The sequence below is a fragment of the Stegodyphus dumicola genome, chromosome 8, assembly GCF_044657685.1.
Source record: "Stegodyphus dumicola isolate Sdum_Otavi_A_Nest chromosome 8, ASM4465768v1".
NCBI lineage: Eukaryota > Metazoa > Arthropoda > Arachnida > Araneae > Eresidae > Stegodyphus > Stegodyphus dumicola.
The window spans coordinates 44,522,067-45,675,499 of NC_140775.1; the positions used below are offsets into that span (position 1 = coordinate 44,522,067).

Sequence of the window (1,153,433 nt, forward strand, 5' to 3'; positions counted from 1 at the left end):
TATCCTCCGATTGAAGGCATTCGCTTTGCACGGTGAGGACGGGTGTTGTCATCCATAAACACAACCCGAAACAAACATACATGTTGTTCCAGAATGACGTCCCGATAGATTTGGCTTGTCATGGTTCCAATTTGAACATGCACATCAGTTCTGGAACCCAGAATAACTCCACCCCAAACGAGCACTCCTGCACCACCGCAACGGTGTCGTTCAATGATGTTTTCTTGGTAGTAACGGGTACCTGGAGCTCCCCGTATGAAAGTCAGGCGAGAATCAGACAAGCTAAACCTGGACTTGTCGGAAAACATCACAGAAGCCCACTGTTGCGGTGTCCACAATGCATGCTCTCTACTCCAGGCTAACCGCAGGCGACAGTGAGTTGCAGTAAGTGAAACGCATCTGACAGGTCTACGAGCATATAGACCAATCTGCCCTAAGCGTCTGTACACGGTCTGCCTTGAAATTGTCATACCAGTGGCTGAAGAGAGCTGACGAGACAGGTCTGAGGCTGTGCTCCGCCTGTTTCTTTTGGCAGTAACTGCCAAATACCGGTCCTCATTCGGCGTTGTAACTCTGGGGCGACCTGTTCTGTAACGTCTACTTACCATCATCTTGGAATCGTTACCAAAGTTACCAAAGCCTGGAGATGACACTCTGGGCAATTCTAAGTTCGTCTGATACTTCCAGTTGGGTACGCCCATATTCTAGACGGCTGATAATTCTACCACGTAAAAAATCATCCAAATACGTCCTTTGTGTCATAACTATTCGGTTATTGCACTGAAATGCTTATAAAGCGCCTGCGAACAATTTTACTTCTTTGCCTGTATTCCTTATATATCACTCTCTTACGCTCTCGTCATTGTGACGGACCATCGGTGTCATCTGGTTACTTCCTGAAATTTGCATATGATTCTTGAGGATGTGTGTAGTGATTTTATAGGTGATATATTTAATTTAGAGTTCGATTTCCGCGTGACTCCGAATTATCCTTAATTTATGGACATGAGTGTAATTTGTGAAGTATTCCTATTTGAATACTAACAGTTGAATTTGTTTAACTGATTTTAAAGTACATGTATATTTTGGTTAATGCGTGGGGAAATGAGGAACTGTGGCACTGAGTGTTCTAAGCATTCCATACTGCATTTTTCTTAAGAGTACAGTCAGTTAAAAGAGAAATGTGTTTCGTACTGTGTGAAAATTTTATTTACTTATTATGTGTCATGATCATGATAAATAAAAATGTTATACATGTGCGCAAGACTGTGTGGTTCCAATGTTTAATTAAAATAATGCTTTTCAAAAAAGTGGGGTCTTTCTTATGACATATTAAAAATGCGTTAAAATTTTTAAAGCTGGTAACTATAGTAGATCATTATATGGACTTATCGTTATATGTTATTATTACCTATTTTGTAATTATTTGTGTGTAATTTTATTTACTATCTATGAGAAGTCAAATGTCAAAAAAGATGTGAAAGTTCATTATTAAGCAATGTCAGTTTGAAATTTCTATCTTAAAATTATTTGTGTTAGGTCTTTTACGTTAATTATTATGTTAGATCATTGTTTGGAACTCTACTTAATATTTCGTGTAATGTATCATAACTATGTAGGAGTGATTTGTCAGGTATGATAAATTAAATTTCGTTCTCAAAAAGCTGTAAGAGTTCAGTGCTAGATAAATTATTGACAATGTGAAATATGGGTATTTTTCAGTTAATTTACAATGAATACGTTAAAAATATTCCAAGTTGGGGAAAATCGATAAAGTTTCATTTCCATGGCTGAATATTAATTCCATGTGTATTATAGACTTTAAGTTCTCCTTCACAAAATGGGACTATAATTCAAATTTAAAATAATACGTTACAATGTGGATATTCTTCTCTGTAATTAAAATATAATTCAATCTTCTGTACCTTGTTAAGAGAGTAAGGCTGTGATAAGTTCAAATATAGTAGTATTTATAAAGTTCTGCGGTAAATGGTGGAATCATATTAAGAATCCGATTGAGGTTTTCATATGAAGGAAATTTCAAGATTCAGTGTATGTTTAGTGATTTAAGTAGGATGTGTGCAAGAAAATACAAGATATTTTTGTAAAATATTTCAAAAAGTTAGCAAAATTTGTGTCAGTAGTATAAATGAATCTTACTGAATAAAAGGGTGTGTTCTGAATATATATGTATGTCTGTAGAGTAAAATAAGAAGAAATGAAGTACTATTGGTACGTATCTAAACTTAACTGTTCAGAAATGCTCCATGCATTGGTTTGAGTGGGCTTCATACCATGAAAATTTATTGCTCCTTATGAGATTTGTTTAAAGTCAGTAGGTCTTACAATAAAGAAACATGTGTAAGTGTGTATTTATTATGGGGAAAAGGAATCAGAAATACGGCATGAATATATTTTATAAGTTAAATATAAAGGTAAATGTGTAAATGGAAAGTGCAAAAATTACATTTGTCAGACATAGTTTGGTGAATCCTTTGAATAAAAGTAAGGCGTGTAAAAGGGAATCAACAAAGTTTTGTATAGGTGGCCAAAAAGTTAATACAGTCATTAATAGTTAGTACAATACATGAGAAGGAAAAGTTCTGAGTATCTCCAACTTAGTAGTAAAAAAGTAAGAAATGTAGTATTCCAGTTAAAATGTATAGAATGAACATTGTGTATATTGGTTTAAAGTTACAGAAAATATTATCTAGTGAAGTTATATGCATGTAAATTCCAGCTTAAAATTTCAAAGAGGGAGAAATGTAGGTAAGTTTACCTTTGGAGAAATGGAAGTGTAACATGATGTTGTATTTAAAACAAGGGAAAAAAATTAAGGGTAAAATAAATATGTAGCAAAAAAAATTTCAAGGAAAGGGGAAAAAGATAATAAAATTTACTTTTGGAAGTAAAATGCATAAGGGAAAACCAAAAAAACTGCATTTGTGTAAACAAAAAAACTGAAAAAAATTAAACTTATGAAACTAAATGTTACTTTTGTAAAAAAATAAAGTTAATGTAGTAACACCTTTTTTTAAAATAAAAAGCGGAAAGGAAAATTAAATTTGTAAAAATAGATATTACTTTTGTGAAAAGAAGGAAATTAAATATTAAAAAAAATAAAGTAAAAATACGATAAGGAATGAATTTGAAAAAAAAAAGAAAAAAAACTTTTGCAAAGTAAAAAGAAAATGTAAATTCACTTTTGTAGAAATAAATGTCAATTTGCGTAAGTTAGAAATAAAATTAATGTTTGGGAAAGGAAAGACATATTAAATCAAAAATTAATAAATTAACTAATAACTTAAAAAAATAGTAAGAATAAGATGAAAAATGAAAACATTGGCTGAAATAAGATAGATATTGTTAGCGAAATGCTGATTGGTTGTTAAGATTGTATATGTTCACCAGGGCAGATGTAGAAAGCAGGGGCGTAGCTAGAGGGGTGCAAGGGGGGCATCTGTCCTCGGGCGCAGAATCCAAGGGGCGCCAAACTGATGTTACGACATTTTAGAAATAAATGTTTTCCATCCTTGGCAAGCAGTAGGGGGCGCGAAATCTTCAGTTGTCCCTGGGCGCTGAAAACCCTAGCTACGACTCTGGTAAAAAGCGTGAAGCGGTTTCGGCATGCTGCATCGTGAAAGAGATGACGTTTGCCTGTTTCCCTCAGCCTAGTGACGTCATGGTGATTTTCGCTCCGAACGAAAAAATAACAGATTTGATAACATGAAGGGCTTAGCCGAGCGGTAAAGCGTTAGACCTCCCATCCCAGAAATAGCGAGTTCGAATCTCAGCCGTGGAGTTATTTTTAAAATTCATTAAAAATGGATTAAAATATAATGAAGTCAATTAAAACTAATTAAAAGTGACGGATTAAAATAATTAAAAATGATGATTCATAATTAAATAATGAAACTAATTAAAAAATAATGAATAAAAAAGATTAAATACTTAAAATAATAAAGGAAAATAATTGCTAAATAAGGAAAATAATAAAGTTGACGTCACGTGGTTTAAGCGACCGTTGCCACAAGCATAAAAAATATCGTCGTTGCCACAAAAATAAAAACTTTGAAAAAATAGGGTTGTTGCTACAAAAAATAAAAACTTTGAAAATATCGTTGCCACAGAATCAAAACGAAAATTTGATGATGTCATTCCGTCTACGTCATTCCTTCCATTTACGTCACTTCCGGTTGTCACGTGATCCAAGATGGCGAAGACTACCCCCCTTTCTGTGACGTCACTTCCGTCCGCCGAGTACCACCGCTTACTACTCACTGGTATTAGACAATGACAAATGTGACAACATTGACTAAGAAAGGAATGCAAAGGACACAAAAGCAGATTCGAAGTACATCTGTATTATGCTCAAATCAGAAGGTGAATGCCCATATGATAAGGGTAACACAAATGCAATTATCACTAGGGGATATAATCCTACTTAATTGTGATGCAGTCTCTCTACTGTGTATTCATGCTCTGTACGAGATAGTCCACGAATTTCTGAGAAATTATGTTCAATTCTTCTTGCAGGGCTGAATACAGCTATGAAGGCATTGAAAGGCACTGGCGACGGGCTGTCAAAAGTCCCTAGACCATACACCATATATTAAGTTGGAGCATACGACAGTCTTCAGAATGCCTACGCTAAGACAGGTGCTATGTCTACACTCCTTAACAAGCTAGCGACAGTTTGTATACCATGAGGTGAAACACTATTGTTCGCGAAGAATCTTGGAAAAGATGCACTTGAGGAGAAGAACATTAGCACAACCGCAGTCAGTAGTGAATTAATCTTCTTCAGATGTATGGAGCTTCATATAGCGACCAAGCATTTCACTTCCACAAACGAAAATTTGAGCACTTGCAAACTGTTTCCTTTCGATGATGTTAGAGGGACGACTGCGTAATCTCTGCTTTATCTAGATATTTAGACGTCCAGAATGGCTAGATAATCTAAATATCGTAAGATTAAAACTAATTGTAAGATTAAAGATGTTACCTTATTCTTGAACCTGGATGATAATCCCTGATATAATATTGCAGCGGTTGCTCTATTGTACTAGAAACTGGATGACACCCCCAGCCCTTTTTAGTTTTGCCAGCGGCTGCTGCTATCATCCTTAAAACTCAACTCCATTGCTGAGCTACTCAGTGGCGTAGCAAGGGGGGCAAGGGGACCGCCAAATGGTCTCCAAACAAGATTTTCATCATATCATTGTGTTGTTTTCGAGGAAAGGGAGGCGCCAAAAAGGCATTTTGCCCCAGGCGCCAGTTATGCTCGCTACTCCACTGCAGGTAATCAGATCTTTTGTTTGCAACACTACAGAAGAGACTGCCTCCGACGAGAAGGCATCAAGGTCCGCAAAGCGATCAAAACACCATCAGATTGTTTCGTAGTGATATCAGTGGTATAGCTAGAGACGGTCAAGGGTGGACATCTGTTCCTGGGAGTAATATCAAGGAAATGCCAAACTGACGAAGTTTTAGAATGAAACAGTTTCCATACTTAGAAAACAGAAGGATGTGTGAAATCTGCAATTGTCTTTAGGCGCTGAAAATTCTAGCCAAGTCTTTAGGCATATTGCATATCCAGTAATAGATTGCATGCATCTTAGGATTTCACCCACTGTCACCACCACCAGATGATGGGGGACATTAGCATAGATCTCCCATCATCTAAAGACAGCTCTCCAGTGGCCGAGCGGTAAAGCCGATGAACTCGGGCCGGGGTTCGAATCCCGGCGAGCAGATTGGCTGCTAACTAAGCGTTTTCATGGTTTCCATATGTGTAACCTATATACAGTCCAATTTCCCTTAGAAAGTCTTTCACGAAGGCATCCCTTCCCTTAGACAGGTAACCCTCGAATGCTTTGCCATAACTAAATAAACTAAACCCAACTTATCATCTGTAAGAGAAGATATCAGTTCTTCATATCCTGCCGTGGTTGTTTGTGGTTATTGAAAAAGGCGGAAAGCATATGGCAGAAGAAAAATTTTAGTTTCAAAAGTTAGCAACAGATGGCGCTGTAAGCGGCAGAATCACGACGAGAAACGATTCGTAAAACAATGGCTAAGGTGGAAGTTACACATTAAAACGCATTGACAAATTAGAATTGTTGAATAATTTTATTTGCATGACTGTACATATCACATCGAAAGGGACAAATCGGTTTCAAGAGTTTTGCGGCGACATACCGCATAAGAACCATTCATCAAAGAAGTTCGGAACTGTCGCGAGACTGGCGCAAAACATGTTCAATATGGTGTCCACCGTTGTGTGCAACAAGTTGAAAGTGACAAACAGCATGTTCCACAACGGATCGCAGTGTCTCCGGGGTGATGTTCAGAATGTGTTGCGAAATGCGTGCCTTTAATTCCGCTAAATTTGCAATTGGAGCACGGAACACAACATCCTTCAGATACTCCCACAGCCAGAAATCACACGGAGTAAGATCAGGCGATCGGGATGGCCAGGATGTAGAGAAATGACGGCTGATAATTCGAGCATTTCCGAAATGGCGCCTCAGCATCTGTTTCACGGGATGTGCAATGTGCGGAGGAGCGCCATCTTGCATAAAAATGATTTCATCCACACATCCATGCTGTTGCAGACCTGGAATCATGTGGTTGCACAAAAGAGACGCATACCTCTGACCAGTGACGGTTGCGGTAACAGGACAGGAAGCACCCGTTTGCTCGAAAAAATATGGTTGTAGGATGAATGATGCCGTAAAGCCACACCATACCGTGACCCTTTCAGGATGAAGTGGTACGGGGTGCGTTGCCAGTGGATTTTCTGTTGCCCATATTCGACAATTCTGGGTATTCACGTATCCTGTCAGATGGAAATGGGCTTCATCTGTCCACAAAATTTTCCACGGCCATTCATTATCCACTTCCATGCGAGCCAGGAATTCTAACGCAAACGTCTCCCTAGCTGTCAGGTCAGACGGAAGCAACTCCTGCACATGGCCAATTTTGTACGGATAGCAATGCAGAATGTTTCGCACAATTTTCAGCACTGTGCTCATAGGCCTGTCCAATGTTCGGACAATTCCTCGTGCACTGCACAGTTGCACACCACCGGCCGACCCTTCCTGTAATGCTGTGGCCACTTCTTCAACTGCCGTCGAATGCACTCGTTTTCTCCCTCTACCAGATTGCACATCAAACGAACTTGTCGTTTCGAATTTTTGCATCATTTTCTTTAGACCTACGACACTCACTGGACCAACGCCTTCTTTTATACCCTTCAGTGTCCTGAATTTTTGCAGAGCTACTCTTGCACAATCATCATTCTTGTAATACAGCTTTACCAGCAGAGCGCGGTCCTGCAGTGAAACACCCATGGCGAACGTCTGAGACGCGAAATGAGGAACAGCCTGGTACCTGGTGGCTTTATAACACTGAAATTTAACTAACATTTTAATTTAAGTCTTCTTTCGCTTGCAGCGCCATCTGTTGCTAACTTTTGAAACTAAATTTTTTCTTCTGCCATACGCTTTCCGCCTTCTTCAATAACATTCCTTTCAAATTTGACGTCATTTTCATGAGTGGTTCTTTTTTTATAGCGGTTTGAAACTTAAACTTTAATTATAATCACCCTGTATTTTGCTTTCATTCATTCTCCTGATATGAAACTCAGCCCGATCAGATTCGTGAATTTAATTGTAAAATATGGGTATTGAGAAGAAACTGTCATTGGCGAAGGGCTTGGGCATATTGTAGATGACAGTAGGAATCTGCCCAGGAGCTGGACCATATAGTTACGGATGGATAGAGGACTAATGTCAATTTCAAAAATATGTCTCTGCAATAATATTTTATTAAATTAATCATGTGAGGTTTGTTTGTTGCATTATGAAAAATTAGCACTATTTATGAACAACTTAAGATACTTAACAGTAATTTATCATCACACACATCACGAAAAAAGAAATGTATCTCTTTGAGTGTGCATATATGCCTTGGATATTAAAAGGACAAAGTATATTTTATTTATTAGATTATTCTTTTTCATATTTTTATGTTAAATGATAATTCTTAAATAAATAAGAATGAATGCATTTATAAAAAGAGTAATCTCAATCTTCATAATAAATGACACCTAAAGGTTTTCTCAAAATTTACAGTTATTCCCATACATGTTGATTTGGCATCCATAGTTGTTATGGCCAAACTATTATAATGCAAATAACAGAAGAAAAAAATCAAAATACAAAATGCATTTTAAGTGAAAACAGGCTACATCATGCCTGTTCCGGTGCGCCGGAACAGAACAACTCAACCTGACTCTTTCGCTTTTGGAACTATGCCAAAGAACATTGAATTCAGTTGAACTGTCAGACTCAGACGAACACATACGCAAGGCAGCTGGAATGCTGTCTATTCTTCACTATTTTTGTTCTGTTCTCGTATTATAAGTTTTATATGTCATTTTCTTGTTTATACTTGTATTGTGCAGTTATTTAATATAAGTTTGTGTTTAAAACGAGGACGGGTATCTAGTTCCTTCACATTACAATAATTTGTATTAAAATTCCAATCATAAGCACAAATATACAAGCATAAAAAATTTAAAAACAAAAATAAATAAAAAAAATATTGTTCCGACATCAAATACAATACTGCTTAGTTTGCTTATAGTGCTTAACATTTTATTCAGGGTTAAATTAAAACATCAAAATTCTCAACATTAGAGATACAGAAAATATATTAAAAATGTATATGATATAATATACAAACCCAGCATGCACAATTTATCAATTAAATTTGACTTCATTTATATGTATTTTTCAAATCATGAGAAACAGTTTTTGACTGATTTTTGTGATGAAACACTAGAAGATATTTTCCAAGAAGGGATGCTTTAAGGCAAACTGGCTTGCATTCATATTTATTACACGTGGAAAAATCATGACAATGCCTATGTAGGAAGTCCATTCACCAGGATTCCAGCTATCAGTGTTCAGCTTCTCATCAGCTTGTCCACTGGCACACAACAGCCTCTTGTAATACTTTATCTGCAGACATGAAATCCTTCCGTATTTATATGAAAAGAAAAACTTATACATTAATTACAAAACCCATTTTCCTACATGCCTACTGACAAATTATAAGTAATCCTCAACACATGATGAGTATTGTTCCAATAGTCCCATCATAAGTTCATACTGATGTAACTCAGGGTCTTAATAAAATTAGACCTTGGTATGTTTGATTATATTGTTATGAATAAGTTTCACATGAAAATGGTTTAAGGAGGTATAAACTTATGTGACATTTATAAACAATTTATTTGCATACATTCACATGAATTTTATAAAATTAATACATATACATCCCTTTTATTAGTTAATAAGAACAAAAATATATACAAAATTCTTTTAATTAAAATAATGAATGAGTAATTGTTACTCATTTGAAAGAATTATTGTAAAATACAACTTAGTGAAAAATTATTATTCAGGTATGATCAGAATCCTATAAAAACAATGCATGATGCATAAGCTGTTTATATTTTTCTATAAAATAAACATTTGATCTGGACAACTGCATACTTTTATTTCAAGATGCTTTTTTAGTTAGGACTACCTAATATACACTAATGTTTGTGAAAATCACAACCATGAAGGAATTATGCACTTTGAATCAAACTTACATGAAATGTAAAGTGAGGTAAGACATACAAATGATTAGAATTACAGAGATTATGCATGCATGAAATGAGAACTGGCAGTTGTAAAGGACTGTAAAGTTGTGCTGAAATCTGTTTATCATCCTCTGTCTGCAACTTTCGGTTTTTTTTTGCTTTGTAAATGTGATCGTTTATTCGTATCACTATATGTGGAATAAATTCCATTCATTTCTGAGAATTCCTTCATGGTGTTGCATTTTTCACAAACATTAGTGTGTCTACAGCTTCCAGTACCTGTTCAGCATCCTCTCGTATGTTACTAAAGATAAATGACTAACTGAAGACAATTTTTAATCTCTATTGAAATGCCCGTAATGATTCGCTGCTAAGCACAGAATCTTAAATAACACTTGTCACTCCTAGAGATGCCTCATTCTACCTTTAGCCCATCATCAGAAAACTCCCATCAACCTGCTGTGGAGGAAGCTCCACGTTTATAAGATCATTGCCGTCACCTTCAAAGGCAGAATTACAGAAGATTCTGGGAATCTCACATTATCTTAAAATTTTTTCAAAGCTTTTCTCAAGCCTATTCTTGTACAATGCAATCATAAAATGTTTGTTGAAATTCTACTCAGTATCAACTGTAATCTCGGTAAGTTTAGGGTACCCCTTGGCGATTTTTAGCGGTACATGGATACCGATTTTGTGCAATTCTTTGACTCGTTATTTTTGCGCCAAAAATCGCCGCTACACAAAGCCAAAATAACAAGTTGAAACAAGTGCACAAACTCGGTATCCATGTACACATCGACTTATTTTCACTTAAAAAAAACCGAAGTGCACAAAAATGGCATTGCGCACTCCTTTGACTTTATGCATGTACACGTCGACCTATTTTCACTTAAAAAAAATCCCAGAATTGCACAAAAATGGCATTGCGCACTCTTTTAACTTTATCTATGTACACGTCGACCTATTTTCCCTTAAAAAATCCCATAATTGCACAAACTTGCATTGCGCACTCCCTTTACTTTGTCCATGTACACATCGATATATTTTCACTTAAAAAGTCAAAGGAGCATCAAAGTCTACAATATAGGCAAACAAAAAATACATAATCTCAATAAAATACATTTTAAACCAAACAATAAAATAACATAAAAAAATAAAAACATGTTATACATTTAAGCACTACCAAAAGCAAATATTCACTTGCCATGATTTTCGAGTTCGCTTCGTACACCAGAGCCATGTAAAAATCAAAATATCAATCATACTCAAATGACTTTTCAAACCTACTCTTTCTGATCGAACACTTCACATAGTGACCATCTGAACCTTTCTTCCTACAAACCCATCTAAACGGTTTTAACACACACCACAAAAATGCTTACAAAGCATCCCATGATTCAAAATTTCCCAGAATCATGCACCTAATAACGTCACAATAGGGTTTCCATAACATTCAACTAGTCAGGCTACCATAAATGAAACAACAACTTGGCGATAAATCAAACAGCAACTTCGTCATAATACAAGGGGTACCTTAAAGTCTACTCTACACGTAATATCCAAATGGGGCTTTATGAATTTGTGTCCATCATCTATACAAATTACACTGACCACCCTCCAAAAAAAAAAAGCATTATCTAGTGTCCCAATCACATTATCTTTCGGCTACGCCGAACTGGATGACGAAAGAGGCAATTCTCAGAGCCCGCACATTTCCAGGAAACCCACGTAGCTAGGTTACCATTTTCACTTACTACAAAGACAACGCCAAAGAATAATCGATTATAGCTCAAACTGGGATCACGTGATCCTTCAGAAGCAGAACTTTCGTCTGATTGGTTGATTTCTACCCGGGACAGAGCTTCAGCTGAGACGTTTTTAGCGAGGTTTGAAAAAATATCACATAGCCGCTACATTGTTTCCGTAGCTAGGCGGGATTCTTTTTTTTCTAAGAATCCTCCCATTTAAACCAGTGCTACCAAAAATCTTTTCTCAGGAAAGTCCCGTCTAGCAGGAACTGTTGCTAGAAGTAATAACCGCTTTAATTAACACTCACCAATAATATAGTAAAATCACAATGACCAAAATTAGCCTCGATCCACTACGTCTAATCCTTTTCAAAACACATGTTTCACTTTTGTGATAAGAGGAGAGTGGAATGTGAAAATGAACAGGAGCTCAGCATAAGAGCGTATAGGTAGTCTACCACTTTAGGTTTTCTACAAACGACATTCAGTGGACAAGTTGAATGTTGCCTTTTTTTTTTCCTCCGAGATAGCTAGATGGTGTTACTAGGCGACTTAAAGTATATGATAACCAAATGAGCACCACAGCATTTAATGGGCTAATATATGACATAATTACACAGATTGGAATTTGCTGGCAAGTTTGCCCTTGAAACAGAAAAGAAAATTAAAAATCCTGCTCCAGAGGACATTCCAGCTGGCAACTTTACCAAATTTATATACTACTATTACGAAATAATTTGATCCAGTCTTGTGAAATTAACAAAATATATGGCATTAATTAAATAGGCAATTTTCTGATGCATATTTTAACTTTAAATGTCAAAACAGAATGAGAATTTTTTTTGCACTTTTTTTCTTACCTTAAGTGATAAAGATGTTGTGATCTCTTATTACGATGCATGTTGCTTTATCCAAGACCTGCCAATGATGGATTACTATATTCCACTTTTTTCAATACATTATTAGAACGAGCTTTCCTATAGTTTAAAATGGATTTGTTGATGTGGTAATCATGGCCTTACTTACAAAGACAAAATCCCATAAATACATACATATGTTATACTGAACCTTTCTTCTCCTTGTAATTTTTCACCTTAATGCCAACTTAACACAAGAACTGTTGAACCACAGTGAAGCAAACACGAACTGACATTCATTCTATGATTTCAGCTGCGTACTCAACTTTATTATCGCCTACGACTCTGCAGTTGGGAGACAAATGATGATGTTAGGCATGTCTACATTGACTTACACACTACACCAACAATGTTGTGAATTACATGCATAACTACCTGTACTACCACACACATGCAATTACAAAAATGCAACTATTATATTTGACATGGCATTGTGTCAAGAGATGGCAATATCTCTCGCCACACTATCTTATTTAAAAATAATCACAGCTGCAAATGGAATCCTGTTGTATAACTTCTTTAAGAGGGAATTCAATGATCTCGTCTAACATTTCTCTATCTTCAGTAATTAAAAAATTAGCAGTGTACGTATGAAGCAATAAAAAATGCAGCAATCATACAAAATCCATCAATTTTGGATTAATACTGACAGAACAAGCACATCGCAGCGAAAGCCACTGTTTTTTGCTGCAGTATTGTACATTTGTTACTTAATTTCACTCCAAATAACAGAATTGTTGATTGTAACTAGGTTTGTTTACAATAAAACATATAACGTTAGGTTTCTGATTTTAATATCACACGGTCTGGCTCGGCTGAGGACACAATGTTGATGTTTCTGGGTAAACATGCTCAATTAGAAGCATTATTAAAGGTGATATCTAATAATAAATGGTGCACACTGAGCAGGATAGTTTACAGAACATTTTTATTTATTTGCTCAGCCAGATAAATAACATTACTGTTCATTTGATACAACATAAATCATACAAAAAAAGTGTATATTTGTTCAAGAGAGCACACAAATAAAAAGATATATCACATTTCGCCGTATTTAATAAGAAAATTGGATGCATAAGTACATAAACGACACGAATTTTTTTTCCCCTTTCAACTAACTGCACACACAAACTGATACATTACATACAATTAATAAATAATTTTGTATTTAAAGTTAATTAAATATTTACAAAATCATAAATAATTCTTACCTATACATTTAGAAATTCAGCAGAAAACGATTTATGGCGAATAATTGCCCTTTGTGCAAGAAAAAAAAAATACTGATTAAAATTAATCATTAAATTAATTAAAAAGACTATTTATTTCAGTGGAAAAAGCATTAGAATTTTAATTTCAACTTAAAATTAGGAACAATAGCTATCACTTGTATACACACCAACGAGATATATACTGGGTAGTTTATTGCAACGTCCAACCGGTTGCAAGATTAGTGTCACGTGACTGCTGGTCGAATTCCGAAAATACTTTACATTCATTTCTATGGGACGAAAGACGCCTGCTCTGCTTGGTCACATAAAATTTAAGAAAAAATGGTTATCCGCTGCACTGCCTATGAATGTAAAGAAAGTTTTGTAAAAGGGGGGCCTGTAACCTTTCATAGCTAAGTTAAAACTGCATGATATTTATTATTTTATTTCCAGTATTTTTGTCATTTTACTATCTCAGTTGAAATTGTTGGAAAGTTTCACCCATATTGTGTTAGCTTCCTTTTGTAGTTAAATTAATCACTCGTAAAATGGTTGTAGTAAAAGACAAACATTTATTTAAAGATAAATCTTAATAACTTACACGTAACGTATTCGTAAACGTACATAACAAACGTACTTACTGCATCGTACCATTAAACATTTCAAGTGTACATCATCCAAATGTATATTTTTAAAATTATAAATAGAACGACATCCAGAAATTAGCTGTTGCCATTTTCTCAATAGATATTTTGTCTAATAACAATTAAATAATTTACAATCGTGCTTACATTCGACCATCCTGACTTTTCAATTGTCCTCAATTGAACCAAATATTGTCGTACATTAAAACAACAAAATATAATAAGTAGGTAGGAAAAAATAAAATAAAATATAATTTAAAAAAAAATTCTATAAGTCCTACACAAAGTCTTTATAGCGCAATGGTTTGCGCACTATTCGCTTGGGCCATTTAAGTTCGTCGTCAACCTCGTCATTATCATTATCTTCTGTAGTTCTGGAAATGATGGCCTCCGAAGATCTGTTTTTAGCACGTGAATCAGCTTGGTGGGTCTTCCGACAACCCATTTTTGATCTGTAAAGTGGACAAGATCTAGAGCCTTGACCGCGTGGTTGACTGCATTCAGTGTCATTCCTATGATAAAGGATTTTGCTTTTAAAGCACTTTTGATAAAATCGTCTAGGATTCCAGTGATTGTCTCTTCCACCTCCTGAAACTCTTTCTTCGTTTTTTCTTTCATTTTGTTCATCTTCATTTCCATCACATCCAACGTTTCGTGGAAGTCCTATGAATATATAACTACAATATTGCCTGAAGTAAGGATGACGTAATTGCCTTCGCACGAGCCTTTGAGGTTGTAGTTGCTGCTTATCATCTACATTCTTTTGGCTCTGACTACCATCACTTTCGTCATTCTGTCTTTGCCTTGGCATGAAGTGGTGTTTAGAGAACAGTTGGCCACAGTGTCGATTTCTATTTGCAGCATAAGTACTACTTTTCACCGAAGTGCGATTCAGTCCAATCAGATTAGCAGCTTCATTCCTCTTCTCTCGAGCAACTTCAAATTCACCATATCCTACACTTCGAACGGCACTTTTCGTTTTTGTTTTTCTTTACTGGAGTTTAGTGAACGAATGTATCTTCTTTAGTGTCCATTTTTATGAACTCAGTGCACCTGAGTTGTGAAATATTTAGTGCGAAGCTATCTCTGTATTCATTCGAAAGATGCAATAACACTTGCTGGTGATCAACGTCGAGTTCCGAGCCAATTTTAACTTGGCTTAAATTTATAGGAACTTTTATGCTGTCAATATTTCCCGTTTTTGCTAAGTTCGAGCTCAATCCAGAAATTTCAGTATTTAAACATAGTTCAACTTCTGCTCTCCCAACGCATTGATCTTTTTGGAGCTTAACACTTCTATCGCTAGCGTTAATCACTTGTATACAAGTTTCGCCATTTTTAATTTCTAATAAACAGCTTATACCTTCGGAAGGATTTTCTATCATTATTAATCCATTATCTACAGAATCTGTTTGAGAACTGACAAGACTGATCGTATTTTTCTCAAGAGCTTTAAGGCAGACTCGATTTATTTTTTCATCAATTTGGAGGTTACTAAATAGTTCATCTTCCCTATACCCGAAGTGAAATCTTTTTCCTATTCTGACATAAGCGATGTGAGGTAGATCAAGCCATGTCCGTCCGATGATTAGATCAACTGGCTGTGCATTATCAGGTACAAGGTATATATTTATGCCTTGGCCTTTTACATTATCAACTTCAATATCGGCTTTAATCATTCCTATGGAGGTCACTGCAGGCACCCTTTGATTTCCAAAACTGTACAATTCATTCATAGCAGGTTCTGGTTTCACTTTAAGTTTCTGAGCAACTGAAGTCCTTAAGCGACAACAAGAACTCCCCGTATCAATTAAAGCCTGCACTTCTTCAGAATTATTCAGTTTTGCTTTCTTCAAATACGAATTGCTCTCTTCTATATTTTCGCCAACTTGCTCAACAGAATATTTTTTATCATTTGAATGATTATTTTCAGCTTTAGTAACACAATTTTTAGCTTTATGACCTGTTTTATTACATTTTCGGCATGTTACTACTGGTTTGGGCAGCGGGATGTGTCCGAAATTATTACAGCTGAAGCATTTTGGTTCACCTTTTTCATTATGTGTGATAGCGTAGTTTTTTCTTTTCGTTCATTGTAGCAACTGGACCATCTTTAAAAGAGTTTCGTTTGTCGTAAAACCCTTATTTACGCGGTTGTTTATTGTTGAAAGTTGACTTCAAGGTATCATAATCATCTAAAATGTTCTTTTACTTCTGGAGACACTTTACGTTTTATCTGATCCGCTGTCGCTAAGTTTCTCAAAAGTATCTACTTTAAGCCAAACAAATGAGTAACCCATGTATTTTCTGGTATTTCAACTCGTTAAGCCAAACGTTCAAACATGATTAAATATAAACTGATATCATTCTCGTCAGGTTTAAATTTTTGCATCAAACGATGAAGCTCTAACTTTGGATTCATGTGCGTACCACTAGCATTTTCATTGGTGCCAGAATTTGTAGATCTACTTTCTGCTTCAATTCGTAGATTTTGCAGTTCAAATTCCATTTCATACTTTCGTTTTCGTTCCTCATATTCTTCTTTTCGTCTACGTTCTTCAATCTTTACTTTCATTTATTATAATGTTTAACCATTCTTCATCGTACTCTTTGCTAGCCAAAATTATCTTTTTCAAATCGCTCATTTTATAACTCTCATTTACATCTTCTCCAAATTCTTCAGCTAATATTCCTAAATCGCATTTCTTTGCCTTACCGAAAATAGACATTTTTGTACTCATTAAAATGCAAATTATATATATACGCTACTATTATTAACTTCCAATTAGACAACTTAGTAGAACACAGTTATTGGTATTTTATAAGTTTGTTTGACGTTCTAAATAAATTTCAAAATTTAAAGAAATGAAAATAATAAACTCTCTTTCCAAAATGATAAAAAATATAACAAAATTAAATTCTATAATAAATATGTTACATCAATTAATGCACATACCTTGAAATTCAGATTCTTTTCAATTTATTTACGTAATAGCAAATTCTTGTAGCTTTAGGCTTAGGTTTCAGAATAATCCCGCTTCTGATTTATGTTAGCTTCCTTTTGTAGTTAAATTAATCACTCGTAAAATGGTTGTATTAAAAGACAAACATTTATTTAAAGATAAATCTTAATAACGTACATAACAAACCTACTTACTGCATCGTACCATTAAACATTTCAAGCGTACATCATCTGAATGTATATTTTTAAAATTATAAATAAAACGACATCCAGAAATTAGCTGTTGCCGTAAAATTTTTTGAACTCATTTCGTAACAACGACGTATTAAGAAAATTTGTAGCACGTGAAAAAAAAAAAAAAAAAAAAAAACCCGAATGTGACAATCCACGCTCGCTGAGTAATTCTACAAATTCAGCGCATTGGATTGGCTGGTTTAGCGGCGAGTTTGGAGAAACCGCAGGTTACTAGATTCGAAGTAGTCGGTAGTTGGCGGTAAAACACGATGCAATTGGCGAAAAATTCTAAAATTTCGACAAAAATCACTAAAAATACTTGAAAAAGGAAAAAAAAATCGTAAAAAATGGATTACGATCGTAAAATCGTAAAGACAAACGTATTTTCGTAAAAATTACGAAAAATTCGTAAAAGTTGGCAGGTATGTTTATTGCATATTTTGTAGTTGCTTTGAAATGAAATATTAAAAGTGATTTTCAGGCTTTCTGTTCAAAAATTACATAACACTTGATGAACGAGTGTTATGTAATTTTTGAATAGAAAATTTTTTTTTTTTGCATTTACTAGTGCATTTAAATTTTCCAGTTATATATATTCCATATTGCTGTACATAACTAAAAGGCAGATATGAAAGAATTTGATATAAAAATGACATTTTACCTTTTAATCATAACATGCAGAAAGAATCATAAATGCACAATTTACAAATACATATGAGTAAAGAAAGTGAGATCGCTGAGCAAAGTAATGGAGTGCACTAAAAGTATATAGATATATTTATATACTTTTAGTGCGGCCGAACGCAACCAAAATACGAGGTGCACATCTACATGTTATACCAGTCCTATATACAAAATTTCAACGTTCTGAGGCTAATCGTTTCAGAGTTATGCGAGATACATATGTACAGACACCACAAAAAATTCTCTTCAGAATTCATTTTAAAGCAGTTATATAATTTGTTTGGAGGAAAAGTCTTCTATTCTGTCCTAGCGCACAGATGTCATGCAAAAAAATTGTTAAATTGCATTCAATAGTAGTCAAAATGGATATTTTCGTTAAATATTGCTGCATGAAACTTTTCGAGATTAGAATACTTAAACGCAGCAACTAACATAACCTAGGGGATTTCTTGGGAGCATTGAAAGAACAAATCTACGCAAAGGTCTCATATAGTGACAAAACCAAGTTTCTTACCCTCTGCAACAGATAACAGAATAGTGATACATCTATAAAAGATAATAGCATTTAATTCAGAATAATTATTTTCTTATTAATAAAAACCGACAGAGAACATATGAATACCCAGGCAGCATTGAGAGGACAAATACATCAACATTACGAAGTTCTAGCTATGTTAAGAATTTACATTTCCCTTGCAACGTTATGTAACTGAAGACAGGAGACGGAGTCATCTATAATAGATGACAGCGTTTAAGTCACTACAATTACTTTCTCCTCATTGATAAAAACCAACAAAACATGAAGCTCTTTTGGCAGCGTTGAGAGGATAACTCAATATAATATATAACAGACGGTCTTGTGAACTAAGAAGTCACATTTCCCATGTTATGTAACTGAAGACAGGATACTCAAGTCATCTATAAGAGATAACAGTGTTTAATTCAGTTGAATTACTTTCTCCTCATTGATAAAAACCAAGAGAACATGAAGCTCTTTTGGCAGCGTTGAGAGGATAATTCAATATAATATATAACACACGGTCTCGTGAACTAAGTCACATTTCCCATGTTATGTAACTGAAGACAGGATACTGAGTCATCTATAATAGATGACAGCGTTTAATTCACTACAATTACTTTCTCCTCATTGATAAAAACCAAGAGAACATGAAGCTCTTTTGGCAGCGTTGAGAGGATAACTCAATATAATATATAACAGACTGTCTCGTGAACTAAGAAGTCACATTTCCTATGTTATGTAACTGAAGACAGGATACTGAGTCATCTATAATAGATGACAGCGTTTAATTCACTACAATTACTTTCTCCTCATTGATAAAAACCAAGAGAACATGAAGCTCTTTTGGCAGCGTTGAGAGGATAGCTCAATATAATATACAACACACGGTCTTGTGAACTAAGAAGTCACATTTCCCATGTTATGTAACTGAAGACAGGATACTGAGTCATCTATAATAGATGACAGCATTTAATTCACTACAATTACTTTCTCCTCATTGATAAAAACCAACAGAACATGAAGCTCTTTTGGCAGCGTTGAGAGGATAACTCAATATAATATATAACACACGGTCTTGTGAACTAAGAAGTCACATTTCCCATGTTATGTAACTGAAGACAGGATACTCAAGTCATCTATAAGAGATAACAGTGTTTAATTCAGTTGAATTACTTTCTCCTCATTGATAAAAACCAAGAGAACATGAAGCTCTTTTGGCAGCGTTGAGAGGATAATTCAATATAATATATAACACATGGTCTCGTGAACTAAGTCACATTTCCCATGTTATGTAACTGAAGACAGGATACTGAGTCATCTATAATAGATGACAGCGTTTAATTCACTACAATTACTTTCTCCTCATTGATAAAAACCAAGAGAACATGAAGCTCTTTTGGCAGCGTTGAGAGGATAGCTCAATATAATATACAACACACGGTCTTGTGAACTAAGAAGTCACATTTCCCATGTTATGTAACTGAAGACAGGATACTGAGTCATCTATAATAGATGACAGCGTTTAATTCACTACAATTACTTTCTCCTCAATGATAAAAACCAAGAGAACATGAAGCTCTTTTGGCAGCGTTGAGAAGATAACTCAATATAATATATAACACACGGTCTCGTGAACTAAGAAGTCACATTTCCTACGTTATGTAACTGAAGACAGGATACTCAAGTCATCTATAAGAGATAACAGTGTTTAATTCAGTAGAATTACTTTCTCCTCATTGATAAAAACCAAGAGAACATGAAGCTCTTTTGGCAGCGTTGAGAGGATAACTCAATATAATATATAACAGACTGTCTTGTGAACTAAGAAGTCACATTTCCCATGTTATGTAACTGAAGACAGGATACTGAGTCATCTATAATAGATGACAGCGTTTAATTCACTACAATTACTTTCTCCTCATTGATAAAAACCAAGAGAACATGAAGCTCTTTTGGCAGCGTTGAGAGGATAACTCAATATAATATATAACAGACGGTCTTGTGAACTAAGAAGTCACATTTCCTATGTTATGTAACTGAAGACAGGATACTCAAGTCATCTATAAGAGATAACAGTGTTTAATTCAGTAGAATTACTTTCTCCTCATTGATAAAAACCAAGAGAACATGAAGCTCTTTTGGCAGCGTTGAGAGGATCATTGAATAAAATATATAACACATGGGTCTGATGAAATAAGAAGTCACATTCCCTACCTTATGCAACTAAAGACAGATTTCTGAACCATGTATGAAAGATAAGTGTTTATTTCAGTATATTTACTTTCTCCTCAGAAATAAAAAAGCAACGAGAAAATGTTATTTTAGCAGCAATCAACAACACAAAGGTCTCAAAAGGTGATAAGATCTCTTACGTAATAGAAGTCAGGATACTGAGTCACCTATAAACGTTACCAGCATTTATTTCAGCATAATTTTTTCCCTCATTAATAAAAAAGCAGCCATGAACATGGGAGATTTCTTGGCAGCATTGAGACAATAAATCACTTTATTCACTGCAAAGGTGACAAAAACCAAGTTTCTTCTTACCTTCTGTAACTGAAGACAGGTTACTGAGACATCTATAAAAGATAACAATGTTTAATTCAGCACAACTTTTTTCTCCTTATTAATAAAAAGCAACAGAGAACATATGGTTTTCTTGGCAGCGTTGAGAGGATAAATAAATATATCACATAAAGCTCTTGTGAGGTGATTAAGTATTTACATTTCCCATGTTATCTTACTAAAGACAGTACACCCAGTCATACAAAAGATAACAGCATTTAATTCAGTATAATCATTACCTCTTCACCGATACAAATAAAGAGGAACATAGATCTCTATTGGCAGCATTGAGAGGATAAACCAATTGAATATATAATACATGGTCTTGTCGGATGGTATGAATTCACATTTCCCACATTATGTAAATAAGGACAGGATATTGAATAAGCTATAAAAGATAAGAGTTTTATTCGGTATAATTAATTCCTCTGCATTTACAACAACAAAACAAACAAACAAACAAACAAAAAAAAAAAAAAAAAAAAAAAAAAAACTCCCCTGGAAGCACCGAGTAGATAAAATTATTACATTACAACAGAAAATTATTGCGAGGTGATAAGGACTTACATTTCACGTTATGCAACTGAAGACACGCGATTGAGACATCTACAAAAGATCATAGCGTTTAATTATATACAATTATGTTTTCCTCATTAACCCCTTAACTGCCACGGGCGTATATATACGCCTTGCTCAGCCGATGCATTAACTGCCCCAGGCGTATATATACGTCCTTCCAAACTGCTATCATTTGCTTTGCGCTGCTACATGTAAAATTATTCGCAAAGCTTTGGAATGCAACACCACAATGACCTTGACAAAATATGCGAAGGAAAATACTATTTCAGAGAAGTGTGGGGAGAAATTGGAGAGAGAGGTGTGTCTAAAGCGGTGAAAGTAATGACTGCGCGGTATTGGCTAGTGTTGTTTGAGTAAAACGTATTTTTTTTTCCCGTCCTGTGTCCTCTATTTTCGTTTACTTTTTGTAGTAGGTTCCAAGAATGAAGAAAGATATAACGGATGTTTCAAATCCATTTATCTTTTTTGAACTGCTCGTGCTTCATATTGTTAGTGAAACTAACTGTTTTGTAGATGAGTATATGAACTAACACCTTGCAAACAAAAAATCAAGAACAAAATCGTGGCATTCAACCAGTTCAGAAGAAATATGTTTTTTTAGGCATACTTGATTTCCCAAGGTATAACACTGAAACCTGATATTAGACTTTACTGGTCTAAAAATGAATTGATCGAAACTCCATTTAGGGACTTTTTTTTATTATAAAACCCTCATTTTTATTATACTTACATCTTTTTATTATACTTTTACTCAAATTTTGTGCATTCATTTTTTCTTTTATTCTTTATTTTGTGAAAGTAAACAGTTTTTAGAAAGTAAAACTTGCACTTATTTTCCCCCTAATATAACGCATAACTACGCGTGCCTGTGTGAAAACTGTGGCACTGGGAAATGAATCTTGTACGTTTTCCACGGCAGTTAAGGGGTTAATAAATAAGTAACAGAGAACATGGGTCTCTTGGCAGCACTGAAAAAATAAATCAACTTATACATTGCAAAGGTCACGAGATGAAAAGAATTTAGGTTTCTCACATTGTGTAATATAAGACAAGATACTGAGACATCTATAAAAGATAACGGTTCAAAGCTAGCATCACTGCATTTTCTGTACATCTAAAACTACAATCAGCGGTCATTTAGACCACTTGTTTCGAATAAAAGAAAAGGGTTGCTTTTTGCTAATAGTATGTAAAGTTAATGCTTATAATGATAAATTTTGCTTGTTAATTAAGTAACTAAATGAAACTGAGTAAATAATGCAAGAAAGAAAAAAATAAAGCAAAATGAGTAAATATATTAAGCAAAAGACAATATAACATAGGACCAACAGAGAAAACAGATCACTAGATATTTTAAAACTTTTTACTTAATACACTGCTTCATAAATATTTTCAGTATTGAATATATACATTAAAAATTACACATACTACTACTTACATTACTCTTTTGCAGTGCATACATATTACTAATTTTACCTATACAGGTTCCACATATACATTTTACAGTATTCACACATATTCAAAGTTTCATTGCATCTGCACACATTAATTTGGCATTGTTTACCCTTATGAAAAGTGCTGATGCAAGTACCAATGCTCTTTTCACTTCTTGGAATGTGAATTACAGTTCTCTTGGCAATATTGAGAGGATGAATTACTGCACCATATAGTACAACGGTATGGTCTTGTAAGGTGCCAAGAATCCACATTTTTTATGTTATGCAACTGAAGTCAGGAAAGCACAGCCAGCCCAGAAAACAGCATTGTGCAGACTTATCAGGAAAAAACAGCTTGCATATCACACAATAATTTTAATGCACACATGTTTATAATTTAGACAAAAAATACAATATAAAAAGCTTTAAGATTATTTCAGGATAATGCAATTACTACTAATAAAGGTTTGAAATAAATATGTTTCAAAAGAAAGAGAGAACAAGTGTCTATATATGATTTGAAATAATTTTGGCCAGTAAATGATAAAGCTTGATCAGAATCTAAACAAAATCACATTGTCATTATTAGAGGTGTCAAATGTATCATCACAAACATATCTAACAGATCATGACACTGAATTAAGCTGATGCACTTATCACTAAGAATACCAGTAAATTAAGAAATTCGTATAGTATTATGGAAGGATTAACTTACAACATATTATTGAAATAAATATAATGGTTATATTCCATAAATATACAGCTGACTGCAAACTGATTTGCTTTTATTTGCCTATGTTTGATCAGAAACTGCATAAAATCACTTTGCCATCATTAGAGGTGTCAGCTGTATCATCACATCAAACATTTCTAATTGATCAGGACACTGCATTAAGCTTATGTATATATACCATTGGAATACCAGTAATGCAAGACACTCTCATATTACAATGGAGAAGATTATCTTACAGCACATTAAATATAGTGCTTAAATTTTACAAAAATAAAGCTGACTGCAAGGTCATAAAAAGATGCAACAAATGAATGTGGAGTATTTATGCACTTTCAATTTCCATGACATTTTTTTGTGCTTTGCAGCATCACCACTAAAAAAATTTAAATATGATTTGAAATAAATATGTTTCAAAAGAAAACAGTGTTAGAACAAGTGTCTATATAAGATTTTGAAATAATTTTGGCCAGTAAATGCTTATGTTTGATCAGACTCTAAATAAAATCACATTGCCATCATTAGAGGTGTCAGTTGTATCATCACATCAAACATATCTAACCGATCACGGCATTGCATTAAGCTGATGCACTTATCACTAAGAATACCAGTAAATTAAGAAATTTGTATAGTATTATGGAAAGATTAACTCAGTTTAATATGCACAGATAATTTTTAAGGGTAACCAGTTACAAATAATTACATTAGTTACATAAGGGTTCTTAGTCATTATAGATTTACATAGCTACTATTAAATTTACTTTTTAAAAATATCTGTTAAAAAAGCACTATTAAAATCACAATCGATTAACATGTCACAGTTTAAAATGGGTCTGGGTCATAATCCCATGTCCAAAACCACGACAAGTTAATATCTAAATACAAACACTCAATTTAGCTTAATAAAATACAAATTTTAACTAACTATTACATATTACTAATTAAAAGTTTAAATAAAAAATCATAAAAATTATGTCATTACTTAAAATAATTTTTAACAAATTGAAATGACCGTTAAAATTTGAAATGAAGATTTATAAAATTCTTTTTATTAAGAAAAAGAAAACATCACTTACACATGCAAACAACATATTTACAGTGACACATTGTGAGCGATAGCACGAAGATATTCCATCACAGGTTGATTATCACGATCGTCCATAACAGTCATAATTCTCCTTTCTCTGTCATCATCTACCTTCCTACGTTTTGGTTGTTGTTCTCCGCGAAGAATTCATTCAACTTGGTATTCCACATGCTCCTGTTCTTTATGTAATCCTTCTATGATGTTATAAACGCCAACATGGTCCGTCCAATTAAGGTCTCCCATCTTCTGTGCCAATCCTCGACAGCATTTTGAGTGCGCGGAGCATTTATAGCTGCTTTTCTAGATCACTAATGATTCTAGATGACCTCAGTTCAATATTAATTTCTTCAGCGAAATCAATTAAATCTTGGAATAATCTTTTGTAATTTTCTTCAGATTTGCTAGTCATCAAAGCATATACTAGTTGCAGCTGTGGAAGTATGTTAAGGGGTCATTAGGCCTTATTGGGATTTCGCCCGTGTTGGTATTTTAACCCTGTCGGATATTGGCAATCGGGATTTCGACCCTGTCGGGATTATGTCCGGATACCGTTTAAAATACATGTGATTTATGACATTGATTATTAAACGATATTAAGATGATTCTTAAACGACACGCATTAAAAGCTTTTGCAGTGTCTTTTTTTTTTTTTTTTTTTTAAATTTGAAGCCTCTCCAGACATTCTATTACATCAATTTCCTTCTTTTTAAAATCATCTTTCATAACTATAAGAAATTTGTTTCAGTATGCAAAACAATATTCTCACTAGTTTCTCCTAACTTGGCAATCTCTTAATAAAGTACCCGTGAGGTTTTACTTCATCTGGTAAATGTTAAATAGTCCCAAACCCCTGATAGACATGAAGCAAATTATTGCTATGTCCAAAGGTAACTACAAAGTCAGATAAAGGTTTAAAAAAAGCCACCTCTTTTTTAAAAAGACCTTAGAACATAAAGGCATATGCTAGCAAAATCAACTACAGCTTATGGTGATTTAATTAAACAGTAACAGTCAATTTCAAACTAAAAATGTGGACTAACGGTCAAAGACCAGACAATTTAATTTTAATCTAAGCTGGCTCAGTAGTAACATGCCCTAACTCTTTCGCATCGAAGTCACCCCAAGCGCCCGAGCATTCAGACATCGGCTGGACGCCTGAATAATTTCCTACCCAGTGCTTTCCCCCATCACGTTACTGCATTACTCATTGCTTTCAGGTGTTGTTAAATCACATGTCAATCATTCTTTTGAAGCTACTAAAAGTAGCTTCCTTGTTTCCTTTGTTTACTGTCAGTGTTTAGCTTTTGATGCCCGAAGTTGCAATCCCATCCCAAGGGGGAACATCACGCAGTGTCAAAGCGTCGAAGAAAGAAGTTCTCGCTTTACTTAAGTAAGGCTATTGTTAGCGCTGTAGTATTCAACTTGTCATGGGGGAAGAAAAAGCATTCCAAGAGAAATTCTTAGATACGGGCGTTTTCGATATTTGGGGAATTGAGATTTTGCCCTCTCTCAATGCGAAAGAGTTAACTCGTAACTCTTCGTAACCTAGTTATCGCGTAACAAATTCAAGTATAGGCAATGATAACACAAAAACGAATAATTATAAATTATCAGAGCTGGTAGGAATTAATTCAGGGTGCAAGCGGAGGGAAGAAACAAATTGTCTTAAAACTCGAAAACCTTAGTTTAAAAATTATCTAGGTGATTTTCATTTTGGTGAGGAAACGGAAAGGAAAAATTATAGCAAAGGCTGAAATTATACATAATAACTACTGTACATATCTTTGAAGAATAACTTTCTTTTTATGTATTCCATTTCTTTTTTCAATACGTTTCATCTTCATTTTAGAATTTTTTGATTTAATTAAAGATTTCTGTTATTCTAAAAAAGTAAATGCATATAGATTTTATAGGAAAAGGTGCTAATTTTATTTCTTTAGTGATGTGAACATTCAGAATAAATATAAAATGATATACGGTTATGGGCTGGTTGCAGAGCCGATGTAGCAGAATTTTTAGAATTTAGTGACACACCGAGCAATAAAATCAAGAAATGGCAAAATTTTACAATTTAAGATCCAAAGAGATAGCATCAGGTAGGAAAATGTGTAGTGCCATTTAAATATTATGTTTTCCTTGTTTTTCAGAAAATTCTCCCAAAAGTTTATCACAAACTTTCTGTAAAATACATCCATTACGTGTTAATACCACGAAGACATCTGTCTGGAATCTTCTAGATTTATGGGACCGTAAATCTTGCTTTAAAATCCTTCTTAACTTTGCAAGTTGCAGAGTCAAAAATCCTGAAGAAAAATTACCCCAACCAATTCCGTAACAGCAAAAAGTCTGAAATTTTTTTAAAAAAAAATCAGAGGGAAAAGTAGAAAATTAATTTCATAGAGAAAACTGACGCATATTCAGACAACTACATAGGAAAAACTCTCACCATGAAAAAATTACAACGAAGGCAGTTTTAATTAATTACATATCTATTTTTTTTGCTAAGAATTAATTCATAAATTGTGCTAAGTGTTTATTACCTTGTTTGTTTTTTAGATTCAAAATATTGTGTAATAAGTCGCCAAAAATCGAAAGTAATGTCACTTTATATGATAGCGAAAAATAAAAATGTTTAATTTTAATGTTATTTCTTAATCAAAATTTCAATGTATTAGCATTATTTTAATGAAATTGATCAAAGTTATAATATTTAAAAAAATATCGGCGAAAAATTCCCAGATTTCTGAATTAAAACTTTTCTATAGAAATTGATCTTAAAATCGCCAAAATATTGATAAGTCGCCAAATTTGGAACCGTCTAGTAAAGAATTCACATTTCCAAATGCTGTTTAAAAGCTCAAAGCTCTGTAACACTAGAAATTTTATTTCTGTAAAACTCTTCCTAGTAATGGTTAAAAATAAAAAAAAACTACTAGACCTGGTAGCTATGACATACAAGATAAAATACTAGCTTGAAAAAGCTTCTGAACTTTCCCTTTTAAATTAGTGATTTCCACTTTCTATCCTAAAAATAGTAACTGCTTATAATAAATCTGAAAACATACATAGCAAACTACAGAAGCTTAAAACACATTCATAATTTTCCCCTTATATGTTTGAACAAAGAACAAATGAAATCTATTATTAGAAGCACCACACCTTATCATACCTGCCTATTAAAAATTATTTTTAAAGGGTGGGGAAACCTGATTTTATTATGCTACAATAAAAGAGAGTCCAGAATTGATTCAAAACAGCATATTCATAAAAAATTAAGAGCACTAAATGGAGATAATGACATAAAATAAACAAAATTTAAATGCATAAGGTTACCTTTGAGTGAATAAAATGAACGAATGAAGCAGCTTAATTAAACTACTGAAAAAAGGACTATACACATTTATGTTATTACTCTCTTTCGTTAGCCCTTTTGCAGTTGAGCGATTAAGCAATTCTTTCTTCCCAAATACGTGCAGTATGTATCGGTTGTAAATTTGTAATGAGATTTCAGCTCATTGATGACTATTAAAAGGTTAATCAGATACAGACAAAATTCTTCCTCTGTATTCTTCAAAAATAATTTAAAACACAATATTTTTTAGTATACCTGGGCAATTCTGCAGACAAGTTGTAGGGTTTATATTTATTTTAACTAACATTTATTTTAAGCTATCTTTCCTGTCAAGCCTTTACTTTCCCCTAGAATTGCCAATGCCAGAGTATGTAAATTGTAGTAGAACGCGCAGTATATTCAAATTTTAGCAGAAGTAAGTTGAGTTTAAATAGAAGGGAAACGAGATTGTATGTGTGCTTCTTGAATTGCTAATATGAAGGTTGCTAGGTAGAAATTTAAGAACCGCGCGATTCGACGTGTGTGCTTATCTCGGCAGTTCGTTGAATTTTTCAACTGCTTAATCAGCAAGCTTGCTGAATCTCAGCTGTATTTTAGAACGCGGTTTAGTTAGTTACGATTTTAGAGCCTCGTAGGTAGTGATCTAGTTGTTTATTCATCCTGTCATTAATTTTTAGTTTCACAGTTCTGTTTTTGTTAAACCGCCTGGTAGGCGTAGTTTGTGAGCGTCAAGTGAACGCATCTGTTATTTTTAAAGTGGAATAAAAAGGGATTTAAACCCTTCTTATGAGTTTGTGTAATTTACAGTTCATAGCAGCCACTACCATAGTTGCTGACAAGTTGGGGCCACGCAACACTATAAAGTAAAATGAAGCCAGCAAATATAAATTTTCAGAGACCTAGATAACTTTTAGTTACGACTTATTTTTATAACAGTGCCTTTCAAATATAAAATAAATTATTTAGCATAATAGTTACTTATCAGCCAGAATATATTGTTTGTTGCTCTTGCTTTTTCATAAATACTGCAGTAATACTTGATCAGCTTTGTCATATAAACACTTCAGAAAGAAAGCTCAACTATTCATTACCATGTTTTTTTTATCTCATATAACTGAAGACAGGATACTATCTAGCTATAAAAGATAGCAGTGTTTTATTCAGTATGTTTCTTTTCCCTCATTAGTAGAAAACCAATAAAGAACATGAAGTTCCCATGGCAGCGTTGTGAGGATACATTAAGAAAAACCATTTACTATTACAATGTAATTTTAATCTAAATAAGCTGAAAACATTCAGACATTAATTACAATATAAGAATTTCTGGTATTTGGCAACTTAAACCATGGCTTAAAAGACTTTGTAGATTATTTCAGCACAGTGGCACAATAAATTGCATTCAATAATCAACACATATACTAATTTTAAAACTATATTTCTAAAAATTACTACGATGATTTTGATCAGAAACAGAAATAACTTTACGATCATTAAAGGTATCAGTTACATCATACCAAAGATTTTCTTCAATTCACAAAACAATACATTAAAATGCTTTAAAAGTGTTTTTCATTGCAGTGATAAATAAATTTCTATAATTAAAAAATAATCAGAATTTTCAATAGAAATACTTTAACACCAGAACGCAGCATCCATATAACACCCTCGCACAGTATAAAAAAAATTCGGCTTGCACTTTTTTTAATACATATAAGTAAATAAAGCAATAACTATCCATCAAAAAGGAAAACTCCAGAAATACACATACTAAAAATACATAAAAACATTTCATCCCCTTTTTTATTATTGTTGACCAAATACATTAAACAAAATTGCTATATATGTACTGTTCGGTCTAATAAATAAACTGAAAATTGTTACCGATATGTTAAGCGTTTAACTGAATATCAGCTGCAGAAACATACTATGCAATATCCCATCCTATACTTCACATTTTTATTTTTAAAGGTCCAAGAATAGATTATATAAAGTAATATCTACAACTAGCAATTTCCTTTCTTTGACAAAAAGAAATATAAGTGACTAGTACGACAGTACAACACAGAATAATGGTTCCCCCTTTTTGAATACCTTCTACAAATTCATAATCAGTAAAGCTTGAAATCAAAAGGCACTTGGTCAGAAACAAATTCTTAATTATGGGACAGGCATGATTTTTTTTTATGGAGGGGAGGGGGCTAAATAAGGTTCCTGATTCAATCACTGATATTCCCCTTTTCAATAATTTTATCATTTGAAAACAAAACTGAGAAAATTATTTGGCAGTTCTGAAAAGTTTTAAATTTAGAGGGAAAAAAGGCACAACGAATGAAAAAGGCACGTGGAACATTATATTCCACGTCTCAAATTATAACATAATGCACACAATACATTATTAGCTGTACATACATTTTATATAGAATAAATCAGTTTCTAAATCTTTTGAAAGAAAAGTACATTAGGGGAAGAAACATGCCAGTAAATATTATATATCAATATGTATCATTAATAAGTGCACTATATTTCACCTTTAAAACTATTTTAAGGAAAAAGGGGCAATGCATAAAGAAACTCAAAATCCAAAAGCAGCAAATCTTACAAGACATCTTCCCATTATGTCAGATAACTTTAATCAAAGCTCACATGAATGAATGTAAAGAAAAGCCTCTAAAACAAAACCATGGAAAACACATTATAGAAGATTTCTTTATTTGCTTTTTGAACAAATGGAAAAAATTACATGTCTAATCTTCATCATCTTCATCTTGAGCAGTTCCACCCTGAGCTTTCCTCATGTTCTTTCTCTTGACACGGCCTGCTCGCCCACCACCAAACGGTGATTTTAGAGAGAAATCTATATGTTTCTCAGAATCCAAACGAACAACAAATGACGGAACATTCACAACTTGTTTTCGTACTCTGTAACATTACAAAGGAAAAATGAATATTTGCAATAGCAATGCCAAGCACTGGTAATTTAGAAGACATCTGCATTATTATTAAACGGGCATTTAAGAGACAAAACTGAAAGGAATTTTAGAAGGATCTTTGGTACTTTCTGATTATCAGTGCCACCACCTAGCTCTTCATTAGGCAAAGCAGTTACGTGGCAATCCAGGCATGCGCATAGCACGTATATGTTTCTGTTGATAAGCAATAGCAAGTTTGTTTATGCAAAAATAGACAGATATGTACATGAAGAGAAAAACACAAAAAATGACCTTAAAAAGTATTATTATCAATGTTTTTTGTTTTCTAACAGCTTTTGTATGGAATTCCCGGTGTGCCGCCATTTTCAAACGGACTATTGCCTTTCAAGCATTAGTTTGATAAATTTAAGTTACCAACTATTCAGCAGGAAGGAATGGGGATAATCAGAAAGTACATTAAAAAAATTAGTTTTGACTCAGATGGTTAGAACTAATACCCCATCAAAACAATCTACAAGAAATTTGAAAACTATTGGTTCATTTGATGCACCTACACTTGAGTATAATTATAATATTCTACTTATGCAAAACCATAAGCTGCACCAAAATTATTCCTTATTAAAAATTATTTTAGGTCTTAGCTATCACTCATTATAATCTCAATATCTATATATATTCTGATGACAATAAAGAAAATCTGGATCTATATAATGCTTATAAAACAAATTATTTTGAGATGACCTTAATTGCAACACACCTACTAGCCAGAAAAACTAAAATAGCAAAATGAGTTAAACACGGTAACGTAATAAGACATTTTATACATAAATTTAGATAACTTTATTTTAGATTCATGAAAATATTTTCTTCTACAAGCAACTCCAAAAATTTATGTTCTCAGACAAAATGTTAAAAAAAATGTTTCTACACAGATTTAAGATATTTTCTTGTTCTAAAAATTAGGTATGCTTTTTTATGGCATATTTGAATGCCACATCATTTATCAATTTGATATATGGTAAAATGTTAATGGCAGAATTAACAACATAGAATATAATTTGGAACAAAAACTTCAGTTTTCTCTTTCTAATATAAAACAAAGCTTAAAATTTAACAAATATAAAACTTCCGTGCACTGTAGTATGCAGAGCACTGTGAACTTTTATTAAGGCATGACTGTTGAGTCACATACAGAAAACCCTTTAACCCATTAGCCGCTGGTGCTGCGTTGACGCAACAGTCAAAATAAATGGGTATATAAATATAACTACATAAGATATTTTATACCAGCCGGCAACTATTATTTTGTTTATAATAATTAATCTCATACTTTAAGCAAAATTTTCGACCAGGTATTTTTGCTGAAAGAATCGCCCTCTATATGAGTGATCTATTTTTAGTCAACGTCATCTTTTATCAGAACATTACACCAGTCAGATGTTTATATTTGTGTTGGGAAGGAAGGGAATACAGGTGTTGCGCTGACACAATGTCTTTCACTCATTCCTTTCGATGTTCTGGTTGTTTAAAAATGTCTAGGACGAGGTATCTTACATCAGAAGAAGCCCTTCAAAAATTTTTTGAAGAAGCAGATGATGATAATGTTAATAATGACCAGAATAAAACTGATATGATTGTTGTTTCCCCAGAAATTGCAGAAAGTAGTGACAAAGAAGAAAGGAATGGCAATGTTTTAAATAATGATATTTTACCAAATGATACTGCTGGGGAAGTTGAAATTCACGTAAGAAGTAATTTTCAGCCTTCTAAAAGCAGTTATAGTCATACTAAAAAGTTTAAAAAGCAGAAGACTGAAATCTTGAACCCTTTTGTGAAAATGTGTCCTTATTTTATTGTGGATAAAAAAGGAACTGTTAGTTATGTCTCAGGAAGAACATGAAGAAAGAGATAGAAGAGAAATTATAAAAGACAAAATACAAGGTAAAACTAGTACGCAGATTTTCGATTTTCTTTTACTCTCTTCTCGTTGAAGAGACAAATATATATGCTCAGAGAAAAAAAAAATGCCCAGAATTTATTGCATACAGGATATCATTCTTTACCTCAAGAAAATATTTATTGTTCTTTTGACCATTTCTGTTCCTGTTGTACATGAATCGATATCACGTTTGCAGTACAGGAATATGAAGCAGAATTTGCATTTGACAATAACAACCCTGATTAAAATAACTCTCTTTTTTTTTTTAACGTTCCAAACTTTCAACCACTATTTAATGTGTTCAGATACATTAACAATTACCAGATACTACTACTACAAAATAAAATTACTACAATATTTACATTAAAAAGTCATGTATGAACATATAATTTAAATCAATTCATTTAGCACTGCTAAGAGAATGAAAACGGACCAAACTGACAGCTCACTCCAACTTTATACATAGATCAAACTTGTCCTAAATCCATAATTTTAACAAAACATTGGTAGGAACATATCTACATTTTAAACTCAAAATATTAAACTTTCCCCCCATTCACTTTCCACAACATTCAAAATTCATAGGCTCACATACACAGAAGTTGCCAAATTTTCAGACTGTTTTAAAATACTGCAACCATATGCAGGACAGTTTTTTTCTTAAGGCAACACTGCCCTTTTCATGTCCACTCTTTATGTTACGAACTAAGTTTCAACGTCTATATATATTCTGCCTAAACTCAAACGTGTTGCTGTGATTTTTCCATAGTGGGTGGTAAAATATCTACAGGAATACAGTATTTCGCCATAATATTGTTAAAAGGAACAATTATTCTGAATCTATTCTTAGAGCAATCATCATAAAATTTCCACTAGAACAGGGAAAAAAAAAAAAAAAAAAAAAAAGTAACATTTATTAATAGATTTTCATTTGAGTAAAAAAGTATGAATAGAAAGAAAATGTACATTTATTAATTACAGATAATTTTTAATACAGTTTTTTATATTATTTTGTTTTAAAATATAAAATAGCAATTAAACCCTTCCGGTTTCGAATTTGAATAAGTTGCAGAATTATTTTTTCGGCAGAAATCTTTTGGCTATTGCTTTTAGCATTGATTGAAAACTGTCTTCGCCATTAACAGCTTTAGCTTGTCTATAACAGTTTTGCCAGCAATTGCACTCTTCGACGTTACATTTCCAGAAGATTTGCTTTCCAAAATACAGTTTCATTTAATGAGAATTTTTACAAGTACGTTCGTTCAGTATAATTCCATATCCCTGCAACAATTCAACAGCATCTTTTTCACTCGCAGGCAAATAACAAATACACATAGTTAAAAGTTTTTCAGGGCATTCAATCTAACCAATAAGAAAAATAATTTCTTTACGAAAAACTATGTATAACACGTAGGGTTGCCGTAAGTAGGGGCGCCAAATTTGGCGATTTATGCGAATTTTGGCCTTGTTGCGTTAATACGTAAGTACCCAAACGTGTTTCTGTGTTTTTTCCATAGTGGGTGGTAAAATATCTACAGGAATACAGTATTTCGCCATAATATTGTTAAAAGGAACAATTATTCTGAATCTATTCTTACAGCAATCATAAAATTTCCACTAGAACAGAAAAAAAAAAAAAAAAAAAAAGATAGTAACATTTATTAATAGATTTTCAATACCTATTTAAATATAAAATACACATGCAATAAAGTTTGACTTTTAGAATTTATTAAAAATTACCAAACTTCACCCAAATGGTTGTGATAATACAAGCACCTCAATTCATATAGAATGAACCCTTTCTTAATCATTCATAACAGCAATAATAATTTTTGAAAATGTAAACAAATACTGAAACTGATTGTTGCACATCCTTTGCCACGGCATGCTGCAGTTGGGTGTCGCATATGCACCAGTCCTAAATGTCGCTAACAGCCAGGTGATGCATACAATCATTCTCAAACATTCATGTTCTTTTAGAATTTGTTTTAAATCACTAGATGGAACTCCATATCCACTACAGTTATATTATTTTAAGATATACATTGTTGACCTTGTGCCCATGAAGTACTTTCTGATTCTGGCGATTCGTTTAGATGTACGAGCAGATCATACAAAAGTAAACAAAAACCAGCTGATCCACAGTTGGCCTTATGTGAGATAAATGTTGAACAGTTTCTGATGTTCTGTTCATTCGAGCCCATGAGTATTTTGACATTGAAAATTTTAGATTTAAAGAATAGCGATTTTGACATCGTAACTTTTGCAGACTGAAATGGAAGTTTGTTTTGCTTTCACTTCACAATCCAGCAGAACAATGACTACTATTTCATGAACTTGATCTGTCAAGAAACTGAAACGTATGAAACTTATGAATTTACAGGAATTGCAGAAGTAAACCTCACTCAAAGTTATGGAAATAAAATTGATTTTTTCACCTTCTTCCGTAATGATACGAACATAAGAGTTGAAGAAACTAACAAGTTCTGCAAACAAGACGAGTGAAAATCCATCTTCATTTAAAATCAACATACTCCTCTTATGTGCCTAAAATGAGAGGATTCCCAAGATTAATTAATTATTCTGCTGGGATGGGATAATTAAAAAGTTCGACCTGAAAATGTCTTTCACAACTAATGAAATGATTGCGATTATCACACATTTTCTCCTCTCTGAATAATATATGCTATAATATTTATTTGATGATATATTTTTATTTTTAACATATGTTAAGATAGATTTTTAAACAAGTTTTTCAGCAAGATGAGCAAAATATTTTATTTTGCATTTAGATTCTAATTAAATTTTTTTCAGAATCTCTCGAAATTCTGTTTTTATGGTTATGTTAGTATTACATACTATCACAGAAAAAATCAAAACAATAAAAATAATATTTTTAATGAATTTTTTTATAGTTAGGCCTAGTGGCGCAAATATTCCGTGTTGCAAGATTGTACAACACACTGTCTCTAAGCTGAGTTGCGCTAAGCAGCATGCCATCTCATAAGAGGATAAGCGTTGATGCATATATGATACACCCATCCTGAAGGGGGTTATTCCACTTACAACTAAAATCATGAATTATCATATTGTAGGGTTCACAGTATATTTGCTACAAAATAGTGAATGTAAACACCTACCGTATATGCCTCTGACGTATTAAAACTCTGGCATGATGTATACTTTTAGCAAGACCTTGTTTAAATACTTGAGTCTGAAGTCTTCGTTCCAAAAAATGTTCCACACGTAAACCCAATACATAATCAAGCTTCATTCTGTTTTCATCTAATACACCAATTCTTACCAGACGACGAAGCAAAGCATTACCTAGAGAATAAATACGAAATCAATAAATTTTGAGATTTACCTCAGACAACAACAACAACAACAACAACAACAAAAAAAAAAAAAAAAAAAAAAAAAGTGCAATTTTGGAAATCAGAGGATAAGTTCTTTCAGCACATTTTCTGTTACCAGGCTGCTGAGAGACACTGTGGTAAGCATTTTAGCGAATTCTAAAACTTCACAGAATACAGTGTTAAGAATGTAAAATTAACACTAACTAAATGCTTAATAACAAATTCTCATACAGCTAAGTTTATTTTAAAATTTGCAGGGACAACAGCTACTGTCAGGTTTGGTTTGCTTATTTGATTATGGCAAAGCATACTCGGACTATCAGCCTATAGGAGGGAAAGCCTTCACTAAAAAGATTTTCAAAAGGACACTGCTGACATTTGCTACACATCATATTAGAGCATGTTAACTAATTATGGGTTTCCTTTTGTCTATGAATGTTTACTGGCATACTGATTGAAAGAACAAAAAATGAGACTGCACATTGGCTTTGAATGGGATTATAGATGTTGGAGAAAATGAAGACATATTTAATTTTTTAAGTTCTTTGCTACAAACATTTATTTGTAATACAAAGAACATTTTGAATACGGTTGTATATTTTCAAGCAATGTTGTGCACTTTCTGCTCTTGAACTAGGTAGAAATGTCTTTTTATACATTATCTTTTATTTTATAATTTAAGGAAAAAGGTTTTTAAACATGTAATGTATTGTCTAAACAACAATTCAAGTCGTCAGCTGAATGTTTTTAAATAGTTTGAATTCTGAAACTATTAGTTCAATTGCCTGGAACATAAAGATATGGTTAATGCAAACTACACCAATAGTTCCAAGACTAATTTCTTTAAACAAATTTCAAAGAAGCTAGCATATGATAAGTAACAGCATTTACTTCTATGATATTTTAAACTTGCATTTACTAACACCCTGTCTGCTTACAGATGAAACTTTCCATGCAACTAACCATTTTCTTCCATCTAGAGTTTGTTTCTCAACCTTTTGACTAGAGCGTACCATCTAAACAAAAAATGAAAACTTTTAGTACTACCACTACCATTCTTGAAAAAAGCTCAGATCGCATAAATGCACGAGTGTTAGAGAAAAAAAAACTCAATCAGTATATTGGGTTTTAATTTTTGAATTAGTTAAAAATTATTTCAGGGTTGCCACTCAAACAAGAGATTGAAATTCCCTTAATTTTCAGGTGTATTCTAAAAAAATTCCAGGCCTGCCTGTTGGCTGTGCTGAGAAGTAAATTAATTATGGTACCACTTGAAAACACAAAAATTTGCCAATGACTTATATAAGAAATTTAGAACTAATTTTCACAGACCAAAAATTAAAATTAATAATTAATAATTTTCAAATAATCCTATAAATAAAGGAAAAAAAAAGAATTTAAAAAATGTTAAAAACAAAACTTCTCAAACAAGCAATACTCCAATTCAAATCAAAATTTTACATTTAAACAAATAGCATATAATTCAAAGAATTTAAAACTTAAGTGAAATGATAAAATTTTGATTTGAATTTTTCACTGAAGTATTTAATTATTTCCTTTAAATTTCTTTAATTTTTTTAAATATGGGTATTGCTTATTTGAAAAGCGTTGGTTTTAACATTTTTAAAACTTTTTTCTGCATTTATAGGATTATTTGAAATTTATAAAGTATGAATTTCAATTTTTGGTGTTTGTGAAAAATTAGTTATAAATTTTTTACTTTATATCTTTATCGGTAATTTTTCAGCAGCTTAATATGCGAAATTAGGCATGTTTATATTTTGTTTAAAAAATTGTTTTGTAATTATATATATAATTCCCAAAGCATTACTATTATAACTATAATACATGTTGTTTTCTCTACTGAAGACCGAGATTAGAATCTGACCAATCTGGATTAAAAAATGTCTTTTTTTACAGATATTATGCAGCTAAACAAAAGAAAAAATCTATTCAATTAAATTTTAACATAAATTTAGGTATTTTATATTTATTTAGCAGAAAAATAAGCAAAAAAGTATGTGAATTTAATTTCATGATAGTATGTTGTGATTACAAAGGGATATTGCTAGAATTTGTTTCAGGATTATGCCAGAGAAAATTGCCTGAAATTTGAAAGCATTATTGACTAATAACAACTAAATTTAGAGTGAAGAAGCAATATTAAATGATACGAATAACATTAAAGTTAATTACTTAAAAACTGATTTACAATACTCAATGAAATGTTGGCAAATATATTAAATGGTTAGCCTAGAATGACCGATTATTATTATTATTTTCATTTTACTGCAAAATCACAAATAGGGTATTTATTAAAAAGGAAGAAAAAAAGGGGTTTAAAAGATTTTGGGGTAAAATCCTAGTATACGCTATAGCCTTGGCACGATTTTCAAAATTGTCACCAAATCCCGTGTGTACTGTACATGGAGGTTAGAATAGAGTAGTACATGGAGGCTATTCTAACCTCTATGGTACCCTATACTAGGATTAAACCGATTTTGTTTTATACGAGAATGAGAAGATATTTTCTTTAGTTCAACATGCACGCACTGCACATGCACAAGTCACTAGATTCTCGAGGTTACTGGAAACCAAATTTAGTGGAAACTTGCTTTGCCTTTCTAACAGACAATCTGATTGGAGCTGCAAAAAATTGGCTTTATCTCTGCCTGTTGCTCGAATGATGCTCACGGGATACGGAATTCCCCAAGAATGTGGTCGCTTCCAACATTGGTGCAAAAATCGCTTGTGGGGGAATCATCGTATTGCCTTACTATTCCAGATTTTGACTAAAACACTTAAATTTTCTGACTTCCTCGGCAGCGTGGCAACCCTCTTATTTGCTTCTTTGCGTACCACCGGTTGAGAACCACTGATCTAGAGTATATCTTTACCATGGGTCCAGAAGTTGAGAAAAGAATAGCAAGAAAATTTTGCTACAAAGTGGAGAAAAACAGCAGTGGAGATAATTAGATAATTGACTAGAAAGCAAACCAGGAATAATTGCTTTTTTTATGTTGAGCGGACGAAAACTCACTGAAACGTTCAACAATCATTACTGAAAAAATTACAGCAATCTATACCTTTTTGAAAAGATCCCATCAGTGACGATATTTTAAAAAGGTATAACAGACAGACTACTGAAGAAAATTTAACGCATTAGGCCACCCTAAAAAATTACTTCTACTGCATTAAAACTTGCAATCAAACATTCCTATTTTTGCCAAGCAGTTTCAAAATATATCACAAATGTCAATCATACTTCCACCAGACTTGGCATCTACAAATGCCTATAAAAAGATGTAGGCATCTACAGATGCCTACATCTTTTTATAAGCACTGAAGCAATTAAGAAAAAAATAAAGACTTGATTATACTAAAAAATGAGTTCTACACATAATAAAGATAAAAAAGCTAGCATATTATGTTCAAGTTCTGTCTCTGCACAAATTTAGTCCTAAAATGTTTTTGCTGCACTGTATGCTTTTCAAATAGAGCTGCATTCTTAGTTTCTACAAACGCATAACAATCTCTAATAAGATAAACCAATTTTATTTATTACCAGAAATTAATGATTAAATCCTATATAAAACTTCATGCACTTAAATATAATGTAGTAAGAAATAAAATATAACAAAGATCACGGTTGCCAGAAAGAATAGTTGCTTCATCATGCAGAAAGCAAATTCACTTTGTCACATCTACCTTCATCATTTGTTGTTTACACTTACAGTTCTCTGCCAAAATAAAAACCATGACTCATACATATAGTTAAGCATTTTCTAACATCGCTAATACTAGCAAATAAAACAGGCAAAAAAATATTAATCTTTCTAAAGTGGGGTGAGGGCAAAACTCGGAGAGAGTTTTTACTTGGCATGATTTCGATTTAGTTGTGGTTTCCAACCGTATGTTTTCTTTAGGAAAATATAGAGCTTTATTTCAGTGATTGTAACGAGTGTGAATTTTGTACAGACAGAAGTTTTTTTAAAATTTAATTTTGAAATATTGTGCATATTTTTAAAAGTTTTACTGCTTAATATTTGAAAGAGGTTAAAAGTTGTTGTTGGTGGGAGAATGTTAAATTTCAGATGAAGTGTAGTTATTAATTTATGAAAGTTTTCATTTAATTTTATTTCATGCATGGGGCAACCGAGTGATGTGTAATGTTTAAAGTGTTGAGCGAAAGTGATTCAGTGTGTTAAATTCCACGACGATAGTAACTTGTATATATTAGCGAGTTTATGATGCATCCACTGTTAGTCACTTTGAATATATTTACTTAATTGACAATTTTTTATGCAAGTGAGAGATATCTGGTATTATTTTTGTAATTTTGAGTTTCATGTTGAGAATTGAATTTTTTGTAATTTATTTTAAATTTATGTTTTAGTTTGTAGTAGTTTATGCTTGTGTTGTATTTAGCTTCATCTATGCCATCATAGCGATGTTAGATTTTACTTCGCTGTTTCTTTTTGCCAATGGCAAATTGTGAAATGAAACGACAGTGTGAAGTTTGACATCAGACACGAAATGTGTTTGGCGACAACTTACGTCACTTATGGATGATTAGCCAAAATCTTAATTTACCCTATGCAAAACATTCAAAAAAATTAAATTAAAAAAATATTGGGAAGGCATGATAAAGCAAACTAGAGAAATCTTTTCACCAACTTTAAAAAGAAATAATATAAGATTTCAGCTACACAGGAGAAAAACCAAATGAACAATTTCTCTACCATTTTTTGTTTCAGTTTGTCTAATCTTTAAATTAAAAAAATTTTAAAAGATTTACAAAAATGTGAACTGACAATATTAACATTGTTAGTTGAAAATCCTTAAAATCTTTTAAATAAAATTTTAAGAAATACCTTCAAAAAGTCTTCTAGTATCTTTTTCATCAAGAGTAAGCAATTCCCGAGCAGCTTTCCGTATTTTGGCTAATGTATACTTCACTCTCCAAACTTCACGCTTGTTTCGGAGTCCAAAATCTCCAATAAACTTCAATTCTTGGTCAAGACGCTCCTTTTCAAAAGGACGACGTGGGGTTACATATGTTTTACTATGAACAGTTGGTATTCGAGGCATCTTTCAAACCCTAAAATAGACATACAGAGATGAAATAAAATATCCATATTCACATATTTTGTTAAGTACTTATTAATGAAATTACATTAAAAAAATAAGCATAAAAATTTACAGCAACATCAAGGATTTTTATAATAAAGGGACCTTCCAGATTAAGAGTTAACCTTTACATGCCAATGTTCCCAAACTGTGCCAGCTGATAAAAACACATGGAGATGTTCTCAATTTCTGTACACTTTTAATAAAATTTTTGGTGATATGTTGCACTGTCTTAGAGGTTTCATTCATTTCTTTTACAATTTGACTGGCACTGAGATGAACATTTTGTGTATCATTTAGCAAAATATTTTTTATACTTCAAATAGAAAATAACCATCGTCTTCAACTTAAATTCCCACAACTACTTGAATGTTCCTCTATTAATGTTTCAAAACTGAAACAACTGGACTAAATTAATTTATGTGACTTTCCCCCTATGTTAGACTCAAGACATAAGAAATACAACTGATTTTTTTAAATCAATTAATTAATACTGCATTGGTTACAAACTTGAATGCATCTGCAGCAATTAAACAGATATATTTCAATTTTCACGCAAAAATCCATATTAAAAAAATCTGTTGTGTACACCACGACTTCCTTGTACGGAATATTAAATTATATGCATTTTTTCTTGCATTTCATTTAAACTTATTGGAATGAATTAAATCTACTTTGTCGAAAGCACATAAACCACAATAGAATAAATGCACTCTTTAAAATTCACTACATTTGTTTACCATAGCGATATTGTGGTACTAGGTTCACTTAACAGTATTATATTTCGTTCATATTATAACTCAGAATGCACAAAATTTATATCATTTAAAGAAATATCTAATCGTTGTTACATGTTCTAATCAAATACTATAATAAAGCTAGAACGATGTATAAAATAAATTAAGTGAACAAAACAAAAAAGAAAGAGTTTTTTACAGACTATTGAGTATTTCTCATTCAATTAATTCAATTCTCACTTCGCGACAAGGTAAAAATACATAAAAACTCAAAATATCTGTATTAAAAATTACGAAGTAAATCTTAAACACTTATTTCCTCGAAAAAATTCCAGAAAGGATTAAGCACGACTTAATTGGCAATAATAAAAAAGGCGTTATCTTTGTTGTTGCGAAGCTTAGTTTTTCTAGACTGGCAACAAATCTACTATTCTGCTGTTTCACATTTACACAAATATATCTGCCATGTTTTTTAAAACATAACCGCACTTAAACACCTTTTAAATTGTTGATAATTGTACAAATATTGTTTCCAGATTTACAAAAGGGATAAAAACCTTAACCGGAAGATAAAAAAAAAAAACATAATTCAATCATTTTTAAAGCAAAAAATGTACAATTTACAAATATATAAGAGTAAAGAATCTGAGATCACTGAGCCGGCTAACAGAGTGGATATATATATTTATATACGTTTGGTGCGGCCGTTTGCAACCAAAATACGAGGTGCACATCTACATGTCATAGCAGTCCTATATACAAAATTTCAACGTTCTGAGGCTACTCGTTTTTGAGTTATGCGAGATACATAAAAATTCTCTTCAGAATTCATTTTAAAGCACTTCTATATTTTTTTGGGAGGAAAAGAGTGTTTTATTCTGTCCTTACGTACAGATATCACGGAAATACATCGTTAAATTGCATTCGATAACGGTCAAAATGGATATTTTCGTTGAAATATGGTGCCTGAAACTTTCCGTGATTACAATACTTCCTTTTAACTTTGTACAAGAAAGTAAAAATGAAATGGAATGCTGTATAATTGTTCCCTTTAACGCTTGCGTGCTGACTGTCATACATACATGCCAGGAAGAAATGCATTCATTTCCCATCCCCCACGCCAGTGTTTGCTTGTTCACCTCTGGTCATCCCAAATTCGTGCCAGTGTCCCAGAATGCTTTAAAAACCATTAGATCACATTCTGTGTCTATTACTTTTGAATTAAATAGAGCTTTAGGATCCTGACCTTTAATTTAATCACATTCTGTTAAATGTTGGTGTTATGGGAGAGGAGGGAAAGCACATAATGTAAACTCAGCTCTTTAACTTGCTACCTCATATGAACATCCGTGTTCCTGCAATGCTTTCGAATCTTTTTTTACGTCTATGGATTCTTTTAGGGTTACTATGTGGGGTTCTGTTTTGCCTTGCATTGCTTTTACCACTTATATTTCATGTACCTCCCTTTTTATTTTGGAAAGCCTCAACTTCAGTTTATTATGACAAAAAAGTTTCACTTATCAATTGAAGGATATACTCGCATGGTAAATGAGGCAATCAGTGAATGGCTAAGAGTGGTGATTTATTTTCTCAAGACTTCGAGAGCGTTATTTCCAGTGATTCTCACACAGACATTTGTGTGACTGAGCTCACTGAGTGTCAGCCTTCCAGTTAATGCAAAAGACTTACTTCTTTAATAAAGAGTCTTTCTTCTATATTTTTATTAATTTAAAAGTTTACTAACATGTTTTATAAATCAAAATTTTGGAATAAGTGCAACAGTGCTTCTGAAATCTATTTCTCAACGTAAATAGTTATTTACATATTCTTGTAAAAGAAAAACAATTATTATATGCTAATTTAAACATGCGATAGCTTAAGTAATAATCTAAAACAGTACCAAAAATTGTGATCTTAAGCCATAAACTTTTTTTTATTTCTTTTCTTAAAATTAGGCTTAGTGGATATCCATCCCAAAGGAACGTCTTAAAACAAAAGAGCGCTATCTCGAAAGGGTTAAGGAGGTGGGTTGGCAGGAGAGGTTAACAGAATAGAAAGTACGGGAAAACTCGGATAAGTGGCACTTATAATTTTTTCCCCATCTTGAATCGCGAAAAATCGCCATATCTTTGGGAGGAATTTTTTGACGCCAAGAGGAAAATGGCATCAAAAGGCGCTTTGCAAAAATTCCCTCTTCAGCCCACTATCGGGGGGAAAAGTTCTGCTGGGCGAAAATCGCGTAAGGCAAAGTGCAGCGTTTGCATTGAGATGATAAACCATTTACATAGAATAAAATGTAAACAATTAGTTATTGTTGTGATTAAGTAATTTCATGAGCCTTCAAGGATATTCCACGCTCTGGACCTTGCCATCTGTTCACCATCTCTGTTGCCATTTTGCACTTTTATTGTCGGAAATGATCTTTACAACAGCGATCATTATCCCATTTTTGTGTCTCTTGCACGAAGAGGAGCAAACCCCATGTCGAGACTCCCTCAGTTTATACTGGACAGGGCAGTTTTAGAACTCTTCTCTTTCGTTACAGAGCTGACAGATGAAATGGTAGAAGATGTGCATGTTGATGATGCTGTTGAAGCTGTTATTAATAGTATTATTCAGGCAACCATGCTTTCCATTCCTAGAACATCAGGAAAAATACTAAAATATACGAAACAATGGTGGAATTGTTACTGCATACTTGCCAACCTATGACACTCAAAAATCAGATTTTTTTAAAGAAATCAGGAGATTTTTTACAATGTTAAAAAGACTTTTTAAATGATAAAAATAGTTTTTAATAATGAATTAACTTTAAATGGTAACTAATTCTTAAATGCAAGCAACACAAAGATACCTTACACATAAAAAACATTTTTTTTACTTGCATCGTTTGGAAGAAAAAAAAAAAAAAAAAAAAAAGAGAGAGACACTTTAATCAGTTTTCGTACAAATGTTATAAACAGTGGCAGATTTTGCTTTCTTTAAGAAAGAAACTTCATAGTTTTGTTGATAGCAATTGCCACGTAGGCCTGCTTTCGCTAATAAAAGTTTTCCTAATATGTCATCACTAATATTAAATCTAAATTTAATCCTCTTACACTCTGCATTACTATGTGGAACTGTGAAGATGGCCAACATAATTCTAGATAGTTCACTATATTTTACAATTCCATCAGCACCTTTCAGTTTTCCAATTAAACTCCACTGGGTGTCAATCCTAGCTGATTTTATAACTTCATCCAAGTTTTCTAATTGTAAACTGCTGTTATGCAGCTGTTGGAACTGTTTCAATTTTCCCTTTCTTTAGAACTTCTTTCAAGATAATAAATATCAACAATGTGTTCATCCACATTTATAAGTTTTAATAATTAGCTGTGCTATATTAAAGCCTGTCGAATGTCCTTCTAGAGTGGGGACAGAAAGTAAACTTCACTCCATTTCTGAAACCTCTGCATTTAAAAAAAAAAAAAAAAAAAAAAAAAAAAAAAAAAAACAACAATTGGATACAGTTTTGAATCGGTATTATTGCTCCATCCGTAAAGAGATCCGACCACCTGCACTTAACGACTGAGACCAGCGATGTCTGTGTAGAGTTGTCAATGTTCACAGACAAGCAACACTGTGGCAAATAACCGCAGAAATCAATGTGGGATGTACGTGGGACATGTCCGATAGGACAGTGCGATGAAATTTGTCTTCCTTGGGATGTGCCAGCAGAAGACGACTCGAGTGCCTTTACTGACAGCATGACATCACCTGCAGCGACTCTCGTGAGCATATCGGTTGGTCCCTAAACGAATGGAAAACCGTGGCTTGGTCAGATGAGTCACGATTTCAGTTGGTAAGAGCTGATGGTAGGGTTCGAGTGTGGCGCAGACCCCATGAAGCCATGGACCCAAGTTGTCAACAAGGCACTGTTCAAGCTGGTGGTGGTTCCATAATGATCTGGGCTGTTTTCACATGGCATGGACTCGGTCCTCTGGTGCAACTAAACCGATCATTGACTGGAAATGGATACCTTCAGCTACTTGGAGATCACTTACAGCCATTCATGGACTTCACGTACTCAAACAATGATGGGATTTTTATGGATGACAATGCGCCATGTCACCGGGCCACAATTGTTCGCAATTGTTTACAACATTCTGGACAATTCCAGCGAATGATCTGCCACCTAGACTGCCCGACATGAATCCCATCAAACATTTATGGGACATCATCAAGAGGTCAGTTCGTGCCCAAATCCCTGCACTGTCAACACTTTCACAATTCTGGACGTCTACAGAGGCAGCATGGCTCAATACTCCTGCAGGGGGCTTCCAACGACTTGTTGAGTCCATGCCACATCGAATTACTGCACTTCACCAGGCAAAAGGTAGACCGACAAAATATTAGGAGGGATCCCCAGACTTTTGTCACTTCAGTGCATATTTAAATATTAAGCAGAAAATTTTAAAATTTTCATTCTGATTAGAAGTGTAATTAATTTATTTAGAAATTTATTATCTGTAAAAACACATGGGATAATGTGAGCCATTTGTACGGAAAAGGAGTATATTTTGTAATTTCCTTGTATAAAAATAAAAGAACCTTATTCTAATTACAAGTGTAATTAATTTATTTAGAAAATAATTCCCCCAAGCATACTGAGACAGTTTATTTCTACTATAAACTGAATTGTCCTAAAAGGTTTCTTTTGTGGTTATTTATCTTTAGATTGAAGATGACTTGGTATACACTTCGTGACTAAGGGTTCTTTTGTTAGGAGCTAGAAATGATATTTGAAACTTTCACACCTCTTTTTTATTAATAAACAAGGAGAAAGAAATTTTGTAAATCTGAAATGGAATGTGGCATTTTAGCCGGTGAGCTAAGGTTTTGAAAGTGTTAAAGTAACAAAATTGTAACTAACCTATTATAGCAACTCAGGTTTGGCACTGTTTCCCACATATCTGAAAAAAAGCTGCTAAGAGCCACTTATTTAAAACTGTCCAGCAACCAAATATGAACCATAAATCTGCGAAAGCCGGCATTGACCTATTAAACATAATATTAAGTATCTGCTGTCCCTTGCTTCATAATAAGAAATGATAAGAGGAGGCATGGAATTTATACTCATGTCCATAAATTAAGGATAATGCAAAATCAGGCAAAGAAAGAGTTAGAAGCAAAACTAATTTGACTTATTAGTAAAGCTTATTTATTAAACAAAAGATAAAGAGCCAAAAAAAAAAAGATGCTATATGTTTGATATTACTAACAAAATTAGCGATTTTTTCTCCCTGGAGCAAATTAGAAAAAAAAAAAAAAAAAAAAAAAAAAACATTTACAAAAAAACAATATTGCATGGTTGGTATGATTGTTAATACATTGTATGTCTCCCAGACGATGCAATACAGTCCGTACAACGCCTAGGCATGCTGAGTCAAAGCCTGGAGATGACTCTGGGCAATTCCAAGTTCGTCTGATACTTCCAGTTGAGTACGCCCACATTTCACACAGCCGATAATTCTACCACGTAAAAAATCATCCAAATGCGTCCTTTGTGTCATAACTATTTGGTTATTGCACTAAAATGCTTATAAAGCACCTGCGAACAATTTTACTTCTTTGCCTGTATTCCTTATATATCACTCTCGTCATTGTGACGTACCATCGGTGTCATCTGGTTACTTCCTGAAATTTGCATATGATTCTTGAAGATGCGTGTAGTGATTTTACAGGTGATATATTTATTTTAGAGTTCGATTTTCGAGTGACTCTGAATTATCCTTAATTTATGGACATGAGCGTACGTGAAGATGCCACAAATATAGCTATCACTGCTGGTACGCTTACAGATACAATAACTTGCAAAAAAGAAAAAGTGCGTGTGTGTGGAGGGAGAGACCAGCTTCCTCATCCAAAGTTTTGAGAAGTTTCAATTACACAGCAAGAAAGGTTGGGCCTGAGTTAACTGCAATATATTACAGAAGATAATCAAAATAAATGTTCAATGTGGGGTAATTGCCAAATCTAAATGTAATGACTAAAAAAAGGTCATGTTGATTTCTTTTTTGTTAAGTTAAATTTAATGTATTTCTTGTGTAACCTTCACATCCAAAAATTTTGGTAGGTTAAAGCAACCATCATACTCAGCCATTACAACTGCCAGGTTTAACTGTTCAATCAATAACATGCAAATTCAAATACTGAAAAAAGGTATATGTGGTTGATACTCTTAACAAATAATAAACGCTTATAGAAAAACTTTCATTTACACCTAAATGATTTTAATTTAATTCAAACCTACCTTTAAAAATGAACTTTTTACTACTTTGTTTATTATGCAAGTCATTCCATTTTTAAATCTAGAACAGCGAGCAAAATAAATGGCAGAGGTTCCCAAGTAGGAACTTCAGGCTAGTAAAAGATGCAGTAACTGGTCATTTTAAAGCAGCGTTTCTCAACTCCCAGGGGTGTACAACATGGGGAAAACAAGATGTAACAGTGGACTCTGAAAGAGAGACTACACAGAAAAGATAAACTGGTACTAGTCTTATACAGTCAAAAGTCATTAATCCGGACTCGTCGGGACTTTGGCGATTCCGGATTATCGATCATCAGTTTAAATCTGGTAAGACGGCATGCAGAAATTATAAAATTAAAAATATGAAACCATAATTTACGAAATAAAGAACAATTATAATCTCAAGGCTATCAAAATTTACAAAAAAAAAAAAGGCACAGCTTTAGTATTAGTCCTTTTTGGCGAGAAATTTGTTTGGCGACATTTTGGAGCGATAAATGAAAAATTATGATAACCCTAAATACTGAGCTTCAAACATGCCGCCATTTCTGTCCACGTAACTTTAACGAATTTGATAGGTATCAGAGCTTTGATGGCAGGAGGAATAAATTGTGTGTTTTTCTTCAAGTTACTTTTGTGTTAGGAAAGCACAACATTTAAAATATTTTTTAAAAAGCCAAATTTTTGATAGTTAAAACTAGTGCTTTTAATATTACATCACATGACTCTTGACATTTTTTCATATGTCAACTCTGCATATTATTATAAACGCCAACCCCCCCCCCAAGGGAAAAAAAAAACACATTTTCAGTAGCATGAGGTAAACTCTTGGTGTTTCCTTTGCTAAGGAGATAAAATTACCATGGTCTAAAAATACATGTATACCTCATATTAGAACTATAGGGATGTGTAATTGCATGAATTCATAGGTTCAAATCAGGTTTCATTATTGCTTTTATAATATTTTCATAATTTGTCTGACTATAAAAAATATAATGTTGCTTAGATTATGGAATATATTGCTTATAATTTAGAGTTCTCAAATTTTGTAAATCTTACAACCTAACAGCTGTATATGAATAACCTTCTTTAAGTATTATTACTTTCATTAATAGTATGTTGACATAACAGTCAACTTTTTATTTTAAATTTTATGCAAATTTTCTACATTACTTAAACATTTTATCTAACAGAAATCTGAATTTTTTGTAATAAAAACTCTATAATAAAAGTAAGAGTACAATTTATATATAAAAATTTGACTACATGGCAAGCACTTAGATACTGATTTCAATGTCTTTAAATGTTATTATCATAAAGTTTAGATATATTCTTATTAAGTTAAGTTATACTTTTATTCTATTATAAAGTTTAGATGTACAGAACAGAAGGGACACTTTGTACTTACGAGTCGGTCAACCACTTGTGGCAAGATAACTTATGATAACAATTAAGTTCAAATGTAAAATTTAAATTCAAATAAATTTGTAGCCCAAAGGCTGCACAAATCAATTTAATGCAAAGTTGGTTAAAAACTTAACTGGCATGGAATTCAACTATCAGCAATTATAATGCAAGGCTGAAGACTACAAATCTTTTCTTATCTAGCAACCTATTAATGTGGCCTCAAAAGGCAAAAAACAGTTTGTTTTACAAAATAAAAACTTCATTTGGATTCTGATGAGAAAACGGATGGAGGAAATTGACAGTAAAGATCCCAAGAATAAAATAACTCTGGTTACAAAATAAAGGAACGTTACAATATACTTTGTTCCCTGATTAATTATTCAGTACATGAAATAGTGTAATGCATTTTTGTTTGCATCACATACAAATTATTTAGTTTATTTAAATGCTTTCCAAAACTGACAGGATTTTGCAAACATATTGACCATATTTTTTTACCTATAGATGTAACACTTCTTCTCTTCAGAAGTAAGATTTAGAATTAGGAAATAAGAAAATAAGAGAGAATTATGAATAGAAAATAAATACATATGCTGGCTAGCAGAAGAAGGATGCCTTCATAAAGTACTTTTTAAGAGAAACTGGCTCAGATTCACATTACATCTACGGAAAACTACTAAAACTCCCATATAGCCAGCCTGAACTACCACTGTTCAGTGGCTATCACTCCACCACTAGTGGATTCCAATGACTTCGAATTTTTCACAGAAATCATCATTTACGATGATTGTTGTATTATTACCATTGGTACAAAATTTACTCATTATGATAATTTAATTTTAGCTTTTAAATTATAATCATAAATTACTTGTAATAAATTGAGGGATTAAAAAATACAAATTTCTTAATATTTTTACCATTTACAATATTTAATCATAAAAAATATTTCTAACACTGGTACAAAACTTGCCCATTATAATTGAATTTGATTTCCTTCACTTAGAAATATTTTTTTATTTTCTTTTAATAACATAATCTAAGAAACTAAAGTAATAGTATATACTAGTTTGAAATGCATTTATTAACCTTTTGTAAATTTCATTATTCATAAACATAAAAATTAACCTTTTGTAAATTTAAAATATTAGCTAATATATAATAAAACATTATATTTTGTAATTAAAAATATTAACATTTTGTAAATTTCATTACTCATAACATAATAATTGTCATAAATTCATTTATAGTAGTGTTTCAAGAATTTATCATAGCAGTACTAAAAATATTGAAAATTAGAGAAAGACTGTTTATTCTGATTAAGAGCTTATTTTTTAGGATTGTTATTTAGTCTAGATCGGGTTTTGTTGACAATCCGCCATTTTTTTCCGATCTTCAAAACCGGGTCTACCTTGGCGACCGAAGTTTGTCGCCAAATGAAAAAATTGCCAAAAGGACCAATACTAAAGCTGTTCCAAAAAAAGCTTAATATTTATTTGTTTACTTTATCAAACATTTCTTTCATAAGTTGTTTAAGTTGCTTTGTTTTATGTGATAATACTTTCTCTTTAATTCCATAAACAGACATTCTTCAGTTACAAAGTTCCGCTGTTCAAGTCCTATACTTGATGTGTTGAGAATACAGACTAATTTGTCAATCTAAAATTTTTCGTTTTCAATAACCTCTGTGTAACTTTTTTCACTATTGGAAGCGGATTATAACGAAGAGGAATTTGATTTAAATCATCAAAGACGGAGTACATCGAGATGAAATACTACATTTATTAAGGAATTATAAGCGAAATAAAATAAAAACATCTGCCCTGAAGATAAGGATAGTGCTGACAGATCAACTTCCAATTCATTGTGCGCCGCAGCGTTTCTCCCCTCAGCCGCAGAGCAGCGTAAAATTGATAAATAGATTTCGGAATGGTTAGAGAAACGAAAGATATGCCTTTATCCATTTTTTGCAGCAATTCGACTTTTTGTTTAATGGACTTTGAAACATACTTTCGCCTTGCAGATCCTTCACATATTAGTAAATATATATCGGAAATTCTATTTGACATAATCGAAAGTTCAAGCTTACTTTTATAAAATTGCTCTAACAGTCTTCAAAAAATAATAAGCCGGATCCAATTCGAAGATTAAGGAACAATGCAATCTGCAAAATGAACTGAATTAGATAATTTTAGCTTAGCTTATATGTCAGTTACACATTGAACGTGCATGCGCAGCCGTAAAGGTCTTACGTGCATGCGTGGAAAGTTTGTGGCTTTGAGGTCTGGATTATGGGTGTCCGAATTAACGACTTTTCACCGTATAAGCCCTCAGATGAATGGCATCGTCAAATGTGGCAATATACGTTTTGTACTGATTTTTGGCACGATGTTGTTTGTATGGCACCACTTTTGATGTCGAAACGTTAATGGAACACATGACATTTGTCGGAAATGTTCAAACTAAAGGTAAAAATTTTAATATATTTTTTTTAAAATATTTTGTGCAAACATAATGTTAAAAGAGAGGAAGAAAATGCTGTGGGTATGTCACACCCAGCACGAGAAATGCCGGGTTAAGAATTGTATTTTTTTAAGGTAATACTTCTCGAGCAATTTAGTTAATGGCATTCGTTTTTGATAAAAAAGGGAGGGGTCTTTTTCAGGACCATCATAATATGAAAAAAGAAATGAAGTATTGCTAGATACAAGTATAAAATTTTTTTAAAACTCTTTTAAAATAGCAGAATTACAGTTTACTTTTCAATGGTAATCTACTTACATATGCTTCCATCATGCTTTCCTAACCTGAGTTTGTTATTAAATAGCATGTTTAAAGAGCTACTTTTATGTTGCACATGCTTAATGTCCTGCTTTTCTGCTAATTGGATTAACTGCACTAAGTGTTATATTTAACAAGCTAATATTGATTTACACATGCTTAATATGTTTAATCAGCTAATTTTGAGCCAAATATATGCTTGATATTATGCAATGCACAATCATATTCAACATCCTAAATTTGACTCGGTATGCTTTATTTCAAAACTTACCACATATCCATAAAATCGTTACTGTTGGCAAGCATGTCAACAAAAAAAGCCAGTGTCGCCAAAGGGTTCTTTATGGAAGAAAACCCCCAAGTTCTTACTAACAAAGCTTTAAGGGTTGTGTTTTCACTGTTTGGTACATTTTGCAGATATAGTCATACATCATATTAAAAAAAAAAAAAAAAAAAAAAAAAAAAAAGGGTTCTATTGCCAACAGCTTCCTTGCGGAAGAAAACTCAAGAGCTTCTGGGTACTCGTTGTTCGGCATATTTTGCAGATACAGTAATATATCATAATTTCATATACTTATTGAAGGCATTCCAAAATATACTGTGTAGTCAAAAGCACCATCATTGTTTTCAACAACTTTTCATGGATGTGATGACCATCAAGTAAATGATTATACCACAAAACATTTAATGATTCACACTGCAAGTTTTTTAGAGAGTTCCTCTTTTATCAGATTCAAAAGCCAAATATATCTCGGATAACACCTCAACTGAATTTTACCACACTTTTTCAGTTTAAGCATATAACAAATTAAAGTAAATTTCATATAATTAAATAACTAATCATTCCTATTTCCTAAATACAAAGAAATACCACATTAAATACGAAATTTTTTAATACCGCAAAATTAGGACATTTCAAATGAGATTTCGTTTTTCGCACCATGGTAAAACTGCCTTGACAATGGATAGCTTTGACTACAAAATCAACAAGGTATCTTAAAAATTAATCAGGCAAATATGACGTTTTTAAAATTTAGGGCTTGTGCGCTACATATGCATGCATTAAGAGCAAACTAAAATACTTATTCCTACAGAAATAAGAAAAAAGTACTGTAGAGGTAATCAGGTTTGAAAACTCAACCACTACATTAAAGAGATCTGAAAATTTGTACTCAACAATCATACAAGATTAGGCTTAACGGTATAATTCTGCTCGCCACGTGCAACACGGTAAGATACATCACTTTAAATACACATTAAAATCAAATATATGTTAAGAAATGTTAGAAAATAAATTATTATTTACCAACTATCAATCGGAAATATCTTACCAAACAGTTAAGCCTTCATTAAATATAACAAAATCACGCACAAAACCCACACCGTAGATCTACAAAGCCCGAATTTAGAGATCCGATGATTGCCAACTTGTTATCCATAATGTACTCGTGTCGAGCATAGCGGTTAACCGAATAGCTAAAATGAATTTTCTTTCCTTGCTATTTTAAGGTTTACAAACACAAACCTTTAACAAAAATTTCGTCTTTAAAAACTTATTGAAATTATTTCGTAATATGAAATTGGGAATTATTACTAGTACAAATATTTAGTACTTGGTTGCAAGACTATGATGTAATTAGAAATAATAAGCAGCAGTTTCAAAGCGAAAAATTAAAAATTATTTGAAAGTTGATAAGTTTTAGCTTTTTTTATATAAATTATTGCTCCTAGAAATAATTTATACAGGAACAAAATTCAATTAATATTCATTTGAAAATTTGTGATAATTTTAATGCTACAAATGGTTTATGGGGAAAAAATTGTGCTAAAGTAATGTTTTTTTCATTAAAATTTTTAATATTAGAATATTATTTTTTAAATTTCTGTCTCAGAATATGTAAATGAAGGGAAAGTATATGGCAGCATTCTGACAAAAGTAATTTTAGCAAGGGCAAAACAAAACACGGAGTGTCTTAACTCCGTGGTAGCAACTCCAAAAACAGAATGGCGTTAAGAATATATTTGTTATCAAGAAATTGTTGTAAGTTTATTTATTCAGAAAGAGAAAGAGGCTTGTGAATGAAATGAAAATTTTCCATAGGTCACTAGAGTCACATAGTTATTAATATGCGAATATGTTTATAACGGAGATTTCTAATGCTAAAGTGTAAACTGCCCAACAAAATGCGAAAATGAAAGATATAGAAAAGTGACCAGTACGTTTTAGTTATAAGTAAAGAGGGAGCTATTTTAGGAAAGTGAATGAGATTGAAATATTGCATAATACTTAAATAATTCAGAATATTTTTTATAGTTGAGCATGTTTAAATATCACTCCAATTGAAGAACTTGTATATAAGCATAATTCAGTTAACATTTTAGCCTAAAATGAAAGAAGTCAAAATATTGTCAATCAAATAAATAATTTTTTAATGTAGATAAAAAAGTAATTCTAGAGTATATTGAAACAAATTCTATTGGATAAGGGTAAAAAAAAAAATTGCTCTTTTATTTTCATTTGTTTCACTTTAATGTATGATTTTCAAAAATTTAATTTAATTAACTTTTATAAATAAAAAGTGACCAAGTTTATTAAATGAAAATTAACTGAGATAATTTTCATCACATGGGATTTCATTCAATATCTTATTATCAGGTATTTTAAGTTAATGCTATTAATGCCAAATCATTTCTTCAGATATATTTTATATAATGTCTTTAACATACGTAATTAAAACATTAAATGTTGTTGTAAAACTTATTCCACACCCTTAATTTGCTGTTTTCTGATTATCTTCATCCCAACTGATTGCCAACTTAGTATATTGATGAAAAACATCGGTCTTTTTTTTTTTTTTTTTTTAATAAATATGTTTCTTTTCATAAATAATTATAAAAAGAAACATTTTAGGTGAAACAAATTTTACGAGGAAAAATAAAAATGTTTAGCTGATGTTTACGTTCTTATAATTAGTATATCAAAATGCGAACTTTTAATACCTTGCATGAAAAATGTATCTCATCATTTATATTTTTAGCATATGTAAAATATTTGATTTTGTTTTAAATGTTTGGATCCAGGTAAATAAAATATCTAATTTTTATGAAGGCATTGTTTGACTCTTACGAAATACTATGTATTTCTTCTTGAGGTAGTTTTGTGTACACAGTGCGTTTTAGCTAGGCTACTGAATGCTAGTAGTTCATTTTGGATATGAATTCTGGCAAATGAGCTAGTTGCATGGAGACCTAATGATATTTCCCTTGCATAATGAGAATGTTAGCGTCTTTCACATGGACATTTCTTGGGAGGCAGATAGCTCTTGTATATTTTGCTGCAATCAATTAACCAAAAAAAAAAAAAAAAAAAAAAAAAGTGCACTGTAAATTAAGAGACTTTGTTATAATTGTTGTTTATTTACATGTTAATTAATATTTTGACTAAGTGTTAAAATATTTTTCTTAGGGGTTTCACCTGTTCATGTGTTTGCATTAACACAGCGTTCTGCACATTCGGATAGTAGTGATGTTACTGCTTTTCAAGAAAAAAAATTTCCAAAAATATCATCAGACATTCATTCATTAAAAAGAGGAACTGGAGGACGATCATCTTTCAATGGCAAAATTGCAACTGTATTTGGAGCTTCTGGATTTTTGGGTCGTGCTGTAGTAAATCAATTAGGTAAGCATTGATTTGTATTAATTTAAAAAATATATTTTTTACTTTTAATGCATAATAAATCATATATTTTAGATTGTCTTACACTTTTCAAAATACTTCATTTGTTAAAAGGCATTCTAGAGTATGTGGTAAAGTTTAAATTTTTCAGCAAAATAATATTAGTTAATTTTGTAACATTTTACTATGATTACTGATATTCTTTACATTATAATAATAATTGTGTATTACATTAGCTCAGTTTTGTTTATCAAACAGCAGTTTACAATTTAATCACAAAGTTCGGTACCTATTAAATAAAAGTATGAAGCAGTAATTCACATGCATTGTAAATATCGTTTTATTGTCTTAGAGTATTTTTGTGTATTATTAACAGTGCAAAGAGTATTTTTGTGTATTATTAACAGTGCAAATATAAGTGAAAAGAAGCTAATTAATTGGGTTTTTTATTTATGAGTACTGTACCCCTTTTCTACAAAGAGGGCCATTGAAGAGGCTTCTGATTGATAAAAAACAACATAAGAATATTAAGATATGTGTGTATTAAGTCATACTTGTGATTTCTATAAAGCAATAATGTGCTTATAATCATGCTTTTATTTTTTTATGGACAAAATTTGTGAATAATTGATTGTAATTTTTTACTTTAGAATAGGCACATTGGGGCAAGACCTCTTCTTATAATTTGCATCGTAATATAACAGTTGTTGAAAAAAAAAAAAAAAAAAAATCAAATTCTCTAATTTTTTAAAATTTCCTAAATTTCACCTGTGCAGTGATGATGATGTACATTATGAATGTAATTGAGGGCAGGGTGGCTACAATTTTGCAGTGCCTATTTTAAAATAACAGGATAAAATTGTTGGGAACTACTCTGGTATGCGCCCTCAAGTCACCAAATTTCTCGCCAAAAATGTTTGGCGAGAAGCTCCACGCTGCCATATTACTATCTAAATATTTTTGTCTACATTTTGAACTTTAAGCCTGAAATGTCTCCAAAAACGGGGTTTTCGCACATGCAAAAACCACGTTTTAAACATACAATTTAAGCTAAAAATCCGAAACTAAAACAAAAAAATTAGATAGCAAAAATGTAAAGTTTCTAATAAAAAATATTTGACAAAAGTCCATGTACATAGCGATATGTTTTAACTTCAAAAAACATCGACGAATGGCACAATCTAGGCAACGAACGAATCTACGAACTACGCACACCTCGCTTTAATAAATTAACATAACAACAATAAAGTTCAAAGAATACCATATACATAGCGTTCTGTTTCAACTTTAAAAAACATCTACGAATTGCACAATCTAGACGCTACATACTAGTCAACAAAATAAACTAAAATTAATTTCAAACAATTAAAAAAAAAAAAAAAAACAATAACAACAGAAATCCATACTAAAAAAACAAAGAACATAACATTTTACAAAATATGAACAAGAATAAAATAAAATGCACTTACCATGAATTAATTTTTTCGAACAGCAGAAATATCAATTTCATACCGCCTTTAACATGCTGCCACGTAATCACTATCGTATTTATATGACAGCCAGACACACTATCCAGAAAATTCATACTATGGTTCACAAATAAATAAAATCACAAATTCCTACTTCTATCATGCACAGCCACTAAAAAATAATCTCCCAGACCCTCTTTCCACACCTCCAAATACTCACTGCCCCTTAACAGGATGGCCACGACGATATTTCCTTTTGCCGAACTTCAATTCAACAACTTTCACCATTTTATCTTTTTCCCTTATCTTCTCAGACACAGAGCATGACGCGAACCAACGAGGTCCAGTGAAAGATTTTTCAATGTCAACAGGGTTGCCATAAAACATGCAATCGCGCCAAAAACCAGTGCAGAACACATATCGCCACATTTGGTGAAACTAGGGCGTATATCAGAGTTGTACCAATTGTTGTAGCCATTTGTAATCATAACCATTTTTAGTTAACTACATATTTAATCTTATTTTATTTGCTTTTATTCTCTGTTTTGCTCCCCTCCATAACTACATTTTATGTTCAAGTCATGATCACATTTTTTTAAAGTAATCAACACACGTTTTCTATATGATTATGATATAATGAAGAACTGCAAACATGGCATTTCCTGCATATTGAAATTCTACAACTATTGTAAAAGCATATTGTGAAAGTGTAGTTAAACTACAAGAATAAAAGAAAGGAATAGGTTTGGAAAAAATGATTGAATTTGCAAATGGCTGCAAAATTTGTTTACTTCTGAAGCCTGTATAAATTGCACAAGATTACATTGGCAAGCTAGTTAATGATAGGCTTCAATTAATATGAAAGTACAAAAGCTGGACTACTGATTACTATAGATAATATTACCTTTATTCATTTCTCATATACTTACCTTTTAGGAAATGTATCGTTTCATGAAGAATATTTTTGGCTGTAACATTTATTTGTAAAGAGATTGTGCAGTTTTATGTGGCTGCAGTCATCTTTCAGTTAAAAGAATTCTTTAAATTTCAGTTGATATAGTCTTATTAATCTTTATATTTTAGAACACTTTTTTTAATCAATTTTTACCCATTGGCAGTTACCACAATAATCAGTCATTAATGTCATATTATATACAGTATCCCATAGCTCAATAAACAGAAATGACTTTTCCTGCAATAACAAGTGCTTTAGTATGTTTTTATGTTTTATACATTTATAATGGTACTTTTCTATTATTGGGACAAAATTCAGAAATGTATGGACATATGCATATATGTAAACACACACACATATGCATACATATCATTTCTGAATCCGATTCCGAAAACAGAAAAGCACATTTGTAATTAATGCAGTTATATTCTTCATAGGTTTAATGTTATGTAATCCACATAATAATTTTTTAATATATTATTCAATGGAAATTATTTTAGGGAAGATTGGCACTACGGTTGTTATTCCATATAGAGGTGATCCATACCTTATTAATCGGCTGAAACTTTGTGGAGATTTAGGGCAGATATATTTTACGGTAATGCATATAAAATATCATTTTTTCCTCCTTTTTTTTATTTATTTAATTTTTTTTTATATATTAGTGATATGAGAAAAAGTGATACGAGATTTGATTTATATATTTTAAAATGTTCATATCATCAGAATCACTGATTTTAAATTAGGCAAGACAGTAGCTTCATTCTGATGTAGAATTCAAATAAAACTTTTATTTTTAAGGGCGATCTGACACAGTCCTTCATAAGCCCCCCCCCCCAAAAAAAAACTGTTTTGGTCTGTGAAAAATGCAAAAGACATGAATAGCAGATGAAAGAGCAAAACAGCGGGATCTGTGATGACATCATTTTCTTTACTCCAAGAGAAGAGGGCCCTATGTCTGACTACCTTTGAAACTGATAATTTTATTTAAAATCTATGTCAAAATAAGGCTCTTTTGTCTAATTGTAAATTTTACATTGGTATGTTTATCTTCCAATTTGAAAATCACTGATATTTAAACATTTGCAAGTATGGAATATTAAAAATACAAGGCCTGTCCTGAAAGTAATGCGCCCATTTTTTTTTATAAAGAAATTTATTGAACCGATTCGTACAATTACTCAATATTCTTCAGACTACATCCCTCCTGCTTTAACATACTTATGCAATTTCCATGCTTTATGTACATCCTGAAAGTCCATCACAGGAATGTACTTTAGTAACCTTATCATAGCCGCCTTGATGTTCTCCAGGGTCCCCAAATTATGTCCTTCGAGGGATTTTTTTTTTTTAATCTTTGGAAAGAATAAGAAGTCGGGTGGAGACAAATTAGGACTGAAGCAACGTAAAAATCTCCGACGCCATTTTCTCAAGTTTGAAATGAAACTTTGCGTATTGCTGCTCAAGAGTTTTTTCCATCTTGATTTCGACTGAGCACTCACACAAAGGTTCCCTGGAACAGGCACTGTGACTCTCCAGGAGCTCTGAGCCGACTGGCGCTGAACGTGCCGTCTTTCCAAGACTCCACCCACCCCTTCCGTGCAAGCGGCAATGTCATGCGATGGATGGTCGCGGCAGAAGAAAATAGAGCACATTACTTTCGGGACAGACCTTGTATGTAAATTAGACAGTGTTTAATTTTCATTTTAAAATGTAAGATGTAAGTTTTCAGTGTGCAGAAAATGTTAAAACCATTCTATTTCTACCAGTGTTACATCTTGTGTTAGTTATATGATTATTTTTTAATGTCTAAACAGTATTTTTTTATTCTTTTATTTCATATATCTTTTCATATATTTTATTATCTTTACTTCTAATTACAGTTATATGTGATGCTTCTTTATCTAAACAGTGTTTTTATTTTTTATTTGATGTAGTTTTTAATATACTGTATTACTATTCCTGCTAATTACAGTTGTGAAATTATATCTACAAATATATTAAGAGTTTATCATAACTATAATGATCTTAAAATGTTGTTGCCAAGTTCACATAAAAGTTTTCACTACTTTTATTAATGTTATTTAAATTCTTAAAATCTGTTATCATTCTGTATTTTTATTTATCTGATATTTATTGATCATTCCATAAATTTAGCCTTTCTATTTGAAAGATGAAGATACTTTGTATAAATCAATGAAGTATTCAAATGTTGTCATTAATCTCATTGGACGGGATTTTGAAACAAAGTGAGTATAGCTTATTTATTTTATTCTTAATGATAATTTTTAGTTAAACATTGCAATTAAAATGGGTTTGTATTTATTTGTAATTTATGTGTTGATTTTGATGTAATTTTTTTATATATTAAAAATAAATTCTGAAAATTTTGAGTAGATAAATAATGATGATGGGGCAGGCAAGTTTCATGCTGTAAAGATGCAGTTAGACATAGCTTGTTGATATAATTTTTTATTTTTGTCTTACCATTTTTGAAGTAAACACACACTCATATATATATGTAATAGTTTACTGCGTAGGAGGAATAAGTGTTGACTTAATGTTCTTTTGTTTTTCTCATGCAAATTTAGTTCAGAGGCCAATCAGCAATTAACTAACATGGTTGCCACTTATTGGCTGATGATGTAGTATCGGTGGGTTGGCCGATGTTGTGTATATACTAAGTTTGGGAACGTGAGAGAATTTCCTGGGTTTTTTTCTTTTCTCTTTTGTTGTTTTAAATGTACAGGCTACTGTTACAGCCTAGTTTAGTTTATTTAAAGTAATGAAATAAAGATTAGTTTATTTTACTCCCGGCATTTATTTAAAGCAAAGTATACTTTTGCAACTGCTCTAATGCCAAGAGGCTATGGGCCCAGCTCAATTTAACTTTGAGGAATTTAAGTGAAGAAGGCCATTATCTGCAAAAAGAGCTGAAGTGTTTAGAAGTTGGTTACTAGTTGTGCTTATGAGTAACTAAAGATGTCCGTACTACTAGAAGGATTTGAATTATTGAACCATGACAACTGGGACCGATGGAAAGTCGATATAAGGATGCTGTTGCTAGACAGAAATTGTTGGAGCTTCATATAAGGAAAAGAAGAAATATTGGATAAAAGTGCAACAAGATGTGACAAGCAGAATTTCACTTTGAGAGAAAACAGAGCCTTCACTACATTATATTATGGAATTAAAACTGAGTTCAGGCTATTGATACAAGAATGTTCAAGTGGTAAAGAAGCATGGGAAATTCTCCAGAAGCATGTTGAATCAAAAACAAGAGCCGGAATAATGCAGCTTCTTGATAAATTTTTCAACATTAGATATGCATCTGATGAAGAAATCGGGCTGTTCGTCGCGAGAATAAAAATGACTGTGAAGAAGCTGGCTGAAGCTGGACACAACTTAGGAGATCTTTTTAAAGGGTTTCAAGCAGTTTGGAGGTTACTCCAGGATTCTGTAATTCATTTATAGGTGGAAGGACGAGGATTTTATGCTGCAAAAAAAATTATGAAGAACTGGTGAGGGAAGTCAACTTCGCCAGGTACAGGCAAATTTAGAAGACAGCAAGGTAAGCATATAACACAAAAGCTGGAAAATAGTCAATTTGGAAGTAAAACTAAAGAAAAAAGTGGGGAGTATGAAGAAAGGACCTTGTTATAGATGTCATGAAAGTGGACACTTAATTGCTCAGTGTATAGAAAATTTAAGTAAAAATCAGAAGTTTAAAGTGGATGATAAAAATGGGCAGTTTAAAGATAAAGAGTTAATGTTAGTATAAAATGATGTGTCAACTACAGATAAAGAAGGTAATGCAGATAAATTTAATTGGGTCGTAGATATAGCAGCTACAACTCATTTCTGTAATAACAAAAATTTAATGATAAACTTTGAGGAAATAGATGATATAAGTATGTCTCTAGGTGTAGGAAATTGTGAAAGTAAAGTACTAGGAAAGGGTACCGCCGAATTTGCAGTAAAAGTAGGCTTTTTGTAAGTAAAGTAGTTTTGCTACATGAGGTAGTCACTGAATTTGCCATCCCTCTAGATGTAGAATAAGTAGAAATATAAAAATAACTTGTAGGAAAATAAATTTAAATTCTATGCTTATTTTTAAAGAAGAATTTTAATTCATACATTTAAAAAATAATGCTATTATTATTATTTGTTTTGAAAATCATAGATGACATCTTAGAGGTCTACTTGATTGCCCCATTATCTGTAACATAGTATTCATAAATGTAAAATAAAATTTTATAGTTTTTTTCTCTAGTTAACTCCACTGTGAACATTCAAAGCAATTTCTTCAGTCTTTGAATGATGTTCTGCTATGTTTTTATTTCATAATTTTCTGTTAATATATTGCTTGTGCTTTAATAATGATGCTCTGTTATTTTTCTTTACTACTTAAATTTCTCTTCATTTATTGCTTGTGCTTTAATAATGACTAAAAATTTCATCATTAAATGGATATGGAATCATCTGAAAGTAAAAGTGTTTATTTACATACCATGCTTTCAATAAATACTTTTTGCGAACATTACTTCTTTTCCCATACCTTCAGACTAAATCAAAAGCTGGTCAGCTTAATGGGGAAAGGAAGCGAGGAAGTTGAATTAAAATCAGCTGCTTTTATCTTAATTACCAGTGTTTGGTTTATATGATTATGGCAAAGCCTCGAGGGTTATATGGCTTAAGGGGAGGGATGCCTTTCTGGAGGACTTTCTAAGGGAAGCTGGCTCATATACATGTTACACATGGGGAAAACTGCAAAAACGCCATTCAGCCAGCCCGTGCGCAGGAATTCGAGCGTGAAATCGAACTACCAGTGTTCAGTGACTTTACTGCTCGGCTGCTAGTGGGTTTCTTAATTACCAGTGTCCATTTATGTATTATAAATGCTGATTTTTATAGACACCATAATAGCAAGTAAATAATACAGTATTAACTTGCTGCATGTTTGAAGCAGATTTGAGTCTAAGCAAAGAAGTTGATTGGATGGTGTCTTTGTTGTTTTTGCCATGTGTAATGTGAATACAAAGGAGTTTTTCTCTTTTTTTTTAATATTTAAGCAATTTACTCTTTTAGCGGAGGACCCTTATCTTTATCAGGTTAAGAGACATACCAGTAACTAAGTATTTAAAATCACGGTACAGTAATATATTGCAAATCAATTTCAAATTTATTTTTATGGAATAGGCTAAGTGTTTTGAAAGGTTTCTTCTTGTGTAACATTTATGTGTATATATATATACATGCCACTATCCTGATATAAACCTATTTGAAAGCTTTCTTGTCTGTCACTAGATAGCTCTCAAGTGATTTGTTAAGTTAATCTAGGAATATTAAGGCTAATTGATTCAACTTTTTATCAGAGGCAAACAATAACATTCTCAATTCCAGAAGTGATATGTAGACTATCCACTTAAAGAAGATCCATTTAACAGAAAACTTTTATATATGCTTTTCTTCTTGCATTCCAGTTTAATGTTCAAGGTATAGAATATATAAATTTAGTAGTTTTGCTTATGTAAGATGTCTGAAAATTTCTTAAATTAAAATTCTAATTAAAAAAAAGTTCATTCATCAATTTTTGCTTACTCTCTGGTTTCTACATTGGGATTTTTCAATACATAATACATATAATCTTCATATTATGGAAAGAAGTGATGAATGAAAGACTATTTGAATTTTTTCTTCTGGAATGACCTTCAACTATACTTTAAAATTTCTTGTATTATTTGCACATCGTCACATTTTTTCCACGTCAGCTCAATTTAGTACTGGGGTATGAGGAAAAAGTTGCAAAATGTAACTGGATGATTAAGGGGCATGATGGTGCGATTGGTTGATTTTAGCCTCGTACTGCTTTCTGTGCACATATAGTATTGTGCCGAAGATATCAATTTCTAAAAGTCAAAACATCTTATATAAAGCATTCCAGACATTTCAGAAATGAACTGTAAACTCTGAGAAAGTCTGAAATAAAGTAAACATAAATTTATCAGCAGCCCTTGTTCTTATGGAAGACTGTGGAGACAGAGTTTTTAATAATTTTTTTTTTTTTTTTTTTAAATTTTCTGCTCCATTAGATATCAGATGTGATCTTGGTGAGTGAAAAGTGCATATATTGCACACCTTCTTTCATTCAAATCATAAAAGCAGTCACTTCTTTTACTAATTTCTGCTTATTTTCAGCCATCCTTTGTATGTATTGAAGTATCCTTTGTTTGTACTGAAGTCTTCATTGATCACTTTAAAGATTTCCTTTCCTTTTGTTTGTCTCTGAAGCAGATAATGATTTTGTGAGTCATAGCTGTAAAATGTTATGAGGGAGTAATGGAAGAAAGGTGTGTATGATATTCTGGGAGGTCATTTTTACTTGAGTGTATGTAGAAAAAGTAATAAATTAAAAAGGGAATCAATGAGCAGACTAGCTGTCTGGTATTGTCCCCCATAATCAGGAAGTTAATGTTAAGTTTTTCATGGTACATCAGTTGGAAAGTACTACATTAAACAGATAAATATTTTTTATGTTGAAAACTAGATTATAGGAAATTATTCTATGGAAATGAAATTTATGTGTGTGACGTAGTGTACCTCGAAGGCTTATATGATGTGCATTCAACTTAAAAGCAAAATATACAGGTATAATTTGAAAAAAATATTTTTTAAATCCTATAGTATTAATAATTATTAGAACTGAAAACATTCAAATTAAAACCTGGCTGTTTTATTGCTGATAAAGTAGCACTAGTTTATTTTATAATTTATGTGCAATTATTCTAATTTATGTCTGGAAATGCTAAGTAGCTTCTTTTGTAACTGAAGAATTTTATTTGAAAATTCTTAGGATGTATTTAGTTTTAACACTTAATATCAAAAGCATTAGATATTTGATTTAAAATTTATTAAGTACTGTGTGTTAAATTGATTTGGTCAAACTAATTTTTTTAACAGAAAAATTAAATGCTAACATTAAAAATAATATATGCTTTTTTTCATTGAAATATTCACTCAAATATTTTAAAGAGTTTTTATTTTTTAGAAATTTCCCTTTTGAAGAAGTGCATGTCAAAGCTGCGAGAAATATAGCTCGTATAGCAAAAGAACTTGGTGTTGAAACTCTTGTTCATGTGTCAGCCTTGAATGCAAGGGAAAAACCAGAACCTATAATCCTTAAGAAGGGATCCAAATTTTATGCTACAAAAGTAATATTATATTGCAAATTAATTCAAGTTGTTTACATCTATTGCAGTTTTATTTCATATTTTTTTTTCACTTAACACAGTGATGGGGTTAAAAAAAATTTGATAAGTTGGTTTGCTGCCTAAATAAACAATAAGTAGCTATACTAACTAAATATAAATAAATTGCATAAATAAATATTGTAATTCAGTTAAAAAAAATTTTCTCTGAACTCAAAATACACTCTGTTGTGCAAAAATATTATGTACCGAGAAAGAATTGAGCCATAACTACGAACGTGGCTGTAGTGTAGTGTTCAAGTAGATAAACAAATGATCGAAAACTGGTATGAAAAAGAGCCTTTTATTTATGAGTAGCAATACAAAGAATGTAAAAATCAGTAGGTGGTAAAACCCTACAGAATACTAAGTTGTGCCCAACTCCCCCCTGTGTTAGATTGTGCCACAAGTGGAGCAACTGGTCTGTGAACTAGGATGTATCTGTACATGGCTAAATTTGCCTGCCCAGCATGTCCCAAACATGTTCGATATGTGACAAGTCTTGAGACTTGACAATCCAGTCGAGGACATTAACACAACAAAGACATTGTGTGGAAAATCATGTTGTATGTGGCCAAGCATTATTAATACAACAAAGACATTGTTTGGAAAATCATGCTGTATGTGGCCAAACATTGTCCTGCTGGAAAACAGAACCTGGATGACCTGCTAGTATAGGTAGCAGATAATCTAGGTTCTGTTTTCCATCGGTACCATCAGGTGTAACAGTACAGGAGTATGACCTTCAGTACGATCGGCTGCAAAATGCCATCAACATACCTGCAAGCACTTGGAGTACCTCACACTATGACTAATGGTGAATGGCTGTCCCGGCTGTTCACTTTCCAGACTGTCATACATTGTGTTCTGGCCTTGTGCTGCTCGGTAACAAATAATCCATTGGACCATTCTCCTCTCTGTCTCCAGATACATATGTGGAAGTTATCAGCATTGAGAGAAAAGCATGATTTGTTGTTTTAAGATCACATTTCTCAAATCAGACACTGTCCAGCGTGAGAAATGTACTGTGCAAGATGGCACTGCTTATGGGGAAATGTCAATGGCAAGCATCGTTAATGGATGTCGAGATCTGATGTGGACATGGTAGCGCTTCTAATTGAGTGATCATCTCGTGTACTTATGGCTTAAGAATGTCACGAGATGCTACGACAGCTGTCTATTCCTTTGCTGAGCTACTAGTTCTAACAATAGACAACGGTCATATTGCTTTGATCAATAAGCTGTCCAATCTGCCTGTTCAACCAACCAACCTCTTTTAGCTCTATGATGCGAACTCTCTGGAAGTGTGATAACTGTTCATAACACCACTGAGTACATCTTTAGGGGGATCCATTATTACAGTGTTATACTTCCACGCCATCAGCGTAGTTGTAAATATTCATCACTTGCTGTACCTTCCTTTTTTCATTCTACCAGCTGTGCACTTCAGACATGCGTTGTATCATTCCACAATGCTGATTAATGCTGTAAGTTTTATCATTTACAAACTTGCCAAAACACATTTGCGTGCTGTGTTTCGTAGTTGTGGCTCAATTTTTTTTTTTTTTTTTTTGGATTGCGTGTATTTTCAGTGGACTGTATATAAGTAACAATTCCAGGGAAATAATTCAAACTGGTTTATTGTCACAAAGGCAATAAACCAGTTTTAGCAGCAAGTTTTAGCATATAGGCTTTAGTACAAGTTTAATAAATATGAATCATGTGCATGAATTATCACTGTTTGACTGCAGGTAGATTATAAGTGCTTGAAGGATGAGGCTGTCTATCTCGAAGGGGAAGAGAAGATTGCAAAATTATTATTTTTTAAATTTTCAGTTAACCAGAATTAACATGATTCAGAAGTCAAACAACAAAAATCAGCGTTAATTCACAAAATTTTCACAGGACTAGTTTCGATGGTTTTACCGAACCATCATCTTCAGCTGCAAAACCGCAAATGAACAAGATAGGAAATAATGTTTAGATAAGATAAGAAAGCCTGGACAAGAATAAGCAAGTGGCGCCATCTGTTGGCGAAACCAGAACTAAAACATAATTTCTCTAAAAGCCGAAGGCAAATTTGGATTGGAATTAGGATCGTTAACTAGAACAGAAAGATTTTTATGAATGTGAAATGCCTCTAGAAAATCCAGTTCTCCAATGGAAGATGTTTTTTGAATAATTTTGGCAGCAGAAAAATTGAAAGTGTGATTTTCGGACCAACAATGTTGAGCAACAGAAGACTTCTGTGTTTCCTTTTTTCTAACATATGCCTCATGTTCTTTGATGCGAAATTTTAAGGCTCTCTTAGTTTGGCCAATGTAAATTAAACCGCACTGGCAAGGAATCCTATAAATACCCCAGGAATTCATATCCGGAATGGGGTCCTTGAGTATAGAAGTTGGAATTTTATTGATGGGAGAGTAAACAACCCGAAAGTTAAATTTCTGCAAAATATGTGCAACTTTATAGCTAATTGATGGAAAGAAGGGAATGACAACAGAATTTTTATAATCTCCTGAAATAAGAGTGTGGCTTTTAGTGTGTTGAGATGAGAATTTTTTAACTGCTTGATTAATAATGTTGGGTGAAAACATTAGAAAATATTAGAACAGAATTAACATTTTCAAAAGAACTTTTTATTACGTATGTTTCATTTTCCATTCTATTATATTCTTTAAATTGATAACAGTGAAGAATTTCAAAATTGTTATTATTATTACTTTTTTTTAAACAAATCTTTGAAAGTTTACTCTCTTTCAAACTTTAAGAAATATTGTTTGGGACACTGCAGAATTCTGGTTTACACAATAAGTTATGAAGTTTATTAAAATAATAGAAGTTGATGAAATTTGGCAAAATAATTATTGTTGGATTTTGCAAATGTGTATGTGAATGCAACAGTTTTTTTCAGAGAAAAAAAATTAGTGTATTATTTACAAGGTTCATACGGTCCTTAAGAATCCTTAAGTTTTTTGGAATTGATTTTTGGTCCTTAAAAGTCTTTAATTTCGGCCAAAATCGTCAGAAGGTCCTTAATTTTAATCATCAGAAATTTCTGTCTGTTTTTATGACTGCTATTTTGAATGTGAATTAGCATTTTAGAGTAATATTTTTGGCGATTTGCTGACAAATATGGTTATCTTTTAAATGGGTTCATGGATTATAATTTGTTCCTATTTCTAATATTAAATGGTGGGATACTCGAGTTTCTGAGCAGGAAGTGAAACATGAGCATTTCAAAATTATTTCATTTTTTTCTAATGAAGAGCTCTTAAACAACTTTTCACTTTTTGGGATGTGAATTCTTTTATTAAACCCTTCTAAATTTGGCGACTTATCATAATTTTGGCGATTTTAAGATCTGTTTCCATAGAAAATTTTTAAAACCGAGATCTAGGATATTTTCGACAGTTTTTTTTAGAACATTGTAATATTGATAAATTTCGTTTAAATAATGGTAATATTTTTGAATTGTATTTATGAGATAAGATTAAAATAAAGCAATTTTATTTTTTGCTGTGATATTATAAAGTTCCATTTATTATATGTGGAAAATAAGCAAGGTATAATGCTATAAAGCAGCATTTACGAAACAGTTCTTAGCAAAAGCAAACTAGCTATGTAATTAATTAAAAATGTATTTTTAATATTTTCATGGTAAGGGCTTTTCCTACGTAATTGTCTCGGAATATTCAGAATTCTCAAAATATACATCAGTTTTCTCCAGAGCTTAAATTGCGCCCGAGGCCTGCTCCGGCGCAATTTGAGCTCTGGAAGAATAATGAAAACATTATAGTTGAATGTTTGGCACAGCTTCAGTATAGCCCACCCAGAATTTTGATTAAAAAATATTGCCAAGAGCGGCGATAAATATGCTGTGGTAACCCATACTATTCGCCAAATGCAATGTAAACAAGAGGATGGAATTACGGTTACAGCTAATATAGTAGTCAGTTACATTTATTCAATTTCAATACAAATTACCGAGATATTCATTTACTCATAGTTAAATGCACGTGCCAATGTATTCTTACTTTTCCGGCATAGCTTCTCTTAAAATTTATCTCGCGCTGGATTGCACAAGGAAATACAACATTTTTTAATTAGAATTGTACTATAATTAACTATCTACACAAAATTCGTAACATTATTTTCGGCGATTGTTTAACATTCGGATATTGTGGAGAATACTGTTTTGGAGGCCAGGTTTTTGCACTTAGTTATGGATTGCTCTAAACCTGCTGTTAGTGATGTTGTAATTACATATCGAGACATTTTAAAGGAAAATTTAAAGTGGGAGTTGTCAAACAAGTGTAAAAGTTTGGGAAAGCCAGGCATTCCAAACAGATATTTTATGTATGAATTAACAAGTATGAACTTTTTAGAGTATTTTTGATGGATTGTGGATAACTGAAGGATAAAACTTGTGAAAAATGATCTTACATTTGGGAAAGCCAAGCAAAGGTGAGATTTTCCGGCACTGTTTCTAAAATTACATCCTTTTAACCTTAATCATTCCTTAATACTTCTTTCTTTTAAAATCTGAAACACGGGGTTTCGTCGAAAATCTGGATGGCAACCATTTTTCAAAACAACATATTTCATGTGCTTTGGCGCCAAAACATATTCTCCAAACTTTAAAGGTGGGCTATACTGAAGCTGTTCCGAATGTTTTACTTCTGATACTAGAATCTTTTTCTTAACATTTTAATCTTCCCTTTATTTTGTCTACTTTTCACTAGACACAAACATAGAAAATATCAAAAATGCTTCTAATTTTATCATATGGACAAGCATTATAGAAAGGAATTCTTTTATTAATAAAGATATTGATAACTGACAATTTAAAAGGTTCATCGAATATGTATTATGCATCACACACAGGTCTGGCACTAGGCATTTTCCCATCTGATGCAGTCTCTGTGGATCGTAAATTCTGCTGCCTGGTGCCTTTCTAAATTCTGCTTCCAATGTCTGTTCTAAATTCTAAACGTTTTGTGATTTCTAGACTTTATTGCTCAATGTGTTACTAAATTCTAAAAATTATGCCACATCACCCCTTTAACCGAAGCTTACCATATATATTTCATATTTCTTTTGAATGTTCATATTACTGAAGAAATAAAATTAGCAGCTTTTTCTATACATTCTAAATGCATTTAGTTTATTTAGAATTTCAGAAATCTTTAATTAAATCCAAAAATTCTAAAATGAAGAGGAAACGTGGAAGAAAGAAACTGAATACATAAAGAAAAACAAATTTATTCTTCAAAGATATGCACAGTTATTATTATGTAAATTACTCAATTGTTTACAATTTCAGCCCTTACTATAATTTCCCTTTTCTATTTTCTCACCTGAATGCAAATCACATAGACAGTTTTTAAACCGAGATTTTTGGAGTGTAAGACAAGAGTGTGTTTCTGACCTCCACTTGCTCACTGCATTAGTTCCTGCCCGCTCTGATAATTTGTAATTATTCGTCTTGGATTATTTTTGGTGAATTTGAGTTTGTTATGATGATAGAGTTATTGACCAAAAAATATCAGCCTAAAATGAAATTAAATTGTATAGTCTTTGACCATTAATGCATATTTTTAGTTTGAATTTGACTCTTGTTTCATTACATCACTACGAGCTGTAATTGATTTTGTCAGCATAAGAACATGCCTTTATTTTTTAAGTTCTTTTTAAATAAGAATCTTATTTAAACCTTTGTTGGATATTGTAGTTACTTTCAGACATAGCGATAATTTGCTTCATATCTGTTGATGTGTTTTGGACTATTTAACTTTTACCAGATCAAATAAACTTTCATAGGTACATTGTGGACAGGTTGACAGGTTAGGAAATAAAACACGCAGAAATTAGTGAGAACATTCTTTTGTGTATTGAGACAAATTCCTAATTGTTAAAAAAGGTGCTTAAAGAGAAGGAAATCGATATAAATTCGCCAAAATGTCTGGGAAGGCTTCAAATTAAAAAGATGCATAAATATTTTGTTGAGTATTATTACTATAAAACATAGTAAATGTTTTATATGTAATTGTTCGAATATCGTTTAAGAATCAATGTCATAAATTATATGTATTTTTAACTGTGAAATTTTATTAGATTGGGATTTTAATAGGGCTAAAAATAAATAAAATTTAATAGTGGCCATGTAAATCCATAATGACTAAGGTTATCTTATATCTAATTTAATTACTTATAACTGCTTACTACCTGACCTTAAAAATTATCTCTGCATATTAAAGCGAGTTATTGCCTTTCATTAACCCTTACCATAGTCACAAGATAAAACACAAAAATGTAAAAAAATTCACGTAAAACTTATTCTTCGCATCTAGTGAGACTTAAAATAATGTAAAACAACTTATCACCTCTGGTGCTTTAGTGGCTTATTAGAACCTCAAAGTATATTAACTGAGTCGCAACCCCTGCAGGTAAGCAGCAGCAGTGACAATGGCCAGTCTTTTGTTGTTCATCATGCTGATTATGATTTTACTTCTCATTTTAACCTATGCTGCTTGACATAAGATCTGCTTACTATTTACTAAAGCTCTAGACTGAGCAAGTATGGGACAAAATGAGGTTTAAAATAAAATCAACATAAAACTAACTGTTAGTAAAACGTAAATAAAATGTCACTTATCTCCTTTCAAATATGTTCAGTTCTTATAAGTGTAAAATATATAATGCTTCTTGATAAATTTCATATATTTTATTCTCAGACATAATAATAATTATGTTAATTAAGTCATGTTTAATAATAATGCATCCTACTTACGAATCTATTTTACGAGGGCTATCCAGAAAGTAGATTACGTTTTGGAATAAAAAATAAACAAAGTATAGGAAAAAAATTTTATTATATACAGATGAAAGCCACACTCAAATACTACTTTTCTACATAGTCACCATACAAATTAAGGCATTTATAGTAGCGATGTACGAGCTTGGAAATTCCTTCGTCGAAAAATTCGGCCGCCTGCGCCTTCAACCACTTCGTTACCTCTTCTTGCCTTCCATCTTGCACAAAACTTGTGGTAACCAAGCTTTTCGCTGATGATTTCGTGCAACAAACTTCGCGAAATTTGTGGAAAACTCAAAGAAAGTTCCATTATTGTGAAATTTCGATTTTCACGGACTTTAGCATCGACTTTTTCGAGAAGTTCGGCGGTCACTATGCTGGGTCTCCCACTTCGATCTTCGTCGTGAACATTGGTTCGGCCATTTTGAAATCTTATGACCCACTGACGCACTCCACCTTCAGTGATAATGTTGTCCCCATACACTTCACGAAGCTGCCGATAGATTTCTATCGGTTTACAGTTTTTTGCAGTCAGAAACCTTATTACTGAGCGCACCTCGCAGCTCGCGGGATTTTCAATTAACGCAGACATTTCAAACCGTCACAGTATCTGAACGGAGCACAGCACGAACCTCTCACTAGCACGGCTAGATGCAGACTGAGCTGCGCAACGCTCTGACCCCAAGATGGCCGCGCTAGCCCCGCCCCTAGCGGACACAGACGGAAACGTAATCTACTTCCTGGATGGCCCTCGTATTTTTAGGAGGGTATTACAAAAGTGAAGTTCAGGCATAGATAATATTTTTAATTGAATTTATTCAGTTCTCATTCGTTCATAGGTCCTTAATTTTTTTCATTAATGGTCCTTAAAAGTCCTTAAAAGTACTTAATTTCCGGGCACAGAAATGTGTACAAACCCTGTATTTAGCATTTATTAACTATATAGTATTATTCCCTTTTCTCCCAATGTGTCGCATATGATATGTTTCAGTTTACGTCCTTGTGCCCGCCATATGGAATATGAAACGGAAGTGAAGTATGCTGAAACAGAATGTTTTACTTCAAATTTTAAAAGTGCATAAATTACAACAGGATGTTGCAAAATCTATTGAATGTTAGCCCTGTTGTTTTGAATATCATTTATTTTATTCAATGAATGTAAAACGTGCGATGCTTGCAACACACATTCAGAATTTAGAAGCATTTTCCTGTAGTGTTAAAATTTGTTTATTTAAATATGACAATAGCTATAATAGGCAGTAATATTTAAATTTTTAAGTTTTTTACTTCATTATTCTATGGAAATTATTTAAATATGTAAATATAATCATTAATACTATTGTTGCACATTAATATATTTTGGATTTTTATTTTAATTGTAAGTATTAGAATTTTCTCCTTTTATTATAAGAAGTAACATTTAAATAATGTATGCAAGAATCCAAATATTTCCATAAAAAGCAGATTAAATAGGAATTATTTTTGCATGTCGGCATAATCAGGGACACTGTGATCTTCAATGCTTCAAGTTCATGGGCATACGAGAGAACTTCCTTTTCTCGACACGGGGAGTGAAGAAGATAAACTATGAGATATCATAATTCTGAAATTATCTAAAGTAGTTCAGAGTCTGAAAATTTTTCCTTATTTCCCTTATACTGCAGAAATACCCAGTTTTGAGTGTATTAAGTACGATCAATAATTGTTTTAATCATTCATTGAAATAAAAATTTAACTGAATACGATTACTTTTTGCAATTACAGCATTTAACAAAAAGCTAAATACTTTGAACTGTACTAAAAAATTGCATGTTGTATAATTACTCCAGATTAGAACTTAATTAATTTTCATGTGCAAAGTAGAAAAAATGAAAAATGGAACACAATCATCTAGAATATTCTTGTTTTATTTTGAAGTAATTATATGGTAGCTTAAATTGATTTTTATTTCAGTGGGAAGGAGAAAAAGCAGTTCGAGAAGAATTTCCAGAGGCTATCATCTTTCGTCCATCTGATATGTGGGGCCAACAAGACAATTTTCTGAATTATTATATGAATATAAGTATGAGAATCAAAATTCTAATTTTCATGTAGGGAATAATCTTATTTTAGGAAAAGACAAGTTCATTTATAGTGCTGCATTTTTTAATATTTATATACATGCATATATAGTTATAAGATTTATTTGTTTCTCAATTATGTTAATTCAACATAAAGTGCTTAGAAATATTGTTATTTATTATTGTTTGAACATTAATAAATGCTTATTATGATTAATTACTGATCAAAATTTTAAAGTATTCAACAATTAAAAATGCAGAATACAATATGTATTTTAAAATAATGAATGTGATTTCCTGATCCAAATGTGCAAACTGTTGTAAAACATTTTTGTAGCTTCGCTATTTCACAACAAAATTAATAAAAGTGGAGAATAAAATGATTCTTCTTACCTTGTATACAGCGCAGCATTAGCGAGATCATAGTTGATTAACTTAATCCAAAAAAAAAAAAAAAAAAAAAAGAAGCTGTAGACGGGATCACAAACACATTTTATTAATACATGGAAATAGATTGAGATTCATTAGTATTCCAAATACACATCGAAAAAGAGTTATGTGATAGAGAGTGTCATTTCACTGTCTTTTCTTGAAAGAGTGAGGGGGGGGGAAATGGGCAAGTCACACTATAAACTCCTTTGCAAGGTGTTCAGATTACACTGTTTATCATGTTATTGGTGACAGTCCATCACTATTTGCATACCAGCACAAGCAAACATCAAAAAATTATTCAGTGAATGTAATTTCATTACAAAAAGCTAAATATGGAAAATATGGAAAAATTATATATGGACTGAATATGGAAAAATTCCTATGCCAAAAGCTAAATAAAAAATGCAATACTTTTGATATTGAGGCAGACCTTGAATTTCATGTATTTTCATATGCTTAATAAGAAAAATCATTGACAAAGTTTTTAAGTATACTATATTTACTCGAATATTTTCCTCACTCTTTAAAGTTTTTAAGTATATTGTATTTACTCGAATATTTTCCTCATTCTTTTCTTATTAATTTTATTCTGCAAAAATCGGGAGGGGAAATTTATGTGAATAATTTAAATTTTGAAGGACAAAGTTACAATAAAAGCATAACAAATGAAAAGTAATCATAGGTAAATTCAAAAGTATTAAAAAATTTGAAATGCAGAGTGTAGTATATGTGTTTTAAAGAAATGAATGTGATTTCATGATCTAAATGTGCAAGCAAACATAAAAAAATTATTCAGTGCATATGGAAAATTGCTATACGAAAAGCTAGATAATATATAAATGTAATACTTTTGGTATTAAGACAGACCTTTTGAATTTCATATCTTTTCATATACTTAAAAAATAAGAAAATTTATCTTTGACAACGTTTTTAACCATACTGTATTTATTCACATATTTTCCTCCCTCTTTTTTTATTAACTTTATGGTGCAAAAATCAGGAGGGGGAAATTTATGTGAATAATTTAATTTTATGGTTATGACATGGTTATGATAAGAGCGTAAGAAATGGAAAGTAATCATAGGTAAACTATTGATTACTATCATAATATTGTTTTACTGATAATTATCACAATATTATTTATTTAAAAGAAATTTACATTCCAGCCAGAATACATAGTAATATTAACACTGCAATATCTAGTAAGATATCTTCATTTCTTCTTTCCTGTATCCTGAATCACATTCGTTATTGCTGTCCATTGCTATTCCCGTGGCTTCAAATCATTTAATGCTTCCGGAATCACTGACTGTGTTATCTGCTGTAGCTTGCAAGTCATTGGCATCATCTTCATCACAATTCAGTCTGTCTTGCCATGTGCAGTAATCTTCAGAACCATCAAGAGCATTAGATATCCCCATTCTCTTGAAGCTTTTTATTATTGCTTCATCAATCAGAGCTCATGCACTCAAAATCCATGAGCAAATAAGTTAGTAAGAGGAAAACTATGACTATGTGGAGGAATTCATTTTAAAATTTAGAGGAGCTCCCTTGAAGGTATTAAAAATTATGTGAATAGCTAAGAGATGTTTTTGTGCTAAAATGTTAAGGGAAAATATAATGCAATTAAATGCGGCTTGTGTATTTTAAAAATATATGTGTCAGAAGTGTAATGAAATTACATTCTTTTAGAGAACATAATAGATATTTTTTTTTAAATATGCTGTTTCCTTGATTAGTTATGTGTTTACATAAAATTTTATTAGCCCAAGCGGGCGTTAACCCAGAAGTGCTGTTAGTCTCGAAATGACATTTTGCGTCAAATCACTATAAACAGCTGTATTACTTTTCAGATTGTTGACACCAAATATTATTGCCCTGTATTATATTTAAAGAAATTAAATAATGGAGAATCTGCATGAATGTGTTTAGATTTCTTGCATTGTGAAAAAACAATGATCCTAGAGCCATTAAATTTTGAATAACACATTCCTCCATCCGAGTATGGGCGCCTGGAACCCCGAAACTTAAATTTTGAATTTGTTTTATTATCTGTTTCATATTTTTTAAACTTTAATGAGTTTTTGATTAAGGAACTCAATGATTTCAAAGCAAGTAGTGGCAACACATTGTACAGAATAAAATATTTTTATAGCACACTTTTTAAGTATTTTTAAGCACAAAGGGGCATTAGCCTAAATGCTCTCGAAATGTATGTGTAAATAAAAGTAATGCCCCTTTGTGAGTAATATAAAATCTGAAAGCTCTCAGATTTTTTTTTTTAAATTGATATTTTATTTTTGTTTTTGTACAGAAAATTTAGTTTTATAGATCATGTAAAATTTCCGTTATATACTTGGAGAATTTGTGCTTACAAATGCTCAGTGCAATATATCATTAAATATTCTGTACCATATCTTTGACAGCTAGAAGAACATGGCGTACAATGTCTTTATGGAAGCGTGGAAAAAATATTATTAAGCAGCCTGTGTATTATTCTGATGTCTCAAAAGGAATAATTAAAGCTGTTATGGATCCAGATGCTGCAGGTCACACATTTCAAGCCGTGGGGTATAAATTATGAATAGTTAAAATTTATATTTTTGGAATATTTAAATGATCACTGTGCGCAGTTAATGCCTGTAATAATAACATATGCTAATAACAACTTATTCAATGTTCTGTAAAGTCCACAGTATTCATGGTCCAAGTATATCATTGAGGCTGACAACCACAATGATTATGGGTCAAATTAATTTACTTATGAAAAAATTTTTTTTTGAAAAATCTGAACTTTTTAAGTCTTATTTTAAACTTTTTTACAAAATCTCAGTTATATGCAGTTGTTAAAAATTATTTTATAAATATATAGCTGATATTATTATTAATTGTTATTTTATAATTGAATATTGTAGAATAAATTCTTCAATTAAATAGTATACAAATTATTAAAAATATTGAATGCTTTGGAAATTATTAAAAAGAAATCTTATTGCCTTTTAGACCCCATCGTTATGAACTTGCTGAATTAATGGACTGGTTTCATCGGGTAATGAAACGGACACGAGACAGACTGTATTTCAGGCTTGACATGCGTTTAGATATCACATTATGGTATTTGAATTTTTTTCAATAAATGAAAATAATATTGCATGCAAATGTTTTGGTTTAACTTTGCATTGAAATGGATATTTTTGAAGTCGCATATGTTTGTAGTTAATAAAAGAGTTCGAATTTTGAAGAAAATAAAAACCTCTTGCTTGAAGATAATTACTCCATGAAAGAGTGTAAGGGAAACTTCTTTAGCAAGTATGCATATGAGCCTCATTTTACTGTGCAAGAAATTTTTTTTTTTTCTGATTATCTGCACCTCTACAAAAAGTATTCACTATGCAACATACTATGTCAAAAAAATAGTTATATGGCAAGCCATAACGTGGCAACTGAGTTGTGTACAGCAGATACACCTTTACATATATATTTCCACCTTCCAAATTTGACTACCAGTTTTCTTATTAATATTTGATTTTATATTGAATGCATTTTTTTTTTTTTTTCTTTTCTTTTCTTTTTTAGTAAATCACAATGAAACTGTGAATTCATCAGCTCATGTAAAAGAAAATTTTACTACATTTCTTCAGAAATACATCATTTTGTCCAACAGTAGGGATTGTAAAAATTTGCATTTCATGAAGTTGTACTTCTTTAATGGTTGAATTTTATGAAAATGCAATGTGAAAAATTGCAAGCAAAGTTTTAGAATGCAGATTTGGAATTAGTTTAAAGATAGCCATATATCATTTACAACATTCTCTTCCATATTGATATAATCATCATTGATAACATTGCATAACATTTACAACAAAAATATATTCAGTAATATTTAAGTAAGTAAAAAATAAAAAATATCTTGCCTTGAACTTCCTGAAAACAAACCTTGCTGATTTTTAATAGATGTACTTTTTAAGGGTTTAGTAAACTTTGTTTATCACCATAAGTTACCATATTTTGAAAAAGGATTTGTAAATTATATAATAAAATGGAAGATTATAATTAAAATAAACTACATTTATTTAACAAAACATTAAAATTCCAACTCATTAATGTCAGAATTAAATAAATTTAACAGATGATCATCACCATCAAGGTTATTTTCATCATTCTGTTCTAAATCTTTGAATGTCACTATCTCTATTTTGATTTTCTTTTTCGTTCATTTCCGATTTAATGAAAACTGATATGATTGTATCAGCTCGGACTGATTCCCATGTTTTATAGACCCACAACTCAGCCTCCTCATATGAAGCTTTTTTCATTTTTCTGGAATTTGTGAAGGAATGGAGTCTGCTTCACATTGATTCCTTCCGCTGCTTTCGTAGTTTGTGTATGAAAATTCTGTCGGTGGTGAGATCCAATGGCTGTAAAATTTTTGTAAGCAAGCAAGGTATCACTGAGATATTAGTGTTAAGATATTTTGATTAGGATTTTAGTCCATCTTGCAACGAAACCAGAGCCATGTGTTCCTGAGGATGGAAGAAAAACACCTTTCCTTTTTCATTAAATTTCTCTCAGCCCAAATGATATCACTTCTTTGCAGATCTATCCATTTTTTGCTTTTTTAAATAATGACCCCTTTTGGGAAATTTCCTTATGGCATCTTTCTTCCTTTGAAAAATGTTAAAAGTGTTAACTTCTCTCCAGTGGCGGCACAACCCAAAACACAAGGAAAAGAAGTGTTTTCATTCTTCTTGGTTGTTGTTAGCACAACAACCAGGAATGAAAAGACTGTTTTACTTACTTCATATTTCCAATTTTGTTAGCACTGAAACAATCATTGTGTAGTTTTTTTTTCACTTGTTGAATGAACAATTTTACTCTCAAGACAGTCAAAAGTTAACAAGACTTTCATTCTTATTAATTATTTGTCCTCTATTCAAAATATGTTCTTTAATTTTCTTAGATGCAAAGTTTGAAAAAGGTATAATTTTTTTTTAAAAACTTGTCTACAGAAAGCTTTTGTCCAATTGTTCTTTTGATCCTGATGAATAATATCTTTCATTTCAGGAACCTGGAATGCCAATTATGTCCTCCAACAAAAATTTAATGCCCAATTGTTGAGCAGTTACTTTTACTTGAAGGCAAATTCTAACTGTTGACACTGATAATCCCTTTTCTCTCTGCTCTATTGATCATTACTCTAAGTTAGATTCTGAAACAGGCCTGGCTACGATGGTAGTCTGATAAGATCTTCTGTTCTGAGACATTTTCTCTAATTCTTCTTGTTTGGATTTCCACCATTGAATGCATCTGCCGTTAACTTGATATTCTCTAGCCGCAATCTGAATTCCAGTTTCTAACACTTTCTTCTTTGCCAAAAGTTTAAAAGAAACTGTATAACTTATTGTTTAAGCAGAAGTCATAATAACAATAATTAAAAAAAAAATCAACAAGTGTGAATAATAAAGTAAGCAGTAAGCAAGCCACAAAGCTAATAATTCCTTTAATTCTTAAATACGTACTAACTAAATAACTAGACATGTGCAAGAAAGAATACAGAACTTGGTGCAATAAAAGTTTCCATGTCTGTTAAGAAGAAGATGCTGATCAAAAACGCAAGCAAAAATGCAGGGTTCAGCAGAAAGTATGTGTGTTATGATGTTTTTACACTGAGCACACCCTACTGTAGTTAGACAAGTTTGACGTGGGTTCAAGTTTGTTGCACTGCCTTAGCGCAACCTCAGTGCTCGGTACAGGCTAAACTATCACAGTGCATTCTGCATTAACTATTTTGCTTGTGCATAAATGCATTATGATCTAAACTAGCGAAGTTCTAAAGGGAAAGGAAGAACAAAATTCCTTCATGTATGCTGTTCTGGATGAGATGCCATAGATCTAAATTTTCCAGCATTTAAATACATATGAGCTATGACTTATCTACCCAAAATTTAAATCCAAGAAGTGTGCATGTCTTCTGTGGCCAGTGTGCAAAACCAGGTTTGTGCAAAGGGCCAAATTTGAGCAAATCTCTGATTTTTTTTCAAGCGAAAACAAATCACTTTGTACATGAGGTGAACAATAGATGATTGGAAAATACTGAAAATTTTATATTAAATTTATGTATATTTATGAAAAATGCTGAGAAGCATTTTAAATGGGGAAACTTCTTAAAGCTTTAAGAGATTTGTTATCAGAGAAATGACAGTTGATGGATTTAAACTTGTAACTGATCCCTCAAAGCAAGCTGAAAGTTAACCAAAAATTGCTAGTTTTGAAATAAAATGTCCCTGTCAGTTTTTGTAGTATGGGAGTAAACTTCTTTTATTTTTATTTTTTCATAACGAGTATAAAACTTTCCCAAATATAAGTACAAGAACTAGGAGATTGCATTAAAGGTTAGATTTTGTTATTTGTCCAAAATTTAATTTTTTTAAAAAACTTGATATTGTCAAAACAGGAATATTTTCATGATTTAAGGCATTTCTGTAATTGGGAGTATAAGAATGTTACCTACGAATGCGTACGAATGCAAAAATAAAGGCCGACTAAGGACTTTTGAGCCAGATAAAGGCTTATATGTGCATATACAGATGAGAAAGATTTCAATTTTGATTTAATAAAATTAATTATCTGGGATTCTAGTATTTTTAAGAGAATCTAAAAAAACAGAATTTACAACCAACTTCTGAGAACCAAAAATTTGTGTACAGAAGTTAATTACCTTCAAGAAGAAATATTTCTTTTAATCAATAACTTAATTGGAAATAAAATTAAAAAATATTTTAGTAACTAAAGCAGGCATTAAGTAACAAATTTAATCACTTTTTTATTATGATGTAATCACATTACTTTAAATCATTAACAGAAGAGAAAAGCAGGAGGATAACTAAAATTAGAGATTTGCAAATACTGTAATTATTTAATTTTTATGTACAGTTTCTTTATTAATTATTCTGGCTCTAACTTTTATTAACAAAGCCTGATATTAATTTCGTCAGTCACAGTGTAGCAGAATTGTGTGAAGACTATTTCCTTTTATCTTTCGTTTTTAGTGTTTTGTGAACTTTGCCAGAATATTTTTCATTCAACCTTAACCATGTTCTGTTTCCCCAGGTTTCTACAAAGCTTTTACAACTCTCTTTTTTTTCACAGGCTCAATTTCTCTTTATTCAGAATATTTTGCCAACTTTTTACCAATGCATTATAATAAACAACCTTGGCTTAGTTTTTACATTATAACTATAATGTTAAGGACATCAATCTTTAAATAAAGGTAATTTTACCACTTTAATATAATGATTCTTTAAATTCATGGTAGAGTTGTACCTCTTCCTCCCACTATCTGTGAAAGAGGTTTTTTTTCCCCCCTCCGCCATTTTTATGCATCCCATGTTTGCATTTTCCGGCTTTAGTAAAATTAGAAAAATAAGTAAGTTTATGGTTTACTTTTGTTTTCAAAATTTTGTATTTGCAACTTTTAATTAGCATTTAGTATCTTTTTAATGCTTCTTAAAAATTTTTCTTTTATTTTAATATAAAAAACTTAAATTAAAAAATTTCTTGCAGAGTATACTATGATGTTTTTAACATTCTTTGGTATTTAAAACATGCATTTCCATCTTTTTTAAAATATAAGCAATTTCAAAATAACTCTTTAGGATATGTGGCTTCTTGTATATTTTATATTATATTTATATTGTAAATCTGACATGATTTAATCTAGAGTTTTCATTTATCCTTTTCACTTGTTTATCTAGAGTTTTCAATTTTATTTCATTCTTATTTTATTTTTTATTTTCTAATGATGTTTTTACTTTATGTTTATTTAGTATTTTGATATTTTTAATAATGTTATTACATTTAGTGTATATTTAGCATATTCTTTAGCGTCTGAATTATTATTAAGGTTTTTTTATCTGTTTGATTATCGGGTTTGTCTTTGTGATATATGCACATTATTTTAATTTGCTGACTGAAATAGTCAGGAAGGATGAAACGCATATTCAGTACTTTTGAATTATTTGTTTTGGCATTTTGCGTTGTTTCACTATTAAAATTTTGCCACCAAAAATTATTGCCCAGTATTATATTTAAAGAAATTAAATAATGAAGAATCTGCATAAATGTATATCTTTCTCACATTGTGATAAAAACACGGTACCTAGAGCCATCAAATTTTGAATAACGTAATCCTCCTGTGAATATGGGCCTAAATTTGAAATTTGGAATTTGTTTTATTATCAATTTCATATTTTGTAAAGCTTTAACGAATTTTTGATTAACAAACTCAAGGATTTCGAAGCGAGGATTGGCAACGTTTTACAGAAAAAAAATTTTTATATATAGCACATGAGACTGTGTATCTGATTTCTAAAGATATGGTCATTTTAAAATTATTTTGCGATATTACTGTTGAACTGAATTTTATAGTTTAAGTGCGAAGAACATGATATTTAATAAATAAAGTTAAGACACAAATTGTTTAAAAAATGCCCCTTTGGATTTTATTTAAAATTTGAAACCTTTCAGATTTTTTATATACAGTACAGAGTCCGTAATCTGGACTTGTCGGGACTTCGGCGATTCCGGATTATAGATCATCAATTTGAATCTTGTAAGATGACATGCAGAAATTATGCAATTAAAAATATGAAACCGTAATTTATAAAATAAAGAGCAAATATGATATAAAGGGTATCAAAATTTACTCCAAAAAAAACTTAATATTTATTTGGTTACTTTATAAAACATTTCTTTCAATGTAAGTTGCTTCATTTTTTGTGCTAATACTTTCTCTTTAATTCTCTCTTCTATAAACAGACATAGTTTCTTGTTCAGTTACAAAAAGCCACCTATCGGAAGTGGTATTTTCTGGATCTAGAACCGTACTTCAGAGTTCGTACGGTCCTTAAAAGTCCTTAATATTTTCAAAAATGATTTTTGGTCCTTAAAAGTCCTTAATTTTGGCCAAAATGAATAAACAGTCCTTAATTTTGCTCATTTGACATTTCTTATCATTTGTAATGATTACCATTCTAAGTGTGAATTACGATTTCTCATGAATATGGAATTAAAATTACACGGCTTTTAACCAATCTGTTGGCGGATTTGTGTTGCAAACGATAAAAAAAAAAAAAAAAAACAATTAGCTACCCGAACGAAAGTATCGGTGTCTGATTGGCTATTCACCCAATCTTTCGAAACAGGTGTTATCCATAAATTTAGGCAGATTGTGACGAAAGCGTGAAGCAGGAAGTTCTTTAAGAGGCGAAAGTGGTGAGGTGCTTGGTGAGTGAAGGTGAAGGTGCTTGAGAAAAAAAAAGGGGGGGATTCTAAAAATATTTGCCAAAATTAGAGCAATCCCAACTTGGAAGCCCACAACCCTTCCGACGCCAATAGGAACGAGATGCCTGGAAAGTGCATTTTCAATAAACTGTGGCTTCATCAAGCTGACTACAAAGGCTGGATATTGATGTAAGGCAATCCTTAAATGTGGTCTTTGTCTGAAACAAATTGAAATTTCTAGAATGGGAGAGTCAGCGCTGAAAATTCACATGAAAATTAAGTTTCATTTTATCATTTCAATTTGTTTTTGCACGGTTTTGCTTAGCTCAATTTCTGTGTTTGTTTCAATTAATTTTTTATCACCTTCTGCGGAGTTTATTCTCTTTTGCACATACTATATGTATGGGATATTGGGATTATGAGTTTATTTCTGCAGCTTGTCTGTTATCGATTTCGCGGGAAATCTGTTGGCTCCATTTCGACTTTAGGTCGCCAAGGGCAAATTCGGTAATGCTAGCCGAGAAAAAGTGAAGTTCGGAAATACGTTTTGAAGCTTCAATAGACAATTAAGTATTTGGTTTAAACCTATGTTGTTGATAGTAATGCATAATTTTTGCTAATGGCGATGCAATTATTAGTTGAAAATAACTAACTAATTAAAAATTTTTTAATATTTTTAAAGTTGAAAACAACTAATTGAAACTAATTTTCCTGAATTAACTAACGCAAAATTAACTTTCATGAATTACTAAAGTTATTGAGTAGAAGTTTAACTGAAAATATACTTTCCGTATTATATATATATATTTATACAGTACAAAGTCCGAGGTCGGGACTTCGGCGATCCCAGATTTGAGATTTTTCCGGATATTAGATCATTTTAGATCTACTAAGATGGCACATAGAAATTATAAAATTAAAATTATGAAATCGTGATTTATGAAATAATGAAGTATTTATGATTTAAAGGGTATCAAAATTTACAAAAGAAAAGAGCTTAATATTTATATGTTTACTTTATTAAACATTTCTTTCAATGTGAGTTGTTTGATTTGTTTTCTCTGCTAATACTTTAGACTAATGCTATAGACATATAATTTCTTGTTCAGTTATTAAGTTCCATTGTTCTAGTTCTGTAATTGCTGTGTCGAGAATTCCGAATAACTTGTCAATCAAAATTTTTTCTCGTTCAGTAACCTCTCTGTTACTTTCTTCACTATCGGTAGCTGTATTTTCTGGATTTAGAACCATACTACAGATTTCGCCCTCCATTAATTGATTGATGATTGGGCATTGTCATCGCAATGAAAAACTTCTGTTTAACTTTGCTAAATTCTGCCGCCTGGTGCGGCCATGCGAGCTCTGGCGCTGGTTCTGGCTTTATGTGAATAACAAATCAGTTATTCTTAATTCAAATAGCACTAAATATAATCGTTTGTCCTATGAATATCATTAACAAAATCTATTTTTAGCATAAGGAAAGAAATTTCTGCTAAATCTCCCCTTGTCAACATTTTAGCGCATTAAACTTAAATCTGTAATCGGATAATACTCTATTATTTGGCGTCGCTGCATGATTCATCACTCAAGTTGTCATCCATTGATAAACATGCGGTGATGAAAGCAAAATACAATAAATAATGATTCGCGATTTCGGCATCAAGGATATAAAATATTAGTTGGTGTAAAATTAACAAATGTTTCGGTTTGAGATTATGCCAAGCAGATACGCAGCTATGGAGTCAAGTTACTAATCACACAAATTTATGCTAAAATAATTATTTCTTCAATAATGAGATATTTTATTTAGTGCCAAACTGAGATTAAGAATCGGGATTTCCGGCATGTTTTTTTATGATGAGGAAAAAAATCTAATGCGCGTGCGTAAAGCATGCCCCTTCCTTTCAAAAAAGCCCTAAAAAATTGGTTGGTGGTGGCTTTGAGGTCCGGATTTTAGATCATTCCATATATTGGATGTCCGGATCTCGGACTTTGTACTGATATATATATATATATATATATACATCTTTTAAAATATAACTTACCAGTATGGATTCACTCTTTTAAAATAATTCTACTTTAATTAAACTTAGGAGATAATATAATCAATTAATCAATATTGTTTAGGAAATAAATTATATATATATAGTAAAAATGTATATTTTCACTATTCAAGTATTCACTGTGACAAGTATTCCCCCATCTTGTCACATGAACAGGCCTCTGTGGAAAGGGGCTTCTCTGTAAATAAAGCAATTGAAATTGAAAATTTAAGTGACTCATCATACATTTTTCAACGCACAGTATTTGATTACATAAAATTTTCTGGAGAAAATTTCTTAATATTGAAATTAATAAAGAAATGAGATCAGCAGCAACTTCTGCAAGAAGTGGAGTTCGTTATTTAGAAGTTCAGTATTTAGAAGAACGTTCAGTATTTAGAAGAACAAAAATCTTTAACTAAATCTGAAAATTCAAAGAGGAAAAGAAATATTATTGAGGAAGAAATTGATTATATGAAGCAGAAGAAAAAATTTCTTCAAAGGGACATTAAAGATATTAATGAAGAAGTAGATGCTTTAGCAGATGAAGCTGGGACCAGCAGGAACATTGATTTGTTTATCAAAGCAAATGAACTTAGAAGAATAGTTAAAGAAAAGGAAATAGACATAAATAAATTAGATGTTAAAATAGCTGAAAAGGTTGATTTGTTTATCAAAGCAAATGAACTTAGAAGAATAGTTAAAGAAAAGGAAATAGACATAAATAAATTAGATGTTAAAATAGCTGAAAAGGTGTTATTATTCTAATATCTTTCAAAAAACCAAGGAAATAAATTGTATGTTTACAAATCAGTTATTTTAATCTGCAAAATATTCTTACATTGTGATTATAATAGTAGTTGACTGTGTTTAAATAAATATCAAATAAGTTAAATAATAATCATGTAAATCTCTAAAATAATGACTGTTATTAGTGTAAAATACACTTATACATGTTTTTCAAGAAATTATGTTCCTAATTTAATGTTATCTACTTCATAACTTGTAGGGAGTTAGTTTAATTTTCAAAATTGTTTTATGGTAAGTATTAAATTGAATTTAATTAATAGTGCATAATACACACTTCTGTTAGTTTCTTAAAGTGAAATTACAAGCATGAAGTCGGTTTGTATGGATAATTGCTTTATTCTATTCATTTTTTTGTTTGCTGATAGGTCCTTAATTTTTTCTTTGATGGTCCTTAAAAGTCCTTAATTTTCATGTAAGGAAATGTGTACGAACCCTGTACTACAGATTTCGCCGTCCGTTAATTGATTGATGATTGGGGCATTGTCGTCGCAATGACTTCATTTATTACCGCATATTATCAACTTCATTTATTACCGCTTCTGCACATTTCTTTACAAAATCCAATAACTGGAAAATTTCACCTTTAGTTTGCGATGTCCGAAAACATTCAAATTTGCAGCTATCATCATCGTACTCACAATGAAATATGGCAGCTGGCCATAAATTATGACAAGGTTTTTTTAACATATCTGGAGACACATCCTCCCAACGTGGATGCACATGCTTAAATGTGCATTAACGCACATGCGTAAATGCATTATGCACACGTGTAAAGCAAGTTTGTGGCTTTAAGGTCTGGATTATAGATCATTCCAGATAATGGATGTCCGGATTACAGACTTTGTACTGTATATATATTTATGAGAAAGGAGGTTAAAGACTTAGCAAAGGTCATAAGAACATTTGAGTTATCTATCGAATTCGTGATACTACATGTAAAGCAAGGACAAATCAACCTACTAGGTCACACATTTTTTATACTTTTTTCTACTTTTTGCTATATAGATGTGTGTGTAATGTAGCAGACTTTGATGTAATGATGTAGGAATTTTGATTGCATGGATACTGAGATGTTGATCCATAATGAAGAAGAAACTTATATTGTAGTTAAACACGTTGCAGTTTCAAATACTTAACACATTAATAATTGTAACTGTTCCCGAACAGCTATATTTTAGATATTGTTGGAATAGGAAGAAAAACAGAAGCTTATCAAGGCAGAGGTTTTAGTTCAAGTTACGAATTAGCTACATGATCAATGTTATGTAAAAGTCATATGATAGAATCAATGTAGAAGTGGCACAGTCCAGAAAAGGTTATTACTATTTTTAGAATATTTAGGGAAATACACATATTAAAATTAGGCATTAAGGGGGCTATTGCTAATTTTAATTAAAATTTTTATATATACATACTTTTTATCATTTATGTATATTTTTGGTACTGCCAGTTGCAATAAAAAATAGGTGCACAGCTAAATGTTATAGCAGTACCTGTACACAATTTCAATTTTATAGTCCATTTTGGAATAAAGAATCCTTTATTTTGTCCATATAACAGGTGTCACACAAAAAATATTCAAAATGGATATTTTTGTTGAAATCTGATAACTGAAATTTTTTGCAATTACAATACTTCCTTTACTTCATGCAAGCAGGTAAAAAGCAAAAGTATGAAAAATTACTTTGATGTATGCAATTTTATGATAACTAATATGTGATTTTCATGAAATGATTACAAAAATGTGATTTCAGTTTGTAAATTAGAAGTTCAGAACAGATTTTAGGGTATTAACATTTAATTAAGCTGTGTTATTCACACTAAGATTATTTTGCTTTTATGTGCTATCCATCGTATGAAGACTGAATAATAATTATATTACTCAAATGATAGTCATAACTACATTAAATGTTATTCAAATCAAATATTGCTCTGTTTTTAAATGGAATTGTACTGTGTAAAATATTTATGTATTTTGTTATACTTATTGTCACAAGAAAGTTTTGAAATAAGAATTTTACTTTATTCATTAATTTTCTAATTTCCTTGCTGCTAAGGGATAAGTTTTCAGCAAATTAATTAATCAGCAATTAATGGTGATGTGACAACGGAATGTATAACTGATATATTCTTTCAAGATCTCAGTACAGTTGTTAATAAATGCATTCCTGTTCCTTTATTTAGAAAAGAAATGTTCTGGTACATATTATATTTTATTCAGCAAGTAAAATGTTTAGTTATTTATTTGCGTAAGATGTTAAAGTAACTAATTTTATTTAGTAATAAAAAATATTATTTTTAGTAAATGAAATTATGATTTATTTTTTAGGATAAGATTACTAATCTCTGAAGCATTATTTACTCGTCACCGACTTCTCTCTTGGGAGAGGTTTGAAAGGGTATGTCATATAAATACTTAAAAAAATAATTGAGGAGTTACATACTTAAGATTCAGTTTAAAAACTGGAACCTTTTTTTTTTTTTTTTTTTTTTTCTGAATAACTGTAAATCTCTTGGTTTATACCATTTGTAATATGCATATACCCTGTTGGAACTCATCACTTTATGTTAATATTATATATATATTTAATATACTGACCACCAAATATTGGAAATTATCAGCAAATATAGAATCTGAGATACTAATTATGTTAACTGCATACACTCAAGAGCCAAAACATTATGACCAGCCCTACATTTTGCGATGAATGCACCTGGATGACATGGAAGGCACGTGATCAGGTGGAAGTGGTATTTAACTGCTGCTGGAGAGTCTGAAGAATCATTCTTTCACTTACTTCTGTGTGTAATGGGAAAGGGTGTGGATCTAAGCGACTTTGATAAAGGGCAGATTGTAATGGCTCGAAGGCTTGGAACAAGTATTTCTGAAACTGCACGACTTGTGGGCTTTTCGCGATATACAGTTGTTAGTACGTATGAAAAGTGTATGAATGATGGTGAAACCAGCAGTAGACGACATGATGTTGGACATCCACACGCTATCTAAGAAAAAGGTCAGGATACGCCGTCTACCAGGCGAACAATTGCTCCCTCAATGCACAGTAGGTCATACACAGGCCGGTGGTGGCGGTATTATGCTCTGGGGGACATTCTCTTGGGCGTCTATGGGACCCGTGGTTGTGGTAGAGCAGACCATGAATGCTACAGGGTATCTGAACATCATTGCGAACCAGTTGCACCCTTACATGACCTCTGTTTTTTCAACTGGAAATGGAATGTTCCAACAGGACAACGCCCCATGTCACATGGCTACAATTGTGTTGGAGTGGTTCCAGGAACATGATGCTCATTTTCCAGGTAATGTCCTGGCCACCTATCTCACCGTATCTCAATCCGATAGAACACATTTGGGATGTCATGGGACGGCAGCTCAGAGGTCAAAGACCACCAGTTCGCAATATCTTGGATTTGCGTGACCGTTGCTACAACATCTGGTATAATCTGTCTTCGGCCATATATCAAGGACTTCTGGCATCCATGCCAAGGTGGGTTGAAGCTGTGTTGCGCGCCAAAGGTGGCCCTACTCGTTATTGACAGGTGGTCATAATGTTTTGGCTCTTGAGTGTACATTTCCAGGTTAAAATAGAGGGCCCAAAATCTGCATAATGCCTGAAGTTATGTGGAAGTTATATTTTCAGTCATAAATGAAAACTGGTTAGACTTAAACAAAAAAGAGCAACATAAATAAAAGAAAATTAAAGAAACACATAAGAGTAATCTCTTTTTGACATTTTATAGACAAATTAATAAATACAAATTTTCAGTAATTAATTAATCCTTTTCATGGATATTAAAATAAAATGCAAAGTTTCAAATAAAGTTATAACATTTTAAATATGTTATTTTATTTGTAACTATAATAAAAGGCATATGATAAATTAGGAATCTTTGTGTTCGAAAATGGAGTCTTCATAATCCTTTTACTCTTTATTTGTGTGGAGTTATTTTCAAATACATCTAGTATTTCAAATCTTTAGATTATACTCTCGAACATTCATACAAACGATTTCATATGCCAAATAATATACCTATGGCATTCAAATTCTGTTCTTTAAACACTTCTCTTCCACTAAATGAAGTTTACAATAGTCTTGTATTTCTTCTAAACTTTTTCCTGAAATTCTTAGTTATTTATGAATATAATTGGAAAATTCACTCAGTTTGTGCACTTTTGCAATTCAGTTGTGCACTTTTTAATAGCTACATCCAATTTAGAGTATTTTTAATGGAATTCCTATAGAAACTTCCTATTCCACTTATTTATGTAACCTTTACTTATTTACTAAAGAATATCACTTCCCAAAATCTCTTAATCAAGCTGATAAAAACTACTTTACTACTAGTTTAAGATATATTGATGATATTATTGCAATAAATAATTTTGAAAAATAAAAATGTATAGATTTACCCATTTAATTTAGTCTTAAATAAAATGAATACTAAAAACAAAATTAACTATTTATATTTACATATTTTTTATACCAAAAATATTAAACTTTAAGACAAAAGGAAAGACTTCAATTTTGACAATATAAATTAATTCACTGGAATTCTAACATTTTGAAAAAGTTTTAAATGGCACTATTCACAATCATCTATGTAAAATAAAAAAAAAAAAAAAAAAATTGTACTGAAGTTACTTACCTACAAGAAGAAATCATACTTTCCATTAAATCATTAATAGAGAATAAAATTCCAGAATATTACCTTAATCTTTGTGAAAAAGCATGTATTAATTACCAAATATAATCTCTGGTTTTATATTGTGATGTTGTTATATTATTTTAAACCTAATAGGAAAGTAATGCTGGGTGGTAATTAAAATTAGAGACTTGTTTATATGTAAATAATCCTCCTTTCATATACAGATTTTGTATTATAATTCTGGCTCATTCCGTTTGCTAACTGAGATAATTTAATTTCAAAGTTTCCAAAAGTCAGGCAAATTTTCCAAAGATTAAATGCATCAAGACATTCATTTCTTGAAATCGATGGAAAAATGCATTTATAGCCTCATCAATCTCATCTTCAAAATGAAAACCACATACACAAAAGTTCCTTTTTAGATTTAAAAAATAGCCAAAAGTCACACATAGCTAGATCGGGTGAATAGGTTAGATGTTTTATCATTTTGATGTGTTTTTGTTTAAGAAATGCAAGTTAATCTTGCTGAATGAGAAGACTTATTGTTATCGTGGAGCGTGAGTTGTTTAACATTAACTTCTTGAAGAATTTTGGGATGTTTTAGCACTTTGATGTGTTTTAGTTTAACCTTCCAGCACGTGCGTATGCGCAAAATTTACGACAAATTCAGTTTTTAATGCACAATGTTTGCATATCAAAGCTGAGACGTCTGAATGTCATTTCTATACCTCCTTTTTACCTTTCCCCACGTCATCGAATGTGCCAACAGGAAATCATTTGACTTTTTTTTTAACTGGGCAGCTTTTTCATAAAAGTTACGACAGGCGCGTGGTTGTGTTTTAAAATTTGCAAAATATTTTTTTTCTCAAATATTTTGTAATTTTGTGTTATTAACTGCCGTGTATTATTTTAACTTGAATGCATTTGGCTCTGTAAATTTTATATTGGTTTTCATGGAAAAAAAATATGTGCAACTAGCTGATTTTGCTCGGAATCTTCAAGAATTATCTGATGAAGAAAAGGAAGACAAGGAAACCTTTGGATGGGAGAACAATAGCGATTTCCATTTCTTATTTTCTTTTATTTCTATTTTTTAAATAAATAAAAACATTAAAGTTAGTTTAAAGTGTGTTTTTGTAACCAGTAAGAAGTAAATTTCCTTGCAGAAATAAGTAATGCTAAACTTACTTTTTTTCCTACCAAGATGTTTTCCATTTTTATTGTCTATATTTATCCTTGATGATTATTAAAACTAGGTTCGATTTTAAAATATAATTATTAAATAATAAATTAAAAATTTTCTGTAATGAAATACATCTTTGCATTTCTATTTCACTAACATAAGAACTTGAAAATAATTATATTTGAATGTGGTATCATTTGTCTTTTGCAATAATAAGATTAATATTTTATTTCTTAACAAATTTATTATCAATATTCACGCATTTCTGTCGTTTTTCGTGCCCAAAACGGTAAATTAACGGATGTGCTCATGTAAAATTGCCAAGCGCGTGTGCTGGAAGGTTTAATAATGCAATTGTTAATTTTGCTGAATGAAAAGACACATTGTTATTGGGGAGCATGAGTTGTTTAACATTCACTTCTCGAAGAATTTTGGTAGACACATAGAGGTGTACCAGTTAGCTGTGACTTTTGTCCTTCCAGCTTGATTGCTTTGACCAGTCTTATACTTCTAAAGAAAATGGCATACATTACTTTTTCATTGCACGTTGTCTTTTCACCATTGGGGACATGGTATCATCTTCAAAGACCCATACTTTACTTTCTTGACATTTTGGAATGCCAAAAATGGTATGTACATTTCATTACCAGTTACGATTTTAGAAATAATGTAGTGACCACCATCTTTAAGTAATTTAAGGGTTTCTTTACTAATTCTGCACACTCCTCTTTTTGGTGCTCAGTTAAATTATGGCGAATCCAAAGGTGAAATAGTTTTTTCATATGCAATTTTTCATGAATAATTTTATGTATGAGGGCAGATCCAGTGTTAAGTTCCTTCTATATCATATGGTAGGTGCAGTGATCATCATCAATTAACATTTTCCATATGGCAGACACATTATTTGGGATTACTGCTGACAACAACATTCCTATGTTTTCTTCATCCTGAAGAGAGTTGTGACCTCTGAAATTCTGTAAATCATCTGAATACAGTAATACGAGATGAACCTTCATTTCCATATGCTGATTGTAGACAATGAATACATTCATCTTGATTTAATCCCACTTTAAAATCATAGTGTGAAAGTGTTCTCCCATCAACTCCATTTTTTCTGCTGCCTAAAATTTATTTTATGCTAAACTGCTTGCAACTGGCCAATAAAAATCTGTTAAGCTAAAATAGTTCACATTTTCAAATCTAACCATTAATATTTTCCTGCCACATATCATCTGCGCATATCTAAAAAATTTCAAAGTGACCTCCGTAATGTAGGTTTGAGTGGAATTTGTAAGTTTTTGATATTTTTGGGGTAAATAATGTTTTTAAACGCTGAGCCAAAATGGCAAAATTTTTTGTGTAAAAAATTTTTATAAGTTTAGATTTTACAGTTGAATTACCTGTTGTATTCTTTTTGTACACAGACATGGTGAAAACTAGATTTTTTTTTGGTGTGTGTGTGTATGTATGTGTGTGTGTGTAATTTGTATTTTATTTGTTGGGAGCTGAATTTACAATCATTTGACTGTTTGACAGAGGGTATAAAAATATTTTTGTAAAGAAATTTGTGTCATATTTTTTATTTTAATTAATTTTATCTTTATATTAGTCTTGTTCAAAAATTAAAGTGGAACAAAATTTGAGTTCAGTATTCCTTAATTGTTCAGGTTTTAATGTCATATATTATTGCCCCATGACAAGTAGATTTGAAACATTAAAATATGAATTATTAATTTGCTTTTTCATACATAAAGTTTTTAAAATATTTCTAAAATTTTTTTAAAAAATATTTTTTACTTTTAAATTTTCATATTACTTAATTCTAAAATTTAGCAGTTTCTCTGTATTTTAAATTCAGTTAAAGGAATTTCCCCCAGATGATATAATTTATTTCTTCTTATTTATGAATTTTAAGCTTTGTTTAATTAAATCTCAAGCAGCTTTAATGCATTGTGTTATTGTTTTTTTGGTCCCTTTTGAATTTCATTCTTTACTTTTAAATTATATATTGGGAGTACAAATAAGTCTCCACCATTTGAAAAAAAAATGGCGCCACCAATAAGTTATGGTTAAAATTTTCTGATGTAAAATGTCATATCTTTAGGTTGGACATCTACTAACAAAATACATTGAGATATTAGTAATTTTGTATCAGTATCACATATTATTTCATGCGAAATTGTCGAGCTTTAAACCGAATTAGTGTCATTTGCAGAAGCTTTTGATTTACTTCTTTAATTTGAAGAAATCCACAGCTGAAGCATATCGATTGCTTGTAAGAGCATATGGTGAGGCTGCTTTAAGTGAGAGAAGTTGTTGTGATTAGTTTCAAAAGTTTAACATCGGTGAATTTGACATCGAAGACAAAGAATAGAGTAGAAGGATGAAAGTGTACGAAGGCAGGAAATTGGAAGTATTATTGGGTGAAGATTCATGCCAAATTCAAGTAGAACTTGCACTTACATTAGGAAGGACTGAAGAACCAATTTCACATCGTTTAAAATCATTGGGAACAATTCAAAAGAAAGAAAATTGTATTTTCCATGTGAACTGAAGCTGAGAAATGTTGAATGCTGATTTTTCACACGTGAAATGCTGCTTGCCAGACATAAATGAAAAGGAGTTTTTGCATCATGTAGTCATAGGTGATGAAAATTTGATCCACTTTGATACCCCAAAGAAAAAGAAATCATGGAGATCACCTGGCCATTCTTCAACATCAACAACCAAGCCTTTCATCATTCATCATTCATGGAAAAAAAATAATTTTGTATATATGGTGCAATCAACTTGGTGTCATGTATTATGAATTACTCAAACCAAACCATTACTGGAGCTCTCTACCAAACACAATTGATAAGACCGAGCCGAGCACTCAAATTGTGCCCATTACTACTTCATACATGACAACATTCTTCAGCATGATAACACTCATCCACATGTTGTGGTGCTGGTCAAAATGTGCTTGGAAACACTCAGATGAGAAGTTTTCCTTCTCATGCTGACAGTTTACCAAACTGTGCTACTTCTGATTATTACTTGCTTCAGTTGATGATGCATGGTTTGTCTGAATAGTGCTTCACATCATATGAAGATACCAAAATTTGGGTTGATTTATGGATGGCCTTGAAAGATGAAACATTCTACCGATGCAGTATCTAAATGCTGCTAGAAAGATGGGAAAAAGTAGTGGCTACCGATGGACATAACATATAAATAAAACATAGTGTATCGTTCTTTTACAATAAATGCTTAAGTTTTGATTAAAAAATTGACAGAGACTTACTTGTACTACCCGATATATACATTTACATACACGTACAAACACACACTATGTGCGTATGCATGTGTATGTTTCGTATGCATGCATTGTTTTATTACATAGTGTACTTTGTATCTTTCTATTTTGTGTGTTATTGTTTCTTTGCATATTTTATTCACTGAAATCTATAAAAAGGATTTTGAAATTTATTATTAAATACTTTTTGGTATAATATTTTCTTTTCGTTTATAAATATTTTCTTTTTCTTCTGGAAACCCATCATGTTTAGTATTTTATGGTGTGATTTTGTCTCACTTCCTATATTAAATGAGAAAAAATGTAATTAAATGCAACATTAAAAATCTTGTAAAATTCTTGAAGTTAAAAGCATAATTAATTGTAGAAATTATTCATTTTAATAATTGTATTTATTTTATAGGAGAGTACAACAGACATTGTGCTACCAGATCTCCCAACTCTTGAAGATTTGGGTGTGAAACTAACTCCACTGGAACAAAGAATATTTTATGAACTTAAGCCATATAGGCTTGATGCTTATATGGATCCTCTTCTGCGAGATTATGTCAGGCCTGTGGATCCATGCCCTCTAGCTAAAGAATAGAAAGTTTATAAAATACCGTAGAATTTGTAAATTTTTCTATTGAATTAGTAAACAGATGGAAAACATTTTGTCCATCTTTCTTTAAACTGTCCAGTATGAACTCTGTTTTTAATTTTTTATCATTAAATTTATGGAAGTGTAACGGGATATTCTGAGAATAAGTTTGAATATTAAATTGAATTGTTTCTCTTTAATATTTATTTCACATTATGATATTGCTTTCCTTTAATAAGAAATTATCCATTAAAATTATGTTAAGAAATCAGATGAAAATATAAGGGATGTTTAAGTGAAAAGGTAAAAAGTTACACTGGGTGTTAACACAGAAATGAAGGGACGTCAAGATCTAATGAAAGAGTTGTTTAACTAGAGTGATCTGCCAACCATGAGAAAAAAAGAAGTTCCAAGAAAGCTAGCCACCATGGATTGAGTGTGCTGGTAATTCGGATTTGTGCTATGTATGTTAAGGTGTGGATGGCAAGAATCCATCCGAGTAGAATACGCTATTCAGACATACATCCACTATTCAGACAAGGTCTCATTCGTATATGCGTGTATAATTCTGTTAATAGATGTAATAGTAAAATATCTATGGTCCATTAAATTTATGTGTGAAGTTCATGTGTTTGTGTGATTAAATTCTATTTTCGATCATTTTTGGTCCTATCGACCCAATAGAAAAATTAGTGCCTGTGGATAAAGTACTGCTTAAAAGGCTAATATGTGAAGTATTATTTTGATAGAAAGTGTGACATGTTATTTCATATTCGTCAAGATGCTTAGAACAACTAGTGCATTTGGAATAGCCACTTGCGATTTTCATCTGGATTACCTCAAACGGAGGTAAGTGACTTTGTTCATATCCATTCTGTATTATTCATTAACTTTAAAGATGGAGGCATTGTTAATTAAGAAAAGAGTTTTAAAGCAAGTATAATGAAAGATATGTCTGATTTAGAAAAGTATACTTATGATTTGGTTCAGCTAGAGCTTTTTGAAAATAATTATGCAAAATTTAACAATGAATGTTCAGATATTTTTAATAAATTATATGAAGTAATTGAGGAGAAGGAGTTTGATAAATATGTGACTGAACAGCAAACTGTTCAAGAGAACATTGATACCTTATGGGATAAAGTTAAATGACAAATGTCAAAACTTAGTGTTAAAGATTCAAATAATTTAAAGATCGAAAATACTAGTGTGGAAGGTATAAAATTACCTAAATCAAACTTGGCCATCTTTTAATGGAAATATTTAAAAGAAAGGTACTCCAATAAACTGTGATCAGGTCTTTGCTCAAATAAAGCATTTTATGTCAATTTCTCCCATACAAAATGAAAGATTGGTAGATACAAGTGAATGAAAGTGTAAGGTCTCTGAAAAGTTTAGACAAAAAAATAGAGGGATTCTCAGAAATGTTTTCTGCATATATTTTGTTACAAAAATTAGATGTTTCCATTCGCCTTTGATGGGGAAGAGATTCAGAAACAAATGAGCTAATTAAATTATCTGAGCTTGTTACATTTCTAAAAAATCATGTTAGAACTTTGCAGTCATCAAAGTCATCTAATATGTTTAATGAAAAAAAGGGGTCAACAATTTTCAAAGTTATATAAATGTAACTCTTTCTTGAAAATGACTAAGCGAACGTCTTGAATTTGTTAAAAAACATAAATTATGTTTTAATTACTTGACTTTTAATTTGACTCATTCTGCAAAGAACTGTCATTTAGAATTTAGCTGTTCAAAATATATGAAAAAGCATCATACTTTGTTGCATTTTCTCAACCAAGATATTTTGCAATCATCTTCTGTGGGGAGGGAGGAAACATCTGTTAATAATTCTGACCCCTCTTCAGCAGACAATTCAAAGCTAAACGCTGAGGCCAGATGTTTTGAAATGTTATTTAATTGTAACCAAATGAACAATTCGGAATTTATTGGTTCGTCTGTAACTACCTCACAAGTGATTTCAAAGGAAGTATTATTATCTACTGCAATTATTTATGTTAAAAGACTTGCGGGCATTTTATTGCTTGCCGAGCTCTTCTTGACAGTAGTGCCAGGGAATTATTTCAGTTTTTCATTTTCACAGCTTCCTCAAAACATTAAACTAGCGGATCTGCATTTTAATAAACCACCGAAAATAGATACCTTGTTAGGTGCAGAATGCTTTGATGAACTGTTGAAGGCTGATCAAATTCATCCACAAAATTCGAATTTAACTTTTCAAAATCCCGTATTTGGATACATTGCTAGTGGTGTAAATTTTGGTTCAAAATCAGACAATATAATTCAGTGTGGATTTATGCCGAAGACTTAAATTCACTAATCAAGTCTTTTTGGAAAATTGAGGCTGTTGCAGAATCTGTCAAAAAAAAAAGAAGAAGAATGTCAAGATCATTTTGTGAAAACCCATCAGCTGGATATCGAGGGTAGATATGTAGTGACTAGCATTAAGGCAAGATGTTCACTTAGGTAACTTTGCAACTGGCCACACAACGGTTAAATAATTTGTGGAAGAGACTAGACAAAAACCCCGGACACATCTAGGATATACAGGGAATTCATGAGTGGATATGAAGTGTTAGGGCATATGCAAAACATGCAGAATGTGTCGAAACTCCTAAATACATAATGCCTCATTATGCTGTTTTTAGAGCAGAGAGCAGTACAACTAAGTTACGAGTGGTTTTCGACGCTTTGGTTCCTTCATCATCAGATTTTTCATTAAACAATTGTTTGATGAATGGAGGTGTGGTTCAAGATGATCTAGTCCCTGTCCTGCTGTGATTTAGAAAACACAAGGTGGCTTTCACTGCTGATATATGCAAAATGTATCGTCAGATTTGTATAAATCCTGAGCAGCGCAAACTTCACTGCATCCTTTGGAAAAATACGTTAAATGATGTATCTAACTTTATCAATTGCTTACCATAACATACGGAACAAAATTCACAGTGCCTTTTCTTGCAACAAGAGTTTTGAGACAATTAGCCATAGATGAAAAGGATGAGTATCCATTAGCTTCTGAAACGACATTCAATGATTTTTATGTTTATGACATTTTGTCTGGTGTAGATGATGTCACCTCTGCTGTAGAATTGCAACGACCATGCTACATGTTAATAGCCATGCTACAATCTGCAAAAATGGAATTATACAATTGGTGCTCAAACGAAAGAATTCTTTTAGAACAAGTTCCATTCGAAAAACAAGCAAATCATTTTGAAGATCTTCACAAGACACCATAAAAACTTTAGGTTTAAGATGGAATCTTGAAGAAGACTCTTTTAGTTTTACTGTGTTTAGTTCATCTAACATCTGTACTAAATGTTCAGTTTTGGCAGATATTGCTTAACTGTTTGATCCTTTAGCTTTTCTAGGACCTGTAATCATGTGTGCTAAGATGTTTCTGAAAAACCTGTGGCTTTTACGTCTAGACCGGGATGATCCGTTTCCTTTCAAAGAGCGATAAGAGTGGGAGACATTTCAAAAGGCCTTACCAGATTTGAGACAAGGTTCCTCCTTACACTCTAATAGAATCAATTAAAGAAATTCAGCTCCACTGTTTTGCCGATGCTTCAAAGGTTGGATATGGTGGAGTTGCTTACTTTCGTAGTGTCTCTGGAACTGGTGAAGTTAAAGTAACTTTGCTTTGCAGCAAATCTCGAGTATCGCCTATCAAAGTGATAGCCATTCCTCGTCTGGAGTTGTATGCAACAGAGCTCCTGTCCAAATTTGTGTTTGAGGTAAAAACAACTTTGAGCTTACAAATTCACAACATTATTCTTTACACATTCAACAGTATTGTTAGCATGGATTGCTACATCTCCTCATTTTCTAGGAGTATTCGTGTCAAATAAAGTAGCTTGTATCCAAGAGCTAACTAAGGATTTCTCCTGCCAATATGGCAGAACCAAAGACAATCCAGCTATCTCATGGTCTGAGCCTGGAAAATATTGTTGATAACTCTTTATGGTATCAAGGTCAAATTTCCTGTATCAACAGGTCATTAATTATAACAATGTTAATAACAACTTGGAAAAATCAAATGAGAACTATATGCACGAACTAAAATTTATTTCTAATGTAAATTTGACAGCAACTGTTAATAATTCTCTTTTGGATTATGTTTTTAGTATTACTAATTGTTGTGCTAAATTAATTAATGTTTTAAGATTTAAGAAAGTTATGTCGAAAAAATAAAAATGCATGAGCACACGCCCATTTAATATGTAGATATCTGGTAATTTATATTTAAATTGAATAAATGCAACTGTATGCTAGCTGTAACTGTAATTCTGTTCTTTTGCTTTCCAGAAATTTCTAGAAGTATCTCGCGTGGCCGATTTAAAAAGCTATGAAAGCCGGGAAAAAATCTCAGTTCAGTTGTTTACTAAGTTGTTGTTGTTTACTTAGCTGCTGTAATTTTGAGATCAGATTAGCTATCTCTGCGCTTTGTCCTATTTAACGTTTTAGTAGTTTAAAATACTACTGTGTGATATTGTACGAATATCTGTGAAGAAAAATTTCAGCATTTTGTTTTATTTCGTGTGATGAGAATAAATTTTATGAACTTTTCATCAGACTTATGCATTCAATCTATTATGAACCCGTACACACGCAATCATATACATCTCAGAGGAAAAGCATAGTGCACAAGATTTATGATGCAGTTTTTGTTTGCCTCTAAATTCTTGTGGTCCACCTAGAAATCATTTCAAATTTGTTTACAGAATCATTTATTGCAGCCTTAAAACGATTTATTTCTAAAAGAGGGAAATGTGCGTGCGACAATGCTTGAAATTTTGTTGGGGCTAGCAAGGAATATAAGTGATTATACAATTTGGTAAAATACCCTAATGAATTCTGAACCAAATATCTGACATCTGAAAGGATTCATTGGAAGCGTATCCCTCCTAGACCTTCTCACTTTGGAGGTTTCTGGGTGGCAGGTGTTAAGTCGTCTAAGAGTTTTATCTTAAGCATGCAGTGAGGAGGTTGATTTTTACATTTGAGGAGTTTCTTATAATTTTGAAATAGATTGCAGGAATTTTAAATTCATGTCGGATATTCCCTTTGTCGAATGACACCAATGATTTAGAAGCACTTATACCTGCACACTTTTTAGTCAGGCGACCTTTAACATCTATAATGGAGCCTTATCTTACTGATTTTTCTGATAATTCTTTAAAGCGCTGTCAGCGCACTACCAAAGAAACCCAATACTTGTAGAAAAGGTGGCAAAATGATTACATCAGTCACTTACAGCAACGATTTAAGTGGTATTTTTCTAAGGATAACTTTAAAAAGGGCTTTGTAGTTTTAGTAAAGGTAGAAAACATGCCCATTTCAACTTGGTTACTAGGAAAAATCGAAGAACTAATTTATGGTAAGGATAAAAAGGTTATAGTTTGCATTGTAAAAACCAAGCCAGGTCTCTTAAAAAGACCAATAACTAAATTAGCTGTGCTACCAGTAGATGTCAGATAGATTATTAAGTTTAATATACATTTGCTAAATTAAAAAAAAATATATTTATGCATTGTTTTTTAATTCATATTTTGTGCATTTTAAGTTGTGTTTAATTATGTGTATTGATTTTGTTCATGTGTATCAATTTAAATTTTTGTGATATATGATTTGGATTGTATGGTGATTTTAAACTGCTTAATTTTGGTCATTAACTGTGTAACAAATGCTCAACCCTCGCTAATAATTTAATTTATGGAGTAACGAACCGAAAGGCCAAAAATTATGGAAATAACATAGAAGGAAGAATTTAACATTTTAGGAAATTACAAGGTTTTAAATGGTAAAATCGGCTACAGGCAAAAGCAAATGAACTCTTGGGAATGCCGCTTCGCAAAATTTTAAAAGAAGAAGCAATACCATCTATAAATTTGCCAAATGTTCAAAAGAGAAAATTATCAAAACGATGTGAATGAGAAACAAAATCTCAAAGAAAAAAAATGATAATTATTAAAAGAAAGTGTTTTAAGTGAAATAAAGTTTTTTTTTCGAAAAATCCTCATCAGAGTTGAAACTCATGCTTATAAAAATAATAAGAATCTGCAATATCTTTAGAAATATGAATAAATTTGTACAAGAAATAAAATGATTCAAAGATGAAAATAATAGCTTACGAAATGATAGCAAGGTTCTTGTCGGGTGGGGGGGGGAAATGAAGAGTTAAACTCAGAATGAATATTTAAAGAAAGAAAAATGGCTTATGAAACAAGATTTAGAAAACTACTAACAGTTAAGGAAGTAAGAAATAAAAATTTTTCAGAAGCATTCTCTCAAAACATTTTACCCCAAGCCAGATGAAGGTATTATTGGGTGTTGAGTGAATTGCATGGAATTAGAAGACACCTGCCCCTGCAGTTGCTTTGATGGTCATATCTAAAAGGCACACATTTAAAAAATCAGAAGAATGTTGCACTGCCATTTCTATCTATTCTGTGAAAGTATAGTAACCTTGGGAGGATCCTAGCAGTTGAAAGACGAGGTATTGTCCCCAATACACTACTTAGACTTCTGCTTCATTTCAAACCGAAGGCACTTAGCTGCCAGTGTCAATAGTGTACAGAGTCAGTGGCTTGGGGTTAAATTTTCAAAAAAGCTGGTGGTGGGATTTCAGTTTGCGTACAGTTCTACCTAGCCCAACCATATGGATTTTTGTTCTCTAGTTGGGGATGGGGCGATCATACTGGATTCTTAATTTTTTCATCATGGCTATTGAAAATTCTCCTACTAATGGAGATGAGTTTGTGTCTTCTGCAAACTGGAAACAACCGGATGTAAATGAAGAATTGACAATCACAGTTTCCTTTTCGTAAGCTCCCCAAAAGGCGAACTTCAGAATATGTAATCTTTTCTCATAAAAAGTACATATTGCCGGTTGGCGAATCCAAAAATGTGAAGAAACTTTGATCAGGCTATTTGTAATGTCTGATACCTCCCTCCCTCTTCTATTCAATAGAAAAAGCTTGTACAACTCCTTCTGGCGATTGCCGCAGGAGAGGAGTCAGTTAGAGTTTGGACAACGCCGGGGGTGGCTGCGTGATTATTGCAGGCGTGTACTTCTCCATTTGACATCAATTAATGTTAATCATATGTAAGTATCTTATAACATAATTAATTATCTCTCGTATATAAATAAAATAATGTGTGAAAGAAGTTCCATTATTGGATTACGACCATGGATGACAGAAATGTAAAGAACCAAAACGAAACAACACGATAACTGGTGTCAGGAGTGTGGTCATTTTGTCGTTGTGGTGAGCGCCATCAAGAAGATAAGATGTAGGCATTAATTTTATCTGACTTTTTGATTTCTTCTTTTATTGCATGAAAATAAGGTAAAATGTCTGCTGTAAAAGGAATAAGAAAAGAAGATTTAATAGGTCAGACTGCTCCTCCTAACTCAACAGTAGGAGATCTAAGAAAACTTATTTTACAAAGTTCAGAATGTGAGAATGATCCAGAATTCGTCGCAGAAATTTTAAGGAGTACAGTGTCAGATAGACTTCAACGCGAGGATCGAACTCTGGAACTAGAGAAATTAAAATTAGTGCATGATAATCAATTAGAACTGGTTCATATCCAAAGTAATACAAGTAGGAATTCCGTTGTAGAAAGAACATTAGTATTAGAAGATATGAGTAAAAGTGTTTGGGCATTGACAATTCCCGTACTGCAACGTGCAGAAAACTGGAATTTATTCTTCACCTCTTTAGTAAAAGCTTTTGAAATTAAGAACATCCCTACCAAAATGAAAATAAAAATATTACTTCATATATTGGGAGAAAAAGCAACGAATCTGTTAACCTATGTTAAAAGCGAAGAAATGCGTAATTACGAACGGGTAAAATCAATTGTTCTAAGGGAATTTGAACCAACAGCAGATGCATGCTTAGACAATTTTAGAAAAGCTAAACGGTTCCGGAATGAAACCCATATACAGTTTGCCTCAAGGTTAAGAGCGACATGGGATTACTATTGCAAATTAAGAAAAGTTGAAGATTTTGAAACTTTGTAGCAGACAAATTGATGGAATTAGAATTACTAAATAGCGAAACAGCAGCCCATATAAAAATATGTCAAGGGAATAACTGGTTCGCTCCAATAGATTTAGCTAAAGAAAGTGATCTCTATTTTACTTTGAAAGGGGAAACACTTACGCAGGCAGTAGGCGATGCAGCTGCGTTTCCGGTCAACAGTTTCGAATTACCAGCGCAGAGAGAATGACTCAAACCCAGGGGAGAAGACCCGTGACTTTCGTGTTCTTCCATTTGGCCATGGAAGAACCCATAACCACACCCAAACTAGAAGCAGCTGGAATGGGATAACTTTTTCTGATAAGCCACGGGGCCTTCAAAAAGCAGTGCTATATTTGTGGCGACCAAACGCACTTAGCGCAGATCTGTCCTCAGAAGGTTAACCAAACAGAAAAAAATGTTTCGACCCAAGGGCGGAAGAACAACGTGGTAATTGTGAATGTGATTTCGCGCAACTTCGGGAGTCGTGGTAAACAAATAAAACTCATCGGAAATTATTCAGCCCCTGAGATTTATTACGGTAAACGTGAATGGAAGGGAGATTGACTGTCTTGAAGATAGCAGAACCCATATTACCATCTTAAGACCAGAAAATGTACCTAATGTAAATGACGATTATGGAGTCATCACCTTGAGTTCAGCTTTCGAGGAAGAAATAAGAGCCAAGTTAATTAAGACTTTTATGTCGATAAATAAGGGTAGAAACAATACATTAGCAACACCTATAGAAGTCCTTCTAGCTGTCACAGATAAACTGAAAGTGCCAGTATTAATTCCTACCAATATACTAAACATGATGGAGAAGGAATATGAAAACCTCTTAACTCCGTTAACATTTAGAGATTCAGAAAAATCAGACAAATGGATACTAGTCGAAAAAAGCCTAAACTCCGAGACAACAGATGATGGAAGTCAGTGCCAGAATCGAAATGTAATGGGAACACCTTCGTTAGAAAGTGAGAACGACAGACTCATAACGTCTAATATTAAGCTAAATAGTGACGAAATTAAAGAAACAACGTCACAGGCAGAGAAATCGGAAAGGGGAAAAATTGAAAGAAGAACAGAGGGAATGTGACGATATAGAGACTGTCAGGTCGAATTTAAAAAGAAGGGGAAAGGAAATTTTCTTTTAATTGACGGTTTGATATATCACAAAGTTTCGGGTGAAAAGGTATCTCAACTGGTATTACCTGCGAAAAGACGTTCGAAAGTTCTTCAATTAGCACATGAATCAGTCTTCGGTGCACACTTAGGAATTAAGAAGACTAAAGAGTGGATTCAATATAACTTTTACTTGGCCTTTCATGGTTAAGGACATTGCGGAGTACTGTAAATCTTGTGAGAATTGTCAGCGTAGAAATCAGGAAAGAATACATGAGAGAGCACCTTTAACCCCAGTATGCAGACCGGATTTGCCATTCGAAGTCGTGAACGTGGATATTATTGGTTCTATCGATCCATCATCGGGTCGAGGACATAAATATGTGTTATGTGTGATGGATCAGCATACACGATGGCCTGAAGCCTATAACAGACTCATATCGTCTAATATTAAGCTAAATAATGACGAAATTAAAGAAACAACATCACAGGCAGAGAAATCGGAAACGGGAAAAATTGAAAGAAGAACAGAGGGAATGTGACGATATAGAGACTGTCAGGTCGAATTTAAAAAGAAGGGGAAAGGAAATTTTCTTTTAATTGAAAGTTTGATATATCACAAAGTTTCGGGTGAAAAGGTATCTCAACTGGTATTACCCGCGAAAAGACGTTCGAAAGTTCTTCAATTAGCACATGAATCAGTCTTCGGTGCACACTTAGGAATTAAGAAGACTAAAGAGCGGATTCAATATAACTTTTACTTGCCCTTTCATGGTTAAGGACATTGCGGAGTACTGTAAATCTTGTGAGAATTGTGTGTGTTGCATACACGATGGCCTGAAGCCTATAACAGACTCATATCGTCTAATATTAAGCTAAATAATGACGAAATTAAAGAAACAACGTCACAGGCAGAGTAATCAGAAAGGGGAAAAATTGAAAGAAGAACAGAGGGAATGTGACGATATAGAGACTGTCAGGTCGAATTTAAAAAGAAGGGGAAAGGAAATTTTCTTTTAATTGACGGTTTGATATATCACAAAGTTTCGGGTGAAAAGGATCTCAACTGGTGTTACCCGCTAAAAGACGTTCGAAAGTTCTTCAATTATCACATGAATCAGTCTTCGGTGCACACTTAGGAATTAAGAAGACTAAAGAGTGGATTCAATATAACTTTTACTTGGCCTTTCATGGTTAAGGACATCACGAAGTACTGTAAATCTTGTGAGAATTGTCAGCGTAGAAATCAGGAAAGAATACATGAGAGAGCACCTTTAACCCCAGTATGCAGACCGGATTTGCCATTCGAAGTCGTGAACGTGGATATTACTGGTTCTATCGATCCATCATCGGGTCGAGGACATAAATATGTGTTATGTGTGATGGATCAGCATACACGATGGCCTGAAGCCTATAACAGACTCATATCGTCTAATATTAAGCTAAATAATGACGAAATTAAAGAAACAACATCACAGGCAGAGAAATCGGAAACGGGAAAAATTGAAAGAAGAACAGAGGGAATGTGACGATATAGAGACTGTCAGGTCGAATTTAAAAAGAAGGGGAAAGGAAATTTTCTTTTAATTGACGGTTTGATATATCACAAAGTTTCGGGTGAAAAGGATCTCAACTGGTGTTACCCGCTAAAAGACGTTCGAAAGTTCTTCAATTATCACATGAATCAGTCTTCGGTGCACACTTAGGAATTAAGAAGACTAAAGAGCGGATTCAATATAACTTTTACTTGGCCTTTCATGGTTAAGGACATTGCGGAGTACTGTAAATCTTGTGAGAATTGTCAGCGTAGAAATCAGGAAAGAATACATGAGAGAGCACCTTTAACCCCAGTATGCAGACCGGATTTGCCATTCGAAGTCGTGAACATGGATATTACTGGTTCTATCGATCCATCATCGGGTCGAGGACATAAATATGTGTTATGTGCGATGAATCAGCATACACGATGGCCTGAAGCCTATAACAGACTCATATCGTCTAATATTAAGCTAAATAATGACGAAATTAAAGAAACAACATTACAGGCAGAGAAATCGGAAACGGGAAAAATTGAAAGAAGAACAGAGGGAATGTGACGATATAGAGACTGTCAGGTCGAATTTAAAAAGAAGGGGAAAGGAAATTTTCTTTTAATTGACGGTTTGATATATCACAAAGTTTCGGGTGAAAAGGTATCTCAACTGGTATTACCTGCGAAAAGACGTTCGAAAGTTCTTCAATTAGCACATGAATCAGTCTTCGGTGCACACTTAGGAATTAAGAAGACTAAAGAGCGGATTCAATATAACTTTTACTTGCCCTTTCATGGTTAAGGACATTGCGGAGTACTGTAAATCTTGTGAGAATTGCGTGTGTTGCATACACGATGGCCTGAAGCCTATAACAGACTCATATCGTCTAGTATTAAGCTAAATAATGACGAAATTAAAGAAACAATGTCACAGGCAGAGAAATCGGAAAGGGAAAAATTGAAAGAAGAACAGAGGGAATGTGACGATATACAGACTGTCAGGTCGAATTTAAAAAGAAGGGGAAAGGAAATTTTCTTTTAATTGACGGTTTGATATATCACAAAGTTTCGGGTGAAAAGGATCTCAACTGGTGTTACCCGCTAAAAGACGTTCGAAAGTTCTTCAATTATCACATGAATCAGTCTTCGGTGCACACTTAGGAATTAAGAAGACTAAAGAGCGGATTCAATATAACTTTTACTTGGCCTTTCATGGTTAAGGACATCACGAAGTACTGTAAATCTTGTGAGAATTGTCAGCGTAGAAATCAGGAAAGAATACATGAGAGAGCACCTTTAACCCCAGTATGCAGACCGGATTTGCCATTCGAAGTCGTGAACATGGATGTTATTGGTTCTATCGATCCATCATCGGGTCGAGGACATAAATATGTGTTATGTGTGATGGATCAGCATACACGATGGCCTGAAGCCTATAACTTCTTTAATTGCTAGGTCTACCGGTGAAGTACTATTGTAAATATTTTCTAGGACAGGGGTACCAAATATAGTAGCAAGCAATCAGGGAACTAATTTTACTTCGGCATTAACCCAGGAATTTCTTAGAAGAATTGGGGCATCTCCGAGATTTTCATGTTCAGATCATGCAGCTAGCTTATAGAATGACAGAATAGAGTCCTTAATATGTTACGTCATGTAATACGAAAAGACCCTAGAGGATGGGACAAACAAATTCCATTTCTATTATTTGCTTATAGAGAGGTTCCAAACTGCACTACAGGAGTGTCGCCTTTTTAACTTCTTTATGGAAGAGAAGCCCGTGGACCTCTAGCAATTTTAAAGTCATCTTGGGCGGGAGATATAGCTTTGCCAGCCAATATCTCACAATCCATTCTGGAATATCTACAAGATCTGAAAATATGATTAGAGAATGCAGTGGAACAAGCTTCTTTAACCGCTCCGGATAAGCAGAGAGTCTATGCCGAATATTTTAATAGACGTTCCTCCGTTCGGAAATTTGACACTGGAGAGCAAGTACTGCTACTTATTCCAGATTCCACTAATAAAATATATGCACGATAAACAGGGCCCGGTGGCATATAAGCAAAATGTACACTGCTAGGACAACGGCTTCAATTTGTCCAATGGCAGTCCAGATGAGGGTCACCATTAACTCCGCCCACACATTTCTGACACACATGGACTCTTATAAGGTCCATGCTGACACATTTCTGACGTTTGTTTACATTTCGCTCTTCGCAGTTACGCAGTGCATTCTTTGAATGTACATTTAGTTTTCGTAGTGAAAGTGTTTATATATATATATGCGTATATATCTGTATATAACGATTTAATGTTTGTTATAACGATTTAATATTAAGGATTACTTTACTGTTCCAATAGAAAATTAGATCTAGCCGGATGGAAGTTATTGATGGCTGGAAGATGCATGTAAAGTGTGGTTTACAAATTATTTTGCATATTGATAATCAGAAACTTTTAAGTGATAATTATTTAAATCATCTAATATATAAAATGTACCTGCGTGAATTAAACCAAGTGAAGTTAATGCTAAGTTAGCGAAACCAAGTGCTAATTTATGTCAGTAATTAATGCAGTAAATATTTTCAATTAAAATGCCATCAGTTACCATTGCATTAACATAGTGTCTGTCATGAAATCCTTAAAATACATTTCATATATATCTATCTGAATATTTACAGCATTATTAACTGTGATTTGATTTCTTTACTGGATTCAATATGCTTTCTTAGAAATAAACTTCATTTTATTATTAGAACGTAAAGAGTATAAAGATGAAAAAGTGGGTTCACTCTAATGAAGATATTGAAGTGTAATTTAGCTGTGAAACTACTGAAGTTAAATAAAGAACACGTTATTTAATAAGAACTGAATATATTTAAGATATGCTACCAGCTCTGATATTTCAAGACTATTGTATATGCTTATCTATGAAGATTAAATCACTATCAACTGACACGGGATTATGGTTCTGGTAAAGCATATATCATATTTGGAATTTTCATTGCTCAGTATGCATTCTTAGAAAGAAAGTTCATTGTTTTGCTGAAATGCAAAGAAAATAATACTGAATAACTGTAAGTGCTTAGTGTAATAGACCTACTGAAATCTAAACTGCAAATGCTAAATGATTCTGAACATAGCAAGAATTGAATTTAGTAAGATATGTTACCAGTTATGATATTTCAAGACTATCGAAAATGCTTAACAATGAGGTATAATGCTGAATCACACCTGTTCTAAGGTGTAATGTTGAATTGAATCCAATAAGTATACTTTTATTTCCAGGAAAAACACCTTCAAGTGAATTGCTTGAATGTGTGCTTCTAGTTCTTTACTATAAACACACATTCAAGCAATTCAAATTAATCAAATCCAATTCAATAAAATTACTATTAACTGACATATTATAGTTCTGGTAAACCATATATCCTATTTGGAATTTTCATTGTTTAGTATGCATTCTTAGAAAGGAAGTTCGTTGTTTTTTGCTGAAATGTAAAGAAAATAATACTGAATATTTAAGTGCTTAGTGTAATAGACCTACTGAAATCTAATTTAGCTATAAAACTGCAAATGCTAAATGATGCTGAACATAATTTAGCAAGAAGTGAATTTAGTAAGATATGTTTCCAGTTATGATATTTCAAGACTATCGAAAACGCCTAACAATGAGGTATCATTACCTGTTCTAAGGTGTAATGCTGAATTCACTCCAATAAGTATGCTTTTATTTCCTGGAAACATACCTTCAAGTGAGTTGCTCGAATGTGTGTTTATAGTTCTTTACATCTAGTTAAATACAGTAAAACTTACATAAGCCAAAACTGAATGGATTAAAAAAAGTTTAGCTTAAAGTAACATTTCAAATTTTACATTTTACAAAGACTGATTACCTGGAGTTCCACTGATGATTGGACTCGATAAAATATGTCTTGTACCGACAATTTTTTTTTTTGACAAAAAGCATTTAATATTAAATTTTCTTACATTAGTATGTATTGTTGACAGTGAAGTTTGTGCATTTAAAAAATCTAATGAGATGCATATTATTATATTTTCATTTATTTCCAAATTCATTAAAAGTATTTCTTTACAATTTACTGCCTGATTTTATGCATTATATGTATGAGTAATAAATAATTATTGTAATTATACTATGTAACTTACATTGGATTTAATCCTAGTATCCGGTGCACAAGGGATTTGGCTACTTTTGGCGACTTTATGATGAGCAGCAAATGGGACATATACGATGAGTAGTTAAACGGGTCATTTTGGTGTTGGCAATTATTTTCAAAATCGTACCTAGGCTGCACCGTATACTAAGATTTTACCCTTATATTGTGATCTTTGTATTGAAACAACTTATTTAAGATATGTATGAGTCAGGAATCAACTCATGGCAAGTGAAATTGAATTGTTAGTAAGAAATTAATGATAATAAGATGCATTGCTGATGTATCTCATAAGATGTATTATTGATGACAGTACATAAAATTAATCAAAACACTATAAAATTAAACTGTAAGGTTAAAAGGTACTATTATATTTTCGGGACCAGATTCAGAAATGTATGTATGTATTCATGTACATGTGTGTATATACACACGTGCATAGGCCTATCAGTTGCAGAGTGTTAACTCTTTCGCATCGAAGTCGCCCCAAGCGCCTGAATAATTTCCTACCCAGTGCTTTCCCCCATCACGTTACTGCATTACTCATTGCTTTCAGGTGTTGTTAAATCACATGTCAATCATTCTTTTGAAACTACTAAAAGTAGCTTCCTTGTTTCCTTTGTTCCTTCCTTTCCTTTGTTTACTGTCAGTGTTTAGCTTTTGATGCCCGAAGTTGCAATCCCGTCCCAAGGGGGAACTTCACGCAGTGTCAAAGCGTCGAAGAAAGAAGTTCTCGCTTTACTTAAGTAAGGCTAATGTTAGCGCTGTAGTATTCAACTTGTCATGGGGGAAGGAAATGCATTCCAGGATAAATTCTTAGATACAGGCGTTTTCGATGTTTGGGGAATTGAGATTTTGCCCTCTCTTGATGCGAAAGAGTTAAAATCTTTGAACACTGAGTTTGAATCCAGGCAAATTGTCTGGCATCGTGGGCGTTTTTGTGTTTTTCCCCATTTGTAATGTGTATACCAGCCAGTTACCTTTAGAAAGTCCTCCACAAAGGCATCCCTTCCCACAGGCAGATAGCCCTAGTGTGCTTTGCCATACTAAACTAAAATAAAACCAAACCACTCTTGGCTACATACATTACATCTCTGAATCCTGTCCCGATAACAGAAGAGTACCGGTTAAAATTGGGCTTTTAAAGATATGTGAAAAAAGTTTTGAATTAAAATTCAAACTATATTCTATTATCTTGTAATAAATACATTGGACTTAAGATGACACAGTAACTATTTAATATGAGTTCCACTAAGCTGTCAATAACACTTTATATTTACATTAAGTACTGAAATCAATATCAGAATGTTGTGAATTAGTATTATTGTTGTCATGTGCTTCACATTTAGAAGTCCATTCTATTATCCATAATTTAATATCCATTCTTAACAAATAAGAACAATATAATACTAATTATCACATTTATTCATTTATAAGTTCTATGAATTGAATTTCCTTTTTCGATATCTTCTTTTACAAAATACTTTCAGCCTATAATTCATTTTTAAATGCTAATTTCTCTTCATCATAAGTAAAATATATGCACACATTATAGATGAAAAATTATTTAATTAAAATGTTCAAAGTATATGTTACAGAAAACAAACATATTGACATCTATAATGTCTATAATGCATTTGTTAAAACTTATTTATTTATTATAATGAAATGCTCAGATTCCCAGATTAATACATAGAGTTTGAAAAGCAGAGGTCCAAGATATCATGTAACATTTATTTACATAAAAATGATTGTAAATACATAATGATCACAATTTATCTTTTACTCAGACATTTCATGCTAACCTGCTTTTATTGCATTAGGAGATTTAAAAATAAGTACTTTTAATGGTTTTTCTACTACTGTTTCAAAATTATGATTTTTATGCCAGTCAGAAATGATTTTCTTCCAGTATACAGAATTAAATTATTTATTTCTGGAATAGCCATCGAGTAATTTGAAATATAGTACTTAGTACTATTGCAAAATTTAAGAACTCCAAAATATTCGCTGCTTAACGTGCTGCTTTTCATCACATTAAAAAAAAAAAAAAAAAAAAGTATACTGCTTGTAAAATTAATGGTACATATTAATACAACCACCCTGGCTCAATTTGGATTTAACATATGAAAAGGTAAAAATTACTCATTGGGTGCAAGTTGATGGTTTCCACAACTTTTCTTAAACAGATAGCCAAATTAATCATATTTATCGTAAGTTGAATAACATTATCAAATTATGAAAAGAAAACATATTTTAGCAATTTGAAATATAAATTTAAATTATTAAATAAGGATTACATAATACATTAAAATTAAAACATGTTCATCTCCAAATCTTTCTGTCATTTTTTGGCCCTATTCTTTTCCATGAGTGATTTATTTTTGCTTGAAAAAACATTAAAGAATTTCAGAGACTCGGCATCGCACAAACCTCAGCAGCATTGGGTATCTACCAAATGTATTTCCGTTTTGTTCATTTTAGAAATTTGTTGGCCAAAATTTTGTATTCCTGTAGAATTTTCACCGTACTTTTTTCGATTGTTGGCAAATTCCAAAGTGCATATTTTAAAATTAAGGCAAAAAAATATCACAATTTGTTCATAAAAATTGTTGAAATTTGGAATACAACACAAATAATGTATACGAAAATGGCGACATTGCCCTATTAAAGGATTGTTATGAGCATGCTTGCAAGAGTTTGGCACATTTTAAAAATTTGACAAGTTCTGCTGAGTTGGTTGTGAGTAATAAATGAATAACATTGTAATATGTGCATTTTTACTGTTAGGAATATAAAATTTTTACTTGTAATTAAAATCTGAATATGCTAATTATTTATTTGCCTTCTTATGTAATTTTGATAAATTAGCCACTGTTTATTTTACATCAGTAATCTTCAGACTAATTTTAAATTTAGTTTCAGTGTGAATTTCTTTTGTTCTCTGCTTTATGTTTAAATTGACATCATGTAAAGCAACATCAAAAATAAAAGTATTAAAAAATGTATGAAAAGCAAACAAATAAAAGAGACAGATATGAAAATTTATCAGTTCACTTTCATATATGTTCTGTACAGTAATAATTAAAAGGTGGGACTAATGAAAAGTACAACTTCACATACAGTATATGTCAGAAGAATACATACAGACTTTAACAGATAATATCTATATATTGGTTTCATAGTGGAATTATCTTTATAATATGTAGTATGATATTTCCTTAACATGTTGGTACTCTCATATATATGTGACACATGACAGTGAACCAAAATTAATTTGGAGGGATGTTGTGTAGTATAGTAAATCGGTGAGGCTACAGGTCCTTCATCAAAAAATTATGGCAAAATGTGCATCAGTCCCCTCAGACACATCAACTAAACATTGTTCAAATAACTGCTCAGTATTGTGCTATGTGTCTAGCTGTTAATGGCTACCGCTGTAACACTTCGAGCAATCTAAGTAACTGTATAGGTACATATTCAGGAATATTATATTAAACTTAGGCTAACCTTTATATGATTTAATTAACTTATAATTAAGTTCAATTCTAAAGCAAAAGAATTTTCTTTTATTAATTAAAGTGTGTGCATTTTTCTGATGGGCCCTTTATAAATATAGATGAATTTTAGTTTAATAGCACCAATGGCCAGACACGAGTGGTAAAGACACGAGTGGCCAGACACGAGTGGCACACGAGTGGTAAAGTCGCTGAACACTAGCAAATCAGTCTGGGTTTCAAATCCTGCTAAATACAGTGGCTGCATGGGTGCTTTCATGGTTTTCCTCAGGTGTAATGCGTATAAGAGCCAGTTTCCATTTGAAAGTCCTCCACGAAAGCATCCCTCCTTTTAAGCAGATAGCACTTGAGTGCTTTGCATAATTAAATAAACCAAAGCAAGGACCAAAAAAAATTTTTTTAGTAGAAAGGTATATGATAAAAAATTTAGTTTTCATTCATGTCAATATAAAATAGGATACTTATGTATTATCTCACCGATTGTTTGTGGAAATTTGGTCTATGGTAACCAAGCGTCAATCATTTCTATGGAATTACTATAGGGTACAGTCATCCATAATTGGCACTAAATCATGCTACTTGGCCATTTATGTGGATGGCAATGGCCCCGTATTTAGCACATTTCTAATTAGCATCTCTGTTCTCCAAAGCCTTTTATCATTTGAGCAAAGACTTTTTTTGTCAAACTTGTGACTATCATACATTTTTCTAGTGGATTTGAAATTGTATAACTTCATATTCCCTTAACTCAGGAATGAATATTCCTTAATATGTGAAGAAAACATATTTATTTTCTCATATGCCTAACATTTTTCAGTATTATACTCAAATATAAAACTTCATGCTATATTTAAAATTTATATATATATATCAATATACCGGAGCCTGATCTTAGCATTAAAAAAATTCACATCACAGGAAACTAAATTTGAGATTAACATTACATGCATGGCATTCAAATTTATATAATTTTAATTTCAGCAGTCGCACCAGCGGCGAGCAGTAAAGTCGCTGAACACTGGTAGTTCGGTCTGAGGTTCGAATCCAGCGAACAGGCTGGCTGCATGGATGTTTTCATGGTTTTCCCCATGTGTAACATGTATACAAACAAGTTTCCCTTAGAAAGTCCTCCACAAAGGCATCCCTTTCCTTAGGCAGATTGCCCTCGAGGCATCGTCATAATCACATAAACCAAACCCTGCGAAAACGTTAGGAACAGATTATCATTTTAACATGGCAAATCTCTTATTTGTGATCACCTCTGAAACTGACACTTTTCCTCAATATACAAAAAATTCTGGTACTGAACATCTTCTCTTTGAGATGACAAGCTCTACACAAAATTAAAATCATATAGGTCATTTTAGAGAGGGTTCGCTCTATTTATTAAAGGTAAGAAATTTATTCAACTATTTCTAAAAATGCAAATTGATCAACAAAATCTGGTATTAAGTACTTTGTTTCTGTAAGCATAATTAATAAAACTTTCGAGTTTAATTTAGTGTGTATGACGACAATTTATTACATTAGTGAATGTCATTTGCTTGACAGATATGAAGAATTTCTATTGAGGAGCTGTTTTGCTTGGAGGGTTGGTTTGGTTTGGTTTATTTGATTACAGAAAGCATGCAGGGTCTATGTGAGAGGGATGTCTTTGTGGAGGATTTTCTAAGCAAATTTAAAAAAAAACCCTCATATCCATGTTTACATATGTGGAAAACCAGGTAAGTATTCATGCAGCCAGCCTATCCACCTGGAATCAAACTCAAATCGAACTATCAGCCTTCCAGTCAGCCGCTTTTGGGCTGTGGGTGGAGGGCCATAAAGAAGAATAATTACATGCACTGAAAACTGAATTCTAAACTAAATGTATAAGGAAAGCAATGGAAATCAATTTATCAATACTAGTTCTTATTAAATTAAAATACTGCATAAAATAAATTTATAAAGATATTGAATGAAAATTTTCATTAACATATTTAAGACGTGTGTAAGAAGTAATAGATTAATTATTTCTAATATTATTAAGTAATTTTCTTTTGAAGGAATTAAAAAATAAAAACAAACAAAAGCTTCTTTAGAGAAATTATTCTACTATTAAAAATGTTGCTGGAATTCACATCCCATGTTATCCAAAATTAAATAAATGTATTTTTAAGTGATAAATCAAGTTGTGAAGAAATATTAAATATGAATACATTCATCTTAATTATTTAAAAAAACTGAATGTGACGATGCGAAAAATTAAGAGAAAAAAGCTTTCTAGATTATTCGCTAGAAATCTGACATCCTGAAAAATGAATACATGCATACACACGTATAATGACACATATAATTCACATATATGTGTATGTGTGTGTATACACATGCACGCATATATGTACACACACACGCATATAGGAATTTTTTAAAGTTTGTGACACAAATTTATATTCCTTCTGAAACAGTAAGAAATAATACTTTAAAGAAAAATTTAAAAAATAACATCACTAGAGCAAATTTGTATTGCAGATTAAAAATTTTTTTCATTGAAAGAACGCACTTCGTAACGCCGAACAGCAGAATGTAAACAAACGTCAGACATGGACCTTATAAGAAATAGACTAACCCATTGGGCGGGGCGTGCGTCACCGACATGTCGGCAAGAAAGAGTAGGGACGATTTGGTTTACTTTAACACTGAAACCTATGGCGTTTGTATCACGTAACTCTTTTTCATTATTAAATGTGATGCGTTGTATAATGATGAGATTATGAAAGCCACAGTTTTTTCCAAACAGGATTTGATATATTTCATTAAAGCACTTTTTACTGCATTTCGCGCATTTTTTTCACGCATAATTCTTGTACAAACATCTTTACTTTGGTAAAACGGTAAAACTTCTAAGCAAAAAATTTATGAACTTAATTTTGCGTAAAAATAAAGTAAAATTAAATAAGATTGATAGTACGTGATGCTTTGAAATAAATAAGGTAAAATTAAACAAGATCTGATATTTTTTTTTTTAACTTAATGAACATTTTCAGGCAGTGATTTTCTAAACTATAATAGCATTACAAAACGATCATATTTATTATATGATCATTAAATTATTAACATTAAAGTGGATTAGTTATTTTAATATTTCATAAAATTCGGAGCATAAAATTTTCTGAGCATAATGAAGGAAAAAAAAAGATAAATTAAATCTAGAAGCACTCTTTTTTTAAAGTTTTGTGTGTTACCTATATTTATTGAATATCATGTTCTTTGCCCGTAAACCACATACACTTGAAAACAGCATATCTTTAGAATTTCCGCACGGGAGATAAAACTGTTACATTCCGTACAATACTCGCTCTGAACTCGTTGAGTTTGTTAATCAAAAATTCGTTAAAGTTTTACAAAATATGAAATAGATTTAAAAAAATTCGAAATTCGGCCGTCCAGATGCCTATGTTCGAGTGGAGGATTACATTATTCAAAATTTGATGGCTCTAGATACTGTCGTTTTTGTCACAGTGCGAGAAACATACATGCATGGATATTCATTATTTAATCATCATGCAGATCCTTCATTATTTAATTTTTTTACATATAATACAGGGCGATAATATTTGGTAACAACAATGTGCAAGGAGACGGACATTTATAGTAAAACAGCGCAAAATGCCGCTTCGAAACTAACAGCCTTTCTAGGCTACCGCCCCTTTAGACTAATAAATTAAATTAACAGTAAATAAAAAAAATCTTATTCAGAACTAAAAATAAATTTTAAAAAATAATCACTATAAAATACAAGCAAAATTAATTATTACGGTTAAATACAATTTTAATATTAGAATCAAATATATAAAATTTTTAAGGAATCAAAAGTCTTTATCACTATGATGTATTATGAAATATAATTGAAATAAAACTCCTTTACAGAAATTGTGCTATAATACTCATCTATAATTTTAAAAAAGCAGCACGATTTGGAATTTTAAACAAAACTTTAAAAAATTCGTTTTTAAATATTTTAGTATTTTTTACTTATTTGCACCAATAAAAAACCATAAAAATTGCAAGAGAAAATTGCTTGTTTGAAATTTTCTATTAGTTCAGATCTAAAATATTATTTTCTAAAAGAAGTAGTTACAAATTTCCTTACAGCATAGGAAAAGCTAAAAAAATATCCAGTCCTGAAAGCATGCAATAGCTTTATAATTATTTGGAACGTTAATTATGCTTGATAAATATGCTAAATTTTTAAAAATCAATCTCAATTTCAAAAATAAAAATATGTAGAAATTCTAATTTGTGAAATGAGGCGCTAGAACCAGCTTTTTCTTGACAATTATACACGCTGCAATAGGCAACCAATGTTAAATTTCTGCAGGTCGTCCCTACTCCTCCGGATGTGATCAAGGTGACAGCCGGCAACGCCTCAGACGAGGGAGAAAACCCGTTTGGGTTAGTCTATTTCTTATAAGGTCCATGACGTCAGACATGTGACATCACTCATGTGGGCGGTGTTAATGGTGACCCTTATCTGGATTGCCATTGGCCAAACTCAAGCCGTTGTCCTAGCAGTGTACATTTTGCTTATATGCGGCCCGGTGAGATATAGTTCAACACACTCCACTGCATTCTTATCAAGTCAAGTTACCAGACGGGCAAATTCGAAACGTACACGTAAATACAATCCTAGAATTTAAGCAGTGGGCATAGTATTTGAAAATGAGAATAAATTCGGAGAAATTCGTCCAACTCCGTCTAGCAAGACGTTTCCAAGTGATAGAATTAAAGGAATAGAGAACGTTCCACTAGATCACCTAAATGATGTGCAGATAGAGGAAATTAAGACATTACTAAACAAGTCTAAATTATTCTCAAGTGAAATTCGAGTAACTAATGTAGGAGAGTACAGAATCAGACTAATATCTGGTTCAGAACGAAGAAACTTGGGGCCGTATCCTCCTACCGTGCGACGAGATCTCGATACGAGAGTGACGTAGCAAGCGATTCCTTCTCGTTCGACTGCTGCTAACGATTGAGAGAAAACTGGTATCCTCAAGCGCCTCTACCATGCGAAACGTTAAGGCTTTTGCCGATGGAAAGAGGTATTAGCTCCTCCTTCGCACCGCCCACATTTTGACGTCAAACGATAGTACAACAACCAATGAGAAGACATGTTGAAAAATAATTGTAACTTTAATTTTTTTTTTGTTTTTTTTGTTTTTGTAAACAGATTTGTAAACAACGTAACTTTTTCCATCTCTGTTTAGAATAAGCCGTCATCCCGGATAACATCTCGTCAGTTAGAGACATTTGTGTCTTTCATGGAAAAGCACCATGAAAGATACTATTTTATACACATCACACACATGCATATTTAGGTATTATTATTTAGATTGCTGTTATTCATTTTCACCATGACATTTCTTTCAAGAAATTTAGGATCATTAAATAACTAAATTTTTTGTAATCTTGTTCATTTGAAGTTCTTTATGCAGTTTTAAGTTTTTTAATCTAAGATGTACAAAATTTGTTTATTATTCTTTTTTTTTTTTTTTTTAGTTTAGGTCAGTGAATTTAGATCAGGTTTATACACTTTTTGGTTACTTAAAAATATCTACATATTTTTAAAACAGATCTCAGAATAGAAATTCGATTATTTATAGTTTTCATTAACAGCAATATCTTGCAGCACAATCTGAAGATACATTCCAATAATTTATGTATAATTTGAATGACTAAAAAAATTGTGGCTAAAAATATATAATTTAATTATGAATTCCTAAATTGAAATGCAAGTTTTACATGTAAGGCAACCTTAATAACTCTTGTGGATTGTCTGAATCTATTTGTGTTCAACAGAATGATTCATGTGTTTCTACAAAACAAGAAGCAGATGTTCAAGTAATATGATATTGGAATTTGCAAATGTGAAAAAGACGATGTTAAATGAAAAATGTACTGAGGAAACAAGAAAATATTAAATACTGAAGAAATAAAAAATTAGTGTTAATTAATAAGTGTTAGAAGATAAAGCATGTTTGTTAAATACTTAAAAAAAATAACTCAAAAAGTTTTCAAAGTATATCATTTTAGTTTAGTTCTTTTTCCAGTAAAGTAGCTAATATAAGAGACTTATTTCATTTACATATATCTCATTAATATGTAAAAATATAACTTAAGTAAATTTTATGTACATATGGAAAGGAAGGGGAAAAAGGCCTCAAATTAAAGCTTGTTTTAAAGCAATAAGGAAATAAATAAAATACACTGGTTCTATTAACACCTCAAAAAAGTATTGTTATGTACTCTAAAAACAAATCCCAAATATCACATCATAATACATAAAACTCTTACAACAACAACAACAACAACAAAAAAAAAAAAAAAAAAAAAAAAAAAGGGAAATGAGAAGAAATATGTAAAGAAATTCTTCTTTAAAAGAAGAAATATGTGATTAGGAATATGCTCTTTTTATTTATTTGATAACAAAGAAGAGTAAAACATATGCAACATCACATTATGAGTCATTACAATACTGCAAGTCATTACAATACTATAAGACATTGATTAGCAAGGTAAACATCAGGTGAACATTCTTTTACAGTAGCAATAAATTTTTTATTCAAAATTCTTAAAACGCCAAAACAAATTTACGATCGATGCCTCAGATGTAAGGTCACACAAAAGTAAATTTGATTTAGCAGACCATGAGAAATTTATGAATTATGTCATTTATGAACAAATTGACTCTCTTCAAAATGTACCAGCAAATTTCACAAAAGCATGCATGAAATTTAACATTAACATTTAAAGCACTAGTATTTAATTACAGTTACAGGTATTAAATGAATTTAATCACGCTTTTAAGAATGCATTGGAAAAAATAATTTGAGCCTGTCCTTTTATCTCCTACCTCCATGGCTAGAGGAGATAAGATTTGTTATCTTCGGCCTTGCATTATAATTGCTGATATTTGAATATTTACACTGGTTAGTTCTGTGAGTCAAATTTGCGTTAAATTGATTTGTGTAGCTTTTGGCTTCTAGCTTACTTGAATTTAAATTTTACATTTGATTATTACTTTAAGCTGCATCGCCACAAGTGGTTAGCTGAGTTCTAAGCACCATGTGTTTCTTCTGTTCTTCTTTAGGTTTATGCAAAGGATCTCTTACACTCATCTCTTACAGTTGTTATTTTAGAGTTCGCAATAATTCGCTGGTAGTCTATCAGGTTCAGTGTTCCTCCTTACTTGCTTTGGGAACATTAAATGACCTGACTCGGAACAGGGAGCTTACTAAAGCTCTGTTCAATAAATGTGGGAAGTAGACAAGATACACAGGAAGGGTATACGAAACCCTTTATTTTTCTCTCTTTACAATGATTTCCGGACTTCGGAATACAGAGACCAACCACTTGTGGTCTGAACGTAAGAATATAAAAATATTAACTAAACTCTAACTAAACTAACTTTGGTTTAATAAACAAATGCCTACTTGAAGATTGGCCGTATATTAACAGAAAGGCCGTATGTAGTACAGAGAACTGTTAACACTACGATACGTTTAAAATTATCAAGAGGATTAAACCTGTGGCCTTGAAGTCAACCAGCAACCGAGTAAAACTGCTATGGCAAGCGGCCTGCTCCTATTCACTCCTTCCTCTCTCTTGCTTGGCAAAAAGCCACAACTTAAGTACTTGGCGTTCGCAAGACAAATTTGCATAAATAAGTTAAAGCTTTTAATTCTGGCCGGAAGTAGAAAATAAGAAGTGATAGTAAAGATTTAAAAAAAATAAACGTTAGTAAAACTTAAGATCCTTACAAGTCTATCTAAAGTTCGGTTACACTTTATGATAGCTAAAAGGGTTTTGTCGTTTTATTATTAATTTTTTGAGTGTTGAGCTTTATTTAATAAACATCACGTTCACTTACGCCCCATAAAATTTAATAGTAAAATCACAAAATATTTAAAAACAGCTTACCTTTAAAATTCCTTCCATAGATAGAATGTTAAGTGTTGTTTGTGTACATCCCATAGATAGAATGTTGAGTGTTGATTTTTTTTTTATATTCGATATAGTATTTCTTTGAAATTTAGCAGCTTAAAATAGTTATCACGAAAAAGAAAAAATATATATAATGATTTCAATGAGTCCAGAGTGTAATTTCATAAAAATATTTAATATTTCTAATTATACATCTTATGGTTTTAAAGCATTTTTATTTGAATCAATGACATTAAAAGTGGAAAAAATATTTTTAAAAACGCATTTATTGCTTTTCAATCACTTGGTTTGCTACTCAATAATAGATAAATTAAGTTACATATCTTATTCTTTACTGCATGGCAACACACTGGTCGTGGAGATAATATTCTATTTCAGGCAGTGGCAACACACTGCTTTCAAAAAGCCGAGTTTGTTGATTAAAATTGGAGGATTGAGAAAATAAGTTTATAACGTATTTCTCCCGCCTTCCTCGCGTGCCTTCGTGGTGTAGTGGTTCTGTACGCTGGGCCGGTATTCCAGAGGTCCGTGGTTCGATTCCCTGCGAAGGCGATTGCTCATTTTTCATCTTGCCTGCTTCCAAAATACCTAATGTCTCTACAAGTTATTTAATTTTAATCTGACTGATTTAAATAAAAATGCATTTATTTCATGATATCTAATTAAAACATTAAATATTTTTACAGAATGACGTTATAAATGTTTTCATTTTTCAAATATACAGAGCGTATATTGTAGAGACATTAGGATTTTTTAGAGCAGGCAAGATGAAAAATTAGCAACGCCTTCGCCGGGAATCAAACCACGGACCTCTCAATTACGCGCTGAGCGTGCAGACCACCACACCACGAAGGCTCGCTAAGAAGGTGGGAGAAAAACCTTATATACTCTCCCTTTTAAAGGGCGACTGGGGATTTTAGGGGACCCATTTGACAAATCCTTTGTGTGGAGAATCATCATCCAACACTCTTTTAGTTTGGGCGCCACTGTAGAGACATTAGGTAATTTGCAAGCCAGAGAGATAAAAAATTAGCAACTGCTTTCGCCGGGAATCGGACCACGGAATATACTGAATGTACCACCACGTCACGAAGGCTAGCTATGTAGGTGGGAGAAATTCCTTATAATATAACGTTTCCATGTTAGTCTAAATGCAGATTCATCTAGCATCCTATAAAATATTTCGCTTTTCTACCTGGGCCTATTGATAATCTCTATTGAAAAACCATATTAAATTTTAAAATAACCGTTCTGGATGATCGTTAAAATCTTAACCCTTCCCTATTTTAAAGGATTTATTTATTTATTTTTAAGTCTGTTTCCAATACCACATTAAAAGTATAAACAGCATTTAATGATACTTTGCAAAAACAATCCATTTCAAATTAGATCAAGGCTATCAAAATATGGATATGATATTACAGCCATTTCAACCAATATTTCTCTTTCTCATATTCAGTATATGTTATAGTTATTCAGTATATTTACACACTAGTATTAAAGATAATATAGTATTTCCGAAAATTAATTCGAATCTGTAATTATTATCCCAAAAGCACTTATTCTTGAACCACAAATCTATGTTGATTCACTTTTAAAATGTAAGATAGTAGTTGTCTTTCCGATTTAATCTGTCTGTTATTGATTAACAAATTAAGCTATTTACAAACATTAGATGCTGTTCTTTAAGAACATTATTTTTTCTTTCTAATATTATCAGGTTCAATGTTTCTTCTAACCTTCTTCGGAAACATACAATGACCTGACTAGAACAGAGAGCTTACTAAAGCTATGTTCACTAATTGTAGTAAGTAGACAGGATACAGACGAAGGGTATACAAAACCCTTTATTTTTTCTTTATATACAATGACTTCCGTACTTCGGAATACAATGACCCTCCACTCGGGGTCTAACGTAAAAGATATCAAAATGAAACTAAACTCTAATTTAACTTTCGAATAATACACGTGTAAGATTGGCCTTATAATAACAGGAAGCGTATGTAGCACAGAGACTGTGAACACTACAATACGTTTAATTTATCAAGAGGATTAAAACCTCTGGCCTGGAAGGCAAATAGCAACTGCGTAACTTCTAAGGTAAGCGGCCTGCTTCGAACTCACTGCTTCCTCTCTTTTTCGCTTGGCAAAAAGGCCACACTTAAATACTTGGCGTTCGCCAGACAAACTTTGCATAAAATCCTTAACGCTTATAATTCTGGCCGGAAGTAGAAAATAAGAAGTGATAGTAAAGATTTAAAATAAAATAAACGTTAGTAAAACTTAAGATCCTTACATACTTCCCGCCACAGTTAATTAGTTTGAAACTGAGGTCTAAAACGACCTTGTTGAAAACTTTTAGCTCTAAAATCTAACGCGAGGCCAACCTTTTACAATCATAACTTCGTTAGAAACTAGAAAATTTAAAAGAAAGAAATTTGTTACAATAGCAGCTCCCAGGATCTACAACAATCTTTTTTTTTCATCTGTACTGCATCTAAACAGGAGCTTTATTCAATTCTGGTTCCTTCCAGAGATCTGGAAGGAAAACTAGTTTAATGAAATGTTACAGAATGACATTGCAAATAACATATAGAATATACTTCTCTTAACATTCTTATTTCATTCATGACTATTTTAATTATCTTTCCCCGTGCTCTCTGACATGTGTTGTAAAAGAACACCAAACACGAATGTGTTTCTGTCTACGTGTGCCACACTTCCTCCTACAATCAAAACACTAACGTGTTAAAATTCAACATAACGAGACCTCTTAACACACCCTACTTTCAACTCTAAACCCTGAGGTACTATTCTAAAAGTGGCTAACTCTAAAGTGTAGCGTCAGAGAGCCTAACTACATCATTCAACCTTTACCACATATTCACCATGATTTAATCTTTACAGTCACACGAATAAAAAATTTTTAACATTACTTTCACTTTTACCATATCACGGTATTTCTTAACATTTAAAATAACAGTTCACATGTATATAAGAACATATCAACCTGCCGTTAATTTTACACATTTGAAAACATACATTAGTAGTACATTGTTAACTTCTATTCTTTCCAAAGCAAGTGCCAATTCTTTCTACATTGAAATAATACTACATTTCAAAAAGTCTTTCAGACTAAAACTTCTTTCTTGCTAGAATGTTTTAAATAAAATTTATACAATAACTTTTTGCAAGATTTAAGTCTTTACACAACGCTATTATACATCAACTTTAGTTTTACGCACGAGTAATTTAAAAACATAATAAGAAAATAGGTCACAACTCATTTCTCGCCCTTTTGGCGATAAAGGTAGACCTCGCACGAGGTAAAACTTCTTGAAATCTGCCACTTGCAGTAAGAATGAAAGATTAACTTAAGTTTGCAAAGTAACATAAAATTTTACTTATCTTTGTAATATTCGGACATCCTTTTCTGGACCCAGTCTTTACAGGTATAGCAGATAGTAGCTTGGTTGATCCTCCTTCTTGTACGGGCTCGCCCTTCAGTGCTTTCCTCTGGAAGCTTCCGTTTTTCACCAGTACGGCCACCCTTGAACACCTTCCTTTTGTCCTCTGCTTGTGGTCTTGGCCGTTTGAAGGCAGCTGGTCTTGGTGGAACCGGGAAACTTCTGTCGTGATCCTGCTTGGACCTCGTTGTTGGCCGTTCAAATTTTTTCTTGTACTTTTTCCTCCGCCGCTGATGGCCCTTCCGCAGTTCGGCGACTTTTGCTGTGGAGAGTTCTGTCGGATGAGTCGATCTTCCGTTTTAAAGCCGGGTTATAGTTGCCGTCATTTCTCCTGGTCCTCTTCACATACGTCGTCCTTCTCCCTTCTTCATTCTGGGGGTGTTCGTGAACTCTGTTTTCTGGACGGTGGAACGGCTTCTTTTTCTTTTTACCTTCAATTTTTCCGCGGGGCAATTTTCTTTTCACTTGCTTCTGTCTCTCATTGGCTTGCCCTTGTACTTGTCGTTTTCCCACCTCTGGAACTTGTACCTGCGGTGTCTGCCGTGCCGGATCCTGCAAAAGATCTGAAAAGATTTGCATTTTATTACGATCGAAGTAGGGCTTAATTTGATCAATATTTGCGAAACAGATTTCACCATTTCTGGCCTTTAACACTACAACAGCGTGAGTTATTTTTTCTATAACATATGGTCCTTCAAATCGTGGAAAAAATTTGGCAGTTTTATCTTCTGGTGCTGAAGAAAGTGAATGCTTAATTTTTAGTACTTCATCCCCTACTTTATAAGTTACTCCCCGTCGTTTCAAGTCATAATACAATTTTTGTTTTCTCTGTGCTACTTCAGTATTCTTCTTTGCCTCCTTAATTAGTTTTTCTATATCACCCATTTTAAATTCTGGGGCTCTTTGTTGCACATAAAATAATTTATCTAACGGTGTTATAATCTTTCTGCCTAGAAATAACTCAGCAGGAGTTTTTCCCGTTGTATCATGTTTTGCGGTCCTAAGGGCGAAAGCAAATTCATTGACATAGTTATCCCAGCTTTTATGAAAATTTTTAACATAACTACGGATAATTTTCACTATATTTCTGTTGACCCGTTCCGCTATATTTGATTGCGGCCGATACGGGACCATTTTTAAATGACGTATGCCCAGTTTTTGGCACATGTCTTCAAATACATTACTTACAAATTGAGGACCATTATCCGATATAACATTTAGGGGCGCCCCGTATTTTAAAATACATTTATTTAAAATAGAATCGGTAACTAATTTCGCGGAGGCTCGTTTTAAGGGAACAATTTCGGTCCATTTACTAAAATGATCAACTATAACAAGGAGATAGCGACTTTTGTTTAACTGACTTTTTGGGAAAGGGCCCAATAAATCGATGCCGATTATTTCATTTGGAAATTCGGATTTAATACTATTTAGAAACCCGGCCGGGCGGAAATTAATATAATTAACGGCTTGACATGTTGGGCAGGACTGGACATACGCCCTTGTTAGCTTTTGCAGTTCAGGAAAGTAGACTGCCTCGCGTACGCGTTGAATAGGTTTTCGAATACCAGCATGAGAAGCTAAAGGGCTGTCATGGAGCTCTTGCAGGATATTTAATCTAAGACTAGCTGGGATAACAGGTCGAAATTCGTTGTTGGAATTCGTAGTTTTTGTATAAAATAATAGACCATCTATTAGTTCGTAATGGGCCGCCCTATTTCTTATCGCCACAATATCTTGGTGGCTAAAATTTTCAGGATCCTTCAAATACTCATAAATACTTCCAAACTCAGGATCCTTACCCAGTTCGGTTATTACAGTTTCTCGGGAATTTATTGTACACGCTGTCAGCATTGCAACTTTTACGGTATTACCCTGTTCGTCTAATTTAATTCGTGATAGGGCATCTGCTACGATATTTTCCTTTCCGGGGGTATGCTTGATTACCAGATTATATTCTTGCAGCTTGAGTGCCCATCTTATTAACCTTGGGGATAAGTTTTTCCCTGAGTACAATCTAGTTACCGCCGCATGATCAGAATATACTGTTATCGGCGCCTTTCCAAAATAGACTCGGAACTTTTGCACTGCTAACAGAACTGCAAGTGCCTCTCTCTCGGTCGCGGAATAGTTTCTTTGTGTTTGATTTAAAGTTCGGCTAAAAAATGCCACGGGCTGCTGATTTTGCGAAAGTACCGCTCCTACCGCATAATCCGAAGCATCCGCTGAAATTTCTAAATTTTCATCCTTTTCAGGAAATTTCAACACAGGGGCTTGCGTTAATGCTTGTTTTAATTTTTCGAAAGCACTATTGGCTTCGGCCGTCCACGAGAATCTTGCCTTTTTCCTTTTTAATTTTAACAATGGCTCAGCGATAGCCGCAAAATCTTTTATAAAGGACCTATAATATGAACAATGTCCTAGAAAAGAAGAGAGCTTCTTTGCCGTGTTTGGAGTCGGATACTTTTGTACAGTGATTATTTTTGATTCATCTGTCTCGATCCCTTTTTGAGATATTTTGTAACCTAAATATTTTAATTCAGGGGCTGCAAATTTGCACTTTTCGACATTAACTTTTAGACCGGCCTCATTTAATAAAGAAAACACCTGTCTTAAACCCTGTATATGTTGGTCGAGATTATCACTAGTAATAATGATATCGTCTAAATAGATAAATGTGGACTTTCCAAGAACAGGTCTTAACACAATGTCCATGCATCGCTGAAATGTTGCTGGGGCGCTTGAAAGGCCAAACGGCATACGCAAAAATGCATAAGTGCCCGACTTGGTTATAAAAGCAGTCTTAGGCACGTCCTCAGGCCTGACCCCTATTTGAAAATAACCATTCGTTAAGTCTAAAGTCGTCATAAATTTGGTTGATTTTATGTTCCTTAAAATTTCTTCTATGATCGGTAACGGATATACCGGATATTTCGTTATGGAATTTAATTTACGGTAATCAATAGCGAATCTCCACCTTTTTGGATGCTCCAAAGGATAATCATTATTTTTCTTACATAAAACCACCGGGCTAGCATAACTACTTGAGATGGGCGTTATGATCTTTTTACGTAGCATATCGGTAATATGCCATTCTATAATTTTTTCCTTATTCTTATCATACCGGTATGGTTTTTGACGAACCGGCAATGCATCTCCGGTGTCAATACTATGGTTAGTAACCTGAGTAAATCCTGGAATATCACTAAATAAGGAAGCAAATTCCCTTACCACTTGTCGGATTCTATCTTGCTCGTCATTAGGCAGGTGGTCAAGATTTAACCTTGGCGGTTCAACCTTTTCTACACGCACTGGTTTCATTGTCAGCCTAAGGGACGCTTCATTAAAATCCAGTGTAGCTTGTGCGTCTGAAAGAAAGTCTATTCCTAGGATTAAATGTGCTTGCAAATTCTTTACTATAAAAAACATCACCTTTACTTGTTCGTCCTTGATACGGATATATAAAGGTACTTTACCTACGCACTTACATTCTTTTCCTTGCGCCGCTAATACTGTCGTATTATCCGCATTATATATGCGGTATTTGCGAAAATACTTTCTAAAAAAGACTTCTGCCACACAGGAACACTGCGCGCCGGTATCCAGGAGTGCGGTGGCAGGGATATTATTTACCAAGACTTCAATCTTCGGAAGAGTTAAATTTTTCACCATTACTGTATTTAACTTGTAGGAAGAGGGGTTTTCGTGGCCTTCGGATTTCCGCACCCTCTCGTCAGCAGAAATCCGTTTTAGTTTAAATTATTTTTCCTTTCCGTGCTTTCCTTCTTTCTCCACTGGCCTTGAGACTTTTTACCTGGGTTGCTATTGAACTGTCGACGTTCGCCGGCTGTTTTTGAATGCTCGGGTTTCCTTGCCCAGTGATTCGCTTTTTCTCCGTAGCCGTATGCTTGAGTTTGCTGTAGTCTTGGCGTATCAAATTGGTTTTGCTGTTGATATTGGCGTCTTCTTTCGACATCCGCCGTTCTTCTACTTTCAAACTGGATTGCTAGCTCAAATAACTTTTCCAGTGTAGTCGGATTTCTTAATTCAATAAAATCTTGCACTTGGGGCAGTAACCTCGGCAAAATCACTTGAATTATTTCAGGATCCGGACGGTTTCCATACAAGAGCTTGAAAACGTGAATTTTTCTTAAAATAAAGCTCGAGAGGTTTTCCATTCTTTGTTGATATATACTGAAAAGTTCTTTTTCTAATTTCGCACGATCCCTTACAACAGGGAAGGCTTTTAGTAGGGCAATCTTGAAATTTTCGTAAGTATAGGTGGGACTTCCTGCTTGACCCAAGAGACTTCTGCCTATACATTTGAACCAGTTAAGCGCTTGGCCCCTCAAAGCGCTGGTAGCTAAGGTAACTTTTTGAAACTCGTGCACGGGGTAGAGCATGAAGTGGTCATCCAATTTTTCCAAAAAACTGGTTACCGGTGAGTTTCCATTAAATGTTGCTTCTGGTTTCATCGAAGCGCGCATGGTCTGGACGATGTACCCAAATCTTTCCAGGGCGGCAGCTGGCATTTCTGGATTCTGAGCCGTTTCTGCAGGCAGCACAGGTTCTTCCTGAAACTCGGCCATGGTTATTCTTCTACGTTGGGCGCCACTATCAGGTTCAATGTTTCTTCTAACCTTCTTCGGAAACATACAATGACCTGACTAGAACAGAGAGCTTACTAAAACTATGTTCACTAATTGTAGTAAGTAGACAGGATACAGACGAAGGGTATACAAAACCCTTTATTTTTTCTTTATATACAATGACTTCCGTACTTCGGAATACAATGACCCTCCACTCGGGGTCTAACGTAAAAGATATCAAAATGAAACTAAACTCTAATTTAACTTTAGAATAATACACGTGTAAGATTGGCCTTTCAATAACAGGAAGCGTATGTAGCACAGAGACTGTGAACACTACAATACGTTTAATTTATCAAGAGGATTAAAACCTCTGGCCTGGAAGGCAAATAGCAACTGCGTAACTTCTAAGGTAAGCGGCCTGCTTCGAACTCACTGCTTCCTCTCTTTTTCGCTTGGCAAAAAGGCCACACTTAAATACTTGGCGTTCGCCAGACAAACTTTGCATAAAATCCTTAACGCTTATAATTCTGGCCGGAAGTAGAAAATAAGAAGTGATAGTAAAGATTTAAAATAAAATAAACGTTAGTAAAACTTAAGATCCTTACAATATGACTGATTTAAATAAAAATCTATTTAATTCATGATAAATCTAATTAAAAAGTATTAAACATTATAAATTCTAAGTATAAAAATATTAAATATTTCCATAGAATTATAGCATATAATTTTCACTTTTCGAGAATACATAAGATATATAACGTTCCCATGTTAGTCTAAATGCATTTCATCTAGTATCGTACAAAATGCTTTGCTGTTCCACCTGGACCATCTCTTTTGGTAATCCGTATTGGTAAACCATATTGAACGTTAAAGTGCTCTTTTGGGGGATCGCTAAAATCTGAAAACTTTCAGATTTTATTTTAATTTTTTTTCCCAAATACAATCAAATTCGGTTAATTGGACCACCGGATAATCGGACCAGCCGCTTTTTCGGACCGAATCCTAAAGAACCGAAACAAATCCTATGTTTATAAGCCTAATATTATTCGCTTATTTGGACCAAAATTCCGTTTTAAACGGGAGAACGAATAAGAAAGAGAAGCCACAACATCCGCGTACAGCGGATGTACAGGTGGTCCGCGACATATGGGAGGATCTGTAGCTGCGCTCCCAGGAGAATGCTTTATCAAAGGTCAGGAATTCCTAAAGTGCATGACAAGAGTAAAACCAGTGGGAGGTGAACACGCACACTATTTTCTTTTACCTTTCTTAAAACAGAGCTATCTGTAGCCGCCAGCGAGGTTATTGGTCCCACTGCGTCTCGAGGAAATGAACAACAGAGTATCCGGATCCCCCTCAGAGGAATTCCGGCCTGTCAACCATGATTAAAGTTTGTACGAGAAAGGTATCATTTTACCACCCTTTGGGGATGATTTTAATGCCAAAGCGTTGAATGGCGAGCATTTTATCTACCTCTTGACCTCAGAATCTTGACACCGAAACACCAGGGTTTCTTCAGATCACTTTAGTCAGTGAACTGTGCGCGTGTCTTATCTCCCCTTCCAAAATGCAACGACTGGACTTGACGTTAGCTGAAAAAATTTATTCCCTGGATAATATCGAGAACAACCACGAAACACTAGTCAGCGTCGGTTGCTGGAAATTACCGGATTGGCAAAGACTACAGTTTCGGGATTGATAAAACAAGAGAATGAGCTGCGAGAAGAATGGGCGCAATGTGAAGAACGAGGAGAAACTTCCAAAAAACGGAAGTGTGAAGGCAAGGATCCAAACGTCGATGAGGCCTTTAATGAATGGTTTGCCATTGTTACTGGACGAGCTGTGCGAGTATGCGGCTTAGTATTAAAATGCAAAGCAGAAGAAATCGCTAAATAACTGGGCCCACGATGACTTTAAAGATACGGACGGTTAGTTGTCTCGATGGAAATCTAGACATAACATAAAATTCAAGAAAGCACATGGCGAGAAAGTGCTGATAGTGCAGATGCTGAAGAATGGTAATCAACAAAACTGCCCGAGCTTCTCGAAAATTTTTCAGCAGATGACATCTACAATGCTGATGAAACTGGCTGTATTATCGTGGTACACCGGACGGCTTGTTAAATTACAAACATGTTGAACTCTCTAGCTCCGGAAAAGCGATGGATCGCGTAACTGCCTTGTGCTGCTCAAACATGTCAGGAACGGACAAAGGGAAGCTGTTGGTTATAGGAAAAAGCACTAAGCCTCGCGCTGTTTTAAAGGACTTAGGATGGACAGTTTACAAGTTGTGTATCGTGCGAACAGAAATGCATGGATGACTTCTGAACTTTTTTAAAGAATGGTTGAAGGATTGGGACAGAGAGCTACAACGTTAGTTGAGAAAAGTGCTACTTCTTCTTGACAATTGTGCAGCACATCCTCATTTACACTCATGTCCATAAATTAAGGATAATGCAAAATCAGGCAAAGGAAGAGTTAGAAGGAAAACAAATTTGACTTATTTGTAAAATTTATTTATTAAACATAAGGTAAAGAGCGAAAAAGATGCTATATGTTTGATATTATTAAAAAAAATTAGCGATTTTTTCTCCCTGGAGCAAATTACAAAAAAAAAACCTATTTACAAAAAACCAATATTATATGGTTGGTATGATTGTTAATGCATTGTATGTCTCCCAGACGATGCAATACAGTCTGTACAACGCCTAGGCATGCTGAGCATCAAATTATCGATCTGGTCTTGGGGGATATTACACCACTCAAAAAGCAATGCTCTCCGAAGTTCCGGTAGACATGTAGGAGGAGGTAGACGGGCTGCAACTCGTCGGCCAAGCATGTCCCACACGTGCTCTACTGGATTCAAGTCCGGTAAGAATGCTGGCCAGTCCATACGGGTGATATCCTCCGATTGAAGGCATTCGCTTACGATGTTTGCACGGTGAGGACGGGAGTTGTTATCCATAAACACAACCCCAAACAAACGTACATGTTGTACCAGAATGACGTCCCGATAGATTTGGCTTGTCATGGTTCCAATTTGAACATGCAGATCAGTTCTGGAACTCAGAATAATTCCAGCCCAAACGAGCACTCCTGCACCACCGCAACGGTGTCGTTCAATGATGTTTTCTTGGTAGTAACGGGTACCTGGAGCTCTCCGTATGAAAGTCAGGCGAGAATCAGACAAGCTAAACCTGGACTCGTCGGAAAATATCACAGAAGCCCACTGTTGCGGTGTCCACAATGCATGCTCTCTACTCCAGGCTAACCGCAGGCGACAGTGAGTTGCAGTAAGTGAAACGCATCTGACAGGCCTACGAGCATATAGGCCAATCTGCCCTAAGCATCTGTACACGGTCTGCCTTGAAATTGTCGTACCAGTGGCTGAAGAGAGCTGACGAGACAGGTCTGAGGCTGTGCTCCGCCTGTTTCTTTTGGCAGTAACTGCCAAATACCGGTCCTCATTCGACGTTGTAACTCTGGGGCGACCTGTGCAGTAACGTCTACTCACATTACCATCATCTTGGAATCGTTGCCAAAGCCTGGGGATGACACTCTGGGCAATTCCAAGTTCGTCTGATACTTCCAGTTGTGTAAGCCCACATTCCAGACGTCCGATAATTCTACCACGTAAAAGATCATCCAAATGCGTCCTTTGTGTCATAACTATTCGGTTATTGCACTGAAATGCTTATAAAGCGCCTGCGAACAATTTTACTTCTTTGCTTGTATTCCTTTAATATCAGTCTCTTACACTCTCGCCATTGTGACATACCATCGGTGTCATCTGGTTACTTCTTGAAATTTGCATACGATTCTTGAAGATGTGTTTAGTGATTTTACAGGTGATATATTTATTTTAGAATTCGATTTCCGCGTGATTACATCCTTGAAGCAATTGAAGAATGTTTGCTGACCTCATCGTCAAAAGCCAGCGAAGTCAGTGCAAAGGTCAACATCTTACAAGCAGTTACATTTGTGGCCGACAGCTGGCGAAAAGTGAGCAGTGAGACGATTCAGAACTATTTTTGGTTTCGGAGATGGATGTAGACATGTTCATTGAAAGTGAAAATGATGATTTACATGTGGAACGTCAACAGGAACAAAATTTCGAAGAACTTTTATCCATTGACAATCAGCTTCAATGCTACGATAAAAATGAAGATTACGACGCTGCAGTCGTTGCAGCAAAACACACGACAGCATCGGAAGACCAAGAAAGTGATGATGATGATGCCGCTAATAAGTTGGTGCAAGTGTCAACACATGATGCGAGGAAATGCATTGAAACTTTGCGTCGGTATAATGCAGGAGGGAAATGAAGGCACTCCCATTGCTGCGTTAGATGTTTGTGGTGATTTCGTTCACTTGCAATCCTTCAAGAAAACGCGTCAGATCACATTGGATAAGTTCTTCAAACCTTGACTGGAACTTGGTAAGAACTTGTTTTTATTGTGCTTGCGTGCTGAGTATCGTGGAGATCGTTTCTTAGAATTTGTTTCGAAATTAATTTTCTCAATGAAAAAAATTCGACTGTAGTTCTTGTTTGCACATGTATGTTCGCCATGTGTACCGCACAATAAAGGTCATAATTACATTTTAGTACATGATTTACCTGTACATTTACTGTTTGCTACATATATCACGTCCCGTCTCACGACATAGGACATGTTCGTGTAATCGGACCAGCCGGCTTATTAGGGCCGAAACGATCGCTTCCCGTGGTGGTTCGATTAACCGGAATCGACTGTAACGCATGACGATAGCATTTGGTAACAACAATTTGAAAAGTGAATAAGGAAAAGAATCACATGGACAAATGGTGAGTTTGGACCTCTGGTACTTTTTTTTAAAAAAACTAGGCAGTTTACATAAATGTGCAATATCAATTGCGAATATATGCAGGAAAGAAGTTCATAATAAGTTCACATTGAAAATTAACAAAATATTTTGTAATTATAGAATAATGCAGAAGTAGATGCTTTCAAAAGTCATCTGCAGCTACGTGCAGTCATTCTGTTTAAGTGATACATTTAAGTCATTCTGTTTAAATAACAGCTGCAATTATTTTTCTGATCGCTGCTATGTTTCTGTTAGTATTCTCCATTTACACTCCGAAATACTCAGTAGCTGGAATACGCAGATGAGTGAATGAATAACTAAAATCATAATGATCTGACCTGGATTTGTAACCCTTGACTGCAGTTGTCTGCTCTTTTCTTTCTATCGCCATTAATTAAGACCAATGATTCGAGTTTCCGGATTTCAAGCATGTCAAGTGGATTCAAAGTACTTAGCCCACTTATGAGGCAAAACGCAGAATGTCTTGGTAAACATTTCGACATAAGCGAATTTTAAACCATTGGGGAATTGGTGCTAACATTTTTTTTAACTTTAAGTGCTAACATTTTTTTAACTTTAAGTGGTTATGGTGAATGTACTTCAATCAACAGAATTGTTTGTAAAGAATAGCAATAGAATTTTTTGTAATATATTTTAGCAGAATATAGTGAAGACTGTATATTTAACCTATAACCACAGACAAAAGTTCAATATGTCCGAAAATAACATCCGTTGTAGTCCTAGAGATCTCACCAGTCACGAAATATTGTTGATGAAACGAGGCTACTTTTAATACTCCAAAAATATTTCCACTAAATGGTTGGATGGTACGAGCTAACCTGTTTCACTAAAAGGAAATTCACACAAAGGCAGAAAGCGCTGTTAACCTCTTTGTCGTCCGTAACGCGTCTAGCGTGTTCAAGTGAAACTTCCGCAGGGCGGCCGTAATACGCCTCAAGCGTTCTTCTACATTTTAAAACTTTTAAACGTTTAAAACGCTTTCTAAATGTTTACTTGTTTCAGTTTTTATTTTTGTTTGTTCTAATATCTCCTAGAGGGTAGCACTAATCAGGCATTCTATTTCTAATTGAATTAGCCCCGGGTTTTATGAATATTCGCACCATTTTACATAAGATACAATACAGTGAGAGATGGCTTCAACGTCTGCTCAGTAGAAAAAGAGAAAAAATGAGGTTGTAAATTGGAAAGACAAGAAGGATATACGTTTGATGAGTACAATCCATAATAACTCGATGATTGATGTTGGAACAGTGAAAAGAACTGTAAAAAAAACCAATAATTGTAAAAGATTACAACAACAAAATGGGAGGAGTGGACCGTTTGGATCAGATGTTATCAAATTATCCTGCTGTTAGAAATAAGCAGAAATATTATTATTTTTCCATTATGCTTTATTTCCTTATAATTTTACTTAATATTCATTGACATTCATCCACTACGAAAGTCATGTGTGGAAGGCTATGATGTACAGAGAAAACAACATTACACGCTACGAAAAACAGACAGCCCGCTGGGGGGAAATTTTCGCGGATAGGAGAGGACGGCGAAAGGGTTAAAAAGCCCATCGTCATTATGCTGGGATTGGACTGGATTATTATGGAAATCAGTCCAGGGTTATCTACCTCGGTAAAAAAAAAGCGTTCATGGAGGACTTTTTTAACTCAAACTGATTCGTATCTCCGTTTCACGTGGAGAAAACCACAGAAACTTCCATGCAGCAAGTCCGTTCGGCGGGATTTGAACCGGGTTCGAATTACCGATGATCAGAGGCTTTAAAGCTTGGTTTTAGTGGGCCTCATTAAGCTGGCAAACAAACAATATATCAAGAACAGAAAAACTGTATTGTTAGCAGCTGATGGCAATGGAAATCCATGATGATTTGTAAATGCAAGTAAAGTTATTATATATTTCTTGTAAAAGATAAACGAAAGTAGTGATCATCGAATCTTGAAGTATGAACATATAATTTTTAAAGCTTAAAAAATATTAAGAATATTTTCCCATGTTAAGGAGAAAATTCTAATTATAGTTTTGCACACTTTTAGACAGCTGCAGAAAATTTGAACGTATTGAAACGTTGAATTTGAACGTAAACCAAATACGACATGTAACGTTCAGCCGAGAAATCAAAGAAAAGCGCATGATAAAAATATAAATCATAAAGCGCTCATAAATAGAAAATCATAGTAAAAACATCCTCCTGAAACAAAAATAAAGAATTAATAGGATTACTTATCAGAAACACAAAAAGCACAGCGGAATATAACATCGACAGCAATAGCTATATCATGAAAAGTAGATGTCAAAGACGATGTGCATGAGCAGGTCGAACTATACGATAACGGCAAAGAAGTAAAAGAGAAAACTGGAAAAGATCAGAATATTGAAGAAATCGGATTAAGAAATGACTGATCCTTATAAACAAATTGGTAACATGTTTATTTAACGAAACAGTAAAATAACAGCAATTATAGAAGAGTACTTGTGTAATAAATGAAATAATGTAATTTTATTAATGATCTAGCGTTTTAGTACTACCAATTGCCAAGCCTAGCTGTTAGTTTTTGCAATTGTAGCATTTTAGCTTCACAATGGGGAAATGGGACATTAGTTCTTAACTACTAATTTATTGAAACAGAGAAAAATATTAAATAGCTCAAAATTTCTCGAATGATATTAACCAATAATTATATTACGTAGTTCCCATGTAGTTAGGAATATTACATTAGCCTATGGACTCCAGCTTATTAGATTAAGGATTTTACTGTTCTTCAAATGCACAGATTAAGGGCATGTTTTACGAGTCTGTACGTTTGCTATAAATGCCAATTCTCATAAGGTTTCACTTGTTTTAATTTGATAACGCCTGAAATTTGAGGAAAATGTATCTCGTCTGTCGCACCCTCAGCTGGCGAGTAACACCAGTTATCCTCGATTTTCCAAACCTTTGAAATTATACTGTTAATTGAATATAGGTTCTGTACGTGATATATGAGATATAAATTTGAAATTCGTCTGTGATCGTTTCAGGTTACAACAGTAATATGGATAAGTAACGTATTCTTGGGAATTGGTTTATGCTTCCTCGCAGATGAAATGACTGTAGTTATTGTTCCCTGGAGAGTCATCTTTGATATGCTATTTTCCGGAATTTCTTGAAGAAGAAGAAACGGATATGGAAATTAAGATCAAAGAAAAGCTATTTTACCCTTATGCTGCATTAATTTAACTCATTAATTAGTAGTGCTTTCATTTCAAATGAGGTTTCTATCTCTTATGATTAATTTTGATATCGAAATACGCTATAGTCCCATTCATTTATTTCAAGACGCGAAACCAGTGTGAATGATCCATAGGATGCATATTCGTCCCAAAAGAGAAATAAAATGAAGCAATATATATTTGAGCTAATATCGGTACTACCAAAATAAAGCTAAAAATTGAACTACATAGCATGAACATGTAAATATAGTTGAGAAGAGCTGGAGGGAAGAATCCGCATTTTCATTTCCGTATTTAACAGTAAGATGCCTTTATGCAATAAAGCATAAATGCTTCAAAACATTATTCCAGTCATTTTCGGAGTATAATAAAAAGTAGTTGTTACATTAAATAAATTATAAAATGAGCTGCAGAATTAAATATAGCTTGTTGTATTATTACATCACCCATTGGACTGGAATGTTGATTAAATCAATCTAATCCGAAAAGATTGTTTTATTATAAAAATCCTTAAATATTATAATGAAATTACACTAGTTAAATCCGATTAAATTACATTAAGTGGGCTCATTAAGATCAGTATATATTTTTCTTTTTTATAATAACTATTTTAGGCGCTTCTCCGCTAAAGCAGCTAATTTGTATAAATTGTGAACTATTTAAGTATTACGCTATAATGAAAATATTCTTTAACCCCGCAGTTTTCCATCACATGCTCCAAGTTTTTGCTTGATGACTAAATAACTAGGTCAGTAATTTTATCACATGTATGCACACATATAAAAAAATCGAAATGCCTGAGGTTGTATTAAGAAACATATTAAAATTTCGAGGCATGAGATTTATATTAATAAATCTGTAGTTGAAAATTTGCTCTAATGTATCTATACAGAAACTGCCAGCTACGAAACAGTAATACGGATAAGTAACAGTACGTGATTTATTTAAAAACAGGAGAGAGACTGAGAATTTGACTGCTTTATAAAGTTTACATTTATAAAGCAGTCAAATTCTTGCAAAGTAATTCATGTCATTATGCAAAATCAAGATTTCTTTTACAATGGATGACATTTCGAAATATTTTATTCTATAAAATTTTTCGAAACTTTTATTGCTGCCTAATTTTTTAACAGATTATAAGGCAGTTTTTCCCACGTGTCTTCGTGTTGTAATTAGAAGCACGTCTGATTGGCAATCGGGAGCTCTGGATTTCGAATCCCAGCAAACAACTAAAAATAATTCTGCGGCAAAGTTACTATCCCAATTATAACATCATACTTAAGTATCTGTTGAGCCAAAGTTAGGTTTAACAGATTTCGGACTTTCACTATATATAATAATACAGAATTTATTTCTTATACAAATATATAAATTGTTTCCCTGCAGATGAAATGAAAAAAAATTGAAAAAATTAGCACAATTTTATATTGCAAATGAAAATGTTTTCAGTGTTTTATAAAAAATATACTTTCTAATCTCTAAATACTCTTTTACAAAAGTGAAACTTGGTGTGTAAAAATGCATGAATTTTGTAATTTATTTTACAATGTAATTTTGTGTTGCGTAGTCAAATATTAAAAATAAATACAAATGAATTTTAAATAGCCATAAAAAGTCCAAACTGAATTTTAAACGCCATAAAATGTTTTTTGAGATTTTTTAAGCATAAAGCACATAAATGAAGGTTTCCTGAAATTGTTTCGCTTAAATTTTCAATTGTTATTCTCTTTTACAGATGGTTGAAAAACAAGTTTCTATTATCTGTAGTGTCATTAGATTTTTTTTTTTTAAAGGAGGAAACATGGAAAATGCACTATGCCTCCGCCGGGGTTCGAACAGAGGACATCCCGATGTCTGCCGGACGTGCTAACCAGTTACATCACGAAGGCACGCGGAAAGAAGAGAGAGAAAACATCTTATACGTATATTGTTTTCTTCAGGATATTATTGGATGATCTTATTACAGACTCTTGGAGAATTCGTGTTATAAAACATACTGGCTGGCTTCAGTATTGGCATGTAGCCAACTTTCCAAGTAGTATATGACGTTGCAAAGATATTGCAAACTGGTCCGAGAGGTTGCAAAGTGGTCGTGGTAACTTCTACGACGTATTTACAACGTTGCGACGGCGTAAAGCATTTGCCGTTGCATCTTGGCAATTTAACGAAGTCGCTGAAACGTCATGACATGATCGCTTTTAGACGTGGTCGTTTTAGCAACTTGCTCATCAGCGTTATTTTTAGAATGAAAAGAGACTAAATCTGCCCTTTCAAGAATCTGAAGTCCGCATAAGATTTACTTTGCAATGTTTCATTACTTTTTTTCATCTAAATATATTAATCTAAGGTAGATTCATCTAATGAAATATAAATTTAATTTAAATACTTTTGAATTATTAAATTTAATTAGTACTAAAAATACGGGCTAAATTATTGTTTAAAATTTTGTTAAAATAATTAATAATTAAAATATTTTTTTATAAATATTATAGCAAAATATTTGAAACTGAAACTAATCTATGAAGTAAGTTATTAAGTTATGCATTTTATATATTTTAAAAAATCATGTTTCCGAAATAAATGCAAATCACATGTTAGCAATTACTTCACTACTGAAATATGACTATTATTTTTATTTATTTATTATTTTTAATTTTTGAAGTAAGGAAGAATTTATTTGAATTAATATGGTGACAGAACGGAAAAATTAATGGAAAAAGAGAAAGAAATATTAACACTTTTCATGGAAAACAACAAAATTAATGGATTTGATAAATTACTAATAAATGTTGGCATAAAAATTAGAGAAACTGTACATTGCTCTTCAACCGCTGACATTCTATGTACATTATTTACATTACCGGATGCTTATATAAACGAAAGTCTCGGTGTTTTGCGCGTTTTAGTTAGCTGCCAAATTCGAAGTTCGAAGAATTAAACTGAACAGTTATTTGAAAGCTAGACTTTCTAGCTAAGAGTGGCGGTAAACGGAACGGAAAAATTCCAGCAGTTCTTTCAAGTAATTTGGTAAAAAGGTGCCATCTGTAAGGCATTTGAAAAGACTTACATTATGTGTGAAATTGAATCAAGCAATGACTGATATAAATAATATTGCTTATATTAAAAGTAAATATAAAGCGCTGTCAATCAAAGAATGTAGTGTCAATCTTCTCTTTGTTCTGTCCCTATCTACTTACTTCAACTGCCTTCAGCGAGTGAATTTGCATTGCTGTTAGCTCCTGTTTGGAAGCCTCTGAATTGAGGAAAAATCATCGTGAGAATGTGGAATTTTTGCTTATTTTGTTTGTGAATATGTGCTCTACAAGAGGACATCAAAATTTTGGATACACCATTTAAAAAATATTGAATACAACGAGCTACAATGCTAATCGGGAATATAGTGTTCGTGAAACTGTGTGCTGTTTTCGTGTTTTATGTGTTGCGGGCAGTGGCGTATATAAGGGTATGCAAGGAATGCCGTCGCATAGGGGCCCGAAGGTTTAGGGAGCGCTTAAAAGTCCTACTGAACTACATTTACATGCTTAAACTTAAAACACGGATTCTATTATCTATCAACATATACATTGTAGAGTTGCGCGCCTCCAACCTGCATGCAACCAAGAGGTGACTGTTGAAACTGGAAAATAGACAGAGTCTTGCTAAGGGTTTAAGTCCCTTTTTATTCAACTTAAGAAATTACAATTGCGTGCTCTTAACGCTCACAAACTACGCCGACCCGGCGGTAAAATAAAAATAAGAACCTGAAAAGAAATAATAACAAGACTCTAACTACGAGGCTCTCTAAAAGTAACTAACCTCACCGCGTTTTACAATACCGCTGCTAATTCAGCAAACTTTGAATATCACGTTAAAGGAATAACAATTCTCCGAGGCAAGCACACAGGCCAAAACGCGGGGTTCTTCAATTTCTGTCTAACTACCTCCGCGCTCGTGAAGTACGAACAGCACATCTCGAACTCGTTTCCTTTCTATTTAACTCAGAATACATCCGCTGATAATTTGAATCCTTGCGCGTTCTACTAAAATTTACATACTCTGGCATTGGCAGTTCCAGGGGAAAGTAAGGCTTGACAGGAAAGATAGTTTAAACTTAAAATAAATGTTAGTTAAAATAAATATAAACCCTACATTTGCCGCTGCCAGAATTTGGAAAACTTGGAAGCAGGTCCTACAAAAGACCTGTTGAAAAGTTTCTACAATTCTGAACTAACTCTTAAGAGCCTCGTTTACACAAAAAAAATCTTATGTAACAAAATGTATACTAAATTTCTGTCGATACTTATATAAATCTCTCTTCTTACAGCAACTTTTCCTGGACTTCATCAATCAATCTTGTTCTTTTCCTTCCAGCATCTGGAAGGAATAAGTATCAGTATCTTTCTAAATACATTATAATTTACACTTTCTTGACACTGAATAAATTTTTGTTTTTAAACGATTCGTTTTCCTTAGTTACTGCTTACTTCACATTCATTCAATTATTCAAACATTGATTTAACTTTACCCTGGCTCTCCACCATGTGTGGTGTTAAACGGGAATATTCGTGTTTTAGTCTTACAACACTTCCCCTAACCACCATGATTTGTTAGAATTCAACGACCAAATAGACACACCTTACTCGACATTCTACAACTCGATGAGATTCAAGTGTAGGTGGAGAACCCTACAAAACACATTCATTCTAACTTCCCCCTCATTCATCTTTAGACATACAGGCTTTCGCTCTAAAGCATGATTTTATCTACAGTTTAATACTTAAACTTTGAATTCATTGCTTTTGAGCATTTTACTTTTAGCATCTAAAATTTTATGCTTCTAGACTAAATTCTACTTTTACATAACATTCAAGTATTTACGTATATTTACAAAATTTTAATACATATGATTTTTACAATTTACCATAAAATGAATAAGAGAAAATAAATTTTTACTTTACTCATTCTTCGCCAATCTGGCGGCACTGAAACTAAAATTCTTATTAATACAAGAATACGAAGTTATTTTTATCTTCGGCCAAATTTTGGCTTTAACATAACAGAATTAGTCTTTCGACCAACATAAAATGCTTGTTCTTAGCTTTTATACTTAAAGAAAATAATACTTTTGCCTTAGCTAAATAAAGTAAAACAAAACTAAGTCTCAACCGAGACATATTGACTTTCGTCAAAACATAGAACTTCGTACTTTTGCATAACATTTCGGAACAAAAGAAAAAATGTTATAGAAGATTTTAACTTATCTTTGAGTTTTCGATGATTGAAACTCCGTCATTCTTTTCTGGCAAAATTGTTCCCACGTTATAGGTTTCATGGACGTCAATCTTCTCCTTACTGACCTCCGAATGTCGTCCACATTAGTTTTTCTCTTGCGTCCTCTGCATGCTGGCCTCTTGGCGGAGTAATCGTCGGGTTCCTGTCTTTTCCGTTTTTCCATTGGACGGCTGGTCTTGACGTCCTCCGGTCTGGAGTCCTTCTTGAATTTCTTCTGTTGTTCCTGGTATTTTCGTTCCTCCTGCTGTCTTTTCAGTTTCCGGAACGGCTGCCTTGTTTGCACCTGACACTCTGGCCCTGGGAGCGTTCTCCTTGATGTATAATTTCTACTGCGATACGTTGTAGGTGGTGTTTTCCTCTTTACCAAGGTTTCTTTACGCGGTGGCTTTTCATTCTAGTTTTTCTTAAATGCTGGAGTCTGAAAATTTTCACTTTTTCTTTTTGGTACCGTCGTCTGAGTTGTAGAAGGGCTAGGTCTCTCTTCAGTTCTCTGCTTCTTGGGTGGTGGAACAGTTGTCGTTATTTCTGGACCTTCTACTTCTTTTAGACTTGAGTCCTGCAAGAAACTTTTAAGGATTTCAAAACCATTTGGATTATAGTATTTTTTCACCTGGTCGGGACTTGCTTTACATATCTCCCCTCTCTCGTTCTTAAGGTACAATACGACTCCTTTGATTTCCTGAATTACATAGGCGCCTTCAAATTTTGGAGCTAACTTTGCAGTAAAATTGTCTGGGGTACTTGATAAAGAAAATTTCCGCTTCAATACTTTATCCCCAACTTTAAAATCTGCTTCACGGCGTTTTCTATCGTAACACACTTTTTGCTTATTTCTTTCCGTATCCGAGCTTTTAAGCGCCTGATCAATAAGTTTTTGCACATCTTTCTGTTTAAACTCTTGCTCTATTTGTTGCACAAAGAATAATTTATCTAAAGGCGTAATTAACTTTCGGCCTAAAAATAATTCTGCTGGGGTTTTTCCCGTAGTATCGTGATTTGCCGTTCTTAAAGCATAAGCTAATTCATTTATGTAGCCATCCCAGCGCTTGTGATGTGTGCTAACGTAACTGCGAATTATTTTTACGATATTTTTATTCACTCTTTCTGCTATGTTTGCCTGTGGTCTATAGGGAACCATTTTGATATGGCGTATGCCAAGTCCAGTGCATATGTTTTCAAATATTTGACTAATGAATTGTTTTCCCGTTATCGCTAATGACTTTTATCGGTGCATCGTATTTTAAAATGTATCTGTGTAAGAATGCATCTGCGACTGTTTTCGCTGACGCGCGTTTAAGTGGAACAATTTGTGTCTATTTTGAAAAATGATCTACTATTACTAAAAGAAAACGATTTTTATTTAACTCGTTCTGGGGGAAGGGACCAAGAAGATCTATGCCTAAAATTTCATTCGGAAATGTAGCGCGAATGCTATTTAAGTACCCGTCCGGGCTGTAATTAATATCATTTATTAACTGACATTGATTGCAGGACGTGACATACGCAGTTGCTATTTTGTATAATTGCGGGAAATATACCGCCTCGCGTACCCTTTTTAAAGTCTTTCTGACCCCTAAATGACCCGCTGTTTTTGCGTCGTGTAATTCCTTCAAAATGCTTAATCGAAGCGAGGCTGGGATGACTGGTTTGTACTCGAGATTTTCGTTTGTTGTTTTCGTATAAAATAATAAATTATCTATTATTTCATAGTTTTCTGCTCTATTTCTTATCGCATCGATATCTGTGTGCTCAAAGCTTTCGGGATCTTTCAAATATGCATAGATATTTCCAAATTCAGGATCAGCTTTCAGTTCAGTGATAATCGTATCTCTAGAATCTAAAATTTTTGAAGTCAACACAGCGCATTTAAGTTCATTTCCTTCATCGTCCAGTTTTATACGAGAAAGTGCGTCATCTACATTGTTTTTCTTACCCGGTTTATATTTTATTATTAGATTATATTCTTGGAGTTTTAAAGCCCGTCTTATTAACCTGGGCGTTAGGTTTTTCCCCGAGTAAAGTCTACCAACAGCCGCATGATCCGAAAAGACTGTTACTGCCGCTTTGCCGAAATAAACTCGAAATTTGTGTACAGCCATTAATACGGCTAATGTTTCTCTCTCTGTAGCTGTATAATTCCTTTGTGTCTGATTCAACGTTTTACTAAAAAATGCCAGAGGATGGCTATTTTGCATAAGAACCGCACCCACCACATAGTCCGACGCATCTGCTGCAATTTCCAGGTTTTCGTCCCCCTCCGGGAATTTCAAGACAGGGACATTGATGAGCGCTTCTTTTAATCTTTCAAATGCTGTATTTGCTTCCGCTGTCCACGTAAATTTACTTCTCTTTCTTTTAATTACTAATAGTGGTTCAACAATATTAGCGAAATCTTTTATGAAAGACCGATAGTAAGAACATAACCCAAGGAAAGAAGAAAGTTTCTTGGCGGTGGGAAATTCTTGATTGCTTTTATTTTTGAATCTTGCGTTTCTATACCCTTTTGCGAAATTTTATAACCGAGATATTTAAGTTCTTTAGTTGCGAACTTGCATTTTGAGGCGTTAATTGTAAGACCGGCCTCTTTTAATAACTTAAAAACTTCTTCTAGATCTTTAATGTGTTGTTCCAACGTACTACTCGTTATAATTATATCATCTAGATAGATTAAAGTCGATTTTCCTAGGACAGGCTTTAGAACAATGTCCATAGCTCTCTGGAATGTTGATATGGCCCCACACAACCCAAAGGGCATACGTAAAAATGCATAAGTGCCCGAATTTGTTATAAACGCGGTTTTATGTATGTCTTCTCATAGCTATTTGATAGTAGCCAGACGTTAAGTCCAAAGTAGACATGTATCTTGTCGATTTGATCTGTCTAATGATTTCCTCTATAACCGGCAAAGGGTAAACTGGAAATTTAGTAATACTATTTAGTTTTCTGTAATCGATAGCAAACCTCCAAGCCCTTTTATCCGAAGAAGGAAACTCGTTTTTTTTCCTACATAGTACGACTGGACTCGCGTACTCACTATTTATGGGCGTTATTATTTTATTCTTTAACATCTCCTGAATATGTTCTTCGATGATTACGTCTTTTTGTTTGTCATAACGATATGGTTTAGTCCTACAAGGTTTTTCGGCAGTTAATTGTATCTGATGCGTAACTATTTGACAACTACCAGGCTTTTCTGAAAAAAAGTTAGAAAAATTACTCACCACTTGCTGGATGGCTTGACTTTCATGGTCATTCAGATGGCTAAGGTCAACTTGCGGTTGTTCCACAGGTTTCATCACCCTCTGGTCCATCTCCAGCACAACGGAACTGTCTTGAAAATTCAATTTGGCCCTCGCGGCCTTAAAAAACTCCATACCTAAAATAAGAGGATTTTGCAGATTCTTCACTACAAAAATTAATACTTTGAGGCTTTCCTCTTTTACCTGTATGTTTAATGATAATTTCCCGATGCAGTGACAGGTTTTTCATTGCGCCGCTATAATTTCGGTATTTTTGGTTTTAAATAATCGTACCCTATAAAAATTCTTTTTGAAGAATGTTTCGCTCATAAAATTTCCTTCTGCTCCTGTATCGATGAGGGCTTCTACTGGTACATCGCCAACCAGGACTTGTATAATTGGTAGATGTGAGTTCTTTACGATGACCGTATTTAAATGTCTTTTTGAAGGTTTTTTTAAAACTTCCGGGGTCTGGACCCTCGCTTTCACAGGCCCCTCTACTCGTTTAAAGCTTTCCTTTCAAGTTCTGCGTTCTACGTACGCGGATGTTTGTTTTCGAATTTTCTTTCTGGGCCTTCGAGTTTCTGGCCTTCTTCGAATACCTTCGAGGTTCGATGTAAAGAGCTTGATAGCTCTTTCCCCCATAGGAGCGGTTTGCATTTCTGGTTTGCTCATTTGAAGATTTCCTTCGGGTACTTTGAGAATACGATGCTCCTCTAGCTTTTTCCGCTATTCTGCGATTTTGAAATTTCACCGCCAATTCGAAGAGCTCCTGCAATGTTCTTGGGTTTCTAATTTCGACGTAGTCTTGAACAGCAGGTAACAATCTTGGTAAGATTATTTCAATAATCTCCGCGTCGGGTTTCTTCCCATACAGCATATCCGCCAGCTTAATTTTTCGCAAAATAAAGTCCGTCAACTCTTCTATATCCCGTTGATAGAAACTATATAGTTCGGCTTCCAGCCTTGCTCGATCTTTCAGTATGGGGAAGGCCTTTACTAACGATTTTTTGAAATTTTCAAATGTATATGTCTGGCTTCCAAATTCCCCTAATAAAAATTTGCCTATATTCTTCCACCATAGCGCGGCCTGTCCTCTTAGTGCAGATGTGGCGATGGCAACGTTTTGTCTTTCAGGCACAGGGTACAGCTGAAAGTGATTTTCTAGGCCTTCTAGAAATATCGCCACCGAATTTTTTCCGTCGAAATTGACGTTTGGCTTGATTGACGCTCTCAAAGTCTGGACCAGGTATCCAAATCCTTCCAATTGGCTTGCCATTTCTTGGTGTTGTCCCGCGGCTTCCATCCGATTTTCGGCCATTTCAGTTCGATAAGTGTTCGGGCGCCAATGTAGAGTTGCGCGCCTCCAACCTGCACGCAACCAAGAGGTGACTGTTGAAACTGGAAAATAGACAGAGTCTTGCTAAGGGTTTAAGTCCCTTTTTATTCAACTTAAGAAATTACAATTGCGTGCTCTTGACGCTCACAAACTACGCTGACCCGGCGGTAAAATAAAAATAAGAACCTGAAAAGAAATAATAACAAGACTCTAACTACGAGGCTCTCTAAAAGTAACTAACCTCACCGCGTTTTACAATACCGCTGCTAATTCAGCAAACTTTGAATATCACGTTGAAGGAATAACAATTCTCCGAGGCAAGCATACAGGCCGAAACGCGGGGTTCTTCAATTTCTGTCTAACTACCTCCGCGCTCGTGAAGTACGAACAGCACATCTCGAACTCGTTTCCTTTCTATTTAACTCAGAATACTTCAGCTGATAATTTGAATCCTTGCGCGTTCTACTAAAATTTACATACTCTGGCATTGGCAGTTCCAGGGGAAAGTAAGGCTTGACAGGAAAGATAGTTTAAACTTAAAATAAATGTTAGTTAAAATAAATATAAACCCTACAACATAATAGAATCCTTCTTCTTTTAAGTTTCTAAGGCCCCCCCCCCTAATATAAGACGCAAATAGAGAAGCAGATGAAACAGCTAAATTCAGTGTTACAGACACCCAAATTTCAACTGAAGGAAAACAAAAAGACTGTATGCTTTCGTTTTGATTCCCCTCTAGAGGACAGCTTTTAAGTAATAACTGAGGACAGGCTATTGCTCATCTATTGTGAGAACAAGTTCTAAATTTCTTGAGGCGGGCATGTGCAAGATGCAGTCCAAGGTGTAAGAAAGCTAAGTAAACATTTCGAAATTCTTCAAAATATTTACGTGCATTTCGAAGAAAGTTTAAGAAGATAGAATTTACTTTCTTCGGGAGACTCTGATACTACTTTCAAAATTCTAAATCCTACAAGGTGGGCTGGATGATTATGATTTTTGATAGCAATTAAGCTAAGATACTTTGACATCTTAACGCAAAGTAAAGACATTGAAATGGGTTTGAAAAAATGGAGTCTTTTAAATTTTTATTCTTAACAATTTTTATGGATAACGTTTTATATTTTACTAATGCAGCGTCTCAAGTATTACAAAGAAAGTCAATCTCATCAATATTTAAAAGATGTTTCTATCAATATGCAAAATATGAGAAACAGGTTTGAATATATTATGAAAGAAGCTGAGTTTGTTGCAAATAAATAGAACACAGGAACTAATTTTGAAAATGAAAAAAAAAATATATATATATATATATATAAATAAATAAATAAATAAATAAATAAAAAATAAAAAAATAAATAAATAAATAAATAAATAAAATGAACGAAGATAAAAAAAATATGGTTTGAAAATTCCGAAATATCTTTTAAAGTAACTGTTTTTATGCTGCTGTCGCTATTTTAAATACTCAGTTAACATATAGAATGACTGGAATGACAAAATTCGCAATAACGTTTTCCTTTTTTGGGCCTAAAATCTGTCATCATTAACAAATGCGGAAATTATTAATAATATTTCAAAAATACTGAAAATATATAAGGGAGACTTTACTAATGCACTCGAAGTAAATTGCTGTGATTTATAAATACTTTCAGATCAGAAATACATTAAGGATTTAGTTAAATTAGCAGTGGTAAAATATTATGACATGGCAAGCAGTTATTCAGAAGTGTGCAATTTATTTTTATTATGTTTATCATTACTTGTAACCACAGTCACGAGTGAGAGATTATAGCAAATTTTAATAAAGAAGAAGTTTTGTCTTTATGACGAATTTTGGCCACCAGTGTTATAATTATACTTAATTATGAGAAACATTAGAGAAGACCAGTATGGACCGAGAAAAATTAAAAGAAAACAGGGAAAAATTGACCATACGTATTTTTATGAAAATCATGTATTCAGCTAGTTGAGTGTACCAAAAAGTATTTTAAAAAGAGAGGGGGGAAAAAACTTTACCATACCATACCATAAAAATTTTACCAAACTTTACCACTTACCGTATTTTCAACAAAGATTCAAATAATTTTCTTTATGAAATTTATGATAAATATGTTTTATATTTAACAAGTGTATCACTTACATTATAAAAATTCTCATTAAAAATTAAGTTACATTATAAAATCTGTCTCTCACACTCACACACACGCTCACAAAATATCTTAAATAAACTGTTTAAAATTATTCTGATGTCAAATATTACACATAAGTAAATTTGCATTTTACAGTTGGTGAAAGGAAAATATTTTCCTTATTATTCTTTCTTTATGTTACGTATCTTTCAACTGGTTCCCTAAAAACATGCTTTTATTTTTCTATAATTATTCCAGATCTGATAAAAATCATCATGAAAACATTGGCTTCTGGAATACTCGATTTTTTTCAACTTTCCATTTTTTTAAGCACAGTTAGTTTATGAGGAGGGCCAGGAAAATTTTTTGCATAGGGGCTCAAGAGTTTTAGTTACGCCACTGGTTGCGGGTGATTAAAAAGTTATATGGTGGTTTGTGCCTCGGTTATCACGTCCTAAGTGCTATGTCGTATATCATGCATATTAATGGATTATTGTGTTAATATTGAAAGGTTTGTTCTCAGGATTAATCCATATAAAACCAAAAATAACATACAACGGTAAGGCACTTTCTGGTTTTGCTGCAAATGCAATCAGTGTAGAAGAAACAACAATTCAAGCTGTTATGGTATGTTCATTATTTTCAAAATACAAAGAAATTATTGGACTGGTACCAGTACTTAATATGACAGCTGAAAATGAATTAGATATATGTAACATCAAGAAGCAATACATTAAAATTAATAATAATGCACATTGTATATTATGTTGTCTTTTGTATAGTATACATAAAAGGTTAATGATTTTTAACAGTGTATGACATGTATGATCGAAAAAATAGTGTTAAAGAAACATTAGCGTTTCTATAAAATATTGTAATCTATAATTATGTGATATTTAATTATGTAATATTAAAAACACTAAATATATTTTATAGATTGCAAATTTCAGATTTATTACTTTTCGTTTTGTATCTATTCTTCCAAACACTGTGTGATTCCCTTTTTACTTCCTTGTACGAAGTAAAAAGGAAGTATTGTATTCGCGAAAAGTTTCAGGCAGCATATTTCAACGAAAATATCCATTTTGACCGCTATCGAATGCAATTTAACGATGTTTTTGCGTGATATCTGTACGTAAGGACAGAATAAAATACTCATTTCCTCCAAAAAAATTATAAAACTTCTTTAAAATTAATTCTGAAGAGAATTTTTCGTGGCGTCTGTACGAACGTATGTACGTACGTACGTATCTCGCATAACTCGAAAACGAGTAGCCTCAGAACGTTGAAATTTTGTATATAGGTCTGCCATAACATGTAGATGTGCACCTCGTATTTTGGTTACAATCGGCCGCACGGTGCTACTTTGGTAGACGGTTGCACGGATTTTTGGCGATTTACGTTGGCCGAATTGTTGGCGCGATTTTTACAAACGTCAGCCATCTTGAAAAACGCTGTTTTTACGCATAGTAAAGTATTCGAAACTTAAAAAATAAATAAATAAATATCGTTAAAAGTAATGGATTAATTTTTTGTTGAAAATGTCATTTTTTAAGATGGCAAGCAAGTGTAAATAAATACATTTACTATGAGTATAAAATACTAAAGTAAGGTTATTATTACTTTCATATAGCAAAGAAGAGAATAAAAACACCGCTATAAAAACATTGGGCCAACGTTTAATTAGATTAAAATATTACTGAAATTGAATATCGAATTAAAAACTATCATACCAACATTTAAAAGAATTAGAATATTATTAAATTCAAATACTTTAAAATACGTTATATAGAATATAATTAACATTAAAACATATGGACAATAATTATCTCAGCAATTTCTGAAAATAGTGTATTAATTTTTTTAACAAAAATTGAAGTATACAATTATAAAATAAAAGAAAAATATGTACTTACATTTTTTTGAGTGTTTAACCTGTTGTTTATTGATAAGTCCCACAATAAAAAATCAAAATCATAATTTAGATAATATCTTTGAAGGAATTCGAAGATATAAATTAAATTTTAAAACGGCGCGGAAATGCACAAATTGTCAGTAACCAATCAGGGAGCTGATTACAGCTCGTTAATGCACAAATATTCTATAACCAATCAGAGAGCTTATTACATCACGGCTAGAATTAAAATTATTTAAAAATTCATACATAATACAATCATTTTTAAAAAAAATGCAAAATTAAATTGTATTTTAATATTTAAGAGCCATAAATAATGTTTAAAACATTAGATTAAATTTATACATATTAAAACGAATTACTTTTAAAGTAAGGTGACGTCATTGATTACATCATCCACAACATAAAATTTCATAAAATATGATAAACAATAAAACTTTTATTTCAAATAAAAATGCAAAATTAAATTGATTTTTAATATTTAAATGCCATAAATAATATTTTAAACACGGAATTTATGCACAATAAAACGCACTATTTTTTAAATAAAATGACAACAAAGTATCGGTTACCATAAATAACTTATCCAGCAATGGGTTTACCATAAGTTGTATTACTCGACAAAGGAAAATCGCCAAAAAATCGCCAAAATCCGTGCAACCGTCTACCAAAGTAGCACCGGCCGCACCAAACGTATATAAATATATTTATATATATATCCACTCTGTTACCCGGCTCAGTGATCTCAGTTTCTTTACTCTTATACGTTTGTAAATTGTACATTTTTTGCTTTAAAAATGATTGTATTATGTTGTTTTTATCTTCCGGTTAAGGTTTTTATGCCTTTAGTAAATCTGTATGCAATATTTTAGAATTATGAACAATTTTATAGTTGTCTAAGTGCCGCTAAGCTTTTTTTTTTTTTTTTGGCGGCCATTGATGTTTACATTTGAAACAGGAGACTAGTGGATTTGTTGCCAATCTAGAGAAAGTTAGCTTCGAAACAACAAAGATAACGCCTCCATTTATTATTGCCAATTAAATCATGCTTAATCCTTTCTGGAATTTTTTCGAGGAAATAAGTGTTTAAGATTTACTTCGTAAATTTTAATATAGATATTTTGAGTTTTTATGTATTTTTGCCTTGTCAGGAAGTGAGAACTGAATTAATTGAATGAGAAATACTCAATCGTCTGTGAAAAACTGTTTCTTTTTTTGTTTTGTTTGCTTAATTTCTTTTATACATCATTCTAGCTTTATTATAGTATTTGAATAGAACATGTGGCAACGATTAGATAATTCTATTATTTAAATGATATACATTTTGTGCATTATAAGTTATAATATGAACGAAATATATAAGTTAACTGTTATATAATTATTGGATTATATAACAGTTAACTTAGTTTTCGTTATATAACTATTATATAAGTTAACTGTTATATAATTCTTAATACTGTTAAGTGAATCTAGTGCCAGAGTGTCGCTATGGTAAACAAATACTAGAGTGAATTTTAAAGAGTGCATTTATTCTATTGTGGTTTATGCGCTGTCGGCGAAGTAGATTTAATTCAATCCAATAAGTTTAAATGAAATGCAAGAAAAATTGAGTATAATTTAATATTCCGTACATGTGGTGTACAGATCAGATTTTTTTTTAAATATTGCCGTTATATATGTTTATTAGATTATTTCAATAAATGAATGTTGGAAATCAGGTTTTATTTTTCATTAAATTTAAGTATATTCTATTTTCTTCGCTTACTTTTTGTGTGCTTGTGATAACAAAAATTCATAATAAATAGAAACAAAAAGTTTCATCGTGTGCTATTTACCGAAGAGCTTATTTTAACGTACTTAGCTTACTATCGTATACTATATTATTTCAATTATTTCTGTACAGTATCAAAAAGAAAGTTATTGATTATGAAAAGTGCATGAAATAATCATTGTAATGTACCACTATCCTAAAATGTAGAAACTAAAAATAAGTAAATACATTAACATATAATCGAAAGAAATGGTGTTAAGAAACATCAGCATTACTAGTGTTATGTCGTGGAGCAAAAACAATTTTACTTTACACCTGACTGCCACTGGCTCAGACATAGCAATGTGAATACTCTACATCTAGAATTTTAGAACACCATTCCAGAAATTTAAATGCTTATTTAATAGAATTCTATTCATATATTTACAAGTTATACACTATAAACACAATAAACAAAATTTGAACTTATCTGCACCAGCGTGAATAAGCCTGGCATAATATTCTGAACTCGACGCAACTTTAGGAGGAAAATTACCGCAAATTCAAACACAAGGTTTCATCCTTTCCAACGCAGCTAATTTTCTAAATATATTTTACTAATATTCGCAGCGGAACAGGGATTCATTTCCTTCACCCAAAACTCAAATGTTTTAACGCAATAATATCGCAAAGGAAACATCGATTCAAAATCAAAATATTAAATCTATAGAATATCATCTGCTGTTGCCATTCCAGCATTGCCAAGTTTTTCTTCCTGCAGCTGTTGCCAGACTTATCCTCCCTGTATGTGAGAGGTACAATATCCTCCCACCCTGATTTTCTCAAAATCAGACATTGTACAAAATTTTCTAACATTACGAATAAAACAAAACAGTACTACAGTGTCTCAAAAAAGTGATGAGACACTTGTGCTTTACAAAAGGAAACTGCAATAAAATAAATTTAAAAAACATGTAAAATTTTTTGTGGGTGTGTTTCATACTTAAATTTAGTAACAATTATTACATAACATACATTTTCTTAAAATGTTAAAATATTAATTTAATAAAAATACAGTTGTTTAGAACGGAGCAGAAAATGGCTCACTTAAGTGATGGGACACTTACTTTTCCATCAAATATTTATCCAAAAATTTTACTTTTTAAAAGGTTTTAATATTTTGTTGGATTTCCTTTTACTTTTAAAACATGATTTAATCTTCTTGGGATGGATTCGACTAATTTTTTTGTGATTTCTGGAGTGATTTTACCCCATTCTTCTTGAAGCACCGATTTTAATTGTTGTTTTGAAGAAATGGTGTGTTTGCGAATTCTTGATTCCAATTCTTGCCAAATATTCACAATGGGATTTAATTGTGGAGATTGTAGGAGTGTTTTTATTATTTCAGGACAGTTATACAGCAGCCAGAGTCTAACGTTCAAAGCACTGTGCTTGGGGTCATTGTCCTGGTAGAATTTAAAATCGTTATGAAGGTTCAATGTTCGTGCTGAAGATTTCAAATTTTGATTTAAAATGTCAATATACTTGTACTGATCCATTACACTGTCAATAAAAACAAGATTACCAACTCCAGAGGACGACATACACCCCCATGCCATAACTCCTCCTCCACCATGTTTTACTGTTGGCACCAAGTTCTGTTTGCGAAATTTTTCCCTGGGTTTTCTCCACACCAAGATTCTACCGTCAGAACCAAATATATTAAATTTATTCTCATCAGCAAATATAACTTCATTCCAGTAATCAGAATTCTTATTTATGTTGGATTTTGCAAAAGCCAGTCTGAGTTTTCTATTCTTTTCACTTACGAAGAATTTTTTCCGGGCTGCTCTACCATGATATCCAGTAGATCGAATTACTCTTCTAATAGTTTCAGAATTAACAATTACTCCATATAATGCTTGTAAATCAGCAGCAACTTTAGGAGCACTCATTCTTGGATTTTTTTTAAATATTTCGAACAATAATTCGCTTTATTCCATTGGATAGCTTTGATGGTCGGCCAGGTCTTCTTTTATCCTGAATCATATGATTCTTTTTATATCGTTTAATGATATTGAAAACTGTTGAATGACTCAGGTTAACTGTTTCAGTAGTTTCTCTAATAGATTTTCCACGTTCAATATGCAAATTAATAACTAATTTTCGAATTCCAGGCAAAGTTTCTTTTCGTTTAGCATTCATGGCTGCACAGAGCTAAAAAACACAAAATTCCAAAACAAACTGGAGAGAAATACTGCAGACGATTTTATAAATTATTGGCAATTGCTTTTGAGTAAAAATAAATACCCCAAAAGATATTTTTATTGCTTACTTCAGACGATTTTTGTTGCATAGTACGTAGTGTCCCATCACTTAAGTGAGCCATTTTCTGCTCCGTTCTAAACAATTGTATTTTTATTAAATTAATATTTTAACATTTTGAGAAAATGTATGTTATGTAATAATTGTTACTAAATTTAAGTATGAAACACATCCACAAAAAATTTTACATGTTTTTTAAATTTATTTTATTGCAGTTTCCTTATGTAAAGCACAAGTGTCCCATCACTTTTTTGAGACACTGTATGTATTAGTTTAGAAAGCACATAAAAGAAACTCGGTTAACATACAATATATATATGACAGATCATACTAAAATGAGATCAATAAAGAATAAACTTCTAATTAAAGTCATTGCTAAAGAAAAGAGAATATAAGTCCAAAACGTCTATATTGTACATTATGTCTAAGAGCATGTCCTTGGTTTTAAGAGTCTACCGTATCTAGATCTGTTTTCAGTTGCCAGAGTTAGCACAGGATCACTGGTAGTTGAAACTTCTAGTGGATACAGTTTTTTGATTGGTCTTACCAAATATCCACTGCTTGTTTTTACCTGTACCACTCTGGTAGCCCCATCTCTACTACTGAATATTTTTACAATTTTGTCCATTGGCCACATTACACGTTTTTTATTGTCTAGTTCTATGTGGACTACGTCCCCCACCTTTAGGTTTTGACCTGAAGCGCTTGCCTTCTGCACCAGTTGAGCCAGATATTCCTTGCGGAAGCGACTTCTCAGTTCTTGTCTCAACGTATTGCAGTAATTTACACGCACATTCAGTTTCTGGGAATCGATGTAATCCAGATCTGGCACCCCCATTTGTTTTATGTCTTGCAAAAACAGGGAAGGTGTCAGAGGTACGAGCTCTTCCGAATCATCATAGATGTATGTTAAAGGACGGTTGTTTAATGTGGATTCAACATCACACAGGACGGTCAGTAACTCCTCGAAATTCACCGACGATCTCCCTAGAATTCGCACGAGAAGAGTCTTGGTGGAACGAACTAAGCGCTCCCACCATTTCCCCCACCACGCAGCCGTAGGGGGGGGTGAATTTCCATTTTATTGGAAAACACTCGTTTTCTGTGATTTTTCTCCAATCCAGGCATCTCAGAGCATTGTCTGCTCCGGTAAAATTGGGTCCGTTATCTGAATACATTGTCGCAGGACGGCCTCGTCTGGCAATGAACCGTCTCAGAGCCTGTAGAAACGTTTCGGTACTCAGAGAGGTGACAGGCTCCAGGTGAATTGCCCGGTATACGGCGCAGGTGAACAAGACGATCCAAGCTTTACTCTTTGGTCTCAGAAGTGAAGGTCGACTCCAGTTGTTTCAAAGACTGCCGAATCTCTTATTCTGTCAAGGGGTAACTGGATCGGAGGGGTAGATAAAGCCTTAGCGGTAAATCTCCTACATACTACACATCGACTTACGCAAGATCTTATATTACGTTTCGACGAAATGATCCAGTATCGCTCTCTTAACTTAGCAGCTAATATCTGCACTCCCGCATGACAGTTCTTTTCATGATACTCTCTTATGAGGCATTCAGTTAAGTAATGCTTGGACGGAAGCAACAGGGGATAAAGGAAGCAGAATTCATCATCACGTTCAATGATTTTAGTTTTAACTCTGAGGACTCCGTCGTTGTCTCTCACTACCAATAATCCATGGACGGAATCTCCTTTCTCTTGAAAGTGCTTTCTTTGCTCTAAACTCCACAAAAATGTTTCGGCTTTAGTTTTTTCTTCTACTGTTAAGGTATCCGAAGAATACGAGGGCTTCTTTAGGAGTTTATTAGTAAAGCGTAGAACCCAGCAGAATACTCGAACTATTTTAGAAAAACTCGAAAAACGTTTAAACCACTCAGAATCTTCTAATTTTATACTCAAATTGACAATTACTCCCTTCTTAGTTTCTGCTGCAACAGAATTTTCGTCTGGAGTAAACTCAAAGTCTGGCCATTCTTTCGGAGAGCTTTTCAGGAATTCGGGGCCCTCCCACCAATTGCATTGCCGCAAATGTTCAGGCGTACAGCAACGAAATGCCACATCTGCCGGATTCAATTTCCCAGGGATATGTCTCCAACATTCCTGCTTCGAGAGTTTCCGAATCTGCTTTACTCTATTATTCACAAATACTCCCCAGTTTTCCTCTCGTTGTTTCTAAGAGCCACAGTAGCGTATGTCCAGTAATATATCGGGACATCGACTAAGGACAGGGTTTCAACAGTATACCTTGCCAAGCGTGCACCTAGAACACAGGCTAGCAACTCCAAACGCGGAATTGTTATTTTCCTTAAGGGCGATACGCGTGATTTTGCTATGACGAATTTCCTTACTTCGCAAGTAAATGACAGTTGCATAAGCGGCTTGACTGGCATCGCAAAAGACGTGTAGAGTTCATGAATCCTTAATTCCATGACCCATGTGACGAAGTAATTTAAGGTTGGAAAGACTAGGCAACCTTTCGTACCATCTCTCAAATCTTGTTTGAAGTTCATCTGGTAATGGCTTATCCCAGGTCGATTTTGTTGCCCAAGCCTCTTGAAGAATTAATTTCGCAGGTAGTATGACGGGCACAAGAAACCTAGCGGGTCAAAAACAGCATGGATTACAGACAATAGTCTCCTTTTTGATAAGTTTCTTTTAACGATTTCTCTTTGGACGGATATTGTAAGGCTGTTATCTCGTCGGTCCCACTGAAAGGCTAGAACTGCGGAGACTGGATCACTATCTTCAGCTGCTAGCTCTTGATCACTATATTGATTAAAAGTCCACATTCGAAGATCCATTTTGGCTTCTTCCATAATAGTAATCGACTGGCTTATAAAAACCTTTAGCTCTTCATTATCATGGACTGACGTGACACAATTGTCAACATAAAATGATTTGGAAAGTTTTTTCGCAACAGCTTTGAATTCAGGTAAAACGTGGGACAAATGAAACGAAATCACAGCTGCCAATAAATAGGGGCTACTAGTTAATCCCAAAACAACCCTCTTGTGACGAAACACTTCAATTCTATTATTTACCCACCACAAAAACTTTAAGTAATTTTGATCGTCACGCTCTACCTCAATCTGTAAAAAGGCCCGCCTGATATCGGATGTTACACCAATTGCCTTTTCCCTAAACCGCATTAGAATGGCTGAGATTTCTTCTACAAGGTTTGGACCTTTTATCAAGCAATCATTTAGCGAAAGCGAACCAACGACTTTGCTCGACGCATCGAATACAGGCCTAATCTTGGTAGTGAGGCTACCTAATTTTATTATTGGATGGTGTGGTAAATAATGCCCTCCGTCATTCTTTACTGATTTTGGGACAATTTCTATGACATTTTCCGCTAGCCATTCGTTAAATACTGTACTATACTCATCAAATTTATTTAATTTTCTCAATTTTCTTGTAGTAGCAAAGAGCCTCTTTTCTGCAATATGCCAGTTAGAGGGAATATCAGGAGGGAATTTTAGAGCCCAAGGTAAACTCACGCAATATCGACCATCTCCGTTTCTGCGAAGTCCCCTAAGAAACTGCTCTTTCGCTGCTTGATCTTCTACGACCCTGGAAATGCTTTGCGCATCATCTGCAATGCCGATAGTTTCTAACTTCCACATAAAGGAAGGTTCCATGTCTTGAATAAGAAGATTAGTTACTAACATAGATGGGGTACCCTCAAAACTTTGGATAATCGTTCCTTTCGATTCCCCGCACAGCGTCCATCCCAGTTTAGTATTTATGGCTGTCAAACCACCCTCAAGCTGAATTACTTCACCAGTAAGTATTTGCCCATAAATATCACTCCCTATGAGGATTTCTATTTCCGGGTGACCCTCACCGACATCTGAAATCCAAATTCTGTGTCTTTTTAATTCCTTCAATAACGGTCCTTTAGGTATGTGTGGTATGCCTCCACAAATGGTATTTTGATCCAGAAAACTAAATTGGCACACTTTGTTTTTCCCAACCGGGCTTAGACCTATAGAATATCTCTTGTGAATTTTTGACTCAGTCCTTGTTCCGCCAAATAACGCGTGAGTTAAAGTTTCAGAGGAAGTGCTTTTCAGATTTAAAGCTTCAGCTGTGGATTGTAAAACGTAAGATCGTTGGGATCCACAATCCAAGAGGCACCTGACCACCTTTTTTATAGTGCCTACAACTATTTCAACCATTAACGTCATAAGAGTGACTTCATTCATACATAAGGGAGAAGACATTGTACTTTGTACCATTACTGACTCGTTTCGTTTTTCCTTATTGTCAGCATTGTTTTCTGATACCTTCGGGCATAAAATTATAGGGTGAGATCGCCTACACAAATAGCATTGAATAAACTGTGGGCACTTCTTCGCAAAATGCCCAGGTTTAAGACAGCGGAGGCAGCATTTTAATTCTCTTAATTTGTCTAATCTTTCGCTCATCGATCGAGCTGTAAAACATTCTTTGCTTTCGTGAGATTTTCCGCAAAAAACACATTTTTGTTCTTTGACAGCCACTACACTTGCTGCGCTAGCGATTGGTTTTTTGGTCTTAACTTTTACATCTTTAGAATGTTCATTGCGCGAAGTAGAAGAAATTTCAAATCCAGACCTAGCTAGTTTAACTCTCTGCTCTCCTTCGACCTCTTTACGCAAAAATTCCAGGAGATTTGTGCGACATGATCCTCCTTTACTGAACAAAACGCTTCTCTGCCATACTCGAAGCATCTCAGAAGATAGACAAGACTCGACCATGGGATATAACCAGGAAACATTAGTATCCAGGGATAAGCCTAAAGACTCTAGAGATCTGAGATGGGATTCGATTTTGTCAAACAGTGACACTAGCGGCAACCGATCTTTCCCTTGTGAGCGTACATTTTGGATAATTAATTTTAACAATTCCCTCACATATATCTCAGTTAAAATTTCCTTTTTTCCAAAACGCTCCTCAAATGCAGAAATGGCTTACGGGTAATTTTCAGCCGTTAAAGGATAACTATCTATCAACTCACTAGCCCGAGTTCCGGGTAACATTGATTGAGCTAAATAATGGAATTTGTCAACGTCATTAAGCTCCTTATCCTCATGGATCTTTTTAAATTGACCCCAAAATGTATGGTAACTTAATAATGTCCATCGAATTTTTTAATTTGAATTTTCGGCAACTTGTACCGTTTTCCATTAGAAGCACTTATGCTACTATCCGTGTTAGAACTCGTATTGACACTACGGTCAACCGCATTATCTATATTCTCTTTCACCCGACGATTAAGTGTGATAAACTCATCTGAATATTCTTCGCAGCCTATGACCTCTGTTTCCAGATCATCTTCAGCGGCTTTTCCTTTAATCATTGAATCTAGTATTTCTGAATCGCAAGATCTCAACTCAGCAATTATCATCTGCAACTTCAAAATTTTGTCTTTCAATACATCTCTATCCGCTTGAACATCTTTACAAAGTTCGGTTTTTAGAATCTGAGCCGTCCTAGTAAAGGCATTGCGTGCCGTTGCACGCTTTTTCTTCAACATATCAACATCCATTTTATCTTTAAATGCAGACCCACTCAAAACTCAAAATCTGTAATGTTATCACCAATCCGACAAATCCTCAAAATTCGTCTTTACTCAGCAATTCCAAAAATATAACTCAGTATAATAAAAATGAATAACAATATGTCATAACATTCATAATACAGCAAAACAAAATTATTTTGAATATCACCGCAGAAGATTTAACGCATAACCTTTTCTACGTTTACACTGCAGACGATTTAACGCATAGCATTTCGATTGAAAATTGAAACTAATTCGAATACAAATACGAAATTCAACATTGCAGACGATAAAACGCATTACGTTTCCAAATAACACTTAAATTAATATTTACTTCTACAATAATATAATATAGCAAACACAATACTTTCTCAACTATATTAATATAATAATCCCAACACATTCGAATCAGGATCGCAATCCTTGCTGGCTCGCCATGTTGTTATGTCGTGGAGCAAAAACAATTTTACTTTACACCTGACTGCCACTGGCTCAGACATAGCAATGTGAATACTCTACATCTAAAATATTAGAACAGGATTCCAGAATTTTAAATGTTTATTTAATAGAATTCTATTCATATATTTGCAAGTTATACACTATAAACACAATAAAAAAAATTGAACTTATCTGCACCAGCGTGAATAAGCCTGGCATAATATTCTGAACTCGACGCAACTTTAGGAGGAAAATTACCGCAAATTCAAACACAAGGTTTCATCCTTTCCAACGCAGCTAATTTTCTAAATATATTTTACTAATATTCGCAGCGGAACAGGGATTCATTTCCTTCACCCAAAACTCAAATGTTTTAACGCAATAATATCGCAAAGGAAACATCGATTCAAAATCAAAATATTAAATCTATAGAATATCATCCGCTGTTGCCATTCCAGCATTGCCAAGTTTTTCTTCCTGCAGCTGTTGCCAGACTTATCCTCGCTGTATGTGAGAGGTACAACATCTAGTAAATACTTCAATCCATAATCATTGCACTTTTAATTGCTTACTATTTAAAAAACACAAATATTTTTTTTATTAATTGGAAATTTTAGTTCTGTTACCTTCCTTCTGCTATTTATACTTTCAAGCACTACTAGTTCATGTTTTTACTTCCTTGTACCAAGTAAAAAGGAAGTATTGTATTCGCGAAAAGTTTCAGGCAGCATATTTCAACGAAAATATCCATTTTGACCGCTATCGAATGCAATTTAACGATGTTTTTGCGTGATATCTGTACGTAAGGACAGAATAAAAGACTCATTTCCTCCAAAAAAAAAATTATAAAACTGCTTTAAAATTAATTCTGAAGAGAATTTTTCGTGGCGTCTGTACGAACGTATGTACGTAAGTATCTCGCATAACTCTAAAACGAGTAACCTCAGAACGTTGAAATTTTGTATATAGGACTGCTATAACATGTAGATGTGCACCTCGTATTTTGATTGCAATCTGCCGCACCAAACGTATATAAATATATTAATATATATATCCACTCTGTTACCCGGCACAGCGATCTCAGTTTCTTTACTGTTATATGTTTGTAAATTGTACATTTTTTGCTTTAAAAATGATTGAATTATGTTGTTCTTATCTTCCGGTTAAGGATTTTATGCCTTTCGTAATTCTGGAAGCAATATTTGTACAATTATGAACAATTTAAAAGCTGTTTAAGTGCGGTTAAGTTTTAAATAACATGGCGGACATATTTGTTTACATTTGAAACAACAGAATTGTAGATTTGCTGCCAATCTAGAGAGACTAAGCTTCGCAACAACAAAAATAACGCCTTCATTTATTTTTGCGAATTAAATCATGCTTAATCCTTTCTGGAATTTTTTCGAGGAAATGAGTGTTTAAGATTTACTTCGTAATTTTTAATACAGATATTTTGAGTTTTTATGTATTTTTGCCTTGTCGCGAAGTGAGAACTGAATTAATTGAATGAGAAATACTAAATCGTCTGTGAAAAACTGTTTCTTTTCTGTTTTGTTTGCTTAATTTCTTTCATACTTCGTTCTAGCTTTATTATAGTATTTGAATAGAACATGTGGCAACGATAAGATAATTCTTCAAATGATATAAATTTTGTGAATCCAGAGTGTCGTTATAGTAAACAAATATAGTGAATTTTAAAGAGTGTATTTGTTCTATTGTGGTTTATGCGCTGTCCACGAAGTAGATTTAATTCAATCCAATCAATTTAAATGAAATTCAAGAAAAAAATGCGTATAATTTAATATTCCGTACAAGGAAGTCATGTGGTGTACACATGAGATTTTTTCTTAAATAGTGCTGTCATGTATGTTGTTTGTTAGGTTATTATTTCATTTTAGATATGAATATGGGAAGTTATTAGATTTAGGTTTATTTTTGATCACATTTATTAACTACTTTATACTGTCTTTCATTTGCATATCTTGCAGATTAGAAGTATATGGTTATATTTTTTACTGTGAAACGCGAATAAATTTATACTTGAGTTCAGGAAAAATATTGATTATGTTACCTTAACCGCTTCATAATTTATCATGACGGGGGAAATTTTCAATGTCTCCGAGATTTAAGAGAAAAAAAATGTGATAATCAGAAACGCTCTTTTTTTTTACCCACATATATTATATCTTTACTTTTATTTATGTCTAATTGAGTTTTATTTTATTAAAACCTGCTATTATTGTTATATTTTTATAATAACCACTGTCATAATTACTCTCACTTAAGAGAAAAAATGATGAAATCTTAAATAATCGGAACTTGGAATTTAAGTTATTTAAAAAATATAGTTTAAAGTACTGAAAATAATTAAGGCTATTATTAACTATGCATATTTAGTCTAAAGAGAAATTGAAAAACTATAGTTTAAAGTATTGAAAATAATTAAGACTCTAATTAACTATGCATATTTAGTCTAAAGAGGAAAAAATTTATAATCTTCTGATTTTCAGGAAATGATAAAATATTTAAACTTTAAAAAAATACAAGGAATACAAAATTTTAAAAAGAAGAAAAATACATTAATTATTAAGCTTATTTTTCTGCATAAATCAATAGGTAACACAAAGACATAATAACGACATTTTTACAACTGTTTCAAAAAGGTGGAATTTTGCGAACATTTAAGCGTTGTTAAGACGTCGTGATACGATTCTTTCACAACTAAAATATCACCTGCGAAAGACGCAATAACGATGTCTATGCCACAAAAACCTCATTGCAACGTTTACAAAACAGTGTAGTTTCGCTGACATCTGGGCGTCTTAAAGACGACATATTTCAACGTTTTTGCAGCGACATCCGGCGACGAGTTTGCAACGTCGTAACGACGCTGCTGTGCTACTTGGGTTTTAATACTATTTGCATTAGTAAAAAATTAGCAATACTTGTATTAAAACTAAAGTGACCACATTTTCATTGAGACAAAGCGAGACAAATGGAATAAAATGAAAATTGTAATTTAGTTATGAAAGCAGACCAATAATTCAAAAAGGAATGTATTTTATTGTATACATTCATATACTTGTCTATAAATATACAAAAATATATTTATTATTAACTATTGGTAACTATAAAAATATTTGTAAAAAAGCTATAATTTTAATATTATGTTTTTAATTAATTTAAAATTTTAGTAAAAAATTTTGATTTTCTTTCACGGTGATATTTTTTATCCGAGTGAATACTTTGCAATAGATTCGGATCATTTATTAAAATGTTGTGAAATTTCTCACATGAATTGATCAAATTATATTTTACTCTTAATACAGATTTTAAAGTTTTTAAAATTAACTGCGTGTTTTCAATTGTCTATATTTTATTGATACTAGAAAAAACACGTCTTGTTGCTGCATTTGTTCCTGGAAGGGAGAGCGTGTGTTTTACAATTTTCAAAATATTTTCATAAGGAATATTATTCTATTTAAAATGGAGGAATAACACCTTCCATTTTTTGTCTGTTTCCACATTTGCTGATAACCAACATTTAATTTTTTCTTCAGTAACATATCTTTTTACCAATGACACCTTATCGAAAAGATCATTTTCGCAAATATTATTTTTCGGAAAATGGTTACTATTATATTAAAAAGATTTTTCCACATATTCCCATAAAATGTCCTTTTTTAATGTCACCCCCACCCCAATTTTCCTATTCGATTTCTGCGTTAGCACATAAATCCCTCAAATTTTCAACACATACAGTATATATGTATATAAATACGAATAAATTTTTGCAATAATATTTTCAAAATCCACTGGAAGTAAGTCAGATGATGTTTGAATAGTATTGTGTAGAAAGTGCGCTGCATAACCTACTCCAATAATTTTTTGGTTCAAATGTTCTTTTGTTTCGTAAAAACGTTATTGATGCCTCTTCTAGCTTTTCCACCAAAAGTTTCGTTAGTGTTATCCTCACAAAAGGCAATCATTTTATTGTTCAAATTATATTTTTTAAAATTGTGCTTATTGAATCAAAAATTATTTATGAAGTTTACCCGGCAATGAAATAAAATCTAATATTCTAATTTTAATTCCTGTTTTTGAATCAAAGTCTAACAATTGTGGGAAATAATTTTAAATATTTGTGGTTGGAAGCATCATAATATATGGATATAAATGTGCATTTAATCTAATTCTTTCTGCAATTGTGAAAAGGAATATAGTGAAAAAACTTTACAAATAACTGCTTCGGTTTTTGTCTTTGCACAATTTTTTGTCGTACAATGTTTTGAACATCCGTGACGTACAGTCAATTGATCTGAAACTTTGATTGGGGTTAATGGTGTGGAAAGCAAATAGCCCTTCAGCTAATGCTAGCTGTTCTTCCTGTTAACAACAATACAAATTCCTTGATGAGACGCAACGACAATGATCAAACACCACCGAGTAAATCTAACTCGTTATATCGCCTAATTTAGTTTACTCTGCATGCATTTTATGTGTTTTTTATTTATGTATTTTTTATTTCTTTATATTTACTATAATAATTAATATATTTTTACAGTTCATTTAAAATAAGAAATGCAGATGTTTTCTAAAAAGCGGGACTGTCCCGCCAAAATCGGGACGTGTGGTCATTAGTTAAAACACAAGTATTTCTAATTCTTTACATGCCATGAATTTATTGCACGATTATCATATTTCCAAAATAATAAAATTTCATGAGAATATTAATAACACATTTGTAGATTTTTAAAAATTCTAAATTATTTATGTTAAAGTTTTTTCGATTAAACAAACTAAAATTATAAAATAAAGACTCTGGTAATTTCAGTAATACAAAATAGTACTGATGAATGGCATTACGGGGAAAAATTGATGTCGATTTATTCTAATTTATTTACTATCCGACCCATTGGTGCGAACTGAATACGACTTTAAAAATCTACTCGGACAATTTTAGTCGTGCTGTAGACAAACTTTTTGTGTTTTAATTTTTATAACGAGTATTTTTAATCACGTATGATAAAGAAACACGATAGCTGAAAAGTACCTGACTATTTAAAGTGCGTTTTATTATAATCGTGTAAGGTTTCTTTATATAACTTATTTTACACGTAAAACTCATGTAAATTTAAGTGTACACACACACACACACACACACACATACACACACATATATATATATATGCACACTTCTGTAAACAGCAGAATTACAACTACGATTTTTTTCTACAAAATTATGCAATATTTTTTTTTTTTTTTTTGCTTAAACGCACACGCCTTTTCCAAGCTCAACTGAAATAAACCAATAAAATTATTATTTATTAAGAAGGCCGATGGAACTCTTGATTAATAATTGCATTTACAAACGGATGCAAACAAAAGCTCTTTTTCTTTAGTATATTAAAACTGAAGAAAGAAATTATTTTTATTTGCGTACAATTGAATGCATAATATATTTCAAACCAAATAAAATAAAGCTGACTTTATTTAATCATTAAAGCAAAATTTAAGTGCATTCTCATCAGTTTTCTTAAATGTTTGGAAAACGGTAAAGAAATCCGTCAAAATGGATTGTAATTTTCTGAAAGCTCATCTCTGGAAACAGACGTAACTGATAACAAAGCAAGTACCAGTTCTTAATAAAATCTTTACATGAGGTTGTGTTAGTTCTGAATTGTTTTACAGTTTTATTCGAGCTTGATAAAATTTTCATAGTTCACATTCAAGCAAAGTAAGAGGAAAAATTAATATTTACCTCAAATTTCGAATAAACTATCCCCATCCCCCCCGCCCCCTAATGAAGCTTCTTCACTGTGCATAATGCCCAAACAAACGCCGGGTACTTCAGATGGTTCTTCTTATATTATTTAAACCAATGGAACAAATGTATAAAGCTTGCGAATAAATTAAAAAATAGTTTACTTTTAATTGGCCTAGAAAGAGGGGCAACGATCCGCAAAATCATAGTTCACAATATCCGCAGTCCGAATAATTGGAATTCTGTACTTATTAAGCCAACCAACGAAATTATTCATCGCTGAAATAAGTTCGATCAATTCTGTTTCCGACATTCGCCGCTAGATGGCATTGTAATCAGCATTCGCGACAGGCAGAGGAAGATGGAGATCAAGAGAGGATGCGAGAGAAAAGCAAAATAGAAACCGGAATTTGCGCCAAAACTGCACACCGCCGTGTAAGATCCGTAAGAACAGCAGGATGCTGCAGTGTTTGGAGAATGAGTGACCCACAGAAGAATGCATAGTCATGCATTCATTGTTCGTGCATAACTAACTACTGATGCAAAGGTTTGTGCAAAGCTAATACGTAAGTGATTTTAACGTGTGCAAGTTTGTGGGAACATGCAAACTGATATAGGTAGAAAACAATGCTTTTGCTTTATTGTTTACCATTACAGTGCATCCGCACCGGCATTTAGGCTTAACGAATGTTCATAACAGCATTCCTTTTCTATTTTCCTTATTTGATAATAAGAATTTATTTCAGAATCAAATCTTTCACCTAAAAATTCATGAGTAAGAGAAATGTTATTATCAGAATAAAAAAAATATTGTCGTTATGCTTTCATTTTATTAATAGCCTCTATTTTTAATTAAGAGTTGTATATTGAATGTTATTACAGTCTTTTTCAAAATTTAAAATGTACTACGTATAAGGTTATATAAACGTAAAAAAATTCTTTAAAAGCTGGGGAAATTTTGTTGCACCGAGTCTTAAGAAAGAAAGCATACTTGATCACAAATTTCGTATTTCATTATTCTTTAAATGTTTTGCAATAATTTCAAGAAAATAGTTGTATATGCCACAATCAGTTCTAAAGGATTAAAATGAATGGAGGACATTCTTGAAATTTTACACGTATCTGAAAATCTGAAGTCATTTCAATATTACCTAAACAATTAACTAAGCAATTCATTTCAACATTACGTAAAAAAATACTTTAGGTAATAAAATTTGAAAAAGAAAATTATTTTGGAATTTCAGTTAATATCGTAAAAATTGCAGCATTGCAAAAATATCATTTCTGCTTTCTGAAATATTTATCTTAAGAAATTAACGCAATTTTACCCTGCTCGGTAAGCTAGCAGCACATTTTTTAAAACTATGCCGTAAACGAAAGCCTGAAAAGGAAAAATAATATTTAAAAGAAACTATAAAGCACAGAATTTTGGTCACATTCCATATGAACTTATTATTCCGTGTGAGACTTCTCTTTTAATTACTTAAATAAAACACAATTATTAGAAGAAGTGGAAAACTATTTTCAAGTTTTAAGTTCTAATTTCCATGTCTATGAACTCCATGAACTGTTTCAAGTTTTAAGTTCTAATTGCCATGTCTATGAACTCCATGAAAGCATTTAGTAACTGATAGGCTTGAAGCTCTATCTAATGGTCTAAAATAACTATGAAAAGGTTCTACGAAATGTTTAGTTAAAATAGACCCCGAAATAACTATTCGAATCACTTAATTTCATTATTACATGCTCTTTGTAAAATTTTATAAAAAATTGTTTTCCTCTCAAGAATTCAAAAAAATTTTTTTAAAAATGATAATATTATTTTCTACTTTAATAAAATTTCTTTTAAAATTGAAGCAGCGATAAACTCCGATTAGGTAACAGAGAAAAGTAAAAAGAAGAATTGTAAAAATGCAGTGTGCATAAAAATGTGAATACATATGTGAAACATAAAACTAATTTTTTCGATACCTAAAATAAAAAATGTCAAGGAGACAAATTAGAAACTAATGACGTACTTCATTAAGTACGTTAAAAAAACATATATTTGCAAACATGAAGTAATTTAGTCGAGAATTCGATGTTAGCAATTACCATTAACACTGAGAAAGATAGTTTTAAGACAGCGAAATTTTAAACGATATTCTATATTTGCAATCATTTTTTCGTACGATTATCCACGTCTGGTATGAACCCTAAACTTAGTCTCTTGCGTTTGAAATGGCGTTGGAAAGGAAGCGGTCCAGTCGACGTGGTCCACCGTCCAGGCATCGGAAACGTCCACCAGAAAATAAGTGCAAGACTTGTTGTCGACGCTTTACAGCTTTTATGTTTTCACACGTGGGTCTGTGTGCCCTTGTGGTTGGTTACAGTATCTTGGGAGCCTTCGCTTTCCAAGCTCTGGAGGCTCCTTACGAAGAACAGAAGGTAGATGAAGTAATGCACAAGAGAATGGACACTGTCAAAAGATTGTGGGCCATTACAGACCAACTGAATGTTTTGTACAAGGAGAATTGGACGCGGCAAGTGACAGAAGAAGTGAAAAGATTTCAAGCAGATGTAGTGAATGCAATAAGAGATGGATATGATGGAAAAGAAGGAGCTAGCACTCAATGGACATTTTCTGGAGCCTTTCTGTACTCTTTGACAGTTATTACTACAATTGGTAAGTACACTTTCTCTGTACTATTTTCTAAACGTTTCAAAGTTAGTAAACAAATACTGCAAAAATAATACATAAGGAATGCGAGAAAGAAACATAAGCAGTTTAAAAATAAAAAAATAAAAATGCGTTCCAAAACAAAATTAGGAAGGAAGAAAATTTATTTCAGAGCTAACCATTGTCAATATCCTTTTCAACGAGCAACTTGTTCTGAGCAAAGTAACTATTAACTGTTACTATCAGCAACTGAAAAGCATGCTAATTATAAAATTAGAAAAAATGGCAGTTACACTGACATGAACGAAACTATTTTAATCATTAACAAACACTGACAGATGTTTCGGTTGTCATATGATATACCTTTCTCCTGTGTCGACTTTCAGAAAACAAACCGCCTAACTTTTAAAATAACTGTCACATTTTGTTACTTTCAGTTTTTGTCACTGACAAAAGTCGCTGAAGTCTTAGTTTCGAGCATTATTTTAAAACATGATATGTGTGCTTTTGCTTTACTATTTGTTAATTTATCAAGCAGTTTTTTTTAAGTTTCAGTTCTAAAGAGTTTCCCATCAATAAACGCATTTAGCCTATGAAACATATTCTTTTAATTTAAATTTTTACATTTTTATAAATTCAATAATATATGTTTTGAAATTAATGTAAGTTTAATTTTACATTTTAAAAGTTCCGTTTGAATAACGCTCATCCAAGATGCACTGGAGTTTAAAATATCAGATTTTATACTTATTAAAAAAACTTTATTAAGAACAGCACTTATTAAGCAGGAGTATGGAATACTGTTTTAAAATTTATATATAAATGCTTGAAAATGATTTAAATGTGTACTTTTTTCGGGTATTTCTTATTTGGTGCAAAGCTTATTTATACTTTAATCGATGTTCAATAGAAATGTCAAATTACAATGTAGATTAGCATAAAAACAGTGTGTTATAAATTACTATAAACAGTGCATTTGATTCCTATGATGGGTCACTAATCCAAAAAAGCGCATGTGTTTTGAAATATTTAGCTAGATTGCATAGAAATACATGTGACATACAGAAGCATAGCTATACAGAAGGATAACTATGCATATTATTATATTGCATTATTGTTTATAGGCCTTATTGGTTTAATTAAAGCCTTTTCTTACATTATTGCATTCTGTATCAAGCAATAAAAATTATGCGAATGGGGGTCGCGACCCACAATTTAAGAAACTGGTATAAAGATACAACAAATAAAATAAAAGCAAAAATTTCGAAGTTGAATGTAATCTTTACTACATCTATAAAACTAGATGTAAATATTAACTATGATTATATTTTCTCCTAATAATTGTTTTGGATTAAAAGCTACACATAATTTTACCAGGCATATTAGTGTGTTTTACTAAATATTAAAATCTGTACGCGTATGCCGATGTTTCATGGGTATTCATGCCAATATTTCGTGGACCAGTACCTTTTCGAAATTAGGCAATAGTATTAATTTTGTAGAAATGCATTCAAAGATAGATAGCCACAATGTTTTTTAAAATGCGCAGACTTTTTCTATAAAACTACTATCGGCATAAAATTTAATTTTGCCTCTTAGAGAATTTGAAATAAATATTTTTTTTTTGTTTTTTATATTAGCTTTTCAGTTTATTTTTGAGCTATGAAAACGATTTAAATAAACTGATCTCATTTGTTTTCATTCATGTTTTGGTTTCTCTTTTATGTATTTTTACGTTACAGTTGTGATAATAGAGGTACATTTTGGAGAAAAAAGGTTTCGTTATTGAAAGTCACAGATTTCGAATTTTATTCTTTGTGCTAATAAAAATTATTAGAAGTATATATTTATTTAAAATGTAGCAAATCCATATTAAAAAACATTTATTTTATTTGAATGCTATCTGTTATGGACTCTAGATCTTGGAGATTTACTTTGAATAAGATTGTTTGAGCTGTAGCCTTTTTATACACACTATTAGTGCAAAACAGCGTAGTATGTCAGATAGCTGAGACTTGTTTTACTCAAAGTAAAAGTAAAAATTGCTTTTTTAAAATAAATGATAATTTCCTGTAATGTATAATTTTAAACATCCTCGACTGCAGCATTGCCGTTGCTAACCAAAATGACCAGAAATCTATGGCAATGCAAATTACTTTGCATTTTAAGTTCTCAATGACTAGCGGATTACGATGATTTAGATTAAAAGCGAAGTATACGACAGCTATTTGCCTAAGAGCTATTCCTATGCCTTTGTGGAGAACCTTTTAAGGGAATTGACACGTGTTTGCTCCACGCATGGGGAACAGTCGCGAAAATTCCTATGCAGCCAGCCCATTCGTAGCGATTTGACTCGAAGTAGAAGGATTTTACCGGTAGGCTGCTGGTAGGTCTTAATGACAGGTGGATAATATGAACTTCGGTTTCCTGAGAATGTAATGCAAAGGCAATAATTTCTGAGTCTTTTTCGAAAGACGTTCGGATTATCAATTATTTTGATCAACTGAGAAATTTGAGAAATTTCTATAAGGAAAAATATTTTGTTTGACTTCGCGAAAATTTCGTGCCATAAGAATTCGAATTAAAGATGTTCTATAGCATTTCCTGCTATTGAATGATTTGAGGAAAACATGTATGCGTGTAACTTTAATATACTTTTCGTATTCACATGATAAACACCATTCACATTAAAAACCAAGTGAAGAAGCACAATGTTAAAATTTACGCACATAAGCAAAAAAGTAAAAAATTCTCGATAATTGCAGTTCTGTTGAAAGCTCTTCAGTCTGAGGCATTGCTATTACGTTGAAAGCAGCTGGAAGAGTAAACCAGATTTAAGCGTAATCTTAGAAGCGTAATCCAGCTTTATTGAAGGGTTGGCAAAGAATCCTTAGAGATTCTTTGGGGTTGGTACTACGTTCACTGCAGTACGAAAGCTTCAATAAAATTGGATTGAGTTCCAACAAAATTACAATCAGCGAGAATGTTTCAAATTGTTGCTTATTTATGCTAATTGTTCACTTCAGTTGCTAATATATAGTAGTTCACTTGAATAGAAGTTTACTAAGAAACGATTGAAGACTACTCAAACTGATTTGCCTCAAGTATTATTCATATTGTTTCTCTCCCTTCATATTTTACAGCATTAATTTACCTTGTTATATGGGTAGCTGCATCGATAGGACTGCTGATAGTTCGACTCAGATTTGAATCCCGGCGATTGTGCTGTCTATGAAGCTGTACTTTTACATTTAAAGGTACATAGCTGAATATGAGAAGTTTAGTCTAATATAGCAAAAAGCAAACTGAATTAAGCAGTTTTTCTTTAGTATTCTTGAATGTATTATAGGGCTTAAAATATTTGGTATGGGAGAAAATGTTATTCTCCTAAAGGATTTCTAGTTGAAACTTTAATTTTGCCCTCATATGCTATATGTTTTTGCTGGTAATATTACCATTTATTTATTATTATTGTCTAAAATGACTTTTTTAATGATTATTCAGGAGAATAGTAAGTGCTACAATAATAAAAATTAAGGATAAATAGCTCCAGATTTTGATAGCGATTAGGGATTCTTCCTTTTCAGATTAACATATCCCTCCTTTTTTTTTCTACAGCTAGAATAGATTTTAGAACAGCAGCGTTTTACGCGAGATATTCAGAACCATAATGTAGGGGTTGTGGACTGCTTAGAACTACTGTCTCAGTCGTGGCATAAAAGATTTTGTTTCGTAGGGAGGAAAATATTCTGTAAAATTTTGACTCACAGTTATTAAAATTTATTAGAACTTTTATTAAAGCTGAAATAAGTTTAATCTTATTTGTTGCGGAAGTTTGCCGAGCTTAAAAGATTATTGATATTTGTTTTCGCCTGTATGGCTTACAAAGTCGAAGTAAATGTTTTTAACTTTCATGAATATTTTAGAGTTTGCTCACTTATGTTTAGAAACTATGTGATTTGCATAGTTTCTAAACGAATTTTCTCGGTTAAAAATTTTTTCTCGGAAAACTCATTTTCTCGTTTTAATGTAATAAAACAAATCTTAGTTATATTTGTTAAGAATAAATCTTTTATAGAAATGAAAAGAAAAAAACGTGGCACTGAAGTTGACTGAAGCAGCATAATAGTAACGCTACTGGTACATATTTTTAGACAGGTTTCATTGTGTCTCCAGAAATATTTTACCTAAAATTTTTGCGCTTTAAATGTTTTATTTGATAATCCTTGTTCTTCGCTATCTTTCTGCAACGGAATTTTCCAAGACAATAAAGCATCTTTTAGTAGCGAAAGAGGTATTTTATCTCATTCCTCAGGAACAGCTTTCCAAAGTCCAAGGAGGGTTGTTGGTCGACGTCTTTGCAATCCGCCTTTTAAAAGTCCAAAAGGCAAAAATTCTTCAATGGTACACCAGAAGATTTAGTAGGGATATGAATGATGGGTATGGCCTTGATACAGGTTCTTGTTCCATTTCTTTCTAGGAAATTAACAGTGGGTTTTGACATGCGATTGCTTGCTTTGTCTTGATGCAGTTCTACTGATGGATGTCACTGTGGCTAAAGGGAAGGTATTTCATATTTCATATCATTCATATATATTTCATTGGGTATAAAATATATTCCTGATAATATGTGGAGTTGGCCTTAACAGTTTTCTGCACTCTCTTTAAGTTTTGTATCAAAAACCAGCGTTATATCAAATGTTATATAAAAAACCAGCAATAATCATAAATCCCTTTGAAAAACCTTCTTAAGAGTCTTTGAACCATGTTCTAAGATTTTATTCTGCTCTTTGATGGTAATAAATGGATCTCTGTTTGGTCATTTAAATGTACCCAAGATTCATCTATTGTCATAACATTTTCCATTTTTGTCCTCATAGGGAATTCAGCAGTGCGTTCTACTTTCGGCGATATGTCATGGAGATAAAGATTCACATTACGTTTTTTCGCTCTTTTAAGATTCAAATTAGCATTAATCGCTTTGTTTGGAGCTGACCCTGGGTATCTTAATGATTATGGCAACTGTCCTTTGACTTCGAAGATATTCTCTTAACATTAAAGTTAAGTTAATAATAAGTTAAGAATGTTGCAAAGTTAACCTTTGCAACATTCGAAACATTTCGTTTTTTTCCCTTGAATATATATTTTGAACAATTTTTGTCCTTGAAGCCAAATTTTGAGCCAAACGTTTCTTCCTTTCTTATTGACAATATTATGTATCGTTGCTTTAGATACCGAAAAATCATGGCTTTCACAGTACTTTTTAATTACTAAATACGAATCATTTCCTTCGCAAAGAGCACAAACTTAAGCAGATGATAATTTGCACTTTCAAAAATATAGCTGCCGTTAAAAAATGTTTTTCAAGGAGGTGATTTTTTTATATCAAAGCAAAGTCGTCTAAAAAATGTGCAAACAGCTTTCGTATATGTTATTTAAGATTTAATATATATTTTTCAAATCACTACTTCGAACTTTATCACGCGAATATCTTCAGATCAGCCTCAAGAAACACAAGTGATCTTTGGCTTGCTAATCGTATGCTGACAATTCAATATTTCATAAACTTTCGGAAGGCCTAGGGTAGCATTCACTGAAGTTAATGTTATTAATAATTGTCAAACTTGCTTTAAGAAAAGGAAACGATGCTAAAATAAGTTAAAAGTTTATAAGGAATTTCTCCCGCCTTCCTTTTATTCTCCGCTTTCGTGGTGTGGTGGTCTGCACGCTGGACGCGTATTCCAGAGGTCCATGTTTCGATTCCCGGCGAAGCCGTTGCTCATTTTTCATCTTGCCTGCTTAAAAAAAAAAAAAAAAAAAAAAAAAAAAAAAAAAAAAAGTTTTTATAGTGGCGCTCGAACTAAAAGGGTGGTGGATGATGACCCTTCACACCCAGGATTTGGCGATTGGGTCCCCTAAAAACCACAGTCGCCCTTTGAAAGGGAGAATATGTAAGGTATTTCTCCCGCCTTCCTAGCATGCGTTGGTGGTGTGGTGGTCTGCCCGCTGGGCGCGTATTCCAGAGGTCCGTGGTTCTATTCCCGGCGAAAGCGTTGCTCATTTTTCATTTTTCTTCCTTTCAAAAAATACCTCAAGTCTCTACAAGATTACCTAATGTCCGTGATTATTCTTACAAATGAAAGAGATCAAGAAAGGTCTTCGATTTCAAGCAAGCTACATTTTTCATGTGTATGACCACTGCTTTCGATTGCATGTCGAATTTACCTCATAAATGATGTATATTGTCAAATTTATTATTAAATAATTGTTCACCATAGTTTCTTATATATAATCCTACATTTGTTCAAGTATTTCTGAAAAATTCAGGTATTTTTTAAAGAAAAGTTTCTTCTAGAGATTCTTTAAACGTGCAGTTAATAATATTTTTGGGAATTCGCCAAGGCTAACGTAAATTATTGTTTCAGGTATTCACGTAAATTATTATTTCATAATCAAATTAGCACGAAAATTAAATTTGTGATTTTTTCTGAGTATCACTGCCAGCAATTAAGCTCCTTTTTAGATAAATTTAAGTAAAGACTCATCTTAACAGGAGAAAATAAAGAGTTTCATCATGAAATTAGAATGGTAGTCAATATTATTCAGAGACTATTAAACTTACATATGCACGGAAATTATTCTTACAAATGTTTATTGAATGATGTTCCCATTTTTGTCCTGAGTTTGAATTGTTAAGGCATACGACTACGTTCGACAACCAAAGTTTGGGAAACAGAACAAATAAATCGGTGTTATTTAGCAGAATATTTCTTAGGATGATAAAAACACGTGATAAATATATTATCAAAGTATAAATTTTGGTTTTTTTATTGCCTTTTGGATTAAAAATACGTTAAATGCTAGATATATTCTTGCAAATATATTTATCAACATTTTACTTTTATGATTGTCACTTATACTTATTAAGGTATAAGGTGTGTGTATTTAATTATGGCAAAGCACACGAGGGCTATCTACCTGAGGGGAGGGATGCCTTCGTGGAGGACTTTCTAAGAAAAACTGGCTCGTATACATGTTACACATAGGGAAAACCACGAAAACGCCCATGCAGCCAGCCCGTTTGCGGGATTTGAACCTAGGACCGAACTACCAGTGTTCAGCGACTTTATCGCTCGGCCACTGGTCGGCCTAAGGTATAAGGAATTAAATGGAGTAAACCCCAAGTAATAAAATAAAATGTCTATCAAATATATCTGTTTGAGTACATGCATTAGCTATTTTTCGAGAAATTTCTCTCTTTTCATTTACAAAATTGTCCGAAAAAAATTCAGATCTGTACATAAACCTCAACGTTTAGTCCATTTAATGCCCACTATTTTATAGGATATTTGTGGAAAGTTTTATAAAAGTACTGTAGTAATATTTTAAGTGTTTTCGTAACAGAAAAGTTGAAAAAAATCAAATTTTTCAAAAAATAGGTTAAATGGGTTTAATGTGATGCAAACTCAAACAGAAGGAAAATAAAATGTTGCAAAATGTGAAAATTAAACTGCAAAATTAATCTTGTTCTCGAGCTTTTAACACCAAATAAAAAATTTCAAAATCATATTTGAACATAGCCAAAAGTATTCAAATGAAAAAGTTCTCATTTTAAAATTATTTAAAGTAGTTTGTGTACCTTTAGACATCAGTTTTTGGGTTCTTAAACAGAAACTTCTAGTTCAAGGCGTAGAAAAAAAAACAGCTATAATTCTGCTTCTAACGACTGGAGAGACAAAACAAAAGTAATTCTGGGAAACTTAATGCAGAAGCTTTAAAATAAAGTAATAAAGACTTTTTGAAAATTTCATCAAATTTTACGATTAGATCGTAGTCGAAATTTAAGCATGATTTTGACAAACTTTGAACCTCTCTTCTGGTCTTTTTAACATATTGAATTGCGAAGCAAGATGCTTTCTTATATGGCGAGGAGACTGTTGTGGTTGCTTAGGATGTGTAGAACCATAATCGCATATTATATAGTTCTTTATTCCTATAAGCATATTACTCAATTTTTATTTCTTGTTGCATGGTGCGTATCTTCAGTTCACATCAGCCTGGAATAACGGAGAATTAATTTAAAATTTAAATAGATTTCGGAAAGTTAAAGTCTATACTTTTCTAATATATTAAGTTTCCTCTCAGCTTCAATCAGTCAATTCCAATCAGTTTTAGAGAAGGATATTAAAGAACGATAATCATGTAATTATGCGATTTTCGCTTTTAGTTATTAGCCCAAACGGGTCGCTAGTCCCGAACGGGAAATTAGTCTCGAAAGGGCATTTTGCGTCGAAACAACTTAAATGCGTTGCATTGCTTTTCGAATTGTTGCCACTAAATGTTGTCACCCTATATTATATTTAAAGAAATTAAATAATGAAGAATCTGCATGAATGTATGCATGTTTCTCATATTGTGAAGAAACAACGGTACCTAGAGCCATCAAAATTTGAATAACGTAGTTTTCCTCCTGAACATGGCACTTGAAAGCCCGAATCTTGAATTTCGAATTTGTTTTATTATCGATTTCAGGTTTTGGGAAACTTTAACGAATTTTTGATTAACAAAGTCAAGGATTTGAAAGCGAGCAGTGACAACACGGTACGGAATAAAACATTTTTATTCCCAGCAACGCGGGAGACTGTATATCTGAATTTCTAAAGCTATGCTGATTTTAAATATTTTGTGATTTTGCTGTTGTATCGAATTTTGTGTGGCGTAAGCGCCAAGAACGGGATATTTAACAGGTAAGATAAAAACACAAAACATTAATAATAAAAAGATAAAAAAAAGAGTTTTGTAAAATCATCATAGTAAGGAAACTGAACATTGATATAATTAACTGAAAAAAGTTGAACAAAACAATAATAAAAAATGTATGGGAAACTTAACCCTGCATCGGTAATTCTAAACGTATACTGCTATGCTGTTTTTAGAAATTTTGTAATCTTTGCTGTTGAATTGTATATGAACTAAGTGCGCAGAAAATGTGCTTAATAATAAAACTAAAAAGACAAAAAGTTAAATGGGTTAGCAGGAGTGAGTGCAACAGCAGACTGGTAGACTGCGAACTTAACGAGAGCGTAAAAAACTTAAAAAAAAACCTTCTGGGCGACCGTTGAAATCTAAAACATTTCCGATTTTTAAAATTTATTTTTTAGATGGTAGCACTAAAATTGGTTGTTATTTCAATCATTTCCCATCATTTTATGGCACGTTTGAATTTAAAAGTAGCGACCGATTTAATGGCGACATCCAATAATTAAGTAACTAATTTAAGCGGTAGATCACGTAATGCATGATTTACTAAAAAACTTATGCGTTATGGATTTTATAAACTTAATAGAGGTTTTTTTATGTTCAAATTTTCATATTTATTCCCTGAATATTAGTAGCTAATGGCATTTAAAAATCAGCATAATATGATTTGATATTTCATTTACATATCAAATTGGCTCCAAAATAAAAATAACGATTAAAAAATATTGCTACTATACATACGTATAAATGCACTATATATACGTTTAAAAACATCTTTTCATAAAATGTAAAGTAGATTTAACCAAGTTTGTTGTATTTGCTAATCAACTAGTTCTAAAACGTTTCTTAGAATTTATGTTTCTGATAAACAGACATAGAAATATTTACGAAGAAAGTAATAAAGGCAAAGATGCCTAAAATTAGTGACACAAATTTTTAAAAAAAGGAAAACGCTGCATTTATGATTAGCCTTCAGACAAACTCTTAAGACAAATATTTTGTATTGGTTTGTTACAATAAATTAGTGTAAAGCGTATACGGGATGTCTAAATAATTTTAATATAAGCAATTAAACATTTGATTTCATTAAATATTTACAATTTGTATTATTTTTAATCTCTCTCTCTCTCCAGGGTTAGAAGTTTAATAGCAGAAACTATTATTTTTGCACCTAATATAAAACAGTTATTTCTATGAAACATTTACTGTCCTTCGATACAATCGCCAGCATTGTGTATAATATGATGGCAACACTGTAGAGGTGGCATAACAGCTTTTTTGCAGCGCATGATATCTGATGGTTCGAATGAGCTATCTGTTGCCTGAAAGTTCTCTGAAAGAGTACGCGAACGTTCCTGTATCTTACAAATCAAAGTCACAAAGTCTTGTAGCCGGGAAATACAGTGGATAATATACCACTTCTCAGTTTCATCAAGAGAACAGTTTAGTTATAGATTGCATTATACGTATCTCAACATCATCCTGAAAAATTATGAGAGGTTTCTGTAGAATGTGTTGACCACCTATTTCGCACTGCTAGTCGTAGGCTACGTTCCAAAAATGAACAGCAGCACTTTTGAACAGCAACTTTGCACTTTGAGATATGTATGCTATTATGGCCGACTGATATGACATAAAAAATCTCTTCATTGCGTTAATAGCGCTCCAAGTGGGTTCGGTCAACATCTTAAATTAGCCATTTTTGCATTTTAAGCAGATCCACTATTCCTGTTTCGAGGACATCGTTGCTACGCAACTTTAGATTGCAATTTCATGAGCAATTTTATTCTTCTTGCCAGATTAGAAGTGAAGAGCACTGGAAGAAAGAGTCCATTTACTGTGAAGTAGAGTAGATACCGAACTTATGTATAGTATAAATAAAAATCTGATGTGTACACCACATGACTTCCTTGTACGGAATATTAAATTATACGCATTTTTTCTTGCATTTCATTTAAACTTATTGGATTGAATTAAATCTACTTCGCCGACAGCGCATAAACCACAATAGAATAAATGCATTCTTTAAAATTCACTCTAGTATTTGTTTACCATAGCGACACCTGGCGTTAGATTCACTTAACAGTATTATATTACGTTCATATTATAACTCATAATGCACATATTTTATATCATTTAAAGAATAGAATTATCTAATCGTTGCCACATGTTCTATTCAAATATTATAATAAAGCTAGAATGATGTATAAAAGAAATTAAGCAAACAAAACAAAAAAAGAAACAGTTTTTCACAGACGATTGAGTATTTCTCATTCAATTAATTCAGTTCTCACTTCCTGACAAGGCAAAAATACATAAAAACTCAAAATATCTATATTAAAATTTACGAAGTAAATCTTAAACACTTATTTCCTCGAAAAAATTCCAGAAAGGATTAAGCATGATTTAATTGGCAATAATAAATGGAGGCGTTATCTTTGTTGTTGCGAAGCTAAGTTTCTCTAGATTGGCAACAAATCCACTAGTCTGCTGTTTCAAATATAAACAGCCGCCATAAAAAAAAAGGCTTAGCGGCACTTAAACAACTTTCAAATTGTTGATAATTCTAAACATATTGCATGCAGATTTACTAAAGACCTTAACCGGAAGATAAAAAAAAAAAACATAATTCAATCATTTTTAAAGCAAAAAATGTACAATTTACAAACATATAAGAGTAAAGAAACTGAGATCACTGAGCCGGGTAACAGAGTGGATATATATATATAAATATATTTATATACGTTTGGTACGGCCGATTGCAACCAAAATACGAGGTGCACATCTACATGTTATAGCAGTCCTATATACAAAATTTCAACGTTCTAAGGCTATTCGTTTTTGAGTTACGCGAGATACGTACGTACTACGTTCGAACAGAGGCCACGAAAAATTATCTTCAGAATTAATTTCAAAGCAGTTTTATAACTTTTTTGGAGGAAACGAGTCTTTTATTTTATCGTTACGTACAGATATCACGCAAAAACATCGTTAAATTGCATTCGATAGCGGTCAAAATGGATATTTTCGTTGAAATATGCTGCCTGAAACTTTTCGCGATTACAATACTTCCTTTTTACTTCGTACAAGGAAGTAAAAAGTAATTGTTCCGTTTTCCTAGGTTTCAATTATTAAAGCTGTAAACAATAACGTAGCCAAATGTTTTTTAAATTCCGATTTCCCTACCTCCTAGCTCTGGTAGGTGAAGTCAAGTCCTTTTTAAATGTGATCTTCAGTTCTCATTAAAAACAATTTAGTATTTCATTTTATTACAACATATTTTATGACTAGCACATAACTTTAATTGTTCACAAAAGCAGCTTTTCTTTAAGCCCGAATATTGAATTAATTTTTCTCCAGTAATGCGTCAATGTATTCATTCTGCCTGTGACAAAGAAATTTACATTTTTAGAGCAGAAAGAATATGCGATAGAACTCGAATCCATTTTGATTCCAGGCTTTTATCGCAATGTACTTTTCGTAATTTTATTCACATGAAACAGAAAATTTGAAATTTCTTATTCACCTGAAATTACTGCTTTCATTGAACTGATTTATTCAACATGTGTCACATAGAGCCATAATAAAAATATTAGTGCCTTATTTTATATAATACTTTAGATATTTGCAAAAGAATTTGTCATAAAGGGACATAATAAGGTATGAAAACAAGCTGTCACAAAAGTGCTTAATTGTTTTAAAGAATAATGATAATTAAGAAAAACAATTTTAAACTTGAAAAATATATTTATTTCAAAATATGTGCCGTAAAGAATTAGGGCTTTTTATCTCCCTACTTCAAATAGTGACCTTCAGCGTTTCTATGATAAATTGTTTTCCTCAGTGCGATTTCCAGTATCTGAGGTGTAATTTTCTGATCAGCATCAGTGATAGGATTTAAAACTTCAGTGTACAACTAGTTCTTTTTTGCATATGAAGGAAATCTCAAGCAAAAAATCTAGTAAAGAGCAAGGGAACAGGCTGCACGTGTTCATTTCCTCCACAAATTCAGAGACAAAGAAAGGATCTGTCAAAATAATCACCTTCAGTTATTTCAATAGCTGTCAACTAAGTTGGCTTTTGAATAGACAAGGATGCTCTGAAGTATGTGTTCTTTCGCTAGTTAAGCATTTTTTAAAAACATTTTTAACTAAACTAAAGACACTTTTGAAACAACCTGTATTATAACGAAAACTATTACCACTAAAACTCAGAAATATGTTTAAAATACTTCATGCATAAACAAGTTCATACGTTTTAGAAAAGTGGTAGAATTACTCGTTTACTATTATGTATACTTAAACCATAGATTCAAATTAAAATTTTTTACTTTTTTAATTAATAATAAGAATAGCTTCCTTTTATCAAATAGGAGACCTAAACTGAGAAACAATCGAATTTGATGAACGTTCTTCATAATTAAGCATTATATCTTCTGAATATGAAATTCATCTTTAGAAATGTATTATGCATTCATTGTCCTAAAAGTCTAGATACATATGAATGAAAAGTAATGTTTATAGGACAATTAATTAAGATAATTACAGATTGGTTACATGTAAGATTTGCTTTCTTTATTGACAGTAAGAGAATAATATTTAAATAATGCACTTTTAATACCATCTATATCATATCAGACTATTGTGCTTTAAGAGAATTAACGGGTTTATGAAGATACGGGCGGAAATGTCTGTTTTCTGACAAGAGCTTAATTCAAACCTAAAGAAAATACCTTAAATACCAGTTCATTTTGGAAGTAATTAATTTTGGGGGCAACGTAACTCAATAGTTAATACTGGTATATAACTAAGCCATATCAAGCGAGCTTAACATCACAGTGACGGTAAGTTACTTGAGAATGTTATGTTTTCTATCTCTATTCAAAGATTTAATCTTTAATTAATATTCTCTTCGCTAATTTGCTTTTGGGCATTTCTAAAGTTAAATTATTCAAATTAGCTATCACAGGAAAGAAAGAACTTCCACACTTTTGTTAGTCCTTAGTATTTAATATGTAATGATTTTATGATATGAATTTTAAATGAAGGAAATATAATTTAGCCAAGTTGAATATGTAAATTGCTTTTTATTATATTTAATAGTTTCGAGTGTATATATTTGCTTCTAAATTTTGAAAATAAAATTATTTCAGGCATTTTTCCCGTTAGGCAGTTAGGTTTCAAGTACGTAGTGTGCTTTAATTAATTAAGTAAACAAACGCCTTTAATGCGGCTTATTGAAACCGATAAAAGAACTAATGGTTTCAAGGGCTTCGGTTAAATTTGGAACTTCCAGTTGTATCTTTTTTTTTTAAATCAGAAATTAATTCACTTCTTTTTTTGTCATTTTATATATTATGAAATTATTTGCTATGAAAATAAATGTATTTCGCATGGATTTTATAGGCTTTTGAAACCTTACAATCTGCTTGCAGTACTTCCCAGAATTATCCGACATTGGCATATGTAATAAAACAGATTTCATGGTTTTACATACTTGAAGTTTCTAAATAACATTATCTAGAAATGGATTTATCTGAAAGAATGCTGCAATAAACATGAATAAAATAATACATATGTTTTAGGGAAATTCAAAATTTTATTTCTAGTGCTTATCGCTATATTGGAAATGTAACTGTAAATCAGATCCTTATAACAAAGTCGTGTTTGTAAAATATAAATATTAAGATTTAATTGTATTCGACACTCAGTACTAAAGAACACTAAAGAACAGTTTTTGACAAAACATGAAATTTTGGAAGTCTATTATTTCTCTTGCGTATTATATGAAATATATTATAATTGCTGCTACATAAAAATCAGTAGAACTTTCTTTAAAAAAACAACTGAAGCTTAATATGGGATAAATCACCTTTATTCATCCTTCTTTAAAGACACTGAAAAGAAGCACGCAAGGTTGAAGAAGCACATTGAAGTTTAACCAAGCACACTGAAGTGTAACCAAGCTCACTGAAATCTTAACAAAAGCACAAAAAAATATACTTATATATATTTGTTTCGTACTGTCGATATATGTTTTAATTAGTACCACTGTAAGCATAACAAGAGTCGAAACGGCAAAAGCAGGAAGAACTCTAGCCGCTCGAAAATAGTTATAGGAGCAGGCAAGGTTGAAGAAGCACGCTGAAGTATAACCAAGCTCACTGGAATCCTAGCAAAAGCACAGAACAAATATATATGTTTATATATATTTCTTTTGTGTTGTCGATATGTGTTTTAATTGGCACCATTGTAAGCATAGCAAGAATGGAAAGTACAAAAGCAGACAGAATTCTAGCCACTGGAAAACAATTATGGAAGCAAGCAAGGTTGAGGAAGCACGATGAAGTATAACCAAGCCTACTGAAATCGTAACAAATGCACAAAACAAATATATATGTTTAAACATATTTGATTTATGTATCAAATATATCAGATTTTATATATTATGACTTAGAATTCAAATGAAATTTTTCATTCCTTGTAGCAGACTTCAGCAATAATTTATTCTTTTTTTTAATACGCACGATGAGGCATGAAAACTATATTAGGATTGATTGAAACTTTAGGTGTTCGGATTCAGGAACGAAAACTTTAGTGATGATTTAATTGAATTCTGAAACCTGTAAACGCTGATTTAGATTTACATACTTTACAAGCTTTTAAAAAGAAAGCATTCTGACCTTATGAACTTAAGTTATGAAAAATTAATCTGAAGAACATAAACATAAATCTCGACATTTAAGCTTCGATTTCATTAAAACAATAAAATGTATAACGTTTAAGTAATACATAATTAATTACGTGTATTTTTACAATTATGATAAAAATAAACCTGGAAAATTACTTAACATCGTGAGATGTTTTTGTATTTATAATACTTTCTATGACAGTGTTTCCCAAATTTTTATCATCGTGGAACACTCCTTACGTCCTAAAATTTTGGAAATTTAAGTTTTTAGTTATTATAAATGATAACACTCATATGTTAGACAAACATTTATTCCAGTTTTTATATCATAACTGTGAAAGAAACGTTTTTCAGTTATTAAATTTTACAGAAAGTGACACTATTGTATGAGAGAAATAACACAGCAAAATTAAATTCAATTGCTTCAATGTTGAGTCTTCGAATTACAGATTCTTATAATGTCAGACACAATGTTAGAGACTTAAACTATTATATCAGATGCGGCATGATGTCGGTTTCTGTATCTGGATTTTGTTGCAGCATAATATGAAAAGCTAGCCTAGACAAATACATAGTCATAAAAGGAAATAAAATGTGAGTAATTCTTTTTGATAAGTTCGGATATTTTTCTGCATAACTTGTCCACAATTAATTTCATTGTAGTTATTTGAAATTTTTTTATGTCAAAATCAACTGTCAAATAAATGAATTTCTCGAAATCAGATGCGCTGATATTTTTCGGTTTAGCTGCCGTCATGAGAGGATTAAGAATCAAAGAATTGTCTTGTTGGCACAGGGGGGATATTGACTGCAGTGCATGGACATGTTTTAACATTTCATTGTAAACTTTACTGTCTATTTTTAAAATTTCTAGTCGTAGCAATCTAAGGTAGGAAAACAGTCAAATTTATTGTTCCATAAGCAAGAAATCCAGAATTATCTTATATACTACCGTAGAGGCAAACTACAGAATTAAATTTTTAAAGCAAAGTATTTTTAACGATGAAAATTAACTAGTGTGCGAAACTTTGGCAACTTAATCAATGTTGTATGTTTCAACATGAAGCAATGAAATAGTCGATAAATGCTTTTTGACATCGGTACAATGAAACGCCATCTATGTAGAAAGATGATGCGTATGCAAATATCAGCATCATGACGTTCAGAGGATATGTCAGGGCACGCAAAACGCGAGGAGTTAGTGCGCTCAGTTCAAGGCAACTTAAGAAAGGAAGGAGCATTTCCAGGCATGTTTCTGCAAATGAAAGTGAGATTGTAGGTGCTGTATGGCTACATGAAAGCACAAGGCGCCTTTACACTTGGTAGAATGATTGGCAAGCTTAAGGAGGGGCGTAGTTTTGTTTCACTCTTTCCAAGAGTATAAAATTTATAAAAGTGTTGTTTCACAAGCTTGAAAACCCTTTCAGACGACGTGTACAGCAGTAAGAGAGGTTAGAAAGGTCGGACAAGAAGACCAACGGTAAGTGATGACCAATATATCTCCTGCATGCGAAAAGAGATCGAAACCAGACGGCAGGCAACACTGCTCAGCAGTTGCGTGCGGCAGTTGGACGACAAGTGTCCCGGTTTACTGTAACCAGACGACTTCAATAAAGGTGGTTTATTCGCCCGCCTTGCCAAACGCTACATATCACTGAGAGCAGCGCATCGGCAGCATCGTTTACAGTGATATAGAGAACACAAAGACTGGAAAATTCCATCAACCTCTTTACTCATGAGAGTCATTCCAGTCTGGCAAACAATTTCGACCCCAGCTTATATGAAGAGAGACACCCTTTCACCCAACTAACATCAGTAAATAGACCGTTGGAAACTATTTACCAACTAAGTAAATAGACCATTGGAAACTATTTACCAAGTAAATAGACCGTTGGAATGATTTTAACGTGCTGGTATGGAAAGGCATTATCATGAACCGAAGGACGTAGTTCCACATTTTCTACAGGAGTTCACTTACCACAGATGCTTACTGTGATGAAGTTATTCTCTCCCACGTGTCTTTTTTTCGGGGTGACATTAGTCTCGACTTTCTTTTTAAGAATGACGATGCACGGCCACATAGAACTCATGGTGTTGAAGAACATCTGAAAAGTAAAGATATCCACAGAATGGATAGAGCAGAGTGCTCTTCTGATTTAAATCCCATTGAAGGTAAGGTATATAATTTAGGGAGAATCCTGGCGTTAGTATCTTACCCTCTGAGAACACCAGACAACTGAAATGGATGTCTCTTGAAGGACGGGAATGGGAACTCTTACCCTAAGAACGGTTAGATAAACCGGTGTTGAGTATCCACAGACGGTGCAATGCATCACTTGTAAATAGTGGAAGTTATCCCTTAACAGAAACACATTTCTGAAAATACTTCTTTGCCAGTGTAAGCCATCTGGTGATGTTCTATATTACTACATTTCTTACGCACGTGACTTAAACCACTTTCTTTTATGCTTTTCATTTAAATTTCGTTAAGAGCTGTGTTAGATACACGAAAGCAGACAATGTTTTGACGTTCTCTAACCTCAGTTTCATAATTTGTCGCAGTTTTATTGTTTGTGGAAGTGGATTGTTTGTGAGCAGTTTTATTGTGATTCCGCGGAACACAGTTTCGGATTACACCACTCTAAGAAAATCTTATTCTGTGTTTCGAGCTGTTGAAATTCTTTGTGTTTTACTGTCACTTAAGGAGTCTTCATAATTCTTACAAATGGGAAAACAAGAAAAGGCGCTAAATATTTATTGACAGTTATTCAAATAACTTTGCTTTAAATCTAGAATATACTTGTAAAATATTAAGATGAAACTAATCTAAGTGCAAAGAAAAGTCGAATTAACTAACACGCTTATAATTGTAAAGTAAAATTATATTTAATTATGTAAATTGAATTATGTTTAATAATTAAAATTAAATTGCTTTAGAAATGATACGCAATGTTTTTAAAGTTCTTCTAAATTTATTTCTGCCTCTACTGAATTTATTAACCAAAATGTGTTTAATATTAAATGGTAAAAGAGTTTAGAAATGGATTTAAATCATCATAGGATTGAAGTAAAGAAAATGCGCTGAAAAGGAGACAGAACATTTCGAGGACCACATTTTGCGACATTAAGGTCACATTATTCTTCGTGAAGGTTAAACAATTTTAGTTGCTGTTTGATTCTGAAATTTAAGTTACAATAATATTTTAAATAACTTAAATTTTCAAATCTAAGTTTATATAAAATAAATCAGCCTTAGAATATAATGTATATCAGCGAAGCGTGAAGCTTATGTTAAAATATTAAAGAATGGCAGAAAGCTAAGTTTTCGTTTTTTTTAACTGCATATGAAAATTATTTGCTTAAAAGAATTTAAATAGTCAAATACAGTTATTTTAAGCGAGAAACACGAAAAGAAAAATCTACCTGAACTATTGTGTGCGTACAGTAAGCACCATGGCGAAACCAAGGAAGCAAAAAGAACCCGTTTGTAAAGTGAACTCAGGATGAAGATACCATTTTTCAGTAGTTTTATCTATTTAAAAAAGAAACTGGATACTTTGGTAGCTCATAAATCACTACAGTTGTTATTGGCATTTTGTAACGAAAAAGAATAGCATAGTCTAACAACTTTGGAAATGACTTGAGCTGAAAAGTTATTTTCAGAGATCGACTTCATTTAGGAGTTTTAGAATTATTAGTCCTAAGGTTATTATATTGATTGTCTTAAGGTTACTGTTATTCTTCACAGAAAGTATTGATAGATTTCACGGCTTTGGGTATAACGTTTTGGTAACAAAGAAATAAAAATAAAACTAGCTTCCATTTTTTACAATAGGTAGGACTTTTAGCGCACTATTGTAGCTATTAAATATCATTTGTCTCATACACAGGCCAGTTCATTTTTAAGTTCAGGTGTATCGAAGTGCATTTCGAAGTTAGATTAAAATAGCTTCGAATATGGCATGATTTGTCTAATAACAGATTTCTATCGTAGATCGTTTTTACCTTTTTTTTTCGTAAATCTAAAGTTTGTAATCTTTCATGTATTTAAATTAGTTTTAATTTTCTCATACGCTGTAATTTGCTTAGTTTTCTCGTAAACCTTGTCCTAGATAATGATGCAATATTTTACTAGTAATCTTGCTAATTTGAGTTAACATTTAAAACATTTCTCTTAACCTGATATTTGTGTCCTTTGGAAAATTCCATAATACATAAATATATAGTATGCCGTGGATTTCACTTTGACGTGGATATACATAAAAATGTCATTATTCGTGTAATTTTTTATGGCATTTTCAGATAGTTTGGGCAGATTTTTCATGATAATTGAATAGAAAATATTCCGTTTAGCACAAATAAAATAATATTTGAGCTGAAAATTCCATTTCTTCTGTGGGTGAAACCATTAAAAAAATCAAAAATCCAAATCAACATTAAAACGAGAATTGCAGCGCATTTGTTATATTTATAAATAGCTTTTGGTACCTACACCACTAACTATCTTGCCTCCTAGTATTTCTCGGTAACAGATATAAAACTATTAAATGCAGATCACTTGTGTAATTTTCCTTTGCTCAGGAGTTGTCCCGAGTCGCAGTGAGAATTTTTTTCCCCAAATGGTGAGCACAAATCATTATCAAGCAAGAAGCGGTGGTGACTTCATAATGGAGGCATCTAACAGGTGAGCCACCCTTCCCTCCTATGAAGGGACGGATAGTTACAACCATGCCTTCTCCGGGATTCGAACCCTGGCCTTGAATTATGTAGTTTTGATCTATATTATTAGGTTACCATTTGTCCGCTGAAAATATTGCGGACTAATATCTAGCAGAAGAAACAATGCAAGGGGGAAAAACATCGTGCATCGTTCAAACATTGTGGGAGAAAAGAAAGCAAGGAAAAAGCATTGCAGTTCTAAAATATTGTCGTACAAAAAAGTATCGTGGTAAAGAATAAAGAACCTACAAATCATGGCATGATGACATCACAAGAAATGCATTTTCTGAGTGTAAAATAATTAAGTGAATTTTAGTGTAATGATTTGATTTAAGTACAAAAAGTAATATAGAATAATTTTGCTTTTATATTTCATATATTTATTTACATTAATTAATAAATAAATGTTTGCTAATAGCAAGGAGGAGACATGCGCTAAAAGATCTGGAAATTAGTAAAAATTAATGCTACATATAGCAATTAACAGAACTTACATCTTTTCTTGTTTCTAATATTTTTTATACTAAAACTGCTTGAAAAACTACTAATGTGCCTTTATAAAAGTGGTTAATTAAATGGTGATTTTCAATGTTTAGCAATGGCAGTTTAAAATTCTTTTAACTGGTAGACGTAGTATTAATTTTAGCAATTTCCAGATTTTGCATGCTTCATTTCTTCTTACGTTTTCAGTAAAAATGTATTAGTTAATAACACAAATATGAAATATAAAGATAAAAATGCTCACAGATCATTATGCCAAAATTCTCTTAAATATTTTATGTTCAAAAAATGTACGCGTACGATGTTATGGTTTGTAGGAGCTTTATTTTTTTATCATGATATTTTGTAAAACGATGTTTTAAAGCTGCAAAGTTTTTGCACCAATCATTTTTTTACCGTGGTGATCTATAACTGCAATGTTTTTTGCATTGCTTTCTTGTCTCTTACGATGTTTTATACGACGACGTTTCTCGACGTTGCGTTGTTTTTTCGAAGACTTTTTGGCGACATTTTTCCTTGTAACGAATTCAAATATAATATACATAATGATAACGCACAGCAAACGACCAGCAAAATGAATGTGTGCAGAACAAAAACAAAACAAAAAAAAAAAAAAAAAAAAAAAAAAAATGGCTCTCATAATGAAGTGTATGTGAAATATCGTCACACATTAAACACATAAGTAAATCTGTTTTACTTATTGTTTTAAGGGCGCTTAAATACTAAAAATGGTCTATATATAAACAAAGGACAAATAAGCATATCTCTTAATATTCTATTACCGCTAAGAATTATATGCTATTCTTGACTATTAATACGAGGAAACAAGAGAGAAATTTCTCCTGGTAAAAGGAAAAGAACACATAGCGTCCATACCATTTGCAACAAATAAGGACTTTCCGAAGAAGCGAAGTTTGATTAATTCTTTAAAAGGAATCTGAGAAGGAATTATAAGAATTAGAAGTGGGAAGATATCCGAGTCGTAGTCAAAATCATAAATAGTCAGATCATCATTGGCATAAATTGAAAAGAGTGTTTCATCTGTTCAGTAAGAACAATGTCATTGTGAGGAAGAAGAAGCCTAGTTAAGATAACGTTTTGAAGCCTATTCTTCTCCTAAAATCAAAGCAATCATGAAAGCAAGTAAAAGACAACCAAGTCTTCCTCTTCCAACGGAAGCCTGCGAAGACTGAGACTATGTTCACGCATAACGAAAAATTCTTTTAATTAATTAATTAAAAAAATTTTTAAATCTATAGAATTCCGAACTATAATTGCTGTTTTTAAGATTCTTTGGAAATATTTTACGATGTTTTACGGTTTTAGACCAAGCCTGGAAACAGAATAAAATTATTTCCATAACAACGTCTCGCACAACGAACGATTCACATAACGTATTATGTCCATTACGTGAGGTATTACTGTATGTCTGTATATGTATATTGTGAGGATAAAACTTAAAGATTAATATAAAGTATTTTATTAACATCGTTGATGGAAAATATAATGTAAGTTTAAGCAATGACGACAAGCGAAAGAATGATAAAATGAGTTGCAGTTTGCATTATTTCACTCCGATTAATGTTTTAGCAAAGTACAAGTCAGATTGAAATTTGTACAATAACTTCTTCTTTATATCATGCCTATTCATTAGTACATATTTCTGATCTTTCTGATTTTGAATTTTTCAATTAATCTGTACTTTTAACATTGCAAGGATAACGTTTACGATAATTTTATTAGACTACACTAGAATACGAAGACTCAGATTGAAGAAAGTTTACACTCTCAGTTTCTCGTAACTGTAACTTGAACATACTTCCAAAAATATTCTTACGAGATTTATTAGTAATTTTGCTAGCGTTTTACATGTTTTAATATAGTACTACGCTCAAGTACAAGGTAATAAGAAAACAAATCTTGACGTACTTTTCCTAAGTTTATTAAAATATTAATTATTTAACATTTCAGCTATTTAAATCCTACTTGATCTTGAAATCAATCTAGTCTCGAAATGATAACTATTTAGTTCGCTTCGTCAAACAAATTTGACTTGTCAAACCATTTATAGCATTTAATACCTGGAAGGAAGGTGAAAGCAAAGCCTAGTTTAATTATTGGTTTCAGAAAGAAGTTTCTCATCAGATAGTTACGATCCAAATTAAGAAAATTATTGAATGAATGATGTACAGATCAAATAGATTCCAACAGAAAAGATATAGACAGCCATTGAAATGGCTTTCAAAAACAAGTTGTCATTAAAAGGGAGTGGGTTTTCCTTAAACTCCTGAGTTGCAAATTTATTAAAAAATTTAAAGCAAAATTATTAATTGTTTTATAATTTTAATTTTGTTACTAAAAATATCGACATCCTCCAGGATATCATAACGCTTTGCATGCGTATGACTGCTCTCAAAGACTGGAACATTTAATGATATTAACTTGCAAGTCTTAAATACATAATGTTTACATGTCCACTAGTGGTTGAGAGGTAACCCAGCTGAACAGTATAGTTTGTTACTTTAAAATAGGTATTTCATGGTCGTAGCAACCTTTCCCTTATTTACGATAGTAACACTATCATCATCAACTGAAAGAGGGAATTAGGAGATTTACGTTAACTATAGCATATGACATTTTTCTCCAACAGACGTTACCATTATGAGGCATGCTTTTTTTGGGGTTGAAGTGTCTATTCTAAAGTAACAGATTATAGTAGTTCGACCATCGACCCGGATTCAAATCTCAGTAAATGGGATAGCTGCATGGGACATTTCGTAGTTATCCCCATATATAACATGAACAACAAACCAATTTTCATTAAAATGTTGCATGAAAGAATGGATTAACATGGATTATTTAGACTGCGGTAAATGGCGGCTATCTTCCTAAACTAAAGGGCTATCTTTCCAAGGAGTCTGCTTTGGTATTATCTCAACCACTTTGGTAGAAGTCGCCAAATTTTCAGGAATCGCCCAACTGCGGCAGCATGCCCATAACATTTCAAGTAACCATATATCGATAACTGTAAGTTTGAATAAGCAACGTCATTTTTCGTTACATGCTGTTTTGCTTGTATTAGAAGCTCTAAAGGCAAATTGCGATATTTTTGGTCCTCAGCTTGAATTTTGAAATATGCGTTTGTGGGATTTGCTAGCAAACGATGAAAGTTTTGTGAAATTTTTGCAGGAATGTAATATTTTGCCACAATGGTGGGAATGTTCAGATTCGCATTTGATGATGTTGTATTCTGGAAAACAACCTTCTGGGGAATGCAACGTCAAAAAGTCAAACGTGTTGGCATTCGAAGCAGTAATTGGTACGAAAATTGTCGTCTGCCATTTACTGCAGGTGTCACATTTGTATACTGTTGGAGTAAAGAATTAATGATTGTTAAATTTCGATTGGCCGGTAAGATTGTTTTAGACTAAAATAATTACACGCGGGAGATACGCAGAACGAAAAACAAAGAGAAAAAACCCATTTCTAAGTAGTTTTATAAATTGTTTTCCCGGATATATAACGATCTAAATTAAAATACGTACCTTATAAGGTATTTCTCCCGCCTTCTTAGCAGGCCTTCGTGGTGTAGTAGTCAGCATGCTCGGCGCGTATTCGAGAGGTCCGTGGTTCGGGTCCCGGCGAGAGCATTGCTCATTTTCATCTCTGCTGCTTCGAAATAACCTAATGTCTCTACAACCTAATAACATGTATAATATGAAATAAATAACTTTATCTGATTTGAAGCTACCATTTTGTTTCTTTCTTTAAAAATCGCCAAATTGCGCCGAGGTGGTTGCGATAATGCAAAAGTATCCGGATACCTTCGTAGAGGACTTTTTACAGGAAATTGCCTTGTATTCACGTTTATCATAAGAAAAAACATAAAAATTCTCATGCGTTTAGCCTGTTTGTCGAGATTTGAACCTGGGTAGAAGTACCGGTATGCAGTGTATTTACTAATTGGCCGCTGGTGGGCTCTCTATGAAATCATCTCTTCCTTTAGGCAGATATCCTTTGCATGCTTTGTCATAATCCAATTAAACTAAACCAATCCGTAATCGATTCGTTACCGATTAATGCCAACTTAGGATTTCGAAATAGATTAATTTTTTGACAGGAGAGACTTCAATTTCTTAACACTTATACAGTTGAAAAAAATCCTTTTTATCAAAATTATTTAAATTAACTGTTTTATATGTTCTCTATAACTGAGAGACGAAAGGTACTTAAAAGTGAAAAATTGGTTGTCTTGACAATTTTTGCTTGAACATTATTTACTGAAATATTAATTTTTAACCTTAAGCCATATCTGATCATTACCAATGATTTCTCTTTATTGCTGTTTCTGAGAATGACGGATTTAAAATGCATAATGGGCATATTTTTTTTCTTCATTATTTATTTAGAATTCTCTTTCAACTGACTATTGGCGATTATGACAATAAATATTTCGAGTTTCTTTCGTTTTAAGAGCAGTGGATAATATTCTCAGGGCTGGAAAAGTTCAAAGAAGGACAAAAAATCATAAATATATTAAAATTATAGTTGCACATTAATTCTTCAAATTAGGAAATCATAAATATATAAAAATATAGTGTATGTTAATTTTTCAATTTAATTTACAATTTCATCTTTTCATATAATATTCATATCATTTTCATATAATATAGTTATCTTTCTAGTTTTTACACTTGCACAGTATATATGGAATTTTATAATTTCACTTAATCTTTACGTATTATTTCACAGTGAATATGAACAGTAGTAAAAGGTTTAAAAGCATAAGTCTATTCGTGGTTCTGACTCAGGATATCGAGACTGTAAAGAAGAATTTCATTTACAATATAAAATAATACTGCGCATAAAAATTTTATTCGCATTACTAACGAAAAGAAAAGTGTAAAAGTTCCAAAACTTTTCAGAAAATATAAATTCAGCTATAAACTTATGGACGCCGAGTTTGATGTTCTTTGAGAAAATAAAAAATTCTGTATCGTTTAACAGCAGTAGAATTTTAAGTCTCCTAGAGACTCTGGTTAAGATAAAGCTTCTTAAAGGAAATAGAAATGGAGTATTTACCCATTTAAACAAAGCTGGATTCTACGCAACAACTAGACTGTTCTTTTAAGCTATTGATGAAATTAATTGTGTTTCATTTCCTTCTGTCTCTCTTTTTTTTTTTTTTTTTCTACAATGACGGACAATTGCCAATAACAGCATTAGCCACTCCTAAGGCCAGAAGTAGTGGCCATTTTATTGTAGAGGCATCTAATAGGCGGTCACCGTTATTTCCTATGAAGGGACAGAAAGTTTACATCCATGCCTTCTCCGGGACTCGAGCCCGAGCCCTTCGGTATCGCAGTCAGGCTTCTCTAACCACTATACCGTCTGGGCGGCTTCTGTCTCCTTTCTCTGCTTATTTCGTGTTTTCTTCCCACTTACTGAGTGTTTTCACGGTGTAACTGGAAAGCATGTTCGGCTAGCAATTGGAAGGTGCAGAGTTCGAATACTGACGTGAAAATTGCACATTTTTCATGTTTCCTGCTTCAACTAATCTGTTGACTCAAGTGGTGTTCGAACTGAAAGGTGGTGGACGATAATTCGATATCACTAGGATTTGGTGATTGGACACTAAGGTTTTGCGATTAGGTTAATTGTTTGCGAGTGAAAATTTTTCTTCTAAATAATTAATAAATTATAAGGAAAACACACGGCAGAGAATTTTACTTTTTAATTAGTAAAGTGTTAAATATATAGCTAAATATATGTATTTACTCATCTGTTTGCAAGGAAACAACCTTTCTTTCTTAGTTATTAACAACCGTAATTGTGAGTATTTCAGGAAATGTTTGAAAAAAAAAAAAGAAATAATATTATTATATTACTTTTATGTAAAAAACTGCATAAATTATTGCTTACCATTAAACGGGCGGACATTATTTAATTACACTTACCGAACATACCTTAAAAATAAGGAAGACACTGCATTCTTCTAGGCATTTTTAAACTCCAACTTAAACGCTTGATTAGCCCATCATGTCTTTTGAAACTTCTCTCTAACGGTGTTTGTACAGCACATATAAAAAATAGTACAATTGTGCTTTATAATACAATAAATTATTTTAAAGAGATTTCTAAGATTTAAAAAAATCATAAAAGATAAAATTCTGGCCATTCAAAATGCAGCACTATGAAGGAAACATCCAAACAGCATGAAAATTGCATCATGTGTATACTGTGGAAAATGAAATATGGAAATGATTGTGATTTTAGCGCACGCGCACATCCTAGACGACTGCAGCGTTCCTTACAGTCCATACATAAAAGGACGAAAGACTGCCGTTTTGAATAATGTGAACTATTCTCTCGTGAGATTTTTGTGTGCAGTTTCAGTATGCCTCATATAAAAACACGAGCAGCATTTGAGAAAAGTTTCTGAATTCGACAAAGGCGGCAGAATCGTTGCATAGCGTATTATCCTTCTCGGAAATCGCTCCGAATACAGTCAGTAACACAAGAAATGGTGTCTGATCGAACGGTTCGAGGTCATTTACAGTACAATGCACTGTCCTACACGTCTAGCCAAAGAGTGACCAGCAAAGATGGATATCCGAAAGGCATGACATTGTGTTTTCGGACGAATCACACTTCAGCTGCAGTACCACGATGGTCGGATTGCAGTGTGGTTGCAGCATGCAGAAAGGCTGCTTGACTGTTATGTTACGTCATACTGGTCTTGCACACAGTGTTGTGGTGTGGGTGGTAGTGGATTCCACTAACGCACCCCCTAATAAGCATTATTGGTACACGTACTAGCCAGCGCTATACCTCTGAGGTTTTGCAGTCTGTTCTCCTTTCTTACATTCAGAGATTGCCTATAGCCACATTTCAACAAGACAATGCGCGACCAAACATTGCACGCAATGTTGAAGATTTCTCCTTAGCCCACCATGCTGTTTTATTACATTAGCTTGTCCGTTCTCCAGATCTGTCGGCCATCGAACATACGTGGTCAACAACTGAAGAATGGCTAGCCCTGCAGACCGCACCCGAGGGAACATCAGATGAACTTTGGGGTACGTGTGGAAGCAGCATGGGCTGCCATTCCCCAGCAACACGTTCCAAAGCATTGAGTGAAAGTTCAATGCTGCGGCGTATAGCAGCGGTTATTGACAAACGAAGAGGCAACACTTATCATTACTAATTCCTCACCTCAAAGAAGGCTGTATTTCATACCAGTTAGCGTGATACTATGTATAATCTCTGAAATAAATTTGACTTTGGTATTTCTTGTTCTTCTTCGTGTTGCATTTTGGATGGCCAGCAGTGTATTTACTTAATGTTTTGGCTAAGATCTGAAATGTCTAATTTGCCTATGCTGGCCACACATCTCTATTATGTTTGAAAAATTATGTGAATTCCATCTGTAAGTTCAATTTCTGTATGCATTTGGTTATCCACTACTGTATATTTTTGTATACCATATGGTTATAATTTAATTGCTATTACAAGTAATTTAATTTCTTGTAGTAATTTGAATTCTTTTCCATAGAATTTCTTTCTTTAGAATTTTCCATAGAATCATTTTACGTTTTCTGCAAAACTAGGACAAAAATAAGTATAATCGCAAAATATGAATGGCCCTTTTTTATTATACATTCAATAAAAATAATTATTTACAACTGTTTTAATTTTATGCCCTGGGTATTTAATAATTTTGGTGTAGAATGCAAGAATTAAATAATTATGTATTTATTCATATAGTTTCCTTATGAATATATAAATTATTTGCTGTTTTCGGTTTTAACACCCCTTGTTAGAAATGTAATTAGTTACAGGGGTATTTGCTGCTTATTATTAATAATTTTATTAATGGTTTTGGTAACAAATTAATTATTTAAGCTTAGAAAATATGCATTAGCATTATCCCCTTTTTTGATAAACGAAATCTATTTTAGCCTTATTTATTATTCTAAATGCTATTGGTTATTATTTTATTATTCTAAATGTTATTTTTATATTTAATTAAATAAATAGGCTTTCGCATTTTAAAAAAACGTCATTAGATTGCATGTACGCTTTCTATGAGTAGAGGATTTGCTGCTAAAATAAAAATCAGAATTTTAGATTAACATATCACATACTGAAGAAATTCAAGTAATTAGTTTCCATACTTAAATCTTTAATTACACTGAACAAAGTGTTTTATTTGTTTATTTATATTTATATGATTTAAAAGACAGATAAAGATAAAACTTATATTGAAATTTCTTATATGTCGGATAATTTAATTATGATTTGCAATCTTACTTTCTTCTAGCCCACCAGCGTCCGAGCGGTAAAGACGCTGAACACTGGTAGTTCGATGTGAGGTTCGAATCCCGCGAACGGGCTGGCTGCATGGGCGGTTTCGTAGTTTTCCCCATGTGTAACGTGTATACGAGCCAGTTTTCCTTAGAAAGTCCTCCACGACGGCATCCCTCCCTTTAGGCAGATAGCCTCGTGTGCTTTGCCATAATTAAATAATCCAATTCAATCCTTACTTTCTTCTAGTTTATTGAAATGATGGCTTAAATGTGTCTTTTATTTTAAAAGGAAGGCATCAAAGTAGCATGCTTCCGAAGAGAAAAGACAGCTTATTTGCTTATCGAAATATATGGCAAATTTTCATTTCAAATCTATTATAACCAAAAATTTATTTTCCAGTTATCAACGCTAGTATACAGTTGTTGCGTTGAAAAAAAAAACACTATAGATATTCAAAGTGATTTATCATACAAACTGCTATTTTATGTAACAGAAACTATCCGTTACAGGATTGTTTACCCGATTCCGATTCCTGTCCCAAATCAGAAAATGTATTAAAAGGTTTCGTAGATTATTTAAAACACCATAAACGCTAATAAATTATTAATATTATTGATGTTATTAATGTATTTCCATACATCATTGTCTATGTATACAGTCTTACAGTTTTTTAATTTAAGTTGATATACATTTTCTCAGTCTTTTAATGAAGGTAAATAATCAGCTGACAATAATAAATAGGTCATAATGAGAAGGTAAATAATGACTATATTAAGAAAGTAAGTAATCAGCTGACCGTAATAAATAGGTCATAATGAGAAGATAAATGATGACCATAATAAAAAGGTTAAATAATCAGCTAACCTTCGTGCATATTGGCTTTGGCTCCATGAATCCCTATAGGGATCCTCTTCAAATACGAATTTAAAATACGGTTCTACTAAAATTTATTTTTTAAAGAAAATAATTTAAAACTTCATGAATTATGGAAGTTATTTTATTTCACATGGTTTGCATAAATTAGGTCTATTCTATAAAAAGAATAAACATACTAAAATCGCACTAATACGTAAAAAGGTTTTAAATTCTCAATCAAATAATAGTTTTTGTGAAGCTTCAACTTCTTGCGTTGTTTATTGAAAAATACGTTTTTTATAAAATGTCATTAAGTCTAGGTATACAGTGGTTAAAGATTTGGAAGTTGAATATAAAGTGCTGAGAGTACTTTATATTCAACTTAGAAATTAGCAGCTTGATAAAACATCAGCCTTTTCATTTTTGCCTGTTTGAGTTTTTTCTTGGTTTATAAAAACTGTAGTGTGATTCGTAAATCTTAAAATCTAACATAACTTACTTGTCCCTAATCGAGACCCTATTGATTAATTAGATCAGTCTTGCCTCTGTTTAAATATAAATATTAAATGTAAACACTTTATTGACGTTTATTTTAATTACGCGCTAGAAAATGTCTTAGTAGTTCTGTGAAGCAAATGAGCGAAGTTATAAATTAAGTAATTGGTGTGGTGTATTTAATTATGCCAAAGCACACGAGGGCTATCTGCCTAAGGGGAGGGATGCCTTCGTGGAGGACTTTCTAAGGGAAACTGGCTCGTATACACGTTACACATGGGGAAAACCACGAAAATGCAGCCAGCCAGTTCGCGGGATTATTAAGTAATTGGATTAAGCGATGTTACATTTAGCGTAGTGCTCAAATGATTATGTCAGTTACAAATAAAGACGAAGCCTTCATGATATTCCACCTATTTATCAGCTAGGTTGACTATGGCGAGTGCTGTTGCTTTAATTTTAGAAAAGTGCGTTTTGCTTTTAAATTGCTTCGACAAGAAGCTGGTGAAAAGGACAAAAAACTCGTGGGATGAGTTCTCGTTTCAGCAAAGACAACATTTTTAATAACTTAATATCTAGAAAGGTCAGTTAGCTTGGAGAATTGTTTAGAACTCGTATTGGATTATTTATTATGCTAAAGCCGATTGGAGTTTAGATTTAGATTTAGATTTATGGGCGAGGCTTCAATTAACCTAGCCAAATCAAAGTTTAGCCCCAAGGTAGTACCAGGACTAGCCCGGGCAAAAACAAACGAAGGCTTGCATTGCCATACAGAAAAACACAGAAATTTTAAAGAGCTAAAATTATCCCAAGTTTAAATATATAAGTAATTGTAAAACCTTAGGAAACTGGAGTTATCTGACTAACTGCATTCGTGGATTACTTTATAAGGAAAGCTGATCCATTATATGTGGAAAACCACGAAACACCTAGGAATAATTACTAGTTTTCGACGACTTTGAAAGCTTAGGAACTAGTAGGCAGCTATTTTTCCATGTTTCATAAACGGAAAAGTACTAACATTATAAGTTATTATCTCCATCTTTTTCTCCTTCTTTTCGTGGTGTAAGTGGAAGCATATGCAACGTGAATTCGGTAGGTCTATAATTCGAGATCCAGCGAGGGTACTGCACATTCTTCAGGTCTCCTGCTTCAGATAAATAAATAAATAACCAAATAAAATAAAATTAAAAAATAAAATAAAAAGCTAATGGCTCAACAACATAACGTTTTCGTAACGATATTTTCATCCTTTTTCTCACAAAAACTGTGAAGAGTTAACAAAATCTGCTTGACAAAAATGTGTACTTTCTCTCATATTTTGCATCCTGCGTTGTAAAGAATTTGTTTAAAATAATTTTCTTTAAAGTCTAATGTATTAACAAAAATTTTGGAAACTTATTTCTTTTTCGATAGTAATTTATGTAGTTTTCAAAAATAGTTCTAGAATCATAAATAATTTAGCCCCCCTCCCTCCCTCGAAAAAAAATCTTACCACTCCAGATGTGCACTATAATAAAACATTACGATTCTTTAGGTCGACTGAAGTTAGGCGAGTCATGCATCAATTCCGTCATATCTCCTGAGGGATATGTTAATAAATAACCGAGTCCAAAATACGGCACGAACTTGCATTTTCCGTTGATCTACTGCCAAGGAAAATTGACGTCGGCCCGTGTGACGGAACGGCCCACAATGATGTATTAACTACCGTGGGACGCAGTTGATTGCTTTAGAGTCGGTTATTTATAGAAGATAAGAGTTTATCCGTTCGGAGCCAATGTCAGCTGGTATATTTCTGCTTCTATCGTAGAAGGAATTATAGCAATAGCAGAAAATGCTACAAAATTAAGTATAAACATTTTAAAAATTTTGACAGAAATTACAGCTATTGACCTAAAAGTGAACGAAGAGAAACTTAAAAAAAATTCTTTCGGAGGCGAAAGAGAATAAGACTTATTCTTTTAATTAATAGATAGATAAATAATGTAAAAGAAGTAATGAAGATATTTCAAAAATTACAAAATCTTGAAATGCCTTGAAACTGCTATGCGTAAAATGATCAGATTTTCTGTGTTTAAAATAAGTGCACTTTTTCTATTTGTCATTTTCATGGAGAGGAGGTCTACGTGCCAATAAATTATTTAGAAACTGAAAATTTTTACCGTAGTAAATGTTTAAGTACAGGGTGATCCAAAATTTGAACACATTAATCTTTCAAAAATGGATATAAATGGCAAAATGTTTAAATGGATGAAACCCCTCTACTGTTGCTTTTGTGAAGTAATGCTGTAAGACAAAGCATCAAGATGTTACTTTACATATTCATGAGATTTGCTGAAGAATTCACCGCCTGTTAGCGACCGACCGGTTAAACTGCTAAATGTTAGTAGTTTAGCCCGGGGTCGAAGTTTTTATGGTTTTCTCAGTATGTAACACATGCAGGAGCTCATTTACCTTAAAAAATCTCTTTCTTTAGGTAAAGACCTTTCCGTAATCACTTCCGCGTAACATTGTTAGATTCTATAACCTACCGTCTATATAAAGTATAACTATATAAGTATTTTACCATTACTTTATATGTCAAACATTATGTATGAATAAATATTAATAATTTACACACGCACTTAAAAATGTGCAATCCGATAAATTTTAAGGGGGGGGAAGTCATTAGTAGAAATTGTCTATCATGAACTGTCTCATCAGGGGGAAGACAACGCATAATATATTCTTTCTCTCTCTATCGCCCATGGAATGACAAAAAAGGAATGCTTACGTTTTATAGATATTATGGAGCGTAGATTTAGCAACACATACCATATAAACATAATAAAAATTTTGCACCTCGTAGTTAAGACAACGACACTATCTTTTAGATGTTAAATTTAGATTTCGATTGCTAAGGTTATATCATACATATGTACAGGGTGATCGGCGAATAAACCCTGATTTCAAAATTAAATATCTCTACAACAAAGATCGATAAGCATATGCGGTAAACTGCATGTTTATTAGCAAAACTGTAAAAATGGTGTACAAAAGTTTAGAAAATTTAGTAACGAAAATCGTTAACAGATGGCGCTCTAATCGCAATGACCTATCAATAGCCTTTAAAAATGTGCTTTGAATTCAAAAGTGATCAGTACGACTGTTGGCTAGTGAAAAAAGGCTCAATGTTCAATTGGCCCCGATGCGAAAGCCATTCTTATGCTCTTTGCAAAATTTGAACGGACTGGCAGCGTGGCTGATGATCGAAAGGCAAATGTTGGGCCTAGGCAAACTGTAGTCACTCCTGAAAATTCAGCCAAAGTTTCTGGAATTGTTCAGCAAAATCCTAGGTAAAGCATCCGACGGATGGCATCAGAGACAGGTTTGAAGTACATGAGCAAGCAAAAAATATTAAAAAATAGGCTACAGCTGTTTCAATACAAAATCCATACAAGTCATCAGGCCAAACCCATGAAAGCTGTGCAACAAAGGGTTGACTTTGCGAATCAGATTCTAACAATGATCGACAACGAAAGATTTGATGTGAGCTGCATCTGGTTCACAGATGAGGCACATTTTCATTTGAATGGAATCGTTAATAAACAAAACGGAGCAAACGTTAATAAACAAAACAACCCGAAAATCCTCATTTGTGTGAAGAGAAAGCACTGCATTCGCCTAAAGTTACTGCATGGGCTACGGTATGCCCCAGAGGACTTATCGGATCATTTTTCGTTTGAGAAATGATAACTACTGAACGTTATGTTACAATTTTGAAACAATTTGTCAGCACTCAACTAACGTTGGAGGATCGACCAGGTATCGACTGGTTCATGCAAGATGCGGCTCGACCACATCGAACAGATAGTTTTCCGCTTTCTTCATGAATACTTTGGAAATAGAGTAATTACGTTAGATTATCCGCAATTTACTGACACAAGAATAGCTTGGCCTCCATATTCACCCGATCTGAGTCCTTGTGACTTCTTTCAGTGGGGCGCATTGAAAGACACTGTCTATCGAAACAATCTCGCTACTCTAGATGAGCTTGAATCGTTGATTGATGTTGCATGTGATTCCATTTCCGTTGAGACATTGCAAGACGTGATGTCAAATTTCATTGTTCGTTTACGCCTCCTCATTGTTTCGAACGGTGAACATTTTGAAAAAATTGTATTTTGATTGCAAAGGCTGCTTCACTTTATTGTTTTTTTTTTTTTTTTTTTTTTTTTTTTTTTTTTACTTCTTTCAGAGAGTTTTCAGCGCAGAGTGCCATCTGTTAACGATTTTCGTAACTAAATTTTCTAAACTTTTGTACACCATTTTTACAGTTTTGCTAATGAACGTACAGTTTACCGCATAATTCTATCGATATTTGTGTAGAGATATTTAATTTTGAAATCAGGGCTTATTCGCTGATCACCCTGTACAAGAAAATACATCTGACATAAAATTATTTCAAAGTTATATATCATGAGTATGTATGCGTAAATATTTCCCAAGAAAATATCTATTTAGATTACGCGTTATAAGTATATACGAGTGAAATTTTCGTATTATTAAAAATTCGCTGTTTAATGAACTGATGCATCTGACACTTGTCATGATTCATTTCAAGTGTTAATTGTAATCGGAAGATTCAGATTACAAGTTCTTTTAATCTTTATCTTCTCGTATTAGAAAAGCTTTTATGAAGAAAGTGTAGTCTCTAATACTACCTTAAAACTTTGACTGTCTTTTAAATTACACCATTCCTTAATTAAAACTTAAATTATTTGACTTCGAAAAGAGTGAGTTGCATTCTAACTTCTTGTATGACAAAATACTTTCATCATAGGACTGTAAAAATTCTAGATGATTTTCCAGCTTGATACCATTAATTAGTCGAGAAATTATTAAGTTTTCAAAACACCATTTTAATAAAGATAAAAAAATCACTTTCATAGAATGGCAATTCGGCAAATTTCTGTCAGCTCTTCCGATGAAGCTTTTGCTTCGAAGTGTATATAAAGAAGCATTCTCTTTATTTAAAAAAATTAATATTTCATTAACTTTAATAGAAACTAAGATGCTATGATGGAGAAAGTCTGATATCACACCTTTGAATCAGCTTATGTATAGGCTCTCTGTTTGGTTAATTGCTACATTCCACAGGATTAGTTTAGATGAAATGGAAAAAAAATATTTTATTAGACGGCAACAAGACAGATCTTTTTATTCTTTTCTGATAGTCTGATCGCAAAATATATGCTTAATACGGCATTCATGATATTTACGTAACTAAAAATGAGTTTATTTTATTTATTTGATTATGAAAGTATAGAATAATTTTGCATTTGCATATGTTATAAACTGATATAAAAATTTGAGCTTTGTTGTAAATTGATATAAATATTTATTTCTAATTCAAGATTTATGTTCTTTTGCATTGCTGCATGTTACTTTTTGTTTATTTATTTTTATTTATTTATTCATTTATTTTATATATTTTTACGTAATCTAACATTTACGGATTTCCGTCAAACTGACGGTTATAGGAAATTAAGTATTTTCTTAAAAAAACGATCAATATTTTGTTTCAGTGTTAAGATATCCAACTACGTCCTATTATCGACAAATCTGATGAAATTTTTCAAAAAATCTTTATTACTTTATTTTAAAGCTTATATATATATTAAGCTTCCCAAAATTACTTTTATTTTGTCTCTCCGGTCGTTAAAAGCAGAAGCATGGGTATTCTTGTTCTACGTTGTGAAACGGAAGTTTCTGTTTAAGAACCCGGAAGCTGATTTTTAGAGCTATACAGGCTACTCTAAATAACTTTAAAATGAGAAATTTTCATTTGAATACTTTTGATGATGTTCAAAAGATGATTTCGAACCTTCTGTTTGTTATTAAGTGCTCAGGAACAAGATTAGTTTTGAAATTTAGTTTTCATGCATGGCAACATTTTCTTTTCCTTCTGTTTTGTGTTTGCATCACATTAAACCTATTTGTTTTTGAAAAACTTGATTTTTTTAAACTTTTCTGTTACGAAAAGAGTTTCCCTTAAAATACTGTTATAGTAATTTTATGAAAATTTCCACAAATATTGTATGAAATATTGCGAATTAAATGGACTAAAAGTTTAGGTTTATGTGTATATCTAAAAATTTTTCAGACAGTTTTTTAAATGAAAAGAGAGAAATTTCTCGAAAGCTAGTGCATGTACTCAAACAGGTATATTTAATAAACATTTTATTTTATTAGTTGGATTTTAGTCCATTTTGTTCCTTAATAAGTGACAAAAATAAAAGTAAAATTCAACTGATCTCGAGTTTTGCTAATGTTTCATGCAGTTCCAGTAGCCGACATTCCAATGCTTATTTTCTTAAGTAATGAAGCGTCCAGGGTCTGACTACTGCCTAGGCACGTAAGATCCGGGCCTAGGATCTTAAATTTCAGGCAGTCTCAACTATTCTGTAACTCTTCACGATCTTGCTTTTCTCTTAAATAGAAAGAATTTGAAAACTGAAAGCTCTTGAAAGACTTGAGCCTCAGATTGTCTTAATCGGTTTTTGGAAGCAAAGGAAGGACAAGTCATCTGCTTAGTGTAAGTTACAGCAGTGTTTTGATTCATTTAAAACAAAAATAGTAGATAAAGATTTAAGATTATGTAAGATTACGTATCTTGATTTTATTTATACAAACATGTATCACATGTGAATTACTTTTAGCATTCATGCTACTGAGGGTGGTGGATATTTGGGGCTATCTAGCAACTCATTTATCACCGTGATTTTCTTGATGAAATCGTAGCACATGAAACCTTTCACTACTTCTGTTAATTCTTGTAATTCCTAATAATAAATGGAACATCCGCTAATTCTTGTCCAATCTAATCATACAGCTGCTTTTCGCTTTTTTTCGTTTATCTTTGCATGTTATTTTATGTCATCCTTGTTTGCCCTTGCAACACATTTATGCTTTATTTCATAAAAATTTTGCTCGAAGTTCTACATGTATTAGAACAAACCGCTTTCAGAAAGAAATAATGCCTATAAAATTAATTAAATATTCAGCAAAGATATTCCATAGCAGTTCAAAGTATAATAAAGATAAATGCAAGAGAAATCTTCGTATCAGTGGCAGTTCATATCCATTTGAAGATTTGTAATTAGTAACAATAATTACTTTATAATTATTTGAACAAATAACATCGTCAGAAGAGGAGGGGATTACCTTGCTATAAACTCTGTGATTCGCATATTTCATTAGATCGACGTAAGATAAGAAAAGTTCGTCAGTCACAGGTATCTCAGAACTATATAGAAGTTGACTTATTTAATTCCTGCACATTTGGGATCTTGCAGCTGTAATTGGCATTATTTCTCTTGATATTAATTCCTCTTGGTATTATTTCGCTTGAAAATATTATTATAAATGAGCAATCTATTTTATAGACAGTGCACGAACTACAATTAATAAAGGAAATATGGTTATTTTAATTTTGTTTCTACATGTTTCTACCGTCTATCAACAAACTTTTGGTAAAAAAAAACGCACCGTACCACAAAGAAATAATAATAATTTCTACCAATTCGTTTAACACCAGTGATAATAGTGAAAGAGTTTCGATCGAATATCTGTCACTAAAAACTTATTTCATCAGCAACAGTACTTTTTTAAAAATAATTACACAAGTAATTACCACACATTGCTCGATAGTATAGCAAAATACAGACTGTATAGTCCTCTAAAATTACAATATAATGTTTTGATCAGTAAACAGATAAAATTTATTATACGAGTATAAACCTTCAGGGAATGAGTTGGGTGTTTGCGAATTGTAGTAAGAAATAGTGAGACAAAATGTAGTGCAATGTTTGTGAATTGTCGTAAGAAATTAAGAATGGTAGAAAGAAATTTGAGAATAATATCTAAAATTCTTATTTTTACTCAATTTTAGTTTATGCTCTAAATTTTGAAGATCAGCTGCAATAACAGTTAAGAGCCAATGTTCCTTATGATCTGTAAAAGTCATTTTAGAGTGACTAATAGACACTACTGAAGTACTACCTTAGATTATTTTTTTTCGGGCAGTCTAGAGAGCTACAAAAGCTGGAACATTACAATTGTACATTATACTGAATTAATACGATGGAATAGTAAAGTTAGTTTGGACAATTAGTGGAAAATTAAAATATTTTTACACAACACTGCTTGCAGCTGATTGATTTGTATACTGCTTTTATTTACATTAAACCAAACGCAAGGTGTCTCGTAAATGCAGCAAGGCATAATCCCCATAATCCACTGCGATGAATAAATTTTTGAGGGAGTTTTGTATGACTATCCTTAGCCTCCAGACCTGACACCTTTAAAGGTAAGTCAGAGAACTTTTTATTATGGGATCACTTAAGAGTTAATCTGGCTAGAAGATATTGATCTTGAATACATAGAAGAAAATGGCCGACTTATTTCTTCTAGATAGATTCTATCAAATATAGATAAGTTATAAAATCTATATTGCTGGACGACAAAACAACTGTCCATGGTCCATACACATATACATATATACCAATAGGTAGTGCAGTGTTTGTGAATTGTATAATAGTATCCTTCTGGCAATGTATAAAAATGTCTAGTTCTGGATAATTAAGCTATTCGTATTAATTCCACAGGGGATATTCTATCATGTCCCACAATCGTACGATGCGTGACTGAAATGCTGTATTGGCTTTTTTAAAACCAAATTCCAGATACCTGATTTTTCTTTTAGTGTGGCAAGACTAGAAGATACATATGGCTTTCTTTTCGTATTTTATGTTCTAAGAGTATGTATACATTCAGAATTTGCAGCATATTGACTCCTTGAGGAAGAACATCCTTTTCCTTTGCTCCGAAATCGACAGTTTTGCTTTAAAAGCAAGTTTCCACACTAATTAAAACGATGATTATTATCTATTTTCTCATTTGACAGCAACTACCGAAAGTTTTGCAACGTAGGAGGAAAATAAATTTGCGAGTCCAGTTTTCTCTTTATCTTAAACATTTACTTCATTTTTTAGATTATTAGTTACAAGATAAATTGCTTATTACTTCAAGTACTTCCTGGTGCACAATTTAAAGCTTCTACCACAAATATGTACATTTTTTATCACAAGTGAGTCAAAACAAATAGTAAAACTAAACTCAGAATTCAGTCTTTGTTAATTTCTAAAGCAAATTCTAAATACTCCGAATGGTCACCTAATTTCATGAAAATAATCACCATTTAGCTCAGCATACAAACTGCAAGACTTATAAACTGATAGCATATTTATACTACAATAAATTTAAACTATAAACTGATAGTAAATTTGGATTGCTATTCTGATCTAAATTTGCACTGGATAATTACTAATATAAAACTATAGTATCAACTAATAGTAAATTTATATCGATGTCTAATCTAAATTTGGACTGAATAATTCGAACAGATTTGCTTAATGAGAAAGAATTTATGGTACTTTTCCGTTTTGCCGGCGCAAACGATAAAGTCGCCAATAATGGTTTAACTGATGCCAGACGGAATATCTTAGCTGGTAACCTTTTACGCCTCAGTTTCAAAACAAGTTGAAGCCATTTCTTATCAGATTGTTTCTTTCAATACTGGCATACAATAATATAGAATTTTTACACGATATTTAAATTTTATCCCCTAAGACAATTCACGGTAATAAGTCAATTAGTTCTAAGTCAATTAGGTTCTAAGTCAATTAGAACGCAATTACACCGCTCATCCGAAGGCGAAATCAAGTGTTAAATTCATCAATTCTAATGAGAATGCACTAGCGAGGTAAAGCACTGCGGTTTTACATAATTTCTGAGTAAGCTATTCGTACGAATTGAAATAATTCTTGCATTTAAACTTGTATTCCAAATTAAGATTTAACTTGAAATTAATGTAGATAATTACTGAGCAAATTAGATTTTAGTAGCGTAATTTATGTGAGATGAGATCACTTGGGGTCACGTGATACGAACCGGCGAATCAGGATATTGAACCATGGAATCATAGTAAATTCTTAAATTAATGTCTTTTTACAAATTTATTGTCTTTATTTATTGGCTTTTTACAAAATTTTAAACCATATTAAAATGTTTATGCCTTCAAAATAAAAAAAAATTCTTAGAATTAACATTTTTTATGTGTATACTGTATGTTGTCGCCAACAAAGTCTGCTTGGCGAGATTTGCGCCGGCGAAACGGAAAAATACCGAATTTATCAATCTCTAACGTGTTGGATCCTTGACAATAAACATACCCTTTGAGAGTTCGAAAGAAAAGTCTTTAATACCTTTTACTTTTATTAAGAGAAGTCTGCTTCGTAGTGGATTCTAAACACAACAAATTGTGTTCGAGATACGTTGCTTTTCGATTCTGTGTTTTCGACAGCCCTATAAAAAGAAATCCATCAAAAAAGAATGAAACCAATTCAAAATAGATGGAGAACAAAACCCTTTAGTCATCAGCTCTTGAAAACATTACAGGTAAATGTCCACATGACATTAACTTAAAACACATTTACTTGCAAGAACGGGAGAAAAAAAAAGTAGCAGGAAAAACTGGCTTCATTCCAGAAGATTCACCAGCTCTGTTCTTTACCACGTTCCTTTGTTCTTTGGAAGAGAATTTCTTTTATAGGGTCTTCGCAACACATAATCGAATGTCGCCTCGTTGCGATTGTGAGAAGATTACGTTTATGGAGCCAAAGTCGAGATTTGGCGGAGAAATGACCGAGATAGCGGGGAGTGACATTGTTTGATGGGAGGCAGCAGTGACAAAAGAGGAGGAGGGTTGGAATTACGGTGCCGTTGATTAACCCTTAGAATAGACGAATGATTCACTTAGCAAGAACATTTTCTTAGAACGTGAAGGGATTTACCTGTTCTTGATGTGCCACGTCATTGACGACGCGTAGCTTTGTTGAACAATAGCAACGTTGCTGGAAATATTTTCTTGGTAAATAATAACAGATAAACTTGGTAGATAACAGATAGGGCTTTTTAAGAAAGCAAAATATTTCTTTTATCATACCGATTTCAATGAACTACTTCGCTTTAGGGAAAAAAAATCCTGTTCTTGGTTAAAAAATAATCCTCTTCTACGAGCTTGATATTCAACACGTAGACAATGGTACAAATATAAGAGGTTGCTTTTATTCCTAATTTTTAAATGTTTTTCCGAAACTTTCAGAATGTAAACAATGTGATAAGATTAATTTCGGCCCAAACATTTGCTTAATTATAAGCATATTCAAAGAAAGCTTTTTAGAAAACATGTTTTTTTTTTTTTTTTATATTTTAAAAATGTGGAGGAGTAAATATAAGATGCGTGCAGTTTAAGATGCATTTAAGATGGGTTAGTTTAAAGATGTGTGCAGTAAGCAGCAGCTCAATTGCAACTGCCACAGAGGATGAACGAATGAAAGAACTGAATTCCCTGTAGTTCCGATTCGAAACGAGTAAAAACTATTACACCTCTGTCATAAAAGATAAAAGAAATTTATGAAATAGCGATAAAATTCCTATAGGAAAAAATATTATTCATTTCATAAAACCCAAGCCCGCAAAAGTGCACTAAAGACTTGAATCTCCAGGTTAAAACTGGGAAGGCGGCAACCGTGGTTACAGCATGAGAACGCGCAGTGGGAAGGTGAATATTCTTCCCCAAAGAGTGACTGGAGAGAGGGGGCATAAACTTCATTTGGCCAAATGCGAATGTAAGTAGCAAATTATAATCCATCATATTTTATTCGGCCGCAGCTTAACATTACGTTTTTTTTTTTTTTTTTCAGATCGGGCAGCAGGACAATACGATATATATATATATATCTATATTATATATAAAACATACTCCTGCAGAATTGGAACTATGGATCTTCCGATCGCTACTCGCGTGTGCTATCTGTTACACAAAGAAAGCATGCAGAAATGCCTTATACATTTATATTTTTATTATAAATATCATTATATTTACCTTTTCAAAGCCTTCTATTAAAAATACTGTTGTCTGTTTTCTCCGTGTGCCGAACCTAGGTCAAAACAACAGACACTTCGCTATTTATCTACTTCATCACACAGATATCTTTTGCTTCCTTCTTAGCAATTTATTAGTTTTTAGTAGTCTGTCTATCTTAGCAATTTATTAGTTTAACGTAACAACAACAATAATGTCAATAATAATGCTGTTTAACAATAACACTAATAATAATAATAACATAGACAACAACAATTATATAATAAAAGTAACAACAACAAAAGTAACAATAATAGAAATAAAATTCAAAATAATAATATTAAGAAGGAATATAATAACGACAGCAATACTGCCTCGGTTAATTTCATTCAGTATTTTTGATGCTTTTCAAGTGTTTTCATTCAGTCTCTATGGCAGTAGCCTTTACATTTTGCCAATTCAAAAAATGAGTCCTTTGAAAACTTTTTCAAAGAGCACTTCTATTATTCTTGGAAAAGTAAATGTTGGAAAAGCATTAGAAATCTATTAATGTTAGGTACATTTCATATCGAAAATGAAAAAAAAAAGTCATTATTTCATTAATTATAATGTCATTATTTCATAATTATGTTATCGAACAGTTGGGACACAAATGTTGTAAGAATAGTTATTAATTTACGAAGCAATAATGTATAATATAAGTTTAATAGCTGCAATGTACTTGCATTTTTTTGCACAAAGTATCGAAGACTGAACGTTTGGCTTTAGCTGTTATTTCTATTTGTTATTTCACATTCATTCGTCTCACTGTTATTACTCTTTCGATATTCAGCACATTTTAGCTCTACTAAAATAGGCTGAAAAGTAATTTGCTTGCTAAAATAAATTGTGTTGAATGACAATAGATTATTTACGGCTTTTTGTTAGCAGACTTTGGTTTTCATGTACTTTTAAACAATATAACCCAAATTTGATACATTTCCCATTAGAAAACTATTCAGAACATTGCACATCAATGTTTTAAAAATATGATGATTAAACATTTAACTTTAAAATTAATGCATTGAATCTTTTTGTTAAGTTTAATTACATGCATTTTAAGGTTTTTGAAGGTTTAAGGTTTGGTTTAACCACATTATGTCATTTCACTCGATAATTTTGAAGCACAATTATGTTTATGGTCATAAAAAATCATAGTATGTATCTTTTCTAATCGCATGGTATTCAAGAATTCTTTCGGATTTTGGTTTCGAATTGCGTATTTGATTTTGACTTCCCTTGAGGATTTACACTGAAACTCATAGTTTTATGAAACGCAATTTGAAAACAATTCAGAGATAGATGAAGGACAGTTATAAGGCCAGCTCTAAACTAGGTTTTCATTTGTAGAAATGAAATAAAAAAATGAGAAATTGTAGAAATGGGGAGAAAAGTAATAATAGCTTATAGCATCTTTGAAATATCATTATTACAATATGAGATCAATTTGCGATAAGGAAATTGTTTTCATTCATAGTAAAAGTAAAGCAGAATTTCCCATGAAGTTCGAGTTAATCAGAGTAATGGAGATAATAAATATTTCTCCCATTTGTATAATAAAAATGATTGATATTTAGCAAGAGACTCCACATATGCACAAATGTATCGATATAACTGGACCCGAGTACTCAGAGTTTGCTTTAGTTTTTGAATGCGTTTTTCATGTCATTTTAAATGCACAAATGACATGAAAAACGTTGCTTTGGTGTTAAGGCAATAGAAACAAATGCAACTTTTAATTTAGTTTATCTTCCGAATCAAATCCATTGATTTTTAATATTAGCATTCTCTTGTCATCGTCTTTGTTGGAATCAGAACAGGGACAAAGGTGAAGCAAATGAGGCACTTGCCTCAGGTGAAAGTTGTAAGGGGCGTGAAATTTTAGAAGCAAATTTAAAAATAAGAAATGATTGTTAAATTTCAATTTTCAAACGTATCGGAAAAAGCTGTTTTAAAAAATAACATTTAAAGCAATAAAAGTGGCCCCGCTTTCTTGCGCATTCGCACACCGACGAATTTTTTTAAAATCAACGGAGACACCATCTCGGTTTTCGTCCGCACCTTCATGTATAAAATACATATCGGTTAAATTTCGAGTTCGCGTAGTGATGCCTACTACTCGAAACTGCACGCGTAATAACAATTTATGCCCATTTATGCCAGCGGAATGTTTTCATCTATCGCTTTTCCGCGCTGGTATCATTTCAACCTGCCATTTATGCACACACATTCCATTACAAAATCTGCTTTTTGAACTAATAGTATCTTCATATAAATCTATTTAAAACTTTAGGTTGGAATTTAATGCTGCAGAAAAACAGAAGAAATAAATAAAGCTTTGTAATTAAAAATTTAATTATTCATAAACCTGCGCGCTTAACTGAGGGGTTATCCTAACGTCAAATTCTGAAGAGCTGCATGAGTGTTTTCGCGGTTTGCCTCATGTGCAATATAAATGCAAACCAATTCCTTTTAGAAAATCATCCACAAATGCATTATTCCCCTTTTGGAAGATAGCTTTCATTAGCGTTGCGATATCGAATAAAACAAACTAATATACTAATAGAATTATTTTGTCCTTTACAGAGAGTGAGAGAAATTATTCCTGAGAAATGTGAAAATTTAACTTAAATTTAATTAAAGATGAATAGATTTAAAAAGAAACCCCAAAGAAAGATTATAAGTGAGATTATTAAAATTCAGTTTCTAAAAAAAATCAGTTCAACTAAAAAAATATAAATTTTTTTTTTTTTTTTTTTTTTTTTTTTTAATGTAATAGTAAAATGGAGATATGAAAAGGTATACGAGACCGATTTCGGTTTCTATGAATTGATGAATAAATAATGTAATTATTTTACTTAGGTACTTTAAAAGGACCTTAGTGTCCGAAGTTAGCATTTGAATATAAAAAATGATATTACGTGCTCCAGAGATTTTATCAGATTCTAGTACTTAATCAGGGTAGAAGGTAGATTTTTTTAGACAGCTCAGGAAGATAGTTTATTTCAATCGTATTCTAATTTAGAAACTGAATTAACATTATTTTCAAGGTTTGTAATTACTGTTAATAAAGTGACAAACTTAGGCAAAATCTTCGCTTAGTCTAAAAGGCGGGGGGCGGAGACATTTTTAAACATAGCTATAGCTATTCTTTCTACAGAACATGACTCAAATATCACAGAAAAAAAATATTACCGATGATACTGCTTTACAAGAGAAAAATAAATAAATAAATAATAATACAAAAATAAAAATAATAAATACAGTAATAACAGTAAATTAATAATAATAACGAAAACAGCAATTTTATATTACGCCCGAAACGAGGTTTTTTTCTTTTACGGACACACGGCTTCGAGAGCATTTGGGATAACGCGACAATGGGCTAAAAATATCTAAAAACAGCATTTTTTTAGAATTTTTGATAGACAGTCTCACGCACTGGAAATAAAAATGCGATATTCACCACAGTGCCATTGCTTGCTTTAAAATCGTTGTGTTTTTAAATCAGAAATTCATTAAATTTCTACAAAATATGAAATAGACACATTCGAAATTCCAAATTCAGACTCTTCCAGGTGTCCATATTCGGGAGGAGGACTATGTTATTCAGAATTTGATGACACTAGGTGCCGTTGTTTTTTCGCAGTACGAGAAACATACATACATACATGCACGTAGATTCTTCATTATTTAGTTTCTTTAAATATAATAGAGATCGATAATATTTGGCGCCAACAATTTGAGAACTGATACAGCCGTTTATAGTGATTCGACGCAAAATGCCGTTTCGAGACTAATAGGTCTTCTGAACTAGCACCCATTTAGGCTAAAAATGAAAAATTTTAAAAATTGAAAATTAGGGCTTTTTTGTAATTAAGTATAATATATAATATTATTTATATTAATATAGCGATTTTTGCTGTTTATCAAAAAGGTTCTTACCTTTCAACGTTTTCATTTAAAAATTACAAATTATTATTTTGTTACTTTTCTAAACATATAAAGTTACGACTCAAAATACGTACTATAAGTCATCGTATTATTTAATATATAGTTTACCTCTATTGAATGTAAAAGTATACTATTTAATTTGATTGTATTATTGTGGTTCCCATTTACCTCTTTGCCTCAGGTAAAAAAATACGTAGGCACGGCTTTGTTGGAACATCAGTTAATGAAAAAAATGAATCTAATGGAATCCCCAATAAAGTTGGTTGGATTAACAGTTTTTTCTAATACTGTGCTTCAGAATATGAAAATAAGAAAAATAATTTGGTTCGTCATTAAATTTTTTTTTTATTTCCTTTGGAAACTAATGTAATAAAATATTTCTTAAACTTCCTATTATTCGTTGAAGCGAAGAAGACTGTTATACATAAACTTTTCGTAAGTTAGTATTCGATTACAAGGAATTTCAAATACATTTCTTCCTCGTATCAATTGTCGGGCATCGATCAACTTATCCAGTAGCAAACTTCAAAGTCTTAGATTTGATTCCCAGCGTAGGGAAGACTGATTTCTTAAAATTCCTGTAAAAAAAAAAATAAATAAAAAAACTATCAATGCCACAAAATTACAGACAACCTATGAACACAAACATGTTACTATAAAAAATAAAAAAAAAAAAAAAAAAAAGAACAAGCACAGTACAAGAAGAAATAGAAAAAAAAATAGGTTACAGTATAATAAATGATATTATACTGATTATTAAAACACAGAAAGGATATTTCCATTCAAGTTGTAAAGTCATTAGGGTTTTTTTTTTTTTTTTTTTTTTTACGGGAGACGTTAAAAAGAAGCAATGCCCTTCCCGGCACTCCAACATGGACTTCTTGAATTCGCGCCGAGTATGCTATCGTTACACCACGCAGGGATGCAGGGAAAAGGGAGAAAATACCTTCTATATTCCCCCTTTAAAGGGCTACTGGGAGTTACGAGACCCAGTTACAAAATCCTGGTAGTGAAGAATCATCATCCACCACCTTTTAATTTGGGCACTACTGTAGAGTCATTAGGATTTTTTGAAGCAGGAGATATGAAAAATGAGCAATACCCTCGCCGGGAATCGAACTTGGACTTCTCGAATACGCGACGGTTGTGCTACCGTTACGAAGGCATGCAGAAAGAAAGGAGAAAATATCTGCAAAAATGAAACAACTAGCTAATTTACTAGAAATAATATACAAGGTTATCTACTTAAGCCTTAAAGAAGCAGCCTTAATTAGCAGAAGACTTTAAAGTAGGAATTACATTTATTTTCATGCTATATCTGCAAGCAACGTCAAAAAACCCTTATAATTAACTTATATCCTTCTAGGATTGGGCCGCAGTAGTAGCTGAGTGGTTAAAATTGCTGAATACTAGTAGTTCGACTTGGATTCAAGCCTAAGGAAATGCGGTGTCTACATGTGTGTTTTTCGTAGATTTCTCTATGTGTAACGTGAATGTGAGTCAGTTTCCCATAGAAAGTTCTTCTCGAAGGTATTCGTCCCCTTAGGCAGGTAGCTGTTGTGTGCTTTACCGTGTTTAAAGAATTTAACATTGAACTAGGTTTGGATTGGATCATTTGGTTTATGACAAAGCACGTGCAGATATGTCTAAAGTTTAAGATGCCTTCGAAAAACATATTTTAATGAAAACTGGAAGGTACTAATATTAAACATGAAAATAAAAATCTGCAAAAACACTTATGCAACCAGCTCGTTTTGCGGGGAGTTGAACCTGAGTTAAAGTACTAGTATTCAGCGATAGTACCACTGCTGGTAAGTCTTAGGAATTAGAACCAGTTGAAGAGCTTGTATTCACAAGTCATATGCACTTATATTACACCTAACGATGTGTATGAAGGCATTCCTATAATCCGCTATGCATATGAAGCCCACTTTACAGAGAACTGAACTGAGTCAGATGCTACAAGAATGAATGTATCTGTCTGAACCTCTCACGGGCTCATGAATGCTAGGAGAAAAGCACGAACATCTCTCGTGAAAAAGATATAGCAGTGGGCTAAAAAGATAACTTTCATCATGTTTCTATCCTTTTTCATTCCATAACGACTAGTGGCTGAATGGTTAAAACAGTGGAACACTAATAATTCCCCCAGGATTTATTTCTGGTGACTGAATGGGCTGTCTGCATGGGGTTTCGCGACATTTCCCACATGGCACGTGGATACGAATTTCCCTTGAAAAGTCCTACACAATATTTTTTTAAGAAGGTTTCTTCCTCTTATTCTCCCTACACTCCTTAAAGAAGGCCTATCTCCTTTTGCAGATGGCTTTTGCGTACTCTGCCTTATTAAATCAACTAAGCAGGTTTCTATTCTGATTCCATTTTCAGAGAAGTTAGTTAAATAAGCCAGTGGGAGAAGAGAGATAGAAATATTTTTTGTTGACATGTATGCGTATTGACAGTATGCTTTTGCACAACACACCATCTTCCTTATCAGTATCACTCGGAATGATATCCAGCGATCTTGCATCCATTTTATTTTCTTTCGCTAATCATGCAAGAAAGCTTTACAGTCGTAGGTTTTATATACCTTGTTCCGAGTCATTACACAGCGGAATGACTATAGACATACTTCTGAAATTTCAACCCGGATTCGAATCCCGCCAAACAAGCTGGCAGCATGAGAGCTTTCATGGTTTTCGCATTATGTGACATGAACATGAGCTAGTATGCTCTACGATGCTTAAAGACTTCGACTGCTGTGCTATAACTGATTAAACAAACAGACAAACTCGAGTAATCACAAACAATCATGCAAACTGAATCGGACTTTAGCTCCAACAGCATGCTAATTATTGAAGCGTAACATAGTATCGACCTGATGGCTTGAATCAAGCTTCATTGAAACAATATTGTTAGATGTGTACAGGTTCGTAATGGATTACAGAACCGATGATAGCTTGATAAATTTAATTTTCACAAAAGAAACACTTCTGAAGTTCTGAAGCTTTCCACAAAAGTACTCATACAGCTTTTCTTAGGGCAGAGCACCATTAGTAATTACCACTTAAGAACATTAAACACAAAGCGCATCTAAAGAGCAAAGCTCGCATTGAAATCTGAACTAAACTAAACTAACTGAACTGACCTGAACTAAACTAAACTGATGCTCCCTCCTGTCTTATAAAGTTTTCCTCAGGCTGCCAAGAAATTTATAGTACTTGTACCTTCTATTTTTCGAAATTTCTAGAAAGCATACGCAGTAACTGTTACATAGGGCCGGATACAGTTAGAGCTACATACGAATCGGACCAGTTACAATTATACAAAAAACGAACAAAAATGTACGCTAACTGTAGTCAAGTCTGGCGATTTCTCGCCAAACTTGGCCACAAAAGTTAGTCACCAAAACCACCAAAAGCTTAGAGGTATCTTGCTAAACAGCGTATAGCGCCGAGATAGCCATTTATCTCAATGTTAAATGGACTTGCTCTGTATCTTATTTTCCCGATGGAGCTTAGTTTTCTCGAGGTATTCAATGTTACTTTATACAAAAAGTACTACAATTTATATATAATGTTCACTATACTGTTACTTATTCAAAATTTGTAATGACAGTATGACCATATGACAGTGTAAAATTGTAAAATAATTTATAGCATATTAAAAATTTATCACCATTATGCATGTGAAATAGATAGCATCTAAGAACGTGAAATAAAGAATTTATGAATTAAAATTGTTAGCGCTTGAAATAGGAAATGATCTCAAAAATTCATATCTGATTTATTCGCACTTACGAATTAATATTCATGAATGAATATGAGAATGGATAAATGAAAGGCATCTACTGTTGGTCCAAAAATGAATTATCGAATAAATCGCAATTATAGAATAAGCAAAGTACTTTAGAAGAATAAATATATGCATTTTTGAAACTTGCAGCCTAGAGTAATTATTTACTTTTCAATTTATATCTATAAAATTAAGTATTATGGCATGTATAAATTCGATCTGGCAGTGTGAAAAGCTTGATCTTGAGCTTTATCTTGGTAAAAAACGTCTAGACAGAGCAAAACTAATAACTAACTAAGCAGAAATGATTAAATTAAAGAATAATTCACTTCAGAGTTGAAAAGGTTTTTCATTGTTAAGCAAGAAAGTACAGAACAGCGTTCCTCAAAATTACTTATCATCGAGGTTTCTTAATCGAATTAAGACCGAAGATTCAAGGAACTGAGAAGATAATGAAATTATTCATTGCTATCTTTATCAGTTTCAATTATTTCATAAAGGGTATTTATACTGAAAATATCTAGTATACTTTACGCAATTTAAAATTTTTGAATTTAAACTGTATTTTCGGCTCCTGTTTCGCAGCGTTAGAATTCGCATTGTGTGGTTCTTGGACGCAACATACGCCTGTCGGATATTCTTTAAACTTTTATTTTACGTTCTTCATTATTATACATAATTTATTATTTATTTTACATTTTAATTAGTTAAATAACTGAGTGACTACACTGTAAAGAAATGAAAATGTAAATCCAAATACAACTTCTAAAAAGAATTCAATTTCAAGAATATGTCTAATATATACTGACTATAAAGCATAATGCAAAATGGTATGTCAAAATTGTTTCTTGTGTCTCATAAAAGTATGGGTTTTTCATTATCTATAGACGTTGAAAATTCAAAGTTTGTAGCATAATTCAAACACATACGAAAAATAGAAAAAGTATGAATACAATAATAAATAACCTTCCTTTATATCAGCAAGTGTTTTATGTAAGTTATTCTGTGAATAAGTATTTTTTAAATTAAATTTTGCAATAATACAACAGTTACATATTTTATAAAGACTCCAGTTCCATTTCTGTCTGAGGATATTATGATCAATGTAGACAAACCTAAATTTCATGAAGTAGATGACATTAATTTTCAAAAATTAAATACAGAATGATTGTTTTATGCGAGATCACGTACCGTACTTCCAGATCATGTTCATATTAGCGATATTCAAATGGAGAAGAATAAGTATAGATTACTATGTTTCTGCTATTTCTAAACATTTTAAACAAGATAATTTTCAGTTGTTCAGAAATCTCAAGTATTTTAGTGCTTAGTTTTTCTTTAATGTTTTTTACTGCATAGAGTAAAAATGGTTTCAAGGCAGTAAAAACATGTGTTTTAATTTCTAGTTCTTTTTACTTCCTTGTACGAAGTAAAAAGGAAGTATTGTAATCGCGAAAAGTTTCAGGCAGCATATTTCAACGACAATATCCATTTTGACCGCTATCGAATGCAATTTAACGATGTTTTTGCGTGATATCTGTACGTAAGGACAGAATAAAATACTCTTTTCCTCCAAAAAAATTATAGATAGGGCCAGAGTGTCGCGATGGTAAACAAATAGAGTGAATTTTAAAGAATAAATTTATTCTATTGTGGTTTATGCGCTGTTGGCGAAGTAGATTTAATTCAATCCAATACGTTTAAATGAAATGCAAGAAAAAATGCGTATAATTTAATATTCCGTACAAGGAAGTCATGTTGTGTACACATCAGATTTTTTACATTTTCACTGCAGACGACAAAAGAGTTTTAGAGAGAATTTTATGCATTTAAAAAATTGTTCTGATACAAGACTAAAAGCTCATAGTTCCTTTAGGATTCGCCGAACGCAGCTTCATAAGCACTTACTTGCATAAAATGTCCTTTTTTGAATTCTCGAGAATTACTATAGTTTTGCGGTTAAATAAAATTGTTTTTATTTCTTGAAATAACAAAAACTATGCAAAATTAAGGATTAAAGTTAATAAAGCTATAGAAAGACTCGAAATCTATCCAAGCATTCTCAAATTTAATCCTACTGATATAATAAAACATACAACAGACTACCTTGATTTGCAAATTATTGATCATTACACCATAAAAATTTCGACAAAAGAAGAAATTTTATATTTACTACTATTAATCAATTGGAACTCCAGTATTTCCAAAAGAGTAATAGAAAATAGTCTAAGGAATATTTGTACAGACATCCAAGATATTCAAAGTGAAATCTACTTACTAATTAATCAGCACACTAAAGGATAACCAAGTACCTACTCAATTTATTGATCTTTATCTCAGAAAGGCAGGCATTAATTTTAATCTTTTAGTATAAGATATATGAAGGCTATATTCGAAACTTATGATAAGGAGGATAAAGTTGAATGGCTTAGACGGGAAATTTTTACATATGTAAATAGTACAAAGTATATCATTTTTAATATTCTTTTTCTGGATTCTAAGCTTTTACTAATTCAGAGCCAATTTATTTTCTTAAGTCACAATCACAGGTCGTTTTGCATGAATATTTTTAACTTTTATTCTCATGACTTTTAGCCAGAAATTTTAAAAATAATTTACTTACTTATTCGATTTAATAGCCAGTCGCACTTTCTAGCCATGCCATAATTACAATTTTTACCAACCTAATTTATTGTTATAAACCTGGTAACAACAAGCAAAATATTTGCCCTTGGGATTAAATATAAAACAACATTCATTACAGTTGCTAGTACGATACACAGAGTAAGTTTTTGGTTTTTAAATTATTCTGGCCTAATTCACTTTTAAATTTAACTGAATATTTTAGATATATTCTCCTTTTATTTACATTTGCATTATAATTTTTTATTTTCTCATTTTTACATGTTTTACTCATCTCATTGATTCGATACTTGCATTTTGCTCTAAAAGTATTTTGGCATTTAAAAAAGTTTTCATTTCAAATAATTTAAATGAATGGTAAAAATTTACAATTGGGTGCCCCCCCTTTTTTTTTCGATTCTGTTTTGACGCCAAAATCGACGCCAGGAAGGCATAATTTCAAGACGGCCGCTACAAAAAACCGAAATGAGAAATCAAAGAATTGCACAAACTCGGTGTCCATGTACACATCGATCTATTTTCGCTTAAAAAGCATCAGAGAATTGCATAAATTCGGCACCTCGCACTGCATTGTCTTTGCCCATGTACGCATGGATCTATTTTCCCTTAAATTAAACTCAGGAAGCTCAATACAGATTAAAACTATCATGGTAACCAGAAATCGAGTTTCATCAACAAAGTTGAACAAAATCTGTCGCTAATCGAAGTGGCACCCAATTATACACTACAGCCAAATTAATTAATAGCGTGTAGGGGAATTCTTGATATGCATATGAGTATGCTAAATTTGGGGAATATTTACATTTAATTTCATTTCTACTTTCGATTTGCACATGCAAAGCAAGGACGAAACACGATGTCTAAGCGATTAAAAGGAAAATGAAATAAGCTGAAGAGTCGGTATTATTTCGGTTGCCTTTCAGTTGTTCATTTTTAAGTAATTTTCTTTATATGGCCTTAATTGCATCAGCAATTTTATCACAATTTTATACATTTCCACTCTTATTGGCCCTTGCTGATAAAGCAATTTTTCAATGCCAATTTAACTTTTTCTGTTTAATACTTCTAAAAATTTATCTTAAAGATTTTAAAATTTAAAAAAATATTATTTAAAACTTACGAATCTGTAAATTGGAATTCATTTATACTTCAAATTGTAATTCTTTATTAGCTTTCTTAATTTAATTTGAAGTATAAGAATTTTAATAGGAGTATTCCCCTTCAATTATAATTATATTTAATTAAATCATTGCAGCCTAGACGCAGGATTCTTAAAAGTCCTTACTTACATTTGATTATTTCTTAATATATATAATAAAACTTAAAAATAAGAAAACGATTAAACTCTCAGGAAGAAAATTAAAAAAGAATTTTAAAATGATTTAATTTGAAAAGATCAAAAACTGTGAAATTTAAAACAAAATAAGATGAAAGCCAAAAGTTAAAAAAAAGTTTCATAAACTTTTTTAGAAGAATAAAAATTTAAAGTAAAAATTAAAAGATTTCTTTAAAAACTAGATGTAGTTTAATTATTCAGATTTCGATGCCTTAAATCGACTTATCAAAGGGTAGTAATTTGAAGCATCGAAACCTAGACAATTTATAATAATAATTATTAATATATATATAATTTTTTTAATAAAATAATTTCAAATTTTCTGTATTTTGCTAAAACAATAAGCATTTTAAAAACAGAAATGAATAATAATGAAACAAGAAATGTTCGAAAAATTCTATTTACCTAAATAATGATAGATATTGCTATAATTATGTATGAATTATATTCCTATGTTCTAAAATCTTTTGCATGGGTTATCTTCAACTTACATCTGAAACACAAAGATTCTTATCTAGTAAATAATGCTTGCATCAACTAATAAAAAAAGTTTCATTGATAACTGCAAATAAATAATTTTATAAGCTAGGTTTATGTACATCTGTAAATAAATAAGTATTGTAAAACGATTTTAAAAGACATGCAACGTCCTTTGTACTTTTTACTTATTTTTTGATAAATGACTCAAACTGAAAATTTTAATTTATATTCATTGAAGTCAGATGGGAATTATTTGAATTGATATTAGTTGCAATGCAAAATTATTTTTACTTACCGTAGTGATCCTGTATAGTATATTACTGTATTTGATTAGCCGCCGAAATGCAATTCTCTATTGCAAAGCATCGTAAACTTATGTTCATGTAAACTTTTAACGAATGTTTTTTACGTTTGATTTGCTACGTGAAGTATTTGTTAGGATTCTGTGTTCAAGAATATAATTGAAAGAGAACATCAGATGTGCATCATTTATGTGCAACAATAGAGAACACCACTTAGCCCCCCCCCGATGCAATATCTTTCACAAAGGGAAGGTGATCCCATAGGAAAAGTTGCACATACTCTAGAAGACTCTAATGGTGCTTAATGAAAATTATTTTCCCTCAGTTCCGTATTGTATGCCATTGATTTCTCTATGTACATTTTTATTACTGAAACATTAATGAAACTTTATGTAATCCATTTTCCGTTGACTCGTTTTCGGTTCCGACAACGACAAAACTTATCCTACCGGTGAATTTTGACACTACTTTTCCCTAAACTCATCTCCTTTTGTCTTCTACAGTCATTATAGGAAATAGAGTTTCATTCCGTTCATTAGTTTTAGCTGCAAGTGACTTCAAACAAGGAAAGTTACTTTGTAACCATCGTGTACTTATTATGTGTTCTTTTGCGTTTCCTTCATTAATTTCTTCCTTAAACTAGGGAATATTTCATTGTATTTTTGAATTAATGTAGGTTAAATTATGAATTCTTCACTTTAAAATATAACTAGACTATTTTACGATATATATCTAAAACTTGGGGGATGTGAATTATTTCAAGCTTTATAGTAGCTTTATTTAAAATGAAAAGAAATATATCGCTTTAATAATACAAAGAATGTGGCATTAAATTAAAAATATTAGGAACATTACTTTTCTTAACCGAAAGTTGCTTAACCGTTATGAAACAATATACGTAATTAACTCTTGTGCAAGAATTAATTAGGAAAACTGTTTGCATGAAGGTACAGAACATTCAGATTTAAAACAAAAACATTAAACTAAGTTATAAAGCCTAAAATAATGAGAAAAATTATAATAAACGAGAAAACTATTTACGTGTATTTTCAGTTATTTATATAGTATTGAAATAATTTCGTGGTTTCTTTGCTGAAATATTTCGACCTTAATTGAAGAAAATAACAGCCCTCCCGAATAGTAGATTTCTAAATCTATGACTAATAAACAGCTGCTTCACAGAAAGCAATTCTGGCAATACTCTGAAAGATGAAAATATTAAAATCTATTATCACATAGAATTTTAAAAATGCTTACATTTGTAGTATCATTAGCTTTAAATTAGTATTGATGATTGTCTATTGTCAATCCGCGCTTATTTTGAATATTTTATTATGCTTCCAAAATTTCTTAGAGCAATATCTTTCACTCGTCTTCCATTTTTACAAAATTATTCTACACTTCACTTCTCCATATCTCGCCGTAAACACAAAGAACTCAATTTCGCTTCACAAAAGATGTTATTAAGTTTTGGAAACATTGGTCAGAAATTCGATAAAAAAGTTTTTAAAGTGAATCAGAAGAAAGAGTATATCGTTGCATTAATGATCGTTTTTCCAAAGTTTGAGGTAAAAAAAGAGAAATGAAGTTAAAATCAATATTTTCGCAATTTCTCTGATGAGTTTTTTCACAGTGCTACAGAACGTCTGCACGTAATCTGTAAAAAGTATAAAAAAGTAATTTCAATAATTTGCTACGTCAGATCGGTATAAATTGTTTCAGCGTTATTATGTTATAGAATTAGTGTATGTATGTTATGTGCTTTTGCATATATAAAACATATAGGCTATGTCATAATTTCCTTTAATATTAAAAAAGATCTGTTACTTTTAATATCAATAATTTTAGCCAGTGGAACAGAAACAAGAGGGTGAACATACACCACTGTTTTTAAATATGGTGCTCATTCCGCTCAATGCATGTGTGTCAGTGCTTTTTGGATTTGAACTGGCGTACCACTGATATTTTTAAGCAGAGCTTTCCGGTTATCTCAATTTACCCCTTAAAGCGTTATTTGGAAAACTGAAAAGTATCCTTTAATAAGTCTCCAGAGGAAGGTTAGATACTGGACACTTTGACCTCTGTGATTTGCAGCATCTTCATATATGTAAAGAAGAGCTGATCCTGAAAAGCTGTGTGGGCTTCCTTGCTAGATGATGTAAAAAGCAGCAGACTTTAGCAGGCGAATAATGAGCTCCGAAGCTGGCGAACTCAATACAGAAATATATAAGAGTATTCAATCCTTATCTCAATGGAATAGTTAGACCTAGTAAATTCTATGTAAACCATCCTATTATACTTGAAAGGGCAGTCTCCAAAAGATGCGCAGCACTAAAAGCTTATAAACAAGCCTAAATATCAGACGCATAAGTAATACAACTGGAGTCTCTAAGTAAACAAGCGACTTGTTAAATAATTGCTCACGTGCAATAATATTATTTGATATCATGTTTAACATTTTTATTTCAATTTAATATTTTGAAAAAAAGTGTTGTTAAAAATGTGATGGCAACTGTTAGAAAAATCGGTTTCTTTTTGAGTTCATAGAATTCTGATGAATCTTTTGCTGAGCGTAGAATTCAGATAATGTATCTATTTCTTTAGCTGAGTGTAAAAATAGTAAAATTCTTTTTGTGTAAATAAAATTGCTGCGTTAATGATATGAAAATTCTTGTTTCTTTCAAGAAGAAGCATATTAGTTTTTACAAATAAGAGAATTATTTCTTTTGCGTTTCATTAAGTGAAATACAGGTTTGAAGACGGCTAGTTGCGGTATCCGAAACAGTTATGTTAATTTTTCTTTTACGTTACACATCTACTTCGACCAAAAAAGAAGGGTTAATCCTAGGAAAACACATGTAAGAAGTGCTAGCTACTCCTTCATCGGAAAAGTAGCGAAAAGCAATTAATATGAAGGCCCAAGTGATGATGACAAGTAAAATACGACTGTATGGATACTTCTGCCCTGCAAGGTATCGAATCAAACGATAGATTTAGAAAAACACGGAAACGTGCTGTTTCTGAAATTTTAGACTGCAGAATTCTAAATGACCAAATAGAGGCCTTAAGAGTAATGAAATTGACTGAAAATCTTAAAGGAGGGAGTCTGAATACAATAGTTTTCAATGAAGATGACTTTCACGAAGTAACCGCTGACTTTGATGCTAGAGAAATCTCATAGCATTCGTTTCCCTTCTTGAAAGACAAACCTACATATGCAGTCATAAAGAAACTCACGAAAGGCAAAAACTCTGAATATGTCAAGCAGGTACTTCTAGAAAAAGTAATCCAGTGAAAATTGCTTGGCAATTAACAAATAATAATAATAATAATAATAATAATAGTAATAATAATAATAATAATAATAATAATAAATAATAATAAATAAAAATAAAGAAGAGATAAGGCTCTTTCTAGGTTTCTCGTTCAGGCAGAATGCAAGTTAATCTATAGCTTAATTAACCTAATGAACTTATCTGTGTGTATAGAACCTTTTAAAACCACCCAGGGCCCAATTCAGTGCCATAACCATCACCGTTATGGATACAGTAAGGTTCAATGTCTTTATAAAGCCTGCTGTCTTAAGTGTGCTCAAAATCACATGACTAATATTTGTAAAAATGATAAAATTGTTCCTGAGATGTGTGTCCTCTACGAAGGAGACCATGTGGCCTCCTACAGAGGTTTCACAGCTTAAAATATAAAAAGAAAAGAACAAAAAATCTCAGAACCTATAGCAAACATGAAGAACATTTTCCACCTGTTAAGAAGTGCTTCTACTGCTAAACCTCAGCAGCCAATTAGAAGCTAAGAAACCTTAACCAGAGTCACAGTTATAACTCTTAATTTTTTTTATTTTATGTTCTTTTTATATTTAACTGTGTTTTATTTTTAATATTCATCATGATCAAGAAGTTTTTCCTGAACAATTATCTTATAAGGAGGGTCTGTTTTTCCTGCAGTGTACAATGTGAATTATATATGTGCCATTTCAAGACAGTATTATAATTACAATTGTGCTCCACTTCATCTTCCTCAACAGATGCTCAAGAAACTTAGCAGGCGCACATCAGTTGGAGTCACAGATCCCACAGAACGACTCGACAACTTTCGGTCTTCGCAACATCAGCGATGCATTTGCTTGATTTCTGTCATAAACGCCAACGCCTTAGGGGGAGGTTTTCAAAAGCGTCGGTAAATACTATTTCTGTAGCAAGCCCACTGCGTCATGCGTTCAGAGTTCAAAAGCTCACACTTCTTGGCAACATTCGTTTTACATTTAATATCAATATATGTTCCGAAAGAATTTGAATACTAGTTTACAGTTAATACCTATTGATTAAAATACTTGATAAGTTTTTCCCCTGCCATAGTGACTGCGGTTTTAACTAGCGAGTCTCAAGCGGTTCAAGATGAAATGAAAAAGGACCCTATAAAGGACAGAGTTGGATTGTAGCCGTGTGGTATGGTTAATATGTCAAGGAAATATCTGGTGAATGCAACAAGCTGTTTTGGCAGAGCTCCAGTACTTTTGCCAGACATCAGACAAGCATTTATTAACTTTATTTGATTTTATGCTAATATAATGTGTTTACATTAGCAGGATTACATCTAAATCTTTGTTACGTTGCAGTAACTACTACTTTCAAACTTGCATATAATTGATTCCCTGTACTTGCATTACCTTTCTTAATTTTAGGTATATTTTTCTTAGGTTTCGCATTTATATTTAGCATTTGTATCTTAATGTATATCCATATTTAGCATTTGCATCTGAATGAAATGGTTATTAATATTACCGTTTTGTTAATAATCTGTGATTGTATTATGTATTACATTATCTGTAACCAAGTTTCATAAATATCAACCACACCTTGTATTTATAATTTTGTTAACGTATTAAATGCCTCGTCAACCACTAGGGATAGGCCTTAGACTAAAAAACGAAAAGTAGGATTTAATGTCCCACGTGCTAAATAAGACATATGCACTAATAACGTAATCTGTCGGTAGATGACATTGTAAGAAAGGCACCTTCAGAGGCCGCTGAATGAAGTATGACAGAGCGCGAAGCAAATACAATCACGATGTGCTGCTTCGGAAAATCTCACATCTTGCGTCTATTTGTGTAAATATAACTAACTATATTAAAAAACTGACATGTGAAAAACAGTAGTGTGCGAGCGATGTGTAAACTGTCATCTGCAGCAGCAACACGGAGGGATGCTTTTTAAAAGTAATAAGTGAAAATTGTTATATTCTTTATTTGCATACGTATATGTGTATAAAAACAGCATCCTCATAATGCTTTGCTTAATTACTTATGAGTTTTGTAATTCTACATATTCTCTATCTACTCTAGTTTGGTACTAAAATTATATTTTAGTACTTGAATAATGGAATTCATAGCTGGCTATGTGCATTCCACGTAAATGAATTTGTGTTTCAGAAATTTCCTCAGAACAGTATTGTAATAAATACCCTTTATAAAGCCCTACTACAAATTGGATCCTTCTATTTTTCTTTCCCATCCCCTTTCGTAAAATCTCTTTCTACTTTTATACTCATTTAGAGCTTCGCATCCCAAAACAAAAGGATACAGATATTATCTTCTGTAGTGATATGTAGTCGGTCATTCCTTGGGCGGTCCTTTTCAATTTAAGCCCAAATTTATGCCGTGTAATTAAAATTAAAAATTTTTTAAAAAATATTATAAGTTTCTAAAATCAGTCATAATTTAAAATCAACTGAAATCTACTCAAGCTGTAAAAAAATTAAGATGTTTGATACTTCACCTGGAATTTTAATTACACTTCTATTACATTCTTTATATTTCTAAATTGATGCCTTAAATTTGTTTCTTAAATTACGCTCTTACTCGATAAAAAAACTCAGAAAAACAGTCTTTTAATTTCAAACGTATTTTTACTTACTGTATACGCTCGCGTAATGTCCGTGCTCATGCAATGTCCGCACCCCAACTTTACAGATAAAATTTATGTAAAAAAAGTGACCCGCACAATGTCCGCCCCCCCCAAAAAAAAACTAAAGAATTTCTTACTTTGAAATATATATTTTTTTAACATCGTCTTTTTCCCTTTGGTCAATAAACATTTTTAAAGAAAGAATATGCATTTATTTTGTCTTTGATTGGCGCCAGGATGGAAAGCAGAGACTTTCCTTGTATTCTGGTGCAGCTGTTATTCAGGCATAACATCGGCGCCAGCGATCCACTCGGCAGATGCAATAATAAATGAAGGCAATCCAAACAGGTTTTCACCACATTGGTTTAGAGGAAATATTGTTTTATAACGTGATTACTTTCCCTTCCTTCCTCCTTGGAGCATTCACATATTTCAATCCTTCGTTTTTTATTCATATTATCAGTTGGAATTCGTGGTAGTTAGAAAAGTAGCATGTCTGAAATGGGAAAATGCAGCAGCTTTACAGCGGCTTTTAAACAGACGGTCGTAGAATTTGCTAGGAAAAGGGATAAAGAGCAGCAGCAAAAGTATATAAGGTGGACGAAAAGTGTGTGCGCAATTGGAGCAAACAAGCATGATGAACTGGTGGCAACGAACAAAACAAGACTTGCGTTTCGTGGTTCGAAATGTAAGTTTTTGAACTTAGAAAAAATAAAAGTAGGTGCGTATGTTCGTGATATGCGTGCTCAAGAGTACGCAGTAACATTGGAAATGTGCCAAATAAAAGCGCTTGCTGCGGCACGAGAAGTAGACATTCCTACATCGCAATTCAAGGCGATTGAAGGCTGGTTGCGGCGAATGATGAAACGAAATGGATATTCACACAGTATGTCAGAATATATTTTTTTATTTTTAAATAATGTGTGCAAGATTATTTAATTTGTGTAAAAGTAAATATTAAAATTGCAAGTATTGGTTAACTTCAGCCTCTAATATTGTGCTCCTAGGCGAACTAATATGCGCTGAGTGTTGATGACGTAAACGGGATAATTTATATTATATATGTGGATTAAAGAAAACGAGTTTGTAAATTTTAGGTAGCTATTAAACAACTTTAAATTTGATACTTTTATTAGTTATGCCATTTTCTTCCACTTAGAACTTAACTTGGCTGTTTGAAAGGAAATTTGCACCCAAAATTATTCACGAGAAAAACATTTGAACGACCCGTGCAATGTCCGTACTACATTTTAGTGATTTTAGTCCGTAAACGTTTTAAAGTCCGTAATTTTAAAGTCCGTAAAGTGCTTTTAGTCCGTAAACATTTCCGGACTAAAATGTAGTCCGTACTACATTTAACTACATTTTAGTGATGTAATTTAGTAAAAAAAGTGCGGACATTACGTGAACGTATACGGTACTATTTTTAATTCTTTAAAATTTACCATCTTATGATTTACACTACATCAAGTCTGCGTGATTATTTACGATTTATGTATTAAGAAATTGTTTACCATGTATGTATAATATACAATGCATGTATTCAGAAATTCTTTATCATAATTTTTTGTAAATATTACGAAAGATTTTTTAGAATTACATGTAGTTCTTTTGTTTTTATAATGGAAATATTAATAATAAATTCCATGTTCGTTATTTTAGGAATAATATAATAGTGCATGTAGAAGTATTTATTCAAGTTACCAGCAGAAGCTAAAGTTACTTTAATCCTGATAACCTTGAAAAAACTTCCATGCAAGTATTTGACTAATTTTAAAATTAAAATGCTTCTCATTTACCGTTATGTGCCAGAGAATTCGTTTATAATGCTTGAAATGTTTGTAGCTTTGGCAAACATATTTTTCTTGCCAAAATCAGTTGCCCTCAAAATCGATTATAGTTTTGTCTGAAATCTACATTTTTTTTTAAAGTTTCTTTTCCCCATTTTCTTCTTGGTGAGGTGGATTAATTTGACATTTTTTAACACCTTTACTTTTTTTGCTTCATAAAATTTAAATAAAGCATTTGAAAAACTTTAGTAATAGCAGTTACAATGTTTTTTCGACAAAATTAAACGTAAAACGAATATAGGAATCAGAAAAAGATGTATTGATGCTATTCTTGGAAATCTGCAGATAACGCAGTTGGAAACCTATTCGGTTTAAAACTCACCCTTCTTAATTCCCTAAAATGTAGTTGACTTGAAAAAAGTCCTTGACAGCGATAATGATCAAAACAGCAAAGGAAGTGAAATAGGGTAGATTTCTTTGTTTATATTGGAAACACTTTAAATGTCATGTCGGATGTGATGAGCTTCGAGAACACTCCTATAATTTTCAGACCTGTGCTTCGTCAAATAAGTAGTGGGAAACAGCATTGGAAGGAGAACTTCGTCCTATATTTTGTGCAATAACAAGACAAAAATCGACTTTTGAGTCGATTTTAGCTTTCTTGGTGTCCTTAAATAAGGTATCTATAAACAGTTCTTTACAGATGAGCTATAAAAAACTTTTGCCTGGTGTCCTCGTTCTTAGATATTTGATTTACCCACAAATACAATATCGGAAATTTGACCACAAGCTTCCTTAAAGGAAGCCAGTGAGATATAAAATATGAAGGGAAAGTTTAACTTAAAAGTAAAATAATGTATTTTAATCAGCGTTTCTGCAGTAGGATAGTCTGTTTATATCATTTGTATCCTGTTTGTGTCATTTTTTAATGTCAAATTGTGGATCATTTGCAGTGAACATTAAATCAGGAAATGTCGGTTAGATAAGTATTACAAGATTTTTCCTTAGGTGTCTATCACTTATATTAATAGTCGAAACTCTTTACAGCAGGCTTTAAAACTCGGATTTCTTAGATTCATCTTTAGCTAAAATATGTCGTTTCAAGCAGAAGCTCCAAGAGCAAAAATATTCATTTATCTTGATAAATGTCGCTTTCTTTCTTTCTTCCGGCAGCTACTCATGTCTTCTTCAGGGCGCCATCAACACGGGTATTCTGTCAACAACCTCCTGCTCCCGCAGGAGTGAAGAAAATTTATTGTGCCCTTTAACAATTAATCAAGAATGAAACTTAATCAACGGTGTAAAACTGGGTACTCATGACGCTTTCCTTAAACATTTTACAGTAATTTGGTTAAGAAGAATTAAATTGAGCGAGAACGCTGTGGCTTGAGGTAAGATAAATGAAAATTTATTATTGTGAATTCATGAAATGAAGCAACACTGTATGTTGCTTCACTTCACAAACACTTAGCAACCAGTATCGACTAATACTTGATGCCTAGCATTCAGCAGAGATCGAATGCGCAAAACCATTTTACATGTGAAGATTTCCCTCTAAAGTTTAATGAAGTTACAAAATATAATCATGTATGTTGAGAAAAGCGCTGAATTCCTCCTCGTCCTCCGACTACATTCATAAGATTAAATAGATAAACTAGATATACAAGGTTTTTGTGTTTCCATACGGAATTACTAATGCCCATATTATCACCAGATGGCTTATTCTGTTATATATTAGTTTATCTAATTATATTAATTTAAGCAATTCATGCTGTTTTTATGCGAATTGAATAACAAAGGAATATTTTTCTTAGCCTGCAATAAAGGCACCTCACCCGATTCCAGATTATTCCGAATAATTGACTATATATTGCTAAAACGTACCTCTTCTTGTTTTGTCATATCGCATTTACAAACTGAAGCATTCGAAGTCCGTTTTTCAATTTATCAATCATTATTAAATAAATAATATCGAAAATGGTACAGACTATTTAAAATTAAAACACACGGAAAAATAAAATTAAACAACATTTTAAAAGTGCAATATTTATTATCACATGAACGTTAAGGATTTCTTAGTATGGTGACACACAACTTCCAATGTCTGCCTGCCAAATTCACCGCAGTTTTCGAAATTTGCTGTGCATGCCATGAAGCTCCATAATTATGTACTGACATGGATGAACATTTCTTAGCAAAATTTGTGAAAGTCTGCAATCCATCGCCAATTTCTTTTTACGTAACTATCTTAGCCTACGTGTCGTCTTCATTTTCATCTCCCTCCTCGTCAACTTTATCCTTTTCCAGGGAATATCCAATTATTTCATCGTCATCTTGAGAAAGTGCAACAAAAATATATTTGTTCTCTCACCCAAGCCTTTACCTCCTGTTCGCTAACACGAATCTCCTCCAAACATGTAATTAAATTTAAGATGTCGTACACGGACGCCGGACGTGTTTTAAAACAAAGAGATCTTCACTCCGCTCGTCATCTACGAACGTGATCATAGGCCCACTTTACACCAACAGCGTCTTAGCGCAATGTTCTTTACATCTTTCCAGGGAAGAATCAAAGTAAACATGGGTCTTTCAGTGTGAAGTGTTTCTGAAGGTCATGGACCATACCTTGAAACCTCACACATCAATAAACAAAAAGGGATTAGTTGTTTATCTTTCATATCCTGGACAATTCATTGGTTGGATAAAGCTTATTCCTTTGGGCAGCAGAAACGTAATACAAATGTTTTCTGCATTTAAGTCTTCATATTTTTAGTCCGTTATATTTTTTTATCTCATAGGCTTAAATTTTGAATTTAAATTTAGACCTTTAAAAGCGCCGAAATTTTAATTGAGTGCCAGTTAGGAGCGCTTTTACAATATAAGGATCTCAGATGCTGTTCCGATCTGAAATGAACTAAATAGGAATATTATAATTTCATGATTTCAAGCTCCGAAACAAAAGTTAGCATTTTTCTTAATACGTATTTTGAGACATTCATTTCCTTTTCATGTAAATAAAAAGGAAAAGAAATTCGAGTTCTTTAAATCAGAGCATGAGAGCAGCATTCATGGAATTTTTAAAATATGCTTTTATTTAACGATAAGAAATAAAGAATAATAAAGATAATTAAGTAGAGATTAATTGTTGAATGGTTCATGTAATGATGCGCAATCACAGACAGTCCTTTTACACAAACATTCGTGCGTAGCTTTAAATAGCATGATCATCTAAAGTCATCACAGATAAAGGCGAAACATCAAAAGAAAAATCAAAAGACTTTAGCTAGACGTGAGAAGACCGTCTGTCTTCTCAAACTCTTGAAGGCATACGAGCCGTCTGCTCGTATCTACGTCTGGAAGCTATCTGACTCTGTCTGGGATGATTCGCGCTGAGCTATACTGATGACGTCAGCTGGTACTTCGCTAAGTTGGCATCGGGCGTTGACGATTCCTACAGCTTCGGCCAGCCTGAAGAGGCATCGTCCTCGATGTCTGTTGTTGAATGGACATCATTATCATCTACCTGCAAAGAGAATTAAAAAAAAAAAAAAAAAAAGAAAAAAGAAAAAAGAGTATCAGGTCCTTAGGTTATAGCTGAATTTCTTTAGGTTATAGCTGATGATTAGGTTATAGTTAGGTATCAGGTCCTTAGCTGATACAAACATCAAATCAATTTGACCATGGCTTCATATGGTCAGCCGCAGTAGATGTCAAATTCGGTCCTTCGTGGCATCCTACTTTTTCGACTTCATATCTGTCATTTGGCCTTACAGCTATGATTTTATACGGTCCATGAAACTTTGGTCGTAGTTTCAAACCAGTCCCATATTGAGTTCTCTGTATGGCTACCAAGTCGCCAATCTTGTACAATTTTGGTTTCTTACGTTTTTTGTTGAATTGTTTTCGATTCTCTTCTTTTATCTTCAAAATGTTGTTTTTCGCATCTTCTCTCATTTCATCACGTTCTTGCATAAGTTGCTTTAAATATTCTTCATTCAATATCTCACTAATTCTCAAATCTTCTTTATTCTTCATTTTAGTGCCTATGAGAAGCTCAAACGGTGAATAATTCGTACTTCTCGTAGTTGTACTGTTGATTATCCTCTGGACATCTGGAACATACCTAAACCATTTCGTTGAGTCTTCATGTGACAATTTTGACAAAACAGGAATCAAAATTCTATGAATTCGTTCAATCTGTCCGTTACCTCTTGGAATACCGGTAGTAATTTTGACATGTTCTATGCCTTCTTCAGTACAATACGCTAAGAATTCTTTCGATGTAAAGGCACTACCTAGATCTGAAATGATTCTGGCTGGATTTCCAAATACAGTCTGTTGTTGTTTCAATTTTGAAATAACTTCTTGCGCAGTTGGTGATTTCACTGGATAGAACCAAGTAAATTTCGTAAAAGCGTCGACAACAGTCAGAATGTGTTGGTATCTCTTGTTCGTTGATGGAAGAGGTCCAATAAAGTCGATATGGTACGTACTCAAAGGAATGTTTTCTTTCGGTACAGGATGAAGAAATCCTTCTGCTTTTCCTTGCTTCTTGTTGTACAGTATACATTCTATACAATTAGCAATTACCCTTTCAACTTTGCATTTCAGTCTGGGAATATAGAATTCTTTCTCAACAGCATTCACAGTTTTATCTACAGCAAAGTGACCTTTTTTATGTACCTTCTGTATGATTTCAGTCTGTAAGGATTCTGGCACTACAAGAAGATCTTTACTATTTTCAAATTTGTAAAAAATATCATTTCTCACGAAGAATCCATTTTCTTCTCCCTTCTCAACTAAATTCTTTATCAATTTCACATGTTCATTTTCATTCTGTTGTTGTGCTAGCCGAATCTTTTCAGTTACATCGGATGTGTATGATGTTAAAATTAGAGCATTTCTACTTAAAGCATCAGCATGTTTCATTTGGCTTCCTGACCGATGTACAATTTCATAATCGAATTCTTCAATAAACATTGCCCATCTCGAAATCTTAGGAGTTGAATCTTTCTTATCTAAAGTTTTCTGAAAAGCACTACAATCAGTTACAATTTTGAATTTAGTCCCTAACAAATAATTTCGAAATTTTTTCAGAGCTTCTATAACTGCAAGGGCTTCTAATTCGTAACTACAGAGTTTCTCTTGCTGTGGTGAAGTCTTCTTACTCATATACTGGATTGGGTGATAATTACCATCATCAGACAATTGGAGTAATACCGCACCAAAGCCTTGACTACTAGCATCAGTATGAAGTTCTAATGGATATCCTTGCCTAAATATGTGTAGAACGGATGCTTGGGAGAGAATTTCTTTTAATCTGCAAAAAGCTTCCTGTTGTTCGGAAATCGAACTTAGAACCAATACCTTTGCTAAGTAAGTCACTAAGAGGTTTAGCTATTTTAGCATAATCAGGAATGAATTTACGAAAATAACCCTTTAGTCCTAAAAAGCTTTGAAGTTGTTTACAGTTACGCGGTTGCGGAAAGTTTCGAACAGCAACAGTTTTGGAAGGCGATGGTCGAATAGTTCCGTTTTCAATTACATGTCCCAAAAATTCAATTTTACGCTTTAAGAATTGGCACTTTTTGAAATTTATTTGTAATCCATATTCCGAAGCAGTTTTGAATAATCTTTCTAATTTGTCTAAACATTCAACTTCATCATTAGCCGGTATGACTATATCATCCATATAAATAATTAGTACACCTTCATTTAGCAAGTCACGAAATACTGAATAAATATACCTTTGAAAAACATTTGGACTAATACATAAACCAAAAGTAGCTTTAAGAAATTCATAAATACTATTATGCGTTACAAAAGCGGTATATTTGGTGGAATTTTCATCTATGTCTACATGAAAAAAGCCATTTTTCAAATCTAGTGTCGTGAAGACCTTTGACTGTTCTAAACGATCAAGTACTTCCGGAATTAAAGGCAGTGGAAATTTGTCTTTAATAATCTTCTTATTTAATTTCCGATAGTCGATGCATAATCGTTTCGAATTATCACGCTTGTTACACAAAACAATAGGAGCTGCGTAGTTAGAGTTGCTAGGTTTTATTATTTTTTCTTTCAGCCATTCCTTAATTTGATCGTCAACAATTTTTTGTTCCGCGAAAGACATGTATCTTCTATTTTGACAGACAGGAATTTCATCGCATAAATTTATTTGCATCTTGAAGTCAGATTGTCTATTTTTCCGAGGTTGGTACGAATTAATTAAATTACACAGATTTTCTTTATGTTCTGCGTTTGAAATATGCGATAAATCAATCTCGTTGACAGAAATAGCATTCACCAGATGCGAAAGGTAATTAATTTCCGAACGACCTCCGCTTTCGGGGTTTTTGTTTACATTAGCAGAGACGTCTGGCGATTGAGAAAGATCATAAACATTCTTCAATGACACAGCAATATTCAAATTTCCCATAACGCAATGAACGTTAGAATTTCGATATGACTCAGCAGCTATCAAGTTTACATTACTTTTATTCCGATGAGAAATTATTTGAAGGCTATTCTCGGTAAAAGAGAAGTTAAACTGATTCAATACATCCAAACCTAATACAATTTGATTACATAACGATTTAACCACATAAATTTTCGTACGAAGTAAAAAACTATCAATTGAAATATCAGAAATAAAAAAGCCGATGGGGTACGTTTGCTTTGATTCAATTCCATTTAATGTGATATCGCTACAATTTAAATTAGGAAAACCAATCTGCTTGTGTAATTCCACACTGCATATCGTCACATCCGAACCAGTGTCGACTAGACTATCAACTAAATGATTATTTATTTCTACAGTCTTCCTAATTCTATCCTTGTCGGAAATTCGTTGTAATAAAGCTGCTTGTTGTGTCTCGGGGTTCCGCTCTGGACAGTCCGTTGAATAATGCCCAAACTTTTTACATTTAATACATTTTATACCCTTCGATTTGTTTACACAATGCTTTGATAGATGCCCAAATTCCTGGAAATTAAAACATTTGACCTTATTAACGTTAGATTGATTTCGGTTTGATGACGAAAGCTTACTTCTATCTTTAACATACTTTCGGTTTCGGATTTTTAAACTTATCATTGTCCGATCTCATTTTATCATAAATTTTAAGCCTTTGTTTAAATTCAGATACTGTTTCGCAACCATATAGTATAGTTTTCCTCACCACCGAATCGGGAATACCATCAATAACATATTTAATTAATGAAGCATCTTTAGTGTTACCTCGCGAACACATTTCCTTCATTTTCAGAAAATACTCATCTAAAGATTCATTAGGCATTAATTTACGCTTACATAACATTTCATGCAATTCAGCAGAATTAAAAGCTTTACCATATTCAGATTTCAAAAGCTTTTTTAAACCAGTCATTAACTTTAGGTTCACTCTGAATAAATAGTTTCGCTTTACCTTTTAATGATCTTTTAGCAAAAACTAATTTATGCAAATCACTCAATTTTAAAGAATTTATAACATCTTCAAATTCATCAATCCATTTATCAACGTTTTCACATGCATTACCAGAAAAAGGATTAACAATACTTTGAATATCGAAAAACTAAGATGAGGTTATGATCTTGAATTGGAAGCTGCATACTGTTATTTACTTGAGACTCGTTAGAATCAGGATTGTCTCTTTGATTATCATCAAGCATTACTTCAAAAGTTTTATTAATAGTTTCATCTTCAATATCACTATTTTCTTCATGCAAAATATTTTCAAATAATACAGATAAATCACACAGGGAAGAGACAATTCGGGTTACTACTTCCGATTTTAAACCTTCTGAATTTATGCACAGTACATTGCAAACTTTAATTAACTCATTCAAAGTAAAACTATTCTGAACTGTATCTATTTTCTTATTAAATTCTTCAGAATCTGGTTTAAATATAAATCCAGAAAATTCACGTAATCTTTTCCGGTTATTTCGATCTCCATTAGTATTAAAAATAAGCTTATGCAAACTTTTGATTTCAGAACTTTTACTGTTCTTTAAAGCTGCTTCCAATTCTGAAATTTCTACTAACTTCATATTGGAAAGAAAGCTTTGTGTTGGAGGCCGCACGGATGGTCGCCACGTTGTGTAGAATTCTCTTTTAAATCAGAGCATGAGAGCAGCATTCATGGCATTTTTAAAATATGCTTTTATTTAACGATAAGAAATAAAGAATAATAAAGATTAATTAAGTAAATATTAATTGTTGAATGGTTCATGTAATGATGCGCAATCACAGACAGTCCTTTTACACAAGCATTCGTGCGTAGCTTTAAATAGTATGATCATCTAAAGTCATCACAGCTAAAGGCGAAATATCAAAAGAAAAATCAAAAGACTTCAGCTAGACGTGAGAAGACCGTCTGTCTTCTCAAACTCTTGAAGGCATACGAGCTACGTCTGGAAGCTATCTGACTCTGTCTGGGATGATTCGCGCTGAGCTATACTGATGACGTCAGCTGGTACTTCGCTAAGTTGGCATCGGGCGTTGACGATTCCAACATATATATATATATATATATATATCATAAGCAGTGGCGAAATAGACGCGAACAGAACGCCTTCTGGTGGCGAAATAGACGTGTTTACAGATATTTTTGAAATTGATGGGGGTATGGGTAGCGCTGTGCTAATTTATTTTCATGGAATGGAGATAGAAAATGTGAGAATAAAAAATTAAACCAATGAATTCACTTTATCAAGCAGAACTATACGCATTGACAGAGGTTTTGAACTGTATTAATAAAAAATTAACGTTTCCTATTTTATAAATATTTATATTGATGGCCTTATTTGCGCTACAGGCACTCTTTCAATCAGATCATAAAAGTCGACTGATTAATAAAATAAAATACTTGTTTAAAAAGGCTGAAAGAAAACATATATTTAAATTACAGTGGATGAAAGCATCCAATGGAATTTTCGGAAATGAAAGGGAGGACACCCTTGCTAAAATGGCGGCACTTGGGGATGTGACCGATAATTTTGATATCCAAGATTCAAGAAAAAAGACCATTGCTGAAACTGAAAATTGGATTTATACAGAATGGAATATTTGTTGGGGATTGTCTAATAAGAAATAAAATCGTTAATGAAAAATATAAATTTAAGCAAGAAGATGAATATAATAAATAATGTTGATATAAATCAGATATTGAATAATCATGGACGTTTCCGGGGTTATTTTAATCGGTTATATCTAGAAAATAATTATAAATACTTAATATGTGATAAGTTTGGACGCCAGGCACTTTGTCGATGAATGTACGCTTACCCGGGGCGCAAGAGAGAAATATAGAAAAATTTTAAGAAAGATTTTAAAAGGAACTATTGAAATTTGAAAGATTTTTCAGTGACAATAATGAAGATTATAAACACAAAAAGGATACAATTGGAATTCGGCACTGAACTCAGATTTTGGAATTTATATGATTTTTTCTTATGTTTGTTTTTTCTGCCCAGTCCCACGTTTTGATCATGCGGCCGGCTTGCAACGGCTAAGATGATCGGGGCTGTGCCCTTATGATGATGATATCATAGGTAAATCATAGGTTTAAACAAATGCTTTTGAGTGAATGTTGTAAATTATAATTAAATTTGTTTACTGTAATGCGTTTAAAATTTGCTTACTGGGAATTCTTATGACATAGGCCCGACTGGGGACTAAATCTAGTATCGCTTGTCTGAGGACAACTCATGTATCAACTGAGCTACTCGTAAATGATAATAAATTCTTGGATGTGAGAGGCGCACCTGATTATATCCCCACTCGTATCAATAGTCAAGATGCGCATATTTTGATTTTATGGTCTTTGATTCGACGATGAAGCAACCATGTGATCCAGCCATTCTGCACTCATACTCTTTGGAGCACAGCATGTTTAACTGCATACAAGTTAAAATTTCACTTTCAGAAGGCTGTAAAAAAAAAAAAAAAAAAAAAAAAAAAAAAAAAACCATTGGTCAGAATGCCCTAAAATGTGATTTGAAAATATTTGAAGTAATGGGAATTTGTTTTGCGACAGAAAAAAGTAGTACAGATTTTATCACTAGATGGCGTTGTACGTATCCTGACACGCTATAAATTTATGGAAATTAAGAAATGTGACATCCTCACCATATATTAGACTTGATAAAAACGCGAAGTACATGTTGTTCCCGTTATTCTGCATCTGAGAAGCTCATCATGACTCTACTAATCGATCTCTGTTTGTGCTACAAGAACTGTGACTGTGCTTCAACTGCTTTGAAGAAGTTTGGAACAATAACGGGTAGAAGATACAGCTATAGTCCGATGTCTCTAAAGGGTCTGCGGAAGACAGTTCTTAAATTCGAAGAGACGGTGAATTTGATATGAGATCTGGCAAAGAGAGAAAATCAATTGGCTCCACATCAGTGGAAGCTGTGGCTGTGGCATTACAAAAACAGACGAGAAGTGATGTGACAATGAGCAGTGCAAAAGGAACTGCCCGATCTTTAGAATGCCTATCAACCGCGGCTCGTAAAATTTTAAGAAACATCTTGCAACACTACACATTCAGAATTATGCGAGTTCAGGGATTGTATCTTGCTAACCTTCCAATAAGACTACACTGGTGTGCAAAAATTAAGGACGAGACGGTTTTTTTCAATATAACTTTGTACAAAAGCTTTCCAAATAAACATATTTAATACCGTAAGATCCCCAATACGTAAGGACATGAGTAATGTAAGCAACACTTACTAAAAGAAATCAGAGGGATAAAAAGAAGCTTTATTGAAAAAGTAGCATGGAGCGCAATGCGACTGTAGGCCGAAACATCCCTGTGATGGGTGTCCAGCAAGAAACATCCGGTCTTTAATAGGGGATATGATCTCCCCTGACTGCTAGGCAGGTTTCACAGCGTCTGCCCATGCTGAGAATGAGGGTGTCAATGAGTTGTTGAGGCATTGCTGCCCATTCGTCTTGCAGCGCCAATCGAAGTTCCGAAATCGTTACTGGTGGTAAGGTACGAGCTGCCAAGCGTCTGCCTAGAAAATCCCATACATGCTCGATGGGATTGAGATCCGGAGATCGGCCAATCCATACATTCAATATTCTCACTCTCTAAGAGCTGTTCGGCAGCTACTGTGCGATGACATGTTGCATTGTCGTCCATGAAAAGGAACTGCGGGCCCACAGCGCCTCTAAAAAGACGCACATATGGAAAAAGAATCTCGTTACAATAACGGGTCCCGTTGACTGAACCTGCGTCGAAGATGTGAAGGTCTGTACGACTACCAAGCATGATGCCTCCCCAAACGAGAACACCTCCACCTCCATACCTGTCCCTTTCAATGATGTTCGAGGGATGATTGCGGCTTCCCCGCTCTCTCCAGATGAGTATGCGATGAGAATCGCTACTCAGACTGAATCTGCTCTCATCTGTAAAGAGTACTCGTCCCCATTCATTGTCTCTCCAATTCCGGTGTTCCCGGCACTACAGAGAACGCCTTCTCCGATGGGCAGGCGTTAGAGGTACACACCGTACAGGGCGTCGTGCAAACAGACCACCACCGTGCAGTCTTCTGGCCACGGTAAAACGCGATATCGGTCGTCCAGTCGCCTGTGTCGTGTGTCTAGCGATTTCTCCCGCTGTCTGCCGCCTGTTTCTTCTGGCCTGTAAGGCAATATACCGGTCATCTGCGGGTGTGGTTCCTCGTGGACGACCACTACTAAACCCCCGGATAGCTGTTCTGTAGTTTGAAATTGTCTCCGTGAAACGATGCTGTGAGCGATGTCGTGAAACGATGTCGCTCACAGCATCGTTCGCGCACAGATGCTCACAGATGATCGTTCGCTCACGATGTCGCTCACAAATCGTGAAACGATGCTGTGAGCAATTCCGAACTCTGCAGCCACACTTGTCACACTGCGGTCTTCCTCCAACTTCCCAATGATTCGACCTCGGGTAACAGATTGATTATTCGCCATTTCTCGCTGAGGCAGCAACTCGGTGTGATTTTAACTGCTATACGGCGTGCAATCTCTTTGCCAGAAATACTGATCTTACACCGACAACATGCTTTATACTACTCAGACACTCCCCCATTACGTCTACCTGCATATCTGCGCATGTGCTACCGTACATCACCTTACTTAATCTCCTGATTGGTCTTTCTGTCCGCTCTGCCTCTTCGTTCAGCTGATATGCTAATTTTTCGACTTCGTCCTTAATTTTTGGACACCAGTGTATTTCGTTATATATTTCTTTCTCAGATGGAAGTGGCAAAGCATGGACAAGGAATATTTTGTGGACGAACAAAGCCCATTTCATATCCAAGTTTATATCACTACTCTAAATTGTAGAACATAGCAGACATAGGACGAGAGCTGCATCCTATACCTATTAATTCCCGCATCTTCTTCAGGGCAGTTTAAAGCACAGTCACCGTTTTGTGAAAACACTTTACAAGAACAGGCCGATCCTTGATTGCAATGTCGAACCGAGACGCAGAATAACGGGAACCAAGGATTATATTGTTCAGATTGTATTATATTGAAGCAAGGATTATATGGTTATATATTCGGGTTCGTGGATTTGGAGTGATTCGCGAAAGAAGAATCAAAACACAATTTATTAGCCGATATTACCCAGGTCAGCTCCAAAAACGCGTTTACAGTCGTCGAAAAACTACGACAAGCACGCTGAAACAATCAGCAACACAGCCTTCAGGCTATCAGTCTATAACGGGGAAGACAGCTATCAGGCTATAACGGGGAAAAAAGCTATCAGGCTATAACGGCGAAGCGCCAGAGTACAGCTCCCGACTCGGTTCGGTCGTTCTCGGAGCTCTACGTACTCTCGAGACTGTCCACGCTACAACTCACGATGCAATCGATGATACGCTCAGCCTCAACGATGCACACTCTCGATGCACCAACTCGCGATACACTCGACAACCAACTCGGCATTAGACAACGAGTCACTCGATAGACTCGCGATTGTCTTCTACGCTGCGTATCAGTAGGATTTATATAGCTTTTGGCTTGCGTTCGAGAACATTCTAGGCCAAACCGGTAAGAATTCGTTCCAGAAGTTTCTCCATCGGTCTATGGCATGTGGCCAATTTTGTCCCAAAATCTGGCAACTCTAAACCTGCTTTGCCGGGAAGCTATCTTACCGCGTGGTGGACATTTTGTAACACTGCCCTCTCCCAAGGACTGCACGTCCCGGACAGTACAATCATTGGTCAAAAGCCAAATTCGGTACAAACAAAAAATTATAAAACAAACAAATAACATAACTAAAGAAACAAATATTTACACTATGTACAAGTTATATATACAAATTAACTACATAACAATTTAAAATTATGTAAATTAAAGTTCAGAATGAATTTTAGTCTCAGGCTTTTCATTAAGTTATGTCAAATACTCTTTCACTGCAATTCTCAGATGTACTTCTGTGTTGCACATCGCAGTCTGAAGATTCAGTCTTTTCCGACTTTTTGTCCACAGGAAGATTTGAAACAGTTTGCTTACCGCTCTGTACTCCATTCACATCATGTGTACAGTTCATCTTGGTATCTTTAGAAGTAAGTACATGCCCTTTATCTCCTGAAAACCAGCTCCGATGTTTGCATTAGAGTTATGAACAGACTCCAATCCTTTGCAAACACAGGCTTCCTGGTTTAGAATCAAGTTTCTGTCTGTAGAAATTGTACTATGAGACACACACCTAGTTTGTGAAGTTGGTGTATTTTCTTGCCATACTGGAACACTCCGCTTAAGCTGTACATCAGCTTCTCTCATATCTGCATCACATGAGTTTTCAGATGGTTTAGTAATGCTTGCTAACTGCGACTTGTTAACTTCACTCTCAGTTTCTACCACCTTAACAGTCGGATTTTCATTTTCTACCATTTTTTACTTCCGGTACTTAGGAATCAGGAACTTCATTTCAGTGAATTATTTCTTCACCTTTTTCAGATGCTTTACTAACCACTGCTTTTATTTCTTGATCTTTGCAAACAGTATTATCACTTTCTTCCATTTCATCTTCAGACACTTGAGAATCAGAAGCTTCTTTCCCGTTTTTTTCTCCATCTTTTCCGTTCTCTTTCTTCAATCTTGTTAGATGTTTCATGCTTTATTTATTGATTTTTCTAGGACACGTCAGCAGCTAATTCCTTCATTTCTTCATCGTTTGATTCTTCAGATACCACTTTTGTCACTAACACATCTTCTTTTATAGCTCCAATTTTCTCTCTAAATTTCCCGAATGTCGCTTCTAATTTTCTTTTGCTTCACTTCCATCCACTGGAGTTTCACTAAAAGCTTTTCTTGGCCGGCTTTTATTTCTTCTTGATACGAATTTATTTCGCTCACTAACTCTTCTTGTCCGGCTTTCATCTCAGCCTTCACCTCTTTCAGTCTGGCTCTTACAGTTGCTAAGAAGTCCGTGAACTTCATTTCCTCTGCTCTGGCTTTCTCCTGCAGGCGGGTCACTGGCATTCCTGGTATTCACTTGCAAATCCCACTTCTGACACCAGTTATTGCGTTTCTTTACGGTTTCGTGGATTTGAAGTGATTGATGACAACACCTGATGAAGAATCAAAATACAATTTATTAGCCAGTATTACTCAAGACAGCTCCAAAAACACGTTTACAGTCTTCGAAAAACTACGACAAGCATAATGAAACAATCAGCAATACAACCTTTAAGCTATCAGATTATAACGGTGAAGACAGCTTCACGGCAAAGCACCAGAGCGCAGCTCCCGACTCGGCTCGGTTGATCTCGTAACTCTACATAATCTCGAAAACAACTCGCGATGCACTTGACGATACGATCGATAACCTCAACGATACGCTCGATACAACGCTACGCTAGATGCTGACTCTCATTGCACCAACTCGCGATACACTCGACGACTAACTCTGCATTAGACTACGAGTCACTCTATAGACTCGCGATTGTCTGCTACTCCGCTAACCAGCAGTATTTATATAGCTTTCAGCTTGCGTTCGAGAACATTCTGGGCCAAACCGGTAAGAACTTGTTCCAGAAGGTTTTCCATTCGTCTATGGTAGGGTTTCTTAAACTTTTTCCAGTCGCGACCCCCTTTTATCATTGAGATTTCTTCGAGACCCCCAGGACACTATAATATTTACAAAAATTTTGTGTGACCCGATAAGTATTGCGCAAATCTGATACACGCGTGAGTGAAAGTGTCAATTTTTTTCACTTGTACTGTAATATACTATTGCAGTTTTAGGTCATTAACTTTAATTTTTAATTTTAAGACATAGAACAGTGTGAAAATTTTAAATAAGTCACAGATGAAATGACAGCGTCAAGTGCAAAGCAAGGAAAACGAACGTTTATATTATAAAAAGAATGCATCGAAAGATTTTCCTTTTTTCTTTGTCTGTATTGTCTTATCTTTATTTACTTTCAGATACATTGTGTAAAAATATTTGGTAATTGTAAAATTATTATAATAAGTTAAAGAAATATTAAAACTGCTAAAATTTTTGGAGATACCCTGCTGCAGGTCCCGCGACTCCCTTGGAGGTCACGATCCACAGTTTAAGAAACCCTGGTCTATGGCATATCGCCAATATAATTGACTTTTGTAAACCAAATAATACAAAATTTCACTTTTCATTTCTTCACACAACGGTGTAAATGAAAACATATGGTGTATTTTAAGGATTTAATAATAATTTTAATTTCCTAATCGAATTTTTTTCTGCCTCCTTTACAGTGCCTCTTTTACAATTTTTAAGCGCTATTATAAAGACTTTGCTTAAAATGCATCTTTCGAGATCAGTGTAGACTTTCTACTGGTCTATTTTTAGAAACAGGCCAGTTCTACATAAGCTTGTGGAAATGTTTGCAAGCAGGCAAAGTCGAATACGATGCTATCTGTTTGTAAAAGTGATCTCAAATACATACTAACCAGTAGCAGAGACTATGCTTGTTTCTAACTAAATGCTTGTTTCTAGCTCTTGAGTAACTTATTGCTTATCCAACACTTTTACCTTTAAAACACAGCACTAGCAAAAGACAGATAAAACTATACCAAGATAGTTTGGCGGCCATGAATCCTTTCAGAAAATTAGTTCTCAGAAAGTCTTAGGATTACAGAAAATCTTTCATGCCAGATGTCTTAATTGGAAACATCGTTAAGGAATTGGTAGAATATCTTTGATTTCGAACGTGTTTCGGTAGCTTTGGAAATTAAATTTTATTCATAAATTCGTTGAATAAAGAGTAAGGTTCAAAGTATGGTGAGAAAAAGTTAGACTAACATTCTAGATCACACATCAAGTACTTGATTTCTATACGTATAACGGCAGCCCATGAATAAAATAAGGATGTTATGTTGATAAGATACGCATATTCAAAGAATTAAAGTAAACACTTTGGGAATCCAGCCTTCATCTGCACCCTGAATGCAATGGACGAAGCGCTAGCAATGTCAGATGCCGCATTGTCTTAACAATGAGGTATCTTGAATCTGCTGTTTGAATAGCATTTATTCTTGAGTCAGCTTCTCGTCAAGTAGTCTAAATAACATCTTGAACTTGCTGTTGCGGTAGCTACTCGTTTCAAGCAGCCGCTCCATTATGACGGCGAATTTATCTCACAAAGAGCAGGGGCTCTAGATACACTTTTTGCCATGACAAAAGTTGCCGAAAGATTTCCTTTTTCTTTTGTTTTGCAGCAAGTTTTATTTTTACACTTAAGATATATATATATATATATATATATATATATATATATAAATATATATATAATACTTAAGAATGAAGTACATACATAACTTTGTCTTATGATGTTCTGATAATGATTTTATGATTATTCATAAATATTTACATAAATTTGAAACGCTAAAAATGTGTTACAAGGAAGGATCGAAACATATTTTATTCTTTTAAATCAAAAGTTTAATAGATAAAACAAAGTATATGCACAGTGAAATTGTATGGTTGTGCGATTTTTCATCTTTGCCATTTTTATATTGTGGCATCAGTATTAGATAACCTCTTAGAACATGTCAAATATATAAAACTTTGCAATCTCATGTGTACATATTTATAAAACTCACTTGGTGGAAAGGGCCCACCAGCGGCCGAGCGGTAAAGTCGCTGAACACTGGTAGTTCGGTTCGAGGTTCGAATCCTGCGAACGGGCTGGCTGCATGGGCGTTTTCGTGGCTTTCCCCATGTGTAATGTATATATGAGCCAGTTTCCCTTAGAAAGTCCTCCACGAAGGCATCCCTCCCCTTAGGCAAATAGCTCTCGAGGCTTTACCATAATCACACACACACATACTTGGTGGAAAGTTACTTTAGTAAATGTGTTATAAATGCGTGGATTGCGGGGACATTAATAAAAAAACCATCAAAATATTTCTAAAATATCTATTCCTTAAATCGCTTACTTTGCTCAAGAATGTGCAAAATTTAGTGACAATTTAGAAAAATTATTACTGAATGTCGAAGTACTGACAATAATTCCCTATTTTGCTAGCATACGGTTTTCTCAAGAGAGCAAAATCAACACCACTTATTAAAGTAATTATTAAAATGCTAATACTGAAGATAAAACTTTAAAAGCTTTATTTACGATTATCATCTAAAACTTCTATTCGTTAAAACAAGCATCCTTTATATTGTTTCATAAAAAAGAATAACATGAACACTTTTCAGAAGGAAAATAAAAAACTAACTTTAGAAACAATTTATTGGAAATATATGTATGCCTAAAAATTCGGTAAGCTGAGCTGTAAAAGATGCTGAAAAAATCCTACACGCATTTCGCATTGTTTGTTACACGAATAGCTTCCAATAAGTCCATTTCATCCATTATTAAACATTTTGCTTCAATATAAAAAAGAACATCATTAAATCTTTCGTCACTAATTATGTGTCATTAAAAAGATGATCTTTACAAATAGTACCGTTAGACAAAAGGTACTGAATAAGCTAATGAATAAGGTATTGAATTTCATTTGGCTTTCCAATGCATCCTTCTGCCCGATTCAATCCTGGAAGACTTTACAGGAAATAATCATGAGTAGTTGAAATGAAAGTCAGATCTCCCATTAACCTTTTAAATATTGTTCCGTAACGCTACAATAAAGATATGTGCACGGCACAAGACAAGAAATACTTCTTCGCCATTTATAAACCAGAAATATTCTGAGTAAGAAATATTAAACAGCTATAAAAATAATTGGAAGGCAATGTATATTAGCTGTTCTTAAAATTAAGTATTCCACGCACCCTTAGAAATGCGTATGAAATCTTGTAATAAATGAGAATAAACACATGCACACATACATATATGTACGTAGACATATACAGGGGGATCAATATAAGCGTGTACAAAGTTCTATTAGGGATAGGCTGCATTCAGCCGAATCGGAACCCAAACTTCAAGGTTGGAAACGCTGTGTTCATGCGTTAGCATACAGAAAAGACTAGAAATAAAAGAGCAGTATGTAAAAGAATTAAACGATTTTTAGTACTCACAAGACATTTGAAAAATGCACTGAAGGTATTCAAACAGAAGGTTACAAAAGGTATTAAGAATTCCAGGCATGAACTGTAACACATGTTAATATCGTCGGCTCATGGAATAAAGTACATTTTAAAAAAATCTTGGTATGTCGCGATCTTCCGAAGCAGCTACAGAGATACGTGCACATGATCTTCATAACTTTAAGCGGGTATGCCGTACATCAATCGTTTGAAAGGTAGATGAACTAATGAAGCATCTTTAAGTCTGTGATCTTATAGACCAATGAACTGACCAAGTCCCCGATTTACTGATGCCCAACTATCGTATCTTTGGGTGATGACAAATGCATAAAAATTATGAGACAGTTTCCCTTAGTATATAAGTCCTTTGACGAAGGCATCTCATTCTTTAGATAGATAGCCATCATGTGATTTACTACATTCAAGCAAATAAATAAACAAATTGATTATTAAATCTTCTTTTCAGAAATCTTATCGCTCGGCCGCTGGTGGTTTTGGTATGGGGCTTTGGCACTTTATAAGTATGACGTTACTTGATTCCGCTCTATTTTCAGGCAAAATCCCACAGAAGACGAACTGAAGATCTCCCACTCTCCTCCCTTACCTTCAAAACACTGGAGAGTAATTTCGACTCGGCTTGAATTTTAAATGCTCCATACGCTATGTGCTTACAAATACCCAAGCCTCGTCTATTCGAATCCAAGGGGCCAACAATATATAAAATATATTGTTAGATATATATAAATAAAACTTATATATAATTTTTTGGGAAGTGAAACAGTATCTCCCGTTATAGATATAAATTATTAAAAGAGCGTATTTAACATGTTTTATTAGTTTTCTAGTATACTTTTAAATATTCAAGAGCGCTTCTCCATAGATTTTGCATTTTTCTTTAGATTAAAAATAACAAGGGGGAATAGATTAGAAATAACGCAGAACTATTCATGTCATACGCTGTAGTAGAGATGATAATGATAATAATAATAACAATACGAAGAGTAACGAATATTAATAAAATTCCATTTAGCAGACCACGCGATTACAACGTCATGTATTACTTCAGAACATCAGTGGCATAGAGGATGTTTTTTTCTGAGCATCCTGTTAATGTTCAGGTATAGAAATTCTCAAGACAACTTTCGAATTGTCGTGAGAATTTTCGCACATACATTAAGTCGAGGCTGTTCATACCGAACTCTTATGAGAACTTCCATCATTAAATTGTCTTCTTCCATCATTAATTGTCTTTGACGATGTACATTTTCACTTCTTTTAACCCGCGGGAAGGCGCGTGGGGTGTATCATACCCCAACCCTACATAAAAGTGGAATATTCCTAACTTGTGAAACTGAAATTCTGTGCTGCTTTCAGTAGCTGAGTTTCTAGTTGTGGTTGACTTTCAGAACCGCTTTTTCTTTGCCTGTGTGTTTCAGAAAAAGATTTATCGGTATTTTGTTGGAACTGGGGTATGACACACCCCACGCGCCTGTCCGTGTAAGTGTTTTTCTGACTGAATATTTAGTTCAGAAATTTATTTCTAGAGTGTAACAGTAAATATTTCTACTCGCAAGTGATTTTAAAGTACTTGACATTAAATTCTTAAAAATTTTTAACTGCATTATGATAAAAAGAATGAGTCCCTATGAACTGGAAATGCAACGCATGTGAGATTTATTAGAAATATTTGAAAGCAATGAAGATTGCATTTCGGAAACTGAAGATGAAACTAAGAATATTTTCTATAATGTTTTGGTTTCGAAAAACATAAAACATTAATTCCTGATGTTCCTAAAAAAGGAAAAACTGTTCTTATGCTTTCAACATTATATAACGATCATACTATAGATGATACTATTGAAGAAAATAAAACGTCATGAATTATATGTTTTAATAATATGACTAAATGCTTGAATTATATTACATTCAACTGCTAATCCACCAACAAGAAACAGAAGTCTATTTTTGAAGGACTTAGCATTACAATTAATGAAAAAAAGTATTGAACAAAGATCAGAGATTAATACTTTTCCACGAAATTGATGTACTGCATGCAAAACAAAAAGCAGAAGTTTCGATGAAGAATTAAAACGAATACATGAAATTCGGAACAACTAAGTATGAAAGATGTGTTAAATTTTTTGCCCTCGCGCCAAGGACAGAAGAACGTGAATGCAATGTTTAAAATGTGAAAACATTCCGTGCCAAGAACACATGAATGTATTTCGTTCAAAGTGTGAAGAAATAAAATAAGCATGGTGTATTAGAGATGCAATGAAACTTAGAGGCATGATGCTTATTATTTTCATTTATCTTAATTTTAACTCTAAGATTATTTCGGAAATTAATATTTTGAAACCCAATTATTATTCACTTATTTATAATACACGAGAACAAAACAAAACAAAACAAAACAACAAAAAAAAAAAAAAAAAACAGTTTTAAAACTAAATAATACTATTTTTATTGTATTTTAAATATTGGGGTATGTGATACCCCACGCACCCACTCTAGTAACTTTTCTTGGTGCGACTTCCGCCGGGTTAAGAATTTCTAATATTTAAATCTACAGTCTAAAAATCACACAGCCTTTTTTTGATGAGAAATTTTTATGAGTTTTCTTCTAAAAGATTGTTTAATAAGAAACCTGCGACGCAAGTTTTAAATTCGTCATTCATTTATTAATTTGTAACTTTCGCTGACATTTTTATTAATTAATTAAATTATGCATATACTTTTTGTGTATAAAACTGTATTCAACAAGTTTGTTATGTATATAATTTGCGTAAAGTAAATCCTGTAAAACACAGAATTAAAAAAAAATTTAAAGTTTTATTAACAGTTATACAAAATTTAATGTTTTTAAATAATAACAAAAGCTATACATTCGGACATATTACGCAATAAACAAGAACTTGATTTCTAAATCGAAAAAATAATGAATTTAATGTGTGGCGTTAAAAAAAAATTAAGTTACAATATTTTTTGAACTTCATAACGTTACAAAAGTTCAACGTATCTATTTAGAAATGTATTCCGTCAATGAAGGCACCGGTTTCTTTTGCGAAAGACAAAGAAGGTTGTCAGTGTATGATCTCAAGAACAAGCAGTATGATGCTTCGCCCACAAAAGAAGGCTTTCATCATCATTCTCGTGTCTTCACCGAGCATCTCGTGAGCGATAATGGCGGTCGTGGTTATTCCTGGGAACAATGGCATTCTACAGCAGATGTTGAAGTTTGTTACGTGGAGCGGAAGATTTTGCGCCATCAGCGCGTGAAGGGACTTCTTGCTGACGAAGCTTCTCATCTCACCATCCGCGATCTTAAGGTCTCGCCAGGCGTTATTTGGAATCCATCTTCAAGAAAAGAGGAAAGAAAATCATTTCCCCCATCTTTTGTCTTTTGCTTTAAATGGCAGAGACATAGTAATATAAATCGTATTCACACTAGTTTTTAGTGAATACCCAAAATCTTATGTCTTGTGTACTCTTTGCCTTTTCCTCTTATAACATTTAGTACTGCTTTATCTAAATTTTTGCAGTATCATTCAGCAGGTAAGCAGAAAGAAATTTAACATATTCTACTGTAGAGACAACTAATTAGCAGCTATAGAGTTGCATTTGGGCGACTGGAGACAAAGTTAAAAAATTTATTATTATTAGACATGAAATCAGGAATTCATTATTATTAAATGTGAAATGCACAGGAACCGATTAAATCAATCTGAGATTTTATACGCAATGTTTTTTTGTTTGTTTGTTTTGTTGTTTACTAGCTTTTTTTTTTTTTTTTTTTTATGCACTAGGCGTCAGACGCCTAATTTCCTTGTTTCAGTGAGGCAAAAACAAGATTAGAACAAACCAGCCAAAGTGTGGAGTTCTAGGTTCTGGCTTTGTGAGTCTAAGTGGGAATCAGGTCTTGTAAATATGCGTATAATTTCATTCTTTATTTGAAAATTTACTGCATTTAAATCTTAAATTTTAAGTGAAGGAAAATGATGTGCATTGGCTTTTGTAAATTTTTGCACAATTTAAAAACATCGGGATTTAACTATTTTGTACGTAGGCTTTTTTTTTAAATTGCAGAAAGATAAATCATGAAACAATCTGAAAAGTTTCAAATATTAACGATTACCCAAAAGGATTTGCTTAGGCTTTTTGCGTTCTCACTGAGCTCGCAGATTACAAGTCTGCTGTTGCATTCTAAACCATTTCGTATTATTTTTTTTTTTTCAGCTTTATTATTAAGCATAATGTTCTTAAACAGTTATGCCATATACAGCAAAATTCAACAGCAAAAAGGTAACATGTTTATATTGTTTAGAATGCTTGGAATTTCCGATGGCGGTGGTATACATTTAAAAAAAAAATTTTTTTTTTCAGTCTTTAACCAGTTTATCTTATCAATGTCCAGTTTTCTTAATAAAATGCCCTGGAAACTTTTTTTATCTTTTTATTATTAAAGTTATTCATATATACGCCACATAAAACTCACTTCAATAGCAAAACCACAAAATAATTTAAAACAGCACATCCTTAGAATTTCTGATACACAGACTCCCGCGCTGGAAATAAAATATTTTATTCCGTGCAGTGTTGTCACTGCTCGCTTTTAGATCCTTGAGTTTATTAATCAAAATTTCATTATTCTACAAAATGTGAAATATAAAATTCGAGTTTTTCAGGTGCACGTATTCGAGTGGAGGACTACGTAATTCAAAATTTGATAGATCTAGTTACTATCGTTTTTACAGAGTGTGAGAAACATACATACATGCATACATGCATATTTTTCATTATTTATTTCATTAAAAATATTGCAGGGTGATAATATTTAGCGGAAATAATTTGAACAGTGATATAGCCGTTATAATGGACGATGCAAAATCCCATTTGAAGACTAATAGCCCATTCGGCCTAATGCCCTTTTGGGCTAAAAAACTTTCGAATCGAATAATTAAGAAAAAATCCTGCTTCCCTGTTTGAAATCGTACACTTCAACATTTCAATTGTGAAAACGTCCCCAAAATCAACTTATCAATAACTATTTCCAGGACCTTCTGAAAATCATCAACACCACCTCTGAAAATCGACTCGTTGTTTCTCATTAACACCTACCTACCTTGATCTCCGTAACTTGTATTGAAGTTTAAGCCTTAAAATATAAGTATGTAAATGTTTTGCTTAATAATGTATTCCAAAGGACATTTTAAATTTGTTATTGTATGTGTTACATTTAATCTTGGTGTTGATTTGTCTTCAAAACTGTTTACAAGAATATTTTGAAAGAAATACGGTGATTATACTGAAGACAAATCTTTGATTATTATTTCAAGGTATATTTCTAAATACGGTCTAAATGCAGAGAGTAATGCTAATATATAGTACATTAAAGTGGCTTGATCATCTCTCAGTTTTAGTTCAAATTTGATTTCAGAGTTAAGCTCACAAGTAAACCTTCTTTCCTTTGATACCGGTTTTCCGGAAACATATATATTTTCTGAAAGCTTATATTACAAGTAGAAAAACTGTGAAGTCTTAGCGGCAGAGGGACAAGCGTTTAGGAGCTATAGAACCCCCAATGTATCACAAGTGTGTATAAATGGACATATTTCCATAATGAAGTCTCTTTTTCTTGTATGTTCATGCATTGTCTGCTTCCGAAGGACCTGATGGTAAAGTCCTACAAAAGGAATTGGTACCTGAAGGATTTACGGAAAAGATCCAGCCTCTGTATATTCATTTTTTCAGATACTATAAATCTTTCGTTACATAACGGGCACAATCATTATCGAGACAGCCAGGAGAACATTGGCATTGCCATAGTTTTCTGGCCCTGCAGTCCTTTTCACTATATCAATTCCTCGTTTTAAGAACTTGATTAAGGATGCTTTTTTATAAGGTCAGATACTTGGACAACGAGCCTGGAATGTGGATTGCGCCAATGGATTGCTTCTTCGATTCATTGACAAATGATGAGTGTGCAAAGGTGAGGCTATCGCTTATGTAAAATGTGCCGATTGTGAACTGTCTTTCTGCCTGTCTCATTATTTATTTGATGAACTGTATATTGATTGTCTCTTGTAATCGATTTTGATTGAAGTCAATAACAAGTAACATTTTCAACATCCCAACGTATAATGTTTCTTTTCAACGAGTTGTTTTTTTCCTTTATATTGAGATCTCCACCTTCTTACCTTATTATTAGTTTATGTGAAATATGTGAAAGACCATTTTAGCGACTTTTGGTGTCATACTTCCAACACTTTTCTGATATTTTTTGGGCCCTGTAGCTCCGACACGTTTGTCCCTCTGCCCTTAAGATTTCACAGTTTTTCTGCTTGTGACATGAGCTTTAAGAAAATATATCGGTTTCCGGGAAACCGGTATCAAAGGAGAGAAGGTTTACTTGTCAGAGTACTGAGAGATCGCTTTGCGAGCTTTAGGCCCGCGCCAAGCCTAATCGCCGCAGTCGTGCAAATGTCTAGCGAGCGCCTTTATGCAGGGACGATATTAAAGGGAAATTGCTTATTGTTAACGCTTAAAATGAAGCATTATTAACATAATAATATGAAAACCCTAAAAATTACATTTTATCTTTTAATTTGACTAAATATGCAAACATTTTGTGCTTTGTTAAAACTCACACTCAAACGTATTTATTGAAGAATTATACATATGATTCAGTTATAAAAAGCAGCACAACGGTACAGTGGTTATCGTTGCTGCTTGCCGTTCCGAAGGGTCCGAATTCGAATCCCGGAGAAGGCAAGGATGTTTGTAAATGTATAGTGTCCGTGCGACACGGGGGCATTAAGTATGCGGCGAGCCGAAAGTCCTCTCGAGAGGTGGAAGGGGAAGAGAGGAACGAGACGCTTGGACCCGTACCCTCCCCCGGGGTGCTTTCCATCAAAACTGGAAGCGGAATTGAGATAAATCGCACTGTCACCTGTAAGGTGCTCAAGGCTGTTGCGAACGACAGGCGTAGCTTGAGCTCTTTGACACGAGGAATTTCGTGGGCTTGGGCTGACTGTAAATCAAACAAGTCAGCATCAGTCAACAACATGTTATACAAAAGTAATACTGCAAGCTAAGCGAAATAATATACGAAATGCATTCGGATACCAAATATATTGCTGAACATTATTTATTACCTTAAAATTAAAAACAAATTAATTTACATATCTAATAAGTTTGCACTGAATAAATTGTTGTTTGCAGCGCAGTTTAAGACAAGATTCAAACTGTGATTACAACGGTGTCCGCCGATAACATCGCGGCAAAAACATCGTGGACGAAAACATCGTGAAGAAAACAACGCAAGGTGAAAACGTCGTGCTACAAAACATCGTGGGAGAAAACATCGCAAAGAGAAAACATCTCAGTTCTAAAACATCGTGGTACAAAACATCGTCGTCGAAAATAAAGCGGTTCAATAACATCGCAGTTTAAAAACATCGTCGTAGAAATTATCGTGGTAAAAAATAAAGTATCTACAAATCATCGCATGACGATAACATCGCAGACATGCTTTTTTCAGGTTTTAATAAGTGTAAATGGATATTCCCATAATGATTTGTGAGCGCAAGGTGTAAAGAAGGATAAATTTTACTTTCACATATTTTATTAACTAATAAATTTTTGCTGAAAACGTAAGAAGGAAACTTAAGCATAGAAAATTAAATGTAACTTATAGATTATACTTTTCATGAAATATTACCAGTAAAAACTTTATAAAAATGATTTATTAATGGCCTTTGTTAGTTAACTATGTCTGTTTAAAATTCTATTAAGTGCTATAAGTTGCATTAATTTTTTATGCTTAAGTTTCCTTTTTATTTTCTCAGCAAAAATTTATTAATTAATAAAAAATATGAAAGTAAAAATTATCCTTCTTTCCATCTTGCGCTCACAAATCATTATGGAAATATCCATTTACACTTATTAAAGCATGCCTGAAAAAAGCATGTCTGCGATGTTATCGTCATGCGATGATTTGTAGATACTTTATTTTTTACCACGATATTTTCAACGACGATGTTTTTAAACTGCGATGTTATTGAACCGCTTTATTTTCGACGACGATGTTTTGTACCACGATGTTTTAGAACTGCGATGTTTTCTCTTTGCGATATTTTCTCCCACGATGTTTTGTAGCACGACGTTTTCGCCTTGCGTTGTTTTCTCCGCGACATTTTCGTCTGCGATGTTTTCGGCTGTAACCGATTACAACAGGGCTCTAGGCCTGTTGATGATGCATCTAAAAGATGCTCTAGGGCTGGTATCTAGGGGTATATCCAAAATTCTTTTCTGTACACTGCTATGTTATTGACAACGGTATGGCTTAGAGTTCCAACCGGTGATTTATATCGGTTTGATTTTTATCAGTTAATGCCTTTTGCAGTTATTGACATAAGTTGAGCTGTTCTCGTAAATGTATGTGAACGAAAATACGCGATGCCGTTGCGTATATATGGCTAGTGGCCTGCGCTGTAGACGCGTTCGACAAATTGCTTAATCCTTATTTTGTGTCTACTATTGCAATTGCAGTAATTTGTGCATCATTTATCTTTTTTCTGATTTTTTGAAGGGGGGTTATTGCTTGTCGTTATTGTTATTCTACATAGAAAAAGTTAAGTGCAGTTACATATTATGTTAAATTTAGGTTAGCTTTCTAATTCAGAAAAGAGACGATTTGAGCATGATTTGTTTTTAACATGAACCATTTGTTTATTAAACTAAAAATTATTATCTTTCGAGAAGAAAAAATTGACATATTTATGGAATACCACTGAATTTAAAATATACCTATTTGAGATTTAAAATGAAGTAAAAATATACAAGTTATTCTAAAATCGAAAATTGGCCACTTTACGATTTTTAGCGATATAGGACACGAAGGAAAATGTTTCGTTATTTCATTACGTCTCAAATAGATACTTTAGATTTGATTTATTTACTTTAATAAACAAAAGATTACCACCACATTTTTGAATTATTTGGTATTGACTAATAGTTCATAAATTTTCCAAGCAGTGGTTTAAGATATACTCAGTTTTTCAGAAGCAAGGTAAAATATTTCAAACGGTGACTTTCCGAGTGTTTTGATGAAGAAGTGTTTTACGCAATAGTTCTTATAATGGCTATTTTCTACTTTTATTTTTACTTCCACTTTTCTGTTTTCATTTTCCCCCAGATGTCGGAAGAAAAACAGAAAAAACTGTCTGTGTATGAGTTTAATGAAGAAAAAGAAAGTGTGAGGAAGACTTAATAAACCAGAACTTTAAAATTACTCAGTTTTTTGCAAAACCCAGAGAATACCCAAGCTAACAATACCAGCACTGCTTGTCCATCAACGTGTCAGCTACCACTGAAATTACCAAAAGAACCTAATAATCAGAAAGAATTAGAAAGTGTTTTCACCGGAGAAATAACCTTTAACTTCAATGCAGCCGACCGAAAAAACACAAGAAATACTAGTAAAATCTAGAATTTCTGCAGTAGATACGCATCTGCCTATGCCTGATGATTCCGGATTATCGCCAAATCCATAACTGAAATCCCAAATTCAAGCCTTAATAGAAAATGGTCCTGGATATTATGAAAACCTGGTTTCCAGTTTCAGTTTCCCAAAAGACAAAAATCGATGTAAATTTTTTTAGACGTACCTTTGTCGAATATTGCTAAACAACGGAAGAGTTAAAAGGGATTGGTTCCTAAATTCTGCTGAAAAACGTTTTGTTTATTGTTTTTGTTGCACAATTTTTAACAGTTTCAGCAACGTAAAATTCAGTAATTCTGAATTTAATGATTGGAACCACTTAAAACTTAATGAAAAAAAAATAATAAAACGCATTTCCGGAATCTGAATCTTTGCTCCGGTTTCTTAGAACGATTAAGAAAGAATAAATCTATTGATTCGGGAATTTCATAATTTATTAAAAAAAGAGACTAAGAATTGGCGCGATGTTATTGAAAGAATTATCTATGCCATTCAGATTTTAGCCAAACAAAATTTAGCCTTCCTTGGTTCCAATAACAAATTATTCGAAAGAAATAATAATTTTTAAAGTGTATAGAAATGATCACAAAATTTGGCCCTATCATGTCTGTATATATTAATAAAATTGAAACTCAAAAAATATGTCTTATTATCTTGGAGATGAAATTCAGAATGAAACAATTAGCGTATCAGAAGATAATATAAAGAAAATTATTTTAAATAAGGTCAAACAGGCAAAGTATTTTTCTATTTTACTTGATTGTACCCCTAATGCCAGCTATCAATTTATATGAGGTTAGAAAATACAGACTTGAGTACTGTAGAAAGGGTTTTAGTGTTTGTGTTACAACAGATATGACTGGTGAAGGACGAACAACATTCTTATTAAAGACTTTAGAGAAAAATGGTTTATATATTAGTAATTAATGCGGCCGGGAATACGACAATGTTTCAAACATTGGAGGTAAACAGTTTTCGAGTAATTATGCTCAAATTGTTGCTTTTCCGAACATAATATGTGACTATACATAACTTCTTTCATGTAGAACAAGGATGTCAAACTCGCGGCCCACAACAAATATTTTTGCGGCCCGGCCAATATATCGGCAAATAATAATATATAATAATAAAATAACATATCGACGAAGAAAAAAATGAAATGTTTACTGCTAAGTAATTAACGATAATTTATTCAGTGTTGTTAGATTACTCACAGCGAGCTGACACACACACACTACTTAAATTACAAATGCGTGTGAGTAGCTTGCGTTCAGCTACCTTCGGCTTTTGGGGGACACGTGCACTCAGAACTTGTACGCATCCCCCGATAGCCGAATGTGGCCGAACTCATGGTCTCAGTTTTCCAATCATAGTTTTGTACGATATATTGGTGCATGCATGTGCATGCACTTTGCTTTATTATTAATTATTACTTAATTCATATTGTTACGGATTTCATAGTTATTTATTTAGTTTTTTTTTTATTTAGAATTGTAATTAGATTTGCTTCATGTCGCCTTAGCAACGCAGACGATTTTTGAAAAGACAGCTGCGTTGGAAGGTTAAAAATAGAACAGCGCGTGCATTTAATACCTAATAAATAAATATCTCGTAATTGCTGTTGCCATCCACAAAAATCCAGATATTTATAGATGTTTCCAGTATATTCGAGAAATTAATTATAAAGCTTATAAAAGCCGAGAACAAACAACTCATCTCCGTAGTAGCTGTAGTTATAGCGAACTGTTTGTTTACTTAATGCTGTGATTGATTTGTAGCGATTTCACTGTAAGATAGAATTAGTTTCTCTGTTTTGAATTGATTTTTGCTAAACGTTTGACATTTTGTGATATTGGTAGAATATTTTTGAAGAAATATTTCAGCATTTTGATTTATCTCTTGTGGAAAGAATAAATTTTTGTTAACTTTTTAACTTTAACCGTGTTTATTCCAGCCCTTTGTATTCAGTATGTCTGTATCAAAACCAAGTGGTAGTAAAATTAAACGAAAAATCACTGACGAACATAGAATATTCCAAGTAAAATGGAAATTAGAATATTTTTGCTGTGAAATAAAAGATAAAATAATCTGCTTGATATGTAATAATACTATTAATGTACCAAAGTTATATAATATTAAACGTCATTACGAACAACACAAATCGAAATATAACAATTACGAAGGATTAATGAGAGAAGAAAAGTTGAAAGAGCTCAAGTTAGGAGTGAAAAAGCAACAGTCCATGTTTAGTAAAGTATTGCAAGAAAGTGAAGCGGCGGTACATGAAAGCTACGTCTTGTCCGAGTTGATAGCTAAACATTCGAAGCCTTTTACTGACGGTGATTTCATCAAGGAATGCCTAATGAAAGCTGGAGAATTTGTTTGTCCTGGAAATGTGAAGGCTTTTCAATCAATTTCATTGTCTCGAAATACAGTTGCGGAAAGAGTTACTGATTTAGCCGCGAATTTAAGTGATCAGATCAAAGCAAAATCATTTAGTTTCGAAAGTTTCTCCATTGCCTGTGACGACAGCACGGACATTAGTGGCAAAGCTCAATTAGCAGTGTTTCTTCGTTCTTGTGACAAGAATTTTAACATTTTTGAGGAATTACTGGAACTAATACCGATGCCTGGTACTACCACAGGAGAAGATATATTTACTTGTGTTTTTGGACTTCTGCAGAAATACAATCTACCTTTGGCAAAATTAAATTCTGTAGCTACAGATGGCGCTCCATCAATGACCGGGAAAAACAAGGGCTTCGTAGCATTACTAAGAAAAAAACTTAGTGAAATTCACGGTTTAAACATTCATCATATGCTTTGTATTATACATCAAGAAGTTCTATGCACGAAAGTAATAAATATGGAGAATGTTTTGTCATATATAAAAAAAGTTATAAATTTTATAAGATCTCGAGGTTTAAATCAGCGTCAATTCACTGCTTTCTTAAGTGAGTTAGATAGTGAATATTCGGGTTTGTCCTATATACCGAGGTACCTTGGTTATCTTGCTCCAAGATTCTCGAACAATTCTGGGATTTGAAAAAAGAAATATGTCAGTTTTTAAAAACGAAAAATCAAGACGTAAGTTTGTTTTACGATCCAATATGCATGCAAGATTTATCTTTCTTGGTTGATATAACCAAACACTTAACCGATTTAAATTTATCGTTACAAGGAAAAGATCATATCATTACGAACATGTTTGACATAATTAAAACATTCAAATGTCAACTAGTTTTTTGGGAAAACCAACTTAAAAATGAAGATTTGACGCACTTCCCGACGTGCAGCATGAACAAATCAAGTTTAGATGATACTTGTTCGTATCAAAAATACGCAGAAAAAATTGCAAATTTAACAACTGAATTTGAAACGAGGTTTTTAATTCCCTCGAAGACAATTTTTTTTTGTTTTCTTCGATTTTCTCAATAAGTATTGACTCAGGACCCAGCCATATGCAAATGGCGGTGATCGAGATTCAATGCAACTCAAATTTGAAATCAAAATTCATTGAAGTGGGCGTGCCTGAATTTTACAAATATTTACCAGCCAGGTTTGAAAATACTCGAAAATTCGCATATGAAATTATTTCCATGTTTGGTAGCACTTATCGGTGCAAGCAGTTATTTTCAGTCATGAAAGGTAATAAGTCTCCTATTAGAAACCGTATTAATGATGCTCACTTTGGGTCAGCGTTGAAAGTTATCACTGCAAACAAAATTTCTCCCAAAATAGGAAAGATAATAGCAGAGAAGAGATGTCAAGTATCGGGACTTAAACATTAAATTTTTCTTATTCTTTTCTATATATATATATATATATATATATGTTTATTATTGTATTGTGGTGTTGCGTGGCCCCAACTTGCCCGCAACAATAGTAGTCACTGCTATGAACTGGAAAGTACACAAACTCTTAAGAAGGGTTTAACTCCCTTTTTATTCCACTTTAGAAGTTACAGATGCGTTCACTTGAGGCTCACAAACTACGCCGACCCGGCGGTTAAATAAAAATAAGAAAGTACAACTAAAAATGAATAATAACAAGTCACTACCTACGAGGCTCTCTAAACGTAACTAACTTAACCGCGTTCTAAGATACAGCTGAGATTTCAGCAAACTTTCTGAATAAAAAGTTGAAAGATTCAACTAACTGCCGAAGCAAGCACACAGGCCGAAACGCGCGGTTCTTAAATTTCTACCTAGCAACCTTCAAGCTCGTGAATCAAGAAAGCACACCTACAAACTCGTTCCTCTTCTATTTAACTCAAAAATACTTCCGCTGAAAATCTGAATACTTTGCGCGTTCTACTAAAATTTACATACTCTGGCATTGGCAATTCCAGGGAAAAGTAAAGGCTTGACAGGAAAGATAGCTTAAACTTAAAATAAATGTTAGTTAAAATAAATATAAACCCTACAACATAATAGAATCCTTCTTCTTTTAAGTTTCTAAGCCCCCCCCTAATATAAGACGCAAATAGAGAAGCAGATGAAACAGCTAAATTCAGTGTTACAGACACCCAAATTTCAACTGAAGGAAAACAAAAAGACTGTATGCTTTCGTTTTGATTCCCCTCTAGAGGACAGCTTTTAAGTAATAACTGAGGACAGGCTATTGCTCATCGTGAGAACAAGTTCTAAATTTCTTGAGGCGGGCATGTGCAAGATGCAGTCCAAGGTGTAAGAAAGCTAAGTAAACATTTCGAAATTCTTCAAAATATTTACGTGCATTTCGAAGAAAGTTTAAGAAGATAGAATTTACTTTCTCGGGAGACTCTGATACTACTTTCAAAATTCTAATAATTAGAAATAAATCTACGTTTCTATGAATATTGATTTTTTTTTCTTTTTTGTGGCCCGCCTAAAGTTAAACCTTGTTTGTTTGGCCCAAGTGTACCTATGAGTTTGACATCCCTGATGTAGAATAACAATAAGAACAAGCAATCACAAAAAGATAATTGTTGAAAAATAACTATGATTGAAACAGTAGACACAAAATAAGGATTAAGCAAATTGTCGAATACTTCTACACTTACACACGCATCGGCATCACGTTATTTTCACGTTCAAATAAGACAGAAGAGAACACCAGAGACGAACTCTATAACTTTCGATCAAATAAGACAGTGTGCTAGGAGGAAGGAGCACTCAGCCCTGGCAAGCTCGAGTTAAACGCCCCAACCCCTAGAGGCGATTTAAAAGGCCGCTAACCTGTCGGTCGAGCCGACGAGCTACGACTAATCTGAGTCGACAGGAATATTCAGCAACTCACATTCCATGTCTCCGTCCTGGAGGGATGGTAAAACATCTGCCATCAACAGGGGGCCTCCGACCCCGGACAGCAGAACGAAGTCATTTAAACACTGTCAGACAGACCAGACAACCAATCCGGCTTGCTAACACTACGTCATGGTATACAGACGTCGACTTTAGGCGCTCCCAAGGAGAAACCAAGGAAGGATATAAATATGCGGTTTTGAGGCTCCAGGCGCCCACTGGAAACCTCAAGCAGTTTAAAGGCTCGCTGAATTTGCCAACTCCACCGACGGAGGTGTTTCGCCCCGGTCAACCATCAATATCTGACTATGCAGCTCCATCACAACCAACGGAACAGACAAAACAATACCATATGGTCCCTGCCGAGCCTGAAACAGCCATCGTTAGCGATGACTCCGGTCCTGCGGAGACTGATTTTAAACACCTGTGGCCGAGACTGCCTAGGTACAGATCCTAATCAGTAGCTTCTCAGGTTTTACCTGAGTCGACCTTTCCGGAAGGGCGTTTAAATAAGACAGGAGGCAGGAGACCACTGGGTGAGCAGCTGTGCCGTCATGAAGACTTTCAGCTTTATTGCTCACTCAGCGAGACTATGTTTATTTAAATTTTTTAATCTATACAATATATGAAATTTGGATATATACATTAAATTATTATACATAAATATATACATTAAATAAAGTTATGAGAAAAATTTTGATATATATTCATAAAAATTAACTAATTCTAATTTGAAAGTTCTGTAATAGCTGCGGAGATGAGTTTAGAGATTTTATGAGTTCATAAGTGTTTATGAACAGTTCATAAAGATGTTAATTACATAAGTTCAGTTAGTACATTGAAATTAGAGTTCTTAGGAGTTTATTGAGTTATTTAAAAGAGTTAAAAGTTCCTTTTCGATGTCTTGAGTATCAATAAGACAACACAAAAACAAGTTCAAATAATACAAGAATTTTCTTGTTCAGGCAGGCAGCGAGACGGACTTGTTTTAATGATCGCCCAGCGCCTTTCTGACTCTGCGCCGTCGTGCGCCGCACGACCCTGCACCATGGACCTTATAAGGTCCATGCCCTGCACTTATTCTCGGCTCGGGCCTGGCGAGCTTATGTATTTAGGCATTGTACATTGGCTTATGTTTACCGTTTTCAATAGTTTGAAGTGGAATTACTGATTTTGCTCAGTCATACTGAAAAGAACTGTACCAGTACTTTTGCGAAACGTTCCAGAATTGTAAAGTGTTTCTTTTGGAAAAATTAATTTTATTAAGTTATCATCCGTTCTGGATGCATTCAATCCGCTACGAACCCATACTTACGTAACAATAACAATATATTCGCATGAGGTTTTAATGCAATTGATAAAAATTATTTAATCACGGCTCAATATTATCAGATTTACAATTGAAGAAAACAGTACATGATTTTTTTTCTTTGGATAACATTTCATTCTTAGATTCACAGAAGAAAAATTATACTTACATATTAACGCACACTTTAGTTAAATTTCGAGATTATTTGATCCTTAGTTCGAGATTATTTGATTAGTTAAATTTCGAGATTAAGTTGATCTTCCATCATCATAGGCATCATTTTATTTTCAATATTATCTTACAACTTTGTAAAGATTGTTCACGTACAAGTCTTTGCAAGTGCTGACTATTATTTGCACATATTTTCTAAACATTGCGTAGACCATTTTTTTTATTTTATTGTAGTATTCCTGCGCGTTATTGCGGGTACATACATCTGGTCTTAGTTTTACTGTATTCTTAAATTTATTATATTGTTCTGAATTTGGGTCTACGCCATCTACTTCTTCAAGAATATGGCATATTGTCATTCGCAAAATTGCTAATTCTTATAAAGCTGTACTTTAACAAGGCATTTTCACGAAGTACGATTCGATAAAATGCAACGCCTTGCAGTAATGAAAATAAGGCCTTGAACTTTATTTGGCAGAATTTATTTGAAGGTGAGTGGGGGAGAGAAAACCCTACTTCGAATTTCAATCTGAGAACTGCGGATATTAATTCCCGGATCGAAATAAAGAAAGGGAATATCGCTAAAGGAAGCCGAATGGTATTGCTTTCCAAAAGAAGCCTAACATTACAAGTTATTACACAAATATCTGGAAAATTAAACGTTTTTTAAATACAGCACAAGAAATATTTTAAACGAATAAATAATAAAATGAACTGCAGTCTGAAAACTCCTATTAACTAAAATATTCCGTCTAACACATCGAAGAGTTTACTCTTTAAGTCCCCAAAAGTTAAAAATAATATATAAAAATTTTTTAAATACAGAAATCAAAAGACTCAAGACACTGCAGTCTAATCTTGGGATATAAATTTCAGTTGAAATTATTTTAAGCTAAGTCGGTAATAGGCCTACTTATTTAAGAACTAGTCCCTGAGAAATTAATACAAATTTATAAAATCTTATATTTATGAAGAATCTATTCAAAATGGTTTTTATAAAGAAAAAGCTTAATTATTCAAGCCGTAGCTGTATATTTTTATCACTTGATGGCCTGCGCAAGAAACTTGCAACAAATATTTCCTTCAAGTGACAATACTGTCTGTTTTTCAAGATGCGACAACTGGGCACAGCAAAAAATAAACACTTCGAACAATTTTGCTACGAGGTGTTTCTGAGCAATGAAAAAAAATTCAGTATACTGGTATGCAGTGTTTCAAGTAGAAAGTAGTAGGAAAATCACTAAGACAAGGCACTAGAAGGCTACGAAGTTTAGGAGAAAGGTCGGTTCCAGGAATCTTACCGCCCTGTGCAAATGATTTGACTTCTCCATTCCATTTACCTGTACATAAATTGTCTACTTTAAGCTAATATTCCCCCCCCCAAACTACCACCGTGTACAAATGAACGTGTAGACTGTAGGTATAGACAACTTTGGACAGGAATGCCATTGTGATTGGCTGGTGTTCATATTGCGCTCCAAAATCATAAAATATCTGATTAACCAATCATTTCATCCAAAAGGAACTAAAACAGGTTTCTTGGCCAATCGGCTAGTGGTGAGCATTATGTAGGAGACTTATGCATCGAAATAGAAACTAACGAGTGGTAGGTTAATGTGAATACTGCATTAAAGTTCACTTCAAGCAACAGACAGAAGGAAATTAACTCACTTTTCTTTTCCAACTCAGCGCATTTTTTGGTCTTAAACAGTGGATAATGCTACGTCTGAAGGCACAAACGAAACACCTTACTCCTCTAAAAATCTCATTTTGTTTTTCGCATAAATATAAATCCCATTTCTTTTACTGCTGCGTATCTATCATCGGCTAATTTCCGGCAAATAAACATTTGCCACGTTTTACATCAGCAAAATCCCCTTATCAAGGCTATTTGATGGCCGGAGGTTGGACTTATGCCAGCGAAGATATTGCGCAATGCCTGCTTAACAAGTGCAGATGACAGATGTTTGCGTGCGACGAAAAGATTCAGGTTGCAGAAAGGAGGGTGGATTGTCCTAGAAATATAAAGATTGCAACTTTTTTTTATAATAGTAGCCATTTTTTTAAGGATTAATGCGACACAGCAATATGTCTGGTTTCTGTCTGCTTGTTACGTATGTTATAAGTCGTTGTCTGAGTGGGAAAAAATATTATTTTAAAAAATTGAAAAATTAAACTTCGCTACTGATAATTATATTTTTACTTCAGAAATCTTTGTTTCTAAGTCGGTGTAGATTAGGAAAGCGAAAAAACAATATGATGAATTATACAAAGATGCGCGATTGAAAGATCCAGAATCTTATGTAAGGGTGACTGTGTTTTACCCAATGGTAGATACTTTATGCACTTAGATTCGTCCCCGTTTCCAAGGAATGAAGAATTTTTTTTGATACCTAGCAAGTAATAAAACGCGTATTACTTATAAAAGCAAGTAAAAAAGGAGATCCACAGTAGAGCAATTGATTTATATTAAAGCTACCAGAAAATCATCAATATTTCCCATCCAGTTATTTTAAGAAGAATTTGAAAGGATTAATGCCATCAAAGTATTAGCAGAATTGTCTATAATAAATCACAGTTCACTTCATCGAGTTTTCCTGATATATGCACAGCATCAGGGAATGTTTCATGTGTTTAACGGTTCTTATGATTGTAACTAAGACTGAATGATCATTTTGAAATTGAAATAAAAAATAAACTATTTGTGAATCAGTATGGGACAGAGAAGGCTCACCAGTTGAGCTTAGCTCTAAGTTTAGAATAGTTGAGTCCACAAAAAAATTAACCTTGATAAAATAATTAATGAATTTGCTTTATTAGTAGTTAGAAAACAGTTTCTGTAATCCAAGTATAAATATAAAACATACTGAATAATTCGTTAATAAACTTTTTACCTAAATTATATGAAATATATTTCATATTGCGCTTTGTATGACGTCAAATAGCTTCACTTATCATATTCCTTTTGACTTAATTATTAGAATTAAATATGAATAAAAAATATCATTGAGACATTTACCAAAAAATATTTCTTTCGATGAAAGTGTATAAATCTGCTCTAATTATCAAGAAAATGATCAGCCATAACTAGAAAAAATCGTAGTTAAGTTTGCGGGGAGCAGTAAAGAGGGGGCCATTATCTGTTGCCCAATTCTCTAGTTACGATCCTGGAATGTACGTGTAATAAAATTATAAAATGTTTTTGTTAAATTTATTTTTATGAAATTGCTTTCCTAAACACTTTTTTAATTTTTTTTTCTTTAAATTTGTTAAAATTTTTCGCATTACTTAAAACATCAGAACAAGGAACCTAGACGAGAAAATACACGCCAAATGGTTCACAGCAATTGACGTTAATTATTACGCATTCATCATTTGTCATTAAAAGGCTTTTTTCGCGAATGAGGTTAATTTAGTTGTTATTGTTCGATTTTAAATTTATGAAAGTCTTGTTTTCGGTTTCACTAACCAACTAGAAAATTAAAGTTATGGATGACGCTAATACAAGTGCAGTCAGTAAAGTTTCTAATCTGAGAAGTTTAGAGCTGAGAAGGTCAGTATATGAATCTATACGAGATCGTTAGACATGATTTGGAAATCTGTACTTGAATCTCTCTCTCTTTTGATTTAGCTGGTAAATCATTTTAGCAGGTTTGTAGTGTAGTTGACGAATCAATAATGATATAAATTTCATTTTAGGGAAAATAATCAGTAACATATGAAAGCTGTTTTCGTTAAGGAGAAATTTAAAAAAAATAATTTTTATCCTATGCCAGACCTAGGCATGACCGCGATTAGTCTGTGACGGGCAGACTAATACAGAAATATTAAAAAAAGTACAAATAATTTTTGACAGCATTAGCCGTTGCCACGTCATGAAGCCCAGAACAAGTGTCCAAATGGCCACTGCACATGTCGTCAACATCACATAATGGACAAAATGGGGAGTCTGCTAAACTAAATCTACGTAGAATGTTTCATGAGGTAGCCATGCCCAGTTTTTAATCTAAAGTTAGCGACATCGATTGATCTAGGTAGGTCTCAAAGAATGGGATTCTCCTTTAGGGAACCCCAAATTATAAAACATAAATTAATAAAAAATAAAAAATTGCATAAATAAATAAAAATTTTGCATATTTTAGATTACATAAAAATCAAAATTTATGACAAAAGGAGAGACTTTAATTTTAATACTATTAAACTAATTAATTGGCACTTTAATATTTCGAAAAGGTAATTTTAAATACTATTCGCATTCAACTGCTCAGAATGAAAAAATTTTGTGATGATAGTAAGTTTTTTGAAGAAGAAATTCCACTTTTATAAAATCTACTATTAGAAAATGAAATTTCCAAAATTAAAAATTTACCAAGCGCTGAAAACTTAAGCATTAAGTATACATTGTAAACTATATGTTAACAGCGATATGATAAATTTATTCTAAGTCGAAAGACGGGTAAAGAAGAATGGCTTTTACATGGCATTTTCTGTAAGAACGTAAATAATCGCTCTGCAAAATATGTAAGTAATCCCTCTGTATTTTATGTAATATAGTTGTAAATTAATCTGGCACTTTCCTTCTATTAGCAAAGAGCCAACTATTTTCAAGACTATTAAAGCTCAGTTACGTGAAGACTACTTTGACTAGCTATCTTCCTGTTTTTACTGCATTAACCAGATTTGGTTTTAAGATCGAATTTCCTTTCGTCTAGTATTATTGGTCATTTTGTCAGACATTTTTTTTCTTTCTTGGTCTTCTTCAACCAGTTTTAGTAACATGTACATTTCTTGAAATTCCGTCTCAAATGAACAACAGTTCTCAGCCAAAAGCTTGCCAAACTGCTCGACCTTAGGAGAAAGGCGTCAAACACCTCTATTGCATTGAATACCAGATTGATCTTTACCCCTCTTCTTTTCAAGATTTTTACAGAATTTGACAACCTACACTTTCACCCACGTTTAGGCTTCAGATATATTTAGCCATATTTTACCTTGTCATACAAGTCTGCAGTCGTAAATATTTTATGCTTCTTTTCCTATTTACAGTTGTGGTTTTTTTAGTATTCTAGTAGAAAAGGAATAATAGGTTTTTTAATGTATTCCAAATCCAGCAGGAATTGCAATTTTATTTTAGTTTTTTTTTTTTTTTTTTTTTCGGAAATTGCTCACGTTTTAGAAAATTAAAATTTAGTAGTCTCTGTAATTATAATTGATCTTCAGTTTCGTATAATTTTGTTTTTAAAACTTATTCATGCTTTTTCATAATTTCTAGAATAGAATAACGTTTTTGAATGCTTTGTGTACAATTTATCTAAGTTTTTATTTTTACATGAATTTTGTTTTTTGTATGGTTTTGTATTTCAGTTTAGTTTGCTTATGAATTTACTTTTATTATTTGCTTTTAACTAGCATTGTGCGAAAGATACCTCGGTGTAGTTCATGTTAATATGAGATCATTAGAAATATTACTTGGCATTTTTGGACGATTGGTTGAAGGCGATTTGAGTCTTATAATGGCAAGGAGAACGAAACGTGTGCTCGGCACTCATTAATCCTCCAGGTTTAATGTTTGAAATACTGACCTCTTAAAAAGTTCCATTTTAAGCATTAAGCAGAAAGTGATTAATAGTTTTTAATAGTTTCTCCAATTTATTTATTTAAACTTTTATTACATATCCCAATTACCCTTTTAAGAAAAATGTTCCAGCTTTAATATTTAATGTAATAGTTTAATAATTTCGCATTTACCTACCAATTTTGCATATATGCAATTACAAGAGTACAGATACATATATATACTAAGAAGATGAATAAATATATTACAACAGCAAGCAAACGTGCACAGTTAGGGCTTAAAAAAGCAAAACACCATCACTTGTGAAATGCTACTTTCACATTTTTTTGGCTTCCATGCTCTGAAATGTAATGTTTGTACTTTTTTTGTCTTTAATTGCTATGCAACAATTGACTCAATAGGCTATCATTATCTGGAATTTTGTATTATATTCAGTGCTTAGTAATATCATTAGTGCCGAAAAGAAACAAAGACTCTTTCCGAGAACTTTATAATATGGGTCAATGGGAAAATATCTGATTAAGCTGAACAGATAAAAGTAAGATGCAGTGAAAAGACACAAGCGTACATTAAGTGACCGAAACATTTGATATCAATTTCACGACAATGATGGAACGAAGAAATTACAAACCATGCATCTTGCAATACTGATCGAAACTTCATATATTACATTGATATGTGATGATACTGGTCTCCATTTCATGGTTTAGATGTTGATTTATTGGTTATGGGAAAAGATCCAACCATGTTTTTGGGAAGTTGCTTTGAGGGGATTTTTAAGCGAAAATGGTTCATATTCATGTTGTACATATGAAAACCACGAATATTTCCTATTAGTCAGCTTTTCCCGATATCATGATATCATGAATCAACTCTTTTACCTTGACAGTATCCCTGGCAGATTCAGTAAGGTTGAAATTATATCACTTTATAAGTTGCTGAAGAGCATAACTGATAGAGCTCCCCAAGACTTAGTGACCATGACTTAGTTCACCATAACTCAGTGGCTTAGCTGACAGCTCTTGTTAAATAAACTATCCTTGTGTAGTTTAGGAATATGAAGACTTGAATTCACTTAGCTCCGGGATTACGAAGCCTATACGTTCAATTAGCTCAGGATAATGAACACTGCAAAGATACTAAATGATCAATTAGTATATTCTGCAGTATTTGAGCATCTTCCCTATGTACTAACATAGTTAGTGTCTCCATATTCAATCCAACAACTAGTGATGCTATAAAAAGAACCAGTTAAATAGGATATCTCCTATTCTTTATATTATTGATGTTACATCCGCATTTTTCATTCATCAGGAAAGGGAGTGTTAAATTGATTGCCCGTGGGTACAACGCTCTAATTTTTTTTATAAAGTATAGTTGTGCAATATATTAAATGAAAAATCTTGCGTGTTATTTCAATATGTGATTTCGAACATGGGAAATTATAGCACCTACGCAAAATTTACCACGCTATCGTGTACATGCGAAGCTCAGACTGAATATTGTTCTTGACTTATTTATTTGGATTCGAGAGGAATAAACAATTATGGTAAAATGTCGATTATCTCATCTATCCATTACTCGAACATTCAGGTTTTAAGTTCAATCCTAAATTAGGACTGTTAGAAAAAGTTTCCTTCTTACTCGAAATATGGATGTTGTACGAAATGCACCCCACACATTGATGCCCAGAGTCGTAAGCCCATCTAATAATGTTTGATTCACTCACAGCATTTTTTCCGAATGCGAAATTTCACCACGTGGCGTAACTAGAGCCTTTGGGAAGGTTCGATTACTTACTTAATTTTTTATGGCAAACCACGTAAGAAATATCAGCGTTAGGTGCCTTCAGAGTAGCTTTTTTAAAGTAAACAGGATTATATTCACCTTACAGAATTGAAGAAATCCCACGCAGTCAGCCTGTTAGTTAGAACCTTCTTTTATAAATTTACGATATCTGAAGGGTCTAATTCTTTCGCTACGTAGAAAGCAATTATATTGAAGAAGCTAGAAACTAGGGAAGCCCTAAACCATTCAGTACTCTGCAAATATCAGTAATAGTAATAAAAATAGGTACTTTTCCGTTTTGCCGGCGCAAGCGATAAAGTCGCCAATAATGGTACAACCGATGCCAAACGGAATGTTCTCGCTGGTAACCTTTTACGCCTCATTTTCAAAACAAGTCGCAGCTTTTTCTTATCAGATTGATTGTTTCTTTCAATACTGGCATATCATTACATAGAATTTTTATCAGATAGTTCAGTTTTATGTCTAAGGCAATTTTCGGCAATTAAGTCAATTAGGATGCAATCACAGCGTTTACCCGAAGCCGAAAATATAGAAAAGGTAATGTCAAGGGTTAAATTCATCAATTCTAATGAGAATGCATTAGCGAAGTAAAGCACTGCAGTTTTACATAATTTCTGAGTAAGTTATTCGTACGAAATTGAAATATTCCTTGCATTTAGACTTGTGTTCCAAATTAAGATTTAACATGAAATTAATGTAGATAATTACTGAGAGCATTAGATTTTTGTAGAGTAGTTTACGTGACATGAGATCGCTTGGGGTCACGTGATATGAACCGGCGAATCAGGATGTTGAACCATGAAAGCATAGTAAATTCTTAAATTAATGTCTTTTTACAAATTTGTTGTCTTTATTTATTGGTTTTCTATAAAATTTTAAGCGATATTAAAATGTTTATACCTTCTTTTTTAAAAAGAATTCTTAGAACTAACATATTTTTAAAGATGTTTTATGTGTATACTGTATGTTGTCGCAAATAAAGTCTGCTTGGCGAGATTTGCGCCGGCGAAACGGAAAAGTACCTAAAAATAATTAAAAAAGGGAGATACAAATAATTAATTTTGTGATTAAGAATTCCAGCGTGAAAAAAGGAATTTAGAAAGTAAATCAATCATAAAATATTAGAATGCTATAGTAAATAATGCAGAATAATGTTTTGTATATTGACTGACAAATGTCAAATGTTTTATATATCTGAAACAATGGAGACAAATTCGGAAAAAATCGGCATTCTATTGTATGAAAATTAACACAGATACTCAAGCCAGTGGATGACGAGCTAGTTTCTTGCACCAAATTATGCCCTGGAATAAATGGGCAATATCTGAAATTCAGAAATAAAATGCTAAAATGCTTAATAATATGATGAAGTGAAGTTTTTCGTTTGCGCTCTGACATGCAAGAGTCATGTAAACGCCCTCTCCCATACGTACGTACTACGGGGAATAATGGAAGCGGTGCAGCAGCAAGCATCTTTTGCGAATTTTTTCCCTTACTTCAAGATAACTTAAAGCTTTTCTTTATTTTTCCGAATAGCATACACAATCGTATCGCAGTTCCGTATGATTCTGCTATAAACCGAGGAGTAGCACCTGTCTCCATCCTTTGCAGAATTTGCACTTTTTGCATGACGGACAATGCAACGCGTTTACGTTTTTCAAGTAGTAAAAACACGAGTGAGTTTCTAATCTATAATTGTATTAAAAAGGGCTTAAATTTAAAATATTCTTAATTTATTCACAAAATATCCGGGTAAAAAAAAAAAAGCAGCACTAAATAATCTCGTGAAATAACAAAGCTCAGAAAATACAACAACGTGAATCATGAACTTAAAAGAAGAGTTGAGTGAATCATCTGCTTTCTTACCTCGATGCAAATTAGAGGAGAAAAAAACTTTTATCATGATGTGAATAATTTGGTATTTCCGTTATGACTTATTATGATTCGATAATTATGACGTCATTATTCGGTAAGTATTTTTTCTTCGATATTTAAAATATTCTTAATTTATTCACAAAATATCCGGGTAAAAAAAAAAGCAGCACTAAATAATCTCGTGAAATAACAAAGCTCAGAAAATACAACAACGTGAATCATGAACTTAAAAGAAGAGTTGAGTGAATCATCTGCTTTCTTACCTCGATGCAAATTAGAGGAGAAAAAAACTTTTATCATGATGTGAATAATTTGGTATTTCCGTTATGACTTATTATGATTCGATAATTATGACGTCATTATTCGGTAAGTATTTTTTCTTCGATATTTAAAATATTCTTAATTTATTCACAAAATATCCGGGTAAAAAAAAAAGCAGCACTAAATAATCTCGTGAAATAACAAAGCTCAGAAAATACAACAACGTGAATCATGAACTTAAAAGAAGAGTTGAGTGAATCATCTGCTTTCTTACCTCGATGCAAATTAGAGGAGAAAAAAACTTTTATCATGATGTGAATAATTTGCTATTTCCGTTATGACTTATTATGATTCGATAATTATGACGTCATTATTCGGTAAGTATTTTTTCTTCGATATTTCGTACTCAATGTTCCAGTTTCCGGAACCAATAAACTGAATGTTTATATTTCGAGACAATTTAAAAATATTTTTTCCAGTTCTGTGTACTTCAAAGTATCATTATATGTAAATCAAAGGAAGTGATAGCTTGTGCATGTCATGACGTTATGAAAGTAACATACATATAAATAAAAATTGAAATTCGAAGTGAATGGAAAAATTGAAGAAAACAATATGCGCTCAAAGCTGAAAACTAAATAGATCGTAATCAAGATAAAAATGGCGTAAAAGAATATAAATACAATAGATAATACTACATAACATTTTTTTTTTGTTGCTGGAAACATGCAGGTGTAGATATATAGATATCTAGATTCGTCACAGTATAAAGCAAATTAGGGAATTTGATGATGACAAAAAAGTGAAAAAAAATAATAATAAACGTCTATTGGTAACTGTAAAAAATATATATATATAATTTATTAATATATATAATTAAGGAATATATATATATATATTCCTTAGTAGTAATATATATATATATAATTTATTTACTAAGGAAATATTGATTATATATATATACATATATATAATCAATATTTCCTTAGTAAATAAATCCTACATATATATATATATATATATATATATATATATATCAAGCAAAGGAGTAATAACAATTTGTCAAAAACCAATTTTGGTCTAGAAAACATCTTGCGCAATATGCTGCAAAATAAGTAAAATATAAAAATTGTAGAAAGCAGAAAGCTCGCCTAAAAGTTACCAAGAGCTGCTGCTCCAAAAGGTTTAAAACGTTTTCAAAAATTAATACACATGAAAAGCAAATCATTAGACATGTAAAACATAAATAAAATTAAAAAACTGAAAAAGTTAAAAAGTAAGCGGAAAATGGTAAATTAGCCAAATTCGACCTCCAAACAGGCTTTTCAAGGGAAATTTCATTTATTTGAACGTCGAATCAAGCTCACCCCATTACGCGTTTCGCCGAAACAGACAATTGAAACTTTTTCGCTAAAAAATTTTTTGACAAAGTGTCTTGGAAATTTAAATAGTCTCAATTCTCTGTTCCAATTTCCCGACGCGTCCGCTCAGAATGACACATTAAGGTGTTAAAATATGTTGATCAAAATCAAAACTTCCTAAATCTAGTCTAAAATTAAAATCAAAACGAAAATAAATAGCGATGAGCTATTAGTCCTAAAAATACAAAAACATACGGGCTGGGCCTGCAAGCTTAAAGATTAACAATTTAATTATAAAGTAATAGATTTTAGAAAACTGTAAGAAAACCTGTAATTAATATAAAATAAAAAATTAGGAAAAGAAACGAACAAACTCAGTGGGTCTTGCTAAGACCAAGAAAAAGTTGTAACAAAAGAAACAAAAAACTGACCTTTGGCGATGCAAAGCTGTCCCTCTGAAACTTGTTTAAAAATGGCTGCTAACTTCTAGCGTCTTATTTCGGATGACGTATGGAGGGGAGCGAAGTGCTGTGGGCGTTTAGCCAATGCGAAGTGATTTTCGTTGTCTGCAACTCGTCTCCTATTATCGAAGGGGGCCGGAAACCTCGGAAACCGTGTAAAGATCTCAAAAAATGGCGCTTGGCTTGTAGTAGGATGGAAAAAATTTTTTCGAAGTGAAAATGGCAAATTCAGCTAAAACTATAAAAACTTGGCCATTAAAGCATGAGAAAAAGGAAAAAACAGTCATTTGTTAAAAAGTCGTAATTCTTCAAGCTAGCGGGCGATCAAGCTACTATGAAAAATGAAAAAAGCCCGATTTGTTAATAAAAGCAGTAAAATTGGCCATTATAGAAATTAAAATTTAAAATTATGTACACAATAGTATTTAAGATTTAAGTGCCAAAATTTTTTGGAGGAAAGAGAATGAATAAACAAGAATTTTCTGTACATTTTTACAATAGATTCTCTGAATTAGCCATCCTTCTTAAACCGTCTGTAGCTTTAGGTATAAAAAAATCATTATCTAATTCAAAAAATCTATAAATAGGTAAGGCTAATGCCAGCTTTGGTAAGGGAATTTTTAATTATTTTATGCGGTATTTGGTTACTTTTTAAAATAGTTACGAAGTATAGTATTTCTTCTTGTAAGTGTTCCGCAGTATTGCAAATTCTTTTCATTCTAAGTAGCTGTGAATAAATTTTGTTGATTATGACTCTTTTGGAAATATTTGAATTCCAGTTAGTGAGTTTAAGTGTGGAAAAATTAAATTCTCTTCTTTTATCGTAAACTTTAATAAAATGGTAATCTATAATATGTAAATCAAGGTAGGCTACATCATGCTGTTCTGTATTGGTTTTATTAAGTTTTAAGCAAGCAGGGTAGATATTAGCGATTTCTATTTTGTGGTAGTTATTAAATGCTATGACATCATCAATATATCTATAGATGTGTTGGAAAAAGAGACTTTCTTCCGTACTGAGTGAACGTACATAGGTCAGTTCTTTAGTGAACAGGAATAATTCACAAACTGAAGTTGAAAAATTCCCGCCCATAGGTATACCCTGAACTTGTTTATATATGTAATTGTCAAATTGAATAAAATTATTGAAGAGTACGCTGGTAAGGAACAGCTGCCATTTTTCGTTGCTGAGAATGGTAGAAATTTGTGGAAATAAATCTGGAAGAGCAAGTAAACTTGTAAAAATTTCTTCGAGTGGTAGAGAAGTATAAAGGTTTTCAAAGTCGTAGCATTGGATATGTTCTATTTGAAGTGAATTCAGAGTTTTAAGAACTAGTTCATTACTAGAGATCATCCAGTTGCAATGCAAACCCTTAAAATCATAGTTATTGATTAGTTCACGAATCATACGAAGTTTTTGCGCAAAGGGATAATCTATTTCTTTGAGATAACTTTTTGTACTATTAGCTATGAACCTGAATTTAATTGGAGACTTATGAAATTTCGGTAAGGCATAGAGATTTGCAAACCTGTTGTTATATTTCTGGGGTTGTATTTTAAGTCTTTTATGTAGTGCTTTAAATTTATTTAGAAGAATCTGAGTACTGGAAGTTATTTTTTGGTAAGTGCAAGTGTTATTTAACTCTTTATGCAGAAGGTTGTAGTAGAATTGTTGTCAAATAATACTAAAATTGTTGCTTGCTTTGTCAATCTTCGTGATGATAAAGTTATTTTGCAATTTTTGAATGAGATCCTCCAGGCGTTTTTTATTGTGTAAAGATTTGAAATTAGGCGCCTTGAACAGCAAACATTGAAATTCTTTTATAAGTGCAGCTTTCCACTCAAGAAAGGTTGTAGTGGTTAAATTGGATCTTGTACTAGCTATAATAATAAATTTATCTAGATCATTATTGAATTGTTTGAGGCAGACGTGTCTATTAAGACTGAAAGTGGGACGAAATTTGCTGCCAAGTTGCATAAGGTTACGTAATTCAATATTTTCTACAATATTAAGATCTCCTGTGACAATATGTTGGTGGAAAGGATCGACATATTTTTTGTAGATAGGCATTTGGCAGTTACATGTGCTATGATCTTTTATAACGTGGTGGTTTATAACTAGTTGACCCAAGGTTTTTTCAAATTTAAAACAGGGTTTAATCTGGAGTAGTTGGTTAGGAAGCAAGTGCTGATATTTTTTAAAAATGCTAGGAATTTTGAACTTATCGTAAGATGGGTGTTTGAACTGAATAGTACAAAAAAGTTTTTTGTGAAAAAAATTACTGTTTTTTAGTTTAAAATTTCAGAAGTCTAAAATAAGATCCTTGACTATTTTGAAGCATTGAGATGGTTGATTTACTGTTTTAATCAGATTCCATAAGGTAGTATTCTTAAAGGTATGAAGAAGTTTTATGGCATTTTTTGCGAAGTCTTGATGTCCAAGGTAGGAATTAAGATTGTGAATAATAAATTTCAGATCTTGTGACGAAAAAAATTTTTTGTTTTTAGCATCACCTCCTCTAGTTCCTCTGTAAGTAGTAGTGCTAAAAAATCTGAATTGTCCATATATAGAGATCTCGTGCTGCCTATTAGTGGTATTACTGAGATATGCATTGAGTCCGTAAGGATAAAGTGACTTATTTTGAAGTATGTAAATCGATTCCTTAAACAGTCGAAGTTTGGTGTTTGGAACAATATCAAGCACGTTAATTTCTATGTGATCAAAATTATGTTGATTATAATGTTCAAGAATAGCTGTAAGTTGATGATCTTTGGTGCTATTATTGTTTTTATTTTTAAATCTTTTGATATGAGATCTATGGTTATTAATTCTGAGGTTGAGAGGGTTTTTTGTTTGACCTATATATGTGAGAGAACATTTTTTACAGGTGATTTGGTAGATGCAATTGTATGTCTTTCAAAGTGATTGTGTTTTACTTGCAGTAGAAGGAAGCGGAGTAGCATTAGCCTTACAGGTTTTTCAAAGCTGGTTGCTTCATTTAATTATTTTTATGTTATTTATCTGAGTCAGTCATTGAAAGTAAAGAGGGAGCTAGCCTGCTTTACAGTGTTTTTTGGGAGGAAGACTAACCTATCGTGAAAGTGGAACTGTTAACAGTTCCCGGCAACTTATAAGCTAAAGCTCAAAAACCTGAAAAACTGAATACATCAGAACTTACTGACACTTTTTTGCGCTAATAGCTGCGAAAAAGAAATAATTTATCAAGCAAAGCAGTAATAACAATTTGTGAAAAACCAATTTTGGTTTAGAAAACATCTTGCGCAATATGCTGCAAAATAAGTAAAATATAAAAATTGTAGAAAGCTCGCCTAAAAGTTATCAAGAGCTGCTGCTCCAAAAGGTTTAAAACGTTTTCAAAAATTAATACACATGAAAAGCAAATCATTAGACATGTAAAACATAAATAAAATTAAAAAACTGAAAAAGTTAAAAAGTAAGCGGAAAATGGTAAATTAGAATGGAAAATGGAAAATGGTCTTAGCAAGACCCACTGAGTTTGTTCGTTTCTTTTCCTAATTTTTTATTTTATATTAATTACAGGTTTTCTTACAGTTTTCTAAAATCTATTATTTTATAATTGAATTGTTAATCTTTAAGCTTGCAGGCCCAGCCCGTATGTTTTTGTATTTTTAGGACTAATAGCTCATCGCTATTTATTTTCGTTTTGATTTTAATTTTAGACTAGATTTAGGAAGTTTTGATTTTGATCAACATATTTTAACACCTTAATGTGTCATTCTGAGCGGACGCGTCGGGAAATTGGAACAGAGAATTGAGACTATTAAAATTTCCAAGACACTTTGTCAATAAATTTCCAAGACACTTTGTCAAAAAAATTTTTAGCGAAAAAGTTTCAATTGTCTGTTTCGGCGAAACGCGTAATGGGGTGAGCTTGATTCGACGTTCAAATAAATGAAATTTCCCTTAAAAAGCCTGTTTGGAGGTCGAATTTGGCTAATTTACCATTTTCCGCTTACTTTTTAACTTTTTCAGTTTTTTAATTTTATTTATGTTTTACATGTCTAATGATTTGCTTTTCATGTGTATTAATTTTTGAAAACGTTTTAAACCTTTTGGAGCAGCAGCTCTTGGTAACTTTTAGGCGAGCTTTCTACAATTTATATATATATATATATATATATGTAGGATGTAGCTGTAATTGAAGACAACGGTAGTGACATTTAGTAATTTAATGAGGAAAACACGCGAACATAATTAACACGAAGATAACAGATAAAAAGAAATAAGAAGAAAGCACACAGTCCATGGCATCATGAAAACGGAATAACTTCGTAATTAAAGCGGAATCACATCATAAGGACAGATCAGAGTCATGGCATCATAAAAACGGAATAACATCATAAGAAGAATTCACAATCCTTCGCTTTCGAATTTCACTGTTGCTTCTTCTGTTTCTCTCTCTCTCGTCTGCGAAGCGATCACGTGACCTTGTTGGTGAGTGTGTTGCCGTTCTTATACGTAAAAAGAAAAATCAAAAGTGATTTACTTTAAAAAAGGAAATATCCCTCAAGACTTAGAAGAAATTACAATGGACGGACAAATCGTGTCACGTGACCACCAAGTAAAATATCTAGGTGTTTATCTCGACCAGAAGTTAACTTTCAAATTTCATGTTAATTATATCAGAGACAAAGCACAACGTGCCTTGATGAGCATATACCCTCTGATGTGCAAATATTTGAAGTTAAATATCAACGCTAAAAGAACACTTTATCTACAGGCAATCCGACCCATAATTCTATATGCCGCTCCGGCGTGGGCAGCTACTGCACGTTCAAACCGAGCAAGGCTTCAAAGTTTTCAGAGTAAAACTCTCAGATTCCTCTCGAACTCTCCATGGTTCGTTAGGAACACTGTCATCCATAATTCTTTAAAGATTTTACCATTAGATGCTGAATTACTAAAGATTACATTCAAATTCTACGAAAAATGTGATTCCTCCACTCACGAAGTTATTAAAAACATAGGGGAGTACGACTATCTAATCGAACAGCCGCATAAACGGCCCAGAACTATACATCATAATGTTAGATGGTAGTTCTTGTATATATTTTATTATTTTCAACTATTTAATCTAGATTTTGTTTCATCTTTATCATCCTTTTCATCTTACTAATGTACGATACTGTGTCAAATATACGATAATGTGTAAAAGATATGCCAAAATTTAGTTGCTATTATAGCTTATCCAACGAAGACTTCATCTGTGGCCGATATAAGTCGCCACCCCTGATCAACTTCTTCACTACTGAAGACTTTGCACTTTTATTACAAGTGCACAGGACTTTTCCAGTTTATGGAATTTAACGAACTTTTACAGGTCCTTAGGGGATTGATAAACATGTAGTGGTAAAGGCCCTCGGGTCGAACACCACTTAACGAATGATGATCTCCGATCTCCGACGTAAAAAGAAGCTTTGTACCCACATATCTATAAAAATAAGCAAATGTAAGGACGGACTACTAAGAATCCTCCGCCTAGGCTACAAATGATTTAATTAAACATAATTATAATTAAAGGGGAATACTTCTATTAAAATTCCTACATTTCAAATTAAAATTAAGAAAACCAATAAAGTAAAAGAATTAGAATTTGAAGTCTAAATTGGTTCCAAGTTACAAATTCGTGATTTTCAAGGGATATTTAATACATTTTCTTTTTAAATTTAAAAACGTTTTAGAAAAAAAAATTTAGAAGTATTAAAAGTGGGAAAATTGCTTAGTAGTGGATATGTATAAAACTGTGACGCAAAAATTGCTATTATTGCAAAATTGCTAATTATGTACAAAGAAAACTACTTAAACAATTGAAAAGATAATGAAACAATACCAACTCTTTATGAGGGATTAGCTTATTTCACGCTACTTCCAACCGTCATCGTGTTTCGTTCGACATCGTGTTTCGTCCTTGCTATACATATGCAAATCAAAAGTAGAAATGAAATTAAACGTAAATATTTAATTCTCTAGCAAACTCATAGGCATATCAAGAATTCCTCTACAAAATGTAAATCAATTTAAAATTATTTGGAATGAAAAACGTTAGCATTTAAATAGTTTTTCATTCCAAATGATTTTAAGTTAACTAACATTAATTAATTACAAAAATTAATTACATTTTAAATTAACTTGCTGACTCAAATAAACTAATTTGATTCTGCAGCTACCTCACATTTTGTATTAACGTTTATATTATTCAACTGTATATGTGCATACAAAAATAATTATGCGCATTTTGATGTAAAATTTCACTATATCATTTTATACACATATAACACATGCTATATTAGGGCAATTATGATATAATGAAATAACATATTATTGTAATTCAAAATGCCGTATCGAATAATACCAACACATGTCGTTTAATCGAAGTGAGACTCGAAAGTCTTAAAATCTCATATGTTGTTAAGTTTTTCAATTTCTTACAAGTATATTCCTTTCAAAATATGTATCATACAACAAATTTTATTTATTTTTGTGACAAAAATCTTTTGCTAAAAATGTTGGTGTAATTTTTATTTAATACAAAAGATTGATTTGATTGTTTGAATATGGCAAATCAGAAGAGTGTTCTGTGCTCAAGTGAAAGATGCCTTCATGGAAAATGATCTAAGGAAACTGGTTCGTTAGACTTCTCGTTAGACGCGGGAAAACCACTAAAACACAACCATGCAGCCAGCTCGTTTCTCTCGGTTCGAACCCACGACGAACTCAGTTCCTAGAAAGCTTGAACCGCTTGGCCACTGGTGGGGCATTTAATACAAAAGAATGTTTCAATTTTGCATAGAATAAATGTTGTTACAAATAAAAGCAGTTAAAGGAATTTCAATCCTTTTTTTTTAAACCGTATAACATCTAAAATTAACTTTCAAAGCAGTACCTTATTCTTCTCTTAAGAACGAAAATATATTTATCAGCGCTTTTTAACGTAACATACATTACATGCGCTTAAATTATAATGCATACGACACGTTGCGAACTTCACCCGTCCCACGAAACGAACTTTTTAAATACGATCGCCCACTCCAGCATTGTCAGACGTTCGCAACAGCTAATTTTGTCGTCACACATATAAATCTTCAAGCAGAAAAGTGTCAGAGAAGTACTCTTCCAGCCACCTTTGTCGAGTGGAAGAGAAACAGTTAAAAGATTATTAGCTCTCCGAATTCACAAGATCGCCGTATTCCAAACTCCTGTCGCGTGCGTTTAGAGAATGGGTGTGACAGACCGCCCACAAAAAAACTTCTTCGCTCCGTTGGTACATATCCAATGACGTCACATCGAACTTGACAGACTAGGATGGTATGGGTCCAAGAAACGGATCGCAACTCTTACATTTTTTACTGAATTTATTCACGGAATTTTTACATTGTCGTTATGTGTCTGCTGAAATGAAGATTTGACAGATATGCTTAACAGATTTCCTACTCAAGGGAATCATGTGTATCTGTTATTGTAGGAAAGCTAGGTGCTGTAGCTGACCCTTGAACAGCATGGCTTTGAAATGTGTGGCTCCATATATATGTGGGTGTTTTGTAAATGAATATATTGGAAAATAGACTAGAAGAGAAACACGCTAATGTGACAATCAAAATCGTAAAAAACAACCTTATATTTAGCGTAGGTATAATGAAACACTCAATCGATTTCGAGGGCAGCTAAAGGTCCCTCCTCATCAGGAGAAAGAAATGCATAGAAAGAAGAAAATAGGAATCACAGAAACACGTGGTGCTTATCAGCACTGCACGTGGTTATAACTAGATTTTTAATCAGAGTTGCACTGGCCGCCTACTTTTACTGAGCCAGGCTGTCTGATCAAGCATAAAGAAATATTAGCGAAGTTAAAATAGGGAGCGAGGGGCAAATGCACATTACGCTCAAAATCTGAACTTCAAATAATGGAAAGCAACCACTGAACGGATTTTTATACCCTCTGGTAATACCAAGTGTGAGGAGGTAACGCCATCTATCGGCAAAAATAATTGAATTAAGATAGTAGAATTTTAAAGGCATTAGGAAGGACTGGATTGGACTTCAAATCATTAACTAAACTTTCTAAATCTTTGTGAATGTGAAAAGCCTCAAGAAAATCCAATTCGCCTATGGAAGAAGCCTTTTGGATGATTTTTGCAATTTTGGGTCTGTTATTTAAGTAAAAAATTCAAACAATTAAACATTTACTTACAGCGTTAACTTGTACTTCAATAAAAAACAATTGAGCAAACAAATTCAATGGGAGCTATGGCTTTGCATACAATAACGTACATTTGAGCAAACAAATTCAATGGGAGCGATAGCTTTGCATACAATAACGTACATTTGAGCAAACAAATTCAATGGGAGCCTTTGGCTTTGCATGGTTTTAGAAGGTTTGGATAAATTTGGCTCATACTTGATTGTTTTAAGTTTCAAACACGACTCTAAATTTTTATTTGTTAGTTGGCTTCTTACTGTACTTTTAATTATATTCACGCAAAAGAATGCTTGCTCGCACGAATATGTCGATCCGAAGATAGTCTGCACTCCAAATTGCCAACTTCTTCACCTCACTGTAGCAATCTGGAAGACTATTCCATGCGTCGAATATAAGTGCCTCCAACTCGCGGCATTTCGTTTAAAGCTGTCCACTTTTGTTGCATTCATTTCTGGATTATCGTACATTCATTTCTGGACCTCCAACTCTTCCAACTTGCTTTTCAACTCTGTAAATTTTCCACTCCACAAAGCTTTACATTTTAAATCGATCAATTGGATTTCTAGAGATTCAGTATCAATTCCAAATGGCTCAGTGTGGATTTCGTTACTATTTGTGTTGAGAGGGTGTTTACTATGAATGCTAGAGTGGTTTTGTTCGTTTTGAATTACTCAAATCTGTCAGCAAATTCATCTTGAATTTTTTTTGTAACTGTGCTGAAGTAATTCGTGTCAACAGTTGCAATGGTTTTACCGCGATATTGCTTTAGAAATTAAAAATGAAGTAATTTACCGCTCTGAATATCTTCTGCAAAAAGAATTAATTTTTCTTCAAAACAAACCACTTCTTCTTCTAAAGCATAGGCTGGGTTTCCCTTTTCTTGCAGTTTTAGACTCAGCTCATTTAATTTCGCTGTGACATCTACCATAAAGTAAACCTTTTGGGTGATTAATGCCCTTTTCATTTAGGAATGTATTTATTTCATCTAAGCACAAAGCAGAACGTTTAATACCTTTAATTTGGAATGCCATCGCAATTTATTGTGAAGAAGGAGGTCGGAATACTGAGTCTCCATTTCGTTTAAGAATTCTTTAAACTGACGACGGTACAGTGCTTTTGACAAGATGCTGATAACAATCTTGATTACCAAATTCATAACCTCAAATATTTCGGCCGGAAATGTTTGGGCACAAAGCGCTTCTTGGTGTGTTATGCAGTGAAACGTAAGAATTTCATGGTTTATTTTGCTCTGAAAAATCGTTGTTGCCCCTTTATCTTTTCCTGTCATACTTCTGGCTCCATCAGTTGCTATTGAAACGATTTTATTTAAATCGATCTTATTGTCTTCAAGGCATTTTTGCACGGCATTCGCTATATCTTCCCTTCTATTTTGTCCCGAGAGCGGTATCAATCCTATAAGTTCTTCTTTTGGATCTCGGGAAGACACATACCTGACAAAAAGGGCAACTTGTGCCGTGTCTTTTATGTCACAAGACTCATCTATAGCAAGTGATAAAGCAGAAGAAAGCTGAATATCTTCCACCTGCAAATATGTTACATTTGAAGATATTTTAGCTTTTCTATCTTGCACTGTTTTAACATGAACGTATGAAGCAATCTTTGACATACTCGCCATCTGTGAATGGTTTGCCATTTTTGCAATTTCTAATGATACCGCGAAGCTTGCCAGATTAAAATTACCGTAATTTCCGGAAGAAAGGCCGCATCAGCGTAAACGCCGCACTCGAGAAAAATGGCGGGAAAAAAATTAAAATTACACAGAAACGCCGCATCAGCGTAAACGCCGCAATAGATTAAATTGAGCGTGACATCGTCGTGGGCCGTATAGATGCAAAAACTCAACCTAAGTCCTGATATATGACATACCAGTTAAGAAAAATGCATGAAATGAAACCATAACTCAAAAATAAATTAAAGGTAAGAAATATATAGCTTCTGTGCCGTTTAGAGACATTTTCAAAAATTTTCCGCTCCCTTCTTACTTAAAAACTATCCAACAAGTACTTCTACCCAAACTGATGGGATCTGTATTTGGCAGAATGCCAAGAAAAATCCATTCATGCTGAAAGGGAAATACGTCAGAGTTCGTTATTGAGAAGCAGGTGGAGTCGTGTCCGCCTTTGAAAAAAATTGCAGAAAAGGCAGGGGTGGGGAGAGGATGGGTCCTGGAAGATTCATCGAATCACAGAGGAGAGAGACTATTCAAACTGATGAGAATGTTGATTTGAAAGGGGGAAGAATGTTATTGTTCTGAGATCTCGTTTAGGGTGAATAAGGCATGTAGGTCCGTTCAAGGGAAAGAATGTAAACAAAATAACGTTCGCAAAAAGCAACTGAGTGGTCTTTTGTGTGGGAACAGCACCAGTCTATGCACAATGGCAAGGCCATCCAAACTATGTACAATGACCATCATAGGAAATATTTTATTTTCAGTGCACCTAAACGCCGCATGGGTAGAAACGCCGCATCCGCTGAAAATTTAAGTTTTAAACACGGCGTTTCTTCCGGAAATTACGGTACTTGTAGATTGCGTCCAGTTACTTAACATGGAACTTGATTGCTGTTTTTATTTTTGGATCTCGTCGACAGTTTTTTTTCGTTCATCGCCGGCTGGATATTTGCTAGCAATTTGAGTATGTTTTTTAGTGAAGTGTCTCTAAATTTGATTTCTTATTGTGTGCGAGTTTTTCGAGGCCAATGAGATAAGTCGCAAGGCATATGAAATTGCATATGAAAGCGAACGACTGCGCCCAATCCCGATTGAATTCTCGATGCTCTTCTTCAGTTCTTCTCTTCTTCTTCTTCTTCTTCTTTTTTTTTGGATAAAATAAATAATATTTGAGTATGGAACTAAAGAGCCGCAGCTTCACATCCAAAGAGCCGCATGTGGCTCGCGAGCCGCAGGTTGCCGACCCTGTACTAGCCTACAGCGTTGTAAAAGGCGTTTTCCCTTTCAGTACTCAATAAATAAAATAAAACTAATCCTTACCTTAAGAATAAAGGTATTATTGGCATAAGTATTTAGAACTTCATAGTTATCAGTTTCTAACTGTATAATTTTGAACCAGTTTGAAAATAATATAGTCATCATAAATTAAGTATTTAATAGTCCTTATGTTTCTGTTTACCTATTGAGTACTGATCGAGTATCATGACTCCAAAGTAAAGGAAGAACCGATAATCACGAAACCTGTAGGGCAAGGATTGCCATATATAGTAATGATAGTCTCCTTGTATGCTTAAAACATCCAAGTACAGTAAACACTGAATGCCGCGAAATGCCTTGCAAAAGTTGTAGGTGTCTGTACTGGTGCCTGAAAGTGGGAAATTATTAGAATGAAGTCAGGATCAAGGAACGATGCATCAAATTTCGTTTACACACATTGACCACTAGACGCTTACCATTTACCCTAGGTTCACAAAATATAGCCAACACACGATTTTTCAGAACCAGTTCTAGGAAAGTATAATTTGAAGGTGTTTTAAAGTAACACAAAAGAAGAAAGCATGAACACCGACTGTGACGCAACTATGACTATCAACTTGTAGATCAAACTTTAAAATGGAATGTATCATATTATCCAGAGCCTATGTTAGAAATTAATTAGAATTAATTAGAAACGCGATAAGAGACAGTAATAGTAAAATAGAGAGACAGTAACAGTACAATCTGAGCAATACATGGTCGCCTTTATTAATAAATATGCATTTACAAAACTAAAGAACTATGGTACATTTAAATGAGTTCTAAATGTTAATCTTAGTGATATAAATGGCAAAGGTAAATATAGCGGACTCTTGCTGTAACGATGTTCGATAGAATGACATATACCTTTGCACGTATCATTTTGACACATTCCATTTCCATTTCCATTTACTGCAATGTTAAAAATCTCTTCCTACGATGGTATTTTTTTTGCCCATAAATGAACCAATGATACTTGGAGAAGCTAGGAAAATTGATTCTATGCTGAATATAAATAATTTTAAAATCAGTAGTGTGTAGTTGATACGCTTACGGGATTGACAGGTAATTCTTTGCGGATGCTCATGGGAAAGAGAAACGAGCGAGGAAGTGGATGACGTGAATAAATGGAAACAGTTTGAGACGGGAAGAAATGAGATTTACTAGGTATTTATACGGTATTAAAAACGTCTGTAAAATAGTTGCAGGTCTCATGACTTGTCTTCCAAAAACTCTCTAGTTTTCTGCTCTTATCAGAAAGAAGTAATTCTATTTTCTACTCGTAATTCTATTTTCGTTTTTCAGCTTTTGGATATGAATATTTTACTGGACACTATCATTTAGTGGCACAGCAATTTTTAATATTGATAAAAATGTAGTGAATTAATGTAGTGAATGAAATGTAGTGCTTTTTAAATTTAATATAAAGTAAGCATATGAATATATCGCTGGAAGCAGGAAATGAGTAAAGATACGCACTAAGTAAACTTGTGGTTATAAAGTATTTCTCTCGCCTACTTAGCATATATTCTTGGTGTGGTGGTCTGCACGCTGGGCGCGTATTCCAGAGGTCCGTGGTTCGATTCCCGGAAAATGCGTTGCTCATTTTTCATCGTTCATGCTTTCAAGAAACCTACTGTCTCTGCATGGTTAAAAGGTTGGTTTTACCTTTAATTAAGCAGATAATGTAAACTAAAACTCTACTGCAAAAATTCGTCTAAATTTAGAAGGTGTAACAGGAAGAAAATCTTGCTTTACAAGGCAAAGTGTAAATATCGATGAAGAACTTCAAGTTTATGCAGTAATCAATGAAAATGATATCTGCAACGAAAAGGAGATGAAGATGAAAAAGAAGGAAAAGATGACCTAGCTTTCTCAGAACTCTTGTTAACTGTTATAGACGCTGTTCACTATACTGAGGCTGCATGAACTTTATTTTTGATGAAATTAAATTATTTAACATCATTAGAATCGATTCCTTACGTGTGTTTTAATTTATCTGTAGAGGTAGAAAACAGTTGAAAATAGCTTGTGCTCCTTATTAAAAGTAATTTTTATCTTAGTGAGTTATTAAATTACTGAGGAATTTTCGATTTTAATTTTTATATATTTTAGAAGTACATATAACTGATATATTTAATAATTATCAATATATAATTCAAAACTGTGAGAGCAAATGAAATACAATCCATAAAATTGTACCAAATGAAAACGTTTATTTACTGTAAAAAGTAAGCTCAAATAGTGTCAGTATAATATAATAATACCGAATACATTTCTGTAGCACATAGCATTTCTGTTCTTAACCGTTTAGTTTTTCTTCTGTCTTCCCCCTACAACGTAATTATCTTTGGAATGATATTGCCGTAAATTTCTGAAAGTATCTACTGTAGAGAGACATGCAAACATTAGTCTTTGAAAGTCAATTGAGCCCTATCTTACGAATTTAATGGAGCATAAAAGCCTTAATTTAATAAAACCTATGTGTCTTATGAACTTAATGGAACTGAAGCAACTACAATAATTACACTAAGATAAGCCACACAATTATACAGCGGACACTGATGAAACTAGATTGCAAAAGTACGTATTAAGTATCAATAAAGATAGAATTAAATGCAAAATATAAAACAATGTTTATTTTGTATTTTTCCTTTCACGGCAAGACCTTTCTTCCAGAATTTTCCCAGTATCTTACGTCTGTGGTTATTTACAAGTGCATTTCGAAATCCTTACTTTGGAAATTGTGCTAGCTGCAGCCAACGGTTAGAAAGCTAAAATGTCAAAGTTATTTGAATCCTGAAAAACCGTTACTTTCCATGTTAAGGTTTACTGTCGAAGTAACTTTGTTTCCTCGAAAAATTTCACTTGCGGTTGACGTAAAGTAAACAAAATAGCTAAATGCCAGGATGCCTGTTAAGTTCCAACGGCCCGGATGGAACAAGGCGAGATTGTCATTACGATGGCGCCGTTGCTATGGTGACGACCCAGGGGAACGTACGCCATCTTTGTGGTCGGGTTTCCGAAAAGTTTCTGCTGTCGTCTTTCCTTTCCTCTACTTTTTTTTTTAATTCCCATTTCCCTCCTCGCTATTCCATTTATTTATCTTGCATTCTTTTCGATTTGCTTTGTGCTTATTTCTAATTAGGAACCGCTCCAGAAAATTCGGCGAGTAATTTATTACCAGCACTCACGTAGAGCACTCTGCTTTGTAATTCATTTTTCGTGTTGCAGTTTGCGCAATATGGGAATTGAAAAAAAATCCAATTCATATTCGTCTGGTGTCAAGAGACAACGAGTGCTATTTGTAGTTCTTAAACAAGATTTGGATTGGAACTCAATCGTACCGCTCGACAATAACAACTTTTTCCTGTTTTTGCTTCCTATTCAGCAATTGTTTTTTTTTATAATTAGAAAGTTGTGTGCGTTAAGTAATTCAAATCTTTTTTTGTTACTTTAAAATCTTTATTTAGTGCCATTAAAAAGCTAATTTGTTTATCGTACTGAATTTACATTAGAATCCAATACAAAGTAGAAAAAGATGCAGACGTCTTCTAACGAGTTTTAAAATAAATTTCCAAGGTGAGGAACATTTTCACTGTTTTTTGAAATATAAAAGCAAAACGAGCAATTTTCAGTCTTTGTCTGAAGTTACTGTCAGATGGAAAGACTTAACAAATTGCAAGGAATTTAACATTTAACTGACTGTTTTCTTCAGCACTATCAAAAACGTTTTAGAAACTACATTCAGGTAGAGAAATTAATAATAACAGGGAAAAATAAACCAATAAATTATTGTCAGTTTTTTATTGGGCGAAGGAGATGTATGAGGTGGAAACTAAAATGAAACTATGTTGTGAAATTATTCATTATATTAAAAATGCTATTAGAAATAGCGATTGTTTTAATCCATCATGTGCCTCATGTGCGGCCCTCATATGCCACCCAGTAATTTAGAGAAGCAGAAAGTATTAGGAACCTCTCGGCCGCCGGGAGGAAACTATGTAAGATCGACTGCAGTGTCAGTTCCTACAGGAACGGAAGCCAAATGTCGCCAACCGTCTTCAAACCGTTTGGCGACTGTTAGATATTTCTTACCAAATTTTGCGACAAAAATTAGTTACCAAAATCGTTACCAGCTTGGCGTTATCACGCTAAATTAGGGAGATATACGTTTACTGAATGATAATAGATTCGTCCCTGTATTCTTATTTTTCCGGCAGAGTCTCAATTCTCCCAGCTTTTCATGTTACATTATACAGAAAAATATAGAAATATCATACATAATCTCCATAAAATTATCTATCCGTGTACAAAATTCGTAACAATACTTTTGTAAAATGGAGGTTAAACAAAAGACTTAGTGTTACGTGTATGTGGACTGGCAAAAGATTTAGAAACAAAATTTAAATATTTAAAGGCGACTTTTAAATACTGAAAACTATAAAAATCTAAAGAAGTTTTTGAGTCGCTGAAATTTAAGTTCTTACCTATTTCGTTTCTATTCAAAATAAAATCCTCGCAGTGCCATTAAACTAAAACAGAATTCTTGAAACACACAGTCGATTAATCGATATTGTATTTCAATCCAGTAAGGTTTTATATTAGAACATAACGAAATAATCGTTTTCGGAAATTTAGATTTCAGTTTAAAAGGGATGAATGTAAAATCATTTAACCATTTATTAGGCGAAGGGGAAAAATCACATTCTAAAAATATTAGTTTGTTGTCTGTTACCTCAGAGAGCACTTTGTCGTTAAAAATGAAAATAATATTTACTGAAGACGGCTGATAAAACCAAATATTACTATTAAATAAAAGTAAAATTTAATTCAGAAAAAAAAAAAAAAAAAAAAAAAACTGAATATTCCGGAACTTTTTTTTAAGGTTTCTTTTTCTTTTTTAATGTCAAGGGATGTAAATGGGAAAATATTGAAATATTTAAAATTGCATTATTATTTGAAAAAGATTATTAACATTCGACGCAAAATTAAAACAAAGAAGTATGTAGAGAAAAATTGCAGTGTATATGTTGCGACAAAATTTCATTTATTACCATAATATTTTGCTTTGATAGGGTACAGAAGAACTGTTTAAAACGACAATAAATTTTGTAATTGACATATAAGGTATTTCTCCTGCCTTCTTAGCATGCCTTCGTAGTGTAGTGGTCTGCACGCTGGGCGCGTATTCCAGAGGTCCATGGTTCGATTCCAGGGGAAGGCGTTGCTCATTTTTCACTTCTCCTGCTTCCAAAAATAAAACCTAATGTCTATAAACTGGCTCCCGAACTAAAAGGGTGGTGGATGATGACCCTTCACACCCAGGTTTTGGTGATTGGGTACCCTGAAAACCCCAGTCGCCCTTTACAAGGGGAAGTATATAAAGTATTTCTCCCTCCTTCTTAGCATATGCCTTAGTAGTGTAGTGTCTGCTCGCTGCGTGCTTATTCCAGAGATCCGTGGTTCGTTTCCCGGTGAGGGCGTTGCTCATTTTTCCTCTCTCCTGCTTCCAATTAACCTAATGTCTCTACAATATTAGAGTTTTAGAGAGACATTCGATTTATCGCTTTAATGGTATAAAATTAAACTTGTTGTAAAAGGTTATCAAAAAGTTCAAATAAAATTGTTTTTTAAATGATTTACTAAGAAATGCTAATCGCTTGACAATAACTTCAGATATTTATTTGTAATAGAGAAAACATCCTTTCGGGCTTTAATAAGAAAGAATTATGAACAGCTTGAGATATGATTCTTTGCCGAAACATGACATTTAAAATCATATTTAAAAAATTGGTTTAAAAACTTATTTTGCTAATTATGTTAGAAAGAGACGTCAAATGTTAAGCCACTATTCATGCCCATTTTGTCATTCTGAAATTCCCCAAGGGAATTTATATTGTTCCCTTTTCTCTACATGTTTGTTTTCCAGTTTGTTCGAAAGGAATGACTCCGTGCGATCGCACGTACAACCTCATACGAATTCCGAAGTGCATCAACAGATGCATAGAGTTTAAGATCCTTGCAAACGTTTCTGCATATAAATAACGAATTACGTACGACAATAGCTAAGCCTGCGCAGTGGACTGCGACTGAGTCAAGCCCTTCATGTCACTGAGGTATTTGAAGCGGGAGTTAGTTCGGAATCCCTCGAGAACAGTGCTAGTGCTAGTTCTATTTCTCTATCCCCTAAGCGAACGCTAGAAGATGGGTTTTAATAGGAATGTTTAGGAAGTATGATTTGAATTTCAATTTGTGTGAGGCTTTTGAAAGAGCGAGGACGAAGCGGCGAAAGTAACACAACCGCAATTGAGAGTTCGAGAATTCTATGTTTTAGACGGAATGCAAATAAAAGTTGCGGTACCCCAGGGAAATTCACGTTTTTTATGCTATTTTCTAAAGAATACTCTGGGTTTGACTATTGCCTGGAGCTTTGCATAAAACTTTTACTCGAAACATAGTTCTTGCAAAATTTTTGAAAGGAGTTATTTGTTTACTTCAGAAGCAATCTAAACTTTATTCCGTTTTTTTTTTCTTTTTTTAGCGGGAACGCAGTTCATTCAGAATGTGTGAGTTATTCTGAAGTTTAGCTTTCTGCTTAGAAATATTCCTGCTTGGAAAGAAAATGGATATAAATCAAAAATGCTAGAATGAAAGAAACGCCTAAAATTTTGAATTATATTTTAACTAAGAATCTCATAATTGCAAAATAATTGCTGCATGGTGTTTTGTAATTATAAAGTAAATAATAGAAGTTAACTTTAATGTAATTGTCTTCTAATTGGTGAGGGAATGTGCGACTTTATACTGGGAAATACTTTCGTATGAAAATGCAATGTATTTGCATTATGCTCAAGTAAATACTAAAAATGATGTTTTTTTATCCTAATATTAGTCACGAATAGACAATTTTGTATTGCTTCACTTTAAATGTCTTCCACAGTAAATGCGTCGTTTTATTTTTCCTCCGAGTCGTTACTATTCGGCAAAATGTCAGATATTTATCTTTCAAATTTAATCTGTTCTGACTAAATATCTGATGCAGACACCACACGACTTCTTTGTACGGAATATTAAATTTTACGCATTTTTCCCTGCACATCATTTAAACTTAATTCCTCGAATTTCATTTTAGATATATTTATAATTCAATTAATTCAGTTCTCACTTCGCGGCAAGGCAAAAATACATAACTGAAAGTATTTTCATTAAAAATTGAAAGATATAGAAAAACATAAAACACCAAATACAATTAGAACAATTAAAAATAATTTTTACAATTAAAACTGCAGTTTCTGCACAAAAACAAGCAATTCGGGCAGCAAGCAAGAAGGCAGATTTTTGAGTGCATAAAACTAAGAATTGTTTAAAATGCTAAGTCTAGGAGAAAAACGACCAAAGTTTCCTTTTGGTCGAACTCGGCAAAATGTCACTGAAGGTGTAGAAAGACTTAATTCACCATTCTGCTAAGTTTCAAATGTAAACAAATATGGCTGCTATGGTAAAAGAAATTAGGATTAGCTGCAAAAAAAACTTTTAAATTGTTAATAATTATGCAACTATTGCATGCAGATTAACTAAAGGCATAGAAACCTTAATCGGAAGATGAGAACAATATAATTCAGTCATTTATAAAGCGAAAAATACACAATTTACCAACATATAATGATAAAAATACTGAGCTCACTGAGCCGAGTAACAGAGTGGGTATATAATATATACTTTTGGTGCAACAAAAAAGGGAGGTGCAAAACTACATATTATAGCAGTCCTATTATAAAATTTAAACGTTCTGAGAATACTCTTTTTTGAGTTATACAATACGTACAGACGTCACGAAAAAGTCCCTTCTGAATTTACTTTAAATCAATTTTATAACCCGTTTGGGAAAAAAGCGTCTTTTATTCTGTCCTTACGTACAGATGTCACACAAAAACATCGTTAAATTGCATTCGATAGCAGTCAAAATGGTTATTTTCGTTGAAATATGATACCCGTAATTTTTCGTGATTACAATACTTCCTTTAGTTCGTACAAGGAAGTAAAAAACAAAGTTGTTTAAAAGTAATACATGCAGCTCTTAGGAATATTATTCTTTAATTTTGAATTTGATTGATTTAAATAAAAATGCATTTAATTCATGATATATCAAATTAAAAACATTAAATATTTTAAAATTATTAAATATTTTAAAATATTTAATTATTATTTATTTTTAAAATATTTAATTATTTTTTCACTTTTCAACTCAACAGAATTAATGTAATGTTCTCATGTTAATCTGAATGTATATTATCTAGCACATAAAATGTTCCGCTATTCCACATGAGCCGACTGTATCGATAATCTCTACTGATAAACCATATTAAACTTTAATCTTTTTGGGCGACCATTAAAATTTGAATCCTTTCAGATTTTTTTTTTTTTTTTTTTTTTTTTTTTGTGTGTGTGAACATTTTTTCGTTCCTTGTGTAGTAAAATTTGGCATGTAAATTTTGTTTTAAACTTTTTTGTAATTGTTAAATCTACATTTCAATCAGTGATTTCGCCTCTTTTGATATTATTGCGCACGTTATGATCGAAGATGTGACTGACAAATGTAAGCTTGTATTGGAAATAATAATCTCTGCTCATACTTTTCAAAGAAGTATATATTTCAAACTTTATCTAAAGCTCTGCTCTTCTGTGATGAGAAATGGTGTTAAATATATAAATCGTTTTGCGTTGTTGAAAATATCCCTCGTCTCCCAGTAGAAATGAAAATTCTTCAAATCTCAACTCTTTCTAAGAATATTTCATTTAAAAATACAGTTAATCTACATGTACAAATTGTAATTTGTCAATTTGTTTTGTGTTATGAAGGACGTAAGTTTAAAGCAATCTCATTAGTATCTAAGAAACAGTTTTCCGCATTTAGTGAAACCCCTTTTAATTTTAGATTAATTCATAATATATCGCAAAGTTTTATCAAATATTATCGAAATTTTTTTTATCTAATTCCTTTTTTATCATTTATAATGTTTTAATACAAAATAAATAAGCTTTTTTGACATTTCAAACTGTTTTTAAAGATCTTCTAAAGCCCATGCAGTAGAACTCAGGTAGTCAATTGGTGTATTGCATCTAAACTGTTATTCAAGTTTTTTATATGCCCATATAACAAAAAGCAGCGCGATGAAAACATCGCGGAAGAATCATTCTAACATCTTCAACCGCTCACGTCAATTCTTTAGATGAAAGAAGAAAAAAGGAATAAAAAAAAAGAGGCTACGAAGTGGCATGAAACTTTGTTTGGATGCTGAAACACTTTCTTGGGAGGATGGGCAAAAGATTAGGCTATGGTTTCCCTATGGCTTCTTAGCTCAGAACTAAAAAGATATTTTCATCTTGTATACAACAAGAAGTTTCAAAGAGCCATGCAGACTTATCTTATGGAATTGACCATGGAAAGAACATTCGGTCCACTGACCAACCCGTTTGGACTTTCACCATCAAATCCCGACGAGGTAGACTCATCTGGAATTGCACTAAGTTATAATGAAGTAGTAGTTACAGCTTTAAAAAATTTAAATCCTAGCTCGACTGGAACCCAAGTTATCTTTTATCTGCCCAGAAAAGTTACATTACTTTGTTACCAAAGCCATTCAGCTCTTCTTATTTTGTGATTCAACTTCATAAAAACTGGCTCGTTTATATTCCCCTTCTTTTAATTTAAAGAGAAAGGGAAAGTTTCAAAGCAAAGCAACTTCTTTGACTCATCAATTTCTTTGGACCATGTGCTCGGCTGACCTCCAACAGAAGTGTAACTATGTTAGAATAACAAAGCTGTCTAGAATATAGCCTTGTGATAAATTAAATTAATTGTTAAGTTTTGTTTGCAGTAGAAGTCTAATCTGTTTTCTATGTATTTGCAAATAAAAGTTGTACGCTTCAAATTACGAAGAATTTAATCTCATCTTATTTCTTCTTCAGTTTCACGAACCAAATATATTTACAGATTAATCAAAGACATTTTAATTTTTATTTCCAGTAAAAGGAAAAATATGAATTTTATAATTAGTGAAAGCAGAAAACGTCATAGTACGTATTAAAGTATTAAAATTACATACATTACTATCAATTGTAAATGAAACCTAATGTTTTAAAAATACTAAAAACCTTTATTACTTTATATGGAGTGTAACAGTCTAGTGCTCGGAAGAGGGAAAAGTACGTGCTTCATTTGAAAGACTGGGACTTTTTAAAGCTATTGCTGTGCTTAAAAGCCACTAAAGTTTCGACACATACCATAATCCCGTTTTTATAGCCATTAAAAAGATATAATTATAAAGAAATTGACATTAAAGTTATTAACGGAGAAATACTAAGTCTGTATATTTCATCTCTACAATACAGAAGCTACAGTAGCTGTTTGGACGTTACGTAAGCAGTATCTTGAGCCAACTGGAAAGAATCCAAGTGTGTTTGTACTACTTTGAGTTCGAAAAACAAAGGTTGCATAGGCATTGTGTAAATGATCTTGAAATAAATGTTAAATATTTCAATTACTTATACGTATTCAGATTTCGGATTTATTTTGGTTAAATTTTTGGAAAATAATAATTGCAGCTGTACGCAATAATTTTCTTCCAAGTATTAAAACGTATCAATAACGTAAAATCCTATAAAGTCCTATAAAGGGGATAAACATGTTAAAATGAATGAAAAGTAAGATTTATTGATCTGATTACCAATATAAAGAAACTTAATAATACAACAGCAAGTAGAAATTGAAATTGTCATATCAGTGCCTCTAAAAGGTAATGCCAGGGTGACGTTCGAAAACGTAGCCCGCTTTTAATACCGGTGTTACGAACTTTGAAGACCATAGTCCTTTGATTCCTGTCTACTGACTGTCTGTCTGTGCTGCCAAAGAAAGCACATAGTCGTAGCTTTAATTTGTCTTCCTATTCATTCATTATATGCACATCGCGTCAGAAAGATGGTGCCCATCTTGTCAGAATATTGCCGGAGGTGAGCTATTTTTTCGTGGGCCGCCTTGTATGAGATATGTTTCTTCAGAATAGTTAGATCTGGCTAATGATTATTTAGCCTTTTTTTAAGGGAGCATATTAGCCTAATATTTCCTCTCTTTTAGCATAAGCGAGTATTTCTGATGGAAAAAATTGGCAATTTTTTATAAAATATATTTCCATATACTAAATTCTTGAGACAAGCGTAAGAAATCATTTCAGTATTATACATTTTATATAATCACTTACATTTCACTAATTTCCGTTAGGAAAGTATTACAGAGAATGATCAATGTACCTGTGAGTATATTTTTGAGAAGATATCTTTACAGAGTTAATAAAATATTCTTTTTGCATCAAAAACAATACTCAGACATAAACTACCACATGGTATTAATGATACAGATAATTTAATAAATCCTATTTATCAACAGAATTTATTTAATTTTACTTCAGTGCAAAGTTTCTGGAAATAAAGTACAGAATTTCCTAATGAGAGTCTCTATATTGCGAGATATGTTTCCTGAAATTAGACTGCAACTTATTGTATGGACCCCGAAGAGAAAAATACAATTAGTTAAATACATAGTCATTATTATTTAAAAATCAAATGCTCCGTAACTTAACATGGGAATTCATGGATAAGAAAGAAAATTGTGCTTTACTTTCGTTATATCTCAACTATGTTTTCTTCTTTTGTTCTAGTATGAGGGGTTTCTCATACTAATTTAATATACATTTAATTTAGGAAAGGTTAGGTATCAGGATTAAAAGGAAACGAAAGACATAATCATGATTAACATATTAATATTATTGGGTAAGAAGAAAACGGTAGGAAGTATTTTTGGGAGTTAGATAGCAAACACAAATGCATGTAATTTCCCTAAAAAATAATTTTTTTGTATTAAAAAAAATCTCCTCCGTATTTTATGCCCCGCCATAAGCTTATTTTCCAAAAATAAACGTATAGTGGGTTTTGAGTAATTTTAATATTGCCCACATTTTTGTTAAAATTAAATTTCTCAGACACTATTGATCAGTAACAAAACAATGACAGTAGTAAGCTCAGAATAAAGACAGCTTGTCATGAAGCTGTTGAAATTTACTAGGCTAGTGTTGCTGCTTACTGCATAATATCATATCAGCAACAGTTCATTCGAAACTTTAAGAGAAATTCTTTTTCTCCGTATTAATGTTGCTAATAGAGCATCCGGTTCTGCAGTTGCAAGCGTTGTCGACTAGTATGTCTTTTACTGCGTCAAAATGATCTTTGAAAGAGCCACTTACATTTCTTATTATCATTTTCCCAATTCTCGATCAGTCATTATTTCTTTGTCCCCTCTTATTACGGTAAGCTTAACGGCTATTTCATGAAACGGTAACACTTCGCTAAGTCGTAGCCTTTGTTAAGTTTCATTAACAATGTTTTATCAGGTAATGAAAAAATTAAACTGAATTTAATATACATGTCTTCAACATAGGTTTCCGTGCATAAAATCATACATTCCGTCCAGTTTGGAGCATAACGCTAAGGTGGAATGAAATGAAAAATTAAAAAAGGGATCATTGAATAAAGAATATCCCACTGCTATCCTTGCAGTTATAAGGTATTTCTCCCACTTCCCAGCGTGCCTTCGTAATGTAATGGTCAGCACACTGAGCCGGTATTTCAGAGGTCCGTGGTTCGATTCCCGGGGAAGGCGTTGCTAATTTTTCAATCTCTCTTTCTTCTAAAAATTCCTAATATCTCTACAGTGGCGCCCAAACTAAAAGGGTGTTGGATGAGGTTTCTCCACACCCAGGATTTGGCGATTGGGTCCTCTGAAAATCCTAGTCGCCTTTTAAAAAGGGGAGTATATAAGGTATTTCTTCCACTTTCCTAGCGTGCCTTCGTGGTTATGCAAGCTGCGGTGGTATTCCAGAGGTCCTTGGTTCGATTCCCGGCGAAAGCGTTTGCTAATATTTCATCTTACCCCTTCCGAAATAAACACGTCTCTACACAGTTATTTTTTTAGATGTCACTTCTGTGACCTTTTTGATACAGAACTTTTTGCTAAATGTAATTGCAACTAAACAATTTATATAATAATTAAAAAAAATAAATCCATTATTTTATATATAATCTTCTAGCCATGAGCGTTACCGCATATTGCATTGCAAATTCCCGAAAATACAAAATTTAGAAATATTTAGTCATATTTAAGTTAGTATGTATATAATTAAACAAAAAAGAATGTAATAGATAATCGTGAAAGACTCCCTTTTTATCAAACTTGCAAAGATTTAAATGTCACTCTTGTTTTGAAGCAACCACAAGTACTAAGTGAGCAGAATTTTAACTGGTCATGCAAATATCAACATGCTTTTAATTTTTGTTTTTTTTAAAGACTTTTCAGATCATGAAAGAAATAATTTTTTTTGTCAAGATGTAAGTAATTATGTGTATTTGTAATTCAGAATCTAGCTAGTAAAAAAACTCTTCGTATTTCTCTAGTTTATAAATAGTTATTTTTGAATAACTATGTTATTGAATTAAATATAAGGAACACGGAATATACAACATACGGAATTTTATAATAGAAATAAAAATAGCAAATTACTTTTAGTTACCCGTTAAAAAATTGCAAATTCCTTGTTACGGATTCTATTATTAACAATACAATGATACAATCTTCAAATAACTCTACAGACTACTATTTTTAGAGAGGATATTTTAGAATAACATATAGTTTAGAATCTATACATCAAAAGAGCTTTAAAATTATTTAAAATCTTTTATTTTGGGATAAAGTTAAATTCTTTTTGCAAACATAACTACATTAGCATAACCTGTGCTTCATTATAAGGATGATGATTAAAATCATTGCACATGTAACATGTATGATGATTTATATTTTCACTTAGCATGTAACGTAGCAGAGTCTTTTGATGGCAGTTAGAGAATACACTAATTATATCTAAGTGGTATTCCTTCAGGTAATTAATTATTGTCAGATATGGAGGTTATTACTGAAATTACATATGTTAGATATTTTCAGTTTTTAATTATTTAGCTAGTAGAATCTTCTGCAGTCAGAGAAAACATCGATTTTTTTCCTTTGAGAACATACAGACTCCCCGTGCACCACATATGTACAACACGGGGCTTACAGAAGTAAGTTAACTAGAATAGTAAAGGTTACATGTATAAATAAACATTAAAAATTACATGCATAAATAAACCGAACAAAAGCAGAGAACAGCAATCTGAACTTCACGAAAACAGATAAGTTCACTGGCCAAGTCATTCCGAACATTTTCAAATCGTTCTGTAAGCATAATCTAGGGCCATCAAATGTGGGGCACGAGAAAATCAAATGTTCCACATCCTGAGGAACTTCTTTTGAAGATTCACATAAATTGTTTGATCGTAGATTAAAACGAAACAGATAACTTGCAAATTTACCGTGACCAGATAAAACTGAGACACTTTAAAATTTAACGAGAGGAAAGACTCGGAATTCAGTCTATGGTAAATAGAAGGAAGGAACGTTTTGGTGACTTCAGCATTACAAGATGAAATGTATTCCTCATTCCACATAGCTAAAAGCTTTTTATAATGAAAGAACTTCCAATAACTCTTTGGAATGCTAATGTTGATATCAATGGGTAAATTTAAGGCATCTTTAGCTAAGAAATCAGCTCTTTCATTTCCGTAGAAACCATGATGAGCACGCACATAAGCAAAGCAGATATCAATACCTCTAATTCTAAGTGAATTAACAGTTACTAGGGTTTCGATAACTAATTTATCGCAGCTGGTAATACTATTCAAAAGTTGAAGAGAAGAAAGAGAATCAGAACAAATAAGGTATTTGAGGATGTTGTCCTATGATCCTGGATCCATTTGACGGCAAGATAAATGCACAGAAGTTCTGCTTAAAAAACTGTACATTCATTCCGTATACGGTGTCTAAGAAAACAAATCTCGGAATGGCCTTCAAAAAGAACAAATGCAAGGCCAATCTTGTTGTTCGTCTTGCTGCCATCTGTAAAGAAAACCATATGAAAACTTATTTCAGCAGTCTCTTTATAATCGCAGAAATTTATGGGTTCTAAAGAAGCGGGATGAGGAAGATCAGTGAAGGGGACAATTCCATTAATACAGTCTTCCGTAGCATGAGTTTCCAATGACTCAAAAATATTATTCTTATATGCAATTTCAAAATCAATAGGCGGAACTCCTGCAAGAACAAAAGTAGGCTCATAGCTTAAGGTTCTATGACCACTAATAATACGAAGAAGAATTCTCCGTTGAATCTTTCTTAAATTTCTTTTGTTAACCTTCTTGGCAAGAACATGTCCCCAAGCACGACAGCCGTACGAAATGAAAGGTACAATACACTGCTTATACATGAGTTTCTTAACATCGTAGCTTACTCCAAAAGTATTTTTGGCAATTCGGTGAAAGCCATTAATAATTTTTTCACATTTAGCAGAAAGGAATTCAATGTGCTTTTTCCATGTTAATTTTTGGTCAAGAATGACACCAAGATATTTAACATTTTCTACAAATTCCAACGGAGAATTATCGAGCATCAAAGAAGCAATATTTTGTTCATCAAACGTACTGGGAACAAGCATAGCTTTACTTTTTGAAGGATTGAAAGTGAGTTTATGAGAAATCGCCCAACTGGAGACAAAATCTAGAACTTCTTGTGCTCTCAAAAGAATGTTATTCAAAATCCTTCCTTGGAAAATTAATAGTAAGTCGTCTGCAAACGCAATTTTTAAACAACCGTCTAGATGACTTAAAAGATCATTTATGATTATGTTCCAAAGAGTAGGCTCGGATACAGAGCCTTGAGGACAGCCTTTTTCTAGAGAATAAACCTTAGTTTCGTTCCCAAGCTGAAGCTCAGCAGTCCTCTCGTTCAAGAAGCTTTTAAGAAGGTTATAGATATTATGTGTATACCAGCATCTTTTAAAATTTTTAAGATAGATGGCCACCAAGCATTATCAAAAGCTCCTTTGAAATCCAGGAAAATAAGAAGTGTAGTGTACTTCATTTTCTTTGCACTCTGGAAGATATTACAAAGGCGAATAATGGCGTCTTGAGCGGGCTTCCGAGGAGTAAATCCGAACTGAGAACCATTATAAAAGCATTTTTATCTCAAATACCAATTTATTCTGTTAATGAAGAGAGTTTCAAGACATTTTCCCAAAGTAGGCAAAAGACTAATGCATCTAATATTATCAAGATATGGGGTTCTTGTATCTAAAGTTTTAGGAATCAAAACAACCCGAGCTCTCTTCCATTGTGCTGGAAAAACTGCTAATTGTAAACAAAGGTTGAAAAGTCTGTGTAGAAATGTGCTATCCAACGCATGAAAGTGCTGTACAATTTCATTAGAAAGAGAGTCAAGCCCAGGTGATTTGTTCTTCTTGAGATTTTTAATAACACTGTTAACTTCTGAAGTAGAGAACGGACAGTCCATAAAAGAAATATAAGGTCCATCAGACTCAGTGCGCATAGTTCTATGAGAATTTCTATCATCACGCGCATTATCTCTTGGGAAATTCTTTGTCATTATTGCAACAATTGTATCACTCAAACTCGAAGTAACACTGCCATCCGGGAGTTTAATTCCCGAAATCTCAATCCTTTTCGCAAAATTGGTCTTAACCCCATACTTATATATAGATTTCCAGACATTGTGAACAGTAATAGTTGAGAGAAAATTTCTCCACGACTCAAGCTTAGCATTAGCTAATTTAGCCTTGTACTTATGCCGCAATTCGAAATATTTAATTTTATAAATATTTTTAAGAAGACAGTTTCTTTCTCTCTGGAATCTACGCCTAGCAGCATTTACATGCTTTCTATAACAATCAATTTCCTTAGACCACCAAGGGACCCCATTCTTCTTACTTTTCTTCATCGGAATTGAAAGTAAAGCACAATTAAAACCAACGGTAGAAAGTCTGTTTACAACATTTTCTAATGCAATACAATCAGAGCAACTGTTAAGAAGGATATTCAAGTTACACAATTCTCTCTTACAAAGTTCAGTAAATAAAAACCAGTTCGCTCTTTTTAAATTAAAAGTACACAAATTAGAAGATATAATCGGACGGCATAAAAAAGTTTAAAGATAATCATTTTATGGTCAGAAAGAGAATCTTCCTCAGAGATATCCCAACCTTGAACGTATGGCAGCAGTCTTAAGCTACAATATAACTCGAGCCTTGCGTGGAACAGAAAGTAGGTCCGCGATTTTCGTTAAGTAGAAACAAATGATTCGCTCTAATAAAATCACTAAGTTTCGTTCCTCTAGCATCAGTAATAGGACTATGCCAAATCGCTGATTTGCTATTCGAATCCATACCACATAAAAAATTGCATGGTTTCTTCATCGTTAAAATTTGTGAAATTTTTAATAGTTCTATGTCAGTATTAGTTTGGGGCTCGAAATAAGCGGAACAAATAGTCAAGTCAGATCCATTGATTTTTATATCTAAAACAACAGTATTATAAAATGTATGATTTAAGTCCAAAAAAGGAGAAAGATTCTGGTTGCGAACAAGAACAGCAGACTTGACAACTTCTGCTTCGGAATCATAGTAAACTTTATATTTTATTGGAAAGCCAGGAAGAACACTTTCATAAAAGTGCGGCTCCTGAATCAGTGCGACATCAGTGTCATTTGCCTCCATATATAAAATAAGTTGCTGAGTAGCAAGTTTTGATTTGTGCAAATTTATTTGTACAAAAGAAACAGACAAATTGTCGGACTTACCCATAATAAATTTTTGAAGCTGCAAGATTCATCATAAATGTATGGCTGGGGCAAGTTCCAGAAAATGGTTTATGATTTACATCAACTTTCTTAGTTGCATTTATCGTCTTTTTATTAAATCTTATGCAATTAATACACACTTGCACTTCTTTTTTATCACATTCTGAACTCTTATGCTCAGAGCAGCAATAACAAGCCAAGGGATTTCTGCAATCAAGACTTCTGTGGTAGCCTAAAACATCTATTTAAACAATTTAAAACATCTATTTAAAATTAAATTATAAATTCATCCTATTTAAAACAACAAAATCTTCAGCTTTACACATATTCCACATCACTTTAATACGCCCAAAATTTAATGCTTACGTAATAAACCTTTAATTAATTAATATTTCAGTATCTTGTCCAAAATGAGTTTGCATTAATCAGCAAGTGTCAGAGATGGAAAGCAAAGATAAAATGTTTTCTTTTAAGGTTATCAGAATCTAACATCAATGACATTAAATTATTACACAACGAAGAAAGGGTAATTTGGGGAAGGATTTCTTTCTCCTTCTTTGTTTCATTTCTTTTTTATTTATTTCCTGCCATGAATACCCGGACAGACATGGGGAAGATGTCAGGTGCCATCACCTGACCGCTGTGATCTTATCTCGGAATGTAATAATCCCATTTAATCGATGTCATGAAGCATGGATTACTGCAGAAAAGAATCGTAGTTCTTGTCGTTGGAAGTATTCTTTTAAGATCGTGGACAAGAGCGATGTTTGTTGGCTTCATTAACGTTGTCTGGGAGATTTAGAAAGACACATAAATTACCACAGAAAGATCTCTGACGCATCGGATTAGATAGGAATTAGAAACCACTTTTTTGTTTTGACTTTTGGCACTCGAAACACTGTCCTCTCACATTTAGATTTCTTAAGAATGTTGAGCACTTGAAGTTCTCAGAACATTGCATTTCTATGGAGAAAGTGTTTCCACAGTCTGGTTTCGGAATTCTTGGCAAAATTTAACAAATGTATACAACAACTATACTCTGAAATAAAAAGAAAAAAAAACTTTGTACCTTTTTTTAAAATTTAAGAATAAGGATGTGTCCCTCGATTATTTGATTTTATCATTTAAGTTTGCTCTGATGAAATACGATATTTCTTTCCTTTTAAATGATTTCCTGAAATTCTTCTTAGCATGGCGTTAATTTTCATGCATTTGAGGTTATTATTTATCAATCTTTGTTGAAAAGAAAACACATTTGGTTCGGCTCTTCAAGGTATGATTATTAATGCATTTACATACTTTTCTTACAGAACATTTCTAATATGTTTTTAGGCCTTTCGAATCAACCCGTGTTTTCGTTATAAAATATTTCATGTACTACCTGAATGTGTGAGCACGACGATGCAACAGACACAGAATAACGTATTCATGAAAAAAGATTTTACTGACATAATCACAAAAATTAGGTACTGTTTTACTTCATAACCAAAAAATGCATGAACCTAAAAATATATTGGTTGATATATTTTTATGAACCTATATATTAGGTTCACATGCCTTTGGGTTAATATATTAACCAAAAAACATATTGTTTGCTTGGTTACATAATTAAAAATATATTAATTTTCAAAAATCGTCAATGTTTAGATTAATAAATGTGGATTACTTTCTATTAAAGATATATCATCCGACCACTTAAAAAAAATCTTCGTCTACGCAAACTTCAGGATGAACTATTTTACATGAAATTGAAGCAGTTAGTAGTTTCAGAAACTTTGTAACTTTGTATTGTCTCTTGTATTAGTATATACACTCTTTCTTTTTAAATTCCTACTATTAGCTCACACTCTCCCTATATCTTGTTCAAGTTTTCAATCGTTAAGTACTTTTTATTCATCCACTCAAGTTAAAATATATTTTTTAAACTTGTAGTGGATGACACTTGATTCATCATTGAAACTTATTGGCCTAATTTTCGCCGCGCGAAAAAATGTATGAACAGGACATTCCATCAGTCACTATGAATCTTTGGCAATAATGGTGTTAACAGAATCGAGCCAATATCAGTGCAATTCATCACCAAACGCAGCTACGGTACTGCTGACCGAAGAATGCTACCATCAATATTATCATGAGCAACAACAGTACATAAGATGCAAGGTAGCACTATAGATTATGCAGTAATATATCTCGGGAAAAAACTCTTCGCAGCAGGTCAAACATATATCGCCTTGAGTCGTATGAAATCATTAGATGGAATATTAACTGAAGAACTGGACTGCTCGAAACTCATTGGAATGGTTCCTTGCGATAATGAAGCACTAAAAGAGAGGGATAGAATGAGAAATTATAGACCACTACCAGCTTCATAAATAAGAAACGAAAAAATGTTAATAATGTTAATAAAAAGTAACTAAATGTAATTTTTCTTTGTTGACCTAAGTAAGAATTTAACAATTTTTTTATATTACTTGTTTGCGAACATTAGAAGAAAAATGTTTGTGAAATGGTTGCAGTCTTCTTTATTAATAGGTATGCATTTTATATTTTAATTCTTATCAAAAATTATGTTTGGCTCTGTTTTTCTCTCCGACTCTCTGTTTACATGTCAGTTAAATTGAATTTTTGCAAAATGGTGTTAGCCGACTCTTTCTAATAGCCTTAAAATCACTGAATAAGCTGCTTTTCTAGAAGAAGATTTTCCTTAAAAATCTCTTTCTAAATTGCTGGACAATATGTGGCAATATTATGTTATTCGTAAGTATAAAAACATAAATACGAGTATCATAAGTATCAATAAATGATTAATAATTTGATAAATTTTTATATGATCAAATTTCGGTTACTTAACATCAAAATAAACAGTATATTTTTGTTACTAATTCAAAATGTTTATTTTTGGACTTCCATTTTTTAAAAATTAGTAATGCATGTTATGCTGACGTAATTATCTTTCTCTAAGCTAATGTCAGTAAATCTATAAAAGGCAAAAGAACATTATAAGGATAAAATAATCAAGGAAAAATCTTGAATAAATTAAAAGACATTTGAAATCAAATTGAAAATTTGTGTTTAAAATATCATTAATATATCAGCTAAATTAACTTGACGTTCCAGAAGTAGGTCAAGGGTTCTCAAACTTCCTGACTCGTGCAGCAGTTTATAGTATCAATTTCTATAGTGGAACCCCTTGGAATTTACCTATGTCTTACAAGTTAATGAAGTTATGGAGCATTGTTGTGAAGAAAGAAGGGAATGAATAGGTAGTAAGGATTATCTTAGGTTATTTGATTACAGCAAAGCATACGAGGGCTGTCTTCCTAGAGTTTGTGAAAGGCTTTGTAAAGGAACCTGGTTCGCATTCATGTTACACCCAAGAAAAATCAACCGTCCAGCTGGTTCGTTTGCTTTGGTTCAAACCAGGGACGAACTACCAATATTCAACCACCTTAACCGCTTGCCTTTCCCGAGGCCAGTTAGTAAGAGAATGTAAAGAGGTATCTAATTTGTTACGCAATACCCATGCAATTTCATTAAATTTTAAGAAATTTGAAATTTACTATCATAGTTCAGTTTAGTCTCAACTAATATCAATGCACATGATATCCTCAAAACTTGGTCTTACATAAAATGTCTTCCAGAATTCGATAAATCAAATCATTTGCGATGTAACAGATTTCATATTACGATGAGAGCAGTAATAAAAGGTCCGTACAATAAGCTCACCCTCCATTCGACTCATTATATCTAATTCAATTTAAATACATATTCAAAATTTTTATTATCCGTTATAGAAAACAGTGTAATTATACCAACTCTAATACAATTAGAGGGCAGAGTAGTGGAACAGTAAGCTTAAACTGAGACACAGCACAAAATAGTTATGAGTTTTTAATGAGAAATCTATGAAGGCATCTTTTTGTATAGCTTTCTTATTTTAACTTCAGTTGATGATAATTGCAGGCGAATGGATGATTTGTGTTTAAGGGGCTTTTATATTTTATTTTGGTGCCTGTATAGGTGGAGAATCTCGCTTTACAGAGATGTGTACTTGAGAATGGCACTAGTACTAATTTTGCTTTCTCAGCCAAAATTCTGAATTCGTTTGTGTTATTGCAGCTCAAAGTTCATAAGTGCATTTCAAAGTTTCAAAAGAAGACTTTGCTTTTGAAACTGATTTTGGTTTTCTTTCAGATATAAAATCCATAAGGAAAAAAAATACAAATTACGGTAGGCCATTCTGTACAATAAAATACACTTTCTTCCAAAAAAAAAAAAAAAAAAAAAAATAGAAGCACAAAGAAGGACTTCTGCGATCGTGACAAAATTTGGTACCCAAAAAACATCTTGATCGAACATGCAAATGATCCCCGTTTCAAGGCAAATGAACAGGAATTGCAATCATAGCGCACATTTCTAGTGCGCAATTCGCAAAGTATGAAACCAATAACAGAGGCGGAAAATTTATCTTTTTTTTTGTTATTGCCTATGTAATTCCGTAAAGAAGCAACTAAAGATGCCATTACGACGACATCGAAGACCTTACAGACAACTAGACGACTTCGAACGTGATCGCATTGTTGGGTTGCATGAAGCTGGGTGGTCATACCGAGCAATAAGTCGCCACCTGCAGCGTGCAGACACTGCTGTGCAAAGATGTTGGCAGCAATAGTTGCTACAAGGAAATTGCCGACGAAATGAAGGCTCTAGAAGGCCAAGGGGCACAAATACGAGGCAAGATAGGATAATTGTTCGCGAGGCCCGAATCGCCCTGATGGGATCATTATCAATTATTCAACGCACTACAGCCACGTGGGAGATGGTGGACGGTTCTGGAGTGGTGTTGCAGCCGATCATCATGGCTGCCATTAGACTGGCATCGTATAGTGTTCAGCGATGAATCCCGCTTCACTCTTGAAGCAGATGTGCACTGTGTTCGTATCTGGAGAGGACGGGTACAACCATCCTTTGTTTTAAAAAGATATTCAGCCGTAACCCCTGGTGTGATGGTGTGGGACGCTGTTTTTATGACAGCAAAACAGGACAGGACTAAGTGTGGGAAGCACCAACACCTCGCCATTGGCAGAACTCGTGTCACTCCTTCACACTAACTGTCTTGAGAAAAACAACTCCACAGGGCGTACTTACGCCACGCATCGGTGTTAATTGAAAAGTTATCATTAGAGCATTGAGAACTTGTGGGTCGGGAGATACAGTTTCTTATGACAGCAGGTCATCTTTAGTCATCCTTCGACATCTTTAACAGCTCTACGACATGTTGATACCATCCTGCGGCAGGTTGTATTACCCTTCATGGCACGTCAGCCTGGGGCCATTTTCCAACAATATAATGCCAGGCCACATACCGTTCACATATCTCTGGACTGTTTCCCTCTTCCTTTCCCAGCAAGGTTACCAGACCTTTCACCAATCGAGCATGTCTGGGACATGGTAGGCCGCCAGATTCGGGCACCACAAAATATCGCAGATCTGGAGCGAACTCTAATGAATGCCTGGCAGAATGTATCACAGGATGATATTAGGTCGACAATGATATTCGCATATTATACCACTCCTTGCCTCGACGAATTCAAACATGCATTGCCGCCAGGGGCGGTTCGACCAACTACTAATTTGAACACTCAATGGGTGATTGTGAGCCGTGAACAGGTACTATGACCTTTTTAATCATTTTATTATCTGTGTATGAGCTACACACATATTCAATTTCATCAAAAAACAACCGCTTCCTTCATGGTGCCTCAGTTTTTTTACAAAAGAGTGTACATTTGTTTTGGGATGAAAAGGTGGCTAAACATTACGAACGTTTGATTGCACATTAGTGACTTTAAAATTGTATTTTTCCGAATTTATGCTGGATGGTTTATTTTTCAATTTACTGTTCATGTTGTACAAAAAACGATTCTGGAGTATCTTTCCTGAGCATCAGCTCCGTTTCCTTGCGAAGTTCTATGTATAAAATAGCACATCAGTGAGCCTCGCGTTTGTATAGCGATGTATAGCGCTTAAAATTCGCTCGGGGAATGATGATTTTCGAAAGCAGAACGCTTTTATTCTCTTCTCAACCACACCTTATACCACCAGAGCGCACCGTTCCTGCAACTACATTCCATTATAAATCTGCCAATTTCGATCTCTTCTACCTACTTTTAGATTTTTGCCAGATATTTTGAAATCAACTTGTACACAGAATGCAGTTTAAAGTCCTACAATACAACATTTCTTTAGAATTTCAAGCACTATGTGGGATTAACATAACATGACACAATTAAAAACATGCAGTACCTGTATAGTACATATATTTTAAAGTTACTGAATATTGATTCAAACATTCGTAATTTTTAGTCAGCCTTTCATCCCAAAACAAATATATTTTATAGCACAACATGGTCAACTTAATATTAAAATTTTTTTGTTATTATGCTTATCTTTAATCTTTGTTTCTTGACAGCTTCATTGTCTCCATAAGACTGCTTTTAGTGACTGACGGTTAAAAGATAAAGTTAATGATTTGGCTACATTTGTTTAACTTTTCTTGCTTTGACGAATTATTATTTTTATATGTAAACAGAAATAACTTCAGAATCACAGGAAAGGAACAAAACTTGACTAAAAATTTTACTTCAACAACATCTGGTGATGCAAATAAGACAAAAATTAACAAACATTAGCTACTGCTATATGCAGTGGAACTCAAGTAATTAAAACATAAAGAATAATTTTCAAATACTAAATGGTAACTGGGCTCCGGCTGGTGGAGATTTTAATCTTTCTCTGTGATAGATATTAATTCATTTACTAAATCCACATCTTGGTTGAGTGGGAGGCTTTTCGTTTCAGAAAAACACGCTATTTAAACTCAAACTAATTTGCATTTTTGTGAAGGCGGATGGAAGAAATAGAAGGTAAAGAAAAGAATTAACATAAAAATAATTTTCTAGGTAACATAAACCTTATAAAGAGGAGAAGTGTATAATCTAGTCTTCATTATATTATAATAAATACTGGCTAAAGACTAATTAATGCCTATAAGTTAAATAATTCATGCAGAATGTGAATTCGGTTGTTTAAAATGGAGAGTATCTTAAAACATCTTTCGCTCCCGAAGGTAAAATAATCTTCGCTCCTGTTGCATATTACCCACAATGATTTAAATTCTCAAAACTTTGTTTTTCCCTGCAAACATTATAACTGAGCAAATTTGGAACTATGGTAACTTGGTTCAAAATGTGCTCAGGTCTTCAAATATTTCTCTCTCGGTTTCGGAAACCATCCGCATAGAGGGCAAAGCCAGAGCGACCTTGATGTCATCGATTTTATGCTGTTTAAGTCACGATGCTGTCAAAGAATGCCATAGATTTGAAAGAGGAAGCTGAGCCTCACGTCGCAATCAATTACAAACATCGGAAACTATTACATTTAATGCATCGAAACAGGATTCATGTGCCCTCTTCCGGCAGTAACTTTTAACCTTTTGTGAAGGGAAGATAATTTACCTCAGCTGAGAAACAGCCTTACTCTTTCCTTCCCCCTTTAACATATGAGAAGCTTCTGTGAAAAATGTTAAGAAAAAGAAGAATACAGGGCAACATTCTCAACATTTTTTGCTCTATTGCCCTATTCCGAATAACAGATACACTTGAGACATTTTTAGTATGCTATAAAGGTAAGTATGAATTTAAACGTTATTACATTTATTATAAAGGATTATTTATAAGTTTATTAATTTGTAAATTATAATTATATTTAATTATATAAAGTGTCATTTCCATCGATTTGGCTTCTTTTACTAGATACTTAATTTGACCCCTCCCCAAATTATTTCTGTCACATGACTTCAATCATAGTTTAGTTTATTTAAAATTTTTTATTACATTCTAAGTTAAGCAATTTATAGTCTAACGGTTCTCTCCCTCCCCTCTTCTAGACCCGAATCAAAAGTATCTCTATTGGTCAGCATTCCCAAGACAAACTTTCGTTTCCCTTCTCCCTCGTATAAACATAAATGGGGATGAGCTTGCGGATTTATTAGGATTTTCAAAGAGGGAAACACGGATAATTGATTACGACATCACCGGAATTCAAACTCTGCATTTTCCGGCTGCTAGGCTGACGTGTGCCCATTTACACACAAGAGGACAAAATTGGGCAGACGAAAATTCCTTATATTATCTTCCATTTAAAGGGCAACTGAGAAGATAAGAGAACTAGTCGCCAAATTCTGATGAGTTTGTATTTATTAGGCTTTTTTGAAGCAGGAACCAAGAAATATTAGCAATAAACCGTAGATGTTTGAACTCTGGATCTTCCGATTACCAAACGGATAAACTAAAACTTTCACCACGAGAGCACACAGTGGGGAACGTGAAAAGTTCTTATAAGTTTAAAATGAATATACTTGAATGAAAAGTCTAAAATAAGATTCAGTGCATTAATTTATTGGTGTTAAAAGTAATAACATTTCGTTTCAACTTTTTTCATTTTTTCATTCATTATAGGACGTAATATTTAGATTTTAAGACATGATGTACACCTATATGAATTTTTTAAAGTGATCGTTTTAAGATACAGTGACGTAATATAGATTTCTAACCTGGAAATAATCTTCAAATATGATATTTTAATAGACGGAATTAAGCAGAGATATATTATAGCTTCAAAATATGTAACAAAATAATATTTATTACTAAAATTTTATAAAGACTATAACAAACTGCCTTATCGTGTTACGACTTCGAAACATGTAAGATGAATTTAAAAGCTTCTACTGAGATGACATAAAATAAATCTAAAGCCTAAATAATTATGTCATATTGCTTTCATCCGTAATAATATCCTAGAACGTTAAAACAGATTAAGAAGTTCAATGTGTTTGAGAGTATTGTTCTTCTTTCTTTTATTTATTAAAAATAATGTATAAACGCAGATTGTGTTATGAATGAAATAGGTTACTATAACCAGAACGAGTTCAGAAGAAAATAAAACAGCTGAATCCTCCCCCTCTCCTGAGGTTGAGTTAGGAATAAAACTATCAAAGTTAGAGACCAAAACAGATTGAATCGGCTTTAAGACAAAATTTATCTTTTAGGGGTTAATTCTTCGTCGGTTGACAATACGTCGTTGCACAAGGAAAAGAAAAACAAAAAAACAAACAAAAAAAAAAACGGGCTGGGTAAATTTTCTTTCGCTGAATAACAGGAACATTAGCAATAGAAAAAAAAAAAAAATAAGCATTTATAGACGTTATTGGAAAAATAATTTGCTGCTATTATCTAACTACAAATATATTATCCTATATGGGGGTCGAAGTTAATACGGGTACATAATAATCGTACTCAGCAGCTGAAATACTGAGCAATACTGAGCAGCTGAAATCTCACCAGCGGCTGAGGGGGTAAAATCGCTGAACAGTGGAAAACTCGACTCGGGTTCGATTCTAGGCGAACAAGGTGACTGCTTTGGCGTTTTCGTATTTTTTCTCCATGTGTAACATGTATACGAGCAAATTTTTCCTTAGAAAGTCCTCTACAAAGGCATTCCACCCCTTAGGCAGATAGCCCTAGTATGTTTTGCCACAATTAACTAAACCAAAACTGAACAACTCATATAACCGATTTACTCACAGTTCTTTTGTAGATCTCTGAGCAAAGCATTGCTTCTGAGAAAGATTCACCAGATTTGGCAATTTTATTTATTTTAATGTAAAACTGCCGCTTCAATCTTTTTGAAAGGTTAAACTAAAATTAAACAGATAATTACTAATAGTAAAATTTGTCAATAAGAATTTCGAGAGGTTAGAATTTTAATTCTCATCGGAGAGGATTTTATTTTGGGTTTCAAGGAATCAAATGTAACGAATCAACAAAACAAAATAAGGTTACCGCTGAATTCATTTCTGATATCATGATGCAAGTGAATAAAGAAATTGTAAAAAACTCAACGAAAGCGAACAGGAGTGTTTAATTTATTTAATGTTTTTCCCATGTGTAAGGTGAATGCGAGCCAAATACGCTTAGAAAGTTCTCTACGAATGCATAATTTCTTCTAGGTAGATAGCCTCAATATGCTTTGCGTAATACAACGTACATCAGCCTATACACTTGGAGGGTTTCTGCTAAAATTTCTTTACAAATGCATGATTTGATGAATGATATTCCGTGTACCTCTCCCCATGTTTCCGAAGCAGTCCTTTTTGCAGATATATTGGCTTGCTAATTAAACTGATTTGAAAAAAAAAAATGTGAAATAATTATGCAAAGTAACTTATTATCGCTATTATGTTTAAAAAAAGAAAATAAAGTAAAAATGAAACTCGAAATTTAAAGGAATATATTTGCCGTTAGCAAAATAAATCTAAGGAAAAAAGCAAAATTCTAATTAATTTCATAAATTAGTCTTATCTCTGAAGATAAAAAAGTAAATAAGTGTCATTTTATTATTATTATTATTTTGCGCTTAATAGAGAAGAGTTTCTTTAAACTTTTATGTGACAAAACATAAAAGTTTAAAGTAATGTAAACGACATTTTAGAAGCAAATGGTAATTCATTTTAAGAGTAAAACTCATCAGCTTCGGAATTTAAAGCGGATTTTAATTTCATAATTTGTATCAGCACGGTTTTCAAGAATTACAAAATGAGTTATCCTACTGATTAAAAAATAATTGTAAATTATATCTTTTCTAGTACAAATCGATTGCTTTTCTCCTTTAAAGAATAAATAATTATCACGCACCATTTGCACGAGAAAAGCATTTGTTTGAATTTAAAACTGAATGATGCAAAAGCGAACTTATTCGTAACAAATTAATAGCAAACATATTATTATGTACCAAAAGACATATATATTGTTGCGTTATTTTCTGACACCAGTTGTCACGCTATTTTCTACCTTCACGTTCGTACGGGGTACGATTTGGAGTGAATTCTTGATGGAATATCGACACACACTTTATTTAGCCAATATTAATCAGGACAGCTCCAATAACACGTTTACAGAGTCGTCAAAGAACTACAATAAATACGCTGGAACAATCAGTGACACAGTCTTCAGGTTATTAGGCCATAACGGTGCCTCGGGCTACATCAGGCTATATCAGGCAGTATATCTTCACTGCAAAGCACCAGAATACAGCTCCCGACTCTGCTAGGTCGTTCTTGGAACTCCACGTACTCTCGAGTCTCTCCACGCTACAATTCGCGATGCACTCGACGACACACAGAGCACAACTCCCGACTCTTGGGTTCAGTCGTTCCCGGAGCTCAGCATATTCTCTCGACGATGCACTAACCGCGATAAAGTAAGAGACTCTTTCGATGCATTCGACGACCCACTCGGCACTCGCTGCCTAACTATCAACTCGCTAGGCGAGGCACTAATTCGATACTAACTCGAGACTAACTATTTCGCACTTACTACTCGTACCAGCAGGGTTTATACAGTTTTGGGCTTGTGTTCGAGCCCAAAACCGAGCCAAGTAGGTTTGGTTAGTTTGGGCTAAACCAGTAAGAATTCATTCCAGAAGGTTCTCCATCCGTCCATAGCATATCGCCAATTTTGTCGCCAGATATCACCAAATGTGGCAACAATGGCAAAGGTAGGCAGGAGGTTATGCTTTGCGGGGAAGCTATTCCACCGCGTCTGGACATTTCGTAACACTGCCCTCTCCCAAGGACTGCACGTCCCAGGCATTACAACCCCTGATCAGAAGCCAAATTCGATACAAACAAAACGTAATGAAACAAACATAAGATATAAATAAACAACATAACTAAAGAAACAAATATTTATACTATGTACAAGTTATATACGCAAATTAAATACATAACAATTTAAAATAATACAAATTAAAGTTCTGAATGAATTTCAGTCTCAGTCTTTTCATTAATTTATACCCGGGTCAAATACTCTTCCACTGCAGTTCTCAGATATATTTATGCTTTGCATATCACAATCTGAAGATTCAGTTCTTTCAGGCTTTTCATCCACAGGAAAATCTAAAACAATTCGTACACCCCTCTGTAGTTTATTCCCATCACGTATACTGTTCACCTCGGTATTTTCAGCCGCTGGTACATGCCCATTTACCTCCGTTTCCTGGGAACTAGTTCCGATGTTTGCACCAGGATCGCGAATAGAATCCGATCCTTGACAAGCAGAAGTATTCGGGTTTAGAATCAAGTCCTTGTCTGTAAAATTTGCACTATGAGACACACACATAGTTTACAAAGTGAGTGAATTTTCTTGCAGTACTAGAGCGCACTGCTTAAGCTGTATATCAGCTTCTTCCATCTCTACATCACATGCAGTTTCAGATGGTTCAATTCTTGCTAACTGCGACTTCGTAATTTCACTATCAGTTTTGTTGAACTTAACAGAAGCATTTTCACTTTCTTCCACTTCCACTTCAGGCGCTTGAGAATCAGGAACTTTATTTACATGAATTATTTCTTCACCTCTTTCAGAATCTTTACAAGCCACTTCGCTTATTTCTTCATCTTTACAAACAGTATTATCACTGTCTTCCAGTTCAACTTCGGACACCTGAGGATGAGAAGCGTCTTCCCCGACTTTTTCTTCATCTTTTCGTTCTCTTTCTTTAATCTCGTAAGATGTTTCATCCTTTATTTCTTTAGCTTTCTCGGATACTTCACCAGCTACCTCCTTCATTTCTTCATCCTCTGATTCTTCAGATGTCACTTGCGTCTTTTCCGCATCTTCTTTTATGACTCCAGTTTCTTCTGCAAGCTCCACTTTCAGCTGTTGGAGTTGCTCTCCAGCTTTCATATCAGCTGTCGTCTCTTCATATCCAGCTTTTATCTCATTATATCCAGCTTTTATATCATCATATTCGACTTTTATCTCAGCACATCCGGCTTTTATCTCAGCACATTCGACTTTCATCTCTTTCAGTTCAACCTTGATCTCGGCTAAAAAAGTCCATCAAAGTCTTCGTTTCCTTCGCCATGGCTTTCCTCTGCAGGCGGGTCACTGGCATTCACTCGCAAATCCCATTTCTGACACCAGTTGTTGCGTTATTTTCTGACATCAGTTCTTACGTTATTTTCTTCCTTCACGTTCGTACGGGCTTCGTGAGGATTTGGAGTGAATAACGACGACAGCACTCGAAACACACATTATTTAGCCAATATTAATCAGGGCAGCTCCAATAACACGTTTACACAGTCGTCGAAGAACTACAATACACACGCTGTAACAATCAGCGACACTGCCTTCAGGTTATCAGGCTATAACAGTGGAGACAGCTTCACTGCATGCAAAGCACCAGAGTACAACTCCCGATCTCCGATAGCGGGGCTTTAGAATACGATATTGCAGATGGAGAATCGGCCATTAGCCATACCATTTAATTTATTTTGAAAAAAATACATTTAGGAAAAATATTATTTTTAAATACCTCAAGAAATAATGCGCAACTCATTATAAAAATACTTTATTAGGCTTTAATTTATTGTATTGTTTTCTAATTTCTTGAAGACCGACAAATGATATTTATAATAAAATCTTTGGAAACATAAAACTAACAATATTGAACACACTAAACTAATAAATGGATAGTTTATGACAATTTAGATATTTTTTCTGAACACCATTTCTTTAAAATTTCGAGGGGGGAAAGTACTTTTTATTGAGCACATATTCAAATTTCACTAGTTTGACAGACTGCGTTACCGTCCCTTACTTTAATATTTCATAAACAGTTACTTATATTCATAAGAAAATACTTTTATAAACTATAGAATATACTACAGTGAGCGGTGACAGTGGTTCTCCGAAGTGGGGTATGTGTATTTCAGTTGGTACGCAAAGGGATACTTGGGGCACGCTAAAGAAGTAATCCCACGATCCCTTGTGAGTATACGATCGTGTTTATTATATTATATTATATGAAGTGCAATTTGTAATTATTTTAGTCTTAGGGTAAACGGTAAAAAATTTTAGATTTCGCTGAGTTGGAGGTCAGAATCAGGCAGGAGACCGAAAAGACTAAGAAAACCGAGTTTGGCATAAAAGAAGCGGAGCAACGAGAAGTAAAGCAAAAGAAATGCAATCAATTTACCCATGTCTCTCCTAATGCACTTAGGTGGATGTTTATACTTGTTGCGTATCAGCAGTCCCCACCATGCACCTTCTTTCCATATTCTGGTCCTTATTTCAATGTTCCTCGTTTCGTGGCCAATTTCCGGAGGCCACAGTACTAAGCTCTTTATTTATATTTATTCATGTATTTATTTTTAATTCCATCGAAGGGATCCAACAGGCTGAAAAGCACCTAACCCAGTGAGCCAGCTGTTCCGTCGATGGCGAAAAGAAAGAAAGTTGTTGGGTATATGTAAATGTCAAGCCAAATGAGTATATACAAAGGCTGGGTGGAACTTACCTAAATAACAAACATACCAGAAAGTTGTTATTAAGTAGGTTGATTACACAAAACGTTAAGGGTTAACGTTAATGCAATCGAATATTCATAAAAAGTTACTACGTTTTTCTTGATACTTCATCGTGAGTAATTTTCTTGCACGAAAAAAATGATAATTTTTTTCAAAATAAAATGGTGTTAAAAGACTTCCAAAATTGAGCTTTTCCCTTGTTAGCCTCCCTGATGGGTATAGTGGTTAACGATGTTGGCTACTGTATCGCTAGGTCCTGGTTCGAATCCTGGAGAAGGCATGGGTGTTTGCAAGCGTATTGTGTATGTACGGCATGGGGTCACTTAAAATTCTAGGCAAAGCAGTACCTTGGTGGTAGGGGAAAATGAGTTGCAGATCCTCGGTTACAGCCGAAAACATAGAGGCAAAAACATCGCGAACGAAAACGTCGCGGAGAAAACAACGCCAGGTGAAAACGTCATGGTACAAAACATCGTGGGAGAAAAGAAAGCAAAGAAAAAACATTGTGGTACAAAATATCGGGATAAAGCAGTTAAAAAATTTTTGCAGTTTAAAAACATCGTCGTCGAAAATATCGTGGTAAAAAAAAAGTACCTACAAATCATCGCATAACAATAACATCGCACACATGCGTTTTGGAAGTCCCATATTGACATGCTATGTAAGTGACTTTCGTCATAACTAACAAATCGACATCCAAAAATTTATACATGAAAATATTAACGACATGTTAAGAATAAACGAAAACGAAACAAAATATAATTTTCACTAAAACAATATCAGATTAACAAATGTCAAAGAAAATAATTTGATAATTAACTAAGCAACATTTAAGAAACTAAGTAAAGCCGTAACCGTCGCTTTCAGAATCTTTGTAGAATTTATGCGTTTGTTTGGAGGTTAACTAGATGTTTAATAAAGGACGTGACCTCATGCAGTTGCTTATCTTCCTTTTCTAAGCATTTTTAACTGTATTTTGCATAAAAATATGAACAGTAAAACTTCATAAACCGTCCTAAATCATTATGCGAACATTCATTTACAACTTTTAAATCCTGAAATCACATGTGTGCGATGTTATCATCATGCGATAATTTATAAGTACTTTATTTTTTACCGTAATATTTTCAACGGCGATGTTTTTAAACTGCGAAGTTTTTGAACCACTTTATTTTGGACCACGATATTTTGTACCACCATGTTTTAGAACTGCGATGTTTTCTTTTTGCTTTCTTTTTTCCCTCAATGTTTTGTACCACGACATTTTATCCTTGCCTTGTTTTCTCCTCGAAGTTTCCGTCCGCGATGTTTTCTGCTGACACCAGATCCTCGGATCCATCCCCCCCGGAGGGTTCTCCATCAAATTGAAGGCGAACACCAACATTTAATTTTTAGTGCTCTTTATGAATGCATAGCATTTGCGTATAATTATATACATACATAAATTCCACTGTATATGTACTTAATTTGCCAATTATACTGAACTGATTCATCGTGTATTAATTGTAAATTCTTCAGTGCAGAGAATTACTTATCTTCATTTCTTTTTTCATATACTTCAGGCTTTATGTAGAATACAATTTTAACTTGTGTTTTTCTGAAAGGAATTCACCTTTCAAACCTTCTTATTATGCAAAGCATTACACAGTATATGCTAATATTTTGATTCTCTGCACGTATTTAACTTTTGAATTCCGAACTAACTTGTCTAAATTAGAGTAGTTAAAAAATTTCACTTAATATTTCTTATTTTCTCGCTTATTAACAATGACTAAACGGCATGCAGTTTTCAATACCTTTGATGTAGAAATAGTAAAATCACCCTAACTTTATCTTTTACCACAAATCTAATCTATCTAATCTTTATGCTAATCTTATCTTTTGACTTAAATTATACTGCCTAATGAACCTCGGCATTTTTTAATCTGTTATTGATTATGTATGCTTTATGCTTTCAAAATAATTACTGGCGCAATATTTACTTTGTATTACAGACATACCTAAGACATATTATTTACTTTGTATTGCAGAAACTATAATTTTATGTTATTCATTTGTTATGACGCATTTGTTTCCAGGTGAAAGTTTTATTTATTTTAGGTAAATAAATTCGTTTCTAACATTATGATGAATTAATTCGGTGAAACTTTATTATTAAAATATTTTCAGGTTATGGCAACATCGCGCCCAGGACTTCGTCCGGCAAAATTGCCACCATCTTCTACGCCATCGTTGGAATTCCTCTCATGCTTCTTTACCTCACAAATATAGGTGACATATTGGCAAAAGCCTTTAGATATTTGTACAGCAGGGCCTGCGCTTGCACAGGTGATGGAGCAGGAAATCTCGGAAGTGAATCTCGCCGAAGACGCCATATGGCGGAAAATTATCGAGTGCAACGTATAGTTGGAAACGCTTCATCTTCAGCTAGGTATGGTCTGGAAATGGACGAGAAATTCCATCTCAGTGTTCCACCACCTCCTCCACCACCTTTGTCGCATATCACCGAAGATGAGGTAAGATATGCTACTAGCAACTTTAGCTATGATACTATTTTAAATTTGAAATCTTACTTTTGAATATAACTTTAGAGATATAGGTTGAGCGCTCAATATAAAAGGAACTTTTGAAAAATTTCTGGATTTCATTTTCTTAAGTTAGCTCAGAATAACTGTATTTGGTGTTTTAATTTTTTTTTTTTTTTTTTTTTTTTTTTTTTGTATTTTACAATTTTAGTTTTTAATTGCTGCGAAGTGAGAACTGAACTAATTGAATGAGAAATAGATCTCTAATGAAAAGCAAGGAAATAATTTTAAATGAAATGCAAAAATTGTGTGTAATTTAATAGGCCGTGCACAGAAGTCATGTGATGTCCACATCAAACTTTTAATTATATGCTACTATGTGCTTAAAAATACGTACCATGTTTCGTCAGCTAAATTTTGCTATACATAGTTGGAGAGTTCTTAAGTCTTTTTGAAATTAAAACTAATCTTTTTTGAGACAGCTTCAGTTTCGTCGTTACCAGAAAGCATGCACGGTTGGTATTGGCAGAACGGAGATTTATCATTGAATCCTCAGAATACCTTTAATATAGATATCCAGTTGATTGGCGTAGTTGCGCTGTAAGTGATGAGTATCAGTCAACGCCTTTACCATATGTCGAGATAATGATATCCTGTTCATGAACTAGCATATAATTATATAATCATCTAATGGTACATCGGGCGATGTAGGGGAAGGTTAACTCTCTTGGTGAATTAAATCAAGTTTCTAAGCGCAGCAACTTAGGGATTTCATTTGGACAGAACGTGAGACTTCATGCTATTATTATTACTGATATATTTTCAGTTGTGGCAGCTGCTTGCTGAAACTTTCCATTATGAATCGAGTAAACTGTTTTAAGTTCTTGGAAAATGATGACTTTTTTAAAATGAATAAAAAATTGATGTAGAATGTATCACATGATAGTAAGCTATCACATCAGCTGAAATTGAGAGAGAGGTTCATTTTGCTTGAAACCTGGATTTGTGGTTTTCTTCGGGCAAAAGTACGTGTCTTACATTCAATTTAAGGCCGAGAAGTTTGTGGATATATTTTATCCACAACTGTGCCAGATTAAATGAATGATAGAATAAATTATTCTTCTGGATTTACTCTAAACGTTTCTCGTGAGACTAAATAATTTACTACTCTGGCTTTAAAATATAACTTACTTTAAAACTTATTGCATTTTTCAGCACTTAAATTTATTTTAATTACTTTTTGGTGACATTTTCCATAACTTGTATTTGATAAATCGGCAGATTTAGGCTAAAGTCTATTTTATAACTGCTGACATTAAACTTGAATGTGTGTGTGTGTGATTATGGCAAAGCCTCGAGGGCTATCTGCCTAAGGGGAGGGATGCCTTCGTGGAGGACTTTATAAGGGAAACTGGCTTGTATACACGTTACACATGGGGAAAACCACGAAAACGCCGATGCAGCCAGCCCGTTCGCGGGATTTGAACCTCGGACCGAACTACCAGTGTTCAGCGACTTTACCGCTCGGCCGGTGGTGAGCCATTAAACTTGAAATAAAGTTGAAACTGGAAATGTTATAAATGCAGTATTTAGAAATTAGTAGTTGAAATTCTGATTTACAGAAGTTTCTTTCTCTTAGCTTATAAAGAAAAACAACTCGCATAAATTAAAATAATTCGAATGTTGGGATATATTAAAAGTTTAATTGAAAAATAAAATATTTAAATTTATTTAATTTGGAAACAATTTTCTTGAAATTTAAAACTATAAATTTCACTTCTTTAGTAAACTATATGATTAACTGTTACATTACGAAGATCAGGTACGTTATTCCCTGAGGCAAATTCTGAATTCAGAATATTGAATGTAGTACATTTCTTGAATTCTAAAAATTGATCTATGTCTTCAAATTGTGCATCTTGTTAAAAAAGAAAACTTTTTTTCTTCTATTTCAAGATGAAACCTTAATACTCTCTGAAAGGGCAAGTATTTTATATCCTTTTGAATTGAAGCAAGTTAATAATATATGACCTAATAAAAAAACACCGCCAATAATTTGCTAAAAGCGTTTTTCGTATGCAATTTTTAACTGAATGTTTTCCTTTTATTGTTAAATTTGTATTGATTTTCAAGATCATAACTGCATTTTTGAAGTACACATAAGGAAAAAAATGCTAAAATTAATTCGAGAAAGATGTGTAGGTTTGGATTAAAATCAAATAAATAAAGGTGTAAACATTATGTAGATCTGCTAATCATAACCGAAGAAAATAAAAACTTGGGTTATGATTAGCTGCGGAAAAGCTATTGAAATATAAATGAACATGAGGCTGAAAATCATCCTATAAAGATGTCTTACGTGATCTATTTTAAAATAATGTAGAACGAAATAAAAGCAAAACTAAAATCTCATCGAATTTGTTAATAGCTCAACTTTCTCCGTAAAGTTAACCATCTAAAACGACTAAATGCTGCTGCACAACATTCACAAATTACAGTTCTTCATCAACATTTACAAATTATAGTCCATTCACCGAGAAAAGACCGCAAGTAAATAAAATACTTAATCTGATTTCGCCAAGACTTGTTTCTGTTACACGTTTCCCCTAAACTTAGTGATTTTGTAAAAGTTTATTATTACAGTTTTTCCCAAAATTTATATAATAAAAGAATCTTACACCTGCCGAAAAGCCATTCAAGCAATCAAATGCATGAGATTTAGAGCATTATTTATTTACACATTTCCATTAGGGGTATATTTAAGCTAGCAAATATCAAACGATGACTTTTTTTTTTCAGTTTTAACTATGTAGTTCAATATGTTTTCGACTCGGTCTATGAAGAAGAACTGGCTTTAATGCTGCCTCGGTTGTGTCAAAAGTTTCCGTTAACTCAGATAAACCGCAACGTGAACGGCCCTTCCTGAAGACCGAAGCACTCGAAGGAAGAAAGCTAGCACCACTCCGTTGCCTGCTTGCTTTAGCTCGGTGTAATGGAATGACCTTCACGCCTAAGTGGCCCTACCAAGGGATAAAACTTCTGACGTACTTCATGAATTCGATCTAGTGATACAGTGATACCCCTCCGTCAAGATGAGACAGAGATTTTAGAATATCTTTCAGGAACAAAACTGAAATTCAGTTCATTTAATGACCTGTATCCCAATTCAACTTATTGCTTACCGATAAGCAAAATTTAGAACCACTTCATAATAATACCTACCCCGTCATAAATGTGCCGACACATCTATTCCAGTTGGCTAAACATCTTTGTAAGGGTGCTCCGATAAAAAAGAGATCCTTAGCAAAGATGCGGGCAGCTTTATGCCTGGGCACCATTATGTAGGTAAGGTGTAGCATGATCCTTTGATTGGCACTGCAAATGAAAATTTTACTTCTCGGGACCCATAATAGTTGCAGGCATGAAAGGTTTCCGGGCCTTTATGAAGATTCGTTTTTTACTGTTCACTGTTCTTTATAAGAATGAGGTGAAAGTTTATGATGAGCACACATGTTAATGTTTCTGTGGCCGATCTGCGTAAACAGTGCGATTAATGATTTGCATAAACATTAATAACAGTAGATTCGATTAAGATGCCAGCACCTTTATAACGTATTTGCATATTTCAGTCACAGAAATCCTAAAAATATCCTATTTTTATATTTTATAATCTGTGTCCTTCACAGGTTGGTATTTTAATGCTTGGTATACGGTAGAGGAAATAAAATCAAAGTATTTTTTTTGATAGTATGTGGAAATTCTTCACATTTATTCCGTCATACTATCAATAAAAACTGATATACGTCTTTAATACTTGTATCGTTTCAAACAACCCTTTGAGAACAGAACTAAATGTCTAGAAGCTTGGACTGTCGCCTAAATGAATTCATAACTTGCCTGAACACACAGTTTAGAGCCAGTTCGTTAATTGACATTTACGTAGCTAGATTTTTAAGAAGTGCAAGACATTTCTCATCTTTTGCTTGTGATGTAGTGGTTAGCAGATACACCTGGGGCAACTGAAAAATCTCAGATTCAGATCCATCGAGAGCGCTATTAGTATTTCCTAATCCCTAAAACATAACAATTCTATAGTGATGCTCCAATTAAAATCTAATAGATGATAATTCCTCACTAAGGCATAGGTTAATCGACTGATCTCACATTCTACCACGAGTTAACTTTTTAAAGCATTAAAATTGGCAGAATTAAAATTCTTCCAACCATTCTTCCAAGTAGCGCAATAGTCAGCACACCTAGGAAGTCTCGAGTTCAGTTCTCGAAGAAGGTACAGTTAATGTTTCGTGTTTCCTGCTATCAGAGAACTAATAACTCCGCAGAGTGACAATCTTTCTTTTATAGAAGATTAAGATTATCACGCCAAATTTTAACATCTACTATGGGCAACCTGTGTTTTGACGCTTGTCATTTAATCCCGGTATTTGAAATATAGAAAAATGTTTTATACTTACCTGTTTCAAAAAATTGTTTGATTTACAAAATATAGACTCACATTCACAAAGGATCTAAAATATTAATTTAACATCTTTTCCTTAAGTCTTAACTTTGGTAAAACATTAATAATACAATTTATAACGAATTGCTGAAATTCACAAAATGTCAAATGGACTCTCCTATCATTTGGTATAACACCACCCTGGAGGCAGATTTCTAACATGCATTTCTTGGTCCATTAGTTAAATTGCACTTTACTTCCTTTCACCAATGCCTCTTTTCTTCGCATGAATTGAACTGCATTAGTACGCGGAAAGGTTATGACAAAGAACATTCTGCAGTGTCTGCTTCTACTCTAGGGATAAAATAAAGGAAGAAGGCTTTTCACATCAGTAAGAAAATTCATAAGTATGACGAGTTAAATCAATATAAAGTGAAGAAATATTCTAATTAATATACATTTATTAAATATATACCTAAAGAATATAGATTTTGTAATCTTGTTTAGATGTGTGTTACTCTTAAAAGTGCATTTAGAAAAATTCAAATGATTGGGATTCGCAATAAAACATCGACTTGAATATTTTTATTCAGAAATGCTTGAAAATAGTTTTGAAAATTGTATAGCTTCTTTTAAATGCTTTTATTTAGTGCATTAAAGGAGAAGTTTCTAGTATCAAATAATATTTTCTGAAGATCTAAGCTGGAAATAAAATCTAGCTTTGAAAATTAATGTTTTGAATTGCTAATAGACAAGTAATTCTTGCAGGGCTAAATATTCTGAGAAGTTTAAAGTAAAGAAAAAAGCACGACAAAAGAGAAAACTACGCACAAAAGCGCAAATGCTATGATTAAAATGCAGATTAAACAAAAGCGCAGATGTTATAAGAGTGTGGTTACGCCACGTATATCTATGGTGTCCGCCGATAACATCGCGACAAATACATCGCGGACGAAAACGTCGCGGAGAAAACAATGCAAGGCGAAAACATCGTGCTACAAAACATCGTGGGAGAAAACATCGCAAAGAGAAAATATCGCAGCCCTAAAAACATCGTGGTACAAAACATCATCGTCGAAAATAAAGCGGTTCAAAAACTTCGCAGTTTAAAAACATCGTCGTCGAAAATATCGTGGTAAAAAATAAAGTATCTACAAACAATCGCATGACGATAACATCGCAAACATGCTTCTTTCAGGCTTTAATAACTCTAAATGGAAATATGGTTCTCATAAGTATTTGTGGGCGCAAGATGTAAAGAAGGATAATTTTTACTTTCACAGCTTTTTATTGACTAATAAATTTTTGCTGAAAAAGTTAAATTATTGCATTAATTAATTTAAGGCAACTTATACATTATACTTTTTATGAAAAATTACCAGTAAAAACTTTATAAAAAGGATTTATTAATGGCCTTTGTTAGTTAATTATGTCGGTTTAAAATTCTATTGAGTGATACAAGTTGCATTAATTTTCTATGCTTAAGTTTCCTTCTTATTTTCTCAGCAAAAATTTATTAGTGAATAAAAAGTATGAAAGTAAAAATTATCCTTCTTTCCATGAAAAAAAGCATGTCTGCGATGTTATCGTTATGCGATGATTTGTAGATACATTATTTTTTACCACGATATTTTCGACGACGATGTTTTTAAACTGCGATGTTATTGAACCGCTTTATTTTCGACGACGATGTTTTGTACCACGATGTTTTAGGACTGCGATGTTTTCTCTTTGCGATATTTTCTCCCACGATGTTTTGTAGCACGACGTTTTCGCCTTGCGTTGTTTTCTCCGCGACGTTTTCGTCCGCGATGTATTTGTCGCGATGTTTTCAGCTGTAACCATATCTATAACGGGCGCTAAATTGCGCTACTTGGCGACCCTTTTCGCGTTAGATGGGATATTACATAAGTGCCGACAAACAATTATTAAGCTTTCGCTATATTGTTTATTTCATAAAAAACTTATCCTTGCATTGAAAAGGAAATGCTATTAATATTAATAAAATTATTTGATTTCAGGTGCGTATCGAGCCAATACCGGAAGACCTTTACCGGGAAGATGAGTACAGCGGCAAAACAAGAGTCTCTGTCCCAATTACTCTTTGCATGGTCATTTTGGTTGGCTATATATCCGGAGGAGCGGTTCTTTTCTCCCTTTGGGAGGGCTGGGACTTTCTGGATGGCTCTTACTTCTGTTTTGTTACTCTTAGCACCATAGGTAAGCGCAGAGAGGTGAACTGATTCATTTTTTGAATGGATTAATTATTAACTCAGTGCGAATTCAAAGCTATGCAACAGAGATGTTTAGCCTTGGAGATATATGAAAACAATTTATTGGAAATTAAAAATATTTAAATTATTAGGTAGAAAAAGCTTCGAAGGTACCACCAGAGGGAGAAAAGCTTCAAAATTATCGTACAGTGTTAAATTATTTGGAAACAGTTTGATCCAATATTAATAGGAATTCCTGATAATTTGGAAATGTAAACTTTCGTAATTATATGAAAAGTGTTATCATACGTGTGGTTTATAAGGCAAAGTAACTTAATCGGTTACTTTGCCTTAAATTTAAATTTCAGTTAAGTTTGAAATTTGATTCTAAATTTACTGATATTTACATATGATTAAAGCAACTGCCAGAGCTATATCAAATGGGAAACTGATACCATTATAGAATTTTGAATAATAAAAATTTTAGTAAAATAATAATTTTGACACTTCATATTTACAAAAGCGAAAACTATTTAAATACATTGAAAAATTTAATGAAACTTTTACGAATTTCGAAAGATGGGCTAAATTTCTTACTCATTTGATTAAAACTTGGATTTGTTGTCGCTAAGTTCACTATGAAAAGAAAAAATAACAGTTAAAGATGAAATGAAAACCGGAGGAAAAAAAGACCACTTGGGGGGGGGGGATTATCGCACTAAACGATGCTGGAACGCAAAACCGTCAACGTCAACGTGAGAGCATTATCAGATTTCACAGTAATAGATTAAATGCTTTATTATTTGCAAATATTTTACTTTTATTTACTTACGAATGTCTGTAAATATGTTTATAAAATATAAGGTAACAGTTCAAAATTTACTGCCTAGCATTTTGTAACACATGAGAGATTTTTACTTGCATTAAAGTTCTAATTTAAACGGGCCTGTTACTAATACATTTATGTAATTCAGGTCCTATAACTTTATTTAGAGATTTATTAACGAATAGGTACTTTGAAAATGAAGTTAATAATTCGTGTCGCCTCCTCTCTTTTTTTCTCATTTTTCTTTTTTAGAGAAATGGAAGTAATGCCAGTTGGTTATCTTATGCATTCTCTATTTCTAAAATAATTACATTTAAATATAGACTTCCCTTTCTCTTAAATAAAGACCTGAGACTTGCCGCTTAAAATTGTAAAAATACAGTTTTAGTTCTCTTAAGCTCGTACATATTCATGAACACAAAAAGCATGTAAAAATAATTGTATTTTTCTGTAATAAATTAAAGTACCAAAACATATACTTAACTAGTATTGATGCTGTTATCAATTAAATGTGGAAAAATTAAAATTATGCAAAATTCAGCCTTAGATTGGCATTAATTTTTAGAAATGTTTCACGCTTTTTAAAAGAATTTGAAATACGTTTAAGGGCTAAAATATTCATTCAAATTGGTGTATTTAAATATATGGGCAAGATTCAGTGAAATATATTTTACTAACTAGAGAAGGTTTGTTTTAAAATAATTATCATAGAATTAAAATTAAAAAAATATTAAAGTACAACAGCCGTTATCGATGGCAAATTTACAAATATCTATTTCCTGGTATGACATCAACATTATTTAATGCAAAGCTTTAAACTAGCTTGATTTTCTTTATTAAATCACACTTTAAAGAAATACTGCGGATTTTTTAAGATCTAAAATAGGACATAAGATCTTTGAATCATGAATAGCAAATTTTATTGAAGCGGATGAATATAATTCGAAAGTTGAGCTTATGGAAATATCTTTCAGTTTTGTAGCTAATAAGAGGGAAAAATTTTTCGAAATTTTTTTATAGTCAGTCTGCTTTTGTTTCGTTTGTTATTAAAGTCAAATATTGATTTTTTATAAAAAAATAATGAGATCGTTAAGATTTAGCAAAGAAATTTATTTATTTCTCTTTCTTTTTGAAACACTAAACGTTGTGATACGCAAAAATCATATAATTATTTCCAAAGCATATTGCTTTACACATTATTTAAACAGAAAGTCAAATTATATGTTTTTCCTTTAACATTCATACACTAAAATGTTTCTAAATTCTCTAACAATCGAAATCTTAATATTATGCCTGTAGACAGATCTCTTTGCCCGTTTGGGAAATAATTTTAAGTAAAATTTTAGAAGTTCTGGTATTAACGAATTAAGGTATTCTAATTAAGGTATTGGCCCGATATTAATTTAAAGAAGGTCAGTTAAAGAGTCTTTTAAGGTACTGGCACAATGTGAATTGTTTCTTATCTAAAGCTTAAATTGAAAACCATTCTAGCTTATCTTAAATTAAAAAATATATGCGCATACCTTAAAATTTAAAAAATATGTTAAGATAATCTACATTTTAGATTAAACGAAGATTTACCTAGTTGGTTATGTTTCAAGATTTGATATTTAGGCACTCAAATTATTTTTAATGAAATATTTTCCTTTTATCAAGCTAATGTATGTAAGCCTATCTTACATCCAATGCTTACTTATTTGGGGAAACATGTTGAAAAATTCAGGTTCCTTCTATGCGAGAGGTTAGATTACATTTGTGCCAACATGGGTTTTTGTAATGATGTAAAGTTAAATAAAAAAACTCAAGTCAAGTTTTTTATTTACAGGATTTGGAGATTTAGTACCAGGAGACTCGGTGATATCAGAAAGTGGATCCCAAGAAAAACTGGTCATGTGTTCCCTTTACCTTCTTTTCGGAATGGCTTTGATCGCCATGTGCTTCAACCTGATGCAAGAAGAAGTTATTCACAAAGTGAGAAGTTGCGGCAGACGAATTGGGATCATCAAAGACCAAGAAGATGATGACGATATGGGATGAAACCTTTTTCTTTTGATCAGTTCTATGTTTCAAATAACCCAGGATGCCTTCGAGTTTTTGAATAGAATGCACCAAAGGGGTAGTGGATTTTCTGATTGAATAATCAGTAATCAAGTACCCTGGAGCTGTTACTTTGGCGCTCTTCGAGTTTGGGTCTTAAGTTACTGTCCACTGCTCCTTAGGTTGAAGAAGAGCATTTCTACGCTAAGAGAAGGATGGTAAATGAATTATTTCAATAAAAATATCCAAACAAAGGCAAAAAGAAGAGGAAAGCAAATGGATTTGAGAAGAAACACTGATGTGTTGATAGTTACCTGATGTAACAGCAAGACGGACTATACTTTCAGATCGATTTGCTGCATCAGACGAACTTCATCAAAGATCTGAAGGGCGTTCAAGAACCATCCAGTATAAGGCGTCATTCATACTGCATTATAGATCATCAATTACACTACAATTTTTATCTCAAATTATTATTTTGGAAATACGGGTTAATTGTGCCACTTTTATTCCCTACAAGATTTTAACTCACGCACGATTTTCATTTGTTAATCTTCTTCATATCTGTGCCGTACGCTGAGTAAGGGCATTGGTAATGAATTTCAAGTTAAGGAATTAAAAATATTTATTATTTCCATTGCATACATTAAATCACTTTGAAACTGAAATGTCACTCTATATGTAACTGAACGCCATTTGGACAAAAATAATGATTCATTAGTATATATATTTTTTATTACTTTTCAGTTTTTTGTTGACTGCCTATTTAAATATCCTGAGAATTCTGTATATAACGTAATAATCATATGCTTCTGTAAAAAGTATTCGATATTCGTATGGTCACTTATTTAGACTTGATCTTTATGAATTAAAAAAGGTATTATAAAACACTTTTAAAAGAAGAGAGACACATTTGTAAATTCTAATAAAATGTATGTTATTACGTGAACTGTGGACGAATAAATATTATGAAATTATTTCTCATTTTGTAATCACTTAATTTCATACTAATATCTGAATTCCTTGTCTCATGGTAAAGGTATTTAAACATTTATTTTAATCATTAGCAAATAGAATCCAAGCATTTGCATTAACGTGTTTCTCAGAGATAACTTAACAATGTAAGGAAGGTTTTTCTTACAATTTCTAATAATATTTATTTATTATATTCTTTTCACAGCAACAACAACAACCAAAAAAAAAAAAAAAAAAAAAAAAGCGCCACTTAAAAATAAAAAATATTCACTTATATGCTAAACAACTATAAGAAGATCGTCACCGGTTTATTTTCTAGTAGTGCATGTAGTCACCAGTTTATTTTCTAGTAGTTTGATATATCTCTATTTTTTTAACGGATGCTATGGTTATTTTTGGTAAAGCTTAGTTATATGTAAACAATGTTAAAGAAGAAATGCTGTAAAGCTAAAAAAGACGTAATTTTTTATCATTTAATTAAAGTGTCTTTATTCTTCGTAAAAGTTCTCTTGAGTTTTATCCATCTTGGCCATATTTCTTGTTAATACCTTTCTTTGTTCCTACTTGGATCTTTCTCAAAAATGCACTTAAGTATGTCGCAATAACAATTTTACTACACAAGAGAAAGTAGGGTTTTCTTTTCCGGGGAAAATTTTTAAAGCCATAAGATTCAATTTATAGAAGTGATCTTAATAAATAAATTTATTAAAATATTTTTAACAAAAACTATATATTTACAGATTCTGACACATTATGTCAATCAATTGCCGCAACATTAACTCTCATAGTCCTGCGAATACTTTATGTATTTATTAAATTTTTAGTTACTAAATATATTAAACATTTGATATATGATTATAGAAACTAAAGTGCGTAGTAATTTCTATATAATTAATGGATGAAAATTTATTAAAATGGTGTACATGATGTCCGTATTCGGTAAATAATAATTATTTCATAACACTTGATACCATTCCAAAACAATAAAAAAACTGCTGTATAGCATTGGAAAATAATCATTTGACATGTGAATAACATCTAAGATGATTATCTCTTTAATGTTTTTCATCTCATTTTGAGGAAATCATTTCTCACTAAGCAAGCCATTTATTTATATTTGTACTGCTACCACACTATTTTAACTTTTAATTCCTGGAACCTCAAAAGCAGTCAGACTGTGAACTGTTTTTTTTTAAAAAATTATGAAATTCTTCTCACCAATTCAATTTTCAAGAATTACTTATCACGTGGCATACTGCTCTGTATACATCCCGCATCTGTAAGTGTTGATTATATTAACTGAAAATAAATTACCCATTTCACAAATCTAATCATCTAATACATTTTGCTACACTTTTCATGTTCTTTGAGGTTAAATGCAATTTAATCACTAATTTTCTAAAATAAAATGGGCCGTCAGTTTATATGAAATCTCACTCTAAAACGATTAGGTTATAATGCTCTAATTCTGAATCTTCTGATTTTTATATTTCTACAGAAAGAAGTTAAAATAACTGTAGAAGAAACAGGACATGACAGCAAACGAATATCTATTACCATCGTAATAAACCCTTGTTATAGTAAAGCACATTACCTGCAACGTACTTTGTCATCATCTATATAGAAATATGATGTAATATAAAGAAGATACACATTACAGTATCCCTAAAAAATATTCTGTTTAGGTCTGGAAGAATCTATGGATATTTTTTAATGTTTTCACTTTCTACCTTCTGCACTTATTTTTTTCCTTTTCTTCAAAAAAAAAAAAAAAAAAAAACTAGGTTAATTTTTATGTTTTATTGTCGGCCCACAGCTGCTACCAATTGTTTTGATTTCGCGCAGCGTGTCTTTTCGAGGAAAAACAGCTCGGCCGAGTCTTTCTAAAATAAGATCTTCCGAAACGGAAGCTAAAATAGTACTGCTTTACAGAAACAATGAAAGCATGGGCGCAGTTTAGGGGAAAAAAAGAGCGATTGTTGAAAAATAAGAAGTTCTGTTTGTCTTTAGTAGCTGGCTACCTTGGCTGGCGGCTTCTTTCATCATCCATGATCACTAATTGAAAACGTACAATACTTTTCTTTTGTCCACAAAAAGTAAACCTTGGCTCAGCACAAAGTATCAACAGAAAACTGAGTCAGTTTCCTGTTTAAGCATAACTGGTTGATTTCTGTGACTGATTAGGAGTTTACATATTTTTTTCGCATTTTTTTTTTAAAATTCCCTTGTAATTTTTAAAATTTCCAGGAATTGATTTAAAATTTAGGAACTACATAACATCTTGCAAAAGTAAAAAAGGGTTTTAACCTACAAAACATAATAAATGATGCAAAAATCAAACAGAACTACGTAATGGTTGTTAAGATCTACTCTTTCGTGTAAGGATGTAAAGCATACTGTTTTGATTCACGATAATGATAAATATGCATTATGTTACGACAGTTTTAAAAGATCACAAATAACTATACATATGCTAGACTTCTAACAAAATTTCTGTTACAATATGAACATGCATTTATTATTATATGAGTCGTAAAACGGCCCACCAGCGGCCGAGCGGTAAAGTCGCTGAACACTGTTAGTTCGGTCTGAGGTTCGAATCCCACGAACGGTCCTACTACATGGGTGTTTTCGTGGTTTTCCCCATGTGTAACGTGTATACGAGCCAGTTTCCCTTAGAAAGTCCTCCACGAAGGCATCCCCCCTTAGGCAGATAGCCATAGTGTGCCTTGCCGTAATTAAATGCACACATGAGTCGTAAAATTCAGTGTTCGTCATTTTTAGATTCTAGGTATATGACAATTTTTTTTTTTTTTAATTTTCGTTTTGTTTTTAAAAATTAATTCACTTTATAGCTTTTCTTCAATTTATTATAAATGAATAGGAGTTTAAATTTTGATTTATATATAATATGATATAAATTCATCATTCATTAATAATATTTTATGTATAACAAAAAAATTATCATTAATGTTCCAAATTTTAATTTTTTTAATGATTTGTCTTACATTTGTTGTATATTTGTTGAATGCATAGCTAAATATTTCAATTATACACAATAAAGGTTATGCAGAAAACAATTCAGCTGGCATGATAGCTAATTGCGAAAGAAAAATTAGAGTCTTATTGCTCTTAACTCTTAGTACAAGCAGCCATTTTTAAATTGACGTTAAAATAAATTTATTCTATGGTCTATTAGAAAATATTTATACTGAATCATTTATTGACGACTTCTAAGAGGTCGCTTTCTGAAAGAAACCTGTATTTTTGAGAGCATAAACATACGTTGATATTGAACATCACTTTTTTAAGATGCCAGAGCAAATGCACAGAGCTCCAAAAATCCTCTAAAAGCATAGACGATCACGTTTTAAAAGGCTGACTACTTTTAATAAAGCTTGTATATTAATGTTCATTATACATTTCTCACATTTTTACTTTCTTTCAAAACAACGATGCTGTGGTTCAATTGCTTTAGAACTATGTGAAACTAATAAAATGGGCCCTATGTTATAAAAACCTAATTATATTCAGATACATACCTTTTGAACATGTTTGAAATCTATTATTCTAATCAGAATACTTTGTCTACAGAAAACATTGAATCAATATTAGAAATCAAAAGCTAAGTGAGATTAAAGTAGGAAGAGTCACATCGTCTAACCCATTTTAATTCAAGTAAACATGTGCTTACTTTATCGTGAACACCCGTTTTTTAAACAGCGAATGAAAAGAAAAAAAGAGCCCACCAGAGCTCGAGCGGTAAAGTCGCTGAGCACTAATAGTTCGGTCCGGGGTTTAATTCCCGGCTAACGGCTAGCTGCACGGGCGTTTTCATTGTTATTCCCGTGTGTAACTTGCATATGAGTCAGTTCCCTTTAAAAAATCCTACACGAAGGCTTCCCTCCCCGTAGGCAATAGCCGTAGTGTGCTTTGCTGTAACCGAATAAACCGAAACCGAAAAAAAAAAAAAAAAAAGGAATTGGTGATGGAAGACAGCTACGAAACGTCGTTTTAGAAGAATGGGCTACATAACCAAATTTCTATCTATACTCTGGTAAACAGTATATTATTTGCTCATCAAAAGCCTAAATTTAGCTTATGCTCGGCTTAGTTCTTAAATTGCAATTTTAGCCACAGCCCCCAAACAAGACGATGTTTGGTATTTTATTTCATTACTTAGTTATTCATTAATTAAATTTTCATTTGTCTTTACATTTTTATTGAATTATAATAATAATTTAATATTCTAGTTGCTAATTATTTTATTATTGTAATACTTATTTTATTTATTTTTATTTATTTATTTATTTATTCATCTTTCCTGATTGCCTTCCATAGAGCTCCAGCACTTCTAATTTTAAAAATTAAGTCCTGACTACAACCAATGATTGCGAAAATAAAAGTCAAGTAACTTGTTTAGTAATAATTAAATAAAATAAAAGCCAAAGCTTTTATTTTCGCCTTACTTGGCTTTTATTATTATATATATATATATATATATATCAAGCAAAGTATGTGTGTGTGCGTAATTTACATTTAATTATAATTTATTTGATATATATATACATATTTACGTTTGGTAATATTACCGATTGCAATAAAAAGGGAGGTGCACATCTAGATGTTATCACGGACCCATATACAAAATTTCAACGTTCTATAACTAACCGTTTTTGAGTTATGCAAAATGCATATATACGTACTTACACATCACGAAAAAAATCCCTTTCAAGTATCAACTTAAAGTCAGAATCATTAGTCATAAGTATTAGCTTAGAGTAAATGGGATTACATTTAACAATAAGTTTTTTTGAAAAAAAAAAAAAAAAGAGAGAGAGAGAGAGTCTTTCATTGTGTTCGTACGTACAGGCGTCAGCCCAAAAAATAATTCACATGGATTCCGTAATCGTCAAAAACGGATATTTCCGTTAAAATATGATACCCAAACGTTTTCTCGATTACAATAATTACTACCATTTTATTTGATACAAGGAAGTAAAGAACCTATATTAACCTACATATTCTTATATAAACAATACCTAAGTGCAGTATATAAATATTTCAAATCAATAAAATCTGACTATGGCACGCTCAAGGGAAAAAAAAAAAAAAAAAAAAAAAAAGATGAATTATCTAAATTTTCAAATTACAAACATAAATAGCAATAGTAAAAAGCAAATACAAAATAACGCTTCACGCTATCAAAATTGCTCATTTTCTTAAATATCAACAACTAAATAGTATTTCAACTAAAACACATAATGTAAACAAGAGTTTGCCCGATGCCCAAAAAAATTCAAAATTATCTATGAAAAATATGAGCGCATTGTGATGCAACCGTATCATTCGTATTCGAACAGCAACCGCATCATTCGTATTCGCATAGAAACCGCATCATTCGTACTCGAACAAACCGCATCGTACGACAGATGCGAGTAACGAACAGATGGGAGTAACGAAATGAATTTGTGAGTACCGAATCGGTACTTCGATGTACCCGTTACTCAGTAACGAATACATGCGGTTTGCTCCAGCTCTAATTCTGGGATTAGAGAACGTTCTGTTTGCGCTGTGCACAACAACACGTGATGTAGTTACTATAACGACAACAAGCTATAATAATTAGTTAAAAACTAGGTATTTGTTGGTGATTTTTTTATGATGTTAGCATCTTTTCTTCTCCAACGTAACCGATTTGAACATTAAAACTATGTGGAAATTTAATCAACCGCTTTTCCGCAATGATGTTTTCGCAATGTTTTCCAATTCTGAATAAGTTTCCCTCAGAATATCCACATGAAGGCTTCATTTTCCTTTAGAAAAGATAACTCTCGTTTTTCTTGTATTCAATTAAAAAAGTAAAATAAATAAATAAATAAATAAAAAGTATTTTACTTTGTTCGCTAATCCTTGTATATTTTTAAGCCTAATGAGTAATAATACATAGCCATGCAACTGACTAGATAAAGAAAGTTAAAAAATTAGCAGTTGGCTTCATGAATTTGTTGCTCACCAGTATGCACTATAGCCTTCAGCCTACAGGACAGCTCCTTACAGTTCTTACTGTGCAGTACTGTAAACTGTAGAAGTATTTACAGCTGAGTTCTTAAGGTGTTCATTATTTTCAAAATTAGGAGCGTGTCGATAAACATAACAGTACGATATTAGCAAAAGTATAAATTGTACCTACAATGTATTTTTAGCCGTTATCAAAGACAGGCTCAGAGAAAACGGCAAACAAAAGATAAAAATTTTTTTATTTTAGATTAAGTTTATTGAGAGCATCTGGGATTTCCAAATTTATGCTCTTAAATAGTGAATGAAGCAAGACAAATTCGTTTTTCCATTTGACCGTTTAGTTAAAAAAGTTATAGAATTTTACATTGGTAAAGATATTATAATCTTTCTTTTTCTGTCTCTCGCTTTTAAAAAATGCATTCAAGTTAATTAGTTGATTAATTCGTGCGCTCCTTCGACGCTTTTCAAACGTTAATGCACTTTGCTTGTAAGAAATCTGAAGTGTTTTTAGAACTGTGTATAATGTGAAAAGAATTGTTAGCTCTGATTTTTAAACATATTTGAGAAAGCAGAGTAACGCTAAATTTTTACAGATAGATCGTCGTTGGAATTTAAGTCAGAAACATTTTTAAAAGTTTCGTTATATTTTGCTTTCAGCCGTAAGAATTAAATTACATGGTATCAATTCAAATTTAAGCAATGTAGAGAGAAGATTTTTATTACAAAACTAATAAATTGCTTTTCTTCCCAAAAGGAGACCGAATGCAAATTAAATGGTGCTGCCATCTATGGACATTAGATAGTATGAAAGTGAATTTTATAAATAGTTTCTCAGCACATAAATGATATTCTTACTTCGAGATTTGGTAACTTAAGTTTTAGTTTTCGGAAAATGTTATTTTCTTAAACTGTATAAGAATATAAAGATGGTACTTTTGTTTTTGTTATTTTTATAATAAATTGCATGAAGAAATGTATAAAATTTGAACAATGTCTGCTTCTTTGTCATGTATCGTTATCTCTAAATTCCTAGTATTAAATATTAATTGTATCGCAGAAAATCTGCAAAAAAATTTTAGGGTACTGCACATAGCAAACAGGTGATATCACAAACGTTCTGTTTCTCATGATGGAGTTGGGAGTTTGGACATGGACACATACACTGCGTAAAAGAAAAAAAAAAAAAGGGACAATTTGATATCTCCCGTTCTACTTGGCCGATCGACGAAATTCAACTTGCGTTTTTCATGTCTCAAAAGCGCGATTTAGAATATGTATTAGATTTATATATAGCATTGCTCTAATATAGGTATTTTGACACAAAATCGGTCTTTTTTTGAAATGGCATGCCAATTTTTTTCCAGATTTCAAGGAAATTTAGTAGAATCACAACGTTCTTAGAAGACTCCTATGATGAGGACTAGATGGCATGGTAATGTAATTTTAATTCAAAAAATTGATGCATTGCAAAATTTTTTGTTTTATTTTCTTTTATTTTGATAATAAAGATTTAAGATAAAACGTTTCTTCAAAACTAATTAAAAAATTAACTTCCTTTATGTAATACAAGATTTTTTAGAAGCGTTCATCAACATGAATTCAAAAAATGAAAATTTTTAGTTTAATATTTAACAACAAAAAAATTTTAAACTTAACTTTGGTTTTATTTTCACACTTGAAACGGAATTCCGTTTCTTGTAGTCTCGAACAACACTGTTTCAATGAACAGGGACCAATTCATTGTAATCTTCGAGGGTTACCTGTATGAGCCCCAGTAGAGAGTTTGAATACACTGGGGCGACTTTAAAATCTGAATACTTTCAGATTTAGTCAGAATACTTTCACATTTTGTTTTATTTAAAGAAAAAACATCAAAATTGATTCCTTTCTTATTATCTATATAAACTCGTTAGAAATAAAAAGGAACTGAAGCATATCTTTACTGAACTCTTTTACTGTCGTTATTCATCCACTTTATTTAATTTTATTTAATTAATAGTAATTCAGGAGTGTAATGAAAATTTCTTACAACTTAAGATCATTTTAATGCAAATGTTAGCAGTCTTTATTTAAATATGCAGTAGATTTTTATTTGTGCTAGTTTTGTATATCTTATTGAATAGATTTCGTGATATTTATTATATTAATGATATTTATATGATTATTTGCTTATCCAGTAGCAGCAAAACTCATTTTTTAAATTTAGTTATATAAAACTTTATGACTAATTTCTCAAAAATTCGCCATGAATGCTGAAAATATTGATTAGTTATTCTTTTTCACTAGAAATGAAAAATTAAAAATTTTGAACACCAGTCATATTTTATTAGAACCCCAAGAAATAACTGTAAAAAATGAAGAACAGCCGGTCATTTGCGATGAATGAACAGACACAACAGTATCAATTTTCTCATACTAGGAACAGAGAGACAACAATAGAACTGCCAAAGTAATATGGCATTCTCTTTCGCGGTACGACAGAGGAAGTATGTATTGAAAATGATACTATCAAGTTTGTCATGGTATCTCCGGAATCAAGCTTGATTACTCTTCTTAAATATCTTTCTATAAGTATGTTATTCTCGCTATATACCTTTATGTAAGTCTCTTATTATCTTTTCTTTTATCATATCTTTTTTCAAAGAAATTCTTCTTTGACACATTCAGAACGTAACACATTGATCCATGAAAATTGTAATTAATCAATAGATTTCAAAGGAATTAATTGTTTTATTCCAACTAATCACAGCAAAAATAATCAATATCATTCTTTCCTGACCTTTTTCTTAAGTGCATATTTTAATGTTGCATAGAATATATCTACGTCAACACTAAATCATGGATACCTCTAGGTAGTCAGTGGATAAGTCAGGTACTTGTCGCCCCCTTTTAGTCTTCCAGTGAAAATTACTCCAAAACTAAGATATAAAGTTTAAAATAAACCTTTTTATCAGCACTTCAGCTTACATGGCTCATGCAATGAACAGAACGATTCACCGTTTCTTGTGAGATTTAACAGAAAATAAAATTTAAGCAATTAATATATAAATTTACGCGATAAAGTCATGCGATCAAATGTAGCTAGAATCTAGAAGCTGGGAGAACAATAGTTCGAAGAAGATCAGCGGTCGTTGCCATAAACTCTCACTTAATTTCAAGAGCTCTGTTTTTATAAACGTTAAATTTTTGCTTAACTAAGCGAAGAACTTGACACTTAAATACACTAACTAATTTACAACGCGATGGGAGCCAGAAGTTACAGAAAAGAGAAAATTATAAAATATTAATATTTAAATAAAATAAATTATTATTTGAATTAAGTTGTGTCTGAAGCACATGTTTCCTTTTCCTCATTATCAACTAACATTACTTTATTTTAGATTTTTGTCTAATTTTTAAGTCTTAATTATCTCATGGCTAAAATACATATTTTCTTTAGTTGTAGGATATACTTTTTAATTTGTCATACTGTGAGCTTATATTCTTGAATTATTTTCGAACTATGCTCTTTAATACATTTTTCTATGGGCTATCAAAAGGAAAATACTACATTGGAATAGCCTCTCATGTATTTGAAATATAAATGAGATTTGAAAAAGGGTGTATTTTTGGTTAACTTCAATTCGAGATGTATTCGACAGGAAACCTCCCATTAGTATTCTCACAAAACCTAAAAACACTTTTTAACTGCGTTGTTATTTATATTCGGAAGTCACTTTTATTACTAAGAGATAAAAACATACTCGCAACGATATTTTCATTTTCCATCGTGCTTTGTAAAAGGCGAAAGTCCTCTTTGAGTACTTTTTGTAAATTAAATGACCAATTAATGTAAGTATTTCGTGAAAAAATGAAGTAACATAAAGAGAATTTCTTTAAAATAAGAGAAACCATATTTGCATTTTGTAGTAGTAATAAACATACGTTGTTTTCTGAGTTAGTAAATTAGCATATGTTTACCACATTAAATATGAAAAGAGTGTACTTTTTCAAACACTCAAAATTTCTTAGTTTAGTTTAAACTGTTGTTTATAAATAGCAATGGATAACAGGTTTTAAACAAATATTTAATGAATATTAAATAGATAAAACTAAAGCTTGCTTTATATTTTGTAACTTTGTGTTATTGCATTTTTACATTGTTTCATGGTAAGTGATTACGTTGTAGAGTCATTTGGTTATTTTGATGCTAGAGACTTGAAAAAGCAATGTCCTCATCGGAACTCGAACCTGAACCTCTCGAATACGCTCCGAGTGTACTACCGTTACACCCCGAAGGCATGCAGAAAGGAGAGAGAGAATAACTTATATACCCCCTTTAAAGGACAACCGGGGATTAAGAGAATCAATCGCCAAATCCTGGTGGTGGAGAATCATCATCATCCATCTTTTTTTAGTTCGGGCTCCACTCTAGAGTCATTAGGGTTTTTTTGAAAATGTGCAATGCCCTCTCGAGGACTTGGACCTTTCAAATACGCGCCGAGTGTGCGATCGTTACACCACGAAAGCATTCGGAAAGGAGAGAAATACCTTATAACGTTACTTTATGCCTTCTCAAAGTTTCATAGTAGTAAATGGTAGTTATCTTATGTATATTGATGTACTTTCTCATGCAGTATACATAAACTATTAAAACCCTCTCAGCGGCAAGGCCGTATATATACGGCCTAGAATATTTATTGCGATATCTGTAAGAACGTATATATACGTGCATATTAAAATATGTCAATGAAATTAAGGCAATATATCAAAAGAAAACAAATCCAGGAGTGAAATACCAGGAGAGTTTTTGTATTAAAATCAAAACAAAATTGTTCTCATAGTAGTTTTGGGAAATTTGTGCTTTCTTAGATAAAACCCTGGCCGCCTAGAGGGTTAGACAGATATCTCACATTTGTAAAGATTGTATTTTTTGTATACTAAAATTAATTAATGGGTTGTTCCAAGACGGATAAAGCTAAAGATCCCAAAGTCTGAGTGATTACATTTATTATTTAATTGAAGAAGTAAATTTAGTTTTCAAAGAGTCAAAGTCTTAAACTTTTAAACCTCTTTGAAAGAATCGAAGCATTTATTATTCTGTAAAGAATTTCCTTCGTATTGCAGTTGTGTTTCATTAGCTATAGGTTGCAGTTATTTTATGTTGTAATAAGAGTAGGAAATTTAAGTTTATTAAGGTAGTAGTAGTCGAATTCGCTAGGCTGATTTAGAAAAGACCAGTTAAATGTAAATAAACATAACAAGGCCTCGCTAGAGTGCATTTATTTAATTATTTAAAAGTGATAGCAACAGCTGATTCCAAGAATGTTTTCCACTTGCATAAGCTATGCATTCTAACAAGTCAGCATGTTCTAAAATTCCCTTTTGGTACTAAATTTGGCATCCATGATGACTGCAAAAGTTTAGATATAACCTTCTGAATTCTCATATCTATAAATTAGTATTTGTTTTGGAAGATAACGCAAAGATATAGATCACTGGATGTACCTTACAGCAGGTTTTTTTAAAAGATGCATTACTTGGCACCAAATTGAGTAAGAAAAATAAACAAACAGCTGTATAAATGGAAACCACGTCCTTATAATATTTATAAAAACTCGGTAATGGCTTTGTAATCCCTGCAAATGTGGCATTATTTCAAATTTCGCGTATATTTCATTTCTTTTGCACATCCTCTAAACATTTTAATGGACTTTTAATCCTCTAATTCTTTTATTAAAAGATCTCTATTACAATTAAACTTAGATAGAATGGTAAGATGTTATGTTGCTGTTATTCAGATTTAATATTAAAGCTACTTGTTCTAGTAATTATTAATGCTTATATATGGCGATAAAATTGAAAATTAAATATTATACTTTTTACCAATTTTGTATTGATAAAGGCGAATAATTAATAAAAATAAAGTAATAAATTAAATAAAATAATAAATAAAAGTAGATTAATAATAAAAGTAAATAAATAAATAAAAGTAATAAATAATTAAGAATTATTAAATAATTAATAAAATTAATAAATTATATAAAATGAATATTAATAAAAGTAAGAGCAAATAATGAAGAAAAATAAATAGTTAATAAAAAGTAAATAATCAGGTAAATAATTTAGCGAAATTTTACTTGAATGCGTAGCATTTTTTGTATAACGTAACATGAAAAGTCTGAAGAGCCGAAGCTCTGCCAGAAAAAATACGATAACAGAGGAAAATCTATTTAATATTGAGGCAAATGGCTCTGTCCCTAAATTACCGAGATATCGCCAAACTGACAAAATTTTCGCGACTAATTTTTGTCACGGAATTTGGAAAAAAAATCACCGAAAGTCGCCTAACTTGGCAACCAGTAGGCGACATTTGAGTCCGGTTTTTGTGTAACTGTAATTGAATAAGTGTAATTGTTCCTATATGTAACTGTAACCGTATCCGGCTCTTATATGCAACTTTAAGCGTATATGCCTTCGAGTAATTTAGAGGAAGGGAAGGTAATAATTGTCTGCTCTCATGAGAAAACTACGTGACCGCAGAGAGCAAGCATCAGTTCTCAGTTTTCTGGTTCAGAGCAGACTTCGGAATATTGAGAGATCGTGCGAGCTCCTCTCTTTGGATACGGTTTGAATTGTGTTGTGTTTAATGTTCTTAGTACTCTGAAGTGGTAATTACTCATTGTGCTCTGCTATACTGAGAAGAGATAAACGAGTGTTTTCGTGAAAAGTTCCAGATCTATAAATTTATTTCTTTTGGGAAGAATAAATTTTATCGAGCTATCATCGGTTCTGTGTGTATTCAGTCCATTACGAATCCGTACGCATACAACAAAATTTTTATATGATTCTATGATCATTTTCATATTTTCCAATTTTTGTTTTGCTGCAAGTAAGTGTTTAAAGTCATTTATTTGTCCAAATGCTTTCAGAATCCAAAACATCAGTCACAAAATGTACGTCCACAACTAGAAATTTTAAAACGGGTGTAGAAAATCATCTGTGCTAAGCATTATAACATTCACATTAGCAGAAATTTCTGATAACCCAAATATTATCCTTAATGCCGGAAAACTTTAATCAAGATATCTAAAAGAAAGATATAACAAACTGCTATACAATGTACAACGCACAAGGCAATTTAATTAAAACATACATTTTCGGAGATTTAAAATTTTTCTTTTGAGAATTAAGTACTTTTATTAATTAAATAAAACTAGAATTAAATATATTTATTTAGACTTGCCGCAACTGAAGCCCGATAACCACATGCGCAATCTAGTACCTTTAATGCAGCATGCGTGGAACAAGTTTTAGCAAATAACTTGAAATAGAAATCGTGCTAATGTAGACTAGAGCTCGCCCATAGACTTCAAAGCAAATACCTCTTGACAAACTTCTACTCATACTTCTCGATGAATGCTTTGAAAGATGGCATTATTTCCTGGTGCGAGTCAAAAGTCTGTGACCACCGTGTCACATGGAGGTCACATTTTTGTTTTTCCACCAGATGAAGGCACCACCAGATTACCACCAGATGAAGGCATCAGCAGTCTCTATCCAGAACTTTTGTTATGACTTCCCTCATCGGGGTTGAGTTTATATAACTTCATCACAATCTTATTTCGCAACTGGATCACTCACTATTGAACATAATACTTGGATCTTGCTAGAAATCTCATCTCACGAATGAAATGGCCGAATTGGTGAACACCGATAATCATATCACTTTTAGCATCACTCAACTCTCTCCGCATGTCCATTTCAATAGATTTAATTAATGTATATTTTGCCGATTTTGATGGTTTCTAGATGTTCATGACATATGAGCGATTTTCTTTCATTCAAGGGGGTATCCAATCAAAAGCAATATAATTCATCTCGGAAACTGCATCCAAGGATTTTACAAGTGTCTTTCTGTTTCACAAATGACAATAAATGTCTTTAATAATGCTATAGTTTCGCAGCATTGTTAATTCGCAATAAGCACAACAGAAAAATGTGTCGACCTGTGATTTGAGTCCAAGACGCTCTCATTCTTTCTTCCAAACGGTATTAAAAAACTTCTTCACAGTCTAACAAAATATTAGTCTTGCCTAACTATTTTCTTTCATTATTATTCCTTTTTCTTCTATTTCATTCGTTAATAAAATAATATTTCTTCTTAAACTTGAAAATATGAGTTAAACAAGAAAAACTTTTTTTTCACTTATTATTGTTTGTCTTTGGAAATGTATATATGTTTATGTTTTTACAGTGAGCATTTTCCTTTAAGGAGAGTAACAGATTAACTTGTAGAGCCATTAGGGTGGTTTTTTTTTTTTTTTTTTTTTTTTCTGCAGAAGGGAAAAATGAGCCATGCCTCGGTGGGACTCGCACCTGGATTCTCGAATACGCAGCGAACGTGCTACCGTTACACCACAAAGGCATGCAGAAAGGAAGAAGAAAACACCTTATATACTCCCCCTTCTAAAGGGTGCCTGAGGATTAAGGGACCCAATCGTCAAATCCTGGTGGTGAAGAATCATCATCCACCACCTTTTAGTTCAGGCTGCACTGTAGAGGCATTATTTTTTTTTTCTCTTAATGAGGGAGACTTGAAAAAGCAGCAATGCCCTCGCTAGGACTTGAACTTGGACCTCTCGAAATACGCGCCGAGTGTGCTACCGTTACACCACGAAGGATGCAGAAAGGAGGGAGAAAATGCCTTACAAACTGAAAGATTTTATTCTTTACAAAATTTTGATACTTATCAAAATATTACAAGTTTGGCAAAATGATTCAAAATCTAAATCTCATCATTTATCTTACTTTAAATTTCACGCTGATTTACAATTTTTCCCCCTTTCGTAGTTCAGTGTTTTGTATATCAACTAGTTTGTGAAATATATGCACAAGATCTCATATCTTATTACTTGTGATAAAAACTACGCCTCTTTGAAACTGAGTCATGAATACTGATGAACATAATCAATCTTCATGCATAATCCCATTTGCAAAGAAAATGTACTTCTTTGTAAATGGATTTTAAAGTTTACGTTTATGGCAAACCATGTGATGGCTGTCTACTTAAAGGGTTAGGAACCTGCATGGAGAGTTTTCTCAGAAAACCTCCCTCGTATTTACTTTGCACATGAGGAGGACCACGAAAGTACCCTAGAGCCTCTGTTAAATTACTAGCAACCGATGATTTTATCTAGCTGCTTACAAATTGGCCTAAATTCATTGGCTACAAGAAACTTATTGGCTACAAAAATTGATCAAATTGGCTACAAGAAGATTAATAAAGAGATTAAACTTTTTATAGGGATAAAGAATGAAGGAAATTTATAATGCTTCTTTGAAATTTATGAAGCATTAACACACATATCATTATAATAAGTTAAAACTCAGTTTTCAAAGACTTGTGGGTCGAATAGAGGCCAAACTAAAAAAAAAAAAAAAATTGTGTTCACGACCAACTGAGCTACACGGGGATGGTAACTAGCTCATAATAATTTCTGATTGACTGTAAGGATCACACCATTTGATATCATTAGTTAACAAATAGGATGATGTAAGCAGAAGTATTGTAGTCACAATTTTAAAACAACATGTAAATAAATAATGACCAAAAATAATAAGACTCTCAGTATAACATTCAAGTAACTAGAGGCTGCTAAAAGAAACCTTTCTTTTGAATGGAATTCATTAATTTATAAAATAATGCATTTTATAATTTTCAGTGATCATTAGAAGAATCCTGAACTTCTGAGATTTAAAGAAAAACATTCGAAGGAAAAGTCCTCAATCACATTTATTTCAATGCATGGTTTTCTCATTATAGCAGAACACTGAAAGTACCTGAAAGACTGATGTATGAGCAACTAAAAATATAGAATGTTTTGACATTAAAATAGCAGAAATTTCTTAAAGAAAATAGCATGATACATGTTCTAAATTAGCTGTTTCAGATGAAGAGTTTAACAAACACGGCTAATTTTGCCTTGTTTTAACAAAAATAACATTTTTGATAAATAAATTTAACAAAATAAAAAAATTAACAAAAATAGTAATCTAAATGTGCTGAAATATCGTTTAAAGATAGCGATCTAATATCTTTAAGTAAATTATGGAGCCCACCAGCGGCCGAGCGGTAAAGTCGCTGAACACTGGTAGTTCGGTCCGAGGTTCGAATCCCGCGAACGGGCTGGCTGCATGGTTGTTTCCAGGGTTTTCCCCATGTGTAACGCGTATACTGTGGTGATGGCGATAAGGAGCGCGCCTTGCGCCCTCCGATAAGTGTGGCAACCCTAGAGGAGAAGTTTCTTACGAGTAGCGAGGAGAGAAAAAACAGGCAGGCTGTCGGGAAGTGTGCGCGATGTTCCTAAATAAAGCTTAATTTTTATTGTGCACTATGTCTTGTTAATATTTATATTAATGCAGTAAGAACATAATCTGTGATATGGAATTCGAGGATTGGTGGTAAAAATATAACAGGAAATCATTATAATGGTAACCCGGACTGTGTTAAATCGTATGAACAGTTCTCAAGCACTTTTGGTTTTGGCTACAAGCCATCACTCAAGATCTCCAAACCAGAAGTAATGGATTACATCGGTTTTGGTCCTCCGGATCATAGATGAGTAGTAATTATAGATCATTTTATAATTCTGTTTTCTACTTATCATTTAATTTCATTTTCTTTAGTTAAATTTTTGCTTTTATTTTGGCTTAAAAACCTTGCACAATGTCTGATGTTCATGCCGTCCAAATTCCGGTTTATAACCGATCAGACCCATCTTTATGGTTTATTATGTGTGAAAGTACCTTTGCTCTTGCCACCCCCAAACCTATCACAGAATCCATTACTAAATATAATTATGTAGTTGCTCATCTTCCTCCAGATATTGCATCAATAGCACGGGATTTACTTATGAAACCAGACCCTATTGATCCATATACAAAGCTCAAAATTGAGTTAATAAATCGTTCAGGAGAATCTTCTCAGCAAGAAATTCGCCAATTATTATCTGGAGAAGAATTAGGTTCTCGAAAACCTTCCGATTTGATTAGAAATATGAAGCATCGAGCAGAATCTTTAAATGTTCCTGATAACTTAATGTTAGAATTATTCCTTCAACATTTGCCTTCGACTGTTCAGTCTATTTTGGCAGCAGTTTCCAATTTAACTGTAGATAAAGCTGCAGAAATTGCCGACAGAATTTTAGAAGTAAATCCAACCCCAGGGACTTGTGCCGTTTCTCGCACAGTCGATCAGTCTCTTGAGGATGAATTATTTAAACAAATAGAAAAATTAAACAAACGTATTGATCGCATTTCTCTTTCTCGTGGTCACTCGACAAATCGCGGAGATCGCAATAAGGAAAGAAGCAATTCCAAAAGGAGAGATTATTCTGTTTGCTGGTATCATAGACGTTTTGGGAAAAAATGTAGAGAAGACAAATGTACAAAACCTTGTTCATGGCAGGGAAACGAAACCAGCAAAGAATAGAGGCGACTTATTCTTTGCCTCAAGTTTCACGTCGTCTGTTCGTTCGTGATCGTAGAACAAACCTTTCATTCTTGGTCGATACCGGCTCTGACGTGTCCTTACTTCCAGCAAATAATTCTCAAAAACGGAATTCGTCCCAACAAACGCTTTTCGCTGCTAATTCTTCCACTATTCATGTTTATGGTCAAAAAACACTTTCTTTGGATTTCAAATTAAGACGACAGTTTACATGGACTTTTCTTATAGCAAATGTTAGTACACCCATTCTTGGAGCAGATTTTCTCCATTTCTTTGAATTGGTGCCTGATCTCAGAAACAAATGTCTCAAAGATTTAAAAACGCATTTTAAAACCGTCGGCTGCGTGAAAAATGCAAGCATTTATTCAGTAAAAACTGTATTTAGTGATACACCATATCACAAAATTTTAAAAGAATTTCCTTCAGTTACTAGATTACCAGATCCTAACCAACCTGTTAAACATAACACCGTTCATTATATCATAACTAAAGGTCCACCTGTGGTTGCAAAACCTCGTCGGTTAGCTCCAGATCGCTTAAAAATAGCAAAACAAGAATTTCAAACTATGATGCAACTGGGGCATTTGAGACCTTCGAGCAGCAATTATGCGTCCCCACTTCACATGGTTCCAAAAAAGGGAAGTCTGGAATGGAGACCTGTAGGAGATTATCGAGCATTGAACGCTCAAACAATAAAAGACAAATACCCTATTCCATGCTTAGCCGATTTTCTGCTGCATTGCACGGTACTAAAATTTTTAGTCATGTCGACCTGATTAAGGCATACCATCAAATACCAATTAACCCAGCCGACATCCACAAAACCGCCATATGCATACCATTCGGTTTATTCGAAAGTACCCGTATGCAATTCGGCTTATGCAATGCATCCGCGACTTTTCAACGCTTTATAGACACGCGGGATTTAGAAGGCGTTTACGCTTTTGTCGATGACTTGCTCATAGCCTCTAAAGATTCGAGGAACATTGCAGGCATTTGAAAGCTTTATTTTCCAAACTTCAGGAATATGGACTTTGCATAAATGTTTCAAAATGCACCTTTGGTCAAACGTCTATTGATTTCTTAGGTTTTCACCTTAGTGAAAACGGAATTGAACCCCTTCCTGACAAAGTCAAATGTATTTTAGATTTTCCTCAACCTACCACTCTCACTCAGCTTCGCCGATTTTTAGGCATGTTTAACTTTTACAGATGTTTCATACCTAAAGCAGCACATATTCTTTCTCCTTTAATAAAATTGTTAGAAGGCTATATTAATAAAAAGAAATCTCGTTCTCGTGTTCAGGATTCATCCCCACAATTAAATTGGAACGAGAATGCTGAACAAGCCTTTATTGCTGCCAAAAATGCCATTGCTCAGGCTACCTTTTTGAGACACCCTATTCCCGGAGCCCAGCTAAGCATCTGGGTAGGTGCTTCAGACGTCGCAATAGGCGGCACACTTATGCAGTTGTCTCAACAAACATGAGAACCTATAGCATTTTTCTCTATGAAACTCAATAAAAGTCAACAGAAATGGTCCGCGTACGATAGGGAATTATTTTCAATTTATTTTGCAATTAAGAAATTCCGACACATGTTAGAGGGCAGAAATTTTATAATTTATACGGATCAAAAACCGTTAATATACGCTTTTAAACAGAACCCTCATAAATGTTCACCTCGACAATTGCGCCATTTAGATTTTATTTCTCAGTACTCTACTGATATTAGGCATGTGCAAGGTTCAAAAAACGTCGTTGCTGACGCTCTTTCAAGAATCGAAATTGATTCCATAACAAAATCTCCATTTTTGGATTTTAAAAAATTTTCGGAAGCTCAACGGCATGATCCGGAGGTACAAGACCTTCTCTAAAACAACACATCATCTTTGAAACTGGAATTTAAAGCGTGCCAGTATTCTGATGGTAATATTCTTTGTGACATGTCAACAGACATTCCTCGTCCATTTGTTCCGAATTCCTTTCGCAGACTCATCTTTAATCATCTGCATAATCTGTCACATCCAGGAATTGCAGCTACTACGAAGCTTATTTGTTCTCGTTATGTATGGCCCGATATGAAACGTCATATCAAAAATTGGGTGAAATCCTGTGAATCTTGCCAAAAATCGAAAATTACTAGGCATACTAAAGCACCACTGGGCACACTCTCTCTTCCTGATGCACGTTTTTCAGAAATCCATATGGATATCGTTGGACCGTTACCTCCATCAGAAGGCAATGTGTACCTTTTAACTCTAATAGATAGATTCTCCAGATGGCCTGAAGCCATTCCCATCCCGGATATGAAAACGGAAACCATTTGCAGAGCCATCTTCAACTGTTGGATATCTCGTTTTGGCTGCCCATCGATCATAACAACAGACCAAGGTTCTCAAATGAGATCCGCACTTTTTGCAGAATTTACGCGCATTTTGGGTACGAACAGAATCACAACAACAGCTTATCATCCAATGTCCAACGGCATTGTTGAACGATTTCATCGACATTTAAAATCTTCTCTCAAGGCTAACGAGACCAATAACTGGACTGAAACACTACCAGTTGTTATGCTTGGTATTCGGACAGCCGTAAAGGAAGATCTACAGTCATCTTGTGCTGAACTGGTGTACGGCACAACTCTCAAGCTGCCTAGTGATATGATAACGTCATCTAAGATATCTCCGTATGACACACAATTTATCACGAATCTTCGGCATAGAATGCAACAATTGAATCCAACAGCAACATCTGCACATTGTCAAGAAAAATGTTACGTAAGAGCTACCTTAAAGTCGTGTACGCATGTATACTTACGTGTCGATCGAGTAAAGCCACCTCTGTGCCAACCATATACAGGTCCGCATAAAGTCCTTTCTAGAACGGACAAAACTTTCACAATTGATATTAACGGTCTGAAATCTACTGTCTCTATAGACCGTGTGAAACCAGCCTATTTGCTTTCGGACTCTAATTTGCCTGAACTGAAAACAAATAAAGACTTAAAGACAGTTCAGCAGAATAAATCTGCAAACGAACTCCTTAAGACACAAACTGTCACCAGATCGGGAAGGCATGTTCACTTTCCTAAGAAACTTGCTTCTTACATAACAATTTAAAACATTTTTTTAAAATTCATATCTTAACATATTTCTTGTTATTTCATGTTTATTATATGTGTCAATACCTTGTTATATATTGAATTGCATTTTGATCTTTTCTAATTTTATATTCTAATTTTGAAATCATGTAAAAAATACCCGACAGTACGGATCCTCTGAGATAATTTCATAACCTATGTCGTTCCTTTGAATAGCCATTAAAGGAACTGGGGGGAAACTCTGTGGTGATGGCGATAAGGAGCGCGCCTTGCGCCCTCCGATAAGTGTGGCAACCCTAGAGGAGAAGTTTCTTACGAGTAGCGAGGAGAGAAAAAACAGGCAGGCTGTCGGGAAGTGTGCGCGATGTTCCTAAATAAAGCTTAATTTTTATTGTGCACTATGTCTTGTTAATATTTATATTAATGCAGTAAGAACATAATCTGTGATATGGAATTCGAGGATTGGTGGTAAAAACATAACAGGAAATCATTATAATACGAGCCAGTTTCCCTTAGAAAGTCCTCCACGAAGGCACTCCTCCTCTTAGGCAGATAGCCCGCGAGGCTTTGCCATAATCACACACAAACACTTTAAGTAATTATGATAGTAATGCGTTAATTTTAAAATACTGTTTATTTATTTATTCATTTATTTTGTGTGTTCTTTACTTTCTTTTGAATACGAATGTGTTAAATTCTGTGGTAAAGTAATTTAATTTTCGGGTATTCAAATGCTACACCTTAGTAATTTCTTTTATTAAACCTTACATTAATTTTTCTTGACAGTATTTTGAATAAATCTGGATAATTTTAGAGAATAATAATATCAGTACTCTTATTTTAGTCTGCAATGCCGAAAAATCTACAGAAGATTATCTACTATGTTTCTATAATTCTTAACTAAATAAGTGGACTGTATAATAAAGAACACTAGTAAATTTGTTTGCCGATAGTTTACTAGATTCAATACTATTACTTGTTGCCTTTGCCGAAACCAGTCGCCAAGTGAAAGTTTCTTTCCCTCTACAGTAGGTGGCGCTGTATTCTAATTTAATAAAAGATTAACCACTCGAAGAGATTACTTAGCAGACGAATGTGTAGTAGAAAAAAAGAAAAACGCTATTAGGAAAAAATTGCATCGTTTTTTAAATCATTATTTCGTAATCTGATATATACTCTATGCGCAATCTTAATTTAAAAGGTAATTTAATAACTTTCTGCCATTGCAATAGTAACTGTTGTTAGTGTTATAGCAGATGGCATAATGAATGAAGGCGAACATATAAATGAAGCATAATGAACAAATAGAAATGAAATGCGAGCTGTGGGTGCTTCTAATGCAAAATATTTTGAAGCAATGATTATTCGTTTAAAATACAAAGGGCTGAAGTTTCTTTGGATTTCCTTCTTCACTTTTAAAATTACAAGATTAATACAAAACTTGCATGACTTTTCAGTTAATTTATGTAAACACGTTCCTAGAAGAATTTTCAGAAAAAACGAGTTTATAAAAATTTGTATACTTAACTCTTTAAATACTTCTTTTAAATTTTATTTTTAGGGCTTTTGAATTTTGATGAGTTATTCAGATATAACCCCCCCCACACACACACCAGAAAAAAACATATTAGTCTACATAACATCTCAAAGAAAGGACTTAATATTTTTCCCTAAAGCTAACATTTACATTCTGTTTGCAAAATAAGCCTGTAATTATCCATGTGAAATGGAAGTAAAATTGTCTTATCCTCACCAAATGTCCTCTTTTGAGATAGATATTTTATTTTAAAATGTAGAAATCCTTCTTTATTTGCATTCAGTCTATGCACAAATATAATAATCCTTAAACTATGCTGGACGACTCCTGGTAGAAACATGTACAGAAAAATACTTTTCTTTTTCGAGCTAACATCGTATTCGAGAGAAATATACGCCAGAAATTTTACTGTGTTACATCCGCTAGTGTTAAACTTGGATGAACATTTACTTCAATAATTATACAGAGGAACGTATTCCAAATTTTACAGAATACTCAATTTTGTTGTCTGTTTTTGGACAAAGAGAGACATTATTTGTCCTTAAAGACTAGGTGCTATCGGTTTTGGTAGATGCCCTAAAAAGGTTTCACGTGATGGCTTAGACATAGTAGAGATAGGAATTTCGGTCCTGAACTGATTTAGGAAAATAATTTATTTTACAGAGAGAACGAAAGGTGATTCCCCAGTGCAGAATAGTAGTTCCTTTAGTGTTCACCCAGCAAGACCTCTTGCTGCAAGCACTTCTTTTCCCATTATAAAAATGAGTTTAATTTTTAACATTTTCTAATTTTTTGAAACTTTTATTCCATCCTTACACATCCTAAAGACACGAAAGCAAGTCAAGCAGATTTTTGTTGTATTAAGCAGACTTAAGTTCTCTGTTAGCTAGTGTAACATAATTTCGGATGTTAGTGTAACATAATTTCGGACTCTATGAGCCTTCCAGAATTATTAGCAAAATAGTGGAAACGTCTTTACAAAGTGTTTTTATAAGGAAACAACAGATGTATACTGAGCAGTGATCAACTGATATATTTCTTAAATGATTTGGTTTAGTTGATTATGACAAAACACACTGGGGCTATGTGCCTAAAAGGAAAAATGCCTTCGTAGAGCACTTTCTTAGGAAAGCTGGCTCGTATGGTACGCGGTAAGCTGGCTTGTAAGCTGGTACGGGGAAAAAAACCACGAAACGCTTATGAAGCCAACCCGTTTGCCTGAGATCGAACTCAATACAAATCCCAAATAGATGAGAACCAATGAAAATAAATGAGATCGAACCAATACTTTCCCAAATACAAATACTTTCTGTATTTGTATTTGGGAAAGTTTTATGGTCATTATGAAAAAGTGAAAATTTGATATGGATTCCGCATGACTTCCTTCTACGACTATTTAAATTATACTTATTTTTTCTGCACTTCATTTAAACTTATTTCCTCGAATTATTCTAACTCAATTAAGCGATACCCAAAGGCAAGTTACAAATGGCATCAAACATTGCAAATTTTGAAACTAAATTTCCTGGTCAATCTTTGTCCTACAGGACTCAAACTTCTTGTATTTTTCTTTTTCATAACGAGTATAAAGGTTTTCCAAATATAAATATAGAAACCAGAAGACGACATTAAAAGTTAGATTTCATAATTTGCCCAAAACTAATTCTTTTTTAAATTTGACATTGACAAAATATGAATATTTTCGTCATTTAAAATACTTCTGTATTTTTGTTGCACCGTATTTAAACTTGCTTCCTCGAGTTATTGACATTAAATTACATTAATTCCATTATCTATCGGAAAATAATTATAGCAATTATTTACGACATCTCTAAGAGGTCACCTTTTAAGAGATCTCTATTTTTGGGAACATAAACAAACATTGGTAGTGAACATCATCTTTTTAAGACCACCACATGTAAAATCCTCTAAAAGCATGAATGGTTGCATTTAATAAGGACCCATTACTTTTAATAAGGAATGTAACATTAATCTTAATTATACATGTTTTTGATGTGTGTGCCAAAATAGTGATAACGTACTTCTGTTGCTTTAGAAATGTGTGAAATTAAAAAAAATGGATACTATACAACAAAAATGTTATTATATTCAGATACACACCTTTTGAACACGTCTGAAATTCATTATTCTGCTCAACATAATTTGTCTGCATAAAATATTAAATAATATTAAAAAATCAAAAGCTAAGTCGAAGTAGAAACAGTCATCTCTTCTAAAACATTTTAATTGAAGTAAACAGACGTTCGCATTATCGTAAAGTAAACACCTATTTTTCAAACAGCGGATGAAACGGGAAAGAGGGAATTGGTGGGGGAAGGCAGCGAACGAAATAACACTTTTTCGAGCTGGGGATTAAATGAGAAAGGACGAAACGATACTAAGCCAATAAGACAAGATCTGGTATTTTACTTTATTATTTAATTAGTCATCATAAATTTAAAAATTATTTTAATTTTTATTTGTTTTTACATTTTTATTAAATTGTACTTATAAGTATTTTATATTTCAGTTGCTAATTATTATGTTACTTTAATTATTCATTATTTTAATCACTATTTTTTGTTATTTTAATTATTAAGTTTTTTAATAAGTAATTTTTTTGTTATTTTAATTACTAATTAATGTTATTATTGTAATATTTATTTCCTTTCTTTCTTTATTTTTATTTTATTTTTTCCTGACGGCCTTTCGTAGGCCCTTCTGACTTTAGAAACTAAGCCCTGACAGCAATAGAAAATTTAATAATGAATCATATCCAGTGCACCAAAAAATAATAGCCAAAATAAAGTGAATTATTTCTACCCAAAAAAAGGCGACGGAAAACTAGAATAGCTCACGTGATTCAATACAATGCGACGTTTCAAAACCCTTTTTAGGGCCGTAGACCGATAAAATAGGCTCAGTATACGGATACCGATCGATTTTACCGAAAGTAACGAGTAACGATACGATAGTAACGAGTACTGGTTCACCGAGTAACGAATACATACGGGTACACAATTTCTCGTTACTTCTACAGCACTACCCAGAATGCACTTTTACGATTGCGAATCAAATCAAGTTTTAGGCACATGCTGCCATCTAGGAGAAACGATTCTCCACACATCCATTCACCTAGACCAGGATTTCTTAAACGGGGGGTCGCCAAAAATTTTAGCAGTTTTGATATTTCTTATTATAATAAATTTATAATTACTAAAAATTTTAGCATTTTTGATATTTCTTATTATAATAATTTTATAATTACCAAATATTTTTACACAATATATCCTAAAATATATCATAAGGACTTGATGTCGCCATATAGTTATCCGTCCTTTTAAAAACAAAGGTATATTGTATGTCGTGGTTGTAATGAAAGCTACGTCACATCATAGATGATCAATATTAATTTACTATGGAGATTAAATCAATTTCTACTATACCTCCATTTCAATAAATGTTCTTCGTTTTTTGTAACGGGAATAACTCACCGTTAAGATTCATTGTTACGAGTATTTGGTAAGTGAAGCTATTTTTATTTAAGACTAATTTTCTTCAACTCGTTGACAGGAATTTGTGTCTCTTATTTTACACCTATCTTGTTTTACGTTACTTCACAATTCCTAACATTCTGTTAATTTGTAATAAAAAACGTATGCTCCATAAAGCATTACATAAAATGTAGCCTAATACAATTTTTATGCCACATCGCTAACGTGGCTGAAAGAGTTGCATTACCATTGCGCATGGTAAAAAAATGCTACCCTTTCTTTAACATGCTAAATTTTTTTCAACATGCTAGATAGCATCACAAGTACTAAGTTCTTAAGTACATTGGCCAACCAAACAATTTTCGCAGTCAATTATATATTTGGACAATTTGAGTTTACTCTTATACAGGATGTTTCATAGATCATGGGACAAACTTGGAGGGGTGGTGGAGCGTACTAAAACATGCATTTTTTATAGGAATGTGGGGTGTAAAGTGACGGATTAAGGCAGGAACGCAAAAAAACAACACGAGAGGAAAATGTGTTTATGTACAAAATCAACGCAACGTGCTTCTTTGTAGCAATACAGTATTCACAATAAATGTTCAAAATTGCGACCACCAGCAGTAATACATGCTTATTAACGTCGCAGAAGGGATTGACGAACATTTTGAAAAACGACAGTCATTTCGCGCACGCTTGCAGCAGCAATGGATAGTTGTTCAACGAGGTCCTCCAGTGAGTCAACGGGAGTCTCGTAAATGATGCTTTTCAGATGGCCCCATAAAACAAATCCAAGCTGGATAAATCTGGCGAACGGGTGGCCATCGGACGGGTCCACCCCGACCAATCCATCGTCGCGGAAATGTCCCATCCAAGTAATTGCGGACCCGCACGTGGCTATGGGCTGGTTCACCACTATGCTGGAACTAGATGTAATCACAAACGACAGCCGGAACATCCTGCAGCAATTCCGGTGGCACCTCTTGCAGAAAAATATGATAACATAAGTCATTTGTACGTGCAGGAAAGAGGTATGGGCCTATGAGGTAGCCGTTAACAATACCCGTTCACACATTCAACGGAAAAGCGGGTTTGGAATGCACGTGGACGTGTGCCGTGTGGATTATGAGTTGCCCACACGTGCATCTTGTGGCTATTGAAGATGCCGTCCTGTGAGAAAGCTGCCTCGTCCCTGAATAGCACATCCAATGGGAAATCTGCCTGCGCCGCACACTGCTGCAAGAACCAATGACAGAAATGAACACGAAGAGGGTAATCTGTCTCTTGCAAGGCTTGGACTCTCTGCAAATGGTATGGTGCAAACCATTTTCATGCAATACCCTCCAAACGGTGGAATGATTCAGCTGCAGACGACGTGCAATAGTGTTATGAAAAATTCTTCTGTATTTTTGTTGTGTATAATTATTGCGTATTATTTAACTGTGTTTAATGAATTTGTATTGAGCTTATTTTAAATTAATGTATAATATTTAATATTGTTAAACTTTACGGCAAAGCTCCTTTAAGTTTGGCAGAATATGTGTTACAGTTAAAAGGGCGCGGGTGTATTTCCGTTTCTCACGAGTCGGCTTCTTTGGAGGTTAGAGGTCACTGTCCAGCTGCATTTTCCTCTTTTTCGCGGGGGTTGAAAACACGTGTTTTGCTCGTTCAGAGGCGAATAGTTCTAAGGGGCGGCGATTTTTTGACAGAGTTATAAGTTGGAAACATTCTTCTGTTGCATGGGAAAGAAAGGGTCTGTCATCTTGTAGAAAGTTCTGTATTTCTGAGAATATTAGAGGCTATTTATTACTATTCTTCTAGTTGGCGAGAGGGAATCCAAGTTTCCTTAAGATTGGTTAAATTTTTAATTTTAGTGTTGTTTGAACCAATAGTGATTTTGAGGCGTTTCTTGGTGATTGTCAACCGAGGTTTCTGAAGCCGTTGCAAGGGGGAAGAAGGGAGATTTTTGCGAACTTTGGTCCAGTTTGATAGTTTTTGAGAGGAGCGTTACCCGGCTACCCCTTGGGGGGCGACCGCGGTTACGGTTAATATTGGTGATCTCCGTGGCACTGACAGCGGTGACCGGTCCCTGTTCGTCGCGGGGTCCTTGCGGTTAAATTTCGGCGTAATTGGCAAAGGATCTGGAGATAGGTCCAGTGTCTGAATCATGTCTCTGACGTTTTCCATGGGTGGAAAGAGACTGCTCGCGCTGAAGTTCCAGTTTGCTTTGGTACAATATGAAAAAATAGGGAAGTCGTCATTTCCTGTTGTCAATCTCCTTCCGTTATCTTCTGAGGATCTTCGAAATAAAAGGGAAGGCTGATAATTATTATTTTTTGTTGAGTTAAAATGCTGCTTGACGGAGGTTAGTGCTGGAAGTATGAAAAAGGTCCGGTTCCTGAAAACAACGAAGAAGATTTGGCTGTTATGTTTTCGACGTTTCGTGACTGGATCCGAGCAGCTCACTGAGTCTCTCAGGTGTACGCGGATTTCGTGAGTGACTTTATATTCTCATTGGTGTTTTTTATTTATAATTAATCTTTATCAATTGGAAATGTTTAATACTAAAGCAAGAGCTGTCATGTTTAAGTAGAAGAAAATTGAATATTTTTACTAAATTTCTAGCTGAGAAAGTATTTTTTATTTTTATTTAATGTTTAATAGTCAGAAGTTAATTGAACTAATTGGAGGAAGTGAATCTTTGTTTTAATGTTTAAGTGCTATGTTCAATATGATTTATTCTGAATTAGCCTTTTTATATGAGTTTAATCTTCTTGAGTTCCTGTTTAAAATGGTTAAGAACACTGACGTGTTTCACTATGATTTTTGTGTTAATGGAATAATGTTTAAATTGAGATTGTTATGAAAAGAAAAAAAAACTATGAATAACATTTAAAAGATTTTGTATGGGGTAGTCTGGCCAGCTATCTTGAATTATAAAATTTAAAATTTGAATTATTTAATAAATGTGTTTATTATTTTTATTATTGTATGTTTCTTTTGCGTAGTAATTGTGTAGTACTGTAGGTAATTGCGTAGTACTGTAGGTCACCCATGTGATCCTTACGAAAACATGGTTATTTAACCGAACCTGGGTAATTATATTGCGGTAGTAGAAAAAAAAATAAGTTTTAGTGTTGGTGACTATGCGATCTGTTTACTGAATTTATTTTGATTTTGTTGAGTAGACTTCTTAATTGTGAGATTGTATCTTTCCCCGGTGTTTTGAAGAGTTCTGTTTGGTATTTGAAATGTTAAATTAATAATGTTAAAGGTTTAAGGCTATCTCTAGATTTTGTATTGAAATTTGTGTGTTTACAGTTTGGAGAATGAAAAGGATTCTAAATCTGAGGCATTAAAGTAAAGATTGTTGGAAGATTGACCGTATTTCAGCCCCACAGTTTTATAGAAAAGAATGAAATTAAATTGACTATATTGTTAAAATTCAGTTTTATATACGTAGAAAGTAACGTATTCAAAACCACTTTTCCCGCTTCCGTCTCCTTAATCCGATGCAAAGTCGGACAATTATTCCGATACGGAGGAAGTAAAATAATTGCTTACAATTACAAATTGCTATAGGACTATGGGGCGTTTAGGAATCAGTACGCAGATGACCATCCAAAGAGAAATATGAGTGTGCGAACTTTTACTTTTTTGCTGCACTTATTTTTTAACCTCTCGCCAAACTATATATATAAGTTTGGGAGGTAATGTTTTGGCTTAAAACTTCAAGAGTGAGTTTTCAGTGAATAGGCACGAATTAGGGTTCCTACAGCATGCTTTTAACTATGTTCAGAATAATGTCTGTCTTATATGTGTGTTACTGTTTTTTCGCCCACGATAACTGCTATACGAAACTTCCCAAAATTTCCAGTTTCCGCATTTGAGTTTCTACTTCCATATAAAGAGTTGATTCGATTTTGGGGTAAAATTGGGGAACCATAAATAGTATTTTATATGAAACCCATAACAATTTTTTAAGGCCAATCGGAAGTGGTGATTTGTTTGAAACCCATAACAATTTTTAACGGAAAAATACATTAAAATATGACCCAAAGCTTTTGAATTTTAGTATTTAAGACTTTTTATCAATGGGAAGAGATGCTGTGACAGATTTTCGAGAAAAAATATATATTGTTACGAAATGTTAAGGCGTGGTAAGATGGCTTCCCTGCAAAGCAGTTTTAGGGTTGCCATAAAATGGCAAAGGAAGGCAGGTTTGCCATATTTGGAAAGAAATCGCCCATTTGGCGATATTTGGCGACAAAATTGGCGATATGCGATGGACGGATGGAGAAACTTCTGGAACGAATTCTTACTGGTTTAGCCCAGAATGTTCTCGAACACAAACCGAAAGCTATATAAACCCTGCTGGTCCGCAGTCGGTCAGCGCACTTTGTCGAGAGAGCGAGTGAGTGTGTTTCGTCTAGCGAGTCAGTCCGTGCGGAGTCGATCGAGTTGACAGCCGGGCAGAGAGTGCTGAGTGGGTCGTTGAATGCACCGAAGAAGTCTGTTAGTGTATCGCGGTTAGTGCATCGTCGAGAGAGCGTGTTGAGCTCCGGGAACGACTGAAGCGAAGAGTCGGGAGCTGTGCTCGTGCGTCGTCGAGTGCATCGCGAGTTGTAGCGTGGAGAGTCTCGAGAGCACATGGAGTTCCGAGAACGACCAAGCAGAGTCGGGAGCTATACTCTGGTGCTTTGCAGAAAGCTGTCTCCACCGTTATTGCCTGACAGTGTGGAGGCTGTGACGCTGATTGTTCCAGCGTGTTTATTGTAGATCTTCGACGACTGTAAAAAGTGACTTTGGAGCTGTCCTGATTAATACCGGCCAATAAAGCGTGTTCCGATATTCCGTCAAGCGTCGTCGCTATTCACTCCAAATCCACTCGAACCCCGTACGAACGTGAAGAAAGAAAATAACGTAACGACTGGTGTCAGAAAAGAAAAGCGCAACAATATTATGAGTTAATCCAACACTTCTCAAATTCGTTGTGTATCAAATTTTAATTGTGCTAATGTAGTTTAATTAACTGCTACTGAGGTTTTTATTTAATTGAATTTGTTTGTGATTAACGTAAGGGAATTTTGGCAGTAAAAAACTTTCGTTGCATTAATTTCGATTTAGTGTCTCTAGGAAAAACAGGGAGAGTTTTTCTGAACGTCTGGCGGAATTACTTGTTCAGTGTATAAGGTATTTCTCCCATGCCTCTTCTCGGTATGCCTTCGTAGTGTAGTGGTCAGCACGCTCGACGCGTATTCGAGAGGTCCGTGGTTCGAGAGCCGGTGAGGGCATTGCTCATTTTTCCCTTCTTCAGCATAAAAAAAAATCCTAATGTCTCTACAGTGGTGCCCGAACTAAAAGGGTGGTAGATGGTGATTCTCCACCACCAAGATTTGGCGATTGGTCTTCTAATCCCCAGTCGCCCTTTAAGAGGGAGAGTATATAAGGTATTTCCCCCGCCTTCTTAGCATGCCTTCGCAGTGTAGTGGTCAGCACGCTCATCGCGCATCCAAGAGGTATTTGGTTCGAGTCCTGTTGAGGGCATTGCTCAATTTTCTCGTCTTCATCATAAAAAAAATCCTAATGTCTCTACAAGTGTTCCTCAAACAGATTTTCTTTGTTAAGTGCGAATAGGAGTTACAACGAGAAAGAATAGTTTAAAGTATATTTCGCTAGGTTATGTTTGGGTAGAGGAAGAATTCGTTTACTGGAGGGAAAAAGAAATAATTGGCGTGTTTGCTTTCCTTTCGCTTTTCTGAAAGTTGCAGTTGACGGATAAAGGCGCGTCCACATAACTACGCTGGCGACGTAAATCGGAGAACACAGGGCACGTCTCTGGCGAAAAATCATCCAAAGACGCGAGCGTAGTCTGAGTTTAGCCAATACAGTTATTGCTGAAGAGAAAAAGATCGCGTGGCACTCACAGAAGGCTGCAAGCGGAAAGCGTTTCATCCACTTTTTTTCATCCACTGTTTGGTACTCTCAGAAGAATGTCACACTCGGTTCGTTTTATTGTAAATTTTGTTTATTACGCGTTTCAACAGGGCAGAATAAACAGTTATATGCGCAAATAAGTTTTAATGCAAATTAAGATTTATAAAATTGTTTTGAAATAGGGTATATAAAGAGAATTCAATGATTTGAAACACTATCCACCATATAATAAATTAAACTTCATATTTTTTAACAATTCTTTCCTTCCTTTGGCTTCCTTGTTCATGTGTTGTGTGGGAGTCTGTGTAAAGGATTCTGTGTAAGATGTGAAATGTCTTATAATTATAGATTATTCTGTAAATGTATGAATTAGAAGGAAAATATTCATTCAATAAAATTTAATTATTGCAAATTAAAATTTAATGAATTATAGAGAAAATTACATTCACCGCAAAAGATTAAAATGAAGTAATTTTTCTATGAAGAAAGAAAACATGCCATTTATGTAAAAAATGTAAATATGTTAAAATATTGCATTTTACTAAAATATTGCATAATATTGCTGATTTCCATAAATTGAAATGCCACCAATTTCTGTATTAATTTTTTTAAATAATATTTCTGAATTAATGTGCCTTTAACTAGAGCAAAAACACTACTCGGCTGAAATATTTATCCCTATGAATATCAGTTATCAATAACAATTCTTTCATTTACATTCTTTCTGTTAAAACATTTTGTAGGGAAGGTTGCTATAATTCTTCAGATATTTTTTTTTCATTAAAAATACAAAAGATTCAAGGGTTGATTAAAAAATTCAAGTAGTATTTAAGTTTTCTCGTAATTCTTATAATAATATTCTTTATTCCCAATATCCAGTGATTAAATTCTTTACATGTCTGATCAAACCGTTTTTTTTTATTGTTTCTTATTGATGCTAAATATCTTCCCAGGCTTAAAACAGAATGTTTATTATCAGTTGGAAGTCAATGGTTTTAATGCTTCAAAATTAATATGTAAATCGTTTTATATCTGGCGTATATTTTTTTATTTTTGAATTTAGGATGAGGTTCAAATTTTGCACTGTTTATGTAAAATTATGTAAAGAATAAAATATACAACGAAAGTATGTAAAGAAAAAAGAGATAATTATAATTGAATATGTAAAGAAAAAATTGATAATTTATATAAGAGGTGCAGCTATATCACTACATAATGGGTTTGCGTGACTCACTTTGCAGGTGTCCAGATAACAGTCTTTGTTACAGCAGTTGTGTTTCGAATTTGTCTGATAGTGAAATAGAGAACTCGGAAGTAGAGGGGCTCCCCCCTCCCTCCAGCAGCAGGCTGTTGTTTGCATGTTTAGCTGACAGAAACAGCTATGAATTCACTATTTTGTCCGATGTACCTCAAGCCATTGAGGGCATTTTCTGTTTCTGGTAACTGGGCTTTTATTTAAAAAAATATGGGAGGCTAGGAATTGGTATCGTTCCTGAGAGAGCTTCGTCATCGCTTCTTTTGAAGAGTTAAGGTCGCGAATCATTGTATACAAAAATCATGGAAGGACTTGGTGCTCCGGTAGAATGCGCTATAATTCCGAAAGTAGATCTTCTAGCTAGATGAAAGAAACCGAAGGAAGAAAAATTCGATCCAACGCGTTTCCCATCATCTTAAGGAGAATCCTTCTCTTGCTGTATTCTCTTGTTATTCTTGAGGACTGACCAATTAGCCCAGTGAATTCGATGTTATGGACAATATTTAAGTGGATCTGAAAAAACAACTTGTTTAACGGGGAGCAGAACCTTTCTGGGAGGACTATCAGTTTCATCTATGCACTCTCTTTGGTTCGGAATCTGTGAGTGATTTATTTTCCTTTGCGTTGTTTTCTTGTTATTTAATTGTTAGGATTTTGGGGCTGGGTAATTTCTGAGGAATGATCAGTCATTTTAAATGTGAAATGTAAATTTGTAATGTTACTTAATAAATAATTGAAAAAAAAAATTAATGTTTAGTTGTTATAAATTATGCCTTAAATAAAGTTAGTAGAAGAGGGAAAGCCTTAATGTTTCATATATAATAAAGTATTACTGAAGATCCAATATTAGGTATTAGGGATTATAAAATATTATATTAAGGAATTTAATTTAATAAATTGCTAAATGTCAGAAGATGAAATTATTTGCTGCAGAACTTGTGAGGACAATTTGTTTGTCCCTCAGTTTCAGTTTTAGATGTGAGTATTTAAATGTTCATGTAGGGACCTTCATCCAATTATCTTTATTAATTACTTACTTACCACAAGATGAGTTGCTGTACCGTCTGTTATATGACTATCAGCATTTGCGCGCAATTGGTGAAGCATTCTATTATCGCTAAGCCTAGCTAAAAATCTCTATAGAATATTAAAATTTAATTAAAAATTAAATACATTTATAGCTTAATTTATAAAGTTACTTCGGAAGATAGCTACTTGTGACCTGTGGATATTAAAGAGATTCTATTTAGACTTTGACTATGCTGAATTATTTTGTTTTTAGGTTGCTTTTAGATTTTTGCAGTTCATTGCCAGGTAGTCTATGAGAGTTTTAAGTTTGTTTCGTAGCAGCTTACTCTTTTGCAGTTGTTTCAGTCATACCTGACCATTTACGGCCGGAAATGTAGGTCTTTAGTGATTTCGCGCTCGAACACGTAGTGATCGATGGTACCTGTTGAGCCACATATGCATGAGTCTGTGTGGTGCAATCCGAAGCGAAGCATATAGACTGCAAAAGGGCCATGCGAGGTCAGGGAATATGTCTTTGCTCTACCTGTAGTGTTCAATTACCTTGAAGACACCGTCAGGAAATTAAATGTCCTCCTGCCTGTTAGCTGTGGGGTGAAACAAATATTTCGCGTCACCACGGCTCGTTGGGTCCTGCGATCTTCTGGTTTTCTCTAGACCGAAGAGTAGTGGTACAATACATACATTTCTTATAGTAAACACTGGGTGTCCCACTACACTTCCACCTGAACCTGTGTGTGCGTGTGTGATTATGGCAAAGCCTCGAAGGCTATCTGTCTAAGGGTAGGGATGCCTTCGTGGAGAACTTTCTAAGAGAAACTGGCTCGTATACACGTTACACATGGGGAAAACCACGAAAACGCCCATGCAGTCAGCCCGTTCGCGGGATTCGAACCTCGGACAGAACTACAAGTGTTCAGCGACTTTACCGCTCGGCCACTGGTGGGCCCCCATCTGAACCTGAACCTGCCTGTTAGCTCTTGTGTCCAGTTAGTTTTCCACAGGGACATAAGTTCCTGTTCGAGTCTTGATTTAAGATGTGATAATGGAATTGGCAAAGAGATGGCTGGGACAAATTGTCCATTTTGCACTATCTCTTACCAGTTGGTTGACTGCTTCATTGCCCACAGTGCCCACATGGCCGCGTGTCCAGTGAAGCTTGGGAGGGGCTTTCTCTGAGAAATAAGATAGTAAGTGTTGGATTTCCCTTATTAGTGGCGAGCGGCTCAGTCCGATTATTGCCTGTAAGCTTGAAGCACTGTCGGAATACAGAATTTGTGCTGTTAAGCTTTTCCGCCATGTTTTAAAGAGTAAATTAATTCTGTAGGCACAGAAGGCACTTCCGACATCCATTTTAGTTTTTGACCCGTCCATATTGATTCGAATTGGGAAATGATCTGTTGGAGAATCACTATTTGGTTTTCTGTGTACAGATGGTTTGGATGTAGATCTAAATTGTGCCATCGTATTATTGAATGTGCTGGTTTGGTGCAGCTGTTCTACTTTTACTTTTTTTTACTTCTTGTAATGGTGATCAGTGAGATACCTGCTATGACATTTTAAAGCGCTTGTAGGGGCCGTTCGATATGCCCTTTTGATTGCCAGGAGAAAAAGTCTTTGTATAGAAAGTAATTGTCTTTGGGAATGCATATTGAAGTTTTTGCCTTAAGCTGAAACGCCATGTAGTAGAATTTATTCTGCCTAATTACTCGATTTGTTTAAATCGTACCTCTCTTAGAAACATAGAGATTTATTTACCTGGAGATTTGGTAAATGATTAAAAAAATCGCAACTATTGGTGAATGTTCTAACGACTCATTATTAGTTTGAATGATTTATTGAGATAACATGAACATTGGCTGGTGCTAAGAGTTTTATTTATTATAGTTGTCCAGCCACACGTTGTCAGAATCAGCAGTAATTTCAATTTATGATATTTAAAAGCGTATTTATCAGGGATGTTCAAATGAAAAGGTATGTAACGGGGATATAACTGAATGTATGAAATGTGGATCCATTATTTCGCTATAACTGAAGTCTTTGTTTACAAGTAATCACCACATGCATGAGCACAACTATCCCACTGTTTCACGAGCAGAAGGATTCTCTTTTCCTAGAATTCCTATTGCTGTGACAGAAACCAGACTTCCATTGCATCCTTCAGTTCTTTATCGGAGTTGAAGCGCTTCCCTTTGAGATGTGTTTTTAATGACCAAATGCATGGAATTCGCAGGGTGACATTTGTCCGGGCGGATTAGCTCATACTGCTCCCACTTCATCATTAGTCATTACATTTTCTGCGACTTTGGAGACGAGGGGACGCGCGTTATCGTGGAGCAGAAACCCTCCCGCCGTGAGCAGCACAGTTTGCTCCCGATGGACTTGCGTAGGTTACGGAGTGTCTCACAGTACACGTCACTATTAATGCTTTTTCCGTGCTTGAGGTATTCGATGGCTATGGGACCTCGGACGTCGAAAATGACGGTGAACATCACCTTGCCTGCTAAGGGCACCGCTTTGAATTTATAGAGTGAAGGTGACCAAGCATGCTTCCATTGTATGGTATCCGCTTTGTCTCTGGCTCGAAGTGATGGCACTAGCTCTTGTCACTGGCGGCGATCCGCTCCAGGAAAATGGGGTCTTCATGATATCGGAAAAGGTGTTGCAATTCCTTACGCAGTTCCTTTTGCGGTTCGCTGGAACACACAACTGAGCGCCGCCTGAGATAACCACTGACCTGACTTTGTTGTAAAAGTCTTACAGTGTTAGTAGTCATCCTGGCAGAAGGGAAAATTTCCTCCGTATAAGAATATACATATAAATATTACATGGGCATACAAGGCCTGTGAATAAGCATAGATATGTTGATTACAATCATTGTCTTGTACAAGTTACATATGGCAGATACATAAAATCATGACAGCTATGTGTACATTTAGACATTATATGAATTCATATTTACAATACTTTTACTGAGATAATCAAAATTAAACTTGTAATTCATTTACACATTGACTGGATTTTCAATATCATTTAAACTGCTTTACAATATTATTTTTATCAAGTACATATAAACTGCATAGTAATATGCTTATATTACAATAGTTTTGCTCTTACAGTCCTGTTATTATTCTACGGGGTGAGCTATTTTCCTAGTGTTGATGTTCAGTTGTAGTATTTTGAATTGCTATTAAAATTATGCTGCGAAGATACAATTCTCAAGAGAGGGGGAGAATTTCTTAGAATCTTGCTGAGCAAAGCCTGATTACCTCCTCTATTTTAGTTTTCGTCTGCTTGTTGCCGCGGGTATTCTCCGCCCATTGCGGCCAGTATTCACGCCTGGATACCCACTCCTTGCTGTTGGTCATAAAGCGCAAAGGCTGTGTTCGCTACAAGATTCCAAAGTGTAGGTCCCAAGCAGGAACCCTGGGGACAGCCTCTTTCCAACTTGACTTTGAGTACATCATTGTCCGTTGTAACCTGTATCCAACGATCCTGCAAGTAGCTGCGTATAAGATTCAGGATTTCCTTTGGGCATTTGATGATGTCTAGGCATTCGACTACATCTGGCCACCACAACGAGTCGAATGCCCCTTTGATGTCCAACGAAATAACCAGTGTGTCCATATTGTTGTCTTTGTTCTGCTCTATGTTGTCTAGCAGTTGTTTTAAGGCATTATCTGTGGACTTTCCTGCGCAGAAGCCATATTGTTTTTCGTTTATAGACTTGTTCCTGCACATGTGGAAATGTAAGGCGTTGCAAAATTACTTTTTCTAAAATCTTACTGATTGAAGGCAGTAAGCTTATGGACCTATAAGATGCCGGGTCTGACGGATCTTTGCCCTGCTTGTGGAAGAGTGCAATTTCGGCTAGTTTCATGCTTCTAGGGAAGTGACCGAGTCGCCAGCAGGCTCTGCATAATTTTGGAAACAAACCTGGGAATTCTTTGTGAATTTCTTTAACAATGATATTATCTATACCATCGGGACCTGGTGCTTTTTTGTCTGTTAAGGCTTTGATGATATTATGAACTTCGTGGTCTGTAGGAAGAGTAATATCTCTGTTGCTGCTTTTCCAGCTTTTCCTATTAAACTTCTGCCTTATTTCTCTGTGAGTTACTAAATCAAATTCCATCTGGCCTTTAACAAAGATTGTTTCTAGGATAGTGTTTAGAGCTTCTGTTTTGCTTTTTGCATCTTGTTTTACTTTAGCGGTAAGTTGTAGGGGTTGAAAAACCTTATTTGTGGCTATTTTCTGTAATGTGCCATAGGTTACTTGCACGTTACTGCAGTGCTTACGCCATGACTCTTGTTTCGCTGCCTTGATTTGCTTTTTGTATTGCGCTAGCTCCTTCCTGTAGCGTACCAACTTTCATATTTTCTGTTCTTCATCATTCTCCGCTTGCACCTGCCTTCTTAGGGCTTGTATTTTGCTTCTTCTTTGCTTGAGGTGGTTGCTCCACCACGATGTAAATGTTCTCGGCTTAATAGCTTTAAGTTTGTAGGAAGCTCTTGCTGCCTGAGTTAATTTAGTTATGATGAAGTCATATGTAGAATCCAGCTCCTCCGGGGAGTCGCAGTTATCCAGTTGTTCCAAGATTTCACTCACCCATGGCCTGAAGTAAAACTTTAAAGTAGTGTGCCCTCCGTAGCAGGTCTTGAAACGTCTTTTTGTTAGGTACGTGAGTCTACTATTGATCTTATCAACTGCCAATTCTTCATCTGTGTGGGGGGGGATCTCTCGCTCTTGCGCACAACCACCCCGGACTCTACATTCGTGTCCCTAGATGTCCCACTACATTATCCCAAAGCATTACATTCAGATTTCAACCGGTTTGGTTGTTATGACGTTTTGTACCTTTATATTTGAACAAATGTTATTTTAAGACATTGGTAATTCTCTACACATAATATTGGTGCCGAAGTCAGACACCAGTCAATATTCTGCTGTAAGACGTAATCATTATAACAAAATTATTATTTAATACAAAATTATTCTACGTAACAAAATTGGAATTTAAACATGTATGTGATTGACAACAACATAGGACTTTAACAAGCAATTAAATACACACTTTTGCAAAAAAATGGAACCACAAAGACTTTTGCGATCGTAACGAAATTTGGTATGCAAAAACATCCTGATCGAACATGCAAATGATCAAAGTTTCAAGGCAAATGAACAGGAATTAAGATCATAGCGCGCATTTCTAGTGCGCAATTCGCAAAGTATAAAACCTGTAACAGAAGCGGAAAATTTATCTTTTTTGTTGCTGCTATTGTAATTCCGTAAAGAAGCAACTAAAGATCCCATTACGACGACATCGAAGACCTTACAGACAACTAGACGACTTCGAACGTGATCGCAATGTTGGGTTGCGTGAAGCTGGGTGGTCATACCGAGCAATAGGTCGCCACCTGCAGCGTGCAGACACTGCAAAGATGTTGGCAGCAATAGTTGCTACAAAGAAATTGCCGACGAAATGAAGGCTCTAGAAGGCCAAAGAGCACAAATGCGAGGCAAGATAGGATGATTGTTCGCCAGGCCCGAACCCCCCCTCAATGGTATCATTGTCGACTATGCAACGCACTACAGCCACGTGTATACCTCCCGTGGTACCGTCCACTATCTCACGGCGGTTGTCTGAGGCGGAGTTACGATCACAGAGGCCTTTAAGATGTTTGCCTTTGACCCCACAACATCGGCGGAAACGTCTGGAGTGGTGTCGCTGCCATGGCTGCCATCAGACTGAGATCGTATCGTGTTCAGCGATGAATCCCGCTTCACTCTTGAAGCAGTTGACCACCGTGCTCGTGTCTGGAGAGGATGGGGCCAATAAGCCTTTGTTTTACAAAGGCATGCAGCCATAACCTTTGGTGTGATGGTGTGAGACGCTATTTCTTATGACAACAGGTCATCTTTAATTATCCTCCGTACATCTTTAACAGCTCAACGATATATTGATACTATCCTGTGGCCGGTTGCCTTACCCTTCATGGCACGCCATCCTGCGACCATTTTCTAACAACAAAATGCCAGGCCACATACCGCTCGCATACCTCTGGACTGTCTTCGTGCGGTTGATACTCTTCCTTGGCCAGCAAGGTCACTAGACATTTCATCAATTTTGCATGTCTGGGGCATAGTAGGCCGTCAGATTCGGGCACCACAAAATATCGCAGATCTGGAGCGACAACGTATGAATGCCTGGCAGAATGTGTCGCAGGTTGACATTAGGAACCTCTACCACTCCTTGCATCGAGGAATTCAAGCATGCATTGCCCCCAGGGCGGTTCGATCAGCTACTAAGTTGAAAACTCAATGGGTGATTGTGAGCCGTGAACAGGTACTATGACCTTGATTTTTTAATAATTTGATTATCTGTGTATGAGCTATACACATATGCAATTTCATCAAAAACAACCACTTCCTTCCCGGTGCTTCGATTTTTTTGCAAAAGAGTGTATATTTCTGAAATTATGCAAAATGCAACGAGTTCATTTCGAAGGTCATTATGAAGATGAGCTCTCGTTAGTCTTAATCCTCAAATTTGTGTTCATTTTACTTTGGTATAGAATTACTTTTCAAATAAAAGGATGCTGCTATCAAATGTTACTGCTAGTATTTTTTTAAGAAACAACATAGCGTACATAGCGTAAGTTTAACATAGCGTAAGTGTGGAGAAAGTGATGTTTAATAAATAAAACTAAGAGAATAAATAAAAAAGTTGTAAACTGAACATTGATATCATGAAATAAGAACAGAAAAGGGAAAATAAATGTATGATCACACTTAACACTCTATCAGGAATCCTAAAGACAAGCTTCTTTTAAAATTTTGTGATTGTCAAGTAATTGTGTAATGAATCCCTAACATTATATGACTAGAATATATACAACGATGATGTGATGAAAATGTGATATTTGTGAATGAAAGCATGAGAACTAATGTGTACATGAGCACGTGCAGTCATCATTTTCCACTGCATGGGAGAACAGAAAATAAAACAAAAAGAGTAGTATTCATAAGTAACAGTGAAACATAAAATTTGTAAACAAATTAGATTTTATGTATGAACAGTTAATCAATTCCACGTTTTAAATAATATCTAGCTTTAAGTAAAGTATCATTTGATGCTTTATTTACTTACTTAAAACATGGACTTGGCGGGAGGTCGTATGCTAAACACATCATATTTTTTTAAGAAATTACTCGTCTGTCATATTGGATAAACACAACAATTAATCAAACAAAGACACATATTATCTATATTACCAAGTTAGGGCAGTTTGCAAATGTGTCGCGTTAACTCTTTACCAGCGAATTCGCCCATAAAGCCTGTGCATTCAGACATCGGCAGGTCGCCCGAATGCCTGAGTCCATTTTCTTCCTGGTGTTTTCCCTCATCACGTTAGTGCATGAGTCATTGGTTCCAGGAGCTGTTAAATGACGTACGAATTATTCTTTTGAAGCGATTCAAGTAACTCTCTTATTTGAATGCACCTTCCCTCTTCTTTGTTTAGCTTCAACGATCAGATATCGATGATCGCAGTTACAACCCTGTCTTAAAGGAAGACTGCAAACAATGAGTGAAAGCGCCCAAAGATCCCCAAAAGAGAAGTAATCACGTCACTTAAGTATCGTTAACGCTGTAGCAGTCTAATAGGCAGGTGAGAAGGAAATCCGTTTCAACAGGAATTCCTATACAAGGGTGCTTCATATGTTTGAGGGAAACAGATTTTAGCCTCTCTGGATGCGAAAGAATTATATATTTAGTCTTATTATTAGTAATTTAATTTCGTTTCGTTACTTGAAAACCTCACCTTTAGAGACAACGTATAGATATAAGCGTTTCTCGGACATGTTGTACAATGTCTATGTCTACTTATACATTAGCCGTGTTTATAAGCTATGAATATATGTATTTGCATACAATGTATATTATGGTAAATAGGAAAAAACAAAAGCATACCAAAACGAATATTTTTATTACATAGTTTATAGCTAACAGTTTTCAGCTTTGATTTTCTTAATAATAAAAGCCATTTTTTTTAATACAAAAGTCACATTTCTTTTGAGGTTCCATCTTTTGAAAGCTCTAAGCTCTCAAACAACATTGCAAATTCATCTCAGAAGCTAGGTTTCTTTTACTTCTCAGGAAACAGAGGAGAAAAAATTAAGTATAAAAATGTCTCATGAAAGTTATAAAGATGGGAAGTAGGAATTCTATAAAACTAATTCGACACTAAATTAAGATTCTCTATTTCAATCAAGTATGTTAGCTCTTTCATATTGCTTTTAAAGCAAATGTTAGTTGTAATATAATAACAATAAAGTTTTGCATGCTTTTTTACAGGATACAAATATTGGATGTGGGAACTGTGCTTCCCACGACTTTCAGCGTACAGTAAATCAGCATACAGTTCTGCTTTTGGCAAAGTGTAAAATATAAATAAAATGTACTTTCTTTTATATTCTGCTGAAAATTATTGGCTTCATATCAAATGGTAGGAATATTTTCATGTAAAAAACTTCCCATGATATTTTATGAAACAATGATAACACGTTAATAAATATGGATAGCAAAGTATTTCCTTTTCCTTAATACGAAAAGAGATCAACAAATAGATTTGGCGATTTATATAGTCTTCTCTGAATTTTGAAAAGGAAAAGTATAAGGAAAAGGTTACGAGAACTGGTATAGTTCTAACTCAGAAAATTGTTATCTTCTTTCAGAATGTAGTATTAGAGGTTTATTTTGCGGTAGGTATTTAATCTCTGAAATCGCCAAAAGTTACTCGCTAGCCCATTTTTATATTAAAGAAAGGAATATGCATCCGATAGTGTACAACTGCGAATCACTTGAAATATCAAGCTTTATTTTCATGCAAAAGTAACCAGCAAAATGCTCTCTTTCTTGTCACTTATTGAAAATTTGGTTGATTTTAAACAGTTTTTCAACAAATGATATATGTATACATGCATATGTAACTTATTTTTAGATGATATTTACAAGAAAAAAGAGAGAAAATCTATCAACATCTTGAGAGACACATCTGTGTAGATTAAACTATACTTCTCATTACATGCATATGCATTATATGCATGTCTTGATACAGTAAGGTACAAAAAATAAAAACAAAATAAAAAAATTAGAAACATTGTTTTCTCAAAACTGCCAGAATATTTCAAATAGTACCTAAAACGTTTCAGAATAAGCACTATATGTAGAATCCCTTCCTTGAAGTTGAAATGAAATGTTGATCAAGTACAACTGTACAAAATGGAATGGAAACTAAAGAAACTGGAGACCGTAAAAGACATATTTTGCGCAGGCTTTTGATGATGCAGAAGTATTATGTACTATAGACGAAACCGTACAGAAATATCAGTACGGCTTTCCTACAGTGGTCCTAACTTGGATCAGTTGCCAAATTAAATTTGACTCTACTAGAAAAGAGAAAAAATTTAAAGTATTAAAATCACGCAAACCGAAAATATTACATATGTAAAGGTTCCCATACATAACTTAACATAAAATAATTTATTGGTGACAGAAATAGCTGCATGGAAGTTTCATACAATGAATGAAATTTCAAGAAGTAAAAAATACAGGATTAAAGCCAAACACCAAACGACTTATCTTTGGCCATCCTAATTCAGAATATTATCTCGGAAAGCATACACGGAGCATGAACATAATCGAATAGCTAGATTTTTATTTAATAAAAGCTGATACTTTTAATAAGAGAAGATCAGACTTCAAAGACTGTACTGCTAAGCTTCGTAATATCAAATTTATAAAATTACGTCAAGATGTTAAGATGACCTTATACAATTTGCCATCTTACTGACAACAAATTGTACACAATCATTCGATACACACATTTATATATATACATTGGTGAACTGATTATCTGAATTGAAATACGGTCTCCAGTTAGCTGTGCTCATTTAAAATTTCACAAAGTTATTAAATATAAATTGGAGAAAAGGAAGTTAAACTGAAATGTTTAATAGAAATTGAGTGCAATATGCAATATTGATAAAATTTAGAGTAATATCATTGACAATGTTTAATTTTCAGAATATAATGAATGTATTCGAAGTCATTTGATCCTAAGAAATATATTATAACCTCATTTTATAATAGTCATTTGAAACGTAACTCAGTATTACTAACATTATATGTAATATATTCTATCATTAAAAAATAAATAACTCTTCATTACCTTTCTTTTTCTTTAAACATACTTCCATTTCACTTTCTACAGTTACTCTATTAGGAATAACAAGGCATACTATTTTCAATAAAACATCTATAACGTGACTTATTTCTCACAAACACATTTGCGAAATATTCAACACATACAGAAAAAAATAAAAAAAGAAAGTGATGCAATTGGTTTACATTGTAATTTATATTAAATGGCACGATTATAAGATCTCGATGATTTTCTATACAATGCAGTGAATGAGTTATCTAGAATGGAAGGGGGAATGATAAAGCTTTTAAAGAGCAAATGAAAGTTATGTTTTATTTAAATTTAAGTTGGTTGTTCTTGTTTATAAAGTACAATGCAAAGGAAACATGCTTGAACACATTTTTAAATTGATTCTTAAAAATGAGCCGTTATTATAAAACGGAAGAGCCCTTTTTGTCTCTTTGCTCGAATGCCTTTTCTAATTTGAGAAATTCTTTTATTTTATAAAGAAGAAATAAACCCTTTAAAGTGAGTATTTTTACGCATGTAGAAGAAACGTAAAAGTCATGAATTAAGAAAACGTAAAGGTGAAACATTAAGTATGTGCTGTATATTTACTTATTCATTCGTACAAAAAAAAAAAAAAAAAAAAAAAAAAAAAAGAGAGAGAGAGAGAGAGAGAGACAATTTAGGAAATGCTCAGAAAAGCTTCATTTGATGTAAACATTTCAAAGAATCGATACTGCCTGAAAGCTAACAATAAATGAATCATTAATTTTGCATTGAATCACTATAAACGGCGTATCACTTTTTTAAATTGTTGCCACCAAATATTACCACCCTATCTTACATTATGGAAATTAAATAATGAAGAATCGGCATAAATTTATGTATATTTCTCGCATTGTAATAAAACAATGTTACCTAGAGCCATCAAATTTTGAATAACGTAATTCTCCACTCGCATAGGTGCATTTGGAAGGCCGAATTTGGAATTTCTTTTATTAGATCTATTTCATATTTTGGAAAACCTTAACGACATTTTGACTGACATAATCGACAATTTTAAAGTAAGCAATGGCAACAATGTACGAAAAAAAATTTCTAATTCCAGCGCGCGAGACTGTGTATCGGAAATTCTAAATATATGCTCTTTTGGAATTATTATATGATAGTGCTATAGAATTGAATTTTATTGTTTAAGTTCGAAGAACACAGTATTTAATAAATAACGGTAACACACAAAACGTTAAAAAAAAAAAAAAGCCCCCCTTTCGGCGTAATATATAATCTGAAAACTTTCAATTTTTTTTTTTTTTTTTTTTTTTTTTTTTTTTTTTTTTTTTTACAATGACTTCATTAATTAGTATATAGTGCCATCACAGCAAAATCTGCCAATAAATTAATTTTCCTTTACTGATTCATTCGGCTGCTAATTACAGAAACCCTACCAAAAAATAAATTATAGAAATCCTACCAAATTACAGAAACCCTACCAAACCTATAATGATTCGTATCCTAATCTTTGGAATTCACTTCCGTCTTGCGTTCTAATTGGAGTTATTTAATCATTTTTTAATTTGAATAAATGCTCGCAGGAAAGATACGGTGAATTTAGGTTTGCATTTTCGGTATGCTTTTAATTATTATTGATTTTCTTTTGAAGAACCGGTCTTCAATCGAAAATATCCGCAAATCGGCACTATACGACCGGTAACTACGAAGTTTTCCTCTTTGATGGATAGATGGCGCCAGCATCATTAGCTATCACTGACTGAAAAACTACGAACTTTACGAAGATTTTTTTTTTTTTTTTAAACACTACGAACTCCGAATTGTATTGCATTACTTGAATCCATGCGCTTCTTGGAGGCATACACACAACTCACTAAAGTTATTGCTCCGATTGCTTTAGTGAAGCTCAGGGAACCATTTATTATCCATTTTAATGAAATGCCAAACGAAAGGAAGAGAAAGAAGTGATCCTAAAAGAGATAAAATGATGTTTTAGGTTGAAGCGAATAAAATTTCAGTAGATCTATAAATATGATATGTTCGTTTTTAAACAATACTTCGGCGCAAAGAAGTATTAGAATGTAGGCCACTTGGTTTAAAGATTTTCTTTTAATTCGGTTTTAATGACTTTACTTGGAGAATTTTTCCAAATTCTATGCTTTCAAAACAAAAACGCCTTTCTTAGAGGCCTTCCATTTCTATTTCATTTTCAGGTTCCAGTTATTTTTTACTAATAGTAGATAAAAGCATATACATATACAGATGCTGGCTAAGCGTTACTGCTATTGTTTGGCAGTTGAGAGGTTGTATTTGTTCTACTACTGCCGCGGTCTCGTTTCCAGTAGAAAATGGCCTAGGGAGATCGACCCAGCAAAAAGGCGTAGAAACAAACAACGTACCGGCTAAAAGTAAAAGCGCAGTACCGTCTATATCTGAACTTTTTTTTCCGAAGCAAGCGCTGATTGGTTATTGAGTCACTCCATGTTCACATATAAGCAGAAGGTGATCGAAGTTTTCAAACCGTTTTCTCAGAACTGTTAGAGTAGATTTTAGTAAACTGATATGCTACAAAATATTTTCAAAATGTCAGATGCCAGAAACGAGCAATATCTCAGTAGCATGAACATATTGTCCTCCCTCTTCGGCAATCGTCTTCCTGGCAATTGCACCAAACGAATCCTTTCTAAACTGAATCGACTCCAAAACTGGGCAAAGGAGGAAAGCATTGATTCACTTTATTTAACCCGAATATTTAATCCTACGGATATTCAGCAATCTGAAATCAAACCGACACATGTCTCAGGTAGCGTTACACTCATTTTTCGAATTTTGGTAGCATTTCTTTTTGCATTTTTGTTTTTTTAAAAAGAACTGAATATGAATGCTTTAGGTGACAGTAAAAAAAATCCCCCTCTTTAATGTAGAATAAATTTTCGGATTTTCAAGTCTTTCGAAATATGTTTTCATGCGCAGGTTTTTCAGCATAATTTTATTGCTTTACATTTTATTTACAAATACAATTATAGTTTGTATTATGTTAGTGTCTGAATTTTAAGCTTACTTCCGAACAGTATTTTTTAGATCCACTTTAATTGTTTTATTAATTTAACAGAAAGGGGGGAGTTAAGTAAAGTTTTATACAAAAGGAAAAAGACGATGTTTTTTAAATCAATTTAATCTAACATTTGGTGGGAAATAGATAGGCAAAATAATATTATTTATTTATTTAATTTACTGTAATCTTTAAGAAGGTATTCGAGCAAATGTTCCATCGCACTACTTGCAAAATAAATTCGGAGGAGAAATTATTTTATATAAAGAAAATATGAAACATTTCCAAAAGGAAGAGCGAAGACATCTACTGATGATGTGAGAAAACTGTCCATTTTTCTTGTAAAATATGAAAAGAGTGTTCGTCTTTAACGATATTTTAATATACTTTTTCGATATTTCGATGAAGAGTTGAGGAGACATATTTGGTCACTCTTCTTTTGCCCATGCTGTAGAAGTGTTGAGCCAAGATGGCATATTGCAGGTATCACACTAGATGGCTCCCGACTGTTCCCAGGATACAACTACCCGGTGGGCTGTCCGTCTGTCTCGTGTGGCACAGTGTCGGATCGTCTGGGAGCAGGACCCTCCTAGTGTAGTGAGAATCGTCGGAGAGGGAAGTGATGACGTCACTTGATGACAAGGTTGTGCTAAGAGGAACAGATTGTAAGCTCACGTGATCCTAAAAAAGAGGAAATCAAAAATGTGTACTCCAGAATGTGAAGTAAGAACTTAATGAACATTCATTAAAATAATCTTTTCATTAAAATTTTATTTGGCATCAATTCTTTTAGTTCATGCTTTTCTTTTACTTGATAACATCTTTTATTAAAGCATTATTTGGAACAATTTGGTTTCCTGAAATTTTTAAGTTTTGCCTCCCCAAAATTTTTCTACCACTCGTATTTCGCAACAACCTTTTACAATAAAAAATTAAAATATATTTGGCAAATAGTGATCATGATTTTATCGAAAGATTTAAGGGAAAAATGGAAAACCACAATGGAGAAGGAACTGAAATGTCCTTAGTATGAATAAGGCGATGGAAATCTGTAAAATTTCTTGCAGAAGGATAACTACAGGAAGGAAAACCAGATCTTCATTCAAGAACCGTTTATAAAATTCTTTGTGTTAATCTGATTATACGCATTCAGGCTAGAAACACAGATTTTTAAAATTTAGGATAAGCAAATGTTTATGGTAAGTTAAACAGAAGAGCTGTAAGACTCTTCAACAGCTTCTCAATACTAGAGTTTGTGTAATATTTTCGCATTTGATGCAGCTTCCACTCCATTCCCATCGGACGCATGGAAGAAACTGTTTAAAGCTCCATTTCTCTTGTTCCGCCCAAACTCTTCAACTTCCACATCAACCGCTACAAGTCCTACTTCTTTCACGACCGTAACAAAAACACCTAGCTAAAGCTGCACTGCGCCTCTTAATGAATGATCTTCAATGAATTCTTACGAAATGAAAAGTGAGCGATAAATTTCGGCTTTATTTCCTAATTCTTATACCAATTTTTTTTTCATTTGTTTGCTATTAAATAGTTGCATATTATTATTTCCAATGAACGAAAATTAATTTTACATGTAATTGTCGGTTTCTCTTTCTCTTGTTCTTAGTATATCGCTTTGATTATGCATTCAAGATAAAAAAAAAACTTAAGCAAAAGCAAATTTTATATATCGGGCATACTTTCAAACAGCTTAGAAATATGTATTAAATGTATGAAATTCGTCATATATCTTTGATCATGACTTTCATGTAACTTAATTCGTCAGACAAAGGAATTTAAAGATTAAATAATAAAATACTGTTATAATCTAAGGTCTAAGCCTGATCCATAGCTCAAGTTAAATTTAAGAGAAAATATTCGCTGAGAAAATGATCGATTTCTTTAGCATGGTAAAACTGAATGACATGGCGAGCTACTAGGTATATATATAATATTCATAATCACAGTTTGCGCTGGGAAAGTAATTAAATTTGCTTTTTATAAGAATATATTTGCTTAATAAAACTAATTTAACAAAAGAAAGTATTATTTTATTCTTACCATTCCCCGATTTTTTAATATGTCAGGACAATTGTCTTTTTTCCTGGATTGGGAAAGATCTAGAGAAAAATTATAAGAAAAATGCCAATGTTAAAATATGTTACAGTCATTGTATATACAGTCATTTTATTTTATAATTTCGAACGTAAAAGGCTAAACGAAGACAGTAGTTGGAATTAGTAGAATTTTAACTACATATACATAGTATATGTATATATGTAAAGTGTGCGTGTATATAGAGACATACATACGTATATACATATATACATACATATATGAACACATACATGAACGCACACATAAACACTATAAAAAATGACATACCTCGCCCTTTTTAATTGGCATTTGCAGTAAATGTAAAATTAATGTAGAAAGCACTTTTAAATTATGTAATGCAAAGAAAGGAAATAAACAACCGCTTAGTAGTTTATGATGTTTCTGAAACATTTTTGTTTTGCCCTATTCAGTTGCTTAAGAGTGACACAATAAGTACATAGACTAAGGATGAATTTAATAACTTCATTATGCCATTACTATCTATTTTTCGAAACAAAAAATTTCTCTGTTACGTTAGAACAAATTTAAAGCTTTTTACACATGAACAATCTAAAAGAGATTTTCATTTAAATCACCAGATAGAAGAACATACCAAGTTTTATAAAAGTGCGTTAATAAAAGGTTTGGAATTTTAAATCGACTAATAAATTATACGAAAACAATTCGAAAAACTAATCTACCATTTAAAGATTTCGATCAGCTGATATCATTTAAAGATTTCGATCAGCTGATATCATTTAAAGATTTCGAGCAGCTGATATCATAAATAGATAAAATTACATAAAATCGTTAAATATAAATAAGAGCAGAAAAAAGTAAACAAGTTGTCTGTGGATATCTCCTGTTATTTAAAATGATATGAACTGTAGTTTAAACGTCTGTATGAATAACGTAGAAACGAAATAACGATTTTTGAGACTGTTTTAATAAAAAAATATAGTCAAGATTTCGATGCGCCGTGAAAAATGTGAAATCAGGTAAGTGTATTGTGAAATTATAATATATCCAAAAAAAAAAAGCAAGAAGTCTGATTCTAAAAAAAATCTGAATTTGTGAGCTTTGCAAATAATGAGAATTTTTTTCCTTCACGTATAAATTCCCAAAATTTAATTTAATAAAATTTAAAGAAAACAGATTATAAATTTGTATATGATAAAACTTAGAATATTAAATTCCAAATTCTAACAATCTTAATTAATTAAAAAATTTCATAGAGATTTTTCACTGCAATCTTCAATTTATATTAATTTTGAACGTTTATCAATTTTAATTAATTTATTAATTTTAAGCGTTTATAATAAGCACTTCGTTACTTTATATGCTGTGCAATATTCAACACAAACACCGTAGCCAATTTTAAAATATATATAATGTTAACTGCCAGATATTAATACAATCCTTTAAAAATTTGGCATTATTTTTAAAAAATCTGGTGCTGTATGCCCTTTGTGGAAATTCAGAATAGGCCTCTGCAGATAACCAACGGTACCTGATGAACAACGGTGTAAGAATTGGTCTCTCGTACGAGTATCTGTACTAGAGACACCAGCTACTTATTGGAGCAAAGAGTAGACAATGGAACTCTGAATAGGCCCACGCCACCATTTACAGTGGATCTGGGTACAATCTTTAAACTCAAGATGGCCTGAACTTCGTGCAGCGTGATAATGGAGAATGATATCTGGAAAATTTGTGCTGCAAAGCATACCATTACGAGCGAAGTAATTGTCGTGGTCTGGAATAATTCGTCTTCTACGAATTACAAGCACTATGAACAACGCGTGTTCCAAAAATGAGATTTCAGAGTAGGAATACCCATGTTGAGTTCTTTTTGGAGCTAACCATCATAACAGGACTACCGTTTATGCAGCACGCAATTCCCATCATTTCCTTTGCGATTAATGGGTATCAGTTCTTCTATGACCTCAGCTTATTCTAAGCTTCCTCCTCCACTAAGTACGTATAAGATATGACAACTCGAATATTGACTCGTATATCACTACTCGCGACTACCACTGACGCATTATAAACTGAATCTGCACGGAAAAGTGCATATTGAATCGTTATGGAATGACATTCCACTGACAGTCATTTAGAATCTCATTTAGTCAGTGCCCCGCCTTATGAAGTGTGCTGTAACTGCTAAAGTTGGACAAATAAAGTATTGAATTTTGTACATGTCTTCCTTAGTACAATATTTTTTCAGTTCTTACTTCCTTTTTTATGTCGTTGCTCTTATTAATATCTGCGTTTTGACTCTTGTCCTTGTTCATGATGCAGTTTCACTGAACTGCAGTATATTTACATACTTATGCATGTTATTATTTATGAATTCATAAAGAGAACTCTTTTTTTTTTTTCTTCTGAAGCAAAGAAAGTATTTTATAAAATATCCGACATACAAAATTTTACTCAAAATTTTTTTTTATTAAAATCTTTGCCATAGAAAAGAGTTCTACATTTAAAAAATGACTTAATTGTTTGCAACATATTTTAACAAGAAAAAAATATTTAAAGAAAATATTAGTCATAATATTATTAATTAGAATTACGTAAATGTAAGAAGTTGGTTACCATATGATTTTGTAGTTTGATACCCTGGAATGCATTCACTAACTTGCTTCTTGGCTTCCTAATAAAATAAAAAAGCATTTAGTAATTACGTAAGTGTAAAATATGGCAGAAAAACTGAATACATTTTGTTTGTTATTGTATGAAAAATAGTATTGCTACACCTCGCAGTGGAGACTTATATTTTAAGAAATTTAGAGAATTTAAATATTACGAAATTTTGTTATTGCTTCATACAATTACTGATAATGTTAAACACAAAAAGCACAAATTATTAGAATCTGAAATTATTTAAAAGGCAAAAATAATTTTCGTAATAATTTAAAAAAAAGAGGGAAGGTTTTTCCCATCGCATTTTTGATCATTCCGAGCTGAATGGTTTGTGCTGCCATCTAGGTTAGAAATAGGAGTAAAAACACTACCAAACAGAACTAGTAGTATCACAGAACGTATATTAATCCTTTTCGGTTTATTTACAAACTTCAAAACTTTTCATACTTAAAGAAGCTGTATTATTTTTGGTGATTTTGTTAATTTTAAGACTTTTCTCTAAAGACTTCCGTTTCCGTAATTTCTTTGTGAGCGATTTTGACTCATTCTCCAAAACTATCTATAAATTCACATTTTCAAACTGTAAATTTCATAAATCTATTTCCATCTGTTCTAACCCTAAATTTCAGATTTTTTTTAATAACTTCCAGCTTTGTTCATTATTTATAGCAAACGTTTTTCTAGAACATTTACATCATCTACAAGTTTATAACATAACTCATTCGTAATTACACTTTTTGTTAAACAATTATCTTAAACCAATTAACTTACGAAAAGTTCTTTCATGAGTATTTCTTCTTGATAGCTATCCTTATCATCAACTTGACAGATAGCTTCTCCATTAATGGATTGCTGGTATTTACTGGGAGTGTACATCAAGGAATCTGGAGTAGTAGTCTGCGTTAGAGTCTTGGGGCTTCCTAAAATATATAATAAACAGAGTTATTTATCTAACTTAACTATATGTAAATATACCTAGCTTCAGTATTAAAAAGTCTTTAATTATCAAGCTTCATTGCCAGTGATAAATACGTCAAACGAAATGTTGTTTCTCTTTTCGCAAAATAATTTAACAATACTGACCTCTTTGTTATGGATTATAATTATAAAAATAACAGAGATCTGAAAGTTATCTTAATTAAAACAACCCACAAATTTTAGTTTTCTACATTTAGCCATTGGTGTAAACATTAAAATAGTTTAAAAAAAAATAATCGTATTAAATGAGAATCTTGTGCTGCCATCTATTGGAAAAAGATGCAACGAATAATGGACTCAAAAGGTAAAATTTGCCGTCTAACTGTTTTCACTATTTTCATAAATTTTTTGTACTTTCTCATAAAAAAATCTATTTAACTTACTGGTAGGCAGTTCAACATATTCACTATCACGAAGATTAACTTTCATGCTTACTCTGTATTTTTATAAGGATCCTTGTAAGGCTATACAGGAATAATTTTTCATCATCATATAACTAATAACATATCATAATCTAATAACAGCAATCAGCTGTTATTAGATTAATTTTGGAGATACGCAGTAAATCAGAATAAGAACTAATAAAATATATTACTTTAGGAAATGCATAATAAGTACGATACTTGATAAAAATTTTAACTTGTAAAATGAGTGTAAAGTTTGTCGATAAGAAGATGTGCATTATAGAATAAAAAGTTTTAACTATGTTAATTTATCAGAGATTTGACTGATATTTGATTAAATTTTAGTTAACATGTAACTATTACATTTTTAGATTTTTATCTCATAAAGGATTGTTTTATAAAAGTTAAAATACCAGATAATTTGTATTGCAAACTGTTTCATCATTGTTTTTGAAATTAAGTTAAAATATTGTATCTCTTAAATGAAAGAATACATTTTCCCCATTTTTTCAAGTAAAGACATTTACGAAATAAGTAAGTGCTGTAATTGCAAAAGAATTCGGATATGTATTCCGACAGAAATAGCCATTTCGAATGCTCCTGAAATCGTTTGGACTACTCATGTGCTTGATGACTCTACGTACGGATAGAATAAAGGACACCTTTTTCCAAAACGGATAAAATGGATTTTTAGTGGATTGAAAAGGAGTTTTTTTGTGATGTCTGTACGTACGTGTTTATTATTGGGACTGTTTTATAGACATTGTTACTTAATTCCTTTTTGTGCTATAAGAATTAAAATATTAAACTGTTAAACGCTATTGAAGATTTATTTACGTTTTAATTAGATTATTGTTACTAGTTACTTTTAGTTCAGCAGATGCACTTCTAGGGTAATTTCCCGAAATCATTATTAAATGCGAAGCTACTTAAGAAACAAATTAGAGATTTGCGCATCTTTGGTCATATATTTCTTAAAATTTATTTACGCTATGCTTCAAGCTGGGCTTTATGAAATTAATTTATTTGAAATATTTGCTTATTTTATATAGGTTTAAGTATCAAAGTTTAGGAATGAAATTTTTATGGTTTGCAATATTGCAATACAAATATTTTCATTCGGAATTTTTACATACTAGAAATATGTATTTATTTTAAATGTTTTTCAGAAGAAGCATTTTTTTCTAGAAATATTTTTATTTATTTAAAAATATATAGGCTATTGAATAAAGGACCCTATTCAGATTGAATTCATATCTGTGCAACAGATATACAAGTTTATGAAATGTTTTAAGTCAATAAATTGGGAATTAGATGTTTTATGTTTGTGCTGGTTGCACCGTAAACATGAATTCCGTAGCTATTAAAAAGACCATATTAAAAAAAGGGCTTGTTTTTGGAAAAGATGAAAAGAAATTTAACCTCATAATACTACCTGTGTCTAGCACTGTTCCAGCCTACTTGCATGACAAATAAATATAAAGTCAGCGCTTACATTTGCAGCTTCCTGTGACATTCTTTCCTTTTCTACAACTAAAAGGGAGTCGAAAGTCAACTATCCGAAATCAAAATGCTAATTGAAAAAGCTCTAAAATACAAATTTGAAGAACTTTGCAAAAATATGGCAGTAACGATGGCATGAAGTGTTTTCATTCCATAAAGTGATTATAAGCCAAATCGTGCCAAAAAATAAAACACTTCAATTCAATGCATATCCGTTTTGCACTATTTGTGAAAGCTTTAAAACTTATACTTAAGTACTTTATATAATAAAATATTTATGTGCTTCATTATTTTAAGCTTTTAAAGAAATATAGTTCATGAAGTACTTTTGAAATAGAAAAGAAAGCCATCATTTTAAGACAGCTTATTACATATACCAAATTTCACGTGACACACACAGAAGCCATTAAAGATTTTCGATTGAAATTTTTCAAATAATTGAGAAGTAAATTAATTCATCTGAGTTTTCTCGAAGAAAAAATATAAAATATATATATTATATTTCCGATACGACATTTATAACAAATGACATTAACACATTGACTGCCAGTCTCTAGAGATGGGGTTGATAGTTATTGCCTTGACATCGAAGTAGATTGTGCCCAGAAGCCAACATACTAATTATTGGAAATATGATTTAAAATTATTAATGAAATATGATTATTTTATATCTAAGTATTATTTAAGCATTTCCATATGGAATTTCTTAACTACGCGCCAGCGCGTGATTGGCACTGCACAACAATTTTTTTCCCAAATGCCACATTACGCGCTGGCGCGTGATTTGCAAAAAGTGAATCAAAATAAGTAAAATAAGTGACAGTATGCATTATTTTTATATAAATCTCTATTACAAACATATATATTACAAATGAATTTATTACATGATAATTATAATGGTATTATTAATAAACTTACATTTTAGAGTGTTATTTGTGTGTAATCTTAGAACAATCTAGGCAGTATCCGGGAGATCCTTCGCAAACTTTGCACACATATATGGTATCTTTTCGTTTTCCTTCCGAATAACAGCTTTTATACTGCTTTCGCAGTATTTTTCCAACTTTTTTCTCTTCCCGCGTTTTTAGTACATGCTCCGATTCAGATGGATGACACACAGAAGCACGATGAACAGATGGCTGTTTCAATAAGCAACTTATCACGGATAGACGATAGTCATAAAGTGACATATTTCTATTGGAATACTTGCTGTAGATAAAGTGGGAATTGGACATCATTATTTGCAAAATATGCACAAAAATTTTCGTGGCCCACCTAATCGTCTTTCTTTCACAAGGATAACAAGCAAGCATCTGGTCTTGCTTATCAATACCTGCCATAAATTTATTATACTGAATTACAGGTAGTGGTTTTGTTTTAACTTCACCTCTTTTGTTTGTTTTTTCCACCATATCATTTTTATATTCATTGGAAATATAAGTGACGTCTCTCTTATCCTTCTACTTAGCAATCATCACACCATTAGTATATTTTGCTACAGTTTGCCCTTTCTTCAGTTTTTTTTTTCTTTTACCTCTTTCGGAAATGTCTTCCTGTTGTTTCTAATTGTCCCAGTACAATGAGTTTTTCTATCAGAAAGACATTTTGCCAGTTCATAGCTGTTATAATAATTGTCCATAAATACGCTATGCCCTACATCCAACATTCCCTCAAGTAAATTCATTACGACTTTCTGTGCATGTCCTTTTCCACCAGAATCATCCAACATACCTGTATATACCATAAATTTGAGAACCATACCGTCAGGGGTTGTGATCATGTACAGCTTGATACCATATTTGTGACGTTTATTTGGTATATACTGTCTAAATATAAGTCGTCCACGCCATAATACCATCGACTCATCTAAACTAATCTCTCGTCCTGGGTAATATATTTCAGATACTCGTGCGTTGAATAAATTTACCATACTTCTTATTTTATATAATCGATCCTTTGGAATTTCTGTATTCTGCTCTGGAATTTTTGCGAAGTGCAATGCCCTCAGTAATAATAAAAACCGATTCCTGCTCATGTTTTCAGAAAAAACATGTAAACCAAACAGTGAATCGGTTTTCCAATAATCTTGTATGCGGTTGATTCGTATAGTTCCCATATGTAAGATCAATCCCACAAATGTCAAAAGTTCCTCTTTTGTAGTGTCTTTCCAGGCATTGATTCGTGAATGTTTCTTTTTTCACGGTGAAAAAGTACTTTATGAGCATAATCATTAGTTTCAGCAACTACTTCCTCCAAGATACCGTCGGTGAAAAAATGCCGAAAGTAATCTGTAGGATTGTTACCTGAAACAGTTTGGAGCAAACACTCGGATTTTATGAAAGAAAACTGCTTCATGGATGTTGAATCGTTTTTCCAAGTTAAATTTTCCATTATAGCGGAATTATCGCGCTGACATGTTGCACCTTGAACGATTTGTTCATCATCTTCGTCTTCAGAATCCGAAATATCATGGGCATCATTGGGAGGAATGAATTCTTCGTCACTGTCACTGTCGTAGCCGTCGTAACTATAATCACTCGGGTACTCGTCCGATAGCTCAGCCAACAAATTTGCAATTTCATCATCCGTTAAATTCTTATTATTTTGAACTTTTCTTTTTTTGGGGCGCGAAGGCCCTGCACAATTATCATCTGTATAACTCATATCACAAGATTATTTTTTCAATCAAAAATTAAATATTAAATTCGAAACCACGATCATTTACAGATAGTTTCTAATCATAACTACATGCCAATACCAGCAGAAATACCCTGAAAGCAATGCCAAATGAACTAGAGAATGAATAATCAGAAGTGGATTTTCCCGCGCCAGCGAGTGACTGGCTACTGAGACATCACCCCACATCACTCGCTGGCGCGTGATTGGCTTTTCGGCGATAGCGCCACGCCACGCCACGCGCGAACGCGTGATAAGCAGTCAATGTGTTAACACAAATAATACTCAAAATATAAGTACACTAAAACTCATGTTATCCGAATTTATATGAACTAAATTCTAACTGTGAAAACTGCATTTCTTTCGATGTCAGCAAAATTAAACTTCTGTTAATTTGTTAAAAGAATATGTATTTTCAAGAATTGTTAAATTAGTTTGGATGAATACGTGTGATTCGGTTATCGACTTACAATACAAAATAACCCATTTTAAACAAATAAACGCATATTAATATCATTTAATTAAATATTTTACCACTACGTAATATGTCATCGCATATTATTGGGCAAAATTTAGATTTTCAATAATATATCGTCATCTATCATTAGATAAATATGCAGCTGATACACATTAAAAGAAAACCAATTATGTACTGTATGTACTTTTAAAACTCATTATTTACTCTAAAAGTCTTTATTTAGCTAAAAATCTGAAAAATAATTTCATCTTTCAAACTAAATAAGTATATTTTATATTTTGTTTAATAGAAATAAAAATATTTCGTTCTTTTAACTATATTTTTTGTTGAAGTGAAACAGGACAACTATGTATTAATTCTAACAGCATTTTCTCCTTCGGCATTGCAAACAACACGCACTTTGCCTACAGAAAGAACATAATCTAATTATTTGGATTTTACATTATACGATTGTTCTTCGGTCCTAGTTAATCCACGTTGATTCTCTGAAGGCTCTGAAGCGGAACCATTCGTTAGATTTATTATTATATTTTCTCTTTCTTACATTTTTTAGCCTACAGTTTATACATTTTATGATCTTGAAACTAATAACTAAATATCTAATTGTGCACATTACACGCCAAAATTCAAATAAACCTTTACGACTTAAATTAGGCAGACACTATTAAGAATGGTTGAGTGCTTATAGAATAAGATATTTTGTTCCTCCTCTCTGAATGCCTTTGTGGTGAACGGTAGCACACTCGGTACGTATTCAAGAGGTCCAGGGGTTCAACTCCCGGTGAAGGCACTGCTCATTTTTCTCGCCTCCTGTATCGAATTAACCTTATGACTCTACAGTAGTAGTTCAATAATATTAGTCACTGATTTTAATTTTCGTCCATTAGATACTGACGTTCCAGGTAAAATGCATTTTAGTTTACCTGGATTCTGAATCTGGAATACGATATCAATTTAGATTGTTCTAACCAACAGACAGAGTTAACATTTTATTTTTTTTGAGTCCCATGTTATATATTGAAAGCTAATTTCTAGTAAGACTAAATGATACTTACCCCTAGGTTGACTATGTCTGCTTTTCCGTCTTTTGATGAAACATATAACCAAGACAACGTTTAAAGCTAGCAGCAGAGAGCCCACCACGGAGACAACCACCAATAGTAATTTAGGAAGTTCTGCAGCACCATCACTTAGTGCATCAAGACTTGCGCCAGTTGGAGCCAAATGTCCATCTTTCCATTCTAGAAAATGCATTGAGAATGAATCTAAAATTGTTTTTAAAAGTTGATCAGATGTCATCTACCTGTACCAAGTCTTTTATAATAACATTAACTATGAATGTCAGTCCACGTTAAGATAAGCAAGTAACAGTGAAAAGGAGCTGATTTATTTTCCGTGAACTATAATAAAATGTTTATTTTTAATTTTGATAGAGAGTATGAGCAAATTCGGAGAAATGAAAAAAAACATCACATACGGAAACATAATTTGCTGTGTTTACGATATATCAGACATGAGAAATTTGCCTAACTTATCGGATGTAGAGAATATGCCACGGTATAAATCCACTCTAATAGAAAACATTGTAATAAAATTATCTTAAAAACTTTTAAGGATGAACAGAAGGCGTATTGGTTTGATTATAATACCTAGCTCATGTTGTGATGTTAGCTACGTTAAACCTTCAAGCACAATATTTGTGCGCAGTGTTTGTTTGAATAAGTACATACCTTTAATGAACATGTTTCTATACTCTTTATTAGTAACATTGCATCATTGAGAAATTCGGTGATGTTTCTGTACGTATTAGACTTTATTTAATCCTCTTCTAACAATAAGCTCTTATAACAATAAGCTAACAATAAGCGTAAAGATTTACTAGTTACGAAACTTCTTCCCTGAAGAAACAGAAAGATAGTTTTGCATAGACGATTCTGTTCTTAAAATAAATAGAGTGTTTTGTCATAAATTTAGAAACGCCTATGTAATATAATTTATATGTTAAAAATACAAGTCGTTACGTTAAAAATTTGTCGTCATTTATTTATACACATCTACAGAAAATGACTACGAAAGGTAATAGAATGCAATATTAGTTGTCTTGCTTAATATGATTTACCTAGCATTTTTAGTTATTCTGTGCTTTTAAGCTATGAAATGTGAGTTAGGCTATCTTTATAAGTTCATGCATTGCGTTAGAGAGGAAATAAAGACATGATAAGAAATAGAAATTTTGAAAAATGAATTACACATAACAGTTCCAAAGAATTATGAAATGTCACATTCAAACAAGATTCAAAAATAAGAGTTCAAACACTTTCAGTTATATAGCATGAATAAATTTAACAAATAAACAATTCTTGCGAAAACGACAATGTCTGGGAAGTAACATCAACTGGTTGTATGGTCTAGTCTAGTCTGTACGGCTATTGCCGAAGTGTCTCGCAGCTGCACAACTTATCCGGCTCTTGAAAATTGAGCCCAAAGGGCGCATGACATTGAATTTTTCATGACAAGTTTTTTAGGAGGTCAAAGGTGGTTACAGGGGGCTGGTTGTTGATTTTGTTATAAATCACAAATGGCTAAAATTGTAGTGGTAGGTAAAAAATCTTTTTCGCTTTCTTTTCCCTTTTTAAACTTTTACTGTGATATAGAAATTAAAATGTTAATTTTATTGTATATCCTTTTAGTTATGGAAAGGGGAAACATTAATAAAGAATGTAATTCAATACCTTTGAATTTAAGAAAATCATTCTAGTCTGAGTAAGAGAGAAGTATATGACGTTACCTTCTTTCAAGGTCTTACTTACTCGCTGTTAACATTATACTACTTACTATAACATAGCCTTCTTTAAACGTCTTGAAATTTATCCCATGTACTGGATAATAGTACCTTTAGGCAAGATTATATTATATATGTGATAGCGCCTTTCTTTAAGCTCTACCGATTACATTAAACGCATTTAAATTTATCTTGGATTCGAAATTCAGATCTCATTATCATTTAAAATCATGGAACTAATATTGATGAAGAATTAAATCTTTAGTTTAAATTTCATAACTGTCAGCAGTCGCACGATTGTTAAAAAATTGATCGATTTTTGAGAAATTTCCAAATTCTGGCAATTTATGTTAGATTTCGAAAAACCTTCATTATAAATTATTTCTGGTGCATAGAAGATCGAAATTTCTGCGATAATTAACTTGATCATTAAGAAAGTTACGTAAGAAAAATTTAAGTAAAAGAAAACACATATCGAATTTCAGAGAAAGGAGAATTCTTCGTGGATTATTTTACTTTCATGACAAATATGTATGTGTATAAAAGCAAACAATTACTTCGACACCAAAAAATAGAGAAACCAATTAAGCATCAAAAATGTCAGAAATTTTCAGATAGAATTTAGATCAAACTTCATATTGGATTCAGTGCTAATCACTTACCTTGTGTCGTGTCTTAAAAGTAATCTACCGGGTGGCCATAATTAAACTGACAGTGCTCACAGTGTTCTGTAGAGCGATCTATTTGCGAGAATGACGCCACATTTTGTAGGAAGATTAAACAAGACGGGGAACGAAGGATTCCGCGAAAAAAATAGTTCCAAAAGTCACCGCTAGGGGAATATTTGGCCCTGTATAATAGAAAATAGAGTGTTAACAAATGCAAATTAATACTGAATAAAATTTATCGTAGGTCCATTCTTCTATGAGAACATTACCCCGACAGGACCGGAAACCTGTTCTGTTACCGGAGAGAAATATCGCCACATGTTGAACAGCTTTGTCATTCCGGCACTTCAGCAAAGACAATGCCTAGGGGAAATCATTTTCATGCAAGATGGAGCCCCTCCACACGTTGCTGTATGGGTGCAACAGATGCTACCACAGAAATTCACAACAGAAAGAGTCATTAGCCGCTACTTTGCAACTGCATGCCCACCTCGGTCGCCTGATCTTACCCCATGCGACTTCTGGCTATGGGGTTACCTTAAGTCCAAGGTCTATCAAGGAGTGGTCCAGGAGCTGGCTACGTTGAAGGATAACATATCACGGACTGTACGGGAGATTCCTGCAGACATGTTACTTTCTGCTGTTGTGTATACTGTGCACAGAATACAATATGTGGTCCACAACAACGGCACCCACATTGAACCTCATTTGAATGCAAAATAAAAGGTAATTTCCGTATTGATTTGCATTTGTTAACACTCTATTTTCTATTACACAGCGCCAAATATTCCCCTAGCGGAGACTTTTGGAACTAATTTTTTTTTTTTTCGTGGAATCCTTCGTCTCCCGTCTTGTTTAATCTTCCTACAAAATGTGGCTTCATTCTCGAAAATAGATCGCGCTACAGAACACTGTGAGCACTGTCAGTTTAATTATGACCACCCGTTATATAAGACTTCTATTTCAGAGGAAAATACAGTTTTATAAACTCAATGATGCAAAATCAGGAACGCTTAGATCATGGATTAAAAATGAACGTCATTATCAAGCAATTGAATTTATTGTAGATGAGAAATTCAATAAGATGCATCAAAAACAGATTAGCGAAATTAGCACAGGAGGTTTAAAAATGCAACCTTGCTATTACACAAAACATTACATATACCAGATTTAAAGTAAGATTTTAATCTAAATAATTTATTATATATATATATAATATATATATATATAATGTTGTATGAACTTAAATCCATTTAGTGCGAATACAAGTTATTATTACTTGCGCAATTGCTGCAAAGTTAGTTAATAATAATTTATTTCCTAAACCGTATTGATTAATTGATTATATTATCTCCTAAGTTTAATTAAAGTAGAATTATTTTAAAAGTGTGCATCCATACTGGTAAGTTATATTTTGAAAGATGTTTTGAAGTAATTTGAAAGCAAAATGTTAATAATGTTTTAACGGGGACTGGAGTTAAATCATCACGAAGAATAATATTACAATTGTAAAAGTAAAAATTAAAACATGTAATTATTGTCATTGATCGGAAATTAGTTGACTTTTCAAGGGGAATAAACCAACTCCCGTTCAATGATCAATAATTGATAGAAATACGTAAATATGAAAGTGTTTCGTCTTTACTCGAGTTATAAATTAAAGCCAAACCGGCAATTCTAGTCAGGCCAAATATTTCCGCGAATAGTTGTTACTCAAAGAACTGATTCTCATGAAGCATTTTAGTCAATTCAATTTGGAGTAAAAATCAATTACTGTAGAGAAATCTTGTAAAACTCGAGTAATCGTCCCCGACACTATCATCTTTATGTATTTGAGTACTATATTATTTGTAGAAATTAAACATTGGAAATTGTCATTATGAAATCGAAATCAAAGTAAAGTTGAAATAAACATAGAAGATTATAAAAAAGATAAATAATGCAAACTTTGCAAAAACAAATCAAAGAGAACATAAAAATAATATAAAAATAATATAAAATAAAATAGAAAATAATATAAATAAGATCAGTGAATGTACATGAAGATATAAAGGCCAGAAAGGTATTAAGTAACTTACATTCTTTCTAGTGGGGGAGTTGGCAGTGTGTTCTCTTCGTGTCTGACTCAGAAGTGTAGGGTGTCCGAAAATTCTTAGCGGCAGTAGGGGCTTTGAATTATATCAGTCGGCAATACTTGGGTGAAGAAATTTATGGTAGTGGGTGGGACTTGGAATTCTTGAGGGATGTATTTTGTGGAGTTCTTATCTGAGAGAGACCGTCTGTTATGATTTTTTTAAAAATACTAGTGAATGGAAATTAATTAATTTCTGGCTAATTGTCGTGTCGCAATGATTAAGAATTTAAGAAAGGAAAAAGGCATTTTCGCTATCCAAGAGCTAGTAGACAGTCTAAAGGCAGGAAATAGGCCCATTTTTTTAGTAACAGTATAGTAACAGTATATGTCTGAAGACAATTAGCTTTTTACAATATATACAATTGAGTAATTACACTATATACAAATCTTTCAACTGACAGTCATCCAACTTATACCGCCTTCTCAGGTTTAGGAATAAATTATCATATCCCTATCAGTTAAATGATTTAGAGTGAGTATTTAACGCCTGCTCTTTTAAGGCAATGGTTGATAAATTGAAAGGGAATTAGATTATTTTTGAGAATTTTGATAAGGATCAAAATTTCGCGTTGTAAATCTATTGTATCTGTGCATATAGTTTTAATTCGTTGTATTTGATTAATTATAGTATTGTTAATTACTTTTTTGGATATGTTGGAGTTCCAATTTATTAATTTGTTAGTATTGAAATTGAAGTTTCTTGTTTTGTCAAAAAGTAAAATTTTTTTTGTAGTTAATGATTTGAAGATCTAGAAAGTCTATGCTATTTTGTGAATTATTAGTTTTATTAAGTTTAAGACAATTCGGATAAATGTCGGAGTTTTCAATTTTACCAAAATTATTAATTGTAATAAGGTCATCAATAAATCTGTAGGTGTGTTTGTAGTAATTTAACTCTTGTGGTTGTAGATTTTTTTGGAAGTTAAATTCTTTGACAAATAAAAAGATATTACAGATCGAGGTGCTGGAATGTAAGCCCATTGGCAATCCTCTGACTTGTTTAAAAAGTTGATTTTGAAACTTGATGTAGTTATGAAAAAGTGTGCATTTTAGGTAGGTTTTCCATTTGTCAAGAGTCATGATATTGAGTATATTAGGGAAAAGTTTTGGTAGATCAAGTAGACTGGTATAGATTTCTTCTAGAGGAAGTGAGGTATATAAGTTTTCAAAATCATAGCAGTTAATGTTTTGGATGTTAATGGTATGAATGGTATTAATGACAGGAGTGTTATTATGAATGATCCAGCAATAGTTATGATTAGTGTTACAATCATTGAAAATAAATTTACAGATTTTATTAAGTTGAATTGAAAAATAATAGTCTATATTTTTCTTGTAATTATTAGTTCCATTAGCTATAAATCTAAATTTTAATGGTGTTTTATGGAATTTGGGAATCGCATAAAGATTAGTAAATCTGTTGTAGTTTGCATTGAAAGTAATATTGAGTTTCTTATGAAAAGTTTTAATCCTGTTTATTATAGATGTTTCTGTAAGGTTGGCTGATTGATAAGTAGTTGCGTTGAGAAGTTCTTTATGAATAATCTCAGTGTAGAATTGTTTTCATATAATGCTAAAGTTATTAGTTGCTTTATCTATTTTTGTAATAGTGAAAAGCTGTTTTAATTTACTAATATCAGATGTAAGTTGCGACCAGTTCAGTGTACTTTTAAATTTGAGGTGACTGATTTCTGTGGATATGCGTTGAAGAATTTTAGCTTTCCATTTTAAGAAGGTATCTATGGGAAAATTCAGTTGATAGCTTGCTTTAACTATAAATTCGTTGATGTTGTTTTCGAAAGTCTTGTAACAGTAATTTGTAGTCATGTTTTTGACTGGTCTAAATTTTGTACCATAACTCATTAGTGTTTTTAGTTGATGGTTTTGTATGAATATGGATTTTTCAGGAATCTCTCTATATACTAAAACAACGTTCACTTTATCCATATGGACTTAACACTTATATACATAGTCATAGAGATACTTCTAAGAAGTCTATTTTCAGCCAATTTAAACTCTACAGCATCAAAACGCAGAGAGGAAAAAGAGGAAGCAAAATAAAAAATAATGCGAGATTTTTATCCACTTTGGATACACTTGCATTGAAAAAACAATTGAAATGTTTTTTTGACTCAGACTGTTTTCCCAAGAAACTTCTCAACTGGTTACACTCCTGTACTAATAAATTCCTTATCAAACTAAAAAAAATCATTCAAGAAAGCTACGACGACATACAAATCATTAAAGACATGATTCTTGATTTTAGTCTTTTCAGACTCTCTAATAGTCTCACTCAACGCAAAATTTATTTTAAAGTCAATTTTCTGCATCCGCAGTTTGACAATATTCATTTCTCAAGAATCATCAGAGATTGTAAAGATTACTTCCCCGCAGTTGACACTATACCAATGATTGCATTTAAATATCAAAGGACCTTAAGCAACTTGCTTACTAACCACCATGAAATAGATGAAACTGCAGAATGACATTGTAAGACACCAATTTACAGCAATTACGTAGATTCTCATCACCAGCACATAATTACTGGCAACCTGAATATCATACAAAACCATCAACTAAAAACACTAATGAGTTATGGTACAAAATTTAGACCAGTCAAAAACATGACTACAAATTACTGTTACAAGACTTTCGAAAACAACATCAACGAATTTATAGTTAAAGCAAGCTATCAACTGAATTTTCCCATAGATACCTTCTTAAAATGGAAAGCTAAAATTCTTCAACGCATATCCACAGAAATCAGTCACCTCAAATTTAAAAGTACACTGAACTGGTCGCAACTTACATCTGATATTAGTAAATTAAAACAGCTTTTCACTATTACAAAAATAGATAAAGCAACTAATAACTTTAGCATTATATGAAAACAATTCTACACTGAGATTATTCATAAAGAACTTCTCAACGCAACTACTTATCAATCAGCCAACCTTACAGAAACATCTATAATAAACAGGATTAAAACTTTTCATAAGAAACTCAATATTACTTTCAATGCAAACTACAACAGATTTACTAATCTTTATGCGATTCCCAAATTCCATAAAACACCATTAAAATTTAGATTTATAGCTAATGGAACTAATAATTACAAGAAAAATATAGACTATTATTTTTCAATTCAACTTAATAAAATCTGTAAATTTATTTTCAATGATTGTAACACTAATCATAACTATTGCTGGATCATTCATAATAACACTCCTGTCATTAATACCATTCATACCATTAACATCCAAAACATTAACTGCTATGATTTTGAAAACTTATATACCTCACTTCCTCTAGAAGAAATCTATACCAGTCTACTTGATCTACCAAAACTTTTCCCTAATATACTCAATATCATGACTCTTGACAAATGGAAAACCTACCTAAAATGCACATTTTTTCATAACTACATCAAGTTTCAAAATCAACTTTTTAAACAAGTCAGAGGATTGCCAATGGGCTTACATTCCAGCACCTCGATCTGTAATATCTTTTTATTTGTCAAAGAATTTAACTTCCAAAAAAATCTACAACCACAAGAGTTAAATTACTACAAACACACCTACAGATTTATTGATGACCTTATTACAATTAATAATTTTGGTAAAATTGAAAACTCCGACATTTATCCGAATTGTCTTAAACTTAATAAAACTAATAATTCACAAAATAGCATAGACTTTCTAGATCTTCAAATCATTAACTACAAAAAAAATTTTACTTTTTGACAAAACAAGAAACTTCAATTTCAATACTAACAAATTAATAAATTGGAACTCCAACATATCCAAAAAAGTAATTAACAATACTATAATTAATCAAATACAACGAATTAAAACTATATGCACAGATACAATAGATTTACAACGCGAAATTTTGATCCTTATCAAAATTCTCAAAAATAATCTAATTCCCTTTCAATTTATCAACCATTGCCTTAAAAGAGCAGGCGTTAAATACTCACTCTAAATCATTTAACTGATAGGGATATGATAATTTATTCCTAAACCTGAGAAGGCGGTATAAGTTGGATGACTGTCAGTTGAAAGATTTGTATATAGTGTAATTACTCAATTGTATATATTGTAAAAAGCTAATTGTCTTCAGACATATACTGTTACTATACTGTTACTAAAAAAATGGGCCTATTTCCTGCCTTTAGACTGTCTACTAGCTCTTGGATAGCGAAAATGCCTTTTTCCTTTCTTAAATTCTTAATCATTGCGACACGACAATTAGCCAGAAATTAATTAATTTCCATTCACTAGTATTTTTAAAAAAATCTTAACAGACGGTCTCTCTCAGATAAGAACTCCACAAAATACATCCCTCAAGAATTCCAAGTCCCACCCACTACCATAAATTTCTTCACCCAAGTATTGCCGACTGATATAATTCAAAGCCCCTACTGCCGCTAAGAATTTTCGGACACCCTACACTTCTGAGTCAGACACGAAGAGAACACACTGCCAACTCCCCCACTAGAAAGAATGTAAGTTACTTAATACCTTTCTGGCCTTTATATCTTCATGTACATTCACTGATCTTATTTATATTATTTTCTATTTTATTTTTATATTATTTTTATATTATTTTTATGTTCTCTTTGATTTGTTTTTGCAAAGTTTGCATTATTTATCTTTTTTATAATCTTCTATGTTTATTTCAACTTTACTTTGATTTCGATTTCATAATGACAATTTCCAATGTTTAATTTCTACAAATAATATAGTACTCAAATACATAAAGATGATAGTGTCGGGGACGATTACTCGAGTTTTACAAGATTTCTCTACAGTAATTGATTTTTACTCCAAATTGAATTGACTAAAATGCTTCATGAGAATCAGTTCTTTGAGTAACAACTATTCGCGGAAATATTTGGCCTGACTAGAATTGCCGGTTTGGCTTTAATTTATAACTCGAGTAAAGACGAAACACTTTCATATTTACGTATTTCTATCAATTATTGATCATTGAACGGGAGTTGGTTTATTCCCCTTGAAAAGTCAACTAATTTCCGATCAATGACAATAATTACATGTTTTAATTTTTACTTTTACAATTGTAATATTATTCTTCGTGATGATTTAACTCCAGTCCCCGTTAAAACATTATTAACATTTTGCTTTCAAATTACTTCAAAACATCTTTCAAAATATAACTTACCAGTATGGATGCACACTTTTAAAATAATTCTACTTTAATTAAACTTAGGAGATAATATAATCAATTAATCAATACGGTTTAGGAAATAAATTATTATATATATATATATATATATATATATATATATAGTTTATTATATTGTTTATTATATATATTTATTATATTGTTTAGATTGAAATATATATATTTATGCGAGGAGTTTTCAGTCTAAAATTCGCAGCAGATTTCAAGTAAAAGGATTCAGCAGTTTCAGTTGGGTACTAGAGAATACATATGAGATTAGATTCTATAAGAATTAACTTTGAAAGAATTAGAAAGGCCTTGCACACAAGGAGATTTAACAGTGTTCACAAACTTTTTGCGTTCATCAATAATGCTGAAACAAAAGAGCATAGTTACAAGATACTTAAGAAGTACTACATGTTCAATGTTCAATGTTTCTTTTTTCTTTCAGAATGATGGATTAGTGGAAGTGGTTTGACAGCGGAATTTGTTCAAGCTATTAAAGTCTAACTCAGACTGCTTAAATGACTGATAAATAATTGTAACATGAATTGATTAGAAGGCTTTTTGTGCGATGAACACGTAGTTATAAAAGCAATAATTCCAACTAATACGGGAGCACATTCATTAAACATTTATCAATGAACAAATCAATCATGTTATATGGGTATTTAAAATGAAGGATTGCTTAAAACTGAAAAGCTAATCCAGAAAATTACCCTAAACTAATCACAAGTGTTTTGTTAATTTTGTACGGCCTTCATATACACTTCTTTAGTTTCTGTGAATATCTTAGAAAAATAACTGTTATTTTGTATCTGAAGATCATGTGACACTTTATTGAGCAACTAAAAAGTTCTAATTCACTCTGCCGCTATATAAAGATAATTATATAACCAAGTTTGATAAAATAATAGATATATTTCTAAGATTACATCTCAGTTACACTCAGTCGAAACCCCGCTATACTTTCTTTGATTACATGACGAATTCTCATCCCATTTTTCACTTAGAATCTAACAACACATGTGATTACAGCAAATATAAAAATCAACTAAAATTTATTTGTACTTTGAATTAAGTTAGAAAAATAAAACACCAACAGAAACTTAACATCCGCTTGAGGTTTGATGATACAGTTGTTAATTATTTAAAAAATAAATATCAAATGTGTAATAGCTTTAAATAGCAAAATAAATAGCAAATGTGTAATATGAATGTGGCTTTAGCTTAGAAGACACAGAATCTGGCTTTTATGCTAAGCGCTTTCTAACTTGACCAATTGTAAAGGCAAGACCTAGAACCGACCGACAAACAGCACAGTACTGCGGCAAGCAAGCAGAATTTGTGAGTTGCATTTCTTCTAGCTGAAGTTGCCAATACTCTTTCCCTTAGGATCTCGCTCCTTATTTAAATTCACTTAATTCGCATTTCTGATGAAGTTGACGAAAAAGCATAATTTCGGGAGAGTGTTAACATTATACAATAGCATGTTAATTAAAACAAATTATGCAAGTTACATAATGTGTTAATTGAATTCGCCTTTTCAATCAAGCTGCATCCACAGGCTCTTATAATTAAGCCCTTTCGTTTATTTTTGATCAACAAAAAAACGTTTCGAACTAATTCTGCTTGCACATCTATTTTAATATTGCAGGTAAAAATTCTAGGGCTATATTTGTGATTTTATGGACACAGTATAACTATTTCTGACCAATTTATGTTTCCCAATTTTCAAATTTATATTATTCCGCTATTTTCGTAGCGATGTTTCGGAAACTGGTTGAAACTTCTTACTGAGAAAGTTGTTGCAAAGATAAGCCCATGTTGCATGAAAAATTTAGTAAAAAGAGTGATATTAAAATTATATGCTGATGATGCTACATATATGCTATAAAAGCTGAATGACTTATTTTTAGCGCGTCTCTGAATTGGTTATAACTTACGCTTTAAATGTAGAAAATTAAAGCATTCATAGTGTTAAAACATTTTTCGTTTCTAATTTATGTCTCGTATGTATTAAAAAAAATTATTTTTTAAGAAAAAAAATATATATATATGTACAGAAGGAATCGAAGGATTTTTTTTTTAAAGATTGTGTACATGTGCATGCTTATAAATACTTCATCTGACATTTCTTGTTTAATAGTTTCTGTATTGGGAACTTTAGTGGAATCATTACGAATAAAGCGAAATTAAGGAAACTACAGAAAATACAGTGATTCAATTATTGTAATGCTTAGAATACAGCACTATGAGAGATGGTTAATATCTAGATTGTTGGAAGAAGATAAAATTTCAGTATTTTATTTCAATACTGTATATGCTCATGTGATTTTGGATAAATCTAAAAACAGCTCTAAAATAAAGTAGGTATTCATCTTCCGCCCCCTTCACTCTGCATTCGCTAGAAATGACCTAACTTCTCTGTCATTTATCTATCTTGTCATCTAAGATGTTGTCCAGTCTTGCCTCAAAGGGTGACCGAATATTACTTCCGCAAAGACGAGGGAAAAGACAACATACTGTTGCATTGAGGTAAGACAGCTTCAGCGCAAAGTAGGCTTAGGGTTGTCAGACACTGGCAGGGGAAGGCAGAGTTGCCAGATTTGGCTGGAAATCACCCCACAAAATTTGCGATTAGCCATAGACGGAGCGAGAACATTCTAGAACACACGCTTAGCGTTTTTCCCGATAATGTTCTCGAAGGTAAAGCTATGCCCTGCCTGTACGCGTAGTAGGAGTATCTTGAATTCAGTAATGTAGTAGTGAACTTAAGTTCAGAGATTAGCTTGAGAGAGATCGACAGAGTCGAGAGCTGTACTTAGTGCTTTGCGGTGAAGCTGTCTTCACCGTTATAACCTGTTTTGCTGATTGTTTCAGCGTGTTTATCGTAGTTTTTCTACGACTGTAAACGTATCTTAGGGACTCTCCTGTGTAATACTGGTGAATAAATTGTGTTTTGATTCTTCATCAAGTGTTATCAGCAGTTACTTCAAATCCACGAACCTGTACAAAGCAACAATATAAATAGCTAACCAAAACTTAGAGAAAGTCGAACCCATACTCTTGATTTCGGGCTGGCATTCAACCTCAGCTAACTTTAGCTTAGGATTGCTCTTTACTTCCATGTCTCACGTGTAGGCATCTCTTTCATATCCTCGATTATAAGGTATATTTATATCCCAACAAACAACTTTGAAGTTCCGAATTTGATAAAAGTTTCGTACTTGTAAACAAAACAATTTGATTCAGCCACTATAAAATTTTCCTCGCATTTTAGGACCAAGAAGAGAAAAACTTCCGAACGAATGAAATCGAACGATATTGAGAACGAGTATTTTGTCTTTTGGAAAAAGACGAATGCGAGTGTTGGGGAAAGCTATGGCCTGTGGCTAAAAGAAAAAAAGAATTTCCTTCCTTGATTTTCTGACGACTTGATCTTTTGACTTTTTTAATTTGTCACTCCTGCTTGGGGGGATATGTCTCACTGTAGGCATTTTCCTTTCTGCGAATCATACAAAAAAAAAAAAAAAAAAAGACAGTGAAATGTTTGGAAATTTGTCTCGTCTGGTACACAAGTTTTACTAAAATTCTAGCTTATTTCTCGTATCAAGTGCATGTTTCATGTACTTTTATTTGAGCTTGATTTGATTTTCATACTTAATGTATAATTAGAAAAATACTTAAATACCTGGGTTACTAATTGTTAAAGCTGTTGGTTCTTTTTTCTATGTTTTGCGTGCGTTTTATAAAATTCTAAGCTGAGTAGAAATAACTGAATGCAGAGGAAATTAAAATTTTTGAATTTTTATATAATTTCATAATTTATACCTATTTTGAAACGAAAACCAAAACAAGAAATTAAATTATCTGATCGAATCCCCAGACAGAATTTGCATGGATGAAAACGTAATGGCTGTCTCACGAAAATCAATTAACTACGAATACGTTTATTATGCAACTTTAGGAATATCATCGTTGAATCCAAATTGAATTGTAAAATCAAAATAACAAAACTCTGAAAGATTTCAGATTTTACATTACGCCCAGAGAGGCGTTTTCTAACGTTTTGTGTGTTACCTTTATTTGTTAAATATCATGTTCTTCGCACTTAAATCATTAAATTCAATTCACCAGCCATATCGCAAAATAATTTTAAAATGAGCGTATCTTAAGAATTTCCGATACACAGTCTAGCTCGCTAGAGATAATTTTTTTCCCTTCGTACAGTGTTACCATTGCTCGCTTTGAAATCGTTTAATTTCTTAATCAAAAATTCGTTAAAGATATCAAATATGAAATCGATAATATTAAATTGTGAATCGTGAACTATGAAATCGATAATAAAAGAAATTCCAAATTCCAAATTTTGGGCTTCCAGATGCCCATATTCGGAGGAGGATTACGTTATTCAAAATTTGATGGCGCTAGGTACCATTGTTTTAGCACAACGCGAGAAACATATATACATTTATGCAGGTTTTTCATTATTTAATTTCTTTAAATATAACACAGGGCAATAATATATGGTGGCAATAGTTTGAAAAGTGATACGGACGTTTAGATATCGTCGCAAAATGCCAAAATGAAATTAATAGCCCTTCTGAGCTAACGCTCCTTTGGGGTAAAACAAAATAATTATTGAAGAAAAACGCACCAATGTAAAATTTATTTTGTTCAAAATGCGAATTTAAGTTGCTTTTTTTAGCCCAGTTTTAAACGAAAATTCTCAGCTTTTCTTTTAACTGAATTTATTTGGCTTTTAAGAAAATATACGATCTTTTTTTTATCTTTTTCCGAGCTTCATCTTTGAAGCATTTTATCGATAAACTGCACTGTTACATTCCTTTAATTTTATAGTCAATCGTTTCAAAACAGGAGCAAAATGACGTTTAGGACGAGCTTTTTATTTTCCAATTACTACGGTTTGAATGCTTTTGTTCGTCACACAAAAAACAGGGACCTTTCTCAATCACTTATCGTCTTATTTAAATTCCAGCTCATGTCAAAGTAAAACATTCCCCAGATACATATTACACTGAGCAATGTGAAGAGTTACAAGTTTCACGTAACAGTGAGTCTACTCACTTGAAAACCGAATTAGATTTCCTGCATTGTGATAATGATTCAATTAGCTATTCGAAAGCGTAGTACGTATATGAAACATTCCAGTGGACAAGAAATAAAGCCAGCAAATTTTCGTAACCTGCATCGACTATTGTAATTTATCCCACCTATTAATGCTGCACTTTCAATGAAGAAGATGTAAAGAATATTAGGTTTTTCCAAGCATGAAGCTCGCCACGATTCGAAACTTTCGCTACGATTCGAAACACTATGTTCTACTTACCAGTTGGCTGCGTCTGCCGTTAGCTTAGGGCTTGGAGTTTGATCAGCTCTATCCCAATTTTACCCAATCTCTCGCGAGAATTCTTGTCTCGCGAGAATTCTTGTCAATATTACAAGTGCCTCCATGCCAAAGGATACTATAAAAATCCATGCATTCTCCGAGATTGGATCACACGGGCCCAATTCTATGGATCCCAGCTTCCTTACCACCAAACTTAGAGGATATTACTGACTTATTCTACCCTTTAAGATGATAAATTTGTTTTTGAATATTTCCTAGAATTTTCCGTTCAAAGATGTGAAAAATTTCGTTCTTTGCAAATTAAAACATAATGAACATTCCCCTAAGCAGAAATTTTACTGTATAAGAAATGCATAAAAATTACACCTTTAGTAAAAACTTTCCCTATTCGGAATGTTGATACCAAATTCCACAAGATTCTTCCCTTTGCAATTTAAAATGCAAGTTTAGAATAGATACTTAAAAATAATAGTGTAAAACCTTTTTTTTCGGGAATCCTGTATATTTCCTTCTAAAATATATTTGAATCATCCGTAAAAATAGCTTTAAAGAATGCCCTTTTCATAATTCATTTTCAAATTCTCGAAAAGGTAATTTTTTCAAATAAACGGAATGATTTGACAGATGCTGAAAGCCGAAGAACGTGAAAATTCTAATCGTCAAAGAATAATGAAGATGCATTTTATCGACTAAAGTAGAATACAGAGCTGAATAAAAGAATACCCTAGGGAAAAAAAAAAAAAAAAAAAAAAAAAATGCGTGTGGAAGTACCAGCGACCATTGTATGGAAGAATTTAAAGAAATATTAATAAAGAAGGATGGAAAGGAAAGAAAGTAAAGTTCCATCTAGTATTAAATATATTAAGCATAGGAAAAGTTTTTTTATTCTATTTTAAATTATTTGTACATTTTTTCGAATTTCATATTTTGCCAAATATTGTGGAAATTTTGTTCATATTGTCCTTAACTAATATTCCCCGGTAATATAGTATATTTAACAGCGGATATACGTTATAACTTTCTTTATTTCCTTGCATTGATCTGCAAGTTAGAGATCTTTTTATAAATGATAATCATTTACTTACATCACATCGACAAATAATTTTGATAAGTCTGACAGAAATTCTATAGCAGATGTAGAAAATGAAAATTTAAGAGGCTTTCACACAAATAAAAGAAATATACTGTATTACTCGAGTATAAAGCGCCTTTTTAAAATGTTTTACTGAGAAAAAATACTGGTCCTTTAAGCTTAGAGTATTATTTAGAAAATATTTCAGGTCAATTTAGCACTTATTCATTAAATTTTACGTTGGAAGGAAACACATTTACTTAATTTTAATGCATTGGAATACTATATACCAACTAATTATATTTCTTAAAAATCGCCCTTTATTCATCAACCTTTATGTAATTTGAGCATCTGGTGTATGAGAGCCTTTTTCCCCTTGGAAGGTATATTCAAAACTACAGGGTTTTCTTCTTCTTCATGATGCGGTTTTATTATCAAATTAATTTGGTCAATACAAAAATGAAAGCTGAAACTTAATGTTGTAAGAGTAACGCATAATGTTGACGCATAATGTTGTAAGAGCAATTTAAATAGCTCAGACATGAAAAAAAAGCAAAGTAAATTTGATGCAACGATGTTAAATACATAAAATCCGCTTATAAGTGTAAATAAATATTAAACAGTATGGGATACATGTAGATTTTGGCGAAAAAAGGAAAGCTTATAACGTAAAAAAAAATTTATGACTTCTGAAAGACTTGAATAACTTTGAATGAAATAGAATTTACGCATTCACTTCAACGTTAAAGTGTGAAAAGTATTTTTTATCTATTATTTATTCAGTTAAATGTGCATAACTCGTATGAAGGATAATATAGCATTTCAGAAAATTCATTCGAATCTTTTATTTATTTATCTAAAAGGAATATTAGCACGATTTTGTGGTGATTCGCTTTAAGATATAAGATGTTTATGTTTCAAATTTAATCTGCCTGTTATTAACAAACTCAGCTATTTACAAGCAGTAAATGCAGTGTTTTAAGAATATATTTTTTTTATATTTTAATCTGACTAATTTAAATAAAAGTGCATTTAATACATGATATATCTAATTAAAAACCTTAAATATTTTTACAGAATGACGTTATATATGTTTTTATTTTTTAAATATACAGAACATATATAACATTACCATATTAGACTAAATATATATTCATCTAGTATACCATAAAATGTTTCGCTGGGCCATCTCTATTGAAAATCTCTATTGATAAATCATATTAAACTTCTAATACCATTTTGAATGACCGTTAATATTAACTCTGATTTTCCTAATTTTTTTAAAATGATTTACCTGTTTATTTTTAAGTTTGTTTCATTACTATATTAAAAGTAAAAACAGAATTTAATGAAAATTTTCAAAGAAAAATTCATTTCAAATTAGATCAAGGCTATCAAAGATGTTAGAAAATGTTGAGAGATATAATTCATCGATATGAGACCAACAGTTATTTAAACCAATATTTCTCACATTTCTCTTTTATGAAAAACTTTACATTCTGATGTGTGACATTTATGCATAAACATATCATATTAGTTACGAGATATTCTGCAATATATTTCAATTGACGCATAATGTTTTTAAATGAAAAAAAAAAAAAAAAAAAAAAAAAAAACAGTGAATTAAAAGAAGTACGACTTCACGTTTATAAGGTATTGCTCCCACTTCCCTAGCGTGCCTTCGTGGTGTAACGGTAGCACGCTGGGTCGGTATTCCAGAGGTCCGTGTTTCGATTCCCGGCGAAGGCGGTTTGCTATTTTTCATCTTTTCTGGCTTCCAAAAAATCCTAATGTCTCTACACGTTCAGTTTAGTTTATTGAGATTACGGCAAAGCACACTAGGACTATCTGCTTAAGAGGAGGGATGCCTTAGTGAAGGACTTTCTAAGGCAAACTGGCTCGTATATACGTTACACATGGGGAAAACTACGAAAACACCCACGCAGCCAGCCCGTTCGCGGGATTCGAACCTGGGACCGAACTACCGGTGTTCAGCGACTTTACCGCTCGGCCGCTGGTGGGCTCACGTTCAGTTTCAAGCTTTACAAAGATACAAACATTTTAGTTTGCAAAGTCTAACATGATGGATTATCATAAAAGGAACGACATTGATAAAACGTCTTCGCATGGTTCTAATACAAAAACGTGTCGATATTTCGCAGTTCTAAGAATAGAATAGTTTTTCGCGCTGACTAAAATTCTGGTTATCGGAAAGAAACGAGTAATTTATCTTTTATTTTTTTATATGAAGTCTAATGCAGCATTGGTATATAACACAAATATTTTATCGGACAGAATTAAGTAGAATACCAAGACTACCAAAAAAAAATGCTATTAAAATCGCATTAACTATTTGATATGACAGTAAGACGAATTGGTTACCGGGAATACAAAATTAGCAGGTCAAAACTATTCAACATAAATTACACTATAGCTATGTAAAGTAATCTTTAATATTGACATATCCATAATGATTTATTTCAGCCTGATATTTTTTAAGATCTTCAATATAATGCAATGCAGAAAATGACTTGTTTATTGATCATTATGCTTTCCACCAGCTGTTCTAAATTGATTTTAAAATCATCCTATTCATCATCTTCGTAACATCTCACAACGTCTGCGGCAACTTAACAATCGTTAAATTCTTCATAAGCTTATCATTCAGAATAAAAATTATCTCTTTCCATTATATTTTACCCAATACTTGAGGTGTAAATCGAATTTTACTTGAATAACTTACATTTCCCCCTTTCTTTCTTACATTTTAAAGCAAAAGGAAGGCATCAACATAAAGAAAATATTGCGAAGAACAAAGTTCATACAAATAATTCGCGGAATCCGGCGATTGTTCATAATATAGTCTACCGCATTTTTTCCCAATTTGTTTTATAAAAATCACATAGTATAGAGTATTTTTGAGCCTGATTCAAACAGAATTTTTAAATCTAACGAAATTGATACAAGCAACCTGAGAATCCTAATAGTGGATATTTTCATCATAAAATATTAAAGAACATATTAGCATCTATAATTTTATTATAAAAATGAAAAGTGATTTATATTCCAAAAAAGTAACAATTAAATTTTTTGTTTGTAAGATATTATTATTGATGAAAACTAACCTTTATATTTTAAATCTCTTATAGACAGTTCTCAAAATTACTGCGCATATTCAGTATATCTTTACTTGCGCTTAAGTTTTCAAACATGTGACCGGTGATTCCACACATATAAGCTTCAAAACGTGAAGTATTACATTGAGGAACATTAAGACAAGGGTTCCCTAAGCTCACTGAAAGTCATCATCTTTGTTTCCAAATGATTGTTCTGTTTAAAGTTCTAAAAAAGGAATATCACAGAGGTAATTTAAGGAAACCCTGCATCTTATTTACGCACCTTGCGTCCCTGCATCTTATTTTAGGAGAAAAGTGTTTCTTTATACATTTTATGACAGAAATGTAATGCCGTCTATCAACAGATTCTCAAACTATCAACTACCATATCTCATTTTAAGAACATAAGTTGTTTAATATAATCATTTTCTTACGATAGCATGAAATTGTATTTTTCTTTCATGAATGCTCTCTGGATTAATATACAAATTTTCTCTGTTCAATGATTAGCAATATACTGTTAATTATTCAAATCGTTTCCCTCGAAGCAGGATCTTATACGAATGAAATGTGTTCACTAATTAGATGCTCAGTAGGATCCGAATTTTATAAAAGGTTCATAAAATTAAAAGATTATTTTAAATACGAATTGTTTCCACGTGTAATTTTAAAGGACATATGTTCATTAAGAGTGCTGATTTGTTTGATAACTTTTGTGCACGACATAATCTTATCTATACTCAAATAAATTTATAAGGTTAGAGACAGCGCCTTAATTGCCGCCTATAGCGGACTACACACACGGACACCTGCAAGACACCGAAGAACAGCCAAATTTATAAGGTATTTTCTTCCACCTTCTTGCATTCCTTCGTGGTGTAACGGTAGCACACTTGGCGCGCATTCGAGAGTTAAAGGTTCGAGTCCCGGCGAGGGCATTGATCATTTTTCGTTTTTACAACTTCAGAAATTCTAATGACTCTACAAATTGAAGAGCTTTTTGTGTTTTAAAATAAATTTAATTAAGAATTAGCAGCCTGAATCATTACAAATATACATATATATAGATAACATATAGAGTTTAGTGTTCTATGCTAGCATAAACTAAGTCCCCACTTCTAATAGACTAGGAGCGAATTATCGCTCGTATGAAAACAGCTACGAAGTCTTTAGAAGGTTTCAAAACAAACCTTTTAACTTAATCAGAACTGGAATATAAATGCACGACTCGTACTTACAAATCAGAAATCCACTTGTAGCGATGTAAGTGAAAATAACAGTAAATTCAAATTTAAAACAAAGTCGATTAGTCACTTGCTACAAAATGATTCAACGCGAAGCTGCCTCAAACTTCTGAACGGCGTAATAATTTAATTGTCGGCAACTATAATGCAAAGTCAAAGAAAACAATCTTATCTGAGCTAGCTAACCTAGTAACGTGGCCTTGAGAGGGAGAAACATGCTTTGTCTTACGAAAAGAGAAGTGACTGTAAAGTTCTAAATCATATAATAACTGGCAATTCAAAATAATAATAACCTTGCAGATATTTATACAAAATTTACATGAAAATAATACTTCAAATGTTCAGTCAATAATCATAATTCTACATGAATTCATTGAAAACGTTTTGGGTATTTTAAAGCATTTTTTCGATCATTAGTGAAAACCCTCGAACACATAAACTGATGTCGCAAAGGTAATCAAAGCTGTAAAAGTTATGTTATCTTTGCTTGGATATTTCCGCTACACGATATTGAAAGATGTAATAAATAAGAAGCTATAAATTTATATTTTAAGAAAGAATCTCATAAAATCAAACTGTTGTTACTATGCAACTGGGAATGTTAGTGATTGATCCAACTCTGAAGATTAACCTATTCTGAAATTGCATGTCAAGCGTAAAAATAGGAATTTGTGAATTATAAATGACACCATAAATCTTTTTAATCTTGAATTTGTTTTGTTTTAGAAATAGAGACAGCGAAGAAACTGAATGCTGAAACCTTCCTTGTTTAATTCTTCATATAAATAGTTTTATTCAGAAAGCTCCAGTTGTATCTAAGATCTAAAATTTTAGTTCATTATCTTGAGAGTTTTGCAGTTTTCCAAAATAAATCAATTGTCTTTACATAATGCGTGGCATAGAATTCACAAATCATTGACTTGAAAAACTTTCTCTTCAATATATTCTAGATATCACCACAGTTATCTCAGTTACAGGTTTGAGATACAAGCTCTTAACTGTCTCAGTTAGTACTGGAACATGTTTCAAGAGTACAACACATTTCCTTTTTTCTTTACAATTCTTTAAACAATTTTGGGTAAAAATATGATAATTTCCTAGCTCCTGTCTACGAACGTTCATCTGAATTCCTTTTCTGGTATATTTAATTATATTGCAGCCAAATTATATCGTGAATCCTTTTTGACTATGTACAACGTTGTACTCCTGCCATAAATATAACAATGCCAGAAATCCTCCATCTTACAACCTCTTTCTCTGTCTCAACAATAAATTTTATATCACATTTTTGCTCTCCTTCTTGATATTAATAATTTTAGTTTTTATACTATATTAAAAAAAAATCTGAAATGTTTCAGATTTTAAATTACGTCCAAAGGGGCGTTTTTTAACATTTTGTGTGTTACCTTTCTTTATTAAATATCATGTTCCTCGCACTTAAACCATAAGATCCAGTGCAACAGCAATATCGCAAAATAGTTTTAAAACGAGCATATCTTTAGAATTTCCGATACAGAGACTCACGCGCTGGAGATAAAAATGTTTTTTCTGCACAACGTTGCCATTGCTCGCTTTGAAATCCTTGAGTTTGTTAATCAAAAATTCGTCAAAGTTTTCAAAAATAGGAAATCGATCATAAAACAAATTTCAAATTTCAAATTTGGTCTTCCACATGCTCATATTCGTTGGAGGATTACGTTATTCAAAATTCGATGACTCTATGTACCGTTGTTTTATCACAATACGAGAAATATACATACATTTATGCAGATTTTTCATTATTTAATTTCTTCAAATATAATGCAGGACTCTAAAATTTGTGGCAAAGTTTGAAAAGTGAACCGACATTTATGAGTCCGACGCAAAATGCCAAAACGAAACTAATGGTCCTTCGGGATTCAAATCCCTTTGGACTAATAAAAAAAACACGAATCTTCGTGTCATTTAAAAAATTTGTGTGAGTGAACGTCTGCGCCTACGTCTTTCTTATAGTAGCGAAAATAAAGTCCGGGTAAAGACTTTTGTGTACACGGTGTATACAGGGCAGGTCAGAAAATAGTATATACACAAGTAATGCATAATGTATAGGAAGAATATTCTTTATTGTGTGTTTGTATAGAATTTAATATAATCATATATATGTTATAAGCTGCTAGGTTTACAATCTTTATGCACCTAGAAAGTTAATTATAATGCTCAAAGTTTTAAAGTGATTACCATTAGCGACTAGACATGTAGCAACAATGACAAGCAGTTGCTTGAACAACCTTGGTCAGTGCGTCACAGAAGACTGCTGCATAAACCGCTGTAATATCTTGAGGAAGGATCTCTAGCATACGCCATTTTCCGAGTTGCACGACGTCCTTCATGGTCCCGCAAAGCCATTTTTATTTACTATCATAAGTATCTATCGAAATTCCAGTACTCACATGCCACCTATTAAAGTGGGTATACATTTTCCTGATGGATCCCAGCAATTCCTGAGATACTGTTTAAGTTTTGGCAACAACTGAAGACTCAGAACATGCAGTGCTTTCAAATTAGAGTAGATATGCAGGCTTTTAGAATTTATGCAGTTCTAATACTTTTTATATTGTGCTGTTGGGAGACGGAATGTAGTGACTGTGTTTGTGTATCCTAAGAATACATATGCGATAATTTCTGTTTTAATTGAATAAAAAATGTTTTTCTACTGGTTGGATTAATTAGAGCTGTATTCCAAACTCCAGAATATTACTTTAAATATGCATAAATATTTGTTTTTATTTGATTATATTTTGTTTATCGTGGATACGCATTGCTTTCATTTACTTATTAGGTGGATTTTGTGTAATACATTTACTGTGTATGTTTGTTTAATTGAATTTGTGGCCACCTGTTTTCTTTGTAAGTGTTCATTTTGGGTATTAGGTATTAGATATTGAAATTCTCAACCGATCAGCATTTTGGAATTTGGATTGTCAAAATAGTTCAGTTAGAATTTGAGATAGAGGCAGAAACTTGCCTCATGGGCTGCAGCAGAGCGTTTTAAATATTTTTAATTTCATGAACCCGTTTTATCATAGAGACATTTTCGTGATCCCAGTTATTAAATATAGCTTAAAGATCTAAAAATAAATATTTTCCCATAAATTATTTATTTCTTTGCTAAGCAATACATATATGAAAAGTAGTTTTTGCTCCAAGAATACAAAAATTAATGAAAGAAAAATCACGTTTTAATCTGACGAATGGATTTGTTTTTTGCTGCATAGCAAACTGGTAATCTAAAGCATCTTCAACTTTTTCATTATTTTATTCACGATTTATTATTTAACGTTTTGAAACTTACATTTTATTCATTATTAAACGTTTTCGCTGTTGCTACACGTATAGCATAATCAGTGTTTTTTAGCGTTGAATGATATTTGGATTTAATAAAGTTGAAAACGAAATTTTGCATTGAGTATGTTGTGCTGACAATATTTAATGCCTATTCAGAAATTGCGGGAAATTCAGTTCTAAGTCCAATTCTAAGTCAGTTAAAAATTTTATGGAAACTAAAGTTTAAGTCACTAATAGCTCAACTAATTCTTTTTGGGCTTTATATGACAAGCGGTTAATCTCATTAACGTCATTTAATGTAATTTATTTAAATGCATTTATCTGAATTAAAGTTTCGCCACCCGAACATTTCGCTTTGTGTCCTTTTTAGTGACGCGACCAGAAACGCTGGGCTATAGTAAACATTTTTATTGCTAAACGTGCAATATTTGGCGATGTTTCGTCTACCTGGTGACATTCTAAAAAAAAAAAAAAAAAAAAAAAAAAAAAAAAAAAGAAAGAAAAAGAAAGAAAAGAGAGAGAGGCCTCTTATGAAGTTGTAGGAGCTAATTTCTCAAAGCTTCCAGAACTACTGCGCAATATTAGAAATATGGCTGCATTAAAGTCGAAGGCCAGTTAGTTCAGCCAGTTCATTTCAGCTGAAAATCATGTGATTGGTTCGGTTTATTTAATTAAGGCAAAGCACTCGAGGTCTATCTACCTAAGAGGAGGTTTGCCTTAGCCCCAGCACTGGAGGCCCATGATCTTATACGATAAGTGAATTATAAAGTTACCACAGCTACTTACTTGTAAAATTCAAGGTATAATGTACGTCTCTTGTTAGTAACTCATTTTGTAATTAAAACTTTTTCTCTTGCCGCTAAAGCAAAAGGCTTCTTTACAGTTATTTTTTATTTTACTATTTTTTTTTTGAGATAAAGGATCTCGAATTCTTCTTGCAAGTCTAAGAAAATAATAACTTCCAGTCTGGAGGACACAAAGGGCATTTTAGACGGCAAAAACAAAATCATAAATACACAAAATAGGAAGCTGTTTGCTATTACGTTCCGCCATCCATCTTCGTCATAAATATGGGGGGGGGGTCGAAAGAAGAAAAAAAGAAAAGTTTTTGGGAGACGAAGAACAAGCGAAAAGTTAGTAAAAGAGAATAAAGAAAGAATCCGGTTACGGAAATATCGCATGGAGTCTTTCTCAGGACGTAGCACTAAGCACGAACATTTACTGATTAAATTTAAAGAGAATGAGCTAGAAATGGAATGAAATGAAAACGTCCAACAGCGTTTGCTGTATTGCCAGGCGGAATTCTTCACGGCATGGTATTTACAAGACATAACTTTTCTGAGAAACACTTTATTATTTAGTTTGGACCTGTTCAGACGCTCATATGAGTTTTTTAATTTATGCAAGTATTTGTTTTCATTTATTTTATACTAACTTATAACCACAGTTTTATTTCGTTGTCTTTTAAATTTATGTATATTTCTTTTCTTATTCTTAATTGCATTTCAATTGCATATTCATGTATTTAAATAGTTTATTTTTTTTATATGTTTACACAATTCCTGAAATTTTCTAAAAGCTTCAAAAGAACTATGATGTCTGCTGATGCAATATCAATGATTTTTACAATAAATTTAGCTCTTTTCAGAATATTGCAAAAATACACTAAACGCGAACAAACATTCTTTGGAATTTTCCCTGAAATTTCCGAATTGAAGGAGGATTTCGTCTCAGCCTGCTCTGAAACCATATGAGCCCCGGCAAAAGCCGGAAGATAGCTGAGTTTAGCACCAAGTAAAAACTTACTGTGAATATTTGAAGCTTAACTCGGGGAATGAGTCTGCAATATTTTTTACGATTTTCGAATCCGACGTAATACTTGAGACGCGAAGTTTAAACAGCTGGATCCCTTGGTGGATATATATATTCAGACCAAATCTTCAGTATTTGTTTTGAAGGATTTGTTTTCTTTTTTTCCCTCAACGACTTCGAAACTTCTGATTATATACAGTGATTAAAAATGTAGAGACAAGTAGCAAGGACACAACTAAGCAAATTTTGTAATGAAAAGTGTGAGCGAAAATGCTGCATTGAAGTAGGGCAGGACGATGTTGAACGCTAGATTAAATCATTCTGCTGCCGTAAGTCGTCGTTCCCCGTGTGAATTTTGAGCGGCATGCTTTGACACAGAAACGTAAAACCTACCAACATATATTTTATCGATATGGCTGTGGACGGAAGTAGAAGAGCTGTTCAAAGGAAGGAGTCGGAAAACGTTCTCTGTATTCCTTGGAGTATTTGTTCCAATTTAGCCGCAGTCCCACAGAATAAGTGCTTGTCGGTAATCTCTGCATTCGTACAGCTATGTATATTACTCGAAAGCCGCATGGAGAACGACTATTTATGCCAACAGAACGTTTCTATATTCTTTTCAACAGCATCCTAACGCGTCATATAGGCATACACCTTCCATCACCAAATTTACTTATTTCGGTCTCTTTTACTTGCCTTTACATTTTGGCGACATATTTTTTAATCACCTTGCACACTGAACTTTGCTGCTTAAAGCTGAAGCTGAATGAAACTCCACGAGTTCCACCACGAAGATTGTTACCGCTTTTGAGGTGACTAAAGGATTAATTTAACCACAACTAATCCAGTTATTTTTAAAAGAAAACTACCTGATGTGCATAAATATTGTAAAAAAAAATGGTATATTTAGAAGTACGAAAGCGGAATGAAAATTTTTTCGGAATGATAAAATTATAAATTTGACTCAAGTAATACATTATGTTTTTATATAACCCCCTTAAAATTCAATACACTTAATCAAAGTTCCATCAAATACTTTGATTACTCCTAAAAGAGACGTTCCACATTAGCCATGTAGAGCTTCAATCGCCCGTTGATTTTGATAAAAATCCCTTTCAGAATAGTTTGAGTTTTCAGAACAAGGGAGCCTGAGGAAGCCAAGACTACAAAAACAGTGAATGGAAGTATTATATTTGACAATTTTTGAGCAGTAGCGTTTTTGATGAGCAAAGAGATTATCGTGGGCCTTTCTGTTAATCACCACTGAAGGACGGAACTTTTTATTTGACCAGTTTTACATATTTTTCCTAAGTTCCGCTTTCATTTTCCCCAAAATGGTTGCATACTGGTTAATGACAGTTTTTCATTTTTTAAGGTAATGAGTAAAATTCCTTTAGAATTCTGAAAATTGACACTATTACCTTTCCAATCGATTGAAATGGGTTTGAGATTTCAAAACCGACTCACTATCTCCCTTCTGCTGTTTTACTTACAAATTCATTGTTTTGGTGAGTAGTGATGAATCCACTTCAGTAGGTTGTCTCTTGAAATTTGATGGATTCCACTGAGAAACTTCCAAACAATTTATAGAGATTCAAGGTCGAATGCGCTTTTGCTCAGAATTCAGAAATGTAGAACATATCTTAAAGAAAACATTTTCAGTCCATTTTTAATGAAAGATGCGAATTAATCACGCATAAGAATTGCTAATTTACAGCTGACAGGGAGACAAGTATATTTTTACTCAAACGTTTACATTTTATGACTTAAGCCAAAGCAGAAAATCTTTGAGAGAAAGTAGAAACCTTAAAATCTTAGAGTCAAACGTACATCCAATTACTTTCTTCATTAGGTTAGGATACTCTGTGGGCCCAAGAAAAAAACATCTACCGATATCTTGTTTGTGGTGAATTTAGCTTTTGTGAAAATGGGAATCAGTGTGGAGATCAACAAATTTAATAACATTCACATGTGGAAATGAAACACATATGCTATGAAATCTATTTCCTTTGTACTGTCGGCGAAATCAAATTGGACACAACCCAGACGGGATTCTCAGTAGCAAAAGTTCGAAAGTACCTATCTGGCGCATGTTACAGTCTTGGTAAATGATCAAAGAGGTGGTCTTTCGGCTTTTCTATACTTCTGCCTTTTGCCAAATTAAGAAAAGGTAAAAGGTTTGATAGATTTCCTTTCTGAGCCACACACGAGGCTTTATTTTCGTTCAGCGACAAAAAGTCCAAACACGATTTTCGCTTTATGAACAAGCGCCAGAAAAACTTTCAGATTTTTTTAAATATATAGAAAGAAATTAAAAGTTCACAATAAAGTATGATTTAAATATTGAAGCTGGGGACATAAGTTTAAACCCAGTTTGGAGGATGCACTACGTGCCCCCCGAATTGATTGGCAGAGGAAAACGTGAGAGTAGGAAAATCAAGCTTATTATCGTATCATATTTCAAACCACCGACAAAAGCCGATGCCGAACCCCTCCCAAAAAACCGCACTTTTGAACATCGAGAAGGACAAGTATACCATACTTTGTTGATACGATGATGGCTTAATTTTCCCTTTAGATTTAAATGATGATGAAATCCTTTTTTTTCTTCCACTTCCCTAAGTTCCACATTTCTTACCTCACTCCACCTCAAATTCCAACGCTTTACATCCACACGTCTTATATATAAAAGCCATTGAAGTCTTCCACTGTACTAGATGTCATTTCGGCTCAGGGAAATAAAGCTATAAAGTACATACATTATTTCCGCTTCATATAGTAGGAGCATTTTTTTTTTATAGTTTCTATATATTTCTTTTTATAGTTACTATATGTTGGTGCTGTATCACAGGAGAGATCTGCCTTTGAATAGCGTTATAAAACCGTATATTTGTATATTGTACTAATTGTATTTGTATAGACTTAGCCTATCATTAGTTCATCTATTTGATACATGCGAGTATTTAATTGCAGTATAGAACTGAAATAAGTATTTTCTATTTAAAAATTCATGCTAAAATAAACAACTGCTTTTCTGTTTTCCAAGTAAATTTAATTTACGTTTTAAACGCTTCTATTATTCATGATTGTGAAAAAAAAACACAGAGAAGATTTCATTAATAGAAAACAAAAACAGTGCTTTCTCGTAAATATACAGTATAAAAAGTATTATTTAAGCACATGTAGAATGTATTAGTAAAAATGTTACTGAGGAATAAAACTCTGAATTTTTTTCTTACTGACCCACATTCTTATTGATTTTCAAATGGAAATTTTTTTTTCTTCTACATATTATGGGTGAAAAAAATTGCCCTGGAAGGAAAGAATCAAATTAGTTTTGAAAAATAAATATTAGAAGACTCTTTATTTCACTGGATATTTATTTTAGATGGAATTCCCGAAAGTGAAATAAATATCCAAATACTTTTTATCCCAGTTTTTCTTGGATGTTGGATGTTTTTGCAAACATTCAAAGTTTAACGGCGCTGGAGAATGAATGTGTTTTTATTTAATACCGTCGTATCTGTAAAGACGGTGTTATTTATTTTATGATGAAAGATCAAAAAACATATACGTAGAAGGAAAAATCATCGAGAGTTTTATTTGAAGCCTGAAGCCTTTATAAGAAAGAAAGAAAACATTTTAAGAATACATTTCTTAATATTTCTCTCTCTCTCTCTTTTCTATTGTATATTGTTATTAATTTAGAAGAAACGAATCTTTAGCTAACTTGTAACAATTAAGATAAATATATATCTACTTCTGGCTTTATGAAGCGGAGGGCCCATGCACTTAAAGGAGATCTCATGTTAACACACAAAATATGTTTACGATAATTTTAACATTAGTTAATGATTTAGGATCCTTTGGAGCTAAACGACCCTCGCTATTGCAGCATGCGCAATCCCATACATATACCGTTGGGCTTATTAACATGAGTTATGTTAGATTATTTGGATAAGGCAAATCACATGAGGGCTATTTGCCTGCAAGGAGGAATGCCTTCGTGAAGAACTTTCTAAGATTTCCACACGGATGAAACTGCCACAGTGACTACTTTTACACACTCTTTCCACAGCGACTACCTTTCAGCTGTACTTATTAATATAAGGGATTTTCCTTGATTGCAGTTGTGACAAGAATCTTTTGCTAAAGAGATTTCAGTTGTGCCATAAGATATATGATTTAATAATTTTTCCATGCATAGATAATTCTAAACTGTGTAAGGTACGAGTATTTTATCCTTCCTTTCCGACAGTCTTCGTTGTGTAATTGAAAGCACGTCCGACGCGAAATAGGGAGGTATGCAGTTCGAATCCCGACGAGGGCAGTGCATATTTTTTACATCGCATGCATCGATAAACCTAACGACTCTACAACTGCTTAAAAATGGAATAAATACCATATGACGTTAAGCAATAGTATATAAGGTATTTCTCCCGCCTTTTTGGAGTGCCTTCGTGGTGTAGTGGTCTGCACGCTGGGCGCGTATTCCAGAGGTCCGCGGTTCGATTCCCGGCGAAGCCGTTGCATAGTTTTCATCTTGCCTGCTTCCAAAAATAACCTAATGTCTCTACAAGTCGTTTAATTAATATACTTCTTTAATTCATACACAAAGCTGTAGTTTGGAAACGAATCTTACTAAACTTAAAACTCTCGTATAGAGCATTAACAGCCTTTAATTATTTATTCTTCTGAAATTTATATATTGTCTGCTAGCTTACTAAGTGCTTGGAATGATTACTGGGAAGCAATTACAGGAATACTCTTTGAAACTTTTGTCAGAAATTTTTAGATGGTTGATAAGTGAAAAAGTACTCATTAAGCGGTGTGCCAAATTTGGAAAATATCAAATTGTCACAACTGATGTCATGGAATAAATAAGATGAGACAAAATGCAGATATGTTTTTAGCCAAAATCTCACGAATGATGGTAAACCTAGGATTCAGAGAATTATGGTTAAAAAGTAACCAACCGCATCATTTATGGTTTGGCTTCACATGAAGTACTTTCAGACTCAGATTGTTCCATCGAAGAAAGATGCAATAGTAAGATTTCATCTATCGGACATGGATTCTTACGTAAAATTCATTAGCTTCTTGAAGACAAGAGCATTATTTTGATTTTTAAGTTCAATGTTCATTTCTTTTCTTAGCTTTCAGAAAGGTTGCCGAATTCTCCCTGGCTTTCTACCATTTCGTTTCACAGTCATGCAGGAATATAAAAGAGTCTCAATATTTTCATAGAGGAATATGAAAGGATCTCATTGTATGGAAGCAGATTTCTCAAATTCATGAAATTAGTATAACTGGTATTTGTAAAAATATTTTTTAATTTTCCAGTTTGTAATTATACAGAGCAGTTCGCACATTACGATTTTGATGTAATCAGCCTCATTTATAAATTGTATTATTATATTACAGTTTTGGTCTTCTCAGGTAGCATAAACTACAGCAAAAATCTAAGAGACAAGTGGCGTTAGTGGTTAGACAAGTGGGATCCTTTTGTTAGCTCAAATAAAGTTTAAAAGACGCCACCAACTCGTGCTTACAGAAACTAACAGTTTTGGCTTAAATCGAAGATAATGGATGGACTAAAACTAATGAAAATAAGTTTAGCCTAACGGCTTCATTGTTGTGTTGGAATAACGCGCAAGCTAGCTCTGATTTACGGTCGGCGCAACAAGCCTAAAATGCGAGACTAACTCAACGTCGCAGAATATTATTTGCAAGAGAATCAATTTAGCAACGTGTAGCCTTCAAGCAGGCAGAACACACTCTGAATCTACTTTCTAAAAATTCAAGAATTCCTTTAAATAGTTTCTTCTTTCTACCTCATTTGAATACCGCGCAATGTATAAATTTACATTCTGGCAGGAAAATGGAAATGAGATTGATAGGAAAGAATATTAAAATAAAATAACTGCTCGGAAACTTAAATGATGAATTATAATATTGCTTATCTGTATTAACTAGCGGCAGAAGAATTCGAAACAATAAATTAATATAATTACTGAAATTAACACTATTTAGCCCATAAAAGTGGAACTTCCAATGAAACCAGTGTGTTTGACAAAGCAAATTAGATCAAATTAATGTCATAATAAATTATGCAACTAAGCAGCAATGATGACTGATACTCAGGAGCCTGAGGCCTTCTCTCCCTTAGTTGTATAGAGACAAAACAGTTGAATATTTGTTTACTATTATATCGAAGACAAGTATGTAGTGATTTCGATATTGGTATCTATAGCCATTTGAAATATTTTATCGTGGCCTTTGAAATTAAATAATTCAATTCTTTAACGTTTGTCTCACGTTAACGTACTGCATCCTCACTTCAACCCGTAACATTTACCGACTATGCATTACTATTTATTTTATAATACCAACGCTCTGGCTTTTCCGAAGAGAACAAATTTTAATATTGAAAAGAATTCCAATTTATCAATTTTTCTTTTAGTTGTATATGTAATTACTGCAATACCGGACCAAATATACATTACCGTATTCGGTATTTTTGCTAAACGCTGTACCAGAATACCGATCTTAATATTAAGAAGTTTTAAAAAAGGTACAAAAACACAGTTATGAGTTTGCCATATTTTATTAGTTTTATGCAAAAAATGCGTAAACTATAAAAATATAAACAAGTTTGTTATGTACAAATGTAAAATAAAGGAACAACTGTTAAAATCAAATATTATTAATAAGAGCAATAAAACAATACTTTATTACATTAGAAACAAAAAATGTAATATAAAATGCAAGCCATTACAGTATTACGATACAACAAATGGAAAAAAACATATAGTATTACAATTCAGAAGAGTAAATATTGTTATATAGATGCTTACTACACGTGAGAGGATGGAATAAACACAAAAAAAATATACAACTTATCTTTTTTAGATAATGTTATATCTTAAATTCATATATGTTACATGTTAAATATGAACCTACTTGCCGTGAAAGGTTTCTACTTCCTCTTAGGGAGGAAACTAAACTCTTAAGAATTTGCCAACTACCAAACTTTTAGTGATTGTATATTGAAACGTGTAAAGCATTTTTGCGTTGTGAAAAAAATGCATCCCGGGACCGCGCCATGAGAGGATCGAAAACATAAGAAAAACATATACAAGATATATAGGAAAACATATTAAATATATAAAGAAAACATACTGTAATAGGTTTCCAGATTAAATATCAGTTTATTCAATTACATCACAATAAGAAAAATCTTAACCTCATCTGAGAGTCTAAGGAGAAGTCATCAATTTATCATTTACTTTTTTTTTTCATTTAAATTCATATAAAAAAAACTTAAGGTTTGTCTGGTAATTTAAAAAATGGGAAAGGGAAACAATTGATAGCCTGAGAATTAATTTTAAGATTCGACGTTGTTTTTACATTCTAAGGACCCTTTTTTTTTTGAAAAAAACTTACTTAAAAGTTCAAACACAAAAAAAAAATAAAACTTAACTTGGTTGGACATCTTGAAGTGGAGGACTCGTATCTTAATAAGCGTTGACGTCGGCCGGGCTCATCTTTACACTGGTTCTCATAATGTCGACGCCACTTCACCACTGTAGAACAGAAACAGCAGCACTGCTGCCCAGGACGTCTATCCGCTTGGTCCTGAAAGTCCTAAGTCAACACGCAGGTAACTCGTTCAAATTTCGCCTCTTTACCAGAACGCGGCAAGGGAGCGTGTTTGCAGCTTCCGCCAGAAACGTTTTTTCTAGGCAATTACGGCTCGCCTGTTCTTACTCATCCCAAAAGCAAGCTTTACGAGTAACGTCCCAAGTAAGTTCCACACGCCAGTCAGTAAGTGAGTGTGCCTCTTAACCAAAACGCGGCCAGGGAGCATATTTCCCGCTCCCCGCCGGAAAACATCTCTCTTCGTAATTACATTTTGTCTCTCACTTTCCAACAAGTTTTTAGAGTAACGTTCTAACGTTCTAAACGGCGAATTATATATGCTGTTCAAAACGTCATCAAAACAGTAATTTCGTCTTTCAAAAAAATCTGTAATTTGTGATTTCTTTGGTTTAGTCTTATCACTTTAAATGAGTTAAAATTTGTCTCTGAGTCTTTCCTTTTCAATAAATTAATGTTATGTTGTGTTTTTAAATGTGTGTGTAGTCTGCTTGTACTTCCTCCAAAAACTTTAAAAATCCTTGAACATGTTCTGCCTCTTGCCATCATATTTATTTCATCATATAAAATAGTAAAACTAAGAGAAGTATGATAAGTACTTTACGTTCGTTGACGACATTATTATTCATTATGGATAAATAAAACTCAAAGAATACATGTTTTCTGAACAAGAAACTCATCAATTAAAATATTTAAACATTTAAAACACTACACACACTTTTTCTACGATCATCGTTGAACTGTGCAGTTCTGACTATACGGCTTCTGAACAGTACTGCTTTATGCTTAGCGAATGTAGAAATCAAGCTTTGAATGTTAGCTTAGCATTATTTAGGAGAAACGGTGTGGTGTAGAATATTGTCGAAAACTTCATAATTTGCAGCTCTATTCCTAATGGCCGTAACCTCCTCATGTTCAAAATGATCAGGATCTTTTAGATAATCAAAAAATGCCTTTAAATTCTTTTTAATTCAGCAAAAACAGTTTGATGGCAATCAAGGATTTTCGCAGTAAGCATAAAATATTTTATTGTATTCTCTTCCTCATCCAATTTTATTCTTAATAATGCATTTGCAACCTCGTTTTCTTTTCCCGAAGTATGTTTAATGATTAAGTTGAATTCTTGAAGTTTAAGGTCTTATGGATCCTGAGTACAAACGACCCACAGCTACATGATCGGAATTATGAGCCAGCCGCTGGGTAAAAACCCTTACCCAAGATTTTTCACGACAAGAAATATGATATTTTGTTGTCCATTTTTAACATGGACGTGCAAGTTCTACTTTATCTGTACACGTGCAATGCTTGTCTTGAGTGGCAATAAATTTTGCTGTTACCACGCAGAAAAATCTACACCATGTGAAGTACTTGCGAAAACCTTCTTCCGATAGGAAACTACATATATCCCCAGTGCCTAGCAGTGCATCTTCAGGAATATTATTTAGCAATAGCTGCACTACTGGCAATGCCAAATTTTAACAACTACAATATTTAATTGAATTTTAGAGAGATTTTCTTGCCTACGGGGTAACAGACTCTCTTGAGTACCTTTGCTTAGTTAAAATTTTTTTATTACTTCCTTCCTGTTTTCTCTTTTATTCTTCATTCTAGCGGTTATCACTTGAGGTCAAATCTTTTTGCTTATTTCCAAAATGCTTATTTTGCCCAACGTATGGCCTTCGCTGTGGTGCAGGTTTAAAACTCTACCATTTATCCTCTTGCCATATCCTGCCATACCTGTCTTTTCTTCCACACTCCTGCTTTCGAATTTCACGACAGAGAGCCAAGATAAAATAGATTCTCAAGTCTCGTTGGATAAGAAGAAATCTTGTATCCGAGACAGCAATCTTGTATCCGAGAATAATTTGTATTATTTCATCGTCAGGCCTTTTGACGTACAACTAATTAAAAATTTGCCTTTTCCGCAAAATAAAATTAGTCAGTTCGTCGACTTTAAATTGATACCTGCTAAAACGTTCTGCCTGTAGCTTAGTCTAAGCTTGTCTTTTACAGAGGGGAATGCTTTGACGAGTGAAGTTTTTAAAATTTCAAATTTATAGGTGTCGCTCCCTGGCTCATCAAACAAATTTGCCTATGCACTTATCCAACTAGAAGCCTGTTATTTTAAAACGTCAGTTGCTATTCACGCCTCTGACACTTGATATTGTACAAAATGCGAATTTAACTGTTCAAGAAAGTTATTTACTGAGGTTTTGCCAGCGAAAGTCACTGTGGTTTCCGTAGGTCTTTGCATAATATTCACAATAACTCCAAATCTCTCCATGCGACTAATTGGTGCCACTGGGCTTGCAATGTCGAGGGGGCCACACTATATGTAGGATTTTCTTGAGCCACTTTCTTTACTGATGATCGGGCGCCAGTGCAGGGTCTCACTGTCTTAGGTAGCATATATTAAGTTAAGATACTTGAATAGATGTAAGGGACTTATTGCTATGTCTAGTTAAACACACAGAAACATAAGAGGGGTGTATGAGACCCTTTCATTCAGAACTCAATTAGTTGAACAGAAGGAAGGCACTTCTTGTGCTCATATAAACTACTCAGTATTTAGGGCGTAACTCAAAAGTAAGCACTTTTAAATTAAGAAAAAGCTAAGTCTTAAGTCAGCCCAACAGCTTCACGGAAATGATTAGCTCGCGAGTTGGATCAAATCTATACGGGCGTGACAAGCCGGTATAGGACTGAGCAACGCCGAAGACAGAGTGTTATCGTAGAATTTCAACTAGTAATGTAAGTTCAGCAGGCGGAACACGTTCTCTCTAAGCAGTCTAACATCTCCTTTTAAATGCTATCATCATTCAAAGACGCACGAAGTAAAATTAACTTTCTGGCAGTAAAATGGAAAGGGAGAAATGAGAGTAAAGGCGCGTAACATAAAATAAGTGGTTATTTAAAATAAATAAATATCTTACACACTGAAAGGCCAAAATTGAAACACAGGGAACTAGCATGTTTGGATATCATTAAAAGAAAACAGCTATATGCGACGTCACGTTTATTCATTAACATAGCTGTAAAATATGTAATTATATAGTTCGTTTTATTTGAACTGTCTCTCAATTTGAAATATAAGATTAACTTAAGCAGCCTAACAATATTAACTGCGCATTGTAACCGGTCAGCTGAGTCTATATTCTGATTAGGTAAGCCGATGTAAAATTTTGATATAACAAGGTTAATACAAAATAATAAGGCTTGGAAATCATTGGTGCAACGAGAAACACCTTCAGTTAGCAGTTGGGATCTTCGTATTAAATTGCGGCGACTGTGCAGCACATTAAGTTCTTCGCTCTAAAAAATTCTGTTAGTCCCTATAGTATATTTAATGAACATTATTTATACATTCTACTTAAAAGCGTATGTGACTGGGAGGATTATTTAAATTAAGAATTTTTAATAAAATCTGGGCTGCTTTTATTACATAATACGCAATTTTTATATTCTTCATTATTATTACTAGTTCTTATATTTACATTTTTGTTCATACCACGCATCATTTTATTGTTTTCGTCATATCATGCAGAAGATAAGTGTTCATTAGTTTATATAAAATAAATCATCAAAACATTTTGGGCTGATAAATTGAATGGTTCTGATAAACAAACATAACGACAGTGCTTTAAAATTTTATATCAGTTTATTAAAACATGAAAGTCTTGAAAATCAGATTTTTACAGCAATAGTTTTTGAAGCAGAAATTCAAAATATTTTTTATTTGAATTTTTTGGTTTGTTTTTGGTCGCTCAGTAATCTTGTTTTAATGGAAGAATTTAAAATTTAGTTAAAGTTTAATTAATATAATAGACAATTAAATCTTATGCTTTGTTACAGACTGAAATAGTTTGGTTTAGTTTATTTAATTATGACAAAGAATTCGAGGGCTATCTGCCTAAGAGAAGTGACGCCTTCATGGAGGACTTTCTAAGCGAAAACTGGTTCATATACACATTACTCCTGGGGAAAGGCAGTCAGCTTGTTCACCGAGATTAGCATCCGGACCGAATTACCAGTATTCAGTGAATTTACCGCTTGGTCGCCGGTGGGCAAAGATTGAAAAAGAGTGTGTGATGCAACTTTAAACATTTTTCAGAAACGAACTGTTAGAATAATTTATCCAGTCAATTTGAAATATAACTGGTCTAAATTAAATTGCTTTCTTTCCAAAGCTTGAATAATTTACATAGCTTCATGAAGGCAAAAGTTATTCTATCTCTGAATTTAGCAGATATTTATATGCTAAATAAGGATGTAGGTGCTGCATGACGTATGTAGATTATTGAAAACACAGCACCAGGAGATCTTTCTAAAGATTCTTGTAATGAGCTCTTACTTTCTCTCTTTATGTTTACACAGCGTCCCTTCTAGTACAGCGCTGGTAAGAACATCTCCAACGGTAAGCAAGAGGGGATGAAAACAATGAAATTGTAGCTCCTTTAACACTGCAATAGCGACATTCTACGATATTGACATAGCGCTTAGAAAATATACTTGACTTAACAACAATAGGAGCTGTCTTAAGCAGAAACTATGTTTGTATTTCTTCATTTATTTTCGTTCTTTTTATTTTATCTGTAAAGTTGTCTTTATGGTCAAAATTTTTACTTGCGACAGAAATGTATTTGGTTCAAATGTCAGTAAAAAATGTAAAAGGACGGAAATGTTTCGAGTTGATTTTACTTCACAATGCGCTTAATTTATTTTAGCTTTTATTGTTACTCCTTCATCTTACTGAAAATAGAAAAACTTCCTTAATCTATTTTTCTAGTGCTTCCCAGAAGCAAGGGAAAACTTTCAACATTATTTTGATTCACAGGTATATTTCAGCGCCTTTCCCTTCTTTACAAAACCTGATTTATCACTTTTTCTTTATCCTCACAAGATTTACTGTTATTGAAGAAACGTTTTACCTGGAAGTTCCGCATGCATATACTCAGTAAATCTGAAAGTTTTAAGCTGAAATGATAAAAGAGATAATTTGAAAACAAAATGGTGTAAAAATGTTTAATCTTTAACATTCTTGGCATATGAATAGAATTCCCAAATTCCTTCACATTTAAATATTTCGTTTTCTTGTTACTTTTTCTGACTTCCTGTAATGCTATCAAAACGGTGTTCTTTAGTGCAAGATTTCTATCACAAAACAGAAAATTATTCGTAGATGTCAAATCTGACGAATAAAACTGACTGATCAAGGTTGTATTTTTATTTACATTCACAAGCTTTATGATAAGTGTTCTTTTGCAAGAATAGGCATTAAGAATGTGCTACTCGATCAAAGCTTTTTTTCCGCAATCAAGTAATAATTTTTTATTAGCCGACGAATTCTTTCATAAGGCTGGAATTGCTAGAAAAGGAAATTTTTTGATTTTTTCTTAACAAAAAGAAGTTGTGGGAAAGAAGCAGTTTGTTTCTTACCCATGCAGATGACTGACAATTTGCCACTGTAAAGTGAACACTAACTTTTGCCACTAATGATGTTTTGTTTAAAACTGTCTACCATTTCAGTCAAAACCCTCTTGTTTTTTCTTTCGCTTTTGAACTCTTAAAGCAGATATAGATTCCGTAAGATGCAACAGAAAAGTACATTTAGATAACTTTCTGAAGGGAAATGATTATTTAAAGAAAGGGAAGTAAGAAGACTATGCTATTAGTGGTAAGTTTTCTCAGTCTGGAAAGACTAACAACAACAGTCCCGAAACTACGCAGACCATCCATACTTAACCCACAGCCCATCAGCAACATATGGCCCGGCGATATATGCTACCCAAAACAGAAGTTATTTAGAGTTAAATAAAAATTGGGGGAAGGAAAAGTCATCTGCGCTGTAGAAAAGTTTCGGATTTCTCAATAGCATGTTAAAATTCAAGTTTTACACGTTTTGTAAAGGATTAATTTTATGAAGACTCTTATACAACTATTCCCCCCGGGGGGGGGGTCGTAGACAATCCGTACTTATCCTACAGCTCATGAGCAACATATGGCCCTGTGACATATGCTACCCAAAGCAGAAGTTATTTAGAGTTCTTGTAAATAACAACTGGGGAAAGGAAAAGTCATCTGCGCCGTAGAAAAGTTTCGGATTTCTGAATAGCATGTTAAAATTCAAGTTTTACGCGTGTTGTCAAGCTTTAACATTATGAAGCCTCTTATGCAACTATCCCTCTCCGGGGGGTCGTAGACCAATGCTTACTTATCCTACAGCCCATGAGCAACATATGGCCCAGCGACATATGCGACCCAAAACAGAAGTTATTTAGCGTTTTTGTAAATAAAAAATTGGAGCTTTATTTACGTGTTGTAAAGCTTTAATTTTATGAAGCCTCTTATACAACTATGCCCTTCGCGGGTTGACGTAGAGAACTCTGCGAAGCTACTAGCTAGGATCTATACCTAGGCAGTCTCGGCCACGGGGGTATACAAATCATGAACCTAGTGGTTTTGGAGGCTCCGGAAAGGTCCCTTATTGGCCAGCCCGGGGTCTAGCAAGTCCTACAGCAAATAGAACAGAGAATGGCGGAAAGAGGAATGCCCGATTTATTATTATTATACAACTAATTATGCACCATTGTCGATAGACGATCATAAATAGATGATCCGAACTAAACTTGAAATTCTCATGAACGTACTGTTTTAGTCAGGTTCCGCTTTGATCCATACGGCAGTTAGCAGTTCAGGCTGTTTTATCATTGGGCCGGTGTTCCAATCCCGGAGAAGCCTCTGATGTTTGTAAGTGTATAGAGTCTGTGTTGCGAGGGGTCTTGAAATATTAGCGAGCTGAAAATCCTTCAAAGTCGTTTGATGATAGGGGAAAATGGGAGAAAGACCTTCAGATCCATCATCCGAGGTGTTCTTCCTACTAAAATTGATTTGGAACTGTACATCAAATGCGGTGGAACTATTCCTGTAAAACAACTGCTGAAGTTATGGTACCACTTCTCCTTCCTGTTATAACTGTCGACTAATAACTAATTTATTGCTTAATAATTAATTTCTCCTGATGAGTAAGATAGAACAAAGAGTTGAGTTGAAATTTTATATTTTGTAGTTAAATACTCCGTTGAATCACGACGATTAACCATTTGAACCTTTGCAAATATTCTGCTTAAACAATTTTTGTGCACACACTGTATATTACCTTGTACTGTTATTTATATTTCATTTTCTATGCACTACTACTTAGCGTCATTTTCAAGTCTGTCCGTATTATATTACATTACATTCCTCATAAAGTCTGAGCATGAGGAATGAGTATAATGCATTTATAATGTTTGCATACCTACAAAATGTTTAACACCGAATCTGATGATCCGCTCCTTTTGTTCAAAGTTCAAAACATGTTTTCTAGTTACGTTATAATATTCAAATAAACTATACAGAATAAGCCATACAAAAGTATTATTCTTCGGTACTACAATAATATTAGACATTACAAAATATTGTATATACGATATAAGCGTATTACTTCCTATATAAAATACACAATAAGCCACATTCATGTAGCATATCTTTAAAATTTCCATGTTTCAAGTTTAAAATTTATATATTTCAGGATATTTTACACATGAATTTATGGATCTTATAAATATATGTTATAAAGAATTGCTATTTTTTGTGGTGGAAATAGTAAAGAAATTTACCGCTAAGAACATTTTTGCTTGCATATTTCAATTTGCTCAAGATTTACTTACTTTGTGTAATTGCTCTAGTGTTCTCTCTACTGTATAAGCTCTCTCCTAACATATTTCTGGCCGACATGCTGAAACTGTACTCCTTTTCTGGTTCCAGACCTGTTACAATGAAGACAGTGCTATTGGCAGGAAAGACGTCTGTATACTTCGGATCATTAGATCCTGTTACCTCGTATCGAATCCTAAACTGCTGAGGAAGGCCACTGCTATATCCAGGAGTCCAGCTGAGAACTACGCTGTCAGCTGATGTATTGACTATCCGGATATTGTAAGGTGGATCCGGAGGACCTGTTGAAGGAGCGGAATTTCAATTTTGGTTTTGATTCATGAACTAGTATCTAGTTTCTAGTTTCCTTATCATAGCTAAAATAATATGCAAGAGCCCTAGAATGAATACAAATAAAATAAAATAACACAGATATAATTGAAGCTTGTGTAAATTTATTCTTCGATTTAGAGATAGGAAATTTTGTAGACGTGTATTGCTGTGTTCAGTAAATGGTGTTGTGCTAGAAAGAATACGCATACAGTATCTGTGGCACTAAGTATTAAGAATTTCAAAGTTAAGGTAATACAGTTCTAATATGTTGGTACAGCTTGATGAAGTATTTTAAGTAAAACTTTACTATTTTAATGATGAAAAGGTACTGCAAATTTGTGAATTTTTCATCAACTCAAGAATATGAGCGTAAAAAATATCCAGTGATCATTCCAGGGCTGAAGAAAATAAGAAGACCCTTAAGACAACTAGTTCATTGGAAGATTTTCCACATAATCGAAGATCAGCAACTGTAGTTACAAACGCAAAAGAAAGAGGCATCCTGCCAGTTTCGCAATGTTTAGCTTGAAGTAATATTCTAATAATGATAGAAATCCTACGTTAAGTATCCCTATAAAAGATACGTTAAGTATCCTTCAGCGCTTTCATGAATTTAAAAATCTTGATTTTTTTTTATTTACTGCTGTTACATAGGAAGCATTTTCTAATGAACATATCTATAAATACAAATAAAACATATCAAATTGTTCAACTCTCTGTTCCCGGAACCGTATACATTTCTGTGTTATTGCTTCACTATGTATTACAAATTCACCGAGCTAAAACGTTTTAAAACATCCATTGACTTCTGAATAGCTCACCTTTTAGACCTGTGGTATACTTTAAGAGGGTAATAAATAGTAAGCATGATTTTTATATGCATTGTAAAGTACAATTTGAGTAATTTTTACAGACATAATTCGCAACTGGAACATAACTCGCAATACGTCGAGATACATTATAATTAACATTTTACTTTAATCAATTTAATTAGTCAGTAACAAGTTCAGGAAGTCCGATTTTTTAAGCATAAGGGAAGTAATAATTTAATCATTAGTTATTTTCTACTGTGATATACTAAAGATATAAAAATAATTCTAAGACGTTTTATTTATATCTTGGAAATTTGGCCCAAATTAAAAGACATCCAGGAGAGTTTCAAGTTTGTCTGAATCATAAGTGTGCATGCTAAATAATATTCCGGTTAAACTTTATTTGAAATTATTATATATCGATCTGTCTTCAGGAATAACTGTAATTATTTGCTCGATTCCATGACAAGAAAGGTAAATAATTATGGGTATGAGTGGGTAAGTGGGAAGGCAAGCCCTCACATTTTCACTCCGAATTTCATTTCGACTGTGGCAATGGACGTTGGCTAAAAATACCATGAATAGACCGGTGTTTTGAAGTTCCCTGAGTCTCTTCTTTTTAGCATTGGCTCGCACGCGTGAATGAAGGCTTGAAGACAAGTCTTATAACTTTTCATACCTATGAACAAGATCGACCAAGGACCGTTTTTCTAAAAAAATAGCAGTCCATTTTGTTCTCTCTTAGTCCTATAATATCCTGCAAGCATAACATTGAAATTTAACTGACTTTTGTGATGTTTCAAGATTTTACTTTTTTCGATGTCCTGTTGTTCTGCCACACAATTATCATTATGTGTTATGTGACTGGTGCTAACTAGATTTTTTGTGACCAAATACGTATCTAAAATTATACTACAACATTGATTTTTATGAGTAAATGCGTGTTTCACAGTTGAGGATATTATGCGTTCTTTTTTGGCACTATACATGCGTAAGCCGACATTTCTCTTTTATTCAATTTTATGTTATTAATGAAAATTTAATATTCTCTTCATTCAGAGTTATTTCTTCAGCACTGCAGAAAATAATAAAACTATGTATCTCTAAATAATTTGTAAGTTATGTAATTGTATTTTCAAGGCTATGTGATGATTAATTGCATTTTAAGATAAAGATTATTTAATGATTTATTTTCAAGATAAAGATTATTTAATGATTTATTTTCAAGATAAAGATTATTTAATGATCACGTGAAGGACAAATATTGTATGGTATCAATACTTCTATGGACAAATATTGTAAGTCACATGAAACTACAGAGGATCTGTACAGAAAGTCAAAATAAGATTAATTTAATTGTGCAAATAAATGTTGCGTGACCAAGTATTGTAATTTTTTTAATAACTTAATGTTAAAATTTGTAGCGCAACTGCTATAATTTCAATGACTTTTGCATTTTTTCACAGGTACCACAAATTGCAGATAATAAATCTTATGAAATCTATGACTTACATTATACGATAAAAGAACTCAATAAGAAGAAAATTTTACAGGGTAAGTACTTCACCTCTTCTCCTGAGCTTGACTTTAACATGGTCATGTCCTAGTTCATTCCGCGCTACACATGTATAATATCCAAAATCATTTGCTTGGAGGTGCTTTACGAAGAGAACACTCTCCCATGTCACATCATCTAGTTGAGCTGCCTGAGAGGCATATTTGCTACTACTGAAGTTATCACCAATGACGCCCCCATTGTAGGACCAGACGAAATTAATGGCTGGTGCACCTTCTGCTAAGCACACCAAACGAGCAGCTTCACCTTCCTCTCCTGCTACATCCACGAAGCTGTGAGGCAAGCGAACTTCAGGTTTAACTGAAAAATAAATGCTTAGATGTTAGAAAAGTACTGTATTTATTTAAAAGCAAGTATTAGAAGATTTCATGGCACACAAGGCACCAAAATGATGAGAACAGATGGCAAGGAAAAGAAATTATGGACTTTTTTTTAAATAATGAGAATTTGATTTGTAGGCTGCTTAAATCAGAAAGATTTAAGCACTTTGAGTGAATTTAACCCGATGACACTACATTCAATAATAGGTTCTGATGTCTTCACGTTTGTTGAAAAGACACGGAATAGTTGAAAAGCTCGGGAGACAGCTGTTGGGATTCATACTTTGACAAACACAACATCACTTACAGCAAAGCATTAGTACAGCTTATTGCTTGACCATGTATTAGCTTCTTTGCTTGGTTTTCTGCTAAGCTATTTAAATCCGTCAAGCGGAAGGGGAAATAGGTATCAACTAGAAAAAAAAAAAAAAAAAAAAAAAAAAAAAAAGCGCTTCTGAGAGGTATTTCAGAATAAAATGTTCGACCGAAATTTTAAAAGCTTTTTTCAAGTTATACAAATGCTTTCTCATGTCTCTCTTATGTCCAATTTTTTTTAATGTTAAAATCTTAACATTTTCCCCTTATCCTTTCTTTATATATATAAGCGGCTAAAGTGTGTGTCGTCGGGAGTTTATTGTTGCCACTCGGAAAAATGAGAGCGGAACTTCACGTTTTCGCAGTTTTTAATTAGTATCTCGGCCGATTAGAGTCGTACGATGATGAGAACGGTATCGATGGATTCGGAGAATGTTGTGGAATCAGAGGATACGCGTCTCGAATTTCAATTCGGCGCCGTTCCGTAGATATTGGAGGAAAAAGAATTTGGCACGTAGCCAAATCCCTCTAATAGGGAAATCCCAAGGAAGAAAGTCAAGAATGAATGATAAACGTAGGGGAAAAATTATTTTTTATTTAAAATCTCGGGTAATTAAAGTTCCAAGAAGACGCGAATGGTCAAAATGACGTGCCACGGACCTGCGAAATCCAACGGTGTGCTTCGCTCAGCCTAGGAGCCAGCCGTTTCGGAGAAGATGATGTTACTTCACCCCATATATATATATATATATATATATATATATATATGTGCGGCTAAAGTGTCTGTTTGTCGCTGATAGTTTATCGGTTACTTGCGTAACTGTACTAGCCAATGGGGTGAAGTTGCCACGGCACAGGGTTGCCGTTTCAATTGAGACGTAGGCAATTTCCTGTAAAACTTGCCTTTGCTATGACCATCAATAAGTCTCAGGGCCAAACGCTTAAGCGTGTTGGCACTTTTTTTTCCTGATCCTGACACGGTCAACTTTATGTTGCCTGTTCAAGAGTTCGTGAAAGAACGGACGTAAAATTAAAAATAATTTATGGTCCTCTGCAAGGCGAGCTTAAAAATGATGGAAAGATCTACACATGAAGTGTTGTGTACAAAGAGATCTTTGACATGTGAATTAACATTTCATTATTTAAATCACCTTTATTGATTGAGCTTGCGGTGGCTCTTAAGAAATGTACCGCTAGTGGTTTCCTTCATTGCACTCTACTTTAAGCAATTAAGCAAGTAGAAGGGGGACACCCCGGGGAAGCAAAGGGGCGTCCTCGCCGCCTGCCCTGGGTTTAAATTAGCAGGCACCTTTGCACAAATCATTTTAATTACAATTTATAATATCTAGAAGACCGGTCATTTCGTATGACCACCGGGCGTTCTAGTACATCATATCTATCCATCTTGTTTCATAAATAAATCTGCCCAAATCGCGCATACAGATTGCTACTGAGAGTCCTTAGATCATTATTAGTCGCTTACTTGTGGTTGAAATGTATTTTGATGAAGCCTGAATTATTTTACATCTATTCTTTAAAAGAAAATGTAGTTGAGTAGTCTCTTTCTTTCATAAAATCCCCTTAATTGACGGTTGAATTATATAATTCATAGAGGAATAGGGAATAAAATTCTTGCAAATCAGCGCGTGGGTAAACAAGTTTCAAAGCGTTTGTTCTTAATTCTGTACGAAATTATGAGATGTTAACTAATAAATAAACAGTTTATCGATCATTTCTTAACTCTAAAGAAATGAATAAGATTAGATTCGTTTTCATAGCTCTAAACGATGTATTTGTTGATAAAAAAGATGAGATTTGAAACATTCCATTTTAGAGACTACTTTACCAATCTGTATCTGTATTTGGTGGAAAAGTACCTAGGAACTTAAAATATAATTGTTTTAAAGAAAAGAAAAGTTAGGAAGACGAAAGCCTACACATCAGTAGTTTCTTTAATTTTTTGCAGCAATTAAATATTTGGTTATTAAGAAATAACATAAAAGTATAAGTCACTCGTGTTACCTCGCGAATCAATATATAGCAATATTGGAAATAACATTAGTATTGCTTAAAACGATATGTAAATATCGTGATTCTAGTTTTATATACACAGTAAAAAAACAATAATAATTCAAAAATGTTAAAGTTTGCGTAATTGAAAATGAGGAAGGAGAGAAATATAACATATGTAGGAAAAGTGGTACTTTTAAACTGCAAGTGCTACATGATGTGAATAATTTGAAGTCGAGGTTTGAAACTCTAGACGTGTACTGATTGAAGTAATTAAAGCTCTGCCATTACACGTTTTAATCTGAAAGGAATGTATTAAGAACTGAAAATTGCCAAAATATCTCATGAATATTTTCATACAATCTAAATTACTTATCTTCATACAGATTGGACGATATGTATTTATCTTATGTGTAAAGTAGTTACTTTTGTGGTATGTATTTACTTTTGTTTTACAATTTGCACTTCGCCGTTTTAATAGTTGCTATTTACTTGGATAATTTATTGACCAAAATGCATAAAATTTATTTTTGAAGTTGAATATTAACGAAAAGGGGTTTAATATTGATTATTTGATACAATAGCATACAATTTCTTCGTAGCTTTGCTTTTCGACAGTAGAGACGTTTACTTAAATTATAAAGCCGATTCAATAATCTCATATTATAACTTTCATTATTATTACCTTGTATTACTAACACCACTGTATTACCTACTTACATTATTTCTGCTTTTATTATGACTGTCCCTTGTATTACAACTTCTATTATAAGAGATAGCATTGGAATGGAAATTAAGTGGAAAAAATGCTAAATGATAAATGGTAATATTTTATTTGATATAACTTGTAGAGAAATTAGGTTATTTCGAAGCAAGACACATGAAAAATGAGCAATATCTTGGTCGGGAAATGATCCACGGATCTCTGGAATGCGCTACCAGCGTCCAGACCACCATACCATGAGGGCATGTCAAGAAGGCGGGAGAAACACCTTATAAACTGATAGATAAATTCTTTTAAAAAACTGATCGTACCAACAAATGCAATTGAGTAAAAAACTGAAAATAATTATATGGAAGAAAATCCCATTAATTGTTCAAGAGAATAATCTTACTTATTTATAATGATTAATGACATTCATGACAGCAAGGAAAAAATAAAAATAAACATAAAAACATTTTTGACTGAATCTGTGCCACGAGTTATTTTATATTCTGATCCCTGAAGCGCAATATATACATAGCGTTAATTCCTTAGCACTATGTATTATGTTCGAAATCAAACATTTAAGAGGCTATATAAACCAACCTCATGTTGAATTTTAAAACTTGATGTAGTGCATAACAAATGTTTAGATTTAACTCGTGAATAGTTGCAAATTATGGTCTAAAATATTGCCACTTTTTTAAAATATATAATTGTATCTTCCTTAACACAGATCGTTCAGCAAATTCTATTTAAATTTATGCATGTAGTTAAAAACATCATTGCTTCCCAAGGACTGATTGGATCTTAATAATATTGCAAGCTTAATTTTTGAAACACTGTTGACAAATGCTTCTTAAAGACGTCTTTCCGTGTGCCAAATAGCTCTCGCGTTTTTTAATTAATAAATTCAAAGTGATTTTGCAATCGCTTCAGTTCTCATTCCGGTGAGCCAGGTGGGAAACTGGTTATTTTGAGAAGGCATTAACGCTTAATTCATTTTTTGGTTTTTGAAAATTTAACGTGGATGGAAGAAAATGTTATTCTATTACGAGATCTGAGCTGAAATTAACAGAAAACGTACTATTCATTTAGCATTTTTTTAGTTCCCGACTTACATCATGATTAAGTAGTTAATTAGAATATAGATCTATGGAAGATGCTTCTCTGAAATCCTTAAATTCACTAAAAGTTTCATTTTAGGTAACATTTAGAAAATAAATATTTGATATTTCAAGAGACTAACACTACCTGTTCATAATGATTAATTCATAATGAAAAAGAAACATATTGAATAAATTATAGTACAGATGAAGACTATATAGCGCTCAAAAAAGGTAAAAATTCAGTTGGAGAAAAAATGCTAAAGTACGGCATGTTTATAAAAAATGAGTTAGAAACGAATAAGCTTTGGAAAAGAAATCTGAAAACCTCGTGTAAGAAGAGAAGAAGCTATTAATATTTTGACCAGAAGATGAAAGCAATTTATTTTACTGAAGAACATGAGCTGTTTAGCGCCAAAAGGAATTAATTGAGGTGTTCGACTTAGAAAATGGAACGTAATGACGGTCTTCTTAGAAAATAAAGAAATAGGTGGAAATGTTTAGGACAGAAAATTAAGAAGTGGATGGAATAATTTGGAAAGAGGAAAAATAGGTATATTTCGCAGCTTGTAGAGGTGCCATTCTATTAGGAATAAGGTAAGAATAAAACATTTGGGTGGTCAGTTTAGATAAGTCATAGATAAAGCAATGAGAAGCATTTTATGATAAAGTTATAACACGTTAAACTTGAAATTCTTTTCCCTTCTTGTTCAAATTATGCTTTTCTTGTACAGAATGTTTAAAAGAGATTTCACAGCGAAATATTTGGAAAATGACTACTTGCAAACCTACTGCTCCAGTTTGAAAATAAATAAAAAATAGCGATTTAAAAAAATTTTGAAGAACGACCACCGTCGCGATTTCTTGTTAAGAACTCTGTAATTAGCTAAAAAATCAGCATCAGTTAAAGAGCATTATCAGTTACAGTACAAGCAACCATCAGTTAAAAATGAAACTTAATTTTTATTAGTTGTATAGAAAAAACGTAAACAGAATTTTTTTTTATGATAGCTGAAATAATCAAACCCAAGATATGCGTCTCCATACAATCAAAATAACGCAAAATATCACTTATTAAATTTTTTAGGAAAAGTGTACAAACATTGTTCATGACAACTACTCATATTCAGATTTCTAAGACTCCTCTTATATCAGAAAAACTAATTTAGTAATTTGGGTTTTAAACTCCCCTTTGTAGAAATATTTATTACTATGACAGTTTTTATATGACCCTTCAGAGTATTGCCTTCTGCTATGTTGTTATTGGGTGTGAATGGGCTAAAATCTTTACCTTGATGAAGTTCAAGGTAAATTCAGCAAGTTATCGAACTTGTTTTAAAAGCTATTTATTAATAAAATGGCAACTTAAAATTTGTATTTTCTTTACAGAAAACGAAATTAAAATTTCAGCTTTCCATACTTTTACTAAAAACGTCATATGAATAAATTTTCGAAATCTGAAAACGTATATCGTTCAAGAGATTTCATATGGAAGTTTATGTACACACTGAAATTTAATCCCATATTTGTAAAAAACACAGAAATACGAAATTAAACGTAAATAATAATTTTATACATAGTATATATTAACAAAATAAAAACAGCTAATATCTAAATTTAACTTGACCGCGAACAGTCTTAATATAAATAAGTTGCAGCTCTCCACTTGAAGTTAAGTATATTCATGTATGTTTGCCATATAGGTTGCAGTCTAAAGGTCGACGCCAAACAGTCAAGTTATTAAAGGGTGAGATGACATGGTCTGGCAACTGAAAATGTAACTTGACATCACAAAAGTCTTAACGACTCGACAAGGGTTTGAGGAATCTAGCGATCTGAAACGTGTGTTTCACTAAAGCTTCTTGATTTTAGGGAATCATCGGCTAATAATTCTGCAGCTCCTGGTATAACGCCTCCTCAAAACGAATCAAAGAACTTAAAGTACAATAAAAGAATGAAAAGTCGGTGACTAATTAAATTTTCGAAATTTAGCAGACAGAGCAATTATACAGAATGCTCTGAAACTCTCAATTTGCAGAGGGGACTCATTGTTGGTAAGTACGAATTTGGTCTTCGCACATTTAAAACAATTAACTATACTAAAACTTCTAAAAACTCTTAAGTTTATTCAGTATTGCTTCTACGTGTTTATGATTTACTTGAGTGTTAATTTTTGTTTATATTATTAGCAATACTATTAATGGTTATTCAGCCTTTTTGTAGATTATAAAAAATATAGATAAACATTGTTTACTTTAATGGTTATCAGCTAGGATAGGCAACCCAATACGCAACCAAATCTGCAATCGCTATGATGATTATTCTAAATTTGAAAAATTAATTTTATTAATAAAATTTAATAAATTACAATAATCAATGACATTTCGTAAATCAAGGTAAATTAATAAATTACTAATGCTAAATCAAATATAAAACTAATTTAGAAACACGTTTTATAGCCATTATTTTTCGCAGGACATTCATGGCTCAGTTGAGAACGTTGACCTCGAAAAGCATTTATACCCGCCAGTTTCATAATTTACTTATATTGCCTGAAATATAATATTTCTGATGGTTTAGTGCCCACAGCGCAACGTGCGATATTTAATTATATTAGCCAGAACTATGTCATACTCGAGAGTAACTTTAGAAAGACTAAGAAAATGAGAAGCTGTTTCATGTCTTCTCGTCAGATCGTGTTAGGATTAACCACCTTTCTGATACTTTTGGACATGTGCCAGGAAAATACACAAGCTGTTAAATGAACTCCGCTTATTCATTTGGAGTCCAGCCAGAGAAGAATGTGAATGCTTTTGATAGTCGTAGACTGCAATGCACTAAAAGCTAAGCTTCCGAGATTAAAAATGCAACCCCGTGTGGAGCAGGGGACTTTATTAATGCACTTGCAGGATTAAGAGGACACGCAGAATAATAAGTTAACTAATTTTCGCTTCGCTTGCCGTTCTGCATTTAGATTTAAATGGAGTCCTTTGTTTGCGCTTACGCGTCTTAATGATACCAATAAAACCATCCTTACAGAATGTCAAGAAATTTATAAAAAGGAATCTAAAGAGCAGTTAGCTATAAAACACTATTGTAATCTGATATAAATGGCTGGGGATCGATTTCGGTTTTTATATTACAGATTCCATCGTCACATTAGAGAATTTATGAAGTTAATAAATCCCGAGATCTTTAGTCTTTTGTGTTGTGTACTACGATCGTTATGTTAAATTTAACATCCTATTTGCGTAAGCAAAAAAACTTTAGAAAAATGATCGTAAACCTATTACAAAATTTTTCGCTAACTTTATTTCTCTGTTTGCTCATTGAATCAAAAACTGAAATTAATAGCTGGCATCCTTCCAACAATCCAAATTCTTTTGAAATTTTTCACTTCAATGTCTTCGTAATGAGAATACAATAATGCATGAAAGTGTTTTTAAATTTTATACAGATGTTTTTTTAGTTCTGGAATTTTCTCTTATATCTTTATTTAATGATCAAACTAATAGGTGACAGATTTTTCTTTTACATATCAACACGCAGACAAAAAATACTAAATAATCTTCGAAGCAAAGACTTTTCAAATTTAATAGCTTAATTTCATGAAGTTTGGTGAGTTTTCAAAATTACGTAGATTTCTTTTATTTCTTGTTCTGTTACTAATAATGATGGAATCTTAAATCGAAAGATTTAATCCTTCATTGTTACTTGCCCCAAGGATTTTAGGTGATGATGAGATCGGATTTCTAAATAAATAAAAATTTAAAAGAACTGAAAGGCAACTTAGACCGTTCTATTAATCGAAGACTTTAAAATAATAATAATAGTAACAATAATAATAAAAATTGGATAGCTTCAGATTTTATATTACGCCCAAAAAGACATTTTTAAACATTTTGTGTGTTAACTTTATTTATTCAATATCATATTTTTCGTACTTAAACCGCATAAAATTCAGTTCAACGGTAATATCATAAAATATTTAAAAATATAACACATTTAGAATTTCCGATAGACAGCCTCATGCGCTGGAGATAAATTTTTTTTTTTTTTTTTTTTTTCGTGCAGCGTTGTCATTGGTTGCTTTGAAGTCATTGAGTTTGTTGATCAAAAATTCGTTAAAGGTTTACAAAATATGAAATAGATAATAAAACAAATTCCAAATTCGGGCTTCCAGTTGCTCATGTTCGGTTGGAGGATTACGTTATTCAAAATTTAATGGCTCTAGGTACAGTCGTTTTTTCACATCGCGAAAAACATACATAGATTCAGGCAGATTCTTCACTGTTTAATTTCTTTAAATATGCTACAGGGCGATAATATTTGGTAGCAACATTGATTTAAATTTGAAAAGTGATTCGCCGTTTATAGTGAAACGCCACAAAATGCCGTTTTGAAGCTATTAGCCCTTCTCGGCTACCGTCTTTTTGGGCTAAAAGGCTGTATTTATGTGTAATCGCTACGCTGATTCGGACGAAAGGTTTTCCTATTTTCAAAGTTGGTATGTTTCCTTTTTCCGGTATTCTGTGGATTAAAAGAGTTAAATAAAATACATAAAAGGACTTCTCAAGTTGTGATTTTAGTTAAATGCCCTAAAAATAAAAAATTTCTAGCAATCATAATATTCTTAATCATATGCCACTAAAAATGAGAATTCACAGGGCTGTAATCTTCCAGTCTTACTTGACGAAGTTCCAGCAAATGTGAGACGCAACATGTGATTCCAACATGATGGGGCGCCTGCTTATTTTAAACTGGTTGTTCGTAGACATTTGAACAGATCATACCCCCATCGATGAACTGCAGCTGGTGGGCAGGTTCCCTGGCTTACATGCTCATCTGATTTATCCAGCCTTGATTTTTCTCAATGTGGCGAGCAGTGTCAAAAGATATCGTGTATCACGACCATGTGGAGTCTTGTCTGAAATGGATCTTGTGGCAAGACTCATTTGCGCTGCTGCTACAATCAAAGAAACTCCGGTTGTGTTCGACCGTGTCCGGCAATAATCGTTCCGTCGGGTGGCAGGCATGCTTGGCGTCTGGAGATAGAAACTTCCAGCATCTATATTAACATTCCAGGTGTATTCATCTCGTACGCCATTTGAACTCTTGGTGTCCAATAAATGTTTCGAATTAATCACTCTGTCGTGTTCTTCCCGATCTTCTACTTCCGCTTACTTCTGATTTTTTTCATTCATGGGTTGCTATGCAGTTCTCAATCTTTATGCTGTGTCCTACTTCTCCTAAAAGCTTGCCGCTTTAGTTTTGAGACACCCTATATTTATTATGGTGTCTAGATCAAAAACATAAGGATAAACTCAATCCTTTTAAGTTTTTATCTGAAATACCATATATTGCGCCAGTTAAAACACGTTTTAATCATAATATTACGGTTTTTGTATTAAGTTAGCTGTTTTTAAACAGAATTAATTAAAATTCTTTTATATTACCGCGAATTCGCTACAGTAAACAGCAACAGTTTTCTAAACAACTCATAAAACAACTGCTAAACAACTGAACTGAGAGGTTTTCCTCCCGATTTTAATAAGTTTTTTAAATGCATCAGAAACTTCTTGTATTTTCTCGATATTAAAAGAGTGCAGTTACTAGATATCTATTTATTAAATGCGCGTGCTCCTGTATTTTTTAATTTTTCCGGCGTAGCTTTCTCTTTAAACAAGTCTCGTGATGCATTTCCGACCCTCACAGGCATCACAAGATCGGCAGCTCTTTTGCACGTCATCCTCTAGCTTTTGCTAAATCAATACAAAAACCGTAACAATAATTTAAAAAATTAACTTGAATATTTATTTTGAATTGAATTAAGTAACACATCCGTTTAATTTTTATGGTTTACTATAATAAGAAAGAGAAGCGCCATTACTCGTGGTTCATAACTTAAAATCTTTTCAGTTTTTTCTTCTAAGTTTATGTGAAGAATCATGAATTATGAATCAAATTTTCTCCAGTGTCTGTTGTTCTTTCAATATGCGTGAAATAAAATTAGCTGATAATTATATTTTCCATCATATAAGTTAAACATCGCACACGTTTCCACTTATGGCCTTTAATGTTAGTTATTTTAATGGTTTTTCAATTAGCGCGCATGTACAGAAATGTTGTTACTAATGAGATGGGAACGGTTTTGCAGACTTCGAAGCACTTTTTTACTGCCATTACTATACAGGTGAGATATAATTTTGTTGACTAAATAATTCAGCATCTAAATTTTCGATTATTTTCTCGGCTGTAATAAATAACGTAAATTTAAAATTTAGTAGATTAAAAGACAAACAGTACAATTTGGATCGTAAATAGTATTCTAGTGAAACGATGACTGCAAAGAATTTGATTATGAATTTAAATTGGTTATTTGCTCAAAAAATTCTGTATTTTAAACTCAATCAATGAAAAGTTTTATTTTCAAGTTAAGTGGGATAAGTGGAATAATAACTACAATAGAAAATAAACGTAAAATATTCAGTTAAGTTTCAAATAAATATACCGTCTTCTAAGCTGGAAGTAAAAAACACAAACGATAATTTAAATTTAACATTATTTATATACTTTAATTACATAGGAAGTATTTTATCACTGTACCACTCTTCGTGTTGCGTGCTTTTAATTTACTAAATACATAAAAGGTCATTATTCTTCATGGGAAAAGAATTCATGCTTTTGATGGGCAGAAAATAAAATGCATCTCTTTCTGCGAAATTAAACTGCAGATGTTTAATAGGAAAAACAAAATCTCTTTTCGTTATTTCATTGTGATAAGCACAACAAAGAACAATATTTGAATCGAAACAAAAGGAACTCTCCAAGAGAAAGGAAGCGTTATTTGTTAAGAATTTCATTTTCTCCATAAAATGAACCGTCTTGTGACAGGGAAAATGGGATATGTCGAAGAGAAAACCATAAAACTCAGTTCAAAAGCAATATTGCAAAATAGTTTTAAATTGAGCATATCTTTCAAACTTCCGATTGCGCAGTCTCGCGCGCTGGAGATAAAAATGCTTTTTCTGTACGGTGTTGCCATTGCTCGCTTTGAAATCCTTGAGTTTGTTAATCAAAAATTCATTAAAGTTTTACAAAATGTGAACTGGATAATAAATGGAATTCCATATTTCAAATTTGGGCTTCCACATGCCTATATTAGCAGTAGGATTACGTCATTCAAAATTCGACGGCTCTATGCACCATTGTTTTATCACAATACAGAAATTTACATGCATTTATGCAGATTTTTCATTATTTAATTTCTTCAAATATAATGCAGGACTCTAACATTTGGTGAACTCTAACATATGGTGAACCAACCCAAAATCGCAAAACGAAAACAATGGTCCTTCAGGCACAAAGCCCCTTTAGACCTAAAGAAAAGAGCATTATTGACAAAAATCTCTTTGTATGTAATTAAAGTCATTCATGTAGCTTTTTTTTTTTTTTTTCCAAAATAGTGATGGTGGTACTTTTTTAATGGTACTTTAAAGCGAATAGCTCACCTGCAGGACTGCTTTTGACATATGATTCAAAATTTGCCCTTTTTGTTTTGTTTAATATCTCACTGCACTACGAGCTTCAGACATTATCACAGCATGATACTTCCTTATAAAGTTTTGTGATAGTGAGAGATAAGAAATAATGCTGCTGCTAAAATGCACTTTTTATTTATTTCCAAATGCGAGTGAATAATAATAATAATGGAATTAGTGGGCAGGTATACCAAGACTGAACCTCACACTATCAACAGAATCCAAATGTTCATCAGGAATTCCTTTTTAATGCAGACGTTAAATTAAAAAAGACTTTTTTTTAAAAAAAAATTCAGGAATTTGAGGATTTGGAATAATTTTCTTCTCTCGCATTGCCAGTTCTCTTTTTTAAGATAAAAACATAACTTCAGTTTTTTTTTTTTTTTTTGGATTAAACTGCATGCAAAATGAAATTCACATGATTAAATTCCTTCGTAAAATATTCAGATAAGGGACAAAATATTAAACTTTTGAAGATGTTCTTTGTATGAGAAATAATATTTTCAGTCTTTTTCATCTTGTATGTTTAAATGCTATTTGTTTTCTGCTTCAGACTACCTAATCTGATTTTATTCGTTTTTATAGTCAAAAGTTTTACAGTTACATAAGAACAAAAGCGTTTACGAATGAAAATTTCTTAAGATTTCCAGGTCTCATATAAGTTGAAGCCAAACAAAAACTTCTTTTGAAAGGTATAAAAATTCTGAAATAAAACCTTGGCGCAGAGTACAAAATTTGTGAACGAAAATTTTGCTTAAGAAAGTAAACTTTGAAGTTATTCAAAGTTGAGTTTTAAATTATAAAAATAAACCATATGTAATGGATGAGCTTTCTAAACTTATTTTGGTACTTACGTAATATCGCAACCAGGTTGGCGCGATTTGTAAGTTTGAGTAAAAAAGTATGTGTGTGTGTGATTATGGCAAAGCCTCGAGGGTTATCTGCCTAAGGGGAGGGATGCCTTCGTGGAGGACTTTTTAAGGGAAACTGGCTCGTATACACGTTACACATGGGGAAAACCACGAAAACGCCCATGCAGCCAGCCCGTTCGCGGGATTCGAACCTCGGACCGAACTACCAGTGTTCAGCGACTTTACCGCTCGGCCGCTGGTGGCGGTATAGTATGAATAGAAAGAAAATGAACATTTATTAATTACAGATAATTTTTAATACAATTTTTTATATTATTTTGTTTTAAAATATAAAATAGCAATTAAACCCTTCCGGTTTCGAATTTGAACAAGTTGCAGAATTATTTTTTCGGCGGAAATCTTTTGGCTATTGCTTTTAGCACTGATTGAAAACCGTCTTCCCCATTAACAGCTTGGCGCCATATAAATTCGATAAGGTATGAGTAAAGATGATGACGGGCTGTTCCTCTCTGTTTTTTGTTGCGTCATTTGGCTGAGCCCCACATGCGCTCTACATGTTGTGTGTGAAAGCCCGTGTTGGGATCCACAAAGTTATATTTGTGATTAACAGTTCCATGCAGAAATCCAGCATTTTCGAACTCACTTGTATTGTATCCTTTCCAGCAATCAGAATAAATGATGCTTCCTTCCTTGATATTTTCGCAAATTTTTTCCATGAGGCTCTTCTGTTAGGTACAGTAACCAAAAAAGTCTCTTTCTTTTCTCGGCAAATTCCACCGAAAACCCATTGCTGTGGTAGTACACGCCCAGTGTTATTTTTTCTTTTTACAAATAAATTCTTTTTACAAATCTACGTATAACACGTAGGGTTGCCGTAAGTAGGGTCGCCAAATTTGGCGATTTATGCGAATTTTGGCCTGGTTGCGTTAATACGTAAGTACCCTTATTTTAAGTTAGAAAAGAAATTCTTATATTTCTCATGATATTTTCAATACTTTGGAAATTTTGTACTGTTGGTGGTGATCCAAATATGAGATAATTCATATAGATTGATAAAATCTATATCTCTCATCTATCTCCAACAATGTCTTCAGCAGTTGAATCGTTGTCAACATCAATTTACATACTGGAATTGTCTTCAACAACAAAGTATTTATCGAAATATTATTGAAAAATTTTGGGATTACGACCATAAAATTATTTTCTCCTAAGCAAGCAAATGGTTTATTTTGAGATCAGTAACTGGGAATAACGAATATAATTTTGATATTCATAATGTAAGATTTTAAGTTCTTTCCACTGTGTCTTTAATATTACAGATCTTTCATTCAGTATGTTTTGATCTAACGAGATCAAAAAAGAAAGCTTCCCTTACCGGGACATGAAACATTCCGAATATTTCTCGCTTTAATTAGGATTAGGATCACTTATTGGTTTGTTTAAAAAAACATGGAAAAAATCTGTATTATTTCTCCACCATAAGCTTAAACTGCTGCTCCTGAAAATAAATAAACGTAGGAACTAAAAGTGATTTTTATCTAAACGTCTGGATCCATGTACTCGTATTTTGGCGTTATTTCTAAACTAAATCCGAATCAGCACAAACCTTTCAATATGTATTTCACTCACATTTTCCGTATTCTGTCTGTTTTACCGCCTGATTTAGGGTAAAATTTTTAAAAACCTGCATGGCCAAAATTTTAACATGTTCAACTACTATGACTATCTACACAAGGAATAATTATGAGTAGGAAGTATTCTTGAAAAATCAGTGAAAAAAGTAAAAAATATATAAAAGATAGAGGAGTAGCTATCAGGGCTACTAGAACGATATATGAAAAAATTAAGCGATAACTTAATCTGGAAGTGACCCTTAAGTGTTCTAGTACATGTTTAAAAATGAAACTTTTAGAAATAGGATATATAAATTCTCGAATCTTGGTGCATTTTACTCATTTCTGATCTTTCGATTCCTACCCGGAAGATTATAAAATGTTTTAAATAAGATCTTGGGAAAGATTACCTTTACAGACGTTCTTAAGAAACTTTCATTAAAAAAGGAATATGACTACGACATTTTGAAAGGCTTGAATCACCAGTATCTCTTCTTTTCGGGCACGAGTAACTCTTTTAATTTTCTAGAGAGAAAGACGCGTTCCCTGATGTTTATTTGTTTTGAGTTTTGGAATAATCCTCTCTCCTTAACACCTATTTTGGTTTTAGAAGATTCAGGAAAGAGATTAAAAAACTGAAGCATCACTCATATATTTTTTATCGAAATATGTTGAGAAAACTAACCTTAACATTTAAGAGTTTAAAGTATGTACATTATTTAAAAAAAATTCATTTGCATTGTCTTGATAAATGTAAGTACATTTTTATAAAATGTGTTCTTTATTTTGTTTCATCAAACACAAATATAGAATGTAGTTTTTTAATAATATTTAATATAAAACATTTCTTTTTCTATTTTATCTTATTTCTATAGTAGGACTTTGAGATTCGAGAAATTGGGGATGTTCGGATCCCAGAAAATTTAGGATTCATTCCATCTTTAAATTTTTATGCAGATTATCAGAAATCTATAAATGCAAGAATATATTTAGTAAGTTTTAAATTAAGCACCTCCTGATGTCTCTTACTTTTATGTGAATTTTGTTGAATAAATTTTAATTTATAGTTAACAAATATGAAATTTTGTATATTTCAATGCTTTAAATAATAAACTTTAAAACAATTATTTGTATTTTCACCATAGATCTACAAATTTCAGACACAACTTCAAATTAAAACCTCTTTATATATATATACATAACTGGAAATTAAAATATTTTTGGCAACATTTTAGGTGTTATTTTGCTGTCAAAGACAGCCTTCGCAATTATTTATTAAATTTTATGTATTCATAGGAAGCAAAATGGATCTTATTTAAGATTAGCATTTAGAAAGTTCGAGTATTTGGCAATAAAATAATCTGCTAGTAAATTTACATCAATATTGAGATTTATCATGAATAAATAATACCTATAAACGAATTAAAGATCAGTTGCATTTTCTATAATTCCCACTAAATTATTTTTACTCCTTCGGAAAGACATTAAGTTTGCATGATTAAATATAAAAAACAAACTTAGCTTATGCACCATGAAAGAACTTGTGTTATATATCCTTTAAACCTGAGCATTCAAAAAGTAATTTTAAGGAATACGTTAAACACATTAGATTAATCTAAAACTCATCTTTATATATAACAGCGGCTTAAGTGTATGTCGACGATAGTTTATTGTTGCCACTCGGAAAAATGAGCACGGAAATTAACTTTTCCGCAGTTTTTAAATTAATATCTCGGCCGATTAAAGTCGTACAAAGATGAGAAATGCATCTCGATTTTCAACTCCCGTCCGTACCGTAGATATTCGAGGAAAAAGAATCTGGCACGTAGCCAAATCCCTCTAATAGAGAAAAACAAGAAAGAAAGTGGAAAATTAGTTTATAAAGTAGAGGAAAATTAGTTTTAAATTAATATCTCGGCTAATTAAAGTCCCACGAAGACGCGAATGGTCAAAATGGCGTGCCACGGACCTGCGCAATCCAACGGTGTGCTTCGCTAAGCCCAGGAACCAGTCGTTTCGGAGGAAATAATGTTACTTCACACCATATATATATGCGGCTTAAGTGTCTGTTTGTCGCCGATAGTTTATTGGTTGCTTGCGTAACTGTACTAGTCAATAGGGTGAAATTGCCACGGCACAGGGTTGCCGTTTCAATTGAGACGTAGACAATTTCCTGTAAAACTTGCCTCAATATATTTACTGCAAATATGCCTTAATATATTTACTGCTATGACCATCAATAAGTCTCAGGGCCAAACGCTTAAGAGTGTTGGCATTTTTTTTTACCTGAGCCTGCATTTAGACACGGTCAACTTTATGTTGCCTGTTTAAGAGTTCGTGAAAGAACGGACGTAAAATTAAAAATAATGGATGGTCCTCTGGAAGGCGAGGTTAAAAATAATGGAAAGATCTACACAAGAAATGTTGTATACAAAGAGATCTTTGACATGCGAATTAACATTTTATTATTTATATCACCTTTATTTATTGAGCTAGCGGTGGCTCTTAAGAAATGTACCACCAGTAGTTTCCTTCATTGCACTCTACTTTAAGCAATTAGGCAAGTAGAAGGGGGATGCCCCGTGGGGCAGTAAGCAAAGGGGCGTCCTCACCGCCTGCCCTGGGTAATTCAGTTTGAATTAGCAGACACCTTTGCACAAATCATTTTAATTACAATTTATAATATCTAGACCAATCAATCTATCTAGACTTATCAATATATTTGTCATCTCAGTCCTCAGGAAGGAAGAGATTAACTGTACTTAGAGGTTACGAAGCTGAGTTTTTGGTTTAGTATTGGAACTAGAGAAATTCTAATAGATGATTGCTGGGAAAATAAATAACTTAATAATAATTTTCATAGGTTAAGAAAAAGGAAGAAAAAATGAAATACGTCAATCTTGTTGAAATTTTTGCGAAATAGCAGTTCTGAAAGATGATGAATCCTAAACAAAACCTTTTCTAGTTATTTATTACCATTAAACTGTCCAGGTAACTTTTGTGAGGTTAAAATCAGCAAATGCATAATAGTTTATCAGGAGCACAGACAAAGAAGAGGGATGATAAACATAAATGTAATTTAGTAATAATTTGCAGTAAATATTTTATTGAAATGATTCTAAAACTGTTAATAGGAAGAGATTAACTGTACTTAGAGATTACAAAGCTGAGTTCCTGGCTTTTTTAAACTTTTTAAAAAATATAGGTGATACTTATTTTATAGTCATCTGCATAAACAATACTACCCATCTGACGAATATTTTATTAGATATTATTAGAATCTAGCAATCAGCTGCAGTGGCATAACGAAGGCGTGTCGTATGCTGATGACGAGATCCTGGTTACAGCGTCTGGTTGAAGCGCAGGTTTTACAACTGAGACTTATTAAAAGATAGAACTGTTGAAAATATACATCAGCCTACGAAATCGCGAATGGCTAGAACACGTCCTGCTAAAAATACGCAAAAAGGGAAGCATATGATCACTTTTTGTTCAGACTAACATTGAAGCAAGCATTATTTGATTCAGGTTACCAGTTTCATCAAGTCTGTCATAGGTCCAATTTCCTAACTGATGTCCAGATTATTGCAGTATGCCAATAAATACTCAGTAATAATCAAAGGTCATGCAATTTTATGTGAAATATTTTAGTATCATTATTTCATTTCCTGTTTATAATAAAGTACACTTTTACTATACAAATAGGTTTTGCTCTATCAAGTTAAAAGATAAAGCTAAGAAAATGCAATAATAAAAAATTCGATTATTAGTGATGCTTTTGTTAAATAGTCTCTAGAAAGATATGAAAACTGTATCCAATAAATAAAGTTTAAATATTGCAAGTTAAACGTCAAGCTTAAAAGTGTAAATCACTAAATTAAATAATTTGACTGAGTAATTAAAATACAGAACTGTCATTAAATAAAAAATCGTATATAAAATTATATGAAATTTATGAATAATATCATATTATTTTTATGGTCAGCAATAAGCATGAATAATTTACCAGGCATCTGAAGCAAGATTGCCAAGAGCTAGTTTAATTCAAATATGCTGAAATAGCCGTTAAAATACGCATTTTGAAATATTTTAAACTTACATTTCACAATGAGCTGTGCCGTTTGGACAGCTTCTGATCCGATTCCGTTGAAGGCAACGCATTCGAATTCTCCTGTATCCTGCCTCGATACATTGACCACACTCAGAACAGACTTGCCACGTTCGACCGTCTCGTGCGTCCTACTCATGTCAAAACCAGGCCGCCTCCACGTGATCATTCTGCTCACAAATGGGTTTGCAACGGCCTGACACTCAAATTCTGCTGTCTCTCCACTTCCAACTACTGTGCTGCGAGTTAACTTCGTGATGCGCGCGGGATCTAAAATTTAGAGAGAGATTTCAAATGGGGTAGAATGTACAGTTGTATGGAAAATTGACATCATAAAAAAAATACAGGATAAATTTAGGTTATCATTATAATTTTATTATTCTGCTATAATTAATTTGCTAAAATAAAACCTTAGATTGTAAAAAAATTAAAACGGAATGTGCCATTTGTTCCCCTGCCTAACTTTTGAAACAAGGAAAACTATTTCACAGAAAATTTTGAACATGCATCGTTTTGCGATGCATTTCAAAGTAATTGCTTTGCTTTAATTAAGTGGCAGGGATTTAGTTCAATAAGAATTTAGAAATAAAAATCAGACTTGCTTTTAACATATCGAATAAAATGTTTGTTTTAAAATTATCAAAGCAGAACTATTAAATTTAGTTTAAACATTTAAACATGGTTATATCTGCTTCATTTGATATCTTATAGCATAAAACAACAGAAAGGACTCAGACTACTAGTAAGAATTTCAAAGTTCTCTAAAGAGTTAAATTAAATGCTGTGCAAATCATTATTTATGATTTCAGAGTTTTAATTTTACGAAGCAGAAGACTTTCCGCTTGATAACATGGCAATGCTCTATAATCGTTTCAAGAAACAAAACCTGGAAATTCTCTTAGGCGAGATGTACTTTTGTACATGGCAATGCTCTATAATCGTTTCAAGAAACAAAACCTGGAAATTCTCTTAGGCGAGATGTACTTTTGTATCAAATGAATAAGTCCGTTTTGACAATTTTTGAACTAATTTTTAAAATAGAAATGTTACGACATAGTGCTATATCATGTTACTGCGTTATCACAAGTGCGGCTTTACAACGCATCTTCACTCAGTGATGTAGATCAGTCATCATTTACGCTTATTACTCGCTAAAATGTTAAGTCGCAATTGCGTTCAAATGTAGTAATAGTATGAAGTAAGGTGTTTATAAAGTTCAGAACATTAATTAAAGCATGAAAAGCTTTCATAAACATGTATAGGTTTAGCGACCTTTGAATGAAACGATCAGTTTGTAACATCTGGCACCTGCTCATGTTAAGTTATGTTAAATACGGAAGTGCTAAAAATAAAAAATAAATAGAAATAATATCTGAAATTTAAGATTCAAGAGAAACATGTTTCTTCGTGTTTTGAATGAAACGAAGAAAGAATGAAACAATTTTTCTTGCATTTGCTTATGAACAAGCTCCCAAGTAACAGGAATTGAATTTACTCCCCAGTATATAGCTTTTAATTGTTTTTGAATATTAGGTATTCAGTAAAAGACTGCCACTTATTATAGGATATATGGAGAAAAGGGCAGTTTTCTGTATTAAAATCATAAAACAAGGCGTAAGGTAAGAAAAAAATCACATTTCCATGCTCACATATGACATTTATGTTTACTGATGTCCATGTCACTCCTTCTGTGTTAGCCGCTTCACATCCATATTCTCCGCCATCGTCCCTTGTCACATCATTTAGTTCCAAAAGCGGTCCACGATAGACTGCCCTATGACCGTACCGTGCTCCACTGGGACGCGCATTGCCATCTGCCATGTCTAGCAAAGGAAGTCCATTCCTCGTCCATGAGTATGTGATTTGGGGAGGATTCGCCCTTGCTGTAGCATTGATGACTGTTGACTCCCCTTCCATAACATCAAATCGCTCCGCGGGAGTGAGGAGGAATTCTGGCTTATCTGGAAGTATATGTAAAAAACAGTTTAGATACATAAAAAAAATATTGCGAAAACACTTATTACTATATATATTTTAGGTCGAAATTTCCAAGAGATTCGGACTGGCGACCTCTGTGAAAAAATGTTCTTCCATAGCATTAATTACAAAAATTTTATATTTACCTGTGTAAATAAAATAATGAAATCTTATGGTTAATTAAATAAGCTAGCATATTAAATTCTCACCAGATTATTATTATTGAGAAAGATACAGAGAATGATCTCTGGCACGATTGCTAATATTTAAACATAAATTTGGATGAATAAGTCTTTATCCATCTCTTACCAATACATTCGCTTCGTATCTCTGATTTGTCAGAGTTGAATATGAATCGTAGTAATAACATACTCGGAGTAATAACATAATACATATGGTTTTTCTCATGCTACTGATGGACAGTATAACTTCGCGGCTATAGTCCTATGTCATATGACATATCTTAACCAATATCACTCCCACCTAATTGACTAAATGACAGCTAATTCTCCTGATGATGAAGCTGCAAAATATGTATTCATTAATTACTTACAGACGCTTCACGCATCGTATTTAATGCTGCTGTGTTAATACACTATGGATAAGCAAACGAAGGCTATCTTGAGAAGATAACTTCATTGAGGATATCCTAAAGGAGAGTGTCTTGTATTCGCATTATTTACAAGTAACTAACTTAAAACCGACTTAATATTCATCAATTATAAAACATTATACAATAAAACCATTACCACTTTAGATGGCTCCTAATTAACCACCAGCATCAACTGTCTCGCAAGATTTTCTCTCCACACTTAAACATCTGTTTGCCCAGAAAAGTACTTAACTGGGTAAAAGTTAAATGCACAGTTACTAACGATAAACTAAATACTGTCTTAAACAACAAAATAATTTTTTAATCAATTAACTTAAAACCGACTTTTATAATTATATTTTAATCATAAGTATATCTAAAGATACGCATATGTATCTCATAAATACCTGTTGTCTGTAAGTTATCGATAATACTAAAGTCACCAAAAGATTCGAAATTTTTCAAAAAGAATGATGTGTTTATACATTCCATTGTCGCGTGGCAACGAGCCATTCTACCACTAATGAGAATTAATCTATGTTCTTTTAACAACCCTGCATTATTTTGGGTCTTGATGCTAAACTAAACTCTCACTTAATGAATTGTAATTACCTAATGCAAGTATTATGTCTCCATTCTTATGCTATAATGAGTTTTGAAGAAATTTAAGCCATTAAGCTAATTTCATGCATTAAAATGACGGAATTTTGGATTTAAGTCCTTGGTAAAGAGAGATAATGATTAATGCTTACCTTAATTTAAAATGATTAAAAGAGCTACAATCTCATTTTCTGAGAATTTGAAAGTTTACTCTAAAAGCAAACATGATTACTGTGTAAGACAATAAGGAAATAACGTATATATCTTGAATACACAATGGCAACAGAAACGGTCTTTAAACAATAAATATTAAGTCTTGAGAAAACTGAAAAATGTTAAGGATGCATTATAAACTATTGTTTATGTGAGTATCGTTTGCTTCATTTCATTGTTGCAAATAGCGTAAATTTCTTTTGTTTTTCTTCCTTTAGTTTTGAACTTTATGTGTGGCAACAAGATAATTGACTGATAGAATTGTGTTTGTGACAGCCATGTAGAATGGCTCGCTTATTTTGTATCAATTATTTCGCATCGCTGACATTTTATTTATAATTAGTGTAATGAAATAAAAGTGAAGGAATATAGTCCATTTGTTGATTGATTATTGTTTGTAAAACATATTAAGTAAAGAACAGCTATTATATTTTAAAGTTTAAGTTTAAAAACTGCCGTTTAACCGTAATTAAAAATTCCTTTGATGTTTTTAATGGGATATTGACAAATGAATTTAGGACTTACATAAATATGAAATTTATAAATAAAAGGCGTTTTTCTAAGGATTCAAAAATTTTAAACAGTTCTCAAAAGAGATGTCAGTTAATTTATTTTAGCATGTAAAATGAATTTGTATAACAATAAATAAAAGTGCAGAGAGCAGAAATTAACACCTCGAATATAAGTGCATTGAATCTTAATAACGTGAGATTTAAATTTTAGGGAATCAAAATTTTAGAGATAATGAAAAGTAGCACTTTTCTTTAGTTAGATTATTGCAGTGCGACAAGCATGGGAGAGTTATATGCCGGCAGGTTTTCTTATAGTTATTTAAATATGCACAATGATGTAATAGATTCTGTGAAATTTATAATATATTTTCATTAGCAGTATAAAGTTTGGACAATGAGAATGTCGGTATCATAGATAATAATAGAAAAATTGCTTAATATATTGATAAGAAAAGAAATTAAAATTCACGAAAAGTTAATTACTTATTTTGAAGCAGATGAATAATCTGGAACAAAATTTGAATGTGGAAGAATATGACAAACTTAAAATATTTGATAGAACACTCATTCACTTCTTGGTTTGTGCTCTGCTTTAACTGAGACATATCTGGCTGAATATTAATACGCAAGAAAAGATTTATGTTCAGGCGTTCTCGATATTCGATCGTTTAGTTTTATAGCCAAAACATTCGATGTGAATGTATGTATTATTTTAATTTAAAAGCAAATTTCGCTAACTTTACTGAATTTTTGTATAGTTAATAAATTTCGCAGTAGTAACGCTTTTCGTTTTAAATATTCGAAGTATTAACGAAGTGCACCATATAATATCAATGCTGCATCTGAATTACAGGTACTCTTCTTCTATCAGGACCAGATAAATCAGAAGTAAATGTATGTATGTATATGTGTGCACACACATACACATGCATGTACGTACATATACATGCATACATGAATGCATACATACATGCATTTCTGGATCTGCCTCTGATAACAGAACAGTACCGACTCATATTACCCAGAACCGGTTTGGGCAAATAAATAGACTCATCAGATACTAATATTTTAAGATTAGTAGCATCCGTTGCTGTGCCCGTAGTTTATCCCTGGAGAAGCTACAAAGTATTTTATGTTAATTAAGACATTTTTATGATTTGGGCTTTTACTATGACTTCTCCTTTTCGTTAGCTCTCACCAGGATGTAAATGAGATTAAGACTATTTAAGAGTTTTAATTGTTTTAGGAAGGGAGCTTCTGAAGCGACGCTCTCAGATATCGCTCACCTCTGCCAGTTTGTATTCCGGCATTAGCCATTTTCTAGCCGAAGTTAAAATTCTTCGTGAAAGTTTGAGTCAGTTTAGTTAGGCCAAATTTAAATAGTCTACGGCTACAATCCCTTTTTAAATTGTAAATTCAACACTATGTTAACCCGCATATCATTTCTGATTGTACGCACAAGATGTGTCTTTTTTTTAATTCAAGTTTTTCTTCTTAAAACATAAACAAAAATAAAGTTTCTTTTCTTGCCCTTTTTTGAGTCAGTTTGATACAATGCTTCGAGCAATGTACTTTACTGGCCATTAAGTTTGACGTTAGTGAGATGTATCCGATTTAAATTTTTATGATGTGTAGATTATGATAGCACATTTAAATAATGTCAGAGCAGCACATTTGTAAATCATAAGCGTTAGTTACTTCACCTGGAAGTAGCTTAAGAAGAGAGAACACAGATTTTCCGTCTAATACTGGAATTGAATTTCTCGTTGTTCTTTTGCTTAAACGTTTTTCCTCGTTGAAGAACATTGCAGCCATGCGGTTGGAATTTGGTCTTTATTGCAGAAGAACTGAAGCAAACTGAAACTGGAGAAATCTTCTGAGAAACAGTGCTTATGTTGAACAGAATGCGTATAATGAATCGGTGGGTTAAGGAGGCATGAATTCACCGAAGCTGAGCATCACTACAATGCTGGCACAGAAGTAACTGCAGGACGGTTATTTAATGCGCATTGCTATTATACAGTAGCTAACACTATGAGAACATTTAAAAAATGTGCATTTCTTAAGTTTGAATGCGTAAAATTTTGCTTTTTTTAAAAGAAAATCCCATGAAGCTGCATAGCACTGGAAAGGCAGTTTTATGTAAAATATAATGCAGTTTAAGACAGAAGAGAAGCCCAATAAAACATAAGTTTTGGCAAAGCAATAACTTTATGTTCGGCGTAGATTTTAGTCAAGCCATTGATTTCGAGGGAAAACATGTGCAGGAGACTCTTCATCAAAAGCAAATAAATCTGAAACGAAGAAAAAGCCACGTTTATGTTTATGTCCAAAAGGAGTAAAGTAAACAAGTCTGTCTGCAGAAACAACTGTCTGTAGAAACGGTAAACAAAATTAAAAAATAAAGTTAATATAATTTTAAAAGCGTTGGGAAGAAGTGGATTGGATAGTAAAAGTCTTTAACTAAAAAAGCTAAATCTTTTGTAAATGTGAAAAGCTATTATAATTTGAAATTGAATCAAAATTTTTGATCTTTCTACAAAAATTATCCAAACAGCTTCTTCCATTGGTGAAGTGGATTTTCTTGAAGCTTTTCACAAAGATTTATCTTGTTTAGTTAACGACTTAAGATCCATTCCAGCCCTTCCTAACGCTTTTACAACTCTGTGAACTTAAATTTTTAAATTTACGATACTGTTTCTACAAACAGATGGTGCTATCTCCTCGTTCTCTTTACTCTTTTTGGGTATAAATACAACCATGGCTTTCCTTTCGTTGCAGATGATAGGGACCTGGATCTCGAAATCGATAGATTCTTGACTAAAAATCTACGCTAAAGATTAGGTTGTTGCTTTAACTAATTTTATGTAACGCAAGTTAAGTGAAAATAAACACGCAAAGAATTTACAATTAGGTAAAAATTTAACCATAAACTGGTATAGATTTTTAATAAAATTCTATCGATTTAGAGAGCAACGAGAGATACCTGCCTTTTCGTTTTTTCTTACTATTAATTACTTATACTAATATTCTAAATCAATAGAATTAACTTTAGACTTAATAGGTCTTCTACTAAATAAAAAATTTCAACTAGAGATTTTTGCAGAGACACTTCCTGGAAGCTGAGGTCTAGCAATGGTAATGAAGCACTAAAGAAAAAAAAAGCTATTGAAGCGTCCAGTAATCTATTGATCAGATAACTAACTAAAACTGTTCAAACCTTACTATCACATTTGCAAATATGTTTCAAGTTCACATGTATGAGGTTAATTGTACATTATAAGAATTTTCTTAATCATTTGATTATTTAAAGAATGAAATCCTTTATTTATTTATTCTTTCGGTTTTTGTATTTATGGGTTATTTATGGGTTTTGTATTTTGTATTTTTGTATTCGAAAGATCTGAAAATTACAACGATACGATTCTTAACGTTCAATGGAAGAAAAAAATGTTTTTCTTTGTTTAAGCAGCCTTTTTTTTTGTCCACGTCCTGAAAAACACTGAAAGTACACTATGGTATTTTCTCTAAAAGAACTATAAAAGGAATTCCCCATTAATATCATCTGAATTTCCTAAAACAGTGACCTTTTACAATATTCTACTTTTGCATTTCATATTACAAACGACTGGTATAGATTTGAGTGTTTATTTACAGACCAGCATTTATCAGAGAACCAGCGCTCGAGGATCTATAGGAAACATTATTCTAAACCAATAGGAACAAGGCTCTCACACTCAAATCATTCTGACAAAAAAACTCCCTTTTTCATCAACTTCTCGAGGGAAATAATTCTGATAATGGACGGTAAAAGTACCTACGAAATTAAGACATCCTAGCAATTGTGGCAATCACTAAGCAGATATAACGCTAACAATAAAGAAAGAAGGACCCCAATTCTAACCTTCACCTCGGAGACGAAGGAAGGAAAAGAACAAAAAGGGAGGAAGGAAAAGAGAAGGGGCAGTGGGGAGAGAAAAGAAATCCAAGCGAAACGTGTGCTGACTCCTTCTTCAACAAAGTTAAGACCCGACCTCCGCGGAAAAGATCGGCGGATTTCGTTGCGCGTCTTGGAAATTCTTGTCCACAGTTTCATTAGCCGATCCCGGAAGAAGTTTTTGTTACTGTGGGCGTGTCTTACAAGTCAATGTGGAACTTTTTGCTGACTTGATTCCTCCACTCCGCCGTCAGAGGTGCCCAGATGCTCAATTTCGTTACGGTTGCGGTGAGCAGAAGGGGGCTAAGAGACTGTCTTTGAAGTTAGTGTTCTTCCTCCCCATTAAAGGAACTTTTATCAAAGGACTTAGCTACGTTTAATGCAATAAGGATGGAGTTTAGATCATGTAACTCGTGAGATCTTCCTATAAAAATATTTCTCTGCGATCGTTTTTTCACAGCGAAACATTTTGCCAGGTAAAGAATATCATGGGCAGATTTGAAACAAAATACACGTTAGGGACTGCTTAGATTTTCTCGATAATTTAGCTACCTTCAGAAGTGTAGTAACATAGAAAATGGCGATGTATGTGAAGGCCGCTATGGGTTTATCTCAATAATACCTACATTGCATTTGAAACCAATAAATTAAAAATATGTGATAAAATTCTTCAGATGATACACACGAGATACTTCAGGTTATTTTAATACATAGAAGAGAAATGTTATGCAATTATTTTAAAGTTTAGATAGGGGAAAAAAAGAAATATAGAAGTTTATCTTTTATGTGATTTCCTAAAATTTCTTCGTTTTTCTTATTCTAAACAGCAAATTCTTATTCTAAAGAGTATTTAATATAAATAAAAATTCGAAATGAAATGCTCAATAAATTAAAATCTGTATTATTTTTGAATACAGTTTTATCTTTATTAGAACGACAAAAGTCTATCTAAGATTTCGTTACTTATCGTTGTCTTCATAAGGCATTTGAAGATTCATAGAGAATGATTCACAGCTTGTTAGCAAAATTCTGAAAATGTACGTGTAATACATATTAATGTACCAAAAGTGTTGTTGTTTGTTGTTGTGACTTATCTCACTTGTTTGACACTCATATCAGAACAGGGCCACGAAATTCATCGTGGGAACGATAGCAAGATTACGCCTGTCGCTGGCAACAGCCTTGGGCACGTATAGGTGACAGTACGACTTTGTCCAATTTCGCCCAAATTTTCGATGCAGAGCACCCTGGGGTCACGGGTCCAGAGGTCTCCCACTCCTTTTCCTCCACCACTAACCTCTCGAGAGGACATTCAGGCTCGCCGCGTATTTAAAGTGCTTCCATGTCGCACAGACATTATATATTTATAAACACCCACACCTTCTCCGGGATTCCCCTTCGGTACGGCAGTCAGCCTCGCAAATCACTATACCGGTTAGGCTGCACCAAAAATGAAAAATGCGCTTTTAATAACTAACAAGTAAATGATATCATAATGACACAAGTTATGTAGTTAAAAAAAATATTAACATTTGAATTTTGAATAAACTGAATTACAGCATTTAAGTTTTAAAGCAATTTAATTTGCTAGAAGCAGACAAAAGATTTGAAAATTATTAAACAACAATAAAGCAGCATTTGGTAAAAATATTACTTATTGCTTCTAAATGAATTGTATATATCTAATTGTAAGCTTATTTATTTAGTCTGATTATTTTTATACAAAGAAAAGTCAAGATTCTTGGCACATCCGCAGATTTATCAACAATTTCTGTACTATCTATATAAATGTTATGATGAAGGGATAGTTATATAGTACCTTTCAATCTAAATTTAAATGTCTTTCTTTAAAATTATTTTGCCATTTCCTTACAAATGTTGTTTAGTTTAAAACCCTTTGTTATTTTTTATGTGAAGTTTTTAGTGAAATCAAAGCCTTTTCGATAGAAAATAATACCCCCTCTTAAAAAGGTACATTACTTACTCATAGTTAATATTTGAAAACATTTGCAATGTTATTTGTTGAAACTACACATTTTAGAACAAAATATGATATATTTAATTAATTATTTATAAAATAATTTTTTTGGTAATAAATAAATTCCTTTTGATTTTTTGACACTGATGGTTTGATTCTGGTAGTATTCATCTTTGGACTGGAAGGAACACGAATATTAAATAAGTCGAGAATAAGAGGTTTTTTTAAAAAGATTTTCAGATAAATGATTTAAATGTATAAAAAAATACCCTGCACCATTTTCTTCAAACGGTGTAGTTTTAAGAATGAGAATTCAAAATAAATGCCTGATAAAAAGGAAGAAAACAACATAGATAGTGTGGTTTATCGAATAAATTTTTTTAAAAAAATTAAAATTATGAGATGCAGCTTTTAGAACTTTGGTAAAACAAAAATGAATTTAGTATCATTAACTTAAGGTAACATATTTTCATGAATATGGAAAATCTTATTTTTTATCAAACAAATTTTATTTATCACCTGAAGACGGAAAACTAGTGACATTAAATTAAAAAAGACCGAGCAGGAACATGAGAGATCGTCAGTAATAATTTATGGAAAATATATTGATTTCTCTTCTCCTGACATTCAGTTTGTGCGACTACTGAGAGAGGAACGAGAGAAATTATTTCGATTGGTTTCACATAATGTTTAAGAAACTTTATTATTAAACACAAAGTTGAGGTCAATAGCAGTAGATTTTTAAATAATTCAGTTCCTTGGAAAGAAGATATAATTAAGAAGAAACAAATGCTAAATAACAACAGGTAAGGTACGGATAAAATTTTATAGGTATCCCAGCTATGTCCGACTGTCAGTGACAGCTTTAAGCTTTTTGACTCATTATATGCCTCTTAAAATGCGTTTAATATTTCGATTATTGGAGCATACCAAATAAATTCATCTTTCCTTAAATAGGCGTTGTAAGTTTTATATGTGCTTTTATAAGTCATTATATTTTGCGTTGAGTCGCCCAGACGGTACAGTGGTTAGGGGAGCCGACTGTGATACCAAAGGGCAGTGTTCGAATCCCGGAGAAACCATGGCTGTATCGTTCCGTCTCCTCACAGGAGGCAAAGATGGCTCACCTATTAGGTACCTTCATAATAATGTGCAGTGACCACCGCTTCTGGCCTTTGTAGTGGCCAACGTCTGTGGACGGTCTGGGCCCGCCATTGGAGAAAAAATAATTCTGTTGGAAGAAAACAAATTGATAAATAAATTTTTCTGCTGTTTTGGAACATCTATTTATGTGTGGTTTCTGGAGCTAACTCTTTTTATTTAAAAAACCCTAGAAATTCCATAGTATATTAAACAGGTTTAGTTTCATTGGTTCTGTTTGGATAAGACGTTATAGTTAAAGATAACTCAGTGTCCTTATATGAGGATCTTAATAAACGCAATATTTTTGTACCCAATCAAAAGTGATATTTTTGTACCATAATTCATCTGTCAGAGTCCAATTCTTCAGTTAGAGAGAAGAAGTTTAATCGATCAATCACATGCGGTGACGTGGTATCCCCGAAACAAGTCTTTGATACCCAAAGCATACAAAAATATAAAACTGGAGCTACAATGAAAGAAATAGCTCTGTTTTCAAATTGAAAAATAGTTACGAAAAAAGCATTTCACTTTGTATGTGTTTTATTTTCATTTTACTGGCTAACAAGTTCAGACCTTTCTGTGTGCCACATGGGGAAAAACAAATAACTTTTAACTAAACTTTGACTCCTACATTTGAAAATGATAGCACAAATGTTCTTAATATACAACGTGTTCTTGTGGCAAAAGTAAAGTGGCATCTGGCGAAAGAGATAAACTACATTAATTTTGTAATCATACAATTTTCATTGAACAGCTGCTCAGCTATCGGCAACTATTCAGTAATTCTTGAAAATTTTCCATTCTATTATTTCCCAGAAATCCATCTACTACGTCACCAAAGGCCTTCCATGCCGCTAATTCATCATTGTATAAAAACATGTTTGACATAAACAAACATGTCCTTCTTATAAAAGGTATCTCGTAAACGTCCTCAAATTTAAAAGCCGGTGAATATTCTCTTTTTCACTTTCGCACGACTGTTTTTGAGCTATGCCAAACCTTCTTCAATCTTGATCATAGTCTTCCTAGTTTCAAAGTTTTCCCACATCATAGTTTTCTATTAGGCCTAATTTTATGTACAGAAGTGGAGCAGTACCGTTTTCAAAGTGGGTGCTATGCGAGTATAATTATAAATATAGATAAAAATAAAACTTGTATTCTGTGCGTTTCTTCTTACACATTCATGTTTAAAATACATTTGGGGATGAATTTGAAGGAAATTGTGATTGTTATTGTATGTGTGATCAGAATAATCAGCAGTATTTCTGACTACGATACCTTACAAATAAGAATTTTTTCCCGATGAATACATCTTTTACTGACCTAGTTTTTCGAAATGAATAAAACTTCCTATATTAATCTGAGTGGGAAAGAGGCCACCCTGATCATTATAACTATATTCAGTTGCAATCTGGCAAAGTATCACCACATTAGACATCCATCAATAAACAAGCAAGCATTAAAGAAAATAACATAAAACAAAGCATCCAGAAAAGAAAACATGCAAGCAGTTCAGTATCTTCAGAGCATGGGAACAGATCTATGCCAAGTCACATAACATACCTCAACCACCATGATATTATAGAGATATTATAGAGGTGTTTGTTTAGCTTCATGTCGTGTTATGTTATGTATCCGTTGGCCAATGCTATTAGATTGTCCCAGTTCCATCCGAATAGAGTTCCTGAAGAAAAAAAAAAAAACTTTTAAAGATTCTAAAAAGCTCCAATACTGACGACCGGTTGAAGTGCTGAAGCCAAAAACCAACTTACGCTCATCAGAGGGCATGTGTTGAGCCACAATTGCGATTAGTTATGTTACGTAATTCGGCAATCACTCTGTGTATGAACTCTTTCTAAAACCGTAGACATACTCTTTTCGGCATTTCGTTCATTTTTTTCATACGGTTACAAATAAAACAATTCTGATGTCTACACCACATGACTTCCTTGCACGAAATATTAAATCATACGCTTTTTTTTCTTGCATTTTATTTAAACTTATTGGATTGAATTAAATCTACTTCGCAGATAGCGCATAAACCACAATAGAATAAATGCACTCTTTAAAATTCACTATATTTGTTTGTAAGGTTTTAAGTTAAACTAACCAAGTTACCCCTTCCTGTAAACTCTTATTTCAACTTCCCTTCAGAATGAGCGCACGGTTCAGCTTTATGCTAATTTGTGTTGGAGCCAAGTTGTATTTAAAGGTTAGTGAGAAACTTTTCAAGTGTGAGAGAGCTATTAGTCTCAGACTACGTCGGCTCGGTGGACGTTCGCCAGAATAGTTAGTATTTAAATTCTTACGCCTTAGTGCTATTCCTCAAATACTGATTGAAGTGATTTAAGTGCGTTAGTACTTAGCAAAGGCTTGCTACGCACCATGAATAGGTCAATCTCGCGTTTAAGCTCTGTGACAGCAACTATTTAAATGGCTACTGAAGTTTTACTTTTAAATTGCTTGATTGTTCAGTTTAGACCCAAGCGCGATCATTATTTTTTCTGTTATCACTCCCGAGTTGGAAGTTACTGTAAATAGTGATTTCAATAAAAGGGTCTTTTACACCCTTCTTACGTTGTAATTCTTCTAGCACTCTTAAGAATATAGCTGCATTCAGCTCCCTGTTCGTATCAGTGCCAGTATCAGGACATTGATACTGGCACTATTATGTTTGCCAAAAGTTTGCACAGAACACGAACTCCTGATATGTTTACCATAGCGACACTCTGGCGCTAGTTTACTTAACAGCGTTACATTTCGTTCAAATTATAACTCAGAAAGCATATAAATTTATATCATTTGAAGAGTTATCTAATCGTTGCGACATGTTCCATTCAAATACTGTAATAAATCTAAAACGATGTATAAACGAAATTAAGCAAACAAAACAAAAAAGAAACAGTTTTGCACAGGCGATTCAGTATTTCTCATTCAATTAATTCAGTTCTCACTTCCCCACAAGGAAAAAATACATAAAAACTCAAAATATCTATATTAAAAAATACGAAGCAAATTTTAAACACTTATTTCCCCGAATAAATTCCAGAATGGATTAAACATGATTTAATTTGCAATAATAAAAGAAGGCGTTACCTTTGTTGTTGCGAAACTTAGTTTCTCTTGATTGGCAACAAATCCGCTATTTTGCCAAGTTTAAAATATAAACAAACATGTCCGCCATCGCAAAATTCATTAGGCTTAGCTGAACTTTTAAATTGTTGATAACTCCACAAATATTGCATGCAGATTTACTAAAGGCATAAAAACCTTAGCCGGAAGATAAGAACAACATAATTCAATCATTTTTAAAGCAAAAAATGCACAACTTACAAACATGTAAGAGTAAAGAAACTGAGATCACTGAGCCCGTTAACAGAGTGGATATATATGTATACATATATACATATATTTATATAGGTTTGGTGCGGCCGATTGCAACCAAAATACGAGGTGCACAACTACATGTTATAGCAGTCGTACATACAAAATTTCAACGTTCTGAGGCTACTCGTGTTTGAGTCATATCTGTTGCATCGCAAGTTTAGCCTCAATTCTCTTTGATATTGGCATAATTTTCCAACTAACTATGTGTAATGTCTCATACTTGTAAATAACTACATATATTAAAAGCAACCTTTATTACGTATAGAAAAGGTAACAGAATTATAAAATTAAATAGATTTAATACGAGTATAAATCGGCAAGATAAAATACAGTTATGTAAAGAAAAATAGTATATCTTCACAGCGAGACGTCCCGACGGCAAAACATCCCGACGCCGAAACGTGTACGGTGTAAGGGCGACAGCGAGAAGTGACACTACCCATCAGTTATTTAGCCATTTAATTATACAGTTTATAAAATTGACTTGAAGCACCTATTTTCACCCATGTGACAAACACCTTGTTGAATTGAGAAATCTATGAAACTTATGGCCAACTAATGTTGATACGCTTTATTTTAAAAGCCTTCCTCTTACCTTGGCTAGAAAAATTAAAATTACACTTAAACTAACTACGCAATCTTTAATTTAATAGAACTTCGCGCACAGAGGAAAGAATAGCCGCAATTGTCAACTTGGGGAAGCTCAAAGTTGCAGTGGCATAAAACTTATTAAATAAAGTAAAAGGAATTATATACAGGCAACTACATGAATTCACAATTATTTAAGTAACTTAGTAAGCTTGCGCTTTTAACATATCAAAATAATTTTATTTGCTGTCTATTAGAGAAAGGCTTAACAATTTTGTGGTCTCCACTCGAAAGTTTCATAAATTCTTTTCCTTAAATAATTAAATACCACAGCTATCCTAACAGTAATTACCTTTTTCCACCTGGAATTGTTCACAAAGAAGACACTTCGCTCTGTTGCCGAGTATAAATGGAAGATAGTCCTCCTCCACAGACAAAGTTTATATTTATTTCTTTCACAGTCTTAAAGATAATTCAGCTTGAAAATCCTATTCGGAACTCTTTTAATCTGAGTTTATCCTCACTTAAAACTATGTGTTGCCTCGGTTTGAGGAAGTAAATATTTAATTTATTATCTTTTTGATATTTTGCTTCAGCTGAGACACAGTTAATTCTGAGCAAGCCATCCCAGTGAACTTTTAATCAAGCACGAGATGCTTGATGTGTTTTAATCTCATCGTGAGATCTGATGTTTAGGAAACCGTTAAAGGATTAAGCATTTAATTATTTAATTTACTTTGTATGCATTTTTTTAAAAAAGGTTAACGGAATATTAGACTTGTCTTTATAGGTGAAACAATTCTCCATTAATACATTTTTTCATTTACGAATTTTCACATAAAACTACGTGTTTTTTAAGTGCGTCTCCTAAGAACTTTTTAATTTCTTTTGAAACATGTCCCATTATATAGCAAAGTATAAAAAATAAGTGAGAACTGATGGAAAAACTATTAAATTTCAGCGAGCGAAACAATTAAGAATTTCTATTTTGAAGCATGAAGACATACATGATATTTAATGTTTCTTCATAATGAAATTAAAAGATATCATAGGGAGATATATATGCTTATTTCTTATTGTTACTTTTAAAGAGAAGAAATGGTAGAAAAAGTAATTAAGGTGGAAAGATATTACCATTTATAATTGCGAAGCGAGAGACTCAAGTAGATATTAATTACAGTGAGAGATGAATGTAATTGAATTTAACCCAAAATATAATAACTTTATAATATTAAAAATGATTTTTATTTCTTAAGCATATGAAACTGTTTATTCGGAATTAAATGTAAATGGGCTGGGAAAGAAAGACGTTATTTTCAAATGTAATTTTAAATGTCAGAAGAATGAACTCTGAGAATTTCTTACTTATAATGTAGATAAAGTAGACTTAAACACGTCATTTTTAATCATGTATAAAAAAGATAAGGAGTAGTTTTATTAAGAAAATAATCTGTAATAATTAAAGAAAGGCTACAATAATCCAATAATGAAATCATTACTCTTTAAAAGCAAAATAAGATAAATGATGCTTTAATTGGCCAAGAGTTAAATACGAAGAATGCACGAAAATTAGTCCAACAGTAAATTTTAATATATAAGCATACAAAGGTTCTAATACCTGAATGATTCATATGCGTTTCATAAAAATACGCAAACATAGCCTCCTGAAATATGCAAACAATATTCTACCATACATACGGCATCAGGATATTAATTTAGGATATTAATATAATCAGGTTAATATTTTCTCAATAAAATCACACTCAATTTAACTGCTGTCTGTTTCTTCGCATTTCGTAGATATTCCATTTTTATTACAAATCGAAAGTTAGAGGATTTCCTGACTGGAACCTGTCTCTCAGCAAGAAGGCAGAAACGGCTTTCACCTGAGAATATTACAGATCTCTACTCCGCCATCCAGTGAGCTCAAGTTCGATACTATTGATATCACAGGAGGCGTTCATTAGAAGCTAGTGGTATGGGCTTTGCAGAGCGTCTATTTCGGAGCTGTGTCTCAAATAATTGAAGTTTTACAGTTCGCTATGTCACTCTGGTTCCAACAAAACCTCAGATGTCTGCTGCAGATGCAACGTGTTGTGCCGCAGATAGGAAAAAACGGGGATCTTCTCTTTAAGTAGAGGCACGTGTGCAGCTGGACCCCGGCCTTCTTGAGGCAATACAATCCAGTGACTATTGTTGCTATTACGCAGTGGTAGCTCCCCTTAGCCCTACTGTACGGCCTCATTCAAGCTCAGTAAACTGTCGATATTGCCTTCTTTGTCTTCTTAAAGGCACTCAAATCTCACTCACAACATCTAATCCGGAAGATAAATAAGGCATATAAAGTTTGCATTATATATTTAAAGAAAACGGGATTTGCATATTCGTAGCAGCGCTACTAGGGTCAAACGTATCCGTGTACACGTATTCGTCACGAAATTTGAATAGACGTCATCTTTCAGATGTGGAAACCGGCCTCCCAAATTTCGCTTATCTAGCATATCTCCCGCTTAGCGCTGAGATTTTGTTTTCCATCAGTGTGAATTTACCTTTCTAAAAAATAATAAGGCTTTTAGCTTATGTATCTACAATAGCTCCTCCAAATATTCGAGGAAAGAAGGAACTATTTAAGTCGTTTTGAGATTTGGTTTGAGGTTTTTCGTATGAAACAGCAGCTTTTATTCACCATTCATCGTTTTCAAAGATATTATATTTTCTCGAAAGTTAAGTTGCATTATCTGAGAAGCGTATGTAACACCTTTCACTTACTAGTCATATTCAGTTACCATCTTCTTTATCTTTGAGAGATCTGAACTGTGTGGAGGGTGGTATAGATATTAATTCCATTAATTTCATGTAAAGCTTTCGTTACTTATTCTTGTGCCATATGAGGAAGACCCCTTCTTCCTGAAGCAGTTCATGACTTCCTTCCTTTTCCAGTTATTTCCTTTAAATGAACTTGCGAATAACTAGCATAATAATCACCACTTAAAATTTGTTTCGCAAGAAATTAGTGTTGCTGTATTATTTCACAGATAAAAAGAGTGGTATTCACAGATAAAAAGAGCGGAGCCTTTACAAATTAGAAAAGCGAAATTTAAAGAAAAGCAGATATTCACTGTATTTTCCATACGCTGAAGTTTCTTTGGTTTAGAATCATGTTCTAGCCAAGGACTTCTCAGTAATAATTTTAATGTTCAAGTAAGCAAGATGCTCTTTCACTTGCTGCAGCAATGGAGTTTATGCTCTCTGTGCCCGCTGGCACCCATTTTGCCCACGAGACATTTTCAGATGCTTCTTTAAAATATCGACGCGTTTTCCTCCACCAGCATTAAAGTTAGGTGACAATTCGCAAAAAGATAACTATAATTTCGTCTTAGCTGTGACTGTTTTCAAACTATTCTCATCGTTTATACATGTTAATGGGCGTCCACATTTCGGCCTCAACTTGTAAACTGCGTTTGCTTTCTTTTATGCTTCCAACATAAGAATACGTCTAGTCTCTTCGTTCCTACTTCCGAGTGTGTTTGTTGGATGAACTCTAAAGTTTCCTGGCCACGTTTGGGTAACTTGACCCATAATTCATTTGAGAACCTTTGTCAGACTATTAATGGCATCCATGGTAACTCATACTGAAGTTCAAACTTAATAGCGTGCAAGTAAACGTCAAACAGCTCCTTGGAATTTGTTCACATTAACAAAGTTCAACATAGGCTATCTTCTAGAACGATAACCAAAGAATAACTTCGAAAGAAATGGTGCAGTATTGCTAATCGTCCAAACTTCGGAAAAGCCCTTAAGTTCTGCTTTCGTTTGTTTAGGTTTTACAAACAATTTTCATTCCGAAAGTATTCAAAATATATTAGAATTTAAGAGGACAATTCGAGTCTCAAAATCTAGCATTTAGAAGTCGGAATTGTCAAACTTTGTGCTAGATTCTTGCGACCTTACATCGCCTACTTTTGCTATTTATTTGATACTGCATGCAGACTGATGCTGATTGCATGTAGCGTAGCAAGTTAACTAATTAACATTTAATTATTTCTCATTTAAAGGCTGGATTTAATTTAGAATTAAGTTTACCAGATTACCAAATTTAGTTTAGAATTTCTACGTCCTGTGTAATTATATATATATAATTAAATAGTTATGCATATCTTTACTCATCAATCACATTAAATGAGAAATACTTACACAAAACTCTGAGGACAAAGATCTCATGGACAGTTCTCCTTAATAGATGATTGGTTGCTTGACAAGTGTAGGAACTCATATCATCAGAAGATGTTACATTAAAACGGACGCGGTTACGTGTGGATTTTCCACCATAGGTAGAATCCACAACTCCTTCATGGTGACCGGAAATAGACTCGCCATCTTTCCACCACAAAATGGTAGCTTCTGGGTTACTGCTGGCAGTATCACAAGTTAAGGTAACCTGCATGCACAATAAAAGCATTCAGCTACAAACCAGTATTTTATTAGAAAATATGTATATAAATGAATTTAATCTTTGTGAAACAAAAATTAATACGATAAATATCGCTAAAAAGCATATCAGCAAAGTCTTAAATAGTAGTGATTTCAGTTCTAAGTGTCTCGAATTGCCTGAATGAACAATAATTTCCGGAATGACTCTAATTTGACACTTTTTTCCTGAATCATTTCAATTTTAAGCGAAGATTTACATTTAAGAAATGCAAGAGTTATATAAAATGATTCCGAAATAGAAAAATTTATGTTGATTTCTTATCTAGCAGTCCTTGGAGTATAATCTAAGCAAGAACATGTTTTAGAGGGAAACTTGATAATTTTCAGACGGCAGTACTTCAGGAACTTCGGGTAGGTAAGATCTGATTTAATTTTTAGCGTTATGTTTAGGGTCTAGTAAATTACCTTTTGAAGTTATCTTGTTGCCAAGTAACGCATCCTCAGAAAAGTTTCATTTTATCGTTTTATATTGAGTATAAATTTAATTTGAGAATACTGGAGAAACTGGAATAAAGCATTTGTTTCTGTTTCCAATGTATTTCTTCACGTTGAACAGTAATTTAAAAACCTAGTGTAGCTGACTTGAATGCCGATTGCAGTTTAGTTAATACCAGGGCAAGAAATCCGTCGAACATAGACCGACATTTTTAAAAATTAATTTTATTTATTAAATATACGAATATGATTCTGTCTCTTTTTTGTCGGGATGTATATTATTTTGTATGTTTTAAACAGAATTTAAAACAATAAATTTCGATGAGCTGCATAGAAGGTTTTCGGGTATTAGGTATGGTTTCGGTGTATTAGGTATGGACGTATGGACGCCCAAACGTATGGAATGCACATATTTCAATTCGTAGATATGAACACTTTGCTTTGCGGAAGTCTAAAAAATTAATACGAACAGACAGATTAATGACTTTACAGTTGGAGGATTTAACACTTTGCTTTCCTGTAGTCTAAAATTTAACACAAACACACAAATGAATATTACCAGCGGAGCTTATCAGAAAGCAATTCAAAGATCAGAATGCAAATTCGTACTGAAGCATAAAAATACAGAATTTCTGTAAGGTTACTAAAATGAAATCAGCCAACTGAAAGTATTACTTCTTTGATTCAGATATCAAAATGCCAGTTCACAAAGAAACGGTATAAAAGTGCTAAACAGTTATTAATTTTAATATTAGGTGTTACTATCATCTATTAACAGCTCTTTAAATGACTTCTAATAAATGAAGCATTTCTAAGTCTCAAATTGGTTGCTGGTGGGTCGCTTGCGATCTTCGGAGCGATTTTACACGATCTGCAAATGCGTTTCAATTATAGATTTGTGGCATATAGGTGCCTATAGTTTTAGAGACATAGAGATATGGACTGAGCTTATGTGCGCGACGGCTATTGAAGGAAATAGAAATGGAAAGAATAGATTGACGTTTTGACACTTTATGCGTATATGCCAGCCCACGTGATTGTGGGCCATTTAAATGTTTCAATAAAGAGTTCCGAAGAACGAATAAACTTGAATAACTGAAGTTCTTAAAGTTAAATTGCGGTTACGGAAAACACAGCTAGAATTTAATAAATTTCTTACATTTCCTACTAATTACATTCCTACACTCCTAAATGTATTATTCTATTATCACTTATCTATTATCAGTTAAACCTATTATTTCAAACAAAAAAATCTCGAAAGTAAAGTGCCCAGGTAAGAAATTTTATATGAAAAAAAAGCGTTTTATTAGATCGCTTGCTTTCTTGTTGTTGAAAAAGTGTTATGTTGTTTGCATGTATATGCGAGCATGCTTTTCGTAGCTGAAAATTAATAAGAAAAGAACTGATCAATGAGTATCTAAGATCCATGACGAAGATAGTTTCTAGTCATTTTTATACAAGGCTAAAAAGTATCATAAGGGAAACATCATCGAGGGGCATTTTGTAGCAGAAAGTAAAGTTTTTAATTATTTATTTATACACAAACATGGTATTTTTCGTCTATTATTGAAGAAAAATGTATCAAATAAAAGACAGAAATTAGGCTATCATTACTTAATCTCACGTTTTATCTGAAAATTTGAAACATTTTCATAGTTTACTAATTTCCAATTTAAGGTAAAAGAATTTAGTGATTAGTTCAGTATATTGCAGTTATTTGAAATAAATATCAATCTGAAAATTTAATATTTAGTTAGGAATAAGTTTGAATTATAAAGAGTAACCAACATAAATGTCTTCGAGGACTAGCCTTTAGAATTTCGATAGAAAATAAAAATAAATTAAAATTTGTTGCTTTCTTATAATTACTTTTTATGTAAGTTCTGATAAATGTTTAGTAAGTGAAGCTAAAACTTTAATAGCCTTTTTTTTTCTCTTTAAAAATATTTTTATTTTGTTAAAAAGGGATTATGGCTCGTCAGCTGTTTTCATTTAGGGCACTCGGAAAGCGTGCAATTTGAATTTGAGACCATTGACTTAAAGAACATGTGTAGCGGATCTGTAACTCTCATACTTTTCTCTGTGATTTCAGATCAGTTCTGTTCCTAGTATAAGCACTACTTATTAGTAAGGTTATACTTTTTTCTAAAACTAGCAGAAATTTTAGATTAGATTTGTTTGTAAATACCTGCCATTGTAAGAAACATTATATCCGTAATTCATTAAATTCCTAAAACATATCCATTTGAGTTTTATATTTTGATCCAGAAGATAACATGCATTCTCGATGGGATTAATACCCGAGGATTTAGATTGTCAGGTCACGTTTCTGAAACTTCTAACATACTGGTGATATAAGTACGCAGTGGATTTGGATTTAAACTCTTTAAAGCCTAAAACGATTATTAAAATAAACTGGATCGATAGTTTTATAAGAATTCAGCACATATTTTACTAAGGGAAACAAACTCTTTGTAGGATTTCTCTGCATGTATGTTAATTCATCTTTTTTTTTTTTTTTTTTAAACCAATACTTGTTTGCTTGATTTACAACCCTTAAAACACAGTACGGAAATATAACTATTGATTTTTCATAAAAGTTGTTTAGAACATTTTTGATACAAACTATAAGAAAGAAATATTAGTGTTTTTGTAGACCACTGGTTGACGTTTTGTGCCGTGCGATATTGGAGTATAAGTAAAATTTGAATTTATCAGACCCAATCACAGTCTTCCATAATCCATTCTTCGCAAGTTTCTGCCGACGCTAAGCAGACATATTTCGGAAGCATATTAACACTGGTTTCCCTTACGTACTTCTTCTTCAAATATACAGTTAATGACATTTCCTAAGCAATAATAAACGAGTAACTGAACTATGAGTCTTTTATTAATATACTGGAAGAATTATCATCTTGTTTGACAGCTCTAATGGTGAAAGCAAGAAATTCAACAACTTGTTTGAGAAATCAAAAAATTGTCAAAGTAGTTTATAGTAAACAATTTGCCTCTTCCTTTGCAGTCACGTATGACTTAATATATATCTACTATACATATTTTCCTTGTGCCTTTGCTAAAATGCACACTGATCATTTCTTTGGTTCTGTGTCCTTTTGACCAGTCGAAAGATGTGATACCCTTTTACCAGTCAGTTATATTCGGGTTTTCTCTTAATAATGTTTTTTCTTTCTAGCGTTTTAACTTCATATGTTACTAAAGAGAGAAAGAAAAAATGTTTTACTATTGTACAAAGCAGAGGTATTTAAATCAAATTGTAATTACAATCTCAGCTACGTAATATGAAATATGTACATGCAATTCGATATACATATTTTGAGCTTGGAAATACCTGTCGCTCGTAATACCGAAGGCTACGGCGCAGCGCTAAGTAGACAGAATTAAAGGTATTACATATTTTACATGCAAGCTCTGGTAAAATTATGAAGCCCTATCGCCGATTAATATGTAGCATAATTTTATTACGATACTTTAATATTAATTCTGATTTTAGATAATACTGCTTTGTATGGTTTTTGGTAGACTTGCATTTAGTATGGTTTTGGTTTAGACTTGCATTTAGGTAGCATTTATTAATTAAATTTGTCTAATTAGTTATTTTAGTCTCTTCTTTCATAAACTTCCATCAAATTATGCACTAATTAACAAAAACTCTCATGACAGGATAAAGCCGGTCGTGCCGTTCACGGGGTTTTAATTTGTACCAACTTTTGGTAAAGAATCAGAGGACCCGTATACTTACTCAAATGAAAGCACAAGTGAATATTTATGTTCAGAAATTATAAATCTGTCACAGACTTTTATTTACAGTAACTTGATTTTGAAGACGAAATTTTCTAAAACATTTCCGCTTCAGTTAATTACCTCCCGAAATCTCAAAGAGTACTTGAAATCATAGCCCAAAAAATGCTGAAGTTCGTTCAAGTACTTCAGACCGCCTTGAAAAGCACTTGGACGACATAAAATTTAAAAAACAAGCTGAGTGCTAAATCATCTCTTTTTTTCATTTTGCTTTGCCTCAGAGAGTGGAAATGTAGAAAATTCTGTAATTACCATGAGAACTTTCTATTTTAAAGAGTAATTTTGTTTTACAAAGTTAATGAAATTGGTATTGTAAGCCAACCTTCAATACTATAACATTAGGCTAAATCAAACTCAGAACTGGTTTTGATGTTAAAATAAAGATTATGTAAAAATTTCAGAATTAATGTTGACGTAGGTATCACTTTATTGGAAAAAAAATGAAGAATAATGATCAGAAAATATTATTTTGTGAATTCAACAAAAATATTGCTCTTTTCAAAATATTTTTCGAAAATAATACATTTCCATCTTTAAAATAAATTATTATTTGTATTACCAACTGACGCTGAAGAGAGATCTTCATCAGACCTTGAATTATCTTGAATAATTGAGAATATTTTTCTGAGTGTTCTTAAATACTGTAATTCATCATAACCTTAACTCAGCCACGGAAAACTTCGTCACTACTGTCTGTCTGTATCATACTTAGATAACAGTTCCAAACAAAAAATCAAACTTGAAATTTTATTTTAAAACAATTGTAACCTCTAAATGCGCGGCATTGGAGTAAGTGGTTCAGTTGTCATATGTTTGACCTCAACATAATTTAGCGAATCTATAATTTCTAATAAAAAAAGTTGGGAATGTATATAGTCGTAAACCAAAGGAAAGCTGAGAATTTATACCCTTTTTACAACTTGCCGAATGTTTACAAAACTCAAAATTACAAGTACTTAACCGACACTCCTGAAAGGTAAATCAAAACAAACTCAAAACATTCCACAAAATGAACCTGAATAAATCTTTGTTTCCAAAATATTTCCCACCAAACTTTCGCTCCCAAAACAGCGTTTTCCAACTAAATATACTATTTACAATCCGAAATGTCACACGATGAAGAATAAAAAATGTTAAAGTAATATTTACTGCAATACTGCATAACTAATATGAGATGTTAGGACGAAACTATTAAAATTATTACAGGTCTTTTCGACTTGCAAATACACCCCCTTCCCCCCAAAAAAACATTATTTTGCGGGCCCTCCATGACTGGCAATAATTGTTGCGATGCGGCTTAGCACTGAAAGAAAGAGGCTTCAGATGTATACTTGGGGTATGTCAGTCCATGCTTTTTTCACACATTGCCGAAGTACATCCGGTGCATCCCACGGTGGTATGTGTCGGGACTCTCGTTTGTCAGTAATCGATCAGACGCGTTCGTTATGCAACTTATCGAGAGAACTGGTAGGCTAAGGTAAGAATAAAAACTGGTGGGCAATGAAGAAAAGGTTAAAATAACACGCCGAATAAAGATTTCTGGAGAATGTGAATAATTGGTGTGCATTTTCGTACCATTCGTCAGAAAAATGTAATATATCCGACTGAAAACCTCTTTTTGCGCAACTACAAAGAAAGCATTATATTCTAAACCGTCATATATAAAACTGAATTAAACTTACACCATAATTTCGAAAACAGAATTCAAAAAGAGTTTTTTAAAAAGAATTTGCAGAAAGTTTTGGTCTTTATCATTTGATACACAAATAACCGATGCGATGCGAATAAAAGAGAAGATAGCAGTCAATTTTATACTATTATCAAAGAAGCTGCATATAAAAGACATTTCTTCCTTATAGCGGCAAGGAAATACGCCAGACGCATTTAAGTACACATTTAAGTACATTTATAGAAAAAAAGAAGAAAGCAATCTGAATAAAGCTATTCTATCATACAGCAATGAATTTCCATTTAAAAAACTTACTTTAATAATCATGGAGTCAAGCTGACATTGAGTAAAAAGAGATATTCTGCAGTTTGGTTTAGCTAAACAACACATTTCGAAAGATGTTTCTTTTAGTACAACGAAGCATTTGATCGAGGAGATTAGAATTTTTTAAGAACTGCTATGGAACATCGACGATTTGAATTCTCTCATATATTGTTTAAAATAATGCAGATCATTTTAAAATAAGAGAAGATACTCCATGATGATGGATCAAATTTACTATAATACTATCTTTAGATATACAAATATTTCCACAATAAATACTATTTAAATTATTCGCAAGTATTAAGCTTATTAACTTAGACAATACGCCTAATATATATAATTTACTACAACAGCATTTTCAGCAATGGTACGGTTACATTTCATCTTCCTGTTCATTATCACTTCTCCTTAGTCTCAGAAATTCTACGATTCGACTAGAACAAATTTGTGTGGTAGAGATTAGATTTCTCAGATTTAGCTCATTGAAAGCCATAATGTGATAGTCCGTCAATTTCGGCAGATGTATGTTCTCCCGTTCTAGGCAGATGCATATGTAATTTATATTCGTTTATGTCAAATATTTTGATATAATGCAGTTAATGAAACTAGTTACTTGGGATATGTAGAGTCGACACTTATGAGACAACATTATATAACATTCCTGATGTCCTTCATATTTTTTCTATAAGGGTCGTACATAGAGATTGGGGGGAGGAATTAGAGATTCAATTTTCGGTCCCGTAATTCTTTACCAATTGAGAGAAATGTATGGACTCAAGGACATTTTCCCCATGAGTTTTTGTGGGGTGATGGTCTGTTGTGGATCCATTGCTTTTCGTAGATCCATGTTTCGATTTCTAGCAAGGTGCATAATTGCAATTTCAAAATTTCCTTCCTTAAAAAAATCATTCTACTTTGGAAGCTGAAAAGGAAAGGGTAGCGGCCGATAAATCTTTACTACAAGATATTGCCTCCTTTCAGTTGGCCTATAGGTAACCCAAATGTGGGGAATCAAAGACTTTCTTCCCAAGTGTTCTTGTGGTTTAATGGTCAGCACAACTGTACAGTTCCATTCTAGTTTAACTCTCAAATTTTAGAACCATTAAGTCAGACGATTTATCATCCCATCGTAATTTCTAAACAAAATAAACTCAAGGTTTAAAATAAAATTTCCAATAAACACGTACCCTGGTGGTTATATAAAACTGATAACAATAACAAAAAGATCACATTTTCGGTGAGTGGGTGAAATTCAGAAAAACTTTCAGTAAAAGTTAAATATTAAATATAAAGTTAGCGCATCTTAGTAAGCTTCGGCTCCGACCTCAATAAATTCACTAACAATCACAGTTAGCGATGTTAAAGCCTATTATCTAATTCATATCAGTAGCAGAACTTGTAGCAAACTAACTGATATAATGATAGCCTGTCAAAGACTCTCTTCCAGAAACTATACGCTTAAATATATTATCTAAATTTTCACCCTGGTGGCAGTTGAAGAAAGCAGAAGTGAAAGCAAATGCAAACTAATAATGGATTTGGATAATTAGTATAAACCCTTATAAATCTAGCTGCAAGTTTGTACATATCATAGCCCCAGAATCTATTCCTGGGCCTTAATGGCTCTAAAACTCTCGTGATTTGATTCGCGTAATTGGACTTACAGTGGCAATCACCTACTGCAACATATTGGGTCTATTCGTACTCCGTATTCAGTGAGAGTATCTTGTGTATTCATTAACCTTTCGATTGGCTGCGAAATCAAGAAATTCTTTCTTTCCAAATATATGCGATATCTATCAGACGTTAATTTGTAATGAGAGCTGTGTTCTTTCGCGCCTACTGCGGTGAGTAACTGGAATGCGAGCTGAGTTCGTTGATCATCAAAAGGTTATAGTGAAAGGCTGCAAGAATCTCTTTTGGTTGAAGCCGAGTTAATTAGGAACTATAAGTTACCTTGTAGACTGTACATATTTAAAGATTTGAATTACTGCAATCCTGCAAGTAATGATGACTAGAACTTGTTAAATATGCATTAGTAGACGTAGTTTTTTTTAAAAATTATTTAAATTTTACCTTTCAGCTGTATTTTGCAGATTAGCTAGACTTTTATTTAGAATGCCAAGACCAAAATTTTTATAAAGTTAATCAGACGTAAATTAGAGAGCTAACCTTTACAAAATATTCTATATTGAGCTGTCTATTTCTTTTAAATTGCGTGGAAAAAATAAGTAAAATAATAACACTAATAGTTAAAAAATAATCATCCCATTTCTCATTTTTACTTTAATTTTCCCTTTCAAATTAATGAAATGATGGTCAGTAAGTTATGTAAAAAAACATAATAAAATGTGATAATAACTTAGTTTAAATGTGCAATTATTTTAATAACAAATATGCTTGTATTTAAAAAAATTGCAAGACAGTAGCTTGACAAAGAATAAATTAAGAAGAAGCCAAAATATAGCGTGACAGTATAAGCTTCAGCCAATCCTTCCTCGGCTTATAGTGAACGTGAGTTTTAGGATTTTAGAGTTTTGACAAATGCATCTATAGCACAGTAAAAATTCATTTGATTTGCAACATATATTATTAAATATTTTCTGGAATCATTCATGATTTGTTTAAAGTATCAGAATACATCGCTTTACATCTTTATTCTATATATAAGAGTAAACTTTAAGAGTTGTATATATTGTGGATCCAAGAGATGACACATCTTTTATTATTTACATATTGAATCGTCATAAATCAAACACAATTAATATGTAACGTTTTATATCTGCTGTTAAATTAAAAGAGACTATTATTCAACATTTTGCAATGATGAATTAAGTAACGTATACCATATACCACAGTTAGAAAACATGAAAATTCTAAGCAAAACGTTTCATATAAAAATGATGATTTTTACTCGAAAATGAAAGCAATTAGTCTGTGTAAATATTTTATTTATTTGATGTTCATGTGAACTTGATTACTATACATGCATAATGTGTGTAATATTATAGAGTAAGTTATTATTTTCCTTTTCTATTTCTTGAATTTCACAGAGTACATAGTTTTGACTTTTAGTTTGTATTTCAGGTTACCTTTGCACAGAATAATTTTTTAGAGAAAGCTAACAGCATCTTTCGTCTCTTGAATTAACACGATCAGATTTTATCACTACAAAATTAGGGTGTATTTTATGTATTTTACGTAAACGCATCGCGTGTAGGCATTAAAAGTAGTCTGTAAATGTCTTTCCTGTAAATTTGTTTATACATTGTGTCTATAAAAGTCCTCATACGACACTTACGTTTGCTGCAACTTTTTATAATAGTTAAGGTCTAGAGTAGGAAATCTTCTACCCTTTGGACATTTTCAACCTTTCACAGTTATTAATTTTCTAATATATTTTAATAAAAGAGGGGCAAAACTAAACTTCTTGGCGCTATTTGAATATTAAAAATTTATTCACAATCTATGGATAACATTTAAACCATGAGATTATGTTTGCCTTAAAGCGCTTAATTAATGAACATCATACCTAAGTTAAAAAAAGTTAGTCTTCAAGGAAAATAATTTTTACCAAGTGGTTCAGCTTAATTAGATAACCATAAAAATTTTCCTTTATTTTCTCATGACGTTATAGTGATTAAACGTACTCTAAAGCTAAGTCATCCTTTTTTATCCTATCCTAAAAATTAGGAAACACGAGCGAGGTCGGAGTTGATCTGATGAGGTCTATGATGTACATATATTACGGTGAAATGAATGTTTGTGTTGCATTAATTTATTGGAAAGTAAATGTTTGAACTTCGCTCTTAAGTGCTAAAATTTTCAGACTTTCGATTACACATTTTAAAAATAAGGCAATCAATTTTTCTTACCTAAATATTATTGAAGAAAGAAATCTGATCATTGGGGTAATTGATTATATCATTGCTCTAAGTTATCTCATTGTTTGGATTATCTCTCTGATCAATAATCGAGGAATGGAAATAAAAATTAGTATTTAAAAATATTCAAATACGTATTTAGCCAAATGCTGTAAACATCGATTTAAGATTAAAGGGCAATATTGTTTCAAGTATAATTAATGAATCATTTATTTTTTTGAACTAATATCTGTAAACACTGCATTTTTTGTTGTTTAAAATATTATAGAAGATCGAAAAGCTTAAACTGTTGTCCTAAATTAATCTTTCTCATATCATATGTTTTTTTAAATTTAAATATTTTTGTAAATTTTTTAGTTTAGGGATAGAAAAGTATTACTATTTGTTAGTCAGTTTATTTTTCTTGTCCAAACAACAATTTTATCCAGTAATCTGTGATAATACAATCTAGTTGCTATGTATATAAAATTTAACTTTAATTATTCACGGCACTTAATCAGAGGAAGGGAAAGTTGAATGAGAAAATATAATAAAAATATAAAGGCCAGTTTCAGATTTGTTAGATTATGGCAAGATATATATACTAGGGCGAGGCCCGGTGGCGCAGTGGTTAGCGTATCGGGCAGCAGCACCACAGGTCCGGGGTTCGATTCCTAGGCGGGACAAGGTCGACTCAGCCTTTCATCCCTTGATTTTCCATTTCCGATCGATAAATACCAAGTTCGCTTGGGAACTAAACTCTGGGAGTCCTGCGACAAGCTGATCACTTGTTAACGCCATATGCTTACGCAGCCCGGGCCCACGGTCAAGAAAGCAGATTTCTGGGCACTGCAGGCATTGGCCCAGTAGGGCTGTTACGCCGCTGAGATTTAGTTCTTATATATACTAGGGCTATTTGCTTATTAGGCACACAATCCTAATGTGCATCACAAATAAACAAATAATGGTTACCGTAATTGATAAATTGTTATAAACACGTATTTATTTTGATGTCTATCAATTTCAGGTAGGCTATTAATAAAATATTTGTCATTTGGAAGTTCTTTTTATTATTATCTATAAATAAGCGGATTATATCCTAATGACTATTTCTCTGAGAAAAGTGCTTCCGAGGGTGATCAGTATAGCTGAGAACGTAAATGAATATTAGTAACAACAGTTATAATTTCTCTAAGATTACCACTCCATTATGCAGCTAAGATCATCAAATACATATTCAGGCTGCTATTAAAATGTTAAATATTGCTTTAAAAATCAAGTTAAAGATTTACATTTTCAATTTTTATAAGAGCAGAACTATCGTTATGATAAACAAGTTAGCTATTATTTCTAAATCATTAATGTTTTTTTTTTCCTTAGCGTGATGTAGGTTTTATTCGGCAGCTATACACTACAATCTTTAAATGTTCAAACTATTTATTCTATGTCTTTATTTCCACGTTTGCGCATGTGGTAATCTTTAAGAAGTTTCAAACAATGCAAAGACAATTAATTTCTGTTTCTTACATTCTTTCAAATAATCTTATCTAATTCGAAGCTGATTATTCAATGAATATATGACTGTGATATTTTTCTACCTTTCATAAATATTAAATGATTTATTGTAGATTAAGATGTAGATAAAAAAGAGTAAAAACATGTTATTCAGAAAATATGATTCAAACGATTCTGTGATACTGTCGGTACTCTCTTTCAAAAGCAAATACACACAAAAGCGTAAATTTGATAATGTGTCTTTATTAAATTGCTAAATGAAATTGATAAAGTTAGATTTTTGTTATGCTCCTTTGCTAGGATATTAGAAACAATATATTCGGTAAGCTAACATAAAGGATTTAGTCTAATTTAGTAAATAATGAAAAGCTTGTTTTACTTTATAAAGTTCAGACTTTTACAGAATGAGAAATGATAATTCAGTGAAGAGTGTAAATTAGGTATTTAAGTTAATGAATATTTTAATAAGTATTTATATTTTAATAAGTAATAATTTTAATAAGTATTTTTTATGAATTATTAAACAAAATGTTTAATGCGATATTTTTTGCCCTAACATATGACTGTTTAACATATTATTGCCTTTCATAAGTTAACATATTTCTTAATTTAATAACAATAATTGTTACAATATATAAATTAATAATTAAAATATTGTTATAGCATTTCAGTATTTCTTAAGTTTTATCGTTTGTTTCGTTATTTTATACTTATTTTTGTAATTAATTTTATAAACACAGAATTATTAGTAAATCAGTAAAACGCATAAGCTAAATCCATTTTGATAACAGAAAATTCCACTCACCCAATGTTCAACTACTCTAACAATTTCCACAGAAGACCAGAATAGTTTAGAACCGTTGGTCTCATCTTGAGGGAGCTCACTAAATTATTTTTACTGTTGCTACTATCCACAAATATTTTAGATAAAAAATAAATCATATTTAGTCTGATTAAAAAGCTACCGGGAAAGAAAGTAGGTTTTGTACAAAATAATATTTGGCAACAAAAATAATAAAAAAAAAGTGATATATTTCATTAAAAGATACTTATTCCGCGTTCAATATCGGCAATAAAATTAAAAGTTGTCATTAGAGCGTTACATGAGATGATAGAAAACAGAATAGTTTAGTAAGTTATGCAGAAAAAATTGAAAAAAATTGAAAAACATAACATCTTAAATGTTACAAACATAACATGTTACAACTTTTAAAGCCTGAAAAACGCATGTCTGCGATGTTATCGTCATGCGATGATTTGTAGGTACTTGTTTTTTACCATGATATTTTTGACGACAATGTTTTTAAACTGCGAAGTTTTTAATTAGCTTTATTTTCGAAGCCGATGTTGTGTCCTCCAATGTTTTTTAGAACTGCGATGTTTTCTCCTACGATGTTTTGCAGTTTTCGCCTGATGTTGTTTTCTTCCCGACGTTTTCGTCTGCGCTATGTTTTTTTGCTGCGATGTTTTATCCTGTAACCCTTTAAAACCATTTATTTTCTTACTTTCTTCGGGTGAAAGTAGACTAAGTCATATAAATTTGCCAATTTTTAAAAGTTTTACGTATCATGAACCATTATTGTTTTTGAAAAAGATCTTTAGAAAGGTTAGGAACAATACTGCTTCTTGAAAATTTTCTTTGCGGAGATTGCCTTATACAAATTTCTGTTTCCAATATTTTTACAAAAATGTGTTAAAGGAAACTCATCATAGTTTGAAGGATGATCATAATGGATTCATTTCTTAAATCAGATCACTGGGTACATTCAGTCGTTCAAGAAGCATTTAATTGCATAATAATTTTGAAACTCTCTATATAAATGTAAAGCAAATGTAATAAAAATACGAGTAGATGGGGAAAATATATAACAATAAGGTGACTTACTGATTTGCAAGTACAGAGTAGTTAACAAACAGTTAGATTTTATTTACATGTAGGGTGAACGAATCAGTAGATTTAAAGTTTGTAAAGTAACTTTGTAAGGTAACAAATATCGAGAGTTGCAGGCTAAAAATCTGAAGAGAATTATTTAGTTTCATATATTTGGTTTCAGAAATACACTCTGTAACAAAAAGATCGACTCACCAAGAAGGAGTTGTCCGATGGAGACAAAAATTGGTGGATAGAAAGATTACCTACAGAATAGAAACTGCTTAACACTTCAGAACAATCGAATGATTTATTTCAGAATTACACAGTTATAAAGAATGAGCTCAATAAGGTGTTGACCCACTTCTAGCCTGGATTGAAGCTGCCACACGGTGTGGCATAGAATAATAAAACTAACGGATGGTCTCCTGCGGTATTTTTTGCCAAATTTGCTCCAGTTGTTGGGCTAGGTCATCAAAATTCTCAGGTAGATGCAGTTGCCTTTCTATCATATCCCAGACATGCTCGATGGGAGGGAGATCTGGCTGGGAAAGGTAGTGTTTGTTAAAACAGTTCATAGCAATACATACCGTACGTTGTATGGCATTATCTTGCTGAAAAATAAGACCAGGGTACTGCAAAAGGAACGGTTGCAAAACAGGTCTCAGAATGTCGTCAACGTATAGCTGTGCTTTAAGTGTGCCTCTAATGACGACCAAAGGAGTCTGGCTATCAAAGGAAATGGCACCATAACTCCTAGTTGAGAGCCTGTATGGCGTGCAGTATTGAAAGCAAAAGCAGGAACAGCACGTTGCTCTGGGCCTCTCCAGACACGTCTTCAATAATCGTCGCGACACTGTTGGAAACAGGATTCGTCGCTAAAGACTATACGTACCCAGTCAGCATCATTCCAACCTGATCCAAGCACCACTGTAATCTGGCTCGACAGTGTGTAGGCGCGAGTGGCAGGTGGCGTAACGGTCGGTACGAGCGTAGATTTCTCTCTATCAGCCATCTGTGAATGGTCATAGTGGGCACTAGTGTGCGGGTCGGCACGTCTGATGGTTGATAGCGATGAATCGGGCGCTGCGACAGCTGATCTGACAATCACTCTGTCCTCCCGATCTGTTGTGGACCTAGATAGACCGCTACCATCATGGCTCTGAAATCTGCCGTTGTCCACCCATTCTAGCCAGCATCTTCTAATCGCGGCATAGTTTCAACTCATACGACGAGCGATTCTCCGATTTACCCAACCTGCCTCTTTCAATCCAATGATACGACATTATTCAAACTCTACAGACAGTTGCTCGTGATGAGCTCAAAGCATTTTTTCAGTCGTTGAAAGTTATGCTAAATCGCAATGCAATAAAAGTTTTAACAACAGTTCAAGAACAACTCCTTATATACATATGTTGGATGCGTAGTTCCATTGCACTGGAGCTCGCACTATTTATTCATTGAACATCAAATTTTAATCATTTGCATATTTGGTAAAAACATTTACGCATACGCAATTTCAAAGCAATCGTATAATTTCTTCTTAGTGCGTTGAGTTTTTTGTTATAGGGTTTATTTGGAAAAATGGTGACATCTATTAGTCAAAAGAGAATAACATTTCTTTACATTTTAGAGCAAGAACATGATTCCAGGATTCGTTATGTATATAAATACAAGCAGTTTTTAATGTAAAATATAAAATGACTCGTATGTATAAGAACGCAAATGGTAATATACGTATGTACGATCTATGAAAAAAATGATGGTTGTGAAAATTGAGAAGCTATATTTACTTACAACATCTCCAGCCTTTGGTTTTCTTGGTTTCATCTTTATTGTTACTGAAGCTGGAGTAACTGAAAATATAAAAAGAGATTAATGCAGAAGAACAGTTTTGTTTGAATTAAGTTAACTTAAGTGACTTTTATGTAAAGCAAATAATACTTAAATCTCAATATTAATATTCATATGCTTGCGCGACGATTCTAAAAATATAACGAAAAATTAGAACTTTAAGAAGTGTTCTTTGAAAGTCCAATTCAATTTAAAACAAATGTTTTTGATGAAAAGTAGGGATGAATGTTACGTATAAAGAAATTTGACAAGCTAGAGGAATGAAGACATCGATTAAACAAAGGGTGCTTATGAGAAAAATCCTAATAATTAATCAATTCCTAATAATGCTAATAATTAACGAATCCTAATAATTAAAATTAAGTAAAATAAAAAAGAATGGCAAATAAATGTTAAAAGTGCAATAAAATACAAGAATTAAATTGAAGTAATTGACAAATAAATAAACAAGTAATAAAATTAAAGGAAAGTAGATGATAAATATGTACTTAAACAAATGAATGATTGAATAATAAAATACACATACAGTAATAAAATGAAGTGAAACAACGAGGAGGAAAAATAAAGAGAAAGCAACTTTATACCAACGATAAGAGACACATAAAATACTTTTGATATTGTTCTTCATGTTATTGAATATTAATTCGATAGCTGGTTAATTCATATTTACACTTGCAAGAATATTTATCCAATCGTCTTACATATATGCATCTTGAAATGCTTCTAAGTAATTAAGGTATCAGAAGAAGAATACAGGTACGCAGTTGTAAGGTTTTGAGTTTATAAATCCATTACCTTATTATCTTTACAAACACTTCTAATTTCACCAGCTTCCACCAGAATATGAATCAGTTAACCTACGTAAGAAACGTTTAAGGAGTTGGCAGCCCCCGTTGATTCTCCTTACTATTTATGTCCAGCTCTTAGATTACCTGGATTGGCGTTAGAAATTTACCAACAGTATTTTCTCGTGTGATTAGAGGGCCTAAGCCGATGCTTACGATCGGACTTTGGCTTGTGAGCTTTATAAATTAATTACTTAAGTTAACGTTTTATTTTAACTTGAATCCCATAAGCTGTAGTAATTTATTTTGTATCCAATGAGCTGTGTAACTGTTTAAATTATATTAAAAGGGGCTGTATGTTAATTCTTCTTCTTTCTTGTTTATTTTAAATCTTTTTCCGACTTTGTAGCTGTTCTTTTGGTAATCTAAGGCAAAGCGATAAGTCGCCTAACTGTTTACATGGAGCTGAGGTAAACACAGGTTCCATATAAAATGATAGATGGATTTAGGAACTAAATTACGAGAGCACCTTTTGACAATGTTTGGAATTTTGAAGCTTTGTATCCAAATCTTTTACTCGTTGGAAAGAAGAAAAAAAATTATTCGTAGTAACGTTGACCAGATATAAGATGTTACTAATCCTTCTAAATTGTAGCCGTTAAAACTACAATTCCACTTGAAATGAAGCAAGATTTTTTTAAGTGCGCGTAACCAGAAGCCTGGTCAATGACACTTTTAACCACAGGCAATAAAAAGTTAAGCCATGCCAATCGGTTACTCCAGAAAACGGCAGCTGAAATTTTAATAAACACATCAGAAGACAAGGGTTTGGAAGATAACTGAAAATTAAGAAAAACGAATCCTTGACATTTCTATGCTAGCACTCTGAAATATCTTAAATTATATACTAAAGGAAATATATGATGAATTATAGCCCTCCCTTGTGCGTGCTGTCGTGGTGTAAACGATAGCATGGACGTTATTGGAAAATCCGTAATCTAAATTCAGGCAAAGCAGCTTAGAGTTTTCATGTTTTAAGCTAACAAATTCTGCATATTCTACAAGAAGCTAACAAGTTCTACAGATATTTAGAAACATACTGTATTGATTAAGCGAAATAGTTACAATGCTATAGTTAACTGATTACAGAGCCTACTCAGATTGTATGAGATTTTTATGGTTTTATTCAATACATGACATGAATATGAGTCACTGTCCCTTTCACAATTCTCAATGATTTCTGAAAGTCATTATAAAATATTTTCATTGTGCCTACAGCTTTTTTCATGGATAAGGCAAGAGGGTTTCAACAGGGACTAAGTTAAGTTAATTAATAAGTGGAACTCTACACAGCGGTCCAGAGTATCAGACATAATTATGCTAAAAAGTGTACCAGAATTATTAGATATTTATGTCTTACTATAAATAAATGGGAATTTTCTCCCTTAACAACTCTCCACACAATTTTTCAAAATTTACTCTTTGATGTCTCATAAAACAAACAGTAGCATACTACAATATTTAACAAAGAACTTTTGCAATCAAAATCTACTAATATGATTATGATATTTTATTGCAATCAAACTGTACTAAATATTATGATATTTTATTGCAATCAAACTGTACTAAATATTATGATATTTTAATTTCTGTAAATACTTTGAATATATAAGTTACATGTGTATGCAAAATTACACGCAGCAGAATTTCTTAGTAAAACTTATTGGTATTTTGACTCCTTAATGGGAAGGCCAGTGATAATAACTTGGCTGCCGCTTGCCGATTGAAGAGAACACTCGAAATGCCACAAGATTTCCATGCCGAATTCCGCCTTATGGAAACAGAATTCGCAAGGGTTCATGGGATACAAATATCGCACCAGGACGATACCACTTGACGCATGGCAAAACCCGTCGTCTCATGAACTATCCTGTATGTTCAGATGTCTTAAATTGCGTGTTTCTGAAAAAATCTGCAGATATGCTAGGAAATTCTGAATGTCTGCATGAGAATATAGCCTGCAAGCTTTCCTTCCAAAAATAAGCCTCATGTTGGATGGAATGCGACAGTACCGATGCAGATATAGAATAAATAGGCCGGGATGATATACATCAGCCCCAATAACACCAGTGAACGAGAGGACAAACATCTCGCACACATAGCTATCGCAAGTTAAATAGTCACATCACAAACCTTAGCCTAAGAATTCAAGAACTAATAACTCTAGGATATGGCTTTACAGCAATCATTATTCTCACATATTATTCTGTGCTGTAATGAAGTAACAGCGAATTCTTACAAAGAGCCTAATGATCCGTTCCGTCAGGGATTTAAGACTGCAGTAACTCCGTCGCAGCAGCTGAAGTAAAGAAAGGCATGCCATCGCATTAGATGAATTTCTGTTTCTTTCTGATGGACTTACATAGTAGCATCTGTGTCTGAGGATATCTTGGAGTAAACATTAGAAAGTTCTGAGCTGCACATTACTGTGGCGTTCTGATAAGGTATAGAATAATAGATAGAATAATAATAGTTCTGATAAGGTATAGAATAGGCGATAAAGGTATAGAATACCATTTTATTCCCGTTCTGTTCCGAAAAAGTGGATTCTGGGCACGTTGCAAAAACCATTTTTACATCTCTAAAGTGTTAGAGCGTTTTTATAGGGATTTATAAGTCAGTGTGAGGCCGCATGTGGCACTCGACGTTCACCAAATCAAGAATTGCTGTGTGATAACAGTGTTTCTTTCATTTCCTGATCTGCGAAATCCGAGGATGATTAGTCGTTTATTAAGCACATCCAGTACCCAAGGATGATATATTTAGTATATTTATGTTACTTACATTTATTCAATATGTCAAGTCATACAACGATAAGCAATCCACAGACTACATAGAATTGTAGCAAATAAACGTTGGCAATATGCAAAACCATGGTAGAGTTATATGCTCTAAACACAAATTCATTATGTTTATTTTGTTTCACATTGGTGTTATAAACTAAGAAAATTTTGACATTTGTTCTATCACCTTCAGATCTATTGGGCAGATTTTAATGCAATTTAGTAAAGACACACATTCATATAATAAAAAATCAGTAAAACTAGTATGGTATACACGCATGATCGGATGTATGACACATTGGCGAAAGAAGGCCTAAAACAGAGGTTGCAAAATCGAAAAAAAGAGGCTAGTAGGAGAAATGTTCCTCTTTAACAGTTAAAATATAAATTTCCTACTGCAAATGATGCTGAAATTTGGAAAACGTCATCCTGAAAATAAGTTCCTGAAGCAATCGTTTTTATTCCTGTGGCAACGCTATTTTCAGGTTCTTGGAAGAAACAAGCCAAATTACAGATGCCCTGCCAAAAACATTTCTGACTTGATCCATAAGGGTTAAGTGTTGTGTTCTAGCTGGTCAATCGATTTGGCTAATATCCTCACTTTTTACAAACTCATCCACCATATTAACCTCATATGGAAGAGGGTTGTTCATGGAATGTGAGTCTAATGAACCCATGAAAAGACGAACGTCGGGCTATAAGATCTCCTTTTTGTATCAAGCAACAGATCGCGTTCAAGGTTGCAGGAGCTTCACATTCGACAAAGTTCTTATTGTAGAATGGACTGAACATACCAATAATGTGTTGCGTTTTATGCCGACGACGCAAAACTAATTGTGCGTTGTACACACAAAGGCAAAGCAGGAAGCTCCTCCCAGTTATTCAATAATCCTTCCATCACTCTTAAGCTAATTATTTCAGACTCTAAATCATCGGCACTCATTATGTCCAAGAAAAGCAAAATTCTCTATTACAGATCAAGCATTAAATTAAATAGCAAGAGCATAAAAATATTAGAAGAATTAAAGTACTCAGGCTTGACATGGGAATCCGAGAATCACGAGCATCCCAGATATTACTGAGCTCAAATCCCGCACTTTTGCTATAGTCCCATAACAGAAACAATTCCAAGGCATCAACTGCGTTCGCAGTACCCGTATCCAAGAAATTCTGTACATCATAGTGATAGAAAACAAGAATCACATATGTCGTAACCATGTCAACCAGTCTATGCAAAGTCGCAAAATCAAACATCTCTCCAGCCACTAACATCTTTTTACTTTAACGGTCACCAAGGAATGAAGAACTACGGCGACTGCTGACAAAAATTCTAAAATGGGTTAAATCATTGACTACAGACATTTACAGAAATGCAAGAATTGCATTAATAAATGATAAAACGGGAAAAGCAAATAAAATTTCTCAAACCATTAGACTATAGACAGACCAGAGACAGAGATTTAGAAAGTATTTTTTGACCTTCGTCTTGTGGTGGTAGTAGTATCGGAGGACATGAGCACCATCCCTCTACCATTAAGGTTAATCGGTTCTGCCCAAGTCCACCCTTGTCTAGTATTTATTAATCATTCTAAAATTTCTTCGTCTTGTAAAAACATTGCTCCATAAATTCATAATTTTTGTCCTCTGAACTATAGAATCAAAAATTTATTATTTTATCCTGAGCATTAGGAAAGCGCATAAATTTTCCCTCAAACGAATTGTTATATGTTGCTGTAGATGATCGTATGACATGGTTGCAAGCATAAGGTAAATTGCAAAATGATATACTTGAAAAGGTACTGGCTAGATATATTGTTTTCTTGCAATTATGTCGTTGATGACTAAAACAATTCATGCAATGCATAAAATTATGTAGATGAAAGTTTATAAAGAGATAATTTGGAGACATCATAAAAGATAATCCAAACAGAGCGTGATTGCATCCATCGAATGAGATGTCAGGTAGTTTGATATATGTGATATATATAGGTCATATTTTGTAATCATTTCGAGAGATGTCTCTTAGCAAGTTGTTATATTAAAAATTTGGTTAATGGAGAAGAATAACTAAATGGCCAGCTTAATGGATATTTTAAAATTATTATTAGTCCAAAGGGACTTGAGTCCCGAAGGACTATTAGTTTCGTTTTGGAATTTTGCGTCGGACGGATAAATGTCGGTTCACTTTTCAAACTGTTGCCATAAAATGTTAGAGTCCTGCATTATATTTGAAGAAATTAAATAATGAAAATCTGCGTAAATGTATGTATATTTCTCACAGTGTCATAAAATAACGATACATAGAGTCATCGAATTTTGAATAACGTAATCCTCCAACGAATATGAGCATGTGGAAGACCAAATTTGAAATTTGAAATTTGTTTTATGATCGATTTCCTATTTTTTAAAACTTTGACGAATTTTTGATTAACAAACTCAAGGATTTCAAAGCGAGCAATGGCAACGTTGTGCAGAAAAAACATTTTTATCTCCAGCGCGTGAGTCTCTGTATCGGAAATTCTAAAGATATGCTCGTTTTAAAACTATTTTGCGATATTGCTGTTGCACTGGATCTTATGGTTTAAGTGCGAGGAACATGATATTTAATAAAGAAAGGTAACACACAAAATGTTAAAAAACGCTAACGCTTTGGACGTAATTTAAAATCTGAAACATTTCAGATTTTGTTTTTTTTTAGTCCAAAGGGATTTGAATCCCGAAGAACTATTAGTTTCGTTTTGGCATTTTGCGTCGGACTCATAAATGTCGGTTCACTTTTCAAACTTTGCCACAAATTTTAGAGTCCTGCATTATATTTGAAGAAATTAAATAATGAAAAATCTGCATAAATGTATGTATATTTCTCGTATTGTGATAAAACAACGGTACATAGAGTCATCGAATTTTGAATAACGTAATCCTCCAACGAATATGAGCATGTGGAAGACCAAATTTGAAATTTGAAATTTGTTTTATGATCGATTTCCTATTTTTGAAAACTTTGACGAATTTTTGATTAACAAACTCAAGGATTTCAAAGCGAGCAATGGCAACGTTGTGCAGAAAAAACATTTTTATCTCCAGCGCGTGAGTCTCTGTATCGGAAATTCTAAAGATATGCTCGTTTTAAAACTATTTTGCGATATTGCTGTTGCACTGGATCTTATGGTTTAAGTGCGAGGAACATGATATTTAATAAAGAAAGGTAACACACAAAATGTTAAAAAACGCCCCTTTGGACGTAATTTAAAATCTGAAACATTTCAGATTTTTTTTAATATAGTATAAAAACTAAAATTATTAATATCAAGAAGGAGAGCAAAAATGTGATATAAAATTTATTGTTGAGACAGAGAAAGAGGTTGTAAGATGGAGGATTTCTGGCATTGTTATATTTATGGCAGGAGTACAACGTTGTACATAGTCAAAAAGGATTCACGATATAATTTGGCTGCAATATAATTAAATATACCAGAAAAGGAATTCAGATGAACGTTCGTAGACAGGAGCTAGGAAATTATCATATTTTTACCCAAAATTGTTTAAAGAATTGTAAAGAAAAAAGGAAATGTGTTGTACTCTTGAAACATGTTCCAGTACTAACTGAGACAGTTAAGAGCTTGTATCTCAAACCTGTAACTGAGATAACTGTGGTGATATCTAGAATATATTGAAGAGAAAGTTTTTCAAGTCAATGATTTGTGAATTCTATGCCACGCATTATGTAAAGACAATTGATTTATTTTGGAAAACTGCAAAACTCTCAAGATAATGAACTAAAATTTTAGATCTTAGATACAACTGGAGCTTTCTGAATAAAACTATTTATATGAAGAATTAAACAAGGAAGGTTTCAGCATTCAGTTTCTTCGCTGTCTCTATTTCTAAAACAAAACAAATTCAAGGTTAAAAAGATTTATGGTGTCATTTATAATTCACAAATTCCTATTTTTACGCTTGACATGCAATTTCAGAATAGGTTAATCTTCAGAGTTGGATCAATCACTAACATTCCCAGTTGCATAGTAACAACAGTTTGATTTTATGAGATTCTTTCTTAAAATATAAATTTATAGCTTCTTATTTATTACATCTTTCAATATCGTGTAGCGGAAATATCCAAGCAAAGATAACATAACTTTTACAGCTTTGATTACCTTTGCGACATCAGTTTATGTGTTCGAGGGTTTTCACTAATGATCGTAATCAAAACTCATCGAAATGGAATATAGATCCGGTGAAAATACTCCCAAAGAGATGACAATTGTAATTTTCAAATTTGTATTGAGTAAGAAATATTGAGTAATTATAAATTAGTATTTGTATCTAAAGACCTGAATGGCGAAAAAATCTCTTTTCAGCCATATTTAAAAGAAAATGTTATAGAGTATTGCGCGGATAAGGATCGTTTGCTCCTTTTCTTTAAATAAATGTGTTTGAATAAAGTATTTGATTAATTTCCGCTATCGCTTAGAGACTTGTAAAATTAAAGACAATATTTATGCAGATTTTGTGACCACGAAATGTGCTAAAAGACTTAGAATACATATATATATATAAAACGTTTTATTAAACCTTATAAGGTATTTCTCCCCCTTCTTAGCATGCCTTTGTGGTGTAATGGTCAGCACGCTCGGCGCGTATTCGAGAAATCCGAGGCTGGAGTCCCGGCGAGGTCATTGCACATTTTTCATGCCTCTTTCTCCTAAATAACCTAGACTCCACAACCTTGAATTTAAATTTTCATTGAAATCTAGATTTAATAAAATGAGAAACCAGATTTTAAATGAAGGGGAAAGTAGATGGAAATGGTTTGAAATGGACTGCTGTAGACCAGACAAGAGCAAACTACTTCTACCCTCTGCTTCTCTTTATTTTATCAAGTACATATTTACATAATTTTGAAGGGAATGGATGACACATGAAATAGATGATCGATAGAAAAGAATTTTAAAAATACATTTTTAAAATTTTTAAATAGTACATAATAGAAATACATAATTTGATATTTTGAATGTGAACATTTTATGTAATCTTATATTATGTGTTTGCTTCTCAGTCATAGGAATTAATTTGATGCTTATAATTAGTTTTTTCTTTAATTTCTATTAAGCTTTTATATTAAGTTTTAAATATATTCAATTAGTTAATTAAGGTGGGAAATAAAAATAATCAACTTTTTAATTTTTACCACACCTTTTATGTTTTTAAAGAGGAGAATCGTCAAAGAAAAATATTAGCCAAGCAGATTTTCTCTTATTTGTAAGTAGGTTGGAAAAATCTGGTGTACTCACAGCTTGTTAAACCTAAATACATGCTATTTAAAGAATCAGCGAACAAGAATTACAACTGATTGCGCTAGAATAAATTAAAGCAATAACTTACGTAAAAGATATGAAGCAAACAAGGCAAGTTAACTGCTGAAAAGAAAGCATTAGAAAAGTCCCCAACCGTAATTAGCAACCTTCTTTTAAAACAAAATTAGGAACCACAATAATAATTAATTTCAGGGAAGAAAAAAAGACACAGAAGTCTAATTATAAAAAAAGGTTAAGTCATTTAAATTTCCCTAATTGAATCTCAGGTCACATACTTTTGCAATTATGACTAAATGCTTCGACGCCGAAGTTCGACATTTACTACCAGATGGAAGCATTAAAAAATGAAAGCGAAAGTAATTTATGCATATTATACTAATTAGACTGAAAAAGTGTTCTAGAACTGTTAAATGTTCAATGAAAAATACCCAAGTAAGTTGCCTCATAATATTAATATCTTTTGCTTAAAAAAATTGCTCCATAATACCTAAAGAATAGCACGTACAGTACATTTTATGGAAAGAAATCACATTAGAAATATTTAGTTACCAAACATTTATAACATTTAAAAAAGAAAACGGGGAAAGAAAAGCGCCACCCGGGATTAAATTTTGTTTGATGGCGGTGCGTAGTATCATTCAGAATGTTAAAAAAAAAAAAAAAAAAAAAAAAAAAAAAAAACGTTTTGAACTAATACTTCGAAATGCATATACGTTTATTTTATTTCAAGGAAAACTCTAATAATGTCCGTAATTGAAATTTTTCCTTCTCCAACTTATTACGTAGCGGGCAATCAAACAAATTATATTTCCAGGGGCTTAGAGCAAAGAATTTCAAGAAATTCAGAGGAATTGCTTTGATTTGGAGTTGAAAAATGAGATTAACTACTGTTCCTGTATTCATAAAATAACGAAAATTGAGGAGAATTTCGAATAAAAGTTTTGGAGTGTTCGGTTAATAAATACTTAAATACATTAAAAGTATATATTCTACGTTTTCGAATTTGCATTTCAAGAATAATTGGATTATTTTAAACTAAGTATAATAATTCTGATTAAAAAGAATTCAAATAGAGTTAAGTCAGAGAACTACAAGTTTTCATTTGTGTATTCCAAGAGATGCATTTACTTCTTTCTTTCATTTTAAATGCTTATTGGAACATCATTAGGTGGTTTCAGAAATTTATTTCAGAATTTTGGTAAAGTATTAGTTTCTTCCTTCTTTATAGCTAAGCTATATATTTCGTCCAATTATGCAGTTGCATAAAACTTTCGAGGATATTTTATGTTCCAGTTTTAATAGCACTTTTAGGAGTTCAGTTAAAAATATTAATATGCAACATTATTATTATTATTATTATTATTACTAGCATAATTTTTTAGGCAATCGAATTACATTGTAAGTGATGCGCTCACTATAAAATTAAAGCCAATTTTAATGTTTTGATTTTTCTGATTATAACACTCCCAATTATATAAATAACTAAAATTCAATGCGCATATTTAAACAGTTAAACTTCGGATTGTTATAACACTTCATTCTTTTTTATTTTACTAAATTAACTAGCAAAATCTAGAAGCATGCTAGTTGAGGTAGTGTAAAAGAAAAAATACAATGCATTTGAAAAATATCGCTCAGTCAACAACAATTTCAAGATAAGATTGCAAGAAATGATCTGAAGGTAGCCAGTATAAAATTTCAGATTAGACAAGACAAACAATTTAGACTGGAACTGATTTTAAATAAAAACTCTGTTAGTTTCCAGAGAGATGAGATATAATAAACCTTTTCTTCCTGAGCAACAAATGTTTGGGAAGGTAAAAGAAGAAATATTCGTATTTTAGACTGAAATTAATAGGAGAAGCAAAATGAGAACGTGAAAATAATTTTATCAATTGAAGAACGCAGTAATGAAACATGAAAAGATAAGATTGCAAAAACGATGAGATAAACTGCATTCGCATTAAAGTCATTAGCTTAAGATGGTAAGTTTTCTGAATATGAGAGCCTTAAAAAAATTCATATGAATGATCATTTTCACATAATCAAAATAACAACCTCGGCTTCTTTTACTTTTATTAATGAGGGTATTTCTTTGCCTAATTTTAAAAGAAGCAGCACATTTATTGCTTTATCTGTTACTTTTCATGACCGAAAACTTACTTTACCCACCTATTATTTTGAGAAGTTACTCTTAATTGCGAGCAATATAGAAATGGGGAATCGATCTAAGTAAATGTTTATTTAAATATGTTTTAATATATTTAAATAAATATGTTTTAATATATTTAAATAAATATATTTAAATAAACAAGTTAGTATTTGTTAAGAGATAAAAAATCCAATCAGAGACGGCTGTCATGTGAAGATACTGTAACCTCATTCCCCATGCCTTAGTTTAGGCAAAATTGCACAATACAGCAAAATGAATGGTGCAAAAAATGTGCCTGAGAAATCCTTTCGTACATCTATCGTTCTGTCGTATCAAACGGATTACTCTTCCTGCTGTGTCTAGGGTTACGTATTCTTGACTAAAAGATTTCATTTTCGAAATGTATTTGTCATATTATATGCCACAGCAGAGGGGAATGGTGATCACTAACGCTAGAAGAAGACTACAGATGAACCATATTATAAATTTCTTAATAAGAAATAAAAATGAATTATGCAAGCCTTAATAATTATTGTAAAACCTTTCGCAAAGCTCTGAAGGTCAGGATATGATAACACCTGAGATTTGTTTGTAAGAACTGCTGATTTCATTTCCCCTTTTCATTAACCCACTAAAGAAATTCGCAGATTTCAAAGCACATTGTAGTGCATCCAGTTTTAAACGATCGCAGTGCAAATACAATGAAAGATTCTCAATTTTACTGCATTTGCACCAGTATCCAATGACGTATTTCATAGTCCTACAAACGTTTGGTTTATAGAGAAGTGTCTCGACTCTTCTTTGTTTGACACTTCATCCAACATATTTTGTGTTGCTACATAACATTAAGGTTATAAGGTATTCCACTTTCCTAGCATGCCTTCGTGGTGTAGTCGTTCTGCACGCTGAGCCGGTATTCCAGAGGTCCGTGGTTCGATTCCCGGCGAAGGCGGTTGCTAATTTTTTATCTCTTCGGCTTCCAAAAAATCCTTATGTCTCTACAAGGTCTACTATTGTTCCTTCATCACATATTGGCCATTCTTATACATCAATGATGTGCAAACGTCTTTGGAAGCGGGTCAAAAAACAAAAGATAAAGTTTAGCAGACCTACATGATTTATTCGAAAATTTAAGAAAAAGGTGTATAAATATATGATGAATGATATTGCAACTGCATTGTAAGTTCCTTAAATTCAGTTTCTATCTGCGATGTAATAATTCTGAGAAGTGATGCTAAATGTACATCTGTCAATCTATTTCCAATAGATTTGTTTCAAAGGTTCATGGTAGAAAACACTTGTTCCCATATACAAAATAAAGTAAACTTCGCACTAAATTATGGGTGAAGGTAAACTTGCTTTCAATAACGCTTTGTAAAACTTAATTCTGGAATACTGAGAAACAAATGCTTAAGGTAATTATTAGATTGTAACTCAAATTATATAAACTGCAAATTACGCCTCTGCTTCATAATTCACATTGAAAAATATGCTGAAAATATCCACTTACATTTAAATGGCAATGAAATCCTAAAATGTGCATTCGAATTCAAAATGAAATTTTCACAGCCATTTTCATAATTGTTAAGCTTGTCTTCATTTGCTGAAGAACATTTTTACTTTCAAGGGGAGATCAAGTCTTGTTATACTTGTCTGTGCTCGTGTCACAACAGAAAGGCCCTGGCCGGAGCTTAAAGTGCGCAGTATTAATGTTAATGAAATAAGATAACAAACCTCTTCTACATGAAATCGTTTTCCACTCCGATCACATATCATCCCTTTCTATTCTAGAACGAGATGTATATTATGTACAATGTACACTACGAAAAAAAAAAGTCAGTTTTATATTTCCCGTTCTACTGGGCCGATTGGCAAAATTCAACTTGCGTTTTTCATGTCTCCAAAGCGCGCGACTTAGGATATGTATTAGATTTATATTTAGCATTGTTTTAATATAGGTATTTTGTCACAAAATTGGACTTTTTCTGAAATGACGTGCCAATTTTTTCCTATATTGCGATTCTACGTCTCAAATTATGCCAAAATGCCAAGTTTTGTAAAAATCGTAGGAGTGCTTTTTTAAAAATTAGCTCTCAAAGTTTTATCTCCTCAATGTTAATTGAATTTGGTATATATTTATTTATATCTCTTTTTTATTAATCTTACTTGATTCCTTCTCCCAGAATTTGAAATTTATAAATATATATATAGGTTTAATTCAAATATAACTTGCTCATTTTTTATTATTTATTTAAAGAAATTGTATTTAAAAATATTTTTGGAAAAACATTTTGAATTATAACCAATAAAATTTTTAACATAATCTTAAAGTAGATGTATTTCTAAGTATATTTAAAAAATTAGAGTTTTTTTATTAAAAATGTCCTAAGATATACGTGAATTTACATTTTTAAGCGTTTTGAAATTTGGCGTATTTAGTATATGCGATAATACCGATAATGTGGCTTACGAACTTTGTTAAAATTATTTGAAAGAATGAAATTTTCCTCTTGTGCATCAATGAAAAAAAAGGAAAGTAAGTAGGTTACTGTTTTCGCAATTTCGAAAAACAAAATTGTTTTTACATTCCTATTAAATTGCAAGTTTTCGAGATGCCATTTATGGTTTCGCTTGCAAGAAATATTACATTAACTACAATTGTTTCGCCGAGTTACGACCTCGATTCGGTTTGAGATATTTCGTAGTATCTCATTTAGAATTGGGATGCCTTCTGAGAGGATCGGAATTGACATATAGTGGGAAGAGGAAAAAGTAATTTATCAATCGGAAGCAGCTGGATTGTCTTGAGTCAAAGAGAATAAAGTCCAGCTTGAAGCGCATACTTAAAGAAATATTTCTTGAAATGTAAGTACTTCCTATTTCAAATGAAAAATCTTTGGTAGAGAGAAAAACATTTCTCCTAACGTAGATTTTATTAAAAGCTTTCGTGGAAAAGAGCTAGTTTACAATGATATTTCTGTCATTTTTACCATGTATTGGAGTTGCTGGACTTAAAAAAATACACTACGAAATTTGCGAGCTATTAATATGATTTTCCAAATAATATAATGTGACTCGACATACCTATGAAGAGGAACTTGATTACATAAATTCACATATGTAAATATGTGCTATGAAAGCTGCTAATTACCTCAGGCTATGATTTTTTAATTAATTAAGTAAATAAACAAAAGGCTTTTATTATTTATAATTGACTATCATTTAAATATTTACTAAAAGATTCATTTGTGAACTGCAAGGTTTGTTTTAATTTTATAACAGTTATTTTTAATTTTGAAATCCGTTCTCTTAAATTCTCTATTCCCACTTACAATTCCCTACTACAATGAGTTTTTAGTATCGCGCTGTGTAAATGAGGTAGAAGGAGTATTTAAGGAAAGTTTAGATTACATCAGTAGGAGAGTTTTTAGTGGCGCGTGTTTGACGTCAGGCTATTTCTTTAAGGCAACTACGCTCGGTTGTATGATACGTGGCTGCTGAATATCGCGGCTAGGGTCAACTACATTAAGTAATTGTGTCTATCTTTGTCTAAATCAGTTTAGTATAAAATTAGTTTTTATTTTCTTATTTTGATTTTAAAGCCCGAGTGTAGGCTGTCCTGTAAGCCTCAGAAGGGGCCACATGTTATTATTTGAGTGAATAAAAGGGTGTTTCAACCCTTTTCTGGACTTTGTCATTAAATGCTTGTACTTAGCGATAAGTCACTACACAGTTCAATAGGTTCCTGTATATTCAGCATTCGATTAGAAACATCATAGAACAAGTAAGAAAATCCTTTATTTAAATTCAATGCTTTTTAGGAAATATTTTTTATTTTAAACTGATCCAATTGATATAAAGAAGCACTCAAATACGAAAAAGAGTGCTTAATAATCAGTATATTAGAAAGTACAATTTTCATTAAAACTACCGCTCAAACGTTTACTCTTTACAACACTAATACAAATTTAAAGATATCAAAGTAACAATTGTCAATAAAGTATGTTACAGTATTAGAAGAACGGCTTAGAAGCCTACGATGTTCACACCCTTTATTTTAAGGAATAGTTATATCTTTTTCTTCACTTTTACAAATCAAAGAAGGTAACGACTACTCTCGAATTTGTGAAAATTATGTTAAGTTCCTAATTAGTTAAGTTTCACACTACCCTATTTCTTGTCAGCTTTCATTACAATTATTTAGCAGTTTATGTGAATATCAGAGCCGCAAGAGTAAAATATTACGATTCCTTATTATATCTATTTTGTCAGACCAATCGGAATTTTGTGAATCGTTAGAAATGATTGGCTAAGTGTGAATTTTATTGCAAATGACAAAAACTTTCAGTTGCGCTATATATTGGGTTCGAAACTCAAGCTACATTATTAACAAATTTCAGTTATTAGCATTTAGCTGCTTTGTAAATTTTTATTATTGTGCAAGCGATAATTCAGTTTAACATCTATATAACTAGTACTATTTCTGTGCGGTTATGTTCACGGGGCTAGAAAGTCACAAAGCTACAGAAGACAGATTCATTTTTATTCAAGCAAAGGGATTGTAGACAAGGTTTGCTATATCAAAAACTTGTCTATACGCCTTCAATTTCAGAAATAAACACATGCAACTGCATTCGATGTTAGGTTGCTCTGTGAAAATAAATTACCTGAACTTTATATACTTTGTTCCTTCCCACGTTTTCCTCTTGCTAGAAAACGAACCTTGTTCTTGCAGTATCATTATTCAGTAATGTAAATTTTAACAAAACTATTGATGGTAAACTACATGCTTAAAAAATGGATTATTCCTAAAGTGATAAAAATTCAGACGTTTAGAGCAAATCATGAATTTTTAATTTATTCGTTTAATAATGAACTGTTGATTTTCTTTCAAGAGAAGAATTAACGAAGAGCAGATTTATTACAAGAAAGTAAGCTTAAAATTATGATATTAGAAATAAATGACTAAAAATAAAATAAAAAAAAATAATATGCCAATCTTTTAAATGTCAACAGTCGAATGTTTTCCTTTTGGCCGTCAAAGCGAATAGTAAAATATGCATTATCATTCCAAAATATTCAAATAATATGGTACAGGGGATTATAATTCCATCGCGCTTATAAAACTTCGTACTTGCTTTTACATTTCATTGCTGAAGTGGGAAAAGTAAGTGAATTTATTCACGGGAAATAAGTTTATGCACCGAAAAATTACGTTATTATGCACCGAAGTTTAAGTTTATGCACCGAAAAGAATTAGAAATTTTGTAATTGAAGGAACTTTACAAAGGTTTTGGAAACAATTTTTATGGTATAATTAATGACATAAGCTTTAATAGTGTTTGCAGAAAAATTTTAATCAAACACATGAACAATTGTAAAAGATTTTCATTTTAAACTGATGAGTAAAACATTGTTAAGATAAATGGTTTTACGTCGAATTCGAAACAACTTCCTAGTTTCCTAGTCTGTGGCAGAATTGAAAATTTAACCTTTGAGAAGTTTTTTACCTAGTAAAAATAAGTAATCAGAAAACTGTATCATTATTAGCAATAATGAGTTAATAATTAGAGAAAATAAAAACGGTATTAAAAATTTCCATTTTGTTCATTTAAATTCCTTAAAAGTATATATTCACTGCTATTTAATAAAAGTTACACGCGTTAACTCTAGCATTCAAAAGTTTATGAAAAATGCTTTAAAGCCAATTGTATTTGAAATGAAAAAAATATTATTCAGTCATTCATTGGACTGCACACACAATATTGTTCTCGTTCTCCTGATATTTTTGGACGTTATCATTATATCAATTCAGGTATGTCTGAAAACACTGATTTTCGTAGTACCATAAGAGAAAACAGCTTGAACAAATAAAATAGTTGTGCCATGAGAGAAAACTGTTCCTGAACAAAGAATCCTGATCTTTTATGTTTAAGTATCTTGTACTCAGAATATGACATCGTGTCAAATGACAAAAAAGTAAGTTGGAACTAAAATCTACACTTTCCCGCATGATAACATTTCCTATATTTCTACTGCAGAGGATATGCTTAAGTCTTCCAGCAACCAGATTCAGTCATTGTCAGCTACATGCAATTAACGAAAATATTCCATGAGAAGAATATTCCTTGGCTCTATCACATTCAGAAAAAATAATCAACGTACAATGAGAAGTTTCTGGTAATAACTTTTTTGAAAACTATTAGCATCATTAAAGAAATTATTTTACGACATGGAAACTTCAGATTGAACTCAGTCTAACAGGATTCAGGTTTGAAAAATCCGATGCTGCTACGTGAATTTCCTTCTTGGAACTAAAATGATTTCAATCGGGGAAAATCAAAATACAAAACAAACCCCCTACATTACCGTTTGCACAAAATTAAAAGAAATATGCATATAAAGGGAGAAGATTGCAATCTATAATGTTGGTGCAGTTTTGATGCAAACGATAATGTAAGCAGAAAGTTGAATTAGATATACTGTAATCTTGACATTACATGATGCTAAAAGTATATTTGATTTATTACAATAAAATATGATTACGAAACACTGTAAAATTATTTTTAGAAAATTTACTTTTTTTATTCTGATCCACTGCTATTGTTCATTTGCGATAAAAGAACGTCACATGAAAACAATAATATTTTTTCTAGGTATTAGAAAAAATTAATGTTGGGTAAAAAGCATTCGTGCTTAAATATTGTCGAAGTCTTAAGTGGACTCATACACCTTAAAACCCATAAAATGTTCGAATAGGTGACTGTCACAAGAATTGGGATAACTTATTTATTTTAAAAGCAATTACTACCAACTTTTTAAAGCTGACTACATAATATAGCTGCTTTCTGACATAGTAATCAGAAAGTTTGTGTTGCCACAAGTATTTTTATAATTTAATCCGCTTTGTGACAACATTTTTCGTCATGTTTCCAACTTGCGCGCACAGTTTAAAACATTCTGTTTCATAATTTAATTCCATATTTAATATATACCTTTTATAACATTTGGAAACTAATGTGAACATAAAATTCTAAAAATTTCATGTTAAATTTTTATTTTATTTGGAGTTGAGTTTATAAAATGTATTTTATTAAAAAAATGTGTAATGTTTCCGTCCATAAAATTGTTCAATACTGAAATATTCATCAGATTGTTGGTTCAGTTAGAAAATAGTTCCCATATAAAGAATTCCATCCAATTTCAAGAACTAACTATTAGCCATTTTTAAAATATCATGCGCGCAAGATGGAAACATGGCGAAATATTTTGTCACAAAGAGGATTAAATTACAAAAATATTTGTGGCAACACAAACTTTCTGGTTACTAGTTTCCAAAGCAGCTATATTATGTAGTCATCTGTAAAACGTTGGAAGTAATTGCTTTTAAAATAAATAAAATATCTCAATTCCTGCAACAGTCACATATTCGAAGATCATGAAGGGGTTTAAGGTGTATGAGTCCCCTTAAGTTTTCTAAGTAAAATTTGTATGCCAAGGGATAAAACACTTTATTTTTAACTAAATAGAGTATAGTCTTTTAAGAATTAAAATTTGCTTTATTCGGAAATCGCTTAAAATTTATATTCTGCTTATATAGAGAGCTCCATACCTGTAAGGTTTAGACGATTTTCATTATTTTAAGAAAATTTATAATTAGAAGAACATGTTGATTAAAGAAAATAAAGTATTTTATCAACTTCTACGAGCATTCTATAAATATTTTTTTCTCATTGATAGAAAATTTAGTATTCACGGTCATCATTGGGTTGAGTGAACGCAACAGGTTAAAACTGTGGAATAATGATAATTTGTTTCTGGTTTCGGTGTCAATAACAGGATAAGATAGCTTTACATTTCTCTGTAACGAAGCCAGTATATAACATTTGCTATACGTGGTATATGTGGCACATGTTGCTGTATGTGGTGTTTAATATTTGCACCTACTTAACTGCTTTTTCTGATGCAAAGAGTTCAAAGTTTGCATGCAATCTGACAATATAGAAGTGCTTCACCATTATGAAAATAGAAACCAATCAGTTTACTTCTAAGGTTTCATCAAGCAAATCTGACAATTCTGAGACTGAAACCAATACCATAGGATACAGTTCAAATATTTATTTATATTACAAAACAGTTGGGAATTGAATGACATTTATTGTAACAGTGTTATTGTTTTCAGACTGGTATTGTTTGGAAAACACATTTTCCGAACGTTCTTCGAAATTTGTAGAGTATTTCTGAGTCTATTATACGTATTTGTTTGGTAAGGTTCTCCAACTAAGCAAGTGACATAGTCGTTCCTTTTCAAGCAGAACCAAATGATATAAAAAATTTGTACCAACAACTTTATTATGTTGAGACTCTTAACATACTCTTAACTACATAATGTTATTATGTAGGGACTCTTAACCGTCTTAATTATAATTTAACCGTCTTAGTATGTAGTGGCACTGGACAGCGCCAAGATGAGAATGTGAAGATGACTGCAGATTAATCGTTTCAAAATCACAATCCATTCACCATTCTGTAGAAAAGTTTCCTCTGTAAACACATAATCCATTCTCTATTTCAAATCAAATTCGAAAACAGCCTGCTTCCCGCCTGTATATAAACGATGATATTACTATCATAAACTATGCAAAAAAAAAAAAAAAAACTGTTAGATTTTCATCAAGACCATTTGAAAAATTTGTTGTTCAAAAAGTAAGAGAAGACTGACAGCTATTGTTATACATGTCATCACATAGTACAGTATATATAACAATTGAGGATACATTCCACGATGATGAGTTTAATCTAAAACCCGCCAGAATCCTGTGGTCTGCCTATTAACTATATTTTAATTAAATTAGATAAAAGTTTCAAATTGAACGTGACTGTAAAGAAATAAAATGTTTTTGACCTGTCATCTTAAGATAAAAGAAAATGCACAATACAATTGGGCATAAAAACAAAAGCAATATTCAGAATTCTCGTACCTTATTTTATATTTTAGCAAAAACTATTAAATTTGATTCACAGACGATGAGAAAGATGTAATTCAAACAAGCCATATAAACCAAAACAGTCACTTTAATTTATTTGAGATATAGACGAAAGTTGACAGTTTGAGAGCCTTAGGTAATTGAATTTAAGAATGTTCATTGGCGAAAAGCATGTAAATCAGATCGTGAGTGATTCTAAGCGAAATATTTGCGACAAAGCAAAAATATTCACTACAGTATCTATAATCTTATATGGCTAGGAAAATATTCCTGAAAGATTACAATGCTGTGAAAAGTTTCGGCGCGAAACAGTTGTCCCATATTATTATCATTTTTATAGTTTGCTGACGGAACAATCTTACTGCAGGAACGAAAAATTTCTTTACCAATGAGGGTCGATCAGAAACATACCAATTTTAAGAAAATTGATAATTTTTCAATACATTTGTTACCAATTTTAAGAAAATTGATAACAAATGTTTTGATACAGACATTTATGTTACTAAAATGTTTATATCAACAAACTTATTACTATAATCAGACTGTATTCATAAAATTTAATCAAAACACTTTTTAGGTTGCATAAACAATGTATAGTTGTTACTTACATAAAATAAAACAAAAGTTCCATATTTACAAAAGAGGTACTTTCTTGAGATAGTTCGTAAGAAGTATTTGTTCGTGATTCAGATCCTTGATGAACAATGAACAAAGATACAAAGACTAAAATTTTACCGTTAAAATTATATAATACCTCAAGATATAGTAACAAAATAGAACATATTGCCATAGCGGATATAATAACAAAAATAATAATTCCATATACGGTGATTGTATAATGGGAAAGAATTCAAGAAAAGTAAACCGGATAGTAAGAAACCCCTGTGTAAATAACTAGTCTGCTTTTCTTTTTAATTATAACAAACAGAGTACACAAACAAAGACCGACACATTTATATTACAAAGAAGAAAACTTTAAAGTGAAAATAGAGGTTAAAACTAACTTAATATTGCATCACTTTTTCGCTAATTAAAAGAATTCTGAGATTAGAAGATGAAGTTATGATATTCGAGATGCTGTAGGAAAGAAGAATGTACGCCGTAGAACAGAAATTTTATTCTGATTGATGACGAACATATGACACATGTGTCATAAGAGACACACAACTCCATTTTGGGTGACGAGTATCACGAATTTCCAGAGCCGTCATATATCAGAAAAGTAACTTTTTTTAACTCTGGCTGCAAATATATAAATGTTATGAATAGCTCTATATGTTACATGGCACCAGCGTTAGGCTAGAGTTTTCCAAATTTTGACACTCCGAGCTTATAAGATACACCATCACTGACCTAGCATATTGATAGACCGTGCCAGTTAATTCTTTACACATTATACACTAATCGATAATTCACTCATAAATACACCCTAAAGTGTGTATTTTACATCACAATCTTCCGATGATCTTATTCATTATAGTTTTCTACATTATACTGAAATTCAGAAAAGTAGATGGGACACTCACAAAGAACGGAAGGAGTGATTGTGGCTACAAGGGGCTTCTTGAGAGCACTGTTGATAGCTTCGCAGCGATATTTTGCTCCGTTGTCACTAGCCTCCGCCCGTATTACCAATTCACTAGTGGTCCCTGTAGTAGCGCTTTTCTCTACTGCTCGAATCTGAAAAAAAAGAAGAAAAAAGGCCATAAAAATTTGTTTTCTTGTGTGGTTTACCTCAACATAACGATTCGGATGATTAAAGGACCAGATTCGGACCAGATAATCATTAAAATATCAAAATATGCTAAACATGAAACACATTTTAAAGCTCAATACCTCGTGTGTGTAATTATGATCCTCAAATTTTACAAATTCATTTCATTATGATTGATTCTGTACTTACTATTTTTACTTTACGTTTAATGTATTAAAGTATTTTTTTAAAAATAAGTATAAAATACCTGCGTCAGAGAGATAAAACTGAATTATTTACTTTGTAGAGACATTAGTTATTTTGTGGAAGCAAGAGAGATTGAAAAATTAACAACGCCTTTGCCGGGAATCGAACCGCGGACCTCTGGAATACGCGCCCAGAGTGCAGACCACTACACCACGAAGGCATGCCAAGAAGGTTGGAGAAATACCTTATTTACTCCCCCTTTTAAAGGCCCACTGGGTTTTTTTAGGGGATCTAGTCGACAAATTCTGGGTGAGAAGAATCATCATCCAGCACCCTTTTTTTTTAGTTCGGGTGCCACTGTAGGGACATTAGGTATTTTTGAAGCAAAAGAAATGAAAAATTAGCTAAGCCGTTGCCGGAAATCGAACCGCGGACCTCTGGATTACGCCCCCAGCGTGCAAACCACCACACCACGAAGGCATGCCCAGAAGGCGGGAGAAATACCTTATAACTTATACTTAACTGCATAAATAAAAAGTCACCATTAAGCTAATTTGTTTTCATATTAGAAAGATAATCTATAATTACAAGTACATAATTTAAGAATAATAGAACAAGTTTTCTTAGGGAAAATTGTTTTTTATTTGTGAAACGCCAAAATCAACTACTTTTGAATGTAAAATTTCTAAGGATTTTTAGGCAAGATGCATAAATTGGTTATCTTAAATATTACTTTTTTGTTTAAATAGTTGGCATATAATTGCAGTGATATATTAAATTATATATCATAATTTTACGTATTACTCATACGACTGTTATACAATTGTAAAACCGCTATATGAAGGAAACGTTCATGAACTTCAGATCAATGGTTTTAGAAAAATCATGCGTACAAGCAGAAAAATTATAATTTTGAGAAAAATCCTCTCTTAACCCTTTCGAAACATTCCTCGGGACGTCCCGAGGGAACGCCTTTGTTTAAGACGTTCCCTCGGGACGGAGAAGAGTGGAAAGGAATGCTCCCACAGGACGGGGGATTTTGCGTTGCTAAGACTTACTTTTGAAGAACAAACGTAAAAAAAAAAAAAAAAAAAAAAAAAGTTTAAATCGTAAGGTTAAATCGCAATGTCTGGTACCATTTTAAATTATTGCTGAAGTTATCATATTCGTTAAAACTAGCATTTAATGATGTTTTTTCCTTACTTTACATGAAAATATGTTAAAAAACTGCTTATTTTTAAAATAATTTTCGAACGAGCTGTTCAAAGTATTCCGAAGCTTTAATTGACAAAACACATTAATAAACTTCAAAATTAATTCTAAAATGCTTAAGAAAGAATATTTACAAGAAGTAAAAACGTTTTTACGGGAATATGAATGCAGAAACTCAGAATCACTAGAATTATTACTTTAGAAAATGAATCATCACTGTCATCCATGTCATTAATTGGCTCACTTACTATGCGAGTATATCTTTCCTCTGATAAATAACGCTTTCTGGTCATAATAAAATTTTTGAACAGAAGGTTGCATGGTATCCGAGACGCAGATTCTCATTAGGCGAGTAACTGCGAGGTGGAAAATGGATATAATTTTCTGTCATATTATTTTTAACAATTGGTCTTTGCACTAAGAGGTGACAGGTGACGCAGAACGGGGACAACGGCTGTTAAGTCTTGTCGTTTGTTAGCTCTGTCCCCGTCTTGATGAAGTGCCTCTAGAGGACGGACCTGAGGGACTCTTAACCGTCTTAATTTATCAGCAGCCTTTCGAGAGAGCTTTCAATTCGACAGTATTTTAAGCACCCATGCAGTGAAGACACTATACATTTCCAAATGTCTATACTTTCTCCGAGATTCGAATCCGGGTCCAAGGGTATAACAGCCGGTTCCCTACTCCAAAGCCGAAGTGGCAGCTCATAATAAAACTACAAAAAATTCCAAATTTTTTGTAGTTACTTATTAAAATATATTAAAATAATTAAATACAAAAAAGTTCCTTGGTTTCATAAATCGATGTGATTTTAGGGCTAGCCATTTAAGGTTCATTTTAAGTTTTACTAGCTCCCTTTTTAAACTGATGAATCCCGTCCCTTTTAATTTTATTCGAATTCACGTAACTCGTTCTCGAAAAGTTAGAAATTAAAATGAAAAACAAATAACAGCTCCATTAAGTTTAAGGTAGTAGTTATGAGTTCTTAGTGGGTTTACCATACTATGTGAAAGCTTTTCATTGTCAAATGAATTTGCTGATTAGTGTAGACCAATGATGTCATCGCGTTCAAGTGCAAGGTGTCAAAAATCAGAAAAATGTTTAATATGTTTGCGTATTACTTTGAAAAAAAAGACACATAGTTTTCCATAAAAAAAAGGCATAATCCAGTAATGAATCCCGTACAACTAAAAGCTATAGACTTACAAGCAGTTTTCTAACATAAACGTTAGTGTCAAATAACTGCAACAAGATCTGATACATGGGAAATAACAATAAGTAAATAGAAGTTCTTTATAAACTAGAGAAATTATTAAAAGCAGCATTCTAAAGCACGCAGGTTTAACGGAAGGAAACCGCAGGCATGTGGAACCGTTTTAAAAAAGCTAATGGTTTCTAATGGAAGTCACTGTGTATACTGATAATTGGACTTACAAATCATATAAAAAGCATCCTATTTTTAAGATCAACTTTAAATTTAAATGGTTGGTAATTAAAGACAATTGAGTTTGATAGATAAGTCTGAAACAAAAATTAAGTATTTTATGCATTTCCAAATCCAGGTAAATAACTCGAACTTCATTTGCCATTCGTTTTATTTTCAGTTTTAAAGTTGCTTAATGTTGAAAATAAGGTTTCGCAAAGAGAATTAAAGAATAATGTTGTGAGTAAAATCACTGATAGATTTTTAAGGATGCTAAAAGATTTTGTGTCGAATATTTATCAGCGGGTTCGTGCCATCCTGCACATGGTGCCATATTATTGTTAGCAGTGGTCTCATAGTCTCGCCATTACTGGTGTAGGTTTACCTAGAGAGAATTGCTGTTAACATTACATTAACTGCAATTAATTTTATGAAATCGAACTTAGCTTTTATAATCACGGCTGAAGTATATTTTATCTTATGTTTTTCTCGATTAATATAATTCGATACCATTTGTAATGTCTGCAGCAACCAGTGTTTAGGTACATTCATTTTGCGGCAAATACACAATGACGAAGCGACAAGTTGAGGTCTACTAATTTGCTTACCCACCGAAGAGCTAGTAAGAGAGAAAAGGGAAATGTGAAATTCCACAACTCGGTTAGGAATATCACTCTGGTAGAAATGATTTAATATATATCGTATACAACTACAGATATCATCTATTTTTAGGAAAGTTTTATGCGTCTACAGGAAACCATAGTGGAAAGACTTTTATGATATGTAAAAAGGAAAAAGCAAATATTAAGATTCTGAATTATTTAGCATGTCATTGCATGTGTAATAACGACCATCATAGCTATCGTAGAAAAACTTAACACAGTTATCATAAATGGTTACATAAACTAAGATTAGATATCACATTTCAAACAAAAATTAAGATTAGATATCACATTTCAAACATAACCTGATATTCGGAAAAATAATGAAGTAGATTTTGCTTTTGAAGACAACATGCAAAGAACATGTTTTTCCAATTTTAAAGTTCTAAATCATTTCCCATAAGAACATGTTTAAATCGCCCTCCATTTTGACAATCCGAAAAATTTGAATTAAGGAGCTATAAAATTAAATTAATAAATTAATCGTAACATTAATGTGATTTAATTGTAAAAGTTTAAGATTATAAATGATTTAACTGCATTTTTTCCTCTAAAATATTTTCTCATTCATCAGTATTATGGTTAAGAGATCAAGCTCCAAGTAACTTAAAAATATGCTACTTTCAGAAACAAACAGAATTTTTCCTCAGAGAAATAGTTAAACAGAAACAGCAGCCATGTGGTGTTATTGGAACTATTAAACCTTGGAGGATTCAGTTAAACTTCGCCTGGAGCGTTACACTGAGAGATAAATCTGTACTTAAGATAGATTAGAAAGCTGTTTTCGGGAATGGTTCAATCTATTTCAGAGTTAGTTTCGTAACATGAGTTCTTTTTTTGAATGGACTGTTTTCTTTGAGATTTCTAATATTTATTTTAAGTCTTTTATAATTTCTACAGCCTTTCTCTGAGGTAAACATTTTAGGAAATGGAAAAGTTGCAATGCTTCGTTATTTTTAAATATATCTATTTATTTTAGTTAGGAATTTTAATACTTTCTTGCCTTTACCATAATTGTACTATTGAAATAAACTAGTAAGTCGAAAAGCAGTATACATAAGCGTTTTTTGTGTTTAAGTTGGACTGGGCATGACAGATGAAAATGAAAGCTAGCCAATGATGGAGAAACATATAAAAGATGACAAATTAATACCTGAAGGAACATGAATAGCTGTTTGAAGAACGTAAGTAAATTCAAATTAATTTCGGTGAATAGCAGAGTATATATCATTATGAATATGGGGCATTTTCTCTTTTCTTAGCGCGTGTATTCGAGTAGTAATTGGATGCATGTCTGGCTAGTAATCGAGTGGTCCAGAATTAGAATCACGGTTAAGTTACTGCATACTTTTTATGTTCCCTGCTTCGATAAATATGTAATTGCTCTAAAAGTAGCTCTTGAATTAAACTATGACGGACGATATTTCGTCACCACCAATATTTGGGGGTCTGCGTTCTCGGCGCCTCAGTCGGCCTAAAATGATAAAGAATGCTAGGTATTTTTCTCCTTTTTAATGCTTAAATTCGTGTTGTTATTGTAAGTACGTCCACTTACTAATCGAGCCATTCGGAATTCGAATCCCAGATAAAAACATTGCAAACTTTTCATGTTACCTGACTGTGCAATTTTGAAGACTTTACGTGAAGATCTGGTAAAAGAAGGAACAGTCGATAAAATGGCTTCGCGCGTCACAGTATTGTTGATTCAAAATGTGAAACGCCAATTTCCACGTCATAGTTTATTTTGAACTGTTAACAGAAAATAATTTATAAGATGTTAATAAAGAAAAAATAACTCTAATCCTCCCCGTAAACTGTTAAAGAGACTCAAAAGGAATGCCTTTAAAACATGTTTTTCTTTCAATATTCAATTCAATATTACACTCAGCATTATGTTCGAAATGTGCTTGAAGGTATTATTATAGCTTCAGCTATATAATAGTAATAACTTCATACGATTTATAAAAAAAATACTTTGAATTAATAACAACATTCATTCTGCTGCTTACCTAAAATATGTTAATTGAAAACTATTTTTGTCAGCGTTATCCTGACATATAGGTTACGTTTCCTTACAACGTTGTCGTGCCATACAGCTTGCATAGCTTTAATTTTTTATTTTTTTTATAACCCCTACTTTTTAATTATTAACTTTCCTAATAATAATTCAACAAATTAAACATCAATAGTAATATGTGTGGTTTTACGGAAAGAACGTAGCAACTGATGCAATCTTAACACGCTTGAGTGCCCGCCATGTATTAAGATTAGTGTTTTACTCAATTTAACCGAAAATGGAAATGGGAGAGTTCCCCTTTGCTCTAACAGCTATATAATGAAAAATATTTTTAAAATTTTCTAAGCTTCTTGGACTGAAACTCACGAATAAATAAGTAATTAAAGAAAACTTCTTACTGTGTTCAAAAGAGTAATACATTAAAATTTTGTTTGTAAATGAATTTTTGCATCAGGTTGCATTTTTAATGATTTCCATACTATTTTGTTTGTTTTATTTTATGCTTATTATTATTTACAAGTTTATATTAGTAATGTACGTACTTACTATTACAATTTAAATTAATAAAACTTTGTTTTTGCATGCTTTATGACTCGAAATCATTATATATGTGTAGATAAAAAGTACAAAACAAAGTACACTTAAGTACACTTCAGTTGAAATATATATATACGATAATGCCCTATAAGATACAAAATAAAAATAAAATGAAATGCAACCAATAATTTTAGAACTATCTCAAAATACTCCCTGGAAGTCATGTACATGTATTTAAAAACCCCTCACCGGTTATAGCTGCTTGCTAAATAACAAAAATATAAAATATAATCATGTTTTTCTTAATTGTTTTATTACGTAAAAATTTTTTTAACTGTTGCATTTACTTCAGTCTTTTATGTTTCAAAAGGAAGCGAAATTCTGGATAATTAAGGTAGATGTTCAAAATTTTAGTCTGTGTGAATGAATATTCTGCATAGGTATATTTACAATAATCCAATATTTGGGACACAAAAATAGCTCTCACATTTTTTTTAAACTATACAATTCCTTTCCCGCGTCTAAAACATAGAACGCGATGCTGTAGCATTCCGAAAACATTATCCGAAATTCTTAAACTTCTTATGTTATTTCTCATGAAATTGTCACAGAAAACAAGAGGAGACAAAGAATTAACAATCATCGGATATATTTCTGCTCCAGTGCTTTATCGTCAATAGCTGGGTTATCAGCTCTTTGGACCTCTTGTTTCTTCGAAACGACTTCCCCCCCTTGCTTTTGTTTTCACACCCTCACTAACATATAATTCGGCAAAGGACATCGAAAACGATTATCATGGGTAATCGCCGTAGACGCCATTTACTTTCTCAGTAGTAAAGAACAATCCACCAATCCGTGAAACAAAGACTATGCTCAGCTACCTTTCCGCACATTTGGCTTGGAATGGGAAGGATATTGAAGACAAGAGGATGGTGAAGGAACAAGATTAGATTTTTTGTATCAAACAGTTGGATCAAAGAAGAACTTTGTATTACTTCTAGCGGAATATTCTAAACTACATCAGTATCTTACATTTTATGTGACAATCCCGGCTTGAAAAACTTTTTAATAGAAAATTATGGAAATAGCCAACTGTTGCGCTTGAATGGGATACTTCCAAAAACAGAGCAGCGTTTTATTGCATATTTGTCTTTGGTTAAACATATGGAGCTTATTTTATATTAAATACCTTGTATAGGTGTCCATACTACTACACACAAACTAAGTGACAATGGACGTTATTCTGAGAGTGATTCGCCTGCAAATATTTAAGAATTTGCCTATCTCAAAATGGCGCTTGTAATTTTTTGTCCCTATGATAAGGAGAATATTATTACCTTTTATTTAGTTCATTCGTGGCGTTTGTCTCTATGATAAAAAATTGGCATCGATTTTTAACCTACTTGTCTAGATGTTGTCGAGTTCAAATTTTGCACACACATTACATGTCGATGAAGGTGCAAAGCAGTGAAGTGACATTTTCAAATTTCGATTTACATGTTTTTAAAATTTAATGCTTAAATGATTTTACGCACATATCTTCATTTAACTAATACATTAAAATTCGGAGGACTTTACTTTTTGCACGATTGGATAGAGCGGAAAAATATCTTCTAAATGAAGCTCCTATCAAAATTTTAATGCCATTTCCTCTGCTTTGGAATTTGCATTTGAAATGCGCTCGACGTTTTCGGCTATTTGACGTTTGTGATTTTAAAATTTCAACATCTAAAAACGTACTGATTACAAAATTTTGACTTTTAACAAATTATAGAAGATTATTACAGATTAAATTATAGAGGAACATTTCACAAATTATAGAAGACTGTAATATATTAAATTATAAATTTTAAAGAGATTAGATTAAAGAGGTCATATGACCTCTTTTAAAATTTATAATTTTTGTGATTACGTGAAACAGATTTTTTTTTCTTTCGCATTGCTGGGATTTCTTTAACTAGCCGCGTTTTTATAAACTTAATCCACTCATGGTATTTGTCACTGCTTTATTAAACCTTTGCCATCCACTTTAAACTATCGATAACACTGTTACTTTAAGCCACTGTTAAACTATCGTTAAAATATGGTTAAGATATGTTTGCTGTTGAAGGTGTTGAAACGATTTTTCAAACATACTCAGTAGAGGAATAAACTAAAAGCTCTCAGAATTTAGTATTTGCACCATCGGATAGAGCGGAAAAAATCTTCAAAATGATTTTTATATAAGATTTTAACATAATTTCTGATTTTTTTAGCAAAATATCTGTATTGTTTTAGATCATTCGACGTAACAAAATTGTTAGGTGTAAAAGTAACAAAATTGTAGGTGTATTTCAGTGTTTAAACATTATTTTCCAATTTAATAGTTTGACTGATAAGGTGTCATCAAGAATAAATAGGATGAAAATAAAGTAATGAAAAACTTTTTATAAAATAAACTTTAATTTAAAACTTATAATCAATAAACTAAAGGAAGAACAATAGTTTAATATTTAATAATTTTTCATAATTTCTGTAGTGTTGGAAACAAGAGATTAAACAATTCTCTTAATAAAATTCATGCACCCTTTTATATCGCGAATAATATAAGCAAAGGCGCCTAAATAACGAAATATAATCGAATTGAGTTGTTGAAAATATAAGCAATCATCTTTATATATTTATGAAAGACGCCCACGGTTTCATTACTCGTGATAGAAAAGTGCAGAGGAATTTCGTAAAGAATGTTAATTAATATCTGATTGCCATTAAACTATATAAAATTATTGTTTTACTTTTAGTTCATTAATTACTTTAAGGGTTTTATATAAAAGCTTATTTCATAAAAACTTAAAAATATTTTTATTTTGTTTTTCATATATTAGATGTTATTATTTGACGATGTGATTATTCAGGAATGCAACAGGATTTTTAACCATTAATAAAACGCAATTCGATTAGCACATTTTTTTTACTCTCAGTTAATAAATATTGTATAATATAATATAATTCTCAGGTAGTGTACTCATCGCAATGGTACATCTTGCACACACACACACACACACAAAAAAAAAAAAAAAAAAAAAAATGGGGAAGGGGACAGTTTTATATCCCCCGTTATGCTGAACCAATTCGCGAAATTTAACGTTTTATAGTTATTCATATTTCATTAACATATTAATTCATCTAGTTTGAAAACATGAGCGCTAAATTATTTATCAAGAGCATGAATTCATTTTGCAGAATCAAATAATAAGTTTTGCTCTTGGAGATTCGGTGTGAGCCACGATGCAAAGAATGTATAGTAAAAAGAAAATGACTCATCTAATTAATATTTCATCGTGATTTAAATCCACAGCTCAAGCAATTCAACACTTTTTAACAACTGCTTCCATGACAAATTTCGAAATTTTCCCTCTGGTGAGGGTAACAATGAAAGTTGTAAGAATGCATTTGATTGTTTAAAGTAAGCATTTTTACACCCCACAGTTTCTTGAAAACTTTCAAAACGTCCTAAAAGTCCTTCTTTAAATATCTAGTTAATAAAAAAATTTCAATATTAAAGTCGCATTTTTCTACAGTCACTGTAGAAAGAAGGCCAAATATGAAATAACAGCTGAAAACTTTTTTTTCTTTTTATCTCCATTTAGTAATAAGAAAAATCATTCTCAAATATATTTCAGACAGAGATTTAAAGAATTTTCGGCTTCTCCACTGCGTGCTTCCCTGGTGTAATTTGCTAGCGTTTGGAACATCCGGATATATCTAGAAGAGGGTATATCTAGATTTTCGTGTTTCTGACTCCAGATAAATATCTAATAGCTCTACATTGACGTCTGACTCAAATATTGCGGAAAATAAATCGTTATGGACTTGGTAACTATGTTGTGTCCTTTCTCAGTGATCCTTTACGTATATAAAGAATTTCTACGATCGCCACTGCGTCGTCTCGTGATGTACGGCTAGCAGAAAAAAGATCAGTGACTTGAACTCCTATCCTGAATTACACAGTTTCCTGAACAGTTGAACCTACATCCTGAATTCATGTTAACCTAAACAGTCCTGAACTCATGCATGCTGAACAGGTTTACAAAGAAACATGTCCAAATAAAATTTTTTTCAAAAACAAAGCATTGGCATAAGGTCTTTACAAAGCTGGAAATACCTGTATCTCTAGTTATATATACTACATCTCTAAATACAATATACGGTAACATAAATTCTAATTGAAGGTTTGAACAAAATAAATGAGAACATACCTATATGTTTGCATGTTAAGCATACAACTATACATAATGGAATCTTTTTTCTAAACAGTTCAAAAGGATTTTAGAGGAATAATATTCATAATTACATTTATTCTGTGTTCAAACTTGCATTATGACGCTAACAAAGAGAAAGCATAATCTGCAGACTTATATGCAAATCTTAGAATGTGCAAAATGTAATTGTATCTAAAAGAAACTACAGCGGATGCTGTATTTTTCAGAAATTTATTCAACCAAATAATAATTCCTCGAGAACAGTATATTTCTGCTTTTAAAATGTATTTCAAAATGTCTGATTCAATGTTTTATTTGGCAAATAAATTGAAATTTTAGCATTAATTCCCTTTCGCAGAATTTTCATTACTGCTCATACAAAATTTAAATGTCGTGTAAAAAGCATAGTTCGTTGTGTAAATCCATAGTTAGCATATATGAATTCCTTTAATATTTTCATAATTATATATACTAAGGCTTTCTAGACATATGTATTTGAAAAACTGAGAGACTAAACAATGAATAAATATGAAAGTTTCATAGTTCCTCTATCTATAAGTTTCATCTTTATATTTTAATTTTTGGACATAGAAAGTACCAACTATGCGAAATCTGTTCCTTAAGATATTTTTAAAATAAAAATTCTATATATTTGTAATTAATTATTAGCCCAAAAGGGCAATTTGCCCAGCAGGGCTATTAATTTCGTTTTGCGCTGATTCACTATAAACGGTGAATCACTTTTTAAATTGCTGCCACCAAATATTAAAGCCCTGTATTATATTTAAAGAAATTAAATAGTGAAGAATCTGCATAAATGTATGCATGTTTCTCACATTGTGATAAAACAACGGTACCTAGAGCCATCAAATTTTGAATAACGTCCGACTCCACCCGAATATGGGCATTCAGAAGCCTAACTTTGAAATTTGTTTTATTATCTATTTCATATTTTGTAAAGCATTTATAAGTTTTTGATTAATAAACTCGAAGATTTCAAAGCTAGCAATGGCAACACTCTACAGGAAAAAAAAAAGTTTTTATCTCCAGCGCGCGAGACTGTGTATCAGAAATTCTAAAGATATGTTCTTTTAAATATTTTGTGATATTGCTGTTGAATTGAATATTTAATAAATAAAGGTAACACACAGAACGTTAAAAAAACGCCCTTTTCAGGCGTAATATAAAATTTGAAAGCATTCAGATCTTTTTTAATAAATTGAAACGATATTGAATAACATCAACATGACTTTTTTTCTTAAACGCAAAAATAGTTTTCTTGACTACACTTTTCCCTTAAACACTTTGTTATGAAGCTCCAAACAAGGGAGATTAATCTTTTAAATTTTAATTCCTTAATTTTTAATTTTTGGATTAAGATGAATGGCTTAGATTCTTAGATTTTTACATTGCGATTTATCATGTATTACATTGCTTGGTGAAATTCATGTCTTCTTACTGAGGAGTTGGATCTCTCCTTACTTTTAAACTACATTTAAATTTAGCAGCACTTTGCTCTAAATTATTCCTTTTAGTATAAACGTACTTGCTTCTTCCTAGATGACTGCTTCGTTCAGCATCGGTAAATAATATACTGATTAGGGAATCTATCATAAAGGCAAATGCAACACCAAAGATGTCCAAAATAATGGCGGAATCTGCTACTTCATAGATTGTTTTTTATTCTGTCATTCTTCTATCTCGTCGTCCTTTGCATCTATGGCAATGAACATGCGATTAAGGTTGCGTTTTACGGGACAGATTACGTAAAGCAAAACTTAAACGACAGCTAATTATTTAAATTAAGATCTTATATGCTGATCTAAGGATGCAGTTTTTTATGAGCCAAATGTTTGCTTACTTAAATTAAGGTTTAAACCAAATTCATATCCAAAGAAATTCAGTTTAGAACTGAAACATCTATGCCAGAGATAAAGTATGAGAAACGGCTGTCAATAGCATTTGATAAGAAATAAGACAGTGAAGTTGGTCTGTTCATTCTTTCACTTTTACTTCGTTACAAAGTAATTGAAACAAAATTGTTATTGTTACAAAGTTACTGAAAAAAATTGGTATTGTTGCAAAGTTATTGAAAACAAAATAGTTACAAGCAAATGATTCAAAGTTCCTGAACTCATCTGATCTTTTGTAACAATGGGCGTTAGCATAAATGCTCACCCAGTTTCGCGAATGTAAAACAGATTGTTACATCTTTCCCAGCAGAGCTTTTCTCCAGAGATAAGACAAATTCTTTCCTATCATCGATAGCTTATCTAGAAAAGGACATACATACGCACGCAAAAAAAAATTGCCTTTTTGTCCATTATGAGCCGATGCCTTTTATCAATAGCCAATTAACTGATTTCTTTGGGCTTTCTCAGGAGGAAAGAAGGAAGGGATATTGATCAGAGAGAGTCCATTAGTATAAGAGGTAAGGTTTCTCAACCTACGAACTAATGCTTCGATAATTACGTAAACCCATTTAACTCAGCGGCTCTCCCGGATTCATCAATTTAGGTTAATTAGTGATTGCAGGACAGAACTTGTTTTATAGGTTTCGCATTAGTTTAAAGTCGGATAAGGCAGCGATAAAGAAATCGTTCTTTGGAACACCACTCGCCGCCAGCATCTCTGGAAGTTGATTTGAATTAACCTGGTATTGATTCATGTGAATACAATTACGAGGTAACGCGGGTCCGTAGATTTTTTTTCTTGGGAAACTATGCAAGCTGTTATGCTGCTGTGAAGTTTGTGGTTTACTACCTCTTGGGAATTTTGATTTATTGCGTAAGCGTTTTTTTTGCGGAAAAGTAGAATTTGTTTTGTTTGAAGAAATTAACGAACAATGTGTGGTACTGATTAAATTATGCTGAGAATGATTTCTGTTAATCTTGGATCACAGATATCTATTAGTATATTCCTTATTTTTCAGTCCTGGCAATTACAGTAAACATGTCATATTACAATTCTGTCTTATGGACTACACAGACCGTATAAATATTATAAAATGTATATTGCTCATATTTGTGTTGTGTGATTGTATAATCTATATTCACTACTAACAGATTAATTAACTGAAATTAATTAATGGTAATGTAATTAATTAATTAATTGAAATATGAAAAAACATTAAAAATCAATTAATTAAAATTTATACAAATTACATTCACGCAAAAAATGACATCATGATGAATAATCTTGGAGAATAAAAACGACTTTAAGAATTTTCGACTGATGCAGTTTTGAATCATTTTGGAATCTTTTGATAAGTTTCTCCATTTACACATTTTCTCAATAAGTGAAAATCCTACATACATAACATTAATACGACTTATCTATCGTATACAGCATTTTCACTCACAAAGCAGAAAATGGACAATGTTTGTTTTTCTCTGTTTAGGAATGTATACTTCTTATTCTAATTACAAGTCAATTAGTATTCTGCAACTGAAAAAGTATGAACTGAAGACTATTATCGCAATCTTGTATATTTAACAGTTGATTTAAGAGCTTTGATTTCATTATTTGTGTTATGTCGCGAATTTCAATTAATAATATGTGTTTTAAGTTATTATTATTCTAATATTTTTATTTGTATTCATGTGTATTTTAATCTGGGAAAAAGTATTCTTAAATTAATTCTCTTAAAGTTTTATTTAACTCGTTATTCTTGAGTAGGAATTGTAACAAAGACGAGAATCGGTTGCAAGGAAACACATCTGGTTTATTGGTTTATTGGCCTTTTTACTAACAGTGGAGGCAGTAGGGTGTGTGTTGTCGCCTTTTAGCTAATGCGTGTGAAACGGAAATTGTCTTCCTGTCGCTTTGTTAAGGTTGCAGCTTTTGCTTACTTCAAGACAGTGGGGGGTGTACTAAGTTTAGGTTATTGGATTCTCGTAAAGCTTAGTTTCGCTTGTTAGTTGGGGGGTCTATTTTTTTTCTCACGTTATGTGTACAGATGTTTTTCGGACTGCATTGTCAGATTTTCTGGTGTTTGATTCGTCATGGGTGTGTCATTTTCTCAATTTAGATAACGTAAAATTCCGGGATTGGTAAGATTTAATTTGATGATTTTTTGAAAGCCTATGAACTCACAGAGGCGGAGAAACCGAGATTTCCTGGGTGCTTGCACCAGGCTAGAGATTATTCTGATTCTGATTTTCAAGAAGAGTAAGAGGAGAAAAAGTGGGGGCTTGACCCTTCGGGTCTTGCTCTCGCGAGCCACGTGAACCCGCGGGCAGCGGGTATGATTTTCTCTCGGCTTTTAGCTGGCGAGAATTTGCGTTGGCATAAGGCGTAGAGCTCAGCATAGAATTCCGATTCTCTTGTTCCAAGAATTGAAATGCAGATTCTCGTTGTGATCCGGATGCCGTGTTCCAGTTTCCCGACTTTGACTTCCTAATTAGATTCTGTTCTAAAGGTGCTTTACGTTATTAGTGGGTTTCGATGCTTCCAGAATGAAAGAGACTCGTGTAGGATCCGTCTAAGTTGTGTGATGCTGTTTATTCTGCCTGTGTCAGCTGCGACGATTTTTTCCATTCTTCCTTGCTCTGGAATTTATTAATTGTAAGGAAAGCCTCAGGGGTGTTTCAACCAAGTCATCCTTAAAATTTGCAGGATTCTGTCTCCATTAACGAGGATTTTGGGAATAAAGGACATCAGAAAGAATGTGGTGCTAAAGTAAACTTTGGACGCTGGACGATCTGTGACGCTGTCAAATCGCCCTATTAATCAGTATACAAAGGTATTCCCGAGTAAAGGGAGTGTGCGGTATGGACTTCACCCCGTGAGTGATTTGTTTTTTTTTTTATTTGTTTTACTTTAATAATTATCTTAATACTCAAGCAAGAGCCGTCCTTTTAATGTTTGTTGAAATTTGAGCAATTACTTAAATTAATTAATCGATGTGAAAATTATCAGTGTTCTTAAAGTGAATTACTATGATAAATACTTAAAGTTAGAAGATGAAATGGGAGAAATACTAGTGTTACACTTATGAAACAGTAGAATTTGATAATGTTAATCTTAATTAATGTAAGCTGTAATTTGGTGTAGTATTATGTGTTATTTTGCTTATGAAAATATGTGGTAGGATTACTGATCAGTTATCCATTATTTAATTATATAAAATAGTCAAGAATTTAATAAATGTGTGTTTAAAATTTAATTGTATTTATGTATTTATCTTGTAATATACTGTGGTCTGTCATGTCCCTCCAATTGTTTGAGCCGGAAGGCTTTTAAGAAACATGGAGTTTAACTGAATTTGGGGTTATTGATTTTTCCCTTGCATAGGTTACTCTCAACGCTAACCTAAAAGTTAAATTGTACTACCACTATACGATTGATTGTTCGATATGTTATACGAATGTTTATAAGATTTTTCGATATGATATATGAATGATGAATATTTTGATTATGTTATTTGATTTTTAGTTTTGTCCGGCACCAAGAATTAGTTTCAGTAAAGTATAAAAAGGTATAAAACACCTAATTTTAGATATATCACAATGGTGCCCTATACGATTGATTGATTGATAGATAGATTTGTTTATATGAATGTGGAAAAGATTATATAATTGTTTTGAATTATTTGAATTTTAGTTAGTTTTGGTCCGGCACAACAGTCAGTCAAAGTTAAAGTTTAAAAAAAGGTATTAAAACACCCACAAATTTTTTCAGGTATATAACATTTGATTAGTTGTAATTTTGTCTCGCATGACGCAGAAGCCGCTACCTGTGCCAAACTCCGTTTTGGAACCATCCGTATAAAGACGAAATTTGTTTTTATACGGATGGTTCCACAACGGAGCTTGGCACAGGTAGCGACTTCTGCGTCATGCGAGGCAATACTATCTGCTACACTTGGTCACAGAGGATGTCAGATTACAATAGTGTATTTCAGGCGGAACTTGTAGCAATTAAGGCAGCATTAGATTATATTAAGCAAAATCTAACAGGATCAGTCAGAATACTGAGTGATTCAGCATCGAGCCTACTGGCCATTAAAGAACTCAACTGGCCATTAAAGAACTCAACAGCAAAGGCGGATTCTGTCCACATTATTAGGGATGCTCTACTTCAGATTCCCGAGTCCCAACGACCGTACTTGAGCTGGGTTCCAGCGCATGTAGGCATTACTGGAAACGAAAAGGCTGATAGGCTTGCTAAGCTAGCAGCTAACGACTTGAATATGCCTGTAACACCTCTAAAAGTACCAGTTTCCTATTTAAAAACGATTACCGAACTCAAAATGTTAGAAATTTGGCAACAGAGATGGAACAACTCCACCACAGGCCGCAGAACCTTTCGTTTCTTCCCCAAAGTTGGTCTGAATCTCGTCACTAGTAGTGCTCATCTTACACATTTCTTTACTGGACACGGATCATTTCCAAGCTATTTACGGCGCTTCAGATTAGCTACTTCAGACAGCTGTAGATGTGGAACACTAGGTGATCCGGATCACTTTGCTTTCGAATGCTCTCTCACGATACCATTTCATTTAAAACAACCCTCTGAAGCACACTGGTACGGGTGGTCAGACACCCTCAAGAGAAGTAAGCTCGCATTTAATCAGATTCATCGAGTAATGGACATTTGTGCTCGTGAATTCTGTTGAACAGAAGCGGTGTCAACAGCAGCTACAGCAGGCAGTTCTATACCAACAACTATAGAAGATCAGTAGCTTTCATAATTCTTACTTTACAAATTTGGTATCTTACTATATATATAATATTCAACTACTGAAATTAGGACAATTTCAGAGACTAATGGCATGCCATTGTACCTATGTTACGTATATGCATGACAGCCATGTTTAGTGCAGTACATGAATAACTTTGCTGGAACATGTTACCTCCTAGATGCAGATTACCACAATCAATGTCTGTTTATTTGTACTTCAGTGTCGCTTCTATTCATTATTAATCTTTAAATTTTATTGTGTTTACTTAATTTTTCTATTGTATTCTGTGTATTTCAATTTACATATTGTCTTAGTGTATTGACCTGTTAAGAGTAAGTGCGTTGTGTTATGTTTTCAAATTAAGTTTGCGGTATAATAGTAAATACATTTATAGAGCTCTCGGCTAGTACCATGAAATATTGTGTTCAAATGTTTGTTACAGTTTTCTAGTATTGTGCAAAATGCAACAGTTTCTAACAAATATTCGTGGCCGCAGAACCAACTTTCTGATAAGCACATTGTATATTGATTGTTATTTTGTAGTATTCGCCATTTTATTTCAGTGTATGTACAGTATTCCATTAAGTATCTTGTATAATTTATTTTCTATTAATGTGGAGTATAATAGTATAGTGTCGTATAATGATAAGTAAGTGTGATGTATAATAGTAGTATTGAACCAGACTTTCTTGGTTGTAGAACTTTGTAAATATGTATTGAAATGTTTTGCTGGATTTAATGTTTTGAAATGACCCGTATTCTAACTCTGATACAATATATTATATTCCTAATTTCACTGTGACTGTTTCCAAAGGTTATTGTCTAGTGTTCTTTTGATTAGTTTTAGCGTTACAGTACAGCATTATGTACAGAATTGTCTACTTTTCTGATACGAGCAGTGTATATGTTGTGTTTTATATGTAGTATCAGCTTTACTATGTCAGTGTGTTTTTTCTGATACGAGCAGTGTATATGGTGTGTTTTATTTGTAGTATCAGTTTTACTATGTTAGTGTGTTGTTCAGTATTATAGTAATATATTGCATAATATGTTTTTTTTTAGTAATGTGCGGAATTTTAGTAAGTGTATAACAGTAAGTCAGTGTGATGTATAACTGCAGGCTTGAAATTCCAATGTTAGTTTTAAATTTTACTGTTTTTGTTTTACTTTTACCAGTTTTGTATCAATGCAGCTTTGTAGTTCTAAGAATATTTTTAATCTATGCTATCAGGAATGTCATATGCATTCAAGGTAGTCCTTTGTATTCCAGGAGGTATTTTTTTTTTAATTTTAAATTTAGACTTAATAAATGCCGTTATGGCTTCTGCAGGATGGACATCATACTGCAAGGGTTTGTTCCCGGTCAGTAATCCTCCTAAGCAATGAAAAAAAAAATAAAAAATTGTAATATTTTAATGGATGTCGCCTTCTTATGGCAACTGTAGGCCAACAAGATGAAGATATCCGCGATACGGTGGATTCGGATTTTACTGAATACGAAATAGAGCTCTTCGTGTTTTTTCCTCATAAACTTGTTCTGAAGGTTTAAAATGGTGAGATTGTAGTAACGGTTAATGTCTGACATAATATGTGATTTTATGTGGTTCCATTGCTAAAATCACATGCGCTTTACAAAAGAAACTTTTTCAATATGAGTTGACGCAACATTGCCCTTTGTGAGAATGTTTATATTCAATGTGCCGTCCTTTAGAAGTTTTTTCCCAGCAGTATTAAGCATATAATTCAGGCTACAGTGTTCTGTCTAGTTTTTAATTTTAGTAATGATACGAAAATTTAATTTAAGCTATAGTATTATGACCGCTATAAGCAAAATTTTCAGAAGTTTGAATATCTTTGAACAACATAATGTGAATCTTACGAAGAAGCATTTCTGTAAATCACTAAAAGAAAACCAATCTACTATACAGAGTAATGTGAAGTTGGAAAACTATTACATGTGCAGCAAAGTGTACACGGAACGGAACAAAACACATTTACGAGGTTAAACCTTTCGTATTCGTGTTTAGGAAACGTTACATTACATTTGTGAAGGAAATTCTATTATCATGTAAAAGGCGAAATTCATATGGACACTCTAATGACACACGTAGAAAACTAGCTATTAGCAGTACCTCCCAAAAGACATAAAACGTGAATCAAAATACCTTACGTTTCGTGCAGTGAGAATGCTTACCTTTTCACGTGGAAAGTAAATACTAGATACTAGATACTTTACCATGATGGGATGTAGTTTTCCAAAAGCTTGTAAACGTTCTGTTACAGACGTTTCTAATGGTAAAACACAATGGCTTTCCGATAAAGATTGGTACATGAAACATAAAATTGTACGTATTAAATTTAGTACATCAGAAGTTTGTCATGCTCAATAAATGCTTCTGTGAGTAAAATAACCGTTTCTTTCCATCACTGCCATACTTTGAAAGCGCTTTCGATATCCTTTCTTGAGAATCATAGGACATTCAAAGCCTATACAGCTGCTATTGAGATTTGAAAGCATTTAACATTTATTTATTTTCAGCTGTAAATTAAAAGGTATACATTCGTTTCTTTCCATGATGCAAAGGCCGCAGCCTGTACCCACTTCCGTGCGCAAGCCATCTGTAAAAATTGTGATGCTGTTTGTTGGTACTGGCAATGGCGAGAAGCTGACGTTGCGTTGTACATCGTGTCTAGAGGGATGGCATGGGATCTCGAAGGTTTTAGCCTCAAAATCCGAGTACAGGAGGTTGAAATTTCACAATTGGCTATCTTGTCTGAGTCGTACAACCCTAGTGAGGGTAGCCTCTTTCTCTCTGCAGTCAAGTCGAGTGGGGGGATGCCGGTCATAACTTGTAAGGCCGCTGTTGATGTAGTGCGGTAACCTCTGCTTATCTGCAGGAGATGTTGCCTTTGGATAGATGATAGAATTCTACGTTGGTGGGTATTGAGTCTTTTGGCCCATATGCCCGAGAGGGATGCCTTCGTGGAGGACGTCCTAAGAGAAACTGGCTCGTATACACGTTACACATGGAGAAAAGCACGAAAACAACCATGCAGACAGCCCGTTAGCATGATTCGAACCTCGGACCGAACTGCCAGTGTTCAGCGACTTTACCGCTCGGCCGCTGGTGGGCCCCCGTAAAGAATACAGCTTTCTATTATATAGTAATATATCTATCTATATTTTTTGCTCATTGGCAGGCACTTAGCTGACTTATTCTTGTCCACTATTAAGGCCGGAAGCGGAGGCCACTTTGCTGTGGGAGCACTTAATAGGTGGGCCACATCTATCTCATATAACAAGACGGACAATTAGAGCCATGCCTTATCCGAGATTCGAACCCGGGCCTTCGGTAACGCAGTAGGGTTTTTCAACCGGTTTGCTGTCTAGGTAATATTAACTGCAACATTTTTATAAATTTATTCTTTCCCTTGTGTCTCTTGAAAAACTGCTTGTTTGGCATACAACCTATTGAAGTAATGATAGTGTCATGGGTTTAATTCCTTTTACATAATTTTTAGTTCGTTTATTTTCTTTTTTTCAGGAAGAAAATACGTAACAAAAAGATTTGAAAATTTATTAGAAAACTGTTATTTTGAAAGAAAAATTTACTTTTATTAATAACATTGATTGTTTAAAGGTTACGATTATCATATTTATTGGAAACACTACAAAAAGATATAATACCTGTGCTGGATGTTTGCGTTTAATATGCTCTCACAAGAAACACAAGCATCAACATCAAATAACATTAGTAACGCTGTTCTAGATTTTTTTTCAATTTGATTATTAGGTATTGTACTATTCTTTACGACTTATTTCGATATTAATTTAATATTAAATTTATAACATTTTATTTAAGCTCCTTAAATATCGCCTTTTTAGAAACATTTAACAAATTTGATGAAAATAAGCTTTGAGCTTTAGCTATCACCAATGAAGGAAAATTATTAAATTAAGAGGGAAATAGAACTTGAAAGGGAATCTTCAATTACTTATTGAAAATTCCAATTTGAATTTAAATTATATTCTCGAAAGTCAGATTATAAAAGTTCTAAAATTTTGTTGTTAATGTCATTACTCATTTGAAGTTTTAAAGTGGAAAAATCTTGAAATATTTCCAAATTACTTTTATATCGGACGTTCGTTACAGGTATAATTAATTTTTCACTACATTGTCCTTTATTCTTCTATCATATTTATAATAACTTCACAATCTTTACAACTTAATATCCCTATATATGTTGTCAGAATAAGTTTCAAGAGGGCCTAGAGAAGTGTTTTATCTCCTTCTGTCTCTTCCTCCCGAGAAAAGGAGTCTACTGCTAAATCCGATAGCGATGCCTGGACGAGAAAACATGACACCAGATATCTGGGTTGGTAAGCCCTCAACCAAATTGATGGCGCTTCAGGCTCTCTATCTTAGTAGAGCTCTCTGGAAATGATCGATTACTGCAAGTGGAGCTCTTAATTTTGGACATCTCGTTCTTCAAAGAGCAGTGGATGATAGCTCGTTGTCTGCCTTGTTGGAAAACATTTTAGGTGAAGGTGGCAGACGACCATCGATTATTGGTTGTATGACAGCCATTCGGTCAATTACATGTATTCCCAGAGGATTTTATGTTAGGGCAATTCACCAAAAAAAACTTGCAATCTGATCTTAAAGATTCTACCTAAACGATGTCTTAAACTCGTTCTCTTGCAGTATGAAACGTAAAAGCCCATCAAAAAATCAAAATAGGTATTTTTTTGTAACTAGAAATTAAGAAGGTTATGTTAACATTAAAACAGAACGTAATCATTCTGAATAAAACAACTAGCACTATTTATGACATAATGGCCGTCTGGAAATCGTACAAATATTTGCCTTCATTTTTGAATAAAAAAATGACTAACCGCCAAAGATAATGTCACTTATACGAAATGACGTAAAGGCAACAAAACAATTTCAGACTCTACTGTTAGTGTTTCTAAAGTCAATAGGCTTAAAATAAGACTGCGTGGTTTCATATACTCTATGAACAAAGTATGCTGAAAAAAAATTAATTACTTTGTAGTTGTTTAGCTTAATTTAATAAAATTAATTTAAGAATTTTCTATATTCATAGAAACCAAGGCGTAGCAAAAAAAGTATCTTTAATTTGAAAAAATAAATAAGATTGGAAAGGTTGTTAAAATAAGTAAAAAAGATAGCTAAAAGTCTAACTACTATACGCTGAGGAAAAACTATAACTGTACTTTCCCTTAATACAAATATTAAAAGCAAACTGCCTCTATATATAAAAGCGGAGCCCCTCAATTTGAAATTTAGATACACTGATTTAGATTATTTTGAAGGTTAGGCTATGTAATTAAAAAAAAAAAAAATTAGAAGCACATTTTAAGGATAGACTAAAAGCACCGTTTTATGTTCGGACGAATTAATGTGCTATTAGGATCCAACTTCATTTTAATGCTGAAACTATGCACTGCTATACACTACTAAAAAACTGCTAAGAATGGACAATACTTTTATCCATAGTAATCACAAAATGAAAGGGAACAAAATGCAGAAAATCAGAAAAAGTGCGAGCTGTAGTAAAAACGTGAACTTTCATTTTCTAGCCTGTTCGTTGTGTGAAAATGCTGATAAAAGCGACGTATCTTTTAAGTGTCGGTCTGATCAACTGTCTATATTGATTATGCTCCTCCTATGGTCGTAACGGGTAGCAGGGCATCAAGTAGCGATTCCGGAGAGGGAGCCTGAGAAACGACTAGTACTTCACAAGGAGGGCAACAAGCGCGCAAATTACCGACTCCCAGAATGCGGAGACGGAAAAAATTATACGGGACTCTTTTGAGGTCCCTTAAATGGAATGAGTACACTCTGAATCTTTTAATAAGGATCAATTGCTGTGAAAGTCTGATGCGAGCAGCAGCGATATTTCCAGCTCCAAATAGCGTATAAACCACATTAACATTTCACTCAATATTACAACTCAAGCCGTGATAACGTGCTTGCAGAGCAGAATTATATTAATTTTAAAGAGTTTCAAAACATTCTTATTAATCTTCATCTTGACATGAATGAAACAGAACGTATAATGAATTTCATTCTTTGAATATTATAATAAGTAGAAAAAATTTCAGTTGTAGATAAATGTCCTGTCAAAGGGGGTATCTATGTAAACCGAGTCGAAAAATAATGCTCAGAACTGTTAAGAGAACTAAATATAACAGTCAGAAGATGAAGAGAATTTTTAATATTTTTTTTAATACAGTGACAATATTCGACAAGGTAGAATATTTGTTTTCTTTGGGAAAATTAGTAAATTGTCTCATTATACGAACCACAGTAATTTAGATTTCATAAATGAGCTGCGCATTAGATTAATTTGGATTACGTAGTTAAAGAAATAGTATAATAATAGAATACACAAATATTTAGTAGCATCGGAGCCCCTTCCGTCTTCAGAGTAAATATTTGTCTTTGTTTATTTTACAGTTTTTCCAATACGTTTTCTGTTATGTATTTGAACCGTTTCTGTACATGCCTTTGCGTTTTCATACTCCTCTCAATCTATGACGCCCCAGTTCCGAACAACGCAGGCTGCAATCTCCACCCACCCATCAAAAGATTCTACGCTAGTTGGACACCTTTGGATATGTTGGCTAATAAGCTTAGGTTTAGCTGATGAGGATGAATGATTTATTGCATATTCACTACTTTCTCTTAACATATAAAGGCATTTTAGAATGGTTCGTTTCAGCATGTATCTCGGGTATTTTGCATTTCTCCAAAGAGAAGACTTGCTGTAAAGTGCAAACATCATATGCTAGCTTTATGTCTGTATATTTTAAGATGATATTATACCTACAATATTTCAAGTCATTTCATTTTGTTACATTGATATTAAGTAGTTGTATTCAAAATTTAAGCATATACTTTTAATTTTCGTAATACTTCAAACAATTTAATTATTAATAACCATATAAGCAATCTAAATGAAAGAAAGAGTTACATATTTTTACTTTAAATCAAAAGCTTAAATGATACGGATCATAGAAAAAAAGATACATCTAATGACAGAAACTGGCTGGAAGAGGAATTTCTTCAATCAAATGAATAATTTCGGCATGAAGTTAAATTTTCTTCTTCAGATCATAAATGGCAAAATAGAAAAAATACTTTATTATTGCAACATGTGACATCTCTGAAGCAGTTACTGCCAAGTTCTGAGTATATGCTGGAATGCGTTTAGGCAGAACCTACATACTATCTTGATATCTGCCGTCACCAATGGAGGCAACAGGAAATGCTTTTAATAATAAGATAAAAAATTTGGATTTTTCTCATCTCATTCTTTTCTTGGTTATGGCTGTTGTGTATTATTTCATATAGAAATACGAGTAAATAAGACTAATTCTGTACCATTATGTTTAATTTATCTCATGTTTTCGGACTTCATTCTAGATAAGTTTTAGACAGTAATATTCTTTTTAGTATTTTGATCTATTCTTATTTATACCATTTTATATTCAGAAAAGAAATGAAAAATCAAACCTTCGAGCTTTTAAGTTAGGAATTATTTTCGAATTGATTTCAAATTTATTTAAAAATAAAGATTTAGTTTAACGACTTGGCTATAGAAAGACGGGATGCAAAATACGTATTTTATATAATTTTAGTGTTTTACACTCTAAGGTATTTCTCCCGCCTTCTCGGCATGCCTTCGTGGTGTGGTGGTCTACACGTGGGGCGCGTATTCCAGAGGTCCGTGGTGCGATTCCCGGAGAGGGTGTTGCTAAATTTTCCCCGTCTTCTTGGCATTCCTTCGTGGTGTGGTGGTCAGCACGTGGGGCGCGTATTCCAGAGGTCCGTGGTTCGATTCCCGGAGAGGGTGTTGCTAAATTTACATAACTCCTGCTTCCAATTAACCTAATGTCTCTACAGTGGCGCCCGAACAAAAAGGGTGTTGGATGATGATTCTCCACACCCAGGATTGGATGACTGGGTCCCCAAACCCCAGTAGCCCTTTGAAAGCGGGAGTATATAAAGTATTTCTCCCGTCTTCTTGGCATTCCTTCGTGGTGTGGTGGTCTGCACGCTGGGCGCGTATTCCAGAGGTCCGCGTTTCGATTCCCGGCGAAGGCGGTTGCTAATTTTTCATCTCTCTGACTTCTAAAAAAATCCTAATGTCTCTACAACACTCTTAAATTTTTAAAAACATTTTATTTTTAAATGTCTTTTGCCAGATTTTTCTATGAAGTTTTCGGATTGCAAGCTATTTTTTCCTTTCTTTTCTTTCTCTTTTCTTTAGTTTTAGTTTTTACATAATTTTTTAGATTCTCTGAAATTACGAGTGGTACGTATGATATATAATTAAGCAAGCTTTTTTTAAATGACATGTGGATCCCTAGCTTGGACTTTAGGCTAATCGTACTATGTTAAAATATCCATTTTAGTTTAGATTAATTCCCACATGTGCAGTAAACATTAATGACTTTACTTTTTCTTGTCATAAGTGTTCTCATTACTTGTATATTTTGAATCAGTATATCAACGAATTTAATATTCAAGTTCAGTTTGCAAAATCTGAGTTTGAATTACGTTTATTGGCAATACTTCAGTTTAATAAATTCTAGGATTGTTTTCTCAGTCATAGTTCGTTCAGCTTGTTGATATGAGTTCTGTTTTGTAGCCCCTTTTTTTTCTATCAAACCCGGAATTCTGTTCCATAACTCAGCTTTCCTATATTTTTCTTTCCCTTAAGAAGAAAAAAAAGAAGTCTATTCGGAAAAGTACAGAAGGAAAGAACGGGCATTGTCCTTGACAACTATACTTAAAATACGACAGTACGAAAACAGACCGTCTCCACCGGAAACAGTTATTACTTTCTCAAGAGCGAGGCATTGTTAGTCTCACTTCTTTCTGCCACAGAAAGAGATTTCATTTGTCCTCTTTCCACAGCGGGCAGCCTAGGGGGAGAAAGATGTCTAAAGAACTAGTTTTGTTTTCATTATCTTTATGTAACGCTGGATGATTCAAATAGAGTTAATGCTGTATTCCTTAATTTCTTTAAGGTTTTTTAACTATATTGCTGTTAATTTGCACTAACTATACATTTACGAGAAATTTAAACTGTTATCAATACAAAATTGAAATAAAATAACTTTCTGCGTGATCTATTAAAAGATCATTTAATAACCGAAACCTCGTCATTTGCTTCTTTTTTAAAGGCACTGCATCTTCTTACAACCGAAATTAATCCCTCTCGAAGCTAGAAATGAATAAATTGTTGACAGAAAATCTGAGAGCTCTATAAAATATGAGTAGTTTTAAGCATTCTATTGCAAGAAATAAATTTCTCCAACATTGAAATACAAATTTGTTGTACAAATTTATTACTATCTTAGCTAGTCAGAGGTACCACACTTAATCATTTTGAAATTTATAAGCTAAATAATGTTAGAGGCATCTATAAAACCAGACAATATTCAATGTTTTTACGTGACCTGTTTTTTTTAAACAAACGCATAAAATCGAGCTGCTGTGATCGTTTCTAATGCTTATATTCTGAGAACTCATTTGAAAGGCATTATAAGAAAAACTCACATGCCAAGCACAAAAGTAAGCAGAAATCTGAACTAAAGGATTTATAATGATACTGTTCCGAATTTTGTACATAGATGATTTTAATACGGTTATATGCAAAATTGTTGTATTTTTCTGTGTAATGTAATATGAAAATCTAGACAGACGATGCTATGCCAGAAAAATACGAATACGGGGATAAGTCTATTTAGCATTGAATAAATGGCTATCTCGCTAAGTTCGTGAGACATTGGAATGCTGGCATTAGCTTTAGAAACTAAATTTTGCCGTCAAATTTGGCGAAAATTATCAAAAGTCGCCGAATTTGGCCACTGTTTAACGACATTTTGGTCTTTGCATAACTGTAATGAATACTCTAACTGAATCATGTAGGACCAACGATTTCACAGAAGCCCCATAAAGATATGACAGTTGTGTCAGGATAGGCACCCGCATGTAGACATTTAGCAAGTCCAGAAAATCCACGGCAGTTAATTTTTCAGGCAGAGTCCTCCTATCTTTACTTTATCTAACACAAGTTTCTGTCTATTCTAACAGCGATTCTTAACAGTCTTTTGATTGCTTCTTTGCTTAATTTTAAGTAGTTCCTAACAGGATACTCTTTCCCCGTACAACAACATCCAAGCTTATATGTAGACTTTATGAGGCTCTTAGCCGTCTATTCGGCTGCGTTCCCGGAGCAGGATGGAGAGAGAGTAGATGGTTTCTGCCAGGAAGATAACACACTGTGAGGCTAAGGCCAGGTCAGTGGTCTTCCTTGGTGGCGCTCACTCACACACTCTAACTGAATAACTGTAATTGATTTTATATGTAACTGTAACCGTAATTCAGCCCTCATATGCCTTCCAGTAATTTCGAAAAGCAAAAGGTACTAAAAATATCTCGGCTGCCAGCTGAAAACTATATAAGACCGGAGAGAGCATCTGCTGTCAGTTGCTAATTGTTAGTTTAGCGGGATTTCGGAGTACTGAGATATCTCTGGGTTAGCTTCGCTCTTTAGATACACTTCGCATTGCGTTGTGTTTAATATTCTTTGTAGCTGTGTGCATTCATTCTATTACGAACCCTACGCACGCAACAATACATTAGAATATCGATTTTTAGGAAGTCAAAAAATATACGTTTTTTAAAATCGATAGAGTTTTTAATAGACAATCGGCATTCTGTGACTGAACTTTTGCCTAATTTTAATTGCGAGAAGCATTTATGAGAAGGATGTTGTGCCTTTAACAGGAATATAAATCGTTTACTGAAGAACTGAAAAAGATACTAGAAACGTTGTTAACTGAGGATTTTTCTTCTTTTATATAACTCATCGTAACAAAGAAAAAATCCAAACTTAGTGCCAAAACTAAAACAGTACATAAGTAGAAGTAATGTAGAACAGTGAAAAATCGGGATTCAAAACGTCACACTAAAATGAGAAGACAGGCAAAGATGTTTCTGTGATTTTATTCATAGGAACAGCCGCTAAAGATTGTGCCTCCTTCACACTTTTGATTGATAGTGAACTTTTTCAAACCTCCGGAAAAGGAAATTAACAAAAACGCTCTCTTACTTGACGAGTCGCGCTCAGCAGAAGAAAGCCGGGAAAAATATTGTTGTTAAATAAAGAGTGACAGTTGTAAATAAAGTTTCAAAATTTGCTTGTGTTCCCGTATATCACGTTTGGATTATTTTTAAAGAGGTAAGAGTTTTTAATTCTATTCCAATTTTTGTGTGTAAACAGTTTCAGGTATTCGGATGATAGGCAGACTTACTATGTATCCCTTTTACAGTTTCATGGGTAAAACTAGAGAGTACGGGCCAGTTTGACGTGTTTCAGAAAAATCGCCAATTCGCCCCATGTTTAACACGCTTAAAAATTGCCATATTAGACGTTTGCGATAAGTAAAATCCAAACGCTCCACTCTTTCAACCACAGCTATTTTAATCACAGAATTATCCACGAGAAGCTCAGTGAATAAACGGTAACTCTAAACTCTAACGGGTTTACAGCTTGGCTTAATTTCAATAAAAATGAAACTTTGATAGATTTGACGAAGTTTTGCAACACTTGGCGACTGACTCATAATCTCCAGTCTAGCCGTTTCATGTGATAGGAGGTACTCAAGAAAACCGCCCTATACAGGATGTCACAAAAAGCCCCTGCGGAAATTAACATACTGGTCTGTCATCCCATGACAAACAAGATTTACACAGGAACTTGTGCCCGAAAACGCGAACGACGAGCGCTAGAGGGCAGTGTTCACAAACGTAGAGAAGAAGAAAGAAAGGATGTGGAAAGAGGTGTTAATATGACTTTCATCAAAGAACATGGTTAAATAACACAACGCGTTAAAAGTTCCTTCCATTTGCCACAATGCATGATTCACAGCATCAGCGGATGGATTCACGGAACCTTTAAAAATGTTCAAAATGGGTAGGTGTGTCATGGACATGTGCTGCCACTTCCACGAGCCTGGCGAAGAGATCCATGATCCATGCCCGGCGTTCCTTTCGTCTTGCACACCATGAACTTCATGTATCCCCACAGGTAGAAATCAAGGGCAGTCAGTTCGAAGGATTGCGGGATGTGACTGGTCCGCCTTTGCCATTCCAGTGCTTAGGATATGTCCTATCGAGGTATATCCATACAATGCTGATAAAATGTGCAGGCGCTTCATCATGATAAAACCAGATATTTTGGTGTGTAGCTGCTGGAATGTCAACCATCAGATCCGGCAGCACTCTTTCCACAAAATGTCCATAAAAACTTAGTAAACCGATTCGTCCTTCTCTTGCAACATCCTTGCCTGAAATTATCACACTTCCCACTCTCTCGTAAGCGTGCAGTCATTCTCCTCTAGCCAGAGCCAGATTTAAACTTGATAAGGCCCTAAGCTATTTGAGATATGGGGCTCTTTACAAGTTTATTATAATATATTTTAATACTATTTGTACTATATTTATATTTTTTTCGGGAGGGGGGGCAAGAAAGTGTATAGCTACGTAAATCCGGCTCTGCCTCTAGCGGTCGTCATTCGCATTTTCGGATACAAATTCCTAAGTATACCTTGTTTGTCATGGTATGACAGAGTAGCACGTTAGGTTTGGCAACGATCTTCTGAGACATCCTGTATAGCAGCTATTCACTACTTTTTCATCTGCGATTCATTATTACAATATCAAATAAACTTGCAATTTGTAGCTTTAACGAGAACGCTCATCTAAGAATCCTTTACTTAAAGTTTATTAAATATAACAGTTCCGAAAAATGCTCCGTAACAGACATATCATTATATTAAAGATACAGTAATGCTATAGCGCGGTTTTTATATTAGAAGTACATGCAACTTCTACCCAAGATGTTCCGTATCCTCTTTTTAATGCATATTTTAAATGCCAAGCAAACGATTCGAAGGCAACGTATTCTGTACTGTTTAGGATGAATATAATGCACTACCATATGAGCTACAGTAAGTGTTTAATGGTCTTACCTAATTGCCCAACAATACCTTATCTCTTTTTTTGTCTTAGAAATAAATATTTCATGCTTATTTACAGTTGAATATATATGAACTAGGATCATTTAATGTTTATCCATCGGAGCACCTTTTCTTTTCAACCAGTAAATTTTTAATATGAATCCAGGGGCACGGAAAACGATTGTACAACCGCTGAAAGTTTTACTGTTACATATCGTTGTTACTTTCTCAACCGTATAGCCGAAAAGTTCCCATACACAAAATAATGTAAGGAGAAATAACGCAGCTCACTTTAATAGCTTACCGATTAGACTTAGTTGATTAACGCAATAATGCTATAACAGATCTTATCTGATTAATGCAATAATGATTGTTTATTGCTATCACATCCACTTGAACATAATTCATTTTGTCGCTTCTGTATGATACTTTTAACTATAAGGTGTCGCAATATCTCGTACAATATTCTGATTTTTTTTATTTGTCATCTTACAAGGAATAATCGTTCGCGTTGTATATAATGGTGAGCACTATAAAGTTTAAAATTAATACAATTAAGTTTAATAAAACTTTAATTTAGATGTATTACTTTACTTAAATTTAAATAAATGTATGTAAATTAATACATGTAAACTAAATTAATATATGCATGAGTCCAAATTTGTCATCATTACTGTTCATGGTATTGCAATTTTTTGAATAGCAGTGTCTTATACTTCTAGGGAAAGGATAGAATTTTTAATCAAATAGTTTCTTACTTCTTTGTCATTTTTGAACCATTTCAGTGTTGCTTGTGGATTACCCCCTTTAGATGCGCAGACAAATTTCTGTAAGTCTCCGGCTTTGATGGATCTACTGTCATTATATCCAGAAATAACGGGAGCTGATGGTGGATCTGGAAGAAAGAAAGCAGTATTAGCGACCACTGATGCATGTTAAACTTAATGAATTATCCAATGATTTCGTTTCTCTTGCTCACCTATTTATCACAATTTTTATTTTCAGAATTTACGGTAAAATCCCCAGCATTCATGATGGCTACATTTTAAACGAAACGTTTGTTAACACGTTTTGAACCGAAAATGATATTTGTAATTAAAGCCACATTACAGTCCGGCCTCAGCTGAGAACCTCCGTATTAGGCGGGAATGAGTTTGCGAACTTCAATAAAACGTAAGAAATTATCAACAATCGTCATGAAGTAATTCTCACCCAGCTCTGTAGTTCGGCGTAATTGAATTGCATACATCTGTGTCTATTGTAGAGACTGACTTTTGTCTCTCTGCGCCTTGGCCATTTTCCTACTAGTCTAGCACTATATTTGGCATAAGCACAAACTTTGCAGAATGCTTTCTGTTTGGAAGTCCCAATTTTTTAGTATAGGACAGGAAATATGACCCATCCTATGATACCACAAATTAATATCACTCTCTTCTGTTAGTAAAAATACATCATAATCAGGCACAAAATGACTGGTAGCTACGGTTGTCACGATAGTCGAAACCTCTGTCACTGTTTCGTAAAACACGTTTTGATGCTTGAAATTCCCACTGAAACCTGCGGCTGAAATATTTCGCAATTAAAGTTATTAATCTTTCATGTCTGATGCAAAAAGTACGTTTTTAAGAGTTATTTGAATACCACTGGATGTGTTACCAGAACTATAATCCCTACTTAGATGAACGCTATGCACATCTCCCATTTTCGGATTTGGAAGTTAATGAAGAAAATCATTTTGCTCTCGAGTCAATATTAAGCTTATTGACATTAGACTACATGTCGTAAACAAAATCGATGGCGAAGCTTGGGATTCTAACCGTTTAGTTTCAATTTATAAAAGTGTTTCTGATGTTCCGATTTCCTACACGGAAAGCATAAAATTTTCTTCTTAATCTCTTTTGCAATATCTCCTCTCTCTTTTTACAGCGAAAGCAGATAAATTCCTTTTGATTGGTAGAAAATGCAACATTATCTTTCGCAACACACTGAGAGTTCTTAACATTTGCATTATTGTTAAGGGTTTCAACGTCTGTAGGTCGCGTAATAAAGACTCTAGGGTTAAATTCACAATTAATTTTTTGATGATCCACAACATTAACACTTCCAAAGTCTGGTGGAGACATTGGAATATAAACTATTGTATCCATATCAATTAGTTCCGCAACAGATAGCTGTAAATCCGCTACTATTTGTTTCTTTTCATCGAGATGCTGCCTCATCGAGACTTCACAAGTCTTCTTTATGGTCTAAAGAAGCAGTGAATCAAATCTTTACTGAAGACTTGTGAAGACTTCACAAGTCTTCACTAAGGATTTGGTTCCAGGACTGCTACACCTTCACAACTCTAATGTAAACTGCATGCTGCATTAGAACCCAGTTTCACAGTCTACAGTTACCTGAAGGCATCATGAGATGAGGCTGTATGTCAGAAGACCCTCCGTTTGCGTTCCGCTCCCTGCAGCACACAAGAGAGCACGTTTGCCATGGTGCAGATAACATGCGCCTAAGATTAAACTTCAGTTAAGCACTGTGCATTTTACAGATAAGTCGAGATTCAGCCTGGGCATTGATTTTCAGCGTAATTGTATCTGGAGAAAGCCTCGAACACAATGCCATCCCTCCCTCATCAGAGATTTGGAGCTGTAATGGTTTGGACAGGCATTATGTTGGAGAGCCGCAGAACACTGCACGCGCTTGAGAAAGGCACCCTAATGACTATGATGTATAGAAAGAGCATCTTAGAGACATATGTTCGAGTTTTCAGAGATGCCGTTAGTCCTGGGTTCCTGTTTATGGACAGCAAAGCTCCTCCGTATGAGGCTAAGTGGTCGATGATCACCTAAAAAGTGAGGATATTCGCTGCATGGATTGGCCAGCCAGAATTCCTGACCCTAAACCTAAGGAAATTTCATCTCGCCCTTTCTCTCCGAGAACCATCTCGCACTCGAAAACTGCTCTTTGCTACAAGAGCGGGATCAACTGCCTTCTCCTGCCCAGTATGCCGTCTTGCTGAGAGACATGTCTGGCACTGAGAGGGGACCATACCCCATATTAGAAACATTTTCAATTCGATATCAGAACATGGATTTTGGACATCTCTCCATTGTGAGCTTTACTGATAACCAAACGTAAATAAAAGCACTTTTATAAGTAGTACATCTCTTTTCCTATTATAAATGTATATTCATACCAAATTTCATTAAAATTTGTCCATTAGTTTTTCAGAAATTCGACATAATGTGAAAACTCTTTTACGTTTGCAGACGATTGTATATTTCCCATTCGCATAGAATAATATTCAAGAAACAACCCTTATGAATGGTAAGAAAAATAATGCCTTACATTAAACTAAATAATGGGCAACCTCAGTTAATCGAGGCTCTACAGTAATTACCCGTCATAATGGTATTGAATTTTTAATAGTTAATTAAAAGCTCTCAGAAATTTTGAAAGCCTTTAATTAACTCAGTAATTAATTACGATATTCTTAACGTTATACTCCTTTTAAAAATCTGTCAATGGATAATACATTAATATAATTAAAACTCCTACGAAAATACACAGCTATAGGGAAATATTCCAATAGCCTCATCAGTTTCTCAGTCATCTTTTAATGGTTAAATAACGAGAGTAGGAAATTGCAATATTCATGTTTTAAATTATTTCCAAATTTCAGATTGAATGATATAAAGAATACGGTATGTGATAAATTGCTTAATACTTATGAAAGATTATCGTCCTTCTATTTATTAATAAATTATTTTGAAATTAGCACTTTAATTTATTCATTACTTTAATAATCTAAAATTTCTTACATAAGAGTTATATATTCTGTCCAGATTTACTAAACCAAACCGTTACACGTGTGACGGTTTGCGAATGGAAAAAGATTTGTATATTATTATTGAGAGCAAAAAGATCCTTGTGTCCAAATGATGCATAGTTTTATTCGGTACACTTGCTAAATAGCCAATACTTAAAGTTAAAAATATCGGGGCAACTCATATGTGTTACCTATATCAATTCAGGGACATGAAAAATAATCATAAAAACAATTTTTTGACATAATTTCTAAAATGTGAAGACGCAATATCATTTCAAGCTTCGCAAATGCTCTAATTAATAGCATGATCCAAGCTGATTAAGATTAACAAATATTGAAGCCAATGCATAGCCCACCCGTAGCTTCCTGTATTTTTTGTCTGCTTAGTAACTTAGTAATTAGTAAAGCCAACGTGATGTTTCACGGAAGTATAACACTATTTCAAGAATGTTTGGGAATTATGTAAGTCTAGATCTCATCAATAATCAATAAATTTATCTATTCATCCATTTTTTCATTAGAAAAATTTATGTTCTGAATAACTATGGTACATTAGTAGCATTACGTTTTGATTTAAAGTATGTGTTATCAGTGTATTTATTTCAATCAAATAATGCAATAATCAGTTTTGCTCTATTGTATTTTTTGTATTAATTTTATGATGTCAAAATAATACAGCAGTGAAAGGTCTTACGTTTGAAAGGAGAGGTTAAGGGTACTCTATATTACAAAGTATCAATAAAAGGTAGGCTAGAAAGAAAGGATTTTGAACCACTGCTCTGGACTTACGTATTATCGGATATCCACACATTTCTTGTTAGGTATATGAATATAATTATAGTAATTCGCAATCCAGACAAATTAACTGACTTTGTCGAATGCTTAGTTTTTAATTACTTAGCATTTAAAATATTTGGTAACCAGAAAATATTTCATGTGTTAGTATTCGAGATAAATATAATTGAAATATCAAAGCTGTGAAAAATTTCAAGGTGGCTGAATCTACGCGTTCTTTTAAGTAATAAGAATAAAATTTGCGTCAGAGTATAATAAAATGATAACACAGGAAATCTATAAAATATTGTAAATAAGGAAGGACGTTAATACTTTTCATATCACATTATAATATTAAATATTCTATTGCATTATCAGTGATACAAAAATAATTCCTTCGTCTTAGTTATTGGTTGCAAGAAATTTTAATAAAATAGCGGCCTTTTGAACAAAGTTTTCTTTGTTGGTTTTAATTATATTATTTATTACCACTGGAAAAATATTTTTATATCTCTCATCCTAAAAAACTCCTAATAAAAATTTTCCATTTAAAAAGCACCTAAGCTGCTGTTTATAAATATTACCATTGTTGTTACTCATATCCCTCGAACATTCCTGTTTAAAAATAATAAAAAGGAATGACACTGCAGTTATCAGAATTTAGTTATAGATAGAACAACAAAACGACCGTAAAATGTAAGAGTATTTCCCTTAGTTGTTGATAAAAATGTATATTAAGAAATAAGAATAGTAATTCTACCAGACGCATATTATTTAAACTTATAGTTAAAAACACAGTTTTGTCTTAAACGATATAAATTTGTAATTAATTCTCGCAAAACATTTGTAAGCTATTGTTTTGTCAAAAGGCGCAAACTCCCGATCAAAAACAATGAAGGTTACTATAAAAGCATTAAAGTAAACTGATAAATGGAATCTCTTTCTAAGCGAAGGTAACTTTAGATCTTTTACAAGACATTTTTAAAATATTAAACATGCTGTTTTTATTATGTTATTTTATACTGGCTCTAGAGCAAGTAATTTATATCTTTAATCTGCATTATGTACAATAATAAAAAAAAGTACTAAAGAATTAACTATTAAGCAATATGATAAATATAGAAAATATAATTTAAAATGGAATGTTATAAAATGTACATTGAATAATTTTACTTCCTTCTACGAAGTAAAGGAAGTATGGTAATGGCGAAAAATTTCAGGTATCGTATTTCAACTGAAATACACATTTTCACTGCTCTCGATTCCATTTGAAGATATTTTTGCGTTACATCTGTACGTACGGACAGAATAAAGGACTCTTTCTCCCGAAAAGGATTTTGAAATGGATATAAAATGGTTTCAGAAGAGATGTTTTTGTGACGTCTGTACGTATGTATGTATGTATCTCGCATAACTCAAAAACGAGTACCCTCAGAACGAAAATTTTGTACATGGGACTGCTATAACATGCAGGTGAGCACCTTCCCGTTTGGTTGCAATCGGCCAAACCATAAGTACATAAATTTAAGTATAACCCACTCTGTTACACAGCTCGGTGAGTTCCGTTTTTTATACTTACATGTTTTTAAATTGTACATTTTTTGCTTCAAATGTGACTGAATTTTGTTCTTATCCTCGGTTAAGACTTTTATACCTTTATTCAATTAATACGTATGAAATAGTTGTAGAAGTATTAACAATTTTAAAGCTGTTTAAGTTACACTAAGCCTAACACCGCCTCGATTTGTTTACATTTGAAAACTTCGTAGTATATCGAATTAAGTCAGATTCTGCACCAACTTTAGTGTCCTTTTGTCGAGTGGGGCCAAAAGGTTTGTGCGCAGAAAAAGCGTTCTGCGTAATTTTAATTAATTCAAATTTTAGAATTTTTTTAAACTTTTAAAATCTATTCGGTATTTTAGGTTTTTCTGTATCTTACAATTTTTAACGAAGAAGTTTTCATGTATTGTTTTTCGTTGCGGCGAAATGAGAACTGAACTGATTGAATGAGAAATACTTTATCACTAGAGAAATTCGGGGAAAGAAGTTTAAATGAAATTTATCAGAAAATGTGCATAATTTAATAGGCTGTACAAGGAAGTCATGTGGTGTCCAGATCAGATTTTTTATCAGAGCTGTCATAAAGTGTCCGTTTGTATCGAAAAGTAGGGTAGATGAAAAGCCCAGAGATTAACGCCGAATATCAAGTGTTATATGTGAAGACGGAAGAAATACTCTTCATGCAAAATTTAGTTTGATTTTACAATTATCTTACATCTTGAAGAAAATGTTTTATCCCTCTCTCCTACATAAATGGATTTGAATACATTTCTACGTATTGTTGCTAAAATGAATTTAAACTAAACTCAGTGGCGTGACAGCCTTAATGGGCCAAAGCCTGCAGTGCCTGAAATCTGCTTTCTTGACCGTGGGCCCCGGGGTGTGTAAGCATATGCCCTGAACCAAGTGGTCAGCTTGTCGCAGGATCCGCAGGCAGGTAGAAATCGAATATCAGCGTTCGAACTTTTAAAATGTGGGACAATTTCTTTAAACAAATTCTAAATTTGCTTATCATGTGACTAAAAACTTAATATTATTATCATCGTATACTTTCCATTATTTGGAAAAATTCCTTATCGTTTTCAGATAAACATTGTAACTGAAAACTTCTGCATTTTGAGAAATAAGAAAATAATCTATCTAAAATCAATACCGTATTCGCTCATCTCAATACGAGTCTATGCAGACAAGGATTTATTATGATCATCACAACAACAGCACTTAACATGTTGATTGTTGCTAACCAGCGCTCCTTACAAAATGGGAACTCTGACGCACGGAAGTTCTAATCGCACGGAAACTGTATAGGAAGGGAATAGTAGTCAAGTAACGATCAGCCGTCACTTATAAGCTCCCCTTAAGACGAAGATTAATCAACCCCGAGCCCTGTCCTTATTGATGTTGTTCGCTAATGCGAAATTAAACGATTTTGAACAAAGACTATTCGATGACATAGAAATTTATCTGAGAATAAATATTCCAGGAAAGGATCGGTTACAAATACTTCTTAGAAATAAATGCTGCAGATTTATAAGCTAGAGTGGATAAACAAAAAACCTACATTGAGATTAAAAGAGCAATGCTGGGAAGTAATAGCTTTTCGAATTAAAATTGTTCTGTACTTTCAGGTACCTAAAGCGGATTTTATGACAGGAAAGTTATTGATTGGGTAACAAATTAGTGATTAAAAATTGAGAAAATAATAGGCAAATAGCCAACCAGCTACATTGGTAACAGAAGCAAGATATAGTGCGTCTTCTGCACGTACTTTAAATTTATCGTAGATAAGATTATATCTGATGGATTATTAGATGCACAGATGTAGAGTCTTCCCATTTATTTATTAATAAGCATTACACACAATTATTCGCTTCTAATATTAATAAATTAATTATATTTTCTTGTAATTATTTATTTAATCCTTATAACTTTTCATTGCTAATTGATATATTATTTTGTTGAGACATTAGAATACTTATTACAGGAATTATAATTTAGGTATATACTGCTTACCATTGTTTTATTAGTGCGTTTATCATTCACATACCCTCTTAACTATAATTTAAAAATCTTTCTGCCTAATTATAATTAATTTAAATTTTAGAATTTTTTAAAGGCTTTTAAATATATTCGCTGTTTTAGGTTTTACTGTATTTGACATTTTTTAACGAAGAGGTTTTGAAGTTTATTTTTGTATTTCTTTCGTTGCGGCGAAGTGAGAACTGAGTTGATTGAATGAGAAATATTTCTCTAGAGAAATTCAGGGAAATAAGTTTAAATGAAATTTAGCCGAAAATGTGCAGGAAGGCTGTACAAGGAAGTCAGGTACTGTCGACGGCAGATATTTTAATTAGAGCTGTCATTTGCATCAGAAAGTAGGGCAGATGCAAAGCTCAGAGCTTAACTCCGAATATCAAGTGTTATAGATGCGGAAAGAAGAATTCAAGAATTTATTGAATGAAGTTTTATACAAGAATTTATTGAAATTACTTAACTCTCTAATAACTGCTTTAATTTATTTAGCATTGTTATAGTTTCCTCGGATACTTTAGCGAGTCCTAGCTGCGAAAAACTCATGTCACGTTTTCAATTGCACCTATTTAGATACGTTAAAATTAAAGTAAGGAGTATTTTGTGTTTAAGGAGTTAAGGAAAATAATATTTAATAAAGTTACGCTTCGTAAAAATGCAGTTAATTTTCTCCAATTTAGGCTTTGAACAATTCTCAAATAAATCTCTTGGAGGCAAATAGGAAAGAAAAAGCAAACGTAGCAGCATAATTAAATGCGTGTAATCAAAAACGTTATTTTATAGCAGAAGACGTTTTGAAAATATATACATTTATATGCTCTAACTTTAGATTCTGATTGTCTTATTACTCTGACTAATTTTTTTTCTATATCAAGAAAGCTATCGCTATCTTAGAACTTAAAAATCAGCTAGTTGCTACATGAAGGCACACAGGAACATCAAACAGTCTTTTTCTATTTACCAGTTTTACAAGTACGGCAGACATACAACAGTAATTGAAGTATACTCTAATGGTTGTGAGGTTCCTTTATGTTAATTAACCAGTTATTTTATATTATGGATCTTTGCTGCCACTTCTGCTTTCTATTTTTCCCGCCTGAATGCAAAACCAGTTCGCGCGTATGTAAAGTGAGGTTAGGCCACTTTACCTTAGATAAGGTATGCAGTTTTTGGCCTTGCATTGTAACTGCCGATAATTGATTATCTGGGCAGTTTTGAGCCAACTTCGCGTTAATTGATTTGTGTAGCCTTTGGTTACTAGCTTATTTGTTTTTAAATCTTGCATTAGAACTTACTGTATTTTAAGTTATCTCGCCGCGGATAATTGGCTGAGATATAAACACCAAGCGTGCCTTCTGTTCGTATTCAGTTTCAGGTGCGAAGGGTCTTTTGCACTCTTCTCAAGTTTCAGTTGTGATTTTACACTTAGTGACAATTCTCTGCCATTCTATCTATATTTACAGTTTTGATTGCAAACAAGATTACAGTTATATGCATTTATAGTAATTCCAACAGTTACATACATTTAGAGCAATTATAACAATTATACACATTTATAGTAACTCTAACAGTTATATAATTTATAATAATTCTAACAGTTGTATGTATTTATAGTAAGTCTACCAGTCATATACATTTATAGTAATTGCAAGATAAAATTATCTATTGTTTGTAGAAGGAAAGCTTATTACAAGGTAATTAATGATGGCAAGTATGTACAATTATCTAATTCCTTAACAAGAAGAGATAAAACTCTAATTTACATTGATACCAGTTTCTCAAATAAAAATATCGATTTAAATTTATTTTATGATTAACAATGCTTTCTACTAATTTAACTTCTGCGTTAACCTTCATAATAACATAATGATTCCCCAGGCAATGAGTCTCGAGGCAAACACAAATTACCTAATAATCAATCGGCCACGCCTTAGTTACAAGCTTCTAGTTGTATAACGTTTATTTTAGCTAATCATTCTCTTTTAAATTCTGATTCCTGTTTGTACCTTCATATTGCAGAATACTTAAGAAGATTATATAAAATAAATTAGAGAGGAAGAAAAATATTTCTCATAACGTATGAAAACAATTAAAATTACTTAGTTCGTTTGACAACAGATTTATCATAGCTCAGTCATTTCGGCGGCAAGATTCGAAAGTGTTTAGAATTTACTATACCAGATATTTGCAACAAGAAGAAAATTCGCCGTGTGGTGAGTGCTAGATTATATTTTGCAGATAGTTTTACTGAAATAAAGCTAGGCAGTACTGTCCTCAGTTTTCATATTTTCGAGCATATGTTAAGGTGTAAATTTAAGGAAATCAAGAATTGCTTATTGTATTTTAATATTATAAGAGTCAAAGAAGTCTTCTACTTATGGTGCATTATTTTATCTGTCATATGCAAGTAATACATTTAAGAAAACATATTTAATTATTCTATTTTATGGCGTTTTGTTCTGAAGTTCGTTTAAGAATGAAAGGATTAACAATAACCAATTAACAAAATTTTATGGTTATACTAGAATGGCAGAATACTAACTATTCTGCATGTTATTATAAATTTCATTACATTTCAAAATTCTAGCATTAGTAGTACTTGGAAAACGAGAACTCAAGCAAATTTTACAATCTCAAAGCAAAATAAAATATAGAAGTTTGTATGATTTTACTTTAACTAGCTAGCTTTGAATGTAAGATTTTAAACATTTCTTTTGGAACACTATAACTTATATATATTTAACCTCAACGAAGAGATGAAAACTATCGAGCATTTAGATAAAACAAGAATTAGGAATGATTTGGTTTGCGTGATTACGGCAAAGCTTCGAGGTCAATCTGCCTAAGGGAAGGGATGCCTTCGGGGAGGATTTCCCATAGAAAACTGCCTCGTATACACGCGAACTAGAAATGGATTAGAAGCACAAATACACTTTGGTAGCTAATGAATGTCATCTTCGCTTCCATTGCTCTTTAAGTATGGAGTAAGTTTAGCTTATCCAGCGCAAAAGATAGCGTTAAGTAAGAGCATTAGACGCAGACAGCTCTTGATTTGACTCAGGACGACATTTAAGTGTCTTATTTTTTTCAAATTTAAGACAGTTTAATTTGTTTAATTCGTAAGCCTCAATGAACGTTGAACGTTTTGATTTGTTCAAGTTGTATGTCTCTCAAACTGCAGACGAAAATGCATGATTTTAGATATCTTTTAAACCTGAGTTTTTATTCACTAAGGGTAACCTTAGCTGCGGATAAAAATTAAATAAATAAGAGATTGTCGAAGATTTTTAACTTAAACTCAATTTTTGATACTTTTCACTAAATCCACAACTAAGTTTAAACTTCTAATTAAGTTTAAACTTAATTAAGTTTAAACTTAATTAAGTTTAAACTAAGTAAAAATTACATCATTTTTATAGTAAGAAAAAGAAGAAAATCATTTTAAAATTTAGAAAGAAAGTCAGAAAAATCTTCTTGTGGTTTTTAACTCTAATTTGAAAAATATGAGCTTACGAGGATTTTTTCGTATTAAATTTCTCATCATATAATATGCTCAATCATTCGAAAGCAATACTAAATTTTATACAGTATAGATAGCGGTGGGAGAATATATTCTTGACTACTTTAGTTCAAAATATAAATTTGTATTGAAATCATTTCTGATTTTCGTGTATTAATATTCCCAAAATGGTATGTTTATTTTTATCATCTCCTTTTAGGAATTTCATAGCAGCATTAGTGTGTTTTCAATATCTCTAGAAAGCGAAAATGAGATACATGCATCTAGAAAAACACTCTCAAAAATTGCATCTCTGGGTAAGCAGCACTATATAATTTGTTTCTTTTGATACACCATCTACAAATAAGACGTCAAAATCTATAATGCTTCATTTCAGACGGAATGAATTTTATTTATCTATACATTTAAATTTAAATGCTGACACTAGTTCTTGGAGAGAAACACCATTTAAAACAGCATTCAATCTCTCAAAACTACCGGACTAAAAATAAAAAATTCAGACTGCATAATTCATCATTCTTATCTTTGAACACTTCCTTGCTTCGTATATGATCTATTCAAAATAAAGCTTGTGGAAAAATGAAGAGGATTTCAGGAAATATGCAAGAAAATAGATTACAAACGAAATTTTCGTTTTCGTTTGGTCGTTTTTGAAATGTGTTCCAGGGAATATAATAGATCACTTCCAAAAGAACGTGAGAAAAAGGAAGAGGCGTTTGCTTTTGTTAAGAAAAATGACAATAGTCTTAAAGAGTTGTTTCTCGAATATTCTTGTTGTTTCAGGTTATTTAGAAATGCGCTTGAAGAAAAGTGGTTGGTGAAAAGTATAATTATCTCAGTATGTAATAATCTAGAATTGCGATTACTAAATGGTGTTCCCAGGAGAGTTGGAATTCTGTAAGTTGAAATTAAGATTTCGCAGATAAGAAATTAAGTTAAAAACGTCGAAGGTGTTTTTATATCCGAAAAAATGAAAAGGTGAGGGAACCAAATTTGGATTCTCCATGAATTATTTCGTATTCTGCATATTACTGTGTAATTAACGTAAGAGGCGAGGGTTTTTTTCGGTTACTGTATGTTATTCGCAACAAGTAGCGTCTAAATATTCCATACATGCCATCAAGAAAACCTGTGAAAATGTCGGATTATGATTGTCAAATTAAGTTTCAAAATGAGATTGTATACTTTTTTTTTCTTTAGCTTTATCATTAAGTATACATAAAACACAAAGGATACTTACAGACAACAGCTACGGTTGACGTCTGTACTATCGTTTCACCCAGGGCTTCACTTACAGCATAGCAGGAAAAGGTTTTAGTATCGGGATCCTGTAAGATTAAAAAGCGTTTTTTTAGCTATTTAGTGAAAAGGAGAGAAGAAGTCCTTAAAAAAGTATAAATGCAAAACTTATATAAATTAATTTAACATGAAACAGTGTAAGTTCACACGCTGAAGCTCAATAAAAATCAATGTAAATTAGCACAATTAATCTAACCCTATTTCTTAACAGATGATAAAAATTTTTGTTTCAACATAAATAATTTATATTCATCATGAAATGAAATGCATTTAAGTCGTAATGTCTAAAAGCTGTTCAAAGTCAGCTACTCATGATATTCCTTTATGCTACATTTTTTCTGTTTCAAAAGTTTTTTTATTAATCCAGTTACACTTCTAATAGATGTTACTGCTATAATATAAAAAGAATTCTGGCTTAAATTTAGTTTTGAAGTTATGAGTAATGCTGTACACAAACAATTTTCAGAAGCAAAATCATGGCATGAGAGAAAATTAATAATTTAAATATTTTAAAAAGGATTTTTTACATTAATATAATTTTAAACGGAAAATGACAAAAACAGCATTGAATTGATCTCTCTGTGGGTGCGCATATTTCATTATATGATGGTCATAATTAAAAGGACGTTCCTGAAACCGCTATTAAATGGAGTCAATTTGCTTGTGAACCATGGAAAAAAGAAAGCTTCAATAAAATATAATAGTTCGAATTTCGACCTACAAATGAAAATGTGGCCTTTAAAAGAATAGGAAATTTGAATTCGAAACATAAAACTTTATTTAATTACAGCATTTATTCAATAGGTATTCCATTTGCTTCAATCACAGGTTCAAGGCGCTTTTGACCATGTTTAACAGTAGTATGAACAATATAAGAAGCTGCAAGAACATGATGCTATACTCTATGCTATACTTGCTTTCAGTTCAGGGAGTCCGTAGTTTCCCTCCATCGCTCGAACTCTCAAAATAACTTGCAATCAGAAACCACAAAGATTCAAGTTCAGAGAATAAGGATAATAGGTATTTGGAGAATTTCTCGAAATTATCCGATCAGCCTCAAAGAAATTCCTTTTCCTTTTTGGCTATTATATGGTTTTACACCATTTTACATGAAGACGTAATCTCTAAACATTCTCGTTCTTGTAACTCAGGGAAGATTTGCTGCTGCCGAAGTTCGAAGTAGTGGACATTCATTAAGGATCCTTCCCACACGGCCCTTCGGACTACATTTAGAAGAACTTTTCTCAAGGAAATAGAGGCCAAGAATGAAGTCAGCAGTAAACCACATCATATAGTCTCGTAATAAGAAAGCAGAAACGCTTATTGTACAACATTAGAATTTGCAATACCTCATATGATACGTTTCTTATAATTTTAGTGTTCTGTCTAGGACAAAATGTACCTCGTCTGAAAGCAAAAGTGCTCCAACTACGTATCGTGGACAAGAGATAGACAAAGCATGGCCTCACTCGAGCACTTGCCACAAGTGTTTGTAAGAGAACCTGATGGTAACATCCAGGGAACGAAACTCTACGAAAACAAAAGGAATATTTATTAAAAATAACGCAAAGTAAAGTAAAAAAGGAGAGAAGGGGGACATTCAGAAGCTCGATCTGATCCAAAGAAACGTCAGTACAAGGCTCTCATGGAAAACAGCAGTACAGACGCAGCGGACTGGGCTATTTGTAACACCAATGCAGAGTTACTCTCGCAGCTTCGAAAGAGCAGCAGAGAAAAATTAAAGGCACATTACACCATCATGCACAGCTTCCAGGCGGTATTCCGCCATGAAGAATATCGGGGATAGGACACTCTGGTCGACCACAGTAACAGCGAATTCCTCTACCGTTTCATTTGAATTGCACGTATTCTCTTCAAGTTTAGCAACTTAATTAAGTTACAAAGGTTAATTAGAAGTTCGATCTTCTTTCTATGGAAGGTATGACAAATAGTGATTTTATGGCATTCACTATTGTAAATTTAAAGTGTTCCTAATTTGCAAAACTTGCATTCTGCATTGCGTGAAAAGCGCCATCAAGTAGTTGAAATTGGAATTATTACTTTTTGCTTTTCTTTTACCCATAGCCCATATAACATTTATACCAAGTTTCAACGGAATGCATAAAACAAAACTGGCTCTATTCAAGTCTGAATAAGTTACTTTTATTTAGAACCACCCTATAGTATGGAATAAGAAACGATATATTACTGTATTTGAAATATATTGTTCAATCCATTTTTTAAATACAAACGCTAAAAAATATATCTGCACATACTTTAAAACTTATATAAATTACTTTGTAACTAAATTAAAAGACTTAAAACTAATTAATTTACAATAAATGTATTAATTTATTTCTAAATAATTGTTCAAATTTATGAGTTACGTAATATCTCTTCTCACAACAGGAAAAAAAACTTAGAGGAATAGCATAATTATGAAAAGAGTTGCATATTAGCGTAAGAAGAAATGGTTATCATTTTAATGCTAAACATATTTGAAAAATAATATATTATTTACCGTAATAATTTCTAGCTGAAATAAAGTTTTATTCTTTGAAATCCCTTTCGGCTCCCTTAAAATTAATTATTTTTCAAAGTACAGCTTATAAATTAATCTTTGACAACGACACACTGCTCAACTCATTTAAGATACTCTATCTATTTTGAGAAAGAGTTACGTTTTATAAGGAAAGTTTTAAACGAAAATCTATTACTCTTTGTCTAATAAAAATGGGATTAATGAGAATCTCAGGTATTTATAATGCTCTTTTTGGAATCAAATTTGAGTGAAAATTGTTTTATTTTCTAATTTTAACTTTGCTAGCTTCGAATTATAAATTATTAAAAATTTACTATGATGACTTTACATGTCACTTTAAATATGCCTTAAAACGATTAAAAATAATTAATATTAGAAGATATTAATGCACTTTACTTCCTAACAAGTTTCGCCAAACAATCAATACTAGAGTAATGTCACTTTATTTATATTTTCCACTTGTGAAACACATGCCATACATGTTTCAATTGGCGATTCGGACCAGCGCGATTCATGGAAAGTCAAATACTGTTGTTAATCAGAGCCTAAAAGTGCTGTGGTGAGGAGCGAAGTGCTGTAGTACAAAATGCTGTGATGGTGTTGCTGGCAATTACGTCGGCCAAGGAAGTATAGGCGAAGCACAAAGACAAGCAGTCGAAAAGTCGGGCATTCTTTTGTTAAATATAAGGCCAGAGGTCCATGAAAGGAAATGCAACGTCGAAAAGATTCTACGACAGTTACTGTTATGAAGAGAAGTTTCGACACCAAGGTTAAATAGTTTTACTTCAAGGTACCATGTTATATCTGAAACTCCTCTATGTTAAATGTTAAATATGAAACTACTTGCCGTGAAAAGGTTTCTACTTCCTCTTAGGGAGGAAACTAAACTCTTAAGAATTTGCCAACTAACCAAATTTTAGTGATCGTATAGTGAAACGTGTACAGCATTTTTGCGTTGTGAAAAAAAATGCATCCCGGGACCGCGCCGTGAGAGGATCGAAAACATAAAACATATACAAGATATAAAGGAAAAGTTCATATTAAATATATAAAGAAAACATACTGTAAGAGGTTCCAGATTAAATATCAGTTTATTCAATTACATCACAATAAGAAAAATCTTAACCTCATCTGAGAGTCTTTTCATTTAAATTCATAAAAAAACTTAAGGTTTGTCTGGTAATTTAAAAGAAAGGAAAGGGAAACAATTTAAGGCCTGAGAGTTAAATTTTAGATTCGACGTTGTTTTTACTGCTAAGGACGTTTTTGAAAAACTTGCCTAAAGTTCAAACACACCAAAAAAAATAAAACTTATCTTGAGTGGACATCTTGAAGTGGAGGACTCGTATCTTAATAAGAGTGGACGTCGACCGGGCTCATCGTTACACTGGTATGTTATTTTTCCACTGTAGAACAGGAACAGGAGCACTGCTGCCCAGGACGGCTATCCGCTTGGTCCTGAAAGTCCTATGTCAACACGCAGGTAACTCGTTCAAATTTCGTCTCTTTACCAGCACGCCGCAAGGAAGAGGGTTTTCAGCTTCAGGTCAGAAACGCATTTTCTAGGCAATTACGGCTCGCCTGTTCTTACTCATCCCAAGAGCAAGCTTCACGAGTAACGTCCCAAGTAAGTTCCACCCGCCAGTCAGTAAGAGAGAGAATCCAACTCGAATTTCCTTCAAGCCAGTTTTCAAGAGCAACGTCCACAAGTCCAGCAAGCCCGAAAGTCAGCGAGTCCAAGCCGTGAGAGAGTCTCGCCTCTTAACCAAAACGCGGCCGGGGAGCATATTTGCCGCTCCCCGCCGGAAAACCATTTTTCTCCGTAATTACATCTTCTCTCTCGCTTTTTCAACCTGTTTTCAAGAGTAACATCCACAAGTCCAGCCAACCAGTCAGTGAGCGAGTCCAGGCGTCAGTGCCTAAGAGCGTGAATCCAACTCGAATTTTCTTCGTCTCCTTCACAAACGCGGGCTCCCACTATGGCTTCACTTATCGCCCCCTTAATTATGGCAAAATCTTCGTTTTCAACTCCAGAATGCGGAAATAAGGGTGATCGCGCATGCGCGCCTTTCTTCACTTAGCCAACAACCGGACCCTCAATCGCCAAAAACCTGAATGACTTACATTGAAAGACAAGTAGCAACCTTTGACCTTTCCGTCACGTACTTTCCTCTCTTAAGGTCAACTAACAATGAAAATTCTTTCTCGAACATTCTAAAGGACAAGGCGCGCGAAATCATGACTTGGCAAAAATTGCCTCCCTTTCCCTGCTTCTTTCACAATGAATAAAAGTTTGTACAAGATTTGCAAATAGAGGAAAATAAATAATACTCTTTTAAACTAAATAATATTCCCAGAAGCATCTGTTTTTCCCAAAAATTAAAGCCTTAAAATAAATAATTCATAATCAAATAAAAATTAAGATTTCCATAAATCATAAAATCATTCACCTAATTTTTTATAACGCTATCAGATAATTTCTCTACATAACATTCCTTTCCCCTAAGGAATTAAATTTTGGTTTACCAAAATTTAGCAGACAGACACTTCTTGAAATACCATGACTCATACTGTGCAATAAGGCTAGAGGATAACATAATGTAACAATATTTCACATGACTCCTTGGTAACAGTGACGTTACTGACACATTAAATTTCAAGTCCAAAATGTGCAAGGAAAACAAGAAGATTAATCAAAGCAATTACTAATTAAAATACTCAAGGAAGATCATCAAAAACAATTAATCCAAAACATCAATTAAATCACTTAATTAATTAAACCTAGAAATACTCAGAACACATACAAAAATAAAAATAAAAATAAGGCGCTAATCACAAACAAAATATGTCTAAGATCAATCAATAATGACAAAAAGAATTTCTCTTTTTTTTTTCAGTTCATTGCATCACATTAGTGTTGCAGTCTCTGTGTGGCCACATTCCTGAACGTTTATTTATCCATTCATTCCTTTTCAGTCCATTAATGTAAACAATTTCACCTGAGGTCGAGCACATTCTACTATTGTGACAATTTCTGCTGAGCACAATCATGGAGTACATTAAATGAGTACGGAGTTGTCAATGCAAGCGAGGGAAAACCCTGTAGTTAGAAATCATTGTGTTAACAACTCCCCCCTGCAGCCTTCAACGCGAGAAAATGAAAGCAACCAACCCCGGAATGTGAACTCAGCACCACAATACTCCTTAGTAGAGGAACTTGACCTTAAAAGAAACCAGATTTCACCCTCCTACGTCTCACCTTCGACCAAGGAAGAACAATCACTCTTTCAAAGTTGAAGAAGACTTTATCTTTCAATTTTTCCCTTACGATAGATAAGCCACTGAATGTGTTCGAATACACACACCTGAAGAAAGAAATAATCTAATCCAATTGTTCATACCAAAAAAAAATGAAAATAAATAAAAATAAGATAATTAACGCGCAGCAGATACATAAAATACATTCCTGAGAAAAGAACACACTAATAATTCAAACAATTCCAGATAACATATGTCACATGAACGTATTCAAATAAGGAGTAAAGACCCCTAAGTACTACGAAATTGAATAACTTCCAAGATTGAATCCCAAACAGTCACGTCTAAGAACAGAAGCGGCCTGATCAGGGCTAAGCATTAGAAAAGAAAAGAACGTTACAACACAAGGAACCTCGGAACCAGCCGAAAATACCCCACACAAAAAATCAGAAAAAAAGAAAACGTGATTGTCCAAAAATTCAGTTCAACCAAAATCAATTCCGAGAATGAACATAACGAATACGCTGTGCAAATACCAATTAGAATTTTATCCAAGACACACACAAAATAATAATAATAATACAACCTAATGCATGTACAAAATCCCGTTTGGCCAAAATTTACAAACACTACCAAGATACACATAAAATGAAAATACACTTAAACTGTAAAAATTTCGCACATGATTCCAATGAGCAATGAGATCAGTGATACTTAAACAAACAAACAAAAAAATTTTAAACTGCAATACCTAAACAAATACACAAATAGTCATTATGTTAAACCGTATCATGTCAAAAATATTTCACTGTAATTCAAATCAAGCCAAAAAAAAATCAACCAGCAAGAGTGAAGTGCCGCTAAAAATTTCAAACCTCACGGTAAACACTAGTGAGTAACAACACCATATTTAAGTCCCTTTAGTAAGACAACGAAAATTTCAGTAATTCTAAAAATTCATTAGGTCCATAAAAAAAAATTTCAACTATTCAAAGAAATCAATCAAAGCTGGACTGAAGCACGTTACCAGAACACTAAATAAAATATCACAAATCAACAAAGTGTTCAAAACAACCCCCCAATTTAGGCAAAAACTGAGATCTATTCTGCATCAGACTCTTCCAAAACGTTGTATAGTAACCTAAGTAGCAGCCTTCAGCAACACCTCCACCCAAACAAAAGAAACAAAGTAACTCTTTACCGCGTCCATGTAAGCTGAGAAAAGCGCTGTATTATGAATGACAGACCCAACTTTACGTATCAAGCAAACCTCCAGACACGTTGAAAGAGAACATAAGATCTCTTATCTCGGAAAGAAAAGTGCGCTGACTGAAACGTTACAATCCTGAACCAACACAATGAAAAAGATACAACAATAGATTTCTCAGATAACAAGTTCCTGTTTCTCCCGGTGTAAGAGGTCAAGTGCCACCATGAAGTGCAAGTATTTACAAGAAAACGAGCTTTCAGGACATTACAACTTCACGCAAGACCTAACTGCAAGCAACAAATGCAACGTTCTCAAAAGTGCTAAACTAAAAAAAAAAAAAAAATACTCATAACTCGTAACTCAGAAATCCTTAAATTCACACAAATGAAATTCATAACTCAAATTCTACTATTTTCCTATGACCACAGAAATCTCAATTCTTCCACAGAAACTAACATCAGAGAACTTACATTTTACGGACCTTGGCAGAAACCACCAAAAACAAAACAAAAACCTGATACAACTATCTTGATACTATCCAGTCAAATACAAAACTTAAGCCAAAACAAGAATTAACCCCAAATTCAGCAACAAGTCCAACCAAGAAAGAAAATTCAATAATTCAAATCAAATCTATTACGATTCACTAGCAAATTCAAGACAAACTACTTGTAATTAACAGAAAATTCCCACACTTGAGTACAGAGCAAAAGTAACTAATCTTCTCAAACTTATTTCAAACATTTTCACAAAACAAATTCCCGTTGTCACAAAATTCTCATTAAACTTCACTTTCTACAATTTACAAGATTAACTCAATTTCTACTGTTTAAACAATTCTCCCATGACAACTCTTCACAAACTTAAAACTCAGTAACTAATCTCAATTACTCTGACTCATTAAACTAATTAGAACTTCACTCAAGCTGATGAATTCAATCCAAAAATATTAAATATGCTAACATCACTATTGCTGATCTCAGGCAAAAATCCAAATCTAACCCATGTTAATTTTAAAACAGAATTTTGCAATTGAAAAACAATCTTCAATTTTTCTAACTCATTCATTTGTATCATTATGCCTTAAGAACTTATAAAATTCATTGCTCAATACTAAATTAAATTTTCTAACACCTTACACAATATACTGGAATCATAACAAAATATTGTAAATCAAAAAGCAATAATATACTACGCTAGAGAATCATGAAAACATTACATACATTTCACAAAATATTATTCAATTAAGTCAAAAAACAAAATTTCTCTAACGTTACCCCTCACAATTATACATTTCACAAGATTCTAGGTTAAATAATTAGCAAAAACACACACAAAAAAAATTTCTAGCTACGCATAGCTATGGCTTGTCTCATTCAGTAAAATAATTAGAGTCTTTAATCTCTTTCTCTTAGAAGTGCTCAAAAAATGAGTCCAGTTTTTACCGACAAGCACTCGAAACTTGTTACAAGGATATACAAATAGCATAGGATTATCGTGAAATAATTCATTTTCCATCTTGTATCAGAAATCAGAAATCAAATATATACATCCAGAAAACACTCAAGGATTTTCCAACAGTAAAAATATACAGTACCTATTCTCCTACATTAAAAATATATATTTTTCCTAATTTTAAAGTTCAATTCTGTTTGCCTAACGTTAAAGACCAAAATTCCTGAAATTCACACAAATTCTCAAAACTTATCCTCTAGTATTAACAACTTCATTAAAACAGTAAATTACTAAAAATAGGTAAATTCAAAATCAATTACTGATTCGATCCTTCACTAAGCAGAGGTCACGGCACCAATGTTATGAAGAGAAACTTAAGTTCACGCCGGGAAAAATGTTATATAGGATACTTCACGTGAGAGGATCGAATAAACACAAAAAAAATATACAACTTATCTTGAGTGGACATCTTGAAGTGGAGGACTCGTATCTTAATAAGAGTGGACGTCGACCGCGCTCATCGTTACACTGGTATGTTATTTTTCCACTGTAGAACAGGAACAGGAGCACTGCTGCCCAGGACGGCTATCCGCTTGGTCCTGAAAGTCCTATGTCAACACGCAGGTAACTCGTTCAAATTTCGTCTCTTTACCAGCACGCCGCAAGGAAGAGGGTTTTCAGCTTCAGGTCAGAAACGCATTTTCTAGGCAATTACGGCTCGCCTGTTCTTACTCATCCCAAGAGCAAGCTTCACGAGTAACGTCCCAAGTAAGTTCCACCCGCCAGTCAGTAAGAGAGAGAATCCAACTCGAATTTCCTTCAAGCCAGTTTTCAAGAGCAACGTCCACAAGTCCAGCAAGCCCGAAAGTCAGCGAGTCCAAGCCGTGAGAGAGTCTCGCCTCTTAACCAAAACGCGGCCGGGGAGCATATTTGCCGCTCCCCGCCGGAAAACCATTTTTCTCCGTAATTACATCTTCTCTCTCGCTTTTTCAACCTGTTTTCAAGAGTAACATCCACAAGTCCAGCCAACCAGTCAGTGAGCGAGTCCAAGCGTCAGTGCCTAAGAGCGTGAATCCAACTCGAATTTTCTTCGTCTCCTTCACAAACGCGGGCTCCCACTATGGCTTCACTTATCGCCCCCTTAATTATGGCAAAATCTTCGTTTTCAACTCCAGAATGCGGAAATAAGGGTGATCGCGCATGCGCGCCTTTCTTCACTTAGCCAACAACCGGACCCTCAATCGCCAAAAACCTGAATGACTTACATTGAAAGACAAGTAGCAACCTTTGACCTTTCCGTCACGTACTTTCCTCTCTTAAGGTCAACTAACAATGAAAATTCTTTCTCGAACATTCTAAAGGACAAGGCGCGCGAAATCATGACTTGGCAAAAATTGCCTCCCTTTCCCTGCTTCTTTCACAATGAATAAAAGTTTGTACAAGATTTGCAAATAGAGGAAAATAAATAATACTCTTTTAAACTAAATAATATTCCCAGAAGCATCTGTTTTTCCCAAAAATTAAAGCCTTAAAATAAATAATTCATAATCAAATAAAAATTAAGATTTCCATAAATCATAAAATCATTCACCTAATTTTTTATAACGCTATCAGATAATTTCTCTACATAACATTCCTTTCCCCTAAGGAATTAAATTTTGGTTTACCAAAATTTAGCAGACAGACACTTCTTGAAATACCATGACTCATACTGTGCAATAAGGCTAGAGGATAACATAATGTAACAATATTTCACATGACTCCTTGGTAACAGTGACGTTACTGACACATTAAATTTCAAGTCCAAAATGTGCAAGGAAAACAAGAAGATTAATCAAAGCAATTACTAATTAAAATACTCAAGGAAGATCATCAAAAACAATTAATCCAAAACATCAATTAAATCACTTAATTAATTAAACCTAGAAATACTCAGAACACATACAAAAATAAAAATAAAAATAAGGCGCTAATCACAAACAAAATATGTCTAAGATCAATCAATAATGACAAAAAGAATTTCTCTTTTTTTTTTCAGTTCATTGCATCACATTAGTGTTGCAGTCTCTGTGTGGCCACATTCCTGAACGTTTATTTATCCATTCATTCCTTTTCAGTCCATTAATGTAAACAATTTCACCTGAGGTCGAGCACATTCTACTATTGTGACAATTTCTGCTGAGCACAATCATGGAGTACATTAAATGAGTACGGAGTTGTCAATGCAAGCGAGGGAAAACCCTGTAGTTAGAAATCATTGTGTTAACAACTCCCCCCTGCAGCCTTCAACGCGAGAAAATGAAAGCAACCAACCCCGGAATGTGAACTCAGCACCACAATACTCCTTAGTAGAGGAACTTGACCTTAAAAGAAACCAGATTTCACCCTCCTACGTCTCACCTTCGACCAAGGAAGAACAATCACTCTTTCAAAGTTGAAGAAGACTTTATCTTTCAATTTTTCCCTTACGATAGATAAGCCACTGAATGTGTTCGAATACACACACCTGAAGAAAGAAATAATCTAATCCAATTGTTCATACCAAAAAAAAATGAAAATAAATAAAAATAAGATAATTAACGCGCAGCAGATACATAAAATACATTCCTGAGAAAAGAACACACTAATAATTCAAACAATTCCAGATAACATATGTCACATGAACGTATTCAAATAAGGAGTAAAGACCCCTAAGTACTACGAAATTGAATAACTTCCAAGATTGAATCCCAAACAGTCACGTCTAAGAACAGAAGCGGCCTGATCAGGGCTAAGCATTAGAAAAGAAAAGAACGTTACAACACAAGGAACCTCGGAACCAGCCGAAAATACCCCACACAAAAAATCAGAAAAAAAGAAAACGTGATTGTCCAAAAATTCAGTTCAACCAAAATCAATTCCGAGAATGAACATAACGAATACGCTGTGCAAATACCAATTAGAATTTTATCCAAGACACACACAAAATAATAATAATAATACAACCTAATGCATGTACAAAATCCCGTTTGGCCAAAATTTACAAACACTACCAAGATACACATAAAATGAAAATACACTTAAACTGTAAAAATTTCGCACATGATTCCAATGAGCAATGAGATCAGTGATACTTAAACAAACAAACAAAAAAATTTTAAACTGCAATACCTAAACAAATACACAAATAGTCATTATGTTAAACCGTATCATGTCAAAAATATTTCACTGTAATTCAAATCAAGCCAAAAAAAAATCAACCAGCAAGAGTGAAGTGCCGCTAAAAATTTCAAACCTCACGGTAAACACTAGTGAGTAACAACACCATATTTAAGTCCCTTTAGTAAGACAACGAAAATTTCAGTAATTCTAAAAATTCATTAGGTCCATAAAAAAAAATTTCAACTATTCAAAGAAATCAATCAAAGCTGGACTGAAGCACGTTACCAGAACACTAAATAAAATATCACAAATCAACAAAGTGTTCAAAACAACCCCCCAATTTAGGCAAAAACTGAGATCTATTCTGCATCAGACTCTTCCAAAACGTTGTATAGTAACCTAAGTAGCAGCCTTCAGCAACACCTCCACCCAAACAAAAGAAACAAAGTAACTCTTTACCGCGTCCATGTAAGCTGAGAAAAGCGCTGTATTATGAATGACAGACCCAACTTTACGTATCAAGCAAACCTCCAGACACGTTGAAAGAGAACATAAGATCTCTTATCTCGGAAAGAAAAGTGCGCTGACTGAAACGTTACAATCCTGAACCAACACAATGAAAAAGATACAACAATAGATTTCTCAGATAACAAGTTCCTGTTTCTCCCGGTGTAAGAGGTCAAGTGCCACCATGAAGTGCAAGTATTTACAAGAAAACGAGCTTTCAGGACATTACAACTTCACGCAAGACCTAACTGCAAGCAACAAATGCAACGTTCTCAAAAGTGCTAAACTAAAAAAAAAAAAAAAATACTCATAACTCGTAACTCAGAAATCCTTAAATTCACACAAATGAAATTCATAACTCAAATTCTACTATTTTCCTATGACCACAGAAATCTCAATTCTTCCACAGAAACTAACATCAGAGAACTTACATTTTACGGACCTTGGCAGAAACCACCAAAAACAAAACAAAAACCTGATACAACTATCTTGATACTATCCAGTCAAATACAAAACTTAAGCCAAAACAAGAATTAACCCCAAATTCAGCAACAAGTCCAACCAAGAAAGAAAATTCAATAATTCAAATCAAATCTATTACGATTCACTAGCAAATTCAAGACAAACTACTTGTAATTAACAGAAAATTCCCACACTTGAGTACAGAGCAAAAGTAACTAATCTTCTCAAACTTATTTCAAACATTTTCACAAAACAAATTCCCGTTGTCACAAAATTCTCATTAAACTTCACTTTCTACAATTTACAAGATTAACTCAATTTCTACTGTTTAAACAATTCTCCCATGACAACTCTTCACAAACTTAAAACTCAGAAGATAACTAATCTCAATTACTCTGACTCATTAAACTAATTAGAACTTCACTCAAGCTGATGAATTCAATCCAAAAATATTAAATATGCTAACATCACTATTGCTGATCTCAGGCAAAAATCCAAATCTAACCCATGTTAATTTTAAAACAGAATTTTGCAATTGAAAAACAATCTTCAATTTTTCTAACTCATTCATTTGTATCATTATGCCTTAAGAACTTATAAAATTCATTGCTCAATACTAAATTAAATTTTCTAACACCTTACACAATATACTGGAATCATAACAAAATATTGTAAATCAAAAAGCAATAATATACTACGCTAGAGAATCATGAAAACATTACATACATTTCACAAAATATTATTCAATTAAGTCAAAAAACAAAATTTCTCTAACGTTACCCCTCACAATTATACATTTCACAAGATTCTAGGTTAAATAATTAGCAAAAACACACACAAAAAAAATTTCTAGCTACGCATAGCTATGGCTTGTCTCATTCAGTAAAATAATTAGAGTCTTTAATCTCTTTCTCTTAGAAGTGCTCAAAAAATGAGTCCAGTTTTTACCGACAAGCACTCGAAACTTGTTACAAGGATATACAAATAGCATAGGATTATCGTGAAATAATTCATTTTCCATCTTGTATCAGAAATCAGAAATCAAATATATACATCCAGAAAACACTCAAGGATTTTCCAACAGTAAAAATATACAGTACCTATTCTCCTACATTAAAAATATATATTTTTCCTAATTTTAAAGTTCAATTCTGTTTGCCTAACGTTAAAGACCAAAATTCCTGAAATTCACACAAATTCTCAAAACTTATCCTCTAGTATTAACAACTTCATTAAAACAGTAAATTACTAAAAATAGGTAAATTCAAAATCAATTACTGATTCGATCCTTCACTAAGCAGAGGTCACGGCACCAATGTTATGAAGAGAAACTTAAGTTCACGCCGGGAAAAATGTTATATAGGATACTTCACGTGAGAGGATCGAATAAACACAAAAAAAATATACAACTTATCTTGAGTGGACATCTTGAAGTGGAGGACTCGTATCTTAATAAGAGTGGACGTCGACCGCGCTCATCGTTACACTGGTATGTTATTTTTCCACTGTAGAACAGGAACAGGAGCACTGCTGCCCAGGACGGCTATCCGCTTGGTCCTGAAAGTCCTATGTCAACACGCAGGTAACTCGTTCAAATTTCGTCTCTTTACCAGCACGCCGCAAGGAAGAGGGTTTTCAGCTTCAGGTCAGAAACGCATTTTCTAGGCAATTACGGCTCGCCTGTTCTTACTCATCCCAAGAGCAAGCTTCACGAGTAACGTCCCAAGTAAGTTCCACCCGCCAGTCAGTAAGAGAGAGAATCCAACTCGAATTTCCTTCAAGCCAGTTTTCAAGAGCAACGTCCACAAGTCCAGCAAGCCCGAAAGTCAGCGAGTCCAAGCCGTGAGAGAGTCTCGCCTCTTAACCAAAACGCGGCCGGGGAGCATATTTGCCGCTCCCCGCCGGAAAACCATTTTTCTCCGTAATTACATCTTCTCTCTCGCTTTTTCAACCTGTTTTCAAGAGTAACATCCACAAGTCCAGCCAACCAGTCAGTGAGCGAGTCCAAGCGTCAGTGCCTAAGAGCGTGAATCCAACTCGAATTTTCTTCGTCTCCTTCACAAACGCGGGCTCCCACTATGGCTTCACTTATCGCCCCCTTAATTATGGCAAAATCTTCGTTTTCAACTCCAGAATGCGGAAATAAGGGTGATCGCGCATGCGCGCCTTTCTTCACTTAGCCAACAACCGGACCCTCAATCGCCAAAAACCTGAATGACTTACATTGAAAGACAAGTAGCAACCTTTGACCTTTCCGTCACGTACTTTCCTCTCTTAAGGTCAACTAACAATGAAAATTCTTTCTCGAACATTCTAAAGGACAAGGCGCGCGAAATCATGACTTGGCAAAAATTGCCTCCCTTTCCCTGCTTCTTTCACAATGAATAAAAGTTTGTACAAGATTTGCAAATAGAGGAAAATAAATAATACTCTTTTAAACTAAATAATATTCCCAGAAGCATCTGTTTTTCCCAAAAATTAAAGCCTTAAAATAAATAATTCATAATCAAATAAAAATTAAGATTTCCATAAATCATAAAATCATTCACCTAATTTTTTATAACGCTATCAGATAATTTCTCTACATAACATTCCTTTCCCCTAAGGAATTAAATTTTGGTTTACCAAAATTTAGCAGACAGACACTTCTTGAAATACCATGACTCATACTGTGCAATAAGGCTAGAGGATAACATAATGTAACAATATTTCACATGACTCCTTGGTAACAGTGACGTTACTGACACATTAAATTTCAAGTCCAAAATGTGCAAGGAAAACAAGAAGATTAATCAAAGCAATTACTAATTAAAATACTCAAGGAAGATCATCAAAAACAATTAATCCAAAACATCAATTAAATCACTTAATTAATTAAACCTAGAAATACTCAGAACACATACAAAAATAAAAATAAAAATAAGGCGCTAATCACAAACAAAATATGTCTAAGATCAATCAATAATGACAAAAAGAATTTCTCTTTTTTTTTTCAGTTCATTGCATCACATTAGTGTTGCAGTCTCTGTGTGGCCACATTCCTGAACGTTTATTTATCCATTCATTCCTTTTCAGTCCATTAATGTAAACAATTTCACCTGAGGTCGAGCACATTCTACTATTGTGACAATTTCTGCTGAGCACAATCATGGAGTACATTAAATGAGTACGGAGTTGTCAATGCAAGCGAGGGAAAACCCTGTAGTTAGAAATCATTGTGTTAACAACTCCCCCCTGCAGCCTTCAACGCGAGAAAATGAAAGCAACCAACCCCGGAATGTGAACTCAGCACCACAATACTCCTTAGTAGAGGAACTTGACCTTAAAAGAAACCAGATTTCACCCTCCTACGTCTCACCTTCGACCAAGGAAGAACAATCACTCTTTCAAAGTTGAAGAAGACTTTATCTTTCAATTTTTCCCTTACGATAGATAAGCCACTGAATGTGTTCGAATACACACACCTGAAGAAAGAAATAATCTAATCCAATTGTTCATACCAAAAAAAAATGAAAATAAATAAAAATAAGATAATTAACGCGCAGCAGATACATAAAATACATTCCTGAGAAAAGAACACACTAATAATTCAAACAATTCCAGATAACATATGTCACATGAACGTATTCAAATAAGGAGTAAAGACCCCTAAGTACTACGAAATTGAATAACTTCCAAGATTGAATCCCAAACAGTCACGTCTAAGAACAGAAGCGGCCTGATCAGGGCTAAGCATTAGAAAAGAAAAGAACGTTACAACACAAGGAACCTCGGAACCAGCCGAAAATACCCCACACAAAAAATCAGAAAAAAAGAAAACGTGATTGTCCAAAAATTCAGTTCAACCAAAATCAATTCCGAGAATGAACATAACGAATACGCTGTGCAAATACCAATTAGAATTTTATCCAAGACACACACAAAATAATAATAATAATACAACCTAATGCATGTACAAAATCCCGTTTGGCCAAAATTTACAAACACTACCAAGATACACATAAAATGAAAATACACTTAAACTGTAAAAATTTCGCACATGATTCCAATGAGCAATGAGATCAGTGATACTTAAACAAACAAACAAAAAAATTTTAAACTGCAATACCTAAACAAATACACAAATAGTCATTATGTTAAACCGTATCATGTCAAAAATATTTCACTGTAATTCAAATCAAGCCAAAAAAAAAAATCAACCAGCAAGAGTGAAGTGCCGCTAAAAATTTCAAACCTCACGGTAAACACTAGTGAGTAACAACACCATATTTAAGTCCCTTTAGTAAGACAACGAAAATTTCAGTAATTCTAAAAATTCATTAGGTCCATAAAAAAAAATTTCAACTATTCAAAGAAATCAATCAAAGCTGGACTGAAGCACGTTACCAGAACACTAAATAAAATATCACAAATCAACAAAGTGTTCAAAACAACCCCCCAATTTAGGCAAAAACTGAGATCTATTCTGCATCAGACTCTTCCAAAACGTTGTATAGTAACCTAAGTAGCAGCCTTCAGCAACACCTCCACCCAAACAAAAGAAACAAAGTAACTCTTTACCGCGTCCATGTAAGCTGAGAAAAGCGCTGTATTATGAATGACAGACCCAACTTTACGTATCAAGCAAACCTCCAGACACGTTGAAAGAGAACATAAGATCTCTTATCTCGGAAAGAAAAGTGCGCTGACTGAAACGTTACAATCCTGAACCAACACAATGAAAAAGATACAACAATAGATTTCTCAGATAACAAGTTCCTGTTTCTCCCGGTGTAAGAGGTCAAGTGCCACCATGAAGTGCAAGTATTTACAAGAAAACGAGCTTTCAGGACATTACAACTTCACGCAAGACCTAACTGCAAGCAACAAATGCAAAGTTCTCAAAAGTGCTAAACTAAAAAAAAAAAAAATACTCATAACTCGTAACTCAGAAATCCTTAAATTCACACAAATGAAATTCATAACTCAAATTCTACTATTTTCCTATGACCACAGAAATCTCAATTCTTCCACAGAAACTAACATCAGAGAACTTACATTTTACGGACCTTGGCAGAAACCACCAAAAACAAAACAAAAACCTGATACAACTATCTTGATACTATCCAGTCAAATACAAAACTTAAGCCAAAACAAGAATTAACCCCAAATTCAGCAACAAGTCCAACCAAGAAAGAAAATTCAATAATTCAAATCAAATCTATTACGATTCACTAGCAAATTCAAGACAAACTACTTGTAATTAACAGAAAATTCCCACACTTGAGTACAGAGCAAAAGTAACTAATCTTCTCAAACTTATTTCAAACATTTTCACAAAACAAATTCCCGTTGTCACAAAATTCTCATTAAACTTCACTTTCTACAATTTACAAGATTAACTCAATTTCTACTGTTTAAACAAATCTCCCATGACAACTCTTCACAAACTTAAAACTCAGAAGATAACTAATCTCAATTACTCTGACTCATTAAACTAATTAGAACTTCACTCAAGCTGATGAATTCAATCCAAAAATATTAAATATGCTAACATCACTATTGCTGATCTCAGGCAAAAATCCAAATCTAACCCATGTTAATTTTAAAACAGAATTTTGCAATTGAAAAACAATCTTCAATTTTTCTAACTCATTCATTTGTATCATTATGCCTTAAGAACTTATAAAATTCATTGCTCAATACTAAATTAAATTTTCTAACACCTTACACAATATACTGGAATCATAACAAAATATTGTAAATCAAAGAGCAATAATATACTACGCTAGAGAATCATGAAAACATTACATACATTTCACAAAATATTATTCAATTAAGTCAAAAAACAAAATTTCTCTAACGTTACCCCTCACAATTATACATTTCACAAGATTCTAGGTTAAATAATTAGCAAAAACACACACAAAAAAAATTTCTAGCTACGCATAGCTATGGCTTGTCTCATTCAGTAAAATAATTAGAGTCTTTAATCTCTTTCTCTTAGAAGTGCTCAAAAAATGAGTCCAGTTTTTACCGACAAGCACTCGAAACTTGTTACAAGGATATACAAATAGCATAGGATTATCGTGAAATAATTCATTTTCCATCTTGTATCAGAAATCAGAAATCAAATATATACATCCAGAAAACACTCAAGGATTTTCCAACAGTAAAAATATACAGTACCTATTCTCCTACATTAAAAATATATATTTTTCCTAATTTTAAAGTTCAATTCTGTTTGCCTAACGTTAAAGACCAAAATTCCTGAAATTCACACAAATTCTCAAAACTTATCCTCTAGTATTAACAACTTCATTAAAACAGTAAATTACTAAAAATAGGTAAATTCAAAATCAATTACTGATTCGATCCTTCACTAAGCAGAGGTCACGGCACCAATGTTATGAAGAGAAACTTAAGTTCACGCCGGGAAAAATGTTATATAGGATACTTCACGTGAGAGGATCGAATAAACACAAAAAAAATATACAACTTATCTTGAGTGGACATCTTGAAGTGGAGGACTCGTATCTTAATAAGAGTGGACGTCGACCGCGCTCATCGTTACACTGGTATGTTATTTTTCCACTGTAGAACAGGAACAGGAGCACTGCTGCCCAGGACGGCTATCCGCTTGGTCCTGAAAGTCCTATGTCAACACGCAGGTAACTCGTTCAAATTTCGTCTCTTTACCAGCACGCCGCAAGGAAGAGGGTTTTCAGCTTCAGGTCAGAAACGCATTTTCTAGGCAATTACGGCTCGCCTGTTCTTACTCATCCCAAGAGCAAGCTTCACGAGTAACGTCCCAAGTAAGTTCCACCCGCCAGTCAGTAAGAGAGAGAATCCAACTCGAATTTCCTTCAAGCCAGTTTTCAAGAGCAACGTCCACAAGTCCAGCAAGCCCGAAAGTCAGCGAGTCCAAGCCGTGAGAGAGTCTCGCCTCTTAACCAAAACGCGGCCGGGGAGCATATTTGCCGCTCCCCGCCGGAAAACCATTTTTCTCCGTAATTACATCTTCTCTCTCGCTTTTTCAACCTGTTTTCAAGAGTAACATCCACAAGTCCAGCCAACCAGTCAGTGAGCGAGTCCAAGCGTCAGTGCCTAAGAGCGTGAATCCAACTCGAATTTTCTTCGTCTCCTTCACAAACGCGGGCTCCCACTATGGCTTCACTTATCGCCCCCTTAATTATGGCAAAATCTTCGTTTTCAACTCCAGAATGCGGAAATAAGGGTGATCGCGCATGCGCGCCTTTCTTCACTTAGCCAACAACCGGACCCTCAATCGCCAAAAACCTGAATGACTTACATTGAAAGACAAGTAGCAACCTTTGACCTTTCCGTCACGTACTTTCCTCTCTTAAGGTCAACTAACAATGAAAATTCTTTCTCGAACATTCTAAAGGACAAGGCGCGCGAAATCATGACTTGGCAAAAATTGCCTCCCTTTCCCTGCTTCTTTCACAATGAATAAAAGTTTGTACAAGATTTGCAAATAGAGGAAAATAAATAATACTCTTTTAAACTAAATAATATTCCCAGAAGCATCTGTTTTTCCCAAAAATTAAAGCCTTAAAATAAATAATTCATAATCAAATAAAAATTAAGATTTCCATAAATCATAAAATCATTCACCTAATTTTTTATAACGCTATCAGATAATTTCTCTACATAACATTACAACGATTCGAAATATCATACTCTATTTAAAGAATGGCAAAATGTAAATCACCTTTTCATATTTGAAATGTATAAGGTTAAAAATATTCTGAAAATAAACTTAATCTGGTTCATTTAATTTTTTGTATGCAGCATTATTGATGATGAATTACTTAACTTTTAATTAGAATACTGCTCAGAAAAGATAGAAAGTAAACATACTTCCACCATTTCATGAGCGTTTTCTCTCTACGATAATTAAATGTTTAGAACTCCATTCGCGTATCATTATTGTAACTTTCGCAAGCCAATGTGACACGTTTAGTAGATAGTAGATATAAACGATTCTAATCGTGAAAGAATTAAAGAAAAGAAGGAATTATGCTTTAGCTTACTTTATTTAAAAAGTAATTTTCTTCAGTTTTTGAAAAATTTTAAACTTATAAATCATTCAGTTCAGTCTGGTCATCAAATTCAGTCTGTTTTGGATATTATTTTCCAGTTATGAAGTGTATTTTATCAAAAGAAGTATGAGGCTTTTTTCGGTTTACAAGCTTGAATTCCTTATGGGCCTAAACACTGTCGAAAGAACTGCCTGCTATCTGTTCATTTCGATTTCATGTATTAAAATGGAATGAGATTTCCTGTTTTTGCAGAAGTGGTTGCATTCAGTATTTCTTGCTCATTGTATCCATGTTCCTCTTATCCTGAGGTATCAATAGCACTGGCATCGCGATAACTAAACCTATTCAAAGATGGTAAAATAGGGCAGATGTTTCCGTCGTTAAGTTGAAATACCGACGATAGAACACAGGTTAGCAAATGGGACTGAAAGCTAATCTGTATTATGTATCTATTAATTATTATCTTATCATGGGACTAGAAGAGTTAACTGTTTTGTAGGTAAACTCGGTACAGCCACGATTTTTCCATCTCATCATCGCTCGCAGAACTACTTTGGAAGTATTTGTGTATTTTAAGATATCATTGTTATATGGCTGAGCATACAGATGATGAAGGAAAGCAACAGTAGGCAGTTAAGCACGCCTCAGAAAATTTCACATATTATAGACCAAGCTTATTATTTTACGAACTTCAAAAAATTCTTTGGTTAAAGGCATTAAAATTGCTGGTAAGCATACAAACATTTCACTTAGTAACTCCGACTTCAAAGTGTTTTTAAAATGTTCACATTTCAAAGTTAGATATAATCTGCTTCTATATTAGTATCTTTAGAAAATTCATTTAAACGGCATCATTAGTGAAGTTGCGACTCCAGGAGAGAATTTGAAAAGCGCACCTTCATCAAAGACTATACAAATTGAAACCCGCAGAATTAATATGAACGTAGATGTTGGATCTATTCTATTCTCTCATTGTTTCGATTCAGATTAAAATTCGCCGAATGTTCTCGATTTTAATCGAATCACTTAGAAATCTCAAGTCAGTATGTCTTGCTTAAATAATCGAGTTACTCACGATCTAGAAAACTGGAAAGAGAAATAGAAAATTAATTACAACCCTAAATCTTCCTCCTGTACGTAGAATCTAATTTGTTCGTTTCTATTAGAAGCTATAGATTTCATTTCATCGAGATTCCTTCCATAGCTGAAATCATCGAGTGATATTGATTCTTGAAACCACTCACTGCTTTGTTATGCATGATGAATAATTTATTCCGTAAGAGGAAAACAGTTTCTCAGGAGACTCCATCAGACATCGACGTTTTGAAATATTTATGCTAATAACAGGGTTATGTTTCATTCGGTTGCGTCTTTTAAAGAAAGCACGTTCGAAATCAAAAATGCGTTTGTATATGCTTTATTGTGCATGGAATACGGAGGTATTCCTTAGCAGCTAAGAAAGTAAATCCACTAAAATGCTAATGCTATGCAGTGATGGATCGCAGTTTCCGAACATTTTTCAATAACTAACACTATCATTTTCTTGACAGGCCACTGCATCTTTCTACTATTCTCTTCTCGAAATAAGAGTATAAGGCTTTGTTTTAAAGTCGCAGTGACGAGGTTAATTTTTATATTGAATTATCATTACTTCTTCGTCTCCATTTCAAATCATGCTAAAATATGAAAATTAATTTCGTGCTTAAGAAGACGCAGAGAATTCTTATTTAGAGGCATAAGAATTAGTTCTCCCTCTTGTGAAAAAGACCTCGTTATGTGACAGTAATTTCGTGCCTTCTACTTCTTCTTTTAACAGGATGAGCTGTTAAAAGCAAACTACAAATCTTTGGATCGTTATGTCAGATTTATTTTAAATTCTTAACTATAAAACCTGGTACTCGCTTTAGTTAATGGTGAAATCGCTTCCCACTAGAATTTTCTACTTCACCGATAATACCATTTTAATTTAATGCATCAATGATATTGAAATTTTTTTGATTTATATCATACTTAACTAAATGTGCAGCATCTTGAGACAAAGGGATTTAGATTTACAGATCAACGTGAACTTTGAAATGTTCACGGAGTTTGTAGTGTTCTTATGACTGATAAAACAACACGCAAATAATTATCATATAAACCAATCCATGTTTCCAGCTATATGTGATGGTGCTTTCTTTGAAGTAAGAGAAGCCAGGAGACTGGGATAAGTTTTGTTTTATATCCATCCGTAAATAGCTGAACAGCTCCACGCTGTTGTGTCGCTATGTAGAGGTAGACTTTTACGTCAAGGCTGCGATTACTTCTCTCCCCATAACTAAATCTAGTAACAGAAGCTATCTAACTTAAAGCTCAATGGCTAAAATAATGCGATATGCTCTGCGTATCTCCAAAAGGTGGCGACGTTGAATGGACAGAACACTCCGTCTCCTATAGGAAATAAGACTGGCTCCTCAGTTTGATGCTCTGTAGAGAATGATGCATTTTGCGACAATCTTGTAACAAAATTTTAGAAGATGTGATGAAATACCCCAATTACTGGTTGCTGTTTTTCTATTGTATTTTGACTGAGATGCTGCTGAATGTGATGTATCCATGATAACCTACGGTTTAATATTATACCAAGATATTTCAGTTGAGTAAAGCAGTTATTGTCAAGAGCTTGAGGCTGGAGTCAAGAGCTTGAGGCTAAGCGCTTTATTGCAGACTATTGTCAGAGCTCGGGTCTTAGCAGCTGAAGTCATCAACTTATGCTACCTGTCCCAATCAGAGTGTAGTGATATACTATTGAGAATCTGAGAAACTGATCAATAAACAAGGAAATTAGTGAATAGATCTGTCAAATCAAAAAATACCAATGCGTCAAATTCATTAATGATGTACTGATCATTAGTTTAACTGATGGGAAAAGCTTTAAAGGGTTAACAAGAAAGATTTTAAAATACGGAATGTTAAATATGTTTGAAAATATACGGCTGATGGTTAGTTTATGAACTATGTAAATTAGTGCATTTTTATGATTCCATATGGATAAGTGATGAAAAGTCAGTACAGATTATGTTAGACAAAGACAACATTCTGACAAGATTAACCACAATCTGAACGTTAACTCTCATGGCTTCAGTAGCATTTTAATAGTATACTAACAAAACCGCTGAACACTGATAATTTGAGTTCAGTTAAAATACTGGTAATATAGCTGGTTGCAAGAAAAGTTTCGTGGAAAGTTTTCAGACAGTTAGAAACCTTACTGTTTTGCCGTGGTCTATAAATAATCTAATTTAAATAACCCATGGCTTGACTATTTCAAAGAAAACATTTCTTCAAAATTTCACAAAATTTGTAATCCAAGCTTTGAAGCACTAGTGTGCGTAATGTAGAAGAAGAAGATTTGTCTCAAATAAAATGTGAAAGAAGGTACAGTTTTGAAATTTGTCTCATGTTTTAATATTGAACATGGTTTATTATTTATTGATATGGTATGGTTTATTGTTATTATTATTGACATGAGTTTGCTTCGAAGTTAAATTATCAGTCAAATTGCTTATTGATGATATTAATTTCTTATTAGGTTTTTGCATTTTTAAAATAAAATTAAAATATAACAAACAATATTAGTTTTTTACGGAAACCTCAGTTATTGATAAATGCGAAGCTTGCAATTTAGTGCATTTTGACAAATGCAGTTGTGTTACGTACATTCATGCCGCACAGACGGTATAGTGGTTAGGGGAGCCTGACTGCGATACTGATTTTTAACAACTACATTGTCCTTCTACATTTTGAATGAAAACATCAACAAGATACCTCACATTGATACGGCAACAACGCAGCGGCTCTACAACTTTTACATAAAGTTAATACATAGAATATTCTCTTTCGGCGCAAGAGCACCTTCTTCAGATAATAGTAAATTGTAACAAGGATTGAAGGGGCTATAACTGTGGCATAGGACTTGTTGATCACAAACTGTTCTTTGTAAGTTTTTACTAGTTTCCAATTTTCATTGCTGGGAGCCTCTACACATCCGCAGAAGCTCGTGGTGTGCTGTTGGAAGAAATCGACACACGTTGGAGCTCCTTGGGCTTTATGCACTGATAAGAAAGATATCCTAAATCACATTTCACACAACGTGGGACAGTGAGAGTCTTGAAGTGGTCCTGAAGTAGAGAATGCAAACAATGAAATCCTTATGCTTGAAATACTGCATTGGTCCACCCCGGTATCTGAAAACTTCATCTTTGAATGTTAGATTTTCCAGATGAGTCAAGCTGTAAATCTGTTGTGAACTGTAATTTTTATCCAGAGTCTCTTTATCCGTTTTTTCGTTTCACTAACTGTTTGATGCTGTTGACTAGCAAATTGAATTAGATTAATTCACTCATGATTTCATCCGTTATTGAGCTAGGAATCCTGGAGAATTTGATATCTTTTTTCATTAGTCGATTTGCTAAGGCTTTATGGACATTTATCTCATGAATGTTAACATATAATGTTCATTTGCAATCATTTTTCCCTGTAGGATTTCTTAGTTCATCATAGATCATGGTACGAATGTCGTCCTAAGAGAAATGTTCGTTTATAATTATGATTGGTGCATAGCTGTTCATCGGCATTTTCCATCAGCATTTGGGTTAGTGATAGCAGCAGTTGAAGATTTAGCATCACTGTCAACCGGAAAATTCTTCTTCGTAGTGTTGTTTTTATTTTTTGTTCTTGATAGACTCAAAAGCGACTCTTAACAGCTTGCGTCACCGAGAAGTCACCTCCAGGTTTGCCGTCAGAATCGAAACTGTACTCCAGGGATTTTTATTTAGAAATTTAACCATCAGAGTTTCCAGTGCTCCGACGTCAGCGATTGTTGCTTCCACTGATTTCCAGGGAAGGCACTTCATCATCGCCAGCTTGTACTGCAGAAATATTTGAAATTCGGTTTTTGTCATTTGGTGAGCAGGGTTTGGGCTTATTGTTGGACAGTGAATCCCTTGAATCACTTCAAAAGATCTTTCGTAAGGTAGCATTTTTCATTCCTATATATTTTCAAATTCGTTATTTCAAAACCGATAAAATAAAATACCTCTCCACAAAACGTTTGGTTGTTGAAACCGAAAGACAAGTCCTTGTTGGGAAAAGTGCCTAGGCAAGAGTGTTCATTCAGAGACTGATAAGCTGAGCAACGGATTAATGTGAAGTAAGCTCTGTATTCAATTGAAAAGACACTAAACCAGTCTATTAAAAATCTATGATGTGCCAGCTGAAGAAATAGTTTGGCTTCTACACTCTTCAGCTTTATCGCGTATATAGACTTCAGCTCTCCATCCAAACTTTACGCCAGAACTGAATGGTTCAGAAACCAAGGAGTTGTTCGTCGCTCGAGGAGGAAATGCGGAACTTAACTACAGGGATCAGTTTATGCTCTCTCACCCAGTCAGCAAATAAATTAATTCTATCCTGAGTTCGCGTTTCAAGGTCGCTTCGGCCTGCTACAATGACTTAAAAGTCGTCTGCGTATGCTAAAAGCCTTACTCCTTCTTTGTTTTCAAAGACTGAAAACACTGAGTTAGCAATTATGTTCCAAAGAACGGGTCCAAGACAGGAACCTTACGGACATCCCCTCTTAAGACATTTCCTTACCAATTCTTAGTCTAACGTCACTAAAACTTGTCTTTTGTCAAGATAGCTGCGAATCAGGTGTGTTATGGAAGTAGAGCATTTGAGGGCATCCAAATTGTTCATGATGTCGGGCCCCCACAGCGAGTCGAAAGCTCCTTGAATATCGAGGGATACAACTGCTGTGTGCCTACCTTCCATTTTGTTAGTGAGTATTATATCCAACAGCTGACTCAATGCGTGCTCCGTGGACATACCTGGTTTGAAACCGAATTGATTCTGATGAAGGCTTTTAGATCGTTCAGTGAAGTACACGAGTCTGCTGAGTACAACTCGCTCAAGTAATTTACCCAGAGCAGGCATGAGACAAACTGGCCTATATGAGGATGGAATGAAAGAGTCTTTTCCTCGTTTAAGAAAAAGGGCCAGTTCAGCCGTCTTAGTACTAGCGGGAAAAAACCGGAGACGCCAGCATGCAGTCAGAAAAGCCAAGATTAAGACTGGGAATGTTTGGAAGATGATTTTAATCACTTGATTATCGACTCCATCCGGACCTCGTGCTTTACGAGGTGAGAGTGCTTTTATGATGTGGTCAACTTCTGCTCTGGATGGAGGAGGTTCAGTGTCTTGCATACTAAATGTAGAGTAATTCTCAAAATTATGGCTTAGGGAACGATGTTTTTCCAGGTCTTCATCCGGATCGTCATCAGGAAAGATATTGTCAAGGAGAAATTTGGCTACCTCTGCTCTTGAATTGGCAGTGGAACGGATACTCCGTGGAAGAGAGGTAGGCCTGAAAACTTTATTCATGGATATTTTGTAAGCTTGTCCGTAAGAATGCGTAGTTTCGGTAAACAAATTTCTCCATGAAGAGAGCTTCGCTTGGTATATGTGTTTTTTATAGATGGCACGCGCCCTCCTAAAGTCCTGCATAGTTAGTTTCTAAGAGCTTGTTCTTGGGTGACCTGCGCACGCATTCGTAGAGCTCTTAGACGGCTTCGTTCTTTTTGTAGGTCTTGGCTCCACCAGTGTGTTCTAGGGTTGCTCTTATACGCTTTGGTTTTGTAAGCTGTACGAGAAGCTACGTCAATCGTCTGGATGAGTTGATCATAAGCTTCATCGAGGGTTTCTGATTGTAGCTGTTATTGAGCAAAACAGTAATGTACGGGACTCTCGGTGCAAGACAGTCTAGGAACTTTTTGAGACCTCCATATATAGTCTTGTAACGTTTTCTCACCAAATAGCTGATTGGTATATCTATGCTGTAAGTAATTAGGCGATGATCGCTTGCTGTGGGGATATCTTCGACCCTCCAGTTCTGAATGTAAGGGGCCATGAGGGCCGTAGTGATGGTAAGATCAGACCAATATTCTGATCTGGTTGTCCAAAAGGTTGGGGGAGTGTCTGATTCGTTAATTTGGATCAAATTGAGTGGCCATGAAGTCAAATATGTGGTTGGCTCTGGCATCCTCTCTCCTGCCTCCCCATAGAGGGCTCGTGGCGTTGTAGTCTCCCACAAAAACATCGTATGATGCTGGAAATGGCAGTCTTTCCTCAAGTTCTCTGATTGGTACTTCAATATCCACACTTGGAGGGAAATACGATGAGGTGGCTGAGAGGTTTTGATTGCAGGTCTCCAGGATAATGGTGACTGAATGTTCAGTGCTCAGGAGTAACGTTGGAGAAAGAGGACCATCGTAAATGATGCCTGGTGGTTAGGGGAGCCTGCTATGGTACCGAATGGCCCGGGTTCGAATCCCGGATGAGACATGGATATTTCTAAATGTATAGTGTCGGTGCGGCATGGCGGCATTCTAAATATGCGGCGAGCCGAAAGTCCTCTCGTGTGGATTGGTGGGAATGGAGACGGGTGGGAGAACCTCGGATCCCCTTCCTTGGGATGCTCTCCCTTAAAATGGGGTTGGAAAATTGAAGTCCAACCTCTTTTCGGAGTAGGCTCTGGCAACCATTTTTCCATGTAATATGAACACAACAACAACAATAACAAATGAGAATGAACCTTTAAGAAGTGTTAAAATTTAATTCGTATTTCAATATATTGTAAAAGAAAAATTACATTAATTTATATAATTATATCTTAAAATAAGGAAAACGAATTTATTTTTGTTTGCACATTCATATAAAATTTAATATTTTCTGTCACAGGAATGAAAATATTGCATTTGCATTTTCATAATAACTTTTCTAATTTTTTGAGGTATGTAGGATGTTACTCCTAAATTTCCTAATTCGTTTAAATCTGATGTCTTTTCATTTGATAACTGCCACAACAATTCCCTGGTCCGTGTAGAAGTAACTAAAAAATTCATTTTTATCACTGTATACAAAAAATATGCCGTGACTTCATTATCAAACTAAGGGCCCACCAGCGGTCGCAGCGGTAAAGTTGCTGAACACTGGTATCACTCTACACTCAGATATATATGCTAAGTTATCATCTGTCAGATAATTAGAAGTTATTTCTCTAAATTATGCAAAGTAACAGTCATTTTCAAGTATTTAGAAGTTAAATGATTATAAGTGTTTAGAAAAAATAACTTCACACATCAGCTTCTTCACACACACATATAGACAGAGGTTTACAGTCAAAAATAACCCACATAAATCTTCAAATGAATTAATAACAAGTCGAAGAATATGACAATTTATTTACTTGAAAATAAGAAAGACTGTATTTCTAATTTTGCAATAACACACTGTATTTTGCAATGATTAAAAAGAGAGTCAGCCCTCGTAATGTGGAATCTTAAATATTTTAATTTATTACAAAGCCTCCAGATGGTGACGGATTTAGCGATTTTATTACAACAATTCGTAGGATTTATGTGTGTTTAAAATATTCGATTGGCAGCAGTTTCTTTTATCAAATAATTGCGACTTTATTATCCTGACAACAGCTTTTAAAGCCGAAGTGCAATTTCAAAAAACTCTTTCCGATTTAAAGAAGTTTTATCGGAATTCTGAGAAACGTAGAAGCGATCACTTGTGAAATTGAAAGTTGTTCGAGTATAAAAATCAAATTTCTTCATTTTAATTTAGATGAGTGTAATTCGGTTCCATTCTGTTGGTATAAAATTGACGCTGGTTTATACTTTCACGTATCTACTTTCAGCCACAGTGATGATTAATGAGAAGCACAGGTCGTATTTCATTCTTAAAGTCTTCCTATAAAGTTCCCTCTTTTAAGATCAATGATCTTTAACATTGTCAAAGAAATTTTTTATCGCAGTTTTATTTTCAGTGATGAAGAGAGAACATTTTAAAGCAACATTTCTAAACCTTTTCGTTTCAGTTTGTTAATTAAATACTGGGGACAGACCATCCTTACAAGCAGATTAATGACTTAATTACAGGCTTTAACATTCTGGCTTCGCAGAAAGAACAAAATAATGCAGTAGAAATGAGCGAAAAATGTATTAATTTAAGCAATGGACGAAGGAAAATTTCCTTTCATGTCAAGTATTGTTAATTTATTGGTGACACAGTATTTTCATACCCGCGTCACAATTTCACCACTAAGATTGTTCTGAAGAAATCAGAAACAATTTCATAACAGAATGTTCATAGAGAATTCATATCGCTTTACGTTTTGTCGGAAATATGGTACGGAGCATTTAGTTAGATTGATTTTAAATTAATCAGACAGATATATTTGTGAAATAAGTGAGAAAACGTTAATGCTATGGGTTCGGTTATTCCCGATTGTATGAACTACGGTAAGATACTTTGCTAAGAGCTGCTGTTGACAATGCTGTAATAAGATTTAACTTGCTTTCGGAAAATGGTGGACGCCACACTGAACATGCTTTGTTACGAGTTTCAGAGACGATTAAGCACATTTTAAACCGATGTGTTCATATCTTATTTCGTTTAACAATATCGCATACAGCGCCATTTCTACACTAAAGGTGAATTTTTAAACTTTTTTTGTAGGAAAATAAATTACCATGATCGCCTTTGTAAGATTACCAAGTTTGATAACATTTGGTTCAGTAGTTTTCCTTTTATGACCGTTTGCAAATAAATCTTCATTATAACCACACTGTACATAAACATATTATATATATAGCAGGCGTTAAATACTCACTCTAAATCATTTAACTGACAAGGATATGATAATTTATTCCTAAACCTGAGAAGGCGGTATAAGTTGGATGACTGTCAGTTGGAAGATTTGTATATAGTGTACTCAATTGTATATATTGTAAAAAGCTAGTTGTCTTCAGACATATACTGTTATTATACTGTTACTAAAAAAATGGGCTAATTTCATGCCTTTAGTCTGTCTATTAGCTCTTGGACAGTGAAAATTCCTTTTTCCTTTCTTAAATTCTTAATCATTGCAACACGACAATTAGCCAGAAATTAATTATGTAAGTTACTTAATACCTTTTCTGGCCTTTATATCATCATGTACATTCACTGATCTTATTTATATTATTTTTATATTGTCTTTGATTTGTTTTTACAAATTTTGCATTATTTATCTTATTTTGTAATCTTCTATGTTTATTTCAACTTTACTTTGAATTCGATTTCATAATGATAATTTCCAATGTTTAATTTCTACAAATAATATAGTACTCAAATGCATAAACATGAAAGTGTCGGGGACGGTTACTCGAGTTAAATAGGATTTCTCTACAGTAATTGATTTTTACTCCAAATTGAATTGACTAAAATGCTTCATAAGAATAAGTTCTTTGAGTATCAGCATTGGTTCATAATTCCTTCTATTCGCGGAAATATTTGGCCTGACTAGAATTGCCGGTTTGGCTTTAACTTATAACTCGAGTAAAGACGAAACACTTTCGTATTTACGTATTTTTATCAATTATTGTTCATTGAACGGGAGTTGGTTTGTTCCCCTTGAAAAGTCAACTAATTTCCGATCAATGACAATGATTACATGTTTTAATTTTTCCTTTTACAATTGAAATTTTTATTCTTCATGATGATTTAACTCCAGTCCCCGTTAAAACATTATTAACATTTTGCTTTCAAATTACTTCAAAACATCTTTCAAAATATAACTTACCAGTATGGATTCACACTTTTAAAATAATTCTACTTTAATTAAACTTACGAGATAATATAATCAATTAATCAATACTGTTTAGGAAATAAATTATAATTCATATTATATATCTATATATATATAGATATATAGATATATAATATGTTTATATACAAAAGGCGCATCGGGAAAAGAAACAAAACCATTGAGACTTTCTATATTTAGATAATTTAGTTTAATTATTCCATTAATAAATCCGCTTTCAGCTTCAACTGTTTTCGTTTGACGAAACGCACTTAAGGTATTGGCTGGATTCAAGATTTAAAATGCTTTTCCCTAGATAAGTCCGGATTAAACCTCGAATTGGGCTAATTTACGATTTTTTGCAAATCTTTGTACATATTTTCTGTGTTTTTGAATTTTTTAAAATTATTTCCTTGCATACTTTAGAAAATTTAATTTTTATTTTAACTTTATTAGTTTTCTCTCACACCTTTTTTGATTTTGAAGTTATCTCGTTTTGTAATTTTTACTTTAAGTTTTTATGCGATAACTTTTACTTCTTTAGTATTGTATTGTTGTTTTTACACGGTGTAAATATTTACTCAGGCAATACAGTATCAAATGTACTTTTAAGGAATCGCTTTTAAACTTTCTCTTTGAAATTATTTTAAAATTTTGCAGCTCAATGCGCAGAATTCTTGAACACATGGGTCTCTTTTGTTCGTGTTTACTTTCTACTTTATATATATAATACATGTATACAGGGTTTCTCAATACAACGTTTTAGAACTTTTAAGAAGTGGTAGAGTGGACCACAACAACTCGGAATCATATAGCGATGCAGGGTCTGGAATGCTTTTCTGACGCGGTAGATGGCGTTGTGCCAAAGTTCCCAGAATTTTTGCTGGGATTCCACATTTCGCACAAAGACGCTTAGTTAGTAGGATGAATAATTTATATCAACGCGGACATGCCGACAGAGTGATGCCAATATTCGTTTGGCAAATGGGGCTGCAGATTGTTGCAGGCCAGCCGCACAGCGCTTGTACACGGAATCCTATCACGCGTATACAAAGCCATAATTTCTTTGCAAGGCTGCACCGGAGGTTAGCTGAAACTGGTTCCTCTCAAACAGCTGCCATGAATCGGGTGCGATCATCACGGACTCCGGATATGGAAAAGAATGTGCTATATCAGGTACAGGGGACTCCCAAATTTCAGTACGCGAAGTGCAGCAATCAGGGTTTATCGTTCCAGCATCTGAAGGATTCTCATAGAAAACGAAATGCATCCGTATCACGTGCAGCGTATCCAAGCACTTTAGTCGGGCGATTATGCACCTCATACTGCTTTTGCGCTATGATATCTTGGAAAGTGTGCTACATATCACAGTTTCCCTAGTAATGTGTTTTCACCAATGAGGCATCATTCACAAGGGAAGGAATACTCAACGCCCACCACTGGGTGGTAGAGAAGCCTCACGCAACAAGACGTCGCGCAATGCAGAGTCGGTTTTTGGTTAATATTTGTGTGGTCATTGTGGGGGATCACCTGAACGAAACTTACCTGTTGCCATTTCGTCTAACTGATGTAACTACTTCATCTTTCGGCAGTAAGTCCTGCCACAACTTTTAGATGACAAATAGATAACTGCCTCGATGCGACAGACAATGTGGTTCTAAAACGATGGGGAACCTAATAATTTCAACCATAAGGTCTATACTCACCTAGCGTCAGATTTGTCAACAGTGGTTCGGACGTGGTGTCCGGTGCGTTGACCTGCTCGATCACCGCACCTATCATGCGTTGATTTCTTTTCATAGGGCCATATGAAGACACTGGATAATGATACTCCGTTGACAACGCTGAATAGCTGGCTGCACAAACCATATTAGCTGCCGAGGAAATTCGAGATATACCTAGAATATACCAGAATATTCGGAATTTCATGCACAGTAGATATGAGGCGTGCATTGAAATAGCCGGACGAAACTTCGAACACTATCTTTGACCCATGTTATCTTTCTTCATATAAATTTATTACTGAAATGAATATTAACTTCTCTGGCTTCTTTTAATTTCTGATGTTTCTGTGCATACCAGCGCTTTGGGAAAGCATTTCCGACCCTGCATTGCTATATGATTTCGAATCAGCGGGATGAATCCTACCCCTGCTAGAAGTTCTGAAACGAGGTACTGAGACATCCTCTCTCTATATATGCGGGAATGGTAAGTTTGTTAGCCATCAGAGGGCACTACCCGACAGGGAGAATATCGCCTGCGTACCTGAAGAGAGAGCGATGCCGATGAGTCGGGAGTCCAAACCACAAACCACGTGAAAGCTGGCGGCGATGCACTTTTTAATTTTGTTCTGATTTCGTGAACGAAAGAAGACACCGTGTAACCATATAAAAATGTCAAGTGATGCAAAAATTAAATAAATAAACAAAACACTCTCTGTCGGTTTAACTAGCGCAAGGAGGCGCTAAACAATTGCTGTACTTTGTATTAATCCTTTCCTCTTTTATATATAATTAAATATTCCGTATGGAAACGATTTCTCATATTCATACATATATACATACTAAATTACAAATTATAGCGTCGACCGGTTACAAAATGCGATTTAGAGTCAATTATGAATGACCCGTCATCTGCTCTTTTGTTTCATTTAAACTCAGATCAGTTTTCGATACGCCATTTATTGAAACAAGGGTAGAACATAAGTGATAGAATTTTGTGATGTTATCGCTTTATTTTTTCGTGCAGTTTGAACAAATGATAAAAATTTGTGACCTGCCTTCTACTGAAGAGTAAGCAGTGAATTATTTTCATAGTTATTTAATCTTTACATAAAAAAAGTGTCTATTAACGAAACACAATATAGTGCTTTACTTAAAAACTGATAAACAATGGCCATGCAACGCAAAAATTTCCGGCAGTAGAACGTCAAGTCGAAACGTTCGAAACTCTAGAATCACATTTGCGACTGCACTGAGCTTTATTTACAGCTGGTCGATAGAATTAACATTTGTTAAAAGGCGGAGAGAATAGCTCGATATACCTGACAAAACAGAAATAGATTGGAATAATTATCTCCGTGAAGTTTATACTCATAGCGTTTTGAACAGAACTTCTGGTGAAATTGGAGGGCTTAACAATAGTAGTAGAAAGTTTATACTCATAGCGTTTTGAACAGAACTTCTGATGAAATTGGAGGGCTTAACAATAATAGTAGAAATCGTCGAAAGCCCTTTTACGAAACGTAAAATCGAAGAGGGTCGAATATTTTCTCAGATGCGGTTATTTGGTAGATTGTGCACAGATTGATGAATGTTTCATTGTTAGTGTTGCAAATAGAAGTGCATGAAAGCAATAAAAGGAAAATAGCCGGTCAATCTACAGTTATTTCCGATTGCTGGAAAGATTATAAAACTACTGAGGCTGCAGGAGTTTCGCATATAAAAGTGAAAACTCGATATAATTTTGTTCATCCTAACAGTGGCGCGCATTCTCAAAATTGGCCCACAAGCGGCCGAGCGGTAAAGTCGCTGAACACTGGTAGTTCGGTACGAGGTTCGAATCCCGCGAACGGGCTGGCTGTATGGGCGTTTTCGTAGTTTTCTCCATGTTTAATGTGTATACGAGCCAGTTTCCCTTAGAAAGTCCTTCACGAAGGGATCCCTCCCTTAGGCAGATAGCCCTAGTGTGCTTTGCCATAATTAAATAAACCAAACCAAACCCTTCTCAAAATTTCGAAAGACTATGATATTCATCAAAATGGCGCAATAAAAAATTACCGCGATACCAAGCGTCGGCACTTAGATTCCTTTTTAAGCGAATTGATTACGGCACCGAGTTCATAAAGAATGTGACTATTCTGTTGATATTTTAAAAGTCACTAGTGACTTTTCACCGTCGCAATAAGTGGCGTAGGTTTTCATAAACTGACTCATTAGTTTATTTAATATCTTGAATGAATATGTATATACTTTTCTTATGCTCAAATTAAAATTTGTATTTGTCGATAGTACAAGCAAGAAAAAGAGTGACTATTTATTAAAAAAAGTAAAAAACGGACTCTTCCTTTAGAACGGAGCAAAGGTTGTCCCAGTAACTATTGGCCATAAGCGACTGTTGCTGAAATTTCCTCTAACTGTTGACTAATACTGTAAGCTTTATTATTATACTATTAATTAATAATATTACTTTCGAACCACTTACGAACTTTTTAAAAAAACTATTTTCTTGTGAATTTTCAAATTAATTTCTTTTTCTTTTGCGAAGTATTGCAAATACATGTTAGATTTCATGAGACATTTCTTCACAAAAGTTCTCTTTCCAAATTAAATAACCTCAAACTTTTATATTAATTAATTAATCAAGAACATGTTCTTTCCTTCCTTTTAAGAACAATCTAAACAAAGAAATAAAAACTGTAAATATATATATTATTAGCCCAAAACGGACGTTGGTCCCGAACGGGATATTAGTCTCGAAACGACATTTTGCGTTGAATCACTAAAATGGGTGTATGACTTTTCAAATTGTTACCACCAAACATTACCGTACTGTATTATATTTAAAGAAATTAAATAATAAATAATCTGCGCATGTTTCTCGCACTGTGATAAAACAATGGTTACCTAGAGCCATCAACGTTTGAATAACGTAGCCCTCCACTCGAACATGGGCACCTAGAAGCCCAAATTTTATAAATTTAGAATTTGTTTATTACCTATTTCATATTTTGTGAAACTTTAACGCATGTTTGGTTAACAAAACCAAAGATTTCAAAGTAAGCATTGGCAACACTGTACGAAAAAAATGACGTTTTTATATCCAGGGCGCGAGACTCTCGCCAAGAACGTAATATTTAATAAGTAAAGTGAACACCAATAAAAAATAATAAAAGGACAAAAATGAATTTCCAAAGCTATCTTAGAAAGAAAACTGAACCCTGGGATGATGAACTGAAAAAAAAACGTAAAAATATGTAAGGCAACACTTTGCGCTGCATCGGGAACTCTAAACGTATATTGCTACGCTGTTTTTAAAATTTTTGTAATTTCGCTGTTGAATTGTATATAGCGTAAGAGGGAACAAAATGAAGCTTAATAATAAAGCTAAAAAAAAAAAGAAAAGAAAAAATTAGTAGTTGAATGTAGCAGCAGACTGCTAGACTGCGAGTTCAGTGAAAGCGTAAAATATCTTAAGAAACCCTTTTGGGCGGTTCTTAAAATCTGAAACTTTTCAGATTTTTTTTTCTAAGATTATAGTTTGAGATATCATCTCATGATTTTTGTTTAGTTAAACAGATGTTAAACAGATCAGAACAATTTCAGTCTACCTAATACAGCTTTATCAAGTTTAAATACTATTTTCATGAATGGATATCTTCAATAATAAAGTAATCAGAGCCGTTAAGGTTTTACCAAGACTACATAGTAAGACGACTGTAGTAATTGTATACTACCTATTCTGTATAATAAATCATTATAAAGAATTAGATTTAAAGAAAATTCTATTTAAATCATTTTTTGACAAATAACAATCATAGTGAAAGAGAATTCAATGTAACAAATGGTAACCTAAATCCAAAGGAAGTTACAAAATATTATTACGAATGATTTCCTTTAAGGGTTATGAAAAGAAATAATGCTTTTATGTTGAGAAATAAGCACAATAGAAAAAGAAGTCATGGGGCTTTGAAACATATTGCAAATAAAGAAAATAATATAGATACAGTTTGAGGATAGCAGTAGAAAAAGAGGGGAACTTTTTTTTTTGTATTTATCTTAGCTAAAGCCCACAGTCATTTTTGCCCTCCTAAGATTTTCTGTTTTACTTCCTATTCTTGCTAGAATTTGTTTTTATGCTAGTTTTTGGTCATAAAGGAATTAATATGAAGCGGACAATATTAGTTTATGTTCTTAATTCTTTTTTAAATCAGGTTTCCACATTTTTTATTCTTGCTGTTGGATTTAATTAATTGCTATAGCTATTTTAATAGTTATTGGATTATTTTGATTATCGATGGATATAATACTAACTGTTGTTTAATGCAGTAATTGTTTCAGAAAACAGTTGTGACAGAAAATTAATAGCAAAGTTGAAAAGAGAATTGTTCCCATACTGAGACCATAGTTCATTGTTCCCATACATAACTGGGACTTAAGATTTGTAAGATTTAAGAAACAAATATTGTTCCTATATATAACTGGGGCTTAAGATTTGCAAAGACGAATCTGCGAATATAATAAATTATTATTTTCTTTTAATTCCCAAAAGCGTTTCATTAAACATTCTATCAAACGCGTGGAAATATCGGTCAAGGATTTTTCATAGTTATTATATATTCTATAAACATAGCTATTTTGCTTATAAATAATAAAAAGGGAAGGACTAGAAGTTGATGTATAATACTGCGAAATAGCAAACAATCACCAAAATATATTCAGAGACGTAGTGAAAGACAAAGTTTTAACCAATAACATTATGATCGCGTAATGTTATATAAGCAGCCGTACCATCTTTCTCTCTTGCTGAATGTGCAAAACTGCTGCTTCAACAGTATTCAACCGTCTGTTAGGAGATGCTGAATTGATTTTCTGTGCGCATTCATCGTAAAACTCCATTTTGGGTTGTTCTATCTGAATGGTTGTAGGGAAGTCGGCTACCATAGGCTTCAGCTCTGGTTAGAATCCAAGAGAAGGAATGTTTTTTGCAGGTGTAATGTGTCTTTGGGGCACTCAAAACATAGTCTTGCTGAAAATTATTCTATTGTAAAGACACAATAACACGCCGAACAAATACTAATTCAGAAGTCAAACAACAAAAATCAGCGTTATATTTTCAAATTTTCACAGGACTAGTTTCGATGGTTTTACCGAACCACCATCCTCAGCTGCAAAAGCGCAAATGAACGAGGTATATAATGATTAGATAAGAAAGCCTGGACAGAAAATAAGCTAGTGGCGCCATCTGTTGATGAAACCAGAACTAAAACAGAATTTCTTTAAAGGCCGAAGGCAAAGATGGATTGGCATTAGGATCGTTAACTAGAAAAGAAAGATTTTTTTGAATGTGAAATGCCTCTAGAAAATCCAGTTCTCCAATGGAAGATGTTTTTTGAATAATTTTGGCAGCAGAAAAATTAAAAGTGTGATTTTCGGACTAACAATGTTGGGCAATAGAAGACAAGATTGGTTGGCGGCAAGAACAGAAGGGCTGGAGGGGAACTTTCCGGTAAATACGGAATGGAGTAGTAAAGCTCATACTATTTCCTTTCAGGTGCTCAGCGTTTTAAGCAACAAAAAGCGTAACCCTCGTCTCTTCGCCACGATAAATTCATAGACCTAATCTGGCTGCAGATTAGACCAGGTGGATCAGAAACAACAACAGAAATTTTTATGAAAAAGACATTCATAATGTATGAGGTAGCTTTTATTTAATAAATAAATATATACTTAAGTATTTTCTCGTTGACTGTAGTTATTAGTGACAATCGAACCATGGAAGTAGATACAGATCCCGTCGAAGTTGCACGAGTCATTCCTGCAGAGCTATGAGCCATACTTCTTTCTGAAATTCTTACAGTAAAACATTCGTCAGTCTGAAGCCAATGATACCAATGTACCCAATAGCCAATGATACGGAAGTATTTCACCTGGTTCATCTTTGCGTTTCATAAAAAGGCTTCAAATTTTCTTAGGCCCTCCTGTTTTAAAGAAAGCTCTGGCTGGAACGGTATGATTACAACTTTCCACAGGTAATTGCTTCAATCTATTAGAGTTTTGTGTGCCACATCTAGCTGTTTTTTCCCAATCAACGCATGCTAAATTCTCTTGACTAGTTATAAATGAATCGGGATGCAATCACAAACATGACTGACATACGTGAGTTATCGAGAATCAATAGGGGTTACAAAGCGAAGATATAGGGAGTGTGTTGTAAGGTCGCACCGATCCATAATTGGGGTTAAATCACGTTGTTTCTTCACAGCTTCACGATCGATAGTGTAATGGAGTACCTATAAATATACCAAAAATATACAAATATTTTTTATTTGTTATATACAGCTCGGTTTATAATAATGGTTGTCCCTTGTGGTGCACACTTGGCAGTAGTTTCGGTAATGAGATGGCTAAATAACAGATGAATTCGGCCATTCTCAACGATGCTCAACAACAAGTATTCGTTAACAAGAGAGAAAAAACGTGCAGTATTGAATTCATTAAGTTACTTATAAAATATACGTTAAACTGATGCATTGTCTTTTATATTAACTAAATTATTTAAATATCATCCCTCACATTACTTCATTTTACTTAAGTTCTGCGAAATAGTGTGTCAGCGATGCTTAATGATATATATTCTTTGTTATATAGACTGTAAATTATGAGCATATGGATAACATACATACAGCGTAAAAACGTAAATTTAGCTCAAAAAATAATTAGTAAATTCTTTTATATCCAAATTTGCCTAGTTACTATGTAAATAATAACATAAGATTATGTTAACACTAATTAAAAAGTGGGACTCAAAGGTACAGGTATTCAGAATTTAATAATATAAAATATTTAATATCCTGTTAAACTGATGCTGATTTGAAGTACGAGTCTCCAGGTTTCGGTCTGACATCAGAAAATATTTTTGCTCATTCTTTAACGGATGGAGACATATTGTTGCAGCTTTCTAATTTTGTGAAAGAAATAGCCAATTTAAAAAGGGAGACGGTCATTCACTGAGAGATTAATTATTTTCCCTCATAGAAATGTATTTTTTTGCATAACAATACGAACTGCACATTAGACATAAATTATATTACAAAATAATTATAATGAAAATTAATTGTAATAACAAAATAACGATTTTGCAAAAAATTTGAAAGTCATTTTGAAAATGTCCTTTAAGTGTAGAAAGTTTCAAAGTGCACCCATAAACTAACCGGACAATTTCTTATAAATAGGAAAAATATCACTAATCTTCAACTAACTTTATTTTCTTCAAAATAATTGCCATAGAAATCCATGCAATTTTCTTAGCCTTTCTTCAGATCAATAACACTCTGATTTTAGGTATTGGAACTAACCGTTTGAAAAATGTGCAAAATATTTGATTTAACACGACATGTTTTCAAATCTCTCTGCTTTCATGGTCATCTTAAGTTTCGGTAAAAGAAAAAAATCAGCTGGGGATAAGTCGGCAGAATATGCTGGGTGATTTATCACTGCGATTGAATGTTTAGCGAGATATTATTGCAGAGGCAAGGCTTTATGAGGCATAGCTTTATCTAGTAAAAGAACCATTACCAAAACATTCCTTCTTAATTCACCTTATCATGTTTCTTAATTGGAAAAGCACCTCCTTGAAAAATACTTATTTGATTCATTCTCAGGGTATATACTGTATGGGTATATACTATAGTATAAATATTTATACTATAATAAATGTTCACAGTAAATAACTTCTCTGTAATCAAAAAGTGGAACCAGCATCAACTTAGACCTTGATTTCAAAGTTCGTGTTTATGGGTACAATGTTTTTTTCAGTAAATGAAAATGACTCTATCGTTTTGAAATGTAAATGAGAAAATAACTCGTTTAAACTGGTTTCAACAAGAGTTGGCATATCATTTTTTCTAAACACGCACTTACTTCATTTTTTATCTCATATTTTTTTTTTAAATTCTTCCAGTTACTTTATGTGCGCACTTTGTATATATTCGTAAATAATCCATAATCTGCATTCGTTTCCATAGTATAAAATATTTTTGCTTGTCCACATGCTTATTGATTTCATCGTAAACGTTATTTGTTTGACAAAATGAAAATTTTGCACATAGGTCAGTAATAGTTCTCCTTGTCCACAGGCCATCAAAATTCTCAAATTTCAGTTTTTTTCTCGAGGGATCTCCGGACAAACAGTGGTATTAAAAATGCTCATTAGTGTTATGAGTGCACGTTTTATACATTTATTATGAAGCGAAGCTAGGATTAATAGTGATCAATATAAAGAGGGCTTGAATTATAAAAATATTTAAACAACAAAATTGCAAAACATACATTTTTCATTATTCTGCGATTTAACCTCTACAAGAATTTGGAAGAAGTCTTGCACTTGTTACTTTAGGGCTATAAGGTTTAACTGACTGATAATTAGAAATGAAAAAATTCTGAAGAATTTTAAATATTTATCATACAAAATATTTAACTTCGTTTCTGCAACTTTAGCTTCGCTCGCATTATCATCATTCCCTCAATAATTAGGTAACACAAATTTAAAAAAAAGCTATATAATGAACGAAATGTCACAAGAAATTTCGTGAAACATTTTTAAAAGGCAAGATTCATTTCTAAGTTACTTACATTGCTGTAATTATTATGAATATATTTCTTTACATTGTACAAGATAAGTGACAGTTTTTGAGGCTCATCATTTAACCCAACGGCATAATTTTTTTACCTTGGTCTTTATTTTTGCACGTGCTTTGAAAGAAACAAATTTTTTTTTCGATTATTAAATCGTAGAATAACGATGAGATTAATTTGGAACGTAATGCAATATAGAAAATATAGTAATTAGGAATTATCAGAGGGCATAACTGTCTATCAGGTTACATGCCATAAAAATATGGTTTGATTCCTCTTATTATGATTCTTCTATGTTTGCTAATGCTCCAGATAATTATTTAACAAAACATAATCTCTTCGTCCTTTTAAAGAAATTATACAACAAGAGATAGCAAAACCAAGCTTACTGTCTTTTTAAACAGATATAATTATCTATGTATCTAATTCTAATGGGACTAATACGCGTCATTTTAATGAGAATTAATTGCTATGGTTATTGGTTGTTGGTTGCTTTTCTTTATCACTTCCGAAGTTAGCCCTTACTCTGTTCTTAGCCAACGTTCAGAGCTAAGGTAAACATAATGTGGTGGTGATAAATTAAGCATAATTGCGGTTGCATGGTTCTCATGGGAGCCGGAGGTTGTAGGAAAGATAAGTCTTTTCAAATATATTTAAAAAGTAAAGAAGCAATATTACAATGAAGTTATGCTTTGGAATTTGTACAAAAATCTGTACGAAGCAAATGAATAAAAGCTACGCTGCGAAAACTTTGAAACGGAATGTTCTTAAATCAAATCATTTTCGCAAATAGGGAGCATGTCACAAATAAAGATGCATATAGAGAATGAAAAGATAATAATTTATTTCATGAAGCTAAAACTATAGTTAGTTAATATAGAAGAAGCGTTTGTAACCGAGGTCTGTAATATACAGCGACAGAGTTCTATCATAAATAATTATAATAAGAATTTAAATGTTAAAAAATAAGTAATATTATCTACTTTCGTATTTTCCGATAGGTTTCATAATTTCATCCCTCGGAGTTTGAGAGAGGATGGCTTAATTTAGCTGATTATTTCAAAGCCCACGAGGGCTATTTCCCTGATGAGGAATACCTTCATAGATCTCTTTCTTAAAGAAACTGGCTAGTATCCACTTAACGCGTGCGAAAACCCCAGGAAAACTCACGCGCCAGTCCGTTCCCCGTTAGCAGCTTTTTATTATTTATTTGTGTCAGCTAAAAACTGCTGACTGAAAAAATATCTTTTGGTTATATTAATAGTAATAAAAATTATAATTTTATTATAAATAGATGATATACAAGGTATTACAAAACACTAGCTAAGTGTTTTATTTAACAACCATCTTCCCATGTGTCGGACACCTGGTTAAAATTTACTAATAGTTGTACTAAAGATTTACTGTTCTTCTTTGTCAATAATGATAATCGACTTTATATTCATTTTAATCGATATTTTCATCTTCATTATTTAATTCATTATTAGTATCCATTACTTTATATTGTATGTGCGCTTCTACTTCTAAAAATTGGAAATTCTGGTCCTATATGCTTTTAATTTTAATGGTTATGAAAATGAAGTTCAGATTCTCATAAAAGTCTCAGAGATATTCCAGAATGATTTATTCAAAAAGATTTGTATTTTTATAGCTGTATAAACTCAAGAACTTTTAAAGTATATTTAGGTAACAGCTACAAAACAAAATTTACTCCTCTTCGTGACTACATTTGATATTATCAAAACGGCATTCTAAATTCATACTGTCTTCTCTATTTTCGTTGAAATTGATTATAAACTTATAGTCATGAATCTTCGCGTAGAAGTATGAGATATTTTAGTTTTCAACTGTAAGTAAGATTTTTCTAACTAGAATTTTTATTTTATAAAGACCACATAAAATATTAAATAATTTTTTTCAGAAACCTTCCCGCCCATTTTTGATAGGAGTATTCAGATTGTTAGATGGTGCAATTTTTATTAGTTAAATTTTTTAATTAACTCGAGAAATTGGAATCTACATTTATTACAAAAATTAAGAAAAATTGACTCTCTGGGTACATTCCTGAACACTTTGCATGGTCAAAGTAGATGAATATTATATAATAAATATTATATGACATAAATAAGTTTAAAGAGTATAGAAAATTTTAAAATACGTATTGGTTTATTATACATATCGAGTCCTGACTATTATTATTAACACTTTGAAGGAAAATTCTCTGAGATGTTTATCGATTTAAGCTCATAGATTTGGTGCCCCGGCAAAATATAAAAAAATTTTGCTTGAGAGAAAGTTGTTGTTAGCCTCGTTCGCAAGAGATCCAGTAAAGCAAATGCATGGTTACATCTTAGACAATTCCATCTTTTCTTTGTTAAATAAGTGAGCAAGTGGATATAATTTATAATGAAACAATATCCTAGCATTTTTTCTCATTTTGTGTTTACCATTCTGAATATAAATATACCATTTTAAATATAAAAAAATTTAAAAATTCTGCATCTTTAATTTCCGTTGGAGTAATTCGTGAACTAGTAAGCCTACAGTAACTATTAAGCTTATAACTGCTTGAGAAGCTACACTGAAATCTGCAAATAAATATCAGATTACAGTTTCTTCTTAATCTTACTACATTTTTAAATATTTAAATATCTGTTTTAGTCTTGAAATTTTAACGATAAATTTTAATATCTTAGATTTGAAATTGAAGGTTTAGGTAGCAATGTAAAATATTTTGTAAAAAAAATACATTATTATCAAATATTATATTTATATAAAAATGTGTGGCAAAAAGATAGTTATTGTTCTAGACAAACAAATGCAAGAACGGAAGAGGTTTAATTAAAATAAATAAAAAAAAAAGTAGTTTGAAGTTTGAAAAGGGCTGCCTTCGATGGCTTTAACACATCTGTAATATTTTTACAATACTTCTTTTCACGTGCAGTTTTTTTTTCACTCCGCGTTCCTTAGTATTGTTAGGAAAAAGTTATTATATCGGATAAATCAGATTTCTCCATCTCTCCTGGAATTTCTCGTTAGGACTCGACAAGACTTGTCTAGATAACTCTTAATCCTTACACCCTATTGACTGTCAGATAAGGAAAAAAATGTCAAGGCGTAACAAGAAAAAGAGGAAAACTTCGCTGACTGGAAGAAGAAAAAATACGTACTGAAGGGATTTCATCGGAAGCAGAAGATTAATGTTGAGATTTTGAAAATTTGATCATGTTGAAGACGTAGAAGTTAACAGAAATGTGTATTATCAGCTTGAGCGAGTAAGAGTATATTCTTCTCTGCGTCAAGTAGTATTTATAATTTTAGATAGCTAACTTTGTCTGAAAGGAAAGGCGAATAAATATTTGACGGAAAGTTTATCTCGTACTTAATATTTTGCTTCTTTTAACGTTTACGTATGTTTTAATATTAAGTACATCATTTATGTATTAGAGAAAAAACAGAAAAAAAATGAAGAAAAAATATAAAATAATAATTAAAATAATTAGCAGTAAAGCCTTTCCTTTTGTTTATAATATATTTATAAATATATTCCTTTTGTTTCCATTGTCAAATTTCTTTTACACTTCTGCTTCATTTATATATTTTATGTAGCATACATATTGTTGGTGCATACGGGTTTGTAATAGATTAAATACACAAGTCCGATAATAGGTTATTACAATTTATTCTTATCAAAGAATTTGCCTCAACGATATTCGTACAAGTGTTCTCAATATCACGCAGTAATAATCAGTAGTTACACTTCCGATTATTACTGCGTGATAATCAGACTTTAGTAGTTCTATTTAACTACTAAAAAAGTTAAATAGAGCGTAATGCACAACGCATTTAAAGCGAAAGCTAATCCGACTTATCTCATTTCACGTGGAACTACAACTCGCAACAAAGGCAACTAAGCAACTGGGAGTAGATTTTTTCAAGTTCCAAGTTCCGCTGGATGCACCGCTGATTAACTTGCAGGATTTGCAAATTTTGTTCCGGCTGTCTGAGTTAGTTGCTATAGAGCGCTGAAAGTAGGAGAATGCATGAGTGAGACCTAAGTCAGGATTGCAGATGTTTGGGAGCAGATGCTCTCTCTTCGGCCTTAGTTAGTTAGTTAATTCAACCTGCCGCGCGAGATATTTCTAGTACTTTCTGCTTCTCGAAATTTCAGGAAAGCAAAACGAGTGTGGAATTACGATTACAGCTAACATATTGGTCAATTACATTTATTCAATTGAAATACAAATTAGCGAGGTATCCATTTACTCAATGTTAAATGCAGGTGCCCCTGAAGTCTTACTTTTTCGGCATAGCTTTCTCTTAAAATTTGTCTCGCGCTGCATTGTACGGGGAATACAACAGTTTTAGTCACAATTCTACTAAAATTATCTATCTAATTGATTAAATTCGTAACATTATGTCAGCCATACTTTAATAGAATTTTTAATGGTTACTACTCGTCAGTCCAGTTTGACATTTATATTTCAAAATTCTAAATTAGTTGAGTTGCACTTCAATTTAATTTACTTTATTTAAGTTAAAATACTAATGAAATGCTTTTCCTAAGAGGTAGTAACTACATTTTAATTTTAAATGTGTATGTGTAATGTTTTAAATGTGTAAATTAGTAAGTGTTAAATCATAAAAATGTGAGACCTAGTTGGTGAAAAAATGCGCGTTAAGCTGCAAATTTTAAAATAGATTGATAAGAAAAGGAGTGGTAAAAAATAGCTAAAGCCTTAAAGAACATTTTAACTACCCTACTCCTGATATGACATGTAAAACAAAGTTAAAACAACAAAATCTAAGTTAAAGCAATAAATTGTACGCGAAAAATCTTACAGTTTATACAAAAAAAATTAGAAAAACCTATACAACAGAATCAAAATTGGTACGCGAAAAAAACCTTAACAATTTACAAAATGCTGAGAAATTTTCCATATAAAAACATGGTCACTCTTCTCTGTTCAAGGCTTTAAACAGATCGTATCAAGGGAAAAGTGCCAAATTGATCATCCACGAAAACAAAAGAGGCACGTTTCGTCGAACAAACCCATCGAGACTAAAAACGGATATGTAAGATAAATTTGTAAATCAGCTTTGTAATTTTATTTAGTAATAGCCTTTTAATTAAGCTAGATACAAAACGTAAGTTTTATTTAAAGTACTTGCCAATATCATTAAATTTGGAATATGTGACAGCCACAAAATCATTAAATGTAATGTTTTCGGAACTTGAAAAATAGGTTAAACATTTGTCTTTATGGACTACCCAATTATCAATATGAACACATTCTCTGATGTAAAACGCTACGGCTTCGCACCTTCACAATTCTGCGAATAACAAGAGTTTGTGCTTGTCAGCAACCTTTTTACTTTCACATTTGTTTTTCAAAAAAATGAAAAATACTTATCTATTAAAAAATACTTATTTAAAATTCAAATCCTGACCATTAAAAATTGGAAAATTAAATTTATCTACATTTTCGGAAGCAGTTTCAAGTTTGCTTAAGGACATATTTGCTTGAGAACGCGTTTGCAATGAGAAATTATTGTCAATCACACATCAGTGTCCCTCTTTATTCTAAAAATAATAATAACATTTCTCGATTGCATCATTTCTAGATTAATGTATGCCAGAAAGCTTGCATAACGTTGATGACGTAGTTATTTCGGAACCTAAACTCTTGAGAACTGAAAACTGTAAACCGAAACAAACTTTGGTGAACTGCCGTATTGGATAAATGTTTACTTCGCTTGCAACTCTGTTTCAAGCGAAGTAAACTTCGTTTCGCTCTGTTCTGTTTCTGTCGCAACTGTATGAAAAATGTAAATGTTCTGAAAATACGCAGGACGAAAGTGCTAAATGAGCTGTGGCTCTAAATGTGAACTTAAATAAAAATGGAATTAAAAATCTGCCTAGATTGCCAAATTTCGTATTCATTGTGAATCGGCATTTCAGTATTTTGGGCATCCAGCAGTCTTCCTCTTCAGTATGGATCCATGTTTTACGTCTAACAACATTGCTACGTCTTTTTCTCGTTTTTGTTACACATACACATATACGTATGTAATAAAAGCACTTAGCAATATTGATGGTGAAGAAGATTCATATTGAAAAGCAAACTTCGCAGCCGAGGCAGATGACACATTCATCTTTATTTCATTTGACATCTGAGGCCACAATTCACTTCGCTCTGATAGTGCCTATTCAAGAGCATTAACATTTTTTATATTGTTGCGATAGGAAGAGAGCAGCGTCCTAGCGAGAATAGAGGTCCTAGCGAAAATAGCATAAGTGCACAGATATTCCAATATGGCACCTTATAAAGAGAAAGGTTTCGGTTTAAGTTCTGAGTTAGCTATGTCATAAGCGAAATGCAGGTCATGTGATATGGTTTGATTTAGAAATGACGCAGTCCAGAAATAATTATTACTATTTTTAGAATAGAGAGGGGCTATTGATCATTTAAATTGTAAATTTGACTTACATATCCTCCCCCCTTCAAAGAGAAAACTGCTTGGCGATAGAAAAGCCTTTTTAAGAGATAAAGGACCTAAGCATTGGCAAATGAAGGGGAATAATTTGAAAAACACAAATCTTGAAAATAAATTAACAAAATTTTGTCCAAAATAATTGTTTAACGAATTGAAAAATATCGCGAACCGTGAAAAGTGAATATAAACCTTATTTTTTATGTTAGTTACTTGAAATATGATCATCAGTTTTAGAAATCCGGATTTTTTAAAGTAATTTTGCTGTTTGGGTATTTAAAGTTAAGTGCATAACAGTTATAACTCATTATAATTTCTTCACAGGATTTTGACAAAGATATTTCTTTTTTTAGTTTGATTATAAATGCATTTTTTGATGAAATAAAAACTACTTATAGATTTAGGAAAGTAAGTACTTCTTTAAAAATGTTTAATATTACATTTGAATTTCATTTTTACTAAGTTTGGAAGAAAAAAATACAAAACTGCGTTTTCTCTTAAGCAGTATGGCATTTGTCGCAAAGTCCTCATAAGACACATCCCCTTCACAATGAAAATCCTTTATTTGTTCATGTGATAAAATGCTTTCAGTTTAAACAATTATAACTTTTCTCTGTTGTTTGCGCTCGTATCAGAAATTCTTTTAAAACCGAAAAGAAAATTTTTCATATAGTTCAGAATACCAGAATAACTTGGCAAATATATTCTTATAAAAATTCATATTTTATAAAATGTAATGAAAACGAAATTAAGAAAATCCTTTATGAAATATCAGAAAAACGTAAGAACTTTCTGATAGTAATAACGGTTTGAAAGATTTATTGTCAGAGAAATTGATAGAATAGTTATAAATGTTTCAGTTTTGAAAGCGTAATGAATATGGACAAAGGGCTAAATTTTCTGCTTCAGTTATTAAAGATATGCTTATTAAATTACATCCCAGGAATGGTTTTTGCAGTAGTACGTTAGAAAAGAAAGATATTTGGCTTCAAATAATGAAAAATGGTATTATGGATTACAAATTTCGATATGGTTTCCACAACATAAAGAGATCTCATTAGATGAAGATTTATTACTAGCAGTAAAAAAAGATTTAATATTCTTTTCCCTACAGCAGTATCTTGAAACTTTCTAAAGAAACTGTAGTCTACTGGAATAAAAAAAGCTCTAATGAGCATTGAGAACTTTCTTTCGTGACCTTAAAATTAAATTATAATATTTCATTGGCAAAGCATTGAATTAAGACATTCATTTATAAAAGTTATTCATTGCAAAATGTTTAAAAAGTTTGTTTGAGGCATATTTAATCTAGTCTGAAAATGTATAAAACCATTCATCTGAATAAATACGTTTAAAGTTCTGAAAGGACTTAATCTGAAATATTTTTATGAATTTAGAAATTTGAAAATAGTCTTGAATTAACTAAATGAGCATTACTTTATTTACTAGTAGAGCTCAGAGTTTGGCCCATAGTTTGTAAAAAATAAATTTATTGCATAATTTTATGAAGTTAATCTCATTTCTGTAAATCCATCAGCACTACGAATGTATAAATTCATTGAGTTAAAGAATTTAATCCTGTGCTGTTCAGAATTCGTTGAATGTTTTGCTCGCATTTAAAGTTTTAAAACCGTTTAAAGAAGAGATAAAAATTAATCTCAAAATCAAAATTGTAATATGTTAGCTTTTCTGGTGTTTGGAATACACAACATAAATAACAAATCTACATAATTTTAGTAAGATTAAGATAAGATTTTTCTCACTTTAGTTTACACAATAGTAATGCAGTTGTTTTCCTAATGTAATTAAAATAAGCTGTTGGATATATGCCGTTTAGTATAAAAATCCTGAAAAACCATTGGTTGGTTTTTGCTTCTGAAAATCAGCTGATTTTGTATGTATATCATATCATACAATCATACAAACATAGACGTCTATAAAATTCACATACAGCAGATTAAATTGTTTATTAAAAGCAATACTTATTGTCAACGAAGTTTAGCCTAGACGTAACTTCTAAAACTGAAAAGAACTGTTATTTCCTGAATGTTCTCCAGAAAATGCAGTATCTTTCTTATGGAAAATCTCGAAAATCAGTTACTACTGAGCGCCGCCTGAGATAACCATTGACCTGACTTTGTTGTAAAAATCTTACAGTGTTAATGGTCATCCTGGCAGAAGGGAATATTTCCTCCATGTAAAAATATAAATATTGTTACGAATTTGGTATTTAAAAAGCTAATGTTAGTTCAATTATAAATTAAATGGTTTTATTTCTCGCGCAGTGCAGCGCGTGACGAATATTAAAAGAAAGCTAAGCCGGAAAAATTAAAAATACAAGAGCGCGTGCGTTAAATAAATAAATATCTCTTTTTGATTTCGAGAAAGTACTGGAAAATTCTAGCGCGTGATTTTAAAAGCTTATAAAAGGAGGAAAACATCTCAGTTTGTAGTAGTTGCTTAGTTTGTTGTTGTTTAGAAAACTGCCGTTGTTGATTATAGCGAATTCGCGGATTAGCGTTCTTTAGCTGTTTTGAATTACGTTCTATTGTACATTTAAGTAGTTAAAAGATAACTACTGTGAGATATTGTGATACTGCGTGATAATTTCAGAAAATTTAAGCATTTCTGTTGTGATAATAATAAATTTTTGTTCGTTTTTCATCGGACTTGTGCATTCATTTCATAACGAACCCGTAAGCACGCAACAATATAAATATTACATGGGCATACAAGGCCTGGGTATAAGCATAGATATGTTGATTACAAACATTGTCTTGTACAAGTTACATATGATAGTTACATAAAATCATGACAGCTATGTGTATATTTAAACATTATCTGAATTTATATTTACAGTACTTTTACTGAGATAATCAAAGTAAATTCATTTACACATTGACTGGATTTTCAATATTATTCAAACTGCTTTACAATATTATTTTTATCAAGTACATACAAACGGGATAGTAATATGCTTACATTACAATAGTTTTGCTCTTACAGTCCTGTTACTATTCTACGGGGTGAGCTATTTTTCTAGTGTTGATTTTCAGTTGTTGCAGTATTTTGAATTGATATTAAAATTATGCTGCGAAGATACAATTCCCAAGGGAGGGGAAGAATTTTTTAGTACCTTGCTGAGCATAGCCTGATTACCTCCTCTATTTTAGTTTTCGTCTGCTTGTTGCCGCAGGTATTCTCCGCCCATCGCGGCCAGTACCAGTTACTACTGTGTAAATTTTAATAAAAAGCAGTAATTTTAATAAAACGTTTCTTCAGAAATCGAGTTTACAATTAACTGATGGTAATTAAAGAAACTGATCTTACTTCTAAGGCGTTAGAAATAGTGAAGTTTCATAGAAGCATAAAGGCATTTTATAACTTTCTCAGTTAAAATTACTTACGATTACCAATAAAGCAATGTTATTGAGCGTTTAACACGATACGAAAGAGTCATTGTTAACGTCTAGCAATAATATTGTTTGGTACTAAATAACGCTATTTTCTTCAATTTGAATTGGCATATTATTCTTTCTTAAAATAGTTATCTATATTCGAAAACTACAAATCAATCTGTGATTTACAAAATAAGTTATGTCATCTGCTTTAAGGCCCATAAGTAATTAATCATATATATGCTATGTTTTCTGGTTCGAAAAAGGAACAAAAGGTTTGAAGGTTCTTCCTTCGAGGGGAAAGAAAAATTGGTTTCCGATGAAGAGGTATATACTGAGATTCCACTATCTTTTTATTTTTACCGAAAACCTTCTGCATCTTGGGGAGCTTCGTTCTGCTGTTCTCCTGAAATCAATGAAAACTACAAGCATTTTGAATAGTTTAATAAAAAAGTCTTAACATTAAAGAAAGAAATTTTGATGTTATCAATCACAAAGTTGATGAAATTCTTGAAAAACTGAAATCGTTAAAGTTGATCCATTTTATATCTGACAGACAACATTTTTAAAATAATAGAGTTGTTTCATGTTTTTGGAGCTTTTAAATATACTTAACGATAGAACATGTATCATGTACAGTAACAATAAGTCTAGGTATTATGAATTAGCATTATTAAGCCGTGAAAATTATATGCTTCAATAATGGAACCGATCATAAAATAGAAAGAAAAATTATTTGAGTGTTTATCTATGTTTGTTGTCAATCATATCTAGATTTTAAACAAAATTCAAAAACCGTATTATCTCATTGTGCTTACCTAAACATTAATTAAATCTTTTTTATTTTTCCAGATGGCAGGCTGTAGCCGTTGAGAGACTTTGGCAACTACTAAGGCTGGAAGCGGTGGTATTTTTTTTTTATTATGGAGGCGCCTAATGGGTGATGCCATTGGTGCCTCATCTGAAGGGACAGACAAATTACATCCATGCTTTCTGCGTGATTCGAACCCTGCCCCTTCCGTACGGCAGTCAGTGTCACTAACTACTTTGCCGTCTGGACGGCATTAATTAAATCTTAATACTAAGTAAAATTATTTTCTGCAGCCACCCACTATTTAGAGCGAAACGCCTGCTAGGTTAAATATGTTTAAACAAGCTACTGAAAGAACATACTAAATTACATCTGAAATAACCTGAAACTTAATGCGTAAATGTTCTAAAATTGTTTGTTTTGTTGAATAATTACATCATCATCAACAGTAAGCATTTGTCTTCGAAAACTAAAGAACAGATATTCCGTAGTATAGCTTCATGTTAATAACAAAGCAATAATTAAATTTTATGTGACTATATTGCCAATAGCATTAAGTTGCATTACTAAACATTTGTTCTTTCGTTTTTAAACCAAAATCAATATTCGAAAATAAATAAATATGTACATTATCAATGTTGAAAAACAAGAATGCAGTTACTATTACTTAAATATTAATATCCAAACTTTTTTTTAAGAATTTGAAGAATCGTATTTATTTTCATAATTTTGAAAATAAATACTTTAAATTTGATTAGATCTCCCATATTTCGCCGAGTTGAACTGTCGTATTTATATTACACCTCTGATCATATTTAAGAATCTGCAAATTTTTTTGCGTCGAATGCTGACATGGTTTTTTTTCTGGCATGAACAGTTCATGAAAAAAATAATAAAAGAACGCTATTATCCGAATTTTGTTATCCTTTCACCAGGAAGCAGATTCACTACATTTTAATTATGATTACTAGAACGCAAATGGTTGATATGCATCAATAATAACTGTTTTGACCATTTTTGTTTTACATTTAAAACTATTAAAAGTATCCAACACTGTCAAGTCATTCATGTTTTTATCGTGAAAGAGAATTTCTGCGCCGAAGTATTGAATTTAAGGCAATGGTTTCATTATAAATAATTTAATGGCTGTTTTAAAAGTCACTATTTTAAGTTAGTCATTATATTCAAAGCAATCCGCCAAAAATATATATTGTTAACTTCTGTTTGTAGATTGGTGTGGGGTAACTAATTAATGCAAAGGACATGAAAACTATCTACCTAAGGAAAGCGGTGCCTTCGTTGAGAACTTAACCTACTCGTATTTGAGTAATCTATTCTGCCGCTGGTGGGCTTTCTTCTTGTAGGAGCTAGTTTTGAAATTTTTCTGTAATCACTTTCTTAATTTGTAGAGAAGGATTTTATTCGATATAAGATGCTAAATAAGCCTAAATTCATCTTTCTAATGTTACTTTGTATTTCTATTTTCTATTAGCTAAAACTATCTCTTATTGCATACTGTAACTATGCTTTTAATCAGTGTTTTCTTGCATATGTTTGGCAAAGGTAGTTTTAAGGTTAAAAGTCTTGGGTAGTTGTTTTGAAGGCGATGCTTATAATACTTTATTATGCTTCACTAAATAGGATTTTCTATTTATGCAATATTTGAAGACATTCTGATCCAATGCGTTTTTCGTTTCTTAATTTCTTTAATAATGACAAATTCGAAGTTTATTTCCTTAAAGTTAATTTACAAAATAGGAAGAAAAACTTAGATATGTGTAATAGGCGAATTTTTATGGTTACAGAAGAAAAATGTCTTTTTTATGAAAATTATAAAGACGTACAACTTGAGCTGTCTGATGATATATGATATCAGTATTGATTGAAATATTATAAACCCCACCGTAAATAATTTATTCTTCGTGGATTTATCAAATATAAATGAGCCTTTTTTTTAAACAAAGTTTATGTTACAGAAAGTATCTACATTTCTATAAATTATTTTAATACATAGTTACCTCCTTTATGATACATTTCATGCAATGGTTTGGTAGTTTTGTTTTCATTTCTATCCCCTAAAAGGTGGCTGGAAGGGTAGCTAACCAATTACGCACGAATATTTCCATTTGATCATTGGTCTCAAACCGCTTGCCTCCAAGCGCTTCTTTGAAGCGTCCAAACATGTGAAAACTCAGTACCAGAAAAACTTTCAAAACACTTTCTCCGCACACAATCGAATTTTGGCTTTCAGAGTTTCATTCGCCTTCTCCACTTCGTGCTTAAACACTGTTTTTTGGGAGTGTAATGACGTACTCAAGGTGACGATTTTATGGAAAGAAAAAGCTCTTTCTTCAAAACGAGTTGAAAGCAAGTAAAAAAAAAGGCAAATTCATACAGCGTTTTCATCATCTTTCAGCAAGGACGAAGAAGATGAGTTGCTTTGATTAGTAACACATTCACGGCCTTTATTGTTATTCGTTGCACTAAAACATTCATACTTGAATATGTAGAATATATGTTCTAAAATGGGCCTGTAATCTGCGGCAAATTTCACTTAGTTTCACGTTTCCGCGAGTGAGGAGCATTATAATTACACATTGTTCAATAAAGACGGACACATCCTTACTCATCGTGAGGCTACTTAACGAAATGTGTGATAAGCCGGCTGACTTGCTTTTCCTTACTCTAGGTAACCCGTACTCTAGTAAACGATCTCATCCGTCTAATCACACACGAATATACTTGCTGCCAAAAAAGCTCTTTTATGTCGGAAAAGAATGCATTATTAAAGAATTAAGGCTATCAGAAAAAACAGAAAGATAAATATACAACAACACTCATATTAACGGTAAGAGAAAGCTGGTCAGCGGTATGCAATTAGGTAGAACTTTTTTCCACTTTAAAATGCTTAAAAGTAGTGATAAGGGTCAAACTACAGAGTGGCGCATATACTAATTTTTTATAGCAACAAAATGATAGTGAGTGCTCATTGTAACTTTATGCGATTTTGAAATAACAATATGCTCGTAGGCATTTACTACAGTATATAAAACTGACAACACATACGTCGGTGAGCCTTCAAGATAATTTTCCTAAATGCCCATCTTCTGCTTGAACATACTGTTTGAGGAGGTGCGGGAACGTTTCCGTGAGCCTTTTAGTATATTCTGCGGAATAGTACCGGATCGCGTTGTTGCTGTTGCATTGTCTTGTTGAAACGTTTTTTAGGCGCCTTGCATAGAAATCTGCTGCTCCTCTGCAATACCTACTGAAACATCTGTGATAGCCTGTTCTAATGAAATCTTCCACTGCGGCAATCAGCAACTGCATTTGCTAACGATTCATAGCCTATGATCTGTGATATGCCTAACTCCTAGATCTCCATGTAAGTATGCCACCCAGGCGCACTTGAATTCTCTGAGAATTGCCAACACAAATTGGTAAATACAATACGCGTTGTAATGTCGCTGAACTCCCAGGATGGAAGACATTAAGAGAGGTTGTCTTTTCAGGTGTGTCTTAACTTAAAAAATGAATTTAAAGTTATAACAAGGTTTGAACTAGTATGCAAATACAACGTCACAGCAATATTTTACGCAAGGGAAGATCAACTTCCCTGAGGCTTCTCTGAAGCAAGGCCCGTCTAATCCCAGCAGCATTTGTCAGACAATTCCTCTTTCTTCTTTCGTTCCAGAATAAGAAACGGATACGCCTAGCCGGAAGAAGGAGGATTTTCTCGTGAGAATAGGAAACTCGCTAAATGCGAATACGCATTATTTGTCGTAGTGTCATCCTATGCTACTATTTGCTACCTATGCTACCTATTTGTCATAGTGCCATCCTATGCTATGTAGTTGATCACACATCTCATGGTCATTTCGATTTTTTTCACTTAGTTTTCAGGGAATTTTAATGCGAAATAATGGCCATTCAGGATCATTTTATTATACTATCCGATGACTTTAGTTTCAAAGTAAGTCATCATCTTTATTGATAGTAGAAGTTAACACAGTAAACGGAAAGTATTTTTATTTAACTATAATTCACTGCGATAACCCAGTTTATTTATTTATATTTTGTAATTTCAGCAAGCCTTTAACCTGAAATCTATTCTTCGGACAGAATAAAATAACAAAAAATATAATACTAGAAATTTTAAAATGAACTTTGCTATGGCGGAACTGAATACGAAGATCTCCAAATAGTGACTTAAAATGCGAACCGTTTAATCACGTACTTTTATTTACAATAAACTTATAGAATTATATTTTTATTGAAAATCACTCTAGTAATGCAAAATTCACCCTGGTAACTATATATTAACCACGCAGTTAAACGGGGTTTAGGTCTTCCAACAATATATCGATCCAAATTTCAGACTTGCGAATTGGACATTTAAACCATTACTATGCATCTTACATCTTGGAAACTACAATATTTGCTTTTTACCTGCTTTATCTTAGATGCATATAAAAGCTTTCGTCATGAAATTTTAATGACATCTGCTTCCCTTTTCGTATAATGAAAGCCACTGTCTTTTTCTTGTATGCTGTAAAGCTGTTTTAGGAACTGAAAAATATACCTTTAGTTTCTGCAGTTTGAAAAAGCGCGTTCGCACGAAGAGGATTTTCGTATAACATTAATTATACTGCGAATAATTAAAAAAAGAATAAATATCCATTTTGAAATTATACAAATCTAGGATGTTATAGAAGATTTTACACACACATATATTTTATTTCATTTTTTATTTATTACATTCATTCATTCAAAATAACGCTGTGTAAAATTGGTGGATGATATGAGAAATAAGATACATAATTTAAGATGCTATTCAGTTACAGTCCTAAATGTGAAATGTATAGACGAGTGTATGTAAATCTATAAATGTGCTATCTATAAATGTTTCATCTATAAATTTATAAATGTTTCCACGTACACGCGCTCGCGCATTCGCACGCCGTTTTGACTTCACCAAAATTTCGCTTTTTTTAACGAGTTTCTATGCATATATCCTTTGTCCAATTAAAATTTTGTGTGTGTTTGTGTGTTTGCTAATGGTCCTGTTCCTGAAGAAGCAGAGATCCCCAGATGACCCAAGCTCGTTTCGGCCAATTTGCCTACTTTCGTCTCTGGGAAAAATTTATGAAAAATTACTGGTAAACAGACTTAAATTCCATCTCGAGCAGACCAACTTCCTCAGCCCACGGCAATACGGGTTCCGAACTGGCTTGTCAACCACGCATGCCCTGAGTCATCTTAAAGATAGCATAGAACAAAATAGAGGCAGAAATCTTCACACGGCATTCATATCCCTGGACCTGCAAAGCGCCTTTGACACCCTCTGGTGGCCTGCTATAAAGCAAGCACTTAGAGAGGCACAATGTCCCTAAAACATCTTTAACATCATCACGGACTATCTACATGCACGTAGCCTCATAGTAGCCAACAACAATGGCCTCACTATCAAGCGGCAGGAAAGAGGGTGTCCACAAGGCTCTTGCGCCGGTCCGTTGCTCTGGATAATCACCTTTAACTCCATACTACAACATGAATGGCCTTTGCACACAGATATTATAGCATACGCCGACGATGTAGCCCTTCTGGTGTCTGGCCGCACAAGAGATGAACTGGAACGGAATGCCACAGAAACCTGCTCGATATTCACGGACCTATGCAATAAACTTAAGTTAACCATCTCTCGGCAAAAGTCCGCAGCCATCGTAATTCCACGTCCTGGCACAAATCCCACAAGACGTCCATGTATAAAGCTACTGGGCAAGAACTTAAAAATAACGAAGACGATTAAATATCTAGGAGTCACTTGGGATCAAAGACTCACCTGGTTACCGCACCTCCAAGAAATACGTACAAAAACATCGACCATCGCAAGGAAAGCCAGGCAATTTCAAGGGAGAAATTGGGGACAAAACCCCCATATCAGGAAACTATTATATCTGACAGTGGCAGAGAGAATAATTCTCTACGCAGCAGTCATATGGGCACAACCAATGAACAGCCGAAAGACCAAGCTACTGACCACAATTCAACGGCCGTTTGCATTAAACATCTGCGGAGGTTATCGCACAACAGCGTCCAGCGCCGCCACGATACTTGCAGGCCTGCTGCCATTACACATAAAGGCAGAGGCAGAGGCTACCTATGTACGAATCACTCATCACAGACAAGAAGCCACATATGCAGGAATTACGTTCAGAACAACAGACTATGAACTCCCTGGCAGTGTGCAACACATCCACCCTGCCATCAAAGGTAGAGGGATCCATGTCAAAATCCAACATCAGCCATCGCACTCCAGACAACGCACTTCCTGTGCGATTACACAACTGTTCACTGATGGATCAAAACATGATCAGGGAGTGGGCTGCGCGTTTGCTCACTACGAACATAGCACACTAGTAAAGGAATGGAAAGGACATCTCACTAACAGCAATAGTATTTTCCAAGCAGAGGCACTAGCAATATTGAATGCGCTACGACATGCCCTCAACCTTTCCCTTACCAATGCGACTTTTTACACAGATAGCATGTCAGTGCTACACGCACTCAGGGATCATCACCACACTTCACCCATCATCATAGATATACAGCAACTTTTACGCAATAATCATCAAGCCCGCTTTAACATGGTATGGGTAAAAGGACACTCCGACAACGAAGGGAAGTCGCAGACCGACTGGCTAATGAGGCTGCCAACAACATCCACGCTCAAACTATAAGTGCCCCTACCCCCGTCTCACACCTCAAGAAAACTCTGCGTAACATCTGTAAAGAGAAGTGGCAAGAAGAATGGAATAGTGGCGACACAGGGAGAAGGACGTATAACTTCCTACCAAAGGTAGACACGGAACGTCTTATAACAATAGCCCCACTGACACAGTACATAACGGGTCATGGCCCATTTCCATCTTATTTTATGCGTCATGGCATCTCAGCATCTGACAATTGTGTCTGTGGCATGCTAGGTTCTCCCGAGCACTATCTATTTGACTGCAGTCTAACAACAAACCACCACTTACCACATCCAACGAATGATAGAACACTTTACTATCGTTTCATAATCAAACACCCGCCAGCTATAAGGAGCATCTGCGCAGTTGTACAGCAAATCAACGCCCTAGGGCAAGACATTTGCGAGCCACAGTAGCATGGTACTGCAGACAATGTACTCAACTATTAGATATTCGCAGTATGTACACATTCTGTAATACACATTCCACATTCAATTTCGAGCCTCGTGTTAACATCTGCTTTCAATAGCCACCAACTTGCAGATATAATGTTACTGACATGTTTATCAGTGTGAAGCACTCGGCACCCAATGGAATGATGTGTTATCGTAAATCGAAATATATAATATCCGTACAATGCACGAATGTAGTGTATGCAACGAAATATGTAATTCATGCAACAGAAGCCCCTAATGAAAGTATGTACATTATGTATTATGGGAACTGAGCATATTTCCGCACAGCACTACTGCTTTACGCACACCTTACTATGTCTTATATGTTTCCTCTGAGTGTAATATTTGCATTTATGTGCTCTACGTGTTTCCATATGTATTCTATGTGTCATGATATGTATTTTCGTGTGTGTTTCTATGTCTTTATGTTACGTAATTACGAGTGTGTTTTTATGCTTTTACGTTTAATTTTGTATATCTATGTGTTTCAGCTTATATGAGTGTTTTAGTGTTTTAATGCTATCCTTTATATTCTTTCTAAGTTACTTTGTGTTATTAACAACGTCCTATGTAAACACTACCCGACATCTAGCCCCTGTATGGCCATGTAAACTCCTGGTGCAGCCTCACGGGGCTCCAGCGAGTTGCTTCTTCGAGATAGTGGAGGACGTGGGACATATGCCTGTTTACCTATGTTATACGTCAGGCGTCCCCGTCCTCCGTCACCTCTCACCTGTGTTTGCTAATGTGTTCTTTCATCTAGCTAATGCTGCACTTAGATTGATTAAAACATTTATAGTTTCGAAGATATATTCGTTCGCGCACACCTCAGATAGACGTTTGCTTTATCATCACACCATTATAAAGGAACGTATCCTACATTAAAATCAAATAACAGAAAGCAGATAATGTTTTTAAAACAGCAAAATCAGATAAAGAAAAAAAACGATTATTTGGAAAATAAAGAAAAAAAATTTTCGAACACATTTAAACTTGTGACTTTCAAATTTAAAATGACAACAAATTTAAAATTGTTACTTACATTAACATAAATGAAAATAATTCATTGAAATTTTATTTGATCTTATCATACCAAAATGGACGTTAGTATCAAATGGGATATTAGTGTCGAAACGACATTTTACGTAGACTCATTATAAACAGTGTATCACTTTTCAAATTGCTGCCACAAAATATTATTTCTCTGTATTTTATTTTAAGAAATTAAATAATAGAGTATCTGCATGAATATATCTACCTTTCTAGTAATGTGAAAAAACAACTGTACCAAAATCTGATGGCTTGAGGCTCCATCAAATTCTGAATAACGTAGTCCTTTACCCAAACATGGGCACTTGTAAGTACAAATTTTAAATTTTGAAACTGGTTTATTATCTATTTCATATTTTGTAAAACTTTAACGAATTTTTGATTAACATTCTCGACGATTTCAAAGCAAGCAATGGCAAAACTGCACTGAATAACACGTTTTTTATCTCTAGGGCGCAAGACTGTCGATATTCTAGAGATTTGCTGTTTTAATATATTTTGTAATTTTGCTGTTGAATCGAAATTTATGTGGCGTAAACACCAAAAACGTAATATGTGGTAAATAAAGTTAACACTCGAAGCGTTAATAATTAAAAGACAAGACAAAGTTTTTCAAAGCTATCTTTATAAGAAAACTGTACACTGATATGATGAACTGAGAAAAGGCAAAAAATCTTAAAAATGTAAGTCAACACTTACGCTACATCGGGAATTCTAAATGTGTACTGCTATGTCGCTTTTAAAATTTTTGTAATTTTACTGTTGAATTGTATATGGCTAAGTGCGAAGAAAATGAAGCTTAATAATAAAGCTTTGTGTGGGTTACTGCTAACTGGTAGACGACCTCAGCAAGAAAGTAAAGAAAACGTTAGGAAACATTTTTGGGCTTTTAAAGTCTGAAAACGTTTTTAGGTTTTATTTTAATTATTTTGCTTTACTTTTCAATTATTTAATAAAATTAATCAGGCCAATTATAGGTGGAAATATTTTTTCAGATCATCTGTAGGTGGAATTTTCTGTATTTACTAGGAAATTAAGTTCTTAATTTCTCTTAGAAAGTTCTCTACAAATTCAATCCCTTCCTTCAACATATTCAGAAATTTAGTAAATCCCAATTTTATTCTGTGAAGAAATTGGAATGCACTTCTTAAAACCCATCCTTAAGTTATGGGGAGCATATAACACCTCCTAAATCTCTTGAATATTTGCATTAACGATGAAAAAAATCTTAAATGAAATCAAATAAACAAATAAAGAAAGAAAGAAAATATGAACGGATTCAGATTTTAATGTCACACCAGAGGGTTTATTAAAGTTTGTTTTACTTTCGCGGAGCTCGCAGTGTACCAATCTACTTTTAGACTCACTCCTGGTGATACCAATTTTTCGTCTTTTATAACTTTATTATTAAACATCACTTTCTTGTTTCTTAGGCCACATAACATTCAACATTAAAATCACAAAAAGCAGGAAAGTTTGAGAATTGCCGCTAAGTGTTGCACAAAATTTATAAAAGAATTCAGTGTTTCTCAATTGATCATATCAATGTTCAGTTAGAAAACCATCTTACACAACCGCTTTATTGTCTTTTTATTATTAGTGTTTAGTCTTTTCAACTTTATTTACTAAACAATACTTTCTTCGCAATTACGCCACATAAAGTTCAACAGCAAAATCACAAAATATTAAAAAAATCAGTATACCTTTAGAATTTCTGATAGAGCGTTAAGTGTTTCCATACATTTATCTGTAAATAATTCATAGCGACAGACTTTGAAGGAAACATCATTTTATTAATGTTTCTATATATTTTTGTATATTCTCTGTATGATTCATTTAAAATAATACACGAGGATAACACTTTCTGAAACATCCTCTTATCAGAAAGTAACAATGATACGACGCAAAATGGATGATCGAGGTTAATAGCACATCTGAGGCCAATGAAAGTAGTTAACAAATCTTTCATTGGGAACTTTGTTGTTTCCTTGTTTCCTTTCATTTTTATTGAAAAGTTATTATGTGAAAAATTTCTCTGAGGAGATCTACATCACTGGCCATTAAAATTACAGCACCAGGAAGGAGTGATCAGACGAACGTCAAAATCACAAGAAAGGAAAAAGAAGTTGGGATATGCAAATGATTGATATTTCAGCTCATTTAAACGACGCAGGAGGGAGAAGCGACATCTGAAACACTGCATAAAAGAAAAGTTGTGCAGTCGATTTCTCATTCGGAACTTGCTTTGTAAGGTTGGAGTTTGCTCAGAATATTGCGTTATGCCTCGAATAAGAAGAGGAAATGTTTACCAGCAAGTTTTGGTTCGATAGAAACAGGATGGTTGCCTATCGAGAGTGTAGACTGTCATTTCGGGATATCACCCGTCGCACAGGTCAATATCCACCACTGTCATGAGACTATAGAATAAAGGGATTGTTGAGGGTCATACTGAATGGCATGCGCACCCATTACTAATGCTCGCGAGGACAGATATGTTGTGAGGTCAGCTCTGCAAATCCGTACTACCACATCACGGACCATTATTCAAGAAATGGGTATGTTTTCAGCACGCCAAGTAACAGCTCGTAAGGTGCGTCGAGATTTGCAGCAGCTTGGACCATCAGCACGGTGACCATCACTTCGGCTTCCTTTGAAAATTCGGCATAGAGATAGCGATTCTGGTGCCCCGAACGACAAACCTGGATACATGAGTGGCACAACGTCGCCTTTTCAGACGAGTCCCTGTTCTACGTACAGTGTTCTGATGGCCGGATACGTGTCAGGAATGTCCGAGGAGACTTCACGTCTCCTGCTTGCATTCGGTATCGGCATAAGTGCCCTGCACTTGGTGTGATGGTTTAGGCAATCATTGGATACACGACACAAACATCTCTAGTTCTGATCGACGGTAACTGGAACGCAGAAGGGTACATTTCGGATATCTTATATCCAAGGGTTGTACCCTAACTTCGAGGCCCCCAAACCCCATGGTCCAACAAGAAAATGCAAGACCACATGTTGCACATCGTGTTCTGGCCTTCCCCGATGCACAGGATATTCACCCTGATCTGCACGGTCTCCAGATCTGTCACCCATTGAAAACATCTCGTCATGGGTTGCTGAGAAACTGGCCTGCCACCCCTCTCCAGCTAATACGGTTGATGAAATGTGGCATAGACTTGAAGCAGCATGGAATGACTTGCCCATTTCTCCATGCCCAGTTTAACACTATCATGCATCGGGGTAAGGGCCGTTTTAGCTGCCAGGGAGGCATTTGTGCTTGATAATTTAGCATCCCTGTAAACCTCGAAAATGCTTACAAATTTAATCATTTTGTCTTTGTGTCGTACTGGTTTTGTGCAAGAAATATATTTTTTGTATTTTCTTTCCTTCATGGTGTTGCAGGTTTAATGGCCAGCAGAGTATTTTAAAGCTTACACATTCAGTAACATCTACGAATTTTAATTATGATTCTAACTGTAATCAAATGATTACCACAACAGATTTTATGTGCCTTATATCATAAATTAAATTTTTCATATCTCCTTTTCTTTCAGATTATTTCAAGAAAAGTACATGCAATACTTCAAGAAAGGCTCCTGAGCTTAGTGGGTTGCTCCTAGATTACGCTTTTGCTTTTCAACATGTGTTAAGTGTTTTTACTAGTATTAATGCTAAATATTGGGAAAATTGGAAGATAACTGAATTTAAAGATGATTTATTGATTTTTCTGTCAATATGAATCTTGCATTCTTTCAAAAAAAATCTTGCAATTATTTTTCTAATAGAGGAAATATTTGAAATGTGTTAGATGTTGGAATTAAAAAACATCGCTTGTTTGATGAATGCAGAAAAATAATTTGAACCGCTTTCACCTCAACTTAACTTAAAATATCATAATTTAATATACCTGTGCCATAATAAAAATATTAAAAGAATTATTGCTACTGACTATATTAATAATTACTAATCTATTCATCTTGCCTAATGAGAAGCGTAAGCTGTTAGGAAAAAGGTAGAATATTCCCCTTGGAACTGTATTAATTAAATTTAACTAAATTTCACATTAGAGGAAAAAGTACGTACAATTACAAAATAATCAGTTTAATCTATTGTAAAAAGTTCTGTTAAAACTTAAAAGTAATCAGCATTTTAACGTAACTGTTTACTTTAAGTCTTGCATGAAAAAAAAAAGTTATCTGTGTTTTAGTAAGTGTAATATTATATAAAACTAATTTAATTTTAATTAATCATCATACTTTCAAAGTTGTTACACTAGTGTGTAAAAACATAGAATTAATCCAGATGAGATTGTTAAAAATTACGTTTTGTTGGAAAAATATAATGCACTATCTCCTAGAAAAAAATATAATTCGATTAATATAAACTATGCGCACTATGTTTAAGAGCTAAGCTAATCTTCTCATTTAAGTGTTGGTACAGAGTCACAAAATTTTTTAACTACCACATGACTTATGTTTAATTTTTATATTTACTACTGTTTCCTTTTTGGGGCACTAGATGTGTTAAGAACTACACTGTGCAGTGAATTATAGAAAAAGTTTAAAGAGTGACCTCTGAAAACAATCCATATTTTATTACATTTAAAAATTAATTCTTTATCTCCTACGAAATGCGGAAGAAGAGCTTTGCTATGCATATCAACATATCATAATTTTATTGTAACATAAGATCAAACCCATTCTCTTCTTTTCTATACTTTCCCAAATTTTCTATTAATAATTAATGCTATGATTTTGAGCATCTATAACAATGCATATAGATTAAATCAAAATAGTAGCTGATAAGATTAAGTAATTACCGCAAAATTAAATGAAGAAGAACGAAATTAAATGGATTTACATCATGAAAAACTAGTCTTGACAATAACCAGTGCTCAAACTACTGAAATAATAGGATCGTTTATTAATTCTTTTTCTCTGCGTAATACATGAACCCACAATCCTTCAGCCAACGAAACTCGTTGTGATAGTGACTGGATTGGATCGGATTGGATTATCTAATTATGACCCTGCAGATTGTAGCTAACTGCTGTCCTTGATTACGAATCTAGATACAAAATCGAATTCGGCATCCTGTCGTCTGAAAATTTCTTTAGAAATGAAATTGTCAGTGTCCTTGAGCTAATTGGAATCCTGGCTAAAATTGAATGTGTCCCCTCCCCCCCAAAGAAAACATCCATGCAATAATAAAGTGGGATGTTTCAACGAACTTCTGATGTATAACGCTAACATAAATTTTAAATTCAAAGGCTTATGAAATTATATTGTACTGATGAAATGCTAAATCGGAGTCGCGTGAGTGGGATTGAAACGTTTATACATTGCTGTATTTATATACATCTCTATCGGAAGAAGCTGATGAAACATATCTGACTTCTCATCACACAGTAAGCCAGACTGATATCAGATGAAAATAAAATTGAAGTAAAATGTGCTGAACTTGACGCATCTTTCACAATTCCTTATACCGCCAATAGCAGATGCATTATATTTGGGTTTCTGATACATATCACGTGATTGGAAGAGAATAGTACAGCTATTTGGATCATCGATTATCCAACATTCCCTTTTATTCGACATGCTACGAAAACTTAATCTAGGCTGGCTTTTCCCTGATAAGCTGCTGAAATATTCAGAACTTTTGTCGTTTATCGTAAGTCCCTAATTCTCTAATAAATCAGATAATGCTCCAAGTTAAAATGACCAACCAACGTACTTATGTTCTGTACAACGTTCAACTCTTGTTTTTAGTCCCCAATGCTCTGTCTCGAATAGTTTTTTGGATATGATAATACTATTAACAATAGCTAAAGTTGGCAACTCATGCCATAAAGCTCATAATAGTTTTCAAATGCCAACTGGTTTCGAAGTCTTTTCAGTAGTTCAGAATAAGAACAAGAAACGTTTAAAATAAAATGTAGTACTAAAATTCTATTTTCTGGGATTCATTTTATTAAATATGAAACTATATAGATATTATTTTTTGGAACACCGCCTACTGCAGCTACTATTCCGTCTCATGCACATTTATTTCCTCTTCGCCCTTCGTTTTTGTTTGCTGCTTTTTTGTTCGCCTTTCTGAATCATATTAGCCAAGATGGTGATGTCATTACTAGGAATAACGCTAGGAAGTGTAATGTTAGGAATACCAACTTAACAATGAATAAAGTAAACAAAGTATGCTTTAAAATTCATTCGTTTCATAATATCTTAAAAACTAACATAAAAACACTACACAGATTGCAGATCATAAAATTAAATCATGATAATAAGACTTATAGCATCCTACAGATTGTATTATTAGAATCTTAAAAAATTTATAATTTTAATATATATAAATTACATCTTGCCTGTTTTCCAAAATAAAAGTTTAAAATCTTAGGATTCCATTTTAAATTGCTTTACAAATACTTGCCACCAGAGTAAAGAAATATTTGATTTGTTTCTTTTATAAATTTTATATGATGCACACTGTATGGTAATGAGACTACATTAAGATTAATGCAGTACCATTACCATACAGATGTAGATGAAATAATTTTAGTACTATTGGCCCAAAAATAGATAAAATTAGATATACGTTTTAACGTCCACTAATTATATTTGTGTTTTGTTGAGCTGAGTTTCGAAAAAATGCTATTTTGAGTTCAACGGATCTATTTTAATAATTGATTTTTCGTAGTTCTGTATTCATTGATACTTTGGATTATGTAACCGTCATTCAGTTTCATTTATATCGGATAATCGGAAAATCGGAATTCTGTTGCATGTCCTAATTCAGTCTAAAAAGAAGTCTTCTGACTTATAAACAGTCGAGCCAATAAAAGAACACTGAAATGACTTGCTATAAGACATTTAGAATTGAATCTTACCTAAAGAATCGTAGAAAATCATGAAATAAAGAAGTATTACGACAGCTAAATATCTAAAATCAATTACAGAAGATTTACCTGCCTGGTCACGGAAACGGTGACATTTGATGAAGTCACCCATCCGCCAGCAACGTCTTCAGTGACAGCTTGAGTAGACATCATAGGTCTGCCGTCAACTACCCATGAAACTTCGACTGGTGGATTGCTTGAGCCCGTTTTGCAAGACAAAGTGACAGACTCTCCCACGCGAACTTCTTTAGGCCCACTAATAACAACTTTCGTTGGTGCAACTGAAAAGAAAAGAAATTTCAGACAGAATGAATTCAGTGCATGTACACACTAAATTCAGCACATCTCTAAGACACAGTGCATCTAGACAGTTTTAGGCCAGAAATTTCTCAGAGACCGGCAAGCACAGGTATACGTGAAAGTACGGGGAACATTAGAGACGTATCATGGGTCAAGTGGTAATGCATTCTGACACCAACTAGCCCTAAAATAATTGCAAACTTTATTTAGGGTTTACAGAGAAAGGGTCAGGAGAAAAGCAACTGAAGCTTTTTAAAAGGTCAAGAGTTCCCTATTGTGATACATCGTGCAATCCCATTCTCCCCCTCGCATCCAGTATGTATTAAAAATAATTATTTAGGATATAAAGAGATGGCAATATAATTTCAGTACACTTTGAAATTCCTAAATTAAATTTAGAATATCAGTTTTACTCCCAAATAATAACTAGTTACTAATACACTTGAACTTCAAACTAAGTAAAACAGCAACCTTGTTTCTGGTAGAGATTTTAATTAAAACTCTATCGATTTCGAGGGCGAACAGGTACAGGTATAGGGAAGCCCTGAACATTAACATTTTTATAGCTTTTCAGAAATTATAAAATATTGGTCTTAGGCCTGATTGCGAAGCTGTCTTCAAAAACAAAATGAATATTCTGTATAAAGATAATTAACAACTTGAGCGATAAATTCTCTATTAGGAAAACTTCTTTTCCGAGATGCATAAGGAAAATTACAAAGACTTCCTAGGTAACCATATTTCCATATTTATCTGATAAAATCGAACCTGATGAAATCAGAGTTATCTACTCTTACGAATGTTTAAATTCTTCCGAATGTTTAAATTAGGTTATTTAAAGAATACAAAACACACAAATGTTATTTCCTTAAGGGAAGTAGTAACTTTACGGAGGACCTCCCAAAGCAAAGTATCTCGCATTAACGTTACACGTACGGAAAACCACGAAAACTAACTATGCAGGGCAGAGAGAGCATTTGAACCAGATCGAACAACTAACAGTATTCAGCGGATTTTAACCACTCGGTCACTGATGGGGCTATTTTTATCGAATGTGTTATCTAGGACACCATTCTTTAGCTACTGCAAAATATTTGACATTGTTTTCTGGATTTCCAGGTTAGTGGAGATATTGAAACATTAGGATTTTTGGAAGCAAGAAACTGTAGAAATGAGTAATGCCCTCACTGGGACTCGAACCTCGGACCTCTCGAATACGCGCCGTGCGTGCTGACCATTACACCACGAATGCATGCTAAGAAGGCGGGAGAAAGAACTTATGGAGCTTTTACAGGGACTCCGCAAAAATTTCATAATAATCAAGATTTTTATATCATTATATAATAATAAATATATTAACTTTCATATTAATTAAAATTTTTTATAATCATACTTTGATAAAACATCTGCAAATTACATCAACATTTTTAAATATCTGTATATTGTGTTATAAGAGCGAGCGATATAATTTAAAATGGAGCCATATAAATAAAGTTACGCCATTTTTAAATGAAAAGAATTATATAAAATAAAATTATCTGAAAAACTGTATTCTCATAGAGCTTTCGAAACACGTATATACAATTGAACTGCTGGGGTCGTTTAGTTTCAGTGCTAGCTCATTAATTTTAGTCTCTAGCCGAAATCTAATCAGTCATATGCTTAATTGCCTTATTATTAACCCGATTTTAAATGAACGATGGAAAGAAATGGTTGAATGAAGACTACGATAATTATTTTCAAAAAGAAAAATAATTAAATACTTGAAAACGTGTGCTAATTTGATGAGGACAAATGAGCAGAACCATATTTGTCCCTATAGGACAACTCGCGTCAAGCGAATTTCAAGGGAAGCAAAATGCACTGTGCTGTAGATGTCTTAACTAAAATTTCGTTCATATGAATTTATATTGAGATGCCAGAGTAATAATAAAAACTTATTTGAACACGATAGATCTTAACCAACTGTTGCCTTCTAGGGACCTTTAAATTAAATTATTGTTCTTATTTCTTATGTCGCTGTTCTTATTTCCAAAGTAATTATTTTCACTAAAACGCGTTTAAAGTTCGATTTTAATTTTTTTTATTGAAATAATTAATCTAAAACAATATTTTACAATTTAATCTAGAAACAATTTGTTTGGAAAGATTTTACTACGATATGAACCTAAGATAGAAAAAAAATCCTCATACTCACGAAGAAAAGAAATCTGTTGCTAAAAATAACACTGCCGTTGATTCTTAGACTATATCACTTGATATTTATCAAACATGCTAACGTACCGTTGGCCGCAGACCTAGTTCTTACATATGTTTCAAATACGTGTTCCGTTCAAGATTAAGAATATTACAAAAGTTCACCTTTCCATCTCCTTCACATGCAAGTTAGCTGTAGACATAGTAGTTATAATATAAGTTCCATGAATATCTAGGCAGTCTAAAAAAGCATTTGACAAACATTTGAGCAAAGTTTGTTTAGAGCAACAAGGTTTAATTTAATTTAGTATTAGCATGTAATAGTAAGACCATTAATGTATTGGATTAAAGAAACGATTTAATAAAACCTCTTCAGCTTGAAACAATTAGTGATATGTAACAGTGACGACAACGATAAATGAAATGTAACTACGTATTTTATATACTTACAGAGAACATTCAATCTCACGGAGGCTGATAGAGGCTGCAAAGTAACTACATTTGATGCTTCGCATTTGTAAATGGCTTTGTTGTCTTTCGGTCCAACAGTGAATGTATGAGTATTGGTGGCTTCCCGACCGCCTGTGGAATACGTTATATCCACTTGATCATCATTTCGAAACCATATTAGACGAGCTGGTGGATTTCCTCCTCTAGATATGCATGCCAACGTCAGCTTGTCACCTACTTGCACAATATCGCCATCGTGATAACCTTCTATTTGTGGAGGACCTGGTGGAACTAGAAAGAGAATATAATATTTTAAAATCCAATAATAAAAAAAATTGAAATTTAATTTTCAGATTGCATTTGTCGAGAATGGAAAATTGTAAAGTTTGTGATATATAAGGTACAACATTTAACGTTAGCCATCTTTACGGTTGGATTACACATTTATTGTACACTATAATGATTACAATTGAGCTCTGTTAGGTAAATCAGTATTTGTTAGTTTATAAACAGGCGTCACTTCTTTAATACGAAACATTTTGGGATATGCTACATAGCTGTCGAAACTTTGCTGCCATATCACAGGCGCACTTACCATAACGAGATGTAAAATGTCCTGCAATCCGCAATTCCTAAAAATTGTCTTTTTAAGTCTGTTAATGCCATACAGAATGTGAGTGAGATCATTATTGTATGAGATTAAAAAATATTTTAAAAAGTTTTCAAATTCAATCATCAGTTACTTATATGTTACCACGATAACAACAACAACAAAAAATATCCATCAGCAACATTTCAACTTTCAAATTGCCCCCAGAAAAAAAGAGTGCTTTGCATGCTCTAAGAGAGGTTTCATTCGGCTTGGGGTCTCTTATTATTTCACTGCTGCAGATTTTTAAAGTATTTGAAAATTCAAGTTTTGTTTCACAGCCTTCCTGATACGAACTTTAAAAATGCAGTTCATCAGGAGATTACGAATATTAGAACGCTATATACCGAGAAATAGCAATTATATTTGTGATATGGCAATAATGCATTGATTGTCACAGAGAACATCTCGGATTGGCTTGAACAAGTGAAACCTGTTGTGTAAATGCAAAGCACTGACTCACCTAACTGTGTTCAGTTTTATTTATTATTGTGTTCCCCCAGCAAAATGTGCAACTTAACGTATTACGCAATTTGTAACTTTTCGGAAATTTTTCGTATGTAGTATTATTTCATGAAATTAGTAACAAGCTGCATACAAAATTCCATTCTGCAAAGACACATAATTTGTTTGAGGTTCTATAAATTTTACAGTTTTTGCGGGAATTTTGGTTGATACCCTATGAAACGCATAACTTTTTATTGCTGGATATATTATTGTTAGTCAGAGCCGTATTTTTCACTATTTTTCATCGGAGAAAAAACGCTAAACGCACAACCCTAAATACAATCAAGTTAACTTATATCTGTATACTTTTATATTCAAAACCATAATTATAATAAATCATATAACAGTTTGTATAATCACTTTAGTCGTAACTTAATGTGTTCAAAAATACAATTACTAATTCATAATATATGTACGCTAATATATTCATAATATACATACAATTTACAGCACAAGCGAATAATTTTCATTAAAATTATTATTATTATTTTAAGTTTTCTGAATCTGTTTTCATTCAAACAGTAGTAACTGGCAATACTAAAGGTATTTATAATGCAGCTTCCGAATTCAGATATAATCGAACAAGTCTACATTCCTGAATCATCTTTAAAAGATCTGATAATACTTTCTCGACCAGAGTTATTGAAATAGCATAGTTTTTGAAACTAAATATTTCTGAAGGAATATCTGGAGAATTTATATCATTTGGATATTTAAGTACTAAGTAGGTCTTATGAAATATCTAAATTCAATGGCACTAGTTTTCAACAGTTCGAAAATGGAAATCAGTAACTATCTCGTTTAAGTTTTCATAGGTCAATTTTAATTGCGAGATTAAATTACTTATAATTTCTTTCATTACTACTATTAAAATATTTTTCACAAAAATTATTTCTGTTAGCAAGCGATCCTTAACAACCTAATTTACTAAATTTTCTTTTTCAAACTTTCCTCTTTGTTTAATTTGTCATATTTCTCGAGAACATTTCTTGCATAATATGAAATAATTCTTCCACTTGGTCATTTAATTTATAATGGTAAAGTATACAAAGACTACTTGCCTAAGAAGAATAATGAGATTCATAGAGGGCTTTCTAAATGTAACTAGTTCGTTTGAAGCGTGGTGGTGAAATCATGAAAAAAGCCTTGTAGCAAACGCCTTCGTTGAGATTCAGTGTTAGGTTAGTCCGTTCATTAAACTTTCAGCTTTATGCACAATTAAAAAATTTCATTGCAAGGCTTTTTACCTTTTTTGTTTCTTGCAGTATTATATTGAATGCATAAAATTTTAAATGGATTTGCTAAAATAGGTTATTAATTTCAACCTGTTGCAATGATACATCATTTTATTTAAGGTACTTTTATAAATATAAAGCAATAATAATAATGTGCTGAAAATTACAAAAAAAAAAGACTTGATAATAATTTGTCTGTCTTATTTCAAATATTAAATAAATCATTAATAATTAAATAAGCTTTAATTTCATTCGGTTAATTGATTAAGGAAAAGCACGAAAGTGCTCAGAAAAATATACTTTATTACTTTTATAATAATTAAAACGGTACTTTTTGATAAGTTTCGAAATTGAAATTTAATTGACATAATTTGTTTTTCAACGTATTATTAAAATTTTGCTGCTAATTTGGCAGCTCTTCTAGCCTCATTCTCGTTGCGGCTCTCTTGGTATTAACCTCGAAACGATTCCTAAATCCTGGAAAAATCCTTATTCATATTTTCTAAAAAAGTCTTGAAAAAGCATTTTATAAATACAAAATATTTTATGAAATCAGGTACCATAAGTAACAGATCATGATACTCGCAAAAAATCTAGCCATTTCCAAATTAATCTTTGGCACATTTCGCTGATTAAATACATTTCTGAAAATCAAATTTTACATTGACATATTAAATAGGAAGTAGCAACCACTCAACGAAATTGAATTGTGGCTGGGCCAGTTATTGCGTACAATTTATTTAAACGATAGCGACGTTTCGACAAAATAATATTCATGGGTAGCCAAGATAAAGAAAAATACCGTTCATCTTTGCAACCGTTCTGTTGAAAAAAGTTTAAATCGAATTTTCCTGATCATTTTCTAACCCACATCTATGGAGCCACGTCAACATCTATTTCTCTAAGATTTATCACTAAAGGAAGTAACCGGAAAATAATAACAAAAAATATTCCTCGTCATTGAAGAATACAAAAAATTTCAATTTTACTTTTTTTCTGGAGATGTGAAAAATGATGCTAGCAGGTGCGATGAACTTTTCGAAAACATCTTGGAATTTTAAGCCACGCAATTCCTCACACCCAATAAGAGCTCCTTGATGGTAGAAGGTTTTTATTATGGCAAAATGCCATTTTTTTTTTTTTTTCAGATGTGGTATTGAAAATGGAATTATGTTTCCTAAATACTTATGGAAAACAGTTTCCTAAGTAAAATATGGAAAACTCGGTTATCGAAAAAATTGGATCATATAACATAAAAGAAAGCAACGGCATTTCATTCAATAATGGAAAAATTTTGAGGCAGGTTTAAATCTTAACTTCCAAGGAAACCATTCATATCCTCAAAAACAATGCCTTATTTTATCTTCCGTATATTATAAATTGAATAAATCTCGTAGGAAGCAATAGTTTCATTCTGTTCCTACTTTATTTACCTTTATCGTACCATAATAAAGACCGCTTTTAAATGTGACATTTCCGTTAAAATAAGTGTAATGATCTTAAAAATTTCTTAAAAATTACGGTGCTTAAGCTATGTAGTCTATAAACAATTCAGATAGACTTCAACGTACGATGATTCGCAAAAATTAAATATGTATTTTGAAATGAATTTATTCTTTATGAATGATCGAATTTTATTAAAAGAAAAGAATAAGCCTACTTTATTTGACTTATACTCAGATTTAAATTAGTTAATTAAAAAAAAAAGGTTACGCTGAAAGAGGCATTTTTTATTTACACATACATACACGTTTCCAGAGCATTTGGGCTAACACTCCGTTGGTCTAAAATTATTTAAAAACAGCATATCTTTAGAATTTCCGATAGACGGTTTCACGCACTGGAGATAAAAATATGTTATTTATCACAGTGTGCTGCCACTGTTACCTTTGAAATCGTTGAGTTTCTTAATCAAAAATTCCTTAAAGTTAAAACAAATATGGACTATATACTAAAATGAATTCGAAATCCAAGATTCGGATTTCCAAGTGCTCATGTTTGGGTGGAGGACTACGTTATTCAAAATTTGATAACTCTAGATATCGCTGTTTTTTCACATTGCGAGAAACACATATATATTCATGCATATTCTACATTTAATTTCCTTAAATATAATACTGGCAGATAATATTTGGTGGCAAAAATTTGAAACGTTATACAGCCGTTTATAGTGATTCGACGTAAAATGTCGTTTCGAAACCAATAGCCGTTTTGGGCTAACGTCCTAACAGTTTTATGTGAGCACAAAAGCATTTCTTTCCACTGGGGAATCATGGTGGTTTAATGTTATCCAGATTATGGCTTTGCTTTTTTCTATGTTTACATGTGAAAGAATTGCAGAGATGCGAATATTCATAATACTCATATTCCCTGCTAATAAAATAGTTTTACAAATTAAAGATATTATAAGACTGTTTTTATTACCTTTTAGAATTATAAAGTATCTTTAGAAATATAAAATTTGTAGTGAAGTAAGAATGATTTAAGAAAAGATAAAAGTATTCTGCTTGTGATTTTCTTTGTAATTTAAGGCATTCTTTTCTAATAAATTAACATTCTAACTCTGGTAACATTTAATATGCAGTTTTGGGTGAGATTAAACATTAAAGCACTTAAAAGCTTTAATGTTTAATCTCACCCAAAACTGCATATAAATGACATTTAAAAGCAATAAAAATATAACCGAGTAGAAATAAACTTATGTTAAGAATGATCTAAAAGCATTCAAATGTTGTAAACATGAGTAACGATTTGTTTACTTAAAATACGTCTATATCTTACTGTTTTCCAGCGTTAAACTACGTAGTATTTAGTCCATAAGTGGAAATTGGAAATAATTTTGTTCTTTTAAAGGAAGATGCTGAAATTCTGTGTCTCAACACTTAGTAAACATTGCTGCTCGATGCATTAGCAGAATGAAATGCAGTTATATAAAAATATTTAGAAATTTTTAAAATTTGATTTCTTGACATTGCAATTACACGTCCCGCCAGTAATTAGCTAGGATGACTTTTAATTTTTGTACGCATTGTCAGATAACTGATTGAAAATTAAAAGCTTAGCTTAATTCACTACCAGAACAAAGCTTCTGAGCGACGATCTTACATTCTTGACGTAGTTTTCCTTTGTTAATTAAAAGGATTAATTGTTCTACAAAATTTGAAGCTAAAGGCAAAACTTCTTCCGTGCAAATGGAAAGTTAGAACGAAATAACCTAGGAAAGCTGAAAGTATTTTCTAAGTCTCGATTACGAAATATTTGACTTCAAATTTTAATTAGAGAAAAGTGCCATTTTTCTGTTATTGTAAAAGTTGAGGTAAACAAATTTTAAAGAAAATTTTGCCTTTGATCTCGAGATTGCTAATTTTATCTGCATTTAACATTTTCACTATTTTAAATTAATTTTTATTTTCAGTTTAAAGTTTAAACTGTTTAGGCCTCTTTACAAAGCTATTAATTAATACTCCTGATGCTCACTGTACATAAATTTGATTAAGGGAAACGTATGAATGACTCTGTAGGATGTGGAAGGTACAACAGTTTAGAGAGCTATTAGTAGGCCTTCTTTTACTCACAGTAATTCCTGCATTGCAGTATTTTTCCTTTCATCCAAAATGCAGATAAATGAAAAATTTAGACTAAGTTTTATCTCTGATATCGAGTGATGTATCATAATAGTATATTATTTATCTAAGTATTACAGCTGAAGGTACGTTCGTACCCGCATGGTAGATATACATCAAAGAGCCATTACATTATGACCACCCTCCATGTATAACAATGGGCTCGCACAAGAACAAAACTACTGCGCGTGTGCAGCTCATGGGAGTATATAAAGTGGCTATGCATTGAAAATCTCAAACGAAAACATGCATGTACTCGTAACAAACCTCTGAATGGAAATAATTCCATTGTTCTGACAAACAAAGATAAAGCGGATGTTATGGCACTGCACTTAGAACAAAAATTCATGCCCAGTTTGGATCCTTGTAATCTCAATTTTGCTAATGACTGGCTTAGCGGTCCCAACGTGAAAAACAAAACAGACTATACTTCCCCCAGAGAAATTCAAGAAGTTATTCGCAGATTAAAAAACAGAAAAGCCCCTGGCTTTGACGAGATTATTAACATCCCATCAAAAATCTACCTCCGAATATCATCGCGAAATTTACTAGCATACTGAATGCATGTCTCGAAAATAACTACTTCCCAGGTAAATTGAAAACTGCAAAAGTGATCCTGCTACCAAACCGGGAAAAGATATAACAAAGCCTGATGGGTTTAGACCCATCAGTCTACTCCCAGGCTTCAGTAAAATGTTTGAAAGAGTGATTCCTAGAATAACTGAGCCATATTTCTGCAAGATTCTCCCGGAGCAATTCGGGTTTCAAAAGAAACTCCGTACCACAAAGCAGCTCGTCAGACTAGCAGAGTTCATCGGCGCTGCCATGAACAATAATCAGACTTTTGCCTTACTCATGCTCTTTCCTTGGATGTTATGCCGATGACACGGCGATAGCCATCAAATCCTATAACGCTGATAATGCTATCAAAAACATGCAGAAATTCATCCCAGAAATCGAAAATTGGTGCAAGACATGGCGCATAGCTATTAATGCACAGAAATCGCAGATATTAATTATCAATAAAAAGCAACTGAGAACTCCTTCCAGAAGAAGTCTAAAAATTTTTAATGTTACAGTCGCGACAGTTAAAAAAGCCACTTATCGTGGCATTGTTTTAAACAGTCAATTTAGATGGAAAGAGTCAGAGTTTATTAAAGTCAGAAGTAAGGCGCATCATGTCATGAACAATCTCGCACCCTTACTTGGCAAATCCTCCAAGCTTGACCTTTCACGAAAAAGACATTTGTATACTGCCATAATTAGGCCAATTTTTTCCTACGCCTCTCCGGCATGGACCACGGCCACTGAAAGAGATATTAACAAGCTGCAAGTCTTACAGAATAAATTTATGAGACAAACGTACACTATTTTGTGTCTAACGATACCCTGCATAGGGATCTTAATTTAGAAAAAGTTGAAAGCTTCCTGCATAAAAGGAACAAGAATTTTTTTCGATAAAGCGCTGAATTGTGATTTTCTTCAGCGCTTCAAAGTTTTTGATTACATACCTCTGAGAGCGAACAGTACTATCAGACCGTACGCGGCCCACCTCACCCGTGACGCTAATTTTCTTACTTAAGATCGCACAGGATTTCAAAATGCTTTCTGTATTTTCATGTTTTATTCTTGAACTCATGTATTTTTAAAATATCAGATATTGATAATAAAATCATTTCATTGCGATACATATGTTTCCTTGCCACCAACACATCACGAACACACACTTTCAGATTTGTACTAAGTCTTAGCCTCTTCTTGTTCTTGGCAATTATGACTTCGTCTCTTCTTTGTGACGTTGGTCACCTCCTCTTTTCCCATTCCGACTCCTCCCACTTGCCCGCCCGGACTGTTCTACATCGTGTGCCCTTATGGGAAAAAATATCATTGAGCCGGCAACGTTGCGTTTAAAACAGCGGCAGTTCGGCATAAGAGTGTATTGATTGATTGATAGCGCGTTTAGTGGGCTGTTACGTGCAGTTGTTGTGAGCACATATCGAAGGTGGTACATGGATGGTGAAACGACAAGTCGCCGACCAGCAGTATGTCGTGGACAGCGCCTTGATTTCAGACGACAGCGGAGAATGCTACGCATTGATCGCAGTTACCGAAGAACTACAACAGCGAAAATTACCACCAGCTACAACAGTGGCGACCCAGACAGCGTTTCTCAACACACAGTGCAGCGTACATTGTTGCGTATGGGCCTACGCAACCGGAGGCCGTTGCATGTACCTGCACTGACGTCACGTCATCGCCAGCTGTGTCTGCAGTGGGCCAAGAAACATCGGAATTGGACATTAGGAGAATGGAAGAAAGTTGCTTAGTCCGACGAATCTCGTTTTATGGTTCATCACATCGACAAGCGTGTGCTAATACGCCGATTTCCAAACGAAAACCTGGCTCCCGAATGCACAGTTGGACGGAGACGAGCCGGTTACGGGGGTATTTATAGTGTGGGCAATGTTTTCATGGAACACATTAAGATCCACAATGCCCATAAAACAATTCCTGATCTCTATGCGCCACTTAAACATCGCTGCAGATCAAGTTCACCCATTCCTGACAACAGTTTTTCTGGCTGGCGATGGTGTTTACCAAAAGAATAATGCACCATGTCATAAGGGTCGAATGTCTTGGCTTCCAAATTCGCCTAAAATTAATCCAATAGAGCATTTTTTGTCCCACTTGGAAAACGAAAATCGTGCTGCCACGCTACTACCTCGCAATATGCGGAATTGCAGAACAGGTTTGTCACCGCTTGGGACCATGTACCTCAGACTACCTATCAGCATCTTGTTGAGTCAATGCCAGGCCAGTTGCTGGCAGTTTTGAGTAGTAAAGGTGGTCCTGCATGTTATTACCAGGGTGGTCATAATGTATAATGGCCCTTCGATGTATTGTCTTTTCTTGATGTGGCTCAGAAACAACAGAATCGTCTTTATTTATAGTATCCTACTTACTCGCATGTTCCCTCCCTTTTTCCTTACTAGTTTCACAGCTTGTAAACATGGAAGAGAAAAATACGCCCTGCATATTATTTCTGGAATGATGGCTTAAATGATAAACGCATCATATTAAAAAACACACTGAAATTATTATTAAATTTATTTCAAATTATTCATCGATTTCAATAACATTATTTTTCTTACACGATTTTACTTACACAAAATATTTTTCTATTTGTTCATACATTATCCATTTGTTACAATAAATCAGTAGTTTCTAAATTATATGCTGAAAAAATCGGAAAGGGAATATGGGAGGGATGAAATATGAGAGAAAATACGGTATTTATGGACATTCACGATTGTTTATATTGCAGAACTTTGCGTAGGAATAAGCCCAACTCGTATCAAGAAGTTTTCTTGTTGGAACTGATAACGTTGCTATATATATGTATCTCTCTCTCTTTATATATATATATATATATATATATATATACATACATTGTACATAATAATACAATTTAAAGAGTTGAAACAATTTAAAAAACTATACGCAGTTTGAGCATCAATATAAAAGTAAACTAAAATTTAAATCAAAATGACGCAGAATAAGGTAAACCAGCTTGTTATGTTAGTGTTACTGGAAAAATACTAACGCTTGTCAATTGTAAAACAACGACCGGTACATGAAGTAAATAAGGAAAAATAACGATATCAGGAAGGCAGTGAGACAATGTTTGAATTTTCAAATACTTTAAAAGTTTACTGCACTGAAAGTTCGGGAAAGTAATAAGAAGCACAGGATTTCCTCAAATTGAGAGAAAATTCGCTCAGAGAATGTATCAGTCCTTTTTTATGGATGTATTTTCAAAGTGGAAAAGCTGCTAAAAAGTGCGCTGTTGTTACTTTTCTTATCGTGATGACTTATAACTAACCGTTTGAACTTGAAAAGCTTCTTAAAATAATTTCTTTAATCACGTACAGTAATAATCTCGCTCACATTCGAACTAGCATTTTAATAGCCTTACAAATACACCCCCCCCCCACCATTACCAAAAGAGGGAAATACGAAAAAAGAAATGCAACAAATACAAAGCATACTGAAAAAAAAAAGATTTTCAGCTATAAAAAGACATTAATACCTACAAGCTTGTTGATTAATTACGAAAGAGACTAAAGTGTGCATATCAACCTGCAAAAGCAAAGCTCAAAAACAGTTTATTCCAGTATGCTGAATAACATATGTAACATGGTTTCTATCAAATATTTTTTATTATTAATAATCTTTCCAAACCTTTTACAGAAAAATAAACAATATATATTATACATATCTAACTGGTAACGAAACTTTAAGTAAATTAAAGAAAAGCAAAGTAAAAGTCTGTATTCTTAGTTTTTCATTTACTTTCATTTTTATTATTATACAGTACACATATATACCTATGTGTATGCATATATATATATATATAGATAGATAGATAGATTAAACTTAATATATATATATATAAATTAAACTTAAAGCATTTAAAGTTAAAATTAAATTGGAATCAAATCAAGACAATTCTTCAACAATATTAATAATTGCAACCGTGAATAAGAGGTTTAACATTGTATCTAAATATGTCAAAATTAAAATAAGAAGTCATGAATAGAACAAACTCGAAAAATAAAAATGCGAAAAGGAAAAAAAACCTACAAAATTATAAAAATATGAAAATTAATCTTCCTTTACTGAAATTAATTCAGAACTGATCAGAGGAAAATCAATTAAAGTCTCATAAAAGTCGATTAACATGTTTCGAAAACATATATATTCGTTTTATATATATATAAATATACACACACCGACATACAAATTGTAATAGGGTTACAAACTCGTCAAACTCGTAGGAAATGTAGTGTGCACCCAGATGACTCAGAATTACATAGCAATGCAGCGTCGGAAATGCTTTCCTGACGAGATAGATGGCGTTGATACGAGCATACTCGCAAGGAAATTTCATTTTACACAAAGACGCAGAAAACCCAAAATGGGCGTTTATGCAAAGCGATAGTTAACCCATATGCATCTCGCATATGGGGGTTCACAGTGTAATGGACGAGCCTCACAATTGCATAAGGAAAGATTTCCGATGAGGCATACTCACAACAAACTCTTTGCACACTTGCACCAAATTTTAGCTGAAACGGGCTCCTTGCAGACGGCTGACATAATTCGAAAATGTGCAGTATAAATTCTGTGCACCAAGGGCACTGTAAAGTTTAGTATGCCAGTTATAGCGCGCTAAGTCAGAGTTTCCCGCTGTAGCAAATGGAGAATCTCTGAAAAAACGAAATGCACCCGTATCACGTCTTGCGCGTTTAGGCTGTTCAAACGGAAGATTATGAGCCTTGGTTGCATTTATTTAAGTTCTATTTTCTGTATTAGTGTGCTACAAATCCCATTTTCCCTATTTCTAGTTTAATTAGTTTATCAGGATTGGTGTACCTCTTTACTTGCTTTGGAAACATGAACTGTCCTGACTCGGAACAGGGAGCTTACTCAAGCTACAGGGGTTGGACAAAAATATGGAAACACCTTTAAAAAAACATGTTTCTTTGCTTAATATGGTGTAGGAAACCCGTTGGCATCCAAAACAGCTTGCAGTCTTCTCGAAATGGATAAATACAGTTCCTGTATGTTTGCCAAGGGAATATTATACCATTCTTCCTGCAAAACGGTGGCAAGTTCCGATAACGATGTTGGCGGTGGATAACGAGAACGCACTTTCCGTTCCAATGTAGACCACAAAGGTTCGATAATATTCAGGTCTGGTGACTGTGGTGGCCAGGGGAGATGGGACAACTCATCCTCGTGCTTAGAAAACCAGTCCTGGACAATGTGAGCTGTGTGAACAGGGGCTTTGTCGCCTTGGAAGACACCATCACCAGCGGGGAACATAGTTTGTACCATGGGATGAACTTGATCGGCCAAAATGTTCACATAAGTCTTGGCAGTCATGTGCCCTGACACAGTTATCATGGGGCTAGCAGAGAACCACGATATGGCTGCCCAAACCATAACAGAATCCCCGCCATGTTTCACGCTTGGCAACAAGCAGTCTGTATTATAGGCTTGAGATGGCGTTCTCCAGACGTAAACTCGGCCAGAAGTGGGAAACAATGTGAAAGAAGACTCGTCAGGCCATATTACTCTCTTCCACTGCTCTATAGTCCAGGCTTTATGACTTAAACACCACCTTTTCCTGTTACGGGCATTAGCATTACTGATGAGTGGCTTCTCAATTGCAGCACGGCCAGCAATTCCCTGTTTATGAAGCTCCCTTCTAATTGTTTTGGTACTTACAGGTTTCGGTAACACAACATTCATTTCGGCAGTAACTTTTGTAGCTGTGGTCTTCTTATTTTTCGTCACAATTGCCCTTAATGATCGTCTGTCACGATCACTCGGGACACACTTTCGTCCGCGCTGTGATTTAGCAGATGATGTTTTTCCGCTTTTCAAATATGCGGAATAAATCTTCGATACAGTACCTCTTGAAACACTAAGCACCTCGGCTACCTTGCTTACGGAAGCACCTACCATACGTGCTCTAACAATTTTCCCACGTTCGAAGTCTGTTAACTCTGACATAATGCAATGACAACCTCACATAACAGTACTCCGACAACAACTGAACTGTTTTGCACATTTGCGAAGTTGTATACGTGGCGTCAGTAGTCAAAAACGCCAGCGCCACTTACTTATTTCATTAAAATCAATCTTTCTTTTCAAACATGCATTTCATAAGGTGTTTCCATATTTTTGTCCATCCACTGTATGTTCAATAATTTGTGAAGTAGACAATACACACAAGAAGGGTATACGAAACCCTTTATTTTTCTATTTTTACAGAGACTTCCGGACTTCGGAATACAGAGACCAACCACTTGTGGTCTGAACGTAAGAATATAAATATATTAACTAAAACTCTAACAAACTAACTTTGGATTAATATACAAGTGCCTACTTCAAGATTGGCCGTTATTTAACAAAAAGCCGTATGTAGTACAGAGAGCTGCTAAAACTACGATACGTTTAAAATTATCAAGAGGATTAAACCTCTGGCCTTGAAGGCAACCAGCAAACGAGTAAAACTACTATGGCCAGCGGCCTGCTTCTAATAACTCCTTCCTCTCTCTTGCTTGGCAAAAAGCCACAACTTAAGTACTTGGCGTTAGCAAGACAAATTTGCATAAATAAGTTAAAGCTTTTAATTCTGGCCGGAAGTAGAAAATAAGAAGTGATAGTAAAGATTTAAAATAAAATAAACGTAAGTAAAACTTAGGATCCTTACAAGTTAAGCTTCATAAAGAAAGGAAACTTCAGTTCACATAAAGTTCTTGTGTAGGCAGTGACGAACTCCATGCGAAACAAAGTCGTGCAACATAGAATCTTTTGCGTTAAATATTTAGGACAGGACTACAGGAGATCACACCCTTGTATCTTACCCATTGCCTTTTTAACTGACCGGTAGTAATTTCTATATATATCTGGAGGATGTGTTCTATATATATCTGGTGGACCTTGACTGTGGTTCTATTACGATGGAGTCCTCGCCCATTTTAGCTGTAATATTGTGTTGTTATGACTTATCTCACTTGTCTGACAGTAACATTAGAAAATGTCCTCGAAATTCATGGTGGCAAAGAGTACAGGATTTCGCCTGCCGTTGGCAAGAGCCTTCAGTACCATACAGGTGAGAATACGACTCGACTTCAGTCAAGAACGGGTCCGAAGGTCTCCCACCCCTCTTCCTCTACAATCAACCTCTCGAGAGGGTTTTCGGTTCACAGTATATTTAGAGTTTCCCCATGCCGCATGGACGCGTAATCCATGCTTTCTCTGGAATTCAGGCCCGGACCCTTTGGTATCGCGCTAGCTCCTCTAACCACTATACTGACTGGGCGGCTCCAATAATGTTGTTCATGAGTAGAGTGCTCCGGTGCATAGAACTGCTCGATCCCAGAGCTATCATGCCTTGTTACATATTCTGCTGGCATTTGGAAACACTGATGTGTGACAGGTTGTTAGGCATCAAAACAGATTACGGGGAAGTCTTCAGACATGAAGTTATCTATATTTTCCATTTCAGGCTTTCTGACAGAGCAGTTGCGTGAACTCTGGTGGCTTTTAGATAACCTAAACATCAGAATTCAGAATAACCTAAACATTACATAATCTAAAGATCAGAAGTTAAATTTAGAATATTATGACCCTACATTTTCTATTTCAGAGTTTTCGAACCTTCTATTACATGAATAAGTTCCATCATTTTTGTAACTGCAGTACAAAAAATACATCTAGCAACAGCTAATTTAATCTTGCAGATGCAAATGGTTTCAATTGGTTCATTGATCATGGTAACTGATTTAAACTTCTAAATCAGTACATTTTATACAGTTATTGTGTTAAGTTTAATTTGATATTAATCTGAGATACTGCTGAGTTAATTCAGATCATACGTCTATGTGCATGGTGGATTTTATATTCCGGATACTGAGATTGGCATTAACTATGAATGAACCTATATGAAATCACAATGTAAATGTAACTGTAATATCGAAACTAATTTTCGTACTGATAAATTTATTGAATTCAAATAATTGATACTTTTGAAATATTTGCATTATAGCCGGATATCAAAGTACTTCAGTATACTTTTCAAATAAAGCAAGTCAAATAACAAAATAAAATAGTTAAAATAAAGTAAACCACAGCCTGTAAATTTCAAATTACAATGTAGCACATAAGAAATAAATAGATAAATTTTACAATGGACACATGACGTTAGACAACTATTTTATTTATTATACTAATAGTACAAAATGTTTGTAACTGTTACTAATAAATACAGATACTATGATGTTTTTAAATAATTAATTTTTACTCTGATGAGAAACACAAGTTTAGAATACAGAATGACAATTTTTCCTGAGATAATAAGAAATAAAAAAGATAATAATTCTCCGAAGTGTTAATATGTAATTTTATTTTTATGAGATTGAATTTCTATGAGACATAGCAACAAAAACGGAATTCCTTGTAATACAAACAATTATCTCCATTGCCCTAAAACGTTTTCAATCAGATTGGCCTATTTCTTTTTTTCATAAATTTCATTCAATCATTATTGTAACCAACAGAGCACAGACTGAGATTAAACGAAGTATTTATTCTACTAGAGCAAAAAACAGAAAGAGAATATTCTTGGCATTTCCGCTTTATAATACTCTTCCATTTAGAAAACAAGAAAAGAAGAAAAATTGGATAAAGAAGATCAATTCGAAGTAGAATTCATCCAATTTTCCGCGCTGTGGGAAAATATCAAAATATTTTTGACTCTATTATGAAATCTCTGTGGAAAATAATAAGATATAATGCATCTAAGAAGAAAATGCTACTAGCAATTGGCTGCTAAGTCTGAACTATTCTCTGGGCGCTTACATCAATTTTTCTTGATATATTGAGAGTTAAAAAGCTTTTGCTTTCTTAAAATTGTATTAAATTCAGCAAAAGAGCTGTAGCTTTCCGCTATTTTTACAATGTAATAAATAAAAATCGATGAGTGGATATTAAGTCAGTCAAGGCCCAACAAAGTATTACAAATAAATACTCGTGATAAAAAAGGCTGAACAAGAAACGTATTTTTATCAGTATAATGGTTTTACAGAATAACTATATGTTTGGTTTGTAGCACTGATATAGTTTTGACTAAGACTTCTTAGAGACGCTTCTAAGATTTATTTATTTTTCTGTGATAATTCATTTTAAATTTCGGTTCTTATAGTATTCTAGCTTCCACACTCACCGCCTTATTTAAGAGTTAAGAGAATTGTAAGATGTTTAAACTGCTCATTGCGTCTAAATCCACCACTCTTTCACTCGTCAGGCTCTGATCTTCTTAGGCGGTATGACAAGAAGTCTTGTTCTAGGAAATTGTAATGTGGCCCGAAAACCGTACTAACCTTTACTCGATCTTGAAGCGAGTCTTCTTAACGTGCTAAGCCTAAGTGAAGGTGTTTATGAAACTTCTGTTTGTCCTCCTCCTTGAACCCTCGCAACGGGAACATTAAAATAAAACCCGAATTTTGACAATATACCCCTAGAACCGAGGCTGCGAGCTTACAGATATCCACGAGCATTATAGACGACCTCAGAAGGGATTGGCAGGAAAATGACGAATGGCCCAAACAATTTAGTAAGTTATCTTATCATACTGAACCTCGACTGACATCTGACATTTACCATTGCTGGGAATTAGGAGATATAAATCTATACTTTGCAGAGAAAGAGGCAATGTTCATTTTTCAATTTCTTGAAAGGTGTGTATTAGTTTCGATATATTTTGCGTTTCTGGCTTCATTAGTTTAAGAGAAATTTAACTAAAACGAGTGTGATCCTAAATTTAGCTAGATGTTAAAAATTCAGTTTTTGTATCTCTTGTGCATTCTCTAGAATCAATAATTGTAAGCTTTATAAAAAGGTACATAATTGGTTTTCTTGCACTTCCTTAAACTTCATCCCATTAATATAGATTTTAGTTAAATTTTATTTCAATTTCAGTTTCTTAGTAAAATGGGTTGTGATTTAGTTACAACTTTCACTTAAAACTCTTGCATACTGTGTTAAATGGAGATATTGCTGAAATCGGAAACTCATTCCAACCATGTCAACATGTAAGTGAAAGAAGGTTTATTCTAAGAGTATATTTTCAGACATAAGAAACAATATCGTGTAATTATTGAATATTAATATAATAATATTTAATACTAATATTAATAACAGGTAGAAGCCCAGAAGTTCATGTCAGAGTAATTTCAAGTGTGCAGACTTCATCTTCAGAAATATTCAGAAATATTTTTGAAATTCAATAATTATAAAAGAAGCCTTTAGTCCGTAGATTAAATTTAAAGCGTATTAATTAGATATCATGAAAAGAAAGATCTATCTTACCATCATCAATTATTTTATGCTTCTCACTGTGATACGAGACAAGAAAGTTATGACATTATATTTTATACATGAAAAACAAAAAGTGATGTTTTTGATTCTGACTTCAAAATAAAATTTTTCTTACATATACGCAGTTTCAAGAATAAAGTTTATGTGAGAGGCATTCGTCGTAGAGAAAATCCGATAGAATTCTGTTCTTAGATTTTTAAAGTGTTATCTATTTCTGAGTGCTAGCTAGGATCTAGAATCAAAACTGTCAGCAGCAGATACATATATATATATATATATATATATTACTATGCCATTTACTGGTGTCACCACTGCACATATCACACGAAAATGTAAAAGTTTACTTTGACAGCCTGGATTTGAAAAATGGCATTTTTGATTAAAATTTGTATTCGGTATTTTGATTACAATAATTATCCTAAGAATAATTTTTAACTGCTCTTTTATCTTAAAAGTCAATGTAGTTTATGTGCAACTGTTTTTTAATTTAATTTCGAATGTGTCTTGATTACAGGTATCTGTAAATTATCAGAATGTGTCGACATCAGGACAAACCATCATCGATGATGGAGTAGTTATTGAGTTATTTAAAAAGCATGTTACATGATTACCATAAATATGAATGTTTACATTTATAAGGGTATAACAGACTGTGCTACATGCAATAATAATATATCAAGTATTATATAACCAGAAATAATAGTATTGTTATACGTAGTGTTGTAGTGTTGTAGCTTTGATATAACTAATATCCTATACCAAACTATAGTTTTTATACATCTAGTGTCATATAAACAAGCTATAAGATCTTTATAAGTAGAGTAATCAAATTATAGCATCGTTTTCTTGCTGAGAAAAGGTGAAACTGTCTTTAAGTGAAAAGTGATAAGAATAAATGCCACATCAAATTATATTTTCAAAGAGATATTAACATTCCAAAATTAAAATAAATAAGTTTAGATCAATATATCCAGAAATGTTTCCAGGAAACGTTTCTTAGTTAAGTCGAAAACGTACATTATTGCAAGAGTAGGGCAAGAAAGAGTACACCTATCTTTTAGAACCTCTAATTTTCCTTTGAGAAGGATATGATACAACTCATTACAAACCTTAAAAATTTCCAAATTTGCAATTCTTGATTCATAAACATGAACGTTGAAGAAAAGGGGTATGATAGTTAGAAATGTACCATAGATAAAACAGTGAGATTATTCGGATATGACGAAGGCTTATGAGAAAAGATGTCTGCTTGGAGGACTTTCTAAATAAACTGGCTTGTATTCATATGTGAAGCCGACAAATACAGTGATATGAAACAGGTTAGTTATGGTTCTATCGCCTCTTCTTTAATTTTAAAATTTCTTTTCAGATAAAACCTATAAATTTTTATCTTTTGATCTACTAAAATTTTGCAAATTTCTTTATTCTTTTAGAAAAACAATAGAACGCCAATAAAGTTTTAAAAATATTGTTGCTTTACAATTTAAACACTGTTTTAGAACAATGAGAAAATGGAAATGTAATAAGTAAAAATATGTTCCTTCAGCACAAACTTTAGAACAGTTTGAATTGCTTAAATTTCTATCGAGTACAAGTGTAGGTATAAACCTTACAGAAATAGATTGCGACACACTTTATCTCTGAATGCATATATCCCTATATTTAATTCGTATGTAGTACTATTTACACTTTTACACTTCATATTAGATTATTGATATAGTTGTTGTTTCTAAGGAGTGTACCACATTAATGATAAACATTAAGAGAATGGAATCGCAGGGAATTTATGATTCTGCTGGTCAAAGAGCAATGCAAATTAATCATAAAATTGTTATTTCTTATGTAAAATCTTGGCGCCTAATAAAATCGTGCATTTCCTTTTTTTGGCCGCACCAGCGGCCGAACGGCGAAGTTGCTGAACGCTGATAGTTTGGTGAAACATTCGAATTGCGGAGAATGTGCTAGCTGTATGGGTGTTTCCTTCGCATTCTGTGTATGGAACGGGTATATGAGGCATTTCACTCGGAAAGTAATCCGCGAAGAAATCCCTTTCATTAGGCAGATAACCTTTGATTACTTTGCCATAATCAAATAAAACATTTAATTTAGTATATTTTGGTAATTAATCATTTCACTAAACTAGCAATTTATTTAAAGCATAAAATTGCAATTTATCTTCCTTTAATTTAAAGGCAATCATCATTTTTATAAACTTCATAATATGTTGTTAGGAAAAGAACGCTTTTCCTCATCATATTCTCATCCTCTATTTTATCTTGATTCTTCAAACAATCTCACACCAATCCGATAGTCATCAAGCATATATATATATATATATATTTCACTTATCTTACTTGTTCTTTTTCAGATTGCTATCAATACCGTATGATCATCTGCAATCTCATCGCTCCCCCCTACTCAATTCTCTGCCCCAAGATGAGGCTCAGAGAACATTCGATACGGTCTCGAAGGAAGAATCTTTATTTCCATGTTCGACTACTTTACGCTGGCTTGGATTTCTGCCCTCTCATCCTTGGAATAACCTGATGAGATGCCTCAGTACAATCGAGGGTGGTAAAGGTGGTAAAGGGAGTGTATGTCGATGGATTGGGATTCCCAGAGGTCATCAATCATTCTCGATGAACGCAAAAGGATGAATGGAACACAGAAAATGTTCGAAGCAGTCACACTGGTGTCGGAAATGAATTGAAATTCTCAGCAGTGCCCAAGTTGAATGGACGTAACGGTACAATAAGTGCGTTGTTTCGCAAATGCTTCTGACTGTTGAGAAATCTTTTTAATTAATCTGCTGCATTAATTATCTATTGATGCAAATAGCTAATAAAGAATACGCTAATAGTAATGAAATGCAATTTTATGACTAGCTGTTAATTATTTCCTTTTCTTAAGATTCCCAAAGATTTATTGTACATGCTTCAGGATATTTCAGGATATTTCTTTGATTTCAAATAAAGAAAAAGTTCTGTTTTTGCCATCCTGCTATATACTTTTGTTTAATTTTTAAACAAAAACTTCTAAAAAAATTTAAAAACACCCATATTCATTATGTCTCATTAAATACAAATTTGGTGATTTTAATTAAAAACTTGATTACAACAAGAGATGTTTTCAGTCCTTTCAATAACAAATTTGATTAACTTTTAATTTCATTCTTTTCAAAATCAGCTTTTAATTATTTGTCTGAAGCATTCATTAGAAGTAAATTATGTTTCATAAAGAAAAAATAAGTATAGTGTATTATGCAATAAATAGAGAATTATGTTCCTACTAGGTGATGACTAACTAGTTTGTCCATTCATTGACGGATTTTATTAGTTAAAATTTGCTTAGTAATACAGCTCTATGGTAGCTACCGAAATAGGAACCACCAAAGTATTAAGTACGGTATTTTGTTGTTGTTACTAATCTTACTTGCCGAATCAGATCAAGTCAACGAATTATTATCATGGCAAGAAGTACTAGATTACGTCTGTAATTGGCCAGAGTTTTGGGCACCATGCAGATGACAGTCCGGCTTTGCTCAGTTAGCCGCAGTTTTGAAGGACAGCGCCTCGAGGAACAGGTCCGAGGGTCTCTCACCCCTCTTCCCCAACCAGCGTCTCGAGGGTACTTTCGACTCGCCGCATATTTTTTCTATTTCCATACCGCGCAGACACTATACATTTACTAACATCCATGCCTTCTCCGGGACTGGAGCCCGGACCCTTAGGTACGGCAGTCGGCGTCGCTAACCACTTTCCCTAAGGCCTGCTTAAATAAGGTATTAAAGGTTTTAGCAGGTCTCAAATGAATTTTATCATTTAGCGGAGACACTTCTGTATGACAGCACTAATTTTTCACTGATGGTGATTGGTCTCTAATTTCAGTATAGAATTTACAAAATAAAAAGTCTAGATATTTTTAATAATTTTTTGTTTTAATTTTTTTTTTTTTTTTTTTTACAAAATGCATTTTATTTTATCAATTTGTTTAAAATTTTAAGTTTTTAAAAACGTTTTATATATATGATGATTTTACACTTTTTCTTATAACATGTAGCATTTGAAATCCTTAAAAATTAATTAAAATTAAATTCAATGATATTACTTTCAGATATTGAATTTAAAAAAATGCATGATGTGATATATAAATCTGTAAAACCGAAAGTGATATTTTTGGTGAAATTTAAGAAACATGCACTAAAAGAATAAGTTTGGTACATTTCTTTATCAGTTTTCTGTCTCTCGAGAAAATCTATATCTCCAAAACGCCAAGCATTTTCACAAACTCGTTAACGAGAGCGACAGGATAGGATAGTGTGGATTTTATTTCTTTAATAATTTGTTTGTTGTTAAATAAAATATTAAACACAGTTTTGTTGTTTTAATTGTATAAAAATATTTAAAGTATTGTCACAAGCTGCAGTTTTATTTTCTCGAAAATAATTTTTTTCCTACTTTAAAAAACCTCGAAGAAAAGAAGTTTTAAAATTATCAAAATTAATGTCGTGTTTTCCCAAGTTTGGTCTTTAATGGATTAAAGTGAAGTTATAAATAATAAATGAAATCCTTTTCAATATGTATCAAATTGGTGTTTCTAATTTCCATCTCTTAAGTGCTTACAGATTCTTAGTATTTTAAAATATATTCATTCGAATTCCAAAATGAGAAGCAATGTTTATTTATCAGTAATTTGCAAATTAAATACATAGAAAAAATACTATAAATATTAAATATGAAAATCTGCAATATTTTAGTTTTGAAGACTTTGAATAATATACACTGGTTATCATAAATTAAGGAAAAATCACAAAAATAGAAGGTAGTCTGTATGCGAGACGACCAGCCATTTGCGTGCCGCTCACGTCATGCCATAGGAGGGACCATTTGCAGTAGGCACGACAACATGTCCACTGGACTCCTGATCAATGGAGGGCTGTTTGATCAATGAGTCCAGGTTTAGTCTAGAAAGCGACAGTAGGCGTTATTTGATATGTAGAGAAGCTGGAACCCATTATCATTCGTCAAACATCCGTGAAAGAGATACAAACGGAAGAGGCAGTGTCTGTGTTTGGAGTGGCATCTCTTTGAGTGGACGCACAGACCTCCATGTTTTTTCCAAGGGAAACCATGAATGCTCCGTTTTACAGAGGCGACATCCTTCATGCTTATGTGCGCTCATATGCCGGGGCAGTAGGTGATGCTTTCCTGTTACAGAACGACAACGCAAGACCACACAAGACTCGCATCATAGATGATTATCTTCAACAGTAAACAATTATGCGCATGGAGTGGCCAGCTCGATCGCCGGACTTGAATTCTATCGATCACGTTTGGGATGCTTTAGAAAGACGTCTAGCTGCTCTCAATCCGTCCTCTCAGGCCCTTGCAGCGCTTGCAACTGCTTTGCAAGAGCAATGGCTCTCGCTTCCTATGGAACTGATAGAGCGTATAAATGAAAGCATCACACATCGCTGTATGAGCTGTATTGCTTTTAGAGGTGAGCATATTCCATATTGAAGGCACTATAGCAAACTGACACCTTCGATTTGTTCATTTTATACATGTGCTAATTTCTATACTACCATAATTGCCTGGTAATTAATTTTTATGTTATTTGATACCTTACTATGTGTTGTATATTGTGGGTACGTTTCATAAAATTCTACATGTAACTTTTTCAGTAATCGTGATTTTGTGATTTTCTTTAATTTATGATAACCAGTGTATTAAAGATATGCAATATAAATATTCTATTTACGGATTGAAACTTGTTAGCATTTTCAAAGCTAAAAACAACAAGCTTTCAATTTGAATGTTATTATCATTTAAACTAATGTATTACGATAAAGAACTTCAATTTACCTCATATCAAATTATAAAATTTTTTCTCCCTCCTTACAGCATGCCTTCGTAGTGTAACGGTACACTCGGTACGTATTCGAGAGGTACAGGTTCGAGTACCGGCGCGGGTTTTGCATATTTTTCGTGCTTCAAGGAAACCTAATGCCTACACAAAATTAACAATATTGCAAATTGCTTCATTTTGGGAAGTTAATCCTCTGTATTCAAGGAAACAACGGACAAAAGCAATCTTAGTTTAGAACTGAGCAATGGTCTTTCTTCGGTTTAATTTATACATTTTTTATGCTGGTCGCTTAATGTGATAAATTTTCCGAAGGCTATTGATGGTAATTAAATGGCAAAAAAACACTTTCAAATGCCAATGAAATTTCAGTAATTTAACGAAACTATACTACAAATACGTAATGCAATGTTTAACATATTTATTAGAAATAAAATTTAAAATCTTTAAGAGGAGATCCTGCAGTTATTTCTTCAAAAGCTCGCTTATAAGCTGTTTGTTATAGTGTTTCTAGAAATATTTCGACTAGATGTTGTATCTGTAATTATCAGATGCGCAGCACTTCTTTCGCCTTAGTTCTATCTGATATATATATCATACTAACTGATATTGGGAGATGTATTTTTGAACTCTATTGTTAATTATCTATCCAATTTTCAACATCCTTACAATTGACATAAATCAAAGACATAACATTTTCCATTCATGTTTTCTACATTTAATTTGAAATATTAGAGTGTTTAAAATTCTTCACCAAATTTTCTGAGATATGATTCCAAATTCACTCAGCAGCGATGGCGTATCGGTAATAAGAAGAATTTCAGTGTATTTTAATTACCGTACAATGATTAACCTGTACATTACGGTTATCCATTACAGCTTTCGAAACAGGAAGCCTGGAAATTCATCTCACCCAGATATGAATCATACATTTTACAATTGCTCGCTGAAGACGTGCTGGTCTTTTATTCCACTAGAGCACATCCGACAAGGGAAAGCGGTATTGCCTAACATTTTCTCCCCACATTAAAACCAACTGGAGAGAGGAACAAGACAATGTATAATTCATTTAAGTAGATTAATATAATCCATTTAAGTATTTGTATAACAGAATAATGTGTTAAAAGTTGTGTGCGTGCAAAAATTGGGTATTGAAATGCTGCTACTATAATCGCGAAAACCCGAAAGCAGTATATATCATGAAATGTACACCAGTAACAAATGCAGCACAAACATAATTTTATAGTAACTTGTAGTGTAACAGTTTTCCATCAGTAGAGCAGTAGGTGGTGCACAAGGAAAATACCTAAGTGTTACAGCATTTCTAACTTCCTTTTCTATCTCTTTACTTATTCCGGGACTACTTATAATGCGTAGCCATAACTTAAAATTATTCAGAAATAATCAAAAATTTTAGCACATGGCTAATTTTAAAGAATAACTGTCTCGTTTTTCTTGAATTCATTTTAGTTAGAAAAAAAGGTATGAGCATTTAGGTACTGCTATGCCACTATTAAACTGCATATTAAACGAGTTCTGGTTATAGACAAAGAATTCTAAAGGTTTTTGTCTACTTGTCAAAAATGGGCAGGACGTCATTAATTCCATAACCATTTTCGATGATAACATCAACTTATATTAAAGGGTGACTACTGTAATTACTAAAATACCGCTTAAGCAAAACTGCTTCGAAACTAGAAAAGAGTTTAAAGAAATTGAATATGTGGGTCTAAAAACCAGTCATTTTCTTTAAACAAAACAAAGAAAAACTTATTTTCTGTATCTCTTATAGGCGCTATATTTTATAACTGAGAACCATAATTTCATTGTTTTGTACATAATTGAATTCTGAATTCATTTAAGAGGTATTTTTCAAATATTTATGTTCATTAATAAATAATGTCTGCTAGATTTTCTTATACATTTTCACTCTGCTGAGTTCTTTTTTATAGTAGTTCATCAATAGTCATCTTGCATTTTGATGTCCCATTTTCCTTTACTATAAATTTCCTAATAAAATCAATTGTTTTATGGTAGACTACAGAAAGATTATATAGAGTGGACAGCAATTTTAAATACCGACAAAAAACTATCATTGATGAAAATTCACGAAATAATAATGTAAATGTAAATGCATTTGTAATGCAAAGTAATGCAAAGTAAGTAATGCAAATTTGTTGTATTTCAAGTCATTCTCATTAATTAGATTAGACCATAAATCTTGAATCTAGAAACTAAGGATATGTAAACATAGACATTGCAAATGAGATAGCCTGTCGGTTACAAAGAATCATGAGATAGTTATAGGTGATATCCATTTTTCCCCTTATACCACAATACGAGATACGTATTGTAAAAAACGTAGCTACCAAGCAAATTTACGATAGCATAGCTTCTAAAAACCATTAGATATTTCAGACAACAAAATATGAAAACTCAGCTGCGCGTTCACTAGGATTAGATTCACTAGGATTATTTCACTAGGATTAGAATCATACAGTTACTAACTGGAGGAGTTGAGTACTTATACCACAAGATCACGCATGGGGAAATGAGATAATACTTTATAAGCATATGGAACCAGCATCTCTGATTTCAACCTACCACACTGTGTGTGTTCTGTGTCTAACTAGTTTTGAAAGGTGACACTGCAATGTACGTAATTTTATTCCTGTATCTTCCTATGTATCTATATGATTCTTCTTTTAGTGCTGGTTTATTTGTTGTTGCTCTATTTGATAAGAGAAGTTAGGTTTTCTAAAGGCTTGGTAAAGCTCAAAAATATTTTCTTTGTATATTAATTGCATTCGCTCTGCATTTAAACTCACGGAAAATATTTCGCAAAAGTGCTACTTATGTGAGGCTGGAGAAAGCTGTATAATGTAATGTAAAATCTCAATAAGTAAGTATAATTACAGCAGTGTAAGGTCATTTATCTATTTGTACTATCTAACAAATTAAATTTCATTATCAGCTATGAAAAGCTCATGAATTATCAAGCCAATTTGACAAAGAAGTATATTTCGTGTTTTCGCCTTGTCAAACAAGATATTTCTTAAGAAATGGGATCTATAATTAAGACACAATAACACGCCGAATAAATACTAATTCAGAAGTCAAACAACAAAAATCAGCGTTATACCTACAAAATTTTCACAGATTTTCTGTGAAAATTTTGTAGGTATAACTCTGATTTTTGTTGTTTGACTTCTGAATTAGTAAATGGGATCTATTTATCAGCCCTTAAAATTTCTCCATGCTGCTTAACTATGTTTTGTAATTTTTACCGTAGAAGAAAAAAATGAGAAGAATATGCAAATCTTTGAAATAAAACACCACAATTTAGAAGAAAAATTTTAAATTCTGCCATTCCTTTTGTCCCATTTCCCACTTTTTAAAATTAAGCTATGAAGTTACGGAATCCCTTGGCTGTCGTAAATTTTGATAAAAAAAAGAGTATAAGGTCATTAATTTAAAAAATACTGCTTTCAGGAACAGAAGAAAGCTTCCTACTTGGAAAAAAGTTTAGTAAAGAGATAATGATGCTCTGTTTGTGGCTAAAAATATTCTGCAGTGTTTAACAATGCTGTTTTTTCAGCGAAAGCACATTAAGCAACCATTCTTCCTACATTAAATTTATTCAATTTTCACTACCCTGGTGTATGTATAAAAGACTTGCTTTTTAAAATTTTCGTTATGTATGATATTAAAATAAGCGAAAGGATAAATGTTATAAACAGGTATCATCATTTATTATACTCTATACGTATCCTAATCTATGCAGAATTATGTTTGGTTTAAATGTAAAATAATATTCATCCACATTATACCTTCGTAGACTGTGATGTCTTTATATTTTCCTAGATATATATTTTTCGCACAGCCATAGTTCACTGAGATAATACACCTAAATCGGCAAAATTGCTAGCTCATTTGGCGTTAGTTGACAGACATTTGTTGCCAAGTGATAAAATATTTCTAACTTATTTCCATGTTCTTAGAAAACGCTGCCCATAAGAGTAAAAAACTAATTGATTTTAAAATTGGACAATAATTAAATTTAAAGGCGTACGTTTTGAAAAAAAAAACAAAACTCTATCGATAGCTGGTTGCTCTCGAAATAGATAGATTTAGATGAGGATGCTTTCCTGTCTAATTTGCATTCTACTCCTGCGGGTAAATCAGTATGCTTAAAACAGACGCTCATGCTTCTAACAATACTCTCAATGTTTCTCATAACATCATATTTTATGAGGTTTATACATAAGGCCTACTAGATTGTAGGATACCTCCAGTGACCGTAAATGATTATGATTTTACTTTGGATGAAGCGGAATTCACTCTTAAAAAGTTAAATAAAGGTAAAGCTCCTGGTAAAGATGGCCTGGCAATGGATATTATTTTAGAAATCTTTGAATGTAATAAAAAGTTCTTTGTAGCTATTCTGAATGAATGTCTTCGGAGGGGAATTTTTCCTGAATGCTGGAAAGAGGATGATTTGGTTTTGTTCAACAAAGAAAGGATAAAGAAGATCCTTCCACTTTTCGCCCCATTTGTACACTGCCTTCCTGGGGCAAGGTGCTAGATACACTCATGACACAACGGTTAAAATATTATTTATTATCGAATAATCTTTTAACTAAAAATTGGTTTGGTTTTATGCCGGGTAAAAGTACTACCCAGGATATAGGCAATTTAATTTCTGATATCTTTCGAAATAGAAGGAATGATAAAAATATTACAATTTTATCCTTAGATGTAAAGAGCTCTTTCAACAATGTTTGGTGGCCAATATGAAATGTTCAAGAAATATCTTATTAATATGTGATTTTCTGAATAAAAGAAAAGTTTCCTTATCTGATGGTAATAAGTCGCATCACAGAAATTATCAAAGGGATTGTTCTCAAGGCTCAATATCTGGTCCACTTTTGTGAAATATTATTGCTGATATAGCTTTAAACATAACCGTAACACAAAATGTTAGTATACAAGCTTATGCTGACGATTTTGTTTTATTGGCCACGGGAAGTAGTAATCATACTATTGCTAAAGCTTTAAGTTTCGCCACTCAAGAATTGGAGAAGTGGTCTTTCCATGTTAAACTCAAATTTGATCCAAAGAAGAGCTTTCTTTCGGGTACTGCCAAAACTAATACTAGATCAATAAAACTAGGTGCAAACTGTATGGATAACCAATTACAGTTTCTAAGACAATCAAATATTTGGGCATTACGACCGATGAAAAGCTCACTTTTATATCTCAGCTAGATCAAATAAAGATCGAATGCACCCATATTCCTAATAGACTTAGTAAAATGAATCTTCAAGGTAAAGTTCTTAAGAGTTTATATAAAAGAGCTATTGAAAGAAAGATATTGTATGCATGTGACGCATGGTGGAATGGAACGGTCCGAATGCGTAACAAAATTTTGCAAATTCAAAGAATCACTTTATTGGGGATTACTAAGTGTTTTAGAACTATTTCCACAATAGCTCTTCAGATTATGGTTGGATGTCCTCCGATCAATATTTTAGGGGAAAAGAATAGGCTGCCTTTAAATTAAAAGCCGGTAATAAAACTGTCGATTGTTTCAGTGACATCTTCTCAGCTAGAGATTTTAACTTTGAGAAAGGATTAGACATTCATCTAGCTTTATTGAAATGGTTGAATTGGTAAAAAGGCCTCCCCAATATGACAGGCTACACAATGTTTACAGATGGGTCTAAATTAAATGGTCATGTGGGGGAAGTCTTTTGTGTGTTCTCGCATAAGAAACTAAGCTTATAAAGGAAATATAGACTTTCTGTCTATTAGGCAGAGTTAGTGGCCTTGTGTTGACTTATTTCTAATTGTGTGATAGATCCTGTAGAAATCTATAGTGACTGCGAAAGCACAATTGTTTCAATTACGGATGTTTGTCCAAGTAACGCTCTAATTAAAGAGATAAAAGACATGCTCATTTTTCTTAGCGCTACCAGAGATATTAAACTCTTTTGGACGAAGAGTCGTATTCGTACCATTGGTAACGAGTTAGCCGATAGATTGGTAAAGCCTGCCACTGAAAATCAAATTATTGATTTTGAAGTAAAGACTTCCTTTAACAGTTTGAAATCCTTGTTGAAAAGAAAAAGTTTGACTCTATGATGGCAAGCAAAGCGGAACGACCCAGATTGTAAAGGAAGATTCACTTATAATTTAATCTCAACTGTATGTGAGAGAAGATGCCTAAGTGACAAGTATTTAAACCAAGCTTTAACTAATCATGGACAATTTTCCTTTTATTATAATAGGTTTTCGATTAAAAATTGTGCCTGTCCATGTGGCATGAGTAATGTCGATATTGAGTACCTGTTATTTAGATGCTCTTCAATAAAAACTATTGTTCTAAGATTTGTTCTAGATATTCCTAAATTTAATACTCTAAAGGATCTAAGTAAAAATACAGTGACTAAATTGAAATTGTCAAATTTTATAAAATATGTATCTGTAAATGAAATAAATTTATATATTGATTGTTTATAAAATTTCCCCGTCTGTTTTAAGAAAAACTAGGGTGTTTATAATATTCTGTTATTTTATTTCTTTGTATATGTAAGTAACATATTTTTATGCATGTAAGTAACATGGTTATATTTTGCAAAATATGTAATAATGTGCTTTTGCTGGTGTAGCTGGTAATTCTCTCCAGCTTGTAGACTTTAAACTCATATTTTAGTTGTTTATTCTGTTTAAAGTTATTTCAGGTTGTATGGTGGTTGTTCTACTGCTTAAGGGGCCTGATTTAGGCCTTGTTTTAGATCTCAATGTTTCTTTAATTGAATAGCTCCTCTAAGTCCTGTTAAGCCTCTAGCGGTACAGGAAGTTTGATCAGTCATACATAATGCCTACCATATATTTGAAACTAGATGTATTAGTACTCAAAAGAGTGATTCAGTACGTTATTTCTGTAAATTTTTCTTAATAAACGTTTTTAGAACAATAAGTAAACACAAATGTCTTAAACTCGATAGTAAAATGCAAACTGATTCAAAATACCCGGGGAAAGTAAAAAAAAAAAACAGGTAGAGGGCTCTGAAATAAGTAGGCTTAGTAATGGAATATGAGTGCGGAAATAGCGCGTTGAAGCAGACAGGTCGATGTATAGCGGTAGGTAAAAGCATTCTTCTGGCGTAATTTGTCACTACACGTGGATTTAAGCGGTGTGCATTGCTACACGAGCTCGGTGCTTAATAACATACATTTTATCTCAGAGGAGTTACCTAACACGGAATAGCTATTCAAAAGAGTCACAGAATAGGATTCTTGTAGGTTTCGGTTTAGGCTTATTTAATTATGGCAAAGCAATCGAGTAGTATCTGCCTAAAATGTGGGGGCCTTTATGGAGTACTTTCTAAGAGAAACAGCCTCGTATATACGTTAAACTTGTGGAAAAACACAAAAGCGCTCGTGCAGCCAGCCCGTTCATCGTGGTTCGAACCCCGGACTGAAGTACCAGTGTTCAGCGACTTTACATTTTGGCCACTGGCGGAGAAGTCCGAATCCCAAGTGCCTACTTTCAGCAGACGCTCTGCTTGCGTCCAAAACCCATAGGTAAACTGCATTTTCAGGAGCTCCGCGTTCGTACAGCGACGCATAGACTCGAAATTGTCATGGGAAATAACGATTTACGAAAGCAGAATGCTTTTACGTATTGCTAAAAGGTGCTCTTTACCACATCGCATTATTCCCTCACAGATAATCCATTACAAAATCTGCTTATTTATGTCCTGTTTACCTAACTTTACAGTTTTGCTAGATATTTTAATCACCCTGTATAGATAGAATATAATCATTAAAAATATTAAATTCTGTTTGCGGTCCTCAGCACAATTTTGTTGGGAGTTGTGGTTTCTTATAACATGACAAGAACCCTGTAGTCTAAAAGATCAAAGAATCTGATACTCTGATTTGTAGCATTAGTGTAATTTATTTGTAAGATTCCTACCTTTAACTTACAGCTAAAAATGAGGAACCTTTGAGAACTGGTAAGCGAATAATTGCTTAGTTCAGTAGACAGAGAGCAAAACTCAAGAAGGGTTAAATACCCTTTATTATTCAAAATAAATTTAACAGTCCACTCAATCTTGAAGCCTCTACTTGTGCCTGAAGTCAGGAATACTAAGAAATAAAACTTAACTAATCTTAACTAAAAAGCCGTAGCTATCAAGATTCTACTAGAGTTGACCCCTTAACGCTAATTAAGGGGGAAGCTATCAAGGGCCTAAAGTACGGTGGAGCGTAATAATGGCTTAAGAGAAAGTATAGCCAAAAGGCGAACGCGCGCTGCTCAGAATCTCTGGCTCTCTAACGAAGTCAGTAGAACTTCAACTTTAAATACTTGTTCTTCCTTCATTTGCATTTAACTGCGTTCCTAAAAACACGTTCTGGCCAGAAGTTGTAAGCTGAAATTAAAAAGCGACTGGTAGTGGCTTAAATTAAACATTAACTGTTAAAAACTTAGGATAAACCTAACAATTTAAACTAGCTTTTAACGCCTCACTGCTGATCAGCCACTGCTTGTTTCATTACAATTTTATTTCTCATGCCGAAATTCTTAATCCAGTTAAAATTTAGGATTTCGCACAGAAGTCTGCTCAAGACATAGCGGCAGAAGTTGCTATACATTTATGCTGTTAATTAATCTTTTTCCAAAGAAATCACTCAGTCAGCTTTTGACTATGAGCATCACTCTCCATTTACTTCGTATAGATTTGTTTACGGTATCTCAAGCGCGCTTCAAGGTATGACTCACTACTGCTAGAGTACTATTTTTGCTGAACACAGACCACTACCTGAAACCGTCATTGCGAAGATATACATTTGTTTGTTACACTAGAACAGCAGTAGGAAACAAATTATTATCAAACGTACTAATAAAAAATCCTTCGTATTACTTCTTACGGCAATTAGTTATAATAAATGATCACATAAATGAAATCAGATTTTTCCCATTGGTATTGCCATTTAGCTAAAGAATAACTCAAGAAGAAATAAATAATTTTTCCGGATACATTTTGCCACAGATTTCCTGAAATAAAAAAGAAAGAAAATATGATTCGAGATTTATTTCTCTTTTTATCTTGAAACGGTTCTCGGAAGTGAAGTGATTTATGGCGGCTTTCAAAGTACTCATTGCCGTCTGATACATACAATATTCATTGACTCCCCGAAGTGAAACTCCTCATCTCTTCTATTCTTAGAATTCATTTCACATGCCGTCTGCTTTATTATTTTCTTCGACTTAAAATATGTTATCAAATTGCTTAACTCTTTCTCACTGTTAACACATATAATTTTATTATTATGTAAGGCAGTTTTGCACATTTGAGAAACAAGTGAGATAAATTTTAATTTTTGCATGCAGTTTTATATAAAAATATAAGTATTAATTAAAAAAATTAGCTAAAAAACTGTAAAGTTCTTATTTTCTCCATGTATTTTTATTTTATTTAGTTACTTTTGTAAATCATGAAATATTTCTTAGGATTTTATCGCCATCAGTTTTCATTTATTTTTTTATAAGTATTTTCCAACTATGTTTTCTATCTCGCAATTTTGTGCGATAATTTTCTATTCAAGCATTTAATTCACTTATTTGGTATTCATGCGTTACATTCTGTGTACATAACAGAATTTACTACCCCAACAACCCGTAACTACCCCACACAGATGTCATCATATAATTTTTAAGGATCTTTGTAACATTTGGTGAAATCTTGCCGAATTCCGCAATATTTTGAAACGATCTTGTCTTCTAGAGTGAAGCTGATCAATTTAGAAACATTTGTTAACAACTATACACTGCGTAATAAACCAAAGCATGCAATGTTCAGAACATTATAAACTGTTGCAATCATTCATTTGCTACACACTGCAGAAGTTATTCAAATACTAAGATTTGCGACTTTTTAAAGACACTTCTCCACAGACCACGCTTTGCAATTCCTCTAGAGTGGAAAAAAAGATATTACCTATACTTATAACCGATATGCCGTCACCTCAGTTAAGGCGTCTGATTGGAGCCATATACTCCGATGCTTTTTCTTGAACGTAAGCTTGTGGATGGTTCTCATTAAATTGTAGTGCTTTTTGCTGCATACCAACGTTATGATTCATCATTGTGATGTAGGCCTTACCACTACTGATCTGGAAACTAAAAATTACTTTAAGAACCAAGTCGGCTGTTCGTGATTTTACTGAATTTTCATACTTTGTTAAATGTGTCGCAGAATCGCTAAAATTAAGCATTCAGTCTTCTTGGATCCAAAGATCTGAGTTCAATCTTTGTCACGAAACATTCTGCTCTAATCCCCACTTATGTTCCAAAGATACAATTTTAACCACTGCTTGCCGATTTGTTTTACTAATGGCTCCAAAACGCTGCAGTAGTTTCAAAAGAAAGAATACTTCAACTTTATGCATTCGTCAGGAATGGCCAATACTCATTGGTTATTTAGCTGTCTCACTACTGTGAATGTTATTCAAGGCCCACCACAGAGAGCGACAGATTTAATAATGAGGAAATTCCATCAACATTTTGATAGACAACACGCCGAAGAATGGATCTGAATGCCTCCTACTTCTTTTCCCCTAACATAAACCACTTGAGAAAACTTTCGTCTCTCAAACTTTTTTCAATTCCCCCTAGCCTCTAAACACTACACATTTATGAACATCTAAGCCTTGTCCAGGACTCGAACCCGAGACCAACATTATGGCAACCAGCAACACTAACCATCATGTGCATCAATCAAAGCGGTGGCTCTTATGCATTTTCCTCCCGTACTGCTGTTTTTAATTACGTTGTATATTTGTTGTTTTAGTATATTTTTATTAACGATTTCAAAAGAATGACGCTTTTGTAGTGTTGGCTAAGGACGAAGAAGCGTTCTTAGTTGCAGAGCAAACGCAATAATTATTTAAACAATAATCATCAATACTGCTACATAAAATAATAATTATCGATACTACTACGATAATTATTGCGGATCCTACAGGAATTAGAAATTCAGCGGAATGGCAACTTTATACGGATCTTATTTTGAGATGGATGCTCCTGTTATTGTGATGTAAGTGATTTGTATATTTATTTACGTTAGGAGTAATTACAGAGGTAGTGTTATCAAATTCTTCATTGAATGCTGTTGTACACTTATCTCTAATCAAATATGACATGGGATAATCGCGAAATATCTGTGAATATGGAGAAATATTAGTAAGTAAAATCACAAGTTATTTACAAATGTAATGAATTACCACATCGTTTGTAATTTTCACTTACGCTTTGAAATGCATTCCCATTATGAAAATAATGAGCAACAATTAATTTTTACTTAAGCTGAACAATTCAGCATGTTATTCTCATTGAATAAAGTAACGAATAAATTATTAAGCACAAGTTCTATGATAAACAATTCCTCTACGTTTTCTAATTAGAATTCTTAGCAACTTGAGGCAAAAGAGATACCCTTTTTATTTTGCCTTCCAGCCAGGATTAGCATTCTAATGAAAATTCTAGACTTTGGATTTGATAGGTATCATGTAATTCGGATAACGCCTGCGTTACTCCGAAATTTAAATATTAAATTCACTATCTCTGGCTGACTAACGCGAGAAATAATTAGATTTCCTTCCTCTAACGGTTCAAAATTCTTTAAAAGTTAATGCTTATCTTATTTTTATTATCATATGATCGTGAAGGATATGCTGATTTTAAAAATAACTTCCATGAAATATTCTTTGAAACACTGCGCTATTGATATCATGCAAATTAATGAAAGCTATTTTAGTAAATGTTAAGAAATATGTTTTGAAATAATGCATTTTTTGTTATTATATACATACAGCAAAATGCTTATTATTTCAAACAAGGAGGACGGGGACTATATCGGTCAACTAAAATTTGATTAAAGCAGAAAGCGGCACCAGTTTCGGATAAAAGATTACGGATATAAATTTTCGTAATTTATTTCATATACTCTCTATGAAACCTTATTTATATTTCAAATAATTTAACAGGCTGTAAAAAAAGGAAAACACGTATTCATTCTCACTTTATGGTACATAATTTACAATACAATTCTCAATAATTTAAGTAATAAAAGGTTTTATTATTACTTTTGCAATTTAAAAAGAATGGTTTATTTCTCAATGAAATTAAAACTAAAATAAAATATGTTAAAAGAACTCTTTTTTAATATATTTTAGCGTTTATTTTAAAATGTGTCCCATAAAGCCTTTTACCTTTGCTCTTTCATAGCAGTTCGCCACATCATTATACCGCAGTATTCCGTAGCTGCTTACGCATCAAAACGTAAGTAGATGGTGAGTATCAAAATATAGGCTTCTTAAAATTTAGTAAGCAAAATTTCTGTTACAATAGTTCTATTTTTAATAGAAATCTATGGTTATATCTTTACTAGAAATCATGTGTGTTTCTTATTTGCTCTGTGTATGAGACGCCTGACAAAGCGTTTAGGAAATGGTCGGCTGTATGGAATTCAATGTTCGGAATTTAAATTTTTTGTAAAGATGTTTTCATTGGAATATTGTTATATTTACGGTTTTAGAGCCATATAACAATAAATAATAAAATAACACAATCATTTTGTCTCCTTTAATTTGAAGTTCTGACGTGCCTTTGACATTTAATCACGTTTGCCTGCTTTACAGCTTCACGTCAAAGTTGTAGAGCTAAGTCGCGCAGACACGAGTTTTCTTAAAAATATATTTTGAAAAGGTCAAGAGAAAGAATGCAGTATAAATTTCTGATGCTTTTTGCGTCTCTAATTGCAATTATTGAAGTTCATATTTTGTCATATTAAATTTAGTCACATTAAGTGCACATACTGCACATACCGCTAAATAGCTGAACGTTTCCTAGAAAACGTTATAAGAAATATCATGTGCTTCAGGTTTATTTCAAGTAATGCTGATACTCGAAAGACTAGGTTGTAGTTATTTAAACGTAGAAATATACTGTTGGAAATTAAAATTGCTACATCATGAAGGCGACATGCAACAAACTTCAGATTTGCATAAAAGGTACTGCATGCTGACATACGCATGTAATTAGCACTCCAGCGCATACGCACAGAGAAGGCATTCGTAACGTCACCTACACTACATATAAAAGGGAAGATTTTACAAATGCAGATACAAATATTGAAACCTATAAATTTAAATTTTGCCTAAGCTTTTTTTCAGCTTTAATATTATTTTCAGTTTTAAATTTCACTTAGTAGAAAAGACATGGATTTATATCGCGGAAACTATTGAAATTATTCCTATATTGGAAGACAAACCAAATATTTGTATAATTTTATACATTTTTCAAATGAATTATATTTCAGATTTTAAAAATTTTTAATAGTAAATTACTTTAGCTGTGCTAAATTGTAATCTTAACTTCTCAGCTAGCATAGCCAGGTAATATTTTTAAAATTGTGATTATAATGAAAATGTTTCTGTTAAATGACAGCAATTTGTCATTCGTTTGTTGTTAGAAAGAAGTGAAACTTTTGTATGATTTCCTGTTAATTTATTTTCAGCAGTATTTGCTTATTAGAATTTGAAATTGCTACGATTGCTCTTGAATTCAACAATCATACTTAATCATGAGTAAATATTTCTTATTAAAGTATTTCAGTTTCTTTTTTTGCTTGAGTTACATGTTTTAGACGAAGCGACCATGTTTAACATCGACAAGTTGTTCGAGGGAGGAGGGGACGATGTTAACATCCTACAAGTGTTAAGCTTCAAAGCTTAGGTGCTAACAAGCTTAAATGATAACACGTAAAAGTGTTCAGCTGAAGGGTCAAATTGGAAGTTATTATTATTTTTTAATATTGCGCTGCTGCTATGGCAACGCACGTGAGCATTACTTGGAAGCCATTGGGCATAAACATTACAAAGTAGTTGCTGAATTTCTTACACAAAATATTATTTTGGTTAGGAGCGAAACAGAGGCTTGTATTTAGTGGCTTCGATACGGAAGAAATTAAATTAAATAAATCCATCTTAAAAAGTCATGCAAAAAAAGAGGTGAGTTTTTTGCTAAGAATAAGTAGTTAAGATAGAGATACGATTGTTTCAAACCATGATGAGATGTTTATTAGTTGGTAACTACTTTTTCATTGCTATACATATCCGCTGCTCTCTTACATTACTAACCAACTAATCTCCGATGATTCACTGGGTTCGCAACATAGTAATAACTACCACCTGGGAGCTTCCCATTACTTTCTTTATCTTCCTGGTCTTGTAAACAAGCTATACTGTTTACATGGACTTAATGCTTCTCACATTATTTTTGCTTTTAATAAACGTTAGTGTTACTGTACATTGTAGGTAATATTGAGCACCGTTTAATTTACACACATACATATATGTACGTTGAACCTAAGGCTTAAAACATATTTTGTATTAACAAACAATAATCGCTATTTTTAATCTTTGCCTTGTGAAAATAAAAAATAGGTCGAAATTTTTACTTTCGTAAGGCAGGATCAATGGAAATTCTTATTTCAATTCCCAGTTTGATCTAAGCAATGTAGTATTATAATTTGAAAGCTAAATTAATAATTTTATATCCCATAGAATGAAGAGCTTCTCATATGATTAATAGTTCGTGAAATTGGTGAGTAATTCAATGAGCTAAGAGAAGTCTGGTTGCATAAAGTAACTTGATGCATAAGGAGAATAAATCAACATAGACATTTGTAATGTCAAAATACTATATGTGAGCCAAATAAAAATCTGTCTTTACATCCAGCTTGAAAAGGTATGAAATCACCCGTGTTCTGATATAAGAATACAATGCATATATATAGCATTTTTCACTTTCGCATTTACCCTAATACACTGTTGTTCAATTTACAATGATTATTATCTATTTCAAATTTGTAACGAAATATTTTATACTGCTTTTGCTTTTAAGCTCTAATAATATAAATAATTCAGTAGTTACAACTTGCTTCTTTTGATGAGAAGTTGAAAATTTGAGATTTTAGGATATTGAATTATTGAAAGAAGAATGCAAGAGCATTCACAAGAAATCTGTCACAGGAATCACAGCTATTTCAAGAAACACTTCGGAGATTAAGCTCCCGTTATCAGATCCAGGAGGAAAACAACATTTACAAAGAAAGAAATTTTAAAGGTGAAACGAAAGCATTTTAAAATTTAATTATCCTACAAGGGTCGCCTAAAAGCTATAGATAAATGTGAAGTCTTATAGAAAAATACCATTACAGTTTTACTATTCTCTCTTTCTTGATATATATACTTAAGAAGACAGGGAGAAAGAGAATATGAAAATTAAGAATTTGAATCAACTCAAAAATAAACTTACAGACTACTTAATATAAAAGACAACAGTAAACAAAGATAGGAATTTAGTAAACAAGGATAGGAATTTAAACCTGAAACCAAATGCGAATTAAACCATGAACAAGCATTTAATTAAACACATAAAATTATTTCAAGGAGCAACCAAGAGAATTATCAACGGAGGCATGTTTCCGAATACTACATGAATGAATTAAATTGTTAAAAAATATTTCATTTCAGAATAAAATTTAAAAAAAAAATATTTTAAGCTAAATCCTAATTAAGCATTTTGAAAAATAATTAAAATAGTAAGCATTTGAAAAATTATTTTTAATTAAATGCATTCATCAATATACAAACTACAAGGACGGGACTATCAAGATAATATGTTTTTATATTTTATTTAAATTGAAAAGAACACAAATATTTTTTTTGAAAGAACATTCTATTCTATTTAGTCAAAAGAAAATAAATTATAAAAAGATTGTTCTCACCTGGAAGGTAAAAGAAGCAAATCATCTTTATAGCACTTCTGAGTAAGAGTTAAAAAATGGCACATGCAGCCAGGTGAAAAATTCAGTGTAAGAACGAGCGTCAGAAATTAGCTACGAGCTGATTTCAAATGTGGTAAAGAGTATGTGTGAGTGCAACTGAATTATGCAAAAATAGCAAATGTCGGAAGTAGAAATTTTTGTGCTATATTGCAAATAGTTACCATAGGTATGGGGTACTAGTTTGTATTTATGAAAAATCAAATCAGAATGCTGAAATTAAATGTGTAATATTATGTATTACATAAAAATGGCAAAGTAGGGGTAAATTGCGTAAATAATTACATAGAAAAAAAACTCGTTAGCAAACGACGTATTAAATATTTCTGCGCTTACCTATATCTTGTATGAAAAGACTCAGAAATTAATTGTCAACTCGCAAAAATATACTTAAATAATCAAAATGAATCATGAAAGACACATGAAAGACACATGAAAGCGCCCAATATTCATAGTTAATAGGAGTAGAACGTTCCCTCCGTATTAGCCAAACGAGAAAATTAAAGGAAGCAAAGCGGTTGTGCGTGTAATGCAAACATATTAAAATCGCGAAATACGTTTGAATTACCCTTTTGAGGCCGGGACTTTGGTAGCAGTAAGAGCTACCAACGGACGAGGAATCTTGAACCGAATGCTTTTCCCCCTTTAAGAAATCACCTCCTATTTGCAACAAAGATTCTTGTATGTACTTTAATGGATTCTCAGAAGGGTGCATCTATGTCGCAAAAGGAAGTGGTTAAAACCCTAGGGACGTCAAATTTGACATTTCACCCCACTATTCAGCCTGGAAAATGGGGGAAAAAGACATGGCCACTAAAGTGGACAACCCCGTCTTCAAAAGGTTAAAATACTGCTTCAGCAGTGAAAGCAAAATTATTTTTCATTGAAAATTAAATTTATACACATGGTATTTTCATAAGTGCTCATATTTTTGTAATTGAAGGAGAAATATGACATCTAAGGTGTTTGCAGAACAGATGTGAATTGGTAAGTTTAGAATTTAAAGTGACGTATGGAAAATATCCATAGTCTGTTACTTTTGCACTTCAAGTTAATTTCTTTTCCCCAAAGCATGAGTCATAACCGTGGCACGTTTGCGGCGGAAGAATGGTACAATCGTCAACTTTGCTAAACCTCTTTTAATTCCTGATGTGCGGAGCACACAATACGATCGTAAATAAAGGAGAGGGTGTATGACGTTGAAAGAGGCCTATTTTTAAAATAACGGACTACAGTTAAGAGAAAAATATATTCATCTGTGCGTATAATAGAACAGAAAAAACACTTTGTTAATAACAGGGATAGTATGCGTCGTCTGCGCTTGGCCCTGCTGATAGCCCTGCTGGTAGCCCTGCTGATGGGCTACCAGTGGCCAACTGGCTAAAACAAAGGAACTTTGGTAAATTCGCGCCCTGGCTAACGGGTTGGCTATATAGGCATTTTTCTTGTCGAAAGATCGTCAGAGAAGGCACTTCTTCCTTTAAATAGTGAATTTTCGAGCCCTAATCGATTAAGGAATGAAAAAGAAACAGCATAAGAGAGTTTAACTTCTGCTTAAATTCACATATGTCATTGCTTTTCTATACAGTATCAAAGAACACAAAGGCTTCCAAGAAGGTTTTATTGTACAGCCAATAATTTTAAGCCGTTTACTACAAATTTTATCTCACCATGTTTCTAAATTAACTTGAATGTTTTTCAGCAACTCTAAAGGGCTGTGCTCTAAATGTATAGAAACGAAGAATACACAGTTCTTCAAACAGCTATAATCCTAATAATTATTTATCATCACTATCAATTTAGTTAAAACTAGTATAAATATGTTTCCCCGAATCTTATTCTTTGTTTTGTAACTGATGCGTTTTCGAGCATACGTACGTACAAGTCCTCTAGCAAAAAGAAAATTGTTATTAATTTATACGGTATGCATTTGTTTGTTTAATACTCAACGTATCTAATTTATTTGATATTTTTATCATTTTTACGTGACAGCTTCTTAATAGCACATGAAATTCATATAAAAAATGCATAGCTATTCAGAGGAAAAGGAACACCTTTCGAGTCTTTGTTCAAGGTGAAAAACATTATTGCTACTAAGTTTTAATAGTTTTTTTAAATGCTTAAATAAATCGTAATTTAATTCAGTATGCTGTCTTTTTCGCTAAATAATATAACTACGCACTTTCACTGAAGTAGCATATTTTTTAAACAGAAAGCCATTACAGTAAAAAAAAAAATTAAAAATTACGTACCAGCATAAAATTAAAATGCAAGAGAAATTTAGCTCAATAAAATATTTACAGCAAACATTTCGTTTACTTGCCGTAATAAAATTAACATTCATTTTTTACCCTCAAGTTCTTCAACAATTGACTTTTTGCCGAGCAATAAATACGAAAATAAGAGTAAGAACAGATGAAATTTTAATTTAGGTAAGTAGAACTCGCAAGTTAAAACATTAAACTCTAAATAAAGGACGACAGAATTAAACTTCACCAGCTATGTAATTCCAATAAGTGGAATGCATTTTGCTCATAATAGGAGGAAGAATCCACGAAATTAAACGCATCACGATTACGTATATTTAACGGAAGTTAATTTTAAACTTAACTCCTCTTCTAAACAATTTAATTACTAATACAAAACTGCTTTGCAAGTTATGAGCATATTTCTTTGTTATGTTCCTGAATTAATGATTTCCACCAGTATGGTTAGTTTTGATGCACAAAGTCTATTTATAATACGCATGCATAATGTATAGACAGTAATAATTTCTAGAATGGTAGTATCATCTTATTTACATGGAAAACGTTAGCAGAAATACGAGAAATATAGCAGTTAAACGTAAATGTAGTTAAATTTGGTTAAGATATATATAATTAAATTTAGACATTTGAGTAAAAAAGAATCGCAGTTTTCTTAAACTAAGTTAAAAAACTTCTTAAACTTTCATAAACTGAAGAGTTAAGGTTTCCTTAAACTTTCTAACTTGTATGAGTAAACAATGAGCACTAAATATGAAAACGCAATATTTTTCCAAAGCTGTAATTCTCAAATACACAAATATGTATTTAACGGCCCACCAGCGGCCGAGCGGTAAAGACGCTGAACACTGGTAGTTCGCTCCGAGGTTCAAATCCCGCGAACGGGCTGGCTGCATGGGCGTTTTCATGGTTTTCCCACGAACGTGTATACGAGCCAGTTTCCCTTCAAAAGTCCTCTACGAAGGCATCCCTCCCTTTAGGCAGACCCGCTATTATTTCCTTTATAGTATCATTTAAAATAGATTGTAACAAAGTGAATCTTGAAATAATTTTCTGAGAACAGGATTCCTGGGAAATGTCAGTAAACAAAATCTCTGCTCACAAGGCAATTCTCGTAATATTCAGTTTTTTCTAATACAAAGGGAAACGATTCTTTTCATTTAAGCTTCCTTTTTTTCGTAATATTCGGTTACTTTACATTTTCTTGTAATGATAAAACAATACTGAATCGCAACAGACAGTTAGATAAATAACGCAAAAATAAAAGATAGTTGGCGATGGAGCGTTATTTTGGAATTTCACGAAATTTTATGGTATTATTTTCTCATGCGCTTGATTCTCAAAACGAAAATATAAGTTAATAAAATAATGAATAGAAACGCAAAATATACATACGCAGTTATTATTTTCTATGTATACTAACTTAGTGAGTAAAATTACTGGCTAAATAAAAATGAAACGTTTAATTTTTTAAATGAACAAATAATAGAATTTATTCCCCGAAATTTTCTGCTTTTCCTCAAAAATATTTAAACACGATTTTTATGCTGTTCTCATTTCTTCTGACAGACTAAAGGTAATATTCATCTACAATTAATCTTACTTCTCGAACAAAGACTTCTAATAAATACACTTGCAAAAGAAGTTTCAGAGAATATAACTTTTATCATCAACGTTCCTAGCAGTAATCTTCGTTGTGTAATAAAGAAAAAGACAAATATGCCTGTTCCATGTCACTTTTCTGAGCAAGAGAAAAAAAAAAAAGGAGCAAAAAAATCTTCCCAGATTCAGGAAATCTACTTGTTATGCTTGCTCCCTTGTCTGCTTCAGTTATTACATTACTCAGCAGACAACGCCACCTGGTGGGGAATATGTTACAAGTGGTAAGTAACATGACATATTTCTTTGAGGCAATCTCGGCAGATAATTTAAGAAACATAGCTTTTATGCACTTGTTTGTTTCGGGTAAATTCATTCGCTGATGATGTTTAAAATGGTTTTAATATTAGAAAAGAAAGACGCTACAATAGAGCCCATTATTCCAAAATAATTAGGGAAATATAAAAAATAAAATTAGAAAACATAGATTCTTATTCGTTATCAGCTGAAAATACATTTATTACGTATTTGAAGAAATGTGCGTGATACATTTTTTAATTAAAGAATCAGTTAAATTATTACAAATCAAAGATGAAAACAAAAAACACTTGAAATTACGTTAATTACGAAATGAGATCACAATTATCGAAAATGTCAAATAAATTATAATTAAAAAAATTGTTTGCATCGTTACATAAGTATGTGAGGCTGAACAATGCCAACGTATTTGGATTGCTGCACAATGGGCACAAATAGCGTTAAATCTATATTATTTTAGGAAACAGAAAATAAAGTAATTTAAATTATGCACTGACAAACCAAAATATTGTGACCATCCCCCCATTTTTCAATGAATTCGTCTGGATGACGTGGAGGCCACGCGATTAAGTGGAAATGGTATTTAACTGCTATTGAAGAAGGTAAGGAATCATTCTTGCATTTACTTCTGCTAGTGATGGGAAAGGCTTCTGATCGAAGCGAATTTGATAGAGGGTAATTTTCATTGGCTTGAGACTCAGAAAGAGAATCTCTGAAACTGCACGAATGGTATCTTGTTTTCAATATACAGTTGTTAGTATTTATGCAAAGTGAATAAATGACGATGAAACCAGCAGTAGACGCAAAGGTGTTGAATGTACACGCATCATCAAAGAAAAAGGACGTCCTAAACTGTCTCGCTTGGTACAGCAAAATTGGCGCGAAGCAGTAGCTCAGCTGACAACCCCAATATAATACAGATCCAAGTGCAAAAGTTTCGGATAGAACATTTCAACGGACACTGTTGGATATGGGACTGCGCAGCAGACGTCCCAGTTACTTGCCTCTGCTGACTAACCGTCATATTCAACTACGCCTACAGTGGGCCTGAACCACATCGAGCCTGGACCGAGGATAAGTGGAAGGCAGTTGCCTGGTCAGATGAATTCTCATTCATCACGCCGATGCTCGTTTCAGGGTAGGCCGTTTTCCAAGCGATCAGTTGCACCCCCTTGTACAGCAGGTCATATACAAGCTGGTGGTGACGATATTATGCTTTGGAGAACGTTCTCATGGGCGTCCCTGTACACGTAGTTGTAGTAAAACAGACTATGAAAGCTTCTAACTATCTGAACATAACTGTGGATTAGTTGAAACCTTATATGGCGTCTCTCTTCCCAGCTAGAAATGGAATCTTCCAGCAGGACAAGGCTCGTCATGTCACAAAGCTCGAATTGTGTTGGAGTGGCTCGAGGAGCATAAGGGTGGAATCAAATTAATATCCTGGCCACCTAACTCGCCGGATCTTAACCCGGTAGACCACATTTGGGATGTAATGGAGTAGCAGCTCAGAGTTCAAATACTACCATATCGTAGTATCTCGATTTTGAGTGACCACTGAGTAGATATTTAGTCATCTACCAAGAACTTGTGACATCCATGGCAAGATCAGTTTCAGCTGTTTTGCAGACCAAAGGTGGCGCAACACTTTATTGAGTAGATGGTCATAATGTTTTGGCTGTTCAGTGTGTAAAGGTATAATAAATTAGGAAAACAGTAACGGAACGTAAGTCTCAGGTCGTCGGGCGTACAGTCCACCTTTATGCAGTCGACTCGACACAGTTTGGTAGGATACTGGGAGCGCTGCAATAGCATAAAATGAGACGCCTGCTGTCATGCTGTTAGTAATCTACGGCATCTTGCACACAACAACAGGAAGCGATTTTCTGCTGCTGTGGTAACCTCCGGCGCTCAGACCCATATCCTCTACAGGAGCTTAATCAATTGTGTAATGATTCCATTTGTCTTTTTACGGCAGGACGATGTACATTAAGCTCTCTCGCTCAGGGGGAATGTTTTACACTTGCTCCCAACATTCCCACAGCCCTTTGACGAATTTTATCGTGCACATGTCTTCGGCTCATGCTTTTCGGTTTGGCTATCTCGGATAACACGAATTATCGCTGCTTGCGAACTCTAGCATAGGTCCGGCATGCCCTTTTTAAAGTGTTGTGACTAAAGATCGCGTTTTATACTAATTTTGGCTGCCTATTAGCAATCGGTGATGCAACCTGTACTTCATATGCAAATTGCATGTTTGAATTTCCTTTCTTACATTAGTACCTTCTATTTTAGCATTTGTTGCTTATTTTTTAGTACGAATGTATATACAGTAATAACAATATTGCATAAATTACTGCACATCGAAGTCGAAGTAAGGTGCTATAAAAAGGAGTTTTACAATAATAAGTTGAGAAAAATTAACAATTTTATAAATTTATTATAGAATCGCACGGAAGAAAATATAACCTGTTTCTTAATTACATTTTCCCTTCATTTAAAATTCAGCAAATCAGCTAGGTATACTTTGTCATGCAAAATAGGAGTTTTAGCAATAAATAAAAATATGCTGGTATAGATAATTAGCTTACGCATAAATACGTAAATTAATAGGTTCTGATTTTACCTATTACCTATTTACCTGAAAGTTTAAAATGTTCTAGTTTAAAATGTGCTATTTCTTTCCTATTTTAAATGGCATAGATAAAACATATTAACATTTTTGACAGAGAATAAAATTCGGCGAATGAAGTTTTTTCTATTCTTGAAGAGATGATAATTAGTAATAAGAATATCTAAGCGTAAATGCAGTTACAAATCATAATTTATTAATAAGCTATTATAATTTTTTAAACTTTATTTGAATATACCAGATTCATTTGAATTTCTTTGAAGTATGAATAATTAAAATCTGTGTTTAAAAAATAAAGTAAGATTCATTTTTAGTATTTATTTTCAATATAAAAACTGCATATAAAGATAAACTAAACTGATTTGGTTTGTGCAAAGCATGTGAAAAATCTTTTGTACTAGTAAGAAAGGATATCATTATTGATGAATTTTATGAGGAAATCTTTATCATGTAAACATTTCAGTCAATTTTATGCACCCACCAAGCTAGCTCATGGTAACTTATCTCGGATGTATTATTAATGTTTACTGGATTCAGCCAACTGGCTGCTAAAGGTTAGTGGTTCTGAAAAATATTGTTGACATTCACGAAGCATATTAAACACAATTAAATTATTAAAATTAAATATTCACAAATTCATGTTAAGAAATATATAACAAATTTTACTCTGAGAAATAAATTTACATTGCTGGCCATGAAGGAAATGAAATAAAAACAAGATATTTATTGTACTTAAAGTGATTGGCATGAAGACAAAATGGTTAAATTTGTAAGCAGTTTGGAGGTTTACAGGGGTGCAAAATTAGTAGAAACAGCTGCCACTCATGGCATCGAAAACGGCCCTTTACCTGGTTAAGCATGGAATCAAACTGAGGTTGCATGTCAGAAACTCGTCCCAAGCTGCTTCACGTCTATGCCACATTTCATCAACCATATTATCTGGAGAGGGATGGCGGGTGGATGTTTTCAATGGGTTACAGATCTGGAGACCGTGCAGGCCAGGGCAGCAATCCAATACCATTTCTATCGAGGAAGGTCAGAACACGACGTGCATAATGTGATCTTGCATTATCTTGTTGGAAGATAAGGTACAACTACTGGACGTATGATGTCAAAAATGTACCAATATGTGTTCAAGTTAGCGTTGATCCTAATTACTGATGTGCGTATCTTGCGCCCAATTGCTACTCAAACCGTTAAAGTTTAAAATGTTCTATAGGGCCCCTATGCTGATATCGAATGCAAACAGGCGACCTTGCGGTCTCCTTGGATCCTCCAGACACGTATACAGCCATCGGGATACTGCAAGAAGAACCGGGACTCTTCTGAAAAGACGACGTTGTCCCACTCCTATATCCAGCTTTGTCGTTCGGCGCATCAGAGTCGCCGTCTCTCTCTATACTGCATTGTCAAGGGAAGTCGAAGTAATAGTCGTAGTGTTGGTAGACCACGCGGCTGGAAACGTCGACACACCGTATGAGCGGATATTAGGCGTGTTGCAAACATGCCTATTTCCTGACAAATAGTCCGTGATGTGGTTGTATGGTTTTGCAGGGCTGACCTCACAGTATGTCTGTCCTCTCGGGCGTTAGTCATAGGAGAGCGTTGAGATTCTGCATGGCGTTCAGTTTGACCCTCAACAACCCATGTCGAATAGTGCTATGGGCGATATACGCACTCTCGATAGGCAACGATCCTACCTCTATCGTATTATGACACTTACTGGTAAGCATTTCTTCTTATTATTCGAAGTATAACACGATATTCTGAGCAAACGCCGACATTACAAAGCGCTTTCCGAATGAGAAATACACAAGACACCTTTTCTTTTCTGCAGTGTTTCAGATGTCGTTTCTCCTTCCTGCGTAGTCTAAATGCGCTGAAATACTAATCATTTGCATATCCCATCCTCTTTTTCCTTTCATGTGACTTTGACGTTCGATGGCCAGCAGTGTAGAATTATTTCAAATATTATTAAATTTCATGATTAGTAACATATTCGTTGAAATCCAGTTTACAATTTTACTATATTCCTTATTACCAAACAATTATATGAAAATAAATAACTGCTGTGAAGGTCAATGTATAAATTCTATCATGGTATTTCTGGGCAAGGGTGGCTGGATATTTTCATCTGAGTGCACGTACATGCATCCATCACATGTAGTTTTATTGTGTTGAATAGGAATAACCTCATATTAAATTACCAACTAATTTTTAGCTTGAAAATTATATTCATTTTAATTTTTATGCGGTTCTATCAATAAACAAAGAAATTGTATGTGCCCAAACATATATTCAATACTAAATAAAAAATAAAATTTTGCGTCTGAAACAAATACTTTAAAACTATGTCTACTCAAGCAGTAACCAAATGAAATAAATCTGTACATTAAATATGAAAAATCAAGTATGGATAATAATGTTTTTCAAATGTTCGCAATTGGCAACATTAAGAGGCAAGGTTCTGAAAATGAAAATTAGGTTTAGAAAATAAAATTACAAATTATTTACTGTGTTTATTAACTAAAAAATATAAAGATACATTTAATTGAAAATTAATCAGAAGCTTTTTATATGGGCTGCCGATGTCAGCAGTGACGTTCCTGCGAGAGTAGCTTCGGTTTTTCAACTGTTCAGTCGATGCGTATGCAAAATAGATTTACGTTTCCTGCGGAATTTGTATGATTTATGGTGCAACAAAAATAACACATAGAAATAAATTAAATGCAGAATATAAAATGTGACAGCAGATAACATCAAATAGAGCTAAACTTCATTATTTCTATAATACACCCCTGTCATTAAATATAATGCAAAGGTAGGTAATGCTTGGAGCACGGGTATGCTATTAATGAGTAAATTACATTCATTTTTTGTTAAAAGTTTTAATAAAAATATAATTTTCTTTAAATGTCTTTACATGAAGTACCCATAACATACTGATCTACGTTAAATATAATTTTAAGATATATTTTTCCAAGGGCCGGATGGGATTCCCCGAAAAAATCTCAGTTCTTCGTGAGTCTACTAAACAATTTGCACTATTCGGAAAGCGAATGATGAAAATGAGAATATTTAAGAATTTCTTAATGAAAACGATGTTTCTCATTTTGATTCTGAGCTAAAAATCTTAGTATTAAAACTAGAAGAAGTTCCTTAATGATTTTTATATTCAGGTGTCTATGAAGGTTATGAATTCTGAAGTATTCTGTTAGGCAGGATTTGGAATTTTGCTGAGAATTTTGCTCTGCTATACTTTTGACCACTCTAAGGAAACGACAGAGCCCAAACTGAAAAAGGCTACTTAAAGCTAAGTCTCGGGATTTCAGATTAAATGCTTTCTTTAAGCTTTAGACAAAATTAACGTGATGATATTTTTTGAAAGCAGCTTGTTGAGACCTTCATTGAGTTTTCTTTGCGGAACTTTTAATGTATTCTTTTTAAGAACGAAAATGTTATTTTTCAATACGTTTTGTTTTAGTATTGGCAATCATGCTGACAGTCAGTTTTGTTTATTATCCGAATTAGAATTATTAAGAAAACAGACATTATGCATAATTTTAATTCTAACATCGAATATTCTAATAAATAAAGATTTTGACTCATATTTTGTAATTTTTTAAATTTTATTAAAAATATCCATTCAAAATTAATCACTTGTTTGTTAGACTCGGCGAGGGGAAAGAGATGGATACAAATCAAGAACATTTAGAATTCATAGTATGTGGGTCTTTCTATATAATAGCATTTAGAATTCATAGTATGTGGGTCTTTCTCATAAGACATACCTTTTTCTTACTATATATATAAAGCGAGAGAGAGAGAAATATAATATTGCAACTGCTTTACCAATACTGGAAAACTATTAAGAAACTATATCTCCACAATTAAGCGCTTTTAATACAAGATCCTTTAAAATTCAGTGAGTTTTTTTAAAAACATTTTAACATTTTACTGATGCAACCAATACCAGTCTTATTATGCTAAAGTATAAGGACTCTCATTATTCTTTTACGTATTTCACAAAAGCTCAGTGTATTCATTTTAGCTGATATGGAAGACATCTTTGCGTCACTGAGAGGGTTGACTTGGATATATTGGAAAGACAGTGATGCCTCAGTTGAAAGGAAAGTTTAATGGCAGTTACTGGGCTCTCTACTATAAGAGACCATTGACAAATATCTCGGTTACAATTTTCCACAACAATACTGCTAATTCGAGACAGTATCTTAAAACATGTTTTATTTAGATAGATCAGATGTTGAGGACAAAACGATAGCACGTTAATGTGGTTGTTAGCATGATGTTACCTGAAATAATAGTGAAGAAACTGTCATTTTTAAGTTCAGATTTTATAATATCATTACCAGACACAGTAAAAGTACGGATGACAACGACCTAAGAGACTCAAAACGATTCCTTAATCAGTTGCAGAAATAGGAAGTGTAGTATTCACGCTGCTAGTTTTGTTTGCTGTGCCCAAGGAATTATATTAACTTGTATTAAGTATTTCTCACACAGAACCTATGACCTTAAGTTTATAAAAGTTAAGTAAACTTTACTTAGTAAAGTTATCTTGACTTAAGTTCATAAAAATTTAATGTTTATAACAAGCAATCTTTCGTATAACGAAATATGCATTCAAATGACTTACATAAGACACTCAAGAAGACGTTAGTTCTCAATGGTCTGGAAACTGCTGAATGTTCACCAACACAGCTGTAAATGGCTCCATTGTCATCTAACTTCGGAGACAAGGTAATGGAGATTGAAGTGGTTTTCAAGGTTGAAGAGGATTCGTCTTCCTTCATAGGAGTAATATCTACAAATAAAAATCAGAAAAATTATTCATTTAAGTTAAGATTGCATTTACACTCTCTTAATCCTTCTTTTAATAATGGAGACTCTGTATTCCTATCGAAGTCTCATGTGTCTATTTTTAATATTAAATTGTACATTATTAATCCTATAATGTTAAATAACACAATACAACTAAACTAAAAGTACATGATTTACTGTAAAAATAAGTTCACGATTGCGTAAAGTAATGCTTACAGATAAATTAATTTAAGGATTGAATTTACATAATACGAGCTAAGCAATTCTTTACGTAAATATCTTTTAATTTTTTTAGTATATGTAATGTGTTGGGTATAAAGTCATGTAATAAAGATGGGAGTGGGAGGTTTTGAAGCTATCACTAGTTAAGTTTCAGAATTTTGGTTTTCCTGGAAACCTGTGATTTTTAAAGTGAGGGGTACATTCGCTTATGGTTTAACAAAATAACGTTAACTGTCAATGAAAGGGCTATCAGAATACGTGGCAGGAACATTTATGAAGAATATCTTTCAGAAGAATTATATTAGCTAATAATTCTATGGTGAAAGGAATCACATGATATTTTTATCCGGATCGTTTTGATAAATACAGATTGTTTCTGCACCAAACACTCAGTATTTGATTCCTCTTAATTATTAGTTGTTACATTTTCTTAATTTTAACATGATGTTCGTTGAAATAATGCAAAGAGGATTAATGAATTCCAAAAGAGCATTAATGCCCTTATAAAGATAGTGTTTGAAGATAACATCAGTGTAATTCTTTCAGTCTTTGCTTGCAAAGAATGTCGAATGTAAAAGGGTAATATACTGAGAAATGTTGATTTTATGTATGGTCTGCATGTAAATGAAAGCACTCATGTTTACACTGTTGTTTTATATCTCATTCAATAGATGCAATGTGTACAGTAAAACACGTGCATTCTGAACTATGAACTGTTTTGTAATGATCCTTTTCATTTAGGTTAGGTATTAGAATGAAGGACGAAAGGTCATATTATAAAATCCTTTTAAAATCATAATTTATTATTATTTTATGCTATTTATGAACGTAAACTAACTTTTATTATACCTTATAACATTCTTACGAGCACTATTCCCGAGAATAATGTATCAACTATAAAATACAAACATCTAGTATTGTTAGGAATATAAAAACATCGCATCTTCTATAAAAACACATATAGAAAGTACTTAAATTTTCAGCAAATTTCAGCAAATTCTAAGACATCTTAGAATAATCTGAGAAGCCACTTCTGAACATCTGAGAAACTTTCTTTTAAATCGTTATACAGTGAAAAACTACTCTTACATTTTAAATACTGAGGATAAACGTCTTGCAAATACTGTTGCTAAAAATAATGAATAAAAGCCCCCCCTCCCCAAAACATGCATGGTGATTAAATTAAAAAAAAATCTGATGTGTACACCACCTCACTTCCTTGTACGGAATATTAAATTATACGCATTTTTCCTGCATTTTATTTAAACTTATTGAATAGAATTAAATCTACTTCATCAATAGCGCATAAAAGACAGTAGAATAAATGCACTCTTTAAAATTCACTATATGTATTTACCATAGCGACACTCTGGCGCTAAGTTCACTTAACAGCGTCCCATGTCATCCATTTTCTAACTCAGAATGCGCAAATGTTATATCATCTAAATAACTAGCTAATCATTGCCACGTGTTCTATTCAAATAATAAACCTAAAGCGTTGTATAAAAAAATAAACAAATAAAAAAGAAACAGTAGCAGTTTTTCACAGACCACTCAGCAATGCCTACCAAATGCGCATGCGCTACTCGTAAATATTCTCCTCAGTCTAAGCAGACTGGCGACAGTATGTGCTGCTAATTTTTCAATATTTTCAAGAAGGCAGATTTTTCGGAGCACAAAACTAAAAGTTTCGTTTTTGTCCCACTCGGCAAAAAGACACTGAAAATGCAGAAAGAATTAATTCACGATGCTGTTAAGTTTCAAATGTAATCAATTATGGCTGCTATGGTAAAAAATATAGGCTTAGCCCACTTACACAACTTTTAAATTGCTGATAATTCTACAAATATTGCATGCAGATTAACTAAAGGCATAAAATCCTCAACCGTAAGATAAGAACGACATTGTTCAATCACTTTTAAAGCAAAATATACACAATTTGGCAACATATAAGAATAAAAAAAGCTCATTGAGCCGAGTAAAGCGTGGGTATATATATGTATATGCATATACGTTTGGCAACCAAAAAGGGAGTTGCACAACTACATGTTATAGCAGCTCTATATACGAAATTTCAACGTTCTGAGGCTACTCGTTTTTGAGTTTTGTGAAATACATACATATACGTAGACGACTATGAAAAAATCTCTTCTGAGTCCATTTTAAATCAATTTTACAATTCCTTTGGGGAAAAGAGTCCTTTATTCTGTTCTTATCTATAGATGTCACGCAAACACATCGTTTATTTGCATTCGATAGCAGTCAAAATGGATATTTTAAAAGGAATTTTTCATGATTACAATACTTCCTTTGCTTCGTACAAGGAAGTAAAAGCGCTAATTTTATATCTCTTTAATTCTGTTCATAAATTGCACACTTAAAATAATTACAGCTTCTAGAAATAAAAATAAACCTGAGAAAAAAATACAATTTCTTCATTTCTTCAAAGTTTTCATGAGATGTTTAAGATAACATTATTTTCTTGGTTTTAGTTTTTCTCTTAACTTTGAGAATATATACTACCCGACATTGAAAATGCAACACCAAGGAGGAGTAGCCAGAAAGTGATGTAACTCGGTAATCGGGAGAGAGAAAGCAACGAACAATAAAAGATCATTATTTCGAAATTATATGCATAATACAGAACGAGAACAACGTCGGCTCAGTAGGTTGTAGGACCACCTAGGGCGGCGATACACGAAGCAACACGTCTGGATACAGAATCAATGAGAGTACGGATCGTGGCCTGAGGAATGGCACTTCATTCCCTATCAACCATTTGCCACAGTTCGTCGTCTGAACGTGGGAATGGCAGGGTCTGCAAATGGCGTCCAGTCACATCCCAAATGAGCTCGATTGGCGAACGGTAGCCAGAGAAGAGCAAGTTGACTGATGTGAGCAGTGCGTGGTAAGGCGTTATTCTGCTGATTAAGGGCACTGGCCACTCCTTGGACGTAGACAGCAACACATAATATAATCTATGTATCGTTGGGCTGTCATAGTGTCCTGAATACGAACTAGAGGTGACTTGAATCTTACGCAATTGCACCCCAAACGATGATGCTGCTTTGTCGCGCGGTGGGGCGTTCCACAACTGCGGAGGGATTACACTAGTCTCCACATCGATGCCACACTCTCACACAACAACTATCATTGCAGAAACAGAAGCGTGAATCACCTGAGAACAAGATCCGTTGCTATTCCATCGTCCATATTGCTCTAGCCAGGCAACATGGAAAACGTTGGCGTCTATGCTGGTGTGGTAAATAGGGGTCTTTTTAACGAACCCCACAAGTGCAGACCACTAACTACCAATCGACGGCAAATGGTTTTTGTCAATATAGGACATACAGGGTGTCCTGAATATGCTCAGGAATGCAGGTAGAAGTGGCTTGCGCGTGCTCCACCGCTTGTCGGCGGATGCGTCGAACCACGAGTGCTCACGTCACTCGAGTGCTGGCTGCACCAGCAGCATATTTCACAAGTGCACATCAACGTAGACACCGAGGGAATGCTTTAAAAAATGGACCAATGAGCTTCTATTGCTCTTGTGACGCTAAATCTTCGTGCATGCGAGCGTTTACGTTTTAATTTGCGTTTGCTTCGTAGTTATAAATGTATGGCGTCATAGTAGAAAATCCCGTAGTGCTTTTATTTTATGATTTTAATTAATCGCTGACATTTCACTTTCGCGATTTTTATCACGCATTAATATTTGGATTGATGTTCATGGCATATTATCGCTCTTTACATCGAGAAAAATGACTCAAGCTACAATTAGCCTTAATATTATGCTTTTAGTAACAGCTGTAGATTAAGAGAATTTAAGTGCATAGGTTTTTTTTTTTATTTTATTTTTTTTAATTGAGCTGAGAAGAACTGAAAGAGTTACAATAAATCTAGTGTTTTCTTATTTCAGTGTTTGCATTCTTTTGATTGTGAAAGTGTAAAATGCAGAATAATGTGTGTAACACGATTATATCCATTGTTAGTATTAAATGTTATATCTGAATAAATGAATATTTTTGTTGTGAATAAGATAAATTCATTCTGTTTGATAAGCCTTGCTTGTGTAGACAGTAGATTTAATAATGAGCAGTTCTTAAATGTGAAATTTAACATACTAAATATATACGAATGCAAATTAGTAAAATTCTACATTGGCTATTATTATAAAACATTTTTTTCACATAGACTGCAATAAAAAGGGCTGACTTCTATGTACATAATATATAATTGGTGCAAATAATTTTCTTCTATGCATAGTTTTATGTAAAGATAGCATTTGGGTTCAGATCTTTATCACATATTTATTTCTTCGTATTATTTACCACTTATTAAGTAATACTTCATATGGATATTTTTACGGGGTGTCCAACATTTATTTCAAATTCTTTCAACCATGTAGTGAAATCTTCACAACTGCTTATATTTGATCTAACTTCGCAATGAAAATTTTCAGAAGAAATTGACGATGCTTTCATTATTTTGTACAGCAAATTGCGTGGCAAAATGTTTTCAACCATATTAAAGCACGCGAAAGGTCATGTGACATGACAGAAATATTGCTGGATCCTCATAGGTCCATCCTAGAAGCCACTCCCTCGGTGGCTACACATATGTGCACTTGTGAAATATGTGCACCGGCACTCCTCGAACTTGCCACATTCCCTTGTTCCAGCCACCGTTGCTACAGCCGGTACACTGTGATCCAGGTGAGTGTCAGCTGAGATTTGAGGTATGGACCAACTTGCCCTTCTCAGTCTGATCACCATGCCATTCGTAAAATCGTCTGTCTGCTGGAACTGCCTCCGTTGACGACGTACTGGCATTTTCTGCTATCGCACGCGTCCTCTGAGACAAGAACAAATTTTGTACGACTATTTCCCTAGCAAAAATAACGGCACGAAAACATTCTGCAAATTCCTTCCCTTATATCATCTTAAACGTGCGCTGGAGAGCTGCGCATTTGGCATCATTCACATAACTCGCTGACGTGAGTCCAACCTGAAATTTGAATAATTTTCGGGCCACTCCTTCTTGGTGTTGCATTTTCAATGTCCGGTAGTGTGTCGTTCAGTCTTAACGAGAAAATATAATTGTTCAAGTCGTTAAACTGTGGTAATAATTAAACTGTGGTCATATAATTTATTAAAATAGAGATTGATAATCATTATACTCGTATAACTCTGGTAACCGTAATAAGATTTTTTGAGCGCGCTTAAGCCTGCTGCATTCATGCACATGATGCACGTGACTTCAGTTTTTCACTGCATAATGCAAAGTTAAATTGCTTGTACATCTAAATTAGTAGCGGAGTTTGTTTTTTATGCTACTAAAAGAAAGTTGCGTAATATGATGTTCTGGGAAATGGGTTATGATCTAATCTAACCTTTTTCTTACCAGTATGAAAAATTTTGAGTTGATCTGCTTTTGGATTTTGAGAGTGCGTCAGAAAATCGAAAACGAATCACTCACAGGGAAAGCTGCCATTTACATAGGATTTTACATAGAATTACATAAGAATATTTTATATAAATGATATCCATAAATGAAATAATCTGTACTTTTGTGAGAATTAAAATGCTGTAGAGTTATTAAGTTATTTTTAAAGCAGAAGTACATGTAAAATGAGCAATGCTCTCGCAGACCTCGAACCTGGGCTTCTCGAATACCCGCCGAGTGTGCTAACGTTACACCACGAAGGCGTGCTGGAAGTAGACAGAAAGTACGCCCTTGTAAAGGACGAACGGAGATTAGGAGACCCAATCGCCAAATCCTGGTGGTGAAGAATCACCATCCACCACCTTTTTGGTTCAGATGCTACTGTAAAGTCATTAGGTCATTTTTAAATCAGGAGTACATGAAAAATGAGCTATGCCCTCGTAAGGACTCGAACATGACCACTCAAATTTGCGCCGAGGGTGCTAACCGTTACACCACAAAGGCATGCTGGAAGGAGGGAGAAAATAACTTTAAATACTCTTAAAAGAAAATACTAGATGTTACATGCAAAATATAAAATATTACGTAGATTTTTTAAATTTTATATTAATAATGCAATCGTTTCGCTTTGTATGCTCTCAAGTGCTTTATTCAAAATAGATTTAGAGCCTTGCATAAACTCAAAAATAATACAGAAATGATTTCTTCCGAAACTGATATCATTTCAGAAGTTTGAAATACATGATAGAAATTTACTGAGCTAAATTCCTTTCCTTTTTAAATCTTACCAGGAGAAAAGAATCAATATTTTGACACCTTTTCAATTGTTTCTCATCATTTCCAAGTGGCTGCTATAGAAATCGCAATTTCTTAAACACTCATTTCTTCCTTTCATTAATTACCTTCGCGAAGAAGGGTAATTTGTTAGTAATTAATTACCCTGCTTTAGAGTGTAATTTTTCAGTTTTGAAAGAAATCGTTATCGAGAAATCGATTGATGATGCCCTGCACCATGCAAGACGGATGGAGAGCAAAGGATCTAACGAGATTCCAGTTGTTGGTGTTGCCATTTTTTAATGTGTAATTGCTGTCATCTGTTACCAAAATTAGCTGTCCATAAAGTAATTCTAAGTGCAATAATTTGAACCTGACTTTATCGATAAAAGTTCTGAAAGTAGCATTGAATTGGTAAGATATTGATAATTTCTTGCAGCATGTGGTACCTGAGCTTTTTTCTTCTTAAACGTAATGCAAATTAAATATTAAAGGGAAAATTTCCAATTCATAAAGTATTTGATAACAATAAATCATTTTGAATTCGCTTTGAATCATTGCCATATATTTTACCTTTATTTATGATTGATTATGCATGCACGAAATCTAATAAATAGTGAACGAATGTTATGAAGTTTCAAAAGATATAACTGAATAGACGATTTTAAACTGCATAATACTATTTGATCTTTTACCCCCTTACTAATTCAGCATAATTTGGTATCCGCTCATGTAACCCTTGCTTATACATGCACGGGTTTAGGGTGGAATTGACACATTTAATCGAATTGCGGTAGAAAGGGTTTCAAAAAATCAATTGTTGCTTTTCTCTATCATATAATCCGTTGTACGTATGCAGATCCAAAAGTTTATGGTGTCAATATAACATTTGTTTAACAATCAGTTGCTCCTGAAGCTATGTAAGGACAATACTAAATGAATGAATTTGAAAGTTTCATTAACAATGTTCCGTTTTTGACTGTTTGAGAGAAGAAACATGTCTACGATGTTTAAAACGTGTATTGAAACGCTTCGATCATGTGCATGCTAGTTCTTTCTGTTCTACAGTGAAAGAAAACGAAAAATAATTTCGCATTTATAGACAATGATTCTCATAAAGGTAAACAATTGGAAGCATGGACGTTATAAAAACATTGCTTGAGTGCATGAAAAATGTTGAATTATTTGAGATTAATAGTCAAGAAGATAGCAGTACGATTGGATCTACGTAAGGCAACTATTTTGCTTATTTTACATTAATATATTCACAAAAATAACGTTTCTACACGATAGGTATTCTTCTTTCAGCAATTCAAAAACAGCAACGTCTCGCTGCAGTTCAGAATCAGCAATGCCAATGTAAGGATTGCTGATTCAGTGCCCTGATATCTGCTTTCTAGACCGTGGGCTCCCGGGTTGCTTATACATCTTACCCTGGACAAGTGATCAGTTTGTCGCAGGACCCCTGGTGTTTACTCCTCAAGCGAACTGGGTACTCATTTTATAGACTCACTTTAGAGATGAAAGGCTGAGACAACCCCATAGCTGCTATCATTAAAAATATTTTGACCTGTACAATATTACATGAGATGAGGAGTTTTATAAAAAGGTGCGCTAATCGCAAGATACTTGATGCAAAATTTTCTCAAGTGAAAATAGAAATATTTATTTAGCACACAATTTAAGGCATCAAGAGAAGCCTTTCAATGAAAATATAGAAAATAACTAGAGAAAATGTTTACTTCAGTATCTTGGCGCAAATAAAATCGGATGGTAAATAAAAGTTGAAAAGTTAAATGTGAACATTAAGTAAACACATCGAAACTAACAGAACTATTTCCTTTGTAAAATAAAAATAATCATCAATCCAATAAATATCTGTTTTAACCCCTTTCTTGGCCTTTCTGAATCATGTGATTTTATCTGCGTCATAGCTTGGAAGCAATATCTTTGCTTCATTTTTTTCTTTTATTTAGCGTTGTTAAAACAGCTAACAGATTTTTTTAATTTCATTGTTCTTGGTACGCAATTTTATTCTTCTAATTTAAAATATATAATTGTTCTAAGAAATAAAATGTTTTTTAATTAGTTATTTTTAAGATGCAACTTAAAAGTCGTGCCGGGGGGATGCCTTTGGAGAGCCATGTTTTCCATGAATGCCAGTATATCATCATTCCTGGTCCATATCAATGAGAAAAGAAAATAAATACAGTGCTTCAAACATGACCATACTGTCAATCATTCCGTTTAGTCGTGCCTTAGCTGCACTAATCTCTGCGGTCAAAGAAGAAATCTGCTGCGGTCAATCTGCTGCGGTCAAAGAAGAAACTAAATTTAAATATGAAAGCAGTGAAGCAAAGTTTTCCATTGCTTATTCAAAACATATTTGTAGGAATCTAAGCAAAACGAAAGAAATGTTCATAGTCTTCAATCGTTTAAACTTTGCAGCTGTATTTGACTGAAAGGATAAAAACATTGAAATAGTACTAACAAGGAAATGGAAATCTTTTGGAATGGAAAAACCAAGCTTCAAAACATCCGTCCTAACACAAAATAATATTTATTTCAAAATATATATTTGAATGCAATGTAATCACAAATACGCTTAAGAATAGGAATATATAGATAATATATTTATATAGAATTAATTAATTTTATATGAGGGCATTATTTTGTTAAAGAGGAAATAAATATTTATTTTCTGTAAACATATATATATGACTCCTTAACTTCATCGGAGAAACATTTTGGATTACTAGAAATAATAATTGTATCTTAAAATAGTGTGATTATTTGAAACATCGTGAGTTGATTCATTATTTGAAACATAGCCACAGTGTTATTTTTACTTACAATGTTATTTTTTAATAAATATTATTTCATTTCGGTGAAACTTGGTTTTATTAATGTAATAAAATATATTTAAAACAAAATTTGTCAAAGATGTAAAGTAAAATAATAATGTCATTAATGTTTTAAAACTGCATTTAAATTCCTAACGTTCTTTAAACTTTTACAATAAAGAGATTCGAAAATTTAATTTAAAAGTAAAGTATTTCAATCATAAATTATTTGTAATAAAATTATTAAGAAATGTGTTCTTGAATGAGTGCTTTGATTTTTGAATTAAAGCTACATTAGAAAGAAATTAAAACAAATATTATTCATATTATTAGGCTACAAAACAAGTAAACAGAAGTATATCCAATAATTCATATTAATAAACATCTATCAACGTTTCAGGTGGAAGTATTTTTTTACATTTTAAACTTATTAAAATATGTAGAAATATTGGAAATAATATGAAATAACGAAAATATAGCTTTCTGGGTCTTTACTGAATTAAAACTGAAAATAGTAACCTGTAGATAATACTAAATATCTAGTATATTAACAAAGTAATTTGTCATACGAAAACCTTATAGAGACTTGTATTGACGTCTGTAAGAAATATGCAAGTTTATTTTAATGTTCTAACTATATTATCCAGGTTATCTAAATACAATATGCAGGCATTGAACACAAGTACGTCGACCTGAGCTCAAATTCTGGAAAAAGGATAGCTGCATTAGATTTTCGGGTTTTGCCTCGTGTCTATCGGAAAATGGAGCCAGCTTACCTTAGAAATTGCTCCCAGAATGTCTCCCTCGTTAGACAGTTAACCCTCGAGTTCTATATCCAATATAATTTATAAAATTTTTCTATTATGAAATTTATCAACAACTGCCTTCTTGTACATTTTATACCTCCGAATGTCAGGAGATGCAATGATTAATGTGATTTCCTTTTCTTTATTAGCTTGTGTTGTAGAGACATTAGGTTAATTGGAAAAGCCAAAGAGATGAAAAATTAGCAAACGCCTTCGCCGGGAATCGAACCACGGACCTCTGTAATACTGGCCTAGCGTACAGAACCACTACACCACGAAGGCACGCTAAAAAAGTGGGAGAAATACCTTATATACTCCCCTTTTTAAAGGGCGACTGGTGTTTTTAGGGGACTCAATCGCCAAATCCTAGGTATGGAAAATCCTCATCCAACACCCTTTTAGTTCGGGCGCCACTGTGGAGACATTAGGCTAATTGAAAAAGCAGGAGAGATGAAAAGTTAGCAAACGCCTTCGCCGGGAATCGAACCTCGGACCTTTGGAATATCAGCCCAGCGTGCAAAACCACTACACCACGAAGGCACGCTAGGAAAGTGGGAGTAGAGAAAGTGGAGGAAAGTGGGAGTGTTCGCCTTTCAGAGCAATAAATGATGCCATCTATGTTTTTGGGCAATCTGCAAACTTTAAGCTCTGAACTTCAGCTATAGAGTTGTAGTAATGTTGATCGTTGCTGTACTGTGAATGCTTACTTTTTCCATTCTCCTAATAAATGCTGTTACCCTGTTATCCCTACGATAAAGCTATAATTAAATTTATTTTATATAAAACATGCCTGTCAACTAATGTTATTCCACAATTCTGTATTTATAATTTCGTAAGAAACTGCTATATTGATTAGTGTATATGCGTATTAATTATGCTACTATTACATGTAAATATATGTTTTTGCGCGCTTACGAAATTGCGAATTTTCGTAAGTTGCATATAAACTTATACCTTATCATACTGATGATTTTCTGAACGTCTTCACAATTTATTGATTTAATAGAAGGAATATCATCTAATTGATGTAATCTATAAAACATTGCTTCATAATTATTTTAATGTACACTGTCTAGAAAAAAAAAAGAAAAGGACAAGATACACTTAGAATGGAGGCTGACTCTGGCACTCTTTCAAGTTCTAGGACTGACGGAAACGCCTGCTCATAAGATCCAGACATGCTCTGTGGGAAAACAGAGCTTGCGATGTAATTGGTTAGGGAACTGAACATGAACAGCTATGAAGACAATCAGCAGAAAGGACTGCAGAATGTAGCTGAGCAGTTCTAATTTTGAAATATAAGCCTTTGTGTCTTGTCTTCTTTGTTGAAAAAAGAGCAACATAAAGGACTGTGAATATCATTGAAATACCACAGTGATGTATGAGTGTCACGGGAGACAATTATGGGATCGGGTTATGAAATGAAATGGCAGCCCAGATCATAGCTTTATATTTTCCAATTGCATGATAGACTCAACGGTCAGTAAGTGGGACTCTGCTGAAGCTATTTCTACAAAGTCACTGAAGTTCCAGGTAAAATGAGACCGGTACCACTCTAAGCCCTCTCTTCCGCGTTCGCAGTGAGGTTTATTTCGTAAGAGAAAATCATATTTTTTGTTTTTCAACGGTCTTTGTCATGACTAGTGTCCCGATTACTTGTCCCATTGCTAATAATGACGAACCAAGTACTGCACGAGCCACATTTCTAAGAGCTACATCCTCACACTCCCCTTACTTCACTAGTTTGACTGTTGCTCTCTTGGCCCTGTGTTTTTCTCTGTTTCAACCATTCCTGTCAACAGCATTCAATGACGACATCTGTTATGTAGAGATATGGCTTTATGATTATTTCTAAATATTTCACAATTCCATGATTAATTGGGATATGAGCAGTAAAATTACAGGTGCCGGCGAAAGGATAAATGGAATGTGAATAAAAGATATTTTTACCTTTTGTGAAGAGGGAGAATGTGTTCTGTTTCCTTAAGGAGTTAAGCATTTTTGATCTGCGGACTGTGGATGAAGAGGAACGGACGTGTTCTTTAAATAAAAGAGTTTCCATTCCTTGAACTGTTAAAAAAGGAAAGCTGAATAATTATTGTTAATAAATATAATGAATTAGGTCAGCTATAGCGGTAGGTTCTGTACAAAGTTTTGACTTGGAGCATAGCGCATTTTTATTGCTTATATGATACTTGTACTGTAAAGAAAACAGAAGGTAGACAGAATGTGTACTAAGATTATTATTATTTAGAGGGCTTTTTTGTCTCGGTGTGAGAATCTGTCTATGAATTCCAAAGGCTTGAAAATGAGGGAAATAGGCTAGTTGCATTTCTTTCGGTTAAAGTAGAAAAACATTTGAGGTACATAATTTTATACAGCTGCGTAGCTATAACTTCTTAGGGAAAAGTTGTGGGATGACAGAGATTGGCCAATTAAATTCAAATGAGGCATGGTTTCATCAGAAGATAGATTTTTAATTAATAATTAAATCAGAAGTTAAAAAATATTGTCGGAAAAGGAGCTTTTTGCTTTTAATTTGGATGATGAGTTTAGCGAAAACGAAGAAGAGAAAAAAATCAAAATGCAGATGATATCTCGAAGATGAGTTTATAGTAATGGAAAAGAAAGACCGGAGATGTGTAATGATGATTCGCAAGAATGCGAGGAATGAAAGAAAATTTATTGGATATAACTTGAATTGGACTTGTTGACTCGTGTCTTTCATGGATGAAATGTTTCAGTTTTACGGACATTTAAGAAATAACAGATAAGCTGATAACTGATTTTCTGTCCTACATAGAAGAAGTGTTCCAGTTATACAGAGATCTCAGAAATGACTGAGAGATAAAAGTGCCTGTACTACAGTGATAAAGAGATCCTGATTACTAACAACGAAAGGAGATTGTTTCCAGACAGTCTTCGGGATCTTGAAGGCTATATGTAATAAAATATGTGACGATCGTGGTTAATGTTATGGTTTACAATGTGATGTACAGACGCAATTCCGGACTGTTATTTAGCGTGATGGAGAGGACTGACAGTGTTAAGAAAAATTACTTCAATTCATTTGCAGTCTAGCTCTCTCAGTGTGGTATACTTCAGTATTGCGTAAGTTTTGTTTTAGATATTCCAGAATCTCGAAGTATGTCGTTTAAATGCTCTTCTCTTCTTCCTTGTATATAGAGATGAATATTTAAAACTAAGTATTACTATGCAAATATTTACTAAGGAGTTTGGAGATTATAATAAAATTATTACTGTATGTTTATTGGCAACTTGGCATATTAATGCGGTACTTAGGGAATAATATAAATATTAATACTCATGCAGCTGTGATTGTGTGTTTATTCGTCTGTTAAATGACACTACACTTCAAGACCTCTTAATTAATTGTGTATCATATCGAATCTGGATAAAAGTGCTTGCTTCTGTACTTGTTTATGAAATTACTTATTTGAAGTAAGATTAAAGCTTGCATACTCTCAATTTAGTACGTGATTATTCAGAGTACCCAACATTTTGTCTAAAATACAACTCATTGCTCGGACCCAAATATCGAGCGATCCTTCGCTTTGGTATGTCTGCTTCCTTCAGGCAGATTTCACATTTTCTTCCAACTGTGCTCGCACCTCAGAGGCATTTATGCAATTGAAGTGAATAGATGAAATCAAATATAAATGGATGTTATGCTCTAGAATTTCTTCTGTTTTATGATTTATCCGGAAGCTCTGTAACCCCAGCTGATTCACCCAATGAAAAATTTAAAAATATTCGCATGAGAAATTCCAGTACAATAAGATAACATTTTCTTTGTGTGTCGTTTTCTTTGCTTTCGAGTGTGATTTATATGTAAGAAGAAAAAGGTGTATTTTATAACATAACTAATATAATTCATAATACATAATAAATGACGTTTTTACTATGTGCATTATTAAAATGAATTTCTAACGCCATATATAATATTATTTACCCAGGCAATAGGTTAAAGAATCACTTATTTTAGTCGTTAAAAATTAATTAATTATAATAAATAATTTCACATTTATATTATATTAAACGAGTTATTTTGAAGTTTTAATTGTAAAATTGCATTATGCTTAGGATGATTCAGTCTAACATATTCATTTTTTACATTACATAAAGAATCCAGGTTAAACTCAGAACCGATATTCTACTGTCTTATTATCACTTAATCTTTATAAAATGTAATAATTTTAACTAAAATGTTCTCCAAATGAAACTGATCGTACATAGATGTGAACAGTTTCTTCGGTTTTCATTTCACTTTCATGAATTAAAGGGCACCTAAAAGCTTACTATATGCTTATATGTTTGCTATTATTGCGGTAACAGTGGAGATTGAAAAGCGGGAGAGTAAATTGTGTTTTTGAAGAACAGAAATCTGCATCTCCAGCAACTAAATATTAAAGTCGTTGAACAGTGGTAGTTTGACCTAAGTTGGAGAACAGGATTGCTTCATGAAAAGTTTGTGGTTTTCTTAATCTGTAACGTTGATAAGAACCACTTTCCTCTAAAGGGAGGTCCACGGAGACATTCCTTCTCTTAGTAGATACTTTTGTGTGTCGCCATAATAATAATAATGAATATAATTCATCAGTAAATATTTTATTTTACAAAACTGCAGCAGTCTTTTTTAACATTTGAATCACATACAATTTATTTTTCCAAAATAATAATAAAAAACTTTTTATACGTTTACAAATTAGTAAAGTAGAACTATCTGCTAAAGAGCGTGTTAAAGACAAAAATAAAAACTACTAGAATTGAGATAGCATTAAAAAAGAGAAAGTATTTCGAGGAAATTGTAAAATAATAGAAAATGTACACCTTTATAAAGAAAATGTAAAAAAAAAAAAGGAACAGGAAGCATTAAAACTTGAAAGTAAATAAATTTAATCATTTAAAGACAGAACACTTATTACATCCTGGTGTAACTTGCAGAAATGAAATTCCTTTGTTTTTTCATTCCAAAGAGATGAGCTCGGAAGTATAAATGTATAGAGTGTGAGTAAATATGCTGAAAAACTGATTAAGATATTTTTAAGTTTTCTCTTTTTATATTAAGTGCCTACTCGGAAATTAGGTTTTTGTTGCTTTAGTTGAATCTTTATGCGATTTCTTGCAAAATGTTTAATTATATTTTATTGTACACAATATCAAAGTAATACAAAAGGCGGAATGTGAGTTTTTTCCCTTTACATCAGTGGGGAAAGAAGGGGCATGATGTTAAAATGGCGTAAATTAAAGATTAATCTGACCGGGAGAGAAGGTATTTAGAGGAAATAATTTTTAGATTTAGCAAAAGTATTTAAGTTCTTCTGCATGCTTGACAAATTAAACAAGCGATTACAGTAAAAGTTGTTTTTTAAACTGGTGAAATAAATATTTAATTATTCATTATATTCCAACTTGAGGAAAAACACTGATTATATCACGACAGTTCCTTCTTAAGATATTAAATTCTTTATAAAATGGGATGAAATGATCGTCATAATTATGGAATAGAGCACAAATCTCTATTGATTAATAAACTGTTAAGGAAATCACAAATTATTATACATATTACGTGCGAATATTGTTAAGAATTATTCAGTGCTGTTAATTAAGCATTGAATAATTTTTCACACTACATTGTAATTCATTAAATTTTCCATACCTAATACTTAGAGTCTGTAATTAACTTTTGCAGACCTTAATATATCGTTAAGACTATAAAGGTATTCTATATTGAGACTATTTATACTATAAATTTACTAAAAGCTTTAGTGCTAGATTGGCAGGATTTGGAGAAATATCGGTATGACGACTTCAACAGTTTTTAAAATTATTATTTTAAAAGTTTCAGTGAATAAAAGCAGGTGCCAGCAAATATTCTATAAATCCTCATATCAGCTTCAAGTATTCTGCAGCAGGAAATTGGTGAGATTTGAAGAGTATTTTGCAAACGTCGCAGCACATGGCATTCTCAGCTCAGTGAAAAAGTCTGTGATTTTTATTACCACTTTTGATTTTTGATTTTTTCTGATTTTAAGTGTTACCGTACTCGATATCTGTGATGGATACCAGTTTTCAAGTATTACTGCTTTCGATACCTATAATTATTTAATTTAGTAATGCTTGCTAATCTTTTGTACGTATTTACTTATATCATTTTAGAATTTATAAGTAGCATCCAAATTTCTTTCAAAAATTGCAGTTATTTAGTGTACGAAAATTAAAATTTTGAATCATTTACATAAATATATAGTTCGAGTAAGATGAAAAACCATTTTGATTTCTTTTTCATTGGAAAACACCATCTTTGGTATGCATTTTGACTGTATTAAATGAAGTGATAAAATGTGAACAATTCCCCACAAATGTGTACTGTCCGTATCGCAAGAGTATCACTGTAATATGAAGCAATTTCTCTCTATTTTTCAAAAATAAAAATTTTCATATTGTCTATAAAGTTAATGTGTGTTTGCAATAGCAAAACATGCATTTTTCTTTTGCTCATGAACTACTTAAATATTACTTTTTCGTTAGGATGATCAGGACCTCGAGGACTCTGAAAATGAATTTCTTTTAAATTTTAAAAAGCCACAAAACAGTACTGCTTAAGTGAATATCGTCATTTGTTTTCACCTTTCATTAATCACTTATCTATAGGGATTTAGAAGACGATTCTTTCCCTAACTGCTATTATATCCTCTGTCCTTGTGTGTTTCTAGACTAATATAATATAATAGAAAATTTTTTCAAGAACATTTAATGTTTTACACTGAAACGTTTTCTTTGTTAAGAAAATATGTTCATATTCGTAAGCATACATTGGTGTTTCGTAAGCATACATAAGTTGGTGTTTTTGTAGTTTTCTCCACGAACACGACAAGTTTCCCTTAGAAATTTCTCAATAAAAACATCCTTCATATTAGACAATAGCCCTCGGGCATTTTTCCATAATCAACTAAGGGCCCACCAGCGGCTGAGTGGTAAAGCCGCTGAACACTGGTAGTTCGGTCCGAGGTTCGAATCCCGCGAACGGGCTGGCTGCATGGGCGTTTTCGTGGTTTTCCCCATGTGTAACGTGTATACGAGTCAGTTCCCCTTAGGAAGTCCTCCACGAAGGCATCCCTCCCCTGAGGCAGATAGCCCTAGTGTGCTTTGCCATAATTAAATACACCACACACCACCACCATAATCAACTAAACAAACAAATAAAGATGAGCGTAAAATTTAAAAATGTAATTTATAGATGATTCGCTAATATGGAAAAACTGTTAAATGTTTAAATTTTCTAAATATGAATAATATTTAGAGGGAGAATTTCATTCCAGCAAATTGAAGATAGATTTAGCTTTTTTTGGCGATTGTAATAAGTAAGGGTAATGTTATATCTTTAATAACCTTTTAAAATGTGGCATGATAAAAATACAAAATATAAAATTCAGGCCTCAGCTTTGAATCAAAAATGTTGAAGTTGACAGCATTTACCATAAAATTTAAATATTATGCTATAAATCAAGTATAAAGTCTAAATATATCTAACATAGGGGTATGAGGCCTTTAATCGCCCAATAGGGCCATAAATAATGCACCGAAGTAAAGCAATTTTGAAATCTGATTTAGAGCTTACCCTTGGTAATTTCTACGCCATTTCTCATCCATTTGAGCTTCGTGGCCGGTTTGCTGTTTTTGGCAATACACTGTAGAGACAACTTCTGCCCTTCCCTCATTTCAACAGTACTTCCATTCTTGTGCCCACGTATTTCCAAAGCTCTAGGAGGCACTATAAGAGATAAAAAAGAGAAAGGATCAGAAAGGAAAAAGGCATAAAAATACTTTTGCTCCATTGAAACATAAATTATGCATGGAATGATACTCTCAGAATAAAACAATAAGGTTTTGAAGAACATAGTTATAAGAAGAGAAAAAATTACCGTTAAAGGTGTGGTAATTATTCGAAATATTTATCGACAGGTGAAAATAAAAATAGCAGCTTGTGATTTATTCATTATTTAATCGAGGCAACTAGCCAGAATTGTGGAGAATGCTTCCAATTGCGAGTAGGGAATGAAATACAGTATTTTAAAAGTTAGGATTTTTTCCACTTACTTACAAAATCAGAAAATTATACAACTAATATAATACGCATCTCAGCCTTCTTTTAACTTGCACAAGGCACAAAGCTACCGGAGATGAGATACATTATAATAATCTTTCTTCTTCAAAATTGTTTGTAATGTGATGCCTTTTTTTTTAGCTGAAGCAATTCTTTATACATTTTGGTATCTTTATTTCCTCCTTTCCAATTCATGTCTTCATAGTAAAATGAAAACTTAACGTGTTTAAGAAGATGCAGGTAACATAGAGAGATGTGAAGGCAAAATGAAAACCAACAAAAAGCACTCAATATATGAAGAACGCGCGACAATTTCAGCATGTATGCTTTCCAGATTAGTTGATTTAACAAGTAGCCAAATAACAGATTTAGAATATACCTATAATCGCAAACTGTTTTAAATTACTTGGTTATAATACACACTTCAGAAGAGCTATTAGTTTTAACAGGCATCACTTCTATTAAGCATTGTGGATATGGCAAAGTTTATTATTGATCTTCTGCTCTGGACTTCGCAGTCTGAAATATATTCAGCAAGCTGCAAAGAGACGTCAAATATGTAATTTAATTCTGTACATATTTACAAATAATTGACGATGTCTTGTGGATATGGTAAAGTTAATTATTAATCCCCCCGCACCGAATTTCACAATCTGAAACAGTTTCAGCAAACTGCAAAGAGGCGTCTAGTATGTGATTTAATTCTGTACATATCTATGAATAATTGTTAAGCCTCATAGATACTATTTGATTTTCTACTGTACTCTCAGATTTTATAATACTTCTATAATAAAGAATTGAGTAAAGGTATGTTTGAGGGAGGACGATACATGTTGTGAAATTAATTAAATTACTCTATGGATAAATTCCTCCTTTTAGGTCGGATGATTCCTTTTCCGTAGTGCTAAAATTTGTAAATCTTACAGAAATTGATAATTTGAAATATCAACGAATCAATTCACCTAGAAGGTTAGGAATAAAATTTCTTATATTGGATAATTAATAATTCGTTTCTGTTTATTTATAACATAAAATGATTGAAAAAAAGCAGAAGTAAGCTCTTATCCAAATCTTAAAACTCTAGTAGTTATCTTCAATACATATAAGGCTATGTTTAAATATATTTGAAATAATATTTTCCAAACAAGCAAGGCCATTTCAACATAAAGTTGAGAAGTGAAAAAGTCATTTTAAAATGCATATATCTTTTGTCCTAAATAAATAACAAAAGAAGTAAAACGTAAATAAAAAATTTAGAAAATGTGCTTACAAAAGATAATTTAAATACTATTTTATATGATTAAACATGTTTAAATACATAACAAGCTCCTTCTTTTTATCACCAAAAATAAGGAATGCTTAATTTTCTGAATTGAAATACGGAAATATATGCTTTAAATGTCTGATCAATGATAAAAATCACGTCTAAAGACATCACAGTTTCTAATTTCATATTGATTTCGTTCTTGATAGCAAAACAAATTACCTTTTTGTACTTTAGGGAATATAAATTTTTCTCTATAAAGGTAAGCCAAGGAAAACTTAAAACTTAGTTACGATGATCAAGGGAAACTGATAAACCAATTTCTGTGCCAGTTTAATCAGGAAAGACGAACTGAAACCTTTAAAATTTCTGCATAAACCGATATTGTAACTATTTCGATGTTCAATCAATTTACATATAAATGCATTCAAAAGATAATTAGCTGTATTTAGAATTCAAAATAAAGCAGAAACATCAGTGGAATCCAAATATATCCGAGTAAAATATAGAGAGATTATTTGCGATATTATTGTTATTTCTGCTAAAATACATTATCCTTCCTTTAACGCCCCCTTATTTTACAAGGAGACTTACGACGTTTTCTTAGTCCACTTCAATGCCTTATTTTATGTATTATTTTCACTGTTTTGCCTTATTTTATTTATGTATTATTTTGCATTTTAGTATTTTACATTTTAGTATTTTTAGTATTGCTTGCACTCTTCTTTCATCACTGCACTATCGTCTCGTGCAGCATTTGTTTGCACCATCCCCAGCAGTCGTCTTGAGCACTATAGTCTTGAGTCCAAAGTGTGTTATGGGGACGAAGTTAATTCCGTCAACGAGGCTATCTGGACGGGTTACAGCCGAAAACATCGCGGATACAACAAAGCAAGGCGAAAACGTCACGGAACAAAACATCGTGGCAGAAAACACAGCCAAGAAATAACATCGCAGTTTCAAAATATTGTGGTACAAAATATCGTGGTCGAAAATAAAGCAGTTCAAAAACTTCGCAGTTTAAAACATCGTCGTCGAAAATATCGTTGTAAAAAATAAAGTACCTACAAATCATCGCTTGACGATAATATCGTACACATGCGTTTTTGAAATCCCATACTAACGTATTATGTAACTGACTTTCGTCAACAAACCGGCATCCGAAAAATTGATTGCACGCTATATATGAAAATGTTAATGACACTTTAAGAATAAACAGGAGCAAAACAAAATATAATTTTTACTAAAACAAAGCCAGATTAACAAATGTGAAAGAAAAGAATTTGATAATTAACTAAGCAATTTTTAGAAAGGTAAACTCATGCCGTTATTTAACTTTCTTTTCCTAAACATTTTTAGACTGTATTCTTCATAAAAAATTATCAGTAAACATTTATAAAGAAAAGGTGAATTTATTAATGTTTTTGTTAATTAATTATATACATTTAAAATTATATTAAATTCTATAAGTTGCATTAATTTTCTACTCACATTTAATTTTTAAATGCTTAAGTTTCCTTCTTATTTGTTCAGCAAAAATTTATTAGTTCCGTCGAAAATCTGAAACATAGAATTAAAAGAATCCATCTTTCCTTCTTGCGCACCCAAATCATTATGTGAACATGCATTTACAACTTTTAGAACATGAAATCGCATGTGTGTGATGTTATAGTCACGGGATGATTTGTAGGTACTTTATTTTTTACCACGATATTTTCGACGACGATGTTTTCAAGCTACGAAGTTTTTGAACCGCTTTATTTTCAACGACGATATTTTGTACCACGTTTTCACTTTGCTTTCTTTTCTTCCACGATGTTTTGTACCAATACGTTGCCCACTAGCGCCCGAGCGGTAAGTCGCTGAACACTGGTAGTTCGGTCCGAGGTTCGAATCCCGCGAACGGGCTGGCTGCATGGGCGTTTTCGTGGTTTTCCCCATGTGCAACGTGTATACGAGCCAGTTTCCCTTAGAAAGTCCTCCACGAAGGCATCCCTCCCCTTAGGCAGATAGCCCTCGTGTGCTTTGCCATAATTAAATACACACACTGTACCAATACGTTTTCGCCTTGCGTTGTTTTTCCGCGAAGTTTCGTCCGCGATGTTTTAGGCGGACACCATCTGGCCGATGTGCTAACTGCCCCAGTGGATTGGCTGCCTCGCTGTCGGTGGAAAGAAAGTCCACTTCAGTGCCTGAGTGTATTGAAAGCACGTTTAGACTGTATGCTGAAATTATGTTTTTGACTTATTCATTCGCTATTCCTAATCTTGGTAAGCTATCTATAAACAATAATGAAAACTCTTCTGTACTTCTGAAAAGATAAATACTATTTTCTAGTTTCCTGATACTGTTACTGCAATTCACCGTTTCAGTATTTAGATACATAATTTGATATCACGATACAATTACTACTGATCTTTTTTGAGGATATTTGATGAGTTGCATATGTAACAAGATTCTTTGCAGAAACAAATTTGTAGTAGTGTAAATATTATCTAACCCAATTCTACACTAGCTAGTGAAATACTTGAAGTAAAGAATTACACTTGCTTTGAGTACAGAAAAAATTATTTCCATCCCATGTTTTTGGGTATAAAGTTACATATTTGAAATTGATAGTGTGTAGAGGGTGAAAAAGGAAACATTTGTTCTTTTGAAGCTGAAAAGATTGCAAAAGTTGTCCATTTATACTAAATTTCTTTCTAAAATTAGAAATTGTTTCTTTTGGAAAAATGTTAAATTATTTTATTTGAAACTTTCTTTAGTTCTTTGCTCTTCTTCTAGAAATTGAAAATAAATATTGAACTTGTTGCTGCCTTATAATAGTTTCTATGAAACACCAAATTATCCTCCTTTTTTTAGTATTGGGTGTTTAATAGTTCTAGTTATTACTATTAATTCTCCAAAGGTCGAGGTTATGTATCATACGTTAATAGTTAGGTATTTTAATTGATATTAATAGATTACTTATTTTACGGTATTTATTTTAAGGTTGTTAAACTTTCGTTCAATAAATATTAAAACTGTATGGAATTCTCGAATTTCTGCGTTATATATATGGAACAAGTACACTTGATTAATACGCAGGATAGAGGAAATATATAATAATGGACCAGTAAAATTATGACCAAAACACAAATGTCATGAACTCTTCAGATTCTTTTAGATGAACTCTATAGGCTGCATTGTTTGAACCAGTAAAATTCTAATTAAAACACAAGTGTCATAACAAATGATCTCCTCGGTTGTTTTAAATGAACTTCATAGAGTGCACTGCTTAAAATGGATTTAATTAAATTAATATTAAAATTTAAATAAAGTTCACAAGTTTTCGTTTGGTAAGTTTTTGTTATGCTATATTTTTTCTTCCGAAAGTCGTACAAATATTCATTCATGAAATAGAGTAAACTCTTCACAAAGCTAAAATTTCATTGTATTCGAACTTTATATTACAGCTTATCTACATATTTAAGATTAGCTGTCTTTGAATTGAGTTACTGCAAAGAAATTATTAATTAGTTAATATCGTAATTGTTTCTGTTTTCTTCTTTTCATCTTTTTGTTACATTTTCATCATATGTTGGATTCCCTGAATATAAATAATTTTAATCATACCCGGTGCTGTACCTCTTCATTGTTAGATAATAGTACTAATTCGCCAAAATGAAAAAGTTATCCACTTCTGAGTCCACTAACATGGGTTAGTAATTCGCTTCGCTGCAATAAGAAACCTTGAATGTCTTTCAAAAATTAGTTTTATTTCCTTCGTGCAGAGATAATATGTACTGCATCATAGTAGTTTCACTACTGTCCTTGTAATAATACCGATGATAATAAAATAGTTATTTTATGAAATTAACTATTATAATTTCAAGTGCTGCAAATATTACTGCTTCTGTCATTGTAATGCATTATGCTCATTTAAATATTATCCGTTTTCCAGTTAACGGTATTACTTTTGATAATATAATCTTAATTATAATTACAGTTTCTTTAATGATCAACACTTTTCTGTCACTGTAATAACTTGCAGGCAATATTAACACAATGTTGCTGTTAGTGATTTTTGTAAATATTCTTAAAAGTTTTTAAAAAAATTTTTACTGTTATTAATATACATGGAATTTTTATCACTAGTACTAGTTAAAGACATATTTGTTAATAAAAGTAATAAGTTTTGATACTTTGTTATCTTGTTGATGTAAAATACATTAAATTGGTTTTATAAGAAAAAGATTTACCTATTACGCTAACTTTTGCTTGAGCTCTGATTGGTTGATTGTTTGGAGCTGGTCCTACCTGAAACAAAGGGAAAATTCTTAGTAAGCATGTAATGTAAATTATAAAAGATAAACGGAAATTTATAATAATTAATTAAATAAAATTAAAAATGTATTAATGTATTGGTAACTTAATTTATGAAAACTAATAAATACTTAGATAGATAAAAAATAAAGCGTTGTCAGTATTACTTTCTAAAGAAAACATCTTCAAATAATCAAATTATTGATTAAATAAACAAAAAACAGTAATAATAAATCAAACGAGAAATAGAAAGATTACATATGCACACCCCATCAAGAGTCTAGCACATATTTTACCCAAATGGTTTTAAGAATCAAACTAAAGGAAAACACTTAATTTTATCAGCTATTTATAAAAACGAAACGTTTTCACATATATGGTATACTGAATAATTATGAAGTCATTCTAATGATTATCCTTTGTAATACTTTTCATGCTTTCGAGTATTTTTTTTCCTCAATCTGTTACATTATATGAATAATACTTCAATAATTTGAAAGATAAATTTAATATCTTCTACTAATGCTATGTTAACATATCATAACTTAACATAATGACTGAACACAACACACAAACCGTGCTGGTTTCCGTGCGGGGTGTAGTGAGACAGATACAGTCTGTATAACAAAAACATCGAACGATTTGTAGCGGTATGATGTACTAGGAAAATAGTACGATTGCTATCAATTTGACTACACATAACACGGCAACATGTTCACTAAGAGAACATGAACTGCTTGACAGAAACTTTACGCATACACTCGACTTTGAGCATTCAGGTAAACATGATATGAACATACTAACATGTAGCTGTTCAAAATCATGTGTATACTTATGCATGAGAGCATACGAGTAATTATCAATACATGTTAACAGTTAATAAACCAAATGACAACGTGTGCAAGCAAGCCTCCGCATTATTCAGCGTCAGGTGTCGTAACCGCAACCGCCCAAGGACAAGGCGAAAAAGATTGCAACAACCGGTTTCTCCTTCTTCTGCTGCTGGGGTTCGGAGGTGTAGAACGGCCACTGGCTCTCCTCACTCTGGCCGATGCGATATGCCATTTTTCTTCTTCTCGTTTTGCTGCTTCCTTCGATGCTGTCTGTTACACCATGAAATTTTTTAAGTGAGATTTTGAAATGAAGATTCAAGAAAATAATTACTCCAGTTTCCTAATACAAGGCTGCGGAAAGTAATTTTTGTTCAACTTCTTCATTCTTTTGAGAAGTCTTCGTGCGCACGTGATTTCATTTCATCCTTTCCTGATTTAAAGAAGAAAAAGCAAAAATACCATGTTTAATCAAGTACGCTTAATTACTGCCGTTAAATTTTGACTGTTCCTTTTACTTGGAAAAACTAATTTATTTTTAAAGTTATGCTAAAAAAACGAACTGTTACTAGTTTAAAGAAAATGTGAATTTAAAAACTTTATTATTAGATAAATATAAATCTGGAAATAGGAACTCACTATTTGTTTGTAAATAATGCGTCTTTACTTCCATTTCTATAAATATGTACTACATGAAATCACATGCCCAATAAAACCTTTCAAAGAAACTGCGAAGTCCTGTTTTAAGTAACAGTCATGTATTTTGACTAGTAAGATTATTTAAAGCATAAGATGATAAACTACGTATTTCAGGCTGTTTGTGTTAAATTAGATGACTATATATTACACTCTTTGTTACGTAACAGCTGATATTTTTCGGAACTTCATGCTCACTATTCTTAAAAATATAAAGTTTAAAACAGAAAACTTAAAAATATTAAGTTTTCTGTCTTAAGACTTCTTAAACTGTTGATTAAATTTCATTTTCAAGAGAAATATAACACTAAACTTTTCATTTTATATTTATGCTAGTTATTGCTGATTGGTTTCAGGAGTTCTATTATAAACACATTTTTATGACTACGCATATAAAAGTAATATAAGACATTTATAGAATATTGAATAGGTAATGAAAATTCAGTAGCTAAGTGTAAAAATTAGTTGTCAGAAAATGCCAGAGATTATGAGTGAATAACTTTTATTATTAATTCGAAATTAAGTGAAAGTCAATCTTGATAATGGAATGCTACACTTATTTATTTCCTTTATTCATGAGGCAATCTCTAAAAACTGTCCTTTTCAAAAGCAATTTTTTATTCGAGCTCAATGAATTCTTTTTACCAGTTCAATCCTAAATCAAAGCATTTTTCTTTAATATTTTCCTTTAATAAATCAAAAGGCATTGACTTTAAAATACCTTAATTTATTTCTCCCTCAATCTTCTGAATTATTTTTGTCAGTAGCAGCACATATCGCGTAATTAATAAGAATCGTTCGTTATATTTAAACTACGTGCAGCAATATTTCACTTATCTGAGATTACAGTAAGAGACAGAGTGTATTTTATGTATAATAGCATTTATATATATACATACATACATATATATATACATAATTAATCTGGTAGCATAATGTGCAACTTTAAAAACCAATAATCTTTTTATCTTTGAAAATTCTAACTTCTAAATTATATATATATATATATATATATAATTTAAAGTAAAGTAGAAAGACAAACGATAAAAGACTTAACAAACGATAAAAGATTTAAGAAAGAGCAAACGATAAAATATATATGTGTATATAATAAATACATGAATTGAAATTATTGAAAGAACTGTCGTTATATATTCGATCTAACATGCTAAAGAAATAATAAACCAGCAAAATTTATTTAATAGGAAAAATCCAATTTGTCTAGCATTAAATTAATATTTGTTTAATAATTTAATATGTTTCATTTTTACTAACTGAAATCCTATAAATTTAATATTATTTTTGAAAATATTTCACGCTTGCTGATTAAGTTATCGGAATCAACAAATTAAAAAGGAAAGAAAATTGAGTAAGAAAATTACCAGGATTTCCTTTCATTCAAATAGTGATTACCCTCAATTTCTTTTCAAAATTTATTTATAAATGAAGGGCTTCATAATTACGATATAACTTCAGAAATTAATTGAAATGTGTGAATAGAAAGTCCCACCTAGCGTCTATTTTATTGCGTTAAAAGGAATTTCGCTTTGAATAATGCAAAGTTTGAATAAAATATAAAGTGCAAGTGTTTCATGTATAAATAAGATTTAATAAATCTAATTCGTATTAATTATCTAATATGATTTCACATTATATATTTTGCTGACTTTTCGGTTTTAACGTACGTTTTACAGAGTTATTAAAACGAAGTGTAAGAATCTATCAAAAGAAAATTCCTTTATTCTGGAGATAAAATTTTTACAAAAATATAAATTTATTAAGAAAAGTTATTAAAGTATTTGCTGAAAGAATGTTTATTTTTTCCGTAAAAACAACAGGTACAGTTAATTATAACGTTTACCTTTTTCCAAACATATATGTTCTCTTTTATATTTTATAACAAGCTCTTAGTTCTTAGGTAGTAGGTTTTACTAGCACAAAACCTTAACGTATTAATTCTTAGGCGAGAAATAAACATGCATTTTATATTAATTATGAATATGAATGAAAAATCTATAGTAACTGGTAAATACTCAAAGCTTTAATTTATTAGAAATAAAAATTCTCAAGAAAGTTAAAAAAATAAATTAAACTGTATGGGAATCAATAAATAAATTGAATATGCATTTAAATGTGTTAGATATAAGAAACCTTATCTACAGTCCCTTAACCTCTAATTCGAAGAATTTAAGCTCTCAAAGGTTCGATTCCTTTCTTGCGGTTATTGGTTATAGCAGACTATTTTCCTTCACTTTATATACTATAAAATTAAATTGAAATGGGAATATAAATAAAAGATAGCTGAGCATTTTCAGATTACGCAATTAACATTATAAGGTATTTCTCCCGCTTTCCTAGCATGCCTTCGTAGTGTAGTGGTTTGCACGTTGGGCGCGTATTCTAGAGGTCCGTGGTTCGATTCCCGGTGAAGGCGTTGCACGTTTTTAATCACTCCTGCTTTAAAAATAACCTAATGACTCTGCAGTGGCGCCCAAAATAAAAGGGTGGTGGATGATGATTCTAGACACCCAGGATTTGGCGAATGGGTCCCCTAAATCCTCATTCGGCTTTTAAAAGGAGGAGTATGTAAGGTGCTTCTCCCACCTTCTTAGCATGCCTTCGTAATATGGTGGTCAGCACGCCGGTCAGCACGCTGGACCAGATCTCCATTGTTCGATTCCCTGTGAGAGCGTTGCTCATTTTTCATCACTCCTGCTTTAAAAATAACCTAATGACTCTACAACATATCTCTGTTTCTTATCTACACACACAAATTTAACGTAATTTAAAGGGATAAGTAATTTAAAGGGATAACGTAATTTAAAGGGATAAACAGAGATTATTAATGAAGCTATTTTGTTCAGCATAACGATTTTAATATTTATCATGTTTGTGTTAAGATTGTATTTGACGAAATTAATTGAACTCGGCTTAAACGCATTAAGCAACACCGGCATTATGAGCACTACAGGTTCAGATGGAAGCAAAATTTCGAACGTAATATGTCATTGTATATATATATATATATATATATAATACATACATATATATGCAATGATGGAAAATGAAATTCCAAGCGCCTGAATGAAACACAGAAATGAGTTCAAAGGAATGAAATGTAGGCAAAGCATTTTGTATTTAGTATCTGATTATATTTCAAGGTCACAGGTTAAAGCATCCGCGAGGAAAACTATGTGATATGGTGATACATTAATGATCGCTGTATTTGCCGTTATGTAGAATGCAAGCAAAATCCAGACGCGCTTACTTTGTGTCCTAGAGATGCCGTATGTCATTTTATGGGATGGTGTTGCATGCCTGTTGCAATATAACAGTCAAATCCGCAATGGTCAGTGCTAGTTGAGGATATCGCTGGATTTGTCATCCTAGTCATGTCCCAAAGTGGTCGATAGGAGTAAGATCGGGTAACTTCGCTTGCCAAGGCAACACATCGACATACCGCAGAGTATGCTGGGTGACAGCAGAGGTATAGAGATGAGCATTAGAAATTTCATCCTGAAATATTTCTCAAAAATGGTAGCATAACCGCAACTCAGTAATGACAGCATAACCAGTCTAATGTACAAATGTGCTGTCAAGTTGCGTGGGATAACGACAAGAGTGCTCTGACTGTCATAAGAAACTACTCATCGGGCTATAACTCCTGGTGTAATCTCAATGCGTCTACGCTGCTGACAGCTTAGTTCCAAGACTTCCCCTGCCTTCCTCCAACTAACATAGGGTCCTCACTGGCACCAAGATTGAAACGGCTTTCATTAGAGAACACATCAAATCTCCACTCTGTCTTTAAATGAGATCTAGCGTGACACCATGAAAGTTACTGATGGTGGTGATTTGAGGTAGGTGGTAAAACGGCTACAAGGCGTCTTATTTGGAATTATTGCTCAGATAATCGATTTGTTACAGTTCGCTGTGTCACTCTCATGCCAAAAAACTTAGTGTTTTCCGCAAATGCAGTGAGCTGCACTTCAAATATGCGGTGAGTACGGCGGTCTTCCCTTTGAGTGGTGGCACTTGTACGGCTGGACCCCGGTTTTCTTGAAACAGAAATTTTCCGTAGCCACTGCTGCCAATATGCAAGCGCATTGGATAAATCCAGGTCTTCCCGGAATATCACGAGAAGAAAATCCACTTTATTGAAAAATAAACTTCCATTGATCACTGTTGTCAACATGCATGGACATTAGCTACATCACTGCCAAGTATTTCTGGAATCTCACAAAAACAGAATCCACCTTCTCATAGCCAAACACAGTAAGCTAGTGATATTGCCTTCTTCATCTCCTTAAAGGTATTATGGAATCAAATCGCTCTTAGAACGCCCATTTTGGAAGATAAATAATCACCGGGTTAGCTTGTTCATAGCGACGCTACTAGAGCCATATGCTTTCTTCTAGCTCAAAATTCATTAAACGTCATCTTTAAAAAGTGAAGACACGCTTTCCAAATTTCGTTTCTCTAGTACAACTCCTTCTTGGTTTGCGGATTCCATTTTCCATCAATGTATGTATATATATATATATATATATGTAATAACAGCAAAGAAAAGACGGAGCACTTTTGATACATACTACCCAGATAGGATACATCCATACTGAAAAGGAAGAATTCTGATTGCATAATATGCTAATATGTTGAGTTCGTAACATCTAAAAAACTTGGCAGTTGACGCAGTTTTAGTTCCATTTTTATTTGCAACTGATATTTGTGGCCACAGTTTGCTTGGCGCAACCGTGCCTTTTTACATAACATTTACATTTTTTATACTATTGCAGTAGCAAGCAAGACGGCGAAGTTACATCCTAGCAGGGTAAAAAGCGAAGCTGAAGTGCGTAGTTATGAAATATGGAAGCACGGGAACAGGAAAGTTTCAGTTCCCAATCATTACGTCCTCAGATCTGCGCAGGCCATAGAATGAGCTAGAAATGGCGCAATCCAGATAAATTATTACGAATTTTAGAACAGAGAGAGATGAATTTAAAGTCTTACATTTAGCTTAAATTATAATTTTCATTCAGATATTTCTTATCTTACATATCCCCCCTTCAAAGAGAGACAGGCTTGGGGATAGAATAGCCTTTTTAGAAGAAAACATTACAGCTGTAGCGAAACAAAGGAAAATACAACAGTGGAAAAAAATCACAGAATTGTGATATAAATATCTTTTTTAATTAAAAAATGTTGTAGATATCATTTTTACATAGAAGCCTCCGTTCCTTAATAAAGGTAACTAGCCTCCAGTCTTGCACATTTATCAAAGTTTACATTTATAACTTATGGCCATAAAAATCTTCAAACAAGTTAAATAGAATGAAAACCAAATATACTAAAATTAAAGATATATTATAAATTCTACACTGCCCTATAATAATAATATGTATCTTACATACATATATATACATAATTCCATTTTCCATTAATATTTATATATATATATATATCGATAACTAAAAATAATATTTATTATATTTCATAGCGCATTTTATTTTTTTTTTTTATATTAATCTCATTTTACTCTTTCAAAATTTTTAGGAATTCTGTGCACTTTTCAGACACTGAATATTAAGCAATGGCTTTAAATTACAGTATTATTTATGTTCTTTACATTTGCTTGCTGCTTTCCAGTCCTCAAAATTAATTTTTTATTGATGTATGCAGAACTTCCGATTATCCATGATAATTAATCTATGGTTATACACGGATAACAAAACAAAAAAGTATACACTATAACTGTTTCTTGAAAGGATATATAAATGAACGTCTCAATAAGTTCAAACAGATTTCAGAGAAAACAATAACAAAGTTTACAAACATTTTCAGGTTTTTTTTGGAAGAATCTTATATATATATATATATATATATATTAGATTTTGCGAGCCATACTAAGGATTTTTTTAAGGATACTAAGGATTTACGTCTTCAAATCGATTTGCCGAATCTTTAAATTGCGACAGCCTCTAAGAAAAAGTTAAGTTTTATCTGCTAATATGGATAAAATTCAAACAGATTTATTCAATTAACGTTTCAGAAACTGGTTTCGTAAACAAAAATATCCATTTTGTTTCTATAGAAAATAACAGTAAATTTTAAATAAAAAATTATAAAAAGAAGACAACTGCATTCAATTTTTTAAAACTGAAAAAATCCCTTCTTTCCTTTCCTAATCGATTTTTCGTTTGAAGGGTGGGGCACAGCAGCTATTGACCAACGCTAAAAGAACCGGAAATTGTGGAACTGATTCCGGCGTCCCATATTCTCTCTCGTTTTCATTTTTGTTTCTTCAAAGGGAACTTTGAGCAGGATTTGCAATGCAAATTCCGACCAAAACATGAAAAGAAGGAAGAGCGTAAAGGGAAAGAAAACAATATTTAATCGAAGAGATTCAAAATGCCAAGTTGTTTGTCAGAAGCTACTAAGAAGAACTGAAAATAATCACAAATAAAAGTGTTAATATTTAAAAGGCTAAAATTTATGCAACATCAACCTGATGAAATGATTCTTTTCAGAAATATGAAAAGCATTTTCAGTTGGTGGTTCTAGAAAAGAAGGCATTAATTTGCGCTTTCCGCCAGATTTTAATTTAACCCTTTGCGGCACAGTGTGTACGGTCTGGAAACACCTAAAAATTTCCTTCTGTACGCACAAAAAAATTTAATGAAAAAGAATTTATAGGTTACTCTGAATCCTCTTTATTTATGGCAGCTCAACACAAACAAGTCCATATATTTTAGCCATGTTTAGTTTTTTAAGACGCTCATTTTTCAAAGAAATCTTCCAGATTTTTTTAGGGTATAAAAGGAATTGTTTGAAAAAAAAATTATAATATTTTTTTGGCTGTATGCTAATCTTCTTATTCTATATTAGTTTTAAATTTTTACCTTGAAATCTTGCCTAAAATCAAACGGCGAACTCTAGGTGTGCCCAGACCGGGCTCACCGATAATCTAGGAAAACTGAGAGTCTGCATTCTTTGTTTCTCCGCATCTCATCAGCCAGTTCATTGACAACAATGCTCGTTTCAGCACTCTTTTCGAAGCTCTATTCAATCAGTGTGCCACTTTGGGCACAATCACAGAATTAAAACGATAAGTGCTATCTTCACAAACTTTTACTTGTATACTCCTCTAGGCCTAATTAGACTGACTACCTTTTTTTTTTTTATCAGAACTCCGACTTTTAAAAGTAGCGTGCCGGAAAGGGTTAACAGTAAAAATGAGGAAGCGATATATATGTGTAATGAAATGGTGACTAAAATATTTTATTAAATGATTTTCTTTTGTTATATTATATTAAAGTCTGTAGGGTCGGATTTTAAACCCCGGTGTAAGCTATCTCGGTTTAGAAACCTCTCTGTGAAAGAATTTTGAATCATACGTTCACGAAAGAGCCAAGGAATCCGTCTATTGCCTATACTATGCAACCAGCATTTACACCATAGAATTGCACCAGTCATACAATCTCTGATAATGTCTCAACAGTACTTTTGCATTAGAATTATAATGCTAGAGTGAATTCTCAATTCATGCAAAATTTTTATACAAGACCAAATATAAAATATGCCCCACTGATATCTGCCCTACTTCAGTGTGGTGGGTTAGCACATAAATTAGGATACCAGTTGGCTGCATATGCATACGTGCAATGGTTGACCGACTTGAAATCGGATAACCTGAAATACAGACAAAATTATTAGGCAACCATAACGAATGCAACCTACTGCCTATCTTGCATTTTACTTATAACAGAAATATCTCAGAGTTATCCTCTTCCAAATACATAGTCGCGATTGCACTCTAAGATCCAGTCTACCTCTTCATTTTCATTTTAAGCTTCTTGGTAAGATATGACGTATCGTTTTTATTTGCATATAATCATCCAAATTGTCGTTCTTCTGTCACAGTTTTAAAGACAGATTTGGTTTAAAGCTGTGCACTGCCATTCATATTGTAATTATGACAATGATGGTATACCAAGGAATCTGCAGTTTAGGCCTTCATATACCAAAGGTATGGGTGACTCTATACGAATTTGGTTTCTGACGATTTTTCGCTGTATGCTGTCTTTGCTACACAACAGCGCCTTCCGAAGTTCACCTCTACAGGCATTTCAATATATCTCCTATCACACAGCACGCGGGTGGGCACAACTTCTACAACTCTAGCTTTCGATATTCAAAAATTATTTCCGTAAATAAGAACTTCAATATGCAACTTGTCTACATCAATTGCCTAATAAACAAATAAGTATATGCACAAATGATGAGATTTTGATCTACAAATACATACTTGCAAGCATTCATGCATGCAGTGACGGTATGCATTCACTTTTTCTATGTAACGTATTTTTAATTTTCTGTTGACGTTTGCTTACATAAGTTTCACTAAAATACATTTAAATGATCTCTGAAATCCCCCTTTTAAATATATTATGCGTAAGTAAGTTTTTTGAATTATGTACCTGCCTCTTCCCTTATTTTCAAACTCCCATTACCTTCATAACTAAGCAGATTTAATTCTGGTCACGTCTAACACGTTATTAGGAGTTATTATTGTACCTCTTTTTCGATTTAAGCTCCAGAGATGAAACTTTAAGGTGAATATTTGTTAATCTTCATTTATTCTTCAGCTCTTTATTAAGTTCAATCACATAATTTTATAAACTTGTTTATAAAAAAGTCAGAAAAGAAGTTAATTTTAATTCATTCATTGTTCCCGTTTCTTATAACTGAAGGTTAACTATAGTTTTAAAGAGTCAACTTCGTCGAAGTTTTTTTATATACTTTTAATTAATTCTTCAACATGTGACTGAGTAATATGCTTACTACTAACTGATATATTAAACAATTAATTATGTATACTAGAAAAATTTGATTCCAAGTCAAAATGAAACTTCTTAAATCGAATTAAAGTTATTAATAAACTATATGCCACTTATTTCAAAATGACAGTATTAAACTTATTTTAATTAACTTTTCCGTTTCCAGTTTGTTAAAAAAGAAAACAGAATATTCCATTTCATGTTACCTGTTAGTGACGGAGCCAAAGAAACTGCGATTTGATACTTTAGCTTTCCCTCTAATAACTAAACATGATCTTTCTTCCATTGGCTTTGACAAAAAAGCTTTTCCCTTTCACATATTTATACATTCAGCCATTCGTTAGGACGTTATATTCTGTGATATTTAATCTCGTGGGTTTTCTTGTAAAATATCAGTGATGTATTGGGCTTGCTTCGCCAATATGATATGTTCTAAATCTGGAACGATACACAGGATATCAGTGAGGTTTTATTTCTAATCCTTCTGAACTCATTCAGAGTTCCAATGCAATATAAAATATCTTGCTTAAGAGTACTAACATTGCACAAATCAAAAGCACACTGAAATCTTAGGAAATGCTAACGGAAATGCAAATAGAGACGATAATTCTGACTTAGTAAATCGTTCTTGGAATGCATTTTGGCTACACAGACGAAGCACTGACTCTTAGGCAAGAGCTATCTGTTCGAAATGCTTTTAGTGTAGCTAGAGACATGTTCATATTGTTTGGTTGAGAAAACCTAACATAAGTTTCAAGGTGAGCACATAAAGACAAAATCCTCAAACTCAGAAGACTCAGTTACGGCTCAATGTGTGTTATAGTTAAAACTGGAAACTTCTGGAGCAGTTTCATACTTCCAAACAGTGGTTACATGTAAAAATGCCATCAATGTGTGAAACTATTTCATTTTGAAGAACTGCCACTAACTACGTACCCAAAAGAGTGGGAAAATTGTGTTGCTTAGTAAATTAAGAGAATAAAGCTAAAAGTCAAAATTTTAAAATGCTAAATAATATTTTCTGAGTGGTAAATAACTTAATGATTGCATTATTTAATTTAAATATTTCTTGTTGTCACTAATAAATTTCATAGTTTATAAAATTTCTTGCGAAGCACAGGCTTGTTTCATTTAGCCCTTTTTTCAGATTTCCACGTATCTTTAATTTCTAACATGTACTATAAGACTGACGAAGAAGGATTTTTCTGAGAAACGAAAGAAACAAGAATAAAATAAAAAACTTAAGAATATGTCGTGAAATAAGAACACCTCAGGACAGGAACTATCAAGAATGCCCAGGGCTACAGCAGGCTTCATGCCAGTAAATTCCCAATACGTTACATCTGTTACAGTTACGTCTGCTACAGAGAACAACAAATAGTAATCAGATAAACGTATTATTTGAAAAGTGAATACGCATCTAAGGTAGTTAGCTGTATATATATGTTCAGCTGTCAGATTTCGTGCTTTGGCACTGGGGAAGGGAATGAAAGCCACGATTTAATGCTGAAAAGTATCTATGTAATTTCTCAATATCAAAACTAATATACGAAATTAATTTACATAAATTATTGTTGATTTAACTTCTCTTGAATAGGAATAGTTAGATTATTCGAAAATTTCAAAACATGCAAGGGCATATATTATCAATATTCAGTATTCAACTTCCAGTATTCAACGATCTTAACAATTCTCACACTGGCGAGTCTTAAACAGGAATGATGCTTCAACTCAGTTAATTCCTTTGAAAATAACGAAAGCTTAAACAATACTGTAGTCAATTTTAGGTGATCAAATAATTTGATGAAATTAATATCATATTAAAGTTTTTTCGCTGGTTTTAAAGAATACTCTATTATTCCAGTTCAGCCCTAATGGAATTCATCTACGGAAATGCAGGCCATGTAATTGATGAAAGACATGCAAAATGAGAACGTTGATCAAGTTCAAGATGATGTTCAGGTTCAAAGTGATGTTCAAGGACACCGCAGCAATGCTCACCTGAAATTAAAGTGAAGGAATTTGTCTGCATGTGATTTATAAGGGGAGAGATTTATGTTACTCTTCTTTCATAGATTAAGGTTTAAAGAGAACGATTAGAGAAACAATTCGCGATATTAATATGTATGTTCCAGAACGAACGTTGTTGGATTTTGATCATTGTTTAGACATGAATTGGGTGACAATGGTTCTTACGTTGGAAGCGTGTAAAATCGTGATAGTGTTTTATTTTATTTCATACAAATTTATTCCTACCGCTTGTATTAGACGTTTTATGATCATTTAAATTTGATAAATGTTTTTGAGATACGTTTTATTTAATTCACTTTTGTAGCTAGTTTTTATGTACGAAAACTACCACTTTAAATTTCTTATCTGAATTATAATAATCAGTACCTTGCCATTATAATCAGAAAGCTGCAAGCCCCTTAATAAGTAAAACAAAATCATCATCAGAAATTCGTTGAGGCATTTATTTACATATAAAATTCAATTTATTGATCCTAATTTTTTTAAATAACATTTTTGCCTTAGCACAACGAAATAAAATTTAATTTCGATTTTATCACATTTAAGTGATTGAAATAAAAACTTCTATTAGGGCTTTAGGTTTATCTTAAAAATTACTTCTGTATTATATTCAGTATCTTTACACAGTCAACGAATCTAATAAAAAAATAGAATCAACGAATAATTTCCAATGGATTTTTAGATATTTATAAAGGTACTTTATTTTGCTTCACTAATACTTAAAGTGGAGAAGAGGTTACATGGATATTAAATTCTTGGTACTTCCTTGCAGCTGGAATTACTAATGAAAATGCAAGCGTCATATAAACCATGAATTTGCTTTTTTCTAAAATCACGATGATTCACAGCTGAAATCTTTCACTGAATAGACAATGCTAATTCTACACATAGACGTTGACGTTGAAAAACCAAAATGGTGGATAAAATCTTAAACCTTCATCTTGACACAAGTTCTAGAGTAGAAGGCATTTCAGTTTTTAGAAAGTCTCTGAGTTGCCACCCGTGAACTGAAAAGTAATAAAGAAAGTTGAAAAGTTCTTGGAGCATGGTTTATTTTCTACTAAGAAACTATTTTTATGCTTCTAGCTGTGTTGTCAACATCGATGCATCCACGGCTGTATTTTCCTTTTTATATATTTCTGAAAAATTATCAATCTCCAACTTCTTTACAATATAAAACAAACTTCAAAGATATGTTAAATTTCCTTTCTTGAAAAGTATTAAGTTTTACTTAGCAGAAAAGCTTATTTCGTATTTTATATGAAGTTTCTTACTTATTTTTTTCCCTTTGAGAACAGTCTTTATATCTACATTATAGTATATGTTATGCATTCTGCTATCTGCCCTGCTTGATATTATATATATATATATGTATACTAATGAATTAATTTCATATATTACACGACGATAAAAGAATATATAAGCAGATAATGAAATATTTTAAAACAAATTTGTCTTAAAAGTGTATAAAAAATAATACAAGTTTTGGTATTTCTTTTCTTTCGCTGCTCATTATTATTACTTATTTAATCCTTCTTTTAAATATTTATACTCAGGCATAAACTATAATAGTTTTCAGAAGTATTTGATTTAATTTATAATTGAATCTCTCAGGAAGATAATTCCGTACGCGAGAATATATAGTTTTATAATTACTTATTATATAAAATTATAATTATAAATTGAAACTAGATTTACAAAAGAATTAGGCAAACATTAATAACATAATTAAACATAATTTAGATGATAAATGTTAGCATTCTTGTCATAACTACTTTTGTTATTCTGGAGTATGTACGCTGTATTACACAAATTATCATTAAGCACTATGATGTAGTGGTCAAATATACGATTATTTCATTAAAGATCGTATGTAGAAAAAACAATTAACTTCTCTTTTGAAGCTAAACCGGTGAAAGTTTGAACTGAATTTCAAATTATGTAGCTAAAATTTTATATTACAGAAAATTATTAAAATTAATATTTTATTAGAAAGATAACAATTTTAATTAACAAAATATGTATTAATTAACTTTTCAGTTAACAAAATATACATAATTTAGAAAATATATATCAATAAAGTTTTAACCTTACACAATATACATTAAAAACTGTATGCGTACAGACGTTAAGCAGATTAATTAATAAATAAATTGTTTATGACATAAGAAGTAGGCCTATAATAAGTTTTTTTACATAAATAGGCCTTAAAATGGAGACATTCGTGAGAAGCTTCAGAATGAAACTGAAAAATGAAAAACTGAAACTGAAAATGAAAACTGAAATTCCCTAGATGTAAACATCTAGGGAAATCACTGATAAATATTTTTTCGATAGCAAAATACTGAGTAATTATCAATCTTCAGTGATCTTATCCACTTAGATGTAAGGAGATAAGACTGAAATTGAGTTTGATTTCGAGTTAGGCCTTTGGTTCGGACGGATGAGCTTGTAGCATAGAAATGTAACAGCTTTCACGATTAATGAAGTGAATATCAGCTGTTTGCCATTAGAAGGCCTTCTATAGAGCCTTACTCTTAAGGCAGAGTGCCTTCGAGAGGTTTACTGCAATAAATGGGTAGATTAATTAGTAAAATATTTGTTTTTATTTAGGAAGCAGGAATATTATTTCAAATAAATCAATGAATCCATCGTAAAAAATTTATCGATAAGATAAGAGTCAAGTTTTCGATAAGTATCGAATAATTGGTCTCTGTTCCCTAAAACATGTTTGCCAGGATTCGAAACACAGATCTTTTACTTGTTAGATGGACGTGATAATAACTTATACCATACGATCATGTCAAGGAAATATGCTACTATTTTACATTCTTACTCGCTTAAAATGCGATTGCGAAGAAGTATATTATCCGTTCGACTAAATGAAGAATATAATGAGTTATAATTTGCTACATTCGAGTTCGGCCGCCACTATAGAGATTTTTATATTTGTTCGGAGCTAAGGAATATTCTAAGGAATGTGAGAAATCAGTTGTGCTTTCGCCATTTTTCGAACATTGAATCTTCCAGCTACTACCCTGAAATATTATCTAATTTACAAATGCGACAATTTCTTATGAACTGAGGACATTTCTTATGAACTGAGAGTTAGGATAAGAGTACGTTTTGAAATCCTTAGTTAATTTATTCTGAATACAGCGGATGATTTGACTTTAAATGCAGTTACAAATGAGTTTACAACTGCATTTGTTAAGTCCCTAGTTTAAACTAGTTTGTTGAGTAACTTTCCTAACAATGTGTTATGCCCAGTATACGTCAAAACGGCGGGATTTCGCAACAGAGCTTACAGAAACTTAACAATTGCTACTTGTAGGTTAAACGCACGATATAAAAAAGTTCTGATACTTTGTTTACGTTTTATACCAGAATTAGATGAAAATCTGTTCATTTTCTGTAATGTTTCTGTAAATAGTCTTGATGTGAATCTGATATGCATATGAGTGTCTGAAGCTCTTTTACTAATGACTATTAAATTACAGTTTACAAGCTCAGAATTTACTGCATAATTTTTGAATGGGTTGGATTATTAAATTATTGCCAAGAGTACTAGGGCTATCTGCCTAATGCAGTCTCTTCGCTTAGAAGGATTTTATTAAAGAAACTATGTTATATTTAAGTTAACTGCAAGGGGAAAACATAAAGCCTTATTAAACTTTGTTGCTGTCAATCGTTTAACAGCCGGAATTAAATCAGGGATGAACGAAAAATGTTTCTCTACATTAGCCACTCGGCTATTGGAAAACCATTTAGCACCAAAAGACTTCATCAGATCTACTTTGAAGAGAGAGGGCAAGTTGTTTATTAATTAATCGTTTATAGCAAAGATCGCCAACGCTACCTAATGGAGGCCTGTCTTCGTCGAAAATGTTCTGGCTCAAACGCACTATACCATACATGGGGAAAGCTACAAAAATGGTGAAAACCAATCTGCTCGTAAGTATTTATAACCAGGTTGAACAGCCAGTACTCGAAAGTCTTATTCACTTGATTGCTGGTGAACAGCAGAAAGTGACGTAAGTATATTTAATTTACGTCATTGAAAATGCGTCATACAGCTATCAGTTTCAAATAATGCATCTTTGTTATAACCATTCTATATACATCTTGATGTATTATGGCGTGAGACTTTATGAAATCAGACAAGATTGAAAAATAATAAAAAATAATTAGGAACTTATAAATAACCGTTCACTATTTATTTTATATCATGATAATATTTATTCATGACAACATATAAAGTTCTTTTTACTGATGGTTGAATGAAAACTGTATGCGGTAACTCTAAGTTTTAACTAATTAAAACATTTTTATTCATTAGCTACTGCACAAATTAAAAAGAAAATTAAATAACAGTAATGCTTCATAAGTTTAACACTGATTAAAGAAAATGAATTTAAAAATTATATTTAAGAATTCATCTTCGTAAGTAGAGTCTCCCCAAATCAGAATACTTTTAAATCAAAATTGCTCTGGAAAAGGAAAAAGAAGGCCAATCTTACGTGCAGAGTTTTTAGAATATGTTCTCGGAAGAAATACGAACTTCAATAACATTTTTACTTCTAGTTTTACATTCCGGAATGTGAATTTTTTTAGTATAATTTGATATAGATTCTGTTTGTGTAGTCTGCCTATACGTTGTTGTTTCGTTTTCTTCTTATTCGAAGCACGTAACATTTGAAACTACTAAGAAAGCAAAACGAGACTGGAAGAAGAATTTCGAGAAGTAAAAAACTTTTAAAATGTATCGATATGTGAGATGCATTGCCTATTATGTTTCTATAATAATAATTTAAAAAATAAAATCTTTATGGAAAAATAGACATTTGTAGAAGTTTTCACATATTTAATTTGCCTATAAAGCTAACTCAGTTGATTAATCGTGACGGATTCAAAGTAGCTGAGTTTATATTTATAATTATATATATAATTATATTTATTAATCGCTTGCATAAATTTATTGCATTAATAAAGTGTTCTAAAATGCTTAGCTTTCTCTTTATAATTGACATTTAATGCTTAATAATCTTTAGAATAATTTCAATACTTATGATTAAAATGTATTTTTGAACTCAAGTGCTGCAGTTTACTACTTCTAATTAATCCCATTTTCGGAATATTTTTATTATCTGTTAGATTAATTATTAAAAATTAAAAATAACAAAGACTAAATATTAAGCCATTAGATTCTATAGCGAGTGATGCTATAAAACCAGTGATGCTATAGTGATGCCAGTGATGCTAAGGAACACAATTTTTGATGGCAGTTTTTTAGAATATTTAGGTCCCTACAATAAAAGTACCAGGTAGAAAATAACGCATTTGAAAGATTTTTTATGAAACTCGTATCGAATAGCTTCAATTCCTCGTTTAAAATTATAAGGGATAAGACAGAAGAAAGACATAAAAACTGAAACTTCAATTTTATCATTATATGACATTTAATATACGTGACTTGTTAAAAGATTTGCAAGTCATGTGAACCATTCATTATAAAATTCCCAGTTTTGCCAGATTCATATAATTTAAGGCAACACATGGATATGGTAAATCAACTGTTTCTTCTACATTTTACCTGACAGCCAAACTAATTTTGAATAATAATTGTTTGCTTATAATACTGAATTTCGACCTAAATTAGAATAGCGAAATACGAGGGCATAAAGTAGGTTATTTCCTTCCTCTGTATTTTCAGTTACAAAAAATTCTTTGCTCTTTTTTCATATGAAACACGTGAAATCTGATTATGGGATCGTGTAATCTTATATTTTTCTGGAAATGAAGAGTTCGGTTTCAGAAAGGATTTCCTATGAAAAACTTGATGTATTAATTACCTTATATATGGAGCAAAGAACATAACCAGGTATAGGAAATCCAGTAATTAAAAGCAAAATGCGTTTTCGCAAAATGATGGAAAATTAAATCTTGGGTGAATGAAATTAGAAGAATTAAACTGAATTGTGTAATTGAATTAAAAGAATTGTGTGCATTGAAATAGATTGCTTCAAATATCAAAAATACTGCCGATTTAAGTGCTTTAATTTACATTTATATGAAAATATTAGCTGTAAATACTTTATAAGTATGACAGCCGTTTCTAAGCCTAATTTAATTTCGTGAAAACAATAATCTTGTGAATCTTAATCTTCGTAATATGTATGGGAAATAATCGGCGAATAGCCAGTGAGATGTGACGTCATCTGCCGCCAGGCATGGACCTCCTTATAAGAGGACCTTATAAGGACCTTATAAGAATGGACCTTATAAGAGATTTCCTATAAGATAAATACCGCCAGCCCAGTGCAGCTTGCAGACCAGTGGAGACAACACCCAGAGGCAGACGACTCCAAGACGTGGAAAGGTACAGACGTGTTCCCTGTAAGCCAAGTTGGCGATGTGTTATTATAACTACCATGAATGAGGGTAGACGAATCCTCTCGAGCCATGAGCTTATGTGCCTGTAGATACTGATTAGTGTGCAAGAGCTATTCATATTACATGAACTGTTCGTTGACTGAACCTAATTGTGGGATTACAGTTCTTTATGCCAATTTCATCTGTCACCAGTTACATGTTCATTTCAGCTTTTATCATCTTCTGATTCATATTAGTAATTTCATAATAAATTAGTTTAGTTTAGTACTTATCCCGTGCTCTATGTGCTCTCCATGTATCGCAACTTTACAATAATTTTGGCGCTAAACTTTGGGCGCCATATTTTATGTGAGGTTAGGCGATACATGAAGAGCACATAGAGGACGAGATAAGAATAACTAATTTACATTTATTTAAATCAGTTTCATCTGTTATCAACTGTAATATTCATCGTTTTCTTCTTTTCATAACCTCTTCGCGAATTTAAATAAAGTAGATTAGTTATTCTTATCTCGTCCTCTATGTGTTCTACACGTATCGCATAACCCCACATATATTAATTATAATGGACTGAAATAATGCAGCATGGAATCTGTGCTATTTAATAGGTAGTTTTATCTGATGTTTTAGACTATTTGCCGTAAAAGTAATTAAGCCGATTTTATGACAGCAAATGATTAATTTCTGTCCGTAATGAAATGTGTAATGGCACCAGTAACATTTTCTGTCTTCATACAGGATTGAAATTAAAAAAAAAGAAAGAAGATTCGTGAAGATACTGACATGCGAACAGAGTTCCCACAACGATTTGCAGCCTTTTTAATAATTTAATAGCTCATGCTTACCTTTAATTATATTTAGTTACATATATTCAATACCATAAGAATATTCTGGTATTGAATATATGTAACTAATTTTTTAATTTTTTTTTTAAATTTTCGTTAAATAATGCACCTTTGAACGTAATGAATTAATCAATAATGTTTCATTAAATGAATGTATCTTTGAAAGAAATTTACGCAGTCTACTCATTTAAGTAAACGTAATCTAAAAAAACAATTACTGAGTTATTGGATCTATCTTCATGTTTATTATAGAAACACATCTATGTAATTTTTTGACTCAGTTTTGATTGCTTCCCCTTAAATTATAGCATAACACTGAAAGTTCTGTAAATTTGATCATAAAATAGCTTAATAAAGACACTTGTCTAATTCTATGAAAGGATTATATTAGATCTTAATGAAATCCAGACGACTTTGAGCAACAGATTATTGAAATATAAGAAAAGAGATTTTCTACTTTGAATATTATACCTTATGTGCATTAGTAAATTTTCCAATTGAATACCGGAAATTTCTTAAACAAATCAAAGTATTTCTAAAATGTAATATTCATAGATTTTGTCATGATAGCTTCGCAGAATACATAATTTAGATTAAAACTTATTTTCTACAGCTGATGATTATTTCAAGTATATTCGAGGCTTAAAAATATTCTTTAAAAAAATTGTAACGAGTTGCCTTTACCTTTTCCCAGTTTCATTCACTTTGGATACTTTTCATTAAATTCTAACCGTTAGAGGCATATAAAATTATTTCATGATTCGTGTCAAATATTCTACATGCTTCCGCTTACTAGAGATTAAGTGAGTAACTGAACACCGATTCAAATTTCACCGAATCAAGTTCGTTTTTGTAGTTGTATGTAAGGGATATACGAGCGAATTTTGTTTAGGAAGTCATCCATGAAGTAGTCCTCCTTAGGCAGACAGCCCAATTATGTTTTCCTCAGTTCGATTAAATTATATGTTCTTACAGACACTGCAGAAATATTGATTGCATATACCTTTTTTGTTCTGTTTACCTTTTCAGATAATACAGCTTTTACAGCAAAAAATATAAATGCACGTTCTATGCAAAACTGACTTTTTTGGTTAAAGTGCTTTTACTATATTAAAATGCTTTAAATGTAATGGAATTCGTTTTAGAAATAGTATATTGGGTTAAGATGTAAAAGCAAAGCAGCGCAGAAAAGGGCGCTCTAATCAAAAGCTGCGATGGGCAAATGTTGACACGATAAATTCGATTTAATCGGACGACTACTTCAACACAACCTGGTTCTGAATCCCTCTACTTCTATTCTGTCAGAATCTTTGAATTGTGGGTACACATTTATTCCTGAAATTCACTGGAAAATAGCCCCTCCCTCGGAAAAAGATAAAAAAATAACCAAAATATAAGATCTTTGTTACGTTTATAGTAAAATATAATTTGTTCTTTAAACGAAAATACTCAGAATTGTTTTATTCTTTTCTCAAGCCCTTTGGTCGTCTGGCATACCAAAGGTAATGACCAACAAATTCTCGGTCGGGGCTGGTTTGTTCAAAATCGGGGGCTTGTTTTTCCCCCTTAAAAGTCAACCAATTCCCGGTCAATGAAGATAATTACTTGGTTTATGGATTGAATTTTAATTATACCTTTTTAAAAGTTTTCATTTTCAATTTATTCTTGATTTATATTTGGTGTTTCCATTTAAAAAAATCCAAGATAAGACAGTAAATGAAACAGTTACTGTTATTATCTGATAAAAGAAAAATTTTCAAAAACAATGAATACAGCTTATAAATGATAAAAACATAAGAGGTGTTTTACTGAATAAAACGCGTGTGAAATTATATTAAAGGTGACATAAAGCAGTACAAAATAAAAGGGAGTTCCAATACGTTTATGAGATACCAGGCATATTTTGAATGCACTGCTAAAATTACACAAAAAGTTAATAAACGGGAAGCATGACTTGCAGCTTCTGATGAAGTGCATCTCAACAACTACTATACGCATCTATTATTTCATTAATAAGTTTTCTAAGACGTTATTTTGTCTGAATCTCTAAATTACAAATAAAGATACGAGGATATTTTAAATTGAAGCACTTCCGTTCCTTTATTTAATTGGATAATTAATAAATATTTCAATCAGTATGACTTAATTTGAAATAAATATTACACTCTCTTTTAATAACGCAGTTTTTTGTATTGTTTAGCAATATAATTTCATATCGAAACAGTCGAAAATCATTAACGTGTTAATACAATACAAATATGACGACGTCAATCTTCAAAACCAAAATACAAAAACAAAATTCTTATTTACATAACAAGACTATTAATTTACAAAATAAAAACATTCTGATCGTTAACGCTTATGGATTGCAAAGAAACAAAATTCTGATCGTTACAATAACAAAAATAAATATTCTGATTGTTAACTCATATTGACGGTGTATGTCTAATTTTAAGATTCGCTCTGAGCGTTACCTCTTTGTCTCACTCAAACAATGGGATTTACTTATAATCTAAAATATACATTGTACTCTAACACAGTATTAAAAAGTGAATATTTAAATTTTAAATTTTAAATGCAGATGAATTATTGGAAACTTTTCATTAAATGCATTTGTTTTTGATAGAACGAATGATAATTTAGGAAAATAGGGGAATTTAGACAGGAGAATTTAGAATAATTTCATTATAGAATATAAATCAGTGCAGACTATCTGGTGATATAATTTTTATCCATATATACTGCATAAGAATGTAGTAAATTACAACGTATAAATATTGTATCTCTGGCTCAAGCACTCATGTTTTAACTTATAATATATCTTACATTTTTGAAAGTGAAGAATTCGATTCTAAACTTAGATCAGGGTCAAGGAAAGCTATGCTTGTTTTCATAACATTTCCGGATGATGTAATATGATTAGCTTGCGTAGAATAAGGAAATATACGTGCATGCGTTTGGATTAAATTTAAATTCACGATAATGTTATAATTTATTTTTACCATTGTATTATTTTTCTAAAATTGTATACCTTAATTGTATCATTTACAGAAGTTACGCATAAAAAATACGAGTGCACTTGAAGGAACACCGCGTGTATAACGTATGAATAATATGGAAACAAATATGTAATACATTTATCTATCCAAAATTTTTATACATATATATTTGAAGCCATGTTCCTAATGGTGGATGCTTACTACTCACAGTACTTTTTCTTTAGCATAAATGTTCCTTCGATACTTAAAATAAATGTGGATAAATATTTTCAGTAAGGGGATTTGGTAAATATAATAACAACTTTCTAGAATTAAATACGATATATTTAAGGTACCCTATTTAAAATTAGGAAGAAAATGGGTATTTATTAAAGCGCATATTAGCATGTTTCCGACTGAGACGACAACCCATAAGATAACACCCACATAAGACCAATTCGTAGGTACGAGAAATTTCAATGAATTCCCAGAGCACTGAGAGAACATGACTACACTACTATAAACTGGTCGTTGTATCAGCATTTCCTTTCTTCTTGTAGGTGAGGATAGAGATAGAGTACGGGAATTACCATTCGAAAACGAAGCTGAAGATAAATTTTACATTCGAGAATCGCGGAAAATTAAATTAGGAGGATGCTAAGGGACTTATTTACAATATCCTTATGCTTGTTTGGCTTATACCGAAGATATAGATAATTAATTTTGTAAGGAAATATAGACTGCTCGAGCTAATTAAAATCTTTAAAGTAGTTAAAGGCACAATGGTTTCGTTTAGTGAAATTATAATATTTAATTATTATGGTATACCAAGGTATCTTTATTGAATTCAGTTTATAGAACGGAAGGGGGAGTGGTAAATGATGAGGAAAGGAATTCGTTGATATCAGTACGTCAAGACAATTTCCTGAGTTCCTAATTATATAAAAGTTTTATCTAAATGAAAGAGAAACTAGTCAATGTAAAATTTAAAATTAGATAAATTTTGTTTCTAAGAATCCATGCAGTGACTTTTTTGCTCCATGCCTAGACCTTCGGCAAAACACTGAATTTGTAGCTTACATTTTTAAACTCTAAGAAGTTGCGTTTCCTATTAGTTTGTCGAGTCATTAGAGTTAATTCGGAACAGTAAACACGAAAAATCAGCAATATCTATTCAAGACTTGACTTAGAACCTTCCGATTGCAAACTAGACGAGCTTTCAACTATATTACCAAGATACAGGTAAGGAAGGAGAAATTTCCTTATGTTCTCAATACACTTATAGCGCGATTGGGGAGGGAAAGACCCCAGCTGGCAAATCCAAGGTGGTGACGAATTATTGTCCACCACACTACTTGTGGAGTTATTAGATTTATTTCGGAGCAGAAAGCATGAAAAATCACCAAAGCATTGGCCGGAATTCAATCTCCGGTATTCCTGATTACCAGCCGGACATGTGATATACTGCAACATGAAGACACGCGATAAGGAGAAAATACGTTATGGGACTGAATACGTTATATGCTATACTCTACATACTTATAAGTAACTCAAATTGCTTTGTGTAAAGGAATTCGATTTAAGTGTTTTAATCCGTGTACTCTCTAGCATATATTTAAGTAAAGATGAAACTTCATAGATTGGAGATAGATTATAGCTTTAAAGTGAAACATTAATCAATGACCGAATTTTGAAATCAAAGTTTCTGCAACAACTGCAGCTGGATGTCTGTTAACACACTGCTAAAATTTAAATACGATTTTCAATAACGCATGTTTACTTTCACAGATGGGCTGAGTTTCGCGTGTAAACGCACGCTAAAATGCAATTAGTATGATCGGCTATTTTCGTGGAAAATTTAGTTAAGAGATTAAATGTCCGGTCGCAGATGGTATATCAGATTTGAGTTTACAAACATATATGGAGCAACAGCTGTAATTGAAGCAGTGAAAGATTTACGCAGACGATTTTGTAATGGGATACACCTATATTGAAAATTTAATATTCAGAAACTAATAAAAGAATTTTGACAAATTCAAATACTTCTTAAGCTATTATTAAGTTAAAATATCTTTCTAAATATTTCTGATTTTAAAGATGTATTTTCTAAATATTTTTTTCAATTTTTTGTGTAAGATCGTTGCTTTTTTTCAGTTTTTGAAACAACTGAGCATATAATGAAGACTTCAAAATTTTAAATAAATTGCAAGCTGCTTGTTTTAAATTTTCAACATGCTTATTATGCACTGATTTGTTTTCTTTATCAACCACAAGGAATTCTGAAATTAATTTAAATTTTAAAAGACAAATTATGTAGGAATAATGTTAAGCGAAAAGGAATATTTAAATGAGATACGTTATGCATTATACATTGACGATTCGTATATATTCGATGTTAAGTGAATATATACGAATTAACGTTATATATTCGCATATAATATTAAACCAAAAGGAATATTTAAATGAGATACATTATACATTAACTATTCGTAGTTTCAAAGTAAAATGCTTATCAATTCTCATAATAAAACTATGCATGATTCAGAGCATTCATGAGCATGTGACCTCTGTCCAACTCCATGTTGTTTTTAATGTTTGAAAACATGGAATATAAATAACATAGCAAATTTAGAGAATGTGTACCAATTCTCAAAACTCTATTAGGTATTCTAAAGATATACTGCTTTTAAAAGATTTTGGGACTTTTATGTTGAATTTTATATGGCTTAAATGCGAAGAGAAAGATGTTTGATAAATAAAGTTAAAATAAGAAATAAAAAGTGTTGATCATCTTACTAAGAAAACTAAACACTGATATCATAAACTGAGAAAAAACTCAAAAATTTAACACTTTATTGAGAATTCTAAAGATATGCTACTTTATGGTTACAGCTGAAAACATCATGTCAAAAACATCACGGACGAAAACGTGGCAGAGGAAACAAGGCAAAGCGCACGATGTTTTCGCCTTAATTAATTATTATCATGGAATTAAGGAATTAATGATCCTGCTAACTGCAAACATCCCAAGGCCATACTTAATGTAAATATTGATTGATGTTTTCTTACTGTTACCTGCATTATTACTCAGCACCTGTGTTATATATTGTAACCATGTTTATCATATCATATACATATCTCCTCTTATGTATCCACATGTATTTTTATCTTGTTATGCCTTTTGTTATGCCAGTGTCAATTTAATATTTAAAATTGCTCAAACTTATACGTTATTTACCCGCCTTTTTATTCTTTTCCCCTTTTAAATTTTTCACTGAAGGAGTTACACTTACTTCTTGTTTATTCTTCCAATTGTTGTTTGTCTGTCTTTCAGGATATTTGTCACCGGCTCTAAAGGCATTCACCAGATGCTTTCCCCATTAGTCGACTCTGTTTCATTAAACCTTTAAATCCTTATCTCATATTAATTTGTTATTAATAATTTAATGTTAATATCTTGCTTAACTTTATTATCTTTTTATTATAATTTAACGATTTACCTTAAATCTATTTGTGACAAAATGTATTCTGAAACTTATTACTTAAATTTCTTCATATAGCTCAATTGTTTTTTAAAATTTAGAAATTTTCTTTGGGGAAATTTTCTTCGTGGGAGAAAACATCGCGAAAAGAAAACATCGTGGTCGAAAATAAAACGATTAAAAATCTTAGCCAGTTTAAAAACATTTTAAAACAAATAAGTTTAAAACACATAATTAAACATTAAGGCGTTATTGACTTTTCGAACATTATGATGTCTGAACATTATAGGGTGTACTTGAGATTAGTCCCTTCGGTGCTAACATTTAACTGACTGTATATTAGGGTGGTAGTGGTACGCAGTAACACAACAGACACAATTTGTTTCCATAACACCAATACAATGGTTGTAAAAGCTGTCAGTGTAAGTAACACATAGTTATCTTGGGATAATAGAAGTATATCTTTGTGTAATGTAGGAAAGGATTATTGCACATAAAGAGATTTAAAACACTACAATGTTTTTTTGTTTATGTTCCACTGGAAGGATGTTAAGAAGCTGAAAATCTTAGACACTTTTATGACTGTAAAATATACAAAGGAGATACAAAAGTCGAATTAGAGAGTTAGAACCATACATTTTCTTGACAGCGTTTGAGGATTTTATGTGACAAGTGGTTTCATTGAATGAGCGAATGCAATTTTTTTTATTCTCGTCATGATACGCCTTCATAGCAGAAGTTAAAGTAAATTTTGTGGCAAGCAACATAGTTTGAAACCAGAATCTATCTTAACTAAAATCCCCTTGAGTACTGCTGTCCAGCTGCAGAGCAAGAGTTTTAAATTACTGAAGGCGTTTAACTTAGAAAATTAACTTTTTTTGTTTCGTCGCAAAGTGGTTGTGTAGACATGATAAGGATGTTTTTTTGTTGTAATCACATCTTAACGTCAGCCATATCAACAAAACGTTGTGAAATTTAGTTTGTTCCTGTTACTGCACTACCTCAGATTCTTGACTAATGAAGTTTTGCGTTATATTCTACCTTGAGTCTTATCTTTTGTACTAAGAGCTAAGCAGAAAGCAGAAACGACAACAAGCCAACCATTGTATATAATTTCTGATGATCTGCTGTTAAGTTTGCGGCCAAGTAATTTTCAGCTTTTGCAACTTTATATAGTCTTAATTGCTTTAAATTTTGTCACAGATATATTATATTTACAAAGTTACTGAAATTAAGCTCCGGAATTGTATGAAAATTGTATCAACACTGTAGCTAGAGTTGCTCTAAAAAATCTATCTGCTGTAAGAAAATATTAAGTATTAGCAATTCTATATTGATAGCTTTAAAGAAAGATGTCATGAACTTGCTTGAAAATTTCGCAGAGACATTCCAAACTGATAAATTTGAGATTAATATTTTTTATTCCTCTTAGACACATAATTTGATGACTGCAGAAAATAAATTTAATAGTGTTTTAACATATAAATCTTCTTTTGGGGATTAATAACTCCATTTTGAGAAAACCAAAATGTAATTTGCAGGTGACCCTTTGGACAAAAAATGTGATCAGACATTAGAATGAAAAATCTTTGAATGTATATCTTTCTGTAATGTAGGAATGTAGAAATGTATACCTTTGTATAACTTGAAATTAGAATGCAAAAATATGGAGTCGATTTTTTTAGCTAATGATAACAAAATGAATGTTTTATCAGTCGGAAGATTTATTTCTGGGAGCTTATCTAAAATATAAAACTTTTACTTGTTTGAGGCATCATGTCCTCCAGAACTGCAGGCAATTGAGTTCGTCCATTTCAATCACTTTCATTTTCGTAGAAATTTAATCAGCCGATATATTAGTTAAAACCTCTCTAAACGATAATTTTTGCCCTGATTTTTCCGAATGGCAACAATTACGGGGACTGGAGATAAAAATCTGTTTTATTTCGAAAGTGTGACCACTGTTCGCTTTTAAATTGTAAAGTTTGTTAATAAAAAATAATGTAAGTTTTACACAATATATATAAAAAAAATAAAAATCTGAAAGCTTTTAAATTTTATATTACGCTCGAAAGTCTTTTTTTAACGTTTTGTTTGCTACCTTTATTTATTAAATATCATGCTCTTCGCATTTAAACCAATAAAATTCAATTCAATATCAATATCATAAAATATTTAAAAACAGCATACCTTCAGAATTTCCGATACACAGTCTCGCGGGCTGGAGGTAATAATGCTTTTTACGTATAGTTTTGCCATTGTTTGATTAACAAACTAAACGATTTCAAAGCGAGCAATGAGAAAACTGTACGGGAAGAAAACATATTTATTTCCAGCACGCGAGACTGTGTATCGGAAATTCTAAAGACATGCTCATTTTAAAATTATTTTGCGATATTGATGTTGAACTGAACTTTATGGTAAGTGCGAAGAACATGATATTTAATAAAAAAAAGGTAACACAACGATAAAAAAACCCGCCCCTTTTGTGTAATATAAAATCTGAAAGCTTTCAAATTTTTTTTTCTTTTCATGCAATTGTAGACCAATGAATATGCTTTCAATTCATTTTACTTCTACTAAAATAAAACAACAATAATTATAAACGAAGAACAAAAAAGGAAATCAGAAGAAAATATTTGGCTTCACTACCTGAAGAAAAAACGCTTTGTTCTCCAGTACGAAAGTTACAAATTTTTATTTTCTTGGGATATAACTTTTCTAAACAGAAAATAGTAGATATAAGATTATTTATTCATATTTACATGTAATCATGTTAATCACATATTCATTAATTGTTAATCAGAATTATTATTATCAGAATTGTTACTCATTAATTTGTTAATCAGAAATTTGTTAAAGTTTTACAAAATTTGAAATAGACCATAATATAAAATCGAAATTGTAAATTCGGGCTTCTAAGGGAACATGTTCGGTTGGAAGACTACGTTATTCAAAATTTGATGGCTCTAGGTACCATTGTTTTTTCACAATGCGAGACACATTCATGTAGATTCTTCATTATTTAGTTTCTTTAAATATAACACATGGCGATAATATTTGGTGGCAACATTTTGAAAAATGAACCAGTCAACAGTTTGAAAAGTAAAGTTTATTGATATCGAGAAAAAGTTGCTACATTATATTAAATTTAAATCATGACGTTATACGTATGAGTATTAACCTAAAGGGTCAAAAGTTTTTGTTTCCTGGTTTGGCAACAAAATATTATTTATGAATTGTTTTGTTGCTTGGAAAGACTGAACTGTTTCATTCATAGTGAAATGTTTTTATACGTTTTCTTTTAAAAATTTAAATTACATAGAACTTATAAGTTTTGCTTCGATCGCAGCCCGCTAACCAATATTTATTTTGGCTCATACTTGTTTGCCTATTGAAAAAGAAAAGATATATAGTAAAGAATATTCAAACCTGTGTTTGAGAACGATCTGTAATCTGTAAAACAGAAGTATATTTTTCTGGTCCTGGTTGTATGATCTATGAATAGTCGATTGTTCTGGTTTTGGTAAGCTAAATATAAAGATTTCCATACATGCTTATGGAAAATTCGTAGAAATATTACAGTAGGAATCAACTGAATTAAGTGACTTTAATTTTATTCATGCATTGAATATCGCCTACACGACCAAATTTAAATTATGAAATTAAATTTCTCCTTAAGTAAACGCTTTATATATTAAATTTTCTGTTGGACCCATAAAAATATTGGTGCTGTTTTGGTAGACGGTTGCACGGATTTTATTGTTTATGATATTTTGTATAATTTATGTTGTAGATGATGTAATCAATGACGTCACCTTGCTTTAAAAGTAATTGGTTTTAAGATCTATAAATTTAATCTAATGTTTTAAACATTATTTATGGCTGTTAAATATTAAAATACAATTAAATTATGCATTTTTTAAAAACTATTTTATTATGTATGATTATTTAAATAATTTTAATTCCAGGCGTGATGTAATCAGCTCCTTGATTGGTTACAGAATATTTGTGCATTAACGAGCTGTAATCAGCTTCCTGATGGGTTACTGAATATTTGTGCATAACCACGCCATTTTAAAATTTTATTATTTATCTCTTCGAATTCCTTAGATTTCATAGGAAAAGGATGTGTTCCTTTCAAAGATTAATGTTGTTATTGGTAAGTACCAAGAATTATTGGTATCGGAATAAAAAAACATGTCCTTTGAGACATTATTTTGGCCAACGTAGCTTTCCTAATCAAAGATTTATTTATAAATTGCTACAAAGGTCAGAGGAAATTTATTTTAAATTTTTGGAGGAAACCTTGCTAATTGCTTCTTCAATGAAGTGCGAGAAATGAGGATCACAGATGAAGATCGTTAGAAGAGCCTATTTTGAGGACGGCGGTATACGACGTTGGTGTGATGGTTTTTAATTCGATATTCAATTTACTTAATATTTTAATCCAATTAAACGTTGGCGCAATGTTTTATAGCAGTGTTTTTATTCTATTTCTGTGCTGTATGAAAGTAATAATTTACTTTAGTATTTTATACTCGTAGTAAATGTATTTATTTACATTTGCCTGCCATCTTAAAAAACAATGTTTTCAACAAAAAATTCATCCATTATTTTTAACGATATTTATTTTTTTAAGTTTCGAATTCTTTACTAATGTGCAAAATAACGCAAAAACAGCGTTTGTCAAGATGGCTGACCATTGTAAAAAAACCGCGCCAACAATTGCGCCAAAGTTAATCGCAAAAAATCCGTGCAACCGTCTACGAAAGTAGCACCAAAATATTAATTCATAATAAAATTACGGTGAGAATTTTGCACGGAATTGAACGCAACGCTTCATATTTTACTTAATGAAGTACAGTGAATCTTATCTAGCAGGAATACTTGCTATAAGGTAATCATATGAAAAAGGTATACTCTTAATTTTCCTAACTTTGTCACCAGCAGAGCTCAAATAATAATCTATCTCCACAGAATTCCTTATTCGGAAACATTTTATAATTGATAGATTTCTTAAATATTTCTCCTCTATATTTCAGAATAAGTATTTAACCTTTCGGCGGTTTGTCAGTCGAAAATTTATAACGCGATTTGTGTTCGATTGCTCAAATGGCAGTGAGTAACTGGAATGCGAGTTGATTCGTTGATGACTATCAAAAGGTTAAAAAATAAATCCTGAAACCGCATTTATTAACATTCAGGTATCATAATTTAAATTAGTTAAAATTTTTCGATATTAATGCTAAAGTCAGTGGTCGAGAGGTATACCGCCAAACACTATTTATTCAACTATGTTAAAACTCGGGTTTTTTGTTATTTCTTCATTTGTAATGTGAAAATTAACCGGTTTTGTAACAAATATTCTCCATGAAGGCAATCGTGATCACAGTCCAATACGCGCATCCAAAACGTGGTTGCCAGGAGAAGTTCACAAAGTTTGTTTTGTCAAAACTAAACTATTCTTAGAAAGAATGAAACTATTTTGCTTGTGAACAATGCACTAGAATTTCTGAATATAAATAGGCCCATTTAATTCTTCAATTTGTTATCAACCCCTGTATAGAGAGAAAATTTCATTTTGGATGTAATTTGATGGAAACGAGCTGACTCTAAATTTCTCCTGGCAAACAACGGGTCAATGATCCTAACTGAAGGTCAATCTCGTGGTCAAGACCAATAGCAATTTTATGCACTGTAGTCAATTGAAACGGTCAGGGAATGGAATGAAGTCTGCGTCTGAGAAAATGTCTTTTTCCTCCCAAGTCTATTTCAATGTTTATTTTTAGCTTCCACTATGTGCAGCCGTATTCTGGAACATTATGCTAGTATATACTTAAGTTGAATGGATACTGACTGGGAATTTTTTTATGGACTTCACCTCAAACAAAACTTTTCCGCATTGTTAATACTTCAAAACATTCTTCCATTCCATTTTTTTTACAAAAGATTCCATGAATAAGAAATGCAATCTCCTGTATTAGAATCAAATGAGAAGCAGTTTCGAACGACGTATTTTTTCTGATAAGCCATGTCAACATGTTTTGACAGCTATAGTGGAAATAAACATCTGCAACATTTTTAAGGAATTTCTAAGGAATTTTCTAAGGAAAAGTACGCATTACAACGTATTTACAAACACACGCACGTATAATAATATAGTGTTGCGGATTTGGTATTTGAATAGCTAATGTTAGTTGAATTATAAATAAAATTGTTTTATTCCCGTGCAGTGCAGCGCGTGACGAATATTCAAAGAAAGCTAAGCCGGAAGATTAAAAATACAAAAGCGCGTGCATCTAACATTTAGTAAATAAATATTTCTTTTTGATTTCGAGAAAGTTCCAAAAAATTCTCGCGCGCGATTTAAAATCTTATAAAAACTAGGAAAACCTCTCAATGCGATGATTTTAGTTAGTTACTTAGTTTGTTGTTGTTTTAGGATTTTTTTTTTTTTAACTGCTCTTGTTGATCGTAGCAAATTCGCGGATAAGCTTTCTTTAGCTGTTTTGAATTAAGTTCTCTTGAACGTTTAAGTAGTTAGAAGATAACTACTGTGATATATTGTGATACTGCACGATTATTTGAGTACATATAATCATATTTGTTGTGATAATAATAAATGTTTGTTCATTTTTCATCGGGCATGTGCATTCATTTCGTAACGAACCCGTACGCACGCAATAATATTTATATATCAGTATTGTTCAAAAGATTGTCAATTTTTTAAATTTGTGTTACGGTACTACAGTCCAGCCATCACTGTGTCATGAACTGTTAGGCTTTAAGGAACTATTCCATTTCCTCCTGCGTATTCTCGTGGTATACGTGGTTAACACATATAACTGGCACTGTAACACGCGTGGTTCGAAACTCGCATAGAGCACAAAGACATTTTCCTCTCTCCTATTTCCAAAAGTCTCTACACGGTTTAGCTAATTTTCGTAAAAATAAGTGAGGCGATTAATTTTAATGCACATAATTTTCAATAATAATGTCATTTTTATAAAAAACTGATTTGAAAATATTTCTTTTCATCTTTCGTTTCTGCTTATGCCAAATAAAAGAAGATTAAGATATTGTACGGTAATAAAAAAGTGGGTTATACTTTTGTTTTTCTTACAAACTGTCTTCTTTAAGATGTTTAAGCAGCGATCCGTGAATGAAATTCAAGCATTCGTTATGAGGAAAAGTTGTAGTTAAAAGCATCATACTTACCAAAGAGTACAACTTATAAACAACGGAATTAAGAACGAACATCTCACATTTGAACTAACAATTCGAGTTTTTGAAAACTCTTGTAATATAGTCAACGGTTAGTAGTTATTTATCAATAAATGTCCGCAATAGAGTAATGAAGCCGGAATTATTCCACCATTGCTCAATCAATCGGTAATAACAAAAAGGAATATAGGCAGAGACTGAATGTACGTGACTGAAGGTATCATGACTGAAAGTACGTGAAGTTACTTCAGAAATATACTTTATTTCACATATCACTTTTTCCAGTGTATTAAGCTTTGCTATTTTTGTTCATTCTAAAATGCACATTAACCTCCAAATAGTGAAAGATTGTAAAACGGTTAATTTAGAAAAATGAGGATGACTGTAGTTTCCAACCAAAGGCTAATGATTGCCTATTAATAAATGTTCGCATTAAACTCGCAGAAAATGCCTTGAATGACATTTTCTGTAATTTCTTTGGTAAAATAAATGGAATATAATTAAAGAACTCTCGCATTAATTTCAATACCTGAAGGAACCTGAAATTACTTCATAAATAGATATTTATTTCACATGTCTTTTTTGTCCCTGTGCAATAAATAGGCTTGGCTATTTTTCTTCATTCTAAACTGCCTCTTTTACCTTTAAGGAATAAAACAATGGAAGAACGTGTGAATGTTAATTTAGAAAAACTTATAACTGCTAATTTCCATACTTCATGATTCAATGCTGATAGCTTTGTGACCTACAGATTTGTTGTTTTGATTCGTTTCGCTGGAACGCATTTTAAAGTATGGGCATCGACTAGAACTCAAGACTCGGGATTTTCTTTCACTGAACAGTCACGTTTCTGTAATCTACGATAGCCTGTTTCTCGTATTTTCTGTTAAAATCGCATCGACTAGAAAAAATTGTCCCTAAACTTCAGTCAGACCTTGATCTGAAAATTTGCGACTTTCATACTTGTTCATTTTATACGGTTGGAATGTCTAAACTTTCAATCGCCTGATGTTTTCACTGTAATCAAAAATAACTAGAAAGACCTAAATTTCGATTGGATTCAAAGTGAGGGTCTTTTTTGCTCATGATGGCCTATTTCCCGAAGCAGGCAACACACTTTCGGAAGTTGTACTCGATTAACCTGACCCTTGAATGTTCTTACTTTGAATTGTTTTGAAATCTAAACGTATTAAATAACTAAAAGTGTTTAGTGATTACAGAATTCGAATTTAAACCAGAATCGAATTAATGTAGAGAAGTTTTCAGGTAGATTACTCTTAACCCTGCGTTAGGCGCGTATGTTTGTGTTAAACGATTAGTTAGGTGCGTGGGTGACAACTGTAACCCATCTATTAAATGTATCTGGAATAAAGAAAATCAGCTACTGAGAAAATCTCCGAAAATCAACACACAGAGTTGCAAACTTACGACAGATATCATGGGGAATACAAGTCAACCACACGCTTAATCTAGGGTTGAAGAAAGAGGTAAAACTGAACTCTGAACAGTACAGGAGTTAGAAGCGCTGATTTTGAAAGTTGTTTTTAAAATCCGCTGTAACTGTGACTCATTGTACACGAATGTCCACACGAATTAGTGTACCGTAATATATGCTGTCGAAAAGAATTGCAAATTATTAAAACATTTTTCAGCATATCAGAAGAGGACTTTTGACACTCTACAAAAACTGCATTGCAGACACTTAATTTCACCATTTGTTCGCAGCTTGAATTGTTCGTCTGTCCATACCTACATGCGTGTTGTATATATAATATAAAATTCTAATTATTACTTATACAAGACTAAAAACAGTTTTAATAGTTAGGTATGTGTACGTACGTTGTAAATTAGTAAATTTTAGAAGAAACTAATTTCTGTATATATGTCGACCATTAATTACAGGGCAATATAAATATTGTGTCGATATTCTCAGTCTATGTGATTTATCTGCTAGATTTCTCAAACTTCAGCAAATCTCCAAAAAATTTTCTAATTTATCTATTGAAAAATAAAATTCTCCTTTAAGCATAGAAGCTGAATTTTAATCTGAGTTGTCAAGAATCAGTTGTAAATGCTAGAAAAAAGGTATTTTAATCTTGAAAATGGGCTTACATATCGCATCTTTCATTTTTAGTATATAAATTGGGGTCAAAAGGAGGGAAGAATGGTAGTTTACGTAAATAAATACAATATTTAAACGCAAAGAAACTAATCAAATGCGTAAGGAAACAGAAACATTTCTTTTCATAGTTGAGCGTAACACATGTGTAGGGTTTATATTTATTTTAACTAACATTTATTTTAAGTTTAAACTATCTTTCCTGTCAAGCCTTACTTTCCCCTGGAACTGCCAATGCCAGAATATGTAAATTTTAGTAGAACGCGCAAGGATTCAAATTATCAGCGGAAGTATTCTGATTTAAATAGGAAGGAAACAAGTTCGGTGAGATATTCTTACTTAGCGAGCGCGGAGGTAGTTAGCGAGAATTGAAGAACCCCGCGTTGCTGCCTATGTGCTTGGCGGGAAGTAGTGGAAATTGTTCCAGTGAGCTTCAAGTCTGCTGAATTAGCAGCGGTATTGTAAAACACGGTGAGTTAGTTATTTTAGAGAGCCTCGTAGTTAGAATCTTGTCTTTACTTTCTTTTCAGGTTATTATTTTTATTTGACTGCCAAGTAGGCACAGTCTGTAAGCGTCAAGAGGACGCAATTGTAATTTATTACGTTGAATAAAAAGGAATTTAAACCCTTCACAAGGTTCTATCTTTTATACAAGTTTTCACAGTCACCTCTTGGTTGCGTGCAAGTTAGAGGCGCGCAACGTTATATTGGCGCCCGAACACTTATCGAACTGAAATGGCCGAAAACTGGATGGAAGCCGCTGGACAACACCAAGAAATGACAACGCAGTTAGAAGGATTTGGATACCTGGTCCAGACGTTGAGAGCATCAATCAAGCCAAACGTCTATTTCGACGGAAAAAATTCGGTGGCGGTATTTCTCGAAGGTCTGGAAAACCACTTTCAGCTCTACCCTGTGCCTGAAAGACAAAAAGTTGCCATCGCCACATCAGCACTAAGAGGACAGGCCGCGCTATGGTGGAAAAACATAGGAAAATTTCTTCTAGGTGAATTTGGAAGCCCGACGTATACATTTGAAAATTTCAAAAAATCGTTAGTAAAGGCCTTCCCCATAGTGAAAGATCGCGCACGGCTGGAAGCCGAACTATATAATTTCTATCAACGGGATACAGCAGAATTGACGGACTTTATTTTACGAAAAATCAAGCTAACGGATATGCTGTATGGGAAAAAACCCGATGCGGAGATTATTGAAATAATATTACCAAGATTGTTACCCGCTGTTCAAGACTACTTTGAAATTAGAAACCCAAGCACATTGCAGGAACTTTTCGAATTGGCGGTGAAGTTTCAAAATCGCAGAATAGCGGAAAAAGCGAGAGAGCAAACATATTCTCAACATACCCGAAGGAAGGAGGAAACCAGAAATTGAAATCGCTCGTATGGGGGAAAGAACTATCAAGCTAAAGCATCGAAACTTGAAGGTCAAGGCCCAAAAAGAAAATTTGAAAATAAACATCCGCGTACCCAGAAGACACAGATTGAAAGGAAAGCTTTAAACGACTAGAGGGGCCTGTGAAAGGGAGGGTCCAGACCCCGGAAGTTTTAAAAAAACCCTCAAATAGACATTTAAACACGGTCATCGTAAAAAACTCACAGCTACCAATTATACAAGTCCTGGTTGGCGATGTACCAGTAGAAGCCCTCATCGATACAGGGGCAGAAGGAAATTTCATGAGTGAAAAGTTCTTCAAAAAGAATTTTTATAGGATACGACTATTCAAAACCAGAAATACGGAAATTATAGCGGCGCAAGGAAAAACATGTCACTGCATCGGGAAAGTATCATTAAACTTACAGATAAAAGAGGAAAATCTCAAAGTATTAACTTTTGTGGTGAAACACCTCCAACACTCTCTTATTTTAGGTATGGACTTTTTAAGGGCCGCGAGGGCCAAATTAAATTTTCAAGATAGTTCCGTGGTGCTGGAGATGGACCAGAGGGTGGTGGAACCGGTGGAGACACCCGAATCGGACCTTAGCCATCTGAATGACCAGGAAAGTAAAGCAAAACAGCAAGTGGTGAGTAATTTTTCTCATTTGTTTTCAGAAAAACAAGGAAACTGCCAGATCGTGACTCACAAGATTCAATTAAATGCCGAAAAACCTTTTAGGACTAAACCGTATCGTTATGATAAACAAAAAGACCTAATCATCGAATAACATATTCAGGAGATGTTAAAGAATAAAATAATAACGCCCATAAATAGTGAGTACACGAGTCCAGTCGTACTATGTAGGAAAAAGAACGAGTTTCCTCCTTCGGATAAAAGGGCTTGGAGGTTTGCTATCGATTACAGAAAACTAAATAGCATTACTAAATTTCCAGTTTACCCTTTGCCGGTTATAGAAGAGATCATTAGACAGATTAAATCGACAAGATATATGTCTACTTTGCACTTAACGTCTGGCTACTATCAAATAGCTATGAGACCCGAAGATATACACAAAGAGGCCGGTCTTACAATTAACGCCTCAAAATGCAAGTTCGCAACAAAAGAACTTAAATATCTCGGTTATAAAATTTCGCAAAAGGGTATAGAAACGCAAGATTCAAAAATAAAAGCTATTAAGAATTTCCCACCGCCTAACACAGCCAAGAAACTTTCGTCTTTCCTTGAATTATGTTCTTACTATCGATCTTTCATAAAAGATTTCGCTAATATTGTTGAACCACTCTTAGTAATCAAAAGAAAAAAGAGTAAATTTACGTGGACAGCGGAAGCTAACACAGCTTTTGAAAGATTAAAAGAAGCGCTTATTAATGCCCCTGTTTTAAAATTCCCTGAGGGAGACGAAAACCTGGAAATTGCAACAGATGCGTCAGACTATGCGGTGGGTGCGGTTCTTATGCAAAATAACCATCCGCTGGCATTTTTTAGTAAAACGTTGAATCAGACACAAAGGAATTATACAGCTACAGAAAGAGAAACATTAGCCGTATTAATGGCTGTACACAAATTTCGAGTTTATTTCGGCAAATCGCCAGTAACAGTCTTTTCGGATCATGCGGCTGTTGGTAGACTTTACTCGGGAAAAAACCTAACGCCCAGGTTAATAAGATGGGCTTTAAAACTCCAAGAAAATAATATCGCAATAAAATATAAACCGGGTAAGGAAAACAATGTAGCTGACGCACTTTCTCGTATAAAACTGGACGACGAAGGAAATGAACTTAAATGCGCTGTGTTGACTTCAAAAATTTTAGATTCTAGAGATACGGTTATTACTGAACTGAAAGCTGATCCTGAATTTGGAAATATCTATGCTTATTTGAAAGACCCCGAAAGCTTTGAGCATACAGATATCGATGCGATAAGAAATAGAGCAAAAAACTATGAAATAATAGATAATTTATTATTCTATACGAAAACAACAAACGAAAATCTTGAGTATAAGCCAGTCATCCCAGCCTCGCTTCGATTAAGCATTTTGAAGGAGTTGCACGAAAAAAAAAACAGCGGGCCACCTAGGGGTCAGAAAGACTTTAAAAAGGGTACGCGAGGCGGTATATTTCTCGCAATTATACAAAATAGTAACGGCGTATGTCAGGTCCTGCAATCAATGTCAGTTAATAAATGATATTAATTACAGCCCGGCCGGGTACTTAAATAGCATTCGCGCTACATTTCCGAATGAAATTTTAGGCATAGATCTCCTTGGTCACTTCCCCCAGAGCGAGTTAAATAAAAATCGTTTTCTTTTAGTAATAGTAGATCATTTTTCAAAATGGATAGAAATTGTTCCACTTAAACGCGCGTCAGCCAAAACAGTCGCAGATGCATTCTTACACAGATTTATTTTAAAATACGGTGCACCGATAAAAGTCATTAGCGATAACGGAAAACAATTCATTAGTCAAATATTTGAAAACATATGCAATGGACTTGGCATACGCCATATCAAAATGGTTCCGTATAGACCACAGGCTAACATAGCAGAAAGAGTTAATAAAAACATAGTAAAAATAATTCGCAGTTACGTGAGCACACATCACAAGCGCTGGGATGGCTACATAAATGAATTAGCTTATGCTTTAAGAACGGCACATCATGATACTACGGGAAAAACTCCAGCAGAATTATTTTTAGGCAGAAAGTTAATTACGCCTTTAGATAAATTATTCTTTGTGCAACAAAGAGAGCAGGAATTTAGACAAAAGGACGTGCAAAAGCTAATTGATCAGGCGCTTAAAACCTCGGATACGGCAAGAAGTAGGCAGAAAATTTATTATGATAGAAAACGCCGTGAAGCAGATTTTAAAGTTGGGGATAAAGTATTGAAACGGAAATTTTCTTTATCAAGTGCCCCAGACAATTTTATGGCAAAGCTAGCTCCAAAGTTTGAAGGCCCCTATGTAATTCAGGAAATCAAAGGAGTAGTCTTATATCTTAAAAACGAGAGAGGGGAAATCTGTAAAGCAAGTCCCGACCAGGTGAAAAAATACTATAATCCAAATGATTTTGAAATCCTTAAAAGTTTCTTGCAGGACTCAAATCTAAACGAAATAGAAGGGCCAGAGACTGCAACAACTATTCCACCACCCAAGAAACGGAGAACTGAAGAGAGACCTAACACTTCTACAACCCGGACGTCGGTATCAAAAAGAAAAAATGAGTTTCAAACTCCGGCGTTTAAGAAAAACAAAAATACAGATGAACCGGGTAAAGAAACGGTGGTAAAGAGAAAAACACCACCTACAAAGGATAGCAGGAGAAATTGCACATCAAGGAGAACGCGCACATGGCCACAGAGTCAGGTGCCAGCAAGGCCGCCGTTCCGGAAACTGAAACGCCAGCAGGAGGCACAAAAATACGAGGAACAGAAGAAATTCAAGGACTCCAGATCGGAGGACATCAAGACCAGCCGTCCCAGGCAGAAACGCAAAGGCCAACAACCAGACGATTACTCCGTCAAGAGGCCAGCATGTAGAGGACGCAAAAGAAAGAGCAACGTGGACGACACTCAGAGATCAATAAGGAGAAGATTGACATCCATGAAACCTCTAACTTGGGATCAATTTTGCCAAAAACGGATGACGGAGTTTCAAGCATCGAAAACTCAAAGATAAGTTAAAACTTTCTATAAATTTTTTTCTCTTTTGTTCCGAAATGTTTTGACGAAAGTCAATATGTCTCGGTTGAGACTTAGTTTTGTTTTACTTTATTTAACTAAGGCAAAAGTATTATTTTCTTTAAGTGTAAAAGTTAAAAACAAGCATTTTCTGTTGGTCGAAAGACTAATTCTGTTATGTTAAAGCCAAAATTTGGCCGGAGATAAAAATAACTTCGTATTCTTGTATTAATAAGAATTTTAGTTTCAGTGCCGCCAGCTTGGCGAAGAATGAGTAAAGTAAAAATTTATTTTCTCTTATTCATTTTATGGTAAATTGTAAAAAGCATATGTATTAAAAATTTGTAAATGTATGTAAATACTTGAAGGTTATGTAAAAGTAGAATTTAGTCTAGAAGCATAAAATTGTAGATGCTAAAAGTGAATGCTTAAAAGCAATGAAGTCAAAATTTAAGTAGTAAATTGTAGATAAAGTCATGCTTTAGAGCGAAAGCCTGCATGTTTAAAGATGAATGAGGGGGAAGTTAGAATGAATGTGTTTTGTAGGGTTCTCCACCTACATTTGAATTTTTAAGGCTATTAAAGTAGCTCATTGAGTTGTAGAATGTCGAGTAAGGTGTGTCTATTTGGTCGTTGAATTCTAACAAATCATGGTGGTTAGGGGAAGTGTTGTAAGACTAAAACACGAATATTCCCGTTTGACACCACACACGGTGGAGAGCCAGGGTAAAGTTAAATTAATGCTTGAAAAATTGAATGAATGTGAAATAAGCAATAACTAAGAAAAACGAATCGTTTAAAAACAAAAATTTATTGTGTCAAGAAAGTGTAAATTATAATGTATGTAGAAAGATATTGATACTTATTCCTTCCAGATGCTGGAAGGAAAGACCAAGATTGATTGATGAAGTCCAGGAAAAGTTGCTGTTAGAAGAAAGCTTTGTAACGAGCAACAGAATTTTAGTATAATTGTTACATAAGATTTTCTTTTTTTTGTGTAAACGAGGTTCTCGCCAGTTAGTTCAGAATTAGATAAACTTACAACAGGTCGTTTGTAGGACCTGCTTCCAAGTTTTCCAAATTCTGGCAGCGGCAAATGTAGGGTTTATATTTATTTTAACTAACATTTATTTTAAGTTTAAACTATCTTTCCTGTCAGGCCTTACTTTCCCCTGGAACTGCCAATGCCAGAATATGTAAATTTTAGTTGAACGCGCAAGGATTCAAATTATCAGCGGAAGTATTCTGATTTAAATAGGAAGGAAACAAGTTCGGTGAGATATTCTTACTTAGCGAGCGCGGAGGTAGTTAGCGAGAATTGAAGAACCCCGCGTTGCTGCCTATGTGCTTGGCGGGAAGTAGTGGAAATTGTTCCAGTGAGCTTCAAGTCTGCTGAATTAGAAGCGGTATTGTAAAACACGGTGAGTTAGTTATTTTAGAGAGCCTCGTAGTTAGAATCTTGTCTTTACTTTCTTTTCAGTTTATTATTTTTATTTGACTGCCAAGTAGGCACAGTCTGTAAGCGTCAAGAGGACGCAATTGTAATTTATTACGTTGAAGAAAAAGGGACTTAAACCCTTCACAAGGTTCTATCTTTTATACAAGTTTTCACAGTCACCTCTTGGTTGCGTGCAAGTTAAAGGCGCGCAACGTTATACATGAATTGATTGGTATTAAGCTTCTTTTTGCAAACCAATAAAATAAAAAGGGGAGTTCTTCTAAAAAAGGAGAACTAAAGGTCACTCACACTGAATATCTGGTGCATAATCGACCGAAACAATGAAGGGGTCGTTATCTGCGCATTTACGTATTATAAGCTCACTTTTTATGTGACAGGCGTTATAATCAGTCTTGACGTCTTCAATGTGGAAGAACATCCGCAAGAAAATGACTAAAATATCTTCATCCCGCTGCACTTACTCCAATTCAATCAATGCTTTTTTTGCTTTATTAATTTACTTATCTCTGCGTCACTTCACTCAAATTGTGGATCAAGGTCTTTTTTTCATTTTTTCTTTGATTATGACTGCAAAGAAACTGCCAATTTAATTTGATACTCAAAGCCTGATGCCATCGCCTTTTTGTCTGACTCTTTCGTTATTTCCGCACCTTATCTGTGAAAAATTCGAATAAAGGCTCGAAAGGTCTTAATTTCATTTTTTGAAAATGGCCTTTCTCAGCTGAAAAGTGATGGATGCTCAGGTTCCTGTTACGTTTTAAAGAATTTATTCAACAGATATATTTTAAATATTTTTCGAGATATTCATTTCAGTAAAGCATTTTGCAGGAAACACAAATGTATAAAAATAAAGTGGTCAAGATCATAAAAATAATAAGTTTTAAATATATGCGTTTAGAGAAAATGATTACTATAGCAGAAAATTCTGCTCATTTAGAAAATATAAGGTAAAATTAAGATTTCGATTTGTTAGAGCTAAAAACAGAATACTAAACACTAAGGCTATCAAAGCACGCTATAGTCTCTGTTGCTTTAAAATATGCACTTCAAGTCCGTTGCCAGCCTACCCTACTTGCTAGGGTAAAACGTCTCGTCATCACGTCACAGCACTTAATTTTTCCAATTCATTTGAGACTGTACATCCAATGTACATTCGTGCGGTTTTCGTTACTTTGCTCTTTATTCCCTTATCCATAGACGGTAAATATTGAGATTTTATTAAGGTGTTATTTATACTTATATTTATTGAGAATAAATATTTATCTTTTAAAGTTTCTACTGCATCGTGTTTTAACCATAAGAAATTATAGTTTTACTAGCAGACAGTAAAGATTTTTATGAGAAAATTTGTATTTTTATATTGTCCGAATCTTACATGTTCATTGTGTTTCATTTATTTATCAACAAAACGCACCGTGGGCTAATTAAAATAATGTTCGTGAATTAAACTATTTTCAATGTTAAAATCCAGTTAAAATGTAATTAAAATCAAGACCCAGTCAAGACTGAAATTCTTACTTTCTTAAAGAAATAATTCAATACTGAAAAAAGTTAAGAATTAGCCACCAAAGGAGAGCTATTTATTTCATCCGAATAATAAGTCTTGAGTACAGGTTGTGTAACATCCTGAGTAAAATCCTAAAATCTTAAGTAACACAGCAATCGCTATTAAATTTGTAACTGTTCCTTTGTCCTTCTTATTAATATTATCTACGTGTTTCTCTTTAAGGCATTGTACGGAAGAGAGGGATGCCTTCGTGGAGGACTTTCAAAGATAAACTGTCTCGTATTAACACGTTACACTTGAGGAAAACATTGAAAACGCCCAGGCAGCCAGCTCGTTCGCGAGATTCCAGCCTCGTACTAAGGCTATAGTCTCTGCTCAGGAATTTTACCGCCGAACTCTAGCAGTGTTCAGGAATTTTACCGCCCCACCGCTGGCGGGCCTGTCCCTTTGTTCTTGAAGAGAATTTTTTTTGTTATGTGCATCAGTGAATTTTGCAAGTAAAGAAAAATTCTGTTTTCGCCACCTAAAGCATAATACTTATTGAACAAATTATTCGATGGAGGAAAAGCACCTTTTGTACATAAAAACGTAACTCTATTAACGGGACTGTTTTCAATAAATCTTCATACTTTATTTATACCAAGAATCTTTATAACTAGAAGTATACGGCAAATAGCAATTCGATAATACGAGTAAAGAGGATAACCACTTTTTACGAATGCCCTGACAGAAGTTCATATACAGTACAACCTTTATGGTAACACTTATGCTGTTAAAAGAGTATCTTTGGAGAATAAAAGGAGTACGATCGTAGCATGAGTAAGGAAGTATATTTCAATTGTAAGTCAGTGCTTAGACAGGTAGAGGTAAGTTATAATCTGAGTAGACAAAAGTACTTGGAACCTTTTTCAACTTCTAATATATTATTCATGACTATTGATGCATATGAATCTTATTACTTTAAAAAGCAAATATTTTATTAGATTGACTGAAAGTGTAGCCTCTCTTTAGTAATATGTTATTATTGTAAGTTACGAATTACCTATGTCACTCTGAATCCGTATATTTGAAATATATTTACACTTTACACACGCAAGAGTTTTCGACTAAAACAGAAATGGTTTAAGCCTATGTTTCTGCCAAGAAATTTTACCTCTTATTTCCTTTTTACAAAGAGTTATATTTCTATTCTTAAGCAAATCTCAAAGGTTTTCCTTTTCGGTAAAAGGTACACCTCCAGTTTGTTTCGCGAGATCTAAACTAAGAAAGAGGACATTTCTAAGAAATATCCGGATATAAAGTATGTGCTATTCTCGCATTCATAATGCTTGCTTCGAATATAAATAGCGTACCACCTATTCCCAAAGTCATATTACGCTATGGGGAAGAGTAACGTGCGATACATAAATTTCCGGGAAAATGACATTTTCTTTGCTATTTCTTAAACTAATGGGCAAACCGGAATAGTACAGTCATATTTTTAACTTGACAACAAGCTCTAAGCCTCTTCCGTCTCTTCTGTTTTATTTTTATGAGGTTAAGCCTTTAAAGAGCTGGAGAAAGGTAATTTCGGTTTTAGATAGCTTAACGAATATGTAGTAAATTTTACACCACACAGGCACCTTATTAATTACTAAATTATACGTTTTGATTGCATATACATATATATGCATACAAGGTTTCTAATGTTCATTCTTCTGTCTTTTAGCAAGATTTTTATAAAACGAAATTGAAATTACATAATCGTTTGCCCGACTATTGCAGACTGAAATGCTGATATTTACTCCGAAATTTTGTTTAATTGTTCTTTCTCGAGTTGGAGATCGTATTATGCCTCATGTAAGAAGATGAATCTCATAGCAGAATCATCTCATCTCAGAATTCGATTGTGAAAGATTTATAGATAGTATGAATCTAGTTTAATATACAGTGTATTTACTTATCTTGTTAGTCGAGGTCCAGTACCTGTTATAAGAATTTACAGTTGATGGATTTAGGAAGAACACATAGAAAGCCATGCAAGATCTTAATGGACTCGCATCATCAGTGCTTGAAATGACTGGCGTCTTGTCTACATCATTGTTTAGTATCATGAAACTATACCACGTATTCTAAATTAGTAAAATGAACACACGCACTAGATCAGAAATCTCGTTGTGTTACGTAGAACTAAATATTTGCATGTACGGGCGACACGTCTATAATGCAGTAGATTCTCAAAATCATTCGATGTTGCTTCGGCTTCGTTTGACGCTATATTCAGGAAACAGAGCCTGCAGTCATGTATTCAATGAGACAATTGGATACGCGGATGCAATTACATTGTCGTTTTCGGAAAATCCAGCTTTTGCTTATTGCAACCAAACCCATGTGGAATTTAGGTGTTCAAAGCTTGTGTTTTTAATACTTATTCCGGCTTAGGACCTGGATTGATAGTAAGGTGTACCACTGGGTATACAGCACCTTCATCTCTACTCCGAACATTACATTTACTAGCCATCGCGGAAATATTACTGAGGTTTTAATGTCTGTGGCCCTGCTACATCATTGGAATCTACATCGGCCCATATGTCGATAGAATATTACGAAACCGCATATTGCTAACCCACCACTTGATTTCCGCAATACGAGGTGTGTTCAATTCCTACCTTATCCTGCGCATTCTCCAGAACTGATGAAATGAAAACGTTTGGCTGATCAATGCATTGCAGACGGAATGGCGCGACAACGTTCTTCAGTGAGTACGACACAGGAGCTATAGCACAGGAACTCAAGCTTCATGAACTCCAGCAACACACAAAAATATCCAAAGTCTGTTTTATTCCATAATCAACCAAATAGCAATTGCTGTTACTACCAGAAATATATTAAAGAGAAAATGATTTCTGAGAGCTATGTATTTAAAACTTTCGGCAAAATGTTATTTCATTCTTTCTTTTATAATGTATTCTTAAAACATACATGATTCTGCCAAATGAATTCCTTCATAGAGTAGCAATTTTAATGGACAGCAGTTTATTAAATGGGTGAAAATTAGCTATTCCACATGAATGAATATTTTGTCACATATTAACGTGCTGCCAGTTTTTCATATCCATTTCTCGTAGTTCAAGTCATAATATTGTAAAATGTGATTACTACACCATTATTTTAGATTATATGGCTACAACTAGCTTTTAAAAATCTGATGTGTACACCGCATGACTTCCTTGTACGGAATATTAAATTATACCCATTTTTTCTTGCATTTCATTCAAACTTATTGGATTGAATTAAATCTATTTCGTCGATAGCGCATAAACCAAAATAGAATAAATGCACTCTTTAAAATTCACTATATTTAGTTACCATATTGACACTCTGGCGCTAGGTTCAATTAACAGAGTTATATTTCGTTCATACAAAATTTACATCATTTGAAAAATTATCTAGTCGTTGCCACATGTTTTATTCAAATACTATAATAAATCTAGAACGATGTATAAAAGAAATTAAGCAAACAAAAGAAACAAGAAACAGTTTTTCACAAACGATTCAGTTTTTCTCATTCAATTAATTCAGTTCTCACTTCGCGACAGAGGCAAAAATACATAAAAACTCAAAATATCTATCTATATTAAAAATTACGAAGTAAATCTTAAACACTTATTTCCCCGAAAAAAATTCCAGAAAGGATTAAACATGATTTAATTGGAAAGAATAAATGAAGGCGTTATCTTTGTTGTTGCGAAGCTTAGTCTCTCCAGAATGGCAACAAATCTACTATTCTGCTGTATCAAATGTAAACAAACATGTCCGTGTTATTTAAAAATTAGGCTTAACCGCACTTAAACAGCTTTTAAACTGTTGATAATTCTCCAAATATTGCTTGCAGATTTCCTAAAAGCATAAAAACCTTAACCGGAAGATAAGTACAGCATAATTCAATCATTTTTAAAGCAAAAAAAGGCACAATTTGCAAACATATAAGAGTAAAGAAACTGAGATCACTTAGCCGGGTAGCACAGTGGATATATATATATATATATATTTATATACGTTTGGTGCGGCCGATTACAACCAAAATACGAGGTGAACATCTACATGTTGCAGCAGTCCTATATACAAAATTTCAACATTCTGAGGCTACTCGTGTTTGAGTTATGCGAGATACATACGTACGTACGCACAGACGCCACGAAACATTCTCTTCAGAATCCATTTTTAATTAGTTTTACAATTTTTTGGGAAAGAGTCTTTTTTTCTGTCCTTAGGTATAGACGTCAAGCAAAAACATTGTTAAATTGCATTCGATAGCGGTCAAAATGGATATTTTCGTTGAAATATGCTGCCTGAAACTTTTCGCGATTACAATACTTCCTTTTTACTTCGTACAAAGAAATAAAAATCAGTCCGAATTTTTAAAACGTTTGAGGTAGAAGGGAAACATACTATTTATATTAGTGCATGTGCATATGGCAACATTCCCAGAAAAAGGGCTAGAAATGCTTCTTATTTACACATCGTCACTTTCATATCTTAAGCGACGTAAATTATTTAAATAATTCGCAGCAAACTTTATCAATAGACTAAATGCATCTTTGATGCTGCTTTGTAAGTTTCCAGGGAAAAAACATTAGTAAACCGTCCGAGGTGAAATTTTCAATGTACAGCATAGTTTCGCATGAAATTATGTGAACTAAGTGACCACATTTCGTCGGAGATTGAAGCACAAACACAGTTTAGCTAGGCACGAACAGCTGTTTTGCTAAAAAGCGTAGAACTAATTGCATCATTTTCATGAATATTACTACAGCTAATCTGAGAGAAAAATCGTTTGAAAACAAGATAAAATATTTTTACGAGACGTGAGAAGAAAAGTGCTATTCATTGGCTGTAAGTAACTGTTCTAGTGATACTCCTTTAGTTAGATGTTCGGTCTGAATAGTTGAGAGTAAAGTATAAAACCCAATAATTAACTAAACAAACTATTCGCTGGGCAACGATTATTAATGCAACTCATTGGATAAAAGTTTAAACAAATGAAACATTTATTTTTTAATATAACAAATTTTGAAATTTAAAGAACGGCTGTGTGATCTTTTAGCATTATGAGAAAGAATGTTTTTTTTTTTTTTTAACCCAAATACCTTTCAGTTTTCATTCTAAATAAATTCTACTGCGTTTTCTTTTCTAGCCTGTGGGTTCACTCAGAACGTGAGTTGCATTTCTTATAAGTTCCCTAGATAGTTCTTGTAGTTTTTCTTCCGTTCTTTACATCGTAGAACTTTCTTTATAATGAACTGGATTACATTTCGAATGGTGGATTAAATTCTGAGTTCTGTTAATAATGATGTGTTTGTTGTCTGATAGTCTGAATGTTTTGAAAAAGTGATACTTAACTGCATTCTACATATATAAGTAAGTATCTGCTATAAATATCTAAACAAATTTTAATGGTTCTACAAAATTCTTCCTCAAAGTAAACAAAAGCTCAGATTTGGATATTTTTGCTGTCAATGTAGGTATCGTCTTGGGCACAACAACAAAGTCTCATGGCATTACATAAATATAGGTTTGGTTTGTTTTGTGTAATTATGGCAAAGCCTCGAGGGCTATCTTCCTAAGGGGAGGGATGCCTTCGTGGAGGACGTTCTAAGGGAAACTGGCTCGTATACACGTTACACATGGGGAAAACCACGAAAACGCCCATGCAGCCAGCCCGTTCGCGGGATTCGAACCTCGGACCGAACTACCAGTGTTCAGATACTTTACCGCTCGGCGGCTGGTGGGCCATTACATAAATATATAGTTTATGTATTGCCTTCTATATAAAAATGGTTTAGCCAATTTCCACAAAAGTCTGTGATAGAAATATTTTTCCTATTTGTATATTTGTCCATAAATAAATAATTTTCATTCAGCTAACACAAGAGTAGAATCTAAGCACATATTTTAATAACATAAATTAATATATAATTTCGAATGCAAGATTTGTAATTTTAATTTAGATTTATATTTATTTCAACGATATATTGATAAATGTATATTCTTGCTTAGATAAAAATATGTAGGTGGAAGAACATAGAAATTAAAAGTAATTTTTTTCTTTTAAAATATTCGGAGCGTTTGGAAAAAAATAATCACAACCATTTTTAATCTTAAATTCTGAACTTAGATATGGATTTGTAATTACTTCTAGTTTCCTGAAATTATGCAAATAATTTTAGGAAATCAAATTTAACATTGTGAATGAGAATCTATTGTAAATGTAAAATGTAACATTTCACATTATCCTCGTAGCTCTACCAATGGCCAAGGGAACTACGCTGAATATTAATGGCTCGATTGCAGACTCCCTGTTTAAGCAGACAGGTTTAGAATGGTTTCCCTTATCCGAATAGCGTAATCATATTATCGCCGTGGAACAAGAATTTCAGTTAATAAAATATTTGTTATGCTTTAATGAATAAAATCCAAATATTCTAAGCGTTTATGAGCCCAATTCACTTAGATACAAGTAACTATCATTAATTTGCATAATTAATAGCTCATAGGATCAGATGAACAAAGAGTACTGATTCATCAAATATGAAAGTATTAATTGCTAAAACAAAGAACTTGGTATTGCTTCCTAAACGTAGTCAGAAAATATCGAACTTCAATAGTTAACAGCAACTGAGAAATCCTTTTAACCAGTGATATTAAATAAAAAACATTTCTAGCAATTAATTTCATTTTGATTTTCAAATTTTATTTCACTGATGAGGTGTTGAAATATATTGCACAAAGGTGCTTTCGGGTTGCGAAGTGTAAATTGCTCCTATTTTCTAATGACACTAAGGATAATTCGCTAAAATTAATTTAAGAAATTTGTTCAATCTGTCAGCATAATCAAACCCGAGGTAAAATATCTGTATTGATAATTTTAATTCCTTAGACACTTATCAGACCCAACACTGTAAAACCACAAAAGAAATAGCATTTTCCAGGAACCAGAGATTTTGCATCAAAGCTAAACTGGATAAAATATATTAGAATTCCGTAGTTCTAAAAAGCCTTTAAAATAACATCAAATTAACATTTAATTCTATTTTATTCACTAACTAATGTAAGCGAACTTCTCGTCTTACTAAGAGTTTTATATATTAATAAGAACTTATGTTATTTTTCCAAAATATTAAATTTTATATTAATCATAAACTATAACTAGTATTTAAAAATATTCACTGATCCAATTTCCGTGTTAAGCGCATATGCGATTCTGATCAAAGATAACTAATTTAAAGGAGTCAAATATTTTCTTGACTTCATCTAAAATTGTAATTACGTTGAATGCTCGTACATTGCAATCGAATAAGAAAACTTGCTTTCATGGCAGTTTGGAGCAAGATTATTGAGTTAAAGTTTTGTATGGCGCTTACTTCGTCATCGGAAATATCGCAGCATGGTAACTTAATTCAAAATTTTTATTCCGTTGGTAGGGCTGGCGAATTCGAATTGAATTTGACGATATCCTTCTACAGTAACCAGTCGGATTACATGGCTCAGCACTAACTTAATAACGGCACTTTGCATGACATCAGGGCAAAGAGGCGGATTTCTAAATTAAATTCTTTTATACAAAATGGCTTCGCGACTTCTTCTGTAAGTCTGTATTAGGATTAATCAACTATTCATGGAAATAAACTTCGAAAATGAATTTTTTAAGAAAACCTGTTCGCAGGTGCGTTCTCTTTGCTGTTAAAATGGAAATTTAGCAGGAAAAATGTTGTCAGTGGGATAGGAGTAATAAACTCGTTTTCTGTTTAAAAATATTTACTTGTGATATGACGAATAAAATTGTTTTCGTTTAGAAAAACGTTATTGTGACAAATAATATTTACTTGGTATAGCAACTGAATCCACAAATAGAATATATTTGATGTAACAGAAAAGAAGTCTAGATATTGGGATATTGCAGCCGCTTTTTATATAGATAATCAGAAAAAATCTATATATCTGGGTTGCGTTCCTTTTGTATGCAAAACATTTGTTTTTGTACGTAGTATTCCTTTTGTATGCATTTGTCTGCATAACGCAAATAGGAAAATAGTATTATTTATTTTTTTAATTTACCAGTTTATTATCCAGTTGAAAAGATAAAATATAAAATTATTATGATTAATATTGAAGTTTGGTAATTACTGTAAAAAACGCAAAGTAAAAAATGCCATAAATGAACTTGATGGGGTATTTAATGTAGACACGAAATGTTTTTCAGCATTCTACGCAATGTCGAATGCGATCATGGTATGCCACGTAATTCAGTAGTCAAAATGGGCACGTTTGCTGTAGAGAAAACATTCTGCGTTTTAAAATCCAGCAAAACGGAATATGTGGCCAAAATTTAATGCAAATTTTCATCGAGCTCCAGAAAATCAATTCCAAGCAGGAACTGTACTTCTGAGAAGTACAAAGCTCAACGGCAGCCGAGCGGCAAAACTGTAGAGCAGAGACAGTTCGATCCGGATTCAAATACCAGCTGACAGACTGACTGAATGGGAGTTTTCCGCAGTTTCCTCGTAACATTAAAATGAGAAAGTTTCATTTAAAAATCTTCTCTCCATAAAAATATTTTGCCTTAGGGAGGTAGCTCTTGAATACTCTGTCATAATGTAATTAATCTTAATTTTAAGAGTACAATAAAATTAAAATTATGAATTGTACTGTAAAGAGTGAAATCTTTCCTGGACGATCCCTCCTATATGAAAATAAATTGAAACGGTGACTTACAATAATATCCGAGAAAATCAGTACCAAGATTACATTTTGATTTCCAAATTCCTCAATCTGCAATTTGAAACATTGTGTAACTGATAAAATTACTTCCATGCAAATTTTTATGACTTCATAACCCAAATGAATGATCAAGTAAAACAAACCTTCTTCCTAGCAAGCATGCCGGTGTGTTTACGGAATCACGATACATAGCATGATTGCCTATTCCACCAAATAAGCTGTTGGAGAAGAACTTTCCCGTCTGCAACTTTACACTTTTTCAAGGGTCATCATATTTTTCCTTGTAGTTTTCTTATGAATCATTGAAACTGCAATCATCTTTTGTAAAAACGTTATACTTCACTTCCGTAAAAACAAATGTAAAACATACTTATTTCGGAAAGAAGAGAAAATCAATTTTTATTTGCCTAAATCTACCGCCCGTTTCTGTTTCAACTGAAGCAAAACAACAAAATCCATTTCCATTACCGTAGTCTCCGGAATTAAATGTATAATTATGTTTTTGGTTTTATTGGATTCATGATATCCTTAATTCTGAATACATATCATTAAGAGAATAACAATATAACATTTAATTTTCGTATACATAGCCCTGAAAGTTTAAAATAAGTTTAAAATTGTATCTTCAGACTCCCCATATTGTTATAAAAAGCATTTCAATTGTGTACATGAGAAAACTACAGTCTGTGATAAATATTATCCTGACTAGAACCTTGGTTTATGCTAATGCCCATTTGAGTGCGACAAGCACTCCTAATCATATTGTCGAGTACATTTCGTGGTTGTGTACTCCTATTTACTTATAGTATGTGCGCTTAGATACTAACAGCGCGCAAACGATACTGGAAATCCCCACCACCAAGCAAAACACCACCGCTATTATAGGACCAAGAAAAAAAGAAATAATAGGACAACTTACTGCAGAAATACTAAAGAATAAATTGCTTTAGTCCTGTAGCACTATGCCTAAAGAAAAATAGTCTCCCATTTACGGGTTTAAAAGCATGCTGTTGAATATAGAAAACTAAATAGCATAACAAAACATTGTGTAGTGGATGATCTATAGACGATCAGGGGAACACAATGAAATGTGCAATATTAATTTCACAAATTTAAGATTATCGAGAAACAGTTGAAGCAGATCTACAAACAGATCTGAAATTTAGAAATAATATCTATGAGAATTTGAAAATCTCGACTACTTTGAACACCATGATATGGCGGGTATTAGAAACAGAGCTGCAAATTATGAAATAATTGACAAACTTCTGTTTTACTCCAAAGCAAAAAATAATAATAATAAATCAAGACAAATTATCTCTGAGTTTAAGATCAAGTATTTTTCAGGAATTGCAAGTTGAGCCAATTTCAGGCCATCTCCGAATAAGAAATTCAGTCCAGAGAGTAAAAGGTGTTTATCTTCCGCGGCTACACAAATTTATATAAGTGAAATCCTGTAACATTCGTCAGTTAGTTCACGATATTAATGATAGCCTGACCGAGTATCTATAATTAGCATAAAAGCTACTTTATGTAATGAATTAATGGGGATTGACCTATTAGACCCCTACCACGTAGTGAGAAAACAAAAACAGGTATTTGTTCTCAATTGCTGATCTTTTCTCACTGTGGGTAGATGCTGTTTCCATCAGAACAGCGTAAATAAATCTAAACAGTGAAATCTTTGCAGGTTTGTTTTTAAATTCATTTATATTAAAATATGGAGCACAACTTAAAATAATATCAGGAAAGCAATTTAGTCAGATTTTTGAAGCTTAGATTTTTTTGAAGATAAAGATTTTGGCGTATAATATTTTAAGATGCTTCCTTATAGACCGCAGTCGAATATTTCAAAGGGGGTGAATAAAAATATAGTTAAAATTATCCGCACTTATGTAAAATAAAAATATTAGAAATTTTGGGATGACTGTTTTAATAGAATCTCATTTTACTTTGAGGACGGTAAAACATGACACTACCGGGAAGACACTGGATTAATTATTTCTGGCAGAAAGTTAATTACGCACTTACATAAACATTTTTGTTCAAAAGTGTTCTGTAGAATTTAAGACTGCAGACATTCAGAAATTAGAGGATGAACCAATTAGAATTCTTATATAGCCATAGCGAAATAAATTCTTTATTATAGCAAGTAAAGGCGAAAACTGATTTTAAGGTGAGAGGTAAAGTCTTGAAAGTAAAAATATTATCTTTCGTGTGGACCAGAAGGAAAAGTTTGGAAGTTTTTTAATACGTTTGAAGGCCCATTTTTAAATCAGAAAATAAGGGAACTAATAGCCTTTCTGAAAGGACAAAAATGGTGAAAAATCACAAATGTCGAACAGTCGAGGTAGTATTATCAGCCAGCTCATGTGCCGTTGCTTCGAGATATTTTATCGGAGTCACCAAGTGTGAACAAGAACAGGGTATCTAGAAATGCGGCTTATTACACTATCATGATGATCATTATCCGGACTGAAAGGTCCTAAAAGAAAGAGAAAGGAGGCCGGAAAAGGTGAAAATGTGAGAAACGGAACCTATGTTGGACGAGTCTGAAATATTCAGAGCTACGGAGAATGGGGGCCAAGAAGACAAAAAAGAGCTTTGTCGAAAAGGCAAAAAACAAAGACCAAGATCCCGCATATGCGGCGACTAACCGAGTGATTAGCAACGACTGTTGGCAAGCCAACGAATGAGAAGCGCAGTTATGAGACAGAAAAGGGTGAGGGCAACTAAAATAGAGTTTAAGCGTAGGGAGAACCGATGCATAACGAGCTAGGCCAACCAGTGAAGAATAGCCAGGTGTTAAACGGCTCAGAAGAAAATATGTATCCATCACACGAGTAGTTTCCCGTTCTGGAAAGAATTTCTGGAAAAAAAGATGATCGAGTTCCAAAGAAATAAAAAGTTAAAATTTAAATTATTTTCTTTGAATTTTCAGTTGACTTTATGTCTTACTGCAAGTTGTTATGCATGTTGAATTTTGCTTCAAGCGAGGACGTCCTAGATTTTATTCAGCATCAGCAAAAAGCTTATTCTATTAAGTCATGCATCTATCGTGAAGGGTTTGTAGTATAAAAACCACACTGTAATCATAGCCCAAAAGACTGCATTGAGAAAGTTTTGGCACATTTGCAGAAGGTATATTAGCAACTTATGTACATTGTGATATAATGTGCAAACTGAGCAATATTTGAATGTAAATGAATTTTAAATCTTTTATTTAAGTATGTCAAGTATGTTTTATTTAAATATGTTATGAGTTTCGGTTGAAGTTTAAGTAAAACTTCGGAATTGTTATTTTTATGTATAACAAGTAATGTTGAATTTTCTAAGCTACCCTTTATTTTTTCTAAATGAATCAAATGGGATTTAAAAATTTCGATGTTTCTCTTTCATTCAAACTATTATTCGAAAGACATCTTAAGATTTCTGAGTTTCCTTTTCCTTTATAAAAATGAGAATTTAAATAAAGTAATTTTAACAATAATCAGAGCAAAAACAAACACTGGAGTCAGTCTTTAAACATAACAGAGAATGCACAAATTAGTAACCTAAATGCACAATAAAGCATAAATATTTATGTTAGTGAGCGTCTTGTAAGCAGATTAACACTACATCTTCATCCTTGATAAAAGATGCTTAGAAATTTATTTATTTTCCTGACAAAGGAAAAAGCGCATTGTTGCTTATCTTCAGAAGCTCGAGCACTGTGATGATCAATTAGTAGGACACATATCCATTTAAGCTCATTATCTTATATAAAGATCATTTTTCTTTGTGAAAAATGTATTCCAATTTGTATTTAATATTATATGTATTTAATCTTATATGTATTCCAATGCATTAGGACTCTCTGCCTTAAAGAGTGGAAAATCTCAACAAGATTGCATTGCCAAAATATTCGTACAACCATTTCCCAGTGAATTTTTGGATGATTTTAAATGCATTTCCCTTGTGCTATAAAAGAATATGCTAGAGTGTGTCGCTGTTTTTCACCTTCAGACAAGCATATTTATGGGATGACATAAGATGTGTTATATATCAAAGACACATAAAATGTAACTCAAATTTAAAAATTGTCTCTTTGCGTTCTGAATTACGCAGCCCTTAGCAGCTCGACTGCATATTCAAGATACGATGGATACAAATTCTTGCAAAAGGTAAGACCATTTTAAACAGAATTTATATATGTACTTATATCTAGAAAGGAAGAAGACAAAAATAAAACCAAATGACAAAATTAAAGCAAATTCTTTGAGAATCAGCTGGGTTTCAAATCCTTCCTCACACATGCACAAAGTGCTAGTACGCAATTTGCCATTTCTTCACCAGCATAGATTAAATGTTCCATATTTTACTATCTCAATTAATGTGGGTGGCTATTTTGTTATCGGAGATTTATTACCGATACAGTTTAACGTGTAAGAAAAAGAAAACAATATCAGTGCCTATAACATAACAGTTCACTCAATAACGCGTGTGGATCTTACCAAAGAGTGGCTAATTAAACAGAAATTCTCTTATGAAACTGGTGTAATCATTAGTAATTTAAAGTAACTTAATTGGTTGGAGACGTATTAGTGTCAACATTCAATTACAACTTTTAGCTACTTCCTGCCGTCAGTGCTATTTTTTAGATTTCCTTTCATAAAGATTATTAATATTATATAATTATGTGATTTTGCTTATTATTATAACTATTTGTTTGCATTTTATTATAATTTTTATGATTTTGCATAATTTTAAAGTTAAAAGAAAAATTTAAATATTTTATGGTTTTTTAACTTTTAATAAACATTTAATTCTACGCTTGAGATAAAAACTGGAGTTGCGCAGATGGCGCTTAAATTTTCAAACGAAACAGATGGCCAGTTTAGTCAGTTAAATTTCGGGAGTTTCCTAAATTTCAAGTTTTACAGATCTATATTTTCCAGTTATATGGAACTACAACCGAGGCAACATGGTTGCAAAGCTATAGACATATTATTGGGGAAAACTCGTAATACGTTTATCTACTAGAAAATGTACTTATATTGAGATGTATAAATGCACTTATATTGAGATGCATAAATGCACTTATATTGAGATGTAAAAGCCAGGCTACGATTTGTTCTTCTTTCTCAGTATAAAAATAAGTTTATTTTAAATTTATTTGCTCGGTTTTTATCGTTTTCATTAGTTTAAGCAACATAAATAATGTAGCATAACATAATACGCATTTTAAGTACCCAGTAGGGTAGTTTAAATGAATAGACAGAACATGTAATTTGCCTACAATATTCAACAAATAGTAGTACATAACTTGTAAACTGTAATGAAAAGCAATTGTAACCGTGATGGAGTTATTGTTCCTCATTTACTCCGTGATTCCATGTTTAATTAGAATGTTTAATTTTTTTTAAATATAGACTAAATAAATATGATAGCGTTACAGCTTTTCCTTCTCCTCATAAGAAATTTCTTTCTTAACCTTTATGTGTACTTAGCAGTTTAAATTATGACATTAACTTTGCAGCCTATGCCGAATCCTGTGGGTTGTTTTAGTTTTTGAAGACTGCATATAATTTACCTTCACTTTATAAAACATAGTGGTTTAATCACATAAGCTTTATTGAAACAAACCACGATAAATAAAAAATAAAAACCTTTCGTTTGATTACAGTAAACACTAAAGGAAAAATAATTGTTCGAATTATCTGGATGGGCTTCAGTTTCAGTTAATCCAGGTAATTCAACGTCTGTTACATGCAATGATTTTTACCATTGCTGAGATACTGAGCTTACAGATTGCACTTTTTAAAATTTTACTGTAATGGATTTGAGGTATGCAATGCATTGGATTTGCGAAATGCGACGGCGCTAATGGATTTGCGATATTAGAATGTAATGGATTTGAGATTTGCTTAATGGATTTGTGATTTGCAAGTTAATATAATAGATTTTACTAGGTACAGATTGATTGTATGTATTAAGGATTGTATTAAGGAGAATTATATTTTGATTCTGCTCGAACGATATTTTACTGTTCCATTTGCTTCTAACAATTATTGTCGCTTGGAATTTCAACTATTCACTCAACTGAGAACCAGGTCTTCTGCTTATCCAGGAGGACTTCATAACTTATGGCAGGAATATAAGTAAATCTACTTGCAAATCAATGAAAATACTGCATAAATGTCATAGAATTACCAGAAAGATGAAACATTTTTGGCAGGAATATAAGTAAATCTACTTGCAAATCAATGAAAATACTGCATAAATGTCATAGAATTACCAGAAAGATGAAACATTTTTGCTAGCATTAGTTTCAGTGCTATATAATATCTTTCGAACCCCCAATATATCATTCTATACGTTCATTAAATTTTCAGAGTTCTGAACTACCTTGTTTTGGGGGAAAAAAGAAAACGACAGCAAGTTTTACACAGGCTATATTTAAATGTTCATATATTTTCCTGTACTAGCAGAAGAATTACTGATGAAAATTTGCCCTTAGCCACTGTCAACTCTCTTACTAATTCTTCAAATGATGCAAACAAATTATTAATGTGTTGCACGGTTAACAAGTTACTTACAGATGTAATAAATAATAATACCCATTTTCGCATCTTTAAGATGCTGTATATTCTCATTAATCCTTTCATTCAGCTCTATCACATTCAACCTTTTCTGACAGATAGGGGTGGAAAGGAAAGGAATAATTCTTCTCAAATAACTGCTTACGCGAATGAAAATTAGTTCAGAGTAGTTATGTTGTTCTGTGTTGACCACCAATCATGTCCATTTCGAAGGAAATTCTTGCATAAATGCTTACATTCTCTAAACGCAAATTTCCTATCTATTGCATGAAAAGCGCAGAAATTATTCTTGAGCGCCCTCCGAAAACTCTCACACGATTAAATTGAAAGTAGCCGGAGCGGTTGAGAACCAGGTTTAAACAATAAATTAATTGCCGGGAGTAATTTATTTTCAGAGGTAATCTGCTCGGAGTAATTCAGAATAGATCGGACTCAGAATTGTCTCGGGAAAATCTAATTAACGGGAATTAACGCGAATTTAAGCTTTTCGCCGACTTCGCAGAGTCTCTACACGATCGTGTTAAGATCGTGTAGTTCAAGAAGCCGGGTGGTCTTGTCGGCGAATAGCTCGACATTTGAGCAGGAGCGATGCCACTATTAGACGATGTTGGCAGGAATGGGTGAACCATAGCCGCACACAGCGTCAAGAAGGAAGCGGTAGGCTTAGAGAAACGACAGGACGTGAAGAGCGAGCAATCGTCAGAGCGGCACTCACAGCCCTAGATGCATCATTATCATCGATTGTACGTGCAGCTAGTGCTTCAGTGACCGCAAGGACTATTCATAGATGGCTCCCTGAGGTCACGTCGTCCCTTGCCCCGACTACCATTGACCTCTGTATAACGTCAAGCCCATTTGCAGTGGTGTCGGCCTCGTTCTCACTGGAATGTCACTGACTGGAGTAGAATAGTCTTGAGTGATGAGTCCGGCTTTGAACTGAGCCCCAATGAACCAGCGAAGGAGAGTCTGGAGACGCCCCGGATAGCGGTGTGATACCAACCTGACTGTCTTCCGGCAGACAGGCCGATAACCAGGAGTGATGGTCTGGGTTGCCATTTCATTTCATAGTAGGACTCCTCTGGTTCTCATCCGTCGCAACCTTACAGCACAGCGGTACTTCGACGAAGTTCTAAGGCCCGTTGTGTTGCCTTTCATGTCACGCCACCCGGGCTTACATTTCAGCAAGTTAATGCCCTCCCCCACACTGCACATGTTTCTACTGCTTGCCGAACATTATCTTGGCGAGCAAGGTCGTCGGATCTCTCTCCTATTGAGTACGTTTGGAGCATTATGGGCAGGATCCTCCAACCAGCTCGGGATGTTGACAATCTAACGCGCCAGTTGGACAGAATTTGGCACGATATCCCTCAGGAGGACATCCGCAACCTCTATCAATCGATGCCAAGCCGAATAACTGCTTGCATATGGGCCAAACGCGTTGGACAAACGCGTTACTGTTTTGTTTTCACTTTGTGAAGCTCTATCACTTCAATAAATTATCCAATTGTTTTCAAACTGTAATCATTTGTTTTTCGGTACATGTGCATCACTTCTATCAATTTTCGTACCATTCGGTTAACTCCTTCTTGGTGCGACTTTTTTTTTTTTTTTTTTTTTTTTTTTTTTTTGTCTAAGAGTGTATTTTGCGATATTGCTCTTGAACTGAATTTTATGGTTTAAGTTCGAACACTGGGATATTTAATAAATAAAGGTAGCAGAAAAAATGTTAAAAACGCCGCTTTGGATGTAATTTAAAATCTGAAACCTTTCAGATTTTTATTTATTAATTTTTTTTTCTACATTTTTGTGTTTTGTACATCTTTTTTTGGGAATTTATCGTCTGATGTCAGATGAGTTTGATGAATTTCAGATGCCTCATCTGATTGCCAGTTAATTATAGCAATTTTATTAAAATAATGTTCCATTTTACCTTTTGAACTTCCACTAATGAGCTATTGTGGTTCCTCTGCTTAACGTATGGCATCCGGATTATATATACTAATTATATAATTACATACACTTCGAACAAAATGTCAGTCGATTATGGAAAAGTAAACAAAATATATTAATTCTTTTACGCTGACTAAAGTAAGCGAACTGACGTAAATATTCAAATACACTATTATAACGTTGCGCGCCTCTAACTTGCACGCAACCAAGAGGTGACTGTGAAAGCTTGTATAAACCACAGAGTCTTGTAAAGGGTTTAAGTCCCTTTTTATTCAACGTAATGAATTACAATTGCGTTCTCTTGACGCTTACAAACGGTGCCAACTCGGCAGTCAAAATAAAAATAAGCACCTGAAAAGAAAGTAAAGACAATATTCTAACTACGAGGCTCTTTAAAATAACTAACTCACCGCGTTTTACAAAAGCCGCAGCTAATTCAGCAGACTTGAAGCTCACTGGAACAATTGCAACTACTTCCCGCCAAGCACATAGGCCGCAACGCGGGGTTCTTCAATTCTCGATTTCTACCTCCGCGCTCGCTAAGTAAGAATAACTCTCTCACCGAACTCGTTTCCTTCTATTTAAATCATAATACTTCCGCTGATAATTTGAATCCTTGCGCGTTCTACTCAAATTTACATATTCTGGCATTGGCAGTTCCAGGGGAAAGTAAGGCTTGACAGGAAAGATAGTTTAAACTTAAAATAAATGTTAGTTAAAATAAATATAAACCCTACATATGCCGCTGCCAGAATTTGGAAAACTTGGAAGCAGGTCCTACAAACGACCTGTTGTAAGTTTATCTAATTCTGAACTAACTGGCGAAAGCCTCGTTTACACAAAAAAAATCTTATGTAACAATTATATATTAAAATTCTTTTGCTCGTTACAAAGCTTTCTTCTTACAGCAACTTTTCCTGGACCTTCATCAATCAATCTTGGTCTTTCCTTCCAGCATCTGGAAGGAATAAGTATCAGTATCTTTCTACATACATTATAATTTACACTTTCTTGACACAATAAATTTTTGTTTTTAAGCGATTCGTTTTTCTTAGTTATTGCTTACTTCACATTCATTCAATTTTTCAAGCATTAATTTAACTTTACCCTGGCTCTCCACCATGAGTGGTGTCAAACGGGAATATTCGTGTTTTAGTCTTACAACACTTCCCCTAACCACCATGATTTGTTAGAATTCAACAACCAAATAGACACACCTTACTCGACATTCTACAACTCAATGAGCTACTTTAATAGTCTTAAAAATTCAAATGTAGGTGGAGAACCCTACAAAACACATTCATTCTAACTTCCCCCTCATTCATCTTTAAACATGCAGGCTTTCGCTCTAAAGCATGACTTTATCTACAATTTACTACTTAAATTTTGACTTCATTGCTTTTAAGCATTCACTTTTAGCATCTACAATTTTATGCTTCTAGACTAAATTCTACTTTTACATAACATGCAAGTATTTACATACATTTACAAAAGTTTAATACATATGCTTTTTACAATTTACCATAAAATGAATAAGAGAAAATAAATTTTTACTTTATTCATTCTTCGCCAAGCTGGCGGCACTGAAACTAAAATTCTTATTAATACAAGAATACGAAGTTATTTTTTCTCCGGCCAAATTTTGGCTTTAACATAACAGAATTAGTCTTTCGACCAACAGAAAATGCTTGTTTTTAGCTTTTACACTTAAAGAAAATAATACTTTTGCCTTAGCTAAATAAAGTAAAACAAAACTAAGTCTCAACCGAGACATATTGACTTTCGTCAAAACATAGAACTTCGTACTTATGCATAACATTTCGGAACAAAAGAGAAAAAAAATTTATAGAAGGTTTTAACATATCTTTGAGTTTTCGATGCTTGAAACTCCGTCATCCGTTTTTGACAAAATTGATCCCAAGTTAGAGGTGTCATGGATGTCAATCTTCTCCTTATTGATCTCCGAGTGTCGTCCCCGTTGCTCTTTCTTTTGCGTCCTCTACATGCTGGCCTCTTGACGGAGTAATCGTCTGGTTGTTGGCCTTTGCGTTTCTGCCTGGGACGGCTGGTCTTGACGTCCTCCGGTCTGGAGTCCTTCTTGAATTTCTTCTGTTCGTCGTATTTTTGTGCCTCCTGTTGGCGTTTCAGTTTCCGGAACGGCGGCCTTGCTGGCACCTGATTCTGTGGCCGTGTGCGCGTTCTCCTTGATGTGTAATTTCTCCTGCCATCTTTTGTAGGTGGTGTTTTCGTCTTTACCACCGTTTCTTTACCCGGTTCATCTGTATTTTTGTTTTTCTTAAACGCCGGAGTTTGAAACTCATTTTTTCTTTTTGATACCGACGTCCGGGTTGTAGAAGTGTTAGGTCTCTCTTCAGTTCTCCGTTTCTTGGGTGGTGGAATAGTTGTTGCAGTCTCTGGCCCTTCTATTTCGTTTAGATTTGAGTCCTGCAAGAAACTTTTAAGGATTTCAAAATCATTTGGATTATAGTATTTTTTCACCTGGTCGGGACTTGCTTTACAGATTTCCCCTCTCTCGTTTTTAAGATATAAGACTACTCATTTGATTTCCTGAATTACATAGGGGCCTTCAAACTTTGGAGCTAGCTTTGCCATAAAATTGTCTGGGGCACTTGATAAAGAAAATTTCCGTTTCAATACTTTATCCCCAACTTTAAAATCTGCTTCACGGCGTTTTCTATCATAATAAATTTTCTGCCTACTTCTTGCCGTATCCGAGGTTTTAAGCGCCTGATCAATTAGCTTTTGCACGTCCTTTTGTCTAAATTCCTGCTCTCTTTGTTGCACAAAGAATAATTTATCTAAAGGCGTAATTAACTTTCTGCCTAAAAATAATTCTGCTGGAGTTTTCCCGTAGTATCATGATGTGCCGTTCTTAAAGCATAAGCTAATTCATTTATGTAGCCATCCCAGCGCTTGTGATGTGTGCTAACGTAACTGCGAATTATTTTTACAATGTTTTTATTAACTCTTTCTGCTATGTTAGCCTGTGGTCTATACGGAACCATTTTGATATGGCGTATATCAAGTCCATTGCATATGTTTTCAAATATTTGACTAATGAATTGTTTTCCGTTATCGCTAATGACTTTTATCGGTGCACCGTATTTTAAAATGTATCTGTGTAAGAATGCATCTGCGACTGTTTTGGATGACGCGCGTTTAAGTGGAACAATTTCTATCCATTTTGAAAAATGATCTACTATTACTAAAAGAAAACGATTTTTATTTAACTCGCTCTGGGGGAAGGGACCAAGGAGATCTATGCCTAAAATTTCATTCGGAAATGTAGCGCGAATGCTATTTAAGTACCCGGCCGGGCTGTAATTAATATCATTTATTAACTGACATTGATTGCAGGACCTGACATACGCCGTTACTATTTTGTATAATTGCGGGAAATATACCGCCTCGCGTACCCTTTTTAAAGTCTTTCTGACCCCGAGGTGGCCCGCTGTTTTTTTTTCGTGCAACTCCTTCAAAATGCTTAATCGAAGCGAGGCTGGGATGACTGGCTTATACTCAAGATTTTCGTTTGTTGTTTCCGTATAGAATAATAAATTATCTATTATTTCATAGTTTTTTGCTCTATTTCTTATCGCATCGATATCTGTGTGCTCAAAGCTTTCGGGGTCTTTCAAATAAGCATAGATATTTCCAAATTCAGGATCAGCTTTCAGTTCAGTAATAACCGTATCTCTAGAATCTAAAATTTTTGAAGTCAACACAGCGCATTTAAGTTCATTACCTTCATCGTCCAGTTTTATACGAGAAAGTGCGTCAGCTACATTGTTTTCCTTACCCGGTTTATATTTTATTGTGATATTATATTCTTGGAGTTTTAAAGCCCATCTTATTAACCTGGGCGTTAGGTTTTTTCCCGAGTGAAGTCTACCAACCGCCGCATGATCCGAAAAGACTGTTACTGGCGATTTGCCGAAATAAACTCGAAATTTGTGTACAGCCATTAATACGGCTAATGTTTCTCTTTCTGTAGCTGTATAATTTCTTTGTGTTTGATTCAATGTTTTACTAAAAAATGCCAGCGGATGGTTATTTTGCATAAGAACCTCACCCACCGCATAGTCTGATGCATCTGCCGCAATTTCCAGGTTTTCGTCCCCCTCAGGGAATTTTAAAACAGGGGCATTAATAAGCGCTTCTTTTAATCTTTCAAAAGCCGTGTTAGCTTCCGCTGTCCACGTAAATTTACTCTTTTTTCTTTTGATTACTAAGAGTGGTTCAAGAATATTAGCGAAATCTTTTATGAAAGATCGATAGTAAGAACATAGTCCAAGGAAAGACGAAAGTTTCTTGGCGGTGTTGGGCGGTGGGAAATTCTTAATAGCTTTTATTTTTGAATCTTGCGTTTCTATACCCTTTTGCGAAATTTTATAACCGAGATATTTAAGTTCTTTAGTTGCGAACTTGCATTTTGAGGCGTTAATTGTAAGCCCGGCCTCTTTTAATAATTTAAAAACTTGTTCTAGATCATTCATATGTTGTTCCAACGTACTACTCGTTATAATTATATCATCTAGATAAATTAAAGTTGATTTTCCTAGGACAGGATTTAGAACAATGTCCATAGCTCTCTGGAATGTTGATGGGGCTCCACACAACCCAAAAGGCATGCGTAAAAATGCATAAGTGCCCGATTTTGTTATAAACGCGGTTTTATGTATATCTTCGGGTCTCATAGCTATTTGACAGTAGCCAGACGTTAAGTCCAAAGTAGACATATATCTCGTCGATTTGATCTGTCTAATGATCTCGTCTATAACCGGCAAAGGGTAAACTGGAAATTTAGTTATGCTATTTAGTTTTCTATAATCGATAGCAAACATCCAAGCCCTTTTATCCAAAGGAGGAAACTCGTTCTTTTTCCTACATAGTACGACTGGACTCGCGTATTCACTATTTATGGGCGTTATTATTTTATTCTTTAACATCTCCTGAATATGTTCTTCGATGATTAAGTCTTTTTGTTTATCATAGCGATACGGTTTAGTCCTACAAGGTTTTTCGGCATTTAATTGAATCTTGTGAGTCACGATCTGACAGTTTCCCGGTTTTTCTGAAAACAAATGAGAAAAATTACTCACCACTTGCTGTATTGCTTTACTTTCCTGGTCATTCAAATGGCTAAGGTCCGATTCGGGTGTCTCCACCGGTTCCACCACCCTCTGGTCCATCTCCAGCACCACGGAACTATCTTGAAAATTTAATTTGGCCCTCGCGGCCCTTAAAAAGTCCATACCTAAAATAAGAGAGTGTTGGAGGTGTTTCACCACAAAAGTTAATACTTTGAGATTTTCCTCTTTTATCTGTAAGTTTAATGATACTTTCCCGATGCAGTGACATGTTTTTCCTTGCGCCGCTATAATTTCCGTATTTCTGGTTTTGAATAGTCGTATCCTATAAAAATTCTTTTTGAAGAACTTTTCACTCATGAAATTTCCTTCTGCCCCTGTATCGATGAGGGCTTCTACTGGTACATCGCCAACCAGGACTTGTATAATTGGTAGCTGTGAGTTTTTTACGATGACCGTGTTTAAATGTCTATTTGAGGGTTTTTTTAAAACTTCCGGGGTCTGGACCCTCCCTTTCACAGGCCCCTCTAGTCGTTTAAAGCTTTCCTTTCAATCTGTGTCTTCTGGGTACGCGGATGTTTATTTTCAAATTTTCTTTTTGGGCCTTGACCTTCAAGTTTCGATGCTTTAGCTTGATAGTTCTTTCCCCCATACGAGCGATTTCAATTTCTGGTTTCCTCCTTCCTTCGGGTATGTTGAGAATATGTTTGCTCTCTCGCTTTTTCCGCTATTCTGCGATTTTGAAACTTCACCGCCAATTCGAAAAGTTCCTGCAATGTGCTTGGGTTTCTAATTTCAAAGTAGTCTTGAACAGCGGGTAACAATCTTGGTAATATTATTTCAATAATCTCCGCATCGGGTTTCTTGCCATACAGCATATCCGTTAGCTTGATTTTTCGTAAAATAAAGTCCGTCAATTGTGCTGTATCCCGTTGATAGAAACTATATAGCTCGGCTTCCAGCCGTGCGTGATCTTTCACTATGGGGAAGGCCTTTACTAACGATTTTTTGAAATTTTCAAATGTATACGTCGGGCTTCCAAATTCACTTAGAAGAAATTTGCCTATATTTTTCCACCATAGCGCGGCGTGTCCTCTTAGTGCTGATGTGGCAATAGCAACTTTTTGTCTTTCAGGCACATGATAGAGCTGAAAGTGGTTTTCTATACCTTCTAAAAATACGGACACCGAATTTTTTCCGTCGAAATAGACGTTTGGCTTGATTGATGCTCTCAAAGTCTGGACCAGGTATCCAAATCCTTCTAACTGCGTTGTCATTTCTTGGTGTTGTCCAGCGGCTTCCATCCAGTTTTCGGCCATTTCAGTTCGATAAGTGTTCGGGCGCCAATATAACGTTACGCGCCTCTAACTTGCACGCAACCAAGAGGTGACTGTGAAAGCTTGTATAAACCACAGAGTCTTGTAAAGGGTTCAAGTCCCTTTTTATTCAACGTAATGAATTACAATTGCGTTCTCTTGACGCTTACAAACGGTGCCAACTCGGCAGTCAAAATAAAAATAAGAACCTGAAAAGAAAGTAAAGACAATATTCTAACTACGAGGCTCTCTAAAATAACTAACTCACCGCGTTTTACAAAAGCCGCAGCTAATTCAGCAGACTTGAAGCTCACTGGAACAATTGCAACTACTTCCCGCCAAGCACATAGGCCGCAACGCGGGGTTCTTCAATTCTCGATTTCTACCTCCGCGCTCGCTAAGTAAGAATAACTCTCTCACCGAACTCGTTTCCTTCTATTTAAATCATAATACTTCCGCTGATAATTTGAATCCTTGCGCGTTCTACTAAAATTTACATATTCTGGCATTGGCAGTTCCAGGGGAAAGTAAGGCTTGACAGGAAAGATAGTTTAAACTTAAAATAATTGTTAGTTAAAATAAATATAAACCCTACACTATATCAGTTTCTAGTGCAACACTGAAGACGAATAAAGTACACGACAAGAATATTAATAAGAACCGTAATTCGGTCCCTTTAGCTGCCTTTACACCTATGTTCACATTAGCTCTGCTTCTATTAATTGTAATAAGTTATCCGCCGGCAAGTTTGTAAATGTTTACATATTCTTATTCGTTAATATTTGTGTAATTCTGAACCTCTTTCAAATGACGAAAAACAGCCGTAATTTTGAGATACAGTGATTTGGAATTTCAGTTATTATTGTCCTGTTAATGAGATTTGCATTCTTTATACTTATTTATTAAAAATTTTTAAGATTTAAAGTTAATTTAAAATATGTTAACTTAAACAACTGAAATTTTTTATGTAAACATCTATTTACCTGTACCATCATCTGTAGTGAAGTGTCTATTGGTAAATCATTCAAGTAGTTTAGAGAGCTGAAACATTTCAATGATGACTTAAAAGTTTTTCTTTTTTTTTAATGTGATATACATACCTTATTTTAAATATCAGTTGGAAATCTACACAAAGTTCTGGAGGTCAGATCATAAATTATTTCTTTTCGCTGGTTAAAAAAGTACAACTTGTTGTGTTCTATAATTATTCAACCTTTTAAAGGTTTAAAACAACAACAAAAACATAAAAAAACTTGAAATTATTACATAAAACAGTGAATATTAATAGTTAGCTTCTATTTCGTTCAAGCAATAGAAGTTAACTATTAATCTACTTGAAACATTGTACGATTATTTCTGTTTCTCCCGTTTCCTATGCTTCTGAGCTAATACATATATTCGAGTGTGCAATTGAGACTTTTTTTAATTTCAAATTATAGCTTAGAATTTAAAAAAAAGGTCAGTTCGAAATGTCCCTTGTTTCTATACATTAATACTTGTTTTCGTCTCAAAATACCCAGTATTTGAAATCAAAGTTTTTTAAATACTGCACAATTGATTAATAGCAATAAGTATAAATGTGCACGCCGCTGCGTTAAAAAATAAATACTATTAATCTTATTAATACCAAGAGAGTTATTTTCCACAGAAGTTAAGATTAGTTAATTAGTTTTGAATCGACAATTTAATCTACTTAAGAGAAACCTATCCGTATGTGATAAAAAATTGCCTTGGAGCTACACCTAATGGCTAGCTGTTTCAGAGAAAAAAATTCGGTAGCAACATTTTAAGCAGCATTGCTAAATAAAAATAAAATAAACGAAGTAAAATGCACATCTTGGAGTAAACACTTTTGCCTGCAACGTTTTTTAAGTGTTCTTCAGAGAAAGCCGTTCAAATTAACTCTGCGAGATAAATGGAATAAGATGCTTCTTTAAGCTAAAAGCACTTTCGCTGGCTGCGAAGACACAGGAAAAAGGTAAAAGAACACTGGATTTGACAGACTCTCTTTTAAGGAAAGAATAGTTGCACAACATTTTTTTTTCTTTAGAAATGTTTATGGCTTACTAGTTCAAATTTTTTCACTCTTACTTTATGCAACGCTAGCAGGGTATTTATCAGGGACGCGACTTATCATCATCAGATCCAAGAGAGGATGATTCTCATTTTATGATCGCTAAGAACTTTAAAAAGCTTTTCAGGCTTAAATAGTACAATGCTTAACTAATTAAGAAACAGAAATGAACTTCTGAATAATTTACCTTATTTTATTAACTGACATAATATATATAAAATCTAACGCACTGTATGCTTAAGTTGGTGCCGACTCTCTATGTTTAATATCTTTAAATCGCTTTACAAACTAAAATAATTGATTATTAAGTTGACAGATGGAAATGAACATTTGAACAATTTATGTCATTTTATTAACTGATATAATATATCACAAATCTTAATTTATATAATTTATTAATTTTGACAAATAGTTTCACATCCAATCCAAGGCTATGAAAGTAGCCTGTTCCATCACCATGTTCCATCAACAGGGCGACAAATACCTAAGTACAGAATAATTGTTAAAATAACTGTTTATTATATTTTCAATTTAATTTACTGATTTTTCAAATTTGATTTCGATTTTTTTTAAATTTTTCAGTTTGAGTTTGATAGCAATTTTTCAAATGGCCAATTTCGTAATAGGCCAATTTTCTCAAAAACGCAAATCATCTCGCCTATGGCAGACATTCGATACTTTGTTGTAATTAACTACTATCCTATATCTAAAATAAAAATGTTTTTAATTAATGAAAAACTGGATAATTTCATTGATTTTAAACAGAAAACTTCTTATGTACTTTTCTAAATTTATTTATAGAAGTATTCTGATAACATTCGTTGTCTCTTTAATAAAAAGCAAAAATACTCACTGTAGAAACAATACTAAATGTCCGCCTAATATTCGTTCATTCCTCTGAATCAGTAGAGTGGGTTATTCTCGAAAATTAAGCAACTCCACTAAACTTCTGAACATGTAATGGGAATAGAGCTCATTAGTGCTAAAGCACACATGAGAGGATGCCTGAAAGGTGTATCATACATTTCTGAAGAATCAAATATATAGTACAGTTTTTTACTTTGTCATACAAGACAGCCAACTAGTAGATATTGCTTTGGCGTAACCATATAAAAGGGAAACTGGTTCATTGTAAGGATGATAAAAGATTCGATGCTGATAAGTGAATGGTTGAAAATGAAAAACTTAACTTTTCTCCTCCCCCGAAAGGAAAACAAAAATCGTGCATCTTTCTTTCAGTCTAGGTAGAAAAATTGTTTGAAAGAATTTTTCGTCCGAAACGAATAAATGTACAATAGCAACCTAAGGGAAGTACACTTTAAGGAAAACTGGCTAGTGCTAATGGCGTATATGTGAAAACCACAGAAACGACCATGTAGCCCTTTTTTGCTAGAAACACAGATCGAACTACCACCATTCAGCGATTTTAGCGCTCGGTCACTGTTAAGTTACTTATTCCTAAAGAAAGAAGTAACATAGGAGATCTGGGGACCATACTGAAAAGAAATTTAAGTCGACAACCAATAGAATCTGACTGGTATGATAAATAAGTAGATACAGAATATGCGCAGCATATGAGGAAACTTGCTGAGTTTCTGGTTCTGTACATGTATCAATTGATTGTTATATATATAATATGGTTTTGAAAACACAATTTTGGTAACAAATCATTTTATAATAGCGTTGTATTCCTTTCATTAAGTATAGTTTATATTACATCAACGTACACAAGTAAGACAAACAACATGTAAGCGAATATATTTTAATGCAAATTTTACTCCTTAGTTAAATTTTAACTAAAGCAAAACTAATAATAATTTATTATACTTTAACTATCTTGAAATAAATAAGTGTTTTCAGAAGAGTTGCATATTTTTTTATATTTAACACTTAAGTGCATTAAAAATTAATACAACCTTCATTTTAACTTAGCGTTAATACCACGTGTGCGTTTTATTTATTCCCAGTGAAAGGAAGTTTTCAAATTTTAAAAAAGAATGTAATTATTACCTGGCACTGGTATTCTGCTTCGTCATCCATTTGTACATTATGTATCCGAAGATTGTAGATACCCTTTGCTGTGTCAACTATCATACTGTATCGAACATAACCTGGAATAGCTGCATCAAAGCCTGAAAAGCAGAAATTAATTATTTGTATCCAATATTTCAAAATACATAGAAAGTGAATATATAAGAACGTACAGAAAAGTAAGCAAAAAAAAAAAAAAAACTTAAATATATACCTTAAACTTTATATTTCTTACTTCACTACTCGAAGTTTTGTATTAGTAAGTCTGCACAATTTCACTCAGTCATTTTATTCAAGAATTGAAAAGAACGATAAAAACTTTTTAATTGATAAAAGTGATATAAGTCTTTAAAATAATGAACAGCGGAGCTTAAGGAAAGGATGAGGAGAAAGTAGTAATATCAGTTCAAGTTAAGAGATTCGAAGAAAGAGGGAACTGAAGAAAAATATTCGTTAAATTTTACAATACAAAAGAAAAACACAATAGGCAACTAGTAGAGATGATGGAAGTTTTGATAATTAAATTCAGCGTAAGCCATGTAGTGCAGGTGCAAGTGAAGCAAGCTCGAACTTTGAAATAAAGGAAAATATTACAAGCAATTATCGCGTTCTCTCTTGAATGCTGTTGTGCTGTAAATAGTCAGTACCTCCAGCTAGCAAATGGAAGATCCTTCATTAGAATCCTGGCGAGTAGCACCGTTTATGTTTCTCTTTTCCTGCTCAGAACAACCTATCAGGCATTTTTCCCTTCTTTTTGCATGTCATCATGGTGTAACGGTAGCAAAATCGACACGTATTCGAGAGGTCAAGGTTCGAGTCTCAGCGAAAGCATTGCACATTTTTCACATCTCCTGTTTCAAAAATCCTAATGACTCTACAGTGGCGCCCGAACTGAAAGGTGGTGGATGATGACGCTTCACCACAAAGATTTGGTGATTGGGTCCCCTAATCCGCAGTTGCCCTTTAAAAGGGGGAGTATATAAGTATTTTCTCCCTCCTTTCTGCATGCCTTCGTAGTGTATCGGTAGCACACTCTCCAGGGCATTGCGCATTTTCTCGTCTCCTGCTTCCTAATAACCTAATGACTCTACAAAACTAATAATCTCTGTAGAGTAAGTTTTGTTTCTTAAACGAGATATATATTCTGCGATTTATGCTAAATTGCCTCCCTTAAAAATATCTCTAAATGTATTTAGAAATCTTCTGCATTAACTATTTGCGTTTTATCTTGTTTCACTACATTAATATTTTTTATGTTTTATTATATATATTTCACACTTAAATGCCATTAATTACTATACGTAATTCTTACGTTTAAGCTTTTCAACCTCTATGTCAAATTCTTTGCTTAATTGCTCGTATTAAATTTTCTTACGTATAAGCCCTGAAATCTGGTATAATAATAAGGAATATTTCAATTTAAAGTAAAGAGATATGCTTCAGATCTCGGAAATGTGCAGTACTTTTTCTACATTTTAGAGTAATCTCAGTTTGAAAATGGAAGAGTTATTAAACAGGATATAGTTACTGAAATATATCTGTGACTATTGAGAATGAAAGCTAGCAGTTAACATTTGCCTTACAAAACAGTATGCACTCATTAAGCCAGTAGTAAATATGATTCTGTTTGGCTAATTAGCACATTGGCGCTTTATTTCTGACTAAAAATGTACAATTAATAATAAATAGTATTGGAAGTAGCAGAAAACTGCACTAAAACCTCCCGATATGAACGTTTAAGCTAAGTATATACCAGGAAAAAAAGAGTTGCTTACTTTTAAGGCAAATCCGGACTCTGATTGGCAGAACATGCGATATTCACAAAAGCAAATAACAGCAATCTACTGACAACCAGTTTTTTCAATAGTTCCCAACAACAAAGTTTCCTTTTTTGTACCGAAGCGCTAATGAAGTACTTTAATATTTTTGATGGAATAATTATAACTCAGTAACAAAATTGGCACGCCAATTTGAAGAGCTCCTGCACCTTGGGCTTCCTCCAGAACTTGGCTCCAATTCTTAATGAGCCCCAAACGGTTTCAGTATACAAGAAATGATCTTTATGATCTTAAAAGCTCTCCTTAATGGTCAATCGTAGTATTTGTATTTCGAAATGCATTCAGTCTTTAATGTAAAATTGTCTGCTAATAGGAGATTCATTTTTCTACTCAGTAAGATATTTAGAAATCTCAAAAGTGTGTTCTTTTCATACCAGTATCTTTGGATACAAATACTCAACACAGCCCAGCCTCTTTTTCTACAAAATAGACATTTAGTTCTCAAGCAAGAAACTGGACAAACGAGATCAAAAGAAGTAGCTGTTCGTTAAATAAAAATAAGGTTATACTGGATTGGGTTGAGCATACGTTAATCATAATTGGAGGACTTAAAGCAATAGGAATCAACATAGTATTCGTCATTCAGCTGAATTTTATTGCTTTAACTCCTCCAATAATTGCTGCTAATAATCTCTATAGAGTAAGTTTTGTTTCTTAAACAAGATATCTATTCTGCGATTTATGCTAAACTGCCTCCCTTAAAAATATCTCTGAATGTATTTAGAAAACTTTTGCATTAACTGTTTGCGTTTTATCTTGTTTCACTACATTAATCTCAAGCATTTTAACCGAAATAAGATATTAATAATGCTTGCTCATTTTCATACTAGTTCTCAGCGACTAGACGACTAAAGGACCAATGGGCATAGGCCATTTCTGGCAAGTACATTAAATTGCACATGTACGGGTATTTGAATCAATAACAGATTCATACTAATTTAGCGGAAGTGTTTTGTAATGTTAACACCCCATTTTCTTCAAAACCTGTGATATACTGTTTCTCCAAGACGAAATTTCTCTGCCAAGAGTGAAGGTTTTTGTTGTATTCATGTTTGTGTTGAACTTTAGGAACAGTCTATGTCGCATTCATTAAAGAATTGTTTTAGTGATGTCCGCACATGTTCACACAGTTTTATATTTTTTATATTTAACATTTACAAGTATAAAAATTAATACTACATTCATTTGCATTTCCTTATACAAAGTAAAGGAAGTATTGTGATCACGAAACATTCCGGGTACCACATTTAAACGAAAATATCAGTTTTGACCGCTATCGAATAAACGATGTTTCTGGGTGACATCTGTACGAAAGGACAGAATAAAGCACTCTTTTTCCCCAAACGAAATTATAAAACTAATTTAAAATGGATTTAGAAGAGATTTTTTTTCGTGATGTCTGTACGTACGTATACGTATATATTTCACATAAGTCAAAAACGAGTGATCTCAGAACGTTGAAATTTTGTATATAGGACTGCTATACATACATACACCCTCTGTTACTCGGGTCAGTGAACTCAGTTGTTTTCGTTCTTATATGTTGGTAAATTGTGCAATTTTTGCTTTAAAAACGATTGAATTATTTTGTTCTTATCGTTCGGTTACATTTCTTTATGTCTTTAGTTAATCTGCATGCAATATTTGTAGAATTATCAACAGTTTACAAGTTTTAAAGTTGTTTAAGTGCGGCTAATCTTAATATTTTTTACCATAGCAGCTGTATTTGTTTACATTTGAAACTTAGCAAAGTAGTGAATTAATTCTTTTTGCACTTTCAGTGTCTTTTTGCTGAGTGGAACCTAAAAAGAGGTTTTAACTTTGTGCATCGAAAAATCTGCCTTCTTGCCTGCTGGACAAGTTGCTTATTTTTACATAAAAACTGCAATTTTAATTGTAAAAATTTTTTAATTGTTTTAACTGTATTTGGTGTTTGATTTTTTTCTATGTCTTTCAACTCTTAATGAAGATATTTTGAAATTTTATGTATTATTGCCTTGCCGCAATATTGAGAACTGAATTAATTGAGTGAGAAATATATATATATATATAGAAATTTGAGGAAATGAGTGTTTCGTGTTAGCAGCAAATATTGTCACCTGTCTGTCTCGGCCAGAGGAGAATGTTTGCGTTTAGCGTATGCCCATAAGGTTAGCGGAACTGAATCATCCGGGAAAAACTTTCTTTTTTATTTGTTTAATTTCTTTTAAACATTGTTTTAGATTTATTATAATATTTGAATAGAACATGTGGCAAAGATTAGATAATTTTTCGGATGATATAATTTTTATGCATTTTGATTTATAAAATGAATGAAATGTAACCCTATTAAGTGAACCTAGCGCCAGAGTGTCGTTATGGTAAATAAATATAGTGAAATTTAATGAGTGCATTTATTCTGTTGTGGTTTATGCGCTATTTACGAAGTAGATTTAATTCAATTCAATACGTTTAAATGAAATGTAGGAAAAAATGCATATAATTTTATTTTCCTTACAAGGAAGTCATGTGATGATCAGATTTTTTTTCATTTCATTTCAATTAACCATTTGTTAGAATACTTATGTTCATTGAATGAAGCTTTGGAGATCATCTATGGAAACAAACCTTTATTAATAACCAGTTTAGCCATCATTTGGTAGACGCAGAAAGATTACATTTAAAAAAAAATGTACGAGTTCTTTTGTGATCTGACTGCAAGTTAGACTATTCGGACCTTTTTTTGAGACCATCTTCATTTATATGACAAATTTTGTCTGTTAAAATGATATTCGAATTTAAAAAATGCTTCTTCTTTTGAATTCGTCTTGTGGAAAATATAACTAATACCCAACATCATTTAAAATATCTAAGATATCAATAGCATTACTCTTAAGCAAATAGGTTTTTTAAAAACATAATAAATTAGATATCCAACATTTTTCCACTTGCGCAAATAAATTTTAGAAAGCCAATTATCTTTCAATCGAAAAGAAAACACATTACAATTCTCAGTTATTTATATCTCCTTTTAAATCCTCTTTTGCAGACTTTTCACCCAATAACAAAAGAATGAAAATTTTTATTGCAGAAACTAAAACGCATTCTCTCTTCGTTTTTATTTCCTCGCTAGATTTTTTTCTTTTCTTATGGTTCTTCTACTCAAAATAATTACTGTTTTATTCAAATATTTATCTTGTCAGTAGAATTCGACTATGTATGCTGACTATGTTATAATTTCGATCTTCGCGAGTTCGAGTTTTTCTGTTTTTATTTCATTATTTAAGGCATTGAGTCAAATATTTAATGGATAAGATATAACATCCAAGGATAATATATAATATTTTGTTATGCAGACATCATCTAAGGAAAATACATAATATTCTACTATGTATCATCCCTAGATGGGAGTAGCACTGTTTTATATCTCATAAGAATTTATTTTTCTCGTACGCTTTTCCGGAAGTAATTACCTGCGAAATATCTACCATAACAATCTAAAAAAATCTGAAGTTTTTACTTAAGCGTTTATTTAAGCTTTTTAATTACGTTTTTCTCTATAATAGTCGCATATTCCAAAATAATATTAAAAAGCACAATACATACCATGCGATTACATACCTTTTGTACCATTTCAAATATGTAATTTTGAGAAACGCTTGAAGCACTAAACTTTCTGGAAGCCAAATTATTGCGTTTGCGATAAATAGGGTAAAGCGGTCTTGCATAGATATAAGGTATTTATATCGCACTTAACATTTTCGCCCACACATTTTCCAGCTCATATAAAACAACAGCCGAAATAACTTTACAAAAAATAGTTTTCTTTTAAAGAAACTGCATTTTTTAAGATGGATATACAGTTGATGGAAATCCCCTTATTACCACGCTATAGGTGTAAAACATTGCAAAGCTTTTGCAGTGTTTAACAGAATGTTTAAGAAACAATCTAAATTAAAGTCACTGCACACGATACATACTTAAAAAACAAATTTCTTCAATTAAATAATGCATGAAGAAGTACCGTATTGGTAGGAATATGCGACTGTTTCATCTTGAACTTTTTGAAAGCATTTTGCACAGGAATAGGTATTGCATATGAAATAGCATTGTTTTTGTACATGAGCTTAATATTTTATAAAAAAAGTGTAAAACATAACTACATAATAAATCATAATAATATAATAATGTTTAAATACTATGCTTCGACATAAAACCACGTAAGTATGTTTTTTAATATAAAAGTTAAAAGTTACGGGATAATTTATCTTAAAGTGCTGGAGTTCGTACGTATTTAATGTAAAGACATTAAAAACTAAATGCTACATTTGTTCAAACAGATGTTTTATCTAATGTTACATGATTTCAGCGCAGCAAAACCTGTTATGCTGTTTAATGTTCTACTTCAAAATTCTTAGCAAAATTTCACGTGAAATGCGATAGAATTTTTCTTCTCCACTTAACAACTTAAGCAATTCTTTAATTGGTTTAGTGGTTCTTAATCTCCCAAAAGTCAAAAAGAAAATAAATTAAATAAAACCAACTCTCGTTAAGAAAAATTTAAAAAAAAAAAAAAAATGTGACTCTGGCATATTCTTCGAAATTGTTGAAACGTACAAATTCCAAAAAAGTGCTGGTTTCTGACTTTGCAAGCAATTTTACACGCCTCGTCAAGCCTTTTTAGAGCACGTCGTCTTGCAAAATCTGGCATCACTGTTCTGGGGGTGGAAGGATGACAGGGGGAAAAAGGAGCTGACGGTTATGGAGATGTTGACGCAGAAGACGGGCAGAAGAATCTGAATCCATAATACCATAATTTTTTTCCCCTTTCTGCTTTTCTTTACAGACGACCTTAATTTTTTAAAGTGAATAACAGAGCATGGTTCTTTGTTAAAGACTTTTAAAGGATTAGATGGGAGTCTTAAAGGCAGTTTTTTTTCTCTATCAAAAGTACTAGGTGTAATCTACTTTCACAAGGGTACAAAAGGTTCCCTTTTCATTTGCTTAAGAACATTTAATTCCTTCTTTATGGTTTTGTATAAATCATGGAACTTTTAATTGTTCATTGAAATTACACTATCGATAATCCTTAAATTGTTGTCTTAGAGTTACTAGTGTCATGGTTAAAAAACAATCTGACATTTCTACATAACTTTAATTAAAGAAATTTATTGAATAAAAACTTTGTACTAGATATTTTTTTAATTACATAAGTCAATATTAATTGCGTAATCTTTATATAGGCACATATTTCTTTGTACACTTACTTAATTTCACATTATGTCTTGCACAATTTTTTTATTATTTTACTTTACAGCCTTCACTAAATATTGCATACTTCACTTACCATATTGCAGGGAGAATACAAAAATTAATTATTTGCCTTACAATCGTCATTCTGAAACTACGTTCTTGTTACATAAATTGGATGTTATTAAATATATATTATATTTTAATGAAATTATAAGGTATTTCTCCCACTTCCTTAGCGTGCCTTGGTGGTGTAGTGGTTCTGCACGCTGGTTCGGTAGTCCAGAGGTCTGTAGTTCGATTCCCCGAGAAGGTGGTTGCTAATTTTTAAATCTCTCTTGCTTCCAAAAAATACCTAATGTCTCTACATTGGCTCCCGAACTAAAAGGGTTGTGGATGATGACTCTCTACACCCATGATTTGGCGACTAGGTCCCCTAAAACTCTAGTCGCCCTTTAAAAAGGGGAGTATATAAGGTATTTCTCCCACTTCCCTAGCGTGCCTTCTGGGTATAGTGGTTCCGCACGCTGGGTCGGTAGTCCAGAGGTCTGTGGTTCGATTCCCGGCGAAGGCGGTTACTACTTTTTCAATCTCTCTTGCTTCCAAAAAATACCCAATGTCTCTACAAAAGAAATTAGAAATTCATCCAAAGGGATCTTGTCTTTTTATGAGCGACTGAAATAGTCAATTTGAAATGAGAATAAATAATTTTTAGAGCCACTAAAGTGTGTATAAAAGGATTTTGAAGCAAATATAAAACAGCTTCGGGACACAACAGTTTCGTTTTCAAATGAACTACTGCAGGTCATAAAAAGCTCTCCCGATATAAGAGCCGCTAGTGGTCTATCCATTCATCCAATCGAAATGAAATTTCAGATACTGTTATTTGAAAATATGCTCATGAGATTGTGGTGATTTTAAACGATAAAGCTCTCATCGTTACAGTGAAAAAGTTTAGAAATTTTGGAATGGCGAAATCGATTTTGTTTTCCTGCGCAAATTGCTCCGCGCACTGAAAAAACCAACTAAGCCATCAATCACCTCTTTTCGCTGCTTTCGATAGGGTTGCAAAACATGAAGCGACGAGCGTCTCTCGGGGGTAACATTTAACTCCGACGACTGTTTGATGACAATTTTCAAATAGAAAAGTCTCCCTCGGGGAAAAACGGTGCAGTGGTTAATTCAAAGGCGATTACGAAATAAATTTTTAAATTCCAAACATATCTACACTACAAACATTTTTCTCAGTTATTACGAGAATGAATCGTCTAATTACCCACGTATGTTTAACATATAAAACAGAAATAATGCAATATTTTAAAAAGAGAAAATTGCAGAAATAGATAATTTTAACAATATGCAAAATAAAATTATGATCTTTCGAGAACTTGGGTAAAAAATACAATATTGAATCGGACAGGTCTACTGCTAATATTTGCAAAATGCTTTTTAAAAAACATGAAAAATTTTAAATGTAGTGGTAAATATCAAAATATGACACAAAGCTTAGAATTAAGAGCGCAGTAAATGAGCTTTCGGAAAGGGATAGAGGTTGAAGAGAGAGCTGGTAATTTTACGATCTTTTCACTTTAGTATTTTCAGTCAACGAAAGAGATTTTGAGTGTATAGTACTTTTGAATGGTTTTTAAATAAATGATGTTTTTAGCTCGAAAGGACTATCAGTCTCGAAACGTGATTTTGCGTTGTCCCCAGTAAATGCATTGCTTAACTTTTCATTCCAGTCTGTTAACATTCGGCAAAATGTAAGATATTTTTCATTGAAATTTAATTTGTGTCTTAATAAACTAAGCTATTTTAATTCAATAGATGCGATTCTTATATTATTATTTGTTACTATTTCGATATTATTATTTGTTACTTTTCACTCGGACTGATTAAGCAAAAATCTGTTTAATTCATGACATAGCTAATTAAAAAATTTCAACATTTTTATAGAATTAAGTTATATACGTTTTTTCGCATTTAAAAATACAGAAGCTATAGAACATTCCAATGTTAGTCTAAATGTATATACATCTATAGCAGCGTTTCTTAAACTGTGGATCTCGACCTCTAAGGGGGGGGTCGCGGGACCTGCAGCAGGGGGGCCACCAAAAATTTAACAGTTTTGTTATTTCTTTAACTTATAATAATAATTTTACAGTTACCAAATATTTTAACACAATGTATCTGAAAATAGATAAAGATTAGACAATACAGATAAAGAAAAAAGAAAACGTTTCGATGCGTTCTTTTTATAATGGAAACGTTCATTTTACTTGGTTTGCACGTCACGCTGTCATTTCGTCTGTTTCTTATTTAAAATTTTTACATTGTTCTATGCCTTAAAATTAGAAATTAAAGTTAATGAGCTAAAACTGCAATAGTATATTACAGTACAAGTGAACAAATTGACAGTTTCACACACGCGTGTGTCGGACTTGCGCAATGCTTATGGGATCCTAGGGGTGGCGAAATAATCTCAGTGTTAAAAAGGGGTCGCGACTAAAAAACGTTTAAGAAATCGTGATCTATAGTACACTAAATAATGTTTCGCTATGTTACCTGGGACATCTCTATTGGTAATTGTTGCTGATAAACCTTACAAAAGTTCTTTAACGTTATGTTTAACACTTTTTTACTGGTATTAAAGCTCATGATATGAGAAATGGTTTCCTTGTAACTTACTGCAAAGGCCTTCTATAAATGTTATGTACTCAAGACTGAAATGTTAATAAAATAACCTGAATATGGTATATATGTTTCTTAGAGGGCATACGTTTTAGCTAAATTTTCCCTTGCTATCAATTATCCTCGATGCAAATCGATCGATTTTACCTCATTCGTTGACAGTAAAAGTCTTCCATGACAAAATGAAGCTCCCTACTACCTTAAAAGCTATCATGCGGAATAATGACCACTGTTGCCACCACAGTTTTTTTTCCTGGAGAAATAATCATCAATCAAAAAGAACATCTTTTCCCCACTAATTGCGAATGAGGGCACCTCATCCAAATTCATTGTAGGGGGTCGTAATACTCAGAAACAAAAGATAATCGTAAAAATTCGTGGCATTTTATCCACTAATCACCTCGATCGATTCGAAATGAGGTTGGATTTCTATTTCTTGTTAGTGGAATCTGCTAGCTGAGATCTTTGGCTGCAAAGAGAGAGGAATTGAAGTCAGGCAGTTGGAAAGATTGGAATTAGTCTTGCTAGAAATCAGCTCTACGTAGGAAAAGAAATTAAGGCAATTACTGATTGGTTGAACGAGATGGTGAGATAATTCTCGAACGTGCTCTCATTAAATTGTGTTATATAAATAAAAAACAGCATGTTAGTATGTTGGATTGTGAGGTAATTTGTCGGTTTCATAGCAAAACCGTTGTTGACTTATTCGCCAAGTAATTTGATGTTAGAAAGCCAAGAATTCCCCAGAGCTTTTAGCAGAAAATACGTTTTATGCTTTTAGACTGTGCTAAATCTCTTTCACAGCCCCAGAAATTATATATTTGCTCCGTTAGCCGCTACAAAGACACTTCTAAATCAGATTTAAAAGAGAATTGTTAGATTTTCTGTGTAAATCGGCTTATTACAAGCATACTTGCGTTCAAGATTTCTAATAAATGTCCAGAGTGTGCAGTCTGAGGGACTTAGATTTCGAATCTTCTCTTCCCATACCTTACTTTTATGCACATTGATTTTCTTTTGGAAAGCATTGGGCGTAGCAGTTGTGTTTATACCCACCGTAAAGCGAACGCGTAGGTACAGCTATCTATCGGCAAAAATATTAATGAAATTCAAAAATTAAATTAATAACGTAAGGAAGGGCTAGATTGGACTTTAAATAAAGAAGATAAATCTTTGTGAATGGGAAAAGCCTCAAGAAAACCCAATTCAGCAACTGAAGAAGCAAACTGAAGAATGATTTTAAAAATTAACCCAAAGCCAAAATTCATAAATATAAATAATAAATGAAATAAAACAAAGAAAGGTTATCTGCTTAAACGAAGTGATACCTTCGTGGAGACATCTCTAAAGGCAAATGTCTCGTTTTCAAGTTACACATAAAGAAAACAATAAAAACTATCATTCACTTTAATTTGAACTTGGGTCGAACTACTAACAATCGGTAACCTCTTCCGCTCGGCTGGTCGTGGGCCCATAATATGAAAGAACGTGTGTTCTAGTTTCACTTACGAATATTCTAATTGACTTCCTTTATAACATTAAAAAAGTGAAGATTTCAATCGAAGTTTTCCAAATTTGTTCTTACATTTTAGCTCTTTCGTACAGCCTCCATAGCAGCGACATTGCAGTTTTTGAGACCCCTTACGTTTGTGAGTAAAGATGGTAAAAACACATTTCCTTAACCTTTCGACAAAGAAATAATTCTATTCTTTTCTGCTACCATAAGAATTCAATAATAATTCCATTCTTTCCATTAATTAGTTATAAAATTATATGTATTTTACATAAGCTTAACTTTTATATAATTTTTCTACCTACTAATATAATTCGCAAATCGATGCTTAAAGAACTCATTCCAGATATGTATCTAGAACATCTGTGGTATTCTTTCCAAATGTGATTCAAAATATGTTGGTCAAAACATGAGTTTTGAAATTTGGCTCTAAATCCAAGTAAAATTTAAGTTCGGAAGCAATGATACTCAGAAATCCAATTTGCTCATCATTGCTCATCTAAAGATAATATTCTCCTGTTCTCTGCAACCAAAATAAATAAATAAATAATTTCCCGTTGCTCAGAGAGATGTTATTAATTTTCCAAATTAGAGTTATCAGTTGAGTTTTGCACATAGAAAAATCTTTCGTTTCTGATTAATGATCCCAATTCTTATCCCTTTTTACCCTCAGCTTTTCATGACTTTTTTAGTAGCTGCTGTGTGTTTACTTTTCGGTTAACAGATGAAGATAAAACTTTTTCTACCACTTAACAAGAGCATTCCCGAAGTTTTTCTGTTTGTTCTCAAGCAGGACGTGAGTATAAATTATTTTCACTCCTGCAACTAAAAAAAAAAAAAAAAAAAAAAAAAAAAAAAAAAAAAAAAATGACGGGAAGCTGTCTGTTACATTTGTTTCAAAAGGCTGCTGAGTTTCGATGTGTAGAACTAGTTACTATGATTTTTAACTTTCTTTATTTTTATTTTATTGATTGAGCGTTATTTTTATTTAGCATGTTATTTTTTACTTTAAAGAATGAAAGTTTAGGGAAATTTGGTGAAAAACAAAATGAAATGAAAAGTAAAGTACTTTTTTATTTCTTAACATTGTTTCTGAATACAATATGGAGTAGTTAAAACTTTATGTAAAACTGGTTTATGATACGAAAAGTAACAAACATAATTCAATAGTTCTGTGCGCGCACTTGTGTCATTATCAAAATATTGTGTATTTTTGTCTAAATTTGAAACTCTACTGTGGCTTAATCGCAACGGGAATTTTAAAAATGTTTTTTTGTGTTTTGTAATGGTCTCTTTGAGCTACCAAATAAAACATAAACAGGTTACTTATATAGCTTTTGCGGTTATTGGGATATAAGAGATCTACTAAGACATGTTTTGTATATTAAATATTTTTTGTCTCAAATCGTCATTGAGGAAAGTAGTTCTTCGTTAATAACTTTTTATTTATTCTTCGAAACCAAATTCACTTACATTACGCCAATTTCTGTGGCTTATTATTCATCGCTTAAGCATTTAATTCTTCAGCGTACTTTGTTGTTATATTGAAATTACAATGATATTTAGCGGAAAGAAATCTTTTTGCAGAAATCGCTGAATAATTGCTACCAGATGAAAACGGTGAAAATCTCAATATTAATAATTATATCTCTTAAATGTAGTTCATTTCATTAAGTAGTGTTTAGACACTAGAACAGCGTTTCGCTTATGAACTTAATTGACATTTGTTAGTGATTAATACGTTGCAGGTGTGGGTACCTAGCCTTCATATGAACTCGTGTTATGTAGCTGAACTTTAGAGTCAACACTCGTCTGTCAAATGTTTTAACATTTTTCTGACAGTTGAATTAAATGGTAAGAAACTACGAACTAGAATAGCAGTTTGGGGATTGTATATATATGCTTTCCAGAGAAAGCGTAGTACTTCATTAGTTCATTAAATTTTACTGTTTTGAATATTTTAGCGAAACTAATGGAACCACATCCTGTGGTCCTATACTGCTCTAAAAAGCATACAGAGATACTATAAAGCTATAAAAATGACTGATTTACATGGAGCGTGAGTTTTAAGCTAAAATGAGTAAAGCAGCAAAAAATATTAAACCTGTAATCTAAGGCAAAGAAGAAGTACGATTCTTAGGTAAAGATGTCGAAGAAGTTTCTACAACTGTTCTCTGCTTATATTTCGCAATATATAAATATTATTTAATTACAGGGGAGTTTGTCGTAAATGAAATTTCGCTCTTTGAAAAAAAAAAGCTGTCAAATGGAACGTGAGTCTAAAATGTTTAAAAAAACAGCAATTAAAATAAAAATAATAAATAAAAATAGTCTCTTCTCCACGAAACTCTTTTAAAGATTACATTTAGTATTACTCGACGGTAAGCCATGCAATTTATTCCAAGCAAAGGTTTTGTAGATTCGTGTTTTTGTCTTGGTATCAATAACAAGCCATACATCCTAAATTTGATATCTTTCGAGAAAACACTATGCTTCCTGAAGCCCTAATAAATGCATTGTTGTGACTAATGCACCTGGTCCGAACTTAGTCTAATTCAGACCCATGAATTCCTACAGGGCACAAGGGAAAATTCTAAGCTTGTCGTTAGTCCAGCCTTTAGTACATTATAGATGACATTAGGAGTTTGCCTACCTCCATCCTAGTTTTAACGAAGAATACCCCGGTTAGGAATCTCTGGGTCTTTTATCTCTTTTTCCCTTCTATAAACTTCTCAGGAGAACCTTAGACTCTACAGTATTTTGAGTGCCTGCACAACGTAAAAATATTTCATATTCCCAAATATCCATACTCTCTTTTTGATTCAAATCGGTTCCAAAGTTATATCAGTCAATTTTTCTAACACTTTCCTAATAATAGGACTACCTGATAAATATCGATACCCCAATCACTTTTGAACACTTTACATATATTTTTATTACCTTTGTATAAATTCAATGCTATATTCAATGTTTTATTAAACATTTCGCTTTGTCCTTAAAGATTTTGCCCGTCTATTGGGTAATATAGAATATATACAAATATTCTGAGACCTTTATGGCAAGGTCCACCGTTAGGTTGGTATGTTAGATGCAACAATGACAAATAACATGTTTTTCAACCTAGGATAAATTTAATCAGGAGTATATTTGCAATAAATTGAAGAGCACTTGCATGGGAAAAAAACTCTAGGTGAAAAACTTTCTACAGCCCTCTGTGATTTCTTTTCCTTTCTGTTTGATTATCAGAAAAACAGTTTCACTGAATACGGATAATGCTTGAATTATATGTTTTCATTGTTTCATTATGTGCTCACTCTGGACAATTAATTTAAATTTTTAAATGTTTTTCAAGAAATGTAAGTTGAATACAGAAATGCTCAATAAGAATGTGGAAATGAAAGAATATAAAGTGTTTAAGCGCGAAAATTGAATAAAAACTCTGTCATTTTCATTAAATGACGATCGATGAATTCTGACGGAGAAAAAAAGAGTTTTAGAAACACTTTGATACATTGTCCCATGATTTTATGGATTCTGAACTTATTACTTTGCTTTTTTAAAATAAAAATTTAGATATCTGTGAATTTTTCCCTCTCTTTTTGGTAGAAGAGTATTTTTTCATCCTTTATCTTCTTTTTTTTAGAGTTGGGAATTTGAATCTTTCTTAAATGCATAATGCCGTCCTTAAGTGATTAATGGCAAAAGAAGAAAAGGGAGGAAACTGAACATTTGGGCTTTGGCAACAGTAACGACAACTCGTTTAGAAAGAAAAGTAAAGTCAACTGATTTTTTAATGTTCGTTCGTTTCCATTTTCTCCATTAAAATGCAAACAGAATCCCTCAACCAAAGAAATTTCTGCCCTTAGCCGAAGTAGCAGAAATATCGAAATTTTTTAATAAGTTACCTTGGGAATAAAGCATTCTTATTTAATTACACAGAACGGATTACTCAGAAAAAGAAGTTATACTATCTTTCTAAATTGCATTATGTACATGAAATATTTTAAAATAGTTGTACTACAAATATATTTAAGAATAATAATCTTCTTAAAACTATTTAAGGCTTTGAAGATATTCTTATTCTCATTTTTTACCGTACCATGTGTCGCTGCGAATCATACGATTGATGACATAAACAAAATATGCGTTTAGCCAACAGAACTGTTGAGCAGAAACATCATGTGACACACAAAGAAAGACTGCAAAAGCAAAGCCTTTCATTTGCTGTTTCTCGGTTTGCTCTACATAATGCAATTTAGAAAGATAGCACAATAAAATAAAGTAGCTATATGCACTATTAAATTTTAATGCAAATTAAGTTTAATAAGAGTATTTTCATATATATATATATATACATATATTTCATATAATAATAAAATTCCATAGTCAAAATTACACTTAAAATTCTAACTGCATGTTCTTTTCATTTTTTTAATGCCGACGGTCTCTTATTTGAAAGTACGTGGAATTAAATCCACAGACCCGTAGTCAAATTGATTTTCCCGTCTTTTGCACACGTATAGTTATAGAATGTTCTAGAGATATTTAAAGAGAACTGGAATGGCTGACGAGGCTGACGTCATTTCTTGGAAGCTCCGCCTTTCCAGAGGCTATAAAAGGACTCGCAAGGGAATATCGGGGTCTTTTCTTTAATGCAACGATGCAGTAAACTTCATACAAAAAGTTATTAATAACTCTTTTTTATTTACTCCGGAGATCAGATTTTTGTAACTGCTATTTTCTCCTGAAATATAATAAATGGATCCTGTTTTTTAAACTTATCGTCTAATGATTTAAGCTACGACTACATCTATGATTCTTCACCAATCTATTTATTCCGGAAAAAAGCTGGTACATCACACACACATATATGTATATATAAGAAAGCAGAATGATTTCAAAACAATTTTCCAAATAGTAAAATTAACCTAAAAATTTTCTCCTATCGCTCATTTTAATATTTTTGTTTGTTTGTTTGTTAATGTACATGAGTTGGAGCTGGTTTATTGTAACTTTCTAGGATCTATGAAATAGCCTAAATTGTCTTGTAAATTAACCAGTCTATACATATAGCTATAAATTGGAGGATAAAAGTTGCAAATTCATTGCAAATTTTAATTTAGTGCAGTCATTGCAAATTTTAATTTAGTAAATCAAATAAAAAAAATATTTTTATAGGAAAAGGCAAAAACTAAGTAATTTTTTATGTAAAAATATTGTGCCTTAATAAAACTTTCGGTGTACTTCTGTAAGGATCTTAAGTTTTACTAACGTTTATTTTATTTTAAATCTTTACTACCACTTCTTATTTTCTACTTCCGGCCAGAATTATAAGCGTTAACGTATTTATGCAAAGTTTGTCTGGCGAACACCAAGTGCTTAAGTTGTGGCTTTTTGCCAAGCGAAAGAGAGGAAGCAGTTAGTCGAAGCAGGCCGCTTACCTCAGAAGTTTTACTCAGTTGCTGGTTGCTTTCCAGGCCAGAGGTTTAATCCTCTTGATAACTTTAAACGTATTGTAGTGTTCACAGTTCTCTGTACTACATACGGCTTCCTGTTAATATAAGGCCAATCTTCCACGTTTATTATTTCAAAGTAAAGAGTTTAGTTTTATTTTTATATTTTTACGTTTAGACCACAAGTAGTGGGTCTTTGTATTCCGAAGTACGGAAGTTATTGTAAATAGAGAAAAATAAAGGGTTTTGTATACCCTTCTTGTGTATCCTGTCTACTTCCCACAGTTATTGAACATAGCTTTAGTAAGCTCTCTGTTCCGAGTCAGGTCCTTGCATGTTCCCGAAGAAAGTAAGACGAAACATTGAACCTGATACTTCTAGTAATTAATATAAGCTTAAAAAAAGAAAGCTGACTATATTTTTTTAGCTTTTTGTTTCTCTCTTTCTTTTTAAATGCGCTAGATATCGAAGGAGGAGTGACTGAAAATTTAAGTTCCTTCGTACATTTTTACATCAAAAACTAATTTTACATTTGCAAACAAAGGAATAGAAATAAATCATCAAAAAAAATAAATTATTATTCTATGAATAAAGTCAATATTTGTCTTATTAAACCAAATTATGTATTTTTTTTTATTGACACTAAATGCCTTCATAGACTTGAAAACAGAATGTTTATCATTTGTTGGGCTTTGAGCTGATAGATTTAAATATGTAAATAATTTTATTATTTGGGATATGTTTTCATTTTTACTTCCTTGTACGAAGTAAAAAGGACGTATTTTAATCGCGAAAAGTTTCAGGCAGCATATTGTAACGAAAATATCCATTTTGACCGCTATCGAATGCAATTTAACGATGTTTTTGCGTGATATCTGTACGTAAGAAAAGAATAAAAGACTCGTTTCCTCCAAAAAAAATTATAAAACTGCTTTAAAATTAATTCTGAAGAGAATGTTTCGTGGCGTCTGTACGAACGTATGTACGTAAGTGCGTACTTACGTATCTCGCATGTAGCCTCAGAACGTTGAAATTTTGTATATAGGACTGCTTTAACATGTAGATGTGCACCTCGTATTTTGGTTGCAATCGGCCGCACCAAACGTATATAAATATATTTATATATATATCCACTCTGTTACCCGGCTCAGTAATTTCAGTTTCTTTTCTCTTATATGTTTGTAAATTGTACATTTTTTTTGCTTTAAAAATGATTGAATTATGTTGTTTTTATCTTTCGGTTAAGGTTTTATGCCTTTAGTAAATCTGTGTGCAATACTTTTAGAATTATCAACAATTTTAAAGTTGTTTAAGTGCCTCTAAGCCTTTATTTTCATGGCGGCCATTGACTGTTTACATTTGAAACAGCAAACTAGTGGATTTGTTGCCAATCTAGAGAAACTTAGCTTCGCGACAACAAAGATAACGCCTTCATTTATTATTGCCAATTAAATCATGCTTCATCCTTTCTGGAACTTTTTCGAGGAAATAAGTGTTTAAGATTTACTTCGTAATTTTTAATATAGGTATTTTGAGTTTTTATGTATTTTTGCCTTCTGGCGAAGTGAAAACTGAATTAATTGAATGAGAAATACTCAATTGTCTGTGAAAAACTGTTTCTTTTTTGCTTCGTTTGCTTAATTTCTTTTATACATCATTCTAGCTTTATTATAGTATTTGAATAGAACATGTGGCAACGATTAGATAATTCTATTCTTTAAATGATATAAATTTTGTGCATTATGATTTGTAATATGAACGAAATATAATACTGTTAAGTGAATCTAGTGCCAGAATGTCGCTATGCTAAACACATGAATTTTAAAGAATGCATTTATTGTATTGTGGTTTATGCGGTGTCGGCGAAGTAGATTTAATTCAATCCAATAAGTTTAAATGAAATGCAAGAAAAAATGCGTATAATTTAATATTCCGTACAAGGAAGTCATGTGGTGTACACATCAGATTTTTGTATTTGGGATGAGGTTCAAACTTTGAAAATGTTGTATACAACTATATATAGAATACAATATGTAGCAAAGCATTAAAAAAATATAACTTATACAAGATGAGCAGCTACATCATAGGACATTATTTACTCTATATATCACACGTTTTAAAATTAGAAATTGAAAGTGAATTCGCGATAAAATGAGAACAAAATTAATCTTGATTAAATATATGGCATATATTATAAAAAAGTATACAAAACGTGTTGATTAGGATGAGGATGAGGAAGAGAAATATACAAAGGTGGACCCAAAGTAGGAGGTGAGAAGTTTGTGGATAATTTTTGAGCTCTTAGGTAACATTCATTCTACCATATAGCAATCGAAAACACTGATTACTCAGATAACCTTGAAAATTACTGCAGAGCGAAAAAGAATTGTATATCTGAAGATGTCCGTGGAAAACGCTTTTTCCCAATTGACTGCTTTATTATACAGGTTGTTATTTTGTTGAAGAATAGAGTCCTTGATGAATATCATATTGAAATCCTAGTGGAGGTTTTAATTACAAATGCAATAAGGAGCATTTGCAATGTGGTAGATGATTTATGTTAAATAGGTTCCTGTCGCTTATGGTGATCTATGCAGGCAGATCATATGAATATTAGTAGAATGATTGCTTAATAAAGCAGCGTTTTAAAGATAGATTGGAGTTTCTTTCAATAAGTAATTTGAGAAAATTGAGGGTGCAATAAATAATGCTGATGATTTTACTGGTTCGAGTAATTACGGTCCCTGTAAACAGAAACTCACTATTATGTGATCCAAACCCCAGAAGCGTAAATACGAAGTTCTTTCAAATAATGACACTTGATAACGTGGTTGTTCGTTCACAGTGTATTAATGAAAATACACTGTGAACTCTAGTGTCAATGAAAAACAGAAGCAAACTCTGATTTACGGCATTACGACCTCTGCATACTATCAAACAAAGCCATCCAAAAGAAGAAAAAAACTGCGTCGATTACGTCGCAAGCTTGCTCATGTGGATACACCGCTGTACGATACTCACAGTATATATTTGGATATATGTAGCAAGAACGTTAAATATTCACTTCGTTTCCTTTCTAAAAATCAAAAGAAGCATTTCTTTTATCAAAATCGGTCTAGATATTAAATACACTTTTTAAAGAAATCTGTTTATAAGGTACTGCAGAGTTTAGTAAGATTCTCCTGATGCATCTGAGTTATCTTTCCAGATATTTTTGTATAATTAAAATCTTTTACTCTGCTTGAACACATTTCATCTCACTATGCGCGGTATCCTTATTTTACTGTCCTAGCCAAATTACTGAGATACCGATTTACTGAATGTTAAATGGACTTGTGCCTGTATTCCTGCTTTTCCGGCATAGCTAGTCTCTTAGTATGTTTACATGTTACATTATACTAAAAGGAATGCAACAGCGTTGCTTATAATTCCACAAAAATTACCTATATAAGTAAAAAATTCGTAATAATACTCAATATTCATCAGTTACGTTATTAAAATGTCAATAATTAAAACATCAATAAGCAAAATACAACATCACAAGTGGATATTAGTAAACGGGTCACATTCGCATGCAGAAAGACCGAACTGAAAGAAATTGAATTAAACCATTTTAGCATGAATTAACATATAGCGAATGTGGTATATATATATACCACATTCGCTATATGTTATATAGCGCAATGGTGGAAAAAAATTAAAAAGGAAAATCTATATGAGAAGAAGAAAAACATACAGCAGATTTTAAAAGTTCAAACTCATAATTTGAATATACTATAACTGTAAAAAATGCTGTCGCAAGAAGACTTGCGGTATGTTTTGTTTTTGAAGTTCTCTCAAGAGGTAATCGCTTACCTAAAAGAATAATATTAAAGGTCTACACCTATATGACTGATAGTAAAATCCTTGTGTCTTGTCCACTAATTTCACTCCTTTCTTTTCATGATATGGCTTAGTATATAATCACAGGGTCCCGTTTTTGCAAGTCAAAGAGGAAAAAAGCAATTTTATATTACCAAAATTAAGTTTTCCTGCATGATAGACTTATAAAACACAGTGATTTTATTCACGCAAATACTACCTGTTTCACTAGAACTGGATACATTCGCATACATCTGAAGCTATTATAGAATAACTTAATAACCGAAAAATAAATTGTTTAACTTTTTAAAGCTACCTGCCATTTTCACCTGAAACTCTTTCTTGCGATTATTTTCTGCGGGGATATCTTTAAAAGCAATTGAATGTACATATAAAGTGAAAATCTTAAAAGTAAATTATTTCCCGTGGGTAAACCTTAAAAACTACTAAAAAAAGCAAAACTGGCAGCCGTATTTTGGGCTTCCATTTTGTAGCGCTGTAAATAGCATAAATATGGAGCTAAAGAAAATTGTCTAGAGAAACAGTTCTCAGGCACTTTTCCCAATGGGGGCCACTTTTACAAATCAGAATGTTTTCTCAACTCTTGTCCCCCTTCGTAAGCGCTTTTTTAGTACTTTTTTTTAACATTTTAGCATTACTATCTTTGCATTTTAAAAATGCAATAGATTAAAATTACTTCACTAATTAAGTTAACAGAAGAAAGGTTATATTTATTTTTAACAATTAAAGAATATTACAGTTAGTAGAACTTTAAAATTTTTTATCATATACATTAACGACATCGATGAGCTTTACGATGCTTGCACTGCTGTTCCATGTTTGGATGTATGCTAGTAAGCTTAGGTGTGAGATCGTCACATACGCCAAGCTGGTTTCGGTCACTTGTTGTTATTTCAATTACTGATGGGAATATTTTTTTTACACTGATATGTAGAAGAAAACTTAATTATAATTTTAAAGCACCATTGTAAACCTCAATATATTCCGTTTTCATTGGTAATGAGTTCCAGAAAGTAATCATACCTTCTGCTTGGCATTTTATTTTATGTTCTACAGTATTCGACAATTCAGTTACCATTTTTGTTGCATTCAATGACAATTCGTTCTTTTCAAATTCGCAATGGAAAGGATTAAGGACCCCCAAAAATGTTTCTTGCTTACCACGCAGGACATCCGTTTTAAATTATGAGTTTCGAAATTCGAACTGATATCATTCATAATTATTTGCCAATAAAATAACGAGAGCATTTTCTGCTAGAAAAATATTCTTATCTTTTAAGCCATCTCAGTGGTTGTTTAAAATTTACATATGCAGACGACTTATTTTTAATTTTGCAAGGAAAGATTTTAACTAATACTCTTTTGAGAGTACAAAAAGTGCTGGATGTTGTCTCCAACTGGACGATCTCTCATAAACTTACTTTCAATCATTTAAAAAGTAAAGCTATATTGTTTCCAGACATTTTGATTCCATTGATACTCGATGATTGGAACTTGTAGAAAGTGTTAAGTATCTTGTGTCACACTTGACCAAAAATTAACATGGAAAAACACATCGAATTCCTTTATACTAAATGGAAAAATTATTAATGGTTTTCCCTGAATTGTCAAAAATAATTTTGGAGTAAGCTATGAAGTCAGGAAACTGATGTATTATAAGCAGTATGTTGTGCCTTTCATTTTTACGGCTCTTGTGCCTGGGAACATGTTCTTCCAAAAAAGCTTAACAAAATAAAATTATGAGAAAGATTCAATGGAGAATTACTCTTCGTATTATTAGTGGTCATAGAACGTAAAGTTATAAGATTTTTTTTGCTATTGCTTCAGTTCTGCCTATTGATTTCTAAACTGAATATAAGAATAATATTTTCGAAGCATTGCCAACGGATATGTTAGAAGATTGCGTAAATGGCAATGTCCTCTTCCTCCGATAGTCCAGCTACTTTAGAGCCCACCCATAAATTTTTGTGATTATAAGGAGACTTTTTAAAAGTGTTTTCATATGGTTTTTCTTTACAGATAGCAGTAAAATGAACAATAAGTTTTTTTTTTTTTAGACTAATCTGAAATTTGCTATTTTAAGCACCGCATTCAAAATAAATGCACAGTGTTCCAAGCCAAACTTCTCTGTACTTATCTTGCCGTCAAGTAGAGAAAGGTTAATGGGACAGCATCCTCAAGGTAACTGATATGATCTGATTGTCTTTCTTCTCTTCACTTTCAAACGGTAAACGACAAATTAGTAATCGAAACTCTTACTTATTGTGTTAGTATAGGAGAATATATAACCGTTTTGCTTATGTGTGTGTTCATCATGGATTCGATGGAAATGAAAGAGCAGATTTCTTAGTTAAAGATGCTTTAAATTTACCATACATCTGTATATTAGCATTTCAAAGCGATATTGGGAGTCCTTTCATTATAAGAGCATTTTAGCTAAGTGGAATGAGGAATATATTTCATCTTGTAATGCTGAGAGCACCAAAAGGTTCTTTCCTTCTATTTACCACAAACTGCATTCCGTGTCTTTCCTCTACATGAATTTTAAAGTATGTCACTTTTTATCTGATCACGGGAAATTTGTATGTTTCGTTTTAATCTGATATCAAACAATTTATGTTATTTTATATATTAAAGAAAAGTACCTCAAGGATGTGAAACATTTATTTTTTTTCTTCCCTACCTTCTATGGCCCTAGATTATGCTTGCAGAAAGATTTAAAAAAGCTTGGCATGACTTGGCCAGTGATATTATCTCTTTCTGTGAGGTCTAGACTGATGTTTCTGTTTTTGTTTGCTTTATTTATGTATGCAATATTTAATCAAAGTTACTCACAAAGTAGTTAATTTGCTTTTGTAATCTCCTTGTTGTACATTTGTGGTACACAGGGAGATTGTATATGGTCACAATTTCAAAACAAAGTTGGAAATGAAGAAACTCTGTTTAACACAACCAAATTACTTCTCAAACTTTCAACATGAAAAAACCATGAGCATTGAGAACAGTCAAAGTATTACCTTGTAGACAGAGATTTAGTAACCACTGTAATTAGCTGCATGTCATCAGCAAGAGATGTTTACTTACAAATAATAGGATATTTTTTTCAAATCTAGCTGAACCTCGAGGACAGCAGTTTGCGAAATGCTGGCCTAGAGAAGGTGTTGGGATTGCGACGCCCGAGGTACCAAGGTGACCACGAAACAATTTTAAAGTGCTCGGCGTTCAAATATCCAAATTCTCAATTTTAGATATTTCAAATATCTAAACCCTCAGTTTTACATATTTGAATAAAAAACACTCGTAATTGTAACGAATAATAACGAAGCTTTGCCATATTTAGGTAATTCCACATGCCTAAGGTGAATTAATTTAGAAGCAACAAAGTCAGCGTTATATTTTCAAATTTTTACAAGACTAGTTTCGATGGTTTTACCGAGGCCTCATCCTTAGCTGCAAAAGCGCAAATGAACAAGATAAGATATAGTGATGAGATAAGAACGATTGAATAGGCGTTAAGCTACTGGCGCTATCTGTTGATGAAACGAGAACTAAAACATAAATTCTTTAAAGGCTGAAGGAACAGATGGATTTTAATTAGGGTCGTTAACTAGAATAGAAAGAATGTGAATGAAATGCCTTTAGAAAATCTAATTCACCATCGGAAAATGTGTTTTGAATAATTTTGGCTGCAGAAAAATTGAAAGCGTGATTTTCGACCCAATAATTCTGGGCAACAGAAGACATCTGTGTTTCATTTTTTCTAACATATGCCTCATATTCCTTAACATGAAATTTTAAGGCTATCTTAGTTTGACCAATGTAAATTAAATCACTCTGACAGGAAACCCTGTAAATACCCCAGGAATTCATATCCGAAATGGGGTCCTTGAGTATGGAACTCGGAATTTTATTGATTGGGAGAATGAACGACCCGAAAGTTAAATTTCTGTAAAATACGTGGAACTATGTAATTGATTGATGGAAAGAATCATCGAAACTAGTCCTGCAAAAATTTGAAAATATAACGCTGATTTTTGTTGTTTGACTTCTAAATTAATACTATTCGGCGTGTTATTGTTTCTTAATTATTAAAATGAATTAATTTTCGATTGCTACAACCATCTGATTCTGCATAATGTCAGCTATTTTGTCTCCTTTATTTTTTTAAATACACGCTCTGTACTAATCAACATTATTCTCGTATGATCTGTGCAACCACAGCGTACTATGCTTCACATCCGTAAACTTAGTTACATATAAAATTGTCATTTCATGAAGCTGTATTTTCGAGTTTTCAGTGGAGTATGCATTCTTTTCTTCAAATTAAAAAATAACGAGAAGATACAGACAATTTCATTTTCAGTTGTTGACTTTAACAAAATAATTTCATTTCAGCTCATAGTTAAGTGTCAAAACTTACTTTAGCTGCATATCAATAACAATCTGCGGTTTGTTTCCTTGATTAGCAACAACAGTTTTTTTTCTAAACGTTTTCACAAATAACAAAGCAAACCGCTAAAACTGTACAATTTTTACAATCCACATAAATTAATTCTAATTTAATATAATTATATGTGCATTTAAACTAATAGCCCAGATGGGCTATTAATTTCGTATTGGCATTTTGAGTTGTTTCACTATAAATGTCGGTTCACTTTTCAAATTCTTGCAGTCAAATATTAGAGCCCCACATTATATTTAAATAAATTAAATAATGAAGAATCTGCATAAACGCATGCATGTTTCTTGCGCTGCGAAACAACGGTAGCTAGAGAAATCAAATTTTCAATGTCTTCCAGTAGAACATGGGGATCTGGTAGCGAGAACTTGGAATTTCTTTTATTATCTAATTCATATTTCGTAAAACTTTAACGAATTTTTTATTAAGAAACTAAACGACTTCAAAGCGAGCAATGTCATTACTGTAAGAAAAAAAAATATCTCCAGCGCGCGAGACTGTGTAACGGAATTCTAAAGATATGCTCATTTTAAAATTATTTTGCGATATTGCTGCTGAATTGAATGTTGTGGTTGTGGTTTAATTGTGAAGAACATGATACTTATTAAATAAAAGTAACACACAAAACGTTAAAAAACTCCCGATGGGCGTAATGTAAAATCTGAAAGCTTTCAGATTTTTTTATATATTAAATTATTATTAATAATTCCTTTTTTGTTATTGAAGCCGTACAATCGTGCCCACCGAACTCTTGCATATCTGAAATATGCCTTTCTAAGAGTAAAAGGTTGCTATCCGTAGTTAGAGAATGATTTTCAAGAGCATTTTTTTAGGTCGACATATCTACCTTATTTTTACAATGCTAACGTTAATCAAGTAAACTTATAATTAAAATTAATCATTCAATATATAGTAATATTAAATTTAATTTAGTCTAAAATATTATAAATCAAACATTAATCAAAAAAAGTAGGTAGCATTTGTGTTGAATAATAAGCAATATTTGAATTTTTATTTTATTATATTATTTTCATTTTTTTAGTAAGAATGAAGATTTCTATTTACTCAGATACGGAATCAGAAATATTATCACTCAATTTGTAAAATGTTTTACATACATTATACCCTCTCCTAGTTACAATCTAAAACAGGAAAACATTTAAAGGCGCATCCAAAATTATATTTATAGTGAAATAAAACCACGAATAAAAACTCTTTCACCGAAATCAATGCTCTAGAAGATTTTTCGTAACCACGATATTATCGTTGCAATGATTTTAGATCTTCTTCAGATAATTATAGCCGAGTATAAAAATCTTTCTCCCGTCACATTAATTTTTCGCAACAGTAAAACTTACCTCTTCTCTCGACTTTAAATTCAAAGCAGGTTGAATATCTTTTCAACAAAAGATGGTAATAATGGATAATATGGAACTACGAAATTAAAGAATACTTTGCAAAACTGTTTAAAACACACCACAGTTTCTAAATGCACGCAGTGCGCTAATTAACGTTCAACGTCTTAGGCGTTTAAAAACACGTGCGATTATTGCCATTCCTTTTCATTACTCTTAAAATATTTACGTGCTTCTCTTAAGTGCTAATAACACATGCTTTTAGAACTAATTATCTACCAGAAAGGAATTAGAGGATGTAGTAAACGAGCTTTTGCTCTTACCGTTTGTTTGTTTTCTGAAAAGATTATATTGTTTAAGCAAAGCCACAGATAATACCTAATTCTAATTCTTGCAAATTGAAAAATGACGCAATTTTAAAAGCATTTTTTTATGCATTCATACCAGACAAACACTTTAAGAAGAAAATAATATGCCTGTGCAGCATTTTATCACAGTTATTACTTTAAAAGTAAGAAAATACTTGTGAAGAATTTTATAAAAAGTATTTATTGACAAATATTCCTAACTGGGTCGATTTATTTAAAATAGGTGTATCACAATTCTACAAGAAATATATTATTATGTTAAAGGAATATTTACCAAAAATTATGTATGATACGTTTTATTAATAACATTATTTACATATTTATTGGTATTATTTACGTTAAACTATTTACTTTTATTATTAATGTTACGCAATATATATTTCATTTTCTTATTATTTTTATAAAATTGATTTCTTTCACTTTTATAGCGAAAAATGTTATACTTTGTTTTGCTATGATTTGAAAACGGGTGTTTGAGGGCAATACTGATTTACTTCAAATCCTTTACATTGTGTGTGTGTGATTATGGCAAAGCCTCGAGGGCTATCTGCCTAAGGGGAGGGATGCCTTCGTGGAGGACTTTCTAAGGGAAACTGGCTCGTATACACGTTACACATGGGGAAAACCACGAAAACGCCCATGCAGCCAGCCCGTTCGCGGGATTCGAACCTCGGACCGAACTACCAGTGTTCAGCGAGTTTATCGCTCGGCCGCCGGCCGCTTTCGGAAGTGACAGCAAACCGTTTCTTTAATAATCTGCAATATCTGTAATTACCTGTAAACTAGATAATATCGAGAAGAAAAATTGCAAAACAAGTTAAATTAACGCTCGCTCTTAATCAGGAAATCAATAAAATTCTAACTAAGGCTGATTTAGGAAGTAAACTGTTAGAAAATTAGTTTTAGATGAAAACAATATATTTAAAATAATATAAATTTCTTTGTCTTAACAAAAAATTTCGATTTAAATATCCCTGTTTTCCTTTAATGAAGCCAAAAACACGATGTGTATTTTGATAATTCAGTTTTACATAATTTTCAAATGTTTCAAAATTCACTTCATTATATTTTCGATTAGTGCATTTCATTTTCTATCTTTGAACAGAATACCTGCAACATCGTCGAATTTTTCCAGAGATAACATTCGCAAAGATCGTTCATCGTTCGACAACGTAAAGCGTGTTAAATTTTTGCACTCGGGAGATGACTCTCGGTCACCACACCACTCGATTTTACGCAATAATTCGAAAGGTTACGATATTTATTTAGGTCTGACTTGAGCAATACCGCTTCATGAGTGCATTCAACAAGACATGCGTAAAAACAACTGACAATCCTTAATCTTAAATACGTTTTTAAGATTTATTGCTCTATATGCGTCTTCGAAGTTAGTTCGAAATCGACAGTCGTGGCAGTAGAAAATTATTTTTAAAGTTACGGAGCCCAGTAAACGTGGAATGAAGGAATGAGTTCAAGTGAAGATGAATTCGATTTTTCGTTAAGGAAGAACGAAATTACGTTGTAGAGATATTAGGTTATTTCGAAGTAGGAAAGATGAAAACTGAACAATGCCCCGTCGGGACTCGAACCACCGTCCTCTCGAATATTCTTCGAGTATGCTGACCACTACACCACGAAAGCATGCTAAGAAGGTGAGCGAAATACTTTATATACTCCCTCTTTTAAAGGGAGACTGGGGATTAGTGGACCCAATCGCCAAATCCTGATTTTGGAGCATCATCATCCACCACCTTTTAGTTCGAACACCATTGTAGAGACATTTGGTTATTTCGAAGCAGGAGACATGAAAAATGAGAAATGCCCTCGGCGGGACTCGAATATGCGTCGAGCATGCTGACCACTGCACTACGAAGGCATGCTAAGAAAGTTGCAAATGAGAGGAATACCCCCCTATGCAGAAACAACTTATAACATCTGTGTGAAGACTGCTTGACAAGAGGATAAAAGCAGGGATCAGATAGCGATGAAGAAGGTGAAACATCAAACTAAATAGACAGTGATTCCACTGAAGAAACAGAAAATTCAGAATGGATAACGTATACAGAATCCGAAAAAAAAATACAGGAAAGAATACCGTTTGTAATTAAGACACAATAACACGCCGAAGTACTAATTCAGAAGTCAAACAACAAAAATCAGCATTAATTTTTCAAAATTTTCACAGGACTAGTTTCGATGGTTTTCCCTAACCACCATCCTCAGCTGCAAAACCGCAAATGAACAAGATATGATTCAATCATTATTTCCTATCTTGTTCATTTGCGGTTTTGCAGCTGAGGATGGTGGTTCGGTAATGTTAGCATAAATTTAGGTATTTTGCATAATGAAAGATAATGAAAATAATGAAGAAACATCTCTTGGCGATGATTTTTCAGAAGATTCAAAAAGTTCCGAAGAGTTAATTAAATGTGAAGAAAATGTAGAAAGAAGGGTTTCTAGCAGATCAACCAAAGGGGTCCCACCAGAAAGATTCTCTTATAAAGCAGAAGACGAAGAATCAATCTTACCTAAAAATAAAGATGCAGAAAGCTTTGAAGAAATTCTAAACTTACCAAAACGTGAACAAGAAGCTTGGATCAAGGCTATGCAAGAAGAAATATATTCTCTAAAAGAAAATGAAACCTATACACTTACAGAATTACCACCAGGAAAACATGCAGTAGGCAGCAAATGGGTGTTTAAGACAAAATATGATGAAACTGGTAAAAATATAAAATACAAAGCACGCTTAGTAGCCAAAGGATTTACTCAAAAATACGGCAGTGATTATGATGAAACATTTTCACCAGTAGTGAAACACACTACGATAAGAGTTTTCTTAGCATGGGCAGCGTATAATAATGCCAAGGTACATCAACAAGATGTTAAAGCAGCCTTTTTGTACGGGAACGTAAATGAAGAAATATATATGGAACAACCAGAAGGATTCGTGGTTCCAGAAGAAAGACATAAAGTTTGTAAATTACAGAAGTTGATTTATGGTCTGAAACAAGCAGCTAGGTGCTGGAATGCAGAAATTGAAAATACATTGAAGAATCTTGGGTTCATTCAAAGCAAAGTAGATCCGTGTCTTTTCACAAAAGTGGTTCGTGATAAAAGAATTTATTTAATAGTGTATGTTGATGACATCCTAATAAGTTCTACAGAAGAAGGACTAATTCTTCAAACAATTAATGATTTAAAGAAACGTTACCAAATAACGCAACTTGGTGAAGCTAAATATTTCTTAGGCATGGAAATAAATCGCAAGGAAGATGGAAGTTATCTCTTAGCACAGAAAAATAAAATAAATCAACTTGTCAAGCAATTTCAACTTGAAGAAGCGAAACCCGCTAGCACACCAATGGAAACGAACTATTATAACCTAAACAAGGAAGAAAATCTCCTAACTTCAAATGATAAATTTCGCTAAGCTATTGGAAGTCTTTTGTATATATCGTCTATCACAAGACCAGATATCACAGCTTCAACTCACATACTCAGCAGAAGGTGTAATAATCCACGTCAAAAGGACTGGAATGCCGTTAAAATAATCGTTAGGTACTTAAACACAACAAAGAACCTATCCTTACAAATTTCGTCGAGTGAAGAACCTAATATTACAGTTTATTCAGATGCTGATTGGGGACAAGATATTGAAGATATAAAATCTACATCAGGAAGTGTTATTTTATTAGGAAAAAACTGTATTTCGTGGTTTTCAAGAAAACAAAATTGTGTTTCTTTATCCTCAGCAGAAGTTGAATATGTTGCACTATCGCAAGCTACGCAAGAACTATTATGGCTATTAAAATTAACAGAAGATTTCAATCTACCCCAAACTTTACCGATAAAGGTATTTGAAGATAATCAGTCTACTATAAGACTTGTAGAATCTGAAAAATTCAGTTCGCGCAAAAAACATATTGATACAAAATTTCATCATATACGCGACTTGAATAACAAAGGAATAGTAAAACTTGCTTATCTTTCAACAGAGCAAATGGTTGCTGATATTATGACTAAACCAATTCCTAAAGCTAAATTTCAGTTTTGCAGGAATGAATTGCAATTAGTATGAGTTTCATTAGCAAAACAGGGGCAATGTTAGCATAAATTTAGGTATTTTGCATAATGAAACTCGAAAGACATACGAAACGAACGCGCGCCAAGATATATATTGGTGAGAGAAGGTAAAGTTCATGAGCAATGCAAAGCTTTCGATTCTCACCGGAGTCAAAGTATGTTGCTGTTTCTTTTTTCTTATTGCCTAAAATAGGTAAGACTGATGATATTTAGGACTGATGATGATTCTATGTAAGTTATCCTTTTCAATACTTCAGTGTTTTAATGTCCGTGAAGATTTTTACTTTTTGTTATGCTCAAGTTAAGCAAAATTATCCTGTTTTATTAAATAAAGATTTCATAGTTAACTTTTTGACTTATGATTCTTTAATGAAAACTGTGCTTGAGGAAACGTACTCATTACGCCTTCAGTGCTAATGCACAACCAACAGGTAAAACCATCAAAACTAGTCCTGTGAAAATTTTGAAAATTGACGCTGATTTTTGTTGTTTGACTTCTGAATTAATACCGTTTGTATTCGGCGAAAGAGCCCCAGAACCTCATCTTTAGACATAAAAGAACCATTAGATTTCTATGAAATCATTATAAGTCAGCTGCAAGAAATTAATCAAATATTCGTAAAAGTAAATTAAGTTGCAAGTTTGCACTAGCGAAAAGGGCATCTAGTGCAAAAGGTTAAAAGTCATCTGCATAATCTCATTTATTGTACTGAATGTATTTTGATTTTCATGAATTAAATTTAATGGTATAATTTGCTAAATGTAGGTTATATGAGAAACACGTAAAATGCAATCTGAATTATATCAGAATTGACAAGATAGTAGATTAGGTAGATAATCGGCTTTTTAATGTAAGAGTTAGTTCGTTCCTTCAGTGCCTAACTACTTCAGAATTCTAACGTGCGCCTCGTATAATAATTCTCAGAGTGTTAGAAAAATCGGGATCACCTCATCAAACGACCTCTTAAAAAATAATAGAAACTCACGAATGGAGCGATGACCATCATAATTCAAATTTGGAATAAAAAGGTTTGTGTCTGAGGAGGATGTATTTTAAATTCTCAATAACATATTTGATAGGAAACTAAATCAACCAATAATCCATTTGCGTAGTAATTATAACCTACATTTTAATTGTAAAATATGCGAAGAAAAATTAAAACACATTCTAATTTTTGAATTCAGATTCCAATTTAACACTGGAAAAGGAAGCCATAACATTTTTACCAATATAAAAAAATAAAAAATAAAAAAGTACGAAATAAAGTATAAAATAAAAAGTGTAATCATTAGTAAATGCATCAGATGTAAAGCAATATAACTGAAATTCACAGAAGTGTTCTTGAAAACAGTTCTTGAAAATGGAAATGTTTCATTATATAAAAATTTAGAGACTGGAAATTAAATAACAGGCATAAGTAAAATATTAATTTAATATTAAAATTTCCTTCAATAAATGCATATTTTCTTTTTGCGCCGAGATTTTTGTAGAGATCACGCTTGTTCTTATTTTTATAACTTGAATTTCAGCAGCAGTGATCCAACTTTTAAATTTGTTTAAGAATTTTAGTACAGTAAAACACTGTTTAATTAGAAATCTGTTGCATAGTTTTTGAACCCTAGAAGAAAACGTCAATTAATTTCGTTTCTCAGATTTGGTATGCGGGCAGAATGCAATGCCATTTGAAAGAATTATTTCTTACAAAACTGATGCGAAAGAATTCGGTGAAATGTATGCCCTGTTATGTATTGAATAATTAAGTCTTTTTTTAATAACATGAATGAATAATTTCTCTACGTGGCGTTAATATACGCCGAAATAATTAGCATAGTGAATATTTATTTTTACCACTTGGTTTTGCTATTTTAAACACCTCAAGTAAATATAAGATTTTACTTTCAATATCTGTAATGACTGTGGTCTAATTCTTAAATTAATAGCCCAGTAAATGTTCAGTTTATAACTGTTTCAGATGTGAAATCGAAATCCGAATACCAAGATCGGATTGTAGTTTTCGTTTAACATAAAAAATTTTCTTTTATTGATTAAAGCTTTAACTGTGAACTTTTCGTGATGCTATATGATGAGTTGAACATTTTAGATTATGTTGCTTCTGCCATTTTACATATAGTAGGTAAAACGGCAGAAGTCAGAATGTATTCTAATACATTCTGACTTCTTTAGAAACACTTTTATATAAATGCTATTTGTGCCAGTGTGGCAGGAAGTCATTCATTTCCGATGCGTTCTGATTTAAGCAATGAATGTCCGAGTTCTAAATAGCATAGTTGTAAAAAGCGAGAAAAAAAATTGAAATATTCACCTTCTGTTACCTCACCGACATATCTTTTTCCTAGTAATTTGCTTTCAAACCTTTTTCCCACGCGCATAAAGCGTGCCATTACTTAAAAAAACTAAGTGCAGAAAATTATATTTGGTACAGCTTATTTTTTTTTCTCTTCGAGAATTTTTCTCACATTACTCCGTCACTTCATAGAAGGCAACGGCGGCCATTTGTTAAGTGCTTCCATAATGGAATGGCCATCACTTCCAGGCCTTGTGGTGGTGCCTCAAGGCTATTGACCATTAAATAAAGCGTCTGGCCATTAAAAAAATAATAATTCAACTAAAACGCCCTTTTTATATAAGCGATGAAATTAGGCAAATCTTTCTCCAAGAAAATTGGAAGATCCGAAAACTGACTTTAACGTTAACATCATGATGTATGGAACAGGCTTATATAACCGGAAGGTATAATTATGTATAAAATTTGTAACTTATAGAAAAGACACTATAACATATATCATAATATAATAATAATATGTAATAAAAATAAATATGTAATAAAATGGGCATCAAAGCATTAGAAAAGAGGTCATTATGTAGCAGAAAGTCTGCCTACATATCATAATTTTTGCCTGCATATAGTAAAGACTACAGAACTGCCCTGAGAATTAATGGCATGGGTCTAGTTAAAGAAGTTTTATATTATTTTAATGGGCAACTAAAAGGAAAAATACGACGTATGCAAAATTATCAACAAGCTTTTGTCTAAACATATGTAAGCCGGAAAACTTGGATTTTCAGACAGCTACTGTCGACATGACTAGAATTTAGAATAGCTAGATTCCGAATAATAAAATTCTGCTTTATAAAAAATGAACAATTAATGATCATTTGAGTGCTGTCGGTTTCAAATTGCTTGTTAATTGCTTGATATCGTGTTATCATTATACTTTCATTCTTTCGTTGCTTAAATTGTCAAGAGACACGCTCTACTTCTTCCTCATTCAAAATGCATCAGAAATGCAGCTGGATGTTTGTATTTCCAAGCAGACGAACGAGTGTTCCATCTATCTTTGACAAAGAAAACGAAAATTCTAGTACCGATAGAGGGTGAAGACAAATTCAACACAATAGGTTTTAATGGAAATGCGTGTTGTACATTTCCGGAAACTAGTTACACACGTTCTCCGTTACGCACAATTTTGCATAACAAAGCTTTCTACGGATCCCTGGGTAATCGAAGACCATGATTCATTCTTTCGCGTCCTAACAGATGGAGAGACGTATCAAAAATTTAATTAATGGGCCGCTTGCTAACGAATGAGGGCGTCCTAGACCTGTTTCGTTTTCTCGAAAACAACACGAACACAGCCCGTAGCGAGAAAATGGGACAAATTTCGTTTAGATTTGGCGTAATTGGGAAAGCAAAGCGAGGTGAATTTCAAATGGAAAGAGGAGTCTGAACTAAAACTTATTCGCTCAACTCTCATTAGTCAAATACATTCGGAAGATGCATAGCTTAATTTATCACATAACAGGTATCTTGTAGGAAGCTTAAATAGAAAAATTAATAAATAAAGAGAAAATAAAGAATTGGTAAATTTTAAAACTTGAGATTAGGAAACAAAAAATGTAATCATCGATTTTTTCAAGAATTTTTATAGTTTTTTAAAGAGTTTTTTTAGTTTTTTTCAAGAATTTTATTAATTTACTAAGTCTGAAACTCACACGCGAAACGAAAAAGGAAAAATGTAGTGAATATTACAAAAATAAAAAATCTCGATAGATCGAGCTGGGATTTGAGCTAAATAATATTTTCTGTTTCTATTCAGATTTTTACAACATAAAGTTAATAATAACAACATTACCTCCCTGTTTCGTATTAGCATAAAATACTAGCGTCAGTCTGTCTCCAACAAAGGAGAATGTTTACGAATAGCGCATGCGTATTAGGTAAGCGGCGCTGAATCTTCTGTAAAAAACTGTTTCTTTTTAATTAATTTCTTTTAGACATTGTTTCAGATTTATTATAGTATTTGAACAGAACATGTGGCAACGATTAGATAATTCTTCAGATGATATAATTTTTGTGCATTTTGAGCTATAATGGTTGAGATGTAACGCTGTTAAGTGAGCCTAGCACCAGAGTTTCGCTATATTAAATATATATGCATAGTGTATTATTCTATTGTGATTTATGTGCTATTGACGAGAAGCAAATTCAATTCAGTCCCCATATTTTCTATAAATACATTGGTCAATTTTTTTATTTATAGATTTACCAATTCTCTTTCATAATTGAGAGAATCTTTAATGCAGTCTGTTCATTCACTTCAATTCAGTTTCTAATTTATTTGTACAACTTGGATTTTGATTGAATTCGATATAAGTATTGACATTTCAAATATTTGTTTTCCAATGGCGGGCCCTCAGCCGACTTCGGCTTGGCCGCCATTAAGGCCAGAAGTGGTGATCACATTATTATAGAGGCACCTAATTGATGAGCCACCTTTTGCCTTCTATGAGGGGACGGATAGTTATAGCCACGCTTTCCTCGGGATTCGTAACCGGTCCCTATGGTATCTCATTCCAATTAATATGCGGTCTGGGCGGAGTCATTTTAAATATAGAGTTTGTGAGTTTCATGGCTCATAACCTTTAAGGTTATAATGCGCCAGACGGATAGTTAAATTTTGAATATATACAGATGAAAGATAAAACCAGTATTAAAATATGTGCTTGTGATGACGACGAAGTGACTAATCAGCAAAATCAAACTTAAAATGTAAATGGAAGCATGAAGAGTAAAAACATACATTAAAATATTTGGGACATTTATAAAAACTTCAAAGTAGCTCAAATAAAATGATAAAATCCAATCTCTTTTAGATATGAAAACAGGTTAGCATTCACCTTTTTTCCGATGGTGAAGAAGTACGTCAGAGCTATTAAAGTATTTGAAATGAAGTTAATTAAAACAGGGGCAGTGTACTAAAATATGAAGAACTGATTGCACATTGAGCAAGTAGGTTCACACTCGGTGTTTAAGAGGTAATCATGTGTAGCCCGATCTATTCTAAGACGTGTTAAAAGAAACTCCTCCTTCCGGCTTCTAATTGCAATCCAATATTCAACCAGATGTTTTACAGTTTTTAGCTTTTTGTTCGACTGTAGATTCCATAGCAGTTGCCACTTATCTAGCACTTTCCTCTTGATGACCTTGCAGATGTCTCTCAATGGGACAAACTGTCTGCGCTTATCAAGAACGGATTTAGCTGCGATGTCTGCTAGTTCGTTTCCTTTTATTCCCACGTGTCCGGGTATCCAACAATACAATCCTCGCCTCCACAAGTTTAAGTTCAGCTTAAAAATGTCCACAGTCCACAGTTATTGGGTTGTGAGTGTCTGAATATGATTTGAGGCTTTTAGCGTCAATGTAGATAATAAACCTTTTCTGGCGCAGATAACTTTTCCTGGCACAGGGAACGTTTCCTGGCGCACGTAGATAAGTAAAATAGGGCATATTACAAGGCTATTTATTTAGAGTGTGCAGGCAACTCTCCACATTTATTCAACGTCAAGTGTGTTCACTGTGACCACTAAATGACAAGGCGAAATTGACGGCTACAACCGGTTTCTTCTCCCTCTGCTGCTGGGGTCCAAAGGTGTAAGACGGCTTCTGCCTGTCCTAACTCCGGCTGATGCGTGTGCCATTTTTCTTTTTCCTTCTTTTCGTTTTTGACTGCCATCTCCGTTGCTGGATGTAGAGCCGTTGTATTCCTTCTAGTAAAGAAATTGGTACTAAAGATTCAACTAAATAGATCCGTAAACCTAACAACTGCCGAAAATTAATGATGTTCTACAACTTAAAAACTTCAAGAGTCTTCATTTTGTACGCGCTTCATTCCTTCCGGATGATTTACGAATTCGTCTTGTTGTTTTTCAAAAAATATATTGATAGAGTGAGCTAAATTTCTGCCGTTAAATTTTGACTGTTTCTTTTCACTGAAACTTTGCTTTACGTTGGTGGAGTGAGATCTACTTTAATTGGAATACAACGCATTTCTCATACGAGAACTTAGGATTCAAAGGGTAGGACTGACATTCTTCTGTCTGGCGATAAGTGCTTAATTTATGCTAGTACTGATTCAAAATTTAATGATGTCAAGATAAAATAAATATTAATTGATTTGTAATATTTGAATTGTCATCCTTTGAGGTAAGTTATTTTAATTTTCATATTTCTTTCAGATCACACACTTCTATTATTACACTTTATATTCTTGCATTTGGTGCTGTTCCAAAAATAAAAAAATTAAGGTTGAGAACCTAAATACTTGAAATAATTAAATAATCATAATTTTTTTTCAATTCACGTTGTGAACTTAAGATGAAATGCATGATCTATTATTATTTGCTGCACATGTGATGTAAATTAATGAATTATATGTAAATACATTTTAAGATATATGTAATATATTTAAATCAGAAGTAAATTTACATAATCTAACATTGGGTTGTGGTGTATTTGATAAGTATTGTGTGATGCTAAATATCTAAATTTCAAATTAAAAAATGTTTGATCTATCCATATGGCACTTGATGTCACACATGTGGAAAAATGTGTTGAAGCATATGATAATTGATTAAAAAATTATCAAAATTTGTTATTCGTACAGTGATAATTGAGAAAAGTATGCATGTTGATATGTGAATTTATGTATGTTACAAAATTTAGCATTAAGTATTTATAAAAAATATGTGTATCTTAATGTGTTTGAAATTGAATGTTGTGAAGTAAATATAAGAAAGATAAATAACACTATAATTCATCTATGCCAAAATCAAAATTTAAGTCAACTAACATAATGACTACTTCCTTAGCATCTGTTCTGCCCACATTTAGTCTTATTATTTCGGAAAATGCGAACGTCTTCTTAGATCAGATAAAAAGTGTGGCAGAACTTGAAAAATGTCCCAATGAGAAAAGGTTGATTATTCTAAAAATTAACTGTTAAGATAAGGCTCTAGATTTCTTGGTCAATGACCCTAGCGCAGCTGAAGAAAACAGTTTTGAAAATTTTGGGAAATTACTAAGAGAGAAATTTGCCCAAGTTGAATCTTTTCAGGTTATTCAGCAAAAATTCTCAAATATTTCACATAAATGTAATCAGTCTGTCAGAGAATTAGCTGAAGAGATAAATACTGCAGCTACAAAGTACATTAATGAAGATTCGGTTGAAAATCCTAGCTTGCACAAGTTGAAAGAAAATAGGAAACTCACAAAATTTCTTGAGGCTCTTAGAGCTGATATCAGGAATAAAATTAAAACGTTAGGTCCATCTTCATTTGATAAGGCTGTAGAACTCGCTAGTAATACAGAAAATGATTTGAATAACCAAAACATTTATCTTAACAGTATTAAAGCTGAGCAAAATTTAGAAATTAATAATCTGCTTAAAGAAAATTTGAACAAAATAAAATCATTCAAGAGTTAAAAGATAAAATAAAAGAATTTTCTCAAAATATGTAGATGAATAGCTCACAATCAAAATTTAATCAGAGTGCTTCTACATCTCAAAATACGAACAGATTTGATAATGTATCGTATCATATATGTAGCAAAAGTCACTTAACTACAGATTGTTGGTATTTTCCTAAGCAAGATAGACATAAGTATCCTAGTAGAACTTTCAGAGGTCATAGAGATTTTCGTAATAATTGGCGTAGGACTTATCATTCTTACAGAGGTAACAATCAGTCCAAAAGAGGGCATAACAATAATTTAAAACGATTAAGGGTTCTTGCCAGAGATATGACACTAATTTTAGACCCCTTGCAAGAATCCGTAAAGACTGAGGGCATAAAAATATTTCAACAGACAAAATATATATAAAAAATGATTGAAGGAAATAGTAATGAATTCCAAAATAAATTAGTATAAAATAAGAGAAATAAAAATAAAAATTTTACCAAATTGTTAATGTCTTGTAGCTCTGAAAATTCTAATTATCTACCAATAATTAAAGTTAAAATTGGTTCTCAGACTTATGAAGCTCTTCTTGGTACAGGTGATAATTTGTCTTTAGTTCAGTCAGATGTTATTGAGGAAATCAAACAATTCTCTAGAATTGAATTTGTTTCTCGTATGGTCAGAATAAAAACGATTGAAGATTCATCTATTCCTTACATGTCGGAAGTTAACTTAAAATTCAAAATTCAAAATAAATGGTTTACTAATTTATTTTATGTTACTCAAAACAATTGGAAATTCACGTATCACATGATTCTAGGGTATGACTTTATTCAATGTAACAGAATTTTGTTAGATTCCGTAAATAAGAAACTCATAATTGATAACACTCATCTAGACTTGGAGAAAACTTCTCCTAATAAAATAGTGACTAATTCAGTTAACAGTACAAAAAAGAAAAATTGCAGTTTAAATGCAGTAAGAATGGTTTCTAATATTACTGTCATGCCAGGTCAATCTCAGATCATTTTCTTAGCTGTACCTGAGGCCTTTTGAAACAATTTAAAGAAATTTTACTTTGTCCAAAAACATCAAAGAAACAGATTTCACATCAATGAATCTTTGCATACAGTTGGTCGTTACAACCATATTCAGATCATCATTGAAAATAATACCAATGAAGAATTAGTTTTCAGAAAGAATCCTGTCATGGGAACTGCTGTACCATTTCATTTTGAGGATATTGTCAATCCAAAAAATCATGAAACATTACAAATCAATACACTAAATCTGCAAGAAGTAATTAAGCTCAGAAAAGAAGAATTAAATGTATCAGATTTTAAACTAGATCATTTAAATGAAAAGCAAAAGGTGAAATGATAGAATAGTTAATGAATAACTATGCTGTATTTTCAAAGTCTTGTAACACTTTAGGATCCACTGATAAAGTTGTGCCAGAATTTAAACTTCATAATTTTTCTACTCAGACGATACCTTATCCCATTCCTAAAATTGCTAAACAGTATGCACAAACAAGAAATTTCAAAATTATTAGAGGCAGGCATAATTGAACCATTTTCTTCCAGTTATAGTTTTCCAGTTATATTTGTCAGAAAAAATAATTTACCTGGTGAGGATAAAAACACACCAAAATTTCGTATGGTTGTAGATTATCGTCTATTAGACAGCATTACAGAATCATGCAAAATCTGTTTATCAAAAATTTCTGAAATTTTACACAACATTGCTGGTAGGAATTTATATAGTGTTTTCGACTTAAAATCAGCTTTTTTCCAAATCAAGTTACAAGAGTCTTATAAAGGAAAGTTGGCATTTTGCACCGAACTTGGTAATTTTCATCCTTGTAGACTTCCCTTTGGTTCACGCAATAGTACTTCTTATTTCCACACATTAATTTAAATATGTTTAAATGACATCAAAGGTAGTAATGTTCAATTTTTTCTGGATGATATAATTGTTGCTGCTCATAGTGTGTCTGAACTGAAAGTAATTCTTCAAAAGGTTTTTGATAGGTTAAGAGCATTTAATTTGACTTTGGATCCAGCTAAAGTGCAGTTATGCAAATCTGATATAACTTATCTAGGTTTTTAACATTTCCAAAGCAGGTTTTTCTCCTTCTGAAGATAATATAGCAAATGTTTCAAAATTCCCTATTCCAAAAGATGTTAAGCAAGTTCAAGCTTTTCTTGGAATGATGAATTAATTTAGGCACTTAATCCAAATTTTTTCTGAGATCACTCAGCCAATAGTACACTTGACTAAAAGAAATATACCTTTTGTTTGGAATCAAGATTGTCAAGATGCTTTTGGTCTGTTACAATCAATAATGTTGGATAAGCCAAATATAAGAAACATTGATGATGATAATGAAATTTTTTTAATTACTGATGCTTCTAAAGTAGCTATTTGTGGGATTCTTTTGCAAAAAATTGATGACAAATTCTTTCCTGTAGAATTTTATTCCAAACTACTTACTCCTGCTGAGTCTAGGTATCCATCTATTAGACGTGAGCGTTATGCTATATTTTCATCTGTGAAACATTTTCATGAACATTTGTATGGGAAAAATTACTATTTTAACTGATGCTAAACCTCTCACTTTTCATATGAAATTGGATAAGCAGCCTGATATTGTTGCCAGGTGATTATTGTATTTACATGATTTTGATTATACTTTAAAGCATATACCTGGTTTTTCTAATCCTGCTGATTATCTTTCGAGAGTTTCTGAAGAATCTCATAATGTAAACAATATCAACTTATTTCAACCAAAAATAATCCATTAAGCATTCAAAATATAGTTAATTACCAAAAAGATGATAAAATCATTAACGATATCATAAACAAAATTAACAATAACAATTCTGAGATTTGTAGCAAATATTTTATTGATCAGAGAAATGGTATAGTCATGATTAAATTAAGACCTAGAGCTCATCATTTAAAGACAAGGCATTTAGAAAACAAAATTCTACTTCCAAATTCTTTAGTAAAACCTTGTTTAGAGATTGATCACGCTACACATTTTGGTACCAACAAGACTTATGAATTCATAAAAAAGAAATATTTCTGGAAGGGCATGTTTTTAGATACAAAATAGTTTTGTGAAAATTGTCAACAATGTTTGGAAAACAAACCCAAATCTTATGGAACAGTCACAAGTAATATAAAGAAGTCTGATTTACCCCCTGGAAAAATGTTAGCAATTGACATTGTAGGTAAATTACCCAGGTCACACGATGGTAAATGTTTCGTTTTAACAATTATTGATCATTATTCGAGATATTTAGAGGCTATTCCTTTAACCAATATTACTTCTGCAACAATCATAAGATGTATGAATCTGTATTTTTCAAAATTCGGTAATCCAAAGATAATATTGTCTGACAACGGGTCAAATTTTTGTTCGGCTGAATTTGAGAATTTTTTAAAAGATTTTAATATTGAACACAGGAAAAGCTCTATTTATTACCCACAATCTAATGGGATCATAGAACAAGTTCACAGAACTATGAAAGAAAGCACAGTTTCTTTATCTAATAAGGTGTTTGAGATTGGCATTTCTTAAACTGTATTACAATAATTCAAAACACATAGTAACAGGTTTTACTCTTGCTCAGTTATTTTTTGGGCGAGAACTCAATACACCTTTAGACATAAATAATGAACCACATGTAGTAGACAATCCTTCACAATACTTGTTGCGTCAAAAGGAACACATTAAAGCAACTAGAGAATTTGGGAAACAAAATGAAGAGAAGTATTTTCAGACTCAAGATAAAGTTGTGAAAGGCAGAGAAAGTCCTAAATTTAACATTGGAGACGAAATATTTTTAAAGCTTTACAACCACCTCATGTTTTACAGCCAAAATACACACCTCCTTTCAAATCGTAAAAATTTTTCGAAATGAAAATTATCTAACTCAAAATATCACTGACAACAAAGCTAAATAAAATCATTGCAGTAAATTATTTAAAAGAGTTTCTGTGAGTTCAGGTCAAATTTAACTAATTAATAGCATTGTTTTCATCGAGCTTGTTTTTCTTGTTCACTAAGTAAAAAAATAATAAAAAAAAAGAAAGAAAAAATTCACACATGTTTTGTGTTTGATTATGAATGTAGTGGAATTAATTCCAATTAATGTTTATTTTTCGAATTTCTTGGTTAGTATGGGTGTAGGTTGGCCACCTTAATTCATACGTTTGGTCAGTTGCAGGCTGCTCCTGGTTGACTAAGGTCATGGAATTTCAAAGGAAAAAAGAGAGAGAGAGAGTAAAAAAAAATTCTAGAATATTTAGAGGTTATTACAAGTATCCAGCTAGTAGTGAAAATTTTGCTATTTTAACAATTTGAAGAATTTGGAATAAATAAGTTGTAAAAGAAAATTGTAGAAGAATCATTCTTACACATTTACAAAAACTATAAGAAAACATTGATGCTATTTAAAAGAGTTGATAAAAATGATATGATTTGAAAATTAAGTAAGAGATATTATAGTGATCAAGAGCTGTTAACAACAGTGAAAGATTGTATGAAATTTGAGATGTATTCAGTTACAAATGTAATATGTCTACTTAGTGTAGTGAATTTTATGCTACTGTATGTGAAACATGTATTGTATGTATTAGTTCTTAGTTTCAATTTTAATTTACTTCACACGTGTAGCAGCTTATCCCCAATTCTTTTTTTATATTTATGCCAGACAATGGGATTTTGAGAATTTAATATTTGATCATAATTTGGATTATGCCAGACAGATATATTCGATTAAGTAACATGTGCTCATTTCAAATGTATACCAGATCTTAAAATTCTGATTTATGTAATTTTAAATATACCAATATCTGCAAATTAGTGCTGTGCTTCATCAAGAGTTATGATATTGCGAAGTGTGCTACGTTTCTTCTTCTTTGGCCGGAGGGAATGTGCAGGCAAGCATCGACATTTATTCAATGTCAAGCGTGTTCACTGCTACCGCTGAATCACAAGACGAAATTGACGTCTACATCCGGTTTTCTTCTTTCTGCTTCTGCAGTCCGAAGGTGTAAGACGGCTTCTGTCTGTCCTCATCCCGGCTAATGCGTGTGCCGTTTTTCTTTTTCCTTCTTCTCGTTTTCGACTGCCATCTCCGTTGCTGGATGTAAAGCCATGGTATTCCTTCTAGTAAAGAAATTGGTACCGAATATTCAGCTAAATAGATTCGTAAACCTAACAACTGCCGAAAATTAATGGTGTTCTACAACTTAAAAACTTCGAGATAACGTGCTTCTTTCCTTCCGGATGATTTATGAATTCGTCTTGTTGTTCTTCAAAAATGTAACTCAATTTCTGCCGTTAAATTTTGACTGTTTCTTTACACCAAAACTTTAATTTACGTTGATGGAGTGAGATCTACTTTGATTGGAATACAACGCATTTCTCATATGAGAAGTTAGGATTCAAAGGGTAGGACTGATATTCTTCTGTCTGGCGATAAGTGCTTAATTTATGCTAGTACTGATTCAAAATTTAATAATGTCAAGTTATAATAAATATTAATTGATTTGTATTATTTGAACTGTCATCCTTTGAGGTTTTTAATTTTATATTTCTTTTAGATCACACATTTCCTTCTGCCCGTTTGTAAGTATTTATAGGCTTTTGTGCCACAACGCGATCTGCCAATCAAGCAATTGTTTAGATTTTACATTCATTAATCTTTAATTCACACCACCCATCAACAAACTTTATTCTTACATTTGTAAGTTACTTTAATTTCATATTTTCTTTTAGATCACACACTTTTATTATCACAATCACATTTATATTCTTACACAGAGGTTAGTACCGAGTACGCCTTACGCAAGCATCTAACTTCCGTGTGATTTTCTATCACAAGGCAAGCTCCTGCATGATTGATTGTTTCGAACCGTCTGCGTATATCGGGGTATAACTGGTTTAATTTTGCCTGTGATCATGGAAAAGCTGATTGTAGATGATATCGTTTGTATTTACTCGCCTGAATTGGTGAAAAACATCAAGGAGTTGTATTTGGTGCATTCTTCCAAGGCGGGATATCAAAGTGCTTTACAGACTGGGCATTTATATCGGATAACCCATACTCATCAACGAGTGATCGGACTCTTACGGAGAAATAAGGCACACAGGATGACCGTTCTTCAAATAGGTGATCAGACATGTGATTTTGTAAAGTGATCTCAACAGGATGTTGTGATTGGGATTGCATATTGAAATAATGGCACAGAGACAACTGGTCACGCCTTAAACGAAGGGATGGTTAAAAAATGTCCATATACAGACTTTCATTAGATGTTGTTTCAATAGGTCAGAAACTGACTTCCCAATCAAAAGGAATCCGAAGAGAGTGATATATTGCACAGTATCACTGAGCTCGTCCGAGTAGTCACTTTTGGTGAAACTAATCTCGACCAAATTTACATTTTTTGGTAGAGAATAATAACTCAAGGTAGTTCAAGATAACAAAATCAAGGTAAAAATCTCGAAGAAGGCATGGATGTTGATAGATGTATAGTGTCTGTGGGGCATGGGGGCACTCTAAATATACGACGAGTCAAAAGACCTATCGAGAGGTTGGCGATAGGAAAGAGGAGTCCGAGATCCTTGGACCTATCCACTCCGGAGTGCCTTTCTCAAAAATGGGGGGCGGAACTGACTAAAGTTGTGCTCCCATTTTTGACTTATATAGTGGTCAAGGCTCTTGTCAAGGACAGGTGCATTTGATTTCTTTCCGCGGCATGGCTTATGCTGACCTTTGTCAGACAACTGAGATTGGTAACAACAACAAAAACAAAAAATAAAGATAAATCACGTATCGGATAACGTAATTCTCTTTGAAAATATTTGAGTAGAATTTTTCTAAAGATCGCAAAACTAATCTAGGTTATTGCCATTTTTTCAATAAAAGACATTTTCAACACTTCAGTGAAAAATAATTTTCTTAGTATACACTACTTGTAATGGAGATTTAACGTCAGTTTCCTTTCGGAGACGCTTAATATTCTCTAACACGTTTGCATAAAAAATATGGGTTAATTTTTTCAATTGAATAAGAGGTAAACGATATTAGAATGAGTCTTTGATATATACATTTAAGCCCTTAATTTGATAAGTATTAAATTCTAAGGTCGTTTAATGATATTAATAAAATTTCGAAGATATAACGAAAATAGTTTTCCAGAGCAAATTTTATTTGCAATTTCTATGGCGAACAATTGGACATAAATAATAAACTAAACACCGTATTTTAACTAGAACAAAGTATTATTAAATATTTTAGCATATATGAGAAAATACAGGCAGATGTAAACTATTTAATTCGTCAAAATGAAAAAAAATCTTTCTTCAACAAAAAGTAGAACAGGATTCTTAACATTACCCACGTTAACGTAAAAACATAAGCGTAAACGACTTCCAAGAAATAAAGTTTTTTTTTCTTTCGTTAATTAACTCCATTTTTGGCATCAACGCAATAAATATTTCTAGCTCTCCAACTTAAAGAAGATTATAACGATGAGAAAATCCATTAAAAGTATCCTCGTTCCACTAAATTGTTTCCTGAATAGGACACTCAGGGATATTGGAATCTCTTTCTTGCCTAAAATGGCGCGATGATGTTACGCTTCATTTCCTGTAGAAAGTGGCCAAAAATGTCCTGGATTACAACCGGGCACTTAACGACTCGCCTTCCGCTTCGCTATCATCCCATCATGAAGTATATTATTTTATTTCGGAAGGAAGCAATTTGCTTCCGTGTTTTACAGAGACTATTCTTCAATTTTGTGTTTTTCACATCGCGATGAAGATGATGCGCCGCGAGGTAATCGATATCGCTGCTTCCATCTCCGCTGGCTAAAAGATTCTCGCAAATATCCACAAAAACTGGCATATAATTTAATTAAGTCATTGAAAGCCTCACTGGCGCATATTGTCTTATCTCATGCCGAAAATGTATTTTTTAATCCTTTTAGAAGGTTAATTGAAAGAATTTCTGTCCTTCATCGTTTAAAAATACACAATTTAGATTATTTTTCCGCAATCTCGTATAAGTTTGGAATACACGTAAAAAGGAAGGATCCAAAAAATCAATGCAGTATTGGTACAAAACGATGTTTTTAATTATTAAATGAAACTAATGACAGATGAAGTAGCCTCGAATCGGAAAATAACTTTAAATATATTAATAAATATGAAAATGAATACATAAAATATTTTTATAAAATATTTAAATTAATATGTAATGCAGAAATACAATTTTTTCAAAGATGAAATATACTTTCATCACTTCAGAGCAGATATAAAAATTATTTTCTGCTGTACTAAATTTCCCACCGTTAGAAAACATTGTTAATTGCAATTAAAAGTGATTTAAGCTAATTACCGCTTCTAGTATTCTCATATTTCAAAGAAATTCAAATAAAATCATTAAATTAAGAACATCTTAAAAGATAATTACTATGTATAATTTGTTCAGAATTACAAACAGAATTAATTACATAAATTTCGAAGTCTTATACGAAATAACTGGATATTAAGCAATTAACTGCCCTCACAAGAGCACAGCTGTACTCACAAGAGCGTCCATGTATGAGCATATGTTCTGCATGGTATAGAATTGCAAATCTGGCTGGCAGATCCATTCAGTTAACATTCTTCCTTTCCAAGAAATAATCTAACAGATAAGTCCTATGCTGCCGAGCGTTTTAAAAATGCTGGCGAGCGTTCCATAAAAATTATCCGAGGGCCAACTGCACCCTTGAAAAAGGAAACATGTAGCTTTAATATGATGCGCACACATCGCATTTTTGCTACCATAGTGGTTCCTTTCTAAACAAGGGCAAATAACGGTTACTTTGCTGTTTGAAAACCAAGGTACGTCGAGAATCAGTAGTAAAGTTGAATCGAAACTCGTGTATGAAGGGAATGGCTGTATTCCCTTTTATCGGCTGCGTAGCCCAAAGTCGATGTTCTCTACACCGGTATTAAGGCTTTTAATACAGGCTCTTTCTTGCCTAAATATGATTCTTGAGATGCAATTTTGCAAACAGACGATACCTAGAGCCCTTGTTTTGCAATAGTTGGCTCTCAGCCTTCTATGGACGACAACCCTCGTGGACTTAAAGCTAATCTGGTGAGTTATTTCTTGAAAAATGAAGTTACTACTCGGATTGATGAACAAAACATATACGTAGATCGAAACCTTTTTAAAACATGTCTGGACGCTCTTGGAAAGGCAACTGCAACTCGTCTTTCTCAACCAGACCCTTCCAGGTCCTGAAAACATCATTTCTGCAGTAATGAAACTAAATTCAACAGGGACTCATAAACCTTTCATTTTTAGCACGAAAAGTAACGTTTGAGAGCTCTATGAATGTTAGTGGGGACCATTCTGCTTATTAGCCTTCTTTTATTTAAATCTTGCAACCTCTGTTTTTGACATTACTACGTCAATGGCCCTTGCGTACGATAATGTTGCTTGTGTTGTAATACTGTTGTATGGTATGTTTTTGGTATTATATCAACCGGTGTTCCTGCTTTATTTGTCATCATTTCTGAAAATAACTGACCAAATGTGAAAATTTTGTGAATTTGGAACATGAGTGTAAAATAGCACATTCCGAATCTACGTTTTGTCCCACCAGCAGCCGAATAGTAAAACTTCTGAGCCCTGGTAATTCGACCTTGAGTTTGAATCCTGACGAATGAACTGATTGCATGGGTTTTCCTTATGTGTAACGTGGATATCATACAATTCCCTTTAATACATCCTCCAGGAATCTTTCTCCTAGTTTGCTTTTGATCAGGAGGCAGTGAAGATTAAAATGTGTTCTCATGTTTCTTATTTGCAAACCATATTCACATATTTGTAATTTAGTAAGTACATTCTTCTGCGTAATATTACGCTACCTGTACAATTTTAGCATTTTTTCGCTAGGAACTATTATGGCAAGATGATATAATTTATTTTTAATATTTATAAACATTCTAAGAGATAAAAGCAAATATACTTCTAAATAACATGCGAATATGAGTGAATTTCAAGCGTGTATAAATAATGTGTATTTTATCATAACTGATTTTACTATAATTTTGTAAAAGAAGCCATTTAACCTTTAAGTTGAACCTTTAAAATTATTATTTGATTTTAGTTTAAGATATAAGTCATTGCGAAACATTTTAACAAAAGTTTCTCTTTATTATTATCAGCTTTTATTCGTAGATCCTTTGTTCAAATTTTATTGTTTATTATCGTCTTTAACTCTCTTTATCTTCAAAACATTCCCTTTACTGCAATAGTGTTATTCGGATAGACATCTCTCAAGCTATTTGCATATTTATTGGATTTTTAAAATAAACTGCAAGAAGAAACTTAGTTGTAGATCTAGAGTTCTGTTGTAATTCAAGAAATAAATCACATAAGACAGGTTCTAAAACTACAAAACAATTCAAGTTATATGGTGTCTTTTGGTAAAAATATACGCATATCAAATTTTTACGTGCACAATCAGAAAAGTTCAGTTAATAAGCCCTTTTCTCTATTACTTAAAGTTATTAAGAAAATCGAGGGAAAATATTAAGATTTATATGAGTTATCTTTAATAAAATAAAAAACTGCTAACATTTTAAAAATGAATTTTATTATTTCTACGAGTTTGAAACCAATGGTTCTGCATTATTATTTTTTATGTCCAATATATTTTTTTCTATATCAGCATTCTAAAAAATTATTTGCATTAAATTATAAAACAAATCTACGGGATACATATTTTCAAAGTCGCAGAGTTATTAAAAGTTTATAGTTCTTACATCACGTATTGTCCTCTTTGACTGCTATAATAGCAAATATAAATATCATATGATAAACATATTGCTTGCCCAAACGCTAAAACCATTGAGAAATAAAGAATAAATCGACAAATGAACGAAAACAAATATTTACATGTAATTTTACAGGATTCTTGTTTTGGGATAAATACGCATCAATAAAGATTTCTAAAAAATAAACTTTTTATATCCAAAGTGCAAATGGATGATTTTTGCAAAATCTTTAATTCACATGATTTAAAAAAAACATGTATTCCATTTAAAGGAAAAGAATTCCTTACTTTTGGATGATTAAAAAAATCAGTCTAATCTCTAAATATTTAAAACAAAATTTCATTTTATTCAAAATAATATTTGAAACATTGCTTGCCGCATACAGCTTTATCATTATCGTACTTCATCGATACAAAATCTTTCCATCTTTATTACTCTTTCTTTTCAAATATTACTTCTTTCACGCTCTTTCGCTGCTTTTGCAATGGATAGCCTAAATAGAAAACTCCACAGAGAAAAAAGGATCATAGAGATGAAATAAAGACGGAAAAATTCGCTTTCCCCTATCGAGTAATTTGATTGAAGACGCGAAACATAAATAATTCGCTATTTCTTCTCATGACGGAAACAAGTTTTTCCCTTCTTTGGAAATACAGAACTTTGAGACAAAGGACACACACACACACGCCCACAAATAAAAAAACCCTAACAGCAAATAATGGCAAAAAATAAATAACAGAGATAGAATCTTGTTGCAAGAAAATAGGATATTTGGCGAGGCCACACTAATTTATCATTCTGAAACAACAAACCGTAAACACTCCCTTAGGGGAAATTTAGGGATTGTTAAGAGAATGGCGACACAGATGGAGACAACCAGGGGAAAGTTAGATTGAACTAGATTCGTAAAGTTTATTAGGCAATTTCGAACAGAAGTGTTACAAAAAACAGCTTTATAGAAATTAGAGGAATAACATGAGTTCCCTTTGTAAATGGAAACATAAGAAAACAATAACCCCTGTAGTTGAATCCCTTATTATCTAGTTTAACATATAAATTTTGGAATAAACTTATATCTTAAAATTACGTATTATAATGCATATATATTAGCAAATTTCGATCAAAACTTTCAAACTGGCTTTTTATATTATTGAATGTTGAATTTTGTGTTCAGTTATTATAGCTTTACTCTGTGACCGATTTTGCTGATGAGCGATGTTCCTTATTTGTTAAGAAGAATGTATGCACTTTTCGGTGAACCTCTTGAACTCTTTATAGATATTTATCATCTATGTAAGAGATGTGATTCATCTAAAGGTGGAATAAAGTTTCAGGTTTTAGCGGTTCAGCTTTCCAAAGAGACCTTTATAAATCAGCTGAATGCAATAATTTGACAGGTATAAAAGTAGAAAATATGATTATTGTTTTTGTAGGAATGAATTTTTTTTTCATACTCATGGCATGTATGTTTAACAAGAAATCCAGATGATTTTATATTCTCTGATCCGAAATTTGTTGAAAATCACAGCAAGAAATGGCACAATGAAATTTGACTTCCCTTTTAAATAAGATAATTTTTTCTTGCCATCTAATGAACTGTTTTTAACTAATTGCTTATATTTTTGGATATGATTAAACTGCATCGTATTGGATATCACATCTCTCTAAGCGATAAAAAGCTTTTGAACAGACACGTTCCTAATAGCACCAGAAAACATCGTGACAACAATCTCTTTCTGTTTAATGCACTTTTCAGTTAGACACTGCAGTTGATGATGCTGTGCAAAGTTTACTTTTCTTTGTATAAATCTGAATATATTTTAGAATACTGTAAAGTCAGCGAATTGTTTATCAGATTGCGAATTTTGCTTAAAGACATAATCAGTGAGGTGGATAGTTTTTGGTATAAGGTATAGTTTAGTTCAAAATTTCACCGAGAGATAGTATTGTTAATATTACACGTTAAGGATTCAATGATAAAATTTAGAATTATATAGTATATATATATATATATATATTGATTATATGTATTTCAATTGCAAATCAATTATATGTATTTTAATTGCATTTGCGAATGTATTAGTCTTGCTTCATATAATGTTTCATTTCATACAAAATTTGCTTTGCGCCTGTAGGCTGAAACAAAGATACCTAAGTTATGGGAATTATGTAAATATAATTCGTAGCTTGGGATAGCGCGAACATGTGCAGCAAGCATCATGCAAACGCTAACACTGTTTAATGATTTTGCACGCTTGATAAGGGTATTACTGTGATGTCGGCTAATAAAAACTAAAGAGTATTTTATCCTGTTGGCTTTATTTGCATTGCCAAATTGCAGAAAGAGAAAGCTGATCTCATGAATAAAGGAAAATTTACTTACCAACAGTCGCTTATTTGGAGTCAGATAACAAATACTGAACACTATCTGTTTCTTGTTAACCTAAAATAATAGGTAAAAATATGAAAGAAAGATAATATCCAACGTTTGCTTTGAGAAAAGGTAACGGTTGTACAGATCGACAAATTCGCAAGGAAAGGAAAGGGAAAAGATCAATTGTGCTCTCAACGAGAACTGAACCAAGATCAATTAGTAGTTAGATAAATGTATAAACCACAGGATAAGCATAGATAAGGCGCAATATACATCATGCGTTCCAAAGCAACTTGAAATACTTAAGATCATGTAGATTTATTCCAAGTCTCTAATATCGAAACACTTAAACCTCTGCATGATTGGAAAATGCATGAGTTCTGTGAATCAAATATCTTATAATCTTAACTAGAAAGTCATGAACAAATGAAAATTCTCTTTGTATTTTCACTATTGGCGGTGTTTAAAAATTATATTAATGACATCTACAAAACGATGTAAATTTTATGTTCAACTACGAAAGGCCGAAAACATCATGAAAATAACAGTTTTAATAAAACAAACATAGAGCATATTACACACACGTATGATGTTTGTAAAGACATAACCTTTCCAGTCACTTCAAATCCACATTCCAAAAAATTTAGTAGTTTATTCACCATCCTGTAAATGTTTAACTCGAAACATAACATAATAGTCTGTGTTCGACAAGCAGACTATGTAGTACTAGATATATTGTACAAGAATTCTGTTTTCCTAACTTTACATTCACAAGAACGTATCGTGAATAGAATTGTAATAGCATTTTCTCATATGAAAGCCAGTCAAAAGCCCAACTTTGGGCAGTTCGAGTATAGAATTCTCGTCTGCTGTCACGATTAAAAAATTAACAAAATATTATATTCTATAAGACCACCGCAGGTTTCAGTTAGGGTAAAATGTAGAGCATTCGTGAAAGGAATGTTTGTTGTTAACGTTTCTTCCTCTGATTAGATGGACGAAGGTTATTTCGGATCCCACTGGCTAAATGTCGTCATGAAAATATATGGCAATTGGTTCTAATACTGAACTAAATATTTAAAATTGAATTATTACAGTTAAGAATAAGTATATTTGGCGATCATGGCACCAGAATCTATAATTATATGTTTATATAACTATAGATACGGATATTATGGTCAGGAAAATCAAAATTCCAGTTTTCAATCTCATTTGGATGAGAAAAATTTGGATCCAAAACACTATTGAGCTTGCTCGCTGTGAAATATTTTCAGATTAAAATCGACGGTATGACGGTGTTGGGTAAGTTGTTTTCTAATTGGAAACCGTGATGTGATGGTGTAATATATGTTACTGCTTATATATATAGTCCTTTCGTACCTTTGAAAAATTTTATATTAAAGACGATTTTAGATATTACATTCAGAATCTATAAATTATATTAACTTCATAATTCTCCAATATCCTGAAGGTAATAGAATATTTCAACAACTAGTGAACATTCTTTCACTGCGAGATGATGGATCGATTAATATTCCGATGTCTGGTTTCTACAGTTCCGTTGTATGAATAAATGAGGATATGCAAAACACAGTGTAAATGCCCCTAAAATTTGGTAAATCCAAAATTATTCAGTTCATGGAAATTATACGTACGTTACAGGATTTGTTGGCTGCTATCTTTGTATGCGTCATTCTGTCATTGCTGATCGATTTAAAAGAGTAAAATTTTGTACATTCTACATCGTTTGATCCCTCAGTCACTGTACAGATATAAAATTTTATTTATGAAAAGCTCTGTTATAAAATCTAGGTCATTTGGTTATGAATACGTCCCATTGGTTGAAGACCTTTCACTTTTGATACGGACTAGAGTTTTGTGATGGAAATCGGACTTCATGAGAAAGTCCCTTACCTTTTTTCATAATTGTATAAATTTACCATGCAATCTTAATTAGTAATCAAAAGTTCGACAGTTGAACCACGATAATAAATTTTAAAAATACAAAATTTAAAGTTTTAAATATAAATTGACTAAGAAATGGAATAAAAGCTTTTTGGAAATTACAAATATGCGATAGAGGTGAGAGTATTGCAGTCTTAGAAAACATCTTTGAAAATATTCTATTACTCATTAGTGATAATAAGGTTTACCTAGACGTTACCATAAAAAAGCAATCATTGCATCGACATAAGCATAACATATAATGGACTTCCTTTGGAAAAATTCCGTTAGATTTTACTTCACATTACCTCATAGTTAACGATATTTACTTTACACAAAACTGTATTATGGTATTAAAGATCATAAAGACAAATAATGTGCTTTGGTCCTAGTGAAAAGGAATATCTTTTCTTCTAATACAGCCGCAGAAATATCCGAGAACTATCCGATGTGTGGATTTATATTTCCGCTATAAATTTTCAAACTATTGCATTGGAAGAAGAGAGTCAGGAAGTTAGCGATAACATCAATACAAATTCCGGGATTACGATAAGGGTGTAAGGGGAATAAATAGCAAGAAAGTGTTCAGAAAAAGAGGGTGATGTAATCCAAGAAAATTAGATCCTGTCGGCTTTTGTTTGAAGGTACGAGCTTCATATTGATCGTTTCTTCTTATTCATTTTATCGTGTGAAAGAAAATGAACAAGTTGCTCTTCCTTTTCATCCACTATTCTCTTAAAAGAATAGATTTTGAAATATCTCTTTTTCTTCTTTCTTTCTTTTGTCTTTCCGTTCATGTTCCTTAGTCTTTTTTCTTAGTTGAACTCCGTTACTTTTTCTTTTCTTTTTTGGTGTCTACAAAAGGACAGCGTTTGCGAAATTTTTTAATATCTTTTATTTGAAAAGAAGTTTGTCTTATATTTGTAACTATCGTTCGTACTAGCTAAGAATTAAATATTTGCGAGACCATTATGATATTGCTGTAGTATATAAACACGAAAGTGGAAATATTAAGCGATTTTATTATTTACGATTCTTGTCCATTTGTAAAGAACTTTGAAATGTTTAAAGAATGAGACAACCAATGGAATTTGCATTGTATACTAAAAATCAATTTTCTCGTCAATGGAGTAGATTTGTAATAACTTTTGATCCAGGATCGGTGATCAGTGTATGAGTATCGGTGATCAGTACATTAAGTATATTTTGGAAGTCAAGAGAAGTTAAAAATGTGCAACGCCTTTGCCGGGAGTGGAACCATGGACCTCTGGAATACGCACCCAGCGTGCAGACCACCACACCACGAAGGCATGCCAAGAAGTCGGGAGAAATACCTTATAAGTGAAACGTTTATAGGTAATAATGATAGGTAGAAGTGAAACATTTTTCTACATGATTGTTACTGAACCACGCAAACACAAATTTATAATTTATATTTGAACATGCCATTCATCTGTTCACAGATGGATCCATATTTGTCCTGGAATCGTGTAATATTATAAGAAATGCGTGTACTGTTCTCCAGAGAATGAGGCACACTGAGTCAGGCCCAAAAAATCATGTATACATTCACAGTGAAGGCTGGAATTTAAATAAAATGTTGCACTCAACTGCACATCTTTGCGGTATTCTTGCAAGGGGCGCAGTTCCTAGCTCCCCCAGCTGAACCTTCGCTCAGCTATAAGACAACGGCTATGAACAATCGGAAACAAGTCGTACACCTTTGGTGAGAATCTATTCTGGTCCTGACTTCCTCCTTACGGATAATAAAAGCCCGTTCCTATCCAGCCAACATCATTAACAAGTAAACTGGAGAGAGAGGGCATTTCACAAATGGAATGGACGCCGTGTTCCCTTAGCAAAACTGAAAATCATGCTCTTTGGAGTGTTGTACCTGCTTGGTTATATCCTCCACCTAGTCTCAGAGATCCGGAAACGACCCTAATAGAGGAATGGCCAATACTATGATATGTAATAATTGTTCATGTCAATGAAAGCACGGGCAATTGCTGTAAAGTTTCTATAAATGTCCGATTGGTCACATTACTTATTAACGTAAGTTTTGTTTGTTTCAGCTTTAAACATCAATTTGTTAAGGACGATGGTGTTAGCAAAAATCGACCAAAAATTAGGAAATAAAAATTTTATATGATAATATTCTACGGTTTTAACTCTATCGTCTACAAAAAAGCCACTTGCGTGTAAAATTATTTTTAACGATGTTATAAGCATTTGAATACGCTTGTTTACCTTTTTTGTGATATTTAAAAGGACATTTAAATGTCAGTAAAATGGTAAACAAACATTTGAGAATAGTTACTTCAATTTCCGCGACTAATTCTTTTTACTATTAGTAAGATATAAATGTGTAAGATATGAAAACCGCAATTTATGCAAATTTACTTCACTGTTCTCCCACGGATGACTCACCCAGGCATTATAGATGCCTAATAGGTGCCATATCATGTTTTTTTTCCTCCCAAGTAGCATTGCCAAAAATAAGAAACCTAAATCTCATTCAATGATAAAAGACTAGCCAGTAATGAACTTTTAGGAAGATGTATATCTAGAGAAACACAAAACACTAACGAGACTTTACATAGTGTCAGTTTGAAAGAACTGCTCCAGAGAAACATTTGTATTGAAAACAGACTCGAAATAGCTGTTATCACAGCAATTAGGGACTTCAGTTTTGAGTGTTTAAATACTTTAGATATGGAACAGGAAGATATAAACTCATGTTCAATATCTATTGGGCAAAGGCAAGCTACACATCGTATACACCAATGCAAAAAGAGGTGTTACGTCTGGATACAAGAAAAGAAGAATTGCCAAAAAAAACTGTGTAAAGTAGCTAAACATAATGAAAATGTAAATAAGGAAGAGGAAACATATGGTGCAGGAAGCGTTTTGAAGTGATTCTTAGTTTTAAAGAAGTATTTAGTTGAATTTACTGAAAGTGTTCGAGAAAATTTCTAAAATAATATTAAGTATTTCTTACCATTCTACGATTTTATTAGTAGAAAAATTATTTACGCATACGTAAAATAATGTTAAACTATATTACATTAAATAAAATCATACATTAGGATATACTGAGAGTAAATATTAAAGGTAAGCGTAAAAATATTTTTAAAATGTATTTTTCTCATAATGAAATTTTCGCGATTTTTGCATTTTCAAAATGCTCCATGCGCTTTAGTTTATGTTCAAAATGATTATAATTTGTAAATTAGATTCCTATTTATACATGTAACAAAACTTAGTATGCATTTTAGAATGCAAATTCATTAAGGTGGATAAAATTCCAATTAAAGTGTGTTAAAATGGGAAATTTTGTCTAAAGTTTAGGTATATCTGAAAGAAATATTAGTTAAAAACTAACATTTTATGCAATTCATTGATGCTAAGTTGTGCTTATAATGCATTTTCAATAAAAATAAAGCAAAAATAACAAGAAGCAGAAAAAAAAATATGTCGCATGAAGCATTTTGAAAAAATTTAAAAAAAAATAAAAACAAAATTTAATTGCAATGAGACAGAAATTCTTTTCAAAGATATTTGATATAACTATAGTAAAATATACATACACGCAAAGTTTTCTGTCTCTATGACAATAATTAAAAAAAGTATTTGAGCGTCCACTGTCCTCTTAATGCTCAAATATGACCTTGTAAGGATCTTAAGTTTTACTAACGTTTATTTTATTTTAAATCTTTACTATCACTTCTTATTTTCTACTTCCGGCCAGAATTATAAGCGTTAATGTATTTATGCAAAGTTTGTCTGGCGAACGCCAAGTATTTAAGTTGTGGCTTTTTGCCAAGCGAGAGAGAGGAAGCAGTTAGTCGAAGCAGGCCGCTTACCTTAGAAGTTTTACTCAGTTGCTGGTTGCCTTCCAGGCCAGAGGTTTTAATCCTCTTGATAATTTTTAAACGTATTGTAGTGTTCACAGTTCTCTGTACTACATACGGCTTCCTGTTAATATAAGGCCAATCTTCCACGTTTATTATTTTAAAGTTAAATTAGAGTTTAGTTTTATTTTTATATTTTTACGTTAGACCACAAGTAGCGGGTCTGTGTATTCCGAAGTACGGAAGTTATTGTAAATAGAGAAAAATAAAGGGTTTTGTATACCCTTCTTGTGTATCCTGTCTACTTCCCACAGTTTTGAACATAGCTTTAGTAAGCTCTCTGTTCCGAGTCAGGTCCTTGCATGTTCCCGAAGAGGGTAAGACGGAACATTGAACCTGATAGTGGCACCCAACGAAGAAGAATAACCATGGCCGAGTTTCAAGAAGAACATGTGCTGCCTGCAGAAGCGACTCAGAATCCAGAAATGCCAGCTGCCGCCCTGGAAGGATTTGGTTACATCGTCCAGACCATGCGCACATCGATGAAACCAGAAGCAACATTTAATGGAAACTCACCGGTAACCAGTTTTTTGGAAAAATTGGAGGACCACTTCATGATGTATCTCGTGCATGAGTTCCAGAAAGTCACCTTAGCTACCAGCGCTTTGAGGGGCCAAGCGCTTAATTGGTTCAAATGTATAGGCAGAAGTCTCTTGGATCAAGCCGGAAGTCCCACCTATACTTACGAAAATTTCAAGACTGCCCTAGTAAAAGCCTTCCCTGTCGTAAGGGATCGTGCAAAATTAGAAACGGAACTTTTCAGCATATACCAGAAACGAATTGAAAATCTCTCAAGTTTTATTTTAAGAAAAATTCACGTCTTCAAACTCTTGTATGGAAACCGTCCGGATCCTGAGATAATTCAAGTGATTTTGCCGAGGTTACTGCCCCAAGTGCAAGACTTTATTGAATTAAGAAATCCGACTACACTGGAAAAGTTATTTGAGCTAGCAATCCAGTTTGAAAGTAGAAGAACGGCGGACGTCGAAAGAAGACGCCAATATCAACAGCGAAACCAATTTGGTGCCCCAAGACTACAGCAAACTCAAGCACACGGCTACGGAAGCAAAGCGAATCAGTGGGCAAGGAAATCCGAGCATTCAAAAACAGCCGGCGAACGTCGACAGTTCAATAGCAATCCAGGAAAAAAGTCTCAAGGCCAGTGGAAAAAGAAGGAAAGCACGGAAATGAAAAATAATGTAAACTAAAACGGATTTCTACTGACGGGAGGGTGCGGAAATCCGAAGGCCACGAAAACCCCTCTTCCTTCAAGTTAAATACAGTAATGGTGAAAAATTTGACTCTTCCGAAGATTGAAGTGTTGGTGAATAATATCCCAGCCACCGCACTCCTGGATACAGGCGCGCAGTGTTCCTGTGTGGCAGAAGATTTTTTTAGGAAGTATTTTCGGAAATACCGCATATATAATTCGGATAATACGACAGTGTTAGCGGCGCAAGGAGAAAAATGTAAGTGTATAGGTAAAGTACCGCTGTATGTCCGTATCAAGGACGAACAAGTAAAGGTGATGTTTTTTATAGTAAAGAATCTGCAAGCACATATAATTTTAGGAATAGATTTTCTTTCAGAGGCACAAGCAACGCTGGATTTTAATGAAGCGTCCCTTAAGCTGACAATGAAACCAGTTCGTGCAGAAAAGGCTGAACCGCCGATAGTTAAATCTTGACCACCTGCCTAATGACGAGCAAGGAAGAATCCGACAAGTGGTAAGTGAATTTGCTTCGTTATTTAGTGATATTCCAGGATTTACTCAGGTTACTAACGATAGTATTGACACCGGAGATTCAATGCCAGTTCGCCACAAAGCATACCGGAATGATAAGAATAAGGAAAAAATTATAGAATGGCATATCACCAACATGCTACGTAAAAAGATCATAACGCCCATCTCAAGTAGTTATGCTAGCCCGGTGGTTTATTGTAAGAAAAATAATGACTATCCTTTGACACATCCAAAAAGGTGGAGATTCGCAATTGACTACCGTAAATTAAATTCCATAACTAAATATCCGGTATATCCGTTACCTATTATTGAAGAAATTCTAAGGAACATAACATCCACCAAATATATGACGACTTTAGACTTAACGACTGGTTATTTTCAAATAGGGCTTAGGCCTGAGGACGTGCCTAAGATTGCTTTTATAACCAAATCTGGCACTTATGCATTTTTGCGTATGCCGTTTGCCCTTTCAGGGGCCCCGGCAACATTTGAGCGATGTATGGACATTGTGTTAAGGCCTGTTCTTGGAAAGTCACATTTATCTATTTAGACGATATCATTATTACAAGTGATAATCTCGACCAACATGTACAGGATTTAAGACTGGTGTTTTCTTTATTAAATGAGGCCGGTCTAAAGGTTAATGTCGAAAAGTGCAAATTTGCAGCCCCTGAATTAAAATATTTAGGTTACAAGATATCTCAGAAAGGAATAGAGACAGACGAATCAAAAATAATTGCTGTACAAAAGTATCCGACTCCAAACACGGCGAAGAAGCTCTCTTCTTTTCTAGGACTTTGTTCATATTATAGGTCCTTTATAAAAGATTTTGCATCTATTGCTAAATCATTGTTAAAATTAAAAAGGAAAAAGGCAAGATTCTCGTGGACGGCCGAAGCCAATAGTGCTTTCGAAAAATTAAAACAAGCATTAACGCAAGCCCCTGTTTTGAAATTTCCTGAAAAGGATGAGAATTTAGAAATTTCAGTGGATGCTTCGGATTATGCGGTAGGAGCGGTACTTTCGCAAAATCAGCAGCCCGTGGCATTTTTTAGCCGAACTTTAAATGAAACACAAAGAAACTATTCCGCGACCGAGAGAGAGGCACTTGCAGTTCTGTTAGCAGTGCAAAAGTTCCGAGTCTATTTTGGAAAGGCGCCAATAACAGTGTATTCTGATCATGCGGCGGTAACTAGATTGTACTCAGGGAAAAACTTATCCCCAAGGTTAATAAGATGGGCACTCAAGTTACAAGAGTATAATCTGGTAATCAAGCACACCCCCGAAAATGAAAATATCGTAGCAGATGCCCTATCCAGAATAAAAATAGATGAAGAAGGGAATACTGTAAAGGTGGCAATGCTCACAGCATGTACAGTAAATTCCCGAGAAACTGTAATAACCGAACTGGGTAAGGATCCTGAGTTTAGAAGCATTTATGAGTATTTAAAGGATCCTGAAAATTTTAGCCACCAAGATATTGTGGCGATAGGAAATAGGGCGGCCCATTACGAACTAATAGATGGTCTATTATTCTATACAAAAACTACGAATTCCAACAACGAATTTCGACCTGTTATCCCAGCTAGTCTTAGATTAAATATCCTGTAGGAGCTCCATGACAGCCCTTTAGCTTCTCATGCTGGTATTCGAAAACCTATCCAACGCGTACGCGAGGCAGTCTATTTTCCTGAACTGCAAAAGTTAACAAGGGCGTATGTCCAGTCCTGCCCAACATGTCAAGCAGTTAATTATATTAATTTCCGCCCGGCCGGGTTTCTAAATAGTATTAAATCCGAATTTCCAAATGAAATAATCGGCATCGATTTATTGGGCCCTTTCCCAAAAAGTCAGTTAAATAAAAGTCGCTATCTCCTTGTTATGGTTGATCATTTTAGTAAATGGACCGAAATTGTTCCCTTAAAACGAGCCTCCGCGAAATTAGTTACTGATTATATTTTAAATAAATATATTTTAAAATACGGGGCGTCCCTAAAAGTTATATCGGATAATGGTCCTCAATTTGTAAGTAATGTATTTGAAGACATGTGCCAAAAACTGGGCACACGTCATTTAAAAATGGTCCCGTATCGGCCGCAATCAAATATAGCGGAACGGGTCAATAGAAATATAGTGAAAATTATCCGTAGTTATGTTAAAAATTTTCATAAAAGCTGGAATAACTATGTCAATGAATTTGCTTTCGCCCTTAGGACCGCAAAACATGATACAACGGGCAAAACTCCTGCTGAGTTATTTTTAGGCAGAAAGATTATAACGCCGTTAGATAAATTATTTTATGTGCAACAAAGAGCCCCAGAATTTAAAATGGGTGATATAGAAAACTAATTAAGGAAGCAAAGAAGAATACTGAAGTAGCACAGGGAAAACAACAACTATATTATGACTTGAAACGACGGAGAGTAACTTATAAAGTAGGGGATGAAGTTTTAAAAATTAAGCATTCACTTTCTTCAGCACCAGAAGATAAAACTGCCAAATATTTTCCACGATTTGAAGGACCATATGTCATAGAAAAAATAACTCACGCTGTAGTAGTGTTAAAAGCTAGAAATGGTGAAACCTGCTCCGCAAACATTGATCAAATCAAACCCTACTATGATCGTAATAAAATGAAAATTTTCAAAGATCTTTTGCAGGATCCGGCACGGCAGACACCGCAGGCACAAGCTCCAGAGGTGGAAAAACGACAAGTACAAGGGCAAGCCATTAAGAGGCAGGAGCAAGTGAAAAGAAAGTTTCCCCGCGGAAAAATTCAAGGTAGCAAGAAAAAGAAGCCGTTCCATCGTCCAGAAAAGAGAGCTCACGAACACCCCCAGAATGAAGAAGGGAGAAGGACGACGTATGCAAAGAGAGCCAGGAGAAATGACGGCAACTATAACCCGGCTCTAAAACGGAAGATCTACTCATCTGACAGGACTCTCCGCAGCAAATGTCGCCGAACTGCGGAAGGGCCACCAGCGACGGAGGAAAAGTTACAAGGAAAATTTGAACGGCCAGCAACGAGGTCCAAGCAGGAACACGAAAGTAGTTTCCCGGTTCCGCCAAGACCAGCTGCCATCAAACGACCAAGACCACAGGCAGAAGCGGAAAAGAAGGTATTCAAGGGTGACCGAACTGGAGAAAAAAGAAAGCATCTAGAGGAAGGCACTGAAGGGCGAGCCCGTACAAGAAGGAGGATAAATCAAACAACAATCTGCACTACCTTTCAGGACTGGGCCCAGAAAAGAATGTCCGAATATCACAAAGATAAGTAAAATTTTATGTTACTTTGCAAACTTAAGTTAATCTTTCATTCTTACTGCAAGTGGCAGATTTCAAGAAGTTTTACCTCATGCGAGGTCTACCTTTATCGCCAAAAGGGCGAGAAATGAGTTGTTACCGATTTTGGTATTATGTTTTTCAATTACTCGCGTGTAAAACTAAAGTTGATGTATAATAGCGATGTGTAAAGACTTAAATATTGTAAAAGTTAGTGTATAAATTTTATTTAAAACATTTTGGCAAGAAAGAAGTTTTAGTCTGAAATACTTTTTGAACTGTAGTATTTCAATGTAGAAAGAACTGGCACTTGCTTTGAAAAGAATAGAAGTTAACAATGTACTACTAATGTATGTTTTCAAATGTGTAAAATTAACGGCATGTTAATATGTTCTTATATACAATGTGAACCGTTATTTTAAATGTTAAGAAATACCGTGATATGGTAAAAGTGAAAGTAATGTTAAAATTTTTTTTTTATTCGTGTGACTGTAAAAAGAATAAATCATGGTGAATATGTGTTAAAGGTTGAATGATGTAGTTAGGTCTCTGACGCTACACTTCAGAGTTAGCCACTTTCAGAATAGTACTTCAGGGTTTAGAGTTGAAATTAGGGTGTGTTACGAGGTCTTGGTATGTTGAATTTTAACACGTTAGTGTTTTGATTGTAGGAGGAAATGTTGAACACGTACACAGAAACACATTCGTGGTGTTCTTTTACAACACATGTCAGAGAGCACGGGGAGAGATAATTAAAATAGTCATGAATGAAATAAGAATGTTAAGAGAAATATAATTATACATGTTACTTGCCATGTCATTGTGTAACATTTCATTAAACTAGTTTTCCTTCCAGATCTCTGGAAGGAACCAGATTTGAACAAAAGCTCCTGTTTAAATGCAGTAGAGATGAAAAAAATTGTGTGTCCTGGGAGCTGCTATTGTAAAAACAAATTTCTTTCTTTTAAATTTCTAGTTTCTAGCGAAACATTTTTGTAAAAGATTGGCCGCGCGTTAGATTCTAGAGCTAAAAGTTTTCAACAAGGTCGTTTTAGACTTCAGTTTCAAACTAATTAACTCTGGCGGGAAGTATGTAAGGATCTTAAGTTTTACTAACGTTTATTTTATTTTAAAACTTTACTATCACTTCTTATTTTCTACTTCCGGCCAGAATTATAAGCGTTAACTTATTTATGCAAAATTTGTCTGGCGAACGCCAAGTACTTAAGTTGTGGCTTTTTGCCAAGCGAGAGAGAGGAAGAAGTTAATCGAAGCAGGCCGCTTACCTTAGAAGTTTTACTCAGTTGCTGGTTGCCTTCCTGGCCAGAGGTTTAATCCTCTTGATAATTTTAAACGTATTGTAGTGTTAACGGTTCTCTGTACTACATACGGCTTCCTGTTAATATAAGGCCAATCTTCCACGTTTATTATTTCAAAGTAAAGAGTTTAATTTTATTTTTATATTCTTACGTTTAGACCACAAGTAGTGGGTCTTTGTATTCCGAAGTACGGAAGTTATTGTAAATAGAGAAAAATAAAGGGTTTTGTATACCCTTCTTGTGTATCCTGTCTACTTCCCACAGTTTTGAACATAGCTTTAGTAAGCTCTCTGTTCCGAGTCAGGTCCTTGCATGTTCCCGAAGAGGGTAAGACGGAACATTGAACCTGATAACCTCACCATATAATTTACGAAAATTAAATATTGTTTTCACCTTTGTGCATAATATTTGTTTCCTTTCACGCATAAAAATATCCGCTACCTTCCTATGCAAGTTAGTGTTAATGAAAACTTTACGTTTTCTTTTTTGTTGATTTTACAGTTTTGAAGCGAGTGTTTAAAAGATACAACCTTGACCTGTTATATTTTTATACAGTTACAACTTGTATTTTGTTCGGTTAATAAGATAGGTGTTTGTGTTATTACGATCTTTTATATTCTTATTTTCTTTTAAATCCTTCTAGCCAATGCTAGCTAAGTTAAAACGTTGTCAATACAAGTGATTATTACTTGAGACACTGACATTATAGACACTCACATTTTGGAACAAAGTTACTAGTTACATAGTTACATTGTACAAAACGGCACATATTGCTGCGGATGGAATGAAATATCTGTGTTATTTCACAGGTATTCCTCGGGTATGTATTGATAACATATCTGAGTCTAATAAATATGTTGTATTGTGTATTTCTTCAACTTTTACTTTATCGCTATCTGGAGTACATTCATTCAGTGTTTTCCACTACATATTACTATGTAAAAATTGACTTCTTTTTATATTCCTGATTTAGCTTTAAATTTTGTTTAAATTCTTTTGTAACATCCTGCTTATGCTTAAAAATACTTTATTTCTAATAAGTAAAATGTACACTACTTTTATTTAAGCAACATTGAATGACGAATGCATGTTTGATATTTCCCTAAGCATTTAGCAGGTAATATTTTCTCCAAGAATAAGCAAATCATATAAACACGTGCAAGAAGAAGGAGAGATGCGCTCTATTTGAAAAGCGTTTAATTAATTAATTTGACAACAGTTACACAGCGCAGGCTAAGATAAATTCATTTCGGTATAGGGTATCAGATTATAATATTTCTAGTTCTTAAAGAAAAAAAATATGTATTTCAATTAATAAAAGTGATTGATTTTCTGTTTATATTTATAAGCTTTCTGTTTGCCCAACGAATTTAAATAGTCTGTTGTTGATATTTAATGATGGTTCATTCAATTAAATAACAGGGCATACTTGTTAGCTTATTTGAAATTAATAACGATTATAAAGCCAATAAACGTCTCATATACAAACATAGTACACTGTTTTAATTTTTTGGTTTTAAATTAATCAAAGCATTGAAAATGCGTAAATAAATTAAGATAACATTTTATTGACCTCGAAATAATAATAAGCGCCGCCCAGACGGTATCGTGGTTAAGGAAGCCTGACTGCGATAACTAAGGGCCTGGGTTCGAATCCCGGAGAAGACATGGTTGTAACTGTTCGTCCCTTCAAAGGAGGAAATGGTGACCCACCTATTAGGTGCCTGCATAATAAGAGACCACCCCATCTGGCTTAATATAAATTAATGGACTCTGTTACAACTGTAACTGTTCACAATCTGCCATTGAAAAAAAAAAAAAAAAAAAGAAAAGTTCGTGGTATTTTCTATATGCGAGATTTAAAGTTAGGATTTAGAGAACGTTGATTTATCCTTTCTGTTTAAGAATTCCGTATATTACAAGGAACTGATTTACAAATCCTTTGTTTACAATCAAAGTATTTCTGTCTGCACTTAGGTATTTTTGCTCTAAATCATCTTTATTTTGTAACTACAAGGCTAGGATTTATGAAAAATGCTTGATTATCATTTATTCGTTTTAATTAAGTCTCTACCGGAATATAAGTCAGGGAGAATGAGTTATTATTTAACTTTTTCTCAGCAAATTCCCTCGAACGCCTTAGTCCTTTTTCTACCCAGTGCTTTCCTCATCGCATTAGTGCATAACTGGTTTCGCATGATTACTTCAAACGTTAGTGCATGATTGGTTTTGCATGATTGCTTCAACCATTAGTAAGTGATTGGTTTTGCATGCTTACTTCAAACATTAGTGCATGATTGGCTCATTGGTTTCAGGACTTATTAAATGTCATGAAAATCATTTTTTGAAGCAAGTAAAGGATCTCTGAATGCACCTTTCCTCTCCTTTGTTTAGCGCCAACGTTTAGCTATTGATACTCACAATTGCAATAGTGTCCTAGTGAAAGTGCACACAGTGGGGGAAACCGCACAAAGATCCCCCAGGAGAGAAGTAATCGCATCACATAAGTAGATTATGGTTAATACTGTAGCACATTCTACTTGGAATGAGGGAAGTAAATCTATTCCAATAACAATTGGTATATAGGGGAGTTTAAGACATTTAAGAAAATCATATATTGACCTCTACCGATGGGAAAGTTAAAGTTAAATTTTGGGAGTGTAATTCAGAGCGTGTTCTGCCTCTCGAGCCCACATTACAAGGTTGCTGTGTTAGCTCAGTTAAGATTTGTGTTCTTCGGCCTTGCATTATAATTGCTGATATTTGAATATCGAAGCCAGTTAGATTTGTAAGACGACATCACACTAAATTGAATTATGTAATTTTTGATTACTATTATTTTAAATTCGAACTTACTGTTACTTTACGTTACATCACCACAGATGATTGGCTGAACTGTAAGGCCGAGTTATGCATTTACGTTCAAGTTCTAATTTAATAAATAGGTTGTTTAAACCTTCTCCGTTAACTTTTCGTCTTAGCAATAATTCGATGTCAGTCTACCTAAATTACGATTATAATTCATGATAGCTAAGAAAGATTAAAATTTATACAATACTTACACAGATTCAAAATTCACGACATTTCTCAAAAGAAAAACGATGATTTTTTAACCTTTGTCTTTTCTTTTGGGGAAAAGATAAAGGTTAAAAGCAGGTAAATAATTCCCACAAGATTTAATTCATTTATAATATATTAGTTTCATAATACAAAGCTTTTATTTAAAAATGCATAACGTCTGCAACGAAAGTTGGAGGATGCTTCATATATTGAATGTTTAGTTTAATGATTTTTACAGTATCGGTGGATTGCTAAAATAATTAATAAAACATAATAAAAAGAAACCATAAAACCCCCACATTTAAAATTTAAATCGAAATTTCATTTGAAATATAAATAATACTCTAACCCCTTTTTTTGTTCTTTTCAGATTTTATCCGTGCTTCTTCTCAGTTTCGCCGCCTGGAGGATAACACGGCCCTACGTAATTGAATAAGAAGTAAAAGGAAAAATAAAAATAGAAAACGCTTCAGATTGCAGTTATCTCAAATGACCCGAAATTCGAATTTTACCGGAAATAAACTCTGCCTAGCTCTACCTGTCAACTGAACTCAGTAACTAAGCTTTGCTTTCGAGTAAGCAATCGTTTTGGAGATTCTCATGTAAATAAATATTGTGATTATTTAATATTTAACGTAACCGACATCGGTCTAAAGGCCGATTTTGGCCGAAAATCTCATTTTTTTTACTTAACTTTTTTAGGGTGATTTTTAAATTATTCTTAGCTATCAGAAACAACTAATTTTAAGCGTTTCAATATGTTCTGGCAATTTTCTTTGTTGTTTATTTTCTCATTTTCGTTTGACAACGTGTAATAGTTGTGTATGTATGTCATGTAACGGTATTCAGAACACATATGTCATTTTTGATTAATTTTTTTATATGATTTATATTCACGACAACCATGATAACTCCAAACGTTCCTCAAAGAACCACTTGAAATTTTGCACACAAAGTTTGTACATTATTATGCATGATGTACAGTAAAAGTTTAAAAATTTATTTTTACCTCAACAGTATATATATTGTTTGTTATTTTTTGAGTGTTGACTAGGATATTTAGCCATATGTTACTAGTGTGTTAATATTGTCCAATTATTCTACTTCATTGTATGCTTATGTTTAGTATATGTAATACAGAATCAAAAATATGTTTTATCATCATTATTTTCTAGTCAGTGATGTTTGATGCTTTTGTTAATTTCTATCTAACATTTTCAGTTTTTTGTATAAATTTCACAAAACGGTGACCTTTTTTATCGCTTTTGCAGTGATTGTATTTAAGTGTGAGTGCAATTAAATAAAAAGCTCATAAATTCAGAAATATAATAAACATTTTGGAAAAAGCACTTCGAAGGAGGTCGGTTATCTTACAAGTGAATAATCTGCACTGTCGTATGCATGACTGATTGTTGTCCAATATGCACATATAGAAGATGATGCTGTAGTTATTAAAATCATATAAATTAGTTTTGGGTAGCTGATGCAATTTTGATTATCGAAACGTGCTGAACATTCCATACTAAATTTTATGTGATTAATGTTTATATCAGTACAAGAAATCAACAAGTTAAGTGAAATTTATTTAGTTCATTTTAAGGTGGTTTGTAAAATATTATTATATCGCAAAAGTTACAAATCCGTAAGCTAATTCTGTAAGAAAAAACTTATTTCGGATAAATTTATTTAAAATTATTTCAGATAGTATAATTATCGTTTTTTACTTCCTCGTACGAAGTAAAAAGGAAGTATTGTAAACGCGAAAAGCTTCAGGCAGCATATTTCAACGAAAATATCCACTTTGACTGCTTTCGAATGCAATTTAACGATGTTTTTGCTTGATATCTGTACGCAAGGACAGAATAAAAGACTCTTTTCCTCCAAAAAAACTAAAAACTGCTTTAAATAGAATTCTGAAGAGAATTTTTCGTGGCGTCTGTACGAATGTATGCACGTACGTACGTGCGTGCATATCTCAAAAACGAGTAACTCAAAAGCGAGTAGCCTCAGAACGTCGAAATTTTGTATACAAGAGTACTATAACATGTAGATGTGCTCCTCGTATTTTGGTTTCAATCGGCCGCACCAAACGTATATAAATATATTTATATATATATCCACTCTGTTACCCGGCTCAGTAATCTCAGTTTCTTTACTCTTATATGTTTGTAAATTGTACATTTTTTTTGCTTTAAAAATGATTGAATTATGTTGTTTTTATCTTTCGGTTAAGGTTTTATGCCTTTAGTAAATCTGTATGCAATACTTTTAGAATTATCAACAATTTTAAAGTTGTTTAAGTGCCGCTAAGCCTTTATTTTCATGGCGACCATTGACTGTTTACATTTGAAACAGCAAACTAGTGAATTTGTTGCCAATCTAGAGAAACTTAGCTTCGCGACAACAAAGATAACGCCTTCATTTATTATTGCCAATTAAATCATGCTTCATCCTTTCTGGAACTTTTTCGAGGAAATAAGTGTTTAAGATTTACTTCGTAATTTTTAATATAGGTATTTTGAGTTTTTATGTATTTTTACCTTCTGGCGAAGTGAAAACTGAATTAATTGAATGAGAAATACTCAATAGTCTGTGAAAAACTGTTTCTTTTTTGTTTTGTTTGCTTAATTTCTTTTATACATCGTTCTAGCTTTATTATAGTATTTGAATAGAACACGTGGCAACGATTAGATAATTCTTTAAAGAATATAAATTTTGTGCATTCTGAGTTATAATATGAACGAAATATAATACTGTTAAGTAAACCTAGCGCCAGAGTGTCGCTATGGTAAACAAAGTGAATTTTAAAGAATGCATTTATTCTATTGTGGTTTATACGCTGTCGGCAAAGTATGTGTAATTCAATATGATAAGTTTAAATGAAATGCAAGAAAAATACGGATAATTTAATATTCCGTACAAGGAAGTCATGAGGTGTACACATCAGATATTTTTGTTATAGCATTGCTGGTATAACAAATATAGGTATATATTGCCAAATATGTACCGGCCTTAACCACTTGGGGACTGATGAGATATTGTGTGTGCTGTGGGAACAATTTTTTACACGTTCAAAAACTCATATTGATACAGAAATTATTTTCAGTTAAACATGTAAACATCTTAAATGATTACATTTACTAGCATGAACTGATGAGAAATGAATAAATTTTTATCATAATGTTTAAGGTAATTTAAAACAATTAGTCTAAATATGTCTCAAAAATGAAATATCATCAGACTAATAGTTCCGCTTTAGATTCCAAAGCGAAAAATGGTCTTTTAAATACAGTGAAACCTCGGATCATGAATACCTTTATCACAAACAAATCGATTTGCGGACAAATTCTCTAAGCAAAATTCGTCCCGGACGACGAGCGATGTCAGTAGTTATGAATTCTCATGATAGCAGCAAATGATTTTCAAAGGAATTTAAAGGTAACCGCTAATACAGAATTAACACTTACTGGCTACTATTAAATATCATTTAGACATTTTCTCATTAAAAAGCTAAGTGACATACAAGGAATTCGACATGAAGAAAATTATGGTCAGGTTATGTTGCTGGCAGAGATTTTGAGAGCTTTGTCATTGAGGAAGCTTCTGTTAACTGCGATATTATGTGTTTAGGCACGGCTATCGTCAGGGCAAACAATGAAAACGTACTACAAAACTATAAAAATGAGCTTAATCAGAAAGATCTGGAAGAATTTGAGCAGCTGCACACAAAGGACGATTGTGGCGGAAGTGTCTCTAGAGGAAGAGAGAGAAAGGTAAAAGAATCTAGGTCTTTGATTCGCGAAATTTGTGAAAAATGTGATAAGGTAAAAAAATTCACTGAATGATATCACTCTGATAATCTCGCTCAACTACCAGGTTATTGTAAAAAAACATTTGAATGACAAAGTCTCACTTCAGAAATATGTTAAAACGTAAGCAAGAATGAATTATATTTTTTTACTATATACACTAATTTTTTACTATATCACTTAATTTTTATTATATACACTAATTTTCAGTGAAACTTAGGCCTAGAAATCCTCAAGCACAGTGATATAAAAGATGAAGGAAGTATAAAAGAAGATGCCTCAGAAACACAGTTACCTGATGTTAGAAACATATTTGTCGTCAGAACAATAATATTTTTTCTTCTTCCGAAGAAGGCTTGCATGGGAATTTTGGACGTTAAGAAGAAATGTTTTGGTAGAACTATATTTTAAAAAAATATCCATTAAGATTAGAAAGTTTAGTGGAACATTAAAAGAATAAACATTCGTTGAAGATTACTTAATTTATAAATACGTATTGTTGCTGACAAAAAAATTCAATTTGTTACCACATTTCAGTTTTGTTTGGTTTATATGAAATCTGCAAATAAAAACATTGAAATCTTTCTGTTTATCTGAATTTCTGTCAATAAATCCTATTTCAAAAATGGCTCACGCAAAACAGTGACTGTCTCTGTTGTTTAGTTACATAACAAAGATAAATACAAAAGCTGAAGCTGATGAAGTAGTTGGCATTAAAGGAATTGTGATTCATTTCTCGAGCAGACAGATTACAAAGGTTGTTTATCGATATATTTAACTTGTAAAATTCAAAATATTCATTGATCACTGGCACAGGAATTCGGCTAATGGGTATTTTAACACATAATAATAAAATGCTAACATCACAACTAATTTAAGTAGGTGCATTTAAATTCAAAAATGAAATCCTAAGAATTATATAGGGAATGGTAGTTCTAGCCTCGGTACTCATGCATAAAAGTAGCGGTCACTGAGAAAAGCGCCGTGGCATAAAAGATATATTTTAGAACTGCTGGTTTCCTGATTTATATAGTGAACGTGCCTACCCAGAAAAAATGTTTTCCGTTTATTTTCCACCGCCTATTATTTGTATCTGGAGTATAAAACTAATACCTCCTGTTATAGATGTTGAAAAAAAATTTACAACTGTTCTTTCTTTCTTGAAATAGGAGAAATCAGTCACGATCTGCTGTTTCTCCCAAGGGATATCAAATCTCGAAGATGTCCACCATTTTTTTCGTAGAAGCATTTATTCTTTAAAGAATTTTCCTACTTCTCAGAAAGAAAGGGATATTATACAGTGTTAAAGAAAGAGTAAGCTGGAATCCTGATGTTCGAAGTCAACAGATGGGAATCAAATGTGATCCTTGGGTAGAAGTTTCTCCAAATATTCTCCCGGAGGTTTTAGTGTTATACGAGTTTTACGTCTTCGTCTTTTTGCCAATAGCTATATCGGAGATTCAGAGATGCAATCTGCTAACCTTATACTTCTCTGCTATATGTATAATTTCATAGTCTTGATGCATTTGGGGCTGACAATTTTTTCAACTGATAAGTATATTTCCTGATTGGTTCTTTAAAATTCATTGGTATTATGTAGCAGAAATAAGCAACTCTTTTAAGCAATTATATATGTACTATACCATATTATTTTATGCTAATGTTTTTAATTTTGTATTGAGTTTTAAGATTTAAAGCGTGTATATGCGAACTAAATCAGATTTCGATATCATCTCTAAACAAAAAATTCATTTCTCTATACAAATTTCTTCATCCATCACTGTTGATCTTTACCTGCGTAATTCAAGGGCATTTTCAAATTTTATTAATTTGAGTATGAGAATCATTTAGAGAGTAGTTGAAAAACGAAAAGCATGAATTTTTGGGCATCACGCATATGCGTTCAATGTAAGGAGGGAGAGACCTGTAAGTTAAGTTGCCTTTTTTACATTTCTAACACGGACCTATATATGCACTCCGTGTGCATAAAAATGTTTATGCTGATTTTGACTTTACAACAGTTGATTATAAGACATGTACTTGAAGCTCCAAGAAGAAAAACATTCATCACGCCGTAATTTTAACTTTCGAAACATTAATTTTGTAAACAATACAAAGTCTAACATCTGTAGACTTTCTCCGGACCAGGTAGTTGTATTTAGCCAACACATATACTCATTCTAAAAATAAAAATTTAAAAAAAAAATCTGAAAACTTCTCAGATTTTATATTATGGCCCAAAGGGGCGTTTTTTAAACGTTTTTTCTGTTACCTTTATTTATTATATATCATGTTCTTTGCACTTAAACCATAAAATTCAATTTAACAGCAATATCGCAAATTAATTTTAAAATGAGCATATCTTTAAAATTTCCGATACAGAGTCTCGCGTGCTGGTGATAGAAATGTTTTCTTTCCGTACAGTGTTGCCTTTGCGCGCTTTGGAATCGTTGCGTTTCTTAATCAAAAACACATAGTTGCGTTAAAAAATATGAAATAGTTAACGAAACAAATTCAAAATTCAAAATTTGGGCTTTCGGATTCCCATATTCGAATGAAGAACTAGTTTATTCAAAATTTGATGTCCCTAGGTACCGCTGTTTTTTCTCACAGTGCGAGAAACATACATACATTCATGCAGATTCTTCATTATTTAATTTCTTTAAATATAATGCAGGGCTTTAATATTTGGTAGCAACAATTTGAAAAGTGAACCGACATTTATAGTGAATCAACGCAAAATGCCAGAACGAAATTAATAGTATTTCAGGGCTAATGCCCGTTGGACTAAAAAAACATGTTTTACTCCCTTAGGCCAAAATTTAATCGTACATTTAATTTTAAAAATTGAGATCAAATTTAGGTATCCTACACAAATTGAAGATCGAAATATTTAATTTATAATATTACTTATTTTTAATAAATACATATATTATAGAAAACAAAAATAAATTATCAGCTTAAAAAATTGTTTCTTATGTAAACAGAACAATTGCGACGATTGATAAGCAGACTATCATGAAAAGATATGCGTTACGTTGATAAAACAGTTATTTTATTATCAGCCCAATTAAAGCGTTAACCTGAATGACATATTAGTCTCGAAAAGGGATTTAGTGTAGTTCTCTATAAAGAGCTGTATCAATTTTCAAATTGTTGCCACCAGATATTATCGCCCTGTTCTGTTTTTTAAGAAATTGAATAATGAAGAACCTGCATATATATATATATATGTATGTTTCTAGCATTATGATATATGATGGTAATTAGGGTTATCATATTTTGAATAACCTAGACTTTCACCCGAACATATGCACCCATAAACCCGATTTCGTATATCACATTTTGCAAACTTTAATGAAAACTTTAATGAATTTTTTATTAACTGTCTCAAAGATTTGAAAGCGAGCAGTGGCAACACTGCACGGAATGAAATTTTTTTTTTTTTTTTTAACCTCCAGTACGCGAGACTGTATATCGGAAATTCTAAAGATATGTTTTTTTTTAATAATTTGTGATTTTGCTGTTGAATTGAATACTTATGTGGCATAATTGCGAAGAGCATAATATTTCACAAATAAAATTAATGGACAAGACGTTAATAATAAAAAGACAGAAAAATGTTTTGAAAGCTACCTGACTAAGAGAACTGAACATTGATTTGATAAACTGAGAACAAAATAGAAAAAATGGTATGGCAATACCTAACACTGCATAGCGAAATCTAAACATATGCTGCTTTTAATATTTTTGTAATTTTGACGTTTAATTGTAAATGTCACAAGTGCGAAAAAAATTATGCTTAATAGGAAAGCTAAAACTAAAGAAAAAGAAATGAGTTAGCAGGGGTGAATGTAAAATTAGACTGGTAAAGTGCGAGCTCAGCGTGAGAGTAACACACCTTAACAAATCCTTTTGGGCGACCGTTAAAACCTGAAAATTTTCACGACACCAAATAATTTCTATGAAAATTCGCCTCAAAAATATGCTCTTCGGTAAAGGGTTTTACTTACATTTGCTCTAAGAAATAATGGTAACTTTCAGATCTAGTCATCAAGAGTAAGTAATCACCATGACATGTTTTACTGTATTTGCGAAATGAAAGAACGAAATTGAAAACCGTCATTAATATCCATGTTAACACATATTTTAAATCAAATTTTTTAAATTTTATAAATACCTTACTCCAGATGTCATTTTTCATAAACATAAAAATGCTAACCAATGCTGTTCTTTATAGTTAACAATAAGTAAATTTAGAATGAAAGAAAATAAAATATTACGCATACACTAAAGTTTATAAACAATGAGAAGCATGTCCCTAGTTTTGAACCAAAATGGCAAAATATTTTATTTTAAAATTTATCATATACCTGGTATTTTGAAATTTTCATGCAACTCTTCATAAAGCTATGCCTGAAATTTTCGTATTGTCCGTAGAACAAAATTTGCCAACATTTAAAATTAAAGAATTCAGCTAAAAGTCGATGGCGTTTATTTTTTATGGAAGATATTTTCAACATTTTCTTGAACTTTACTTCTCTGCATCCAACAAACATAAAAAAGAAGGAAACTCGTCAAAAGCAAACATCGAAAAAAGAAGTGACAAAACGAAAGTAAGGAAAAAAATCAAAAATAAAATACGAAACTCCGGTGGTTATTTCTGAAAAGTATGAAATGTAACGTAACATAAAAAAAGAAGGAGGAGGCAGCAGAAAAGTAAAAGAAAATTTTCAGGGAAGAAAAGGTTTTATGCTGGTTCTTCGTTCCATTCCAACAACGATAAATGTACAAAGGGTTCCTAACATGACCGGGAGAGAACGAACCGGAACGAGCGAAAGTGACCATTAGGAAGTTGCTAAATCGGGACCACTTAGGCGGAAGGCTCCTGAAATGCCCCGGTGTTGGAGGGCGGAAAAAAAGAAGCTGCAGGAAAGTATGGATGACTGGTCATCTTGCGTCACACCCTGACACACTGGCTGTTTCCCAGACTTTTCCACCTCATATATATAAGTACAAGAAAAGAGAGATGAAACAGTAGCTACATAAATAGCTAGATTGAGTAGATAAATAAATTTTATTCTTTATATTTCCAGTTCCAACTAAATCTTCCGCAAATCTTAAGAACGTTCTTCATTTTCTTTAACATATTAGTCACTATTAAAGAATATTTTACGTAGTTTGCAGCTTGTTTGTGAGATCAAGCCTAATTAGTTATTTAACTTTTATTAAATTAGCCTAATTAGTTATTTAACTCCAGTTTTTAAAAGCAGGAAGCACGAAAATTCAGCATTGCACTTGCCGGTATTCGAACTCTGTATTTTCTGACTGCCAGCTGGACGTGCTTTTCAATTACACTCAGAAAGTACGCTGTAAGGAAGGAAGAAATTTCTTATATTCTCTTCCATTTATATGGCAGCTGAGAGGGAGGAAATTCAGGCTTCAGATCTTGGTGGTGACGAAGTATTGTCTACCATATTTAAGTTCGGACGCCACTTATGGCGTCATTATTTGATCCAAATCGAAAAGCATGAAAAATCACCAATCTTCTCGCCAGGATTCGAAATCCAGATCTTCCGACTGAAGGCCGGACGTAGCTCCTAAGTATACCAGGAAAGCGCTAGGTAAGGAAAGGAAATTTTTGACAATTGTACTTGTCTAACCTTGTCTTGTTCTGACGACATTCGTCTTCTTACTTGGTAGAAATCGAAACTTAACACGAAAGGTTTATTAGAAGCTACGTGTTGAAGTATTACTAAAAATAACAAATACTATGTATAGCCTTTTCAAGGTTCATCTCAACTGCTGAAATAAATTCAGTATGAATTACCGTTAACTACTAAATCCTTCAGTTCCAGTGTCCACTAGCGGCCGAGCGGTAAAGTTGCTGAATACTGGTAGTTAGGTCCGAGGTTTGAATCCTGCTAACGCGCTGGCGGCATGGGCATTTTCGAGGTTTTCCCATGTGTAACGTATAGAGGAGCAAGTTTCCCTTAGAAAGTCCTCCACGAAGGCATCTCTTCCCTTAGGCAGATAGCTCTGAAGGTTTTGACGTGATTACATAAACCATGCTAAACCTTCAGCGCCAGCTACCCTTGATTCTAGCCTACAGCGGAAATGACATATTATATAAATACAGAAATGACATGTCAAATACACCGGACAGATACTAGAGGCGTTTTATTTAAAACATGTTACTGGTCACTGGTTACTCAAACCTCCCTAAACAATAAATACGCCAGCTATTTAAACTCATATCAATTCGCATACTAGAAACAGTTGATAAAATAAGTATAGAAAAGTATTAACATACAAAACAAGTTAGTTAAAAAAGAATCTTATATGCTATTAATAGCCTAGTTTTCATGCGATATATTTTACAAGGAAAAAAGACTTATTTCTCAAGATTTACTAGCAAAATTTTATTATTTTCACCACACGGGAAGTACAATACAATAAGACATTGCTTAATCAAATCTAAGCAAATGCCGTTTTATGAAATGATAGATAAAATAAAGATTGAAGTAGTTAGTGACTCTAAATCACTCAGGTCCAATTTTATAACTCAACACCACTTTAAAAGGACACGCATAGTGTAACGTATAACCTTAGGAACACGCACACTAAAAGCAAAAGAGCTAAAAATAAATGTGGACTGCACGAGTTTTGCCGAGAAGATGATTTTCAAGTATACAGCGCTTATTGATGGATTATGCCTGTTAATATGTGTTTTGTAAATATTTGGTAAAACAATTTCTAAATAAAATACCTATACCTAAAACAGAAGCTAAAATATGTTTGTTTTGGTTTATTTGATTACGACAAAACAAACGAGGGCTCTACCTGCTTAAAAAAGATCAATAAATTAGAATAAAAGTAAATTTTTATCACTTTATGGGGAAGTTTTTCAATGACTGCATTAATGCTGAAAATATGCTTGGAGATTATTTTTGGACCCAGAAATTTATACTGATGGCGTGCTAATTAATAATTAATATTAAATTGCTGTACTTTAAGTCGTTACGTATTTGAAAAAAAAAACTACTTTTCACCATGCATAATTTTATTTTCATCTAGAAGACTTAAAACGAATAAGTTAAATGCAATGTACGTTCTAAAATTAATCGTTTAGCCTTCAATTAACAAAGCAGCAGCCTTGTGCCTGGCGTAGATTTTAGTCAAGACTTGATCGATTTCGAAGGCAAACAGGTACAGATCCTTCTTCATTAAAAGCAAAGAAATATGTTCTTGATGGGACCAGAAAGGCAGATTTCTTTGCTCATGATGAAGAGGGAGGCAGATTACTTTGCTCATGATGAAGAGGGAGGCAGATTACTTTGCTCATGATGAAGAGGGAGGCAGATTACTTTGCTCATGATGAAGAGGGAGGCAGATTACTTTGCTCATGATGAAGAGGGAGGCAGATTTCTTTGCTCATGATGAAGAGGGAGGCAGATTACTTTGCTCATGATGAAGAGGGAGGCAGATTACTTTGCTCATGATGAAGAGGGAGGCAGATTACTTTGCTCATGATGAAGAGGGAGGCAGATTACTTTGCTCATGATGAAGAGGGAGGCAGATTACTTTGCTCATGATGAAGAGGGAGGCAGATTACTTTGCTCATGATGAAGAGGGAGGCAGATTACTTTGCTCATGATGAAGAGGGAGGCAGATTACTTTGCTCATGATGAAGAGGGAGGCAGATTACTTTGCTCATGATGAAGAGGGAGGCAGATTACTTTGCTCATGATGAAGAGGGAGGCAGATTACTTTGCTCATGATGAAGAGGGAGGCAGATTTCTTTGCTCATGATGAAGAGGGAGGCAGATTACTTTGCTCATGATGAAGAGGGAGGCAGATTTCTTTGCTCATGATGAAGAGGGAGGCAGATTACTTTGCTCATGATGAAGAGGGAGGCAGATTACTTTGCTCATGATGAAGAGGGAGGCAGATTACTTTGCTCATGATGAAGAGGGAGGCAGATTACTTTGCTCATGATGAAGAGGGAGGCAGATTACTTTGCTCATGATGAAGAGGGAGGCAGATTACTTTGCTCATGATGAAGAGGGAGGCAGATTACTTTGCTCATGATGAAGAGGGAGGCAGATTACTTTGCTCATGATGAAGAGGGAGGCAGATTACTTTGCTCATGATGAAGAGGGAGGCAGATTACTTTGCTCATGATGAAGAGGGAGGCAGATTACTTTGCTCATGATGAAGAGGGAGGCAGATTTCTTTGCTCATGATGAAGAGGGAGGCAGATTTCTTTGCTCATGATGAAGAGGGAGGCAGATTACTTTGCTCATGATGAAGAGGGAGGCAGATTTCTTTGCTCATGATGAAGAGGGAGGCAGATTACTTTGCTCATGATGAAGAGGGAGGCAGATTACTTTGCTCATGATGAAGAGGGAGGCAGATTACTTTGCTCATGATGAAGAGGGAGGCAGATTACTTTGCTCATGATGAAGAGGGAGGCAGATTACTTTGCTCATGATGAAGAGGGAGGCAGATTACTTTGCTCATGATGAAGAGGGAGGCAGATTACTTTGCTCATGATGAAGAGGGAGGCAGATTACTTTGCTCATGATGAAGAGGGAGGCAGATTACTTTGCTCATGATGAAGAGGGAGGCAGATTTCTTTGCTCATGATGAAGAGGGAGGCAGATTACTTTGCTCATGATGAAGAGGGAGGCAGATTTCTTTGCTCATGATGAAGAGGGAGGCAGATTACTTTGCTCATGATGAAGAGGGAGGCAGATTACTTTGCTCATGATGAAGAGGGAGGCAGATTACTTTGCTCATGATGAAGAGGGAGGCAGATTACTTTGCTCATGATGAAGAGGGAGGCAGATTACTTTGCTCATGATGAAGAGGGAGGCAGATTACTTTGCTCATGATGAAGAGGGAGGCAGATTTCTTTGCTCATGATGAAGAGGGAGGCAGATTACTTTGCTCATGATGAAGAGGGAGGCAGATTACTTTGCTCATGATGAAGAGGGAGGCAGATTACTTTGCTCATGATGAAGAGGGAGGCAGATTACTTTGCTCATGATGAAGAGGGAGGCAGATTACTTTGCTCATGATGAAGAGGGAGGCAGATTTCTTTGCTCATGATGAAGAGGGAGGCAGATTACTTTGCTCATGATGAAGAGGGACCTGTACCTGTTTGCTATTAAAATCGATAGCGTCCAAACTAAAATCTACGCCTAACACAAAATTATTGCGTTTTTGATTTTATTTTTTACTTTACTAAGTCCATGCATTCTTTTGTTTCTTTTCTATCTTGACAATTGTCTTAGAGAGGTTTTCTAATATTTTCTTTCTGATATTATCTTAAAAGACAGATTTAATAGGGAAACTTGTCACTATATGTTATGAAAATGTAATTAAAATAGCATTGAAATAAAATATCATACATTCAAACATAAGCCAATTTTATATTTTTTTAATGAAAATGACTCTTGACGTGGAAGGTCTGGCAAAACAAACAATCCGAAATGTGTCCGTGACTATATTCTGTTATTAACAAGCCTCTATTGTACAGTAAGATTTTAAAATTATGGGCCAAATTTGATCGCAGGAGATGAAACTGTAAGATCTTGCAACTGAATTAATTCTTACTCTTTATGACAAAGAGTATGTACAAGAAGTACAATAAGTATGATAATTTCTAAAACTTCTAATTACTTTTTATTCTTTCTGTGGTCTTTTTGATGATAGCATCAAGGCTGTACGCTAGTGCAAGTTTTGAGTTGACAAAAAATGCGAATATTCGACATACTTCAAAGCAGCAATGAATGTTACTTAATATCGGTTTTGGAAACAATCAGATTGTTTATTTTACATTTTTATTTGTTAATAATTTAATATAATCGCCGCTCATCCGTTAAAATGAACTAAAACTGCGCGGAAAATCCGAAATGAAAAATTTATTTAACTAAAAAGATAACATCTTGTGGTCTTATTATATCAAAGAGCGCCTGTAGTACGCCTGCTTGGGGGTAGGGCAGTTTTGTATTTAACTTCCATATGGTAACAGACCTGAAATAAAAAATGATAAACTAGTATCAGCTTTGACGTTCTGAAGAAAATGTCTCTTTCGTTCGTGCAAAAGTTCAAAATGGCGTTACTTCATTTGAAAGAAGTTCTGTAGCAATAAAAATTTAAAATAAATTAATGCAGTTAAATAAACAGCTACTTAAAATAATATTTGAAAGCATAGTGTATTGTTAAAACCTTATTGATTGAATTCATTGTTGCTGCCAATTAATAATTTAATACTTAATGTTTTAAAGATGGATGCAATATGAGGTTACAAAAAATGCCGAATGCCCAGAGGAATACGCCTCATTCGGTAGCCAATTTGCTTTTTTTTGTAACTTTTGTTTACGATTAGTTACCTAATATTAGGAATTACTCATGATATGTAAAAATAAAAACAAATTGCTCATTTTCGTCTGCATTTAATATATATATAAATTATAATAAAAATAAAATATCACTAAATACTTTTTAATCTATAGAAAATAAGAATTTCCAGAAATATTTTTTTTTTCAGAATTTAAAACCTACTAGCTGTAGAGATAAATTCAAATTGTATTTTATTATTCTCAAAAAGATTATATCTATTTTCGAATTTGCGAAAATAATTCGCATGTGTTAATCATAGAAATTCTTCCGAAAAGATCTCTAGCTATTCTACGTTTGAAGAAATGGGAAACATATTTCGTAAAAAGCTGCCTTTGTTTTAAAAACCATAGTATATTAATCATGTCTAGCAATAGAAAAGAATTATAGATTTTTTAATTCCCATAACTCTGCATAAAAGATCGTGGAAAATGTATCATCACACATGATCTAGGTAATTCAACAACTCTGTTGATATCAAGGAATCCTTTAAGAAATGAATGCATGAAAAGCATTAGCCCTCTCTGCTAATGGATTTAAGCTGAAGTCTAATGGAATTCAAGAATCACGATAGAAATATTTTCTGCAAAAGTTCACTTATATCAAGAGATATTTAGAGTTGAAAAGATGGAATATTGTTAGATATTAGTATTGGAGTTCCACAGATAGATGTGTAGCACAAAGAGGCGGGATATCGCAGGGAACAATCTTACATATTCTCAGTCAAAATCTTCTTGTATTTCTATATAATTGTTTAACTTATTCATTAATTATAATAACATATATGAGGAGTAACTGTTTAAGAGAAGTGGGGACTTCACATAAAGAATTTCTACTTACTGCAAATGAATAAAACCGTGACAGATTTATGTAACGAGCGCCTGTATTCTAGTCGAGTAAACCAGAGTGAAGATATAGCTTTCCACGACTTTATCCATTTTACTACTTTTAAATCCTTCTTAGAAAAGGCATAAAATGTGTTAAAAATCAGAATTAGCTGCAGTTAAAATATGCATCTTTGATTTGAAATGAAGTTATGTTATTACTTACTTTACAAAAGGATATTTTTAAATAAGAAGGAAAAATCTGTAGATATATATGTTTTTGCTGTTCTACCAATCAACAGTACACTTGAAATTTGAAAAGAGTTCTGCAGAGAGAACCAAAAAAATATTTCATTCGTTGCCGAAAATTTTAATTAAATTAAAATTTTGAAAATTATTTGGAAATTTGCATAAATACATATATAAGTATATATTTGACAAAGTATCGCCCACATTAATGATGAGAGTTACTGTTTTGATTCATAGCAACTAATAACATGTTGAAGACAAGTAAAATCAGTAAATTGTTATTAATTAAGCAAATTTGCATAAATATTACACAGAATGACCGACATGAATAAGATTATAGAGATTTTCACTTTGAAATATTTATCTTACTTTCAACAACAGAAAGAATGCGTGAAAACTCCAATGTAAACAGATTACCAAAGGCTATCTTTTCTAATCTTAAGCTTAATATATTTAATGCTTTAAAACATAGAATATATATGATAAATATACAAAACGAAGCACATCACTTTCATTTTATTTCATACTTAAATATGGAGGCTAAATACATGAAAAGTATAATTTTCCCCAAAATATAAATTTAAAATTCTCGCAAAAACAGGAATGCAGTTGCTAAAACTAAAAGAAGCACTTAATTAGTTTGCAGTTAAATATTCTGTAAAGAATGTTTGGGACACGAAATCCATAGTTCAGTAATAACATCTTAATTTAGGTTATTCGAGTAATCAACATAAAAAAATTCAGAGTTTTTTGATAATTTGCTGTGCTCTGAAAGGCATTGGTAAGCAGATGGCTGAAGTAGCTCTTTGGAAGGAGCATCTTCCAAAAGAGATGATCTTCATCACATCGGCTACGTGACAATATCCCCCCATCGGTATGTCTTTTGATATTACAGCATCTAATAAAGGACTGATCAAAGGATCAGGTACCAGAACTGAAAGAGAATTCGGACGAATATTTTTGTGGTTGGTTTGCCATTCTAATAATTTTGTGCATCTTCAAATCAGATGATGGTGGTTCAGCGGGTTTACTAATTTTAACACTTTTACATTTTAAACAATATTTTAATTACTATATACAGAGCGTATTCTTAGGCCGCCGCCTTCAACATGAACAAACTTTATTCTCATACAACTAAGCGAGCAACAGCGCCCTCTAGCCTTTTTCTTCAAATTACACAACACTCCCCACCTGAACTCGGTGGAGAGTTCATCTTTCAATAATATATTCTAGAATATTCAATTAATATTTCGACAATAAATCCTGGAGAAATGGTTAAATATAACACATGCATACATAATTATAAGCACATAAAATTTTACAAAACATTAAATGATACCTATCAGCAAGGTCAGGAGAATCAAACCTAAAAATACAAAATACAAACATTAGTTAAGTTCCATATTATATAACAATTGTATAGGCCTTTTTAAGGTACCAGTAGATGTTTTAATTTTGCAAGATCTTATTTTACCATCTCTGCCTGGCATTAATTCCAAAATTTGCCCTATTGTCCAGAGATTTCTGGGATGTTAATTGATTAGCAGGGCAGAGATAGTAATCGTCTACCAACCAGAAATTGAGAGGGCGTTAGTGAAGAAGGTTCATTGGGATCGGTAAACACGTAGGTAATTGGTCTACAATTAATCATTGCCTGGATTTCAAGCTCTTTCACAGTAAGGGATGCTTGACCAATAATTTTGCATAAGCTGGATTTTATGGTTCGTACCATACGCTCCCAAAACCCTCCCCACCATGGACCCCTCTCAGTAATAAATTTCCAATTTATGCCTGTAGCAGAAAATAATTCTTTCACAGATGAGTCACTCAAAGTTTTAAAAATATGTTTTAGTTCTTTATCAGCTCTTTTAAAAGTCTTGGCATTATCGGAGTACACGGTGGTACACAGTGCTCGGCGAGCTAAAAATCTTCGGAAAGCTAGCAAAAAACTTTCAGTGCTGAGATCAGTTACTATCTCTATATGTAAGGCACGAGTGACCGCACACGTTAACAACAGCATGTAAACTTTACCTTGCCTGTCTTTCGTAAAAAATGGACCGGCGAAGTCCAACCCGGTCACAGCAAATGGAGGCGACTCTTGGATTCTGTCTGGAGGAAGTGGAGCGATATCCTGTACCCCAGGACGTGCACCATATCGTTTGCATATCACACATTTGCTGATGATAGTCTTAACACGCTGTCTTCCCTTAATGATTCAATATTTGTCTCTGATCTGAGTTAGTGTTGAATTAACTCTAGCATGGAATACCCTTTCATGCGAGTCCATGATGATCAACTCGGTAAACTTGCATTTTGAGGGTAATAGAACAGGATGTTTTAAATTCTCGTGACAGTCTGCAAATTGAATGCGACCTTTCAACCGAAGAATTCCCTCCTCATCAAGCCTTGGATTAAGGGAGTAGATGGAAGAATCGAGAATTGATTTTTTATTTGATAACTTAATTATTTCCGCTTGATAGGATTCTCGTTGCGTAATTTTTACCCAATAATGTTCAGCTGCTTTAATCTCAAAAGCACTTAAAGGTCCATTCCCTGTAGACCTTTTCCGAAGCCTCCCAATAAATCTAAATACATAGGCAGTAATTCGAAGTAATTTTCCTAAAGAACTGAATTTTTCTATATGCAAAATTGGGGATTCATTGTTAATTACAGGTGCAGTCAAAATAATACTTTTTCTTAACTCCAACGATTCTGAATTTGGTTTTAATTTCTTTTGTTTTGGAAAGTTTTCAATAGGAAAACGTAACCAGTGTGGCCCATGCCACCACAAATCATTCTTAATTAGTGACCGAGCACTAATTCCTCGAGTTAGTAAACCGGAAGGATTTTGTTTCCCTTAGCAATCGTTCCACAATTTTTTGTTGCATATACTCTGTATTTCTGTAACACGATTGGCGATAAATGGTTTACAATAATTTGGCGAACCTTTAATCCAAGTAATGGCGATTTCGGAATCACTCCAAAAATAAACATCCTCAATTAAATCACCAAACAATTTTTTCAAATATTTATACATTCGAGCAGCCATGAGTGCTCCCATTAACTCTAAACGAGGAAGCGTGATTGCTCTTAAAGGTGCAACTCTGCATTTCGACATGATAAAGGAAGTTTTAATTTTAGAATCACTCGTACAATATCTGAAATATGAGATGGCCCCATATGCTTTAGAACTAGCGTCCGAAAATAGGTGAAGGCTTATATTTATTGGATCGTCATCAAAGAAATTTCGCTGAATCGATATTTCAGTTAAATCATTAAGTTCCTCCCGCCAAATGTAGAATTTGTCCTTAATCTTTGCAGTAAGGACCTCATCCCAGTCAGAACCGGAACACCAGATTTCTTGCATAATAATTTTCGCCCGAATAACAAAGGGTGCAATAAATCCAAATGGATCGTATATTTGGGCGATGCTTTGCAAAAGTTTCTTTTTTTGTAGCAAAATCGTTTCCAGTAGAAAAGTCAATTAAATTTTTTAAATTTAACTTTATATTGTCTTCAATGGAATTCCAAATCATGCCTAAGAAATTCGATTCACTAGTTAATTTGTTATCTGATTCCTTAATCCCATTTAAGACCCATAAATCGTTTAATGCTTTAGAATTAGTTCTTAATTTTCTGAAATTCATCCCAGCATCCTCAAATATATTAACCGCATCTACAGATAACCGATATGCATATTCAACCGTTCCTGCTCCAAAATATAGGTCATCGACATAGACAGAAGAATTTAACATTTGGAAACTGTCCGGCATTTTATCTTTATATTTTCGAATGTGATATTTTATAGTGGCGGCCAAAATGAAAGGAGATATAGTCAAACCGAAAGCTACGCGACACATTTGCATAATCTTAAAGGAGTCATTATTTTCATTAAACCAAAGAAATTTTAGAAATTTTCTATCACCTTCAGCAATTCCTATCATCAAAAAGGCTTTTTCAACGTCTCCACAAAACGCTATCTTAAACTTACGAAAATTTAACATAATGTCTAGTATATTTGGATTTAGATTATGTCCCGATTCAAGGCAGTCATTTAACGAATTCGTGTCCTCTGTCCTTGAGCTAGCATCGTACACAATTCTTACCTTAGTAGTTTCACTAGGTCGTATCACTGCTCGGTGAGGCATAAAATATCCCAAATTTGTATCATTATTTGGACATTCCTCCACAATTCCTTCTAATATCTGGTTCTCAATTATATTTTTATATTCCTGAAAAATCTCCGGAGTTTTACTTAGTTTATTGTGAAGGTTTGCGAATCGTTTCTTAGCTACCTCAAAATTATTTCCTAAATTATTCGGACTGTATTTCCAGATTAAATTTGCTTCATATCTTCCGTTTTTAAACTGCAAATTTCTTTCAAACTGGTCTACTATTTCGCAGTCAATATCGGAATAATCATCAGAATTATTAATTCCCATATGTTCTAATTACCAAAAACCTCTTAAATCTTTCAACACAACAGTGTTTGTCATTACCGCTAAATTTTCAGAACAATTTTTGTTTGTTTTATTTTTCTCGATTCCTGCGGCAACCCAACCAAAGACAGAACTGACTGCGTACAACCCTTCAGATATTTTAATTCTTTCAGAATAAACTACATTCCAGAATTCATCCCCTCCAATTAATATCTCAACATCTATGTTATTTTTTCTTGCGCAATCGGCGATCTGCAACCCCATATGCTCCATGAAGTCTGCAATTTGTTTACTAGGCACACTGATGGACGCCGAGGAAATAACATCCGAGATCAAACATTCAATTTTTATTTTATTATTTTGTTTCCAATTCTGAATTTCGATTTCAACGACCGGATAGGAATGATTCATTGCCTTCGTCGCACCAAATGAATAAACAGAAAGTCTTTCATAACGGATTGGAGTAAGTTTTAAATGGTCGGCCAATTTTTTCGTTATAAAGGATCTGTGACTGCCTTGATCAAGAATTAATCTAGTTAATTTTGATTTATACTTAGAACAAGCATAAACTGTACAAGTTTGTAATAATATTTCCCTGGCATTACAGTCATTATTATTATCACCTTGAGGAACAGAAGCAATCAATTTTAAGTTTTGAACTTTATTTCTTTCCTCAGAATTCAAAGTCAGAGATTCAGTTTCGTTTTTGGAATAAGCTTGTTCCAACTTTTTGTTTACAAGGGATTTATTAGTACAAATCGATTCATTGTGATACATACCGCCACATTTATTACATTTAGTTTTATTTCTGCACCTTTCTGATGTATGGAATTTTTTAAAACAAGAAAAGCAGCGGTTTTCGGATCTTAGTTTCTTTAATTTATCAGAAACATTCACTTCGCATTTAAATGACTCGTGCAAATTATCACAAAAGATGCATTTTCGGTTAACTGCAGTATGAAATGCAGCCGTGGGTGTATTTTTTACATATTTTCTAGTTTCATATTTTGATTGATCGACTCGCGGAGGCACAGGATTTTTCCTTCCGCTTAATACTAGATTTGAAATTTCCCTGCATTCTATTTCCGTTTTAATAAATTGTGTTAATTCCGAAACTTCAACTTTATCTTTCGATCCTCTTTGCCGATTAAATTCTAAAACTAAATCGTCCGGAATTAATTTTAATAATATTGGAATTAATAAATGTCCATATGAGCCAGAAGTTACTTCTAAGGTTTCCAAATTACGAATCGAAACTTCTAATTCGTCATATAATTTACGTAAAGCCTTTACGTTAGCAGAATTTTTAACAGCTTCTAAATTGAGAATTTTATTCATGAATGAATTAATGATCAGGTCTTTTCGACCATATCTGTCCTTTAGTAATGCTACACATCTATCATAATTACTTTCTGTTAACTCAAAGCCTGACACAACATTCGAAGCTTGTCCCGTTAAGAATGTTTTTAAGTATACAAATTTTTGTATTTTTGAAAGCGTTTCGTTTTTATGTATCGAATTTTCGAAACTATTCCAAAATTCATTCCATTGTTTGGGGTCTCCCCAAAATTTATCAATCATTAATTTTGGTAATTTCAGCGTACTACTCCCACTAGAACTGGAACTTACATGCAAAATTCCATTACCACTAGACTGGTTTAAATCAGAACTTTGGGGATTCCTCGCTGGCGGTACTGCGGTAACCGTACCTAGAAACTGCTTAATTTGGCTACAAGCAATTATACATTTGTCATTGTATTCTTCGCTTATACTACAATCTTCTTCAATTAAGTTAACATCAATTAACTCTTGTATTTCATCATCAAGCGTTCTTAAATTATTTTTCTTTTCGGTTAATAATTCAAACAATTCTCGTAATTCTTTAATCGAATTTTCCTCCCCTTCAATTTTTAATTTATCTTCAATCACTTTAATTAACCTAGTAACAGACAATCTCAATGTGGAACGTTTACGTTTCAATCTATCTAACTTCTCTTCCATTTTATTTAATTTAAATACACCCACGACAGCAATAATAAATACTTACTAATGTACTACAAATAATCACTAAATAATTAATTTAAGATTTCCCTACCTTTATTTGGAATTCCATTGTCACTTGAATATGAAATATCCATTGAAATCGAAACACTTGGATCGAACACCTAAAATCTTCACAAAGCCTTAATTCCTTACGCCGATGCACCATCTAATAATTTTGTGCATCTTCAAATCAGATGATAGTGGTTCAGCGGGTTTACTAATTTTAACACTTTTACATTTTAAACAATATTTTAATTACTATATACAGAGCGTATTCTTAGGCCGCCGCCTTCAACATGAACAAACTTTATTCTCATACAACTAAGCGAGCAACAGCGCCCTCTAGCCTTTTTCTTCAAATTACACAACAGCCATCATCCCACCCATGAACTAATACTGAAAGGAGTGTTTCAGGAGTGTTGGGATATATAATCAAGTAGTCTTGACATCCAGAGATTTTGGATATTTCGAAATCTGATAAGAAGTTATATACGACAATACTGGGTGAAGAAAGTCCCGTTCGAGGTCTCGAAGAATATTAATTGGAAATGGTTAACTAGATCTAAAATGTTTTAAGAGACGGAAGTCATCCAAGAGAGTCATTACAACTCTCACTCCTATACTTAGGAGATTGGTTTCAAAAACTACTTCAATTTCAGAATATCAGGGGCCTATTAATAGCCGTCATAATTGCTAATAGAAAGACGTTTCTTTGAATTGTTTGGGGTCTAATATAACATGTTTTGCCTATCATACTAGCTGTTAAACTTGTCCAGTTTTAATATTATTTTAAGTTTCCGATTTCTAGTTTTCTCAACAAAAGTAATTAACATTGAAAAATCTTTTTTTTTGCCAACTTTTAAAAACTGATCAAAGTGTGAAACCTCTAAATATTATTCAATTTTCTTGAAATTTGGCATATATAACTTTTACATCACCGAGCCTCAGTGAGTAAGCACAGTGTGATGCCTTACAAAACTGAAACATACTGTACATGTACGAGGAATTGCGAGACGCGACACTTTGAAATTTTTCTTGTTCACTCTGACAGTTTCATAACTAATGCACATGCACGGGGAATTGCGAGATGCAACACATTGAATCTGTTCGTGTTTACTCTGACATTATCATGACTAATGCACATGCACGGGGAATTGCAAGATGTGACGCTTTGAATCTGTTCTTGTTCAGTCTAGCAGTTTCATAACTAATGCACATTCACGGAGAATTGCAAGATGCGACACTTTGAATCCGTTCTTGTTCAATCTGACAGTTTCATGGCTAATGTACATGCACAGGGAATTGCGAGGTGCGACACTTGAATCTCTTCTTGTTCACTCTAAAAGTCTTGAGGTCAGAAAGACTTTCTGGTCAGTTAAGACTCATATTTTCCCTTCTGTGCATGACAACCATTTAAGAATAACTACAGTTTTAGTAAAAGAGTTTATCTGCTATTTCGAAACATTTATATTATTTCATGCATGAACACTGCAGAAAACTATTACTGATATGCAAGCAAAGACAGACCTCTAGTATGTTTGTTTAAAACAGGCACTTTAAGTTCGTAATAACACACTCTACATTTAAAATCATAGTGCATATCATCATCACTACAGAGGTTAAAGATGATTTGATGATTTAGCCAATTAGAGGATTTGAACATCGTCCATGGTTAGCCATGGCTACACCACAAGACAGAAGGGCAAAACTGACTTGTTTTGTTTGATGTGCCTATTCTAAAGTAGCAGACTAAGAATTATTTAAGATATTTAATATACAGAAACTTGAAAAAGAAACTGTCAGTTAAAATAGCTTGGTAGTTGATGTATTCAAAATGTATTAAAAATTTCAAATTTGTTTCATTTACAGATGCATCAAAAGACAGAAAATGTGAAATATTTTAAGAAATAGGATTATTACTCAAGGGTCGCAAAAAATGCACCGCGATCCGTAGTTCGCCCTGGCCTGTCCTAGCGTAAAATGATAATAAAGTTCATCAAAATGTAAAAATATAAAGATAATCCTAATAATTTCTCATGCGAAATGGGTTTTTCATGTAATGTTAGAAAAAACGGCGAATCCCTTGATTCTTCTGTATTTATATAAAAAGTAAATTAATGAATTATATTAATATTTTTTTCTGAAATACGACTACGTTACCATAACTAACAAAAGTCCGTAATAATATAAAAATAAAAAGCTAAATGAGAAGTTTCAGTGAATTTTCTAAATACAGACAGTCGTTGGTACACATATGGAGTAGCACATAGCCTCACTGATATGATTCGTAAAAAATTCTGGAAGAAATTAAAATCCTTTCCTAAACTGCATACCACAACAAATTTATCGTGGGAATAGGACTTCTTTGGCATAAATAACACGTAATTCGACTAGGTCAGGCGAATTTATTCCATTGCTATCTTCACCCGTATTGACTGTGACCGCGAGACTGCAAGACCTGATTCCTTTTCTAAAATGCTGAAAGAAAATAAATCTTTGCTTGCTTGTAACCAGGACACGCTTAAGAGATGGGGTAAAAATTCAACTACATATTCCACCAAGTTGTCAACGAAACTCCTTTCTTCCCAGCAACCCGCATGAAAAATAAATAAAAAATCGAGAGAAAAAGATAAACTGCGTAAAAGAACAAACTCTTGATAAAGGCACGTGTGTTTACAGTAGATTACAGGAGTTTGGTCCAGACTAGTTGAATCGTACGGCCATGGTATCGACGGTTAAAAGAGTTGAGTTGAAGTTTTCCTGCCTCGCTTGAAATGATTGAGTCGGGATTCAAGGATGTTTTCCACCTCTTTTTCTTTCTACTTTCATGCTTCGAATGCCGTCATATGTCTCAGTGTTTCGTTATTTGTTAGTTTCGATTTTTTTTTCTTTGCCTGTGTGCTCATATCGCAGAAGGTAAAACTTATCCTCCGCTGATTATTTGAAGGAGCAGCAAGGAATAAATATATTTTTATCTGCCGTAGTCGGAATCGATAGTTTAAATGGTTGAGGCTTCAGGATAGGTTAAACTTCAAAAAACATGTTTTGAGTTGTATATTTGGCTTATGATTACTGACTAAATATATCTAATATAGACTACTGGCATAGTTATGCTAAAATCATACAACCGTTTCATGCACAATTTGTGTCTGTCCTGATATGAAAGGATGAATATGCTATTACGTTCTTTCTTAAGAGATTTAAGCATTTTTTTCTTATAATTACATTGAACACAATTTCATCATATACAAACGAAAATGAGAAATTTCTTAAAGAGTCTGATAATATTAAGAAAATTATTCTGTTTCATAAAATTATTGAATTCAGCAGTAATTCTACGCAGAATGTGCACGCATAATGCGTAAACACAGTTTACGCCATATTTTGTTTTTATCTTTCAGTATATTGTAGTAAGGCGTGCAATGTTTCTTGCTAAAAGTTTGTCTTCAGTAAATAAAGCTCTCATTTTCGAAATTGAACATAACAAGCTATTCATAATAAAATACTATTCTGTTTCATACTTCTGCTGAGGATCTGATGATGATACATTTTTCTGAATACGTATTTTGAATTGGGATCGTACATTCGAATTCTCAAATCGTATGAATCTTGAAAGGGATTCGAGATTAGAAACCTCGGATCGTCACACTTTTGTTGTTTTCGAAAATTTGGAATCCCTGTTAAAAAAAAAATTAAACGTTTTAATACAAAATTTCGGAAAACTTTGTTTTTCTAGATCTTGCAAAAGCGTTCATTAAAAGGTAAATGCGACTATAGTATTTTCATTGGACCTTGGACCACCAGTATCGTTTAGTGGTAGACTTGAGTGTCATACGCGTAATTTTCTGGATAGAATTTGGTTTTATACTTAATATGTATTTACGTTAACTCTCGAATTATATCACTTTAAAATTCCTTAAACATAAAAAGATTCTAGAAGGTATACAAATCGAATACTATAATCAAATTATATCGAGAAAATGAAATTCGAAATTATAAAGTTGTAACGATGTATTTCATATACTTATTTTCGTTTGAACCTTTTTCAGTGTATTTAAAAAATTGCATTTTCAAAATTTGTCATTCATTAGGTCCAGATTTTAAATTTCCCTTTAATTAAAATCTTTTAATACAGAAACTCTTTATTAATGGGGTCAGATTATAAATTATTATCCTTTTCTTTATTTTATAATATTTTATAATATTATTATCCTTTTCTTTAAGAAAGTTGAGTTTACTTATTCCTAAATGATCGACAAATAGCTATCTCAAATTTTTAGTATTAACTTTAATTTCTATGGGAAATAAAAAAAAGGAGAAAGAAAAGCGTAAAATAACAGTAGTAATAGTAAGTATAACAATAATAGTAGTAATAGTAAGTATAACAGTAATAGTAGTAATAGTAAATATAACAGTAATTAGTAAGTTATGCCAGATTACTTGAACTGCTTTTATCCCAAATAGTAGTTAATTTAACTGTCCATAATCTGGAATATGTAAGTTTCCCATTTAAAAAAATTGCTTAATAGTAAAAATAAGTTAAGTGTACAGCAGTTAATGTTTTGTTTGCCTTTGACTCCTAACGAAATTCAAAAGCGGTATAAACAAAAACATTGTTCTTTAAGTTGTTAAGCTGTAACGTATTTCTTCCGCTTTCCTAGCATGCCTTCGTGGTGTAGTGGTTCTGCACGCTGGGCCGGTATTTCCAGAAGTCCGTGGTTCGATTCCCGGCGAAGGCGGTTGCTCATATTTCATCTCTCTAGCTTCCAAAAATCCTAATGTCTCTACAGTGGCGCCCGAACTAAAATGGTGTTGGATGAGGATTCTACACACCCAGGATTTGGCGATTGAGTCCCCTAAAAAACCCAGTCGCCCTTTAAAAAGGGGAGTATGTAAAGTATTTCTCCCGCTTTCCTAACGTGCCTTCATGGTGTGGTGAAGCACTCTGGGCCGGTATTCCAGATGTCCGTGGTTCGATTCCCGGGGAAGGGGATTGCTAATTTTCATCTCTCCGACCACAAAATTACCTAATGTCTCTACAAAGTGTGCTCTTGTTATGAGTGCTAATTTAATTTACTTAGCAAAATGAACTTATCTTCCAAATCAAACTGCTTGAAGGAACATATATATTGTTAATAGTGTTTTTCCATTAATTAAATTATGTGCTATTCCTCTTTCCCGCGCTTTTCTGCTGTCGGGATAACTTAATTAGGCTTAACTGTAGATCGCCCTGGTATTAAATTAGTTAATCTAGAGTTTAATGTTATTCACTCTCATGCCAGAAGAGGACGTTATAATTTAATTTTCATTGACCTGCACTGGCAAACTTTCATTGTATACGTACCGCACATTTTTGTACACTCGCACTTTACACGCAAATGTATCTGTTTTGATATGTAAACTGCAAAAATTTAATTGCAAATATGTATGTTGGTTAAATATAAAGGGTTTATACTTTATCTTATCCTGACCAGAAATATGCAACTATAAATCTATTCAGTAATTGTTCACCTTCTTATAATTGTTCATATATAAAGGATCGAAGATAATTTAAAAAATCGAGAACATCTCAAGATTAAGATTCGAGAAAACTCGTCCTGTGTCTAATTCTGAAAGTTATCTCTTATTTCTACAGTTTCAAGATCTTAAATTTATGACACCATAGAGAAGAGTTTATAAATCTCAGCCATTCAGAAAGAAAATGATATACTTTTTCCACATTCTTTTACACTTCAGTTGTCATATTATTAAATACGTTTCCTTTTCAGAAATGTTTCTTGAGTCAGACACAGGCAGCAGAAGAGGAGAGTATAACCGAAAAGCAAAAACAAAAATGCGAAGATGCGCTGATTTTTCTTTAGATTCATGCTTCTAGAAAACTAGATCTTTTCAACTTTGTCATCTGTATATGAAATTCCATTCTTGAAATCTGAATACGTAAAAAAGGATCAGAAAAAAATTTTTGTTACCCTTCTGCTTCGTCAATCACTCTGCTGTTTTTTCGTATTTTGCCCCCGAAAGGAGGAAATATGATATTGTAACGTCAAGATTATTTATATATTTCCAACTTATGACGTCTCAAGAAACACGATGCTAGATTTTAAGATTTAAATTCAATTTTAATATCATTCGAAAAAGTTTTAAAGCCTCGCGAAATCAATATTAGTTTGGATTAGAATTCAGTTAGCTGTCTTTTTCAATTTTGCAGGTCGCATTAAAGATTCTGAATACGAATTTTTATGTAAGTTAAATAAAATCTTTGCTTGGCAGACTGCAACTGAAGTTTAGGAATAATTACAATATTTAAAATACTGATAAGTGATTTGTGCTTGTGTATAAAGATAAATTGAAATGTTCATAGATAATTCTAAAACTACGTTAGAATTCGTTTTCTGATTCCTGCGCGATGACCAAGTTAAATATATATATATAAATTAAAAAAAAACTTTGTTTTGAAATATTTATAAAAATAATTGTCAAACATATTTGATTTTTATCTGTTCATAAATACTTGATTACTTGTCGACTTTTCATTGTTGTAAAAGAACATCATGGCATGTGTAACATTAACTTACAAAATAAAATCAATTTATATAATACGACATGATGTTACATGTAGTAGTGTAATATGTTTTTATCTGAAAGGAACTCAAGAAATAATAAAATATTCTAATAGGTTATTAAAGATAATTTCATAAAGTTAATAGGTAAATATAAATATATAAAAAATAGTAACACATTATAATAAATGAGATGCATCTTTATCATTGCTTGTTGACATTAATAATAAGCAAAGAATGACAAATAGCCTTAACACGCGCTGCTGCAGAAGTTCCTACATTTTAAAACTGCCGTATTTAAAAAGATAATAAAGAAACGAACGATGAACCTAAAGATTTTAATGTGAAATCACTACACTGTAATTTTTTAGAATAGTCACGTTGGAGAACATTTCGTAATTTACGATACTGAAATCTTCATAAACGTTCATGCTGCTGGCGACAGCGGTCTTAGAACCTATTTTTACTTCCTTGTACGAAGTAAAAAGGAAGTATTGTAATCGCGAAACGTTTCAGGCATCATATTTCAACGCAAACATCCATTTTCACCGCTATCGAATGCAATTTAACGATATTTTTGCTTGACAAAAATTGTAAAACTGATTTAAAAGGAATTCTGAAGAGAATTTTTCGTGGCGTCTGTACGTAAGTATCTCGCATCCTCAAAAAGAAATAGTCTCAGAGCGTTGAAATTTTGTATGTAGTACTGCTATAACATGTACATGTATTTTGGTTTCAATCAGCTGCACCAAAAGTATATAAATATATGTGTATATATATCTACTCTGTTACTCTGCTCAGTAATCTCAGTTTCTTTATATGTTTGTAAATTGTGCAGTTTTGGGTTTAAAAATTATTGAATTATGTTGTTCTTATGTTCCGGTTAAGGTATATATGCCTTTAGTAAATCCGTATGGAATATTTTTAGAATTATCAGCAATTTAAAAGTTGTTTAAGTATTGCTAAGCCTAATAATTTTTTCCATGTCGGCCATTGCTTGCTTACATTTGAAACAACAGAATAGTAGATTTGTTGCCAGATCTAGAGAAAGTAAGCTTCGCATTAACAAAGATCATCATACGTGTTAATCTTTCGATTTTTTTATTATTGCGAATAAAATCATGCTTAATCTATTCTGGAATTTATTCGAGGAAATAAGTGTTTAAGATTTACTTCATATTTTCAATACAGACATTTTGAGTTTTAATGTATTTTTGTCTTGACGTGAAGTGAGAACTGAATTAATTGAATGAGAAATACTGAATCGTCTGTGAAAAACTGTTTCTTCTTTTGTTGTTGTTATTGTCCTTTGCTTAATTTCTTTTATACATCGTTTTAGATTTATTATGGTATTTGAATAGAATATGTGCAACGATTAGATAATTCTTAAGATGATATAAATTTTGTGCATTCTGAGTTAAAAAATGATTCGAATATTTACAAATGCGCCATGGTTCGTAAAAACAGCACTCTTCACAATGACTAAAAAATTAAACCCACGGATTCTGAAATTCTAAAAGCTTCTCATAACATTTTTAAGAAATGTGACAGTTACCCTAAAAATATCTTCAAAAACTAGGAAATTATGATTTCACAATTGAACAACGCCACAAGAGGTCCCGCACTATTAATTATAATAGTTGATGGTAATGTATATATTTTCGTTTTCTTCTTATTTAGCCAAGATATTACTTCATGTTTTTTACTTATAGTTTTACTTATCAAATTATAAAGCGGTATGGACTTTGTTCCTGCCAAAGCAGGTAGACTTTGTGAGTAAATAGTTTTTACTCTTGTGAAACGTGTTTCAATGTACTGCAAATTGTGTTTTTCATCATTTTACTTCATGCCAATTATTCCTTGTCAGCAGAATAATTTTTATGAAATTTTAAAAATGCCTTACAATACATCTTGCAAGAGATGACGCCACCAGAGCTCCAGTCAACTAAAATGGTTTTCATCTCTACTAATAGATGGCGCTACACGCGTGCCTCATTTACTCAAAGTTGACTTATTCTACGGACGGCGGCACTGGAGCCTCCGTCGCTAGTAATGAGTTCTAGCGCAGCATGTGCACAAGTACTTCCATATTATTGGATACAACTTATTTGATTCTTCACGCATTTAAAAGTCAAGTATAATACATCGGTAAAGGCCGTTAATGGCCGATTGTCTTTTGCTAAGTGATAAGACGTAGTTAAAAAATGATTGAAATGTAGCTCTGTTAAGTGAAACTAGGACCAGAGTGTCGCTATGGTAAACAAATATAATGAATTTTAAAGAGTGCATTTATTCTATTGTGGTTTATGCGCTATCGACGAAGTAGATTTAATGGTAAACATATATAGTGAATTTTAAGAATGCAGAATGCATTTATTCTATTGTGGTTTATGCGCAATCGACGAAGAAGATTTAATTCAATCCAATAAGTTTAAATGGAATGCAAGAAAAAATACGTATAATTTAATATTCCGTACAAGGAAGTCATCCACCGCTTTGCCGCAGAGATGAAAACCTCTGAATCGTTTCCATTCCAAGTTAGGTTTAAACAAAGAACACATTTTAAGGCTATTAATCTCTCTAAGATGTAAATAGCAGTTTTGAAAATGATTTGTGACGGAAAACACAAAATATCGTTTTTTGCTGCTTATTCAATGACTGCCATTTCGAAATACAGTGAATCTAGGTGTGTGTCCTAGATATATATTACACTTTCTGTTATAAGAAAGCTAAAGACTTGTTCTTGCATCTGTAGCCTAATAACACGGATACTTTCTAATGCAATGTTTCTTCTACTTCAGAGATGGTTAAAGCGCTTATAAGAGGAAAGAAAGTTTACATAGAAATTCAAATTCAGACCTCATGGATAAATCAATGAAGGGGTCCTAAATCTTATGAAATAACATAAAATCTTACTTACAATATAACCGCACGTTTTCTCTTGATATATAATGCGTATGGCGATCTCTAAAAGATACTGTACAACAGGTAGGACCAACAAAACTCACATTGGGATCGGCTGGTCCAATTGTGTTCAGCCATAAATTATTTTGCTATCTAAAGATAGGCCCACCAGCGGCCGAGCGGTAAAGTCGCTGAACACTGGTAGTTCGGTCCGAGATTCGAATCCCGCGAACGGGTTGGCTGCATGGGCGTTTTCCCCATGTGTAACGTGTATACGAGCCAGTTTCCCTTAGAAAGTCCTCCACGAAGGCTTCCCTCTTCTTAGGCAGATAGCCCTCGAGGCTTTGCCATAATCACACACACATATCTAAAGATAACAATGAATTAAAAAGATCATTAAAACTGCTCAACTGTTTTCTTATTATCTTACAGTATCCTGTTCTACGGTCAATAAGATCTTATCTTTCTAGTTTACAGTAGGATGCGTTTTAGCTATGTTCTTAAATAGGTGATTCCAACTTCAAACATATAAAGCTGTTTGATGCGGCTGATGTATTGTATCAGAATTGCAATGAAACGTTGAGAATAAATTTTAAAATTAAAACTGATTGGATAAATTTTAATGAAGTTCGTCAGCTTACTATAACGAACTACATGCGCACATGTATTTAAAGGTCAACACTAAATAATAAATGTTGAAACAGAGCATCGGAAATTTAAATGAAATTGCAACAATCTTTCACAAACAGCAAAAGTTTTATTCATTCCGGAGCAAAGAAAAAGATCATGTAAATTGTAATAAATATGTCCCATTTTTTTCTGCTCTGTTGGAAGACTGAAAATATATTTCAAGATTTCAGGAAACACCTCTGCCTTTCAGTATATCTGCTGCTCCCTTCTCAATAAGCATCAAGTTTACACGCAGACGTACAAACGGAATGAATAGAAATACATAATGCAATATAGAAAGATCATTTATGTGAACTTTTGTAATTTTTTATTTTTCTGAAAAATAAAAAAAGAAAAAAAAATATCCACCGCTTTGCGAACAATGCCATTATACGACATCTCTTTTTGAAAATACATATATTTTTCGAGTAATGCTTATTTCGTACATAGAATATAAAAATAGGTAAGAACAAAGGTTTGCGATTAACAATTTCAATGAATTCTTCACAATAGCTACCTCGCCTATCAAACAAGTTACACAGGCACAACTATTGAAAAACGAGACTAATTCAAGATCTTCATAGACATATTTATTTTTATTTTAATAAATACCTTTTCGACTGAAGAGCAAATTTATTCTGATCCAGCACTATAACGATATACTTCCCATTTTTATCATTACGGGTTTAGCATTGAAATTTCAAAGTTCCTCAAAATGTCATGAATAAGTGATATTTTCTTGATTTTAATTAAAAAATGACCCTTTCATTTTGTACCTTGATTCCTTTTCTTCCAATATACATCCAAACTGAAATCAGATACATTAAAAGTTAGCAGAAAGTTTCATGTATAATGAATGTGGAAGGCAACCTTCTGTACGGAATTTTCCGGCCTTAACGCTGTGAGGGTTAATACGCATTAAATTTTGTGTACGCCCCTTGATATATTTTTATCGGATTCGGCTGATATTGGCACTCTTTTTTGAGCTTGCGTAGCTCTGAGACTCCAATAGATTTATTCGTCTAAGCATCATTCGTCTAAGCAAAATTAAGTTACATGGATGGACATTTATACCCTGTACTGTGAAAGCTTCTCTTATCTAGATGTGAAACTTCTTATGCGCTTTCGTACTATAGGATACAGTTCCCTTTTATATTTTCTAGGCTCTTAAAATCACAAAATACGAAACTTTAGTTGTCTAGCACAGAGTATTACAGCGTTCCTGATCCCTGATTATTTTCAATTAAAATATGTAGTGTTGATATATTTTTACAGTAACAGTTTTCATTCGATACTCCATGAATAATCCCATGTATAAGGACAGCAAATGGTGTAAATACCATTCTTGTTTATAAAGCAAAGAACTCGCAAGATAATTTCTTTTAAATAATAGATTTTTATTTAGACTCTTGTCATTTCTCTTTTTTATTTAAAAACTTGAAGCAGCTCAAGTCCTGCAACTTTAAATGTTCCTCCTGCGCCTCTATTCTTTAAATATTAATAGTTTGTTCATGTAATGCGTATGTCACTTGATTCAACTTTCAAATTAAATGCTTTTACAGAGACGACTAATTGTTTTTGGACAGTTAGTTGATTAATAATCAGTGATGTAGGAATACAATTAAAATGATTACCCTATTTACCCATGCGAATCTTAAAGTTTTAACTTTTCTGTGCGAGGTAAGTTTAATTAAGCAATTAATAATTCTTTTTGTAAGTATTAAAACTATTTGTTTTGCTGGTATATTAGAAAAGCTTCATTAGGGTATTAATTAAAAATTAAAATACCATTTTCTTTGTTTTTAAGATGATAAAAGATAAGAAGCTATAGTTAACTAACAAGTTAATAAATTCTCCTAAAGATTACTTATGAAGCTCTGATAGGTTTGATTAGTGTTTCTGCCGAACGGAAAACGTTAGTATTCAGACCGAAAGAAATTTATGACTAAGTTTGAGCATATATTTAAGTAATATCTAAAATCTAAATTTAAAACGTCTGCAGTTAACTTTTCACAGCAATATTTTTGCAGTAAAAACAGAGAAAATAATCTGTAAAGCGCAATTTTAGTGATTTTAAAATTCTGGTAAGCTTAAAAACATATTTCTATAACTACCCTTTTCTCAACATGGTGTTTACTGGAAGATTTTCTCTTCGCATTAGTAATAGTGTGCATATAGTGTTTTTATATTTCTTTAACGCTAGAGATCAGCATTTACATTAATTTAGTTTTATTTCTCTTCGCAGTAAAGTGCCAATATTGTTGCTTTATTTTCTTTCCTTTAGTACGTTCGTTACATACGGGGTTCGTAAGGATTTGGAGTGAATAACGACGACACTTGATGAAGTATCGAAACACACTTTATTTAGCCAAATCAGGAGAGCTCTAAAATCACGTTTTACAGTCGCCGAAGAACTAAAATAAACACACTGGTACAATCAGCGACGCAGCCTTCAGGTTATCAGACTATCACGGTTGAGCCAGCTTCACTGCAAAGCAACAGCCCCCGACTCTGCAAAGTCCCCGACCCCCGACTCTGCTTGGTCGTTCTTCGTACGTACTCTCGAGACTCTGCGGGCTACAACTTGCGATGCACTTGACGACACACAGAGCACAGCTCCCGACTCTTCGGTTGAGTCGTTCCCGGAGCTCAACACACTCTCTCGACGATGCACTAACAGCGATACACTAAAAGACGCTTTCGATGCACTCGACGACCCACTCGGCACTCTCTGCCCGCCTGTCAACTCGATCGACTCCGCACGGACTGACTAACTCGAGACACAATATCTCGCACTCACTCTCCGCGTACCAGCAGGGTTTATATAGTTTTTGGCTTGTGTGCGAGAACATTTTGGGCTAAACCGGTAAGAATTCGTTCCAGAAGGTTCTCTATCCGTCCATGGCATACCGCCAATTGTGTCGCCAAATGGGCGATTTCTCTCCAAATGTGGCAACCCTGCCTTCTATTGCCATTTGAATGCAACTCTAAACCTGCTTTGCGGGAAAGCTATCTCACCGTATCTGTACATTTCGTAACAATATGCCCATTTATCTTCTTCGTTGGGTTTCTATATAGAATTAAAATTATCTTTCAAATCTAATTTACAATTTCTTGGCGTTATGAAATTTAGAATGGTCACGGTTCTAAATGTTAATTGATGTGAAACCTTGCGTTCACGCTTAGTCGCATTTCTTGCAGACTCTGTTGTGTCTAATAATTTTCAGTTTGTTTAGCAAAATTTCCGTTTCATAGCAGTTTAGCTTCTGTATCTTAATCACCGTTGAGTTCCACAGTAAGCATACATACCTGACACAGGAGTCGAACCCGCATATTAAGTTTCGGGCAGATCTACTAATCATCATACCGTTAATGCGGAGAATGTTTTGCGTAGTAATTGTTCTCTTATCGTTTCAGCAACGAGTCAACAAAATATTATCCTTCCCAGTTTTTTCTGTACTCTTAGCTTCATAAAAATTGTTAACAAAAATTACATAAAACTACATTCAATTCAGAAAAAAAAAATTGTTTTCCTTTCCTATACAAATCGTTCACCCGTTAATTAATTATGGCAAAGCCCTTGAGGACTATCTGTATAAATGGATGGATGCTATTGTAAAGGACGTATTAAAGAAATTTGGCTGTTATTTGCATTACACAGGATATAAAAACACTGAATTCTCATCCAGTCATTTTCTGAAAGCACAGGAACGAATCCGTGGAGAAATCAGTGTTTCATGCCTTTAGCCATTTGCTTTGTATGTTTAGCTGACTGTCGCAAAGTATAAGATAACTTTTTACTCAAGGGATGGATACCTTTTTTGGCAATTTGAAAGAAAGAGCAGATTGTATTTCATGTTGCACTTGAGAAAAATCACAAAAATGTAAATGCAGCATGCGTGTTCAGCAGATTTATAATCCGGGTCAATTCACTCGTATTCGGCGGTCCTACGTATACCGCCCCTGGTGGGAGAAAATATCCAGAAATTACGAAAATATGTTTGTATCTATTCTCTGTATTATTAGCAGAGTATATTTCAGTACATTCTACACCATCTCAAATCCTTAATGCTGCTTAATCATGTTTACATGCATTCACTAATCTATCAAATTAAGAGTAAATTCGTTGTAACAGAAATGCATTGCAGTTCCAAGAAAGTGGCACTTTGAGATGCAAAACGTTTACGTAATTTACTTATATGGTATTTTTCCCGCCTTCTTAGCATGCTTTCGTGATGTAATGGTCGACACTCTCGGCGCATATTCGAGAGGTCTGAGGTTCGAGTACCTGCGAGGGCATTGCTCATTTTTCATCTCTCATGCTTCGAAATAACCTAATGCCTCTGCATACTTAATAAGCACAATGTTTCATTCAGTAATAACTACAATAAAGAACTAATATTTATAAAAATAATTCAAGAATGCCACAAATAACTAAACTAGCTACTCAGAAAACAAATGAATTTCAAGAAATAACAATAATTTTTATATATTATCTCTTGCATAAAAATTTTGTTAAATTACAATACATTTTAGATGTCTTAATATTTTCAATTGTTACATATATATATGGAAATTAAATTCTTATCATAAAAATTCTTATCAATGTCATAATTTAATTAATTCCCATTTCAAAAACTCATAAAATTTGCAGTTCATTAATACCCTACTATACTAAGAACTAAGTATTTGATGTATTAAATCTAAATGCATCTGAACTTGAAGTTTGACGGACAGGTTAACTCCAAAATTACATCGGCTTTAAATTTAATATGAAAGCTCTTTCATGTTGAAATTACCACATATATTAGCTATTTATCAAAACTGATGACATCTCCTAAGTAAACTATAGTTAAAATCTCCGTGTTAGGAAAAGCTATGAATAGCTATAAGACATATCTTGACAAACTGCGTCGAGCTCTACATCACTTGTGAAGCGCTTGCCTCTGACAGATGCTAAAATCATACCTGTTAGATATTATAGTTAAGTTAAAATCCAAGTTTTAAGCAAGCACAGAGAAGTAAAATCAATAATTAAAATGTATCGAAATATTGTTTTTGTTCGAAAGCTAAAGAAATTAAAGAAGTAAGAAAGAGTAAAAAAATTACTACTTTGAAATTTATTAATAACGCAATTAAATAGATTACATGCAATGTTACATTAATTTAATTATGTAAAATAATTTAAGTTGATAAAATAACAGGCCATTCGATTAGCATAAAAGTTTGGAGTTTAATATTTTGTAAAGGTTTAATCTTTTATACGTCTTTAAAGGGATGAGCATGGTGAGACTTAAATTCTTGCACAAAGAAGGGCATCTAAATCCTATTGGCCGAAAAACTGAACTTTATATATATTTTCATATTTGTTGAATATCTTCTTTTCTTTATATATTGCAAAAAATTTTCTCCTTCCTTACCGACTTAGTGGTATTATTGGAAAGCATGTTTGACTTACAATTAGGAAAACCAGAATCCTGGCGAGCGCATTGCTAATTGTTTGTGTTTCTTGTACAAAAGTCTTAGGCTCTACAGTATTAGCATTCTTGCTATCTTACATTGCCGTAACGCCCTTAGTACCTATATTTACATTTTTTATTATTTACATTTATTTATTATTTTAGTTATTCTACGCTTTCTAGTACTAACAACGTGCTCAGTGGAGTCTTTCTACATTTTTTAAACTATTACATTTTGTTCTGTTATCACCTACATTACCTGGTAAATGTCGCCACTGCAAAATCTAACATTTATTAAACGTAACACCTTATGTTTATCTTCCACGCGTTCTTGAAAATAAGTGTCCACAATACTGTTATTCTATATTCCATCTAAGAAGTTTAAATTATAACTGTTTAATAAAATGAACTGTTTAATTGCAGTAATGCATTTCTTTATAATTTAAGGCATTATTATAATTTTTATCGACTATCACTGATGTAATTTAAAGCCTTTTTGTTTTATAATATATTCAACTGATAATTATATTATTTTCGCCATTACAGTAAATGAACATATTGCCATATATTGCATTTGTAGATAAAGATTCGATTGATCATTTAGTATATTTTTACTCTTCTATAATGTTATTAAATTAACTAGTCTCATCTTGCTCGAACGAATTATCGCCGTCAGCATTAAAATCAGTCTTCATTAGGACACCATTCACATTTCACAAATTAAAATAATTAAAACACATATTCGCTACAAATCATAGATTTTTACGAAACTTTACAAAATCATAATTAATATATATTACTCACAATAATTTAAAAAAGATGTAAACCTAAACTAAAGATTTTAACTGAGAATCACATAGCTGAAAATATATTTAATACTTAACAATAATAATAATATTACAACTATAAATATACATAATATTTTGTTGCAGTCTAGGTGATGCTCACCAAATTATCACGAACTTTTAACATACTAAGAATTCACAAACTCCATCTTTCAGAATACTTTCGAAACAGATAATAAGCAGCGGTACGGTACTTGTTCCTCGCTCTATAAAAATAAACTATTGCGAATGTAAACTAAAAAATCTGATGTGTACACCACATGACTTCCTTGTACGGAATATTAAATTATACGCATTTTATCTTGCATTTCATTTAAACTTATTGGATTGAATTAAATCTATTTCGCCGACAGCGCATGAACCACAATAGAATAAATGCATTCTTTAAAATTCACTCTAGTATTTGTTTACCATAGCGACACTCTGGCGCTAGGTTCACTTAACAGTATTATATTTCGTTCATATTATAACTCAGAATGCACAAAATTTGTATCATTTAAAGAATTATCTAATCGTTGCCGCATGTTCTATTCAAGTACTATAATAAAGCTAGAACGACGTATAAAAGAAATTAAGCAAACAAAACAAAAAAGAAACGGTTTTTCACAGACGATTGAGTATTTCTCATTCAATTAATTCAGTTCTCACTTCGCGACAAAGCAAAAATACATAAAAACTCAAAATATCTCTACTAAAAATTATTAATTATTAAAAATTAAGTTACTAATTATTAAAAATTAAATTTACTAATTATTAAAAAGTAACTTATTAAAAATTAAGTAAATCTTAAACACTTATTTCCTCGAAAAAATTCCAGAAACGATTAAGCATGATTTAAATCGCAATAATAAATGAAGGCGTTTATCTTTGTTGTTGCGAAGCTACGTTTCTCTAGATTGGCAACAAATTCACTACTCAGCTGTTTCAAATATAAACAAGCAATGGCCTCCATCAAAATAGGCTTAGCGGCACTTAAACAACTAAATTGTTGATAATTCTAAAAATATTGCATACAGATTTACTAAAGGCATAACACCCTTAACCGGAAGATAAAAACAACATAATTCAACCATTTTTAAAGCAAAAAAATGTACAATTTACAAACATATAAGAGTAAAGAAACTGAGATCACTGAGCCGGGGAAGAGAGTGGATATATTTATAAATATATTTATATACGTTTGGCGCCGGCCTATTGAAACCAAAATACGAAGTGCACATCTACATGTTATAGTAGTCCTACATACAAAATTTCAACGTTCTGAGGCTACTCATTTTTGAGTTATGCGAGATACGTACCTACGTTCGTACGCACGTACGTACATACGTTCGTACAGACACCACGAAAAATTCTCTTCAGAATTCGTCTTAAAGCAGTTTTTTAGTTTTTTTGGAGGAAAAGAGTCTTTTATTCTGTCTTTACGTACACATATCACGCAAAAACATCGCTAAATTGCATTCGAAAGCGGTCAAAGTGGATATTTTCGTTGAAATATGCTGCCTGAAGATTTTCGCGATTACAGTACTTCCTTTTTACTTCGTACAAGGAAGTAAAAAAGGCTTAGCGGCACTTAAACAACATTAAAATTGTTGATAATACTAAAAATATTGCATACAGATTTACTAAAGGCACAGAAACCTTAACCGGAAGATTAAAAAAAAACATAATTCAATCATTTTTAAAGCAAAAAATGTACTATTTAAAAACATCTAGGAGTAAAGAAACTGAGATCACTGAGGCGGGTAACAGAGTGGATATGTAATATAATTTTATACGTTTGGTGCGGCCGATTGCAACCAAAATACGAGGTGCACATCTACATGTTAAAGCAGTCCTATATACAAAATTTCAACGTTCTGAGGCTACTCGTTTTTGAGTTATGCGAGATACGTACGTACGTACGCCACGAAACATTCTCTTCAGAATTATTTTTAAAGCAGTTTTATAATTTTTTTGGAGGAAACGAATATTTTATTCTGTCCTTACGTACAGATATCACGCAAAAGCATCGTTAAATTGCATTCGATAGCAGTCAAAATGGATATTTTCGTTGAAATATGCTGCCTGGAACTTTTCGCGATTACAATACTTCCTTTTTACTTCGTACAAGGAAGTAAAAGTATTAGCTACATGGACTATTTAATTTCATACTCTTCTGCTTTAAGGTGAAGGCCTTTTGGAAGACAGACATGAATTATAAAAAATAATTTGTTCAGTAAGTAGAAACTTCCACATCTGCTTGCTTGCAACTTATTCGCATTTCTTTCCTCATAAATGTTTAAAAGCATCGTTTCACCTAGCGTCTCAGTATATATAATCTCATTCGAAGTTCAGAGCAACTTTTTCTATTCATCGAACGAAAAGTATCTGTATACAAATAACTGTTTAGAATAGAAAATACCGGTTAATATAGTTTGGATATCTTCGTCTGCTTTCACCTATCATTTGAGTATTCTGGAATAAACTTTGGGTAGAAATGATACAATTCATATTGTCACCAGCGGTGTCCAATGTTTATGAGCAATGATAGATCTTCAGACTAAGCCTGTTAATGTATAAGAACTTGGATATATATAAGAAGAACAGCAGTTGAGTGGAATGCTGTATTTTCATTAATCTTCCCTTTAACTTAAATAATTATATCAGCTTTTATTTACTCCACGTAAGCTATCAGTTAAATATTGCTGATGGAGCCAGATGGAATTTTATATCCATTAGAATCAATGCATCAACCGGAAAAATGACTAATGTTTGTCTAAGCCATGCCAACAATCAGAAAGACGTTATAGTATCATATTTTCTCTCTTGAAATAAAAGTGCAATACAAAATTCTCGTTTCGCTACATGCATAAAATATTAATATAATGGTAATCTTGTATACTAATATTGCAGATAAACCCAGTAATGCAGGTTTAATTAATAATAGCACGTATGTGTGGCTAACGTTGTGTCCAATGCTCTCATATACACTGGTGTGCAGAAATTAAGGATGAAGTCGAAAAACTAGCATATCAGCTGAACGAAGAGGCAGAGCGGACAGAAAGACCAATCAGGAGATTAAGTAAGGTGATGTACGGTAGCACATGCGCAGATATGCAGGTAGACATAATGGGGGAGTGTCTGAGTAGTATAAAGCATGTTGTAGGTGTAAGATCAGTATTTCTGGCAAAGAGATTGCACGCCGTATAGCAGGTAAAATCACACCGAGTTTCTGCCTCAGCGAGAAATGGCGAATAATCAACCTGTCAGACGACATCTGGATGCTTTTACCCGAGGTCGAATCATTGGGAAGTTGGAGGAAGGCCGCAGTGTGACAAGTGTGGCTGCAGAGTTCGGAATTGCTCACAGCATCGTTTCACGACTTTGGAGACAATTTCAAACTACAGGAACAGCTATCCGAGGGTTTAGTAGTGATCGTTCACGAGGAACCACAACCGCAGATGACCGGTATATTGCCTTACAGGCCAGAAGAAACAGGCGGCAGACAGCGGGAGAAATCGCTAGACACACGACACAGGCGACTGGACGACCGATATCGCGTTTTACCGTGGCCAGAAGACTGCACGGTGGTGGTCTGTTTGCACGACGCTCTGTACGGTGTGTACCTCTAACGCCTGCCCATCGGAGAAGGCGTTCTTTGTGGTGCCGGGAACACCGGAATTAGAGAGACAATGAATGGGGACTCTTTACAGATGAGAGCAGATTCAGTCTGAGTAGCGATTCTCATCGCATACTCATCTGGAGAGAGCGGGGAAGCCGCAATCATCCCTCGAACATCATTGAAAGGGACAGGTATGGAGGTGGCGGTGTTCTCGTTTGGGGAGGCATCATGCTTGGTAGTCGTACAGACCTTCACATCTTCGACGCAGGTTCAGTCAACGGGACCCGTTATTGTAACGAGATTCTTCTTCAATATGTGCGTCTTTTTAGAGGCGCTATGTGTCCGCAGTTCCTTTTCATGGACGACCATGCACCATGTCATCGCACAGTAGCTGCCGAACAGCTCTTAGAGAGTGAGGATATTGAACGTATGGATTGGCCGGCACGATCTCCGGATCTCAATTCCATGGAGCATGTATGGGATTTTCTAAGCAGACGCTTGGCAGCTCGTACCTTACCACCAGTAACGATTCCGGAGCTTCGATTGGCGCTGCAAGACGAATGGGCAACAATGTCTCAACAACTCATTGACACCCTCATTCTCAGCATGGGCAAACGCTGTTAAACCTGCCTAGCAGTCAGGGAAGATCATATCCCCTATTAAAGACCGGATGTTTCTGGCTGGACACCCATCACAGGGATGTTTCGGCCTTCAGTCGCATTGCGCTCCATGCTACTTTTTCAATAAAGCTTCTTCTTTTCCCTCTGATTTCTCTTTTAGTAAATGCTGCTTACATTACTCATGTCCTTACGTATTGGGGATCTTACGGTATTAAATATGTTGATTTGGAAAGCTTTTGTACAAAGTTATATTGAAAAAACCGTCTCTTCCTTAATTTGTGAACACCAGTGTATATAGTATTCCGACAAGTTAATAATAGGGTATAATGAAAATTGGATTTTTCACTGAATTGCAGTGCTGCAGTAACCTTGTGTGAGGGTAAATGAGTTTATAAGAGCCCAGAAATGGATTACATAATTATTCCCCAGTGCACACTGCAAAACACTTTCAAGCGCTTACCATCTAGAAAGCTATTTTGTCATATTAAATTTACCCCAAAAATGAATCTAGGAATTATTAGGTTTATCGAAACAGGAAACATAAACCTTCAACTGCATTTTCGTCGATACTCACACCACGGATCTTCCAACTGCAAACTGCTGGAGCTGTTACATCTTATTCTAAAAACACGAAGTTTCAGGTGGTGACGAGTTTTCGTCACCACCTGAAACTTCATATTAGCCTCTAAGACACTTTAACGATTATTAGGCTTTCTGGCGCGGGAAGTATAAAATATGAACCATAACTGCTCCAAAAAGGGGATAGGTTTCATGGATTTTCTAATTGGCATATAGATGTGCTACACCCTACGTGACAACAGTCAGTTTAAACTTCCGACAAGAATGGTTGCATTCGACGGATGAGTCAACTGTCAGCCTTCGCCTTACGAATCTGCCAAATGCTAAGTGAATGAGCCGTCGTTTTACACTAAACGAGCGCTCACAGAGTAATGCGATAATTCCATATAATCGTTCCATTTCAAAAGCACATGCCCAGTTAACAGTATTTATTCGGTGAACACTCTATTTTAGATCAGCCCTGGCTTTTCTCCTAGTATTTCAGTTTGGCCAGCACTGTAAAGTGTATTACATTTTTCGAAGCCTGAAGAGCGAAATGTGTACTGCGCCTTCACTAGGACTCGAACCATGAATCTTTCCACTGATACTTGGATGTTAATCAGTTACAACTCAGCAGTGCCTATAGAAAAATGCGATAATAACCTATAACAGGGTTTCTTAAACTGGGGGTCGCGGGAGTGCAGCAAGAAGTCGCCAAAAATTTCAGCAGTTTTGATATTTCTTTAACTTATTATACGAGGGTAAGTTGAAAAATAAGTTTCCCCTGTCGACTGTGATCAGAGTTGTGTATGAAAGTCAAAAAATAGAATGAGACATTAAAGATATGACATACCTTTATTTTTCCATATAGGTACCAAGTACATTGAGACATTTGTCATATCGCTTGATAAGCTTCAAAAAGCCCTCCAGGAAAAAATCAGGGCTTTGCATATGGAAGAAGCGTTGAACGGCTTGTTTCACTTCAGTATTGCCTCCAAAGCGCCTTCCCCCGAGATTATTCTTCAAAGCCGGAAACGGATGGAAGTCGCTTGGTGCGAGATCAGGGCTGTATGGCGGATGGTGTAGGCGCTCCCAACCAAGAGTTGAAATATGGTTTTGCGTTGCTGTCGCCGAATGTGGTCTGGAATTGTCATCCAACAGCAGAACGCCAGATGTGAGAAGGCCAGGCCGCTTTTTCCGAATCGCCTCTTTCAATTTCGACAGGGTGTCACAGTAGCGCGTAGCATTGATGGTTCCAACCTCCTAAAATTCCAGCAACAAAACTCCTTGGGCGTCCCAAGAAATCAGAAAACTGTGAGGAGCACTTTACCTTTGCAGAGGGAGTTGTCTTGAACTTCTTTCGGACACGTGATGAGGGATGTTTCCACTCCATAGATGCGGCCTTCCATTCTGGCGTGAAATGGTGGACCAACGTTTCATTCCCCGTCACAATCCGAAACAGAAAGTCATTGCCATCTTCATGGTAACGCACGAGATGTTCCAGGCTGACCCCCATGCGTTGTTCCTTGTGTGTCGAGGTCAATTGTCGGGGCACCCATCGTGCTAACACTTTTCTGTATCGAAGAATGTCGTGGATGATGTTTTGAGCTCGCTCCTGTGAGATTCCAAGTTCTTCCGCTACTTCATCGATGGTGATACGCCGGTTCGCTCTAATCATGTCATCCACCTTCCTGACATTTGCATCTGTAGTGGCCGTGCGCGTCCGTCCAGCTCTCGGTATGTCCTCCACTTGCTGACGTCCATCACTGAATGTGCGGCACCATCTCCGCACCATTTGCTTCGACATCACACCTGGCCCAGAGACTTCCACGAGGCGGTTATGAATTTCAGTTCCTGATACTCCACGTGCCCATTCATAGCGGATAACCGCTCTCACTTCCTCCTTTGACCACGAATTCAAAACGCACCTTCTCTCCATACCTACCGGGGCTCAAATGAGAGGCTGGTCTCCGCTTTGCGCAGGCACTGCAACAGCGCCATCTGCTTGATTTGCAGCGACCTCTACCCAATGGTGTATCGGTGACTTGCGCGTTTTCCTGCTGTGTCGCCTTTCGCCCATAGCCGTTCAACGCTTCTTCCATATGCAAAGCGTGAATTTTTCTTGGAGGACTTTTTGAAGTTTATCAAGCGGTTTGAGAAATGTCTCAACGTACTCGTACGAGAATAATAAAATTAAGGTATGTCATATCTTTAATGTCTTATTCCATTTTTTGACTTTCATACACAACTCTGACCACAGCCGACAGGGGAAACTTATTTTTCAAATTACCTACCTAATAATTTCACAATTACCAAATATTTTTACACCATGGATTTGAAAATAGATAAAGACAATACAATACAGACAAAGAAAAAATGAAAACATTTCGTCGCATTCCTTTTTATAATATAAACGTCCATTTTCCTTGCTTTGCACGTGATGCTGTCATTTCGTCTGTTACTTATTAAAAATTTTCACATAGTTCTATGACTTAAAATTAGAAATTAATGACATAAACCTGTAATAGTATATTGCAGTACAAGTGAAAAAAATGACAGTTTCACTCACGCTTGTGTCGGATTTGCGCAATACTTATGGGATCCCCAAAAAATTTCATAAATATTATGAGGTCTCGGAAGTCGCGAAGAAATGTCAGTGGTAAAAAGGTCAGTGGTAAAAAGTTTCTTAAACTGAAAAAAGTTTAAGAAACCCTGACCTATAAAATTAATCAGTATTTGTAAAATTAATCGGAATTGTTACTAGGTTATCAGAACCCACTCTCATTTAGATACTTATAATGTAGTCTCTTAAAGTGACACAGTTAAACCGTTATTTGTATTCCGAAGTAATATATTTCTTTCAGTGTTAGCTATCCGGGAGAAAGACGCTTTCCTTTTTTAATCAGATGACATAAAACATATTCGAACTTGAGAAAAAGCGACTAGTAACTAAAACATTACAACTTCAAGGATAATAGTTCTAGAGAAAATTTCGATTTATCAAAAATCTTTTTTTAATCCGCGCAACAGAAAAATGGTCTGACCATTCTTTAAAATAATACTAAAAAGTATGAATAATACTAGGAAAAAAATAGCTGAAGTCCGGAAATTGCCTTCTGAGCCTTTAATGAAATTCGTTATTGAAAAAAAAAAAGAATGAGCACCAAAGACAAACACTGTCCCCCCTAATTAATTCTTAATGCGATCTTAACGCAGATTTCGGAAGCGTAAAAAATGGGATGAATGAATAACAATAATGATAATAATGATCAAACGAATCCCCGTTATAGCTCTTTGGAAACTGATAAGGCTGTCAAAGCATGCAGGTGATTGATGATTCATAGGTAATGCAAAGAGACGATGAAGCATTGCAGATAACTTGCTTCTGGAAAGCATTAGACCATGTTAGAATTTTTTTTTCACTTTCGTTATCTATGTAGAAAGAAATACAGTAATCATAGAAATACGCGTGTAGTAGTTCCCAAGTGTATGGCAAGTTGTTTATTATTTTTTTATGCCTTTGCAGACTAAGTGAGTCAAAATCGTTCATCGAATTGCAATTTCCTACGTAAAGTGTGTACTTTATTTACGTCATTTTCGTAGAATTTTAATTTAAGCTTCATTTCAGATAGAATTCACATACTAAAAATTTGTAATACTACTAGATGAAAAGCAACCTTTACTAACTTTTTGAGAAAAATATAAACGGCGTGTAAATTTATAACAATCGCTTGAGAACGAACATAAGAACTATGGACCTTATTATAAAAAAATGAATTAAGTAGTCAAAGAAATCCAAAACATAAGTAAGTTGTGAAATAAGTTAAACAACCGACAACAACTGCGTACGGAAATCACGAACTCAATTCCATTTTGCTATTTTATTTGTTTTATTATTTCCTTTAATTTTTAGTCCAAAGCGAGATAGCTCAGAAGGGCTATTAAATTTGTTTGAGAGCCATCAAATTTTGAATAACGTCCATCTCCGCCCGAATATAAGCATCTGGAGGCTTAATTTGAATTTGGAATTTATTTTATTATCTATTTCATATTTTTAAAGCATTTGTGAGTTTTTAATTAAGAAAATCAGCTGTTTTAAAGCGAAGAATGGCAACACTGTACTAAAAAGAAAAACATTTTTATCTCCAACGCGCGAGTCTGTGTATCGGAAATTCTAAAGATATGCTCTTTTTAAATTATTTTGTAATATTGCTGTTGAACTGAATTTTATAGTTTAAGTACAAAGAACATGATATTTAATAAACAAAGGTAACACGGAAAACGCTACAAAAACGCCCTTTGAAAGTAATATAAAATCTGGAAACTTTCAGATTTTTTATTTTATTATGTTTTATTTTCTTTTCAATTAAACTTTTTAACGGCTACAAGCTTTTCCCCGTATGACAAATCCGTGTCTATGTAAATAACGAATATCACATTAGGCCGTACTATTTAAAATGAATCGGAAAGTGCAATTTACAGACATGAACAACTGTTTACAAAGAAATAACACGACTTTTCAAAGAATGTTTACAATACCAACTGATATTAGCGGAAAAATTTTTTGTCAGTGTGATAGAGGAATACAAGACACATCTTGTACTATATGATTGCTGGTGATTAACCCTTTGCGGCACAGTGTGTCCGGTCTGGACACACCTAAAATTTTCCTTCTGTACGCATAGAAAAATTGAATGAAAAAGGATTTATGATTTACTATAGGTTACTCTGAATCTTCTTTATTTATAGATGGCAGCTCAACACAAACCAGTCCATATATTTTAGCCATGTTTAGATTTTTAAGACCCTCATTTTTCAAACAAATCTTTCAAATTTTTTGTAGGGTATAAAAGGAATCGTTTGAAAAGAAATTTCTATGTTATTTTTTTTGGCTGTATGCTAATCTCCTTATTCTATATTAGTTTTAAATTTTTACTATGAAATCTTGCCTAAAATCAAACGGCGAACCCTAGGTGTGCCTCGACCGGGCTCACCGATAATCTAGAACAACTGAGAGTCTGTATTCTTTGTTTCTCCGTATCTCATCGGTCAGTTCATTGACAACAATGCTCGTTTCAGCACTCTTTTCGGAGCTATATTCAATCAATGTGCCCCACTTTGGGCATACCCACGGAATTAAACGATAAGTGCTTCTTCACAAAATTTTACTTGTTTATCCTCTAGGCCTAATTAGACTACCTACCTTCCCCCCCCCCTTTTTTTTTTTTTTTTTAAATCAAAACTCCAACTTTAAAAGGTAGCGTCCGGAAAGGGTTAATGATTCATCACTAACTCTCTGGTTGGCTAAGTAGTTCAGAGTAATTTCAAAGAAAATAGACCTATGTAGACGAACTATTATCAAGTAACAAGTTTATAAGAGAAATTTATTGCCGTGCCGAGCAACGTGTCGCTTTTTGTATACGGGCCTTTATTGAGGTAAACCATTGACTCACACATGAGCCAGAGTATTGCCTGGTGAATGTAAGTTTTATTGAAACGTTTTCTTTAGCATTTAATAAACTCTACGTTAGCGTAATCATCGTCAAAAATTAGAAAGTTAACCAAATCAGAGGATTAGGAAATATTTCATCTAAACAAAAGCGGTTGCGTTTGATAAACTCAGCTTAAAAATATTTTCTCACGCACATTAATTCAACCCAAAGCACTACTTACAAAATTGTAAGATAAAAAAAAGTATTCTTTCTTTTATTCTCAACATGAAACGCTGAAAACTGTCTAACATTATATCCACTGCATAAATCCTACAGTGAATCAGCACGATCGTATTTGTCACACAATCATGCACAGGAACATCAAGTTTCCAATAGAAACTATACAGGTTCAGTTAATTAAAAATGTAATGATTGCAGCCATTCAAACTTAATATATCGCAGGTAATGCTAAAAATCGATACTTGCCACTGATTAACGATATGAGAGATATGCTTTCGTAATCGATATGCACTGTTAATTAAGAATGCCTCTGTTGGCTAGAAAGAACTTGTTAGAATCATTATTTATCGTCATTCTTGGATTAATTAAAAAGCTTATCTCGCATTCGTCGTGCTTTGACTTGCTTAATTTTTTGCCATTATTCTCGAGAAAGAAAAAAGATTGTTCCGGATAAAAAACGTGTCATTTGTTATAAGGCTTTATAATTTTCTAAACCCCAGGTCTTTTTCATCACATAGGTTTTTTTTCTTTTCTTCTGCGTTGAATAAAGCTTTTTTCAGAAAATATTCATTTTGGAGAAAACGTTTCCTAATTTTAGGTGCTATGAAACAGAAATTTCTTCAAAGAAAGGTTTCAAAGGAATTAATTACATTGTACATCTTTCTTCACAATGTTTCACTACTAAAATGTTTTTAGTAAACATAAACGTTGCGTAAATTAAGATATCATTACGTTATAATGCGTGATTTAGAAATAGAAATTTATATGTTTGCATTTTATTAAATGGGTTAATTTAGCTTAAGCAGCAACAAAAATTATATTTTATTTAAATCTCCAATCATAATCTTTCACTTTTTTTACCGTTACTTAGCAACTATTTTCTTCTTTTCGAGTCAGAAATTTCGCTTAATATTATACAAAGGTATGTCCCATTTGTGATGGGAGATGATTTTTGCCTTGATGTAATATTTTGTTTGAAGCATTAGTTTGTTACTTTTTTTCTATATTTTTCGATTTTTTTAATGAACGGTTGGAAATATTTCGCTCTTCTTTCTGATGAAGCATTTTCTGTCAGAGATTACTAAAGCAGACTAAAGTTAGATTCAAAGCTGTCCTTTAGCTCACTAATTCTGTATTAAGAATTATTTTTAGTTTTGAGAATATCTCTTATAATAACTCATTACTTATAAGAAGGACAGCATTTAAAAACATATGCAGTATGTGTTATCTATTTCAACGTATACGTGTTTGATTAGTTAGCTTCAAATACTAGAAAAGTATTTATTTGGAATGTTGGTTTATGTTTTGTTTAGAACTTACTGACGAATTCCGATAAAATCTTTCTTACTATGCTTGAAATTACGATTAACTGAAAATAGGATCTTGCTGCATGAAACTTGACCGTAACAAGAGTTTGCAATGTGTGATAAGTTCTCCAATTTAAGTCTATAAGTACTTAGAAATATATTTATTTATTTACCTTTTTTCATTTATTTATTATTTGTATTTATTATTAGTCCAAAGAGGCTTTGTCCCTGAAGGACTATTGCTTTCGCTTTGAGATTTTGCGTCGGAACACTGTAAACGGCGTATCACTTTTGAAATCGTTTGCTCATTTAAAATTATTTTTCGACATTGCTGTTCAACTGAAGTTTATGGTTTAACTGCAAAGAACATGATATTTAATAAATAAAGGCAACACACAAAACGTTAAAAAAATGCCCATTTGGAAGTAATTTAAAAACTGAAAGCTTTCAGATTTTTAATTTTTTTAAATGATTTATTTATTTAGTTTTTTTTTAATATCTACCTAGAGAAAGGAAACATATTATGACAATGCAATCTCGAAAGTAAAATATAAAGCAAATTTTATTCTAAGCTTATTGTTACTATAGGAACTTTTGATGAAGTGTAATCGTTGCCACAGTTGTCCCCTTCCTGTCCACAGGACGATTTAAAAAAGCTTGAAACTGTTGTACTATTTTTACAAGTCTACGAGAAATTAGTGAAAACTGGCAAAATTGGTTTCACTCCTAGATACAGTTTCAGGCTCTGTTTTGTTATTTATCTATATTGTATGTGAATTCATCTCCTTCGTTTTGAACGATTGAAGTTATTACATTGTCTTAGATTTTTATTGTACTCTTTTCGAGACAAGCTTTCGATTTGTTTAGCGGTAAGCTTCCTTATTTGTTGCTCATTAAGCTTAGTGTTGAAGATAACTCTACTCAGTATTTGATGCTAATATGCTTATTGGTTGTGTATTATTAGTGACTTCTGAAAATTTACCTGTTATTTGGGCTAGAAGAGTTAAATCTACATCAAAAGCTGATAAAATTACTTGCTTACTGTAAGGAAGTCTTTGTATCTACAAAGTACATCATGTATTTTGTTTGACGGTAAATCTTTCATTTGTTTTTCTTATCAAAATTATAAAAATTTTAAAAGCAACAAAGCAGTATACGTTTAGAATTTTCAATGCACCATTAAGTGTTGGCATACATTTTTCTTTTTTTTTTAGTCTTTTTCTCAGTTCATCATATCAATGTTGAGTTTTCTTACTAACATGGCTTTACAAAACTTCTTTATTATTAAAATTTTGCGAGTTTACTTGATTTATTAAATACCACGTCCTTGGAGTTTACGCCACATAAAATTCGATTCAACATCAAAATCAAAAAATATTTAAAAACAGCATATCATTAGAATTTCCGATAGACAGTCTCGCGCGCTGGAGATTATAATGTTTCATTCTGTACAGTGTTGTCACTCCTCGCTTTGAAGTCCAAGAGTCTTTGAATCAAAAATTCATTAAAATTTTACAAAATATGAAATAAATAATAAAACAAATTTGAAATTAAAAATTCGATCTTCCAGGCTCCCATGTTCAGGTGGAGGACACGTTATTCAAAACCTGATGGCTCTAGATTTCGTTGTCTTTCCAGAATGCGAGAAATATACATATATTCATGTAGATTATTCATTATTTAATTTCTTTAAATATAATGCAGAGCGATAATATTTCGTGGCAACAATTTGAAGAGAGATAGACTGCATTAAGTGTGCCATTTAAAAACTAATATCCCATTTGGCATTAGCATCCCTTGAGGGCTAAAAATTGTTGTTCTAAACTTATTGATACTATGTTAACTTTCGATGAAGTTCAATCGTTGCCACAACAGCATTAGTGGAAGAAAGATATTTTTTTTAATGGTTCTTATCATATATTCGTATGAATCTATTCACTTACCTTAACTTGACAGAATAATGAAAAAATGATTTAAATTGAATGCTTCGAACATCGTAATGGCTTGCTTAAAAATTGAATTTAAAATAAATCAGAGTATTAAGAAACTTGATAAAGTCTCTAACAAGTTCTCGTTAGAAAATTCATCTATTTTCAGGAAATATTGTTAAATTTGGAATATGCCTAGCTTTAAAATATTGTTTAGGTAAAAAAATATTTTTAAGATATAGAATATACGCAAAAACAATTTTGCACATTACATTTAAGTGGTCAGCATTAACGGTGTTAGGTTGATATTTCCTTCACGCTAACATTCGCAGAGTAATATGAATGCTTAGAGGTACAGACACGATAAATTCTCAGTTCTTTCATCTGGTCCACCTTTAAAAATGATTCTCGAAAGAAATGTTTTAACGAGAGGCTCTTTGGACTAGTTCGAATATCAAATTTAACGGGGTAATTTGGAAAAGTAGCATCGGACATGAAGATCTCAGAAATGCTATATGAGTTCCGAATTTTATCACCACTTAAAGCCTCTGGAGAATATTATTGTTTCTGAAAAAACTATGATGCTCTTCGGCATGGTCGTAAAGTTAACATCATGAAATTTGATTGCCAATATGCACCTATACGACAAATCTGTCAACAACAACTTGTATAACTGCAGTAAGTCATTCCAAGTTTAAACCCTTTTATTTTTTCACTTCAATAGGTTACATTGAAAAATATAGGAATAAATTTAAAAAAAAAAAAAAAAAAAACTAAGATAAATATCTTTTATCTCCTATTCCCTTTTCATTTATGTATTTATATTTATTTCTTTATTTGCATACAAATATCTTCGCAATATCTGTTTCAAATATCTTCTCAAAAAAGGGGAAGGCGTAAGAGCTTTTTCAAAAAGTAATTGTAACCATCCAGTTTTAAAACTTGTATGTTTTTTTAGATTTGTCAATAACGTTTCTACTTCTGCTTCAGATTTACTAGATTTGTACGATGGTTAATAGAAATGGTTAACATTTCTTTGAAAACATTCTCTTCTTGTGCTTATTAATTGTTTTCAATACAGTTTTGATAATGTTGTTGCTTTCGGCAATGTAGCAGGCATAAGACAATATCCTTTTACCAAGGTTTTACCAAGGTACACAAAAAACAGACAGAACTGTTATAAAAGGAAACGTCATATTAAACAATTAAAAGTAGTTAAAACACTACAACATAAAAGAAAATTCAAGACCTTAAAGTATAAAAAATTCCTTGCACTCCCGATAGCGCAGAAGAAATAACTTCTCGTTAGAGTCGAAAAGGTAATAATCACCATAATACTGTCACAGCAGTCATCATTCTATGCTCAACAGTAATCAGAGTATTGTTGCAGCAAGAGGGACAGCCAGGGTTATAAACTGTTATCGGAGTGCTAAGATGTGCATAAAGATAATCATGCTCAATCATCATAAGAAACGTGCAACAGCCTAATCTCTAGGTAGACTGATAAATGGTATTATTACAAGGATTTTCTTTTTAAGTAAAGTAATTATATTTTTTTCATTGGCGTATCTCGTCCTATTGAGATGTACTAGGGAACAAGGCTGCTGATCAGTTTACAACGAAAGGTTGAGCTGTCTATGAGCTCTTGTGAAACACTTAGCTTCAAGTCGCCTTCTTTGAATGATTAAACCATAAATTAGAAAGAGTAATTTTTACTTTTTTAAGAAATATTAATAATTTTTTTTTCTGTGAAGTAAATTTAAAAGGTATAGATTCTATAAGTGTCACTAATAAATAAAGAAAAAATTGTTCTAATAAGGTATATTACACTAATTTAAGCAGAAAGTTACATCTTTTAAACTTTTACGTCATTTAAAACTTAATGCTAGCTAATAGATATCTGTTTGAAATTAAACATATTGATAACCGAACACTTCAACAGCTTCCTATCTACGATCCTGGTATTCCAAGTTCACAAGAATGGCCAAGAGCCATCATGGGCCGAGACTATGGGCAAAGAACATCTATGTTGATATTCTTGATAGATAATTGTTTCTAAATGAGTTAAATGTGCTAAGAAAGGTTCACTTCTTATTCGTTTTTATACACGATTATGCTTTCCCTTTTCATCCAGCAAGTTTAAAGACGTCCTAATGAAAGGAAGTGTTTTTAAAAGTGTTATAAATCATTATTCCTCAATAATTACCTCTATTTTACTTTTTTTTAAGAGGTTACGACAATGACGCACATAAATGTTGGCAGGAAATGCATTCAAAATCACAGATTGAAGAAATTTCAGATTAAGTTTCCTCTTTAAGGGCATATACAATTAACTAATTCGTTTATATTTAAACGGAGAATATGTAGTCTATAACAATCCAATTAACAATATAGAAATCAATGTTATGGTTTTAAGTACATATATCAGTTGCATTTTAGTTTTTTGTAGCACGTAGACAAAACAAAGTCTTTATAAGAGCTTCGTCACAGGAGATGCTTGCAGGTTCTTGTACTCACCTCACATTTTCTAACCACAGAAAATGTTTTGCTGGAGACTGGATATCTTTGTGCTCCTACTGAACACACTTTCAATTAAAATTAATTTTAAAAAGAGGTGTCCGCTGGAAACATCGTGGCAAATATATCGCGGAAGAAAACATCTCGGAGAAAACAACCCAAGGCAAAAACATTGTGGGTAAAAAGAAAGCAAACAAAGAAAACGTCGCAGTTTTAAAGCATCGTGGTTCAAAACATCACCATCGAAAATAACGCTGTTCAAAAACTTCGCAGTTTAAAAATATTATCGTCGAAAATATCGCGGTAAAATATGGAGCACCTACAAATCATCGCATGACGATAACATTACAGACATGCGTTTTCGGGTTTTTAAAATTCTCATAATTATTTGTGAGCGCAAAAAGGAATAAGTAATATTTTTACTTTTGTATTTCAATTTTTTAATTAACCAATGAGATTCTACAGAATAAATACATAAGGACATTTAAGCATTAAAAAATTGAAAATGAGTGTAAAAATAATGCTAGGTACAGTAGGTAACATAATTTTAAACTTATATAGTTAACTAATTAAGGTCGTTAACTAATAAAGATCGATAACTAATTAATCTCTTTCATAAAGCTTGATTGGTAATTTTTTACGAAAAGTATGGTCTAAAAAGGATTAAACGAAGGACGATGGGTGCTTATCTCTATTAAAACTTTTCAATTAATTATCGAGTTATAAAATTCTGTTATCTGTTACCGTATTAATTTTCTACCCATTTTCAGTTTTTGAATGACTAAGCTTTCTTCTTAATTTTTCAGAAAACCTTATTAGTTAATTCAAATATAAAAAAGTTAAAATATTCGCCTTTTCTTTCTGAACTCACAAATCATTATGCAAATATGCATTTGCAACATTCAAAGCTTGAAAAACGCATGCCTGCGATGTTATCGTCATGCAATGATTTGTAGATGCTTTAGTTTTACTGCGATATTTTTGATGGAGATGCTATTAAACTGCGAAGTTTTTGAATCGCTTTATTTTCGACGACGATATTTTATACTTTGATGTTTCCGAACTGCGATGTTTTCTCCTTGCTTTTTTACCTCCTACGATGTTTCGTACAAACACGTTTTCGCCTTGCTTTGTTTTCCTCACGACGTTTTCACCCGCGATGTTTTCGCGTATAAGGAAAAAAGTTCGGTTTTCGGCATATGAATTGCCGTTATAATGACGGCATGCTCATAACAGTTTAACCGCATGAAACACGTTGGTAATGACCTTCCATTTTCCTGCCATATTAGGGTTTTAGAAGCAGCTAAATGCGATCGTTTTCTACCGAAATGTGTTCCTATAGAAAAAAGGAAATTATTGCCCTGGCAACCATGTTAAACAGAAATACTTCTTTCCCTTATTTGCATAAAAATGTACTTCTTTATATAATACTGCAAACATATTTCACAAATCAATGAAATATTTTAGACTTTTTTTAGAGATTAAATGTTATTTTAAACATATGTGCTTGATTTAGAAGAAAACTTATCTATTATTTAATCTTTGATTGATAAAAACTATAATCCATAAAACCTATAATTCTGAAAAAAACATAACTGTTCTAGTGATCACTCATTTCACTGCTTGTTCCATCATTCATTAATTAATTTAATGAAATTAACAAATAATGAACTATGATTTTTCTGTAGTTATGAAAATTTGTTCTCTAAGCCGAGGATGAATACGCCTAACCCTGAATCAGACCTCAATATAACAATATTTATTTCACATATTTTTCATCACTTTCAATATCATGCTTCAATAAACGCTTTGTTTTACACCAGGAATACATTAGTACAATTTTTCTTCTAGTTTTTTGTTCATCCCAGCCGCTACCCCAAATGGTTTTATAATGTGTTTTCGGGAGTCATCAAAAAAACATGACGTTTTGCATCTCATTATGCTAAATGGAAACGCTATCATTCTTTTTCTTTACTGTAGGCATTTCTAGGGTTCTGCCTTCTTTTTTTCACGCTCTCTGAACATCTGTATGTCATTTGTTGGCGCTTTAGGTAATCGAGCGAGAGATGTCGTCGATGACGACACATTTGCGACACACTCGCTGATCACGGGTGTGACTTCGTTTACCCGATTAATGTCCTGGGCTATTGAATTTGCAATTTCAGAGAGATTTGCCTCCAAGAAAAAGAATTTTGCGTCTTCATACAAATGTCCAGGTTGTATTAGTAATCTAAGTACCTAAAAGTTCGGGAAAAAAGCGATCGCAATAGTTTAATAATGTAACATGCAAGTTATACAGTTTTGAAAATAAATTCAATTAACAGGGGAAAAACTTAAAATCTTATTTTTCATTTCCAAGACAAGTACTTAAAAATATGATTTTATGTTTAATATTTTATTTGAGCGTTTTTAAAATGTCATCTAATTTTTTAGTTTTCAGGTAAATTCCTAAAGGTATGTAATCAGATGCTTTGTTTTTCAGCTGAACACATGAAAGTATAAAAGTTGAAGTGCGTACAAAATGAAATGTGCAAAATAATTATAAAATATCAAATTCTTTAATTTTGAAATTAATCTTTTAGTTTCCCTCTAAATATTTAAAAAATCTGATTTTATATTTTATTTTCTAGCCGAATGCTTAAAAGAAGTCATGAGAAGCCTTCCAAAATGCAATGGAAGAATAAAATCCTTGTAGAACGAAATGTACAAGATGATAAACAAAACCTAATTGCCATTATTTTATGAGCCTATATATATTCCAGAAAATGCTAAAACTAACCGTCAGGTCAGAGATAATGAAGTCTTTCAACCAAACGCTTTATAAATGCAAGCTTTTAGGAAATCGTATCGTTTTGAACGATGATACCCAGAACCTTCCATTTAATAAAACTAATTGAAACAGAAATTCAAGATTTGAGTTTGGTTTATATGATTACGGCAAAGAATCCAAAGGCTATTAACCTAACGAGAGGGATTCCACCTCAAACTATCAGTATTCAGTACGTTTACCTCTCCGCTACTATGGAATTTCCAGAGAAAGGAAGAAATTTAAAAGCGATTTCATTCGTTGTAATATTACATATATTTATTTGATATGCTGTTTTTGATTGTACTGTTTGTAATATTTTTGATGCAGATGATTATGAATAGATAGAAAATGTACATACCTAAAGAGAACATAACCATAACATATACAGGGTGCGCACTAAAGTCCGGTTCTACCCGTTTAACTGCCAAACGGCTGCAGCTATATTCATAAAATTGGTGTGTAGGTATAGTAAATTGGCTATGTGCTCCTTGATGAGTTAGCTTACAGCGACACCTGGTGAAAAACGGCGAAAGTAGCCTCCCTATCTCGAAAACGATTTGACATAGAAAGAAAAACTGAATTACAAAGTTGTATAGCATCGTCGATTTAGTACGAATAGACACCTTGTGGAAATGAATGCTGAAAACGGAACGTTGAAAACGCACATTTGTTTCTTCGCGATTTCCGAAACTGTGACGTCATGAAACTTGAACGAAAGGAGAAAATATTATCTTCCGGATGATAAACATACCGGTATCGCGGTACAGTGATGCCGCTGGTAATTCTCAGTTCAAAGGACTGTGGTTCAAACCCCGCGGGGTACATCATTGTACTGATTGTCTTTACAAACATACAGACATACAGACTAGACAACATACAGATCGTGCAACAATCATGTTGCAAAATGCATCAACTCAACGCAACTTGAGCTTGGTGTGCGAATTTGTGCATTATGCAAATAGTGCATGAAATGTCACACCTGTTCACCTGAGATAGCTATAAAAGAGATATCTCCTTGTGGTTTTATGTTAAAGCTCATGGTCATGAAGCGATTTTCAAAAAATGATTATTGTGAAATATTTCTTATGGTGAACGTGAGCGCAAGGTACGATCAGCAGCGCGGCTGCATCGGCAACATTTTCCTGCAGGCCCGATTCCTTCATACAAAACCATCCTACAGGTTGTGAAACGTTTAAGGAAGATAGACTGCGTGACTAGCTAACTTTGATCCCGGCAGACCAGCTAAGATAGGGCGAAAGTGCAACAGGAAGATGTCTTATCATACGGCCTCACATATCCAAACAGCAGCATAAGAGAGATAAGTGAAAACTGTGGCCTCTCAAAAAGTCGCTTTTGGGAAATCCTAAATGAATTAGGTGCTCATCTATAGCGACCAACACCTAATCAGGCATTACTGGAAGGGGATGCCGAGAGACATGGTGGAATTTCGCATGGTGCAATTTCTTCACGAACCAGATAGAGGTCCAGCCAATATTCTTGGCCAAGTATAGTGTGGAAGCTGAAGCATGCTTTTCGTGGAATGAAATATACAATAGGCAGAACTTCCATTTCAGGGCACCGGAAAGTCCGTCATGCTCTGCCAACATTTGGCATTAAATACGGTTTTCAATTGATGTTTGGTGTAGAATTAATAATAACAGGCTAATCGGCTCAATATTTCCCCAGGGTACGTTAACGGCCACATAATCTTTAAAACTTCTGCAAGACATAATAACTGATTTTGCTGAGAAACTTCCATTGCTTCAACTCCGGAATGGATGGTTCCAACATGACGTCGCAAGTGAAGCAGTACTTGGTGGAAGAATTCGGAGAACGAATAATCGGGTACGGTGGTTTCGAAGAGTGGCCTCTACATTCACCTGATCTGACTCCAATGAACTTTTACCTGTGTGGATACCTCAAACAATAGTTGTATGCGACCCCTCCACAAACCTTGCAGGACCTTCAACGATGTATTACAGATGCTTGTGCAAACGTGTCACCCGCTATGCTACAATTTGCAACTTGAAGTTCTAATAAGGGTCCAGATGTGCATTTAAGCTGATGGAGAGAAGTATGAAACACCGAAAATAAAGGTAGCTTGTGATAACTAGCTGTTTTTTTCTTTCTAAAATTTTTTCGGACGTAACACTTTCGGAAGTCACGAACAAACAAATATGGGTTTGGTTTAAAACGTTCTGTCCTTAATATTCATGTCCACGAGGTGTTTTTTCAAACTAAACCGACGATGTTCTACAACTTTGTAATTCACGTTTCCTTCCTATCTCGTATCGTTTTCGAGAAAGGGACGCTAACTCCGCTGTTTTCCACCAGGTGGCACTGAAAGCTATCTCATCAAGTAGAGCATAGCCACTTTATTATGTGTACACACCAATTTTATGACTATAACAGCAGCCGTTTGGCAGTTAAACGGGTGGTACCGGACTTTAGTTGGCACCCTGTATAATAAAATGCTAATTTGCTTTATATAATTTGAACTAATAGCATTATTGCTAACATCAACAAAATGTATGGCAAATGTTTAATATATGAAATATAATATAGTGTCACCCATAATGTATATAAAAATGCTATTAAGAAAATAATATTGCATTAAATAGTTCATATTTTCCTATAGATTACTCATGTAATTTTAGCTTTTAAAAGAACGCATTCAAACAACATCTTTACTTTTAAATACTACGAATCTTCATTTTATAAGAATTATTTAAAGTAGGCTTTAAAAGATTGAAAACTGTACTTTATTAAAGTTAACCTATATTAATTCTTTACTTTTGTAAGTTGACCTCTATTAATTCTTTAAAATTTTTCCTATATTTACTTCGGTAATTCTGTACTTGCAGTTTTGAGTTTATATACTTTTTTTATTAATTTTGTTTTTACTTTAGTCTACACACTTTCCATTTAGGCGACAAAAGTATTATAAAATAGGAAAAAATGACAGCATACAATATAAATGATACTTTATGAAATGTCGTTACTAATATTTTCTTTAAGTTTTAGTTTGATCTAAACAATTAAATTAAAAATATTTCATTCTTGTGATACTTCCTAATTTGTATTTAAAGTCACGTTACATTTATTTACACAAATAAACATGCGACAGGCCTTTTCAGAAAGAACTTTATGAGGCTTTAAATGTTTAAGTTAAGAAAATAAAAGCTGAGAGACTTGTCTTAATTACTATCGCAGAGCCTCTACGCATGCCTATTCGAGCATGAAATACACATTAGTTTACTAAAACTTAAAACAAAAGAAATCTGATGTTTACGTTTGATGATTATTCTAATTTAAGTTGATAAAGATATCAATCTCACTCAAATGTTCTTAAGAAAATGTATTTTTAAGAATAAAAAATTAAATGACTATCTCTAGTTTCTAAAGTCCGGATAATAATTAGGAGTATTCAATTATTTTTTCATTGGAATTTTCCCATTTTCTCCTTCTCTCTCGCATAAGCTTTTATAATTATACATAAGGACAAGAGCCCAATCTGCTGTCATAAATCCATAAACTGGACAGAAAATATTTTAGTAAAGAACATTCCTTTTTCAAAACTTAAAAAATGAAAGAAAACTGCTTAAAACATAAACTAATGCTACAGTACATTTTAATCTCTATTGCCTATATTCGATGAAGGGGAAAGTAAAATGTTTCAGTTTAAAAAATGTCTGAACAAAGTAATACTTAAAATTACAGTGATTAATTATTACCTTCAGAACTAAAAAAAATTGTATACTGATTCCAAGTCGTGGGATATATTCATTACTCACTTCATTAAATGAAGATTAAACGAACTTCCATGCATTAAGAAATGAGAATAACTAATTATTCTTCAAATTGAATGACAATGAACCAGGAGACGGAAATCTGTTAAGATTAATGGTACACATGAAAGTTCAAGACTCCAGTGCCAAGAAGAGGAAAGAACCAAATTTGCATATCTAAGTAGAAAACGACAAAAATGAAGGATAATTTATCGTTGTCTACTCATTTAGTTGCGCAATCCTAGCTCTTGAAAAGTGAATCACAGTGAAGTGGAAAATTTAGTTTTAGATTAATGATACCCTTGGCACAAGAGCAAATAAATATAGCAGTCACTTTACAGTAGTTGTGTTATTCAGTGAAGACAAAACATAGAAATTTTACAGATTGATTAATTTATAATAACATAATAGTTAGCTTTAATACGCATAAAAACTACATTGCTGCTAATTCTTTTTGGTTTGATCTGTTGCTCTAAACCAAGTCCCAAAATCCCAAACTCAATTTCTAAAGTTAAACAAGGATAACGAATGTCACCTTATTTAGAATAGTATTAACGAAAACGGTTGTCATGTCGCTGGCCCTAGGTTTGCCATATCCCTGGGCTGAGGTTTGAATAGAAGACACGTGACATTTAAAAATCCATTTTTTCAAGTCAAAATTCTTCTCGATGGTTTCCGACATGGATACAAGGAGTACAAGACCCTTGAAGCTCTCTAATAAAAAACAGATGTAACTGAGCAAGGTCGTACTGTCACAAACAAGCTGGCCAAGGCCTTTGCTAAAGATAAACGCTGCCTTTCTTTTAGTCATGATGAATTGGTGAACTTGAACTAGATTCTTATTCAGATGAGAGTGATTAATAGCAGCAACTTAGACGGTAAAAGGATGAATAAAATCTTGAGGATATTAACAATTTTTTTAATAAATATTTTTCTTAGAGTGGGTTTCAAAAACATTAACAATTAACCGTCTCTTGAACATAAGGATATAAGGGGAACTGTCGTGGATATAGGGTTCCAAGTTAAGAAATAAATCAAATAAAATAAACTTTTAGACTGAAAATTTTGGCCAAGTGATAGTTTTAGTAAAAAGTACAGGAAATTATAAGTTAATTCACATTCGTAAGTCATTCTTCACTCAACTAAAATATTTTAGAAAAAAAGGAACTCATTTCATAATACCCAAAGAATTAAACATTGTAAACACTTTCAAAATACAGTGACTTTGAATCTTTATTAGCAAAACGTAGCAAACAAATGCAAGTACTTGGCGAAAATTTTATAACTACCAGGCATTCTTACACTCTGATTTCGGAGCACTGTGAGGACCAGTTTTGGCCTGGAATTTTAGAAAATATTTATCATTTGCGTTTCGTTAAATTTTATCATAAAAGACGGCAATGTTAAAGATCCTACTTCATATTCTACATGAAACTTCTGACTTCAGAGCTGAAAAACAAATTCAAATTATTTTCATAAAAACGACGTATGTCTAGTGCTTTGTTTTACAACAAAATTTAATCCATTCGAAGGTTGATATGGAAGTTCATGTTTTTTTCCTTAAGGCTTTACGTCACAAGTAATTCTTATGTCATAAAAGTTTAAGTCATCTTTAACCAATTACAAGATGCTATGAGGCCACATTTTTCGTCCTGAAGCGATTAGATATAATCCTTTTTCCGAAATAGTATTTCGAACATATTTTAAAAAACTGAAATCCTTTATAATATTGGAAGCAATGGAGTATTTTAGGCCGGTAAAGGTTCTTTATAGTTGAATGAAACTGTAATGTTTCCTTGGATTCAGAAGGCAAACCTAGCCAATATTGTGAAGTTTAGACACTGATTCAAAGTAGCTTAACCCGTTTGTATCTCATAGGATTCTGAAATATGGAAGAAAACACTCCCCTGCCCTTTACTAAAATGAAATTTTAGTGCGATATGATGCAATTAAAACGTTATGAAATTACAAAAAAGTTTTGCCATTTGAAGAATTATAACGAATTAAGATTTAATGCATCGAACTAAATTTAATGAACGAACTTTACAATTATGCGCATATTATCACGCGAGGATATAATCACAATCACAACAACAATAATATTCTATAAAAGGATATTTGAATTCTCTATTTCGATACATTAAATGTTTGCAATACTTTGGAAGTTTGAATCATTTTGTTTGATGGATAGTTTCTGTGAATAAACATTCTTTAATTTAAGAAAACACTCAATAGCTTTATTTAAGTATTTAAAATTAAAATGAAACATTGATTTTAGAGTTTTCTTTAGAATTACATTTTAATTTATTAAACATAGGGAGTGTAATAAATAAGAATTTTCATTTAAAAAAAATAATTTCAGAATGAACTAAAAGTATTACCATATACCATGTTGTAAATTATTATGCAGTGACAATAAAAATGCTTGCATGCATTGCATCCTTCTTAAGGAATTATAAGCTTGAATTAATAGCCTGATATTACAACCGTTATTTGCTTATAATGCATTTTACCCACCTCGAGTAGAGCAAGCTCTGCATATAACTTACCCAATTCTAAAAAGTGTTTTTCTTTTAAATTGCTTTTATATTTTCATGAGTGGTTGCGTAATTACAAACAACCTTCAGCAACTGTAATAAACTGTAACTGTGTCTTAATGTAACTTTCAGCACTGTAACTGTGTATTAACTGTAATAAAGTCAAAATTTTTGGTAGCTTTAATACTTCACATTAGTTTAAGAATAAATGACAGGAATGTGATTTATTTTTTAAGGTAAAATTTCTTCTCTTAAAGGATCCAGACTTTAAAAACTTACATCTTACTTACTTACTTTCTTGCCTTTTAAAATTAAAACTTTTCTTCCTCATATAGTCACGATACTCACGAAAGAAAAATCATTAGCTGTTAAATAAGGCTTAGTCCCGTTTCATCATTTCACGCTTCATCTTCAGTTCAAAATAGTACCGATTTTGTCCGCTGAATTCCACAGTCTATTCCATCTCTCCGTTTCATCTGTTAATCGCAAAGTCACTTTGTAATACAACGAACTTCTACTTTCGAAAGTTAAAAGATTTATGAGAGGTGTCCTTACTGCTTTGACCTGGTTGGCTTTTTCGGTTCCTAAAGTGTATTAAATATTCCTTTTAGACAATTTATTTTGAGCAAAGTAATGAACTGCAGGCACGTTGAAAATACGTATATCTGGTACGTGTATTAATTTTGTTACGCAATACTTGTAACTCATATATGGCCATGCACCCTTAACAAATCTACGACATACGCATAATAAGTCATTCATAAATTAAAATTTTAAGCATTAATAATAATTTTTCTATTATTGCATATAACAATACTATTTATGAATGATAAATTTACGTAATATTAAATGAACTTAAAATCTGAATACGTAAAATTCTAACTTTTACTATTCACATAATTAAAAATATACACTTATATTACTGCGAATTTTTAATAAAAGTTTATTATTTGTATAGTTGTCGTTTGGAATCTTTGAAAACAGTAATAACCTGATGCAAATTTATCATATTCTATCATGAGCAAAATTATGTTTTACATAATTACAAATACAAATAATTCCTGTACAGAAACCTTATCCTAAATCTCATTGGTTATACAGTATTGTTAACAGTTTGCTAAACTGGAAAAAAATCGTCATGAACGGCCCGCTTTTATTTGCAATTTACAATATATTTCTTTATCTTAGCTATGTTAGGAATGCAGGTATGGTTTTTTCTCTTGCAAGGCTTCATCTTAATTTACCACTAAAGTTCCATTGCAATATTCTCGGCAAACTTAGAGTATGTTGTCATTTTTGCTTCCTTGTACGAAGTAAAAAGGAAGTATTGTAATCGCGAAAAGTTTCAGGCAGTATATTTCAACGAAAATATCCATTTTGACCGCTTTCAAATGCAATTTAACGATATTTTTGCGTGATATCTATACGTAAGGACAGGATGAAAGACTCATTTCCTCCAAAAAAATTATAAAACTGCTTTAAAATGAATTCTGAAGAGAGTTTTTCGTGGCGCCTGTACGAACGTATATACGTACGTACGTACGTATCTCGCATAACTCAAAAACGAATAGCCTCAGAACGTTGAAATTTTGTATATAGGACTACTATAACATGTAGATGTGCACCTCGTATTTTGGTTGCAATCGGCCGCGCCAAACGTATATAAATATATTTATATATATATCCACTCTGTTACCCGTCTCAGTTATCTCAGTTTCCTTACGCTTATATGTTTGTAAATTGTACATTTTTGCTTTAAAAATGATTGATTTATGTTGTTTTTATTTTCCGGTTAAGGTTTTTATGCCTTTAGTAAATCTGTATAGAATATGTTTAGAATTATCAACCATTTTAAAGTTGTTTAAGTGCCACTAAGCCTAATAATTCTTTTGATGGCGGCCATTGCTTATTTATATTTGAAACAGCAGAGTAGTGGATTTGTTGCCAATCTAGAGAACGTTGCTTCGCAAAAACAAAGATAAACGCCTTCATTTATTATTGCGAATTAAATCATGTTTAATCCTTCTTTTCGAGGAAATAAGTGTTTAAGATTTACTTCGTAATTTTTAATACAGATAGTTTGAGTTTTTATGTATTTTTGTCTTGTCGCGAAGTGAGAACTGAATTAATTGAATGAGAAATACTCAATCGTCTGTGAAAAACTTTTTCTTTTTTGTTTTGTTTGCTTAATTTCTTTTATACATTGTTCTAGCTTTATTATAGTATTTGAATAGAACATGTGGCAACGATTAGCTAATTCTATTCTTTGAATGATATAAATTTTGTGCATTCTGAGTTATAATATGAACGAAATATAATACTGTTCAGTGAACCTAGCGCCAGAATGTCGCCATGGTAAACAAATAGCGTGAATTTTAAAGAATGTATTTATTCTATTGTGGTTTATACGCTGTCGGCGAAGTAGATTTAATTCAATCCAATAAGTTTAAACGAAATGCAAGAAAAAATGCGTATAACTTAATATTCCGTATAAGGAAGTCTTGTGGTGTACACATCAGATTTTTTATATTCATTTTAATGTTTCAAATATACTTTCGATATTAACACTGGGTGGTCATGCTTGTTTAAATTATTCAGACTTCTCTAATTCAAGTTTTAAGCAGATATGCATGAAATCAAAAGGAAATATCAAAAGGAAAATTTAGAATAAAATTAAAATGATTGGAAACAGAACGGCATTTTATTGCCGTGCATCATTCTAAAATTACTTCGCAACAGTTTGGATATTGATTAAATTGTTACGTCAAACAAGCCGATCAACATTTGGTTATTATGTCAATTATCTCAACAAATTACTCTCTCAATAATTTTTTGAAGAAGGTAGGAATCGATAAATATTCAACCCTCCATCAGTAAGGATTACTGGTGCAGGGGACAGGTACAGAATGGTTTGGTTTATTTGATTATGGAAAAAACTCGAGGGCTATTTGCCTGAAACAGGGTCGCGTAAGCGTTTCATATGGTGAAAGCCATGAATTCCCCAATATTAGAATCCAGGACTAAATTATCAGTGTTCAGCGACTTTACCGCTCGACAGTGTTCTGTCAGTGTTCAGTGACTTTACCCCCCTGGTAGGCTGACCAAAAAATGAAACAGGAAAGAACGAGCGGAAAGTTGAAATACGGTAGAAACGTTCCCATGTGTAATTAAATAGAGCAATACTTATATAATAACTTTCGTAAAAGTATGTAAAAAATACCTTCGGTGATAATAAAAGCATGTATTGGTACCCTAAACGCTTATCATGCTTTTTCAAAATGCTGAAACTGAAGAAATAATTTGACTATGAAAGGAAGTCAGGAATTATTAAAAAAAATGTAGTGAAAAAGAATACTTGAAAGTTTTATCAGTAAATACGTTTTATCAGTTAAAAATGTTGGTAAATTCATAACTTATTTAGAGTATTTGGGGAAATAATTATTAAAATAATTATTTATTATTATAATTATTAAAATAAATATTACCCCAAATTATTAATGGTAAAAAATATTACTTTTTTATTTTTTGCAATTTAAGTTGAAAATTCTAGATCAAGAATTCGCATTACTAGTTAAATAAAAGAATAAAATAATTTGAAAATAAGCATCTCAGCCCAAAAAAAAAAAAAAAAAAGAAAAGAAAAGAAAAAAAGAAAAAAGTACCTTCAAAGCGGAAAAGCCTTAAATTCAATCGTGGGCAAATGGTTGTTTATCCATTCACTCATAAATATCTCTTTAATTATTTGTTGCAAATGCATTTTCGATCACACCTTTTCCTTAAAAATTTAATTATTCAGACATTTTAATATATATGCATATGTATAATGATAAAGAACTTTAACAGCAATATATTTGAGATTCGAGAAATGGTATGCGCATGAGTTAAAAAAAATAAAAGCCTTTAGTGATTTTATTCAATGCTTTACCGTAAATGAGAAAATTTTAAGCCCTATGGTTAATGAACCACTATTGAATTTGTTTGGAGTTTTTTCCTTCGAAAATTTTTAAGCCAATTAAAAAAAAGCTTTAGTGGAGGGGAAAAAGTAGTAATCTAGCAACGAAAGTAGAAATAGAATGTCAAGTGAGGAAACAGGAAGATCTGTAAATGATATTTACTGAATAAAAATAAAAGCCAAAAATGTCCGAATTAATTAAACTGTGTATAAATCCGAGGATAATAATGATTGAATTATTCAGAACTAACACCAAATAACAATAATAATCCAGAAGAATAGCTTGCCTATAATGGCACTACTCAACCTTCGGTCGTGTCATGATTTCAAGATAATCATGATATCTTGATGTGTTACATATACGAATATCATTATGTAATTAAAATTAATGAGAAAAGTTGGTAATAAATTTCAATTATTATTAAATAATTATCGAAATAACTGTCTAATGTTTATAACTACACTATGACATGATTCGATTCTGTCTGCACAAAAATGATTCTTGGAACTCAAGCTGATGACTAATATTTAAAAATAAATATTCCAAATATCTTACACTTTTAAGCAGTTATAAGAAAATCTTCATGTGGAAAGGTCCCTTCAGATACATACAACATTTACTGCAAACCGTACTGCTGCCAAATAACTACACATGTAATGATAACGTTTCACATAACTGTTAGGTTTTAATTTTATGTATTTTATAGTGTCAGAATTTTTTTACTTAATTTTCAAAATCAAAAATAAGGAGCTATTCAGCTGGTAAACCTCAATCAATGTTTAAAGTCGTTTCTTTCGTCATGTAATTCCAACTTAAAAATTATCAAGCTAAGCAATGTAACACATCTCATTCGACGTATTAGTTAACTTTGGTCCTGGGCTTTTTTTTCCTTCACAGTATGATTGCATAAGATAAACATTTAAATTTTATGCTCATAAAAACAATAAGTTGTTTATTATTATTTTATATTAACGTAAATGATTAGTTGTTATGCTCTTAAAACTCCTTCGTTGCAATACAATTTTTTACAAGAATATTATAGTTTATTGCTTATTATTAATGTTTTTTTCCTCTTAAACTTTTATCGTACTTTTCCGGCGCAGCAGCTTGTACATTTATGTCATATTTTGTCATATTTTAATTAAGTATTTATGTTTATAATTTATGTCAACCTGTTTATTATGATTTGAATTTTTACTGCAAGTTTCCCTTTCCGTTTCCTTACCAGAATGCAAATCAGTTAACTATTATTTAAAATGAGATTTGGGGATTGTAGGTTATTTTTTTGGATCATGTTTCTTGCCTGAAAGTGCACGCTCTAGTTCTGATAATTTGTGATGATTCAGCTTTGCGTTACAGCTGCAAACACTTGAACTTGTTACGACAGGAGAATTACTGAATCAGCTTAGATTAAGATTTAATTAATCCACATTTTAAATTAAATCTCACTGTCATTTAGTGTCATCATCAAGAGCTTGGGATTTTATTAGCACGAACATGTTTCTTTATGTTCTATGTTCAGTTTAAGTAAAAAGGTTTTTTTTTAAACTTTTTTTTTACTATGTAGTTATTTTCAGACACATTGATAATTTCCATCATCTCTGTAAGGCATTTTGGTTTAATTAATTTACCAGATCAAGGAAAACCCCACAAGCTGAATGTGGTGTTGCTTGGGAAAAGTGCAGATGTGCTATTCGTTCGTGAACTAATTCAAAGGATAGATTAATTTTAATGAACGAGCCAACGCTGTTTTATCAAAAACTAACATAGCTCTTTTAGAGTTTAACCACTGACAGCTCTTGTTGGAACAATGCCAAGAAAATTTGATTCCATTTTAGGAACAAAAAGAATATTTATCTTCCCAAGCTAAAAGTAAATTTAATTTTCAACACTTCCCAATTTTTGAACAGTTGTTTATTCCGAAATTTTGTTTTAGTTTTTTTTTAGAAATGAGATTTTAGGATCAAAATTTTAATTGAAAGAAATTAGTCCAGAGAAATAATTGTTCGACTGAGTCTATTCCTTCCGCTGTTCGCTCCGCTCTCGCACAATGATTTTGATTCACTCTTCGTTCCCGATCGTTCTCATCAAGGTTATTGTTAGCAAATGAAAAGTCTATAAAAGATGTAGCTCAGTAAAAGAAAAGTTCTAATCTGATCGCATGAAAAAGCAATCCCCCCATCTAGTGAAAAGTAATAGGTGAAGCATGAGAAAAGAAAAAAATTGGGTTATGAGAATAACTGAGACTGAGAAAATCAGAAAACTAACTAAGGAGTGCAATTATTCACTTAAACGAGAATATTTTTATAGGCATAGAAAATTTCAGAAAAATTCAATTTGTCAGAGATTTTCAATAATTTTATGAAAAGAATGAGTGGTTGGATGCGAGGTTAAGAAATCATCAGTGATAAGAACCCTACTATCTAGGAATATACATTAGGGATCAGCATACATTCGGAGCGAGAACATTCTAGAACGAGTTCGTACCGATTTTCCTGAGAATGTTCCTGAAGGCAGGTCAAAAGCTATATATACCCTGCCTGTACGTGGAGTAGATAGTATCTTGAGAGTATGTTGAGTTCACTAGTAACGTCTTGAGCTTAGAGGCTGGAGAGCGATCGACCGAGTCAGGAGCTGGATTTTAGTGCTTTGCTGTGAAGCTGTCTTCACCGTTATAACCTGATAGCCTGAAGGCTGTGCTGCTGATTGTTTCAGCGTGTTTGTCGTAGTCTTTCGACGACTGTAAACGTGTTCTTGGAACTGTTCTGAGTAATATTGGCGAATACATCGTATTTTGATTCTTCAACAAGTGTTGTCATCAGTCACTCCAAATCCACGAACCCGTCGAACGCAACAATATAAATGTGAACAAAGATTAATAAAATATATAGAGAATAGGTAAAATGTACCTATAATGATAACAATAATAAAAAAAGGATCAAACTCAGAATAAAAATGGGGGCCCACCAGCGGCCGAGCGGTAAAGTCGCTGAACACTGGTAGTTCGGTCTGAGGTTCGAATCCCGCGAACGGGCTGGCTGCATGGGCGTTTTCGTGGTTTTCCCCATGTGTAACGTGTATACGAGCCAGTTTCCCTTAGAAAGTCCTCCACGAAGACATCCCTCTCCTTAGGCAGATAGCCCTCGAGGCTTTGCCATAATCACACACACACACACACACACACAGAATAAAAATGATAAACCTCAAAACTAAAGGAAGACACCATCTGTTTAATACTTAATAAATTACTAATGAAAACACTAATAGATAGAAATGACAGTTAGTTAAATTATGCATACATTTACAAATTTAAGTTGTAAACATTTAACAATAATAAATTATTGCATTTTTCTTCAAAGGAAATAATGTAATTAATTAATTAGAAAAGCTTTAGTTATTATAGAAAATTGAATCAAACCGAATTGTCTAATGACATTGCTAATTACTTATGTTAATTTAATTTCAATCTGATAAGGCTGATTACTTAATTTAACTTTTTTTTTTAAGTTGCTCCTTTTCAAATTTTATTGCTATGCTTCAATTATCGTAGCAATGAAATAAAATCTTTCTAAATCTAATACAAACAAATAAAATCTTAAAATCTTAAGGAAATGAAACAAAAAGTAAATAAAAAAGCATCAGTGGCCGTGTTTTTGCAAAAGGTAGCACAGTAAATATCAAATTCATTCAAATTTACTTCCTAATCATCATTTTCTTTACCTTAAGATAAACATGAATCACTAGATCTTTCTTACCTTTTTTAAGAGATAAAAATTGACGACAAAGTAAAAGCAACGCAACCGCTTCAATTGAAACAGTCAAAACTCTCTTTTTCTGTATTTCTTTTTACAGAAACCCTTTTTCAGAATGCTTTTAGATTCTCTTCTAGCTTGTGTGGCATCATTCGAACAACCCAAGTTACCTCCTTCGTAATGACGACCCTCAAGAGAGTTGAGATACGAAAGAACCCAATGCAAGAAAAAAGTTCCTTCTACTTTCGTTCGTCAGAGACGAAAAAAAGTGGACATAGACGATATAAATTTCCTCTTTGAAAAGAATAGAAATGGAAAAGAACAAAAAATAAATAAATAAATAAATAAATAAATAAATAAACATATAATCTTCCCATGTTTTGAAACTCATGGTTATAAAACTGCCGATACCTTTTCTTTTTTATGTACCCATTTACTGTTGCTTTAATGTTCAATGTAATAGAATATTGCAACTTGACATAGCTTTAGAAAAATTCTGTTTAAGAATAAATTACCATTTTATTCGTAATCCTATAAGCATAAAGAACACATTAAATACATTGTAGCAAAATGTCTGCTTCTTTTGTTGATAGATTTACGTGTTTTTTAAAGCGCTGGTAATCCAACTTTTTTATTTTAATATTATTTGTTGAATTTGTACCTTTTTAAGTTTTAATGATTAAACAAACAATTTACCTTTTTTTTTAATTCTTCTTTCTTTTCAGATTTACCAGAAAATACTTACTTCAGTTCCTTTGGAAGACCACATCCTGTTAGTAAGAATTCTAATGAAAGCCACACATTTTTTAACATTCCGGTCTCGAATCCTGGTAAAGCAAGAACGTTTGAGATGTTAATGTCTGTCGAATTTGGTATATTTTATGCGTCTGAGGTGTGTTTTCTGAACAGATTGTTCGTAAGACAACGACACTCGCTATAGCCATATGATAATGAATTTTTTTTTCATATTTTAAGAAAATGTTTTATTGTAATTAGAAGTGTCGAGACGATAATCACTGCTGATCAATTTCATAGAATATACATATCATTGTTTGTGTTTTGGGGTTAAATCCAACTTTCTGGCAGCTTTATCAAGCATGTTCGCATATTTTGCATATTTGCAAAATTTGCATATTTTTATTCGCGACCGTTTCTCTTCCTTGTCTCTCATATTAATGTATTATAAACAGGGTTTGTTTCAGCAGGATAATGTTCCGGTCTAAACAGATAATAATATACATGTATGCTGTAGAATCATTAATCTTTTCAAACATACATTATGATTAAAGATATATGAATGACTCTGAAATAGTATTTAACGAAACGTCAGATTCAGAAATCCAAAAGCAACATCTAAGCTGGAGTTTTGAAGAATGTTCTATAAAGTATAAATTTTTTGTCTTTCAGTAATTCTGCGTACCTGCTAAATTTCTGTCCTTAGCATTTCAGGTGTTATTTGTGCAAACCGATTTTCTGTATATTGTTAAAAGCATTAGAGTTTTAACAATATATTCGGATTTTCTAATGATGAAAATGACGTGGATTATATCAAACATTTTACGGAGGATCCAGAAATGCTTGGAATAATTTATAAAATCTTTATCTCTCATTCCTGCATCATACAATATTCATATTTAATATAAAAAAGTAATAACGTCTCATGAAATTGTACAATTAGAGTAAAAAAAGTAGTATGATCTATCTAATCATACCTAATTAAGCATTCCTTTCTTCATATCAAATTGATATCCTTTTCAGCTTTCAGGTGTAAGCAATTGTTATGAAATTAATGGATCTTGAATCATGTTATAAAAGTAATGATGTCATTAAAGGAAATGGGCTTTCGTTGCTAAATGAATAACAAATTTATGAAGTTGCAGAATGCTTAAATGCACAAACAGATACTTTTATAAAACTACTTGTAACACAGCACAAAACCTCTTACCAAGTAAAAGCACAAAATATCAGTGCCATAAATGGAAGATTACGCAACATTAGGCTTTCACCTTCGTTTGTCTCGTTTCCGCTTTCATATGCTCAATTGCCTGTTAACTTCTGTGAAACTTTTAGATAAATACGAAAGTAAATGCACTAATTCTTGAGATGCACTTAACCGTTCAGATATTTGAGCTAAATCTACTTCCAGTCTCTCACTGGTTTCTCCGGTAGAATACTTGTGTGATTTACAAAATTGCTTTAAAATTTGCATTCATGAAAACACAAAGCTACATGTATTTAGTTTAGTTCATAGGTCCGTAATTATCTATATTTATTCTATATATACGGTAAACTGTATAACACTTATCTAGTACGTTAGCTTAAGGCCAATGTTTTGCAAAGTAGCGAAAGTCGTGCTTATTATTACGTACTTATTTTATTATCCTCATTCCAGAAAACGATCAGTTACCTTTTCATTGAAGAATATGTACACACAATTCAAGATAAAAGAAAATATGCAAGCAATAAATATAAGCTCCAAAAATATATAAAACAAAATCTGAAAGATTTCAGATTTTATATTACGCTCAAAGGGGCATTTTGTTCATTTATACATACATACATGTTTCGAGGTCCATTTTCAGAGCATTTGGAGTAATGCCCATTTTGGCTAAAAATGTTTAAAAACAGCGTATCTTTCGAATTTACGTAGGCAGTCTCGTGCACTAGAGATAAAAAATTTTTATTCCGTACAGTGTTGCCACTGCTTGCTTTGACATTGAGTTTTTTAATCAAAAATTGGTTAAAGGTTTACAAAATATGAAACAGACAATAAAACAAATTTCAAATATGGGTTTCCAACAGGTGCCCATATTCGGGTGGATGACTAGATTATTGAAAATTTGGTGGTTGCAGATATGGTTGTTTTTTCACAATGCGAGAAACATACATACATACATACATACATATATGAAGATTCTTCGTTATTTAATTTCTTTAAATATAACACAGGGCGATAATATTTGTTGGCAACAATTTGAGTGATTTGATGCAAAATGCTAGTAATAGCCCTTCTGTTATAATGCCGAGAACTCTAATAAATCATCTGAGCTCAGACTTTGTCTAAACAGTAAATAGAGAGTTTCAGAATAAGATACAGCACAGGAATGTATCATCACCGTGCGTTATATTACACACCTACATATCAAATAACACGGTGTGTCTCTAACCTTCGTTTCCAAAGGCGATTGTACTGACTTGGCAGCTACTGTACAAGCAGAGTAAAACCTGTTTCAATGCCATGAGGACAGAATTTTTAAGTTCTTTAACTAGATAATTGGTTGATGGAGGAAACTACTCTGTGCATTCTGTTTTCAATATAGTTATCATCTTTGCACATTTATTTACAAGAAAAATTAATAGAGATACTTAATTTCTCGAAATATGACGAAATGCTTTTTAGGCTTTTTTAAAAATTAAATATATACATATACTAGTGTCTTACTAACACATACTGGTAAATACTTAACACAATTTCTAAATTTTTTATCAAGGAATGGTGGCATATTATCGCGGACAATAATCGTCTTACTTTTTAATCGTACTTAAACTTACTGCAAAGATATAAATAATATAAATAAACAAAAATTATTCATTATGTATTAATATAATACCTTGAATAGAATTCAAGAGTAAAAACGTGCAAAAGCAACAAAGAAATTTTTCAGTCATATTTTTGAAACTTTTGTACATCTTTGCCATTACTGATTAAGTGAACAAATAAACAGCATGAGAAGTTCAACTGTAAACTTGACTCGGAAAGTTTAGGAAAATATTCTATATCTACAGGCCTAAATATATATCCGTCTCTACCGGAAAAGTGCAATAAAACGCATCCATTGAATCCCAAACTGAATGATTTTCCCATTTTGAGACCGGTTAAGTTCCTTATATTTCAAAATAGTGTCGAACTTTTCTTCTTTAAACTTCTAAAGGCCTTTACGAAAGCTGAATTCTTACCGTGCATTTTATAAAAGATGCTAGAACTTTCGGTGCATTTCGAAAAAATTGCATACGTGAATAGAAATGTAGGTTTTGCCAATATTGAAGCGAAATTTATTTGAAAAAAAAAATATTTGCATTTTATTTTCCTATGGACTGCAGAGGAAGGAATAAATATCTAAAGGCGATAGCGAGAGTAATTTGAGATTCAGTGTTAGCAGTTTTAATTATACAAGTAATTTCAACTCATTAAAACATATATATATAAAATATCATAAAATATGGTTAAATTCAGCAAAAATCTACAGAAAAGCCTTCCATGTCCTTTAACAACTTAGCAGTTTTGCCAATACTTTGAAATACGTATTGAAGCAGAAACTGCAATGTATATCGAACGTCAATTGACGTAAAATTATTTTACTAATCAAGCAAACGTGTGTGAAAATCCAGCATTAAATGGAGAATGATAATTTTAATTTTTTCTACCTGTTTATTTTATGTTTGATCAATAAATGACTTTTCACGATTTGCTTCGGTTTATTTGAGTATGGCAAAGCACTCGAGAACTATCTCCATAAAGGAAAAGATGCCTTCGTGGAAGACTTTCTAAAGCAAACTGGCTCGACACACTTTACACGGAGGAAAAATCACGAAAGGCCCACGTAGGAAGCACGTTCGTTAGGATTCGAATCCCAGACCAAACCAGCAATCCTCAACGAATGTCACTACCCCTCTGCCACTGATCAACCTGATTGCTCACTTATATTTTACTGAAAAAATGGAATTTTTTAAAATTTCTGGAATGAAAATAACAGGCAATTTTTAAAAGCTTTCAGCTGAGTATTCGGGACCTTGAGAATAAGTATAAATGCAAAACGATTTCTCAGAATTCTCAGCTTTTTCTAAATCAGAGTATATCCAAAATCACTTACAAGACCAAAGCAACTCTTACCAGTGACATCTTTTATTCCACTCCATTTTAAACAATGTCTTTGCTATTCAGGCTTTAAAACGTTGCAACGTTTAGTTCTATGATCAAAATTTATCTGACTGCCAGCACGTTATTCAGATCTGAAACCCACTGAAAATGTTTAGAATGCTCAGGGGAGGAGTCTTGCTGTTCGACAATGCCCCTCAATAAAAAATGATATCCTCATCTGTGCACTGACAGAGGAATGGGGTAAATTACCCCATCTGCTGCTGCGCAATGTTGTGCATGATACGACCTGTGGAATCTTGCATCGCCCTCCATAATGACAATATTCCGTATTGATACTTTACGACAAAATGCCTGCGGACGGTAATTGCATTTTTTTACTTTGACATATTCAGCATAGAATAATCATTTTGTCCCTTAAGCACTTTTAAAAGCCTTCTGGATTTCGAGCACAATAAATTACCTTTACTGTTATGTCCTAGTTTTCTGGCATTATTTTATTTCACTTGGCATCCAACCAGGCTAACTTTTTTTACACGCTATGTAGCCGTTTGTAATCCGCCCTTAGGAATTGTCCAGCAATATAGATTCAGACAACTCTCACGTCGTTGACAAAAATACATTTAAAAGAAGAAACATTTATAATAAAAGAAATTCTGTAGTCCTTAGTAAACAGCAGAACTAGTCTATTAAGGAAATGTGGACTGTACGTTGACGGAAGAAAACACGACACAATGATAATTAAAAATTGTATTTCAAAGAACTGAAAATGAGGACCATTATACCACCATACGAGAACTAGGATGAGAATATATCATCCATATTCATCCCTTTACAAAGATTTGCTAAAGATATAGCTTCTACCATAATTTCCCGTCTGACTACTTGTGAGATTTCGCTTAAAGAGCTTGATGTCGCTAAGAAGCGATGAAACTGTAATTAATACTGGTTTGAAGAATGATTTTATCCATCAGATAGGATTGCACTTGGAGAAACCACGGCATTGGGCTGTATGTCTCATAAACTTGAATGAACTGCAATTCCGTCACATATTTCATCACATGAATGATGTTACTACATGTCCAAATCCTTTACCGATCGGTAGCAAACTCACTCTCTCTGAGAACCTTTCCCTGGTTCACTATGAAGATGTTGAATGTCCCATTCCTCAAGTTGATAGAAAAGTGCTGAGCAAGGATCAGTTATACTATCTTCACGTTTCTGCTATCATATGGTCAAGTAAGAATTTAGAAGATTTAGCAGCTGATGATTCTGATCTGCTTTCATACTCAAGATAACATCATATCGGGTTCTCAGATTTTACTTGAGCTTAGAAAAACATACTGATGAAATTAGTCAGTTGATACATTTTATTTTGAATTGCTACACACTTCTTTGCTTCAAAATAAACACAAACAAAAATTTCACATGTGATCCAAAGGTAGTTTTTGAAGCCATTAGGACATAGCTATCTAACTTAAATTCTACTGCAAGTCATCAACCCAGTAACTCAGCGGTATGCTTTCTTTGATCATCGCGAAAATTTTGTCCCCCCAATGACAGTGGATAAAAGAAGAGTTACCATTAAACTACGGTTGCGCCGATTGTTGAAAAGAAACTTTCCAAGGGAATGACTATTTGAAATTTTAGCGCTCCAGAATAAATTTAACTTCGATACAATTAACAATGTGAGTATGATTTGATGGTATAATTGCAATATGTCTCCTCCTCCACTGTTAAGGAACATTACGGATGAGGACATAAAAATCTATTAAAGAATGGCCCATCGTTGCAGCCGAATATCTAAAGCTTCCCTTGTTACACTCAAGCTGTAAAACGGTGTATCAAACTTGTGACCGTAGTATTTCAGAAAGTCTGTGGCGCTGACGAAATAGATTTAAGGTATTTAATTACTATGACATTATTTAATTATTATTATATTCATTCGAGATATATTATGCCAGAATGTTCCAAAAAATAATTAAAAGGAAAAATTTGAGGTTATTTTAGTCATATGATTTTAGAATTTTGTAAGCCAATTTTGAATATTATTGGAACTTGCATTCTTAAAATAGGTGTTTAGTTTGATAATAAATAGCCTACCGAATGATATTTCTTCACAGAAAACTCGCATAAAAATTTCAAGTTCCTTGATTATTACTAAAAATCTATGCTACCGTAAAAAGTGTTGCACATGTAAAGCCTACGCCATATTTTAAGCAACACGGCTATAATGATTATTTTAAGAAATAATACTCGCAATTTATTTTTTAAACTTATACGAGATACAAAAAATGTGTGTCGTTTGTAGTTGTATTATGTTTAGGTATTTTTAAGATGATATTGAAATATACGAAATAGTGATATCGTGAAAAAAGAAAGAAGTTTCTAAACTAACTGTGAACTGAATAAAAAACGCCTTTTCATGTTCGCGTTGTGCAAATTCTTCTTTTACTTGATTTTAAAAGTAGCAGAATAAAAAAGCTTTTTTTGCCTTAATTTCCTTCCAAGAAATATTTCATGAAAACAGTGGCAGATAGTTTAGAAAAGCATTCACGATTTTAGCATTTAACATTACGACAACATATTTTCCTTTCGAAATAAATACTCTCTTCAGTATTGTTAGATGTCTGAATATTTGGAAAGGGAATTTTTACGCAACACTCTATAAACGTTAGGCCTTAAATCTCGTACGAAGTCAATATTGCCCTGCCACCTTCTTTTACTAATCTTAGATACACAATAAATAGATGCTTCAAGGAAAGTCGAATTTCGGTGCCAAAGTACAGCTTTTCGTTTAAATTTTAACTGTGATCAGCATTATTTTGTTCCAGAATGTCTCTCACAGACATTCTATATAAATGCTACGTCAGTTTAAACTTTTCAGAACTCCGGCAAAAATATATCACAGCTGTAGAATTTCAGTTAGACAATAAAATGTATTGAACACAACACTTAACCATGAGTATTTGCTAGTTTTAGCCAATCTTCTATGCTTATTTATACTACGCAAAAATAGATAAGGGCATATTTTCTGAGATTTAAGGAGCAAATTTTTTTTTGTCGTTAAAGTCTCCATTACTTATTCGGAATTTGTCATATGGGCAAGTCTGTTTGAAGCTTTATCGATGGATGCGATACAACATTTTCTTTTCCATTTGAGAGGGATTATATGATGTCTTACGTTCTCCACAGCATAGGTACCAGTGAGTATAATAAGAAATAGGCCACCTTCCACCACAAATTTCACTGCAAACAAAACAAGATAAAACCTGAGTTTTCTCGCATATCTTTCCTGTATTACATCCTAACTATGAGATTTTCGACGTCGGTTTGGTTTGGTTTATGTAATTATGACATAGCCTCGAGAGCTATCTGCCTAAGGGGAGGGATGCTTTCATGGAAGACCTTATAAGGGAAACTGGCTCGGTATAAAGTATAAAGTTTAAAGTATAAAAAGTATTTTAATTAAATTTTTATTTCATTTACTAAATCTTTATGAAAACATGTGTAAAAAATAATCATAAAAACGGGAAAGATAAAAAATCAAATTTATATTAATTTTTTATCTGAACTCTAAAGGTTGTTATCTGCAAGAAATGTTTAGTAGTTATCCACACATATTGACAGTTAAATATTATATTTTCAGACTTACATTTATATAAAAAATATTTAATATGCTAATTAATCATTAAATACCTTACTTTAAATTAATTTTTAAATAAAAATAAATTATGAAAAGGTTTCAAGGTTTCAGAGAAAACATTTAAAGTGAGACAAAACTCGAGAATAAATAATTACAGCCTTGTATTTTTCTCTGATTCATTAAATGTTTCTTCGGCCGATTAATAAACACACATATGTTTATATGTTAAAAATTACAAAACTCTTAATATCATACTACAGTTTGACGCTTGACGGCGTTTTGATTTTGATGTTTTTGATTTTGACTTGCAAAAAGTTACTAGAAATTATGTTTATTATTAGTTTATTATTAGAAATTATGTTTATCACATGGATTGTAGATGTTCATCGGTGAATCGGATTTTTATTAATTTTCGATTGTGTAAAATCATTGTTAACATAAAAATGTGTTTCCGAACAAAACAATTATTTTTAACGCAAAAATATCTTTTGAAAAGTACCAATAAAAGTTAATCGGATCTGAACCTATAAATCTTTGAACAATTAGCACACTGCAAATTAAGTAACTTCATTTGTAGATTTTCTGTTGCCTTATTCAAGTTAATTTTTAATGTCAATGAAAATAATGTAAACTCGGATTTAAAATACCTAAAATTCTGATATATTTGCAACACCGTATTTACAATAAATAAATAATTGTACGTAAATAAATAATGCCGCATAGTATTACTTTGAATGCCGCATTCTGCCCACGAGTTTGAGACCATTGCTGTACAATATACTGTTCGACGTTCTAAAACACGAGTTTCACGCTTAGGTACAAAATAACTTGGTAAAAAACAGTAATTTCAAAGCGTGACAATCTAATTGGTTGTGAAAACCGGTAAGAAATTGAAGGAAAAATTCTCGTAAGTTTATTGCAGAATAATCAGAGAAAATTTAGCGTCCAATTATTGCTAAAAGTATACGAAAGGAAACTTGTTGCAGCTTGTCTTGTAAGTTGCAAAGATAGAAAGAAGCAGCAGCTGTCAGAGAAAAAATAATATTAAGATTAAAATAAGGTTTATCACACAGATTACAGAAGAAGAATGGTTAAATATTTTCTTTTCTCTTTCTAGTACTTTATGCTTCTTGAAATTTCTGGAAGGCAATACAAGGGTCGAATTACGGTTACAGCTAATGCAGTGAACAGTTACATTTATACAATTACAATACTTATTACAGTAATACAGGGACCGGACCCAAATGTGTCCAAAACTCTGGCCAGCTCGGCGATATCTCGCCAAATTACCGAGATACCCATTTGCTCAATGTTAAAGAGACTTCCCCCTATATTCTTACTTTTCCGGTACAACTTCTCGCTCTCGATTTTTCATGATATATTACACAGAAAAATACAACAATTTCATACATAATTGAACTAAAATTAGCTATCTATGTACAAATTTCATAACGATATCATATGACAGGTGAAACAAATGCAAAAATAATGTTGACTTTACTGCATGAATTAAAATAGGCAGTTGAAACACTTTTATGGTTTCTTTACTGCGGAATACACCTTTAATAGAGAATACTATTCCTTTAAACCCTCTATTTTCCACAATAATGCAAGTATGTCTTACAATGAATTTATATGGACAAATATTTGTAAAAGAAAAATATTTTCTTTAAATATAAGTGCCAAAAGAGTTCAGAACCTATAGTTGCATAGAAATATTTTTAAAAATTCTATTTTGCATGGTACTTTTTGCCAATTATATTACAACAAAATGGCACTTTTTGCCAAGTTAATTGTTTCTAAGAAATTTGCTTTTTATTTATATAATCATAAAAATATATTAAGGAGACAAAGGACGCATTTATCGGGCTATAATTCAGTTATACTGAATGCTGATGACACTGACTTTTTGAGTTCGAGATTTTGGAATTAACACATATTTCAGCAGCACTACGCTAGCCAGTCGTAATTACGGACAAGAAGATTAAAAGTATGCAGTTCTGACAGTCGCCAGCCTTATCCTTTTTCTTTAGTTGTACGGGCGAGATGCTCGCTTATTTGTTTGGTTGAAAATGGTAAAGCTCATAATGATATTTCCAAAGGAGCAGAATACCATCGCAGACAATCTTCTAAGGAAAACTGGCTCGTATTTATGCTAACCATAGGAAAAAAATCAAAAGAGTGACTATATTCATATGTGCAAGTTAAATACTATAAGAACATAGGAGACTTCAAAGTCTAGCATGTTTTATCTTGATTAGATAATCTATTCAAGTTCAATAATCGACAAATTTAACATACTTCATTATGGGCACATAAATGCAACCGAATTTAGCAAGTTAAAAATATATATTCTGAAGCCAATATGTTCATAATTTTTCATGTATTTAATTAGCATTAATGTACATGATACGTTGCATCTATTTCTTATAAATTAATGGCAGCATACTTGAAGGGTGAGTGGGCGGCAGAGGCTACGCACAGTTGTCCATTTCTAAAAGGTGTCACAGTATCAGCTTCCAGCATTTATTCCAAACGATCTGTAGCATTTTCAGAATTAGAAAGCACTGAATCTTATGAAAAATTCTCTGGACCATCACCAAGAGCTGAGCGTGGGATCTTCGCACTGTTGTCCTGGCACCTGCATCTCAAGCGTAGATAGAAAATTTGGGTTAGGTTATTTGAATATGGCAAAGCCATGGAGGATATCTGCTTAAGAGAAGGAATGCTTTCGAGGAAAACATTCTGAAGAAAATTGTCTCGTATTCGCTTTACACACGAAGAAAATCACGAAAAACAATCACGCAAGCACCCCGTTTGGCTTGATTCGAAACGTAGCCAGATCTAACTGCCAATATTCAGCTGTCGTAACAACTTGGCCACTTGTGGAGTAAGTAGATGAAAAAAATATATTTTATTCTTTAATAATGCAAATTCGAGCTATATCTAGCTAACGCTCACATAAGCAACATTGATTCAATTTTTTCATTATGCTTAATTCTTTATCTATGCTTTTACGATAAAGTAACTGTTAAGCTTTAGTAATCCTTTTAATTATAAAAGTAGCAGTTACCGTTTTTCCGAAGATAATTTTCTTTTATTTGAAAGATAATTTTACGAAAGATAGCTAACATAAAAATTCTTCAGATAAAGTTAACACTAAATAATCAGACAAGTTAAACAGAAATATCCGTCTGCTTCAATAAATATATCCAATAAAATAAACGGTTCTCCTTAATAACTTTTACTTTTTCCTTGACTAAGACAAGAAAAAACACATTACGATATTTTTATAACATAGATTAAAAACAAACGCATTAATATTTTTTTCTCAACTTATTTTAATGTTATAAAAAAAGTTCACTAACTATTTCTTATAAAAGTCGAAGAATAAAGATTCCCGAGTTAATGTACTTTTCCTTTGAGTATATTAAAATATTTTTCTGTAGTACATTTTTACGTAAACTTATTCATTAAATAATATCAAATTAAAAAGCATATTTTCTTAAAATTATTCGCAGATTTCAAAGAAAAGGAAATCTTTCGCAAAAAGATTTTAAACTATATTAAATTATGTATCGACATACAGAAATATAATTTGTGTTTTTAATTGTGAGTAACTTTCACTTACAAAGGATTCTCATTGCTAAAGTGCACTGTAGAAATTTTACCCGACTTTCTTCCAATGTAGGCAAATCCCACAAGCACATATTTTAAAATTGAATTTAATTCCAAAATAGCTACAACGTTTGTTAAAAATGAAGACTTGTCATGTGTATGGTAGCTTGACAAATTGTCATGCGTGCATTTGCCAGAGTTTGGCGCATTCTGGTACTGTGACGATTTCAGTTAAGGTGGTTGCGATAATACGGTAAGTATCTAAAATTATAATAGAATTCTATTATTCTCAAAAATTTTGTTGAATAACTTTTATAAAAGTTTCTGTAAAAAAATTAAGCTGATTGTAATAAGGATTTATAAACAGAAATCAATAATATCTTGCAAAAATTAAATTATGTTTTTTATCAAACTCACTTATTAAGAAGTTATTCGGAACGTTAAAATAAATTTTGTTTTCTATTAAACACTTATATTTCTATGGATGACAAAACACTTTTTTAATTTACTGAGTAAAAGTACAAAAATATATTCATTTCAAGATATCGAAATGATAAGCCGTTCACTGTTGCCATTTCACCCACATTAAATAAAAGTTATGAGGCAGAAAATTTCTATCATTAAAGCAGCTTAGTAAAATAGCTAGGTATTAGCCAATAGCAATTACTACTCGTAAAAGCGAATATGGATGAACGCATTGATAGGAGACAAATGGGGAAGTGTGCAGCTTATTAGCAATTACTGTCAAATGAATTAATTTAGTGGGCAATGAAATGAAGTCTGAATTATAAAGTATTAATGCGGCTTGGTGACTGATTTTGCAAACGACGATATTTTACATGGAATGAAAACCATTGCCATTTCTTAATACATAAGACCGTAAATTTACTCTTTTAATTTCTACGTGTGTCAAAGCACGTTTAGCTAATGTGTTTTAAAGCAATGCTTTCCTGGCCATTAACGTTGCAGTTAATATTTCTTGACTATAAGAATTCTAGAAAATGCAGTTTTAAAATGGCTATAAAAGATTTAAAATTTAATCTAAGATGATGCTTGAGAATATGCGTAGCGACGTGAAGTATTTTGAGCAAATTAAATGTCCAAAGAACGGATATTTTGTGAAAAATTTCTTTAGTGCTTTGTTTTTAAGTTAATGCATTTCGGGTATTTAGAAACTTTTTATTGATATTGGTACTACAGCGTGAAACATTAATTAATTTTCAACCTAAATTATCTGCTTAGAATTTAGGTAAAATAAGTTATAATTTTTAGACACCAAGAAGATAAAAAGTTTCTATTACAATTTATGTATCCCTTGCTTATACAATTAAATACAAATTGTCAAAATGATTGTTTTAAATATTTTTGTAAGTATTCATGTGGCAACATATTATACATTAACAAAATATTTTTCTCCTTGAATTAACCAAGTCATTTTAATTTCTGTAGATTATTGGCTAAACATTAGTATGTTTATTATAAAATTATTCAAAAAATTAATCTAATAGAACAGTTTCTTCGAGAGTTTTATATATTGATTGGTATTATACGTCTGCAGCAACAAAAGTATATTAATTTTAAAAGTCTACAGAAATAGGATTTCATTCCTTTTTTTCCTAATTATTGAGAAAAATTAAAGTACTGCGCTATATAAACATAGTAGTAACTCAACTGCTCGTAAATAAAATATCACTCAGAATAAATGAAAGGCCACCAAGCTAAGGTAAAATCATATATGACACTTCTTACTTACGTTGCAGGGTTTATATTTATTTTAACTAACATTTATTTTAAGTTTAAACTATCTTTCCTGTCAAGCCTTACTTTCCCCTGGAACTGCCAATGCCAGAATATGTAAATTTGAGTAGAACGCGCAAGGATTCAAATTATCAGCGGAAGTATTCTGATTTAAATAGAAGGAAACAAGTTCGGTGAGAGAGTTATTCTTACTTAGCGAGCGCAGAGGTAGAAATCGAGAATTGAAGAACCCCGCGTTGCGGCCTATGTGCTTGGCGGGAAGTAGCTGCAATTGTTCCAGTGAGCTTCAAGTCTTCTGAATTAGCTGCGGTATTTGTAAAACGCGGTGAGTTAGTTATTTTAGAGAGCCTCGTAGTTAGAATATTGTCTTTACTTTCTTTTCAGGTTCTTATTTTTATTTGACTGCCTAGTGGGCACAGTCTGTAAGCGTCAAGAGGACGCCATTGTAATTTATTACGTTGAATAAAAAGGGACTTAAACCCTTTATAAGACTCTGTGGTTTATACAAGCTTTCACAGTCACCTCTTGGTTGCGTGCAAGTTAGAGGCGCGCAACGTTATATTGGCGCCCGAACACTTATCGAACTGAAATGGCCGAAAATTGGATGGAAGCCGCTGGACAACACCAAGAAATGACAACTCAGTTAGAAGGATTTGGATACCTGGTCCAGACTTTGAGAGCATCAATCAAGCCAAACGTCTATTTCGACGGAAAAAATTCGGTGGTGGTATTTCTCGAAGGTATAGAAAACCACTTTCAGCTCTACCCTGTGCCTGAAAGACAAAAAGTTGCCATCGCCACATCAGCACTAAGATGACAGGCCGCGCTATGGTGGAAAAACATAGGAAAATTTCTACTAGGTGAATTTGGAAGCCCGACGAATACATTTGAAAAGTTCAAAAAATCGTTAGTAAAGGCCTTCCCCATAGTGAAAGATCGCGCACGGCTGGAAGCCGAGCTATATAGTTTCTATCAACGGGATACAGCAGATTTGACGGACTTTATTTTACGAAAAATCAAGCTAACGGATATGCTGTATGGGAAAAAACCCGATGCGGAGATAATTGAAATAATATTACCAAGATTGTTGCCCGCTGTCCAAGACTACTTTGAAATTAGAAACCCAACCACATTGCAGGAACTTTTCGAATTGGCGGTGAAATTTCAAAATCGCAGAATAGCGGAAAGAGCGAGAGGGGAAACATATTCTCAAAGTACCAGAAGGAAGGAGGAAACCAGAAATGGAAATCGCTCGTATGGGGGAAAGAACTATCAAGCTAACGCATCGAAACTCGAAGGTCAAGGCCCAAAAAGAAAATTTGAAAATAAGCATCCGCGTACCCAGAAGACACAGATTGAAAGGAAAGCTTTAAACGACTAGAGGGGCCTGTGAAAGGGAGGGTCCAGACCCCGGAAGTTTTAGAAAAACCCTCAAATAGACATCTAAATACAGTCATCGTAAAAAACTCACAGCTACCAATTATACAAGTCCTGGTTGGCGATGTACCAGTAGAAGCCCTCATCGATACAGGAGCAGAAGGAAATTTCATGAGTGAAAAGTTCTTCAAAAAGAATTTTTATAGGATACGACTCTTTAAAACCAGAAATACGGAAATTATAGCGGCGCAAGGAAAAACATGTCACTGCATCGGGAAAGTATCATTAAACTTACAGATAAAAGAGGAAAATCTCAAAGTATTAATTTTTGTGGTGAAAGACCTCCAACACTCTCTTATTTTAGGTATGGACTTTTTAAGGGCCGCGAGGGCCAAATTAAATTTTCAAGATAGTTCCGTGGTGCTGGAGATGGACCAGAGGGTGGTGGAACCGGTGGAGACACCTGAATTGGACCTTAGCCATTTGAATGACCAGGAAAGTAAAGCAATACAGCAAGTGGTGAGTAATTTTTCTCATTTGTTTTCAGAAAAACCGGGAAACTGTCAGATCGTGACTCACAAGATTCAATTAAATGCCGAAAACCCTTGTAGGACTAAACCGTATCGCTATGATAAACAAAAAGATTTAATCATCGAAGAACATATTCAGGAGATGTTAAAGAATAAAATAATAACGCCCATAAATAGTGAGTACGCGAGTCCAGTCGTACTATGTAGGAAAAAGAACGAGTTTCCTCCTTCGGATAAAAGGGCTTGGAGGTTTGCTATCGATTATAGAAAACTAAATAGCATAACTAAATTCCCAGTTTACCCTTTGCCGGTTATAGACGAGATCATTAGACAGATCAAATCGACAAGATATATGTCTACTTTGGACTTAACGTCTGGGTACTATCAAATAGCTATGAGACCCGAAGATATACATAAAACCGCGTTTATAACAAAATCGGGCACTTATGCATTTTTACGCATGCCTTTTGGGTTGTGTGGGGCCCCATCAACATTCCAGAGAGCCATGGACATTGTTCTAAAGCCTGTCCTAGGAAAATCAACTTTAATTTATCTAGATGATATAATTATAACGAGTAATACGTTGGAACAACACATTAATGACCTCGAACAAGTTTTTAAATTATTAAAAGAGGCCGGTCTTACAATTAACGCCTCAAAATGCAAGTTCGCAACTAAACAACTTAAATATCTCGGTTATAAAATTTCGCAAAAGGGTATAGAAACGCAAGATTCAAAAATAAAAGCTATTAAGAATTTCCCACCGCCCAACACAGCCAAGAAACTTTCGTCTTTCCTTGGACTATGTTCTTACTATCGATCTTTCATAAAAGATTTCGCTAATATTGTTGAACCACTCTTAGTAATCAAAAGAAAAAAGAGTAAATTTACGTGGACAGCGGAAGCTAACACAGCTTTTGAAAGATTAAAAGAAGCGCTTATTAATGCCCCTGTTTTAAAATTCCCTGAGGGGGACGAAAACCTGGAAATTGCGGCAAATGCGTCAGACTATGCGGTGGGTGCGGTTCTTATGCAAAATAACCATCCGCTGGCATTTTTTAGTAAAACATTGAATCAGACACAAAGGAATTATACAGCTACAGAAAGAGAAACATTAGCCGTATTAATGGCTGTACACAAATTTCGAGTTTATTTCGGCAAATCGCCAGTAACAGTCTTTTCGGATCATGCGGCTGTTGGTAGACTTTACTCGGGAAAAAACCTAACGCCCAGGTTAATAAGATGGGCTTTAAAACTCCAAGAATATAATATCACAATAAAATATAAACCGGGTAAGGAAAACAATGTAGCTGACGCACTTTGTCGTATAAAACTGGACGATGAAGGTAATGAACTTAAATGCGCTGTGTTGACTTCAAAAATTTTAGATTCTAGAGATACGGTTATTACTGAACTGAAAGCTGATCCTGAATTTGGAAATATCTATGCTTATTTTAAAGACCCCGAAAGCTTTGAGCACACAGATATCGATGCGATAAGAAATAGAGCAAAAAACTATGAAATAATAGATAATTTATTATTCTATACGAAAACAACAAACGAAAATCTTGAGTATAAGCCAGTCATCCCAGCCGCGCTTCGATTAAGCATTTTGAAGGAGTTGCACGAAAAAAAAAAAAAAACAACGGGCCACCTCGGGGTCAGAAAGACTATAAAAAGGGTACGCGAGGCGGTATATTTCCCGCAATTATACAAAATAGTAACTGCGTATGTCAGGTCCTGCAATCAATGTCAGTTAATAAATGATATTAATTACAGCCCGGCCGGGTACTTAAATAGCATTCGCGCTACATTTCCGAATGAAATTTTAGGCATAGATCTCCTTGGTCCCTTCCCCTAGAGCGAGTTAAATAAAAATCGTTTTCTTTTAGTAATAGTAGATCATTTTTCAAAATGGATAGAAATTGTTCCACTTAAACACGCGTCAGCCAAAACAGTCGCAGATGCATTCTTACACAGATACATTTTAAAATACGGTGCACCGATAAAAGTCATTAGCGATAACGGAAAACAATTCATTAGTCAAATATTTGAAAACATATGCAATGGACTTGATATACGCCATATCAAAATGGTTCCGTATAGACCACAGGCTAACATAGCAGAAAGAGTTAATAAAAACATTGTAAAAATAATTCGCAGTTACGTTAGCACACATCACAAGCGCAATTAACGCCTCAAATGCAATGCATAAAATCATCCTTTATGATGGCTACATAAATGAATTAGCTTATGCTTTAAGAACGGCACATCATGATACTACGGGAAAAACTCCAGCAGAATTATTTTTAGGCAGAAAGTTAATTACGCCTTTAGATAAATTATTCTTTGTGCAACAAAGAGAGCAGGAATTCAAACAACAAGACGTGCAAAAGTTGATTGATCAGGCGCTTAAAACTTCGGATACGGCAAGAAATAGACAAAAGTTATATTACGATAGAAAACGCCATGAAGCAGATTTTAAAGTTGGGGATAAAGTATTGAAACGGAAATTTTCTTTATCAAGTGCCCCAGACAATTTTATGGCAAAGCTAGCTCCAAAGTTTGAAGGCCCCTATGTAATTCAGGAAATCAAAGGAGTAGTCTTATATCTTAAAAACGACAGAGGGGAAATCTGTAAAGCAAGTCCCGACCAGGTGAAAAAATACTATAATCCAAATGATTTTGAAATCCTTAAAATTTTCTTGCAGGACTCAAGTCTAAACGAAATAGAAGGGCCAGAGACTGCAACAACTATTCCACCACCCAAGAAACGGAGAACTGAAGAGAGACCTAGCACTTCTACAACCCGGACGTCGGTATCAAAAAGAAAAAATGATTTTCAAACTCCGGCGTTTAAGAAAAACAAAAATACAGATGAACCGGGTAAAGAAACCGTGGTAAAGACGAAAACACCACCTACAAAGGATGGCAGGAGAAATTACACATCAAGGAGAACGCGCACACGGCCACAGAGTCAGGTGCCAGCAAGGCCGCCGTTCCGGAAACTGAAACGACAACAGGAGGCACAAAAATAAGACGAACAGAAGAAATTCAAGAAGGACTCCAGACCGGAGGACGTCAACACCAGCCGTCCCAGGCAGAAACGCAAAGGCCAACAACCAGACGATTACTCCGTCAAGAGGCCAGCATGTAGAGGACGCAAAAGAAAAAGCAACGGGGACGACACTCGGAGATCAATAAGGAGAAGATTGACATCCATGAAACCTCTAACTTGGGATCAATTTTGCCAAAAACGGATGACGGAATTTCAAGCATCGAAAACTCAAAGATAAGTTAAAACCTTCTATAAATTTTTCTTTCTGTTTTGTTCCGAAATGTTATGCATAAGTACGAAGTTCTATGTTTTGACGAAAGTCACTATGTCTCGGTTGAGACTTAGTTTTGTTTTACTTTATTTAGCTAAGGCAAAAGTATTATTTTCTTTAAGTGTAAAAGCTAAAAACAAGCATTTTCTGTTGGTCGAAAGACTAATTCTGTTATGTTAAAGCCAAAATTTGGCCGAAGATAAAAATAACTTCGTATTCTTGTATGAATAAGAATTTTAGTTTCAGTGCCGCCAGCTTGGCGAAGAATGAGTAAAGTAAAAATTTATTTTCTCTTATTCATTTTATGGTAAATTGTAAAAAGCATATGTATTAAAAATTTGTAAATGTATGTAAATACTTGAAGGTTATGTAAAAGTAGAATTTAGTCTAGAAGCATAAAATTGTAGATGATAAAAGTGAATGCTTAAAAGCAATGAAGTCAAAATTTAAGTAGTAAATTGTAGATAAAGTCATGCTTTAGAGCGAAAGCCTGCATGTTTAAAGATAAATGAGGGGGAAGTTAGAATGAATGTGTTTTGTAGGGTTCTCCACCTACATTTGAATTTTTAAGACTATTAAAGTAGCTCATTGAGTTGTAGAATGTCGAGTAAGGTGTGTCTATTTGGTTGTTGAATTCTAACAAAGCATGGTGGTTAGGGGAAGTGTTGTAAGACTAAAACACGAATATTCCCGTTTGACACCACACACGGTGGAGAGCCAGGGTAAAGTTAAATTAATGCTTGAAAAATTGAATGAATGTGAAGTGAGCAATAACGAAGAAAAACGAATCGTTTAAAAACAAAAATTTATTGTATCAAGAAAGTGTAAATTATAATGTATGTAGAAAGATACTGATACTTATTCCTTCCAGATGCTGGAAGGAAAGACCAAGATTGATTGATGAAGTCCAGGAAAAGTTGCTGTAAGAAGAAAGCTTTGTAACGAGCAAAAGAATTTTAGTATATAATTGTTACATAAGATTTTTTTTGTGTAAACGAGGCTTTCGCCAGTTAGTTCAGAATTAGATAAACTTACAACAGGTCGTTTGTAGGACCTGCTTCCAAGTTTTCCAAATTCTGGCAGCGGCAAATGTAGGGTTTATATTTATTTTAACTAACATTTATTTTAAGTTTAAACTATCTTTCCTGTCAAACCTTACTTTCCCCTGGAACTGCCAATGCCAGAATATGTAAATTTGAGTAGAACGCGCAAGGATTCAAATTATCAGCGGAAGTATTCTGATTTAAATAGAAGAAAACAAGTTCGGTGAGAGAGTTATTCTTATTTAGCGAGCGCGGAGGTAGAAATCGAGAATTGAAGAACCCCGCGTTGCGGCCTATGTGCTTGGCGGGAAGTAGTTGCAATTGTTCCAGTGAGCTTCAAGTCTGCTGAATTAGCTGCGGTATTTGTAAAACGCGGTGAGTTAGTTATTTTAGAGAGCCTCGTAGTTAGAATATTGTCTTTACTTTCTTTTCAGGTTCTTATTTTTATTTGACTGCCTAGTGGGCACAGTCTGTAAGCGTCAAGAGGACGCCATTGTAATTTATTACGTTGAATAAAAAGGGACTTAAACCCTTTATAAGACTCTGTGGTTTATACAAGCTTTCACAGTCACCTCTTGGTTGCGTGCAAGTTGGAGGCGCGCAACGTTATAACGTGACAGAGTATTATCCAAGTTTTATTTTTTATTCTAAGAGATTTGATAAACGTAATATTTCCTTACCTCCATACACGCCATACCTGAACATTTACAGGGGAATTAGACATTAACAATATTCCACACATATTTCATGAATAAAAAAGTCATATATATATATATAATTTTAGTTACCTCTATTGTAATATATATATATATATATATATACATAACAATAAAGGTAATTTTTAATACTATAATAATAATATAATAATATAATAATATAATTTATAACATATTATTATTATATAACATATTAGCAGCTACGCGGCCAGCCTTCGTCTGGATTTTAAATGTACCGGGAAAATGCTTGAAGGTAACACCAAACGTTAAATTTAAAAACTGCGCAGAATTTTACTCTGCAAAACAACTTCATTAAAAAAATATCACCCACAAATTTAAATAAAATGTATTACATATAACAAAATGACAATGAAATAAGCAATAACCCGTAATAAAAATATTAATTATTTTAATAAATAAGTTAACCAACTTCCCGTTGCCCTCTCTCAACAAATGTTCAGTATCCAAGAGAAACATTAAATTTAAAAAATGCATAGAATTATCGCCCTCATTTTTCCAAGTGGCAAAAGTGCTGGTTTTCAACAGTCGGCAGTCCAGTATACAATTGAATTAAAAACTGTTGCCAAAAACCACATTACTAAAAGAATGAAATTATTCAAAATGATGCAATAAAATCGAAAAGATTAAAAAAAAATCTGATTCGAATTTGGAAAAAATCGCTTCGAAGTTCACTGGCTCTTGTCTAGATGCACCTATATGCCAAATTTCGTAGCCCTGGGTCTATCGCTTACGCGCAGCACGAACGAAAGACACACAGACTCTTTCTTTTATTATATGGAGATATTAATAATATAATTTTAACTTTCAAAAATGCTTTTTCGCAATGCACTGCAACTTTCTAGACTGCTGAATTTTTAAAAAAAAACTGATTAGTTTGAAATTAAACTTTTTATAACTTGTTCCATTCATTGAACTAAACACTACAAATTGTTCCATTCGTTGAAATGAAACGAAATAATTCTTCATTTTTACTTAAATTTATACAAGATTGTATCGAACTTACTTTCGAATTTCGGTAATTCGATGGTTTTTTAGTCCAAAGGGGCAGTTTTCCCTTAAGGACTATTAATTTCGTCTTTTGGCATTTTGTGTCGATTCACGATAAGCAGTGTTTCATTTTAAATTCTTGCCACCAAATGCACTCGTGTCCATAAATTAAGGATAATTCGGAGTCACGCGAAAATCGAACTATAAAATAAATATATCAATGTAAAATCACTACACACATCTTCAAGAATATGAAAATTTCAGGAAGTAACCAGATGACATCGATGGTACGTCACAATGACGAGAGTGTAAGAGAGTGATATATAAGGAATACAAGCAAATAAGTAAAATTGTTCGCAGGCGCTTTATAAGCATTTCAATGCAATAACCGAATAGTTATAACACAAACGACGCATTTGGATGATTTTTTACGTGGTAGAATTATCGGCCGACTGGAATGTGGGCGTACGCAACTGGAAGTATCAGACGAACTTGGAATTGCCCAGAGTGTCATCTCCAGGCTTTGGCAACGATTCCAAGATGATGGTAATGTGAGTAGATGTTACAGCACAGGTCGATCCAGAGTTACAACGCCGAATGAGGACCGTATTTGGCAGTTACTGCCAAAAGAAACAGGCGGAGCACAGCCTCAGACCTGTCTCGTCAGCTCTCTTCAGCCACTGGTACGACAATTTCAAGGCGGACCATGTACAGGCGCTTAGGGCAGATTGGTCTATATGCTCTTAGACCTGTCAGATGCGTTCCACTTACTGCAACTCACTGTCGCCTGCGGTGCTCCAGGTACCCGTTACCACCAAAAAAACATCATTGAACGACACCGTTACGGTGGTGCAGGAGTGCTCGTTTGGGGTGGAATTATTCTGGGTTCCAGAAATGACCTGCATGTTCAAACTGGAACCATGACAAGCCAAATCTATCGGACGCCATTTTTGGACAACATGTACGTTTGTTTCGGGGTGCCATGGGCGCACAATTTGTGTTTATGGATGACAACGCCCGTCCTCACCGTGCAAACATCGTAAGCGAATGCCTTCAATCGGAGGATATCAGCCGTATGGACTGGCCAGCATTCTCACCGGACTTGAATCCAGTAGAGCACGTGTGGGACATGCTTGGCCGACGAGTTGCAGCCCGTCAACCTCCTCCTACATGTCTACCGGAACTTCGGAGAGCATTGCGCTTTGAGTGGTGTAATATCCCCCAAGATCAGATCGATAATTTGATACTCAGCATGTTTTTTTCTTAATAGGTTTTTTTTGTAATTTGCTCCAGGGAGAAAAAATTGCTAATTTTTTTAATAATATTAAACATATAGCATCTGTTTTTGCTCTTTACCTTTTGTTTAATAAATAAGCTTTACAAATAAGTCAAATTTGGTTTGCTTCTAACTCTTCCTTCGCCTGATTTTGCATTATCCTTAATTTATGGACATGAGTGTATTATCGCCCTATATTATATTTAAAGAAATTAAATAATGAAGAATCTGCATGAATGTATGTATGTTTCTCTCACTGTGATAAAACAACGGCACCTAGAGCCATCAAAATTTGAATAATGTAATCTTCCATAGAATATGGGCATGTGGAAGCCCTAATTTGAATTTGAAATTTGTTTTCTTTTATGGATTTCATATTTTGTAACACTTCATTTTGTAACTTATTTCTTTTACAACCAAGATCTGGCATATGACTTGCTTTTCAAGCTGATAACATGGTGTAATAATGTAATCTAATGGTTAAAGCTTACTATGGAACGGACCAAATTTAATAAATTATTCTTTGATAGAAATTTATTCATGTGTTCAGTGTGCCTGATCTCTTAAAATTGCTAAAGTAAATTTTATGTACTTGCATTTAGGAATTTTGACTGTATCAGTGTAATTTTGTTTCAGTTATTATAAAATGCAAGAGAAAAAATTCATACATAGCTCTGTATTTAAAGTTAGTTAATTAAATTACCTAATAAAGAGGGACGTTTTGTTGTTTTTAAAGTCGATAGAGTTTTATTCAAAAATATGCCACATTAAGGGTTACTTTTGAATCTAATTTAAAATTTTCATTACCTTAACATGTCCAATAACTTTTATTTGGAATGTTATTTTAATTCAGATATTGTAATAATATCAAAATTCCGTACTTTTTGATAGGTAATCCAAATGTGAAACAAGAAAAGAAAAAATTAAAATGTAGATGTATATTTATTTCATAGCTTTAAGAAATAAAAACAGCACGAGCACTATTTACTGTCTATCTGCATAGTGTGGCATGTCCGTAAGACTGAGATTTGTATAGTCAAATCCATGTTTCATTAAAGGAAATGCATCTACATATAATAAAAGAGTTTGTCTGTGTGTGTGTCAGTGTGTCTTCCCCCATAACACAAGACATCCTCAGGATATCCGATTTAAGTCGCAATGTTCCGGGAAGCAGTTAGGATATCCTGAGGATGTTGATTTTCAGATATCCTCAGGACTTCTTAAGCCAACATCCTGAGGACATCCTATTCAAGTCTCAATGTCCCAGGATATATGAAGATCTCCTCAGGATGTTGATTTTCAGATATCCTGAGGACTTCGTAAATCAACATCTTAAGGATGTCCATGTTCTGGGATATATGAAGATCTCCTGAGGATGTTGTTTCTCAGATATCTTCAGTACTTACTTTTTCTGGAAGTTCATATCTGAAAATATTAAAGTAACCTTGTACCACACGCAAGTCATGTTGTAAGAATCGAAATCTTACTCTATGGATTACCTATTCTGCATATGAAAATTTAATTGTTATGCTTACACTGGTTTTCGTCTTGTATATGTTGGCTGTAAGTATTAAGTAATAATATTTTCAAATTTTTGTTGTTGTTTTACAGTGCCTATTGATCAGAGTACTTTCTTACAAATTATAGGCACGTGTTTTCATCCGTTTTGAGTTTCATATTGAGAGTGTGTTTACGATTAAATTCTAATTGCTACATAATATATTTTGTAAATATTATTTTAGATACTTTTCTAATATCTTTGAACACAAATATTATTTACGTTACAGGTTAACTCAGAAAATCTTTTACGAAGACATTTATCCTATGAACAGATGGGCATGATGTGCATCCATGCCTTATATGGCATTCGAAGTTGAGCCCTTCTGTACGGCAATCAGTCACTATAATCACTTACCCGTCTCTGAGGCACTAATCAGAAATATCAAGTTATAAAAGTATTCTATTAAATTCATCGATAGTTCTTAGCATAGAAATAACTATACTTGAAACTGCAAAATAAAAAAAAATACTTTTTGATCTGTTACACTATTATATTAGTAATACATGATGTTTAGTGCTGTGCAGTAATAAGTAACAATATTTTTTTTAACAAACGAAATTTTAGTTTACAGACGCAGTTAAAAACTAGTCTGTACGAGGTTTAACCTCCTTTAATTTGAATTTATAAACAGAAGAATAATTTTATTGGGCTAAAACATTCATTGCAGTTTCTTCGTTCATTTTCTGGTAAGTTCTTTAATAATGAGAATTAGTCTTTCAAAGCGACTTAAAAATAAGAAGTAACTTATTTTTTACCTCTCTGTAATAGGAAAATAAGGTTTGAGAATGGGAAGAACTAACATTAAGTTCTTGCTCTCCTCAAACCTCACTTTGCTACCTCTTTAACCATACAAATATTCGGTCTTTGCTAAACAAAGCGCGAAAAAAATATATCCAGCGCTCTGCAGTCTTATACGTTATGCCGACAATGCTACATGACTCCTCATAATTTAACAATAATTGCTGCTTTATTAATTTATTTGTAACATCCAGAAAATGCAGTAAACACGTTTCTTCAAGGTACATAACACAAAGTTAAATTTTGTTATGAAAATTCAAAATTAGATAACGGATTAAATAGATGTTCAAACTTTAAATTAAAACGATTTAATTTTTAAATTAAACGCGTTCTTTAAACTCAGCAGTTTTATTACTTTATTTTATACTATAAATAACAATTGAAGTTGAAAATCTTAAAGTTTCGTTTCCATCATTATCATTGTCCGTAAAACTGCTTCTCAAATTTTCTTTGCTTTTGAGAAACCGAGCTCCGCTCAGAATGTAACACCTCTGAGCACTTTTTCTGTAGCCGATGCCCCAAGAAGATTTCTCTTTTGTTAACGTGGCAGATTTATGTGTCAGACCGTCCCTTCTTTTGTATCCCCCTACAAGGGAAACATCCCTTCACATCCCTTCACAACAAAGGACGCAGAACGCCCCCAACGGTTTTAATTGCTCCGTTATAGTGATATCCTTGAAGAACCCCACAAAGTGGAAAGTACACGTACTTACTTTCTGATTTCCATAATTCAGCTATTCTGCTAAACGTTAATAGCCGTCGTTCCAATTACGAACTGACTTGCTGACGCTTGCAAGCGTTACATTGACAGAGTGTGAAAAGTAAGTTTCTAAATGTTTTTTTTATTCTACAAAAATGATCAGAACTAAAAAAAATTATCTCAGATATCTAAAAGGCGGATTTACAGCAGAATAAATCAACGTATATTATCGGATTCGTCAGAAGATGAAGTAGTATTTAATTATGAAAAAGGACTGTCGAATTTTCGCGCTTTGTCAAATATTCTTTAAGTTCCATTTCAAACTGTGATTCGAAATATGAACTTTTATGTCTCAAGAAGAACTGACTGATGACGATTACCAAAACGATTATCCCATTTTAAGGAATATTCCAAATATAGGACTAATAAATATTCCGTTAGACTTTATGTCCCTTGTGTGCTTAGGAGTAGTACAAAAAATTATTACTATTAGGATAGGCGGAGGCACCTTACAAGCATGATTACCACATAAAAATGTTGAACTAAATTTTTTTAAATGACCAGTTTTTAAAGCCTTATGTATCAATTGAATTTGCAAGAAAACCAAGGAACCAACTCTAAAAGAATTGAAACACTGAAAAGCTACATAATATCGTCAATTTTTACTGTACACTAGCCCACTTATTTATTATTTTTTTTTAAATTTTAACAAAAAGCTACATGATCATTTTTTACTACTTCATATGTCGATTAGACTCTTATGCAAAATACAGAATCAGACGGCAAATGATGAATACGCACAGTCTCTATTAAAACTCTTCGTAGTAAATTTTGGGCTTTATTATGAAAAACAGTATATTTTATTATTGAATTTTGAATACAAATTAACTGAAGTCAGAACTGAATTTGTAGAATAATTTAATTATGAATATATCGAAGAATTCAGTTTTGGGCTATTGAATGGTTAAAAATGATCGAAAGATTTTTAATATTTTAAAGCAAAATTTTCTCTTATAATATTTTGTATTAATAATTCATTTCAAGTCTCTTGCTCAGTTTTAGATATATTTAAAATTATTAAATAAATTGAAATTCAAATTAGAAAATAAATTTTATTTTTCCATAGTAACCACAGATGGAGGACCTGAGACTCTCTGTGGAAAATAAGCAAGTTTCAGGTTATCACACCTTCACACACTTTCACTGGAATATAAAGAAGATTTCTAGGGATATACTGGGATGTAACATTAAGCAGTTGAGAGTACGTATTTAAGAGGTTAAAGGAATATTATAACTAGTATTTCAAATCCTGATAACATCCCATACGCTGTCGGTGGGACCTAGATAGGATGTCCTAAGGATATACTGGGATGTGACATTAAGCACTCGGGAGGATGAGTTTAGGAGGAAACTGAGTTATTACGGGATGTCCTGAGGATGTAGTAAGTAGGACTTTAAATCCTAATAACATCCCATACGCTGTCGATGGGACATAGATAGGATGGTTTTAGGATATAATGGGATGTGTTTAGGAGGTTAGTGTGATATCCCGGAATTTCCTGAGGATGTAGTAAGTAGGAGTTCATATCCTAATAACATCCCGCACGCTGTCAATGGGACTTAGTTAGGATGTCCTGAGGATATCCCGGGATGTGACATTAAGCACTCGGGAGGAGGTGTTTAGGAAGTTCGCGGGATATTCCGGGATGTCTTGAGGATGTGCGCATATCCCGCGAGCAACATCCTCGGGATATTCCAAGGATGTTTTTGAGCTATGTGGGTTTCGTTCGCTCTACGCTTTCGGTGGGACCTAGATATAATGTCCTAAAGATATACTGGGATGGGACATTAAGCACTCAGGAGGATGAGTTTAGGAGGAAACTGGGATATTACGGGATGTCTTGAGGATGTAGTAAGTAGGACTTTAAATCCTAATAACATCCCATACGCTGTCGATGGAACATAGATAGGATGTTTTTAGGATGTAATGGGATGTGTATAGGAGGTCAGTGGGTTGTCCCGGGATATCCTGAGGATGTAGTAAGTAGGAGTTCATATCCTAATAACATGCCGTACGCTGTCGATGGAACTTAGTTAAGATGTCCTGAGGATATACTGGGATGTGAGATTAATCACTCGGGAGGACGTGTTTAGGAGGTTCGAGTGATATTCCGGGACGTCCTGAGGATGTGCGTATATCCCGAGAGCAAAATCCTCGGGATATCCCATGGATGTTTTTGTGCTAGTATGTGGGAAACGTCTACCGTATCTAAAATCAATATTCCTATATGAAGAACATCATATCTATATCTATAATTAATCTATATCCGACAAGGTTAAGTTAAATATTTATTTACAATATGTACAGTTAAATAGTTATTTAATCAACATACGGAAAATTCTACAAACTAAAGGATGTAGCTTAATGCGCCATTTCCGTCTAACATCTATCTAACTTTTACCTCAGGTGAGGGCGCTTCTATCGCTATATGACATCATATTTCTCTACAGAGGCCGACTGGCCTATATTCAAGTTACGCAGGGGAAAAACCACGGAAACCGCCATGCAGCCAGCCCGTTCGTAGAGACTCGAACTGGGGCCCAAACCGGCATTGAACGGTTTTTACCGCTGGACTGCTAGTGGGCCCTGTAATGTACACTGCTGACCACCGTAAATGCTACACCCTGAAGGAAGCATGCAAATAACATGAAATTTACAACATGCATTAGCGGAGGTGAGATATGCAAATGAGTAGAATTTCAGCGCAGACGCACATCACGCGCGCCTCTAGCGCCATTTCAAAGCTCTATTTAAGGTATGGAGTTTTCGACGATTTCAAATTCAGCAATTGTGTTTTTCTTGTGGTTTCGTTAAAAAAAACGATCAATTATGCCTCGTAGCAAAAGCGATCATCGTTTGATCAAGTATCCGAGTTTGACAGAGGAAGGATAGTAGCCTACCGAGAGTGTGGATTATCTTTCAGGGAAATCGGTAGTCGTGTTGGACGAAACCAAACAGCTGTAATGCTGATATGTCACTGTTGGATGCAGGAGGGTACGACGGACCGACGTGTTAGATCGCATCCACCTCAGTGCATCACTTCTCGTGATGACAGGAAAATTGTGCGCATGGCAGTGACGGATCGCTCAGTCACATCATGAAACATAGCACAGCATATTCAGTCTGTAACGCATCATACAGTGTCTGCGCGTACCATTCGACGCCATTTACAGCAAATTGGTCTGTCCGCAAGACGTCCATTGCTTCGTCTACCCTTGACGCAGAACCACAGACGTCTCCGCCGCCAATGGTGTGATGAAAGAAGGTTGTGGACTGCAGAATGGAATGAAACTGTCTTTACTGACGAATCACGCTTCTGTTTGCAACACCACGATGGTCGGATTATAGTCTGGAGACACCGTGAAGAGAGGGTGCTGAGCAGCTGCATTATGTACCTCCACACTGGTCCTACACCGGGTATTATGGTATAGGGCGGTATTGTATATCACTCTCGCACTCCTCTAATAAGCATAGCCAGTACTTAAACAGACAGCGCTACATCTCCGAAGTGTTGGAGCCAGTTGTCCTTTCTTACCTTCAAGGCTTGCCCACAGCCATATTTCAACAGGATAAGACGCGACCACACGTGGCACGCATTGTCCAAGGGTTCTTCGTCAATCGCCAGATTGAAGACATGTCCTTTCTTACCTTCAAGGCTTGCCCACAGCCATATTTCAACAGGATAAGACGCGACCACACGTGGCACGCATTGTCCAAGGGTTCTTCGTCAATCGCCAGATTGAATTACTTCCCTGGCCGGCTCGCTGTCCGGTTCTTTCGCCAATAAAAAACATGTGGTCCATGGTTGCTGAACGATTGACCCAGATTATATCCCAAGCTGCCACGCCAGATAAACTTTGTCAACACGTGGAAGCTGCTTGGTCTGCTGTACCCCAAGAAGACATCCAAAGTCTCTTTGAATCAATGTTTAGGTGATTTCCAACAATGGCGGCTACTGATTCTGGAAGGAACCACAATTCACAGAAGTCTATAAATTTAATCACTTGATACTTGGTCGACATGTTATCTACTAAATAAATTTTGTTGTGATATCTCTTGTCTTCCTTGGTGTTGCAATTTGGGTGGCCAGCAGTGTATTTGAGCAGTTGTTTTACTGCGTAATTAAAAGAATGACATATAACGGTCTTGCAGATAGACGTGGTTTTAAATATATCACATGCTTTTAATGCTGGACAACTAATTCATGAGGCACATATTCTTTTTCACACATGATCACAAGCGCAATATGTACCCAATCTTCAATGCATTCTTTGAAATTTGCATCTTAGACGAGGGTTCCTTAAACTTTTTGTTGTGTGGATCCCCTAATATTTACGAAAATCTTGTGGGACTCCATAAGCATTGCGCAAATCCGACACACGCGTGAGTGAAACTATCAGTTTTTTCATTTGTACTGCAACATACTATTGCAGTTTTAGGTCATTGACTTTAATTTTTAAAGTAAAATTAACGTTTCTATTACTAAAAAATATGCGTCGGAACTTTTTCGTTTTTTCTTTGTCTGTATTGTTTAACATTATCTATTTTCAGACAGATTATGTAAAAATATTCGGTAATTATAAAATTATAATAAGTTAAAAAAATATCAAATTTGCGACCCTCTTCTTACAAGTCCCACGACTCCAATTGGAGTCGAGACCTACAGTTTAAGAAACTCAGCCTTAGACAATGCATGAAGTAGAAATACGAGCGGAACGTGTTTGAAAGAGCAAAGACAAAGTAGATAAACGTTAAATACACATTCAGAAACGTGCATTGTGCTCAGTATGCAATGTTAAGTCAGAATGGGTTAGCTTCAGCTTCACTGCCTTTGATTGGATAATTAATAATCCTGTAAAATTATGATTGATTGTTTAAGTTTTACTTCCACCTACGTCAACAGCGTTATGACATGACTTAGTTTAATCTAGAAATGACGCAGTACAGTAAAAATTATTATAAGCAATTGCTATTTTTATAATATAAAGGGGAAGAAGACATAAAGTAAAAGTAGAAATTAAGCAGCCATTGCTTATTTAAATTATAATTTTCATTTACCTGTTTTTTTTATCTTAAATTCGAATTTTCTCGTTATAATAGACATGCGATTACGCGCTCGTACATAAAATTCTTTTTCTTTACAATCAGTATAAAATTTAATTCAGAAGTTTTAAAATATGCATTTATAATAAAAGATATCACAAAATTCAATATGAAAGCAATTTTAAATTCCTTTAACAAATCACCGCAGATAACATTAACGAATTAATAATAAAATGCGTGATGTATTTAATTAACAGCTTATGCATATGTGGCTTTCATATTCATGGATTAAATTTTAATGAGAACGGTTTCCATGGAAGAGATTAAAGCATTATTGCTTTAAAAGCATTCATCTTGTCACACAAAATTAAAATTAATGTTTTGTGTTCTGCATTGTTAAGAACGGTAAGCATAAACCAAAATATAGCTTAAACAGTATAACTTGTACGGCAATAATAAATGAATTATTCGGTGCGTTTATTAATTACCTAAATGAACACGTGATAAATATTCATTCCTATTTAAATTAGGAGAGAGAATAATATCATTATGTGCAACAGATTATTTAATTGAAAATGATGAAATATCTTAAAGGTAAAAAATTTCCTTAATCGTAATTTTTAAAAAATATTCATCAAATAATCATCGAATGATTAAGATTAATCAGTACCGTTGTAAGAAGGAAATTAGAATACTTTCGTGTAATTATTTAAACAGAAAAGGAATTTAACTTTTACAGAAAAATTCATTTCGAAACAAACAAATTAATTCCATGTGCTGCCTGTAGACTTTCTCCTACGTCTTTAATCGTTATTAAAATAACCAAAACATACTTCAAATATAAGAAAGCATACATTTTTCTTTTTTTTTCCTTGTTGAAAATAATAGAAAGAAATTAAAAAAAAAAGAGATGGCTTAATATTTATTAATGGAAATATTCTTTGATTAATGATGAAAGATTTTCCTGTAGGTATTCATCTGAATGAATGTTAATGGTTTATATGTATAGCTTTCTTATTAACCTTTCAAACAAAAGGAATTACTTTGTATATGTTTCTATTTATCAGTTCTACGCAGTACATTTTCCTAATATTCACTAATAAGAACAAATTTGTAGTTTAATAGATCATAAAAACTTTACTTCTAGAATATTTTAAATCTCCTTTGTGAAATGGAATTCATTTTCGTAACAATTGTTGAGAAATTTTCCGGTGTCCAGAGGGAATTAATTACATACTCGTAGTAAAGAAAAATTGAACGAAAGAAATGAAATTAAAAACCCAAGAAAGTCAAATTCTATTAATGTAATTTATCTTGCACCAAATGCTTAGAATACTTATTGAAATGTATTTTCACATAAAACAGAGCCAATATTATCATTAAAATCTGTACATTTATTGGAACTGGATGTGGCTGAATATTTTTCTAATAAAAACAATTCACACATACTAAAAGAAAAGACCATTTAGAGACTGGAGTATTTAAAACAGAAATAGTATAGCACTGTGAATTTTGCACCACGTTTTGTAAATTTTAGGATGTTTCTGAGACTCTGCAGATACCTATATTTTGATTGCCGAATACATTCATGAATTTTATAATTTTTCTCTTATTTTTTATTTCCAATACTAATTTTTATGTCATATTTGCACATTCAATAAGACTTTGGATTGGGTTTGTATCTATAATATTTAGTAATAGACGATTATTCTAAAATGAAAACCAGAACATTCAACTCTCAACTGCGCTGCTGTTTCGCAAGACTTCTGATATGAAAGAAAAATTTGATTTTTAAATTAGCATAATATAATGTCATCTTATATTGTCCGTCAACTTTGTTACTGAGTTCAGTCTTATTCCTAAATTAAACAATTTTCTTCTTTAATGAAGCAAATGTGTCTTTAAGATAAAATAACACGCCGAACAAGTATTGGTTTAGAATTCAAACTAAAAAAATCAGCGTTATATTTGCAAATTTTCACAAGATTAGTTTCGATGGTTTTACCGAACCATCATCCTCAGCTTCCAAAGCGCAAGTCAACGAGATACGATATAGTGATTAGATAAGATAAGAAAAGAAAGGCTGGACAAGACTTAAGCTACTGACGCCATCTATTGATGAAACGAGAACTAAAACATAATTTCCTTAAAGGCAGACGGCAAAGATGGATTGGAATTAAGGTCGTTAACTAAAATAGAAAGGATCTTTTGAATGTGAAATGCCTTTAGGAAATCTAATTCACAAATTAAAGATGTTTTTTGAATAATTTTGGCTGCAGAAAAATTGAAAGTGGGATTTTCGGACCAACAATGCTGGGCAACAGAAGACTTCTGTGTTTCCTTTTTTCTAACATAAGCCTCATGTTCCTTGACGCGAAATTTTCAGACTTTTTTAGTTTGGCAATGTAAATTAAACCACACTGGCAAGGAATCCTATAAATACCCCAGGAATTCATATCTGGAATAGGGTCCTTGAGTATGGAACTTGGAATTTTATTGATGGGAAAATAAACGACCCGGAAGTTAAATTTCTGCAAAATATGTGCCACTTTATAGCTAATTGATGGGAAGAAGGGAATGATAACAGAATTTTTATAATCTCCTAAAACAAGAGTGTGCCTTTTGGTATGTTGAGATGAGAATTTTTTAACTGCTTGATTAATAATGTTGGATGAAAAGCCCCTGTCAATAGCTATTGCTTTTAAATAATTTAGTTCTTCCTCAAGGGATAGTTTGTAGGAGCAAACTTGAAGAGCACGAAAAACATAGGAATAAAATGAAGCTAACTTTTGGTTAGTCGGATGACATGGTTTAAAGTGTGGTGGAAGGCAAACCGATGAAGGTTTACGTTAAACCGTAGTACTGAAGTTGGATGTGTTACGTGTGACCAGAATGTCGGGAAACGGAAGAGAATTACAAGTCTCAAATTCAAAAGTGAACTGAATAGCAGGATCAGTGCACTTCATTGTTAAAAGAACTTTATTTAAATCATTTTTATTACCTTCAAATGGGGTAAAAGTATCGTGTACGTAGCGGAACCATACCGGGAAGTTTAAAGTTTCAAACAATTTTGATTCATAATAATGCATGTAGATATCAGCCAGGATGAGACTGAGGGGACTTCCCATGGCTAATCCCTTAGTTTGCTTGTAATATTTATTTTGGAAAACAAAATCTGTTTGTTTCAAACAGAGAGAAATTAGCTCATCAATTTCGATGCAAGAAAAATGAAATTCGCAAAGTTTGGTTTCTACAGATCTTAATGCACCCTCCAGTGGAACATTGGTGAATAATGATTTTACATCAAAAGAAACCATGAGTAAATTTCTAGGAGAAATGTTTTTAACCTTTTTTACAAACTCTATTGAATTTTTTATGGTGTAAATATTATTGTCTAATAGAGTTGAAAATTTAGAAGCTAAACATTTAGCTAATGGATACGAGGCAGTACCTAAATTTGATACAATAGGGCGGAAAGGAATAACACTTTTATGAATTTTTAGAAGAGCATATAATCTGGCACAATTCGCAATAGATGGGATAAGCGAATGTTTGAAGTTGCTTGAAATGATTTGTAAAGATTTGATGGCAGTTTTTATTTTTGACAGGCCCGAAGGTAAAGGATCTTCAGGGATCGGATTATATGGTCCTTTGTTTAAGAGTTTAGTGAGACTATTGATGTAAGTGTTCTTATCCATGACGACTATCTGGTCACCTTTGTCGGCTTTTGAAATGATAATATCTGGGTTAGAATGAAATTCGCGCATTGTAGCTCTTTCTCTCGCCGTTAGATTTGGTTTCAAAGGTTTATTATTGAATTTCACACTATGAGCGATAAGATGCCTGATCATTTCTTTCTGTGAATCTGAAACTTTACTGAACTTGAAAGCTTTTTCGATAGTAGCCAAAATCTTTGGAATCGAGGGTTTGCAGGTTTGTGAGAAGTTAAAATTATATTTTAGAATTCTCTGTTCTTCTGATAAACTAACATTAGACATATTAACTACTGGCTTAATGTTTACAATGGGAAGATTTTTTTGAACTACTTGAACTGGAAGACTGTAAAAAAACTTTTTCGAATTTAACTGCAAGAGTGTTTTTATGACGGTTAACTGCATTCTCCGTTCTAGACGAAGACTTTTGTTCAAGGGCAGTGAATTTTGGATATGAATTAATGAGTTCCAGATGAAGCTTATAGAGCTCATGTTCAATTTTGGACAATTGTTGACGTGTATCCCTTATGATGGACCGAAGTAAGGCAAGCTTGCAGTTTAACAGAATTCTTGAAACGCGACTGGACGCTTTTTGATTAGATTTGACTTGAATGAAATTGGGATCAATTTTTTATATTTACACTTAAGTAAAAAGCCAAGATGATTCAGGAATTTTTACCGTTTCAGGCGTACCTTAAAGTTACCAAATTTTCAGCATTCACCAAACAGTGGTAACCATGCACCTAACAACTCTGCTGTTTTAACAAGTAAGGGGAAAATTATAAATAATTAATAAATTATCAAAGAGCCCATAATTTAATTACAGAATCAGGTGACTTTTAATATTCAGAAATGATAAACCTTTTTAAGGGGATACTTGATGTAATTAGGGTAAAATAATACCCCTGATGATATTTAATTGTTACATCACTCATTTTTTCATTGAATTTCACTTTATAGGCATTCACCTTTAAAATCTGGTTTCTATAGAAGTTTATCCCAAGAAGAAGAAATTCATCCACATTAAATTCTATTACAAATTACATTTAATTTCCATAATTTTATCTTGATTAATGTATTTAACTTGAATGTTTCTAATGCTTACCCTGGAGAGAAGTAATTTATTTCCATAACCCTTTCGACCCAACTTTTACATGATTAAGATTTAACTATAAGAAGAAGTTTAATTTAATGTTGATATATTAAAAAAAAATGTAATATGGAGTTTAAAGTTTTTAACTTTTCCCATTTTCTGGGACAATATGTCCCAATCGTCTGGGATATTACATTTTCTCAGAAAACAAAACTAAAATTTACAGTAATATATAATGCGAATATTACAAAATATAAACTCTGTCACATGTATTAGTTCTTACACAGCAGAAATTTTCATATATGTTTCATAAACACAAACATAATTTATCAGCATGCAGTAATTTGATCACTGGTAGGACATATGTCCACTGTTAAATATGATTAAGACAATATATTCCATAAAAAGAATTTATTCAAAATTTCTTAAATCTGACATTAAAAATGTTAAATTACTAAATGAAAACAATACAAACTATTTCATATTAAGTATGCCTTAAACATAACTGTACTGTAAAATTAAAAAAAATATACAAATCGAAACTTCAGTAATCGGCGTGCTCAAAAACATAAGTGCGTTATCTGCAGTCTAAAAGTGTTGCCAGGTTTCTTTAGTCATACATTTGTTTCTTACTTCCTTAAAAACACTGCAAATGTAAAAACCCATTTAAGGTGGGTTTTATTAACCCAAATAGCGTATGAAATCTAATCTCTGGGACGTTTGTGCCCATTAGGGCCAAAAGGGTTAAATTACATTATTTTCATGATCTTAGTTCATGAATCAAGCAAACAGCATGGATGATAGATTCACTAGATTTGAGTCCATTTGAATATGTGTGGACAAAATAATATGTTACTTCTATATACTCATTTCTGATATTGAGAATCTGCATGAGCTACAGAATTATTCAATATAAATACCATATTTACTTGCATATATCCTCTTTTTCCACTAATTTTACCATTTGAAAAGCAGAAAGAGAAAAATACGTAGTGTATACTATTTCTGAAGAGATGGAATAGCTGATAAACACAGCACATTAAAAAACTCACATTATGTATTTTTTCATAAAAGGTTATATTTAAAGGTTGTATTTTCAATAGTATTCTTTTTACTTACACAAAATACTTTCCCATTCATGCACACATTTTACTCTTTTACCATAAATCAGGCATTTTAAATCATATGCTGAAAAAATTATAAAGAAAAGTAGGCAAAAGGGGGGAGAAACATGCAAGTAAATGTAATATGCTTTTTGTCTCAGGTTTTTAAGACACTAACCAAAACCACGAAAAATTAATTCGAAACTCGCACGTACTCAGGGCTGCCCATATATTCTACTGAAACTATTTAAAAATCTGAATGAAAATGTAATATCAAAATGCGGATCACTGCAGTTTAAAATCAGTCTTATGTTACTGCATGCAGGTAAATATGGTATGTTACTGCATATTAAAATAAAAAAAAATAAACAATTATGCTTCGAAGTTATGCTACACATGAGAAGATAAAGGTCTTGCAAAATTTTACTTTTTCCTTTAGCTATTCCGTTTTCTTGTCAGTATATTTTTACATTCTTTCATCATTATAAAGCCGCCCCCCCAAAAAAAAAATGTATTGGAATTAATGTTAAAAATATCTCATTAATTCGACCTAAAATTTCATCACTTCAGTTAATTTGAACTACAAATCTGAAAAAAAAAATAATTTCTTTTCCTCATTTAATGGAAAAATACATGCTGTATTTTAAAGTTCTCTTAGTTTGGCCAATGTAAATTAAACTACACTGACAAAGAATCCTGTAAATGCCCCAGCAATTCATATCCAGAATGGGGTCCTTGAGTATGGAACTCGGAATTTTATTGGTAGGAGAATAAAGGACCCGAAATTTAAATCTCTGCAAAATTCGTGTAATTTCTATAGCTAAATTTGTAAGGATCTTAAGTTTTACTAACATTTATTTTATTTTAAATCTTTACTATCACTTTTTATTTTCTACTTCCGGACAGAATTAAAAGCTTTAACTTATTTATGCAAATTTGTCTTGCGAACGCCAAGTACGTAAGTTGTGGCTTTCTGCCAAGCAAGAAAGAGGAAGGAGTGATTAGGAGCAGCCCGCTTGCCATAGCAGTTTTACTCGGTTGCTGGTTGCCTTCCAGGCCAGAGGTTTAATCCTCTTGATAATTTTAAACGTATTGTAGTGTTAACAGTTCTCTGTACTACATACGGACTTTCTGTTAATTTACGGCCAATCTTCAAGTAGCCACTTGTTTATTAATCCAAAGATAGTTTAGTTAGAATTTAGTTAATATTTTTATGTTCTTACGTTCAGACCACAAGTGGTTGGTCTCTGTATTCCGAAGTCCGGAAATCATTGTAAAGAGAGAAAAATAAAGGGTTTCGTATACTCTTCCTGTGTATCTTGTCTATTTCCCACATTTATTGAACATAGCTTTAGTAAGCTCCCTGTTCCGAGTCAGGTCATTTACTGTTCCCCAAGCAAGTAAGGAGGAACACTGAACCTGATAGTGGCGCCCGACGAAGAAGAATAACCATGGCCGAGTTTCAAGAAGAACCTGTGCTGCCTGCAGAAGCGGCTCAGAATCCAGAAATGCCACCTGCCGCCCTGGAAGGATTTGGTTACATCGTCCAGACCATGCGCGCATCGATGAAACCAGAAGCAACATTTAATGGAAACTCACCGGTAACCAGTTTTTTGGAAAAATTGGAGGACCACTTCATGATGTATCTCGTGCATGAGTTCCAGAAAGTCACCTTAGCTACCAGCGCTTTGAGGGGCCAAGCGCTTAATTGGTTCAAATGTATAGGCAGAAGTCTCTTGGATCAAGCCGGAAGTCCCACCTATACTTACGAAAATTTCAAGACTGCCCTAGTAAAAGCCTTCCCTGTCGTAAGGGATCGTGCAAAATTAGAAACGGAACTTTTCAGCATATACCAGAAACGAATTGAAAATCTCTCAAGTTTTATTTTAAGAAAAATTCACGTCTTCAAACTCTTGTATGGAAACCGTCCGGATCCTGAGATAATTCAAGTGATTTTGCCGAGGTTACTTCCCCAAGTGCAAGACTTTATTGAATTAAGGAATCCTACTACACTGGAAAAGTTATTTGAGCTAGCAATCCAGTTTGAAAGTAGAAGAACGGCGGACATTGAAAGATGACGCCAATATGAGCAACGAAACCAATTTGGTGCGCCAAGACCACAGCAAAGTCAAGCACAGGACTACGGAAGCAAAGCGAATCAGTGGGCAAGGAAACTCGAGTATCCAAAAACAGCCGGCGAACGCCGACAGTTCAATAGTATTCCAGGAAAAAATTCTGAAGGCCAGTGGAAAAAGAAGGAAAGCACGGAAAGGAAAAAACCAGATTTAAAGTAAAACGGATTTCTGCTGACGAGAGGGTGAGGAAATCCGAAGGCCAAGAAAACCCCTCTTCCTTCAAGTTAAATACAGTGATGGTGAAAAATTTGACTCTTCCGAAGATTGAAGTGTTGGTGAATAACATCCCAGCCACCGCACTCCTGGATACAGGCGCGCAGTGTTCCTGTGTGGCAGAAGATTTTTTAGGAAGTATTTTCGGAAATACCGCATATATAATTCGGATAATACGACAGTGTTAGCTGCGCAGGGAGAAAAATGCAAGTGCATAGGTAAATTACCGCTATACGTTCGTATCAAGGACGAACAAGTAAAGATTATGTTTTTTATAGTAAAGAATCTGCAAGCACATATCATCTTAGGGATAGATTTTCTTTCAGAGGCAGAAGCAACACTGGATTTTAACGAAGCGTTCCTTCAGCTCACGATGAAACCAGTTCGAGAAGAGAAAACAGAACCACCAATGTTAAACCTTGACCACTTGCCTAAGGAAGAGCAACAAAAAATCCGCCAAGTGGTAAGTGAATTTGCTTTTATTTAGTGATATTCCAGGATTTACTGAAGTTACTAACCATAGTATCGACACCGGAGATTCACTGCCAGTTCGCCACAAACCATACCGGTATGATAAGAATAAAGAAAAAATTATAGAGTGGCACATTAGAGATATGTTTATTACGTAAGAAGATCATAACGCCCATCTCAATTAGCTATGCTAGCCTGGTTGTTTTATGTAAGAAAAACAATGACTATCCAGTAACACATCCAAAAAGGTGGCGTTTTGCGATTGACTATCGTAAATTAAACTCCATGACTAAATATCCGGTATATCCGTTACCTATTATTGAAGAAATTCTAAGGAACATAATTTCTACCAAATACATGAGGACTTTAGACTTAACGACTGGTTATTTTCAAATAGGGGTTAGACCGAAGGATGTGCCTAAGACTGCTTTTATAACCAAGTCTGGCACTTATGCATTCCTGCGTATGCCGTTTGGCCTTTCAGGGGAACCGGCTACATTTCAGCGATGTATGGACATTGTGCTAAGGCCTGTTCTTGGAAAGTCCACATTTATCTATTTAGATGATATCATTATTACTAGTGATAATCTGGACCAACATGTACAGGATTTAAGACAGGTGTTTTCATTATTAAATGAGGCCGGTCTAAAAGTTAATGTCGAAAAGTGCAAATTTGCAGCCCATGAATTAAAATACTTAGGTTACAAAATATCTCAGAAAGGAATCGAGACAGACGAACCAAAAATAATCGCTGTGCAAAGGTATCCGCCGCCAAATACGGCGAAGAAGCTCTCTTCTTTTCTAGGACTTTGTTCATATTATAGGTCCTTTATAAAAGATTTTGCAGCTCTTGCTGAACCATTGTTAAAATTAAAAAGGAAAAAGGCAAGATTCTCGTGGACGGCCAAAGCCAATAGTGCTTTCGAAAAATTAAAGCAAGCTTTAACGCAAGCCCTGCTTTGAAATTTCCTGAAAAGGATGAGAATTTAGAAATTTCAGCGGATGCTTCGGATTATGCGGTAGGAGCGGTGCTTTCGGAAAATCAGCAGCCCGTGGCATTTTTTAGTCGAACTTTAAATCAAACACAAAGAAATTATTCCGCGACCGAGAGAGAGGCACTTGCAGTTCTGTTAGCAGTTCAAAAGTTTCGAGTCTATTTTGGAAGGGCGCCAATAACAGTGTATTCTAATCATGCGGCGGTAACTAGATTGTACTCAGGGAAAAACTTATCCCCAAGGTTAATAAGATGGGCACTCAAGTTACAAGAGTATAATCTGGTAATCAAGCACACCCCCGAAAATGAAAATATCGTAGCAGATGCCCTATCCAGAATAAAAATAGATGAAGAAGGGAATACTGTAAAGGTGGCAATGCTCACAGCATGTACAATAAATTCGTGAGAAACTGTAATAACCGAACTGGGTAAGGATCCTGAATATAGAAACATTTATGAGTATTTAAAGGATCCTGAAAATTTTAGCCACCAAGGTATTGTGGCGATAAGAAATAGGGCGGCCCATTACAAACTAATAGATGGTCTATTATTTTATACAAAAACTACAAATTCCAACAACGAATTTCGACCTGTTATCCCAGCTAGTCTTAGATTAAATATCCTGCAGGAGTTACACGACTGCCCTTTAGCTTCTCATGCTGGTATTCGAAAAACTATCCAACGCGTACGCGAAGCAGTCTATTTTTCTGAACTGCAAAAGTTAACAAGGGCGTATGCCCAGTCCTGCCCAACCTGTCAAGCAGTTAATTATATTAATTTCCGCCCGACCGGGTTTCTAAATAGTATTAAATCCGAATTTCCAAATGAAATAATTGGCATCGATTTATTGGGCCCTTTCCCAAAAAGTCAGTTAAATAAAAGTCGGTATCTCCTTGTTATGGTTGATCATTTTAGTAAGTGGACCGAAATTTTTCCCTTAAAACGAGCTTCCGCGAATTAGTTACTGATTCTATTTTAAATAAATATATTTTAAAATACGGGGCGCCCCTAAAAGTTATATCGGATAATGGTCCTCAATTTGTAAGTAATATATTTGAAGACGTGCCAAAAACTGGGCATACGTCATTTAAAAATGGTCCCGTATCGGCCGCAATCAAATATAGCGGAACGGGTCAATAGAAATATAGTGAAAATTATCCGTAGTTATGTTAAAAATTTTCATAAAAGCTGGGATAATTATGTCAATGAATTAGCTTTCGCCCTTAGGACCGCAAAACATGATACAACGGGCAAAACTCCTGCTGAGTTATTTTTAGGCAGAAAGATTATAACGCCGTTAGATAAATTATTTTATGTTCAACAAAGAGCCCCAGAATTTAAAATGAGTGATATAGAAAAATTAATTAAAGAAGCAAAAAAGAACACTAAAGTAGCACAGAGAAAACAAAAATTTTATTGCGATTTGAAACGACGGGGAGTAACTTATAAAGTAGGAGATGAAGTATTAAAAATTAAGCATTCTCTTTCTTCAGCACCAGAAGATAAAACCGCCAAATTTTTTTAGACGATTTGAAGGACCATATGTCATAGAAAAAAATAACTCAGGCTGTAGTGGTGTAAAAAGCCAGGAATGGTGAAACATGCTCCGTAAACATTGACCAGATAAAACCATTCTATGACCGTAATAAAATGCAAATATTTAAAGATCTTTTGCAGGATCCGGCACGGCAGGAACGGCAGGCACTGCAGGCACAAGCTCCAGAGGTTGAAACACGACAATCACAAGGGCAGGCCATTAGGAGGCAGGAGCAATTGAAAAGAAAGTTTCCCCGTTGGAAAATTGAAGGTAACAAGAAAAAGAAGCCGTTCCACCGACCAGAAAAGAGAGAGCACGACCACGCCCAGAATGAAGAAGTAGAAGTACGACGAATGCAAAGAGAGCCAGGAGAAATAACAGCAACTATAACCCGGTTCCCAAACGGAAGATCTACCCATCGGACAGGAGTCTACTCAGAACTACTACGAATTGCGGAAGGAACACCAGCTGCGGAGGCAAAGAAACAAGGAAAATTTGAACAGCCAGCAACGAGATCCAAGCAGGAACGAGAGACAAGTGTCCCGGTTCCGCGAAGACCAGTTGCCATCAAACGGGCAAGACCACAGGCAGAGGCTAAAAAGAAGGTCTTCAAGGTGACCCACCTGGAAGGAAAAGAAAGCTCATAGAGGAAGGAACTGAAGGGCGACCCCGCACAAGAAGGAAGATAAACCAAACGCTAGTCTTCGCTACCTTCCAGGACTGTGCAGAAAAAAGAATGTCCGAATATCACAAAGATAAGTAAAACTTTATGTTACTTTGCAACCTTAGTTAATCTTTCATTCTTACTGCAAGTGGCAGAATTCAAGACGTTTTACCTCATGTGAGGTCTACCTTTATCGCCAAAAAGGCGAGAAATGAGTTGTTACCTATTTTGGTATTATGTTTTTCAATTACTCGCGAGTAAAACTAAAATTAATATTTAATAGGAATGTGTAAATACTTGAATATTGTAAAAGTTATTGTATAAAATTTTATTTAAAAGATTCTGGCAAAAAGTAGTTTTAGTCTGAAAGACTTTTGAAATGTAGTATTTGAATGGAGAAGAATTGGCACTTGCTTGGGAAAGAATAGAAGTTAACAATGTATTACTAATGTATGTTTTAAAATGCGTAAAATTAACTGCAAATTTATATGTTCTTATATACAATGTGAACTGTTATTTTAAGCGTTAAGAAATACTGTAATATGTTAAAAGTGAAAGTAATGCCAAAAAATTTTAACTTATTCGTGTGACTGTAAAAAGAGAAAATTATTGTGAATATGTGTTAAAGGTTGAATGAATGTAGTTAGGCTCTCTGACGCTACACTTCAGAGTTAGCCACTTTCAGAATAGTACCTCAGGGTTTAGAGATGAGGTGTGTTATGAGGTCTTGTTATGTTGAATTTTAACACGTTAGTGTTTTGATTGCAGGCGGTAGTGTTGAACACTTGTACATAAACACATTCGTGTTTGGTGTTTTCTTTTACAACGCATGTCAGAGAGCACGGGGAGAGAATTAAATAACGCCATGAATGAAATAAGAATGTTAAGAGAAATATAAATATCCATGTTACTTGCCATTTCATTGTGTAACATTTCATTAAACTAGTTTTCCTTCCAGATCTCTGGAAGGAACCAGTTTTCAATTAACAACTCCTGTTTAGATGCAGTACAGATGAAAAGTAATTGTCCATGAAGTTGATAATGTAAAAACGATTTTTTTTTTAAATTTCTAGTTTCTAGTGAGAACTGTTTGTAAAAGATTGGCCTCGCGTTAGATTCTAGAGCTAAACGTTTTCAACAAGGTCGTTTTAGACCTCACTTTCAAACTAATTAACTCTGGCGGGAAGTATGTAAGGATCTTAAGTTTTACTAACGTTTATTTTATTTTAAATCTTTGCTATCACTTCTTATTTTCTACTTCCGGCCGGAATTAAAAGCTTTAACTTATTTATGCAAATTTGTCTTGCGAACGCCAAGTACTTAAGTTGTGGCTTTTTGCCAAGCGAGATAGAGGAAGGAGTTAGTAGAAGCAGGCCGCTTGCCTTAGCAGTTTTACTCGGTTGCTGGTTGCCTTCCAGGCCAGAGGTTTAATCCTCTTGATAATTTTAAACGTATTGTAGTGTTAACAGTTCTCTGTACTACATACGGCTTCCTGTTAATATACGGCCAATCTTCCACGTAGGCCCTTGTTTATTGTTCCAAAGTTAAGTTAGAGTTTAGTTAATATTTTTATATTCTTACGTTCAGACCACAAGTGGTTGGTCTCTGTATTCCGAAGTACGGAAATCATTGTAAAGAGAGAAAAATAAAGGGTTTCGTATACCCTTCCTGTGTATCTTGTCTACTTTTCACATTTATTGAACATAGCTTTAGTAAGCTCCCTGTTCCGAGTCAGGTCATTTACTGTTCCCTAAGCAAGTAAGGAGGAACACTGAATCTGATAAATTGATGAAAAGAAAGGAATGAAAACAGAACTTTTACAATCTCCTAAAACATGAGCGTGCATTTTGGTGTGTTGAGATAAGAAATTTTGAACTTCTTGATTAATAATGTTGGATGAAAAGCCCCTATCAACAGCTACTGCTTTTAAATAATTTAGTTCTTTATCAGGTGACAGTTTGGAACAACAAACTTGAAGTGCACGGAAAACACAGGAGGAAAATGAAGCTAACTTTTGTTTAGTCGGATGACATGATTTGAGGTGTGGTCGAACCCAAACCGATGAAGGTTTACAGTAAACCATATAACTGAAGTTAGATATGTTTCCTGTGACCTATCGAGGAACGGAAGAAAATCGCATGTCTCAAATTCGAAAGTGAATTGAATAGCAGAGTGAATAAAATTCATTGTTAAAAGAAATTTATTTAAATCATCTTTATTACCGTCAAACAGGTTAAAAGTATCGTATACTTAGCGGAACCATACCGAGAAGTTTTGAAATAAAGTTTAAAATAATTTTGATCCATAATAATGCATGTAGATGTCAGACATGCTAGGACTCAGAGGGCTTTTTATGGCTAATCCCTCAGTTTATGCTAGAAAAAAGGAAACACAGAAGTCCTTTGTTTTCAGCATTATTGGTCCGAAAATCACACTGTCAATTTTTCTGCAGCCAAAATTATTCAAAGAACATCTTCCATTGGTGGATTAGATTTTCTAGAGGCGTTTCACATCCAAAAGGATATTTCTGTTCTAGTTAACGACCCTAATTCCATTCAATCTTTCCCTTCAGTCTTTAAGGAAATTGTGTTTTATTTTCGTTTCATCAATAGATGGCGACAATAGCTTAACTCTTATCCAGCCTTTCTTTTCTTATCTTATCTAATCACGGTATCTTATCTTGTTCATTTGCGCTTTGGCAGCTAAGGTTGATGCTTCGGTAAAACCATCGAAACTAGTCCTGTGAAAATTTGCAAATATAATACTGATTTTTGTTGTTTGAATTCTAAATTAAAATATGTTTTTGTTTAATATAATGATCCAAACTATCGTTAACGTAAATAAAAATTCTGATTTTATGTAACAGTATTGGTTGCACTATTAGAATTCAATAAATTTATAATTGTAGGATTAAGTTAAAAATACGTAATTTAATTTTCACTTAGAGAATATTAGTGATTTGTTTTGTTGATTTTATTAGCTCAAGTTTGGTAGCTTTTTTTAAATTCTAGCTTAAATTTTCCATCGTGAATTTATGAGTGCAATCCTAAGCCCCGAAATTTCATTTCATGTTCCGAGATTACTACAACATTATTACTATCCTACACATGAAATAAGAAGAAATTTAGCATAGACCTTGATAGACATTTATGTTTGCGTCATCATTCCCTTTGTTGCCGTGTACAGCCAAAAGAACAACTAGAATTTGTTGTATGAATTATGGAAAAGACAAGTACAAAGAAACTAGAAATTTTAAAGTTCGTGTGTTCATTGTGAAGGCATATACAGACATTTAAGTTACTGCATTCACTGTATTACATGGAATTATAAGTGTTCATTATAAATCTAATAAGAACTTTCCTGGAACACTTTATAACACTCTTCTGGCTCTGAACTGAATGAAAATTACAGTTAAAGTTATAGGGTATTTTCTCTCTGCTTACCGCTTTCCTGGTTGTAACTGGAAATATTTCCAGCTACAAGGCCGAGAGTTCCGGTACCGACTAGGTATTGCTAGTTTTTTCTCATTTCATGCTCCAAAAATTGTTAGAAGACTAGAACCGTGGTGCCTGAACTAGAACATGTTAGATAATTCGTCATCAACAAGATAAGGTGGTTAGATCACCTCCTCCCCAGTCACATTTTAAGTGGGAGAGAATGTAAGTTATTTATACTTAAATATGGGCAAATATCCTCCCTTTCCGTTAGTCGTCGACAAAATGAGTTGTGCGAAAGAGAGTTAGTTTAACATAGGGCTATAAGATCTTCTCACAGTATCTCATAGCAAACAGGGAGACACTGTCAAACGCATGCAGAGGTGAGCGGCCGTCCAACATAATGCCTGCCCAAACCATTACACCTCCACCCCACCCGCCGTGACGATAATTTCTCTGATGAGAGAAGGATTGTTTACCGTTACAGTCTCGCTTCAGACACAGATGCTCAGAGTCAGTGTCCAGGCTGTATCTCGAAGCATATGTAAAATGCTCGGTGCTCCGCAGAAGTCTGATCTAAGGCGCATGTTGTGTGTACCATTGTAAATGTGCTTCCTTGTGTGCTGCAGTGAGCGTTACGGAAACAGCGAGTCTTCTGGTACACTGCCCTATCTCATGAAGCTTTTGAGGCAACAGTAGACCTTGAAATTCAGGTTTCAGTGGCAACTCACGTGAGCTTGTGTAGTCCCACAGAAAGTGCCAAATAACAGTCCTCATTCGTCAATGTGGACCTTAGTCGATCTTGCTCCAGTGTCTTGAAACTGTTTGCACAAATTTCAAACAACACTGACGTTACGTTTACGCAGTCATTTTCGCTTGTGATTGGCCTATGACCGTATCGACATTTCTCCATCTCATTCCGTCATCCATAATCCATATAAACAAATCGCTGAAATAGCATATAAACAAATATAAACAAATCCATAATCCGAATAAACAAATCGCTGAAAACCCCTCGTGCGCTTATATTTCCTCCACAATCACAGCTCCGTAGACACGTACTTGTACGCTTATGTATTCGACTCTGAATATTTGCATAATTAATACAGTTGGTTCAAAATGTTTCATGAAAATATACATAATTTGGAAATTCTTTTAATTTTGCACACGAGTGCATATGTCTTTCGCTGGTACAATGATTTTAATAGCTCTTCTGTTTTGAAGGATACAATTGTAAATTTCATTGAAAACCTATCTAAAACATATATTTGTACGAAAAAGATGCAAATGAGATGATGCAAACAGAAACTATATGTCTTTTATAAAATCTTTAAGCTGCGTATTCTACACTAATAATTACGAGGAAATCAGAGCTACAGTCAGGTTGTAAAATCTAACAGCTTTAGCATGAATATAACCGAAGCAAGGAAACGAAACACATCATTAGTTTAATTGTTCTAATTACTTGATGGTGGGTAATTTCCGCTAAGTACTATGATCCATTACGTGACAGGTTTTCTTTTATTATTATTGATGTCATAATTCATGGTACTTAATTTGTGGATTCTAGTTTGGATTGCGCATTGACTGGAACCATGAAATCTGCTTTCTATTATTGTTTATTCGTTCTTTCTTTTTTTATTATATAATTGGAAAGTATTTGCGCTGAATAATCAATAACTTAATTTCGAGTTCTATACAGTTGTGTATTCAAGCGTTATTATAAAACATTTCATCTTTTTAATAATAATTACTGCATTATATCAAGTTTCTTAATGTGTTTTTTAATCGGGGGCTGTAGGAAAACTCTTACTAAAATCCTTTTTAGCCATTTACGATTGGTATAGATGTTGACAATATTTAAGCAATCACTACATAATGTAGAAAAGTAATCTTATCAAATACATTTCCTAATATAAATTTAGTTTCAGTAGTCAATTTTGTAAGGGGTAAAATAGTATTATCTTGTGTGATTGTTAAATAGTGACTGTCATAGATTTCATAACATAGCATAAGTGAAATCTGTTTTATATAATGTGCTTTACAAAGGTGCCTAATGCCTTAACCTACTTAAGCACTATTTCTTTTTAACAGTTTCCATCTGTAAAGTTTCCATATTAGAATAGAGAATTTATTGAATATCAATTTCACTCTACAGTTGAATGAAATGAATAAATGAATCTATGAAAGAGAAATCTTATGTTTATATGGTTTCTCTGCATGAAAAATTAAAATCAATAAAATACTCATTGTGATTTTATGAATGCAAAATCATTCCATATATTCACAGCATAATACGTAATAATATGAGTAATTTCTACTACGGTATCTATCTGCTCAGTTTGGAAGTATTAATCAGCCAAATAACCAGCTTATTTCGTAGGTTTTTGCTACCTATAGTAAAATATACTGAATTTTCGTCCGTACTATCTACAGCGTCCGTACTATTTAAAGTCATTTAGAGTAATAGTTTTTTGTCGAATATCACGTAGAATGTTTCATGATATGGAGCTTTTGTATTCATTAAAACATTTTATATGTGTTTCTAATTGGAATTTCGGTATCACAGTACTCTTTCAATACAATGTTCTGCTTCATTTTTGAAAGGCTTTGCACATGGAAATGTATTTCTATTATCAATATTTAAGGAAACCATCTGTAGCCGGACTTTTCGAAAGCCTTATAAGCAATGCCTGATAACCAAGGAGAAGTTTTGAGAGGCAACATAGAAAATTTTAGTTAATATATTCTTATCATTTTGTTAAGAACAGGCATCTGCTTTTTGATAAAATAACACGGAAAAAACAGTAGTTAACGCGCCACACATAGTAAAAGACAAAAAGGAAAATTCGAATTTATATAACTACTCATTAAAAAAATCACATGTATAACTAATAAGTGTTAAACATGGAATGGAGATAACGGAAGATAAATCCTTATCGAATGAATATTACACGAATTATTTCACCCAATTATTACACTTCTCTTTCAAGAAAGGTACTTCTTGTTGCTATTATCCTTCAGAAAAAACATAAAAGTTAAAATTCAATATTTTTGCTAGTATTTGCATTTTCCTAACGAATCTGAATATTCAGTATTCCTGCTTGCAATGTATAATGCTCAAATTACATTAAATGAGCTCAGAGATTTAGTTCCTAATAAAACAGATGAATCGATTTGTTTTAAATTTCCTTCCTCATTTTGAAAATTTTTGAAGAATTAGAACTTTTGTCAGTAGACATCTATAGTCAGTAGGCAGTAGACATCTATGAATATTTAGTGTTTTCTCAAGGGATGCTGAAGTTAATTAATATAAATTTTGTGAGAATTCAATAATTGTTCTTTAAACTTTTGCTAAGCAATAACAAAAAATTAAAAATTTTTGTAATCTGTTGAATTATCTTCCTATATCTAAAATAAATTGCAATTTATTTTTACTTACCTAGCAAAAAACCATCTTTACTCCATTGGACATCTCCCGCTAATGCTCCGACTTGACAGTGGAGATCGACAGTGCTACCTTCCACGGCTACAGTATCCACAGGGGTTTTAAGAAAGTGCTGCTGAGGTGGAACCTTTGATGCTAAAAATAAAAAAAACAAATAATCAGCCTTGTTTGCTTAAACAAAAACAACCTGAATATAAAACATAAAATACATCTATCTGTAGAGGGAAAAAATAGGCACTCCCTGCTTTACGAACGTTCGCAGGTACGAAAATATCTTGTTATCAAACAGTGAAATGTGCTCGAAGTCGAAAAAGAAATAAAAAATTCTGAGAGATATGCTAAATTCTGCTGTGCAGTATGCCATTCAGTGCTATCTTCTTACTTACGACAAAGGGAAAGAAAACCTGTTCAGACAAGATTAGGCATTTAATTTCTTATCAAACACACTTCAGAAATCGGTATTGCTGGCCCATCTAATATGCCAACTTCTTCAGCTTTTCATATGTCTCCTTAACTTATTTATGATTCTTCAGAAGGCGAGTCAGCCCCATATAAGATCTATTAATCTCATGTCCACTCCGTTCACACATGCCTCAAAGAACACAATCCAAGGTACGTATTGCATTATTTAAAATTTAAAATGCGTTATTTATGTGTTTTAGATATAAGGTATTTTCTTTCTCCTCTTCGATGGCTTCATGGTGTAACATTCTGGCGAGGGCACTGGACATTTTTCCCTTCTTTTGATTCAAAATAACCTAATGTCTTTACTTTTGCGCCCGAACTAAAATGGTGGTGGACAGTATCGTTACCAACAGGATTTGGCGATTAGGCCCCCACATCTCCAGTCGCCTTTTAGAAGGGGAGCATATAAGGCATTTTCTCCTTCCCTTCAGGATACTTTCGTGGTATAACGATAGCACAACCAGCTTGTGCTCGAGAGGTCTAGTTTCGAATCCAGGTGAGGGCAAAATATCCTAATGCTTCTACATAGTATTTTTAATTATTTATTTGATGATATCTATAGTTCTTATATTACGAACATCGTTAGAATATAATGTGTAGCGGACCTAATAACATATTATGAACAAATTCATGGTACGAATGGTTCTTCGGATCATAACACGTTCATAATGTTGATAGCGTCTATTTACCAAAAGGGAATCAACGAGAAAACGAATAATCAATGTATTTAAAAAAATATTATTTCGATAAGAAGGCCCCAGAATTCTGGATTGGCGTAAAATATTTAGGTTTATTTTAGAATTCAGTAAAATGCAATAGTTCATAATATGCCGTTAACTTGAAAACATTATCTATTCAAATTAAAGAAGTGAAAATAAAGCAAGCTTTTCGAGAGAAATAAAGACTCTTTCTGTATTCTCTTTACCATTATTTAAAGCAATATGCATTGGTAGACGTAATGGATAAAAAGATTAAAAAAGGTCTTTCGACTCACAGTGATTTGCGTATTAGGATCCAAGCACCTGATGATTTTTGATAAGATACCACAGAGAGAGAAGGAGCTTTATGGTGGATCAAAAAGGCGATATTCGGAGACAGAAATACGAATATAACGTCTACGAATATTTATGGACATCTGAATTGTGCTGAGCGTTCCTTCAAAAAATCTGTACATAAACTTTTAAACTTCATTCACAGATATAGATCACTTCACGTACATATAACTGCATAGATGCTCGGTATTATGTATCGAATTAATGCATCTAACTTTTCATGCATGTTACAAATACTTCATAAAATTCACTACTTAAAAAAGAACTTTCGTGACAATAATCGCTAATGTGAAATTTGTGCTTTTAATATCATAAATCGTTCCGTTGGTTTTAAAATCAGAACAGATGAAAACAATTTTTAATGGCCGAGCTCTTTATTTAATAGTCGTTAGCCTTGCGCCACTACAAGAGCCGGGAGTGATGACCATTTCATTATGGAAGCGCCTAGGAGGTGGCCACCGTTGCTTCCTACGAAGGAGCGGACAGATTTTCATTGCTAATTTGCATGATTTTGAACCATAACTTAAAACGAATACAGATATTGAGATATTTATATACAGATATTTAAGTTTCGATATATAAGTTACTTATAAATATATAAGCTTATATATAAGTATAATTATAAAGCAAAAAACCTCGTGTTTGGCGTATATTTAGTCAAGAACTCCGTATATATATTCCTGCCAACAAATAGCACTTTCTTCTCGTTGTAAGGTATAAATACTATGTCCTTTGTGACCATGATGAAAAGAAACCTGCACCTCTTTGCCCTCGAAATATTTTGAATTCTTCACTAAATCTATGCCAATTAGAAGGCTGTTGCCTTTCTAATTTTATGTTTCACTTTGGCATGTTTCTCCTCTGTTTTAACATGAAATCTCTATTTAAAGGACAATATATATATATCTACGCGAAGAAATAAATTTAGAAGTTAATATCATGAAATAGACATATGTTTTTAGGTAAATCATTTTAGTGAGGTAAGGAATGCTACAAAAACGTTGTAAATGATGTGAATTTTCAATTTCATACTACTATAAGAAAGACATATTTCTGCAATTAGACACCTCAAAGTTAATTGACTGACACTTCATTTACTGTTATGCTTCAGTTTAGCAAATAAAACATTTGATGGTGCTTCTTGTGACAACAGTAAATGCATGATAACTATTTAATTTTCATAGCTTTCTTTCTACTTAATATTTCCTTCCGCCTCATCTGTAATAAGAAAAATTCTTCCGCCTCTTTATTTTTTCCAGAAAGAAAAATTCCTCGACAGAACGACTTCTAAAGGTTGAAATATGCCATTATGTTAGAAACCATTACGTTAATTCAATTCGTCTTAAAAAACTTATCGACATTGTATTTACAATGCAAATTTAATACTAAATACGCCGTATCGGTAGCAAACGCCAAATTATTTAGATTATCAAATTAATCGGAAGTATACATTATTCGAATAATATTTCAGCACATATATGTAAATTACGAAATTTAAATTCCTTCATTCCCTGTTACGTATAATATCTCTTCACAGTCTTACAGTAATGTAACCCACTTAGTATTTGGGCACAAATGGTGCATCGCGTTGCATTCAATTTCACTCGCATTAAATCAGCAATATGGGCGAAGCCTAGACCTGGATAGCATTATGAGCGTCACTTAACCAAAATGATTGGATCAAATGTGATCTGAATTTCCGATTTCCAAATATATAAAATGTTGAAGCTGAGACAGGAGGAAACTAAAATTAAGATTTCATTAAAAATACAATTGTTTGCAATGATTCAGAAATAGCTACTATCAGTGCTTCAAAAACTGGTAAAACATTTAGGGAATGGCAAATGAAATGCAAACCTCTAACAGTTGTTAAAAGGTTAAATTACATTATTGCAAGATACGCTTATCAGCTTTTTACAGGAAAATGAGGAATAAATGAAGTATGAAGATGTGAAATTCGCCTATATTATTTTACTTTGTATAAGCAAAAAAAGAATATTGACCGACTTAAATTAAAATGGGCTCTGTAAGTTGTTGTGTAAACAATGTATAGAGACAGACATCTACCAGTAGGTTTGAAGCTGGCTACTCTATAGCCAACGCAATGGTTACGAGTATCTCAAATAGTAGTATCCAAGTTATAGAATTATTCCACACTATGGTAACTACCAGGAGAACCGGATAAATCCGTTTATGAGTCAAGACACCTGAAAAGCTGCGCGAGGTTACCATAGTAACCTCCCCATTCTGAATGGTATGAAGTGCCACGGTTTGGACGTTTTTGGATTCATTTGCTTATCGTAAACACTTACTTCCAAATTATTTTGTTATGCTACTATTAGCTGTTGTATCTCATAAAGAAGGCAACATATGGGTGCATAATAACATACAAATGTACTGATGAAATTAAGTAATTTACGTATTAAATATTTCATCATTTTTTGTATAATATATAAATTATATTTTTGCTGTGTATGTTTGAAATATGATATTACATAAACGATTTCCAAGACTCTGCATGCACGCACCCGTTCTTTCGATGAAAGTTTAGGTGACCTTTTTTGCACCTCTAGTTGTGAAAATACACGCTGAATCTCGGTCTTGAGATTTGGAAGTGACTGTAGTTTTGATGGCGTACATACAGGATTTCAAATATCCCACCCAACCACAGAAAGAAATCACGTGATGTGAAATCACGAGATCTAGATGGCCAGTTCACGTCACGCTTACGAGAAATCATCCGACCAGGGGAAATCTCTTAACATGACCATTGTTGGAATAGATGTGTGACAGATTCTCCCGTCTTGTTGAAAACATACTACTTCAGCATTTATTCGATTTTTTCACACCACAAATATACCTTAACATATTGCGGTAGTGTTCGGCTTTCACTATTAAAGCGTTTCCGGTGCCATCTTTGAAGAAGTACGTCCCAGTTACACCGTCAGCCCAAATCAAATACAGAGTCACTCGTTGTGGATGTAATGTCTTCTTCATTATTAATCGAGGGTTTTTTTTCATCTCAAAATTCTGCAATTAGTTTTGTTCCTGAAGCCGCTCAACAGAAAGTGCGCCTTATCACTGAATATTATTTTCTTCATTAAATTGTTGTCCATTCTTTGTTTCGCAAGCAATCAATCGGCAAATGCTCGGCGCCTTTCGTGATATTATAGATTCAGTTTTGTGTTTATTAGATTTTATAGGATCGAAGGTGGAGTTCTAACAGAATTCATTGTATGCTGGTTCTGGAAATATTCAATTGTGAACGTCGCTGAATTGAGTTTATGAAATTTACAGCAATATTATCACCCACGATGGGATGATTACTGCAGAATAACTAACAGGAGGACGCTCCGAGGCTTTAATGTCAACAACGGAACCGGTTTTCTCTTATTTAGCTGTAGTATCATCATAATCGACTTATTCGGTGCATTTTTTTTTACCAAACATTCCACGGAGTTGTTAACAGTTTCTGCACAACATTCAATATATTTGTAATAAGTTTCACTATGTCAATACGCTGTTCCGTCGCGAAGTGCTCTATTCCAACTCGTACAGAAAACAAATTGCATCATGCGCTACTCGGCACTCCGTAACTACTAACCACAAAGACAACAGATGAAAATCGTCTGCCTCCAGAACAGAAATAGCGCTCATTTCAGACGTGGCGTTTTTTATGTGACACCTTTTATAAGGCATCTCTGTACAGAATTTCATTAGAGTAAACCAGTTATTTTTCAGGATAACACATCTTTCGCCTTTGTAACCTTAATTATGAATACCAGTATACAATGTTGAAAATGTCATACACAGTGCGTAACCAATCCTTTAACATAAACTGTTGGACTAACTGTGACAACAAGGCTGCCCTGTTGTGAGTAGCCAGAGAAGTACTTCAGTAAAAGCCAAGGCTCCCACTTGATAGGTTGTACCAAACTTTTGCTCTTTAATTTTTCTTAAAGTTAAATGTAATGTCCTTGTGTAACTTAAACCTGTTAATAAATACTTGTTAAACTGTACAGGACTCTTCTATGACCCTATCTAAACGACCCCTTTACAAAGCCTTTACAAGTGTTATTTTTCAGTTACGCTTCACCGTATTTAGATTTGTTACAGGACGTTTATAATTAACTGGAATCATTTTTATTGTGATTTAAAGTTACATTGGTAAATTTTGGAACATATTTTACCAACATGTATTCGAATTATTACTGTGTATTTTGCACTGAGTTACTGGACATTTTCATAGTTTATAGGTACGGCTGGTTTTTCAAAAGCACAGAAAATCTCAAAAAAGCATTTATTAAAACAATACTTCTTAAGAATTTTTATACCATACTTCTTTCTTATTAATTTTTAATAATCTTATTTAATAATCATTTATTAAAATAAAAAAGCAGAAACTTCAGATTACAATCTAATACCTCGAAGAAAGAATTTATCATGAAAGATTCAAGAACTTAAAAAAATAATTTGGAAATATTAACAATTAAAGCTAAAGGATTTAAAAACAATTAAAAATAATCGATATGCACTTCGATTTCAGCTTAATAGCTGAAATAACCTTAAACTAAACAATTATGCCAGTATAAATAATTTAAGAACTCATTTTCTGAAATTTAACTTACAGCTGATTAATTTCTTATGTATTTGTTCTTACATAAGTATATTTCAAAATAGCAATGTTAGAACTTAAGAAAAAACTTCCATGGTATTATTACGTCATAAATCAACACAAACTGGAGACTTTGCTGTTAGAAACTTCGTAAAGACAAGAATGAATTATACAAAATGCAAAAAAGCAATTTTTACATCCTATCACCTACGCATGAAATTTACAACGAATAACCTCACAAGGAAAACAGGAAAAATTTCTCTAATTTTAGAGGGCCTTGGATTTGTATCATGAAACAAAAAACACCTTTTCAGGGCATTAAAGAATACGTCTAAATGAAGCTTAGCTTTTCTGCAGAGGTCAAAGGACCATCCATTCAATTGGAGAGTTGCAAAACTAACGTTCTTTAATAAAGGAATACGGATAGATGCAGTTGGCAACTACAACCGAGTTTCCTCTGATTCAGATAATATCTGCCATATACTTCCTAAAGCACCAAACTATATCAATTTCCGTATAACATGCGAAAATTGATAGTAGCTACTGTATCAAACATTTCCGTTTCCCATTCAAATATTTTACAGTCAGAAAAGCATTTTCCTACCATTTGCCTAATAATAACCTTTCATTAATGAGAGCAATTATTAACGTCGCAAACAGTGCCTTTGCTGTAATCTTCGTAACAATATAGCTCGGTAGAAGCAACAATAACATCATTATTGACTTCAGAGAGGAATCGTTTCCTTTTAAGCCCTGCGGCTGTTTAACTCGTTAGCATGAAGCGGTAATGAATACTCTGCTGATCGAAAGCCTTAGACAGATATGGGAGTAAAGAGTGGATTTTTCAAATGGTACAGTCACAAACGAGTTGAATTGTTAGGAATGCCTTTTCTTATAATGATTAGGATATGGAGAGAAGTTAAATAAGAATTTTAATCGCCTGCGCGCTACAAGGAAGTGACTAACATTAATACCATGAGCCAAACTTGTATGTGTCATTAACCTGTTAACTGGGGAATAAGCTTTCAGTAAAATCTTTTCACAATGGGGACTTTTTCTTTTGTAGTAATTTCAGCACATCGCAAGGAATAAATAAAAGAAAATCGTTTTAAAATATTTAATGATATTAAATATTAAAATTAAACATTTTTAATCCGGAAAAACAAATTTATTGAACGAATTTAAACAATTATTTCGTATGATATTCCCTAAAGCAATGCGGCATACACAAAGCAACACTGCAGTCGGGACACCAAAATCTCGATTCTTTCCTAAGACCTTTGGAATAGCATAATTTGCATCTCCTCGTTATATTTACTCTTGAAGAGTTGGAAGGTATATAGTCTGCAAAATGTCTTTCAAAGAGTCGAGATGGTGTCAAAGATGATCGTCCTGTACTAGTAGGTGGCAACTGCGATCCGTCTCTATATTTTTCAACACCTTTTCCTACAGTTTCGATAAGGAAATGTAGCCTATCTAGGTGACCGCCATCTTTCTCGTATAAAAGATATGCATTCAAACACACCATGTCTAGTGCATGTAAAAATATCTTATAGTAATACTTTTTTACTTGGTTTCTAGCGATTTAATAAGTGTTCATTTGTCCGTCCGCAAGATCAACTCCTCCCATATTTTTGTTGTAATCAGCGATAACTTCAGGTTTTGATATCGTTTTCCTTCGTTTTCCTATTTCTACAAATTTATTGTCCTCAATATAATAGTACTCAATATAATTACATCCTTTTTGTCTTTCCACTTCATAATCATTATTTTATCTCTGTACCTAGCAATATGTTCATCTTTTTTCAAAACACAATTTTTGATATCAGATGGTATTCCCTTTCTATTTTTTCGCATTGTTCCTACAACATCGGTTTTTCTTCTGCACATCTTCTCAGCTAGATCAGTACTAGTATACCAATTATCGAGATGTAGCGTATATCCCTTATCCAACAAATCGTGGCACAATTCAAGAACAATACGATTTGGTCCCTGTTCTTCTGGATAGTTCGAATCCTACTGCGTGTCTTTACCTGTATATATAATGAAATCACTTATGTATCCGGATTTACTTTCACATATCTTATACAATTTAACACCAAATCGACTTCTTTTCGATGGAATGTACTGTCTTCCTTGCCATAGCAAAAGAGACTCATCTACAGATATTTCCTTATCTGGTACGTGAATTTGTTTCTCAAATAGTTCAAAATGAAATCGATTTTGTAGGTTTTTTTGTTGCAGATTTTTAGATCGAAAGCATTGTTATCACTAAAATGTAAAAATTTTACTAACAGTTGGAATCTTTTTTCTGACATAGTTTTATAAAAAATGGACTCTCCAGACTTCCTCGCTTTGTGAAATAAAGCTGATAAGAAGGTTTTCCTATTATTCCTCGCAAAATTATTAAAAAAATAAATACTCTCATCTCTCGGTCATCTGTGTCAACCCACGAGAGACATCTTGAACGCGGTTTCATGGAAGTAATTTTTTCAAAAAACTGTCCGGGGTATTTGTTTGATTGTTCCACAATAAGTTCTACAAAATTCTCATCGATAAATTTCTCGAAATAAAAAAGGCAATCCTTTTCTTCAGGTCCTTCAAATGTAAGTCTAGATTGAGATAAAAACGGGAAAGGCGATCGCAATATTCTTCCACATTTCCATTCAGTTGATGTCGGTTGAGTATTTTGGTCTATAACATCATCATCCATTGATTCAATGTCCGGACCACCAGTAAAGAAGTAGTTATCGCTTTCTTCCGAACTGGTACTTATTCTTAGAATTTGACATCGTTTACCAAACCTCCCGGGCAATATTTCATCGTCACTTTCAGACAATTCAAAAATATTTTCTGCTTCACAATAATTTTTAGCCATATTTATAAAAAACTAACAATTACTCAAATCAACAAGTTATTACTAATATGTAAAATACTGAAATGCAGACTAAAATGAAATTAAGTTGTGCAAATTAGGAGTGTTATCACAATTTATGAGCGGACAAGTGTTTCCATTGATCGATTTTTCTTGAACAACGGTCAAGTGACAGATTGCAAAAAAATGTAAGAAAAATTTCGTCATGCCCATTAAAATAGTCTTCCCAGCATGACGAAACATTTTGTCATGCCCATTGAAATAGTCTTCCCAGCATGATGAAACATTTCGTCATGTCCATTGAAATAGTCTTCCCAGCATGACGAAACATTTCGTCATACCCATTGAAATAGTCTTCCCAGCATGACGAAAAATTTCGTCATACCCAGTTAACAGATTAAACTTAAGACCATTTGGCAGAATATTGACTTTTCAGAAACAAACCGTAGACTTTGAAAAAGAGATGAATAAAAAGAAGGTAATCAGAAAACATAAGTTATATAAAATCTGTCAATAGTATCCAATAAAATCACAAGATAAAGTTATTTAGAACTAGTAGATGTTATTCAAAAACATTTAAGGATGAAAATAAGTTTAAAAGGTAAGGTTTTTCTCAATAAAAGTACAAAACCAGAAACATTTAAAGACATTAAGTATTGTTCTATAAAATCTTAAGTTAAACACTATTTAAAGCTAGTAAGTTTTATTAGATATAACAGTTTTCTCCGCTAACATTTCCATTTGTTATCGTTAATTAATTAAAAATACTTTATCCAAGGAACTACTTGTGGTCTCTTTTGATTAAGGCTTGCATTTTCAGTCAAAATTGGCTGGCATTTGGCAAATAACCAACATTGCTTTGCTTTAATTAAATACATTAATACAATTCTCTTCTACCTTGATGTTAAATTACTATTGACTAATTACGGAGTCCATAGATCATTAAAATGTCTTGCTGCCAAGTTCTGTGTGTTTCATTCTCTTGTACTGAAATTAAGAAATTAATCTCTATCGCCTAAAATTTCTCCAAAACCAAGTGTACTTAACAGTTACGATAGCAAAATTTGAAATTAGCTATGCGAAATCTTCTCAGTCTAGTACTAACTAACATTATATGAATTATTTTCATACAAAAGTTTTAAATTACTGTATTTTCTGTTTTAAATTGCCTGTATTTGGTAACTTCTTATCACCTTTTAATAGTAATAAAAGTTATTCAATAAAGTCTTTACAGGTATAAGTTCCACTAATCATGCTTTTCCCCGTTGAAACAACCTGACAACATTTTCTCATTCTTTAATGTTCTAATAAGCACACTAAATTTAATTTCACCTCTACTACTTATTATTCCACACTAAATTTAATAATCCAGTTCTTTTCAAATATATGCCTATTTCTTTCTTTGTATACAAAATTTTCACATTCTGCCAATTAAATTAATTTTCCATTGTTCTCGATATTTATTCTTAACAAGATTTTTTAAGTAGGGATTCATTTATTCAACAATGTTCTGCTGTTTATAAACTTTAAAAATTTTTATAATCTTAATACGAAAAAATCAACGTTATCTTGCTATTATCTAGCTTTTTCTTCCGGGCATCACTATATTTTTAGATTCTTCACAAATTTAACTTCTATTTGTATTTTACGTTCTGGCCCACTTCAAATTCCTTGTGCTCTCTTTGAACTGCCTACATCAGATTTTTAGATCTCACATAATTTATAAAATTTTTAACAGTGTATTTTATAATATACGAATAAAGTTACCTATTAAAGAATCTCTATCATAAAAGGAGAAATAAATAAATAGACCAATCATTGTTCTTTTTAATCTTTCTCTAAACATTGTCAGTTTCTTAGATATTCTTCTAAATTTGATTCTGCTAAAATTGTACCTGCCAACTTAGATTGCAGTTCTCAAGTTCAATTTGCTATTACTCCAAATATTATGATTTCTAATTTCCTCAAGAAATAGTATTATAACTTTTGTTTCCCTTTTTTGTTATTATTTTGAAAATTTTACTTTATTTATTGCAAAGATGATTTTTTGGCAAATAGCCTCAACATTGTACAAAACCTATAAAACCATTTTATAAATCTAACGTCAAATATTTCAAAACTCTCTTTTTGTAGCTTTAAAATGTCGGAAAATGTTTCTCCTTTTTCGTTTCTAATGTTAATTTATAATATCATTAGTAATCTATAAACTAATATATCCAGTAAATATATCTATACCATATATCTAGTAAAATATTTTTTATAAAATATAGCTGACAGTGTGTTTTGAAATTTGATTTTGTAACTTAGGTATACGAGGAAGTTGTACAGGAAGCTTCTGTCACAAATTTTTACATTTTAAAATATCGTAGAAACAATAAATTAGTGCATCAGTATGGAGTTCGTATCTAAGTCTTTGGGGAAAGTTTTTGCCTTTTATTGTAATTTAGCTCAAAATTTCACTAACAGATATCGCTATACTGTCAGTATCTCAGAATATGCTCTACTGCTAGTATCTGAAAATATGCAAATTAATTATCTCAAAATATGTAATCCGTGCCGAAAGTAGGATGTGCAACTGAGAGCTCATGATAACTGCTATAACATTAGTAGCATTGTAATATTTTTCACAAATATAAACGTATAAATGTTGTATTATCCAGTTTTTCCATATTGCATTCTTACAGTGTGAAATCGAAATCAGCATCTGTAGGTTAAATTTTGTTAAACTCTTAAAGAAAAATAATAATTATTATTATAATAATTTGTTTCGGTGATAACCTTTAAGTAAAAACATCACTCTGATTCGCCAGTTTGTAGATAGATTTCATACTCGTATATTTACATGTATTTGAATTCATGTAAATATTCATGTAAACTGCATACATCATGGGACACTCTGTGCTCTATACGTAGAAAAAAGACTGAAAGTATGCTTATCAGGTAAAAAGGTGAGAACACAGGTTGATAGATTTGTAGGTAATTATGTAACTATGTAGATAGTAATCACCCAAGCAGAAACACAAGCTGTCAGACAAGGAGATACGTAAATAGACAGATAGAAATACATGTAACTGGGTAGTAGAGAACTAAATTAATAAATGAATAGATAAATTAAGGATGTGAAAGTAAGCACTTAGATACTCATACTAAATGGCCACTCAAATATATCTTGCTGAACAGATAATATTGTAAAGTCAGCATTTGCGAAGCCGGGAGACATGAAAAATCAGGGATTCCCTGACCACCCAAACCCAGCCAGAGATGTTTCCAATCAAAACACGAAGACTTGCGGTAAGACAGCTGAAACTATCGTACATTTCCCCCCCCCCCCTTAAAAGTAGCTTGGAAAGAAGAGACTCAATCGCCTAATCCTGGTGATGAGATATAAACGCTCTCCACATTTTAGATCAGGCGCCACTGTGGAGACCATTAATCACTTTAATTCGGAACAGGAGATGTGAAAAATGTGCAGTGCTTTCCCCGAGACTCAAACCTTGTACCTCTCGAATACGTATCGAGTATGCTTCCAATTACACGATGAAGGAATGCGGAAAGGAGGGAGGAAATACTTTATATAATAATATTTTAATGAATGTCATTTTTGGAACATTTAGAAGTTATGAAGGTGGTTGATAAATATTAGGTGGTTGATAAATATTAGAAATATTGCCACTTTTTATAATATCAAATATTAAACAGCGATTTTATATACCGATTTTCTTTTCTGATATCTCGTCAGACATCTTTTTAATTCCATCGCTTTCAATTCATTGATCATAAAATTAAATTACAAACTGTAAGTTATTGCCGTTTTATTTCATTAAGCTGATTGCTCCATTTCTTGTATTTTATGACTTGATATTCAAATAAAGAAAGTCAGATCGTTGCCTTTTATGTGACTAACTATAAAGTAAATGAAGCCTAAATAATCGTTTTGTATTTGGTTTTGTCACTTAACTCATTTTAAAACTGCGATTCTCGCTCGCTATGTATTCTTAAATTGCATTCTTGATGGTATTTTGCAAATCAGAATATATGATGTGCACATTTTGTCAAGACTGTTTCAGGACATCATAAAAACGTAACGGAAAATAAATTAATTATAAACGCCTTTTATATTCATTCTTTCTAACGCTGTGTATTCTAAAATCACTCCCTGTTTTCGAAAAGCAAGCAATCAGATATATCAGTACTTTATGTCTGTTCTAAAATTTTAAAATATTAACCAAATTGCCTCCTTTGCTTTGCAATTACATTTTCAAGATTAGAATTTAGTCCAAAAAACTGCAAATTTGGTGGAAAAGGAAATCATTTATAAAAATTTAATTTTTATTTGAAATTAAAACCTTGTTGATATTTGCATTCTTTGTTGATATTCTTTGAATATATATGATATATTCAAAGAATGTCAAAAAGGCTTGTCGAAAATTTTCGGTTCTAAAGAGATAAATGTTTTACAAAATTCAAATATGTTTAATCGTTATAGAATACAGAAACCAGTGTTTTCTTCTTCAAGTAAAACTTCTTTGTGAATTCCTAAACAATTTGAATTATACTCGTAAATTCCTAAAAAATCCGGAATTTACTCGAAACATTTTGCAATATATTTGTTACATAAATTGGAATTGAAAAGCGCATATGATTTGTTTTAAACAGACAATATTTCAGAGGGCTAAAAAGAGTAAAACTGTATGTGTAATCATTGCTAGTAAAGTTAGAATTTTGAAGGCTTATTAAGGCTAATTGAACAAACTCCATCTTAAATGTTGTAGATGTACTGTGCATGTGTTGCTTCCCTAGCACAGTGTTTAAGATTTCATGAAACATTATAAATGATACAATATGAAGAATATTCTTCTCTATTTGAGAAGCAGTAAAATTTCTTGAAATTTAGATAAAAAAAAATCACAAGATACAAAGTAATCTTTTTTCAGCGACAAATATTATTTTGCGTAGGGCAGAAGATTTTCTTTTGTTTCTGTTATATTATACGTAACAATGCATAAATTTTTGTAGCAATAGCTTATAAATGTTCCATTTATTTATTTATTTTTATTTTTATTTTTTTTTACGTAAACAGCATACAATGTTGACGGGTATCTTCTGAAACGGTTGCTTGGCATGATAGTGCAAGCATCGTGTCAAGCTTTATAAAATTAATACATTGCTTACAATTAAATATATTTTTCAAATTTAAATTTGATGAAATTTGATAAAATAATGTTTGATTCTGTTAAATCTTGTTACTTTTCTAGAACAAATGTTTGAATGTTGTTGCTGCTGTTTGGTATTATATATAGAAAACTGAATTTCTTATTCATATAAAGAATACACATGCATAATTTTGGTTGATGACAATAGCGAGGTTTGTGACAATAAAATGAACAGATTTTACTGTATATAGTTCTTTTTTTACAGTTACCTATACTTGCAGACTCTCAGCGTATAATATTACAAAATTATTATATGTTTTTTGACATACGAGCAAGGCACTCATACACCTGGATTGCTTATCAAGGTAGTTGCAGAATGTTAGCAAGATATACAGGGTATAAAGAAGAGTCTTTAAACATTCAATTAATATATGAGTGTAGAAATCTTTAATTAAAGGCGTTGCTCTTCTTACTGTAAAGTAACCATATTCTGTTGCATGAAACCGAAAGCAGAGCACCTAGAGGAGGGTTTTGAATTTAATAGCTTATCACAAGAGCTATGACAAATAGTGAAAAAGATTAATAGCGAACGTTTATATTTTCCCCAATTACATATTTGCTCTGGCATAAATCATTTTTTCTTACTATTATTTTAAAATATTCACTCTCAGTTACTTATTTGACTGACAAAGCATAAATATTTAAATATTTTGCTCTACCTAAACTTTGTGGATGGCTGCTTCACATTATCGATGGAAAGGAAAAGAAAAAATCAAAACATTCACAACAACGTGAGTTAAAAAGAAATCATTTAAATTAAACTATGTCTTTTAAGTCTTATATTCGTGCTTAAAACTAAACTACACAAAAGGATTTATATTTTCTCTTCTTCTTTTACAATTGGTAAAAATGAAAGAAATGACAGGGCGTGATGAATCTGAACACGAAATTTCGTTTTGCAGCTTTTGTATTCGCGTATGTTTATATGGAGGTGGGATAATATGTCACACCATTACTCTGCTGCCTGCAACATTTAAATTAATACTTACGGCCAAGAAAATATACATACAAATTAGACATGAAAAACAAATACACAGAGTATATTATATTCTTATCATCAGGGAAATACTGTTATAAATTTAATAATGAATAATGACCCGATCAGAAAGAAGGTATAAATAATTTCAAATGGCGAGTAAATAATGCAGCAAACATAGTACATAATAAGGATAAATTAATATTCCACTATGTAAAATAAAAGGTAGCTAATGATAAAATAAAATAAAAGTTGTTTTGAAACATTTCACAGATCAGAGAAACATTTTTAGATTACGAATTTTAACGAAAGTGAATTGAACTGAGATGATTCCAAACATAGAACAATTAAATGTTGTTATTCCATTTCTAAAATTTAAACACCGAACTAAAAATTCTTTTACATAGTCACCGATTTTATGTCTTTCATTTTGAAATTAAATTTTACGGTCGTAGGATGCAGAATATATATATTTTTACATAATTTAATAAAGCAATCTAGAATATAAATGAAACTTATCTCCTAGGAAATGAGAAGTGAAATTTAGAAAGCAAATGTGCCCTATCGTGGAAATTATTAATTGTTAATTAAATACACTGGAATTACTAATTAAAACGCAAAATAAAAGAATTAAACAAGAGAATGCTTGCTGATTCTATACAAACATCTCGACATTTCAAGGGGAACTGGAACCTCTCCATACAAATATAAACAATTCATAATAAGCGGTTTCGTATGAAAAGTCGAGATCCTTCTATGGAATCCGCAATTATTCTCTTGTTTTACTCTTTTATTTTGATTTTTAACTGGCAATTCCAGTGCATTTATATACAATTGGTAATTAAGGCAATAGTGCACATTTGCTTTATAGATTTTACTTCGCATTTCCTAGATGATAATTTATATTATGTACTACTTTATTAAATTAAATATTACCTTTATAGCAAAGATCAAGTTCTTACTTTTAAGCCCTATTAAATAAATTTTAAAATTCACTTTTTCTAAAGTTTTTATTCTTTTATATATACATACATGTTAAAATAAATTAACGAATACATACAAAAACAGCTTTTTGTGGAATGGCGATTTCAGTTACGTATAAGGTCATTGCAATTTAAATTATTTGAAAATTTATCGCTTAATTTACCGATAACTGAAAGGCAAATTTTTTCCTGAATTTTCTTTCTTTTCTTTCTGATAGGAAAGGACATTCAGGAGGTAATTTGCCTTGTAACATTTTATTTGAAATAAAACAAACCATTAATGATTTTTGTTAATTTTTAATGTATATATAAGGCATCTGTTGATTTGATGTTAGAAAGTAATTTTAACCTCACAAAATTACTTTCAAATTTTGTTACTTTTAAGTTTTTTTTTTTTTTTTTTTTTTTTTTTTTAATTCTACTCCATTGTTAATATAGCAACTTTCCAATTCCCTGTTTTTTAAATTCTCAATATTTGAAAATAAGTAACGTTTTACAGTACAGATTTACGTCATAAAGTATTAACATATATATCTTCAACATTTCTCATTTAGAAAGAAGAGAATATTATGATCATATCATTGTTTGTTTAGGAAATAATAAAACCTCAATATAATCCAAAAATGCCAGGCTTATAATATATTGCTTAGAAGCTCCTACGCGAAAAAATCTAATTTAAACATCATAGCTACAATATCTTTCACCTGACAGTATCTAAATTAACTTTAAATTCGAAAACATTCCTATTTCCTTTGAGTAATCACGTTTTGTTGTTGATGTTTTTCCCTCACTCTGTAGTAAGAAATCCTTGTAACCAAAAATATTTCAAAATTATTAAACCGAAAAAATAGTTGTAACTTTGAATGCTTAACATATGAAATGTTTTTCATCTATGCTTATCTATTTCAAAAATGAATTACTTTTTCTCTGGAACTAGCTTGTTATTGTTTCTCCCCCAAAAATATATTAAAGGTATTTAAGCTTCTTTTTTTACATGAAGAACTTTGAGTTAATAATAAATTGCATTCTTTACGAATATGAAAGAATCTCCGAAGCCCAGTTCAGTAGTCGAATATTAAATAAGGTATTTTAGATGATTTATTCGATGAAGATAGTTATAAGGTATTTCAATTATCTGCTTATTTAGCTTATACGTCATTTCCATGCTCTGTAAAATAGGTTCATATTGTAAGAATTTGCATAATGAAATATATCGAAGAAACAATTTAAACTTTGGATTTCTCATATATATATATTTCAGCTTCCTTATTCTTTAGAACAGAAGTTCCGAAGGGGATCGGTACTGACTGTCTGGGGATCAATAAAATATTAAAGGAGTTAATGATAATGAAAGTGTCTACAGCCGAATATGCACTTGCAATTGGTAGGCATAAAAAGATCCCATTGATTACAAAAACATTTATTAATAATACTCGAGTTGTTGAGTTATAGAGTCCTTAGGTTATTTTTAAAGCAGGAGAGAAGAAAAATAAGCAACGCCTTCGCCGGTAATGGAACCATGGACCTCTGGAATACGCGCCCAGTGTGTAATCCACCACACTACGATGGAGTGCTAAGAAAGCGGGATAAATACCTTGTAGCTTAATGTTATAAAGCTATATTATACACATAAAGTTCAGTTTTATTTAAAACATATGAGTGCGTTGAATTTTGAAATTAAAATCATCCGAGAGAAATATCCTAAAATAAAAGTTGTTACTGAACCAAGATTATTAACCTTTTCTTCTTGTTATCTTTTAGAAGCAGGTTTTAGTCCAATCAATAATTTAATACGGAAAACAAAAGAATAGGCTGCAAATTTTTAAAGAAGCGCTTTCAGAATTAAGTTAAATAAATGCACGCCAAATATTAAAAATAATGCATCAATACATTAAGCGAAGCAATGATAAGGAGCACTAAATAATATAGAATTTTTGTGCATTTAGAATCTGCGATTTTGTTTCCGGAAACCTATTTAAAAGTAATAATAATAATAAATAATAATAAAGCATAAATCTATTAAAATCCTTTTTTAACCCAACCTTTCGCCCGTGTACTTAGTGTAATTATTACCTACGTTGCAATTATTTTTATTACGAATGCATTGTATGTTTTATATTATGGATAAAAATGTACGAGGTCCGAGGAATAAAACACTTCTTTAAAAAGAAATCAGTGCTAGACGAGGAATCAGAAATTCTACTTTAGAATAAGAATGGATATAGGAACTCAACGTGATAGAATTGCATACTCTGATTTCAAAATAATATACATATGTATTTAAATATGAATGTACTTTCTACATTTTAATATATCTGGATGTATGCATATCATATCTTATTCTACTTAAAATGCATGCGGGATATACGTTTCCATATGCCCTTAAAACTCTTTAGATAAGTTAAAAATTGAGTACAAAAATAAATGGGCTTTAAGAGTGGCGTTTCAATAGTTTGTGCAAAAAATTACCCAAGGGATTGAATAAAAGTCCTGAGATATTTTCTTAATAAAATATATTTAATTCAAACTACAAATATATAGATGTACTTTTGAATTTAGTCGGAAGAAATAAAGATTTAATTTGATTTTTATCCTTTCTAAAGAAAGTCAAACTTATTATAAACTAATTCATCACCAAAATGCTTTTACCGACTAAATAAATTTTAAAAGAATAAAATCAGAAATGTGCTGAATGAATATTAATTGATTTTAAGCACAAGAAAATATTTTTAGTGTAAAGAAAGTAAAGTAATATAAAGTTAGGTTGAGGATAGTCACAAAAACGTTCATATCACGATTAAGAATTTCTTCAGGCACAAAACAATTACTATGTTTAGAAGCTATTAAAGTAAACTCTTCAAGCTAATTCATTTTTTAAAATAAATTATATGGAATATTCGAAGGGACTCTCAAACTGAGATGTTTCGTAAAACAAAAAAGTGGATCTCAACATGAAACGACAACATTAAATTTTTAGCATAATCGAAATACATATCAGCACATAACATCTTGGTGATACTAAAGTGATATCTCTCAAAATTGTCAAGAAAACATTTAATTGGATTTAGCGAAATCATCTGTAATAGGACTTGGTAAGGAGGTGTGTTATCGGTCATTGGTAAAGTTCGTCACTTCGCAAAGCATTAAATACGTATTCTTTAGATTTAATCAGAACACTCAACGATATAAAAGACGAGTGTTGTAACTCGCAATATATTTGCTTTTTTTTTACTTTAATAAGCAAATGCAGTGACTTAAAGGAAATGCGTTGCCACTGTACAAATTAAAATAGCGTTATTTTCCTTGTAACAGTACGCTGTCGTTTGGAAAACGTCAAATATCTAATTTTTCTTTCAAATAAGCTGTTCTAAAAGCAAAGAATGCAGATTTATTTCAATTGTTGTTAATTACTAGCTGGATCGGTAAACTAGCTGGATTCATTAAAGTAATCTACATTTAAAACGAAGACTGAACGCTCGCTTTTTTTGCATGCGTGTAACGTATTCAAAACTACAACTTTATTCCGATCTTGATGAACTTTTGAGTACTTGACTTCGAAAACATGAGGAAGCTCACTGTCTACAAGGATTTCGAAAAATCACAGTTCGGAGTTCACTCGGGTCTTTTATATTAGAACACTGCTCTCTCGTCACCTATCTTAGTATGCCATTCTCACCTTTCATATTGGTTGTTTTAAATTTTCTGTAAAGTTTTCATGCTTTGGTTGCAATACTGAAGTAGTGTTAGGAAGAAATAACTTAACATTGAGGAAATTAAGCTCTTCGTCAAGACCTTTTTCTTATTGTGACGGATGTGCTGGAGCATTATTGGATGCTGGATGGCTGGATGTGCTGGATGGGAGGAAAAAACTGCCGACTTATTCAGGTTCTACGATTGGCTTTTCGCGAAACTCTAATTAGCGCCAATTAACAATTGTAAGGATAACAATTCCAGGTAGATTAATTTTTTGTAAGTGCTCTTTTATGGTGAAACCGAAGACTTCTGCAATTCGTCCAGAAACAAACTGCCGACTTATCCAAGTTTTACGATTGGCTTTTCACGGAACGGCTAATTTGGACAAAAAAAGGAAATCTATCTCTCATTGGTTTCCGTCCTAGAAATGCCATTTCGTCCTTTAATGGATGTTCTTTTAGGCATTTTCCCGAGAAATTCGAGTTTTATTACAATTACAATCCTGTACTTGACTGTAATCGTGTGTGTGTTCTATTCTAGAGTGAGTGAGTGCACCGCTATGATGGCTTCCGACCACGGACATGAACCAAACGGAATTATATACCATCACGGCGGGGAAGACTCCAGAGTAACAAGGTTGAATATTATATACTAATAACAGTTTTTACATATTGATAACTGCAAGGCACTAAGGGTTATTCTGGTTATCTGCTTTAAGTTCTGAGCATGTGAAACATTATAATATTATTCACGGTTGTTTCTGCTTAACCAGTGTCTTGAGATTTTCTCTATTTTATCAAGGGCTTTTCTGTTTTTGAGTGTGTTATTCGTCCACATTGTCCAGGCACAGTCCGCTGGTTTCTTCAAGTGCCAGGTTCTTGTATGTATAATAATGGTCCGTATCGCCTTCCTCTCCGCATTCGCAGAAAGGAGTATTCCTAAGTCTGAATCTGTTCAGGTATACTGGGATTGGTCCATGACCTGTCAAGAACTGTGTTAGACTAGCACAGTGGGTCTTTATTTCCATGTTAACTTTTGGCAGTAAGCGAAATGTCCTTCGTCCTACCTCTGCCTCTGTCCCTCTACTTTGCCAATTTTGTAGCAGACTTGTCAAAAATGTTCGCTTAATATGAGACCAAGGAAGTTTAGTTGGTCTTTCTAATATATCCGTGCATTGGCTGCCTGCTTGGCCAGTAGGTCAGCGGCTTCATTGCCTTGAATCCCTGGGTGAGCGGGAACTCATTTTAAAGTGGGTCTTTGCGAAATGGGCATTGTCAGAAGCTGTTTCTGAATTCTGTATATTAAAGGACTCCGGCTGTTTTGACTTGCGATAACCACCAGACTTGATGCCGAATCACTGAGTATGGAGAATTTCTCCTGTTGACAGGTGTTTGCATATCTATTTGCAGCACTGATAGCTAGAAGCTCTACTTGGTATACCGAGTTGTTCAAGCCTAATTTCCTTTTCCACTCGAATGTTACAACTCTATTTTCTAGTCTACAGAAGGCGCTGCCGCCCGTGCTGTTCTCAGTTTTGGAGCCATCTGTGAAAAGGTTATTACTGTACCTCTGAATTGGTTGGTCGTTTATACTGATACTGTCGGAGAGATTAAAAGCTGCTGGATGAAAGTTTTTGGAGTTGTTTTCATCCTCGTAGTCCAAGTGGTCATAACTATGACCCCAGAGTGTTGAAGTCTGACCCAGCCTCGTAACCCTTACGATAGCTGCCTCCCTTTCTACTATCAAATCTAGGGGAGGAATTCCTGCTAGTTGTTGTAGGGCTAGTGTTGACGTGGTACGGTATGCCCTGCATACTTGAAGTAGCTGCTGTCTCTGAATAGAGAGCAGGGATCTTTTCATATGAGAGGTAAGTTCGTCACCCCAGATTGCTGCTCCGTAAGTTATTACTCTTTCTGTAATGTTCTATGCCAAATTTTTAGTAGCTTAGATGAGATACCCCATTTATGTGAAGTCATGCGTCTCATGTTGTTGCTTAGGATGCTAATTCGAGTCTTAAGATTCCTGACATGTGGCATCCAAGAAAGTCTGTTGTCGAGTAATAGCCCAAGATATTTCAATTGGGATGGGAAACATTTTACCGGTATCCCATGGAGTTTAATGCTTGGGTTGCGTCTTAGCTGCCTGCTGCGTCCTATGAGTAAAGCTTTAGTTTTCTCTGCCGAAATCTGAAGCTTATGTGCTCTGGCCCATTGGGAGAACAGATCAAGACAGTATTGAGGTCTCATTTCGAGGTTACTCCTTCCTGCCACAACTAGCATAAAATCGTCCGCATAGGCTATGATTCGAGCGTATTCTACGCTCTCAAACTGACGAAATGCCGAGTTTGCCACTATATTCCACAGCGTTGGTCCAAGGCATGACCCCCGTGGGCACCCTCTAAAGACATTTTTGACATAAATGCCGCTGCCTGATGTTACTTGTACACTTCGATCTTGAAGGTACGAGCGAAGGAGGGTAATAATGGCTGTTGGGCAGGCCATGTTGTGCAGCAAATTTATTACGTCTGGACCACAAAAGGGAGTCAAAGGCTCGCTTGATGTCAATGGCTATTGCCAGTGAGTGCATATTGTTATCCTTGTTCTGTTTGATAGTGGCCATTAAGTCTTTTATGGCATGTTCAGTTGAGTTGCCCATTCGGAATCCATATTGGTTGGGATGCAGGGCGTTGTTCCTTTGCAGGAAGAAGTCCAGTCTGTAAAGAATTACTCTTTCCTATACCTTACCGAGCACTGGCAGTAGACAGACTGGCCTGTAAGATGAAGGTTCTGCCGGAGTTTTGCCTGATTTTAGGAATAACGCCACTTCTGCTAACTTCATATTTTTAGGAAAGTACTGATGTTTCCAGCAAGCTGAAATGACCGCAATTAATAGTTTTGGGAATTCCCGGTGTAATGATGATATTATCAATTCCATCCGGACCTGGAGCTTTTTTGGGTGCCAGAGTACGTATGATGTTGTCCACTTCCATTTGCGTAGGAGGGATTTCGTCTCTTCTGGTAACTTGGCGAAATTTCATGCTGTATGTTTTTCTCGCTTCCTCTTGCTCCTCTAAGAAATCCTCTTCATCATCATCAGGAAAAACTGCATTTATGATCTCACTGATTACTTCGATGTTGGATGAGGCAGTGTTATTCACCATAGGCGAAAGGGTCGTAGGACGAAACACCTTGTTATATGTTATCTTTTGAGTAGGTCCAAAGGCTTTAGTGACATTACTACAGTAAGTTCTCCATGAGATTAACTTGGCCTCTTTAATTTTTCTTTTATATAAAGCTCTGGCTTTATTGTATGTTATCATTTTGAGTTGCCGTAGATATGGATCTACCGTGGATTGCGCTTTTCTGCGAAGTGCCCGAACTCTGCTCCTCTCTGTGTTAATCTCTGGTGACCACCAGGATATCGAGTGTTTTGCCTTTACAGATTTCAAACGATATGCTTGGTGGGCGGCTTGCACTATTTTTGTAACTAAGTCGTAGAGATTATCTAAGGAGTTTCTGTCCTGGCAGTTGTTGAAATCTTTGATAAATTTCTCTACATGCGTAAAACGGAATGTCCTCCAAATGCTGTTTTGAATCTTTTCTTTATTATGTAGTCTATAGGAGTATCCAGCCTGTAAGTAATAATTTTGTGATCACTGAGTGATGGCAGGTCACTCACTGTCCAATCTTGTATGTACGGTGTTGTATTGGGAGTTGATATTGTCAGATCTGGCCACCCTCGAGCTCTAGATGTTTCAAAGGTAGGCGGTGAGTCCTGAGCGTTGATGACAATGAAATGCTTACTGTCCAAGAATTCTAGTACCGCACTTCCCCTTCGGTTCTCCGAGTCAGCACCCCATAGTTGACTAGTGGCGTTAAAGTCTCCTGCTATGATACAGTGTGATGGCCCAGTTAGAAGGTTAGAATTAAGTTCTTCTAATAGAGAGGTAATATCTTCGCTCGGGGGTAGATACACAGCAATAATATCAATGCTGCAATTACTAGTGTCTAGTCTGAAGGAGACTGTATGCTCTGTGATTTTCATTAGGAGAGAGGAGAGAGGGCCACTGTAAATAATCGCAGCTAGCTGATTCTTTGACAGAAACGTTCTGCTGTGTGTTAGAACACTGGGAATCACTCCGTTGTAAACGTATGGCTCTTGGAAGATTCCGACATTTGCAGCAGTATGTGTCATTACTTGCAGCGTACTTATGGTTGCTGCATAGCACTTCTGCAAGTTACACTGTAAAAATCGAAGACCTGCTATATGTTTATTTAGTGTCATGTTGGTTTAGTTCTTAGCAGTGGTCCTTCTCAGGCTCTCGAAATGGGCTCCATACACTGGGCAGGAACTTGAAGTAGCTGGGTGATCTGTGCTGAAAGAGGTCCCCTTTTCAGAATTACTACTGCAGCAATTAATGCAACTCCCTTTTTCCGAGCTACACTCCTGCGTCAGGTGGCTGTTACCACACTTCGCGCAAACTGGAGCGTTTTTACAGTTCCTGCTATAGTGACCGAACTCCTGGCAGTTGTAGCAGCGTATGATCCTAATGTACGGACGGAGAGGACAAGACTCAAAACCCACTAAAAGACGGCCTAGCTTAAATAGGTATTCTGCTGACTTAGGGTCTATGTCTATCACCCAGTTTTTCCTTCCGCTTTGCCCGGAACGGCTCGCTCGTATTTGAAAAGCATTGGGATTGAAATTGGGCAGTTGGTCTACAAGTACTGCTGATAGATCTTCTTTTTCTAGATTCTCAGGCACTCCAAAAATAATTACACTTTCCCTTCTTGGCTTGGGCTCCCGAAATTCAAGTGTTTCTAGTAGTGCTGGCCTGTCCTCGATTGCCTGTTTCAGGCGTAGCAGGTGAGCTTTTTCTCGACACCGGATGAGAAGCTCTCTGAACCTTGTGGGCCTAATCTGCACTAAAGTGATCCCTAGCTGGGAGGGTTTCAAATCTGCCGAAAGTTGAGCTTTAATCCCTTCGGGTGTCCGTGTGGAGTTCTTTGATCTTAATAGAACGTGCTCCGATAGAACCGAAGAAGATCTTGAAGGTGGTGAAGTTTTCCGCTTCTTTCGTATCACCTCAGTGAAGGGATATTCTTTTGTGGACTGTTCTTCTGGGGCTGAGGATTCCACTACTTGATAAGACTCGGAATGTTGAGGATTCTCGTGAGGTGGCTGTAAACTGTGTGCGAGTTGCTGTTGTTGCAGAGTCAAGACTTGTCCCTCTAACTGGGCGAGATAAACCTCTTGTTCCGTTAACGTTATGCGAACGGTGTTCACGAAAGATGTAAATTGCTTTCTTTCAGAAGCGTTTAGTCTGCGAGATTCCTTTGCTTGTAAGATGAATAACTGGAGTTGGTTACAGATGTGGTTAATTGCTTCCAACCTGGAGTTAGGTGTCGATGTTATAGCGGCACCTTTAACAGAAGGGGGAGAATGTTGAATATTATGCTCAGTGTCGGCTGGTGATGGGGGAGTATCCGAAGGCATAGTAAGTAAGAGAACGCAATGAAGATGCTTTGAGAGCATAAAAAACTAACGATGAGGTGAATGATGGATACACATGCACCTGCACAATATTCCAGGAATACTGAGTTTACACGATAGCACTCTAAGGAAAGGTAGCGGAACACAATGCACACACTTCACAACGCTAAACTTGAATGAGGAGATGCACGATCAGATCGCATGCACTTGGGTTAGAATACTAAGCATGTACCGAAGCAAAAATAGGTTAGATAGTTGCGAGAACACAATGCGTGCACTTTCACGGCACTAAAATTGGATGAAGTGATGTATAATGAAACCTCATAAGCTAATAGACTTTCTTGTATATTGAGCACTATAAGGGTTGTAGCACTATAAGAGGAATATATATATATATTTGTTTTATATAAAATGTGACGCACACACTTTAACCTTAAATACTAAACAGTTCTAAGTGAGCACAGAGTGATAATCGCGCACACTATTACACAGCACTGAGTAAAAACAAAATGACTGTTAGAACACGATGCACACACTTTCTGGGATTAAACTCGAATGAGAAGATGCGCAATCAAATCACATAAACTGACAGTAAAGTATGCACTATAGCACTATAAGATGAGATAACTGCAAGAACACTATACTTTCACAGCACTGAAAATTTGATTAGGAGATGTATGAAGATATCTCATAAATTATCTTTCATAAATATTGAGTTTTCGCTGTAGCACTATGAGAGAAAAGATTAAAAAAATAGAAAAAGAAAGAGCATGTGCACACATTCACGGTAAGCACTGAATAAAATTACGCACTCTGTACACTGTAAAACAGCGCTGTGTAAAAAAAAAAAAAAAAAAAAAAAAAAATGAATACTTGAGCACAATACACGCACTTTTGACTGCCCTAAGTGAGTACTGAATAATATTCACACGCACTATATCAAAGCACTGAATAATATGATGAATACTGGAGCTCTTCGTAGGATTAAACTTGAATGAGAAGATGTACACTGCTCAAAAAAAAAAAAAAAAAAAAAAAAAAGGGGGGGCCAGTGCTATATCTCCCGTTCTACTGGGGCGATTGACAAAATTCAAACTACGTTTTTCATGTCTCGAAAGCGCGACTTAGGATATATATATATTAGATTTATATATAGTACTATTCTAACATAGGTATTTTGACACAAAATCGGACTTTTTCTGAAATAACATACCAACTTTTTTACATATTTCGATTCTACGACTCATGCCAGAATACCAAGTTTTGTAATAATCGTACGAATAGTTTTTAAAATATTAGCTCTCAAAATTTTAGCTCCTCAATGTAAATTGAATTTGGCAAATATTTATTAATATCTCTTTTTTTATTAAACTTTTTTGATTTTTTCTCTCACATTTCGAAGTTTTGGTTCATTCCAAATAAACTTTACCCATTTTTTGCGTTTTATTTTTTAAATTTTTATTTTTAAATAATTTTTATAGATTTTTCGAAAAACATTTTGAATTATAACCTATAAAATTTTTACCATCATCTTAAAGTAGGTGTATTTTTAAGCATATCTGCAAAAAATTAGACTTTTTTACTCAAAATTTTCTAAGATATACACGAATTTACATAATTTCGCGTTTTGAAATTTGGCACCTATTTTTTGAGCGATAATAACGCCAAATGTGGTCTATGAATTTTTGTTACACTGAATTGCCACAGCTATTTTTAACCTTAAACTTCAAGTAAAATTTTACGGAGAATTAATTATATGACATATTTTCCCTCAATGATGCGTAATAAATATTTATTAATACTATATGAAAGGCTATTTTTTTAATTATAGATGATATTATTCAAATTTTTAACTAGTTTTTTTTAATTTCTCTCGTATCTTTTCTTTTTTTAAAAAAATTAAGAGTAAGTTTTTGTAAGAGTAAATTTTTACCTTCGGCGTTTTATCGTCTGCTACTTTACTTCGTTTAAATGGAATTGTCTAAAACTGAGAATTTTCGTTTGATATTCATTTGAATTTTATGACATTAACTGCATAATTTATTTCTAAACAAACTGTTGCTTTCGAAGTGGCTGAAAGAGCGGCTGATACTATTATCCATATTTTTAAAGCACAATATATTTTTATAGAAACATAATATTTAGAATAATCATTTTTTATAAAAGTCAAATTATGATATAAACATACAACCCTCTAGAGACTGAATTAATGGAAGTTCAATGGTTATGTAGAAATGATCTGCAGCTACTTAATGGTTGGATAAGTCAGCAGATTCTGTGGACAAGTAAGAATAATTATATAAACGACACCAACATTCTGGATTCAATAAACAACGAGGATATGATGTTTACTAAATGAATTTAAGAAGTTTTAAAACATAAAAAATCAACTCATATTTTTCCTAAAATGTATTTTTGTGCGTAGCGTATTTTCATTATATCCTTAAAATTCTAATTTAGAACGTAATTGTCAAGTACTGAATCCTAATCATCAGTAATATAGTAATTATTACTGTTATTAATAAATCCTTCTTATAAAGAATTTGCAAATATTTCAAAAAACTTTCTGTCTGAATGCAAACATTTTTCTATGCAAATATTTTTAATTTTATATTAATCAAGATTGCACCCCATATTACTTATTTCCACTTCAATTCTTACCGTCAGTTCTAGTAGAATTTACAAATCAATTATATTTAATTAAGGATTGAATTGGATTATTTAATTATGGCAAAGCACACGAGGGCTATCTGCCTAAAGGGAGGGATGCCTTCGTGGAGGACGTTCTAAGGGAAACTGGCTCGTATACACGTTACACATGGGGAAAACCACGAAACCGCCCATGCGGCCAGCCCGTTCGCGGGATTCGAAACTCGAACCGAACTACCAGTGTTCAGCGTCTTTACCGCTCGGCTGTTGGTGGGCTATTTAATTAAGGTGTGTGTGTGTGTGTGATTATGGCAAAGCCTTGAGGGCTATCTGCCTAAAGGGAGGGATGTCTTTCATGGAGGACTTTCTAAGGGAAACTGGCACGTATACACGTTACACATGGGGAAAACCAATTTAATTAAGGAATGACCATCTAAGTTAAGAAACAGCGTACCGTAACAACATTTCAATTATTGGTTCCGTATCTTTCATGTTACTCCCGATTGGCTAGCTACATGATTTTTAATGAGTATTCGGATTTTACTAGTAACTTCACTTGGAAATCGCGCTTAAACTAGGTTAGTTGGTTATTTAAACATAGAAAGAGCATGGGAGCTATTTGATTAAGATGCTTTCATAGAGAATCTTTGTAAATAGAACCTAAAAAACTACGAAAACTAACCATGCAGCCTGGGTTAGACTGAGCAGCAAACAATTAGTATTTAACAATCTTTTCTTTTTCAAATGCTAGGCAACTGATGAGGCTCCAATTAAATCTCCAATTTAATATTTTATTTGTAAATATTTAAAATATTGTTGTATTCTTTGACACAAAAAGCAGAATTTAAGTTTTGTTAACTCGTTAGTAAACTACCAAGCCGTAGTGCAAATGAATATTCAATTTCTTTGGCAATAATTGTATTCACTTAATATTCTTGGAATATGAGCTAAAGAAGGAACGTTCTCGGAAGATTAAAGAAGTGTTTAAATCCAGTGATATTAGGTTTGTCTTACAAGCTCAGGATCAAAACGATTCTGCAATTGCCCGAGTAGTTGACTTGTAAATGGATGTGAATTAAGCAGATGACTTTTAATCTTATGTTATTCAGCCAGAAAACGTATTCCAAATGTTTTGTATTGCATGACAATGCATCTTTTCATTATTCAATAACCAGTCGGAGAACCGCTTGTGTTCGGAAAATAAGTATGTATATTCAATCGTCCTGTATGTTCTTCAAATTTGTCTTCTTGTGATTTTTTTTCTTTCTCAAAAACTAAAGTTGCCTCTCAAAGGAAAGTTTTTTGACATTGAAGAGACAAAATTAATATGACATCTACTTTTAGAGGCATGTGAAAAACAGACCTCTACAAACCTTCTCTTCCATTACCTGTTGTGCAGTCAGACAAAAAGTTACATCAGCGTAAATTCTATAATCTATTTTTATTACACTCTGATTACTTTATTAACATACATCGAATATATACTAAATCTTTAACTTTAGCTTAAGTAATTCGGAATTTTTGACGAAATTGTTGTCGGAACTAGGACTTAGAAGATAAGTCAAATTAAATATTTCGATAACCCAGTAAATTCTAGTTCGAAATTTCAATATTTTATTTCGGAGGTAGGGGAAATGTTTTCAGTTTTGGTCCATTATACTAAGTATATTTGCTTCGATTTTTTATTTTTCCATAAAAGCGAAAATTTTACGCATGGTATACATATAACGCATAGCTTCGAATTAAAATTTAATAATATACAGAGTGGTTATAATCAAAGTTCCACATTGAAACGGTCATAAAAGGAAAACTACTGAATCAAATGTTATCAAACTTGGAAATCGTGTAAAGGAGGTCATGGGAATTTATTTTCCGCGAGAAAAAGGAAGTTCGAAACCTCACCACCAGGGAGGGAAATGGCGCTGTATGCAATATTGTTAAACGAAATATGGGTCGGAATCTAACTTAACCTTTTGTTAAACGGGTTTAATATGTTGTATACCCTTAAGAAACTTTGAAGTAGGCAAATTATTATTTAAAGACGTTAAATTCGATAAATGTCGAGTGCGCCATCCCTGTAAGTGAGAATTTCGTCCGTGAAAACCACGAATTAGCGATTAGAAAATGTGAGATCGCAAATCACTCTCACAAGTGCGTACAATCTGGAAATCGTTTTCTTACAGATCTCTAATTTGTAATTTTTTAAGCCTGAATTCGGCACTAAAACATGAAGATACTGATTCAAAACGCTTTTAATCGATTTGGGCCAAAGAAATCTCTCATGTTATCTATCTAGTTCCATTGCATTCTCCTACTGCATTCGATTGCATAACAGTCATTTCACACCGTTTACTGTTGAATGACAGCTAGTTTTATAACTGAACCATTTTTTTTCTGAAGAGCAGTCGACAGCTGGACCACTGCGATTGCAGCTCACTTAGAGCCAATATTAAAATGTTTCGTGATACATGAACTGCAGTAACGTGGCATTTTAGATACTACGATTTTTATGCAGGGCTGGGCACCACCTCAAGAGTGTCGCATAGTTACTTAGGGAACATTTCACGAATGAACGCCTTATAGGCCAACACTTCCCCTCTTCCCACCAGACCTCAACCTCTGTGACTTTTGTCTATGAGGTTATCTCAAAAGCACTGTTTATGGTGATAATCTAAACAATTTGGCAGAAAAGAAAAATGTGATACACTGATAACATTCCTCCTGCTATGCTATGTGTAACGTGTATACGAGCCAGTTTCCCTTAAAAAGTCCTCCACGAAGGCATCCCTCCCTTAAGGTAGATAGCCCTCGAGTGCTTTGCCGTAATATAATAAACCAAACCAAAACCAAACCTGATATGCTAAGAGCTGCTGTTGAGAATGCAGTAACATGATTTAACTTGCTTTCGGAAAATGCTGGACGCTACATTGAACATGCTTTGTAACACGTTTCGGAAAATATTAAACACATTTTAAACAGATGTTTTCGTGTCTTATTTCATTTAACAATATTGTATACAGCGCCATTTTTCCCCTGATGGTGAGATTTTCAACTCTTTTTTTCCGCCGAAAATAAATTCTCATAACCTCCTTTACACGATTCCCAAGTTTGATAACATTTGGTCCGGTAGTTTTCCTTTTATGACCATTTCAAAGTGGAACTTTAATAATAACCACCATGTAAAATAAGCTTTAAAAGTCTGACAGTTTGGTTCAAGTCCCAACTTTAAAAAATATATATATAAATATAAATTTTTATATTAATTCTCTTAGAAAGCATGTTTTAAGAAGCTAATTTTTCTCTCACGTTATAGATTGTATAAAAACACATGATCTTTAATATGATTTAGATTGTTTCAGCCGATATAAGAATCGGGTTACTCTGTGGTACAGAATAAACCATGCTGGACTGCTTTATTTCTTTGTCATTTAGCAAAAATCTTTTAATTAAAATATTTATCCTTTGGACTTCGCTTTAAACTTTATTTATAGCTAAAATGACTAGAAAATGAAAAGCTGTCTTTAGCTGAAACGCAATTCATATAATTGATATTTTAAAAAATTGACAAGAATGCAAAATGTATGGAACTCTAGCAGTCGAAAAATCTTAATTTTCTTGTGTGAGCACTGAAAATAACTGTAGAAGGAAAGAAGAAAATTAGGGATAAAAGTAAGCAAAAATTTGCAGGGAAATTTGGCTGTCAGACGTACCAAGATGTTCAAAAAGTTGGACGCTTTCGAATATACTTTCAGGATATTTCAAAGAATTTAGGTGTTCAAAGAGAAAACACTTGGACGAGTACACCAGCAAATACCATCAATTGAGCTTGTGTTAACAGAAAAGACAAAGCGATATCATTGCAGATTAAAGAGAAGAGCGACTGGTTTTAAACTATATGGTTGTGTAAATTACGTTACAGAACATCATATCGTATCATAAATGGTGAATCCCATGATTTCCTCAGTCGAATTATTTGAAGATTCAGGAGTTTATCCAGTGATGTATGTGGATGTCACTTAAAGATGTTTTTTTCCCTTCCTGATGAAACAGCGGCCGAGCGGTAAAGTCGCTGAACACTGGTAGTTCGGTCCGAGGTTCGAATCCCGCGAACGGGCTGGCTGCATGGGCGTTTTCGTGGTTTTCCCCATGTGTAACGTGTATGCGAGCCAGTTTCCCTTAGAAAGTCCTCCAGGAAGGCATCCCTTCCCTTAGGCAGATAGCCGTAGTGTGCTTTGTCATAATAAAATAAACCAAAACCTTTTGATGAAACCAATCTTTTCTTTCATCTCATAGCTTCAAAATGTTTAGCCTCTAAAGACTGATAAAGGCTCTGACGAAATACTTCGTGAAGAACTTTCTAAGGAAACCAGCTGTCATACGCGGTACACATGAGAAAATCCACGAAAATGCCCATGCAACCAGCCCGTTTACCGGGGTTCGAACCCCGAAGTGAACTACCAGTGTTCAGCAACTTTACCGCTCGGCCGTTTGTGGGCCTTTATGAAATGGGAGGCGATAACTTTATTTAAAATGATTGTCAGAAATACCAAAATGTTTCGAAAAGTTGCATACTTTTCAATATACTTTCAGAATGCTTAAAGAAACAGAGAAGAAAAATAAATTTTTTCGTAAAATTTAGTATTCGTATTTTTTTAAATTTAAAACTTTTCAATCTTATGATATTTGATTCTTGCGATTTCAAAAAATAAAATATTTGACTAAAATATGAATAACATTTTAAGAAACCAAATGTAGGATAAAATTGTGTAAAGCAATGGGCACAATGATAAAACTGTTTAAAGCAGTGTATGCAAGTCATCGTAAGTTAAAATATCGGTTATACATCTCTCTTATTTATATATATTTTTTCTGAACGGAACATTGAAAGGCGTGTAAAACTGTGCTTTACTGTATTTTCTCTTTTAATATAGTATGCAGTTTTCAAACGCATCGTAGTCTGGGTTACAAAGTATTCTTCCGAAAAAAACGCAGTTCAAATAAATAAAATCAAATTCTGGAAAATTGATATTAATAAATATATTTAAAATGCTCAGTTCGAAGGAATAAACAGAAAATTTTAAAACAATTATCTGAAGAGACAATGCAACACAAACAATTAAAATAAAAGTATAAAAATTTAAAAATGACCTAAAATAATAGCTATGACGAAAAATATATATAAAGAAAACTATTTGAAAAAAAAATAAACGCTGCACCTTTATTTACGCAGTTCGAATAGGTAAATAGAAATTTTTAAAACATTTATTCGAAAAAAAAAAAAAAACATGCAACTTAAACAATTAAAATGAAATTCGAAAAGAAAAAATTACTTAAAATAATAAGTTATAATTAAAAATATAATATAAAGAATATTATTTGGAAAAAAGGAACGATGGTGACTTTTTTTCCTAAGGAAACTAGGTTGTCATATATTAAGAAGTTCGCCAAGTGAAGTATTCTTGGCGCAAACTGACAAAAAAGTGCCAACATAAATTTGTGAATTTCTCCGTAAATTTCGCTCCAAATTTTACATAATTTCATATTTAGGCGTAATTTGAGTCGTAGAATCGAAATATGTAAAAACATTGGTATGTTATATCAGAAAAAGTCCGATTTTGTGTCAAAATACCTATGTTAGAATAGTTCTATATGTAAATCTAATATATATCCTAAGTCGCGCTTTCGAGACATGAAGAACGCAATTTGAATTTTGTCAATCGGCCCAGTAGATCGGGAGATATAGGACTGTCCCATTTTTTTTTTTTTTTTTTTTTTTTTTTTTTTTTTTGAGCAGTGTACAATCAAATTGCATACACTGCCGATAAAGTATGTACCGTACTGCGAGAACACGATGCACAAACTTCCGGTATTAATAATGAATAAGGAGATGTATGGTGAAATCTCAAAAATCTTCTTTACATATATTGAGTAAGTGCTATAGCACTAATTCGGACTGGGGTATGTAAGAGGTAAATACTTCGTAAGCGTTAAAATCTCTTTCAAAATAAGCAATGCACACACTTTCACAGATATGAACTTGGATGAGGAATTGCACTGTAGCACTAATAAAGGAAAATACTGCTTGAGTTGAATGCAAACACGCACTTGGCACGAATAATGTGTAGTGCTAATAAAAAAAATAAATAAAATAAAAAAAAAATAAATAAATACACTGACAGTCGTAATATAATTACTACTCTTATGTGGGCAAAGATGGCGATCGACAATCTTTTCCTTCTTGTTAAAAAAAAAAAAAAAAATACAAGCGATTTTGGAAGGGATGGATTTAGAGTAGTATTCGATTACAAGCGCACGCCTGCGCTGCCTGTGTCCGAGACTGAGAGGAGGGGAGAATGCTAAAGTTCCTTTTTCTTATCAGCAGAAGGAAGGAGGGTCGGGTAACCGCGTTACTGTGTTAAAGTAACGACGGTCAGGAACACAAGCCGGAACAGTAATACTTAGAAAATTAATTAAATAATCAGTGAATAATGATGAAACTTACACAACTGAAGTCCTAGTGCTTTGCTGTAACTGCAGATACAAAAAAAAAAAAAAAAAAAAAAAAAAAAAAAAAACTCTTGTAAGCCTGAATATTCCGTTCACCGTGAAGCAAAATGTGGAAGCAAAATTCATACGACCTCTTATCTCTGCGTATAGACGCGCTCTGTTCTATTCTAGAGAACAAAGTATCATTTGAAAACCATTTGTATGCTGAAAATAAGTTCATATCTAGATGCGAAAGCAGTTGCTTGTCGAACGTTTCGCAAGTTATGCAGTTCGTAATTCGAGGCACACTTCTTTTAAACGTTTTAGTACATTTAACTAAAAAAAAAAAAATTATTACAATTTATATATATGTAAGATAATGTGTAAATATAGATTATACTAATTTAAATTAGTAATATCTTTTTAATTCATCTTTTTAGTTTGGAATTTGGTACTTCCTCTCTATACTCTAAAAATAGTAGTAACGTTTTCTAGACACCGTCATTTCTAGATTAATTCTATCACATAACTTTTATATCAGTGACCTCCAACTCAGACTCAAACTGCATGCGGGGCCTGAAAAAGCTGATGAGTCAGACATTTTCCCCTTGTTTCTAAATTGAAAACTTTTATTATCAAAACAAAAAAAAAAAATAGTTTAAATAAATTTTAAATTTTGCCTCTTAAACATCAACTCATAATCGCAGAGAAACAAATTGAAATTTATATTTATTTTCTATCTGAAGTCTAAAGTACGCAACCTATAAAACATTTTCATTGTTTACAGTTTGTAATTAAAATAAAATTATAGATAAATATTAAAAATTTTTAGTGATGTTTCTTTCTAATAATTCTAACCTATTTTTTAACCATCACTATAGAATTTATATAATTGAAACCAAAATTTAACAAATTATGAAAACTGTGTCAGTTTTCAGAAAACATTTAACAAGTTGAATAAAACTTGAGACTACATAATAACAAACTGGTATCTTTCTCTTATTTATGAAATTTCAACTTTGGAATAAAAATGAAAATAATGTAAACTTGGACAAAAACTATCTAGAAACTTTAAATCTTTGAAAAGCATAACTGTAGTAATGGGCCAGATGGGCCATATGGAATTGCTTTAGGGAGCGCAGCGGTCCGAGTACCGACAGTCTGAGACCACTGATTTACAATGATGATGACACACCTAATTTCAGAACTAACCCAAAATTTCGAGAACGGAGAAATTTCTCTTAATAAGCTGCCGGACTGGATTAACGGCGTACTTTTCTTCTATCTCTGTACCCGCTAAGATGCTACTTTCTTTACTATCGCAACAATATATAAAATGTAATTGTTCTGGAATAGGTAGTATTAATGTGCCAAGATTTTGTGCCCGCAAATGTCAGTTTAAATAAAAATTAATATTTAATCTTCCTGGGCAGCTATGTTTGCTCTTCATTATGAATCATTATCTATGCTGTCAATATTTTTACATCGTTACATCTACGTCTAATTCATTATATATAACAATAATAATAATAATATATGTAAATCTGTATATACTGTTGCGTGCGTAAGGATTCGTTATGAATTGAATACCCAAGTCCGATGAAAAATGAGCAAAATTTATTATTATCACAAATAAAACAAAATGCTTAAATTTCCTCAGATATTAATTCAGAAGACAAACAACAAAAATCAGCGTTTCACAGAAAGAAATGATTAGGCATCTTATCGCTCATAATGTGAAATTCAATAATAAACCTTTGAAACCAAATCTAACTGCGAGAGAAAGAGCTACAATGCGCGAAATTCATTCTAACCCGGATATTATGATTTCAAAGGCCGACAAAGGTGGCCAGATAGTCGTCATGGATAAAAACACTTACATCGATGGCGTCACTAAACTCTTAAACGAAGGACCATATAATCCGATCCCTAAAGGTCCTTCACCTTCCGACTTGTCAAAAATAAAAACTGCGATCAAATCTTCGCAAATCATTTCAAGCAACTTAAAACATTCGCTTGTCCCATCTGTTGCGAATTGTGCCAGATTATATGCTCTTCCCAAAATTCATAAAAGTGGCATTCCTTTCCGCCCTATTGTATCAAATTTAGGTACTGCCTCGTATCCATTAGCTAAATATTTGGTTTCTAGATTTTCCACTCTCTTAGTAATACACACTCACAATAACATTTACATCATAAAAAATTCAATAGAGTTTGTAAAAAAGGTTAAAAACATTTCTCCTAGTAATTTACTCATGGTTTCTTTTGATGTAAAATCATTATTCACCAATGTCCCGGTGGAGGGTGCATTAAGATGTCTAGAAACCAGACCTTGGTTCTAGAATTTCATTTCTCTTGCATCGAAATTGATGAGCTATTTTCTCTCACTCCACTCTGTTTGAAACAAACACATTTTGTTTTCCAAAATAAATATTACAAGCAAACTGAGGGATTAGCCATGGGAAGCCCCCTCAGTCCCATCCTGGCTGATATCTACATGCATTATTATGAATCAAAATTGTTTGAAACTTTAAACTTCCCGGCATGGTTCCGCTACGTAGACGATACTTTTACCCTGTTTGAAGGTAATAAAGATGATTTAATGATGAAATTCTTTCAACAATGAATTCTATTGATCCTGCTATTCAGTTCACTTGTGAACATGAGACTTGCAATTCTCTTCCGTTTCTCGACATTCTGGTCACACGTAACACATCCAACTTCAGTACTACAGTTTACCGTAAACCTTCATCGGTTTGCCTTCCACCACACTTTAAATCATGTCATCCGACTAAACAAAAGTTAGCTTCATTTTATTCCTATGTTTTCCGTGCTCTTCAAGGTGCTACTTTAATAGACGGTTGCACGGATTTTTGGCTATTTACGTTGGCGCAATTGTTGGCGCAATTGTTGGCGCGATTTTTACAAACGTCAGCCATCTTGAAAAACGCTGTTTTTACGCATAGTAAAGTATTCGAAACTTAAAAAATAAATAAATAAATATCGTTAAAATAATGGATTAACTTTTTGTTGAAAATGTCGTTTTTTAAGATGGCAGGCAAGTGTAAATAAATACATTTACTATGAGTATAAAATACTAAAGTAAGGTTATTATTACTTTCATATAGCAAAGAAGAGAATAAAAAAACCGCTATAAAAACATTGGGCCAACGTTTAATTAGATTAAAATATTACTGAAATTGAATATCGAATTAAAAACCATCATACCAACATTTAAAAGAATTAGAATATTATTAAATTCAAATACTTTAAAATACGTTATATAGAATATAATTAACATTAAAACATATGGACAATAATTATCTCAGCAATTTCTGAAAATAGTGTATTAATTTTTTTAACAAAAATTGAAGTATACAATTATAAAATAAAATAAAAATATGTACTTACATTTTTTTGAGTGTTTAACCTGTTGTTTATTGTACCACAAAAGTACCACAAAAAAAAAAAAAAAATCAAAATCAGAATTTAGATAACATCTTTGAAGGAATTCGAAGATATAAATTAAATTTTTAAACGGCGCGGAAATGCACAAATTGTCAGTAACCAATCAGGGAGCTGATTACAGCTCGTTAATGCACAAATATTCTGTAACCAATCAGAGAGCTTATTACATCACGGCTAGAATTAAAATTATTTAAAAATTCATACATACATAATAAAATTCATACATAATAAAATCATTTTTAAAAAAACATGCAAAATTAAATTGTATTTTAATATTTAAGAGCCATAAATAATGTTTGAAACATTAGATTAAATTTATACATATTAAAACGAATTAGTTTTAAAGTAAGGTGACGTCATTGATTACATCATCCACAACATAAAACTTCATAAAATATGATAAACAATAAAATTATTTCAAATAAAAAGGCAAAATTAAATTGATTTTTAATATTTAAAAGCCATAAATAATATTTTAAACACGGAATTTATGCACAATAAAACGCATTATTTTTTAAATAAAATGACAACAAAGTATCGGTTACCATAAATAACTTATCCAGCAATGGGTTTACCATAAGTTGTATTACTCGCCAAAGGAAAATCGCCAAAAAATCGCCAAAATCCGTGCAACCGTCTACCAAAGTAGCACCCTCTTCAAGTTTGCTCCTCCAAACTAGCCCTTGATGAAGAACTAAGTTATTTAAAAGCAATAGCTATTGACCACACCTCAAATCATGTCATCCGACTAAACAAAAGTTAGCTTCATTTTACTCCTGTGTTTTCCGTGCACTTCAAGTTTGTTGTTCCAAACTGTCACTTGATGAAGAACTAAATTATTTAAAAGCAGTAGCTGTTGACAGGGACTTTTCACCCAACATTATTAATCAAGCAGTTAAAAAATTCTCATCTCAACACACTAAAAGGCACACTCTTGTTTTAGGAGATTATAAAAATTCTGTTGTCATTCCCTTCTTTCCATCAATTAGCTATAAAGTTGCACATATTTCGCAGAAATTTAACTTTCGGGTTGTTTATTCTCCCATCAATAAAATTCCGAGTTCCATACTTAAGGACCCCATTCCGGATATGAATTCCTGGGGTATTTATAGGATTCCTTGCCAGTGTGGTTTAATTTACATTGGCCAAACTAAGAGAGCCTTAAAATTTCGCGTCAAGGAACATGAGGCATATGTTAGAAAAAAGGAAACACAGAAGTCTTCTGTTGCGCAACATTGTTGGTCCGAAAATCACACTTTCAATTTTTCTGCTCCCAAAATTATTCAAAAAACATCTTCCATTGGAGAACTGGATTTTCTAGATGCATTTCACATTCATAAAAAACTTTCTGTTCTAGTTAACGATCCTAATTCCAATCCAAATTTGCCTTCGGCCATTAAATAAGTTATGTTTTAGTTCTGGTTTCACCAACCGATGGCGCCACTTGCTTATTCTTGTCCAGGCTTTCTTATCTTATCTAATCATTTTTTCCTACCTTGTTCATTTGCGGTTTTGCAGCTGAGGATGATGGTTCGGTAAAACCATCGAAACGAATCTTGTGAAAATTTGTAAATATAACGCTGATATTTGTTGTTTGTCTTCTGAATTAGTATTTATTCGGCGTGTTATTGTGTCTTAATTCCTCAGATATTTTTTCAGTATTACAATGTCTCACAGTAGTTATCTTTTAACTTTTCAAACTTTTCAACGTTTGTTTTTAATTTAAAACAGCAAGAGAAAGCTATCCGCGAATCCGCTACAGTCAACAACAGCAGTTTTCTAAACAAAATCTTAAAACAACAGCTAACTAAATAATGAATTGAGAGGTTTTCATGCCGGTTATATAAGCTTCTTAAATGAGCGAGAATTTTCTGGTATTTTCTCGAAATCCAAAAGAGATATTTATTTATTAAATGTTAAATCCCCGTGCTCTTGTATTTTGAATTTTCCGGCTTAGCTTTCTTTTAATATTCGTCACGCGCTGCCCTGCATGAAGAATAAAACAATTGAATTTATAATTCAACTAACATTAGCTATTTAAATACCAAATCCGTAACAATATTATATTATTATTATTTATACATTTTAATCCAAAGAAGCAAAACAAATACATTAGTTTTAAAATAAAAACGTAATTGATTGAGTGTAGGAAAATAAATAAGTTATTTCTAATTAGAATCGCAATTATGCGTTTATGCCTCGTTTGTTTTGTGTGCAAGCTGCTCGGATCTATTTAAGAGTTATGTTACATTTACTTTATTTATTTTTCTTTAATTGACTTTCATTATCGCTTGGGATAGTGGGGCTGCTAACACATTATAGGGACAGATTACAGCTTTGATTTTAAAATCCGCCATTGTTAGCAGCTGTAAATAGTAACCAAGTAATTGTTTTTAAATGGGTAATGTTCAATAAATTATATAGGTTGCATAAGAGATTTCAAAAACACTGCATATGCAAGATCCATCTATTCGTTTGGAGCAAAGTTTGAAATTTTGCAATGATTAGGTTCACTATTAAGCAAGGATTTGTGAGAAGTCAGTATTAAATATAAAGATATAAATTAGTTTTAAAGCGTCTTTGTGGGATATTATATTGTCATTCCGAATATATAAAATTTTAATAAAATTAGCTTTAATGAAGGATGTCAAACTCAGTTTCAAGATTTAACAAAATGTACAAAGGAACTGAGGAACTGTAATACAGATTACAGAAAAAGACCCCGGAGTCGGTCAGTACGGTGGCTAATACATATATGATATAACATCTAAACAGACACTTTGAAATCTCAGTTAAGATATGGACATTTTAGGCATTTTATAAATATCCAAATGTCTGATTAGGGTATTATTACAGAGAAAGTAGGGTTAAAGCTCCTCTGAATCAATGTGTATTCTAAAACAGAACTGTGAAGGAGCTTAGAAAATCACTAATTAATGTAATCACTAATTCCCAAGACATTTTCTTATTAAAAGGGCACTTACGGTGAGAGGTTACATGGGACTATTCTTCAATTCATCCATAGTTTGAGCAAGGCAGTTCGGTATAAATTTAGAAAAATCGGTATAAATTAGATTAAAGTTGCAAATATGCTTAGGCATAACAATAGTTGTGTGGATCAGATCACTAGTCACTGGTCATTTGTTTCATCGCTAATTTTCAAGGTTTGAGTGAGCTGTTTGTATGTAATTTCGAAACGAGTGCCTTCTTTGAGTGCTTCATACGGTAAATTCACAGAAAACTTTGCCACAAAAAAATAACATAACATAGCATAACTAAAACATCTCTTACAAAAAGCATTCATTTTCAACTAGAAAATTACTATTTCAAAGCCCCAAGAATATGTTTTAAATCATAAATAAGAGAAAAAAAAACTTAGGTGTGCATGTGAACATTTTTTCGTTAGGAAAATACAACTCGTAGATTGCTGAAAATCAAACTGAAAGGAAAATATGATAATACACTGAGTTTGTATTAATCGGATCTTTAAAAGTTAAAAAAAAAACGTGTCTCAAGTTCAAACGAATGGCATCTGTTTTAATCCTTCACCATACAATCGTAGACCTATTTCGCAAACATAGATCATAGTTACACAACACTAAATACATTTGTAATCCCAGACATTTTTGCAACTATTAGATATTTGCGAATTGTTGAGTTATATAAAGAAATATCTTCCGCAGAAGTGTTTGTTTTCAAATACGAAGTAAGTTTTTGAAATTCGAGAATGTAATTTAGAAAACACATTATTCTAATGCGAACTGAGTCGCTTCAGGCAATCCCACAGATTGCATTTACAAGTCTGAAAATAGGTCTTACGAAGTACATTTTCAATTTCAGTACAAACATTTCGAAACTGTAAGGACAGACTAAAAAAGGTTATTTAATTTACTAAGCCAAACACGTCTGGTTATATTTTCCGAGACTGAAATAGTTACAAATAGAAGCCTTGCTTAAAGAATTCAATAGGACCATTCAAGGATAATACAAGAATTTATTTTTCCTTGTTTTTCAACAGACAGTCAGCTTTTTACTGCATGAACCGTGAATAACATACTGATATTTCGAAGAAATATATGGTGCTGGTGCAAAAAATAAATGTACATATTATTTTTTTGCAAATAGCCTCTCTAAAGTCCAAACATCTCAGATTTCAGTTTTTTTAAGCTACTGTCTTCTTTATGAAAGAAAGACTTCCGTTTTTGAAGTACGGTTATTTTTCTTCAAAAATTTTAAACGGAATATGTATGCCTACAAAGATACCGGGTTTCCTAAAAGTTCGCTAACATTTTAAAATTCAATAATTCACTGAATAATGTAGGTAGAGAGGTAAAATATGATACACGTTCTTTAAATGTAATGGAGTTTTATTGAAAGTAAAAAAGCTTAAAACGGCCAACAGATGGCGCTTCATATGATAACAGAAGCATAATAATTGGTTTTCAGCAAAGACTATAGTCAAAACAAATATTCAACATGTCGGCCGAGATTTATCAAAATTTGCCGTCGGATGTTGTCTTTTAGCAACACTGATGAGGTCGGACAATAGCGTAGACTTGCGATTTTGGTAACCTCACAACCACTAAACACGCGGATTAAGATCTGGGGACCTGAGAGGCCAAGCATGAGGGAAGTGGCGGCTCAGCAAGCGATCCTCACCAAACTATGTGTGCAAGATATCTTTCATATGTGTAGCGATATGAGGTGGACCTTGCATAAAAGTCATATCTTCCAATAGGCACACTAAGGATGATGCGAATTTGTAACTTATCAGCCTATATCACACCTATCACATTGACAGTTTGAATATCAGAACCACGCATTTTCTCGAAGAAATAGTGAATGATGACGATTTATGCGATAAATCCATATGCTATCGTGAACAACAACCGGACGCAAGAATAGAAAAGTGAAAAAATCATGAAGGGACCGATTTGCTTTCTCACTACAGCTTATTTGACACACGATTCTCATGCAGATCGCTGACATTTTGCTGCCCATCGTCACATGTTGACCTATTCTCACTTTTTTCTTTCAATAAAAACCCATATCCTTTGACAGCACGTAAGTGTTTTCATATGCCAGAAACGATATTTAGTTGGTTTTCTATAAATACAGAAAGACATTTAATTAGATATAATTAAATTTCATTTAAAATTTTATTTATTTTATTTCATTTTCATCTAATTAAATTCCTACATTTAATTAGATATAATTTCATTTCAGTTTTTCATTTAATTTTTAATCAGACATAATTTTATTTCAGTTCAGATATATTTTATTTAATTCAATATTTAAAATAAAATTTTTATTTTTCATCTCATTTAAATTTTAATTATGAGAATAATTAAAAAGTATTTAAAATACTTGTCACTATTTTTATAATTTTACATAAAATAATATTAATACTAAAGCAGAAATATATTATTAGTTGAAATTTACGTGCATAATTCTGACATCCTATACACAGGATGGTAGTTTTTTAACTACAATAAAATGTAAAAAAAGAAAAATGCAGTTAAAGCTTTAAATATCATAAAGAAAAAAGTCTGAAGGGTTTCAGATTTTAAGTTACATCCTAAGGGGCGTTTTTTTAACATTTTGTGTGTTTCTGTTATATATTAAATATCATGTTTTTCACACTTAAACCATAAAATTTAGTTCAAGAGTAATATCGCACAATAATTTTAAAAATGGGAATACTTTTAGAATTTCCGAAACAGAGTCTCGTGTGCTGAAAATAAAAATGTTTTTTTCTGTACAACGTTGACATTGTTCGCTTTGAAATCCTTGAGCTTGTTAATCAAAAATTTGTTAAAGTTTTACAATACATGAAATCGATAATAAAACAAATTCCAAATTTTAAATTTAACTTTCAGGTGCCCATATTCGCAGAAGGATTACGTTATTCAAAGTCTGATGGCTCTATGTATCGGTGTTTATCACAATACGAGAAACGTATATACATTTATGCATATTCATCATTATTTTATTTCTTTAAATATAATATAGGGCGATAATATTTGGTGACAACAATTTGAAAAGCGAATTAACGCTTGTAGTGAATCAACACAATATGTCATAACGAAATTAATAGTCCTTCTGGGAAATTACCCCTTTGGACTAAAAATCTGAAGGCTTTCAAATTTTATATTACGCCTAAGGGGCCTTTTTTTAACGTTTTGTGGGTTACCTTTTATTTTTTAAATATCATGTTCTTCGCACTTAAACCATAACATTCAGTTTAACAGCATTATAGAAAAATAATATTAAAATTAGCATATCTTTAGAATTTTCGATGCACAGTCACGCGCGCTGAAGATTTAAAAAAAAAAAAAAAAAAAAAAAAAAAAAAATCGTACAGTATTGCCATTGCTCGCCTTGAAATCGTTGTTTCTTCATCAAAAAAACTCCTAAGTGCTTTACAAATTATGAAATATATAATGAAAGAAATACCAAATTTGGACTTGGAGATGCCCATATTCGGGTGGAAACGTACATTATTCAAAATTTGATGGCTCTAGGTACCGTCGTTTTATTACAATGCTAGAAAGAAACATACATTTACGCTGATTCTTCATTTTTTAATTTCTCTAAATATAATATAAGGCTGTAATATTTGCTGGCAACAGTTTGAAAAGTAAACCGACATTTAAAGTTTTCAATGCAAAATACCAAAACGAAATTAATAGTCCTCCTGGGCTAATAAATAGAATGTTTTATGTACATGATAACTGTTATAATCAGTAATCAGTCTATATTTGCTTAGAAATTTACCTTTTTCTCGCTGTCTGTAAACTGTTCTTATAAATCGCTAATAATTATTGCTAATTTTTATTACTAATCACTAACAAAAAGCTTTGTTTCTCTAAGTACAGCAAAAACAAAATAGGAGATATTCCGATATTCTTACGCTTTATTGCATTTCCATTTGTTAAACAAAATTAACGTCGCAGAGAACAAATGATAAAGAAGCTATTTCGTGTATGCAATGAGTTGAATTTCGGTTCACCAGAGTTCTGTTAAATGGAAATGTAAAAAATAATTAAGATTTTAAATTATTATAATTCTATATTAATTTAAAATCTTACAGTTTTTATTTTCAGTATTTAGTTAATATTGTTGCATGCGTAAAGTTTCGTAATGGACTGAATGCATACGGAACAGATGACAGCTTGTTAAAATTTATTTTCACAAAAGAAACATTTTACAGTTCTAGAATTTTCCACAAAAGTAGTCTCTACTCAGTATGACAGAGTTCAATAAGTAGTTATCACTTTAAACTACTAAAACATTTAGACAGATGCAATGCAAAGAGCATATAAATAGCAAAGCTCGCACGAAGATCTAACTTAAGTCAGCTTTGAACTAAACTCCGAGGTCAGCCCAGAACTAAAAATTGAGAGCTGATGCTCTGTTCTGGCTCATATAATTTTCCCCCGGTCGCCTAAAAGTCTCTAGTACCTTCCAGTTCTCGAAATGAATGGGCGGCATATAGTGTTAAAGCTAAATATAAGGGCCAGATACGGTTACAGTTACATCAGTTACAGTTATACAGTTATACTACACACCAAAATGTCGCCAAATCTTCAAGTTTTGCGACTTTTGGAAATTTCTCGTCCAATTCTTTGTCAAAAATTAGTCTCGAAAATTGTCGCCAGCTTGGCGATATGTCGCCAATTTAGTGAGATAGCCACTTTAGTTCAATATTAAATAGACTTGCGTCTGTAATCTTATTTTTACGACAGAGCTTCACATCTTGAGGTTTTTCCTGTTACATTATTCAAAGGATACTATACTTTTACCTATAATTTGACTAAAAGTATTTACATATGTACAAAATTCGTAACAATACATTTCTGTTCCGGTTTCCTTTCAATATAAAAGTAGAAAACTGTAAAAAGCCGATGTTCCCTATTTTGTCGTGTTTCAAGTTGTGTGTTAACTGAAGATATGTAAGAAAGTTCATGTCGTTTTGACCAAATATTTATCAGGTAAATGTATGCACAAAACCACATATCGAAATTAAAGATGAATAATTTGTCACATTCAGAAGAAAAATAAAAACGAGATGCATTTATAGGGAAGAAAGAGAGAAACCTACATTCGTCTTTCTCCATTCAGTGGCAAATCATTTTTCACCTTGTAATTCTTGCCTTATCCATCAAAACACCCTTCCAGGTTAGGCCACGCCCCTTTCACACAACCCCGAAAGAAGTGGGAAAAGAAAAATAAAATAAAAAAAAAACATGGAAAAAGCATTCCACCTATTTTGAGAGAACTTTCGTAATTTGATAAACGAGTGGCCGTATTTCATGTGTCATAACCCATCGCATGCTTTCTGAGAAAGACGAGAATATTCAGAATATTGCTCTATCTTTATTTATTAGAAAATTTCCCAGCTTATGAGTTCTCAACTCCCAGTCGTTGAGTGAATGCAAATGCTATGTAAGGGTAAAATGATGTTGCAGATACCGCTGCTTGTACGCGTCAATTGTAAGTTCTAAATGGGAATCTAGATATAAGGTTATCAAGTTTCATTTTTAAGGTACAAGATACAGTGCAATGTGTTATTTTTAGCATGAATAATTCATCAATTCGACTTTTGTTAGATTCAAATCAAAGCTTGAATTTCGTTAGCATCTTAATACACTGCTATCTACGCATTATGATAATACATATCTTTTAACTTGAAAGCCAGTATGTGATAAAATGTTTCAACGTTTTTAGCTTAACTGGATAAATATTCAGTAGATATACTTCCTTAGTTCACATACGAAACATACTGTTTGACATTAAAATTGAACACACAGAAGGCATATTCTAAATTTATGTTTATGTGATGTGTAATTTGACATTTAAGAAATACCTATAAAAGAAACCACAGTATATATTCATGTAAACATAATTAGCATGAATGTAAAACATGGGATGTTACATAAATTATATTAATAGTATTAATGCTTAAGCAAAATTAACAATCTGATGTATCTAATCTCTTTGTTTAGATGTTTATCTGAAATCCTCGGGGTGATATTTCTGCTTGCTCATTAAACTAAAAAATTAAAATATTGATAAATCATTGCCAACTCTGCTGCTTTAATTTGTGCTTCAAGTAAGCTATTTAGAATGCATCAATGAATAGAAGGAGTCAATTTCCTTCCTAAAATTCCTTTTATTTCTCAGTATTTGAAATATTGCTATTTCGAACGCTTGAATAGCGGTTTTAATGCAGCGTTTATATTACTAGCCCAAAAGGACTATTGGTCTCAAAACATAATTTTGCGTTTCACTTTAACGCGTTGTTTCATTTTTCATTCGGTCTGTTGCCAGTCGGAAAAATGTAAGATATTATTCTTTCATATTTAATCTGTTTCTTATTAAATGACCAAACTAAATTATTTAATAGCAATAGATGCAGTTTTTAATAAAATTTTTTTAACTATTAGTCTTATCGGTATAATTAAAAATGCATTTAATTCATAATATATATAATCAAAACATTAAATATTTTTACAGAATTGCATACATATTTTCTCATTTTTTAAATATACAGAAGATATATAATGTTCCCATGTCAGTCTTAAATGCATAATCATCTAATATTTTATGCAGTGCTTTGCTATTCTACCTCGGATATCTCTATCTGCTTTACTGATAAACCAAATTAAATTTTAACGAGCCCTTTTAGTCGATCGTTAAAGTCACTTTCAGATTTTTGTAAAACATTGTTTTAATTATATTCATCAAATATCTTTGCTCAGAAATAAGAGTTTATAATAACATTATTAGTGATATTTATAAAAATGAGAAAACTATGGAGTGAAACAGAGTGAGACGAAGGAAATGTAAGCATTGATTGAAGAAAATTGTAGCTATCTCTAAATTAGTCTTTTCCAGCTTTTATATGTTTGCAGTTCATCAACTATATACATTAACGGAAAATAAAAGTAACTTAGATCTTCTAAATATGTCATAATTAGCATTTAAATTCTCATTAGAAAGCCTCTACACAAATATGCTCACAAAGCAAATTGAAATAATAGTTCATGAGGATTTCGTTTTTTGAAGAATTTAAAGAAAATACTTAATATTTTTTATGCATGCATAAAAAATACTCACAAACATTTTTGAAATTTTTAATGTAATTGTACTTAATTCAAAAGTCAAACAACAAAAATCAGTGTTATATTTTGAAATTTTCAAAGGACTAGCTTCGATGGTTTTACCGAACCACCATCCTTAGCTGCAAAAGAGCAAAAATTTTTTGTTTGACTTCTGAATTAGTATTTGTTCGGCGTGTTATTGTGTCTTAAATACTTGTACTTTTTATTGCTTATTTAAAATACTTAATTAATTTTGTTAATAACATATACTTGGGATATTGTAATTTAATTTGCAATATTATATTTTTAATGTTTATTTCTTCTATGCTAACTAGTTCTACTTCAAGTTAAACTTTACTGTTTCTTTTTTCTCTTAATTTTCTATGGCAAGGCGTATTACGGCACAGCATACTATGACGAAAATATGTAAATAGGAAAACGGATAAAATGTAACACTTAAACCATTGCCATTTTGATTAGTTGATTGAAACATGCTTATCTTCTTCTGCCACATTTAGTTTGTCATCCAATCAGTGCACGTAAATGATGTTTTTCTATAATGCTTAGCTTCGTTTTGATAGGTTTATGCAAAATGTCTCTGGTAATTCTGTTAGTTTACCAATTTGACCCTAAATAAAATTTTAATTTAATTATCTCTTGCAGTTTAAATTTGCGTTGCATTTATCTAAGTTTGTGAAACTGACTGAATCAGAAATAGGCATACTCTATTTTAATCTTAATTGTCAAATTTTCTTAGTCCTAAGCTGCAGTGGACGTTTATAGATATTGGTATTGTTAGTTTTGTTTCCGTGCTATAGATGGTTTTGTAAATAATCATACATATAACAGAGTTTTGTCCGTTATTGGCCTTTCGTTTCACTGAAAACACCATTACTGTGAATTTAACCCTACTATTGATCGAAATGTCTATGGGGAGATAGAATATAAAGCTTTCAAAACCCGTTTATCTTTCACCAGCCTTTCAAAAATACTTGATGGGTTTTAATAATCCTGAAGGATTTTAAGACCCTTATTCTGTACTGATTGTTTTGTTTTTAGACTTAAGATTACTGGTGAGTAAGCTTAAATCTACAATTACATACCTATTTTGAATAAAATATTTGATACATATTTAAGTACGCTTCTGAAGATTGCTAGAAATTCGTATTGATGAGAGCCGATAATATCACACAACTCAGTAAAGTAAAACTTGTACAACTTTCTTGAAAATTGAAAGAGACGTAAATGAGAAGAAAGTACAATCGGGATTTTAACTTAGTGTGAGATACATACATTTTTAGCTGCAGAAATTTGAGACTACTGATATGTTTCACAAATATACTTCTAAGGATGCTATTTAAATCAACCAGTTATTTATAATTTCAGCTTTTACTATAACTTCTAATTTTCGTTTTTCTCACCAGAATGCGAATGTGTTAACTAATATTTAAAAAGAGGTTTTTGGGTTTTAAGACAGAGCGAGTTTCGGGCTTCGCGTGCAACTTGTTAGTTCATGCTTGCTCAGATAGTTACAATTATTGGACTTTGCCTTGTAGAGTCGTTAGGTTATTTTAAGCAGGAGACGTGAAAAATGAGCAATGCCCTCTACGGGACTCGAACCTGGACCACTCCGTATACGCGACGATTGTGCTATCCATTACATTCCGAAGAAATGCAGAAAGGAGGGAGAAAATATCTTATATATTTTCCCTTTTAAGGGGCGACTGGGGATAAAGGGACCCGGTCGCCCAAACCCTGGTGGTGAATCCTTATCCATCATTTTTTAGTTCGGACTCCACAGTAGAGTCATTTAAAATATTTTCGATGTCAGGAAACTGAAGAATTGTACAATGTTCTCGCCGGGACTCGAACCTGAACCTATCGAATACGCGCCGAGTGTGCTAACCATTACCGCACGAAGGCATGCAGAAATGGGACACAAAATACACTATAGCCTTATATCGCTGTCAATATTTTGATTCTGGTCCTATGATAGAATTACTGAACCAGTTTTAGAAATATTTAATTGTGTAGTCCTTGACTACTGTTCCAAGTTTAATTTAAATTTAATTGTTCTGTTAGTTACATCACAAGAACTGTGGCTCATGGCTGAACACCAGATAATGTCTTTATATTTTAAGGTATGTTTAAATAAAATGGTTACTTAACGACTTTGTAGTTACATCACACACACTAGTAATTCGCTTTATGTCTGTCTGGGTTATCGGAGTAATTACCAATTCCAGATCAAGTAAAAACCCCACATACTAAGCACGCTAAAAAATGATACTTCAAAAATTATAAAGCTGTTTATTATGTTATTTGATATTACTCAAGTTTATTATCCTATTTTTAGTTCTTTTGAAATTTACATTTTAAAATGTTAAAAGCTTTCATCTATTAAAATCAGTACGATTCAAAGTTTATAACATTTAACAATATTGCTCTTTTATTTACGGTTTTGCATTTCCTCGACTTTATCTAATTTTCTTGAGCATAATCTGTATATCATCAAAACCACTCATGCGCTTTTTTTCCTTCATACATCATTGTTAAGGTTTCAGTGCATTTAAAACATCCTATTTTCTTGGGAAGTTTCTGTAGGCAGAGGTATTATTTTTTTCATTCCACAGCATTTATACAGAATGGAAATGTGAGATGACCATTACTTTTCTTGACTCTGTTACGTTGAAAATGTATCATTCTGTTTCTAAAATCTTTAAACGCTACGTTTCTTGCAATTATGATGAAAACACACACCGTTTGTATCAAAGTTACAAATATCTTTTGACTATCAACCAACCATTTCTTTTATTCTAGTGGAGTTTACACAAGCTGTAATTCTTTCTTTAAAAATTTCCACAATATTTTCTTTCAGTATTAACAGAGGAATACGTTTTACGTTGTATTTTCTAGACATTTATCGGCAGGTTTGATTAAAAGAAGAATGTAAAGGATAACCAGCTCAAGTTAGAACATGTTTATCACATAATCTAAAAATAAGCATTCCCACCAGCAAACCTTTCTAATCAGAAGAATTCACTGTTTGTACTATTCCTTCAAGTGACTTTGCCTCATATCTGTCAAAAGAATTTCAAATATTGTTACCAGCATGATATACCCACTTTCCTTGACCCTCTTTCCTTTTATCTCCATATACAACTTCCAGAAGCTTCCTAGAGAATAAATTGAGATCTAGAAAAATGACGCGAGATGCAAAATGAAGCTTATACGATGAGAAGGAAAGGAAAATGATATATAAGCGAAATTATGTACTGTATAAATGAAATATTTTAATATTAACACGAATAGGAATGAATAGGGACGATAAGAAAGGTAACTTAGTAAGACACATAAATGCCATATAAATGGTTTGGTTTAGTTTATTAGATTATGGCAAAGCACTCGAGGGCTATCTGCCTTAAGGGAGGGATGCCTTCATGGAGGACTTTCTAAGGGAAACTGGCTCGTATACACGTTACACATGGGAAAAACCACGAAAACGCCCATGCAGCCAGCCCGTTCGCGGGATTCAAACCTCGGATCGAACTACCAGTGTTCAGCGACGTTACCGCTCGGCCGCTGATGGGCCACCCATTTAAATGAGAAATAAAAGTATATTAACAGAGTTTCATTGAACTAGCTGTGAAATTATATTTTTTGTAGTATATAGGTTAGGGGGAAGCTGCTGAAATAACATATTTATTATCTCAAACAATAGTAATATTTTAAAATTTCAATTGCTGTTTCATATTGAATGGTATGAACAATCTTTACAAGCAATACTATTGAGAAAAAACAGCATGCAGTCATAAACTGCGCATCATGAATGTAGCGTTTTAGTTTCTAAATGTCTGTTTATTGAATAATGTTTCATGAGACCGCATTTTGCACTTTTATATTTAACAAAAAAAACGAAAGAAAGGACCAAAAGTTTTGAAAGACTTTGAGACGATTATATTTTATCGAAAGTAGTTCAAGACACTGCAGGTAATTTAAATAAAACGCTTATCAACCAAACAGTCGCGCTTTCAAATTTGCAACATGTGTTTCATCAATGATAGAATCCATTTCAGGATTCGTTTTCCACATCATTCGTTTATCTCTTTGAAAATCAAACCGGCAGCAATTTTAAAAAGCTAGGCTGCCGCATTTTTTGCCTATGACAATGGCAGAAGAATTAATCAAAAGCTATATCAGACATAGTAAACAGTTTCCAATAATTTAGCTTTCAAAGTTTTAGACAAAAAATAAATAAATGTAAATGAAATTTACTATTCAACTGCTGAACAGAGATAAAGTTTAAATATTATTATTTCTTATCGCACATTACAGCTGCAATTACTGTGTTAGTTTCGTATTAAGGATACAAAAAATGAGCTAAACAGATACTAACTTCTTTTAACAAATATTTAAACTAACGATATTTGGAAAGCATTATTTTTCTTTAGAGGAAAAATAAGATCTAATATTCTATAGTAACAGCTTTAAGAGACGCATCTATACATTACTCAGACTGTAGCATGAAAATACGATTATTATATGCATTAAAATACGTCCTATTATAAAAATACACACATTATGCGTAATTTTTATTATTGTTGCTTCCGATAAAACATTCGCCAAACTATCGCTAAAACGTTAGGCTAATGTATAGTTTGCGAGTATATCAAGTCAATGTACTGTTTACCTCGGATAGCAATAATGTACTGGTGCGAAATTGGTTAAGTAAAGTTTGATTATATTTGCTAAAGCAAAGAAACTCCTGAAGTTAAATAACTCAGTTTCCTATACATGGCGAAAATGAAAAAAATATGTCACAGAATATTTTTTTCTCTCCGAACAAATAAACCGTATGCCAGGAAAAGAGGGAAAAATATTTTTTATTTCGTACCATCTGAACGTTTTTCAACATTTAAGACATCGTTTAAGCATTAAAAAAATATCACTGAGAGAAAGAAGTAAACCTGAAAAAAGTTAAGATGACCTACACCTCTACATCAGCAATTATTTATGTTTTCAGGAGCTTTTAAATTCTCTTATCTCTCAAAAATTGGCGGGGCAAAGCTATTGTTCAAGTCGTAAAGACGACTTTGCGAATCGCTTCTTTCTTTATTGAATTCACATCGAAAGAGGGAAAAACAGTTGTCAGACAGAGAGTCCTGAATGCCTGCAGGTGGAGAAAATTTCCTTTTTTATCAGGAAATGTTATAAAATAAATGAACGCTCCCGCAAAACTTTTTGTTTTGCCTGATTTTATTTAATAAAACTCTTACTCTGTATCATTTACGTGTGACTGTATGTAAGAAAAATTTTCTTTCTTCTAAAGGGATTTGTTCTTTTTTAAAATTGCCAACTATTTTCCTCTCACGCTATGATTTTCCACGATTATTTGAAAAGATTTTAAGATAGATTAAAAATATTCACTCTTTCATTCAAAAATGAGAACGTTCTGTTTGTTTTATAAATGCTTCAGATTATTTTGAAAGGTAAAAGAAAGACATAAAAGTTTTCTGCATTATAGTCTTTTGCAACTCATATCTTATGCATGTGAAGAATTTCTTGATAAGAAATCAAATTTTCTGAGTTACTGGCCACAGTTTTATTTTCGGGCGAACATATAGGTAATTAGTGAATTGAACTAGTTTTTAATTTTTATTTGTTATTACAACAAAAAATGTATTTTACAAAATTTGAGTCATTTTATTAAAAAGAAAGAATGTATAGATTTTTTTTTTACTGTCTATAGACATAAACTAAAAATTAGTAATTCTATTTCCGACCATGTATGGAGTTTATTAGAATCCGCAATCATGATTGCTTTAGAGTTCGTAAAAGCTTCTAAGATTTATATAAATTCTACCAACCTAATTTCCAACTCTGACAATCTAATTAATATAATTTCTGTTCTGACAATCCAAGGTTTTCTTTTTGCCAAATTTCTTATTTCACTCTGGAGTGTTTGTCTTTCACACATATCTTACTTTGCTTTATTTAAACATTAATTAATTAAAAATTAGTATTAAAACTTTCATCAATTATCAGTTTGCCTTAATTGATGGAGTAAAATGTTAAATGCCCGCACCAACAAAATATGCGAAATTCTTTTAAGAACTATGCTTATTATGTATTTCGCTTTATCATGACATTTGCATACTTTCAAATTAATTGTTATATGTTTTTCCCAAGCATGATTAAAGTTATCAGTAAGGTTTCGAATCAAAGACCTTACAAAAATAAATAGCTTAGTCCATGCTTCTGGAAAAAAAAAAAAAAAAAAAAAAACTATTTGCACAAAAGAATAAATTAGAATACGAAACGAAAGAATTCATTTTTAACCGTATTCTCCGAAAATGCTTTAAATCTTTATTCAATCTCACGTCAGTCTAAAATCACGGATAAATGCTCGATCAATGTCTAGTTACGTTTCCCCCCACAATATAGATTAAATTTATTTTAAAAGTCTCTCAGAATTTTTTCGCTGTTTCGAGATAAGTATGCCAGAAATAGTTCGCTATTGAATGCGAAGAGAAGAAAATGGAATAATAAGAAAAAATTTGAATAGAAAAAGCTTACCTGAGCTGAACAGAAACTGAAATAAAATTGGAGCTACAAAATGAGAATTTAAACTGACTTTAAAGAGATTTTCTATTTGATGATTTTAAGAAAAAGAATGCACTGTCTAAAGAATAACTCCTAGTAATATTAACACTGCCTGGAATTCCTCCAAAAAGATAAAATGCTTAATAAATGACAAAAACACTGGGAAATTTGATATAGAATTGCTTGGAGATTCCAAAAAAATTTACATTTTCTCAATATCAGTTAGCTTACATTAACACAGAAATGCATTTTTGTTCCGACATCGTACAATGTTTAACTAGAGTCAATTTAAAGCTTTCGATGTATTTTAATTAAAATACACAAAGTGTTCAGTATAAATCGTGATTATAATGGTACAGACCTTTAGAGGATGTAGAGAAAATAGAGTTGGGATAAGAAAGGTAGCTCTAATTGGTTAACTCAAAAGACGAAGCCCTTTAGCTTTCTTTATACAATGCAACGTTATATATTTTAAAATTCAATTTAAAATGTGAGCAAGTATTTCCACTACAGTTAAACTCTTTTTCCTGAAAATTTCTGATAACGTGAACAATGCTGATTTTAATCCAAAATTGGTAAACCACTGACGTTACTTTATAAAATTATTCGGAAAGTATATAGGGATTCAGCAATGTTTCGTTGTTTCTGTTGGTTTTAAAAGTTAAATAGTGGAAGTAAAGTTCCAGGAGTGCAGTGTAGTCCACTGGAATAAACGGACAGATCTTACACAATTTGAAAAACATTTAACTTAATTAACTCATTATTTTATGATTTTAACTTTACTATCACTTCTACTTTTCGTTAGCTCTCATCAGGACGTAAATGAGAAACATGTTTATCAGAACACATTCTGAAAAGTTAGCTACAGGGATTTGGCAGCGATGATCATCATTTTACTATTGCCTCGTTCAGCTCTGAGAATTAAGTTATCCGACGTTAGCTTTTCGCCAGCCGAAGTTACTCGCACAGTTAGTCACAATTGAGCTAAAGCTTGTTCGGGTGTGTATTTGTCTCAAGAATCAATGACTAATTAATTTTAAATTACAGCTTTATGTCACCATGGAAGTCTACAAAAAGCGAAGAATGATTAATAAAAGCATTGCATTCTTAAATGAAAATTTAATGGAAAGGCCTGTTTAAACTTTCTTTTGTGTCTGCCTTCAGAGCACACACAAGTAATAGATAACCCATGTGATGTCGCCGTCATAGTCCGGGTAAGTCCAAGAACGAGCTGAAGGCACAGGGAACTCAGAGGTTTCAGCAATTCTAGCATCTCTTCATTGCCTTGAAACTGAACGAGTCAGAAGCCAAACACAAGGCTCTAATAATTCCAAAAACGTGAGTGAACAGCAACATTAAGCCAAGAATCAGCATCAACAACAGCAGGATTTAAACGTGAAAACATTAAATTACCCGGGCAGTACGTGGGACAGAAGATTGACTTGAATTCCCCACATTAAGCAACTCAAGAAACGTACTATCTATACAGCGCAAAACTCCGACAGTTAAAAGAAAATGATTTCGGACTATATTCGCGCATTCAAACGACTCTCCACCCAACTGTCATAGAAAGAATGATTATATATGCTGATCCAATCTGCGCACAGCCTATGCAAGGGAGGAAAGTAAAACATTTTCTAAGCGTCTAGTGCCCATTTGCGATAAACATCACAGGAGCGTTTCGCACAATAGCAACTAAATCGGTTAATATCCTGGCAGGTCTAACACCATTGCATATTCATGTTGAATAAGAAGTAGTAATCCAATCAGTACTTCGACAAACTTCTTTGATTAAGAGCATTATTAAAACAATTATGAAATGCCAGGAACCACTACTTATTTACATTGCCATTTAAAGACAAGGCGTCTGCAATACATCTTCACCATTATAACATCTCCGGTAACAACAGTCCAGCTATATACATGGATGGCTCACGTTTGGAAGAGTGGCAGCGCACAAGTTCTTCAGCATAGAGAAGAAACTTCACATCTATCGAAGCAGCGACTGAGCGATAATAACACAACATGTTTTTAGGAAGAAGCAGTAGTTATTTCCAGCTATATCCAGCACATCGCTCAGAGAAATCTATAGAATATCACCATCCACACGAACAGCATGTCGATACTTCTATCTATACTGAACTATCACCACACATTCTCTACAACTACGGAAATCCAGAAAGATTTACTGTGGCATAAGCATCAGAACCTCAAGGTTTCTTGGGTCGAACGTGCATGCTGTGGTGAGTGGAAACGAAACTCTAGCAGGTTAGCCAAGGGGGCAACATCAGGAAATATTCGGTAACTTCAAAGAGAACTTTGACCACGTTCATACTTGAAGAAACAACTGAAACGCAAAGCATAAATCAAATGCAGATAGAGTAAGTTGAATGTGAACAAGGACGCTGTACATGATACTACATAACACAAGCAGACTATAAACGCAACATCAACCCCCAAGATTTATTACAAATTTAACAAGATTTATTACAGGACACAGTCTTTGTCTTGCATATTTTATTAGGCACGGAGTCAGCAATACCGAACTCAGTGTCTGGGGAGAAATTAGGACCTTAGACCATTATCTTGCCATCTGCCCTTAAACTGACACCAGAGAACACCAAAATATTCAGTATCAATACACGAAGCTTCTTCAAGTTTATGGTAAAACAACGTCATCTGGTGACAAAGATCTTCCAGATTATCGACAATATTGCAAACCTCGGAGCTAACTTATGCCTCGTTATATAATTTTTTAGTCTCGAAACATCATTTTGCGTCGAATCATTAAAATCATTGAATCACGTTCTTATTGTAGCCCCCAAATATTATCGCCCTGTATTATATATTTAAAAAAATAAATAATGGAAAATCTGCATGAATGAATGTATGTTTCTCGCAGCCTGAAAAAATAACGGCTTCTAGAGCAATCAAATTTTGAATAACGTACGCGTATATCGGCACCTGGAAGCCCGAATTTTGAATTATATTTTATTATCTATTTCATATTTTGTAAAACTTTAACAAATCTTTGATTAAAAACTCAATAATTTCAAAGCGAGCAGTGGCAATACTGTTTGGAATAAAATATTTTTTCTCCAACGAGCAAGACTGTCTACCGGAAATTCTAAAACTATAGCAAGGCTGTCTATCGGAAATTCTAAAAATATAGCAAGACTGCCTATCGTAAATTCTAAAAATATGCTGCTTTTAAGTATTTTAATCCCAAATGCTCTCGAAATGGCTTTGAAAACATGTATTTGTGTGTAACTGAATAAAACGCCCCTTTGACGTAATGTAAAATCTCAAAGCTTTCATGTGTTTTTATTTGATTTTTATTTATTAGCTCAAATGGACCTTAGCTCAGAAGTGCTATTATTCTCGAAACGAGATTTTACATCGAAACACTTTAAATGTTCCAATCACTTTTCAGATGCTTGTCCTAAAATATTTTCGCCCTGTATTATATTTAAAGAAACCAAATAATGAAGAACCTACATGAATGTTTGTATTTTTTTTTTTTCATTGTGAAAACCCAATGCTACCTAGATTCATCAAATTCCAAATTACATAGCCCTCCACCCGATCATGGGCACCTGGGAGCCCGAACTTTGAATTTTGAATTTGTTTCATTGTATATTTCATATTTTGTAAAACCTTAACGAATTTTTGATGAAAAAACTGAAAAATGTTTAGCTCAATATGGAGTTAGCCCAAATGCTCTTGAAATGTGTATATTTCCTTAAATGAAAAAAACGCCCATTTGGGTGTAATATAAAACCTGGAAGCTTTCAGATTTTTTATTTTTGGTTTAATATTTTTTATTTATTTATTTTTGGTTTAATATGTTTTATTTATTTATTTTTGGTTTAATATGTTTTATTTATTTATTTTTGGTTAATAGCAACAGTGCCTACAATTTAACATTCCCTCAGTTTGTTTTTAGAAGTTTAATTTTATATACTACTACCGTATTCGGATGTCGCGCGATATACGTTTGTAAGTTTCTGTAAAGTGTACTTGTAATGTGTACCATTGCAAGTGTATGTTTTGCTGTCAAGTAATTTGAGTATCTGAAATAACGTAATAATTAGGTAAATTATGTAATTATGTCCTACGCCACAACGCCTACAATATCTCACAATATTATTTGATGCATCTGCTAATGCTTGATATGTGAGGACACGAGACTGTAATACCGCTTAACCTTTTTTGTAAAAGGATGGTGCCCCCGTTTCCCGTCCACTATCAACAGTGTCTGCCTTAGTTGCTTTCACAGACTTGTTGAGCAGTCACTTGACATTTTCAGTAGAGGCCACGTCAAATTAGTTAAGAAGTATGTTTTAAGACAAAGTTACGAAAGCAACTTTGAAGACGTTTGCAAGAAATAATATGGAATTGCGTTAAAACATTGGGCAAAGAGATCAGAATATTAAACTTCGAAGAGACTAGAGAAAACGTGAAAAGTGCGATTTCAATAAATTAAGTATATTTATTTTTCTCATATGTAAGTTAGTATTTATAAAATACTCTTCGAATTAATAAATTGGTATGAATGATCTAATTTCTTTTATTGAATTTAATGCAAAGGCCAAAGCTAAATTTAAATTATTTTCTATTAGAATTACAGTATTAGATTTGTTATTAAATTCGAAAGGACTCATATTTATTTTGAGAAGAAATATAATATAGAATTCCGGATGTGATTGGAATGCATTTCTACGACGTAATACTAGTAAAAATAAAACTTTTCCTATCTTCCTTTTCAACAAGACCTTAATTTGTTAAATTAAACTCATGACAACACTCACGAGATTTTTCTCAACAATAACTCATCGAAATAAAAATAATTCCTTATAAGTTTGAAAAATAAACCGAGTGGAAGATCTTGAATCAGCCGTCTACTTCCGAAATCAATTTTATGCGAAAGTTTTGCTTCTTATAATGGCAGTCAACCTTCCTCTTGACGTTTAATTACGAAGACGAAAAGCTGTTGCCAGATTTCTCAACTATATTCTTTTCATCAGGGACAAACTCTTATCCTTTATGGGAAGAGTTACTAGAAAATTCGAATTCTTTTAATGTCTCTGATAAGAAAAGACTTCTGTTACTGACAATAAATATACAATTAAAGAAGAATTACGCTTCTTGTATGACTCTTGAATCTTTATTTTTAGGAAAAAGAAAATGATGGATATGAAGGAAATATTCCCGCATTTTGTATGTTTGACAGTATATGTAAAGGTTATTTATATGCTAAGTAATCCTTTTAATTTGGTTTAACACTATCTATAACGTAAATACATAAAATGTCAAAAAATGATAACATAAATAGATTATCATGTTTTACATACAAATTAAGTATTTTAATTTTTTTATATCAAAACATTAGTTGTGTTCCGTTATTCTATAAACATATTATACATTTTAAACTTCCATAAAATTAAAATTTAAAGATACAAAAATTTGTTTACGGTTGCACATATGTCTGTACAAAGATACGTAATCAAAGAAGCACTAAACATTTCATGGGCATGTTTACCATAATTTTGAACTATCAATTATTTGTTAGTTAATTAAATTTAATCAAAAAATTTTAATGCCCATTTTAAGAATTCACATTTAATTCAAAGTTACTGAATGCACATAATTGAATCAAACTTTTGGTTTGAATAAGACGGCCTTTCGAATTTGATTTTTATTTTTGCTATGCATGTAATCCGAAAATGTATCATCTGTAGCTTCTCAATATTAATGCTAACCGAGGCATATCAGTCAAGCGTGAGGGTTTTATTTCATTCTTTATTGAGAAGCAAAAATGATATAAAATGCTGCAGAAGATGTTTAGTGAACCTGAAATTAGAGTTAGCCAGTCGTAGAACCCTAATTCCGTTGTGTAAGTGAAAATTCCCTCACGTTGTGTAAGTGAAAATGAAGGAATTTAATTTTATTTTTAATGGTTAGGCAAAAGGTTACAAAGAAGTAAAATCTTATAAACAGAAGTTACAATCAATAGAAGTTACAGCAAAAAGACCGAGGTCATTGCCTCAGCGGTCTTGCCTCCCATAATCTCGCTTCTTCCTGTAATACCACGAAGAATCTCACACCAGAGCAGATAGTCTCAGTCCATTTCTTCTCCAGAATCACAAAGTGCGTAAATAGATTCGGTTAATGCCAATTCGGTGCAGATGGGCGGCATTGCAATCAGGTCTTGTAGACAGACGGAAAGCTTCAAGTGTCTTGGTATCAGTCTTGGAATCGGGAATAAGAGAACTAAACATTCTCCAATTTTTTAAAACTGAACGAGTTTAAAGATCTCGTAATATATTAGACGTAATTAAATGTTTAAAAACATTTTAATGCTCCAGTAAGAAACGGCTGCATTAGGATGGTGTAGTTAGCTGGTACCTAGTTTTCCAAGGAAGTCCGCTTGTTCATTGCCCCAAAGGCCACAATGGCTATCTGGAGAACGATTTGTTTCTTCTTTAAAGTGAGAGTTCTCAGGAATGTTTCACATTTCAAAATTCCATGTGTTAATGGCTCTTCAACAGAGTTAACTGACTAAATGGCTGCATGAAAATCAAAAACACATTACTGCCTATGCAAACGTTTTTTTAATGGATAGGTAATAATTGCTTTAGGGCTATAAATATGGCTACTACTTCACCGTCAAAGCAGATACAATGTATCCTTCAGGGGCGTTAAAAGGAAAACGATTCGAAAACAAATGAATGAAATATGATGAGCACATACTTGAAATGCAGAAATCGAACTTTAAATCTGGAATAGTTGGATAAATTTAATGAATATGTATGTTTACATTAAGCAACTGAACATGCGTCTTAATGGACAAAATTAGGTAATAAATGAGATTTTAAAGAATTAGAGCTTCCTAAACAAAAAATTAAAAACGTACTTCGCATCCTCAAATGCGATACTGATTGTTATTTTTCTAGAACAATGAAAATAAAAGTATAAGTTTTAAAGAAAAAGAACAAATCCATTCTAGCGTATTTTTAATTAGTTACCTATTGATATGATAAGTATATACTAATGTGCAAATGGAATGTGAAGAGTTGTAATTAGGTATTTACAAAAGGAAATTCTCTTGGGTAGAATTTATATCTTGTTGCATTTATATATATCTGAAGGAACATTTCAATGCGTCATGGACATTATTTGCTAAAGACACCCTTTTCAAGAAGCTCATTACATTGCAAGAACGTTCTTCTTTTTCATATGAAGCTTGACAAAGTAATCACATTGAATTCATTTTTCGCAAACGCTATCACTTTCACACACAGTTTTTAACACACTTAGATACTGATAAACAGTTATTCCAAGAAAGGTTTAATTTTTACATACACAACAGGATGTCTCCTATACTTCTGCAACAAATATCTCTCGGATTAAATAATAAATGTAATTTTATCATATGCTGTATTAATACAGTTTGCAGTGGAGTGTTAAACAAATAATAATTCTTTTGCAGTTTTTATATTATTGTCGTTGGGCCTTTTAGTTCATGGCGTATCTTTATTCTGCCATGTGGCGTACAAAGTTTTGAAAGATTTTGCTCTCTTGTTTTAAAATATAATATAATTTTGGAATTTTAAATAATTCCACAGAACATGTATTATTTCTACTTAAACAAAGAACAAACTGTATGAATAAAACTTTTATTATCATCCTAATGCTTGAGCGCACTAATAATAATGCAAAATTAACGATATTTTTAAGATACTGTTCCTACCATTTATCTTAAAATACTGCATTAAAATACACCCATCTTTAGTTGTGAAATTTGGAATTGATTTAATAGCGCGTTTTTGTAAAGGTAATATATATTATTATGATATTTACATATAGAAGACGATATGTACAGTTATAGTGTTGGCGGTTTCCCGTAACTGCATACAAAAGCAATAAATTAGAGAAATGTACGATTCATATATTATAAAACACTGGGCAAATTAAATGGGCTATCGCAAGATGAAATAAAATAACTTTACAAACTCGAGTAGCAGCATATTCTCCCCCCTCCTGAGCGTAAATACGCAAGTAACAATTTAGATTGCAGTTTCCTTGCTTGTGGAGTGGCTTTATAAACATATGAATTTATTAGACTTCTTAGTTCCTTCAAACTGTACATGCATTTAACATGTGAAGTTTGCCGTCCACCCGGGATAGTGGTTAATGACTCTGACTAACGTACTGAAAGGATCGGGTTCGAATCACATAAAGGGGCATGAATGTTTGTAAATGTATAGCATCTGCGCGGCATGGAGGAAGTCTAATTATGTAGTAAGCAGAAAGTCTTTCGGAAAGGTTAATTGTACATTTGCGACTTGGCGTCTTGCAATAAAGCTATTAGGAGATAGTGTTGCTAATAGAAAAGTGTTAAATATCCTATGTAGCAGAAAGAGAGGTAGATCATAATTTGATAAAATACTTGTAAGAATAAAATATCGCATGCAATATGTTTAATTTTTACCTTAAACATGATGTACTGGTTGCTGTGCTTAACGTAGCAAACGTTATATATGTGTCACGAATAGCGCTTAATATTGGAATTTCGGCGTTTTTTATTGTTGCTTAAGCCCAAAAACTTCTCTCCCTTAAATTTATCGTAAGTGTCAATTCCAAAATGATGTATGTGCGTGATGCTAGTAAGTCCCGCTCAAATCATCAGAAAAACACAAACTGTTGCGCTTAGTTTAGTAATCGTAAGCTAGCTTCCTGTTACTATTTTTTTTTTACTAATTCAATTGCAAAATAATAGTCGAAATACGAAATCTGCGAAATACCGACAGTTAAAGTGAGTCCTGTTTCCTGGAGAGTTGAGAAAGCCGGCTGCATATTTTTTTTTTTTTTTTTTTTTTTTTTTTTTTTTAAGATTTTTGCTTGATTGATACAATTACAGGTCAACCTTCTTAGGAATTTCTCAAGAATGCAGCCCTCTCCGTAGACCTGACGTAATCTACTATAACTAAATTGTCCAATGATTCTTTTACTTACTCGTTAGCTCAGAAGGGCTGTTAATTTCGTTTAGATATTTTGCATTGAGAACTTTAAATGTAGGTTCACTTATCAAACTGTTGCCACCAAATATTACAGCCCTGTATTATATTTAAAGAAATTAAATAATGAATACTCTGCACAAATGTATGTATGTTTCTCGCACTGTGATAAAACGACGATACCTAAAGCCATCAAATTTTGAATAACATACCTTTCCGCCCAAATATGGGCATCTGGAAGCCCAAATTTGGAATTTTTTTTTATTATCTATTTAATATTTTATAAAGCTTTAACGAATGTTTGGTTAACAAACTCATCGATTTCAAAGCGAACAATGGCAACACTGTTCGCAAAAAAAGCATTTTTATGTTTAGCGCGCGAGACGGTATATCGGAAATTGTAAAGATATGCTCATTTTAAAATTATTTTGCAATATTGCTGTTGAACTGAATTTGTTTTAAGTGCAAACACACGATATTTAATAAATAAATATAACCCACAAAAAGTTAAAAAAAAGACTCCCCTTTAGGCGTAATGTAAAACCTACAAGCTTTTTTAAAAATTTCACTTGATAAATTTAAGAGTGGAAAAACAGTTGTGGCGCATCCCACAAAAAAATTAATTAAACCTCCCCTAAAGCTAAACACTAGTGTTGACGAATTCAAGATCTGTTATTTTCTATGTCATCGAATGCTGTTATTTTCCATCACAGACAACGAGAAAAATTAAATTTATTAAGTCTTTTTTTTACGCTTCTCAATTATATTCGCCTGTCTGTGATAAACACGCTTATTATTATATTGCAAGATGTAATGCGCAATAGATAAAACGAAACTTATATTGTTACACAAATATTTATTTCTAAAGCGTCAGTTTGATTGACAGAATTGAGATTACTGTTCTAATAAGATTGTTCACTATATTATTTCGACTATTCACTTGAGACATTAGGTATTTTGGAAGCAGGAAAGATGAAAAATCAACAACGCCTTCGCCTGGAATCGAACCACGGACCTCTGGAATAACGGCCCAGCGTGCCGAGCCATTACACCACGAAGGCACGCTAGGAAGGCGGAAGAAAAACCTTATACACTGATTATGCTGATCTCTGATTTACAGTTTCATATTTTTCAAAACCAACGTTTCATGAGCTATATTAAAGTTTAGATCATCACAAAATAATCCCAAACGGAAGAAATAATAAAACTTAAAAGAGCATATATTATCAGTTTGTTTATATCATGATTTAATACATTCATTCAACAATAAGAAAATTCAAAATAAAAGGTTTAATCGTTTTTATCAAAAAAGGAAACCAAAAGGTTTAACTTTTTTAATCTTAGTATAGATTTATTTTCACATATTTATGCCTGTTTAGCTAAGAATTGGTTACATATGAGAACAGGAAGAAAATCATTACTATTTTAGCTATCAGAATCGTGTAATGCCAGTTACATGTAAAGTAAAGTCATTACAGTCACAATGTAAAGAGCTAAGATAAGTACCAAGGCTGATACCCCATTTTTCCATTTCTAGAGGAATCATCTTAGAGACATTAGCATAAAAAATAATAGAGAACTTGACAATAAATATATGTGGGAAATATTAGGTGAATAGACAGTTAAGTGTAGTGTCATCTGCCGTCAAAACAACGTAGCTCGCAGAGCAGTGGCGACAACACCCAGATGCAGACGAGTACAAGATCTGCTGCTGAACATGACATGTTTCCCGTAAGCAAAGCTGATGATCTATGGAACGAGCTTAAGGCTCGTACTCCAAGAGTTGGTCTTTCGGACAAAGTGATAATCCACTTGTAGATATCTGAATTTTTCTCCTGATGGTGTGCAAGAATTGTTCATGAACTGTTAGTTTACCTAACCTAATTGTGGGTTTATACTTATTTAAATCAATTTATCTATTACCAGCTGTAACGTTCATCACTTTCATCTTTTCATAGCCTCTCAGTAAATTTAATAAAGTAGAATAGTACTTAGCTTGTGCTCTTCGGGTAACTCATAGCCCCACATAAATAAAGTATCTGAAAGCTTTCAGATTTCACATTGAGAACAAAGGGCGTTTTTCATTTACATACACATACACGTTTCCAAAGTACTTGGGCTAAAAATATTAAATAAGAGCATACCTTTAGAATATCTGATAGACAGGCTTGCGCACTGGAGACAAAAATGCTCTATTTCGTGCAGTGTTACCACCGCTCGCCTTGAAATTTCTGGGGTTTTTAATCAAAAATTCGTTACAATTTTTAAAAATATAAAATAGATAATAAAACAAATTCGAAATTTAAAGTTCGGGATCCCAGGTGCCCATATTCGGGTGAAGGACTTCGTTATTCAAAATTTGATGGAGCTAGGGGGCAATGCGAGAAACATTTATACACTCATGCAGATTTTTCTTTCTTTATTTTCTTTAAATATAATATAGAACGATAATATTTGGTTACAACAATTTGAAAATTGATTCAACGCCTTTAGTTCGGCGCAAAATTCCGACTGTAAAGACTGAACCTGTAAAGTTCAAGAAAAACCTGTTGGTCCAGATAAAAATAAATTAAAACAATAATAAACTAGAGTTTCATTATTTACCACACAATATTATTGAAAACAAGTGGCGTTCGTTCACCTTACGTGAAACGAAAAAATATGTAATATTAGTACTTGCCTGTACAGGAAGCTTTTCTGCCTTCAACATATGCTTACTGAAAAACCAGTTTGTCAGTCCCATATTCGCGTATTTATCAATTGCTTTTTTTATGATTTATTTAGTATATTTATAAAACCTGTGCGCTTCAGTGAGTTAGTTTGTTTGTTTGTAACATCATATGCTCCGGAACGGCAGGGAAGTAGGGTTTCGAGAAAGGTATGCCCGGATTACAATAATGTATGGGAAGAAATTTCGACTATTCTCATTTTCGTACGATTTTAATCAGCCGAGTTATAAATTGAAAGCTCTGAAAAGGCTATATTGGCAACGCTGCGGGTAGCGCGAGATATTTATTACTGATTGCTGCGGGTTGTTGCGAGATATTAAAAACTTTGAAAACGCTAATTTGGTAAAAAAAATTATAACTTACTTATTGGTTGTGGCGGGTTGCGCGATATATTATTTAAAATCTCCCTAATTAAAAACGCTAATTTGTAAACAAAACATTTACTTACGAATTAGCTGTTTGCTTGATAAGCCCGCTAGTTTTATGTATAATTTTTGCATATATTTTAAATCGAGTATTTATATATCGGATTTATATATCTAATTTATGAATGTTTCATACGTCCGTTTCGTGTCATTTTGAACGTAACAGTCGTGCTTCTTCCAGAGACATGGACAATTTTCCCATTGCATCAACCAATTGTAAAAGTCTACAATTTTATTGACAATATTTTAATTAAACGTTATAAACTACATATAAATGCTAATTAAGACTTGTAAGTTTCAACTTTCAGCAAAAATATGAAGTGATAAATGCTAGTAAAGAACGGCATTTTGTTTTAGTGAAAAATTAAACACATAATTTCTTCTTTATGTCATTTCCTTCATTTCATAAAATGTCTCATTTTCCAAAATATGCAACAGATAGGTTTTGGTGAATTGGAATTACGTTTTATTGAAAATTTGTGAGCCTAAACATAAATATGTTAAGGATGATGAGTTAAGAACATACAGATTATTATGGAAAACAGAAAGAAGTTACATCATAATTTCACTTTTTGTGATATTATACAATTTTCAGAATAAGCAAGAACTATCGGAAACTATAAGATATATTTACTTAACTTTAGAAACCACAAGAAAATAGTCCACTCTGCTCTAATCAAATTTACTTAGCAACACTTTTCTACCACCTTATTAAGCAAACTTTTGACATGACAAATGTTATTAATTCTCACTTTTCTTTTAAGTGTTTTAACTCTAGAATTCCAACTGCAAACCTTTAGGGCGATATTTAGCTTCTACTAAATAACATACAAAACAAAAGGCTAAAAGTTGCTCAAATTCGCAGATCTAATTCGGAAACAGATTAAAAAATATGAATAGATGGTCAGTAAAACTAAAAATCTCATTAGGTAGCAATTTTTGATAAAAATATTACGAATTTTAATTTATAAAGTGAAATTTACATTTAAATGAAGTATAAATAAGGAAGCGGCTTTTAACTACTAAAATATTCACGTATTTGGTGACTGTAATATTAATAGTAGTCGTCTAGATAATAATAATAGAACAGTCAGAGTGTGACGAGGTCACATCGAATTAATTATTTACTACGTTATGGCAATATTTAGATATTTGCATCAGATTCCTTTGGTAACAGTTTCATTTTTTTCGCCAACTGGTGTTGTAAGGTGAGAAACAGATTTCATCAGACAACTGTTGTAAGCGGAGGAAAGCATTGCATCAGACAACTGTTGTAAGCGGAAGAAAGTATTGCGTCAGACAACTAGCTTCTTCACTTCTGTTTGCCTGGGTAGCTGAAGGTATTTTGCGATTGGTTGCCTTCTGACGCTGGATCTTTTTTCATTGGGCGGCAAAACTTAACTGTGGAACTTTATAAAAGGCGGTATTTTTTGTCTACCAGGGGAGAGGAGAAGGAGGAGATTGTGAAGGTGCGAGATAGAGACGCTGCATAGAGAAAGACAGTAAGAGTGGGGTAAAATGCAAACTTTTGGGAGTTTATCGTGCAAGCTTTCTTTGGTCTCCCAGTGTGTTTTCGAAGGAAGCGAGTTTCTTTCTCTTTGATGTTGTAGCTGCAAAATTTAAGCTAATCTCTTTTTTTTCCCGGGCTTGGCATTTTCGCCCGGCATCCCGATGAAGAAAGAGTACCTGCATGTGTTTGAGCTGAAATACACCAAGTATTCGAAGGGCTGTGTGGAAGAATTGATCTATCCTTTTTTTTTTGTTCTGAGTGAGGAGGCCTCATATCGTCATGTGACATACCAGATTAAAAAAAAAAGGAGGAATATCTCTTCAGTCTTGTTAGTATCCAATAAAGCAAGAATTAAATCTGTTTTCACGTGTTTGTCACTCTCTCGTCACGGCGGGCTATAGACCTGGATCTTGTCCTGGGGTAAGTTGCCACTATATTCCTGTTTATCATAACATGTGACATATACGTTTGCCACCACAACCAACGAAATAATAATTACCACACTTGGTGCCGTGCCCAACCGTTTCGTGTGCTGTGGCAATTATATTAACGTTGCATTGAACTGTATCTATTCTAAGACTGTATTTAAAGCAGTTGTATTTATGAATGTATTTAAAGTGAATATAGGTTGTATTAATCACATGAATGATTCAAAGTCTAACTGAATGTATTTAAGATGAATATAGTTTGTATTAATCACATGAATGATTCAAAGTCTAACTTAAGTCTTATGCTGCAGTGGTAAATTTGTTTGATATTATTTTTATTTGTATTATATATATGATTTATAGTATATGCCTTTATTAGGCAAAAATTTGCATATTTATCATATGTGTCATTTCATAGAATGTTATTTTGTTTAATTATGCCTAAGACACGACAACAATCTCCTGAACAAATGGAAACTAAAACATTCACATTTAATATTGCATCATTTTCTGGTGATCCTGATACCGTTCGCTGGTTCACTAGCCAGATTAAAGAATATAAAACTCTTAATAATTGGAATGATAAAGTTGCACTATTATATCTGAAAAGTAAACTTCTTGGTACTGCACAGCAGTTCTTTGCAGAATCGCCTTCTTGTCAAAATGTGACTTCCCTAGACGAGGCTTGTGAAAAACTGATAAATTTCTTTTCGAAGGATTCTAACTCTTCATCTAATTTAATTGCTTTCCAGACCATTCAGCTGTTACCTGGTGAGTCAATTAAAAGTCTTGCACATCGCATTGAAACTTTGGCTCATGCTACATACAACCATGTTCAAAATAGCAAAGCATTGAACCAAATAAAATCTTTGCAGTTTCTAGCTGCTTTACCAATAGAACTCAAAGAAAAATTAATTAGTGAATCTACAGATAATTTTGATCAGCTTGTGAATTTAGCTCAGCAACATCATTCTAATTCGCAAAATTTGAAAATAATGCAAACACATTCCATTGCTTTGAATAGCAAAAATGATGCTATTGAGAGTTTAAAAAGTCAAGTTGAAAACCTCAGTCTTCAAATTGCATTACAGAATGAAAAATGTCAGTTTTGTAATTTAGATAAGCATCCCTTAAATCAATGTAATGCTGTTTTGTCTTTACAGACAGGTAATCCCACACATGCTCAAGATACAAATGACCACTGTGTAAATTGGATGCAAGAAACTCCCATATATCCTCCATACCCACTTCCTTGCTTATACTGTCATAAATTTGGACATTCAATGTCAGTATGTCGTGCGTATTTGGCGATGTGTAGCCCTCGTCAGAACCAGGTTAGAAGTTCGAGTAACTATGTTAGCAGTCGTCCTAATCTCACTAGACCGCAGTTCTATAGCAATAGTACGCGACAAGGTGATAACTCAAATGTTAACAGATTTCCATCTTATGGTCGGAGACCAAATTATTATAATCAGCCAAGATACAGTACCCCTTTTAACGCAAGGGAAGTTCACAAGTAGGTGGCGATGTGACCTCTAATGTTTCAACCAAGTCACCAAAAACCAACTATCATACGAGCAAAGAATCGGAGAGTATTGAAACATATTTAAATAAGCAAATGATAATCAGTGGTAAACTCTCGAGTTCTATCAAAGAGTTTTTGCAACAATTTCATGTCAAAAGTAAAAGTAATTGTTTACCTATTGCGCATATAAATAATGTCTTTTCTGATTGTACTCTTCCTTTGATTCATGTAACATTTGGTAAAAATTTGTGCACTTTATTACTTGATTCAGGAAGTTCTGTGTCATTGTTATCAAAAGCTGTGTTTGATACAATAAGATTGGATACTAAAGTTAGATTTTTATCCAGACATGTTCAAATTAAAACTATCAATTCCAATTTACATTTTTCAACCTGTGCAGAAATATCATTTAAGATAAACAAGCAGCATTTTAAACACGCCTTTTATGTATCTGATGCTTTTCAACAAAATTTTCATGGAATTTTAGGTTATGACTTTTTATCCAAACATGATGTCCTAATATGTGTTAAAAGTGCAGTTGCAAAATTTAATAATTTTGATGTACCCCTAATTAATATGGCTAATGTAAAAAATTATAATTGTAATCCTGTACCTTCAGAATGTTATGCAGTTTTGAAACACTAAATTATGTTAGATCCTGGAGAATCGACAATTGCGCACTTAAGAGTCAATAGTCCTCATGCTAACAATCAACCTGTCCTTTTTCAACCAGCTGTAAGTAAACATGATATTGAATTGCATCCTGCGATCCACACTCTAAACGACAATTCCTTCATTACTGTCATCAAAAATATTGGTTCGAACAATGTTCATATAAACAAAAATCAGAAGCTAGGTCAAGTCACATCTGATATTGAATTTGCTGAGACCATACCTGACTCTGTAAATTCAGATACTCCTCAAAATGGGTATTGCAATCTTATAACTCCATCAAAAGAGGTTTTAGAAATAAGGAAACAAGAATTGTTACCAACTGACTTTGATCTTAACCATCTTTCTCCTGAACAAAAGCAGTGTTTATTGGATGTGTTAATCTCTAATTATGCAGCTTTTTCCAAATCTTTAAAATCACTTGGCTGCACTGATAGAGTAACCCCACAAATTTGTTTTAGGTCTTCGAATCCCATTAGGACCCTCCCTTTTGAAATTCCTTATTCATTGCAATCCCAAGTTAAAGAGGATCTTCAGGAATTGCAGGAAGCTGGTTTAATTCATCGAAATGTTGCTGAATGGGCTTGTCCCATGCTATTAGTAAAAAAGAAGCCAGATCCCAAATACCCTAATAATCCACCCAAATACCGCATGGCTCTTGATTTAAGATTGCTTAATTCTATTATTGAACATTCAACATATCCTCTTCCAAAGATTTCAACGCTTATAAACAACATCTCCACTTACAAGTACTATTCAGTACTTGACTTAAAAAATGCTTATTGGCAAATTAAACTTCCCGATCACTTGCAGGATGTGTTAACATTTACTACACCTTTTGGATCCTTTGCTAATAGAAGGCTAGTTTTTGGCTTAAAGACTGCCGCCAGTACTTTTCAAGCTTTAGTGGATACGCTTATTGATGAACTAAAAATGGACGGCATCGTAGGGGTGCATGCATATCAGGATGATATTGTAATAGGTGCTTCTGACTTTGATGATATGATGATTAAGTTGACTGCAGTATTGAAAATTTTATCTAAGTATAACATAACACTGTCTCCTACAAAATGTGTCTTTTTCAAAACAGCTGTAGATTATTTAGGATTTCACATCTCTCATAATTTAATTAAACCCATTTCAACTAATATTGCTAAGATCACTAACTTTCAACCACAAATTCGTTTTAGGTAACCCCACAAATTTGTTTTAGGTCTTCGAATCCCATTAGGACCCTCCCTTTTGAAATTCCTTATTCATTGCAATCCCAAGTTAAAGAGGATCTTCAGGATACGCTTATTGATGAACTAAAAATGGACGGCATCGTAGGTGTGCATGCATATCAGGATGATATTGTAATAGGTGCTTCTGACTTTGATGATATGATGACTAAGTTGACTGCAGTATTGAAAATTTTATCTAAGTATAACATAACACTGTCTCCTACAAAATGTGTCTTTTTCAAAACAGCTATAGATTATTTAGGATTTCACATCTCTCATAATTTAATTAAACCCATTTCAACTAATATTGCTAAGATCACTAACTTTCAACCACAAATTTGTTTTAGGTAACCCCACAAATTTGTTTTAGGTCTTCGAATCCCATTAGGACCCTCCCTTTTGAAATTCCACTTACAACATCTCCACTTACAAGTACTATTCAGTACTTGACTTAAAAAATGCTTATTGGCAAATTAAACTTCCCGATCACTTGCAGGATGTGTTAACATTTACTACACCTTTTGGAGCCTTTACTAATAGAAGGCTAGTTTTTGGCTTAAAGACTGCCGCCAGTACTTTTCAAGCTTTAGTGGATACGCTTATTGATGAACTAAAAATGGACGGCATCGTAGGTGTGCATGCATATCAGGATGATATTGTAATAGGTGCTTCTGACTTTGATGATATGATGACTAAGTTGACTGCAGTATTGAAAATTTTATCTAAGTATAACATAACACTGTCTCCTACAAAATGTGTCTTTTTCAAAACAGCTATAGATTATTTAGGATTTCACATCTCTCATAATTTAATTAAACCCATTTCAACTAATATTGCTAAGATCACTAACTTTCAACCACAAATTTGTTTTAGGTAACCCCACAAATTTGTTTTAGGTCTTCGAATCCCATTAGGACCCTCCCTTTTGAAATTCCACTTACAACATCTCCACTTACAAGTACTATTCAGTACTTGACTTAAAAAATGCTTATTGGCAAATTAAACTTCCCGATCACTTGCAGGATGTGTTAACATTTACTACACCTTTTGGAGCCTTTACTAATAGAAGGCTAGTTTTTGGCTTAAAGACTGCCGCCAGTACTTTTCAAGCTTTAGTGGATACGCTTATTGATGAACTAAAAATGGACGGCATCGTAGGTGTGCATGCATATCAGGATGATATTGTAATAGGTGCTTCTGACTTTGATGATATGATGACTAAGTTGACTGCAGTATTGAAAATTTTATCTAAGTATAACATAACACTGTCTCCTACAAAATGTGTCTTTTTCAAAACAGCTATAGATTATTTAGGATTTCACATCTCTCATAATTTAATTAAACCCATTTCAACTAATATTGCTAAGATCACTAACTTTCAACCACAAATTTGTTTTAGGTAACCCCACAAATTTGTTTTAGGTCTTCGAATCCCATTAGGACCCTCCCTTTTGAAATTCCACTTACAACATCTCCACTTACAAGTACTATTCAGTACTTGACTTAAAAAATGCTTATTGGCAAATTAAACTTCCCGATCACTTGCAGGATGTGTTAACATTTACTACACCTTTTGGAGCCTTTACTAATAGAAGGCTAGTTTTTGGCTTAAAGACTGCCGCCAGTACTTTTCAAGCTTTAGTGGATACGCTTATTGATGAACTAAAAATGGACGGCATCGTAGGTGTGCATGCATATCAGGATGATATTGTAATAGGTGCTTCTGACTTTGATGATATGATGACTAAGTTGACTGCAGTATTGAAAATTTTATCTAAGTATAACATAACACTGTCTCCTACAAAATGTGTCTTTTTCAAAACAGCTATAGATTATTTAGGATTTCACATCTCTCATAATTTAATTAAACCCATTTCAACTAATATTGCTAAGATCACTAACTTTCAACCACCTAAGACTGTCCGACAGGTCAGAAAATTTCTAGGCCTTTGTGGTTTCTATAGGCATCTCATACCAAATTATGCCGAACTTACTGATATTTTGACACAATTGACCAGTAAGAAGAATAAATTTAAATGGACTGATGCGCATAGGGTTGCATTTGAGAAACTTCAGCATATATTCTTTTCTGAACCTTTTGTTATCTTACCACAATGGGACAAGGGATTTATACTGAATACTGATGCCAGTGGTCATGCTATTTCGGGAGTTCTACTGCAGGAGCACAACAATGAATTGCATCCTGTATCATATTATAGTCGAACATTGTCACCATCTGAAAGAAAATACCCAGCTATAAAATTGGAACTTTATGCCATTTATCGGTCTGTTACTGCTTTCAAATCATATTTATATAATCGAAAGTTTACAATTTTGACTGATAGTAAACCTCTGTTGCATTATCAAAAATCTACGTCACCTGCTGACAACACGACTAGGTGGCTTATGGAGTTAAGTGAATATACTTTTGAATTTAAGCACATTCCTGGAAAATTAAATTCTCTAGCTGATTACATGTCACGTATGCAAGATCCTGATCATAATCAGCCAGTGTTGGCTGAAAACGCTGAAGATAACTCAGTTATTCTTCCGTTTGTTGAAACAAATCTTGAACGATCCCAAGTGAATGCCCTGGTTTCTTCTGGAGATCCTGCTCATGAAATTTCTGAGTCAACGTTTCTTGCTGAGCAAAGTTCGGATCCTTTTACTTCAGAAATTATCACAATTTTGAAAAATCCTTCCTTGCTTAATGCTACAAAGGTACATAATTTCTTCATTAATGAGTCAAGCAAGCTTCTTATGTTTATTTCAAACAAACAAAATAATGCTGAGTTAATTGTTGTTCCACAAGCATTGAAATCTAAAGTGTTAGAAATTTCCCATATATCCCATCTTGGGGTGCAAAAGACTTATGAGATTTTATCGAAACGTTACTTTTGGAAGGGCATGTATAACAACACAAAGAACTTTGTCCTCTCGTGTCATTTATGCAACAAATATAAGTCGTTCACTCCTAAACAAGCACCATATAAAGCCATCAGAATACCTAAGTACCCAAATGACTTTATTTCCATGGATATTGTCGGTCCTGTAAGGAATTGTGGTCATGTTCTTACTGTTTTAGATCATTTTTCTAAGCATCTTGCTTTATATCCACTTAAAAATCTCACTGCTGAAACTATTACAGGGCATTTATTACAATATATATCTGTACATGGACGACCGGAAATGATCTTGACTGATTTGGGCACACAATTCACTTCATTAGTGTTTGAATCAATTACAAAATCATTAGGTATTAAATTATCTCATTGTACTCCTCAGAGACCGGAATGCAATGCACAAAGTGAACGAGTTAATACTTCAATCAAAACTTCTTTACTTACCCTTCATGAAAAAGGTGTTTCATTTCAAAATGCATTGTTAATCCATCAGAATATTAACAATGGTACTATTCACCCTTCAACAGGCTATTCTCCTAATATTTTGCATTTTGGAAGAAACTTATCTTTACTTTTTGATACATTTCATCCTGATCCAAGGCCAGCTTAATTGGATAAATCCCATTATTTGTGTGATCTTCTAACGCAGCTGAAATTAACTTATGAACATGCCTATGAGACGCTTGAGCGAAAACAAGTAGAACAAAATACTCGTCAACTGAAAAATGCCAAATTAAGATCATTCAGTATTGATGACGTAGTGTATCTGAAATCTAAGGATACATTTAAAACCAGATTTTCTGGACCATTCTGTATTGTTTCAAAATCAAGTGATGTAAACTACACTATTCGAGCACTTGACAATGAGTTTGCTCAACCATTCAAAATTCACATCAATCGCCTTCGTTTAGCTCCAAAACGATTCTCTCACTTAGTTCAAAATCCACCTCCTGCTTCTCAAGTTACACATCAGTATAATCTAAGAAAAAGACAGCACGTTTAAATTTTCTTCTCGTCTTAACATAGTAGTGTATTGGAGAATGTTGATATATATGAAAAGTTATTATATTATTAAGTAGTGTATTTATATCTAATTGTACCAATTTTATTCTGTTGCGCCTCTTTTGTTGAATTCTTATGATTGTGCAGGCATAATCATTAGTATTTAAGGCTTGATCACCCTTAAATATCAATTATAGATTCAACAACATTGTGCCTAACATATTTAAAATGATTAAAGGTGTTTTATTTTTCAAAATCTCTCTGTATGATGTGATTATAGTTGTCTTATAATATTTTGTCATCATAAATGCTATTTATTAAGTGTAACTAGGTTTATGTAAAAATTGCAATTTTACTTTATCATAAAGAATGTGTTCTTATTTTATTGTAACGGTTCTCTAATCTTTAGTCACCATGAGATTTTATACGCCCTACTTTTATCTTGAAACTGTATGTGTTATACTACATATTTATAGCATGAAACATGTTTTGCATCAAAAGTTGGTATGTGAATTTTGTTTGTTGTATAGCATGAGAAGTATTGTATGTCATGATATTCTATTACTGTGCCTTTGAGGACTCACTGTTAATGCATTTACCACCACAACTGTCTTATGTCTTGCAAGTTAACTTTGTTTACACATGATATTTCTGTGTTTGTGTATCCATATATCCTCTTAAATGCTGAATTCTGTGCAAATAGAACAGAATGTAGGTTATGAACTATATGACAATGTTTAAATTGTTTGACATCTCGACTACTTTTGTGGACTGTGTACTTTTTTTTAACGCACACTTATTATCAATTATGTGCCTAGTTCTTCAATATTTTGGACAAATTATGTGAATGTGCAATGATTATATCACTTATTACTGAGTACACGTGTTAGAGACTGTGCCTGAATACTCAGTACGGTAATTATGCTAAATTTATAGACTTTTTGATATTAAAGACTCTAATATTTTTCATGGACTTTTAAAATGAATGCTTCCATTACTGTGCGTGATGCACAGAAGACTATGAATTGAACTTTAATCATCTGTGCCAACAGTGTAAAATTGGATTCTTTGCACAATTTTCCATATACTTTGGTGTTAAACGATAGCAATGTAACCAAGTGATCTCCATGTTTTAATATGTTAGAAATTGTATGTTTATTTATAGCGCATTTGATTATGTTATTTGTCTGGCATTTGTATACTATGTACTTTTATTTATTATGTAAATAGCAATTTATGTGTAATATATGTATTTTTAACCAGCACTTTCACATGAATTGGCATGTGTTGATATGAGGCTCCCTCTTAACACTAGGAATGTTCTTCGTGTACATAGGAATTTTTTTTTACCTTTTTTTTTTTCCGAAGGAGGGGTGGATATGTGACGAGGTCACATTGAATTAATTATTTACTACGTTATGGCAGTATTTAGATATTTGCATCAGATTCCTTTGGTAAAAGTTTCATTTTTTTCGCCAACTTGTGTTGTAAGGTGAGAAACAGATTTCATCAGACAACTGTTGTAAGCGGAGGAAAGCATTGCATCAGACAAGTGTTGTAAGCGGAAGAAAGTATTGCGTCAGACAACTAGCGTCTTCACTTCTGTTTGCCTGGGTAGCTGAAGGTATTTTGCGATTGGTTGCCTTCTGACGCTGGATCTTTTTTCATTGGGCGGCAAAACTTAACTGTGGAACTTTGTAAAAGGCGGTATTTTTTGTCTACCAGGGGAGAGGAGAAGGAGGAGATTGTGAAGGTGCAAGATGGAGACGCTGCATAGAGAAAGACAGTAAGAGTGGGGTAAAATGCAAACTTTTGGGAGTTTATCGTGCAAGCTTTCTTTGGTCTCCCAGTGTGTTTTCGAAGGAAGCGAGTTTCTTTCTCTTTGATGTTGTAGCTGCAAAATTTAAGCTAATCTCTTTTTTTTTCCGGGCTTGGCATTTTCGCCCGGCATCCCGATGAAGAAAGAGTACCTGCATGTGTTTGAGCTGAAATACACCAAGTATTCGAAGGGCTGTGTGGAAGAATTGATCTATCCTTTTTTTTTTGTTCTGAGTGAGGAGGCCTCATATCGTCATGTGACATACCAGATTAAAAAAAAAAAGGAGGAATATCTCTTCAGTCTTGTTAGTATCCAATAAAGCAAGAATTAAATCTGTTTTCACGTGTTTGTCACTCTCTCGTCACGGCGGGCTATAGACCTGGATCTTGTCCTGGGGTAAGTTGCCACTATATTCCTGTTTATCATAACATGTGACATATACGTTTGCCACCACAACCAACGAAATAATAATTACCACACAGAGTTATAGAAATTACTTGAAAAAAAGAGCAAAACTTCAATGTACAAGAAAAATTTTTAAGTGACATATTTTTAAGAACAAATAAAATGCTTATTTCCACAAACTGCACATTTGATAAATGTAAGTTTTAAAAAAAGAGAAAAGCGAATAATTTATAACACTTCGTTCTTAATGAAATAGCTCAATAAATGTTGCTTTGCTTTAAAAGCATGTATAATTTCTGCAACATATAAAAAACACTGAAATAATTATGTAAAAAACAAATGCAAATAATTAAACATAAACTCATCTGACAGACAGAGGAATAACTTTAAACAAATCTTCGCAAAGTTTTTTGTTATTCCGTCCACTTAGAAACTACCATCATATTTAGTATTTTGTTATCGAGTTTTAAATAAAAATTAGAAAATTAATTTATGGACAAGATACTAAAGGAAGAAAATTACAGTTTTAATGACCTCGTCAGTATTCGTAAATATAAAGAGAAAATGTAAAAGGAAAAAAAAAAATTGCATCCACATGCAACTTTTGCTGTGAAATCATTTTAAAAATATATGCGGGTGAAGAGACGTTTTTATCAGATGCAAAATATGAAACACGGCAGTAAACAGTGCATTGTTAAATCAAACCAAACGTTTATAATATAAGTAAATCCAACTACCCTCATTATTTTTTATTTCACGGAACGCATGTTAAAATATCATTCAAAATCCATAACCGAATGCATTTCTGAAAATTGAGTTTTCGTTTGTTATCTTATTGATGAAACTATAAATAATATATGACAGGTTGTAAAAAGAATTTATGCGTAGATTTGTGTTGTGCCTTTGTGTTCACAAAAGCACACGATAATCTTTTTATTAACGAAATATTTTGCGGAAAGTGTAGCTATGTTTAGTTAAATCAACTTTTCTACAATACATTGTGCTATGTTTCTAAGTGAATGAAGTGAAGTGAATTCTATTCTAAAAGAATAAGTGATTCCATTTTTGGTAATAAGGCACAGAGGATGGTGAATTTATTAAAATTTACAAAAATATTTCAAAACGGATAGCTCTTTAAAAATAATAGAATTAGTTACGTATATCTTGTAAATCTCTAAATTCTTTATCTACAATTATCTTATATAATGCAGCTCAAGTATTAATTCAGTTCATTCAAAGGAAATTCAGTCTGTAAATCGTTGTGAATAAAGTTTTCATTAAATAATCAATGCGAAAACGTTAGTTAATAATATAATGGTGGCATTAATCTGCTATATGATCAAAATGGCTAATAACACCAATCTAAAATAATGTTAAAAAAAGATGAAAATGCATCACTATATTTTCTGCTTTTGACTGTTAGATTGATTAATTACTCAATACTTTGTAATTTTGTTTAAATTGTACTAATGCAGAAAATATCACTAACAAAAGAGTAGCATAAAAGATTCAAAAACATTTCAAGATAGCTGTTCGGAAATGCTTCTTGTGGTTACACTAATAAGAATGGCTATCAGACAGCCAAAACAATCTGCACAGGGTTCCGCTGCAATTTTTGTCACATGATGAAGAATAATATTTTTAACTATGACCAAAAAGATTAGTTGATCTCTGTACACCTCTGATTTAACTAAACATAGCTACACTTTCCGCAAAATATTTCGTTAATAAAAAGACTATCGTGTGCTTTTGTGAATTGCTGCGAAATCGCCATTATGCTACTGTCTGTACTTATTATTAAATTTTTACATTTGCAATCAATTCAGTTTCAAAAGTTATGCTTTTGAAACATTCGCTTAAAATTTTATAATTATTTTATAATTATGTATTTAATGATAAAAAGAACATTAAATATGTCTCCTCCAGATCCAAAGAAATAGTAACAGCTCTTAATACTCCGATGACTCATTTTTAAAATAAAGTAGACAAAGAAAAAAAATGAGAGCTTTCAGATTTTACATTACGTCCAAAGGGCCATTTTTTAACTTTTTGGGTGTTTTCTTTGTAAGGATTTATTTTATTCTAATCAATTATTCTTAGTTTAACTATCCCTCCGCATTTCAGTTTCCTGCTGCAAATTTGTATGACGTAGATGCAAATTCTATACGTGGTACAGAAGCAGTATTTAAGCTGCGCTTCAAGAGTTCAAAATTAGTAGTAGCGGTTTTAGTTTCGATGTTTATGGTGCGAGGTTTTAAAATTAGCTTCTAGTTCGGTGTTCGACACCTTTCAGTTCATACTGATATCTCTCGGCTCGGCTTTGCTGTGTGCATTCGATTTAGCGTTATTTTAAGCTAAGGAGACCATTTTAACTATTTTATTACCTTCGCTTACAGTAATTTGTTACATTCTTATGTTCTGTTACGTAGCCACGATAGGTCGTGATTTGTGAGCACGAAGTGCATGCATCTGTTTTAATTTAGTTTCAAATAAAAAGGTAATTTAAACCTTTCTTCTGCAGTATTTATTCTTAACGCCATAATCAGAATTCGCTACTTCGTCTTCAACGTAGAGTTCAAGGTGTATGTTACCAAAAAATACACGGATGCTCTATACCTTTACTTATTAAATATCATGTTCTTCGCACTTAAACCATAAAATCCACATCAACAGCACTATCGCAAAATAATTTTAAAATGAGCATTTCTTTAGAAATTTCAATACACAGTCTTGCGTGCTGGAGGGAAAAATGTTTTTTTTTTTCGTACAGTGTTGCCATTGCTCGCTTTGATATCGTTGAGTTTTTTAATCAAACATTCGCTAGAGTGTTACACAATATGAAATCGATAATAAAACATATTCCAAATTAGGTCTTCCAGATGCCCATATTCGGGTGGAAACGTAAGTAATCCAAACTTTGATGGCCCTAGGTACGGTTGTCGTATTACAATGCGAGAAACACACATACATTTATGCAGGTTCTTCATTATTTAATTTCTTTAAATAAAATACAGAGCTCTAATATTTGGTGGCAACAATTTGAAAAGTGAACCGACATTTATAGTGACTCAAAGCAAAACGCCAAAACGAAATTAATAATCATTCTGGTCAAATTGCCTCTTTGGAATAAAAAGATTCAAATTTTCAACAAATTATATTTATAAGGATCTGTCGAATGGTATGTAAGTGCTTTCAAGTAGAAGCTTTCAGAGAAAAGTCAAATTCGTCCACATAGAAATTTGAAGCTAATAATACTGGGGTTTTAAGATCGATACTAAACAATGTGCCACGAATGATATGTGAAAAATATAACCTTATATATGATATATGAATATGTCATGCGAGTAACATGCAGTATGAATAATATGACATATGAATAACATAAGTTAACATGCCTAACAGTTGATGATTCAATGTAAGTGTGGTTTCGTGTAAACAGCACTGTGTTGAAATAACATGCATAGCTAGCTTACACTCTAGCCATGCCTTAAATCTATTCATTCCATCCGACCTAAAAGATATTTGGGAAAATGGGGCGAAACTCGTTTAATTTATATTTACGCAACTCAAATCAAAAGGAAATCTATTTGGTGATATTTTCGTCCGCCATACGTTTTCACTGTAGACAGCTGTAAGAGTTTTTGGAACAGCAAACGTGAAAAATCAACTATGCTTTCGTTGGGAATTGAATACTCTATCTGATAGCTGAATTGGTGGGTATTTCACCACAAGGGCAATCGCTAGACGAGTGCTTTAAATTTTTTACAGATTTTTGAAATTTACATGATGAGCATTTGCATTTTAGTTCACAGTTCTTTCGCTATTTGTTGCTTTTTGCATACATAATTTATGGGCAGAAAAACAAAAAGATTTTTAAATTTCAATATTAAATACGTTGTTTATAATTTGTACGCTATTTGTATACTTCCCAAATATGCATTTTTTCACTAAATATTTTGTTTCTATACTATGTAATCTGAAGACATAATTAGTGTTGTGGTAAGTATTGATTAAGTAAACTAAATAAAGAAAACCGAATAATGTAGAGAATATTTTCTAATAAAACGGTTGATTATATTTCAAGAAATAACTAAATGTACATAGTAGCATAGTAGCATACAAGTCACCATACTAATGGTAACCATTTCCTTCATTTGCAGAAGTTACATTTCGTAGAAGTAACAACTCCCCACGGTATCACGTTTTGGTGGAAGTAACATCTATTCATCCCTTTATGTCAGTCCAGATCTTCCATAAATATAGTACGCATAACTATTCATTTTCAGATTTTTGCTGCAGAGGGGTTTTGCACATGATAACTCATTGCCCTACTATACGTACGGAGACATTCACGTTCTTCCTTCGGTATAAAATACTTATTAAATTTATTATTCACATTTAATAAACTATATATTTTATTGGCCAACAATTTGAGCAGCTCCATATTTAGCTTAATCTTTCAGATAATGTCAACCAAAAAATCCAGCTAAAAGAAATTGAAAAATGCAGATTTATAAAAGTCGAAGAATCGATATTAAATTCTGTCTATTATGATAGCAATATCGATAAACCAAAAGAAAGCTCTTTCATCAAAACCCCCGAACAATAGACAAAATAAAGTTACAGATATTCTTTCCGTGGGGTTACAATCAGATTGCGTATACTGCCGCGTAAGCTTTTGTTAGACAAGATATACGAGGGAGCATTTTGCAAGGGGTGACAGGAAGCTCACTGTTTAAGGTTCAGAGCTGAATTGTGAATCAATAGTATCACAACTGCCTGCTAGGCATTACCAGTGAGAAAACATGATTTATCAGTCCAGTTCTTCATACGACGCTGAAGTTTAATAAATTTTTGCTATCCATGGTAATCTGTTCAAACGTACTGCCGCCTCTTGTCGGGCTTTAAAGCTTATCTTGTTAAAAGATGTTTTCAAGTTAGATATATCAGACGAATACCCTATACGAAACCTTCTGAGAGTATACAGCTCAAAGGAGACTAGATAAATTATAAATCCCATCCTTCAAAATTTTTCAGGAAAACATAGCACACAAGTTGTGGAGTTTTATACTCGACCTTGAATAACATTAAAGTTTATGTACCTAACTAAAGGATTATTTGTAAAATGTTTACAAAGAGATTTTATGCAATGACTATTTTGAACAGCAAATCTATTTTTCATTTTCCCCTGGGCTTGTTCAAATATACACTTTTGTAAGTAAGCATACATAATCACCTTTCACCATTGAAAAAGTTAGAAAAATTGAATTAAAACTCAAGGCAAACTCTGAGATATGCGAACTCACTGTTTACTAATATTCTGCATAACTGTAGAAGATTAATGTCTACAGTCATTCATTTCAGAAGCCTACCAGCGGCCGTATGTTAAGCCGAGAGCTCGACGATAGTTCAGGTGCCAGGGAACAGGCTAGCTGTATGGGAATTCTCTTTGTTTTTCCTGTACGTAACTTGATTATAACTTAGGCCCATATCACACACGCATTTTTTCCACACGAACAACTGTTTCAGACAATTTTTCTGCCTGGTTTAATATTGAAAGAAAGACGAGCGAATTTTTCCTTCCTTTTGAAAAAATTGCAAGTTGTTCGTTTCAAACCAATCAGCTATCAGTTTGTTTGTAATGGAGAACCAGTTTTCCCTGTGTTGATCTCCGGTGATTGGCTGTTGTGATAAAGCAGAAACATTATTCTAAACAGATGTTCTTTCGAAGCAAACGGATGCGTGATAGCAACCTTGGAAAGTGCTCCTCGAAGACATACCTCCCTTCAGGCATCGATCCTTCAGTAAATTTCTATAATCTAAATAATTCAGTCCACTCCATTCGTCCGTCTCAAAGACAAACTGGATTAAAAATTCAGTAAATAGAGAGAAACTTTATATACCTTAATAATTTGCGCAAAAGCATATTAACATCTTTCTCATTCAAAAACTATTTTAATTTTTTAATCTGTTTTTAAGATTATTATATTTATGTTTGCTAGTGAGTAGAAATGTAAATTCAAACTGTATTATTTACGTAAAATAAAGCTATTTCTCATCAGTTCCTGAAATGTACAACTGGATAAAGCTTGAGGAACATAAAAGAAAACTCGCTATGCGATATAAGACACTAGGCATCAATAAAAGTACCGTATATGCTTGTGTATAACATTTGTTGCATCTATTTTTTTAATGCTTCATATTGATATTGCTAATGAATCAAGCAAACATGAATATATTTGATGTTGAAAAGTAATTAATTTTTCATCAAAGCAAACGTTTACCAGACGTATGTGGCAGTAAACAGTCCGAGTAAGCCAACAATTATTAGCTGGACAAAAATTTTAATTTTAAATATTAATAAAACCATTTCACCATCATAATTCTTCAAATGTTGTTTACAACGGAATTTTTTAATTTATTTTTGCAACGTTTTAAATGAAAGCTTAATAAGCCAGAAATAGTTACTGATATTGTAATTTTAAAAAAAAGATATGATACTTTATCTATGACTCCTATCGAAAAAATGTGAAATGAACTCCATATAATGATTCTTGTTTTGTTCTCCAGTGAAGTTTCATTAAACTGTCAGATATAGCGAGTTCCTACAAGTAATGGAAAACTGGCGAATTTTGCCATACATTTGGTAGTCAGTAAACATATATCCTAAATATGCGGTAGATTTTATAATTGGATAGCACGCAAACTAACTTGCAGGGCAGTAGTTCATTCGACTACTGAAGAAAGAAAAATATCACATGTCTAATAGCCTGAAACTATGTGTTTTAGTGTGGCTCCATATTCTGTGTAATTTTAATATATTCTAAAAATCATTTAAGAAAACTTTGATTTCTGAAGAAACGCTGTGAATTGACTAAAACTACCTTTCATCTTAAATTTGATGATTTATATATTACATTCATTGCGCTTTTACTCGTCCGTAAATTAATTACTGTATGGCAATATGGCAAGGAAAAGGCCTCAGACGCGATATTTCTGTACGGAATACAAAAAAAAATAAAATGGAAAGGATATTTGCTTCATGAAAATTTCTAGGAATTCTAAATGTAATATCTATCTTCAGGGAATACATACACTGTTTCAATTGTTGAGAAGTTATTATGCAATCAGCAAAATGGTAAGTAAACAAGAAAAATCTCTTAAAATTTTAAGGATCTTACGTTTTACTAACGTTTATTTTATTTTAAAACTTTACTATCACTTCTTATTTTCTACTTCCGGCCAGAATTAAAAGCGTTAACTTATTTATGCAAAATTTGTCTGGCGAACGCCAAGTACTTAAGTTGTGGCTTTTTGCCAAGCGAGAAAGAGGAAGGAGTTAGTCGAAGCAGGCCGCTTGCCTTAGAAGTTTTACTCGGTTGCTGTTTGCCTTCCAGGCCAGAGGTTTCATCCTCGTGATAATTTTAAACGTATTGTAGTGTTAACAGTTCTCTGTACTACATACGGCTTCCTGTTAATATCCGGCCAATCTTACACGTAGGCCCTTGTTGATTATTCCAAATTTAAGTTAGAGTTTAGTTATATTTTTATATTCTTACGTTCAGACCACAAGTAGTTGGTCTCTGTATTCCGAAGTACAGAAATTATTGTAAAGAGTGAAAAAATAAAGGGTTTTGTATACCCTTCCTGTGTATCTTGTCTACTTCCCACAGTTATTGAACATAGCTTTAGTAAGCTCCCTGTTCCGAGTCAGGTCCTTGCATGTTCCCAAAGAAAGTAAGACGGAACATTGAACCTGATAGTGGCGCCCAACGAAGAAGAATAACCATGGCCGAGTTTCAAGAAGAACCTGTGCTGCCTGCAGAAGCGGCTCAGAATCCAGAAATGCCAGCTGCCGCCCTGGAAGGATTTGGTTACATCGTCCAGACCATGCGCGCTTCGATGAAACCAGAAGCAACATTTAATGGAAACTCACCGGTAACCAGTTTTTTGGAAAAATTGGATGACCACTTTATGCTCTACCCCGTGCACGAGTTTCAAAAAGTTACCTTAGCTAACAGCACTTTGAGGGGCCAAGCGCTTAACTGGTTCAAATGTATAGGCAGAAGTCTCTTGGGTCAAGCCGGAAGTCCCACCTATACTTACGAGAATTTCAAGACTGCCCTAGTAAAAGCCTTCCCTGTCGTAAGGGATCGTGCGAAATTATAAACGGAACTTTTCAGCATATATCAGCAAAGAATCGAAAATCTCTCAAGCTTTATTTTAAGAAAAATTCACGTCTTCAAACTATTGTATGGAAACCGTCCGGATCCTGAGATAATTCAAGTGATTTTGCCGAAGTTACTTCCCCAAGTGCAAGACTTTATTGAATTAAGGAATCCTACTACACTGGAAAAGTTCTTTGAGCTAGCAATCCAGTTTGAAAGTAGAAGAACGGCGGACATTGAAAGAAGACGCCAATATCAACAACGAAACCAATTTGGTGCGCCAAGACCACAGCAAAGTCAAGCACACGGCTACGGAAGCAAAGCAAATCAGTGGGCAAGGAAACCCGAGCATTCAAAAACAGCCGGCGAACGTCGACAGTTCAATAGCAATCCAAGAAAAAAGTTTCAAGGCCAGTGGAAAAAGAAGGAAAGCATGGAAATGAAAAATGATTTAAACTAAAACGGATTTCTGCTGACGGGAGGGTGCGGAAATCCGAAGGCCAAGAAAACCCCTCTTCTTTCAAGTTAAATACAGTAATGGTGAAAAATTTGACTCTTCCGAAGATTGAAGTGTTGGTGAATAATATCCCAGCCACCGCACTCCTGGATACAGGCGCGCAGTGTTCCTGCGTGGCAGAAGATTTTTTTAGGAAGTATTTTCGTAAATATCGCATATATAATTCGGATAATACGACAGTGTTAGCTGCGCAAGGAGAAAGATGTAAGTGCATAGGTAAATTACCGCTATACATCCGTATCAAGGACGAACAAGTAAAGGTTATGTTTTTCATAGTAAAGAATCTGCAAGCACATATTATCTTAGGAATAGATTTTCTTTCAGGGGCACAAGCAACGCTGGATTTTAATGAAGCGTCCCTTAAGCTGACGATGAAACCAGTTCGAGAAGAAAAGGCTGAACCGCCGATGTTAAACTTTGACCACCTGCCTAATGAAGAGCAACGAAGAATCCGACAAGTGGTAAGTGAATTTGCTTCGTTATTTAGTGATATTCCAGGATTTACTCAGGTTACTAACCATAGTATTGACACCGGAGATTCAATGCCAGTTCGCGCAAAGCATACCGGTATGATAAGAATAAGGAAAAAATTATAGAATGGCATATCACCGATATGCTACGTAAAAGGATCATAACGCCCATCTCAAGTAGTTATGCTAGCCCGGTGGTTTTATGTAAGAAAAATAATGACTATCCATTGACACATCCAAACAGGTGGCGATTCGCGATTGACTATCGTAAATTAAACTCCATAACTAAATATCCGGTATATCCGTTACCTATTATTGAAGAAATTCTAAGGAACATAACATCGATCAAATATATGACGACTTTAGACTTAACGACTGGTTATTTTCAAATAGGGGTTAGGCCTGAGGTCGTGCCTAAGACTGCTTTTATAACCATAAGTCTGACACTTATGCATTTCTGCGTATGCCGTTTGGCCTTTCAGGGGCACCGGCTACATTTCAGCGATGTATGGACATTGTGTTAAGGCCTGTTCTTGGAAAGTCCACATTTATCTATTTAGACGATATCATTATTACTAGTGATAATCTCGACCAACATGTACAGGTTTTAAGACAGGTGTTTTCTTTATTAAATGAGGCCGGTCTAAAAGTTAATGTCCAAAAGTGCAAATTTGCAGCCCCTGAATTAAAATATTTAGGTTACAAAATATCTCAGAAAGGAATCGAGCAGACGAATCAAAAATAATTGCTGTACAAAAGTATCCGCCGCCAAATACGGCGAAGAAGCTCTCTTCTTTTCTAGGACTTTGTTCATATTATAGGTCCTTTATAAAAGATTTTGCAGCTCTTGCTGAACCATTGTTAAAAGTAAAAAGGAAAAAGGCAAGATTCTCGTAGACGGCCGAAGCCAATAGTGCGTTCGAAAAATTAAAGCAAGCATTAACGCAAGCCCCTGTGTTGAAATTTCCTGAAAAGGATGAGAATTTAGAAATTTCAGCGGATGCTTCGGATTATGCGGTAGGAGCGGTACTTTCACAAAATCAGCAGCCCGTGGCATTTTTTAGCCGAACTTTAAATGAAACACAAAGAAACTATTCCGCGACCGAGAGAGAGGCACTTTCAGTTCTGTTAGCAGTGCAAAAGTTCCGAGTCTATTTTGGAAAGGCGCCAATAACAGTGTAATTTGATCATGCGGCGGTAATTAGATTGTACTCAGGGAAAAACTTATCCCCAAAGTTAATAAGATGGGCACTCAAGCTACAAGAATATAATCTGGTAATCAAGCATACCCCCGGAAAGGAAAATATCGTAGGAGATGCCCTATCCAGAATTAAAATAGATGAAGAAGGTAATACTGTAAAGCTGGCAATGCTCACAGCATGTACAATAAATTCCCGAGAAACTGTAATAACCGAACTGGGTAAGGATCCTGAGTTTGGAAGCATTTATGAGTATTTAAAGGATCCTGAAAATTTTAGCCACCAAGATATTGTGGCGATAAGAAATAGGGCGGCCCATTACGAACTAATAGATGGCCTATTATTTTATACAAAAACTACGAATTCAACAACGAATTTCGACCTGTTATCCCAGCTAGTCTTAGATTAAATATCCTGCAGGAGTTGCATGACAGCCCTTTAGCTTCTCATGCTGGTATTCGTAAAACTATACAACGCGTACGCGAGGCAGTCTATTTTCCTGAACTGCAAAAGTTAGCAAGGGCGTATGTCTAGTCCTGCCCAACATGTCAAGCAGTTAATTATATTAATTTCCGCCCGGCCGGGTTTTATCAGACTGCTGATATAAAACAACATTACACGGAAGTCTATTTATTCTATTTCAGTCAATCTATCATCGATGATTTCCAAGAACAATTACCAAAAATGATCATCGCTCATCGCTGTTTTTATGTCTTCTCCATCTGGAAAAATATAGAGACACAAAGTTTCTAAATAGTATTAAATCCGAATTTCCAAATGAAATAATTGGCATCGATTTATTGGGCCCTTTCCCAAAAAGTCAGTTAAATAAAAGTCGCTATCTCCTTGTTATGGTTGATCATTTTAGTAAATGGACCGAAATTGTTCCCTTAAAACGAGCCTCCGCGAAATTAGTTACTGATTCTATTTTAAATAAATATGTTTTAAAATACGGGGCGCCCCTAAAAGTTATATCGGATAATGGTCCTCAATTTGTAAGTAATGTATTTGAAGACATGTGCCAAAAACTGGGCATACGTCATTTAAAAATGGTCCCGTATCGGCCGCAATCAAATATAGCGGAACGGGTCAATAGAAATATAGTGAAAATTATCTGTAGTTAAGTTAAAAATTTTCATAAAAGCTGGGATAACTATGTCAATGAATTTGCTTTCGCCCTTAGGACCGCAAAACCTGATACAACAGGCAAAACTCCTGCTGAGTTATTTTTAGGCAGAAATATTATAACGCCGTTAGATAAATTATTTTATGTGCAACAAAGAGCCCCAGAATTTAAAATGGGTGATATAGAAAAACTAATTAAAGAAGCAAAAAAGAATACTGAAGTAGCACAGAGAAAACAAAAGCTGTATTATGACTTGAAACGACGGGGAGTAACTTATAAAGTAGGGGATGAAGTGCTAAAAATTAAGCATTCACTTTCTTCAGCACCAGAAGATAAATCTGCCAAATTTTTTCCACGATTTGAAGGACCATATGTCATAGAAAAAATAACTCACGCTGTAGTAGTGTTAAAAGCCAGGAATGGTGAAACCTGCTCCGCAAACATTGATCAAATCAAACCCTACTATGATCGTAATAAAATGAAAATTTTCAAAGATCTTTTGCAGGATCCGGCACGGCAGACACGGCAGGCACAAGCTCCAGAGGTGGAACAACGTCAAGCACAAGGACGAGCCATTAAGAGGCAGGAGCAATTGAAAAGAAAGTTTCCCCGTTGGAAAATTGAAGGTAACAAGAAAAAGAAGCCGTTCCACCGTCCAGAAAAGAGAGCTCACGAACACCCCCAGAATGAAGAAGGGAGAAGTACGACGAAGGCAAAGAAAGCCAAGAGAAATAACGGCAACTATAACCCGGCTCCCAAACGGAAGATCGACTCATCGTGCAGGACTCTCCGCAGCAAATGTCGCCGAACTGCGGAACGGCCACTAGCGGCCGAGGAAAAGATACAAGGAAAATTTGAACGGCCAGCAACGAGGTCCAAGCAGGAACGAGAAAGAAGTGTCCCGGTTCCGCCAAGACCAGCTGCCATCAAACGGCCAATACCACAGGCAGAGGCGAAAAAGAAGGTATTCAAGGGTGACCGAACTGGAGGAAAAAGAAAGCTTCTAGAGGAAGGCCCTGAAGGGCGAGCCCGCACAAGAAGGAGGATAAATCACACTAGAATCTGCGCTACCTTCCAGGACTGGGCTCAGAAAAGAATGTCCGAATATCACAAAGATAAGTAAAATTTTATGTTACTTTGCAAACTTAAGTTAATCTTTCATTCTTACTGCAAGTGGTAGATTTCAAGAAGTTTTACCTCATGTGAGGTCTACCTTTATCGCCAAAAAGGCGAGAAATGAGTTGTTACCGATTTTGGTATTATGTTTTTCAATTACTCACGCGTAAAACTAAAGTTGATGTATAATAGGAATGTGTAAATACTTAAATATTGTAAAAGTTATTGTATAAATTTTATTTAAAACATTCTGGCAAGATAGAAGTTTCAGTCTGAAAGACTTTTTGAAATGTAGTATTTCAATGTAGAAGAATTGGCACTTGCTTTGAAAAGAATAGAAGTTAACAATGTACTACTAATGTATGTTTTCAAATGCGTAAAATTAACGGCATGTTAATATGTTCTTATATACAATGTGAACTGTTATTTTAAATATTAAGAAATACTGTGACATGGTAAAAGTGAAAGTAATGCAAAAAATAAAAATAAAAATAAAAATAAAAATAAAAATAAAAATAAAAATAAAAATAAAAAAAAAAAATAAAAATAAAAATAAAACTTATTCGTGTGACTGAAAAAAGACCAAATTATGGTGAAAATGTGTTAAAGGTTGAATGAATGTAGTTAGGCTCTCTGACGCTACACTTCAGAGTTAGCCACTTTCAGAATAGTACCTCAGGGTTTAGATTTCAAGATAGGGTGTGTTACGAGGTCTGGTTACGTTGAATTTTAACACGTTAGTGTTTTGATTGTAGGAGGCAGTGTTGAACACGTATTCATAAACACATTCGTGTTTGGTGTTCTTTTACAACACATGTCAGAGTGCACGGGGAGAGATAATTAAAATAGTCATGAATGAAATAAGAATGTTAAGAGAAATATAAATCTGCATATTACTTGCCATTTCATTGTGTAACATTTCATTAAACTAGTTTTCCTTCCAGATCTCTGGAAGGAACCAGATTTGAATAAAAGATCCTGTTTAGATGCAGTACAGATGAAAAATTGGGTGTCCATGGAGCTGCTATTGCAAAAACAATTTTTTAAATTTCTAGTTTCTAGTGAGAAATGCTTTTAAAAGATTGGCCTAGCGTTAGATTCTAGAGCTAAAAGTTTTCAACAAGGTCGTTTTAGACCTCAGTTTCAAACTAATTAACTCTGGCGGGAAGTATGTAAGGATCTTAAGTTTTACTAACGTTTATTTTATTTTAAATCTTTACTATCACTTCTTATTTTCTACTTCCGGCCGGAATTAAAAGCGTTAACTTATTTATGCAAAATTTGTCTGGCGAACGCCAAGTACTTAAGTTGTGGCTTTTTGCCAAGCGAGAGAGAGGAAGGAGTTAGTCGAAGCAGGCCGCTTGCCTTAGAAGTTTTACTCGGTTGCTGTTTGCCTTCCAGGCCAGAGGTTTCATCCTCGTGATAATTTTAAACGTATTGTAGTGTTAACAGTTCTCTGTACTACATACGGCTTCCTGTTAATATCCGGCCAATCTTCCACGTAGGCCCTTGTTGATTATTCCAAATTTAAGTTAGAGTTTAGTTATATTTTTATATTCTTACGTTCATACCACAAGTAGTTTGTTACTGTATTCCGAAGTACGGAAATTATTGTAAAGATTGAAAAAATAAATGGTTTTGTATACCCTTCCTGTGTATCTTGTCTACTTCCCACAGTTATTGAACATAGCTTTAGTAAGCTCCCTGTTCCGAGACAGGTCCTTGCATGTTCCCAAAAAACGTAAGACGGAACACTGAACCCGATAAAATAAAAGGTCAGACTCCTTAAGGGTTTCAGATGCCTTTATACATTTTTTATTTAAAAATCATTCTTCTAGAAGCGAAATTCAAAAGTATTTATAATAGTAATTAGAATATTTTGCACTCAAATAAAATTTAAATATCTGAATGGACCATTTTATGATTTCCAAAAACTTGCACATGACTAGAAAATATGTTTAGTATAAAAATAAATTAAGGTGTTTGGTGTAGCTGATGTAAATATCTATTGAGACATGGCTATTGAGCTAAATATTGCAAAACGACTGTTGAGTTAAATATTGCAACAAGACTATTAAGTTAAAATTATCTCATATTCTTAATAATTAATCGAAAAGTGAATTTAATCCTTAATCCTACCTCTCCTTGCATTCAGAAATATAGAAAATGAGTTATTAATATACATAAAATGTTATTTAGTTTAGTGAGTACAAGAAAAATTTAACAATGAAATATAATTTTAAGTAAATTGTTATGCATAACTTGATTACATCTGTAACTGCAAATAATTCTTCCATGTTGATATCTTGAGCAATGCGATTGCAGACACCCTGGCTAAGGCCAGTGTTGGAGATGCCTTGGTGCCTTCTGCGCCTTTCACCTACATGCAGCATTTTTCCGTGATTAAGTTCAAGAATAAAACCAGTTGGCTTGTTCTCCCGGTGCACCTCTGGTATCAGAGTAATCGTAGGGTGGCTCTCTGGCACTTGATTGCAACAGGCAGGATCAAAGCACCATCACCCGCTTCCTCAGTGGTAATCTTTGACATATTTTTAGGGTTCCAAGTGCTTTGAAGTCTGCACCAAGTATTGTCCCGAGCAAGCTTCTCCTGTTTGCTAGGTAGGAACTTACTGTAAATCTATTCTTGTTTCTGGATTTTTTAGGGAGCACAGTGTCATGTTTCACAGGCTTGATTTAGCCCTGTTAGTCTTTGAGGATAAGCGACAACAAGAATACAAATAACTTAATTCAACGCAAAACACTCCCTAAAAATTACCTTTCATTTGTATTAAACTTTTTCACAAAAGACACAGAATCTGAGAAGCTTCAGATTTAAATTTATTTAGGGTCAAATGAGCAATATTTTTAGTCAATGAATATGAAATCTAACGCATTAAGTATTTTCTTTTATATTTCCATTTACAGTTGTCAGGACTTGTGTTTCTCTTGATTTGCTTTGGAAACATGATGTCTCCTGAATAGGAATGGGGAGCTAACTCAAGTTATGTTCAAGATTTGTGTGTAAAAGACGACACAAGCAGGAAGGGTATACGAAACCCTTTATTTTCTATACTTTTACAAGTACTCCCGAACTAAGGGATACAAAGACCAACCACTTGTGGTCTGAACGTAAGAATATAAAACTACTATCTAAAACTCTAACTAAAAGCTAACTTTGAATTAGTATACAAATGCCTAGCACTAAGACTGGCCTTTATTTAAAAGGGTACGTACGCTGAGCTTCTGAAACTACAATACGTTTTCAAATATCAAGAGGGCTAAACCTTTGGCCTTAAAGGCAACCAGCAACTGAGTGAAAACTCGTAAAAACTGCAATGGCAAGCGGCTTGCTTCCTAAATCTCCTTCTCTCTTCCTCTTGGCAAAAAGCCACAACTTAAATACTTGGCGTTAGCAAGACAATTTGCATAAACAAGTTAAAGCATTTAATTCTGGCCGGAAGTAGAAAATAAGAAGTGATATTACAGTTTTAAAATAAAATAAACGTTAGTAAAACGTTAGTAAATCCTTACACAGTGTGTTTGCCTTTTCTACAATAATGGAAGAAATTTAAACGACTGAGCAAAATAACTAATTTCCTTGAAGTTGATGTAAACTAGTTAGACTTTTGTAAAGAAATATCACAAATGATTATTCCTTATTTTATGAAATTTGCAAACTTACTAGGATTATTTCAAGGACTTTCTTTGCTCAATCAAATGCGACCAAAAATGGGTAATTTTGGAATAATAACTCAGATAAAGATTTTGCTAAGAACAAAGAAAAATATTTTTTTTTATTATCTGTCAATAATAAACTAACTATCTGGTTATCGATCACTTATCATCGTTAACTATTACTAATTATAATGAGCTGTTAAAATTTGTACTGTGCTAAAAGTAACCCCCTTCCCAAACAAAACACACAAAAACTTCAAATGATAAGTTAAACGTTTTGAATGTTTTTACATCTTTTAATAATCATACGCCTTAGATTACTTTTGTGTTTAAACTCTTCTTCTAAATTTTGTTTTTTGTTAATATGTTGCGCGGCTTCTGTGATTATCTTAACCATGTCTTTGTTTTACATTTTCATATAATATTTTTTACGTTGGCAAGATTGTTTTACATGTCTAATCATTGAAGCAAAATTTTATACAAAATAAACATATAATTTCCTTGGTTATCTAATCCTATTAAATATTAAACTCTTCATTTATGCATGACTTAAATCTAATAATAGAGGAGGAGGAAAATTATTACATTATTTATCAATTCCGATTATTTTTTATAAAAGAATGATTTGTTTTTATAAAGTTATATTCAAATTCCACTCATGTAAATCTATGTGATTTAGCAATGACGTGGAAGATAATTTCAGTCAGATGAAACTCAAACATAAGAGAGTCAGAAGCAAATATAAAGAAAGACCAAGCCTTAAAAGCCAATGAGACAACTCCACTAAAGCAATATTATTTCTATCCCTCTTTCCTCAAGGGAGCTAGATAAAACTGTCAGTAACTGATGTCTGATATTGACTTTAGGCTCCAGTGGGTTTTTGCTTTGCTCGAAATGGAATGTTGTTCACAGTGTTTAAAATAATAATAAGATTAATTATCGCTTATTAATCTAGTTTCATTTTTCTCAGTTTCGGGGGGTCATCCACACCGTTTTCGAATGACTTTTTGCAAAAATTTCTGATCCTATTTATGTATGCATAAGTTCTGTTTAAATATATTTAGTTAATATATAAGTGAACTAAGGAATTAGGTACCAACAATGAATTTATTTAAAAACTGTTGTTTTTAGCATTAGATTACGTTACAAATAATAAGCAATATAATACTTTAAATGTTTTCTCTTTAAAAATAGTCAAACTCATGGCTCCTGAACCTCTGCAAGCTACTCTGAATGGATCGGTATAAGAATAAAGAGAAGGCGAGCATCGTTATCGAATGCGAAAGATGACATGCATGTGAAGGAAACAGGAACCGCCCTTCACTTAACCTGCGACCAGGCATTCTATGTTCAATAATGTTTAACTGAGTGTGCTCTCTCATCTCTTAATGTTTGTTTCATTAGTTTTGAAACATTCTGTACATTAACAAATTTAAGAGACACTGTATTTTAATTACGAATAATGTAATTTAATAATGGAGGTAATTTCCCTATGTCTAAGACTAAAAACTAATTTTAAACCTTCATCTAGATACGAATACGTAAAATGAAATAAAATTTCACATATATTGCTCTTTTCAAAACCGTAACAAATAGAAAGGTATGTAATAAATAAAATCATAAATTTCTTGTGCAAACTTATTCCTTATTCTCTCTGAAGATTTATATAGTAAACATAATTAAATTGTTTAACATCACAGATATTATAGCTTAAATATCAGATTCCTATTTAAAGAAGATAGTTCCAGAAACGAAATCCCACTGTAAATACGATTCAGTAAGTTTTATTACATCAGAAGCATGTAATTAAATTTATAATAAATTATATTTATGAGGCTATCTTGTATGCAGTTTTCGCTCAAGAAGCAAACTTCCACGATTAATAACAATAATATATTTGTGTATTCAACCATTAACGCTTTGTAACATTAAGAGCTTGCGTGGATTATTTGCATTGATATTTCTGTGGCTATTTCGCAATTAATTTAATTCTATGAATATTTGAACATTGCAAATATTTGCAAAAGAATTGAAATAAAAAAGTAGAAATAATGGAGCAGAACACATTTATTAATCTGAAAGTACTTTAAATACATGGACTTGATCATAACATGAATTTAAAAAAGATTTGAGTTTCAAAATAAATTTATATATATTATATTATTATACAAAAAATTCATGAACTCGATCATAACATGAATTTAAAAAATATTTGAGTTTTAAAAAATTTTTTTTAGAAAATTGGTTCTCAAATACCACTGCTTTATGAACGTCTCTCACATTTTAATATTACATTAGAATATAAAAGAAATGAATGTGAATATTAGTGTTTTTTCATGTTTTGATAATCTTATAATTAAATAGATTGAATGTAGAAACTGATATAAAGAACATACAATGTAATCGATCCAAGACAGAGCATTCCTTTCGGGACTGACAAAGCAAGTCGCGAATAATGTATTAAATGCTCGTGATTTCAAATGGGAAACAGATAGCCTTACGAAAAACTGATCAGGACTTTTTTGTAAGTTATTTAAACAGAAAGTATCGTAGTATTAAGAGTTATAAGTTAATTAACTTTGCATACTGAGAGTACTGAATAGAGTTCCATGCGTTCGTAAGACTAAATTAGTTTGTAAAACAAAATAAATAAACAAAATGATTACAAAGATTTTTAGAGTTGATTTACATTTCCTTCATTTCTCTATGACAAAATGCATAACGGTTTATGGACAAACTGAGGTCGCATATTCTGCGCATGCACTCACTGAGTCATATGTCAATAATCATGTAATCATGTGAAATATATAGAAACGTTAATTGATAGAAGCACTTCCTTAGTATTCATTTCCCAAGAAAATGTCCACACATTTTAAAAGTGAAGTATGGTCCATTTTCAAAGGCAGAGTAATATATAATTTGCTAGAAGCATTTCTAGGCAACGAACATTTTCGGAAGATGTGCATTTTAAACCTTTCTTAAATGATATGCATTATGGAATGTTGTGAAATTAATGTTAATTTAATTAAAAATATTATGACAGTAATGTCTCTAATAACGAAGATAATCCCCAGCGAAACAGCGTTCATTATGCGGAATTATGTTTCCGATAGGTTACTATTGAAATAATTTTAACCTAGTCTTAACACAGAACAAAGCGTTTAAAAATTCGTATAGAAATTTTAGAGAATATTTTAAACACCAAAGTTAGTTAAAGTTTAGTCATACTTACTTAGGTAAATAATGTCACAGTTTTGCACTTCTATTAAATCCCGTTTTTCAACTACAGATTGAATTCTTAGTTGTTTATTACATTCTTGAAGATTTGCATTTCGTTTAAGGAAGATCTAAGTTTCAATAACTTGCTTTAAGTTGTCTATTCCTTCGTCAGAATGATCCTAAAGCAGTTCATAGGGTTCTTTGAAAATATCAGCCTCACTCGTCATTTCAATTCATCAAGATGTCTCTGTTTTAATGTAAACAGGATATCTATTCAAATCCAATTAAATATATTTTAGATCTTAAATGTGGAATCAGTCTTATTTCTACTTTTTAAAGTTTTTCTTTCATGCAAGCAGTTCGCATGAATAACTCATGTACTCTTCTTCATGAGAAGAACCTGCCTTTCATATTTCTTCGAAAGGATATCAAATTTGGTCAAAGAAGTCTTGCTATTATTATGTGGTAATACTGTAAGGATCCTAAGTTTTACTAACGTTTATTTTATTTTAAATCTTTACTATCACTTCTTATTTTCTACTTCCGGCCAGAATTAAAAGCTTTAACTTATTTATGCAAATTTGTCTTGCTAACGCCAAGTACTTAAATTGTGGCTTTTTGCCAAGCAAGAGAGAGGAAGGAGGTATTAGAAGCAGGCTGCTTGCCATTGTAGTTTTACTCCGTTCCTGGTTGCCTTCAAGGCCAGAGGTTTAATCCTCGTGCTAATTTTAAACGTATCGTAGTTTTAGCAGCTGTCTGTACTACATACGGCTTTTTGTTAATTAACGGCCAATCTTGGAGTTAGGCACTTGTTTATTAATCCAAAGTTAGTTTTAGTTAGACTTTTAATTAGCAGTTTTATATTCTTACGTTCAGACCACAAGTGGTTGGTCTCTGCATTCCGAAGTTCCGGAAAGCTCTGTAAAGATAGAAAAAATAAAGGGTTTCGTATACCCTTCCTGTGTGTATTGTCTACTTCACAATTTATCGAACATAGCTTGTGTAAGCTCCCTGTTCCGAATCAGGACAGTTCATGTTTCCAAAGCAAGTAAAGAGGAATACCAGTCCTGATAATACTATATTAAGAACTATGATCATTTGTCCTCTTCTTTGTTCTTGCATTTTTTTCATCCCCAGACAACTTTTTGTATTCACGCACCGTTAACTTATAAAGTAAAATAAGCCTAACTCAGCGTTTGATGTGTGATAATATTCGTGTAAATTTCGAATGCATTGCATGGTTCATTGCACAGGATATTTATTGATCTTTGCATGATCTCTACGGAACGTTGAGTATGCGACACGTGTAGGCCCACATTGTACTTAAAAATATTAAGTGTATATACATATCAGAAGATGAAACAAAATATTTCCCAGGATATTTTTATACACTCTTTTGAAAAAAAAAATCGAAGTACCATGAAGTAAGTGGTTGTTTTTGATGAAATTGAATATGTGTATAGCTCATACACCGATAAAAAAATGATTAAAAAATCAAGGTCATAGTACCTGTTAACTTCTCACAATCACCCATTGAGTGTTCAAATTAGTTGTTGGTCGAACAGCCCTTGGCGGCAATGCATGCTTGAATTCCTCGAGGTAAGGAGTCGTAGAGGTTCCTAATGTCATCCTGCGACACATTCTGTCAGGCATTTATTAGTTTTCGCTCCAGATCTGCGATATTTTATGGTAGCCGAATCTGGCGGCCTACCATGGCCCAGACAGGCTCAATTGGTGAAAGGTCTGGTGACCTTGCTTGTCAAGGAAGAGTATGAATCGCACGGAGACAGTCCAGAGATATGCGACCGGTATGTGGCCTGGTGTTATCTTGTTAGAACATGGCCCTAGGATGACGTGCCATGAAAGGTAATGCAACCAGCCGCAGGATGGTATCAACATATCGTTGAGCCGTTAAAGATGTACGGAGGATGACTAAAGGTCACCTGCTGTCATAAGAAATAGTGCCCCACATCACCATACCAGTTTTTATGTATGCCTTTGTAAAACAAAGGCTGGTTGAGACCGCTGGCCTCGTCCTCTTCAGACACGAACACGGTGATCACCTGCTTCAAGAGAGAAACGGGATTCATTCCTAAACACTATACGATGACAGTTTGATGGCAGTCATGATGATCGGCTGCAAAACCACTCCAGACGACTCCTCGGATGTTGTGTGATCAACGTCTTAAAGGCCCCGCCTCAGACAAGCGCCGTGAGATGGTGGACGGTACCACTGGAGGTATAGATGTGCTGTAGTGCGTTGAATGGTGGACAAAGATACCGTTGGGGCGGTTTAGGCTTGGTGAACAATCATTCTTATCTTGCCTCGCATTTGCCCTCCTTGGCCTTCCAGAGCCTTCAGTTCGTCGGCAATTTCCTTGTGCCAACCATTGCTGCCAACATCTTTGCACAGCAGTGTCTGTACGCTGTAGGTGGCGGCCTATTGCTAGGTATGACTCCCCAGCTTCACACAACCCTACAATGCGACCACGTTTGAAGTCGTTTAGTTGTCTGTAAGGTCTTCGATATCGTCGTAAGGGCATGTTTAGTTGCTTCTTTACGGAATTACAATGGCAGCAAAAATAAATAAATAAATAAATAAAATTTAAAAAAAAAATCCGCCTCTGTTTCTGGTTTTATTTTTTTTGCGAATTGCGCACTAGAAATGCGCGCTATGATCGCAATTCCTGTTCATTCGCCTTGAAACCTTGATCATTTGCATGTTTGATCAAGATGTTTTTGCATACTAAATTTCATCACGATCGCAAATGTCCTTCTTCTTATGCTTCTATTTTTTTTTTTTTTTTTTTTTTTTTTTTTTTTGCAAAAGAGTATATTTTAGAGTAGAAATTAGAACGTTTTGTGGCCTTTACTGTAGTTTTCAAAGGGTTTCGTATTAGTATCTGAGATTTTAGGAGAGACTTATTTGAAAATTGCCAAGGATCAGGAACTTACTTACGAAAAGAAAAATACTCAGGTTTTTACACACCTTACAATTTTTAAATTTGCCCACTTTTCTCAAAGGTGCAAATATCTGTGTATTTTGGATCACATGCATTCTACTTTTTCAGCTTATTCCAGTGAAAGAAGTATAGAAACTTTGTATTCCCTCCGTTAAATCTAGGAGCAAATTGCGTTTCCTCTCAGCTTTCAATAGGTACTTTATGCCTATCTCTGTAAGATGTGCTCAGAAAATGGACTTAATGTGCAGCTGCAGGATATGAACCACGATCTACCCGGCCACCTCGATCACCGAACTTAATATTTGGTTCCTTTCTCATATAATCATATTAACTAGCAGGATTTTACGCATCCCTGTTCAGATATTTGATGGAATTGGACAACAGTTAACAGTGCTATTATTGAGGCTGGTCAGGCAAAGCTTCAAAGTGTGGACCAAACTAGATACATTATAGACGTAGCTTCGTAGCTGTGCCACGAAGTATGTAGACAATGATAATTTATATGCTCTCTAAAAATCGCCTTTTTTTTACAGTTAAGTATGTTACCATTCAATTACGAAGCAATGGTACACTGAAGGTCTACTGATTATTATAATGAAACATATTCAGTGAATTGGGAACTAAAACTCGCTTATATAAAACACAAAAAATAAGATTTTTGAAACTATATTGCACAGTAAAATGAATCATAGTACCGTTAAAACCACCTTTCCCAAACAGATATATCATAAACTGTAATTAAATGAATAGTTTTCTTTTCTGAATATCACACTAGCATATCTGAAAGTGTAACTTTCGTTAATTAGACTTTCAAGAAATTCCTCAATTATCAAAATGCCATTTCATTTAACACGTTACATTGCAAATTAGTGAAATGAAACTGTGTTGTAAATGATCCTTTAATGTTGGTTCCGTCTAATGCATAAATTCGAAAAAGAAAGTATACGGAATAGAATTTTCAAATTAAGCTTAAATAAGTTTAAAATGACATTTAAAGTACCTTACTACGTTTATAAATGCTGGAAGAAACTCCTACCTAATGAGTTACTAACAGTAATTCTAGAATGCAGCGTGAAAAACTTTAATTAGACTTTATCTCTTAAATTATGCGACCAAGTATTTTGATCTGAAACCCTAATTCTTCAAAACTGCCTTGAGAAAAGGTAGATTATTGATTATAAAATTAAAATGTCTCTTATATTTTATACCTGGGTTCCTTCTATTTTAATATATTATCTTAATTTCTTATATGTTTCTTATTGTGAGACGTATTGCTGTTACATATTTCCACGGTAACATATCTGTGTCAATAGAGATTTTTAACACTTAGAAATGAATTTTGAAACTCATAAGTATTTAATGGAATAAATGTAATTTTTTTCTTTCAAATTTATGTATCAACATATTGAAACAATGGATTTGTCTTCAAGCGACCACAAGATTCACGATACAAATTTTGGCCTGCTCAATTGAAGAATGAATCAAGATTTTATTTATTTTTCAACGGAATAATTTCTCATTCTACGTATTACCTGAAATGTTTACTCTTCCGCAGAATGGATATAAATAACAAAGTGTTGTATGTTACTTGTGTAAACTGAGACATTTAAAACGAATTATTTTATATCCTTTGATGAAACTTGTTAGGACAAAAATATTTACATTAAAAGTTTGTTCTACAAACAGTCGAAGCGTATTTCCATACTACTCTCATTCTCATAGAGGAGATGGGCACTCTCCTTTAATTCCAACATTTTTCTAAACAATTTAGAAAGTGAATGTCATATGAATCCAGCAAAAATTCTTTTAATGAAGAATGTTGAAAGGATTTTAAGTACACTATCGTCATTTAAATTAAAGTACCTTTTTAAAATTCCAAATATATTTATTTCAGTCATTTAGATTTTTATAATTTCATTCTTTTGAAAACTTACTTTTTAATATTCATCCGAGAGTTAGAATTACAATTTTTCATCAAATGGAAATTTTTAATTTAATTCGAAAACGGAGTATATTTAGGAATAGTTTTTTTTTATAACTGAAGATTCTTGGTTCCATTTTCCATTCATATAAATTCTCGATCAACCTGCTGTGATAGAATTTTGAACATTTGGCAAGCTATATTATCAGAAAGAAGCGTACCTATAAAATACTTTTTAATTTCAGGCACGCGAGAGGTTCCACAATAATTTATACAAGCAGCATTTCGCGCGTGTGGAAAAAGGTATTAAGGCTGGATGGAAAGCCCCTGAAAGTAAACTTCGCCTCTATAAAGTAAGCCCTCTGTAAAGTAAACCTCATGTATATTTTTCCCTTTGCGATCTGATCGAAGGAGTTACTCTTGTTTTGGCGAAGCTTTCGTTCTTAATCTTAGAAGTTCTTTGCTTTAGAGTAGGCCCTTCAAGACCAATTTTCTTCTCAACCGTTTTTAAAAATGAGGGAAGGTTAGATACGACCTTGAAGGGCCTATTTTTACGTAACAAACTATAATAAGGGCAGAATGATGCACGTGAACAAGATAAATCTGGCGGTATAATTCTTAAAATTTAGATTGCAGACGAAAAAAGTCTCACGTATGCTACACTCTTTCCGTATTATTTTAATCAGTTAAGTCTTTATATTATATTTTAATGCTGTAAGGATTTTCGGTATTGATTAATGTCTACAAATGTACGCCAACTTTAAGTTTGTAAAACTGAAATTTGATGTAGTTTTGTTTCGAATAAAAAGAGAAATTTCTGTGGACAACAGCACAAGTATAATCTTCTTCGCTGTCCGGACTAATTTTTAGAACAAAGAAGGGGTGTTTGGTAGTCACCAAAATGCATTTTATTAAATTAACGCCATAAGAAGCTTTAAATCTAACAATTGCAAACTGGCGTGCAACAGCTAACTAATAGCTAATATTCAGTTGTGATATCTGCTTGATTAGAAACATCTGGCATTCTCAATGCTCTGATTAGAATGAAATATAGTTTCTACAATATTTGAAGGGGTGTTCGAAGAAATTTCTTGAAAATATCTTCAAATTTTCTCTAGAACCTGTAGATGAACAGTTTCGGACTAAAACAATCTATGTTTTACTTATTTTCTCTTTACTTCGTGTTTAGTATAAAGAAAGAAATCACATGGAAATGGCATGGAGTTACGTCTGCACTACCGCTCTAAGCGACCAAGTATTTTGATCTGAACCCCTAATTCTTCAAAACTGCCGTGAGAAAAGGTAGATTATTGATTATAAAATTAAAATGTCTCTTATATTTTATACCTGGGTTCCTTCTATTTTAATATATTATCTTAGTTTCTTATATGTTTCTTATTGTGAGACGTATTGCTGTTACATATTTCCACGGTAACATATCTGTGTCAATAGAGATTTTTAACACTTAGAAATGAATTTTGAAACTCATAAGTATTTAATGGAATAAATGTAATTTTTTTCTTTCAAATTTATGTATCAACATATTGAATCAATGGATTTGTCTTCAAGCGACCACAAGATTCCCGATACAAATTTTGGCCTGCTCAATTGAAGAATGAATCAAGTTTTTATTTATTTTTCAACGGAATAATTTCTCATTCTACGTATTACCTGAAATGTTTACTCTTCCACAGAATGGATATAAATATATCATTCATGTTAAAGAATAAAAATTCCATCTTTTACTGTGATACTTTTTCAATCACAGGAGGTTGTGATTTTGGTATGTTGACAGAAAAGGATAGGATAATCTTTAAAGAAGATTTCGTTCCTTGAAACTAAAAATATAAGATTTATTTCATGAGCTATTTAAAAAATTTACTAATAAGCTTAGGTTAATTCCTTGAATATTCGCCCATTATATACATTAACATTTGTACAAAATGCAAACAACAAGTGATTATAAAGCGAATGTATATTTCAGGAAACGAACGAAAAAGAAAGAACGCTTTTTAAATTATTGAAATTTCCCTTTAAAACAGAAGACGTTTGAATTAATGAAGCTAAACTACTGTAAAAAGTATTAAGGAATTCTTCAATATGCATGAATCAATATTATATTGTTTAAATCTATTCATCTTAAGATATCCATTAATAACAAAAGCACTATTCGTTATCAAACAAAACATGAATTTATTCAGTTTCTTTATTGATTTTAAGCCGCATACGTTAATACAGTTTTTCAAAATGAAATTATTTATGTGTATTGCATGTTTATCTCACATTTCCTTAATTTCTTTCATCTTTCTAATTCTTTTATTTTGCCTTTTCATATCGATCCTGAATTTGTGAAATACCTGATTTGGGTAGCAAACATGATTATTATAAATTCAAACAGAAAGACATTTATGTTTAATTTTACCCCCCGAAATGTTATTTTAGTTTGATACTTTCCTTTCTATCTCTTGTCTCCATGATATATTCTCTTTCCAGAATTTATGTAGATTTGAGTGGCAAGCAGTTTTACTATATAAAGTTTAGAGATTCTTGGCGACGCTGATGTTGATCTTGTTGGAAACACTTTATACCGAAGTTAGATCCTGTTTGGTAGGTGCGTGTTTGAATCTTTGCTGAGATTTAAATAAGTTTGTAGTCTGTGCTCAGGTTAGATTAAAATTGCTCATATACATCCATTTTTGGAAAAGAAGCTTTGTGTTAAAACTAGGTTCATATTGCTTGATAATTTTGTGTATGTATATTTTAATTTATTACTCATAAGTTTTCAGGCAGAACAAACTTAAAGTGTTTTAACTCTGCGTCTTCTATTTGATAAGATAGATTGGTGGGGATAATTCACTTCACAGAACAGATGTAACACCTTATTGATACTGTATTGATACAGTTAAAATATATAGAACTCACAGAAGGTGTTACACCTTCATGTATATAACACATAAAAATTAAATTCATTCCTGTAAGTTCTCATTGATGTTATTTCATTCATATTATTTTTGTCTTCAAAATCTCACTAAGTTTCCCCATTAGACTTAATAAATATACTTACAAAATACCGTGAGTGGTTTTTTGGTATATCTAAGATCTAAGCCATAATGCAACTGTAGTTTCCAATTTTTTGACGCGCAAACATTTATGTGTTTCTTGAATTGTACCCTTAAAGAATTTTAAGTTTGATTAGGGTAGTAATTTTATCTAGACGAAATAAGGCAAATTTTGCTTCATTGGGAAAAAATTATTTTATCGGGGGCTAGAGTTTTAAGCATTTAAGAACATTGAACCTTTTTCGTTAGTCTAAACTACTCTAAGCAGTAATTGAAATAACTAGCAGATAATTAATAAATGTGTTATTCATCTCTTAAATTATATGTATCTCAATACACAAGTCAATTTCTTGCTATGTTAGCCACATTGTTGCGTGTATTCAACTATGTTTTCCTTCGATTCTGACGTTTCTTTTGATTTCTCTGAAGAAGTTAAGTCATATTAAACATGCATAGATTTTCTATGCTTAATTCAGAATCTTTTGTTTCATAACACGTTTTTTATTCTAATTGAATCTATATAAATTATTAATGTGAATAATTTGACCTATTGAAAATATTGTATCAACATAAATTCACTCAAGTGAAAAACTAAGAAATCCTTTAAAAATGAGAAAATTCTAAGCTAGGTCACTAAAATACCTTTAAATGAGGGGTTGTTAAATTCATTCCCCGTACTCTCAACTGAGGAACTATATCATTTACTAAACTTTTGAAACCTAAAACCATCGCTAAATCAGCCGCAAAGTAATTTACAAAATAATGACTTCCGCTAAATAAATGCACGGTTTGAGAAACTGAAAACTTCTTTCTTTGCAATGTAAGCTCTAAGACGAAATATAATTGCTTAAACCTACTTTTACCATTTCATATTCATTTCAGGTTTTACTATATTGAAGACAGTTCCACTTTTTAATGGAAAAAAGATACTTTTAACAAATAAAATTTTCCATTTTTTAATTTCAACTATGATACCGCCTCCATTCATGCAACTTGCAATTTTAAAATTGAATATTTTACTGTCCCACTTTCCTTGATCTTAATAATGAAATTTAGCACAATAGCATATCAATATTCATTTTCCTGCTTGTCTTTCTGCCATACCCAATCTTATGTATTTTTTACACAAAATATAGTTTCTTTCTGCAGTTTCTTTTCCAGTGCATTTTGCCTATGTATTGCGCTTTTGCTTGGGAACTAAAGTATTTAAATAAGTTGTTGAATTAGATAGATAAGTCTCTCTTTTGTTGTCTGCTACGTCTAAAAATTTCTTCATCCACCTATATGTTAATCAACGTTAATAAATTAATCTTGTTCACTATATTATTAAAATCAGCAAAATTTTTTTGTCATCCCATTTCATCCATCTAGTAGTTACAAGAAAATGCCGGGTTTGCTCATAAGTTTAACGTCCAAGTATCTGATCTTCTATAACTAAAATTTGTAGTTCAGTCTTTAAGCTCTTTACGCAGAAAAATTCTGTTTAACGTGAATTCGATTGGAGCAGTAATGAACGAAAACAACTGAGTGAAATGATAATATTTCCCTATTTATTCAAATGATTATGAAATAAATGCGGTTTCTTAACGGTATATCCTAGACAAACTGAGTGAGAAACTTGTCTAAAATCCGACACAATTGTTAAAACACATAATATAAGACGCTAATCGCACTGAAGAAACATTTAAACATTAATAGGCATTCGTGAAATATGGCCGAGAGTTTTCAATACACTTCTCATTTAAAATGACATTTTATTCTTAGAAATTATATTATTTTATTTTTATGAATTGTTAAAATTCGAATCATTTATTAATAAATGATCAAATCCAATTTTCTCCCCTATAATTTTACTTAGGTCATCGCTTAAAAAAAAAAAAAAAAAGAAAGAACTGCTACGTCATATTTGGTTAGGAGAAAACTTTGCTTTTTTATAATAACTTATACTTTTTGATCTAATTTCAGATCCATATATAAAATAAAGATGAAAGCTAATTGCAAAAGAAACCATTTATAATATCACTGAGCATGGTAATGAAATTTTGTTTGAAGTTGATGATTACATAGAACAAAATTTTTAAATTATCGCAAGCTGTATCTGTCAATGAACATTCAAATTCTTAACTTAACGTCTTTTCTAAAAACTATTATTAAAATAATCATTCAAATATTTGGTATATTAGGCCATTAAAATATTTGGTAAATAAAAAGTAGTCTTCGCCGTACTCAAATAGGTAAAAAGGCTTTTTTAAAATTAAGCAAGTGAATTTCATTACATTTATTTATTTTATCTTTTAATATAGTTCTTTCTAATTTAGTCTAATTAAGTCATATTTTATCTTATTATTTACATATTCTCTTAACGCGAATTGACTTAGAGCGCATACGTTAATAAATGACTTAACGCCATTCAGCGAAGTTTTCCTTCAACACAGTATATTTGTAGAGAATCTTCAGAGTATGGTTTATTATGCTTTGTTTAAATAGTACAGCAAAGTTCTTTTGGACAGAATAAGAGAAAAAGAGAAGTTATATCAGAAAAAAAAGAAAAAAGAAAAGTCTACGTTGTTCTGCATAAGTAATTTCCTAACCATTCTTTCCATGTTTTTTTCTTTTTTTGCCAAATGTATCAGATTTACTTTCTTAGTTGAATATTAGTTCTAGGTAACTCAGTTAAATGCATCAAAACCAATCATCTTTACCTGATCATTTTCTGTACAGTTTCTTTTCCTCTCCTTAATTATAGTTTAATATATATTCTTATGTATATATATGAGAGTAGGCACCAGTTATTGCAGTTATGTTGATACATTTAGTTATGTTGCTGGCATAAAAATAGGATATATAATAAGTTAATAGAATTCAGGAAAACCGCAAATATATTCATATCACTATATAACTTTATTTTTCTGGAGAATAATGTCTTTTAACATATATTCTTGGTTTACATATTACTATGGATGCAAGAAGTACTCCACGTTCTATATAAAACTTATGACATGCGGGGACAATAAATAGTACAGCGAAACCGTTAGATACGTGCTAGCAGGCAAGAGCAAATAGAAAAGTGACTGCGCATTTCAGCAAAAAACACCTATTAATAAGATCTGACTCTTTTGTGTAAACTTTGGTCTGCTATTGGACAAGAGCTTTATGGCTATGCAGATGACACAATGCGAGTTAGGTTTTCCAGTGACACAGTTTAAATTCCAGAAAGGTGACATAGCCAAATTAAAATGAGGAATTAAAAAGACAAATTTAAATTAGCAATTTTGAATTTCACACCATTTTATCTTACATCTCCCCCTCCCTTCCAAAGAGCAAAATGCTCAGCGACAGAAAAACATTAGAGTATTAGCAAATGAAGATAATTTTTTTACAATGTATAAAATTTGTACTTTTTCTAATGAGAAACGAACTGAATTTCTTCAAGGATATAGGTTTTAGGTTTCATTGCACTACGTCATTTTTTTTCTTGAGCGTTCTCATATCTTTATAAAACAACAGATAAAAGTGCAATTTGTAAATATTACAGCAAAATAATATATAATATCTAAATTAATATACAGTTCAATTTTAAATTTCCTAAAAATACAAGCTTTTAAAGTTCTTAAAATACTCTCTAAAAACTAAATTAAACTTATGATTCAACAGTCCTAGTAGGCCACAGCCTGCAGTGCCCTTTGTTGACCTTTGGGCTCCGGAGTGCATCAGCATATGTCCTGGGCAAGTGGTCAGCTTGTCGCAGGCACCTTTGGTGTTAATCCCCAAACAAACTTGGTACTTATTTTATCGACCCACTTTAAAGGATGAAAGGCTGAGTCAACATTTCCCGGGGATCGAGCCCCGGACCTGCGGTTCAGCTGCGCGGCGCTCTAGCCACTTTGCCACCGGGCGATCAAAATGTTCTCTATAAGTATTTTTTAAAAAAATTGGGATAAATTTAAAACCCCTTTTTTACGAAATTATTCAAACATAAATGTAACGAAAATGTAAATATTACATTAAAATATATACATAATATATTACATTATAATGTTCAAACTTGTCTTGAAAATCTTTCGTAAAACTGTTATGGTCAATATAAAAACAAAATATTTCTGTAGTCATTCCATGCTGGATAACTATGCATTTGCTTTCTGCACTTCAAAAGATAGAATGTTGTTTGCAGCCTCCTCTTTTACCGCAAAGCTATCAAAAAATATTTAAAAATTTGAAATAGGCACGCTTAGAAGTGAATTGTGATCGCAAATGTCAATTAAAATAAAATGAATATTTACTTTGCCTCAGCCTACAACTTTGATTTTTATTATGGATCAGTGTCTGAACATCTACACTATCAACATTTCTACAGCTCCATTACACATATATAATACATAAAATATGAAACAAAATTAGTAAACTTAATTGGAACTAATTGGAAATATATCTTTGAATTTATAAATTTTTACTAAACACATCCTTGCTTCAAAATTCTCTTTTCACCATTTTTTGTCTCTCTCCGCAAATTACGTCACTTTTTCCCTGCAGTTTCTGTACACTACGACATCTTTGGCCCAATCGCTCCTCAGGATTACACAATGACTTCCCGGCTATAAATACGACGTAAGCTAGTACGCGTTGCTCCTTCTCATCTATTGCTGCTTGAATAAACAACATTGAGTAAAAATATTTTGAATAATTGTTCTTGTGCAAAATAAAAATGATGTTTTAACTCTCAAGCTAGTTTTGATTTTCGCACCAGTCGTCATCTAAGAAATAGTCTTCTCGGCCATGAGTGAACTGTCAATCATCTTCCACGAAAACTGAAGCAGGACACACATATATAGATCAAATTTAGTTAGTAGGACGAACGCAAAAAACTGTTCCTTAAAAAAAATATGTGGACTATTTCTCTGAATGCACATAAATGCTTTTAAACCAACATCAGTAAAAGATTAATTCTATATATACAATTTATGCACTCTTGCTTATTCTTGACTAGATCTATTTCAGCTTACTTCGTAAGTAGCTAAAACCCGCCTAAAAGTATTAATGTGTGTTTAAGTTTAAACTATGTTTGCTTGTCTTTGCTCGAATAACAGCCCAATGAATTATAGCTGTCAAATTGATAAGTAAAATCTAAAGCCATTTGAAATATTGCCTCAAACTTGAATCTAAATTTTAAAAGGTTTACTAATTGTTGACAATTCCATTAATGGAAATACATTAAAAGCGAACTTTGAAGAACGTGTTAAATAAAACGAACCATAGAAGCAATTTTAAAGTTTGTCAGAAACAACTTTTCTAAAAGGTGATTATTTTAACTCTCAAAGAGCTTCAATCGACATGATTATCGATACTTACTATCGATTAAATGCTTGGATGTGACGATTTAGAAAACTTTCAAAGAGGGTAATTTCGATTGCAGTTGTAATTGCCAAGCTCGTAATTTGCAGTCTTTCGTAATTTATCTGATCGTTGCTTATTTACTGCCATTAATAAATTTACTCGAAGACGGTTGTTCCAATAAAGGCTTAACAGAAACTAATTGTGATTCTGAACTCAATCATTTGTTCCTCAACCTCGTTATTGCGATTGTGCAATTACATACTTGATGCTAATTTCCAAATGCATTGCTATAAATTATAACAGAAAGAAATAAAACATAGATACGTACAAAATTATGGATTAAGAATTATAGTACGAATTGAATGATTTCTGAATTAATGAATTTCATAAAGGAAAGAATATGAAGCTTGCTATCAGACAGGGAAGCAAATTGTAAATAAAATGTGAATTTCATTTTAGTTAGTCAAAACTGAATTAATATATCATTTCGAGGATGTTAAATGATAGAAGCTGTATTACCGTATATTTTCTCCAAACACCATTTAAACATTTCAACTATAGGCATTCGAGGCTTCGAGTTAAGAATTCCAGTCATTTTTTTCTGGTATGGTTGCCGAAATTCAGGTGTACGGAGTACATTTCTAATGGAATACAAGTGTACGTGTTTCTGTTCAAAGGTAATGAGCCATGTTTAGAATAATATCTCTAAACATGAAGCAAACATACGAACTACCATTACGACCATCACGTCGCCTATGATCAAATGGTTCCAAAGAATGTGCAATAGAAACATCATGCTAATAATGAGTATGACACCCTCTAATTGATATGCATGCTTGACAACGGCCAGGCAGTCTGGCAGTTTTGTCATTCATCGTTTTTTGTGACAGTAGTACCCATACCTGTAGTTATGCATACCGGAGCCCGTGAAGAGTCTGCTGTCCATCGTCCCAACATATCCCACACATGCTATATGGGACTTACACCGGTGATCTAGCAGGCTACCGCAGATGTGGAATGGTTTGCTCACGATAGCGTGTCCCTGGCTCTCTTCATATCATTGCAATGCGGGAGTCACTGGGTGTTAAATCGAAACTAATGCGGAAAGAGCAGGTGGTTCCACTACTCTGGTGTCCAATTCCGATGTTCTGGGGACCAATTCAAACGCGCTGTGACATGCGATGAAGAGAAAGGTACACAAATCACAGGTCGCCCGTCGAACAATCCACCTTCATACAGTCAATGTAACACAGTTTAGCGAGTGATGGGTTGTCCTGCAGCAGCAGAGAGATGGGCCGCCAGCTATCGTGATGTTAGTGATTTATAGCGTCTTGCACATAGAAACAGGAAACCATCGTCGGTGGTTGGAATAATCCTCAATAATCCAGCCTATATCTTCTACAGGGGTTTCGACCACTTTGGTAACGATTCCACAGCCTATAGACACTCTGATGCACATTCAGCACTTTCGCAACAGCGGATTGTCTTGCAATAGCTTGCAATATCCTGACTGTCCTTCAGCGCATTCCATCGTGTAAACTGTGTCTTCGGCTCATGCTTTCGACTTTCGCTATATCAGATTACCCGGAACTATCGCTTTTTATGAACTGATGCATAGGTCCGGCATGCCCCATTTTAAGGTGTTGTGGTGTGACTTGGGGATTGAGTTTTATGCTAAATTTGGCTGCCTATTTCTATACGGCCATGCAACCTGTACCTCATATATACACTGTACGTGTTAATGCCACTTTTTACATTAGTACTTTTCTTTTAGCATTTATTGCTAAATTTTTTAGCCCGAGTATATAAGACCGGGTCTTAATTTTCGAGGAAACACGGTAGTTCTAATGAGCTTTGTCATTTTGAAATAAACTGCTCTAACTAGAATTGCGTTTACGAACATTACACTTGTTTATTGGGAATTTAATAAGTAAATATTATATTTCTTTTGATTAAGGAAAATATATTATGCTGAAGAAAAAATATAAAAAGAAAGCATATTGCAGAGAGCTCAAATGCGTAAATAGTGGATCAATATAAATATAAAAGTCTTTTACCAGAATATTAATAAATTGTCTTAATATAAGATCCATCTATTCTTAACCATAAATGAAATTTTAACTCAGAAATAATCATCATTGTACCATCTTAAATTTAACAAGAATTCTGATAGTCGCAAAATGTTCAAATTTGTTTGAAGACTATTTATAAATCTTTGATTTCATTTATAAATAAATCTAAGACGGAAAACATTCTGTAAATATGCATAAAGCAGCTTTAAAACTTTACCAAAAAATATTTAATGCAATCAGTTTGGAAAATGCAGTTAAGAGGAAATTCATTTTATAATTTTATGAAATTATTTAAAATTAATAATAAAATGTTTTTGCAAAGTTTCTTTGATATAACAGAAGAATTAAGGATCTTTTGATTGAGAGATGTAATTTCAGCATTTTTCTTATCCTAATTTTGAACATTTTATCATTTTTGTTCTCAAACTTGTTTATGAACCAGAATAAATTCATAAATTCAGATCTAGCTCAATAATCTTAGAGAAACTAAAAATTTGTTAATAATTAAGCATTTGGAGAACATCAAACTTACACGAAATCCTTCAAATATGAAGGGAGATTTTGGCTACACAGAAATCATACTGGTCTTTAAAAATTCAAGTACATGTACTTAGCATAAATGCATTAATTATATTATTATGCATGTTCAAGATAGGATTTACAGCCCGGGGCGATGGGCTCTACCAATTATTATGTCGCTACTTGTCTACGACTTAATGCCCAACCTTAATACAAGATGTTACGCAAATCAGAAGCTCGCTGGAAATGCACCATATACTCAGCTACAACGTAAATGTTTTATCAACCATTAAGACATTATTAACTGAACCATTGCAATAATTATTACTTAAAATGCAGACAGTGAGTAAGTATCTTATTACTTACAATATACTCGTATTGCAGATGACGCCGAATTGAGTAAAATGATTTGATGAATTAATTTTGAGGATTCCAGAGACGTTATACAGTGTATCCATATCAATATAAAACGATATTGAACATGTGATTATAACGTACTTAACTTTATAATTATCAGTATTAAACTTGTGATTATGTCAAGTGGCACTCTGACAAATTGTTAATTCCTTAGCATAATATGGCTCATATTAATTGTTTATCAGTTTATAATATTTGTAACTAAATATTGGGAGAACATTTTAAATGTCTATCAAACGAGTTCTTAATTTTATGCAGCATCTTGCTTAAATTAAATTTCTACTCGAGTAGATCTGGTATTTTAAATTATTGATTTTAACGAAATCTAATGCATGGTTATTTATCATTTCGAGCAATAAGAATCTGTAGATATTTCGGGTTACTTGCAAATATTCTGATGAACATATAAACTAAAATTAAATTAAAAATTCAAAGCTATTTGTTGTTTATAAATAAATGACATACTAAAGAATAGATCTTTGTATATGCTTTGCAAATAAAATCAGTAGCGAGAATTACAGATATTTGAAAATGAAACTGAAGTACCTGCATCTGGAAGGCGGTGATTTACTTTGAAAATAACAGATACAAATCTTGTTCAACATTGAATGCATTTTTAATAATTTATATGGCAAGAAATGGATCATTCACTTCATGATGTCAGAGTGTAGAGACATTAGGTTATTTTTACAGTAGGAGTGATGAAAAATGAGCAACGCCTTGGCCGGGAATCGAACCACGGACCTCTCTAATACTCGACCAGCGTGCTGACTACTACACTACGAAGGCATGCTAAGAATGCTGGATAAATACCTTAGAATAAGAGAAGAAAATATTTTTCCAACTCTGCCTACTCACATATCCCAGAGACGTTCAGTGGTACAAAAATAGAAGACGTTCAAACTGACATTTATGTTTTTCAAATTATTTTTCATTAATTTTATGGAGTCAATTTTGCATTGTTATTTTAATAACCGGCTTCTCTTTCGGAGTATAATATTTTTAAAAAATGCATCGACTGGATCTTTTAGAATGCATTCAATATTCTTAACAATGATATAATCAAGAACTGTCAATATATTCAGACATAATACTGTTGCCTGGACTGTAACCGATCTATTTCCACGCTCGCGTCTGGCATGAGACAACTGGATCATACACCTTTGAAGTTCTGCAAATATAAACTCTCCTGGAAGGAGGAAAGACAGTGAAGATGGACTGATAGCTGAGCAATGCTAATGAGTTTAGTGTTCCTGATACTAATTGATTATGAAACCTGTTAAAGTGATTTATCATGTGTTTCTTACTTTAAAGTAAAATATGTGCTGTTTATCAAAGGTTTTGTTGCAGCTGTCGGACAGTGAATATTAAATATATGAAGTTTCAATCAGTTATAAATGTCGTGAATACTGTATTCTTCCATGATATCAGTAGGTTTTCTTATTATAATAATTGTTAAACATTCATGATATTGCTTTCAGACATCTTCTTTTACTTCAATATTCACTCATCCGGTTGGTCGACATTCTTCTACAGGTACTCTTGACACTGTAGTCTTTAACACATAAAAAGGCTTGCTACTGTGGTAACAGATACAACAATCATAAGCTCAGTAAGAACCTATCTACCTTTTGTCTCCGATGTACAATAATTAAATAATTAAATCAGAAATGGTGGTTAGTGTTCTAATAGGAATATCAAAATTCGAACAAAAACAATTCTTCGAGATTTCAAACTGAAATGTCTGGATTTTGCATACACTGGCTTGTTATTTAAATTGTTCAGCCCCTGTAGTTTCCGTAGCCCATGACGAGCCCTGTAGTCCAGCAACTAAATGTGACTCAACGTACGAAGGTTAATCTCCTTAAAAGTTGTATATATTATATCAAGAATATTACAGGTATAGCGGCTAAGATTTAGGTTACTCATTTGCCAAACTACGAAATCACCAAAGAGCAGATTGAAAAAAGGAACAAAAGTTTTAAACTTCCGCTAAGCATATGCGTCTATTTTAGTAGTTCCAAACTATAGCAATAAATTCCTTTTTAAATTCAACCTAGGGATTTCTTTTGTGATTATGTATTATCAGCTTGCCAATAGATGATGGTATTTTTTATTTTTAAAAGAAGCTGTGAGGTTATCTTTGCTCATATATAGCAGTTCGTCTTTGGCGTTCGTTAATAAGCATTGCATATAATAACGCTCTCTATTTATAACCTTAAGTTCCATCCAGTCTGATTTAATAGATATTTATACATTTCCTTCCCTACGAATAAGGCACGTATTACAACTATCATTTCCCTTATTAAATCCTAAAAACTGTATTAAATTTTAAGAAATTTTATAATTTAAAATGTATGTCAAAAAATTATATTTTTGTTTATTCGTTGTAATTGTTAACATTCCTCGTTCATATTTGCAGTTAAAAATACCTAGAAATTGTCTGTGACAAAATCATTAATGATTACAACAAAACTCAAATTTAAATTTACCCTAAATAGCATAGTAAAAAGATTTTAAATGAACGTTTTCGCTTGTAGTAAAAGCTATAATCTTCTAAATAAAATTTTAAACACGTATGCAATTAATTTTCCTCAATAATTTCATAGAATTTTTAAAATATACTTTGAGAAGTTAAAGTTCTTAACACTGCATCAAGAAGATGTGTTAAATATCATTATGCATGATAACATATAGCATTATATGATGATGATATTAATATATATATATATGAGACATATATTTTTTATAAAACATTTAGTCTTTTACAACTAATTTGCTTTTTAATGATTTTACCAATTCTTTGAGTCTGCTGTAGCACGTAATTTAAATATTTTTCTCAATAGCATTAAAGATTACGATTTTTATTTCTATTCCTAGAAAATTTATTTGTGTTTTTTATATCTATATATTTATGTGTGTGTGTATATTAATGAATAGATGAATGCCTACATTGTTACAGGTAGAGCGATATTATTTAATTTACCTTAATTAATGCCTATGAGTATGTAATTTAAATTCTAGCATGTAATTTAATTATTTTACTCAATAGCATTAAGGATTGCGATTTTTCTTTCTAATCCTAGGGATTTTTTTTAAAATTTTTTATACATATGTGGATGTGTGTTAACGAATAGATGACTAACTAAATTATTAGAGGTATATCGATATTTTTTCAAATTTGCTTGCTAATATCTCGTTCTGATTAACGTTATCTTTTGGATCATTACAGGAAAGATTTTAAAGAAACGACAGTATGTTAAATTCCTTATTAAAGTTTCAGTATTATGGCTTTTCACCTGTGTCTATCGCCAGTCAGTAAAAAATGCAAATGATACGAGCATTAAATCCATAAAAGCAGTAAAATAAGCTGAGTGAAAATAAACGGATGTAAATCAGTGTGGAATGCTTCTGCAGCCTGCTTATGACACAAAATTCAGTGCTTGCCGTTACTGAAATTTAGAATCTGCTAATTTGTAACAGATTAGCATAATGTACAGAAGTGTTAACGAGAGTTCAAATACAGAGCCTCATATTCAAAACTGCTCAGTGTTGTACCTCTAAATGGATTTAAAATTACGAAGATTAAGCAATAAAACTGTTTTAAAGAATTTCATATAATCCCATATAACATTGTGTATCCATTTTGACAGTTTAGAAGAATCTAATCATATCTTTCATTGTTACGAAATCCGATTTACGTGCTTTGATTCATATAAACAAGAAAGGAAAGCTGTTTTTAATTTGGAAAAAAGTTCAAGCAAACATGGATCCAATTTGAACCTTTCATTGTTATAAGAACTTTATTTTCTTTCGTCAAAAGATATTTGAGTTTTGCTGTTTTCTTAGCTACAGTTGGGGAAAAAAGATTTCTTTCGAAGTTTTTAATTGCTTCCTTTCCCAGCTACTTTTCACGACGGAGATAGAAAGAAAAACTACTAGACATACCTTCACGTTAAGTTTACTTTCTTGAAATGAACAAAGAAAAAAAAAAGATTTGCTTTTGGCTGTTCTTAATAACACGGGAAGAGGAAAAATGAAACAATATATCCAAACCTTTAGTGTAAATACATATCATCTAAAAATCTATGCTATATAAGCGCTAGAAGAAAGAGCTATACTAAAGAAAGAAGTTTTTTTAAAAGCTATTTTTAAGTGGTTGCCATTTTTAAGTACTGTAATTTGCTACAAGTTTTATAATAACTGGTCTTTTATAAGGTCTTTAAGAAGAACAAAATTAATCTGTTAATATTTGATACTTTAAAAATCTTTATTGTTTAACGTTCAATAGTTCACAATTGATTTATGACTGGGTCGAGGTAAAAGACATAAAAAAGAAAGATATGTATATACTTACATGGAAGCAAGTAACGAATTGAAGAAATAAAGAAGAATGGACACATGCATCATTATTCAAAATGTATGAAGATTCATGATGAAATGTATGATGGTTCAAAATATATGATGCCATATGCATGATTATTCAAAATAAATTTCTCAATTTCAGATGAGTAGAACTGCGCATCCATTAAGCATTTTATAAAACATGTATTATTTTGATAATGAATTATTTAAGTCCTACAACCCTGCTAGGCAAATTAGCGATTTGTCTTAAATAGCACGAGAAAGACTTGCGAAGGTTTCACCCGCAAATAACATTTTTATTTAATTTTGAACTTTTAAGATTAAGAGGCACGACTTTTACTACAGATCAGAAATATTACTTGTGGCGAAGTAAACATTCAAGTAAATTAAAAATTTGATACAGTAGTAGTCAAGTAACTAAGTTGCAAGCTGGCTCAAGTAATTTTACCGGTGCATAAGTTTAAAATATCGGCTGTGAGAGAATGCAAAGCCGAGATAATCACTTTTAGACAGAGCTAGAAGAACTCTGACTTTCTCACTCAAAACCTTCATTTATATAGTCTAAAAGCTAATATGTCTTCTGGTGAGGAATACGGAAGGAAAAAGTCATAGTAAATATTAAAATTATACTAACTAGTTAATTAACATAAGTTACATTACACAATATTATTTAAAAATGACTTCATTCGGTTTCAGACGAATGTAATTCCAGTGCTTTGTTCTTTAAAAGGATTCACCGACTTCAAATGAATGCTAGTTCACATCTATTAGTCGCGTTATTATTATGTCATCGTTATGTTATGAATATTAGTAGTAATTTTAGCTGACATAAATGAGGCGGAAACTAAAGTGCCTTCAAATCTGAGAATATCAACATACCATTCTTTGTTAATACAATTTTCCCTTTCCTTTTAACTTTCTGACTAGCAACGGGATTCGCATAGAAACCCCACATTTCCTTTAAACCCAGATTTACGTCCTTTTAATGTACTGCGTTAATTTCTTAGACATGTTTCGAGTTGCACTTATATATACTTTCTTAAAGACGTCACAAAAATTTTCTACGCCATATATGTAATATATATGTAGAGAGAGACAGATAGACAGCCTGAAAAAGGGTTTTAAATGATTACTCTGCTCGGTGTTCCATAGCTCACAGGTGGATGCTTCGACAAATGTATCTTATGCAGCGTTATCGCTATAGACATCACGTGAATTCCAACCAACGGCCTAGCAGTTAAGACCACTGAATACTGGTAATTCGACGCCGGTCGGCTGTATTGTTGTGTTTCATAGTTTTCCCCCGTACGCAGTGTAAATATGAGCCAGGTTTTCTTAGGAAGCACCCCACGAATGCATTCCGTTCCCTAAGCAATGCATCCAAGCAGTAATTTTGAGAAGTCCAGGGAAGTTTTACTTAACGCTCAAACCTGCTGACAGTAGGGTGTTTACAGATTGATGATCAAGAATATGACATTTTTCATAGGAATGTTAAGGGGAAATGGATAGAAATTTGCACGGTCTCCGTAAGAAATAGAAATAGGATTTTTTGTAAATTATACTTAGTGCAGCGCTCTAAGAAAATTTTGCGTAACATCTTGCAACTTTATAGCTCACGCAAAGTATGTCATTTAAAACTGTTGGATACAACGGAAATGGGTGTCAAACGCTCTGGATTGTATATTCACTCACAATTAAGAAATCTGGAATCGTGATGTTGAATAATTCAGTGCACGTTATAAATCTACAAGAGAGTATCATTTCTAAGAACAATACTCCTGCTTACATTATGGTGTATGGCGTAATACTATTCTTTTAAGCCAAAGGTTCGAATTAAGTACGTCTTTATGCTGGATTTCATAGTACAAAAGTTTGATGCATGATTTAAAAATTACATTTCTTATCATGTTAATTAATTTTATTACTTAGCTTTTCAGATTTGAAGGTTTAATACGCCTTCTCCGCCCTTTTAACATTTCTCCCGCCTTCCTATCCTGCCTTCGTTGTGTAGTGGTTCTGCACGCTGGGCAGGTATTTCAGAGGTCCATGGTTCGATTCCCGGCGAAGGCGATTGCTCATTTTTCATCTTGCCTGCTTCCAAAAAATACCTGAAGTCTCTATATTGGTCCCCTAATTGAAAAGGTGGTGAATGATGATTCTCCCCACCCAGGATTTGGCGATTGGGTGCCCTAAAAACCCCAGTTGGCCTTTGAAGAGGGGGTATATAAGGTACTTTTTCCGCCTTCTTGGCATGCCTCTGTAGTGTAGTGGTCAGCACGCTGGGCCGTAATTCGATTCCCGGCGAAGGCGTTGCATGTGTTTCATCTTTCCTGCCTCCAAAATCCCTAATGCATCTACAAGGTAAATTCGATGTATTAATGGTGTATGTCATACTACTTTTGAATGAGAGAGAAAAATTATCGCTTTCATAGCCCATTTGTCCACAAACCATACATGATTTCAAAGCTCGCATTTTTTAATAAAGAATCAAAGGACATAGATGATAATAATTTAACTTATTTTTATGCTGATAATGTAAAAACATAGTCACGCTAAATATCTCAAATAAATCCTGGATAGCTTCCCTTTTAATTCGCACATTGCTAGGCACTCCGAGTTTGTAAATTTCAAAGTAAAAACCCTTAGAATTCAGTGTATTGAAAATTCTTATACCGTTAAAAACATTAGATATTAGGACTGCGATGAAACTCATTACGATTTATGTACAGAATATTCTATTCGTGTTGAGAAAGCATGATGTTTATTTTAGTTTGAGAAACGTGCTTTTATAAACATATGTTTCTCTTACTGACTTTCATAAATGCTGCGTTTACGCGCCATCGAAGTCAACCAATGTGGATGAGGTTTTTTTTTTAGAATTATTGCTGCCTTTACAAAAATCCCGCCAATAAGCTATATTTAGTAGGTCAAGAAATTGATCTCGGATGTATGTTTGCAAACAAACGAATTTTAATGAATTTAACTTATTTGCTTTGAAACTTCAAATGTAATTTTCATTTGAGTAATAGAAAATAATTCATCTCCATTTATTTATATTCTAATCTCATGTAAATATGTGTGACTCTTCTGAAATACTTTCTATCGGATCGAATCGATTTTATTCTCCGTACGCATAGTCATTTAGAATTGTTACTTATGTATTGCAGTACTTAGCAGCAAAGATATTAACTAGGCAACTTGAATAATTTTCACATTTTATGCTTTCAAAATGTAAGCTGTGTATTGCAGGCACTGAAACAACGAAATACTAACATTTTATTTGAATGTATAACTTTTTATTAAATGTTAACTTCAGTCATTCACTTTTCACATTTAATGGGATGTTTTTAGAGCGTTACAAAGTTTGAGGGAAAGTGATTCGTAACATGTTGTCTTAGCTTAATAAATGATTTTTTAGCTCATTAGAAACTAAAATTGCTTCCTTTTCCGAAGTTTTTCTAATGGACGAAAAGGAAGAGAAAATTTTAAGTCACATATTTATTTCAGGTTTATTTTCTCATAATGATCAAGAAGGAAAGAAATAAAAATAATTGACTAGTTTATTTCTCACAATTCAAGATATAAAATTTTATTTATTGGAAAGAAATCTAATCAATTATTTTTGTTTCTTTCCTTTTCCCTTAATATTCCATTGCTTTAGAATTCTTTTTCGATTCCTTTGAAAAATGGGTGATATCATACAAGTTCTTCCGGTCTTGTAATGTTTTTTTCGTTACACTCTACTTTCACAAAAAGTATTCAGGAATATTCCCTTCGCTACTTCAAAATAAACCGAAAAGGTTGTCCAGCATTTCGGTTTATAAACTGACTGTAGAAAAATATGACTTCAGTTTTGGAAGAGAACACAGGTTTACAGCAGACTGCACGACTCAACCCACAAAGAACTGTTAGATAAAAGAGCTTGGGCAATCAAGCGTGAATGTTGCATTTTGAGCATTTCGTTTCACGTTTCATCAAAACCCAACTCTCCAAAATAAATTTCAACTGAATCTAATATAAAAAGAGCAGTAGATGTTAATTATCTGCAGGCTCTGAACTGTTCAAATGAACGTTCAAAGTGACCAAAAACGTTTTTATCCTCGTATTCATTAGAATCAGATTGGCATGCAGCACATGGTTATCAGCACTAGGTCTCCAAGTAATCTACATCAGTATTTAACATAGTTTGTCAGCGTTTCTGCAGCTGCATGCCCTGATCATAAATTTCTGGGGTCTTAGACGCAAAGTAGCCCTTGAGTGCGTATTGCAGGTCTGACTCATTGTCGAAGGACTTCCTATGGATATAATTGTGCACAGAATTGAACAGATGGTTTAGGTCCGACGCGGATAGTGGATGACACAGTGTTCTTAGTTAAGTAGCACGTTTTATCTCGCTTTGTTGTGGAAGTGCAGCACATCCTTGCGATTAACCAACGCTGGCTTCATCTGCTGTAATACATGTTGCACCAATTGTAACTGCTGCGAATACAGGTTCGCAACGATAGTATAGTCTGGTGGTAGTAACTCGTAATGCACCATTTAGAGGCGCCACAAGATGCAGAGCATATTCTGGAGTGAGTACAAACGTAACCTTGAAGTGGTGACAGGCTGTGTGAATGCTGCATCAAATAGGACATCAAAAACGGCAAGAACGTTTTTACTACCTAAAAATCTTAATAGAAAGCATTTTTTAATAATTTCTTTGAAACACCGAACATTCATTCTAACAAACATCCTTATTTATATAATATCATTCATTCTTGACTTTCAAATTTATCATCGTCTCGATACAGATAGTTTTATATATTAACAAATGTGTGCATTGAAAAGGGGTTTCCTTTGAACTTTTGCTGCATTTCTTTACGTCACTCGCATTTGACATACATATACACACTTTATCCTACTGTGAGGCACATAAATGTTTTCTTACTCATTATTGTAAAATAAAAAAAGAAGGGATGAATGAATATATTCCTTTAAACATTAAAATATTGGGTATTACTCTTATGTTGGATTTAGCTTATTTTCGTAAAGATTTTATACACATAAAGTTGCCTATATACAGTTATTTTCTTGCTAATACTAATTGCATGTATTGCAAAGAATTTGATTTGGCTTTCGTTAGCTCTCCCTGTAAAAAAATGTTACACAAGTATATCGCTTTTATAAAATTAAGAAGATAACTATATGTTACAAATTCTTAAATTTCTATCTGGATTAGCTCATTATCTTGAAACACAATTTTCATTGTATTTTTATTCATAGATACTGCATTAAAATAAAAGCATTTAGATATGTAATATGTATTAAGGCACAGTAACTGGTAGCACGCCCATCTAGTAGTACAAGATTTAGAGTTCGAATCCCAGCAATTTAACTTTTTGCTTAGAAACACTTTCTGCTTTCCATGTTTTTTGTAAATAGGCACTATAAATGGCGACTGAATAAAATGTGGTGATAAAATTGTAACCACCTGAATTTGTACACTGTAGTCTCCTCTCACCCCAGTCGAGCTTTCAGTGGAGTAGAATGTACAGAAATGTTTCTTTGCTCAGTCATACACTCGTGGTATAGTTGTCAGCATGTGCGTCTAGCAATCAGAAGCTAAACACTCCAATTCCGGAGACAGCAAAGCTTTTTTTCGTGATTTTTGCACCTATAATCATCCAATCACTCTTCAATCTTATCACATTCGAAAACAAAATGAGTTTATGATTCATATGAATTGTGCATTTGTCTGATACAAACTTAATATACCTTTAATAATAATTACCTTTAAGAAAACTAGAAATGAGGAATGACTTTCACAGTTTTGAGATCAGTGCCCAGGAATTGGTACGTAAGAGGAAAGATAGACTTAGAGCAATAACTTTTCAGATAATTCTTCTCCAAAACTTTTAGATCGTACGAAGATCCAGAGAATATATTAACCACTGCAATATTTAATATGCTCGATCTCAAGGTATTCCTCCGCAGTTTTTGCTCTTTGCGGAAAAGTGTTACCTTCCATCAAAAGAAACTTTGAAATAATGGTGCAGTACAAAATCTTATATAACGTTAGAGAATTTAGTCCTAATATTTTTCTGTCATCATGTTTCATGTTCTATATGAAAATGCAAATCACGTCACTAAATTTCCATAAGTGGATATATAGAATTCAAATTTGTTATGGCACTAAATATTTATTATTCCAAACCACAACACTTCCATTGTACGACTGTAGAGCAGCTCTGTATTTACTTATGAAAAAAAGTGTAGATCATTTAACCTGAAATCACTTGCTGACGTCATATTGTCTATTCTTCCTGCCGTATATCTCGAAGGTCATCAACTTGTGGTATTCATACACAAGAAGCACTTTTACGACACACTTCAGTTATTATATTGATTAATACTGCTCTTATAAATTCTGTATTTACCTACGGAAAAACGTGTACATCATTTATCCTGAGTGAAAATCACTTGCTGATGTCATATTATCTGCTCTTCCTGCGGTACATCTCGAATGTCATCAACTTGTGGTATTCATGCATAAGAAGCACTTTACGTCGAACTTCGGTATCCGCCGAAAACATCGCGGACGAAAACGTCGCGAAGAAAACAGCGCAAGGCGAAAACATCATGTGAGAAAGGAAAGCAAAGAGAAAACATCGCAGTTCTAAACCACGGTGGTACAAAATATCGTCGTCGAAAATAAGGTGGTTCAAAAATTTCGCAATTTAAAAACATCATTTTCGAAAATATCGTGGTAAAAAATAAAGCTGCTACAAATCATCGCATGACGATAACATCGCATATATGCGTTTTTCAGGTTTAAAAGCTGTAAATGCGTTTTTGCAAAATGATTTGGGAACACAAGAAGGAAAGAGGGAATTTTTTACTTTTACATATCAGACCTTTAAAGAGCTAATAAATTTTTACTGAAAAAGTAAGAAGGGAACTTAAACATTTAAAAACTGAAGATGAATAGAACATTAATGCAATTTACAGCATTTAATAGAATTTTAAATTTACATAGTTAATTTGCAAATTGCATTAAAAAATTAAACTTTTTTATAATGTTTTATTCATAATGTTTCATGGAAAATGCAGCCTAAAAATATTTAGAAAAAGATAAATAACTGCATGAGTTTACCTCTATAAAAATTGCTTAGTTAATTATCAGATTACTTTCTTTCATGTTTGTTTATCTGATATTGTTTTTGGTGAAAATTATATCTTGCTTTGTTTCCGTTTAAGTATCGTAATATATCTTGCGCTTCCAAATCTTTATGCAAATGTGCATTTACAGCTTTTAAAAACTTGAAAACCTCATGTGTGATACCGATTATGTTATCAATACCGATTCAATACCGATCAATACCGATTATCAATTCAGAAGTCAAACAACAAAAATCAGCGTTAATTTACAAAATTTTCACAGGACCAGCCTCGATGGCTTTACCGAACCATCATCCCCAGCTGCAAAACCGCATATTTGCGGTTTTGTTGAACCGCATATTTGCGGTTTCTGACTTTTGTTGTTTGACTTCTGAATTGGTATTTATTCGGCGTGTTATTGTGTCTCAATACCGATTATGTTATCTTCATGCGATGATTTGTAGGTGCTTTATTTTTTACGACGATATTTTCGACGACGATGATTTTAAATTGCGAAGTTTTTGAACCGCTTTATTTTTGACGACGATATTTTGTACTACAATGGCTTAGAACTGCGATGCTTTATTTTCTCCCACGTTGTTTTGTATCACGACGTTTCCGCCTTGTTTGTTTTCTCCGTTTTCATTCTTGATGTTTTCGGCTGTAACTCTTAATTCAGTAATTGTACTGATTAATACTGGTCTTCTTATAAAAACGGTGATTCAATAAAACTGGTTTTATCGCTGTACGATATAATTTGATCAATAGTGTTTGTTATGTATTGATCATCGGATGCAATTATCACATCCGTAATATTTCAAAATAGATCTGCGGTTCCTTGTGGCAGTTATTCAGTATCCTTGATTGGTCTTATCCTTGATTGATTGTCTTGCGCCTTCTAGATTCCTTTCAGAGCTGCTTGACTGCCTTGAGACCACGTCTTAGAGCACTCTAACGCCATTTTTGAGAAATAATGAATAAAATTTAACTGAAATGTATCTCATAATTTTTCAATTTTCTAAGCATTAATTACCTTACATGCAATAGAATTGCTTTTGTTTTATGTTTTGTCTCCATATATCAATATCTATTTTCCTAGTAACTTGGTATTGTTATACTGCATATAAAAATAAGAATCCCATTTCTCCTAAAGCCACCACGTGCTCTCGTTATTTAAAATCATGCATTTCATGCTTGACGCTTGGTGTTTAATATGCACGCATTGTCTAATTGGTTCTATGTATTGTGAAAAGTAATTTGCAAAACAAATGTCACTTTGTTTAAAGAAAAACAAAAAGGAAATAAAAACACAGAACAAATAAACATAAATAAAATTAATTTATTTGATATAGACCGTTTCAGAAACATGAAGAAAGAAGAACAGTAACTCCAAAAGAAGCTTCTGTTTACCTAACTCTAAATCTAATTTCAATTAAGATAACTCAATTAACAATATAGAAATCAAGCAATAAATATCAAAATAAACTCAAAAAACAAATCTTTCTCTGCTTATTCGAAATGAAACCACGCGTAGATCTTTCATTTCTTTTTGTGAAAAAAAACTCAGTTCAGTCTTAAATTCAAGTTTTAGGTTATTCTAAGCGCACATTGTGTGTTTACCGTAGAATTAAAGATTCCACTCGAATTAAAGAACTATTCAGAATTAAAGATAACTATTTCAGAAGAGGATAAAAAAGGCTTAATCAAATTAATGAATAGGAAGAAATAAAATCTGGTAATACTATTGTTTCATTCCTTTTATTTTTTCTTCATATGGAAATGAACTAGTTTTTCAAGTGTTATTTTAAATGTTAGACAATTACAATCGGACTGCTTGCAAAATTAAATGAATTTATTTAAAATGTTGTGTGTAGAAAAGATTTTTATTCAAACATGATAAATATTTAAAGAGTTCAAGACGGACTTAAACTAAATTTTCAATATTAGCTTCAAACATTTTGAATTTTACTTTTTCAGTATGAAAGAAATTAATAATGATTCAGAATTTTGATAATACCCGATTAAAATTTAACTAAACCTATTTATGTTTTTTCATATTATCAAGCTCCATCCAAACATCATATTACGTAGATGAATAAATCAATTTAATGGAGATTTAAATTCATCTCAGAAGCTTGAATTTGATCGGAATAACATGCTTAATAATGTCTTTTTACATCCATTTTAAAAATTTTTCGATAGATTAAATACCAATACCGATTATTTTTTTCAGGCGCTGGGTCCCTCACAGTCACATTCATGAAACTCTATAGTTATTCCTGGATTTCCTGATAACGCCATTTCTTCTGCAGATTATTTGAGTGATAAGACGCCTTTTTTGAGTGACCAAAAACGTGAATTTTATGATATTATATTTAACGTAATCATTATAAAAATAATTAATACACTTTTATTTTTTATGACAGAAGAGTTTCATGTCGCATTAAAGTTTGCTTTCTAAAAAATACTCTAATAATATCTTAAAAACTTTAGGAACTATTAGTTGAGCTTCACTTACTCGGACAAACCGAAAATAATAACAAAATTCGTTAAAGTTTTACAAAATATTAAATCGATAATAAGACAAATTCCAATTTCAAATTTGGTCTTCCACATGCCCATATTCGCAGTAGGATTACGCCATTCAAAATTCGATGGTTCTAGGTACCGTTGTTTTATCAATGCGAGAAATAGACATACATTTATGCAGATTTTTCATTATTTATTTTCTTCAAATATTAATGCAAGACTATATTGGTGGCATTTGGTGGCAACAGCTTGAAAAGTGAAATGAACATTTATAGCGATTTAACGCAAAATCGCAAAATGAAAACAATAATCCAGGGACAAAGCCCCTTTAGACTAACAAAAATAAACAAAACCACGGGCAACGAAAAAATCCGGATAACTGTGTTGTAGATTTTGGAGGTAATTATTATAAATATATATTATTGTGTCTTATTTAAATAAAGATTACACAATTATACAGAATAAAATCATTTTTCCGTTCTAGAAGATGTTAAATACATTTTCTGGGTTAAATGAATGCAGAAATTATTTTTTATTTTCCTAGCACACTTATTTTTATTTCAACTAAATCATTTAAAATATTTTCCATTTACATAAGACGTAAAACTAAAAGGATACAATTGCTTTTAATTTTGACATACAAAAACAAAAAATCACTTTTTATTTGTAATATAATTTTATTTGTTTTAAACAAAACAAATAAACTAATTTTAGTACCTTTATAGTCCTCATATCTGCAAATAATACATGAAAAAGTGTCATTCAAAATTTGAATATTTACAGATCAGGAATGAAAAAATTAATAGCAACCCTAAAATTAAATGATCTTGAAGGAGAAGAAAGCAATATAAAATCAAAATTGCTCAGGTTTGGAAAATTATGATTTTATTCTAATTCGGTGTACAATTAAATATGTAACTCATGATTAAATGTATTAGAAGATTACTGATACATCTAGGTATCGTTAAAATACTAGGATTCCGTGATTATTATTTGTTTTGGGAACCTTAAAGCATTATTTTTAACACGTATCTTCCAAGATGGATCTAAGCCATCAACACTTCCTGCCAAACAGCTTTAGTTTCAGTAACACTGGCTTAAATCCACTTAGCCATGATCCCTAGCAATCAATTATTTAGATAGCACCACTGAATTATCGATAGAAGAGCCGGAAGGTTTCCCTGGTCACTGATAACGGCATCCAGCCCCAAGAAGGTAGCATTTAATCCCTTATCTTGAACAAACAGCGCGGTCAGCATCTGTAAACAATCGGAACGGGTGTATTAGTTACATGAATGTTTGCAACAGTCAAGCATTCCTACGACGACATTGCCATTCTCAATGCTGAGAGATAAATTGAGTTTTGAGATGTGCCCACAGAAGGACGCAAGGAAGGAAGCTGTGTTGCTTCATTGCAACAGAATCCAATTACGAAATGTCATGACGCGCGTTTCATTTAAGATTTTAGATGCATATCTGGTCGACGTTTCCCTGTGCATTCAGATGAAAGATATTTTATGAGAATGTTTATCTCACCAGAGATATATATTAAGATTTAGTCAACTCATTCAAAGTACCAGAAACTAATATACGCTACATTCAGGTTCATCGCATTTCGCTGATCGGAACGATTTATGAAACACATTTGAAAAATAACATAAATTTTGCTTAGGAGTTGAATCATTAATCCCATGAGATGAATGGTGTTATATCGTCGGCAAAATCCTAAAATTATTTAACAAGTTTGAAGACAGTTATGGTAAACTCGATTATGATTTTAAGATTAAAATACTTTTACACGCATCTCAAATATCTCACGTTAAAATGAAAACATCATAAAAAGAAAGTAGAAAATGAATTTAGGCAGAAGATTTTTAAAAGGCTGTTCTTGATGACGGCTATGTAGAGCAAATTCTGTGTTACCCGGTACTTATGGGAACAGAAAAATAAGTCGAATAAATAGTCCACTGTTATTGCCCAAATTACACAAAATAACGTTTATAGGTTGTAAATCAGAATATAAAACGTGCGTAAATATACACATATATTTATTAAAAATCTGTACACTAAGAAAGACTTACATATGAGTAGTTGGATTTCAGAACAGAAAACATGAAAAATCAACGATGTCTCTCCAGGATCTTTCCGACTGATAGCCGGATGTGTTTTAAATTACATGACATAGTATTGAAGACGGAGAACATTCCTCACATTCCTCCGTACTTGAGTAGCTAGGGAAGGAGAAACTCCCGGTTGCCTTAGTGGTAACAAATTATCCTCTTTCACATTTTAGTTCGATAGCCAATTCTAGTCTTTACCGTAAAAGACCGATACTGGAGAATGTCGACATGCTCCGATGAATGGCAACACAGACCAAATATGTTGGTGAAAGACCGAATATTTGATTATATTCGTTTACTTTCGGTCCATCAGCAGTTTATGTCGAACGAGAAGCCGAGGAGTCAGACAGAGAGACGATAAAAACGCGAAGTCCTTTGTTCTACCCTGACTGAGGTCACGTGGCATTCATTTGTTATACTCTGGAACACTGCTTTTTCTCAGTCTTATGCAAGGTCTGCGGAGGCACACAACATTTTGTTAATTTTTATTGTTTATTAAATTGTCATAACAGTTTAAGTTGTTGCAATAAATAAGACTGCATAGGTCAAACACATAATAAATTAAGTTTATTATTGTTGCTATTCTCTTATTTAAAATGTACTGTTCATTTTAAATTCAACAGTTTATTTACATGCGCTGTTACTTGAGCTTTCTCCTAATTTGGCATATATCATAACATATTTTAATAATAAAGTATGATTTAGAAACCTTACAAAAAAACTTTTATTTCAGAATTCACCATCACGGCATCGTGAATGTCGACATAAGTCAGAAAAAGGATGTTCAGCAAATATTTCAGACGTACATCAAGCGACTATGTGAATGTTGACATTCACCAGAGAATGTCAAATTTCTCCAGATTCGGTCTTTCATGGTAAGAAAGTCATTACAGTTATTTCAGAGCAGGAAATATAAAAAATCAACGATGCTCTCGAGCGGTTCGAAGTTTGGGCCTTCCAACTGCTAGTCGGATAATCTAAGGTCCGCGGTATGGAAGGTGAAATTTCCATGCAGGTTTTGCGATGTAAAGCACATAACTGCCTTTACTAACAGTAATTTTTAGATCTTTTAAAATACAGCTAGAAATGCTCATCTTCTTACAAAATTTTATGTGTAGTTTTCTCTGAGGACGTTTTGCTAGAACTAGAAGCAGAAGTTCGTTTCGTGAAAGTCTTGATGAAAACATTGCTGATCAAACTGGAAAAATGGTAAAAAAGCGACGGAATAAAAGAGATTCTACTGTATAAAATAAGTTTATCAGAACCATATATCATATATTATACAAGGATATTTTACAATTATTTAATACAAATGAAAAGAATTACTTGTACGAAATATTAAGTTATATGATCTTTTCCTGCATTATAGTTTATTATTGCATTAGAAATATATTTCTCATTCAATTAATTCAGTTCTCACTTCGCGACAAGGCAAAAATAAATAAAAACTCAAAATATCTTCATTAAAAATTCAAAAAATATAGAAAAATATAAAACACCAATGACGGTTAAAACAATTTTTACAATTACCATTACAGTTTCTACGCAAAAACAAGCAATTCGGCCAGCAGGCAACAAGGCAGATTTTTCGCTGCATAAAAATGAAAATTTAATTTAGGTCCAACACGACAAAAAGACACTGAAGATGCAGAAACGTAATTGACCATTCTGTTAAATTTCAAATGTAAACACATATGGATGGTATGGTAAACAAAAATTAGGCTTAGTTGCATTTAAACAACATTTAAATTGTTGATAATTCTACAAATATTGCATGCAGATTAACTAAAGGCATAAAAACCGTACGAAACCGGAAGAAAAGAACGACATAATTCAATCATTTTTAAAGCAAAAAATGCGCAATTTAACAACATATAGAAATAAAAAAAATGAGCTCACTGAGCCGACTGACAAAGTGGATATATATATATATATATATATATATATACATATGCAGAATATGTCTAATGCAAATATGCTTTCTAAACATTTAGTTATTTTCGAATCTTTAGTACGCCAAAAGTATATCAATATTAAAAATCTTTTAGTTTATATTTGTAGCCGCATAGAGAAGAATGTTTATAATTTTAGAAAAATATCCATATTCGTTATATCAGTTAGAACCGTCAGTGTGTACAAATTTCACCAATAGAAAAAAAGCAAAAACATAACTTTTTTTGTTGTTTGAATGCAGAATTAATACCTTAATTCATTTTTGTGTTCTTGCATTTGTATGATTCGAAAACATTTCAATTCTAAAAGCTTCTGAAATTTCCCATTTCAGTTCTATTTTCTAAAACTTATATTTAAAAAAACGTTTAGTGAAATGTCGCCCAGACAGGAGAGTGTGTTGTGACTCTGACTGCGGTACCGAAGGGTCTGGGCGCGAATCCAGGAGCATGGCATGGATGTAGTTTGTCTCTTTTTAAAGGAAACGATGGTCCACCTATTAGGTATTTCCGTAGAAAAGAGACCACCGTTCCCGGCCTTAACAGTAGTGGCCAATGACTAGAAACGGCTAGAGTCTGCCATTGGGCAAAAAAGAAGTTTATGTAAATAATGTATATTTCATCATTTCTTTGCATTTTAAGCTTTTCTTTCAGCAATAATCTGCAATTTATCTTATTTATAACCAATAATCAAAAACATACATTTTGCTAGTTATAAATAAAAATGCTTCTAAAATCTTGGTGTTAATAGAAAGCAGATTCCATTCTTCTGCTAATATAAAATTTAATGTAATACTCCTATTCTTTGATATTGCTAAATTCTAGTTCAATTACGTTTTAATTTATATTTATGGCTTGTAAAATGCATAATTACTGCTTCTCAGTTCGAAAATGTTATCACATTGATTATCAGATATTATAAAACACAAGATTTTTTTTACACCACGGTACTGGGACGAAGAAAGTCTATTTGAAACTTAAGCACGTTCCATCTTCTTACAGTACTTTATATGAAGGGAATTCAATGTTCTCTGTGCTTCTTATTTCCCATCGAAAAACGAAAAACGCCACTTTGTTATACTGCGCACATATTTCTGTATTCTTTCACTTATCGTCATCTATTTATTTTCAAAAATCCATACAATTACTTAATTAGAATGCTAGCAATTTCGAAAGCCTGAATAGTCATAGCAAATTTCATACATTTTTTATTTTACATGTGCAGCCCTTTTTTAGCATGCAGATGTTAACGGAATTCGTTCTGAAGAATAAAAACTTGCATAATCTTACATTTCCATAACACTGAACATATTATTTGTATATTTAAATGTGAATGAAACATTTATATATTTTTCATCTCAAACAAAAACAAATAAATGTAGTTTTGATTGTTTTACTAATTCGACTTATTTTGTTCATCACTTTTTTGCTCTTCTCAACCCTTCCAAGCTTTTAAAACTAGGTCCCGCATCCCGCCATTAACAGACAAATAGAAATATCGCAGCTTTACACTTCAAAGAACTTGCCTCCATAATTCGAACATCACGCGAAAGTTCCTTCGCCAGCATCCACAATTCTTCCTAAAAACAGGCGAAACAAAGTATAAAAACATAATTCAATCGATGGCACGCATTGTGCAGGAACTGATGATATATATCGACTGAGAAAGTGTCGGCGTTCGGAATCGATATGGAACTGGAAGAACTCTAAATCGATTACCCATGAGAACGGAATGTACGACTAAGGCTGTTATGTGTGTGTGTGAGAGAACCTAAAGCCTTTATCGCCAACTCTATGGAGCAGTTTGAAGATAGCAATCCAAGCTTTTGATTTGGAAAAGAGTTTCAGATGAACTTTTGCTACTTGAATGGGTCTTTAGGGGAAGAAATGAAAAGCCTTTTTTAAAAATTCTGGCTAGACGCCTTTGGCAAATAGTAGGGATAGCTTCACAGAACTTTCTCAGCTAATTTTCCTTATCTGGCACATATCGTTGCCATGTAGTTTTGAATTGTTTTAAATGCAATAGAACCAATTGTTGGTAGTAAAAATGTGTCACAATCACTGTATACAAGTGTTTTGGTAGGGATATACTTGTCATCGTAATTTTTAATGCACGATTTGTCGCAAAAAATTCAAAGCAGCATTAAAGAGAATGTATACATAGCTTCATATCTTATATTATTTACTTAGTATCCTTAATTTCTTGGGATAACTATGTGGATTCATTAAGTTTGTTTCGGAGGAAAAAAAATAAAAATACAACAGTGCCATAGCCGTGATTCGAACTACGATCGTACCGACGGATAGCTGATAGTAATTGAAATTCCACGTCGAAGGCACTCAGTAAAGAAGGAAAATCTGTTTGTAGTCTCTCCGGTCTAAAGGACGTTTAGAATGGCAGGGATCCAGTGACTACGTGACGAAATATCCAGGAGGGACGAATTATCGTCCATTACATTTTTAAGGGGTTCCACTAGTAGAGTCATTAGGTTAATCGAAAAAGAAAACATGAAAAATGAGCATGCCTTCTCCAGGATCCGAATTACAGACTTCATGATTCCTAGCTGGACGTGCTTCCAATTATTCCGCGAAGAGACAAGGTAAGAAGATTCCTTTACAGCACAACTATATACACTCATGTTTATAAATTAAGGATAATTCAGAGTCACGCGGAAATCGATCTCTAAAATAAATATATCACCTGTAAAATCACTACACACATCTTCAAGAATCATATGCAAATTTCAGGAAGTAACCAGATGACACAGATGGTACGTCACAATGACGAGAGTGTAAGATAGTGATATATAACGAATACAGGCAAAGAAGTAAAATTGTTCGCAGGCGCTTTATAAGCATTTCAGTGCAATAACCGAAATAGTTATGACACAAATGACGCATTTGGATGATTTTTTACGTGGTAGAATTATCGGCCGTCTGGAATGGGGCATATCCAACTGGAAGTATCAGACGAACTTGAAATTGCCCAGAGTGTCATCTCCAGGCTTTGGCAACGATTCCAAGATGATGGTAATGTGAGTAGACGCTACAGCACAGGTCGCCCCAGAGTTACAACGCCGAATGAGGACCGGTATTTGGAAGTTACTGCCAAAAGAAACAGGCGAAGCACAGCCTCAGACCTGTCTCGTCAGCTCTCTTCTGCCACTGGTACGAGAATTTCAAGGCAGACCGTGTATAGACGCGTAGGGCAGATTGGTCTATATGCTCGTAGACCTGTCAGATGCATTCCACTTACTGCAACTCACTGTCGCCTGCGGTTAGCATGGAATAGAGAGCATGCATTGTGGACACCGCAACAGTGGACTTGTGTGATGTTTTCCGACGAGTCCAGGTTTAGCTTGCAGTCTGATTGTCGCCGGACTTTCATATGGAGAGCTCCAGGTACCCGTTACCACCAAGAAAACATCATTGAACGACACCGTTACGGTGGTGCAGGAGTCTTCGTTTGGAGTGGAATTATTCTGGGTTCCAGAACTGACCTGCATGTTCAAATTGGAACCGTGACAAGCCAAATCTATCGGGACGTCATTCTGGAACAACATGTACGTTTGTTTCGGGGGGGGGCGCCATGGTCGCACAATTTGTGTTTATAGATGACAAAACCCGTCCTCACCGTGCAAACATCGTAAGCGAATGCCCTCAATCGGAGGATATCACCCATACGGACTGGCCAGCATTCTCACCGGACTTGAATCCAGTAGAGCACGTGTGGGACATGCTTGGCCAACGAGTTGCAGCCCGCCAACCTCCTCCTACATGTCTACCGGAACTTCGGAGAGCATTGCTTTTTGACTGGTGTAATATCCCCCCAAGATCAGATCGATAATTTGATACTCAGCATGCCTAGGCGTTGTACGGACTGTATTGCACGTCTGAGAGACATACAATGTATTAACAATCATACAAACCATGTAATATTGTTTTTTTTATAAATAGGATTTCTTTTTTTTTTTTTTTTTTTTTTTTTTTTTTTTTTTGTAATTTGCTCCAGGGAGAAAAACCAGTAATTTTTTTAATAATATCAAACATGTAGCATCTTCTTTTGCTCTTTTCCTTTTCTTTAATAAATATGCTTTACAAATAAGTCAAATTTGTTTTGCTTCTAACTCTTCCTTTGCCTGATTTTGCATTATCCTTAATGTACGGGCATGAGTGCATATGTGAAGTTATGCGCGTCAGATGCATTCTCATCATTCGTGATACTTTCAAAAGACTATCTTGAATCTGTTAAAAATTTATGGTTATTGAATTTACATAGTTTCTAAGTACTGTTGTACACATAAATTTACTTTTAATAAAAAAAGTGTTAATTTGATGATTTGCTATTTCATTTTCTTTTCTACCGAACTTCTGAATGATATTAATATATTAGAATACGCAGTACTGCTCTGCATTAAGTAAATAAATTCTGAATAACGTTGGTTTATTCAATGATTTAATTTATTTCTCGGTTTCATAACCCATAAAATGTGAATGAAATCTATAGCAATAAAGAAGCAGATAAAGTCACCAATTTTAAGCCTTAGATTAAGAAGTTAAAGAAAAAGTACTGTTCGAAGTAAAAATTCCTTTATAAATGAATAAATGTACCAGACTTGGATAAAAAATAGTGGCCGCATATCGATAGAACTGAAAACAAATTCGTTACCATACGTAAAAAACATTTACATGCTCTCAGTGTAATCAACTGCAGTATATACCACTTCGGTCAAATATCTAAAAGTAAGTGCAGACCGTCAATACGTCCATTTCTTATGTCATTAGATGCTCCTTTGCGACTTTCAGTACAAATAACCTCCTCTGTACTGTTGTCATGGATTCTTCTCAATGGTTCTTCTGTTATTTTGCAAGAAACGATCATATTCAACAGAACTTATATCTGGCTACTATGACACGCTTTTCTATACCTACCATTGCCATTACCGCAGAAGATCCGTGACAGCGCTTGCATTATGACACCGAGTGTTGTTTTCAAGAATGATGCAGTTCGTCACTAACAGATGCTGGCATCTTCTTTTGAATGCTGGATCCAGATGATGTTTCAGGGAACGAATCCTATCATCCTCCTAATAATGCGTCGCATTATAACTCCACAGGCTATCAAGGATCTCCCACGACTTTAGAGATGAAAGGTATTGGAACTTCCGCAATATTTTCCAAGTACGTGCCAGTAAAATAATATGTCCGTTTGATTGTTGTCTTGCGACAGCGCTATGCCTCTATGGCAATGAAATTCTGGTGTAGTGCCCAATTCTACATGTGACTGTCTTTATCGAAACGAAAGGAACACAGCGAGATATCAAATACATCATTTCAGTAGATACATTGCAATAGAGAGATTGTTTGTTTGGGTTTTAGGGTCGTCACTGTGGAACATTACAAGTAGTGGATTTGCTGATGTGGCGCTTCGCCTTCCAGTAGTTTGTCAGAATGTGGTAAAAATGGCAGTTTGTTATACCTAGGTATTACTAATACTTGAGCCTAGTCTTTTTAAAACAATGGACAATTTTTCACTGGCTTGTACTTAGACTCTGTAGTTATATCATCTGTCATTTCAGTTAAAAGTATGTAAATTCTGATTAAATGTTGCATTTCACTGTTGGATTTCTAAGTGCTGTTTATGACTGGGCTGATAAAATGCATGTTTTTACACACACAGGTTTTTTGCATATGCAGGTCTGGATTTCGTATTGGTTGCATAGGAACGTAAAGTAATTTTTACTTTTCATCGGCTTTCATTTTTATTACTGAATAAACGCTCAAATATTATATATTTTGTTCCAAAGTATTTATCAGAATGAAATTAATTTCATCAATTATTCTGTTTTCAGTTCCAATACTTTAGATCACTCAGTAAATAACATGTCTCAATGTTCTTAGAATTATTTTCACTCTCGTTGATCATTCCAAAAAATTTTCCTTTAAAAGAGAGATCATTTAGAGTACGGACTACTTTCGAATGTTACTTGTTATCATAAAAGTGAAAGTGATACGCTTTATTGATTTGTTTGAGGAATATTAAATTTCAGTTCTATTGCAAAAATGTAAAGTGCGAGTGCCAAAATGATTCACTTGAAGTTAATATTTTTATACGTTGGTTCTCGATGAATAATTTCATTTGCTAAATTCCTTGATAAAACTTGCACAAGTTTATACGAAGAGATCAATTATGGACAGATAGTGACTGTATATAGTCGTCATGAAGTTACTTCACTATACATGCTATCTTTGCTACAAGCTCTGTGTAAAACGTAAATAACTGAATACTTAGTATTTTACATGATATTCCCCAAAGCAAAATCTTTAGTTCGAGCATAATCATTGTTCATTACAAAAATAATGTTCATCTCCATTAATTAAATTGAAAAATGTAATGTTCAACTCTTTTAAGTACAAAATTTGTGGAGATATTTGACAAGCCTTTTACTAGTTCGTATTTTCAAGCCCGATAGCCAGCTAAAAATTTAAATTATCCTTTCTTTCCGCTGAGTTAAGAAATTGCTAATAATTTTTAATTAATCAGTATACTTACATGTGATGAATACACTTTTTCATTTATTTTACTTTGTATAACTATTCTGCTCATCTGATTAATTTACTGGTATTTAAAGTATAATTCGGTCCAAAATATTGTGTTGCATTTTACATATCTGTAGTTTCATGGTTGTCTTCTTTCTGTCTTGAAAAATGGAATTGATCCGAAGATAAGATACAATTTAATTTTTAAAAACTGCAACCCTCACATTCACCACTCCGATATCTGAGACCTTCTAAAAGAAATCAAAATTCTTTCCCGCATTTTGAGGAACTAAAATGAATTTTTTATCATTTTCATTATTTTCCTTTCTACTTCATTCCACTTTTGAGGACAGAGAATTGGAAATTGTATTACATTCAATTTTCGAAGAGCACTTACAATATAAAAACAAAAGAAAACTTACTAAAGAATGCAGAATATAAAATAAATTCTTTGAACTTTCAAAAATAAGATTATTTCATGCGGTAAGTCTTATAGTACCAAATGCCAAAACATCGACGTTTTAGTAATATGCATTAGCATATCATTACGCAAAGTTTTCTTCATAAATTTCATTATGTTTCTGAATAAAGTATTTGCGTAAGCGTAATATTTATTCTAATATTAGACGTCACAGAACTTTCATTATTCTACTAAAAGTTTATAAAAAATCGTCTCTTGATGGTAATGAGGCAATAAAGCTTGTTAAAAGACAGTCAGTTTATAATTTTAATAAATTACAAACTGACGGCTTTACAACCCTTATTTTAAACAACAGACAGTTCTTGTAATTGCCTATTCTTTAAGTGTCCAGACAAGCATGGTAATTATGTTTTTGGGTTTTGTTTATTGCGTTTTATTTTTAATAGCCATGTTTCATGCAGTCGTAAGAATTTAATAAATAAACGTTTACTTTGAAAAAGTATATTGTCATTACTCAAATTTTAAAATACATCGAAGCTATGCAAATAACACATAGTTTATCAACTTACATCGTTTATTTACTTTAATGTTTCAGAAATCTTTAAACTAATAAGACTTTATATTATATTTCTTTATCAGATATTCTTAACATCCTGAATATATTTATAAATAGCTTGCATTTTCTATTTTAAGGAAAATTAAGAAAAATTTAAATTTTTTAATGTGTTTTTATAATTTAATTGATGAAACCGATATAAAAATATGATACAATGAAATTCACATTTTAAATAATTTATTAAATTACGTAAGATGAATGTGTATTGCATGCATTACGTTTTGCATTACATTCAGTTGAATAGAAATAAGTACGGATTAGTTTTAAGCAAATGAAAGTTAATTCAATTTCTTTTCAATTTTATTACAGAAAAAGTAAAAATAAGATTTGATAAAAGAAGAAATAAAAAAATAAAGGAAAATTTTATTTTTCAGATAAATTTATTTCCTTACTTTGTTTCAATTGAAATAGAAATGGGTTACGTTATTTGACAGTTAGTTAAAATTAATTTTATTGCTTAAGTTTGTGGAGAAAATGGATTAAAAGAAATAAATTTATTCTGTTTCTTAGCTCTATAATATTTCTTGAAATAAAATAACATAAATGAAAAAACCCTCTCATTTGAATTACACTAAACGTAAATAAAAAGTGTCGAATATCTGAATCGGTTGTTGTTCTAATTAGTATGAAATTTGGAATTCCAGCGTGTTTGCGTTTGTTTGTACATAATTATTATATTGAACCCAATCAGTTCCTCTGAAATAGTACAATACATAATTAATATAAGATGCGGAAGAAAATGTTAGACGATGTTGCAAAATGTTTATTGTAAACATTTACATTTCTAGAAAGTATATAAAAAAACGAAATCTATGGCGATTACTTTTTAACACAATTCACTGAGGTGTGCACTAGAGAGTTGCAAACACATCTCTGCACGTCACCACACAACAATCATCGTTCTTCGCACCATGTACCACAGGGTTTATTGGATTGCATATCAAACAGAGTCACACAAATCGGCCAAGGTTGAAGGTCGTGTCACATAGACTTTTTCTTAAAATATCTTCACAAAGAGAAACTGCACTTGAAGAATTATGGACAAAGTGCTGCCACACAAAATCACTGTTCCGAGAGGTAATCCTTCCTGGAAACATTTTGTGAGGTGCCAATATGGTTGCGTTGTCTGTGTGCGTTGTGGTTCAACTTTGTTGAAACCAGACGTGTCTAAAATGGTAGCTTCTCAGTTGTGGCATTACGAAAATTTTCAGCATGGACACATACTGGGCGAAAACATCTACAATGTGTCCATGTTGAAAAAATACGATCTAATTATTCCATCCTAGCAGACACCATTATTTTTACCGTTAGTACCATTATTTTTAGGCTATGAAAGGGTACCTCATGAAACAAATATAGGCTTCCGGATGCCTAACGCCGACAACTGAGCGTATAGACACATCCATTGATGTGGAAGTGTGCTTCGTCACATGATTAATTTATACAGACAAGTTGAGTCCTCTTCTATTAGTTCCATCAACCTGTATCAAAATTGAATGGGTGCATTGTAATCTTGAGGACGCAATTGGCGAATAACTTGCAGTTTGTTTGGATGCATGTGAAAGTCCTGGTGTATTATCCTTTCCATATCTAAAGACATGGAATGGCGATGTGTAGAACGGCTGTGACTTCTTAAGCATGGTCTCTCTCACACAGGACACACAGAACATGAACAACCTAGTGATTTCTTTACCGTGGCTGATGCCAGCGTCTCGGAAATTTTTGACCCGATTCAGAACAGTTTTTCGCGTCGGCACTTTCTCATTTCTTCCAAAAAGAAAACAACAGGTGAAATTACGCTGCGTCATTCTTGCAGATTTCTTATTCTTGAAAAAACACTCAACAGCAAACGTGCGGTAATCATTAGACCAATGCTCCATGGCTACTGATAATGTGTGGATGAAATTTCATGTGACTACGACTCAACATTAAAATGACTCGCACGTTACGTTTGTTACGCGTGTCTAAAAGACTTTAAACGTCGCAACAAAGCAAAGCAATAAATATTACGTTGGAAATCGCGACATGTCTATCTCGCTAGGTTTAAATCGTCTTATTCTATTACTATCTGAAAATATTAAAATACCAGTTTTGAGTCGTAAGTTTAATCCTCCCAAAACATTTGCTTTCGTTCTTTGAACTAATAAATATGTTATGTTATAATTCTACTACGTAACTATTCTTTTAAATGTATATTTCTATAAAGCTTACGAAAGAGTTACATCTTAAATGACGGCAAATTATCGCTGTGATTGCAATCAGCTTCCTAAGCACAGTTTTCAAATTCAAAAAACTATATATGCCCACTCCTGTTTGTTTGCAATTAATGCAAGAATTTACACACTACAGTATTACTAACTGATATTTATTTTTAACGCTTCGTGTGATCTTCCTTAATATTTAAAATTGCCAAAATGAAATTCTGTGAAACAAGACAACTGGATTTTATCCTTAACTAATCAGTGTAGAAGAGAACGTAATTACCAACCGAGGATGGCAACAGAAACCGATGCGGCGTCTGGTCCATTTTATGCGAAACAAATCGGTGCGGACTCATATGGACAGCGTGACAGCCCTTTACTCCGCAAAACGATTGCAGGTAACCTCCGTTAACTTTTAAACTCTTCTAAGCATGCATGCTTTAATTTGAAGAACTTTCGGATATGAACAAATATATCTGACGTAAATTAAAGAAGGAACATCGGGCTTAACTATTAGAAAAACCTTAATATAATTGCCACAATGTAAATAATACCTGATTTTCTTACTGTATACCACAGAATTAATGTGACTATTGAAAATATTATGAATAAATGTGGTTATTTAAATACGCTAGTAATTCCGCTAACAAAAGGCTTAACGCCGGATAAAGTGACTCTCAGAGCTGAGAGAGAAAATATCACACAGGTCAGCATCGCTGCCAAAATTCTCTTCAACACAAGCACATCGCAACGTTAGACCAACTACAAACGAACTTGAGTTCCAGAGGTGAATAAGAACTCCACATAAAAACACGTCTGCTAAATAATAACTGCAATAAAAGTTTATAAGGTATTTCTCCTGCCTTCTTGGCATACCTTCGTGGTGTGGTGTCTGCACGCTGGGCGCGTATTCCAGAGGTCGGTGCTTCGATTCCCTGCGAAGACGTTGCATATTTTTTATGACTCCTGCTTAAAAAAATACCCAATGTCTCTACAGTGGCGCCTGAACTAGAAGGGTAGTGGATGATGATTCTCCCCACCTAGGATTTGGCGATTGGGTCCCCTAAAAACCCCAGTCGCCCTTTAAAGGGGGAAGTATATAAAGTATTCCCCCCTTCTTGGTATGTTTCCATGGTATGGTGGGTGCGTATTCCAGAGGTAAGCGGTTCGATTCCCGCGTTGCTAATTTTTTCATCTTGCCTGCTTCCAAAAATACCTAATGTCTCTACAGGGTTTGGGGAAGTTTGCACGTAGATTCTATAGGACGTTTCATTGGATCAGTAGCATCACAGGATAGTACCTGCATCAGCATATGTTAAAGTCCTGATGCGTTTATTACCGTGTAGTCCTGCCAAAGTTTTGTCTAACTTTTAAGAATTCAGTTCTTATACTCTTCTGTCTCATTTACATCATTCATATATAAAAGTGAATATACAGATCAAATCTTAAGACTTGAACTACAATCCTAACAAAGTAACTTGTAATTAAGAGTGAACCATTTGATGAAAAAACTACTACACTAAAATTGAATGCAACTGAACAAAAGTATTGTCCCGGTCTCGGAGAATTGGCAAAGATGCAAGTATGAGTGGAAATAGAACGCAAGATAATCATTTCCTTTATCATGGAAAATCGGAAAAATTAAAAACAAAATGAGATCAGTAAAATATTTAGAAATTTTCTCAACATTTAGGTTACAATTACTCTTATTCTATATAACTTCCCTTTTTCAATGGCGACTTTCCTTTTTCAGTTATCTAGCCAGTCATAGCTTTTGCCACTACTAAGGCCAGAATCGGTGGTCTCTTTAATATGAAGGCATCTAATAAGTGGGCCATCATTGCAGGCTGTGAAGGGATGGACAAGTTACATCCATACAATCTCCGAGATTCGATCTGGGCCCTTCGTTACAGCAGTTAGAGTCACTAACAACGTTCTCGTTTGGGAAAGTCGGTCTATATAACTCACTCACTACCTAAAAACGCTAAATTAGCTTTCTATTTTTATTGCTTTTTAAAATGTAAAATTCCTGCTTCGGATAATCGGGCAGTTGAATAATTGGGAAGATATATTTCACTTTTATTAAGATAAAAAATACATAAAAAACTATCTTTTCTCCGTGGGGAAAAAAAAACGAAGACAAATTAAGAAAGAAATTCTAGATATATATTATACTTTGTCTTATGAGATAGCAATTAAAAAGAAGGGATTTTACCCATCTATTACGGAACTATTAGTTTCTGCTTTTATCTCCCTTTTCATGTTCTTTGAACCATCAAAAAAGTCATCAAGAAAGATAAGAAACAAAGTCGATAGTTTCATTCTTGTTTTTGAATGAAACAAGTCGGAAGCATTAAATGGATCAGCTGAGCTGAAGAAGATGTAACAAAATGAACTTATAAAATCTTTTCAGTTTTTCTGTTTTCAATTCTTCTAGAAATGAAGGATTCAGTCCCTAGAAATCAAACAATGCTAGAGCCCATGGACGCGTTGCTTAATTGAGCAGATGATACAGAATGTCTGTTAAGCAATTAGGAGTTAAAATAATCGCTTACAGATAAAATCACTTTTGTTGGAAACTAATGGAGGTACCAAGTCAAAGCTGCTAAATAATTTGATAACCAATAATAATAGCACACTTTTAGAAGCTTTACATATTTAAATATCTAGAAATCTGTAAAAAAGATAATTTTCTCACTTATCACCTTTTAAAAACTGATACATTATTTTCTAATTCACAGAAAAGATGCAGGTAGTTAAGCAAGTTTTTCATTTTATTACTTACCTAGATTTTGAAGTTCTCTTAAGTTCGACTTATATTATTCCCTCAGCCATTAATAAAATTTTGTACACTTTCTTTAAAGACCCTTTTTAATATTTTACATCTTTAATTTATATCTCTTTGCATATGTCTTATAAAATACATTATCCAAGCTAAACATTAAACTGTCATTCAAAGACACGAATCATATGTCCAAATCCTTTGATAAATGAAAGATTTTTAATTTTTAACCTAACTATCTTTTTGTTCTTCGTATCCGACGTTAAGAAATTTTCTTTTCAGAGCTTAAGGAAGAGAGGCCATAGATTTGAGGTTGATGATATACCAGTTATACTGTGAATCATAGTGCAACATACACTATTTCACAAAATGAACACAGGTGTTTAAAATGTATGTCTTTGTATTACGCTATGCGCTCATATGATCTAAGAGTTGCATCAGCACAGCCGCAAAGTAGTGAATAAAAGCGTTACCATAGCGGTTCTTAAAAAGATCTGAACGAATTCAGTTTCTAATGGTGCCCAGTAGTGTTTTCTAAGTTTTTTTACTCTCTCGCTGAGCCTGAAGTCTACTGTTCTGCGCTTGCAGTCAAACCTGTTATTCCATCTTCTTTGTCTCTTTAGCTTTGATATTAATCATAGTTTTCTTCGCAATTATGCCACATACAGTTCTACAAAATCACATTTTTTTAAAAATCTGCATAGCAGCATATGTTTGGGATTTCCAATGCAGTATGAAGTGTTGGTATACATTTTTCTATTTTTTCCCTGCTTTTCTCAGTTTATCATATCAGTATGCAGTTTTCTTAGTAACATGGTGTGAGAACACAGAATTCTCACAGTGAACACGGTGGCTTTATCGATTCTTGAATCGTTATTGCGCCCTACCACGTGCATCGCAGTGGATAAAAACTGGAAGGACTGGTTTTGTCTTTCTCTTTCTGCCTGTCGTCGTGTTAACGAGTGTGTGGGCCTTCGGGCCACACACACACTCACACACACAGCTCTCGACATCGTCCACGGTACTCGATCTGATGTCCATTTTCAAGGATGGAGGAGAGAATATGTTCTTGTACGAAGAATATAAGAACTTAGGTAAACTTTACTGATTAGGCTGCGATGTAAAAAATGTTCCTGTGCTGTGACTCAACGTGTATAATCCTGACAATTGGATGTTTCGAAAAGACGACCATGTGCGCCAATTTCAAGCCTATCTGCCAGAAATTTGATCTCTTCTATCACGAGTAATTGCACTGCATATTAATTAAGCTTCTTGCAAGATGCTGATAAGTAATGTGCCTTTGATGCATCAAGATTAGGAATTGCAATATACCGTAAAAAATGAACGCTGTGACAGTTCCGTAGGACTAACGAGTAGGACATGCCCAAGGGTATTCATGAATGTGTTTTTTTTTCTTATAACATATCGAATATAGGCTAATCAAGAAAGTGTATTTTTGTGATTTATCTAGGCTAATCAAGAAATGTGTGTTTTTGTGATTTAATAAATGTATATTTGAAAGAGAGCAAATGACTCATGCATGCCTTATTGGGTAAGTCATTTTATTCTTAGTATTAAAGATCACGCAATGTACTAACCACTAAAATTTTAGTTTAACTCTTACGCGGAATTAATTCGCATTTGATACTCTTAGTTTAATTACTTTTATACGATCACGGCCAGCAACACCACATTTATGGTGCCGTGACCAGGATAATAATAATAAAGGCACCACTTTATGGTGCCGTGACAAAAAAAAATGAATTTAAGTTTTTAACTGTTTGATTTCAGGTAGAGAACCATTTTATGCTTATGCCTAAAAATATAACTACACATGTGATTCCAGTATGAATACTATTGAGAATTGCTTAAATATTTTGAATTTTGTGAATATGTCTGATATCAAATAGGTGAATATAACCTAACTATGATAATGAAAATTGCATGCTAATTAATAGATTCATTTGTAAATTTACAAAACAACAAGTAGAAATGCAGTTGAATTCTTACACTGCAGTTGAATTCTTAAAGGCAGAACAGGACTGGATAATGTATGAACAATAGCTTGTGTACCCTTACGAATTAGAATGCCTTAAAAATGATAAAAAATCACTAAGAAATTGTCTCTGCATAAGCTAGCCGCATGATTAGATGAAAATGCTATTTTGAGCGTCAGATAGACGCGACCAAAATGGAATTTCCAGTTATGAAATCCATCCAATTACTTAACATAAACAGTCGAAATTCACTAAATTAATAATTTTAAGCTAGCACAACAAAATTTGGTATATTGAAGTGTCGTAGACAAACTGTAAAGGACATTTTAAAAAATTGTCTTATTTGTAGCTTATACTGTGAAATTTGCTAAAAAACAAACAGCTCAGTTGCCAAGAGGTGATTTCTCTGGCCTAGCCTTTCTTAGTTCGGGAAAAGATACTCAACAAAAGTGATATGCCTTGTTCACATGTGGGATGCTAGAGCATTTCATATTGAATTAATTTCTGATATGTTAACGAAAAGTTTTACTTTGTCCTTAAAAGATTAAAGCAATAATAGGGAATTGCGTAGTCATAATTTCTGATAACGCTAAGAGTTCTAAGATCACAGACAATATTTTGAAAGGCTTTCCTCCAATTTCACCTGATTCGAACTTAAAACAGATATGTTGTGATACATGAAATAACATTGCAGTTTGTTGCCCTTCATGCGCCACGGTGGGTTGGGTTATATAAAAGGCTCAGAAAAAGTATAAAAGACCCTTTAAAGAAAAACCTTAAAAAAGATTGTCTTAAACTTCTAGGAAATGATGACAACTTTTGTTGAAATCGAATTGGTATTAAATCATAGACCCATTACTTAAGCAAGCAATGAGTTAGAGGAACCCAAACCTCTTACTTCAGCCCATATTTTACTTCCTGTCCAGGAATATGTTACCTGTGGTAAATAATTTGTTCAAATATTTGGCAATAAATCTTCTAGTATAAAAGAAACTATGACTAGTCGAAAGAAATATGCATCAAACTAAACTTTTACATCAATTCTAGGCTAAATAGAAAGATACGTATTTCATGCAATTGCGAAATGCACATAATTTTGTAAACCTATCACTAGGAGAGGACTCTAAAAGAGAATATGTAGTTTTGCTTGAAGGGACCACTAAATCAAAATTTGTATGGCTACTTGGAATTGTAAAAGAAGTTTTTATTGGTTATGACGAACAAATACTTTTGTGCCTTATTCGAATTGAGAAGGGACAATATAAGCGACCAATCCAGTTAATTTATCCCCTTGAAGTAATTTGATATTTCTCCATTAATATTATCTTATAAGTAACCAACATTATTAGTATACTATATTTTAATAGTTGTAGTAGTATTTGTATTGTGGTATTTTTTATTTATGTTATCAAGTTATTTGCATTGTGTTTGATTTCTCATTTATATTATTATATATTTCTTATTTATGTTTTTATATTTATTTCCCATTGTTTTATTCATAAATATAGAGAAAGATACGTATTTCATGCAATTGCGCTTTGTTCCGCTTTCTGAAATTATATATATATATAATTTCAGAAAGCGGAACAAACTAAAAAAGACCTGTGCGGTCAAGAATTTTGCGCATTGAGCTGCAAAATTAGAAAACAATGTAAAAAGGTAATTCTTTATGCTATTGCTTTAAAGCAAATGTGATACCTGTGGTTCCCGTGAATAATTTTTAACACTAAGTTAAATTAAATTGCAATTAAAATTTTAAATACAAGAGAAATGAAATTATAACAAAAAAACTGACAAATAAAAAGTTAATGTAAAACTCAAATCAAATTTGAAAGTTGAAAAATGTTGATTAAAGTTTAAACAATCCTAAAATATTTTAGCATAAACACAAAAGGTATTTAAGACACAAGCAAAAATACAAAGAAGTGGTAAATGGTAAATTAGCCTAATTCGAATCTCATTACGGACTCTTCAGAGGAAATGCACAATGATTTTCAAATCCAGCTAATTCCATATCGCGTTTCGTCAAAACAGGAAACTGAACACGAAATAACGTTTTGACTATTAAACGACAAAATAACCTATTAAACTTTAAGTCTCAAGTTTCATGATTCATTTTCCGACACGTCCGCTGGTTAAAAGTTCATGAGAAACACATTAATGGTGAAAGAAGAAAACTATACAGACTAGGCAAATGTACAGAATAAAATAAATAGCGAATTGCTATTAGTCAACTTATACAGGATTTTTAGGGAGGACCTACTAGCTAGAGTTAAAACTTTGTAAAAGAAGAAAAAAACTTTTAAATTTAAGCTAAAAGCGTATCAATTCTGGGTCTTGCTATGACCAAAATTAAAACAAGGGAAAGAAAAAATTTTAAACAAACCTTTATCTGTGACTTCTTCTGTGAAAAGCTATGAGCTAAAAATTGTCGTTTGCCTCCAGAAAAGATAATAATTAAGCTCACTAATAAGGTGGGATAACGTAAAGGGGAAAGAAACGTCATGAAGCTATGGCCAATGAAACGTAACAGACAGTTGGCACAACCTGACTCAGAAAGGGGGGGGGTTAACGGTCGAAGATGGTAGAAATTGTTAAAAATGGCGTCTTGCTCGAAGTAAATTCTAGAAATTTGTAACAAGGTGAATTCAAAATAGCTAACTCCAAAAAATGGTAAAAATTGGCCAGAAAGCAGTAGAAATTTAAAAATACAGTAATTTGTTAATTAATGTCCTAAGTCTTCAGGCTAGAGGGCTTTCAAGCTACTTGAAACGAAAATGGCCCTTAAAAATTAATAAAAGGATAGGATTGGCCAGAAAAAGCTTAAAAAGAATTTTCTGTCCTTTATAGATAGGATTGGAAGGAAAAGCTTATTCAAGAATAGAATTTGAAGTACTGAGCCAAACGTGGAGAGTAAAATTACAGTTGTGAGAGGAATTAATTTTACATTAACTTTACATTTTTACATTAGATCATCTGAATTAGCCATCCATTAATCACCTTGCCTATGGGATTTAAGTAAGAAATTTTATTATCTCATTCAAAAAATCTAAAAAAAAACAGGTAAATGTCAGCTATTTTAATGCATTTTTAATGATTGGTTTGGAATAAATTTGCTATATATACAGTGGTGGCCAAAATTGTGGACAATTTTGGAAATTTTTATGTTTTTGAACTTTGTATGCTTCTAGAAAATGTTACATTTCGCAAAATGCAAACTTGTATATATCATTTTAACGAGAATTTATTACCGAATTCAATACAAAGCACAAAATTCAATTATTTGCAATAAAAAAAAGTTATATGTATTTTAATATAAATAAAAAACACAGTTATGAAGCGGTTTGTAATGTCTAGCTTTCCTGGCCAATCACTATTCTTGTTCTGAGAACCAATCAAAAGTTAGTAACTGCCAGTAGAAGCTGACATCATGTTTACACTTGAAACAATTCTTTGTTCAATCTCTTTGTTCTGTAGAAGGAGGACCTGTTTCTTATACACTGCAATTACAAGTAGGAATTTTTGTAAAAATTTTTAATATTTAGTCAAGAAGCAAAGACATCAAATAAAAGAGTAGATTGGACACCTAGAAAGAGATGTAATATTATTGTGTTACGAGAAAGTGGTCTTTTCTATGCTGAAATTGCAAGACAGGTGGGTGGTTCTGTGACTACATCTGGAGTCCGAAAGTTTTGTTTACGATATCAGGAAACGAATTCAATAAAAAACAAAGAAGCAAAAGGCCGAAAAAGGTGCACCATATCTATTGATGACAGAAGAATAAAAAGACCATGTCTCCAAGATAGAAAAATGTCATCAGCGGCCATCAGAATTGATCTGAATGATGCTGGTGTTTCTGTCAGTTCAAGAACAATCAGGAGAAGATTAACAGATGTTGGACTGAGAGCCTTAACTTAATTCCACGAAAAAAGCCTTAACTTAATTTTCAGGAACGAAAAAAAAAAAGACTACAGTGGGCAGAGGAACAAATTAATTGGACAGATGATCAGTGGTCACAAGTTATATGGAGTGATGAAAATAAGATATCGTTATTCGGTAGTGATGGGCGAAAATATGTAAGACGTAGAATAGCAGAAGAGCTACATCCTAATTGCATTCAAGCAACTGTAAAGAACGCAGTTAGTGTTATGATTTGGTCATGCATGTCAGCAGATGGTATTGGTCGCCTTCATGTCATCGATGGGACACTGAATGCCAGAAAATACATTGAAACTATTCTAGAACTAAAACTTCTACCTTCCATCAGAGATCTTTTTCCCAACGATGCTTCGTTTATTTTTCAGCAGGATTCTTCTCCTTGCCACACGGCCAAAATATCAAAAGAAAGGTTTCGTACAAAGGGCATTAAATTGTTGTCATGGCCAGGAAACAGTCCTGACCTCAATCCTATCGAAAATTTGTGGCATCGTTTGAAAACTCTTGTCCGAATGAGGCGCCTATCAAATAAAAGGGAACTAATTGAGGCTATAATTGTTTCCTGGCATCATGTAATAACGAAAGAAGAGCTTAAAACTCTTGTCAGCTCAATGAAACGTCGATGTGAAGCTGTAATCAAAAATAAAGGGTACCCTACTAAGTACTGATAACTCACTGCAATCATCACTATCTAATGTATATCGATAACTATTATCGTTTAACGTTTTTGTATTGCAAATAATTGAATTTTGCGTTTTGTATTGAATTCAGTAATAAATTCTCTTTAAAATGATATATAAAAGTTTGCATTTTGTAAAACGTAACGTTTTCTATAAGCATACAAAGTTCAAAAACATAAAAATTTCCAAACGTGTCAGCAATTTTGGCCGCCTCTGTGTATATATATATATATATAATATATATGTGTGTTTTACACATCTATGCATTTATACGGCGCTGCACGCTCACACCCTCTAAGAGTTGCATTTTTGCAGCCGAAAGTAATGTATGAAACTATGTTTCGCGTTACCAAGGCAGCTGATAAAAATTTTAAAAAAGTACGTTCGGCTAATTTGTTTGTTTTGTGTTTACATTTTGATAATTTGTTCTGATTCAAGTTTCTCGAGAACTGACGAACTTGTTCGGTTACAATTGTTCTCAATCATTTTATGTACCAGGCACATCTTTCACCAATGTGAGATCATCCCCTCCTTCCTTTCCAAAATTTGAAAAATGCATATATACATTTATTAGCCTAAAGGGCGTTAGCCCCGAAAGCCTATTAATTTCGTTTGGCATTTTGTGGCGTTTCGCTGTAAACGGTGTTTCACTTTTCAAATTGTTGATACCAAATATTAGACCCCTCCATTACATTTAAATAAATTAAATAATGAAGAATATGCATTATTGTATGTATGTTTCTGACATTGCGAAGAAACAACGGTACCTAGATACATCAAATTTTGAATAACGTAATCCTGCATTCTAATATGGGTATCTCGAAGCCCAAATTTGGAATTTGGAATTTGTTTTATTGTTTATTTTATAGTTTGTAAAACATTAAATAATTTTTGATTAACAACCTCAACGATTTCAAAGATAGCAATGGCAACACTGTACTAAAAAAAACCTTTTTATCTTCAGCGTACGAGACTGTGTATCCGAAATCCTAAAGATATGCTCTTTTTAAATTATTTTGTGATATTGCTGTTGAATTGAATTTTATGGTTTGAGTGCAAAGGAAATGATATTTAATAAATAAATATAACACGCAAAACGTTCCTTTGCGGGAGTAATATAAAATCTGAAAATTTTCAGATTTTGTTCTAGATATTAATTTCTAATTTGTTTTATGAATTAAATAAGAAAAAGTATAAAATACTTGGTAAATACTGAAACTTGAATGAAAGTAGATTTTATATTCAAAAAGTAAAACAAATTACTGAAGAGCCAAATAAAAGGCTGATGGCATTCCTGCCTGAAACTATGAAATTTCCTCCTAAGAGGACTTTTCCCTGCTTATGACCCCTTTTTCAAGCATTTAATTTATGCCTCAATAGCAACGAAATGGAAAATAACATCCCGTTGTGAAATGCAGAATTTTATATTAACAAAAAGTTTGCTCTTGGACTACTAATCGCTTAAAACTTGCTTTTGAGCGCTCTGTATTCTCCAAACATTTGAAGATTTTTTTAATCTGCAATTGCTGCAGAAGAATAAAGTCGGTAAAATGCCAGAATATTTTCCCCAATGAATGACCATTAGCTTGTTAAGCTTCATTTCAACAATAGCAACAACAAATAAACAAAACAAAACGAAACAAAACATTCAATTTGCTAGTTTATATGATTTTATTCCTTCTGGCTTTCATCGTTTTGTCAGAAATTCAGCGTCCAAGGAATGCTGAAATTTAGCGTTTCGCAAACTACAACCAATCGAATTGAAATGCAAGTTTTTTTATTTAACTAGTAAAACTCACTTTTACTACTCACGATAATATGTCACGTAATATCGTCTCCATTTTATTTATAAGTCATAACCTAGCATTCAACGGGAAAGTTCAGTTCTTGCATTTAATGGAAAAATTCAGTTCTTCATCGGACGACTGGTTTGTTTCTTATACTCCAAATCATTTAAACATAAAATTTTGTCTATTACTTTTTTATCAGACCGGATATGAGTTTTTCATTTCATTTCCCTATCACATGCCATCGTCCTCAGTTCATTTATTGTACTGACTGGAATATATACTGAGGGGATCTTAGCTGCAGGGGGAAATTATTAAGAACCCCTAGGCGTGGTCAGCACGGTAGAGAACAAGCAGATTCGACAATTCGTACTCGTAATCTTTTAGGTAACCGTGAAAACTCGCTCACCTGGATCAGTTGGGTCAGCACCTCTGAGCTAGTTCAGAGGGTGCTGGTTGAGGTCGGCAAGGCTTCAGATCAATGAATGAGTCCCTAAAATGAGGCTCTTTGCCGAGCAAGCTGACCTCACATCAGACGTATTTGAAACAAAAGACTGGATTATACAGTTGGGGGGTTAGTTAAACCCAGAATTGCGTAAAATAAATAAATAATTAAAAAAGAAACTATTTTCACAGTTAAGTGGCTATAAGTTACTACATACATAGTATAGCTATAATAGGCTTACACCATATTAGGTTAATACCATATTAGGTTAAATAGGCTCATATCATATTAGATTAAATTTCTGAAAAACAAAAATATTCAAATTCTGTTAAAGAACAGCGATAACAAAAGAAATTTTCTCCAAAATTTTCGTTTTTTGGAGGTTAAATGAATATAAAAATATTATAAAGCAGTGCCTGATGAATATCGCAGTAAAACTGAAATATCAAAAGTTAAACTTATTACTTCTGATGTTATCTATAAATAACTAAATGTGATATGGACCCTAATGTCAGAGTAATTCTGTTTATATATTCATTAGAATGTTTTATACTATCTGTTTGTAGCTTAACAATGAGTACCATGCATTATTCATTAAAACGTATTACGTATTTCAATTCCCGTGTCCCGTGTCACCAATTAACAAATTTGAAACATCTAGCGCTAATTTAATGCATATTTTGTTATCAGATTAAATTTACTGTTGAATGTCTGCGTCCAAAAGATGCGCGCCAAACAAAAGAGTTTCAGCAACAAAAAATACAAAACAAACTCGAATAAAGAAATGACTTTTCCTGCTTCCAGTAATCCAACTTCACCACTGAAATCTCGGTTTCCGTGCAAGGATACTTTCCATTCAAGAATCTTTTTTTTTATCCATTTTATTCTTTTAGTTTTCTTTCAGATAACATCGTGTGCTCCCGTTGCTCTTTCGACTCTATTTTCGAAGAGAAGCAATAGCACTTTTTGAATTTAGCCTCTCCTGCAAGCAAGTAGAAACACAGGAGGGTAGACACTATTGTTGAATGTATTCTGAATTTAAAAGATTCTCCAGGGAAGCAGAAGTAAAAATCGTACAATGACTACGACATTCTTCCTTGATTCGGGAGCTCTTTGTAAAGAGCTTCATATGCTGGAAGACAGAATGAATTTCGCAGTAAATAGTTTTGCTCAATGGCACTTTCATTTATCCATGGTAGTATATTAAAATGCATTTGATGAAACAAATTTGACCATGAAAGAAATCATGAAAAGTTCTCCTTTCAGGTTTTTGATGCAAATATGATTTCTATTGTAGGCATTGCATGCATCGTGAATTTTTAAACAGTTATCTCCATTGCATGGTATGATAAAGATGATGTTTCCAAACCCGTATACGCAATTCGGATCCGGCTTTTAATAAATAGGGTATGTATTAACCATCCTTGCGGCAGGATATTCATATTTTTATTTCTTTATTTTCAACAGTTTTCAATAAGTCAAGAAAAGAAAAAATGTATTAAATGAACTAATTCAATAGCTGAATTTTTAAAAATATTAGTTGAATATGTTAGTAAACGTACATTATTGAATAACATCAGATATCTAACAGCACTGCTGAATGACCTTATCAGCCCGTTGATTAACTATAGGTAAGTATCTTCTGAGTGCACATATATGCCACGGCTCTAAAATGCTCTTGAAATGCATGGTATTAAGTACATTGTTCTTGTTAAATATTTACGCTATTTATTTTCACTGATGATTAAAATCCATATACTAGGACAGTCAGTCTATGTTAAATGTATGTGTCTGGTATGCTCAATAATGATTTGGACTTGTGTTACTATTTCAGAGTATGAAACAGCTGAACGTTATAAGGATGCTTATTTCAGATGGACGTTATGTGTTCATCATTCTGCCGTAAGTTTGTTTGTCTACTCCCAGTATGAGAACAGCAGTGAATGACGAGAGTTGTTCTGAAATATTAATGAAGGAAGGTTCAGGAGACCGTAGGTGAGTATATATGTTTCACAATGAAAAGTAATGTATACGGTCTAAAGGACACTGCATAATTTGTTTAGAAAGAAAAACAGTCAACAGCGACTGGAGTAGCTGAATGTGGTAAAGAAGACCCTCTGCGAAGCTTTGTATTTAACATGACAGAAACTTCAACATGGGTTATAAGGTATTTCTCCCACTTCTCTAGCGTGCCTTCGTGGTATAACGGTAGCGCACTGATTCCAGAGGTCCGTGGTTCGATTCCCGGCGAAGGCGGTTGCATATTTCTCATCTTTTCTGCTTCCAATTAAGCTAATGACTTAGTTTTCATCTTTTCTGCTTCCAACTAACACTGATAAGTGTTGTTAATGCAATGGAGCTGTTATAGATTAGCTGTGAAGCATACATCAGCTTCAATATGGCAGTTTCCAACTTAATATTGACAATTTGAAGTACTGCTTTCGAACGCTGATGATATGAAACGGATATTGGTAGAGCAATTCTGCACGCGATGATGTATTAAAATTTGAAAATGCATAAAATACGAACTCCAAGAATGATCCGAAGACTCACGGACTTGTAAAAGTCACAACGTGTGTTTATGGTCCACGAAGTATTGAATATAAAAGGTCGAAAGAAGTTCAACTTTAACTTCAGTTTGTATTGGCATATAAATCTGAATATGTTCTGAAGCGTACACATTAGTCCGCTTCAAAAATATCTCATGATATTAAGGAATAATATTTATTTATTCATATCTCATGATATGAATAAATAAATATTATTCCTTGAAAAATATTTATTCCTAAAGGCTTTCATGAGAACAGCAATTAAGCATCAATTGTACGAATTCTTTTCAAAATTATTCAATTTTGATTTTACAAGTAACTCTATATAAGCAAATTTTACACTAGGTTCGAGGGGGTAAGACCGATGATCGCAGGTAATTTAATACGGGTTTAATACCTGACATATATTATTGGCCTTTTGTATTTCCTTTGATACATTTAAATAAATGTGCGGCAGTATTCGTGAAAACATCCTGTACAATGATATCCTTTCCTAAGGATAAGCCGATAATCCCCATATGCGTTGTCCTATACAATTACACAAAATAAATATGCAGTAAAAGGATATATTAAGCGAAGCATTTTTATCTGGATTGTATGTATACCTGCATAGCTAGCCGGGACATCGGTTCCAGTGAAACATATTTCAGCTAGGAGTCCTCCAGTGGTAGAAGAAGGAAAAGATCGTTTGCCTTTAACATCAGTTTGTATTGGCATATAAATCTGAATATGTTCTGAAGCGTACACATTAGTCCGCTTCAAAAATATCTCATGATATTAAGGAATAATATTTATTTATTCATATCTCATGATATGAATAAATAAATATTATTCCTTGAAAAATATTTATTCCTAAAGGCTTTCATGAGAACAGCAATTAAGCATCAATTGTACGAATTCTTTTCAAAATTATTCAATTTTGATTTTACAAGTAACTCTATATAAGCAAATTTTACACTAGGTTCGAGGGGGTAAGACCGATGATCGCAGGTAATTTAATACGGGTTTAATACCTGACATATATTATTGGCCTTTTGTATTTCCTTTGATACATTTAAATAAATGTGCGGCAGTATTCGTGAAAACATCCTGTACAATGATATCCTTTCCTAAGGATAAGCCGATAATCCCCATATGCGTTGTCCTATACAATTACACAAAATAAATATGCAGTAAAAGGATATATTAAGCGAAGCATTTTTATCTGGATTGTATGTATACCTGCATAGCTAGCCGGGACATCGGTTCCAGTGAAACATATTTCAGCTAGGAGTCCTCCAGTGGTAGAAGAAGGAAAAGATCGTTTGCCTGGAAAATTTCTTCTACCCTCACACGTCATTAAATGAGTAACATCATTACGTGTCAATACTACATCGCGTTTCGAAAGTTATTTATCATCTGACCAAGTAAAGGATCTGTAATACTGAGAATTAAGGAGATTTTAAAAGCTATGTTTTAGACCATTAGGCCGAAGTTCTTTATTCCAGACTCACGACAAAGCATTTTCAGACCGATCATTATGCGTACGATAATATCTAGCGATAAAACAGGTGTATGCATTCAGTCACCCTTTTTATTCCCCTCCTGGTAAGGTTGTATTTAAAAGATTTCACTCTAATTACAATTAATCTGAGCAATGAACAGCCTATCAGAGTGCTGGTCGAATTTTGATACCGTCATAACTGAAAAATCTTGCTCCCCCACTTAATTTTAACTTTAAACTTCGACTATTGCTCATTATTTATTCTTGTTTGCTTTCTACTGAGTAGATTAAACTGTAAAAGTGAAGATTAAAGTAGTGTAGATTAAACTGTAAAAGTGAAGGACATATTCAACAAAGAAATATTCCAGAACATGCGAAAATCTGGCAAACCATGCGATTAACTACTCTTCAGGCACTCATGCTGGTAAACGTTTTTAGCCAAGCAACGTCGCCAATTTCCTTTGCGTTCGTTTTGTTACATTTCTAGTTCTAATGATTTTTACAGACACGTCGTCACATTTCTTGCCCTAAACTTAATTTTAAAACATCGCTTACGGAATTTACCATTTTAACATTTTTGCAGGAATGTAATGTCTTGCCGCAAAATCGCTAAAGAGGATAATGATGAGATGTCTTTAGTAGATAGCTGGTGCATAATGCGAAGTCTGCAGTTCTCGGGTGTTTTCTTAAGCGGAAACAGATCGCTGTGCACATGGGGTGAAGGACAGCAACGAAAAATTTAGGAATTTGGTGAAAATATATTTTATTTATTTTAATGTATCGTGTAATATTAATTTCATAAATAAAATTCATATTTTAAATATTTAGTCAGAGTTTCCTTTTGAACTACTGTTGTGGAGTATTTTAGAAATTTTCGATGTTAGCAAAAAAGAAATTCGCAATGCCAGTCGCCGGGAGCGTGTTTCCAATTACACCATAAAAGAACTCGGAAAGAGAAGACGAAATACCTTATATAGCACCTCTTAAAGGACAACTGAGGATAAGGGGACTCAGTCGCCAAATCCTGGTGGTGATGAATTATCATCCACTACGTTCTTAGTTCGAGGATCATTTGTAGAGTCTTTTAGAATATTTTCGATATCGAGGAACTCAAAAATTCCGCATTGCCTTCCCTGGGACTCTGGACCTTACGAACACGCGTCGGGCGTGCTTCCAATTACACCACGAAGGCATGCAGAAACGAGGGAGAAAATACGTTGTAAAATCTTATGTTTCTTACGATAAATATCGATAATTTGGAAATACTTTTGAAAGACTTCGCAAACTTGCACACGACAAATCACATTTTCAATTTAAAAACCGCGACATTATGTCAAGGGGTTTACATTAATACATAAGTACCAAATAAACTTTAAAATCAAATTTTCTCTGAAAGTAAAATTGTTTTATAGTACAGTTATGATATTAAGTTATGATACGGTTATAATATTCAAATTAGGAGCGTTATTAAAACCCAGATATTTCTAGGAGTCTTTCGTTTCCTTTACTTACTTTTGTTCAGATAAATTCACGACGATCGCATTTTAAATAATACACTACATCATTTTAAGTTCTACAAATAAATGCAGAGAACTAAAATTAGAGTTCTTTGCTTACTCCGCTAGAAAAAAAATAAATGTTGCTAACTAATATACTACAAGAGAAAAACATTTGAATTTAAGCAGTGATGTTTAAACCGCGTCTTTTTTAAATTCCCACTTTAGGCTTACCTAACCTGAATAAATCACTTACTTCGTAAAGTTGTTAAATTCAATTTTCCCCACAAACGTAGTTCTTCAGGTTAAATCAGCCACAGCAAATAAATCCAAACTAGAGTATGTCTAAGGTCAGACCGCTGAAAGCTAATCGCCTGATCAAACAGCAAATCGGTATCACTTTGCGTTTTTCTTCATCCTTTTTTATTAAGCTACTTAGACGCGTGAGCAAAGGCAGTAGTAGAAAGAAACGGAATCGATAGTAAGGAACAAAACTAAGGTTTTAAGAGGTTAGGAAAAATAATAATAGTCTTCTCAAGATCTTTCAAGTTACTAAAATTTCTCCTTTTATAAAGGCTAGAAATATTTTGCGTTATGCTTTCGAGAAAGTAATTTATTATGTAACTTATAAAGGATTACATTCATTCCATTTTCCAAATAATTTATTCCCTATAGAGATTGCCATTTTTTCCCATACAATCCAAAAGCCCATTCATTATACTTAATTCAAAAAAACTTTTCCTACAACTTATAGTTTATTTTTTTTCTTTCATCTAAACCTTTGAAATATTGGTTCTAACTTCAGATGTTGTTTGAATTAGTTTTAATAGTAAACTGATGCATATTATACTTTAAATCATATGTTTTAGGTAGAATTGTTTCAACTTTGAAAAGAGAATATTTTTAAAAATAATGTCAGCTAAGACTAGCTGTAACTAGAAGTCATGCAAACTAATATGTACTAAAACTCGAAATGGTTTTCAAAGAATTCAGTTTTAAAATTTTATTTTGTTTCCATTTTTTAAATCTAACGGCTGTTGTAATGTTCCTCATATTTAATGCTGTCTACGAATTCTACAACTGAATATAAAAGCTAATCTCTGTCTATACTTTCAGTGATAAACCATGCGTAAAAATACACCTTCTTATACAAATTCTTGCAGGCTCAGCATATTTGCAGTAGCAAGAATGCAAAAAAAAGGGGCCATATAGTACGATATCTCCCGTTCTACTGGGCCGATTGACGAAGTTCAACTTGCATTTTTCATGTCTCGAAAGCGTGATTTAGAATAAATATTAGATTTATATATATAATTGTTCTAATATAGGTATTTTGATACAAAATCGGACTTTTCTGAAATGACATGTCGAATTTTTCCATATTTTCATTTTACGACTCAAAGTACGCCATATAGCCAAGTTTTGTAAAAATCGCCCGAGTAGTTTCTAAAAACTTAGCTCTCAAAATTTTAACTTCTTAATGTTAATTAAATTTGGTATAAATTTATTAATTTCTCTTTTTTATTAAATGTATTTGATTCTTCCTTTCACATTTCGAAATTTAGTTTAGTTCCAAATAACATTCGTCCATTTTTTATGATTTATTTTTAAAATTTGTATTTTGAAACGATTTTTATAAATTTTTCGAAAAAGCTTTTGATTTACAATCCATAAAAACTTTACTATCATCTTAAAGTACGTGTATTTTTAAGCATACCTGCAAAAAATTACAGATTTTTATTAAAAATGTCCGAAGATAAACGTGAATTTTTATATGGTCGCGTTTAGAAATTTGCCATATTTGTTGAAAGAGATACTAACATCAAATGTGGTTTAGGCAATTTGTTAAAATTATTTGAAAGTAGAAACGATATGACTTTTTTTCCGCTCATGCAGAATGTAAAAAGGTACGAACAATATGACATTTTTCCGCTCCTGCACATGGAATGGAAAGGAAAATAGGTTGCCATGTATATTAAGAAGTTCGCCAGGTAAATTATTCTTGAAAAAAATGAGCCAAGTTAAAGTTTCGAATTTCTCCGTATATTCCGGACCAAACTTTACGAAATTTAATGTTTAGGCATAATTTGAGTCGTAGAATCGGAGTATGGAAAAAATATTGGTATAGTATTTCAGAAACGTCCGATTTTGTTTCAAAATACCTGTGTTAGAACAAAGCTACGTATTAATCTAATGTGTATCCTAAGTCGGGCTTTAGAGACATGAAAAACGCAATTTGAATCCCGTCAAACGGCTCAGTAGAACGACAGATATAGAAATGTCTTCCCACCCCCTCAGTGTACATCCAACTCGTTTATAATAAATTATTACAAACACCAAATTTAAAATAGTTGTACTAAGAATAGAAACAGAAACGTATGAATACAAAAACTTTTATATCGAATAGTATTTAGGACCATTTAACATACATCGAATAATGTTTAGCAGATGCCTTTTGGAAACTGGAAAAAGTAAGATTTTATTTCTTTGAAATCTGTGCCAACGAATGTAAATAAGGACATTCAAGTTCTTTGTTTTGTGTATGTTTAACTTTCGAAGACGAAGAAAAAGCTGAAAGAGGAGTCAATCGGAAAAGAAACGTTGAAAAGACAACAGAAGCAAACACTATAAAGCTCAATTCAGAAAGGTGTAACAAATTATTCTAACACATTATATGAAGTATTTGTCACAGAAGTTTTTGTGACTGAGCCATTTAAATGATACTGACAAGCTTTATGTAATATCGAAGGTAATGGTAATACATGTGCAGTTGGAAGAATATTTACGAATCGATAATAATATCTCATATGCCGGTAAAGAGTAGCTACTAATACTGTCGCTGATGTTAAAGAAGAAGAAACAGAAAATGAGATCGAAGAAGATGATGACTCATTTGAGGAGAGACGAACTCTACTGATGATAAAACAAGTGCTAGTATTATCAGGTTCAATGTTTCGTCTTACTTTCTTTGGGAACATGCACAGACCTGACTCGGAACAGGGAGCTTACTAAAGCTATGTTCAATAAATGCGGGAAGTAGACAAGATACACAGAAAGGGTATACGAAACCCTTTATTTTTAACTCTTTACAATAATTTTCGTACTTCGGAATACAGAGACCAATTACTTGTGGTCTGAACGTAAGAACATAAAAATATTTAACTAAACTCTAACTTAACTTTGGAATAATAAACAAGGGCCTACGTGGAAGATTGGCCTTATATTAACAGGAAGCCGTATGTAGTACAGAGAACTGTTAACACTACAATACGTTTAAAAATTATCACGAGGATTAAACCTCTGGCCTGGAAGGCAACCAGCAACTGAGTAAAACTGCTAAGGTAAGCGGCCTGCTTCGACTAACTCCTTCCTCTCTCTCGCTTGGCAAAAAGCCACAACTTAAGTACTTGGCGTTCGCCAGACAAATTTGCATAAATAAGTTAAAGCTTTTAATTCTGGCCGGAAGTAGAAAATAAGAAGTGATAGTAAAGATTTAAAATAAAAATAAACGTTAGTAAAACTTAAGATCCTTACAGTATTATGAAACACTTCCAAACATAGAGGGGAATTATTTTAATTTTCTTGACAAAATATAAACGCCCGAAAGCGGAATTTTAATTGCTAAAAATTCAAATAAAATGTCTAGATTATTGTCATACAAGAATAAGAGTTTAACAAAGTAAGCATATTAGTTTGAATTATAGTACATGTAATTGCTGAGTTGCGAGTTTTAATTTATAAATATATTTTCAGATATTGTTCTTATAGAAGACTGTCCCCCAAAAAACGTTATCAAATAAACTGAATTAATCACATGTTGGCCTGCAAGGAAATACAGGAATATATGTTGTAGCTCAAGCAGTATAGGAACAGATACTTTTCGAATTTTATAATTCAGATCCACCTTTCGTCATCAAGGCAAATCAACTACCAATACGGTAGGTAGAAAGGGGCCGGGCCGATGTAGTTAGATGTTTGGGATGAATTTTTTCTATGAACAGATGCTGTACAGTTTCTTTTCTTCGTGTTCAAATTTACAGGATGGAGCACGTTGTATGTAGAAAATTTTGAAAACAACATAAAAACAATGAGTGTCTGCAGTACGTTCATGTGACTTGGAAATAACTGTATACGAATACCTCAGGTCTATATAATCATCGATACGCATAATACAGGCGTCAAAGTATATAGTCATTGGACCAAGTGTGCTACCGTTATACTACGAAAACATGCTGGAAAGAGGGAGAAAATATACCCTATTTTAGACGGCGAGTAAGGCTAAGGCGAGCCAGTCACCAAATCCTGGTACGAATTATCGTTTATCATCTTGTAGTTCGGGAGGCAGTGTAGAGTCATTAGAATTATTCGTTGACTTTCTGGTGGGCTTAGGTGCTTAATACCACTTATATGGAGGGAAGGTGTGATTTGAAATGCTTTCATTATTTGCTGTGACCACTTTCATTCAGAAATTCAAACTATAACCATTGGGGACTTTACTTTGCATATTCACTCTGTGTGACACAGTTCTAGTCCTCTTGATGCCATAATATCCATTATTTGGGTTATGCGCTTCCTCATGTGGCTATTATTGATTGAGCATTTGACAGACGGATTCACATCTTGTTTTAGTTTGGGTCTTTTCACGTGCAGACGTAATGTTATGATGCATGTGAATAGATATTGATCTAGATTGTCTCTCTTCCCACATACATATAGATCTGAAAGTGCGAGATTCCTCTTCCTCTAGGTAGTGCACATTTTAGACTGTCTACCGCCAGTAAGTTACAGATAGGTACATCTTCTTTATTCTATCTATATGAATAACTATAGATATGTGGCGCATAGGATACATTAACAGGTAATTAGGTACAATTGTTTCATCCAATCTCTAACACGTGTAAAAAGCAATCCATTATAAAAACTCGCATTCTCGTTTTCCGAATTTTATCTCCGAATTCTATCTTAAAAAGAATAATTCACTAGTAACACTTAAAGTTAAACATTCGACTGTAAATGCCCAAATTGACTTTCACGCTGTTACGAAAAGAAAAAAAAATTAACTGTGCATCCCACAATATGTAAATTAAGAAGTTTAGCTTGTATACGATCAATCTGAAATCGACATTTCGTTCGTTTCGTTTGATAGAGTAAAAGTATTTTAATTTTATTAAACATTATCAAGGACATTTCGGAATATTAATGAATCACATTTTTCAAAAACAGTTATTGAATAGGACGAAATGCAACGTACTAATTAGAGTATATTTTCATATTTACTTGCAATTGTCTCGTAACCAAGGTGATCGAAATCTGAAAGAGTAAACAAAACTCATAGCACCAAAATTATCCTAGTTTGAATGCACGCCTCATTCATTTATTTAACTGGACTCATGAGGTTACCACAATATTTTTGTTACAGTTAGCTAGTGATACTTTTGAAACTCGAATTTTTAAAAATGTGGGAAAACTCAACAGAATTTTCATAACATAGTACAAGACAGTATTTGAAATTGTCAAATTTGTTAGTCTAAGGTAAGCATATTATGCTGTTTTGCTTTTATAGTTACAAATTTAGGTCTTTTCTTACTGGACCTCTGAGAAAATGGTATGTAAGTACCATGGTTACTAATTGGTGTTATGAGCTTCATATCAGAATTATTGCTCTCATTAATTTAAATTAACCCGATATGTTTGAATGAAACAGGATGGCATATGGAATTTGGATGAGATGGCTGCAAATTTTCTACAAACGCATAACTCCATTCGAAGCTTAAAAAGTTCAAATCTTAAATCAGTTGCAACGTGTTAATAATCGCAATAAGCAAATAGTAAAAAATTATTCCTATTTGTGCTTTTCATAATTACACACATTTTTGCTGTCTGATTTTGAAATATTCCGTGTTTAAGATAAGTAAGTTATAAGATAAGGACTAAAATAATTTAGAAAGTAATTGTTATAAAATTAAGACAGTTTTGCTTTCGTAAAACGTATTTAATTTCAGTTAAGTTTCTCTAACATGCATTCACCAGCCAATTTAAGAAAACCGAGGTACATTATTACGTAGATATTTAATCCGATGTAAATTTCATTCTAGTTTGAATTTCTCAAGCTTATAAAGTGAATCTTTTTACAAGATGGATTTTTAATCTTTATAAATATTTAGGGAGAACATATTTCCTGCATACTATTCTCTGAGGAAATCTGCACCAACATGAAGCACTAAATCAAGAGAAATTCAATATCTTTTTTTCTTAATGGACTTTCGCTGGCATATCAGATACCTCTTGGGAATGAAGACTTTGATGTTGAATAAAAGAAAAAACTCCATAGCATCTGAATGGATTATTATTTTTTTCAAGTTTCTGACTCTAATTGCTTTCGGATATCGGGTATGCTTTCAAAAGAGAAGGAAAAAATAAATGTTTCATATCTGTAGGAATCATTTGTTCTTCTTAAAGTTCAAAGATAAAATATTTCTTCTCCCAGAAACGAACTTTTTTTAATATGCAGTTCCATTGCTTATCAGTCTGTGTTAGAGTATAAAATTGTGCATCATATGACTTTTCCATACCTATTAACTTTAGTCTTTTCTTACTTCTCCCTTCCGTTCTCAATAAAATCTTATTCAACGCTGCTATTTACAAAAACTATAATTTTAGTGTTACTAAATAATAAGCAGAAGAATAATTTTAATAGGCAGCAATAATCATATAAAGGCATAACACTAATTAAAAATGTTTTTAATATTGTTAATAATATGCAATGATATTTAAATATGATTTATTCCTCTTCTGTTTATTTTAATGAACATTTTTAGTTTTCACTACATTTTGTTTACGTTCTTTAGTCAAATCATATTCGTCATTGTCATTCTTAAAAAAATAAACTTTTTATTACGAAATAGAACACAAACCTTAAGAATTTAGCGAAATTCTAACAACGAATGAGAAGTTTCAGGAAATAGTTGTAATGGATCTCTTAATTTGATTGGATACAATAAATTAATAACAGACAGAATAAATTTTAATAATGTTTAAAAGTTTTTTATATGCAAATGTCAGCAACTTCAAAACATAAAACCATATTTATGAAATATTTTAATAAATGTCATTTTACGCAGAACTTTTTCTTTTGAGGACATAAATATCACTATTGAGAAATCCAAGGGTTTTCTTTATTAAGTTTCCGCTAATCATTTGGCATATGAACCACAAAACTACTTTCCCAAACTTCAATGGAAATAACATTTTCCTGCTGAAGATATCAAAATAAACAACATGCTTTTTTCTTAGTACATTGAAAAGAGTATGCATGTTACGTTGCCAAAATACGAAGAAAAATCCTTTAATATCACTTTTACTGTAAGATTGCGTCCTTATAATACGCATTAGAACACGCACAATTTCCCGCTCTTCGCAAAATAAAAGTCTTTTGACTGCTGTTTAGCGAAAGAAAGAAAGAATTCTAAATATGTTTTTCTTGCGATAGATAAAGCCACAAAAATTGATTTCATTTTCATTTCCCAGGGCAAAGAAAACAGAATTATTATTCATTTTAAATTTATAACAAAAAAAGTCTCTAATGATGCTATGCCAAAAAGTAAATTATTTGTGTCGTTTACGTTACAGAAAGCAGATGGAGTTGAATTGCTATAAAAAGAGACATTGTGGTAAAAGAAAAATATTTAAAATGTATAAATTTTGATGGTAATTCTAATTACACCATTTCAAATAATGCTACTTAAATAGAAAGTTCGTAATTTATGTTAAAATACTCACTTTCTACAGAAACTGAACTACTCTCCGTCTGAATAAAAATACGGTCATTAAAGTTCTTTCGATCTTACTTCAGTAACCAGTAGAAATCCTGATAAGATTTGGGGCTTTTGTTCAAAAGAGGTTAAAAGCAGAAACAGCATTAGAATTTTGCTTAAGCTTCGAGATGTAGAAAGATATTTAATTTGGAATGATTATTTAAGTTAAAACAAATTTCGAGCCTCTTCTATGTCTAATACGAAAATGCCTATGTCTATGCAGGAAAGAATAGTACTCCTTTAAAATGTTTCATAGGTAACAGGTGGGAAAAAGACTAAGATATCAAAATTTGCTAGTGGCTATTGTGTTAAAAACAAATCTTAATTTAAACAATTAACTTACGCGTTATTATCATGAGAAAATTGTGATTTGCGTAATTTGAAAAGAAAACCTACAAGATAAGGAAACGAAATCTTGAAACTCATGTAAAAGGATTTTATTCATATCATAGTGTCATTTGTTTTCTTCTCACAAAGCATCAATTAATAATGTCCTAAATGCACCTCATTTTATTTTATTTTACTGCCTCTAAACTATCCATATCAAACATCATCAGTTTAAAGACGAGCGCTTCATTTCTCAAAAATCCGTTCTTCTTCAGTTTGACCAATTCAACGTGTGCTTTCTAGAAACCTTTCGTCCTTCTTTCAAGACTCCCTTGAATCTTGTTAATCAGTTAATTCACTTCTTAAAAATCCATGTTTTCACTTCCCAAAATCTTCGACAGTATTAATTCTATACATTTTCATTAAGGTGCCATTACCGGGTGTGTTTGAATTTCACAAAAGCAGTGCAAGAACAAGAAGAAATGGATCATGAAAACACTTAAAAATGAACACTAAACTAATTTGAGAAATTGATATTTGAATTCCCGGTTTGCTAAACATCATTTGTAGCATTTTTCGTACTGAAACTTAGGGTGGTCATTATTTGGAAGGAAAAGTGCTTGTTTTTATCCCTGTGTCTTGGATAACTTTTAAAATTGTAACAATTGCGCACATTTTTTACCGCCTCACCATTTGCTTATTTAGTTCACCGTTTTCTTTTAATTGTTTTCTGCGAATTTACATATCATGTAGTATGTTTCCGTGTTTTGCTTGTCTTTAAGAAGATGAATATTGTTGTTTGAATTTCATAGCAGCGTGTTCTCTCTCGTTGATCTCAGTGCGATTTCTTTTTCTTAACTTCCTCCAGGATTTGAATTTCAGCCAAATTTGTCCGATTTGTTTTCATTGTTTTTGCTTTTCGCGCCCTTTACACTTTTACAAGGTTTATCACAGGACAGTGATTCCAGATTTACTCTTTTTCTTCAGATGTCTTTTATACGCTGAATCAATCTAAAGTCGCCAGTAAATATTACTATTAAGATTTAATGAAAAATAAATGTAGAATTTAATTATTCCCTGTACTCTCATTTACTTATATTATTGTGGGTGTTTATTTCTTCTTTCGTTGTTCTGTCCATTCGTGGTAAATCATAATTTGATTGGAATGCTCCAGACCTTTTACTATCTGACCAAGCATCATATTTTTAATTATATATGCCTATTTCGTTTCACTTTGCTGCTTTATTTAAAATTTCGTAAAAAATATTTTTTAGATCTAAGAATGAACCTCATAAAAATTCTTATTATTAAGTAGCACTTTGGATGGTATCGTAATAATCGAATTATGCACATTGTTTCAAAAATAAAACATCAAGTAAATTTGTTAAGATATTATCACTGCATTAATTACTTAACCGCTTTTAATGCCATCTATTTCCACAAAACCTCTACAGAAAATTACTTGCCAAATCGCCTGTCCCAAAATTACTCTTCATTGCCTCCCTTTACTGCGACTAAATCACTGAAATTTAAAACGACCACACACATGAATATTTTTGATTAGAAAAAATGCACAAATCATTTAAACTTTGTAAAATTTTAAAGATACCGCTGGTTTCAAAGTTGTACTTCTACAATGCAAAAGTGATTCTTAGCTTGTTCTAAGAAAAATATGGATCTTTATTCGGCAGTAAATTTTCACACTAATATATGTAGAAGTAAATGTCAGTTGCAGAGAAGAAAATGAAGTTTTCCATTGCTTTTTATCAGATTTTAATAATTATAAATACCGGAGACTTTAAATTGCTTTAACATGTAAAGTACACATAAATCGTAATAGAAAACTCGTAATTAGGCCTCTAACTGAAGAACGATTTGCTGTCTCATGTATAAATATATGACAATAAATCTTTGTTACACAGACGCATATATATATATATGCGTGTTTATAAATTTTTAGGATTTTTTTTATAATTTTTAGAATTAAATTTTTTGTTTGACATTTTATATTTGTTCATGGATTTTGGTACTTGCACTTGATTTATGTATGCTCTCAGAATTTAAATGATATTGTAGATTAGTTCGCAGCAATAATTAATCATTTATTTGTTTGCAGTTATATTTCATTAACTTTTAATTTGCTTTTCACGAACAGAGAATGTGTGTTAAATATATATATATATATATATATGTGTGTGTGTGTGTGTGTGTGTGTGTGTATTAGTACAGTTATACAACAAGTTTTAATATTTTTCAATTGAAAATAAATATAAAATAGAATAAAATACATGTACATCAAGGCATGTAATAATATACATATTTTATATGTTATATAACACATGGAAAAATAATAATAGATGAAATTTTTGGATCAAATTTTCATTTGTTTTGTGTTTTCATGTCTTTGATTGCTTCTATTTACATGTTTTGTTCTTTTGGAATCGATCTGTTTAGATAGCAAATAATTTTAGTAGATTTTTAAAATTCTTTGTTTATTTATGATTTTGATGCTACTTTTTGGACTTTGCTAAAAAAAAGGAAAGGGTAGGGAGGAAAACAAGTTTGTTTATGATTTTGATTCTATATATTTACAATTTTTTTCGCACTGCCAACTATGGCTTTTAGGTTGTAGAGTATTGGATACTCTACAACCTAAAGGCCATAGTTGTATATGGCCATAGTAGAGTATTGGATACTCTACAACCTAAAGACACAATTTACTTTCATTAATTTTCTGAAATTATTTTAATTATTAAACATTTTGCGTCATTGTTGGTTCAAAAACTGGTTGATATATTTACTTCTTTCATTGCACCAACCCCTGGTGATGATGACGTAACGAAAGACGTAAATTTCTGTTTTTTCTTTTTCATTTTTAGTTTTGGCATTTTTTACAAGTATTATAAGTTTGTCATCGTGCATTTGGTTTTTATTTTTGTTGATTATGGAATGGATTTTAAATGCATTTTTAGTTTCTATTATATATAATTTTAATTCATTATATATATACTATATATATATGTCGTAATAAAAGCAAAGGAAATGGACGGAGCAGTGTAGATGCGTGATTAGACCCATACTGAAGAAGAATTTGATTGCGTAGTATTTAAAGAACTTGGCAATCGAGGCAGTTTTAATTCCATTTTTATTTCCAATTGATATTTGTGGCCACAATCACTTGGCACTCTAGTTGTGCCTTTCCACAGAAGATTTACATTTTTGATATTGTTGGGATAGAAAGCAAGCCAGCGAAATCACATCTTAGCACAGTAGCGAGCAAAAGCTGAAGTGCGTAGTTATGCAAGATGGAGGCACGCGAAGAGAAAAGTTTTGGTTTACAAGGACAGTTTCAGTTCTTAATTATTACGTCATCAGAGTTGCGCGGGCCATAGAGTGATCTAGAAATGACGCAATGCAGAGAAGTTACTACGATTTTAGAATAGAGAGGAAGAATTAATGTTTTTAGTTATATTATAATTCTGATTCATATAATTTTATCTTACATTTTCCCCCTTCAAAAAGAAAAAGGCGTAGCGACAGAGAAGCCTTTTTAAAGAGAAAGAGTTAAAGCACTAGCAAATGTTACTCCGTGTTTCAATCACCCCAGCTTCGTTAACCATCTGCCAGAACGTGTAATGGAATAGCCTCACCATTCACCCACGATGTGTCGGAATAACTGAAAACATTACAGTTATTAATTAGCCGGCAGGATTTATCCTCTACGTGGGAAAAAAACTCCTGCATTTATTTACAACGCGCTTCTAAATTCAACAGTGGGTCAAGGACGGTGTGTGATTGTCTTATGCTTTTGCTTCTTTTCCGGCGGTGCTTAAGTGTTTTACTTCGGCTCCAAAGTTATTGATTTTAGTGTTCAAATTGATGTGTATGCGAACTCTTAAATTCAAGATTTTGTGATTGGAATGTTAACACGCTCAAAAACGGCAAAAATGTCAACTGATAAGAAAGAATCCGTAGCTATTGTGGATACAATAAAATTCCAATTTCCTATTTTTGATGGCACAAGTACAAATTTTCCAATAGACAAATATCTTCTATTGTTTGAAGAGAAATGTGCCGCAAAGAACATTCCAGAAAAGGAAAAGAAATTTGTTTTCTCAGAGTGTATTAGAGGAGAGGCTTTAGCCCTCTATTTACGTGATTGTTTAGATAAAGACTGGGACAACATAAAGGTTATTTTCGAGACATACTTCACAACATCGGAATCTGTTACTTTTAGTGATTTTGTGTCTTTAAAATACGAGAAATTTAATAATATTGATGTTTATTTTCGTAATAAGTTGAAATTAGGAGCCAGCTTGAAACTAACAGATTCCACAATGGTGGAAGGACTTACGGAAGGACTTCCTGAGCCTCAAAGAATGCTGTTAACAGTGCAAAAAATAGACACACCGAAAGACTGGATTACTCTTGCTAGGAAACTGTTTCCAGTTAAGATGCCGTTAGATGGTCTAGAAAATAGTAATTACCAATTTGTTTCTCCAAGGCAAACTGTTCCGAAGTGCTATTATCCCAGACCAGTGCAAGCCACTCCTTATCAAAGTTTTCGTAGTGTGAGACCTTTTAATTATCAACAAGTGCAATACCGACCTCTACAGTATGCGTATCGGCCAATTCGATATCCACAATTACCTGCTATTAATTATAACACGGTTCCTAAAAGAGAAGTTAAAAAATGATATTACTTTAAAGTGAATGTCCAAATTGGACAGGAAAAAATTCCCAGTATTATTGATACGGGATCGCAAATTAACGTTTTACCGTTAAAATATTTTAACAAAATTGGTGATCAATTTAGAGAAATTTCATTGAAATCTGATGATAAAATATTTTCAATATCTAGTCAAGTTCATATAGAGAAAATAATCAAAGTAAAGTGTAAAGTAGGTAAAATAGAAAATAATGTGATATTTTATGTAGTAGATTCAAATTTGAATTATTTATTGCTTTCATCACCATGTGTTTCATTATTTAAATTACAATTGAATTTTCATAATTATGAAGTGTATCAGCTTGGAAAACAGGTAAGTAAAAATGTTAAAGTAGACAAGTTTTTCCAAAATAATTATGTATGTAAAAATGGAATTAAAATCGCTTCTACTGCCAAGTTTTATTTACGAAGTCAACACATTAGCTTACGACGCAATCAGATTACTTCCTCTTCAATATAGGATAACTACGCATCTACAGTGCTCCGTCATTTCCTTTGCTTTTATGACATATATATATATATATATATATATATATATATATATATGTACATATGTATAAACACACATATACATATATAGTTTCCATTTAAAATGCAAAACATAATACAATTTCAACTCTAAAGCTACTATGTTGGTACGGTTTTCATTCCCTTCGTTTTAATCTAATAATATCATAATTTCTGCTATACTAGTTTTGCAATAATTATTGCCTAAAGTAAGTTAACATATTTTGGGCAGTAACTACTTAGTAAATATCTGCCTAAAGTAAGTTAAAGTAAACTTCAGTTCTTGTGAGTAGGTAAATAATGCTACGCTTTTCTTCATAAATAAAACAATTACACAGCTATGAAGCTGTTACATCTCATTCATCTTTATTAATTACCATAATCGCACGTGACAGAATTAAGTCACGCAGTAAATGCGAATATCAAATTTGCTACAATACCTGCCACTCAAACAAAAACTCACAGTCATACTAAACCTTGTCTTTGTCAAAAATGTCTTGATCTAAATTGTTTTGCCACACTCTCCTACCAGCTGCTACCATAATATGTATGTATAAATCACTCCCACCGTGTTGCCTATTGTTCCAACTTTTCACTTCTCTGATAATGCAAACAGCTCACGTATCTGTAGCGGGACCTCAGAATATTAACAAAATTACTTTCTTGTGTGATCTGTGAGTCCTGGATGGTTCGAGAAAACCTAAATTTATGGCTATAGAGAGAAGAACAGCAGCTGCTTCAGACTCTTTACATCTTTAATTCTTTCGACGATCTTAGCATAAACTTTATGTAATTACTTATGGAACTCGTGTAAATTTCCTTTGTGCAAGAAAGCGTTCAGGAATACAAGCAGAATTTTTATTTCTTTACTTTGGAGAAGAGAGGCATTCTACTTTGGACGTTATTAACATCGATTTCTGGCTAAGTGACTGCAGTGTCACAAGTTATTCAGACAAGCAGTTGTTTCTGGATGAATCCCTTTAACTACAGAAAATGTCTTAAAGCTTTGTAGCTTTGTAGCGCAATTAAATCTTGAAAATATCTGACCCTTCGAACTAAAACATTACTTCTAAGGAGAAATTTAAAATTTTGAATTCATTTTTACGTATTCCAGACAAATGGAAAAATAATTAGTTCACACTTGTGCGATTTTTACTTTAATTTAAAATAAATCTCGGTTTAGTTTTGAATATATTAACTGCTTTTATAAGACTTACAAAAACTGTAGTCCTAGCGAATTTTACACGCTTAAATTAAGTAATTAATAACGTTTGCCATTCTCGTTCTCTCATCAGCTTGCCCTAAATTTAAAATTGTATCTTTAGCAACAAGAGTACTATTCAAATAAGTTCTTTCAACACAGAATGAACTTAAATTAGGCTATTTGAATATGGAAAAGCACCGCTCTAAGGATGCTGGGACTTCATTGAGGAATGATGACTTGAGGATTTCAAAGAGAAACTCTCTTCTATTCACATTATACATTGGGAAAGCTACTAAACACAAGTATGAAGCTAATAAGCTCGCGTGGCCTCAAACCCAAAATAAACTATCACCATCCAGCAACCTGTAATCGATCAGGTATTGATAAACAATAAGTAGAGTGAATTTAAAAGAATAACTTCTAATATGGCGTTTCGCAATTGTTATTTATCGAATACTCTTGTAAACTATTAATTTTTACTCCATAAACTTATATTATTATACATTTGTAAAATTTTCGCCGTGTCTAAAGTTTGTAATTACATTAATATTATTCTTACGGTTCAAACGGTTCTTTTTGTAAAGGGCGTTCAATTCGAAATAGACCTTTTATTTTCTTGCAGTCATTTAGGTAAACCCATGCTTCATCGAGGGTCACAATGTATTTCCAGTTATCTCTTGCCAAATAGCTTTCATGTAGGGTTCTCCAAATTGTTCTTCGTCAAGAAAAGATATCTAGGTGTACAAAACTTGTATTATCCGAATGTATTAAAATCATTCGTTATAGTTATCAAAAATTTCACTGATTACATTCCTTCCATTGAAGAATAAAGAATAAACCTCTGGATTTTTTCCTCGTAAAATCTCACAGAATTGTAACAAATCTCACAGAATTAATTCTGAGTCTGTCTCTTGAAGCACCAAAGAATAGAGATTGTTTGCGTATTTTTAGTACAATTTCACAAAGCATTAAAGAAAGCAAATGAAAAAAAACATTCTGGTGACCGCGTATTATATAAACGAGAAGTTTCATCAGTTACTTAAATTTTTCCTAGTTCAGAATGTCGCATGTATACAAACTGTGCGTGGAAGGATTTCAAAAACTGTGAGTGGTTTTTACACTTTCCCAGGGGAAATAGACTTATTCCATAATTCAAGAAAATGTTTGGAAATGCACATATTAAAATTTCAAGTACAAAATAAGCCATAGTATTAATAGAAGAGGGAAAAACCGTCAGTAGTTACTTCTACATAGAAAGAAAATTTCAAAAGAAATGTTCCCAAAGGCATGCATCTTTCCTAAAGTTAAATCATTGGTAACAAGAGAAATTACGCCTACGCAGAAGTCAATTATAAAGTCTATAAATGCATCAACAGCAGCAATAAATAAATTAATAAACCAATATTTCCAACTAAAAACGGCTATTAAACATAACGTTAACCAGCTTTTGCCAAGGCTTATGACTCGATGAAGAACAATTTGGAAAACCCTATATGAAACTATTTAGAAAGAGATAAATGGGAAAACATTGTGACCCTTGATGAGGCATGGGTTTACCTAAATGATACCAATTAAAGAAAGATCAATTTAGTATCCAGAAAGAAGAGAAAAATTATATTAACCCAGTTCACTTAATGAAACGAAAGTTTCAGTAAGGAGTTATGTTTATCGCAGGATTCTCTTACAATGAGAAATTAAAAATAAAAAGAGTGAAAAATATGTTATAATAAAATCAAGGTATTATCAAGATGAAGATTGATATCCGATATTTACACAAGAAACCCCGTTTCTTTATCCCAGTGACTTTCAATATCATTGCATCGTGGACGAAATGAAGACTGATACAGGTATTGTATCTATACCTTTTCGATGAATTATGAAGTCTTTTGACGTTTCACCTATCTATTATTCAGTTTTTGGTCTTTTGAAAAGAGCTCGTTCTAAACTCAAGCCCACCACAATTGATGAATTCTGGAAGATATTGAAAATAGAATCGAAATCCCTGGAAATTTTACAAAAGTCCTTCTATCAAGGCAATCATGATTGGACTTATACTACAGTAAAATGCCTATTAGACTATCATTTAAAAATACTCTACATTTAAACATTAATTAACCGGCCCCAAAATCATTCGAAACATTTTTAACCTTCAAATTTGTTTGATAAATTCTTGGGCCAATTTTCAGACATGATGACGAATGTTACCATGCAAACGCCAGTTCGTTTCATAACTTCGCATAGTTCCTGATTTCGACAGCCAACAGCTAACATTTTACAGAATAGCTGAATTCTATATCCTATTCACTTTTGCCCCAAGACCTTTATTATGTTTCCAGTTCTTCTTTTGTAGCTTCTTTAGTCTGAAATACCATGTTTTTCACTTTAATTCTCCGATATCGAATACGATCATTGTCTCTCCTGCTTTCATGTCTTTCTGCCCGCGGCAACAGTTTTATCAACCTTTCAAAGCTTTTAAAAATAGTCTTTACACATAGCTGGAGAAACACTATCACATTTTGAGAATATTTATCACTAAATGCGAACAAATAGACTGCTTAACATCCTTTATTTGAATAACTCTTAATGTAAACAGTGCACTCTTAATAAGAACAAAACTTTTAATAAATTTTATTAGTATCGAAACTAATGATTTCTTTTAATAAAATATACAGCGAAATTAATTTGTTTAATTGAATATCAGTTGGGTACTAATATCGGATAATTACAAATAGTTATATCTACATGCGCATAGTGCCAAAAATGTAGTGAAAAACTGAAAAATATTAAAGCTTCTTGAAACGCTTGGAGAATAAATGCATTTATAGGAAGCTAGGAATGGGATATTTTAAACCTCAAAATGCAGCATAAGATCAATAAAGTGCATAAGGAAAACTTTCAAACTTTTCGTGGTTGAATTTCAAAAGAAGATTTCTTCCGACGTCATTTCATACAAGGAAAGGAAATCAAGGACATCGATTCAAAAAATGGATAAATTTGGAGTTCTAAACTTCAAAAAATTTAAGAATCAATGTGAAAGAGATGAGTATTTGTGAATTCGATTGTTATTCGCCAAAAAACAGCGCTATTGAAAAAATTTTTATCAAAGAAATATTTCTCCGCTATGCTTTAGTGATTGATATATATACGAATATAATATCTAGTAAATTATTGCGCCATAAATCGAAATTCATTTCGCCTATTTCATTAGTTGCATTTGGAAAGACAGTAATTTTTACCTCTTAATTAATTGCTTAATATTCAAAGAAGTGTCGAAATGATTTCAAAAATAAATTATTTTTGTGGAAGAAATTAAGATAACAGATGAATTTTTTTTTACAGCAATCTTTAAGTTAATATAGCTAATAAGCTTAAATTAGTGCAAAACTTAAGGTATTTGATGCTTACAGTCAAATCTTTAGCAATAAACATTTCATTTTTGGGACATTCGCAGATTATTTCTAGTGGTTAATTCTTGAATCCCTACATCAACATTTTCTAACATTTTCACTCACATGGAACCTTGTGACAATATTTAAGTTCTAAGGAGTCCAGCGTCCATGGAACTATATTTTTTCATCATATATTAATTAACGGAAACAAAATTTTTTTTTAAATGCAATAGCATGCAATTATTATCACTTTAAATGCAATTTGGTATAGATAGATAATAAATTTCTTTCGCAAAACGATTCATAACAAATATAAATTTGAAATCTGCACCTATAAATGCTAAATTTGGGATCTGATTTTCGATACATATACACAGATTTTATCTTCCAAAGAAAGGAGACGATTTTTACCTTTACTCTTAATAACTGATAGACAAAAAGAAACCCATTCTGATATACACGATATTTAAAACTGCAGCAATGCATTAACTGATTTCCTATGGATTACTGAGTATTCATTTCCAAAGGAAATCTAGAATTATTTCAATACCCTGTCATAAAATCTCATTTTCCATCCGAATGTAAGCCAAAAAGTTCTAACCACCGGACTTCAGTATATAACAATAGATTTGTGTGCTTTTCATCCATGTTTTCATAAAGCTTTTTAAAATTTCTGGAGTAAAGTGGCTTATTGTAATGAAGTTTGCCATTTTTATAACATTATCAGATATCATTTACAGTTCATTCCCAAGTGATTTTGACATCTGCTCTTTTCTATGAATAAAACAATGTGTGAAAATAACACTGTAACTTTTTCTTTTAAAGAATAATAAAACCTTTTGTGGAGACAACGACGGAAGCAGAACAAGCCGTAAAAATGGCAATACAATTCTTCTAGGAATTTATTTTTTTCGATATGCAGATGCAATATTAAAGATACATATTTTTCTACTTGTCTCAGGTAATTCCTTATAGCAGAGAACGTTTTCTTCAATATATCCTTCATTAACGTGAACGCAAGCCCTTCGTTTTCACTCCGAATTTTATTTTCGTTCTGGCAATGGACGTTGGCTAAACCGATTGTAAATAAAACGGTTTTAAAGTTTCCTCTGCCTTTCTCCTCCTTGGTGTTTCGCTGGCATGCGTCAATGAAAGCTAACTGGTAAAGATATGTCTGGTAACGTTTTTCCCCGTCAATTTGGCGCTATGATTTTCATCAGCAAGTACTCGTGCTTCTTCATATAATTACGTACTTTCATATCTGTGAGCGTGTTTAGTATTCGTTCATGAAGAAATATTTTCCTTATCGCTTACATTGCTAGGATGAAGAAGAATGTGTAAATTCAGAATTGAATCCAGTGAAAAATTCTTTTAGTCACGAGATTGACCAAGCAGCGCATTTTGTTATAAAATAATGGGACATTTTTCTTTCTTACCAACTATTATAGCATTTTGTAAGAATGACGTCTAAATTCAATTAGTGATTTTGGCGATGCTTCAAAATTTCACTTCTTTCCATGTTCTGTCACACAAATGCTTTTATGTGATTGGTGTTATCTCGGTTTCTTATGACCAAATAAGTAACTAAATTTTGCTACAACATTAATTTTCTGAATAAATACGTATTTTACATGTAAAGATAATATATGTTCGTTTTTGGCACTATACAGGGGAATGTCAATATTTAACTTTTGGATGATTTAGGTTATTAAAGCCCACAAAAATGAAATCTAAATATTACCTTCTGTTCGATTATGATTGGTCTCAAAGCAAACATCGTAAAACTCAAATTATCTCCTCTTTTGGCTTATTGCCAATATTAAATGTTTTATAAGAATTGACAAATCTTAGAAATGCTGGAACATAACATTTATTGGTTAATCTATTGACTCGTCCAACTTAATTAAAAAAATGCTATTTTTCAGTTTATCACACAAAACTCTTCAACATCATGTAGCATATCATTTACTCGTCGACTTACTGTATTGTTTGAAAGCAGAATATTTTCAATTTTCCTTAGTGCAACTTCTTCCAACATAAATTTACATACTGGTATTATCGGTTTCCCTCTGATTGTGTGACTTTTCTATTTCTGTGCAATAAGCTCTGCTACCAAATAATTTGCTGAGGCATTTTACTAATTGTTTTTACAAAAGATTGTTTGTTTTGATATTTTAATAAAGTTTTTAAAAATCAGTTTTTTTCCATATTAATATGATTTGTCGTAAAATGTTCGTTCAGTTTTGTTGGATCCACTGATGTATTCGAAAGTATTTTTTACTATAAACGAAACATTGTGGAAGAGGACATTCTGGATCACCAGTTCATATAAAGCCTATTGATAAATAACAATCATCGCAACGACTACCTTTCTTGCATTTTTTTTTATTAGTATTTTAAAATTTTATATACGATTCTAAATCTTCATCAATTCTCTCCTCAGAATTAGCTGGATTATTTGTCTTTAAGTATCGTCACATTTTAACGTTAAAAATCTAGACCTGAAACTATTTATTATTTGACAACTGAAAAGCTGCCTTTGGTTGTTCGTCTATGCTCGGTTGGACTCGTGTTGCATACATGCCTTAAAGTGCTAACATACAATTGAACATAAATTGCCAAAGAATAAGTTAATATCTTTCTATTGAAAAGAAAATGTTATATATGTATGTATGTATGTATATACTAACTGAACTGGTAATTCAAGTAGCAAAAATATTCACACAATTGTTCACGACATCTGACGAGTCTAACGGAGCATATAGTCAAACTGTCAAAGCTAACTTTGTAATTATTTCATCGGCTAAACTCTTATCACAGTCACATCGCCTTCCCCCACCGAAGTTCCCTGAATACAGTAACAAATCAGGGAGGAAAATTGTTTTTCCTTTTAATAGAACACCTTGTTAACGGACAGATCTTTGGTCTATGCGTTGTAGAGCCATTAGGTATTTTTTTACTTCCTTTCTTTTTTAATAAAAAAAGGCGGGAGACGTGAAAAATGTGCAGCTCCTTCGCCGAGAGTCGAATTCTGGATCTCTCGAATACGCTTCGAGTATGCTTCCAATTACACCATGAAGGAATACGGAAAGGAGGGAGAAAATACCTTATACCGTGACTATTATCTTCCCTCTTCTTCATAATTTTATAATCGGGAGTCTGCGCAATTCTCTTAGCAAAGAGAATGAGCTCTTTGCAAAGACTTCGAAAGCATATTTTAATTCTAAGTGTTTGTTGAAAGTAAGAAAACTAGGTAAATATTTAACTGTTCAGTCAAACCACAGCCCAAATTGAACTGAACATTAATCTGCTTTGAAATCATGGAAGCAGTATATGTATCACATGTTCTAGAACGGTTTTGAGTTCAAAGAGCTTCTTAAAGCATGTTTCTGTCTCATATACGAGCTCATTTTTAATACATTTTTTTGAATTTCATGTACATAACATTAGAGCTGTTAAATGCAAACTTATATGTTGCAACATATACAATACTGAAAATCTAATGCAACTTCCATTTCCTTTGCTGAATATAAATTATAGATTATTCAATAAAAGACAGATACTGACAATGACTATTTCGAGAACTATTTGTAAGCATTTTAACTTCCGAATAAGGGTTGTTATGTCTGATAAATATAAAACGAAGTAATAAAATTCGTTTGTTCTCCTCGAATGAGAATTTTTCGTGTAGTATATATTCAAAATCCATTAATTTTTCTTTCAGTATTTAACTTTAAAATTTACCGAAACTTATTTTTAAAGAACAAATGAATCACGAAACATTCTCAAACGGGTTTAAAATATGATATATAATACTATTTTCTTAAGCATGCACTTCATTTAACTAAAATTGTGCAACTGTTTCTGTATTAAATAAACATATATACTGGAACCAAATTTGATTCCTTTGCAGAATTTTCCTTCCATATATTCATTACGTGACTACATATATAAGGCTAACAATATTTCTGTTCCAAGTTAGTTGCATTTAATTTTTCCCTTATTTCAATTGTAATAAAATTAAATTTTACTTAAACAGGATAGAATTTCTTGAGGCTCTCGTAAAACATTATATAAATTACTTTGGAAGAATATATAGGGTCGTGATGACTGACAATTTAAATTAATTGAGAACAATTTTAATTATGAAAGATATGCAGTAAGTTAAAATATTCCATATGTAATTATAAATATATTGCGATCACCTTTTAGGTTGGGGAGTAAGAATTGATTTCCTATTAAAATTTTTTATTTAAAAATATTTGCTCCAAAGTGTAAGCTTCAGAAAATCAATATTTCTAATAACGTTTTTATCTCCAAAGTATACGGAAGTATTATCATGTACTAATTACATAAGCTATATAATGATCAGTTTGAAGTCCAGACGTATAACGTAGATTTCAAACCGTCTTTCACAAATTGTACTAATAGCGTAAATATTTGTGAAAATTATCAGTTTGATGTATTATACAATGAACGATGTTTACAAATATTTTATTATTAATACTCTTGTAGTCAACTAACTGATAATTGTTATAACGGCGCTAAATTAGTTAGGTATCGCCAAGTTGGCGATAGTTTAGGTAGCTATTTTTTGTTATAAATTTGGCGATAATTAACCAAAATTCGCACAAACCATTGCTAGCTTGGGGATATCTCTCCAATTTAATGAGACAGTCATTTATCTCAATGTTAAATAGACTTGCCCCTGTAGCCCTATACAAAATTCGTAACTATAAATTTAATACATCGTGTCAGATAAATGGTCACTGGTTAAATGAGAGGACATGAAGATGATTAACGTTAAGGTAACTAATTAAGACTATGTTCATTTCCAGCGCTAATAACTCCAAAACAAGATTTAATAGATAAAGCAATAAATGTATTTAAAGTTTTAAGCTCCCAATTTCTATGAAACACTTAAAATTTAAGGTACCAGTCAAATTACTCTGCCATATTTTTTGACTTTCGAATCCACTTGTAAAGTACAACAGGAAGCAAATTACTTTAAGAACTATGCATGGAACATGTTAACAAAAAAAAAAAAAAAAAAAAAAAATACCATTACTTTGGTAAGTACACTGTCTTTCTGACAAATCGGAAGAAACAGGGCAATCTTTATCATTAAGAAAAGTCTTAAACCCTAGTATGACTTTACACACAAAATGCATTAAGAATTCGAAAAGAGTACTAAAACGATTTTTAATTTAGTTCCGTTGTATCAGGATTTCTTTCTACAAATTCCAATTGAAGAAGAACGGTATATATTTAAGCTTCCTTGATGGCTGGAAATGATTCTCGTTCAGTGAAACTACATATTACAGTAAACTGGTAGAATGTGTTTTGCATTTATCTGCATATATTTTATTTTACGCTGCAATGTACGAAATGTTGTGCATCTAGCCTCAGATATAATGAATTTTTTTATATGGGAGCATGATGATATATTTTTCTTTGATTTGGAAACTTTTCTAAATTTGTCCGTGATAAATAGATGTTAGCAATAAAAATACTAAACTTTGAATTTTTTTAAGATCCTATGTATAAAAATCCTGGCTAGCACTTCTCAGAAAAATTAACGCCTAACCTTTACTGGGATATTGCTCTAAGTTCAGTCTGTAGTTAGCGCAGCTCTGGAACTTAAAGAATTTCATATATCTGCATATACCATGCCAATTATAGGTGGTGTGCTTATATTTAAGGTTTTCTTAAGAAATGTGCAGTGCTCTCGTTGGAAATCAAGCTGTAGATCTTTTACTAGCTGCACGTGTTTTCCATTTACACCACAAAAAGCGCTCGGTAAGGAGGAAGAAAATACTGGACAATATTATTGGTTTATTTCCCATTACAGTAAAAGGATCGCTGATATCTGATACTGTTCAGCAACGAACCTGCGTCACCCTTTTCATGACACATAGTAAATGAAATTCGAACATTACCCTTATTATCTCAAATAAGATTGATTTAATTAAGTCCACTGTCTAAGGGAAGAAATGCCGCTGTGGAGGACTTCCTAAAGACGACTAACTGGTATTTACGTTACACATGGGGTCGACAATGAAATCGTTCCAGTTGGGAAAACAGTGAAGAAAAAATGACGATTTTAATGGTCAGAGTGAATTTAGTGTATTTAAAGAATAAGATATTTTTAAACTTTCTGAACAGTAATCTATGTATTGCCTTCCAAAACGTTTATCATTGAAGTTTCTGAATTGTATTTTGTCTTCTGTATTGAAAAAAAAACGATTATTTCTCACTTTAGGGGGACACTCTATCACCCGTGATAGGAGAATAATTACTAATACTTGCTACTTGTAGAAGGTTTTCATTGCTTTAAATTAAATTAAATAAATTTCACATTTTTGTTCCTAAATAAATATTAATTTTGGAAAACGTTAAAAATCATAAGAATACGAGAGTAAAATTAGAATAATTTTATTTCAGCTAGTTTTTTTCTATATTTGATTAGAAAAAATCGTGAGAATATTCGTCTCAGAAATGAGAGCTCTGATTATCCAAAATATTTTTTGATAAATTTTATAAACAATAAAACTTAAATGACACCGCAACAATTTCCAAGGCGTTATGTTTAAGGGAATTCATCTAGCTGAATAAAAAAATTCTTTTCTTTTTTTTAAATTAAAATTATTCCTGAAATAAATATAGCATTGTTCAAAGAAGTCGACGAGTGGCCAAATGGCTAAATCCAAGAAACACTGAGTTCTGTTTCTGGAAAGTAAAAAGTTAGCAAAACTGGATTTCCGTCTTCTTTTAATTATTTATTTATTTATTTTATCATTAATGGATAAAATCCTCCACGAAGGTGCCCTGTCGCTAAGCATGTAGCTCTGTTATGTTTTGCCATAATCCATGTAATTCAATTAGACCAGTCCTCATGCGTAATAACCCAATTTAGAAAGTCTTCGACAAAAAAAGCATATCTCTTCATAGGTATAGCTTCCCACACTGACTTTGTTTCACGGCAATCAAGTAATTCAATTCAGTCCAGATTAAAACACATAAAATCTTAATCTTTCCGATTGATCCAAAGAATCCACCAAAAATCGAGAAAATAACAACGTTAAACCGTAAGTAGTTAAACCCGTTCCCGGTTGCGAAACTAGCTGCATGGTTTCATGTTTTGCAGTGTAACTACAACTAAATGTAGCTACTCTCTTAGGCAGTCTTTCACGAAGACATGTCTTCTTTCTGGTATATAACTGTCTCTTATATTCCTTTACATTAAAATAGGTATTTCAAAATCATAGTGAGCCTCTCTTTATTTCGCTCGTAACGTGTGTCGTCATCACCGTGCAGAGGGAATTGCCGGATTTTAGAAAATCACAGTATTCTTTTTTTTCTGAAGCAATTGTTGCCATGGTTATGAGTAATGGTTTGTAGGAAAAATGGCTTTGTAGAAAATTTTCTTTCCGCAATCAATTAACTAAGCAATCGACACATTTTCGTTGACTTTTATCAAAATTAAAGAAAACAAGAACAGGACAGACTTTTATCCTCTTAGTGCAGAGAGTAAGAACAGAGACAAAACTAAATACGATAAGAAAAATCCATTAGAGTAACATTTTAATTTATATTGTTACTCTTACTTTAAGTACTTATTATTTTATTAGTTAAAATTTCATTTTAGATATAGTAAAATTTAACGGAATTCTAATAATATTTAGATGCAATTTTTTAATACTAAGTTTACAGGGCATAATTAGTTACGTAAATAATTAATTATTAACGTTCAGAGTTTTATTTAAGTTCTGTCTTTTATTCAAAGTGAAACGCATTAAAGCTTCAATTGTCATGATATATGTTTTATGCACCTTGAAAGCGTTGAATTTGTTTTATTAATGTACATATAAGGAAGAATTTTGTTTGACTTTAATGCTGACATTGATCATACATTCTACCCAGAATATTGCCTGAAAGACATTTATCGATTTGTTTGTTCTTTTTATTCATGCTTAATCTTTTATTTCATGTTTTGATATTTTGAAATTCTAATTCTACATCTATATCGTTGCTTTAAGAATTTAGGCCATCTAAAGTTGAACTAGCAAATTATAGTACAGCTTTCATTCTTTACTGGAACCAGATAGAAACCACTCACAGATGTTCCGATTTCTAAGCAGTTTTTGGTATATGTTTATTTTCAACCTCTAGGGATACATCCGCAACTTTATAAACCTTTATAAGATCGAATATAAAATGATAAAACTGTAAATATTATTTCAGTTAATGGAGCAACGAAAGTTTTCTTTCTATTGCCTCTGCAAATAATTTATTTTATGCTCTAGGGTTTTAGACGTAATTTTATTTGAATCAGAGAAAGTCTCTTATATTAATAGAACAGAAAAAGTTTCCAGAAAGAACAGAAATGTTTAAAACAATGTATTATTTTTGACAAAGAAACAATATTATTATAATAACTTTAATACAAGCGCCGCCCAGATGGTATAGTGGTTAGAAGAATCGACTTAGAATCCTGGAGAAGACATGGTTGTAACTGTCCATCCTTTCATAGAAGGTAATGGTGGCTGCTTATTGTTGCCCCCACAATAAAATGGCCGCCACATCCAGCCTTAGGTGTGGCCATTGTCGAAAAAAGACAAAATAGTGCCTGTCGTTCGGGGAATAAAAACTTTAGTATTAAACCAAATGATAAAGAAAAATCGCCGACATTTTTTGTCAGAATCTACGCTTTTTTTTGCGGGAGGGGGGAAGACAGATTTTGTTGTGTTCTGCAAAATACCTAAAAGTCCTTAATCATAAATCAGCCATAAAATTTTGATGAACCGCTGAGAAGATACGAAACAATTTCCCTTAGAATGTCATTCACGAAGGCAATCTTCCATTAGGTAAATCCTTTCCTTCGCCGTTAAATGCTTTTTATCCAGTTCTAAGATAAATCAGCCTTGATGATCAGTTTTACTGTACTCAATATATTACTCAATATATTGTTGTACTCAATATGTACTCAATATATTATTCTAGCTCGCACTTTTTGCATTTTGTTTCTATTTCGAATGAATTAATAATATTAGGGATACTTAATAGGATATGTTTCCAGTAATAAATTCCAGATTCTGGGATCAGAATTCTTACCGTTATATATATAAATAGTATTAGCCGTCAAAGTTGTCACTACTATAAGATTCAGCTCTAAAAAGATATTTTATGAAATGGAAGGAAAATGCATTTTTATGACGAATTTTGCATTGCTTTGATTTACTAACAGTTCTTTAAACAATTTTTATAATGAAATATTGAAATGGCAAAATATCTTTTTTAGTGTATTATTACATGATTCACACTGCTTGTACTTTTCCATATATTTCGTAGCCAGGTTTCCATATATGGTGTGCAAATAGATAGTCTTCAAACAATATTTCATAATTACGCTGGTCAAAAAAAATAGCGCTTAATGCAACTATATAAAGAATACAGCTTACGAATATTTTGTTATTAGAACATCAAAACTATAATGGACTTCAGTATTAATAAGAATAAATGACTTTTAGGAGTCATATGCTTCTGATAATTCCGTCAGCTCAGACACATCGAAATTCTATAGGAGGAATACGTGTTTCTGACACCTAAATCGACGTTCTTTCAATGAAATGATTTACCGAATATTAAAACATGAAGTACTGGCCATTTGCAACAGGTGTAAAACGAAACAGTTATAACCAAAATCTGCAGAACGTATTAAATTTCAAGCTATAGAAAAGACATCTTGAAATTTGCATCAACATGCATCATCGACAACTAGACAGACAGAGTTCAACACGAGTAAAACATGAGATCTTTGCTAATATAAACTTGAAATGCTCTTAAAATACGTTTCTTAGTTTTTTAATCATGCTACCTCTTTTCTTCCCTAAAAATATTTATTGGTTTTTTAAACTTCCTTTCTGAATGCATTCTATGTGAAATAAAATCTACACAAAATGCGTACAGGAACACTGCGATTATGGATGAAATGATTTGAACAATGTTATCTTCTTTGACAAGACACAACTTTTTTTTTTAGCTTAATAAAAGGAAAATGCTCGTATGGGGAGAGCAAGGAAGATAATCGTGTTGATGTTAGTAGCTACGAAGTCTAGCTGAAGCAGGTGGTCATAGTCAAAATTATAAAAATTGAAGTTCTCAAGTTTCTATTTCTAATTGCAAAAAAAGCACTTTCAGAGTGGAAGCTTTTATCAATGATGAAACAATGATCATCAATCTTCAGCATAAACAAATAAAGGCTCTTCTTAATGGGAGAAACAGAAATACTTTCCAAATGTACAGTGCATTCTTTAGGGCTGTAAGGTGAGATTTGACAACATAATCAACGCACATATGATTAGTTTTGCTGGCCAAAGCTTTGTTCCCTTTTTAACATTTTCTTATGTTTATGGAACGGATGTTATATTATAACAACAGAAGATGCAACGAGTTAAACAAGACACTATTCTTTGATTAGTCAGGGTTAATTAGGGAAACATGGCAAGCTCCACTGTAAACGAAAAGAACACAGAATGGTCGCATTTTTGAGTTGAAAAACCATCAGTGTTGTAAATGAGAACCCATGAACCAGTTAGTAATTCTCACACATATCTGTATAATTAACGGGAAATAAAAACATCTTTAAAGTATTACACAAAATGTTTCATACATTTCGAAAGTACCGAAAGTATCAGAAGGTGTGCTAAAAGGTACTAAACTAAAATTGGAATTACAGTAATAAAGAAATAGAAAAGCACTGGTATTATTGTTGCATCAAAGGCTGTTAGAGATAATTTAACTGTGAATAATCAAGTAGAAAATTTTAGAAATAAAAATAACCAATTTAAAAACCAGTGCGTTGTTTAGTTGTGTTTATGTTTGAACTTTTAGCGAAAACATTATACCTAAGAGAAAAATATAACATAAAAAAATTACATGAAATCGAAACGCTCTCACAAGCCTCTTCGTCAAGGAGTAAACATTGGAGGGGAACTTGCAGAAATTCAGGTTCTGCATCGTGTAAGAGCCCTTATTGAAGATGACAGCCAAAAAGAAGAATCCTTCATTATCAGATATCGATGACACTTCGCTGTTTTATGACTATCCTCCAGTTTTTTTATGGCATCGGAAATTATTTGACATACTCTCTAAAACCGATGTCCTCAGTACCTTTCCATCATTTTCTGGTTGAACTGATGGAAAACTTTTAAAACTTGGATCGAATTTCAAGGAGAAAAAGCTTTTAAGTACTCTTGCTTTTCGACAGGCTTCTATATCTTCCGGCTATAATCATACATTTAATGCCATCAGCTCTTTTTTTATTATTTTGTGTGTGTCGTGAGTTTTTCTGAAAGTTTAGAGGGGAAGGTAATTCATTTTGTTCAATAGCAATATAATAGAGGGATAAGGAAAGAAACAACGTATAATTACCTTTATTTAAAGCGTGCTGTTTTTTTGTGCCTCTTGCAATATTGTAAAGTACGCTTATTGTTCGAGATTTCATTAATATTTTCCTTTACGAAAATTGGCACTATCTCTAATATTGGTGTAATCGTCCTCAAGCACCACATATTGCTGAGGATTTTAACTTGTGTCCTTTACATGCAGTGTCATTTCTTTACTTGTGCATTCAATTCCCGCAGTATAAATCATTAACATAATGATTATTAATAGTAATCATGTAATTATTATAATATCAACAGCAATGTTATATTTATGCCTTTCATTTTAAGGTAAAAATAACCAAAATAAAGATAAATACCAAAACAGAGTTTAAAAAATTGTTTCAAAATTCTTTTTAATTTTCCCTTCTGTTTATGATCCATATTTGTTTCTCTTTCATTCAAGAGGTTCACTTCAAATTGTTTTTACTATGAAGTTAGCAAAGAGTCCATTTTCATATACATATGAAAATCTTATTACTTGATTTCGCTATCCGACAATTTATGCTTTTCCGAAACACCTTGCCACAATAATTGTGAAGATATTGTTGAAAATACAGCAAGATTTTAAGTAATTTTTCTTAACAGTTTTCAGCTTTCTGTGAAAACACTGTTGATATCTCATAGTCTGTGCTAATTAGATAATTTGGAATCAGTCATTTAGTTCAAACTCAAATTCAAACTTACAAGCTGCATATAAAACTCGAAAGGAGCTAAATGTTACTAAATTTCAAATTTCACTTACTGAATATTTTTAAAGCATATAATAATAATGTACAGGAAATAATTTAAATTTATCATGCTTATTTTCTATCTATAACAAATTTCTGTTAATTACATTTCATAATTCAACTGCTAGCAGCTAAATATTAAATTTTGGGGTTGACCTTTATTTCAAATAATTCTAATATGTTGACTTGACCATTAAATAACTTACATTTAACGTAAAATAAACAAATTAAGAAAACCTACCAAATTTTCACCAAAAACTTCCCCAGTGCAACAGTACTTGCGAATAAATACCAACAACCTGTTCTATTTCATTTTTGAATTTTTAACCGAAATATGCAGAAAAGGTGCATGCGATTGTATGTAGATAATAATAAATTTCTCTGTTTTTTACTGTAGCTCGACACTTGACAGCGTAATTTGATAACGTTTGTAGCCGTAGAGAAAAATCGCTTCAAAATCATCTTCATTCCGGATTATAGATGCTCATAGATCTATCGGGACTTTTGTTAGACTTGTTAATTTTCCAACAACTAGCGACTGAAGTAAAAAGTACCAACTCCTTAGGAGGGGGAAAAGGACACGACAGAATATGAAAGTTTTGCAACTTGGACCAGCTAATGAATAAATTTATTAATTGTACCAACACCCCACTTTAGTTTAGTCATGCGGCAACGGACATCGTAAATCTAATCATTCTATTTTATTTTCATTCACTATCAATCGCGCATACAAGCACAATCTATATTTTTTAATGTTTGTATATTTATACATTAAATTGTCACTTCCTGAAATGCAACGATTAATGTCGATTTCACCCGTTAGCTTCTTTTGTGGGTGATTCAAGAGCGTTGTCATATGTGCGATACATATGTACTTTCGTCTGCTCGCCATCGCTAACTTCGAACTCCACTGGAATGTTAATTCCTTTTCTAATTTCTTAATAAACATCTTATTGCAATCCACTTCTCACTGAAGTTATGCTATATCGAAATCTATGAGCATTGTATTAAACATAATACATAATTGAAATGTATTGGCAGGCGGCATAAATTTGCTCCAGGGCCACCAGTTCGAGACCGCTGCTTTAGTTGATATCTACGTTACTGAATAACAATCATACTTGGCGATCTGTCATACAGTTTATATTAATAGTAACCGAAAATGAAGTGACCTTTACTTCCATCGAAACATATTAACTTATTTAGCATAT

General features: G+C 33.0%; 4 protein-coding genes and 1 non-coding gene across 7 annotated transcripts; 2 read left to right on the forward strand and 3 right to left on the reverse strand.

The window, feature by feature from the left end:
* Positions 1-31,015: 31,015 nt before the first annotated feature.
* On the reverse strand, positions 31,016-54,383 carry RpS9 (ribosomal protein S9). 2 transcript variants are annotated; one of them, XM_035375878.2, is made up of 4 exons: positions 54,228-54,383; positions 41,430-41,656; positions 36,337-36,523; positions 31,016-31,246 (listed from the first exon to the last, which is right to left on the reverse strand). In XM_035375878.2, the coding sequence occupies exons 2-4, from the start codon at positions 41,644-41,646 to the stop codon at positions 31,072-31,074; spliced, it is 579 nt and encodes a 192-aa protein (XP_035231769.1). In that variant the 5' UTR covers positions 41,647-41,656; positions 54,228-54,383; the 3' UTR covers positions 31,016-31,071. The 2 variants fall into 2 exon arrangements, with proteins under 2 accessions (XP_035231769.1, XP_035231770.1); XM_035375879.2 differs by having other exon boundaries at positions 54,203-54,352.
* A 421-nt stretch (positions 54,384-54,804) lies between these two features.
* Positions 54,805-97,615, forward strand: ND-39 (NADH:ubiquinone oxidoreductase subunit 39). Of its 2 annotated transcripts, XM_085821794.1 has the most exons (10): positions 54,805-54,937; positions 56,363-56,578; positions 59,500-59,597; positions 61,157-61,248; positions 66,048-66,210; positions 75,017-75,125; positions 77,982-78,126; positions 78,559-78,669; positions 90,019-90,088; positions 97,239-97,615. In XM_085821794.1, exons 1-10 carry the CDS (start codon positions 54,901-54,903, stop codon positions 97,419-97,421), a joined length of 1,224 nt encoding a protein of 407 aa, XP_085677920.1. In that variant the 5' UTR covers positions 54,805-54,900; the 3' UTR covers positions 97,422-97,615. The 2 variants fall into 2 exon arrangements, with proteins under 2 accessions (XP_085677920.1, XP_085677922.1); XM_085821796.1 differs by lacking the exon at positions 90,019-90,088.
* Positions 97,616-170,067: 72,452 nt separating this feature from the next.
* On the forward strand, positions 170,068-337,555 carry LOC118202062 (potassium channel subfamily K member 15-like). The gene is made up of 4 exons (XM_085821797.1): positions 170,068-172,368; positions 326,684-327,030; positions 333,517-333,715; positions 336,360-337,555. Exons 1-4 carry the CDS (start codon positions 171,924-171,926, stop codon positions 336,569-336,571), a joined length of 1,203 nt encoding a protein of 400 aa, XP_085677923.1. The 5' UTR covers positions 170,068-171,923; the 3' UTR covers positions 336,572-337,555.
* A 41,826-nt stretch (positions 337,556-379,381) lies between these two features.
* On the reverse strand, positions 379,382-964,052 carry LOC118197468 (nephrin-like). The gene is made up of 22 exons (XM_085822985.1): positions 964,034-964,052; positions 962,926-963,066; positions 774,387-774,508; positions 703,024-703,081; positions 697,033-697,185; positions 679,116-679,283; positions 628,894-629,184; positions 626,017-626,228; positions 558,377-558,464; positions 546,187-546,323; positions 515,215-515,368; positions 493,547-493,605; positions 477,958-478,201; positions 460,486-460,797; positions 458,828-459,106; positions 440,240-440,548; positions 437,542-437,829; positions 396,516-396,701; positions 390,193-390,341; positions 389,374-389,431; positions 386,743-386,801; positions 379,382-385,365 (listed from the first exon to the last, which is right to left on the reverse strand). The coding sequence occupies exons 1-22, from the start codon at positions 964,050-964,052 to the stop codon at positions 385,171-385,173; spliced, it is 3,681 nt and encodes a 1,226-aa protein (XP_085679111.1). The 3' UTR covers positions 379,382-385,170.
* TRNAI-GAU (transfer RNA isoleucine (anticodon GAU)) lies at positions 689,857-689,930 on the reverse strand. The gene has a single exon. It is a non-coding gene; the product is annotated as a tRNA-Ile (tRNA).
* Positions 964,053-1,153,433: the final 189,381 nt, after the last annotated feature.

Excerpts from the sequence above, each read along its gene's own strand:
- RpS9 (XM_035375878.2), bottom strand. The coding sequence starts at position 41,646 with ATGCCTCGAATACCAACTGTTCATAGTAAAACATATGTAACCCCACGT. Across the intron at positions 36,524-41,429 it reads TACTAGAAGACTTTTTGAAG|GTAATGCTTTGCTTCGTCGT; the intron begins GTATTTCTTAAA and ends TTTATTCTCTAG. Across the intron at positions 31,247-36,336 it reads ATACGTCAGAGGCATATACG|AGTACGAAAACAAGTTGTGA; the intron begins GTAGGTGTTTAC and ends GTAATGTTACAG.
- ND-39 (XM_085821794.1), top strand. The coding sequence starts at position 54,901 with ATGGCGTTAAGAATATATTTGTTATCAAGAAATTGTT. Across the intron at positions 66,211-75,016 it reads CCAAATTTTATGCTACAAAA|TGGGAAGGAGAAAAAGCAGT; the intron begins GTAATATTATAT and ends TTTTTATTTCAG. Across the intron at positions 78,670-90,018 it reads CGTTTAGATATCACATTATG|GATAAGATTACTAATCTCTG; the intron begins GTATTTGAATTT and ends TTTATTTTTTAG.
- LOC118202062 (XM_085821797.1), top strand. The coding sequence starts at position 171,924 with ATGGCGTTGGAAAGGAAGCGGTCCAGTCGACGTGGTCCACCGTCCAGG. Across the intron at positions 172,369-326,683 it reads GACAGTTATTACTACAATTG|GTTATGGCAACATCGCGCCC; the intron begins GTAAGTACACTT and ends AAATATTTTCAG. Across the intron at positions 327,031-333,516 it reads CGCATATCACCGAAGATGAG|GTGCGTATCGAGCCAATACC; the intron begins GTAAGATATGCT and ends ATTTGATTTCAG.
- LOC118197468 (XM_085822985.1), bottom strand. Across the intron at positions 703,082-774,386 it reads AAGCAGAATACCAGTGCCAG|GTAGGACCAGCTCCAAACAA; the intron begins GTAATAATTACA and ends CCTTTGTTTCAG. Across the intron at positions 386,802-389,373 it reads TCAAACTACAAAATCATATG|ATCTTTCCCAATCCAGGAAA; the intron begins GTAACCAACTTC and ends ATTTTTCTCTAG.